At 39.3% G+C, this 1,096,664-nt stretch overlaps 6 protein-coding genes and 4 long non-coding RNA genes across 17 annotated transcripts; 8 read left to right on the forward strand and 2 right to left on the reverse strand.

Moving 5' to 3' along the window:
• The first annotated feature begins 64,080 nt into the window (after positions 1 to 64,080).
• Positions 64,081 to 88,964, forward strand: LOC124306423 (uncharacterized). Its single transcript, XR_006908611.1, has 4 exons — positions 64,081 to 64,091; positions 82,366 to 82,370; positions 82,557 to 82,563; positions 88,733 to 88,964. It is a non-coding gene; the product is annotated as an uncharacterized LOC124306423 (long non-coding RNA).
• Positions 88,965 to 111,391: 22,427 nt separating this feature from the next.
• Positions 111,392 to 929,015, reverse strand: LOC124306338 (two pore potassium channel protein sup-9). 8 transcript variants are annotated; one of them, XM_046766963.1, is made up of 13 exons: positions 928,653 to 929,015; positions 909,019 to 909,051; positions 760,673 to 760,734; positions 649,357 to 649,427; positions 581,074 to 581,194; positions 544,449 to 544,475; positions 415,347 to 415,440; positions 411,012 to 411,153; positions 410,413 to 410,914; positions 342,834 to 342,989; positions 341,984 to 342,159; positions 341,065 to 341,394; positions 111,392 to 114,384 (listed from the first exon to the last, which is right to left on the reverse strand). In XM_046766963.1, exons 9-13 carry the CDS (start codon positions 410,537 to 410,539, stop codon positions 114,070 to 114,072), a joined length of 1,104 nt encoding a protein of 367 aa, XP_046622919.1. In that variant the 5' UTR covers positions 410,540 to 410,914; positions 411,012 to 411,153; positions 415,347 to 415,440; positions 544,449 to 544,475; positions 581,074 to 581,194; positions 649,357 to 649,427; positions 760,673 to 760,734; positions 909,019 to 909,051; positions 928,653 to 929,015; the 3' UTR covers positions 111,392 to 114,069. The 8 variants fall into 8 exon arrangements, with proteins under 8 accessions (XP_046622919.1, XP_046622912.1, XP_046622884.1 ...); XM_046766956.1 differs by lacking the exons at positions 415,347 to 415,440; positions 649,357 to 649,427; positions 909,019 to 909,051 and adding an exon at positions 894,629 to 894,687; XM_046766928.1 differs by lacking the exons at positions 415,347 to 415,440; positions 649,357 to 649,427.
• LOC124306395 (SH3 domain-binding glutamic acid-rich protein-like) lies at positions 371,646 to 372,340 on the forward strand. The gene is made up of 3 exons (XM_046767065.1): positions 371,646 to 371,723; positions 371,823 to 372,121; positions 372,207 to 372,340. Coding segments are annotated over exons 1-3 (333 nt in total). The 5' UTR covers positions 371,646 to 371,691; the 3' UTR covers positions 372,209 to 372,340.
• Positions 583,488 to 584,016, forward strand: LOC124306403 (uncharacterized). The gene is made up of 2 exons (XR_006908601.1): positions 583,488 to 583,555; positions 583,913 to 584,016. It is a non-coding gene; the product is annotated as an uncharacterized LOC124306403 (long non-coding RNA).
• LOC124306420 (uncharacterized) lies at positions 702,793 to 703,899 on the forward strand. The gene is made up of 3 exons (XR_006908608.1): positions 702,793 to 702,859; positions 703,262 to 703,439; positions 703,800 to 703,899. It is a non-coding gene; the product is annotated as an uncharacterized LOC124306420 (long non-coding RNA).
• A 22,816-nt stretch (positions 929,016 to 951,831) lies between the features above and the next one.
• On the forward strand, positions 951,832 to 956,443 carry LOC124310218 (uncharacterized). Its single transcript, XM_046774028.1, has 2 exons — positions 951,832 to 951,842; positions 953,187 to 956,443. The coding sequence occupies exon 2, from the start codon at positions 953,555 to 953,557 to the stop codon at positions 956,441 to 956,443; it is 2,889 nt and encodes a 962-aa protein (XP_046629984.1). The 5' UTR covers positions 951,832 to 951,842; positions 953,187 to 953,554.
• On the forward strand, positions 952,571 to 953,485 carry LOC124310217 (uncharacterized). The gene has a single exon (XM_046774027.1). It carries the CDS (start codon positions 952,571 to 952,573, stop codon positions 953,483 to 953,485), a length of 915 nt encoding a protein of 304 aa, XP_046629983.1.
• A 74,592-nt stretch (positions 956,444 to 1,031,035) lies between the features above and the next one.
• On the forward strand, positions 1,031,036 to 1,031,551 carry LOC124310219 (chromatin modification-related protein EAF7-like). The gene has a single exon (XM_046774030.1). The coding sequence runs from the start codon at positions 1,031,036 to 1,031,038 to the stop codon at positions 1,031,549 to 1,031,551; it is 516 nt and encodes a 171-aa protein (XP_046629986.1).
• A 32,437-nt stretch (positions 1,031,552 to 1,063,988) lies between these two features.
• LOC124306333 (uncharacterized) lies at positions 1,063,989 to 1,065,904 on the forward strand. Its single transcript, XM_046766914.1, has 2 exons — positions 1,063,989 to 1,065,478; positions 1,065,843 to 1,065,904. The coding sequence occupies exon 1, from the start codon at positions 1,064,333 to 1,064,335 to the stop codon at positions 1,065,476 to 1,065,478; it is 1,146 nt and encodes a 381-aa protein (XP_046622870.1). The 5' UTR covers positions 1,063,989 to 1,064,332; the 3' UTR covers positions 1,065,843 to 1,065,904.
• A 10,099-nt stretch (positions 1,065,905 to 1,076,003) lies between these two features.
• LOC124306416 (uncharacterized) lies at positions 1,076,004 to 1,076,550 on the reverse strand. The gene is made up of 2 exons (XR_006908605.1): positions 1,076,349 to 1,076,550; positions 1,076,004 to 1,076,265 (listed from the first exon to the last, which is right to left on the reverse strand). It is a non-coding gene; the product is annotated as an uncharacterized LOC124306416 (long non-coding RNA).
• Positions 1,076,551 to 1,096,664: the final 20,114 nt, after the last annotated feature.

Raw genomic sequence — 1,096,664 nt, forward strand, 5'->3', positions numbered from 1 at the left:
CCAACACCGCTGTAAGTAAGAGTGTCTTTGATGTGCAACATATAGCGCTGTGTGCGGTGGTGTGTGCTGATATCAGTAGCTTGTTTTGCGATATCCTGCAGCGATATGCAAGAGTATGAGACGTAATGTAACGCGATCGCAGGCAATATGGTAGCATGCTATTGTCGGTTGTACTGTAGTAGCTATTGAAGGGGTAATGTGGGATTTTACTATGTATGTGCGATTTTCAGTTTATTGAGATGAACTATTTTAGTTTTGTTTAGCGTGAGGTATATTTCGGCGTTAACGTCATCTATTATTCGTTTGATTACATACGGGCCTTTATAATGATCTTGGAATTTTGACCTTGTTTCGTTCAATAGGTAGACAGTTTGTCCTACTTCAAATCGTTGTGGGTTAATTGTTCTGTCGTAGTGTTCTTTACTTTTCTGTTTAGCTTGTTTCAGGTTCAACGCGGCGCGTTTACGGATGTCTGTGAGATTCGCTATTAGATCGAGGAGGAATGTATCGTATGTATGCGTGGATGTGTTGCTTAGTATCGCGTCTGTCGGTAGTTTAGCTTCCGAGCCGAAGATCAGCTGGTGAGGTGAATAATGTGTACTGTCGTGTTTTGCTGTATTATAGCAGAAAATGGCGAAACGTATGAATTCATCCCAGTCTTTACCTTCGTTGGTGTAATGTTTGATGTATTCGGTAATTACAAGGTGACTTCTTTCTAATGAGCCGTTTGATTGCGGTCTATAGGCGGTTGTTCGTAGTTGTTTAATTTTGAAGAGTTTACAAAGCTGTTTGATGACTGTGCTCATAAAATTCTGTCCTTGGTCTGTAAGTATTGCTCGAGGAGCACCGTAACGTGTAATGTATTCTTTTGCGAATGCTGCGCCTATAGTTTTGGCGGTGGCATCAGGTAAAGGGATGGCGTCCAGGAATTTTGTCAAATTGCATTGTATCGTCAAGAGATATTTGTTGTTCGATTTAGTAAGGGGTAGAGGTCCAACAATATCTAATGCCACTTTGTCAAAGGCTTCTGCGGGCGTGTCAGTGATTGCCATGGGTAATTTTGTTTTGATCCTGACTAGTTTTTTCCTCTGGCAACTGCCGCAAGATCTGATGATATTTTGAATTTGCTTTTTCATATTTGGCCAAAAATATTTTTCTCTTATTTTATTGAAAATTTTTGTAACACCTTGGTGTCCTCCGATCAGTGACTCGTGGTACTCTTTGATCATGTCTTCGCGTAATCGTTCGTCTGGTATAATTGTAGTATTTCTACAAAGTGTTACTCGAATGTCTGAATCCGCAAAAATGTGATAAATGAGTTTTTTAAAGATAGATCGTAGAATATCATCAACTCCTGGTCCTGACATGGGGAATGATATGGACCGAATGTCTAGTCCGGACAAGATAATCCTCAAGTTAACTAACGTGTAGAAAATGTCGTCAAGTCTGCCCGGGTCTGATTGACGTGGTTTCACTACGAGGGTAAATATGTATTTGTTGTTTTTCAACCGAGTTTTAATTACGTCGGATATTTCTGGATTCTGGTTTTGAAAAGATTCCATGCTTATTAGATTTCCGTCTATCAACTGTTTTTCTAGTCCTTCTGTCCAACCACAATTAGCTGATACGAAATGAGCGTAATTATCGCACAACATGAGAAGTCCGTCATTAGTTTCGGTTACGTTGGGTGTTGGTAATATGTCATTTTGATTTTGTATGAAGTAATCTAAGCAACAAAAGTTGTCATTGTCAATATGGGGGCGGTCCGGTTTTCGCTCTTCGGGATTGTCGCGACGTTGTGAGCCTAGAGGTGGTAGCATTGCCGTAGGTACAACGGAGGCATCGCTATCCGTGTCTCCAACAGCTGACTCCGGATCATGTGTCACGGAGTCACTCTCCGAGATATCAGTTGGGTAGCGCGAGGGAGTAGAAACCGGAGCATGTCTTGGAGCTGACCTAGTGCCGGTCCGACGCATTGGCCGACGAGTTAAAGGGGGAGCAGGGATTCTGGGTGTTGATGCGTCTGCTTCGGATTCAGAAGATGTCGAGTCATAAGTCGGGTTTTGATAATTACAAATGGTGATCGTTATGTCGGAGTCTTTAAATATGTAATGGATCATCCGATTAACAAGGTTCCAGTCTAACTTATCTAAGCCGCAGCCTAGTCTTGGAATCGAAAGCGATTTGACTTTGTCTTGTTCTAAGCAATTCTTTAGATTGACTAGGGTGTTGAACAGTGTCTCTTCAGTTGGTTTTTGGTAGTGGTATTTTTTGGTTACTAGATTGTAAATGAGGCGGTTACCATGTGGCAGTGTCAATACGGTCGTTACTTCAGGGTCTAGTTGTTGTAGTTGATCTCGGGTGATTATTTTCCTATTTATTAGTTGTCCCGCGACTCCTCGTGATGTCTTGCAGTCTGCCGAGATGCAGTGGGCTAGGTTATCTTGTCTGTCGAGGAGATTGGCGCGTATCTCTTGAATAAATTTACTATGCGTTAATGGTAGGTGGTTAAGATCTGTTACGAATTCCGTGAATCGAGGGGCGTAATTTCGTCCTTTACTGGTAGTGGCTTCGGGTGTCGGCTTATTCAGTGTGTCGGACTGATCTTCACGTATTTTAATACTACGACCTTGGGGCTTACCGGAGTTTTGGTTTGATTCAGATGAGGTGAGTGGTTGAATTCGTTCCGTAGTTTGCTTGATCGTTTCATCGACTACGATCGGTGCCTCCGTTGCGCTGCTATTGTCAGTCATACTGGCATTTGAGTCAGAGGTACCAGTAGAAGTCGAAGTGTCTTGTAATGCTTTGTTTCGTCTTCGTGGGGAAGGGTTGGTGGATTCATGTGCAGATTCATGCGCTCGTATTGGGTGCTGGTCTACATGTTTCATTCGCTTGTGAGCGCCGGTAGATGAAGATAGCGTATCCGGTTCGCGAGCACGTGTTGGGTGTTGGTGAGCTATTTTGGTGCGTTTGTGAGCGCTGGTAGACGAAGACAGCGTATCTGGTTCGCGAGCACGCGTTGGGTGTTGGTGAGCTACTTTGGCGCGCTTGTGGGCGTCAGTAGATGAGCATTCTGTATCGGGTCGTGGCCGTTTTGAGGTAATAGGTAGAATTCGGAAAGAGTCGACAGGTGGATTTCTGGAAAGCGCGTCGGCATTAGAGTTCGCTATTCCTTTTTTATGTTTTGTGACGTACGAATATTCTTCCAACTTCAGTCTCCAGTGCATTAAACGAGAAGTCGGGTCCCGTACGTTTTTGATCCACTTTAGTGGTTCGTGGTCTGTTACCAGAGTAAAGGTTCTACCGTAAAGATAAGGACGAAAATGTTTGACGGCGTAAACGACTGCTAAGAATTCTTTTTCGGACACCGAGTAATTGATTTCGGCCTTTTGTAACACCCTAGATGCATACGCGATTGGTAAATCCTCGCCATCTTTGTCTTGACTAAGTATTGCTCCTATTGCATACTTTGAAGCGTCGGTTGTTAGGACGAAGGGTTTTTCGAAGTCTGGATACTGCAGTATCGGTTCTCGACACAGACTATCGCGTAGTGTTTCGAACGCAAATTGATGTTCTGCTGTCCATAGGAAAGGGCTATTCTTCTTTAGCAAATTATTAATAGGTCTAGCAATTTTTGAAAGGTTAGGAATGAATCTTCGGTAGTAGCCTATCAAGCCTCAAAATTGTTTGATCTGTTTAGGATTCTTGGGAACTGGGTAGTTTTTTATTGCTGATATCTTCTCCGGATTAGGTTTCAATCCATTTTGAGTGATGACGTGACCTAGGTATGCTACTTCTATACGCAAAAATTCACATTTATCTGGCTGCAGGGTTAGTCCTGCATCAGACAATCTCTTCATGAGTTTCCGAAATTTGGTTTCGTGTTCCTCCAAGGATCGGGAGTAAATGACTATATCATCCAAATAGACAAACATATCTGTACCCTGTAATCCCGATAGAACCTGATCCATTAGACGTTGAAAGGTGGATGGGGCATTTTTTAAGCCAAATGGCATTCTAGTATATTCGAAATGGCCGTGAGGAGTCGAAAAAGCGGTCTTTGCGCTGTGATCGGGATCCATTGGAATTTGGTGGAACCCGGAAGCCAGGTCGAACGTTGAGAAATATTTTGCGGAGCCTAGCTGATCTAGTATATCGACGATATTTGGTAGCGGATAAGCGTCGCCAATGGTTTTTTCGTTCAGTTTCCGGAAGTCAATGACCATTCGCCACTTCTTTTCGCCGCTAGCATCTGATTTCTTGGGGATGATCCAGACCGGAGAATTGTAAGGAGATGAAGAATGTGTGATAATGTTCTGATCAAGGAGTTTGGTCACTTGTTTTTGTATTTCGTCTTTGTGTACTCTTGGGTGTCTGTATTGTTTGGTATGAATTGGTGCGTCATTGGTAGTAGGGATCGTATGGCTGACTAAGTTTGTATGTCCCAGGGTGTCACCCGGGAGGAAAAATAAATGGTTGAATTCGATAGCAAGATTAACTATTAATTGTTTTTCTTCGTCGTTCAAATGATCCAATCGTAAGTTTTCTTTCAAAATCTCAAGGCGTCTCGAATCGTAATTTGGGGATGTGGGAAGAACGCGATTCTCGATCCTTTTTTGTTTTTCGTGTAAGACCTGTGCTAGTAAGACCTGTCCGCTGCTTGCAGTACTCGTATGCGTTAGGTGTGTTTTTGCACTGAGCGTGGCGGTGCTCGCGAGTTCATCGACTTCTTCTAGTGTTACGACTGGTCTTCTTATTTCCACAGCTGATTCGTTGGAATTTATTGCATAAACGTAAGCAAACCCTTGTTGGTTGGTAACCAGGGCCTGTCCCAGGAATATGTTAGCGCCTACTTCCAACTGTTCTATGAATCCCGTTTTTACAGAGGGATTCGAAATTTTTAGTGCAATCACCTGGGCCGTTCGTGGTGGTATCAATATGTAGTCTTCGTTTAGGAGTTTGAATGGTTTGCTAGTATTGTTCGGTATTATTTTTTCTGTATCGGAAGATATCGTTGCATTTTCGTTCCGTAAAAATATCGATCCTAAGATTCCGTCTTCTTGTATCGGAAACAGATCGTCGACTATATGGAATATATGAAGGTTGTCACCGATTCGAATGCTAGTTGTTCCTACTACTTTTATTGGCTCATGTATAGCACTGGTAACGTGGATCTGATCTTCGAGTAATTTACACGGAACATGCGGATGTATTGCTCCGAGTTTAATTATGTTTACATCAGCACCGGTGTCAACTATAAATGTGCTGGGTTGTCGTGTGAGTTCACCGGTGGTTATTCGAACCTTCGGTGTTTGTGTGACAGATGTTATGAGGATACGCGGTGGTGTTTTTGTGTTGGTTCTATGATTGTTAAAGGGAATAACGCCGGTTTCGCGAGAGATAAGGTAGTTGTTTTTGAAACAGATAGTCGCCTTTTCCGAACGTAAAAAGTCTGCACTCAGTATACCGTCTTCGATGATAGGGAAGGAGTTATCGACAAGATGGAATTCGTGGCGTGTATTAGCTAACTCGATGTAGAGACTTCCTATTGTTCTGATGGATTCTTCCGTTATCCCTGAAATCTGCCTCATGTCCGTCTTTGTGACGTGGACTCTTGGGTCGATTTTATCGATTTTTAACAAATCAATATTAGCGCCAGTATCTATTATTAGTGTCACGTACCTATTCAAAGACTGCGGGCATTGTGTTCGAATCTGTGGAGGGCCAGATTCTAATTGTACGGAGCTGACGTTTGGTTTGGACGCTCCTCCGGTTTGAGGGAGGTCGATGCGTCCGCGCGGCCGTCCCTGAACTCGTTTAAATGGTTCGCGTTGCCTGAATATTCGCGATGTTGCTTTGCTTCGTATGAAACTTCCGGGTGGATGCCTGTATCGCAATTCTCGTTCGAGTAGTCTTGTGTTACGTAATCAACCCTGAAGTTCGATCGTGAAGGATTTGGTGTGTTACACTGTTGTGAGCGTTGACTGTCATTTCGCGTCTGGTCTAAAGGTTGGTTTGTCGGGTCTCTTGCTCGATATTGGGTATTGGGATTGTTCTGTTGTTGACGATTAGTGTTATTTTGGAAAACTCTTGAATTTTGGTAGAATTTTGGATTCTGGGGATATTGGGAACGATTTGAGCGGCAATTATCGTTTGAGTGGCCTTTGCCACCACACCGCGTGCAAGTTGTGTTGTTGCGCTGCCTCGTTCTGCACTCTTCTATACTATGACCTGCCTTCTTGCAGTATCTACACACTACTAATAGGGAAGGTTGTTCAGGACAATATTTATCGATGTGATCGGTTAATTTACATATACTACATTTTATATGGTTTTGTGTTTCGTAGTTAGTATCACGGTATGAGGCTAGTTTAAGTCTATCTGATAATAGTTTTTCAGTCTTGGTGGCCGTGTCTATAGCCATTTGTAGGGTTTGTGGATTCTCATGAGCTACTCTTATTTCTAATTCGTCTAGTAATCCTTTGATAAATCTTAGTCTTGCGGTCTCTTTGATATTTTTCTTTAGCACTTGAGCATTACTGATAGATTCTGAGGCATCTATTGATTCGCACGCTTGTCTTAACAGATGTTTTATTCTAGCACCGTAATCCAGAACACTCTCGTTTCGCCTCTGTGCCGATTGTGCGAGGTCTAGCTGGATATCTGGGAGGTGTTGTTTAGACGCGTAGGCCTGTTTTAGGCAGTATAGCAAATCTCGAAGAGAATCCGGATTATCTGACTCTATGTACTTACTCGCGTCGCCTTCGATTTTCGTGCGAATGAGTGTGGAGAATAAATTCAGTTCTCTGGCTAAGACAGCCTGTTTTGCGCATTCTACTTTAGTTATGAATTCGGATACGGGCATATTAGTGCCATTGAACGTGGGAATCAGAGCTAATGCATCTTTAAGAGGCAGGTGCGGAAAAGTGCCTTCGGTAGCCATGTTGTAAATTTTAATCTAGGATTTGTCGACTTACAAAGTGAAGATGAAGAGGAGGAACGGAATAAAATGTTGCATTCTTCCGTGAGGATGTTGGTCCAGCGATTTCGTGTCTGTAGCCGGTGATGACGTCGGTGTGCGTTGTGTCGTACTAGAAGTCGTGAAGAATGAAGATGTCGTCGTAGTAGCAGCAGGAGATAGTCTTTCAGCAATATCGATTTGGAGATACGGATTTGTCTGTGACGTTCGTGTGAATCAGAGATCGTTGATTGCGTTAACGTAGAATATGGCTTTCAGAGTGTCTTCAACACTATCACACAGTGGTATTACTTTTTTATTAACATCACTGAGCTTGCACACTTCAGAACCGGTCTACCAGATGGCACATCATGCGTAGCACACACGTAAAATTGTATCACTGGATTTCCGGAAAGCGAAGGCCACCGCTGCCACCAATGTTACGTCCCTGGGTAGAGTTTACTCCTGAGCGGAAGGAGTAACCTGGTTGGCTTCGCTTTTACGTTTCAGGTCAACCGGAAATCAGGATGGGATTGACTAAACTGGAGTATATTGATATGTCGATTATAAGTTTATTCCGTAGAACATGAGATAGCGGTAGGAATGAGTTGTGTGTTGGGAAAAGATATATATGAAGGCTAGATGTGGAATTGTCGAGTGTCAGAATAGGAGTGTACCTAGAGACGTGAAACGTACGGGTGCAGAAAAGGTGTGACAAAGCTAGGAGTAGGGAATGGAATTTGAAGAGTAAGCATGATAGTGAATAGCGTGAGACTACGTAGAGATAAGAGTACAGGACAGAACTGTGGGAGAGTTAGCGAGTAGGAAAAATAGAAAGAAGTGTTATGTTGGACGTAACAACCAAATAACGAAACGGAAAAAAAAAATGGAAAAAAATCTACACACTCTCGGAATTGTTTTTTTTTTCATTCTTTTTTTCTCTTCTCGGTTATCAAAAACACAAAAAAGAAAGCGGGATTAAGCAAGAATATGAAATAAAAAAAAATGTAAGGAAAAAAAAAGTCGGTCCACTCTCACTTTCATTTATTTTCTCTCTTCTGAGTTACCCGTAATGAAAAAGGGGCGGGGATTAAGTAAAAAAAAGAGGCGCCAAAAACGGGGAACAAATCGATTCACTCTCGGTATTTTATTGTTTCAATTATTTGTTCTCTTCTAAAAGAAAAAAATAAGTAAATAAAAAAGAAAATAAAAAAATAAAAAGCGACCCAGCATCGAACCCGTGTCCCGCAATACCCCACCCTCATGTGGTATCCACTCAGCTGCGCTACAGCTACTTCCGTGTACGTCTGTTCGCTTGATATGTTTACGGAGCTTGCTCGGAATTCGCTGATGATTCTTTGGAAGATTCAGTTCGAGAAAAAAATAATTTCCCCCAACCACTTGCCCATTGCACATTTTGCATAAATGTTATCGAGCTGGCTTCGTATAGTTTTACATAGACTGAATGTACAAATATTGGAAAACACCAGGCGTCACATATTTTCATATCAATAAAAAAATAATATTCATTAAAAAAAAAAAATAAGTATTCGGGCTGGGAATGGTTAATTATTTTGGTTCAGCGTCCGCTAATTGAATCCAAAATTTATCAAATCTGGAGATACTTTTATTCACTGACATTCATAATTGAAACAAGAAAAATCCCAATTCTTGCATTCCAGGAAACATCTGTGCGAGCGGGGACAAGGATGGGATTGGCAACCACTTGCTCGAGCGACCGAGTATATCTATATATACACGATTGTGGGCCACCTTCGGTGCATGGCCGCCTAGGTGTCAGGTCGGAAATGGGCCACCTTCGGTGCGTGGCCGCCTAGGTGTCACGTCGACGCTCCAATCCAGCTGGTATCACGAAAAGCCGAGCGTTGGAGATCTCCTTACTCATCTCTGGTGACACGAGATTTATATATATTAAGATAATAAAAAATTCAAAAAATTCGTGAAATAAACGGGTTTCGGGGAAAATTGGTAACTAAAAGTTGTTTGGCTTGCTGATAACGAACGTCAGGCTAGATTTGCAAAAAATGTAGTGGCAGATTCAGTATGGCGGAGGTCTAAAATCCAAAACTCCTCAGATTCTCATGGGATATGGTATCAAAGGGTTTTTAAGTCGCACTGATCACGGATTTGACGTTGGACTTCCCAAATTCAATTTGAATAGTATGGAATATCCTCAGCGTGAGAGTGTGTGAAAGTGGGAAGTTCGAAGAACGTACTTATACGGTACAACGAGTAGTCCGCGAATTTCAGGCTTGTCTTTCAACGCTTACTCACCGTCTCAGGAACCACGGATTACAATCCGTTCAAGAGAACGCATTTTATACGTTTACCCGATACTCTAGAAAACCGTTTCTCATTAACGTTTCTATTCTCATGTTTAATTGGCATTTATCACGTTTCCTCTACCATCTATTAAACGCATCGAATAAACGTTTGTGACCGGTATAAAGTTTTCTTTCCTTCAACGTTTATCTATTGTCTCAGAAACCACGATTTATATTCCTCACACGGAAACGTAGTTTAGTTGTTAACTTGATACAAGTAAAAGACGTTTGTCGACTTACGCTGACTATTCGTTTAAATCGGGTATTATCTACGTTGATAAGACGGAATTTAATTGCGATAAAATAAACATTTAATGAGTGTATTCTTTGAAATAGTAATATACGAGTAATATTTGTTGAGCAAAAATACACCTACAATATACGTATTCCTGGAACGTACATTATACGTTTGTTTAAGAACCGTATATAAGAAACGACTATTTTTTATACCTATACCAAATATATACTGTTGAAACGGATTTTTAACGTTTGATTGACGGTCCTGTTCTTATTGAGATTTAGCAAACCTCCACCGCGTCTCTTCCGTGTGCGCGTCTTCATGGTCGAGTAACAACTAACAAAAGTTCTATAAAAGGATGAATTTATATGCTGTCAAGTTAGTTCTCGTTGTCATGTTAACCAAGCATTATGACATTTGAAGATCAGCCTGATAAACTGCCTGTCGCAAATTTTGACAAAATGGTTCGGCGTGGAAAGACGCAGATAGAAAAACGAGATGGAAAATTGCTGCCAAACACCGTGGGACCAATTTTTTGCGGGCCATCTATTGCAGTAAAACTAACGCTTTTCTCTTACTCATCACCCACGGCATTGGATTGCGGTTCGAAAATGTCTACGTGTATTCGAAATCTCTCAATCAGCCAAAGTATTAATTTTTGCAAAAGTAACTTGAAGCCGTACAGGGCGTGGGTTATTTTCCGTTTGGCGAGAACGAGAAGGTCGTAAAACCGGAAGATGCGCGCCCCAACTCTGTTATGATTTTCGACGATGTGTCGTGTGAAAATCAAAGAATATCAGAGCATACTTCAGCATGGGCAGGCATCGCGATGTCGATAGCTTTTATCTAAGTCAAACGTATGCACGCATTCCAAAACACCCGGCGCGTGATGATGCAAACTTATTAGTGCTATTCCGGCAGGATGAAATGAATCTGAAACATATCTACAACGATCATGTTAACACAGACATGATGTATCAGCAATTTAAAGATTTGTGCTCGGCATGTTGAAATGATTGTAATTATAGTTTTACCGTAATTGACAAGGATAGCGAAATCAATGGGGGGAGATATAGGAAGGGGTTTGACTGCTTTATAAGCATAAACTAATATAAAATTGCACAGTTTCATTGCAACAACCGAGCCGGTAACATGGAGAGTACCAAGATTCGTAAACATAGCTATACATTGAGTGAAATATCGAAAGCATCCGATGTCATACGTCGGCAGTACAAGATGCTCAAGTTGGACAAGGACACGACCAAACAGGTTATGGGAGAGGTATTCAAGCCTTTAGTAACACCGTTGCAAGAATTGGTGGACACCTCAAAGCTGCAGCAGCAGCAGCATATTAAACCAGAAATTAAAACGGAACTATCGGATGTTACAATGAAAAAAGAAGAAGAAAAAGATGACGAGAGTACCGGGTATGATGATGATGAGGAGGTTGAGGATATGGACGAGGAGAATTCCATGGATGCAAATGATAAAACGCTGAAGTTTGGTGAAATTTATGCTACAAGTACGCCGGTGAAGAAAACAACGGATTCCAGGGTGCGATATTTGAAATTGTTCAGCTCAAACGATAAGAGGGATTTGGATACCACATACGGCGTTCGAAAGTTGACAAACGGTATGATGATTGGTAATACGCCGATCAATTTCACTGGTAATCTGATCAACGTGCAAGATGAAAGTTACGAGAGAACACCTGGATTACTTGAATTATTGTTCGAAAAATTACCCGATGCATCGATTGTAAATGACATTACATAAAAATTGTAACGATGGAACTCTTCGAGCCGATTCAAAAAGCGCAAAGTATAGAAATTACATTGCACAACACATCAGTTCGCCGAAAAAATCAGGTAAAGGCTTACCCGAATATAATATTGCGTGAAAGAAGGGGAAAGAAGAAAGAAGAAGAATTACATCTATTGGGATGATCCAAATGAAATTCCAGATCGTCTCCCACTACTTATGGCGTCGCAGGTTGCAGGCAATACCAGTCATTCCAACGAAATAGTTACCATCGTTGAAGAGTTGCGGGATGCTGGAATCGTTTATTAGCGGCAGATCAATATAGAAGCATCATTTCTCCAGTGACCGTCCAGTGATGAGCATAGACATATTTGGGCGACATTCGGAGCGTGGAGGAAGTGAAAAATTTATTCGTGGACCTCCGGGCGTTTGATTCAAAATCATCCCCGACAATCATTATGATCTGGACAGTAAACGATTGTGTAACATAGCCGACCCATAACAGCCCAACGATGCTGTTTTTCTCAAAGTTCTCAATAGTTCAGACGAAAAATATCGCGAGAGAGTAACGCTCATCAGTGAGACCCTCAAACGGGTGCGTGTGTGAAACAAGAAGCTTCATGCTAGAGTGATAGTACTGAAACAAACCAGCAAAGAACCAGTTCTGTTTGAAGAGCAAAAGCGACTGGAAGACAGTTTGAAAAATTTGGCAGCACAGAGCGAGAAAAACAACCAAGACGACAATAGCAAAAGAACTTCACAGACCCGCTCGATGCAATTATTCGCGTCGGTTCATAGATGTACGTGGACTTGATGAGGCTGGGCAAGCTGATCTCGTTGACATAACGGCGTACAGTTCGTACAACAAGGGATACAAATACTTACTCACAATCATCGACATATTTTCCAAATACGCGTAAGCGGTGTCGATAAAGTCCAAGAATGGGAAAGATGTGTCTGCTGCCATGAAATCTGTACTGTCCCAGAACCATATACCCATACATGTACACGTTGCAGCAGTGAATTCAAAGCTCTCGTGGAGCAGCACAATATCAACATATATTCAACATTCAGAAAGTTAAAGGCATCCATACACGAACCTTTTAATCGAACATTTAAAAAAAAATGCGGAAGCGGCTTCCTCTCCAAGGATCTCTTAATTAAGTGCATTGATATATTGGGCGATTTAATAAAGTCCTGCAATAACACCAAGCATCGCGCGATTCAGATGAAACGGGTGGATGTCAGCATGGAGAATGAAAAACAACTGTATCGTAGCGTATACAAGCCTCGGCAAATAAAACGAAGTGATCGGACGCGAAAATTCAATGTAAGCGATTGAGTTTGAATCAGCAAGTACAAGAATGTATTCGAAAAAGGCTATACACCCAATTGGACGACGGAAATATTCACCGTGAGTAAGGTGAAAAATACCAATCCACCGACGCGCGACGTACAAACTTACCGATTATCAAGATCATCACATCGAGGAAGGCTTCTACGAGGAGGAGCTCAGTAAAGAAAAATACCCCGACGGCTACCTTGTGGAGAAAGTATTACGCAAACGAGGAAATCTGTTCTACGTGAAGTGGTTGGGTTTTAATAGTTCGCACAATAATTGGATAAATAAAACAGACATGTAATATACCATGTATGTATTTTCAGATTGACAATAAAAGATTTGATCATAGAAATATTTCCACATTTATTCCCCTTTATACAGACATGTGTCATACCCATTACTATGAAAATGATAATAATAATAATAATTTTTGGAATATTGCTGTGCTTCAAAGGAAAACAACTTCCAGTTTGATTTTATAAGATATTTATTGTTTTGTAATGGTACTCGTTGTACTGTGCTTATTTTGATGTGAAGTATCTCTCGGTTCGCTCGTCGTCCGTGTTCTCTGCTTTCCGACTAAGTAGTGAGTTTTCGTCGCAGCCGGTGTCATGTGCGCGCGGCGAAGAGGGGGGAGGGGGGGGGGGGGGGGGAGCGGGGGAAACAAACAGGACCGTGCACCAAGGGCGCCTTCATTCTAACACTCCCTCCCGCACTTGCGTCGGCTCTCGTTATTTCTTACCGCCTGTAACCAATATGGAAAACACAATTAAAATTTATTACTGGTTAACAATTATTCCCAATCCTTTCCGTTCGTTCGCGATTTCTCTCTTTCATTCATAATACTGCTAGCTAGTCGGTGATGCAGTTCAAATGAAAGTCGTTTTGTCATGATATCTGCTAGCTGTCCCTTTGAAGATATCTACTTGATTTCTACTATTTCGCGTTGAAGACATTCTCGGATGTAGGGTTCCTTGATCTCAGTCATATGCCTCAATTTTCCACTCCCATTCATCTTTGCGCTAGCTTCAGCTGCTTTATTGTTATGTTACGTCCGTGGGTAGAGTTTACTCCTGAGCGGAAGGAGTAACCTGGTTGGCTTCGCTTTTACGTTACAGTTCAACCGGAAATCAGGATGGGATTGAATAAACTGGAGTATGTTGATATGTCGTTTATAAGTTTATTCCGTAGAACATGAGATAGCGGTCGGAATGAGTTGTGTGTTGCGAAAAGATATATATGAAGGCGAGATGTGGAATTGTCGAGGGTCAGAATAGGAATGTCCCTCGAGACGTGAAACGGACGGGTGCAGAAGGTGTCACAAAGCTAGGAGTAGGGAATGGAATTTGAAGAGTAAGCGTGATAGTGAATAGCGTGAGACTACGTAGAGATAAGAGGACAGGACAGAACTGTGGGAGAGTTAGCGAGTAGGAAAAATAGAAAGACGTGGTATGTTGGACGTAACACCCCCCCCGTCAGAGGGAGCAAGAAGGTGGAAATGTGAAACATGATTTGTGCTTAAAATTAGTTTTACAATTATTCTTATTATAGGTAGTGTATGGTTTATATTCTGGGTTACGTATGAGCGTAAGGCATATAGTTATAATACTATGGTTACATAATGTTGTTTGAAGCTAGGCGCCTAGGGTTAATGCGCATGGAAGCGGGTTAGTACACTTAAGCCTAAACAACAATGATTTTTTTTTTTTTTTTGATATTATTAGCTGGGTATTAAGTAATACTATATTTTTTTTTTTTTTTTTTTTTGATATGTCGAGATACAGAGTCTGACCTATTTGTACAATGATATCGGTTATGAGTGTAGATATATTTTGGGTTAATTTTAAACTAAGGGTATAAGATCGTCACTACAATTATTTTAGTGCAGTAGTGTACACAAGTATTTATTTTATTTATGTCTGTTTGACAGCGCAACAGCAGATCTTGATAGCAATATAGTAAATGCCTATTTGTAATAAGGTTTTCGTAAGGTGGGTGGGTTTAAAGGAAGCGGAGGTGGTGTGTGACGAACTGCATGATGGGTTTCTACTTCGTTGGGAATGGGTAGGACAGAAGAAGTAGGTGGGTGAATAATATTCAGCTCGATTGGATTGTCATACCCTGTTTGTATGGCTCTAAATGTCTGGTTCGTCTTTATTGTTTTGCAATGTGTGCACAGAGTAATGACCTTGCCGAGGTATGAGTGACGGTAGAATAAGTATAGGGTTGCGAGAGATAGCAAACCAACACCGCTGTAAGTAAGAGTGTCTTTGATGTGCAACATATAGCGCTGTGTGCGGTGGTGTGTGCTGATATCAGTAGCTTGTTTTGCGATATCCTGCAGCGATAGTCCGGTATTAGCCAAGGCATGTACATCTATGTGCGAGGTTTTGTGGAGTGGGGGGATTGCAATTAAGGATAAGTCGGTGGAAATATTAAAATCAAGACTGAGGGATACTTGACTTAGATCCAAGGTAACTTTGGGGACGTAGGAGAGAGTCTCGGTAGATTGTGAGCGTTTCGAAGTTTTGAGAGTGACCTCAGAAGTACTAGCCGTACATAGGTCGTCTAGGGTGATAATGCCTGAACCGGAAAGTGTGACACGAGAGGTCTGGTCATTTGGGCAGAGAGTATGAAGAGTCTCAGGAGTGGAAGCTGAGAAAATCCAAGAATTAGATGTTGATAATTCCGTCCAGTAGGTTCCATCGAATGCGGTCAATCTGATATCACATTGTTTTGAAATTTTTCTGGACGGGTTCAGAAAAAGGTCTACCTCGCAGAGTTTGTGAGTCGACGGTCGGAAAAGCGGTTGTGTCAACTTACATGTGAATTTTCCTAAGGATAAAATGCATTTACTAAATTTGGATTCCGAGATTTGAAAGTACGACGCTCGGTTAAGTGCTATAGCTATGTAGTCGCTGCCAGGTTGAATGTAAGCGAATTTGTTATTTGCAGAGTCGTATGTCTGTCTAACGGGGACGGGAAGCAGTCGGTACAGGTCAAAAACCTCGGAGTTGAGCAACGGAATAGATATCACCTAAAGCAGTCTGGGTTCGTAATACGCTATGTCGATTTTAGAGATTCGAATCAGTTCTTCAGCGTAATTTGGATCCATTGGAATAGGAAACTCTATTTGTGGTCTGAGTGACTGGATATGTTTAAGACTGGAAATAATTAGTTGTGGTGATAGAATTTTAGGGTGGACGATACCTTTTTGAGCGAAGAGGATAGCGTTTACTAAGCTGGACAGGTCAAGTTCATACTCGTTCAAGTGTCGGTCCAGGTCAATTAGTCGGTTAAGTAAAGTCGTTCTGAAGGTATTGTTGGCGATTAAGGCTTTTGAAATAGCTGCATCAGTCGAGAGGGCCGTGAGTAATTTATGTTGTTCGCGGTCGTGGCTTATCATGCTGTCGATTTCTTTCCCGTAGACGCCCAACGTTGACTGTACGATATTTGTCTGTTTGTTAAGCAGGGATGCTAAGTGTCTACTGTCGTTGTACAAGTTGTCAATTTGTTGGTTAAAATATTCTCCGTCTTTTACGTCTAGCGTGCCGAATAAGGATTTTGATACGCTACCAATGAAATTAATCGCGCCTCGTGTTCCGCGATGGTGGGCTAATTTAGCAAGTTCGGAGTGAGTGGATTCGCCTGTGCGATGGCCAACTAAATATTCTATTCGATTTTGGTATAGTTTCATGGTTTTTATTCTATCAGCCAACATTTGAATATGGTCGCCGGTGTAACAGTAGTTTTTGGCGACAGAGCATTTACCTTCTATTATGGTTAAGAAATCTGATGCTTGGTCAAGTCGGTCGAATAAATATTGGAGGTCTATGTAGTTCAGCAAAGTCCATTCTTTGTTATATGTACGTAGGTCTTGCAATTGTTCGAAGAAGATTCCCGGGTTCTGATTCAGTTGCTTAATCGCGACGTTAGTCGAATCGTCTGTCGTGCTGTCGAGAGCACTGCACCTGCAACGATATGCAAGAGTATGAGACGTAATGTAACGCGATCGCAGGCAATATGGTAGCATGCTATTGTCGGTTGTACTGTAGTAGCTATTGAAGGGGTAATGTGGGATTTTACTATGTATGTGCGATTTTCAGTTTATTGAGATGAACTATTTTAGTTTTGTTTAGCGTGAGGTATATTTCGGCGTTAACGTCATCTATTATTCGTTTGATTACATACGGGCCTTTATAATGATCTTGGAATTTTGACCTTGTTTCGTTCAATAGGTAGACAGTTTGTCCTACTTCAAATCGTTGTGGGTTAATTGTTCTGTCGTAGTGTTCTTTACTTTTCTGTTTAGCTTGTTTCAGGTTCAACGCGGCGCGTTTACGGATGTCTGTGAGATTCGCTATTAGATCGAGGAGGAATGTATCGTATGTATGCGTGGATGTGTTGCTTAGTATCGCGTCTGTCGGTAGTTTAGCTTCCGAGCCGAAGATCAGCTGGTGAGGTGAATAATGTGTACTGTCGTGTTTTGCTGTATTATAGCAGAAAATGGCGAAACGTATGAATTCATCCCAGTCTTTACCTTCGTTGGTGTAATGTTTGATGTATTCGGTAATTACAAGGTGACTTCTTTCTAATGAGCCGTTTGATTGCGGTCTATAGGCGGTTGTTCGTAGTTGTTTAATTTTGAAGAGTTTACAAAGCTGTTTGATGACTGTGCTCATAAAATTCTGTCCTTGGTCTGTAAGTATTGCTCGAGGAGCACCGTAACGTGTAATGTATTCTTTTGCGAATGCTGCGCCTATAGTTTTGGCGGTGGCATCAGGTAAAGGGATGGCGTCCAGGAATTTTGTCAAATTGCATTGTATCGTCAAGAGATATTTGTTGTTCGATTTAGTAAGGGGTAGAGGTCCAACAATATCCAATGCCACTTTGTCAAAGGCTTCTGCGGGCGTGTCAGTGATTGCCATGGGTAATTTTGTTTTGATCCTGACTAGTTTTTTCCTCTGGCAACTGCCGCAAGATCTGATGATATTTTGAATTTGCTTTTTCATATTTGGCCAAAAATATTTTTCTCTTATTTTATTGAAAATTTTTGTAACACCTTGGTGTCCTCCGATCAGTGACTCGTGGTACTCTTTGATCATGTCTTCGCGTAATCGTTCGTCTGGTATAATTGTAGTATTTCTACAAAGTGTTACTCGAATGTCTGAATCCGCAAAAATGTGATAAATGAGTTTTTTAAAGATAGATCGTAGAATATCATCAACTCCTGGTCCTGACATGGGGAATGATATGGACCGAATGTCTAGTCCGGACAAGATAATCCTCAAGTTAACTAACGTGTAGAAAATGTCGTCAAGTCTGCCCGGGTCTGATTGACGTGGTTTCACTACGAGGGTAAATATGTATTTGTTGTTTTTCAACCGAGTTTTAATTACGTCGGATATTTCTGGATTCTGGTTTTGAAAAGATTCCATGCTTATTAGATTTCCGTCTATCAACTGTTTTTCTAGTCCTTCTGTCCAACCACAATTAGCTGATACGAAATGAGCGTAATTATCGCACAACATGAGAAGTCCGTCATTAGTTTCGGTTACGTTGGGTGTTGGTAATATGTCATTTTGATTTTGTATGAAGTAATCTAAGCAACAAAAGTTGTCATTGTCAATATGGGGGCGGTCCGGTTTTCGCTCTTCGGGATTGTCGCGACGTTGTGAGCCTAGAGGTGGTAGCATTGCCGTAGGTACAACGGAGGCATCGCTATCCGTGTCTCCAACAGCTGACTCCGGATCATGTGTCACGGAGTCACTCTCCGAGATATCAGTTGGGTAGCGCGAGGGAGTAGAAACCGGAGCATGTCTTGGAGCTGACCTAGTGCCGGTCCGACGCATTGGCCGACGAGTTAAAGGGGGAGCAGGGATTCTGGGTGTTGATGCGTCTGCTTCGGATTCAGAAGATGTCGAGTCATAAGTCGGGTTTTGATAATTACAAATGGTGATCGTTATGTCGGAGTCTTTAAATATGTAATGGATCATCCGATTAACAAGGTTCCAGTCTAACTTATCTAAGCCGCAGCCTAGTCTTGGAATCGAAAGCGATTTGACTTTGTCTTGTTCTAAGCAATTCTTTAGATTGACTAGGGTGTTGAACAGTGTCTCTTCAGTTGGTTTTTGGTAGTGGTATTTTTTGGTTACTAGATTGTAAATGAGGCGGTTACCATGTGGCAGTGTCAATACGGTCGTTACTTCAGGGTCTAGTTGTTGTAGTTGATCTCGGGTGATTATTTTCCTATTTATTAGTTGTCCCGCGACTCCTCGTGATGTCTTGCAGTCTGCCGAGATGCAGTGGGCTAGGTTATCTTGTCTGTCGAGGAGATTGGCGCGTATCTCTTGAATAAATTTACTATGCGTTAATGGTAGGTGGTTAAGATCTGTTACGAATTCCGTGAATCGAGGGGCGTAATTTCGTCCTTTACTGGTAGTGGCTTCGGGTGTCGGCTTATTCAGTGTGTCGGACTGATCTTCACGTATTTTAATACTACGACCTTGGGGCTTACCGGAGTTTTGGTTTGATTCAGATGAGGTGAGTGGTTGAATTCGTTCCGTAGTTTGCTTGATCGTTTCATCGACTACGATCGGTGCCTCCGTTGCGCTGCTATTGTCAGTCATACTGGCATTTGAGTCAGAGGTACCAGTAGAAGTCGAAGTGTCTTGTAATGCTTTGTTTCGTCTTCGTGGGGAAGGGTTGGTGGATTCATGTGCAGATTCATGCGCTCGTATTGGGTGCTGGTCTACATGTTTCATTCGCTTGTGAGCGCCGGTAGATGAAGATAGCGTATCCGGTTCGCGAGCACGTGTTGGGTGTTGGTGAGCTATTTTGGTGCGTTTGTGAGCGCTGGTAGACGAAGACAGCGTATCTGGTTCGCGAGCACGCGTTGGGTGTTGGTGAGCTACTTTGGCGCGCTTGTGGGCGTCAGTAGATGAGCATTCTGTATCGGGTCGTGGCCGTTTTGAGGTAATAGGTAGAATTCGGAAAGAGTCGACAGGTGGATTTCTGGAAAGCGCGTCGGCATTAGAGTTCGCTATTCCTTTTTTATGTTTTGTGACGTACGAATATTCTTCCAACTTCAGTCTCCAGTGCATTAAACGAGAAGTCGGGTCCCGTACGTTTTTGATCCACTTTAGTGGTTCGTGGTCTGTTACCAGAGTAAAGGTTCTACCGTAAAGATAAGGACGAAAATGTTTGACGGCGTAAACGACTGCTAAGAATTCTTTTTCGGACACCGAGTAATTGATTTCGGCCTTTTGTAACACCCTAGATGCATACGCGATTGGTAAATCCTCGCCATCTTTGTCTTGACTAAGTATTGCTCCTATTGCATACTTTGAAGCGTCGGTTGTTAGGACGAAGGGTTTTTCGAAGTCTGGATACTGCAGTATCGGTTCTCGACACAGACTATCGCGTAGTGTTTCGAACGCAAATTGATGTTCTGCTGTCCATAGGAAAGGGCTATTCTTCTTTAGCAAATTATTAATAGGTCTAGCAATTTTTGAAAGGTTAGGAATGAATCTTCGGTAGTAGCCTATCAAGCCTCAAAATTGTTTGATCTGTTTAGGATTCTTGGGAACTGGGTAGTTTTTTATTGCTGATATCTTCTCCGGATTAGGTTTCAATCCATTTTGAGTGATGACGTGACCTAGGTATGCTACTTCTTTACGCAAAAATTCACATTTATCTGGCTGCAGGGTTAGTCCTGCATCAGACAATCTCTTCATGAGTTTCCGAAATTTGGTTTCGTGTTCCTCCAAGGATCGGGAGTAAATGACTATATCATCCAAATAGACAAACATATCTGTACCCTGTAATCCCGATAGAACCTGATCCATTAGACGTTGAAAGGTGGATGGGGCATTTTTTAAGCCAAATGGCATTCTAGTATATTCGAAATGGCCGTGAGGAGTCGAAAAAGCGGTCTTTGCGCTGTGATCGGGATCCATTGGAATTTGGTGGAACCCAGAAGCCAGGTCGAACGTTGAGAAATATTTTGCGGAACCTAGCTGATCTAGGATATCGACGATATTTGGTAGCGGGTAAGCGTCGCCAATGGTTTTTTCATTTAATTTCCGGAAGTCAATGACCATTCGCCACTTCTTTTCGCCGCTAGCATCTGATTTCTTGGGGATGATCCAGACCGGAGAATTGTAAGGAGATGAAGAATGTGTGATAATGTTCTGATCAAGGAGTTTGGTCACTTGTTTTTGTATTTCGTCTTTGTGTACTCTTGGGTGTCTGTATTGTTTGGTATGAATTGGTGCGTCATTGGTAGTAGGGATCGTATGGCTGACTAAGTTTGTATGTCCCAGGGTGTCACCCGGGAGGAAAAATAAATGGTTGAATTCGATAGCAAGATTAACTATTAATTGTTTTTCTTCGTCGTTCAAATGATCCAATCGTAAGTTTTCTTTCAAAATCTCAAGGCGTCTCGAATCGTAATTTGGGGATGTGGGAAGAACGCGATTCTCGATCCTTTTTTGTTTTTCGTGTAAGACCTGTGCTAGTAAGACCTGTCCGCTGCTTGCAGTACTCGTATGCGTTAGGTGTGTTTTTGCACTGAGCGTGGCGGTGCTCGCGAGTTCATCGACTTCTTCTAGTGTTACGACTGGTCTTCTTATTTCCACAGCTGATTCGTTGGAATTTATTGCATAAACGTAAGCAAACCCTTGTTGGTTGGTAACCAGGGCCTGTCCCAGGAATATGTTAGCGCCTACTTCCAACTGTTCTATGAATCCCGTTTTTACAGAGGGATTCGAAATTTTTAGTGCAATCACCTGGGCCGTTCGTGGTGGTATCAATATGTAGTCTTCGTTTAGGAGTTTGAATGGTTTGCTAGTATTGTTCGGTATTATTTTTTCTGTATCGGAAGATATCGTTGCATTTTCGTTCCGTAAAAATATCGATCCTAAGATTCCGTCTTCTTGTATCGGAAACAGATCGTCGACTATATGGAATATATGAAGGTTGTCACCGATTCGAATGCTAGTTGTTCCTACTACTTTTATTGGCTCATGTATAGCACTGGTAACGTGGATCTGATCTTCGAGTAATTTACACGGAACACGCGGATGTATTGCTCCGAGTTTAATTATGTTTACATCAGCACCGGTGTCAACTATAAATGTGCTGGGTTGTCGTGTGAGTTCACCGGTGGTTATTCGAACCTTCGGTGTTTGTGTGACAGATGTTATGAGGATACGCGGTGGTGTTTTTGTGTTGGTTCTATGATTGTTAAAGGGAATAACGCCGGTTTCGCGAGAGATAAGGTAGTTGTTTTTGAAACAGATAGTCGCCTTTTCCGAACGTAAAAAGTCTGCACTCAGTATACCGTCTTCGATGATAGGGAAGGAGTTATCGACAAGATGGAATTCGTGGCGTGTATTAGCTAACTCGATGTAGAGACTTCCTATTGTTCTGATGGATTCTTCCGTTATCCCTGAAATCTGCCTAATGTCCGTCTTTGTGACGTGGACTCTTGGGTCGATTTTATCGATTTTTAACAAATTAATATTAGCGCCAGTATCTATTATTAGTGTCACGTACCCATTCAAAGACTGCGGGCATTGTGTTCGAATCTGTGGAGGGCCAGATTCTAATTGTACGGAGCTGACGTTTGGTTTGGACGCTGCTCCGGTTTGAGGGAGGTCGATGCGTCCGCGCGGCCGTCCGTGAACTCGTTTAAATGGTTCGCGTTGCCTGAATATTCGCGATGTTGTTTTGCTTCGTATGAAACTTCTGGGTGGATGCTTGTATCGCAATTCTCGTTCGAGTAGTCTTGTGTTACGTAATTAACCCTGAAGTTCGATCGTGAAGGATTTGGTGTGTTATACTGTTGTGAGCGTTGACTGTCATTTCGCGTCTGGTCTAACGGTTGGTTTGTCGGGTCTCTTGCTCGATATTGGGTATCGGGATTGTTCTGTTGTTGACGATTAGTGTTATTTTGGAAAACTCTTGAATCTTGTTGGAATTTTGGATTCTGGGGATATTGGGACCGATTTGAGCGGCACTTATCGTTTGAGTGGCCTTTGCGACCACACTGCGTGCAAGTTGTGTTGTTGCGCTGTCTCGTTCTGCACTCCTCTATACTATGACCTGCCTTCTTGCAGTATCTACACACTACTAATAGGGAAGGTTGTTCAGGACAATATTTGTCGATGTGATCGGTTAATTTACATATACTGCATTTTATATGGTTTTGTGTTTCGTAGTTAGTATCACGGTATGAGGCTAGTTTAAGTCTATCTGATAATAGTTTTTCAGTCTTGGTGGCCGTGTCTATAGCCATTTGTAGGGTTTGTGGATTCTCGTGAGCTACTCTTATTTCTAATTCGTCTAGTAATCCTTCGATAAATCTTAGTCTTGCGGTCTCTTTGATATTTTTATTCAGCACTTGAGCATCACTGATAGATTCTGAGGCATCTATTGATTCGCACGCTTGTCTTAACAGATGTTTTATTCTAGCACCGTAATCCAGAACACTCTCGTTTCGCCTCTGTGCCGATTGTGCGAGGTCTAGCTGGATATTTGGGAGGTGTTGTTTAGACGCGTAGGCCTGTTTTAGGCAGTATAGCAAATCTCGAAGAGAATCCGGATTATCTGACTCTATATATTTACTCGCGTCGCCTTCGATTTTCGTGCGAATGAGTGTGGAGAATAAATTCAGTTCTCTGGCTAAGACAGCTTGTTTTGCGCATTCTACTTTAGTTATGAATTCGGATACGGGCATATTAGTGCCATTGAACGTGGGAATCAGAGCTAATGCATCTTTAAGAGGCAGGTGTGGAAAAGTGCCTTCGGTAGCCATGTCGTAAATTTTAATCTAGGATTTGTCGACTTACAAAGTGAAGATGAAGAGGAGGAACGGAATAAAATGTTGCATTCTTCCGTGAGGATGTTGGTCCAGCGATTTCGTGTCTGTAGCCGGTGATGACGTCGGTGTGCGTTGTGTCGTACTAGAAGTCGTGAAGAATGAAGATGTCGTCGTAGTAGCAGCAGGAGATAGTCTTTCAGCAATATCGATTTGGAGATACGGATTTGTCTGTGACGTTCGTGTGAATCAGAGATCGTTGATTGCGTTAACGTAGAATATGGCTCTCAGAGTGTCTTCAACACTATCACACAGTGGTATTACTTTTTTATTAACATCACTGGGTTTGCACACTTCAGAACCGGTCTATCAGATGGCACTTCATGCGTAGCACACACGTAAAATTGTATCACTGGATTTCCGGAAAGCGAATCCCACCGCTGCCACCAATGTTACGTCCGTGGGTAGAGTTTACTCCTGAGCGGAAGGAGTAACCTGGTTGGCTTCGCTTTTACGTTACAGTTCAACCGGAAATCAGGATGGGATTGAATAAACTGGAGTATGTTGATATGTCGTTTATAAGTTTATTCCGTAGAACATGAGATAGCGGTCGGAATGAGTTGTGTGTTGCGAAAAGATATATATGAAGGCGAGATGTGGAATTGTCGAGTGTCAGAATAGGAATGTCCTTCGAGACGTGAAACGGACGGGTGCAGAAGGTGTCACAAAGCTAGGAGTAGGGAATGGAATTTGAAGAGTAAGCGTGATAGTGAATAGCGTGAGACTACGTAGAGATAAGAGGACAGGACAGAACTGTGGGAGAGTTAGCGAGTAGGAAAAATAGAAAGACGTGGTATGTTGGACGTAACAGTTACACCAAAATGTGATCGGGCAGAAGGAGTCACTGAGGATCAGCTTCAAGGAATTGTCCAATGCAATCAGTTCTTGGCATGCTTCGCTCATGGTGACATACTCCGCTTGACATGTCGACAAAGCGACATACGATTGCTTGTGCGTCTTCCAAGCTACAGCGTCCCCGTACAACCTTACGACATAGCCACTGGTCGTAAGAGACCCCTTGCAGTCAGCAAAGCTCGCGTCTGAGTAAGCTTCCATATCGATCCGATTTCCAACGAAAGTTAATCCCAGACTCTTTGTTCCTTTGAGGTATCTGAATACCCGTTTGACCATTTGCCATTCATTGTCTGTTGGATTTATCAGGTGTCCACTTGACACATTTACCGAGTGCATTATGTCTGGTCTCGTAACATTAGCCAGATACAGAAGACTCCGTATCGCTTCGCGGTATAGGCTGTTTTCTACTGGCTTGCTCTCGTTAATTTCTTCTCGTGATTTCCGTTCCTTGTTTGCCACCTGCGTGGTAACCATCGGAGTACGTTGCGTATGCATGTCTTCGAATTCAAATCTCTTCAGGATCTTTGTAGTATACATCTCCTGCTTGAGGAGAATCTCTTGTTTTTCTCTCGTTCTTTCGACCTCGATTCCCAAGAACGTTTTCGGAGTACCGAATTCTGTGATTTTAAATTCTTTTTTAAGTACTGTCTTGACCTTGAGCATCCTTTTCTCGTCGTTACTTGCCACTAGCATGTTGTCAACGTACAGTAGCAGAACCAGGAATTTGCTTCCTTCTCGCCGCGTGAAAAGGCAAGGCTCTGTATCATGCGACATCAATCCAGCTCGTTTTGCTACTTCGGTGAATCGAATACCGTTTGGGACTGATGCGTAATCCATACAATGCTCTTTGCAATTTGCATACTTTTGTACGCCGTGTTATCTCGTCATGTTCTGTGCCCTCCGGGATCTCCATGTAGATATCCTTATCTATTGTTCCATATAAAAATACAGTTTTTACATCAAGTTGAACGACATCTAGATCGTATTTGTTGATGATGGCAAATACAGATCTCACCAGAGCTAAACGAGAGACTGGTGCATACGTTTCTGTGAGATCATACGTTTTAAGATCCTTAAAGCCTCTCATGACGAGACTAGCTTTATATTTTGTATGGCCGCCTGTTTCGGTTTTTCTTTTAAAAACTCATTTTGAGTCTATCACGTTGGGTTTTTTATAATGTAACGTTCTTTGACGTCACGGAAATAAATATGGATCCGCGAGTTTAATTATCAAGTCAAAAATCAAGAGCGTGAATAAAATGTTGTGAAAATGCTTTAATTGCATAATATGTGTTTCTCGTTTCAAGTCTGAAACAAGACTGTTTTTACAATAATGTTGGTTGACGCAGCAACCTTATTCTTTTGAAAGACATAAGAGGTTTATAAACGTCTTTTATCTATGACGACTACTAGATCATTAAAGAGGGGGCAAAACGGGTGATTTCACCCTTTGTAACAATATTTTGACTCGATATCCGCTTTGTCAACCAGTGTCCAGACTTTATTCTCTTTCATAGAGGCCAATTCCTCATTGATCGCCTTTTGCCATTCAGCCTTTTTCCTCGTTTACATAGCTTCTTGATACGAGGATGGATGTTGGTTGATTTCGGCCTACAGAGCGTGATAGCTCGGGTCGTCTATTTCGCTCCTCACATCAGATATCTGTACTTTTCCCGTTTCATTCAACTCTTCGTACGCAACCGCATCGTCGTCTCCTTTCGTTTTCTTAGACATCGCGTTTTCAGGATTAATCGGATTTTTCCGTGGTCTAGCTCGCTTTCTTTTGACCTCTCCCTCCGGTTTTGAAAATTCTGATTAATTTTCTCTCGTTTCTTGATCGAATTCAATAAACCAATTCTCTCTGTTGACTTCAACAGATTCGAACTCCCAGTCCTTAATGATTTGTTTCCGGTATTTATCCCCATAAACAAGTTTCTCGTTGAAGCGTACGTCTCTACTCTCGTAAAATTTTCCTTCTGCAGGTCTGAGCAAAATGAATCCAGAAAGAGTGTACGCTACAAGAATCGCTCGTTTCCCGATGCTCCCGAATTTCGGTCCCGTGTTTCTTTGGACTTTCATGTAAGCCAGACATACGAACCGTTTCAACTGAAAGATATCGAAACTCTCCTCGGGTGCAAATTTCTGGATAGGTATCTTCATATTGATAGACTTATGCAGGGTCCTGTTGTATGTATATGTGGCTGCTCCGAGCGCCAGATCCTACATATTTTCAGGAAGTTTCGAATCATTAATAAACGAACGCGCCTTTTTCTGGATCGTCTCATTGAATCGTTCTGCCGTTCCATTGTGCTCGGGCGTGTACGGAGTAGATAGTCGGGATTCGGCTCCGATTTTATTGAGGATTTCGATTGTGTCCTCCGGTAAATTCGGTCCCTTGGTCAGATTGCAAGTAGCAAACCTTCGCATTGTAACCCAAAAGATTTCTTGCACTCTTGATGAACACCTCTAGGCATTCCCCGGTTTCACTTTTCGTTTTCATAGGATAGGCCATCGCTAGTCTCGAGTGGTCGTCTATAAATACCGAAATCAATCGATAACCCTTCGGATGAGTCTTAGGACTTATAGGTCCCATCGTATCAGAATGTATTCTCTCCAATGGTTTTACCGCTCGTTCTCTCGTTTTGTTGAAGGGTAGTTTATTAAATTTCGCTATCATGCAAATTTCACATGCCTTGATCGATTCATCGAATTTTGCGCTATACAAACTTTTATTTTCCGGAAATCTCCTTTGTAAAGACTTCAGGTAATCTATAGATGCGTGTCTCAGTCTTACGTGCCACAATAAAGCCTTATTCTTGTCCAAAAATTTCTCATACCTGTCGTTGAACGGTGTTTCATCGCTCCTAAATTCTTCAGACTGAATATCCTCAACATTGCCGAGTTTTCGATCCCACATCGATAGATCGAAGTTGAAATTCTGATTACTCGGGGCAACTATTTCGCATATAATTTCCTGACTGTCGAGATTTGTCTTTTCGTTTTCCGGTCGCTCGTCTCCGGTACTTCAATCAAAGAAATCTTTTCTGTTTCAGTAGCCTTCTTCTGAGCCTCAAACTTGATCGATTTTGGATTTTCGTCTATTTGTATATTATCCTTTGCTGTCGCCATGCTCCGAGTCATATATCTAGGTTCGTTTTATGAGCTTTCTGTTATTAAATATGCTACTGCTCTCTTCGTTTTACTCTCGTTCGAACATGGGAATTTACCTCTCGTTTTGTCTACTTCTAGCTCAATTTTCCAGAAGGGTTTCTGATAGATTTCCTTGATAAGCGACTCGTGTGACGTAGGATCAAACATATCCATTTGTCGGTTATCCAAGTAAATGCTTAGTCTAATATCCGCGAATTTTCATAGAGATAAGAGATTCTCAGATAAGGCTTTGGCACATATAACATTTTCTAAGCTCATGGACTCGACATTATTTAACTTGACTTCTACCGTTCCAACTCCCTCTATACTACTGTTATGTATTTTATTCTTTTGTCATGTTTATGGAATTGTCAAATACCTACCTATACCCTCCATTAACAAGCTTTCTATCCTTATCGATTACTACAAACCCATATTCGTCTCCGTTCCAGTATGTCATACAAAAGTATTTTATTGGTGTTCACATGAATTTGTACACATGTCTCAGGTTCATCTGGCCCAGCTTGAATAAGACCAGCAAGTTGGTGATGTCGCGCACAAGATGCTTTGGGATTCGAGCGTATGTCTGACAAAGATAGAAGCACTCGACGTCATGGTGTGTACCTATACAGAAGTATGCGCGTATGATGTCCTGCTTCTCACACGCTACATCACCGAATATGATAATTGAGTGAGGTTGCATCTCGTTCGGTGCAACAACGTGCTGATGCTCGTTAGAGAGAAAGTACTCGACACCGTCGACACTTTCTAGCACTTAACTCAGAAACTTATATTTCTGTTGATTGCAACGATTGAGGTATTTCAAGTAAACGTACAAGTTTTGAAACCTCGTTTGGATGCGTTATGAGCGCAAATAATGCGTTGGTTTTACCACGTTTAGATGGTCCGCAGAATACCGCACGTACACTACTCAGTAACACTTTACTATAGCGTTTTATCTGTTTTGCACTCTGTTGCGTAAATTTGTCAGAGTTCACCACCGGCAGCTTGGTTGATTGTGTTTCAAACCTCATCTCGGACGTAATTGGCTGCATTTTTTACAGATCGATTGTTAATAAGAACTTTTCCTCAGTCGCAGAGTGGACATGATTGTGCCCACATACGATGGTAAGCGATCCTCGAAAAAGCTATCAAGTGGGATAGGTTTGGTAACTAGCATCATCAACAAACTCCCGATCGAGTTGCATGTTCCCGGTTACTAATACAGAAGCAATTCCGGTATCAATCCTCTCGACGCAGCGTGTACGAAACACGATATAGCGTATTCGAAAAATTGCGAGAACCTCAAAGCTAGAAGCGCTGCAAATAAAATATTGGCGGAGAAAGCCTGGAAACAGATTTTCGCAAGGGACACAAATTTGGGTGAAAAAGCAACCACTTGGGCTGTAGCTAACACGATGCAAGTAAAAAAAACAAAGTTAGGCAGGGGGCGTCAAGTCAAAAACCTCAGAACGTTTTCTTGAACAAAATCTTGCGCGCGGCAAAACAGTCTGAGATTCAGAGCCATTACAAGAAGACAAGCAATAAGTCTGCACTCAAAGGTGCTCGAGAAGCTGTGAAAAAAGAAGGCGGTGAACATAACGTCTGATCACCACGCGTCCTACAGGTTCCCTTAAAAGTTGACGGATTTCTACCTTTTCTTATACCTACTTTTGCCAGTATCAGTGCTACGAGTGCATTAGCGTGGGGTGCTGCGGGTATTCGCTGGATGCGAAGTAGGTGGTGGGAGAACTGGAATCGATCGCAGCGCGCGCCGTGACCAAAAAAGACACTTCAAGCGGACAAACTCACACTATTTACCTGTGAAATTGACGTATTCTTGCATTATTAAGCAAAAATAAATATGCTTCACGAAACCTGCTGCATAGTGAATAATGCAAGAATAATGGCAGAAATAGTAATCACAAATTCTATAAATTTCCACAAGCAAGTTGGAAACGAAAACAATGAATGAAATGGATAAAAGCTGTCAAGAGAAAAAAGTAAGTAAGCTAACCTATAAAGCACAAGGTTAAAGTTTGCATCGTTGGAATGTAACGAAATTTGACCAAAAACAAAAAACGTAAATCAACTAAAAATTATCCCGCTCGGCACAAAAAGTGATCACAACGCAAAAAAATACATACTGGCCCTGTATGATGGTAAAGGATGAACTTGATATTAATTTAGATGTGCATTTTTTTCGACAAATTTCATTGCATTCCAACAATGTCAACTTCAACGTTATTATAAGGCAACATTTTTAATATTATATTTTGTACGTTGTAGCAAGTAGCATGTGAGAATGGTTCAGTTATTATAATTTATTTGTTGTTCTACTTCAGTGCCGATGGATCGCCATGGTACCTAAAGCCACATTTGGATTTGCAGTGCACACTTCATTGGAGGCAAAAAACCTGATGAACAGGACAGTCCTAGTTGCACACCAAAAATATTTCCTGATATATACACCTCTGCAAGGGTTGATGAAAATTTAGCCACGTCAAGGTACAAAGGATTCATGGAACACAGAAACAAGAAAGAAAAAAATGCGGCAATTGTACTTAATATTGATGACAAATCAAGTGAATTTGAAATAATGGAAAATACTCAAAGCTCAAAAATTGGTAAAGAATGCCAAATTGAAATATTTTTGAATGTCGAAAATAAAGGAAAAACACTCATTTGTACTAGATCTATATTTTGCGTCAAAGAAACATGTGACGCTGAGGTTCAAACTGAAATATCAAGCAATTCGAAAATTATCAAGTGCCACAAGAAGACGAAACACCAAGGATGTAATACTGTTGAATAGATTCACGCTGATCAAGCAACCGCAACAGAAAATAAATATTTTATTGGGTTCCGATCACTTAGGGAAGATGAGGAACTCATTAATCTTGCTGGTGTTACCCTTGACAACTTTCGTTTTTTATTAAAATGAACTTCGGAAAATCACAAGTATATGGTTGCCAAAGAAGACAGACTTCTTATTTTTCTGATGCAAATGAAATTTGGTATGACATTTTCAGCGCTGAGTGTTTTGTTTGGTGTACACGGAACAACAATATCAAGAATATTCTATTTGTGTCTTGGAGAATTAGCGACTGCAACATCTAATTTAGTTTTTTGGCCCAGTAAAAGTGTTGTACAAAGAACAATGCCGGACTGCTTTCGTCTAAATTACACCAACACTCGAGTAATTATTGATTGTACGGAGTTTCAAATAGAAGTGCCATCTACAGTTTATAATCGTGTGTGGCGCTATTCACACTACAAAAAGGGTTTTACCGCAAAGGTGCTCATAGGTATTACACCAGGAGGCTTTATTTCATTTAAATCTAAAGTAGCCGGTGGAAGGAAAAGCGATTCGCAAATAACATTTCAATCAGGATTGGTTGATTATTTGGAAAATGGCGTCATTGTTTTGGCTGACAAAGGATTTCCACAAATAAAAATAAATTTTAGATGAAAGTGGGAAAGAAATAGCAATAATTATGCCACCTTTTCTAAGGGATAATACAGAATTTTCAAGAGATGAGACAGATGCTACTTACAATATAACTAGGGTCAGGATACATATTGAAAGGATCATGCAACGGCTGAGACTCTATCAAATATTGAATAAAATTCCTCAAAACTTGTTTTGCCATATTGATGGTATTTTGCATATTTGCTGTGTATTAGTAAATCTGCAGTCCCCAATATTTTCAAAAAAATGCGCCAGTGTATGATTTTTGGGATTTTTTCCTGAATTTTCATTACGATTCCAAGAATAGCATTTGAATTACTAATTAATAAAAAATTCCATAGTGATAAATGTGTATTGCGATAACAGTTTATTTTTATTTAAGAACACAACGATAGCCTAATTAGTACATAAAGTGTTATATAAATAATGTGAACAACGTTATTAATTACTCTTATTAATTACATGTCACAATCACTAATAAATTTTGAATGTTGAACAGCATTAATCGCCTAGGTTTATAATTCTTCTTAGAATTAACTAATATCATAATAATAGAAAATATTCTGAAGTTCTTACATGAGATCATAAGAAATTTTGTTCCTTTTTTTTAAATTACCAGTACTTATTGCTAATTTGGCGGAAAATTAAATGAATATCACAAATGTTGGGTGCCCATGTACTGATTTAAGTTTTCAGTGTTACTGTAAACATAAATTATTTACGTCCTCACCAGTAAAACTGCGCTTTGGCTGAGTCTGTTTATTATTATTCTTTTCATTTATTTCCTCATTACCAATAGTCACATACAAAAGTAGTAAATAATGTTCAAAATGAAATTCTTCACTTTTCAAAATGACATCTTTTATAAAATCTTTATCTCTGTCTACTCTGACTGAGCAACTATCGTTTTCCACTGGAAAATACATGAAGAGATCGCACATTGTCATAGCAGTAACATACATTTGTACTTGGATTTGGGTGTAATATGAGTGTTTTTTTTTAATTCCACGTTACCATTTACAAACTCCAGAAACTGCACATTCCAAAGTTCACTGGCAAAATCCACAATAGATTTTTTCTGGCCAGATATCGGACATTTAAATTCTACCAACTTTCTAATACATTCACCGTGTATGATAACTCCGTCTATACGTGTGCATAGCCAAGGCTGAATTTTGCTTACAATAACTCTAACTTTTATCACACGACAGTCATGAACGTTTTGGTATTGTTCTAGCGCGTGACTTTCATAATTTTTACCATAACAAGTGGCCTCACAATTAATTAATTTCGGGAACAGCATATTATGCACCACACTATCAATTGATTTTGTTTCTCGTACTTTTATATTATGTACATTGATACTGGACCAGATTCCTCATCTCCTGGCCATATACCACTCTTACACTTCGACTGTTCGATACTTTTACAACATAAATAAAAAATGCTCTCATCTTCCATTACAATATTTGCCTCATAAAACTCTTTCAGATTTTGGTTCATTTTCATCTCATCACTTTTATAAACTTCAAACTCTTTTTTAAAAATACAAGAGTTTTTGCGACATTCAACACAATCTTCTACTTGCAAATTAATCTCAACCTGGTCAACTAAACTTTTAACAACTTTGGTAAGACATTCGTCATTTTCTTCCGTATTAAAAGTCGAAGCAACAGCTTTCATTATTAACTTTAATGCTGACTCTCCCTTCAATTCCGAAACATCTATTGGCATAGGATCACACTTGATTTTTTTCTGGCGTCGAATACATTTCTTCAAAGTATTTTCCTTTGTAGTACTTTTCATGGGCGAACTGTCTGGCACTAGGTCTACCCCATTGCTGCTCTTTACTGGTTTTGGAGAAGCTATCTTCGTGGTTGATGTAGTAAATCAGAGCCGCAATATGCTTACATCTACCACTCTGATAGTACACGCAATTACATTTTCCACTCGTAACATAAGGACTAGAATCAATCTGTAAAAAAATTAAATTATTTCTTTGCGTTCTGTTACATTGAAACGGATCATACGTATGCACTACGTCAAAGATTGCGAAAAAAACAGCTTACATTCAAGGATGTTATGTATGACGTCGATGTCACTAAAGTTTGACGAATTACACGAGCTTCGATGGTATAGCTCATATGATCATGTCGTATTTCTTTCACGTCTTGGCCATGTTGAGTAAAAAACTAATTTTTTTCCTTTTATTGCAGTTTGTGGTTGGAAAGCGACGTCGTATGTAACTGCTCCGAATTCAGTTTTGATAATTAATTTGGCCATGTGTAATTGAAAATAAAAAAAAAATACATTTTTAACGGCACTACAGTCCTAAATAATATAATCTGAAATATATATGAATTGTGTTATTTAATTAAATTTGTTTATTTCATTACTTACTTCTCGCGAAGACATTCATGTCAAAGTTTGCCGCAGGTACACCACTAGTTTCAGGTTAGGAAACGGTGTCGTGTGTGATTGCCTGAAAACCTGTTTTGATTATTAATTTTACCATTTTAGACGGAAAATAAAAAAAGGTCAACATTGTTATCGACGCTATAGACTCACATAATCGTATAGAATATATGTAAGTTACGATGTTTCATTGAAATTATTTGTTTATGTACTTACTTCTCGTAAAGATCGCAGTTTCCAGCAGTGTTGCTAGACTGAAATTCTTTGCGGTATTAAATGGCGCTACTAAACGTACCAGAATGGAAAATTTTGTACAAGAAATTTAATACTATAAGAAATTGAGATAGAGCACCTGCGGCTAGTTTCTCGTGCTGTCGAGCTGCAATAGTGCCACCCAACTCCGTGATGCCACCTATAAGTTTACAGGTTAACCGATATGGAATACAACCATGGACGGTCAACGTCCCTGACTGTGTCACACTTACTCTAGTTGGAAAGGACGCATTTAAATGGCTAGTGAGCTGGCCTAGTTGAAAAAACAAATTTTTAACGCAATTACAAAAACGTACTAGATAGGAAAAAGTCGAATCAGCGTACTAGATTTCCCTGAATCCTACTAGATCTTGTTCAATTGTACAAGACTAGCAACACTAGTTTCTAGTCCGCCCTAATTGTAACCGCTAGCTGGCGCTATCATTGCTCAGCCAGCGAACAGTGAAGGCAGTAAACGATGCGAGCGCGGCTAAACAGCAATTGTAGGAAAGTAAACGGCATAACAAAATGATGAAAGTGATCGCCTTAGGTGAATGTCTCCATCTTAAACCGTAAAAGAAGGGTTTCGGTCTTCATCTTTCAAAAAACTAAGTGCGAAGCTACCACGCTGAGTGTTGAGCAACTGGGATTTGCTGAAGTATGCAAAAATCATAAACATTCCATACCCCCGAGGTGTTTTTATGCGCAACGAAATGCCCAAAAACGGACGGCGTGAAGACGAGGCAGCTGTCGTCAATCTTGACGATGTGGATGGCCCCGGGACACTCTGGGTTGCATACAAGAAACGCGGCAACTATGTTGTATATTTCAACAGTTTCGGACATCTTCAATCTCCGTCAGTCCTCGTCAAATATCTCGGTGTTGGTAGCGTTAAGTATGACGATGAAAGATATCAGGATTACGATACATTCGATTGGAGACACTGATGTCCGAAATTTCCAAGGAATGATCTATATGAATACGTCACGTAATTCAATGACGTCAGGCCAACACTTGCAGTCGTGAATGATTCGTTTACGTTAACGATATCCGGAACGTCTTTGATTCTCGAAGCGCAATATTTTTCTTCGACCGAACTTGCTCTGAACAAAAATTAAACATGCTTTTCATTCACATTCCGATCACCGTTGAGACCAAGGATCACATACCGCTTCGGTGAGTCGATCAGGACGGAGACCTGGTCAATTTTCGTAGAGAAGTCATAAATGTGAGACTGCACATCAAATCGCAATAAAAGATAGGTATTATACATAACAGATTACCCAAAAAGAGTTATGTTAATGAGTCAGCATGTCTCGATCACGTCAGTCATCGAATCGATCGATTCCAGAACCGCTAACACGTCGAAACGAAGACTACCTGATAGCTGTGGAACTCAAAGTGACACCTTTTGGAAAAGGAATTTCCGACATGTGAAACTACGATTGTGCTGTTCCGTTGTCTGCTACTTGTCATGAAGGAGGAAATCTTGAGCATTCGAACGCCTGTCATTTTTGACGAATAAATCGCGCACCAAGAAATACATACACACAAACCGTACGCGTCGGAAACTTTCAACAACAGCGATGAGTTTCGAATCACCGTTCAACATCAGGATTTGTGCATTCTATCGAGCAAGAGTTCGCTGCATATCTCGGGAAAATTGGTCAAATTGGACGGCACTGCAGCAGCGATCACAACCCTAGTCAATAACGCTATCTACCATTTGTTCGAAGATGTACGGCACGAACTAAACGCTGTAGAGATTGATAAATGCAAAAACGTCGGTCTGATCAGCCTGCTGAATGGTTTTGCGTCGCTCAACCCTGGTCAGAGTTAATTTATGGCAAATTCTGAATAGCTCGATGTTCAGGAAACGAAAAAATTAACTGATGCCGATGGCAACTTCGATGTAGTTATTCCCTTGAGCATGATATTGGGCTTCGCTGAAGACTATCGCAAGATCATAGTTAACGCAAAACATGATCTGATTCTTACAAAATCAAAAAGTGATTCAAATGCCATTGTTCAAAATCAAGAACGAAGACTTCAGAATCGTGATCGCTCAAGTGGAATGGTTAGTACCGTATGTAAAGCTCTCGAATCAACGAAAAATCGCACTGTTGAATTTTATCAAGAAAACTACATCTGTCTCCATGAGCTTCCGCAGCTTGGAGTTCTACGAATATCCGTTGCTATCGGCAATCACGAAACACGTTTGGACTGTGAAAACGTCCACCCACTTGGAGAAACCACGATTTGTGATGCTCGGCTTTCAAATGAATCGAAAAACCGAGCCCGCAAAAATGCCAGTCATCTTGATCACTGCAACATCACTGACGTCAAGCTCTCCTTGAAGTCCGAGTATTATCTGTACGGTAACCTGAGCTCAGACATGAGTGGCAATCGCTTTACATTGCTGTACGAGATATTCGCAAACTTTCAAGCCACCTATTACGGCAAAGAACTCGATCCTTTGTTGACGAAGAGCGAATTTCCAGAGTACGAACCTTTGATTTTCATCGACTGTTCGATACAATATGAGGCTCTGAAATCGAGACCAGTAAATATTCGTATAAAATTTGAAGTTAGAAATAACTTTTCTACTGGTACATCTGCCTACTACTTGATTTCACATGAACTTACAATTAAATATAATTTTCTGAGTGGTAGGGTGAGGAAATCGCTACAAGAACTTTGAAGGTTGCGACAGTCGATTCAGTATTTTTCACGATGGAGTTCATAGTCGACGTACAAGAATTCAGAAGATCGGATCCCGGTTTTACACCATGAGAGTTGGCAGTTGTGTCACTGAACGCAGATACTAACCTGTCGATTTTTCTCTTAAAACCTCTGTACAATTGTAATTCTTTACTCGCTCCATTTAAAAGCGAAAATTTGTGGTTTGTAACGGAATTATCACGGACTATCCTGGGAAGGTGGCGATTCACTTTTTCAGAAGCTTGAATTCACCTTCGAATGCGTGTCGCTGAGTGATGCTTCAACAACTGAAAAAGCTGATCAAATTAGGATATTTGCTATGTTCCAGTTCTTTAACATCAATTTCATTTTAATTGCCTAAAACTGCAATAGCTACTGTAACTACAACACAAAGTGCAATGACTGGAGCAAGATCAGATAATGCTAGTTTCTGTACTTCGGCTCAATCATCTCTAAAAAACCTGTCAATATTGCGTCAGCATCTGGTACAGTCTTGTTAGTTGCGTCAACGTCTGGTACAGTTGTTCCAATTGCGGCCACGTCTCGCGTAGTTATTCCAATTGCATCGACATCTAGAAAAATTGTTTCAACTGCATCAACATCTGATGCAGTTACCCCAAGTGCATTGTCATCTACGATAGTTGTTTCAAATTTATCAACATCTGATTCACCATACATTATGTGCTTCTAGAACCTTAACGAGTACCGCATCTCATTCAACTGTTAATAATATAATTTTAGGATTTATTATTTTTGAAGGCAGACAAGGGTAACACGAACGTCGTTTCAAATAATCAAACTTATGAGGAAAACATGTTACATAAACTCTCCAACAACAATACCTATAAAGCTGTTAGATTTGATCTTACGTGTACCCTACAACAGGAAGTTAAAAAATTAACGATGGATTGGTTCAAAGGTAAACACATTTCTGATCAACTTGGACGGCAAATTTCAAAAACTGATTGTGTACCACCTAGAGGTTATGGGTTACCTAAAATTCATTCAAATCATAGTTTCTTTCATAGATAGTCCCACCATCAATCTAGCTCGCTTACTTAGTAAATGAATTGGCAATAACATTCTCCCTCCTGCTTCACGTGTCAAAGACAGTTTTGCTCTTGTTAATGCTATCAAGAACTTTCTTCTTCTATCTGACTATGTGTTGGTTTCGTTAGATGTAGTGTCATTGTTTACCAACGTTCCACAAAATTTAGCAATTAACGCGGTGAAGCAGCGTTGGCATCAGTTGGTAGACAAGGTTCCTGTTCCACTCAACGAACTTATCAAAGCATTACATATTTGTTTTAAGACTGCCATTTTTAAATTTAATAATAACAACTAAGCTCAAACCTTTGGTTTACCTATGGGCTCGCCGCTCTCTCCAATTTTGTCGGATTTGGTTATGGATGATCTCGAACAACATTGTTTAAAAAAACTGAACTTTGAGCTTCTTTTCTACTTCAGATATGTAGATGATATAATCATTGCGGTCCCTTCTGCTAAAGTTGACGAAATGCTATCTGTTTTTAATCGATTCCATCCGGGATTACAATTCACCTCCGAAATAGAGTGCAATCGTCGAATTAGCTTTTTGGATGTTTTGATCATTAATGATAACCAGCTCATAAAAATTGACTGGTTCCATAAGGTCACCTGGTCATAAAGGTACCTAAATTTTCATTCTCACTATCCCATATCTTACAAAATTGGAACGATTTATTGTTTGGTTGATAGAGCGATTCGACTATGCAGTATTGAATTTCATAACAAAAAGATGTCCTTGATTCATCAGGTACTACGTAATAACAACTATCCAACTCCGCTTAACAAACATATACATAGTGAATACAATTTCATTTTGTCGGCGATCAGTTCTAACCACAACAATGATGTATCTGTTGCACAAGTTGATCAGAAAAAGTTTATTTCTATCCCATATGTTGCTGGCCTGTTCGAGTCTCTCAACAGAATTTTCTCCAAGTATAAAATCCACATTTTTAGAACCCCCTCCCCCCTGATGTGACGTCACAAATTTTTCAAACTTATCCATTTATTTAAAAATAATCAAAAGGAAACAGTTATTTTCGTTTTTTTCTTATTTTTATCAAATAATCTTTAATAAAATCAACATAGAGTCAAATATTTATGATAACAGAAAGAAGAAACGACTAGTTAGAAACAAAAAGCGATTAATTATGTTAATTGAAGATAAAAAACTTAATCGTCTTGTGTCAATGGACTTTGGACCCACTCCTTTTTATGAGCTATTATTGGAGAATCAGGCACTTTATTTTCATTTATTATTAATAAAAATATCGAACAAGTTGAAAAATTTTTAAAATTTTCCAATCATATATAAATTTCGTGTTTTAGTATTTTAAATTTTAACATGTGACGTCCCAAAGCTTTTGACCTCCCCCCTCCCCGCCCCTTGTCAAACTATGTCACATTACGATGATAACGATGAATATCAAAATATACTACCTGTTGTTAGTGACAGTGAGGACAGTGAGAGCGAAGATTAGAGAACAGTTTTATTCCGCTGATTCATGGCTCTAATACACCTACCTATTATTTTGAGTATTTTAAAATACCTGCTACTATTGTAAAAAACGTGTCTTAATATATAGAAGTACGTGTCTTGAAGTTAAACTTCATCACGTATTTTTCTTCTTTTTCCAGTTTTCCCTCCCTCTTCGTCGTATGTCATTCGTGTATGTACATACATGTATGTAATGTATATGCGTGTGTGTAGAGGATTAGTAAGTAAACTTCAGGGTGTTGCCTATGCCTCGAAGAGCGCGCGCGAACAGAGACTCACGATTTTCCTTCTCATTACCTCATTTTTGAAGATAATTATGTTCTTAAGGCGTCATTTTGAAGATAAAGAATAGATCTGTGTCGTCTGTTTTTCCGAATTTTCGATTTCGCTTTCAGATTTGCGAAAAACGTACTTGAAAGTACGTTATCTTTGAAGTGAGACACAGCGGACAGTGAATTTTTTTTTCGAAATTCGGCAAAACAGGCGACACAGATCTATTCTTTATCTTCAAAATGACTACCTAAGAACCAAATTATTTTCAAAAATGAGGAAATGAGAAGGAAAATCACGAAGCATAAGACAGCAAATTTTTCGCGCAAAAGGCGGGCGCCTGCTAGCGCCACGACCGCGTTGGCCGGCGACCATGCAAATTGCAGGCGAGGAGAGTAGACTCAAACTCCTCCCACTACAATTCCCCTTCTTCGAATCCTCGTCGCTCGGCACGTGGATAGTGTTCCGCGCTTTTATTTTTGTTCGTGTTTTTCTACAGTGTTTTTCATTATTTCGAGTCGGTATTTATTCCCGCAATGGCTAAGAAGAGAAGGAACCTGTCTTTGAAGAAGAAGATAGAGACCCGGCATAAAGATTTTGGCAAATTTCAGGAAAAAATTAGATAAATCGAATTATTTATATGATTGATGTCGCATCCTCTCCGACTTCGAGATTCAATCACTTGAGTACGAATAATCGCAGGGCTCTAATCTAAGAAGGTACTTTCAAGAGCCGATATTGCTGTTCATAATAGCAGTATAAATTCATTCTCAAGTTTTTAATACATACGAAAATATAAACTAGAATGCGTTGTAACGTGTGGTACTAGCCCAGTTTGCATTAGTCGCTAAAATATGTCATCAATTTGTTACGTGTTCAGATTGAATGATCCAAATCACTATTCGGCAATTTGCATTAGTGTTTACACTTTGTCGATCATAAGAAATATTCTCATCACTTATCGTGACTACCTAAGTACCCAAAGTAAAATGACAAGGTATCTGGCAGAATTTTCCATACGAAGTGAATACAGCGCGTACGTATTAGGCCACTAAAATACACGCGTTTTGTTTTTAGAAATAAACTTGACGTAATTCTGGGGTAATCATACATGCATACTAGGTTGGTCTTTATTTAGGGTCAAAATTAATTTTACCCTTTCCGCCCCCTGAATCGGTTGGAAATACGTAAAAAGTGAGGCTGTAATTTTTTCAGATTTTTAAACAAATGCTCAACCCTTGACCACAGGTGTTGAAGTGTTCTATTTAAAATACATGGCGTTTTCCTGCGTTTGCAGTCACTATTTTACTGTGGGCCCAAATATGTTTGTAAAATCTTATAATTTTCAGAAATTAGTTTGAAGGCATGTTGCTACATGGAAAAAATTTCTAAAACCACTACCCTCAAACTCTTGTATGACGTCACCATAATAATGATAATAATTTTTTTTATGTAATTTTTTTTATTATTTTACTTCCTCGTTTTTTCACAAATGTAATAAAAATAGAATAACTTGCTAAACGAGTTACAAATTCTTGAGTATTGTCTCCTTTTTTGCGTCCGGATTATTTTTTCGATATTCACTAACAATTTGTAAAATGAACTGTTTTTGTTGTTCGTTCTGTGTAAGTATTTCATTGTAATCGGTAAACAGACGAACACCTCTTTCCGCGACGTCGTTAATCACCGTTAATTGTTCTGTGATTTTCAAACCGATTGCGTAATTTTCATTTTGACTACAAACGGATGGATCAGTTTTCAGGAACTCGTTATCGATTCCAAACCTTCGGAAAAAGTTGAACGTTTGAGGGGTTACGAAATGATCCATTTCTTTGTCATGGTAACCACCAATATCTTTCAAATTGACCAGGATCCGTTTCGAGAATAATTCATCGATTTCTTCGTGTGGATTCAATTCCAAAACCATCTTGCGCTTAACATCGAATGGCACGTTTTCGTCAAAAAATGACATTGCAGCTGCCTCAGCATTCAGGTACCATAAGTGGTTCCTGAATTTGTTAAGAGTGACATTCGCGACCTCTTGATCAATCGACTTATAGTTGTAGAGGTTTTTCAAAAACTGTAAATCGTTATTTGGCGCTGCTGACGCAAGTGGAGCAGTAAACCATACTTCAACGTATAACATCACGATAAATATCGATGTGTCTCAAACCGCCAATCGTTCCCCGTCTGTCATTGGATACTGTTCTCGAAACACGAACATTTTCAGGCAATATATTGCTTTCACCATTCACCGTGCGTGATGGAATGCTCCCGGGTAAATGAACGTGACGTTAGTGGATGGGACAGATTGAATAAAAAGGAGGGTCAACTCCAGGAACTCCTTGTAGTCGTCTCTCGGTTGAAAGTTTTTCAATGCATTCTTTGCAAATGATCTTATTCTTTCGACGTGGTTAGATATCAAAATTCCTTTGACGTATTCATCTTCGATTCCACTTCTGTAACTGGTTGTGTCTATTTTTTTCCATGTGTTGCGGAAATTTTTGAAGAGTGGAACGTTTGGCCCAGTTGTAAGAGGCAATTTTAGTTCGAATACGCTGCGCAACACCAATTCGAAGATGTGGTGTCTGCAAGGCAAGAACAAAAGACGTGTTTGCAACAGGTTCTCTAATAGTATTGCTGCACCGTTCTTATTTCCCAAATTGGATGCCGTTGTGTCACAGCAAAGAGCCTTTACTGATTCGCAAAGTCCCCAATCTCTTAGGACATCATGGATCGCATTTGCTTGGGTTACCCCTTTGCTGTTTTCTAATGCTGGAACACCAAGGAGCTTTTCAATGGTACCATTTGTAACGACAACAGGTAGTCTATCAACCATTGCCCGTTTTGTTAGATCCATTAATAGTTTTCCATCCCAATGTAAAACGAGAGCGTCCAAAGTTTCAGTTTGGAAAACTTTTTTAATTTGATCAGCTCTTGCTGCACGCACTTTTTGTCGATATAATCGAATCGATGTCCGGTTGAGAATCAATGATCGTAGCTCAACGTTCAGAGCGTCCGCTATTGCAGCAACTAGATGTACTGCATCTCTATCACTCACTTCACATCTATCGAGGACGGCAACCACTTTGTTATTGAATATATTGATATTCCCTCGAGATTTTTTGCACGCTGATGGCCCAGCTTCATCTTCACTGTCGTTATCAAGAGAAATATTGGAGTATGTCCCGATACTTCCTTGAGAAAGAGTTTGAGAGATAGGGTCTTCTTCACTTGACGATAGTTCCACGAAATTGTCTGAAACGAATAATAATTTTTTTGAAATATTTTTCATCTAACGTTCAATGATTAAATAATATTATAAATAAAAGCTATCTCTTACCTATCAAATCAATGTCCATTCGACTTTTGGATTGTCTTTTAGACATAATTTCGTTTCGCCTTTCCTCTTTTTTTTCATTCTTTCGAAAAATCCTTCGACATTGTTGATAAATCCGACGCGACCATTTCGTCTTTGATTTTCAAGAAACGTCCTTTATTCTTGTTTCATCAACTTCTTCAAGAACATTTCCATGAGCAATATCAAAAAAATTATTCAGTTGGGAAGAAAAATGTTCTTCTTTTTCGCGATTTGAAGCTCTTGTCTTGTGTCTTTGCAAACCTGTCCATTCCTGATGCAAAGCCAACAGTTTGTCTGTACAACGGGACTCGTTTTGAATCGGCAATCGCGCTTTGTCCCAAAAAACCTTCACTTCTCTTATGACTAATCTTGCACTATCCCGTGTATTTGATTTCACTTCTCGAATGTTGAAAAACAAAACTTTCAGCACTTGTTTTTTTGATGGCAACTTATTTCCATAGATCTGAGTATCAAGGTCGCCGAGTAAAAAAGTATTTCGGCGTAGATCAGGCTGTACAGTCATTACGAAATAAGGTTGAGGCACATGCCGCTACGAGTCCGTGAGTGTTTTTATGAGAATGGTAACGGGTGAAATTACTGGGAAAACTGTCGTACGCTAGTTGGTTCTTATTTCCTATAGTCACACGGATGAACGTGCCGCAGATGATTTATCGTACAGTGATAGCTCGTCTCTAATTGAGACCAATATGACACGGAAAAGTTTTAACCTATGAGAGTGCGCGCGATATGTCGAATGTACGAGAGATCCGATGAGAGAGAGCGCGATCGGTTGATTTCGAGAGTCGAATATACGAGAGTTTATTCTGCGAGGTCATACACTTGCTCTATCAATGGAGACAGCACCGGAAAATTGTATAAGTAAGTGAATTATAAAAAAAAAAAACAATATGGATGCCTCCGGCGTCGTGTCGTTGTCGAGCGAGAAGGACAGGAACTACTCACGAATGGGGTATTTAATAAAATCCACGAGCGTTGTAAATTCGAAAAAAAAATTATAATTATTATGGTGTTACGTGGGGGTAAGGGTGTACTGAGCGGTGGTAGTTAATGATTAATTGAATAATCAAGCTCCCACGTAACGACAATGAATAATAATTAAAACTAAGAGAAGACCTACCTTTCGATAAGCCGGTAATTTGTAGGATCGTGTTGCTATAGTCCTGTACAGGTCTGTGAGGTTTGTTTGAATTCTTGAGGCAATTTTACAATAATAAAAAAAATGGGAAGAAGGTCGTTCAAAATAAATGTTTAATATGATTTAACTGGTAAAAGTTGAAGTATATTCTGTTTCGATTTGGTTATTGAAATGTCTGGTAACAATCAATGGTGATAATGATATATATAAGCCGAAAGTAATAATTTATGAAGTGTTCAAGTTTATAAAAATCGTGTGTTATACTATTCTAAAGGATATTATTATTTGGTACCAGGAACATCTACTCTAAACGATGGTTAACTAGCTGGTCGTGATTATTGCGTTGTATCTCTCTTTTTAGATTATCTTAAATCAATTATACATACTATTGTTAAGTCTTATTCGTCAATTCTTGGAAACAATAAGTACGATTTAATTGGGGGTAGTGAAGCTACCCACCAATTCTAGACTTGGTTTTGAATGAAAATTACTGAAGTAGATTTTGATTATAAAGGTGAAACAAGAATTCGTTCAATTTCGAAGATTAACACTCGGATTGACTTAGCTTTAGGTGAATCGGTCGACGAGATTTAGAGCCGTCGGATCGTGTCGGTCTGCGTCGGTAGAATTCTGGACCAGGGGCCTCACCTCAAGTTTCGAAGAGTTGATCAATCGAACGATGCTGAACGTCGGTCACTTAGTCTTTTTAGATTTGGAATGATATCTTGTTATCGAAAGTTATAGTTGAAAGTGTCAATTCTCTGATTTTGATGTATGTTAAAATTGATTGGAACGATTATTTATTAAAAACGATAGTGTAATTATTATTATTATTACTTAAGATTACCTAATTCGATTGAATCAGGGCCGAACTCAATTTAATTATGGAAAATGGAATATCATAAAAATGTCTATTCGCGAAATGATGAGATTTAGTAAAGCACAGAAAAGGTGAAAACGTAGAAGAAAGTGAGTCTCTTGCAGCTAACAGAATAACTGAATGCTCGAATTTGACGAATTAGCGCGAGACTTTAGGCCGGTCACAACTAAGATTTTCCGAACGCTACTATTGCTCGATAGAGCTAATCCGGGTTTACGTCCACGCACTTCGCGACTTGACAGCAGTGCTGCCAGAAAGCGAGTAAAAAGTACCCCTTCCCTAGCAGCTTGCGCGCATCTCACACAACGTCAACGGTGCACGTCGGTGTGTCGGGATGGCGACGGAAGCCGAACGATGCCGAGTCAGCTGACAAATCGAGGGGAAATGTTACCCTACCAAGCAATGCGCTCTCTTCATTGCTTGGTAGAGGAACATTTCCCCTCGATTTGTCAGCTGACTCGGCATCGTTCGGCTTCCGTCGCCATCCCGACACACCGACGTACACCGCTGACGTTGTGTGAAATCATGCGCGGGATCTGTGGAAGGGGTACTTTTTACTCGCTTTCTGGCAGCACTGCTTGACAGACGAAAGACGCGGCTTCTTGGGCCCGAGGGTCCAAGGAGCTGCAGTTGTAATAAGTTACAACGGTAATTAGCCAATGAGGTGCGAGGGCGACCTCCTGGTGCCCAAATCCACATGGTCAGCGTTACTTCTCGCTCTTCGACGGTGTTCCGACGATTCTCAATCTCGTCGGTGACACGTTGAAAATATGGACAAAAGATATTTGCATGCAATGTTCACACATTCATTCATACATTCCAATAAGTAATCTATTTTAATTTGGTGGTTCTAAAGATAGTGGTTTATCCTAGTTATTGATTATAGTTTCAACTTAAAAAGAGGGATATTTCCAGTCTGAGCGCTACTGATGCTAATTCAGCAGTCTCCTATCTCAGTTCTTGGTACCAGTTATAAGAAACAATTTTGAACCTTATACTAGGGATCATTGTTGGTCTCTACGTGACTTTTGCCAGGAGGGGTGGAACTCGCCGTTATTAGAATATGAGATTTTGATGAAATGATATCTGTGCATTGGAGAGATTAAAGAAATGAAATGAAATGGAATTTTGAAAAAGGTACGCCAAGGCAGTACGTCGGGGCGTAACAATGGTGATATTTTACAACATTTTGAGGGTGGGGGTTTTAGGAATTTTTTCCATGTTGCAACATGCTTGTAAACTAATTTCTGAAAATTTCAAGATTTAACAAACATATTTAGGCCCACAGTAAAATAGTGACTGGAAACGCAGGAAAACTCCATATAATTTGAATGGAAAACTTCATCCCGCGTGGTCAAGGGTTGAGCATTTGTTTAAAAATCTGGAAAAATTACAGCCTTACTTTCTACGTATTTCGAACCGATTCCGGGGGCGGAAAGGGTAAAATTAATTTTGACCCTAAATGAAGACCACCCTAATGCATACATTACCTACAAAACAGCCACCTACAGAACTGTCATCAAATCAGATACTACTGCTAAGTATAATTTATTGAGAAACTAACGATGATTTTGATATACTATAACCAATGATGACGAAAAAAAATTGAAATCAATATTGAAATTGAATGAAAAAAAACAAAGATTCTGAGTAAAAAAAAAATCGAAGTACGTGGTACTTGGCGGGCTCATGTTTATATTGCCATTACAACATTGATATAGCTCGACTTGTGTTTTCTTGTGCTTGTTTTGGAAAGGCCCGCCATGTACCACTATCTCAAATTTTTTTTTATCAATAAAAATTTTGATTTCAATATTTTTTTTTGTCATCATTAGTTATAGTATATCAAAATCATCATTAGTTTCTAAATAAATTATACTTGGCAGTAGTATCTGATTTGATGACAGTTTTGTAGGTGGCTGTTTTGTGGGTGGCTGTCACATTAACATACTTGGCGAAAGGTTTTTGCACCAGAGGTGCTTTATGGGAATATCAGTATTTTTTGTCGGATTTCGCTTGAACATTCAAAAATTTTGATCGCTCGCTGCGCTCTCTCGATACATTTTTGGGATACAAAATTAATATTTGAGATGAAAATAATCGGTGGAAAAGCCAAGTTAGAGCTTTCTCATAATTACATGTATCAAGTCCAAGGTCTTCTACACATTACGAATAGGAAGTGGTGCTATTTTATAGTTTGGACGCGAAAGGGATTGATTTTTGATAAAATAAAACGTGACGATCAATTCTGGACCGAAAAAATGGAGAAATTAGCAGATTTATTTTACTTTTGTTTGTTACCCGAGATCGCAGATTCTAGATGCGCCCGACAACTCTCAATCCGCAAACTCCCTCAAATCATCGAAGCCCAGATAAGGCCGCGCGTAAGGAACAGTAAATTCACGACCGACAGACGACAAAAAACTGTGATATAAATATATGTACTGTAACCAATTTTTGTTAGTTGAGGGTAAAACGATGAAAACGAGATAATTGGTCACTCTACGGCGCAGTCACTAACCTGAATAATTAGATAGAGAGAGAGGTAATAAGAGAGAAATATACGATTGTTGGGCGCCAGACGCACATGCGTCAAAAATAGATAATTAGAGAAAAAGATGAAGGTAAAGGTAAAGGTAATGGATAAAGGTAAGGTCAGGTTCTACGACGATTTTGCACAGTTTGCTCAGATAGACAAGATAATGATAGAGGGGCGGGGTCGAATCCAATAGATAAAATAAGAAACAGGTGAAGCAGGAATAGTATCAAATATATTAAGTAAGAAGCGATAAGTTTAATGACAAGCAAGTAGCTGAAGAGATTGAGATACAATTACGATGAATGCGATAATTAACAATATTTGCAGCCAGAGAAAAGCTAAGCGAAAGATTTAACAAATAACGGAACGTTTTCCGAATAAGCGGGAAATATGCGCAAGCTCGCGATACTATGATTCGAGGTAATAACTAATACGGTTCTGTAATGAGTATGCAGAACGGAAAAGATATACTCTACTTAAATCAAGCATGAAGCAAATAAACCATAAAATATGAGAAGCGATTATAAACACATGCGAAATACAACAATTGTAATAGTTATCACATTACCAGAATGATCAGAAATAGGCAGACAGGGAATTATGAATTACAAGGTGAATTCAAGCAACAGGTCAAGTAGAAAATTATCATAAAATATAGGTACTAACAGATAATACGTAGTCTCTAGTTTGCGGTAAGTGCGACAGAAAGAGAGATAATATTCGGTACGATAAAAGGTAATTCAAGATAAAGCAAACGATATTCAAGATAATTAATATGCAACGTACGGCAAACCAAAGAGACTACGGACAGCTACGATCAGCGATATTAGCGAAGAAAATAATGAAAAAGATGTTATGCGATACGGCACAATACGCCAATGTCAAATGAACGACGAGCGGGACCGCGCAGCGATGTAAGATCGCTCCCGCGGTACTCTCACTAAGATACGATAATCAACGATAATAGGTAAAGAGACAGATAGAAACTAATCAGAGAAAATATAACGAAATAGCAATGCTCAATAGCTGAGATAAAATTTGATCCTTTAACGGAACGCGCTACTAGACAGCGATATTAGACATTCAAATATTCCAGAAGAGAAAGATAATAAAATAAAGCAATAGTCACTACAATGCGTAAGTAATAGTCAACCAGTCGCGAAGTTACTTGCAATAAGACAGAGAAAGGGACAACATAAGAGATAAAAGAGAATAAGGTACGAGCCCAGGTGGCTCAAGCAGACCAACTGCAAGATAAAGAGAGAAAGAGATAAAGGCAAAGGTACGATATATTGCAAGTAATCTCGTGGCTTCACAAAATAGAAAAGGAACCTCACTCACGTAAAAGAAGATATAGCAGGTACTAGCGAATGCGGTATAATAGCGAGAACTAAATCGATAGATAGCGATAATGGCACTGAATATTACGATAGCACGTCTTGGTTAGTCAAAAAATGAACGTAGAGAGACGAGATGAGCGATGATCCTGATTTTCGTCGAGCTGCTGTCACGTGATTCTTCCTAAAATTTGCGGTATTCTAATTGGACCAGCAGGTCGCGTGGCCTGGTCCACGGGTAGGCGGCGATAATCCCTCGCCGCTTGTTTTTCTTCTCCCTCGACGACAGGTATCGAGGTATCGGGACGTCGGAAGGTGGTTAGAGATGTTTTCCTTCAGCTGTGCGGTATCGTTGGTGAGAGGGGAGGTCGTACTGCTCATGTGTTGCGATATTGAGGTGTGCGGCAATAGTACGTCACCGGTCCTTTGGACTTGCGACCGACTGTAACTCACTCTTTGCTTTACTGGTACTCCCCGTTGTAGCTATTTCGTCGGCGCTGCATCCCAGCCCTCGCTCATGGAAGCCCTCATCCCGGAACGATCTGGTGGTGATGGCCCTAAACCCGGATCCCCACACTAGATCCACCAGATCCACGTGGTCAGCATGTCATTAGCCTATTCCACGCCGCAGTCCTTCGAAAGGATGGTTCGTGAAGAGAAAACCGTCCTCTATTTGGTAGACAACGACTTAGTAGATGTTAGGATCGGTTCAGCTCCAGGCTGATAGTATCGTCGACGGGAGGCTTTGTTGTGTTTTTGACGCACAGCCCTGTACGCCGCCTGACGATGCATCCGAGCGGTAGAAGCATTCGTTCGTGGTTCGGCTCCTGGCCGATAAATCTTGAATAGTCGTAGGTACTGTTTGTGCATCACGCACGACCCTGTTCGACAACTAGATAGGCATCCATCGGGAGTGGTCTCAGCGGTATTCTGTCGTCTGTAGTCGGTGGTGGTCGATGTTGAGCTGGTACGTGACCCCTGTCAGGCAGTGTCCTGGTATCTTGACGCGAAGGTCCCGCAGATGGTTCTCGTAGAGCGTTACAGAATTAGAAAATAGCATACAATTAGCTTAGTAAAGAGAATTCAACTTAAAGATAATGAGTCGTTCATTTTTTGAGTATTGGCCTCAAATCTGCTTTCGTTATTTTTAGCGATATCTGCACCTAGGGGAATGCGATAATTAAACAAAGTGACAGGGTACGAAATACCACGTCACAGTACATATGTACATAAATGTAATACCTTTGTATATAGCTTACGTGCAATATTTCTGTGATTTATGTTTAGTTAGTTATGCGTATTACTGTGCTAAAAATTTGCTAGTCATATCGTTATAATTATATATCTGATTATTCATTACAGGAATACTTTCTGCAGTTTGACCAAACTGCGTGTATATGCCAATTTGTGACGTGGATTTTTCCCGCTCCTCGGTCACTCGTAGAAGATGACCGAGAACTTACCGCATGCACAATCAATCGGCGTCCACGATGTACCCTGAACCTGAAACAATACCGCGAAATTCGTTGAGCGCCTGGCGTGATCAACACGCTTCGAAATCGGTGATACGATATACCGTGACCATATACTCGGTAGCTGAGTACCGCGGAGAGGGGAGGGGTAATTTTGGGTAGAGACAGATACGTCACACGTACGCCAACAAGTTATTTCGCAAAGCAATAATAAAATTAGACAATATATTTCAAAATAGAGATAATAGAGAAAAAAAACTAAAAATAATAACAATACTGCAAAAATTTGTCCCCGCGATTCCAAACGTCAACGCTCAGCTTTAGAGAAAAAAAAAGAAAGAGCAATCAAAATAACAAATGAAAAAAAATTAATGGATCCAGAATACCACTACGGCCTACGTGCGCTAGTCGCTGTACCAATCATAACCGCTAATTTACACAAAAAAAAAACCAAAAACAAAATAGGACCCGACGCGCTGCCCGCGATCGTCCTCTACAGAATGGCGCTAATCGCCAACTTATTACTAACGGATTATACCAAAAGCCAAACGGAAACGAGGCTTGTCGTGTCACCCGCGACTATCCTCTACAAAAGGATATTCTTGTTAGCACGCACCCGAGCTCAACTTTGTCCACGACAGCGGGACGCGGTCGCGAATTCAAATGCTTCCCGTTAGACTGCTCGCGACCTATACGAGAAATAAGGCTGTAGCGGACTAAGTTGAAGTGACCCCGTGTAACGGAATTCGGTTGCACTCAAATTCGCGACAATAATGTCTCGGCTCAACCCGTGACTCGACTCAACCTCCTCGATCACCCGAAATTAACGTTACTTCCGTACGCGCAACTCAGGCTACGGTCACCAAGCAGAAGTATCGGCTGAAGAGTCTCGAGTACTGTCGTTAACGCCAATCTCCACTGGCAATCCGTTCCTCGGCAAACCTTTATTAATTATCTCTCGAGATTCTCTCGCAAGAAGGTTAGCAGCGCTTACCGCTCCACATCCACGCCACGAATGCACCAACTCCCTCGTGGTCCTTGGCTGCCATTCCCCCTCACAATTTCTACCTTCTACCGCGCAACAAGAGAAAAACCAAAACTCGGACACTGACTATCTCGCGACACACATGCTTCTAGATTGCTCGCCAGAACTCGAGTGATCTCCGATGGCCGATTGTCCGCGACGCCGATCTCGTCACGCTAATCCTCCGTGACGTCATTCCCCTAAGAATGCGCAACAATCGATCTGTCATCGATTTTGGGGATTGCGCAACTTGCCGCGCACCTGTCGTCGCTACGCGCCGCAGAACTTAAGGCTAGATCGCGATGTCGTCTCCCGCGCAGCTCTACGGGGTCCTGGGGTTGGGCGGGGTGGTGCTCCCTCGTCGCTAGCTGGTCTCTCGCGGTTGCCTCAGTTGGGCGTAGGCGGGGTGAGCGGGGAGGCTGCGGCGCGCCGGCCGCCAGCGGGAATCGCGTCCGCCTTGGATTCCCGCGCTGCAGGGATCTGCGTTGCCTCCCCCTCCGCAGCCTCGGTGTCCATCCCGCGAGATCTCCGCGGTTTTGCCTTGCTTTGAAATATCTTCGGCGTCGGAGTTGCTCGCTGGATGGTGGCCGGTGTACTCGAAAAAAAAATAAAAACAAAAGCCTGCAATATCTTATTGTTACGTCGCTGTTTCGTCCCTGTCGAAGCTTGGGTGCGTGACTCCAGTTCTGGCGCTCTCTCTCCGATTATTTCGCGACTCGATTTCCGAACCCTTATCCCGGGATTCCGCCCAGGGTTCAGGGAGTACCTTGTAATGGGCAGGCCTAATCGAAATGCCACGTCGCAACTCCCCCCCCCCCCCCCCCCTAGACGGAACGTGGGGTGTCAGAGCGCCAGCGCTGCATCCCGTGAGCCGAACTTCGCGAGGTGACCGCAAACCTAATACAGCCAGACGCCATTGTTCTGGATTCACCGAGAAACTTAAAACCAATGAACGACAAAAAAAAAAAAAACGATCACCAAAAAAAAACTGCTAGCTATCCAAGAAGGGCCGCCTACCCGCCGTCGTTTCTAAGTCCGGGCTTCCGAGGTTCTCCACGAGCTCAACTGGTCCCCTTTCTTACGCCAAGGTTGTCTAGGGGAGCCTTTCACTTCGCCACCGAACCTGAAATTTCGATCGCAGCTCGCCACCAAGACCCAAGGGAAAGAAAGTGACACACCGAGTGATATCCTTCAAAAAAAAATTTTTTTTTTTGTTAATAATCAGTTATACAAAGAAAAAAAAACCAGAACAAACAAGAATAAAATAAAAAAAAAATCTTTGGGTCTCAACCCCTCCTGCCAGGTCGGCCCCGGTCACGTCCCCGGCCGGTCGCAGACGCCAAGACACGCCACCGTCGGATTTCTATCTCGAAGCTCAGCTCCTCCTCGCTCCTCGCAACGGGGGGTTCGGGGCGGCTTCCCTCGCGACAGGAAGGTTCGGGGCGGCTTCCCTCGCAACAGGGAGGTTCGGGACGGCCTCCCTTCCAACCTGCGGAGTCGGGGCTATCATCCTGGAACACCCCGGTGGGTAGGGGAATCTCCCTTGCCATTAGTGGGGGGATGTCTCCCCTCGTCACGGTCCCCTCGCAAGAAACCCCCGACTCGGTTTACTGGCCTGGTCGTGGCAGGCGGATCACGTCGTCTTTGGGTAACTGGGCCATTCGCACCGCCCGCAGAACAGCCCGAGTACCAGATCGCAGTCTTGATAGGAGTGGTATCGCCACCAACAGTTCCAACAGCCTCCGGCGGGCAGCCATTCCCGCCACCTGGGGCTCGCTGGGGCTACTCTCCCCGGCTGATGGTCGCCAGGGGGAGCGGTACCTTCTCCAGTACCAGGAGGTCCAGGATCGCCCGGACATCGTCCTCCTCCCTCGCGATCCCTCCGCCAACTATGGGGAAGAGTCAGTCAGGATCGTAGCTATCGCCTGTCACTCCTTTCCTCTCCCCGAGAAGCCTGTTTCCCCCTCACTGTTCCTCCCCGTTACTATGCGCAGGTGCCTCAGACTCCACGTACCGCTTCAAATCCTTGATGTGGTGCCGACCGAGACCCCGTCCTTCGCTGTTCTCTAATTCGTACACGACGGGCGAGATTACCCTCGCCACGCGAAACGGACCCGCGAATTTGGGGGCTAACTTTGCAGCTACCTGTTGGGCGGCGGACGACAGAACTCGGTTTCGCTTCCACACTCTATCGCCAACTGCGAAACGGATATCCCGGTGCCCTTGGTTATAATACCGCGCCTGTCGCTCGTAGGCGTCTTCGAGGTGTTTGGTCACTGGGTCACGCAATTCGCATAACTTCGCCATTCGGTCCCCCCATACTTCGGGATGGGAGACGGGGATTTCCGCGGGACCTTCCACGAGCCGTCGCAACTGCGTCCGTGGTTTGGTACCGCGGCCCAAATTTAAGAACGCGGGACTGACTCTCAATGAGCTGTGCACGGCGGTATTGTACGCAAATCGGAACTCGTGAAGGTGTGCATCCCAGTCCCGATGACCGACTTCGATGGACGCTATGATCATCGTCTTTATTACGCGATTCACCCTTTCCACGGGGTTGACTTGCGCGTGATACGCTGGTACCTTGGCGTGGGTAATATTGTACGCGACGCATAGCTCGTCGACGGCCTTATTCGCGAATTCCGTGCCGTTGTCCGTCAGGAGCACCTCCGGGGTACCCCATCGGGACAGCACGAGATCTTCCAGGGCGGCAAGAATATTTTTCGCGTTTGATTTTCGCAAGGGCGCTATCTCCACCCATCGGGTAAACAGATCTTCGAAAACTAAAAGGTACTCGAAACCGGCCCGACTTCTGGGAAATGGACCCATGACGTCCGCCGCAACTACGGTCCAGGGCGTGTCGACGACCCGTCCACCCATAAGGCCCACCGGTGGCGCCTGTTGCACCTTGCACTTTTGGCAGCGCTCGCAAGCCCGGACCATCAAAACGATATAGCGATACATTCCGGACCAGTAGTAGTCAGCTTTCACTCGGGCGTAGGTTTTTTCGGCGCCAAAATGCCCTGCCTGGAGGTCTTCGTGGACTTCTGTGAAAGCGACCGCTGCTCCCTCGGGAGCACTAATTTCCACGGCGCCAAGTCCGCTAGTATTGGTTCTACTAAGGGGTCTGTCCGCAGATGATGTAGCCGCCCCTCGACTACCGACCAAGTCCGGAACTTGTGCAGGTAGTCCAGGACGTCCTGGACGCGGTGTTGATACCAGGTATCGATGACGACTCCCCAGGCGGCTTTACGCCCCGTCCCTGGTCTGTCGTTCCCAGCGACGTCGAGGGCGGCCAGCTTTTCCGTCCCCTCGTCTTCGCCTTTGTACATCCGCGATAAGGCATCCGGCACATGGTGCATTGCTCCTTTCTGACGTTTAATTTCGCAATCGAACTCGAGCAAATCGAGCGCCCACCTAGCTAACCGACCCGTCGAATTCCGCAATTTCCGCTACCATTTTAGACTCGCGTGGTCGGTTATCGCTGTGAAGTGATATCCTTCCAAGTACGCTCTAAACTTCTTGACGGCCCAAATCACCGCGAGGCATTCCTGTTCGGTCGTGGAATACTTACGTTCCGCGTCCGACATGGTTCGACTCGCGTACGCGATCACATGCTTGATTCCGCCAATAGTCTGTGTCAAGACGGCGCCAATACCAAAACTACTCCCGTCGGTCTGCACGACGAACTCATGCTTCAAGTCGGGACACGTTAGAACCGGAGCCGACGTCAAAGCGGCTTGTATTCGTTTAAACGCCGTTTCCTGCTCGCTACCCCAGCCCCATTTCTTATCTTTTCGCAACAACCGGGTAAGGGGCTCCGCCACACTCGCGAACACGGGAGTGAATTTCCGATACCACGAAGCCATACCCAAAAATCGCCTCAATTGCAGTAGATTTTTCGGCGCGGGATACTCTAGATTAGGTTCCACCTTGTCGGCTTCGACCTGTAGGCCGTTCTGGTTCACCTTGAACCCTAGATACCGGACTTAGCTACGACAGAATTCGCACTTTTCCGGGTTGATGGTAAGCCCCGCCAACACTATCCGTTCGATAACGCGAGATAGCCATTTTAAGTGCAAACGAAAACCGGTGGTCACTACAATAATATCGTAGAGATATGCGAAGGCATGTGGCTCCATCTCTAGAGTAATTAATTTGTCAATTCACCGCTGGAAGGAGGCTGGGGCTCCGGTAAGCCCGTATGTCATTCGCACGAACTGGAATAATCCGCGACCTGGGACCGTGAACGCCGTTATTTCGCGACTCTCGCGTGTCAAGGGAATATGGCGGTAAGCTTGACTCAAGTCTACAGTCAAGATGTATTTGGCTGACCGCAATTTATCCAATATGCCGTTCATAAACGGTATCGGGTACGCATCCTTTTTTGAAACGCTATTTTTTTTTCTGAAGTCCAAGCAGAACCGATATTTCCCGTTTGGCTTCTTGAGCATCACGATTGGCGTCGACCACGAACTTTGGGAGGGTTCGATTACTCCATCCGCGAGCATGCGATCCACCTCCTCGTTAATAGCCTCCTGCACTTTCGGAGATACGAGATAGTACCGCTGCTTGATAGGTGCGCTTCCCTGCACGTCTATTTCGTGCTCCGCGAGATGGGTGAGGCCCAAGTCTCCCGAGACTTTCGGTAATTCCTTTGCTAAGAATTCTTGTAATTCGCGATTCTCGCTATCCGCTAGCTCTACGATGCCGCTACAACCTGATACATCGGTAACTTGGATCGACCGACTCTCCTCAAATTTTCCCTCGTGTTCCGGAACATTCGCAATCCTCCATGATTCGCGCGCACCGTCAATCGAAAAGCCAAATTTTTTCCAAAATTCATGCCGAGGACGCAATCTCCAACTAAGGTGGGGATAATCCGCAACGAAAACTCATGCGCGACACCCAGCAACGTTGTCGGAAGCTCTACCTCTCCGGTTATTGCCTCTACCGATGCATTCGCCACTACGACACTCGAACAGCTGGGTGACTTTACTTGTCGTCCGTACTGTAACGCGATTTGGTGTCCGACCGTACCGAGGAATGTTCGCGACGAGCCGGTGTCTAACAACGCCCTGACCCATGTGCCCCCGATACATACCCGCAAAAACTAGCGTTGGCCGAACTCCATGGTCTGCATCGGAGAGCACGTCGCGATTTCCCTCTCGACGCCACGCAATGTCGTGGTGCCTTTCATTCGGGGCGCCGCGTCGACACTTAACGAGGCTGCCCGTCCTGGTTTCCCGAGCACCGCGGACAATCGGTTGAATACACGTCGTCGTATCCGCAATGATAGCATAAATGATAGTCACAAATTGGCGCCCGACGTGGGGCTTTCGCAAAATTTCCGCTGTAAATTCCTGAGAAAGATAGTAGCATTGCGCATTTCGGAAATTTCGACTTAGCAACGTATAGCGCTCGCCGAACAAAAGCAACAGCGTTCGGAGAACACGGGGGAGAGAGGTCGCGAGACACTTCCGTCAAGCGTGTTGACGTTTGGAGTACAGCGAGACAGGTGTGAATACGTAGCAAGGAAATAAAACTGTATACATAGGGTGGCGAATAACATCGAAAATTTGCGATTTACGAGTCAGGCTTCGAGTTGACGAATATACCGGGTGACGAAAAAGTACCTCATGTATATCCGCACCTCCCATTTCTAATAATAGGCATAAAATCGCCTGCCTTTATCGCCCATCTCTTGCTTGTGTCATTTTCATTTTCTTTTGTTATTATTTTTGATTTCTGATTTCGTTTTGTTTTTCTTTTGTCTTCTGCGGTTTCGAAAATTTTTTTTTTTTATTTTGTTTGTTGTGTGTTTCAACGACGGATTTCAGCATTGCGGTCGATTTTTTTTTTGTTTTGTTGCTGGCGCGAAAATATTTTTTTTCTTTTTCTTTCTTACAGCCCGTGTTTTTTTTTTTTTTTTTTGTTGTTTTTCTTTCGGTTTTGTTTCATTTTGCGTACGATATATCTTTTGCTGGCGCTTTTATTTCGCAAATATTGATATCACTAATATATTAACGGTGATTTCACTAATACGAGAAAGCATCTCTCTCACGTTCTGCTGTGGCTTGTGGATAATAGTGAATTAATTCAACAAGTTTCGCGGAAGGCTCCATATTGGATACCCTGCTTGCGCTCAGACTCTACCTACGGCTTTTGTCTTTCGGTCCGAATAGTTTGATTTTGCGTGCTTCTACTTTCATCACTGTTCTTTTTTTTTCGCGTGCTTTTATTCTCATCACTGTTCTTTTTTTTGTGCGTGCTTTTAATTTCATCTCTGCTCTTTGTTTTTGTGGGTAAAATCAACATGGCGAAGGTAACCGTTGGCGCGTGGTTGTACGACATGACGAGCGAGGAGCTCGAGTTAGCATTAGCGACCGCGAGGGTGAATTCCACCAGTAATTTGCTGGTACGTCGCGACCGTTTCATGCGACACCTCTTGCGTGCACGCGGGGATCTGACAGTCACTTGGGAACCCGAGGACGAGGATCTCTTCGCGGGGTTGGCCGAATTAGCGACCGCTGCAGAACCGGTGCGTGAACAGCCCCGAAGGGCTGGCTATTCGCGGCTGTTAGAACCCGTGAATATCACCATCGCGACCCGGCTAACCACGGTAGCAACGACGAGTACGGTGGTGAGCGGAGCCGTCGCCTCGGCGGCTATCACCACCTCGGCGGTGTATGGTAGCGCCTCGCGGCCGACCGCGTATCAAGTTTCGACGCGGATACCGTTCCACTCGATGCTGTTTTCGATGGCGAGCGGTGCCGAGGAGCACTGGGGAGAGGCCTCCCCAATCCAAGGGCAGCGACAGGTGCACGAACAGCCCCTAGTGGATTCCACCCGACTGGTAGCAGGGACGTCAGCTACGCGGGTCGAGTTCCGGTCGCTACCGGCCGACCACTTCACAATTCCTCGCGACATGGCGACCGCTGCACTGCCGGCTTGGGCCCGGGATCTAATCATGGAATAGCGTACCCGGGAAACGATTCGTGACATCCCGAGGGCCTTGCGAGGTTGGAACCTCAATTTCTCGGGGATTGGCGAGCCGAGTGTCGAGGATTTCCTTACGCGATCGGAGGAGTGGCGAAGTCTGTCGGAATTGAGCGAAAATGAAGTGTTGAGTTCGCTCACGATGATCTTCTCGGGCGTAGCCTTGGAATGGTTGCGTGGCGAGAGAGATAGCTGGGTCACGTACGACGAGTTTCGCGCGGCGTTGCGCTTGTGGTTCGGGGACGGGACAGTAGGAAGTCGCGTGGAGGATCAGGCTAGGTCGCGAACTCAGGGACCAGTCGAGTCGGTGACGGAGTACCTATCCTGCGTTCGGGGGTTGTTGAGGCGGATGCCGCGTCCGTATACGATGGAGCAGCGACTGGATCTGGCTTTTAAGAACCTGCGACCCAAAATTCGCGAAGTCCTCCGTAGAAGGGAAAATCGAACGTGTAGCGAATTGATTTATCTCGCCACGGAGCGGGAAAGAAACCTCGCGCTGTCTTGCCACTACCGCCCCCCGCCCACGCCGAAAGACTCATTCATTAGCGAATTAGCGTGCCGGACCAAAACCGCGGCGACTCGGAGCGAGCCTGGGTAAGCCGCCATTACCGAGTCAGGGGTCGAGTCAACCGTAGCGCAGACGATAGAGAAGCTGCTCGCGGCCTAGGTGCAAGGTCTCGAGGAGAAGTTGTTGAAAGCAATGGCGGTCGCGACTCAGAGAAACAAGTCGAGCGGGGCACCGCCCGGTGGCGGAAGCCCGGCTTCAACGAGGCCGACCTCGCCGAAGCGACCCGCGCGAGGAACGAACAGGGGAGCGGTCCCCTCGGCTAACCGGCCGGCCACGCGCGTGCCCCGGGCCGTACAATATCGTGGCCACAAGGTGTGGGACGAGAACTTGTGCATGAATTGCCATCGTCCCGGTCACCGGCTTAATAGCTGTCCGGACCCTTTGCGGATCTTTTGCTATCATTGCGGATACGACGACATGTATTCGACCTAGGGCGGCTGGGTGGTCTAGTGGAGTAAGGCTCCGGTAAAGCATCGCTAGATACCAGGTTTGATTCCTGGCTCCGTCGTTAATTTTTCGAATTTACCAGTTTTTCAAATTTATATCTTCATCTATTCGACCTATTGTCCGCGGTGCTCGGGAAATCAGGACGGGCAGCCTCGTTAAGGTGCCGCTGACCTGGCATGTCCTATATATATTTCGTGACGTCAGAAGCGGGGAAATCGCCCGCACAAATCCTGATAAAACGGGGGTATGAATCTGACTGGGAAAATTTTTAAAAGATAGCTTGAATAAAATTGTGCGTCTGTATCACAGTCACTACTATCGCAGATTATTGATAACGTCTAATGAAAATAATGATGAACTCTATAAAATCACGTCGCGTCAAACATGGCCGATCGGGCTAGCGACTTGTTGAATATTCACCGTTTGTACGATATTAGAATTTCTTTCACTTTTGCCAGGGAGATACAGACGTACAAAAACACACACGTAATCCGGGAAAACCTATAGCACCAGTCCGTTTTCTGTAAATATGTCACGATTTGTGCAGGCGATTTTCAGGTGACAGGAGCCCGTTCTGATGCACGAGAAGTCTGTAATTTAGTTCAACGTTGAACCTCCAGAAGCGCTGTAGTCGACCGAAGCGGTACCAGATGGTAAAACGACATGGTAATACGCACACGTCCTATGTTTCTGCTAAAGCAGCAATCTGCAGTGCCGACGAGAGCATAGGCTTTCAGGTGGATACGAAAAAATGTACAACTCACTCAGAATAACCGCTAGATTTTGAAATTCGTGCATATCATAAGGCATCGTTTGGAAATTGTAACATCAGTTCACAATCGCGGTAACTATTCGTAATCGCACGTAGCCCGACTGTTATGTGAACGAGACATTCCATGCGAAACCGACCAACCCGTGACCCCGACCAATTTCGATTCTATCGAAAATTTTACACTTTCTTGTACCTGCCAAAAGCAGTCTTTCTGAAATATTTTAGATCTTTGTCTCAACCCATCCGAACACCTTAAATTTATCAAAATTTCGCACAATTTTTTTTTTAAATGCTCATGGCTTTTCCAAAACCCGATATTAAAATAACATACTGTTTTTTTTCTCGTTTTGAGTCGTAGTTCCGCAAAAAAAATTATTCTTTTTCATTTTATAGAAGGGTTTTGGGGCATTCTACATCGAGTACGCACCACTTTAATCTGCCTTTTTTCGTGGATTTGATAGAAAATCATTAACAAAAACGAAAATACCTATCCCTTAATTCCTGTTCGTCGAAAAGGCAGATATAAATGGAGAATAATTGACATAGAATGCCCCATATACGCTCCGGATATCCTCATCTAATAGTAGTATCGATGTCCGCAAAATTGTCATACTTACAGATTATTGACCGAAAGATTAGATGCGGCAGTAAAATTAATACCAAAATTGCAGAAAACACGCAAGTATAGGCATGAGGGTTCAGGGTTGAGATAAAAAATTGTGCTCTTGAACAGACCATTATTTATTTATTTATAGCAAATTTGGGGGAGGGGGGGGCGGTTGACAATCGTCCGAACCTGTTTTAAAGATTACCCTAATATATACGTGAAATTGTTTCTGAACCGGATGTGTTTAACAATAGTAGAAATACATCCCGCAAAAAATCTATGTCACTGTACATACATACAATTACCGCATACAATGGTTCAAGATTCGTTGCAAGTATTTTACAGGGCCGATCCTTGTTAAAACTCTGATGAAGATTTGCTTGCCAATTTTTTCTGTTTTTAATTCTCAACAAATAAGGATTTCATACTAAAATTTGCTTCATTTCATTGGTCAATTACGCCTAGTTCTGAATGATGCTACCAAATTTTTTTTTACATCAGACGAATTACCTGAAAGTTACTCATTTGGTAGAAATCGTTATCAAACTACATACCGTGACTTCTCGTAGGTGGTATACGTTACGGATGCGCTAGTGAGTTTTGGGTTGGTTTCCGCATCGTATACGACCTACGAAAAGTCAGGGTATGTGTTACTGCTGTACATCGAAGTCCGGCACGGTCAATCATGCGCCCAACTGAAAATTGCTACGAAAAACCATAAAAAATCGTTCGAAGACGTTACAATTTTCTACGGATTCACTCCAATCTTATAAGATTTCACAGAAATTTAGAACTCTCGAAGGAATCAACTTCTTCGGATTCCAAGTACTATCCCTCCTTTTTTGAAATTCAATACCACTCGTTTATATTATAATCCTCCCTCTAGTTTATTGAATGTGAAACAATAACAGTTTTCCGTGAATTTCTATCAAATGAGGAACTTTCATGAAGCAATTTTTCTAATGACGAAATAACTTATGTAACATCTATGATATCTGGCGAAATTGCCAAACAATGCAGAAATAAAACATTTATCAATAAGTAAAATTGATTCCCTCAACCATCGTACGAGAGATTTTGTCATGAATATAGGACTTTTTACGTGTGTATCAATAAGTGCTATGAATGAAAAATTCCTAATATTTTAAACATTATTACCTGCATTTCTTCTCTGCCAGATATTTATTTTCCATCAGATTGACGCGGACGGGTAAAGTACAATATAAAAAAAACATTCGCGTTTTATTGTATCGGTATAGGGAATACGTGTTACGAGTGCTGACTTCAACCCTGATTTTCTAGTAAATGCATGAAACAATTGTGTTAAAAATTTGTAAAGATATTAATCGTTATCCAAATGAAAAGTTTTAAAAAAACCGAGCTCGATTACACACCACAGAGCTTACCGTAGTAATATCTTAATTTTATTTCGCAGTAAACAGATAATTCGGGCATGAATCCAAACTAATTCAAATCAGCTTGACTTCATTTTCCAGAATTCATTTATTTTTCAGTTAATTCTCATTATTTCAGTTAGAACTTTTAGTAGTTCAGTTTTCAGTTATTTCGTATTAATTCAATTAATTTTCATTAATTCAGGTGCATTATAATGAATTCACAAACCGATCGGCACGACAATTCACCGAGTTATTTCCCCCTCGGGCTGCACGGTAGGGTTTTCTTGAACGTGATTCGTAAATAGGAGGATTATGGGAAGTTGTGGGATGAATAGTACTGACCAGATCAAGGAGAGTATTTCGAAAAATTATATTTTATTAACAAAAAAAAAAATATTTAATAAAAATTAAAAGTCAGTTGGTCCCCCCCTCCCTCTCCCGCCCCTGCGGTTTCGCCGACCACCTCCTCGACGGCGGCGGTTTCGGTTGCGGCGGCTGCCTTCCCCTCGAGGAACGGGACCGCCGGTGGCCATAGCGGCTGCCACTGCCACCCGGACAGCCTCCGTGATCCGTTCCTATCAACAACCAAATAATTGTGATCCAATGTCACGAGCATATTTGACCGATGAGCAGCTATTCTATATGAAATTATAAAATACGAAAACAGTGAAAAGTAAAACTGTTTCGCCACGGCAATGACGGTATACAGCGGTTCACACGCGGCGAGGGTATAACATCCCAAATCCTTGGGCAATAAAAATGTGTCAGAAAAATATGGTATGCTTCGCGAAGATATCTACTGACGGTCATCGTTACATTATACTGGCTTCTGCATAGTTTTTGAAAATTACACAATTAAACCACTTTTTAATTCTTAGACAGACTCTTTCAATAACTGCAAAAAAAAAATTGGAAACAATCAAATATGTAGTTGGGGACGTACCTCAAGCGTCGGGCTAGCCGCGCGATCTGGCCTTGCCGCCGAGGCGGCAGCAGGTGAGGGAGGCGGAACCACCATCGTCGGGGACTGGATTGGCGGCGGTGGCGGCTGTATAGGGGCCGCCATCAACAGCCCCTGTCGCTCGCCGTACAATTCCGGAATCTAGGCAAAGAAAATGCATAAGCACACGCGTAATTGTGTACGAAAACACAAGATTACTTACCGGCGTTAGGGGCTGTTGGGGCGCCTGCCGCGATCCATACCACTGGGGCGGCGCGTAGCCCCAGTGGTATCCCGGATGTTGGGGATTCGGGGTGACCCCCCACGCCACCCCCGGCTGTTGGAGTGGGACCGGGGGCCTCAGCCGCACATTGACACCTCCGGGCCATTGAGGCTGTGCCTCAACGCCCGGAGGTGCTGGCTGGTCGGGGTCCACCCGAATCCCCGCTGGATTTCTATTCCCTTGATTGTTATTTGCTAAAAAATAAAGTTCGTAAAATTAGTCCCATGCCAAATCAACGATTTATCAAAATCAACGCGAGCGACCTTCCCTACATCTGCGTTGCTAGTGCGGCAGTTGCCAGGTGTTTAGGTATACATACAGTACTTGGAGATACAGAAAAATATATCGCTCACGAATAATATAATTCATTCAAAATCTTGGTCCCGAATTCACAGCCTATATACCGGATCGCGATGGCCACCAAGCTAAAAATAATCGATGCATCGGTTAATCGAGTCGAAAAAAAATTATGGAATAAGACTCGATTGAATCGGTAATAATTTATCGATTAATCGATCATTTGATATTTTATTGAGATTGTGCATTCGAATCCCTAATTTAGTGCGGTTTATAAATATTCTCGAGCTGCTGAAGCTGAATAGAGGGTGGCTCAAAAAAATAAAAAAAAACAAACAGAAAAATTAACGCCCCAATTCAAAACCTGAATAAACTAAGATCGCGTTTCTCTATCCGCAAGATCTTTTTGAAGCGAAGCTTTCCAAATCAAAGCTCTTACGCACGTTTGTAATGGGGATCTAACTCAAGAAAAGTGAAACGTCAGAAAGGGAAGTTGCAACGCGTATTGCTGCTGTGAGTAAAGCGAACCAGAGTACTAGAGAAGGTAACTGCGAAAGATTCAGTGTAATCGGGTTATAAATATTATAACTATGAATGATTTTATAAAAAAACGCTCGGTGCGCGAGCGGCTTGTACAGCGTTCGTGCGCTGCGGTAACGGAATATTACGCGTTATTCGCAAATTTTGTTAACAGTGCGATGGTACATTTCAAAGTTTATTGTCATTTAATTATTTACAATGTTTATGTGTATCGTTGATCGTACCCACGTACCATTCGTCTCGCCGTTAATTATTTTCAGACATGTGTGAAAATCAACATTTGTCATATGTAAATTAATATTTAACAACAGAGAGCGTAGAATAGGTATGCGAAAAAAATGATTAACGAGTACAAAATTTTTGATTTCGATAATTTCGCGTGGATTTCGACGTAAAAAATGTTGAATTTCACAATGAAAACAGTGGGACGTATTTTCATAATAAAAAACATAGTTAACAATTCCCGGAGTTTCCGAAAAAAAATCCACGACATTTCCATGACTATTCCAGAATTTCCGAATTCACAGGCTTTCACAGGTTTTCCAGAATTCCCTGACCAGTAGCCACCCTGTTATTTATAGCTCAAATGATATACATACATTACATAAAAAAAAACCTAAAAAGATGTAAGATCAACATTTCTCACGTATTATGTGAGGATTAACATAATTTTGATTATTACGGAATTTGGCTTTTTGCGAATGGTATTGGATTGGACCTACTACCTTAAAATATTTTGTACGCTATTGATGTTTTTCGATAACACCAATAATGCAAAAGAATGCATATTCTGCGTGGAAAAAAGTATTTACGCGCCAAATATTATGATTGGTAACAAATTACTTACGGTTCATCGTTGCCGATGGTTCGTGAACGACTGACTCTCTTCGGTGTCCTTTGGCGGCGACGCTTGCGCTTCACACACGCCACTGTCCCCACTATCCGCGCGGCCGTCACTTCTGCGTTTTCTCGCGTACCGTCTACATCCACTTTTCGCGGCGAACGAAGCAAACGCGAGTGTTTTGGTAATTTGCCGTGTCACAAGTTCTAATCACGTGCAAATTTTCACGCAGCCAGTGTGTATACATATATTTGTTACAAAAAACAATAATCTTGTGAGTGCAACAATGGATAAGTCACGTCGCACGGCTGGATCGAAAAAAAGGTTAAATTTGACGCGCCGATGAACGAATCGTTCGTTGCAATGGTAAGTGTTTTATAAAAAATATATACTGCAAATTTCTGTTGTGCAATTATAGATATCATATACAAGAATCCTGGCAAATCTGCACTTGCTATGCAGGGTGATTCGTAATTCACAGCAAATACTTGACAGGGCGAATCTTTATCAAAATTGGAATCGAAAGTTCCTAAGAAATTTTTCGGGAAAACGTCTTTTTTCATTCAAAGAAATGAAAATTTAATTTTTTCGGTTTTCTTTTTCGATCAACCGTTTAATTTCTTGGATCGAATTTGTACGTAAATGGACATCCCTCGCGGAAACAGCCTCAACTTGGTGTTAATTCGTACCCCCGACTTAGATAATGCTGAATTCCCACAAGAAAAAAAATTGTGGGTACGAATTTACACCAAAGTCGCCGCTTTTGTCCGTGAGGGACTTCCACGAAATATTCGAGAAATTATTCATGGAGAAAAAATTTGTACTACAATTTGTGAAAAAGTTAACCAGCGAATTTTGTTCTCAATTCTGATGATGATGCGGAAAAATGTATAAAAATTAAAACTAAACTGATAATATTCAATTGAATTTCAATTGTTTTTTACGAAGAACGTCGTTTTTTCGAATAATTAATCAGGAACTTTCGACTTTGATTTTGACAAGGAAATCCTATAATATATTCGTCCAGACTCCGGAATCAACTCGTAGTCCCGTTATGTTGTTCATTTCCGGACATAAGCAGCGAAATTATTATTGTAATTATCTTTATGACGACTGACGATATTTTGACACAGGACTAGTTAGATAAATTAAAATTTGTGAATATCTTTAGCATTTCGGTATGAACAATGCAAGTACGTTTCACTCCGCACGACGTATCGTACAAGAGAACAACATATAGTTTGTGACGTGGATTTTTCTGCACCTCGGTCACTCGGAGAAAATGACCGAGAACTTACCGCGTGCACAATAATTTGGCGTCCACGATGTCCCCTGAACCTGCAATAAGACCGCGAAATTTGTTGGGCGCCTGGCGTGATCAACACGCCTCGAAATCGGTAATACGATATACCGCGACCATATGCTCGGTAGCTCAGCACCGCGGAGAGGGGAGGGGTAATCTTTGGGTAGAGAGAGATACGCCACACGTACGTTGACAAGTTATTTCACAAAGCAGCGAGAAAGTTAAACAGTATATTTCAAAATAGTGATAATACAAAAAAAAAAATTAAGAATAATAACAATACTGCGGACGCTTGTCCTCGCGATCCCAAACGCAAGCGCTTAGCTTACAAAAAAAAGGAACGAGCAAACAAAATAATCAATGAAGAAGAAGAAAAAAAAAAGAGAAAACAAAAATATGAAGGGATCCCGAAGACCTCTACGGCCTACGTGCGCTAGTCACTATACTACTCGTGACCGCTAATTCACACACTAAAAGAAACCAAAAGCAAAATCGGACGCGACGCGCTGCTCGCGATCGTCCTCTACAAAACGGCGCTGATCGCCAACTTAATACTAACTGATTATGCCAAAACAAAAAAAAACTAAACGGAGGCGAGGCTCGTCGCGGCACCCACGACCCTCCTTTAGGAACGCATATTTTTATTAGCGCGCACCCGAGCTTTACTTTCTCTGCGATGGCGGGACGCAGTCGCGAATTCGAATGCTCCCCGTGAGACTGCTCGCGACCTACACGAGAACGGAGGGTGTATCGGAAAAAGTAAAATGACCCCGTGTAACGGATTTCGATTACACTCAAACTTGAGGCAATAATGTCTCGGCTCAACCCGTGACTCGACTCGATTTCCTGGATCCCCCGAAATTAACGCTACTCCCTTACGCGCAACTCAGGCTACGGTCACGAAGCAAATGTGTCGGCTAAAGAATCTCGAGTACAGTTGCTAACGCCAATCCTCACTGGCTATCCGTCCTCGGCAAGCCTTTACTAATGATCTCTCGAGATTCTCTCGCAAGAAGGTTAACAGCGCTTACCGCTCCACATCCACGAGACGAACGGGCCCACTCCCTCGTGATCTCTGGCTGCCATTCCTCGCAAATTCGTCACAATAAAGAAAAGCAACAACGCACAGTCGATTATCCCACCCGCTCTCTATAGACGCCAGAACTTTAGTGATCTCGGATGGTCGCAACGCCGATCTCGTCACGCTAATTTTTCGTGACGTCATCACCCTAAGAATGCGCAACAATCGATCGGTCATCGATTTTGGGGATTGCGCAACTTGCCGCGCACGTGTCGTCTCTACGCGGCGCAGAACTTAAGGCTAGATCGCGATGTCGTCTCCCGCGCAGCTTTACGTAGTCCTGGGGCTGGGCGGGGTGGTGCTCCCTCGTCGCTAGCTGGTATCTCGCGGTTACCTTGGTTGGGCGTAGGCGGGGTGAGCGGGGAGGCTGCGGCGCGCCGGCCGCCAGCGGGAATCGCGTCCGCCTTGGATTCCCGCGCTGCGGGGATCTGCGTTGCCTCCCCCTCCGCAGCCTCGGTGTCCTTCCCGCAAGATCTCCGTGGTTTCGCCTTGCCTCGAAAGATGTTCAGCGTCGGAGTTGGTCGCTGGAGGGTAGCCGGTGCACTCAAAAAAAAATAAGAAAAACAAAAGCCTGAAATATCTTGGTCGCAATGCGCTATTTCGTCCCTGTCGAAGCTCGGGTGCGTGACTCCAGTTCTGGCGCTCTCTAGGATTATTTCGCGACTCGATTTTCTAAACCCTGATTCCGGGATCTCGCCCAGGGTTCAGGGAGTCTCCTGCAACGGGCAGGCTTAACCGAACTGCCACGTCACAAGTTATACCACTTTGTATTAGACAACGTTTACGGAGTAGACTTTGTATAATTTCCCACTGGCAAGCTGTTTTACTTTTCAAATACATAAACAATATGTAGCATAATAAAAATAAAGTACGAAATTAATTCGTTTACGAACAAATCAGATCCTCATTATTGAACACAGATAACGTGCCAAGATAATAAAGATTCCACAAATTAAAATTGTTTCAATACAAAACGTACCATACAGTAATTATTTTATCTCTACAGTGAATTAAAATTGAGTCGAAGCATAATTGGAATTTAATGAATTATTCTTAAGTTACAGCATATAGTCCAGGCAAAGCGTGCTCAAAAAATAGGCTCGTGAGAATTTTGGGTAGAATGCTTTTTTTTTTTTAATTCTCTGGGGGGTCGGCCATGAGTGTGAAACTCAGTTTCCGGGTCCGAAAGGGTTAGCGAACGGCCGCCATCTTGAAATTGAGGGTGTGATTGGTTTTTGTTATTCACATCCGTAACCGTGAGGTTGACAAAAATTTTGTTAAGAGCTTTTTTGTGGTTGATACAATTACCCATAACTTTTTCCTTTAACTTTTTGCACTAATGTTAATAATAAAAAAATTATAAACCAAAAACGATGAAAAATTAGGGAATAGAAAACTTTGAGGCAAGATTATTAATTAATTTGAAATCTGACAATAAAAATGCATCCAACCTTTTTTATAGAGGATTTTGTTATAAACAATTTGACTTATTATTTTTTTTTCGCTTCGTTGTTATTGATTCTTATGGTAAATACTGACTAATAGTTTGTAAATTATACTTTCAAACAGAACAATATAATAAAAGGAAAAAAACGGCTCGAAATCACTTATCAACTATTTTGAAATTTAAATATAGCGAAAAATAACTAAAGAATTCGTTTTTACAGTTTTATATTAATTCGATATTTGAAAACAAAAATATTATATCTGAATTAATTCAAACAAATCATTGAATTTAAAAATTCTCTGTTAGAAATCATTTCGAATTATTAACATTCAGTCAATTCAAATTAATTAAATAAAAAAATAATTAACCTCAACGTCATATAATAAATTCCAATAATCCGTAAGCAATGGATACCTTTTAAAACTAAAAACAGAACGAATAAACTTTCGAAAAACGACAGTTTTTTTTCTCGATTACGAATAATTAAGAATTTAATAATCATACGAGCTTTATATTCTTATAAATTTCTAAACTTCGGGTTATTATTATTTACTTTCAGGAACAAATAAAAGAAGAAAGGAATTTGGATGTATTCCGTTTAAATTAAATGAAGAAGAAATAATAGAATTTAATTACCGTAAGAATCAATAACAACGAAGCGAAAAAAAAATTATAATTCAAATTCTTTAGAACAAAATCCTCTATAAAAAAGGTCAGATGCATTTTTATTGTCAGATTTGAAATTAATTAATAATCTTGCCTCAAAGTTTTCTATTCCCTAATTTTTCATAGTTTTTGGTTTATAATTTTTTTATTATTAACATTAGTGCAAAAAGTCATAGGAAAAAGTTATGGGTAATTGTATCAACTACAAAAAAGCTCTTGACAAAATTTTTGTCAGCCTCACGGTTACGGAGGTAAATAACAAAAACCAATCACACCCTTGATTTCAAGATGGCGGCCGTTCGCTAACCCTTTCGGTTCCGGAAACTGAGTTTCACACTCATGGCTGACCCCCCAGAGAATTAAAAAAAAAATAGCGTTTTACCCAAAATTCTCAGCGAAATCACGCTTTGCCTGGACTAATAAAGATGACCCCGACACGCGCTCATAGAAAAATTAACAATGCTCCAGAACAATAATACAGTGCTCCCCCCCTAAGATTTCAGACTCGGGGCTCTGGTTCCAGGAAAAATATCTTAGAGAGGTATCCCCTCTACTCTTAAAAGGTGGGGCTGTTAAAAATAGAAGCATGCGCAGTGACACACGAAATACTTAAAAGAAGCGCGTGATATTTGAAATGAATTATTTATTTCTTTGACATCCGTTGACATAGGTTATCGTTTATAATAATATTGCACTTATTTTACAGTACAAAAATATCAAATTTGAGTGTTATCTTCAAATAAGAAAATTAAAATCAACATAAAATTCACAACTTGAGTTATTTCAAGGATATTTTATAAATTATGGTATTGAATACCACGTAAAGTTAAACTTTCAAATATAAATTCGTACATTAGCAATATTTAAAATAATTATTAATCAAATTATCAACACACTATACATTACTTATCCATTAGGTATAGTAATATCACAGATATGTATCAATAACTAATTAGGAGGAAAATTTTCAGAGTTCAAGTTTTCAACTTGAGATTTTAATAACCCTCTTAATTCAAACAACGTTGTATTTTGACTAGACAAATTGCAATCATCACAATATTTTGTCAAGGTTTCAACAGCCTGTATGACTTCTGTACTTGAAACTTTTGGTTGAATTAGAAATAATACTTTCATGAAGAATATCGCAGCTTTCTTGAGTTGTAATATTTTCAATATTTAGTGGATCAATATTTTCATTAATAATATCAATGATCTCTTCAGTAGTACAGCAAGGGGGGTTCTACACGCAGATTCCGGTTACCGACACTTACCGACCGAGCCGACCAGTCCGCCTATACATTCTCCCCAGACTCAAACCCTTTTCCGCTCCGCGCAGCTCAGACTCAAACCCTTTTCCGCGATGACGTCACAGTCTGCCGTACCGAAGGTCAATTACCGACAGTTGTATCCATCGAGGGTCAAAATCATGCTGTTTTACCTACAATCTTACCGACAGTTGATCGATCGAGGGTCAAAATCGTGCTGTTTTACCGACAATTTTACCGACCGAAGGTCTGTAGTGCTCGCCTGTCCCACGATAGGACTGCTGATGTGTAACATGAACCACTCCGAATTCCTTTCCCACGGTAGGACTGCTGACGTGTAACGTCAACCACCTCACATTCCTTTCCCACCTTATCAACCACGTGACATTCCAAAATTAATGGTTCCGAGAATTGTTTGTCTCAACGTCGCACCGAAATCCTTTGACCGCATACCGCTCGCCGTCGAAACTTGTCGATCGCATTGTTTTGTCTAACCACCTTATCAACCACGTGACATTCCAAAATTAATGGTTCCGAGAATTTGCTGATGTGTAACATGAACCACCTCACATTCCTTTCCCACGTTATCAACCACGTGACATTCCAAAATTAATGGTTCCGAGAATCGTGTTTCACTTATTCGGTTTGATATCCAAGGTCGACCGATAGTCGCGGTACAGAGCCTGCGGTGTCGGGTTACTATCGCTCTTGGAATGCCAAAAGGTGCGCGCGCATCCGTACAGCTGCCTTATAAAAAGGACGCTCATCACAGCAAACGATCATTACGTCACAACCTGTCAAGCATACGTGAGGAAAGAGCTCAAGATGGAATCCGCGAAGTGTTTGAGATTGATCGATATTATGGAATCGGCGTTCAAGATTTTATCGGAAAAATCGTCGCCGGCAGAAATTGCAAAATGGATTCGACTCGGAACCCAAAATATCAGGCTTTTGAATAAAATCTTACGCAACAACGCCTCAACGATCGGGGAGAAGACAAGAATTTTGACTACAATTGGAATTCTGAAATCGTTGACAGTCAAATTTCAACAATTGCAGAAAGTGGGTGACGGATTACGAAGCCGACGAAGAAGCGATCGAGTACGGAGGGAAGATTTGGAATCAGCTTTCGAGAGTAGAATTCGAACTGGATCCATCGTCAATTTGAAGCATAAAGATGTGGAGAGATTTCTAGAAGACGCAAAGGTACTAGCTGTGGCGAGACTGAAAAACGCTCTGAAGAAAGACGGGAGCTTGAAAGCCAACGTTATCCTGGCTTGTAAATTTGAACTCAGAAAAGTTGATCGCACGGTGGAAGAGATCAAATTTTTTAATACGAGAAATGAAATCATCCTCCAGACAACGGATATCAGCGAATGGTTCATCGAAAACGCGACGGAGCGTTTGTTGAAAAAGGTGGAAGATTTCCAGGAAAAGGATTCAGGCTGGTCGCTGACCGAAATAATCAATTTGACTGTGAATATCAACAAGTACGTGCCACTGCGAGGCGGTGTCTTCACATACACACCACTACCCAAAGATATTCAAGATAAGAAGGCTGTCGTCAACATCCGTAACAGCGACTCGTATTGCTTCCTCTGGTCGGTCACCGCAGCTCTGTTCCCAGCCGACAACAACCATCCTAACGCGACCAGCTCGTACCCACATTTCAGCTCAGTGCTACGGTATGATGGTATAACGTTTCCTATGTCTCTAGACAAAAACACCATTTCAAAATTTGAGAAGCTCAACGGTCTTTCAATTAACGTTTATGGTATAGACCAAGGTGATCGGAAAAAAAGTGATATAGTACCGATTCACCTAAGTCAGAATAAGTCTGATAAACCTACAATTCATCTTTTGGCGATAGAAACTGAAACCACTGACGATGACGATGACGATGATATGGTAAATTATGAAAAAAATAGAATCTTTCATTTCACTTGTATTCGAAATCTGTCTCGATTGACAAGATCTCAAATTTCCAAGCATAAATGTCATACTTGGTTGTGCGATAGGTGTCTGTCTCATTTCAATTTCGAAAGATGTTTGTTGAAGCACCGAGCTGATTGCATGAATTTAAACAAAACAAAAGTTATTCTACCTACAGATGAGGAAAAAATACTGAAATTCAAAAATTTCAAGCACAAAGAAACCGTTCCATTCTGCATTTACGCGGATCTCGAATGTTTACTGCAACCCACACATGAAAGCTTTGGGGAAAATAGAACAATTTATCAGAAGCATCTTCCGTATAGTATAGCTTACTATCTGCATTGCGCGTTTGACGATTCGCTTTCAAAATTCAAAATTAATCGTGGAGAAACTTGCATCCAATGGTTTGTGAACGAGTTAAAGGAATTGGCACTTTCGTTAGAGGGATACTACAAGACTGTTGTACCGATGGAACCACTAAATTTCAATCAGATCAACGAATTTGATTTGTCGGCGGTCTGTCATATTTGTGAAAAACCGTTTACGCTCACAGACGTGAAACATCGGGATCACTGTCATTTCACAGGAAAGTACCGTGGTGCTGCTCACCGCAGCTGTAATCTAAATTACCAAAATTCGCACACCATCCCAGTGATATTCCACAATCTTTCGGGTTACGATGCGCATTTTCTGATCAAAGCTCTGGGTAAGTCATTCGAAGGTACTGTTCAACTATTACCTGTCAACAAAGAAAAGTACATTTCCTTCACTAAATTCGTTAAGGGGACAGATATAAAGTTTAGATTCATAGATTCGTACCGTTTCATGCCTAGCAGTCTCGATAAATTATCATCGTATCTGGACGATTGTCGAAAAACAATAACACGTAAATTCTGCAGTAGCTTGAACAAATTTCGGTTATTGACTAGGAAAGGTGTCTTCCCGTACGAATACATAGACAGTTGGGAGAAGCTCGAGGAGAAACATTTACCAGCCAAAGAACAGTTTTATTCAAAATTGAACGACCGGAATATATCAGACGACGATTACGCGCATGCGTGCGACGTATGGCAAACTTCTAACGTCCAAACTTTGGGAGAGTATTCGGACTTGTATTTACAGACGGACGTGTTTTTACTGGCTGACGTTTTTCAAAATTTTCGACAGAGCTGTTGGACGACGTACAAACTGGACCCGTTACATTACTACACAGCGCCCGGTCTGTCGTTTGATGCAATGTTAAAATGTACAGACATCGAACTCGAGCTTCTCACCGACATAGACATGGTTATGTTTATCGAAAAAGGTATTCGTGGTGGTGTATCACAGTGTTCGAACAGATACGCAAAGGCCAACAACAGGTATATGGGAGAGAAATTCGATCCTGAGATCGAAGAATCTTATCTCATGTACTTTGACGTCAATAATTTGTACGGTGCAGCTATGAGCTTTGCTCTGCCATACAGTTCCTTCGAATGGGTATCAGACTTCAGACAATGCGACGTTCTTACCATCTCGGACGATGCAGAGTTTGGTTACGTGCTGGAGGTAGATTTGGAATATCCTGCGGAACTGCATGAAACTCATAAGGATTTACCATTGTGTCCGGAGCACTATGTACCTCCGATTTCGACCAATAAACAGCCAAAATTGACGCCCACGCTATTTTCCAAGAAAAACTACGTTGTTCACTACCGCGTTCTGAAACAATGTTTACAATTAGGTTTAAAATTACTCAAAATTCATAGAGTTCTCAAATTCAAGCAAACTCCGTGGCTGAAAAAATATATAGATTTAAATACCGATTTGCGAAAAAAATCTGACAACGAATTTGAGAAAAATTTTTACAAGCTAATGAACAACGCAGTTTTTGGCAAAACTATGGAAAATGTTAGGAAGTATAGAGATGTCAGGCTGATCACCGAATGGGATGGACGGTACGGTGCGAGAGCTACCATAGCCAAGCCTAATTTTCACAGCTGCACCGTGTTCGACAAAGATATGATTATCGTTGAGATGAGTAAGATGAAAGTTAAGTTGAACAAACCATTGTATGCAGGTTTCTCCATAATGGATCTAGCTAAAACGTACATTTATGATTTTCATTACAATTACATTAAACAGAAATTCGGCAACTTAGCAAAATTAATGTATACAGATACAGACAGTTTAATTTACAATTTTACCGTCCCCGACATTTATGAACACATGAAGGCGGACTTACATAAATTTGACACGTCGGATTATCCTCTTGACAACGCTTACGGAATGCCTCTAGCGAACAAAAAAGTTCTCGGTTTGATGAAAGACGAGAACAACGGCAAAATCATGCTCGAATTTGTAGGGTTACGAGCTAAACTGTACGCATTCCGAGTGATGGGAGATGAGACAGACACTAAACGTGCCAAAGGAGTCAGAGGATCAGCGTTAAGAAAAATAACCTTCAACGATTATCTGGACTGTGCGTTGAAACGTGAAAATCTATCCTCAAATCAGCATTTGATCATGAGTCGAAAGCATGAGGTGTACACCGTAGAACAGCAGAAAGTAGCACTGAGCTGGAATGACGACAAGCGGATCGTATTTCAAAATACAACCGACACGCTTCCGTGGGGCTACAAGCCTAAGCTTTGTAATTTATAACTGTACCATGTCGATTGTCTAAAAAGACGCATACTTGTTGTGTGTCGGATATAAAATAAAGAGGAACATACGTTTTTACAAAAAAAATTCATTTATTAAAATGTTACATGTCCGATTCGTTTATCCAACTGTTGTGTGTATTGTCAAAACCTAACCATTTAACGTATATTTTTCTTCCACGCTTCTTGAGCACCTTCTCCACCAGATAGATATCCGGATGCTTAACCTTGAGGAGCTCTTGTTCGTAGAAACCACCAGCGATGGGTTGATCTCGGTAGTCTTTGAGCTTGTACGTCACAGGATGAGTATTTTCCACTCGACTTATCGTGAATATTTCAGTCGTCCAATTGGGAGTGTAACCTTTCTCGAAGACATTTTTGAATTTGCTGATTCGAACTTTGTCGCCGGATTTGAACTTTGCCGATACGGTAGGTATCGCTCGAAGCCCTCCGTACGCCTGACGTAACAACAGCCTCTCGTTTGCAACGGTGACATCCGACGGTTTCATTCTTAGGGTTCGGTGTTTGACGTTGTTGTAAGCCGAAACCAAATCGGATAAGATATCGAGCCACTTGTAGCTTCCTTGCATGCTGAACCGTGTCCACATTTTACCTTTCAGCGTGCGATTGAAACGTTCACAGATCGAAGCCTTCAAATTACTGTACGTGGAGTAAAGTTTGATTCCGTAGCGTGTCATAAGCGATTCGAATTTCGAGTTGTAAAATTCCGTTCCTCTGTCGACGTGTAAATTTTTCGGTACCCGTCCTTGGACAAGCACAGATTCCATTGCCTTCGTAACATCGTCTCCAGACTTGCTCTTTATCGGTACAGCCCACGCATACTTTGAAAAGATATCAATGACTGTGAGCATGTACTTGAAGCCTTTGTTTTGTCCAGCGTACGACGTCATATCAACAAGATCCGCCTGCCAGGTCTCGTCGATGCCGCGCACGTCTACACGTCGACGCGGGTAATTCCGGCGTGCAGGCTTATGCAGTTCCGTCACCAGTGCTTGCTTTTCCTCGTTCATATTCCAACGCTATTAGTCTGGTGTCCAATTTGGAAATGATTTCCGCGTTTCGAATCGACAAGTCTCTGCCTGTTTTAAAGTCTGTGTAGAAGGTATCCAAGGCTTTCTCCGTGGTGATCTCCAAAGCTTTGATCATTTGATCGAGGTTGTCGATTCGTTTTTGCAGCACGCTGAATTTTCGTCTCAAGGTTTTTAAAGTTACAGCATTGTTCGGCTCTGCGGGATCTGCGACTTTGCACAGTCTCTTGTTCCGTATATCGTAATGCCCGTCCGCTGTTATTTGAAACCCGACACCCGGAGGACCGCGAGTGCTCGCGGTCGTGTTTTTATTCAGCTGACGTCCAAACACGTCGACGCTCATCTCGGTAATGAATGCAAAAATGACGGGAGCTGCTTAATAAATGATTCCTGCTTCGCGTAGCTCTTCGATAATGGAGATTATTTCGTTATTGTGACTCGGATTTCCCGCTGCCTGAGATGCCAGGAGTAAACGAAGACGCTCCACCAACTCGTTTGGATCATCCCAGAAGACGTATTCCGTTTCAACACCTTGTCGAGTGAGCATAGCTTGCGGAAGTAGACCTTTACCCTTTCGGCGAGGTGACGGAGAATAATCCATCAATTCGGCAATGACATTTCTAAATTTGTAACTGTTATCGTTTCGAACAGCCCCGTCGGATGAGTAATACTTCTTATGCGCGTTCGTTGCGAGGATTATGTTTTTAAAATTTTCCCGATCTCCGGCGCTCACAGAAGAACCGTCGGGCTTCTTTTTGAACAAAAGTTCCAGCAAACCCTTCGTTTTCGGGTAACGCGTGTCGCCAATACGAACGTAGTCACTCTCAAAAGATATCAACGAATCACCGATCATCGGTCCGTTTGAGAGGTTGCGTACACCGTACACGTTGTCCAATTCGCCTTTTGTCTTCGCATCTCTCATCAGTGCAAAATACTCGTCCTCGACCGGTGTTTCTACGACTGTTTCATCCCCCGCCGAAGCAAAGGAATCGTCCATTTCCGAGACAGTTTCATTTTTCGTTTCATTTTTCATCTCCTTTATTTCTTCTTTAATTTCTTCCACCTCTTGTTTGACAGGTTTGGTGTCTTTTGTAACATTCACCAGTTCTTGCAACGGAGTCACTACTGGTTTGAAAACGTCACTCAATTTCTGAGTCGTAGATTCCCTGCCCGACTTGAGCAATCTGTGTTTTCGACGGATCGCAGCACTTGCTTGAGCGATCTGATGCAGGACATCTTTTCGCTTGGAAATTTCAGAGCTCTGCATGTTGACGCAACTGAGTCTGCAGCGCTACTGGGTCTCTCGCTCGAAAACGGTAAATTTTATTCCTTTTCCAGGCTAACGAAAGAATCGAATCCCCTCCTGTATCGTCCTTCGTTGAGCTCACTGTCTTTGTCGATCACCAGAAACCCGTACTTCTCACCGTTCCAGCATGCAGAGCACACACTTTTAAACTCTGTGTAAGACATATCGGTGTTCACATGATCGTTGTATACGTGTCTCAGGTTCATATCGTCTTGTTTGAATAACACGAGTAAGTTTACGTTGTCGCGCACGAGATGTTTGGGAATACGCGCGTACGTCTGACAGAGATAGAAACAGTCAACGTCGTGATGTCTACCCATGCAAAAGTAGGCTCTAATATTTTCCTGCTTCTCGCACGCTACATCGTCAAATATGATTATTGAGTTGGGTCGTGCTTCTTCCGGTGGAATCACTTGCTCACGCTCGGTAAACGCAAAATACTCCGTACTCTCAACATGGTCCAGCAATTGCTTCAACAATCGGTATTTAGGTTGGTTGAGAGATTTCGAGTAGATGTAGATATTTTCAAATCTGAGTCCGTTGGGATGGGTTATAAGTGTGAGCAACGCGTTAGTTTTACCACAATTCGACGGTCCACAGAATATCGCACGTACACTGTTCGGGAGTAATTCACCGTGGCGTTTGTGCTTTTCGACATTTTGCTCCGAAAGTTTGTCAAAATTCATCACGGGAAGCTTGGTAGGTTGTTTCTCAAATCGCATCTCGGACATGACTGATCGGATTTGCTATAAATACCCCGTTTTAAAGCACTTTTCTTCAGTCAACGCACGAATATGATCGCGTACAGAGGTAAACGAAGCAGCAGCAGCAGGCGGCAACATCGTGGCAAGGGTCTGGTGAATAGAATCATCAACAAACTTCCGATCGAGTTGCATGTTCCCGGTTACCAATACTGCGGTCCCGGTACGAAGTTGACGAAAAGACTCGCGAGAGGCGATTCCGGTATCAACCCTCTCGATGCAGCGTGTAGGGAACACGATATAGCGTATTCGAAAAATCGTGAGAACCTTGAGGTTAGAAACGAGGCTGATAGGGTGTTGGCTGAGAAAGCTTGGAAACGGGTTCTCGCAAAGGACGCAAATTTCGGTGAGAAGGCAGCCGCTTGGGCAGTAGCTAATACAATGAAAGTAAAGTCAAAACTCGGAATGGGAATGCGAAAGTCAAAAAATGTGACCTTGAGAAAAATTGTAAATGCTGCAAAACGTTCTATGGTTCCAAGCAACGATGCAAAAGTAGCTATCGAATCTGCACTGAAGGGAGCTGAGAACGCCGTTGAAAAAGCGGGTGGTAAAGTGCGAACACCTCGCGTCCTACCGGTACCTTCGAAAGTCGGTGGTTTTCTACCGTTTCTGATTCCTATTTTTGCCGGTCTCAGCGCTACGGGTGCGTTAGCCGGTGGTGCGGCCGGTATAGCAAAAGCTGTGAACGATGCGAGCGCGGCTAAACGAGAATTGGAGGAAAGCAAACGACACAACAAAACTATGGAAGCTATCGCGTTGGGCAAAGGGCTTCACATGAAACCATACAGAACAGGTCTTGGTCTCCATCTTTCAAAAAACTAGATGCGATGCTACCACGTCGAGCGTTGACTGACTGGGACTTGTTGAAATATGCAAAAATCTTGAAGGTTCCGCATTTCCGCGGTGTTTACATGCGAAACGAAATGCCCGAAAACGGTCCACGAAAAAACGAATCAGCTATAATCAACCTTGACGACAAAGACGGTCCGGGAACACACTGGGTTGCGTACAAGAAACGCGACAATAATATCGATTACTTTGACAGTTTCGGCAACCTTCAACCACCCTCGGACCTCATAAAATACCTCGGCGTTGGTAGCGTCAAATACAATCATGAGAGATACCAGGATTACGATACATTTAAATGCGGACACTTGTGTCTGAAATTTCTAAGTGGCGAGCTATATAAACATGGTGCGTGATTCGTCAAAGTCAGTCTACCACTCGCAGTCATGGATGATTCGTTAACGTTAACGATTTCGGGAACCTCTTCGCCGCTAACACCTCGAAACGTGGAGTTCCTGATAGCTCTGGGTCTGAAACTGACACCTTTTGGAAGAGGAATTTCCGACAAATAAAAATCCGATTTTGCTTTTTTATCATCTGCTACGTGCCATGGAGGAGGAAATCTTGAACATTCAAACACCAGTCGTCTTTGACGAATCCGTTGCGCATTACGAGATTCACGCTCACAAACCTTACGCCTCGTCAACTTTCAACAACAGCGATGAAATTCGAATCACCGTTCAGCATCAGGATTTATGCATATTACCCAGCAAAAGTTCGGTACATATCCACGGACGACTCCTCAAACCTGATGGTACAGCTACTGTGAACACACAGCTCGTAAACAACGCCATCTGTCATCTGTTTGAAGAAATTCGCTACGAAATTAACGCAGTTGAGGTTGATAGAAGCAAGAACGTTGGCTTGACAAGTCTCATGAAGGGTTACGCTTCCCTGCACCCTGGTCAGACTTGGCTGATGGAGAACGCTGGATGGCTCGATGTAGAAGAGAAGAAAAAATTAACCGATGCCGATGGTAACTTTGACGTACTGATACCGCTCAGCATGATATTGGGTTTCGCCGAAGACTACCGCAAGATCGTTGTCAACGCTAAACATGAGTTAATTTTGACGAGATCAAAAACTGACGTCAACGCAATCGTGCAGACTCAGGAGGAGGAATTCAAAATCACGATCAATGCAGTGGAATGGCTAATACCGTATTTGAAACTCGCGGATCAGAAAAAAGTTGACCTACTAAACTTCATTCAGAGAGATCCGCCTGTTTCGATGAGCTTCCGCAGTTGGGAATTGTACGAATATCCCTTACTTCCCACGACATCGAAACACGTTTGGACTGTGAAAACTTCCACTCAGCTTGAAAAACCTCGGTACGTCATTTTGAGTTTCCAAACAAGTAGAAAGAACTAGACCGGCAAGAACGCAAGTCATTTCGATCATTGCAATATCACGGACGTCAAGCTATTCTTAAACTCTCAATCTTATCCGTACGGTAACCTGAACCTCAACATGAGTCGTAATCTCTACGCGCTCCTGTACGAGATGTACGCAAACTTCCAAGCTACCTACTACGACAAGAACCCCGAGCCGTTGCTGACAAAGAGTGAATTCCTTCGAGACGTCCCCTTGTTCGTTATCGACTGTTCGAAACAAAACGAATCTTTGAAGTACGGACCCGTCGACATCCGTCTTGAATTTGAAGCTAAAGCCAACTTTCCCGCTGAAACATCGGCGTACTGCTTGATCGTTCACGATCGTATTGTCGAATACAACCCGCTCAGTGGTGGAGTGAAAAAGTTGGTATAAAAGCTGACCCGTTTCCACCATCTCGCACAGTTCAAAGATGGAGCTCATCGTTGACATACAAGGCTTTCGTAGACCTCTCAACAACACCTTCACGTTAAAAGAATTGGCTGTAATTCCAATCTACTCGGAAGCATCTCCTTCAGTGTTTTTCTTCAAACCACCTTACAAATGGAATTTACTGGACGTCAAATATAAAAGCCAAAATTCTTGGTTAGAACGCGATTTTCACGGCTTACGTTGGAGCTGTGGAACCGTACCTTTTGAGGAAGTTGAGCGGACCATTCAAGACAGGCTGTGCAAAGCTCAAACCGTGTACGTAATAGGAGAAGAAAAACGAGATTGGTTGCTCAAAATCGTTCCGAAAGTTGAAATCATCGATATGTTGGACTTTGACTGCCCGTCGCTTGAAACCCTGCAAAAAACTTCAGCTCTGAGATGCGACCTTCACACAATACCCAACGCAATCTGTGCAGCACGAAACGTTTGCATACTCCAGAATTGGCTACAAAATCATCGTACTGTCCGGATGGCGAGGCTGTACGATTTGTGTTACTGCGCAGAAGCGTCTACAAGAACGGTCCCGCATTCCTGGCGAATATATCACCCTGGTCATGACACTGTTGAATAGAATTATTGTACTATTTTTTTGTGAAGTAATTGTCAACCGTACTCTAAAAATTGTACTCAATAAAACTTTTAAAGAATATTCATGAAATAATTTTATACCTTCACCTTAGCTCTTAAGAGAGAATTTTTTTCAGAAGCTTATGTAAGATTCGACCTTGCTCTCCATCCTTGACCGAGCTGTACTCAAACCGAGTTTTGCATTCCTAGAGCGATAGTAACCCAACACCGCAGGCTCTGACCGCGGCTATCGGCCGACCTTGCACTCCGGTCTGAACCCGTCCAAATACTCATCGTAGAGTTGCAGCTCGAAACCCTCCGTCTTTGCTTAGTGGTGTTCGGACATTTTCTTAGATTTTGAGACTTAATTCTAGATACAAAACGTACGTAGGATTAAAGGTATACAGGATGGATAAATGAAAAAATATTCATAATTTCAATCTTTTTTTTGTTTATTATACGTAAGACTTACACACAGAACATTGTTTGAACCGTGGATGAATTTTGTGGAAGTAGAGGGGGATCGCATAGTTCATTTAAGGCGCATAACTGCATGAAAATTCGAACTTGTTGAATTCTCCACCAAGGTATTTCATTTGCAGACGATTTTCCCCGGCCATGCTACACATTTCAGTCAGCTGACTGGAATCTTCTTGTAGAACTCTTGCGATTCTCGGTGGTAAGAAGACGTTGTATTCTCCATCGATTGTCGCCAGAACACGTCCCCCGAATTTTGTTTTGACCAGTCGTAACCCGTTGACGTCGTACACTCCCCCAATTTCGAGTTCCGACATCTTCTTGGTTGGCAGATTCTCCAGGCGGCTGACGTGGTTAACTTTTGCTAGATCCATCGCGTTTCGAGGTTATTTCACGAGTGAGAACAGTTCACAATGAGAATACGATGAGAACAGAGTGACGATCACGATAGACGTCTTTTTATAGGGCAGCTGTACGGATGCGCGCGCACCTTTTGGCATTCCAAGAGCGATAGTAACCCGACACCGCAGGCTCTGTACCGCGACTATCGGCCGACCTTGGATATCAAACCGAGTAAGTGAAAAACAATTCTCGGAACTATTAATTTTGGAATGCCACGGGGCTGATAAGGTGGGAAAGGAATGTGAGGTGGTTGACGTTACACGTCAGCAGTCCTACCGTGGGAAAGGAATTCGGAGTGGTTCATGTTACACATCAGCAGTCCTATCGTGGGACAGGCGAGCACTACAGACCTTCGGTCGGTAAGATTGTCGGTAAAACAGCACGATTTTGACCCTTGATCGATACAACTGTCGGTAAGATTGTAGGTAAAACAGCACGATTTTGACCCTCGATCGATACAACTGTCGGTAATTGACCTTCGGTACGTCAGACTGTGACGTCATCGCGGAAAAGGGTTTGAGTCTGAGCTGCGCGGAGCGGAAAAGGGTTTGAGTCTGGGGAGAATGTATAGGCGGACTGGTCGGCTCGGTCGGTAAGTGTCGGTAACCGGAATCTGCGTGTAGAACCCCCCTTGCTGTACTACTCTCTTCATCACTGAGAATATCAGTCGGATTAAGTGTGTTATCAGAGTGAAACCAGCTTCTTATATCGTCTCCGTTTACATTCGATAAACCTCCATGATTTTTCATCACCTCACAAAATTCATCTAATATCTCAGTACCACCTGCAGTATCAGTCGATTGATCAGATAATGGAGTTCCCTCAGATTGAGAAGTAGAATCTAACGGCCACAACTAAAAATGAAATGGAAATTGTAGTCAACAAGTATCAATTATATATATATAAACATTTTTATCATTCAACATACCGTGCTCCATGATTTTCTGAGTGTATCTGGCAACACTTTATTCCATGAGTCAAGAATCCAAAAAATTACCTCCTTTGTACTGACAGATTTTAAACTGTCCAATAAAGAACTGCCTTTATTGACAGAATCAATGATGTGTGCCATTAAATTACTGCGATAAAACAATTTTAAATTCTGCAGACAACCTTGATCCATTGGTTGTAACAAAGAAGTTGTGTTTGGTGGGAAAAAATGAACTGATATGTCACCTTTTGATAGACGGGGATGAGCAGCGCAGTTGTCAACGAACAAAACAGCTTTTTTAAGTCCTTTTTCGGCTAGGAATTTAGATACAGCCGGTACAAAGGCATCTTCAAACCACTCTTTGAATAGACCGGATGTCATCCACGCAGATTTTTGGCTTTTATAATAAACAGGCAACGTCTTTAAATTTTTAATTGCTCTAGGTTTGGCAGACTTACCAATCAACACAAGAGGTGATTTCAAAGTTCCTGATGCATTACTACAAGCCATGATTGTTACTCTTTCTTTCTTTCCTTTAATACCAAAAGCTCCAGCTTCACTTGCTGCTGTCAATGTTGATGACGGTAACATTTTATAATTTAATGGACTTTCATCACAATTAAATACTTCATCTAAAGATAAGCCCTCTTCAATAACAAAATCTTTAAACTGAGATTTGTATTTATCAGCAGCAGCAGTATCAGCAGACAATTTTTCTCCGCAGATTTTTTTATTACGAATCTTGTGCCTCTGTTGCCATTTATAAAGCCAGCCGTTACTTGCTGAAAACTTATTTTTAGCACCCATTTTTTGATGGAAAATTTTGGCTTGAAGTTGGACATGAGTACCTTGGACTGGAACGCCAGCAGCTCGTTTTTCTTTGAACCAAAACCATGTAGCCATGTCAACATAATCATTATCAATTTTTCTCATTCTTTTAACTTCAGGCAATTCATCACCATATTCCGTCACTAAATTATCAAACTTTTTTTTATTTTTTTCCCACTGTTTTACTGTTTGCTCAGTAACATTGAGGTTATGAGCAATAACATTTTTTGGGGTTCCATTACTCAATTCTTTTAAGGCATTTACTTTTACCGAAACGGGTACCGCTGTCGGTTGTTTACGCTTTACAGAGTTATTATTTTTATCGCTTGACATTAGATAGTTTTTTATTTACTATCGATCTAATTATTAATTATACTTAATACTACGAATATCACTTGACTATCTATAAGTATATCTGTGTATATGTAGACAGCTGACTTATAGTAGCGGCTTAAGCGCATGCGCAAGTAAACAACACTGAGTACAGTGGGGAAGCCGAATTGCGGGGAAATGATAGTAAAATGAGGGGAAGTAATATCTTACAGAGGGATATCTTAGGGGGGGAGCACTGTAGGTAGGAAGCCGAAAACTTTCAGAAAACTTCTTCGAAGCATTGTCAAAATGTTGGTGTGATTGAAAAATGAAAACTTCAAATTTCGTCGTACAACTTTTTCATTGTACGAGTATAGTATAATAAGGAATCCTGCTTGAAATCTTTGGAAAAAATCGCAATTTTGTTTATATTCTATATTCAGGATTGTAATTGGGCTTCAAAGTCGAGGGATACATTCAAGTTTGTCGTGTTAAAGTTTCAAAAATAAATATCAGTACTGAATAAAGTTACGCCGATTTGAAGTGAAAGAAAAAATATCTTTTGCTTTCACAAAAATGACCTCTTGTATTTCAGAAACTATAAAAATTATCAGTAAGGTGTATTTGGGATAAAGATGCGTAATGAAACCAAAACAAGTTGTCATAGTGTTAGACAAGTGCATGGTGATCAAGTTGTAACACAGTTAGAAAAGTATGGTGACGCGATATACAATAATTAAAATGTTCCAACATGTTGCTTACAACAATTTGCTTATTATTGTTATTATTACAACAAACGCCGGTAGTTGATAAGATAAGAAAACTTGTTTTGGCTTTTATTTTCCGTGCCGTTGAGAAATTGTTTTTTATTCTGTATCTCTGATTATACCGGGCAATGAGCTATTTTCGGCAAATTTAGTTTCCGAAGATAATTAGAAGTGAGGCCCGCGAGGTATTTGCTAATGAATTTGTCCATCTTCCCTTGTGTAGGCGGCGCCGCGTGGCGTTCAATCGTGCAACAGCCGAAGAGACCGCCAACTCTTCGGCTACGATAGCTGCTGCTACGCACGCCGAGACCCCGCCTGCGCAGGCAGGTAAACCACTCGAGGTCGTATTGAACCTCGACAAACCGAGCACGTCTGGAGGTACTCGCCGACGCATGTCGACTCCCGAACTGTTACGCATCTTGCAATCAGAAGATGATGATAGCGACGCAGAAGAACTTGGGGACCACGATAACGTTCGCGACAACGATTGCGACATAGAGAGAGCCGCTGCAGTATCCGACTTTGAATGGCCTGAAGAAGACGGCCTGTCCGATTACGAGTTGGTTGTATCTGACGCTGAACCCGACTCGTACCGTTTAAAAGAAGCGCACATCGATGGCCGCCGTATTGTAAACTTGGAGCATCTTTTCACTGATTTCATCCGGAAATTCGGGAATCACGCACCGACCCTAAATTGTCCGATGCGTTCCCTGGTAATCGTGGATTCGCGCCGGCAAGGCTTGAAGACACAAGTATTTTTTCAATGCCAAATGTGCCTTTACAAAGACAGCGTCTGGACTGAACCGGAAAATCTTCAATCCATGGACATACATCATAGCGCGGTGGCCGGATGCATAACGAGCGGAATAGGGTATTCACAATTGGAACAACTCCTTACAGCGGTTGATATCCCAAACATCTCGCAGCGGACCTATCTGAGGTACGAGAACGATATAACGGTCCAGTTCATGAATGTCGCCCACGATGAAATGCGAGCTGCTGGAGAATTTGAGAAGGAATTAGCTCTCAAGCGAGGTGACGTCGTTGATGGCATCCCTCATATTCCCGTCGTAGCGGATGGTAGCTGGATGAAACGATCTTACCGAACCGGAAAGTACGACTCTCTGTCTGGAATTGGAGCGATCGTCGGGTATCATACGCAGAAGGTCCTCTTCATCGGAGTGCGTAATAAATTTTGTGCCACGTGTGAGAGGGCGGCCCGTACTGGGAAGGAACCTACGGAGCACACGTGCTACAAAAATTGGGATCGAAACCGCAGTTCGACCAGCATGGAGAGTGACGCTATCGTCGACGGATTCACGTCCAGCATTGATACGCATGGACTTATCTACTCCACTTTGATCGCCGATGGAGACAGTAGCGTGTACAAGAAGATCTTGGACAGCAATCCGTACCCGAATATGATTGTCAAGAAGGTCGAATGCATCAATCATTTGTTGCGTAATCTGGCAACGAAAATAAAAGACACGCTGAAAAATAAAGGTCGCATAGGGAAATTGCGCCAAGTTGTGGAAGGTAGCGTACTCAGGCTGCGAACTGCCGTATCGAAGGCTGCAAAGTTCAGATCGACGGAAGACGGTCCCACAAGCCTGAAGGCCCGCCCAATAAACATTGCTGGTAAATAAATCGTAAGAAATTCGTCGAAAAATAACGTTGTATATAGTTGAATAATCGTTCAGCACATACGTTTTTTCTCGTGAAAAATGTCCGCCCTGATATAGGTTTTTTCTACTGCGCTCATCAACGTTTTCTGTTAGTGATTATGATCCGGATATTCCACGGTTGAAGTAAACGTCGAAATTACGGTTTTCAGAAACGTAATGAAACAAGTATGGAAGAACGCAATTTAAATGTTAACGTAGGCGTTTAATATATACCTGTTATAGCCACCATTTTTCGTGGTTCAAACACGTTTAATAAGCGTGTTCATTGGAAAATTTTTTTTATAATAATACACGTACTTAATGTGTGTTGATTTAACGTAAAAACGATATCCGTAAACAATTATTATACGTTTAATTGAATACACTTAATCGAATATCACGCGGTTCCGATAAACGTGTAACAACCAACTTGAGAATATGTTTTCGGTATAATTTTTCATGTACTATATTAATACACAAGCTGTTAAAAGCTTCTTGTATGGTCAATATGGACTTATCTCAGGGGTTAGATGATACAGCAACGCTCACATTCTTAGCTATTTCAGTAATGGTAACTTGCACCAATTAAATGATATTAATTATTTTACATCCACACCCATGTATTCTTATGAGAAATACAGGACAACTAAATGAGATAAAGCACACACCTTTGCGAAACATGATATATATTTATTATAAGTTACTTTCATTCAAGGCAACAATGACAATAGTTACATTGCACACGTATCGAAATATCCGCTTTAACAATGTATCCGAAACATAACAGTAGTTTTTTATATACCAGTTTGTCTGTATCGTTGATGCGGACATTTTATTATGCCAACGATGTAACTGTGTGAATGTTGACTGGGATGTATAAATAAACATACAGTCTTTTACATATACGCATACCTCAATTGTACAGATGTACTCACAAGAGTATAGAAGTATAGCAAATAGTAAAATTAAGTAAACATGAACAAACAAAAACTTATATCCGATACAAGAGGTTTGATAACAAATAAAACATGAAACAAAATAATCATACAATGATTATACCCTAACGAGGAAAATTGTTAACTTTCATCTCGGGACTAGGTAAAAAATCACAATCCTGACAAAGTAAAATAATAAAAAGTATTGGCACATTATTTCAAAAAAGAACACAGACGCTATAGAAAGCGTTGTCTAGGTACGCAGTACGCATAAGTTTTAATTATTATTCGACCGCAGCTGGAGCATTCACTTCCTCGATATCACTGCTGATCCGTCAAATACCTGAAAATACATAGTATTTAACACCTGTATTCTAGGTAGAATAATCTTTATGTGCCATTTCAACGTTCTCTCAACGTGTCTTGACAGGTCTATTATACATCATTTCAACCACTGTGTGTTTATTGGGAAAAGATGCAGCCACTAAATGATCGTTCATTCGTACATGATACGTATGTGTTAGCGATCTATTTCACTGGATAACCTTATAAAAGAAAAACGATGCCTGCACAAGTAAGAATGAAGCTAACAATAAATATCTGCGGCTTCTATTTGCAATCAGTATATATTCCATACCATAGACATGCTTCTTATAGCATTATCCACAAGCAATTCTATTGTGCCTACATCCTTTCGGCGACGTTCAAAAGCAAGTACGACGCAATCACAAAGTATTTGTTTCTTCTTTTTATTGTCAGGTTATTTACGCCTGTATTGTCATTTTCGTCTGTATTGAATCATCGTGATAAATTTTTCCAAATAGAAAATACATTTGTACTTACCAGCTTATGAAGGCTCACATAAACACGGACGTGCACTGACCTCGGAAGTTGGTCAAATTAGACTGATTCACTGATCGCGTGAGCTGAGAGCCTTCGCGAACGGTGGTGGGGGGGGCATTCTGGCGCGTCGTCCTCGGCTCTCAGCGTGCAGGAACCGTACGAGTTACAACACGCTGACCTAGCGAGCCAATCAGAGGCAGAAGAAGAGGCGCGAGTATTTCACGCTAGGACATTCTCGATTCTTCGCGACCGCTTGTCGTTTGATACATGCGCTCATTATACGTATATGTAACATCCATGGTACACGAGCTTCATCTACGGCCACTCGCTTTCCTAGCATGGGTTATTCCAATATATACATTATGGTATAGGAAAACGTATGTTTTACAATTAATAAAGACGCCGCGAAGGGATGCACTTATATGCTCAACTACGTAATTTCTTGGTGACCTTTGTAAAAAAATCTGTTCATCGATTTTTCAACTTTTTTTCCTATGTTGGGGAATTACCAATAACACAAGGAAAAGAATTTGAAAAAATGGAGGTAACATATTGTTCTACTTTACAATATTACGTAGAATAAAATTATCACTTCTAGTGTTATGTCACCTGAATTTTTTCATATTTTTGATGATACTTACTAGTTTATCGAATGAAAAAAAAGATTGGAAATCGAATGACCAGTTGTTTACAAAATTTAAGGTAATCAGAAAAACGTGCTGAGGAGGATAACAAAACGTTGAATTTTAGTCACTGCTAACATGAGAAAAACTTGAATATAATGATTATAGTTCCAAATTCAAACATCGCAATATGTAAGTAAATGATGTAAAAGTTGATTCCTGCCCTCACTATGTTGAAAAGGGTAGTATTCTTGGATATGAAGGTCAGAAAGGTACGAAACAAATCTTGTTTACGTTTCGGCCCGAGTAGGTATATAATTCTGTGTGTCGATATGACAAGTCTATGTACGACGTAATTTTCACGTATTACATGTGATCAGTAGATCAAAAGTGTATTGACTTAATTATTAAACAATTAATGAGAACATATTGGCAAGGTATGGTAACTATACGAAACGTTAAACTTGTGTTACTGGTGAAGGAATAAAATATGTATATTAGCTGTTCATGAGACTAGAAATATAATGGATTTTACCACACGTTTATACTACGGATCTCGCTTACCACAATAAAACGTTGATGATGGAACGCAGAAATTTTGTATTTTAATACCTACAAATATACCGATTTTTAACGAATTTAAATTGACAATTGAGCTAGTAAACAAAACGTTGATTATTAGTCTAGAAACCGTTGTTTAAATGTTGTAGAAAAGCAGTGAATGAAACGTTAAACTTGTGTTACCGGTGAAGGAATAAAACATGTATATTAACTGTTCATAAGACTAGAAATATAAACGGTTTTACCACACGTTTATACTACGAATCTCGCTTACCACAACAAAACGTTGACGATGAAACGTAGAAAATTTGTATTTTAATATCTATAAATATACCGGTTTTTAACGAATTTAAATTAGCAATTGAACTAGTAAACAAAACGTTGATTATTAGTCTAGAAACCGTTGTTTAAATGTACGTGTAATGAAAATCGTATAATATTTGTGGAGAGACAACGATTAATATTTTACTGAAAAATTACCGTATATCGAACACGGTAATATTTTCTACCTATACCATAATTATACGACCTTAACGTTTCTTCAACCACATTTTAACCGGCTCATGTTTACTGGGCGGAAGCTTTCTGGAGATATTTTGAATATCCCGAGCCACGTGTTTGGTGAGCATAAGAAGTGCGCTGAACTGGGCTACTTTTGCGATGGATCGTTGAAAGAAGGCGAAGAAAACCACGTTCCAGCTCTAAAGGCTTTCGGACTGTACGACAAGATACAGGAAGCCTTTTCTAGTCTGAGTTGCTACTCTGACAGCATAATATTAGGCGTAAACAGCAATAGCGTGGAGAGGTACAATTCCATAATTTGCAAATACATCGGTGGTAAACGAATAAATTACGGGGCCAGAGGTTCGTATACCGGAAGATGTGCCGCGGCTGTCATACAGTTCAATACGAATAAATCTTTGAGCGTATTGAGTGAAGCTGTCAATGAGGAACCAACAGCGACCTTGAGGCACATGGAAGAGCGGCACATTCGGAGGAATGAGAATAAAGCAGCTAGCAGAGACAGGTGTGCCGAGAAACGAAAAGCTGAAAAGACAAACGACTCCAGTGCAACATCGCGAAAAGTTGGACGTTCGAACACAACCGAAGACTACGGACCTAATTGTCAACGTCCCGACTTATCGGCGGACGAAAACGCAATAAAAACGCAGTATCACTACGATCAGCTGCTCGAATGGCAAGCGAACCGCGATGAAATTGAACGGACAACAAGGCAGCAAAGACAAAGCGAGCGTTGGCTGTCAATACGCAAAAAGATATTGACTGCATCGAATTTTGGACGCGTGTGTCGCATGCGAAGTGATACATCGTGTAAAAACACCGTCAAATCGCTGCTGTTTCCGACACCGTTGCGGCTTCCTGCTATTGAATATGGCCGGCAATGCGAAGAACAGGCGCGAAAACAATTGGCCACCGAGCGCAATATCAACATCACGGAGTGTGGGTTGTTCATCGATGAGGAGCTACCGTACATCGGCGCGTCGCCAGACGGTGTAATCGGCGACGATGGGATTGTGGAAATCAAGTACCCGTTTTCCATAAAGAACTTCGCCCCGGAAGAAGCGATCGCACAAAAAAAAGGAAATGTGCATCGTATTTTTGACAGCCGAGGCGAGAACATGAACGAGAGTCACGTGTACTTCTACCAAGTGCAAGGTCAGCTGCACGTCACCCGTAGAAAGTACTGCATCTTTGCTGTTTGAACACCACGAGGTATGAAAAGTATAGTCGTTGAGAGCAACGCCGACTTCTGGTCTAAAAAAATGCAACCCTTCTTGACGAGATTCTATAAATGTTGTATGGTACCTGACATCATTGACAGCCGCCTGCTAAGAAATATGGAGATCAGAGAACCACAGTACATTTTAGACGCTCGTCAGGAAAAAGAAAACAGGGCTGCAAGTAAGGCAAAGGACCAAGCCAAATAAATAATATTTCAGTTTTGTTTCCTCGTACCACGTTTCTGATGAATGTACAAATCACAGTTACTCACAGTTGTCCGTAATTTCAATCGAGAGATAGGGTTTTATCGTTCTAGTGGACAGTCGTATGACAGATAAAAATTCTTCGTGACGAATCTCCTGTGACGTAATTTGTGTTGTACATTTATCGTGGTGCAGGTAATCGTTAGAATACAAAATTCCATACTAGTATAATTTTGAGTTTTTCATACAATCAAGCTTTCGAATATATCTATCATATGTATTTAGTTGTGAGGTATTTAAAATATTTCAGCCGCCTATGTTGCTGAATTTGTAGTACTGTGCGTGATATTCGTTTGTGAAATATTGGAGGTGATCAGAATATTATTTAAATTAGAACCATTTTATGTTATTAAGGTACATAGCCATTACACATTCCTGTGAGCATGCCGCGACGCGTTACGAGAATTCCAGGAAATGATTACATGAATAATGGCATAAAGACATTAGAATCTCTAAACATCCTGATGGGAAATATGTTTATCGAGCCTGTCATACGACTGTCAGCTAGAACGACACCCGCTCTCGATTGAAATTACGACCTACGGAGATTCAGATCGATTACTGGCGCATTAGCGGTTTGCCGGTAATCTCTTGTGAATGTTCAAATGATTTGTTATACATTTTTTAAGATATTCAGTAACCAAATTGTATACGTGTTGCAAATTTTTTTTTCTCTGTTTTATTGATATATAATCATTTTGATTTTTCGTTAGGAGTGTGCAGAACAAGAATTTTATCGGAGCCTAGATTCGAATGCTCAGAGGGTTCAATTATTATAATCGTACGGTAATTTTTTTTCCGATAATTGGTAAAATTTACACGTGTTGACATATACCCTAAGTACGATGCAAATATGCGAGAAATTTCAAATCTTGAGGAAAATAAATAAGACGACTGTTATTATTTCATCATATAAACCATAAAACGTTAGTTGGGACGAAATTTAGGTTCTTGAGTCCGAAATATCATCCTGACAAAAAATGACCGCGTATTTTCCAAAACAATGAAAGCTTTTTCGAAGTGATATATGAGCATAAAAAGTCAAAACCTATTTCTACGATTTTTTTTCCGGAAGCGCCGAGTCATTTAATTTTGTTGCAAAATGAGCGCGCAGTGAACTTGAAGAATCAATATCTCATCTCCGGTTCTATTTGACGTAGAAAAATGATTCACAGCACATTCGCGAGCAGAGAGGATAAGCTTTCGTAGAAAACTTTGGTTTATCCGGAAACATTGAACATTGTAATTGTTATTAACAAACGAATTGTTTAATGGTACGATTTTTTGTCGAGGCTTCTACCATTTTATACATTCTGTAAAAAATCTTTCCGATTACAAATAATCCGTCGGGTTTGACGAGGAATTTCCCATTCATATTCATTCCGAATGACCATACGTTAGATATCTGCTATCGGTAGTAAAATATTGAACACGGTGAAATTTAGAGTGATTCGTAAAAAATGAATATCTTAATTTCAAAAGAATTATCTCAAATTTTCGGATTATTCAAGACCATGCAAATTTTTAATCACATTATTCCATTTCATCAGATTCGACCATTCGCTTTTAACATTTTTGGGTAAAGTGAGATGTCGCCGACACATGGTTGTAAGAGAACAGAAGAGGACTCATGTATTTGTATGTGTCTTTATATGATAAGGAGGAGAGGGCACGAATTCTCTGCCAAAGTATATTTTTATCGACATGTACTCATCATGTTATGGATTCTGCATTGAAAAAGCAAAATAACCAAATAAACACGCTTATATTTCACAGGATAATTCGTCGTAACCGTTGGACGGACGCAATGTCACATGCCGCGAGGATATCTTCATGGAGTGGTGAACTATGTTCAAATTACATTACTTCGCAAAGGATGTTAGAAACTTCCATCAACCGGGAGAAGGAACTGTTTCGCACAACCCGCAGCTTCATAGTACCTCGAATCTCAGATACTGTTTCCTTGCATTTGATATTTCAGAGGGTATAAAAATAATCCTCAACGTCGATGTCAACAATTGTTTCATATATCCATAGTAACATGAATAAAATGTTACAATATTATATATAATCATTTTTTGAAACCCTTTTCACTAGTAAAATAGCTTCGAACATAAAATAATTTCATTATTGTCAGTAGAGTTGTGTGTAACAAGCGATGTACAATTTCAGAATGATTCCGATACAGTAATACCCCGAAGTTACGCTATGGGTCGTTCCGGCATTGACAGCGTAAGTCGAAAAAAACGTAAGTCGGGGTGCACGTTTTATACGACTGTATAATGTACATATATATATATATATATACGAGTATATATATGTATAAATACTCACCAGAGATAATCATGTATGTACCTCATAGAAAACCTCTGAAGAAGAATGAGAAATACTCTTTATTTTGGAAATATAAAATGTCGAGCACAGTCGTCTGTCGACACAAAGTTTTTTTTTTCTCGCGCACAGTCACTATCCGTAGACTGAGCGAATAATCGAATACAATGTAATGTACGGACGGAAAATAAACATGACCATTCAAGTTTGCCGACAAGGAGAAGCGGAGTTGGGCGGGGGGGGAGGGGGGCGACCGATGGCGTAACTTCATAAAACGAAACCACAACGATTCGTACCCGTTTTGTTTCAATCGTATTTTTCGAACATATTTCCAAATATTTACGAATGGTAAATGGTGATATTTATGAAATAAAATACTTCGTGCTGTGTAAAATTGATATTGCGCGATACGTTTTAATGTATATGGGACATTCTTTTACAACCAAACACCTTTGTGACCGGCACATTTTTGATTCAGCTAAAATTTTTTTCGACGAGTTCTATACCGAAAAAATAAGGATACGTATTCGAGGATTTTTTATTTCACATATTTCGTAAAATAGAGGGGATCGAAAATTTGATAATTTGGTATTTTTTGGCTTGGAAGACTCACTTTCAAAAATTCATAACGCCAATTCTATTTGAGCTGGAAAGTTCGTTTTTTTCATCTCAAAGCTAATGAAATGAATTTTATTACAACAGTTGTTTCATTAACGATTATTCCGAAATTTATACTGTTATGAACAATTAATATGTTTTAATCGATCTTTAACAATTGCCCCAACCTCGTAGCGAGTTCTTAGCACAACCATCGTATTCTACGTCAAATTTTTCATCCATAACATATTTTGAATTGATGGAGAATACGATGGTCGTGCTGAGAACTCGCTACGAGGTGAAGGCAATTGCTAAAAATCAATTTAAACATATTAATTATTCATAACAATATAAATTTCGGAATAATCGTAAATGAAACAATTGTTGCATTAAAATTTATTTCAATAGCTTTGGGTTGAAAAAACGAACTTTCGGGTCAATCCTGTTGGTATGGTTACCGACTCAGATTCAGGCCTCTTACCGACCGCGTTTTGTCTAATATTGTGTTGCGCTACTCCCCGGTGGAGAGTACCACCTTCGAATGGTTTGGAACCTAGGAAACTTACGCAGAGGGCGCTTCGATCGATTACAACTTTTAGATCCAGGTCAGCGGCACCTTAAGTGTCGACGCGGCGCCCCGAGTGGAAGGCACCACGACATTGCGTGGCGTCGAGAGGGAAATCGCGACGTGCTCTCCGATGCAGACCATGAAGTTCGGCCAACGCTGGTTTTTGCGGGTATGTATCGGGGGCACATGGGTCAGGGCGTTGTTAGACACCGGCTCGTCGCGAACATTCCTCGGTACGGTCGGACACCAAATCGCGTTAGAGTACGGACGACAAGTAAAGTCACCCAGCTGTTCGAGTGTCGTAGTGGCGAATGCATCGGTAGAGGCAATAACCGGAGAGGTAGAGCTTCCGACAACGTTGCTGGGTGTCGCGCATGAGTTTTCGTTGCGGATTATCCCCACCTTAGTTGGAGATTGCGTCCTCGGCATGGATTTTGAAAAAAATTTGGCTTTTCGATTGACGGTGCGCGCGAATCATGGAGGATTGCGAATGTTCCGGAACACGAGGGAAAATTTGAGGAGAGTCGGTCGATCCAAGTTACCGATGTATCAGGTTGTAGCGGCATCGTAGAGCTAGCGGATAGCGAGAATCGCGAATTACAAGAATTCTTAGCAAAGGAATTACCGAAAGTCTCGGGAGACTTGGGCCTCACCCATCTCGCGGAGCACGAAATAGACGTGCAGGGAAGCGCACCTATCAAGCAGCGGTACTATCTCGTATCTCCGAAAGTGCAGGAGGCTATTAACGAGGAGGTGGATCGCATGCTCGCGGATGGAGTAATCGAACCCTCCCAAAGTTCGTGGTCGACGCCAATCGTGATGCTCAAGAAGCCAAACGGGAAATATCGGTTCTGCTTGGACTTCAGAAAAAAAAATAGCGTTTCAAAAAAGGATGCGTACCCGATACCGTTTATGAACGGCATATTGGATAAATTGCGGTCAGCCAAATACATCTTGACTGTAGACTTGAGTCAAGCTTACCGCCATATTCCCTTGACACGCGAGAGTCGCGAAATAACGGCGTTCACGGTCCCAGGTCTCGGATTATTCCAGTTCGTGCGAATGACATACGGGCTTACCGGAGCCCCAGCCTCCTTCCAGCGGTGAATTGACAAATTAATTACTCCAGAGATGGAGCCACATGCCTTCGCATATCTCTACGATATTATTGTAGTGACCACCGATTTTCGTTTGCACTTAAAATGGCTATCTCGCGTTATCGAACGGATAGTGTTGGCGGGGCTTACCATCAACCCGGAAAAGTGCGAATTCTGTCGTAGCTAAGTCCGGTATCTAGGGTTCAAGGTGAACCAGAACGGCCTACAGGTCGAAGCCGACAAGGTGGAACCTAATCTAGAGTATCCCGCGCCGAAAAATCTACTGCAATTGAGGCGATTTTTGGGTATGGCTTCGTGGTATCGGAAATTCACTCCCGTGTTCGCGAGTGTGGCGGAGCCCCTTACCCGGTTGTTGCGAAAAGATAAGAAATGGGGCTGGGGTAGCGAGCAGGAAACGGCGTTTAAACGAATACAAGCCGCTTTGACGTCGGCTCCGGTTCTAACGTGTCCCGACTTGAAGCATGAGTTCGTCGTGCAGACCGACGGGAGTAGTTTTGGTATTGGCGCCGTCTTGACACAGACTATTGGCGGAATCAAGCATGTGATCGCGTACGCGAGTCGAACCATGTCGGACGCGGAACGTAAGTATTCCACCACCAAACAGGAATGCCTCGCGGTGATTTGGGCCGTCAAGAAGATTAGAGCGTACTTGGAAGGATATCACTTCACAGCGATAACCGACCACGCGAGTCTAAAATGGTAGCGGGAATTGCGAAATCCAACGGGTCGGTTAGCCAGGTGGGCGCTCGATTTGCTCGAGTACGATTGCGAAATTGAACATCGAAAAGGAGCAATGCACCATGTGCCGGATGCCTTATCGTGGATGTACGAAGGTGAAGACGAGGGGACGGAAACGCTGGCTGCCCTCGACGTCGCTGGAAACGACAGACCAGGGATAGAGCGTGAGACCGCCTGGGAAGCCGTCGTCGATCCCTGGTACTAACACCGCGTCCAGGACGTCCTGGACTATCCGCACAAGTTCCGGACTTGGAGAATTCTTACTCATCATATCCGGACTTGGTCGGTAGTCGAGGGGCGGCTATATCATCTGCGGGCGGACCCCTTAGTCGAACCAATACTAGCGGACATGGCGCCGTGGAAATTAGTACTCCCGAGGGAGCAGCGGTCGCGGATTTTCACAGAAGTCCACAAAGACCGTCAGGCAGGGCATTTTCGCGGCAAAAAGACCTACGCGCGAGCGAAGGCTGATTACTACTGCCCCTGCGAATGTATCGCTATATCGTTTTAATGGTCCGGGCTTGCGAGCGCTGCCAAAAGTGCAAGGTGCAACAGGCGCCACCGGTGGGCCTTATGGGTCGACGGGTCGTCGACACGCCCTGGACCGTAGTTGCGGCGGACGTCATGGGTCCATTTCCCAGAAGTCGGGCCGGTTTCGAGTACCTTTTAGTTTTCGAAGATCTGTTTACCCGATGGGTGGAGATAGCGCCCTTGCGAAAACCAAACGCGAAGAATATTCTGACCGCACTGGAAGATCTCGTGCTGTCCCGATGGGGTACCCCGGAGGTGCTCCTGACGGATAACGGCACGGAATTCGCGAATAAGGCCGTCGACAAGCTATGCGTCGCGTACAATATTACCCACGCCAAGGTACCACCGTATCACGCGCAAGCCAATCCCGTGGTAAGAGTGAATCGCGTAATAAAGACGATGATCGTAGCGTACATCGAGGCCGATCATCGGGACTATGATGCACACCTTCACGAGTTCCGATTTGCGTACAATACCGCCGTGCACAGCTCACTGAGAGTCAGTCCCGCGTTTTGAAATTTGGGTCGCGATCCCAAACCACGGACGCAGTTGCGTCGGCTCGTGGAAGGTCCCGCGGAAATCCCCGTTCCCCATCCCGAAGTATGGGGGGACCGAATAGCGAAGTTAGGTGAATTGCGTGACCTAGTGACCAAACACCTTAAAGACGCCCACGAGCGACAGGCACGGTATTATAACCAAGGGCACCGGGACATCCGTTTCGCAGTTGGGGATAGGGTGTGGAAGCAAAACCGAGTTCTGTCGTCCGCCGCCCAACAGGTAGTGGCAAAGTTAGCTCTCAAATTCGCCGGTCCGTTTCGCGTGGCGAGGGTAATCTTGCCCGTCGTGTACGAATCGGAGAATAGCGAAGGACGGGGTCTCGGTCGGCACCACATCAAGGATTCAAAGCGGTACGTGAAGTCTGAGGCACTTGCGCACAAGAACGGGTGGAACAGTGAGGGGGAAATAGGCTTTTCGGGAAGAGAAAAGGAGTGACGGGCGATAGTCACGATCCTGACTGACTCTTTCCCATAGTTGGCGGCGGAGTAGCGAGGACGGACGACGACGTCCGTGCGGTCCGGGACCTGCTGCGGTGGGTAAGGATCCCGCGCCCGCCAGCAAGAGCCAGCTATGGTTGGGACCGTCCCGCGCCCCCGAACTGGCTGCAGTGGCTGCCCCCGGCGGGATTCTGGAACTGCTGGTGGTGGCACACGACTACCGGGATTGCGAGGAGGAATTAGGGCTTTTTTGCCACCGGTGCGGGTGGCCGGGCTGTGCCAAGCCCTCCTGCCCGAGCTGTGCCAAGCCCTCCTGCCCGAGCTGCCATGATTAGCCGAGCCGACCGTGCAGGGGCCATCTTCCCCCGCCATCAGCCGTCCATGCAATACCCCCCCTGATGACGCTGGTGGTCCCGCCAGTCCCCGTCGCGAAGAGGACACCTGTCCCGCCAACCCCCCCCCCCCCCCCCGCTCGCGAGGGCCGACGATTTCGTCGGGGAAGCGGAGACCCTACAAAGGCATATTAAAGCGTCCGCGACCGGCCGGGGCCGGGATCGAGGCCGCCCGGGAAGACGCGGCTAGGCCACACTAAACATTTTTTTTCAACTTTTGAGGATTAGAATAAACATTGATCTATCGAATATAAATGGCGTCCGCTTTCTTTCTTGGACCCCAGGTGGCGGACTTTGAGAAAAATTTCAGGTCCGGTGGCGAAGTAGCGGGCTCCCCTAGACAACCTTGGCGTAAGGAAGGGGATCAGTTGAGCTCGCGCAGAATCCCAGAAGGCATGGGAGTGGGCGTCTGGCCATACGGAAGAGAAAAATTTTTTTTTTTGTTTTTTTTTGTTGTTTCATCGTTCTCTTGGGATAGGGTTCTCGGTGAGTACCGCGCAATAGCGTGTGGTTACTTCGAGCTTGCGGTCACCTCGCGAAGTTCGGCTCGCGGGATGCAGCGCTGGCGCTCTGGTACCCCACATTCCGTCTAGGGGGGGGGGGGGAGTTGTAACGTGGCATTTCGGTTGGGCGTGCCCTTTACAAGAGACTCCCTAAACCCTGGGTGGAATCCAGGAATCAGGGTATCGAAAATCGAGTCGCGGAATAATCCTAGAGAGCGCCAGAACTGGAGTCACGCACCCGAGCTTCGACAGGGACGAAATAGTGTATTACGAACAAGATAGTACAGGCTTTTGTTTTTTTATTGATGTGAAACATCTATAGCCGCACGTAAAACCGATTTCCGGCGTGGCGACGCATGCCGTGGCGACGCGTCGCCACGCTATATGATGGTATATATATACAGTCTATATGTAGTAGTGTGTACGGTGTGGCGACGCGTCGCCATGCGCAATCGACTGTACGATTCTCTTCCCACTCGATCCGGCGTCAAGCCATCTCTCTCGCCACACTGAGCTCGGATACCTATAGTGTATACTCCATAGTGTATACAGTGTTGATTACTACGGTACACATAACCTGTGTTTTACTTAAAAACAAATTTTTTTTTTTTCTCCAAAGCTAAGCGTTTGCGTTTGGAATCGCGAGGACAAACTTTCGCAGTATTGTTATTATTTTTATTTTTTTTGTATTACCGCTATTTTGAAATATATTGTCTAATTTTATTCTTGCTTTGTGAAATAACTTGTTGGCGTACGTGTGACGTATCTCTCTCTACCCAAAAATTACCCCTCCCCTCTCCGCGGTACTGAGCTACCGAGTATATGGTCGCGGTATATCGTATGACCGATTTCGAGGCGTGTTGATCACGCCAGGCGCCCAACAGATTTCGCGGTATTGTTTCAGGTTCAGGGTACATCGTGGACGCCGATTTATTGTGCACGCGGTAAGTTCTCGGTCATCTTTTCCGAGTGACCGAGGAGCGGGAAAAATCCACGTCACAACCTATATATTATGTCAATATTCTATAGCCTATTTTTTCATTACTATCTGTGACTTGCACTAGTGACGTAGTACTTTCCATAGTTTGCGCTTTCTACAGAATTTATTCAGTCATATAATGTATACAATGCTCGATGCCTTGTTATGATATCAATTTTCTCTATCAAGACTACTGTCATGTTTCACTTATACTGTTTCAATTTAATTTCTATGAGATTCTTTTCATACAGATTTCGTGATGATGTTTATTAAGTTCAAACGAGGTTAATTTTACCTTTACCATTTTATATTATTGTTTGTCAATTTTTATTTATTCAGTGCAAACCCGATCATGGTCGGGAGGTAAAACTGGGCTAGGTGGATCTCTGTTCGATAGCGACCTCCACGTGGTGAGACCTGGGAGATTGATGATAATGTTACAAAGGGTGAAATCACCCGTTTTGTCCCTTTTTAAATGATCTAGTAGTCATCGTAGATAAAAGACCTTTATAAACCTCTTATGTCTTTAAAAAGAATGAGGTTGCTGCGTCAACGGACATTATTGAAAAAACAGTCAGTCTCTAGACTTTAGAAAGAGATCTTCGTGACCAAATACATCTATTTTCTTTCTAAAATATTCCTTGTTCGTGAGACGTCTTTGGCTCGGCGTTCGCTTAAATCGCACAGAGAACTCTTTGATTCTCTTAGACCTTTCTAAATTTTCCCCGTTGTTACATTGGTGTCAGAAGTGGGATGAGCTAATATCGGTGACGAAGTTAATAATTTTTTAAGGAGAACAAAGGCTCCTTCGCATTCGGAAGTCCAATCGAAAACAACTTTAATTCCTGTAAGAGCATGGAGGGGTCTCGCTATAGAAGCAAAGCCCTTAACGAAACGTCTGTAATAAGTACAAAGTCCTAAGAAACTTTGAACCTTTGCTTTTGAATCGGGACGAGGCCGATTCAAGACCTCTTCTATTTTAGAAGGATCTGTCTTAACACCTTCCGCTGAAACGACGTGTCCGACAAAAGTTACTTCCTTTTTGAAAAAATGACATTTTTTGGGACTCATTTTTAGACCAGCTTGGAAGAAACGACTAAAAACCTGCTTAAGATTTCCCAATTCCTCATCAAAAGTCTTACCAAACACAATGATGTCATCGAGATAAACTAAACAAATCTTGCCAGTCAGACCTTGAAGGGCGAATTCCATCGCTCTTTCGAAGGTAGCTGGTGCATTACAAAGGCCAAAAGGCATAACTTTAAATTGCCAAAGTCCACCTAACCCTGTGACAAAAGCTGTTTTCGCTTTGTCTAACGGATTCATTTCGATTTGCCAATAACCACTCTGTAAATCAATCGTAGAGAACCAACGGGCACCAGAAATTAAATCAAGGGTATCTCACATCTGAGGAAGCGGATATGCATCTTTCTTGGCTTCTTTCGTTCAAATCACCTGAAGGCCAAGTAGCTCGATGGTTGGAGAGGTTAGGTCAATATGACTCCAAAATTAAACACCGTCCCGGAGTTCTGCATGGTAATGCTGATGCACTTTCTCGTCGTCCGTGCGGGGACGATTGCAAACAGTGCTCTCGTTTAAATAAACAGCTAGATCTTTCGCTTAACGTTCGTCAAATTTCTCTCGTTAAAAATAAAGAAGACTGGATCATCGCCCAGGGGAAAGATTCAGATCTCCTCCTAGTTCGGAATTGGAAATCCACAGGAGTCAGGCCTCAGTGGGAAGAAATATCTTCTATGAGTCAGTCTTTGAAAATTTACTGGGCGCAGTGGGACTCCTTGTTTCTCCTCGATCAGTTGCTTTATAGGAAATGGGAATCACCTGACTCCAGGTCGGTACGTTGGCAGCTTCTGGTTCTTGGAGAAAAGATAGCCGAGATTTTGTCAAGCATTCATGATTCACCTGTCGGTGACCATTTCGCTTCTAATAAGACTTTAGGTAGGATCAGAGAAAGGTATTTTTGGGCTCACTGCCGAGCTGACGTTAAAAATTGGTGCAGAACTTGCACGGTTTGTTTAGCCAAGAAGGGACCTCGTGAAAAAGGGAAGAGCTCTCTTCAAATATATAACGTAGGAGCTCCATTTGAAAGAGTCGCAATGAATATCTTAGGCCCTCTTCCTCTTTCTAGGTCACGAAATCGCTATGCCCTGGTGATAGCAGATTATTTTACAAAGTGGTTAGAAGTAGTCCCAATTACGAATCAAGAAGCTAGCACCGTTGCTCGAGCTTTCGTTCGAGAATTCGTCTGTCGTTACGGAGCTCCTCTTGAATTACACACAGATCAGGGTCGAAATTTTGAGTCGAATTTGATGAAGGACTTCCTTCAAATTTTAGGGATTAGAAAAACTCGTACCACCGCTTCGCATCCGCAGTCTAATGGAATGGTAGAAAGATTGAATAGGACGCTTCTTCGTTATCTTTCTTCTTTCGTTTATCAGGATCAGAAAGATGGGGATGAGTGGATTCCCTTATTTCTTTTATCGTATCGCTCTGCAATTCGCGACACTACCGGTTTTTCTCCAGCTATGATGTTGACAGGTCGGGATCTTCGACTTCCGTCAGATTTAGAAAAGGGCGTCAATCCTTCCGTGGCTTCGTCCCAGGTGTATTTTAATTCCGTTTTCCGTCAAAAATTGGACGAGGTTCATGAATTTGCTAGGGAAAGAATTCGTATGGTCTCCGATAAGACTAAGGATCGTTATGACATTAGAGCTAGAAATTTAAAATTTGAGAAGGGAGATTCCGTTTGGTTATTTCAACCTCGTCGGCAATAAGGGTGTTGTCCCAAACTCCAAAGTAATTGGGAAGGTCCTTATTTTATTGTTGACCGGATTAACGACGTTGTTTCCAGAATTAGACGTTCCCCTCGTTCCAAATCCAAAGTCGTTCATCTGGATCGCTTAGCTCCTTATCAGTCAAGAGCATCGTTTCAGTAGCTCTCTGAAGGTTAGAAAGTTCGTTGACAGGTTAAGGTTAGTTCGATGTTGTTCGATACGGGAAATATTGATACATCGATTTCTTTGGCTTGAAGAGTGTTTCGGTGCTGCGCTTGGATGAAGTAGTGAGCGATAGGTCGATCCTCTCTTTTTTGTTTCTAACCGATATATCAGTTTCTTTGAGTTTTTATAGATTTTCCCCGACGAATCTGCCGTCTTTGGCTGTTCCCGATGTTACCTCCAGCTGTACTGTTTGTCCGGTCTTAGCCTGGGTTCTCCGGATATTCAGATAAGATCGTTCCTTTTCTTTTATTGAATGAGTTATAAATCCAATCAATCGCGTATTTTTCCCCCAAATTTGCTTAGCAAATTGGGAATCATTCGCTTCCTCTCACTTTTGTCCTCCCAACTCTAGGGTGTGCTGTGTCCGGAGGAAACCCCGGGTCAGTTCACCTGTCCTTATCTTGGTCCCCGCAAGAACTTTGGAAGAAAATCTCTTCCTCTGAGATCTCTTCTGTCTCCTGCCCTTCGGTCTGTCTCGTGTCTTCGGCCAAGGAATCTCATGAAGAACTCACTAACTCACCCTTAACACTTACCTTTATAAAACAAGGCACACAAATTTTGAAATTTAATTGAACGCTTAACTATCTGCTCAAGGTTTTCTGTGGTTTACCTTGAGACTGTGGGCAAATGCCAGATAGTAAAAAGGGAGTCTTTTAATTTTTAGAGCCACAGCTCCAACTCACCTTCGAGCACTGACTGCTAGATCACTTTTTTTTGTAATTGTTTATCTTTTCCGAGTCGGGTCGGGGAGTTATGTTACAAAGAGTGAAATCACCCGTTTTGTCCCCTTTTAAATGATCTAGTAGTCATCATAGATAAAAGACGTTTATAAACCTCTTACGTCTTTAAAAAGAATAAGGTTGCTGCGTCAACCGTCATTATTGTAAAAACAGTCAGTCTCTAGACTTTAAAAAGAGAACTTCGTGACCAAATACATCTATTTTCTTTCTAAAATATTCCTTGTTCGTGAGACTTCTTTGGCTCGGCGTTCGCTTAAATCGCACAGAGAACTCTTTGATTCTCTTAGACCCTTCTAAATTTCCCCCGTTGTTACAATATTTTCGTTGTTATATCATGAATTTGCTTACAGCTATTCGTTGCAATTTCCAATTTAAAATGACCTGTGACGACGTCTGGCCGGTATTCGTAAATAGTCACGTATTATTTTTGAGACTGTATTAGGAACAGCTCTCAGCCGATCAAGCTATGCTTTGAGCTGACTCAAGACAGTCCTGCAAATCGAACCTGACTATGAATACCGGCTATTAGACTATTACCGGTCACGTGATCGCATTGCGTAGAAATACGGACGCCGCCGCGCCGGCGAATATAATTTTCGTTGAAATATTAAGAATGTATATCTATATCAACATACGTATAAGGAATTCTACGTCGCGTCAATCAAAAAATGACCTTGTATTTTTTCAATCTATTCATACTTTTTTTCACAAGAAATAAAGGTACACAGAATCGATACGCATTTTGGTGTTCGTCTGAATTATGTTTGTTTTCGAAAGTTACAAGACAGTCATTCAATTTTGATGCAAAACGAGCGCGCTTATATCCGGTTTTATTCGACGTACAGACATCACTTACAGTGCTTTCGGAAGGTGAACGAATAAGCTTTCATAAAAAAAATGCAGTGTTGAATATTATTAAAAATCCCAATTTTTATAAACAATTCAAATGTTTGACGATTTTTACTTCATTTATGACAAGTTTTCGAATTATAAAAAAAAATAGTTTCGGGTTCCTTATTAAATTCTGAATTACTAGTAAATTTTTCAAGAGGAATCTGAAAGGAGTCTACTTTTTTTTTCTATTATTCATGCTGCGTCGTGCCGGGTGCGACACACTGGGCTGTTTAAAAGCATTTTAAACCGCATGCCCGTGAGGGGTGGAAGAGGCTAGCCCGCGTCATCCGCCTCACTCCGGCGACAGCTCGGCTGCTCCGTCTCACTTGTTTCTTTACTCTCTCTCGCCACGGTTAACGCGGGAAGCGGAGTAGCCCGCGCTTTCTAGCTAGGCAACGCCCTTAAGTGTGAGTGTGTGTGAATGAGATCGGGAAAAAACATTGTGAATTGGCATGAAAACGTTTTTATATGCAACAATTTCTTGCCGTGTATTTCAAAATATTCATATGTGTACAATTCATCGCATGAGTATTATATTAGGCAGAAAATATTTGGTTTAATGATTCTTCGGTTGAAAACATTATTTTTTGTCATTCAAAGTAAAACGAAGTGTAGAAACAGCCGAAAATGATGAAAATAACGGTTTTTCGTAATTTCCGGTCTGTTCCGCCAATTTGTAAAAAATCAAAAAAAATAAAATGTGTTCTTCGAGTAAAAATACACTTAAAGTATGGAGTTGAAATTTGTGTCTACCTTAGTTGTCGAGCAAAAAAGGCAATTTGGCAATTTTTCTGGCAGGGGAGGGACTGTTGAAAAAAACTGAAAAAAATCAAGTCGAAAGAACTCTACTTCCGCTATACACTGTATATTTTTTGTAAGGATCCGTTGACTTGGCGCAAAGTTAGAAAATAAAGACGAAAAACTGGGGGTTCTGGGGTGGTAAGGCCGGCAGTAGGGGTGAGTGGGCCAAAATTTATGTCAAGCAATTTTTTTTTGACTGTATGAACATAATAAAACCACAATCAGCACAAAACGTTGAGTGGGCCAAATCACTATTCTTATCCGGCAATAGCCTTCCCACCGTGCCCTCCCCCCCTTCACCCCTGAAAAGTTTGTTTAGGTTTTAAAAGATTATCAATGGTTAAAGTTCTGCTTGATGTGGAAGATCGCGCTCGTTCGATTCTTCTCCTTTTTCACATTTTTTTCAATCCACGAAGAAACACATTGTAGCACTTGAATTATTATTTCTTCCCTGATATTTATATTTTACCCAAAGATCACAAAGCATAATACAACAACGTATCAAATGGGAATCTTATTTTTCCAAATCAACAGCTTATATCAAATTATAACTACCTAATGAGAATGAATTAATAATCAAGAAGTCGTCACATAGCCATATCAAATATCAACTGGAGACACAATATTACAAGCGTGAGTCTTCTTTATGACATAAATTGATGTTATAATTCATTAAAGCAATCGCAAACAAAAACGTATTCACTATATGTCAAAAATTCAAAAAAATTTATGAAAGTTGAAAGTCAAGTGAACGCGATCTCCCACATAATATGAGACACTCATCTTTCCGCGGAATCTTTCTTCTAACCTAAACAAACTTTTTCAGGGGTGCCATGGTGGAAAATCACAAATTATTTTTTTCTGAACTTGCCTAATATACGCTCTTATTGCACACGAATATAAACTAAAAATTTTGTTTCAGAGCCAATAAATGAAAACGTGTGACCCATTCTGATCGCTGTTCTGTTGCGACTAACAGAAGTTATGTAAAAAAGATTAATGAATTATTCCATGGCATGTATTGAACAGGAATTCATCACTTCTAGAAGTTTTCTGTGTGTTCTTGGAGGTAGCACCACATTTCAAAGATAAGTCCTCAAGTATCAAAGCCAGTTGTGAATGATCTACAAACAGATGCAAGCAATTTGTAAAAAACTAATGTTTGACAGAACAAAAATGACACCGTGATCTCACGAGATATCGAATGATTTCAGAAGACATGTTTAAAATACTTCTAAAATGAAACTACCTTCAACAAAATGATTCCACAAGATTTTTCAGAATAGAAATGTTCCAAGTAATATTCCCAAGATCACGTAAGAAACATTTCTAGAAAATGTTCTTGAAATGTTTTCAAAATATAGTAGATATTGTAGTATAAATGTAATTTATTGCAAAAATCTAATACATAAGTGTTCCAGGGTGAGTTTTTAAAGATGAGTTCAATATTCTCACAAAATATTTGAAAAATAGAACAATACCTCTTGGATAATTGCTGAAGCATTCTTGAAGCATATTGTAATTTTGAAGACATTGAAAAATTATTTCACAAAATATTCCAGAAATATTTAAGTGATATTTTGGAAATTTCTTCACGAAATATTAACCCACACAGCACAAAGTGTTACGAACGTAACAAGTATAATCAAATTCACAACATTTTTCTGATGGTTTATTTTGTAACTTTTCATATGGTATGTTTTTACAAGGTAATAATAACAAGTTATATAATATTCTCTTGCGTTACACAAATTTGGCTACTTTTACAATTTCAAAGCATCGTTATGACAACATATTTATAAACTCGAACCTACCTTGTCTGGTTTGTATAATTTTTACATGATGTGTACAAATTGTATTGATTTTTTGAGATTCCAGAATATTTCAATTTCAACTGTCTATAATCAAAATATTATTCACCTAATATTTCTGCCGTACTGTAAATCTTGAAATTTGAAAAATGGACCAAAATTGAACACACTTCTCAAAATTTCGAAATTCAGATTGATTCCTCGAACAATAAACTAGTCGCCAGAACGATTATGTGCGCGCTAAGAACGAATTTTTCTTGAACATGCTTTATATTCAAGTTGAAATTATGAAAAAATTATCAGAAAATATTTTGAATTGAACTTTTCAACGGAGCTCAAAATATTAAAAGCAACTTTTGAATTTCTTTTTTGTTACTATTTATTAAGCAGTTCCGAGTGGATAGCATGTTGGACTCACAACTCAGAGGAGTACAGAATTTCAGGGTCTAGGACAAGAGAGTATATTTCATGATGTTTTATCGGCGCAAAAGTTTGAGTTTGTCACCGAAAGAGGTGATTGTATTGTAAGAAAGATTTTGGAATCAAAACGCCGCTATCAAATTTTTACAAACTTCCGTTTCTTCTGTTCTAATGTCTAATGTGGTTTTATTTTGTTAATCTTGCTGTGCCGTTTGTCATGAAATTTTTCAGGGATTTTCCGGTAATAATTCACAAAACGACTCGAAAACGTGAAGAAGCTCATACACAAATATTCCCAAAATATTTCATGCTATGGGGGTTACATATTCGATTTTGTTCAGAATATTCTTCTCACCATCAGCTCAGCTCTATGGATATGGATTAAAACGAATATTATTCAGAAATAAGAATACCCTGTATGTATTCATATGAGTATGACTAATATGGTCGATAACAATTTTTAATTTTCAATGTGTAAGAAGTGGTAAATTGAGAATGCCTATTTACTTTCTATACGCATACACACATAGGTATATACGTGTCCATGTGTGTGGTGTATCTGTATTACATATACGTATTACACGAACTGGAATGCCTTATAAGACCTATAATCTAATTATGTGTCAATAATTTATATACAAATCCTAATTTTTCCCCATTTTCGTTAATGTCTTGCGCTCGTTTGTACATCATAATCGTAACGAGTAGCCTGACTTTTTAATCGAATCTTTTTCTGTCCCAAATTGCATTGCAATTGGGTGTGATTAATGTAATGGAGATAAAGATGACCAGGTTTGTTCTTTGGCAAAAGCTCAAGATGGAAGCTCGAACTATAAGAAATATTGGAAGAATAGTAAACAAGTATTAAGCCAGTCCAACAAGCATTTTAATTTCAAGTGATTCTGTAGTTCTTAAAAACATGTGTCATGATGAGGATAACGTATATGCTTTGGTTCTTAATTTTTGGGGTCGTAACCCAATAAGTTTATGAAAATACTTTCATGACATTCGAAAATGATCATCTTTTGTCATCGCAGGTACTTACACTGCAAACGCTGCAGAAATGGTTAGATATGGAGCAAATATGCACATGATCAATCTTGTAGAGCACTTAATTTGTGTTCTAAAGATCAGTAACATCACCTATCTCACTTCAACGGTAAGTGCTGGCTGAAAAAAGATATCGAAAACGCATAGTTTTGAGAAATTTCCGAAAATATGCCTTGATTGTTAAGTTCCTCTCCAATATGGTAATGATGACTGAAAAAATGATCGATTCTATCTATGCAATCGAAAATATGGAAGAAAAGAATTCTCGCTGGCGATAAATATTATCTCGATATTTTGTCTTTAGCTGATTATTTATTTATTTATTTTTTTCATCAATTTAGTGTTTTCTTAAATCGGATGTCTCCTTTGACCTATTAATCGTAATAAGATGTCATTGAATTTCTTCAATTTTCATCCTAAATGCAACCGAACTGAAGTTATTTGCAGGTAAACTAATGGCAAAAACGTTTCTCGCAGTTTTTAACAATAGAAAAATAGGAGTAAAAATTTTCTCTTCACTTGAAACATTTCTGCCTTATTTCTTGTTGATCAGCGACCCGTATCAACCTACACACCTTTATTAAGCACTCATCCTAACCATGTTATATTGCGATTTGGGATTTTACATTTTCGAAGTACTCTTAATCATGTATAAATAATGCAAAAGTATCCGAAAACAATGTTTTTAGGGGTGCGATTTTTCAAAAATCTAATGGCAATAGTTTCAAACGCGAGAAATTATATTGGCATAGTGAAAATGCAGCAAAATCATAACAAAGATGTTAAAAAATCGTAATTTCGTGAAAAAATTACCCTTTTTTTCTATTTGATGAAAATGATTAATTTCTTTTACACCGCAGTTAAAGTGTTGTACTTTAAGGAAAAAAATATTTCTTAAACATTATGGACAATGAAAGACTTTTTAAGGGTTTTACCATATGGCATATTTTAAAAGTCACAAAATCAATACATGGTTGGTTTATGATGACAAGAATATAAATTTTTTTGAAGAAAGTACAAAATCGAAATGATTCTGTTTGTTTGTATGTCTGAATCTATATCGTTAGCATACTCGAAGGAAAGTTCGCATCTATGGTTGTCTCAAACGTGGCCTGATTTTGTCTAAAAAAGTAAATATAACACCGGCCGGCAAAAAAAAAGTGGTTTGTACATTTGAACAGACCCACCTACCTTTATGTATTTTGACGCGCTGAATCCGAATCTGAGGTCCGTTTGGTCCGTACACCCTCAAAATTTTGAGAAAAGTGCAAAAGCCCGTAAAAAATGGAAAAAAACTGCAATTTTGATGATGAAAAAAAACTTCTAAATATAAATCATATGAGTTTTGCATGTGATGCGATCCGCTGAGTATAAATCTAAAGTTTATTTTGCCTGTAGGCCCCTAAGAATATAAATAAATTGCAAAAAATCCCTAAAAATTGCTATAAATTGTATTTACAGTAATAAAAAAATGGATTAAACATGATTAAATTTATTTCTCACATATTGTGATGCACTAAATCCAAATAAAAAATCTGTTTATGTGAATCAGTTAGAAATTTACCAAAAATCGTACAAAAAAGCATAGAAAGATTAGGTAAGGAACGAGCTTTACTGATTTCAAGCTGTTCTTCGTTTCTGTCGAACTCTTTTGTCATCAAATGACCTACGCAACGGGTTTCTCTCTCGTTTTTTATTGTCCTTCGGTAATTCTCTCTTCAGCGTCCAGCGCAAATCTGCCATCATGTTGACATTCCACTTCCCTTGATATCGATAAAGCTCGTTCCTGACTTTATCTTTCTATGCTTTTTTAAACGATTTCTGGTAACTTTCTGATTGATTCACATTAACAGATTTTTTAATTGAATTTAGTGCATCACAATACGTGAGAAATAAATTCAATTATGTTTAACCAATTTTTTTACTACTGTAAATACAATTTATAGCAATGTTTAGGGGTTTTTTGCAATTTATTTATATTTTTAAGGGCCTACAAGCAAAATAAACTTCAGATTTATACTCAGCGGATCGAAGCACATGTGAAACTTAAATGATTTATATTTAGAAATTTTTTTTATCACTAATACTGCAGTTTTTTCCATTTTTTACAGTTTTCTGCACTTTTCCCAAAATTTTGAGGGTATACGGACCAAACGCACCTCAGATTCGGATTCAGCGCGTCAAAATACATAAAGGTAGGTGGGTCTGTTAGAATCAAAAAAATTGCGTATTTTAGTATTATGTACTACAAAATTTGTTTCAATACTTACATTGACACGTTTTTCGGAAGAATATACAAAATAAGATTGAAAATTCAATGAATTGTAGGTTACAGCCTAGGATAATGACATATTTGTCGTGATGGGGGCAGACGGTTGCAGAAAACTGTTAAAAAGAGCCACGGATAAAAAGTTTTAAGTTGTGGAAATTTTTACTTATGCGGTTACTACACGTTATAATTGTCTTTAACGTTTTATAAACAATTCTAGAAAATTTCGACCTGTAGTGACTACATCGATGCATGCATCAGTATTATAGTACAACTTACAGACAATTCTGATACGAAATATTGTTGAACTCTAATTTCACATCGTTTTTTCTCCTATTTCCGTCTCAGTACATTGTTATTCAAGTAATTACAAACAATGAATTGACGTTGAAATCGATTTTGTTACATGCTCAAGATGATTGCAGGTCAAATATTTTTTCCTTGCAATGTAGTGTTTACAAGGAAATGAAGTGATGATATTTGTAATATTTGCTTATTACAATTGTGTTTTTCAAAAAAATTTAAGTATTTACAATATCAATTTTGGACTAGAGGAATTTTTTGTAGTGGTTTAAGGGTTCGCAAAAGAAAGATCATGAAATCAAAATACGAAAGCATTTGCTTGTCCCAACTGTTGACAACAACTTATAAACGACGGTGTCAACTGAAGAAAATGATGAGACATTCTTGTAGCAAAACCATACATATCAGGAAGAGGAATCTAAAAAAATTGATCAGTTAATGTTAAGCTTCGTCAGAAAGCTTTTTTTTCATCTGTGTATTGTTCGCATGTTCGGCAGAAGGTCGGAAATCGAATTGTTGAAGGTTGGAAGCGATCGAAAGTTGTTTCATCTCAATGTAATGATTAGACCAAAGGTTTAGTTAGTGATTTTTCTATAGAAAATTCGGTGTTCTCCGAGATTAGGCCAATGCATTCTGCTTTGTATCCGTCATTTCGCATTGCTTGCACTAAAGGTCACCAAAGACGGACAGAATGGCCATATATATGGCCACCACTTCAATTTTTTTGTTTTTTCAAAAATGTTCTAGGTTACAATCTCAACCACAGAGATCCTTTTTATATACGACGTCCTAAACATGATGAATATCTTTTAGTGAACTAAGGACTTATTCAAATTGCAGGCCCTAAATATCATTTATTTGACTGACTTATACTGTATGAGTTAGACGATGATATGCGGTTGAATAGAGCAACATACATTCTGCTGTTCCATTTTCCCGAAGGTGGTAAGAGTAGAAGAAATAAAATAACCCTGACGTATATATGTATATTCTATATGATTGTGTTTTATATATTTTCACACCACTGGAGATATAATGAGAATATCGGAAGCCTTTGAAATAATATATAAAGCATTTTCTAAACATTAAAATATAGTTAGTTCACTCATCGAGGGTGCATATATACCCTACAGTGTATAGGAGATGTGGGAATTTATAGTTATGTATAATTGTGCAAGAAGATAAAAAAAGATTACACCTATAATTTTGGTCTCATCTATGATTCTTGAAGAGTAGTGCAGACGATATTTCCAAATGCAAGCAACGCTTACCCGTTTGTTCAGTATTTGTTAATTTTTTTAAATTTTGAAGCTTTAATGTAGTCTTAATATGAATCAGATATCAATTATTTTTGGATGAAAAATATTTCATAGTTCTGGTTCAGGAAATTATGAAGATTTGAGAACAGTGGAAGATCCGAATTGATATACTATAGTTAGCGCTTTCTAACAATAAGTCAGAATTTTTCCACATCTAAAACTCTTGCTATCAAAATTTTTTGCATATTTGATGAATTGATTTTTTACCTTACGGAGAATAAACGTCTACGTATTATCATATTTGATTGAAGCGTAGACGCGGAAAAGATCAGGAAAATAAGAAGCTCCTATTACACTGAACGTGCTGGCATGAAAACTTAGTTTGGTGGGTAAAATTGCAATGACAGCGCAATGACAAATTTTGAATAAATTAGTCAAAAATCGAATGCTAAGATTGCTAGAATGAACAATAAACGTCGTCTTTGTAAATATATTGTAAAATTTCAACATTAAAGTATATATCCCATGCGTTTTGTTGGTTATGTCGAATGTTAATGATGTTTGATGATTATTGAAATTCTTCATTTCGCAAGTCTGTATTGAAAACTTTTTCTATTTAGTTTTTGTATGACGTTTACGCGTAAATGATGGTCCATGTGTTCTTTCTTTCATTGTATTCCTACATCTCATTCAAGCTTTCTGATTATTGGAAGCCTTTGTTATGTTAGTTCTTGATTCAGTTCTTGTAACACTAGTTGCATGGCAGTGTACTTCAGATACATGAATCAATTCATCGTACATTTAAAAAAATATTATAACAAATTTTAAAACTTAGATGAAAAACAGCTGATATTTGAACACTGTATCATTCCAGCACTGCTTACTAGACACATCCAAGATTGTCACCCTTCATTTTGTGAGTCCAATCAGCCACGGTTGTACTTGGGCAAACGTCCGTTCCGATATTCCTAAAGAGAAGCACGACGATATTGATACGATTCATAGATCGCAAGGAATGGAAGTCTTTTTTCAATTGACGAAGATCGTCAGATACTGGCTCTGTGTTGATACAATGGTGGTATTTGGAGCAGTGGTGTTAACGGTGGTGGACAATGCTCTGCCTGAACGTGAAGAGCCGGTAATTGCTGCATTGGCAGCAAGTGGGATATTTTACCCGGTGAACGACGCACGGTGAAACGTTGTCTTCGTCTCTTTTTGTAAAAACCACTGCAGCGGCAGCTACAAACGGATGCGTTGTCATCCAATGAAATTGTGTCTCCTTGGTTGCCGATTTGTCCTGAGAGGATCGAGCCATTTGCTGTTATTACGTCACCTTCAAGACGTACAGCTCCTTGAGCCGCCTGAAAAGAAAGAGATTATTATTGAAGGGGTAATATAATTTATCTTCAGCCAAACAGCCCAGCCACAATTCGCGTTAGTAGCAACACTAGGAGAGTTCTGCATATAGATCCGGATAATGACATTTTACTAACACTTCAGCTGCTTCGCAACTCAGGCACAAACCCATTATTCGGGTAAGTGTAATCCCCACTTTTGTCGATTTTATCGATGATCGACAAAAACTATGGTAAAGTAAAACGCAATGCGGCAGATATTTTTCTTATGATCAGTGAAGTCCACTAAAGTGGGGATTATTTTTACACGAAAAAAAGGATTTGTGTCTGAGCTATGAACCAGCTGAAATTTCGGTAAAATCTCCGTATCGGGATCTGAGAGCAGAACTCTGCTGGTATTACTACTTACTTTCAATGAGGACCAGCCATTCATCAAGTTACGGACAAGTCACAAGTTCTCGATACCGGTATTCCGAAAAAACTCAGCCACAGACCCAATACTTGGGTTTATCCTTATCAGACTTCTGTTCTAAATGGTGGGGGCGTTTTGCTTGTCTTTGTGTTAACTTGTGTGATATGTGTGCACTGTAACCAGACATATAAATATCAGGAAATAATGTCTGTAGAACTTTGCGAGCTTCTCATGAGGTTTACAGACTCTTATGTACTCCGTTCTTGAAGGGGGCATTCCCTAAACAGGATTCAAAAATGCATTTCTTATTGCCCAAATTTATAATTTGAAACCTGTAGAACTCGATGCAGTTAGTGATTTTGGTCAATTCTAAAGAACGACGTCCCGAGAGCCTTTCAACGCTGATCGGTAACCAATCGCGTGGCAAGAGACCCACAGCTCCTTGGTAATAGAAGAGGCCCGTAAATCACGCAGAGAGGAGATGGATGGTCAATATGAGTGTTATAAGGAAGCTAAATAACTAATGTATGGTGCTGGAATAGCTGACTTGTCGGTAAGTCACAGGATCATACGTGCCGAAACGTACGCTTGCTGAAACGCAAATATCTCGAAACTTTTTTGTCTGGGAATTAAATGTTGGTGTACACGATTACTCAAAAGTAGGGCTATACATTTAAACCGGTTAAGCTGGTTAAAAAAGTTAACCAGGTTAACTAATTAGCTAACCATCAGCTTAGCCGGTTAACCCAAATTAGCTAAGCTAATTAGCTAATTTTTTAACCGGTTAACTGAAATTAGTTAAGCTAATAAGCTAATCAGCTAACTTTTGACCGGCTAAAAGTTAAATTAATTTTCAAAGATACATGTATATATGATATAGGAGTGACTATTCACACGTAAAAAAGCCGCATTAAATACACGCAGCGGGAATATAAGGGCTTTATAGTCACGCTGCGTGGATTTAACGTAACTTTTTTTTTTTTACGTATGAACAGAGCTGTCCATATGGTATATGTATATATAATTACAATTGTGGCGCGATGGTGAAATTCAATTCTAAATTCAATAAAATTGAACGGTGCTCATTTAAGATCAATTTATTACTTAATGTCTAATATAAACAATTTGAATTAATATTAAATTAACATGACTGATTGTCTATCAACATCTTTTAATCAGTTTCTTCTATCATTTCACGATTTTGATATGAAAATATTAATAAATTAGCGTTATCTGGTAATAAACAACTCCTTTTAGCGGAAATAACATTTCCTGCTGTTAAAAATACTCGTTCGGATGGTGTACTCGAGGATGGGATGCCAAAATATCTTCTTGCATACGTAGCTAAAATTGGGTACTTATGACGCTTAGAGTTCCACCACAGCAGAGGATTATCTCCTTTTGGGATAGTTAAATCTCTGTCATACTTGTCGATTTCTTTTTCAATAGCAGTCTTATTTTCAAAACTTAGTGTTCGCTCAAGGTCCCTTGATAAACCTCGTTCAGGATCGAAGAGGTACTCCAAGTCTTTTTCTCTTTGATCTTTGGCCGAAGTTTGAAATTCATGATGCGTATTCTCAACTGATATTATTTCTAATAAGGCATCTTTAACTTTTTGTCGATACGGTTGAGATTCATCACGTAAGTCTTTATACCTGAAATATAAAGTACAATTGACTATAGTTAATTAATATAGTGAAAATATTATAAAATAAAATTTGTTGAAACAAGAACGACTTTGTACGCACGTAAGGGTGTAAGACTTCTCATTGATTTCAAATTAAATGTGAATGAAATAAATACCGTGGATCTAAGTAGCATGCAATCCCACATACAGCAACACTTGTAGTTTTCAAGAACCTAGTTCTTAACTCGTCTTCCAATATATCCTTCAACAAGTGAATCTCTTCGCTGTCTTTCATCTTTCGGCTGATCATCTTTCGGCTGTAAAAATTTTTTAACAACTGACTGAGCGGTTGGTCGCACCATCGCAATTGTTGATTGTGATTCTGAAGACATTATTCTTGTAGCAACATTGAAAGGTTCTAAGATCTTTTTAACATCAGCTATATAATCCCAATCATCATTGCTCAAAAGCAATTTTTTCATTGATTCAGCAGTTGTCACTTCTTTATCTAAAAAAACAGATTTTATTGCATCACGTTGTTCTATAAAACGTCCAATCATTGCGAAAGCTGAATTCCAGCGAGTACGGCAGTGACTTATTAAACGATGATTTGGCAAACGAAATTTTTTTTGAGCATAAGTTAGAGCTGTACTCGCTTTATTTGAGTACTTAAAATGCCCAACTAGAGCAGAAATTTTTCGTAAACAATCAGATAAAACTTCATCTTTTAATGCCCTTTCAACGACACATTGTAGGGAATGACAGAAACAGCGAACGCTCACATCTATTTCACTATCATTGCTCCAATAATCTCGTATGACAGCAACCATATAAGGTGCATTATCGTGGACAACAGCTATAACTTTTTCATATACATTCCAACTCAACAGTCTTTCTTTTAAATGATTGTAAGTATTTTTCGCAGTGTAACTTTCAGACATTTCTAATGTATCCAGCGTAAATGAACGGAGGTTCCATTGGTCATCAATCGCGTGTGCAGTGATTATGACAAATGAATCATTGGCACGTGAAGACCAACCATCGGTTGTAATCGAAATATTTGGAAAATTGTTCAGAGTGGAAATCAATTTGTTCCGAACAACGTCATAAATGCCTTGCAGACGATTCCTGATAACTGATACGCTTGTTTTAGTATACTCAGGACAAACAGTCCTTAGAAATTGCTCGATTCCAGGTCCTTCGGCAAACGATAATGGAAGCATATCCATAGCGATCATCTTGACCAATGAAATAGTAATAGCTTCAGACTTGGGATTCTATAAGAAAAACAAGGAAAAAAATATTATTGGACCTGATATAATTTATAAATACATAAATCAATATCGCAAATTGACAAAATATATAGAATTTTGACAATCAACTTAATTCTTCAACAAAATTACTCACGTTGCGAGTATAATATTTACTAGTAGGTAATTTGCGCCGCTTCTCATGATTATTTTCAGTGCTTGAACCTGGTTTAGGGTCTGGATTTTCTGTAGTTAGTCTTTTTCGTTTATTTCCAGTAGAATTCAATTCAATTTCATCTTCGGATCTATTACATTCATGAATTTTAGGTTAATTATTGATAACAGTGGTGAATCAAAATAAAAATACTTATTATCTTATAAAAATTAAAAACATTCCATTTACAGTAATAAAAAAAAACACAGAAATTGTGAATTTACGTACTGAGACTCAGAATTACCTTCGTTGATTAAAGTAGCTGCTTGGTCTTTGTCAGGATGCTCATTCTTTATGTGATATCGCAAAGATGAAGTAGTTTTTTTAACATTATACTGAACTTTACAATATTTGCACTTCGCATATCCATTTGTAAGTTGAACAAAATGTTTCCATATCGGAGCCATAATAAATAACAATTTGACTCAATATTTTTTATGTTCAAGTGTGTTTATCAACAAATAGTTTGTGTATACAAACAGAAGCAGATGATCGTAAACAATGAATTACTAGCCTTACCGCCTATCGGCTAAATATTGAACTAAAAATTTTCAAAATATTCACACAAACTCTTGGCGCAAAATTTAAAAATGGTCTTAAATAAATCTTACAATAACAATTAAGTTTGTTGATAAAGTGATTGATCGTAAAATGAATTAAACTTTTGGATAGTTAAAAAATTAGCTGATTAGCTTATTAGCTTAGCTAATTTAAGTTAACCGGGTAAGCTGATGGTTAGCTAATTAGTTAACCTGGTTAACTTTTCTAACCGGCTTAACCGGTTTAAATGTATAGCCCTACTCAAAAGCTACTTGACCGGCCCAGCTCATCTTTGGCACACATTTTTATGATACTCATGTTCAATTGATGAACCTAAGGTTGACTGAAAATTCTTCAAATAAACACATTTTTGATTAGTTCTTGACCTCTATGTGTTGAAAGGGGTAAGTTCTTGGATATGAAGGTCAGAATAATAATGTAGAAAAACTTGTTGATTGAGGGCCCTTCTCAAGACAAAATATATAATTGGATCTGTTCCATCAATATACCAAATAAAATTACAATCTTGAAGAAAAAGCAAATAACTGTTACATTACAAACATTATAAATAGAAATCATAATAAAAATAAACTTAAATAATAAGGTAACCAAAAATTTTGTACATGACTATAATTACCTCAAGTGCAGCCTATCGAGTCATGTGCACTTATTGTATTTGTATAACATACAGTTCAAATGTTTAAAGAAAAAAATGTTATTCACGATACAATTAAATAAAAGTAAAAAATAAAATAAAGATAAATGGAATTTAAATTTATGAAGAGATTATTTTGTTTGCTAAGGCCATTTTTATTAAATAAATGGCTGTACGTAAAACGCAACAGCTCATATTCAAAGACATACTTTGTTGAAGAGATCAAACAAATAGAGTAAATGAATTGTTGAAACCGACTATAACGGTTATAGTCGAGGAAATAAAGCACTAAAAACGGCCCAACTGTCGATTTTTTGAGCAGTAAGACAGATTTTAATGCGGTTTTTTGCATTCGATTCGTAAGAGCGCCTACAAACTTTGTGAACTAAATTGATTAATTAATTTTTTGAAAATGCATTATGGCATTAATAATATGCATTTTGCAAGTGCACTTCCAAGAGACATTAAATAAAAAATTTGCTACTCGGGGGTTTTTGGGGTCGCTGAACACGAATATCGCCACGGCAACCGTCTCCGAGGTACCTGGTGCCCAGGGTGGACAGTATCAACGTCTTCTCCTAGAGTTTTGGCGAAAATTGTGATCGAATTTGTCGAAACTCGTTGCTTGGGGGTTTTTGGGGTCGCTGAACACGAATATCGCCACGGCAACCGTCTCCGAGGTACCTGGTGCCCAGGGTAGACAGTATCAACGTCTTCTCCTAGAGTTTTGGCGAAAATTGTGATCGAATTTATCGAAACTCGTTGCTCGGGGGTTTTTGGGGTCACTGAATACGAATATCGATACGGCAACCGTCTCCGAGGTACGTGGTGCCCAGGGTGAACGTTTCAACGTCTTTTTCTGGAATTATCTTGAGTATTATCATTTTTACCTCAATTAAAGAACATTGTTCTTAATTCAATCACAAATTCGATCACAATTTTCGCCAAAACTCTAGGAGAAGACGTTGATACTGTCCACCCTGGGCACCAGGTACCTCGGAGACGGTTGCCGTATCGATATTCGTATTCAGTGACCCCAAAAACCCCCAAGCAACGAGTTTCGATAAATTCGATCACAATTTTCGCCAAAACTCTAGGAGAAGACGTTGATACTGTCCACCCTGGGCACCAGGTACCTCGGAGACGATTGCCGTGGCGATATTCGTGTTCAGCGACCCCAAAAACCCCCGAGTAGCAAATTTTTTATTTAGTGTCTCTTGGAAGTGCACTTGCAAAATGCATATTATTAATGCCATAATGCATTTTCAAAAAATTAATTAATCGATTTAGTTTACAAAGTTTGTAGGCGCTCATACGAAGCGAATGCAAAAAACCGCATTAAAATCCGTCTTATTGCTCAAAAAATCGACAGTCCATTGCTTTATTTCCTCGACTATTAACTGCCATGCAACAACTGAGGAAGAAGCAAGATAGAATCAAAAGTCAACAGTTCCATAATCGAAAACAATACAGAAGACAAGGAAAGCTCATTAAAATTTATCGATAGAATGAACGGTCGATAAGAAGAAATAGGTTGTCACCATCTAATGAGAGATGTATATACGTTACTCAGATTTTCTATGCCTTGGTGCAAATTAACGCTATTTGAATGGCATAAGATGTTGCACATTTCTAAAAAAATTCTACGAGTATACAACGGTTCTGTTTCTAAAATACTAGTCATATCATAATCGAAATTATGGTCTGCAATGATCATATGCTTAATCAAAGCAGTGTGATGTTCTTCGTTGTCTTGTATATTCCTTTTGTGTTTGTTGATTCCCTTATGGATTTGTCTGCTCGTCTGTCCGATATAAACCTTATTACAATCTTTACATGGTATATTCATTTACTCTATTTGTTCGATCTCTTGAACAAAGTATGGCTTTGAACATGAGCTGTTGGGTTTTACGTTCAGCCATTTATTTAACAAAATGGCCTTAGCAGCAAAAATAATCTCTTCATCAATTTAAATTCAATTCATCTGTATTTTATTTTTTACTTTTATTTAATTCTATCGTGAATAACCATTTTTTCTTTAAACATTTAAACTGTATGTTATACAAATACAATAAGTGCACATGACTCGATAGGCTGCACTTGAGGTAATTATACTTGGGTTCAAAATTTTTGATTACCTTATTTTTTAAGTTTATTTTTATTATGATTTCTATTTATAATGTTTGTAATGTAACTGTTTTTTGTTTTTTCTTCAAGATTCTAATTTTATTTGGTGTATTGATTTATCAGATCCAATTATATATTTCGTGTTGACGAGGGCCCTCACCTTGGACTGAAACGTCAATAAGTTTTTCTACGTTGTTATTCTGACCTTCATATCCAAGAACTTACCCCTTTCAAACATATTTTTGGCTGGGCCTAATTTAGAAATTTTTTCCATAAAAATCAACTTTTTTGTGCTAAGGCCTCCTCTTTAGCCAATTATCACCATTTTTTTCAATATTATTAGTTGATCAAATGGCCACACGTATACACTGATAAATTTTTTTACGCAGATTACTTCAGATAACCCTACGAGGTGTTGGAGCGTACCTACGCCGCATTCAGCCTCCATTCCGGACAACTTTACGGCGCCGCGACGCACAGTGGTCGGAATCGCCGAAAAAGTCGGCAAAAGTTCAAATTACAAAGTTAGCGATGAGAGTTGGTTCTGAAATATGTTTAAAAGAGGGTTTCGAAGGTTTCCAGAACGAGAGAGTGCCGACTCACGTATTGACACTTCACAGTGGTCCAAAGTGAAACGCCGCAACAGTAGCTGATGCGACCTGCTACTGTTCGAAAATAAATGTGGTATACGGAGAGTCGGGAAATTTTTATTCAGGTGATATTTATTGTGTGCGATATGGAGGGTGTTCGTAGAAGTATGTAGAATATATTTATGCAATAACGACCTATTTTTTCAATAATTGCATGTTTTAAACGTAGAGACGAAAAACCCCTTGCAACTTGCATCGATCTTTGCACACCTTAATCGAAAATAATCGAAATAGTTATGTTCACAAGACATCCTGCGCTGTTCAAAGATTGAGTACATGCAAAATAGTGTCCAGTTTCGAAATTTTTAAAGATGTAACGTGGCGTTTCAGAGTCGCCCGTCACAAGGGCACACAACCGCTATTATTTTTAGTTTACGCGTCCTCAGCAGGGTACTCCAACCGAACTCGATACATAATAGGCTATAACTACTTTTTAACTAATTCTTTTTTGTAAATTCTTTATTTCGCGCTTCGGCGCAAGCTAACAAGGTACTTGGACGACAACGATCCCGATCAACAAGGGACCACTAGCTACCGTTCGCAGCTCTCGACGACTTCGCCTACTGATGGTCTCATCAGACTACACTGGCTACCTTGGTGCACCTTTATATACACCTGGGGTAGCATCCACCCGAACCTTCCGTATCGCCTCGACTGCCGGTGAACAGGGAGATAAAAATCCTCCCGGCGGCCGAGGGCACCGTTTCTCGAAGAGGAACCAGCCGCCAGCTCTATCGGATGCCGTAAGGATGGCGTGAAGGGCAGACCGTAGCCTGCCATCCTCCGACTTACCGGCCTGGTGCCGGACCGACCCCAAACCACTACGTCCAGGTTGATAAGGCCATCATTCTGAGGATCGACGCTGCCTTCCTATCGGCAGGGACTAATTGTGTGGGTCGTGGTCCACGGTTTGGCCAACCGTCTGACTGCACGACCTCAGGTACAGGCAGCTAGCTACTGCCTGTACAAAAGCCGGTGGAGGTGAACAATGAGGCGTCACTCTCCACCCGGTAACTTTGACCGAGAGGCACCCTGTGTATGCCTCTGCCAAAGAAGTCCCCGATGATAGGCAGCCTGGACCGTAAACCGAAGCGACTACAAAATCGTACGAGTTGGTGTCAACGACGAAATCGCGAGCAGCACATTACACCACATCTAGCGGTAATTTTGGAAAACGTATGACCACGCAGTAACTAATATTCGCCACAGGGGGATGGCCTATTTGCGGTGGGGGTCAACCGACCAATCAAAGAAGAAGAATCACCTCACGACAACCGCGAGATCGGCGAGCTGAACTATGACCTGCTATTCTACGCTTGACCTGCTGAGGGACAGCTTCGTTTTTCCGCATTCTCCCGATTATTCTCCCGATTTAAGCTACCGATACCTTTCCTTCCACTGCTATCGTTCTATCGTTTATTCTACCGAAAACCTTTATCCTTCTAAACTCTTTTCATTCTTTTTCCCTTCCTTCTCAGTTTTGCTAATATAACGTATAATTTAAATTAGAGTCAGTTTGTGTGCCTGAGGTCAACCGTCAAGGTAAGGCTTCTGCCTTTGAATTGTACCGTTACGAAGTTGCTCATAATTTCTATTCTTTCTTATGGTATTTATCGACCTTGTGTGAATCATGGTCCACGGCTTAAAGTTGCAGTAAAACGCCGTGTGGCTGCATGATTTCGGTCATTAATATTATATTTACTGTTTCTTGGTTGCATCGTGTGATGCCAGTTTTGTGTGAATCATGGTCCACGGCCTAGAGTTGCAGTAAGCCGCCGTGTGACTGCATGATTTCAGTCATTTATTATTTTCGTATCTGAGCGACCTCGTAACTGCCGAATAATTACTTCTCTTGTATTTATGATTTTTCTGATTATTTGTGAATCTCTATTATCCTGCTTCTGTATTTTTTATCGTATTTTGAGCCCTATTGGCTTCATATTTTATTCCATACTCTTTTTGTAATAGTAGTGTGCTTTATATTTTATTTCCGTTATTGCTTATTACATTTTTATTTATTTTTGTGCCTACTGTATCGTATATCGAGTTCCTTGGAGTACAAGCGAGCGTAGAATCACCCCTAGATATTACCGCACTTTTTTTTTATTACTATTGACAATTTTATACTATTTTTGCCTGTTATTTATTTCTCCGTATTTTGTTAAATTAAGTTCTGTGAATTATTCTTTTGTATTGCGGTGTATTTTAGTGTATTTCTCTATTTTGTAAACTCTCCGAAATTCTCACTCTCTCATAACTTTGTATTTTGGTATTCTCTCAAAAGTTATGTTTAGGAATTCATTATTTAATTCCTCACGTACGTAATAATTATAAATTATCGAATCTACCGTTTATGAATAATTCTACCGAAGGCTACCTAGTCGATCGTTTGCCGACTTGGTAAATTTTTACTGAATGTCAATCTTTCATACTGGGTATAATTTATGGTAAATTTGTCGTATCATCTACCGAACTATCGTCACGTTGTTTTCTACCGATCGCAGTAAAGTTCTCTCGTTCTAATTGACAGAATAATAATTCTCGTAGCGTCATTTGCAACTTGGGTAAGATCACGTCGCCCAGTGACGTGTAGTTTTAAGTCAACTCTTGCATTATATCGCATCTCCCGACGTACGTTCATTTTTCTCTGTTAACTACCGTCTCTCGTTTCAAAGCACCGTTTACTGCTATTCTACCGAAATTATTGTGAACAACGATTGTTTATTTTATTAACTACCGCTGTCGATACCATTTTATTTGCCTGTCTCAACCATGTAAACTTCTCGACAATATATGATCGATTGACCTGTTCATTTTTCTTTTACCTGGAGTTTATTCTTTATCTTGTTATTTTCTTTAATTCTGGAATTACTGTTAGCTGCCTTGAATACCGCCACTCTACCGGGATGTACGCGATCGTACCTGTGCCTAGCCAGCCATACAACGGGTTCTCTATTTATCTCTTTTGTACGGTTTTGTGTTAATTTTATTGATTTGCATTATTGTTTGAAAATCGACGCTAACGCGTCTGGCGCCCAACGTAATTATTTTGTTATAGTTTGATATTGCGGATAAGTAGAGAATCGCGCCAAGGTGTCAACGGTAAGTCCTCATCCGAGGGTAACAGAATTTAGCGTTACAAATTCACATTTATCAGGGTTGACCGTGAGGTTCGCGTGTCGGATAGTTCGTAAAACGCATCGTAACCACTCGAGGTGTTCGTCAAATGTTTTTGTGGCGATGATAATATCGTCCAAATAGGCGAAAGCGTATGGGTCCATGTCTGGTCCGATTAAGCGATCTAACAACCGTTGAAACGTAGCCGGTGCTCCGGTTAATCCGTACGGCATTCGCGTAAAATGAAAAAGTCCTTTACCGGGAACAATGAAAGCAGTTATTTCGCGACTCGCTTGAGTTGAAGGAATTTGGAAATATGCCTGACTTAGGTCGATAGTTGGAATGTATCGGGCGCCCAACCGGCGCGGCACCGCGGACACTCTGCTTTTGTGAAGCCGGGCTGCTTACACCCGTAACAGAACTTCCGCCTCGGCTTCGTACATTGACGGGCAAGGTGTCCCACCTCGTCGCAATTACAACATGCCGGGGGGTCGCGTACCGCCGGGGCTGGCGCTGGTGCCGATGTGGATGGTGCGGGTGGTGGAGTAGCTGCGGCCTTAGGTTTTTCCTTACGGACCTTCGGCGTAAAGCCGAAGTCCGGCGACTCAGACCGTGATGGTAGTGGCCTGGTCGTGTCCCTTTTAACGGCCCCGGACTCGGCGAAGCTGACCGTTCGCCTCGGCTTGCGGCTAGTCGATGGTAGCGGGGTCTCGTTGAATGCCTCTTCCTGCTTGTCGCTTATTTCGGGAGAGGAGACTAGGGAGGAGGATGAGGAGTGAAGGGAGACGGTAGTATCGGAAGAATCGGTAGTGCGGGTAGAGTCGGGAGAGGCGGTGAAAACGGTAGACGGATGGGATTCGGTAGAGGAAGCGGGAACGGGAGAGGCATCGCGACAGCGGCAGCAGCACGGCGGGCAGGCAACCGTTTCACCCAGTGGTTCGGTCTGGACGGCCTAGTCCACGCCCTCTGGCATCTCCCGCACAGTACCCCGGGCCGCTTGGGCCGATTAAAGTATTCGGCAATCCTCTTCGGCCTCGAGGTACGCCAGCCGGATCTCGCGAGCGAGGTCCGGGCACCACATAGGCATAAGTCGGATGAGGTCTGCAAACGGTTCCAGCCGGCGCCAGCCGCGCAGGACGTAGGCAGGCGGAGGGGCCTCGTCTCCCATGATTTCGGCTTGGCTGTTGAGTTACGAAGGCTAAGTTCTATAGATCTTTAGGTCTTTTACATGCACTTTTCCCACTACATTATTCCCATCTACTTGTTGTAGTTCAACCACCACCGTAGAGAGAAAACGGGAGATTCGGTAGGGTCCACTAAATTTTGGCGCCAGTTTGGCAGCAACATGTTGAGTAGCAGACGACAGCGTGTGCTGTCGTTTTAATACAAGGTCGTTCACCGCGAAAGCTTGATCTCGCCGTCGGAGATCATAGTATCGCGCTTGCTTAGCGAAGGCGTCGTCAAGGTTTTCCGTGACCCAGTCCCTAAGTAGTTGGATATGGGTCATTCGCTCTGCCCATAATTTCGGAGGTGTGGGTTCTATCTCGATTTTATCGGTAGCTGATCGTCGGTAGGAATTAATCGGTTCGGGTACGCGGCCCAGATTTAGGAAAGCGGGACTTGTATTGAGTGAGGTATGGTGCGCCGTGTTGTACGCGAATCGGAAGTCTGAGAGGTGTCGGTCCCATTCTCGGTGGTCGTCGTTCAAAAAGGTAACTATCATGGTCTTTAGAACGCGGTTAACCCTTTCGACCGGGTTGGCTTGTGGATGATACGGTGGTGTCGTGGTATGTTTTATGCCATGGGCCTCCACAAGTTCCTTGATTGTACGGTTATTAAATTCCGTTCCATTATCCGTGAGCAACACCTGGGGAGTTCCCCACCTCGATAGTACTAAATCTTTGAACGTTTCACTAATCTTTTGTCCGGTAGCTTTTCTAAGGGGAGCGCATTCAATCCATTTGGTGAAGAGATCTTGCATTACCAGTACGTACGCAAAGCCAGATTTACTCGGGGGAAATGGTCCCATTATGTCGGCTGCTACGACGAGCCAAGGTTGTTCTACGACGCGCCTTCCCATTAAACCCGCGGGGGCAGTTTGGGTCACTTTACATTTTTGACAAGTATCGCACTTTCTCACGTATTCGGTAGCGGTATGGTACATTCCGGGCCAATAATAACGGGTAGCTAAACGGCGGTAGGTCTTCTCTATTCCCGGATGACCGGACTGAGGGTCATCGTGAGCTTCTTGTAAAACGGTTTCACGTTGCTCTTCGCGTATGACTAATTTCCAGGCGTTTAAGTCTTGTACTAACGTACCGATTAAAGGGTCCGTGCGTCGAACGTATAGGTGACCGGGTCCTATTTTCCAATCCGGGAACTTTCCGGGAGTGTTTTCGACGTCGCGTTTCCGGCGGTCGTACCACAAAAACCTTCTTGCAATCGACTCAAAACTGTCATTAAGGTCTCTGACATTAATTTCTTATTTTTAGCTTTGAACGCGATATTATCGATGAATACTTGTACCCCTGGTATTTCCGCGAGTTTCAAAGTCATCCGCCTCTGAAAAGAACCGAGTCCTGTGTTTAGTTATATCTAGTTCGCAAAATACTTTTCCGCCTTGGAATGTCGTTATGATTTCGTCGATTCGTAGTAACGGAAAATGGTCGATTTCCAACAACAGATTGACTGTGACCGAATCATCGCCGCAAAGTCTCACCGAGCCGTTTGATTCAATTACTGGGACAATCGGCGTTCCCCATTCGCTGTACTTTATGGGGAAGATACGCTTTCCTTCCGGAAGCCGGTCTATTTTGCGATTTACTTTCTCTTTCAACTCATACGGGACTGGCCGTGGCGGGCAGAATTTTGGCACCGCTTGTGGTTTTAATTTTAGCATTATTTCCCCACTTTTGAAATTTCCCCAGCCCGATGAGAATACGGCGGGAAATCGTTGTGTTATCTGTTATATTTTTTTTCCGCATTCTCGACTCCGATTGCATTCATCGATATTTTTGGCGACCACAAGCCAAAGCTGGCTAACCAGTCTCTGCCGGCCACCGCCGTTCCTTTATTCACAACATACATTTGTAATTTATCTCGAGTTATGTTTCCAAGTAACGCCTGAATGTTATTTATTTTGCCTAATGGCGCGAACTCTGATGAGTTGAAATTTCTCGACGAACGATCTGTTTTCTCTAACTCGTGCTCGGGAAATAACGACTTTTATAGATCTACTGGTATGGCTGTGATGCAGGCTCCAGTGTCCATTAGCAGCAATATTTCTTGTTTACCAACTTTGAAACGCAGACGACACGGTCGTTCTTCGATTTGCTCCTTTATTTGTCTTTCGAACTCGCGCTTGTCGTCTCTTAAAACTAGTACGTAATCGTCGTTATCTGGATTATCAAAAAAAAAAAATGTCCTCGTTTAACGTTAAATTCTCTAATCCATGCTCCGAATTCTCTCTCCCGTCTCTACGATGTGTATTGCTCGCGAGGTGTTCGGTTTGTTAGTGCACATTCTTGGAATGTGTCCTTGTGTCCCACATTCCGAACAGAATTTTGCGCGTAAGAAGCAGTCTTTTACCACATGATTATTTTTACCACAACAGAAACACCCGTCGTTCGTTCTGGCCCTCACCGTTGATTGTTGACGCTGTTGACCCCTCAAGCTATTCCGCTGTGCACGACGGTTTATCGTACCCGTGTTGTTGCCGTAGTTCTTTGTCGCTGTCTGTGAGCCGGTTCGCCGAGGTTGCCACAGCGCAAACATCGAGCTGGACTCGTTGCTATCATCAGACGCCTTCCCCGGTCGCTCGGCCGCATGTTTCTCTGCAATTTCTGCCTGCGCTGCCGTCTAGATGATTTCATCGAAACTACCGTCTGCCATTTTGAGCAACTCAAAGCAAATCACTTTCGAATGCACTCCTTCCGTTAACTGTTTTTTTATGCGATCGTCACTGTCCGGAAAATCGCACTTTTTAGCTAACGTTCGTAACGCGACCACGTACTCTCGAATCGTATCTTTCGGTTCTTGCTTGCGTTTTTTGAATTCAAAACAAGCGGTGTATTTAGTCTTCGGGTGTAGATGGCCGGTTAGCTTATCTACTAAGTCTTTGTACGCGAACTTCGCATCTGTCGGTGAATCTGGTGCACATAATGTGCGTGGGATTTCGAAAACATCCGTACTCAATTTGGTTATGAGTATCGACACGCGTTTTGCTTCGGGTATGTCATTGAATGTAATAAATGTTGTTGATATGCGCTCCAATTATCTCCTTTCATCAAAGGTGATAAATCGCCTATAGTCGACATTTTCTTAATCGCTGATGGTCGTTGCTGTGTTTGCTCGGGCTATCTTTTTGTGGCCTGCTGCTCTGCTTCCTTCTGGTCTGTCACGTATTTCAATATAACGCGGCGTAACTTGTCTATCGGCGTTGCTGCGTCACCGGGAAGCGCGTACTCCGTTACGATTTCTAACAGACACTCTTTCGTCTTCGGACACGGCAGCGGTGGCGGCGTCAGCGATATCTTTATATAATATAGAACGATAACATATTGTAACGGACAGCTATTCAAGATCGCATCAATATCAACAATGCCCGTGACATCCACAAATCACGACAACAATGGTAACGGACAGCTGATCAAGACCACCATCGACGTCGACAGTGACGTACATAAATTCTAAATAATAAACAAAGACGACGGACGTTGACCAAAGCATACCGGGACAATGACCTATAACAGTACACACAAACAGGGGAAGAACGTCGACAAGGCAATCTGACGAGAGCTCCAGGAGAATATAAATTGGAGGACCACGAAGAGTGGTTACCATTTGTCCGGCAAAGCGCCGAGCTGTATCACAAGTTAGGGATAGACTTTGTGAAAGACCAGTAGTACGTAAGCGCTGCTTCTATCCCCGCGATTGAATTTCGAGCATAATTACGAAAAGGGTTGCCGACTAACGGAGAGCCGTTTTCGATTTGGGTTGTAGAATGGTACTCGAAATTCTTTTGCCGATTCTTTTGCTTGATGACCGTAGCCTGAGTATGCGTGTTAGAGTAGAGTAAATTTTGAGTTCCTGAGAAAGTTGAGTAGAGTCACGGGTTTTAGTTGAGTCTCTCTCGTTTGTGAAATCATGTATAGCCGAATTTGGCTATACCGGGTCGAGCCGCGTCATCGGGTTTTTCAGTGTCACCTCTCGAGTGGGTCGGGCAGTGCCGAATTGGAGTGCTTGGATTAGCGGATAACGTTTTTTAGGATTTTGAGAAGGTTTGATTTCGGATGCGTTGCGATAGCGTATAGTTTATGTTACGTTTATTTGCACATGCATTGCGTTCCGTACCCGTTAGTTAAGATAATGTAAATTGAGTTGTATTTCCTTAAGTTTGTATTTAGTTGAAGTTGAATTTAGTGGTGCTTGCGCTTAGTTAAGTTGCCATTTAGTTAATATAGTGTTTAGTCGAGTTGGGGTGATGTATAGTCGAAATTGCGATTGCGTTGAGCAGCAGTTGAGACGAGAAGTTTGAGTATTGAGTTTTGATTGAGTTTGAAATATAGTAACGTTTGCGGATTCGTTTAGTTGAGATAAGTAGGAAATAAGCTTTAGGTTAAGTTATGTTGTCACGTTTAGATTTAGGGCAGCTTGTGGTAGCGTCGAAGCTCCGAGTCGGGTGAGATCTCGGGTGAGATTGAGGACGCCGTCTGTTCGGTAGCCCGACGGCGCACCGTCGAATAATTAGTTTTAGTTTCGGTTTCGAGTGATTAGTTCTAGTTTCGGTTTCGAGCAATAATCGCCATGGAGAAGAAATGGCGAATTTGCAAATTCAGAATTGCGTATGAAGATTTTGTGATCGTTGAGTGACATTTTAGTTAGGGAGCCGCTAGCTCAGTAGAGTAAGAAATAGAGTAGGTTACGTGCAATTTTCTGTTTATCTTTAGAATCGCGATGAGCGACTATTGCATTATATTTTTTTTGTTTTTGTATCACCGCTGTTGGGAAATATAAGATTTTATTTTACTTCTTTTGTTAAATAGCGTGTGTATTTCGAGTCTCTCTCTCTCTCTCTCCAAAAATTACCCCTCCCCTCTTCGCGGTACTGAGCTATCGAGCATATTCCTGAGGTATAGCGCAATAATCATTTCGAGGCGTGTTAATCACGCCAGGCGCCCAATAAAACTTTGCGATATTGTTTTGAGATCCAGGGTACATCGTGAACACCAAATTATTGTGCACGCGGTAAGTTCTCGATCATTTTCTCCGAGTGACCGAGGAGCGGGAAAAATCCACGTCACAATATATAATGGAGGTCCCTTTGTGAAGATCCTTCCGAAGTAAAAACACTAGGTTGATTCGTCTAAAATATAGAGTTTATTAATAATGTGATCATTCTTGATTACACCATTTACGACGTTTTACTAACCTAAAATACAGAGAATCAACAATTAAATGTTTGTACTGCTCTATAGTATATTGTACTCCTCTATAAATATGAGGTTTTATCTAGTGCAGATTTTTGTAGATCACACTCTAGCAACAGTTTACGACAGTTTATCTAATTATCAGTTTCTTAATACGACGACTTGCGTCGGGTCTTTCTTTCTTTCCATCTATTTCTGTCTTTCGAACTTTCTTTCTCTGCCTTGCTTCACTAGTCCATCAACTGGCGACTTCTCTCGACGTACAAGATTTACCGGCGTGTACACAAAGCTTACATATATATGTCGGGGTGAAGCCTCGGAAAGGCTGAGAGGATGTAGGATTTGCTTTACGTGGATTGCTCATTGTAAAAAGCGCGATGATCCCAACACGTCCGGTCAATTCGCTTGCTTTTCCGTGACTGTCGATTTCATCCAAGCGTTGTTATAAACAAACCATTTGTTTGTTCTATATTCAAAGCAAATTGAATAACGCTTGACGCTTGGTACGGCGGACTCATTTAAAGTTCAAGTTTCCGATTCACTTGATGATGCATCCTCTTTATTCTTCTCCGACATATATATAATGTAACGGACAGCTGTTCAAAATCGCATCAACACCAACTGTGCCCGTGACATACACGAATCATGACAACAACTTACACAGACAGCTGATCGGGACGACCATTGACATCGACCGTGACCTGCTACGGTCCAAAATAATGAACAAAGACAACCGAGGCTGACCAACATATACCAGTACGATAACCGACAACAGGACACACAAATAAGAAAATGACATCGACAGGATAATCCAACAACAGCTCCGGGAGAGTATAAAACTGGAGAACCACGACCAGCGGGTAGCAGTTGTCCGGCATAGCGCCGAGGTGAGTCATTATTGTACGAGGCTTTTCTCGTCTAGAGAGCGTTATCGAATTTAGCTTCACGACATTTAGCAAGGAAATTCAAGCAAAGAGCTTCGTCCGAAATTTGAAAAGAGTATAGAAATTTGAGTCCACGATAGCCCGGGACGTATAGAGGTGTTACGTCCGTGAGTAGAGTTACTCCTGAGCGGTAAGAGTAAACTGGTTGGCTTCGCTTTTAAGTTCCAGGACAACCGGAAATCAGAATGAGGATCGAATAACGTAGGGTTTGTTTGAGATATTACTAATATATTTATTTCGAGGAAGTTCAGATGGCGGTGAAAACGAAGTGTGCTGTATGAAGCTATGTAAGAAGTCTAGATGTGACGTTGTTGAGAGTTAGAATAGGAGTGTTCCTCGAGACGTGAAACGTACGGGTGCAGAAAAGGTGTGACGATGCTAGGAGTAGGGAACGGAATTTGATGAGTAAGCGTGATAGTGAATAGCGTGAGACTACGTAGAGATAAGAGGACAGGACAGAGACCATGAGATTAATGTAAGAACTGTGGGAGAGTTAGCGAGTAGGAAAAATAGAGAGAAGTGGTATGCTGGACGTAACACCCCCCCCGTCAGAGGGAGCATAGCGGTAGGTATGGTCCCGAATATGGGAAGCAAGAAGGTGGAAATGTGAAACATGATTTTAAAGTATGTGCTTAAAATTAGTTTTACAATTTTTCTTATTATAGATAGTGTATGGTTTATATTCTGGATTACGTATGAGCGTAAGGTATATAGTTATAATACTATGGTTACATAATGTTGTTTAAAGCTAGGCACCTAGGGTTAATGCGCATGGAAGCGGGTTAGTACACTTAAGACTAAACAACAATGATTTTTTCGATTAGCTGGGTACTAAGTAATACTATATTTTTTTTTTTTCTTGATATATCGAGATACAGAGTTTGACTTATTCGTACAATGATATCGGTTATGAGTGTAGATATATTTTGGGCTAATTGTAAACTAAGGGTATAAAATCGTCATTACAATCATTTTAGTGCAGTAGTGTACACAAGTGTTTATTTTACTTATGTCTGTTTGACAGCGCAACAGCAGATCTTGATAGGAATATAGTAGTTGCCTATTTGTACTAAGGTTTTCGTGAGGTGGGTGGGTTTAAAGAAAGCGGAGGTGGTGTGTGAGGAACTGCATGATGGGTTTCTACTTCGTTGGGAATGGGTAGGACGGAAGAAGTAGGTGGGTGAATAATATTCAGCTCGATTGGATTGTCATACCCTGTTTGTATGGCTCTGAATCTCTGGTTCGTTTTTTTTGTTTTGCAATGTGTGCACAGAGTAATGACCTTGCCGAGGCATCAGTGACGGTAGAATAAGTATAGGGTTGCGAGAGATAGCAAACCAACACCGCTGTAAGTAAGAGTGTCTTTGATGTGCAACATATAGCGCTGTGTGCGGTGGTGTGTGCTGATATCAGTAGCTTGTTTTGCGATATCCTGCAGCGATAGTCCGGTATTGGCCAAGGCATGTACATTTATGTGCGAGGTTTTGTGGAGTGGGGGGATTGCAATTAAGGACAAGTCGGTGGAAATATTAAAATCAAGACTGAGGGATACTTGACTCAGATCCAAGGTAACTTTGGGAACGTAGGAGAGGGTCTCGGTAGATTGTGAGCGTTTCGAAGTTTTGAGAGTGACCTCAGAAGTACTAGCCGTACACAGGTCGTCTAGGGTGATAATGCCTGAACCGGAAAGTGTGACACGAGAGGTCTGGTCATTTGGGCAGAGAGTATGAAGAGTCTCAGGAGTGGAAGCTGAGAAAATCCAAGTATTAGATGTTGATATCCGTCCAGTAGGTTCCATGGAATGCGGTCAATCTGATATCACATTGTTTTGAAATTTTTCCGGACGGGTTCAGAAAAAGGTCTACCTCGCAGAGTTTGTGAGTCGACGGTCGGAAAAGCGGTTGTGTCAACTTACATATGAATTTTCCTAAGGATTATATGCCTTTACTAAATTTGGATTCCGAGATTTGAAAGTACGACGCTCGGTTAAGTGCTATAGCTATGTAGTCGCTGCCAGGTTGAATGTAAGCGAATTTGTTATTTGCAGAGTCGTATGTCTGTCTAACGGGGACGGGAAGCAGTCGGTACAGGTCAAAAACCTCGGAGTTGAGCAACGGAATAGATATCACCTAAAGCAGTCTGGGTTCGTAATACGCTATGTCGATTTTAGAGATTCGAATCAGTTCTTCAGCGTAATTTGGATCCATTGGAATAGGAAACTCTATTCGCGGTCTGAGTGACTGGATATGTTTAAGACTGGAAATAATTTGTTCTGGTGATAGAATTTTAGGGTGGACGATACCTTTTTGAGCGAAGAGGATAGCGTTTACTAAGCTGGACAGGTCAAGTTCGTATTCGTTCAAGTGTCGGTCCAGGTCAATTAGTCGGTTAAGTAAAGTCGTTCTAAAGGTATTGTTGGCGATTAAGGCTTTTGAAATAGCTGAATCAGTCGAGAGGGCCGTGAGTAATTTATGTTGTTCGCGGTCGTGGCTTATGCTGTTGATATCTTTCCCGTAGACGCCCAACGTTGACTGTACGATATTTGTCTGTTTGTTAAGCAGGGATGCTAAGTGTCTACTATCGTTGTACAAGTTGTCAATTTGTTGGTTAAAATATTCTCCGTCTTTCACGTCTAGGGTGCCGAATAAGGATTTTGATACGCTACCAATGAAATTAATCGCGCCTCGTGTTCCGCGATGGTGGGCTAATTTAGCAAGTTCGGAGTGAGTGGATTCGCCTGTGCGATGGCCAACTAAATATTCTATTCGGTTTTGGTATAGTTTCATGGTTTTTATTCTATAAGCCAACATTTGAATATGGTCGCCGGTGTAACAGTAGTTTTTGGCGACAGAGCATTTACCTTCTATTATGGTTAAGAAATCTGATGCTTGGTCAAGTCGGTCGAATAAATATTGGAGGTCTATGTAGTTCAGCAAAGTCCATTCTTTGTTATATGTACGTAGGTCTTGCAATTGTTCGAAGAAGATTCCCGGGTTCTGATTCAGTTGCTTAATCGCGACGTTAGTCGAATCGTCTGTCTTGCTGTCGAGAGCACTGCACCTGCAACGATATGCAAGAGTATGAGACGTAATGTAACGCGATCGCAGGCAATTTGGTAGCATGCTATTGTCGGTTGTACTGTAGTAGCTATTGAAGGGGTTAATGTGGGATTTTACTATGTATGTGCGATTTTCAGTTTATTGAGATGAACTATTTTAGTTTTGTTTAGCGTAAGGTATATTTCGGCGTTAACGTCATCTATTATTTGTTTGATTACATACGGGCCTTTATAATGATCTTGGAATTTTGACCTTGTTTCGTTCAATAGGTAGACAGTTTGTCCTACTTCAAATCGTTGTGGGTTAATCGTTCTGTCGTAGTGTTCTTTACTATTCTGTTTAGTTTGTTTCAGGTTCAACGCGGCGCGTTTACGGATGTCTGTGAGATTCGCTATTAGATCGAGGAGGAATGTATCGTATGTATGCGTGGATGTGTTGCTTAGTATCGCATCTGTCGGTAGTTTAGCTTCCGAGCCGAAGATCAGCTGGTGAGGTGAATAATGTGTACTGTCGTGTTTCGCTGTATCATAGCAGAAAATGGCGAAACGTATGAATTCATCCCAATCTTTACCTTCGTTGGTGTAATGTTTGATGTATTCGGTAATTACAAGGTGACTTCTTTCTAATGAGCCGTTTGATTGCGGTCTATAGGCGGTTGTTCGTAGTTGTTTAATTTTGAAGAGCCTGCATATTTTTTTGAAAGCGGTACTCATGAAGTTTCGTCCCTGGTCAGTGAGTATAGTTCGTGGAGATCCATAGCGCGTGATTTATTCTTTAGCGAATACTGTCCCTATCGTCTTTGCCGTAGCATCGGGAATTGGAATGTCGTCTAAGAACTTGGTCAGATTGCACTGGATCGTCAAAAGGTAGCGGTTATTCGATCTCGTAACAGGGAGTGGACCAATTAAATCTAGAGCTACTTTGTCAAAGGCCTCTGCGGGCGTGTCAGTGATTGCCATGGGTAATTTTGTTTTGATCCTGACTAGTTTTTTCCTCTGGCAACTGCCGCAAGATCTGATGATATTTCGAATTTGCTTTTTCATATTTGGCCAAAAATATTTTTCTCTTATTTTATTGAAAATTTTTGTAACGCCTTGGTGTCCTCCGATCAGTGACTCGTGGTACTCTTTGATCATGTCTTCGCGTAATCGTTCGTCTGGTATAACTGTAGTATTTCTATAAAGTGTTACTCGGATGTCTGAATCCGCAAAAATGTGATGAATGAGTTTTTTGAAGATAGATCGTAGAATATTATTTACTCCTGGTCCTGACATGGGGAATGATATGGACCGAATGTCTAGTCCGGACAAGATAATCCTCAAGTTAACTAACGTGTAGAAAATGTCGTCAAGTCTGCCCGGGTCTGATTGACGTGGTTTCACTACGAGGGTAAATATGTATTTGTTGTTTTTCAACCGAGTTTTAATTACGTCGGATATTTCTGGATTCTGGTTTTGAAAGGATTCCATGCTTATTAGATTTCCGTCTATCAACTGTTTTTCTAGTCCTTCTGTCCAACCACAATTAGCTGATACGAAATGAGCGTGATTGTCGCACAACATGAAAAGTCCGTCATTAGTTTCGGTTACGTTGGGTGTTGGTAATATGTCATTTTGATTTTGTATGAAGTAATCTAAGCAACAAAAGTTGTCATTGTCAATATGGGGGCGGTCCGGTTTTCGCTCTTCGGGATTGTCGCGACGTTGTGAGCCTAGAGGTGGTAGCATTGCCGTAGGTACAACGGAGGCATCGCTATCCGTGTCTCCAACAGCTGACTCCGGATCATGTGTCACGGAGTCACTCTCCGAGATATCAGTTGGGTAGCGCGAGGGAGTAGAAACCGGAGCATGTCTTGGAGCTGACCTAGTGCCGGTCCAACGCATTGGCCGACGAGTTAAAGGGGGAGCAGGGATTCTGGGTGTTGATGCGTCTGCTTCGGATTCAGAAGATGTCGAGTCATAAGTCGGGTTTTGATAATTACAAATGGTGATCGTTATGTCGGAGTCTTTAAATATGTAATGGATCATCCGATTAACAAGGTTTCAGTCTAACTTATCTAAGCCGCAGCCTAGTCTTGGAATCGAGAGCGATTTGACTTTGTCTTGTTCTAAGCAATTTTTTAGATTTACTAGGGCATTGAACAGTGTCTCTCCAGTTGGTTTCTGGTAGTGGTATTTTTTTGTTACTAGATTGTAAATGAGGCGGTTACCATGTGGCAGTGTCAATACGTTCGTTACTTCAGGGTCTAGTTGTTGTAGTTGATCTCGGGTGATTATTTTCCCATTGATTAGTTGTCCCGCGACTCCTCGTGATGTCTTGCAGTCTGTCGAGATGCAGTGGGCTAGGTTATCTTGTCTGTCGAGGAGATTGGCGCGTATCTCTTGAATAAATTCACTATGCGTTAATGGTAGGTGGTTAAGATCTGTTACGAATTCCGTGAATCGAGGGGCGTAATTTCGTCCTTTACAGGTAGTGGCTTCGGGTGTCGGCTTATTCAGTGTGTCGGACTGTTTTTCACGTATTTTAACACTACGACCTTGGGGCTTACCGGAGTTTTGGTTTGATTCAGATGAGGTGAGTGGTTAAATTCGTTCCGTAGTTTGCTTGATCGTTTTATCGACTACGATCGGTGCCTCCGTTGCGCTGCTATTGTCAGTCATACTGGCACTTGAGTCAGAGGTACCAGTAGAAGTCGAAGTGTCTTGTAATGCTTTGTTTCGTCTTCGTGGGGAAGGGCTGGTGGATTCATGTGCAGATCCATGCGCTCGTATTGGGTGCTGGTCTACATGTTTCATTCGCTTTTGAGCGCCGGTAGATGAAGATAGCGTATCCGGTTCGCGAGCACGTGTTGGGTGTTGGTGAGCTATTTTGGTGCATTTGTGAGCGCTGGTAGACGAAGATAGCGTATCTGGTTCGCGAGCACGCATTGGGTGTTGGTGAGCTACTTTGGCGCGCTTGTGGGCGTCAGTAGATGAGCATTCTGTATCGGGTCGTGGCCGTTTTAAGGTAATAGATAGAATTCGGAAAGAGTTGACAAGTGGATTTCTGGAAAGCGCGTCTGCGTCAGAGTTCGCTATTCCTTTTTTATGTTTTGTGACGTACGAATATTCTTCCAACTTCAGTCTCCAGTGCATTAAACGAGAAGTCGGGTCCCGTACGTTTTTGATCCACTTTAGTGGTTCGTGGTCTGTTACCAGAGTGAAGGTTCTACCGTAAAGATAAGGACGAAAATGTTTGACGGCATAAACGACTGCTAAGAATTCTTTTTCGGACACCGAGTAATTGATTTCGGCCTTTTGTAACACCCTCGATGCATACGCGATTGGTAAATCCTCGCCATCTTTGTCTTGACTAAGTATTGCTCCTATTGCATACTTTGAAGCGTCGGTTCTTAGGACGAAGGGTTTTTCGAAGTCTGGATACTGCAGTATCGGTTCTCGACACAGACTATCGCGTAGTGTCTCGAACGTAAATTGATGTTCTGCTGTCCATAAGAGAGGGCTATTCTTCTTTAGCAAATTATTAATAGGTCTAGCAATTTTTGAAAGGTTAGGAATGAATCTTCGCTAGTAGCCTATCAAGCCTAAAAATTGTTTGATCTGTTTAGGATTCTTGGGAACTGGGTAGTTTTTTATTGCTGATATCTTCTCCGGATTAGGTTTCAATCCATTTTGAGTGACGACGTGACCTAGGTATGCTACTTCTTTACGCAGAAATTCACATTTATCTGGCAGCAGGGTTAGTCCCGCATCAGACAATCTCTTCATGAGTTTCCGAAATTTGGTTTCGTGCTCCTCCAAGGATCGGGAGTAAATGACTATATCATCCAAATAGACAAACATATCTGTACCCTGTAATCCCGATAGAACCTGATTTATTAGACGTTGAAAGGTGGATGGGGCATTTTTTAAGCCAAATGGCATTTTAGTATATTCGAAATGGCCGTGAGGAGTCGAAAAAGCGGTCTTTGCGCTGTGATCGGGATCCATTGGAATTTGGTGGAACCCGGAAGCCAGGTCGAACGTTGAGAAATATTTTGCGGAGCCTAGCTGATCTAGTATATCGACGATATTTGGTAGCGGATAAGCGTCGCCAATGGTTTTTTCGTTCAGTTTCCGGAAGTCAATGACCATTCGCCACTTCTTTTCGCCGCTAGCATCTGATTTCTTGGGGATGATCCAGACCGGAGAATTATAAGGAGATGAAGAATGTGTAATAATGTTCTGGTCAAGGAGTTTGGTCACTTGTTTTTTTATTTCGTCTTTGTGTACTCTTGGGTGTCTGTATTGTTTGGTATTAATTGGTGCGTCATTGGTAGTAGAGATCGTATGGCTCACTAAGTTTGTATGTCCCAGGGTGTCACCCGGGAGGAAAAATAAATGGTTGAATTCGATAGCAAGACCAACTATTAATTGTTTTTCTTCGTCGTTCAAATGGTCCAATGGTAACTTTTCTTTCAAAATCTCAAGGCGTCTCGAATCGTAATTTGGGGATGTGGGAAGAACGCGATTCTCGATCCTTTTTTGTTTCGTGTAAGACCTGTGCTAGTAAGACCTGTCCGCTGCTTGCAGTACTTGTATGCGTTGGGTGTGTTTTTGCACTGAGCGTGGCGGTGCTCGCGAGTTCATCAACTTCTTCTAGTGTTACGACTGGTCTTCTTATTTCCACAGCTGATTGTTGGAATTTATTGCATAAACGTAAGCAAACCTTTGTTCGTTGGTAACCGGGGCCTGTCCCAGGAATATGTTAGCGCCTACTTCCTATTGTTCTATGAATCCCGTTTTTACCGAGGGATTCGAAATTTTTAGTGCAATCACCCGAGCCGTTCGTGGTGGTATCAATATGTAGTCTTCGTTTAGGAGTTTGAATGGTTTGCTAGTATTATTCGGTATTATTTTTTTTGTATCGGAAGATATCGTTGCATTTTCGTTCCGTAAAAATATCGATCCTAAGATTCCGTCTTCTTGTATCGGAAACAGATCGTCGACTATATGGAATATATGAAGGTTGTCACCGATTCAAATGCTAGTTGTTCCTACTACTTTTATTGGCTCATGTATAGCACTGGTAACGTGGATCTGACCTTCGAGTAATTTACACGGAACATGCGGATGTATTGCTCCGAGTTTGATTATGTTTACATCAGCACCGGTGTCAACTATAAATGTGCTGGGTTGTCGTGTGAGTTCACCGGTGGTTATTCGAACCTTCGGTGTTTGTGTGACAGATGTTATGAGGAAACGCGGTGGTGTTTTTGTGTTGGTTCTGTGCCTGTTAAAGGGAGTAACGCCGGTTTCGCGAGAGATAAGGTAGTTGTTTTTGAAACAGATAGTCACCTTTTCCGAACGTAAAAAGTCTGCACTTAGTATACCGTCTTCGATGAAAGGGAAGGAGTTATCGACAAGATGGAATTCGTGGCGTGTATTAGCTAACTCGATGTAGAGACTTCCTATTGTTCTGATGGATTCTTCCGTTATCCCTGAAATCTGCCTGATGTCCGTATTTGTGACGTGGACTCTTGGGTCGATTTTATCGATTTTTGACAAATTAATATTAGCGCCAGTATCTATTATTAGTGTCACGTACCCATTCAAAGACTGCGGGCATTGTGTTCGAATCTGTGGAGGGCCAGATTCTATTTGTACGGAGCTGACGTTTGGTTTGGACGCTGCTCCGGTTTGAGGGAGGTCGATGCGTCCGCGCGGCCGTCCCTGAACTCGTTTAAATGGCTCGCGTTGTCTGAATATTCGCGATGTTGCTTTGCTTCGTATGAAACTTCCGGGTGGACGCCTGCATCGCAATTTTCGTTCGAGTAGTCTTGTGTTACGTAATTAACCCTGAAGTTCGATCATAAAGGATTTGGTGTGTTATATTGTTGCGCGCTTTGACTGTCATTTCGCATGCGGTCTAAAGGTTGGTTTGTCGGGTCTCTCGCTCGATATTGGGCATTGGGATTGTTCTGTTGTTGACGATTAGTGTTATTTTGGAAAACTCTTGAATCTTGGTGGATTTTTGGATTCTGGGGATATTGGGACCGATTTGAGCGGCACTTATCGTTTGAGTGGCCTTTGCGACCACACTGCGTGCAAGTTGTGTTGTTGCGCTGCCTCGTTCTGCACTCTTCTATACTATGACCTGCCTTCTTGCAGTATCTACACACTACTAATATGGAAGGTTGTTCAGGACAATATTTATCGATGTGATCGGTTAATTTACATATACTATATTTTATATGGTTTTGTATTCCGTAGTTAGTATCACGGTATGAGGCTAGTTTGAGTCTATCTGATAATAGTTTTTCAGTCTTGGTTGCCGTGTCTATAGCCATTTGTAGGGTTTGTGGATTCTCATGAGCTACTCTTATTTCTAATTCGTCTAGTAACCCTTTGATAAATCTTAGTCTTGCCGTTTCTTTGATATTTTTCTTTAGCACTTGAGCATCACTGATAGATTCTGAGGCATCTATTGATTCGCACGCTTGTCTTAACAGATGTTTTATTCTAGCACCGTAATCTAGAACGCTCTCGTTTCGCCTCTGTGCCGATTGTCCGAGGTCTAGCTGGATATCTGGGAGGTGTTGTTTAGACGCGTAGGCCTGTTTCAGGCGATCTAGCAAATCTCGAAGAGAATCCGGATTATCTGACTCTATATATTTACTCGCGTCGCCTTCGATTTTCGTGCGAACGAGTGTGGAGAATAAATTCAGTTCTCTGGCTAAGACAGCTTGTTTCGCGCATTCTACTTTAGTTATGAATTCGGATACGGGCATATTAGTGCTATTGAACGTGGGAATCAGAGCTAATGCATCTTTAAGAGGCAGGTGCGGAAAAGTGCTTTCGGTAGCCATGTAGTAAATTTTAATCTAGGATTTGTCGACTTACAAGGTGAAGATGAAGAGGAGAAACGGAATAAAATGTTGCATTCTTCCGTGAGGATATTGGTCCAGCGATCGTGTCTGTAGCCGGTGATGACGTCGGTGTGCGTTGTGTCGTACTAGAAGTCGTGAAGAATGAAGATGTCGTCGTAGTAGCAGCAGGAGATAGTCTTTCAGCAATATCGATTTGGTGATACGGATTTGTCTGTGACGTTCGTGTGAATCAGAGATCGTTGATTGCGTTAACGTAGAATATAGCTTTCAGAGTGTCTTCAACACTATTACACAGTAGTGTTACTTTTGTATTAACATCACTGAGCTTGCACACTTCGGAACCGGTCTATCAGATGGCACTTCATGCGTAGCACACACGTAAAATTGTATCACTGGATTTCCGGAAAGCGAAGGCCACCGCTGCCACCAATGTTACGTCCGTGAGTAGAGTTACTCCTGAGCGGTAAGAGTAAACTGGTTGGCTTCGCTTTTAAGTTCCAGGACAACCGGAAATCAGAATGAGGATCGAATAACGTAGGGTTTGTTTGAGATATTACTAATATATTTATTTCGAGGAAGTTCAGATGGCGGTAAAAACGAAGTGTGCTGTATGAAGCTATGTAAGAAGTCTAGATGTGACGTTGTTGAGAGTTAGAATAGGAGTGTTCCTCGAGACGTGAAACGTACGGGTGCAGAAAAGGTGTGACAATGCTAGGAGTAGGAAATAGAATTTGATGAGTAAGCGTGATAGTGAATAGCGTGAGACTACGTAGAGATAAGAGGACAGGACAGAGATCATGAGATTAATGTAAGAACTGTGGGAGAGTTAGCGAGTAGGAAAAATAGAGAGAAGTGGTATGCTGGACGTAACAGAGGAAATATTGAGTAGAGCCGCGTATTTAACGTTGAGCTGTAGGAAAACTTAAGAGCAGAACCGACGAATTCCGATAGTTTTATGATTTCCTTAACTTCACTTTTATTTTTTTGTTCTCTACGATTATATTTCGTAAAACCACATCATTGTCTACTGACAAAAACCATTGTATTTGAATTAATAAAACATATGTTCCATTTGAACATGCACTCGCCTGTCTCGTTGTCAACACATGTCTCGAACACATGACGATACCTTAAAAAGAGGAGAGGAATAAACCAACAGCCAGCCAAGGTATTCCCTGGTCTGAAAGGTTCGGGGTGTTGGAGGTCAATAACTCATAACAAAATATAGGCAGGCGACTCTGTTTACTCCGAGTTTACGATTAGAAGGGAGTACTGGGAAACCCGTATCCCCAACCAGGTGAAATACGCCTCTCTCACTTGGCTCCAGTTGGAAGCAACGGTCTACAAGCCCTTGTCTTACTGAAGGGAGCAGCGGGTGGACGTGCCTGTTCACAAATCCAGTCGGCTTTGGTGATACTATACCTAAGTCCGTATAGTTCGACTACCCAGGCTTTTTTGGTTCTGATAAGCTGATCCAGCTTTTACCCATCAGAGGGGGTTCCTTATAAATCTATTATTTCAGTCAGAAATTGATGAAGAACACACAACAACGGTTTTATCAGATAGGCTGTGGCCCGTGATAAAACGTACCCGTTAAAATATATATTAGTCTTGTTTCAGACTTAAAACGAGAAACACATATTTCGCAATTAAAGCTTTTTCACAACATTTTATTTACGTTTTTGATTTTGACTTGATAATCAAACTTGCGGATCCATATTTATTTTCCGTAACGTCAAAGAACGTTACATTGGTGTCAGAAGTGGGATCTTGAATTTCTTTTTAATCGAGTCAATTCAGTGCGCGAACTTTAACTATCAGCAATAGTGGTATGACACGCTCTCGTCAAAGGGAAAGTGGCGGAAAAGAACATTCCATTACGAAAAATCCGCGGGTTCCCGAGACAATCTCATCACCTCCAGTGGACCCTCTTCCAATTCCTTCTGCGGTCTCAGATTGATCTGCTGAAGATCATGTCCCAACAACAAGAAGCCGCTGAACGTCTTCAACAGTACCTTCTCCAGCTGCTTCTTGATCAACGAAAACAGCAAAAACGAGAACAAGAACAACGAGAAAGGGAACTTGCCTCTCAGTTGGAGCAGCGGAGGCTAGATAGAGAAGCTCAAGAACGATCCGAAACCAGTCTTTATGAACTGTTCCGGATGACTGTGGCAGCTCTTCAGGCTGTCTATCAGGTGAACGGCTCAGGAGAACCGGCCGTCACCCGTCAAGGTTTCAGAGTTGCTACTCTGCTTCCCTCTCCTGTTCCCGTTCCCGCTATTCAGGAGGTCCAACATCCAGGACGATTCCAGGATGTTCGTGACTCAAGGTCTGTGCCTTTTATTAGGGGGGTAGATGAATCCCCAATTTGTAGAACAGGAGTAAATATTGAGGTTGGCTTTTCCGAGCCTCTGTCTCAGGTTCAGCCTCGATATTCTCATTTAAGTGAATTAAATAATTCAAGATTTCCTGGGGCTGCTTCTCAGATTAACGAGAAACCCTTTTATCCTTTGAAACCGCCAATTTTTAATGGAAAGAGTTCATGGGCAGAGTATGAGCGTCAATTTAGCACAATTGCGAAGCATAATCAGTGGGACTCCGCCATGAGGGCCCACAGCCTTGCCTCCTGTCTTTGAACGCCGGCTTTGAATGTTTTGATGGCATTGTCTGAGGAAGAAATTTCCGATTATGGAAAACTTAGCTCCGCGCTTGAATTAAGATGCGGAAATGACCATCTGACAAAATTATACACAGCTCAATTACAGACCAGAAGACAAGGACGAAACGAAGACCTCGCGTCACTTAGGCAAGATGTTGAACGGCTTTCTCGTGTAGCTTTGCTAGACCACGAGCCGTCTCGTAACGTATTAGCGACCCAAGCTTTTTTAAACGCAATAAGTGATCCGGAAATCAAAATGGCTATTCAGTGCCTGAGCGTCGTTTTGTGCCCGTGTCATTGCGATCTCCGTGCGAGCCGCGCTCGAACGATTCGTCTCCGCAGGGATGCCAAATCTCGCGTAGATGAGGAGGCGAGCGCGCATCACGCATTTTTTTAAAACAGTCAAGTTAAGTCGTCCGTCTAGTGACGATCGTGAGTGACGCCGTGCGTTCTCTCGTACCACGACCAAAAGACGAGAGGCACAAATATACTCTCGTATACGTTCGCTCTACGGAGTAAGGTAGATGAGTACGGCCCGAGTGTCTCTCATTCTACACGGGACCGAGTGCCCATACACACATACCAAGGGTCTTGCACCCCTTCATCATACAACGAGCCCGAGCGCTCTTGGTGTACTACCAACACCAATCATACTCTCATATACGTTCGCTCCTCGGAGTAAGGCAAACGCAAATCATACGAAATTCGATCGAATCGAATCAAACAAAAATCGCAGTACGAAACGCACTCGAGATCGCGGTGGCATGAGCCAAACGGGTTGTAACCGGCATATACACATTCATATACACAATCGACACATGCTTTTATACGTTTACAAATACACGTTCATACATCGTGGGTTTTTATGCCGCAAGGCTTTTCCCACAAGAGCCAATAAACATTCATAATTCGATGGCTCAAACGCGAGAGTTTTTTATTCAAGAAAACCTCAACCTCTATCCTTCACACTAATAAAAAGGGTTCAATTCAAAACTACGAGGCAACTTCGCCTATGAAGAAGTTTCGACTATACAATGGCCGTTGGGACATCGGGTCTCACATCCCTGCAAGAGGCAACGGCCAAAGCCCTTGAGGTGGAGGCTATGCGAAAACAATATTTTGGGTTACGCAAGCTTCGTCGGATTGAGGTGTCCTAAAACACCTGAGAAAGACGAAGTTTTGAACACTGGGAGGAGCCAAAGCCTTAAAATTACAGAAATAAAAATAATAACAAGTATTATAATCGTGAAAATCGTGGTTCTCTTCAGAATCAGAGTAACAAACACGAAATTAGAGGCGCAGTTACGACAGATCAAACTGTAGTAACTTGTTTATTTTGTCGTAAAATTGGACATGATGCCAATCATTGCTTTGACTTAAAAGGAATAGTAGAGAAATGATACAAAACTCGCATTCATATTCCTATAATTGGCGAAGAAGAGATATAGAGGTTGGGGAAGAAAATCCTCAATCCTCAAACTAACTCTTCGTCTGAGGCTGGTTAGAGGAACTAGTTTCAGACGTTTTTACATAAAATTATCATTGGAGTTATCCTCTTTCTTTGAATTATTTTGGTTATGCGTGACAAGCATTCCCAACCTATTTTATTGCCTGTCAGGGAAATGAAGCTCGTCGAAGGTAAGGTAATTTTCGTGACTTCGAATCTCTTTTATTGATGGAAATTTTCGATCTTCTCATTCGCTCGTCTGAACTCAGAGTAGATTTAATTGCTCATTTGCCAGTTTCCCCAGAAACTTCTTTCGCTCGAGTTAGTTCCCGTGCTCGTGAGAAGGAATCGAGCATTTCTTTAGATCTACTCAGAACTATTCATGAGGTTCATGAGGATTGGCTAGTAAATTAAACCTTTTCTTCTTTATCGGCTCCTGTTTTGGTTATAAATGCAGAAGCTACAGCCGACCAAGTTTTTCTCGAACCTTTTTCTCTGGAATCGAGTTTTGTGTCGGATAGGCCATGGTTCCTTTTGAAATGTGAATAGAGCCACAATTATTTTTCGAGGTCGATGAGCGATTGCTTGATTTTCACATTTTATCAACCTCAAGTATCAGTTTTTGTGAGCACTTTTTCAGGATACTTGACACACCCATTTTCCTTCCAATCTTTTCCGATTCCTAAGGATGACTGGTGGCCTTATTTTGAAGAAATACACGGAAATGATTCAGATAAGATCGTTTCTTTTCTTTTGAATACATATTCAATTCATTTTATTCGGGCATTTTCCCAAATTCACTTAGTAAATTTGAATTGTTATACCATCACTCACATTTGTCCTTCCAAAACTCTAGGGTGTGCTGTTTCTAAAGAAGACTAGGATCAGTCACCCATCTATTTCCCTGTTTCCTGTGTGAATTTTCAAAATGGAATCTGCCTTCATCCTGTTTGGTCCTGGAATTTCCGGTTCTCGCCTCGATGTTTTCACCCGAACCTGTTTCGTTTGGACAATCCTTCACGAAAAGGATTAGATTTCTTTTCGACATCGATCTGGACTGTTGCTAATGACTTCAAATTCATGAAGACACATAACACTTAACAACACTTACCTTTATAAAACAAGGCACATAAATTTTTGAAATTACTTAACACTCAATTATCTGCTCAAGGTTTTCTGTGGTTTACCTTGAGACTGTGGGCAAATGCCAGATAGTCAAAAAGGGAGTCTTCAAATTTTTAGAGCCACAGCTCCAACTCACCTTTGAGCACTGACTGCTAGATCACTTTTATAATTGTTTTATCTTTCCCGACTCCGGACGACTCTTTTCCTCGGGGGGGGGAGTAGTGTTACAAAGGGTAAAATCACCCGTTTTGCTCCCTTTTTAATGATCTGGTAGTCATTATAGATAAAAGACGTTTATAAACCTCTTATGTCTTTCAAAAGAATAAGGTTGCTGCGTCAACCAACATTATTGTAAAAACAGTCTTGTTTCAGACTTTAAACGAGAAACACCTATTACGCAATGAAAGCTTTTTCACAACATTTTATTCACGCTTTTGATTTTGACTTGATAATTAAACTCGCGGATCCATATTTATTTCCGTAACGTCAAAGAACGTCACAATATATATGTGGCGGCAACGCCGCACTCACATACACGCACACACTCTAACGCGTCAGGCATCAGCCTTTCGTCATGCGGGTGGCCGAGAAAGTTTCGACCCGCTATTCGTCAACTACACACGCGTCCCTTGTACAGTCTAATAAAATAAGTGTTTGACCGTAATCAATTGTGTTTGTGTTGCTAGCGGTAAGGTATTCCCAATACTGCCTCCACGTCACACTACATTGGTGACCCCGACGTGATTTCTATTACCCGGTAATCCGCGAGTGTGACAAATTTTGGGTTTTTCGCACACAGATGCATGGCCGAGCGCCCAGGACGTTGCGCTGCACCGGTGTAGTTAAATAGACACCCCAGTGACTGCATTTAGCCAGTGGAAAGTGCCAATTTGTGCACGGGAAAAAATTTTACAACATCGCGCCCCGAGGAAAATTCGTTCGACGCGGCGAGAAAATTCTCGAGTCTGACGAAAACACTAACCCCCTCGCCGGATTAACTCGGCGAGCGCGCGTGTGTTCACATCTTGTGTTTACATATCGCCGAGCGGACACACAAATGCCGCGCAGCGTAGGAGTGTGTGTGGGCGTGCCCAATAGACAGCCTAGTGCCACATTGAGCGTACGCACGCTCCAGTGCAACAGACACTATCACGCACCGCGAGTGCGACAAAGACGATACAATGAGTTACGGCGAGTACAGCGATGCCAAGCCCAACACCTTTGGCAAAGCAGCAGCTAGCGTTGCATCCGTCAAAGCTCCACACTTGGACACGAGGCATGCGGGCCTCTGGTTTTCGCAACTAGAGCATCAGTTCGCGATCGACGGCGTCACGGAGGACCGGAAGAAGTTCTGCTACGCCGCGTCAATCATCGGAATAAGATATGCGGTCGAGGTCGAAGACCTCATTACAAACCCTCTGGTCAGAATTTCATATCAGCAGCTCAAAGCCGCTTTTATTGCGTGTTTTTCGCGCACGGAAGAGGCGAAGTTGCGCCAACTGCTCGACGGTGAGGATATTGGCGACCGTACGCCATCGCAATTTTTGCGACATCTAAAAGTCTTGTTCCCGGCATCGATGGGCCGTGTTGAAGACGCGCTGGACGTCAAACCTCCTGGAAAAGACGCGCGAATTTCTGGCTATCTTCCCGGTAACCGCGACACTGGACGACCTGGCGGGAACCTCGAACAAACTCCACGAGATGTTCCGGCGAAGCCACACCGTCGGCGCCGCGTCTACGTCCGCCCCGTCACCTCTTGAACAACAAGTCAGCGAGCTCGCGAAGTAAGTCGCCGCCCTGACATCTCAGCTCAACAAACGGCAATGAGGACGCCCTCACGGTCTCGGCAACCGCTCACGTTCAAACTCGCGCTCCGACTCGCACTCGAGGAAACTACCAAAATCCGGCATTTGTTTCTTCCATGAACAGTTTGGGCCTAAAGCACAAAAATGAGTCGAAGGCTGCAAATTCGCGAAAAACGCGAACGAGAGTCACTAGAGGCGGAGTATGACTTTCTCACCTTGTCCAGCCGCCCTTTTGTTAAATATTAATAATATTAATAATAATAATAGTAACGTTTATTGTGACGTTGGGACATTCCCTTATACACATACCAACCGAAGTTAGGAAAAATATATGTAAAGTATATACATTATGAGAGACATAATGGTGTTTTGTGCTCGAAATATTAGGGTAGTCCAGGGTAAGGCAAAGAATTCATGGGTCAAATTCATAGGGCAATTTCATCGAGTAGGTCACGTTGGCGTATCACCGAAGATAGGCACTGTCTGAATGCAGGAAGTGATGGGGCTCCTGTTAGCTGTGGTGGAAGCGAGTTCCAAGATCGGACTCCGATGGCGATAAACGACCTGTTCAGAAACTCAGATCTGCATTGTACAGGGGCAAGCGAGTTGGTGGCGGCTGTAGCGAAGCGTGGGTTAACCCTGTGAGCTGGGCGCAAAGTAATGGCGAGATACGCAGGTACCCCCAGTTTAACTAGCGACTAGAGCAGGCAATAAACAAAGAATAGCCTTCTATTTTGTGGGGTGAACCATCTGCGATTTTTTCACCGATTCGAGATATGTTCGAACCTACGGCGGTTTAGGGCGAACCGAACACAGTTGTTAAGCGCAACAAGCAATCTTGCGTCTTGCACTCCGGAAAGGCCATTGAAAACGACCCAGCAGTAATCGAAGTAAGGTCAAACAAGAACGCGAATCAACAATTGCTTCAGTGAGGAGGTCATAAGCGTGCTGTTTAGTCCTAATAGGTGCAGATTGGTGTTGGCCTTCTTGATAATGCCAGATACATGATCATCCCATTTGAAAGTGTCAGTAAGCATGACCCCAAGGTACAAAGCGGACCTCACAAAAAACTGGCTGTCCATTGATGACTATGGGAGGAAGAAGGTCGTGATTTAATACCTTGTATGTAGTGCGGGCTCCCAATGATCATAGCCTTCGTTTTAGTAGCGTTTAGTGTAAGGTGGTTGTCAAGCGTCCACAGGCAGACTCTGTTTGCTTCAGCTCCTAGCGTATCTAGCACAAGTAAGAGGTTGCGTGGGAGGCAGCGCAGATAGAGAGCAAGGTCATCCGCGTCGAAGATGTGGCAGCAGTCACTCAGGGCACTAGGTAACCACTTACTAACAGCGAGAAGAGGAGTGGACCCAATACACTGCCCTGCGGAACTCCTGATGGGACTGAATGCCATGAGGATCTAGTGCCAAATTCGTCCAGCACAGTCTGCCTGCGATTTGAGAGGTATGAATGGAAACACGCGAGTACATGACGAGAAAGGTCAAGTTTTCGCAGCTTGTCTAACAACAGGGTATGATGAACGACATCAAAGGCTTTAGAAAAATCAAAGAAGACGACAATGGTCAACATCCGTTTATCCACGGCTCTCCTACAATCATCAGTGAGTTTTATTAGAGGTGTTTGTGTGCTGTGTCCTTTCCTAAAACCAGTCTGGAGGGGGTCGAGAAGATTGCGCGAGGTGAGGTAGTCCGATAGTTGTTGATATACTAGCCTCTCTTCACTTTGGATAGGCAACACAGTAAGGAGATCAGACGGTAGTCCGAAACGCTCGATGGATTACGTGTCTTACTGACCGGTCCGATGTGGGATTCCTTCCAACTATCCGGAAATGAGGCATAGGCCAAGGAGTGATTGACGATGTCCAGTATAGCTGACAATAAGGTTAGAAGACATAGTTTGATAAACAGGACCGGAATACCATCGGAACCGCTGCATTGGAAGATTGGTTCTCGATGCACTGCAGAAGTACCTCTGGTGAGACGTAGGCAAAGTAGAAGTTCCTGGCGTCGAATGCATCTTGTCGGTGGATGACCTCACCGAAAGAGGGACAGACATGATTTGCTGGGTCTTGAAGAACCGAAAGTGCTCGTTAAGTTCGTCCACCGAGCAAGATGAAGCAGAGTCCTTTTTGGGCTTGAGCAGTCCAGGCATCGTAGTTGATTCCATGCTGGTTGGCCACGGACCCCAAGCAGTCTTCCCTCATAATATCGAGTGCGGTCAAAATCGATGTTACGCTGCACTTGATTACGGAGAAACTTGTACACATCTGAATCTGCCAGGCTCTTGGATCGAGAAAAACGACGATGTGCCCGATTGCGCTCGTGCATCTGTGCCCGTATGTCCTAGTTAAGCCAAGATGCGGGCGGAGAGCGTATAAGCTTTCTCCTGACTGGAGCCACCGTGTTTAGGGCACGACTCGTGGTCTGGTTGAGAAATTGTATCCTCTCATTGACATCGACACTATCGTAGTAAGTCGTCCAGTTGGTATCGAGCAGTATCTCTTCCAGTGACGGGAGATCGATACGGTCAAACGCACGAGATTCGACAATCCTGGGCAAGAAAACCGCGGCTCGATATCTGTATTCGATGTACACGAGCAGATGTGCAGACAGATGCGAGCCAGCGTGTTTGCCCCACGATGGTACGTTGTCAGATCCATCAACTGCCATGATGTTAAGCCACGTAAAGCGTTCAACAGCAGCGGTGTAGTGCGTGGCATCATGGTCAACGATATTCAAGCCAGCATCCAATAAGAGGTACCTCAGTTGCGTAGCCTTTGGAGAGTTTTCAAGAAGGTCAGCATTTAGGTCCCCCATGACAATAGCACGATTGTAGCGTTCTAGTGTAGAAGAGACGGCTTCCTTAAACTCGTCGAAGTCAGACGTTAACCCGATATATGGCAGACGATAAGCCATTGCTGCGAGGATTTTTTCTTGCCCAGCTCTCCAGACCTCGACCAACATGAACTCAGGCTTGCATGTCGTCAGTTGATGCACTAACTATTCGTGCACAGAGAGAATGGTGTACAAATAGAGCAGTCCCACCGCCTCGTCTGTTAAGACGGTCGTTACGCAGTACACTGTGAGTTCTGGGTGAGACCATAACATCAGGGATGTGAGGCTTAAGCCAGGTCTCGCACACTCCAATGATTTCGTACCGTTCAGTTTCGAAATAATTTATAAACTAGGAGCAATGGCACACGATTGACTGCGCATTCACATAGCACACTCGTAAGTCCGCACTGCCTGTAATATTGCCCCCAGCTGCCTCCCCCGACTACCTCAGTCCTTGCCTGGATGTTTCAAGACACCGTTCCCTCGCTGCTTTGGGTTTAAGTTTCTAGTAATGGCTCCTTTACTCGCGGTCGCGACAACTGATTTTCCTGCAGTAGGAAAAAAGGAGGCAGAGTCGGTCCGACACGGAGGCTACCTACGCTGCGAACACCCAGAGGTGGAAGGTGGTAGGGTGGTGGTGGGAGTGCTTTCAGTATACTGCGGGGTCTGAGGGGCTGCAGAGAGATTTTCGCTTCAGTGGTGTACTGATTCGCGCGACATTGGCACAATTATGTTCCTGACAACGTTAGTGACGGTCTTTTGCACAATTCGATGGCCATTTCCGTCATATAACACCCTGAGGCCGCGCTCTCCTTCCGCCGTCCGACGAGCAACCTCAGCTCGCGCTCTCGAGTAGTCAGCCGCCTGAGCAGAAGTTCGATCTGGGTAGATGAAGACGTTCTTGTATTGCTCATTTCCATCAAGGCGACTCGTCGAAGTGCGGATTTTTAGTGCAAGTTCCCGCGAGGCACAAGCGATTTTAAGGAGACGCGGACGATTGCCAGGTCCACCTGCTGTGCCGATGCGGGTAATTCTGAAGGATGCTGGGTCGGCATCCAGTAGTAGCGTAAGAAAGAGGTTGCGCACTGCTCTTGTGTCGTCCGTAGTCCCCACATCTGGTTCCCGAAGTCCAGCTACCATGACATTTGTAGCTCGCTTTTCCCTTTCACTTATCTCCCACGTTATGAAGTTTATCACGCCTTGATCAATCGAGGAGCTCGCACCACGAGGGACCCGGCCGTCGATCTCTATCGTGTCAAGTCTGTGAGCAAGTTCATCGCATCTAGCCATCAGCGCTTCACTCCTCCACTCTCGAGTCGGTGGCCTGCACCGCAACTGCAATCTCCTCAACCTGCGTGATAACGTTCTCTATTTTTGCCTCAAGACCGACTTTTAGCTTTCGCAGCTCAGAACGCATCCCACGTAGCTCAGCAAGAAGATCCTGATTGCTCACGGGGCTGCGAGTGGTCAGTCAACCCATCTGAGTCCACAGGGATTAGAGCGTCGTTTTCAAAGCCACCATGAGGGAGATCAGCACATGTAGTATCCGCACAAATGGTACATAGATAGGTCTCTCTTTCGGCAATTACCTCTTCAATTGTGACGCCGATGCTCTTGCTTATACACCTCGAGTGAAACTTGCGGTTACACTCACCAGTTGGAGGAATTTCAGGGAGTGGAGAACCGGTAATCCGACACAGTGAGCAAGATTTAGGTCCACTTTTTGACATCTTTGATGATGTATAGAGGCGAGTGCACAAGGAGAAAGACCTCATGAGGCGCCAGGTTTTGGGGAGAGCAAGGAGATAGGGAATGTCGTGTAAGAATCAGAAGGTCGTGGCGATAGATAGGCCGTACTGCGCCTGGAGAACGGTAGCCTGGAGTGCAGGGCGATGAATGAGGATTACCCCAGTAACACCTAATTCCTTGTTGACACCGGTTCAGACCTCTCGGTCTACCCGGCCAAGCTCCTGCCTACCAAGCGCCAACCAGTGAATTACCACCTGTACGCCACCAACGGCAGCGTAATCCAAACTTACGATTGCACCGCCCTCACCCTGAGCCTGGGGCTGCAACGAGAGTTCACGTGGAGGTTCGTCATCGCCGATGTTACGAAGCCCATCATTGGAGCCGATTTCTTCAGCCATTTTAGCTTGCTTGTCGACCTCAAGTAACGACGGCTTCGCGATGATCCCACCGGCCTCTGCGCTCAAATTACTGTGAGTACATGCGAACAATTTTCTGTCCAAGCAATCAAGGGAAATCAATTTTCCACGATTTACTCCTTAATTTTCCGGACGTAACGCGCCCAGACGGTCTCGCGGCCGCGAAAAAGCACGCAACAGTCCACCACATCCGGACTATGTCAGGCTCGCCTGTCGCGTGCAAAGCCCGCTGCCTTGCGCCTAACACACTGAAGATCGCCAAGGAGGAATTTCAGAAGATGGTCAAGCTTGGACTCGCCCGAACTACGAGCAGTCCGTGGTCATCGCCACTCCACCTGGTAGCCAAGAAGGCCGGCGATTGGCGCCCTTGCAGCGATTACCGCCCTCCCAACGCGCGCAAAATCCCCGACAAATACACGGTCAGGCTCCTCGATGATTTTGCGGCGACTCCTCACGGCAAAACAATTTTTTCGACCGTAGATCTGGTTCGCGCTCTCAACTAGATCCCTGTCGCGGTGGCCAACATCGAGAAAACTGCCATTATCACACCGTTCGGCCTGTTCGAATTCCCGCGATTGATTTTGGCTTGCGAAACGCCGCGCAAACGTTCCAACGTTTCATCGACGAGGTAACACGCGATCTTTCCTTCATTTTCGCGTACTTCGACGACCTACTCGTCGCATCGTCGAGCGAAACGGAGCACTTGGATCACCTGCGCACGCTTTTTGAGCGTCTCCAAGAGTATGGACTCATACTCGACGCAGACAAGTCACATTTCGGTCAGCGCGAGGTCCAATTTTTCGGACACCTGACCGACGCCGACGGTCTGCAGCCGCTACCTGAGCGAGTTAGCGCGATTCTCGAGCTAAAGTTCGCCAGCAATATCACCGTGCTGCGTGGCTTTCTTGCAACGATTAATTTTTACCGACAATTCCTGAGGAACGCAACCGAGATGCTCGCGCCGCTCAACCAACTATTGGAGGGTCCAGATGTAAAGAACACTACACCGGTCATTGAGACGCCCGAGCTTCGCCGTGCGTACGAGGCCGCAAAACAAGCGCTCGCCGTGGTCACGCAACTCGCGTACCCAGACTTTAACGCGCCGGGAGCAATTTGCACCGACGCCTCGAACTTCGCCATAGGGGCTGTATTACAGCAGCAAGTCCGTGGAGGATGACAACCACTTGCTTTCTTCAGCAAGAAACTGCAGCCTTCTATCCAGAAACTGTCGACGTATGATCGTGAGTTGCACGCTGCGTACGAGGCGGTGCATCATTTTCGGCACATTTTCGAAGGCCGACACGTCACGATCCACACGGACCACAAGCCCCTGCTCCACGCATTCCAGCAGCGTACAGAGAGAGCCGCGCCATGGCAATTCAGGCGATTGAACTTCATCGGGCAGTTCACCAGCGATTTGCGGCATGTTTCAGGCCGAGATAACGTGGTGGCTGACACACTTTCCCGAGTTGAGGCCATCGCCCCACCTGTGCCCATCGAAGATCTCATCCAAGAGCAACAAAACGATGCTGATCTGCAGGAGTGACTCCACGACCCCGCTGCACAGCAACTACTGCACGGCATACTCATGCAAGGACAAGAGATACCAGTTTATTGCGACGGTTCGTCGGGTAAACCGCGTCCGTACGTGCCAATAACCTTGCGCAAAAGAGTCTATGACGCCCTGCACAGCATGGCTCATCCCGGGACGCGACCGTCACAGCACCTGGTGAGCAAGAAGTACGTCTGGCCGACAATCAGCCAAGACTGTCTTGAATGGGCCAAGGCATGTATTAACTGCCAGCGAAACAAAGTCCAACGGCACGTGTCGTCACCAATTGCGCGATTTAACCTGCCGTCACAGCGTTTCGAGCACATCCACATTGACCTGGTGTCACTCCCGCCCTCGCGCGCTCACAAGATGTGCCTCACGATAGTCGACCGATTTACGCGTTTCCCCGAGGCGATACCTCTCGTCGCCAGTGACACGGCGCGAGAATGCGACATACGGCGTTCCAGTGCGCATAACATCCGACCAAGGGGCGCAGTTTGAGTCAATCTTGTTCGCAGCGCTATCGAAATTTTTCGGCACCGCGCACTTGAGGACAACCGCATACCATCCACAGGCAAACGGTCTAGTCGAGTGCCTGCATCGACATCTAAAGGCCGTGCTCCTCTGCCATCAGGAGACATGGTACGACGCCTTGCCAGCCGTTCTCCTTGGCCTACGAGCTGCCTGGAAGGAGGACATCGGGGCGACGACAGCAGAGCTCGTCTACGGTGAACTCGTACACCTACCTAGCGAATTTTTGGTCCCCTCGGACAGACACGCGACCGTTCACGACTTCCTCGCGGACCTCAAAGATAAATTCCGATACCTCGCACCGACGGATACGTCGCGCCATGAGACGCGCTCTGTTTTCTGTTTCAGAGATCTCAGCACATGTTCCCACGTTCTGGTGCGAGTTGGGAAAATTGGTCCATCCTTTTCGCCACCATACGAGGGCCCATACAAAGTCCTGGCGAGGAGGGAAAAATTTTTCATGGTGGACTATAAGCGACGACCTGCGGCGACATGAATTAATCGGCTCAAGCCCGTGTACCGGCCGGCCAATGATGACGTCACGGACGCTGGAAACAAGCCCCGGCAACCCACCCTGAACCAACCTGGCCCCAGCTCGACACCCCAACCTACACAACAAAAACCTCCCGCGCGATGAAACGTGTCATTTCTCATTTAAATACCTTCCTTGTAAATAACTTCGCGCTTTTCCTTGTGAATATTTTCATTCACGGTTCGTCCTCTCAAAAAGGGAAGTACTGTGGAGGCAACGCCGCTCTCACGTACACGCACACACTCTAACGCGTTAGGCATCAGCCTTTCGTCATGCGGGTGGCCGAGAGAGTTTCGATCCGCTATTCGTCGACTACACACGCGTCCTTTGTACAGTCTAATAAAATAAGTGTTTGACCGTAATCAATTGTGTACGTGTTGCTAGCGGTAAGGTATTCCCAATACTACCTCCACATCACGCTACGTATATATATATATATAGGTCATTCCAGCAATTATTGAGTGAAGTTGTGCCAGGGGCTCTGAACTCTACATAACAAAAATTTTTATTGACAAGGACATAAAAAAAATTGCTTTCAAGATTTTCTTTTAAATTTTTTCGTCCAACCGTTTCGAAGATACAGTAGATCGAAACCTGCAAGATTTGCAATTGTTGACTTTGGTTATTAAAAATATCAAGCCCTTGTAAAATTTTTAAAAATATATTAAATTATGCTTTTTGTGTAAAAAAATCTCAGCTTTCTGAAACAAATATCTTCACTTTCCTCCAGTGTCGGGAAAACCCTGAAAAATGAGGTCAAAAACTAAGAAACGCTTTTTTTACCGATGTATCATTTTTTATATTTTTTAAATTATTTTTTTCAGAAAGTTTACATTTTTTTACATAGAAAATCTATTTTTATATTTTAGGATTATTCAAAAATAAACCATAGCAAAATAAAGTTGAAAGTTCTGTGATGAATTGCCGATCTGTATTGTGCTGCTGTCACGGTCGGTGCACGAACTATCGAATGAAGTTTGCAGATCTCAGAGAAGCGACAAAATTTGTTCCGCATTAACACTAATTTGAACTCATCAAAGATAAATTACATTGTTCGTCATGCCGAAAAAGTCGATGGTTGTGTATTACATGGAGAATGATGAGTCCAAGCATTGCAGCTTCGTTGGCATCTCTGATTGTAGATATCACGATACAGTGGCTGTTCATTTGTTCCGAGAAGAATTGACAAAATATTTGGAACAAAAATTCCAGAATGTTTCAAAAATATATTATTTTTCGGATGGAGCACCACAACAGTTCAAGAACAAGTCGGCATTCATCAATTAGTGTTACCACGTGAATGATTTTGGGCTAAAGGCTGAATGGCATTTCTTTGCTACATCCCACGGAAAAAGACCATGTGATGGGTTAGCAGGCACGATCAAACGTCTCGCTGCAAAGACATCTCTTCAAATGGGCACGAGAAACGAAATTTTATTATCTTTGGCAGTATGACTGGGCACGTGAGTCATTGAAAAACGTTGATTTCACTTTCATTTCGAATGAGAAATACGAAGTACGCGCAGCACAGCTGAAGTCAAGATTTGCAAATGCTGTAGCTGTAAAAAAGACGCAATCTATGCATTGTATTATCCCTGATTCCGAGAATCGTGGTTCTGCTACTGTGAGAAATGTTTTTATGTCAACAGTGACAAGAAGAGTTTAAATAATAAAGATTTGACCCTTGTCATAACTCTTTTGTGTAATAATTTTCATTTCTTACCCACTTCAAACTTTAAACATATATATTTACTATACATATGATCGCTGAATATAATGCTTTGTACAGACATTTTCAAACTTTATTCGATAGTTCGTGCGACGACCGTGACAGCAGCACAATACAGATCGGCAATTCATCACGGATCTTTCAACTTTATTTTGCTATGGTTTATTATTAAATAATCCTGAAATAAAAAAATTCATTTTCTATGTAAAAAAGTCTGAACTTTTCGAAAAAAAATATTTTAAAAAATATAAAAAATGAAACATTGGTAGAAAAAGCGTTTTTTATTTTTTGACCTCATTTTTCAGGGTTTTTCCGACACCAGAGGAAATTGAAAATATTTTTTTCAGAAATCTGAGACTTTTTTACACAAAAACCATAATTTAATTTATTATCAGAAATTTTACAAGTGGTTGATATTTTTAATATCTAAAGTCAAAAATTGCAAATCTTGAAATTTTTGAGCTACTGTATCTTCGAAAGGGTTCCACCAGAAAATTTGAAAAAAATCGTGAAAGCTTTCTTTGATATGTACTTTTCAATAAAAATTTTTGTCATGTAGAGTTCAGACCCCCGGCACAATTTCACTCAATAATTGATGGAATGACCCATATATGGAACGATGGTTTTCACATCAGGGTGTATAATGGAAGTCGAGTCTTTCGATGCCTCTATGAATGGGTGGTTTCATTAGAATAGAATAATTAGTGAAATTACAAGCGTGATATTAGAGAGAAAATAGTTCGTCCCTAACCTATAAACAGGGATCGAAAGCGATGCTCCTTCTTCCACGTTTCTCTCAGATTCTCTCTCTTGCCGAACAGTCCTTCTTCGCCAGAAGTCTATCGGTGTATTTCAGTCGGTACGACCGTGTCCGCTCTTACCTTTCTTACAATCAGCCGTGAAGCGAAAGGATTTCTTCTTGACATATATATATATATTGTTACAAAGGGTGAAATCAGCCGTTTTGCCCCCTTTTAATGATCTAGTGGTCATCATAGATAAAAGATGTTTACGAACCTCTCATGTCTTTCAAAAGAATAAGGTTGCTGCGTCAACCAACATTATTGTAAAAACAGTCTTGTTTCAGACTTGAAACCAGAAACACGTACCCTGCAATTGAAGCTTTTTCTCAGCATTTCATTCACGCCTTCGATTTTGGCTTGATAATCAAACTCCATTGATATATATACCGGGACAATCTCTTGAAACAATACATACAATACGCATGCGCGAGTTTTATCGGCTGCATGGGCAGGCTGGCCACTTCGAGTTTCAGCAGTCAAACTCTGTTTCTGGCGTCGATGTAGTTCATACAAATTTTTAAGGTTAGAATCTCAAATATAGTGACTCGGAAAGTTGATGCTAATGCTCTTTGAAAATTGGCTTTATTTGACTGAAATGAGAAATCTGTTTAAATGTTGGGTGTTTGGAAAAAACGCGGCAGATAGGTGGGAACACTTTATTTGATCACTTTTATTATTTCGTACATTGGAAATAACAATGAAATTTTTTTCTGTCAACAGGTGATACGGCCAAAATAATTGCAGCTCTAATATTTACTGTTATCTGCCTATTCAATTTATCACAGGTGCAAAGATCATCGCCACTTTCAAGCAACTAAGCGACTTTCTCACTCTCTTGTAATTTCAGGCGGTAATACTGAATTTTATCACTCTTGAAAATGACATTAAACCGAGTTTTCAAGAAATTTAAATATCACACTATCTGTAACAGAACTGTGAATCTTTTTTTTCTCGAAAATAGTTCAACAAAATTTACAAATAGTCGATAATCAATGTATTTTTTATGATGTTTTAATGATGTTCAATAAAATAAATGAAGGGAACCTAATACTCAAATTGAAAATTCAAGTGATATTATATTTATTAAAATGATTTCTGTATTTCATGTTAGTGCGGTTTGAAACAAAGAACATCTAATCGGAAGTATAGAACTCAGGAACGTAGATCACATCCTGTGACACAAGTTGGAAATCAACTTTCTCAAAATGCGCCTTAACGTCACAATTACCTTTACGGACAATCATGTTTCAAAGTAATGTCAGTACATTATTACGAGGATATTGAGTTATCGGATTCAAGGTTGTGCCCCTTGTTCCATCAAAATAAATAAATATCCAATTTTTAACGAAGTTCACGAAGATTTTTTTCCAAATAATGTAATCCGATACAATATCTTGTTCATAGTCCTCCGAACATCACCTTGTAACAACGATATTTGGAAAGAGTCCCTTTGTTGCAGGAACCGTTATAAAATTCTTGGTTTCCAATTCGTGCTACTGAATAACCTCAGCGTTTCAGGTTCTACTTCCAATCTCAAAATGAGATTTTTTTTGCTCCAGACAATGCTAACATAAAACGCAGAAATAATTGCGGTGTATAGAGATTCACAAGCTTTCAATCTTAGCGTATGACCCTATAAAGAGTGTCAAATTGAATTTGGTTTTAAGTTATCGTGCAACAAGCTAGCCAGATGACAGCGTTAACTAAGATTAAATTTGAAGACATTTTCAACTGAAGTTATTAAGCGATTCTGGATTTAGATTGATTCAGTTTGCCTCACAAAATTCAGCCCTACAATCTAATTGAAGACTTGAGAAACAGTTCATCTGAATTTAATGCCAAAGAGAGAAAAAGTAAGCTTCAGAATAAGATACCAAATTAAATGGCATAAAGTTTGAAAAACAATGCTGGTTCATAATAATGCTTGAATTACAATGGTGCACAGAATGATTCCTCGGTAGAACGAATTGGCGGCAACGGTTAAGTAACAAACTTATCGCTATTGGCTCGATCAAAGTAAAATGATGGGATATTCCGCCATTATCATCTGTAGTATATCCCGCTCTCCAATTTTGCCTCAACAGATGTTGAGAAGGTGGCGACGGCCTGATGAAATTCACTGTGGCACCTGATGTCTGACGGAACAACCAGGTTCGATGGTTATAATGATGGCACCGCTCGAGAAACCAGGATCCTTGCCACCTAAACGTTTTGACCATCAGGTAAGGCATGATTTTCCTCGTGTTAATCAAAGTTTGAACTTCGAGCCCGCTGAAATAAAAAAAACGAATTTTATCCCACCCGAATTTTATACCCATGTTAAAATATTGTGATAGTCAAAGATCACGTAATTAGAAATTTACCTACATGCTCCCATGCCTGACAAATTTAGTCCCGCTTTGACAATGAATTATTTCGCACCTGAATATATTTGAAGCTATTATTGTCAGACTGGATCTTTTGGTATTTTTGGATACAACTAATTTACAATAAAATGCACAAAACATAAATCGTTAATGTGGCGCATTCTCAATTTTATGTAAGTAAAGAAACTGTTCACAATTTACATTGTTTTTAACCACCCACCTCTGTTTGTCCAGACTCCCACTTGTTAATGACATTTTAGATTGTATTTCAGATTTCTTCTTTCAATAAATAACATCGAATTTCTGTATCATTTGATATTTGCGTCGGTTGAATATTTTCCAATATCGACCACGGTATTGCTGAACGATAGTATTCTTGGACAATTCACGCTACGTGAAAATAAACAGCAACATAACCTCAATCCGCGGTTTCATGCACAAAAGATTCACAGCTCTTAAGTCTTGTCTCATTTTGTGTACGTTGGCCCCCTGCTCAGCAGACAAAAACATCTCCGCGGGGCGATTTCACCGATCAATGAGATTGAATTATTTGACGATGCGCATTGTCTGTATAGTTTCAAGAGATTATCTCGGTATATATATTGTGACGTGGATTTTTCCCACACCTCGGTCACTCGGAGAAGATGACCGAGAACCTACCGCGTGCACAATAAATCGGCATCCGCGAGGTATCTTGGACCTAAAACAATATCGCGAAATTTGTTGGGCGCCTGGCGTGATAGACACGCCACAGAATCGGTAATGCGATATACCGCGACCATATACTCAGTAGCTCAGTACCGCGGTGAGGGGAGGGGTAAATTTTGGGGTAGAGAGAGGTACGAAACACGTACGCCAACACGGTATTTTACAAAACAATAATAAAATCCACCACTATATTTCCCTCCAATCATAATATGAAAAAAAATACTAATAAAAAAAAAGATAATTCTTCAAACGTCACTCGTCGCGACTTAAGATACCAGACAAGAATTAATGGTTTTCAGTTCGCCATCCGCGAGTCTTATTCATATGCTTCGATTTAACAAACAAAACCAAAAAAAAATTCACATAATAGAGAAGCAGAAAGAAAATCAAATGACTACATCCAAACGACCGCTTATTTCTACTTGCGCTAGACGCTACCTTACTAATGAACAATATCTCCAGAACTAAAATTAGAATCTTACTCGGCGCGCTAATCGCGACCATTCTCTAGTAACTACGGTGCTAATCGCCAACTTAACAATGAACTCCTCGACGAAAACGGAACCGAAATCCCGACTGACACGCTAACCGTGATCGGTAATAAATCTAGAAAATCACTAATGCCTACGGGCGTTAATCGCTACTTTATTACTAACCAATAATGCAGAAGCCCAAACAAAAAAGGGGCTCGTCGCGTTACCCCCGACTATCCTTTACGAAAGAAGAAATTGTTTTTAACATGCACCCGAGCTCGCTTCCTCCGTGACGTCGAGACGCGGTTGGCGACTTTAAACGCTCCCCTTCCGACGGCTCCCGAACTACACGAGAAATGATACTTTATCGGACTGATTTGACGTGACCCCGTGTAACGGAATTTGGTTACACTCAAATTACCGGAGGTTTGCCACGACTCAAACCGGGAACTCTACTCGACCTTCTCGGTCACTTAACAGTGGCTCTACATTAGTTCGCGCAGCTAAGGCTACGGTTGCCAAACGAAAAAATCAGCAAACATATGTAATATCGAAAAAATAGAAACATGCGAGTATGCACAGGCCATCAGGTAGTTTTAGGTATAGTAATAAGGTATTTTGTACAGAGTGTAGGAGGAAGTATGACGTTGAGGAAAGCAAGAGTGGAGTGGGAGGTGAACGGGGACAGAGGGTCAATTGACCTGAAAAGGGAGTTCAGTTCTTACTGCGTTACCGACAAAGACGTGTCACTCTTATGTACAATACTATGATGAACACTTAAACTAAAGCCTGAACCTGTTCACTACTAGAGTTAAGAACCTGTATCCCATCCACATCCCAGGGATAAGTATATTACACATATTTTGAGGATTTTTCGATACGCAAATTATGCACGGCTACCCTCTCTCAGACCAGCCCAGTAGTATAGCAATGGGGTTCTGAGTACAAACACCTTCTTTACCGACCAAGAAGCTCCGCGCACCTCGGACGCAGACCGTTGAAGGTTACCCCCACTCTCGTCAGATAAAACGTGCTCTGCAGTACCGACTAGAGGTCAAAAACGTGCAACCTTACCGACAGTTGTGTCGGTCGACGGTGAAAAATCGCACTGCCTTACCGACAATTCTTATCGGTCGAGGGTCAGAATCGTGATGTTTTACCGACCGAAGGTGAGAGTCTCTATGTGGGGCTCGCCTGCCAACGGTAGAGGGCGCAGCGGAGGGCGTGAACTTTTCTACCGACCTGGATGTCGGTTACCAGTTTCGCATTCTTTACCACGATAGGACTGCTGATGCGTACCATTCACCACTTCAAATTCCTTTCCCACGGTGGGACTGCTGATGTGTAACATCAACCACCCCCACATTCTTTTCCAACATTATCAACCACGTAACATTCCAAATTTAATAGTTCCGAGAATTGTTTTTTATCCACTCGGATATTGCTGAAGTGTAACATCAACCACTTCACATTCCTTTCCCACGTTATCAACCACGCGACATTCCAAAATTGATGGTTCTGAGAATTGTTTTTCACTTACTCGGATGCCAGTTTGATATCAACCATGTGAAATTATTTTTGGCTTGTAACTGTCATGTGAACTCAACGATGGATTTTGAACAGGTTCAGTCGAGACCAGAGTGCAAGGTCGACCGATAGCTGCGGTAAATTCAGAGCCATGGATCTGCGGTGTTGGGTTACTATCGCTCCAAGAATGCTAAAAGGTGCGCGCGCATACACAAGCAAACGTACAGCTGCCCTGTAAGAAGGACGCTCATCACTGCAAACGATCATTAAGTCACAACTTGTCAAGTATACGTAAGGAAAAAGCTCAAGATGGAATCCGCAAAGTGTTTGAGATTGATCGACATTATGAAATCGGCGTACAAAATCTTGGACAAATCATCATCAACAGCAGAGATTCAGAGACGGATGAAATTTGGAAGTCAAAATATTCGGCTTCTAAACAAAATTTTGCGAAAGGCTTCATCGATTGGAGAAAAGATGACAATTATCACAACGATCGGACTCTTGAAAGCGCTCGCGGAAAAATTCAAACGTCTTCAGAAAACGAGTGGAGGTACGCGGAAAGTAAGAAGAAACGATCGAGTTCACTGGGAAGATTTGGAATCAGCTTTCGAGGGGAGAATTCGAACTGGATCCATTGTCAATTTGAAGCATGAAGATGTAGAGAGATTTCTAGAAGACGCAAAGGTACTAGCTGTGACAAGACTAAAGAACGTTTCGAAGAAAGACAGGAGCTTGAAAGCCAACGTTATCCTGGATTGTAAATTTGAAGTTAAAAAAGATAATCACACGGTGAAAGAGATCAAATTTTTCAATACGAGAAATGAAATCATCCTCCAGACAACGGATATCAATGAATGGTTTATCGAAAACGCGACGGAGCGTTTGTTGATAATGGTGAAAGATTTCCGATAAAGGAAAAGGTTTCAGGTTGGTTTATACTTGAAATTATAAATCTTACCGTCAACATTAACACGTACATGCCACTACGAGGCGGTGTCTTCACATACACACCATTATCCAAAGATACTCAAAATAAGAAGGCTGTCGTCAACATCTGTAACAGCGACTCGACTTGCTTTCTTTGGTCGGTCACCGCAGCTCTGTTCCCAGCCGACAACAACAATTCCAGTAAAATTACTTCATATCCGTATGTCAGCTCAGTGCTACAATACGAAAGTTTGCATTTTCCAATGTCTTTAGACCAGATTCCAAAATTTGAGAAACTCAACAAACTTTCAGTTGACGTTGATGGTATAGATAGTACGGAAAAACAAAAGCGCAGTGAAATCGTACTCATTGATTTGAGCCGAAACAGTGTGGCAAACCTGTAATTCACCTTTGAGCGATAGAAACTGAAATCACTGACGATGACGATGATGATGTTGGTATGGAAAATTATGAAAAAAATTGAAACTTCCAGTTTACTTGTGTTCGAAATCTGTCTCGATTAACAAGATCTCAAATTTTTAAGCATAAATGTCGTACTTGGTTATGTGATAGATGTTTGACTTACTTTCATTCTGAAAAGTGTTTGACAAAGCACAATATAGATTGCATGAATATAAACAAAACCGAAGTTATTCTACCTACAGATGAGAAAAAAATACTAAAATTTGAGAATTTCAAGCACAAAGAAACCGCTCCATTCTGGATTCACGCGGATCTCGAATGTTTACTGGAACCTACGCTCAAAAAATGAGTACAAGAACAATTTATCAGAAGCATCTTTCATATAGTATAGCTTAGTATCTACATTGTGCGTTTGACGATTTGCTTTCAAAATTCAAAATTAATCGTGGAGAGACTTGCATTCAATGGTTTGTGAATGAGTTAGCGGGATTGGCACATTCGTTAGAAGTTTATTTTAAAACTGTTGTACCGACGAAACCGCTCAATTTCAATCAAATCAACTAATTTCATTCAACAACAGGCGGTCAAATTTGTGAAAAACCATGTACACTCACAGACGTGAAACATCGTGATCACTGCCATATCACGGGAAAGTACCGTGGTGCTGCTCATCGAGGTTGCAATCTAAATTACCAAAATTCGCACACTATCTCAGTAATATTCCACCATCTGTCGGGTTACGATGCACATTTTCTGATGTAAGCACTGGCCACATCGTTCGAGGGCATAATTGAGCTTCTACCCGTAAACAAAAAGAAGTACATTTATTTTACAAAATATGTCGAGGGGACGGGTACGAAGTTTAGATTTGTAGATTTGTACCGTTTCATGCCCAGTAGTCTTGAAAAATTAGCAACGTATCTCGATGATGATTAGAAATCAATCAAACGAAAATTTTATCGTAGCTTAAATAAATTTCAATTATTGACCAAAAAAGGAGTGTTCCCGTACGAAGACATAGACAGTTGGGAGAAGCTCGAGGACAAACGACTTCTATTCAAACAACAATTTTACTCAAAATTAAATGATCGGGATTATCAGACGACGACGATGCACGTGCATGTGAATTTTTGTCAACTTTTAACGTTCAAACTTTGGAAGAGTATCCAGACTCGTATAAACAGACGGGCGTGTTTTTACTAGCCGACGTTTCTCAAAACTTTCAATAGAGCTGTTGCACAACGTAAAACCTGGATCCGTTACATTATTACACCGCGCCCGGTCTGTCATTTGATGCGAAGTTAAAGTGTACCGACATCGAGCTCGAGCTTCTAACCGAAATAGACATGGTTATGTTTATCGGAAAAGGTATTCCAGGTGGTGTGTCACAGTGTTCGAACAGATACGCAAAGACGAACAATAGATATATGGGAAAGGAATTCGATCCTTAGGTCGAAGAATCTTATCTCACGTACGTTGACGTTAATAATTTGTACGGTGCTGCTATGAGCTTTGCTCTGCCATACAGTTCCTTTGAATGGGTATCAGACTTCGGACAATGCGACGTTCTTACCATCTCGGACGATGCGGAGTTTGGTTACATGCTGGAGGTGGATTTGGAATATCATGAGGAACTGCATGGAATTCATAAAGATTCACCACTGTGTCCGGAGCACTATATACCTCCGACCTCGAAAAATAAACAACCAAAAATGACGCCCATGCTATTTTCCGAAAAAAATACGTTGTTCACTATAGCGTTTTGAAACAATGCTCACAATTAGGCTGAAAATTACTCAAAATTCACAGAGTTCGCAAATTCAGACGAACCCCGTAGCGCAAAAAATACATAGATTCGAATACCAATTTGCGGAAAAAAACTCACAACGAATTCCAGAAAAATTTTTACGAACTGATGGACAACTCAATTTTAGGCAAAACAATGGAAAATTTTAGAAAGTATAGAGATGTCCGGCTGGTCATTAAATGGAATGCGAGATACGGTGCTAGAGCTACCGTAGGCAAACCTAATTTTCACAGCTGCACCGTTTTTGACTAAGACATGATTATCGTCGAAATGAGTGAGACGAAAGTCAATTTGAATAAACCACTGTATGCAGGTTTCTCCATCATGGATCTGTCAAAATATATTTCTACGATTTTCATTACAATCACAATCATCGGAAATTCGGCAACTGAGCAAAATTAATGTATACGGATACCGACAGTTCGATTTACAACTTTACCGTCCCCGACATATACGAACATATGGAGGAGGACTTGCATAAATTTGATACGTCCGATTATCCGCTTGACAACGTTCATGGAATGCCTCTAGCAAAAAAAAAGTTCTCGATTCGATGAAAGACGAGAATAACGGGAAAATAATGCTGGAATTTGTAGGATTAAACGCTAAATTGTACGCATTCCGAGTCTTGGGAGATGAGAAAGACAAGAAACGTGCCGAAGGTGTCAAAGGATCAGCGTTGAGAAAATTAACTTTCAACGTTTATTTGGAACGTGCGTTGAAACGTGAAAATTTGTCCCCAAATCAGCATTTGATAATAAGTCTGAAGCAGGAGGTATACACCGTCGAGCAGCAGAAAGTGGCACTGAGCTGGAATGACGACAAGCGGATTATGTTTCAATACACAACCGACACGCTGCCGTGGGGTTACACGCCTGCACCTTAGCTTTGTAATTTATAACTGGACCATGATGTATAAAATATTATTATTATGTAGGATAGTGAATAAAAACGCTCCGAAATATAAAAAATTGCACAACGATGCATATGTCTGTCGATTGTCTAAAAAATAAAGATGCGTACTTGTTATGTGTCGGGTACAAAATAAAGAGGCACATACGTTTTTACAAAAAATTCATTTATTCAAATGTTACAGGTCCGATTCGTTTCAAACTGTTGTGTGTGTTGTCAAAACCTAACCATTCAACATATATTTTTCTTCCACGCTTCTTGAGCACCTTCTCCACCGGATAGATATCCGGATGTTTAACCTTTAGGGGCTCTTGTTCGTAGAAACCACCAGCGATGGGTTGACTCGGTAGTCTTTGAGCTTGTACGTCACCGGATGAGTATTTTCCACTCGACTTATCGTGAATATTTCAGTCGTTCAATTGGGAGTGTAACCCTTCTCGAAGACATTTTTGAATTTGCTGATTCGAAATTTGTCGCCAGATTTGAATTTTGCCGAAATGGTAGGTATCGCTGGAAGCCCTCCGGACGCCTGACAAAATAACAGCCTCTCGTTTGCAACGGTGACATCCGATGGTGTCATTCTCATAGTTCGGTGTTTGACGTTGTTGTAAACCGAAACAAAATCAGATAAGATATCGAGCCACTTGTAGCTTCCTTGCATGCTGAACCGTTTCCACATTTTACCTTTCAGCGTCCGATTGAAACGTTCACAGGTCGAAGCCTTCAAATTACTGTACGTGGAGTAAAATTTGATTCCGTAACATGTCATAAGCGATTCAAATTTCGAGTAGTAAAATTCCGTTCCTCTGTCGACGTGTAAATTTTTCGGCACCCGTCCTTGAACAAGAACAGATATCATTGCTTTCGTAACATCATCTCCAGACTTGCTCTTTGTCGGTACAGCCCACGCATACTTTGAAAAAATATCAATGACTGTGAGCATGTACTTGTAGCTTTTGTTTTGTCCAGCGTATGAGGTCATATCAACAAGATCCGCCTGCCAGGTCTCGTCGACGCCGCGCGCGTCTACACGTCGACGCGGGTAATTCCGGCGTGCAGGCTTATGCAGTTCCGTCACCAGTGCTTGCTTTTCCTCGTTCATATTCCAACGCTCTTAGTCGGATGTCCAATTGAGAAATGTTATCAGCGTTTCGAATCGACAGGTCTCTGCCTGTTTCAAAATCTGTGTAAAAGGTATCCAAAGCTTCCTCCGTGGTAAGCTCTGAAGCTTTGATCATTTGATCGAGGCTGTCGATTTGTTTTTGCGGCACGTTGAATTTTCGTCTCAAGATTTTTAAAGTTACAGCATTGTTCGGTTCTGCGGGATCTGCGACATTGCACAGTCTCTGGTTCCGTATATCGAAATGCCCGTCCGCTGTCACTTAAAATTCGACACCCGGAGGACCGCGAGTGTTCGCTGCCGTGATTTTATCAAGATGCTGTCCAAACAAGTCGACGCTTATCTCGGTGATGAATGCAAAAACGATAGGAGCAGCTTAATAAATGATTCCTGCTTCGCGTAGCTTTTCGATAATGTAGATTATTTCGTTATTGTGACTCGGGTTTCCCGCTGCTTAAAATGCCAGGACTAAACGAAGACGCTACACTGACTCGTTTGGATCATCCCAAAAAACGTATTCCGTTTCAACACCTTGTCGAGTGATCATAGCTTGCGGCAGTAGACCTTTACCCTTTCGGCGAGGTGATGGGGAATAATCCGTTAATTCGGCAATGACATTTTTGAATTTGTAATTGTTATCGTTTCGAACAGCCCCATCAGATGAGTAATATTTCTATGCGCGTTCGTTGCGAGGATTATGTTTTTACAATTTTTCCGATCTCCGGCTCTCACAGAAGAACCGTCGGGCTTCTTTTTAAACAAACGTTCCAGCAAACCCTTCGTTTTCGGGTGACGCGTATCGCCGATAAGAATGTAGTCACTCCGAAAAGATATCAATGAATCACACATCATTAGTCCGTTTGAGAGGTTGAGTACACCGTACACGTTGTCCAATTCACTTTTTGTCTTTGCATCTCTCATCAGTGCAAAATACTCAACCTCCATTTTCTCGACCGGTGTCTACGATTGTTTCATCTCCTGCCGAAGCAAAGGAATCGTCCATCTCCGAGACAGTTTCATTTTTCGTTCCATTCTTCATCTGCTTTATTTCTTCTTCAATTTCTTCCACCTCTTGTTTTACAGGTTTAGTATGTTTTGTAACATTCACCAGTTCTTGCAACGGAGTCACTACTGGCATGAAAACGTCACTTAATTTCTGACTCGTAGATTCCTTGCCCGACTTGAACAATCTGTGTTTTTGACGGATCGCAGCACTTGCTTGAGCGATCTGATGTAGGACGTCTTTTTGCTTGGAAAGTTCAGAGCTTTGCTTGTTGACGCAACTGAGTCTGCAACGCTACTGCGTCTCTCGCTCGAAAACGTTAGATTTCATTCCTTTACCAGGCTAACAAAAGAATCGAATCCCCTCCTGTATCGTCCTTCGCTGAGCTCACTGTCTTTGTCGATCACCAGAAACCCGTACTTCTCACCGTTCCAGCTTGCAGAGCACACACTTTTAAACTCTGTGTAAGACATATCGGTGTTTACATGGTCGTTGTTCACGTGTCTCAGGTTCATATCGTCTTGTTTGAATAACACGAGTAAGTTCACGTTGTCGCGCACGAGATGTTTGGGAATACGCGCGTACGTCTGACAGAGGTAAAAACAGTCAACGTCGTGATGTCTACCCATGCAAGAGTAGGCTCCAATATTGTCCTGCTTCTCGCACGCTACATCGTCAAATATTATTATTGAGTTGAGCCGTGCTTCTTCCGGTGTAATCACTTGCTCACGCTCGGTAAACGCAAAATACTCCGTATTCTCAACATGGTCCAACAATTGCTTCAACAATCAGTATTCAGGTTGGTTGAGAGATTTCGAGTAGATGTAGATATTTTCAAATCTCAGTCCGTTGGGATGGGTTATAAGTGTCAGCAACGCATTAGTTTTACCACAATTCGACGGTCCACAGAAAATTGCACGTACACTATCCGAGAGTAATTCACCGTGCCGTTTGTGCCTTTTGACATTTTGCTCCGAAAGTTTGTCAAAATTCATCACGGGAAGCTTGGTAGGTCAAACCGCATCTCAGACATGACTGATCGGATTTGCTATAAACACCCCGTTTTGAAGCACTTTTCTTCAGTCAACGCACGAACATGATCGCGTACAGAGGCAAACGAAGCAGCAGGCGGCAACATCGTGGCAAGGGTCCGGTGAATAAAATCATCAACAGCCTTCCAGTCGAAATGTACCTGGTTATCAGTACTGTGGGCCTGGTACAAAATTAACAAAGCGACTCGCGCGGGGTGATCCGGGAATAAATCTTCTCGATGCAGCTTGCAAGGATCACGATATTGCTTACTCGCAGAATCGTAAAAATCCTGAAGTTAGAAACAAGGCTGATAGGGTGTTGGCTGAGAAAGCTTGGAAACGGGTTCTCGCAAAGGACGCAAATTTGGGTGAGAAGGCAGCCGCTTCGGCAATAGCTGATACAATGAAAGTAAAATCAAAACTCAAAATGGGAATTCGAAAATCAAAAAATGTGACATTAAGAAAAATTATAAATTTTGCAAAACGTTCTATGGTGCGCTGAAGGGAGCTGAAAACGCCGTTAAAGAAGCGGGTGGAAAATGTAAAGTGCGAACACCTCGCGTCTATAAGTTTAACATGTTTGATTTTGAGCGAGCAACATAGATTTTTACAAAAAAACCATTTACAAAGGCATTTCATCAAGTCACACACACTCCTTCACTCACAGAAGATTTTTGTACTTGATATTGATGAAATTTCAAGTTCAAGATTAAAAATTAAGGGAGAATTTCGTTCGGTCAAGGCTAATAATGAAGATCGCTTATCTGAGTTTTGTCAAATTTCCCACGTTGGCTCTTTCCCTTGTTCCGAGGTCTGATGATCTGCGTGCTGGGCGATGTCGTCGCGTTTCTTGCCCTTGAACGAAGATGATATTTTAGTCTCTGAATTCGCCTGGCCAGGACGAGTTGGGACTTCGAGGACGACCCCCGAACGCGCTGTCGATTCGATCTTGATCAGTTGACGACCCCGGAACGAAAGAGGCAGAGCTCTGGTCTCACTTGTCGATCTTGCTATCAATTTTTAGGGTGGGGATTGGCGTGTCGAAATATCGATTCGACAAACTAACTTTGAGAAATCGAAGCTGGATAATCGATATTGATCCTATCGATCAATGTTCGTTACACGTCCTACCGGTACCCTTGAAAGTCGGCGGTTTCCTACCGTTTCTGATTCCCATTTTCGCTAGACTCGGCGCTATAGGCGCGTAAGCCGGTGGTGCGGCAGGTATGGCAAAAGCTGTGAACGATGCAAGTGCTGCTAGACGAGAACTGGAAGCGAGCAAACGACACAACAAAACTATGGAAGCTATCGTGTTGGGCAAAGGGCTCCATATGAAACCGTACAAAACAGGTCTTGGTCTCCATCTTTCAAAAAACTTGATGCGATGCTACCACATCGAGCGTTGACTTATTGGCACTTGTTGAAATATGCAAAAATCTTCAAGGTTCCGCATTTCCGCGGTGTTTTCATGCGAAACGAAATGCCCGAAAACGGTCCACGAAAAAACGAGTCAGCTATAATCAACCGTGACGACAAAGCCGGTCCGGGAACACACTGGGTTGCATACAAGAAACGCGACAATAATATCGATCACTTTGACAGTGTGGGCAACCTTCAACCACCCTTAGACCTCATGAAATACCTCGGCGTTGGTAGTGTTAAATACAATCATGAATGGTCCCAGGATTATGATACATTTGAATGCGGACACCTGTGTCAGAAATTTGTGAGTGGTGAGCTTCATAAACATGGTGCATGATTCATCAAAGTCAGTCTACCAGTCGCAGTCATGGATAATTCGTTAACGTTAACGATTTTGGGAACCTTTTCGATTCTCGACGCACAATATTTCCCACCGATCGAACTTGCTCGTGATAAAAGTTACGCTCTTGGCTTGGTTGAATTGTTATTCTTCAATTTGATTCCCAACGTTGATGTTAGTCACAATAAAATTTACGTAGCTGATAAAGTGATCACCACACCTACCGGCAGCTACGAAATCGAGGACATAGAGACGTATCTTCAAAACGTGCAGAGAAATACAGATATCAGGCTTGCCATCAAACCCAACAATAATACATTACGCAGCGAAATCACATGCAACCAGACGATTAACTTTGAGCCGAATGATTCCATTGCTCAACTTTTGGGATGCACACCAAGCGTATTGGAGGTTGATAAAACTCACGAATCAGACGTGCCTGTAACTATACTCTTGGTCAACGTGTTGCGAGTCGAGTGCAACATTACAACGGGCGCCTACGTCAACGGACACAAAGTACACACTATTCACGAGTTTCTCCTGACTGTCCCACCAGGATATAAGATCGTGGAAGTACCGTCGCAGTTCACTTACCTTCCGATCACCGTCAGGACCATAGATCACGTTCAGCTCCGGTTAGTGGATCAAGACGGAGACCTGATTAATTTTCGTGGAGAAGTTATTACTGTGAAACTACATATCAAATCGCAATAAACGATAGGAATTGTATATAATAGACTGTCAAAGAGTAGGTATATCAGGAAGTCGGCATGTCCCGATCAAGTCAGTCATCGATCGATTCTCGAACCGTTAACACCTCGAAACGTGGAGTTCCTGAAAGCTCTCGGTCTGAAACTGACCACTTTTGGAAGAGGAATTTCCGACAACTAAAAATCCGATTTTGCTGTTTTATCATCTGCTACGTAACATGGAGGAAAAAATCTTAAATATTCAAACACCAGTCGTCTTTGACGAATCCATTGCGCATTACGAGATTCACGCTCACAAACCTTACGCCTCGTCAACTTTCAAGAACAGCGATGAAATTCGAATCACCGTTCAGCATCAGGATTCATGCATATTACCCAGAAAAAGTTCGGTACATATCCATGGACGACTCCACAAACCTGATGGTACAGCTACTGTGAACACACACCTAGTAAACAACGCGATCTGTCATCTTCAAGAAATTCAAGAAATTCGCTACGAAATCAATACAGTTCAGATTGATAGAAGCAGGAACGTTGGCTTGACAAGTCTGATGAAGGGTTACGCTTCCCTACACCCTGGTCAGACTTGGCTGATGGAGAACGCTGGATGGCTTGACGTAGAAGAGAAAAAAAAATTAACCGATGCCGAGGGTAATTTTGACGTACTGATGCCGCTCAGCATGATATTGGGTTTCGCTAAAAACTACCGCAAGATCGTTGTCAAAGCTAAACGTGAGTTAATTTTGACGGAATCAAAAACTGACGTCAACGCTATCATGCAAACTCAAGAGGAGGAATTCAAAATCACGATCGATACAGTGGAATGGCTGGTACCGTATTTGGAACTCGTGGATCAGAAAAAAGTTGACCTACTAAATTTCATTCAGAGAGATCCGCCCATTTTAATGAGCTTCGGCAGTTGGGAATTGTACGAATATCCCTTACTTCTCACAACATCGGAACACGTTCGGACTGTGAAAACTTCCACTCAGCTTGAAAAACCTCGGTACGTCATTTTGAGTTTCCAAACAAGTCGAGAGAACAAGGCCGGCAAGAACGCAAATCATTTTGATCATCGCAATATCACGGACGTCAAGCTATTTTCAAACTCTCAATCTTATCCGTACGGTAACCTGAACCTCAACAGGAGTCGTAATTTGTACGCGCTCCTGTACGCGATGTACGCAAACTTCCAAGCTACCTACTACGACAAGAACCCCGAGCCGTTGCTGACAAAGAGTGAATTTCTTCGAGACGTCCCCTGATTCGTTATCGACTGTTCAAAACAAACCGAATCTTTGAAGTACGAACCTGTCAACAGCCGTCTTGAATTTGAAGCTAAAGCCAACTTTCCCGCCGAAACATCGGCGTACTGCTTGATTGTTCACGATCGTATTGTCGAATACAACCCGCTCAGTGGTGGGGTGAAAAAGTTGGTATAAAAGCTGACCCGTTCCCACCATCTTGCACAGTTCAAAGATGGAGCTTATCGTTGACATACAAGGCCCTCGTAGACCTTTCAACAGTACCTTCGCATTGAAAGAATTGGCTATAATTTCAATCTACTCGGAAGCACCTCCGTCAATGTTTTTCTTTAAGCCACCTTACGAATGGGATTGTCTGGACGTCAAATACAAAAGCCAAAATTCTTGAGTAGTATGCGATTTTCATAGTTTACCTTGGAGCTGTGGAACCATACCGTTTGAGGAAGTTGAATGGACTATTGAAGACAGGCTGTGCAAAGCTGAAAGCGTGTACGTAAAAGGAGAAGAAAAACGAGATTGGTTGCTTAAAATTGTCCCGAAAGTTTAAATCATCGATATGCTGGACTTTGACTGTCCGTCGCTTCAAACCTTGCAAAAAACTTCAGCTGTGTCTCTAAGATGCGACGTTCATACAATACCCAACGCAATCTGTGCAGCACAAAACGTTTTGATACTTCAAAATTGGCTACAAAATCATCATACTGTTCGGATGGCGAGGGTGTACAATTTGTGTTACTGCACAGAAGCGTCTGCAAGAACGGTCCCGCAGTCCTGGCGAATATATCATCCTGGTTATGATACTGTTGAATAGAATTTTTGTATCATCGTTGTGAAGTAATTGTCAACTGTATCCTACAAATTGTACGCAATAAAACTGTATCTTAATGAATGTTCATGAAATAATTTTACACCTTTACCTTCACCTTAGCTCTTAAGAGAGAATTTTTTCCAATACAAAGCTTATGTAAGATCCAACCTTGCTCTCCATCCTTGACCGAGCTGTACTCAAACAGAGTTATGTTTTGCATTCTTAGAGCGATAGTAATCCAACACCGCAAGTCCTTGTCTTTGAATGTACCGCAGCTATCGGTCGACCTTGCGCTCCGGTCTCGATTGAACCCATTCAAAAGTCATCTTTAAGTTCACATGACAGTTACAAGCCAAAAAAATGTCACGTGGTTGATATCAAACCGACATCCGAGTAATTGAAAAAGAATTCTCAGAACCATCAATTTTGGAATGTTGCGTGGTCGATAACGTGGGAAAGGAATGTGGGGGTGGTCGATGTTACACATCAGCAGTCCTATCGTGGGAAAAGAATGCGGGACGGGTAACCGACATCCAGGTCGGTAAGAAATTTCACGCCCTTCGCCGCGCCCTCTACCGCAGGCAGATGAGCATCACATAGAGACTCTGACCTTCGGTCGGTAAAACAGCACGATTTTGACTCTCTACCGATAAGAATTGTCAGTAAGGCAGTGCGATTTTTCACCGTCGATCGATACAACTGTCGGTAAGGTTGCACGTTTTTGACCTCAAGTCGGTACGGCAGAGCACGTTTCGTCTGACGAGAGTGGCGGCAACCTTCAAGGGTTTGCGTCCGGGGTGCGCGGAGCGGCTCGGTCGGTAAAGAAGGTGTTTGTAGTTAGAACCCCCATTGCTGTACTACTGAATCAATACTCTGAATACCTGTAAATGTACTCAATTCACTGTCACTATTAATCGAAGCTAAAAATTTTGAGGTAATATAATCGCTTAAACTTGTATTCCTACATTCATCAATGTCTTTGAATCATCTTGAGTATTTCCATTCCCAATCGGCTCTGCAACGAGTTTTGTGTTGGATGCACATTGGATGTGATTTTCTTCTTCGATACTGACTGTTTCAGAAGCATTATTTCTTCCCACAATCGTATCGCTAGGTACGGCATTGTTATTTCGCTTCTTGATTAAAGATCGTTCATAGATGCTTTTCTTCCGAGCATCGTCGCGAGATTCTCTCTCTAATTGTAGATTGGTGTCCTCTCTTATTAATCCAACGGGAAGATTACGTGATGGAACAATAGTTTTCTTTAGATGCCGTATTTGATTCCACCTTCAACGTATAATATTCAAATGTTACTTGGAATAATAACGAATATAGTTACTTTAGCGGAGACTGTGATGAAATTCTGATTATCAGTAAAAAAATGTCGTATGAGAAAATTCTGTCAACAATTTTTAGACTGTGGTAGGAGGGGTTTTGAAAAAAATTTCAGCCTCGTGCGTTGAAAATATATGCCCAAGGAATTTTAAGCAGCGGTGAGCAGAATCTTTGAAGGGTTCCTTGTGCATACATTATCGTCACAGGAGGCTGGAATTTTTTTTCAAAGCCTATACTACGATGATCTAAAAATTGCTGGAAATATTTTCTCATACAATTTATCTTAATCAATTAGGTCTTTGGCAAAAATTTCACCAGTCTCAGATTAATACAATAGTGTAGTGGAAAATAGGTTCATGTCGCTTACGTGGTGGAAAAAATCTTCTGCTGTAAACGACGTGAGCACACTCTCATTGTGGAAGAAACTTTTTTGCCCGTTTTTGAAACTATGGCGTATGGCCATATTAGCAAGCATAAAATCATATGCAAATTCGAAATTTTTTTGATATGAAAAAAACGTTTATTCGTAAAAGTAATCAAAGGTATATTAAATACATGTCTTTAACACGTTGAGCGCCGCGTCAGCCATCGCTGGCTGACACTGAACTTTCCATTTAGGCCGCGTCAACCATCGCTGGCTGACACTGAAATTACATTTAGGCTGCGTCTGCAACCGCTGGCTGACACTGACCTTTCACATAGGCCGCGAAAAACAGCTAACTGACAGCGTATCACACGATATAGAACTATAAAATTTGCACTCTTTTATGGAATTGCAGAAAATTTATTCAAAATTTACTTAATGATGACAAATTACAGGATTAGTGGATTTCACTGAAGCACGGTAAACATGAAAACGGTTCTCCTTTACAGGTATTACAAAATGTGACAGCTCGCTTAGTTTTTTTCCTGGCCATTTCTCTACTACCTTTTGTTACATTTTTATCGTAACATGATTTACAGTATCTTCGTACTTTGAAAACGTTTCCAGGTTTTCTTTGGAGTTGGTGTTGTTTTTATCTTGTTAGTATGTTGGTTTTATTTTGTTAGCCCTTCTTGCAATATGGTCCGATGAAATGTCTTCTTTTTCACAATTCTTTCGGGATTCTGTAATACTGATTTTCTGCTTCGTAATATCTTTGTATAGAATGTAACTATTTACAACCGTAGTATTCAATAATAATTCGAAGGCTAGTTCTCTATACCATTTTGTGGACCTGCATAACGAATCGTTGTAGGAGTTCATTTGGTCGGATAAATCGACAGCCGCCTTTCCTCTGTTGTAATCTACTATAATTTTTGGCTTGAACATGTTTCCTGATCGGCATTGAACATTCACCACTTCTGACGAGTGCCTTGTCGATAGAACTAGGATGTCCTTCTTATCTCTCCACTTCAAAATGGTTATTCCTTGATTATTTTCTTTCACTACGATTTCTCCTCGTTCTAATTTTGTTGATATAACTTGTTGCGAATTTCCTCGTCTATTTGAACGCAATGTTCCTACTAAATGGTTGTTTTTGTGTATCTATTTTTCCGCTAATTCTAGGCTCGTGTACCAGTTATCAGTGTATAACGTGTGTCCCTTATGGAAAAGATCTCTGCAAAGAGACATTACGATGTTAGTGGGCGTAGTATTTGCTCTTTCTAAATTTTTCCTTGTGTATACACGGAGAGCATACGTATATCCCGATCCACATCACAATTTGAATATTTTGATTCCATATTTGTGACGCTTTTGTTTCAAATAATACCTGAATATGATGCGGCCGCGAAAGGGAACCAAGGATTCATCAATACATATGTCCTCGGATGGATTGTAATCTTTTTGATAATTGGTTTCCAAAGTGTCTATAATTGGGTGTATTTTGAATAAACGATTGGAACCAATACTGTGTGAGTTGTCTACAAAATGTAGCATTCTTAGTAACAGTTCAAATCTGTTCCTCGACATTACTTTTTTCGGGAAAGATTGCATATAAGCAGGACCATTGGACCAATATTGGTGTATAGCTGGTAGTTTTACTAATTCCATCCATAGAATTAGTCCAAAAAATCTCTTTATTTCAGACTTATTTGTTTCTGTCCACTTTGTCAAGCGATGTGCGTGTCCACCTTCTAATTTCTGTACTGCATATAAGTTTGTTTGTTCGGCAATTTTCTCGAACAATTCATCTGGCACAAATAATAGATAGCTGGTTTCTACGGATATGTCTGATTCTACATGCAAGTTTTCACTTACAAACCCAGAAGGATATGTCAATGGCACAATCTTAGGCTGATTGCCCCTCGAGTCATGCTATTCTCCAACAATCTCCTCCTCTTCATCAGATGATAAAAATATATCCACTCTACGTCGTTTTTTAGGAAACCTTATTTCACTGCTGCTGTCACTTTCATACTCTCGGATTGACATTTCGACACTCAGGGCTAAAGAAAATTTTTGTCTGCACGAGGCCAAGAATTGCAATAAACTGCCTATTCGTAATAGGAACACCGGCTACGAATCCATAATGAAAACAAAACAGACTTGGCGCGTAACGTGTCGAACGAATGAATGCATATAGGCGAGTCCTTCTAAACGTAAACACTCTTCTACTGCGATAAGAGACATTGGCCCTGTAATACCAGCACTTCTAAGTGGCGCTCGTCGTCTGATGGGGACTGCCTTCCAAATCGGCGTGGCGCTCAACGTGTTAAGTACAAAAAAATTTTTTTTTTAAATCTTTCAAAAAGAAGATGGCCGCATATAACGCATTTCCGGCGGCACATCTTTTTTTATTTATTCATTTCATCCGTAAATTTGGACCTCGAACAAAATAAAAAAAATTTCCTTCATCTTATATCTAAAATTCTAGAAAAGTACGTAAGATTTTTGAAAATATTGATGTCTTTAAAAATAGCACGCATTTCAATTTGACACCTTCATTTTTTTCGAATAATTTCGTATAAAATTTCTCAGAAAATGAAAAGTCTTTAATTGATTAAAAAACCTCTACGCACTTCTGTGCAAAATGCAATTACAAACATTGTGTCAAAATTTGAAGTCGATTGGATAAAAATTGTGGCCGTGATTTTGCATGCAGATTTAAAAAATGCTATTTTGAGATAAACGCGTTTAAGGTTTTGAGTAGTATAAGAATGAGAAAACTATCGTCCTGCTCAAATGCTTGGATATGCCCAACTGACCGAAACAGACGTTCGACAAGTCTAAACTTGTCCAGACTAGTCAGGAAACAAATGATTCCAATAACACCTGTAGTATACCTGCTCTAGTCACCTAAAGTATCTTCCCTCTAGCTCGCTGCGGACCAGACGGCCTTGTACTAAAATTCGAAAACCAAGTACTTGGAGAACTTTCTCGGACATAATCTTTTGGGACAACATTTTTGAGGTCCTACAGAACTATTGGAAAAAAAATCGATTTTTGGAAAATTCTATAGCGGCCTAACCGCTTAATCCATACTGCTCGTCGATCAATTGCTTCTTCATTGCCGAATTTATTGATACTTCTAGTTAAACTTGGCTTTGCCGGAGGAAAATGAAAAAACCTAACTGCGTCTTCTCGACACGCTTACTTGTACAATTGTACACACAGAAATATGTTTTAGCTTTACGTCGTCGTGAAGGAATCTCCGTTATTTACCGTTGTTGAAGTTGCTCACGTAATTATAATGTCATAAAGCTTTTTTTCAATGACTGACCACTTGACTGACAGCCACAAGGCATTAGAGCAACCTATCCGTACTAGCTCCTAGTTTGGCCAGCAGTTGGCGCATCTACATACTCAGATTCCCAATATGTACTGCACAAGAATATCGCGATCGATGAATCGTTGATGAAATTTAAGGAACGCGTGTCTTGTAAACAATTTAATCCCTCGAAAATGGCGAAATTTTGGATTAAATTTTATAGACTGTGCGAATCAGCATCGGGCTCCTACCATAATCTTAAAATATATACAGGAAACGATAAAATAAATCATGATTACAGTGCATCTGAAACTGTTGTGATGGAGTTATTTAAGGGATCGTCTCAGTGTGAAATTTTCAAAAAATTGTTTTTTTTTTGTTTTGCATTATCGTATAGTATACACTGTTCTAAACATTCTCTCAAATTTTTAAATCGAAATTCAAATTATTACGGTCGCTACAGCGTTTCTTGTACAAAGGGAACGGGTTTTCTACCTGCGCGAGTACTAAGGTGCTTAGGTTCTACAACCTTGCAGAATAAACTATCCAAGCATTTCAGTTCGTTTTTGACATCCACCACGGATAGACGTACGAGAGAAACCCCCAAGAAAAAAATCAAGACCTGGCATCGCCGATTGATCGTAAGTAAACGATTTATATAAACTTTTCCAACTTCAATCTTTAAACGCGTTTTTCTCAGAATGGTGTTTTTCAAAACGGTTTCCACTCTCAAAGGAAGAGTTTTAAAGATATCTAGTTCCAATTTCGGGAGAACATTTTAAACGTCATTCTTTATCGCGCTATGGAAGCTTTTTTTTTTTTTTGAAAACTTCCTATTTTTTTTACGAAAAACTGTCGAAAAAAAGGGTCACATTCGACACTTTTTGTTCAAACCGCCGCCATTTTGTCAAATTTGAAAAAAAAAACCTTCATAGCGCGATAGCGACTTTCCTACAGATCAATAATCTTTGAAATTTTTTTTTCAGATCAAAATTGCGGCCGTCATCGTGGAAACCGTGCAGCACCTTTTTTTTCACGTGAAATTACAACAATTTATACAACAATGATGTACTCAATAAATAAACTTAAAAAAAATCATTTTGTATTCTTCATAAACGTATTTATTTATGAAAAAAAACCGGACCGATTAGTTTATTTGAACATTAAAAAAAAAATTCACGAAAATTAGTGATTTTTTGGAGGGTCACACTGAGACGATCCCTTAAATCAATACCAAATGAAGGACATACGTTATATATAGACGACTGGTATTCTTCGCCGAAACTGTTTTTAACTTTGGTTAAAAATGGAATAAATTTTCTTGTAACAGTACCTCAGTAGTCACCCAAGCCCTACTTTGAAGCCAAGATGTATTGTTGATTACAACTAGGGAATGATTGGTATTGATCACCAGGAGCAGGTACTAGCGAGTTTCGTTATGATGAGGAAATTCGTGAAAGGGGACCGAAAAATATTTTTCTACATATGTGATATGGCACTTTTGAATTCATATATTCTGTACAAGAAAAATAATATGGCAAAGAAACAGAATGACAGCGAATATAGACTTCGAATAACTGAAGGATTAACACAAACCATCGCAAGATTATAACAGACGAGGACCATTATCGAATGAAAATATACCAATAAGACTACAGGCGCAACATTGGGGTCACTTTTCGAAGCATATAAGTATATAGACCCCACGCCATTGAAAAAAAAATCCAACGAGAGCTGTAAAGTATGTACGAAACATAATAAAAGAATTGAAACGATGCGGGAATGTAAAATTTGCCGAGTTTCATTACATGTACCTCATTGTTTTGAAAGATATCACACAGTTGAAGACTACTAATTTTCTACGAGTTTTTCAAAACATAATTAATTAAGTATGTTTCGTTAACCAGGTCAAATTATGTGAACTATATTACTTATATTAAAATACTTGAGTGTTAATTTGAAAATTTTTATTAATTGATTATCCGCTTTGAAATAATAAATTGTTTTTGTTCACTGACCAATTGATCATGATTTCGCTCAACATTGCTTCGAAGTACTAGTTTCGTCCATACGTAGTTTATTATTTCACAATTCCTTTTGTTGAGCTGAAATGTACATGTCATAAAAAGTAAACATTTTGCGCAAGTTCAGCACACGCCTAAACAGTTGAATGGCTCGGCGCGCGACCGACGTTCTTCTTAACTATGGCCCGCGCAATCGAAAGCTAGCGCGTAGTCCAAGGAGTTAAGGCAGAGACAAATTCCCCTGAACAGAGGGAGGCTCATTGAAGAAAATTTTCCTGCACGGCTTAATTAGAACCTGTCTGATGAATTTCCCAATGGGAAAGTTGATTACGACACAACATGTCCGGTGTACATGGCAAACTCCGAAAGTCGTCATTGAACCTGAAGAAACTGATGTAGAAACCGATGTAGAAACTGATGTTTTAATGGACCACGAGGGCAACATTGAGGAAGAAATCACCGGAAAAATAAAAAAAGACTTGTCTTCATTGTCAAATCGACAGCATCTATCGTTACGTACAAAATTAATTCTTTGGATTGGTGAGTTAATGAATGAATAGAGTTGAATTGAAAACCTTAACATCACTGTTAGAGATATTGCAAAATAAAGGTCATACCGTTTTACCAAGCGATGCAGGAACCTTAATGAAAATATCTGGCAAAACAAAACTTTCCCGGAGATCAGGAGGGCAGTATCACCATTACGGATCAGAGAAGGGAATTAATCCAAGCTACAGAGATTTAGAGTAGGCATTTTGTGTAAAAAGTGTTAGAAGAAAACCAGCTGCACCATTGTTTGTAGAATAGTTCCATATGATATAGTGAGATGTTTTTCACTCGACTTTATTATTTATCACTTTTTTATTAACAATTTTATGCAAAAAATCGCGTTTTTTTCAGTTTTTTGCTTATAAAATTGAAACTATCACAGCAATCGTGATGGTGTCATTAGTAAAATTGTAGAAAATGAAAAGACGAAGAAAATGATCGGACGACTCGATCGGACTCGTAGTTTAAGAGAAAATCGGAAAAGACAGGCCAAAATGGAGTTTTTTCAAAAATTCATAGCTTAGTTATTTTTCAAGTTGTAGCGTAGACCCTCCGGTCAGTATTAGTTATTAATATAAACTTTATATGTGCGAAGAGCAGGAACTGTCCGATGCATAGTTTTTGATATGTGGCCATTTGAATATTTTACTACGCAATTTTCCAGCAGACCTGAATGCGACAGGTATGGTCCGATTTCAATTTCCCAAAAAGAATTTGAAAGTAGAATTCTCATACTACAAAACGTTTATCTTGGTTTTTCATTAAAACGCTGAGAAATATGTTAAAAATAAGCTGAACCTCACGAAAAACGGCCGAGCGCGTGAGAGTGGTCGAAGAGTGGGGGTAGAGCAGCAAGCAAGGAGAAGCATGTATACAATAGTAATACTGTTGCGCCACGCATATTTCACGATCTTTTCATTAGAATATTTCAGCAAGAAATAGGAATATCTGAACTCATTTTTTTTTGTTTCCGGGGTATTTCGGTCCGAGAAACACGATTCTCAATCAAATCGATCGAAAAACGAACTGGAGAACAACAATTCTACTTTTTTGGCTATATTCTGTTATATCATTCAGAAACATTATGAACGTGTATAGCATTTATAGCTGCATTACTTTGAATGGAATTATATCGGAGGAAAATTAATATGGATGTGATGTATAAAATATTAATATTTATTTCACAAATTGTTACGTATAAAATAGTACAAAATTTTACAATAACTTTCTCTTTTTCGATGGTATTCAAATTGAGTTCGTATCATCAAAATTTTCGTCAACATGGGCGTTTTTTTTTCAATGTTTTCTAAATGATATAACAGAATACAGCAAAAAAAGTAGAATTGTTGATCTCATGTTTGTTTTTCGAACGATTTGATTGGAGAATCGTGTTTCTCGGACCGAAATACCCCGGAAACAAAAAAAAATGAGTTCAGATATTCCTATTTCTTGCTGAAATATTCTAATGAAAAGATCGTGAAATATGCGTGGCGCAACAGTATTACTATTGTATACATGCTTCTCCTTGCTTGCTGCTCTACCCCCACTCTTCAACCACTCTCACGCGCTCGGCCGTTTTTCGTGAGGTTCAGCTTATTTTTAACATATTTCTCAGCGTTTTAATGAAAAACCAAGATAAACGTTTTGTAGTATGAGAATTCTACTTTCAAATTCTTTTTGGGAAATTGAAATCGGACCATACCTGTCGCATTCAGGTCTGCTGGAAAATTGCATAGTAAAATATTCAAATGGCCACATATCAAAAACTATGCATCGGACAGTTCCTGCTCTTCGCACATATAAAGTTTATATTAATAACTAATACTGACCGGAGGGTCTACGCTACAACTTGAAAAATAACTAAGCTATGAATTTTTGAAAAAACTCCATTTTGGCCTGTCTTTTCCGATTTTCTCTTAAACTACGAGTCCGATCGAGTCGTCCGATCATTTTCTTCGTCTTTTCATTTTCTACAATTTTACTAATGACACCATCACGATAGCTGTGATAGTTTCAATTTTATAAGCAAAAAACTGAAAAAAACGCGATTTTTTGCATAAAATTGTTAATAAAAAAGTTATAGATAATAAAGTCGAGCGAAAAACATCTCACTATATTATATGGAACTATTTTACAAACAATGGCGCAGCTGGTTTTCTTCTAACACTTTTTACTTGAAAAAATCTCTGTAGCTTGGCCTTAACGTTAACATAGACGGTTTTCCTGTTTCTCAAAGCTTGAAAAGCCAATTACGGCCAGTCTTATTGTTAGTACAAATTTTCCTCAACGAGCCAACGACACCTTTTATCGTTGGTGCTTATCATGGATACACTAAACCTTGTACAGGTCAAAATTTTTTAACATATCTTGCGTAAGAATATAAAAAATTAAATCGGAAAGGCTTCAAGTTTCAAGATGAAGTGTACCGAATGAAGATTAGGGCGGTTATTTGCGATTCCCCTGCAAGAGCGTTTGTCTCATATACAAAAGGGCAAAATGGTTCTTTTGGGTGCAGTAAATGTATGTAAAGGAAATATATTTCCTTCAAATATTACCGTGCTCTCCTGAACATCAAGCGTCGGAACATTATCACTTGACACATGTTCAATTATGGCAAAGATAACCTAAAACTCAAACCTGTGATTAAGAACTGACATACTGGTTAATGAACATCAAATGTCGTTTCGTTTATTACAGGTAAGGTTTTCTTTGTAAATAATAGTTTTGAGACTTTTGAATAATGAAAATATATTTCACTCGTTACAGAAACACAATTGTTTTTTGATCTCTAGATGCTAAACCTCCTAATCACGTAAAGTATCCTATATGAATTGTTAAAGGCGATTAGGATAATCATCGAATGCTTTTTCTGGATCAAAACTGTCCTTTGCGCATAGATGAATCTTTTCGTCTTCGGCTAAATCCAGTCCACCACACGGGTTCCTTTCCTTTCAAATTGATTCCATTATCAATGATAACACATTTCACTCTAGACTACATGAGTAGAGGAACAGTACTCTTTCTGGATACAAACACCTACACTACCGGCAAAGCTCTCACCAAACGCAAAACCTTGAAGGTTATACCCACCCTCGTCAGATAAATTGCGCTCTTCGTCGGTAAAAAAAATTTTCCAAATTATCTGTCTGTTACCACAGTTCTTACCTATACCAGAAAGTTGTGCTCTGTTTTACCATCCAAACCACACGGGATCGAGAAACAGCATTACTCAGTGCGACCGTGAACCTTCAGACGTTCGACCGCAAATCCTAGCACGGGTCAAGTTGAGCTTCCAGAAGGTTTACAAGGTTCCAACTTCGAGAAGGTTCTCCGATAATCGAGAGGTACGACGTCGGGAAGTTCATGCAACAATCCTGAACGAATTCTTAGAATTTAGACTGATAAACAATTTTTGGAATCGTCTGACGAGTTTCGACTTGACGTTGAGCAGTCTGCGGCCAACGAATTTCGGTGTGACGTTGAATTCCGGAAAGTTCTGCAGAGTTTTTGTTTTTTGTAGCTTGTAAGGCTTCTACAAATTTCTGAAAGATTGCACGTTTTTGGCGGGAGAAATAAATCTGTAAAAACTTTGAATTTCACGCCAGACATTTAATATTTGATTTGATGTATTCATCTGTAAATCAATGTTCATATTAATAAATGTTCCTAAATAAGCAAGTGCGTCACTGCTGGGCCCTTGTATACTTGAAAAGGGATCTAACTATCCAACTGCTACTTCCACAGACATTTGGAACATCTGCTGCTCGATAAAGCCAATAGTTGACTATGGAGCAATCGAGATCCCGTCCTTCGATCTCTCTTTGTGGCAACTACACGCTACTTTTAAACGTAAATACAGCTTAGTTACTTTTTGATCATGTTTACTCAATTAAGTAAATCGATTTATAATAATTTTATTCACATCTGAACTCAAGAAGTGATTAAAACTGGAGGTAGGTACCCGGGTACTCCGGGTGCGCACCAACGTAGGAAAAGTTGGGTGTGCACATTAGGGTTAAAAACTTTATTATCTATGTATATTTTAATATTTTAAAAATATGTCGGCCAAAATTTCACCGGGTTAAGATTGTTACTGTAAACATGTTTTCGAAAATAATTCGTTAAATTTTGGAGGTTGTGGGACCCCAATTTACATTAGGACTAGAAAATTCGTAATAAAATTGAATTTAAGTTATCAAGAGTTTTTGTATAGATCAACCAAAAAAAGACAAAATTTACTGCTGGTTTTATTAGATATTAATGAATTAAACTTACGAGTTCTTTTCTACTATCGCGCGTCTAGGTGTTACTTGAAAGCGTCCCAGTGGATGAGTGCACGAAAATCGATTGATACACGACTGTAATAGTTGATGGTTATGTATCGATATAAGTAGGTGGTCGAAATTCGAAATTTGAAATTGATTATCATCTATTCACAAAGTTAACAGAAGTGCATATAGGTTATTTAAATTATCCATATCAGTACTTTTGTTACATGTAGAGTGTCGACCAACGTTAATCATTTCTTTAATTAAACGATGATGATAACTATTCTCATGTGTAAAGATTTTGGGATTCTCAAAATCAAACTTGTATCCTAACGTTGAGCTGTGGTTAGATACGGCTGATTTATTTGGATGTTTGCACTTGATGCTATACCGATGATCATTAGGTCTTTTATTTAAATATTGTGAAGGTTGACCTATATATGAATTGAAACAATCCAAACAATCAATTCGATGGACTAAATTTGAGTGAGTTAATGAAGGATCTGTATCTTTAAGCTCCGTAAACAATTTTGCTGATGTGTTTTGCGTTTTATGTACCACTTTGATGTTATATTTGTTCAAGAACCCTTTTAGATTTTCAGATAAGCCTTGAATATAAGGTAACGAGATGGTCTTGTTAAAGTTTTCACCCATGGCGTATGATTCATGTTTTTCTGCATATGAACCTGTTGGGTACGGAACCAAGGGGACACCAGTATGTTGATCTAGCTTCATTTTACATTGAACATGTAATTAGCTAGCTAGCGAGACCGCGTCGGACGAGAGGTTTATCGCGATAGCTGTGTTCTGTGTCAGACCCGCGGCAGGGCCATACGCAACATACCTCTCTTCTAGATTTGATTTAATAAACATGACGAAAAGTGTCTCTTGATTCAATGCATGTAATATAAAAACTTGGAGAGGAAAGAGAGAAACAAATTAATACGAGATGATTGAAAAGAAAAAAACTAATTTGAACAAAAGGTCTCAAACTATTTGGCGCTGTGTTTCAGTGATTTCTTCTGTGTAAATTATAATGTAATAATTATGTTTTTCTGTACATCGTTCTTCTCCGTCAACGTTTCGTGTTCTTTTTTTTATTTTTCTTCTCGCACTATCAGCTTTGGAACGTGTTGTAGCTGGTCGATATGTCGTTTGTGTAAATTTCCTGTGATTATTTCTCGTACTTCGTAAGATAGTGGCCCACTCTTCTTCTCCCCTGTTGCCCCGGTCCATTTTATACCCATTTTTCTGTGTGTACGTATTCTTACACAATCTCCGATTTGTAGCGCGCGAGCCCCCGCGGGCGTATCCTTTATGATATTTGGCCTGTGGGTGTATTGAGGTGATAGTTTTCTGTTAAACATCATTTCCCCTGGTGAACTTCTCGTAGACTTCGACGGTGTCGTGTGCTGTTTTGGGAGAAGTCTGCTGATTTTTGATTCCCATTCGTCTTCCTTCAGTATTTTCAAGGACTGCTTAGTCGTTTAGACGGCCCGCTCAGCTTGCCCGTTCGAGGATAGATGATAAGGTGCGATGAAAATGAATTCGATGCCATTTCTTTTGCAGAATTTCTGCATCTCTTCGGATCTGAATGATGGATCATTATCTGATACTATAGGTTCGGAGAGACCGACCGAAGCAAAAAGTCGTCGGAGTTAACGAATGACGTTGGTCAATGTCGTTGAGGGAATGCGGTATACTTCTGTCCATTTGGTGTATGCATCCACAACGATTAGAAACGGTTGATCTCGAAATGGACCGGCAAAGTCGATGTGCAGCCGGATCCAAGGCTTATCCGGGCTTTCCCAGCGCTGTATTGGTGCTCTCGGCAGACTCGGCCGTATCTCTTGGTATTGATCACAGTTTTTGTTGCAACGATTCCTGGATGGTTTGCGTGTAGGTATCTTAGTATTTCAGGTTGAAATTTTTTTGGAACGATTATTCTTGAGCCCCATAATAAACAAGCGTTTTCGATTGATAATTCGTTCCTTTTCGACCAAAAACCGTGATGTTCTTTTTCTGCTTTCTGCGGCCATGCTGTGTTTAACCACAACTTTATGAGCTGAAGTGTTTCGCCCCTGTCGGTTTCATCAGCTACTTCTGCTGCTGACACGGGGTCACGCCTTCCAGCATGAGAACGTCGCCGATTTTTTCTTCCTCTTTAACTTCCTCTTCTAGCAGAAATCTTGACAAAAAATCGGCATTTCGGTGTTTTCTTGCTGGCCGATAGCTCAACTTGTAGTTGTAGGCCGATAACGCTATTTTATATCTTTTTAGTTTTGGCGATACTTGGTCTGAACTTCGATTTTTTGGTTCGAAGATTCCCAAAAGTAGTTGGTGATCTGTAATCAAAGCAAACGAGCGTCCCAATAAGTATTGGTGAAAATGTGTTACTGCCTCTTTCAGCGACAGCGCTTCTCGATCAATCTGTGCATATTTCTGTTGAGTTTTGTTCAGAGTTTTTGAAAAATATGCTATTGGTTTTTCGGTTTCGTCTGGCAGCTTATGGGCAAACACGGCTCCTATTTCAATCGGCGAGACGTCGGCGGAGAACACAATCGGTAATTTGTCGTCAAAATGTACTAAAAACCCCAATCCGATTAGTTCACTTTTTAATTTTTCAAAAGCTTTTTGTTCTTGTTCTTCCCAATTCCAATTTGAGTCGTCGTCTAACGGTCGATGGAGAGGTTCAGCAATTGTTGCCCGGTGTTCAATGAATTCTGCATAAAAGTTTATTCCCCCCAGGAAAACTTGAAGTTCGCGCTTACCTTTTGGGGCTTTCATGTTTTTTATAGCTATTACCTTGTTCTCCAGTGGCTGGACACCCTCAGTGGAAATTTGGTGGCCAAGGAAGTCCAGGAGGTTCGATCGTTATAAATGGTGGAGGACTTCAGTCAATCGTTAGTCGTATTCTTTCAAATCTCGTCCTTGTATCTTTATGTTGTCCAGATAGATTTGAATGCCAGGTATTCCTGACAATATCGTTGCCATAAATTTTTGAAAAATTCGTGGGGCTGCCGTAATGGCGTCTAACAACCGGTTGACATTGAACAAATCTCCTGGCATGCTGATTGTGCGAATTCTTGATGTTTCTTCATCGACGCGAAGTTGTTTATAAGCGTCACGTAAATCCACTTGCGAAAAAAATTCTCGTTCGTTGAGTGTTGCTAACACTTCCTCGACCGTCGGTAGTGGATATTCAGATTCACGGATCTCTGGGTTTACCGTCGATTTGTAGTCTCCGACAACTCTTATTTTTCCGTTGGTTTTTCTCACGAACAAAACGGGTGTTGCCCAGTCGGACTGGTCCATGGGTGTCAGCATTCTTTGATTTACCATGGATTTTAATTCGTATATCGCTGCTTCTTAAAGTCCGTACGGTATTCTTCTAGATTTAATAAATTTTGGGTGAGCGTTTTCTTTCAACTCGATATGTATCGGCGTCCCATTATGCCCTTTAAGAGTTTTCAACGTGAGGTACGGAAATTTTTTTAATATGCCCTTCTCTTCGCATACACTGTGTATTCCAATCATTGCTATACCCAATTGCTCGAATCAATTTTGTTCCCAGTAGATTGGGTCCCAGGCTTTCGTTTGTTACTACTATCGGCAACACTTGTTCCTTGTTTCGATGACGCACGCTTACATTAGTTACTCCGATTACGTCGATTGGTCTTTTTCCGTACCCGTATAGTTTGACGTGCTTTTCCAGCCAGGACGGTTTCTTTTCCGGCCAGATTTTCCGGTAAGTTTGTTTACTCATGAGTGATTGTCGAGCTCCATTATCGACTTCGAATTGACACAGCTTTGAATTCATGTGAATTTCCTCGACGTATTCGTTCTTACTTTCCTTGCCTCGCATCGATTACACCGCGATGCTGCATGCGTAAATATCGCCATGGTCCGAGTCGCTGCTTGAGGTTTCTTCTACTTGGTGAGTTTGCGTCGATTTGTTTGGTGGCACTAGTTGTTTCTCAATCGATCGTTGTCGGACCTTACAGACTCTAATTAGATGCCCGACCTTGTCGCAAAAGCTACATTTTTCATTTTTATAAAAACATTTATCTTGGAAATGGTTCGAACACCCGCAGCGGTTACACGGGTCACGAGACGGTATTTGATTTGTGTCTTTTTTGTTTAGTTTGAATGTTTTATTTTTCGAAATATTTTTAATCGTTTCCGCGTCCGGTTGATTAAGAATTTTTTGTTGCTGTTCCGCCGATTTCGCGTTACTAGCTGTTTCTAGGGCTTTATCAAGCGATAATCCGTCCGGGTATGTTGTCGTTACCGATTCCTCGTGTCGTCGGCATAAGGATCTTTAAAGCTCTTCATTCCGTATTCCGCCTGATATGCATTGATAATTTCCTGTCAGGACCTGAGAATTTACAATCTACCTCTAATCTTCCTGTCTCGCGAACGAAATCCTTTAGCGTTACATTTTCTTGTTGGTTTCGTTTGTGAAAGTGGATCCGAGCTAAGAGTTCGTTTATACTCTGACCGAAATGCGATTTACATTTATCAAGGATATCATTGTATTCTTTATCTTTCGGCGCAGTTGGCGAGCAGAGAGATTTTATTATCGCGTAATTTTTCGTTTCAATTGCTGTCAACAGCGTGGCCCGTTTCTTTGAATCGTTGGTAATATTATTTGCCTCGAGATAGAATTTGACTTGTTTTATATCGGCCCAGGTTTGTTTTTCTGCTTCGAACTCGGTAAGTTTACCTATGTTGGGTGCCATGACGTCAGCCAGTGTATCTCCGATTGTCCCTGCTGATACTCGTGATGTCCCCGGAATTTTATTTTTCTCCTCTGGTTCGTTCTTTTTAGTTTGCTTTGCTTGCACTTTCACAAATTCCGACAAGATCTCCCGTAATTCATCGATGTTCGTTGAGGGCTCTACGTCGATGTTATAATAGTGACAGGCTTGGATTAATGTCTCTTTTGTCTGTGCGTAAATCCACGCGTTTTTTCCTGTCGCCACGTGCTCCTCGATTTCAGTCCACTCTTCACTCATTGCCCGTTTCAATTTTAATTTTCACTTTTTACTATGCGCATTGTGTGATTCCTTTCTTTCCTCGTCGCCATTTTTTGGATACGGAACCAAGGGAACACCAGTATGTTGATCTAGCTTTATTTCACATTGTAGTACATTTACGTCGCTGAGCTAGCGAGACCGTGTCGGACGAGAGGCTTAATGCGACAGCTGTGTTCTGCGTCAGACCCGCGGCATGGCCGTACGCGACAGAACCACTATTATAAAGTTTATCAATTCTGGTGGCCGGGATGTTTCTCGATTAATTTTTTCGGATAGCTATTATCGTAGAATGTGTCCTCAATTAACTTTACGTTTTTTCCCCTAAATTGTAGTTCAGCTAATTTAAAACCTCTGTCTACTAATCCTGAAACTACACTTTTTTATATGTTAAAGGGTGATGTGATGTAAAATATAAATATCTCCTAGACCAAGTGGGGTTTCTAAGCCCATCAATATTGAGAACATTGTTAATGTTGATAATATTTAAATCTAAGAAACTATTGCTATTATTAGATTGTAATTCGAAAGTAAATTGGAAATTGGAATGAAATTGGTTAAACTTTTTTACTATGTCCGTCATATTGTCTGTGTGTACAGTGGTAAGAATATCATCGACATATCTCTTGTAAAAAGGTAATTTATAGTTTAAACTTTGGATTGTGGAGTTTTCAAGTTTTACACGACTAGATTTGCAATGGCGGGGCTGATGCGAGACCCCATTGCAACACCTTGGATTTGTTGGTAAAATACCTTCTTATGTACAAAATATGTGTATGTTAAACAGAGTTCTACCGCCTTCAAGTATTCCTCTTTTGGTAATCTAGTGTGTTTTCCAATTTCATTCCATCTATCATATATGCAACTTAAAACTGATTGTATGTGAATATTAGTAAACAGTGACGTTACATCAACCTATGTGTAGCTGGTATGTGAAATCCTCTAATTACATTCGCTGAATCCCAAGAATTCTTAACATGGAATTGAGATTTTCCTATTACTTCATTTAACGGAATTAACGTACATTTAGCTAATTTTTAAGTTGGTGCACCTATATCCCTTTCAGTCATGCATTTTTCATCTGCACCGATTTCGATGAAAATTGGTACTCGGGGGTTTTCGAGGTCACTGATTACGAATCCGGCATTCGATTTTCGTAATTCAAAATGGCGGATCCATTATGGTGGACGTGAAATTCCTAATACTTATTAATTTCTCTAAAACTTTGTACTCAGGGGGTTTCGGAATCGCTGATTACGAATCTGTCATTAGATTTTCAAAATTCGAAATGGTGGATCTGATATGGTGGACGTCAAGTTTTATATCTTATATCTTTCTGCTCAATAGTTTGGCCTGAATTTAGTCATTTGGGGGTTTTGGAATGGCTGACCATGAATCTGAAGTCATAACTTCGTAATTTCTAGATGCAAGATGGCAAGTGCCATCTTGTCTTTCTTTGTCTATATTCGTGTCTCTTTCTTAGCCCTACTAGTCCAGGAGAATAGAATTAGGTTCTATTCTGGAATAACGTAGGTTAACCGATTTTTTTATAGGTCCATTAGAGACCGAAGAACATATTTTCACCTATGCCCCAAAAAGTTAGGTCCCGTTTTATTCGTAACGATTGTTTTAACTTTTGAAACCTCACATTTTGTTAAATAACGTCTTTGTTATGGGTCATACATGAAAACTGTTCAAACAAAAGTTGTTCGTCTCATCAATTTCGATAAAACAAGCAGTCGTGAGATCAATTTCCTCTATTTGTTCAGTCGCAAAACGCGAAATGCCGTGGAAACAAAAAAAATTTACATTTCTTATTATAAATTGATGAAAAAACAACGCGTGACTTTGAAACTCATGGTACAGGTAATATGAAGTATCTTCAAAATTATCGTGCAAGGCTTTTTTGACTGTGTTATATAGTTGAGCAACAATCCGCGACGAGCCAACATCCGTATATCGTCTGCCCTTTCTTATGTGATTGGCCCACGGGTTGCCAGAAATTCATGGAGTTAGTTCGCTACTTGCACTTTCCATAAATGAAAAAAAAAAATTTTTGATACTCGAAAATCACAATTTTTGGGCGACTTGAAATTTTTTGCTTATAAACAAATAGAGATATCTCCGAGAACATTCATATTATTGTGAATATTATGATGGATTGTACTTGCTCTTCATTTTATGAGTAATTGAAAAAAAAAAAACATGAATATCTTGATTAGAACCGGAGATAACGATGTTTAAGTGTTATTTTGTTTATTGTTGTTGTAATTAATATTGAGGGGAAAAAAAAAATATCAGCTATCTCTCAACACCCCGAGGCATCACCGTGAATTTTTTCAGATCTAGTGCGTTGTATCTAGTATAAAAAAATTGGCCAACGTTCGTCGAGCGGCTGGAGTCGGAGGAATGAAGTCGGGCGGCGTGATGGGGGGGTCGAGGCTTCGCGCGCCCGGCTGTTCTCACCGCTCAATTCACAACTCAATAACTCCGTTGATAATTATCGTACATTTTTTTTTTTTAGAACTATGCTATTTTTTTTTCAACAATTCGAATCTGTAATTAGACTCTTAATATTTATAATATTGTTTTTTCTTTCGGATTTTAGTCATAATCTTAGGAAATATTGCTGTAAATAACTTTAGATATATAATATCTGTGAATTTTAAGATGAAATGAAATAAAAAAAAAACTTAATTACGGTGGTGTGAGTATGTATACATATTAGGGTGTGCGGGAAAGAATCAATTTTTTTTTCGATTGCATCCGGCATTAGAAGTTAATTTGGGGTTAAAAAAAAGATTTCTAGAAGGAGAGCTCAAAAAAAAAAATTATTTCAAACGGCGCATTGCACTTTAAGATTTCCCATAAGAATAACACAGGAAAATATTGAGACTTCCAAATGTGGAACAACCGTTCAAATGGTATCGCTATCTGAAGTTGGATTGATTAGTATACCTGTAAGGGTAAGACTATGGGGCTTATTTTACTTGTGAGTTGATAGGGTGGGCTTGAAATAATAGATTTCTTGTCAGAGATGATCGATACTTTATTAGGCGAGGTTCACAGCACGGAGCCTCTCGTCGAACTAACTCGTCATTTCGCTCGCATTCGTCAAATTCCCTCTCTCTCGTCGTCAGTCGGAGCTAAGACTCCGACTCATTATCATTATTCTTCCCAATAATATTTGATGCTCACAATTCGGCCTTTCCTGACAAAGGTCCGTCTCGGACGTTTCGCTTCGATATACATGTATATATAAAAATTTTCTTTTTGCCTATTTTACAGGTACGTCGCAATTTTTACAGAGAACAATTCCATTTTTATTTCGCCTATATCCGCTCCTTAATTACATGGTCGGCTTTATACATGTGTATATAAAAATTTTCTTTTTGCCTATTTTACAGGTACGTCACAATTTTTACAGAGAACAATTCCATTTCTATTTCGCCTATATCCGCTCCTTAATTACATGGTCGGTTTTCGCTTACACATTTTTTCTCCGTCGCGCTGTCGTGAGAACCCCAAGGTCTCATATTCATAGCCTCCCAGGTACCACAATACGGTTTTTGCGTTATTTGATGATTATCGACGTCTGCGACAACATATCGGTCGTTACGAAGAACTCTTACTACTCGATAGGGACCTTTAAACCTTGGGATTATTTTATGCGGGGCACCTATTGTGTTTTTGTTTTGTTTTTGATCATGACGTAATCATCGATTTCGTATTTATGCGCTTGTTTACGTTTTTTATCGAAATATTGTTGATTGTACTTTTGAGAATTCTCTATCTTTACCGCTGCTCTTGCGCGACAATTTTCTAAATCGCGATTCTGGGGGGCTGTGATCTCTTCGACGTAATCTTTCACTTCGTCACAAATTTTGCCTCGTTGACTAATTCCGAACAAAAGTTTAGCCGGCGTCTCTCCTGTTGATTTGTGTACCGAATTGTTTAAAGCAAACTCAACTTCGTCTAGAATTTTATACCAGTACATCCCGGATGAATTATTAATCAATTTTCCTATCATGGGTCCCAAGACACGATTGACTCTTTCACATTGGCCATTCGCCTTGGGTGAGGCCGTCACGATTTGCACGTGCTTTACGTTGTTTTCTTTGAGAAATTCTTCAAATTCATGCGATGTAAAACTGGTACCGCGGTCTGAGATAATATATTTCGGTCTGCTGTACTCGGCGAAGAAATGTTTCAAGCAATCGATTGTTTCTTTACTCGATGTCGTTTCAGTCGCATACAATTTAAGAAATTTCGTGAAAGAATCTATCGCAACAAGGATGTAACGTTTTAACAGTCGCGCTTTCTCTATTGGCCCATAGTGATCTATATGCACCGTGGCGAACAGCACGTTACCTTTAGGAAGTGTATGTAAAAAGCCCTCGACTTTCCCTGTGACTGGGTTAAAGGCGATGCACTTTAAACAATCTTCGATGTGCATTTTCACTCTTTCCTTCATTTTCGGGAACCAATAGGTGGGTTTTATGGCATTACAGGTCTTGTCGACTGATAAATGCCCCATCTCTTCATGACATTTTCTTATCACGTGCGAGATCATATTTTCTGGTACACAGAACAACAGATCGTCTCCCTCTTTTCTATAGACCAGGCCGTTCCTCATTTCGAAAAAGCGGTGCTCCGATTTTTCGAGTAAATCTTTCAGTTCTTTAATTTTAGGATCTCGGCCTTGACTGATAGAAAGATTGGTTTCGAAAGGATTGTCTTCTACAACTAATACATTTTTCGCGCGGCTGAGCGCGTCGACGTGCTGCATTCTATTGCCCGCGCGGTGCTCCACTTGGTAGTCAAAATTCTCCAGTTCCAAAGCCCATCTAGCAATTCTTTAATTGATTTCTTTCTTATTCAAGGTCATCTTCAAGGAATCACAGTCCGTTACAATTTTGAACTCAATTCCGTGGAGATAGACCCGGAATCTTCGCAAAGCATAGATTATCGCCATGGTTTCCAACTCGAAGCTATGATATTTGCTTTCTGGATCGCTCGTGAGCTTGGAAAAGTAGAAAACCGAGTGGAGTTTACCGTCGGATTTTCGTTGGAGCAAAACGGCGCCGTAGCTTTGAGCGCTACCATCACAATGTAATTCGGTCTCATCGCGTGGATTGTAAAGAGCAAGAATCAGTGCTTGAATTAATTTTTCTTTCAATGTATCAAACGCTTTTAATTCATTCTCACCAAACCGAAAGGTTGCATCTTTCTCACAGAGTTCGTATAACGGCTTTGCTATCGCCGAAAATCCTTCGACAAATTTTCGAAAGTATGAGGCCATACCAAGGAAGCGTCTAACGGCCCGGACGTCGTGAGGGATAGGATAATCTCGTATTGCCGCGATTCCGTCGTTAGTTGGGCTTATTCCTTCTTGAAAAACTCGGTAGCCCAGATAAGTAATGTTAGTAAATAGGAATTTACATTTATCCACTCGAAGCTCTAATTTATTCGCAAGTAGTGTGGATAGAACGGCTGACAGTACGCTCAGATTTTCTTCGATAGTTTCGGTCGCGATCATAAAGTCGTCGAGATATGCGATAACATCTCCTCGATTAATGAATTCTTTCAAAACCTGATTTATCCATCTCTGGAAACTTGTCGGAGCGCCTTACAGGCCAAACGGCATCTTTACATACTCGTATTGTCCGAAAGGTGAGACAAATGCTGTATATTTTATTGAATCTTCAGCCATAGTTATGTGATGAAATCCGTCTTTCAGATCGAGCATGGTAAAATATCGTTTGCCCTGTAATACGTCGAGCTGGTCCTCGATCAATGGGAGGGGATGATTGTCTCGAGCGGTCATTTTGTTTAGTGTGCGATAATCCACGCACATACGTGCTTCGCCGTTCTTCTTTTTCACTAATACTATGGGTGACGCGAACTCCGACTCGCTCAGTCTAATTATTCCCTTTTCGAGTAGTCTGTTTACGATTTCTTGAACGTGTTCCTTTTCAACGTACGAGAGCCTTCGAGGAGCGAAGCGGAACTGTTGTGTGCCAGTTAAAGTTAGTTTGAATTCCGCTTTTACGTTTGGTTCTCCTGGACGTTCAGGGATTAAATATTTTTCCCGAAATAATTGTCTAATTTCTTTTTACAGTTCGATTGGTATAGTCGGATTAATTTCCAACAGATCCGCTTCGTCCTCTACTGGCGAAGAAATGTCAATGTTAGCTATATTCATAATCTCCGTATCGTATTCGTTTTCCAAATCTTTTAGTCCAAGACCGAATCGTTTCATCATATCTCGACCCAAAATTACGCAGGATACCATTGTATAATCTGGAACAACCAGCAGTTTCAAAGATTTTTCTACTCTTCTATTCATTTCGATGTCGAGAGTGACCGTACCGAGGACGACAAGATTACTATTATTAATCCCCCGGAATTTATTACTGTAATCGTCGGTGCGTTCAATTACGTCACTCGGGACAAAACGGTGTTTAATAAAACTTACCGCGCTACCGGTGTCTAGTAATGTTAGCAATTGAATTCTCTCTTTTTGTTCATTGTGATACATGGTATACAATACATTTCTGGAGAACTCATTCTCTTCGACCGGAGCTGGATAAATGTTGTTCACTTCTCTCGGTTTGTTCGGGCAGTCCCTTGTGATGTGACCCGATTTATTGCAGAGGAAGCACGTGAGTTCAGGACACTGCGGCTTGAGATGTCCTTCTTTGAAGCAGTGGAAACACTTTCTCGTTGGGCGGTGATCACTTGAAGCCTCCGAGGTCGATGTTGGTTGTCTTGATTTATAATTCTTCTCAGATTTGACACCGTTTCTCGTTGAGGTGAGCGAGATTTTTTCGAATGCAGACAACAGTCTGGGATTCCATCGATAATGTAGTCGATGATTTCGACTTCTGGTATTCCCACTCGATTTGCCAAAATAACTTTTTGGTGATGATAATCGTTGAATGTTTCTCCGTTTTTCTACTGTCTGTTTTCAAACTGACGACGGAGTGTAACTTTGTTTGGACGGTGGTCAAACATCATTCGCATTTCTTGGAGGAATTGATCGCGGCTTATCTCTATGTGCTCAGGTTTCGAATGAAACCAATCGAGAGCTTTTCCTTTGAGTTTCGATCCAACCAATATCCGACATAGATCATCGTCTAAATTGTATGACGATTTTATTAAATGCAATTGTTTTTCCCAGATTGTGAAAGTATCTTGGTTCCCATTGAAATCGCTTAGTAGTTCGGTTAAAGCACTTATGTTGCCCTTGGGCTGCACCTCGACGTTCGATGGAGAAGCGCTCGCACGCGCTACCTCTAGTTCTCTCTGTGCTAAGGCTAGTTCGCGTTGCATGAGATCTCGTTCGCGTCTTAACAGGTCTAGTTCTCTCTGCATCTCATTTTCCGCGGGGGTGGTCCGGGAGGAACCGCTCTGCATCAATTCAACGATGTCTAATTGTTTTCTCCAGTCGCCGTTCGGATATGCTTCGTCTAATCGTGCAATCAGTTCGCCTTTTGAACCTGCTGTCGGTAAATCCCGCTCAAGCAGTTTTGTTTTTAATTGGGCGACTGTGAATTGCTGTGGTTCTCGCATCATTGCCCTAGGGTCTCTCACTTTTCTCTTCTGTATTAAATCGAGACACTTTTGTACGTGAATATATATACAGGGTGTCCCTAAATTGAGGGACACGGACCAGCCAGCGTGATACCTGACTGAAATGCAACCGAGAATTTCTTTACCGGAAGGTCGTCCGACGCATAGTTTTTGAATTATAAGCGATAGCGTTAAGCCAATCAGAGTGCACCATTTCATCTGGATTTGCCGCCACGGAAATTGCTGTTTTGTTCGTCTGGGTGAATTATTATCATTCGGTTACAAAGTAAATATCGGCACCTCCCCTCACTCGCTGTTGTACCCCTTCTCGAGCGCTGACCTCGGTATTGTTGCCGCGGCATACGCTGCCGGCCGCACACCTACGGACGCACACTCGTGTGTGTGAAAATAAGCGAATGCCCAGCTACACAATACTACGAAACACACATACACGAGTGAAAATAAAAATAAATCTCGAAATAAATCAGCGGATTTAAGATTTAATGTTATAAAACACTTCCAATCATCGATGTATGCATAAAACTAGAGATTTTAGAAGATTGATATTCCGTTAGGGTTCATAATTAGTCATTCAATCAATCCGAATTATGCTTTCCGAACATTTTCTGTGTCTTTGCAGCATAACTTTTCCACTAGTTTGAAATTCATCATTGACATACGATTCTTCAATAATGCGAGGAAACAACAACTCGCTGAATTGACGTGTCAATAGGTTTGTAAATCAATTATAATTCACCTGAGTTAACACAAAATAACTGAACAAATGAGAATTCACTGAATCACTAAAAATGATAACTGAAATCATGAGAATTATTTGAGATATAACTGAATTAGGAAGAGTTGTAATAAGTCAAGTTACTTTGAATAACTTTAGATTCGTGCCAAAATTTTATGTTTAGAGAGAAAAATAATTAAATTCAAATAAAAAAGTAATTTTAAATCAAGAAGAAGAAAATTTCCAAATACCCGAATTCAAATGAAGCAATTTGAATTTAATAAATCTATCCGAATTTGAGAAAAAATAATAATTATTATTTGGACCAGAAAAATGAAGTCGAATTACATGAATAAATTCAATTAATTCAACTCAAAAAAATATGGTGTCATTCAAATTCCCAGTTATTTCCTCGTCGATTCAATGTGGGTCTGGAGTGGCAAGTAACGTTCAAATTGTTGAGATCAATGCTAGTGATGGCCACTTATCTGAGAATAATCGATGTATCGATTAATCGATTTCAACAAAATAATCGGACACGGCTCGATTGAATTGGTAAAAATTAATCGATTTGGTAAATTTCTGCGTGTAGTCTTGATATCAGAAGAGATATTTTGATAATTCATAGTCTTATTCAAAATATTTTGGTCCAAATAATAATTATTATTTTTCCTCAAATTCGGATAGATTTATTAAATTCAAATTGCTTCATTTGAATTCGGGTATTTGGAAATTTTCTTCTTCTTGATTTAAAATTACTTTTTTATTTGAATTTAATTATTTTTCTCTCTAAACATAAAATTTTGGCACGAATCTAAAGTTATTCAAAGTAACTTGACTTATTACAACTCTTCCTAATTCAGTTATATCTCAAATAATTCTCATGATTTCAGTTATCATTTTTAGTGATTCAGTGAATTCTCATTTGTTCAGTTATTTTGTGTTAACTCAGGTGAATTGTAATTGATTTACAAACCTATTGACACGTCAATTCAGCGAGTTGTTGTTTCCTCGCATTATTGAAGAATCGTATGTCAATGATGAATTTCAAACTAGTGGAAAAGTTATGCTGCAAAGACACAGAAAATGTTCGGAAAGCATAATTCGGATTGATTGAATGACTAATTATGAACCCTAACGGAATATCAATCTTCTAAAATCTCTAGTTTTATGCATACATCGATGATTGGAAGTGTTTTATAACATTAAATCTTAAATCCGCTGATTTATTTCGAGATTTATTTTTATTTTCACTCGTGTATGTGTGTTTCGTAGTATTGTGTAGCTGGGCATTCGCTTATTTTCACACACACGAGTGTGCGTCCGTTGGTGTGCGGCCGGCAGCGTATGCCGCGGCAACAATACCGAGGTCAGCGCTCGAGAAGGGGTACAACAGCGAGTGAGGGGAGGTGCCGATATTTACTTTGTAACCGAATGATAATAATTCACCCAGACGAACAAAACAGCAATTTCCGTGGCGGCAAATCCAGATGAAATGGTGCACTCTGATTGGCTTAACGCTATCGCTTATAATTCAAAAACTATGCGTCGGACGACCTTCCGGTAAAGAAATTCTCGGTTGCATTTCAGTCAGGTATCACGCTGGCTGGTCCGTGTCCCTCAATTTAGGGACACCCTGTATATATACGTAAACACTCCACGAATAATTTAACGTTCAAACAGTACGTATCACGTAAATATCTTATAGTTAACACATAAAAACAAGTTCGACGCACGCCTGAGTGATCATATACACGGTCAACACTATTTTCACAGTTCGCGAGGTAGTCACCGATATTTCTGTCTATTCTACCTCAATATTTCTCGTTCGGAGTAATATTCTGAAATATTTGGACCTTTTCGAAATACGTTAACAGCACCACTATGGCGTCACCTAACCACGCCACAGATCACGTGATTTTGAATTCGTCCGTTATCAATACCCGATCTGGTATTATTCAAATTTTCATCCCCTTTTTTCTTACGGTGCACTCAACCGTCGACTCCGATTTTCGAAAGCTGAATCTTTCTAATTTTCACTTTCACCAGGCCACCTTACCGTCGGCCCTGGACTCGCATTATACCCCGTTTTGTATCTTCCAAAAATCTCTCTACTTTTTCCGGGCCACTTTACCGTCGACCCTGAATTTTCCCGACACTCGCTTGCCCGAAAATTAAAAGGTAACGTTTCAATAATTATGATAGTTCGCTCCGAAATCATATACGATCATACGACACCGTTGGGCTTGTATCGTTATATGATATTCGCGAACGCGCGCGCACTCAACAGTAACGTAATTCTAAACGACTTTTTCAAAATTTTCGACGCCACGAATCTAACGAATTTCCTCCAGAATCCCGGCTGTTTTAGTGTATTTTTTTCCATTGTAGGCCACTTTGGATACTATATCCCACTTCTGAGATTGTGAGGGTAAAACTATGGGGTTTATTTTATTTGTGAGTTGATAGGGTGGGCTTGAAATAATAGATTTCTTGTCAGAGATGATCGATACTTTATTAGGCGAGGTTTACAGCACGGGGCCTCTCGTCGAACTGACTCGTCATTTCGCTCGCATTCGTCAAATTCCCTCTCTCTCGTCGTCAGTCGGAGCTAAGGCTCCGACTCATTATCATTATTCTTCCCAATAATATTTGATGCTCACATACCTAAACGAAAAATTTGAGCCGTCGATTGGCTGCCTACTTGGAAAATTCTTGACTTGACAGCGTTTCAAAGTTATGCCAAATTTTGCTAAAATAGTAGTCCATGAAAAGGGTCCTAATTAAACTGGATTTTGCTTTGGAGTGAAAAAATATTATTTTCCTCAAAATACAAGGTCAGAGAAGGGGAATGCCGTTTGATTCGAGTCTTCAGGTCCCATAAAGCTCCCATAAAAAAATCGTCAAACTAAAAAATTGAATTATTAAAAACTTCAAAAAATTCTATAGCCACCAGATTTTCTTATATTAAGCTCAAATTTGGAGAATCGTCTTTTTTTATAACCTACTTTCTTGAAAAAAATCAGCAGCCGAATCGCTGACCCAAGCCCGCAGGCTGCGGTCGAAAAGTATTGGACGTACCCGTATATATCCAAGTAATAAATTGTTTAAGCAAAAATTTGTTTTATGTATCTCTAGTAATTTCTCTTATTTCTTTATTTCATTTTATATAAAATGAATTCATTGATTTTTCAGAATACGTGTGAATTTTTTTTTTAGAATTTCCAGCGATTTTGATTATTAAAAATAGTAATACTTCGCAAAAAGTCGTGAAATGAACTTCAAAAACACCAAAATTGGTGTAAAAAACTGGAGACAAGTAGATTTTGGGTACATTACAACGTACCTAGAGATCTGAAAAAATTCACTGTGATGCCTTGGGGTGTTGAGAGATAGCTGATATTTTTTTTTTCCCTCAAGATTAATTACAACAACAATAAACAAAATAACACTTGAACACCGTTATCTCCGGTTCTAATCAAGATATTCATGTTTTTTTTTTCAATTACTCGTAAAATGAAGAGCAAGTACAATACATCGTAATATTTACAATAATATGAATATTCTCGAAGATATCTCTATTTTTTTAGAAGCAAAAAATTTCAAGTCGCCCAAAAATTGTTAATTCGAGTATAAAAATTTTTTTTTTTTCTATTTGTGGAAAGTACTAGTAACGAACTGACTACATGATTTTTTGGCAACCCGTGGGCCAATCACATCAAAAGGGGCACACGATATACGGATTTTGGCTTGTCGCGGATTGTTGCTCAACTATATAACACATTCAAAAAAAACTTGCACGATAATTTTGAAGACACTTCATATTATCTGTACCGTGAGTTTCAAAGTCACGCGTTGTTTTTCCATCAATTTAAAATAAGAAATATAAATTTTTTTTCCATGGCATTTGACGAACAACTTTCGTTGGAACAGTTTTCGTGTATGTTCCATAAGAAAGACGTTATTTAACAAAATGTGGGGTCGTAAAAGTTTAAACAATCGTTACGGACAAACCCGGACTTAACTTTTTGGGGCATGGGTGAAAATATGTTCGTCTGTCTCTAATTTACCTATAAAAACATCGGCTAACCTACGTTATTCCAGAATCGACGTCAGTCGATATTATAGCTTATTCGTCTGGACTATACCGAAACTAACGACGAGGACATGGAGAGCATTTAGTTCCACTTTTTCTTTCTGTTTTTTGTTTCTTTATTCTGTTTTTTTTTGTTTTTTTCCTGTTTTTTTTTTGTGTTTTTTTATTGTTTTTTCCTTCTACTTGTTTTTTTTTCAATATCCCTATTATGACACCCACACGCACATGTATATATATATATATATATATATATATATATATATATATATATATATATCAATGATAATGATAAGGAGCCACGGATTTTGATTATCTCAAATTTCGTCTCAAATCAACTGAAATATTTATTTCTAATGTATATTTGAAGGAATATTCCTGATAAAGTAAGATTTTACGTGATTAAAATTTTTATTGTCACATTGCCCAATTGGATCGACTATAGCGAATCCACCATTGCGAATTTTCAAAATCTGACTTCATATTCGTGATCAGCGACTCATACAACCCCTAGATACGTATTTTCAGAGGCCTTGGTTCAATACTAGAGGTCTGAGGTGAATTTTTACAAGGTGGAACCGTAGCGGTCCCACTATGACTGAAAGGGATATTCGAAACTATCGGACGACAAGGAACATTTTGTTCATCAATTTTTGGTAAGAAATAAATTTTCGGAGGTACGGAGCAATGAGTTTGCAAGCTTTTGGAGTGTGAGTGGAAATAAGGTTTTCTTTAAGCCAATTGTTGATTGAGTTGTTTTTCCTTTCTATGATGTTAGTTGGATCTGTTTCAAGTACTTTATATGTATTTTCATCATTTAGCATGTCATTGATTTTGTTTTGAAAATCTTCTGTGTTTACGATTACTGTTTTATTTCCTTTATCGGCTCTGGTGACAGTTATTTCAGTATGTTCATTCAGAAACTTTTATGTTGCTTTGATGTTACTCAATTCTCTTGCTTGCGAACGATTGAGTTGTTTTTGAAAATTTGAAATGATTTTGTGTGTAACATTGCTACGGATAATGTCTTTGGTGGTTGTTTGCAAACTAGTACCCCCTGATTCTACTGCACGAACCATCTCATCGATAGGTAACTTTATAGGTTTCTACGGAATTCCATGCATTTGACCTAATGCTAATACATTATTTACGTGATCAAGAATGATGGTGGTAGTGAGATTGACAATTCACTTATTAAAAGGAATAACTCTCTGTTTCAAGGTTTAATTTTTTCAATTTAGCTATGTTATGATATTTTCGTTGTTTAAACCAATGTTTGTCTCTGAGTTCATCGTTGTGTAATTTCTTGAGGATTGAGGAATCAGAACTATTTTGTTTGATGTATGAAGTTGAATGTAGTTTGTCTCTATTTAGTCGTTTTAAGTCTGTAATTGAATTGCCTATCTCTATGCAGAGTGTCCCAATTTAAAGTACGCATTACGTTTTCAGTCGAACTAACATTTCAATTGGAAAATGTGTCTTACAAAAGTTGTTCGGTTCAGAGGGGGACACATGAAGATTTTTTTTTTTGGTCCAGCATCGTAATTGGTGATGCTGTGGAGGGTGCACCAGTTTTTTTAAATGGAATCATGCATTTTTCTCTCAACTAAAATATTCTTTATTTAAAAATCTACAATCTTCTCAGAACATGATTTTTTTCTAAATGAATAGTTCGTGAGATTGAACAGAAAAACAAATATTTTATTACTCCAAACTTTCTCTGTGATATGTGTGATATGTCGGAGCATCAGTAAGGTGACTACAGATGTTCAAAAATACCACCATCAGGAGCAATACATGCTCTTACTCGCTTTCCGAAGTTCTGCACCGTTTTCGAAAAGATTGCCCTTGGAATGGCTCCGCACGCATTAGTAATTCTATTCATCATGTCAACCCTAGTCGTTGGAGGCTCCCGGTAAACAACATCTTTAAGAAATTCCCACAGGAAAAAATCAGGCGATGTGAGGTCCGGCGATCTTGGTGGCCACTCAACTGGACCTCCTCGACCGATCCAATTACCACCGTAGGTAGCCTGTAGATAATTCCTCACAATTCGGTGATAATAAGGAGGTCCTCCATCTTGTTGGAACCACATTCGTGCTCTTGTATCCAAGTCAACTTCTTCCAAAAGCTCTGGACAGATTAATCACCAACATCGGAGGAAATTAAATGTTTGGTGTGGGATCGTCAACGGATATCTTGTAGGGCCATATCACTTCGAGGGACCGGTGACTGGGCAAAGATATCTCGACTTTTTGCAGAACGCATTACCAGAGCTTTTGAAAGAAGTTGACTTGGATACAAGAGCACGAATGTGGTTCCAACAAGATGGAGCACCTCCTCATTATCGCCGAATTGGTGGAATTATCTGCAGGCTACCTACGGTGGTAATTGGATCGGTCGAGGAGGTCCAGTTGAGTGACCACCAAGATCGCCGGATCTCACATCGCCCGATTTTTTCCTGTGGGGATTTCTTAAAGATGTTGTTTACCGGGAGCCTCCAACGACTAGGGTTGACATGATGAATAGAATTACTAATGCGTGCGGAACCATTCCAAGGGCAATCCTTTTGAAAACGGTGCAGAGCTTCGGAAAGCGAGTGAGAGCATGTATTGCTCTTGATGGTGGTATTTTTGAACATGTGTAGTCACCCCACTGATGCTCCGACATATCACACATATCACAGAGAAAGTTTGGAGTAATAAGATATTTGTTTTTCTGTTCTATCTCACGAACTATTCATTTAGAAAAAAAACATGTTCTGAGAAAATTGTAGATTTTTGAATAAAGAATATTTTAGTTGAGAGAAAAATGCGTGATTCCATTCAAAAAAACTGGTGCATCCTCCACAGCATCACCAATTACGATGCTGGACCAAAAAAAAATCTTCATGTGTCCCCCTCTGAACCGAACAACTTTTGTAGGACACATTTTCCAATTGAAACGTTAGTTCGGCTGAAAACGTAATGCGTACTTTAAATTGGGACACCCTGTATATATTATTTTATCTTGGAATTTTTTCAAAGCTATTATGAAAAATTGGTTATCAGTTAAGTGTTCAAGGTTTTCTACTCTAAATTTTAGAAAATTCGGAAGTCCTTTTGTGCAACATCCTAATAAGAAGATTCTTTGTTTTGTAACGCGGGAGGATTTTCTTCCAATCTCGGTAAAATCCTTATGAAATTTCTATGTTTATAGGCAAATATCTCGTAATCGGTTGGAGTTACGTAAACTATACTTCACTACATTTTGATAGAGCGTGAGATTACCTGAACGAATCTGTATTTAGATAGTTTATAAGTCGAATCGTTTACGAAAGAAAAAAATCGAAAATTTTCTCCTATTCTTTATGTGTTGTTTGAATGGAAAATGGAAAAACCAGAAGAGGCACCTGTAAATATGAGGATTAAGAGCTCGTATTTGGATGAGATGTACTGTTTGAGATGCTCCAACGAAATTTCGACGGGCGTTTAACCAAAAAAAAAGAATTTCTTTTGGAACATCTTAATGGTAATGTATATGATACAGATATAAAATTCATCGCTGTCAATTTCCAGTCTCTTCATTGGTCTACACTTGCGTTACTATATTGTAAAGGATTCCCAAAATGCAGAACGATACTCGCATATAACTTTATAATCCAGTCGGAATGTATATGAATTTGGACGACTTCTATTCAACAGCCGTGCCAATTTTTTGTAGGAAGCTTGGACCTCAAAGAAAAGAAGGTGCAAAAAAATCAGGGTGATTCTTTTCAGCATGTACATTCAGGATTTAACTGAAAAGAATAGGTTTAAAAAAAAACCATGTTTTTCGAGGATATAAAATTTTAGCTTGTAAACAAATAGACGTTCCGCCTTAAATATTTGAGTTATTCAAAATGTTCTTCAAGATTCTCATAGGTCTTAGCGAGACGCGTAATTTGAAAAAAAATGTCAATATCTTTATTACAAGCCAAGACACAATCATTTTCACGTTTCTTTAATTTATTACTGTTTAAATCAACATTTTCGCGAAATTCAAGTTCGCGGGCATTCGTAATAGTGTTAGGCATAATATTTGATATTAGAGAAACCATTTTGAGCATTATTCTCATGGCAGATCATGATTGCATTCGGTCGCTCGCGCGCGGAATATACGGATGGCGGCGTCGGTGCCGCCGGGTGGCGTGGTTGGGGCGTGCGTCTCGCCCTGCGGCTCCTCTCGCGCGGCTTCGTTAACTATTTCCATATCTCCCTGATAAATTGTCTTGAACAATTTTTTTTTTTTGTTTTAACGTAGTTTTTTCTCATGAATTCAAAAATGTTCACGAAAATTGATATTCCCCATGCCTTGCGCGGCTCAGTTAACAAAAAATTAAAATTTTTTTTTTTTATTTAACGTAGTCTTTTCTCACGAATTCAAAAATGCTGATGAAAATTCATATTCTCTAAGCCTCGCGCGGCTTGGTCAATAATTTCCATATCTCCCCCATGAATTGTCGTGAAAAAAATTTTTTTTTTTAATTTTACATAGTTTTTTCTCACGAATTCAAAAATGCTCATAAAAATGAATATTCTCCAAGCCTCACGCGGCCCAGTTAACTATTTCCATATATCCCTTATGAATTGTCGTGAAACAATTTTTTTTACCACGATTTATAAGGAAGGTATGGAAACAGTTGATTCAGCCGCGCGAGGCTTGGAGAATATTAATTTTCATGAGCATTTTTGAATTCGTGAGAAAAAACTATGTGAAATTAAGAAAAAAAATTTTTTCACAACAATTTATAGGGGAGATATGGAAATTATTAACCAAGCCGCGCGAGGCTTAGAGAATATCAATTTTCATCAGCATTTTCGAAATCGTGAGAAAAGACTACGTTAAATCAAAAAAAAAAAAAAATTGTTCAATACAATTTATAAGGGAGATATGGAAATAGTTAACGAAGCCGCGCGAGAGGAGCCGCGAGGCGAGACGCAGGCCCCCACCACGCTACCCGGCGGCACCGACGCCGCCATTCGTATATTCCGCGCGCGAGCGACCGAATGCAATCATGATCTGCCATGAGATTAATGCTCAAAACGGTTTCTATAATATCAAATATTATGCCCAACATTATGCCTACGCGAATGCCCGCGAACTTGAATTTTGCGAAAATGTTGATTTAAACAGTAATAAATTAAAGAAACGTAAAAATGATTGTGTCTCGGCTTGTAATAATGATATTGAAATTTTTTCTTTAAATTACGCGCCTCGCTAAGACCTATGAGAATCTTGAAGAACATTTTGAATAACTCAAATATTTAAGGCGTAACTTCTATTTGTTTATAAGGTAAAATTTTATATCCTCGAAAAACATGGTTTTTTTTTTAAACCTATACTTTTCAGTTAAATCCTGAATGTACGTTTTGAAAAGAATCACCCTGATTTTTTTGCACCTTCTCGGCCTTGTGGAACAAGTGCTATATCGACACGCCGGATTTACGAAAATCGGTCATTATTGCTAAACTATATAACATGGCTCGATAAAACTTACCGATATCTCTTCAGGACAGTTTCTTTTAGGTGGTGGATGAGTGTCAGAACAGTACTTTATGAATAAACCACTTAAATACAATAATAAATTTTTTTTAAATCGTTGTGTAACAGTGATTTACCGCCAAAATAATAATTCTACGTGATTTTTGCATAGGACTTATTTTGTAGATTTCATTACGGCACACATTTTTTGTATGAATCATTTTTCGATAAATCTCATTCCAAAAATAATAACATCAAAATGTTGACATTTGTTTATTTAAATCATTTTTTTGGCCAAAGATCGTCATTTCGCGATCCCTCAAATTTTACAGTATATTGTTTGAGGTCCAAACTACCTACAAAACAATTGGCGATTTGACACGGCTGTTGAATAGAACTCATGTTTAAGTCTACTGGCCTATTAATCTAAAACCATTCAGGCAACACACACAGACCTCAGAAAACCCTGTATAGAGTGAAACTCAAGTATAGTCTGGTAATCGCTATCATCGATAAAATATAATGTAGTGCCCAATATAGTAATAATATCCCCAAATTAAGTTTAGTCACATGGTCGATAAATAAAGACGTTGAATTTTTTTTTCTTTTTTGAGGCGTAATTATGACATATGGTGATGATTTTTTCATATCACAGGAAAATCTGTGTGCGTGGTGTGCATGGAGAATGCTCCGACGCACTGCTTCCCACCCTGTGGCCACAATTATTGCTGCCTGACATGCGGAACTGTTTTTGTCGATGGTGCAAGAAATTGCCCAATATGCCGCCGACCATTTATCCAGTTCATACCCATTTTCAGGCCATAGTACCATTTATTTCATACTATTCAATTAATACAACAAAGAAATAAAATATACAGTATAAGCATGAATAATAATAGTTTGTGCATTTACTCGAAATCCCTGATCCTTCAGCCGAGGCTATTTGAAACCTCAGGAATCTACATCAGCTTCTTTGGTATAATTAATCGTAATCTTGCTATCATTTTCATCGAGAAACATGACCGTAAAAACTTTTACATAAGTAGATATGATTGTATTTCTAGATGACCTTGAATACGACAATTCAATAAAACGGCATCTTACATCATAAAATTATGTTATCACTAGATTCGTGATGATTTTAAAATCAAATTTCATATACTGTTATAACTTGAAATATACGATCAGAAAAAGTGCCCTAAACGTACGATGAAAGGCAAGATGACCGACTCATGATGTACACAGTTGAAAGAAATCTCTTAATTTTGACATGTTTCACCCGTACCAGAAAGTCCACAAAAATATTTCTGTCAATTTAACACAACACATTACTGTTGGGCGTCTACTGGAAAAATCTTTTCATTTTCTGACAGGTTAATAACAGGTTTTACAGTTGACACAACAAAAATGTTTTTAATTTAACAGAATTAAGATGTCAAGTCCTAAATGTAATAACTGTTACAATGCGGGACCTAACGCTTATAAAATTTTAATTTCACATTAATATCTTGTTGATAATAAGAGGGAATTCGTATTACTTTTCGTGATTCCACTTGTATTACCTCCTGAGTTTGTATGAATTTTTTGTTGAAAGTAACACCTAATAATGCTCAAGATAATTCGCTCGAGGTTCCCCTGGTGGAACGGAGCCCTGGACAAATTCAGGTCGAGCGCCCGAAAGCTCCTAAGCCAGGCTCTTGAGACAAACAAGGACACGGACTGGGCGACGTATAAGGCCGCCTAGAAGAAGTACAAGCAACTAATCAAAAGATAAAATATGAAGACCTAGAGAGGGTTCTGCAGTGAGAACGAGGCCCTACCACTAGTGGCCGAGCTCCGCAGAGTCTTCTCGTCAGGCCCGCCGATCATGCTGGACTACCTTACGCTGCCGGACGGCAGCATGGCGAAGAGTCATTCGGACATACTGATCCATATGCCAGAAGTCCACTTCCTGGGGTACAGGCCCGCAGTCCAGGGATTGCCCGACAGGCTGGTCCGACCGGACCGGGACCGCATGACTGGAAATCGGCAGGAGCGATTGTCACGACAGCCAGGATCAGGTGGACCATCGATACGTTTGACAGGTTTAAAAGTCCAGGGGCGGATGGGATCTTCCCAGCCCTCCTCCAAGAAGGTGGCGAGGCCCTGATCACCACGCTGAAGAGAATTTTCAGAGCATGCCTAGGGCTATGCTACATACCCATGAGCTGGAGGGAGGTCAGGGTAGTATTCATCCCAAATATAGGAAAGAGTTGCTATGACGGCGCCAAATCATGGAGACCGATCAGTCTCACATCATCCCTACTGCAGACAATGAAACGACCGGTGAACAAATTCATAAGGGACAGAGCTCCAGCTGTGAACCCCTTTTCAAGGACACAGCACGCTTAATAAGCCGTTAGGTCAACAGCGATGGCACTCCACCACCTGGTGAGAGAGGTGGAGGGGCCACTCCACCGACAGAAAACAGCGCTTTGCGTGTTTATGAACATTAAGGGTCGTTCGACAACACATCCTTCGATGCAGTTTATGAGGCTGCCACGAAGTTCGGTATAAGCACCATGCTAGTCGACTGAATCAGGCGGATGCTACAGAACAGGACTGCCACCGGCAGTCTTGGAGGTACCGAGGTCAGGACCTAAATCGGCAAGGGTTGGTCACAAGGGGACGTACTCTCCCCCTGCTTTGGACCCTGGTTGTGGACGGAATACTTACGGGGCTCGACAAGATAATGGTGACAGCAGTGGCTTACGCCGACGACGTGGCCTTAATCGTCGCAGGCGACCACCTCCCTTCTATGACAAGCAAGATGCAGAAGGCACTTGACGTTGTTCAGAACTGATGCACATCTCAGAGACTGAGGATCAGTCCTAGCAAAACCGAGATGGTACTCTTCACTAGGAAGCACAACCTCATGAAGGGACACATCGAGATCTTTTTTGGTCGAGATTAACCGTATCTACCGGAGTGCGCTACTTGGGAGTCACCGTGAACCGTAAACTTGAATGGAGTGCTCATATCGACCACCAGGCACAGAAGGCTACAGCCACCTACTGGGCCTGCAGAAGGATGGTAGGCCAAACCTGGGGACTACAACCACGGGTAGTCCGATGGACATTCACACCCATCATACTGCCTCAAATCACCTATGCCTCACTCGTGTGATGGCCCGCAATGAGAAAAACGATATTCCGAACGGCATACGACCGCATCTACAGGATGGTGATCCTGGGCATCACGGGAGCTCTTCGGACCACCCCTGTAATACAGATAGACAACTGTAGTTAGCCATATGTAGTACCATAAGATAGACGCTACCCGCTAGGCAACAGTCCCATCTATAATATATGTATCACCAGAGTACTGTAAACACACTCACCTGAATAAACGTCTTTGTTATTACTTAAAATACATTCTTGATTATCGTGAAACTACTAAACTACGTTACAGAAGTGTAACAATCAGAAGGTGTCAGAAGTGGCCAACAATCGCAAGGAAGAGAAAAATCTACAGAATGAAAGGGAGTCTAATTAAGTAAACGAATAAAATGCCAGACGGAAACACGAGCAACGCCAGTGCAGCAAATGGTGAGGAAAATGCACCAGTTCATGGAATCCGACCACCGAAGCATCTAGTATTCTCCAACGATATGTCGAACAACTGGAAAAATTGGATACAACAATTTGAGTGGTACGCAATAGCAACCCAGCTAAATAAAAAAGTGAAAGACGTGCAGGCAGCCACATTCATGGTAACAATAGGGCCAGATGCAATACAGATATTCAATAACTTCAATCTCACGCAGATAGAGCAAACAGATATGGAAATAATCAAGAATAAATTCAAAAACTACTTCATACCAAAGATAAACGAGTCATTCGAGAGGTACAATTTCCTCAAAGTCACCCAAAAAGAAGGCGAAACGTTACATGAATTTCTTACAACGATAAAAACACGAGCGAAGACCTGTGAATTCAGAAACCTACACGACAGCCTGTTGAGAGACAAAATCATATTTGGAATTCATTCCGATCAGTTACGTGAAAAATTGTTAACAGAAGAAAACCTGACGTTAGATAAAGCTATTGCGATCTCTCGAGCAAGTGAACAAGCTACCAAATAGTTGAAAGAAACCACGCAAGCCGAGTCGCAAAAGATAAATTCGGTAAAAAAGGAGCAAAATCCAACCGCGAGCAGCCAAACAGAAGAATTTGATTGCAAAAGATGTGGAACGAAGCACCGCCGACAAAGCTGCCCAGCATTTAACAACAATTGTGACAAATGCCAGAAACTAGGCCACTTTGCAAAAACGTGCTGGTCCAGGTCAGAAAAATACCAAGGAAATAAAAGCAAAAAAGTCAACATAGCAGAAGCGGAAGAAGAAAACGAAGAGGAAGAAGTGTTCTACATCAATCAAATAGAAACCAAGAAGTCAGAAGACTGGCGCGAAACAATAATCGCCAACAGAGTAAAGTTCTCAGCTAAATTAAACACAGGTGCACAATGCAATGTTATTTCAAAAGAATTAGCCAAAAAGCTAAACGTAAACATAAAACCATCAAACACAAAAAGACTAGTTAGTTTCACCGAGCATAAAATTTCAGTTATAGATGAAGTCAGATGAATATGTGAAGTTAAAAGTAAGAAACCTGACATATTATTCAAAGTTCTAAATGAAAGAGTCCCGACGATACTTGGAAGAGAGTCTTGCGAGAAACTGGAGCTAATATCAAGAGCCAACGAGATTAACCTGAACGAAGCTGAAAATAAGGAACCTTTCGAGGGATTAGGCTACCTAAAAAACTTCGAATATAACATAGACCTAATAGACAATCTAAAATTGGAAATCATCCCAGCAAGAAGAGTCCCGCTCTCAGTAAGAGAAGCAGTCAAAGCAGAGCTAGAAAAAATGGTAAAACTAAACGTCATCAAACCAACGACAGAGCCTACTCCAGTGATAAGTCCTGTAGTTATTGTCAGCAAGAACAATAAAATAAGAATATGCATGGACCCAACTGAAGTCAACAAAAATATTCTAAGAAGACACTACCCACTGAAAACGATGGAGGAAATTAGTTCACGACTCAGTGGGTCAAAGCATTTTACATTACTGGACTTCAAAAGAGGATTTTGGCAAATCAAGGTCAGCAAAAGGACACAAAAATACCTAACTTTTTCAACACCATGGGGCAGATGCAGCTGCACCCGATTACCGTTGGGTTTGTTATCATCACCAGAAGTATTTCAACAAGTCATAAATGCAATAATACAAGACTTGCCAAATGTTGAGTGCTCGATGGATGACATATTGATCCACGTTGCGTCAAGAGATGAATTAAAAAACCATACACAGAAAGTTGTACAAGCCATCAAAGAAGCTGGACTTAAATTAAACAAAGAAAAGTGTATAATGAAAGCAACGAAAATAAAATTTTCAGGTCAGATAGTATCAGAAAAAGTACTAGAAATTGACCCTGAGAAAGTAAAAGCCATTAAACGTCTACAAAAGCCTAAAAATAAAACACAACTACAGCGGCTATTGGGTATGGTCACTTACCTCAACAAATTCATACCGAACATGTCTGAACTAACAGACTCACTCAGAAACCTGCTAAAGACAGCGGCTCAGCAAAATTATCCACAGATCGAAAAACAAGCTTTGGCAATTGAATTTGCATGTAATAAATTCTATGAATACGTTTATGGAAAAAAAACTCAAGGTCGAACTAATCACAAGCCACTAGAAATAATATTTAAAAAATCGATACAAAACGCACCATCTAGATTGCAATGAATATTGTTCAATATGCGTCAATACTCACCAATAGTAAGCTATAAAAAAGGAACAGAAATCCCTATAGCCGACAGGCTCAGCAGAGATTGTAAACAAACAAACAATGATCTAGAAGAAGAAGAACTGGAGATACAAATAATATTATCAACATCAAAAAAAGGCAGAATAGTGAAGTAATAACAAATAACTAAAGCAATTAGAGAAGACGAAGAATTACAAACGCTCCTACAATTCATTCAAAACGGATTTCCAGATGACAAAGAAGACCTACCAGATAACGTTAAACATTACTTCAACTTTCGTGATTAACTGTCGTATTATAATGAACTCATCTTCAAGGGCGAAAAGCTGCTGGTTCCAGAGTCACAGAAACAAAAAATGTTGAAAAACATACATGCAGGACACTTAGGAATACAAAGCTGCCTAAGAAGAGCACGGCAACTACTACACTGGAAAGGCCAATACAAGGATATTGAAGGTTTCGTTGAAAGTTGTAAAATATGTCAAAAAACGCAAAAATCAAACGACAAACAACCAGTTGTTACTTATGAAATACCAACACTGCCCTGGCAAATAGTCGCAACCGACCTGTTTGCCTTTCAAGGAAAAGAATATATACTAATTTGTGATAGCTACTCAGGGTTCATCGATTTCAAATTACTCAAATCACAAACGTCAAATGAAATCATCAACCACCTCAAGAATTGGTTCGCCACTCATGGTATTCCCAAAATTTTAGAGTCTGATAACGGACCGCAGTTTTCTTCAAGAGAATTTCAAGAGTTTAGGAAAACTTGGTACTTTCAGCACAGGACGTCAAGCCTTAACATCCTAGAGGTAATTGATTAGCAGAGAGAGGAGTCCAAACTGCTAAAAACATCCTTAATAAATGCACAATGGATAACTTCGATATTGAGTTGGCACTGCTCAACTATAGAAATACACCCAGAAATGACCAAATAGGATCTCCAAACCAACGACTCATGAACAGAATCACAAAGTCGATACTGCCGATATCTGAAGAACAACTAAAACCAAAAATAGTTGAAAACGTGATGGACAAACTGAAACAACTTCGAGCTAAACAAAGAATTTACGCAAGCCAAACAACCAAAAAACCGGAACAACTAAAGGAAGTAGACAAAATTAGGATGCAGATATCACATAGAAACTGGAAAACTGGAAAAATAGTAGAAAAAACACCAAACCCAAGATCAGTAATGATTAAAACCGAAGATGGAAAAACATACAGAAGAAATACTAGTCAGGTACACAAAACCAGAGTTACTATCGATGAGGCACCGATAGTAATACCATCAGAATCAACTCAAACAAGCGTAGAAGTAAGCCCCAATGAAATGAGCAATCTACCCGATGTGAACCAAAGGTCATCAAATAAGACAACAGAGAAACCAAATAATACTCCGAAACGATAACCTCAACCAAGCCCGATAGATGAACAAGCCACGGAATAGGCAAAGCCAACACCAACAATTCAGCAACGCAACTCTACTAAATCAGGGAGAATAATTAAAGCTGTCCAACGAATGAATCTATAATAAATAAAAATGAAAAAATAAAAAAGGGAAGATGTAACATAGATGGTCAACTGTAGTTAGCCATATGTAGTACCATAAGATAGACGCTACCTGCTAGGCAACAGTCCCAATAGGGTGGGCCCAAAAAATCGACTATTTTTTTTTTCACTCGGTACTCCGAAAACTTGGTTGATAGAGACCTCAAAAACATTCTCTCCAAGTATCAGCTTTTAATTTTAATAGGAAGGTCCTTCGCCTCGCAGTTTTCTATTTTTTTCTTATGGTGAGGACGAAAAATACATATCTCGGTATCTACTATTTATAAAAAAAATTGTATCATCTTTTCGTAGGAAATTGAATTCTCTACAAAAATGGTTTCTTACAATTTTTTTGTATACCTCACTGTTCAGAAGATATTCACCGTCAAACTTCAATGCACACTATTTTCAACAGTTTTCTGTTAATAATTCAAACAATTTCAATACAATTCATGAGTTTCGGGAAAATTTGTACAAATTTCAGTTTCTGTCGTCGAAGTAACTATTATAGAAGTTCTCTGTTTCAAAAACTTTTTGTAATTTATAATTTTTTTTAGTATTTTTACAAATTTTTTTTTTAATATTTTGGAATCCCAATCATGCTTTTAATTATTTTTATGGCGTTTGTTCAGAGAATATTATAGAACTTTTTTTCACAAATTATACATAAAATGTTTTGCTCGAGAGGATTTTTGTTTTAAATCCTATCGCTTCGTCTGTTTGTCTTGTGCAACTAACGCCACTGTTAAAAATAGTGTGCATTGAAGTTTGACGGTGAATATCTTTTGAACAGTGAGGTATACAAAATAATTGTAAGAGACCTTTTTTGTAGAGAATTCAATTTCCTACCAAAATATGAGTTGCGCGTATTATGATGACTTTTTGTTGAAGAGTGATAAAATTCATAAAAAAAAAGACATCTACCTTAAAATGATCAAACTTTAACCTTCAATAACTTCTGAACGGTGAGGTATACAAAAAAATTGTAAGAGACCTTTTTTGTAGAGAATTCAATTTTCTACGAAAATATGATACAATTTTTTTTTAAACAGTAGATACCGAGATATGTATTTTTCTTCCTCACCATAAGAAAAAATTAGAAAGCTGCGAGGCGGAGGACCTTCCTATTAAAATTAAGAGCTGATACTTGGAGAGAATGTTTTTGAGGTCTCTACCAACCAAGTTTTCGGAGTACCGAGTGAAAAAAAAATAGTCGATTTTTTTGGTCTACCCTACTGAGTCCCATCTATAATATATGTATCACCAGACTACTGTAAACACACTCACCTGAATAAACGTCTTATTACTTGAAATATACTCTTGATTATCGTAAAACTACTAAACTACGTTACAATCCCGACAACTGCCATGGGGGCCCTTCTAGGCCTACCGCCTCCATATAACACGGTGAAAGAGGATAAGACACACAGTGACACTAAACCTGTTAAGGACACCGCAGACCACTATAGAATTAAGTGGGGACCACTGCCCTAGCGGATTCTAATTTGACCAAACTTTCAGGGTAATTTACTCCTCCAGGGAGGCCTTGGTTAACAACCCGGATGATTTATTCCCATCGAACGACTCGTTCAGTACACAGACGGGTCTAAAACTGAGATGGGCACCGGGGCCAGTCTTTGGTGCAGGGGATGAAGGACGAGTATTTTGCTCGCCCTGGGACCCACTGCCTCGGTGCTACGAGCTGAAATGTTTACCTTACTGACCTGTGCCAGGCATATCCTGAACAAGTGCTACAAAGGGAAGCATATATACATCTGCAGTGACAGCCGGGTGGCACTTACAATTAGACACCTAGACGCGTACATCGCAAGGTCAGTGCTGACTTGGGACTGCATCACCCTTATATTATGGCTAGCAAATGATAACCGCGTAAGCTTTATATCGGTGCCAGACACAGTGGCATCCAAGGCAACGAGTTGACACACAACCTAGCCAGAGAGCGAGTCTCACGCCGAATGAGTGACGAGGGCTGCCTCGCTGGCCTATCTCCGGGCCACGTAAAATGCTCATCTAAGCAATGGACGGAGATCCGCTTCGCGGAACTCTGGGGTAGAGCACCGGGCATGGCTCATACGAGAGCCCTATTCCAAGGGCCATCATACGCATTAGCAGCCACGCTCATCAATCTAACCAGGACCGAGCTGCAAACTGCGATGGGTCTCATTACCGGTCACTGCTACACGGGTAGGTAGCTCGTACACTTGGGACTCAGAACGGAGTCCCTGTGCCCGAGATGCGGGGAGGAGCAGGAGACTCCCCTCCACCTCATCACCCGGTGTTGTGGGCTCGAGGGACCACGTGAACAGGCCCTTGGAGCTAGCTACACCAGCGAGGAAAAAAATTGAGGAAATAGGGTTGGGCAGACTGCTTCAATTCGCCAAGCTTGCCGGCCTCACGTCGTTTCCTACATACTAGGGTGCCCCAACGGGCCCAGGCATAATGGTCCAGCAGGACTGAGCGCCCGGTTACCCCCGTCTAATATACAACAGAAATACAAACACCTAATAACTATTAAATTCTCTTATGTTACTCATATTTCGTGTAAAATGAACATGTTTATGCTGTTCAATTTGACTTACATAAAATGTCGTACAATACTGTTGAATAGGTTGAAATGAAATTGATAAATGCAGAATTCTTAGAAATTTTATATATTCTTTATAATACATATTTTACTCAACAACAATATTTCGAGTATTGTATTTTCTTACAGGGTTTTTGGTACATAATTCTAGGTATCTAACATCATTCTCATAGCCTGGATATTAGACAAGGATGTGATGAGTTAGTATTATATGTTCATTTTCACCGAATGTGTGCGCTTCATAACATTTAGTATGATGTAGTTTATCAACGTTAAGTATATTCAAGTTATTGCACTGTTACAATATCTAATACCCTAAAAATTCTTCGGAGATTGGCAAAATTCTATTCTTCAAAAGTTAATTAAACTGTCGATTCGAAAGAAAAAAATAATAATTTTTTTCCAAAAGTAGGGAGAGCATTCGAACGTGATATCGTACGTATAAACTTATCTAAAACCAAGGAACTGTCTTGATGCAGTATACTTTTACCAATAAAAATGCTCGTCTCAAGTGAAATTTCTACATGTTCTGCTACAAGGGAACAATAATTGATACTTTTTAAAAGGAACTCTTTTGCGTATTGCAATTTTGGGTGTGTTTCAAATGACAACCGATGTTGACAGCAGTAATATTCATTTTGTTGGTGGCGCATTGCTAATATATGACATGTATCTTTATAAATTTTCAGTTTTTTCGAGAATTCAATGAAATAGCCGTGCTTACTTTCATATCTCATGGCCCAAAATGATCTTAATGGTCCCATTTTCCTAATTACCATGGGGTAATGTGTAATGAAATGGTGTTTTGGCGTTAAATGCGTGTCATATGCTCTCGTATAAGTAGAGTAATGTTCTTGTATTAAATCTTTAAATTTCTTCCACATTTCGTTAGTTATTTCGGGAGCAATACAAATCTTTACAATTCTTATCAACAGTAGAATAGTCATCCATTTCTCCTGGGTAACTTCGTTGAATGTTTTCACAACATCTTGCAATATTAGCGGTAAAAATATTAGGAGGTACCATGTTTGAGCAGCTCCCTGTCTAATTTTACACCCAGTTCCATCTAAACAGATCGTGCTTGGCTTGTTAGCCCTGTTGCACAATCCATAATCAAAGACATTGATTCCATGATTAAGTTCTTCAAGTGAAATTATCTTATTGTCGATTATAGTTTCAGCGAAAATTTTTATTTCGCCTTGGGCAATGCCTTCTAAAAAGTCGTGTACAACATCAACTGTATGATTTTTCCGAAACTTTAATGCTGCAGTTCATTGAGTTTACTCTTGCTTCTTATTCCATTTACATTTGTGACGGTATTTTATTTCTTGGTGTTTTGAATATTTTCAACTTCACTTGAACGAGTGTGGAAAGGTTTACTGTCTCTAATTATCTCCTACTTCCCAGTACAACTTGTCCGAGCAATATTTTTGTGCATCAATCAAATCCTACAGTAATAGTCTGCATTGAAACACTAAACCATTCCAAATAATGTGGCACCACATAATTGTCATGACATAATGATACCAATGTACCATTTATATGAGTGTTTAGGTTTTTACAAAAAACACCCTTCTTTCTAATATTTTCAAATCTTGTACAATTACCTCCAATACAGGATAAACGCCAAATTTGGATCTTCGTTATAAGTTAAAGCAAGTAAATGAATATTTTCCATGTAAGAGTTTAGGTTCATGGGCAAATTATTGATTGTGAAGTAAAATGCCCCGATTTTACGATTATCTGCTCTACTTCCTTACGCCCTACAAATTTCAAATTCATCTAAATATGTTTGACTTTGAATTATGTTAGCATTATTTATATAATTTTCTTGACCTCGATGATGAAGAATAAGTATTTGTTTCTTGGATATGAAGGTCAATGAAAACAAACGTCAATTTGTTAACATTTCATTGGATATGAAGGTCAATGAAACGTTGACAAATTGACTTTTTTTTTCATTGGGCTTCATATCCAAGAAACAAATACTTATGTTAGCATTATCTTTAAAGCAACCATTTTCTTTGTACAACTCTCCCTCAACAAAATGAGTATGTGCAGAAAAGCTAGGCGGATGAAAAAATCATGTTTCTTAAAATGTACTGTAATATTGTATAATTTTCCAGAAAGTACCTTAAGTTTTACAAAATTGAGACGTATGAAAATGTACAAGTAACAGGTATTTGCTTATATGTTTTTGACTGTATATCGTAAACTGAGTTATATCTAATTCCATGTGCTTTTCAAACAGAATGTGATTTTTGATGTGTGAGGCATTGACTTCTTTTGTATTTTCTTAATTGATTGATAAATGCAGATTGAAACGTATTAAAAAGAGATTGGAATTGTCCTGAATCGTCAAGTTCTATAAGAGCGTCGTCCAAAAACGGAAAAATCAATTTCATTATAAATTGCAAAATTGTATCGATCGTTATATCAGGAAGACGTAATGAATAGAGAGTTGAAACGAAACTGGATACTTTTTATTAATATTGTAAGGATCTTCATCAGTGACAGATGGTTTGCAATTATTTTCATCACTTTGTTTAGTTATATTTTCATGTACGTTTTCCTCTATAATTTACAGAACTGTGAGATAGTATTGTTTTAGTACAGCAACGTAAAAGGTGCCTTCGGAAACCGCTGAACGTTGTGCAAACAGTAGGGCACTTACAAGAATTTAAACTCAACTGTCATCCCTCAAACAACAAATGTTCTGTTTGTAAATGTTGACAAAGTGTTTTAATATCTGGAAAACTTAAGTTACATTCAAAGCATCGTAGCCTCATTTTTGTGCAAGTCAAGTATAGTGTGCAATATAGTGCATATATAATATGTTTAAGGTTCGATATAAAAATAAAAAAATGACAGTATCACAATTTGAACATAAAAGTAAAATGATCATACAAAAAAATCAAACCAACAAAAAAAGTGTGCCTGCATGAAAGAACTTCAAGTTACAATCTCAGTAGCTGCGTTGTCGGAGTCGTTTGCGATTATTTGTCGTATACCGCAGATTCTTGAGCGAATACTTATGATTTTTAGTGTAATAATGCAATGAATTTTGTAGAAGTTGTATTGTAGAAATAGCTAAAAACTTGATAGGTTTGTATCAAATTTTGTGTCAAAAACAAAATGTGACTTAAAAAAGAAATCCATAACTTGTACAGAATCCTGTGAAGGCAGCAAGATATATACTGCATCGACCGCTACAAAGTACTGGTTTATGGCAGTTTTGTTTGGTCCGATGGCGATTAATTTAGGCTACTCAGTCTTGTCTTGTTTGAGAGATTCATGCGGCGGTGTTCCACTTTGAAAACAAGAATCATTGTTTATTTGACGATAAAAATGTCATTCTGTTATTATATGTAGTCTATAACATTTTCGTAGTATACCAGAAGAGAAGTAATGAGATTGTTGATGTTGTTTTCCTTTTTAGTTTTCGCTGCAGCTCTTCTGCCTTTGGCTACTGGCAGCAGCAATTGCGTTAGTGCAAGTACTGCATTCGTAATCCTGTTCCAATTTGTAATATTCAAAATCAAACAAAGAATAACAAATAGGAGATCAATCAAATACATTGGAAAACATTAACATTATGCCTAAGAATACTGTGAACACATATTTACCGAGTAATTTTTGCATTTCTGTTTTCCACAGTGTACAGTTTTAGTATGGGATTTGCACAGCCTGTAAACGTTTTTTTTTTTTTTTGAAGACATCTAGATTAGTTTTCGGGTGCAGTAGTTTGAATTCAATTTCGATCTGAAATTATATAATAAGAGTACAATGAATTTATATATACCGGGAAATTTTGCAGAAACTGGCTATTGACATCTATATGTATAGAGCTTTAGTGTCATTTTTCATGATCAGTGATTAAACTGAACTTCGAGACCAACATGAATTTTCCCCACAACTCATCATATTGAAGTTAGTAACGTTAACGTAACGATTCATGCTGAAGGAAAAACCGATATTCCACGATTTTGGAATGGTTTTAAATTCAGTAAACCATAACAAAACATATCACATTTATGTTTCGAAATCTTATTTCCTTAAAAATAATTGGAAAATCAAGAAAATAGTGATTTTTCCCCAATGTCTCTTTACGATAACGTTACTATCTTCAACCTCGCCACAACTCTTATTACAAACAGTCACGATTCTTGGCACTTTCATCAGTCGTTTCAGAGTCCCTCACTTTGTATACTTGAGCTTTCTATGGGTATATATCACCAGTTATTATGCTGGACCGCAGAAAAAAAATTCTTCATTTGTCTCCCTCTGAACCATACAACTTTTGTAGGACATATTTTCCAATTGAACCTTTAGGTCGGCTGAAAACGTAATGCGTATTTTGAATTGGGACACCCTGTATATCCAGTAGAAGTTTTCGGGTCATAATAGTGTTCCTGCAATGAATAATAAAACTTATAGGTCTACTAAAAAATACCCAATGACATTGCTGAAAAGTTAAGGTACAATTACAGTGTGAATGAAACATTAAACATGGATATAATTACTCTGCAATGTAAACATTCTGCTGAGGTCAAAAATTATTATTGAAACCAAACTAAAGATATCTTCAAGTACATACTGCAATTTTTATCGAGGAGCTTTCAGAAAGATTCATTGAACTCACGTAACCTAGAGGTCCAACTGGATTCCTCAATTTTGAAAATATGTGTATTACAGCTTTAGCGTTACTACATTTATCTACTCTATTGAATCGATGTTTATGCGTAGTTTTAATGTTTATCAATTCTTTAGCTATAATTTTGACTCAAAGCTTTCTCAAGGAGTCAGTGAACGTACTTTCTTAACCCATTAACGCCCGAATTGAAACTTTTCACGTAGTAATGTTTGACCGATTGCCAACAACGCTAGGACGATGGGATTTTAATAAAAATTGGTACCTGACTATTTTCAAGGGTGCTTTTTCAGAATATCGAGGTTATAAGCTATAAAAATTAGATTTTCTATGGAAAATTCGCAATTAAAAAAAAAAAAAAAATACAGCGAAATTTCGGTGTAGTTTTTTTGAAAAACTATATCGAACCTTAATAATACTCAAATCAGACGCTTTTCTGCAAAAATCGTGGAATTTTTATCTGTACTTTAAAAACCTATTGGTTAGCAATTTTTTTTTATCAATTGTTTGCAAAATGGAGGCTCGAAAAGGGTGAAATGTTACGTAAAAATCAAATAATGGTTTCTTGCTTGATTTCTCGAGTTGGTTATTATATCTTGGATTCAACTTTGGATATAACTTCGATTCAGTGTTTAAATTTAGAAAATTATGGAAAATCGAAAATGGTGGATTCAAGATGGCGGATGAAATCATTGAAAAAGCGTTATTTGGCGCAAAAACTTTGTTCCTCGGGTTTTCGGGGTCGCTGTTTACGAATCTGAGGTCAGTTTTGAAAAAAATACAAAATGGCGGATTCAATATGACGGACAAAAATCAAAATTACACGATCCTGCGCAAAAATTTGCTCTTGAGGTTGCACTTATAATACCTAGTTGAACAATATCTGCCAGTGAATTTTCTACGATATCAATAACAATAATAATATATCCACAATTTGAAATTTCTGAAAACTGACTTCAGATTCGTAATCACAATCAGAGATCCCCAAACCCTAAAGAGCAAGTTTTTGTGCAGAATTATCTAATGTCTATTTTTTGTCCATCATATTTAATCAACTCTTATGCGTTTCCTATACCTAAACTCATATTTGTAATTGAAGAGCCCTAAAACCCCTGAGAACAAATTGTTGCGCAGGAACGTGTAATTTTGATTTTTTGTCCACCATATTGAATCCGCCATTTTGCATTTTTTTCAAAACTGACCTGAGATTCGTAAACAGTGACCCCGAAAACCCTAGGAACAAAGTTTTTGCGCCAAATAACGTTTTTTTCAATGATTTAATCCGCCATATTGAATCCGCTATTTTCAATTTTTCATAATTTTCGAAATTCAAACACTGGATCAAGGTTATATCCAAAGTTGAATCTAAGATATAACAATTAACTCGAGAAATCAAGCAAGAAACCATTATTTGATTTTTACGTAACATTTCACCCTTTTCGAGCCTCCATTTTACAAAAAATTGATAAAAAAAGAATTCCTAGCCAATATGTTTTTGAAGTACAGATAAAAATTCCACGATTTTTGCAGAAAAGCGTCTGATTTGAGTATTATAAAGGTTCGATATAGTTTTTCAAAAAAACTACACCGAAATGTCGCTGTTTTTTTTTTTTATTTAATTGCAAATTTTTCATAGAAAATCTAATTTTCATGGCTTCTAACCTCGATATTCTGAAAGAGCACCCTTGAAAATAGTCGGGTACCAATTTTTATTAAAATCCCATTGCCCTAGCGTTGTTGGCAATCGGTCAAACATTACTATATGAAAAGTTTCATCTCGGGCGTTACTGGGTTAAGGTGGTTCTTCCGGTAAACGACTGACTTACGAGATCTTCTAAGTTTTGGTATGTTGTTCACAAAGTAAAATAGTTTATGTGTCCGAAATTTGAGGTTAGTTGTCGGGCAAATAACAGAAATAAATGTTGTTGAAAACTGATGAGAATGAACTTTTTAACACGGGGGTTACGGCCGACCTATCATTGTCAAAATTGCAATTGAATGTTTCTTACCTTTAACGAGTTACAGCTTACACAAAAAACGACGTATACGTAGTTTGAAATATCAGAATTTTGTAGGTGACAAAAAAACGAGGGTTTTCGGAAATTTTGAAGAAATATTTCACGATAAAGCAACAAGAAAGTACACCGAACGCGTTTGCTTGTCGGCGCGTGGATATTTAGCAACGTGGCTCACTTGAGTCCGTGATCACCGACGCGCCAGAGTTGAAAATCAGTATCCGTATATTATCCTTGTGAGACGTGCATAAGGAAGGGTGACATTGTCATGAGATTTTTTGTCGGGGGAGGGGGAGGGGGGGGGGGACCAAACGTACTCATTGAATGGTCTCTAGGATAAAATAATATGTTTTTGAAGTGAATACTTCTTATGCGACAACGGCAAAAGTGTCCGTAAACTGTCCGTAAACCGGACAAGAGAATGGAGGAATAGAAGAGAGAAAGAGTGATGTGTCAGCGAAAGAGAGTGATAGGCCATCCATAGCCCGCGTGTACGTGTTTTATGTGTATTAGGACAGCAGCGCCCATGCGCGTCGTTCTACCCGTTGTGTGTGAGTACACATCTATGTGTGAGTTCATACCGTCTTCGCTCCGTGCCGAGTTGAAGCTTCTGTTTTGTGTTATATTTGTATATATATATTAGGGTGCTTCGTTTAGGACGACTATTTTTTTTTTGCTCCATAGACGAAATATCACTCTAAACATATAAAAAAAAATTCCCACCAAAGCCTAGCTCTTAATTTTAATTTTAAATACTTGCTAAATGAATTTGAAATTTTCCTATTTAATTAACACGTCAAAATAATTTTTTTTTTGTCAATTATCTATAGCATCGCGAGTTATTATTCTATTTAATTGACCATGGCCGAAAGTTTTAGAAGGATCCTTCCTCTTCAACAGTTCCTACAGCTAATTTAGAATGTATGAAGTATCTCGCCAGTAAAAAATTGTAAAGTTAATTTTTGCTAAAAAATTATGGTTTTCTTCATTTTTCTCCTAAACTACTAACTTTACAGCAAAATTGTGAGGGACCTTTTTTATAGAGAATTTCATTTCCTACAAAAAGGTTCAATCAGCTGAAACTGTAGAACTGATAGTTTCCAATATAAAATTAAATAATCAAAAAAAAAAAACTATAAATATCACTATTTTATCCGCATATTTGACAATTTTTATACCCAAATTGTAATAAATATAATAAAATAGACGTGATTGTAATGTATCTTAATCTTCAAATGTCTTCGCCCGACCATTCTGAAGTCTTCGCCAATTACTGCTACTCTCAACCAGAGAACATAAGTTTGTCCTCCAACTGTTTTATTGACCACTTTTTTATCTTACTTACATTAACATTTAATGATTTTAATATTCTCGATAACATTTTTCCAATCTAGCTATTTATTGTGATTAATCAATTATAAAAAAAAGAAAAAAAAGTGCGGCATCGGGGAATCGAAATCAAAACTTTCAATTCTTCCATGTACATTGTATAAAACTCTAAAACTTCCGGCCATGGTCGATTAAATAATATGAAAACTCGCGATGCTATAGATAATTGACAAAAAAAAAAATTATTTTGACGTGTCAATTAAATGGGAAAATTTCAAATTCATTTAGCGAGTACTTAAGATTAAAATTAAGAGCTAGGCTTTGGTGGGAATTTTTTCTTATATGTTCAGAGTGATATTTCGTCTATGGAGTAAAAAAAAAAAAAAATTGTCATCTCAAACAAAGCACCCTAATATATATATATATATATATATATATATATATATATATATATATATATATATATATTGTAATCAATTAATTTAAGGGTTAAGGAGATTGGTTACCCTACGGCGCAGTTACTAACCTGAATAATTAGATATTGAGAGATAATAAAAGAGAAAGAAATGATTGGTGGGCGCCAGACGCACATGCGCCAGAAAATAGATAATTGGAAGAAAAGATATAGATAAAGACAAGACCAGGTTCTACAACGGTTTTGCACAGCTTGCTCAGTAAAGACAAGATAATGGTAGAAGGGAGGGCTTGAATCCAATAGATAAAATAAGAAACAGCTGAAGCAGAAATAATATCAAATATATTGACCAAGAAGCGATAAATTTCAATAACAAGCAAACAACTGGAGAGATTTAGATACAATTCAGATAAGTGAGATAATTAATTTACAGCCAGAGAAAAGTTAAGCAAGAGATTTAACAAATAACAGAACGTTTCAGAATAAACGAGAGATATGCGTAGGCTCGCGATACTATGATTCGAGGTAATAATTAATACGGTTTTACAATGAATAGGCAGAAAAGAGAAAGATATGAGGTACTTGAATTGAGCATTGATCAAGCAAGCCATAAAATATGAGAAGCGATTATAAGAAACATGCGAAATACAAAAATTGTGATAGTGATCACATTACCAGAATTATCAGAGATATAACAGAAGCAGGGAATTATGAACTATGAGGTAAATTCAAGGAAACAGGTCAAGTAGAGAATTATTATGAAATATAGAATAGATAGATATAGAATAGATAATACGTAGTCTCTCGTTTGCGGTAAGTGCGAGAAGAAAGAGAGATAATATTCGATACGGTGAAAGATAATTTCGGGATTAAGACAAATAATACTCAAGAGAATTAATGCGCAACATACGACAAACCAAAATGACTGCGGACAACTAAGATCAGCGGTACTAGCGAAGAAAATAATGAAAAAGATGTTCTTCGTTATGGCACAATACTCCAAAGTCAAAAGAACGACGAGTGAGGCCGCGCGGCAATGTAAGATCGCTCACGCGGTAAACTCACTAAAATAAATTACTCAAAGATAATAGGTAAAGAAACAGTTATGAGTTAATCAGAATAAGTATAACAAAATAGTAATGCTCTAAAGTTGAGGTAAGAATTGATAATTCAACAGAACACGCTGCTATACAGCAATATTAGATATTTAGGTATTCTAGAAGAGAGAGATAATAAAATAAAGGAATAGTCACTAACAATGCGTAAGTAAGAGTCAATCAGTCGCGAAGTTACTTGCAATAAGAAATAGAAAGTGATAAGATAAGAAATAGTACAGAATAAGGTACGAGCCCAGGTGGCTCACGCAGACCAACTGTGTGTGTGTGTGTGTGTGTGAGAGAGAGAGAGAGAGAGAGAGAGAGAGAGAGAGAGAGAGAGAGAGAGAGATTTTAGATTTAGGTTTGTTTTGATTTTATGCCGTGGCCTGTAGGAGCCAACGGGCAAGTTTAACAGAGACAGAAAAAATAATAGAGTATCTTAATAGTATAACTAGAAATAGACATGACATAAACAGGAAGAGCAACAGCAAACTTATAATACTAAATAGATACAATACTATATATGTAGATATAAATAGGAAAAGAAAATAGAGAGGTACATTTGTGAGATTTATCAAGGGCAATGTAACAAGATAACAAAATAACACGTATAATTACGATAATGAGGTAGGGAATACACTTAACCTAAAAGGGAGTGAACGAAACTTAGTAATCAGAGCCTCGGCGACGGTGCTAGATTGACGGCTGCTAACTCCGATGCGAAAAGCCAATTGAAGAGTTTAGCCTTGAAGACCGCAAAAGAGGAGGATTGCCGGAGTGATAGGGGTAGACTGTGCCAGAAATAAATAGCCGACAGGAGAAATGAATTTCGGTAGCAAGTCGTGCGATGAGCGGGGATATGAAATGATGATGGGTAATCTGTAGTTGCAAGCCTCAAAGAGCGACGTACGTCGGGATCTGTTTCGACAAAAGAATTTCGTAAATAAGTCGGTATAGACGTCAATAGAAGCTGATAAAAGAGCCTAAAAAGTACAGGCGACGATTTGCTACCGACAGCCATTTCAACTGAAGACGGTGAGGTGTAATATCAGTGTCCCTACGACAGTTGTAGATAAATCGGATGCCACAGTTTACGAGCCTCATCAGTTTAAGATTTAGATAATCAGTAAGGTCGCAATAGACGAGGCTACAGTAGTCAAGATGAGGGAGAACTAGCGCATGAACGAGCAGCGTTTTGACTTCCGGTGATAGAATATTTCTATGTTGTTTTAATTTATGAAGAGTCCCATGGACTCTGCGAGAGATCTGAGCTACGTGAGCGTTCCAAGATAAATCGGCAGAAATAAAGACGCCAAGATTTCGAACTGAGTTAACGTATGGGATACACTGTCCATTTATAGTGACTCGTGGAAGATTGTCGTGACATAGTTGAGTAAGATAGGAAGAGCTACCAAGGATAATGGACTTGGTTTTCGCAACATTGAGCTTCAAGCCGTTTTCGGTCGCCCAATCCGATACCGCCCCTGCATCGATACTGACCCGGCCGAGAACCGAAGCAATGTCGGTCAGGGAGGTATGCAGATATATCTGGAGATCGTCGGCAAATACAATATGCTTCGTGTGGGTTAGTACATGACCAATATCGTTAACGAAGATAAGAAAGAGAATCGGTACCGAGCTTTGAGGATCTCCTGAATGGTTTGTTAAGAAACTAGGATGTGTGCCGAAGAGAGTTTGGACGGCCTGGGATCGGTTTGAAAGGTAAGAGTGGAACCACCTAACTGCATCGGCAGTCAGCCCGTAACGGATGAGCTTAGCCAGTAGTAAACGATGATTTATACTATCGAACGCCTTCGAGAAATCGAAAAGGACTAAAATAGTAACGCATCTATTATCAATCGCTTCTCTCGCATCGTCCAGTAACTTGAGCAGGGCCGACTGGGTACTGTAGAATTTACGAAAACCCGATTGATACGGATCTAGTATGGCATTCTGCTCGAGGTAGGCCATAAGTTGAATTGCTACTAGCTTCTCAAGGACTTTCGAAAGATGAGCTAGATTGGCCACAGGTCGAGTATCTGATTCGGAGGCAGGTGATTCACATTTGTTCAACGGGACGACATAAGCCCGTTTCCAGATCTCAGGAAATGAAGTATGACGAAGGGAGCAATTGAAGAGGTTTGTCAGAAGAGGTGCGATCACGTTTAGGTGATCCCGGAGGTGTAATAATTGGATATCGTCAGGGCTCTGACCGCGCGATTTAGTAAGACAGGATGAGAGTAGGCGCAGGGCTTCGGATTCAAGGACAGGTGAAAACGAAAACTGAGATTTAACCAAAGGTAAAACGTCTTCTAGCAGCTGATCTAACTCATGAGTTGAGCAGGGAGGATGGGCATTTGTGATGGAAGTATAAAAAACATTTAGTTGGTCAGCCCCAAATTGATGTAAGGGGGAGGCCAGCGGACCCTTTGATACAATAAGCCCAAGGCGGCCAAGTTCGCGCCAGACGCTCGATACATTGGGGAGATTCGATAAGCGATCATTAAAATATACGTTTTTTGCTCTTTTAATCTCGACTTTGATAGCGCAGCGTAGAGCGCGATATTGAGACATCAAATCAGCTGATTTCAGACGTTTCGCCGAGGTGTATAAGTAATTTCTAGCGCTTATACTCCGTTTAATTTCTGGCGTAAACCAGCCCGCTGGGGTCCCCTAAATTGGCGCATGATCAGCGGTGCATGGGTATCTAGCACGTGAACAATAGATGAACATAAGAACTCTGCCTGTCTATTTATATCCGATGAGGAGTCAGAGGGTGATATAGTGGCGATAGAGCAAAGATCGTTTTTCAAAGCTATGGGGTCGCAGTGTCGAAAATTATGGCATTTTCTTAACCGAGTGGGCCGGTTCGGAGCTAAAAGTTTATACTGGAACTCAAGTAGGTCGTGCCCTGCAATAAAGTGTGCAGATGACTTCACAAATGAATAAATCTTTTGAGACGAGTTGACTATAACAACATCTTGCCAAGAGTCATAGGAGCCTGTATGATAGGTGTTCCCGTAAGGGATAAGATATAAAAAATGACTAAAAATCAAATCTTGAAGGTACTTGGCCTCAAAATTGGAGAAACTTAAGTTGCAATTTAAGTCGTTGGTAACAATTATTTCACTATAGGCATGAAGGAGATTCTCAAACTTGTCAATAAACATGTCTAATAGTTGACCCTTCGGCCTCCTGTAAATGATGGAGAACAGAAGTTTTTTACCGTGCAGGCTGATTTCCAGGATGAGGAACTCAGGTGAATTTGAAAACTGAGGAGGGGAGGAAGCTAGAATCTTAGACTTAAGAGAGTTGTGAACAAAAACACCCACGTTTCATTTAATGAAACGCAATGGGAAGAAATATTATCGTGCAGCCATGTTTCGGAGACAGAAATCACATGATATCGGCCATCGCCGATTTTATTAGCTACGTTAAAGAAACAGCAATCAAGAGTGGCATCAGGAATAGAAGAGATGGGGCCGCAATCCAATCCATCGAGGGTAGATTCAGATGGCTTCGACGTTAGTCAGGTGCGATGCGAGAGTAGTTGAAGATCGGCCTCAGATTTTATCAGGATGTGATCAGAGGATGCATCCCGCTTGACGTATACCAATCCATTTCGAGTCCAGATGAAGCGATAGCCTCTCTCCTTGGCATAGGCTCTCACCTTTCCTAGAAATTGGGAAAGAGTAGGGGGCAGATGTTCGTTGATGAAGATAGGAGTCCGGAGCTGATCATGCGGCAAGACAAGCTGATTTGCATAAATGGGGCCTTTAGCTCTTTTAGCGGCAAGTAGGCGATTCCGACATTGGACGGATCTGAGTTTGCAGAGAATCAATCGGGGCTTATTGGAATCCAATGTGCTTTCGATGCGCCCAATCTCCAGAACATCGGTAGGCGGCACGTCGACAGAGAGTTGGGTTGTAAGGGCGACAAATATAGCCAACAGGTCCTTGCTTTCTAGCTCGGGAACTGCAGCGATAATTAAATCGCAGTTTAAAGAATTTCGCTCCAGAGACGCCAGCCTGTCCGTCAGATTTGTGTTGCACAATTATAGCTCAGTATTAGATGTCACAAGGCGGATGATCTCAGCCGCCTGTGATTTACTAGTATCCTCGAGATCGTCGATACGAGTACTAAGAAGTGCATTTTTGTTCGTGAGATCCTCCACTTTTGCCGTGAGGCTGCTGAACATCTCAGTTGTGGATTTTGAAAGCCGATCAAACTTGGATGTCAAAGCTTCCAATTTAGCTGGCAGCAAGGTCAGACCATCGATTTTAGTCAAGAGCTCTGTGGACTCTCGGGCACGGGAATGCGAATTTTCCTCTAAGCCCTTCACTTTAGTAGAAAGTTCACCAACCTTATCAGGCAAGGTTACCAACTTATCAAGTTTCGCATTGATATCTAACGATTGCTTCGAAGAGGCTTCAATAGCTGCAGGAGCGTTTCGAGCGAAGGCGAACCTGTGGGAGGAACTGGAAGCGGTGCAGGTGTGCCAACCTCAGGCAGAGAAGTAACAGCTCCAGCGGTATCAACGGAGAAGGGAGCAACCGCTGTGGAGTATGTGGCAGCAGCTTGGGTCGTGCAAGACTTGCATCTTGCAGCCGGTCTACCATTAGCCTTTGTAACTTTAGTCGCTTCGGCGCAACTGGGATGGAAATAATCAAGGCATTTGTAGTAACAAATAGGTGATTTGACATCCTTTTTGCATCCTTTGCATAATCTCGTTGCTGCCTGTGCAGAAGTCTCGGCATTGTCGTCGGACATGATAAGGCTGATGTGTATAGAGTGGAGAGAGTCAGGTGGATTTACATGTGACGACGTGAAGAGCGAGTGAGAAAGGAAGTAAACAAATACGCTATGGCAATAATAGAGTATGTTAATCCTTAGAGATCAAAGATCACAATAGCACAGACACAACCACGCACTGACACACTACGTTTGCACATGTACACCAGCTAGAATTTGAAAACTGTAGAAGTCGGCAATAAATGCAATGCATGCACACTAGAACTGGACACTGACAATATTGAAAGAAACGGAGGCGATTTCACTACAACTTGTCCATAGGTGAATAATAGAAAATTTGACTGAAAGGTGACAGAGAGAGTTTGACTGAGGAGGCGAAATTTACGTGAAAGTTAATGTGACAGTTCCCACGCGAGAGAGAGAGAGAGAGAGAGAGAGAGAGAGAGAGAGAGAGAGAGAGAGAGAGAACATGTATTTGACTCTGGAGCGATACCCCCAAGGGCCACAGGCAAATTACAGAGCATACATGTATATCATAAAATAAAATCATATAAATGTAAAGTATAAATATAAAAATGAAAATTAAATCATATAAATCTAAAATCTTAGTATAAAATGTATCCGTAAGCTATATGCACGATTAAAATAATAGAAAATAACATAAATAAAAATAGTTAAAATTGAATTAAGCTTCAAACTAAGGTTAAAATTGGGATTAAAAGTAGATTACAGACTGGTGAATCACCCGGACATCCCAGCCTCACGCTCCTCCTCGGACAGCAGATACTTAAGAACAAGATGGCGAAAAATTGAAAGTGTGGAAGCAGAAGTGATTTCTGGCGGCAAGGAGTTCCAGAATTGGATTCCAGCAACCAGAAAAGATCTCTGGAAAGTCACCGTCCGGGCAGAGGGGACATAAAGGGTGTCCGTCCGGGTCAAGTCACGGCGTCTCACCAGGTCAGACTTAAGTCGAAGCTGGTCACCGAAGAGTCGCGGCTCACCCAGACACAGCGTTCTAAAAAATATACAGCCAATAAGAAGCCTTCGACGGTTGAATGGTCTCAGCCAGCCGAGACCTCGCCGGTAAGCTGAAATGTGCTCGTGACGAGGCACCCTTAGTAGGAATCGAACACAGTTGTTGAGTGAGATCTGCAGTTTAAGTTCCAGCACTTCTGACAGATTGGTGAGCGCAGCTGCGCAGTAATCGAAATGGGGGAGGACCAGGGCAACAACCAGGCGATGCCTTAACTCTAAAGTAAGATGATTATCGTTCATTTGAACGCGATAGAGGGCACCTGCAGCCTTGCTGCACACCTGTGCCACATGCCGAGTCCACGACAGGGTACTTTCAAGCATGACCCCGAGGTAGCGAAACACTGGCACAAAGTCAATAGTCTCCCCACGTAGCGAAGGTGTCGGTAGTGATAAAAAATCAAAGTCGTTGATGAATTTAGTGCTACCAAAAGTCATTGCCCTGGTCTTACCCATGTTCAAGCGCAGATGGTTTTCGAGACACCAAGATACGATAGCCTCAACATCCTCATTTAACAAATGCACACCTTCGGCGAACTGTGTAGGCAGACAACGAAGGTAGATCACCAGGTCGTCAGCATACAGTAGGTGCGAGCAGTGACGAAGACATGAGGGTTGGTCGTTCACAAAGAGCGAGAACAGGAGAGGACCCAGAACGCTGCCCTGCGGAACACCTGACCGAATAAAGAGCCAATCAGAGAGACCATTCTCACCGTCGCGAACCGCTTGGAGGCGGCCGCTTAGATACGAACAGAACCATGACATCGAAGTCTCCGAGAATTGCAGGCCTCGAAGCTTTTGGAGCAATAATGAGTGGTCAACTATATCAAAAGCCTTGCTATGGTCGAAAAACACAGCGATAGTGACCATACGGTCGTCTATACCTTGCCGGATGTCATCTACTAGTCGCAGCACAGCGATCCGAGTCCCCATGCCTTTCCGGAAACCCGTCTGACGCGGGTCGATTAAGTTATTTGCCACGAGATACAGCGTTACCTGGTCAAAAACTACACGCTCTAAAACCTTGGATATAGCGCAAAGTAGTGAGATAGACCTGAAATCAGTGCACACCTGTGCACTACGCACTTTAGGGAGAGGTATCACGTACGAGAACTTCCAAAGGAAGGGGTATATACCGTCACGAAACGAGGTGTGAAAGAGAGACACGATGAAAGGCATAATTAGCTGACTAAACGACTTATAGGCTTGGATAGGCAGGTCATCGAGGCCGTGCGCGCGCGTAACAACTCCAGCCATAGCATCACCAACACACTGTTCATTTATAAGAGAGAAGGACAATTGCCCGTCCACCCCAATGAGACTTCGAGAGACGGCGGCATGTAGAACGCTGGGAAAGAGATCAGGAGGGGACACAGACGTAAAGTATTCATTCAGTGACGATACAGATAGGTGAGACGGAAGCACACGGTCTGCAGATTTACGGTTGGTTATCCCTAGCCGATCTATTTCCCGCCAAAAAAAACGAGTATTTCCGGAAGCAACGAATTTCGATTGAATGAAGGCCGACCTAGCTACACATAGTTCTTTTTCAACGTTTCGGCGCAGTAAGACATATCTCTCGTGTAGTAGTGGTGAGCGAGATCGCTTAAAGGCCCTAAAACATGCGTCTCTATTACGCATCAAGCATCGCAAGTCTTTAGAGATCCAGGACGCTGCTGGGCGCTTTGTGACAACTTCTTTTATCGGCACAGAGTGTTCAATAAGACTATTCATGAGAGAATTAAATACAGATAGTTTGCAGTTAATGTTCAGCTGATGTTCTAGAAGCGTCAAATCTAATGCAGAGACTATACCAGAAGCGCCATCGAGATCGGCTGCATCCCAGCATCTATAACAAAAAAATCCTCGGCACGAGCCGCGGCACCGCGTACCTAATGGATACATATATAAGGTCGTGGCCTGAGAGAAAGGGCTGCGCAGATTGGGCCCAGGTGGCCAGGGAGCTATGTACACTGATAGCGCAGACGTCGAGTCATGTATGCGATGACTGTGTGTGGTGTGTTGGCGATAAGGGAACGATGCGGAGGCCTTGTGATGAGAAGAAATCTTTGAGATGAGTAGAGTCGTAGGATGATGGCAGTAGATCGGTGTTGAACCAAAACAGGAGCCGATAGAGAAGAAAAGGTTTGTTTTACTAGCCAATCTTCATGAACCTCATGAAGAGTTCTGAGTAGCTCTAAAGAAATCCTCGATTCCTTCTCACGAGAACGAGAACTAACTCGAGCAAAAGAAGTTTCTGGGGAAACTCGCAAATAAACAATCAAATCCACTCTGAGCTCAGACGAGCGAATGAGAAGATCGTAATTTTTCATCAATAAATGAGATTCGAAGTCGCGAAAATTACCTAACCTTCGACGAGCTTCTACGAAACAATTGCTACTGAATATCGATCTTTCCATCACCTTTACAGGCAATGAAGTCGTCTGAAGATGTCTATCTAACATAACCATTTGAGCGAAATGCTGAAAATAATAGCAATAACGATCTGTGTCCTGATACATCAAATCCAAGAGATTGATTCCAGCTACGTCTCGACATTCCTCAAGAGGTTCTAAAAGTGTACAGACCTGGCGATCTGCTAAAAACCTCTTGGTGAAAGTTGTTTTTCCGCATCCGATATTTCCTTCAATAATAATCGTAAGCGGTCGAGTTTTACTCAAATGAATTCCAAAAGGAAAATTGTTCTCCCAATCGATGACCGACTGTAAAGAGGGTCAAGTCGATCACAGTCGTCAAGGGTGTTCGTTTGAAGATCTAACCTCGAACGATGTTCCTGGTCTTGGAGAGACTGTTCCAGGTTGATCTTCTTCAGATGGAGCAAGACGATCCAAGTGAACCACTTTCTGACGCGAATGAGGAGATCTTCGGATTCTATAAACAACATCATGTATCCGGTTAACCACTAAGTAAGGGCCTTCCCAATTTCTTTGCAGTTTTGGACATCGTCCTTTCTGTCTTCGAGGTTGAAAAAACCAGACCGAATCTCCAGGATTAAATTTTAAATCTCTGGCTCGAATATCATAACGAGTTTTTGATTTGTCTGAAGCCATAGAAATTCTACTCCTAGCAAAGTGATGAATTTCTTCTAAACGTTGTTGTAATAAAAAGGGATAATCTGTTTGATGCTGTCTTTGCACAGGAACAGGGCCTTTCTCTAAATCTGATGGAAGTCGAAGATTTCTTCCAGTAAGCATGAGGACTGGCGTCTGCTTCGTCGTCTCATGAATCACAAATCAGTAAGATAAGAGGGAGAACGGGATCCAGGAGTCCCAGTCTCTCCGATTCTGCTCTACGAAGGACGACAAATACTGTAGCAAGGTTCGATTCAGACGCTCTATCATGCCGTCGAATTGCGGATGCAAAGGAATCGTACGAGTTTTTCTAACCCCTAAAATCTGAGTAACCTCTTTCATTAAGGTTGACTCAAAATTTCGGCCTTGATCAGTATGAAGTTCTAGAGGAACTACGTGTCTACAAATAAACTCTTTAACGAATGCTTGTGCTACAGTGGAGGCTTCTTGATCAACGAGAGGCACCACTTCAGGCCACTTAGGAAAATAATCAGCAATAACCAGAGCATATTTATTTCCAGAATGGGTTATCGGGAGAGGTCCGAGAATGTCCATCGCTATCCTTTCAAATGGAGCTCCCACGTTGTAAATTTGAACAAAACCTTGTCCTTTTGCTCGAGGTCCTTTCTTTGCTGTGCAGATTCGACATCTTCGACACCATTCTTCAACGTCCATCCGGCAACGGGGCCAAAAGTAGAAGTTGCGAGTTCTGCCCAGAGTTTTATTTGAGGCGAAGTGTCCGCCTGCAGGAGAATCATGATGAAGAGCAAGAATCTCCGGAACTCGTGTCCTGGGAACCAAAAGTTTTCACCTGATTTCTTTCAAGTCTGCAGATTCCCATTTTCGGTATAAAATTCCATCAATTAAAAGGATAGAGTCCCATTGAGCCCAATAAATTTTCAAATCTGGCTCAGCTAAAGATACATCCTGTCAGTCCGGGCGAGTTTCCGCTTCTTTCCAAGACATCACTGGAGTCAAAGTGTCGTCCGCTTGTTGCGATTTTCTCCATTCCTCCTGGTTATTTTCGAGAGAAATCTTCCGTATTATAAAAGAGGTGTCACGGTTTTTCTCTAATCGTGCACACTGTTTACACTCTGGCATTTCCTCGCGGGGTCTTCGAGAGAGAGCATCGGCGTTTCCATGATGAATTTCTGCTCGATGACGAATGTAAAAATCGTACTGACCGAGCCTTTCTAACCATCTACCTACCTGACCTTCGGGAGATTTAAACGAAAGTAGCCACCTGAGAGAAGCATGATCTGTACGTATCAAAAATCTCCTACCGTACAAATAATGGTGAAAATCTACTACGGTCTTAACAACAGCTAAAAGTTCTCTACGAGTGACACAATAATTCCTCTCAGTTTTACTCAAAACTCTACTGCAATAGCTTATCACTCTTTCCTGACCTCCCTGAATTTGTGACAGAACCCCGCCTATTCCTGAAAGAGAGGCATCCGTATCTAAAATAAAAGGAAGTTCAACCTCTCGATAAGCTAAAATCGGCGGAAAAATAAGATTTTCTTCTAATTTCCTGAAAGCTTCTTCGCATTCCGGGGTCCAGTCAAAAGGAATCTTGATTCCGGTCAAGTGATGGAGAGGTTTAGCTATACTAGCGAAACCTTTTACAAATCTTCTGTAATACGTACAAAGGCCTAAAAAGCTTTGAATTTGTTCTTTATTCTTAGGTGTCGGCCAAGAAGAAACCTTCTCTATTTTGGATGGGTCGGTCTTCACACCTTGTGCTGAGACGATATGTCCGAGGAAGCCTACTTCTTTCTGGAACAGATGGCATTTTTTCGGGCTCATTTTTAGGCCTGCTTGCTTCAGCCTAGCGAAGACTTGTCTGAGATTTTGAACTTCTTCAAAGTTCTTACCAAAAACGATTATATCGTCTAAATAGACGAGGCATATTTTGCCAGTGAGCCCATGGAGAACAGCCTCCATCATTCGTTCAAAGGTAGCCGGGGCATTACTTAAACCAAACGGCATAAGCTTGAACTGCCATAATCCTCCTAAACCCATAACAAAAGCTGTTTTTCTTTATCCAGACTATCCAAAGGATCCATTTTGACCTGCCAGTATCCGCTTGAAGATCTATGGTGCTGAACCAAGTTGCACCAGCTATCAGGTCGAGTGTCTCGTCGATTCTGGGTAGAGGATAAGAATCTTTCTTCGTTATATCGTTCAGCTTCCTGTAATCAATACAAAATCGTTTGGATCCGTCCTTTTTGTTAACAAGGACGATTGGTAAAGCCCAGGGACTAGACGATGGTTCAATCACAGCGTTCATTAACATGTCTTCTACAAGCTTCTTCACCTCTTCTCGGGCGTTGAGAGCGAGTCTTCAAGGAGCTTGGTTTATTGGTGAACTCTCTCCGACGTCGATCTTGTGCTTGACAGAAGTACATCGGCCCTCATCATCATTATCTATGGCGAAAGAATCTATAAATTCTAGCAAAAGAGATTTAAACGATTCTACCTGAGCTGAATTCAACGAAATCGAAGATTTCTCAACAAGGCTCTGTAAATGTGAAGGAAAATGTTGTTGAAAATCATCCTCTGAAAGTTCTACTCCCCGAATTCTAGGAGGAGTCCAATAAATTTCATTTCTATTTGTACACAGAGTTATTTCGCGATTGTTTGAAGCTAGTGAATTTCTCTTGGTCGAGATAACACAGTTATAAGCTGTAAGAACGTCTATTCCCAAAATACCTCCATCCTCTATATCTGCTATAAAAACCTTATGTGGAGAGTCGATACACCCAAAAAGGTTAATTTGGACAGTAACCTGTCTCAAAACCGGGGTCGTCTCTCAAGTGGCTGTTCGCAGGGATAAAGAGGGAACAATCTGGTCATCGGATTTAAAGAGATCCGATCGAACTACGGTTACTTCCGCGCCGGTGTCTATTACCCATAGACAATCGACGCTATTTACAGTACCGCGCGCGTAAAGACCAGACTGTCGTAGACTTTTAATTAAAAACTGTTTTCTAAGAGGGCTTTCACTCTTAACAATCTGCGATGACTTTCGCCCCGACAAATCATCTGGAATTAGTGTTTTGGACGAGTTCCTGTTGAAGAACTCGACTGAGGATTTGCTTCCCCTGTTTCTATATCTTTTTTACGCCAGTTATAAGAGATTGGATTCGAACTCTGCATCGGTTCTCCACTAATTTTTTTAATTAGAAAACAATGGTTGGCGTCATGTCCTATTTTTTTACAAAATAAACAAGTCAAGCCGGTCTGATTTGTCATGACCGCGTTCTTAATTCCACGCTTGTTTTTTTGGTCTTGAAAAGAACCACGATTTTTTGATTTAAAATTATTATTGTTATTTTTATTTTTATAATTTTGAGGCTTTGGCTTCTTCGAGTGTTTAAAACTTCGTCTTTCTGAGATGTTTTTGGACACCTCAATCCGACGAAGCTTGCTCAACCCAAAATATTGTTTTCGCATTGCCTCCACCTCAAGGGCTTTGGCCGTTGCCTCTCGTAGAGAAGTGAGACCCGATGTCTCAACGGCCATTTGAATTTTTGGATCACTGACTGCATTTAAGAAAGCTTGTGTCGCTAATAAATTACGAGACGGCTCGTGGTCTGGCAAAGCTACACGAGAAAGCCGTTCAATATCTTGGCTAAGTGACGCGAGGTCTTCGTCTCGTCCTTGTCTTCTGGTCTGTAATTGAGCTGTGTACAATTTTGTCAGATGGTCATTTCCGTATCTCAATTTAAGCGTGGAGCTAAGTTTTTCATAATCGGAAATTTCTTCTTCAGACAATGCCGTTGAAAGATTCAAAGCCGGCGTTCGAGGACAAGAGGCAAGGCTGTGGGCCCTCATGGCGGAGTCCCACTGATTATGCTTTGCAATTGTGTTAAATTGACGTTTATACTTTGCCCATGGAATCTTTCCATCAAAAATTGGCGATTTAAAAGGATAAAAGGGTTTCTTGTCGATTTGAGAAGCAACCCCAGGAAATCTTGAATTATTTAATTGACTTAAATGAGAATAACGAGGTTGAACCTGAGGCAGAGGCTCGGAAAAGCCAACCTCATTATTAACTGTCGTTCTACCAATTGGGGATTCATTTATTCCCCTAATAAAAGGCACAGACCTCGAGTCTCGTACATCCTGGAACCGTCCTGGATATTGGACCTGCCGAACAGCGGGAACGGGAACAGGAGAAGAAACAGGAGAGGGAAGCGGAGTAGCAACTCTGGAATCTCGTGGGGTGACGGCCGGTTCTCCTGAGCCGTTCACCTGATGGACAGCCTGAAGAGCTGCCACAGTCGTCCGGAACAGTTCACGAAGACTGGTCTCGGATCGTTCTTGAGCTTTTCTATCAAGCCTCCGCTGCTCCAACTGAGAGGCAATTTCCCTTTCTCGTTGTTCTTGTTCTCTTTTTTGCTGTTCTTGTTGATCAAGAAGTAGCTGGAGAAGTTGCTGTTGAAGACGTTCAGCGGCTTCTTGTTGTTGGGACATGATCTTCAGCAGATCAATCTGAGAGACCGCCGAAGGAATTGGAAGAGGGTCCTCTGAAGGTGATGAGATTGTCTCAGGGACCCGCGGATTTTCCATAATGAAAGGTTCTTCTCCGCCACTTTCCCTTCGACGTGAGCGTGTCATTCGACTATTGCTCATAGTTAAAGTTCACGCACTGAATTGACTCGATTGAAAAGAAACTCAAGATCCCGCTTCTGACACCAATGTAACGTTCTTTGATGTTACGGAAATAAAATATGGATCTGCGAGTTTAATTATTAAGTCAAAATCAAAAGCGTGAATAAAATGTTGTGAAAAAGCTTTAATTGCGTAATATGTGTTTCTCGTTTAAAGTCTGAAACAAGACAGTTTTTACAATAATGTTGGTTGACGCAGCAACCTTATTCTTTTGAAAGACATAAGAGGTTTATAAACGTTTTTTATCTATGATGACTACTAGATCATTAAAAGGGGGAAAAACGGGTGATTTCACCCTTTGTAACAATATCATCTAATTGTCCATTACGCGAGCTTAACAATAACTGTGATGTAAATTTAAGTTGACTGTGATAAATATATAATAATTGACTTATGAATGAATTGTACCTTTACAACTCACTTTAGGTTAAGCCTACCCGCCAGATCCCAGTATTCTCATTCTATCAATCTTTTTACAGCATAAAAAAAATGTTATTAACGATTTCATATAATATATCCGTTGAGTTTAAAAAGTTACAGTCAATTTCAAAATATAACAGAAAAGAAGCCTCTGACAGTAACGTGTTCTGTTAAAATTACACTCCGACCTTGCTATTTTTAACAACAAAAGGAGTGACAGAATTTTTTTTCCAACAGTTATAGCAATTATTTTCAACTGTCTTTAAGTATTATATAGATATTGGGGTGGGCCAAAAAAATCGAGTATTTTTTTTTTCACTTCATACTCCGAAAACTTGGTTGGTAGAGACTTCAAAAACATTCTCTCCGAGTATGAGCTCTTAATTTTGATAGGAAGGTCCTTCGCCTCGCAGTTTTCTATTTTTTTCTTATGGTGAGAAAGAAAAATACACATCTCGGTATCTGCTATTTATAAAAAAAGAATGTAATGAAATTTATACAAATTTTCTCGAAACTCATGAATTAAATTGGAATTGTTTGAATTATTAACAACAAACTGTTAAAAATAGTGTGCATTGAAGTTTGACGGTGAATATCTTCTCAACGGTTAATTTAATGGACTAATCATAACAGACCATTATTGGAGAGCAGTAAATTTCCGACACAACCATGAGTTGCACGTATTATAATGACTTTCTGTTGACGAGTTGTAAAATTCATAAAAAAAGACATCTACCTTAAAATGATCAAATTTTAACGTTCAGTTACTTCTGAACAGAGAGGTATACAAAAAAATTGCAAGAGACCTTTTTTGTAGAGAATTCAATTTCCCACGAAAAGATGATATAAATTTTTTTTTATAAATAGTAGATACTGAGATATGTATTTTTCTTCCTCACCATAAGAAACAAATAGAAAACTGCGAGGCGGAGGACCTTCCTATTGAAATTGAGAGCTGATACTTGGAGAGAATGTTTTTGAGGTCTCTACCAACCAAGTTTCGGAGTTTTGACCCACTCTAATAGATATATATTCGAATGGTTGCCACGTATTGTTTCGCCGGGCCCGATCTCACAAGTATCAGTGGTGTAATCGGCTTTTCTTTGCTGGTTTCAACGGCTTCTTGACAGCTTGGTGACCAGTCCCAAAGGGTATTCTTCCTTGTTAATCTCGTGAAAGGTTTCGCTAACATTGAATAGTTGTTTATAAAATTTCGATAATAGTCTGTTACCAAGGAAGGATCGAATCATTTTAACGAAACACGCTCCTTACATTGCGCTGGTATTCTTCTTCCGTTCCGCCGAATATTATTACGTCGGTGACATAGACGCAGCAAATCTTCTGATATAGTCCTCTCAGCGCATCGTTCATCATACGTTGAAACGTTGCGGGAGCGTTCTGTAATCTGAAAGGTATTCGTTGGTATTCGGAATGTCCGTCGGGGGCTGAGAAGTATACTTCTTCTAGTCAGTAGCCATTCTGATATGGTGGAATCCTGAGGTCATGTCGACTGTAGCAAAGAATTCTTGCCATAGTTCTCTCTATGTAACCGAGTAAGTCTTCGATTATCGGTATTGGATAAGAATCCTGGACAGTAAGTTCATTGATTTTTCTGAAATCGATTACAATTACTATACTTGGGTCTCCCGTCAGGGCCTGATGTTTTGGGTACAACCCCAACTGGGGAGTTGTATGGCGATTCGGGTTCCCTTCTTATTCCTTGTTTCAAAATTTTCTCTACTCACTTTTTTACAACTTGTTGGTGCAGTTGTGGGGCGCGGAAACTTTTACACGTTTACGATATGTTGAGGATCTGAAAGCTCGATCCGATGTTCGGCCATTGAAGTTCCGTTGACCATATCTTCTTCCTGTACGGCAAAGATATGTCTGAAATCCTGAAAGATATCCCAAATTTCATTCTGGTATCCGTCAGGTAGATGTTTCAAGTTGGTAGTATCATTGAACGTCTGCTATCTTTTATCGCGTGGTTGTTGCCATATTCCTGGAGTTGATATGCTGTTTACCCAGTGGACTTGGACGTTCTCCAATCTTAACTCGATATCTTCATCTTCACCGGTGGTGACGATTCCGTAAGTAGTACCGTGATTGTTCGTCTGCACTATCTGCACCGGGATATTTTCCATTGGCATTCCATCCTTATGAACTATGCGTAACATGAGATCGCGATTTTTCTCTTCGGTATCAATGGCGATTTTGTTCACCAAATTTGGTTTAAACCAGATCTTTCCATCATTTTTGAGGTAATATGTTCTGTAAGTATCCGTGAAAAATTTCTTAGATCAAGTTGGAGCAACTCAGATATTCGATTTCTAATTTATATTTTGTTACAATTTCGGTATTTGTTGCTCAAAGAGTAATTTAAATACCAATGTTGTTCAAATATTTTATGGCGAAAAAGAGGGACGTGACGGGGAAGGCGCCCGAGCCGCTACGAGGTGCCGGACGAGCAGTGAGAGTCTCAAATCGTTAAGCGACGCTTCACGTGACTGAGTCAAGGATCACCTCGCAAGTGTGAAATTGAATGTGTGTGTGCTCGAGAGGATACTTTTGGAAGAATTACTGTATTCATCATCATCCAGGTAATTAAACCACATTGTCAACCATGCATCTACCGCTCCGGTTGGGTTGGGTGACGGTCAAGAAAAATTCCACTGTTTAATCTTATTATTGAACTACTTTGATGAATTGAATTATTAAAAAAACTTACATATCTCGACATACCTTAGCACTTGTCATGTTTTTTACATAGTGGTAAAGAAAGAAGTGATTATCCATATGCCTATACTGACAAGCCTATTCTCTTAATGTTAATTATAACAACTGTCTTTGAGGTCATACATCAATTTACATATTTGTTGGTATGTTGGCAAATTGTTTACATAACACTAAATACTGTAACCAATTTTTGGAGTTGAGGGTAAAACGATAGAAATGAGATAATTGGTCACCCTACGGCGCAGTCACTAACCTGAATAATTAGACATAGAAAGAGATACGATAAGAGAGAGAAATGATTGTTGGGCGCCAGACGCACATGCGTCAAAAATAGATAATTAGAGAAAAAGATAAAGGTAAAGGTAGAGATAAAGAATATAAAGATACTAGGCAAAGGTGAGGTCAGGTTCTACGACGGTTTTGCACAGCTTGCTCAGTATAGACAAGATAATGGCAGAGGGGAGGGGTCGAATCCAATAGACAAAATAAGAAACAGGTGAAGCAGAAATAGTATCGAATATATTGATTAAGAAGCGATAAATTTAATAACAAGCAAGTAGTTGAAGAGATTGAGATACAATTACGATAAATGCGATAATTAACAATATGTACAGCCAGAGGAAAGTTAAGCGAGAGATTTAACAAATAACGGAACGTTTTCCGAATAAGCGGGAAATATGCGTAAGCTCGCGATACTATGATCCAAGGTAATGATTAATACGGTTTTATAATGAATATGCAGAACAGAAATGATATACGGTACTTAAATTAAGCATTAAGCAGGTGGACCATAAAATATGCGAAGCGATTATAAAATACATGCGAGATACAAAAATTGTAATAGTTGTCACATTACCAGAATTATCAGAAATATGCAAAGACAAGGAATTATGAATTACAAGGTAAATTCAAGGCAACAGGTCAAGTAGAAAATTATTATAAAACATAGATACTAACAGATAATACGTAGTCTCCAGTTTGCGGTAAGCGCGAGAAGAAAGAAAGGTAATACGCGGTACGATAAAAGATAATTCAAGATAAGGCAAATAATATTCAAGAGAATCAATATGCAACATACGACAAACCAAAGAGACTACGGACAACTACGATCAGCGATATTAGCGACGAAAATAATGAAAAAGATGTTATGCGATACGGCGCAATACTCCAATGTCAAATGAAAGACGAGCGGGACCACGCAGCGATGTAATATCGCTCACGCGGTACACTCACTAAGATACGATAATCAACGGTAATAGGTAAAGAGACAGATATGAACTAATCAGAGAAAATATAGCGAAATCGCAATGCTCAATAACTAAGATAAAAATTGATCATTTAACAGAACGCGCTGCTATACAGCGATATTAGACATTTAGATATTCTAGAAGAGAAAGATAACAAAATAAAGCAATAGTCACTAACAATGCGTAAGTCATAGTTAACCAGTCGCGAGGCTACTTGCAATAAGAAAGAGAAAGGGACAAGATAAGAGATAGAGAGAATAAGGTACGAGCCCAGGTGGCTCAAGCAGACCAACTGCAAGATAAAGGGAAAGGATACGAGCCCAATTGGCTCAAGCAGACTAACTGCAAGATGAAAAGAAAGAGAGATAAAGGTAAAGGTACGATGTATTGCAAGTACTCTCGTGGCTTCACAAAATAGAAAAGGAACCTCACTTACGTAAAAGAAAATCTAACAGGTGCTAGAGAATGCCATACGATAGCGGTATGACGAGTTGCATAGCGATAACAAGAACACGGTTGCAATTAACGAAAACTGAAGGTAGAGTTAACAAAAGCACATCTGCTATTAACGGAACTGAAAGTAGAGTTAACCAAAAGCACGTCTGCTATTAGCGATAACTGAACGTAGAGATAACAAAAGAAAGCACGTCTTTAATGTTCGATAACTGATCGTAGAGTTAACAAAAGCAAGCACGTCTTCAATGTTCGATAACTGATCGTAGAGTTAACAAAAGAAAGCACGTCTTCAATGTTCGATAACTGATCGTAGAGTTGACAAAAGAAAGCACGTCTTTAATGTTCGATAACTGATCGTAGAGTTAACAAAAGAAAGCACGTCTTTAATGTTCGATAACTGATCGTAGAGTTTAACAAAAGCACGTCTTCATTATTCGAGAACTGATCGTAGAGTTTAACAAAAGCACGTCTTCGTTATTCGAGAACTGATCGTTGAGTGTCGAGGCGAGCGATGATCCTGATCCTCGTCGCGCTGCTGTCACGTGATTTTCCTCAAATTTGCGGTATTCTAATTGGTCAGCAGGTCGCGTAGGTCTGGTTTACGGCTAGGCGGCGATAAACCCTCGCCGCTAGTTTTTCTTCTTTCGCGACGACAGGTATCGAGGTATCGGGACGTCGGAAGGTGGACGGAGATGTTTTCCCTAAGCTGTGCGGAATCGTTGGTGAGAGGGGAGGTCGTACTGCTCATGTGTTGCGATATTGAGGTGTGCGACAATATTACGTCACCGGTCCTTTGGACTTGCGATCGACTGTAACTCACTCCTTGCTTTACTGGCACTCCGCGTTGTAGCTATTTCGTTGGCGCTGCATCCCGGCCCTCGCTCATTGAAGCCCTCATGCCGGAACGATCTGGTGGTGATGGCCCTCAACCCAGATCCCCACACTAGATCCACCAGATCCACGTGGTCAGCATATCATAGCCTATTCCACGCCGCAGTCCTTCGATAGGACGGTTCGTGAAGAGAAAACCGTCCTCTATTTGATAGACAATGACTTAGTAGGTGTTAGGGTCGGTTCAGCTCCAGGCTGATAAGTATCGTCGACGGGAGGCTTTGTTGTGTTTTTAACGCACTGCCCTGTACGCCGCCTGACGATGCATCCGAGCGGTAGAAGCATTCGTTCTTGGTTCGGCTCCTGGCCGATAAGTCTTAAATAGTCGGAGGTACTGTTTGTGCATCACGCACGACCCTGTTCGACAACTAGATGGGCATCCATCGGGAGTGGTTTCAGCGGTATTTGTTCGTCTGTAGTCGGTGGTGGTCGATGTTGAGCTGGTACGTAACCCCTGTCAGGCAGTGTCCTGTTATCTTGACGCGAAGGTCCCGTAGATGGTTCTCGTAGAGCGTTACAGAATTAGAAAATAGCATAAAATTATCTTAGTAAAGAGAATTCAATTTAAAGATAATTAGTCGTTCATTTTTGGAGTATTGGGCTCAGACGTGCTTTCGTTATTTTTAGCGATATTTGTACCTAGGGGAGTGCGATAGTTAAACAAAGTGACGGGGTACGAAATACCACGTCACAATACATATCCTCTTGACAATTTATATGATGTCAGAATAGACGTGACTTAAATTCTGAATGTCAGTTCTTTTGTTGACAGCATTGTCTTTAGAAATATGTATCATTTCTTTTACGATCCTCTTATGACAGTTAGTTTCTTTGTCCATAATCTTTATATATTCAAATTCGAACCTGTACCATTTGACCAATGAGTGATGGGCCAATGCGTTTTTACATCATACTTATGATTAACAATCCGTTTTTAGATGCTGTGATGATTGGACAATATAAAATTTATCACAAACTTTACATTTGATTTTATGAACAGCATTGGTTTATTCCAGTGTGGTAGTTTTTGTTTTTGAAGACGTGAATATATTGTTCAACGTATTAGTATTTTTGTACGAGACATTGATGTTTTCTGCAGGTATTGCCTCTTTGATGTTTTGCGATAGGCCTTCAACAAAGGGGATTGATCCAAGACATTTTTGTTTGTTAGTATGAATGTTATCCACATTGATTTCTACACAACTATTGTAATGTTTATCTATTCGTTGTTCTTGTTAATGCCTCATCAGTTTTGCTGGATAGATAGCCATTTTTCTTGAAAGTTTCGCGTACTAATTTGAAATTTCGCTTTCTAAATTAAGCATCGGAGAGTGTAATACGTGTATCAAGTAGACCTATGCGGATAAAGAATGGGCATCTGTATTTATGAAACAAAATCGCCTCCAGATGCATGCACTGGCAATGACGAGAACTTGTCATATGAATACAAGTCAAGAGCAGTTGATTGCTGGAGGTCTGGAAAAAAAATTTGAACATTGAAAGCATCTGCCAGCAGTTCAAAAAAGTAGAATCTGTTCGTCTAATACGTCGCTAGGCTCGTTAATCAAAGAAGGGCGGAACATACAAGGAAAATATAGCTAGAATTTGTGGTTACATATGGCGGAACTTCAAATCCGCTGCTGGCTTACAAGTACATGATAATTAATGATTACGCGAACTTACCTTGCGTTTTCCACTACCTAAATTCTTCCTCAAATTTACCTGGAAGCCTGATCGTTGCGTCAAAATTGTCCTTGCTGGCTTCTGACGCACGAGTTCGATCTTTCTCGAAGCTACGTACATAGATCATCCCGTATTTTAAAGCCAGAGAACGAGAAACTAGTGTAGCAACGAAAACTGCAAATTCTCTTATTGTGCATCTTGCGATCTTACTGATTTGATTTAAAAGCTTGACGGTACGTTGAACTTTGTGCTCTGGCGATTCAATCATCATCTTTCTCGAATCAAAAACGGAACCTAGAAATTTGCAGCACTGAGTTGGCACCTTGAAACTTTTTTGTTCATTTATAAAAAATCCCAGATGTTCTAAGATTGCTTGCGTTCTTTGAGCATTCCTTGCGCATTCCTTATAAGAGCTTCTGATTATGAACGTCTCATCTGGATAGAAAACGGAACGAAATCCCCGTTTTCTCAAGTACGCCGCGACCGATTTCAAAATTTTTCTAAAAACGTACGGAGCCACGTTTAACCCGAAGGGTAAACAAGTGAATTCATAAATTCCACCCTTATACGAAAAACGTCAATATTTCCTATTGCTCTTCGCTATAGGGACTGGATAGTACGCATCTTTTAAGTCCAGAGTGGCCATAAAATCATCGGGACCAATTAATCGTCTTGCTACTTTCCAATCTTTAATCTTAAAATGTTTCGCCTCGATAAATTCGTTAGGTTTTTTGAGGTTGAGTATCAATCTAGACGTCCCATCTGGTTTAGGGACCAAAAAAGTTTTTGAAAAAAATTGGTCTCCTAAGGGTGACCAAATGTCGATCGCTCCTTTGAAAAGCAGCTCATCTATTTGTCCTTTGATGAACGTCTGCTCTTGACAAGACCACACTGTCTCGTTCGAAAAACTTTTCTGCCACGGTTCTGATATAAAAGAGATCTCATATCCTTTGACCCACTTCCGTCCAACAGAATCGTGGGTTACTTTTGACCAAGCGTTATCGAAAAATCTCAGCCTATCGGCTGATTTACCAACATTTATCGGTAAGTTTAGTGGCGTATCTTGTAGCGATGATTCTCCCTGTGAAAAGATGGTTTCTTTGGCCCCGAAGTGTTCGACAATGTTCGTCGATTCCCGCCCGACGCCGTTGGCAGATTCCTGAATGACGACGGACGGGCCGGGCCTCTCAAGTTTTTTGTATATCGTTGTTGAGTCCGTTTGCTCGGTGGCTTCAAATCCTTTGAAGCTCGTTCGTGATTTCTTGCTGTGTTGATTATATTTTCCAAATCTCCGCCGAACAGCCATTCATCTATCGTCGTGTTCGACAGCGTTTGCTTCGAATATGCGTGAAGATTCGTCAAAATTGAACTCTTTCGAGGCAACGACTCTTCTCGATGGACGGAAGCTAGAAGCCTACTCATATCGCTCAGATTTTCGAGTAACTCGATTTTTTGAGTTCCTTCCATCTTCAGGACGTCCGAAATACTTTTTCCCGAAGCCCCGAAATAGGCCGCTATGCACTTTTGTTTTTCGACGATGCGCTTGTCTCGTTTTATCGCTGATTCCTGTACGGCAGCAATGATTCCTGCATCTGATTTCGGGACGAAAATGAAAGCGCAATTTTCCGGAGCAAAATGTTTCTGTGGAAGATTCTTGACTTCCTCATTTGGAAGTCAGTTCTTGAGAATTTCTGCCCAACAAAGTGCTACAACCTTATGAGTAGCATAGCAAGGAGAGTACTGAGTACGATGAAACGTGCTCTACCGTACCGACTTGAGGTCAAAAACGTGCAACCTCACCGACAGTTGCATCGGTCGACAGTAAAAATCGCACTGCTTCACCAACATTTCTTATCTCTCGGAGGTTAAAATCGTGATGCTTTGCCGACAATTTTACCGAACGGAGGTCAAAGTCTGTAGTGCTCGCCTGCCAACGATAGAGGGCGCAGCGGGGGGGCGTGAATTTTTTTACCGACCTGGATGTCGGTTACCGTCCCGCATTCTTTTCCCACGATAGGACTGCTGATGTGTAACATTAACCACTTCAGATTCTTTTCCCACGGTGGGACTTCTGATGTGTAACATCAACCACCTCATATTCCTCTCCCACGTTATCAACCACGCGACATTCCAAGATTAATGGTTCTGAGAATTGTTTTTCATCCACTCGGATATCGCTGATGTGTAACATCAACCACCTCATATTCCTCTCCCACGTTATCAACCACGCGACATTCCAAGATTAATGGTTCTGAGAATTGTCTTTCATCCACTCGGATATCGCTGATGTGTAACATCAACCACGCGACATTCCAAAATTAATGGTTCTGAGAATTGTTTTCCACTTACTCGGATGCCGGTTTGATATCAACCACGTGACATTCTTTTTGGCTTGTAACTGGCATGTGAACTCTACGATGGATTTTGAACGGGTTCAGTCAAGGTCAGAGTGCAAGGTTGACCGATAGCTTCGGTAGTATACATTCAGAGCTAAGGATCTGCGGTGTTGGGTTACTATCGCTCTAGGAATGCTAAACAGTGCGCGCGCACACACAAACATACGTACGGCTGCCCTATAAAAAGGACGCTCATCATTGCAAACGATCATTCAGTATCAACTTGTGAAGTACACGTGAGGAAAAAGCTAAAGATGGAATCCACAAAGTGATTGAGATCAATCGATATTATGGAATCGGCGTACAAAATCTTGGACAAATCATCATCGACAGCAGAAATTCAAAATTGGATGAAATTCGGAAGTCAAAATATTCAGCTTTTCAACAAGATTTTGCTAAAGGCTTCATCGATTGGAGAAAAGATGAGAATTATCACAACGATCGGACTCTTGAAAGCGCTCGCGGAAAAATTCAAACGTCTTCAGAAAACGGGTGGAGGTACGCGGAAAGTAATAAGAAGCGATCGACTTCACCGGGAAGATTTGAAATCAGCTTTCGAGGGGAGAATTCGAAATGGATCCATCGTCAATTTGAAGCATAAAGATGTGGAGAGATTTCTGGAAGACGCAAAGGTACTAGCTGTGACAAGACTAAAAAACGCTTTAAATAAAGACAGTAGCTTGAAAGCCAACGTTATCCTGGATTGTAAATTTGAAGTTAGAAAAGATGATCACACGGTGAAAGAGATCAAATTTTTTGATACGAGAAATGAAATCATCCTCCAGACAACGGATATCAACGAATGGTTCATCGAAAACGCGACAGAACGTTTGTTGAAAAAAGTGGAAGATTTCCAGGAAAAGGATTCAGGCTGGTCGCTGACTGAAATAATCAATTTGACTGTGAATTTCAACAAGTACGTGCCACTACGAGGCGGTGTGTTCACATACACACCACTACCCAAACATATTCAAGACAAGAAGGCCGTCGTCAACATCCATAACAGCGACTCATATTGCTTTCTATGGTCGGTCACCGCAGCCCTTTTTCCAGCCAACAACAACAATCCCAGCGTAATTACTTCATATCCGCATTTCAGCTCAGTGCTACAATACGACGGTTTGCATTTTCCAATGTCTTTAGACCAGATTCCAAAATTTGAGAAACTTAACAAACTTTCAGTCAACGTTTATGGTATAGATAGTACGGAAAAACAAAAGCGCAGTGAAATTGTACCCATTTATTTGAGCCGAAACAAGTCTGATAAACCAGTAATCCACCTTTAAGTAATAGAGACTGAAAACGACGATGACGATGATGTTGACATGGAAAAATATGAAAGAAATAGAATCTTTCATTTTACTTGTATTCGAAATCTGTCTCGATTAACAAGTTCTCAAATTTCTAAACGTAATGGTCGTACTTGGTTGGGTGATAGATGTTTGACTCACTTTCAATCTGAAAGATGTTTAACAAAGCACAATGTAGATTGCATGAATTTAAACAAAACCAAAGTTATCTTACCAGCAGAAGAGGACAAGATTCTCAAATTTAAAAATTTTCAACACAAAGAAACCATTCCGTTCTGCGTTTACGCAGATCTAGAATGTTTGCTGCAGCCCACTCTTAAAAGTTTTAGGGAAAATAGAACAATTTATCAGAACCATCTTCCGTATAGTATAGCTTACTATCTACATTGTGTGTTTGACGATTAGCTTTCAAAATTCAAACTTAATCGCGGAGAGACCTGCATCCAATGGTTTGTGAATGAGTTGAAGGAATTGGCACATTCGTTAGAAGCTTATTTCAAAACTGTTGTACCGATGGAACCGTTCTATTTCAATCAAATCAACGAATTTCATTCAACAACAGTGTGTTACATTTGTGAAAAGACCGTTTACACTCACAGACGTGAAACATCGTGATCACTGCCATTTCACAGGAAAGTACCGTGGTGCTGCTCATCGAGGTTGCAATATAAATTACCAAAATTCGCACACTATCCCAGTGATATTCCACAATCTGTCGGGTTAGGATTCGCATTTTCTGATCAAAGCGTTGGCTACATCGTTCGAGGGCACAATTGAGCTTCTACCCGTAAACAGAGGGAAGTACATTTCTTTTACAAAATATGTCAAGGGGACAGATATAAAGTTTAGATTCATAGATTCGTACCGTTTCATGCCCAGTAGTCTTGAGAAATTAGCAACGTATCTCGGTGATGATCAAAAATTAATCACGCGAAAATTTTATCGCAGCTCAGATGAATTTCAGTTATTGACCAGAAAAGGAGTGTTCCCGTACAAATACATAGACAGTTGGGAGAAGCTCGAGGACAGACGTCTACCATCCAAACAACAATTTTACTAAAAAATGAATGATCGGGATATATCAGACGACGACTATGCACATGCATGTGAAGTTTGTCAAACTTTTAACGTTCAAACTTTAGGAGAGTATTCGGACTTGTATTCACAGACGGACGTGTTTTCACTAGCCGACGTTTTTACGGAACAAGAGACTGTGCAACGTCGCAGATCCCGCAGAGCCGAACAATGCTATAACTTTGAAAATTTCAAGACGAAAATTCAACATTTGGCAAAAACAAATCGACAACCTCGATCAAATGATCAAATCTTTGGAGCTCACCACGGAAAAAGCCTTGGATACCTTTCACACAGACTTTGAAACAGGCAGAGACCTGTCGATTCGGAACGCTGAAATCGTTTCCAAATTGGACAACAGACTAAGAGCGTTGGAATATGAACGAGGAAAAGCAAGCACTGGTGACGGAACTGCATAAGCCTGCACGCTGGAATTACCCACATCGACGTGTAGTCGTGCGCTGCATCGACGAGACCTGGCAGGCTGATCTTGTTGATATGCTGTCATACGCTGGACAAAACAAGGGCTACAAGTTCATGCTCACAGTTATTGATATCTTTTCAAAGTACGCGTGGGCTCTACCGATAAGGAGCAAGTTTGGAGATGATGTTACGAAGGCAATGGAATCTGCGCCTGTCCAAGGACGGGTACCGAAAAAATTACACGTCGACAGAGAAATGGAATTTTACAACTCGAAATTTGAATCTCTTATTTCACGCTACGGGATCAAACTCTACTCCACGTGCAGTAATTTGAAGGCTTCGATCTGCGAACGCATCAATTGCACGCTCAAAAGTCAAATGTGGAAACGGTTCAGCATACAAGGAAGCTACAAGTGACTTGTTATCTTTTCTGATTTGGTTTTGGCTCACAACAACGCCAAACACCGAACCATACGAATTGAACCTTAGGATGTCACCGTCGAGAACGAAAGGCTGTTATTACGTCAGGCGGACGGAGGGTTTCGAGCGAAACCTATGAAATCGGTAAAGTTCAAAACCGGTGACAAAGTTCGAATCAGCAAATTCAAAAACGTCTTTGAGAAAGGTTACACTACCAATTGAACGACGGAGATATTCACAATAAGCCGAGTGGAAAATACTTATCTTTTGACGTACAAGCTCGAAGACTACCGAGATCAACCCATCGCGGGTGGTTTCTACGAATAAGAGCTCCTCAAGGTTAAACATCCGGATATCTATCTCGCGGAGAAGGTGCTCAAGAAGCGTGGAAGAGAAATATATATCGAATGCTCAGGTTTTGACAATACACACAACAGTTGGATAAACAAATCGGACATGTAACATTGAATAAATGAATTTTTTTGTAAAATGTATGTGCCTCTTTATTTTACACCCGATGCATAACAAGTATGCATCTTGATTTTTCAGACAATCGACAGACACATTCATCGTCGTACAATTTTTTTATTCCGGAGCATTCTTATTCACTATCCTACATAATAATATTTTATACATCATAGTACATTTATAAATTAAATCCTGCACAGCTAAGGTGCAGACTTGTAGTCCCACGGAAGCGTATCGGTTGTGTTTTGAAACACGATTCGCTTGTCGTTATTCCAGCTCAATACCACTTTCTGCTGTTCTACAGTGTAAACTTCGTGCTTTTGACTTATTATCAAATGCTGATTTGTAGACAAATTTTCGTGTTTCAAAGCACATTCCAAATAATCGTTGAAAGTTAATTTACTCAACGTTGATCCATTGACACCTTTGGCACGTTTATTGTCTTTCTCATCTCCCACGACTCGGAATGCGTACAATCTTGCTCTCAATTCTACAAATTTCAACATTATTTTCCCCATATTCTTATCTTTCATTAAGCCGAGAACTTTTTTGTTCGCTGGAGGCATTCCATAAGCGTTAACAAGCGGATAATCAGAAGTATCGAATTTATGCAAGTCCGTCTTCATATGTCCGTATATGTCGGGGACGGTGAAGTTGTAAATCAAACTGTCGGTATCGGTGTACATTAATTTTGCTCGGTTGCCAAATTTCAGTTTGATATAATTATAATGAAAATCGCAGATACATGTTTTAGACAGATCCAGGATGGAGAAACCTGCACACAATGGTTTATTCAACTTGACTTTCGTCTTACTCATTTTGACGATAATTATATCTTTGTCGAAAACGGTGCAGCTGTGAGACTGAGATTCTGCTATGGTAGCTCTAGTACCGTATCTTCCATCCCATTTCGTGATCAACCTGACATCTCTGTACTTCCCAACATTTTCCATGGTTTTGCTAAAAACTGTGTTGTTCATCAGTTTGTAAAAATTTTTCTTGATTTGGTTGTTAGATTTTTTCCGCAAATCGGTGTTAAATCTATGTATTTTTGAGCCACGCGGTTTGTCTGAATTTGAGAACTCTGTGAATTTTGAGTAATTTTCAGCCTAATTGTAAGCATTGTTTCAAAACGCTATAGTGAACAACGTAGTTTTTCTTGGAAAGTAGCGTGGGCGGCAATTTCGGTTGCTTACTATTCGAGGTCAGAGGTATATAGTGCTCCGGACACAGTGATGAATCCTTATGAATTTCATGCAGTTCCTCAGGATATTCCAAATCCACCTCCAGCATGTAACCAAACTCCGCATCGTCCGAGATGGTGAGAACGTCGCACTCTCTGAAACCTGACACACATTCGAAGGAACTGTATGGCAGAGCAAAGCTCATAGCAGCACCGTACAAATGCAAAGTACAACACCGCATTAACGTCAAAGTACGTTGCCCAACAGCTCTGCCGAAAATTTTGAATAACGTCGGCTAGTAAAAACACGTCCGTCTGTGAATACAAGTCCGAATACTCTCCTAAAGTTTGAACGTTAAAAGTTTGACAAACTTCACATGCATGTGCATAGTCGTCGTCTGATATATCCCGATCATTCATTTTTTAGTAAAATTGTTGTTTGGATGGTAGACGTCTGTCCTCGAGCTTCTCCCAACTGTCTATGTATTTGTACGGGAACACTCCTTTTCTGGTCAATAACTGAAATTCATCTGAGCTGCGATAAAATTTTCGCGTGATTAATTTTTGATCATCACCGAGATACGTTGCTAATTTCTCAAGACTACTGGGCATGAAACGGTACGAATCTATGAATCTAAACTTTATATCTGTCCCCTTGACATATTTTGTAAAAGAAATGTACTTCCCTCTGTTTACGGGTAGAAGCTCAATTGTGCCCTCGAACGATGTAGCCAACGCTTTGATCAGAAAATGCGAATCCTAACCCGACAGATTGTGGAATATCACTGGGATAGTGTGCGAATTTTGGTAATTTATATTGCAACCTCGATGAGCAGCACCACGGTACTTTCCTGTGAAATGGCAGTGATCACGATGTTTCACGTCTGTGAGTGTAAACGGTCTTTTCACAAATGTAACACACTGTTGTTGAATGAAATTCGTTGATTTGATTGAAATAGAACGGTTCCATCGGTACAACAGTTTTGAAATAAGCTTCTAACGAATGTGCCAATTCCTTCAACTCATTCACAAACCATTGGATGCAGGTCTCTCCGCGATTAAGTTTGAATTTTGAAAGCTAATCGTCAAACACACAATGTAGATAGTAAGCTATACTATACGGAAGATGGTTCTGATAAATTGTTCTATTTTCCCTAAAACTTTTAAGAGTGGGCTGCAGCAAACATTCTAGATCTGCGTAAACGCAGAACGGAATGGTTTCTTTGTGTTGAAAATTTTTAAATTTGAGAATCTTGTCCTCTTCTGCTGGTAAGATAACTTTGGTTTTGTTTAAATTCATGCAATCTACATTGTGCTTTGTTAAACATCTTTCAGATTGAAAGTGAGTCAAACATCTATCACCCAACCAAGTACGACCATTACGTTTAGAAATTTGAGAACTTGTTAATCGAGACAGATTTCGAATACAAGTAAAATGAAAGATTCTATTTCTTTCATATTTTTCCATGTCAACATCATCGTCATCGTCGTTTTCAGTCTCTATTACTTAAAGGTGGATTACTGGTTTATCAGACTTGTTTCGGCTCAAATAAATGGGTACAATTTCACTGCGCTTTTGTTTTTCCGTACTATCTATACCATAAACGTTGACTGAAAGTTTGTTAAGTTTCTCAAATTTTGGAATCTGGTCTAAAGACATTGGAAAATGCAAACCGTCGTATTGTAGCACTGAGCTGAAATGCGGATATGAAGTAATTACGCTGGGATTGTTGTTGTTGGCTGGAAAAAGGGCTGCGGTGACCGACCATAGAAAGCAATATGAGTCGCTGTTATGGATGTTGACGACGGCCTTCTTGTCTTGAATATGTTTGGGTAGTGGTGTGTATGTGAACACACCGCCTCGTAGTGGCACGTACTTGTTGAAATTCACAGTCAAATTGATTATTTCAGTCAGCGACCAGCCTGAATCCTTTTCCTGGAAATCTTCCACTTTTTTCAACAAACGTTCTGTCGCGTTTTCGATGAACCATTCGTTGATATCCGTTGTCTGGAGGATGATTTCATTTCTCGTATCAAAAAATTTGATCTCTTTCACCGTGTGATCATCTTTTCTAACTTCAAATTTACAATCCAGGATAACGTTGGCTTTCAAGCTACTGTCTTTATTTAAAGCGTTTTTTAGTCTTGTCACAGCTAGTACCTTTGCGTCTTCCAGAAATCTCTCCACATCTTTATGCTTCAAATTGACGATGGATCCATTTCGAATTCTCCCCTCGAAAGCTGATTTCAAATCTTCCCGGTGAAGTCGATCGCTTCTTATTACTTTCCGCGTACCTCCACCCGTTTTCTGAAGACGTTTGAATTTTTCCGCGAGCGCTTTCAAGAGTCCGATCGTTGTGATAATTCTCATCTTTTCTCCAATCGATGAAGCCTTTAGCAAAATCTTGTTGAAAAGCTGAATATTTTGACTTCCGAATTTCATCCAATTTTGAATTTCTGCTGTCGATGATGATTTGTCCAAGATTTTGTACGCCGATTCCATAATATCGATTGATCTCAATCACTTTGTGGATTCCATCTTTAGCTTTTTCCTCACGTGTACTTCACAAGTTGATACTGAATGATCGTTTGCAATGATGAGCGTCCTTTTTATAGGGCAGCCGTACGTATGTTTGTGTGTGCGCGCGCACTGTTTAGCATTCCTAGAGCGATAGTAACCCAACACCGCAGATCCTTAGCTCTGAATGTATACTACCGAAGCTATCGGTCAACCTTGCACTCTGACCTTGACTGAACCCGTTCAAAATCCATCGTAGAGTTCACATGCCAGTTACAAGCCAAAAAGAATGTCACGTGGTTGATATCAAACCGGCATCCGAGTAAGTGGAAAACAATTCTCAGAACCATTAATTTTGGAATGTCGCGTGGTTGATGTTACACATCAGCGATATCCGAGTGGATGAAAGACAATTCTCAGAACCATTAATCTTGGAATGTCGCGTGGTTGATAACGTGGGAGAGGAATATGAGGTGGTTGATGTTACACATCAGCGATATCCGAGTGGATGAAAAACAATTCTCAGAACCATTAATCTTGGAATGTCGCGTGGTTGATAACGTGGGAGAGGAATATGAGGTGGTTGATGTTACACATCAGAAGTCCCACCGTGGGAAAAGAATCTGAAGTGGTTAATGTTACACATCAGCAGTCCTATCGTGGGAAAAGAATGCGGGACGGTAACCGACATCCAGGTCGGTAAAAAAATTCACGCCCCCCCGCTGCGCCCTCTATCGTTGGCAGGCGAGCACTACAGACTTTGACCTCCGTTCGGTAAAATTGTCGGCAAAGCATCACGATTTTAACCTCCGAGAGATAAGAAATGTTGGTGAAGCAGTGCGATTTTTACTGTCGACCGATGCAACTGTCGGTGAGGTTGCACGTTTTTGACCTCAAATCGGTACGGCAGAGCACGTCTCATCTCACGAGAGTAGCAGTTACCTTCAAAGGTTTGTGTCTGGGATGCGCGGATAGCCGGCCTGGTCGGTAAAGAAGGTGTTGGTACTCAGAACTCTCCCTGCTATGCTACTCTTATGAATGGCAGGGGCATATTTTTTGACCGTTCCGAGCCGTGTGCTCATGATTTCCAAGACATCTGGTTCATGCTCGACCTCAAGATCAGTCGTAAGGACCGCAGTAGGAACAATCGGGGGCGATACTTCTGTACGCTTGGTAACTTGCAAAGTTACGTTACCGATGGTTCCATGACCGGCCGCAGAGGCGTCATCGTTATATTGAGGCAGAACCCGATCGGCCATTCTGTGAATAATAATCGGCCGTCTGTTAGACAAGGATTCTTTCGACGAACCCCGGCTTGAACTGCTCGACGATCTACTTAATAAACGGCGTCTGGGCAATCGCGACCACGATCTCACTGGCGAGCGATGTCTTGAAAACCTCGAACGAGATCTTCTCGAAGAACGAGATCTTTGCAGCGACCGATGCTTCAAATACCTTGATGTAGATCTTCTAGAACGATATCTTCTCTTCAAAGAATGCCTTGAATGCCTCGATCTAGAAGCTTATCGGTGAACGATATTCTGGCCGTCTGATCGATGAAGCTCTGAGACCTAAAATTCAATGATACGTGTGCAATATTTGTCTCATTCTACAATCAGTGCCGCCATCAAACGGGGTTTGTGATAAAAATTACCGCCCGAGACATGAGGGTTAAACCCAAAATCGCCGCAATTGCGTACTTTCCTTTGCCAAACAAAGGCGTGCATTTCGGTAAGAGCCGAAAGCACTGTACCAAACGATAAAATCGTAGACACAATGAACTGCATTACTTCGGTACACGGTAATTCGTCTTTAAAAAAGACTCAAATACTACAGCGTGATTTTTTTTTTTTTTGCGGACAGAAATAGTAGAGTTACCCCGCTACTTACGAAGCTTTCTTTTTTTTTCGTTCCAATTTCCTCTCCAAATGACGAATTTTCCGTTCAATTTTTTCCTCCTCCATCTCGCCGACGACTGATTATGCCTTGTTTGAAAAGTTTAAACAATAAGAATGATAATTTCACTTCTTGTGTGTGGGGACACCGACACAAAGCGAAAGAATGAAGATAGGCGGGCGATTGTCGCGCAAGAAGACGATCGTGGCAGGAAATCTTTTGTTTTCTAGCTTTAAACTTCGCGGTGACACTGGGGCAAGTAAGGGTACTACAACTGTGATCTCGAGGAATAGGCGTGAAATACAATGATTCACGAAGTGGTCGCTACACGCCCAAAAAGAAATAGGCCACGAAAACTTCCAGTTTAAAGCATCTGAACAATGGGTGAATTCATCAAAAATTGCCCATCGTATTCTATGGAGGAAAATTAGTAAATTCATCATCAAAAAAGCGATTGAAAATGCCGAAAGTTTGAGAAAAGAAGCTAAACAATTTGTACAAAGTGTGAAGCAAAATATAAAAATATACGGTTTATCGAATGTGTATAATTCAGATCGAAGTGGTTTCGAATTGGAGATGCATTCTGGGAGAACTTTAGTAGTCGAAGGAGAAAAGAAGGTGGAATATCTAGTGCAGTTAGTTGCTTTTAATACACACAGTTACATAATTCAGCCAACTATATCAGCTGAAGAAATACTTCTTTCCCCATTGTTTTTGGTCCTGAAAGAACGAAGTGGTATGTTCAGTGCAATTGTGCAAAAGACATTGTTTAAACCAGATAATGTATACATAGAGGTATCGAAGTCCGGTAAACTTACTTTAGGTATAAATTGGTTATAAATTCCATGATAATTCGTTTATGGAAATGAAAAAGTAGTGGGTACAGTAGTAAATATCATATTATTATATTTTCAGAACGTTTTAAAACTTTGTTCCAACATGCGTTTTCCCCAACGTTGGTTCAAAAAGTGTACTAATAATTGATTTATGGAGCGGCCACTGCCCTGCAGCTGTACGTGAGGCAACACCTCCGAATAGAAACGTTTTGTTGAAAACTATCGCTAAAGGAACAACTGGAAAGATCCAACCCCTTGACGTTTATGGTTTTAGGGTGTAGAAAAACTTTGTCAGACATTTCTCTGACAGTTTTGATTTAGTTAATTATGATCTAAATTCGCATATGAGAAATAACATTATTAAATTGCAATCCCCGACTCACAATCAATCATCATCTCCACGATATGTCAAACTTTTCAAGTATTCTTGGTTTGAAAGTGGTTACACAGAAGTGAAGACAGAAAGGTTCGAAAATCCTATGGACTTCGGTTTCGGAGAAACTTGTTCTTCACATTGTGAAATTCCAGAATGCGATACTATTGCGATGATTCGTTATTTTTGGTGCAAGAAGTCCTTATGTTTTTATCATTCTTTCGACGATTACCATTATAGCAGTACTTATAATGAGTAACGTAATGCACATTCCTCCGAATACGGAAATAATGTGGCAGTAAATAACTAATTATTGTTGTAATTCAATATATTGTTGGGTTCGTAGTAAGTCGAGATTTGCATTCATCGGTGTACAATAATGTGCACTTGACGGTCGACGGATAGCGAAGAAATCAGACCGGAATAAGAGGAAGAGAATTAGACTATAGACTTGGAGCTAAACTGACGTGTTCGGATTAATAAAATAAAATAGATCCCGATTTCCCTCATTCGTTGTATTTGTTTCTTATGATTTATATCTAACAATAGCACATTTATATAATTCTGTGCAATCTACTATGTGATGATTCCAAAATTGCATGGTCAGAATCAGTAATATCAATTGATGCTCGACTGCACATAATGACTACATATATTGACTGGCCAGTCCACCAGAACAACTGATTTATTTTTATCATATGTCTCACCTGATACGTCGCAACAAGCAAATAAAATTAGAACTTCGCCGAAACAAAATGTAATTGTTTTGGTGCTTCTGCGTCACAAGATACCTGTCATTTCTTCAATGGTATACAAGCCATTCCATGTTAACTTTCCGATTTCTCCTAATGTTTGGTAAAAAAATAATAACCAAAGTCATAAGTGTTTACAGCATTAGCCATGTTGATTCCAAAATTCTAAGCTCGGAATCGATTCCAGTAACCTCACAAAGTACTAAAATACCGGGCTCCGGAAGATTTCACGATCTTCAAAGAAACTATGCCAGAAACCGTTCGGCAATTTGTGGGAGTGGTTTTTGTTATAAATGCAACCGAAATTTATTAAAACGAAGAAGCTTCCCTTTTCTTGCTTAGAAAGAGCTTTGCTATGTTGAATTCGACGAATTGAAGCAAAATAGTGCGATTCTAATGGGAATTCGGCTGCACGTGTATAAGGGTATTTCAGCTCCTAAATGACGTTATTTCGAAAAACGCAAAAACAAGTATTCCCTAATTTTTTCTGCTGTTTCAAATACAATTGATTTCATTCAAATCCGAACAATAGTTTTTCAGTTATAAAAATTTATCAACTTCCACCCTCTATGATTTTTGACTATTTAACCCCGTCGTAATTTTTATTATTCATCATAGGAATTATTCTCTAATTGGTTTCATTCATGTATCTCAACTGGAAGCATGCGAAACTGTGAAACAACACTGAGGATGCCCAACTTTGGGGGCTGATTTCACCGTATTTCCGTGGTTAAAAAAAATACATGTCACTTGTTAGATTTCTATGAAGAATAACATCCTTAAATGGTCGAAATCGGAGGGAGGTGGGGGGGGGACACCTCAGGCAGTTTCCTTGTCAGACTACTTGGATATACAATAGCTACTCCATAGATTTGTTTGTGAAAACTATTGTTATGTATGAAATAACTTGAGTTCATGCATATCTTTACTGCTTCCACAAATTCCATGGCAAGAATGGCGGTGTATTTTGCTATCCGGGCTCAGTTTTTCTTTATGATAGCTATAACTTAGTCAGTAGGTATGTTCGTAGAAATAGAAGACACATCCAACGATATAAGCATATGTTCTTTGAGAATGTCAAATCCTCTGATTTGATTAATAAAGGACCATGAATCTTGTACTTCAAATTTAGTTTTACCGACAATTTTAGATAAAATACCTTGCACAAACTTTGGATAACTTATATGTTGGTAAATTTATATTATAAACTATTGGTCTTTACGCCGAAAAATATGTCAATATATGTATGACCTTAAAAGATAGTTGTGATAATTAATATTAAGAGAATAGACTTATCAGTTGTAACACGGCATCCTGACGTCGTTGTTGTCGACCTCCAACTCCTTTCGCCCTGCGAAATACTTAACTACATGCAACGATGGGCGGTCCACTCACGATAAGATCAATACTAATCTAAGAAAATAACGCTTATTCCGTCCTGTTTCCTTCGTCCTATACCCTTCCTTATCCACCTTTCCATGAGAGGTCGGCTTAACAACGGAGCGCGAGAGGAAAAGAAGAGGAACAGAGAGCGAAAACACCGCTCGATTAACACTCCCGTCGAACCGTTATCACCATCCTGTTCTCTGGACAGAATCCTGCTTTCTTAACAGATGCTGAACGCCTCGACGTTAACATCCGTGTCTCGATCGCCATTCCGTCCCGAAATCAAGGGTTACGCCCGTCGCGGCTGTTGCCGAATCACCCGTACCTACCGATCAGCAGTGACCCATATCCACGCCTGAAACTGGGGCACGTGAACGTATCACTGTCTCAAAAAGGCAACAATTAGGAGCCGACGAGACGATTCCGACTCATCATCAAGTATCCCGTCACAGCCATTCACTAGAAAGAAGTCTCCCTGCTACCGATGTATCTACCAAACCTCCCCCTTTCGTCAGATGTAATGCCGTGGCTGGAAAAGCGTCCCCGGCTGCTACGAAGCTCAGCTTTAAGCAAGCTCGAGAGAGACACGGCGAACGCTCCGAGTGCCGTGAGTCTGCCAATGACACGTAACATAAATTAAAAGGTGCTGCCACCTTTGGTCTTTATCGGGAAGCTCCCGGGAGAAGATAACAGGGAAAGCACGTGGAGACGGTTCTGTTTTGTCTTTGTTGATTCGCCCCAAAGAGAGCTAGATGAGGACTGACCTTCGCTACGTTGCTATCGCTACGATTCCATGCTTGTATTTTCGAAAGAAAAATTGTTTTTGCGTTCCTTCTGATCCCATGTGATTTGGTGTTATCGTTCCGAGATTACCGTGTAATTTACAATTCATTTTCGGATATTATATCGACCCGGATATTTACTCTGTATTCCGTAAGTAAGCTTTCCTCTCCGCTCGAATCCCCGAGTGGCAATTTAGCTTCTCTTCTTTCTTTTGTGTGTGTTGTAACCCGGACGACGCCATAGTCGCCTGTCCAAGTTGCAAATATCTACCTCGCGCGTTCGTGGGACATTGTGTGTAATCGATATTTATTATCGAGGATACAAATTTGATAAACTGGTGAATTCGAAAAATTAACGACGGAGCCAGGAATCGAACCTGGTATCTAGAGATGCTTGATCGGAGCCTTACTCCACTAGACCACCTAGCCGCCCTAACTATGTTGTCGTTAATTCCTCTCATCACCAGTTTAGTTCAAATTTATTTTCTTGTGCTTTGTATGTGTGAATGGAAAGTTTTCGTCTCTTAAGCACCCGAAGTAAGAATATATGTAAGGAATGTTTACATGTTGGAATCTTACGCTTCTGATGGAAAACCCGTGAGACGGTTAAACACCGTCTAATAATTGAAATGCGGATATGCATTATCATTAGTTACGAGACGATCCGCATTTCGATCATTAGACGGTGTTTAACCGTCTTACGGGTTTTCCATCAGAAGCGTAAGATTCCAACATGTAAACATTCCTTACATACATTCTTACATCGGGTGCTTAAGAGACGATATTTATTATCCCCTGCATGACCTTGTTGTGAGTTATTACTTTTATACCCGAACCCAACCGTTTTGTTGCTCGTCGTTTATTCTATTGCGAACGATTTCCACCCCCCTCCACCCTCCCCCCCCCCCCCTCCCCCGTTGTCGCGTGGATAGCGGCTTCTATCGATAGTTACCATTTACCGTAAATATTAAATATTGTGTATCGATAATCTAGCCAGTTAGTCTCAAGGGCGGTTTATTACCGGTTGATGCCGTTCGGACGTGCATTACGTCACGGCCGAATTTTCCACTCGGTGCCTGAAAAGTCCTCTTGCGTCTTAACCACGCCATTAGCCTATTTGGTAGCGTCGCTTTCCTAGTCGTGTACGGGGTCCGTCGAGGAGGTCACGCATGCGTTTGTTCAAATAAATGACTCGCGTTGCTCGGGCCCTTTTATTGTTTTGAAAGGCTGCCATTAGCGAATAAATAGTTGGTACGAGGCAGCCCGAAGAGGGCATGAACCGAGATATTAACCCGTTTGAATACCGTGTTCCAGTAACCTCATCTGTCCTTTTTATCTTATCGTATGCCCCTTATTGTTTTCCTTATTTATTATCCCAGTGAGCCGAATCGAATTTTAACAGACAAGCACCGCGTACCTCCCTCCCTCAGATCTGGTATTAATCGTTGCTAAGCAACCTCAAATAGCTGAGACCAGACGGACTCATAATACAAGCTACCGAGTGGCGTTCGGTAATTCGAGGCGACTGACGAATCAAGAAATTTAATATAATATTTTTCGTTTTGTTTGTTAACAAATTTCATGCTTTGTGATTAATACCGATCGTTCATGTCCAATTGATTTCGTTTAACAATAACCACTACTAGTGTTATTGAAAATCTTGTCATACGTGCTCATATCGTACTTAGTACAACACCAATTGTAGGTTATTTGTGTTAAGGATATGAGTGAAATAATACGCAATACACACTCTCATGATACGTAACAATGTTAATTTATTCTTTATTCTTTGGTGAACAACACTTTGGCACCTTTTACTTCTCTTTCGTAATCTGACTTCTTGCAATGGTCGCTCGTATAAGCCTGACCGCCATGGCGTCGCATGAGACGCCTTCGTTTTGCTATGTAATAATGGCGCATGCGCCTTGTCGTCTGCGCCATTGCACACACACATTCATACATGCACACACATACCAAGCGCGTGAAAACTGACTCAACAATTTGTTTCTTTTGTTTTCATTTCTTTTACCCCTCTCTCCCAGGTGGTATCTTGCAAAAGACAGTCAATAGACTGCCTGCCCTATTGCACAATAAATTATTTTCCTTGATTGCTTCATATAACCTTCTCGTGTCAATTATTTAAACATATGTCAGAATTTATGTCGTCGACGGAGTCCGACCCACCCCCTCTGCCAAATACTGAAGGATCGAGTATTCCGGAACAGGTAATTCTTTCCGGTGATCGCTTTTCTATCGTGTAGTAAATATCGCGGTCCTCTGTACCTGGAGCCCAATTGCAAAAATTACCGAGATTTCGCTTACCGAGTGGGTAATTGGTTTGGGTAGCCGTATTCCGTGCTGTGCTCCGTCGAATTCTGGACGGTAACGTTGAGCGGCCCGCGGTCAAAGGATTTCGATGCGACGTTGAATTCAAAAAGGTTCTGTAGCCGTGAAAAAGACCTGCGTTGGCCTTGAACGAAGTTTAGGTCGACAAACAATTCTCGGAATCGTCCGGCGTGTTTCGACTTGACGTTGAGTGGCCTGCGGTCAAAGGATTTCAGTGCGGCGTTGAATTCTGGAAGTTTCTAAAATATACTCTTAACCAGCAGGACAGAGATTCTGAATTAAAGGTACATATTGACGATGAAGAATATTTTATTGGAAGAACTTACGATTATAGTTCAACAGAGAATTCGTAATGCCGATATATGAGTCTAATTACATGTTTCTCACTCAGCGGAATCGTGACTATGCTTTAGACAATTGGAATGATGAACTGTTCGAGTAGACACCGATCGGCTTCTGTATTTCAACAGAAGATTTCGCAGTAACAATACATTTTGAGCTGCACAATTTGGACGTAATATAGCATGATGCGCACAGTTTGAATTAGTTTTGAACATTTGATTCAATTTCTGAAGCGACAGGCAACCCAAATCTATCAAATCAACGACTTTAACTTTTTCACCCACAATTTTCTGTAGCCAAATTTTTTTCTCCAAACCTTTGACGTAAACTGCTGAAGCATCACGCAGCGACACGCATTCAATGGTGGATTCAAGCTTCTCAAAAGGTGAATCATCAACTTCCCAGGATAGTTCGTGATAATTCCGTGATAGCCACAAATTTTCGCTTTTGAATAGAACAAGTGAAAAATTCTGATCGTATGGGAATACAAATAGAAAAAACGTCGGGTTGGTATCTTCGTCGTGTGACACGACTGCTAACCCTTTTGGTGTAAAACCGGGACCCGGTCTCCTGATCCTTGCACGTCGACTATGAACTTTATTGTAAAAAATACTTAATCGACTGTCCCAACCTGTAAAGATCTTATACCATTTAGCTCATTTTCCACCACTCTGCGGATCATATATAATTATACGATCATGATGTAAAATCAAGCAGTAGGCAGATGTACCAGTGGGAAAGTTATTTTCAGCCTCAAATTCGATACGAATGTCTACTGATCCGGATTTTGTAGCCTCACTTTGTTTCGAATAGTCGATGAAAATCAAAGTCTCGTACTGTAGAAAGTTGCTCTTCGTCCTCAAAGCTTCGAGTTCTTTACCGTAATACGTGGCTTGAAAGTGTGCGTACATCTCGTACAGTAATGCACAGCGATTGTAACTCACGTCCAAGTTCGGATTACCGTACGGATAAGACGCGGCATTCAACTGCATTTGTTTTTTTGATTCGTTTGAAAACCGGATACCACACATTGTGGTTTCTCCAAGTGGGTGAACATTTTCACAGTCCAAACGTGTTTATAGGTTGCCGGTAGCGAAGGATATTTGTACAACTCCCAACTGTGGAAGCTCATGAAGTACCGTATGGCTTTACATACGGTACTAACCATTCCACTTGATCGATCAGGATTCTAAAGTCTTCGTCTGGATTTTAAACGATGGCATTTCAATCACTTCTGTTTTTGCAAGAATCAGCTCATGTTTCGCGTTAACGATGATCTTGCGATAGTCTTTAGCGAAGCCCAATATCATGCTCAAGGGGATAACTACATCGAAGCTGCCATCGGAATCAATTAATTTTTTCGTTTCGTGAACATAAAGCCATGTAGAAATTTTCATAAGCTCTGACCAGGGTTGAGCAGAGTGAAACCCTTTAGCAGGCTGGTCAGACCGACGTTTTTCAATTTATTATTCGCTACAGCGATTAGTTCGTACCGTACGTCTTTGAACAGATAGAAGATGGCGTTATTGACTCAGGTCATGATCGCTGCGGCAGTGCCGTCTGATTTGACCAATTTTCCAGAGATATACAGCGAAGTCTTTCTCGGTAGTATGTATATATCCTGATGCTGAACGATGATTCGAATCTCATCGTTGTTGTTGAAAGTTGACGAAGCGTACGGTTTGTGTGCATGTATTTCTTGGTGTGCGATTGATTCGTCGAAGACGACAGGCGTTTGAATGCTCGAAATTTTCTGCTCTATGGTACGTAGTAGGAAACAAAACAGCAGAATCGCAGTTTTGTTTGTCGGGAATTCCTTTTTCAAAAGGTGTTAGCTTGACACCCAGAGCTATCAGGAACTCCACGTTCCGACGTATTAGCGGTTCGGAAATCGATTGATGACTGACTTGATCGGGATACGCTGACTCACTCATATAACTCTTTTTGGGTGATCTATTATATAAAATACCAATCTTTCATTGCCATTTGATGTGCAGTCTCACAGTTATGACTTATCCACGAAAATCAACCAGGTCTGCGTCTTGATCGACTAACCGAAGCTGTAAGTGATCTATGGTCTTGACGGTAACCGAAAGGTAAATGACGTGTGACCGCACTTCCACAATCTTATATCTCGGCGGAACGATAGGGAAAAATTCGTGAATAGTATGCACTTTGCGCTCGATGACGTAAGCACCCGTTGCAATGCTGCATTCGACTCGCGATGTATTGACCTTGAGAATAGCTACAGGCATATCCGATTGACGAGTTTGGTTAACTGCCAATATGCGCGGTGTAATTCTAAGAAGCTGACCATTGGAATCGTCAGTTTCAAAATTTATGGTGTAGTGACATTATATTTCGCTACATGACGTATTATTGTTCGGCTTTATGCTGATTTCAATGTCGGTAATTTTATCGCGTTTTGGACATACCTTTCAATGTCCTCAATTTTGTAGCTACCAGTAGATATAGTGAATACTTTATCGGCTATGTACATTTTATCATGACTGACGTCAACGTTGTGAATAGAATTAAAGGTTCACACTTCAAAGAGGCAGAAAGGATAATTATTAGTTGGAGCAAGTTCAATCGACGGAAAATATTTCCCTTTGAGAATCGAAGACGTTCCAGATATCGCTAATGTAAACGAATCATCCATGATGGCAAATGTTGAACTGACGTTATTAAATGACGTGCCAAATTTAGATAGCTCATCGCTGAGAAATTTCAGACTCAAGTGTCGGCAATCGAATGTATCGTAATCCTGATATCTTTCATCGTTATGCTTAACGCTGCCAACACCGAGATATTTCACGAGGTCTAGCGGAAGTTGCAGATGACCAAAACTGTCGAAATATACGACATCGTTGCCGCGTTTCTCAAATACAACCCAATGTGTCCCAGGGCCATCCTTATCGTCAAAATTGAGGACAGCTACACGTTTCTACGTGGTCCGTTTTTGGTCATTTCGTTGCCCATAAAAACAACTCGAAAGTAGGGAATTTCTATGATTTTTGCATACTTTAGCAAATCCCGGTTGGTCAAAGATCGGCATGGTAGCTTCATACTTAGTTTTTTGAAAGATAAAGACCAAAACCCTTTTTTATGTTTGAGAGGGCGACGTTCACATAAGGCAGTCGCTTCCATTGTTTTGTTATGCCGTTTTCTCTCCTCCAATTCTCGTATAGCCGAGCTTGCATCGTTTACAGCCTTTGCTATACCCGCAAATATTATGTCATTTTATTGGGATTATAGATGTAACGGTATCACAAAAGTGCATTACACACTATTAGTGAATACAATAGAAACTGACTAATTAAGAAGTTGTCTGGTAATTTCTCATTTCACATCTTGAGGCAATCATATACATACATTATATATGCATTTGGATATTAATTTTTATCATGCAATGCCACAAAAATTGTGTATCAATATTATTAAATTTTTGTATATCTATACGAATTAGCGTTCAATATATAGGAAGGGTATAATGTATCCCCACGCAAAAAAATAATCGTGAATAAAATTTAATGGACGTATGTCTAATTCATAAAACCATGAACACTTATTAACAGCGAATGCATTCCATTCATTATTATATTATAATGAAGATGTATGCGTACATGTGCAATGTACATACACTACATGAAAATATACAAAATATTCAGATTCGATAATTTTCAGATAATTTCCGACAACTATTATATACAAAATCAATGAGAAAATCGAATAGAATCAATGTTTTTGATTCACCGAGTTGACGTGGGAATCCCCATATATAGTGTAGTTTATGACTTCTAATGTCAACGCTGAAAATACTAAGTAGTATTCTTCTGGAGCGTTGCATAACGGCATGCTGGGTAAGTAAAATCCAATATCAATAGTGATCCTTATACTATATGATGCGATGGCGTAATTCCAGCGAGCTGCTCGAAAGTTGAATTCAAATTGAATCATTGATTTTGCTATAAATAATATATCGATAGATCATTTCAGATGTTATTGGGAATAATAAAACTTCAACGAATATCGTAAGAATTACCTTGGAAATTTCACGGGTTATGCTACCCTGCAATGAAATCAAGGGTTCACCACCAATCTTTTACATATTATATTTTCGCGATGACACCCACATTTTAGAGATTACCCTCAACAAGAGTTAGGTGTATCCCTTGGGATTGCAGGGGACAATCCAGGCAATGTTGATAGAGCACGCTCACATTTACCATCAGTTAAATTTTGGGGATATGAATTACCTGCATCGTTGAAGGTGTACTTTTAACATCGAGGATTCACCTTCATGTCTTGAGGATTGATTACCTTCAACGTTGGAGGTGTACCTTGAACGTTGAGGCTACACTTTCAACGTCCAGGGTTCACCTTCAACTCTTGGGCATGAACCTTCAATTGTTGAGGGTTTATCTCCAACAGTTGGAGATAAACCCTCCATTAATGATGGTTTACCTTCAATTTTACCTAAATTTTGAGGCTTACCCCCAAAAGTTGAGGATTTTGTTCCGTGAGGGTAGAGCCTCTGAAATATCTTATTTCCTACTTGCTACAGTGTTCCCTCCCGGAATCTTGAATGCGTGACTCCAGTTCTGGCGCTCTTTTGCAAATACTTTGCTACTCGATATCGGAAAACCCATCAATTTTGGTTCCGTCCAGGGTTCAGGGAGCCGTTTGTAACAGGCATGAAAAATGCCAAGTGACCATACACATCTGACTCCGTTATCATGAATTTCATATCGGAGTAGTCATATTCTGTACATTCAATATGTTTTTCCAAACTAACATCAATCAAGTTGAACACTTCATCAAAACTACCGTATGGGGTAGCTGTCAAATTTCCCACACCTTACTTCAGGAATTAGAATATTTTTATCACTGCTCTTGGAATATATTCACAATTAGGCAACGTGGTTAGGTGAATGTGATAAAACTTTTGAATTGCATGGTGAACAACCGTGCTATTGCAGATGGGCCTGCAGCTTTTATTCTATTACATGTTTTAGCCCAGTCTTGGTTGGAGTTGTATATATACAAAGTAATAATAATTCGTATTTTGATACTCTTCAATCTTACGTCTTATCGCCATCGCATCGCATATGACTTCGTCACTGATGGAATAAAAATGTATCCTATGAAATATGGTATTCTGCGCCTTACAATCTTTTTTTACATCAAGCTCAAAATGATCGCCCTATTGTCACTCATCTATAGAATAATTTTTCAATGATTTTCTGAGGGGCAACTGTTCTTTCGTGAAAAAGATGGCTTATAAATTTTTCACACGGTTGTTATAGAGCACGCTCAGATGGTTCCTTATTCATTATCCCGACTATTTCAACGCGACTATTTCAAGGTAACCCTAAAAGTGAAGGTATCATTATTCAAGAAATTGAAGCTATATTCGTTCCAATTTTGACACCACAATATTATTATGGATGAAAAAATCGATTTTAATGATGTTCACTGATTAATTTCTTACATTTACGAACTTCTCAACACTGGCTTTGATATTCATTTATCGTGAGAGGGGAGAAAATATGTAATAATATTTTCGCCGGGTAGACCATACAGACAGGCTTCTGTTCACGGAAACGGATAGTTCGTGGGCTCGCGCGCGTTCAAATTTCAATGAACTTTGCACGATCAGCGACCGTCCATTCAATTTTCCCGCGTATGTTGGACATGTTATTCAGGAAACAGCGACTGAGTAAAATCACGAGTCTGCGAGTCAGGAAGTTAAGTCAAGATTTAGGCACGCTACAGGGTGTGAAAACCCACGATTAACGGAGGGACTACGGCTACCGTGCACAGTGGACTGAGATACCAAATTTACGGAGGTATTAGTAGAGAATGTATTGGTAAATCTTGGTGAACGGTCAACGAAAGTAAACGTGTATTTATATTTTAGAATAGGGAGGTAACACCATTATCATTGTGTCGGCATCGTTTTAACTATTTTAACTATACTCAACCCTTTCTTAAACCTTCTTAATCTCTTGAGTTATGCATTGTGAATATATATAGTTATTTCATTTATTAACTTTCAAATCTTTTGCACCTAACCTTTCTAACAATTAGAGAAGACGCCAATGTCTATTTTCATCCAATTGAAGGACCATCTTTCTCCATTTTGTATTTTATGATTGTGACCAATGTCTCAATCCCCCTTCTTATACAAGGTAAATTACTTCTTAATTTCGATAATCTTTTTAATCATAATAGTTATACGATATGTTCGCTCTAATCTACAATAGATACTAACTTTCAATAGTATTACATCCATAGAAGTTTATGTCTTACCGAGAAAATTTATGTTCTTAACAGTCAAATACAAAATTGATCGTTCTGAGGAGAGCCCCTGTTCACGCCGAAACGTTAACGAAAATACACGTTTGCTTTCATTGACCGTTCACCAAGATTTACCAATACATTACATACGAGGTCGAGAATATCAATTCTTCATTAGTAGAGAATAATGTATTTCTCAGATTCTAAGTCGCGTCAATGGTAATGGTTATAAATTTGAGTGAGGATTGAAATTGAAGTTGTCACTTGACAATTTTTTTTTCTACGAATCGCAAAATTTTTTTTGGAGTTTAAAATGAATACATTTTAAATACGGGCTAAAACGTTTCATTTCACCCAACCTGAAATGAATACCATGAACACAATTATTGTCCGGTTTGAAAAAATCAGAGATGGCTACGAAAACGATTATGTAGAGATTCGGGAAAAAATCATTTGTAAGGAGTTAAAATTGTGGCAAAATGCCTTCCCCCAAATGGAGAGGCGAATGCTCGAAGGCGAAAAGGGGCACAAATTGGGCCTAAACTACAATAGTGCGCCGGCGTTCCACGGCCCGCCAGCATGAAGCTTCTCTCACCGTCCTTTTTTTGGCCGCCAGGTCATGTGCGATTTTGTAGACCTAGCCCCGAACCAAACTAGGAGATACCAGCCAACTCGTTGACAACTCTCGGTCCGACGGTCATGTGTCCGCGGACTGAAGCACGGCTCCCGCAGCGTGGTTTTCATGATAATCTCAAGGAAATGGGTGCAAGGATAAAAGCCACAAAATAATCTGGATATACGGTAGATGTATGGGTTCGATGTCCGTAACCGTGTTGATAATATAGAGCTTCGATTTAGCTGGGTGACGGTCAAGGGTGAAATGATGCAATTCAGAATCGATTATGTTTTTACGCGACGTTTCGGCAGGCCCCACTTACTATCTTTAGGTTTGTTTGATGTAACAAAAGTAACAAATTCTACATAAAAACTATATGTTGTTAATAATTTTACTACTGTAAGGAATGCCACTGTTTAATCTTATTATTAGTAGTATAGCAATGCCAGTTCTGGATACAAACACCTTCTTTACCGGCGAAACTCTTCCCAAACGAAAACACTCGAAGGTTACCCCTACCCTCGTCAGATAAAATGCGCTCTACATTAGCATCGTTACCATCGTTTTCGTCATCTGATTAACGATCGTCGTTTAAAAACTTTACAAATTACCATAGTTTGACCCCTCGTCGGATAAATTGCGCTCCTTGTTGGTGAAAATAATCCTCCAAATTACCATACTTCTTACCCATATCAGATAAAAAGCGCTCTCGGTTACCATGTTCATCGACCCTGGATCCTCGGGCTTTCGAGCGCACCCCGTGAATCCACGGACGTCCGACCGAAAATCTACGCACGTGTCAGGTTGAGCTTCCGGAAAGTTCGAGAAGATTCTCTGACGATCGAAAGCCTTCGAGTGGGAGGTACTACGTTAGGAGGCTCATGCAACGAACATGAACGAATTTAGGCCGGAAAACAGTTCTCGGAATCGTCCGGCGTGCTTCGACTTGATGTTGAGCGGCCCGCATTCAAAGGATTTCGGTGCGACGTCGAATTCTGGAAAGTTCTGTAGCCGTGAGAAGTACCCGCTTTGGCCTTGAACGAATTTCAGGTCGACATACAATTCTCGAAATCGTCCGACGAAATTAACTCCCGGAATCGTTTGGCGTGTTTCGACTTGACGTTAAGCGGCCTGCAGTCAACGGACTTTGGTGCAACTTTGAATTTCTGGAAGGTTTTGACGTCACGAGGAAGCTGCAATGGTTCATAACGGAATGATTTCGTCAGACGTATGGGGCACCCACTCTTCGTACAGCATCTTCATGTGTTTGGAGTCACAATTAAACCTATATAAAATCACGAGGTGGTTGACACTTGTCGGTTATGTTCGTAAATTATTTCTGTCTCACTCTGTTCTACTGCACTAGTGCGTAGGCCTCGAAATCGTGAACCTGACACCCGTAGGCAAAGTAAAACATCGCCATCTACTGACACTACTATATTTTCGTATATGACTCTGGCGATTAGTTCACTAGCACAGCTCTCTCGTACGTGAGGCGTGTGAAACTTCATCGCCAAGTCTTTCCTGCCCTACCATCGTACACGCGATACAATGGTCTAGTCACGTTGTTGTTTACTGTATTATCTGGGAAACGGGAATAATAATGTCCACACGATACACAGGTTTTCCCAAAGTCCCAAAACCTCAATTCATCGCCGATTCTTCAACGGCGGAGTACGGCGCGTTACGAAGCCACATGCCCAACGCAGACTGGTGCCTCAAGAGCGTCGCAGGGCTACGTCTCTCATACGTAAACACATGATGAGTAAGAATTCTCGACCTCGTATGTAATATATTATGTTATTGGTGATCGGTCAATTAAGAAAACGTAATTTTAGTTAACGTTTCGACCCGGATATGGGCCCTCCTCAGAACGATTTATTTAAAAACTGTCAAAAAAACAAACAAAAGGAAAATAGGACTTAAAAAAATTAACAATGGTACTAATAGTAATCGGACATAAATATTGCAGAAGTAACATTCTCAGAGACAATAAACATTGTTGATAGTAAGAACCTTATGAATAATTATGATAAGGATGTTTTTTGATGTTATTTACCTTTTGAGTTAAGTAGGTGTGATAAGATGTAGTCGATTTCACAATAACAATTGGCGGAAACTGTGTTCTTTTTAGTGACGGTAGACAATGTCAATCTTCCAGTTGTTTTTTTGTAGGAGTTAAAGGTTGGTAGTCATTTATTTAAAAGATTAAAGAACTATGTTTTTTTCACAGTCAATATGTCATAGTGTTAAAAGGTTATTGAAAAAAGTCAATTAGCAATGAAATTAATTCACAGGTGTCAATTAGGTGGAGGTAAGATCTTTATAATTACATCCTACATGTCTAACGAAATATTGTTGGTTGAACCAATTGGGTCAACAGGTGAATAACGACTGATGGGGGAAAACACAATAATCCAGAGTGAAGGTGAACATATTATAAACATTATACAGAAAAAACAATAAATATTTGGTACGAAAGGTTATGTAGAATGAACTGTAAATGGGACCTAAATAATAATTTTTTTTTTTATATAAAAAAATAAAAAAAAAAAAAAAAAAAAATTAGTTAAGGTTAAACAATATTTGTTGTGTGGGCAGAGATTAGAGGTTTGTAAATATTGCTTAAATGTTCAACGTCTTGTCTGAGATTTACCGTATTGGTATGACCTACAATGTTGCACATTTCTAAAAGCAATCTTCTGTAATAATTTTGTTCTTCACAAAGGATGTTTGTGTTGTCAAAATTGAAAGTGTGTTGTTTATCAATCCTATGTTTCGTTAGAGCTGTGTGCCGTTCATCTGTCTCATGTATATTACGTTGGTGTTCCCTAATTCTGGTGTTGAGATGTCGACCCGTTTGACCTATGTAGACTTGATTACAGTCATTGCAAGGTATTTTATACACTATATTTGAGCGTTTGCCTATGGGGATCTTATCCTTACCGGTATCAAAAACAAATTTCAGGTCTTTTGAATTTCTACCAACAAACTTCACATTATATTTATCGAATAAACGATTGAGTGACTCGAATAGGCCGGTTACATATGGAATGGGGATATATGTAGTAGCCGGTCTATTGTTATCTTCGACAGGAGCAGAGTCAATATTATGGTCAAGTATGTTGTTGATGTAGGAGCGTCTCTTATTGATTTGTTTTTGTAATAGTCCATGAGGGTAATCATTAGATCTTAGTACATTATATATGAGCACCAAGTTTTTTTCTTGGAACTCTGTACTAGCAAGTTTTATAGCTCTATCCACAAGGCTGATGATGGTGCCTATTTTGTAGGACAAAGGATGGTGAGAGTTGAAATTCAAGTATCTTTGTGACCAAGTTTTTTTGTGAAACCAATCTGTCTTTATATTATTATTGCTGTGAATCAACAAAACATCTAAGAAACTGATGGTATTGTTCTCTTCTGTTTCGATAGTGAACTGTATTCTAGGATGATACCCATTAAAAATATTAAGAATGTGATGTATTTTTTCATTTGGAACGGCCGTAAGAATATCATCCACATATCGAAAGTAGAACGGCAAATTAAAACCTAGATCGTTTATGCAAGAGGTTTCAAGGTCTTCCATGACGAGGTCTGACAAGATTGGGGAAAGGGGAGATCCCATAGGTAAACCAAATTGTTGTGCATAGGTCTCGTTATTAAATTTAAAAATTGCGGAGTCAAAACATATTTTTAAGGCTTTTTCTAGTTCAATCCTAGGGATTGGGATTTTATTTTCTAGAGTAGCCCAACGATTGTTAATTGCACGTAGTGCGAGAACAGTAGGAACATTCGTAAACAAAGAAATTACATCTAAGGATATTAACGTGTAATTGTCCGGGATAATCAATGTCTTAATTTTATCGACTAATAAAAAACTATCTTTAACTCTCGAGATGGGAGGTTTAATATTAGTAGTGAGCCATGAATTGATAGTTTTGGCTAGGTTATATGTCGGGCTATTAACAAAAGAGACAATTAACCTTAAGGGGACATCCTCTTTATGGATTTTTGGAAGCCCATATGCACGTGGAGGGACACTATTGTACATAGAAATGTTTCGATGTAGATTTTTTGTTATGAGTTTAGAAGTAAACCAATTAAAGCTGAGCTTATTCACCCTGTTTTGTAGGGAATTACACAAATCATATCTAGAAACTCTATACGTAGTAGTGTCAGAAAGCTGTTGTCTCATTTTTTTATTATACTCGTCTTTGTACATAGCAACGGACGTATTACCTTGGTCAGCTTTTAAAAACATTATTTCCGGGTTATTTTTTTTAAAATTCATGGTCTCACGGATTTTTTGATCGGTGACATAATTATTCAAGTTGTTTTTGGGGTACTTAGGGAAACAAAGTACTCGGTTGGTAAAATCGGATCTAGCTTGATTTCTTGACTCATTTGGAAAACTCAAAATTTTTTCTCCAAAATTAGAAATAAGGTTGAAGACAGGAAGATCACGTTTGTTATATGTGCGACCGAAATTTTGGCCTAATTGTACTATTTCCGTGACATTTTCTGGAATAGGGGTATCAGTTCGATTAATTAGCCAATTTTTTTTTGGTAGTTTGTCCAAATGAATAAGATTTTTTTTGTTTGTTCAAAGATTTTTTTTGAGCCAGTAAGTTTGTGAATTTTTTGATATTCTTGTTCTTTATGGTAATAAATTTGTTGTTTAGCATCCGATTTTGTGATTCAAAAAATTTGTTTCCCAAAGTAATGCCAAGTTTTAAATTAATTATATCAGAGAGGTAAATCAAAGTTCTTTCGGAATTGATGATGTCTGTATGTAGATCATTGATTTCGAGTTTTAAGAGAGAAATTTGGAACTCATTTGCGAGTTTTATAGCTTTTGTTCTTGATTTCGGCAAATTGAAAAAAATGTTGTCTAAGGTATTATTCGAGAATTTTAGGTGTTTGGGTGTTATTCTTTCATTCTTACATCGCAGTAGGAAGATACGATGGTTCTTCATCCTATTCAATTTATCAGCTGTCCTGATCCAGCGCCGTAAGTGACCAGCTGTAGTTTTTCCGTGTATACGTTCGATGTTTAGAATAAAACCCATTTTTGTTCTCTGAAGTAATCCAATTTGTAGATATGATGAGTAAGAATTCTCGACCTCGTATGTAATATATTATGTTATTGGTGATCGGTCAATTAAGAAAACGTAATTTTAGTTAACGTTTCGACCCGGATATGGGCCCTCCTCAGAACGATTTATTTAAAAACTGTCAAAAAAACAAACAAAAGGAAAATAGGACTTAAAAAAATTAACAATGGTACTAATAGTAATCGGACATAAATATTGCAGAAGTAACATTCTCAGAGACAATAAACATTGTTGATAGTAAGAACCTTATGAATAATTATGATAAGGATGTTTTTTGATGTTATTTACCTTTTGAGTTAAGTAGGTGTAATAAGATGTAGTCGATTTCACAATAACAATTGGCGGAAACTGTGTTCTTTTTAGTGACGGTAGACAATGTCAATCTTCCAGTTGTTTTTTTGTAGGAGTTAAAGGTTGGTAGTTTCGAGTCACTCAATCGTTTATTCGATAAATATAATGTGAAGTTTGTTGGTAGAAATTCAAAAGACCTGAAATTTGTTTTTGATACCGGTAAGGATAAGATCCCCATAGGCAAACGCTCAAATATAGTGTATAAAATACCTTGCAATGACTGTAATCAAGTCTACATAGGTCAAACGGGTCGACATCTCAACACCAGAATTAGGGAACACCAACGTAATATACATGAGACAGATGAACGGCACACAGCTCTAACGAAACATAGGATTGATAAACAACACACTTTCAATTTTGACAACACAAACATCCTTTGTGAAGAACAAAATTATTACAGAAGATTGCTTTTAGAAATGTGCAACATTGTAGGTCATACCAATACGGTAAATCTCAGACAAGACGTTGAACATTTAAGCAATATTTACAAACCTCTAATCTCTGCCCACACAACAAATATTGTTTAACCTTAACTAATTTTTTTTTTTTTTTTTTTTTATTTTTTTATATAAAAAAAAAAATTATTATTTAGGTCCCATTTACAGTTCATTCTACATAACCTTTCGTACCAAATATTTATTGTTTTTTCTGTATAATGTTTATAATATGTTCACCTTCACTCTGGATTATTGTGTTTTCCCCCATCAGTCGTTATTCACCTGTTGACCCAATTGGTTCAACCAACAATATTTCGTTAGACATGTAGGATGTAATTATAAAGATCTTACCTCCACCTAATTGACACCTGTGAATTAATTTCATTGCTAATTGACTTTTTTCAATAACCTTTTAACACTATGACATATTGACTGTGAAAAAAACATAGTTCTTTAATCTTTTAAATAAATGACTACCAACCTTTAACTCCTACAAAAAAACAACTGGAAGATTGACATTGTCTACCGTCACTAAAAAGAACACAGTTTCCGCCAATTGTTATTGTGAAATCGACTACATCTTATTACACCTACTTAACTCAAAAGGTAAATAACATCAAAAAACATCCTTATCATAATTATTCATAAGGTTCTTACTATCAACAATGTTTATTGTCTCTGAGAATGTTACTTCTGCAATATTTATGTCCGATTACTATTAGTACCATTGTTAATTTTTTTAAGTCCTATTTTCCTTTTGTTTGTTTTTTTGACAGTTTTTAAATAAATCGTTCTGAGGAGGGCCCATATCCGGGTCGAAACGTTAACTAAAATTACGTTTTCTTAATTGACCGATCACCAATAACATAATATATATACGTACACACACCTCACGCATACCTTCACGCCTCGCTCATACTCGTACACTACATTTACCCATAGAAGGGACCGTGTCAGCGTGAAGCATTCATTCTAAAGCAAGTCTTACAACTATAGCTTTGTTAAGTGTGCGATCGAAAGAAGAAAAAACAAACATTGATTCCGAAAAGTGCTTGAAATTAATGAAAATCATGGAGACACCGCTTAAGATTTCATCTGAGAAATCTTCACCGACAGAGATTCCAAAGTGAATTCGATTTCGAAACCAAAATACCAGACTTTTGAATAAAATTTTACGAAACAACGCCTCGACGATCGGACAGAAGATACGAATTTTGACCACAATTGGAATCTTTAAATCGTTGACAGTTAAATTTCAACAGTTTTAAAAAATGGGTGACGGATTACAAAGCCGACGAAGAAGCGATCGAGTACAGTGGGAAGATTTGGAAATGGCTTTCGAGGGCCGCATTAGAACGGGAGCCGTAATCAATCTGCGGCATAAGGACTTAGCAGGTTCTTGAAAGATGCAAAACACCTCGTCGATGCAAGATTGAAGAAAATGCTGCAAAAGGCAGGAAGTTTAGAAGCGAACTGTGTCTTGTCCCAAATATTTAGTTTAACGAATAACGCTAAAATTACAGAGGAAATTAAGAGGAATAAAAGATATTGAACTTTTTAGTACTGAAAGTCAAGTCATCCCGCAACCAACGGACATATACGGGTGGTTTGAAGAGAATGTGAAGCAAAAAGTGTTGGCCAAAGTGGAGGATTCCCAAGAAAAAGACTCTGGCTGGTCGTTGGCCGAAATAATAAATTTGACTGTGGATATTAACAAGTATGTGCCATTACGGGGGGGTGTGTTCACATACACACCACTACCTGAAGATATTCGAGATAAGAAGGCTGTCGTCAACATTCGTAACGGCGACCCATATTGCTTTCTTTGGTCGGTCACTGCAGCCCCCTGTTGAGCCAACAACAATCCCAGCGTAGTCACTTCGTATCCGCATTTCAGCTCAGTGCTACGGTACGACGGTTTGAATTTTACAATGTCTTCAGCTCAAATGCCAAAATTTGAAAAACTTAACAAACTTTCGATCGATGTCTATGGTATAGAATGAACTGAAATAAAACAAGAGCACAGTGAAATTGTACCCAGTTACTTCAGCCGAAACGAGTCTGATAAACCTTATTCCATGTTTGGGGGATTGGCTGCATGCAAAATAAAGCATATGCCCTTTTTTTATTGTTTCAACACACAAAATAACTTTATTTATAATACATATGGTTGTGCGTCGTGAGAGAGTCAGATGCGTGGCGTGCGTAGCTGCTAACTGACGAGCTCGAGGCGCAGGGCATCGAGCGACAAGGAAAACACAGAACAAGAAAAACGGGGTGGGGGGACGGTCAACCGTCACTGCAGTCCGTAGAATTGTTTACACTCTGTCCCTGTAAGACCGCGCTGCATGAAAATTCGAAGAGAAAACACGAACAAGCCTGTAATTCGTCTTTTAATGTAAGAGACTGAAATTGATGAAGATCATGATGATGATACGGAAAATTATGAAAAGAAAGTAACACATCATTTTGCATGGATTCGAAATTTATTGTGATTAACAAGATCACCTAGACACCGTGTTCATACTTAGTTATGCGATAGGTGTCTGTGACACTTTCAATCTGAAAGATGTTTGTTGAAGCCCAGAGTTGATTGCACGAGTTTGAACTGAACCAAAGTTATTTTACCAACGGAAGAGGGCAAGATTCTAACATTCTAAAATTTTAAGCACAAAGAAACCGTTCTGTTCTGCATTTACTCGGATCTTAAATGTTTACTGCAATCTACTCTTAAAAGTTTCGGGGAAAAACGAACCATTTATCCAAAGCATATTCCATACAGTAAAGCTTATAATCTGCATTGTGCGTCTAACGATTCAATTTCGAAATTCAAAATTAACCGTGGAGAGACTTGCATTCAATGGTTCAAGAATGAGTTAGTGGAGTTGGCACATTTGTTCGAAGTATATTTGAGAACTGTTGTACCTATGGAACCTCTGACGCGTGATCAAATTTACGAATTTCTATCTGTTAAAATATGTCATATTTGTGAAAAACCTTTCACGTCCGAAAACGTGAACCATCGTGATCACTGTCATTTCACAAGAAAGTATCGTGGTGCTGCTCATTCGGGCAGTATTTTAAATTATCAAAATTCACATGCTATCCCAGTGGTATTCCACAATCTATCATGTTACGATTCGCATTTTCTAATAAAAGCATTCGCGACATCTATAGAAGGTACTCTTTAGTTTTTACCCGTTAATAAAGAAAAGTAGATATCGTTCACTAAATAAGTCAAGCAAACGGATGGAAAGTTGAGATTCCTAGATTTGTTTCTTTCATGCCCAGCAGCTTTGAGACATTAGCATCGTATTTAGGTGATGATCAGAAAACAATGACATGCAAATTTTGCAGTACCTTGGATGAATTTCAATTGTTGACCAGAAAAAGTTTTTTTCCGTACGAATACATCGATAACTGGGAGAAGCTCGAGAGCAGATGACTACCAACATAAGAACAATTTCATTCTGAATTGAACGACCAGGACGTAGCAGATGACGATTACGCGCACGCATGCAGTTTGGCAAACCTTCAGCATTCAAACTTTGGGAGAATATTCGGACTTATATTTACAGACGGAAGTTTTTTCACTGGCTGACGTTTTTAAAATTTTCGACAGAATTGTTCGACGACGTATGGAATGGACCCGTTACATTATTTTACCGCGCCCGGGCGACAGTTTGACGTAATACTAAAGTGTACCGTCATCGAGCTCGAGCTTTTCACTGATTTAGATATGATTATGTTTATCGAAAAAGGTATTCGTGGCGGTGCGCGGTCTATCGCAATGCTCAAACAGGCATGCAAAGGCCAACAACAGGTATATTGGAGAGGCATTTGATCCAGAAGTCGAAGAATCGTATCTCATGTACTTCGACGTTAACAATTTGTACGGTGCTACTATGAGCTTTGCTCTGCCATGCAGTTCCTTTAGATGGATATCAAATTTTAAACAATGCGACGTTCTTACCACCTCGGACAAAGCGGAGTTCGGTTACATATTAGAAGTAGATTTGAAATATCCTGACGAATTGCATGAAATGCATAAAGATTCACCACTGTGTCCGAAACATGACGTACCTCCGATTTCGAGCAGTAAACAGTCGAAATTGACCACAACGATACTTTCCAAACAAAACGACGTTATTCATTATCGCGTTTTCAAATAATGTTTGCAATTAGGCCTAAGGTTATTAAAAATTCACAGAGTTCTGTAATTCTGGCAAACACCATGGTTCAAAAATGATATAGATTTGAATACAGATTGATGGAGAAAATCCATGAACGAATTCGAAAAAAAATTTTACAAACTAATGATTAACGCAGTTTTTTGTAAAACGATGGAAAATGTTAGGAAGCACAGAGATATCTACTAACTAATTCTTTCTTTGTAGATTCTGAATTTCGCGCTCCGGCGCACGCTAAAAGAGTACTTGAACGACAACGATCCCGATCACCGTGGGATCAACAGCTACCGATAACTACCGTTACCAGCTCTCGATGACTTCGCCTACCGACGATCCCATCAGACTACACTGGATACCATGGTGTACCTCTAAACTCCTGGGGTAGCGTCCCGCGTCCATCCGAACCTTTCATATCGCCTCGACTGCCGGCATACAGGGAAATAAAGTCCTCCCGATAGCCGAGGGCACCACTTCTCAAGGAGAAACCAGCCGCCCGCTTTCTCGGATGCCATAAGGATGGCATACAGGGCAGACCGTAGCCTGCCATCTTCCGACTTCCCGGCCTGGTGCCAGACCGACCCCAAACCACTACGTCCAATTTGATAAGGCCCTCGTTCTGACGATCAATGCAGCCTTCCTATCAGTAAGGACTATAATCATGTGAGTCATGGTCCACGGATTACAGTTGCATTCCGCCGCCGTGTGACTTCATGATCTCCTCGATATATTGTGGGCAGCCAGCCACTACCTATACGACGAAGCCGGAGAAGCGAACCATGAGGCGTCACTTTCCACTCGGTAACTTTGACTGAGAGGTACCCCGCGTATGCATCTGTCAAAGTAGTCCTCAATGATAGGAAACCTGGACAGTAAATTGAAACAGCTAATAAATCGAACGAGTTGGTCTCAACTACAAAATCACGAGCAGCGCATTACGCAACATCTAGCGGTAATCTTCGACAACTCATGACCACGCCGTAATTGATATTCGCCACAGGTGGATGGCCTAATTATGGTGGGGGTCATGGGAATCATGGTCCACGGCTTAGAGTTGCGGCAAGCCGCCGTGTGACTGCATGATTTCAGTAATTGATAAATTTCGTGTCGAAGCACCTCGTCATTGCCGAATAATTAATTCTTTCGTATTTATGAATTTTCCTGATGTGTATGAATTTCTATCAGTCTGCTTCTGTAGTTTCTATGGTATTTTGAGCCGCATTGGATCTATCTTCCGTTTTAAAATTTTCTGTAATTGTAGTGCGTCTTATATTTTATTTCTGGTATTGCTTATTATATTTTATTTATATCCGGCCCATTGTATCGTATATCGAGTTCCTTGGAGTATAAACGAGCGTCGAATTAGCTTCTAAATACTACTGTACCTTTTTCTATCGATTTTGGTAATCCTATATTATTTTTGCTTGTTATTCTTTCCTCTGTATCTTTCCGCAGTATCATATTTCCTTGTTAATTTAATTTCTGTAATATTCTCGATTCTTTTCGTACTGAGGTGTATTTAGTGTATTTCTTTATTTTGCGAACTCTCAGAATTTCTCACTCTCTCATTATCTTGTATTCTCTCGAAAGCTATGTCGTAAGATTTCTTTGTATAATTCTTCGAATCCCTAAATATTGTAAATTATTGATTTTATCGTTTATGAATAACGCTCCCGACAATTATCTCTCGTACTTCACCGTTGACTCTAGTCTATCGTCTACGCAACCGATTGTTGTAAATTATTGATGAATATCAATCTTTCATACTGGTTGGAATCTATGGTAAATTCGTCTTATTCTTCCGTTATTATCTCCCGAACTATCGTTATTTTGTTTTCTATCGATTGCAATAAGGTTCTCACTTTCATTTTTAAGTAACCGAATAAGAATTCGCGTAGCGTCATTTGCAACTTGCGTAAGAGCACGTTGCCGAGTGACGTGTAGTTTTAAGTTAATTCTTTCGTCATATCGCTTTTCCCGACCTACGCTCATTTTTCGCTGTTAAATATCGTCTCTCGTTTCAAAGCTACCGTTTAATTCCATTCTATCGAAATTTCTGTGAACAACTATCGCCTGTTCTATTAACTACCGTTATTGATTTAAACCTGTAACCTACTAGACAATATATGACTGATTGACCTGTACATTTTCCCTGACTTGAGTTGCTTCATTATTTCTTTACATTCTTCAGTTCTTTAATTGTCGTTAGCTGCCTTGAATACCGCCACTCTACCAGTTCGTGTGAGTACCTGAGCCTAGCCAGCCGTACAACGGGTTTTCTAGTTATTTTCCGTATTGATTCGTATTATTTTTCTTGATTCGTATTATTGTTTGAAAATCGCCGCTAACGCGTCTGGCGCCCAACGTAATTGATTTTGTAATAGTTGAGTGTTCAGAATAAGTTGAGAATCGCGCCAAAGTGTCAACTGTAGGTCCTCATCTAAGGGTAACAGAATTTATTGTTACAATGTATGGCATCAAATAACAACGCATACTCAATATATAGAGCGTAAAATAAAGACACATTTGTTACAGAAAAAATTTTTATTCATTCAATTTATAATGTTACATGTCAGATTCATTTATCCAACTATCGTGTGTACTGTCAAAACCTAACAATTTCACAGATAATTTTTCCCACGCTTCTTGAGAACTTTCTCTACTAGATAGATGTCAGGATGTTCAACCTTGAGAAGCTCCTGTTCGTAGAAACCGCCAGCGATCGGTTGATTTCGATAATCTTTGAGTTTGTACGTCACAGGATGGGTATTGTCTACTTGGGTTATCGTGAATATCTCCGTCGTCTAATTGGTTGTCTAACCTTTCTCGAAGACGTTTTTGAATTTGCTCATTCAAATTTTGTCGTCAGTTTTAAACTTCACCGGTTTGGTAGGTATCGCTCGAAACCCTCCGTACGCCTGACGTAATAATTGTTTTTCGTTCGCAACGGTGACATCCGATGGTTTCATTCGTATGGTTCGGTGTTTGGTGTTGTTGTGAGCCGATACCAAATAAGATAAGATGTCGAGCCACTTGTAGCTTCCTTGCATACCGAACCGTTTTCACATTTTACTTTTCCGCGTACGATTGAAACGTTCACAGATCGGCGCCTTCAAATTACTGTACGGGGATTAAAGTTTGATTCCATAGAGTGTCATAAGAGATTCAAATTTTGAATTGTAAAATTCCGTTCCTCTGTCCGGGTGTAGTTTTTTCGATACCCGTCCTTGAACCAACACAGATTCCATCGCCTTTGTAACATCATCCCCGGACTTGCTCTTTATCGGTGCAGCCCACGCATACTTTGAAAAATTGTCAATGACTGTGAGCATATACTTGTAGCCTTCGTTTTGTCCAGCGTACGACATCAAATCAACAAGATCAGCCGGCCAGGTGTCGTCGACGCGGGTACTCCCGGCGTGCAGGCTTATGCAGTTCCGTCACCAGCGCCCGCTTTTCCTCATTCATATTCCAATGCTCTTAGTCTGACGTCCAATTTGGAAATTAATTCTGCATTTTACATCGACAGGTCTTTGCCCGCTCTAAAGTTTTCGTAGAAGGTATCCAAGGCTTTCCCCGTTGTGATCTCCAAAGCTTTGATCATTTGATCGAGGTTGTCGATTTATTTCTGCAGCAAGTTGAATTTTCGTCTTAAGATTTTCAAAGTTACAGAATTGTCCGGCTCTGTGGGATCTGCGACATTGCAGTCTCTTGTTCTATATATCGCAATGCCCGTCCGCTGTTATATGAAACACGACATCAGGAGGACCGCGAGTGCACGCAGCTGTGTTTTTATTCAGCTGACGTCCAAACACGTCCACGCTTATCTCGTGAATGATTGCAGAAACGATGAGAGTTGGCTAATAAATGATTCAGGCTTCCCGTAATTCTTCAAGAATCCACACAATTTCATTGTTGCGAATTGTATTCCTAACCGTTTGAAATGCCGTAAGCAAACGAAGACGTTTTACAAAGTCGTTAGCGTCGTCCCAGAAAATATAATCTGTTTTAACACCTTGTCGAGTAACGCAAGCCTGAGGTAGCAAAACACGTTTGCCCGTACGCTTCGACATCTTTGACGATGGGGATACGCCTTTGCCTGATGTAGAAATGTTGATCAGTTCTGCAATTAGATGCTTGAATTTGGCGCTCTGAGCGTTTTGGATAGGCACGGTGGCGCTATAGTATTTTCTGTGAGCATTTCTTACGAGAAGGATATTTCTCTAATTCTCTTTGTCGTTGAGGGTAACGTAAGCGCTATCGGGCATCTTCTGAAACAGCAGCTCCAACAGTCTCTGCGTTTTCGAATAGGGTAAAAGCCGGATAGTTGCCTCGGACGAATACATGCCGCGCACGTGTTTTGTCCGTGTGAGCAAAAATCTTCTGCGGCGAAACTTTGACGAGCGTTATAATTATATTGGTAAGTAATTTTTATTGAATATTTTTATTACTGATCATGGTTTCAGTCAACTTTTTGTTTCTTTGCATGCATTAGTGTTTAAATTACATTGTTTATCATGTTTTACTGCTAAATAATTTTTATTTATTTTGCAAATAAAAAGGGCAAGTATCCGCATCCAAAAGGATAGTCGCCCCACTTACTTTCGCGGATAGTTGTCTCTAAAGTGACTGAAAATTTTTTAACAAGCAAAGACAGATTTTATTTTTTTGTTTTTTTTCGAATTTACTGTGACTCTAATTTGTTGTAAATGAAATAGATATCTACTTAACTGTTTTATATATTTATTCTAGATAAGCAAAATGCCTCGCTAATATAAGCGAAAACCAGGCGTGGTGCCACGCAACATCAACTGGGCAGAAGATAGCTTAGCACTTGCCTTCGCAGAATTGAGAAAAAGAAAAAGTATCGATGAAATTTCTCGAACATACGGAATATCCTCTTGAACCTTAAGAAGACGCCACAAAAAGAGTAACCAGCAACTGTTAACTCAAGGTATATATTTTTATAATTCAAATCATTGAAACTAAAAACTATTTCATAATATTAATTATTATTTCAAATTGTACCTAATAAAAGATCTCAGTAAATTATAAAGACTGTTAAATAAATAATAAAGATTACTTTAATTGATATAAATTTCTTTTTATTAACCCCTTGAGTGCCGCGGACAAAGATCTTTGTTTTTCTCGACTTGGCCCAAAGTGCCGAGAAATCACGAATCTTTGTTCAATGAACAAGTGCCCTAGCAACGCCTGATAATATGTCACCCGTAACTAAAGCGTATTTTCCTATATTTTGGGCCATGCTGAAAAGGATCACATTATTTATTTCCTGATAGCCAATGCTAGGAAACTAATTTCGCGGTTACAAACTTATAGTTTTTATTATTTCCAAGAAATCTTTGTCCTGACATAGTAGTCAAGTAGACGGGAGAAATGATCACCAAATGATCAGATATTGGGCACTTGGCGGTTTTCGGGGGCGCTGATCATGAATCCGGAGTCAGATTTGACAAATTCCAAGATGGCGACCTACTACCGCGCATGCGCATGAGTATGACTGGTATATAATTGAGGAATTGCTCCGAAACTGGTCACTCGCGGGTTTTCGAGAGCGCTGATCATGAATTCGATACCACATTTGCGAGATTCTGAAACGGAGGCCCAGCACTGCGCATGCACATTAGAAAAAGACCTTTATAATCGAGGACTTGAGCTCACGTCGAACTTGGAAGTTTTTGGAAGTGCTGATCGCGGGAATGTAATCGAGTTCACAAAAGTTCAATATCCTGACCCAGTAACGGACATATGCTATAGAATATTCCGTATGAATGTGACTGGTACACCTGAATTGATGATTCAGAAGTTTGCGGGCACACAGAGTGTACAATTCCACAGCGAATCCTGAATTATGTATGAGCCATACCAATGCGCATGCGCAGTAGTTGGTTGCCATCTTGGAATTTTGTAAATCCGATATTCGCGACCAGCGCTCTCGAGAACCCCGAGTGACCGATTCCTCGTTTATACGCCAGGCATACTAATGCGTATGCGCGTTAGTGCGTCGCCATCTTGGAATTTTTCAGATCTGGTTTCGGATTCGTGATCAGCACCCCTAAAAACCCCCGATTAACCAATTCCGGATCTATTCCTCAAGTATAGATCAGTCATACTGATCCGCATGCGCAGTAGCGGGTCGCCATCTTGAAATTTTGCAAATCTGGTATCGGATTCGTGATCAGCGCCCCCAAAAACCCCCAAGTGGTCAATTTCAGGTGAATTGCTCTAAGTTTGAGTTTTAGCACTTTGGGCACATTTCATAAAATTGACTTGGCACTCAAGGGGTTAAAAATAAAAATCATACCGAGGTTACTATCCCCGCACGAGGCAAGTATCCCCTGAAGCATTTTCCACGCTAGGCTACTATCCGCCATTGTAGGCAACTATCCTTTTTCTGAGAGGTGAAATAAAACAGTATTCATTCAAAACCATTGTTAATTATATTGTAATAAGTCTTTCCGCGTCCAGTTTAGGTTAGAATCAAAAACTCAATTGCGTTTCTGTAAAAGTAAGAGATTTATTTACACTATGTATTTACACTATGTACAAAACTCACTAATAATCTTAGTTCTTACCTGTAAAAGTAAGAGAAACAACATTTAAAGCTTCTAATTCTTATAATTTATTTCTATATAAAGGTCCCGTGATAACCGCTATCTCCTTCGTTCAACCTTGTTGAATATTTTCTTTTTGAATTTTTTTCTCTCAAAATTTACTGGTCGTCTCCCCAAGCCCGTGCTCTACCGCGCCATCGGTCGGTGGCCTTCGTCGGTAATGCGGCAGATTCAAAACTTGAGAGAAGCACGACAGAAGTACACGAGTGTCGTGATTTTCTTTACATGTATACAAAAATAGGCTATTATAGAAGATAAAATACGTATGTTACGAGATAAATACTGAATAATTTGCAGCAAGTTCATATTTTAAAAAAAAAATATAGCTTTTGCGAAAAGTGGGGCAACTATCCGGCTTTTACCCTAGAGCGTACCGCCGACTAGGCTAACGAAATCGCGCTCCAAGCTTATCGTGAGTCACCAACCATCAGCCCAGCAGTAGAAAGGTTCCGTACCCCGTACACGATATCCAACTCGTGTTGTCTTTGTTCATCGTTGAGCATCTCAAGATATTCATTTTCTGATCTCACCAACGACTCTGTGATAGTTTGATCCTCTTCGTCTGCAGTAGCAAAAGAATCTTCTGCTTCGGATTCCATTTCGTCCTTCGTCTCATCCTTCGTCGCACTTTTGATTTATTTTACATTCGCCTTTTCTTTGATAAGTTTCTTGCCTCGAGAAACATTGACTAATTCCTGCAGCTGGGTTATTACACGTTTGAAGATATCCTTTATTCTTTCCTGCAGCAACTCTTTTCTCTTCTTGAGGATTCTATGCTAACGACGAATTGCATTACTCGCTCAAGAAATATGACGCAAGACTTCTTCATCCTTACGAATTTCCTGCAGGTTTAAATAACTTGCTCTTGGAAGTCACTGTTTCGTTTCCTTCGATCATCGTGTATATCATTCTTTTGTCATGTGTAAGAAGCGATCAAGTGAAAAGGTTTACTAAATAGCATTCTTAACAAACTCCCTATCGAGTTGCATATTCGCAGTTACCAATACTGCGGTCCTGATACGAAGTTGACAAAAATAATCCTAAGAGGCGAGTCCGGTATCAATCCTCTCGACGCAGCGTGCAAGGAATACGATATAGCGTATTCGACGAATCACGAGAACCTTGAAGCTAGAAGTGCCGCGGATGAAATATTAGTCGTAAAAGCCTGGAATCGGATATTCGCAAATAACGAAAATTTGAGTGAGAAAGCAACCGCTTAGGCTGTAGCTAACAAGATGAAGGTAAAAACAAAGTAAGGATGGGGTGTCGAAAACCAAAGTACGTTTCCTTGAACAAAATCATACCTTCGGCAGAATAGTCTATGATTCCGAACTACGATGCGAAAACAAGCATTAATTCTGCACTCAATGGTGCTCGAGAAGCTGTGAAATAAGAAGGTGGCAAACATAACGTCCGATCACCACGTGTCCTACCGGTACCCACAATAGTTGGCGGATTTCTACTTTTTCTCATACCTATTTTTGCCGGTCTCAGCGTTACGGGTGCGTTAGCGGGGCTGCTGCGGGTATAGCCAAGGCTGTAAACGATGCGAGCGTGGTTCAACGAGAATCGGAGGAGAGCAAACGGTATAACAAAACAATGAAAGCGATCGCCTTACGTAAAAGTTTTCATCTTAAACTTTACATACGGGTTTCGGTCTTCATCTCAATAAAAACTAAGTGTGAAGCTACCACGCTGAGCTTTGATCAACCGGGGTTTGCTAAAATATGCAAAAATCATAAAAATTCCCTACTTTCGAGGTGTTTTTATGTGTAACGAAATGATCAAAAACGGACCGCGTAGAAACGAGACAACTGTCGTCAATCTTGACGATAAGGATGGCCCTGGGACACACTGTGTTGCATGTAAGAAACGCGGCAATGATGTCGTATATTTGGACAGTATCGGTCGTCTTCAACCTCCGTTAGACCTCGTAAAATATCTCGGTGTTGATAGCATTAAGTAGAATGATGAAAAATATCAGGATTACGATACATTCGATTGCAGATACTTGTGTCTGAAATTTATGAGCGATGAGCTATATAAACATGGGACGCAATTTAATAACGTCAGTCCAACATTTGCAGTCGTCGATGATTCGTTAACGCTAACGATATTTCTAGGCGATAAGCGAACTTTTCCGGAACAAATATTATGTCCAAGGCTTCGTTGAATTGTAAACCTTCAATTCCATTTTAAACGTTGACATCGGCCACAATCAAATATACATAAAGTATAAAGTAGTCACTATATCTACTGGCAGATACGAAATTGAGGATATTGATTAGTTTGTTCAAAACACGTTCAAAAATACCGAAATTTAAATCAGTATAAAGCCCAACAATAATACGTTGTGCAGCTAAATCAAATGTAACCGCATTATAAATTTTGAACTAGACGATTCTATTGGTCAGCTTCTCGGAATTACACGGCGCGTATCGACAGCTAACCAAACTCACCAATCCGATATGCCTGGAGCTATTTTCAAGGTCAATGCATTGCGAGTCGAATGCAGCATTTCAACGGGTGCCTACGTCAACAAGCGCTAAGTGCATACTGTTCACGAATCTTCCCCTATCGTTCCGCCGGCGTATAAGATCGTGGAAGTGCCGTTGCACGTTATTTACCTTCCGAACTCCGTCAAGACCATAGATCACATACAGCTTTGGTTTGTCAATCAAGATGGAGACCTTCAATTTTCGTGGAGTAGTTATAACTGTGAGACTGCACATCAAATGGCGATAAAAAATGGGTATTGTATACAACAGATCACCCAGGAAGAATTATATTAGTAAGTCAGCATGTCCCGATCAAGTCAGTCGTCGATCGATTCCCAAACCGACAACACGTCGAAACGTGGCGTTCCTGATAGCTTTGGGTCTCAAACTGACCCCTTCTGAAAGAGGAATTCCCGACAAATAAAACTGCGATTCTGCTGTTTCGTTGTCTGCTACGTACCACGAAGGAAGAAATCTTGAGCATTCAAACGCCTGTCGTTTTCGACGAATCAATCGCACACCAAGAAATACATGCACACAAACCGTACGCTTCGTCAACTTTCAACAACAACGATGAGATTCGAATCATCGTTCAGCATCAGGATTTATGCATATGACCGAGCAAAAGTTTGCTACATATTTCTGGAAAATTGTTCAAATCGGACGGCACTGCAGCAGCGATCACAACCCTAGTTAATAACGCCATCTGCCACTTGTTTCAAGATGTACGGTACGAACTCAAGGCTATAGAGACTGATAAATGCAAGAACGTTGGTCTGACGAGCCTGTTGTTCGCTTCGCTCAACCTTAGTCAGAGTTGACTTATGGAAAATGCTGGATGGCTCGATGTTCAGGAAACGGAAAAATTAACTGATGCCGACGGCAACTTCGATGTAGTTATTCCCTTGAGCATGATATTGGGCTCCGCCGAAGACTATCGCAAGTTCACCATTATTAACGCGAAACATGAGCTGATTCTTACAAGATTGAAAAGTTAATTGAATGCCATCGTTTAAAATCAAGACGAAGACTTTAGAATCGTGATCGATCAAGTGGAATGGTTAGTACCGCACGTGAAGCTCTCGAATCAACGAAAAATCGCGATGTTGAATTTCATCGAGAAAGATATATCTGTCTCCATGGGCTTCTGCAGTTAAAAGTTGTACGAATATCCTTTGCTACCGGCAACCACGAAACATGTTTGGACTGTGAAAACGTCCACCTACTTCGAGAAACCACGATATGTGATGCTCGGCACTCAAACGAGTAGAAAAAACAAAGCCGGCAAAAATGCCAGTCATCTTGATTACTGTAACATTACTGGCGTCAAGCTCATCTCAAATTCTGAGTATCATCCGTACGGTAACCTGAACTTGGACAAGAGTCACAATCGCTTCTCCTTGCGTACGAGATGAACGCAAACTTTCAAGCCACCTATTACGCCAAAGAACCCGAGCCTTTGTTGACGACGTGCTAATTTCTATAGTACGAACCTTTGATTCTTATCGACTGTTCGAAACAAAACAAGGCTCTGAAATCTGGGCCAGTAGATATTCGTATTGAATTTAAAGTTAAAAATAACTTTCCAGGCGGTACATCTGCCTACTGCTTGATTTTACAAGATCTTTTAATTGAATACAATCCACTGAGTGGTGGGGTGAGAAAATTGGTATAAAAACCTTGAAGTTTGCAACAGTTCATTTAGGATTTTTTACGATAAAGTTCGTAGTCGACGTGCAAGGATGCAGCAGACCGGTTCCCGGTTTTACACCAAAAGAGTTGGCAATTGTGTCACTCAACGAAGATACCAACCCGTCAATTTTCCTTCCGGAACCTCCGTACGATTGTAATTTTTTACTTGCTCTATTTAAAAGCCGAAATTTGTGGCTGTCATGGAATTGTATTACGTGCCTCTTCCTCGAGATCAACTGGTAGTGCCCCTACTCCACACCGATTTCGCCACATATTTCATAGTTATATATCGAAAAAGTCAGTACTGCACCCTTGTGCCCTAGATCTAGTCATTCTTATTCTTTGTGCCGACAAGCCACAATCATAAAATAAAAAATAACATGATAAAGTGCACAAAAAACATTAAAAATGTTCCGGACCCGGAGCAGAAGTACAGATTCGGGAAAAGAAAACGACCGAGGACTACTGGAAAAACGAATAAAACGATAGGAACGAAAATTGGCGAAGAAAAAGACGAAAAAGAAACGACGTCGCAGGCACGCCTCGTCGTCGTCGTCAGACTCGCACTCGCCGCGAGATCATAACCTCGAAAAGAGAAGACGCGGGTGTGAATCCCCGACGAGAAACTGGGAAACTGACAGTTTTTCACGGAATAATATGGAAAATGGTAAGTTGTCTCCCCGCTATCCTCGGAATCCCCATGAATGGGAGAGGAAGAGGGAAATATTTTGCAGGTTAGGTCGTCTTACCCGTCAAGCGTGATCATTTCGATGTGGCGAATTCGGCACTCTGCACGGGCTGTGGCCTTAGAAAGGAGTTGTAACTCATGCCCAACAAATTGGAAAATCCAAAACGATGCCACTCGTAAGGTTTCAACCAATCGAGGAAGCTATAGCGATGGCAAAAATGTATAAATATATATATGTATTGTAACGTGGCATTTTTACTGCGCGTTCCACACGTCTCCCCGAACTCTAGGCGGACCATAAACTTAGGGAGCCCGCGGAGCAGACCGCGGTTCATTTCGAAAACTAGCGCCAGGACAACAGTCACGCATCCGAGACTCTAAGAGGGGACCATCGTCGGTCTAGCGAATAAGACTTTTCAGGATTTTTGTTTATTTTTTGTTTGTGGCGAGTGAATGCGGCCTCAGACAGGGGATCGGCAGCAAATTCGAACGACGTTACTGGATGGCAATCGCGGCGGATCGCGACGAAAGGAGGGCCTCACACGAGGCTACGGAGAGAGCGTCAACGGAGAGCTCTGCCGCGAAGGAATCCAAGGCGGACGAGATTCCCGGTGGTGGCCGGCGAGCCGTAGCATCCCCCTCCGTCACCCAACTGACGACAGGTACCCTCGCGAAGTCATCACCACGCCACTGCCAAGCTACGGGGTACCAGAGACTGGCCAGCCAATCAACACCCCGCGACAGCGGAATTCAACGATAGCGATACGCTAGACTGTAAGAATTTCGTAACGAGAACCCCATTAGATCGGGGGAATTTTGAATACGGATAGCGCCTATGTTCGGGGCATGTTCGAATTGCGGCTCCGATTTGCAGGACTCGTCACTTGAGTCCTGGCGACATCGCGTAGTGGGTGGTCGTGGATCGAGCTTAGTGAGAAAAGAAAAAAAAAGAGAGAAACAGCGTGCTATGGCTGCAATGGGAGTCGGGGAATTCCTCGGGTGGCTACGAAATGGTAATCGCTTGTAATTCTTTGCGGGCATATTTCGAGCGCAAGTTAGATTGGCACCCTGATAAACGGTCGGCCCACTTAATCTTGGAGTTAGAGTAGCGCTCGAAATCTGTTTGCCGATCTCCTTAATGATGACCGTAGCCTGAGTTTTCGCGATAACGCGTAGAGTCAAGTGGATCCCTGTAAAGTCTCGCGTAGAGTCACGGTTTCGAGTGGGGAGCAATTATGGTTCGAAATTGAGTACGGCCAAATTCCGCTGCACGGGGTCTCGTCGAGTCTGCGTACGTAAAAAGGGTCACCTCTCGGAGGGGTCGCGTGTTACTGTGCGTGGATGCTCGGTTTAGCGGGAAGGGTTGCGAACTTTGTGGAAATAGTGACTACGACTGGAGCTCGGATGCGTCATAATACGCTACAAACCCGCACGATCAGAAAAGCTTCCTAAAGTTATTAATTCGGTCGCGATTAGCGCGTCGAGCCACGTCTTTTTGGTTTAGTTTACGAATTCTTGTGCATCAGTAAGGTGGCGAATAGCGCCCGTAGAAATAAGACATCACCTGGGTTTAACCACGATTGCGATTAGCGCATCGATTATGATCTAGATCACGTTTTTGTTTAGCTGTTTATAATTAAGTGATGATTAGCGTCGTAGTCGAGGACGATCGCGGGCAGCGCATCGAGTCCAAATCTTGTTTTTGGGTTTTTGCGAGTTAGGGTATTATTAATACGGCGACTAGCGCACGTAGGCCGTAGAGGTCTCCTAGATTTATTCACCTTTTTTTTTTATTTTGTTTGTTTCTCCCTTCCTTATTTCTTTTGGATTAAATTTAAGCATGCGTATTTGAAATCGCGAAGGACGACTTTCGCAGTAGTATTATTATTTTTATTTTTATTTTTTTTTGTATCATCGCTGACGAGAAATGTATTATTGGAATTTTATAGTGATTTGGCCAAATCACACGTTGGCTTACTTGTGTTGCATCTCTCTCTACCCAAAAATTACCTGTCCCCTCTTCGCGGTACTGAGCTATCGAGTATATGGTCGCGGTATTTCGCATTACCGATTTTGAGGCGTGTTAATCACGCCAGGCGCCCAACAAATTTCGCGATATTGTTTTAGGTCCAGGGTACATCGTGGGCGCCGATTCATTGTGCTCGAGGTAAGTTCTCGGTCATTTTCTCCGAGTGACCGAAGAGCAGGGAAAATCCAAGTCACAGTATATATATATATTTACACGAACATTATTGAACCGAAGCCGCAACTGTGTTGTATCACATAGAAAATATATCTCATTTATGCATACAGGTCGGGCCTCAGGTTCACAAGCCGATGATACAGCGACCGGGGAAGTACCCGTCGTCGAACCGCAGGGAGACGCGCGACGCGCTGAAGACGTCGATCTCACAACTACGAGAGCTGAGACACCACCGAACCCAGGAGTCGATGAGTCAGGGGGCCTGGCAGAAACGTCCTCAAAGCTATGGCGAAACGGATTGCCCCAGACAGGGTCCTGGGACCGGAAATTCCAAAACCTATCGCGGTGCGATGGTAGGAAATACAAACAAGGTCTGCCACCAGAGCTAAAGACGTCAATCATCGAAAAATATCCTCCGCCAAGCAACTGCATGTTCATTGATCCGCCAAAAGTGAATCCCGAGCTAAAAGCGGCCTCAGCGGAGGCGGTCGTAAAACGAGATAACCGCATCATCTCAAAACAAGAAAGGATTGCAGCATGCCTTTCCGCTCAAGGGAAAGCTTTGGCAACAATCATAAAAAGGGATAACGACGCCGACCTTGCATTAATAGAATCGATCAGCGACACGGCGAGACTTCTCGCAGATCTTCAACGCCAAGACACCGCAGTAAGGAAAAGCCTTATCTTAGCGCCGCTAAAAATATCAGTGAAGGACGTACTGCAAAATTCAACAACAGACGAATGGCTATGCGGAAAGGATCTCGAGGATCAGTTGCGGTCAGCCAAAAATTTGGAACGGTCACTTAATGAGCTAAAACCTGCAACAAAAATCAAACACCAAAGAATTCAAAAAACTTCAAGACCCCGCCGCGTTACCAAGCGCAAAAAACATAATCGGGGACGACCGGGGGGCAGAAATACACAGGATTTCAAGCGCAGAAGAAATACCCGTCCCAGCGAACACAGCCGAGCCAATCACATCACAAACCGTATCAGTGAAGAGACAACAACTCTCAGAACCGACGACGGGAAACCTTGTAGGTATCACAGCAGGTAAATTACAATTTTTCTTAAAAAATTGGTGAGCAATAACGTCGGATCAAAAGATCCTTTCATGGATCGAGAGATACGAAATACCGTTTTCACTAACAGTCGAACAAAACAGGGTGCCTATCGAACCCGCGCGGTTCCCCTCAGAAAAACAAGAAACCTTAAAACTAATAGACGAACTGCTCAGAAAAGGAGCCATCGCTAAATGTAATCCGGCAAAAAATCAATTCATCTCAAACATTTTCCTACGACCGAAACCCGACGGTTCGAAGCGGTTGATTATAAATTTGAAGGAACTGAACGCTTTCGTCATAACGGAACATTTCAAAATGGAAGACCGGAAAATGGCTCTCAGACTCATAAGCCCTCAGTGCTTTATGGCCACTTTGGACCTTAAAGACGCGTATTACCTGATTCCACTCGCGAAAACACACAGAAAATACATACGGTTCCAGTTCGATCAACAATATTTTGAATTTACATGTTTGCCGTTCGGCCTTAGCGTCGCTCCGTTGGTTTTTACGAAAATAATGAAACCAATAATTTCGCACCTGAGGAAAAGAGGATATTTGTCCGTGCTATATCTCGATGATTTTTTACTTTTTGGAGACACGTACACCACGTACCAAGATAACGTCAGAGAGACTTGCAAACTCCTGAAAAAACTAGGATTCATTATAAACGAAAATAAAAGTCAAATCACTCCGTCCCAACGTTGCAAATTTTTAGGATTTTATTTTTATTCCGTACGATGGACTGTAGAATATACAAAAGAGAAAAAAGAAAGTATCAAAGAAAAAAGCGCTCAGTTGAAAGCTCGAGATTCCGTAAAAATTCGAGAATTTGCACAATTCCTCGGTACTTTAGTGTCAGCGTGCTTTGCGGTCAACTACGCCTGGGGCCATACTAAAGCTTTTAAGCGAGAAAAATACTTAGCCCTCACGTCCAACGGGGGAAAATATGAGGGATACATGAATGTACCGGAAACTCTTTCGCCGGATCTCGCCTGGTGGGAAACAAAGATTGAATCCTCAATAAACCCAATTCGAGATTCGAATTTTACTCTTGAGATCTTTTCGGACGCCTCGCTATCGGGATGGGGAGTATATTGCAAAGGTGAAAGATCTCACGGACACTGGAATGAGAACAAACGTCTGTTCCATATAAATTACCTCGAGTTATTAGCAGCCCTTTTTAGCCTCAAATGCTTCGCGAAAAACTTGGAAAACCGTCAGATACTTCTTAGAATAGACAATAAAACCGCGATCTCGTAAATCAATCGAGAAAGAGGAATTCAATTCCCCCACTTAAACAAAGTAACAAGAAATATCTGGGATTGGTGCGAAAATAAAAACATATGAGTATTTGCGTCTTATATAAGTTCAAAAATGAACGTAGAAGCGGATGAAGAATCCCGCAGATTGGAACCGGAAACCGAATTTGAATTAGAAAACACAACTTTTCGAATGATTGTTGAAAAATTCGGGATGCCTGAGATAGACTTATTTGCGAGTCGAAAAAACGCGAAATGCAAAAAATATATTTCTTGGCGAAGAGACCCTGGGTCTGTAGCGGTAGACGCTTTTACGGTCCTATGGCACCAATATTTCTACGCTTTTCCACCCTTTTCACTAATTTTACGCACACTACAAAAAATCGAACGCGAAGAAGCGCAAGGGATCGTAGTAGTACCAGAGTGGCCAGCTCAACCCTGGTACCCCAAATTTCAGGCAATGCTCGTTGCAGAGCCCATTGTCTTCAAACCTAACATTAACTTAATAATTTCTTCTAACAGGGGACCTCACGCAATTTGGCAGAACATTTCCCTGGTTGCCGGAAAGGTATCGAGCAGGCATTCGAGAGCAGAAAATTACCAGAAACAGCAATCCAGATCATGATATCATCTGTAAGCGAATCGTCGCTTAAACAATATGACGGCGCGTTAAAACGCTGTTGGATCCATTGCTCCGAGAATAATGTTTCTCCATACGAAGCAACGGTGTCAGATATTTTAAAGTTCCTCGCAAAGACATGCGACACGGGAGCCTCCCATGGGTCGGTCAACACCCTCAGATCCGCAATTTCGCTTATTATCGGGCCGGAAGTGGGACAAGATCACCACATCAAAAGGTTTTCCAAAGCAGTACACAGCTTGAGACTAACGAGACCAAAATACGATTCAATCTGGGAACCAAAGATTGTTCTTAATTATTTCAAGTCTCTGCCAAAAAATGAAGATCTCTCGCTGAAAGATTTAACCATGAAACTGATTACCCTGCTAGCCTTAATCACGGGACATAGAATGCAAACATACTCAAAAATCAACATCGAGAATATTCAAAGAGTGGGAAATGCGTTCGAGATTAGGATCCCGGACCGAATCAAAACTACGGGCGCTAATCAAAAACAGCCGCTATTAATCATACCCTTCTACGCGGAAGACGAAAAATTTTGTTCGGCATCAGCCTTACAAAACTATCTGGAGAGAACGAAAAACTCAAGAGGCTTCACGATAGATCTCTTCCTATGGTTCAAAAAACCATTTCAAGCCGTCTCATCGCAAACCCTGAGTCGATGGGTCAAATTAACATTGAAAAATAGCGGAGTAAATACGGACAAATTTACAGCACACAGCACACGTCACGCATCTACGACTGCAACGAAAAGAAACAACATCGATATAGAAACGATAAGAAAAACTGCAGGCTGGACAACGGGATCTGAAACCTTCGCAAAATTTTATCATTTAAATGTTAGTGGAGATAAGGATTCTTACGCACGAGCGATCTTGAACTCGCAATAACATTAGTAGTGTTAAGGTAGTACCGTGATAGCAGCAGTCCTCAACTTCCAGAGAAATATCCCCTGTATAAAACATTATAACTAAAGTAAAAAGTAGTTGAGATACAGTACATCTTTGCGCCTCCTCTCACATGCGCAGAAGTATAAAAATTTTCCCATTGCGTCTTTTGTCTGAGTTGGTAACGTTGCATTCTAACTCAGTATCTCTTGCCCCTCAAGCATGTGTTGTAGAGAAATGTATTGTTATGAAATCAATTTGAGGTTAGTTATAATTCGAGACTGAAAATAATACACAATGACTTCGCGATTAAAATCTGTTCCGTAACCTATATCCGCAAAGTTCTGACATTTATTTCAATTCGTTGGGCCTTTATGGCATTTTAAACTTCCCGCGTAGGGCAACGTTGCCAAGTCACTACTTCTCACGGGTCAGGTTATGAGAGAAAGTTTGAAAATCATTAAAAGCAACAAACTTTAAGAATTATTTACAAAAAAATGAATACTGCTTGTTCATGTTTTTTTTGAAAAAAATTACTTGTTATATCCTCAATTAATAATTCTCAGTTTTTAAAAAAAATTCTAAGAAAAGTATGGCTGTTATTAAATAAAATGCTCACTCTGACTACGGTCGGGATAGCGAATACATGTAAATTGTACGACTTTTGATCGCTAATATTGCAAAATTTAGTACCGCAAGGACTATTAAAAAAAATTCCTTCGTATAAAGGACACTTCAAATTAGGTGTATTCAAAAATTGAAAGATATTGTAAGAAAAGTGATTTATCACGGTACTACCTTAAGACACAACGTGTAGCACAAAAATAATAAATAATATTGGTTGCCGTTATTATCTTTAAACGTCTACCAGTTGATCTCGAGGAAGAGGCGCGTAATACAATCAAATGATTAAACGAACTTACCAAGTAAAGTTCTATCATAATTGTATGAAGCGCCTCTTCCGAGATGATCAACACCCACCCAAAAATACCCATCTAATAAACGATTACATACCCCTAATACAACGGCAACGCTTTCAAAGAATGACTAGATCTAGGGGACAAGGGTGCAGGGCCGACTTTTTCGATATATAAATATGAAATATGTGGCGACATCGGTGTGGAGTAGGGGCACTACCAGTTGATCATCTCGGAAGAGGCGCTTCATACAATTATGATAGAACTTCACTTGGTAAGTTCGTTTAATCATTTAATTATCACGGACTATCCTGGAAAGGTGGCGATTTACCTTTTGATAAGTTTGAATTTACCATCAAATGCGTGTCACTGCGTAATGCTTTAACAGTTTACGTAAAAGGTTTGGAGAAGAAAATTTGGGTGCAGAAAATTCTGGGTGAAAAAGATGAAGTCGTTGATTTAATGGATTTGGGTTATCCGTCGTTGCAGAAATTGAACGAAATGTCAGATACTAATTCAAACTCTTCCCATCATGCTATATTACGTCCACATTGTGCAGTTGAAAACGTATTGTTACTGTGGAATTTTCTGTTGAAACACAAAAGTCGATCAGTGTCTACTCGAACAATTCTTCATTCCCGTTGTCTAAAGAGTGGTCACGATACCGTTGAGTAAGAAACATGTAATTACACTCATATATTAGCATTACGGATTCTATGTAAAACTGTGATCTTAAGTTTTTTTTAGGTGAAATATTTTTCATCATCAATATCAAGCGTTAATTCAGAACCTGTGTCCTGCTAGTTAAGAGTTTATCTCGGAAGCCTTCAAAAATCAACGTCACGCCGGAATCCTTTGGCCACGGGTCGCTCAACGTCAAGTCGAAACTCGTCGGACGATTCCGAGTATTGTTTTCGTCGGACGATTCCGAGAGTTGTTTGTCGACCTAATATTCGTTCAAGGCCAAAGCAGGTCTCTTTCACGGTTACAGAACCTTTCAGAATTATACGTCGCACCGAAATCCTTTGACCGCGTGCCGCTCAACGGCAAGTCGAAACTCGTCGGACGTTTCGAGTATTGTTTTCGTCGAATAATTCCGAGAAATATTTTTTCGGCTTAAATTCGTTCAAGGTCGTTGCATGAGCCTCCCAACATCGTACCTCTCCCTCGAAACCTCTCGATCGTCGGAGAATCTTCTCCAACCTTCTGGAAGCTCAACCTGACATGTGCGAGGATTCTCGGTCGAACCTCCAATGATTTACGGCGTGCGCTTGAACGCCCGAGAATTCACTGGGTGCACTTGGTATTGTAGTTACTCGATCCCGCTCGATGAGCATGGTAACCGAGAGCGCTATTTATCTGGTAAGAGTAAGACACAAGGTAACTGATAGCTAATTTCACACACTTCTTATCGACGAAAAATGCACGAGGGATAAAAACTACGGCAATTTTGGGGATTTCTTACCAACGATCACGGTCATTGGGGAGATTTTTTACCGACGAGCGGTAGACAGAGAGCATTTTATCTGACGAGGGCGGGGGTAATCTTCAAGGGTTTGCGTCTGGGTAGAGCTTTGCCAGTAAAGAAGGTGTTTCTACACAGAATCCCCCTCGTATTACTACTCATTATTACCTATATACACAGAGGCCAATTACAGTTCATTTCAGAAAATTTTAACGACTTTCATCCACGCATCCAATTCACGTGTGAAATAGAGGAAGATAAAAAAAATAGTTTCTTGGACGCCATGGTCATAAACGTAACAATACAATATATATATAAAAAAATAGGTATAAAAGGTATAAAAAGGTATGAAAAAAGCACATGGTCTGGACTTTACGTTAATTTTGATTCTCGACATCCAACAGTACATAAAAGATCATAGCCATAGGTTTTTATGATATAGGCATAAAATTTTTTAATCCCATTTTCAGAAAAGTATAATTTAAAAGTTGTAGACGATATACTCAATAATAATGGTTATCGTCGAACCTTAACCCAAAATATCAAAAGTAATAGAATACATAAATTCTGCAACAATACAGAAAGTAAACCTGAGTTCAACGAACAGAACAAATTATAACTGCCATTCCTTATGTGCAAGATTTATCACATCAAATTAGGAAAATATTGGCACGGGAAGGTATAAGCGTAGCTTGTAAAATCATCAATGACTCTAGATGCCTTTTCTCAAAACTTGAAACAAAAAACTCGAATTATGGATCAAATTAATACCACATAAAAAATAAATTGTAACGATTGCCAGCAAATATACATCGGACAATCGTCACAACACCTCAAAAACAGAATCTCACGTCACAAATCGAACAATGAACAATGATCCTGACAAATGTGCCTTAGCTCAGCATAACTGCATAACTTAACAGAAGGCCACATTTTTGATTTCACAATGCCTCTATTTGAACTTGTGAAAAAACTGGCATAAGAGAATATGTAAAGAAATGGTTCATATTCCTAAAAAATATTGACATTGCATGCAACAAACGTACTGATGTACACAGCTTCAGCTATCTATATTCTGACATCTCTCTATCTAATAAAAAAGTTTCAAACAAATAAACGTAGAAAAAGATTATAATGATAATAGTAAAAAAAAAGATTATAATAACAATAGTATACGCATGAAGTTGGCGGTGGGGTGAGATCCCGAAAACAAAACAAAAAACATCTAGCAAACCCTTTGACAGCTGTCATCGGCTGTTTATGACAGTCTTTGACAAATATCTTTATAGGTATCTGTTTCTGACGCGCAAAAAATGAACATGCAAACGAAAATTATCAAGATGATTCCCGACGGGAATTGTCTTTTTCGCGCGTTGGCGTATTGTGTAAACGGCACTCAAGATCGACACGCAGAGGTGAGACTGAGTATCGTTTCAAATATAGTGGATAATTGGTCTACATTTGCGGGTTTTATTACAGGTAATGAGTCAAACGGTGCTGTGATTAGGTCACCTGGTGATTAGAAATCACATATGAATAAAAATGCAATATATGCAGCTGCGGACATTTTTGAGATATGTTTGACCGTGTATCGCGAAGAACAAATTCATCCACACCGGATCGGATCACAAAATGAAACACAATTCTCGCTACTCTTCACCGGCGACGGAGACAGTGGACACTTTGATGTCTTGCAGTACCAAAATAAAATTCAGATAGTGAGTAATAAGTATGAAAAGTAACAATCAAATAATAGTAAATCTAAATATATCACCAAACACTCAAAAGGACAGCCAGGATTTACGATGACAATGGAGAAAGGAGGAGTTTCAAGCAGCAGACAAGGCGATGAAGATGGTGGATGGTCGGAAATATTACAAAAGAAAGAGGAAAATAAAATCGTAAGTGCGAAGAACCAAATAAGCCATAGAATAATATCCATAAAATGTTCATATGACCAGGTAAGAGGACGACCAGGATCGATGTTGGCCACAAGAGAAGGAGGTGTTTTGCGGAATGAACAACAACACAAATATAGAGAAAAAAATAATGTAAAGAAGGTGATTTTGGAGAATAACCGGCAGAGCGGTAGTAAAAATAATTCAACGAAGGGTGTTGAAGAATTAGAAGAATCGATTGTGATTATTGATTTGGAAAATAAATCACGAGGACGACCAACCAATGTGATGGACATAGAAAAGCGAAAAATTAGACGACGAGAACAGCAGCGAAAATATAGGGAAGCGACAAAAAATATCATACTGGCTTTTCAATAAACGAACAGAAAGGAGGAATTTCAACCAGCAGACAAGGCGATGGAGACGGTGGATGGTCGGACGTATCACAAAAGAAAAAGGAAAATAAAATTGTAAGTGCGAATAACCAAATAAGCCAGAGAATAATAATAAACAAATATTCCTATAACCAGGCAAGAGGACGACCAAGATCTATGTTAACCACAAGAGAAAGAGGTGTTTTGCGGAGTGAACAGCAACACAAATATAGAGAAAAAAATAATATAAAGAAGGTGATTTTGGAGAATAACGGGCAGAGCGGTAGCAAAAATAATTCAGCAAGTCAAGGAGATAGATCGATATCAATAGAGAAGGAACACCAATTTTCAATCAACGAATGGAAGCTTCGATTGATGAAAAAAAGAAAAGTAAGCACAGAAGGAATTGAAGTGGACAGCAAGTGCAGACTTGTCATCAAATCAACATGAAGGAATTCACCTGTCTACTAGACAATGCGTAAGGAAATAGTGAGGCGCGAAGCGCCGAACAACGAGGCGCGCAGCGCCGAGATGGGGTTGGCGCGCGAAGCGCGCAGGGGCGAAGCCCCTAGTTTTACAAAATTAAAATTACGCGCTCTTAATACACCAAATGACTATGACTCCATCTTGTTTTTTCGAGGTTCTTCTTATCCAATCACAACACCAAGATCTATACTCTTGATACTCGATTAAAATCGCACTTCCGAAAACGAAGACACTTCCTCACATAATGACGAATTAAGAACATCTAGTCCAAATGTTGTCGCAAATTTTTGTAAGTAACGTCAATCCAAGTGTACCATTGTTTTAACAAGCCTTCGATAATTTGTTTGACACCTGCAGTTTAGGTCAGTATCCTAATATCTCACCTAGCGTAAACATTCTCTGCAATTTCAAATTTATAAACACATCTGCTCGATCTTGACCCACGATTAATTAAGCGACGAGCTTAGCTATTAATTGTACAATGTTTTTCATTGTTATTTACAACCTTGTAATACAACATATAATTTAATATCAAGAACAAGACCACCTCATTTTAGTTTCTGACAAACAAACGCAGTATAAGGGGGAAGTTATACACTACTATTTTTGTTTTTTCTCTGTTTTTTAATTCTTTAGCCTAAATCGTCGTAATAAGTAAATATTCAACCACTGACCAACTCCAACGAAATTAATTTATTCAAATAAGATTTACCTTAATTTAAGTTATCGAATTTGGATTCTAGTCATCTCACGGTCACGTCGAAGCTGCGAGTCGGGTGCTATTATGAACGCCGTCTGTTAGGTAGTCTGGTGGGAGCAATGTCGATAAATTAGTTTATATATCACTGGCATGTTTTCCTCGCCTTTAGATGCCTCCGAACAGGTAGTAAAGTAGTACTTTTAAGTCCTAGGGAGTAAAAACGACTTTTACTCCCTCCTCGGATTCTAAGGGCTTAAAAGTGGAAGTTGCATTTTTTGGTCCTTGGAGCGCGTGGTTGGGTTGAATTTGGGTTGAATGGTATACGACCCCATGGGATATGTCCTGTAAGGTGTGACGGATCTGTCGGGGTATTATGGACCCCACGGGGTCTGACTGATTCCCTGGGGTATTATGGACCCAATGGGGTATGACCGACATCCTACGGGGTATGATAGATTTCCTGGGATATTATGGACCCCGTGGGATATTATGGGCCCCATGGAAATTGAGCGACATCCTATGGGGTTTGACGGATTTCATGGGGTATGAGTACGCGCGCTTAAGTATGAGAACTTGAGTTTAAATATTGAGTATTTGGGTTTGAATGTCAAGTGTTTGGGGTTGTTTGGCGAGTTTCAAATGTTGAATTTGGGCTGTTCGGGTTCAAAATTAATGTTCAAAAAACAATTGTCGTAACTATCTTTTTTGAGAACGGACGATATTATATCAACGCTTTTATGAATTTTCATCAGAAATCAGTTTCATAATAAAGAATAATAAATTTAAAAAAATGCATAGAAATATTAAAAATTTTTTTTTTAAATATTTGTTCCAATGCCTGGATTTTTCGCTTTTTAGCATTTTTTCCACTCTCCTCCCTTCCTCTATATCGAGCACTCCTACCCGCACTGACGTAAGCCAACTTTCGTAGCATCCGCAGCTGCATTTTAGCTACACCTTATTGCATTCACCGTGGATATGGGGTAACTGCGGGGGGTTGCACCCGCCGGACCCACACGCTCTAGTAGCAAACATTTTTCGCCTAGAATAAAATTTCCACATACGTGCCAACTTCCCGAGCAGAGAAGCTCGGAAAACATGGCAAGGGGTATATATAGTATCGTGTGCACCTCGGGAGTAAGCTATTTTACTCCCTTGGTGCACAATCTACTATATAGTTTCAGTTTCGTAGCAATTATTACTGTAGCTTGAATATATCTCGGTTTCGAATTGAGAGTTGCGTATTTGAGATTTTCAAGTGATGAGTTAGATTTCAGTTAGCGAGCTGCAAGTTCAATAGATTAAGAAATAGCATAGATTACGAATAATTTTCTGTTGTCTGATTCTGGATCGCAAAGAGAAAATTTTGATTTATTTTTTTGTTCTTGTATCGTCGCTATTGCAAAATATATTATTTTATTTCATTTTTGTTAAACAGCGTGTTGTTGTCGAGAATCTCTCTCTTTCTCTTTCTTCGAAATTCGCCCTCTGCTCTCCGCGATACTTAGTTACCGAGTATATTAGCCGAGGTTTAGCGAAAGTAAAGATTGCGACGCGTGTTGACCACGTCAGATGCCTAATAAAATTTTACAATTTCTTCTGTATAGTTATGTTTCAACTATCATTACGTGTGCAAATTTCGTTGTGAACAAGCCAAGTTCTCGGTCACTTCTCCGGATGACCGAGGTCAATAAAAAATAATGCGTGTTGCGCAAATAACAATGCGTGTTGATTTTCATGTAATTAACGCTAGAGCTAGAGCTACTGAAATCAGGGCAAAGCTATTTCTAACAAAACCACTTAAAATTACTGGTCTTCGGAAAATACCTATTAATAAAAAATCTGCGTATCATACTGATATAAGCATTTTAAATTATTAAGAATTTTTGGACACCAGTTATTTCAACTGGTCCGGTGGTTTCAGTGATAAATGTTGGTCATATCGGAGCAAAACTTCACGAGATAAAAGATGATTTTACACGTTTTCCTTTCATGTTGCGCAGCTTTCAGTGATCAAGTCTTGTCTATTATAGAATCTTGGTGATCGGTCAATTAAGTACTTAAGATCATTATATACGAGGTCGAGAATTCCTATTCATCACATCAAGTCTTGTGCTATCTCACGTTTCGAAACTAAATTGTTCATTTTTTAGTGCCTGTTGGCGACGCATACCAATACGTAGACAGAAAAAAACAGCTGTAACTAGTGCTTTATGACCTATAATTTCGTAATCGGCCATTGCCATAGACCATTATTGCCCCATGTGATTATTAAGTTATAATCCGAAGTTTAACGCGATCTCGACCTGACAATGTGTAAAAAATTAAGAAGTATACTCAATAGCACTACAGTTTAGACGAGCATTACTTGAAACCATATGTAATAACAGAGAGGTATGGTAGGGCGAGGGAGTGAACGACCGCTATAGATCAGCTAGAGATAAGTAAAGGGACAGAATGTATTATAATACTACGATCTGTAGTGTAAATGAATCCAAGTACGCTAATCTCACACACACTACAGCGAGTGGACAACAATACAGTCTGAAGTTCTCAAAATCCCCACGAAAGCAAGCGAGAGGAGAATACGGAGAAGAATCCAAAACCAAATCAATATTAGTCGAAACTCGGAAGAGAAAACACGTGAGTCTTGTTGACAGTAGCTCGTTATGTGTGCGGGAGGGATCCAGTGAACTGTGTGAACATGGGGCTATCAACTCGACGAATCGAGGCTCATAATGATCAATTTGATTATTAAATGGCATTGGATCGTGTTTCTAATGTACTTGTGATCAAGTAATTAGATGCGAGAGTAAAACTGGGTAGAGCCGGTTGGGGATTCTCGCGCTGGCCTTCCCGGGGCCTCATGATCGAGGTTTGGACCCGTGGTGGTTGACACGTTAGAAAACCAACGTGGTTATTATAGTCCGCCAATCATGGATACTTGAAAATAAATAACAAATCACACAAAATTGGTGTAGCTGCGTGGACTGGCCTTGCCGGGGTAGCTAAGCTACCCTAGGGTGGTTTCCATGTCGGGAAACCGGCGCGGCTTGCAGCCCCCGGTTAAGATTGATAATACAGGAATAAATAATATTAATAGTACAGGTACTGACCGATTATTTCGGGTGAGATGGTACCTGTACACGTCATCCTGGGGCCTACTCCAGTTCTGCTCGCGACGAGACCCGTGTTGAACGGATAACCGTTAGAAAGTTACCCAAGTTGACAGAAGCGTTGAATAATTACTGATTGAATGAATGTAAAGCTTGTCCCATAAGCCCTGAAGTATAGTTTCATATCTGGTGGCCATATTATTAATCGTTAAATCGACCTTGAACCCATTATTATTGTTTTGAGTATATCGAGAAGGGTGACTGTGAGACCTATAGCTAGTATAAAAGGAAATTTGGGTACTTGTAGTACCCGGCTGTGAGGTCTGTCACTAACAGTGCCTGATTTGTAAACAAAATTACCTGGAGTTTCGATCAATTACTTTTAATCAAAAGCTCAATTCAGTATTGATATCGAGATTCCATAATAAATAGTTTAATAATTACGGAAACTTAGATAGCTTGAAATTCTGCAAATAAGCTCGATCGATCGATACTTCAAATATATAAAGTGAGATGCGTAGCACTGAGTGCTGAGTGTACCAAACATAGTCAGGTGGATAAAGTTGAACTAACAAATTATATCTTGTCAGTTGCAATTGATCTTTTGGGATACAAGGCACATAAAGCTTTGAACAAGTGAAGTCAGCAAAATGAATCGCAGCACAAATTTATCAATTTCAACAAAAGAACTGTTTTGGTACAATGTAAACAATTTAACTGGTCGCAGTGCTAATATCATTTCTTGGACACTGATTCAATTTGTGTAATATAATAAATAAAAACGACCTTCATGTATTTCATGCTCATAGGTTCAGAATTAAATAAAAATACCCAAATTAGTCATAATTATTAGAGAAATTTAAATTGAATGGTAAGCTGTTGAGCTTTCGATGAGGCTATCCGTAGAGTTAGTAGTCTTACGAAGCCTAAATTTATGCTCACGTAATCGGGTAAACTTGGTTTGACAATCTATAACACCTTCGAACCAACTGAATGCTGCGATGAAACTGCATTAAAATAACTATGATTTTGTTCTGAAATAATTCCCTGCAATTTCGAAATTATCGATGTCTATCAAAATTAGTTTATACGTCAGAACGAATAACAAATTAGTGTCTACAAAAAGTAGAGATATCCTCCCCAAAAAACATCTCTAGTGCAAGAACGTTTTTTCCAAATACATTAAATGTGGTCATTACCCACAAAAATACTTTCTCTGATTGAAAATGTAGGGATATAATTAGCATATACAAAAAAAAAAATCATTTCACAAATATGCAGCATATGTATATAAATATTTTTATCCTTGATGTAAAAAAATTAAAAATTCGAGTCATATACTACTTCCAAGTACATGTCCGTCAATTCATAATAAAAGCTTAACTGAAATTTAATCCTTAGCTTCTACAGTTCTCTAAAGTCATGCTGCCGTCACAGTGTGTCACAGTGAGATCAGACTGACCCTACACTTATCTAACTATAAATGGTAATTAAGTACGAATAAGAAAAAAAAAGATGCATACATTAACATACTTCCCAATTACAGATGAAATAGAGCAGTGCCAATCGGACCCTGGTGTGGTAGTCAAAAGTTAATAAAACATTCCGATCGGGATGCGAACAGTGAATATTGTCTCTGCTTTTGAGGTCCAATTATAATTGTGCAAACGAACCCTGTTGACGCTGCGCAATTATAAGCGAAAGATTGGCAACAGCTACATAATAGTGCTGAAAGTCTACAAATCAACAAAATAAAATTACTACCCAAGTGGTACTTGGCAGGCCTTTTTAGAAAAATGAATAAAGTAAATTGTATCGTAATCTTGAGTGATTGAGTGTTGACATTCTTTTTAATTGTTGTCATGAAATCTGTTCATAAAATTCGTTTGCCCATCTTCTTCCTTGGTTGTTGTAGCTTGAGTTTTGCAACAACGCATAAAGGCCCTTTTGCTTCTTGAAAATATAAAGTGAAGTTACGTTTTTTGAGTAGATTCATTTCGTTTGTAAATTGCGTGTGCACTATCAAATTACGCTGCACGGGCTATAAGGTAAATGTACCAGTTATTAACACGTTTAGACTCAATTATTGACCCTTCTATTTTCCAAAATTACAAATTGACGGCATAAATTGTGAATTCCTTGATGACTGAAACCAATTGCTAGAGGGTTCGACATTACCAATTTATTTTTTGGTGATTGTAGAACTAAGAATCGAACAGATAAAACCAAATAAGGTCAATAATTGGGACAGGGTCAATAACTGGTGCACTTACCTTAGTACCATCAGCGTGTTTTCAAAAGTGGTACTCGTAGTCTCATCTAAATCACGTCGCGGTGTGTGTTAGCGTTCGGTTTGTCTCAAAGATTGTTTTTCGTTCAAGGAATATTTGAATTTCGGATGTTTCACGTTAGTCGCGACCAGATTAATATTGTTTAGTTGAGAATTACTTTTTTGCTTTTGGGTGTCGCTGCTAGTACCACATCGACCATATTAATAATTTTGTTGGACCTCCGGAAGGTTCGCGCAATAATTAGTTAAAATACTTGAATTTGTTTCCCTTTGAATTGAATATTTTGTGCCTTTTTTAAATCTTCTATTATACGATATATTATTTTTGTCTTATTTTGATAAATTGCGAAGCATTTCGAGTGTCCGTCACTTCTCTCCCCAAACTGAATCCCCCCCTCTCCGCGATACTGAGCTGTTCAGTGTACAAGGATTTTTTTTTTGTGGTAACTTCTTTGCGAAACTACTCAATTCTCCTTCGTTTTGAAGGGCCATGTTTCGAGTCATCCCTGGTAGAAACGTCGTCATCGACGAAAATCGCAGGTTCTTCTTCTGAGATATTCTGTGTCACCGCCGATATGAAACTCGTTTGTCCCGGCAGGTAACAGTGAAGGATACTCGTCCTCGATATCTTCTTCATGCAGTGATGCTAATACGTCCAGCACGGCCCTTCAAAACGAAGGAGAATTGAGTAGTTTCGCAAAGAATACTCGTATACACTACAGGGGATACGACAAAAAAAAACGCGCCTACTACTCTACCTCGACCGTGGTGTGGAAAAGAGTTCAATGTTAATATTATATCGGCTAAAACAGAAAATGATAGTTTAAGACATAATAATATGTAACATAAAATAATAAATAACATCATAATAATATAAAATACTACTCGAAATAAAATTAACAATTTTTCAATACCTACGTATTTCACTTGTTCTTTACTCTCTTCCCTCCGCAACGCTAAGAAATCAATGAAAACAAACCGAATGAAAAAAGGAATAGGTCAAATTGTTTATTAGGAAATGCTCTAAAAAAACAGCTAGGACGCATTTTTATTGGAGGATTTGAAATTTCTGAGTTCTCTCACCTTTAAGTACTTCATCTCCTTATTTATCGTCCTTTTCTGCTCATAATTTGTTTAATCTTGATTTGAAGTGTAAAAATTGTAGAAAAAAATTATAGATAATTGTATAAGCTACAAAAATGCTCCTTACAAAATTTTTGTGAGCCTTACGGTTATGGAGATATATCGAAAAAAGAATTACACCCTTAATTTCAAGATGACGGCCGAATGACACCACCCCCCGTCCCGAAAACTTGTTTTTATAGTCACGGCTGAGCCGAGAAGATATTTTGATTACGGATTACAAAGAGGCATCAAAGATGAACTAACAAGAAATACGGATCATCTTGAACTCGGAGATGTTATTTTTGTCGATGTTGGTATTGATGGCCTGCCGAAAGCAAAAAGCTCAAAGAGTCAACTATGGCCGATTCTTGCGCGAATTAAAAACAAAATATCAAGTTGGAATCAATTCCTAGTTGGGGTGTATCGTGGAGATAAAAAATCAGATTCGGTGACAGATTTTCTGCACGATTTTATTACGGAGTGCAGAGTACTGATAAATGAGGGCTTTCAGTTTTTGAACAAAAATATTAGAGTTAAAATAAATGCCGTAATATGCGATACACCAGCAAGAATATTTGCAAAATGTATCAAGGCTCATAATGCGTATTTTGGTTGTGGCCAGTGCATTGAAGAAGGTGATTATATACATAATCGAGTTCTTTTTCTTAATAATGATGCTTGCCTTCGCACTGATGATAATTTCAGAAGAAGGTCTAACGAAGAACATCATACTGGAAATTCTTCTTTTGAAATATTACAACTTGAGATGGTGACACAGTTTCCATTGGAATATATGCATCTGTGTTGTTTGGGTGTTGTGAAGAAAATTATTAGTATATTGTTGCGTGGGCATCACGCGGCAAGAATAACTGGGTCTAAAATACAAGAGTAGTCAGATATGTTAGTGTCACTGTCAAAATGGGTGCCAATAGAGATTCAGAGGAAACGTAGATCGTTGAATGAATTTGACCGTTGGAAAGCTATCGAACTTCGACTTTTCATGCGGTATTTAGTTCCAGTTGTCTTAAAAAAATTTTTGCCTGCCCAGCATTATACTCATTTTAATTCTTTTAACTGCGCTATGCCAATTTTATGTCATCCTACAGACTGCTTGAAAAATAATCAATATGCTAAAGATTTGCTTGTTTATTTTGTTCGTGAAATGAAAAGGCTTTACGGTCAAGAAAATCTTGTGTTCAATGTGCATAATTTGGTTCATTTGAATGAGAGCGTTAAGACGTACGGTTCACGGAACCAAAGTCAAAGAATTGTACTCTCCGTGACATCTCAAACCAACAAATTTCTGACAACCAAACAGGCATGTTAAATTCTCTTTGATTATGTGAACTGTTTGGTAGGAGTACTGTACATGCCATGCATTTTTCGAATAAATAATATGTGAATTATTATTCACTTATTATAGAAGCAATACGCCAGTCGTGTGCGATTGATAAGCAAACCTGCGATGCCCCAAGTAAACCCAAATCAGGTTTGTTCTCATTTAGATTACATTATGTTTCCTCTATCATCAGTACATTTTTTAATCTAACAAAATCTAATTTAAAGTTCATTTTTGAACGAAATAGATTCAAGTGTGCTGTGGCGGTACTCCGAAAAATCATCAACACTTCCTGAAGAATCCAATAGACAGGTGAACTTAAGTGACACATTCACTTCTACTGACCCAGGCAAGTTCATTTCTATTCAATTCTGTTAATTTTTATGGTTTTCTTGTAAGAAATGCGACTCATGAAAGCTATGAACTCCACTATTATAGAGACAACTGAGCCCAATGACTTATATAGTCTGCAAACACCGCAAACTCATGGGGATTCTGATGATCAAAAGATGTCAGGTTCGCAGTGCTTATTGTTACTATCATTTCTTATGTTCCACAAATTGGAAATGCAAGTTGTATGTTTGTGCTAAACACATAATTATAGTGTACGATGAATGTATATAAGTTTGAAATGCCAGAGCACTTCACAAACACATAATTCTGCAGTAGTCCGTCCTTCCTATTTCGCCAACTGAACACGAAATTCTGAAAGAATATGTGCCTGTCTACATTTTTCCATTTTTTATTTCTTTGTGCTGTGGTCTATCAAATAGAACCATACATAGGATGTACTCATTTTCAGTAGATAAATTTTTACATCAGGACTATATAATTTCTTGCAGATCGGCAATCTCTGATGACAAACTGTGACAGTCAAAGTAACCGCGAAGCTATCAAGAAGCAATTAAACAACTCACAAGGCGGCGATTTTTTTAAAAAGCAACGAATACAAGGTCAGCGTGTTGTTAAAGAACAGGTAGAGGTTCGAGTAGTTGATGGACATAGCTGCCCATGTTGCAGTACGTAATAATACACATATTACTTTATGTTACCTTGAACGACTGTGAAACGGATTGTCACAATATCATTATTGTGTAGATATTCTTTAGTTTTATGAGTTAATGAAAGATATAAGTCAAACAAAGTTGATATTCTGCCCTTGGAGACGTCACGCCCCAAACTGAAGTTCGAAATAATTCTGAAGGGTGTAAACAGCGACTTTATTAATATTCACTCGGGGGAGTGACACTATTGCGTTTCTGACATGTCGGTGTTCGAGGGGAGAAATATTATCTTTTGTTAAACTTTTATCATTCACCTATCCACGAACTATAATCTTCTACACGTCAAGTAAAAACACCTTAAGAATTACACCTACAATCAAGTTATTATTTTAGAAAACCTGAGAACGACTCTTGATATGTTGGTGAGACGGATTAATTATTTGACTGCAGTAATTGAGTCAAAGCATGGACATGTACTGGAAGAACACACCAGAAATACTAGTAGCGCCAAGAATTTGTTGCCTGAGTTTCCGCTGATTACAAAAGAGATGGTAGATCTGTTCAATGCGAAATTAGTCGATGATGCTGTCGTACGTCAATTTGTAAGTTTCCGAACTTTGCTGTGACTAGAAGTTATTGGCTTGATTGCTGATTTGGAGTGTCTATATGAAATACCCATAATTTTCTATCTTCCCAGAAACAACTGGTAAACTAGATTGGAGGACAGACGCCAACTTGATTCATCGCCAACATATTAAGTACAATACTCAATGACAACTTAGCGCGAGATTATTCGTGGACTGGAAGGAAAAACACTCTTCAATTCGGCAACACAAAAATTTCCAAAATTATAATAGGTATGTTATTCACTCTGATCATATTGAAGTTATTTTTAATTGTTATTTGTAGTTTTAATTACTGGGAAACGAAATTTACGCTATTTTATCGTCGCTTGCATTCCGTGGGAAAGTATATCGATATGATACGTATGAATAATACTCATATATGTAGGTGTGCATCTAATGAACTCCGTATTTACGTTACTCAAAAACGTAAATCAAGTCAAGAAATTAACACACATAATTTTTTTTTTTTTTGTAAAATTGCTTAGAAACGGTTCTCAAGGGAAGACTTGGTGCGTCAACAACAAAGAGTGACTTACAAAAAACAGTAATGGAATGGATACATCACGCTGGAGAAAGGTGGAAAAGGAAACATATTTTGCCCAAGATTAACGTAACTTCTGGGAAAAGTAATTCTGACAACTGCGCTTCTAGAAGCATCACTTCGAAGAATGCCACCCAGGAACCAAAACCATGTAACAGTCGTCTCATTATTCATAGCGATGAAGAGGACTGTAAGTTTATGTACGCAATTCTGGTCAAACTGTTTCAAATTTTTTTTTTTATTTGAAGGATGAAGAACGTGGTCAGCATTTTCTTCAATTTATTTTAGCCTTTAACTTGCATTCACTCACGTAAATCACTTAAAATTTCGAATCTCGTCGATTGGTTGACGGATATTTATTCTTGATGAAGAGGACTATTAGTTTATGTACGCAATTACGTTCAAACTATTTGAAATTTTTTTCTTTTTCCTTTGAAGGACAAAGAACGTGGGAAACATTTTCGTTAATTTATTTCAGCCTTTAACTTGCATTCACTCACGTAAGTCACTTAAAATTTCGAATTTTGTCGATTGGTTAGCGGATATTGTTTGCACGATAAAATGCTGTACCATTCATATCACGACATAACAATTACATATCAGAGTTTAACTGACGGGTTTCTATACATTATTTATTTATATATATATATATAGTTATTTATATTATATATATATATGTATATATATATATGGGTACGTCCAATACTTTTCGACCGCAGCTTGCGGGCTTGGGTTAGCGATTCGACTGCTGATTTTTTCCAGGAAAGTAGGTTATAACAAAAGACGATTCTCCAAATTTGAGCCTAACATAAGAAAATCTGGTGGCTATAGAAATTTTTGAAGTTTTTAATAATTCAATTTTTTAGTTATTTTCACAATTTTTTCATGGGAGCTCTATGGGACTTAAAGACTCGAATCAAACGGCAGTCCCCTTCTTTGACCTTGTATTTTGAGGAAAAAAATAGTTTTTCACTCCAAAGCAATATCCAGTTGATTTAGGACCCTTTTCATGAACTACTATTTTAGCAAAATTTCGCATAACTTTGAAACGCTGCCAAGTCAAGAAATTTCCAAGTAAACGGCCAATTGACGGCTCAAATTTTTCGTCTAGGTATATTTTATCACTACCTACACGAATTATTATTAATTACCACGTTCCTTTTTATATACGGCCTCGCAAAACCAACTGATTTCTGAAAAATCGCTGTTTTCAGATAGTTGTAACTTTTTTCTATGCACTCGAAATCGCTTGAAATTTTCAGGGAATATACTTCATTCTACCCCCAAACAACGCTGAAAATTTCCAGCTAGGAGTCGAAGTTGTTAATGAGCTGTGAATTTTCAAAATGTTCAAGTTTCCCACATGATATTTCGTATTTCATGGCATTATCAACTATATAACAAGTATTGAGTACGACTTCATGGGACACAAAGAAACAAATATTCGATTTCAAATAAATAATTACAATATGAATGATGAATAAAAATATTTTATACTACTATAAATATCCTATTCTCACAGTCAATGAGTTTTTTTTTTAAGGCGATACAAATTATAAAGATGTAAGCCATATTTTTATAACATTACTTTAGTATGTAATTTTGCAAGCGCTTCATGTTTTTTTTTTATTTAGGTTAATAATCGACGAGTGTAAATTTTCCACGCGCAATTCAAGAAGTCGTTGATAATGCCATGAAATATGAAATATTATGTGGGAAACTTGAACATTTTGGAAATTCACAGCTCGTTAACAACTTCGATTCCTAGCTGGAAATTTTCAGCGTTGTTTGGGGATGGAATGAAGTTATTCCCTAAAAGTTTCAAGCGATTTTGATTTGATGGAAAAAAAGTTACAGCTATCTGAAAACAACGATTTTTCAGAAATCAGTTCGTTTTGCGAGGCCGTACATAAAAAGGAACGTGGTAATCGATAATAATTCGTATAGGTAGTTATAAAGTATACCTAGACGAAGAATTTGAGCCATCGATTGGGCGTCTACTTACAAAATTGTTAACTTGGCAGCGTTTCAAAGTTATGCGAAATTTTGCTAAAATAGTAGTTCATGAAAAGGGTCCTAATTAAACTGGATTTTGCTTTGGAGTGAAAAACTATTTTTTTTTTTTTAAATACAAGGTTAGAGAAGGGGAATGCCGTTTGATTCGAGTCTGTAAGTTATACCTGGACAATCTCTTGAAACTATACATACAATGCGCATGCGCCAAATAATTCAATCTCATTGGTCGGTGAAATCGCCCTGCGGCGATGTTTTCGTCTGCTGAGCAGAGCGCCAATGTACACAAAATGAAACTAAAGCTGTAAATCTCTCGGGCGTAAAGCCGTGGATTGAGGTTATGCTGCTGTTTATTTTTACGTAACGTGAATTGTTCAAGAACAGTATCGTTCAGCAACACCGCGGTCGATATCGGAAGATATTCAAGCGACGCAATGAAGAATTCAACGGAAAAGCAAATATTGGGTGTTATTTATTGAAAGAAATCTGAAATTCAATGTGAAATGTCATTAACAAGTGGGAGTCTAGACAAACAGAGGTAGGTAAGTAAAAACAAAGTTTATTGTGAACAGATTCTTTATTTACTGTAACGTGGCATTTTTACTGCGCGTTCCACACGGCTCCCCGAACTCTAGACGGACCCTAAACTTAGGGAGCCCGCGGAGCAGTCCGCGGCTCATTTCGAAAAAGAGCGCCAGGACAACGGTCACGCATCCGAGACTCAAAGAGGGGATCATAGTCGGTCCAGCGAATAAGACTTTTCAGGATTTTTGTTTATTTTTTTTTTGGGTGGCGAGTAAATGCGGCCTCAGACAGGGGATCGGCAGCAAATTCGAACGACGTTACTAGATGGCAATCGCGGCGGATCGCGACGAAAGGAGGGCCTCACACGAGGCTACGGAGAGAGCGTCAACGGAGAGCTCTGCCGCGAGGGAATCCAAGGCGGACGAGATTTCCGTTGGTGGCCGGCGAGTCGTAGCATCCCCCTCCGTCACCCAACTGACGACAGGTGCCCTTGCGAAGTCGTCACCACGCCACTGTCGAGCTACGGGGTACCATAGACTGGCCAGCCAATCAACACCCCGCGACAGCGAAATTCAACGATAGCGATACGATAGGCTGTAAGAGTTTCGTAACGAGAACCCCAATTAGATCGGGGGAATTTTGACTACGGGTAGCGCCTATGTTGGGGGCATGTTCGAATTGCGGCTCCGATTTGCAGGACTCGCCACTTGAGTCCTGGCGACGTTGCGTAGTGGGTGGTCGTAGTATCGAGTTATAGTGAAAAACAAAAAAGGGAAAATCGCGTGCAATGGCAGCAACTGGAGTCGGGGAATTCCTCGGGTGGCTACGAAATGGTAATCGCTTGTAATTCTTTGCGGGCATATTTCGAGCGCAAGTGAGATTGGCACACTGATAAGCGGTCGGCCCTATTAATCTTGGAGTTAGAGTAGCGCTCGAAATCTGTTTCCGATCTCCTTGATGATGACCGTAGCCTGAGTTTTCGCGATAACGCGTAGAGTCAAGTTGATCCCTGTAAAGTCTCGCGTAGAGTCACGGTTTCGAGTGGGGAAAAATTTCGGTTCGAAATTGAGTGCGGCCAAATTCCGCTACACAGGGTCTCGTCGAGTCTGCGTACGTAAAAAGGGTCACTTCTCGGGGGGGGGGGGGGAGGGGGGGGGGGCGCGTGTTGCTGTGCGTGGATGCTCGGTTTAGCGGGAAGGGTTGCGAACTTTGTGGAAATAGTGACTACGACTGGAGCTCGGATGCGTCATAATACGCTACACACCCGCACGATCAGAAAAGCTTCCTAGAGTTATTAATTCGGTCGCGATTAGCGCGTCGAGTCAAGTCTTTTTGGTTTATTTTATGAATTCTTTTGCATCAGTAAGGTGGCGACTAGCGCCCGTAGAAGTAAGACATCACCTAGATTTAATCACGATTGCGATTAGCGCATCGATCATGATCTCGATCACGTTTTTGTCTAGCGGTTTATGATTAAGTGACGACTAGCGTCGTCGTAGAGAACGATCGCGGGCAGCGCATCTAGTCCAAATCTTGTTTTTGGGTTTTTGCGAGTTAGGGTATTATTAAGACGGCGACTAGCGCACGTAGGCCGTAGAGGTCTCCTAGATTTATTCATATTTTTTTATTATCATTTTGTTGTTCCTTCTTTTTTTTCTTTTGAGTTAAGTTTAAGCATTTGTATTTGGAATCGCGAAGAACGACTTTCGCAGTAGTATTATTATTTTTATTTTTTTTTGTATTATCGCTGACGAGAAATATTTTATGGGAATTTTATAGTGATTTGGCCCAACTACGCGTTGGCTTACTTGTGTTGCATCTCTCTCTACCCAAAAATTACCCCTCCCCTCTCCGAGGTACTGAGCTACAGAGTATATGGTCGCGGTATATCGTATTACCGATTTCGAGGCGTGTTGATCACGCCAGGCGCCCAACAAATTTCGCGGTATTGTTTCAGGTTCAGGGTACATCGTGGACGCCGATTTGTTGTGCACGCGGTAAGTTCTCGGTCATCTTCTCCGAGTGACCGAGGAGCGGGAAAAATCCACGTCACAATGTATATGTGTATACTAGGCGTATATGCATTTTTATACATATTGTACCTATAAGTAAATTTATTTGATGTTATACATAATATAGTTCATTTTATATGTTTATATCTTCAACATCTTCCGATCTCAAATTCCCATGTGTGTTGATATTATATATGCGTACTCCTCGTTTCTGATATGATCGTTCAAAATAAAGACTCTTTTTTGTTTTACTTTATTAATTATATGCACAAATTTATATATTATAATCGAAATATATATCATAATCGAAATAGTTACACGATATTTGTCTTTTCATTCCCATTCAACTCTGTCGATTGTCATTAATTATATAGATAGTTCAGAATCGCAGAGAAATAACTGCCCTTTTTGAAAAGAAACTACTTGTGTCTGGAACGTCGTCCCGAAGTCTCTAGAACCTCCGTCGAGCGTTCCGTGAGAAGTTCGAGCGACATTCGAGAGAGTTCCGAAATCGGGACATAAGAGGTCCTAGAGACGTTCCCGCGACTTTTCTGGGACCAATCCCTGGACGTCACAATCGTATTTGTGAGCTCCCTGCAACGTTCAATGGACGTCCCGTTGCTGTGTGGGTCTGAAGCTATACCTCGTTCGCAGTTTATTGTTCTATAATTATTATTCATATATAACGTATTATAAAAATGCCTTACGACAAGTTAAAACTGAAAAATATCTTGCTGCAAAGTGACTGCCAAATAATCGATGGCAATGGACATATATTACCGCCGTCAAGTCCCGTATATCGTCGTATTGCTAACCGTATGACATTCGGTGGTTCACATATCGAACCACATCACGTTTACACAGTCATAAATGACGATCGTAACAGGTTCAGGCAGCTTATAGAACCAACATATAAGATAAATTCAAAGGGGAGCAAAGCTACTGATATTAGCGATTGTTCTTTCAGAACAGTACCTGCAGATGTAAGTCATAACGCATTGGAAAGCGTTCTCGCTAAAAAAATTAATCTGGTTTTATCTCCAAAGAACTGGCAGGACATGGTCCCGAAAAAAAAAATTTCTTTGGGTAGCGTATACTGGAAATTCCAAGAAGGGTGAGTCGACATTCCAGCTGAAAAAATATGCCAGCAACATAAATCAATCGATTGCGTATTCGCGTTTAAAAATAATATGACGACTCCTACCGCCAATGCGACGAACTATTCAACTTTCGTTGGTTATTGCACCGAGTGCAAAGCCCAAATAAGCGGTTCGTTAGAAAAAGCACCGAAGATAGACGTTGACGTGAATATTTCGTGCAGGATCGATGGCATCCGGCCTGATCAGCACACAGATATTAAGATACGACAATTGAAGGAAAAACGCCGGGAAAAAATCGTTAAGCAAATGATCGATCAAAAAAAAATGCTGCCGTCATTAGGCGAGAGATGGCGAGCCGTTCAAAAGATTTTGGAGGAAAAAACCCGCCGATAATCCCAAAAGGTGACGTTCTACGTAAAGCAAACGAATAACAGTTACTTAAGATGTACTGGTTGGAGTTTGCATTTGCTCCATTGAACTTGCTACGCGAATCCCAATTTGGAGATCATGCGGGTTTTATTCACAGTATCGGTCTGCTAAAATTCCACTGCATGTATTGGATACCGGAGCAGGAAAAAATATATATCGCTCGGTTGAAAAAAGATCCAAGCGCCATTTTCACGATCGATGGTACCGAAAGTATTCATAAACGTGATCACAAAAATGACCCGCACGTTTTCGTTTACCAATGCATGGTAGTCACTAATGAGGGCAGTGTACCGGTATTCTAAATGGTGACCGGTGACCAACGGTCGTTTCAAATTGCGAACTTTGTTCGGGTTATTTTGGCGAAAGGTGTCCCGCGCCCTCCTATCGTCGTGTGCGATTTCGGACGCGCTTTAGTAAACGCTGTCGTGGAAATCTTAGGTAGCTACAGTAGTTTGGCCGATGACTTACAAAGATGCTATACAGCTGTTATGGAGACCCATACTAAGATGCCGACTGCATATATAAGATTGGATGTAAGTCACGTATCCGCCATGGTAGTACGATGGAATTGTCTGAAATCGACAATCAATGCAGGGCAACAATTGTACCAACGCTGTATTGCGCAGGCCTACCAAATGAGTGATTTCAAAGAGTTGGCTTACTTTCTTGAATCGGTCTTGATAGTATATCTCAGCGAATTTTTCGGTAATACAAAAGATGGGTTGCCATTGCAACCGGAAATTCACATGCAAGTTCTTGACCTAGCTATTGAAGGAGATGATTTGACTGCGCTTAAGGACAACGGAGAACTTAGGATAACAGACGAATATAACGAAGATGACGTTTCAGAGGACACTACCAGCTCAAATTGGAAAGAGTGGGCTGATGAATTGTACGATTCTCCTGATGTCATTGCAAAAACATGCGTAGGAGGAAATCGACCCAACGCATGCTTTAATCGCGCTTTCGCTCTTCGTCTGACGAAGCAGTTGTTGCCATTTATTCTACTGTGGACCGGTGTAATGCGACCGCATTTCGGAATCGGTTCAACCATAGCAATGTCCTCGTTGGTCGAAGCAGAGTTCTGTGATCTTAAGCACCGTTCATTCGTTACCAAACTTCCGATGCGGATTGATTTATTCGTGCGGCAACATCTAGACCATATCGACGGCAAAGTAAAATCGGCCTCAAACTCAAGTGATGTAGCGATACTCGACTCAGTCTCAGTCCCCTCTAACAAAGGTGATCTGCCGATAACCAATCAACCTAAAGGCTCCGAGCTTTCTCTAAGAAACGTTAGCGTAGAGTCTAGCAACAACAAATCGGTACTGGGATCTGCTGCTCTGAACACGGTTTCATGAATGGAACTGTCCCTGAAGAGATCACAGAAACTTCATTGAACGAGCAAGATGCACATTGTTTCGATACTCAGGCTTCACAAACGATTGCTAATGGCAAAGGCCTACAACTGATAGGCAGTCCTAAAGACAGCGTAATGACGAACATCAGCGACAACATCAACCCACATAAATACGAGAATCAGATTTCTCGGATGATTTCTGATAACGAAAATCTACAGGTACAAGTAACTAATAACTCACAGAAGACCAAGAGATCAACAAACTATGAGTCTGATAGTTTCACCGGGAACAATCCATCCGTAGATCCGTTCATAGGTAAATGTATTCGATCGAGCACTCTTGATGAATGTGACAATTGGAATACATGTGAGGACTGACGCGGAAAAGTCGCAAAAGAACAGCAGATAGTGTCAGAACCAGAAGAATCTCGGAATAAGGTAGAAGTTGAGCAGAAAACACATCCGCTTAAGAGGACAGCCGAGTCTATTAAAAGTCCGGTTAAAAAAAGACGTAAACCCACGATGCTCGATGAATGCCCGGGATGGAAATATATCAAAAATGTAAAGTTCGGTAAGCTTCCGTTATTTAAAAATGGTAATTCTTGTCCTCCTGTAAATATGGGACAATATTTGCTGAAGGTGAGGAATACTTGTGCGTTCGATTCGATATTTCAAGTGGTTTTAGACGCGATCGCTTCGAATAAACAGTACTTCGAAAAACTCGAGAAGACCCTTAATAGCACAATACAGTTGGCTCAGAACTTAATTCAAAATAAGCGACAACTCTCGATGACAAGTTACAAAGAAAGAGCAAATATACTTTCTAAATTGTCACTTTTTAATATTGTACAATTTACGAGAACGACGAAACGCCTAGATGCAACATGAAATGTTGCATACTTAGCGCAATATCTATTTGTGAATGTGCCAAGTCGTAAGACAAGAGTTTCCTGCCAATGCGGTGTAACGAGGCGTTTCAGAGTTGCCCGTCACAACGGCACACAACCGTTATTATTTCTAGTTTATGCGTCCTCGGCAGGGTGCTCCAACCGAACTCGATACAAAATAGGCAATAACTACTTTTAACTAATTCTTTCTTTGTAAATTCTGTATTTCGCGCTTCGGCGCACGCTAATAAGGTACTTGGACGACAACGATCCCGACCGCCGAGGTACGGATAGCTATCGTTTCCAGCTCTCGACGACTTCGCCTACCGACGGTCTAATCAGACTATACTGGCTACCTTGGTGCACTTCTCTTGCTACTGGGATAGCATCCACCTGAACCTTCCGTATCGCCTCGACTGCCGGTGAACAGGGAGATAAAAATCCTCCCAACGGCCGAGGGCACCGCTCCTCAAGGAGGAACCAGCCGCCCGCTCTATCGGATGCCGTAAGGATGGCGTGAAGGGCAGACCGTAGACTACCATCTTCCGACTTACCGGCCTGGTGCCGGACCGACCCCAAACCACTACGTCCAGATTGATAAAGCCATCGTTCCGAGGATCGACGCAGCCTTCCTGTCGGCACGGACTAATTGTGTGGGTCGTGGTCCACGGTGTAGTGGCAGTCGGCTACTGCCTGTACAAAATCCGGTGGAAGTGAACAGTGAGGCATCACTCGCCACTCGATAATTCTGACCGAGAGGCACCCTGTGTATGCCTCTGTCAAAGAAGTCCCCGATGATAGGCAACCTGGACAGTAAACTGAAGCAGCTATTAAATCGTACGAGTTGGTGTCAATGACGTAATTACGAGCAGCACATTACGCCACATCTAGCGGTAATCTTCGAAAACTCATGACCACGCCGTAACCAATATTCGCTACAGAGGGATGGCCTATTTGCGGTGGGGGTCAACCAACCAATCAAAGAGAAGAAGAATCACCTCACGACAACCGCGAGATTAGCGAGCCGAACTCCGACCTCCTTCTATTCTACGCTTGACCTGCTGGGTGACATCAACGAATTTCTACATCCTCCCGATTCAAGCTATCGATACTTCTTCCTTTATCGTTATCGTTTCTATCGTTCCTATCGTCTTTTATCCCGCTACCGTTTCATTATTATCATCGTTTTGTTCTGCCGATAGATTTTTTCCGTAAATTCAAGTTCCTTCCTTCCTTCCTATTTTCTTTGGTCATTATAAGTTTTATTTAAATTAAGCTCAGTGTTGTGTGCCTGAGATCATCTAGTGAGGTAAGGCTTCTGCCTCTATATTGTATCGTTACGAAGTTGCTCATAATTTCTATTCTTTCTTATGGTATTTATCGGCTTTACATGAATCATGGTCCACGGATTAGAGTTGCAATAAGCCGCCGTGTGACTGAATGATTTCAGTAATTAATTATTTTCGTGTCTGAGCGACCTCGCAACTGCCGAATAATTAATTCTTTTGTATTTATAACTTTTCTGATTATTTGTGAATTCTATTAGCCTGCTTCTGTATTTTCTATCGTATTTTCAGCCCTATTGGCGTTACGTTTCATTTCATACTTTTTTGTGATAGTAGTATGACTTATATTTCATTTCTGTTATTGCTTATTATATTTTCATTTATTTTTGTGCCTATTTTATCATATATCGAGTTCCTTGGAGTATAACCGAGCGTAGAATCAGCCTCCAAATATTACCGCACCCTTTTTCTATTGCTATTGGCGATTTTATATTATTTTTGCCTGTTATTCTTTTCTCCGTACCTTGTTAAGTCAAGTTCTGCGTATTATTCTTGATTCTGTTGTACTGCGGTGTATTTAGTGTATTTCTTTATTTTATGAACTCTCCGAATTTCTCACTCTCTCATAATTTTGTATTTTGTATTCTCTCAAAAGTTATGTTTAGGGATTCATTATTTAATTCCTCAGGTCCGTAATCTCTCTATCTAATAAAAAAGTTTCAAACAAATGAACGTAGAAAAAGATTATAATAACAATAGTAAAAAAAAGACTATAATAACAATAGTATAAAAAAGATTATAATAACAATAGTATACGCATGAAGTTGGCGGTGGGGTGGGATCCCGAAAACAAAACAAAAAGCATCTATCAAACCCTTTGACAGCTGTCATCGGCTGTTTATGACAGTCTTTGACAAATATCTTTATAGGTATCTGTTTCTGACGCGCAAAAAATGAACATGCAAACGAAAATTATCAAGATGATTCCCGACGGGAATTGTCTTTTTCGCGCGTTGGCGTATCGTGTATACGGCACTCAAGATCGACACGCAGAGGTGAGACTGAGTATCGTTTCAAATATAGTGGATAATTGGTCTACATTTGCGGGTTTTATTACAGGTAATGAGTCAAACGGTGCCGTGATTAGGTCACCTGGTGATTACAAATCACATATGAATAAAAATGGAATATACGGGGGAGAAGCAGAATTAGCTGCAGGTTCGGACATTTTTAAGATATGTTTAATCGTGTATCGCGAAGAACAAATTCATCCACACCGGATCGGATCACAAAATGAAACACAATTCTCGCTACTCTTCACCGGTGACGGAGACAGTGGACACTTTGATGTCTTGCAGTACCGAAATAAAATTCAGATAGTGAGTAATAAGTATGAAAAGTAACAATCAAATAATAGTAAATCTAAATATATCACCAAACAGTCAAAACGACAGCCAGGGTTTACGATGACAATGGAGAAAGGAGGAGTTTCAAGCAGCAGACAAGGCAATGAAGATGGTGGATGGTCGGAAGTATCACAAAAGAAAAAGGAAAATAAAATTGTAAGTGCGAAGAACCAAATAAGCCATAGAATAATATCCATCAAATATTCGTATAACCAGGTAAGAGGATGACCAGGATCGATGTTGACCACAAGAGAAAGAGGTGTTTTGCGGAATGAACAGCAACGCAAATATTGAGAAAAAAATAATATAAAGAAGGTGATTTTGGAGAATAACGGGCAGAGCGGTAGCAAAAATAATTCAGCAAGTCAAGGCGATAGATCGACATCAATAGAGAAGGAACACCAATTTTCAACCAACGAATGGAAGCTTAGATTGATGAAAAAAAGAAAAGTCATCACAGAAGGAATTGAAGTGGACAGCAAGTGCAGACCTCTCATCAAATCAACATGAAGGAATTCGCCTGTCTACTAGACAATGCGTAAGGAAATAGTGAGGCGCGTAGCGCCGAGATGGGGTTGGCGCGCGAAGCGCGCAGGGGCGAAGCCCCTAGTCATTATAAATTATTGATTCTATCGTTTATGAATAATTCTACCGAAAGTTATCTAGTCGATCCTTTACTCTACCGATTTTGTAAATTGTCAATGATTGTCAATCTCTCGTACTGGTTATAATCTATGGTAAATTCGTCGTATTATTTACCGAGCTATCGTTACCTACCAGAAAAGTTCTCTCGTTTCTAATTGACAGAATAATAATTTTCGTAGCGTCATTTGCAACTTGGGTAAGATCACGTCGCCCAGTGACGTGTAGTTCAAGTCAATTCTTGCATTATATCGCTTCTCCCGACCTACGTTTATTTTTCTCTGTTAACTACCGTCTCTCGTTTCAGAGCTACCGTTCAATTCTATTCTACCGAGATCTTTGTGAACAACGATTGCTTATTTTATTAACTACCGCTGTCGATACCATTTCATTTGCCTGTCTCAACCATGTAACATTCCCGATAATATATGATCGATTGACCTGTTCATTTTTCCTGACTTGAGTTCATTCTTTATTTCATTATTTTCTTTAATTCTGTAATTATTGTTAGCTGCCTTGAATACCGCCGCTCTACCAGTTCGTGTGAGTAACTGAGCCTAGCCAGCCATACAACGGGTTCTCTATTTATTTTTCTTACGGTTTCGTGTTATTTTTATTGATTCGTATTATTGTTTGAAAATTGACGCTAACGCGTCTGGTGTCCAACATAATTGATTTTGTTATAGTTTAATATTCTGAATAAGTGGAGAATCGCGCCAAAGTGTCAACGGTTAGTCCTCCTTCGAGGGTAACAGAATTTAGCGTTACAGCGGATATCGCTTGGACACCCAACACATCATGCTCAGCATCAACGTTGATGTATTATTGTATGAGGGGTTCAATTTCATGCAAAAGGCAATAGCAGAGGGGCACTTAACAAAAATATCGTGTCGGAAGTGTCATAGCGCCATTGAGGATGAAATAGAATATGGACCACACGTAATTATTGATACTACAGTTTTAACAGATGCTACTTACAGGGCCAGGAATGACGGTCTTCGCCACACTCTTGAATCCATCGCTAAAACTGTTGAGTTGAGGATATAATCTATCGACTAGCCGGTCTCGTGCACTATATTCCGAGTCACTACATGGCCTACGTAAAATCGGGTATGTATTGGTACGAGTACGACGATATACGTGCTACGCATGTAAATGTTAAGTCGAGCAAAAAAGTGAAGCCCCATCTAGTGGTGTACATGTACGCAGCCAATAAGCATTAAGCAGACACCGCAATCATTACAACATTTTTCTTAAAAGTCTACACTATCTCTAAACGAATTTCAATCTCTTCAGAGAAAAGCACGATCGGAAAATTCGAATCTTGGAAGTGTAAAGTCTCTGGTTCATATCTCGATCTAGTTTTTTTTTTTTGATTTTTTCAATCCGTACATCATGCACAAGTAATATAGAGTGAAATTATCTGAATTAATAGGTACTTCTTCCTCATACCTCACAAGAAAGATTTCTATTCTCATCACCACTCACACGAAAACCGTGAATTATCAGCCAGAAATCTTAATTTTTCGTTTCAAAAAGATACTATTCAAAAACAATAAAAAATTACGGTTTTCGATGCAAATATCACGATTTTTCAAGTGGGTGATGATAAAAATAAGAAGTTTTGCGTTTTCCATAAGATATAAGTGTTACGCCCCGACGTACTGCCTTGGCGTACCTTTTTAAAATTCCATTTCATTTCATTTCTTTGATTACTTCAATGCACATATATCATTTCATCAAATCTCATATTCGAATAACAGCGAGTTCCACCCCTCCTGGCAAAAGTCACGTAGAGACCAACAACGATCCCTAGTATAAGGTTCAACTTTCGTTTATTTAGCTGGTACCAAGAACTGAGATGAGGAACTGCTGAGCTAGTATCAGTAGCGATCAGCCTGGAAATATCCCTCTTGTCAAATTAAAATTATAATCAATAACTAGGATAAACCACTACCTTCAGAACCATCAAATTAAAATAGATTACTCATTGGAATGTATGAATGAATGTGTGAACATTGCATGCGAATATCTTTTGTTCATATTTTTAATGTGTCACCGACGAGATTGAGAATCGTCGGAACACCGTTGGAGAGCGTGAAGTGACGCTGACCATGTGGATTTGGGCGCCAGGAGGTCGCCTCGCTCCTCATTGGCTAATTACCGTTGTAACCAATTACAACTGCAGCTCCTTGGACCCTCGGGCCCAAGAAGCCGCGTCTTTCGTCTGTCAAGTCGCGAAGTGCGTGGACGTAAACCCGGATTAGCTCTCTCGAGCAAGAGTAGCGTTTGGAAAATCTTAATTGTGACCGGCCTAAAGTCTCGCGCTAATTCGTTAAATTCGAGCATTCAGTTATTCTGTTAGCTGCAAAAGACTCACTATCTTCTACATTTCCATCTTTTCTGTTCTTTACTAAATCTCATCATTCCGCGAATAGACATTTTTATGATATTCCATTTTCCTTAGTTAAAATTGAGTTCGGCCCTGATTCAAACGAATCAGGTAATTCTAAGTAATAATAATCATAATTACACTATCGTTTTTAATAAATAATCGTTCCAATCAATTTTAACTTATCATCAAAATCAGAAAACAGACACTTTCAAACTTTCGATAACAAGATATCATTCTAAATTCACAAAGACTAAGTGACCAACGTTCAACATCATTCGATTCATCAACTCTTCTAAATTTGAGGTGAGGCCCCCCCTGGTCCAGCATTCTACCGACGCAGACCGACACGATCCGACGGCTCTCAATCTCGTCGACCGATTCACCAAAAAGCTAAGTCAATCCGAGTGTTAATCTTCGAAATTAGACGAATTCTTGTTTCACCTTGATAATCAAAAACTACTTCAGTAAATTCACAAAAACCAAGTCTAGAATTGGTGGCTAGCTTCACTACCCCCAATTAATTCGTACTTATTGTTTCCAAGAATCAACGAATAAGACTTAACAATTATATATATATAATCGATTTAAGATAATCTAAAAAGAGAGATACAATACAATAATCACGACCAGCTAGTTATAACCATCGTTCAGAGTAGATGTTCTTGGTATCAAATAATAATATCCTCTAGAATAGTATAACACATGATTTTTATAAACTTGAAGACTTTATAAATTGTTATTTTCGGCTCATATATATTTATATTTATCACCATTGATTGTTACCAAACATTTCAATAATCAAATCGAAATAGAATATATTTCATCTTTTACCAGTCAAATTATATTAATCATTTATTTTGAACGACCTTCTTCCCATTTTTATTATTGTAATTGCCTCAACAATTTAAACAAACCTCACAGACCTGTACAGGTCTATAGCAGCACGATCCTACAAAATACCGGCTTATCGAAAGGTAAGTCTTTCTCTTAGTTATAATTATTATTCATTGTCGTTACGTGGGAGCTAGATTATTCAATTAATCATTAACTACCACCGCTCAGTACACCCTCACCCCCATGTAACATAAGTGTAAAGAAGTTATTAATTCATATAATTGTTCTACATTTTGCATGCGAATGATGTAGGGATTGGAATAAAGTGGAAACAAATCTATAGCAAGACTTAAGGCGCAGATCCCGCACTTACGCGAGTCAAATTATTCAAAGTCGATTTTCTCAAGAACGGCTGAAGATTGGTTTGACTTATTATGTTCTTGTCGTGACCTTAACATTTAATGAAAAAAATCGTAGCATTGTATTACTGGTGGGCTGACACCTTATGTGTTCTACATTGTGAGTAACGTAAAAACAGAAAAGAACAATAAAATCCGAAAAATAAAAGAAGGCGAATTTTTTTTTTTTTTTTTCAAGTCAAAAAAGTATTAAATAGAATCGAATCTGTTTTATCTTACAAAGAAATTTTTCATTCTAGTTACCACTCACACGAAAATCGTAATTCATCAACTGGAAATCGTAATTTTCTGTTTATAAAAGCTGAAATATAGCAAAAAAAAAAAATTAAGGTTTTTGATGCAGAAATCGCGATTTTTCAGGTGGGTGATGATAAAAATAAAAAGTTTTGCGTTTTCGTAAAATATAAGTATAAACAAATGATTAATTCTTATAATTTTGATACATTTTGGATGGGAATGATGTAGGGAACAGAAAAAGTAAAAAAGCTATAGTAAGATTGGAAGCGCGCAACCCGCGCTTACGTGACTCAAATTATTCGACGTCGATTTTCTCAAAAACGGCTGAAAATTAGTTTGACCCATAATGTCCTTGTCGTAACCTTAACATTTGGTGAGGATACATTACAGCAGTGACTTTCTGCTGGGGTGACACCTTGTGTGGTAAACCACGTGAGTAACATAAAAACATGAAAAAAAAGAAAAAAATACAAAAAAGTAGATAAAAAATGAAAAAAAACGAAAAAAATTTTCTAAATATTAAATGGAACCAAATCTTACCACGTCCTCGTCGTTGGTTCTGGGTAATGCAGAGAGTAAGGATATGAATTTGCAAACAAGTTGTCCACAAAAACATACAAAATGTACATTATACAGGTGTAAATCGTCATGGGAATCTTTGAGCGAGTCTAGAAATCGTGCTCAAACACCAGTAACTCGCTGTCGTATAGCTGGTGGATAGTTCAGAAAAGGCTGAAGGCCAAATGCTATTCAGTATTTCGTGAGATGACTGAGCTGTCGGTTAAAATGTCGAGAGACCAGAACTCACACCGAAGTATCAGCATCTCACTGTCATATTCGCGATGTCCAAGTGAGCAAAAAGAGGGATTGATGATTTGCGATCAGGGTGGTGAGTTTTGCTACTCACCACTTTTGAAAAAACAACGGTTTATTATTATATCTTTTTTTGTCACATTCTATCCCGACTGTTCCATTTGTAAGGAATTCATAGCATGCCAGCTTTCTTTTGTTATTTCAAAAAAATAATTCAAACCCTCATCTATCGATGCGAGCGTATGCTAATGGAAGTCCAATGAGTACAAGAATTGACCAGAAGCGATATGACTTCGCTAGTTGCACTTAGGAAATACGACCGGTATTGATAAACGATTATTATTGGAAGATTTTCGGAAGCCGGAACTATTCTCGGTGATTATGCATAAATGGGGCTCCACACAAATTTCAATGCCAAATTTTTTTTTTTTGGCATGTACGCCTTTATTATGTCACCGTCAATAATATTCAACCGGTGGAAGCTGATATTTTTGATTATTTTCATAAAATATGGGGTTTTGAAGTTTGACGAACCGCGCGATAATTTCGGGAAGTTCTAAACGGTTTGACGCCTATATTGGCAATGTAGGGGGATTTGTCAAAAAAGCCTTCCTGCACATGATTCTAAAGAAATACCCCCCCCGCCCTTAACCCCCTCCCCACCCCATGGCCCCCATAAAAGCTCGTCCCCAAAAAATTCTTAATCTCGTATTAATCAAGCTTGTAATCGCGGAGGCTGATATTTTGAATTATATCCATAAGTATAATATATAATTTAATTATTTCCGTATATTTTATTATTTAATTAATTATTATTTAATTATTTAATTATAAATTATTGAGGAGGAGCGCAGTGGCTTAGTGGGTGAGGCTCGGGGTTCGCACGCAGCGGGTTTGGGTTCGATCCCCCCACGGCCGACACCAATACAATTTTATTCTATGTGTTAATCTGCAATCCACGTAGTTCGGAGTTCCACAGTATCAATCCATGTCCCACACCTCTCTGCGATGAGTGGGTGGTCGGGGTTTGGCTCGGGTAATCTCTCGCAAGGCGGTTCTTATCGCGCGATGATGGTCCCTCGGCCGATCTTTGACTTTCCCATGGTATCGCAGGGGAGGAGGTATACCGACCGAGGCACCCCTGGAAGTCCATGCTTGGATTTACTCGCACTGACGCTAGAGGAGGGATTAGGTAGGCAACCGACCCGTATCGGTGGTTGGTTTTTCTGCGAGTTTTCCCAACCACTCTTCGGCGAATGCGATATGGGGAAAAAAGAGTGCATAGCGGCTGTAGACGTGGAGCACAGGAGGAAAGTTCGGGGAGTAAAAGGAAGCAGAAGCAAGCATGAAAGGTAGTGGATCTAAGATAAAAAATGGATGCCCGTCTAAAAACCCAAGCAGGTACAGACGTTGAATTCGAACTTTTTTAACTATTAATAATTTGATTATTAATTATTACTATTTACATATTGATTATTTAACTATTTGATTTAAAACTTAATTATTTACATTACATTCAGGAATGCATATTTTATGAATCTCACCACTTTTTACCTTCAGTTTAGGCGTTGACATGCACAATAATACCCTATTTTATCGCGTGTTTCGTCAAATTTCAAGACCCCATAACTTATAGAAATAATTAAAAATATCAGCCTCCGCCGACTGAATATCACTCATGGTGATAAAATGAAGGCGTTCATACGAAAAAAAAATTCCTTGCCAAAATTGGCGTAGACCCCACCTTCTGCATATTTAACATGTAAATGATATTTAACAACTCGCTGGAGCTCAAAACTCGGATATTTGTATCAGCATGTCACCGTTTCGTTAATATTACGTTTTCAATAATTGTTTATAATTACTGGGAGAAGGCTAAGGACCGGAACTGTGCTCGGGATTGCGTACGGGCACCACTCTTAATATTTAGGACCTTGTTACAACCCAGAACTTGGATTGTTGCATCAGCATCTCACAGTTTTGGTCATTTTACGTTTTCAATTGTTGTTTATAATTATTGAGAGAAATCTACGGACCGTAACTCTTCCCGACATTGTGTATGGTCACTCCTACTAATATTTAGGACCTCGTTAAAATCCAGAACTCGGATTGTTGTGTCAGCATCTCACAGTTTTGTTAGTTTTAAGTTTTCAATAATCGTTTGTAATTATTGAGAAAAAGCTACAAACCGTAACTCTTCTAGAGATAGTGTATGGTCATCACTACTAATATTTAGAACCTCGGTGACGCCCAGAACTCTGATTTTTGCATTGACATCTCACAGTTTTGTTCATTTCACGTTTTCAATAATTGTTCAGAATTATCGAGAGAAAGCTAAAGACCGCAACTCTTCTCAAGATTGTGTATGGTCACTACTACCAATATTCCGAACCTCGCTAAAGCCTTAAACTCCTACTTTTGCTTTAGCATCTCACGGTTGCGTTGGTATCACATTTACATTAATTGTTTATAACGATTGTGGGAGGGCTTGAGACCCCAACGCTTCATTCTTGTCTTCACTTTCAACACTCATACAGAATTAAACCTATTATGTCGACCGATCCCTCAGACACTCCAAAATGACATTTAAAATCGTATTACATAGGTTTTGTGCTTATAATTCATTTTCTGCGGAGTTTAAGCTACAGAACTATTCTTAAAACTTGTCTGTACAGTAGAACTCTCCAGATTCTCACTTCTCTATACTCAAATATTCGAAATACGATGAGATGCTGACATATGTTTTGTGAAGTTGGCATCTCATTTCTTGAAACACGATTTAAATCGCTAAATCGACGGAACTATTGTTAAAACCTATCAGGAACTGTAGAACTAAAGTGGATGCAAGTAAATATGAAGCTCATATATGAGATTCTAATATTTGAGATGCTAGGTTCACATACACATCAATTCGCTTGATTTCGCCGCTGATAAAATTATACACGTTGAAAGTGGCAATGTAGTTTAGTTGAAGGGGATGGGAACATTAGAATGACAAAATTTCACATTTTCTTTAGTGTATTCTCATGAAGCTCAGATCTTTCTTTGATCGCTTCCCAACGATGAGACCAAATACCTGTCCCTGTATGGTGAGCCACATTCGTCGTTATCATGGCTATCGCTGTAAAAAACGCGAATGTTTTTTTCGTGAGGCTCATCAGTTTTGTGTGAAAAAAATTTAATTTTTACGAGTGTCACAATGAAAATGAGTCCGGAGGTTACTCAAGAAGAGAGAGGTTTTATTGGTGATTGGAAGGATCAAAATAGAAACAGAACAGTATTTGTCACTACCAGAGAAGAGCTAATAAACAAAAGATAAGAAAGACAGTAGGCTGAAGATCTACTTGCCGATGCTGAAGTACTGCTATCTTGCCCATTAATTGCGGATTGGTGGTGCGTCAAAAAAAAAACGATATTTTCACGCAATAAAGCAGTCATGAAACTGTAAATGCGTTTTTTTCGAAACCAAGTTTTTGAAAACAGTAAACATGATAATTTGATAATTATTTGATCAATTCACTTGATATTTGGACGGCATATGCTTCATTCCGTTCTCTTGGAAATGAGTTGACCAGATTTCTGATATTTTTTTTCTCACTTTTTTAACTCGAATAAACGTGCAAAGAAGTGATGAATTGTTGCTTTTTTTTGTTTATTCGGGCGCCACTTTTAAAAATTTTAGAAAATCAATAATGTGTTCAATGAAAATTCTGGTTTCATATCTTGACTTTCAAATGGCATTTGGATTTTTTATTTCAAACCAGCCACTTATCCAGAAGGCTATCCACCGCCAAAAAAGGGCTTTTTCAGGAGTGCCATTTTAAATGTTTCCGATAAAACAATTTGCATATACATATATTTAAATATATGTACATGCATGAAAAAATGTAATTTTATAAATGCAATAGAATCACAACAACAACAAAATATCGGCGTTTCTTTCGGTTTCCAATATATCCATCCGCCTTAATACGACAGGCAGTCCGTGTACCCAAAGGGATTGCGTAATAAAGAATGGGATTGAACAATATACATTCACTGTAAAGAATTTGGTGACACACGGTACACAATTGACAATAGTAAGAGTAATAATTTTACTGTAAAGTGGCGAGGTAAAGCAATTAGTTTTGATTAAAATAGTACCAACACACCTGTAAAGCTTCCGCCTCGTCTCTCCGTTCGTCTTCAGTGTTCATAGTGACAAATCTAAGAACTAGCAAATTCAGAGAGGCAGCAACAATGGCCAAACCGAACAGAATGAAGATCAGAGCGAACATCACGTATTCTGGCTTGTTGTCCAACGCATTGTCCTTCTGGAGGGCAACCATATCGCCGAAACCAATTGTCGTCAGCGTAATGAAGCAGTAGTAAACTGAATCGAAATACGACCATCCTTCATATCTTGAGAAGACTGCGGCACCCCCAGCAATCGTGAGACTGGAGAGTGTCGTAACAACACATATCAGATTCATTTCTGATGCCTGAAACTCAAAAGTTCTTCCGTTACATTCCGTTATAATTATTAATAATTATGTGTTCTAAACAGTACTTTATACCCAGGTAGCCAGTTAACGCCAAGATGACATACAAATTATTTACCTCCCCGAAAAACATACTGCGTCCGTTTTTATCACAGTCACATTATGCTGTGAAATTGATCGTACAGCTGTATTATTGCGTGAATTTTACGTAACAGTAGTGCATTACTAATTTTGAAGCATACCTGAGATATGCTTTTTTTATAGTATTATACGTCACTATTGAGGTATACTACAATGAGCGACATACAAAATTATCGTGACAAACGATTCCCTTTGTGCATTTCACAAGTTTAATGTAGTTGTCAAATAATATACATATTACACTGTTATGTATCTATTGGCCACTGTGACATTTGGACTGATCATATTAACACGTGGTAGACATTCGATGTGTCTGTGATCTTGCACGTAATAAGTACGTGAAGATATTTAAGCCTTTGAAACTAATATCTGGTCCTACGAGTTTTGAGCCAGATGATTGTTAAGGATTGGTCCAAGTATTTCATCAATTATATTCCTGTTCACTCACTTGTATATCCTTGCAATTGAGAAGACGTTTCACGCTTTGTATAACAACTGACGAAAACTCGTTGAGCCGTTCGCCTATACTTTGAAACATGACAAGACCTAATGGAATACCCACGATAGCGTAGCACATCGTAAACAATTTACCACCTATGGTATTTGGTGTAGAGTGTCCATATCCTGTAACAGACGAAAAAATTATGAGTATAAGAAAAAAAAACAATTCATGTGCCTGCATCCGTTTAAATTTCAGGGGGTTGTACCCTCAGAAAATGGTGGAAGATAGCAGACTATTTATTATACTTTTGTTTTGCCTTTCCAAGACATTTTTCTAGATACACTGGATCTTCTAGTTTTAATTTGCATTTTAGTTATGTTACTTTCAATTTTCGTTATGCTCGATCTTTAAAATAAAAGATCAAACCTTTTCAATATAAAAAAGAAATTTCTCAGTAAAGGTTGGCGTGGTGTTACTGAAGTGCCATCTGAATTTCATCTATCTCCGTCGACTTTTTCAATTGATCGAGAAGCTTGTCACAGTTTATACGAGCGATATTTCAGATTAACAAGAAGATAATAAAGGGGACGGAAATTGAGAGAGATGGTTGAATCTGGTACGGCTATACGCGCACGCAACGAGGATTCTGCTTTAATCTATCGATGCAATGTGATACTTGATTCGTCGTATGAGATCAACAATTAGTCACTATTATGTGTGCTTCACGCTTACCAAACTGTATTCCATTTTCGTGCAAATCACCTATTAGTTACCAATAAACATATTATATGAACAATACGCCAGTGAGCAAGAGTTCCTAACCCTGTATTATCAAAAATATTATTGAGTGGTTTACCAATCGTAGTAAGCACCGTGGTAGCGTAGTAGACTGCCCCAGCAAATTTCCACTGCTGACCTGCCTTGTGTGGTTCCGTCTTCAGCACAACCGTTTCCATCACCTTGAAGTCGTCCTCGCTTATATTGTACTTCCGTATCACCATTTTCTCTATAGCTGCACGTAAAATAAAAGATCATTATTATTTGTATTTGTTGAATACGATACGCAATTGCATGTGAGTGTGTTAAGGGTAGATATAAACTTCAATACTGAGAATTTGATCACCAAATCCGATTATGGGATGGTGAAAGGCGCATTGAATAATGTGATGGGTACAAAACTGTCAAAAAATGCGTCCAAACCTCCATGCAACGATATACTTTTTCTAACAATAAAAGAAAGGAATGAACATCTCCAATTTAAGGTAGAACAAAGACCAATTCACATCGATTCGAGTCGACGAACTAACTGAAAGTTGAATAAATTCGGTACATTTCTTTCTTTACTACGAACAATTTCCTATTATACCACTCGAATCATAGATTTTGTGGCTCCGATTTGCGTTTGTTGCTGGAACGGGTGATTCCTCTTTCGTACTTTGAATTGCCGTAGATCAGTGCGAAAACTGAAGTTATTTACTGAGTTCTGTTACCTGCCTTGAAGTTAATTATTGCGCATACGTTTCATGAATGTCTACAGAACTGCTTCAATTATTCACCAGTGTGTCAAAACAACGACCAGTATGCCGCATCAATTCGTAGCTTGAGGAAGACAGGGGCTCTATTCACTTCAACTGACAAATAATGTAAACACTAAATTATTCGGTCGTTTCCTTTGCCGCATGTGTAGTGCATACATTATCCTTAAACGGTCGAAGTAGAACCATGAATTATTAGTTTCGATGTTTCGGCTACAGTGTAGGCCCTCCTTAGGACATATTGTTTTTTTAACACCTACATATCGAGAAAAATACCAAACATTTTTTCAAAAACATAGTCAAAATTATGCTAGTTCTCAATTAGATCGCTCATAGTATTAACCTTGAAAGTTTAATCATTTTGATTTTGCCAACAATCATCAGGCTACTATTTACAGAACGAGCACAAAGGGGCATCTAGACTCCGTTTACATTACGTAATGAAACAAGAAAACCAAATAACATGAATTAAAGTAGTAATGCCACAGTCAACAATCAAAAGAATGGTCAACTAAACTGCCTTGCGTTGAGAATACATTCAGATTAAGCTAAATAGTCTGGTTTAATTTATTAGGACGCAAAATCAAACCGTCTCTGTTTCTCCCCCTCTTTCACACCTCCATCCGCAATTGATCAGTCAACGGAACAAATTCATCAACGCTAGCACACGTGTGTTCAATAAGACAGAACTAACCAAAACAGAGCAAGGAGAGGGAAGAACAAAAAGTGCAAAGAAAAAGATCAGAAATTATCAATAGACAATCACTCCGTTAACAGTACTATCGGTAACTTATCCTAGAGACTAGCCTCGATGAAAAGTTTCACATAGGTGTCACTGAGCTTCTTAACATCTTGTCTGCAATTAACAGAGTCTGTATGACTCACAATATTGCACATTTCAAGCATTGGACGCTTATAATAGCGTAGTTTTTCATGCAGAATATTGACATTATCAAAATAAAACGAACGATCAAATCGTACTACGTGTTTAATCAGAGCTGTATAGTGGCCTTCATAATCTTTTATGATGTTCTTCTGTTCATTCAATCTTACTGCAATATGTCTGCTAGTTTGACCAACTTATGGTTTGTTGCAATCTCTGCAGATCTTATGAACAGAATCAGAGTACTTATTTTTAGGTAACATATCTTTACCTGAATCGAACAATAGGCGCGAATCCTTCAAGCTTCTCTTAACAAGTTGTACCTTGTACTTCTTAAACGTACGATTTGAAGACTCGGATAACCCAGCAAAGTAGCTCAGCAAGGCGGGTTCTACACACAGATTCCTGTTACCGACACTGACCAACATTCTCCATAGACTCAAACCCTTTTCCGCGATGACGTAACAGTCTGCCGTACCGACTTGAGGTTGGAACCGTGCAACTTTACCGACGGTTGTATCGGTCGACGGTAAAAATCGCACTCCCTTACCGACAATTCTTATCAGTCGAAGGTCAAAATCATGCTGTTTTACCGACAATCTTACCGACCGAAGGTCAGAGTCGTTATGTAGTGCTTGTCTGCCGACGGTGGAGGGTGCAGTGGGAGCGAGAACTTTTTTACCGTCCCGCATTCTTTTCTCACGATAGGACTGCTGATGTGTAACATTAACCACTTCAAATTCCTTTCCCACGGTGGGACTGCTGATGTGTAACATCAACCACCCCCACATTCTTTTCCCACGTTATCAACCATGTGACATTCCAAAATTAATAGTTCCGAGAATTGTTTTTTATCCACTCGGATATCGCTGATGCGAAACATCAACCACCTTACATTCCTTTCCCACGTTATCAACCACGCGACATTCCAAAATTAATGGTTCTGAGAATTGTTTTTCACTTACTCGGCTGTCGGTTTGATATCAACCAAGTGACATTTTTTTGGCTTGTAACTGTACTGTGAACTCTACGATGAATTTTGAACGGGTTCACTCAAGACCGGAGTGCAAGGTCGACCGATAGCCGCGATATATTCAGAGCCATGGATCTGCGGTGTTGGGTTACTATCGCTCCAAGAATGCTAAAAGGTGCGCGCGCATACACAAACATACGCACAGCTGCCCTATAAAAAGGACGCTCATCGCTACAAACGATCATGAAGCTTCAACTTGTCAAGTATACGTGAGAGAAAAGCTCAAGATGGAACCCGCGAAGTGTTTAAGATTGATCGATATTATGGAATCGGCGTACAAAATCTTGAACAAATCATCATCAACAGTAGAGATTCAGAAATGGATAAAATTTGGAAGTCGAAATATTCGCCTTCTGAACGAAATTTTGCGAATGGCTTCATCGATTGGAGGAAAGATGAGAATTATCACAACGGTTGGACTCTTGAAAGCGCTTGCGGAAAAATTCAAACTTCTTCAGAAAACGGGTGGAGGTACGCGGAAAGTAATAAGAAGCGATCGAGTTCACTGGAAAAATTTGGAATCAGCTTTTGAGGGGAGAATTCGAACTGGATCCACCGTCAATTTGAAGCGTAAAGATGTGGAGAGATTTCTAGAAGACGCGAAGGTACTGGCTGTGACAAGACTAAAAAACGCTCTGACGAAAGACAGGAGCTTGAAAGCCAACGTTATCCTGGCTTGTAAATTTGAAGTTGGAAAAGATGATTACACGGTGGAAGAGATCAAATTTTTGAATACGAGAAATGAAATCATCCTCCAGACAACGGATATCAACGAATGGTTCATAGAAAACGCGACAGAGCGTTTGTTGAGAAAGGTGGAAGATTTCCAGGAAAAGGATTCAGACTGGTCGCTGACTGAAATAATCAATTTGACTGTGAATATCAACAAGTACGTGCCACTACGAGGCGGTGTGTTCACGTACACCCCGTTACCTAAGTATATCAGTGATAAAAAGGCTGTGGTAAACATCAGAAACAACGACTCTCACTGCTTTCTTTGGTCGGTCACCGCAGCTCTGTTCCCAGCCGACAACAACAATCCCAACGCGACCAGCTCGTACCTGTATTTTAGCTCAGTGCTACGGTATGATGGTATAAAGTATCTTATGTCTCTGGACAAAAACACCATTTTAAAATTTGAGAAGCTTAACGGTCTTTCAATTTACGTTTATGGTATAAAAAGTGTAATAGTACCGATTCACCTGAGTCAGAATGAGTCTGATAAACCTGTGATTCATCTCTTAGCTATAAAAACTGAAATCACTGACGATGACGATGATGATGTTGATATGGAAAATTATGAAAAAAATTGAATCTTTCATTTGACTTGTGTACGAAATCTGTCTCGATTAACGAGTTCTCAAATTTCTAAACATAAACGTCATACTTGGTTATGTGATAGGTATCTATCACACTCTCAATCCGAAAAGTGTTTGTTTAAGCATAATGTAGATTGCATGAATTGAAACAAAACCAAAGTTATTCTACCTACAGAGGAGAAAAAAATTCTTAAATTTAGGAATTTCAAATATAAAGGAACCGTTCCGTTCTGCGTTTACGCAAATCTAGAATGTTTATTGCAGCCCACTCTTAAAAGTTTTGGGGAAAATAGAACAATTTATCAGAAGCATCTTCCGTATAGTACAGCTTACTATCTACATTGTGCGTTTGACGATTCGCTTTCTGAATTTAAAATTAATCGTGGAGAGACTTGTATTCAATGGTTTGTGAATGAGTTAGCGGAATTGGCACAATCGTTAGATGTTTATTTCAAAACTGTTGTACCGATGGAACAACTCAATTTCAATCAAATCAACGAATTTCATTCAACAACAGTGTGTCACATTTGTGAAAAACCGTTCATATTCACAGACGTGAAACATCGTGATCACTGTCAATTCACGGAAAAGGTCCGTGGTTCTGCTCATCGAGGTTGCAATTTAAATCACCAAAATTCTTACACAATCCCAGTGATATTCCAGAATCTGTCGGGTTACGATTCACATTTTCTGATCAAAGCACTGGCTACATCGTTCAAGGGCACAATCGAGCTTCTATCCGTAAACACAGAAAAGTACATTTCTTTGACAAAATATGTCAAGGGGACAAATATGAAATTTAGATTCGTACCGTTTCATACCCAGTAGTCTTGAGAAATTAGCAACGTATCTCGGTGATGATCAGAAATCAATCAAACGAAAATTTTATCGTAGCTCAGATAAATTTCAGTTATTGACTAGAAAAGAAGTGTTCCCGTACGAATACATAGACAGTTGGGAGAAGCTCAAGGACAGAAGGCTACCATCCAAACAACAATTTTACTCAGAATTAAATGATCGGGATATATCAGACGACGACTATGCACATGCATGTAAAGTTTGGCAAACTTTCAACGTTCAAACTTTGGGAGAGTATTCGGACTTATATTTACAGACGGACGTGTTTTTACTAGCCGACGTTTTTCAAAACTTTCGACAGAGCTGTTGGACAACGTACAACCTGGATCCGTTACATTATCACACCTCGCCCGGTCTGTTGTTTTATGCGATGTTAAAGTGTACCGACATCGAGCTCGAACTTCTCACCGACATAGATATGGTTATGTTCATCGAAAAAGGTATTCGCGGTGGTGTGTCACAGTGCTCGAACAGATACGCAAAGGTACATGGGGGAGGCATTCGATCCTGAGGTCGAAGAATCTTATCTCATGTACTTTGACGTTAATACGGTGTTGTACTTTGTATTTGTACGGTGCTGCTATGAGCTTTGCTGTGCCATACGGTTCCTTCGAATGGTTATCAGACTTCGGACAATGCGATGTTCTTACCATCTCGGACGATGCGGAGTTTGGTTACATACTGGAGGTGGATTTGGAATATTCTAAGGAACTGCATGAAATTCATAAGGACTTACCACTGTGTCCAGAGCACTATACATATACCTCCGATCTCGAATAGTAAGCAACCGAAATTGACGCCCACGCTACTTTCCAAGAAAAACTACGTTGTTCACAATAGCGTTTTGAAACAATGCTTACAATTAGGCTCAACATTACTCATAATTCACAGAGTTCGCAAATTCAGACAAACCGCGTGGCTCAAAAAATACGTAGATTTGAATACCGATTTGCGCTAAAAATTTCACAACGAATTCGAGAGAAATTTTTACAAACTGATGAACAACGCAGTTTTTGGCGAAACAATGGAAAATGTTGGGAAGTATAGAGATGTCAGGCTAATCATGAAATGCGATGAAAGATACGGTGCTGGAGCTACTATAGCCAAAACCAATTTTCACACCTGCACCGTTTTCAACAAAGATATAATTATCGTCAAAATAAGTGAGACGAAAGTCAAGTTGAATAAACCATTGTATGCAGGTTTCTCCATCATGGATCTGGCTTAAACATACATCTACGATTTTCATTACAATTATTTTAAACGGAAATTCGGCAACCGAGCAAAATTAATGTATACGGATACCGATAGTTTGATTTACAACTTTACCGTCCCCGACATATACGTACGAACATATGAAGGAGGACTTGCATGAATTCAATACGTCTGATTATCCGCTTGACAACGTTCATGGAATGCCTCTAGCAAACAAAAAAGTTCACAACTTGATGAAAGATGCTAAGAGCGGGAAGATAATGTTTGAATTTGTAGGAATAGGAGCTAAATGATACGCATTCCGAGTCTTGGGGGATGAGAAAGACAGTAAACGGGCCAAAGTTGTCAGAGGATCAGCGTTGAGCAAATTAACTTCCAACGATTATTTGGAATGTGTTTTTAACCGTGAAAATTTGTCTGCAAATCAGCATGTGATATTAATTCAAAAGCACAAAGTATACACCGTAGAACAGCAGAAAGTGGCACTAAGCTGGAATGACGACAAGCGCATCGTGTTTCAAAACACAACCGACACGCTTCCGTGGGGCTACAAGCCTGCACCTTAGCTGTATAATTACCGTATTGCAATCTATGTGGGACTTAATTTATAACTGTACCATGATGTATAAGATATTATTATGTAGGATGGTGAATAAGAACGCTCCGAAATATGGAAAATTGTACAACGATACATATGTCTGTCGATTGTCTCAAAAATAAAGATGCATACTTGTTATGTGTCGAATATGAAATAAAGAGGCACATACGTTTTTACAAAAAATTCATTTATTCAAATGTCACATATCCGATTCGTTCATCCGACTGTTGTGTGTATTGTCGAAACCTAACCATTTAACATATATTCTTCCTTCACGCTTCTTGAGCACCTTCTCCACCAGACAGATATCCGGATGTTTAACCTTAAGGCGCACTTGTTCGTAGAAACCACCAGCTATCGGTTTATCTCCGTAGTCTTTTAGCTTGTACGTCACAGGATGAGTATTTTCCACTCGACTGATCGTGAATATTTCGGTCGTTCAATTCGGAGTGTAACTTTTCTCGAAGACATTTTTGAATTTGCTACTTCGAACTTTGTCACCGGATTTGAATTTTTGCCGATATGGTAGGTATCACTCGAAGCCCTCCGTACAACTGACGTAATAACAGACTTTCGTTTACGACGGTGACATCCGACGGTTTCATTCTTATGGTTCGGTGTTTGGCGTTGTTGTAAGCCGGAACCAAATCAGATAAGATGTTGAGCCACTTGTAGCTTCCTTGCATGCTGAACCGTGTCCACATTTTACCTTTTAGCGTCCGATGGAAACGTTCACTGATCGAAGCCTTCAAATTACTGTACGTGGAGTAGAGTTTGATTCCCTAGCGTGTCATAAGCGATTCAAATTTTGAGTTGTAAGATTCCGTTCTTCTGTCGACGTGTAAATTTTTCGGAACCCGTCCTTGGATAAGCACAGATTCCATTGCCTTCGTAACATCATCTTCAGATTTTCTCTTCATCGTTACAGCCCACGCATACTTTGAAAAATTATCAATGACTGTGAGCATGTACTTGTGACCTTTGTTTTGTCCAGCGTACGACGTCATATCAACAAGATCCGCCTGCCAGGTCTCGTCGATGCCGCGCATGTCTACACGTCGACGCGGGTAATTCCGGCGTGCAGGCTTATGCAGTTCCGTCACCAGTGCTTGCTTTTCCTCGTTCATATTCCAACGCTATTAGTCTGGTGTCCAATTTGGAAATGATTTCCGCGTTTCGAATCGACAAGTCTCTGTCTGTTTTAAAGTCTGTGTAGAAGGTATCCAAGGCTTTCTTCGCGGTGATCTCCAAAGCTTTGATCATTTGATCGAGGTTGTCGATTTGTTTTTGCAGCATGCTGAATTTTCGTCTCAAGGTTTTTAAAGTTACAGCATTGTTCGGCGCTGCGGGATCTGCGACGTTGCACAGTCTCTTGTTCCGTATATCGTAATGCTCGTCCGCTGTTATTTGAAACCCGACACCCGGAGGACCGCGAGTGCTCGCGGTCGTGTTTTTATTCAGCTGACGTCCAAACACGTCGACGCTCATCTCGGTAATGAATGCAAAAATGACGGGAGCTGCTTAATAAATGATTCCTGCTTCGCGTAGCTCTTCGATAATGGAGATTATTTCGTTATTGTGACTCGGATTTCCCGCTGCCTGAGATGCCAGGAGTAAACGAAGACGCTCCACTAACTCGTTTGGGTCATCCCAGAAGACGTATTCCGTTTCAACACCTTGTCGAGTGATCATAGCTTGCGGAAGTAGACCTTTACCCTTTCGGCGAGGTGATGGGGAATGATCCATCAATTCGGCAATAACATTTCCTAATTTCTAACTGTTATCGTTTCGAACAGCCCCATCGGATGAGTGATACTTTTTACGCGCGGTCTTTGCGAGGATTATGTTTTTAAAATTTTCCCAATCTCTGGCGCTCACAGAAGAACCGTCAGGCTTCTTTTCGAACAAAATTTCCAGCAAACCCTTCGTTTTCGGGTGATGCGTATCACCAATACGAATGTAATCACTCTCGAAAGATATCAACGAATCACCAATCATTAGTCCGTTTAAGAGGTTGCGTACACCGTACGCGTTGTCCAATTTACTTTTCGTCTTCGCATCTCGCATCAGTGCAAAATACTCATCCTCGATTTTCTCGACCGGTGTTTCTACGATTGTTTTATCTCCTGCCGAAGCAAAGGAATCGTCCATTTCCGAGACAGTCTCATTCTTCATTTCATTTTTCATCTGCTTTATTTCTTCTTTAATGTCTTCCACCTCTTGTTTCACAGGTTTCGTATCTTTTGTAACATTCACCAGTCCTTGCAACGGCGTTAATACTGGTTTGAAAACGTCACTCAATTTCTGAGTCGTAGATTCCTTGCCCGACTTGAGCAATCTGTGTTTTCGACGGATCGCAGCACTTGCTTGAGCGATCTGATGTAGGACATCTGTTTGCTTGGAAATTTCAGAGCTCTGCATGTTGACGCAATTGATTCTGCAACGCTACCGCGTCTCTCGCTCGAAAACGTTGGATTTTATTTCTTTTCCAGGCTAACAAAAGAATCGAATCCCCTCCTGTATCGTCCTTCGTTGAGCTCACTGTCTTTGTCGATCACCAGAAACCCGTACTTTTCACCGTGCCAGCATGCAGAGCACACACTTTTAAACTCTGTGTGATACATATCGATGTTTACATGGTCGTTGTATACGTGTCTCAGGTTCATATCGTCTTGTTTGAATAACACGAGTAAGTTTACGTTGTCGCGCACGAGATGTTTGGAAATACGCGCGGACGTCTGACAGAGATAAAAACAGTGAACGTCGTGATGTCTACCCACGCAAAAGTAGGCTCTAATATTGTCCTGCTTCTCGCACGCTACATCGTCAAATATGATCATTGAGTTGGGCCCTGCTTTTTCCGGTGTAATCACTTGCTCACGTTCGGTAAACGCAAAATACTCTGTATTCTCAACATGGTTCAACAATTGCTTTAATAATTGGTATTTAGGTTGATTGAGAGATTTTGAGTAGATGTAGATATTTTCAAATCTGAGTCCGTTGGGATGTGATAAGTGTGAGCAACGCATTAGTTTGACCACAATACGACGGTCCACAGAATAATGCACGTACACTATTCGGGAGTAATTCACCGTTTCGTTTGTGCCTTCTGACATTTTGCTCCGAAATTTTGTCAAAATTCATCACGGAAAGCTTAGTAGGTTGTTTCTTAAACCGCATCTCGGACATGACTGATCCGAGCCGCTATAAATATCCCGTCTTGAAGCACTTTTTTTTAGTTAACGCACGAACATGATCGCGTACAGAGGTAAACGAAGCAGCAGGCGGCAACACCGTGCCCAAGGGTCTGGTGAATAAAATCATCAACAGCCTTCCAGTCAAATTGCATGTACCTGGTTATCAGTACTGTGGGCCTGGTACGAAATCAACAAAGAGACTCGCACGGGGTGATCCGGAAATCAATCTTCTCGACACAGTTTGCAAGGACCACGACATTGCTTACTCGCAGAATCCTGAACATCTTGAAGTTAGAAACGAGGCTTATAGGGTGGTGGCTGAGAAAGCTTGGAAACAGGTTCTCGCAAAGCACGCAAATTCGGGTGAGAAGGCAGCCGCTTGGGCAATAGCTAATACAATGAAAATAAAATCGAAACTTGGAACGAGAATTCGAAAATCAAAGCTTGCGACCTTGAGAATAATTATAAATGCTGCAAAACGTTCTATGGTTCCAAGTAACGATGCAAAAATAGCTGTGAAATCTGCGGTGGAGGGAGCTGAGAACGCCGTTGGAAAACCGGGTGGAAAATGTAAAGTGCGAACACCTCGCGTCCTTCCAGTACCTTCAAAATTCGGTGGTTTTCTATCGTTTCTGATTTCTATTTTTGCTGGACTTAGTGCTACAGGCGCATCAGCCGGTGGTGCGGCAGGTATAGCAAGAGCTGTGAAAGATGCAAGTTCTGCTAAACGAGAACAGGAAGAGAGCAGACGACACAACAAAACTGTGGAAGCTATCGCGTTGGGCAAAGGGCTTCATATGAAACCGTATAAAACAGGTCTTGGTCTCCATCTTTCAAAAAACTAGATGCATTGCTACCACGTCGAGCGTTGACTGATTGGGACTTGTTGAAATATGCAAAAATCTCCAAAGTTGTGCATTTCCGCGATGTTTTCATACGAAACGAAATGCCCGAAAACGTTCCACGAAAAAACGAGTCATCTATAATCAACCTTGACGACAAAGACGATCCGGGAACACACTGGGTTGCATACAAGAAACGCGACAATAATATCATTACTTTGACAGGTTCGGCAACCTTCAACCACCCTCAGACCTCATAAAATACCTCGGCGTTGGTAGTGATAAATACAATCATAAAAGGTACCGGGATTATGATACATTTAAATGCGGAAACTTGTGTCTGAAATTTCTAAGTGGTGAGCTATATAAACATGGTGGGTGATCCATCAAAGTCAGTCTACCACTCGCAGTCATGGATGATTCGTTAACGTTAACGATTTCGAGAACCTCTTTGATTCTTGAGGCACAATATTTTCCACCGATCGAACTTGCTCGTGATAAAAGTTATGCTCTTGGCTTGGTAGAATTGTTAACCTTCAATTCAATTCCCAACGTTGATGTAGGTCACAATAAAATTTACGTAGCTGATAAAGTGATCACCATACCTACCGGCAGCTACGAGATCGAGGACATCGAGAAGTATCTTCGAAACGTGCTAAGAAATACAGATATCAGGCTCCCTATCAAACCCAACAATAAGACGTTACGCAGCCAAATCACATGCAACCACACGATCAACTTTGAGCCGAATGATCTCATTGCTCAAGTTGTGGGATTCACACCACGTATATTGAAGGTTGATAAGTCTAACGAATCAGAGGTGCCTGTAACTATACTCAAGGCCAACGTGTTGCGAGTCGAGTGCAGCATTACAACGGGCTCCTACGTCAATGGACACAAAGTACACACTATTCACGAGTTTTTCCCGACTGCCCCACCAGGATATAAGATCGTGGAGGTACCGTCACACGTCATTTACCTTCCGATCACCGTCAGGACCATAGATCCCGTTCAGCTCTGGTTAGTGAATCAAAGCGGAGACCTGGTTGATTTTCGTGGAGAAGTTATTACTGTGAGACTACATATAAAATTGCAATAAATGATGGGAATTGTATATAACAGACTGTCAAAGAGTGGGTATATCAGTATGTCGGCATGCCCAGATTGAGTCAGTCATCGATCGATTACCCAACCGTTAACACCTCGAAACGTGGAGTTCCTGAGAGCTCTGGGTCCGAAACTGACACCTTTTGGAAGAGGAATTTCCCACAACTAAAATCCGATTTTGCTGTTTCATCATCTGCTACGTACCATGGTGGAAGAAATCTTTAAACATTCAAACACGAGTCGTCTTTGACGAATCCGTTGCGCATTACGAGATTCACGCTCATAAACCTTACGCCTCGTTAACTTTCAACAACAGCGATGAAATTCAAATCACTGTTCTGCATCAGGATTTATGCATATTACCCAGCAAAAGTTCGGTACATATCCATGGACGGCTCCTCAAACCTGATGGTACAGCTACAGTGAATACACATCTTGTAAACAACGCGATCTGTCATCCTTTTGAAGAAATTCGCTACGAAATGATGCAGTTGAGATTGATAGAAGCAAGAACGTTGGCCTGACAAGCCTCACGAAGGGTTACGCTTTTCTGCACCCTGGTCAGACTCGGCTGATGAAGAACGCTGGATGGCTCGATGTTGAAGAGAAGAAAAAATAAACCGATGATAAGAGTAATTCTGACATACAGATATCGCTCAGCATGATATGAGGTTTCTTTGAAGACTACCGCAAGATCGTTGTCAACGCTGAACATGAGTTCATTTTGACGAGATCAAGAACTGACGTCAACGCAATCATGCAGACTCAAGAGAAGGAATTCAAAATCACGACCAATGCATTGGAATGGCTAATACCGTATGTGAACCTCGCGGATCAGAAAAAAGTTAACCTACTAAATTTCATTTAAAGAGATCCGCTTATTTTGATGAGCTGGGAATTGTATGAATATCCCTTACTTCCCACAACATCGAAACACGTTTGGACTGTGAAAACTTCGACTCAGCTTGAAAAACCTCGTTACGTCATTTTGGGTTTCCAAACAAGTAGAAAGAACAAGACCGGCAAGAACGCGAGTCATTTTGATAATTGCAACATCACGGACGTCAAGCTATCTTTAAACCCTTAATCTTATCCGTACGGTAACCTGAACCTCAACTTGAGTCATAATCTGTACGCGGTCCTGTACAAGATGTACGCAAACTTCCATGCTACCTACTACGACAAGAACCCCGAGCCGTTGCTGACAAAGAGTGAATTCCTTGGAGACGTCTCCTTATTCGTTATCGACTGTTCAAAACAAAACTAATCTTTGAAGCACGGACCTGTCGGAAGCCGTCTCGAATTTGAAGCTAAAGCCAACTTTCCCGCTGAAACATCGGCGTACTGCTTGATTGTTCACGATCGTATTGTCGAATACAACCCGCTCAGTGCTGGGGTGAAAAAGTTGGTATAAAAGCTGACCCGTTCCCACCATCTCGCACAGTTCGAAGATGGAGCTTATCGTTGACATACAAGGCTTTCGTAGACCTTTTAACAATACCCTCGCATTAAAAGAATTGACTATAATTTCAATCTACTCGGAAGCATCTCCATCAATGTTTTTCTTCAAGCCACCTCACGAATGTGATTTACTGGATGTCATATACAAAAGCCAAAATTCTTGGTCAGAACGCGATTTTCATGGTTTACCTTGGAGCTGTGGAACCATTTCGTTAGAGGAAGTTAAGTGGACTATTTAAGACAGGCTGTGCAAAGCTGAAACTGTGTACGTAAAAGGAAAAGAATAACGAGATTGGTTGCTTAAAACCGTTCCGAAAGTTCAAATCATCGATATGCTGGACTTTGACTGTCCTTCACTTCGAACCTTGCAAAAAACTTCAGCTGTGTCTCTAAGATGTGACGTGCATACAATACCCACCGCAATCTGTGCAGCACAAAACGTTTTGATACTTCAAAATTGGCTACAAAATCATCATACTGTTCGGATGGTGAGGGTGTACGATTCGTGTTACTGCGCAGAAGCGTCTACAAGAACGGTCCCGCATTCCTGGCGAATATATCATCCTGGTTATGATACTGTGGAATAGAATTATTGTACTATTGTTCTGAAGTAATTGTCAACTGTACCCTAAAAATTGCACTCAATAAATTGTTTTTTGATGAATATTCATGAAATGCTTTTACACCTTCATTTGAGCTCTTGAGAGATAATTTTTTTCAATACAAAGCTTATGCAAGATTCAACCTTGCTCTACATACTTGACCAAGCTGTACTCAAACCGAGTTATGTTTTGCATTCCAGCGGCGATAGTAACCCAACACCGCAGATCTTTGGCTCTGAGTGTATACTATCGCAGCTATCGGTCAACCTTGCACTCTAGTCTTGACTGAACCCGTTCAAAATTCATCGTTGAGTTCACATGACAGTTACAAGCCAAAAAGAATTTCACGTGGTTGATATCAAACCGGCATCCAACTAAGTGAAAAACAATTCTCAGAACCATTAATTTTGGAATGTAGCGTGGTTGATACCGTGGGAAAGGAATGTAAGGTGGTTGATGTTCCGCATCAGCGATATCCGAGTGGATAAAAAACAATTCTCGGAACTATTAATTTTGGAATGTCACGTGGTTGATAACGTGGGAAAAGAATGTGGGGGTGGTTGATGTTACACATCAGCAGTCCTACCGTGGGAACGGAATTTGAAGTCGTTATTGTTACACATCAGCAGTCCTATCGTGGGAAAAGAATGCGGGGCGGTAAAAAAGTTCTCGCCCCCGCTGCACTCTCTACTGTTGGCAGACGAGCACTACACAAAGACTTTGACCTTCGGTCGGTAAAACAGCGCGATTTTGACCTTTGACTGATAAAAATTATCGGTAAGGCAGTGCGATTTTTACCGTCGACCGATACAACTGTCGGTAAGGTTGCACGTTTTTAACCTCAAGTCAGTACGGCAGACTGTGACTTCATCGCGGAAAAGGGCTTGAGTCTGGGAAGAATGTCGGTAAGTGTCGGTGATAGGAATCTGTAAGTAGAACCCGCGTTGCTGTGATACTCAGCAACATACGATATTGCAAAAAAGCTTTGCAAATTATTGTTATTATCGTGAACTAGCAAGTTGTTATTGATTCCTAGGATCTTCTAACATCTATATTTCATAGTTTCATTTAATAAGTACACCGGGTAATCGTTCTCGTCCGGTCGGTTCCGTCGTACTGGACACACGTGTGCCAGTGTTGACGAATTTGTTCTATTAATCAAATAATTACGGATGGAAGTGTGGAAGAAGAAGAGAAACAGAGATGGTTTGATCATGCGTCCAGAAAAATTTAACCAGACTATGTATCCTTTTCGGTTTGATCTAAATGTATTCTCAATGTAGGACAGTTCAGCTAACTAACCCTACGATTCTGGTATTTCTACTTCGATTTTTGTTGTTTGGTATTTAAGTTCCAGTATGTAATGTGAATAGAGTCCAGACCTCCATTTGTGCTTGTCATGTAAATAGTAACCTGACGATTGTTGGCAAAATCAGTGTGTATTTGTAATTGAACTTTCTAGGTCAGTACTATGAGCTATTCAATCTGGAATTAGTAGAATTTTGAGTGTGTTATTGAAAATATTTTTGTTATGTTTCTCGATACGTAGATTATTAGTTAATAAGCAATATGTCCCGAGGAGGGCTTGCACTGTGGCCGAATCGTCGACACTAATAATTGATGTTTTAACTTCGACGTATGTTCGCTATTTGTTGTTAGCTATTCGACCGAACCGCGTGGAAGGAGTGGATCTCTGTAGTTTCAGAGATAAGTTATTTGTTTATGTTGTATGTACACTTTATTTATTTATACCTTCATTTATATATATACAAAGAAGTTAGTATTTTGGTTGCCACGCCAGTGAAGGAATCGCCTGGGTTCTGTTGCACCGCGGTGGAGGCTTCAACGATGAGGTTTGGTGATGAATCGGTGTGGTCATCGGTGGCGGCTTGTAGCGGCTCTCTGGAGAGCTTGGCGGCGTGGGAGGACGGCGATCCTCCGGTTCGGTCGCTTGTTGTGGAGATTCTCACTCGCTGTCAGACGGTTCTGTTTGTGTGCTGGCATGCGGCGGTAGTAGCTCAAAGACGTTACTCTAGCTCGTCTGACGTCCCACAGCGAAATCAGGATTGCAGGTGGCCTAGTCAGAGGCTTTGAAGGGAGGTCCACAGGTAGAACACCCAAGGAGCCGGTGGATTGAGGAAACTTGCCCTTTTTGTTGGGCTGGCTGTTGCCAGTTGAAAAGAGTCCGTCATGCAGTTGTCCAAAAGTCTGCGTGATGGTCTGTGACTGTGGCGTGGCGTAGCGTAGCGTGGCGTAGCGTAGCGTATCAGTGTAGGTCGTATAACGGGTCAATCCGGTGAGACCGAAGTTGTCCTGCCGATCGATGAGATCGGTGGTCTCTTATCGCAGCCTCGGTTGGTCTTCAGCAGCGGGAGACCACGTTGGCTGATTGCGGGACGCGCTCGGCTGCGTGGGCAGCGTGAGCAGCGCGTGTGACGTAACACTTTCTTCTGTGGTGCGCGACTAGAAAGCGTGAAATGCTTGTTGCGGTGTGTAAGTTATAAGGCGCGCGACCGACAAGTTGACTTCACAAGTTGAAGATATAAATTTGAAAAACTGGTGAATTCGAAAAATTAACGACGGAGCCAGGAATCGAACCTGGTATCTAGCGATGCTTTACCGCAGCCTTACTCCACTAGACCACCTAGCCGCCCTAACTCTGATGTCGTTAATTTCTCTCATCACCAGTTAGTTCAAATTTGTTTTCTTGTGCTGTTGTATCTGTTAATAGAAAGTATCTTGAACTTTCGACTTTCTATTGACATATATTGAAAATATTGTGTGAATAGAAAGTATCTTGAACTTTCGACTTTCTATTGACACATACAACAGCACAAGAAAACAAATTTGAACTAACTGGTGATGAGAGGAATTAACGACATCAGAGTCAGGGCGGCTAGGTGGTCTAGTGGAGTAAGGCTCCGGTAAAGCATCGCTAGATATCAGGTTCGATTTCTGGCTCCGTCGTTAATTTTTCGAATTTACCAGTTTTTCAAATTTGTATCTTCAACAATGAAAAGGTCTCGTGATTAATGATAATATTGATAATGCATATCCGCATTTGAATTATTAGACGGTCATTGACTGTATTACGGGCTTTGCATCAGAAGCGTAAGATTCCAAAATGTAAACACACTTACAGACATTCTTACAGTTGTGCTCAAGAGGAAGAACACTTTCTATTAACTTCACAAGGTTGTTGTGAACAACGTGCATTTCTAAGATTCCTTTCTAGATAAATCACGAGGTCAAGGTGGAATCTTACGTAATCTTTAAAATCGTAAGTTTTATTTTCTGGGTGAATTGTCATCCCGTTACACTCGGTAGAATGAAAAATAATCCAAAAATGTGAACTCTGCGAACAAAAAAACTTGAATCAAGTACCTTATGACATTATTTTAATCACTGTATAATTTAGATAACTGAAGATGATATTTTAAATTCAATATGGAAATAATAGGAGTATGAAGAAACAAAATGTTGTACATACATCCGAAAGACAGAAAGTAATGAACAGTCCAAAAACGCGCGTCCAGACTACATTCACTGAGTGGGTGTTGTTTTTTTCTCAACTCACTCATATGGGTAAATTTATAATCTTCGACGAATAATTTGCAGTACACTAATTAGGATACTGATATAATTATTCACCTCGTTCGATTCTCAATTTTCCACCATTATAAATGTTAGTTTTTAATTTGAATATGAGATCATTTACTGAATTGACTCTTCTAGTGAAGTTCTGAAAATGAAGGTTGCCTTGAATGATATTCTTTTTGTGTGAATCGTCATTAACTACGACCAGGGACGTCTTTAATCGGTAAAACATACAATTGAAGTCCAATAAAAATTTTCAAACTCATTTCTTGCAAACTAAAAAAGAATAATCATGGAAGTTGAAGTACAGATTATTTTTCCCATGAAAGCCAACATCATTTTGTATCAAAATAGATGCGAAGGCCTTCTAATGAATATAGAAGAACTGCATAAATTTCAATGTATAGGGCCAAGCAGTGGTTAGAGCGCGTGGCTGGTGATTGAAAGTCCCTGTTTTAAATACTTTTGCGAAAAAAATTAATATTTTTTAAACACCCACATTGATAAACCAACGGTAGTACGTTTATACCCGATAGCTAATAGTATCACCCACGTTGGTGGTTGTTCAATTGGTGATACACAAATAAATTTTTCAAGGACTAAACTATGATAATGATTTCTCAGAACTTGATCGTCACAAAAAAAAAAAATAAAAATGAACTAAAAGTCAGTACTTTTTCAGAGTGAAAATGTCAAAATACCATTCCTATGAGCCTCATGTATATCAGCGCATGCGCGCTGACTCTAAGTGTGTAGGACTGCTCTCGTCGGCGGCCTGCGTGCCGCCAACCATTAGGGCGCCGACGCTGTGCCGACCCGGTAGCAGCTCTCCTGAGACGTTCAATAAAAGTCACTTTTATCTCTACAATTTGTGTTTATGTTCTTCGGCCACCCTCTGTGGTCTACCTTAATTCTATCAGAAAATCATAGGAGGCTTTACCATATCAATCTACAAGAAATACAAAGATTTCCCAATTATAGCTTGGAATTTCATTTTTATTACGTTCTGTAACATTCTAAAGATCGAACTGCAGGTATAGGTGGGGCAGAATTGGGCAATAGAAGCAATGAGCTGCATTTTACCATAACAATAAATAGACACAAACTCACAAGGGGACCACCAACATAATAATAATGGATTTCAATGGGACTCAGGTATGTTGCAGAGGTATCTGCCATAAGTACTGTGACGTGGCATTTTTACTGCGCGTTCCACACGGCTCCCCGAACTCTAGACGGACCACAGACTTAGGGAGCACGTGGAGCAGACCGCGGCTCATTTCAAAAAAGAGCGCCAGGACAACAGTCACGCATCCGAGACTCTAAAAGGGGACCATCGCCGGTTTAGCGGATAAGACTTTTCAGGATTTTTGTTTATTTTTTTTTGGGTGGCGAGTACATGCGGCCTCAGACAGGGGATCGGCAGCAAATCAGAACGACGTTACTGGATGGCAATCGCGGCGGATCGCGACGAAAGGAGGGCCTCGCACGAGGCTACGGAGAGAGCGTCAACGGAGAGCTCTGCCGCGAGGGAATCTAAGGCGGACGAGATTCCCGTTGGTGGCCGGCGAGCCGTAGCCCCCCCCCCCCCCCCCCCCTCCGTCGCCCAACTGACGACAGGTACCCTCGCGAAGTCATCACCACGCCACTGCCAAGCTACGGGGTACCCGAGACTGGCCAGCCAATCAACACCCCGCGACAGCGGAATTCATCGATAGCGATACGCTAGATTGTAAGAATTGCGTAACGAGAACCCCAATTAGATCGGGGGAATTTTGATTATGGATGGCGCCTATGTTCGGGGCATGTTCGAATTGCGGCTCCGATTTGCAGGACTCGTCACTTGAGTCTTGGCGCCGTTACATAGTGGGTGGTAGAAGTATCGTGTCAGAGTTAAGAAAGAAAAGAAAAAGGAAAATCGCGTGAAATGGCAGACACTGGAGTCGGGGAGTTCCTCGGGTGGCTGCGGAGCGGTAAGCACTTGTAATTCTTTGCGGGCATATTTCGAGCGCAAGTTAAATTGGCACACTGATAAACGGTCGGCCCACGTAATCTTGGAGTTAGAGTAGCGCTCGAAATCTGTTTGCCGATCTCCTTGAGGATGACCGTAGCCTGCGTTTTCGCGATAACGCGTAGAGTCAAGAGGATCCCTGTAAAGTCTCGCGTCGAGTCACGGTTTCGAGTGGGGAACAATTTCGGAGTGAAATTAAGTGCGGCCAAATTCCGCTGCACGGGGTCTCGTCGAGTCTGCGTACGTAAGAAGGGTGGTGAACTTTGGGGAAATAGAGACTACGACTGGAGCTCGGATGCGTCATAATACGCTACACACTCGCACGATCAGAAAAGCTTCCTAGAGTTATTAATTTGGTCGCGATTAGCGCGTCGAGTCACGTCTTTTTGATTTAGTTTACGGATTCGTGTGCAGCAGTAAGGTGGCGACCAGCGCCCGTAGAAATAAGATATTAGCTACATTTAATCACGATTGCGATTAGCGCGTCGAGTATGATCTAGATTACGTTTTTGTTTGGCGGTTTATAATTAAGTGACGAGTAGCGTCGTAGTTGAGGCCGATCGCGGGCAGCACATCGAGTCCGATTTTGTTTTTGGTTTTTGCGAGTTAGGGTATTATTAAGACGGCGACTAGCGCACGTAGGCCGTAGAGGTCTCCTAGATTTATTCACTTTTTTTATTATTTGGTTTGTTTCTCCCTTTCTTATTTCTTTTGGATTAAATTTAAACCTTTGTATTTGGAATCGCGAAGGATGACTTGCGCAGTCGTATGATTATTTTTATTTTTATTTTTTTTTTTTAATATCGCTGACGGGAAATATATTATTGGAATTTTATAGTGATTTGGCCAAACCACGTGTTGGCTTACTTGTGTTACATCTCTCTCTACCCAAAAATTACCCCTCCCCTCTCCGCGGTACTGAGCTATCGAGTATATGGTCGCGGTATTTTGCATTACCGATTTCGAGGCGTGTTAATCACGCCAGGCGCCCAACAAATTTCGCGATATTGTTTTAGGTCCAGGGTACATCGTGGACCCCGATTTATTGTGTACGAGGTAAGTTCTCGGTCATTTTCTCCGAGTGATCGAGGTGCAGAAAAATCCACGTCACAGTACCAAGCTTACGGAAATTTGTGCACTACGGCTTTGTTTCCGAGACAATCAAGGGTAAAGTTTCGTGCATGGTATATAATATATTAGTAACTGTGATCACTCGACAAGCAAGCGAACACGGGGCAGTGAGCAAGGTTCACGGCTGCCATGCTGGTGGCGCGTGATTAAGTTAGGTAAGTGAGGGATTTTTTTTATTTGTTTGATTTTTTCTGCTATTTGCATATTTCTTTCTCGTCCCCGTATTTTATCTTACTGAATATTAATAACAAGCATCGCATTAGAAATTTGCGGACAAAATTTCTTATACAACGTACAGTAGTAATTTATTCTATTTCATTTTATATATTGTAACGTGGCATTTCTGTAGGCATGTCCGTTACAAGATGCTCCCTGAACCTTGGGCGGAATCCAGGGATAAGGGTTTCTGAGATCGGGTCGCGACAGAATAGTAGACGAGCGCCAGAACTGGAGTCAGACATCCGAGATTGGACAGGGACGCAATAGCGAATCACGATTAAGATATTGCCGGCTTATGTTTTTATCCTTTTATTTTTTTGAATACACTGGCCACGAGCTAGCGACCAACTCCGACGCCGGGGATATTTCGAGGCGAGGCGAAACCGCGGAGATCTTGCGTGAAAGGTGCCGAGGCTGCGGAGGGGGAGCCAACGCAGATCCCTGCAGCGCGGGAATCCAAGGCGGACGCGATTCCCGCTGGCGGCCGGCGCGCCGCAGCCTCCCCGCTCACCCCGCCTACACCTAACCAACGCAACCGCGAGAGACCGGCTAGCGACGAGGGAGCACCACTCCGCCCAATCCCGGGACACCGTAGAGCTGCGCGGAAGACGACGTCGCGATCTAGCGTTAAGTTCTGCGCCGCGAAGCGACGACAGGTGCGTGTCAAGTTGGGCAATCCCCGAAATCGATAACAAATCGATTGTTGCGCATTCTTGGGGTGATGAAGTCACGAAGGATTAGCGTGACGAGATCGGCTTTCCGGCCGAATAGCCATCTGAGAGAACTCGAGTTCTGGCGACCAATCAAGGTGGAAGTCTGTTGCAAAGTAGATTCGTGTTTCGAGTTTTTCGAGAAAAATTGATGGTTGAGAAGAATAATGGCTAGCGTGAATCACGAGGGAGTCAGTGCATTCATCCTCTGGATGTGGAGCGGTAAGCGCTGCTAATATTATTGCGAGAAAATTTCGAGAGACATTAACTAAAGGCTTGCCGAGGAACGGATCGCCGTCGAGGATTTGCGTTAACGAACGTACTCGAAATTGTTTAGCCGATAAATCTGCTTGGTGACCGTAGCCTGAGTTGCGCGTAATAACGTAGAGTCGATTTTGAGCGACCGAGCTGGTCGAGTAGAGTCACGGGTTTGAGTCGAGGCAAGACTGTCTCAAATTGAGTGTAATCAAATTCCGTTGCACGGGGTCACGTCGAGTCCATGAAAATAAAGGGTCACCTCTCGAGTAGGTCGCGAATCGTTAAAAGGGGAGCGTTCGAACTCGCGACCGCGTTCAGACGTCGCGGAGAAAGTGGAGCTCGGATGCGTAATAGTAAGTTATCATTAGGCACCAATAAGAAGCTTTCTAGAATTATCAATTCGGTCGCGGTTAGCGCGTCGAGCCAAATTCTGGTTTTAGTTTATGAATTATTGTTTATTAGTAGGGTGGTGATTAGCGCACGTAGGCATAAGGAATTTTCTAAATTTATTAACGATTATGATTTCGGTTTAGTTCCTGTCGAGTGGTTTATTTTTAAGTTGGTGATTAGCGCTGTAGTTAGTAGAGGAGGAACGCAGTTAGCGCGTCGAGTCAAATTTTGTTCATAGTTTTGAGTTATTGTTTATCGTTCAAGCAGCGACTAGCGCCCGCAGGCATTAGAAGCCGTCCAGATTTAGTCATTTCGCTTTTCTTTCTGTTATATTATTTTTTTTTTGGTTTGTGTGACATCTAAGCATGTAAGTACGAATCGCAAATAGCGAATTTTGAATTGTTATTTCCCGTTTTGTATTTTGAGTCGCAATGAGCGACGTTTGAACTATTATTTTTTTTTCATTAATTTTGTTTTGCTGGTATTATCGTGGCAGAAAATATATATTAGTTTGATTCTTGTTTTGATTGATAGCGCATCAACGATTTCGAGGCGTGTTTATCACGCCAGGTGCCCAACAAAACTTCACGATATTGTTTTTAGGGCCAGGATACATCGTGGACGCTGAATCATTGTGCACGCGGTAAGTTCTCGGTCATTTGCTCCGGGTGACCGAGGTGCGGAAAAATCCACGTCACAATATATATGGAGGCGTTCCGCTTGTTTGCTAGTAACGTGTACATCAGATTTACAACCGTTTGCGTGTTATTCATCATAAAAGCACGTGAAGTATAACACAGTTTCACACATACATAGTTTATTTAGCCTACTGCTTTGGACATGTACTTCGGATTTTACATGGAGCTGGATCGATGATTCTAACAACAGGAGTTCGTTGAAAAACTGTACAAAATCTGACCAAGAACCGTACGTTGTTTAGCAATTTTTCTCCCCGCAACTTCCAAATGCAATATTTGTTATTCGAATTCAGTAAGATAGAATACGCAAACAAGGAACATAATAACATATGGATTGATACGATTCACAACTGCAATTAGGCAAAAAGATGCGTTAATTGTAACCAAAGGTTTATTTCAATAATAATGGTGATATAAATTAGACAAAAAAAAATAAGGTTCACAAAAGATCTTCTAAACGAAAGAAACGTAATATTGAGAAATGCGAAGTACATGAGCCCTAGCGATACCTGTACGAAGCTATTAATGATTCATCTGCGCGTATACGTAAATAAGTCTTCCAGTCAGTCTCATGCTGTCGCTCGTGATCGATAATCGTAAAAGCTAACATAGCTCTCTATATGAAACACGCGTGTTGTATAGTACATACCGGGACAATCTCTTGAAACTATACATATAACGCGCATGCGCCAAATAATTTAATCTCATTGGTCGGTGAAATCGCGCCGCGGTGATGTTTTCATCTGCTGAGCAAGGCGCCAACGTACACAAAATGTAACAAAAGCTGTAATTCTCTCGCGCGTAAAGCCGTGGATTGAGGTTATGCTGCTGTTTATTTTTACGTAGCGTGTATTGTTCAAGAAGAATAGTATCGTTCAGCAATACCGTGGTTGATTTCGGAAGATATTCAACCGACGCAATAAAGAATTTAACGGAAAAGCAAATATCAAATGATATAGAAATTGGGTGTTATTTATTGAAAGAAGAAATCTGACATTCAACGTGAAATGTCATTAACAAGTGGGAATCTGGACAAACAGAGGTAGGTAAGTAAAAACAATGTTTATTGTGAACAGATTCTTTATTTACATAAAATTAAAAATAAATGAATGGTTGAGACCCAGAAGAAGGTATTTCCAGAGTAGATTCGTTACGGTGCAGTGCTCCAGAAGTCAGTAATTAGTGCCGATGAACATGAAATAAATAAAAGAGATGAGTAACAAGGAATAAAGAAATTATTCATCTTAAACACGAAGCTTAGGAGGACAAAGAGTAGCAATTAACAGAAAACGTACCCGACGCAATACTCACAAAAAACCTCGCCGACATCATTGATTAGTTGACAAAGTTTTTGCAGCTCCATTGTACAACAATCAATGTTCCGTTAACAAAGAGGGTTCACCAGATATCCAAGAATAAAAAGAGAAAAAGAACAACAGTTAATATTACAGTGTAAATCATGCTATTAATGAAAAATTAGGAAACAAAACAATAACTTACAAGACAATCGTCCGATAACACTGGGAGACCAATCTCCACTCTTCTGATCACCCCTCGTCTGGCAATTGGTGGCCTTTCAAAAAGTGCTGCCGTTTCTTTTGCCTTCAAAAATACCGAAAGATCCTGTTTGATAATAATAGCTTCTAATATTTTCAGGTACGAAATAATTCATTGTCAAAGTGGTACCAAAGTTATCAGGCATGAAAGCATGTAAGTAAATTTCCAATTACGTGATCTTTGACAATGACAATATTTTAACATGGATTCAATGATAAAATTGTTTTTTTTTTCAGTAGGCTCGAAGTTTAAACTTTAATTAACACGAGGAAAATTATGTCTTACCTGATGGTCAAAACGTTTAGGTGGCAAGGATCCTGGTTTCTCGAGCGGTGCAATCATTAGAACCATCGAACCTGGTTGTTTCGTCAGACATCAGGTGCTAGAGTGAATTTTATCAGGCCATCGCCACCTTCTTAACATCAGTTGAGGCAAAATTGAAGAGCGGGATATACTACAGATCATAATGGCTGAATATCCCATCATTTTACTTTGATCGAGCCAATAGCGATAAGTTTGTTACTTAACCGTTGCTGCCAATTCATTCTACCGAGGAATCATTCTGTGCACCATTGTAATTTAAGCATTATTATTGACCAGCATTGTTTTTCAAACTTTATACCATTTGATTTGGTATCTTATTTTGAAGCTTACTTTTACTCTCTTTGGCATTGAATTCAGATAAATAGTTTTTCAAGTCCTCAATTAGATTGTAGGGTTGAATTTTGCTAGGCATACTGAATCAATCTAAATCTAGAACTGTTAAATAAGTTCAGTTAAAAATGTCTTTAAATTTAATCTTAGTTGACGGTGTCATCTGGCTAGCTAGTTGCACGATAACTTGAAACCAAATTCAATTTTACACTCTTTATAGGGTCCTACGCTAAGACTGAAAGCTTGTGAATCTCCATGTACCGCAATTATTTCTGCATTTCATGTTAGCATTATCTGGAGCAAAAAAAATCCCATTTTGAGATTGAAAATGGATCCTGAAACACAGAGTTATTCAATAGCACGAATTGAAAACCAAGAATTTTATAATGGTTTCTGCAACAAAGGGACTCTTTCCAAATATCCTTGTTAGAAGGTGATGTTCGGAGGACTATAAACAAGATATTGTATCGGATTACATTATTTGGAAAAAAATCTTCATAAACTTCGTTAAAAATTAGATATTCATTTATTTTGATGGAACAAGGGACACAATCTTTACATTACTTTAAAATTGACATTACTCTAAAACATGATTGTCCTTGAAGCTAATTGTGACATTGAGGCGCATTTTGAGAAACTTGATTTTCAACTTGTGTCACAGGATGTGATTTACGTTCCTGAGTTCTACGCTTTCGATTAGATTTTCTTTGTTTCGAACCGCACTTACATGAAATACAGAAATCATTTTAATAAATCTAATATTACTTGAATTTTCAATTTGATTATTAGGTTCCCTTCATTTATTTAATCGAACATCATTGAAAATTTGCGAAATAAATTCTGATAATCATTCGGAAATTTTAAATAGTAGTAGCAATAATTTGTTAATCGGAAAAAATACATTCACTATCGACTATTCGTAAATTTTGTTGAACTATTTTCAAGAAAAAAAAGATTCACAGTTCCGTTACAGATGGTGAGATATTTAAATTTCTTGAACGCTCGGTTTAATGTCTCATTTTCGAAAGTGATAAAATTCAATATTACCGCCTGAAATCACAAAAGAGTGAGAAAGTTGCTTAGTTGCTTGAAAGTGGCGATGATCTTTGTACGTCTGACAAATTGAATGGGCAGATAACAGTGAATATCAGAGGTGTAATTATTTTAGTCGTATCACCTGTTGATAGATAAAAATTCCACTGTTATTTCTAATGTACGAAATAATAAAAATGATTAAATAAAGTGTTCGCACCTACCTGCTGCGTTTCTTCCAAGCACCCAACATTTAAACAGATTTCTCATTTTAGTCGAATAAAGCCAATTTTCAAAGAGCATTAGCATCAACTTTCCGAGTCACTACCTCGACTGTTTGAGATTCTAACCTCAAAAATTCGTATGAACTACTACGCCGCCAGAAACAGAGTTTGACAGCTGAAACTCGGAGTGGCCAACCTGCCCGAGCAGCCGATAAAACTCGCGCATGCGCATTATATGTATAGTTTCAAGAGATTGTCCCGGTATATAATAAAGTGTCCGATATATATGTATACCTTCGCGCGAATTGCGTAATTATTTTCTTGCCTAATCCCAACACATGAAATAAAGTAAACTAAAAAGTAATGCGTAGAATACATGGGTTCTGCTTTGAGTGTTTCATCCATCGGTTAAATTTTTTAATGACTGTAATACATCACTAAAGACTCCGCTCAATTAAACATACCGGGACAATCTCTAGAAACTATACAGTCAATGCGCATGCGCGAGTTTTATCGGCTGCTCGGGCAGGCTGGCTACGCCAAGTTTTAGCTGTCAAACTCTGTTTCTGGCGGCGATGTGGTTCATACAGATTTTTGAGGTTAGAATCTCAAACAGTCGAGGATGTGACTCGGAAAGCATTTATTGTTCAGTCGGGAAGTTGATTCTTCAAATAACGGTGGAAACTTGATGCTAATGCTCTTTAAAAATTTCCTTTATTCGACTGAATTGAGAAATCTGTTTGAATTTTGGGTGCTTTGATTACTTTTATTATTTCGTACATTTGGAATAACAATGACATTTTTTTCTATCAACAGGTGATACGGATAAAATGATTACATCTCTAATGTTCACCGTTATCTGCCTATTCAATTCATCACACGTACAATGGTCATGGCTACTTTCAAGCAACTAAGTAACTTTCTCACTCTCTTGTGATTTCAGGCAGTATTATTGAATTTTATCACTTTTGAAAATGAGATATTAAACCAAGCGTTGAAGAAATTCAAATATCTCACTATCGGTAATAGAACTGTTGATCTTTTTTCTCGAAAATAGTTCAACAAAATTTACCAATAGTCGATAGTCAATGTATTTTTTCCAGTCAATAAATTATTGCTACTACTATTAAATATTTTTCAAAGATTATCAGAGTTCATTTCGCAAATTTTCAATGATGTTCGATTGAATAAATGAAGGGGATGTCACGTCCGGAGCAGCCTCGCACGCGACAACTTAACCCTCTAGGTATCCGTAGAGGTTTATATTTATTTTTACGTGGGTCAGGAGGTGATCGTCCTCTGCAGAGCGATCCCAGAAATAGGGTTGGAGGATTCAATATTTATGTTTTTAGAAACTTTTATGATGTAACCAATTTTCAATGGAATCAAAATGAAGGAAAAGCAAGAGAAGATTCGAGACAAGGAAGCTTACAAAATGTTCTTAATCTAGTTGTTCCCACTCATTCAACTAGTCACTTTTCGGTGGTTACAGTCCGAATGGCTCACGCTCTCACACGATTATACTCAATAGCAACACTCACATACGCTTATCACTACACTTCTCTAAGGAGTCCGTGGCTCGAGGTTCTGCACTTAATCTAGCTTCATAAGACTCAGATCGCGACGCGAGAAGCCTTTCGGACCGCGTATAGAATTAGAGTATTACACTCTAATCGTCGGTGTCGGAAAAAGGACTCATAAACTCTACACGCGGTAGCTTTGAAGGAGCCGGGTTCCGTTGATGTGGTTTTTCAAGCGGTCTCTAACGGGACTGACTTCGCTCGCTCCTCCGACACCCCTTGGAGCGTCGGGCGGCGAGCGAGGTTTTCGCTGAATTCACAATTTTGGAACAAAGGCTTGCATCGCGACGATCATTCTCGAAGCGCGTGATCTCGCGATGGCCTCATTCCGGTGTTGATTACATCCGGGATCTGACGGGCGCGGAGACGCTGACGTTGCTGACCGTCAACTACGCCGTTGCGCTTTGGTTGTGCCACGAACTGTTTTGTAGAGACTATTTTACATGGATTAACTAATGTATTTAAAGCTATGCTTCCTCGTCTCTAAAGCGATATCAATAATTATTGACGTGGTTGTGATTATATTCGGTGTAAATATGCGGCACTCGTGATAGGGACCTAATACTCAAATTGAAAATTCAAGTGATATCAGATTTATTAACCCTTATGTTAGTAACCAACTTTACCGACGTCTTTTAGCAACCGGGTACCCGGGTACCCACAATTCTGAGTATTAAAAATTTTGTTTATTTTATTAAAAAATTTTTTTCCAAAATATTTTTTTCTTGAAATATTAATAGTAAGTGACAATGTAAACAAAAAAAAAAATAATAACGTAGAGTTGTGAATGACATCTGAAACGTATTTGGGGCACTCCAGGTAGTCGGCCGGTTTTTATTGTTCGGAGCCGAGCAGATGTCGTTGGAGAGAGAGAAAAACTCAAGGTTATTTCTTCGTTTTCTATCGCGCACTAGATTCGAGCATTTCTTAGTACGCAACAGATTTTTGGTGAGATCAGACGTGTTTTATTTATGGTGTTCTCTTCACAGTGAAAAATAAAGTTATGGAACAACTATCGAGAGCTGAATATGCTAGGTAAATAAACGTTACATTTAACATTTATAAATATTTTAATTACAATTTTGTGTAATAAAATTATTTACGACTTATATCATATAATATTTAATTTATTAGATTAAGTGCAACCGAAAGAAATGAATATTTGAAAAAACTACTTGGAGAACATGACAGTGATTCGAGCGGGGTTTCTGACAGTGATGACGAAGACTGGATTCCAGCAAATATAGCTAGACGTCAAATTTTAAATCAAAAAGCTAATTCAGGGCATGACGAATCAGAAGATTCTGAAGATACAGGAGAAATCGCTGAAGGGAATTCAGCAGTAGAAGAAGAGGTTGAGAATAGCGAGAGTGAGGATGAGAATAGCGAGAGTGAGGATGACGACAATGAAGTAGAAACTGCTGAGCCTGAATGTAATAAAATATTCGTTTTTAACAATGATTGGAATACTAATTTTTTTTCTTAAATAATTAATTTATGTTGTTATTATTATTTTAGGACGAGCTCAAGAACCATCTGGAAGTTTCATTGTGAAAGATAAGACAGTGTGGAACAAAACTCCACCAACTCAGCATCAGACCGCAGCTCATAATGTTGTACGCCAGCGGAGTGGGCCTCATCGCAGTACGGAAACGTTGTCAATTAGTGAGACTTTCAAAAAATTTTTACTCACGAAATGGTTGATATAATCGTCCGTCACACTAACAAGAAAGCTGAAACCATTTTCCAAGAATATAACGCTGACCATCCAAACTCACAGCATCAATGGAAGCCCGTTACAATACCCGAAATTTATTCGTTCTTCGGTATCTTGATTTGTGCTGGCGCAAATAATTCAAATACAGACCATACTTTTGACATGTGGCACTCCAATTCTTATCCACTGTATCGCGCGACGATGGGATTGGCGAGATTCCATAATATTCTGCGTTTTTTGAGATTCGATGACAGTAATACTCGAAGTGAACGTAAAAAAAAAGACAAGGCAGCTCCAATTCGTGATGTGTGAACAATGTTGAATTCCAATTTAGCTCAGATGTACAAACCAACCGCAAACTTGACGATTGATGAACAACTATATCCATACCGTGGCCGTACTGGGTTTACTCAATATATACCATCGAAACCAGCTAAATATGGTATAAAGATTTAGTGGATTTGTGATGCAGAGAACGCATATCCTTTGAAAGGGATTATGTAGACTGGTAAAACAGATAACACTCGAGAAAAGAATCAGGGTGAAAGAGTAGTGAAAGAATTGGCGGCTCCGTACCGAGGTACTGGTAGAAATATCTGCATGGATAACTTCTTTACTACTCTGTAAGCTGCTAAACATTTGTTATCGTGGGATATGACTGTTGTTGGCACGGTAAAAAAAAATAAACCTTACATCCCTAGTATTATGGGAGCAAATAAGACACGGGAGCAGTATTCGACAGTTTTTGGATTTCACGAAAAGGTTACCATGTGTTCTTACGTTCCTAAAAAAAATAAAGCTGTCATTCTGATGTCTACAATGCATTCAGATGCATCAGTTGGTGATGACGCTAAAAAAAAAACCAGAAATAATAAATTTTTATAATAAATATAAAGCTGGCGTCGACACAATGGACCAAATGTTACGGAGATACACCAGCCAACGACGATCTTCGAGATGGCCAATGGCAATGTTTTTCAACATGCTAGACATTTCTTCACTTGCGGCATATATAATTTATTATGAAAATAATAAAATGATTGCCAAAAAAGCGACAGAACGTCGTCAATTTATGCGTAAGCTAAGTGAAGAACTAGCATTGCCGATGATTGAACATCGTACCGCAAATCCACAAATAATGCGCCATTTCTCAACAAAGATTGCCATTCAAAGTATTTTAGGCCATGCACTGACAGAAACAGTCGTGGTAAATCCTGGTCCAGAGACTCCAAAAGAGAAAACCGGAAGGAAAATGGTTACAGGATCTTGCCATGTCTGCAATGCTTTGCCAATAAGAAGACGGCGAAAGACACGTAAGGCTTGTGCCAATTGTCACCAACCTGTATGTGACGAGCACTCAGTTAATCGTGTACAATGCCTTCAATGTTATTAATTATAAAAAAATGTAATATTTTTTAATAAAATTTAGTTGCATGCATTTATAGAAATTAAATTCAATTTATTTCCTATGCTTTCCACTGTGGGTACCCGAGTACCCGGGTACCCGGTTGCTAACATAAGGGTTAAAATGATTTCTGTATTTCATGTTAGTGCGGTTCGAAACAAAGAAAATCTAATCGGAAGCGTAGAACTCACGAACGTAGATCACATCCTGTGACACAAGTTGAAAATCAACTTTTTCAAAATGCGCTTCAACGTCACATAAATCTTCAAGGGCAATCATGTTTTAGAGTAATGTCAGAACATTAATACGTGAATATTGACTTATCGAATTCAAGATAGTGTGTCTTGTTCGATCAAAAGGAATGAATGTCTAAGCTATAACGAAGTTCACGAAGATTTTCTTCCAAAAAATTTAATCCGATACAATATCTTGTTCATAGCTCTGCGAACATTACCTTGTAACAAGGATATTTGAAAAGAGTCCCTGTGTCGCAGAAACTATTATAAAATTCTTGATTTTCAATTCGTGCTACTGAATAACTTCTGCGTTTCAGGTACCATTTCCAATCTCAGGGTGAGATTTTTTTTTATCCAGACAATGCTAACATGAAATGCAGAAATAATTGCGGTGAATGGAGATTCACAAGCTTTCAATCTTAGCGTAGGACCCCGTAGAGAGTGTAAAATTGAATTTCGTTTCAAGCTATCGATAAGTTGCAGGATAACTATTTGATCCAGATTTGTAATAAAAAACTTAGCGAATGAGTAAATCTATAACAGACCAAGTGATTATTTGCAAGGCAACGTGTACTAGTGAATGAAATACATTCCTTACACTTTACTGGAGTTCTACGAAACCCAAACACGTGTGATCACTGCAACTAGCTAGCCAGATGACACCGTCAACTAAGATTAAATTTAAAGACATTTTTAACTGAACTTATTTAACAGTTCTAGATTTAGATTGATTCAGTATGCCTAGCAAAATTCAACCCTACAATCTAATTGAGGACTTGAAAAACTATTTATCTGAATTCAATGCCAAAGAGAGTAAAAGTAAGCTTCAAAATAAGATACCAAATCAAATGGTATAAAGTTTGAAAAACAATGCTGGTCAATAATAATGCTTAAATTACAATGGTGCACAGAATGATTCCTCGGTAGAATGAATTGGCAGCAACGGTTAAGTAACAAACTTATCGCTATTGGCTCGATCAAAGTAAAATGATGGGATATTCAGCCATTATGATCTGTAGTATATCCCGCTCTTCAATTTTGCCTCAACTGATGTTAAGAAGGTGGCGATGGCCTGATAAAATTCACTCTAGCACCTGATGTCTGACGAAACAACCAGGTTCGATGGTTCTAATGATTGCACCGCTCGAGAAACCAGGATCCTTGCCACCTAAACGTTTTGACCATCAGGTAAGACATAATTTTCCTCGTGTTAATTAAAGTTTAAACTTCGAGCCTACTGAAAAAAAAAACAATTTTATCATTGAATCCATGTTAAAATATTGTCATTGTCAAAGATCACGTAATTGGAAATTTACTTACATGCTTTCATGCCTGATAACTTTGGTATCACTTTGACAATGAATTATTTCGTACCTGAAAATATTAGAAGCTATTATTATCAAACAGGATCTTTTAATATTTTTAGATACAACTACTTTTCAATGAAATGCACAAACATAAATCGTGAATGTAACGCATTTTCAATTCTGTGTAAGTAAAGAATCTGTTGACAATAATCGTCGTTTTTACTTACATTCCTCTGTTTGCCCAGACTCCGACTTATTAATGACATTTTACAATAAATTTCAGATTTCTTCTCTCAATAAATAACACCCAATTTCTGTACCAATTGATATTTGCTTTTCCGTTCAATTCTTCATTGCGTCGGTTGAATATCTTCCGATATCGATCATGGTATTGCTGAACGATACTATTCTTCGTGGATGATTCACGCTACGTAAAAATAAACACTCACATAACTGCAATCTGCGGTTTTACGCGTGAGAGATTTACAGCTCTTGTCTCATTTTGTGTACGTCGGCCCTCTGCTCAGCAGATGAAAAGATCGCCGCGGGGCGATTTCAGCCACCAATGAAATTGAATTATTTGACGCATGCGCATTGACTGTCTAGTTTCTAGAGATTGTCCCGGTATATTCTATTGACCTACACCCCTAGCTGTAGCGAATATGGATTTGAGATTCAACTCTGAAATTTATGAAAGCGCTGTGCTTTCAAATTTACTCTATCGCTGAAAGTTGACTCGAAATTGACTAACAAGGGGAGGCTTTGGACTTGCCCCTATATATTTGATCACTGTTTAACATACGCGTAGTGCAACCATCGCACTTCAATAGCTGCAAGCGATAGGATCCAATTTTCAACCGATTTTCATAAAATCATCTACGTACGTTGTTAAATCCGGTGTACCTTTTTTAAAATCACAATGTAACTCACAATGTAATACGACTCTCAACACGTGAAGTGTTTTTCAAAACTCCGTTTCAACGCTGTAACGAAAGCTGCTGCCATAGATAACATTAAAATATCGTATTGCCTAAACCGGCGAATTCCACCCCTCTTGACGAAAGTCGTGTAGAGGCCAACAACGATCCCTAGTATAAAGTTCAGAAAATCTCAATTGTGACTGGCGTAAAGTCTCGCGCTGATTCAATGAAATCGAGCATTTAGTTTATTCTGTTAACTACAAAAAACTCGCTATCTTCTACGTTATAATCTTAACTGTCCTTTACTAAATCTAATCATTTCGCGAACAGACATTTATATGACGTTCCATTTTTCTCAATTGAATCAAGTTCGGCCCTGATTCAAACAGAACCAGGTAATACTAAGTGCTTATAATAATGATCAGCTACATTATTATGTCTGATTAATAATCGTTTCAATTATATTCATCATACGTTCAAGTGGTATAGATACCTATAAGAGTTCTAACTCATGACATGGTGGCGTACTGTCAGAGTAGCCCCTATTCCTACTTTACCGACAGTCGGTATGTTACCTCCACGATGATCAGGCTTACCTACGACATGGTTACTGACTGGAGCGTTGACATAGATGAAGCCACCCGTATTTTTGCTCGATTTCACCGACAGACAGTTTGACAATGAAATTTTTGTGCTGTCGAATGAGCAGCCATTTTGACTTTTTCGCTGTCGGATGAGTGGACAATTCAAATTATTACCATTAGATGGCGCACATTTTTTACCGGCGGAATTTTTATCTCCGATCTTACCGACAGTTGGTGTTAGTGGGTGTTGCCGCAGGTTATGCCGCATTATCGATCAATCGATATTCCAGCGATCGACTTTTTTCATCATGTAGTTGGGTGAAATAGAACGTTTCTAAATGACGGTTGGATGCTTTGAATAGTTAGTAAAATGAATTTTCTCACGAAATGCAGTTCGAGACCTGCGGAATAGTAGGTTCTCCTTAGGAGAAGGTGATAGTGGGGGTGAAATAAAACGCTTCAAACTAGCGGTTGAATGCTTTGAATATATCGCGAAATTTTTTTTCTCACGAAACACCAGTCACTTTGTCAAATACCTGTTTCTGCAGGAGAGATTTTCCCAATATGTGAGAAGTTTGAGACTGCTATAGGAATTTGTATGAAAGGAGACACACCCACCCTCCAATGATCAAAAACCAACCACCCAATCGCTCATGGAGTGTACACCACGAAACATGCAGGCAAAAATGTAACGCGGGAACAGTTTAAGTGGCCAAAATTTTCTCAAGAGCTCGCTAACTACTTTTTTGTTGCCCGATTTTTTCCCGTCACATGCCCCACGCTGATGAGTGTTGAGGTTTGCAGGCTCAGACCTGTTAGCTATAAAGAGTTGTAATCCTCAAAAACGGTATGTACACAAACCAGTCGGTCAAGAGTTGGGAAGACCAGATTTTTCCCCCGTCAAACGTCGCTCACTACCTGCTATTCGTTAACCGATTTTTCCCATCCGATGCTCCACGCTGATGAGGGTTGGGGTGTGCAGGGTCGGACCTGTTTGCCATTGAAATTTTTATATCTTTTGATGGCTGGGTGGTACAGAGTTTGGACCCCCAACCACCACACTCAAATTCTTGCGATCTATCAGCATGTATTAGCTCAACGCATCCGACGGGGACTCGTCAGTCTTACACGATACGTGAAAGTCAAAAGTTCTACAAAGTTCTATTTATATCAACATTAAAGCCATAGCCGCCGAAACATACTCGAATCTCTTCACGATGATGGAGAATGCGCACAAGTTGTTGGACGAGCTACATCCTGAGTGGGAGAATGACGATATCTTCAAGCACTGGATTGGCGTGTCACGAGCGCCGCACATTTAACCAAAATTGTAATATATTACCGATCATAACAATTATCATTTTTTCATTATTATTATCTTTAGAGACAAGGAAGCATAGTTTTAGTTTGACCATATAAAATATCTTATTATAATCAGTTCGTGGTATAGCCAAGCGCAACGGCGTAGCTGGACAGCCAGCAACGTCAGCGTCTTCGCGCCCGCCGGATCCCGGGTGTAATCAACACCGGGATGAGGCGAGCGCGAAATCACGCGCTCCGAGGATGACCGTTGCGAGGCGAGCCTTTGTTTAAAATTGCAAACTCAGCAAAAAAGCTCGCTCGCCGTCCGACGTTCCGAGGGGTGTCGGACGAGCGAGCGAAGACAGTCCCGTTAGAGACAGCATCAAACCAACATCTACGGAATCAGGCTCCTTCAGAGCTGTCGAGTAAAGAGTTATCAGTCTTGGGTCTCCGACGATCACAGAGAGAATTCCCTGTAAATCTATCCGCGGTCATTCAAGCATCTCGCGTCGCGACATCAGTCTGTGAAGTTAGAATTAAGCGCAATAAGCAAAGCCACGAACTTAATCAAGCCGTGTAGTACGTAAGTGAGTGAGTGAAGGTGTAAGCTTCAGCACCTTCGAGACCGAAGCCGAATCCACAAGTGAGATCGAGAAAGAGCGAGAACGTGAGTAGCGTAAGAACATACTGTAAGCTTCCTTGTCTAAATATCGCTGCTTCTAGTTATTCCATTAAATATTTTTACTTGCTTCCATTCAAAATTGGTACGAAATAATTGAAATCCTCCAAACCATTTCCCACGGAACGCCCTGTAGAGGACGTTCACCCCCGAATCCACCAATAGTTAAACAAATAAACCTCGTTAATAACAAAGAGGGTAAGTCGTCGCGTGCGAGACCGCTCCGCACGTGACAGTCGTTGGGATGGAAAATCTTCAATTGCAGAGTGATGTTTCCAAGCGTCCGAGAACGAGCGTAAGCGTGAAACTGCAAATTCAACATGCAATCACACTTGTACAATCCTGGGTAGCTAAGATTCAACAACAGCTGCGGCAGCGACAGTAGCAGCAGCACACTGTGGTGATAGGCGCCAATATCGGCAATCCTGCGGGCGTACAGCGGGAAGATTTTAATAGTGCTTTTGCCAACCGGATCCGAACGTGGGTTGTCACAAATCTCCAGCATAATAATTTGGAGACCCTTCTGAAGGACGCGCAGCGAGTCATCGTTGAGCGATTGAGGCTAGTACTGCGCGAGGAGGGAAATGTCAAGGTTAACCTCACATTATTGTGCAAATTTGAAAACACACAACACGATGGGATTGCGGAAAGAGTTAAAAGCTTCAACACCTGCAGCACCGAGATCCTCCCCTCGAGCGATATAGATGGTTGGTTTACACACGCAAGGAACGACCTGCTTGTGATGGTTGAAGATTTTGAGCAACGTGATTAGGGGTGTAGCATGATCGACATCCTCAATATCACCGTAAACATCAACCGGTACCAGCCTCTCGCTACGGGGCTTCCGACATTCGTTGAGCTACCGAAGGATATTCGACGAAAGAGAGCGGTGGTGAACGTAAACAACAAAGTCGAAAGATGCCTTCTCTTTTCCATCACTGCAGTCCTCCACCCTGTCAACAACAACCCTAAAAGGACTCACCATTATCGTCGGTATATTTGCGAGTTGGACTGTACAGGTATCAAATTCTCTGCTACTTTGCACGACGTGAAAAGAGTTGTGAGATTAAATAATTTGCGAATTAATGTATACGGGATAGAATCTCAGACTTTTTCACATCATGCAACATCGGAAAAAGCGTCATCGAGCCAATTTACTTGAGTAAAAATTTGCATAGCGTGAACATCAACACGATTCATCTTCTGATGGTTGAGAGTAATCCAGAAAATAATATGGCTCGCGAGTTAACATCAAGATTCCACTTTGCTTGGATTAGAGATCTTTCACGATTGGTAAGCAAACAATTGTCCACTCGTAACGGTCAACTGTTTTTATGTTCAGAGATGTTTGTGTCACTTCACCGTGAAACATGCCTACGACAATCATCGACAAGATTGCATTATGCTATATAAAGTGCGTATGAAATTCCCCGAGTCTAAAGATTTTCAAATTTTCAAAACAAAGGCACTGTCCCGTTTGTCGTTTACGCCAATCTCGAATGCATATTAGAGTCTATACCGGTTGACGAATTCCAAAATCACGTTTCAAACCGTAAAACACGTGAATTTCAAAAGCATATCCCGCACAGTGTAGCGTACTATGTACATTGCACGTACGATGAGACTTTATCGGAGTTCCACAGTAAACGCGGCGTCGATTGCATAGATTGGTTCATGCAGCAGCTTAAAGATTCATCGATTAAAGTAGAGTCACACGTCAAAAACATAATTCCGATGGAGTCTCTTACCCAAGTGCAACACGATCGTCACATGCGCTCAAAGAATTGCTATATTTGCGAAAAGCCGTTGTTTAGGTCGTCTGACCAGAGTTCTTCCCTAACTTCAATCGGGATGGAATGAGTGAGTGAGAGGGTGAATAAATAAATAACACGATTTCGCAGGAAAGACAAGACGCTTGCTTCGGCATAAAAACCCTCACGGTGCAGAGGGAAAAGCCGAAGCAAGACAAGTGTTTATTAACTTCAAATCAGATCATCATAAAACAGGATAATACAGTCGCTGGTGCGTTCCTTGTCAACTAGATTGAATGATCATTCAATAATCTTAAGCCAACTTATCTAAGTCCCCATGAGAAACCGTGCTCCGCAACTTCCACGCACTCGTGGAAGTAGGGAACGGGGAGCGTCATGGTGGCCGAATGCCGTGCAAACAGCGGTCCCGACGTCTCGGGAACCAACGCTGAAGTGCAATGACGCTCGCCCGGGAGACGGGCACCCCCGGCCCAACCGGAGGGTGAACCACGTCTCCCCCGACCGTGTTAAACGGATAAATCTTAAAACTACGCGAAACGAAATAATCGACGCGCGTGTCTAAGGAAAACCTAACACGTCCTACCTATTCGAGCGCTCGAGACTAACTAACTTGCGCTGCGCCCTCACCGGCCAAGCGAACGTACGCAACTGCCGATTCGAGTATCGGCCCACGAATTTCTGGCGTAGACAATAAGTACGTAATTTGAATTACTATAACGTTGAACTACTTGTCATGTGGAATAAGAAAGTAAATCTACTGTTGTGACTCTTTAGTCACCTTATACGTGGTAAATAGATACAACATACGAATATGACGAAACTAAAGTATTTGCTGTGATAAATTTACAAACTAATATAATAATAATAAATTTGCGCGAACATCCCACCTGCCTTCGTCCAACAGACGAATCCTTACGCTTCCGGCATTGCCCTGCGCCCCTTGTCGCTATCTTCGAGGTGCAGCGGGCATAGACGAGAGATGTGCCGCCGTAGAGTGGTAGTTGCTGTTTTAATCGTGACCACCCTCACAAGGCCATCCGGACCCGGGTGGAGTTCGATTATTCTCCCTAGCGGCCACTTCGACGGGGGATAATTGTCATCCCGGACCAAGACAAGTCTCCCAATACAGAAGCTTTCGCGGGTCTCTCTCCACTTTCCTTGTTCTTGCAAGTGGAGTAGATACTCGGAGGACCAACGTCTCCAGAACTGATTTCGAATGCGCTGTAGCAACTGAAATCGGTTCAAGCGATTCTGAGGTTCGTCCGAAAGATCGTCCTCGGGGAGTGAGGCCGACGTGCTTCCCCCAAAGAAGTGGAAAAGTGTCAATGCATGGAGATCCTCAGGATCGGAGCTTAGCGCACTCAGTGGCCGTGAGTTGAAACAGGCCTCAATTTCGACAAGAACCGTCGACAACTCTTCGAAGGTGAGAGTATGCTCGCCCATGACCCGTTTCAAATGGTGTTTCACCGACTTGACCGCTGCTTCCCATAACCCTCCGTAATGGGGAGCATTCGGGGGTATAAAACTCCAATCAGTGCCATCGTTCGCGAGGAGAGCCGCCGCCCTTTGATAGAATTCGGAGGCTCGTTGGAACATAGCCTTGAGCTCACTATCTGCTCCATGAAAATTAGTAGCGTTGTCGCTGTAAAGTCGTTGACACACACCACGCCTACCCACAAATCGACGATACGCACAAATAAACGACCCGGTAGTCAGATCACTCACAAGTTCAAGGTGAATGGCTCGCGTAGAAAAACAGACGAAGACCGCTACGTACCCCTTGTAAGAGTGCCCGCGCCCTTTCGTGGTACGGACCTGGACCGGACCCGCGTAATCGAGACCGGCCATCGAAAAGGGTCGTCGTCCGGACTGTACTCGGTCACCAGGCAGGTCGTCCATTAGTTGGTGAGCAAATTGTGGCTTAACCCGTCGACAGGTCACACACCGCCGGATCGCCGATTTGACTAATCTTTTTATGCCCAAAATCCAAACCTGTTGTATCAAGATACTCGTGGTCAGAGTGGGTCCCCCATGCAAGCAGAGGCGGTGAGCGAACTGCACGAATAACGCGCTGAGTACAGAGCGCCGTGCTAAAATTGGGGGGTGTTTATGGTCGAAAGTGAGACGAGCCTGGGAAAGGCGGCCTCTCACCCGCACGACATCAACCTTGTCCAGAAATGGATTTAATTTCTTAATTCCGCTGCTATTCGGCAAGCCCTTTCCCGATTTCAATAGTTCGATTTCTGGGGCAAAGCTGGTTGCTTGCGACAAGCGAATGACCACCAATCGCGACTCTGCCAGCTCGACGGATGAGAGAAAGGAGGGAAGCGGTTCAGAACCGTCCCGTCGTCTGCGGAGATTAAGCAAGGGGCGTCTGCAGCAGGCTACTACCCGAATAAGGCAAGTCAAGCTCGAGAATTGTGTGAGAATCGGCGGTTCGTCCGGCGGATTCGCTGTTGGTTGTGGCCATTGTTCCGGTGTATCAGAGAGCCAGTGGGGACCGCGCCACCAATTGTTATTCTGCGCTAACTCTGCCGGGTCTGAGCCCCGAGTAGCCAAATCTGCTGGATTTTCTTTCGTTGGGACGTGAGCCCATGTGGCGGATGGAAGTTCGGTCTGAATAAGCGATACTCGGTTGGCGACGAAGGTTTTCCAGTGGCATGGGTGCTTTCGAAGCCACTGAAGAACTATTTGACTATCAGACCATGCATAGACCGGGAGTGAGCTGAGAAATTCGAGCTTCCTAACATGGAGAAGAAGTGTAACGAGAAGTGCAGCACCACACAATTCTAAGTTCGGGATACTGACCGTTTTGACGGGAGCCACTTTGCTCTTCGCGGCGAGAAGCGAAACACTGAACCGACCATTTCCCTCGTTAATTTGTAAATATGCCACGGCTGCGTATGCGCGAGAAGACGCATCGGAAAAGCCATGAATCTGGTAGGAACGGGAAGATGCGACCCCCAACCAACGATGGATGGATAGAGGTGGCAACTGTGTCAACGACGTGCAATAAGTATGCCATCGCTCGCGCAATTCGGCGGGGAGAGGCGAGTCCCAATCGCACTTCTGAATCCACAAATCCTGCATTAAGACGTTCGCCGTCACAGTGATTGGAGCTAGCCACCCGAGTGGGTCAAACAAACGCGCGATATTCGAAAAGATGGAACGTTTCGTTGCAGCAGTGGACATCTCTTCCACGTCCGCTGCACGGAACTTAAAATCATCCTGCGATGGGATCCAATGGATCCCGAGGGTTTTGACCAACGCGTCGCCGTCGATTTCTTTCGGTGAGTTCTGTCGTGCCTGAGGTGGCAGAAGATCGGGATGATTGGCGGACCATTTGTCGAGCTCGAGACCACCCAATTTTAACAATTCTATAAGTTCGAGTCTTTTCTGAAACGCGGTAGAAAGGTCTTCCGCCCCTGCGAAGGTGTCGTCAACATACGTCTCTGCTTTGAGACATTCAGCTCCGAGGGGGAGGTTAACCCCTTCATCAACAACCAACTGCGAAAGCGTGCGGATGGCCAGATATGGAGCACAAGTTGTCCCGTACGTGACAGTATGTAAACGGTAATCAACAGGACTGGCATCAGCGGTCGGGGCCCACACAATTCTCTGCAAATCCTGGTCTTCGCGCTTGACCAGGACTTGCCGGAACATTTTCACTATGTCCGCGGTAAACGCAAAACGGTATTTTCGCCAATTTAAGAGGATCAATGACAGATCGCTCTGGAGGGAGGGTCCTGACCACAAAAAGTTATTCAGACAGTGCCCTTCGCGAGTTTTCCGAGAGGCATCAAACACAACGCGAAGTTTCCATTTGTCGCCCGAAGCCTGAATTACTGCGTGATGTGGAAGGTACCACGCGTCCTCGCACCGTATTTCTGAGGCCGGGACTCGAGTCATATGTCCCAGGCGTTCGTAGTCCCTCATGAATCTACCGTATGCCTCAGCCAATCGAGCGTCTCGCGAAAATCGACGTTGCATACTAGAAAGAGATTTAAGCGCCATTGACCTGATCTCGTTAGCTACCCTAGGGCGGTCTGGTTTCACAGGAAGCCGGACTTCGTACCGACCTCGTGAGTCGCGATTGTGAGTCTCCTTGAATAAATGCTCAGCGATCTCGTCCTCGGGCCTCAGCCTACTCAAATTCGGAGCAATATCTTCGAGAGACCAAAAGCGTTGCAGCGTCTGCTCCAAATCCGGTTCAACCGAGCAGTGAAGTGCCTGTGTTGGCGACGAAGAGAGAGTTCTGTCCGCCCGCCGTTGGTCGGACCGCACCATACCGGAAATCACCCAACCGAAAGCCGTACTTTGAGCGACAAGTTGTGAGGTAGGGAACCGTTTCAAGCCGGGACGGAGCAACTGGCCATGAACATCAGCGCCCAAAATCACGTCTACATTTTGGGAAACCGAAAAGTCCGGATCCGCCAGCGCGAAATCCCTCAAATTGTTGCAAATCTAGATCACCAAATCTATCGGATGGGAGACGTGAGGTGAGCTTTGGGAGGACGAGCGCGTCTGTTTCAAATTCGAATTTAGGATTGCCGCAGGACCGCAGCACCAGCTGCGTCCTCGCGGTCGCAGTTCCTGTCTCAGCGGAACCAAGTCCCGACAGTGTTACGGAAGCGCGTCTCCTTGATAACCCCAACAACTGCACTATGGATTCCGAAGCAAATGACGATTCCGAGCGCTGATCGAGCTGTGCTCGCGCGTAGGTGCTGCTTCCGTTCGGACCCATTACCTGCACTCGCACCGTGGCGAGCAGAACTCTTCGCCCGACAACCGAATGACACGCCGCATGCAAGTTTACGACAGGGGGGGGGGGGGGGGGGGTGCCGAAGGTCCACCTCCTTCTGGGCCTCGAGAACCTCCCGAACTTCGGCTCGACCCTTGATATTTTCCTCGAGCGCAGCGATGCAAGATCGTGTGATGTCGTCCTTGACAAACCGCGCATCTTCCGCTTGACGGACAATCTCTCGCCTGATGTGGTTTCAGACAAATGAAACAAAGCCGTAAGTGTCTAATACCAGCGAACCGCTCAGAAGGAGCCTTCGCCTGAAACTTAAAACACTTTAAGATGCGGTGAGCACCAGAGCAGAGCGGGCATTTGTACGGCGTTGGATTCGGTGATCGAGGAGAACTAGCGTGGAAAACCTTACGGGGTTGGGGTCCCGCAGAAGGTGTTGAAGCCGACCTCTTCTCCGTTCGACACTCGAGCGCGATCATATTCAAGGCCTGAGTTCTCCGTTGCAAAAACTTTATCAAGTCCGTGAATTTCGGGAGTGAACCAAGAGAGGTCACCCTGGCTCAGCTCCGCTTCCCACAACCTTCGCGACTCCGAATCTAAGCGTTCAGAGAGCACGAAGACAAGCCAGACGTCCCAATGCTCCACTGGTAATTTTAAATTTGCTAACGCACGAACTATTCGCTGAGCTCCATCGACGAAGGAACGGAGCTCGGAAGCGGACTCGTTTTTCAAATGAGGGATCCGCATGAACGAAGCCAAATGTTTATTCATTATCAATCAAGGGTTGTGATATCGAGTCTTTAACGCCTGCCATGTGCTGATGTAATTCGCACTGGTCGTAGCGACGTCCTTTATTAGGTCCGCGGCACTACCGGTCAAGCAAAGCTTCAAATACTGCAGCTTGGTTGCGTCAGATAGAGAAGCTACGTCATGCACCAACGTAGTGAAAAGGTCGCAAAAACTTGCCCAATCCTCATACTTTCCCGAAAAGGTTGGGAGAGGAATGCGAGGGAGTTTCGCGACACCTGTTCCGGTAGTTCCAGAGGTGCTTGCCTCCGCGGGTCCAGTGACGGCCTCTATTTCCACCTTTTCCGCGGAAGTCAGAAGCGCCAAAAACTCGTCAAGGGTGTTCTCATATACACCCTGAATTCGCCCGAACCAATCATCGGTGACGTACGGGTCGGCATCCGCGTTTTCTCGAACGATGATCTCAGCGTGAGCCTTACGAACATCTGTCCAAATTTCATTTAGAGCGTCAAGTCGCGATTTAATGACTCGTTTCGTAAGCGTATCTCGCGGTTTGCTTATTAACCTCTGCCGCAAGCCTTCTATTTCGCCTTCACGAGCCCGCTGCAATGCAGTAAGCTTCTGTAAGGCTACTGGAGCCATGTCGCGATGAAGTTTGATTGAAAACTATTATAACTCGAAAGGTCCAAGCGAACGTGTATCACAGTCGAAGAACCAAACGCAACTGAGCGAGGAAAGCAAAGGTAATAGGCATACACGATGACAATACGACCACGTATTACAATACATCGCCTGTTAGTGAGTGTCGCGCGAAGGCCTTTGTGCCACGCTAATCCTTAATCCCTAAGCCTCGTCTCGGCTTACACATGTACAGGATATACACAAGACGCACCAGCCAGTACCATATGACAAATTAACACGAACTTGACGAACAAGAAAAACCCAATCACTCACTCCTCACCCGGGGCACCATGTTTAGGTCGTCTGACCAGAGTTCTTCTCTTACTTCAATCGGGATGGGATGAATGAGTGAGAGGGTGAATAAATAAATAACACGATTTCGCGGGAATGACAAGACGCTTGCTTCGGCATAAAAACCCTGACGGTGCAGAGGGAAAAGCCGAAGCAAGACAAGTGTTTATTAACTGCAAATCAGATCATCATAAAACAGGATAATACAGTCGCTGGTGCGTTCTTTGTCAACTAGATTGAATGATCATTCAATAATCTTAAGCCAACTTATCTAAGTCTCCATGAGAAACCGTGCTCCGCAACTTCCACGCACTCGTGGAAGTAGGGAATGGGGAGTGTCATGGTGGCCCAATGCCGTGCAAACAGCGGTCCCGACGTCTCGGGAACCAACTCTGAAGTGCAATGACGCTCGCCCGGGAGACGGCCACCCCCGGCCCAACCGGAGGGTGAACCACGTCTCCCCCGACCGTGTTAAACGGATAAATCTTAAAACTACGCGAAACGAAATAATCGACGCGCGTGTCTAAGGAAAACCTAACACGTCCTACCTATTCGAGCGCTCGAGACTAACTAACTTGCGCTGCGCCCTCACCGGCCAAGCGAACGTACGTAACTGCCGATTCGAGTATCGGCCCACGAATTTCCGGCGTAGACAATAAGTACGTAATTTGAATTACTATAACGTTGAACTACTTGTCATGTGGAATAAGAAAGTAAATCTACTGTTGTGACTCTTTAGTCACCTTATACGTGGTAAATAGGTACAACATACGAATATAATGAAACTAAAGTATTTGCTGTGATAAATTCACAAACTCATATAATAATAATAAAGTTGCGCGAACAGCCGTTTACCCCTGAGGAGAAAAAGTATCACGATCACTGTCACTTCACGGGTAAATATCGTGGTCCTGCTCATAATCGGTGTAATTTGAATTTCAGAGAGACGCATACAATTCCAATAGTTTTTCACAATTTGTTCGGTTACGATTCTCACTTTTTAATGAAATCCCTCGTTTCAAATTTTCCCGGTGAAATTACACTGCTACCCATAAATAAGGAAAAATATATATCCTTCACCAAACGCGTTGATGGGACGATGATGCACTTGAGATTCATCGATTCGTTTAGATTTATGGCTAGCAGCATCGATAAATTTTCGACAAGCACATAACACGTAAATTTTATAATAATCCCGCACAGTTTAGTTTGATGACCGGCAAAGGCGTTTTTCCCTATGAATACGTCGATTGTTGGGGGAAACTCGATGAACCGCGATTACCTGCAAAGAAGCATTTCTACTCGCACCTCTGCGACGCAAATATTTCAGACGCCGATTACGACCACGCTAAAAATGTTTGGGGTGAATTTCATTTAGAGTCATTGGAAGCCTATTCAGATTTATACTTAAAGACCGATGCTCTTTTGCTTACCGATATTTTCGAAAATTTCCGCGCTAGCTGCTTCAAAACATAAGATTTAGATCCGTTGCACTACTACACTGCACCGGGACTTGCTGTTGACGCGATGCTGAAGCATACTAATGTAAATTTGTAACTTTTAGACAACCCTGAAATGGTGTTATTTATTGAGAGAACCGTTCGAGGTGGCGTAGCACAATGTTCTAATCGACACGCTCGGGCCAATAATAGATTCATGGGAAAAGATTTTGATCCTAGTAACGTGGAATCGTATCTTACGTATTTTGACGTGAATAATCTGTACGGTGCAGCTATGAGCGTGCATTTACCAATCAGCTCGTTCGAGTGGGAGTATCAGCACATCGATATAACAAACCATCCGGACGATTCACCGATCGGTTACTTTCTGGAGGTAGATTTGGACTATCCTGTAGAACTCCACGAGGATCACAAAGACTTACTTCTTTGTCCCGAGCATTTTACTCCTTGAGTAAACCTTGTAGAGCCTCCGGTGAAAATTCGTAAATCGTTCGAACAGGTGAATTGTTGATGTATGTGCCAAATGTTATGTTGCACTGTGATAGAATTAACCTTCAATATTTTAATCAGGTTTGGAGCATCTTCGGGAATGTCGACAAAATATTCCGTATGTTTTCGCAAGTATGAGTTAATTTTCTCAATAGTTTACCAAGATAATCTCGCGAAACTTGAAAATGAACTGCGCATGAGCGAGTTTTATTGGCTCGTCGTACAGCCTGGCCACCCTGAGTTTCAGCTGTCAAACTCCGTTTCTAGCGGCGATGTAGTTCATACGAATATTTGAAGTCAGAATGTCAAATAATTGTGGTAGTGACTCGGAAAGGTTTCGGAAGAATTTGTTAATAGATCGGAAAGAAGAACGTTTGGGATTTAATGCTTATGCTCTTTGGAAATTCGTTTTATTCGATTAAAATACGATATTTGTTCAAATGTTGGGTGCTTGGGAGAAACAAAGCAGCCAGGTGGGAAAAGTTTAGTGAATTATTTTTATGATTTCATGCATTACAAATTACAATGAAATTTTTTCCCATTAACAGGAAATACAGCGAAAATAATTGCATCTCTGCTATCAATTGATATCTGCTCCACCTATCTGTAATGATTTTAATTTCGTATACAATCTACGTAATAAAATCAGAAAAAGACACAAACACATAAAATCAGGCACCAAGATAAATTGAGTTTTTCATGTAATTATTGAAACTTCTATTTTTTTCTTTTATTTCTCCATACTTTCTTGAATTCGTTATTTTATTGTTACAATATAAAAGAGATACTACTCGTGACAGGTCTAAAGAACTTAGCGTGATAGTTTGAAAAAAAAACATCAAGAAAAACAATAACACACATATGTATAAATGAAAAGATAAAACGATAAGTGTGGAGAAAATTGTCCGTAAAATAAAATTAAGACGAGAGAGGTTTTTTAGTCAGATATAATAGATATACAGGGTGTCCCTAAATTGCCTCCCACGGACTAGCCAGCATGATACCTCGTTAAAATCCAACCGAGAATTTCTTTTCCGGAAGCTCGTCCGACGCATAGTTTTTGAATTATAAGCGATAGCGCTAGGCCAATCAGAGTGCACCATTTCATCTAGATCTGCCGCCAAGGAAATTGCTGTTTTGTTCGTCTAGTTGAATTATTATTATTTGTTTACGAATTGAATATCGGCACCTCCCCTCTCTCGCTGCTGTATCCCTTATTCTTGAGGATGCGCTTCTGTTTACACACACAAGTGTGCACCCATGGATGTGCGGCCGGCAGCGTGTGCCGCGGCAACAATACCGAGGTCAGTGCCCGAGAAGGGGTACAGCAGCGAGAGAGGGGAGGTGCCGATATTTAATTCGTAAACAAATAATAATAATTCACCTAGACGAACAAAACAGCAATTTCCTTGGCGGCAAATCTAGATGAAATGGTGCACTCTGATTGGCCTAGCGCTATCGCTTATAATTCAAAAACTATGCGTCGGACGAGCTTCCGGAAAAGAAATTCTCGGTTGGATTTTAATGAGGTATCATGCTGGCTAGTCCGTGGGAGGCAATTTAGGGACACCCTGTATATACAAGACGGTGACGATTTTTAAAAATGAATAAAAAAGATTGTTAGCGAAGTCTTTGGATTCTCTGTACTGTATTCAATTAAAATTTCTACCAGTACAGGATTTACGCATTAACTCACTGTTATGACACGGCTCATATTATCGAACTACGTAGATCTACTAAACCATCTCGACCCAAACTCATCTCTCTCTCTCCCTCTCTGTCTCTTTTCCTATTTCCATTACAAATCGTCACATATCCAATTTATTACAGGTACAGAGATCATCGCCACTTTTGTTGGTTGGCGAAAAGTGTTGTTGGTTTTGAGAATTTTTTCAATTTCAAATCGCAAAACACAGATCTTCTCAATAAGTGTCTCGCTCTCTCGTAATTTCAGGAGGTGACATTAAATTTTTCTGACTTTTGGACATTAAAGACTCAAGAAATTGTAATATCTTACTATCTGTAACAAAACCGTGCATCTTTTTTTTCTCGAATAAAATTCAATAAAATTCACCAACAGATCATTGTCAATGTATTGGTTTCGCTCAATAAATTATTATTAGTTTTATTGAAAATTTTCCAATAATCAAAACAAGAGACTCAATCCAATTTCGTACAATATCTACTTTATAGTGCTCTGAACATCACCTTGTAACATGGATATGCAAAAAGAATCCCAGTGCAGCAGGACGAATTATAAAATTTTTGATTTTCACCTCGTGCCACTGGACAACGTCTGTGTTCCAGGTTTCATTACCAGCATCCGGATGAGATTTTTCTGCTTCAGAGAGTGCTTACATAAAATGCAGAAATAATTGCAATAAACGGATTCACAAATTTTCAGTCTCAGCGTAGGACCTCTTTAAGAGCGTAAAATTGAATCTGATTTCAAGTTTTTGAAAAGTTGCAGGATGATACCCTGATCCAGGTTCATAATAAAAAAGTTAGCGAGCAAGTAAATCCTATTGTAGACCGAGTGATTATTTGCAAGGCAGCGTGTACTAGTAAGCGAATGCATTCTTCAGACTGCTAGGGTTGAACGAGACTCAAGCACGTATTATGACTGCAACTAACTACTCAGATTATACCGTCAACTAAGATCGACTTTAAAGACATTCCCAACTGAAATTATTCAACGTTTCTAGATTTAGATTGGTTAAGTTTGCATGACAAAATTTATTCATACAATCTCGTACAAGACTTAAAACACTATTCATCTGAATTAAATACCAAAAAGAATAAAAGCAAGCTTCAAAATAAAATATCAACATTAAATAGTATAAAATTTGAAAAATAGTGCTGGCCAATGATACTGTTTGGATTACAATAGTATACAAAGTAATTCCTCGGTCGAATGACTTAGCAGCAACGGTTACATAACCAACTTATTGCTATTGGCTCGATAAAAGTACAATGATCGAATATTCAGACACCATGATCTATAGTGTATCGCGCTCTTCAATTTTACCCCAATTGATGTTAAGAAGGTAGCGATAGCCTGAAAAAATTCACTCGTGCACCTGCTGTCTGACGGACCAATCAGGTTCGATGCTTGGAATGGTGACACCAACCGAGAACCCAGAGTCCTTGCCGCAAAAACCTTTTGACCATCAGATACGGCATGATTCTCCTGTTCAACAAAGTTGAAACTTTGAGCCCGCTAAGAAAAACCAGTTTTATTGTTGAATAGGTACACGTGAAAATATTGTAATACTTGAAGATCAGAGAATTATAAAGTTACTTACATGCTTCGATGTCTGACAGCTTTAGTTTCGCTTTGACGATGGATTGGTTTCTACCTGAAAATATTTCCGACCTGTCAACTATTCAACGGAGGCCACGAGGATTTTAGAGAGTATAGCGTCAGGTACGTTTGCTGTAAATTTCTAATTTTTTACTCCTAAGCTCAGTCTTTAATATGAATCATTTTTTTCGTTCTTTGCTACCAAGTTTATTTGTCTATTCCACGTTTATCGGCACCGATTACTGACTTTCGAAGCACTGCACAAATTCACTCCCGACCTACCTTCTACTGGGTTTTTACAATCTGTTTACTTTCAATTTCATATGAATAAAAAATCCTTTTACAATAAACATCGTTTTCACTTACCTGCATTAGTCTATTCAGACTCCCAATTGTTAATGACGATCCACATTTAACTTCAGATTCCTTCTTTTAGTAAATACCTCATCCAATTTCTATAGAATTTGATATTTTTTGCTCCATTAAATCCTTTATTGCATGTATCAAATATCTTCTAATATCGACCACGGTATTGCTGAACGATAAGGTTCTTAAACAATTCACGCTGAATAAAAATAAATAATAACATCACTTCTTTCCGCGACTTGACGCGCAAGAGATTCACAGCTTTCGTCACATTTTGTGTACGTTGGCACTCTGCTTCGCAGACAAAAATATCCCAGCGGAAAGATTTTGTTGACCAATGAGAATGAATTAATTGGTACATGCGCAGTTGATTTTCAAGTTTCATAGACTGTCGTGGTATAATCACGTTGGTATAGTGATTTTATGATCACAATTAAAGCTCAAACAGTTACATGACTTATTTATATAAGGTATTGAATTGTGGGATTGAAACGTCAGCAATCCGAGTGAATACAATTTTCTATGATTCTGTACTATGTGTGGGAAGAAATTTGCATTTCACGTCGATGTATTCCTCATTGACATTTTTCGACGCAGGTCAGTTGAAATTTCAAACACAACTCTCCAGAATTGGATGTGTTGTCAGACTGACGTGTGTCGTGATAGTACCAGATGATATATTTTCCTTAAAAATATTGTGCGAGTTTCTCTAGTGGTGGTGAATTCGGAAAACTGTCGTAATAATGCGGATTTCTTGCATTTTTTTGTTGGAGGCTGTCCAGTGTGTCCCCGCTCCATCAGCATCGTCTGAATTTAGAACACCCCTTTCGTTACCTCGGATTCTTTTCGGTAAATTGGTTTTCATGAAAATACATATGAAATCTGGTATTTTTATTATTTTCGCAAGTTTCAATAGTTCACGGACTGTAGTAACCGTATGTGGGATCTCTAATTTATGAATTATCTTTTTTTCTTGTGCTATCAGATTTCAAGAAAAGCTCCCATTCTCACCTGTACGAAGCTAAATAAAGTTCTTTCCACGTTTTTTACTGTGCTCCATGCGTCGTTGACTGCCTCAGCGATTCCAGCTGCTCCACCAGTTAACGACGCAGTGTCAGTGGCAGATTGTCCAGCAAATATGGGCGTTAATAGGGGCAAGAAATCACCATGTTTGTGAACTTTCAACCTTAGGAAAGCTCAAGTTTTTCTCATATAGTCCAATTCCCTGTCTGGCTGCTTGAAGTGCTATGCTTATTGCATTCTCATTGTCAGGCGGTTTCAACTTTTTTACAGCCTTGCGAGCTAATTTAATAGCATCTCGTACTCATGGTTTTCGAAGACCCATGTCATGTTTTCCTTTAGCACGCATCGTTTTGTTGATAGCCCAGCCTGCGACACGTTCTGCTCACTTTGAGTCATTGGCAGGACTGCGTTTCGAGAACTCTCGAGCCAACCTGTTATCAGCTTTGTTTTGAAACTTGAGATCTTTACACTTAGAAAAGGCAAGATTAAGTTCTCTGCATGCTGCATCTAATAAATGTGTACCAGTTTGACCGTCGGCAAGACGTTGCTACAAGGTAAATGATTTTAAACAAAATTATTACCACTGTTGGTTAGATTTATAATTTGTGAACTTTCTAATTGTGGCAGAACTAACGTAGTTGCGCGTATTTTAATTAACCCTAATGGCTTACGTTTTCAGGATGTATACATATATTCGGAGTCCTTGGTGTAGCCCAACTACGAATATTTGCGTATAGTGTTCGATCGTGTTCCACGTGTTTCCAATTTTACGTACTCAAACAATTGTGACGTAATTCCTGTTGAACAAGCCAACCCAAACTCAATATTTATTTTCAATGTCATTGCATGTGAGAACCAGAATGCTGTTCGTCAATATTTCTGCATGGGGCGTCAAAGATTTTTTGATTGTTTCTATCTATGTCAAACATGTACATAAATTCCAAGCCATTTGATTCACGACAATGCAAATTTTGTAATTCTCTTTAAAAAAGAATAGTCAAATCTTGAGGCATATATTTAATGATCACGTGAATACCGATATGATGTTTCCTCAATTCGAGCAAATGTGCTTGGTCCGTTGGCGTTTAAAGCATGGGTATAATCTTACCGTAGTTAAAGTCAGTTCCATAAACCGTGATAGACATCATGAAGGTTTCGATGAGTAGTTCATCACATTATAAAACATTATGTAGCCTGCTTCGAGTAATAGTGTTCTGCCTGATTTCGTAACCTTAGTGTGATGTTATATAAGGTGTACGAATAAGACACAGTTAGTTACTGGAATACTACCAGGGAGGTTTTATATATTGTAACAACAATTACATGTACAGGAATTGCAAGCATGGAGATGTATACCGTTCGGCGAGCCGCCTGGAACGTAACTGCTCGTCCCGGGCCACAACGAGCTCGCGTAGTCCTCGCTGTGCCGCGTCGACGGCTCGTTCACACATATGCACACGCACACATAAATATATAAAGTAAATAACGTGATGGCTGATGAACAACTCAACTGTAACTCTAATATGATAATGAGATTAAATCTGACGTTTACATGTTATCGACATTACATTTGACGTTTACCTAATATACATAACTCCCGACAGGTGGCGGCAGTAGTTTCATTTGGATATAAATTCTAACACCCCCACTATATCAAAATGAAAAACAAACTAAATATCACTTACAATCTATTACAATCAGATACAACAATAAATTTAATTTTCAACCATACCAAGTTTTTTTTTATAAATTTATAATGCTTTTCACCTGATAATCCTTTAGTTAATAAGTCAGCTGGCATATTGGAAGTTGGCAAATAATTTGTTTGAACTCGACCACTATTAACAGTATCTTTGACAAAATTGTATCTCACATCAATGTGCTTAGACCGCTTGTGAGTTTGATGATTATTTGCCATCTTTAATGCACTCTGACTGTCATTATATAAAACTATTTTATTACAATGACCTCTTAATTCAGATTCTAAGTCCTGTAAATAAATAGCTTCACGACAAGCTTCCGATAAAGCCATGTATTCTGCTTCACAGCTACTTAAGGCTACTGTTCTTTGCTTCTTGCTTTCCCAAGAAATGGCAGACCCAGATTTTATAAAACAAAAACCTGTATAAGACCTTCTGTCTGAGGAATCACTGGCCCAATCTGCATCTACAAAGCCTTCTAGTTCTACCCTTTCTTTGGAATATTGCAAACAATAATTCTTTGTTTTTGACAAATATTTTAAAATTCGCTTTGCATAATTCCAATGATTATATGAATAACAATTGTTAAATTGACTTAGGTAGCTGACTGAGAAAGAGATATCTGGTCTTGTCAAGACCGCTAAATACATCAAGCTACCTATTAAATTTTGATCAGGTAACTTATCTACACAAACATCAGACTTTTCAATGTTTAATTTACATTCAATAGGTGTATTGGCAGTATTACATTCAGATATATTAAACTTTTGAAGTAATTGTTCAATATAATGCTCCTGATCAATTGTATTTACATTTGAATCTCTGTTTACATTAATTCGCATGCCTAGATACTGTTTGACCTGGCCTAGATTCTTTATTTTGAAATTTTTATTTAATGCATTTATCAGAGAGTCACTTTCAGTCTTGTTATTTGAAAAAATTAGGAAATCATCTACATATACACCAACAATAGTTTTCTTATTGTTATTATGGTTTTTTATAAATACACAAGGTTCCAATTTACATTTACTGAACCCTAAACTGCATAATATTTCCTCTACTTTTTGATACCAAACAAGTGAACTTTGTTTTAAACCATATACAGCCTTTTTTAATTTCAATATTTTGTTTGAATTTTTACTAGAGAATCCTTCAGGCAATTGCATAAAGATACTTTCTTTTAAATGTCCATTAAGAAAGGCTGTTGTCACATCTAAGTGAGTTATGTCCATGTCTAACTGCACACTCAATGCTAATAGTAACCGCAAGGTTGAATGTCTAATCACTGGGGAAAAGGTTTCTTGGTAGTCAATGCCAGCCTTTTGCGAAAAACCTTTGGCTACTAATCTGGCTCGATATCTTACTTTACGATCACAGTCATATTTCTGACGTAAGACCCACTTACACTGCACTACACTTGCATTATCTGGAGCATCGACAATCTCCCACACCTGATTGTCATCGAATGACTGAAGCTCCTCTGCCATTGCCTGGAGCCACTGCTGTTTTTCTGGACCATGGATAGCCTCCTCATAAGTCAAGCTGTCTTCACCTGTAGAGGTAGTAGTACATGTCATGTTAGCATGACCATATCTTGATGGTTTCTTCCTAGGTCCCTTCAATGTTTCTTCACAGGACAGTGGCTGACATGGTATCCCTTGTGGTGATGAGTTCTTTCCTTCCTCATCATCATCAGCAGATGCCTGCTGCTCACTAGATGTCCCTCCTGCTGAAGAATTCTCACCTTCTGTTTCATCTTGCATCTTTTGCCTGTCATCAGAACATTCACCATCTAGGTATTCACTTGAACTTGAATGATAAATAGGTTTAAGTTTCACCACAGATTCTTCACTTAATTCCCCCACTGAATCTGTGCTTTCCATGGGAATTGAGACAGTGATTTCTTTCTTTGGTATTTCCATGATTACAACATCTCTGCTGTTTGTAATAATATTAGAGGCGGGATCATAAATTCTGTAACCGTTCACATTTTCACAAAAACCAACCAATATATATTTCTTAGACTTCTTATCCCACTTGGTCCTTTTTTCCTTTGGTATATGTGCCATCACAGTACTCCCAAAAACACGTATATGTTCCAAGTTGGGTTTTTTATCAGTCCATAATTCAAACGGAGTCTTTTCAATACCTGAAGCTACCGATCTGTTTTTTAAATAGACGGCTGTATTTGCAGCTTCTGCCCAATATTTCTTTTCCAAATCAGCTTCGAAAAGTAAGCATCTTGCTTTCTCCACTATGGTTCTGTTTGATCGCTCACTGAGTCCATTCTGCTCCGGGGTATATGGGTTTGTTTTTTGATGAATAATGCCCTCAGACTTCAAGTAATTTTCAAATTCATTGCTGCAATATTCGCATCCATTGTCAGTTCTTAAATGTTTTATTTTTGTATTGTGAATATTCTCCGCCATAGACTTGAATTCTTTAAAATAGTTCAACACTTCACTTTTAGCTTTCAGGAAGTAAATGAAGGTCATCCGAGTATAGTCGTCTACAAATAGCACAAAATATCTAGCACCTCCAATTGACTTGATCTCCATGGGACCACAGATGTCTGAATGTACAATTTGAAGTATTTCTGTTGCACGTGAACCTGTCGCAAATGGCAATCTTGACTGCTTTCCTTCACAACATGTCTGACAGCTTGACTTGCCTGTTGTAAAAGAGTCAGGATAATTCAGTCCATCCACTAAACCACAACGCTTCATTTTGTTCATATCCATACTGTTTATATGGCCAAGTCGTCTGTGCCATGTTTCCCCACTGACTTGAGTTGAAGTCAATAAACAGTTCTGTGTTTGTAAATTAACTCTGTACACACCGTCAATTAAATCAGCTTCAGCAACTAATTCGCCTAATTGATTTCTAATCAAACACTTGTTAGGCTCGAAAACTACACTGTTTCCATTCTTTATCAATTCATTTACTGATAATAGGTTAGTTGCGAGACTAGGTACACACAACATATTTTTGACAGTAATGTTGTAGTTATGACTTGTTGTTATTTCCACGTCTCCAGAGCATAAAACAGGCACTTTTGTCTCATTCGCAACTATTATCTCAGGTAAATTCTGTGAATAATTAGAGTTTTTCAACCAATCTTCATTCGCCGTCATGTGCATGCTTGCCCCCGAATCTATGTAGAAATCACTTTTGCTGAACTTTGCGCTAAGAAAAACAACGCTGAATGCGTTACTCTGTTTCTTATTATCTGTTTTCTCGTTCGAAAGTGGACACTGATTACGATAATGGCCTATCTGCTTGCAACGATAACATGTTATCATTTTGTTAGTTTTCGTATTTTTGACATTTGAGTTCGATGTATATCCGCCATTTTGACTGGTACTACCATTGCTGCCAACTTTGCCGTTTTTCTTTTTATTATGCCAACTTCTAGCCACTAATGCTGAATTACGTTCCGTTTCACTAGAGTTGATTGATTCCATATCGATCAATTTCGTCTTGATGGAATCGGCAGTGATTGGAATTCCCGAGTGTTCTATAGCCATAATCATTGGCATAAATTGCTCTGGTAATCCGGCGAGTAATAAAGAACCCACCCATTCATCGTTGATGGCAAACCCTGTGCCACTTAAACGTTGAGACGTTTCCACTATTTGTGTCACATAATTCGTGATATTCTCACAATTATCTAATCTTATGGATAGTAGATCACGAAGCAAAGTAATCTTCCTCGAAAATCCTGAATCGTCGAACAAAGCTCGTACTTTTGCCCATAATTCTTTCGTGGTCTTTGTTTCCTTTATGTGCACAAATAACGATGAATCGATCGTCAAAATCAATTTTGCTCGTGCCTTTGCATCTGTCGCTGCCTCTGTAGCTTCGGTACCTTCTGTTTTCAGGTATTTGTCAGCACCTTCGGGAACCAGTAGGTTTTCTACAGCGAACGCCCAATCGTCGAAATTCTCTCTTCCTTTTAGCTTAGGAATGCTTGCGAGGTAATTGGAACTCATTGTCTTTCTTACACGACACAAAACCTATGCGAAATACTAACAAGAAACTTTATTTTAACGCGTGTTATGGTCTGGGCTCATAACCTAAAGTAAATAACGTGATGGCTGATGAACAACTCAACTGTAACTCTAATATGATAATGACATTAAATCTGACGTTTACATGTTATCGACATTACATTTGATGTTTACCTAATATACATAACTCCCGACAGGTGGCGGCAGTAGTTTCATTTGGATATAAATTCTAACAATATACAGGGTGTCCCTAAATTGCCTCCCACGGACTAGCCAGCATGATACCTCATTAAAATCGAACCGAGAATTTCTTTTCCGGAAGCTCGTCCGACGCATAGTTTTTGAATTATAAGCGATAGCGCTAGGCCAATCAGAGTGCACCATTTCATCTAGATTTGCCGCCACGGAAATTGCTGTTTTGTTCGACTGGGTGAATTATTATTATTATTCGTTTACGAATTAAATATCGGCACCTCCCCTCTCTCACTGCTGTACCCCTTATGCTTGAGGATGCGCTTCTGTTTACACACACAAGTGTGCGCCCATGGATGTGCGGCCGGCAGCGTGTGCCGCGGCAACAATACCGAGGTCAGCGCCCAAGAAGGGGTACAGCAGCGCGAGAGGGGTGGTACCGATATTTAATTCGTAAACGAATAATAATAATTCACCCAGCGAACAAAACAGCAATTTCCGTGGCGGCAAATCTAGATGAAATGGTGCACTCTGATTGGCCTAGCGCTATCGATTATAATTCAAAAACTATGCGTCGTACAAGCTTCCGGAAAAGAAATTCTCGGTTGGATTTTAACGAGGTATTATGCTGGCTAGTCCGTGGGAGGCAATTTAGGGACACCCTGTATAGGCTATACTGCGTATGTCATCTCACTCCCACTCTCGCATCAGACAGTATACTTAGCAGTTTGGAAATATGGAAAACCACAACATCTGAGAACAATTTGAAACGTCATATAGTTAAAGCCAGCGATGCGGTCCGTAAGTAATATAAAGCTCTAACGATAAATCGTGTAATGGATAACGAACTAATAGAAAAAACTTTGGAACCGATTGTTGAACCACTGAATATGATTTCGAAGGCATCAAAGCTCAATCCTAGAGTCTAGACCAAAACTCTAGAGTCAATATACAGGTAGGATTCTGCTGTTTTACTGACCGAGCGGGGGCTTCAGAACGCGCCTTGCCTGAAATCAGTGTGTTACCAACTAAGCTTATTTGACCCAACCTATCCTAACCAAAACTGCAAAATGGCGGACGAGATTGCGGGATATTAGTATGTTACCGACATAGGCATATAAGAATAAACCGTGGAAGTACGGAGGTTGCTCGTTGCTGAATGCGATAGCGCAATAGAAAGAGAAAGCCGCATATCGCACTTCTATCCTCTATATCTCGCAGTAGTGTACGTGTGCTCCACGCTTGCGCGACTAGATGAAGACAGCAATGCACTACACAGTTTGCTCTTTCTATCCCACTATCGACTTCCCAGCCCAATCACGTGGTCTATTCTTATATAGCTATGAATGTAACCAATGCAAACAAAAAGATGGCGGGGTAAAATGGCGGAGAAAATGATGGAGCACTTAACGTGTTACTAAACCTGAACTTATCTGTGCAAACAACAATATGATAGGGGCGAAATGGCGGATAAGATGGCAAGGCAGGATTTTACGTAGTAGTGGTGTGGCAAAACGACGGGATACTTGGTAGATACAATACGAAAGTTTTGGGACACAATGGCGGTGTACTGACAGGGTCAGCCTCGATCCCTGCCTTACTGACAGTTGGTATGTTACCCCGCGAGGGGTAAGCGTAACTTACGGTAGTGTTACCGACAGAAGCGTTATCATAGATAACGCCACCTGCTTGCTTGCTACATTCTACGGACAGACAATGCGATAATGAGGTTTTGTTGTCGCCGGATGAGCAACCATTCTTTGAGTTTTTGTCGTCAGATGAGCAGGCATTTCGAACATTTTCCGTTAGATGGCAGACATTTTACTGACGGAAGTGTTACCGATAAGAGCATAAACATAGATGGCGCCGCCAGTCACTGTTTCAACAATCAGGTCTGTTATGCGCCCAGTATCCACTGCAAGACGGTGTTACCTCCAGCCTTAGCGACAGTTGGTGTTACTGGCAGAAGTGTTGCCGCAGGTTTTGTCACATGTAGCGCCCCCTTTATTGATCAATCGTTATTCTATCGATCGACTCTGCTTTGTTTCCAATGTCCGCTGCAAGATGACTATTTTTCATTAGGTGGAAGTGGTAGTTTGTGAAATAGAACATTTCAAAGTAGCGGTTGTAGTTTTAAATATATTTCTTTATTTATCAGCAATTACATTCTGTTTTCAGCTTATACGCAATGATAATAATACATCATCCTATTTTAAATTGAACAAATAACCCTATTCGTATTTTCTATAATTACGCATTAATAATTGAACATCTTATTCCAAAATTCATTTACACTAATTTCTTCACTGTGCCACTAATCGTACTGTACTCAACAATGCGATCGTGCAAGATCATGCAATAGTCTACAGTGTTCGCAGGGATTCCACGATCGCTTCAAATTCCAATCAAATATCCAACGGTCCGGTTTTCTACGATTCATTCTGTTTCGAGCAATCGATAACGATGACAGCAGCTTGGTTCATGAATTCACACTTCAATAGCAAAAGTTCAGCTTCTTTATTGTAGTAAACCTTTTGAAACCAGACATACATATCATAGAAAATAGCGTACTGATTATTGGATATACTAACTATCAGTTAAACTGGAGCAACCAGAAAGTGACGAGTGAATCGACAAATCGAGAAGTGGTCATTGTGCATCCAACACCAAGTGTAAAACGCTAAGTAGTTGCGTTGCATTGCTACTGGTTTCAACATTACGAAATCTATTCAGTTCATTGTACTAGTTTACTTTGCTTCGGTAAGAAAAAAAAAGAACATTTTCAGCTATTTTGAAACCTTCAAATAAATTTTCTTCTTCATTTCAACACTTCGTTCTAGTTTTTGATGTTTGTCATGGTGAAACGAATCTCTCCTTGAAATTCCACCTCTAAAATTTATCGAATGAATCCAACCCCGAGTTTCTATTTCAGGCTATGATTATCAACACAGAAGCTGACGAACCTCGCCTGGGTGATGCAGCTCCATCACTTGAACCTAATTATCCAAAGTCGTGACGACTATACATTGATCAGAATCTCCGCAATAGATTAAACAATATCTCAATATCAGAAGTAGTACAAATTATTAAGCGACTAGATGCAAAAGTTTTCCAACGTCATGGTGTCTTGGCGTTCGACAACTTATAAATTCTCACAAGATATGATGATAAATCAAACATTTATGTTCGTGAAGTAGAATGTTGAAAAAAATTCATGTCGTCGTGCACCTAAGCTACAAAACTCAATGTTGTGCAAGAACGATGGCAATCCTGTTCCACGCTTTGAATTTTAAAATCATGAAATAGAATCGTTAAATAACCATAATTAGAAACAGATTATTATTGAAAAATTTTACCTCTATAAGTTGTGACGTGGATTTTTCCCGCTCCTAGGTCACTCGGAGAAAATGACCGAGAACTTACCGCGTGCACAATAATTTAGTGTACACGATGTACCCTGGATCTAAAAATAATATCGCGAAGTTTTGTTGGGCGCCTGGCGTGATCAACACGTCTCGAAATCAGTAATGCGCTATACCTCGGGACTACGCTGGGTAGCTCAGTACCGCGAAGAGGGGATGGGTAATTTTTGGAGAGAAAGAGAGGGACACTCGAAAACCACACGGTACTTAACAAAAGAAGTGAAATAAAATCTTATATTTCACAATAGCGGTGATACAAAAACAACAAAAAAAAAAATTCAAAAGTCGCTCGTCGCGATTCTAAAAATAATCAGAAAATTACACGTAACCTACACTATTCCTTACTCTACTGAGCTTGCGGCTCCCTAACTAAAATGTCACTCAACAATCACAAAATCTCCATACGCTATTCTCAATTTGTAAAGTCGCCATTTCTTCTCTACAGAGATAATTATTCAAAACCGAAACTAAAACTACTTTCTCGACGGTGCGCCGTCGGGCTACCAAACAGACGGCGTCCTCAATCTCACCCGAGATCTCACCCGACTCGGAGTTTCGACGCTGCCGCGAGCTGCCTTAAATCTAAACGTGACAAGATAACTTAACCTAAAGCTTATTTCAACTAAACAAATCCGCAACGCCACTATATTTCAGACGCGACCAAAACTCAATACTCGAACTTCTCGTCTCAACCGCTGCTCAACGCAACCGCAATTTCGACTATACATCACCTCAACTCGACTAAACATTATCTTGGATAAACGGCAACTTAACTAAGCGCTACACTTACTAAGCAACTTAACCACTAAATGTAACTTTAACTAAACACAATCTCATGGTAACACAACTCAATTAAATTCATCTTAAGTAAACGGATACGGAACTGAGCGCAGGCGCAACTAAACGTAACCTCAACCATTCGCTATCGTAACACATCCGAAATCAAACCTTCTCAAAATCCTCGGAAACGTTATTCGCTAATCCGAGCACTCCAATTGGGCACAGCGGAATTCGGCTGTACTTAATTTCGAAAACGAGAGCGACTCAACTAAAACCCGTGACTCTACTCAACTTTCTCAAGAACTCAAAATTTACTCTACTCTAACACGCCTACTCAGGCTACGGTCATCAAGCAATAGAATCGGCAAAAGAATTTCGAGTACTTTTTTTATAACGCAAATTCAAAACGGCTATCCGTTACTCGGTAAGCCTTTTCGTAATTATGCTTGAAATTCAATCGCGGGGATAGAAGCAGCGCTTACCTTCTACATCCTTGCAACCCCCTGTCTATTCCCATCGCGATTTTTGGGCGACTCCATTACTTCGCGAAACTCCCCAAAACGTGACTACTTATCACGACCGCCAGGACTAGAGTGCTTTCAAAAACCTACGACCCGCCGCAACACGGATCTCGATACGCCATCCCATAAGTGACGTCATACCCACAACAATACGCAATAATCGATCCGTCATCGATTTCGTTGATTGTGCAACTCGACGCGCACCTTCAATAGCATCGCTGCGCAGAACTTGAAGCTAGATCGCAATCTCGTCCTTCGCGCAGCTCCATGACATCTTGGCGGTGAGCGTGGTGCTCCCTCGTCGCTAGTCGGTCCGTCGCAAGCTCGCTAGTCAATTGTTGGCGAGGAGAAGGGGGAGAGGCTGCGGCGCGCCGGCTACCAGCGGGAATCATGTCCACCTTGGATCCCCGCGGTGCGGGGATCTGCGTCGGCTCCCCCTCCGCAGCCTCGACATCCTTCCTTCGCAATTGTCGCTAGTCCGCTACTTGGCAATTTCCTCGAATTCCGTGCCGACTTCTTGCCTGATGTCGTTGTAGCTCAAAAAAATAAAAAAAAAAACAAAAAACCTGAAATATCTTACGCTATTCGCTAAGGTGTCCCTTCTCGTAGTTTTGGATGCGTGACTCTAGTCCTGGCGCTCTTTCGCAAAGCCTTCGCGACTCAATTTCGAAAATTCCTAAATTTTGGTTCCGCCTCGGGTTCAAGGAGCCCCTTGTAACGGGCATCAAAAATACCACGTTACAAAACGTATTTCGTTATTATTTCGTTATTATTGATGTTGTTGTTGTTGTTGTTATTATTTATATCATTTGAACCCACCTGTTTGAACCTTGGTAGAATAATAAAAATTAGCTTGTTTATTGGAACAGAAGTGAATTCGAACATGTTTTTGGCGAATTGAAAAATTAACGACGGAGCCAGGAATCGAACCTGGTATCTAGGGATGCTTTGCTGGAGACTTACTTCACTAGACCACCTAGCCGCCCTGACTACAATGTCTTTAATTTCTCTCGTCACCATATTCGAATTTGTTTGTTGCGTGTGCCGTGAATTTGTATACGTGATAAAGTTCGTCGCTGATGCACATTGGAGACTATGTATCTATATACTGAAACGATTCGAGTTTTGTCACGGTCGTCAATGAAACGTTTCGCGTCCTTTTTACGGTCGCCAATGAAACGATTCGAGTTTATTTATCCACGGAATACCGCGGGGATTTTATAAGTAATATGAAAGGTAGCGCGGTGGTTTCGCACATACTCGAATATCGTAATAGTTTTAGGAATTTCCTGTCTCGTGATCGGAACGGCAGGATTCGGTCTCTGGACATGGAAGGAAGGTGGAAAATAATTACTTGTTAATTCTTTGGTGAGCTCCCGGAAGAGGTTGCTAGAGTTTGACCGTTTTAAATTGGTTTTCGAGAAAGCCTCAGAAGTTGTTTCATCACTTTCATGTGCAATGGCACGAGTGGAATAAACCCATCATCACAGGCCTTATAAACGGTTGAGGGTCAAACTTGTTCTGTGGTTGTGAAGCAAGACACAGAATAATCACAATGAGCGATTTACTCGTGAGGGGAGAAATTTGTTTTCTAAGAGGTAATCTTTGAGTATTGATTATGTTATATCCCCAAGAAGTGGGGTTTCTGACAGGAAAGAATGTCGTGAATTTGATTTTCTTATAATGTTAAGAAATATTGTTGAGAGGTCGGAAGGAATTGGTTTTTCTTCTTTGGTTTGATAATGATTCGTTTTGCACACGGCAAGACAAAATATTATTGACGTGATAGCATGGTGGTCAGAAGGACGGTGTATGACGATGGGAAATCGTCATTGACAAGTTATTATTTGGTATTGACGTTGATTTAGTTTGCAGACCGCAAGACAGAATATTGTTTATGTGGTAGCGTGGTGGTCAGAAGGACGGGAATTCTACGCAATTATGCCTTCGCCCATATCAAGACATCCTGTCGCAGTGCAGGAGGCTCTTTATAGGTTCAGGGGTCCTACCTATGGGTCAGAGGATTCTGCAACGATCACCGTATCTGAGTTTAGACGTCAAACGCAATGCTGGGCTTAGTTCAGATACGGCTCCCTAGTACCTGAGGAGCTTTTATTAAAAGAGACGACATTCATTAAACACGTTGAATACCCTCCGTCGATTGAGAGTGGTGTTCGAGAATTCTCGCAGTGACGAGTCCACGTCTTGGGATCGTGAGTTGTGTCGACTGCTGGTTCCTCGTTGAGATGTGGTGCTCCGCCAAACAGACGTGCGGATGTGTCCTGAGTCGGACGAATTAGTGATCTACTCGGCCTATGTTATTCGATAGATGATAAATGGATAAATAGATGTCGAGCCACATTTGTGCTCGACTTTTATACCTGCTAGTCGTCCAGTTTCGCAGATTTTGGGAATAGTGATTGGCCGTGCCCCTTGGAGAGGGAGCATGGTAAATCGCCTGGTTTGGTTGGTTTATTGGTACGTCGTGGGGTTTACCGAGTGTGTCGCAAGTTTTGGGCTTGTCATCGGTAAGCATAATATTGGGAGCTCGGGTTGACCGTCAGGTGCCGGCACGCCGACGAGGCGTTCCGTCACAGTACTGTAACGTGTATCTTTCCGTACCTCGATCACTCGGAGAAGATGACCGAGAACTTACCGCGTGAACAATAATTCGGCGTCCCGCAATGTAACCTGGACCTAAAACAATATCTTGAAATTATGTTGGGCGCCTGGCGTGATTAACACGCCTCGAAATCGTTAATGCGCTATACCTCGGCAATTAACTCGGTAGCTCAGTACCTCGGAGAGGGGAACGGTAATTTTTGGAGAGAGAGAGCGAAACACTCAACATCAACACGTTATTCGACAAAATTAAAATAAAATAAAATAATATATTTCACGACAGCGATAATACAAAACAGGAGAAAGAATAATTCGCAATTCTTTATTAACTGACTCTCGAAATTCTTTCGCGAGAATATTAACAGCGCTTACCGTTCACATCCAGTTGACGAATTCTCCCACCCCGTCGTTCTTAGTTGTTTCCATCATCCTTCGCAACTAAGTAAAACTTAATACCAACGGCACCGCAAATCTAACTTGGCTTCGTTAAGCTCCAACTACCTCGATTGATCGCCAGAACTAGAGTGATCTCAGAATTGACTATCCACCGCAACGCCGATCTCGCTATGCTATTCCCTTCATGATGTCATATTCCCAAGAATGCATAACAATCGATCCGTCATCGATTTCGGAGATTGCGCAACTTGGCGCGCAGCTGTCGTCGCTTCACAGCGCAGAACTTGAAACTAGATCGCGATGTCGTCTTCTGCGCAGCACTATGGTGTCCCGGGGTTCTCGAGGCTGCGTTAATCCGGTGTCGGCGGGGTGAGCGGGGGAAGCTGCGGCGCGCCGGCTGCCAGCGGGAATCGCTTCCACGTTGGATTCCCGCGCTGCAGAGATCAGCGTTGGCTCTCCCTCCGCAGCCTCGACATCCTTCCCGCGAGATCGTCGCTATTCCGCCACGCCGAACTATCCTCGACGTAGTAGTTGGCCGCTGGCCTGGGGCCGGTATAATCGAAAAAAAAAAATAAAAAAAAAACAAAAGCCTACAATATCTCGATCACGATTTGCTACTGTGTCTGCTCTCGGAAGCTCGGATGCGTGATTCCAGTTCGGGTGCTCTTTTAAAACGACTTCGCGACCCGATCATTGAAACCCCTAACTATTGCTACCGCCCAGGGTTCAGGGAGCACCTTGTAACGGGCATCAAAAAAATGCCACGTTACAATACATATATGGCATGTTTAAGTGTGTATAATACACGACTTATTTTAGCCTAATCAGAACGGACCCGGCCGTTCGTAATATTATATGAAGAAGTCATATTAATTATTAGCGAGAAAAAATGCTAGAGAAGTGAATTCGAACACGTTTTTGGTGAATTGAAAAATTATCGACGGTCGTGTATTATACACACTTAAACATGCCATATATATGGATCCATAGTCTCCAATGTGCCTCAGCGACGAACTCTATTACGTATGTTGGAATAGTTTATAGAACTCTGTAATACCAAGCTCAACTGTGCTTCCCATCTTTGACCAAGCTATACTCGAACGAAATTATGTTTTGCATTCCAAGAGCGATAGTAACCCGACTCCGGAGGTCCCGAGGCTTTAACCGTACGTCAACTTAGATGTTGGTCGACCTTGCACTCTATCCTTGACTGATTGTGAGTCCGCTAAAACCTCATCGTAGAGTTCACGTGACACCTTTAGCTTTGTTCACTGGTGTTCAGAGTAACACGTTTTAAGATTTAAAATTTAATTTAAAGTTGAATTTTCATTTTGTAAAATAGAACATGAGTTGATCGCACTGTACACCGATCGCGTTGCTAATTTACTGATATATATTGATATAAGAGTGGATATGACGGCTTAGCGTTAATTCACAATTATATATGATTTCAATCTTTTTAGTCTATATTCAACAGTGTTATTGTTAAGTACATTGTACGATACAAAATTTGTATGTGACACTCAAATTACACGCGAACGAATTCAAGTTGATTGTATGGTCCACACAGATAGCGCAGACGTAATCAAGTCTCGTTACCAGCTGTCATCATCTTCTGGAACAGATCTTAATCTTTTTCTTAGAGGGCTTTCGTCAGTCGAATCCATAACTATTTCATCAGCAAATCTCGTATTAACTCGACGAATTCCGCTCACTCGGTAGTCAAAGTAGGTTTCAAGGTCCGCAAGCTTTTTCAAACGAAGAAATGTCTCCAGCCATGCCACCTCGTTCAATTTCGAGAAATTTATGATTCTTTCTGTTAATACGTATTTGGTTAAATTTTCTTGTGAGTTGATTCAATACAGATTTGATTCGCAGCTGATGTTTCACTTCGTCAATATTCTTGATGAACAATTCTAGCCGCTTCTTCAATTCATGTTGTTAAGAAGTACTCTTGACGTGCAGGAAGAACAGCCTCAGACAGACGATGAAATTTTTAGTTCTGACTTTCACAACGTCCACACCACATGCGTTCGAAACTTTTTGAGGGAAAAGAATGTCACGTGATTGTTATCGTAGGAAAAGAATGTGGAGTGGTTGATATCCCACAGGCATCCAGGTTAACGAAAACAATTCTTGGAACTACTAACTGTGGAGTATTATATGATTGGCATCACATTGGAATTTGGACTCACAACCAGCTCTTGGAATTATAAGTTATGGGAAAGAATGTCACTTAATTTATAAGACACCAGCATCCGGTTTGACGAAAACAATTCTTGGAACAATTTATTGTGGAATGTAGGGTGATTGATAATGCACCGAAAGCCGCTAAAGGTTAACCAGAACATTCTTGAAGTCAATACAATGATCGCACAGGGAACAGAAGGGTTTGTGTCTCGGCTATACCTGGGCCGTCGGTAGGGGAAATGACAGCGAGATTATTTGTGAGGCAGCGTGATTTTTATCGTTGATTAATGAAATTGTTGATGAGACAGCGTGGTTTTGGCCTTCGGTAAATTAAATTGTTTGCAAGGTAGCGCGATTTTGACCTTTGGGTCGGTACAACAGGGTCTGAACACGGTAACGTCATTGTGGTGAAGGGCTTGAGTCTGGGTAAGATGTCGGTAAGTGTCAGTAGTAAGAATCTGTATCCAGAACTCTCATGGCTATACTATTATGGGAACGGGGGCGCTAGAAAGATTTGTTTATCGGTTTCCGAGATGCTGTGTGAATACAGATTAAAATTGGCTATGATAATTTCCGAATATCTTTGCTACCACTTAAACCAGTTTTGCGAGGTTTAAATATATAGTACGTAGATAGTAGAGTTGGACAGAACAGTGAATGGATATAACGAGGTAGGTTAGAATGGCATTACATAAAATAGCAATTACTAGGTGTATATGCGAAATAGAAGAGCCATAACAGTATAAAAATGAAATAGATACCTATGCAAGTACTGAACTAGCAGCTTTCTCTTAAATCGACACGGGTATCCAATAATAGCGGTCACAGAATGAAGGTAATTTGCTATAAACTTACCATCCAAAGCTTCCCAGCGTCGCTTTTCGGTTTCGGATTCTAGGGCGTCGAAGACTGCGGCGCCAATAAGGAGGTAGGTGAACGTGCAGACGATCAACGATAAGGTCCGGACGTTTTGCTTCTTCATTCTCTAGTGAGCCACATGCTCACCAGTACGGCCAAGGCCTTAGCCCTAACTACTTGCATCGCTCAAGGGAGTTAACTGTAGGGTGCCGGGCCCATGCTGTACGTTTCCAAGATAATCTTCATGTAAGAACCGTTCGATAATCGCACGAACCGCCCTCACAATGCCTGCCCGTATTTCCTGCACTTCGGCTCCTTCTTCCTTTTTCCGTTCTCGTTTCTTTCTAACTATGTCTCTTTTCTGACCTCTACACACTAGTTCTCTAGTTTGGTCGTATTAACCCACCGAGATTTGATATCTGATGTTACAGTCTTCTCTGATGGTTGATTTTCGAAATGTTTTTACTACAAAAACTTTGAAATAACGACCCCGTTTCATCTGAAACGTGATCAGGCAAGCTGTCATTCGAATTTTCAATTTCTACGATTGAACCTAAAGCAAAACTATACACATTTTGATGATAGGAAAATTTCACCTGCAGTCCACGAGCTCCATTGATCCTCTTCTGAGAATGGCAAAAGATTGAGCAGAGTAATATAGCAGTGCCTTCGCTGCTCCCACAGCCATGTCTTCTCCATTCCTTTTTTTAATACAGGTCAGCTTTGGCTTCGTAGCGGCTGAAACAATTTAACAGATATTTCAAACAATATTATAATAATTACAAAAATCTACTTATAGGAATTGTGAAGTCGTTAGGTAATTGATGAAATAATTTACGCCAGAAGTTAATGTCAACAGTAACAATAGAAATAATACTTTCTTCAATAGAACAGCAAAGTAAGAAATTTTAGATGGTTGAATAGTAAAAATACAGAAGGCGAAAGCTAATTAGGTGTATATTAGACTGTTTCAAAATAAATCGATAATTTTTTTGTTTGCTTTACACAATCTTACACTATACTTGGACATCAAAAAATAATCCTTGCGAAAGGAGGGGCCGGTCCTTCAAGCTTTGGAGATGTCTCATCGGACTTTTGTCTTTTTTTATTTCGTTAATACGTAAATAATCAATTTGCATGGATGGAACAAACATTTTTCTTGTCCTAAAATGATGAATATATTCCCAACTTATGTATAAGTACTGAATATACTAGAAAAAACGATCTTGATGATCGCGACATCCATTATCGGTCGATATATACATCGATAAATTCAAAAAACAAAAAAAAAAAAATACAAGAATCTCCGTAAAAATGAATTTTTTATTATCGTCAATAATCTTCAATGAATACATTTATTGATACGCTGTTACGATAGTCATTTTTGGCTGAAAAAAATTTGACTTATTGCAATTGGGGTATTTTTTTCAATGGTCTTGAACTATTTGGAACAAATATTGTTTTTGTTCCTCATTTTTAGTCAACAAATTATTATATTCCTCGCCAGGGGCTACTCCATGTTCAGCTGAATCATTTACCACTTTCATTTGTGAGAAAACCCTTAAGCACGTTTGAAAGCTTTTGGTAGATTCCCATTGTTTGATAAGCTCATCCAGGAAATCATGGGGCAATTCACATTGTGAAAATAAGCGCCTCGACTTTTGAGTGATGGAATGACTTATGTCAATTTCAGGCAGTGTTTGACACTCGCTATCACTCAGGGCAATGCGCTTTTGATTCTTTGATGTACTCTCACGTGTCCTTAAGGCTATTAACATCTTTTGTTTCACATCCATCGGAACCGTTGAATCGAAAAACTCTAATGCTGCCAGCTCTTCATTTAGATACTATAGATACTCCTTGATTTTTTTTAGAGCTGCTGCCGAAACATCAGAATTAATCGTTTGAAACTTGATTAAATTTTGCATCAATTGCAAATCGTGGTTAAGAGCTTTATTCCCATCAGGGGCAGAAAACCATATTTTCACGTAGAAATTAACGATGAAAATGCATATGTGACGCAAACTTTCAACGTCGCGAGAGTTCTTCGAATTTAAAAAAAAATTAATCTCTGAAAACAAATATTTTTAAGCAATAAATGGCCTTCGCGAGCCATCTAGCATGATGATTGGCGCCAGGTTTTTTGAACTTGATATCTTGAGGTGGTTTCGAACCCAAGAAGACGCATGACAATTCTGAGAATTCTCGATAATCATTCCGGGGATGAGAAATCTGTAAAGAAAAGCAGCACGAAATTGCCACGAGTTAAAAAACTATATATTGTGATTGTAAATAAAAATATAGTTTAGAAGATAAATAGTAATTGTTATTACTATTACTACCTGAAATTGCTCAAAAATGAATTCTAGAATATTTTCTCTTGTCTCTCTCAGTATATCAGCCACGGTTTGATCATCCATTCCCGTCTTATACTGAATTTTATCAAAATTATCCCACTTTTTTTGAAAGCACTGAAAAATTGCTACATTTGGGCCGGATTTCCATTTCCAATATGTTTCTACCACATTTCTAAGAATAATTTCGGCGATGTGGTGACGGCAGGCCAAGTGTAGGAATGTTTTATTCAGATTTTCTTCCAGTAAATTGCATGTTCCATTTTCAAGACCTATAAGCAATTAGTGACAAAAATATTATACTCATTTCATGAATAAAATGAGCAGAGGCGATAAAATCCATAAAAAATTTTTTTTAAATAAATTATGTCTTTTGAATCTTAAATCGAAAATTAAATCTCCTGTAAAAACATGTCTTATATAATTTTATTATTGGCATACAATGATAGAATTTTTTTAATTATTGAAATCATTCTTTGCCCTCAATGACTGAGTTGTGTCCTTTCAAATTTCAATCGATATTACGTCAATTTTTACCTGTATTTGAGTTAGTTGTGTCAAAACACAAAGCTTTTACTCGAGGAATAAGATTGCATTCGTTCAGACACTCAATGATTGCTTTTGAAGCGTTTATCCCTGACCCTCTATACAGAGCAGGAACACCGAGCAATTGCTCAGTATCAAGCCCCGTAATGACAACAGGCAATCGATCGACTTGTCGATTGCCATCGATATTCGGTAATAATTTTCCGTTTCAATGCAGGACTAGAAAATTCGCTGCGTGGAAATTGTTTTTCAATTGCGCAGCCATTTTTGCTCTATATTCTATACGCTTTCTGTGGATGGTCAAGTGACTGATGGAATACTGAGCTACATCATGTCGAAGGCTTTGGAGGACTGCTCCTATGATCTGCATAGCATTTCGGCTACTAAAGCCTACTCGATCACAAGTTGCGGATATTTGATCATTTTCTTCCTTGGTGTGGATGATGATGGTTGATCGAGTTTAGCTTCAAAATTTGAAATCGTTCGTTTTATTCCATGACTTTGATTTGAATCGATACTCGAGACCGATAATTGACTCAATGTTTGAGTCAATTCTGCAAAATAAAATATCCGTTATATGCATTCTGATATCATTGCACTCATAACTATTTATTTTATAATTTTCATTGGTTTGTATTTTATTTGTATTATACTTTGTATTTTTTAGCTTCATATTTACGAATGATCTATGATTTTTATAGAAATACATAGAAAATAAAATTGAAAAAAATCCACAGTTTATAAAAGCCAAATATTGATTAATTTTTCGTTTCTTTACAAAAAATACTATTATTAGTAAAAATTACTCTGAGTCTCGTTATCGGTGATGTCATCTTGGGATTCTCTCGTAGCTTCTCGATCTCTAGAAGGATCAAAATCTTTGGAATTATCATCATCCTGATCAGATATATTTTCGTCCCGTTTTTTGTCTTTAGATTTCACTGAATCATTCTCAGTTGTAGCCAATAAACTTTGCGAACGAGTGCTTTAACAGCGCGAAATTCGCCCTGTGGCAAAGAGCAATCGTTGTTCGTTGCTTAATGTCTTCATCACATTATTGCTTCCTATGTGAAATACGGAATCCAATTTTTGTTTGAACGAGAATTCTTTTTTTTGCTGCGTTTTTGAATTTTTTCGCCAGTGATTTTTTTTGAGCCGATTCCACACGTTGCGGAGTTTTTTTAATTTGAAAGTAGCGTACTGTTCTCGGCAGGTTGGAATCTTTCCTTGAGTCCAAAACAATTGCACTTCTCTAATAGTGAGGATTGCACTTTTCCGAAATGTCGATTTACCTTGGTAATGATGATGAAAAAACAATTGCAAAACTTGCCGAGTTGTCGGGAACTTGCGCGTATTAATTTGTGCCGAGGGTAAACCGATTAAATATATGTTTTTTGTATTGTTCGCCATTTTTGTCACCAATATATCGAGTTTTTGCAGGACGAGATGATAAAAAATCAAATCGCCACGTCGATGACAGCGCCATCGACGTTCAGCCGTACTCACAATCCACTTCGTCGGTGAAAAAAATCCCTGATGTATCGGTTGCGAAAAATGCGGGTGGTTATAACAGAATTATGTTTTAAATGAAAATCATTCAGGAAATTTATTTTTACGGGGATTTTCGTATTTTTTTTTTTTGTTTTTTTGCATTTATTGACGGATATATCGACTGATAATTGTTGCTGCGATCATCAAGATCGTTTTTCTACTATATTCAGTATTTATACATAAGTTTGGAATATATTCATCATTTTAGGACTAGAAAAACGTTTGTTCCATCCATGCAAATTAATTATTTACGTATTAACGAAATAAAAAAGACAAAAGTCCGATGAGACACCTCTAAATCTTTAGGGACCGGACCCTCCTTTCGGGAAGATTATTTTTTGATGCCCAAGTATAGTTTAAAATTGTGTAAAGCAAAAAAAAAAAATAATGATTGATTTTGAAACAGTCTAGTGTATATGTTATAATAACGCGGCAAAAACTGGTACAAATCATGTAGAAAAAGTGCAAGCTCTTGCTCACGCTGAGATTAAGGGCCGTGCAGTGAGATAAATGTCAGAGTTGTGTAAATTCCGGATGCGGTCGAACCCTAGACCAACGGCTAGCGAGGCGAGATCTGCACATTTCGGAAAAATCAAAATCAGAGTAACAGTACATGCATCATATCAAAAGAAAAACAAGGAAATGATAGTTTAAGAATTTTTCTTTGCCGGCTTGTTGGTGAATAATGGCTGCCACAAGAGAAGAAATAAGTCAATTCATATCTCTCGACAACATTGAAGAAGAATTTCGTTAAAACGATATATAATTCGCGGTTGAAGGCCATCCTTTAGTTACGTCACATGCAAAGGCATAGGGAAGGGGTTCGCAAAGTGTAACAAGATGTGAATAGTATGTGTACATGTAACTGTCTTCCATGTATTTTAGGAGTATCATTCAACATTTCACCATGGTTTGGTCGAGGTATTCATTTTTCGAAAAGTGAAAAACTGTGTTCATACAATGTTGAATATTTCTAAATTCGTACGACTTGAAATTTTCTACGTCGCCGGCTCCATTTGAATGAAACTAAATGAGTTGTCAAACGCTACGATATACAGTTCCGTCCATTATATAGAGAAATGATTATCTTTAGCCAACCGTTAGAATTGGATTTCTTGCATGTTATTAAAATAGCAAATACAAAATGTTGATTCGCAACCTCTAAAGAAAAATTGGATGGCGTTTTTCCTTCAGGAGATTAAAATGTTATATTATTAACTATGGTTTCATAAAGTGGCCGATCAAAAACAAAGATTTTGTTTCCGGCACATTAGTGTGACACACATTATATGCACATAATTTGTAGTTTGTATGTTTGCTTCATAACCAGATGAAACCAAAGCCGAAATCCAAGGAAATAACAAATTTATTGGGAGTATGCAATCAAGTCGTAGTCAGACAGTAGAAACAATACCTAAATCTACGCTTGGTCAAGATACTTTGAACAATCAGGGCTATTATACCTATATTATATACTTTCGTTTCACGTTTGACAATCTGAAAAATCTTCGTTTTTTGCTAACAATAAGATACACGCCCTTGAGAAACGAGGATGGAAATAATCGCTGGGAGGATGAAAATAATAAACTTGATAAATGTTCAACATAATTTCTATAGTAAATTGCGATTTGCAGTTTGAATATGGCATGTGAGAACGTATCCTAGATTTTATTCATATAGTATGAAGTGTTTCTTGTAATATCGGCGTCAAAACGCGCGCGTCAGACGAAGTATGAGATAGTAGGGTAGAAAGGCTGCTCTCAATTGTGAAGTTTCACTGAAGTTCAAGACCAGGGTATGTAGTGTAACGGAATTTTTTTGCTTCTATTTATTCAAATAAATATTGACATAAAATATAGGATACTTTCGGGAATGACAACAAATTTTCCGTTATCTAATTTTTCTTTGTAGACAAAACATAGATTAAAACGAGACCTTTCATTCCGTAAAATTACCGGACTGTAAAATGGTATATTTAATGCATCAATAAGATGTATAACTATAAAAAAACTGGATAAAAGAAACGTATAACTATAAAAACGGTGTAAAAAAAAATGTATAACTATGAAAAAACATCTGTAACTATAAAAGGGATGAATAAACTGTATAACGATAAAATTACATAAATAACACGTCAAATTATAAAACTTATCATAAACAACCCTTTTAGGATTCTTTCCCTCACTCCGGTCTCCATTTCTTCTTTAGATATTTCGTAACCGCTGCTGCACTTCCAATACAGCTCTCAGTTAAACCTTCGTTATATCTCCTTAATGTTGGTTCGTAAATTTGATATTATTTAATTTTTTATTACGAATTTAAAGACTTACGAGCAAACATATATTTAATAAACTTTTTGATTTTTTTTTCTCTTTGAAGAGCCCGCTCTATACATGTCGATTGTTCAGTCGTCGTCCAAGAAATGGGAATGAGCAATCATAAAATCAGAAATCGTTACAGCAACCGCCTACGTCAAGGCTTCTCGTATGGGCTTACCTACTCACTAAGTCACGTTATCTGAGTTAGGTGGGCGTATTCAAACTGTTACAGTAGCTTCAACTTCCACATATCAGTAATCAATTCTCTCTCACGACTGAAAATGTGATCCTCTAGGTAATTTGCCAATATCTCAAAAGTCAGCACTAACGCTGCGCCGTCTCGAAAAATCTCAGACATGTTCGTTTCATCTGCCTGATGGTTGATCGTGAATTTTTATCACCCACCAGTTGAAGTATTCATATCATTTACTTGGCGCTCAGCAATTGTAGTTGAGTTCTCGACATCATTTACAGCAGACCTTTTTGATATTGAACTTTTTTCATAATTTCTATAAAACAGAATTTCAAACTCAAAGCGTGTATATTGACTCATAATATTATAAAAAACGTTCTATGATATACAAATAGAATGTAAATGAATTCTTAAAATTCGAAATTTAAACTTCGAATCACAATTTAAGATGGAAATTACGTTGAACATTCGTTAATATTAATTTTTTTCATCCTCCCGGTGACTTTTTCAAAAGTGTGTATTTCAGCAAGGAATGAAAATCTTTCGAATTTTCTAACGCAAAATGGAGGATTCATTCTTCTCATGTCGAGCAATTAGTACATTGTGTATCTAGGGCGGAAAGTGAGCGTCGTTGATCGCTTTAGCAATTTCGGGCGCCCCACTAGTTAACGACCTAACGGCAGATAACCCAGCAATAACTTTTTCAGGGTCTTGCAAGCTGACTGATTAGCGGCTCGTACCGAAGGTCTTCGAAGGCTTATACCGAGTTTTTCTTTAGCGTGCACTGTTTTGTCAACAGTACAACCTGTGACATGCTCTGTCCACTTTGCGTCCTTGTCACGACCGCGTTTCAAGACCTGCCAAGCCAACCTTTCATCAGCTTCGTTTCGAAAATTTAGATCTCTACTCTGGGAATAGATGACATCATGCTCTCTGCATGCTGCATCTAATAAATTTACGTCAGTTTGACCGTCAGCAAAATGTTGCTGCAAACATGTTCCGGAACCGCAAAACTGATACCCCGATAGATTTAATTCTATCGGTAAATTATTGATCGCTATATTTAACAGACCTCGTCCTTTTGCTCGTGTCTATGCACAGGTTACTCTATATACTGATACATGAGAAAGATACAACTGATTTTATGACAGTACCCATTCAGGTAAACCATCATGATGATCATGCAATTGTGAAAAAATCAAATTTATACAACAGTCTGTCACTTCACCAATAAAAAATGTAGACCACAACGTGAAACACGTTTGGAAATTTAATCGTATGGTAAATTATTGCCACCGTCGGTCGGATGTATAATTTGTGGACCTTTTCATACTGGCAAGACTTACAAGGTTATTAGTCTTTTAATCATCCCTACAGGATTACATTTTCGTATTTGAAGTCTTTGCCGCAGACGAAGTATGAATATTTGCGTCAAGTGTTAAATCGTGTTCCGGGTGTGTCTTGTTTCACGTAGTCAAATAATTGTGATGTAGTTCCTGTTGAACAAGCCAGCTAAACTCAACATTTGTTTTCGATGACATGACATGTGATAAGCCGGTTGCTGTTCGTCAATATTTTTAGATCGGGCATCATAAATTTGTTGATTGGTTCTATGTATGTCAAATATATACGAGAATTCCAAAATATTTGATTCACGACAATGCAATTTTCATAATTCTCTTGAAACGAGACAGTAAAAACTTGAGGCATATATCCGATGATCAAGTGAATACTGATATGATGTATCCAAAATTAAAGTAAATGTGCTTAGTCTGTTGATGTTTTAAGTATGATTTTCTTACCAAGATAAAAACAGTCCCATGAACCATGGTCGATATCGTAAAGGTTTCGATGAATTCAGCCCATTATAAAACAATATGTATCCTGCTTGGAGTAACAGTATTCTACCTGAATCCGTAATTTTAACATTTCCAAAATGGTGAAAACCCGAAAATCTCAGAGGGATTTTAGATGCAATATAGTTGAAGCAAGCGATGTAGCCCGCAAGAAATATCAAGCTCTGAAAACAGATTGTGCGATGGATACAGAACTAGAAAGAACTTTAAAATCGATTGTTGGGCCTCTGAATGTGATTGCGAAGGCACACTTAAAGCGGATGCTAAACATCCAAAAATACATGCTAAGAACGATGATTTGGTCACTCCAGGGCTAAGTATGGGTTGGGATTAAGGCATAGGTACTCCAAATTTCCAAAATTCTTCATATAGCGTACGAAAAAAACTGAGTCCATCATTGATCCGCAAAATTCACAATCGTAGAAGTACTCTGGGGAAATCTACACGTAATCTACGCGACATGCAACATTGCAGCTCAAGCAGTGACAACGATTATGAAAGTGATACAAATGCAATCCATGATAAACCTATCCGTGTTTTACCGGAAACTGTTCATATATCACTTGCAACAGAATCTCAAAATCAACCTGAATCCCCCCGATCAGCACTGGTTGAAATGATGAAGGAGCCTAACACTTCGGAAAATATGGAACAAACATTTGAGGCAAACGGTACCTTACCCAAGAATTACATAATGGATTTAATACTTGATACAATGGATTCAGTTTACGGGATTAGATTTTTGGATGATGAGTACATGATTGGCGATTCACCAATTCAATTTTATGATGGCTATTTTTATGCGAAAGACATGCGCTTTACAACAACTCCCGATATATTAGAACTGATGTTCAAGAAATTTTCAAAAACGTAGGCAAGGAGCATAACGTCAACTTTCAGATACAAATTGCTCTACTCAGCCAAAGTTTTGATATTATAACTTCCCCAAAGGTTCTGTGCGTAGTATAGTTTTTGTTAGTTATATACTGATCATTCAATATATTATAAAAGGATTCTTTCGATGGTAATATGGTATCGACCAGTTTATCGATTTCAGTCACGTAATCTTAAGGAAATACTTCTTTTCGAGTCAACAGATTCAATTGTAAATCCGTAACGTTTAGAAATTGGCATTTCAAATTGAATAAATTTTGGTATTGTAACTAAGGACTTGGTTCAGCTAGACTTGAACTCATATGTCTGTAAGAGTCAGTGAATTGTAGTTTAACCCCGAGGTTATGAAATCTTTAAGGAAATAAAATGTACTTTTCTTTAGTAATGAGTAGAACCTTGGAAGTACACTCTTCTATATTAGCCAATTCGGTTACTATGACGAGTGCATCGTACCCAATCAGATTGCGGAATACAACGGGTACGTTGCATTTGGTTTTATAATTCAACTTACAATTTGTATGTAAGATGGCAGTCATCTCTTACACGATCGTTTAATTCCATGAAATACTTCTCATAAATGTAACAGACTAGCACGCTTTCAATCTCAGTGTGTTGCTGATTTATCAATCGATGCATCGGTTTTGCGTCATTGAAGTACACTTATACTTTGATAGCTATTGCCTGTATTTCACTAGCTAGCCATTTTTGATAATCAATACAGTGGTAGAAAGTGTAGTATGGTAGCGACTCATCTCAGCTACGTTTCAAATAATAACCTACACTGTAAGCTACATGTTTCTGATAAAGTTTAGTGCGCGATTGTGATAGTTGAGACGATTATGGGGAATTCTCCAACAAACATTCGAAATTCACGTGAACTATAAATGGTACCCTATTTTGTTTGGGTGATTTTCGAATCGAAGCCACTTGTTACACTGGTCAGGTATTAGTTCACAAGCTTTGTCCGGGGTACAATCGAGCCTGTGAGTAAGCAATTCACCTTCGGTATAAAAAAAAAAAAAATGTACATATCTGTTACAAATATAGATTGTACATATACGTAAAGTAACTTGACACTTTAGTAGTCAACATAAATTTTCAATCCAACAGTAGTGAGTTTTGGCGCTCGAAAAATTCCTTGTGGAATCATCTGAATCGTCCGAATTGTCGATAAGATTTTCAGCAGATTCATGCAGCATGAGCAAATTAATACGTCCTTTCAGTAAATTTTCACGCCGGCTGATGTATAATGGTAAGACTCGATGCTGCTTACCGTGTTTTTTCAAGCAATTGAGTTTCTCAATTTTCAGAATATCATTCTTCTTGTTACCGAAAATTATCTACCCATAAAATTAAATACTTGATTGCAGTGTGGATAGAAAGAAACTCTATCGCTCTGATTTGCCGCTGGATGTCGCGCGGAAACGCGAACCCAGGCAAAACAGGCGTAAGCAAAATTACGAACATTAACAATTGCCTTTTTACTTCTAGCATTAGCCAGCAAATCTATCGACGACGAACCTAGTCACGGTTGGTACTTGTTAAGGTTAACTAATATATTATCTATACTGATTAATGCCCAACTCGACAAGATTTGACGTGCTTTGTGACGTTGCATTCTGAATATCAAAGAATTTAGTATCAGCTTTCTCATACATGGAAATTGCCGATAGCGTGGTGTTGACTTCGAAATGTAAATATTGATGAAGTAATTCACCTAGTTTGTCCAACACTACGGTAGATACAGATTCAAGAACGTGTTTCAAATCATTGATTTCAAAGTTCGTAATCACTCCGCTGATTAAACGATTTTTGAATGCCGATTCTAAATAATCCCTTGAAGGCGAAGGACGAGTCTGATGCGAACCAACTCGAATTAAAATTTGAGGATTTAACACAGCTTGTTGACGTAATATCTGAATACGATAAGTGTGCGTGTACAACTAAGAGTTAAGAATATATCTGGATACGAGAAGTATGCGTGTATGAGTAAGAGTATCAGCGTCCAGCTATTCACGTAAGCGGTTGCGAGCAAGCAGTCAGTACTGTACTCGCCGGCCTACAAGTAAGATGGTTACCTGGCCTTGACTGTAATCGAGTACGAGTTGATTAAACGTATGTCTGTTTACATTGTATAGTTGCTTGTGTATTGATTTACAATCCTCTACCTCATGATACATCACAGTTGAGATGTTAATTTCAGAATAAGGGTCTGTATCTTCCGCTTATCACTGAAATTAGTTTTCCGATCTTTGTACAAGTTTTTCAAGGTTTTTAGAACGTTCAAACTAGTTCCATTCCAATACAAAGCACGGTCTTTGTAAAAGCCCGTGGTTAGCTGCTGTTACGCGATGTCTAATTCGGCAAATGTTACATGAATCCCATTATATTAGTTTGCCATTGTTGTTTATAACTTACAAAAGTTTTAAGCTGATGACTATCCACAATGAATCTTCTGCAATTACATGTTTATTGAACAGTGTCTGATAATTACAACGAAATATTAAAACACTGCAATATTCGAAACTTAATTGAATACTCACAGCTATTCTTCCCGATGTGAATTACTAATAATATCGTAATTTTCGTTCACTGCTCTTTCCAGGAGATATTTAGCAACAGTAGAACGACTTTGGCAAAACAATTATGTCCGCGACCATTCAATGGCTTGAAATTTTAAAACTTCTGGAGTCCGTAATTCTATACAAGGTAGGCAATCTAGCGACTCTTGTAAGTAGTGAATTGTAACACTTTTGTCAATAATGAGAAGAAATATAATCCTAATATGCTGCTGCACGCTGATCGGAAATGTAAGTATCCTATGGATCGTGATCTAATCGTATTGCTGCAAATGATCTTCTTATAGCAAGCTCGGCAAGCATTTAGAAGGAGAGACGCGTGGAAAAATCTATGCTCACCCCGAAATAGATCACAACTGTACTACTGATAGAGGTTTAAATTGTAGCAATACATTCGACCGTTAAACTGATTTTCTGAATATAAGGTGGTTTCGGCGATGCAGCTTATATTTATATGTTCTGTAACGTGGCATTTTTTGTGCGCGTTCCAAACGGCTCCCCGAACCCTAGGCGGAACCTAAAATTAGGGATTTCGCGATAGGATCGCTAGTAATTTCGAAACAGAGCGCCAAGACGAGAGTCACGCATGTGATTCTCTGAGAGAGGATACTTTACGGGCTAGTGAATAAGACTTCTCAGGATTATTGTTTATTTTTTTTGTTTAGAGAAAATGCGATACCGTACACGGGATCGGCGGCAGATTCAACAGCGTTATAGGACCACAGTGGCAGAGGATCGCGACGAGAGGAGGGCCTCACACGAATCTACGGAGAGAGCGCCAACGTAGAGCTCTGCCGCGAAGGAAACCAAGGCGAACGAGACTCCCGTTGTTGGCCGGCGAACCGTAGCCTCTTCTCCCTAATCTGACGTTATGGAACCTCGCGAAGTCGTTACCACGCCACTGCCGAAAGATGGAACACCGGAGAACCAGACAGCCAACCAGCGCTCCGCGACAGCGGAAGTCAACACTAGCGATGAGTTAGGCTATAAGAATTTCGTGAGACGAAAATCAATTGGATCGGGAGAATTTTTCGCGACTGATACAGCCTATGTTCGAAGCATTTGCGAATTTCAGGTCTGATCAGCGAAGCTCTTGACTTGAGTCCTGGCGATAGCTCGTGATAGTTGCGTTTGAGTTTTGTAAAGGAAAAGAAAATTATTTGGAGTGCATCATGGCGGAGACAGGAGTAGGAAGCTTTTTGTTGTGGTTGCGAAGCGGTAAGCGCTCGGTTTAGCGGAGCGATTTGTTAACTTTGGGTAATTGCGAATACGGATCGAGTTCGGATGCGTCGCGATAAGCGTCATCAGATTAACATTAAGAAGAGTGTAATGACAGCTAATAATTAGAGTTGCGATTAGCACTGTAGTGGAATTGAGGAGGATCGCGGTTAGCGCGTCGAACAGGATTTTGTTTTTAGTTTTTTTTTGTCCTATTGCTTATTATTGCGAATGCGACAAGCGCAAGTAGGCTTAAGGTTTCTTATATAGTTGGTTTTTCTCAATTCTGTTTATAATTTTATTTTGTTCATTTCGAGCTCGCGAGGAGTGAATTTGGAATTATTTGTTTTTTTTGTTTTTGTATCATCGTTGTCGTAAAATATATTATTTCATTTTATTTTTGTTAAATAGCATGTTGTTGTCGAGTGTCTCTCTCTCTCCAAAAATCACCTCTCCCCTCTCCACGGTACTGAGCTACCGAGTTGATTCCCGAGGTCTACCGAATTAACGATTTCGAAGCGTGTTAATCATGCCAGGCGCCCAACAGAATATTGCAATATCTTTTGTAAGATCTAATAATTTTTCCAGCATACATCGCGGGCTGCCAAATTGTTGTGTACGCGGTAATTTCTCGGTCATTTCTCCAAGTGGCCGAAGGACAATAAAAACCCATGTCACGGTTCAAACGTGCCAGGTATGTTGGAGTGGTGCGGGTATGTTCAAATCTTGTACTGCTCAGGATTTTTTTGGTAGGAATTCTGAATTGCTTTGTGCTAGTGCTAGTGCTTAGGATGCTTGCGACAAAATCGCTGCATTTATGGAGGTCAGATGCGGTTCAACTGCGTTTGCTGATAATCTGTGAACTATGAAGCAGACATTTGGCGATTGCAATACAATGTATTAACACAAATAATCTTCTTACTGTGCGATCGCAGTGTGAATTCATTGCTATAATTAATCGATCAAACGAGCCCGCCGAAGGCGGGCGAAGTTCGATCGCAATTATATGAAGCGTCTCGTTCGAAGATGATTTTACTTGTAGTAACGTCAGTTGCGGCAAATTTCACAGTTTTCAGAGTTTTTTTTTTTTGTGTGTGTGTGGTCACCCCTGACTACCCTCATATGTTTTAGAGATGAAATAAAAAAGTTTTTAAGGTATAGCTCTCATGACGATGATTCGGGGTATATGAGAATTTTGGTGTCTCTTACGGGGTAAGGTGGGAGGATCATCTTCGAACGAGACGCTTCATATAATTGCGATCGAACTTCGCCCGCCTTCGGCGGGCTCGTTTGATCGACTAATTATATTACGCGTCTCGTTCTCGATGATTTTACTTGTAGACATTTAGCGCTGTCGTGATAGCAGAGATGAGTAGGGAGATCTCCAACGCTCGGCTTTTCGTGATACCAGCTAAGTTGGAGCGTCGACGTGACACCTAGGCGGCCACGCACCGAAGGTGGCCCATTTCCGACCTGACATCAAGCGGCCATGCACCGAAGGTGGCCCACAATCGTGTATATATAGATACACTCGGCTGCTCGAGCAAGCGGTTGCCAATCGCATCTTTGTCCCCGCTCGCACAGATGTTTCCAGGAATGCAAGAATTGGGATTTTTTTTGTTTCAGTTATGAATGTCAGCGAATAAAAGTATCTCCAGATTTGATAAATCTTGGAATCAATTAGCGGACGCTGAACCAAATTAGTTAACTATTCCCAGTTCGAATACTTTTTTTTTTTCTTTTAATATATATTATTTTTTTATTGATATGAAAATATGTGACGCCTGGTATTCTCGAATATTTGTGCACGCAGTCTATGGAAAAATATACGAAGCCAGCTCGATAACATTTATGCAAAATGTGCAATGGGCAAGTGGTTGGGGGAAATTTTTTTTTTTCTCGAACTGAATCTTCCAGAGAAGCATCAGCGAATTTCAAGCAAGCTCCATAAACATACCGAGCAAACGCGCGCTCACGGACGTAGCTGTGGTGTGGCTGAGTGGATACCACATGAGGATGAATTTTCAATCACAGGTTTTTGCGCGAAGTTTTCCTGTATTTAAGTTAATTACTGCTGCCTTTGCTATAATACTGTATTCAAGTCTTAAACAAAACACTAAAAAATAAGTTAACCACTTAATGTAAAACAAAATGTTAGATTAAGCTTAAAATTTAAGCCGGAGTTACATAAACTAAGATAATTACAAGTGCAACATTGTAAATATTGTACATTTATTGTTCATCTAAATAAATATGGTTTCCTTCTCAAAAAAGAAAAAAAAAAATGAGGATGGAGTGATGCGGGACACGGGTTCGATCGCAGTTCACTCTTTTTTTTTTTTTTTTTTTTTTAATTCAATCCCGGCTTTTGTTTTTGTATTTTCGGAGAGAAAAAACAAATGAAAGAAAGAAAATTTCCAGAGCCGGTCGATTTTTTCCTTCTTTCCTTTTGCTTTTTGTTTTACTGTACCCACCCTTTTTGTAGTGGGGGTAATCCAGAAGAGAACAAATAATGGAAACAATAAAATTCCGAGTGTGAATCGATTTATTCCCCGTTTTTGGCGCCTCTTTTTTAATAAGGAAAAGTTTTGACAGTAATGAAAAATAGAGATTACTAAAAACAAATGTATTGTTTTTTAATAACACCGGTCCACAAAAATAAAAAAAAAGTGGTCTGTACTTTTGACCGGACCTACCTATCTTTACGTATTTTGACGCACTGAATCCGAATCTGAAGTCAGTTTTGGCCTTACACCCTCAAAATTTTGAGTAAATTGCAAAAAACCATAAAAATAGCCAAAAATTAGCAGTTTTGGTAAGAAAAAAATTTGTGGAACTATAGACCAAGTATGATTTTTATGCATTTTGGTCCGCTAAACCCAAATCTGAAGTTTATTCAACCATAAGCCTTTTAAAATTTAATTGGGCCGGTGTTATTAAAAAACAATACATTTGTTCTTAGTAATCTCTATTTTCCATTACTGTCAAAACTTTTCCTTATTAAAAAAAAAACGCCCATTTTATATCAGTCTTGACGAGCAATTCTTAAGAATTTTAAGAGATGCGAGATCGGAACGACAAAATTATTTCAGTAGCAACAATGTATGGACCCCTCTCCTTTTCTGATATTGGCAGCCAGTTAAGAGGCTTCACAGTGTTCAGTTTAATGCCAGCAGCTCTCGAGGTATCAAGATGGTAAGTGAATTACATAATTATTTTACATGCATGCAAAAACCGGCAGGTTTGACGCTCGTCTATTTACTTTATAGATTAAAAAGAGAAAAAAAGGGAAGGACCTGTAGTCGTATTTTATACTTTATTTAATTTTCCTTGAATTGTCAAACGTTTTTATTTTTGATTGTATAGGAAGAAGATGTGTGGGGAATTCCATTCTAGTGCCCAAGAATGTAGTACACATTTTCGATCGTTTTAACTTTTTTTTTTTGGGAAAACATGTTCCTCAATTCCCAAATTTCCTTAATTTTTTGGTATTCAAATCGATTCTTAACAATTTTGCGCACAGGTGGGATTTCTTTAATTATTTTTTCCCTAAACCTGAGGATATTTCCTACCTGAGATCACTGTCAATAGGCGAGATTCCGGAAATCATTAATTACCTTTTTTTCTAATTAAAAAGAAAATCACATAAGGCCACTAAGAGCTCGAAATGAAAATCTGAAAAAATTAGAGATGGTTTTTTGTATTCGAAGCCATTAACGTAAAAAATCCGTTTAACGACCATCCTAATAGATATACATTGTATGTTGGGCATTTCACGTCAAATTTGCAACCCATCTACCTCACCCTCTTCGCTTTTGATAATTGTTTGGTATGATGTTGCAACCACGGTTTCAATCGACTTAAAACAGTGTCGGAATTTTTTGCAGATTTCTTTAGCCACCACTGAAATAGAAAAAAATTGAAAAACTAATTCCGAAAACGCTTCTTTCAAAATTCTGAAAAAATTCACACTGATTTTATAATTAAAAATATGATTCTTAAGCACGACACGATAACGGGATCTCAACATTTACTACTTTTCTAGCAAGTTTTTTTTCTCATGCCGGAATTGGAGTTTCTATTTATTTATTCGGTCATAAATTTCTCTATTATTAATGGATTTCAATTTTTCTGAAATCTAGAGGAATGCCAGAAGGCCTGAATATAGTTCATACCATTTCATTCTTTTTTTTCAAGTTATTCAAAGATCCAAGAAAACTAAAAACTTGCGAAAACTATAGTAAATGTAGAGATCCCATTATCGTCTCGTGCTTAAGAATCATATTTTTAATTATAAAATCAGTGTGAATTTTTTCAGAATTTTGAAAGAAGCGTTTTCGGAATTAGTTTTTCAATTTTTTTCTATTTCAGTGGTGGCTAAAGAAATCTGCAAAAAATTCCGACACTGTTTTAAGTCGATTGAAACCGTGGTTGCAACATCATACCAAACAATTATCAAAAGCGAAGAGGGTGAGGTAGATGGGTTGCAAATTTGACGTGAAATGCCCAACATACAATGTATATCTATTAGGATGGTCGTTAAACGGATTTTTTACGTTAATGGCTTCGAATACAAAAAACCATCTCTAATTTTTTCAGATTTTCATTTCGAGCTCTTAGTGGCCTTATGTGATTTTCTTTTTAATTAGAAAAAAAGGTAATTAATGATTTCCGGAATCTCGCCTATTGACAGTGATCTCAGGTAGGAAATATCCTCAGGTTTAGGGAAAAAATAATTAAAGAAATCCCACCTGTGCGCAAAATTGTTAAGAATCGATTTGAATACCAAAAAATTAAGGAAATTTGGGAATTGAGGAACATGTTTTCCCAAAAAAAAAAAGTTAAAACGATCGAAAATGTGTACTACATTCTTGGGCACTAGAATGGAATTCCCCACACATCTTCTTCCTATACAATCAAAAATAAAAACGTTTGACAATTCAAGGAAAATTAAATAAAGTATAAAATACGACTACAGGTCCTTCCCTTTTTTTCTCTTTTTAATCTATAAAGTAAATAGACGAGCGTCAAACCTGCCGGTTTTTGCATGCATGTAAAATAATTATGTAATTCACTTACCATCTTGATACCTCGAGAGCTGCTGGCATTAAACTGAACACTGTGAAGCCTCTTAACTGGCTGCCAATATCAGAAAAGGAGAGGGGTCCATACATTGTTGCTACTGAAATAATTTTGTCGTTCCGATCTCGCATCTCTTAAAATTCTTAAGAATTGCTCGTCAAGACTGATATAAAATGGGCGTTTTTTTTTTAATAAGGAAAAGTTTTGACAGTAATGGAAAATAGAGATTACTAAGAACAAATGTATTGTTTTTTAATAACACCGGCCCAATTAAATTTTAAAAGGCTTATGGTTGAATAAACTTCAGATTTGGGTTTAGCGGACCAAAATGCATAAAAATCATACTTGGTCTATAGTTCCACAAATTTTTTTCTTACCAAAACTGCTAATTTTTGGCTATTTTTATGGTTTTTTGCAATTTACTCAAAATTTTGAGGGTGTAAGGCCAAAACTGACTTCAGATTCGGATTCAGTGCGTCAAAATACGTAAAGATAGGTAGGTCCGGTCAAAAGTACAGACCACTTTTTTTTTATTTTTGTGGACCGGTGTTATTAAAAAACAATACATTTGTTTTTAGTAATCTCTATTTTTCATTACTGTCAAAACTTTTCCTTATTAAAAAAGAGGCGCCAAAAACGGGGAATAAATCGATTCACACTCGGAATTTTATTGTTTCCATTATTTGTTCTCTTCTGGATTACCCCCACTACAAAAAGGGTGGGTACAGTAAAACAAAAAGCAAAAGGAAAGAAGGAAAAAATCGACCGGCTCTGGAAATTTTCTTTCTTTCATTTGTTTTTTCTCTCCGAAAATACAAAAACAAAAGCCGGGATTGAATTAAAAAAAAAAAAAAAAAAAAAAGAGTGAACTGCGATCGAACCCGTGTCCCGCATCACTCCATCCTCATTTTTTTTTTTCTTTTTTGAGAAGGAAACCATATTTATTTAGATGAACAATAAATGTACAATATTTACAATGTTGCACTTGTAATTATCTTAGTTTATGTAACTCCGGCTTAAATTTTAAGCTTAATCTAACATTTTGTTTTACATTAAGTGGTTAACTTATTTTTTAGTGTTTTGTTTAAGACTTGAATACAGTATTATAGCAAAGGCAGCAGTAATTAACTTAAATACAGGAAAACTTCGCGCAAAAACCTGTGATTGAAAATTCATCCTCATGTGGTATCCACTCAGCCACACCACAGCTACGTCCGTGAGCGCGCGTTTGCTCGGTATGTTTATGGAGCTTGCTTGAAATTCGCTGATGCTTCTCTGGAAGATTCAGTTCGAGAAAAAAAAAAATTTCCCCCAACCACTTGCCCATTGCACATTTTGCATAAATGTTATCGAGCTGGCTTCGTATATTTTTCCATAGACTGCGTGCACAAATATTCGAGAATACCAGGCGTCACATATTTTCATATCAATAAAAAAATAATATATATTAAAAGAAAAAAAAAAAGTATTCGAACTGGGAATAGTTAACTAATTTGGTTCAGCGTCCGCTAATTGATTCCAAGATTTATCAAATCTGGAGATACTTTTATTCGCTGACATTCATAACTGAAACAAAAAAAATCCCAATTCTTGCATTCCTGGAAACATCTGTGCGAGCGGGGACAAAGATGCGATTGGCAACCGCTTGCTCGAGCAGCCGAGTGTATCTATATATACACGATTGTGGGCCACCTTCGGTACATGGCCGCTTGATGTCAGGTCGGAAATGGGCCACCTTCGGTGCGTGGCCGCCTAGGTGTCACGTCGACGCTCCAACTTAGCTGGTATCACGAAAAGCCGAGCGTTGGAGATCTCCCTACTCATCTCTGGTGATAGCTATTCCTTATTTTCTATTTTTGTAAGATGGTCGATACAAAGTGATTTGTTTCAGTTTGAATTGGCTTATTGTAGAATCTCGCGAAAACTTGCGAGCGTTTCGACCATCCTGCCGTTCTTCTGATTGTTCCTACATCCACGCCCTTACGTAGAGCCGCTGAAACGGCCGCGTGTCGTGTACTGTAGGCTGTGAATTGTTCTGTATTCACGCCGGCCCTTTTTAGTAAATTTTTGATCCAGTGTCCGATGGTCTGTGCCGATACATCGTAGTGAGGCTTTTTTGTGGTGATTAACAGGTTCTTGTTGAGCGCTCCTCTCAAGTCCCTTGTATGCTCTAAATACTCTATAATTGCGGTGGCTGCACATAGTTTCGGCCTGTCTTTGAAAAAGGGGGAGGAAAAATTCTGGTTGACTTTTGCCTGGCCTTGATGTTTTTATGATATCGGGAATCTTAATAGTGATTCCCGCTGTGCTTATTACTATATTTTCTGTTTTTATTAAGGCTAATGTTTGTAGCCTATGCGCCGTAACCAAAGCCAGCAAGGTTGCGATTTTTTCTGTGTTTTCCTTGAGCGAAAGATTTTGCATTGCCGGCATTTTCTCGATGTAGTTGAGGACTGGTGCTACATCCCATGTAGTGTCGTAGCGAGGCTTTGCGGGTTTCTTCCTATAAACTCCTCGGAGAAAACGAGAGATCAGTTCACTTTTGCCGATTTCGTGTGATGAAATTAATGCAATCGCCGATCTGTCGGAACACAGTGTCCCATAACCCGCTCCTTCGTGATATCTTTTCGTAAGAAATTGTATTACTTGTGTACTGCCCGCCTGGTACATGTCGACTCCGTTATTTTTACTAAATTCTCTCCATTGCCGTAGAGAGCTTTGATATTGTTTCATTGTTGAAGGAGCTATCGAGCTCATCATAACCTACACAGCCCGGGCATCTAGTCCTCTTTTCTGAAAAGCTTTCCGGATATGTTCGCTGCCTCCAGCGACAGCCTCGCAGCTAGAGGATGAGTCTTCTTCCTGCAAGGAGATAACAGCATTCCGATTTTAGGGGGAAGGATTAATGTGTCCGAGACTTGTAATTCTACGAATAGCGGATACCACGCTTGAGATGGCCAGTGTGGTACAATTATGGTGCATTCGGCTTTTTCTGTGATGATTTTTCGTAGGGTTTTTAAGACGAGAGAGAAAGGAGGGAAGGCATAGAGTCCTTCTTTGTCACTCCAGGGAATGGTAAATGCGTCGACTGTTTCTGTGTTCGGCTGTGGGAATCTAGAGCAGAATCTTTCACATTTTTTGTTCGCGTTTGATGCAAACAAATCGATCGAGAAGGGCCCGAATTTTGATTCTATTTTTGAGAAGAATTTATTCGAAATCTCCCACTCTGTGTCTATATTTTTAATTCTTGAGGCTCTGTCTGCCTCTACGTTTTCTCCCGACGGTATGTATGATGCAAACACCCAAATTTGTCTCGACTCACACCATTCCCAAATATTCCTAGCTAGCTCGCTCAGGTGGGGTAATTGTATCCCCCCCGCTCTATTGATATAAGATACAGCGGTCGTGTTATCGATACGGAGCAGAATTTCACAGTCCGACAGATTTGAAGCAAAACATTGCAATGCATAGCTCGCTGCCAGAAGCTCGAGGTAGTTTATACTATATTTTTCATGACTTTTTTCCCAAAAACCGTGCATACTTCTGTTCTCACTGTGGGCACCCCAACCCGTCAGCGAGGCGTCTGAGCTAATCTCTAGGGCGAATTTTTTCGTTCTGATCTTACTAAAGCCCTTGCTAACATTCGTTTTCCACCACACTAAATCTTCCCGAACTCTTTCGTTAATTGTTACTTTCCCTTCGTAATCAATATCGCTTGCTATCAGGGCTAAGAATTTTTTTTCTCTCTAGTCTTTTACAATACGTTAAACTATACGCTACTGCCGGGGTTGCGGCGTTCAGTGTACCGAGGAGACTTGCTAATTCGCGAATTTTGTGTGTAGTCTTTTCCATAAAAGGTTTGAGCATTTTGCAAATTTTTTCTTTCTTTTCCTGTGGTAATTCCAGTCAATATTCTACTGAGTCAATAATCAAACCAAGAAATCCGCAGCGCTGGGTTGGAACTAGTGTACTTTTTTTCTCGTTAATAATAAAACCGAGCCGCTCTAAACAAGTCTTTGTTTTTTCAATGTCTTTCATACAATTTTCATATGACTGATTAATCAGTAGAATATCGTCAATATATATGACAGAAAGTATGCCTTGATTTCTTAGTTGACTGAAAATCGATCTCATAATCTTTGTGAACGTAAATGGGCTCGTATTGAGACCGAATGGGAGACATTTAAATTGAAACAATTTTCCTTGGAACGAAAATCTTAGGAATTTTCTGACCGGTTCATAAAGAGGTATTTGATAGTACGCGTCCTTCAAATCTATTTTTGCCATAAAATCATGCTTCGATAGTAAGTTTTGTGCAGTTCGGATGTCCTCCATTTTGAAATGGGGCGCTTCTATAAACTTGTTTAGATTTTTCAGATTAATTATGAATCTGTTTGACCCGTCCGACTTGGGTACGAGGAAATACGACGAAAGAAACTGCTCTTCGCAACTTCCGCACTCTTCTATTGCCTCAATATAGAGTAATTCATCTATGCTACTTTTTAAGAGCTTCTCCTCATATGCTGACCTAGGTGGTTCTTTGGGAGGAATTGTTTGAGTCGGGTGAAACGTAAAGGGGATTCTGTATCCTGTAACGCATTGCAGGGTAAATTTATCTGTCGTGATATCTTCCCATTTTTTGGTGAAGAGTTTTAGACGGCCCGCTTTGATCCTTACCGATTTTATTTCCTCCTCGTTTGTGACGATGTTCGTGACGAAGGTCGGGGCTGCGGTCTTCCCGTGTACGGTTCCTGCTTGAACTTCATTGATGGTCGTTTTTGAGTTCCCCTCACCTGACGATAGTTCGCAGGTGGGTGCTTCCAGTTTCCCTGGGTCCTTGTTTTATTCTTGTCCGATGGTTTTTCCGCCGATTTGAGATCGGCGCACGCTCTTTCAACGGTTTTTGCCTCCTTTAACCGCTCAGCGAATTTTTCGCCATACAGCCATACATCCGATTTTGCTGCGTCGATTATCGGTTTCATTGACTTGTTTAGCATTGGCGTGATAAAGGACTTTCTCGCCACCGTTTGCTGGTGATGCACGTCGGTGAATAGCTTTCCTGCATCACAGAGGTACTCGAGAAGCAATTGCTCGTCAACCCCGTCTTCCGGTGGGTTAAGAATCATGGAGGTCGCTCCCCCAATGGCAGAAATACCCGAGCCTACACAGTTTTGCGTGTACTCGAAATGTTGGTCACGTTTTTTCCCTATATCCGTCATCGTGGTAACGATTTCTGGATTTATCATTGGAGCCTCCGTGTGCAGTTCTGCTTTTCTCGGATATTTTTCAAGAGTCTTTCTCTTGGTTTCCTCTGGACACCCATATTCCATCCATTTTTTCCATCTTGTCTGTAAGTCTGCGTCGAACGCAATCTTGATTTCTTTTGAGGCTGTTGGGTCTTCGCCCAGCAAGTCCAGAAAATTTTCTTTCCTTGCAGCTCGTTCGCGAATCTCGAGCTCATCGATCTCCCCTTCCTCTGATACCTTGTTGGTTTCAGGCGAGAGGTTTTGCTCTTTGGGAGTTTCGGTGGCACTTTCCGTCATATCTTCATTCTCCCCGTCCTTCTGTTTATCTGTTGAGAAAAAAAAGGGAGGGAGCGGTAGAGATAACCTATTGGTTCGTCATTGTCTCATTGACGCTGACAGGGCGATATATCCTCTTGTTGAAGATTACGCAATTTTTTACCGTCATTTTCACGGAAATTCGTGTGGAATTAATCGAGATGTGCTACCTAAACCTCTAAAGTTCGTGTGGAACTTGTCGAGGTTTGTTCGGTCTTACTGAGAAAATTTTCTCCATGCCGATGTTCGAAAGAAAAAAGAGTTAGCAAGCAACGGGGGAGGGGTGGGGGTGAAGAACCTGTATAATTCTTACCTGGGAGGGAATCTTGGTCATATTTTTGTTTTGGCAGCGTGGGTTCACGCGTTGCCATGCTCCGCGTCAACTCGACAACAAGGCTAGTGAGGTTATCCAATTGCGCTTGCATATTTCGAAACCTCGTATCCTCACTCCTCCTCCTTTAATTAGATCTCGACCTCGACCTTTTTCTTTTCTTTTCTTTCGGCATATTTGCGTCCTCGGGATTCTTGTTAATTTGTTTATAATTTGGATTCTTCGTACTCTTACTCGTTGTTCGTGTCGCACAACAAAACGATATGAGGGTAGTCAGGGGTGACCACACACACACACACAAAAAAAAAAAAAAAAACTCTGAAAACTGTGAAATTTGCCGCAACTGACGTTACTACAAGTAAAATCATCGAGAACGAGACGCGTAATATAATGAATGGGTATGAAAGCGGTTAACTGAGTCAGTGTATATATATATAGCATTGGATTGGAATCAATTTGGCCTTTGTGTCGGGAAAATTAGGCTTTATGTAATCGTAATGAAAAACGTACACGAAAATTTTCGATGAGTCTAGAATTGCTTCGCTAGTGTATATCAGCCTATTAAAGCAAACTCTGACACAATTCATTTCTACAATAACCATATCCGTGAAAGTTTGCCGTAGCAATAAGCGTTCTCGCATCACCTCTCCCCTCCTATTTTGTGAATAATTTGGCACATTTGTGACGGTTGAGATTGTGCAAACTTTGAAATTCTATACACTGTTATTAATTTCGAACCTAAACCCAAGCATTGCTTCAAATTTCTGTAATGTAACATATATTTCGTTTTGGGATGAAGAATGGTGGTGGGTTCAGCGTTTTTACCACCTAGAGGTGTGAAAAGCTCTAGAAGAAGAGGCAAATTTTTGTTATCCTCATGAATCTCTACCAAATAGTCTAAATCAATCTGCACGAAGAAACATATTGATAGATTTTCTAGGTAGGTTATTATATTGATGAGATCATGCTCCCACTCGAACGAGCCGATCCATATGGATTATTAACATCAAAATACATGAGATATGATTCTGTGTTACTTAGATCGAAATCTTTGCCCATGAATCTGTTATTAACCAGGGCGTGACGATTAGAGCATTGCGCTAAGCCGCCCTTAACTCTTCTTTCGATAAATAATAACATTTCAATATCGTTTGAAATTAGAATATTTACTTAAGTATGCTTGACCATCGCGTCAAAATTTGCCCTGGTCAGTAAAGTAATGCAGTGGATCTAAATCATATGTTTTGTAACAGCTAGCCCCAAAATTTTGAAAAATATCTGAAAGTAAAAAACACCAATCTTCAAATATAAATCAGAATACGCCCCCAATAACTCAAAATTGAATTTCCCCCGAACACTTTGAGCGTGCTCATAATCGGCGTCTGTAATGTTTGAGTTGGTGGAGTGTGACTGAAAATGTTTCTCTGCAGGCAATTGCGTTTTGTCAAGTTTCTCCCAACAATCGACGTATTCGTAGGGAAAAACACCTTTGCGGGTCATTAAAATAAAGTGTGCGAGATTATCGTAAAATTTACATGTTATATGTTTGTCACCATCATCTAAATACGACGATAGTTTATCAATACTACTAGCCATAAATCGAAACAAATCAATAAATCTCAAGCTCATCGTCGTTCCATCGACTCGCTTCGTGAAGGATATTTATTGCTCCTTATTTACGGGCAGCAGTGCAACTTCACCCGGGAAAGTTAAAGCGAGAAATTTAATCAAAAGTTTGAATCGTAACCGGTCAAATTGTGAAACATTATTGGAATTATTGGCTACTTTTTGGAATTCAAATTTCACCCTTTATGAACAGAACCTCGTTCTTTGCCTGGGAAGTGACACTGACCGTGACACTTTTTATTCCCTAGGGTAAACGGCTTTTTACAAATATAACAATATTTTGCACACATATGACGATCACGTTGCACTTAGGTAAGACCCACTATCGGAATTATATTTCCATGCGTGACTCTACAAGTAGTAGTATTCAAGAATTGCCAAGTCTTTGAGCTGTTGCATGAACCAATCTATACAATCGGTACCGCGTCTACGGTGGAACTCCGATAAAGCCTCATCGTACGAGCAATGTACGTAATTTTCGAGGAAATTTTCTGGACATATATTTTTTCCACGTTGCATTTTGACCATACATCACATGGTGTGTCACCTCATCAGTGATTCACCAGTTAACAGACACCTTGTTCATGACACTCGACGAAGAAGCAGTTTGATGAAAAAATGGCGCGCGTTGCACCTACTATTGGCGATTGGCAGAAAAGTCTTTTGAGAAAATTCTCTCGGTACATAATTTTCCCAGGTTACATTTCGACCACACACCAGATGACGTGTCGCATCATCGGTGATTCACCAGTTAACAGGCACTTTCTTTATGACACTCGGCGAAGAAGCGGCTTGAGGAAAAAATTGTACGCGTCGCATCTGCTACTGGCGATTGGTCCCACACAGCAAAAATACGTCCACAGTACGTCTTTCGGACATCTCGACAATTGAGTCCCACGGGACTCCCATACGCTCTTAAATGTCCGCTACGCTTACCGGAATGGGACAGTCTCACTGACGTCATTACGACATCCAAAGGTTTGCTTATAAGCCATATCCCCAGGACGTCTCTTGGACTGCTAACGCAGTAGAGTGGAGATATCGATAAGACATTATCGAGACTGCATTAAGACGCCCCTAAGATATTGTTAAGACTATATAAAGTTGGTATTGACACGTTGTTCAGACTGGATAGAGACACCCATGGAATATCATTGAGACTACAAAAAGACGCTTACGGTTAGATATTTAGACTGGACGAGACGTCCATTGGACTTAATCCGGATTGTATTAAGACGTCCATGGAATATTACCCGAGCTGCATAAAGATGCTCGCGGGATACTATCCAAACTGTATCAAGCCATCGATGTGAAGTTAATCAAATTGTGTTAAGACGTCAATAGGACCTATGGAATAGAACGAAAAAGGGGGGTTCTCATATGTACGTATTTCAGCGGTATACTGTCACAAGTATTCACCTAATCTATATAAAAAAAATTTATATAGACTCCTCGGAATTGCGTATATGTGTACTCAATCTGAAGTCCAGTTATTCAAAATTGAATAACGCACAATACTAGCCGACGAGAAATACGGATAATGCTCGGGTGGACTCAACTTGTATACCGATGAGATACACAATCAAAGCAATATAAAGGTGAGAAGTATACGCACGAGACCCTCCTAAACAAACGATATTGGATTTCATAATTGATGAAGTACACACAAGTATATTATTGAAAAACATATAATTCGTATATTGCACATACATAGAAACAATTACACTCTCGGTCTTTGCCCGACAGGATTCGCACTTAATGTCAACTTATAATATTAGATATGTATATTATATACTTATAGTTAGTATGGTGAGTATACATAACCACTTCGCTAAACCATCCCATTTAGAATGAATTTATACATACGTTTCTTGAATAAAAAAAAAACTCATGGAAAAATTAAAATAATTTTGTTTGTGCTGTCGCAATAAACTGAAAACGAAATTGCCGTCTTTGGAAAAAAAATATCGGAGCGAAATTTTACCATTGCAATCTTCTAAACTTAATAATACTCAAACTTACATAGGAAGCAAACCCAACAAATGAAATTCAAAAAAAGTTTCAACAGGCGAATAATACTACCGTTGAGAAACAAAAAATAAATCTTATGCTGATAGCACATTTGTTAAAAAAAAAAATCACAATATTTTAACGCAATACGGTCTTTTATAGAGCTGCAGCTCTATAAATTACGTTATAATTACATTAATTCGACAATTATATAGTCTATCATGATACGCTATATCTATCATGATAGACTATATAATTGTCGAATCAGTCTATCTTTTCTACTCACACTCATTCTACTATGTAGGTGTGGTTGAGGAGAAATTCTTAGGATTCGCTTATACATATATTGGCATCGACTATTTCGTTCTCGTTATTATTTGCCACGTTCTTATCAGTCCAGTCTTCGACAACCACGGAATTTTCAAACACTTCATTGCCAACAATATTTTGATTAACCTGTTGTTTTCCTTTGTTGTTGATCCTGTTGTTGTTAGGACCTTCATCATGATCGGTCACGGTTTCCAGATTATTTACAGCGTTCGTTGTTTTAGTTTTTCTGAAAAATATTTGTGTGCAAAAACCATTGAGAGGATTCCGTAGTTGGTAATAATGAGTTCAATGCGGCTTTTCTATACACACACACACACATATATATATGTATATGAGGCATTCCAAATCAAATACCTCATATAGATATGAGAAATTCTTCGTTAACTGAGCCACGTTTTTGAACCCTCTCGCAGATAGTTTTTATAATTGGGCAAATTTTAGTACTACTTGAAAGTACTCTGTGAATTTTTTCAGATTTTTTGAGCCTCAAATTTAGAAGATCTGTATTTTTTTGTTTTTTCTATGGCTGGAAAAGAATCAGTTCAAAAAAAAAACATAAGAACAAAATTTTTTCATGAATGATTTGATGCAATATATCTTATATTTGTATCGCATTGAATTGCACTGCAAAGGTTCTTTTTAGCTAAAAAAATCGAAACTAATTTTTTGTCATCCAATCATCGGACACAGCTGCTAATTGTAGAGGGTATTCAGCAACGTGTTGATGACTTACGAAAAAATCCATAACGCGGTACTGCGGACTTGACCAAAAAAATATATATATTTGAAAAACGTTTTTAACGTATTACATTGTAAGAACGAAGCATATTATAAGCGATGCCTTTTTTCATTATTTATATACTGGAAAAAGGAAAAATCAATGAAAAAAAGCATCGCTTACAATATTTTCCGTTCTTACAATACGCTACGTTGAAAACTTTTTTTAAATACATGTTTTTCCTCAGCCAGTTTAGCAGTGCCACGTGTGATTTTTTTATAGGTTCTCAACACGTTGCTGAACTGTCCGACTCATTTTTTTCTAGCCATAGAGAAAACAAAAAAATACAGATTTCCTAAATTTAAGGCTCAAAAATCTGAAAAAATTCACAGAGTACTTTTAAGCAGTATTAGAATTTGCCCAATTATATAAATTATCTGACAGTGTAAAAAAAAATCGTAGCTCGGTTGACGAAGAATGTCTTGTATATATTTTTAAATACCATAATTGAATTGCAATAAAATAATTCGAATGCAGCAATTATGTAATGTGTATAGAGTACACTGAAAAAACTTTCTATACTTCGCGTAAAAATCCGTGATATCATGATTTATTTAGAAAAATATGCGGAATAAAACTCACTTTTCTTCTCGTGCCCCTAGGGGCATGACGCAGCCATGATTTAATGGGGTCACTAATTTCCTTGTTTACAACAAGAGGTTTCGTGAAACGGCAGCGGATGACACCTATATAGATTAAATTCATTTAATCTGTAATCTACATTGCCATTGAAAGTACATCGTAATAGTTTACGAATAGAATCACAATAATATTTTGATATGAATTGAATTTACTTGAAACAACATCGCAGATTTTCAATTTTTCAAAAGCTTTTTTCTTATGGGCTATACATATATATATATTGTATATATATATATATATATATATATACATATATCAGTTATCCCATGCCCAATCACCAAATTTTTAACGCGACCTCTTTTGATTTAGCCGATCTTCGTATATGTTTTCATACTAGGTAACTGAAACGAGTGTTCATGATTTTGTTCAGAACTTTTTCCCAAGCGGTTCAAAAGTTACAATATTTTTTCATCAAATACTTGTAATTTGGGCAATAATGGCTCAAATTTGATTTTTTTTGTATTGACATGTTGGGTTTCTTTTCAAATTTTCAGAAAAAAAAAAAATACTAAAAAAATGTAAGAACTGTCGTTGACCTCAATTTTTGCATTTTTGTACTTTACGATTGTTGTTTGAAGTGTTGGTTATTTTTTATTCTTTTTGAAAAATTTATATGTCAGAGAACACCTAATTATACGTATTGCGAGTAAGTTTTATTATGGTGATCTGTCTCGTTCTAGTTTTTTTTTTAAATTACGAATGTTTTAAAAATATGTATGTATGTATTATTCAACATCCCATGGCATTTGGTAATTCACCGAAAAAAAATTTTTTTCAATGATTTTATTCTGAAAAAATGTTTTTTTGATACATTATTAAATGCTATGGGCTTTAAAAAAAAAAATTTTTTTTTGAAACATTCGAAATAAAATAAAACTATAACGAGATGGAATATCATAAGGAAACTTACACAAAATACGTAGAATTAGGTGTTCTTTTACATATAACTTTAAAAAAAAACTATAACACTTTAAAAAACAATCGCAAATCACAAAAATGTAAGAATTGAGGTCAACAAAATTTCTTATAATGTTTTGGTATTTTTTTTTTTTATTTGAAAAAAACACCCAACATTTCAACAAAAACAAAATCAAATTTGAGCCATTAATGCCCAAATTATGAGCATGTAAAGAAAATCATCAACACTTCTTTTAGTTAGTACAAAAACATATGTGAAGCTAAATCAAAAGGGGTCGCGTTAAAGCCTTGGTGATTTGGCATGGTATACCTGATATATATACGAGGTATTCCACGCCAAATCTACCACTTCCGAATCTTATTATTCTATTTTTGGCTCAATATTTGTTCAGTTGTTATACCCATTGAAAGAACCGCTGTATTTTTTCAGAATTTTTTGTCCATCCACTCATGAGATGTGATTTTTTTTCATTTGTTTATAACATGCCAAAAAATAGACCAAATTAAACTTCCTTTTCCTTTGAATGGTTAGTTTTTTACCGTACTTTTGAAATGCGATAATAAAAAAATTATTAATTATTTTAAAATATAATTTTTTTTCTATTTGAATTACGAAAAAAAATAGAAGGAACAGCATAACCGGGGTGAAACTAGTTTGAAAAATCGTTAATATGGCCAAAAAAATCACAACTCATGAGTGGATGGACGAAAAATTCTGAAAAAAATACAGAGGTTCTTTCAATAGATATAACAACTGGAAAAATATTGAGCCAAAAATAGAAAAATAAGGTTCGGATGTGGTTGATATGGCGTGGAATACTTTATATAGAAATTTACTAAGTGCACTGCCGATTGAAATATTTATTTTCAGAATATTTTGGCAGAAAAAAATATCTGCAAATGTGCAGAAAGAACACATTCAAATTACATGTACAAAATTAACGGCAATATAACAAATATTGTTACTCTCACCATAGTATTCTTGTAATTTGCGTCAGTCGATAGACGTTGTTCCACTTCCGCCAAATCGGTTTCTTTATTCAAAGGAAAAGCTTTCAGAATTTGACTCTCGGTTTTATCAATTTCTTCATCGGTAGTCTTCGCCGCCAATATTAGTCCAATATTCCGAACCTCGGCTGCTAGAGCATCTATTTTCATATCGAACTTAGCCAGTGCTGTCAGGATTGTTATAATCCAATCTATGAAAATGATGAGAATATAGCGTAAAATGGGCAATACACTATTATTACGAATCTTTACGATTTTTTTTAATTGACTTGCTACGTACCATTAAGCTTTTCAAGCGTTAAATTCGATTGTACGGTTCCCTCAATGACGGACGGTTTGTTTATAGAAGAAATTGGATCCTTTGTATTTGACCGTAGGCTAGTTTTCGGTGCACTTCTTTTTTTTATCGTTTCGATATCCGAATCTTCATTACCACTGGAGAAGCATGCTGCACCCTCGATGTCAATCGGTGGAAATGGTCTAATGATAACAGACGACTGAGTCGATTTTTTTGATCCAATATTATCACGCTCCAAATCAGTATTAATATCAGACATTACCAAAGCCTCTGTACATTTAGTTTGTCCACGCTTAAATGTTTCTGAAAAAGATAACGAGTATATTTTGGAATTAATTGTTTAAAAAAAAAAAATAATAATAATAATAATGACTAGTGATTTGTACAATCATAATGACTTCTACATATTGGTTTGTACAATCGTTTTTTACATATGCATTGGCATACAAGCATGAAATTTAATTTAAAATTGGTTGAACGTACTTGTCGAAGCCAATATTTTTATAATATCGTGCTGAGGCCAGTTTTCGCTAACGTCCTCTTGATTCTCAACAGCCTTCAATAATCTCGATTCGTTTCTATATAGAGGCCAGTAACAATGCGTTTTCCGAGGTGTCATCAATTTTTCCGTAGCAAGACTAACGCCATCTTTGAATTCAATAACCGCATATCGATTAGATGCCATCTTTGAGAGACCTGAAAATTTAAGATTTCAGTTTTACCGATGAATGTCAAGATGGACGATGTGTACTCATTGCTTAACTGTATGATTCCAATTCACCTACATCCGAACATTATCCAACGACTAACTAATGCAATGGACTTCTGGTTCTCAAGTGTTTTTAATGCAAAATATTTAGTACATAATAGCGACGAAAGAAGATATAACACAAACCCCAATACACTTGATTAAACTGAATTATTATCATGGAGAAATGGGAAAACAACGAATGTTGATTTGTGTGGGAGCTTTACACGCTTTTTCGTAATATCACTGAGTGGGTGTATGGTCAATCTTTCAATGCGTGTATATTTCACTTTATGTATTCCTAGCAATGATAATGGGCATGGAATAGTAAAAAAATCTTCCTTGGTAGTGAGTTGTTTTCCTATTATCACAAATTTTCGAGTTTCGTGACAGAAAACTATATTCTGAACGTCAATCATATCACCGTTTTTCAGAACACAGCAACTATCAGCATTCCCATTAGTTCTAATAGTAAAGTTCGATGATTGAATGACTTTATACTGTGGATTTCTGCAGTTATCAGGTAGTGGGCCTTCTACATGAAGAGAAGTGCCAACAGGTACCAAATTATCGTTCATGTGTTGAGCGTACTTTGAACATGCAGTTTTCATTTTTTGAATTTCGCCGCAGCGCCGAGCTATTTGTTGCAATGGTTTTTCTGATTTGCGTATTATAGGTTTTAATGTTTGCATAAAATTTTCGAATTTAAAGGCACTAAACTTCTTAATAGATGCGTGTAACTTCGCATCCTCAACGAGGTGGATAATGCCATGCACGTTGTGCGTCAAGTGATGGACGCCGTATATTTTAGCAAATGACTTAATAAGGTGTTTCGCGAGTTGTGCTGCGTAGTTCAACTTATTTTGATGCTGCTCCACATCGCATAATATTCTTATCAAAACATGGAGCGTCATGAAGTGATTGTACATATCTTTTGGCAAACTCTTTCTCAAAACGATTGGCCCCGTATATAAAAGAAATTGTCGAAACTCGGTAGCTTTCCATTCCTTCAAGAACTCCAACAACTGTGGTCTTCGACCAAAATCTTGTGGAATAAATGGCCTCATATCATTTATAAGCCGTTTCGATATTTTTAGAATTTGTAAACGACCGAGTCTGTAGTTCATTTCGCCATGAATCTACAACGTTAACATTTTTTTAACAACACCCAGCAGAATTGAATGCATGTAATCTAAACTTACATTAGATACCAATCCCAATCCCGGTATAGAGTCGAGACACGTTCTTCTTTCATGGTACTTCTGATCGCTATAGTTCAAAAAATCTTTATCTGTTCGCCGTTATCATTTAATTTGGGGAAACACCTGCGATTTTTTTTTGTTTTTCCTTTCGTCACACATCGAGTGCAGCTATTAAACCCGTTAAAATTTTTCACGCACAAAATAAATGATTTTGCAGGTGCATCACAAACGATAAAACGAATTGAGAAGTTGTAATTTTTTCCGCCAATCATAATGCCATTGGTGGACAACTCAATGGCCTCTTCGACGAATTCGTTTAAATAAATATCCGCATCTTGAGGCTTCTTGTGGCCGTAGTACACTCCAATCATAAAAACTTCTTTGTACGGTATAATATTTCCCAAAATGGGCCAAAGCGCCGCGGTAGAAGACTTGAATAACGGGACCCGATCAATATTTATAGCAATAGCTATTTCATCAACTTTTAGATTTCCACTTCTATTGCAAATGTCCTGAATACTTGAGGCAAGTCCGAAATGGTAGTACTCTCCCGGAAAAACTTCCCGAATATCTGTTCGTTTCGTAGTCTGCAGTAAAGTACGAGGATCGCTTGGTAAAACTGTTGATAGGCTTGGGACAAATTTTAAGAAGTTAAGTGATTTTCTTAAGCTGTTATGCGATATTTTTTCGTTAACAGCCCATACCCCTAACTTCGTCTTAACATAATCGGCAATCTGCGAAGAGTCTACCAATGTTTCCATTCCGGGAACTTCAACAACGGAAGTTATATTTCTATCGTTATGCGGATTTTCGTCACTGCTCGGATGATTATCCATTTGAAAAGAATTATTTACAGCTTGTATTGAGATAGAATTATTTTCAGAAGATGTTCGAGAATCACGCGAATCATTTGAGTATGCTAGTTCAATCTTTTTTGGACAGGGTAATGTGTCGATAATCGTGTTTGCCGGAGACAACTCGGTTAATCCACTAGCGGGTTCAGATTGAATTTTCCACTGCTGCATAATTGTTGCAATTCGACGTCGTCGTTGCCGGCTAAAAATTTGAGAATCACTTTTTCTTTTGCGTGACTCCATCTGTAGAAGAGAAATTTCTTCTTAGGGCTTCGTAGATTTTCATGTGTACGAGCAGAACGCAGTGCAACTTCGATTAAGTTAACTTCCATAACATTTACATCTTGCCTTACTAAAAAAAAGGAAACAATTTTTTTCACGCTAATTCTCTTTCATGATATTCCGATCGCAACTATAAATAGATTTATAGGGCGGGGAAAAATTAAATCAATGAGTTAGATAGAAACTTACTTTTCCTATAAATTGCTTTTAAAATAGAAATTGTTTTTAACATATCCATAAATGTTCGTATTAATAGTTACACATTCCTGAAACTTCACTTATCGCTTTGAGCAGGCCTTGTGAAGGTACAGTATTTTTTTCAGATTCTTCAATCATGTCCTACATCGTGAAAATGACTCTAAAATAACGCTGCGACGCCGCCGCGCGGTAGCGGTGGACGGCAACCGGCCGCCCGCCATTACGTAGAGACTTCATGCGCATCGACACCTTTAATGATTTTTAACTCGAAAACGAAGGAAAACACCCTTCTGGAATTAATTCACAGGTTGTAGTACAGTTCAAGGAACATGTCAGAATTTTAAAAAAATTTTTTGATCGTATTAGTCACTGTTTTAAATATCTTTGAAAAATTAATTGTTAAATAAACAATTGATAACAACTTTTTTTTTGACATTTCGTATTTTTTTTTTAAATTCTATGGAGCTTTCCGCGTAATTTGAAAAAAAAAAATATATTGTATCTAATTTTTTGCCAAAGTTATGAATTTTTGAAAAAAATGGGAGTCTAATTTGTTATTGTTAATAAAAAATCGAATTTTGCATTATGAGATTCGCGCTTTGGCACAAAAATCTAACTCCTCCCACACAATCCACATGCCAAATTAAAAAAATATCTGAGAGATGACTGATCCGGTTGACGCGGAATAGCCCGTATGCACGTGGCTCTAGAGTTTTGTATAAGGATGATATAATAGGAAAGGCAAATGCAAGAAAAGCATTATACGAATATAAAAAGAAAAAGAAATTAATTTAAAAAAAATTAATATATTCCGTGATCAAATAATACAAAGCCTATACGAAAAGGAGATATTTTTTTAAATATATATTTGTATTGTCACGATAACTTTACATTGAAATAATATAATTAAACGTCGTACGCGTACAAATAACGTCGAATAAGAAAGAATTTTTTGCGTACACCGATTGAGGTTATGTATGCACGTGGCACAAGAGTTTCGTATAAGGATTATATAATGAGATAGGCAAATAGAAAAAAGCATTATACGAATATAAAAAGAAAAAATAATTAATGATTAAAAAAAATCAATCTATTCCGCGATCAAATAACACAAAGCCCACACAGTAAATGACGACACATTTTTGATTGAGGTTATTTTATACATACCGTGAAAATCGACCGTAAAAATGCATTATTTACACAATTACTTACCTCAGTATAATACAGCTCTGCTACATAACAAATTACACGATAATTTACACAATCCCAAATTTTTCCCAAGTTCCGAATGTTCGTCGTAGATAACGGGCACGGACCCGCACCTCGCACTGATTCGAGCTTCGTAGTGGAGGGGGGCGAAGATCAACAAGAGCAAGCGCCTATAGGGATCGTGCTACTTGCCTGAGTAGCTGCCGCGCCTCTTGATGCCTTATACGTTGACAAAAGGCTGTCTTCGTATCACAAATCACGTACGAATAGGCAGCAAGACTACAACAGCCGGATCCCGGAAAAATAAATCAAATCACCTTATTCCAAAAGTGATAAACCATTGATTTTTGTAAATGTTTCGAAGGTTGCTTCAAACAAGATAATTTTTTTCCGCAATGAAAACAAACAAGAAAACAGAACCTCGTTTCTTGTGAAAAATTATTCAAGCGTAACTTTATTTAACTTTTTTGGGACGTCCCATGGAGAGCAAACTTTGATCGTCTACTCATGGTTACGACAGGATATCCTTAAGCCATATTGTATCAATTTCGGGTCGAACAATATTCCACTAGTACCTCAGACATCTATAAGAGAGTGCACTGTGATCGTCTACTCGCGGTTACCGTAGGACGGCCTCAAGCCATCTTATATTAATTTCGACTAGAATAGTGTTTTACTAGTACCTCTCACAAACATCTATAAGCAAGCGCGCCACGGTGAGTCTTAATATTTTTAAATGAAAAGTTCGAGGACCCCAAAGCTACGATTGGGAATTTGTTATAAATCGTCTCTATAATACATTTTTCATCAACTTGAAATAATCCCCTGGGCCGTTTTTTTTATTTCTTAAAAATTCGTCAAAATTGCTATGTATAATAACTTAAACGCTAAATAAGCTGGTTCATTCTTATGATACGAGTTTGAATAAATATTTAAGTAAGTTAAAGTACTTGCAAATCATTATTGTAATAGTAACATGAATATTTTATTCAAGTATTTTTCAACAATCACTAAAAACTAGCCATATTTATAAAATTAATAAAATAATTTTTTTTTTTGAAAAAGAAATTTTTATTTGAAAAAAGTTACACGAACTTACAATGTGTATGTATTTTGTTATTATTTAGCGTTTAAGTTATTATACATAGCAATTTTGACGAATTTTTAAGAAATAAAAAAAACGGCCCAGGGGATTATTTCAAGTTAATGAAAAATGTATTATAGAGACGATTTATAACAAATTCCCAATCGTAGCTTTGGGGTCCTCGAACTTTTCATTTAAAAATATTAAGACTCACCGTGGCGCTGTGATCGTCTAATCACGGTTACGGCAGGACATCCTCAAGCCATCCTATATTAATCTCGGGTAGAACAGAGTCTTACTCGTACCTCCCACAGACATCTATAAGAAAGCGCGCTGCGATCATCTACTTACAGTTACGACTGGACATCCTCAAGACGTCCTACATAAATCTCGGGTAGAACAAGGTCTTGCTAGTATATCCCATATATATCTATAAGACGTCTTATCTTGGCAAGACACGAATAGGACTGTATCAGGATGCTCCCGGGATGAATTTTGCTGTGTGGGGAGCTATATCAATGTTGTAATGGCAATATAAATATGGACCCATCAAGTACCACGTACTCCAATTTTTTTTTTTTTTTTTTATCAAAATTTCTGTTTTTTTTTTCTTTCAATTTCAATTTTGATTTCAATTTTTTTTTTTTTTTTTGTCATCATTAGTTATAGTATATCAAAATCATCATTAGTTTCTAAATAAATTATACTTGGCAATAGTATCTGATTTGATGACAGTTTTGTAGGTGGCTGTTTTGTAGGTAATGTATGCATCAGGGTGGGCCAAAAAAATCGACTTTTTTTTTCACTTGGTTTTCCGAAAACTTGGTTGGTAGAGACCTCAAAAACATTCTCTCCGAGTATGAGTTCTTAATTTTAATAGGAAGGTCCTCCGCCTCGCAGTTTTCTATTTGTTCTTTTATGGTGAGGAAGAAAAATACATATCTCGGTATCTGCTCTTTTTTGTTCTAATTACACTTTGGCTCGAAATTTCTTCTTCTCACCTCATCACTCCAGCAGAAATTTTCGAACAACATTTTTCATATTTTTTCAATATCTTGAGTGCATTTTTTTGAATTCAGTTTTCACAGCTGATTTCAGGTTTCTTGTTAAAATAAATTCCACTTAACATTTTGTGTGCTATCTTTAAATTTATTGTAAATACTTTTTCTCTCAAATCCGCGTTCAGTGAATTGAAAATGCAATCAAAATGCTTCGCGAAACAATTTTTCCAGAGTTAATAGTTCAGAATATACGGCCAGCCGTACCGTAACAAATAAAATTTACCCTCACCTCCAGAATGACGGAGAAAGCACGTACAAAATCTTGGTCTACAGTTTCAAGTTGCGTTTCTCCCCTTATTCAAAACGAATGAAAAAAAGGAGCCTGATGTTCGGTTTATACGTGTACTGTGACGTGGATTTTTATTGCACCGCAGCCACCCGGAAAAGTGACCAAGAACTTACCGCGTGCACAATAATTTGGTGGCCCGTGATGTAAGCTGGAAACAAATTTAACCTTGCAAAAAATATCGCGAGATTTTGTTGGGCGCCTGGCATAGTTAACACGCCTCAAAATCTTTACATTCGCTAAACCTTGGAAAGTTACTCGGTCGCTTAGTACCGCGGAGAGAGGAGGGGTTATTTTTGGAGAGAAAGAGAGACACTCGACAACAGCACGCTATTCAACAAAAATTAAATAAAATAATATATTTTGCCATAACAGCAATACAACCACAAAAAAAAAGTAATGCAACCAACTTGTAAAGTGTCCCCTCTCAGAGTCTCGGATGCGCGAGTCTTTTTCTGGCGCGTTTTTTCGACATTACTAGCGATTGCGATCGCGTAATCCCTAATTTTTCGGCTCTTATTCTCGGAAAATATCTATGCCTTGTTTACAACTACAAGCAGTATCGGTATGGAGTCAGGGTCAATGTCGCGCGGAAGGCATAGATATTTTCCGACAATAAGAGAGGTCGCAGGACCTTCTAAAATAATCTAAAAAATTACGCATGTGTTTGATGATATCTTCATTGAGTCAAAAGATAGAAGTTGTGAAATGGTCATAGACTTTTTTTTTTTTGCCATCATAGAGGGACCTTCGAGAATTCAAATGAAGCTACACAAAAAATCATGAACCCTCTAGGACTGATATTTCTAATAGCTAGCAAGTGCACCGACCTCTTAATACATTGACGTCTGGCGAATTTAAAGAGGCGGTGAAAGCCTCCTTATCCTAAGATGATTACAGTCATAAAAATATATGATATGAAAGCGGCTGTGTAAGTTGTATACTTGTTACCTAAGTAATATTTGTTTCCATCGCAGTATATTCTAAAGTTACTGATTTCTTAAGGCAATGTCCTGTAGAATAGATTGATAATCCACTTTGTAAATTAGATTGAATCTAAAAACAAGATAACGAATATGTTTTCTGTAAAATATTTCATCGAAGCCTACGCATTTCAATGTTCATGAGTTGTTTACTGTTTCAAACCTACTTGAAATTCCAAGCATCTTAACATAACTTTAAAATGTGTTACAATATTTCACAACAATCAGTATCAATGCAATTTTCAATTCATATCATCTCCGCCCATCCCTCAGTATATCTAAATAAATATGAGACGAGAATTTAATTAAAACTGTGCTACGCTATTTAGCTGCCAAGAAAATCTTTTGCAACCCCTCAATATCTGAACATATTTTAGAAATTTTAGCTTATCATCGCGGAAAACTGTTTTACAGACATTGCAATTTCGAAAATTTTCAGGTGAGTTAAAAAATTAACGACAGATCCAGGAATCGAACCTGGTATCTAGAGATGCTTTGCCGGAGACTTACTTCACTAGACCACGTAGTCGTCCTGACTACACTGTTTGTGCACCATGTAGACCAAATCGCTAAGTTTGTCGATTGCTTACCCGAAGATACTGCAGTTTCCCAACATAGAGATGTACATGTAAATGTACAAAAGGTACATGCAAATGTACAGAACCTTACAAATAGTAAATAATTTCTTCTCACTACTTCGTTAATGTGATATAGTATTTTTAATCCATACCGAGGATTTTATCACACCAGTAGTACACTAAACAGATAGTTATATCTATGATAAGCGCGTTACGAACGTCGAGCGGGTAGGGCATCTTTTCGTTTTGTCGATTTACGATCGATTACGAATATGCAATACTCTACCGTAAAAAGTTATTTGAATACGAATTTACCTTTCATGCATTGAGCTAAAAAAAGGTAGCATTTTCTGTATCCTACTAATCCGTAAAAAATTTTTTGAAACGATGCCGCGAGCAATCATATCCGCCAAGCCGATCGAGCTGTTGTCAATTTGAGAATGATTTAGAAGACCCAAATTATAGCCATATGCTTGAATATACGAATAGCCACCTCACGTCTGCGGTCATTACTGATAGTCACGGAGACGATCATGTACTGTTGTACGATCAACCATATGTCGAACAGAAAATGAAGGATGTCACGAGATTTTTTATTGATGGTACATCAAGAGTCGCGGTAGCGACTCGAGACAAGTACATTTTCTCGACAGCCCGCGACACTCTTACTCCGCACAAATTGCTTATACACAGGACTATATCTATATACAAAAATTTATTTTCCTCATAGCCAATCAATTATAGAGTCTCGAAAAAAAATCACCAGTGTATATTTTTTATTTTTTTTTCTCTTTTGATTGAGACAATAACGAAGGCTGTGGCTGTAAGAATGTCGCCGATATAGCTTTATAACATGATCGACTTCGTTTCATTTCATTATTATAGAATTTCGTGGTCATTGCACACTTTTTATTATTATGATTATTTACGCATGGAAATCGTCATGACACCCGGCAACGAGACTGAAGTCAGCCGCACACCGTCGATGCTGCGGAGTTCTTTTAGGGCTACACCAACATGATGATCATAAATATGATCCTGATGGATAATACAGATCGCACGTTCTCTTTTTTTTTTGCGTGTGTGCGGTGCTCGTAGGTGCGTTAGAACGTGCTTGCGCGGGCATACCCATAGGCAAAACGCTCGGCTCACGGACGCATGCACACCACACACCGTCGGCCACGAGCGGCTAACCCCAACGTTCCAACACACACTGGGTGGATCAGGTGTATATATGGGACATTCTATACAAATTCAACATATCCATTCGTTGTCATATGATATAATAATTTATATGAAACATTATATCAATACGATAACGAATCAATATGAAATGTTTGGGCCTCCGGATTTTGTACGTAGGCTCGTAGTGAAAAGAAATATATGAATGAAGATTTAATAGGGAAAATTTAACAAAGCCTCATTCTAATACAAACGAATTTGGTTTTTTTTTTTTAATTGTTATTCATTCCGTTCCGTTATCCAAGTAATAAATTGATGAAGCAAAAATTTGTTCAACGGATCTCTAGTAATTTCTTTTATTGCACGTGAAATGAATTCATTGATTTTTCAGAATACGTTTGAGTTTTTATTTTAGAATTTCCGGCGATTTTGAATATTGAAAATAGCAATACTTCGCAAAAAGTCGTGAAATTAACCCCAAAAACACCAAAATTGGTGTAAAAAACTGAAGACAAGTACATTTACGTCGGAAGCTTTATCTATATCCCCACAAAAAAAATGTATTATGAAACTCTAAAAATACACAAAAAAAGTGTGTGTCAGCTCCGACGCACGACTGGATTTTACTTCTTACGAACGATAATTAATGTCGAATAGAAAAAGAAGGTAAATGAACGCATCTTCCAAAATGATAAGATAAACAAATATATGTCTGTAATTATTCGGATTATTTATATTGCTTCAAAAATTTCCAAATTTTGAGTGCATATTCGTAATAAGTGATCGCAAAAACCCCTGAGTACCGACTTTCGTTCCCGGCAAACGACTTTTTACATTTTCGGTCCGCCATATTGGATCCGCCATCTTGAATTTCTAACTTTTGAGTGCGGATTCGTAATTGGCGACTCTGAAAACTTTCGAGTGCCAACTTTCGCTTTCGTCATGCGACTTTTTGCGTTTTGGTCTGCCATATTGGATCCGCCATCTCGAATTTCTAACTTTTGAGTGCGGATTTGTAATCAGCGACCCTGAAAACCTCCGAGTACCAACTTTCGCTCTCATCAAACGACTTTTTGCGTTTTGGTCCACCATATTGAATCCGCCATCTTGAATTTTTAAATTTTGACTGCGGATTCATAATCAGCGACCCCAAAAACCCTCGAGTACAAAATCCAAGTTGATAGTAAGTAAGGAAAAATATGTGCCGCTAAGGGTTAATATAAGTAATATAAAATATTATATAAATGTAAAATATGTATATTAAATCATTTAATCAAAAATGACAAAAACACTCAATAAAAGATTTAGTTGTTCGTATTTGAAATGTATATTATGTATATTATTTATAAATGTAAACAATAAGCTGACCAATTAACCGCATACGTGTGTTTTTCGGATTTTTCTTCATTATCATCTCAATCAATTTCTTCCATATTTTCAAATATTTTGGCGTGATAACGTCACGTCTTATAAATTCATACGCAGGCACACAACACACACGTACAAACATACGCACACATTCAACTCTCAGACCAGAGGTAGTGAACTATACAGTGAGACTACGAAGCACCGCACAAAGAGGAGACCCCGAGTATAGGATACGCTGTGTCATGTATTCCATCTCATTCTTTTGCACGTTCAATATATATGTTTGTCTCTTTCTATAACGCCTCAAGTTTTCGTGTTACACTTGATCTTACTCCTCATATAATTTCCGTACCGGGCTCTATAACTCAAATCGTTTCTTAAGGAGTAAACTCCAAAAAAATATGTATAAAAATTTGAATCAAGTCCGCTCTCATATAATAAAGTATATATAGTCTTCCACATATCCTTTGCAAAAAGTTGTGGAATAAATTGATAACGAAAACGAATTTTCTTGACCTTGCTGAATTGTTGAGTAATATTATTCTTGGATATGCAGGTCGTGAACAAAAAAACACTTTTTTGTGTCAACGTTTCAGCCCGGATGGGGGCCCTCCTCAGAACAATTTATTTCAGAACATCTGCACGAACAGAAATTTGAAAATAATGTACAACTTAGTTATAACAAAATTAAATGTGAAAGGTTTAGGTGGATGTTTGTGCTAATATAAATGAGAGGAAGTACCTGATGATGAACTGACACTTTCAAATAACGAAGAAAAGGAACCAACTAGTACGTAGTAAATGCGTGTTAGAATAACCGAGTAAAACACAAATGTTCATTTTTAAAAAACACTACGACAGCGATACGAAACTCCCAAGCATTCGTCCTGGTTGTTAATTGAATAAAAACACACAACGACAGTTTTAGGTTTTGAGTCTGGAGCACTTTTGAACGTGTGGAACGTCCAGTGCGTAGTGGGGGGAGACCGATATCAGTCATTATCAGAGCAAGCACAGAGTCAACGGGTTAAATAGAAATCAGGAAATGTAAGAATGTAAAATCGAGAGCAAGCTCAGTCGGTAATAGGTAGTTACGATGGGTGTATCACAGAGGTGTAAATAGTACTCAGATGTTCAATATCTTGTCTTCGATTGACAGAATTGGGATGTGCAACGATATTGCACAATTCTAACAATAACCTATTGTAATACAATAGTTCAACGTCCATAATGCTGGCTTGAGAATAATTGAATGAATGATCAAAATCGATGGCATGCCTAATCAGTGCAGTATAATTATCCTCATGTTCATGGATATTGCGTTTATGTTCAGTTATCCTGGTGTGTAGTTGCCTACTTGTTTGACCTATGTAGGACATGTTGCATTGGTTACAGGGAATTTTATAGACTACACAAGAACGCATACACGGGGGTAAAGGATCCTTACCAGAGTCAAACATAGAGGATAGATCATGTGCACTTTTTCCCACAAATTGGATTTTATACTTAGAGAATATTCTGTTGAGTGACTCAAACAAACCCGCAACGTATGGGATGGAAACAAAGTTTTTTTGATCAACTTGTGCACCAGATGCATAATTGTTGTTGTTAGAACTAATCGATGACAAAATGGAATCGTATTTAACCTGTATATGTTTGTTGAGCAGACGAGTTGGATAGTCATTTCTTCGTAGTACCTGATGAATCAGGTAAAGTCGAATACGAGGATAATTATACTGCACTGACGAGGCATGCCATCGATTTCGACCATTGATTCAATTATTTTCAAGCCAGCATTATTGACGTTGAACCATTGTATTACAATAGGTTATTGTTGGAAATATGCAATATTGTTGCACATCCCAATTCCGTCAATCAAAGACAAGATATTGAACATCTGAGTACTATTTACACCTCTGTGATACACCCAACGTAACTATCCATTACCGACTGAGCTTGCTCCCGATTTTACCTTCTTAACAAATTCTAGTTTCCATTTAACCCGTTGACTCTGTGTTTGCTCTGATAATGATCGATATCGATCTCCCCCCACTACACACTGGACGTTCCACATGTCCAAAAGTGCTCCAGACTCAAACCTAAAACGGTCGCTGTGTGTTTTATTAAATGAACAATAATCATGAATGTTTGGGAGTTACGTATCGCGATCGCAGTGTTTTTTTGTATTTTTTTGTTCGTATTCTATTATTCTAACGCATTCACTACATACTAGTGGTTCCTGTTCTTCGGGAATTGAAAGTGTCATCCCACACTAGGTAATTCCTCTCATTTATATCTGCATAAACATCCCTGCTTATTATCTAAACCACTTATGTTTAATTCTGTAATAACGGAGTTGTACATTATTCTATTATTTCTGTTCGTGACAGATCTTTTAAATAAAATTGTTCTGAGGAAGGCCCCCATCAGGGCTGAAACGTTAACACAATAAAAAAGTGTTTTGATGTCTCGACCTTCATATCCAAGAATAATATTACTCAGCAAAACAGATACATTTGCAGACAAAGTCAACCACTATTCCACAGCGGAATCCACAAGCTATGCGAAGTCGACTTGTTTCTCCACTCCTCACAATCAGTAACAAAAAATTGCGACGTTAGACTAACATCTTTCGAAGACACATATTGGACGGAACTTTCCGTCACCAACGCTTGGATATTTTCCTCAGCAAAACCAGAAACCGTACACATATTATGTCCGAGCGACCACACCTCGCGAATCGCCATTTCAGGAGCCGGAATATTACGACTAAATAACAAGTGCACCGGTCACACAGGTGAGGTAACACTCTCCACAACTAGGTATTCAACCTCGTCGGAAACTCACTCATACATCCCGAACTTTACCCTCGATCTGGACCGGATATACAAAAACCTTAATTTAAATGAAACCACAAATTTATCCTTAATTGCAATCCCCCAACTCCACAAAACCTCGCACATGAATGTATATGCCTTGGCCAATACCGGACTATCGCTGCATGATATCGTAAAACAAGCTACTGACATCAGCACACACCACTGCACACAGCGCTATATGTTTCACATCAAGGACGCTCTTACAGCGGTGTAGGTTTACTATCTCTCGCAAACCTATACTTATTCTACCGTCACTCATGCCTTGGCAAAGTCATTACTCTGTGCATACATTGTAAAGCAAAAAAAAAAGAACCAGACAATTAGAGCCAGACAAACAGGGTGTGACAATCCAATCGAGCTAAATATTATCCACCCACCTACTTCTTCTGTCCTACCCATTCCCAACGAAGTAGAAACCCATGATGCAGTTCCTTACACACCACCTCCGCTTCCTTTAAACCCACAAGTACTTAAAACCTTACGAAAACCTTATTACAAATAGGCAACTACTATATTGCTACCAAGATCTGCTGTTGCGCTACCAAACAGACATAAGTAAAATATATGCTTGTGTACACTACTGCATTAAAGCGATTGTAATGACGATCTTATACCCTTAGTTTACAATTAGCCCAAAATATATCTACACTCATAACCGATATCATTGTACGAATAGGTAAAACTCTGTATCTCAAAAAAAAAAAAAAAAAAAATAGTATTACTTAGGACCCAGCGAATCAAAGAAATCATTGTTGTTTAATTTTAAGTGTACTAACCCGCTTCCATGCGCATTAACCCTAGGCGCCTAGCTTTAAACAACATTATGTAACCATAGTATTATAACTATATGCCTTACGCTCATACGCAATCCAGAATATGAACTATACTATCTCAAACATAAACTTACTATTACAAACACTTATCCTCAAATATCCAATTAATGTTGCTAAACGCATCAATCAATATTCAATCTACATTCATACTGCGACTACATACTTGTAAACACACACCAATTATCATTTTCATATATACGGACAACATATTATATTCAGATTATAAATACCATACACTACCCATAATAAGAAAAATTGTAAAACTAATTTTAAGCACATACTTTGAAATCATGTTTCACTACTGTATATGACATTTCCACCTTCTTGCTTTCCATATTCGGGACCATATCTACCGCTATGCTCCCTCTGACGGGGGGGGGGGGGGGGGTTACGTCCAGCATGCCACTTCTCTCTATTTTTCCTACTCGCTAACTCTCCCACAGTTCTTACATTAATCTCATGGTCTCTGTCCTGTCCTCTTATCTCTACGTAGTCTCACGCTATTTACTATCGCGCTTACTCATCAAATTCTATTTCCTACCTTTAGCACCCGTGCGTTTCAAGTCTCTAGCTACACTCCTATTCCAACGCCCGACAACTCCACATCTGGACTTCTTATACATATATCTTTCGCACAGCACAATTCATTCCTACCGGTATCTCAAGTTCTACGCAATAAACATATAATCGATGTATCAAACATACTCAAGTTTATTCAATCCTCATCCTGATTTCCGGTTGACCTGAAACGTGAAAGCGAAGCCAACCAGGTTACTCCTTCCGCTCAGGAGTAAACTCTACTCATGGACGTAACAACGGTTTCAAAAAATCGATTTCATGAAAAACATTTAAAAAAATCTAAAATACTTTTAAGATTAAGATGCCGTTGGACCCAGGTCGAAAAAATAATTATTTTCGCAGATATTGAATATTTTGTGGAGCGGTGCAGCGCTCCGCGCTGCGTCGGTCTCAACGCAAAAGTTGAAACAATTTGGGCCGATAATTATCCCCAACGTCTCCAGAACTTTCATGAGGCTTCTCAGGCCATCATTTAACACTAATACCGCGATATCAGTTGCAATATCAATGATTTTTTTGCTTCTGGTGTGGGACAAATTAACAAACCTAAAACTTTGAACGCGTTTTTCTCGAAACGACTTTTTTGAGTGCGGCATGCAGCAAAACTCAAGCAATTTTCATCCGATCAACTTCAAATTTTTACTGTACCAATGACAATATATTATCTAATGAACTACATAGGATTTTTTCGATATCTCAATAATAATAAATGTTACAGCATGTTTCAACGAGAAATTTTGCTCAAAAATCATGCATTAATTTCAAAAGCGTGCCTATTATTTAAAAATCATTTTTTTTCCAAATCCCTACGCACTTCACTTCAAAATATCATACTATTAACGAAAACACTGCGAATTTTTTTTTAAGTCGACGTTGAAGAGAGTTTCGCTGCGTGCCGCGAACCACTGCGGAGACAACAGCACCTGACGCGGGAGCTTTCCCAGCGCCACCATGCGGCGTGAAAAATATGTAAAGAATGTTTTCTGAAGAATTAATAAACAAGGAAAAAAACGGAAATTTTTTTTTCAAATATCTCTCATGTTTCCCACAAGAAAAAATTGTTGAAAAATGTAAAAAAAACAGGGGGCCACAGTAGTGTTGTCCCTTAAACATACGTTGAAACGTATAGGAGGTGGGACAAACATATCAGTATGTGAACTTTTAGCTATCTTTCAAATTCCTCACAGTTTGTTAATCATATTTTGTTGAAATGTATATATTTTATGTATATATTTTTATTGAAATATATATATTTATTTCACATTTATATGAATAAATTATATTACTTAAAATTATGTGTAACTGTAATTATAATAAATATAAAATATATACATATATATATATATATATATATATATATATATATATATGAATGCATTGTTGGAGGCAGCATCTGTTGAAAGAAATAAAAATACTTAGTAATCACAGTTTATTGATGGCATAATTAGCATTATTTCATAGCTTTGTCACACGGTATACCACAACCCTGAAGGTAAATCCCCAAATAGTTCAAAGAAAGGAATATTCCATTAATAGGTAGAAATTTTCTATTGTTTTATTGATCATGTGGGTGGGGGTGGGGGAACTTTTCAAAGAATAGCGGCTGGATGCTTTGAATAAATGTTTTTTATTCATCAACAATTACATCTGTTTTCAGCTTATACATAATAATGGTGATAGATCATCATATTTTAAATTGAGCAAATAACTTTACAGATATTTTCGTTATTCACACAATAATAGTAATAATAATTAAACATTCTATCTCAAAATTGACTTATACCAATTTCTTTACAGTACCACTAATCGGATCATATTCAACAATGCGGTCATGCAAGATCATGCAGTAGGCAGAAGTGTGTGGGGGAAACGCAATGCTAGAGTCAAATTCCAATGAAATGTCCACAGGTCCAGTTTTCAATGTTTCGTTCTGCTTGGAGCAATCGATGGCGATAAGGGGGGCTCAGTTTATAAATTCACGCTTCGATAGCAAAGGCTCAGCTTGTTTGTTGCAGTAGGTCATTTGAAACCAAACATACATATCATAGAGAATGGTGTATTGATTATTGTATATATCAAGATGCAAATTTCCGTAGGGATAGCACTATGAGTTGAAGAAGAGTTTTACATCTCTGATCCGACAATGAGCAAATACGCTGGCATTTCTAAGAGGCTCGTTTCTCCTTGCAGTTTGAAATCCTAGAACGACATATCTCGGCTTCTCAAGCTGCGTCGATGTCTTGACTGACTATATATGCCGCGTTGTTGATGGGAGCATCGGATACACGTACGTTTCCCAAGAACGAAAACTCATGGATATGGCCGGATCCTTGGTGATGTAGTTGAGTAGCTGGATTTTCGGTTTATCTGCCAGTTTGATGTAGGGCAACAACCACTCGATGTTATTTAGGGTGATTTTAAAGTTTTCCGTGATCGAAGCCTGAATCACGGCATTCAAATCAGTGTTGGAACGTGTGAGAATTAACTCATGTTTAGCATTGACGATGACTCGACGATAATCTTCGGCGAAGCCTAGCACATAATTTAACGGCAAAACAACATCGAAATTTCCAGCGGCATCGGTTAGTTCCTTATCCCCACTCAACCACCCGGTATTCTCCAGACTATATTGCTGGCCTGGAGTCAAGGATACGTAACCCTTCATAGTGCTGGTGATGCCAACATTTTTATTCCGATCAATCTCTACACCGTTCAACTCGTAGCGAACTTCCTCAAACAAATGACAAACGGCCATATTGATCAATTTCGTAACCGTCACCGCAGCCACACCATCATCCTTTGTGATTTTTCTATGAATGTGTAGAGATCTTTTACTGGGCAGTAGACACAAGTCTTGATGTTTGACAACAATATGGATTTCATCGTTGTTCTGGAAGGTGGATGATGCAAACGGCTGATGAGCATGAATCTCAGAGGGCGCAATCGATTCGTCGAATACCACAGGTTTCTGTATTCTTATTATTCCTTCCATGGTAACACACACGCAGGATACAGCGAACAGGAATTATTGTTTTCCAAAATTTCCACGTAATCAAAAACCCAGGCTCTGGAGAAACCGAACGTTCAGAGGTGTCAGTCTCGTAGGCGGTGTAAACGTTGTCAGAGGTGTCGGGCGACTGATGATTTGTGCCCATGACATCTGACTTTTATAACTCTTACCCAACTTTCTCGTCTCAAACACGATCCCCATTATTTCAGTATTTTCATGTGTAAACGCACAGTAATCGTTTCACCGCGAAAATTGATCAGCTCGTCGTCTTGATCAACTATTCTCAGCTGTAAATGCTGTATGGACAATACGGCGATTGGCAGGTAAATGATGCTGGCAGGCACTTCGACAATCTTATATCCTGATGGAACGGTTGGGAAAAATTCATGAATCGTGTGAGCTCGCCGCTCGTTTATGTACGCCCCAGCGGTTATGTTACCCTCTACGCATAAAGTATTAACCTTCAGTATAGCCACTGGTAATTCAGATTTATGAGTAACGTCTCGTGCTAGCTCAACCGCTTTAAATCCCAATCATCGGCCGATGGAATCTTTGGGTTTAAAGGTTACCACATGATTGCACGTGATTTCACCGTTCAGCTCGTTGTCGTTAGCTCTCAGACTGAGGGTGATGTCGGAGGGTAGCTCCTTACGCAGAAATTTTTCAATATCCTCAATTTCATAGCATCCCGTGGGTATTGTCATGCTCTCTCTGCTGTTGTCCGCCCGTTTCAGGTGAAATTTATTACACGTGTCATAAATATTGGGTATTGAATTAAATGTGAGGAACTCGACGAGTCCGAGAACATAGTTTTTCTCCGGTGATAACTCGATTGGGGGGAAATATTGAGCCTCCAGCACGAAGGATATGCCTGTCAGTGTTAACGTCAACGATACCGACATGACCAATGCTTGCTCTTGCGGCACTTGTCTTTTTATAACTGTTCGCCGAGAAATTTGAGGCATAAGTGCCCGCAAACCACAGTATCATATTACTGATACCTCTTATGATTGTATTCAACGCCACCAACACCGAAATACCTCATCAGGTCCTTAGGCGGTTTCAAATCACCGAAACTATCGAAATACGCAACATGGCCACCATTTTTCTTGTATGCAACCCAATGTGTCCCTGGGCGGCTTTTATCGTCAAGATTAATAATTGCGGATTCTCGCATTTTTGCTCCCGATTAAGGCAGATCATTCTGCATGAAAACACCGCGAAAATGCGAAATTTTCATATTTTTAGCATATTTGAGTAAATCAACGTTGGTAAGAGCTCGGTGTGGTCGCTTTATCAGCTTTTTGCTGGACGTAAGTACAGGCCCATTCCGCTGCGGTAGGGTCGCAGGTATAATCCCTTGTCCAAAGAAATCGCCTCCATTGTTGTATTGTGCCGTTTGGTCTCGTTCAACCGATGTTTGTTGGCTCTAGCTTCATTGACAGCATTAGCTATACCCGCAGCACCACCCGCAAAGCTCCAGTAGCGCTCAGACCGGCCAGAATTGGAATGAGAAACGGCAGGAAGCCGCTAATTTTATCAGGCACAGGTATAATGCGAGGCATACGAGCATTCTTCCCAGTCCCACGCGTAGCCGCACGAGCACCCGCCAACGCCGACTCAACGGCTTTATAACCCGGTCGCATGGCGACCTTTGCTCCTGTGATGATGGATTTAAGATTCACCGTTCTCTTCTGCTGTTTACTCTTCCCACCTGTTCTAGATTTCTTCTTCGCAGCCACTCCAAGTTTCGAGCGCTTCGCAGCTAAGCCCATTTAGAGTTTAGATTTAGCTTTCATGGTGTTAGTGACTCCCCAGGCTACCGCCTTTTCACCCTCACTGGCGTCTTTGGCCAAGACGCGATTCCACGTCTTCTCAGCGAGCGCTTTGTCGGCAAGATTTCTCAGTGCAATATCGTGATTCTTTGCGTTTGCAATGTCGTGGTCTTTGCACGCAGCATCCAGCGGATTGATCCCCAAATCGTTACGAGCCAACCTCTTGGTTAATTTCATTCCAGGTCTGCAGTACTGATACCCTGGTACGTGCAATTCAACTGAGAGATGATTGATGATTTTATTTAACAAACCACCACCGCGTTTCTTCCGTGTGCACGTCCTCATAGTCGGGCAACAACTAACGTGACTTCTATAAAAGGGGGAATTTATATACCGTCATTTTAGTTCTCGTTGTCATGCTAACGAAGCATCATGAGATTTCAAGATCAGCCCGATAAACTACTTATCGCGAATTTCAATAAAATGGTTCGACGCGAAAAAGGGAAGATAGAAAAACGACATGGAAAATTGTTACCAAATACCGTGAGAGCAATTTTTGCGGGCCATCGAATTGTGGTCAAACTAACGCCCTTCTCTCACTCATCACGCACGGCAATGGATTGCGATTCGAAAATGTCTATGTCTATTCGAAATCTCTTATCCAGCCAAAGTATCAATTTTTGCAAAAGTTACTAGAACCCGTGCAGGGTGTGGGTTATTTCCCGTTCCGTGAGAACGACGAGGTTGTAAAACCAGAAAATGCTCGCCCCAACTCTGTTATGATTTTCGACGATGTGGCCTGTGAAAGCAAGATAATATCAGAGCATACTTCAGCATGGGCAGGCATCACGATATCGATAGCTTTCATCTAAGTCAAACGTATGCGCGCATTCCAAAACACCTAGTGCGTGACAATGCAAACTTATTGGTGCTATTTCGACAGGATGATATGAATCTGAAACATATCTGCAACAATCATCAAAACACAGACATGACGTATCAGCAATTTAAAGACTTGTGCTCGGCATGCTGGAACAATGACAAATACAGTTTTCCCGTAATTGACAAGGATAGCGAAATCAATGGGGGACAATATAGGAAGGGGTTTGACTGCTTTATAAGCATGAACTAACATAAACTTCCACAGTTTCGTTCAGAAAACTTTTTTTCATTTCCTGGAAACTTGTTTTTATTTTCTGAAGACTTTTCTCGTGGTAAACAAATGAAAATGAATAATTTCTCAATATATTAATAATAAATAAATAAATAATTCTTAAGTATATGAATTCACATTTCAAATCCAGTCAATATCCTTTCCGGCTGATGGCGGATCGTCGGAGGCGTCAAACGCAAATATTTACAATAATTCTACGTCTACAGTTTTATCCTATAGCTATTGGGGGGCTGGGACAAACCCCCAAGGTAGGGTGTCGGTCTGTCCAAGTATCAATTGCCGCTTGTCATCTTGCCAACTCAGAGTCAATTTTTTTTGTACGATCGTGCTTACTTCATGTTTTTTACTTCGTATTAAACAGTGGGGGAGGGACAACTCTTGATAAGCCATCAGACAGCGCTTGTAATCATCAAACGTGATGCTATTTATCGAAGAATTTTTTACACCCTTCACGCGCTTACTCACTTTTTCCCCATCCCCGCCCATCGAAGTAAATGTGTACAGCTTTGCTCGCAGTCCCACAAACTCTGTCATAATTTTACCATTATTTTCATCCTTCATTAGCCCTAGTCGTTTCTTGTTTTTAAGCGGAATGCCATACACGTTGTCGGGTGGATAGTCAGAGGTATCAAACATTGTATCCACATCACGTTTGATGATATCGTAGATGTTCGATACGTCAAATTTATAAATAAGGCTGTCTGTGTCGGTATACAACAATTTGGCTTCGCTGTTCGAAAAGTTGGATTTTACATAATTATAGTGAAAATCGTAAAGAATGATTTTTGACAGATCTAAAATCGATGTACCGACGTAAATAGGTTTAGCGAAGTAAACTTTGACACGATTCATTTCAATGATGACCATATCAGCGCCAAATACGGTGCAGCTGTGAAAGTTTGCCCGGGCAATAAGCGCTCTCGCACCACCTCTCCCCCCCCCCCCCCCATTTTGTGACCAATTTTACATCTTTATGATTTCGCACATTCTCCATAGTCTTGCCGAACACCGCGTTATTCATGAGTTTGTAAAAGTTTTTCTCAAATTCGTTCCTAGACCGCTTGCGCATGTCCGTGTTGAGCGTGATGTAAGGTTTGAGCCATGGAGATTGTGCAAACTTTGAAACTCTATGCACTTTCGTTACTTTCAATCCTAAACTCAAACACTGTTTCAAATTTCTACAGTGCAATATATACTTTGTTTTGGGGTGAAGGGTGGTCACGAGTTTGGCGTTTTTACTACTTGGAGGAGTACAATGCTCGGGACAAGTAGGCAAGTCCGGATGGTTCGTTATATCGATGTGCTGATACTCCCACTTGAACGAGCCGATTGGTAAATGCACGCTCATAGCTGCACCGTACAGGTTATTCACGTCAATATACGTGAGATACGATTCCGCTTTGTTTGGATCAAAATCTTCTCCCATGAATCTATTCGCCCGAGCATGTCGATTAGAACATTGTGCTACGCAGCCTCGAATGGTTCTTTCAATAAATAACACCATTTCAGGGTTGTCTAAAAGTTGCAAATTTACATTAGTATGCTTGAGCATCGCGTCAAAAGCAAGTCCCGGTGCAGTGTAGTAGTGCAACAGATCTAAATCGTATGTTTTGAAGCAGCTAGCGCAGAAATTTTCGAAAATATCGGCAAGCAAAAGAACATCGGTCTTTAAATATAAATCTGAATAGCCCCCCAATGACTCTAAATGGAATTTCCTCCAAACATTTTTAGCATGCTCGTAATCGGTGTCTGAAATATTTGCATTGCAGAGGTGCGAGTAGAAATGCTTCTTTGCAGGTAATCGCGTTTCTTCCAGTTTCCCCCAACAATCGACGTATTCATAGGGAAAAACGCCTTTGCCGGTCATCAAACTGAACTGAGTCGGATTATGATAAAATTTACGTGTTATGGGCTTGTCTGCATCATTCAAATATTTGGAAAGTTTATCGATGCTGCTAGCCATAAATCGAAACGAATCGATGAATCTCAAGTGCATCATTGTTCCATCAACGCGTTTCGTGAAGGATATATATTTTTCCTTATTTATGGGTAGCAGGGTAATTTCACCGGGAAAAGTTGACGCGAGGGATTTTATTAAAAAGTGAGAATCGTAACCGGACCAATTGTGGAAAACTATTGGAATTGTGTGCGTCTTTCTGAAATTCAAATTACACCGATTATGAGCAGGACCACGATATTTACCCGTGAAGAGACAGTGGTAGTGACACTTTTTCTCCTCAGGGGAAACGACTTTTCGCAAATGTAGCAATTCTTTGCGCGCATGTGATGATCGCGTTACACTTGGGTAAGAGACTCTATCGGAATTATGTTTTTGACGCGTGACTCTACTTTAATCGATAAATCTTTAAGCTGCTGCATGAACCAATCTATGCAATCGACGCCGCGTTTACTGTGGAACTCCGATAAAGTCTCATCGTACGCGCAATGTACATAGTACACTACACTGTGCGAGATATGCTTTTGAAATTCATGTGTTTTACGGGTTGAAACGTGATTTTGGAATTCGTCAATCGGTATAGACTCTAATATACATTCGAGATCGGCGTAAACGACAAACGGGACGGTGCATTTGTTCAGAAAATTTGAAAATCTTTAGACTCGGGGAATTCCATACGCACTTTATATAGCATAATGCAATCTTGCCGATGATTGTCGTAGGCATGTTTTGCGGTAAAGTGACACAAACATCTGTCGCATAAAAACAGTTGTCTATCATGATTAGACAATTGTTTGCTCACCAATCGCGAAAGATCTTTAATCCAAGCAAAGTGGAATCTTGGTGTTAACTCGCGATCCATATCATTTTCTGGATTACTCTCAACCATCAGAAGATGAATCGTGTCAATGTTTACGCTATGCAAATTTTTACTCAAATAAATTGGCACGATGACGCTGTTATTCGATTTTGCATGATGTGAAAAAGTTTGAGATTCTATCCCATATACATTGATTCGCAAATTATTCAATTTCTTAAGCTTTTTCACATCATGTAGAGTAGCAGGGAATTTGATACCTGTACAGTCCAACTCGGAAATATAGCGGCGATAATGGAGAGTCCTATCGGCGTGGGTGCTGACCGGGTGGCAGGCTGCAGTGATGGACCAGAGAAGACACCTTGAATCTTTGTTGTTCACGTTCACCGCCGCCCTCTTCCGCTGAATGTCCTTGGGCAGCTCCACGAATGTCGAAAGCCCCGCAGCGAGAGGCTGGTACCGGTTGATACTTACGGCAGTATTGAGGATCTCGGTCATGCTCCACCCAGAATCGCGTTGCTCAAAATCCTCAACCTTTACAAGTAGATCGGCCCTTGCGTGTGTAAGCCAGCCGTCGATATCGCTCGACGGGAGGATCGCGATGTTGGAGGTGTTGAAGCTTTCAATTTTTTCCACAATCCCCTCATGCTTTTTTTTTCGAATTTGCACGATAATGTGAGGTTTACCTTCACATTACCCTCCTCGCGCAGTACCAGCCTCAATCGCCCGACGATGATCCGCTGCGCGTCATCCAAAAAGGTCTCAAAATTCTTATGCCCGAGATTTGTGACAACTCCCGTTCGAATCCGGTTGGCAAAAGCACTATCGACGTCGTCCCACTGTACGCTCGCAGGACTGCCGATATTAGCACCCATCACCACGGCGTGCTGCTGCTGCTGCCGCTGCTGCTGTCGCTGCCTCAGCTGTTGCCGAATCTTTGCTACCCAGGATTGTACGAGCGTGGTTGTATGTTGAATTTGCAGTTTCGCACCTATGCTCGTTCTCGGACGCTTTGAAACATCACGCAGCAATTGGAGATTCGCCATTCCAACGTCAATCCAGTGCTAGAAGATGTTGTCATTCTCCTGCTCGGGATGCAGCTCGCACAACAAATTGTGAGCATTCTCCATCGTTTTGACGATATATGAGTATGTTTCAGTTGCCATGACTTTAACGTTGATATAAGCAGAACTTTGATGAACTTTTAACTTGCACGTATCGTGTAAGACTGATGAGTCTGCATCGAATGCGCTGAGTTAAGGTACATCAGGCCCGAGAGAGTGTAGCGATGTAGGAATCGGGGTGGGGTTAATTTCAAGATCAATTTTAATATCAATTCAGGATGTTATCACTCTCAAATCAATATTGAAGGGATGAATTTGAATAGGTAAAAGATTTTTTTCGGTTCAGACGTTGCCGGCGGAAATTAAAAGTTTTTATTTAATAGGGCACCCAGCACTCACTGCACCCTAAATTTCATTCGTCCCTGACGAAAAGACGGTCGTTTTATGTACATGAAATCGCTCTAGAGAACGTGGCAACCTCGCACTTTTACAGAAGTATGCGAGCGTGTCCGTGTACAGTGTAACTGTTTGACAGTTTTCCGAAGCTGCAGTTTCGAGTTTTCAAAATAAAACCACCGTGCAAAAATGCCGAAAGTAATTAAACATAAGGGAAAATGGATCAAAGATAGTGTATTGAAAAGCAGAAACAAGGCTTTATCAGCCATGGCACGAGACAAAAAGAAAAAAAAAAGTAATGGTTTTGAGGTTAACACCGATGATTTTGAGGTTAAGCCCGTTTGTGAGGGCAATCGGATCATCGATGTACCAGAGCTTCAGAAAAATTTATTTTGCTCAAAATGTAAGGCTGTGTTTCATTTACAAGACATTGAGAATGAAAGACGATTCGGTCTTCATTCGGTCTGGAATATTCGCTGCGAGTCTTGTCAAGTGACAACTGAAGTTCCGAGTGGAAAAACTCACAATACTCTCAACAGCTCTAGATCTCCTGCAGACACAAACACCAAAGCTGTATTCGGTGAGTTGTCTCATTATATTTTCTCATTACAGTTATATATTGATATTTAATTCATTTGCTATATAATTTTAAATTAATTAATTCGATTTAATTTCAGGTGCTATGCATTCAGGAATCGGTTGCAGTGCATTGAATAAAGTGTTCGCGTGTCTTGACATACCAGGACTGGACTCTAAATTATACAAGAGGTATGAACGAGAAGTCGGCCCTGCACTAAAAGCTGTGGCGAACGATTCTTGCAAGCGTGCTGTTCAGGAAGAACGTCAACTCGTTTTAAAAAACATCGACAAGTTGTGTCAAGAGTTGTAAGATCATTCATTTTCATTTACGATTCAATACGAGTACGAAAAAACTTTTTCCGAGGAGTGTTACAATTATGCGACATGTGGAACAGTTTTGTTTGTCAAGTATTGTACATAATTTTATTTCACGACGTATGGAAATGAAATTTTAAAGAACGTGATGCGTTTATAATATATTTTCGTACGGAGTGAAATTAAATAAATTGTAAATTTAACCGTACAATACAATAAATATTGTGTAGTCGGGATGAATTGTATATATAAAAAATCACTCGAACAGAATTATAATGAGAATAATAAAGCGAGAAATCTATGAAAAATCAATTTGTTCATAAAATTTCTATTGTTCGTTCCTTGATTTTTAAAATTTCAGACCAAGAAAAATCACAGATGAAATTTATTCAAGTTTGTCAACGCTTCAGTCAACGGAGGATACGACACCAGACGACAACAACAATAATACAACTGACTTTGATAATGCGCTGGGCAATATTGTCAATATTGTCGTTTCGTATGACATGGGCTGGAGCAAAAGAGGAAGCGGCCGAAATTATGATAGTCTCAATGGGTATGGAGCAATTATCGGTTTCCTAAGTGGCAAAGTTCTGGACTACAGGACAAGGAATAAAAAATGTAAGTAATGCGACAGTGGAAATGGTGAGGGTACAACACATCGGCTGTCGGAAAAATCATGTTGGAAGCGCAAAGACGATGGATGCTGCAGTAGGTGCCGAACTAGTGAATGAAAGCACAATTCTCCAAAAAGCTGGTCTCCAAGTACGTGTTGTGACTCGGGATGAGGATAGCACGACAATTGCTGCAATTCGTGGCAGCAGCCCACACACTATATTCAAACTTGCTGATTCAAATCACCTCAAAAAGAATTTCAATAATGAGCTGTATGATTTGAAAAAGCAATACAAAGAAATGAGAAGACGGGAAACAATCCCACGCTGAAAAAATGTTTCAGGTGTGCAGTGAGCCAAAACAAGGGCAAAAGTGAAGAGTTGGCAACTGCTTTGCATTCGATACCGGATCATGTTCGGAAAGCACGAGAACTGCGGAAACTAGTGCAATCGAGGAAAAGAAAATGGTGATCCCAGTGATCCAACCATATTGTTGAAAGATCCAGATCTGTATAAAGCATTGCAAAATGTTTTCTCTAAATATGCCAGGAACTCTTTGAAATTTTGTGTCGCTGCATCCAGTCAAGCGAACGGGGCTTTGAATAATATAATGACACACAAATCAGCCATAGCTGTCGTCTGCTATGTACACTCGTCCCGAGGCTCTTGGTTTTCCTACGCATGCGTATAAGTGTACGTCAAGCTCGAGACCAGCTGACTGCTACGTCATTGCGCGGCGATGTTGCCTCACTCGTGTTAGAGATTCTTTGAGACCGATTTTCTTCGAACTTTAACGGTATAAATAATTAAAACTAGACACATAATCATTTTGAAATTTCGTGCATATCTTCGTAATAGTTTGAACTTTGGCTGTGTAGTTTTTTTATCATTTCCTCAGAAGCATTCGTTCGCTATATGGAAAACTGTGATTTTCGACGCACAGCCCCCTATACCCCTGTGTATTTTGCCCCATATTCAATTACATATAACTTAATTATTAGACAGACAAAAATTCTGAAATAATTCACAGGTGTCACTTGAGTATTTATCTACACCCTGTATGAATTTCATGAATTTCTGCAGAAAATCGTTTCATGCCTGATCTACCTTAATATATGTCGATAGATCGCAAGAATTTTGGTGTGGTTGTGAAAGGTCCAAGGTTTGTACCCCCCTCGCTATCCAGCCAATTAGCACAAAAGAATGTATTCGAAGTACATCGAAAATATTATTTTCGCCCCAGGGGGCAAACTATTAGCGTGAAAGTTTACGAATCATCATCAACATTCCCGGCCTATCTAATTGTGGTGTCGCCATCCGGTCGACTAACACAAAAGAATGTATTCGAAGTATGTGGAAAATATTATTTTTCGCCCTGGGGGCAAACTATTAGCGTGAAAGTTTACGGATGACGATGAAAATATCAAAATGGCTGCTCATCCGGACAAGTAAAATATCTCATGATCAAACTGTCTGACGATAAAAATCAAAATAGCTGCTCATTCAACAATATCATGGGTGAGGCTTATCATTGCGGGGGGGGGTAACATACAGACTGCCGGTAAGGTGGGGAGGAAGGAGGGAGCCGGTACGCCGCCATTTTTTGGGTTAGAACTATCGTATCTATACTACTCATTATCACGAACGATGAAACCGGCGTCGACATCTGCTTTATAATTATTAAACGTAATATCGCAAATTCTAGCGATTTTTTTTCTGTAAGTGCCAACTTTATTTAATAAATTAGCCCATTGTCGCAGTTTATTTATAGATTTTACTCTTTCAAAACTTTTTCTTACAGTGTCAATGCGTAAATATCTTTTTTGTCTGGTTCTCCAGAAATCTACGGCTCTTGATTAATAATCATACGATACATCTTCTTCGTCTTTCGTACACTCATTTGTAGGTAGCACAGGCTGGATAGGTAAAGTATGCATAATGTCATCTTCTATTATTTGGGCTTTATGTAGTTCTTGAAAATATAGGGATTCTTCAATCGTCATTTCCGCGCCATTAAATTCATTCATCGCGAACAATAAAATATCTTCGATGTTCTCTTTTAATTCAATTTCCCTTCGATTTATCGGAGTCTCTTTTGTATACAGCGATTGAAATACGCCAAGCAAAAGATTGACGACATTTATAGGATATACTTTCATTTTCAGTATTGCTGAAAAAATGTGTTATAATAACTCGAATAATATCTCTCCTAAATATTGGTACATGAGGAAGTTAAAAAGGGCGACAAAGGCAAACGAGAGACAATAAGAATTAAATTCATTTCCACGCGCTAAAATTTTGATATTGTTATTCAATATTTATAACGCAATGAATTTAATAATTAGTTGGTCACCGCATTGTTTTGTTTATTGAACACATCTTCACATTGCATCAGAAAAATGACATTTATATCCCACAATTTTTAAATATTAATTTATAATTGAGCAGGAAAAATTTTAATTTACTTGTTACAAACATCAAAACTAATTCACAAGACAAAACAGAATAATATGATAATAACACGAGAGGAACTTGATTTTCAATTAATAACAATGAACAAAAAATATTATTTCAATTCGTCTCTTTAACCAACTTATTTCTATACGAGAATATCCTGTCGAAAATTTGAAAAACTTACAAATTTTTCAGCTGTTTTCTGAATGAGAAATTTATGATTTCTACACATAAACTCATATAAAATATAAAATTTTCTCTGAAAACGAGCTGCTCACTTTGACGTAGCACTGACTGTGCAGAACTCACAAATAAAACTGAAAACATGAGCTACTTTATCGAAACAAGCAATATACAGTGAATATTTTCACAGTTGTAGAAGCAAATATGTTATCTTATATAAATGCTTGCGTTGATAATGAAGCTGCTGTTGATGAATAAGATGCAATATTGTGTCACGCTTCGATAAGTTACTCTTGAAGTGATATTCTACGCTAAAATCTTTAAAAATTCGAATTTAGTATTTTCATTCTCTTACAGTTTAAGGTTCTAGTGTAGACTATCACTTCAAGAGTAATTTATCGCAGCATTATACAATATTGCGTCTAATCCGTTATCAGCAGCTTCTTTGTCTGGAGACACTGTCTTTGTTCCCGACATTGTCTTCGTTTCCGATGATTCATTTTTGAGCCTTTGATGATACAGTGAGAAAATGAAAAAACGTTAACAATTCAAAACATTTTAGAGGTAGTTCCGTCAAATATTTATTTTCGAGAAAATCAAAAGATTGATTTTATTTCCTTCGTGTTTATACGCAGTCTATATTTTTTTAGATTTTTAGACTTGAATTTGACCATTTTTCGCGTACACGGAAGATATACGGAGTTCAGAGGTAGTCACCCCATCCAATATTTTTTTTTTTTAATAAAATCCAAATATGTGTCGTATTTCCGTCGTGTTCATATGAATTGTATATTTTTTCAGAATTTTACCCACGAATTTGACAATTTTTTCGCGTCAACGCAAGATAAACAGCGTTCAAGGATAGTCACTCCTCCAATATTTTTTTTTTTTGAGAAAATCCAATTATATGTGATATTTCCTTCGTGTCCGTACGCGTTGTATATTTTTTTCAGATTTTTAGACTTGAATTTGACGATTTTGTGCATGCGCGCAAGATAAACCCCGGCCAATAATTTTTTTTTCGAGATATTCCAAAAACACGTAAATTTTCTTTTGCATTCATACGGAATATATATTTTTTAGATTTTTAGACTCGAATTTGACAATTTTTTACATAAATGTGATTATATTTAGGGCTGGCTCACTCCCTTAATTTAAACAAATTTTTTTTGAAGATTTTTCATTTCTCTTCGTGAGAAAACTTTTCCAGTTGGATTGGTTGAAAAATATTATGTTCTCATGGGTGAAACTGCCAAATCGCCCCTTGACATGCCTCACTTTGAAGGGTGGTCACCTCCTTAAAGTATTTCATGGCCGATAACAAAAAAATACGTGTCGCTTAGTTTTTAGTCTACTATGACATATTAAAAAAGAAATTACATCGGTGAGTTCGGGCTGGGATACCTTCCTTGTCAGAGAAAAATGTGGTTGACTTTACTGTAAAAAATAGTGTGCTGAGGAGACAATACGAATTTATAGTTAATAGAACTTATTGCATTCTGTTGTTCGGAACTATGAACTTATCAGTAGCTACAATCGTTGAAAACGAATTTTGGATCGATTAAAACCTAGCGTATTATTTTTTCCTGACCGAGGCTGGAAACACCGTTCGCACTCGCAATGTTCGGATTACTATTCGGGCACCCTACCTATTACGCCAAACTACTTTATGAGATTCTATGACTTTATTTGATTTATAATACAATGTACGGTCCACACGGGCATGACAGATAGTACAATCACTGAAAACTGATCAATAAGATTATTCCATTTGTCAGCAGAATGTTTAGTAAATTCCAAGTACCGGATATGAAATTTATAAATATACTTAATACATTTACTGCACAATTAAGTAAACTCAAAATACCCTTTTGTATTTTTCCAACCAAGTTAAGCAAAATTACAAAATTTTACTGCACATTTATTGAAACTGCTAAGTAATTCACTTTATAACACGAAATTTGGAATTTAGCTACACTTTTGTGTCGTAAATGTGTCGTAGATTTACAAATATTTCGGACAGTGTATGTATAGTTGTTGAAACTATGTGCGTATGATCTTGTCTGAATAATTATTGTATTAGCATTAACCATATTCAAGTCGAGTCAAACTACATATGTATGGTGCATTCAACTCTGACAAAAGTTGCATGAATCATCTCGGGTGGTCCAAATTCTTATACGTAAATAGTAGATTATAAATTAGTTAATTGAGCTATACTCTATACTGTCGCGAAGACTATAGAACGAAGCTCACCGCACGATACCAAAATATTCCTGATAAAAATCGGTATACAAAAAATATAGTTTGTACGATTATTATAGTCCCTTTGACGTCCTTGCATCAACTATAAGTGTGTGGTAAAATTGACATTTTGTTTATAGTGCGCCAAATGATAATTTGAGTATATTTTACTGTAAAAATTATCGGCACGACTATAATATTTCTACTATACAGATTTTCAACTATATGTGCAAATTTTTCTCCCAGTACAGTACCATACTTTATCAAGGGAAGCGTAATTCAAATCATATTCATAATTTGGTACTACAAAGTCGTCATCATGAATTCCATATTCGTAACCGTGATCAAACAAATCGTAATCAAATTCGTAATATAACGTAATCTAACGCTAACACATCGTAATGCAATGAGCATGGTGATGTGAGAATTTGTCATGATTAAATGAAGTCCTGGGGCGTCGTTTGGAGCATTCCCATAAAATTTCGAGGTCGTATCGTTTTTTGTACTCAAGTTATATGTACCTTCCAAAAAGAAAGTCCATGTATGGGTCCCCTGTAGTTCACGTATCCATTTACATTCAACCATAAAACTTACGGACGGAACACGCGTGAAGTGCAAGCTCTAGTGAAATGGCTACTAAATTTTTTAAGACTCCACTACAAATGAAATAATGCTGGTAATAACTTAAAATGTATCGTGGAGGTTTCCCGTTCATATGAGAGTGCGTCAAAATTATAAAGATATCGATTGATGAACGTCTTCCATTTTCTGTAATGACTACTCCCTTTATACAACAGTCGTTGCTTTTTCATTAGTAAATAACAAAACAGAAGCAACCGTTACCGTAATCAAAAGAAACTCAGAGCTTCAGTCTACGAAAAAATTTGTCTCTAGTTTATATGACAGTTTCTAGTTTCAGGTTAGCCAAGCAAATTCTTCCGTACCACCATCTACGTGGATTGTACAGTAGTTTTAGTATCGACTAGTTGGGAGAATAAAAGCCAGTCTAAAGGCACACATGCATAATCCTCTGGCATTAAATCGCGCAAGAGCATATTATTTTAAACAGAAACACGGACTTGTAACACGTCAAAACAAATAATTATGGTCGCGGGATTTTTGCCAATTCTAAACTTGCTTAATCAATTTATGAAGCAAATCGCGAAGCCAGTCTCGTTCAGGATTGTGAGATATGCCAGAAGTCATCATATCTTCAGGCAATACTTTCTCATACTACCAGGTCGATGGTTTCATACCTTGGACCGAAGGGTCAGAAAACGAATACTTGGAATGGAGAAAGAAAAAATCGATCAATATAAAAAAGAAGTTGACGTTGAAACCGCAATTAACGCTGGTGCAAACCTCATGAGTGAAGTAAAATTTGTTTTCACTTTTACTCTAAAGATATTGTTTGCGCTGTGCAGAATATCAGGTTTGTTAATTACTTTCAACGTCGATTTGAACGTTGAAAACACTGATATTGAGCACATAGATCAAACAACCCTAGTCACTTGTTTCCGTAGTAATTTTTTCTGTGGTATACGATATAAATTTAACTAATGACTTCAGGCAGACTAGATAGTCTGATATATCAAAATGACAAAAAAATTACATTGCAAATGCTAGTGATATCTTGGCAATATCTACGTACATGTACTGATGTTACAGGTCATCGTATTTTTAATTGCTGGGCTAGGCGTGATCGCTGAAGTATTTAGGAGTTCAAGAAATTCAACTGCAAAAGAAACTATGAGAAAAGAACAAATACAAAAACTGATTAACGAAAAGGCAGTGATTATGGCGACCGTGAAAAAGCAAACCGCCATTATCAGCAAATTGAAGGAACAAGTGGATGAACACATCCAGCTTGCATCTACAACCTCATCGATAGATAATCCAGATTAATGATCACGTAGTTTCGTTAATAAAGAATTTACTTTGCGTTTTAAAAAATGTTCTGATCACACTTTTCATTGGATTTTCTACTCGAGATACCATAATATCAGGATCATGAGTAACTCTCAACATCTCCATAATTGAAAAAGAATATCTTTGTCTGTGTTTTAAAATTATATAGTCTATTATCTAGACTGTGGGCCTGCACGGTGCGCTCTGATGAGCTAGTTACGTGCCAGCCTATAATTACGGAGGTATCCTCTCCGTACCGTAACTTACCGACGTGCAATTACCGTGAGAGAGCTTGACATGCACTGTAACTTGGCATTTCAGAACCGTTCGTTACAAGGGCACAAAACTGAAGGAAACCTCCGGAAAACGCGTCTCTGGCGCGGTACCCCAACCGAACTTGATACAAAACAGGCAATAACTACTAGTAACTAAAGCTTTCTCTGTAAATTCTGTATTCCGCGCTCCGGTGCAAGCAAACAAGGTACTAGGACGACGATTCCGACCACCGAGGGGTCAACAGCTACCGATTACTGGCGTTTCTGGCTCTTGATGAGTTTCTCTACCGACGGTGTAATTAGACTTCACTGGCTACCTTGGTGTGCTTCTGATACACCCGGGCTAGCATCCATCTAAACTTCTCGTACTTCCTCAACTGCCGACGTACAGGAATGTAAAATCCTCCCGACAGCCGAGGGACCAACTTCTCAAGGAGAAACCAGCTTCCCGCTTTCCTGGATATCTTAAGGATGACGAAGAAGGCAGACCGTAGCCTGCCATCTTCCGACTTACCCCTCGGGGAAACAAACCCTCAATTTTAGGAGGTAAGCCTCAAAATTTACGGGTTCACCCTGAAAATTGAGGATAAACCCCTAAATTTAGGGATTTACCCTAAAAAATTGAGGGTAAACCATCATTATTGGAGGGTTTATCTCCAAGAGTTGAAGGTGAACCCTCGACGTCGAAGGTGGAACCTCAACGTCGAAGGTAAACCCTGAACGATAAAGGTTAATTCCTAACAATTGAGGGTCCAATCCCCAAGACATGAAGGTGAACCCTCGACGTTGAAGGTACACCTTTAACGTCGAGGGTAATTCATATCCCCAAAATTTAACTGATGGTAAATGTGAGGGTGAACTATCAACATTGCGGGGATTGTCCCCTGCAACCCCAAGGGATACACCTAACTCTTCTTGAGGATGAACTCAGAAATTTGGGTGTCATCACGAAAATATAATATGTAAAAGATTGGTGGTGAACCCTTGATTCCATTGCAGGGTAACATAACCCGAGAAATTTCCCAGGTAATTCTCATGATATTCGTTGAAGTTCTATTATTCTCAATAACATCTGAAATGATCTATCTATATATTATTTATGGCAAAACCAATGATTCAATTTGAATTCAACTTTCGAGCAGCTCGCTGGAATTGAGCCATCGCATCATATAGTATAAGGATCGCTATTGATATTGCATCTTACTTATCGTGCATGCCATTATGCAACGCTCCAAAAGAATACTACTTAGTTTTTTCAGGGTTGAAATTAGAAATAATAAACTACACTATATATGAGGATTCCCACGTCAACTCGGTGAATCAAAAACATTGACCCTCTTCGACTTTCTCAGTGATTTTTTTTATGATAGTTCTTTGAAATCATCTGAAAATTATCGAATCTGAATATTTTATATATTTTCATGTAGTCTATGTACATGTACGCATACATCTTCATTATAATATAACAATGAATGGAATGCATTGGGTATTGATAATTCTTCATGGCTATATGAATTATACATAAATACATTAAATTTTATTTACGATCATTTTTCTGCGTGGGGATACAATATACCATCCTTCTATATTAACCGCGAATTCGTATAGATATACAAGAATTTAATAATGGCATTATATAATTTTAGTGGCATTCAATGATAAAAATGAATATCCAAATGCACATATAATATATGTATATGATTACCTCAAGGTATGAAATGAGAAATAACCAGACAACTTCTTGATTAGTCAGTTTCTATTGTATTTACTAATGGTGTGTAATGCACTTTTGTAATACCATTACATCTATAATCCCAATAAAATGACATAATAAGCTCTTGACTCGAGAATTCTTTCAAAATGAATCCTCGATTGGGAGGTTCACCCTCAACTTGGAGGTAGACCCTCGACTTGAAAGTGAACCCTCAAATTGGGAGTAAACCCTCGACTTGGGAGTAGACCCTCGACTTGAAAGTAAACTCTCAACTTGGGAGTAAATCCTCGACTTGGGAGTAAACCTTCGACTTCGAGGTTAATCCTGAATTAAGGGGTACGAATTTACCCCTTAGAGATTGAGGATTATTCTGGGGGTTATTTTGGAGGTGAAATTGGGGTTTTTTTCCGTAAGTGACCGGCAGGTGCGGGACCGTCCCCAAAGTATTACGTCCAGTTCATGAAGCCCTCGTTCTGAGGATGGGCGCAGCCTTCCTATCAGTAAGAACTATAATCAACGGAGCCATAATCCACGACCTAAAGTTGCAGTAAGCCTCCCTGTAACTGTATGATCTTCTTGGTACATCGTGGGCAACTGGCCACTGCCTATACGACGAAATCCGTGAAAGCGAACATAGAAGTCAGTCATCGCCTTTCACTCGGTAACTTTGACCGAGAGGTATTTTACGTACATGCCTTTGTCAAAGGAATCCCCAGTGATAGGCAATCTGGACAGTAGGATGCAGCTATTATAAATTTGTACGAGATGGTGTGAACGGCAAAACCATGGGCAGGACATTATACAGCATCTAGCGGTAATCTTCGACAACGTATGACCACGTCGTAATCGATATTCGCCACCAAAGGGATGACCCAATCATGGCGGGGAATAAAAAATCAATTAAAGGAAGAAGGATCACCTAACGACAGTGGCGAGATCGGCTCGCCGAACTCCGACCTCCAACTATTCTACGCTTGACCCGCCAAGAGACACCTTCGTTTCTTCTTTGATCGTTACGCCTAGAGATTTCTTTCCATTGATTTTCCTCCCTTTTTTTTTGTTCAAACTATTGTCGTTCTATCGTTTGTTCTATCGCAACCGTTTATCCACCACCCTCCATCGTTTCGCACTATCATTAGCTTCTTCCTTTCCTATAAATTATATTATCTTCCTTCTTTCTTGCCTTTTCTTTTGTTATTCATAAGTTTTATTTCAGGTGAATTCAGTGTTGTGTACCTGCCGTCACCGGCCAAGGTAATGTAAACGTACCAGTCGTCGACCATTTAAGGTTGTGGGAGGGCTAATTTCGCTATTATTTTCATGAAATTCTCTTCAACACGTAAAATGACGATTGGTTCTGAAAGACTAGAGTTTTTACAACTAAAAAAAAATTAGAAAACAAATTCTTGAGTCATTTTTCCGTTAAGATCGAACCACCGTGGCCGTAATCTCTGTAGTTGACAGCGGAGTTGACTGGTAGTCGACGTAGGAACTTCGGCAGTCAGGAGCGTACACATATGCAAAATCATTTATGGTGCCTTCGGGGTCACAAATTTCTGAAATTTTCTTTGACGAGGACATGTGCAGGACATTAATTCTTTGGTATCAAAGACTGATTCAATTGTAATGATGTACAGTGTTTTTGCTTTTATTTCTGTATTGTGCTCCGGAACAGAAAACTACTTCACATTTGATCAACGCATGTAACAGCTTTTTCAATTCAAAAGAATAAGTCAATAGTAGTATAACAAGGAGAGTTCTGGATAGAAATACCTTCTTCACCGACCAAGCCGACCAATCCGCCTATATGTGCATTAGGGTGTCCGTTATTTCCCAAATCGATTTTTTTGTAGCTATCGCCCACTGAAGTTTTAGTTTCTGACCAAAAAAAAATTATCCACCCGAAATCAGCTCTTAATTTTCAAATTAAACCGTGCCGAAATCATGTTACTTTTCCCATTTAAATAACATGGGATTTTTAGACTTTTTATTTTTAATTTTTTTTCTCAGAAACCACTGAGAATAAAAACCTAACCAAAGCATATTCCGGTGTAAAATTGAACGCTCTACAAAAAGTATCTCTTATGAATTTTTGATTAAATCACTCCTTCAGAAGTTATTTAAGGTTAAACTGGTGTTTAATTTTAATTTTTAATTTTTTTCAATTTTGTTTTCATTTTTTCCTTTTTTGACTCCGAAATCTTTAAAATGAAAAATAAAAATTGTGCTAAGTAGAGCGCTGATGTTTATTCATGTCGGTTTTATGGCTTAAACTGAAAATTTTAAACAAAAAAAAAAATGTTTTTTGAGAAATGAATGAAACAACATACTTTTCCTTCCACAGACGGACTTTAAAATGGATAAATGGACATTGGTGAGATAAAAACGTCGAAAATTTCTTTGTTAATCATGTGATAATGAGGTTTATTATAGTTTTTGCTGTTTTTACAATTTTTTTGTTAAGCAAGCTTTGGTCACATTAGGATATTTTGATTTATACTCACTCACAACTTGTATCAAATACTGTTTTTGGTCTTCTCGTGTTGTTAAAATGTTAATATACTCTTGGGTTAATTTAACTGCTCTTTCGGCGACATCGTTAACAACTTGGATATTTTTAACAATTTGTAAGCCCTCCAAATAGTCATGATTGCTAGCCCAGTCATTAACATCCAATTCCAAAAAATTCTTATCAATGTTAAATCTATCAAAAAATTTCAAGGAATTTGAATTAATAAAAAAATCAATATTTTTTTTTTGTAAGCTTGCAATTTCACTAATCGTATTTATCCCATAGCGTTTGGGAGAATCAAAATCCTCACTTTCATTTTTTTTAAAGCCTTTACCATGTTCCGTTTGATCAAAATAGATATGTTATGATCAAAAAATGAAAGAGCAGCTGTTTCACTATTCAAATACCATAGGTGGTTTTTAAATTTATGTAAGACAGCTTCGGATATGTCTTTGTCAATTGTCTTATATTGATACACAGCTTTCAAGAACTTCAAATCTTGATTCGGAGCTAATGCTGCAAGAGGTGCTTCAAACCAAAACGGCACATAAATAAAGACGACAAATAAGCAAATATCCAAAAGATTTCTTTTCATCTCATCATCTAATTCAAAAATATCTCGAAAAATATATATTTTGAGTGAATAAATCGCTTTAGACATCCAGCGGGCGTGGTGAAACGCTCCTGGCTTGTAAAATTTTACTTTTTCGATATCCATGGTTCCAAGGAATATTTTACATAACTCTAAGAGTTCCTTATAGTCATCACGAGGCAAAATCGTACCCAGAAAATGTTCAATTTTACGATTTATTTCTTCTACCTTGCCTAATAATTTTCGAGGAATTTTATTACCTACTAATCCATTTTTGTACTTGGTTTGATCAGCTGTACTCCAACTTTCTTGAAAGCTCTTAAATAGTTTAACATTTGGTCCCTCTGTGCCTGGTATTTTAGTTGTAAAAACACAAGATAATACCAACTCGTAGATGTGGTGCCTGCATGGTAAATATAAAAGCTCAGTTTGGAGCATTTGTTCGAGGTGTATCGCCGCTCCATTCCGACAACCAAGATTTGAAGCCGTAGTGTCACAACAGATCGCTTTAATGTTTTCAGTAATTCCCCAATCTTGGACCGCTGTAAAAATTGCTTCTGCCTGAGTCAATTCTTTTCCATCTGGTAATGCTGGCACATCTAAAATTTTTTCAATTGTGTTACTTCTCATTATTATCGGAACTCGGTCAACCTTTTTACACGTTAAACCATCAGGTATTAATTTTCCATCCCAATGGATAACCACTGCACCAACATCAATGTCACCAAATATCATTTTAATTTTTTCAGCAGCAGTCTTTCGGACTTTTGATCTATATTCATTAAAGGAAGTCTTATTAAGAATTAAATCATTGGTATCAAACCCTAGAGCTGTCGCAATTGATGATACCACTCGTACAGAATTCCTGTAAGAAATTCCGCAACTATCTAACGTCGCAACGACATCTTCAGTGAGAATATTTATTGTTCCTCTCTCATGTTTTGGTTCATAATTTCGCCCTTGTGATTCGAATGTTGACGATGTGCTTTGCTGAGACGTAGATGTTGTTTCGCCACTCAAAATCTGCTCGCTTATACTTTTTGAACTAGATGGTAACATCAGATCTAACATATAAATAAAAAAAAGTTATTACTACATTACTCATATTTGGTAGATAAATTTTGTTTAAACAAATACTTTGATAAATTACCTGACATTGAGCGATCATCGTTTTCTTTTGAATCAACACCGTCGACACTAATTTCGTCTTGATTGATAGATTGGACCACCGTGATATCGTCGTCTTCTTTAAAAATTGAGTTTTCTAGAATTAATTACATGACAAATGAATCAAGAAATCTCTCACTGATCAATTGCAATATTTTTTATTAAGTCCTATTCATTGTTTGTTAACTACAATTTATAATTTAATTGCAACTTACCAACTGACTTGCTAGAATCTTTGTCTCGTTCATAAATGTGCAAATGATATTTTCTTACTGTTCTTTGGTCATCTAAAAATTTCAAAACGTCACTGTCGACTTTATTTTGAACATTACCATGTGCAATATCAAATAGCTCGTCTAAATATTCTGAAAACACTTGCTTGAGCTCCGCATTCAAACTTTTTTGTGCACTTCTGTAAGTTTTGTAAAGTTTATCTAATTTTGCTACACATCTTCCATTATATTGCTGTGGAATTCCAGCCCTGTTCCAAAATTTTGACACCTCATCTATGACTATTTTTAAACTTTCTTCGAGTGCTTTTTTAGATTCTCTAGTATAATGAAATAATAACTTCAGCACTTGTTTATTTGTCGGTAGTTTATTACCACTGATTGAGTCAGTTGTTTCACCCAAAAAAACCATAGGATTTCGTAAATTCATAGATATATTCATTATGACAGCAATGACAATTAGGAATTTGATGAAGTAAATAGTTTGTGTACTCTAAGAGGTTAGATTTTGATCATCAATGAAGAAAATAAATCTTCAACTAAATTCATTAACTTTGTTCATGGATTAAATAAATAAGGTTTTTTTTTGTTTCAATCTCAACTTACATTAGAATTTGTAAACAACAAACGAAAAACACTGCACGAGTTTATTTTCTACTCTTCTTTCTTTCTCTTGACTTCTACTGATGGATCGATCGATAAATCAACTCAATAAAAATAACTTCTTTACGTTTTTATAAATTTCTCATAGATGGCATTAGGCGAAATAGTGAAAATTTGAATTGAAATTGCAATTTCTTTTATTTTCTTCAATTGACTGGCATAAAATTCACTAATTGAATACAAGATACTAATTTAAATACTAAAATCCATCGTGTATAAATTGAATTTCACATTTATTGCAAATTTAGAGTTATGTTGTTTCATTTATTTCTCAAAAAACATTTTTTTTGTTTAATTTTCAGTTTAGGCCATAAAATCGACATGAATAAACATCGGCGCTCTATTCAGCACAATTTTAATTTTTTATTTTAAAGATTTCGCAGTCAATAAAGGTAAAAATGAAAATAAAATGGAAATTATTAAAAAATTGAAATTAAACACACGTTTAACCATAAATAACTGTTGAAGGAGGGATTTAATCAAAAATTCATAAGAGATACTTTTTGTAGAGCGTTTAATTTTACACCTGAATGTGCTTTGGTTAGATTTTTATTCTCAGTTGTTTCTGAGAAAAAAAATTAAAAATAAATATTCTAAAAATCCCATGTTATTTAAATGGGAAAAGTAACATGATTTCGGCACGGTTTAATTTGAAAATTAAGAGCTGATTTCGGGTGGATAATTTTTTTTTGGTCAGAAACTAAAACTTCAGTGGGCGATAGCTATAAAAAAAATCGATTTGGGAAATAACGGACACCCTAATGTGCATCACAGACGCAAACGTTTGAAGGTTACCCCAACTCTCGTAAGATAAAACGTGCTCTGCCGACCGCTCGTCAGTAAGAAAATCTCCCAAATGACCATGATCGTTGATAAAAAATCCTCCAAATGGCCATGATCGTCGGTAAAAAATCCTCCAAATGACCATGATCGTTGGTAAAAAATGTCTGAAATTGCCGTGGTGTTACCCCTTGTGGGATAAATTGTGCTCTTTGTCGGTGAAGAAAATCATGCTCATCGAGCAGGATCGATAACTGCATTACTGACCGGATCCCGTGGATCCTCGAAGGTTCGACCGAGAATCCTGGCATGTGTCAGGTTTTGAGAGCTTCCAGAAGGTTCGAGAAGATTCTCACGCCCTTGAACGAATCTAGACTGACAAACGATTCGTTCGACGAGTTTCTACTTGACGGTGAACGGCCTGCCGACAACGGATTGCGGTGCGACATTGAATTCTGGAAGGTTCTAATGTTCAATCGAAGACACATCATTTCGGTAGCTTCTAGAAGTTTTTTAAGGATTCTGTGTGCCTAGTGGGAGGAATACGGCTATGAAAGGCTGAATTTTAGGTCAGAAAGACAGTCTTGCATCTTCAGCTCTCATGAGGAGAACTTCAAATGAAGCAGAACTAAAACAGCGAAACGATCTGATCTCAAAAAATATTCACGACTTGAAAACCATTATAAACCAGAAGTCAGAACTCAACAAAGTGACAAAAAAGTTCACAAATCTAAATTTATCAAGAAACACGTAACTGCTAAACATTTATAGAAAATGGATTTCACAAAACTGAACAAAGTTGCAAGCATGAACGAATTTCTGCCGACGAAGAAATTGACGGAGCTAGAAATTTTCAAAATCTACAAAATCACCAACATTCGACGAGTCCAAACGAGGTTTGGACAGCGTGTCGTCACAGATCTGAACGACGAATACAGCGTATTCTTACCGGCACGGATTGTGCGACTGCTGAACGAGGACGAGAGCCAATACCAGAAATTGGTGCAGACGATGGAGGAGGAGCGGTTGTTGTTTCAGTATCTAGGCGGCCAGTACGGTCAAATTGAATTCAAGGATGCGTCGACTCTCGCCTAATTTGTACACCGTACCTGGACAACGTGTGCAGCGTCTTCTTCTTACCAGCATGGACCGTGCGACTACTGAACGTGATCAAGAACCAACTTCGAAAACTTAACGAAAAAAACTTTCAATTAAGTTTCCAATTATTCTACGTTTCATAACCTTTAAGAAAATTGTATAAAATATTTCACAAAGCTTTAATTTTTTTTTTCTGCTGTACTCATTATATGTACATTATACGCCTACGGTGGATGCTGTTTACAGCTCTCTGAAACATACAATAATTTTGGAAATTTAAGATATGATGTATTACACACAAAAGTATTTATCAAATTTGTTCTAAAAGTTGTGAAATGATATTTTAGAAACGTAAGACATGGATGTATCACAAAAGTTTCGAGGTTGTCGTTGTTAAAAAGAAAAAAAGAAAAATAAATTTGTTCTAAAAGTTGTGAAATTAAATAAAATAGAAACGTAAGACATGTATGTATCACAAGAGTTTCAAGGTTTTCGTTGTTTGAAAAAAAAAAGGAAAATAAATTTGTTCTAAAAGTTGTGAAATTGAATAGAAATTTTTCTTACATTTTTTGAAACAAAGGATCTCCCTCTTTATCACGTACCAGGCGGGCCACCACACCCGCCTGATAAACGATCACGTCATTTCGAGGGTTATTATTATCATTACGGTCACCGTTCGCCATGTGCACGCTCATTGCCAACCTTACTGATTGTACCAGAATATCGTGAGGTATTTCGAATATCCACTCCATAGGCACCCGCACATGTTGTCAAATGTTGACGTTCTCCATTTTCTTTTTTTCTTAAAAATAATCTGAAAAAAACGGACACCCGTTAAATTATTTCTATTCACTCAAGTAAAATCGGAAATTGTTGTACACTCAAGGTAAAAAACTGAAGTCTTGATTATTGATCACAGAATGTTGTAAAAAAATTGATATTCTTGTACAACTCACCGATCGAAATCACGATGTATGAAAGTTTGAAAGCTCGAGGTGACGTTGTTATTTTTTTCTTGAAAATAATCTGAAAAAACACACACACGTTGAATTATTTCTATTCACTCAAGTAAAATCGAAAAGTGTTGTACACTCAAGGTAAAAAAACTGTACAAGTGCACTGATTTCAATCACCCACCTTGACAGTTTGCAAGCTCAACTGTTAATGAATTCATCAGACGGACAGAGCTTCCCACTCTTCGTACAGCCTCTTCGTAAGTTTTAGGTTCACAATTAAACTAATACCAAATCATAAAGTGGTTGACACTTGTCGGTTACGTTTGCAGGATATATTCTTCTCATTCTGTCCTACTGCACTAGTGCGTGGGCCTCGAAATCGTGACACTGACACCGTGGGGCAATGTAAAACATCCCCGTAACGCTCTCGGTGAACGATATCTACTAAGCCTATCACAGTTGCATGTATAACTCTAGCGATTAGTTCACTCTCACAACTCTCTTTCGTACATGAGGCGTGCGAAACTTCTTCGCCAAGTTCCACAAAACTGCCTTGCCATCTTCCACGCGCTGCAGGTTCGTTCGAGTAATATCTTGAAATTTTTTTCGCTGAAGAATATTGCATACGGTTGTTCACGAATTTTCGGCAATGTGTGAGTCACGTCGTTGTTTACCCATAAAAGGGACCGTGTCAGCGTAGAGCGGTCATTCTAGAGCAAGCTTTGAAACTCTATCCTTGTCAAGAGCGTGATCGAAAGAAGAAGAAACATTGATTCCGAAAACTGTTTAAAATTAATACAATTCATGGAAACGGCGTTCAAGATTTTATATGAGAAATCTTCATCGGCAGAGATTGCAAAATTGATTCGATTCGGAACCCAAAATACCAGGCTTTGGAATAAAATCTTACGCAACAACGTCTCAACGATCGGGGAGAAGACAAGAATTTTGACTACAATTGGAATTCTGAAATCGTTGACAGTCAAATTTCAACAATTTTAAAAAGTGGGTGACGGATTACGAAGCCGACGAAGAAGCGATCGAGTACGGTGGGAAGATTTGGAGACAGCTTTCGAGAGCCAAATTCGAACGGAAGCCATTATCAATCTGTGGCATAAAGATTTGAACAGGTTTTTGGAAGATGCGAAACACCTCGTCGTTGTAAGACTGAAAAAAATGCTTCGAAAAGTGGGAAGTTTAAAAGCAAACTGTGTCTTGTGTTGTAAATTCAATATAACAGAAAACGCTGAACTTGTTGAAGAAATGAAATATTTTAACTCCAGAAACCAGATCATCCTCCAGCCAGCTGACATACACGGGTGGTTCGAAGAGAATGTAAAGCAAAAAGTGTTGGCCAAGGTGGAAGATTTTCAAGAGAAGACTCTGGTTGGTTGCTGACTGAAATAATCAATTCTACTGTGAATATCAATAAGTACGTGTCACTGCGAGACGGTGTGTTCACATACTCGTACACACCACTACCCAAAGATATTCAAGATAAAAAGGCTGTCGTCAACATCCGTAACAGCGACTCATATTGCTTTCTATGGTCGGTCACTACAGCCCTATTTCCAGCCTACAACAATCCCAGCGATATCACTTCATATCCACATTTCAGCTCAGTGCTACAATACGACGGTTTGCATTTTCCAATGTCTTTAGACAAAATTCCAAAATTTGAAAAACTAAACGAACTTTCAATTAACATTTATGGTATAGATAGTACGGAAAAACGAAAGCGCAGTGAAATTGTACCTATTTATATAAACCGAAACAAGTCTGATGAACCTACAATATATATTTTAGTAATAGAGTCTGAAAACGACGATGACGATGATGGTATGAAAAATATTGGAAAGAATGTAACACATCAATTTGCATGGATTCGGAATTTATGGCGGTTGACCAGTTCCCAAATTTCTAAACGTAATGGTCGTGCTTGGTTGTGCGAAAGGTGTCTATCACACTTTTAATCTGAAAGGTGTTTGTTCAAGCACAATGTAGATTGCATGAATTTAAATAAAACCAAAGTTATCTTACCAGCAGAAGAGGACAGGATTCTCAAATTTTCAACACAAAAAAACCGTTCCGTTCTGCGTTTACGCAGATCTAGAATGTTTACTGCAGCCCACTCCTAAAAGTTTTGGGAAAAAGAGAACAATTTATCAAAAGCATCTTCCGTATAGTATAGCTTACTATTTACATTGGGCGTTTGACGATTCGCTTTCAAAATTCAAAATTAATCGCAGAGAAACTTGCATCCAATGGTTTGTGAATGAGTTAAAGGAATTGGCGCATTCGTTAGAGGGATATTACAAGACTGTTGTCCCATGGAAGCACTAAGTTTCAATCAGATCACAGAAATTGATTTATCGACGATCTGTCATATTTGCGAGAAGCCGTTTACACCCACAGACATGAAACATCGTGATCACTGTCATTTTACGGAAAAGTACCGTGGTGCTGCTCACCGCGGCTGTAATTTAAATTATCAAAATTCGCACACTATCCCAGTGATATTCCACAATCTGTCGGGTTACGATTCGCATTTTTTGATCAAAGCCCTGGCAACGTCATTCAAAGGTACTGTTAAACTTTTACCTGTTAATAAAGAGAAATACATTTTCTCCACTGAATTCGGTAAGGGAACGGATGTAACGTTCCGTTTCACAGATTCGTACCATTTCATGCGTAGCGGCCTCGATGAATTATCATCGTATCTGGACGATTGTCAAAAAACAACAACACGTAAATTCTGCAGTAGCTTGAACAAACTTCACTTATTGACTAGATAAGGTGTCTTCCCGTACGAATACATAGACAATTGGGAAAAGCTCGAGGAAAAACATTTACCAGCCAAAGAACAGTTTCATTCAAAATTGAATGACCGGAATATATCAGACGACGATTACGCACACGCGTGCGACGTATGGCGAACTTTCAACGTTTAAACTTTGGGAGAGTATTCGGACTTATATTCACAAACGGACGTGTTTTGACTGGCTGACGTTTTTCAAAATTTTCGACAAAACTGCTGGACAACGTACAAACTGGACCCATAACACTACTACACAGCGCCCGGTCTGTCGTTTTATGCAATGTTAAAATGTACAGGCATCGATCTCGAGCTTCTCACTGACATAGACATGGTTATGTTTATCGAAAAAGGTATTTGAGGTGGTGTGTCACAGTGCTCGAACAGATATGCAAAGGCTAACCATAGACACATAAGAGAGGAATTCGATCCAGGAGTCGAAGAATCTTATCTCATGTACTTTGACGTTAATAATTTGTACGGTGTGGCTATGGCTTTGCTCTGCCATACAGTTCCTTCGAATGGGTATCAGACTTCAGACAATGCGACGTTCTTACCATCTCGGACGATGCGGAGTTTGGTTACATGCTGCAGGTAGATTTGGAATATCCTGCGAAACTGCATGAAACTCATAAAGATTCACCATTGTGTCCGGAGCACTATGTACCTCCGATTTCGAACAATGAACAGCCGGAATTCACGCCCACGCTATTTTCCAAGAATAACTGCGTTGTTCACTATGGCGTTTTGAAACAATGCTGACAATTAGGCTTAAAATTACTCAAAATTCACAGAGTTCTCAAATTCAGGTAAACCCCGTGGCTCAAAAAATATATAGATGCGAATACCGATTTGCGGAAAAAATCTCACAACGAATTCGAAAAAAAATTTTACAAACTGATGAACAACGCAGTTTTTGGCGAAACAATGGAAAACTTGCGAAAGTACAGAGATGTTCGATTGATCACCGAATGGGATGGACGATACGGTGCTAGAGCTACCATAGCCAAGCCTAATTTTCACAGCTGCACCGTTTTCGACAAAGAGATGATTATCGTCGAAATGAGTAAGACGAAAGTCAAGTTAAATAAACCATTGCATGCAGGTTTCTCCATCCTGGATCTGTCTGAAACATATATCTATGATTCTCATTATAATTTCATTAAGCAGAAATTCGGCAGCTGAGCAAAATTAATGTATACGGATACCGACAGTTTGATTTACAACTTTACCGTCCCCGACATATACGAACATATGAAGGAGGACTTGTATAAATTCGATACGTCTGATTATCCGCTTGACAACGTTTATGGAATGCCTCTAGCAAACAAAAAAGTTCACGACTTGATGAAAGACGAGAATAACGGGAAAATAATGCTGAAATTTGTAGGATTAGGAGCTACATTATACGTATTCCGAGTCTTGGGGGATGAGAAAGACAGTAAACGGGCCAAAGTTGTCAGAGGATCAGCGTTAAGAAAATTAACTTTCAACGATTATTTGGAATGTGTTTTAAACCGTGAAAATTTGTCTACAAATCAGCATTTGATATTCAGTCAAAAACACGAGGTATACACTGCAGAACAGCAGAAAGTGGCACTGAGCTGGAATGACGACAAGCGGATCGTGTTTCAAAACACAACCGACACGCTCCGTGGGGCTACAAGCCTGCACCTCAGCTTTGTAATTACCGTATCGTAATCTATGCGGGAGTGAATTTATAACTGTACCATGATGTATAAAATATTATTACGTAGGATAGTGAATAAGAACGCTCCGAAATATGAAACATTGTACAACGATGCATGTCTGTCGATTGTTTAAAAAATAAAGATGCATATTTGTTATGTGTCGAATATAAAATAAAGAGGCACATACGTTTTTACAAAAAATTCATTTATTGAAATGTGACATGTCCGATTCGTTTATCCAACTGTTGTGTGAATTGTCAAAACCTAACCGTTCAACATATATTTTTCATTCACGCTTCTTGAGCACCTTTTCCACCAGATAGATATCCGGATGTCTAACCTTGAGGAGCTCTTGTTCGTAGAAACCACCAGCGATGGGTTGATCTCGGTAGTCTTTGAGCTTGTACGTCACAGGATGAGTATTTTACACTCGACTTATCGTCAATATTTCAGTCGTTTAATTGGGAGTGTAACCTTTCTCGAAGACATTTTTGAATTTGCTGATTCGAACTTTGTCGCCAGATTTGAGTTTTGCCAATATGGTAGATATCGCTCGAGGCCCTCCATACGCCTGACGTAATAACAGCCTTTCGTTTGCAACGGTGACATCCGACGGTTTCATTCTTATGGTTCGGTGTTTGGTGTTGTTGTAAGCCAAAACCAAATCAGATAAGATTTGCGACTTGTAGCTTCCTTGCATGCTGAACTGTATCCACATTTTAGTTTCGGCCTCCGATTGAAACGTTCACAGATCAAAGCCTTCAAATTACTGTACGTGGAGTAAAGTTTGATTCCGTAGCGTGCCATAAGCGATTCAAATTTCGAGTTGTGAAATTCCGTTTCTCAGTTGACGTGTAAAGTCTTCGGTACCCGTTCTTGGACAAGCACAGATTCCATTGCCTTCGTAACATCATCTCCAGACTTGCTCTTCATCGTTATAGCCCACGCATACTTTGATGGGATATCAATGACTGTGAGCATGTACTTGTGGCCTTTGTTTTGTCCAGCGTACGACGTCACATCAACAAGATCCGCCTGCCAGGTCTCGTTGATGCCACGCACGTCTACACGTCGACGCGGGTAATTCCGGCGTGCAGGCTCATGCACTTCTATCACCAGTGCTTGCTTTTTCTCATTCATATTCCGACACTCTTAGTCTGGTGTCCAATTTGGAAATTATTTTTGCGTTTCGAATTGACAAGTCTCTGCCTGTTCCAAGGTATCCAAGGCTTTCTCCGTGGTGATCTCCAAAGCTTTAATTATTTGATCAAGGTTGTCGATTTGTTTTTGCAGCACGTTGAATTTTCGTCTTGAGATTTTTGAAGTTACAGCATTGTTCGGCTCTGCGGGATCTGCAACATTGCAGAGTCTCTTGCTCCGTCTATTGTAATGCCCGTCCGCTGTTATTCGAAACCTGGCACCCGGAGGACCGCGAGTGCTCGCAGCTGTGTTTCTATCCAGTTGACATGCAAACACGTCGACGCTCATCTCAAGAATGATTGCAGAGTCGACGAGAATTAACTGATAAATGATTCTGGCTAACCATAATTCTTCCAGAATCTTGAATGACTTGCATTCCCAGCCGCTTGAGATGCCATAAGCAAACGAAGACGTTCCACCAGCTCGTTAGCGTCGTCCCAGAAATAATCTGCTTCAACACCTTGTCGAGTAACCCAAGCCTGAGGTAGCAGAACACCTTCGCCCGTACGCTTCGACATCTGTGACCATGGTGATACGCCTTTGCCTGACGTAGAAATATTGAGCAGCTCAGCAATGAAATGCTTGAATTTGTCGCTGTGAGCGTTTTGGATAGGCTCTGTGGCGCTATAGTACTTTCTGCGAGCATTTGTTGCGAGAAGGATATTTCTGTAATTTTCCCCGTCGTTGCGGGTAACGTGAGCGCTGTTGGGCATCTTTTTGAACAGCAGCTCCAGCAGTCCCTGAGTTTTCGGATATAGCGTACCGTCTATGCAAACGGAATCGCGCTCCAAGCTTATCGGTGAGTCACCCACCATCAGCCCGGCAGTAGAAAGAATCCATACCCCGTACACAGTATCCAACTCGTGCTGTCTTTGTTTATCGTTGAGCATCTCAAGATATTTATTTTTTGATCTCACCGACGATTATGTAATAGTTTGATCCTCTTCCTCTGCAGTTGCAAAAGAATCTTCTGCTTTTATTGCGTTCTTCAGCTCATCCTTCGTTTCAGTTTTGAGTTCCTCCTTCACCTCTTCCTTGACAAGTTTCGGGCCTCGAGAAACGTTGACTAATTCCTGCAGCGGGGTTACCACGGGTTTGAAGACATCCTTCATTGTTTTCTGCAATGACTCTTTCCCCGTATTGAGGATTCTGTGCTTACGACGAATCGCATTACTTGCTTGAGCGATAGTATGCAAGACTTCTTCTTCCTTACGAATTTCCTGCATGTTGACACAACTAGTTCCGGAAAGCTACTGTTTCATCTCCTTCGAAGATCGTGTATTTTATTCTTCTGTTATGTTTATAAAATTGTCAAATTCCCCCCTATACCGACCATTACCGAGCTCTCTATCCTTGTCGATCACTGCGAACCCATATTTGTCACCGTTCCAGCATGCCGCACACAAGTCTTCAAACTCTTCGTACGACATATCGGTGTTTACATGATCGTTGTCCACATGTCTCAGATTCATCTCGTATTGTTTGAATAAGACCAGCAAGTTGGTGTTGTCGCGCACGAATGCTAAGGGATTCGAGCGTACGTCTGACAAAGATAGAAACAGTCTACATCGTAATGTCTACCCATACAAAAGTACGTGCGTATGTTATCCTGCTTCACGTACGCTACGCCATCGAATATCATGATCGAGTTAGGTTGCGTCTCGTTCGGTGCAATGACGTGCTCATGCTCGTTGAAGGGGAAATACTCAACACCGTCGACATTTTGGAACACTTGACTCAGAAACTTGTATTTCGGTTGATTGAGAGATTTTGAGTCAACGTACAGGTTTTCGAACCTCAAACCGTTCGGACGCATTATAAGCTCAAATAATGCGTTGGTTTTGCCACAGGTAGATGGTCCGCAGAATTCCGCACGTACACTACTCGGCAACAATTCGCCATGACGTTTTTTCCGTTTTGTAATTTGCTGCGTAAATTTGTCAAAATTCATGATGAGCAGCTTGGTCGATTGTGTCTCGAACCTCATCTCAAACGTGACTGGCTGGATTTTCTATAAATGCATCGTTTATAACAACTTTCTGTCAGTGGCAGAGCGGACATGATTGTGCACACACGTGATCGTAAGCGATCCTCAAAAAAGCGATCAAGTGGGAAAGGTTTGGTAAATAGCATTATCAACAAACTCCCGATCGAGTTGCATGTTCCCGCTTACCAATACTGCGGTCCTGGTACGAAGTTGACGAAAAGACTCGCGAGACGCCATTCCCGTATCAATCCTCTCGATGCAGCGTGTAAGGAACACGATATAGCGTATTCGAAAAATCGTGAGAACCTTGAAGCTAGAAGCGTCGCGGATAAAATATTAGCCGAAAAAGCCTGGAAACGGGTTCTCGCAAAGGATGCAAAGTTGGGTGTGAAGGCAACCGCTTGGGCTGTAGCTAACAGGATGAAGGTAAAAACAAAGTTACGCATGAAGTGTCGAAAACCAAAGAACGTTGCCTTGAACAAAATCAACAGTCTATGATTCGGAGCTACGACGCGAAAACGAGCATCAAGTCTGCACTCAAAGGTGCTCAAGAAGCTGTGAAAAAAGGAGGTGGTAAACATAATGTCCGATCACCGCGCGTTCTAGCGGTACCCTCAAAAGTTGACGGATTTCTACCTTCTCTCATACCTATTTTTGCCGGTCTCAGCGCTACGGGTGCGTTAGCGGGAGGTGCTGCGGGTATAGCAAAGGCTGTAAACGATGCGAGCGCGGCTAAACGAGAATTGAAGGAAAGAAAACGGCATAACAAAACGATGAAAGCGATCGCCTTAGGTAAAGGTCTCCATCTCAAACCTTATAAAAAGGGTTTCGGTCCTCATCGTTCAAAAAACTAAATGTGAAGCTACCACGCCGAGCGTTGACCAACTGAGATTTGCTGGAGTATGCAGAAATCATGAAAATTCCATACTTCTAGGGTGTCTTTATGCGCAACGAAATGCCCAAAACCGGACCGCGTGAAAACGAGACAGCTGTAGTCAATCTCGGTGATAAAGATGGCCCTGGGACACACTGGGTTGCATGTAAGAAACGCGGCAATGATGTAGTTTACTTCGACAGTTTTGGTCATCTTCAACCTCCGTTCGACCTCATGAAACATCTTGGTGTTGGTAGCGTTAAATACAACGATGAAAGGTATAGGGATTACAGTACATCCGATTGCGGACACTTGTGTCTGAAATTTCTAAGCGATAAGCCATATAAACATGACACGTAATTTAATAACCTCAGTCGAGCACTTGCAGTCATGGATAATTCGGTTACATTGACGATATCGGAAACGTCTTCGATTCTCGAAGCGCAATATTTTCCTCCGATCGAACTTGCTCCAAACAAATATTATGTTCTCGGTCTCGTTGAACTGTTAACCTTCAATTCCATTCCCAACGTTGATGTCGGTCACAATAAAATATACGTAGCCGATAAGGTAGTCACTATATCCACTGGCAAGTACAAAATTGAGGATATAGAAAAGTATGTTCAAGACTCGTTGAAAAATGCCAACATTGAAATCAGCATAAAGTCTAACAATAATACGTTATGCAGCGAAATCAAATGTAACCTTATCGTAAATTTAGAACCTGACGATTCTATTGGTCAGCTTCTCGGATTCACACCGCGCGTATTGGCAGCTAACCAAACTCACTATCTGATATGCCTGTAACTATCCTGAAGGTCTACGCATTGCGAGTAGAATGCAGCATTACAACAGGCGTCTACGTCAATGGACATAAAGTGCATACTATTGTTACGAGGCGTTAAATTTGCGAGAGAAAGACGGATTTATTCAGTTAAGAAGCTCTCCTTTTAAAGTCTCGAGATAGACTGTTTTTACAATAATGTCGGTTGACGCAGCAACCTTATTCTTTTTGAAGACATAAGAGGTTTATGAACGTCTTTTATCTATGATGACTACTAGATCATTTAAAAGGGGACAAAACGGGTGATTTCACCCTTTGTAACACTATTCATCAATTTTTCCTCATTGTTTCACCGGGATATAAGATCCTGGAAGTGCCGTCACTTACCTTCCGATCACCGTCTAGACCATAGATCACGTACAGCTTCGGTCAGTCGATCAAGACGGAGGTCTGGTTAATTTTCGCCGCAAAGTTATAACTGTGAGACTGCACATCAAATCGCAATGAGAGATGGGTATTGTATATAACAGATTGTCCCAAAAGAGTTATATTAGTCAGTCAGCATGTCCCGATCAAGTCAGTCATCGATCGATTCCCGAAACCGCTAACACGTCAAATCGTGGAGTTCCTGATAGCTTTGGGTCTAAAGCTGACACTTTTTGGAAAAGAAATTTCCGACAAATAAAATTGCAATTCTGCTGTTTCGTTGCCTGCTAAGTACCATGGAGGAGGAAATCTTGAGCATTCAAACACCTGTCGTCTTTGACCAATCAATCGCCCGCCAAGAACTACATGCACACGAACGGTACGCATCGTCATCTTTCAACAACAGCGATGAGATTCGAACCACCGTTCAGCATATGGATTTATGCGTAATACCGATGCAAGAGTTCGCTGCATATCTCCGGGAAATTGCTCAAATCGGACGGCACTGCAGCAGCGATTACAACTTTAGTCAAGAACACCATCTGTCATTTGTTCGAAGATGTACGGTACGAACTAAACGCTGCAGAGATTGATAAATGTGAAAACGTTGATCCGACCAGCCTGCTGAAAGGTTTCGCTTTGCTCAACACTGGTCAAAGTTGGCTTATGGAAAATGCTGGATGGCTCGATGTTCAGGAAACCAAAAAATTACTGATGTCAATGGCAACTTTGACGTAGTATTCTCTTGAGCATGATATTGGACTTCGCTGAAGACTATCGCAAGGTCATCGTTAACGCGAAACACGAGCTGATTCTTACAAGATCAAAAAGTGATTCAACTGCCATCGTTCATAATCAACACGAAGACTTTAGAATCGTGATCGATCAGGTGGAATGTCAGTACCCTATGTAAAGCTCTCGGATCAACGAAAAATCGCACTGTTGAATTTCATTGAGAAAGATACACCAGTCTCCATGAGCTTCCGCAGTTGGGAGTTGTACGAATATCCTTTGCTACCGGCAACCACGAAACACGTTTGTACTGTGAAAACGTCCACCCATTTGGAAAAATCGCGATTTGTCATGCTCGGTTTGCAAACGAATCGAAAAAACAAAGCCGGCAAAAATGCCAGTCATCTTGATCACTGTAACATTACTGACGTCAAGCTCTTCTTGAATTCCGAGTATTATCCGTACGGTAACCTGAACTTGGACATGAGTCACAATCGCTTTGCATTACTGTACGAGATGTACGCAAACTCTCTAGTCACCTATTACGGCAAAGAACCCGAGCCTCGTATATCGGCAGATATTCGTATCGAATTTGAGGCTAAAAATAACTTTCCTACTGGTACATCTGCCTACTGTTTGATTTTACATGATCGTATAATTGAATATAACCCGCTGAGTGGTGGGGTAAGGAAATTGGTATAAAAACCTTGAACGTTGTGACAATCGATTCAGTATTTTTCACGATAAAATTGATAGTCGACGTACAAGGATTCAGAAGACCCGGTCCGGGTTTTACACCAAAAGAGTTGGCAGTTGTGTCACTCGACGAAGATACCAACCCATCAATTTTTCTCTTCGAACCGTCGTACATTCGAAATTATGTACTCGCTCCATTCAAAAGGGAAAATTTGTGGCCGTCACAGAATTATCATGGACTATCCTGGGAAGGTGGTGATTTACCTTTCGAGAAGCTCGACTTTACCATTGAATGTTTGTCGCTGCGTAACGCTTCAACAGTTTACGTAAAGGGTTTGGAGAAGAAAAGTTGACTGCAGAAAATTCTGGGTGAAAAAGTTGAATTCGTTGATTTGATGGATTCGGGTTGTTCGTCGTTGCAGAAATTGAATCTAATGTCAGATACGAATTCAAACTGTACGCATCATGCTATATTACGTCCAAACTGTGCAACTCAAAACGTATTGTTTTTGCGAAATTTTTCACTTAAACACATAAGACAATCGGTATCCACTCGAACAGTTATTCATTCCCATTGACTGAAGCATGGGTACGATACCGTTGAGTAGGAAACATGTAATTACACTCATATATCACCATTATGAATTTCATGTAACACTGCAATCTTAAGTGGTTTTTTTCAATAAAATATTTTGCATCATCAATATTAACCGTTACTTCAGAACCTCTGTCCTGTCAGTTAAGAGTTTATCTCAGAACCTTCCAGAATTCAACGTCACACCGCAATCCGTTGTCCGCAGGCCACTCACCGTCAAGTCGAAACTCGTCGGACGATTCCGAGTATTGTTTTCATCGGACGATTCCGAGAATCTTTTAGGGTCAAAGAAGATCTTTCTCATGGTCCCGGACCGCTCGCCGTCAAGTCGAAACTTGTCGAACGCATTGTTTTCCAGCCTACATTCGTTCAGGGTCGAAGCATCCGCATACAAATTTCAGAACCTTCCAGAATTGGACGTCGCACCGCAATCCGTTGACGGCAGGCAGCTCACCGTCAAATCGAAACTCGTCGGCCGATTCCGAGTATTGTTTTCGTCGGACGATTCTGAGAATTGTTTGTCTAAAATTCGTTCCAGGACAGAGCGGGTCTTTCAGAATTCAACGTCGCACCGAAATCCTTTGACCGCATGCCGCTCACCGTCGAGTCGAAACACGTCGGACAAATTTTTTATCAGTCTAGATTCGTTCAAGGCCGTGAGAATCTTCTCAAACCTTCTGGAAGCTCTCAAAACCTGACACATGCCACGATTCTCGGTCGAACGTTCGTGGATCCACGGGATTCGCTCGAACGCCTGAGGATTCACGGAGTGCGCTCGGTAATGCAGTTATCGATCACGTTCGATGGCATGATTTTCTTTACCGACAAGGAGCACAATTCATCCCACAAGGGGTAATACCACGGCAATTTCAGGCATTTTTTATTGACGATCATGGTCATTTGGAGGATTTTTTACCGATAATCATGGTCATTTGGAGGCTTTTTGATCGACGATCATGGTCATTCGGGAGATTTTCTTACCGACGAGCGGTTGGCAGAGTACGTTTCATCTTACGAGAGTGGGAGTAACCTTCAAGGGTTTGCGTCTGGGATGCACGTATAGGCGGATTGGTCGACTTGGTCGGTAAAGAAGATGTTTTTATCCAGAACTCTCCTTGTCATACTACTGTCAATAAAAAACTTATTGATTATCCATAGTAATAATTGCTTACACGGAGATATGTCGTTATTCGACATAATAACGTAGCCTTACACTGTTCTTTAAAAAGAATAGGATTACCAAATAGATTCATCAATATTTTGAAATAGAACAGAAGTATGCATTTATGTTGGTATCGAAGTATACAGAATAATTACTTGCAATTTTTTTCATTCCACTTACTACTAGTAATAAAAATTTGCAAAAAATGTTTTTAGAAATAGTTTAACACAAATATCATATTTCATGAGAGTGGTCATCCTCAGAAGCTTATCTGGAAAAGATCTACAGATTGGCTGTAAAAAAAAAAATTATAAAATTCTCCGAATATTGGAGATAAACAAAAACACTCGATGACGATGATCGATCGCCAACTACAAGTAATGAACAATGAGTGCGAATTGAGAATTCTGAGTGATTGATTTGTGATTAAATTATAAATGATACGTCTTTTTTTTTCTTCAATATTCGAAGAATTTTTCTGCCATGATTTGAATTGTTTCAGCAGTGTCATCGTACAATGCTATGATTTTTTCCTCATTTCTCCGCTACAATGGAAATACTATCCAAATAGCTGATTGAATAGTTCATTTTTCACATTGATTTTTTATGATCAGCGATTATTAGCGGTTCCTGCCCAAATTCGAAACTCAAAATGAATTTATGCTCACAGGCACCCTTTTTAGTTGAACTAGAATGCTGAAATTTTGGATCATTCTTTTCTAATTTCTTTTTAACCGATCTAGGAGGTGATGAACCGGTTCAAATACAAAAATGACTTGTTTAAGAATCAGTCTAATGATTATACTAAACAATGCTACAGGCGTTGCTTCTTGTACCTATTGTCAAGCTAATGGCCCTCTGAAAATCAAACGTGTACCCGATGCATCAATTAACCTTTAGCGTCAGAGATCCTGTTAAATAAAAAACGATTAATTCGAAAATTGCTTTCCAATATCTCGTATGAGTTGTAATTTGAGGAAATGAGATACGGAAAATCATGTGCAAGTTATGTGGTATGTTGAGCTATGTCTACCTATCATCCAATATGATCACTAAGATTCGTACATTCACTCCATATCATCTTCGACCCATTTCCATACTGCAGGGTATCACCTTTAGGATTGCAGTCTTCCCACATTACACCATTTTCGAGCTGTTACCGTACACATTCTAGACACCATCAAAGTTGTCTTGAAGTATTCGCTTCGTACAATTTTGTACATTTTCAACTCAGTGCTTTCTTGGAGACCTTACTGGATTCATTTTGTACCTTTCGATGTTCCAGGCTGTGTTCAATCCATCAAGCGAATAAGCTGCAGATCTCAATCATGTTCAGTATATAAATACTTGGCACAGCAGTCTTTTGAAGATCAAGGTACCTTATCTAGAAAATTAAAAACAAATCTTCATTACGCTTCCGAGGAAGCACGGCTATTATGCGCTACTGTAATATTACGTAGCGCATAACATTTTCTTAGTTAAAACATATAAAGTATGCAAATAAACTGTAATCTAAGCTTTTTTACTTTTATTGCGCTACTTCATTTCATATCATAATTAGGCTGATTAAAAAAAATTATGTTAGTTAAAATTCGGTAGTCGGATTCTTTTCCATCGTAGTAGTCAACTTTGTTTCTGAGAAAGGGACTCAGATGCGATGGCCATTGATGCTTTCGCAATACTCTGGCACTCTGGATTAAGAACTTATGTATTTCTTGCCACGTAAAAAGTTAATGTTCTTACCTTGTAGAAAGCTACATCATCTTCTGGCGGAAGAACTGTCCTTAGTTGTCCGAAAGCTATTCGAGATACATATATAAGACGAAATATATCAGAAATTTCGATACATATTTTAACTGCCTCATTATCTGAGACAACAATGAAATAATATTACGGGGCCTCAAAAAATTGGGGGGCTTACTGCAAAAAAAAAGAGGCGGATCCACTCAATGCGACTCGAATGAGATCCTGATATTTTTCACGTACAAGTTTGAACAAGCTGTAAGTTACAGTACCCCGAATTCAATGAGATCTACGATCTCACTCATCTCCCCTGAAAACATAACAGACAATCCACTTATATCTTGGTTTTCGAAAGACTTTTCGGTCTACGACCAAGCATACTTGAATACAATAAGATCTGGGATATGGAGATAGTACTTAATGATGACAAGAGTCTTGACCTTGAAATTTAATTGTGAAGAAACATCTTGGATATTTAAGTTACGAATAAAACGCAGGTATACGCGGGTAGGATAACTCCGGGAGCCTGGGGTTGTTTTAAAGCGTCGGTCTATCATTCATCCTACATAAGAGAACAGTATATTCTATGCCGTGCATCGTTTCGTGAAATCGATAAAAAGAACCGTAAAGACCAGCGCAATAGAACTCCGAAAAAAATAGAGCGACGTTCAAGATCCGTAAAGACAATCCTCCGAAAAAAAACGTCCATTAAATCGCCATGAATGTGAAAAAGATGACAGTAAAGTGAGTGCTTCTGCCAAAAAAATTCGGAAATTAATTGATTTAGAACCGAGTGTAAAACACGATATCGAATACGATTTGCTGAATTTTTTAAATGTTTTTTTGTTCATCAGTGAAATGTAAAGACTGCAGACACATAATTACCATCACGAAAATCTGGGATTGCTGAGTAACGGTAAGGTAAAAAATATCTCTATCCTGCGAGTGTAATTTTTCTGACAAACTTCGAAACAGTATTAAAAGAAACTTATTGAAAAATCGATTTTAACTTCTTTTTTTTTTTCAATATTTGAAACACAAAGAATATTGTGTGAACATTTCATGTTGAAATTCTGAAATCGCCGAAATTATACGGGGAATTTACCGAAAGATCGTGCAGCGGACCAACGGCCGAGCGCGTCATTTTTTTACCCACTTTTCAAACGCGATTATGTCAAAACATAGTTTTCAAGTCGGTGCCAGATGTATCTCGAAAACGGCTTGTCCGATCTCGTCCAAATTTGGATAGAATATTCCTCGATAGTTTTTCTCCTTTGCCACGTAGGGGTTTTTCATTTGATTGAACCATTCCTTTTTTCTGAAACCGAAATCGTCGGAAATTGCGAACGAAAAACAAATGTTAAATTAAAACGTAAACGTAAAAAGCTTAAGATTCCAACATGTAAACATTCACCTACATACATTCTTACATCGGGTGCTCAAGAGACGAAAACTTTCTATTCACACATACCTAGCACAAGAAAACAAATTTGACTTCACTGGTGAAGAGAGAAATTAACAACAACAGAGTCAGGGCGGCTAGGTGGTCTAGTGGAGTAAGGCTCCGGTCAAGCATCTCTAGACGCCGGGTTCGATTCCTGGCTCCGTCGTTAATTTTCCGAATTTATATCTCCCAACAATGAACTTCTCGTAATTAATGATATGCACATCCGCATATCAATTATTAGACGGCTTTGGCCGTCTTGCGTGGCTTCCCATGGGAAGCGTAAGACTCCAATATGTAAACATTCATCTACATACATTCTTACATCGGGTGCTCAAGAGACAAAAACGTTCTATTCGTTAAATTAAAACGGTCGCAATTTCGTCAAAAATGATAATTTCAAAAAAATCATACGAGGTAAACTCTTTTGAATATTATATTTCAAGAATCCGTTGCGTTTTCATGTTTCAGATCAACCGATTACCCGGAATCCTTGGCACCACAAGCCATGTCAACGAACAACACGTCTGACGCTGACCACAACAAAGGTGCTTCCAGTCACCGAATTTATTTAAAAAATTCCTAAACATATCTCAATGTACATATTTTCCAATAAAAAAAACTCAGATCCAATCGAAACATTAGTTTTTGAGGTGAAAAGTCCCGAACATTACCTATTTTTTTCGCCGTTTACTCAGATACCTCCCCTTAAGTACAGTGTAATCTGAAGGTATAAGATTCTACGACGAGAGCGTAGCATGGACGACTGAGCGGGCGGCGTGTGAAGAACTAGCCGGTTAGGCTGTTATTTACTTTTGACAAAAATCAGATGGCGTTAGACCCTTGAACGCTTCGTTGCGTATACTATACTTTCCTGTGCGTGTGTATATTTCTACATAAACCTAACAGCTTTTTTGAGTCGCGAGAACGACACTCTGTGAACTGGTCATCTTTTTTCCCTACGTTACTTGGGTTCAGTCAACGAGGCTGATGAACCTGAGTTTCGCAAATTTCGATCGTAGTCCATACGGTCTATGTGTGGGTTGAAATTGAAGATGTAAAGTTAAGTAAGAAAATTATACAGAGTTAATTGAAACTCCGACAATAGGAGGAGCTTAGTTGATAAATTGGGCCCTACCCCACAGCCTATCTAGCGAATGTTCATTATATACACATATGAGTCACCATGACTTTTATATGCCAACACGAACCTATTTGTTGACATTTCGGGCTGTGGTGCATTTTCTTTGTTGTCATATCTTTGTTAACATTTGCCAGATTAGCTGTGGGTTCCAGCCTAATTCATTAACAAAAGCTCCACCTATTCTCGGAATTTCAATTGACTCACTTCAGATCAGCTGAGGAGTACAGCTTGACTCATCAACGAATCTCCTCCCATTTTCATAATTTCACTCTGTATATAGGTACTGCATAGCATTAAACAAATGTAAGCTCGCTTGTGAAATAACGGATGGTATGCAGGTTGTCGGTGCAAGACCATTGCACACTGAGATGGTAACTCTATTATTGATATAGATCTGAGAGCTATGGTATGAGCTGTAACGTTAATTTCTGTTACCCTTAGATGAGGAGTTACCGTTGACACTTTACTGCGATTCTCCAATTACTCGAAACTAGTGAACTATAACAAAATCATATATGTTGGACGCCAGACGCTATAACGTCGAATTTCAAATAACAATACGAAACAATACGAAACAACATGAAAAATAACTAGAGAACCTGTTTTACGGCTGGCTAGGCTCAAGTACTCACACGAACTGATAGAGTGGCGGTATTCAAGGCAGCTAACGACAATTAAAGAATTTAAGAAATAAAGGATAACTCAAGTCGGGGAAAATTAACAGGTCAATCAGTCGTATATTGTCGATTAGGATTACGTATTCAAGCCAGTCAAGTTAGATGGTAACGATAGCGGTATTTATTAAATCAATCAATAACAGTTCACAGAAATTTCGATAGAATACAATTCAACGGTAACTTTAAACGAGAAATAAGATGTAACACAGAGAATTAATTGTAAGCGTAGCACAGTGTTGCAAAATTACTTTTAGCGGGCCAAAACTCTCAGCTTCTTAGTATATTCAGATTTAATGATCATATTCACGATACAATGTTACAAATATATTTTGAAAGGTACTTTGATAGATTTTTCTTTCCAATTTTCAATACTTTCATGTTAAAATACCTAAAACCTTGACAAAAATTATTATACGACGACGATGAAGTACGAAGTTATTTGAAGTAATTTTCCTTCCGATTAGTAGTATCCAAGACCAACGACGAGGACGTTGAAGAAAGTGAAGCCCCGTTTTCTATTTATTTGTTTTTATTTTTAATTTAAAAAAAAAAAAATATTTCTTTGTTACGTTCGGCGTATCGTCACACGTCTTCCTCATCTCGTTACTCTCCCACAATCCTTACAGTAATCTTATCATCTCATTCCTGTCCTCCTATTTCCATTCTATCTCACGCCACTCGTTTTTTGCCGACTCTGTTCTATTCCCCACCATTTTACGCACCTTACGTCTACTCCTTCCTTTTTTCCTCATCTATTACCGTTTCTTCGGTTTTCTTTTTTTCATTTTTGTTTTATTCTTTTCCTCTCTTAATTTATAATGTTTCTTGGGATTTTTAATTATTTTACGCAGTACGTTTTTCATTCTTACAATTGAAATATTAAATTTTAATTATTGTCATTGTTATCATCTGGCTCATTTTCTTGATTAGTTACCTCACTTTGCTTCAGTAAATTTGAAATATCTAGAGATATAGACGCACTTTTTCTGCCAGAGGTTCGTCTCAGAGATGTGATGTATGGATCAGGTGAAACAAGTAATGTCTTGAATAAAATTTCATGCATTGTAAGTCACATTTTCTCGTGTTGTGCTCTCTGAAGTATCGGAAATCTTTATTTCGGGATTCTTGAGCTTATTCAGAGAGCATCCGAAGTGGGAGAATGGCTGTGGATACTATAATCTTACTATGATCCAATAGCCCATGTACGGTTGAAAGCATTTGGTACCAATGATGAACCTTTCTGTACAGATTGTAACAGTTTGAATACGTCGCCAACAATAAAGACAACGGGACACAATAGTAGGTAAGCCTTGACCTGGGCGGTTATTTGAATGATGTATGATCTATCAATCGATAGTGTGATCCTGAGACGACGGATAAACGGTCTAGAGCTATCAGACCATGCTCTCAAAAAGAAATAATATCCAACGAATTGATAAAAATTTGACAAAATTAAAGTTCATGCGTATGGATTATATTTGCGATCACGAAGGAAAATTATCAGAGACCCACCTTTTTACGGATCAGCGATAAAGAAAAACTACCACGATATGACGGACGATGGGAGTGCTATTGGCCAGGCAAGGAATTAGCGAATGCAACAACGGAAAGGGTAACCGGAACATGAAAAAAATCCAGGAAGAAACGTTTAGGATAAGTTTTTATAGCCTGACATGTTATTTTTTTGTAATTTGATTAGTATACATTTTATTGAATAGTTCTCGCCATAGATGTCCGTCGTCCCTATTTAATTATACAATTGATTTATATCATTTTATGTCATATATTTATACGTTTCTTTTATTCGGTTTTAGTTTATATATGCAATATACGCATGTAATTGGATAGTATCGAACATCCGAAATTTCTTGGCGATCATTTTAAACATTGAGAAGGTCTCGTTTTAATTAAAAAGAAATAAGAAAAAAAAATGATAACGCAAAATTTTGTTATTGCGAGAGGCTCCTCAATTCCAGTTGAATCTTTGTCGGAACAAACCGTATAACAGAAAAGACCGTTATAAAATCTACAGTTTCTTTGCAATATTCGCCGAATTTCCTGGAATCGATTTCAAAACCTCAGTTAATGGCTCGTAATAGAGTAGAAAATCGAACGATGAGATCTTCGTCAATAACGGTAATTTGACTGATAACTGCTGGATTTTCGAAAAATCTACGAGCTGTGTTACCGTCATTTGTTTCCACTTCCTTGCTTTGTTATATCTACAGTTAGTCCCAGTCGCTCTCGCAGTTGATCATGAATGATTTTTTTCTTTTTTTCTAATTCAACTCTATCGTTACCCGTGATCCGCCATTTTTTCAGCGTGATTCTATACGTAATGTGAGTTATGCATTCAAAACGTCGTATCATGCAATAAAGTGGGGAGGTACCAAATGACAGCGCAGATTCATCCACATGATGTTTGGATGAGTCAAGCTGGTTCACATCCTCAGGTGTTGCTTTGTAAATGTGACACGTCATGCTGGAGGTGCCCGTCAACGTATTCCATACCTTTACGTCAGCCACGGTTACTACCATTTTGAAATTCACTGTGATTTCGAACGGTTTAATTACTTCCAGTGGAGACAATTGACTTATCTGCGAAGTTACGTACTCCTGTTCAACGTTGATAACGGCCCTGGTTTCTTTTAGAAACTAAAAACGCAAAGGTCTACAATATCTTATCGAAGACGGGCGAGGACTACTCCACAATACAGATATGTTTTACGAACATCTTCGTCTTTTCGTTCTATCGCTTGCATCTTCGTACGAAACTTTTGGTCGCCCGCACTTACTGGACGCGACAGATTCCCTAATTTCAATTTTATTTACACAGAGAGAAAGTGATGAATCTGGAATGATGAATTCCTTGTCTAGCCATTACATCGTTTTTTCAATGAACTCATCCGAACTTTTTCGTAATTTCGATTTCTTTTGAGTAATTTTACTAAGAAAGAGGTGAATACAATTATTCAAATCTTTTCAAATACGGGGTGCACATTCCGAAATACCTACTTTATCCAAAATGAAATTTCTCAAAAAATCGACACAGGAAGTCGTATCAACAATCTCCATTACCCTATACAGCTAAAGCCATAGGAAAAAAACGATTTTAGCTACTTGGAATCTGTTGTCCGGTCGCGTCGAGACAAAAGTCGCTGCGCGCGGCGCGCTAGTGAGTTGAGTGGTTTTCCCGTCAGGACACTAAATCTGCTGTATATTCAAAAGCGCTGGGTTTTGCTCGACTTCGTTTCATCCGTCAGTTTTTATGGGTATGCTATTCCATATACGAATAACCACACCACGGAAGTCGATGGAAGTTTTCTTTCACAACACGATATGTGATCTGTTTTCTAATTTCAGTTGATAGTTACGACCAGTCGTGAAATCTGAGATTCCGAACAATCTAGGATGCTTTAATAATGATATAGACAGTTTTCTGGGGCTCCTTACTTGGTAGTACGTAATAAAATACATCTCATTTGTCACTTCCATTTTTACTTTGAGTAATCGTTGTCTACTTCAACTTTATAATTGAGTTGCTCGAGAAATTTTGTGTGATGAACCATGGGCGAACTAATTAGTTTCATAATTATTATTTCTATCTAACAACAGAATATTTCATTAAAACTTTTATTTTTGTATACGTATTACCTGTTAGTAATAAAGAAAAAGAAATGTTTGATAAGAATTGAAGATTTCATTTTTATTATTTTTGGCCGGCTAAAATCGATTTCGCAACACTGTGCGTAAGTCGGGAGAAGCAATGTAATGCAAGAATTTGCTTGAAACTACTCGTCACTGGGCGACGTGATTTTACCCAATTTCCAAAGAATGACGCTACGCGAATTATTATTCTGTTAATTTAAAGCAAGAGTGAAAACTTTATTTTAAATCGATGGATAACAAAATGACGATCGCTCGGGAGATAATAACGGAAAGAATAAGACATACTTAACCATAGATTTTGACTAATCAGAAAGATTGACGTTCATTAACAATTTACGAAATCGATAGCTTAGACGAGAGAATAGAGGTGGCTGTAAAGTACGAGAGACAATTTACGATAGGGTTATTTATAGACGATGCAATCAATGATTTACAATATTTATAAATTCGAGAAATTACGCAAAGAAATCTTAAAATATAACTTTCGAGAGAATACAAAATTATGAGAGAGTGAGAAATTCAGAGAAGGGTTTGCAAAATAACGAAACACACTAAATGCACCTTAGAACAATAATCAGGGATAATACACAGAACTCAAATCAACAAAGAAATACGGCACTGCAGAAAAATACAAAGGAAAGAATAGCAAGTAAAAACAATACAAAATTGCCAATAGCAACAAAAAAAGTATGGTAGTATTTAGCGGCTGAATCTACGCTCGGGTATACTCCAAGGAACTCGATTTACCATACAATGGGCACAATATTCAAAATAAAATATAATAGCCGATACAAGGAATAACATATAATGAGCACAAAAGTAAATCAGTTCTTGACCTGCCCTATGATGTAGAAAAATTTCTTGGATAAGTCGGTCTTATTAAAAACATCGAAATTATTAGTCAACGTTTCGACCCTAGGATGTGGGTCATCTTCAGGACAATTTTATTGCATCTAGTACAAGGGAGCAATAAAAAAATTTTTATAAAAAAATTTTCCTACTCGTTACAGAATATCCCAGTTATGGCATAATGATTTAAGGTGACATACTGACCTAGTACAAATTTCCAACCAACCAAAAAAAAACAGAAAAACCAAACAGGAAAGTATCTTTCCGGTGAAAACTTCTTTCTCTTTCTTCACTTGAAGTTGTTTTACATTTAAGGGGCTAAACCAATGTGAACGGTGAAAATTTGGGTGATTTTCCGGTATTTTTTTGAAGAAAAGCACTCAATTAAATGTTTTGGAAAATTAAGAATATATTTGTCTATATTTGACTTATATTACATAATTTTTTCATAGAGAAATATTGAGATCCAAGCGACTTCAGGGCTGTCTTCGGAGGCGCTAAAAAAAAAATTCCTCCACTGCTGACATGATTCCGGCCGATTGAGTAGCTGAAACCGAAAAAGGAATAAACTTCATTTAACCAGAAGGTATTTCTTGTGCAATGACTTAATATTTTCGAAAAATATCAAAATCTAACAAAATGCCGTAGTTATGAAAAAAATCTGTTTTCTTGTCTATAAAATGGTCGTTTTTTTCAATGCCAAATCGTCAATTTTCATCGAATCAAAAATACATTAGGTCATTGTAGAGTAAATATATTCAACAGTAGGTACATAGTCCAAATTTCAATTCAATCGGATAATTGCTCTTTGAGTTACGATGTCAGCAAATTTGAAAAATCTCATGTCGTGAAAAACGGGTTTAAAGATTTAATCCTTTCAGTCATAATAGGACCGCTGCGGTCCCACCTTTTAAAAAATCACCTCAGAGCTCTAGTATGGAACCAAGGCCTCTGAAAATACGTATCTAGGGTTTTTTTGAGTCGCTGATCACGAATATGAGGTCAGATTTTGAAAATTCAAAATGGTGGATCCGCTGTAGTCGATCCAATTGGGCAATGTGACAATAAAAATTTCAATCACGTAAAATCTTACTTTATCAGGAATATTCCTTCAAATATACATTAGAAATAAATATTTCAGTCAATTTGAGATGAAATTTGAGATAATTAAAATCCGTGGTTCCTTATCATCATCAAAAAACACACCAAAAACAAAAAAAAACCAAAAAAAAAAGTGGAACTAGATGTTCTCCACATCCTCGTCGTTAGTTCCGGGTAGGGCTGAGAGAGAGAGACACGAATATAGACAAAGAAAGATAAGATGGCATTTGCCATCTTGGATTTAGAAATTATGAAGTTATGACTTCAGATTCGTGATCAGCCATCACAAAATCCCCCAAATGACTAAATTCAGGCCAAAATATTGAGCAGAAAGATATAAGATATAAAACTTGACGTCCTCCAAATCGGATCCGCCATTTTGAATTTTGAAAATTTAATTCCAGACTCGTAATCAGCGATGCCGAAAACCCCCGAGTACCAATTTTCATCGAAATCGGTGCAGATGAAAAATGCATGACTGAAAGGGTTAACTATCGATTTTTGCAAGATAAAATGACATTCACCATAAAAACTGCTAATCAGCTAAACAATGGCCTGGCCTATACAGTGGACCCTCCTCTTTCTCGAATAATGCCTGCTGAGAGGCTGAAGCTTTTCTCCGAGCTGTTCGTCCCTCTTTTGAGGATGCTTCATGACGTTAATCTGCTTGGTTGATTCGGCTGTCATCTTTTTTCATGGCATATTCTTTTACAATAGAACCGAAGATGACGTCCATTACTTGCAGCATTTTTAGTATAGCATAAAAACCATCATTAAATATTGAGACTGCAAGGAAGTTAGCGAGTTTGATCGTTTTCAATCCATTATGAAGGTGCTTTGGAGCAAAGTACTAGAGCAAGCCGTTATAACTTTCATAGTTATTCTGCGTGTTCCATCGTTTGCATCGTTCTAGTAATTCCCTTGAACTCAATTCAGTATAAATAGGTTCCAAAGCTTTCGTAACACCCTTGTCAAGTGGCAGATAATCATGCTTGAATTTTGATACGTCCATTCCTTCAGCTTCCGCGCGGCGATATGAGCACCAGCTATTCGCACCTGTAGGGCAATTTCCGTAGTTCGGATTTTTATCCGTCGAAGACAAATGATGCAAGGTAACCCAAATTTCTTGATACATTGCATCAACATTATCTTGATGCCTGGTAATTGCCAATCCATAGTATTTCTGGAGTTTATTAATAACTTTATCAGTTAGCGTCACGGTACACGGAAAAAAAAATTCAGCTCGTGGAACTAAATATTAGATAGTTACTTGTAAACAGTTCGTCGAACTAAACGTTCTGTTATTGGAAGAGCACTGCATGGTTCGTATAACTGACTGTTAGTCAGCTGTCATAGCTGTACGTTGTTCAGCTCTCTCAGCTAAACAGCTTCGTTCGAAGAGCTAGACCAGAATTTTTCGGCTCCGCTCACAGCGCTTATTATTAAATAGTACAATTATATTGCTATTAGTATTATTTTTCATCATTATTATCATTATTTATTCAGTGTCATTTACATATTTGAATGGACTATTTAAACAATTATCTATCAACTGTATTTAAATCATACTCATGAAATTTGAAGGTTATGAAATATGTCAACGCACCAGAGCACAGCGCAACTTACAGCTCTTAGAGCAAAACCATTCAGCTGTGAGAGCTGAACAACTTGCAGCTATCAGACCTGACTAATATATAGTTGCTGTAACTACAAGATAGACCGTAGAGTGCGTATAGTTACTGGAGCTGTAGAATACAGCTCGCCGAACAGAATTTTTTTTTCCGTGTATTCTTACTCCTTCCACCTAAACTTTTGGCTTGTTTTTGAGATTGCGGCATCGCGTACCTATTCTTTTTTCCACTTGTAAATAGCATTCTAGTTTTTCTGCATGCACATCGTACGGATTTAAAGTCAATAAACCTGTAAAATTGTATGTGGCTCTATCACCGTCGCCAATAAAGCGCGCGTATCTTAATCTATATTGATCGATCGAGCGACCTGATATTTTCTTCACACTATTAACTTCCATTTTTCCAGCTGATCCAATATGATTGACATCGCAAATGTCATGTCCTTCAAGCCATTTTTAGTATTTTTCAGGAAGAGTATCTTTTTTCTTTTCCCATACTTCATAACTCTTACAATAAGTCGATGGTACGACTAAACGGTTTCAGCAGCTTTCGTTAGATTCTCAAAGCATACAGCGAAAGTGTTGTTATGAAATTTGCTAAGAAGATCCATCAGGCCACAAAATAGATTTAGTCCATTGATACCGACGCCTACAAATCGCATCACAAACACTACGACGATTTATTTCATAAGCATTACCAATCATCCGTCCAGAATTCACATATGAAACACCGCACTCATATCAGACAGCAACTTTGAATCCTAAGCCCCGTGAACTAGATTCATTGAACTTGATATCTTTCTTGCAATTTTTACACACAGCTGAAGTGCTAATTGCACTGAAAACAGAGTAAACCTGGATGAAACGGTATCCATGGGTATGATCAACTATAATTTCATTATCTTCGGTGCGTCACAGGTTTTCACCGGCTGTACTGGTATTTTCGGTGGACTACTCATACGTGTATCGATTTCCCGAAGATCTCCTATTCCTGCTTTGAATCTATGGTGTGAGTATTGTGAGAGCTTTTTTCATTGGAACTTGAACTGCTGTTACTCACTTTCACTCTGTTGTACAGTGTACAGTAGCTGCAAGTAAACTAAGCAGATCTTTCCAGAATAAATGCATTATACGACTCCAGAATGCTTTTTAAATGGCAACGCTGTTTTCAAATAGCCCCATAGAGTCCCCTCTATAGTGTCCTCTCCCCCCATAGTGACCCCTCTTTATTATGTACCGTTTACAATGCCGAAAGATTCAGGTAACAACAATACGTCAGCTCCGAGCTCCGCCTCCAGGCAGATGGGGCATTTTATACCTACGAGCGGCTGTTCTGTAGAAGGCTGCCATTCGGGGGTATTAGAGATACGGCCTTGAAATTTTTACAAGATATTCTTGAAAATAAAAGCTGTGGAAAACAGCAAAAAGAATTCAGATCGTTGAAAATTGTGAAACGAACTCAAAAAAAAAAAAAAAATAACGGCCACTACGTGAAAGCAGCACCCGATCGTCCGCATACCGTTGGCACATTCGCAATAATAACATAATATGCCGCCAAAACAATCGTATCTGATTTATAATGAACGTAGCAGTTGTAAGTTCTTCTTTCAATGTGCCTAGATCTCACTTGTATTTTGAGAATATCAACTGATGTTTTGCAATAGCTTAAATCTGACTCACCTTTTTCATCCATCATTTCAGCTATGTAAGATATTGCTTGTTGCAATTGATAAGTTCTAGTAAATAACTTTACAAGATCCATTCTCATCAATTCAGGAATATCGAGTAGATCAGAAGACTTCAATTTTCCAAACAAACTCTTTCTTCGCCACTATCTTTCCGATTCGACTTCGTTAGTAAATTATGAGCTGTTTTCTTTGCCAACTTTTGAAACAATAAAATCTATTATCTCTTCATCCGAAGAATCCCTCGAGACTAGTCGTTTTTCAAATGCATTTATCAAAAAACAAACTATCTTACTGTAAAGACCAGCTTCAGTCAGGTAGCGATTCTCTAATTGTTAATGGGAAGACTTATATTTTTGAGCTACAGCATTATGTATAGCTTCCACAACCCGCCGAATCATCGTGATACGGCGGGACTTGCTTGCGTCTTCAACTGACAATTGTTTTTGTCCTCTCTCCTTTAATGATGGCTTGAGAACACGATATTTTCCTTTTTCTAATCATGATTTTACATCACAAAAGCCCCGATCAAGTACAAAAACATTATTTTCTTTACACATCAGTTTCTTCAAGTCGCTTTTATTTTCATTCAAAATTATTTCTGATATTTTAGCGTCGTTTTCTTTCGCATAAAATGGTCCTAAAACATCGACAACATAACCATCAGTACTACAAATAGTAAACGGCTGACATAGAAGAAATTTTTTAGGATCCGAATACGATTTCGTCTGGTATTCGTTGTTGAAATTTTTTTGGTGTTTGCAGTATGTTCCATTAGCAGCTAGCGCAAGATTATCGTCACTTCCGTTTTGAAGTTTTTTAAGGAGAATCGTTGAATGACTTCGAATCAAGTCATCCCAATCAGCGCCTGGGACACGATTTCTTGTTGTTGATGCTGTTGCGAGAGGAGTTCGTGCAGAAGATTCTGCTGTTCTTATTGCTGTTGTTGTAGCAGTTGTTGGTGTTGTTGTTGCTGTTGTTGATGTTGTTGTTGCTGCTGAATCTGACGCATCAGTAAATCTTGGTTTCCCTGGATGAGCTCAGCCAAGTGAGCTAGTTGGGGCTGTGGCTGAACCTTAGCTTCCAAACGAGGAGAAACGGGAGGAAACGCCGGCTCACGGGACGAAACGCGCCCGGCAGCTCGTCGCTCCGCGCGTGATGTCCTCGACGTAGGAGATCGTTGCATTATTTTGAATATACTCTTATCACTTTGAATCCACACAAAACTCTATCGAGATTCAGAAGGATCCCACTTCTGACACCAATGTTACGAAACGGAAAATTGAGAGAGGAAACGGATTTATTCAGTGATGAAGCTCTCCTTTTCAAGTCTCGAGATGGACTGTTTTTACAATAATGTCGGTTGACGCAGGAACCTTATTCTTTTTAAAGACATAAGAGGTTTATAAACGTCTTTTATCTATGATGACTACTAGATCATTTAAAAGGGGACAAAACGGGTGATTTCACCCTTTGTAACAATATGATGTCATACGCTGGACAAAACAAAGGCTACAAGTACATGCTCATAGTTATTGATATCTTTTCGAAGTACGCGTGGACTATACCGACGAAGAGCAAGTCTGGAGATGATGTTACGAAGGCAATGGAATCTGTGCTTGTCCAAGGACGGATACCAAAAAAAGTACACGTCGACAGAGGAACGGAATTTTACAACTCGAAATTTGAATCTCTTATCGCACGCCATGTAATCAAACTTTACTCCCCGTACAGTGATTTGACGGCTTCGATTTGCGAACGCTTCAATCGCACGCTCAAAAATCAAATGTGGAAACGGTTCAGCAGGCAAGGGAGCTACAAGTGGCTCGATATCTATTCTGACTTGGTCTCAGCTTACAACAACGCCAAACACCGAACCATACGAATGAAACCGTCGGATGTCAGCGTTGAAAACGGAAGGCTGTTACGACGTCAGGTGTACGGACGGCTTTGAGCGAAACCTACCAAACTGACAAAGTTCAAAACTGGTCACAAAGTTCGAATCAGCAAAAAAAAACGTCTTTGAGAAAGGTTACACTCACAATTGGACGACTGAAATATTCTCGATATATCGAGTGGAAAGTACTCATCCTGTGACGTACAAGCTGAAAGACTACCGAGATCAACCCATCGCGGGTGGTTTCTACAAACAAGAGCTCCTCAAGGTTGAACATCTGGATATCTATCTGGTGAAGAAGGCGCTCAAGCAGCGTGGAAAAAAAATATATGTTGGATGGTTAGGTTTTGACAATACACCCAACAGTGGGATAAGCGTATCGGACACGTAACATTAAATAAATGAATTTTTGTAAAAACGTGGGTGCCTTTTTATTTCATACCCGATACATAACAAGTATGCATTTTCATTCTTTATACAATCGACATACATATGCATCGTTATACAATTTTTCATATTTCGGAGCGTTTTCATTCACAATGCTCCATAATAATATTTTACACATCATGGTACAGTTATGAAATTAATCCTACGTACATTACGATGCGGTAATTACAAAGCTAAGGTGCAGGCTTGTAGGCCCACGGAAGCGTGTCGGTTGTGTTTTGAAACACGATCCGTTTGTCGTCATTCCAGTTCAGTGCCACTTTTTGCTGTTCTACAGTGTATACCTCGTGCTTTCGACTTAACATCAAATGCTGATTTGTAGCCAAATTTTTACGTTTTAAAGCATATTCCAAGTAATCGTTGAAAGTTACTTTTCTCAAAGCTGAACCTTTGACAACTTTGGCACGTTTATTGTCTTTCTCATCTCTCAAGACTCGGAATGCGTACAATTTAGCTCCTAATCCTACAAACTCCAACATTATTTTTCCGTTATTCTCATCCTTAATTAAGCCGAGAACTTTTCTGTTCGCTAGAGGTATTCCATAAGCGTTATCAAGCGAAAAATCAGACGTATAGAATTTATGCAAGTCCTCCTTCATATGTTTGTATATGTCGGGGACGGTAAAGTTGTAAATCAAACTGTCGGTATCCGTATACATTAATTTTGCTCGGTTGCCAAATTTCCGTTTAATACAATCATTATGAAAATCGTAGATATACGTTTTAGACAGATCCAGAATGCAGAAACCTGCACACAATGGTTTATTAAACTTGACTTCCGTTTTACTCATTTCGACAATAATTATATCTTTGCCGAAAACGGTGCGTCCGCTGTTTGTTGTTAGTTATTCGACCAAGCCGCGTGGAAGGAGTAGATCGCTGTAGTTTCAAAGATGAGTTATTTGTTTATTGTTGTATGTACACTCTATTTATTTATAGCTTTATTTATATTGTGACTTGGATTTTTCCCACTCCTCGGTCACTCGGAGAAGATGACCGAGAACTTACCACGTGCACAATAATTTGGCGTCCACGATGTCCCCTGAACCTAAAATAATACCGCGAAGTCGTTGGGCGCCTGGCGTGATCAACACGCCTCGAAGTCGGTAATACGATATACCGCGACCATATGCTCGGTAGCTCAGTACCGCGGAGAGGGGAGAGGTAATTTTTGGGTAGAGAGCGATACGCCACACGTACGCCAACAAGTTATTTCACAAAGCAGCAATAAAATTAGACAATGTATTTCAAAATAGCGATAATACAAACAAAAATAAAAATAATAACAATACTGCAAAAGTTTGTCCTCGCAATCCCAAACGCAAACGCTTAGCTTTAAAAAAAAAGGAACGAGCAAACAAAATAATCAATAAAAAAAATGAAGGGATCCAGAAGACCTCTACGGCCTACGTGCGCTAGTCGCTATACTAATCGTGACCGCTAATTTACACACAAAAAAAAACCAAAAACAAAATAGGACCCGACGCGCTGCTCGCGATCGTCTTCTACAGAATGGCGCTAATCGCCAACTTAATACTAACGGATTATGCAAAAAAAAAGCAAACGGAAACGAGGCTCGTCGCGTCACCCGCAACTATTCTCTACCAAAGAATCTTTTTACTAGCGCGCACCCGAGCTCCGCTTTCTCTGCGACGGCGCGACGCGGTCGCGAATTCGAATGCTCCCCGTTAGACTGCTCGCGACCTATACGAGAACTGAGGCTGTATCGGATGAAGTTAAAATGACCCCGTGTAACGGAATTCAGTTACACTCAAACTCGAGGCAATAATGTCTCGGCTCAACCCGTGACTCGACTCGATCTCCTCGATCACCCGAAATTAACGCTACTTCATTACGCGCAACTCAGGCTACGGTCACCAAGCAGATGTATCGGCTAAAGAATCTCGAGTACAGTCGCTAACGCCAATCCTCACTGGCCATCCGTCCTCGGCAAGCCTTTACTAATTATCTCTCGAGATTCTCTCGCAAGAAGGTTAACAGCGCTTACCGCTCCACATCCAAGCGATGAAATCGCCCACTCCCTCGTGATTCTTCCCGGTCATCTTAACTCGCAACCACACTAATTCTCAGAAACCCACGAAACAAACGCAACGGTCACAGTGTGCTAGAGCTTCAGCTAACCGCCAGAACTAGAGTGATCTCTCATGGTCGCAACGCCGATCTTGTCACGCTAATCCTTCGTGACGTCATCACCCTAAGAATGCGCAACAATCGATCTGTCATCGATTTTGGGGATTGCGCAACTTGCCTCGCACCTGTCGTCGCTACGCGGCGCAGAACTTAAGGCTAGATCGCGATGTCGTCTCCCGCGCAGCTCTATGGAGTCCTGGGGTTGGGCGGGGTGGTGCTCCCTCGTCGCTAGCTAGTCTCTCGCGGTTGCCTCGGTTGGGCGTAGGCGGGGTGAGCGGGGAGGCTGCGGCGCGCCGGCCGCCAGCGGGAATCGCGTCAGCCTTGGATTCCCGCGCTGCAGGGACCTGCGTTGCCTCCCCCTCCGCAGCCTCGGTGTCCTTCCCGCGAGATCTCCGCGGTTTCACCTTGCCTCGAAAGATCTTCGGCGTCGGAGTTGGTCGCTGGAGGGTAGCTGGTGCACTCAAAAAAAAAAAATAAAAAAAAACAAAAGCCTGTAATATCTTGGTCGCAATGCGCTATTTTGTCCCTGTCGAAGCTCGGGTGCGTGACTCCAGTTCTGGCGCTCGCTAGGGTTATTTCGCGACTCGATTTTCGAAACCCTGATTCCGGGATCTCGCCCAGGGTTCAGGGAGTCTCTTGTAACGGGCAGGCCTAACCGAACTGCCACGTTACAATATATATACAGAGAAGTTAGTATGTTGGTTGCCACGCTTGTGAAGGAATCGCCTGGGTTATGTTGCACCGCGGTGGAGGCTTCAGCGACGAGGTTTGGTGACGAATCGGTGTGGTCTTCGGTGGCGGTATGTAGCGGCTCTCTGGAGAGCTAGGCGGCGTGGAAGGACGGCGATTCTCCGGTACGGTCGCTTGTTGTGGAGATTCCCACTCGCTGTCGGACGGTTCTGTTTGTGTGGCCGTCGACACGTAGGTGGGTGGAGTCTCGGCGAACGTAGAAACCGCTGCTGGGATGCGGCGGTAGTAGTTCGGAGACGTTACTCTAGCTCGCCTGACGTCCCACAGCGAGAGCAGGATTGCAGGTGGCCTAGTCAGAGGCTTTGAAGGGAGGTTCACAAGTTGAAGCACCCAAGGAGCCGGTGGGTTGAGGAAACTTGCCCTTTTTGTTGGGCTGGCTTTTGCCAGGTGAAAAGAGTCCGTCATGCAGTTGTTCAAAAGTATTACTTTCTTCTATGGCGCGTGACTAGAAAGCGTGAAACGCTTTTTGCGGTGCGTGAGTTGTAAGGCGCGCGACCGACTAGTTGACTTCACAAGGTTGTTGTGAACAGTTTGGCTATGGTAGCTCTAGCACCGTACCGTCCATACAATTCGGTGATGAATCGAACATATCTGTACTTTCGCACGTTTTCCATTGTTGTGCCAAAAACTGCATTGTTCATCAGTTTGTAAAAATGTTTCTCGAATTCGTTGTGAGATTTTTTCCGCAAATCGGTATTCAAATCTATGTAATTTTTGAGCCACGGGGTTAGCCTGAATTCGAAAATTTTGTAAATTTTGAGTAATCCTAAGCCTAATTCCAAACGTCGTTTCAAAACGCGATAGTAAACAATGTAGTTTTTCTTGGAAAGTAGCGTGGTCGTCAATTTCGTCTGTATATTGTCCGAAATCGGAGGTACATAGTGCTCCGGACACAATGGTAAATCTTTATGAGTTTCATGCAGCTCATCAGAATATTCCAAATCGACCTCCAGTATGTAACCAAACTCCGCATCGTTCGGGATGGCAAGAACGTCGCACTATCTGAAACCTGACACCCATTTGAAGGAATTACACGGCAGAGCGAAGCTCACAGTAACACCGTACAAATTATTAACGTCAAAGTACATGAGCTAAGATTCTTCGACCTCAGGATGGAATGCCTCCCCCATGTAGCTGTTGTTGGCCTTTGCGTATCTGTTTGAGCACTGTGACACACCACCTTGAATACTTTTTTCGATAAACATAACCATATCTATGTCGGTGAGAAGCTCGAGCTCGATGCCTGTACATTTTAACATTGCATCAAACGACAGACCGGGCGATGTGTAGTAGTGTAATGGGTCCATTTTGTACGTGGTCCAACAATTCTGTCGAAAATTTTGAAAAACGTCGTCTTGTAAGAACACGTCCGTCTGCATATACAAGTTCGAATACTTTCCCAAAGTTTAAACGTTAAAAGTTTGCCAAACTTCACATGCATGTGCATAGTCGTCGTCTGATACATCCCGATCATTTAATTCTGAGTGAAATTGTTGTTTGGATGGTAGACGCCTGTCCTCTAGCTTCTCCTAACTGTCTATGTATTCGTACGGGAACACTCCTTTTCTGGTCAATAACTGAAATCCATCTGAGCTACCATAAAATTTTCATGTGATTGTTTTTCATCATCACTGAGATACGTTGCTAATTTCTCAAGACTACTTGGCACGAAACGGTACGAATCTATCAATCTGAACTTTACATCTGTCCCCTCGACATACTTTATAAATGAAATGTACTCTTCTTTGTTTACGGGTGGAAGCTCGATTGTGCCCTCGAACGATGTAGCTAGCGCTTTGATCAGAAAATGCGAATCGTAACCTGATAGATTGTGGAATATCAGTGGGATAGTGTGAGAATTTTGGTAATTTAAATTGCAACCTCGATGAGCAGCACCACGGTACTTTCCTGTGAATTGACAGTGATCACGATGTTTCACGTCTGTGAGTGTGAACGGTTTTTCACAAATGTGACACACTGTTGTTGAATGAAATTCGTTGATTTGATCGAAATTGAGCGGTTTCATCAATACAACAGTTTCGAAATAAGCTCCTAACGAATGTGCCAATTTCTCTAACTCATCCCCAACCCAATTGAATGCAAGTCTCACCACGATTGATTCAGAATGTCGAAATTGAATCGTTGAACGCACAATGTAGATAGTAAGCTATACTATACGGAAGATGCTCCTGATAAATTGATTCTTTTTCCCAAAAACTTTTCAGAGTGGGCTGCAGTAAACATTCTAGATCTGCGTAAACGCAGAATGGAACGGATTCTTTGTGCTTGAAATTTGAAAATTTGAGAATCTTGTCCTCTTCTGCTGGTAAGATAACTTTGGTTTCGTTTTTAGTTTCTATCGCTAAAAGATGAATTACAGGTTTATCAGACTCATTCTGACTCAGGTGAATCGGTACTATTTCACTTTTTTTTCGATAACCTTGGTCTATACCATAAACTTCAGTGGAAAGTCCATTAAGTTTCTCAAATTTTGAAATGGTGTTTTTGTCTAGAGACATAGGAAACTTTATACCATCATACCGTAGCCCTGAGCTAAAACGCGGGTACGAGCTGGTCGTGTTGAGATGGTTGTTGTCGGCTGGGAACAAAGCTGCTATGACCGACCAAAGAAAGCAATATGGGTCGCTGTTGCAGATGTTGACGACAGCCTTATTATAACTAATATGCTCAGGTAACGGGGTGTACGTGAACACACCGCCTCGTAGTGGCACGTACTTTTTGATATTCACAGTAAAATTGATTATTTCAGACAGCGACCAGCCTGAATCCTCTTTCTGGAAATCTTCCACCTTTTCTCAACAAACGCTCTGTCGCGTTTTCGATGAACTATTCGTTAATATCCGTTGTCTGGAGGATGATTATATTTCTCGTATGCAAAAATTTGATCTCTTCCATTGTGTGATCATCTTTTCTAACTTTAAATTTACAAGCCAGGATAACGTTGGCTTTTAACCTCCTGTCTTTCTTCAACACGGTTTTTAGTCTTGTCACAGCTAGTATCTTTGCGTCTTCTAGAAATCTCTCCACATCTTCATGCTTCAAATTGACGATGAATCCAATTCGAATTCTCCCCCCAAAAGCTGATTCCAAATCTTCCCAGTGAACTCGATCGCTTCTTCTTTCCTTTTGCGTATCTCCACCCGTTTTCTGAAGAAGTGTGAATTTTTCCGCGAGTGCTTTCAAGAGTCCAATCGTTATGATAATTCTCATCTTTTCTCCAATCGATGAAGCTTTTCGCAAAATTTTGTTGAGAAGCCGAATATTTTGACTTCTGAATTTTATCCATTTTTGAATTTCTGTGTTTGATGATGATCTGTCCAAGATTTTATGCGCCGTTTTTATAATATCAATTAATCTCAAACACTTCGTGGATTCCATCTTTAGCTTTGTCCTCACGTATACTTGACAAGTTGATACTGAATGATCATTTGCAGTGATGAGCGTCCTTTTTATAGGGCAGCTGTACGTATGTTTGTGTGTGCGCGCGCAGTGTCTTGGATTCTTAAAGCGATAGTAACCCAACACCGCAGATCCTTGGCTCTGAATGTGTACTACCGCAGCTATCGGTTGACCTCGCACTCTGGCCTTGTCTGAATCCGTTCAAATCTTATAGTAGAGTTCACTTCACAGTTACAAGCTAAAAAGAATGTCATGCGGATAATATCGTACCGATATCCGAGCTAGTAAAAAACAATCCTCAGAACCATTAACTTTGGAATGTCGCGTGGTTGATAACGTGGGAAAGGAATGTGAGGTGGTTGATGTTACACATCAGCAGTTCTACTGTGGGAAACGAATGTGAGGTGGTTGATGTAACACATCAGCAGTCCTATCGTGGGCAGAGAATGCGGGACGGTAACCGACATTTAAGTAGGAAAAAAAATTCTTGCCCTCCACCGTTGGCAGGCGAGCATTACAGACTTTGACCTTCGGTCGGTAAGATTGTCGGTAAAACAGCACGATACTGACCCTTGACCGATACAACTGTCGGTAAGGTTGCACGTTTTTGACCTCAAGTCGGTACGGCAGATTGTGACGTCATCGCGGAAAAGGGTTTGAGTCTGGGGAGGATTTCGGTAAGTATCGGTAAGAGGAATCTGCGTGTAGAACCCTCTTCGTTATACTACTCACGTCCTTTTTGAAAGAGTTTTAAATAAATTTTTAAAACTCAGAAATTTATTGATGACGTTCAAGACCAATAACAGAGCTGATCATTTCATATGAACTCCCAGTTTATAATCCAAATAAAAAAACAACCCCCTACATCGGCTGTCACCTTGTCGTGGTGTAGGGGCTTGAGGGCTTGAGGGCCGCGATGAATCTTGGTGATCCGACGCCCCGGGGCTTCAAAACCTTGTGGCGAAAGTGACTCTAGACGAGCGTCCACTAAGAACAGTCGGCTCAGCCTCTTGGGGCTGGGTGTATGAATGGTGATTTGAATGGGCGATGCGTACATGGGATGCGGTTGGGGCTCCTGGGGCGATTTCTCAGAGACTAACCAAGGAAGGAGTAGTTGCCGACCGACCGGGGCTGCGGGTGAAGTCAGTACCTTTACCGGACCTCTGTGGCGTACTACGGGTAAACGTTAGTCCACGGAACCTCGGTTCCCTGGCGAAGGTCCCAGGAAACCACATGTTCAACGTGGGAGAACCGCTCCCTGCAGCTGACTGGAGCCAATCTGGGAGTCAAACTTGGTGCCCCGGGCGCATGCGTGGAGGCCACTTTAGGGTTAGTGGTCGAGTGATTGAGGTAGATGACACAATTGGTTTACTTTAACACAGAAGAATTATTTATTATAAAACACTTGATGAGATTACAAAGAAAATAAATGGGTAATGTAATGTTTGAATACGCGCTGGCAGAGTTGATGAGCGCGGGTGACTGTTGAGTGTGCACGTCAGTCACTGTTGAGTGTCAGAGAGAGTCCCCGAGTCTTGTGCTTGCGCTGTGTCCGTGCATCGGTTTTATGCACGAGGAAACAGTTAGGAAGTAGGTGGATGGAAGGGATTTCTTGTCTGTGATAGGACGAAAAGGTACAAAGGAGATGACATGCCGAAAATATGGGGAAAACCCAGTAATTAGGAAAACGTGCCTAAACGGCGCATGCACGATCAAGTCATAAAACTTGGATCTGCGTGCGGGCGGTCGAGTTGTAAAAACTCGAGACGCGCGGCGGCGTCGGTTGTAAAGGCTAGAGTACAGTGTATTGAGAGAAAAAACGAGAATACATTTAAGTACCTAGGAGTTCATAATTGCGGTGCAATAATTCAGGATTAGGGGAAATATGGATTTTCGAATGCATTTGGGATTTTTGGGATTTGTCACGTCCGGTTGTAATTTTCTGTTTAATTTTTGTGAGGCGAAGCCGCCACAGTACCCCCCTGCCAGTGATGAAGTCGCGATTAAATATGTTAATTGAATCCAGCTTGGTAGCGTTCGGTGAATCTGACTCGCCGCTTGGTCCGGCGATTGTTGTTCTCGTTCTGGCTTCTCTGGATTTGAGCCGGTGGTGCTGAACTGCTTGGCATTGGAGATTCGATCACTTGTGGCTGTGGAGCTGTTTGGGACTGCGAATCTGTTGGCTGCGGTGGAGCTTGTTGTGTAGTTCGTTCAGCAGTTGATTGAAGAGAAACGTCTTGGTCACCTTCGTGTAGAATGTAAGCTGGTTTCAGACGATCAATGGATACAGTGATCTCTTTTCCTTTGTTGTTGATTACGAAGTCCTTGGTGCCGCGACTGATGACAGGATAAGGGCCATCGTATGGATTCTCAAGTGCGTTCTTGATAGCGTCGTGACGCAAGAGAACGTGGCTTGTTGTTTGCAAGTCCTTGAAAACGAAGATTTTGCGTTGACCATGCCGAATGACTGGAGTTGGTTGCAATTCTTGCATTCTTCGTCGAAGGTCTTTGACGTAACTGCTTGTATCTTCGGATTGTTGAGGTGTCGATGCAATGAATTCTCCTGGTAAACGAAGTGGTTCACCGTAGACCAATTCTGCGGATGTCGCTTGAATGTCCTCTCGCCAGGCTGCTCTTATTCCGAGTAGTACTATTGGGAGGCTGCGGGTCCATTGGTTGTTTTCATGACACCGTATTGCTGCTTTGAGTTGTCTATGAAAACGCTCAACCATTCCGTTACTTTCGGGATGGTACCCTGCCGTACGTAGGCGTTGATTACCTGAAAGTCGATTAATTTCGGTGAAAAGTTTCGACTCGAATTGCCGGCCTTGATCCGTGGTTACGCGATCAGCAGGTCCGAAACGGCAAATCCATCCATCGTAAAATGCACGTCCAACGGTTTCAGCTTCTTGGTCCGGTATTGGAAAAGCTTCTGGCCAGCGGGTGAATCGATCGACACATGTAAGACAGTATTTCATACCTTCTGACAATGGCATGATAATAATGTCGATGTGCACATGTTTGAAACGTCCGGAAGGTGCTTGGAAGTCCTGGATTGGCTCCGCAGGCTTCCCAAGTCTTCTCAGAGAATTAATTTTCAACGCAGCTAACGGATCGTCAAGTACCTCAATCAGATTATTGATCACTCCACTCAGATTCTCACCAGCCTTTTCCTGCAAGCCAGAAATTGACAGTTCATCCACGAGAGCCTGCGACTCCATTTGCAGTGCTCTCTGCTCGAAGTTACAACTGATTGAAAGATCTGCTGCCTTGGAAATCTTGTCAGCGATGCCCGCCGAAGTCCCAGAAGCACCTGTACCCTCCAGAATGCCCACTCTTTGCTCCAGCGTGGCAACTTTCCCCGATAACTCGTCCTGTTTCTCTTTCATGGCATCAAACTTTTCATGAAGACTTCTCGTCGACTCGTGCAACTCAGTCAACTTGTCCAGCTGGTCCAGTTTGTCCAGCTTAGATAGCTGCTTTTCTAGATTCACCAGCGTGGTGCGCATGTTTCCCTCAGAGCAAGCTGGACAGTTTTTCCTGATAGACTCTGCTGCCTCCGCTGCAGACTTGAAGTCATACTTTAGTTTTGCACAAGCAGGATGAAACTTGTGATGAGACAAGCAGCAGGCTTTGATGCAGTGAGCTGCGTCACTGATCTCCGAGAAACATAACAAGCATGACATTACCATAGAAGGTACGGGCGCGCCTGTAAAAGAGCGACCCGCCTTGCGCGCAGTGCGAGGGACGAGGGACCTGAGCGTGTGCCGCCGTTCCTACTCCTACTCTCCTACAAGTAAGCCCGACACAAATACATACGGTCACACGTAGTTAATGCGTAATCAGACGCTATTTATGATAGGCGAGAATACAAAGTCAAAGGCGAAAGCACAAAGGTACACACTGTAGTCTTGGAAATACATATGATTGCGATACACCTTATGTCCATAACAATATCGCACACACGCGAGCTCAAACAGTTATGGTCATCAATGCGCAGCTGCACAGCACCTGATAGAGCAACTGTGAGCGAAGACGGGAGCGAGGCGAGCGAGATTTCACTCCGCAATTACTCTTATAGTTTTTATAATGTGAAAGTGCCGAAGGTGTCACTCCGGCTGCAGATGCACACTTGGAATCCGCAACGAGGATGATACTCCGCAAATTTACCCTCAAGATAGTTCAGGAGATAGCATAAAGCAAACACAGAGCACAAATATAACCGTCGTTTTCGATTGAACTTTTAAAACTAGTACATTTGGAGTTTATTGATTAATTTGATAGTTAATTTCGACGTATTCTTGCTTTTTCCTCGTAAGGTTTTATCAGCATTCTTCAAACTATGGCATCGTGATCCCATTCTTTTTTTTACATGTAGATAGCACTCAAGGTTTTGTACTGGAACATCATATGGATTCAAATCCAACAATCCTTTGTAAGTGGCACTATTACCATCACCAATGTACCGCGTATATTTCACCTTGTAATTATCAATTGCGCGACCAAACATCTTTTATAAGATCAACAATAGAAACAATAATCCCTTTATAACGGCTATCCTAGCTAACAAATCCCGAACAATAACACAGGTGTACGATCCATAAGCTACGCAACTTTCGAACCGATGAGCAGCTACTCTGCAGATCGATGTAACTCAAGAACTATTTGAGATCTGCACTTGAACTTTTGATATGCTATTTTTAAAGGTATTGATTATCAAAATATCTACAAAAAATCGATTGTTTCAAAATTTCAACTAGTGTTGCCCCTTGAATTTCAAAATAGTGTTTTTGTGTAGAGACATGGGAAAGTATATATCATTATACCGTGTCACTGAACTCAAATGTAGGTAAGCGCTGGTAACATTGGTATTATTATTGTTAGCTGGGAGCAGAGCTGCGGTGACCGACCAAAAAAAGCGGCAGGAGTCGTTGTTTCGAATGTTCACCGCAGCCTGCCCATCTCTGACATGCTTTGGTAATAGGATGTAGGTATACAGACTGGAAATCTTCCACCTTTGTCAACAGACGATCCATCACATTTTCCACGAACGATTCGTTGATATTCGCTGACTTGAGGATGATTTAGTCTCTCGTATCAAAAAATTTGATCTCATCAACCATGTGACCATCTTTTCTTACTTCCAATATACAAGCTAGAATAACGTTTACTTTAAAGCTCCTCGCTTTTGGTAAAGTGTTTTTCAATCTTGTCACTCCATGTTCTTTCGCCTCTGGTAGAAAACTCTCTACGTCTTTATGTTTCAAATTGACGATCGATCCAGTTCGAGTTCTCCTCTCAAAAGCAGACTCAAATTCTCACCAGTGTACTCGATCGAGTGTTCTTTGTTTGCGCGTACCTTCACCCGTTTGCTGAAGCCTTGAGAATTTTTTTGCAAGCAATTTCAGAAGTACAATTGGTTTGATAATTCTCGTTTTCTCCCCGATCGTTGATACCTCTTGTAAAACTTTGTTAAGAAGCCAGATATTTTAAGATTCAAATTTGATCCATTTTTGAATTTCTGCTGTTGACGTTAAATAATCCAAGATTTCGTATGCATACTCAATTATATTATTATTATTATTATTATTATTTATTTTAAGTGCTTTTATAAAATACATACATCTTTGATACACTGGAAATAGGTCGATAGATAAATTACGTGACAACAATAAATATAAATATAAATATAAATGTAAAAATTTAACAATAAGTTAGCGAGTAAAAGATATAAGCTAAGTACAAAAGGATATAGAAAACTCAGTTTCGCTGAAACTGGCACTGGAGGAATAGGCAGATGTTTTGGCAGCTGTATAACACTACCGAAAATTAGTTTACGTTGTTCTGTGGGATGAGGTTTACGCAGGCGATAAGATAGTTGAACAGATTTTTTGACCCAGTTGGAGAATGATCGTCTAAAATAAGCAGTAGATTTAAGATGTTGCTGTTGTCTTGTGAGATGTGGAGGTATTGTTAGCGCGGGATCGTGAATAGTGGGCACTCCAAGAGAAAGTGTATCACTGATTCATGGTCCAAATTGTGGCAGAAGCGACAATGCTCCGCAGGTCTCAATTTAATAATGCTTTGGTTTACAGTTATGTGGCAGGAGTGAATGTTGGCAGTTCTCAATTGAGCTTGAGCGATCAGCGTGTGGAACTCATTTCTCAGCAGGTACTTGGGTAGCCCAACCTGGATTGACCTTGGGATAGGAGCCAGGCAAGAGCTGGAGTTAGCGTATCTTTGAAGGTCTTGAAGTTTGAGATGATGTTGGAATTTGTCGAGGATTCTCTCTTTGTTACGCCACCAGTGGTGAGCCGACAGATGCAAGAGCATGTGATCTTCATTTATCTTGCTAAGCAAGATGCGCAGTTGGATGGCCCAATTAAATCTTGGGAGTTTGTAAGTTTCGGAAAGCTTAAGCAGTCGGATCAGGGCAATTTTTGGTAGTCGAGTGTCCTCCATTTCCAAGATCTTAATTGTCCAGTTATACGCCAGTTTCAGCAGTTCCCAAGAAATGTGGGTCCGGTTTAGTTCTAAACGCAGCACGTAATGAGGAGTGCAGTTTGGGAGATGCAGTATTCTCTTGAAATAGGTACAATGGGCTGACTCGAGTTTTTCAATCAGTTCCTCTTGGAGACCCCAGATGTGTGCTAGATATAATAGTGTTGATTTTACTGTGCTGTTGTATAGCTTGACTTTACTGGACCAAGTTTCAGCTTTGAGCCTAGAGAGGATATAGTAGACTGTCCCCGTTGCCTGATTGCTTTTTCTTATTGCTTCAGCGGCAGCTAAGCTTCCCTGAAGGTTGCTACTCAGAGGAATTCCAAGATAAGTGTAAGTTTTCACGATTTCAATGTGCTCATCATTGAAGGTGAAGTTGCGGTCTGACTTCCTTAATCTACCCGAGGTTCTGCAGGCCATTATTTTGGTCTTGCTTGTGTTGACTGTTAGACCGTTGATTTCACAGTAATCTTCTAATGTCTTGAGAGCCAGTCTGAGTTTATTAGCTGAATGTGTGACAATTACTATGTCATCTGCGAAAAGTAGCATGACAATTTGAGTAACTGAGTCTAGGCATAGGCCTTCGACTCCTTGTGCTTTGAAGAAATCGTTGATGTCGGCAAGGTAAAGTATGAATAACAAAGGACTAAGCACGTCTCCTTGGAGAACACCTTCAGACACCTCGATTGGATTGGATAGGGTAGCGCCAGATCTGATGTACATTGATGCCTTATCGTAGAAATCCTTCAGTGTTCTGATGAATTTACTACTGACTCCCAGCTTATCAAGTTTTGTCCATAGTTTGCCGTGTGGGACTTTGTCAAAGGCTTTTCTGAAGTCGATAAAAAGCGCGAAAGCAGTAGCCTCAGGGAAACGCAACTGCATATGAAGTACCGCTTGAAGGACGAATACATTATCTGTCGTACCTTTGCCTACGCAGAATCCCGCTTGTTCTTCTGGGATTAAATTCTGCGATGTCGCCCACTGCCTGAGTCTGTCGTGAAGTATTTTCGTAAAGATTTTGGTTAAAGAATTGATTAGCGCTATACCTCTATAGTTACCTGGATCAAGATTATCTCCTTTTTTGAATAGCATGAACATGACTACCTTCGCCCAATCGTCCGGGATGGATTCCGTCTCGTAAATTTTGTTGAAGAAAGCTAGAGTGAAGAGATACCAATTTTCAGGCATTTCTTTGAGAAAGTCGTTGCTGATCGAGTCCATGCCCGGAGCTTTACCTCTTTTACTTTTGTTGATACTGTTGATAAGCTCTTCCAGGGTGAAAGCTTGGTCCAAAGCATCTTCATGAAGCTGAGATAAGTTGATGCCGTTGGTGTTTTTAGGAGGAAAGAAGCTGGTGAAGTAGTTGTGCCAAATATCTAAAGGGATGTTGTTAGCCGGAGAGGAGTGCCTTTTAAATAGTTTGACTAATTTCCAGAAGTCTGCTGGACATTTGACATGATTAAACTGGTTTGTTATGTCTTCTTGGTACTGCTTAGCTTTTGTTTTGAGAAGAGAAAAGTACTCCTTCTTCTTCCCCAGGTATAATGACCACAGTGACGAGTTTTGGTCCATGGATTTACAGAGCTGCAGATAACGCACGATCTCCTGTTTTTTGATTTTGCATTCGGTGTCGTACCAAGGTTTGTGAGAAGAGAGTGGTGCGGTACCCGGTTTGTTGATAAACATTTTTGCTGAGCGGGCCGCATTTACTATTGATTCCCTGAGAGTATCGGAGAGGGTGTTAACTGTGGTTGTAGCGAAATCTTGAGCTATTGAAGAGGACCAGCGTAGCGTTTCACGGAAAGTATCTGCGTATAGGGGGTTCCAGCTTAGCTTAGGAGTCGGAGTAGAGCATGCGGGTGATATGTCGCTGTTTTCCTGTCTGATAGAGTTTAGGATGACTGTGACAGGTAAGTGATCTGAGTTAGTGATGATATACTCTATTTTCATGTCCTTGACATGGTTGATGCCAAGGATGTTGATCCAGATGAGGTCGACCGTACTTTTTCCTATAGCGTTTCTAAATGTGTAGCCACCTGGGTGATCACTAGATGTACGGCCGTTTAAGAGGATGAAACCATTGGAGGACATGAAATCTAGGACTGTTGTGCCTTGCTTGTTGGTTGTATTGTCACAGGTTATTCTGGAAGATAGAAGGTTAGAACCTTCAAGCATGCTTTCATCTTCGTGGAGTGGGTTTCCTATTCTTGCGTTAAAGTCTCCACCAATGAGGGCTACATCGTAGTCTTGGGATAGAATATCATTGAGTAACAGTTGTACGTTATGCAGAGACGAGTTGAGGTCTTTCTGGTCTGGTTTGAAGTATAGAGACCCGGTGATGACTGTGAGCCCGTTTATGTTGCATTTAAAGAATATCCAGTCTCTACTTTTGTTTAAGATTGTAACTGCCTGCCCTTGTATGAGCGAAAGAAGACCACCACTACCACGTCCGCGTGTTTTGCTTTTTATAGCTGGAGATACAATTTTTGTCCAGTTGCTAAAGTTGATATGTAGGGGGACCTTGGTTGAAGTGCACCATGTCTCAGAAATACAAAGAATGCTCCCAGGGAAGTTAGTAAAGTCGTTGATGTTGGCTAAACCTCTTACATTCCAGAACGTTAATGTTGTAAAACTGTTGTTGTTGCTTGTAGTGTTGTCGGAGCCGGCTAGGTTATTGAAACTGATTTTGCGCGTCCATTGACATGCAAGCTGAGCTATTTTGGTTGTGGTTGGGGTCGTGCTGAAGTTGTGTTTCATCCCGGATGGAGATTGGTACGACTGATTGAAGGACAGGGTCGTACTTATAACCCACGCCGTTTACGTAAATGCGCTGATGGCCAAATTTGACCTTCTTACCCTCGTTACGTAGTTTTTTGGCTTCGTGACGGAGTTTATTGGCTGCGAGTTCCTCAGACGGCGTGAGATCATGGTCAATGAAAACGTCGACCTTTAGATTTTTTTTCTTGTTCATAATTAGAGTTTTCACGGAGTTGTCTCGGAGTACAGCTTTGATCGATCTTGTATTATTTCTCCTGAAGATCCAATTGGCCGAAAGAACTGCATGTTCTATCTTGAAGTGCTCTCTGATGAAGTCAGCGAGTGCCTCTGAGGCGCTGCGAGTATCTGGGACTAAACCTCTTACAATGATGTTGTTTTTTCTAGTTAGCTTGTCAAAGGAGTTTATACTTGCCTTGACGAGTCTTGCCTCTAAGGCGGCTAGATTACCGTGAGTGGCGTTTCCCTCGGCTTCCGGAGTATTTGCGTTAAGCTCGAGTACTGTGACACGAGCTGAGAGATCTTGAACTTGGCGTTTAAGTTGCGCATTTTCTTCTTGAAGCCTTTTTGTCTGTTTGTTGAGAAGGTCCGTGTGTTCTGTTCGTGCAGCGCTTATTTCGGCTAAGAGCTCATTTTTTAAAGACAGTTGTTCAGCTTTGTCTTCATCTCTCCATGTTCGTAGGGTCTGTAAGACCGCCGAGAGAGAAAGAGTTGCGTTTGAAGGAGAAATGTCAGTAGTTTGAGCGATTGGAGTCATAAATTGCTCCATGGACATGGGTGTCTGCGTATCCGAGGGTGATTGCTGGGTTATCATTGGTGGAGTGGAAGAGCGAATAATTTTAGCAGGTGGAGATGTGTCGGTTGGTGAGGCTGGTGTATTGCTGGGAAAATAGTCAGTGATCTGATTGGATGGACTGGGATGAGGTTCAAGCCGTTCCAAGTTTGAGCGGCGTCCCCTCTTGCGATTGCTGGAGGTTGAGGTACACTTCACCGAGTTGACGTCTTGGGTGAAATGTTGTTGTTTTGGATTAGATGGCTTAGCGGTGTCTGGTGCTGCGGTCGACGGAGGTAAGCAATCAGTTGACAAAATAGCTGGGCGTATGTTAGGCGAAACTACGTAGGTGCCGCTATCTGTAGGTGGGTTTCCCGAATGTTGAGGATTGTGACCGTTGGTAGCGGAAGGCTCTACAGTAGGCGCTCTATTTTCCATGAACCTAACCTCCAAAAACGTGGGTGATTCCCAACGAGCTAAAAATGTACTAAAACTGGTGCGAATCACTTGATTTATTATTTATAGCACTTGTAGAATTTTTATTGCACCTGTTAGTAACACTGACTCGTATTTTAAATTGATATACACAGTTTAATCTTAGGAATAAAAATGTTGCGAAATAAACACGTCTGTACTTGTTCAGCGCCATCTAACGACCCCTACTCAATTATATTTATCAATTTCAATTATTTCGCAGATATCACGTTCAGATTCCTTACTTCTAACGTGCAAATGAGAAGTTAAAACTTGAATTTTCGTTCGCCGTGACAAGAACCCCTTTCTCAGGTTGGGCTGTACGTATGTGGGTCTTGAACTAGCTTATCATGTTTCATTTTATTCACATTTTTTTTTTTTGGGTTTACTCCTTGACCCTTTCGGCCCGAGCGGTGACTATAGTCACCCGACGTCTGACGCTCGCTCTGTACGAGCGGTGACCATGGTACGGACGCTTGCTGCGACTGCTCGGTCAGCGGGGACGGCACGACGTAGAATGCGTCCGTACCAAAAGGGTTAAGAAACGATTTGAATTATAAGGCTCGGTACGAAAATTTTATGAGGAGTAGAATCAAGTGTGATACGAGAACTTGAGGCGTTATAGAAAGAGACAAACATATATATCTGTAGGATTGAACGTGCAAAAGAATGAGATCAAATACATTACACAGCGTATCCTATACTCTGGGTCTCCTCTTTGTGCGATGCTTCGTAGTCTCACTGTATAGTTCACTATCTCTGATCTGAGAGTTGAATGTGTGCGTATGTTTGTACGTGTGTTTTGTGTGCCTGCGTTTACGAAGTTCTGCCGCAACTTGTATATTGCAGCCGAGTACAGGGTATGCATGCTGTATAATAAATACATATAGTAGCATTTATTGTATCCATACAACGTACACAAGGAGCAACCTCACCATCAACTTTTGATGTTTTGATTTTAAAGTTTTCTTGTGCTTCTATGCATTGATACGTGTATTTTTATGTACCATTGAACAAATCATCAAGTGATTAAAGTTAAAATAATCCGAATAACTACAGATATATCGCGTGCCTAAAGGTAAAAGGGCATAACCCTACATGTTAGTAGGGATTTATGCTGAAAGGGCGTACAAAAAAATTTTTTTTTGCCAATCGGTTCAAAATCGTCTGAAACGCAAAGATCTGTAAAAAAAATTTTTTTGGCATCCTAATGCTAAAAGGGCGTATCTCAAGACATACGCCCTTTCACCTTTTAGAAAAATAATACTTAAAAGTAAAAGGGCGCATAAAGAAAAATTCTCATTTTGATACTAAATGTTGAAAAATAGTTTCACGAAACATGCACTAAAAAAAAATTTTTTTTATACCTAAGAAATTTTTCCTTATGGATAAAAAAATGATAAAAATAATAAAAAAATGATTCTTGGGATTAGAATATGGAAGTTTTTTAACTATAAGAATATAGTTTTCTGACTGTCAAAAAACTAGCCTTATAATAAAACGTGGTATTCTAAGGTTAAGAAAACCAATTTTTTTAAATCAAGAAAACTCGCGTAAAAAATTTAGTATTCTAGGTAGAAGTAATTTTTTTTTCAGTGTGTTAGACTGTAATATTTAACAGTTTAATACATAAAGTTTTTTTTTATAGGCAACGGAAAAAGTAATTAACAAAAAACAGATTACTTAAAAATCAAGTAATCAATAAAACAATGTTAGATGATATTCAAATATTTTGAAATTTCCCGCCTAGGCGCCATATTGAATACTGCTACTGGTGCTGCTCCGAACAGCTGTTACGTCTTGATCCCGAGTCCAGTTGCAATATTTTTCAAAACATGTCAAATAATTTGTGTTAAATCGATTTATCAACTATTGCAATAATTAAATTTTGTCTTCATTATTTATATATTTATTAGCAACAAAATAATAATTATCATTTATTTTTATAGTATAATTGTTTAAAATTAGTGACATTATTCGAAATTTGTGGCGTTATTTAAAAGTTAATGAAATTGTTTCAAATCAGTGACATTATTGGTGGTGTAAATAAATAATAATGAATAAGTCTAGTACCGAAACAATTAAAAAAAAATATTTTAACGATATTTCATCTAGTGACGATGAAAAAAATTATAAGCAAAGTCCAGATATGTTTGACAGCTTTAGTAGCTACGATGAAGTGTTAAGCCGTCATACATCTGGATTAAGTTTAAAAGATTCGAGTGAAAAAATTGATGACGCCAGCTCATCACTTTCCTCTCAAAATTTGAACAGTCAATTGAATAATATCATTTCTGAAACCGATGATGATGATGATGATGAGACTCAGGAAGCTACCTCACCTCCTACATCTGTTCAGCGACCAGATGAGATCAATATTGATCATCCAACTACATCTGCTTCTCGAGTATCTAGAGCCAATTCTGAAATCGATGATTTGTCATCTGCTGAGGAAGATATCAGTATTGACGACCCAGATACTTCTATTTCTCAAGAATCTAGCGTCAATTCTCAAAACGATGATTCTTCATCTACTGATGAAGATGAGATCAATATTGACGACCCAACTACATCTAGTTCTCAAGAATCTGACGTCAACTCTCAAAACGATGATTCTTCATCTACTGATGAAGATGAGATCAATATTGACGACCCAACTACATCTAGTTCTCAAGAATCTGACGTCAACTCTCAAAATAATCATGTCTTATCTGCTGATGAAGCTGACAATATTGGAGCTGAAAAAAGGACTCGTCGAAAGAGACCTAAGCCTCATGAATGGGTGAGGAGTAAGCGTAAAGCGACTCGCAATCTTGGGCTTGAATACACTACAGCCTCGGGAAAAATACAACCAGCTAAGAGAATGCGTTCGTCATGCCAGTGCAGAATGAACTGCGAATTCAGCGTGAGTGAAGATATGCGAAAAGTGATTTTTGAAGAATTTTGGAAGCTAGGTGATGTTAATCGACAACGTGAGTTGATAGGAAAATTACTGATCATAGAAACCGATGAAACTAACCCTAGACGCAAGTAAGTGAATTAAAATTCTCAAATCATTTTTTTTCCAATGTAAGGATCATTAATTTTATTTTATTTTTTTCAGGAACAAAATAATATACAGATTCAAAGTCGACAATGCATACATAATAGTATGTAAAAGTTTTTTTTTAAAAACCTTGAACATTTCCGACAAAAAAATTCGAGTTATGATGTCTAAGGAGAAACGCAGTGCTACAGGATCTTTATCGCCAGACCGTCGAGGTGAAAATGAACCAACAAATAAATTGTCTGACAATGATATTCATAACATACGTCATCATCTATCCTTGTTGCCGAAGGTACCGGCACACTGGTGTCGAAGAGATAGTTCGAAGATATATCTCGAAGGTTTCACTTCTAAAAGATCAGTGTACGAATTATATATTTCTTATGCCATTGAGAATGGATTTCGCCAAGTATCTGACGCAACCTACTACAAACAACTAGAGGAGTTGAACATCGGTTTTCATCAACCGCGTAAAGACCAGTGTTGGTGTGCTCGTTTTTATTATTTGACAGATGAAGAAAAAGCAGAACAACAAAATAAATATGATCTGCATATTCGAAGGAAGGACGCAGCTCGAGATCAAAAGAACCTTGATACGCAGACAGCAAAAAAGTCAACTACTGTTGTTACAGCTGTTTTTGACTTAGAGGCTACTCTGTATTCTCCGTTTTTTAAAACCAAGGATCTGTTCTACCGTCGTAAATTAGCCTCCCATAATTTTACTATTTTTGACGTCGGTAAAAATAATGGTAAGTTGACAGAAAGTAAATTTTTGGCTCAAAAAATTTTTTTTCTAACTCCAAAATGATTTAGGTTTCTTATAGATTTTCGCAGCTCGACCTAATCTTCTTAGTAAATTTCATAGGAATCTGTCGTCATGACGCATTTTTTGGACAATTTTGCTATAGTCGAACTCAGCTTGACGAGCTTTTTATTCGTGTATTAATGTGAATATGAAAATTTTATTTAAGGATATTGCTATATTTGGCCGGAGTATGATGGGAACAAAGGTTCGCAAGAAATCTCTACTTGCTTAGCCAAATTTATCAGAGAAGAAATTCCTGCTGAAGTGAAAGTATTGAACTTGTATGCCGATAATTGTGCTGGTAAATCAATTAAATGATTTAATTAAAAAATTAAATTAACTTTACTAAACTTAATGAAAATAATTTAATTAACTTTCAGGGCAAAATAAAAATTCGATCGTTGTCGCCATGTTAGGTGTAACGATTCAAGACATCCGAATCTCCAAGAAATTAATTTAAAGTTTTTGGAGACTGGACATACCTACATGGAGTGCGATACAATGCACTCAGTCATTGAACGCGCGGCACGTGGTACTCCGATCTATGCGCCTATCGATTGGGTTAAAGTGATCCGACAAGCCAAAACAACTGGTAAACAGTACCACGTATATGAAATGTCACACGATAAATTTATTTACTATAAAAACTTGAAAGACGTGGTAAGAATCCAATCAATCCTATGCTATTTCTGACTTTTTCAGTCGTTAGTGATATATGCTTATGATCTCATAGTTATTGCATGCAAAAAAAATTAGCTATATTTCATTTCCTTTTACTTATTTCCTCTTCGAAATAATCTTTTTTCAGTTCTTTCCATCCAATATACGTTTCAGCGACAACTCTAAAATTGGGTGGAAATCTGCAAAATGGTTCCAGATTACGCGTAAAAGTACTCGGTACTACTTATATTTTTTACTAACTTGTTTTGAACTACATGACTTATAGTGCAATGCATCAAAGACCAGTTGATTTGGGTACTTTGATTTTTCCAAACATTTTTATTCTCATAAATTTTTTGATTTAATTTCAGATCAGTACTAATTAAAAAAGAGTACTGGGAATCTTTCAAAACTGTGATTTTGAACAGATCTTTCAAAAGACATATTGATCTCGAAAACCTTTACGATAAAAAATTAGCAATATCAACAGTCAAATATAATGATCTGCAATACTTTTGTTCATCAGGAACCATTCCTAGAAAATATCACCGTTTCTATCGACAATTAGCTCATGGTATTGAAATTTATACACATTTTGTCTATCTCTTAAAAAAAAAAGATTCAATCCATGCAAATTGTACATTTATCTCTCAATTTAAATCTTTTTTAATATTCTTATAATATAATATTTTACAAGTTTTTTTTGTGTTTCAGGAAAAGGTGTAGTCGATACGGAGCCAGAGGGTGTGGGATTTGCACCTGAATGAACACGCTGTTTCCTTTTTTTTAATTTAACATTATAATTTATATAATAATTTTTCATGTTTTTAAGTTCTACAACTATTTTTGAAATAAAAAACATTAGAACAATCACGCGTACTTTAACGTTTTTTGAATATATTTTCGGTTTTAACTTTGAAAAAGTGTACAGTTAAAGGCGTACGCTCTCACGACCACAGAAAGTTTTCCTTTTTTTTTTTTTTTTTCATATTTTGACTGTCAAAAAAAAAAAATTATACGCCCTTTTACCTTTAGATTGCCAAAATTTCGAATTCTTAAAGGTGAAAGGGCGTATAATTAAAGACATACGCCCTTTCACCTTTGGAATTTTTTTTTTTGATTTTAAGCTTAGAATATATCAACCACTTGATTGGCAATAAAAAAAAAATTATACGCCCTTTTACTTTTGCAAAGGTAAAAGGGCACATAGATTGGGATGCGCCCTTTTACCTTTAGTCACGCGATATGTTTGTTTCTCTTATCATTATGGAAGATGCGTTCATTTACCCTCTTTTCCCATTCGATACATATCATAATGATCGTTCGTAAGGAGTAAACTCCAGTCGTGCGTCGGAGCTGACACACACACTTTTTTTTATTATTTCTTCGATTTATTATATCGTTTTTTTTTGTTTTCATGTTTGCAAAAAAAGCCATTATATTATAAACCGCATCTTCAATTGCTTAATTGATTTCTTGAATCATTTTTCCAATTCTGAAGTACAATTACAATAGTAAGATATATATAACAGCTCTGGATCAGAAGAACGGCGGACCGCCAGGGTCGCTCTCGTTTCCTACTTCACCGCCAGTCGGTCAAGTTCCCTACGCAGGGTAAGCCTTACCGACGGAAGTGTTATCAACAAAAGTGTGACCATGCATGGCGCCTCCTGTATTTCCGCTCCATTCTACCGACGGGGAGTCTGCCTTACCGGTGCAGATGTAACTGATAAGAGTGTGATCATAGACAGCGCCACTCAGAACATAGGCTGATCTTACATATGAAGAGTTTGACAATGAGATTATTTGATGTCGGATGAGCTGACATTCTAAATTTTTCCAAGATGAGCAGGCATTTTGAATTTTCGTGGATATATGGGCAGTCATTTTTAATTTTCATGTTAGATAGTTGACATTTTCTTACCGACAGAACTGTTTACCACAGATGGCACCACCTTCATCAATCACTGCCTTACCGGTGGCAGTAATATCGATAGGAGCACTACCATAAACGGCTCCATCGTCGCTGTTTTACCAGCAAGGTCAGTTTAGTTTCCAATGACCGCTGCCAGCTAGCGTTACCCCTGCCTCAATGACATTTGGTGCTACCGACGGGGTCCCCTTTATCGATCAGTCGTTGTTTTATCATTCGGATCTGTTTTACTGCCAACGCTCGCAATAAGCTGGAATTACCTCTACCCTTACCGACAGTTTTCGATACCCGTGAAAGCATTACCATCGGCTTGTCGTTGATGGCGCCTTTTTCATCGATCAATCGTTGTTTCATCAATCGAATCTGCTTTCTTCTCAAGCCACAAGACGGGTGCCTCTACGGGGTGATGGCGGTAGAGAGCAATATGAAGTTTCAAAATAACGGTCAAATACTTTGAATATATGTTTTGACTCATCATAGTATCAATCATTTATTCATTTCTTATTATTCATTTATTGATTTATCACTTCTCCAAACTTTACATGGAATTCACGGCGAGTCGTGTTCGATAGACATCATGTTGGGGTAAGTGCCACCTAATTCTAAGATTGATTTATACCAATTTCTTCACCATACCGTTGATTGGACTGTACTCGACGATGCGATCACTTATAATCACGACCCTATGTGATTACTCATGATCAATACCCTGATTATAGCAGATCACTCTTCATGAAACGCCGCGACAAAACGTAAAATTTCCTCTTCGATGGCAGATTCGTGTAAATCAATGTTAGCGAGAGACTGATGTGGCAGCTTTGTTAGTTTTTGCCGATCGTAAACATAGGCCCGCTGCGGTAGGATCTCAGGTACAATCCCTTGCCTTACGCAGTCACCCTCATTGCTGTGTTATGTTGCTTTACATCCGTCGAGCTGGTACCTACGCTTTAGCTATAGCTGAAGTACCACCTTGTTAAAGCCACCTAGAACAGCCAGAATTGGAACGTGATATAACGCAAGGCGCACGCGGTTTCTCTAGTATCCAACGCACAGCATCTTTGGCACTCTGGATCAGCTGCAAAAGCTCCTAAAACTACTTCTTCATTGATACCCCGTCTCACAGGGCATTGCCTATGCTTCGTGCCTCTCTTTACAGAGCCCGTGACCCGAAGACGTTGCTCGCATTGTATGAATGCCTTCGCAGATGTAGTGATTCTGTCTGGGAATCTAAGCGCATAGTGCCTCACGGCCGCTCGTCCACTCGGACGGCATTCACCATAAATGAAAGAAGGTCAACGTACTCGTCGACGAAATAACTTGCAATATTTTGGTGTGAAATATCGCTGTGATCGTGCTTGAACAGACTGTGAAGGACTGGTAAATGTCAAGGTGTTTGTGTCAATGCTTATATCCCGTTATCAAAACAATCCCTCATGCGAGTAAACCTTATCTTGGATGTGTGCTACACGTGTGGGCTTGAACAGATTTAAAGATCAAGATATTTCTACAATCACACCCTATTATTCTGAAGCAGACCATTATGAATAGAAGAAAGCAGAATCTCAGCACATCCGAGTTCCTCCCAGATCAGACCCCGGAGAAAACTCACCCTGTATATATGTATAAGAGTGTTTCGGAAAAAAAAAATTTTGGATTTTTCTTAACGCTACCCGATAAAATGCCTGTTTGGGACCTAAAAAATAACCTCTCAAAATTTGAGCCGTCTAGCTTATGCGTAAGAACTGGTGCTATCGATTTTTCGTTTTTTTTTCCACCCTTCCCTGAAAATCTCCCAAAATATTGCAAATTATTCCGTCGACGAGTACGTTGACCTGCTTTAATTTATGGTGAATGCCGTCCGAGTGGAAGAGCGGCCGTGAGGCACTATGCGCTTAGATTCCCAGACAGAATCACTACATCTGCGAAGGCATTCATACAATGCGAGCAACGTCTTCGGGTCACGGGCTCTGTAAAGAGAGGCACGAAGCATAGGCAATGCCCTGTGAGACGGGGTATCAATGAAGAAGTAGTTTTAGGAGCTTTTGCGGCTGATCCAGAGTGCCAAAGATGCTGTGCGTTGGATACTAGAGAAACCGCGTGCGCCTTGCGTTATATCACGTTCCAATTCTGGCTGTTCTAGGTGGCTTTAACAAGGTGGTACTTCAGCTATAGCTAAAGCGTAGGTACCAGCTCGACGGATGTAAAGCAACATAACACAGCAATGAGGGTGACTGCGTAAGGCAAGGGATTGTACCTGAGATCCTACCGCAGCGGGCCTATGTTTACGATCGGCAAAAACTAACAAAGCTGCCACATCAGTCTCTCGCTAACATTGATTTACACGAATCTGCCATCGAAGAGGAAATTTTACGTTTTGTCGCGGCGTTTCATGAAGAGTGATCTGCTATAATCAGGGTATTGATCATGAGTAATCACATAGGGTCGTGATTATAAGTGATCGCATCGTCGAGTACAGTCCAATCAACGGTATGGTGAAGAAATTGGTATAAATCAATCTTAGAATTAGGTGGCACTTACCCCAACATGATGTCTATCGAACACGACTCGCCGTGAATTCCATGTAAAGTTTGGAGAAGTGATAAATCAATAAATGAATAATAAGAAATGAATAAATGATTGATACTATGATGAGTCAAAACATATATTCAAAGTATTTGACCGTTATTTTGAAACTTCATATTGCTCTCTACCGCCATCACCCCGTAGAGGCACCCGTCTTGTGGCTTGAGAAGAAAGCAGATTCGATTGATGAAACAACGATTGATCGATGAAAAAGGCGCCATCAACGACAAGCCGATGGTAACGCTTTCACGGGTATCGAAAACTGTCGGTAAGGGTAGAGGTAATTCCAGCTTATTGCGAGCGTTGGCAGTAAAACAGATCCGAATGATAAAACAACGACTGATCGATAAAGGGGACCCCGTCGGTAGCACCAAATGTCATTGAGGCAGGGGTAACGCTAGCTGGCAGCGGTCATTGGAAACTAAACTGACCTTGCTGGTAAAACAGCGACGATGGAGCCGTTTATGGTAGTGCTCCTATCGATATTACTGCCACCGGTAAGGCAGTGATTGATGAAGGTGGTGCCATCTGTGGTAAACAGTTCTGTCGGTAAGAAAATGTCAACTATCTAACATGAAAATTCAAAATGACTGCCCATATATGCACGAAAATTCAAAATGCCTGCTCATCTTGGAAAAATTTAGAATGTCAGCCCATCCGATATCAAATAATCTCATTGTCAAACTCTTCATATGTAAGATCAGCCTATGTTCTGAGTGGCGCTGTCTATGATCACACTCTTATCAGTTACATCTGCACCGGTAAGGCAGACTCCCCGTCGGTAGAATGGAGCGGAAATACAGGAGGCGCCATGCATGGTCATACTTTTGTTGATAACACTTCCGTTGGTAAGGCTTACCCTACGCAGGGAACTTCACCGACTGGCGGTGAAGTAGGAAACGAGAGTGACCCTGTCGGTCCGCCGTTCTTCTGATCCAGAGCTGTTTTATATACCATACTTATGAAATTTTTCCTCTGAATTTTTGTTCACTCTTTTCAATTCATCATTTTTCACAATCAATTATCTAAAAAACATTTTAAATATGCTATAACTATTTGCAAAATACGCGGAAATGATTTTTATTTTCTCGGACAGAAGCAAAAGAAGAATCTCAGTATGAATCCATAAATTTGACTCGAAAAAAGGAATATGTATAACAAAACACGGTTTTTCTAAATCAAAGAACCACGCTGTCACGAACATGCGATATTACTAGAATATATAATTTAGGGCTTTCAGACAAAGCAGTGATGAGGGAATGACTTTTGGGCTACTTGGCTGGTAGTTTCATTCCATTGCTCAACAAGAAGCTTGAAATAATGTGTAGAATAACTATATATAATCCTACAGTAACTGCAAAAAAATATAAGATTCACAGTACATGGTTAATTAGTATGAAAATGAGCGAGGACACGATTTTCGCAAGATTGTTAGAACTAGTCAAATATAGGTGTCCTCTCTCCGTCGTTTTCCGACTAAACCTCGAAGCATCAAACCTCAAAAGCCGCGAATTTCATGCAGATCTCACTACAGCCAAGTCCGCGGAACACGCAATGGTTTACGTTTTCGATTGCCAAATTCGTAATTTTCGCACAAACACGCACGCGCGCGCGCGAGCTTGCATCTAGGTTTCTTTAATTTCCTTATCCTATTTTTTCTCTTGTCCTGTAAATCGAGATATGAAAAGAAATTCATTCGAAGAATTACCGCGATTTTATGGAAAATAAGTCGCATGAAAGCTGCCCCGCAAATATTTCACAAAATTCTCTAGTATCGGTTATGAAATCGCAGAAAAAAATTTTGTTCCCTGAAGAATATCGGACAGCAAATTCCAAAAAATATTTGCTACCCAACCTATTCTTCTATCACGTTAAGCCTTCCGATTTCGTTTTTATGGATTAAGTTTATCACACATGTGAATAAATTTTTCAATGAAAAATTACAGAGTGCAACAGGTGGGCTTAAACGTATGTGGATTGGGAAAAAATACTGCTTAGGAGCGTTGACTGAACGTTCGTATAGTAGAATTTTATCAAATTCAAACCCATCAATCAATGAAAGGGTATTTGGTACAGAAATAATTAGGTATAAGTTGAAAAATATCTGAATACTTATTCGAACCGACAACATTTTTTATTTTCATTACGCAAACTCCGACAACGATCAAGTAGCATGAGTTTGCGTGCGAAATTGTCGTTCGGTCATGATAATCAAAACTGTGTTACCATGAGTAATTTTCAGAATTGATATATAAGTACCCAAAACATGTACTCAAACTATTTTGTACATATAGCAAAAATTTCTCAACTCAGAAGTGCAAATGAGATATCTTTTAGTTGTTTTCCCCGACGTTAAGATGTTCTGAATATTTTCCGTCCAACTAATTTGTGTCCAGTTGTTATTCATTGCATACATTGGCCGAAGAGTGATGGGTAAACTCAAATAAATGTCCTAAGTAAGTAAGAAAAAAGTTTATTCAGCAAATTTTGGACAAGGGGCCTTCATTGATTATTATATAGAATATTTCGTGACGAGTGTGTCGAATATTTGAGTAAGCTCTTGAATATTACGTAACATTATTCGGGAGAGGACAGAAAACACCGAAAAAAATGTTACGCAATATTTGAACACTGCCTAAAGGACATTTTTCTGAGTTTATTGACTCTATGTTCAGTCTAAGGTTTTCTTTACGTTTTGTGTAGTATATGTTTCTTTCCTTTGCCCCCTTACTCCTCCGCTAATCACTTGATTTTGATATTATAAAACTGAAACCATACCGTAATTTGACAGAAATCTGTGCATGTAATGTCTTCTGCATGACCATAGATTGCTACATTAGTCAGACAAAGAGCCTTTCTCACATCTTCAAAGTTGGAATATTTTTGATTATTTGTGATCTTACTTATTTCTTGGTTTCTACTTATTATTTTTTCGATAATTTTCAGGCCGTTACACAACCGAATTTCCTTTGATTTTACCAATTTAAATGGAACTTGAGAAATAAGTCTTACTTACCCTCAAATAGGACCACCCAAAACCGTTCTGCAAAAAGAAAAATATTTTCTGAGTTAGGAATTTGTTGGTATTGAAATAATAGTCTAGCGTTTTGCTGTAATTGTTTTTGGTACAGGGTGGTGAGGGATAGTAACCGCAATAGTACACTTGATTTAATTTACTGAACGATTTATCAAGTATAGCAAAACAAGGCAAGAGCACTAGTTGGGTCATGCCGATATTCATCAGCAACGCATGCACGCTGGTAGAAACTCACCACAGTCACGAGTACACGTAAGCGAATCACCTTCAGTACCAACAAAGCGTTTGCAGGTTCCGCAACGGGAGGATATAATGAGAGACTGTATATCTTGAATGACCGGGTGCTTGGAAACCGAGGGTGATGAGTCGAACTGAACACAGTTGTGGATACCAGCCTTCTACCGTATCTCTTGCCCAGCATACTTGCTGGGAGCACAAGCCAGAGATGAGTAGGGAGATCTCCAACGCTCGGCTTTTCGTGATACCAGCTAAGTTGGAGCGTCGACGTGACACCTAGGCGGCCACGCACCGAAGGTGGCCCATTTCCGACCTGACACCAGGCGGCCATGCACCGAAGGTTTTTTTTTTGTGGGCCGGTGTTATTAAAAAACAATACATTTGTTTTTAGTAATCTCTATTTTTCATTACTGTCGAAACTTTTCCGTATTAAAAACGAGGCGCCAAAAACGGGGAACAAATCGATTCGCTCTCGGAATTTTATTTGTTTTAATTATTTGTTCTCTTCTGGGTTACCCCCACTACAAAAAGGGTGGGTCCAGTAAAAAAAAAGCAAAAGGAAAGAAGGAAAAAATCGACCGGCTCTGGAAATTTTCTTTCTTTCATTTGTTTTTCCTCTCCGAAAATACAAAAACAAAAGCCGGGATTGAAATTAAAAAAAAAAAAAAAATAAAAAGAGTGAACTGCGATCGAACCCGTGTCCCGCATTACTCCATCCTCATGTTTTTTTTTTCTTTGAGGAGGAAACCATATTTATTTGGATGAACAATAAATGTACAATATTTACAATGTTGCACTTGTAATTATCTTAGTTTATGTAACTCCGGCTTAAATTTTAAGCTCAATCTAACATTTTGTTTTACATTAAGTGGTTAACTTATTTTTTAGTGTTTTGTTTAAGACTTGAATGCAGTATTATAGCAAAGGCAGCAGTAATTAACTGAAATACAGGAAAACTTCGCGCAAACACCTGTGATTGATAATTCATCCTCATGTGGTATCCACTTAGCCACACCACAGCTACGTCCGTGAGTGCGCGTTTGCTCGATATGTTTATGGAGCTCGCATGGAATTCGCTAATGCTTCTCTGGAAGATTCAGTTCGAGAAAAAAAAAATTCCCTTAACCACTTGCCCATTGCACATTTTGCATAAATGTTATCGAGCTGACTTCGTATATTTTTCCATAGACTGCGTGTACAAATATTCGAGAACACCAGGCGTCACATATTTTCGTATCAATAAAAAAATAATATATATTATAAAAAAAAAAAGTATTCGGACTGAGAATAGTTAATTAATTTGGTTCAGCGTCCGCTAATTGAATCCAAGATTTATCAAATCTGGAGATACTATTATTCGCTGACATTGATAACTGAAACAAAAAAAATCCCAATTCTTGCATTCCTGGAAACTGTGCGAGCGGGGACAAGGATGCGATTGGCAACCACTTGCTCGAGCAGCCGAGTGTATCTATATATACACGATTGTGAGCCACCTTCGGTGCATGGCCGCCTGGTGTCAGGTCGGAAATGGGCCACCTTCGGTGCGTGGCCGCCTAGGTGTCACGTCGACGCTCCAACTTAGCTGGTATCACGAAAAGCCGAGCGTTGGAGATCTCCCTAGTACTCCCTACTCATCTCTGCACAAACTTTTCAGTATACAGTGTTCGGTTGTCGGGACACGTACGAGCTTCGTGAACACTCACACATGGCGCCAGCCAATCACACGCCAGACTCAGCTCGGCCGACGAACGCGTTTCCTTCCTCCCACTGATCTGCTGTCGGACTACGCGCACAACGGTTCCGTACGATTTCGTCCTGTTGCTGCATTTACGTGAGAGCTAAATTCACATGGAGACTAGACGTAAGGAGGCCGAACGCAATGCTGGCAAAATGGACTGTGAAAGTGATGAACGATCCGCGGATTGTACCCGCCTGGCGGCGCTACCACTGCGGGCTCCGTCAGCGTAACCAGGCGCTGGTATCGCTTGCGGATATATCCCGAACTACAAGATGTTTCATCACTTCCACGATCCACGTATCGACGATTCCGCCATATGCGTTCGGTCTCCGTACCTCTCGTCGCCATGTAAATTCGCTTCCCGGCTGTCATAAGCGTCAAAAATCAAACAAAAGCAAAAAGTGACCGGAATACGTATAAATAAGCGCAGAAGCTCAGACGAAGAGGTGTTTAAACGTGACTGCAGAAATAAAAAGTAAGTAAAAAATAAAAATAAACATTGTATGCTACAAAAATACAAAAGTACGTGGACATAACCTCAAATATAATTCGTATATCCAAGTCGATTCTAGGTCGAAATAATTTTTTTGAGTAGCGTATCCTGTTGACGGAATATTTATGATTATTTTAAAATAAATTACCAAAAAAAACTCGGAAACTGTGTGTAAAAAGTTTCCTCACCTCTGAGTATTTTTGATTATCTCGACGGTTTTCATTATGTTGACGAATTCTCTTACATGAAATTATCTACATATAAGAGGGATATTATAATTCATTAACTGTAATGAATATTTCATTTGATGTCCCCGATGACTCCGGATTGGAATATAACGAGGACAGCGACATGAGAGAGAGTACGTTGACGCAGGAAGATGAAGCACACAACGACAGCAACACGTTCCTGGTCGAAACATTATATTGTCAATAACTTTTTTTCCCCGTTGTACGAATTATTTCAGGATGCAAAAATCAATTAAATAAGCTGTACAATGTACATATTGATCATTTTTATGTTATCTTATTCTATTTATTATACTTGTCAGAGAACTATGTATTATTAATTCATAATACCTGCTATCATGGATGATGATCTGCTACTAGTAGTAGTGTGAATGATGATGTACATTATCGTGCATCGAAGAAGACGAGAAGTTAAATGGAGAAATTTTCGTACATAAATAGAGTATCATTACAGGACGTTCGGCATTGAATTAAACGAGAATCGGTCCCACAGCTCAGATTTTATGACATTTCGAATTTTTTAAAAAAGGCTCTGACAACTCCAACAAATTTTGACATAGCTGGATACATTTTTTTACATAAAAATAATATCATCAAAGGATCTTTAATATAGAATTCCAGAGATCTTGAGAGTAGAGAATCGACGAGAATTGGCGATTCGTTTCAAATTTTATCCAATTTTTGATTTTTCAAAAAATGCCAGCGCCGTCTACAATTTCTGAATTTTGAGATATCAGAATAATTTATTTTTTACATGAATAGAGGATCATTAAACGATCCTCTCATTAAAAACTCATTAAAAACACAACTTTATTCAAATCGTCTCGAAAGAATTCTAAAAAGAAGTAACTAAGTTAAAGAAGAACAAAACAAATCCAACCAAAACAAGTTCCATCAACGTCATACAACCGGTGATCAAAATGTAACAATGACACAATATGGTGATGCGACATATATGTTTTTTTTTTCAAATGATCTCCTGGGCAGGTGCAACGCCATTTTTGTCTGAAACCCTTATTTTTGGTATATCCGGGCTATCGTCTAACTATGAGGCAATCTCCACCAACTCAGCCACTTGTTTCTTATCCTCATGGATTTGGTCCATGATTGGTTATAAAATAGTACTACTTAAAGATACTATGTGTGAATTTTTTTAGACTTTTGTATTTCCTCATTTCGGAAATATTCTTTTTTTCAACTTGCATGTCATGAAAGATTGAAGTCAGGCAAACAAAATTTGAACATCAAAAAGTTATATCTTTCCATCAAATATTTGTGTAATACATGTTATATTTTTGATGGCATCAAAAAGGTTGTTTTCAATGAATATAAATGGACATTTTTTTTTTCAATACACCCTTGATTTTGCTGTCAATTTTACAGTGTATTTGGCAGTGTATTGCGAACGAACAAAAATATTGGTATCGTGGAACTCGACGTTCTTGCTGAGTAGAAAAAATATTTTACCGAGAAAGGTGCATTAAGGTTTATATTTTCCGTGTACTAATTAATACGATGTATGTTATATTTTTGATGCCGTATATAATCATACTGAAATATAACATATGGGGCATTTTACGTGATGCGGACAGCGAAAAAAAAAATGTGAGGTTCTGAAATTCATTTATATTCGGCCTAATTGTACTTCTAAAAGATACGAATGTGAACATACATATTTAATTTTTTTTTCCAATCAGTTGTCAATTTATGGACTTCTAAGAATTGACGCAATTGAAATGTTAATTTTTTGAAGTAGTTTTTCAAATCAACCACATTTACAGTTAAATATTAATCATGGGTCTTTATATTGCAAATTTACAGTACTTTTCAATTATGAAAGCAGATTCGGATTTGATTTTTTTTCTAGAAAAAACCGAAGATGAACATTTTGAATCGGAATTTTACGAACTTCGACCATTTTTTTTTTCTAATTCAAAATATAGCTTAAAGTAAATAATACACTGAAAGTTTCAAAATGGGATCCATATTGGTTTATTCCTATATTCTGTAAATCAGACTATCTGCTATGATACGAGTCGGCTAAACTTTATGACATTTTTAAAAACACGCTCAAGTCAAACGCAAAACGCAAAATTTTATTCAATCGTATTTTTGGGCTCGGAGTCAGTTAAACTATCAATTCGATATGGTTTCATTCTTTTATTCTTCGTGCGATTCGACAAAAACCTTGGTCGTGGACTCTCGTACTATACCTACTATGAATAGAGCAAGAAATCATCGCAAGCTTTCTCGGAGGGTTGGCACTATTCCTATTGTCTTGACCTATTGATTGATTCAAACTCTAGGCTTGTTTAAAGTTGCAATGCATGGGAATAAATACGTAAATGAAGTATATTCGATTCAGTTTAAGACGTAGCCTCGGAATCACAATACCGTTCTTGCATCTTAAAAAATTACATTTGCAAATAGGCTCCTATCATCTTTCCAGACGAATTGGCTCCAAATATAATCATTAACACCGTATCATTATGTCGAGCCAAGGGAACTGTAAATGATCAAATATCTATCAATCGGTAGATGAAAAAGTACCCGGCATGAGCTCAATGCCTTCAGTTTTATGAGTGTCTACATCCTTAGTGAGAAGAGGCATAAGTGACTACATCTCATTTTGGGGAAAAAAGACATAGTTACTCTCCCGTTTTGCAATACCACGTTCAGTGAGAGGTTCGATCGATGAAAGGTTCTGTAAAATGACACTCGATTGCAGATGGTCCTCCTTCCTGAGTGCGCAGGGGGTACCAAAAGGTTTCGGAGAGGCGATCCGAAGCATCCTTAATGGAGACAATATACATTTCACCTGCGCATCGAGGGAAAAAACTGGCGGAAAAATTTACAGCCGTATGTGATCAGAAGAAACAAAAACGCAAAGCTAGCCTTCGTAAACGCAGTATAAAGTGGAAAAACTATCTGCATTAGCTGTAAAGAAAAAAGTTAAAATCTTGCGATACTTCAAGCATCTGGTCTGCTAATCAATAACTGGTGAATTTTTGTTACATTTGCGATGACGACGGAAAACTGACTTATCCGCAATGATTGATTCTTATATTAAGTTAGAAGAAGGGTGCTGTCCAAAAGATAAGCGTTGTACGTTATGTGAAAGGTCGCGCTCACACAGAAACTGCCTGAGGTGTGTCCCCCCCGATTTCGACCATTTGAGGATATACTATTCTTCATCGAAATCTAAGCGACTGGTATTTTTTTGTATCTAGTCCTAAATGTTCACAGCATTAGCCATGTTAAATCAAAAATTGTAAGCTCGGAATCGATTCCAGTAACCTCACAAACTATTAAAATACCGGGCTTAGAAAGATTTCACGATCGCAAAAGAAACTCTGCCAGAAGCCATTCGGCAATTTGTGGGAGTGGTTTTTGGTAAAAATGCAACCGAAGTTCAATGAAACGAAGAAGCTCCCAAATTGTTGCTTAGAAAGAGCTTTGTAATGTTAAATAGGACGCATTGTAGAAAATAGTCCGAGTCTAATGGGAATTCGGCTGCACGTGTATAAGGGTAGTCTACGCACTAAGTGACGTTATTTCGAAAAACGCAAAAACACGTATCCCCTACTTTTTTCTGATGTTTCAAATGCGAATTAATTTCATTAAAATCCGAACAATGGTTATTTAGTTATAAATTTTTTTTTACTTTATGTATGTATGAGGTATGTATGTATGTATGCACAGCAGTCGTTTGAAGATCAAGGTTACTCATCTAGAAAATTGAAAACAAATCTTCACCATGCTTTCGAGGAAGCACGGCTATTATGCGCTATAGTGTAATATTACGTAGCGCATAACATTTCTTAGTCAAAACATACAATGTATGCAAATGAACTATAATCTAAACTTTTTTAGTTTCATTGCGTTACTTTAATTCATATCATGATTTAGATGATTAAATAAATTGCTTGTAGTTGAAATTCGGTAGTTGGATTCTTTTGCATCGCAGCACTCAACTTTAAGTACGATTCTGGTATGTTAAATTCTACAATAGCCCCAGTGCACTGAGCATTGTAAGAATTTCCTCTTCGGCAATGAATACGCTTACCTCCGATGAACTTTCTGACGATAGCACTATAGCTCTCGACAGTGTTACTCGTGCCATTGGACAGCAAACTCCTGGCACGCCAACTAAGTTGTGTAATCGCTTTGAGGATCGTGTCATACAATCCTAGCTCAATCACAACCGGCACAATTTTTTCTGTCTACTTTCGGAATACTACATCACAAATGTTGATTTGATTATTCATATTCATAAAATTAAATTTTCTGATAAGATTTATAAACTATAACTGCAGTAATCTTGACCATTTTTTCCACTAGTTAACATATTTCATGATTCAACTTTGTTTTCGTAGTATTGGAGCTAAAATATGTATCCTCAACATTTGACGGCAAGTCTGATAATAACATTCTATCTCAAGTCGAGAACAGAATAATGGATAATGTACTTCAAAGTAATTTGTCAATGGATCTCATTATCGCTTTTCAATTATACGTTGGTAGAGACATTTTTCTTATGGGTAAACAATGATAAGTTTCAGGATATTCACGTAAATTACGTATCCTTATCCTCGCGAGTTATTCAAAATTGATATGCATGTCATACAGCCACTAAGATGATCTGGCAAATTATAATAAATACAGTAGCCCTCAAAAGTATTTTCACAAAGATAGTAATTGAGTTAATCACATTCAAATATAAACTACAAAAATCAATAATATTCTTTGTTGAAAAAAATTCGATGTCCTACATAAATGTTAAAAATTAACTCTCGCTTGCACGTGAATGAAGTGAAAATAAAGAAAAGTAAGATAAACGATTGATCAAAGTGATTACGAATTTCATATTATCAAAATACTTTTGAGCGCTACTGTATAAATAGTTTCACATGTCTTGTTTGAATACTCACCTGGATATTTCAGCGTCGATTATTCATATCGGTCAAAAGTCAAAGATGAATTGCTTGACACTTTTGAGGCTGCTTGCAGTGGCTCAACCCGCTGAAGCTGTATGTCTAGTGTTCTACACAAGCTATGCATGGGAGTACGTGTGCTGAGAACGGGGCCCACGGAAATTTACGCTTGGCTGTGGCTCGGCCTCGCCCGCTCAACGCCGAGCCGAGAAGTTAATGGTGGCGCCATCTTATATCACTGATTTTCCGCGTCGTAAAATATCAGTAAATAGAGTTTAACCAACAACGGAGTTGCAATTAGCCTATTCGTGCTGCTGTTTTGTTGTGGGTGAAATAAATACCAGTGGTATCTAAGTGCCGTGAATCGGTAGACAACCGAAATGCTATCGCAGTCGTTTCAGCGGTAGCCATGTGACGTTGCGAGTGTGTGAATACGTGTGTCAGCTGCCAACGGAATAGTTTATAATAATTATTTCCGTTAGTTTCGATTTAACTATAATAGCCCACTGCTATTTCACCCACAACAATATTGAGTAAGAAATTATCTCATGACAAAAAATTTGAAAAGTATGCTCTCATCTTTGAGAATTCGTCATGCGAAATTCACTTGTACGTGTGCATATGGGGCAGTGTCAGAAAAATAAGACATTACGAAGGTTCACTCCTAATACACTATCTTTCAGAGTGTCTCAGTGAATCACGAGTGATCCGATTTCTAGTTTTTGAGGAAAGTTTTAAAGAAGAAGTAAAACACTTCAAAACGTACATCCTCATTTTGTGACAAAATGATGCAGAATAGGTAAAAAATTATCCCGAACACGACTGAAAACGGCCGAGCGCAAGAAACAGTCGAGTATTGGGGTATCGTACGTCAGACGAAGTGAAGCGCATGTACACAATCTTTTGTTTCAATTATTCCAGCAACCAATGGAGCTGATTATCTGTTGATAGCATCTACATTGCTTGATGGGTTTCAATTTGATAAGCTAAAAACTAAAAAAAAAACACGATTTTTTACGTATAAATGTTAATAAATAAATATGAAACCATAGTTGCAAGTCGGAAACATGACAAAAAATTTTGTCATGAAAAAAATTCTTTATTGCTTGGCCGATTTGCAACATAGTAAGTTGTGTTGAGTTCCTGTTATTTCAACAAAAACATTTAACTTAGTATGGAGCGCGATCGAAATTTCAAAAGCATTGTCCAAAAGATTAATCAATATTGTAACGTTCTTTGACGTTACGGAAATAAATATGGATCCGCGAGTTTAATTATCAAGTCAAAATCAAGATCGTGAATAAAATGTTGTGAAAAAGCTTCAATTGCGTAATATGTGTTTCTCGTTTAAAGTCTGAAACAAGACTGTTTTTACAATAATGTTGGTTGACGCAGCAACCTTATTCTTTTAAAAGACATAAGAGGTTTATAAACGTCTTTTATCTATGATGACTGCTAGATCATTAAAAAGGGGGCAAAACGGGTTATTTCACCCTTTGTAACAATATTATAAAAACGGATACTGCATTATCACGATGTTGAAGTTCGTGACGTTGATGAAATAATGCATTTCGCGAAAAAATCATCGACTTGTAACTATCTACTGTCTGAAATTTCATAAATAGTAATAAAGCTAGACGTATTCGTATTTTGCGAACTTAAATTATTCAAAGTCATTCTAGAGTTGCGAGATGCGATTTTCGCGAATATCTAATTTTATTAATATTACGTAGTATTATAGATGCGCTCGAGACTAGAAGTTGATTATTTCACGTACGCTTAATTCACAGTTGTATAAGTCGTTTTTATCTGTATGTTTAAGTTTTGAGGGATGATTTCCTGGACTGTATATTTTTAGGATAGTGGAAACGGTGAAGGGAAAAGAGATCGTCGACACGCACGTGAGATAACATTGAACAATGTTCTTTATTGACTAATCCCAGCTACCGTCTATGAGTGCACAAAATCTCTGATGAGTCGCACAGTTGATGAGTAATACCGCACAGAATTGTATTAATTATTGCGCGGTGAAAGTCTGACTTGCCCAAAGGCCTTGAGCCGTTACACGGAAATTCAGCACTAGTCCGTATGCACGTGGCACCGATAGTCGAACGTGAGATAAGATGGTGTTGTAACGGCCGCGTTGCATCGTTTTCGAGCGATGCAAGCGCGCTATCGATTGTTGATCCCTTGTGGCGCTGCGTGTCGCTTGCACGCAGCGCCCGAGAGGTGCTGCTCTCTGTTGAGTGTTCTGCACACTCTCTGCACAATTAGGAAACCGATTTCTCAAACAGTGTACAAAGATTACATATATACAGTTCTATTTACTTCATGCGGTAGATAAAACAGTTAAAACCTTTGGTAGCCAGAAAGATTTCTGGCATAGTGTTCGTTATTATATAGAAAGGTGTGCGAATCCTTACTTGCTATTGTTCGTGACATATTACAAGTAACGAAACAATTACATGTCCCTGCACATTTGGGGACCAAATATTTCACAATTCTGGTCATTGTTCGCCTGGTCTGGCCAGGAATTATTGGGCCTCCTGACGTCACGAGACTTTTCAAGGATTCATATGGCCTAATTTGTTTGCAAGCCAATCAAAAATGGCAATTGTCTAACATTCATACTCAATTGGCTGGCCAAAGACAATCAAGCATCGTTGTTCAAATCTTACCCGTCTTTAAGAAAAATGATCTTCAAACACTCGGATACTACATCTCAACCAGCCTACTAGCATGGACTTATGGACCCAGCAATCCTTTCGGAGTGGACCCAAAAGACAGAAGCGGAATCCGTTGGTCAGCCGTCTTGACAGGAGCTGGCGATGTAGATATAGTACTTGTATAAACTATTTGTTTACGCCACCAGTGCCTGAGTCAGTGTCTTGAGTAAGTCCCTGGATTTTAGTTGTAATAAATATAAGCTCTTTTTTTATGGGGTTAGGGAAATCAACCCATGAATAATACGATGTTGCGTTGCTTTGAAAACAAAGGATTTATTTATTTATTTTAACGTCTTATTTACACTATGTACTGTAACGTGGCAGTTTTACTGCGCGTTCCACACGGCTCCCCGAACTCTAGACGGACCACAGACTTAGGGAGCACGCGGAGTAGACCGCGGCTCAGTTCGAAAAAGAGCGCCAGGACAATAGTCACGCATCCGAGACTCTAAGAGGGGACCATCGCCGGTTAGCGAATAAGACTTTTCAGGATTTTTGTTTATTTTTTTTTGGGTGGCGAGTAAATGCGGCTTCGGACAGGGGATCGGCAGCAAATTCGAACGATGTTACTGGATGGCAATCGCGGCGGATCGCGACGAAAGGAGGGCCTCGCACGAGGCTACGGAGAGAGCGTCAACGGAGAGCTCTGCCGCGAGGGAATCCAAGGCGGACGAGATTCCCGTTGGTGGCCGGCGAGCCGTAGCCCCCCCCTCCGTCGCCCAACTGACGACAGGTGCCCTCGCGAAGTCATCACCACGCCAATGCCAAGCTACGGGGTACACGAGACTGGTCAGCCAATCAACACCCCGCGACAGCGGAATCCAACGATAGCGATACGCTAGATTGTAAGAATTGCGTAACGAGAACCCCAATGCGAGCGGGAAAATTTTGACTAGGGATGACGCCTATGTTCGGGGCATGTTCGAATTGCGGCTCCGATTAGCAGGACTCGTCACTTGAGTCCTGGCGACCGATAGCGTTAGTGGCGTGGCGAGAAAGTTTAGAAAAAGCAAAGTTACAGTGGTTGTTATGGCTGAGACGGACGTAGGAGGATTTTTGGTGTGGCTGAGGAGCGGTAAGCGCTTATAATTCTTTGCGGGCATATTTCGAGCGCAAGTTAAATTGGCACACCGATAAACGGTCGGCCCACGCAATCTTAGAGTTAGAGTAGCGCTCGAAATCTGTTTGCCGATCTCCTTGAGGATGACCGTAGCCTGAGTTTTCGCGATAACGCGTAGAGTCACGGTTTCGCGTGGGGAACAATTTCGGAGTGACATTGGGTGTGGCCAAATTTTGCTGCACAGGGTCTCGTCGAGTCTGCGTACGTAAAAAGGGTGGTGAACTTTGAGGGAATAGAGACTACGACTTGAGCTCGGATGCGTCATAATACGCTATACACTCGCGCGATTAGAAAAGCTTTCTAGAGTGATTAATTTGGGTCGCGATTAGCGCGTCGAGGCACGTCCCTTTTGATTTAGTTTATGAATTATTGTGCATCAGCAAGGTGGCGACGAGCGCCCGTAGAAATAAGATACCAGCTAGATTTAATCAGAATTGCGATTAGCGCGTCGAGTATGATCTAGATTACATTTTTGCTTAGCGGTTTATAATTAAGTGACGAGTAGCGTCGTAGTTGAGGCCGATCGCGGGCAGCGCGTCGAGTCCGATTTTGTTTTTGGTTTTTGCGAGTTAAGGTATTGTTAAGACGGCGACTAGAGCCAGAAGGCCGTAGAGGTCTCCTAGATTTATTCATTTTTTTTTTGTTTGTTTCTCCCTTTCTTATTTCTTTTGGATTAAATTTAACCCGTTGTATTTGGAATCGCGAAGGACGACTTGCGCAGTCGTATGATTATTTTTATTTTTAATTTTTTTTGTAACGTCGCTAACGAGAAATATATTATTGGAATTTTATAGTGATTTGGCCAAACCACGCATTGGCTGACTTGTGTTACATCTCTCTCTACCCAAAATTCACCCCTCCCCTCTCCGCGGTACTGAGCTATCGAGTATATGGTCGCGATATTTCGCATTACCGATTTCGAGGCGTGTTAATCACGCCAGGCGCCCAACAAATCTCGCGGTATTGTTTTAGGTCCAGGGTACATCGTGGACGCCGATTTATTGTGTACGAGGTAAGTTCTCGGTCATTTTCTCCGAGTGATCGAGGTGCAGAAAAATCCACGTCACAGTACAGTAACTCTTACCTGAAAACAAAGAAACGACAATTAAAGTTTATTATTCAATTTGTCGATCCCTTTTTACAAATTATATTGATTCTTTTCACTTTCTCTTAGTTGGCTTTCTTTATAGCCCATGTGCTTTTATTTAATCTCCAAAATTTCTCTCCACCGTAAAGGACGGTCTTGACCTTACTCGCAGAGGAGCTCGGCAATATTCAACTTAAAGAAATACATTTTCTTTACATAACTATTTCAATTTAAATTGAAAGTGATGCCTCACTATGCGGCAATACGTTGCACGACTAAATCCAATGCAAAAAGCAAGGCTCCATTAGAGATTTAAAAACGAATTAAGAATACATTCCATCCGTAAGTCACCTGTAAAAATTGAAGACGCGATGCTCCTAGTAGATGTCTTCTATTATGGTTCTTTTGTATATACATTTTAGTTTTCCAAAGAAGACTGATGAACGAAAGATATTGATGGATGAAAATATGGTCGCGCAGGCATCTTTAAACAAATATCCACATCTATGTTCGCGTCACTTTTCAAGTGATTCATTTGATCGTAATTTTACGTCCACGGCGCTCCTTTCATATAACTTCAAATGAAGATATGAATCTGGAGCTAATTTTTCTTAATACTGAACTCGTTCATGAATTGTACTTCAAGTGATGTTCATTAATCTTAGACATTGCGCTGTTTAGACAAAATAATAATTTATTTACGATTAAAAAGACTTTAGTAAACTGTTAGTTTAGAAAATACGAGATTTACTTGAGTCCATATCTGTAATGATAAAAATAGATTACCAATTCCAGGTAAAAACAAACTGGACTACTGTTACAGAAAGTAAAAAGTGGCATAATTGACCCCAACTAGATGCCATAATTTACCGGCAATTATATCATATAGAGGTACACGTTCAAAAGTTGCGAGCACATCATAAGCGTAGACAAACGAGAGGCCATGCGATAAATTTCTGACTTATTTCTTTATTGTCTTACGTTCTATTCCATTATTTTCGAGGTGTATCATAGTTATCGCTTTGTTGACGAATTGAACAATTCAAAAATTCACTTTCATCATTTCACTGACACGAAAAATTCTCCCCTTCATTAAATTGAAATGTAAAGCGTCCACCAGTGTCGTTATATGTGAGATTCGCAACCGCATGAGACTCTATTGAAGAAGGTCGCGGCGCTTTTAGTCGGTCAAAAGTCTCCAATTAATGATTATTATTTTACCCTCGTTATTAAATTTACCCTCGTGAATTTACGTGCTATTTGTAACATATTTTATTGGTGAAAGCCCAACGTCGTGCGCAAATAATGAATGTAGATGAAACTTCAGATAGAGCTACTGGAGCATTCAAAAAAGGCTTCAGCTCATATCTCTTTTCTAAGAATATCCAGAACTAGCTGTAAATGAAAAAAAAAGGGAATGGAAAAATTGAATCTCTTTCGACCAAAAAAGAAAAGTCAAGAAGAAAAATTACAGAGTAATATATCAGAAAAGGCTCAGTTTATTCTGCTTCCTGCACTCGGCTATGTAAGTTTACGTTGCGAACCCAACGCGGGTTTTGAATTTGGTGAGTTGGATCGATCACTTGGCGAGAGGAAGACTTCGCGACGGCAAGCTCCTAGCATCCTCATCCCCCTTGACTTACTCGTACGTGGGCTGTTTCACTACCGCAAATACCACAGCTGAATTTCTTTCTACTACAACCTCATCTCCATCTGTCCTCATGATTCACATCTGTCTACTGAACCAAAAAAAATTGCTCCCCCCTCCCTCAAAATTACGTCATATCCACATTTCTATTGTCACTGACATCTAACGTTTGAAATTAAGTGCTACAATTTTCGATTTATATTCGGTGCGAGAGGGGGGAGATAGGTCACTAGTAGTCTAATTCCAAATATTCGACCGTATTTTGCTTGTACTTTGGCCGCTAACTTGAATTTAAGTGTGCATTCGTTTTTGTCAAATAACTCGTTTATTTTCAATTTGAGACAAAAAATGGTGGGGACCAGCATGTAGAAAATAATATTATTTACAATTTTGACTTCAACAATACTTTGACCGCAATCTATATTTACCGAGTTCAACCTAAAAAAAAAGAGAGATATCGAATTATTGTATTAGATCGTTTATTTTCAAGTGCTGCCTGAAATTGGTATTAACTAAACTTGTAGTGAATTCAATTCTCTATTACTGGATCCCGACAATTTTCTGTAAGAAAAAAATTCGTCGAGTAAAGGTCAATCAATTTAAAATTTATTCACAACATGTAAAATCAACATGTAAAATTGACATTTCGGTCGGGCCCGGCCGACTATATTCAGACTAAAATAAAATTACAGAATTGTTTTGTTAAACATTCTTTTCATCATCTTTAGAGAGAGTGTTGATTAATCACATTTTATTTTTTTTTTTTTGTTTTAAATTAAATACTAAATGTAAGTATATTTATTATTCCGAAACGATATACTTTCAATTTATTGAGTGGTAGCAAATTCATGACGGTTGGGTTTCATAAAACTATAATAGTTTATGACTATGATTGAATATAATCAATTAAAATGTAAAACATATGTTAGGAAAGGCAAAATACAAGGTTTAGAAATGGAAAATAAGTTTTAGGAGAGCGATGTTACAAAATTACTTACAAATAAGTGACAAGCTTTTCAGCTTAGATGTTATTTAAACGGCATTATGGCACATAGTGACAAGAGGATTGATTGCGATCTATTACCAAAATCGATAGTTCGATATGATAGTCAATTGTCGAAAGTGAGAATTACCAATACTGATAGTAGGCGCGAAAATGTGAGACTATAGTATATCTAAATATACACGATTTAGATTTTGTATGTCTGTACGTCTATTAACAGTATTGTTATTTATACTAATATGGATCATCATCTCTTTGATATTGCATTATTCCAATTTGGATCAGATATTATAACCTTTGTTTATACATAGGATGGGTGTACCAGTAACAAACCGATTAGGTGACATTTTGAAAGTAATTTTGATATTGCGACTCAATTATTACAACAATCATTGCAAAAAAAGAATTACGTACTCCTTATCTACCATAGAATCATGTAGCTTATTCCAATTTTCTTAATAGCTGTTAGGTTTCTTTTTATTTAACAATCAATGTGGAAAGTCGCAATATGCCTAAGGTTGACCAGATTGTACCAGCAATAGACCAGACGTTGAGCCAATAGTGAACCAATAAATAAAATAATTTCTCTTAATGACGAATATTTTTATTTCAATTACTAAAATGTTTTGTACGTAATAATTATCACAACCTGTCATCAGTCTACAAGTTTCAAGTAATACTTAAATGTTACAAGGCTCATAATGTTGTTAACTAATTTAAGAACTAGATAATTAACAAGAGATTCATATCTCTTACACAAGTGTCATAATCATAAGTTGCAATAAAGTATTTATGAATTAACATGAATCAAAAAATATAAAATAAATCAAAATAAAAAGAAAACAATGTAAGTACTTCTTAAAAAATTAAAAAGAATTAAATTTTTGGCATAAATTTATCCATTTCAGGAACTCTATAAAAACCTCGACTATTAACCAAGATTGGAACTGCTATATTCTCTTGTATCGCATCTTTCAGGTACCAGATTTTATCACATTGTTCTGGCCAACGGAAAGGACTTCCCGTAAAAAATGTCATAGTGCTTATCTCATAGAGATCACCATCAGTATTTTCTACAGTCCCTGGGAAATATGCCCCTTCATACCTGACGATCACGTAATCGCCTTTGTTTGGTTTTGCCGTGACTTCCAAAGATTTATGTACTTTTAAAGGTACATTATCATAGTATAATTACTCGTAATAATTACAAAATAAATTTTCTTAAGTTGAAAATCAATTGAATGATTTTATAGTGGTTGAAATGCGTTACAAAAAAGAGCACTATATTTTGTGATAAGTATAGCATTTTCGCTGTTAATATCGAAAAAAGTGAATTTTTACACGATTTCAACTTTAACCCAAAATTTCTTTTGTAAGAATATAGTTATCAAAAAATGATCAGAAACCTTGTTTGTAGAGTATTAAATTCTTTACGAAAATATGTAATGGACATTGAGGTACATTGTCTCATTACTGAGCTACAAAATTCAGAAATTATTAAACTTGTTTTCCGTATGAACTAAATGAAAAATGAAAAATTGCATTGAGGAACCACTAAATCTTGATATTAAAGGCTCAAATTGTAACAGGCGTTTTATTTCCTATTCCTATAACTATTAAACATGTGACTTTGAAAGAAAAATTGTCACTTTGTTTGGACAAGTCTGATGTAGCAATACGTGAACTAAAATTTGTGTAACTCTAGAACACTAGAAGTACCAGACCAACTCTAATTACTGACGAGTGCTATGTGCAAATGAAGTCACGAGGTGTTTCTACTAGCCCAGAGGCTAACTCAACTCGACAAGATGGTGCTACATGTAACCCAAGTAACAATCGTATTTGTCATTTCTTCTTTTTGCATCCTAGTTCCCAAGATTTTTATGGGGCATAAAAAGTTAATGAAAGAATCCACAAAAATTGATCCTTCATCACACTTGAGAAACCGAGTTTCTTAGAGTTTCAAATTCTTCAAATCTTTAAAAAAGGAAAAAACTACTTTCCAGAGAGGTTTTAGTTATTCTTTGTTGTCAAGTCTTTAAGCATATTTAAGGAAAATCTAGCTGTATGCACCTTATGCAGGAGAAAATTCGCGACAAAAAGGGAGATCTCTCTTCTTCGAAGGACGAACTCTGATTTTTTTATTCATAGAGCAAATTATGCTAAATTCATCAAAACTTCATTTTCCCGCAACTTATTTACAGCTAATAATTGTTATGATGCTGCTTTGACAAGTTTCGGTTATTTTTCTATCATTGTTAATAAATTTATACTAATTTTACGGAGGTAATTACAGAACTTATTTAATTTGGTATTACTCTTCGATATGAACATTATTAATACTCTACGGTTAATACTGTTTTTTTTTTAAAAATATTTTGAACATATTAAGACTGAGTAAGAAAAACAGTCTTTGATATTACATACTCTTTTGAATTATATATTATACACTCTTGTGTTATCTATTTGCTACTGAATGTTTTTAGTTTTACAATTATAAATTGCATAAAATGCGTATTGGGTGGAAAGAAATGAATTTAAGAAAAGAATGAAATTGATCGATCACGACAATTTATAATAACATAAAAAAATTCCGAGCTTTATTAATGAAGTAATAACAACTTTTATGCAGGTATTATGTGTTTGTTTATGGTTCTTTCAAACTTTACTCTAGTACCGAGCTGAACCGAAACAATGAGCGATGAAGCGCTTTAGTTAAGCGTTACTGTTTAAATTTGAAGATTTTTCACGTGACAAAACCTTGTAACGCCTTCGAACTGTCAATTCATACTTGTGTAATGCACGATTAATACGTATTATAGTCAGTTTTTTGAAATACGTCCAATTAGAGAAAAAAAAAAAAAAAATCAGTTACCAATAAAATTTTCCAGGTGCTTTTTCTATAATTATTATATAATTATTTATAATGTATGAAAAATTGTGTTGGAGAGCTCCAGAAAGAAGTTTTTCAATAAAATGGTGAAACACTATATTGCCAGCGTTTATCATATCCGATTCGCAATATAATTGAAATACAGTGAAGCTACGAAATAAAAAATATCATCGTTATTTGGCGAAGTATTCCATTGAAGAAACATTATTAGGACTACCTTTACTACCGATATTAGTCGTTGCTCCGTACTATACCATACATTACGAGAAAATCTCATTCTAGTGGGACAAGTTTACAAGACTGTATACATAATATGTATGAGGCGTTCCATATCAAGTGAAAAAATCTTCCATCCCGGAAATTTTGTACATGATCTGCAAACATTAAATTTTCCCACTAGCGCTCAAGCATGTGTGCGAGATGTATTTTATAATGATTTTATGCAGTGCAACTTTCTAAAACTTCGGTCTTACAGCAAACCCAATTATTTCAAATGTGAAAATGATTAAAATGTCGTGTATCAGGTGATGATCGTTAACTTATTAATTTTTGGGGTGATATATTGCACTGAGAGAATTTCAACTTGTGAAAGCAACATTTTCAATATAGTTACGATTTTGCAGTAACAGTGACGGTGTTTTCAGGTGATATAACTTCAATATATTAAAGCTGACACTGGTAATATAGTTACTACAACGACACAATAAATTAAGTAACATTAAAAAATCTAACTTGCAAATTATTCAATTATACTGGAATACTGATCATAAACATTTGGTATACTGTTCCAGAAGCAAATTTTTCATGTAATATAAAATATTTCTAAGACGTCAAAGTTGGTCAGGTAATGATGACAAGATTTTTAGTTGACAGAACGATATTCTTTAGTTCAGTTTAGTTTAGATTTTTAAACTTTACCAGTGGGTTTAAGCGGACTAGTCATTGTGTTACTTATTACGCAATATACGGTAGTTATATCTACTCATGCTGACAAGTTAATTTTGTGGTGTATCGATAGCTGAATTTTTAGTTGATATAAGATCATTTGGTATTTTCACTCAATCAAAATTATACCGTCATGCGTCACTCGAAAACGAACAGTTCAGTTTTGTACCATTCATCGGGTACTGTTGCGCATAATAATAGATTATTAGGGTATACCCGAATATAAAACGTATTGTACAATGTATCAATTCCTATTACGTAAAAATCAAAATTTTGTTTAAACGACAATGCATTTGACGCGTAAATGATGTGAAGGTGAAACGCCACCACACGATTGAAATATTTGGTGCATAACAGGTGGGTTTTTGGAATTTTTATTTATGATTCATTTTACATAATCTAAAGTGGGTTAAAAAAATTATCACCATGCCTAAGAACAATGTTTATACTTCTTACTACACGTATGAAACAAAAAATGTATGAAGCTTAAGTACTTTGTAGATGAAGACCCTCAATTACATTATTAAAACGATGATTTCATGGAATATAAGAGAATGTTGAGATCTATTGTATTAATTATTCATTATATAGTACTTATTCGGTTTAATTTTTTTTTTCATAACTTTCGTTAACGAAATACCATTGTTTTCAAATACAAAGGCTGGTAGCGAAGGGGAGGAGAGGTACGATGAGCCCCGTGAAAAAAAATTAACAATTATTTGTATTTTATTCGTAATATAACGTTTGTTCAGTTACGAAATGAATATTTGACATCGATAATAATCATATTAAATATTCATTTAGTAACTGAAAAAAAATTTTAATAACGAATAAAATCAAAATTATTCACAATATTTTCTTACGAGGCTCATCTTACCCCCCCCCCCCCCCCCTTCCCCTCACTGCCAATCTTTATATATGAAATCAATATTATTTCGTTAATGAAAGTTGCATTAAAAATATTAAATCGTATAAATGTGATGTGTTGAATGGTGAATACAATAAATTTCAGAATCTTCTTATATCCATAAAACGATCATTTTCACAATTCAATCGAGGATCTCAATTTACGAAGTACCTGAGTTCAATAAAAAAAATTTCGTACGGTTAGTAGGAAGTATAAAAATTGTTTTTATGGGAAGGAATAATTTTTTTAATCCACTTTAATTCATGAAAAATGAATCATAAAAAACATTGAAAAATCCAATGTTTTTTACGCTTGAAATTTTAATCGCTAGGCGGCACGTGTCAAACATTATCAAAACAGCTCAAATTTGTCTTGAGTTTTCTATGTTTCAATACAAGTATAACTGGTGTGAAATTATATGGATTCAGAAATGAACAAAATAAGAGACTCAAATATCTATGTCACGTATTTAGATATTAAGTGTATTTCAGCAAGAGAATCTCTCAACGAGTTCATCGTTTCACTTCATCTACACTTTTGGGAGGTTTTCATGCTAGCTGTAAACAATTGAATTTTCAATTAATTATAATTCTGGGAGAGATAGTTAACATCTTATTAAGGGGGGGGGGTAAGGTTTTCAGCGTAAAAAAACCACTTTCTTTGTGAATTTTTTTTTAAAGTATGTATTGAGCAAATTTAGTCAAATATTCTGTACATTATTAAGTATACTTCTAACAATATTCTGTAATTTTTTCATGCGGAAATATTGAAAATCAAGCCGGTGACAGAGCTTGCCCCAGAAAGTCTCAGAAGAAAAAACAATTTGCGGTGTTCACTATATCTCGGTCGGAAATTATCGGACATCAAAAACCATTAAAATTTAGTCAAAGTATCATCAAACTCTCCCCCCAACGTTCTTTGATTATTTTTTTTTTTATTCAAAAATCTTTGGTGGCCATCTAAAGTGTAAAACTGCTATTTTTCACGAAAAATTCCGCCATTTCGTGGGTGGGAAACCCCCTTAATGTAAAAAAAAAAAATTTTAACTAAACGTTGGGGGGAGGTATTTTATATGTAGAAAATGAATACCAAGTTTGAAATGAATCGGTCAAGTAGTTTTCAAATGGCAGTGAACACGGACTTTGAAAAAGTAGTTTTGAGAAAAAATCACAAGCGCACGATCGAACGTACAACGACAAACTGACGCTCGTCCCTCGTTTTGAAATATTGTACAGTGTATAGTATGTACATACAAATATAAAATATGTCTTTATGGCTTTACTTACCTGTCTTTACTAAATAAAATATTCTCGAAACAGGATAATGGACCAGAACGATAAAAGAATAAGCTGTATACCTGCTGTCAGAGCTATAGTGTTAAAGGGCAGGAGACTAACTAGGCAATAACTTCGAGAGTTTTGCTCAGATCGACTTAAAATTTTGGGAATATATTCTTGAAACGAAGAAAAAAAACAAATTGTGGTTAATCACACGCATGCGCAAGATATTGTGACATGCGTACTGTAGTGTTCTGGGGTTGGCAACCCTGAGAGAGAAAAGGAGAAGCCAGAGAGAGAAAAAAGGAACGAGAGAAAAATAAAAGACGAAGCACTCGCCAGATATACTCGCGTGAATATATATTGTTTTTTTATTATACCCGTCCGGAATATAACACGTACATAATTCAAACTTTGTCAACCACAAATTTCGATAGTTTTTGAAAATTATTATTGTTTATATATCATATGGTATAGATTTTGTTCTTCACTTTCATAGACGAAAAGACCGATCAAGAGACATTTCCAACAATGCCTCCGGATGCTGTAAGGGAGTTGATTCCGACTTTGGGGCCAAGATTCAATTTTATCAGAAATAGAGATCGCATGAATACAGATTTACATAAAGTTTTGGTAAGAAAATAAAATTAATTATTTGTCAGTATTAATTGATTATTTTCAGAATTTGTTTCAAACAAAATTCAAGCCAGAATCAAAAGGCTATAATACTTTGGAATAACTGTAAATTCTTGATTTTCATTAATGATGCATGGCCGAATTAGTTCCAATTTCAGTTGTCCTATGAAATTTCAAAATAATCATCGAACTACTTCTGGAACAAAAAAAAAAAAAGATCATGAATTTAATGTATGAGTTGCACAATTCCGCGGATTGCTATTATTAGGAACTGGTTTATCGGAATATCCAGCAAACAGAAATATTTATTAGGTAGTATTTTATATATTGCCTTTAGTCTAATTCACTTGGAGCATTAAAATCGAATAAATAATTAATATTACGCCAAGAATTCTGCAACGAAGTCTTTGCAACAAAAACATTTGCAGTCTCCGGATTATCAACCTTTGGATTTGGATGATCAGTCGAATTCAGTATTTAGTATAACTTCCGAAAGCTCTACAATTTCTTATACGTCTGAACATAACAGTGATTTAGATGCCACTCGTGGACAGGTAAAAATCACTTACGTAATGTATCTTTGGACAGTTGAACTGTAATAGATGATCCTGATTCTGTGCACCATTTGCCATCAAGGTTTCGCATAATACATATTTTGAATTGGTAAAAAAAAACTTGGTTAATCTGATCCTTGTTGTAAATTTAGCAAACTATATACACAGAATAGGAGACTTATAAAGAATAGAACATTTCTTATCCACTATAGATATTCAATATGTATTGACCATGTGTTACTTCGAGAATGTGTATTTGATAGAGGTTTTTCATTGGCTCAACTCTGGTGATTACATACTTTTTCACTATTGTTTTCAATTGTCTGAAACTTGAATTTTTGACATTGATAACCTTCTCGATTGCTGTAACACAAAGATTATTATCAAGTCAAGTTCATATGTTTCTATTACCTCTAAAATTTGCCTTAGACTTGTATACGTTATAAAACAAGTTCAACCTAAAATTACGAATCCAGTTATAATACAGAGATCAATAATATTGGAAAATTATCCGTTCACTGAAGTATAATTGAGTCAATAACTATTCCAATGATAGAATTTAAATCTGTTCGATATGTGATGATAGAATTTAAATCTGTTCGATATATAAGACTGAATATTTCAGATACCGATAGACTATGATCAAATGAAACTATCCAGTGTTGAAGTTGTAGTAAAGTGGCCAATAATCATGCCTGACCTAATTCGCCTGACAAAGACTAAAAAACTCTGCACTAAGGTTTTGGAAAGTATTGCAGGTGTGCAGGTGCAATATTAGCATTTCATTTTTGCACATTAGTATCAAAATGTGTGTGTATGTGTATTAGTATCAAATTGTCATCAGACTTCTTTGCATTTACTTTATTTATCTGTTGTTCAGCACCACTAACTACTAACCGAGAAGACTACTGTACAGTTGTCAGTACCTTAATCAACGGTACGCTACATATTTTTATATTGACGGAATCACCTAACCTCATATGATATATACAAACACAATAATAAGATGAGGATGAAGTTTATGACGTTGCTGTGGTGATGCATGGTGTAAAAACATCGTCACTTTGCACTTTTGAGAATGTACAATGTTCAGTAAACCATGATAAACAAAACGTACTCCCATTTTGAAAAGCCAGCTCCTTGAAAAGTCATTCTAAAATTGGGTAATAATACTGTTTTCCCCCGATGTTTTGTTACAACAACATTATTAACTTCAGCCTCATGTAATAAGCTAAAATCATTCCGTTTATTTCAGCTACATACATAATAAAACCCTATTTTTTTTCGTTTTATGTTTCGCATTCACGTAGCCCATTCTTATTCAACCGTTGATCTATTAGACCCACTAACATTACGCTGCGGCATAACTACGTCCTAACACGAAAGGAAAGTTACTTGGAAATTGGCACTCTATGTATCACTCATTGTCTCGAACCGTCTTTCATTGACTTGTCAATTATTAACTTCATCTACCTATTCATCAGCACCGTTGACTTTCCAGTAACAAGCGGCATGCGCTGACTACAATACTATTACTAATAAACCACCTGTTACCATATTGAAACAAATTATAGACTTCATAAACATATAATTGTAGTACAAATGCATGACTAATTGAATGTTTTTCGTTTTATATGTGATTGTTGTACTGTCTGTTTTTACAGATACTTTTGTTGTTCTTACTAATACGTTCGTGACAGAAATTGTGCTCAGTCTCAACGAAGGGAAAATTAGGATGTGAACTAACTGTGAGTGCCCCACTACGAACTTGTGAATTTCTGTGCAGAACGTGCAGAGTTTTGTGATCATATCTCTCAAGCATGTCTATCTGCTTTGATTGTTGCAGTACACAAGGCTGTAGCTAGCAGCATGAATTAGCATTTAAGATTCTAATGTTCATTCAAATAAGGTAGTGAAGTATGAAAATCAAAATGGGATAAAATAACTAGAACTCCTAACTTTTTATAGCATCGTGACGATAAAACTGAACTGCATTTTTTCATTTCTAAAAAGTTAAACACGTTTGACTGCCAATTTCAGCTGCTACCCTCAGCTTCATTTGGAGTACTAGAGTTGCATTAGTAAGTACCACAAAGTGACTATATTGTTATTAATCTATGCTCTCATTTTTCTAAACTCTAAAATTGTTCGCGATATATGACGGTGTCAAATTGGCTATATGAGCAGATCATCATGCTTTTAAACCTTCTCTGGACCTCAATAGAAATGTACCCAGTTGTATAAAAATTTTCTATTTAATCATAACAACACCTCAATGGACTTGAGTATCTCTCAGACTCATTCTCAGAAGTAAATCCTAAAACAAGACACGATGCATAGAAGCTGATATTTTGTGCAAACTATTGTTTGTCGAAATTAACGTATACCACTCATCAACGACAATTATTTAATGCAATAGGATATTATGTAATAGCATCTCCCAAATATCCATCGAACAGAAATGTAATCTGCGGAGCCTGTTGGTGTAAAATTGGACAAATAAGTTAAAAGCAAAAGCGAATATTTCAATTATATTATACTAAATGTTTCGCGTATCGACCCCAACACGTTGCTCGCTTTCAAGGTAGTCAGCGCTACACGCTACAATATTCGGCCCTTTAGGCAGCACATTTCGACGACTAATATAACTTTACCATCATGAATTCCATTTTCACTCATGTAACGCTTATAATCACAAAAAATGGGCTCCACACCCGATGCATTTTATCACCCACAATGTAAGCTTTGTATTCTGACCAATTTCGTGTGACGTTCAAAACAATGCTTTTGCTTACCTGTGCATGGTTCTAGAAGGTACTGAACAATCAGTAAAATGCTGCTCCGGACAAATAACTACCATCTGGAACTTTTGAATCACTTTCAGTTTAAGATGTGAATTTTCCTCTATCCCGATGACATGTGGTTGGCATATAAAAATTGTAAAAAAATAACTTCGCATGTCTTGTAATATCGCGGGTCACCTCTTAATGTTTTATAAATATAAAGAGATTATATTGTACGAACAAGTGAACGCATGGTAGATGAATCTCAATTTCATCTGCGTTAGCAATCTTTTGCCTTCGATAAAATAAATATTGTGGTGTAATAAAGAATATATAATCACAATGGTATTAATCCTACACAAATTTAATGCAATCCACATAAATGCTGAGTTACATTATTTACTCTCTCAGAAAGGCAATTACGTTTCTCGTAATGTTCATAGCGTTTCGTCTAAAACCATGTTCCACCGGCAACATGATTACAAATCGGTATTCATGAACGTTTCACGAATAATCGAGCGCCACAGTAGTTAACCGTCCCTTTGATTGATTTATTCTGACGCATCACGGACCCGAAATCCATCAGTAATATCTCGAACACATGTTGTTCCAGAAAACATAACATGAAATTGCATGTACTGCATCTTTTACTTTCAAATTTGCGCGAATTTCCGAAATAATACATTATGTCAAAGATTTTGGACCGTTGATCTGAGCATGCGACATATGTTATTAATTGATAAATTAGTGTTAGAAATTGAAGACTGTATAAAATAGGATTATTTACTAAGACTGACAAATTTTAGCTATACTTTTTGTGCTCAGCGGTTGAATAAAATGTAAAAAAAAAAGAATTTTCGTTCATAGTTTTCACCTCGAAATGTATTCATTACTTGTTAGCAATTTGAAATAGACTTATGTGGTTACGGATTATGTCGTTCCGGCGCTAGATCAGTGAATTGAGGCTTAGACTCAGTCCAGTTACATCTAGGTAAGGTTGCCTGCAATCTTCTTCATCCCTCATGCGAATGCGGGTGTTTTTATTGAACATCTTGACATAGCCTACAGACGCGTAATACGATCCGGTGAACCACACAAGTCTTTGAAAGACTACTGCCATATTATTATTATTTATGTAAACGTGTGGAAATTGGATCAGCCGTTTTACTATTTTGCATTCTCATGATGGTCATAAGTCGGAACGTTCTAAACTATGAATGCTACATATCTGAATAGGTATAAGAGTGCGGTTCCCTTACAGTTACTTCATTATTTACGACGTTACAGCAGTATCATTCACGCATACTTACAAAAAATAATGAAATCTAGGCAATATCTAAGTTGTTCTTGAATTTTTATTGTGATTTGGTTTCGATCACTTGCAAGATTTTTTTACATTTCAGATGTTTTTCCCTAGATTCAATGTACCACGTGTAAAATTACAATAATTCAGTGTAATTTCATACCGTGTCCAAAAAAATTCTTACACCATGCTAATGGGGGGAAAGTATACCTGAAAAAACCAACACACGCGTACCTCGTGTCCTTGTGCACAGATACCAACTTTATTCACTGGGCGAGCGAGCGGTACCGAATCATATTGGAATAAGTTGGCAGCCGTACACACAGACACAAGGTACGCACGTGTTGGTTTCCTAAGGTAAACTTTCCCCCGATTAGCATGGTATAATTATTCTATAATAAGGAAAAAAATATTTTAACTTCAAAAATGAAAAGATCTTATAAATGTATTTATAACTAGTATCTGAAAATGATACATATACTGATGAATTTCAGATAATGTTCCACCTGAAATTATTGGACTTCGAGTACTTTCCTACCTATTTCGCCCAATACTCTGTAAGACTGGTAACAAGAAGAGTTGGAAACCGTCCATGCAAGAGTAAGCTGATGGTTTCATTTTGTGGATAAATGTAAGTATCTGATGATGAAAAATATATCATACGAAAAATTGACTACTATCTAACGAGATTTGTATTAAATTATTTGTCTAAATGTTAACGGATTTGCGAAAAGTTTTGGAAGCGAGAGTGAACCTATTTCCTTCGTGCGACCTAAGATTTCAGCCTGTCGTTATCGCAGTCGGTCCACTTGAGAAACTGGAGCCTGCTTTCGTCATTATCAATGAAATGAAATATAGTTTTCCTAATTTTTTAAGCGCAGTTGACTTCTGTTTTAAATTATTTTATATGCACTCAATGCGAAATATCCTGTGTGAAGTGAAGCGATCTGGCGATTTTTATAACTAGAAGCATATGAAATACCAGAAAAAGATAGGTATTTTGTTAGCGTACAAACTATACGAACAGATCTCAGAGATTTCCATGAGAGTAACCCTGAATCGGAATCTGATTAAAGCTAGCGCTTTACAGATTGTTGTGCATTTTAAGTATTCCAGCAACTTTTCACATTCATCTTCACTTTTTTTTTCCAAATATTCGTGCGTTGTTCACATTGTCCTGAACCTGTAGAAGGGAAGTTGTTCAACTTCGCGTGTTGTTTTCTCATATCATAAACAGTAACATCATTTTTCCTTGCCTGGTAAACTCATGTAATCGAAGTTTCAATACTTGAAAAAATCTCAGGCAACATTACTCCTCACATGATAATGGATCTATTCTAAAACCACATAACACTGTCCTCGAAGATCCTACGCAACCTTGTGAACTGAAAAGCTCAATTCAGAACACACATGGTCAGCTAAGTAATGGATTAGCTCCGGTAACTGAATTAAATGATTCTGATTTGAAATATTGCAGTGATGCCCTGAAGATTACCTCTAGATTTCATCCTGATGAAACATTGTCACGTGTTCAAGTGCAACGCATTATATCTGCATTTACAAATTTTTTAAACAGCATCCATATTAATGATTTCAAACGTCTTTGCTATTATTTGAGTTTATGAGTTTTCATAAACTCAAATAATAGTACACAAAAAGATAAAATTCATGATCAATTCGAGGACATTCAAAGTGCATTTTCAGAAATGAGCACGGAATGTAAACGGTTCAAGGGACAACACCACTGTGACCCCCTGTTTTTTTTTTTTCATTTTTCAACAATTATTTTTTGTGGGAGAAATAAGAGATTGTTACGGGGTAGAATGCGTAGACTCCGATGAGCGGTAATCGAAGCTTACTCCACGCCCAGCCAAGGTGTTATTTGGCTATTATAGGGTCCGTTCACGTCGACTATGCACTCGTGTGCTACTACTCCCAGTGCAGGAAGTGAATGGAGTATAAAGGGATCGGTTTTAAGGGACGGTAAACGATTTGAAGTATACGATTGTTTATTTTTGAAGTATACGATTGTTTATTTTTGAAGTATACGATTGTTTATTATCACACAGTAGTTGTATGTGATCAACGCAAAGGAGTCGGTCGAGGGAAAGGGTATGGTTTTGCTTTAGAGGGATATGTGTCTTGTTTGAGCGCTAGAATGGATCTACGAAGTTTAGCGGGATGTAGGAGGCAAGATAGCCGCGAGTTACAGAAGAATCTGCTGACTCGCGGACGATAAGGGTAGACTACAGAGCGTAAAGTAACTAAGAGTGTGTGAAAGGAATATGAAGTCTGGAGGACGTAATAAGACATTCGAAAAAATTTTTCTACGTTTTATTCCTTATTTATTAATTCTTCAAAAAACATTTTTTACACATGTTTCACGCCACATGGTGGCGCTGGGGAAGCTCCCGCGTCAGGTGTTGTTGTCTCCGCAGTGGTTCGCGGCACGCAGAACAACTCTCTTCAACATCGACTCACAAAAAAAATACGCAGTGTTTTCGTTAATAATATGATATTGTGAAGTGTAGTACGTAGGGATTTGGAAAAAAACTGATATTTCAAAAATAGGCACGCTTTTGAAATTAAAGAATGATTTTTAAGCAAAATTTTTCATCAAAAATAGGCTATAACTTTTATTATTATTGAGATATCGAAGAAATCCTATGTAGTACATTAGATAATCTATTTTCATTGATACAGTAAGAATTTGAAGTCGATCGGATAAAAATTGCTGGAGTTTTGCTGCGGGCCGCACTCAAAAAAGTGGTTTCGAGAAAAACGCGTTCAAAGTTTTAGGTCTGTTAATTTGTCCCACACCGGAGGCAAAAAAATCGTTGATATTGGATAAGACAGGCATGTTAGTCAATAAAAAAGTAACAGCTTCAATAATTCCTTTATCTACAGTCTTGAAAAATTTTTTTGAACTTCCGTGCGTATTTGATTAAACTATGGAGTACATGTCTTCATTAGAATCCATAAGCGATAAAATCACAAACATAGTGCAAACCAATTATTGGAAAACTAAAGTTTCGGAGAGTCACTCAAATGGGATCAAATTACCAATTTTTATTGACCAGGATGGCTTTCAACCAGGAAATGCACTGGCATCGCATTCCACTGTATATAAAATGTCTGGCGTCTAAGTGTCGGTTCCTTGTTTACCACCCAATATGCGATCAAAGTTAAAAAATATTTTTATTTCAAATCTCCCTCTCTGAAAACTCTAAGTGTTTTTCGGATCAGTGCATTTATAAAAAAGTAATAGAATATTTGAATGAACTTGTGGATCAAAGTATTGAAGTTAATCTCCCTGATGGGAATATAAAAACCTTTTTTAACCTGGCTATCATTATCGGTGATAACTTGGGATTAAACTCCATTTTTGGTTTTTCCGAAAGCTTCACGGTAATTAGTTATTGTAGGTTCTGTAAAGCTACAAAGGCACAAGTACAAAAAACGTGTAGAGAAGTTGAAGCTCAGTTACCAACAGTATTAAATTATGAAGCAGACATACTGCTAGATGCCCCCACGGAAAGAAACTTTCAATTTTTGCGGGTAAGCCTTAAAATTTAGGGGTTTACTCTGAAAGTTGAGGATAAACCCTTAAATTTAGGGGTTTACCTAAAAAATTAAAGGTAAACCATCATTGAAGATGATTTATCTTGACCTTGGATATTTGTTGATTAAAGTTATTCTTGGATATGAAGGTCACAACTCAAAACACTTTTTATCGTGTTAACGTTTACCGATGGGCTCACCGCTCTCTCCAATTTTGTCTGATTTGGTTTTGGATGACCTTGAACAACACTGTCTTAATAAACTAGACTCAAGCCTTCATTCTTTTTCAGATACGTAGACGACATAATTACAGCTGTCCCTTCGCATAAAGTCGCAGAAATGCTTTCAGTTTTCAACAGTTTCCATCCCAGACTACAATTTACATCTGAATTAGAGTCTAATCACCAAATTAGCTTTTTACATGTCCTGATTATCAATGATAATCAGCTCATTAAAACTGATTGTTTCCACAAGGCTACTTGGTCACAAAGGTATTTAAATTACCATTCTCACCATCCCAGATCATACAAAATTGGAACGATTAATTGCTTAGTTGACAGAGCGATCCGACTCTCAAGTATGGAATTTCACAATAAAAATTTGTCCTTGATTCAGCAGGTACTATGTAAGCACGACTATCCACCTCGCCTGCTCAACAAACATATAAAGTTTAAATATGATTCCATCTTGTCATCTACCAGCCCTAACAACAATTTCGATACAACTACTACACAAACCATTCAAAAAAGCTATATTTCCATCCCATATGTTGCGGGTTTGTTTGAGTCACTCAACAGAACATTCTCCAAGTACAAAATTCAATTTGTGGGCAAATGTGCACATGATATATCCTCGATGTTTGATTCGGGTAAAGACCCCTTACCCCTGGGCAATCGCTCGGGTGTAGTTTACAAAATACCTTGCAATCATTGCAACAAGGCTTACATAGGCCAAACTAGTAGACAACTACACACCAGGATATCCGAACATAAACGCAATATCCATGAACACGAGGATAATTATACTGCATTGACGAGACATGCCATCGATTTCGACCACTCTTTTAATTATTCTCAAGCTAGCATTATTGACGTTGAACCTTTGTATTATAATAGGCTACTGTTAGAAATGTGCAATATCGTTGCACATCCTAATTCTGTCAACCGTAAACAAGACATAGAACATCTAAGTAATATTTACACCTCTGTGATACGACCATTGTAATTTGTCCATTACCGACTGAGCTTGCTCTCGATTTTACCTCCTTAACAAAAAAATTTTGTTTTCCGTTTAACCCGTTGACTCTGCGTTGCTCTGATAACTATCGAGATCGACCTCCTCCCACTACACAGTAGACGTTCCACTTGTGCTTATGTGCTCTGACTCAACCATAACGGCTGTGTATTTTATTTCATTTTAACAAACCAACAATAATTATGAATTCGTGGGAGTTACGTGTCGCGAACGCAGTGTGTTTCGGTTTTTGTCTTTATTGCCTTTTTTGTTCTATTTATTCATCAATTACCAACACGCATTTATGTAATTGGAAGTGTCATCTCATATGAGGTAATTCCTCTTTTATACTTGCTTCAACACCTTTGCATATTATTTACACCAATATGTCTTATTTTGTCGAAACCTATTTGTACATTATTTTATTTTATTTTGTTCGTGACAGATATTTAAATAAAATTGTTCTGAGGACGGCCCCCACCAGGGCCGAAACGTTAATACGATAAAAAGTGTTTTGAGTTGTGACCTTCATATCCAAGAATAACTTTAATCAGTAAACCATCATTATTGGAGGGTTTATCTCCAACAGTTGGAGATAAACCCTCAACAATTGAAGGTTTACCCCAAGAGTTGAAGATGAACCCTCGACGTTGAAGGTGAAGCCTCAACGTTGAAGGTACACCTCCAACGTTAAAGGTAATCCCTTAACGATAAAGGTTAATTCATATCCCCAAAATTCAATTAATGGTGAATGTGAGGGTGAACTATCAACATTGCGGGGGTTGTCTCCAGCAACCCCAAGGGATACACTTAACTCTTCTTAAGGATGAACTCTAAAATTTGGGTGTCAACGCGAAAATATAATATGTAAAAGCTTGGTGGTGAACCCTTGATTTCATTGCAGGGTAACATATCCCGTGAAATTTTAATTGACTCGAGAATTCTTTCAAAGTGAATCCTCGATTGGGAGGTTCACCCTCAACTTGGAGGTAAACCCTTGACTTGGGGGTTAACCCTCACTTGAGAGTAAACCCTCGACTTGAAAGTAAACCTTCAACTTGGGAGTAAACCTTCAACTTGGGAGTGAACCTTCGACTTTGAGGTTAACCCTGAATTCAGGGGTACGAATTTACCCCTTAGAGGTGGAGGGTTATTTTGGAGGTAAAATTGGGGGTTTTTTCCGTAAGGGTGATGCACATAGCACTGGCGATAAAGGTGAGTCCATTTGGAATACTGTGCTAGGCATTCTGTCACTGAAAATTACTGTGTCGACATTATGCATGATCTACTAGAGGGGGTGTGCAATTTTGACATGTCCTTGATATAGAAGTATTTGATAAAAAAAAAAATACTTCACCATAGAAACATTAAATTTCATAGTTATGTATTTTAATTATCCTTCTGGTTCAAACCATCCTCCCCCAATTAGTACTGAAAACTTGGGAAATGGGCACTTACGAATGTCTGCCGCAGAAATGCTTTGTTACGTTATGAACGTTACAAATGATGCTCGGAGATCTTGTTCCTCGTGACGACAAACATCGGAAACTGTTTCTATTAGTTAAAGAAATTTTATCGATAACATTACAATTGTACGTTGTGTCTGAATTAACCGAGCTACTTGGTACTCTCGTTAAAGAACATCATATGCTATTCATAGAACTTTTTGGAGCAAAACTCAAACCAAAACATCATAATATGGTTCATTACCAGTGTATCATGTAAACCGTAAGACCTTCGAAACATTTATAGGAAATGAGATATGAAGCAAAGCATCGGGTGCTAAAACATGGCAAACTCTTCGTGTAATAAAGTTAATTTGTGTCACACGGTCGCTTTTAAAAATCAACTCACTTTTAGTAACACTTTGCTGAACAGGTACAATGCAGAAGAAGTTCTAAGATATCGAGAAAGTGAACCTATTGCAGTGCCCGTTAAGGCTACATCTTGTTTTTCAGTAGATTTTGAAATTTATGAACCAATAAAATGTTTATGCATAGATAACATCACATATAAAGCCGAAACCACTATTGTGACGAAATCGGCAACTTCCTGAAACCACTATTGTTGTTGGTGTTGAGGATTTTCCCATATATCGCACTAATACCATGGATTTGTTTATAAAACTGTTCATTGTGTGTGAAGTAACAAGAGTCTAGAATGAGTTTCACAGCTTCAATAAATTCGTTTTTGTTTACTAGAGGCTTCGCCCCTGCGCGCTTCGCGCACCAACCCCACCTCGGCGCTGCGCGCCTCACTATTTCCTTATACAGTGTCTGTTAGACATGTGAATTTATTTGTGCTGATTTGATGACAGGTCTGTAACTGTTGATCGGTTGTTTCCGATCAACCCGACATTGCTATTGGCTCTCTATGTAGGTCTGCTCAGATTGTTTTCGTAAACGAATCCACTCACATATACAAAACCCCCGATGCCATGCATCCCCAATTGCATTTGGCGACTTATTTTGCTATTGTTATTATTTTCCCCATAGTAGAAGAAATTCATAGCTTTGCTATAAGTAGAATTTCTATGGCTTCAGACAAATTAAAACCTCGTTATGATATTCGAGCTAGGGATATAAAATTTAATCCCGGAGATTCTGTCTGGCTCTTTCAACCTCGAAGACAGAGAGGACGATGTCCGAAACTACAAGGAAACTGGGAAGGCCGTTACTCAGTGGTTAATCGGATCAAGGATTTACAGGATCCGAAAAAACCTATTTCTTCTTTGATATAACTCTCCTCGAGTTCTGTTTCATTACTTCTGCTGACATGTTTGCCAGTATGATATATTTGAAACGATACTCAGTCTCACCTCTGCGTGTCGATCTTGAGTGCCGTATACACAATACGCCAGCGCGCGAAAAAGACAATTCCCGTCGGGAATCATCTTGATAATTCTCGTTTGCATGTTTATGTTTTGCGTGTCGGAAACAGATACCTATAAAAATATTTGTCAAAGACTGTCATAAACAGCCGATGACAGCTGTCAGAGGTAATTTTGTTTGCTAGATGCTTTTTGTTTTGTTTTCGGCATCTCACCCCACCGCCAACTTCATGCTATACTATTGTTATTATAATATTTTTTATACTATTGTTATTATAATCTTTTTTACCTGTTCATTTGTTTACAACTTTTTTATTAGATAGAGAGATACTGGTACATATGTTGTTTGATTTCAAGCCATTTCTTAGTAATTATAGCTAAAGCCAGTTTTGTAGGAATGTTTGTGAATAGAGATTTTACATCTAATGATGAAAGAACATGATCTGTAGGTATAGGTATATTTTTTATATTGTCCACAAAAGACCATATATCTTTAACATGATAAATAGATTTACCCAATATATTCGAAAGAGCACCAAAGTTTTGATATTTTGTGAAACGTATATAATTTTTGAAAAACTGGTAAATTCGAAAAATTAACGACGGAGCCAGGAATCGAACCTGGAATCTAGCGATGCTTTACCGGAGACTTACTCCACTAGAGTAAGTCTCCGGTAAAAGAGCCGCCTGTTCGGCGGCTAGGTGGTCTAGTGGAGTAAGTCTCCGGTAAAGCATCGCTAGATTCCAGGTTCGATTCCTGGCTCCGTCGTTAATTTTTCGAATTTACCAGTTTTTCAAAAATTATATACGTTTCACAAAATGAAAATTACCTCGTGATTAATATTAATATTGATGATGCATATCCGCATTTCAATATTAGACGATCCGCATTTTAATATAAGACGGTCATTGACTGTCTTACGAGCTTCGCACCAAGAAGCGTAAGTTTCCAAAATGTAAACACACTTACAGACACTCTTACAATTGTGCTCGAAGAGGAAGAACACTTTCTATATTCACGTTTTGATATTTTGTACGTGGGTGAATTGATGTTAGATACTATTGGCCTGAGTGGAATATCATTTTTATGAATTTTAGGTTGGAAATATACTTCTGGTGGGAGAACATTATGTGTTTTCAAATTTTTATCCACTTGTGTGTTTATGAAGTTCTTTTTTTGATTTTGAGAGTCAATTCCATTATACATAATTCGAAAATAGGCGCTCCTTCTGGCATCAGCCATCTTGGATAAATAGGATATCGATTATGAGAAATCGATTATCAATAGTATAACTCTGGAAATATTGATCCTAGCGTAAAAATAATAATGACCAAAACTGTGGGGAATTAAATTTCCAATAACTTTGGATTTCATCATTTTTGCCCTCAAGTTGTAAGTCAACGAGTTCTTTCAGAAAAACGAAAAAATTGAACTTTAAATCAAGATGGCGGTGAATGCAATAGCGGGATTTTCCCGAAAATTGAGATTTAGACTTCCAACCACTCCCCCCCGCCCCCCCAAAGTTTAAAAAAAAAATTGCTTCCCCTAATTATCTCCACTTAAGGATACTTTTATGTCTATCTCGACTGGACTACACGCGAGACATAAGATAGAATTAAATTAGTTTTTCTGGTTGACTGGCGCGTATGAAACCTTATTCCAGGTATATCGTATTTTACATGCTTGAATAATTGTGGTGTGGTTCCGGTCAAACAAGCTAACGCAAACTCAATTTTCAGTTTTGACGACATTGCATGTGATAAGCAAGATGCTATTCATCAATATTTCTGTATGAGTCATAAATTTGTTGATTAGTTCTATCTGTGTCAAACATACACGAGGATTCCCAAACGTTGGATACGCGAGAATACAAATTTCATAATTCTTTTCAAACAAGACAGTGAAAACTTGAAACATATATTCGATGATCACGTGAATATTGATATGACGTATACACAATTTGAGCAAATGTGCTTAGTTTGTTGGCGTTTAAAGTATGGTTTTCTAGTAATTGAAGAACTAAGACACACCTATGAAACGTGGTCCATATCGTGAAGGTTTTGATGAATTGGATGAATTGGAAAAATGAAACAGGATGTAGCCTGTTTCGAGTAACAGTGTTTTACTTGAATCTGTACCTATAACATTTTTAATATGGAGAAAACTCCAAAATCATGGAAAGATTTGAAACGCAAAACAGTTGTAGCAAACGATGCGGGCAGGAATAAATATCAGGCTCTCAAAATTGATCACGCAATGGATACTGAAATAATCCAAAGAATTTTAAAACGGATTGTCGAACAACCGAATGTCGTTGCAAAGGCGTTAGAGAGTAAAGCAGACATTGAACCTCCGAAAATATCTCCAGAAAGGATTATTTCGGTCGTCAAATTATGGTTTGGGATTATGACATAGAAACTACAAATTTTCAAAATTACACATACCGTATTCGCAAACCGAGTCAATCGTTGTTCCGCAAGGTGCGTCGACGCAGAAGTAGTGTGGGGAAATTGACACCGCATCTATGTGACCTTTAACCCCCCATCGAGAGCAGCGAAAATCATTCTGAAAGTGATACAAATACAATTCATGATGAACATATACTTGTTTTACCAGAAAGTGTACATACAACACCTGCAACAGAATCTCAAAATCAACCTAATTTACCACGGTCAGCGCTAGTCGAAATGACGAAGGAACCGGATAATTAAAAAAAAAAAAAAATGAAAAAGATGTTTGAGACAAATTTTGGTACTTTAACCGAGAATCATATAATGGATTCTAGTCATAATACTAGAGATACGATGGATTTGGTTTACGGGATTATATTTTTGGATCATGGTTTCATGATTGATGAATCACCAATTACATTTGATGTCGGTCACTTTTATGCGAAAGCAACTCCAGGTATAACTGATGTTCAAGAAAACTCTTGATAAATGTAGGGGATTTTCGGTTCAACAAAAACACTCCTTCCCATGTATCCATGTTTATTACCAACTCCCCCCCACACAGCGTACTTGCGTCGTTGACGCCATCCAGACTTACTCTCTCGCGCCAGCCCAGCCGATGCGGGGCCTACCACCAACCCCATTAGCGCGAGCCTAACATTGGCGCCTACATAAGGATATTCACAACGATGATAATCTACAGAAATATCTCGATATTGTCAAGTCAACCAATGCTCATAAAAGAGGTTATGAACAATCGAATCAAATATGTGGAAACAAATCATACAAATGCCGACAAATTGTAAACAAGCTATTTTCGTCATGCTTACAGGCTGCATTTGATGAGGGTCTCAACGCAAATAAACATATTGTACACAAAAATCGTCAAGTAGGCTACACATATTGGGACGATCCGAACGAATTAGTGAATAGGTTGTGATTATTGAGTCGTTCGCGGGCAGCTAAAAATACAGCTCACACGAATAAGAAAATCTCAATAGCGGTAGAATTACGTAAAGCAAATATTACTGTGCAAGGGACTTTAAGCGACGGCGAGTAATTATTGTGGAAGGCCATGACGTCTTATGGCGAACGGATGTGGTCAAAATGCGTCAGTATAATAAGATTAAGGAAAATTTTAATTATATTGTAAACCAAATCGATGTATTATCTGAATTAGCGTGGGCTGTGCCCTTAAAAAATAAAAGTGCTTCCTCAGTTGTGGATGGATTGACACAAGTGCTTCACAGTGAGTGGTCATCTGAAAATCTTCAGGCGAATGATTACAAAAAAATTTTTAATACGGAATTCAAAAAGCTAATGAAGAAGCACAAAATCATTCATGATTAAACGTACAGCGTTAAGAAAGCACAAGTTATAGAACGTTGGGATCGCACACTAAAAGAAACAAGGTGGCAATCATTCAGCCTGAATGGCTGATATAAATTGATTGATAATCTACAGCAATTGGTTACAGAGTACATGAACAAACATCGTATTATCGGTATCGCATCGATGAAAGTATTTCGTAAAATTGCAAAACAACTAGTTACAACTGTATACAGTAACGTGAAACAAGTTAAGCCTACAAACAACGAGTTGGGGATTTTGTATGAGTAAGCTAGTACAAAACAATATTTTCTAAAGGTTACATACCCAACTGGTCGACGAAAATTTGTAAGATTCCAAAAGTATAAGCTACGAGTACACGAACGTATTATCTAGAGAATCAACAATCTAACCCAGTCAGAGGTGTGAATGCAAACTACATATCGTGAAAAATCCGGATATATATTGTAACCAATTATTTGAGGGTTATATGTAGATTGGTTACCCTACTGCGCAGTTACTAACCTGAATAATTAGATATTGAGAGATAATAAGAGAGAAAGATATGATTGTTGGGCGCCAGACGCACATTCGTCAGAAAATAGGTAATTACAAAAAAGATATAGATAAAGAAAAGATCAGGTTCTACGACAGTTTTGCACAGCTTGCTCAGTATAAACAAGATAATGGTAGAGGGGAGGGGTTGAATCCAATACATGAAACAAGAAACAGGTGAAGCAGAAATAGTATCAAATATATTGACCAAGAAGCGATAAATTTTAATAACAAGCAAACAACTGAAGAGATTTAGATATAATTAAGGTAGTAGCCCGGTGTGACGGGTTCAAAAAATCGATTTTTTTTTTTTTACATTTTTCGGAAGAAAAACATCTTCAAAATATGCTATAAAAATTTCAGACATAAATTTTAATTATTCTTAAAGTTATAGCTAAAATAAGAGAGCGCGCCGTAGTGTGTATGAAAGCGTGTTTATGAAAGCGTCGCTGTCAAATCTGTTGCTAATATTGTGCTTAAAAAGCCAACTCCAAAGAAGCCAGAACTTTACGTAGAGCTCTGAAAGCTGCTGAAAATGACAACTTTGAGGAAACGGAAGGACTGCTCTATGCACCAGGCATAGCTGATTAATGTAAGTATAATTTTATTGAAAAAAATCTGTTGTCAAAACTTTAAAAGCGTTTTTCTCAAAACCATGTTTTCGAAAGTTCGGGGAATCACTGACTCAAAACTATTCAACCGATTTAGCTAAAAATTTAACCCGTTATTCTAGACACACATATCTAGATGCCGAACCTTTAAAACATTTAATTTTTTAATTATAAAATATTTTATTTAAACAATTTATGAAGAAAAAAAATTAGATTTTGAGAACTTTTTTCACAAGTCCGCCATTTTGTTTTTGTTTTTTTATTTTTATGTATATTTAAGGTTCGGGACCTAAAATGAAGTCTACAGAATAATAATCTCTTTGAATTTTTTATTTCAGATGACTTTGGAAGGCTGTGTGTTTCCCCGAACCAACTCATCTTTTCTTTGAGGACTCCATATTGACGTCAAAAATTTTAAACAAATTAATGTAAAATTAACTTTCAAAAAATTTTTTTATATACTTCAAAACACCAATAAAAACATGTAAAAACTTTAAAACGATAGCATTTTATTTACTTTTTAAAAAAAAATCATGAAAAAACGTCTAAATTTCGATCGTCACACCGGACTACTACCTTAAGATAGGTGGGATAATTAATTTAAAGCCAGAGAAAAGTTAAGCGAGAGATTTACCAAATAACAGAACGTTTTCAGAATAAACGAGAGATATGTGTGGGCTCGCGATACTATGATTCGAGGTAATAATTAACACGGCTTTATAATGGATAGGCAGAACAGAGAAAGATATACGGTACTTAAATTAAGCATTGATTAAGCAAGCCATAAAATATGAGAAGCGATTATAAGAAACATGCGAAATACAAAAATTGTAATAGTTATCGCATTACCAGAATTATCAGAGATATGACAGAGGCAGGGAATTGTTAATTATGAGGTACATTCAAAGAAACAGGTCAAGTAGAGAATTATCATAAAATATAGAAACTAACAGATAATACGTAGTCTCTAGTTTGCGGTAAGTGCGAGAAGAAAGAGAGATAAAATTCGGTACGGTAAAAGATAATTTCAACATGCGCAACATACGACAAACCAAAGAGACTACGGACAACTACGAACAGCGGTATCAGAGAAGAAAATAATGAAAAAGATATTATTCAATACGGCGCAATACTCCAAAGTCAAAAGAACGACGAGCGAGACTGCGCGGCGATGTAAGATCGCTCACGCGGTACACTCACTAAGATAAATTAATCAAAGATAATAGGTAAATAAACAGTTACGAATTAATCAGAAAAAGTATAACGAAATAGTAATGCGCAATAGCTAAGGTAAGAATTGATAACTTAAGGGGTTAGGTGGGTTTCAAAATTTCAAAAAATCGAATTTTTTTTTTTTTTGCTTATCTTATAATTGAATATGTTGAGAATATTCCTTTAAAATTTTAAAACGATCCGAGTCATATTCTAAGAGATATAGCCTTTGGATGTTTCACCCATCAGGCTATAACCAAGCGTGACGCAGGTATATGGAGGTTGTCTGCTGCAAATCAAGAAAAAAAATTAACGTGTGATGAAAATAATGTTGAAGATACGACAGTTGTTACCGTGTCAGGTGATGACACGTGGAAAAAACGTGGGTTTGCATCATTATACGGTGTAAGTACGATTATTGGCTACTATTCTGGAAATCTTCAATCACGTTTTTCTCAAAACTACATTTTTGAAATCGGTAGTCACGATTTCTCGAAAACTTATGAACCGATCTCTTTCAAATTTTGCACACTTCTTCAAAATAACATTATCTCGTGCTTGAACGAAGGAATTTTTTTTTTCTCTATTCCAAGTAATTTTTCAAGGCCATGAAGGGTGCAAATTTTACTCAAAATAAGGGTTCTTTGTTTTCAACGCCGCCAAAAATGTAATTTTTGTTTTTTTTTTTTTCCTTCGTCCAAGCACGAGTTTTAAACACCTACTAACGGAAAATTTTTGGTTTATGCATTTCAGATGAATCTGTCATGAGTTATCCTGACTACGCCGAGAGAACTTTTTTTTGAGGGGTCATAGCAGACGACGTGTCCACGCCTTAACTTTCAATATTTTTCAATGAAAATTTCACAAACTACTTATAAAATATGTATCTTTTATGTGTTAAATTGATGGAATGAAATATTCTGTTGATTAAATAAAAAAAAATTCATAAAAATATACCTATTTTGAGCTTTTGAAACCCACCTAACCCCTTAACAGAACACGCTGCTATACAGCGATACTAGATATTTAGGTATTCTAAAAGAGAAAGATAATAAAATAAAGCAATATTCACTAACAATGCGTAAGTAAGAGTCAACCAATCGCGAAGTTACTTGCAATAAGAAATAGAAAGGGATAAAGTAAGAAATAGTAGAGAATAAGGTACGAGCCCAGGTTGCTCACGCAAACCAACTGCAAGAGAGAGAGAGAGAGATAAAGATGCGATATATGGCAAGTAATTTCGTGGCTTCACACAACAGAAAAGGAACCTCACTTACGTAAAAAGAAGATAGAACAGGCACCGAAGATACGGTAATAAAGCGAGAACTGAATCTATGGATAGCGATAATAATACTGGATACTACGAGAGCACGTCTTGATTAATTGAAATCTGAACGTAGAGGGTCGAGACGAGCGGTGATCCTGATTTTCGTCGTGCTGCTGTCACGTGATTCTTCTTCAAACTGCGTTATTCTAATTGGGCCAGCAGATCGCGTAGGTCGGGTCTACAGGTAGGCGGCGATGATCCCTCGTTGTTTGTTTTCTTCTTCTTCGCTGATAGGTATCGAGGTATAGACACGTCGGGCGGTGGTCGAACATGTTTTCCATCAGCTGTGCGGTACCGTTGGTGAGATGGGAAGTCGTACCACTCGTGTGTTGCAAAATTGAAGTGTGCGAGAATATTGCGTTACCGATGTCTTGGACTTGCAACCGATTGTACTTTATTCCTTGCTTTACTGGTACTCCCCGTTGTAGCTATTTCGTTGGCGCTGCATCTCGGCCCTCGCTCATCGGAGCCCTCATGCCGGAACGATCTGGTGGTGAGGGCCCTCAACACGGATCCCCACAGTGTATCCACCAGATCCACGTGGTCCGCATAGTCGAGCGTAACCCACGCCACAGCCCTTCGATAAGACGGTTCATTAAGAGACAACCGTCCTTTTTTTATAGACAACGAGTTAGTAGGTGTCATGGTCGGTTCAGCTCCAGGCTGATAAGTATCGTCGACAGGAGGCTTTATTGTGTTTTTGACGCACAGCCCTGTACGCCGTCGGTGATGCATCCGAGCGGTAGAAGCGTTGATTCGTGGTTCGGCTCCTGGCCGACAAGTCTACATAGTTGGATATACTGTTTGTGCATCACGCACGACCCTGTTCACAACTTAGGTAGCCATCCATCGGGAGTGGCTTGAACGGTATTCGTTACTCCGTAGTCGGTGGTGGTCGGTGTTGAGCTGGTACGTGACCCCTGTCAGGCAGTGTTCTGGTATCTCGAAGCGGAAGTCTCGTAGTCGGTTCTCGTAGAGCGTTACAACATCAGAAAATATAATAGAATTGGCTCAATAAAGAGAATTTCATTTAAAGATAACTAGTCGTTCTTTTTGGAGTATTGGCCTCAGACGTGCTTTCGGTATTTTTAGAGATATTCTGTACGTAGGGAAGTGCGATAGTTAACCCATGTGACGGTGTATGAAATACCACGTTACAATATATATACAATATATATATATATATATATATATATATATATATATATATATATATATATATATATATATATATATATATATATATATATATATATATATATATATATATATATATAATATACATTATACATATACAATGGAAGAGCGAGAGAGAGATTCCAAGCGTTATAACGGGTTTTTGCTTTGAAATATGTATTTTCCTCACATATGTATATATATTTCTATACATTAGACTCGTTCAAAATTGAAAGAATATTAAAAATACGTAGAGTAATGATAGGAAAAATGAAACTGATTTAAGCGTCAATAATATTCAATGTTCCGAAACGTAAAATAATGGTGTACATGTGACTATAAATATCCATACATACTTTTTTCGCTCGAAATTGTGTAATTGTGTAATCACAACACCGTAATTAGGTTTTTTTTAATTTCATTCTATCTTAAAATTCACAGATATTATATATCTGAAGTTATTTACAGCAATATTTCCTAAGAATATGACTACAATCCAAAAGAAAAAAATGTTATAAATATTAAATATCTCATTACAGATTCGAATTGTTGAAAGAAAAATAGCTGGTTCAAAAAAAAAAAAAAAAAAAATTTACGATAATTATTAACGGAATTATGGAGTTGTTAATTAAGCGGTGAGAACAACCGGGCGCGAGAAGCCTCGAACCCCCCACCACGCCGCCCGGCTTCATTCCTCCGACTAACGGCGCTCGACGAACGTTGAGCAATTTTTTTTTACTAGATACACCACACCTAGAGGTCTAAAAAAATTTACGGTGATGCACTGGGGTGTTGAGAGATAGCTGCTATTTTTTCCCCCTCAATATCAATTACAGCAACAGTAAACAAAATAACACTTAGACACCGTTATCTCCGGTTCTAAGCAAGATATTCATGTTTATTTTTTTTTAATCACTCGTAAAATGAAGGGCAAGTACAATCCATCATAATATTTACAATAATATGAATATTTTCGGAGGTATCTCTATTTATTCAAAAGCAAAAAATTTTAAGCCGCCCAGAAATTGAAATTTTTGAGTATAAAAAATTATTTTTTTTTCATTCATGGAAAGTACTAGTAACGAACTGACTCCATGATTTTTTGGCAACCCATGGGCCAATCGCATAAGAAAAGGCAGACGATATACGGTTTTTGGCTTGTCGCGGATTGTCGCTCAACTACATAACACAGCCAAAAAAGCCTTGCACGATAATTTTGAAGACACTTCATATTACCTGTACCATGAGTTTCAAAGCCACACGTTGTTTATTCATCAATTTACAACAAGAAATGTAAATTTTTTTTTTTCCACGGCATTTTGCATTTCGCAACTAAACAAACGGAGAAAATTGATCTCACGACAGCTTGTTCTGTCGAAAATGATGAGACGAACCACTTTTGTTTGAACAGTTTTCGTGTATGACCCATAACAAAGACGTTATTCAACAAAATGTGGGGTCTCAAAAGTTTAAACGATCGTTACGGACAAACCCGGACCTAACTTTTTGGGGCATGGATGAAAATATGTTCGTCGGTCTCTAATGAACCTATAAAAAAATCGACTAACCTACGTTATTCCAGAATAGAAGTCAGTCGATTTTATAGCTTATTCGTCTGGACTACCAGTACCGGCAACGAAATCGAGCGGACGATCTTAGCCAAGGCACGAACCGAGACAGAGAAAGCGAAAAAGACACGAAGAGAACGACGACTGAGAACTAACCCCGGACTACGACTTTTGGGCTATGACGCGACATCTAGGCGCATCCACGAGCGGATAAAAGATCAAACGTAGCCGCCGAAACCCGATCTGCCGATCCAGTCGACACTCCTTTCCCCAGAACTACTCCCTTCTCCACAAACACACACTCCCGCGTACCCACCCTTACACTTACTCACACATCCACACACCCACGATAATTTAGGAATAATGAGTCTTAAGTATTGAACGCTAAGCGACCAGGGCGTGACTGGTTGCCACGAGGGATTATACGTTTTGAAACCCTAGGTTGAAAGCTGGCTTGACTTACAATAAATTCACAAATGTTTACCTCCAAACATCGAGTCTCACTCTTGCTCACAAGCCTGTCTCTCGTCTTCCTCATCCTCAGTCCCTACCCGCATTGTGTACGAGGCTTACGCCCCGTCACAATCATCCCATTGGATAGAAGGAAAATGACTAGTCAGATATAAACCACCTCGAACCGAAATTTTGGGGTTTAACACCGCTCGATCAGATGTTAATTTAACACTGATAGTCTGTTTTTCACGCTTGTCAGCAAGACTCGTTGTTTGATGTTTATACAAGTTATTCAAGGTTTTTAAAACATTTAAACTAGTCCTATTCCCACTCAAAGCACGTCTTTTGTCTGAACTTTTGGTTAACTTCTGGTACTCATTGTCTAACTCCAGTAGAACAACAGTACAACGAATCTCCTGCAAATAGATAATTACATTGTTATTGGATGACAAAAAATCATTAAGTTGCAAAAAACTTGAGATACGTCAATACTTTGAATTGAATTCAGCACTTACACGTTTTCCTCGCGAAGTGAGTTACTGATGATATCATAATCTTCGTTCGCTTCACGCTGCATGAAATATGGAGCAACGGTTGAACGATCTAATCATAGAGACATAGAAGTATGTTTGTAAGCATGCGATGTCTTCAAATACCAAAACTTCGGAGGTGTGCGATTGTGTACAAGGTATGCACGTAGATGACTCATCATGTTTGAGAATCAATGTTATCAAAGGCATTTCTCAAAAAGCAGCTGCCGCTCAACGTGAACTAGCCAAAACTATTCACTACCTCTGAGAACGCGCCTAGTTACCGGCTCTTCTAGCTGGCAGTCAGTATTACTTCATGTCTTATTGTGCTCGCACGTGGATATTAACAGTACACCTTCAATTTAAAATTATCGTGATACAATCCATGCGCTGCTTCTCAAGTGATTAATAGAATCACAAAACTGCTTCTCAAGTGATGAATATAATCTAGACACAGTCATACATGGAATAGCACACTGATCGAATTGTACATTAAATAAAACCTAACTTATTTGCAATGTTCTAAGTTCTTCTCATCACGCATTTCTCAACACATCAGCTATTGCTTTTCAAGTGATGCGTTGTTATAATTATAGCAATATTGGAAAACCTCCAGTATGTTGTTGCAAGGTGATCGGCAATGTATGTTTTAGAGCTGGTCTCCAACGTTGGTCAACCAACGTAAGGCGGCGCCAAAAAGAGTGTGCCTCTCTGCAGGAAGATTGAATTAAATTAACATTGATTTGAAAATAATTGGGTCGGTATCAAGCAAAGATAAAAATAAAGGGAATCACGGTTGAGCTTCCCAGTACGGCACGACTATTATACCGCGAAATTTCTCACTCTCGATTTTTTTGAGCGTTCTCAAAATAACAGAGAAGGGGGGAAAGCATAGAAAAACAAACGTTTCCTCTCGATCGTGAAAGCATCGATTGCTATGCATTCGGGGTCTCTACGCCATGAAACATAATCACTGCATTCCTTATTCGCGGGCGACACGAATAAATCAATTTCTGGATTGCCCAAGGTTTTTTCTATTATTTGAAATGCTCTATTCGAGAGCTCTAATTCTGTTTCAGGCTGTAATCTTCGCGATTCTCGATTGGCCTCGACGTTCTCCCAGGATCGAATATACGACACTGAGATCCATATATCTCTCCTCTCACACCACTACCCAATTTCTTTGGCCAGGGAGCTGAGTCTCTTGTATTGACCGTCTCTTATTCGGTTTATGTATGCAATTGTCGACGTGTTATCTATGCGTAATAAAACGTTAATATGTCGTATATCTCTTGCGAAACATTTTAATCCGAAGAAGGCCGCTTTTAACTCTAATTCGTTTATGTGTAGCGCTAAATCTTTCTTGTTCTGAAAACCGTGATCTCTACGGTTTTTACAAAAAATGCCCCAGCCGATACGCGACGCGTCGGAAAATATTTTATGACACCGAGAGACCAGGGTACCGACGAGGCCTGCAAATTCTCTTATTGTGCAATGGTTGAGTTTACCTAAATTACGCAGTAATTCGAGGGTCCTTTGAATTTTATCCTCTAGTAATTCTATACTCATTTTATTGGAATCAAAAATCAGTCCCAAGTATTTGCACCGTTGTGTAGGTACTGTGAGACATTTTCCTTCATTTATAATAAACCCTAGCTCTTGCAACAGCGCAGTTCTTCTCTGAACATCACGAACCCAACTCTCATACAATCTATCGATGACAAGAATGTCATCGATATAGAAAACAGAAGCTAGGCCGCTCTTTCTTAAACATGCCGCTATCAATTTCCATAGTTTTGTGAAAACATAAAGTGCAACGTTGAGACTGAACGGCAGACACGTGAACTCATACAACTCGCCCTTATACAAAAATCTCAACCATTTTCTACTCTGTTTTTTTATGGCAACGAGATAATAAGCGTCCTTTAGATCTAATTTAGCCATAAAATCCTGCGATCTGATCAATTTTTTTTCTACTTTCCAGTCTTCAATTTTAAAATGTTCCGCGGTAATAAACTCATTAAGTTTTTTAAGATTCAATATCAACGGATACGTCTTATCTGGCTTCGGAACTCAGAAGATATTTGACAAAAATTGACCTTTAGACCATGAACATTTTTCAATGGCGCCTTTAAAAATCAGCTTATTAATTCGACTGATAATTAGTGAGTGCTCCTGATCCGCCCACGTATGCTCTACCAGAGGACGATCTTGAAATGGATACGATGAAAATGGTATTTTGTAACCTCGCACCCATTTTGATATTACCGGATTATTAGTGACTTTTGACCATGTGTCAACGAATAAAGGCAGTCGGCCTGCTGGTTCACTTACATTTTCTGTTTCGTTTACCGACGTTTTCTGTAGGATCGGAACGATTCTCGGCGATCCCGTGTCTTCAATCATTTAGTTGTTCAACTTTTTTAGTATTATTTTTTTTATTGTTTGTACCAGAGCCCAGGGTTCTTCCCTTTGGAGCTTTTTCTCTTTCACTTTTTCCTTCTTTTTTCGTTTTCCACTCTCCTTCCTCCCTTCTCCGTTCCACGGCTGCAGCCGCTTCACTCTCCTTGTTTTTTCTGTATTGCATTCGCCGAGGACGGAGGGAAACTGCAGAAAACCTTCCGTCGATACAGGTAGGATTCGTCCTCGTCTCCTCCGGTGATCGCACGAGCACGCTCAAGCACGGTCACCAGTAGCGCCTCTTTTAGTCAGAACCTTCCGCTCATGTGATTCAGTGGGCAAGTCAGTGTACGGCTAAGAGTTCCTTCCCAGCGATAAGAACCGCTCTGGAAGTCCACCGTAGCCGTGGGGCCGTTCAATTATTACGTAAGCACTATGGGGGGGCGGGGGGGTCTTTGCTTTGCTTATTTTGGATGACATGGGGGGTAGGGGAGTCTAGATGATGATTACGTCATCGGTAGTTATTTTCTTTTTTACACGAATGGCAACCCACACATTGTCTTTGCTTGAAAACGAAAAGCATTTTCGGGGATTCCCGCAAGTAATACATACATTTAGTGAACAGTGCGCGGTAATTCCCCTACTCGCTTTAGAACCGAGTAAGGGAATTACCGCGCGCTGTTCACTTGTCTAAATTTCCTCTATCAGTGTATTGTTTCGTTTGGCTGCTATAGCGAGTAGACGTATTGTAAGCATAGTAAAGCAAGTTAACATTTGTGTTACCATTCATTCCATTATCCAAAGTTTAATGTTTAAATAAGATGTCATTTCAAATAGACAAATCCAAGTTATACCAAAAATTGTTTGAAAGTTTTAAAAAATCTCATACAAGTACGAAAGTACAAAATGTACAAAAGTTAGTTAACGAAGTGTGGCGAAATTATAAATTACAAGCAAAATCCGACAAGGAACTAGATATTATTGTATCTAAGAGAATCGAAGAAGAATTGCAAGCAGCGACTAAGAATAAATCCAATTTACTACATTTTTTTTCTAAGGTGAGTGACGAAATCATTTTAGGTACCTATGAGTACCTACTAGAAATATTAGAAATCGCCAAAAAGTTTCTCTTTGCTAATTAGAAAATATTATGGCCTATCTTAAAGTATAGAGGTAATATTCATTATATAGATTTATTTCTTATAATTGATTCCGTCAATTGGTCACAAAATACAGGATGTCAGTTTTATACATATATATATATATATATATATATATATATACCTACAGAAAACTATACTCTATTCAAATAGGTATTTAACAGAATGTAAACAATCTTTATATGTCTTTTTATTGAAATATGTGGTTTAAAATTGTAAACTGTGTAAAATCTGTTGTGATTCATTTAAAAACTCAACCAATATTAAAAAATTGCTTTTCTGTAAGTACATAAAGGTGCGTACAAACATCGTGAGGCGTGCGCCGCGAATGGTTCGCACGTATACATGTGCCGTAGCATGCCTCAGGTTGATGTATGCGAGACGAACCATTCGCGGCGCAAGCCTCGCGATGTCTGTACGCACCTTTACAGATATCTGATTTTATAATTGCATATTTCAATAAAAAGACATATCAAGATTGTTTATATTCTTTTAAATACCTACTTGAATAGACTATAACACCCTGTATTTTGTGACCGGAACGATTTGCTCGTTTAAAGATATTAGATTTAAAGCCATAGGGTTTTGTATTTACCATATTTATTGCCATACTTTGTATTTATGTAGCTTAATAAGAGAATCTTTAGCAGAACCCATAGAAAGTTTTTATTTTTAGGCAACCTGTAAACCTGCAGAAAAAACACAAATTACACAGCCAGCTTCAAATATTAAAAAACAGGAAGAAGATAAAATAAAAACCGGTAATGAATCACAACAGCAATGCGAAATTAATAAAAATACAGATAAACAGAGACCAAAACCTTCTCAGGAAGCTATGAAAAATAAGATTGGTCTACTCGAAAAAAATTTGAATGCTTTGTATTCTGCCAGAGATACTATGTCAATCCGTGCTGAAGTTGATAAACAGATCATTAAGTTGCGCGAGGAAATAAAAACAGCAAAACAGTCTTTAAACAGGAAGGTTCAAAACGCAGTTGCCCAGAAGAAACACAGGGATGGTATGAAAAGAAAGTTAGAAGATATTTGTCATGAAAATCCAGAAATGAAAAAAAGACTATCTCTGAGGGATTCAGTGGGACGTCCTAATCTTGAAAGCAATCAACCTTTACTATTGAAAACAATCGCGGATATAGCTTTATTTGGGAGTGTAGCAGATGATAGAAGACGAACGGAATCAATTCGCAGCGTAAAAACTCTTGATGAACTCACACAAGAATTACGTAAAATGGGATTTGATTTTAGTCGCAGTGGGACATATCTTCGTTTGATTCCCAGAAAATTCTAATTCTGCAGAGGGACGAAGACATGTATCGACAGTCCCTGTTAAGCTCATTCGGGCTCAAACTGATCACCACAAGAGCCACTTAGATAGCAAGTTCGTTGAAACATCAATCCATTATTTAGAGAACATAGCATCCATACTAGGACCAGATCAAGTATTTTTCATATCTCAAGATGATAAAGCTCGAGTCCCTATTGGCGTAACTGCGGCAAATAAGCAAGCACCTCTTCTAATGCACATGGAATATCGAATCAAATTGCCTGATCACGATTGGGTAATCGCTGAGCGTCATAAATTAATACCATCTGTTTATGCTGGTATCAAAATCACTTCCAATATGCTAGGACAACCGCAAGCCGTTGGATATTCTGGACCAACATACATCGCTATTCGAAGTGGAAAGCATAGTTCATCTACTGCTAATACTCATGCTCAGGATTTCGAGACGCTTCTCGAACTTGAAGAGTTTCGACCATTAGCTAAAACTGACCATGGACTAGTAAAACCAGTGGTAATCATGACGGTTGATGGAGGGCCAGATGAAATCCGCGTTATCAAAAAGTCATAGGGTTTGCTATACAACACTTTAAGCGACATGATCTCGATGCATTGTTTTTAGCTACCAATGCTCCCGGAAGAAGTGCGTATAACAGAGTAGAGCGCAGAATGGCTCCTCTTAGTCGGGAACTGGCTGGTTTAATATTGCCTCATGACCATTTTGGGTCTCATTTGGATGAACGTGGCGTTACAATTGATGAACATTTAGAAAGATCTAATTTCGAATTTGCAGGAAAAGTATTAGCTGAAGTATGGAGTTCAATGGAAATTGATGGCTATAATGTTAATGCAAAATATGTTGGGGCAGGTGAACAAGATCTTCCTGATTTTCCAGACATTAAATGGTATTCAGAACATGTGCGTGAAAGCCAATACTTGCTCCAAATTGTAAAATGTAGAAATACAGAATGCTGTCGTCCAAGAAGTGGACTATTTAGATTACTAGACAACAGGTTTCTTCCACCACCTGTAAAAGTAAAACAAACAGTTGATGACTTGGTTTTAGATGAAGGAGGGCAATTTCTTAATCTTCCAGTCAATTTAGCTCTACGCTTAAGTGCTTCACTCAAAGATTTCCTGCAAATGCCATACGATTATTTTTGTCCGACGGTACAATTGAGGCTATCAAGTCGAACATGCAAAACGTGTGGTCTTTATCATGCTTCCGTCAAGTCACTAAATCGTCACATCGAAAAGATCCATAAGAAAGTAAACACGCACACTGATAGGAAAGTTAGACCTGTAAGAGTCGCTGCTCGTCGTGCTAATGAACTGATGTGCATTATTCAAAATTTAGAGCACCATGATGTTGAATGGCTCGATGAGAATGACGTAGACATTCCAAAATCGGATGAAAGCGAGCAGACTCACAACACTGAGCAGCAATCGAAGCAATCCAATGTCATCGAAAACTTAGAATCATGGATTCGGGTTTCATGGACTGAAGACTGTTAATTTGAATTTAATATATGTACCAAAAATTTAAAATAAGTTTGTTATGTTAGTAAGATATAATATTTTTGTCCTTTACTCTATGTTGAATACCGTTTCAGTAAAATATAATCTCTATCCTAAATCTATTTTCTTATTTTTCAAATTATAATTATAACATTATAAAATTAAAAAAACAATACATTAATTGACAAATGTTTACGTAAGCATGGGGGGAGGGGGTAAGAGCTTTGCTTACTTTTGCTGACAAGGGGGATGGGGGGGTAAATAATTGCAATAAATCTGCTTACGTAATACTTGAACGGCCCCCGTACCCCGACCACCCACCCATCACAGAGAGGTGTTTAGACATGGATTTATTACAGTGGAGTTCGAACCACCAGGATTGCAGAAAAACCACATAGAAAATTGTCCATTGATATTGGTTGTGCGGTTCGAACCCAGGTCCGCTGCGTGTGGACCCAGAGCCTCACCCACTAAGCCACTGCGCTCCTAATTTTTTCATTAATATTTTTTAATAATATTCGACATGAGTGTAGGGATTAGATATTTTTATATATTTCATAATCTTAGCATCACAGACTAGCATTTTTTAGTCTCATACACGTAATACTAGTTTTTTATATTTTATAATCTTATTATCGTAGACTAGCATTCTTAGTCTTATACAAGTAATACTACTTTTTTATATTTTATAATCTTAGCATCACAGACTAGCATTTTTTAGTCTCATACACGTAATACTAGTTTTTTATATTTTATAATCTTATTATCGTAGACTAGCATTCTTAGTCTTATACAAGTAATACTACTTTTTTATATTTTATAATTTTAGCATCACAGACTAGCATTTTTTAGTCTCATACACGTAATACTATTTTTTTTATATTTTATAATCTTATTATCGTAGACTAGCATTTTTAGTCTTATACAAGTAATACTACTTTTTTATATTTTATAAGCTTATTATCGTAGACTATAGCATTCTTTAGTCTTATACACGTAAAAGTATTTTTTTATATTTTGTAATCTTAGTATCGTGGACTAGCATTCCTTAGATTTATACACGTAAGTATTGCAAACGAAAAAAAATCTGTAGTACGTATGAGTGACGTGAGACACTTTTACTTATCAGTTTTCTACTTATAATTTTCCGAACTGTGGATTTTCTTCAAAATATCCGGATCTTGATTTAAGATGTTGTGAAATTTTTCACACTTTCCCATATTGCATCTTATTTGCAATATTGCCCTTCTTGTTTCGATGGTCCTTGCAGTTCTTTCCGATGTCCAAGTGGCGTTCTTCAAGGAAAATACCCGTTCTGTAGGCGCATTGGTTCCAGGAAGACATAATATATACTGTACCAGCAATAAACAGTTTTTACATGGTACTGACTTTTATGAAAAGAAAGCAAAAACTTCATACATCGTTTTTCTGTGTCCAAGTTATTCTCTCTCCATTTTAACAAGCGTTCCGTGGATAAATAATTCGATAGGTAACAAATTTAGTCGAACAAATCAATTTCGTTCATTTTGTTTTCTTCTTGAATTTGTGCATTAGCTACGTAATAGTCTAATGATGGTTGAATTTCAGTCCACACAATCAACTTATTCAGGAGAACCCAGTCAAAGTTTTGGAAGTCTTGATATTGAGTGAAATACTTATCCAAGTACTTGATGCAATTGTTGTAGAACTTGCGAACGTGACTCATAAAATAATCTCTCTGAGTATGCCCGTTTTCTTCTAGCGATGTCAACTCGTCTCGGATGATTAAAGGTAAGAAATCATTCTCCAATCGATTGGAAAATTTCAATTTCAAGTCAGTCATCAAATGACAGACCTCACAAAAACCCACGTTGTTGCCTTCCATTTTCTTAACAACGTCGTTGAAAATTGCGGCCTGATTATGGATGAATTTGAGCCATAACTGAGAAGACTCGTTTGAAAAAAAGTTAGCAAGTACGTTCGGAGATTTGTCTTGTGACAGAAAGTACGACTTTAACGCAGAGAACAACTGTAATATTCTTTCTACAGCAGGTAGAAGAGCAAGCCATATAGTTTTACTATACCCTAAAAGCGATTTGTACTGAATCTCTGCGTCGTCGTAAAAGGTTTTTAATTCCTCTACACGAACGGTGTATATATAAAAGTAAGAATATATTTTTACGACAATATTTTCAACGTCAATAGGTAAAAGGTCTGCTGCCATTTGCATAGCATTATGCGCTATATGTGCAACACAGCCCACGCCAACAATATTTCTGTTCAGGCTTTCCTTGAGTCTATAATATACCGGGACAATCTCTTGAAACTATACATACAATGCGCATGCGCCAGATAATTCAATCTCATTGGTCAGTGAAATCGCCCCGCAGCGATGTTTTTGTCTGCTGAGCAGGGGGCCAACGTACACAAAATGAGACAAGACTCAAGAGCTGTAAATCTCTCGCGCATAAAACCGCGGATTGAGGTTATGTTGCGGTTTATTTTTACGTAGCGTGAATTGTCTAACAATACTATCGTTCAGCAATACCGTAGTCGACATCGGAAGGTATTCAACCGACGCAAATATCAAACGATACAGAAATTGGGTGTTATTTATTGAAAGAAGAAATCTGAAATTCAATGTGAAATGTCATTAACAAGTGGGAGTCTGGACAAACAGAGGTAGGTGAGTAAGAACAATGTTTATTGTGAACAGATTTTTTATTTACATGAAATTAAAAATGTGTCTCATTAACGATTTCTGTACATTGCATTTTATTGAAAATTAGTTGTATCCAAAAATACCAAAAGATCCTGTCTGATAATAACAGCTTCTAATATTTTCAGGTAAGAAATAATTCATTTTCGAAGCAAGACTAAATTTGTCAGGCATGGAAGCATGTAGGTAAATTTTTAATTAAGTGATCTTTGAAAATTACAATATTTTAACATGGATTCAATGATAAAGTTGGTTTTTTTTTCAGGTTCGAAGTTTAAACTTTGATTAACACAAGGAAAATTATGCCTTACCTGATGGTGAAAACGTTGAGGTGGCAAGGATCCTGGTTTCTCAAGCGGTGAGTAGTACAGCAAGGCCGGTTCTACACGCAGATTCTTGTTACCGACACTTACCGACCGAGCCGCTCCGCGCAGCCCAGACTCAAACCCTTTTCCACGATGACGTCACAGTCTGCCGTACCGGCTTGAGGTCAAAACCGTGCAACCTTACCGACAGTTGTATCGATCGAGGGTCAAAATCATGCTGTTTTACCGACAATCTTACCGACCCCGTGCAACCTTACCGACAGTTGTATCGATCGAGGGTCAAAATCGTGCTGTTTTACCGACAATCTTACCGACCGAAGGTCTGCAGTGCTCGCCTGCCAACGGTAGAGGGCGCAGCGGGGGCGAGAACTTTTTTACCGTCCTGCATTCTTCTCCCACGATAGGACTGCTGATGTGTAACATGAACCACCTCACATTCCTTTCCCACGTTATCAACCACGTGACATTCCAAAATTAATGGTTCCGAGAATTGTTTGTCTCAAATTCAACGTCGCACCGAAATCCTTTGACCGCATGCCGCTCGCCGTCAAGTCGAAACTTGTCGAACGCATTGTTTTGTCTAGCCACCTTATCAACCACGTGACATTCCAAAATTAATGGTTCCGAGAATCGTGTTTCACTTATTCGGATGTCGGTTTGATATCAACCACCTCACATTCCTTTCCCACCTTATCAACCACGTGACATTCGAAAATTAATGGTTCCGAGAATTGTTTTTCACTTACTTGGATGTCGGTTTGATATCCAAGGTCGACCGATAGTCGCGGTACATTCAAAGCCATTAATCTGCGGTGTCGGGTTACTATCGCTCTTGGAATGCCAAAAGGTGCGCGCGCATACACAAACTTTGATATCAGCCCCGTGACATTCCTTACCCTCCATCAAATTATGTGGTGGGGGAACGTTATATAAGCGTAAAGTGAAAACTTCATCGCCAGTCTGAAGCTGTTCTTGCAATTGAGAAGTGCTCTGGAACAACGTGAGTTGAAGAAACGACTAGAACTGCTCCTCATGAATATTGGAGAAGTAAAACATCTGCTGAAAATCAGATCCGACCTCAATCAACTCACAAGAGATTTCGAGCACCTACAACTGGACCGTAACGATCATGGACTTTTCAAAATTGAACGAAGTCGCTCGCCTGGAGACATTTCTGCCGTTGAAAAAACTCTCGGACCTCGAAGTCTACTTCGAATACCGGGTCAGTGGCGTTCGTCGGGTTAAAACGAAATTTGGAGACAAAATCGTTCTGGACTTGGATGACGCTTTCACGATTTTTCTGCCCAACCGACTGACCAAGGCTCTCCACGAAAATGAAGATTTGTTCCAGAAGGTGACGACAGCCAGTAAGGAGATTCGGTTGCATCTACGCTATCTTGGCGGACCGTACGGTAAACTTGAATTTGTATACGTATAATATTCGAATATCCAATGTTCTGTGTAAGTCTTACGTTCAATAAACAAAAAAAAGATTTAAATTATGAATATTTTTTCATTTATCCATCTTGTATACCTTTATTCCTACGTACCTTGTAATTGTATCCCCACACAGCACAATATGTTTCAGAAATGTTTCAGAAATGTCTCATCAGAAACATGTTATATTCCATTGCAACATTTCAGAAATATGTCAGAAATATGTCCATGTCCGCATATATAACTAACGTTTTATAGCTGACATATGTCAGAAATATGTCAGGAACATTTCGGTAATATGTCAGAAATATTTCCGCGATATATTTCAGAAATGTTTCAGAAATGTCTCATCAGAAACATTTTATAGTCCATTGCAACATTTCAGAAATATGTCAGAAATATGTCCATGTCCGCATATATAACTAACGTTTCATAGCTGACATATGTCAAAAATATGTCAGAAACATTTCGGTCATATGTCAGAAATATTTCCGCGATATATTTCAGAAATTTTTCAGCGATATATCTGAAAATGGTGACTGATATATTGCTGAAACATTTCCGAAAGATGTAGTGAAAATATTTCTGATATATTCCACAATACGTTACAAAAATCTTTCAGGTAATAAAGAAAGTCCTGAATCTGCGTAAAATGATTAATTATATAGGTATCTTACAAAGTTATTTATTTTCAAATACATTATAAAATCGTACAGACTCATGTCCATATTAAGTCGTGAATCGAAGGCTTCTTTTAAAATGTACATGAAAGTAAGTATAGTCTTTTTCTCAATATAAACTTATCGTTATATTATTATAATTATATTATTTTGGGAACAATAATGCATATGAAAATATAGGTTTCAATAATTAAGCTGATATAGGGCAGTTTTTTGCTTTACACAATATTTACAAAGAAATGTTACGTAACACACGTAGTAAATGTTACTACACATACTATACTAGTGCGTAGTACGAAATGTAAAGTCGTGAACCAAAGGCTTCTTTCGAAATATACGTGAAAGTAAGTATAGTCTTTTTCTCAATATAAACTTATTTTTATATTATTATGTTTATATTATTTTGGAAACAATAATGCATATGAAAATATAGGCTATAATAATTAAGCTGATATAGGACAGTCTTTTGCTCTGCACAATATTTACGAAGAAATGTTACGTAATACACGTAGTAAATGTTACTACGTATAGTTACTACTATACTAGTAAATATGGTGTATAGCAAAAGACTGCCCTGTATCAGCTTAATTATCATAACCTATATTTTCATATGCATTATTGATTTAAAAATAATTTATTTATTATAATATTATAATAATAAGTTTAAATCGAGAAAAAACTATACTTATTTTCATGTATATTTTAAAAAAAGCGTTTGGATCACGACTTTACATTTCGTACTATATGTGCTTAACGTGCTTCATTCTAATAATACTTAACTTAGTTTGTTGTTCAACGAGTCGACGTTTATGTCTATCTGAATAGCAGTCGTTACTTTTCCTTTTACGTGTCATTTTCTGAAATCAAATATCATAAATAATACAAGTATAATGAAGTATAATATTCAATGTTGCAAACATAAAACTTTGAATAACAAAAGGTCAGTCAATAATTTCTCATTTGATGTGCAGGAAAATAAAAGTTTATTCTGAAAACAGTCTGAGAACTAAAGTTTGTCAGGGTGTACTATACAGTTGACTGCAAAGTTAAGTTGTTTAACATAAAATATACACTGAAAATATGGACGTCATGCCACTATTGATATTAGATTAGTGTGATTGCCAATCGAATGGTAGCTGGTTACCCAATCATTTGATCAAACATAAACTAAATGATTGGTTAATAATAGTCTTACCTAAAACGTATGTTGTATATTTTGAATACACAGTTGACTGTCAGCTGCTCAACCTCTTCCTGCAATTATTACAGATGTTTCAAGATTTAGTTGTAAATACATGAGTGTGATTCAAAGTAAATAACATGTAATTACTGATCGGCGGTCTCCACCTAGTCTGATACCTTTCTAACTAAAGCTAGATTACACGAGGCTCAAGGTGGTATACGCCAGATTGAAATAACGTATAAGCAGAATGTTTTGTGAGAGTATATTCTGCTATTTTATAATCAACAATGATAGGAATGTGCATAAAACTGAAGCTGACATAGGACGTATATACAGAGCTCTGTACATGCCTTATACAGCTTTTTATGAATTAGCCTTGTTCTATTTGGGCCAGCGAGATACACTAAGTGTTTCATTAGGGCCCGTCTATATGTATAGCGTGAAAAATAATTATAATGCATAATAATATCCTATAATAATTATAGTTAAAATGTTAAAAACGTACAGTTTTGAATATACAGGCCTCAATCAGTAATTAACTAGTGAAAAGTGAACCGAAGTTTGATAACGTTCGGCGTATCTTCAAGTTTCAATTGATCAACAATTTAGTATAAATTAAAATTAGCCTTTATTAATAAATCGCGACACTATACGAATATCGGAATATGCATAATTCAATACTGCATAAGGCAATTATGCCGTATCGTGTGATTTTCCATCAAGGGGGAAAATCATTATGCAATTTGAAGGATAATTATTAGGACGAATTTTTCTTTGGTGAATCATTCTGATTTGGATAAACGAAGATCTGTTAACCAAAAAATATGAAAAAAAAACCAGAAATTTCCACACACAATTTCCACTATTTCTGACTTTTTCTAAATATTTGGTCAAACACTCTTAGTTCATCAAGATCACAATGATTCTCCAAAGGAAAAGTTATTCTGACAAAAAGTTATCCTTCAAATACGTAGCATGATTTTTTCAATTCTGTGGAAAAGCAAACGAGTACTCACTCGTGAGAGGTCAACTGCGGTTAGGAAATAACCTTGTTGAGTAAACTATAAAAAGATTTAATATTATAGATGTTTCATAGTTGGGAAGTCAACGATCGTAATTATTTTATTTAATTCACAGATTGCCAAAAAATTATAAGCAGTATAGTACTTTCTGTTCACACATAAGCCGGTATTTCAATTGCATACCATTCAACACGTGGTGGCCAAGGATAGCCGATTTAGCAAGCAAACTGCAGAACCGCGTACATAGCAAATATGCACGTAAATATGTAATTATGCCAAGTAGCTAAGGATATTTTTTGGTCTAATTCTCTACACATTTATTGGAAATTAAACATTTACTTACCAAATATCCACTTTTCTTGCCACGTGGGTTTCTGTAATTTTCTCAAGAGATCCGTGGTATCTAACGACCTGTAAAACGCGGTGCGAAAAAACAAGAAAGCTCGAGAATGAAGGATGGAAGAGTGCACGACGCTGCGCGACGGTGATGCGCGAAAAATTGGCGCGCGACGCTCGAGCACTCGCGCTCGAGTATGCGACGTGATGCCATATTTTTAGGGTTTTTCAGCGCTTCCTCGCGGATAAAACGCGAATAAATAAGGCGCGTTAATTTGAATTAATATAAGTACGACGGTAATTTTCATAAACATATACGTAGAATAAGAATGTGAATAAATATTATAATATTACAATTAGTGTAAACCGGTCACCCAGGAATCAAAAAGGAATGTTAATTGTTGATGAATTGTTTAGTTAAAATATAAACACTGCTTGTTTATTCTTATATAGTTCAGACGTAAATAACGAATATTTATATGTATCCGTTTAAGGCGTTCGAAACCACCACCTCCAATACTTGAATATTCTAAACATTGGAATTTGGAAGTATCTGGTCAATGTTATACTAGTTTTAAAGTAAACACGCATTCGGTGTGGACCACACTTTCGGACCCGTTGTCACGAGTCCCTTTGGCATCTCCCATATCTCCTATATCTCCCAAAATAATTATTTTTTCGACCTGGGACCAACGGCATTCTATTCTTAAATGTATTCTAGATTTTTCTAGATGGTTTTCAAAAAATCGATTTTTTGAAGCCGTCACAGTGGTGTTGTCCCTTAAGAGATATTGTTCGAGAAAATTGGTAGATTCAACAAGACAAATGAGAATTATGACGCCCAATTCGTATTCCGTCAAAAAATCTTCACTTCGGTCTTCTTGACTGGACGTAGCTCAGTATGCATAATCATTAAAGATCCATAACTTTATGAAAGGTATAAATATTGAAAAACTTTATGCACGTGTCCATTATGGAAAATTTGAAAAATGACAAATTTTATGAAAAATACTTATGTATACACACATAAACGGAAATATTACTGAAACGTTTCGAAAGTTCGGGTGATGTTACATTGCGCTTGAAATATTTCTGAAATATATTTATAATATCAAAAATGTTATATTGCATTTGAAATATTTCTGAAATATATTTGTAATATCGAAAATGTTATATTGCATTTAAAATATTTCTGAAACGTTTCAAAGGTACCAGTGATGTTATATTGCATTCGAAATATTTCTGAAATATATTTATAATATCGAAAATGTTATATTACATTTGAAATATTTCTGAAATATATTTATAATATCGAAAATGTTATATTGCATTTGAAATATTTCTGAAACGTTTCGAATGTACCAGTGATGTTATATTGCATTTGAAATATTTCTGAAAGGTTTCCGAAATATTGGGAATGTTATATTGCAATTGACATATTTCAGAAACATTTCAGAAATATTCCTGAAATGATGTAATGAATCTGAAATGTTGTAACATTTCGGAAATATTTCTGACATATTTCGTGCCGTGTGGGTCTAGAATTAAGTCTCAAAACCTAAGAAAATGCTACTCCGAACACCACTAAGCAACGACGGAGGGTTTCGAGCTGCGTCATGTAATGTGAACTCTACGATGAGTATTTGGACGGGTTCAGACCGGAGTGCAAGGTCGGCCAATAGCCGCGGTACAGAGCCAAGGATCTGCGGTGTTGGGTTACTATCGCTCTAGGAATGCAAAACATAACTCGGTTTGAGTACAGCTCGGTCAAGGATGGAGAGCAAGGTCGAATCTTACATAAGTTTCGTATTGAAAAAAATTCTCTCTTAAGAGCTAAGGTGAAGGTATAAAATTATTTCATGAATATTCTTTAAAAAAACAGTTTTATTGAGTACAATTTTTAGAGTACGGTTGACGATTACTCCACAAAAATAGTACAATAATTCTATTCAACAGTATTATGACCAGGGTGATATATTTGCCAGGAATGCGGGACCGTTCTTGTAGACGCTTCTGCGCAGTAACACAAATCGTACAGCCTCGCCATCCGGACAGTACGATGATTTTGTAGCCAATTCTGAAGTATGCAAACGTTTTGTGCTGCACAGATTGCGTTGGGTATTGTGTGAAGGTCGCATCTCAGAGACGCAGCTGAAGTTTTTCAAGCTGAAGGGTTTCAAGCGACGGGCAGTCAAAGTCCAACATATCGATGATTTGAACTTTCAGAACGATTTTGAGCAACCAATCTCGTTTTTCTTCTCCTTTTACGTACACGGTTTGAGCTTTGCACAGCCTGTCTTGAATGGTCCGCTCAACTTCCTCAAAAGGTATGGTTCCACAGCTCCAACGTAAGCCGTGAAAATCGCGTTCTAGCCAAGAATTTTGGCTTTTGTATATGACGTCCAGTAAATTCCATTTGTAAGGTGGCTTGAAGAAAAACACTGATGGAGATGCTTCCGAGTAGATTGAAATTATAGCCAATTCTTTTAATGTGAAGGTGTTGTTGAAAGGTCTACGAAAGCCTTGTATGTCAACGATGAGCTCCATCTTTGAACTGTGCGAGATGGTGGGAACGGGTCAGCTTTTATACCAACTTTTTCACCCCACCACTGAGCGGGTTGTATTCGACAATACGATCGTGAACGATCAAGCAGTACGCCGATGTTTCAGCGGGAAAGTTGGCTTTAGCTTCAAATTCAAGACGGATGTCGACAGGTCCGTACTTCGAAGATTCGTTTCGTTTACAGTCGATAACGAATAAGGGGACGTCTCGAAGGAATTCACTCTTTGTCAGAAACGGCTCGGGGTTTTTGTCGTAGTAGGTAGCTTGGAAGTTTGCGTACATCTCGTACAGGAGCGCGTACAGATTACGATTCATGTTGAGGTTCAAGTTACCGTACGGATAAGATTGAGAGTTTAAAAATAGCTTGACGTCCGTGATATTGCAATGATAGAAATGACTTGCGTACTTGCTGGTCTTGTTCTTTCTACTTGTTTGGAAACCCAAAATGACGTACCGAGGTTTTTCAAGCTGAGTGGAAGTTTTCACAGTCCAAACGTGTTTCGATGTTGTGGGAAGTAAGGGATATTCGTACAATTTCCAACTGCGGAAGCTCATCGAAACAGGCGGATCTCTCTGAATGAAATTTAGTAGGTCAACTTTTTTCTGATCCGCGAGTTTCAAATACGGTATTAGCCATTCCACTGCATTGATCGTGATTTTGAATTCCTCCTCCTGAGTCTGTATGATTGCGTTGACGTCAGTTTTTGATCTAAATTAACTCATGTTTAGCGTTGACAACGATCTTGCGGTAGTCTTCGGCGAAACCCAATATCATGCTGAGCGGTATCAGTACGTCAAAGTTACCATCGGCATCGGTTAATTTTTTCTTCTCTTCTACTTGCTTCTATCAACCTCAACTGCGTTAATTTCGTAGCGAATTTCTTCAAACAGATGACAGATGGCGTTGTTTACGAGCTGTGTGTTCACAGTAGCTGTACCATCAGGTTTGAGGAGTCGTCCGTGGATATGTACCGAACTTTTGCTGGGTAATATGCATAAGTCCTGATGCTGAACGGTGATTCGAATTTCATCACTGTTGTTGAAAGTTGACGAGGCGTAAGGTTTGTGAGCGTGAATCTCGTAATGCGCAACGGATTCGTCAAAGACGACTGGTGTTTGAATGCTCAAGATTTCCTCCTCCATGGCACGTAGCAGATGATAAAAAAGCAAAATCGGATTTTTATTTGTCGGAAATTCCTCTTCCAAAAGGTGTCAGTTTCAGACCCAGAGCTATCAGGAAATCCACGTTTCGAGGTGTTAGCGGTTCGGGAATCGATCGACGACTGACTTGATCGGGGCATGTCGACTTACTGATATACCTACTCTTTGACAGTCTGTTATATACAATTCCCATCGTTTATTGCGATTTGATGTGTAGTCTCACAGTAATAACTTCTCCACGAAAATTAACCAGGTCTCCGTCTTGATCCACTAACCGGAGCTGAACGTGATCTATGGTCTTGACGGTGATCGGAAGGTGAATGACGTGCGACGGTACTTCCACGATCTTATATCCTGGTGGGACGGTCGGGAAAAACTCGTGAATAGTGTGTACTTTGTGTCCATTGACGTAGGCGCCCGTTGTAATGCTACACTCGACTCGCAACGCGTTGACCTTGAGTATAGTTACAGGCACGTCCGATTCGTGAGTTTTATCAACCTCCAATACACGTGGTGTAAATCCCAAAAGTTGAGCAATGGAATCATTCGGCTCAAAGTTAATCGTGTGGTTGCATGTGATTTCGCTGCGTAATGTATTATTGTTGGGTTTGATGGCGAGCCTGATATCTGTATTTCTTAGCACGTTTTGAAGATACTTCTCTATGTCCTCGATCTCGTAGCTGCCGGTAGGTATGGTGATCACTTTGTCAGCTACGTAAATTTTATTGTGACCGACATCAACGTTGGGAATCGAATTAAAGGTTAACAATTCTACCAAGCCAAGAGCATAACTTTTATCACGAGCAAGTTCGATCGGTGGGAAATATTGTGCCTCGAGTATCGAAGAGGTTCCCGAAATCGTTAACGTTAACGAATCATCCATGACTGCGAGTGGTAGACTGACTTTGACGAATCACGCACCACGTTTATATAGCTCACCACTTAGAAATTTCAGACACGAGTGTCCGCATTCAAATGTATCATAATCCTGGTACCTCTCATGATTGTATTTGACGCTACCAACGCCGAGGTATTTTATGAGGTCCGAGGGTGGTTGAAGGTTGCCGAAACTCTCAAAGTAATCGACATTATTGTCGCGTTTCTTGTACGCAACCCAGTGTGTTCCCGGACCGTCTTTGTCGTCAAGGTTGATTATAGCTGACTCGTTTTTTCGTGGACCGTTTTCGGGCATTTCGTTTCGCAAGAAAACACCGCGGAAATGCGGAACCCTCAAGATTTTTGCATATTTCAACAAGTCCCAATCAGTCAACGCTCGACGTGGTAGCATTGCATCTAGTTTTTTGAAAGATGGAGACCAAGACCTGTTTTGTACGGTTTCATATGAAGCCCTTTGCCCAACGCGATAGCTTCCATAGTTTTGTTGTGTCGTTTGCTTTCCTCCAATTCTCGTTTAGCCGCGCTCGCATCGTTCACAGCTTTTGCTATACCTGCTGCACCACCGGCTAACGCACCCGTAACGCTGAGACCGGAAAAAATAGGAATCAGAAACGGTAGAAAACCACCGACTTTCGAAGGTACCGGTAGGACGCGAGGTGTTCGCACTTTACATTTACCACCCGCTTTTTTAACGGCGTTCTCAGCTCCCTTCAGCGCAGATTCGATAGCTACTTTTGCATCGTTGCTTGGAACCATAGAACGTTTTGCAGCATTTACAATTTTTCTCAAGGTCACATTTTTTGACTTTCGCATTCCCATTCCGAGTTTTGATTTTACTTTCATTGTATGAGCTACTGCCCAAGCGGCTGCCTTTTCACCCACATTTGCGTCCTTTGCGAGAACCCGTTTCCAAGCTTTCTCAGCCAACACCCTATCAGCCTCGTTTCTAACCTCAAGGTTCTCACGATTTTTCGAATACGCTATATCGTGTTCCTTACATGCTGCATCGAGAGGATTGATACCGGAATCGCCTCTCGCGAGTCTTTTCGTCAACTTCGTACCAGGACCGCAGTATTGGTAACCGGGAACATGCAACTCGATCGGAAGTTTGTTGATGATTCTATTCACCAGACCCTCGCAACGATGTTGCCGCCTGCTGCTGCTTCGTTTACCTCTGTACGCGATCATGTTCGTGCGTTGACTGAAGAAAAGTGCTTTAAAACGGGGTATTTATAGCAAATCCGATCAGTCATGTCCGAGATGCGGTTTGAGAAACAACCTACCAAGCTTCCCGTGATGAATTCTGACAAACTTTCGGAGCAAAATGTCGAAAAGCACAAACGGCACGGTGAATTACTCCCGAACAGTGTACGTGCGATATTCTGTGGACCGTCGAATTGTGGTAAAACTAATGCGTTGCTCACACTTATAACCCATCCCAACGGACTCAGATTTGGAAATATCTACATCTACTCGAAATCTCTCAACCAACCTGAATACCAATTGTTGAAGCAATTGCTGGACCATGTTAAGAATACGGAGTATTTTGCGTTTACCGAGCGTGAGCAAGTGATTTCACCGGAAGAAGCACGGCCCAACTCAATAATCATATTTGACGATGTAGCGTGCGAGAAGCAGGACAATATTAGAGCCTACTTTTGCATGGGTAGACATCACGACGTTGACTGTTTCTATCTCTGTCAGACGTACGCGCGTATTCCCAAACATCTCGTGCGCGACAACGTAAACTTACTCGTGTTATTCAAACAAGACGATATGAACCTGAGACACGTATACAACGACCATGTGAACACCGATATGTCTTACACAGAGTTTAAAAGTGTGTGCTCTGCATGCTGGAACGGTGAGAAGTACGGGTTTCTGGTGATCGACAAAGACAGTGAGCTCAACGAAGGACGATACAGGAGGGGATTCGATTCTTTTGTTAGCCTGGAAAAGGAATAAAATCTACCGTTTTCGAGCGAGAGACGCAGTAGCATTGCAGACTCAGTTGCGTCAACATGCAGAGCTCTGAGATTTCCAAGCAAAAAGATGTCCTACATCAGATCGCTCAAGCAAGTGCTGCGATCCGTCGAAAACATAGATTGCTCAAGTCGGGCAGGGAATCTACGACTCAGAAACTGAGTGACGTTTTCAAACCAGTAGTGACTCCGTTGCAAGAACTGGTGAATGTTACAAAAGATACCAAACCTGTCAAACAAGAGGTGGAAGAAATTAAAGAAGAAATAAAGGAGATGAAAAATGAAACGAAAAATGAAACTTTCTCGGAAATGGACGATTCCTTTGCTTCGGCGGGGGATGAAACAGTCGTAGAAACACCGGTCGAGGACGAGTATTTTGCACTGATGAGAGATGCGAAGACAAAAGGCGAATTGGACAACGTGTACGGTGTACGCAACCTCTCAAACGGACTAATGATTGGTGATTCGTTGATATCTTTTGAGAGTGACTACGTTCGTATTGGCGACACGCGTTACCCGAAAACGAAGGGTTTGCTGGAATTTTTGTTAAAAAAGAAGCCTGACGGTTCTTCTGTGAGCGCCGGAGATCGGGAAAATTTTAAAAACATAATCCTCGCAACGAACGCGCATAAGAAGTATTAATCATCCGATGGAGCTGTTCGAAACGATAACAGTTACAAATTTAGAAATGTCATTGCCGAATTAATGGATTATTCCCCATCACCTCGCCGAAAGGGTAAAGGTCTACTTCCGCAAGCTATGATCACTCGATAAGGTGTTGAAACGGAATACGTCTTCTGGGATGATCCAAACGAGTTAGTGGAGCGTCTTCGTTTACTCCTGGCATCTCAGGCAGCGGGAAATCCGAGTCACAATAACGAAATAATCTCCATTATCGAAGAGCTACGCGAAGCAGGAATCATTAATTAAGCAGTTCCCGTCATTTTTGCATTCATTACCGAGATGAGCGTCGACGTGTTTGGACGTCAGCTGAATAAAAACACGACCGCGAGCACTCGCGGTCCTCCGGGTGTCGGGTTTCAAATAACAGTGGACGGGCATCACGATATACGGAACAAGAGACTGTGCAACGTCGCAGATCCCGCAGAGCCGAACAATGCTGTAACTTTAAGAACCTTGAGACGAAAATTCAGCGTGCTGCAAAAACAAATCGACAACCTCGATCAAATGATCAAAGCTTTGGAGATCACAGCGAAGAAAGCCTTGGATACCTTCTACACAGACTTTAAAACAGACAGAGACTTGTCGATTCGAAACGCGGAAATCATTTCCAAATTGGACACCAGACTAATAGCGTTGGAATATGAACGAGGAAAAGCAAGCACTGGTGACGGAACTGCATAAGCCTGCACGCCGGAATTACCCGCGTCGACGTGTAGACGTGCGCGGCATCGACGAGACCTGGCAGGCGGATCTTGTTGATATGACGTCGTACGCTGGACAAAACAAAGGTTACAAGTACATGCTCACAGTCATTGATATCTTTTCAAAGTATGCGCGGGCTATACCGATAAAGAGCAAGTCTGGAGATGATGTTACGAAGGCAATGGAATCTGTGCTTGTCCAAGGACGGGTACCGAAAAATTTACACGTCGACAGAGGAACGGAATTTTACAACTCGAAATTCGAATCGCTTATGACACGCTACGGAATCAAACTTTACTCCACGTACAGTAATTTGAAGGCTTCGATCTGTGAACGTTTCAATCACACGCTGAAAGGTAAAATGTGGACACGGTTCAGCATGCAAGGAAGCTACAAGTGGCTCGATATCTTATCCGATTTGGTTTCGGCTTACAACAACGTCAAACACCGAACCATAAGAATGAAACCGTCGGATGTCACCGTTGCAAACGAGAGGCTGTTATTACTACAGGCGTACGGAGGGCTTCGAGCGATACCTACCGTATCGGCAAAGTTCAAATCCGGCGACAAAGTTCGAATCAGCAAATTCAAAAATGTCTTCGAGAAAGGTTACACTCCCAATTGGACGACCGAAATACTCACGATAAGTCGAGTGGAAAATACTCATCCTGTGACGTACAAGCTCAAAGACTACCGAGATCAACCCATCGCTGGTGGTTTCTACGAACAAGAGCTCCTCAAGGTTAAGCATCCGGATATCTATCTGGTGGAGAAGGTGCTCAAGAAGCGTGGAAGAAAAATATACGTTAAATGGTTAGGTTTTGACAATACACACAACAGTTGGATAAACGAATCGGACATGTAACATTTTAATAAATGAATTTTTTTTTGTAAAAACGTATGTCCCTCTTTATTTTATATCCGACACACAACAAGTATGCGTCTTTTTAGACAATCGACAGACATGGTACAGTTATAAAGCTAAGGTGTAGGCTTGTAGCCCCACGGAAGCGTGTCGGTTGTATTTTGAAACACGATCCGCTTGTCGTCATTCCAGCTCAGTGCTACTTTCTGCTGTTCTACGGTGTATACCTCGTGCTTTCGACTCATGATCAAATGCTGATTTGAGGATAGATTTTCACGTTTCAACGCACAGTCCAAATAATCGTTGAAGGTTATTTTTCTTAACGCTGATCCTCTAACACCTTTGGCACGTTTGTTGTCTTTTTCATCTCCCAAGACTCGGAATGCGTACAATTTAGCTCTTAATCCTACAAATTCGAGCATGATTTTCCCGTTATTCTCGTCTTTCATCAAGCCGAGAACTTTTTTGTTTGCTCGAGGTATTCCGTAAACGTTGTCGAGCGGATAATCAGAAGTATCGAATTTGTGCAAGTCCTCCTTCATGTGTTCGTATATGTCGGGGACGGTAAAATTGTAAATCAAACTGTCGGTATCCGTGTACATTAATTTTGCTCGGTTGCCGAATTTCTGCTTAATGTAATTGTAATGAAAATCGTAGATATATGTTTTGGTCAGATCTAGGATGGAGAAACCTGCATACAATGGTTCATTCAACTTGACTTTTGTTTTACTCATTTCGACGATAATCATCTCTTTCTCGAAAACGGTGCAGCTGTGATAATTGGGTTTGGCTATTGTAGCTCTAGCACCGTATCTTCCATCCCATATCGTGATCAGCGTGACATCTCTATACTTCCTAACATTTTCCATAGTTTTGCCAAAAACTGCGTTGTTCATTAGCTTGTAAAAATTTTTCTCAAATTCGTTGTCAGATTTTTTTCGCAAATCGGTATTTACAACTATATATTTTTTCAGCCACCGGGTTTGCCAGAATTTGAGAACTCTATGAATTTTGAGTAATTTTAAGCCTAATTGTAAGCATTGTTTCAAAACGCGGTAGTGAACAACGTAGTTTTTCTTGGAAAATAGCGTGGGTGTCAATTTCGGTTGCTTACTATTCGAGATCAGAGGTACGTAGTGCTCCAGACACAGTGGTAAATCCTTATGAATTTCATGCAGTTCCTCAGGATATTCCAAATCAACCTCCAGTATGTAACCAAACTCCGCGTCGTCCGAGATGGTAAGAACGTCGCATAGTCCGAAGTCTGATAACCATTCGAAGGAACTGTATGGCAGAGCAAAGCTCATAGCAGCACCGTTCAAATTATTAACGTCAAAGTACATGAGATAAGATTCTTCGACCTCAGGATCGAATTCCTCTCCCATATATCTATTGTTGGCCTTTGCGTATCTGTTCGAACACTGTGACACACCACCACGAATACCCTTTTCGATAAACATAACCATGTCTATGTCGGTGAGAAGCTCGAGTTCGATGCCTGTACATTTTAACATTGCATCAAACGACAGACCGGGCGCTGTGTAGTAATGTAACGGGTCCAGTTTGTACGTCGTCCAACAGCTCTGTCGAAAGTTTTGAAAAACGTCGGCCAGTAAAAACACGTCCGTCTGTAAATACAAGTCCGAATACTCTCCCAAAGTTTGAACGTTAAAAGTTTGCCAAACTTTACATGCATGTGCATAGTCGTCGTCTGATATATCCCGATCATTTAATTTTGAGTAAAATTGATGTTTGGATGGTAGCCGTGTGTCCTCGAGCTTCTCCCAACTGTCTATGTATTCGTACGGGAACACTCCTTTTCTGGTCAATAACTGAAATTTATCTGAGCTATGATAAAATTTTCGTGTGATTGATTTCTGATCATCACCGAGATACGTTGCTAATTTCTCAAGACTACTGGGCATGCAGCGGTACGAATCTACGAATCTAAACTTTATATCTGTCCCCTCGACGTATTTTGTAAATGAAATGTACTTTTCTTTGTTTACGGGTAGAAGCTCAGTTGTGCCCTCGAACGATGTAGCCAGTGCTTTGATCAGGAAATGTGAATCGTAACCCGACAGATTGTGGAATATCACTGGGATAATGTGCGAATTTTGGTAATTTAGATTGCAACCTCGGTGAGCAGCACCACGGTACTTTCCCGTGAAATGGCAGTGATCACGATGTTTCACGTCTGCGAGTGTAAACGGTTTTTCACAAATGTGACACACTGTCGTTGAGTGAAATTCGTTGATTTGATTGAAATTTAGTGGTTCCATCGGTACAACAGTCTTGAAATAAACTTCCAACGAATGTGCCAATTCCGCTAACTCGTTCACAAACCATTGAACGCAAGTCTCTCCACGATTAATTTTGAATTTTGAAAGCGAATCGTCAAACGCGCAATGTAGATAGTAAGCTATACTATACGGAAGATGCTTCTGATAAATTATTCTTGTACCCATCTTTTTGAGCGTAGGTTCCAGTAAACATTCGAGATCCGCGGAAATGCAGAATGGAACGGTTTCTTTGTGCTTGAAATTTTTGAATTTCAGTATTTTTTTCTCATCTGTAGGTAGAATAACTTTGGTTTTGTTTAAATTCATGCAATCAGCTCGGTGCTTCAACAAACATCTTTCGAAATTAAAATGAGACAGACACCTATCGCACAACCACGTCTGATGTGAGCGTTTGGAAATTTGAGAACTTGTTAATCGAGACAGATTTCGAATACAAGTAAAATGAAAGATTCTATTTTTTTCATAATTTACCATATCATCATCATCGTCATCGTCAGTGGTTTCAGTTTCTATCGCCAAAAGATGAATCATAGGTTTATCAGACTCATTCTGACTCAGGTGAATCGGTACTATTTCACTTTTTTTCCGATCACCTTGGTCTATACCGTAAACGTTAATAGAAAGACCGTTAAGCTTCTCAAATTTTGAAATGGTGTTTTTGTCTAGAGACATTGGAAAATGCAAACCGTCGTATTGTAGCACTGAGCTGAAATGTGGGTACGAGCTGGTCGCGTTAGGATGGTTGTTGTCGGCTGGGAACAGAGCTGCGGTGACCGACCAGAGGAAGCAATACGAGTCGCTGTTACGGATGTTGACGACAGCCTTCTTATCACTGATATGCTTAGGTAACGGGGTGTATGTAAAGACACCGCCTCGTAGTGGCACGTACTTGTTGATATTCACAGTCAAATTGATTATTTCGGTCAGCGACCAGCCTGAATCCTTTTCCTGGAAATCTTCCACCTTTTTCAACAAACGCTCCGTCGCTTTTTCGATGAACCATTCGCTGATATCCGTTGTCTGGAGGATGATTTCATTTCTCGTATTAAAAAATTTGATCTCTTCCACCGTGCGATCAAGTTTTCTAAGTTCAAATTTACAAGCCAGGATAACGTTGGCTTTCAAGCTCCTGTCCTTCTTCAGAGCGTTTTTCAGCCTCGTCACAGCTAGTACCTTTGCGTCTTCTAGAAATCTCTCCACATCTTTATGCTTCAAATTGACGATGGATCCAGTTTGAATTCTACTCTCGAAAGCTGATTCCAAATCTTCCCCCCGTACTCGATCGCTTCTTCGTCGGCTTCGTAATCCGTCACCCACTTTCTGCAATTGTTGAAATTTGACTGTCAACGATTTCAGAATTCCAATTGTAGTCAAAATTCTTGTCTTCTCCACGATCGTTGAGGCGTTGTTGCGTAAGATTTTATTCAAAAGCCTGATATTTTGGGTTCCGAGTCGAATCCATTTTGCAATCTCTGCCGGTGACGATTTTTCCGATAAAATCTTGAACGCCGATTCCATAACATCGATCAATCTCAAACACTTCGCGGATTCCATCTTGAGCTTTTTCCTCACGTATACTTGACAGCTTGTGACGTAATGATCGTTTGCTGTGATGAGCGTCCTTTTTATAGGGCAGCTGTACGGATGCGCGCGCACCTTTTGGCATTCCAAGAGCGATAGTAACCCGACACCGCAGATCCATGGCTTTGAATGTACCGCGACTATCGGTCGACCTTGGATATCAAACCGACATCCGAGTAAGTGAAAAACAATTCTCGGAACCATTAATTTTGGAATGTCACGTGGTTGATAACGTGGGAAAGGAATGTGAGGTGGTTGATGTTACACATCAGCAGTCCTACCGTGGGAAAGGAATTCGGAGTGGTTCATGTTACACATCAGCAGTCCTATCGTGGGAGAAGAATGCGGGACGGTAAAAAAGTTCTCGCCCCCGCTGCGCCCTCTACCGTTGGCAGGCGAGCACTACAGACCTTCGGTCGGTAATATTGTCGGTAAAACAGCACGATTTTGACCCTCGATCGATACAACTGTCGGTAAGGTTGCACGGTTTTGACCTTCGGTACGGCAGACTGTGACGTCATCGCGAAATAGGGTTCGAGTCTGGGCTGCGCGGAGCGGAAAAGGGTTTGAGTCTGAGCTGCGCGGAGCGGCTTGGTGGGCTGCGCGGAGCGGCTCGGTCGGTAAGTGTCAGTAACAGGAATCTGCGTGTAGAACCGGCCTTGCTGTACTACTGCGGTGCAATCATTATAACTATCGAACCTGGTCATTCGGTCAGACATCAGGTGCCAAAGTGAATCTATCGCCACCATCTTAAAATCAGTTGAGGCAAAATTGAAGAGCGGGATATACTACAGATGATAATGGCTGAATATCCCATCATTTCAATTTGATCGAGCCAACAGCGATAAGTTTGTTACTTAACCGTTGCCGCTAATTCATTCTACCGAGGAATCATTCTGTGCACCATTGTAATTTAAGCATTATTATTGACCAGCATTGTTTTTCAAACTTTATGCCATTTCATTTAGTATCTTATTATGAAGCTTACTTTTACTCTCTTTGGCATTGAATTCAGATAAATAGTTTTTCAAGTCCTCAATTAGATTGTGGGGTTGAATTTTGCTAGGCAAACTGAATCAATCTAAATCTAGAAATGTTAAATAACTTCAGTTAAAAATGTCTTTAAATTTAATTTCAGTTGACGGTGTCATTAGGCTAGCTAGTTGCACGATAACTTGAAACCAAATTCAATTTCACACTCTTTATAGGGTCCTACGCTAAGACTGAAAGCTTGTGAATCTCCATTTACCGCAATTATTTTTGCATTTCATATTAGCATTGTCTGGAGCTAAAAAAATCTCATTTTGAGATTGGAAATGGAACCTGAAACGCAGAAGTTATTCAGTAGCACGAATTAAAAACCAAGAATTTTATAATGGTTCCTGCAACAAAGGGACTCTTTCCAAATATCCTTGTTACAAGGTGATGTTCAGAGGACTATGAACAAGATATTGTATCGGATCACATTATTTGGAAAAAAATCTTCATGAACTTCGTGAAAAATTAGATATTCATTTATTTTGATGGAACAAGGGACACAACCTTGAATCCGATAAGTCAATATCCTCGTAATAATGCTCTGACATTACTCTAAAACATGATTGTCCTTGAAGCTAATTGTGACGTTAAGGCGCATTTTAAGAAAGTTGATTATCAACTTGTGTCACAGGATGTGATCTACGTTCCTGAGTTCTACGTTTCCGATTAGATTTTCTTTGTTTCGAACCGCACTAACATGAAATACAGAAATCATTTTAATAAATCTAATATCACTTGAATTTTCAATTAGAGTATTAGGTTCCCTTTATTTATTTAATCGAACATCATTGAAAATTTGCGGAATGAACTCTGATAATCATTGGAAAATTTTTAATAGTAGTAGCAATAATTTATTGATCGGAAAAATACATTGACTATCGACTATTTGTAAATTTTGTTGAACTATTTTCGAGAAAAAAAAGTATTCACAGTTCCATTCCAAATAGTGAGATATTTAAATTTCTTGAACGCTCGGTTTAATGTCTCATTTCCAAAAGTGATAAAATTCAATATTACCGCCTGAAATCACAAGAGAGTGAGGAAGTTGCTTAGTTGCTTGAAAGTGGCGATGATCTTTGCACGTGTGATAAATTGAATACGCAGATAACAGTAAATATCAGAGATGCAATTATTTTGGCCGTATCAGCTGTTGATAGAAAAAAATTTTATTGTTTTTTCTAATGTACGAAATAATAAAAGTGATGAAATAAAGTGTTTCTACCTACCTGCTGCGTTTCTTCCAAGCACCCAAAATTTAAACAGATTTCTCATTTCAGTCGAATAAACCCAATTTTCAAAGAGCATTAGCATCAACTTTCCGAGTCACTATCTCGAATGTTTGAGATTCTAACCTCAAAAATTTGTATGAACTACATCGCCACCAGAAACAGAATTTGACAGCTGAAACTCGGAGTGGCCAGCCTGTCCGTGCAGCGGATAAAACTCGCGCATGCGCATTATATGTATAGTTTCAAGACATTGTCCCGGTATGTTTGACTGTCCTCCACGATCAACCCCTCCGAAATTAGTATTAGCGTTGTCAGCACAGAATCCAACCGTTTTATCTTTTAGGGCATGTTTCTCGAGAATTTCGATGATTAAGTCGTGAATGATTTCGGATGTTTCTCCCGGTAGATCCACGAAGTCGATTAACTTGACATTGATTCCACTTTTTGGGTGGAAGTATCATACCAGAGTCGGAAATAGTTTTATGTTTTTGTGATTCGAGGCATCCGAAAATATTGTAACGAATGGCACATCATCGAGGTCCTTTTTTACTACATTTAAAGAGTACGGCGCGATTACGTTTTTAACAGTTGCTTCACATTTATTTCAGCTACATGTGAATTTTTTTTCAAAAAAACTTCGAATCAATTTAGATGAACAATCCATGGAATTGAAATTTTGATGATGCTGAACCGTATGAAATGCCCATACGCCTTCGGCTTTAGCGAGCTCTGCTTCTTTATCGCCAAACTTCTCTCGACGAAAATATTGTTTCACTGATACATTTCCAGCGATCAGATTGATAGCGTTTTCATGTTTTTTTGAAGATATATGTTATGTTATATCGCTTTTGCCGCTATTTGCTATAGAGCAAGTAGCATGGCATGTGTTGCATAGAACGTCCGTGAAGTAGTACTTTTATGTATATAAGGAAATTCTCTTTGCAACTCATCAGTCAATTTGCACAGGCTTCTCCTAGGAGTTGGGGGCATAGTCAAAAATTCAAGCTTACACAGCGTACAGATTAGGTTAACGCACGCTTGTACGCGACTGTTTATTAGCCGAGCCCAGTACTGACAGCCGGTGTGTCACGCCCATGGCACAAAAAAGCCGTGGCATGAGCCAATCACGGCGATGTAGTGGTGTATGGACGGTTCGTGTGAGTTACGGCTTACGGCTCACGGTTTTTCTTGTGTCACGGACTTGAAGCACATCAAGCAGGGGCGTTATTCGTTGCGTTTGAAGACATCCTAAAATCTCATAATTTAGCTCTCACGAGAGGGTGTACTAGGGAAAAAGTTTCATTTTTTACCTCTCCTTCACTACTTCATCGTTCAACGCCTAACGTAAGAAGTGTTCGTAATACACATCGATTCACTCCACTTCCGTTACGGCGCCCTCTTGTGGGAGCTAAATTATGAGAGATTTTAAGATGTCTCAAAACGCAACGAATACCACCCCAGATCTCTTTCGACTTTTGGGATAGCAGAAGCGTTATTTCGGGTCCTATCGATGCCTAACGAATGATTGGAAAAAAAAAGTTGAAACGAACTTGCACATAATTCGGGACATGCGGGACAATTTATATAAATGCGGTACGAATTCTGAGTAAAAAAAAATCCGGGACACTTGGCTGAAATCCGGGACGTCTGGTAGCCTTAACTAGGAGCGATAAAATCGAACTTAAGAGTTGCGAGAAAACTTGCACGAACTGAAGCATGAAACAGCGGATTTTCGCCGCGAAAAGCGATTGCTTGCTAGCGCCATCTATAGCTTAGGCCGCCCGTCGTACGAACTAACGGCTATAGTAGCAGTCTGCATTTAACACTTGCAAGCCCGTCATTCAAACCTCGATCTGTGAGCGTTACTCGGTGTGTTCTTCGTCAATAAATATCAGTAAAGTATCTAAAACTCCTTGATAAGTGTTTACCGCCACTTTCTCAATGTGTGTTTTGTCAAGCTATTCTTCCGAAAATCATTTTTCATCTTTCGTCCACTCACGATTACAAACTTACCAATGACTTTTACCGCACACTGATCTACCTAACTGACTATTTAATTGTGATATTTGACATTTACTGGCCAAGGTCAATGCACAATACACTAATGAACTGAAAACATGACGTGCTATCGAAGACATTGTTGCAGCGTAAAGTTTCAATGCCAGCCACGTCCAGTACGCTACATTCACGTTTCGAAATGGGCCAATTATTCAGCTCCATGAAACCTGAGACTTGATTCCAGCACTGATTCAGTTTTATCAGTTATGTAAATTGGAAAAAAAAATTTAATGAGCTATCGCTATCCTTTTCGAACACGCGTGATACCGTTTTATTCTCCAATTGCAATATATTTCCGCCTGAAATATCGTAAATTTGACTCGCCAGTGGCGGATGGAAAAAAATTATTCTTATGTATACTACAATTACGAGAAAAAATGAAACGTTTTCTATTGAGAAATATTACTATCATCTGTCCCGCGATTAACCAAAACATTGGTTTTTCCGAAGCTGAAATAACCTACATTTTTCGACCATTTCTGAAGAAAAATTTGTAAATAGAAGTGAAACATCCATCTGAAACAACACCCACCCGGGGGTCAGCACTCAAATCAGACCGGCTCCAATATTTTGTACATACTTGCTAATCAGTTACATAACATGTGGTCAATGTAGAATTGCTGCGAGCCAAATGATCGACGAAAAATTGGTCGCGGAAGACACGCCAACCGATGACACAATAACAGATAATGTTATCGAGTTTCACGAGGTCAGATTTCCAACAGAATTCATCAAAGTCGATCTGTTTTGCTCGGAGGTAATACCCAACTCTCCGATTTCTATAACGGCAACCAATAGGGAGACGACAATTGTAGGTACAAGCACATCCGTAAGTATTTCGCCCACAACCGACAGTAATGTGGTAGAAGACAATGAGTTGCAATTTGAAAGGATAGTGGATCAATCCAAGATCGAATCAAGTCCTACATTCAAGTTGGCCGGCAGAAGAATAGTGGATATAAATCACTTCCTGAGCAGTATCAAAAAATTAGCTTTTCATCCACATTATGATTGTACATTTGCTGACATAGAACCTATATCCGAAAACCGGATAGGATTCATTTCAACCATCGCCTTCAAATGTAAATTTTGTAATAAAATTGAATCAATAGAGTCAGAAGACTGTGAATCAGATTCCTCATCTTTAAGCTCAGCCATAGTATCAGGAATTGTGTCCACAGCTGGTGGTTTTTCTCAACTCAACGAAATTAGCGCTGCTATAGATATCCGTTGCATGGCTAAGAAGACATGGAATAAACACGAAATTGTCAGTGATGCCTATGATGATATTGCTCGGGAAGAGATGGTCAAGGATGGGAAGGAAGAGGCGAGATTGACCCGTGAGGTAGGTGACGTTGACAAAGACGGGTATCTTTGCATAGCGGCTGTTGCGGATGCGTCTTGGGCCAAACGATCTTACCGTACAAAATATGATTCTCTTTCGGGTGTAGCAGCAAGAGTAGGGTATAGGACGAAAAAAGTTTTGTTTATCGGGGTTCGAAACAAGTATTGTTCCATTTGTAACAGGTCGAAACAAGGGGCGTCAAAATCAGTCGTGTATCATAAGTGCGCCAAAAACTGGGGGGGGGGGGGGGGGAGTTCTACTACCGCGATGGAATCTGATATAATAGTAGAGGGATTCAAATGTAGCTTGGAAATGCACGGCCTAAAATTTAACAAATTGATAGGAGATGGAGATAGTAGCGTCCACCGAAAGCTTATCGATGCAATGCCGTATGGACCGGAGGCACTAGTCGTAAAAATTGAATGCCGCAAACATGTGCTCCGAAACTATGGTATTCGACTGCGAGATCTATGCGTCAACCGTAAGGTCGGTACAGTGATTCTAAGAAATTCTTTGCGCAAAAACTTGAAGCGCCTACGTTATGCAGTAACGTCTGCTCTTCGTCACCGAAAAGCAGAAATGAATAAGCCACGATACATTCGGGTCGAGGAATTGCGTAAAGATATAAAAAACGGTCCGAATCATGTTTTCGGAGACCATCGGTTGTGTAAAAACCGTGGTTATTTCTGCGACGGTAATCCGAAGCCAGGTGAAATAAACCATGTGCAGGATATGAAAACAACTGGTATCTTCCAAGAGATCCTGTCGCCTTTTCTTCAATACGCCTTATCTATCAATTTCTAATATACTACTGAATGTCTAACTCAATTTGTTTGATTTACTAATTTTCTTTTGAATATCCATCGATGTATGTAACACTTTTAATTTTTCCTGGCATGGTTGAGAGGTTGGGACGGGATAGGGTGGGTCTCTTCATCGCAGCGACCTCCACGTGGTGAGACCTGGGTCATTGATGGCAATGTATTTAGTAGGGATGCGCGATTCTAGATCGATCCACTCAAGAATCGAACTCTTGGGTCGAGAAAATAGATCTTTTGTATTGATACTTCACTAATCGATTTTTTCTAGAATCGATTCCAAGTCTACAAGGATCGGGTTACGTTCTTACATCTTCAATGAAAAAAAGTTTTGAAAGTCTATTTTGACGTTCTGTATTTTACGGATAATATAGGTTTGAGAATACAAAAGAATCGACCAATTTCTAGCGCTGAATAAATCTAATATCACAACTAATAAAAAAAGCTTCTTACCTAGTCGGCTGGATTTGTGTAATATAGATATGAGAACTATTGCTATGATAAACAAATATGACCCAAAGCAAACTATTGTTAAATATCAAAACTGTTGAATAACTACTACATTTGTGTTACACGATTTTAATCTCCAATATAGTTACCGGTTTCCAGTTAAACTAAAAAGTAAAAATAACGATTAATCTTCTGAAGATGAATCTTCTGTATCCGATTTTTTGGATGAATCGATTTTTCCAAAATCAATTCGAATCGATTCTGAGAATCGATCTTTCGCTTGATATCGCCCATCCTGGTATTTAGTCATGAATTAACTAACTGCTGTTTCGGATAATTTCTCTTGTAATATTTTTCACTTTACTGCAACGAGTTATGCAATAGATCTCTTGAAAACTCGAAGATTATTCAATGATTTCTGTAACTTATTATTATTTGCATAAGCAATAAATATTTGAAATAATATATATATACGTGCGAACCTCTCCTTGGATAAACGTATCCTAATCTCATCAACCACGCGAAACTCATACGGGCTTCCGGTTATATTCCTCGCACGTCAGAACTTCAGAACGTTCAAGTGCAAGCGGCCTGGTCCCAACGGAGTGCAGAGTGGGGGGCCATAGCACGCGAGGGGCATAGACTTAAGTCCCGCCCACTCTTCCCCTGGCCGCCTGGCTTGAGTCGCGCGGGAAGCCAAAGTTCCCGCGCCAGCTCGGTAGGCAACGTCCTTAAGGTGCCGCTGACCTGGATCTAAAAGTTGTAATCGATCGAAGCGCCCTCTGCGTAAGTTTCCTCGGTTCCAAACCATTCGAAGGTGGTACTCTCCACCGGGGAGTAGCGCAACACAATATTAGACAAAACGCGGTCGGTAAAAGGCCTGAATCTGAGTCGGTAACCATACCACCAGGATTGACCCGAATTTTGCATGCAAATGATGACGTCATGTGTGTAGCGATTGCATCACGACCGAACTGATTATTTTGATAGTTTTACGGTGAATATAGCAAATTCAATTTATTGTTCCGTGAAACACCCTTGAATATGGGACATTATTTGACGAATCGGACAGATTTAGATAAAAATCGACCGACACAAGTTTGATGTAGCTTAAAATTGTTTCACGGGTTCTATATCGAAAAAATAGGGATACGTATTCGAGGATTTTTTTATTTTACATATTTCGTAACATAGAGGGGATCGAAAATTTGATAATTTGGTGTTTTCTGGCACGGAGAACTCATTTTCAAAAATTCATAACGCCGGCTCTGTTTGAGCTGAAAAGTTCGTTTTTTCAACCCAAAGCTAATAAAATAAATTTTAATGCAACAATTGTTTCATTTACGATTATTCCGAAATTTATATTGTTATAAATAATTAATATGTTTAAATCGATTTTTAGCAATAGCCTTCACCTCGTAGCGAGTTCTCAGCACGACCATCGTATTCTCCATCAATTCAAAATACGTTATGGATGAAAAATTTGACGTAGAATACGATGGTTGTGCTAAGAACTCGCTACGAGGTTGGGGCAATTGTTAAAGATCGGTCAAAACATATTAATTGTTTATAACAGTATAAATTTCGGAATAATCGTTAATGAAAGAATTGTTGTAATAAAATTCATTTCATTAGCTTTGAGATGAAAAAAACGAACTTTCCAGCTCAAATAAAATCGGCGTTATGAATTTTTGAAAGTGAGTCTTCCAAGCCAAAAAACACCAAATTATCAAATGTTCGATCCCCTCAATTTTACGAAATATGTGAAATAAAAAATCCTCGAATACGTGTCCCTATTTTTTCGGTGTAGAACTCGTCAAAAAAAATTTCAGCTGAATCAAAAATGTGTCGGTCACAAAGGTGTTTGGTTGTAAAAGAATGTCCCGTATACATTAAAACATATCGCGCAATATTAATTTTACACAGCACGAAGTATTTTCAAAATGATTTCATAAATATCACCATTCACCATTTGTAAATATTTGGAAATATGTTCGAAAAATACGATTGAAAGAAAACGGGTACGAATCGTTGTGGTCTCGTTTTATGAAGTTACGCCATCGGTCGCGCCCCCCCCCCCCCCCCCCCCCCCCGCCCAACTCCGCTTCTCCTTGTCGGCAAACTTGAATGGTCATGTTTATTTTCCGTCCGTGCATTACATTGTATTCGATTATTCGTTCAGTCTACGGATAGTGACTGTGCGCGAGAAAAAAAAATCTTTGTGTCGGCAGACGACTGTGCTCGAACATTTTATATTTGCAAAATAAAGAGTATTTCTCATTCTTCTTCAGAGGTTTTCTATGAGGTACATACATGATTATCTCTGGTGAGTATTTATACATATATATATATATATATATATATATATATATATATGTACATTATACAGTTGTATAAAACGTGCACCCCGACTTACGTTTTTTTCGACTTACGCCGTCAATGCCGGAACGACCCATAGCGTAACTTCGGGGTATTACTGTATTGGAATCATTCTGGAATTGTACATCGCTTGTTACACACAACTCTACTGACAATAATGAAATAATTTTATGTTCGAAGCTATTTTACTAGTGAAAAGGGTTTCAAAAAATGATTATATATAATATTGTAACACTTGATTCATGTTACTATGGATATATGAAACAATTGTTGACATCGACGTTGAGGATTATTTTTATACCCTCTGAGATATTGAATGCAAGGAAATAGTATCTGAGATTCGAGGTAACTATGAAGCTGCGGGTTGTGCGAAACAGTTCCTTCTCCCGGTTGATGGGAGTTTCTAACATCCTTTGCGAAGTAATGTAATTCGAACATACAGTCGAACCTCCGAATAAGAAACCAGAAGCCCCCAAGGGGAAGAGTTTTTCTTATATATCGCATACCCCCACCCGGCGCGCGCTCCGTGCTCGCTACCTCTGTCTGTCTCTCTCGCTCTTTCCCTCCAAGGATGGTTTCTTAACCAGAGGTTTCGCGCACGAAAGTCTCGAGCTCGGAGTTCGAGTCAGAGTGGGGGAAGCGCTCGAGTGAGGAACTGGGGAAAGTTTCTTATTGCCCGGTTTCTTATTCGGAGGTCGGACTGTAGTTCACCACTCCATGAAGATATCCTCGCGGCATGTGACATTGCGTCCGTCCAACGGTTACGACAGATTATCCTGTAAAATATAAGCGTGTTCATTTGGTTGTTTCGCTTTTTCAATGCAGAATCCATAACATGATTAGTACTTGTCGATAAAAATATACTTTGGCAAAGAATTCGTGCTCTCCCCTCCTTATCATATAAAGACACATACAAATACATGGGTCCTCTTCTGTTCTCTTATAACCATGTGTCGGCGCCATCTCACTATAATTACACAAAAATGTTAAAAGTGAATGGTCGAATCTGATGAAATGGAATAGTGTGATTAAAAATTTTGATCATCTTGAATAATCCGAAAAGTTGAGATAATTCCTTTGAAATTAAGATATTCATTTTTTACGAATCACTCTAAATTTCACCGTGTTCAATATTTTACTACCGATAGCAGATATCTAACGTATGGTCGTTCGGAATGAATATGAATGGGAAATTCCTCGTCAAACCCGACGGATTATTTGTAATCGGAACGATTTTTTACAGAATGTATAAAATGGTAGAAGCCTCGCCAAAAATGGTACCATTAAACAATTCGTTCGTTAATAACAATTACAATGTTCAATGTTTCCGGATAAACCAAAGTTTTCTACGAAAGCTTATCCTCTCTGCTCGCGAATGCGCTGTGAATCATTTTTCTACGTCAAATAGAACCGGAGATGAGATATTGATTCTTCAAGTTTACTGCGCGCCCATTTTGCAACAAAATTAAATGACTCGGCGCTTTCGGAAAAAAAAATCGAAGAAATAGGTTTTGACTTTTTATGCTCACATATCACTTCGAAAAAGCTTTCATTGTTTTGGAAAATACGCGGTCATTTTTTGTCAGAATGATATTTCTGACTCAAGAACCTAAATTTCGTCCCAACTGACTTTTTATGGTTTATATGATGAAATAATAACAGTCGTAATATTTATTTTCCTTAAGATTTGAAATTTCTCGCATATTTGCATCGTACTTAGGGTATATGTCAACACGTGTAAATTTCTCCAATTATCGGAAAAGAAAATTACCGTACGATTATAATAATTGAACTCTCCGAGCATTCGAATCTAGGCTCCGATAAAATTGTGGTATTCGCAACGAAGCATTCAGCAATTCTTATGTTCTGCACACTCCTAACGAAAAATCAAAATGATTATATATGAAGAGAACAGAGAAAAGAAAATTTGAAACACGTATACAATTTGGTTACTCAATATTTTGAAAAATGTATAACAAAACGACGATCGAAACAAATGTCAAAAAAACGACGATCTTTCGAACGCCACTCTTTCGAAGCAAACGTAAACAAGACGATTTGTTTTCTACATTTTTTTTCTATACTATGAAAATGCTGGAAGTCCCTCCCCACTCCTTAACGGTGTACATTTTCGTAGAAATACAATGAGCATCATGGGTACAGTGAGAACAATCTGGGGCGAGTGTTTCCATACTTATGAACGGTAGTGTATATTCATTTGAGGAAAAGAACGGCAATTTCTCAAATAATGAATTGAAAAATCTGAAAAAATTCACGCGGAGTACCTTTTAGTAGTACTTTGATTTAACCAATTATGGGGCAGATCTGAGATGGTCGAAAAAAAGTGGCCGAGTTGACGGAGAATCCTTCCTTTTCGGGTTAAATTCCGAAAATATCGATTTTTGGAAAAAAAGGTGAGAGCCGAAGTTGTTCAGAATTTGATTATCAACAAGTTTGTTGCTATTCATTTATGCCATTAAGTTGAAAATAAACGAGATAATGGAAATATTTCGAATTTGTCGCTTTTTTCAGGTTTAATTCCAAAAATCTTGATCCTGGAAGAAAAACTGTAACAACTAGACTTGTAGAGAATCAAAATTGATACAACTTTTGTTCCGACGGTTTTTCTGTAAAATCAAAACCGGCCGAGTTATTCAAGAAAAACCATTTTAACCTAAAAAAACCATTTTTCGAATATACGCATAAGCATGATTTGGTCGCCATTTCGAATTTACACTCCAAGTGACCCCCCCGAGACAGCTGTGAAAAAAAAATTTTCGTAGAAATTATTTACAAATTAACCGGGGAATTTCGATATCAATTCTGACGATGACCCAAGAAATTAAAAGGTTGATCGAAACAGAAATCCGAAAAAATTAAATTTCCATTTCTTTGAATGAAAAAAGGCGTTTTCCCGAAAAATTTCTTAGGAACTGTCGACTCCAATTTTGACAAGGATTCGCCCTGTCAAGTATTTGCTGTGAATTACGAATCACCCTGCATAGCAAGTACAGATTTGGCAGGATTCTTGTAAATGATATGTATAATTGCATAACAGAAATTTGCAGTATAAAACACTTACCATTGCAACGAACGATTCGTTCGTCGGCGCGTCAAATTTAACCTTTTCTCGGTTCAGCCGTGCGACGTAACTCATCCATTGTTGCACTCACAAGATTATTGTTGTTTGTAACAAATATATGTACACACACTGGCCGCGTGAAAATTTGCACGTGATTAGAACTTGTGACACGGCAAATTACCAAAACACTTGCGTTTGCTTCGTTCGCCGCGAAAAGTGAATGTGGACGGTACGCGAGGAAACGCAGAACTGACGGCCGCTCGGATAGTGGGGACAGTGCCCACACGGCACGAAATATGTCAGAAATATTTCCGAAATGTTACAACATTTCAGATTCATTACATCATTTCAGGAATATTTCTGAAATGTTTCTGAAATATGTCAATTGCAATATAACATTCCCAATATTTCGGAAACCTTTCAGAAATATTTCAAATGCAATATAACATCACTGGTACATTCGAAACGTTTCAGAAATATTTCAAATGCAATATAACATTTTCGATATTATAAATATATTTCAGAAATATTTCAAATGTAATATAACATTTTCGATATTATAAATATATTTCAGAAATATTTCGAATGCAATATAACATCACTGGTACCTTTGAAACGTTTCAGAAATATTTTAAATGCAATATAACATTTTCGATATTACAAATATATTTCAGAAATATTTCAAATGCAATATAACATTTTTGATATTATAAATATATTTCAGAAATATTTCAAGCGCAATGTAACATCACCCGAACTTTCGAAACGTTTCAGTAATATTTCCGTTTATGTGTGTATACATAAGTATTTTTCATAAAATTTGTCATTTTTCAAATTTTCCATAATGGACACGTGCATAAAGTTTTTCAATATTTATACCTTTCATAAAGTTATGGATCTTTAATGATTATGCATACTGAGCTACGTCCAGTCAAGAAGACCGAAGTGAAGATTTTTTGACGGAATACGAATTGGGCGTCATAATTCTCATTTGTCTTGTTGAATCTACCAATTTTCTCGAACAATATCTCTTAAGGGACAACACCACTGTGACGGCTTCAAAAAATCGATTTTTTGAAAACCATCTAGAAAAATCTAGAATACATTTAAGAATAGAATGCCGTTGGTCCCAGGTCGAAAAAATAATTATTTTGGGAGATATAGGAGATATGGGAGATGCCAAAGGGACTCGTGACAACGGGTCCGAAAGTGTGGTCCACACCGAATGCGTGTTTACTTTAAAACTAGTATAACATTGACCAGATACTTCCAAATTCCAATGTTTAGAATATTCAAGTATTGGAGGTGGTGGTTTCGAACGCCTTAAACGGATACATATAAATATTCGTTATTTACGTCTGAACTATATAAGAATAAACAAGCAGTGTTTATATTTTAACTAAACAATTCATCAACAATTAACATTCCTTTTTGATTCCTGGGTGACCGGTTTACACTAATTGTAATATTATAATATTTATTCACATTCTTATTCTACGTATATGTTTATGAAAATTACCGTCGTACTTATATTAATTCAAATTAACGCGCCTTATTTATTCGCGTTTTATCCGCGAGGAAGCGCTGAAAAACCCTAAAAATATGGCATCACGTCGCATACTCGAGCGCGAGTGCTCGAGCGTCGCGCGCCAATTTTTCGCGCATCACCGTCGCGCAGCGTCGTGCACTCTTCCATCCTTCATTCTCGAGCTTTCTTGTTTTTTCGCACCGCGTTTTACAGGTCGTTAGATACCACGGATCTCTTGAGAAAATTACAGAAACCCACGTGGCAAGAAAAGTGGATATTTGGTAAGTAAATGTTTAATTTCCAATAAATGTGTAGAGAATTAGACCAAAAAATATCCTTAGCTACTTGGCATAATTACATATTTACGTGCATATTTGCTATGTACGCGGTTCTGCAGGTTACGATCGTTGACTTCCCAACTATGAAACATCTATAATATTAAATCTTTTTATAGTTTACTCAACAAGGTTATTTCCTAACCGCAGTTGACCTCTCACGAGTGAGTACTCGTTTGCTTTTCCACAGAATTGAAAAAATCATGCTACGTATTTGAAGGATAACTTTTTGTCAGAATAACTTTTCCTTTGGAGAATCATTGTGATCTTGATGAACTAAGAGTGTTTGACCAAATATTTAGAAAAAGTCAGAAATAGTGGAAATTGTGTGTGGAAATTTCTGGTTTTTTTCTCATATTTTTTGGTCAACAGATCTTCGTTTATCCAAATCAGAATGATTCACCAAAGAAAAATTCGTCCTAATAATTATCCTTCAAATTGCATAATGATTTTCCCCCTTGATGGAAAATCACACGATACGGCATAATTGCCTTATGCAGTATTAAATTATGCATATTCCGATATTCGTATAGTGTCGCGATTTATTAATAAAGGCTAATTTTAATTTATACTAAATTGTTGATCAATTGAAACTTGAAGATACGCCGAACGTTATCAAACTTCGGTTCACTTTTCACTAGTTAATTACTGATTGAGGCCTGTATATTCAAAACTGTACGTTTTTAACATTTTAACTATAATTATTATAGGATATTATTATGCATTATAATTATTTTTCACGCTATACATATAGACGGGCCCTAATGAAACACTTAGTGTATCTCGCTGGCCCAAATAGAACAAGGCTAATTCATAAAAAGCTGTATAAGGCATGTACAGAGCTCTGTATATACGTCCTATGTCAGCTTCAGTTTTATGCACATTCCTATCATTGTTGATTATAAAATAGCAGAATATACTCTCACAAAACATTCTGCTTATATGTTATTTCAATCTGGCATATACCACCTTGAGCCTCGTGTAATCTAGCTTTAGTTAGAAAGGTATCAGACTAGGTGGAGACCGCCGATCAGTAATTACATGTTATTTACTTTGAATCACACTCATGTATTTACAACTAAATCTTGAAACATCTGTAATAATTGCAGGAAGAGGTTGAGCAGCTGACAGTCAACTGTGTATTCAAAATATACAACATACGTTTTAGGTAAGACTATTATTAACCAATCATTTAGTTTATGTTTGATCAAATGATTGGGTAACCAGCTACCATTCGATTGGCAATCACACTAATCTAATATCAATAGTGGCATGACGTCCATATTTTCAGTGTATATTTTATGTTAAACAACTTAACTTTGCAGTCAACTGTATAGTACACCCTGACAAACTTTAGTTCTCAGACTGTTTTCAGAATAAACTTTTATTTTCCTGCACATCAAATGAGAAATTATTGACTGACCTTTTGTTATTCAAAGTTTTATGTTTGCAACATTGAATATTATACTTTATTATACTTGTATTATTTATGATATTTGATTTCAGAAAATGACACGTAAAAGGAAAAGTAACGACTGCTATTCAGATAGACATAAACGTCGACTCGTTGAACAACAAACTAAGTTAAGTATTATTAGAATGAAGCACGTTAAGCACATATAGTACGAAATGTAAAGTCGTGATCCAAACGCTTTTTTTAAAATATACATGAAAATAAGTATAGTTTTTTCTCGATTTAAACTTATTATTATAATATTATAATAAATAAATTATTTTTAAATCAATAATGCATATGAAAATATAGGTTATGATAATTAAGCTGATACAGGGCAGTCTTTTGCTATACACCATATTTACTAGTATAGTAGTAACTATACGTAGTAACATTTACTACGTGTATTACGTAACATTTCTTCGTAAATATTGTGCAGAGCAAAAGACTGTCCTATATCAGCTTAATTATTATAGCCTATATTTTCATATGCATTATTGTTTCCAAAATAATATAAACATAATAATATAAAAATAAGTTTATATTGAGAAAAAGACTATACTTACTTTCACGTATATTTCGAAAGAAGCCTTTGGTTCACGACTTTACATTTCGTACTACGCACTAGTATAGTATGTGTAGTAACATTTACTACGTGTGTTACGTAACATTTCTTTGTAAATATTGTGTAAAGCAAAAAACTGCCCTATATCAGCTTAATTATTGAAACCTATATTTTCATATGCATTATTGTTCCCAAAATAATATAATTATAATAATATAACGATAAGTTTATATTGAGAAAAAGACTATACTTACTTTCATGTATATTTTAAAAGAAGCCTTCGATTCACGACTTAATATGGACATGAGTCTGTACGATTTTATAATGTATTTGAAAATAAATAACTTTGTAAGATACCTATATAATTAATCATTTTACGCAGATTCAGGACTTTCTTTATTACCTGAAAGATTTTTGTAACGTATTGTGGAATATATCAGAAATATTTTCACTACATCTTTCGGAAATGTTTCAGCAATATATCAGTCACCATTTTCAGATATATCGCTGAAAAATTTCTGAAATATATCGCGGAAATATTTCTGACATATGACCGAAATGTTTCTGACATATTTTTGACATATGTCAGCTATGAAACGTTAGTTATATATGCGGACATGGACATATTTCTGACATATTTCTGAAATGTTGCAATGGACTATAAAATGTTTCTGATGAGACATTTCTGAAACATTTCTGAAATATATCGCGGAAATATTTCTGACATATTACCGAAATGTTCCTGACATATTTCTGACATATGTCAGCTATAAAACGTTAGTTATATATGCGGACATGGACATATTTCTGACATATTTCTGAAATGTTGCAATGGAATATAACATGTTTCTGATGAGACATTTCTGAAACATTTCTGAAACATATTGTGCTGTGTGGGTGGGGTGTGAGGGATAGTACTCGGAATCCGAAGAAGTTGATTCCTTCGAGAGTTCCAAATTTCTGTGAAATCTTATAGGATTGTGCCGGATTTGATGTACAACAGTAACACATACCCTGACTTTTCGTAGGTCGTATACGATGCAGAAACCAACCCAAAACTCGCTAGCGTATCCGTAGCGTATACCATCTACGAGAAGTCACGGTATGTAGTTTTTTATAACGATTTCCACCAAATGAGTAACATTCAGGTAGTTCGTCTAATGTAAAAAAAAATTTTGGTAGCATCATTCAGAACTAGGCGTAATTGACAAATGAAACGAAGCAAATAAAGTATGAAATCCTTATTTGTTGAGAATTAAAAACAGAAAAAATTGGCAAGCAAATTCTTCATCAGAATTTTAACAAGGATCGGCCCTGTAAAATATTTGCCACGAATCTTGAACCGTTGTATGCAGTAATTGTATGTATGTACAATGGCATAGATTTTTTGCGGGATGTATTTCTAGTATTGTTAAACACATCCGGTTCAGAAACAATTTCGCGTATGTATTAGGGTAATCTTTAAAACAGGCTCGGACGATTATCAACCGGCTCCCCCCCCCCCCCCCCCCAAATTTGCTATAAATAAATAAATAATGGTCTGTTCAAAAGTATAATATTTTATCTCAACCCTAAACCCTCACGCCTATACTTGCGTGTTTCCTGCAATTCCGGTATTTATTTTACTGCCGCATCTAATCTTTCGGTCAATAATCTGTAAGTATAACAATTTTGCGGACATTGATGCTACTATTAGATGAGGATATCCGGAGCGTATATGGGGCATTCTATGTCAATTATTCGCCATTTACATCTGCCTTTTCGACGAACAGGAATTAAAGGATAGGTATTTTCGTTTTTGTTAATGATTTTCTATCAAATCAATGAAAAAAGGTAGATTTAAGTGGTGCGTACTCGATGTAGAATGCCCCAAAACCCTTCAATAAAATAAAAAAGAATAATTTTCTTTGCGGAACTACGACTCAAAACGAGAAAAGAAACAGTATGTTATTTCAATATCGGGTTTTGGAAAAGCCATGAGCATTTAAAAAAAAATTGTGCGATATTTTGATAAATTTATGGTATTTGGATGGGTTGAGACAAACATCTAAAATATTTCAGAAAGACTGCTTTTGGCAGGTACAAGAAAGTGTAAAATTTTCAGTAGAATAAAAATTGGTCGAGGTCACGGGTTGGTCGGTTTCGCATGGAATGCCCCGTTCACGTATAGTAGGGCTACGTGTGATTACGAATAGTTACCGCGATTGTGAACTGATATTACCATTTCCCAACGGTGCCTTATAATATGCACGAATTTCGAAATCTAACGGTTATTCTGAGTGAGTTGTACATTTTTTCGTATCCACCTAAAAGCCTATGCTCTCGTCGGCACTGCAAATTGTTGCTTTAGCAGAAACATAGGACGTGTGCGTATTACCATGTCGTTTTATCATCTGGTACCGCTTCGGTCGACTACAGCGCTTCTGGAGGTTCAACGTTGAACTAAATTACGGACTTCTCGTGCATCAGAACGGGCTCCTGTCACCTGAAAATCGCCCGCACAAATCGTGCCATATTTACAGCAAACTGACTGGTGCTATAGGTTTTCCCGGATTACGTGTGTGTTTTTGTACGTCGGTATCTCCCTGGCAAAAGTGAAAGAAATTCTGATATCGCACAAACGGTGAATATTCAACAAGTCGCTAGCCCGATCGGCCATGTTTGACGCGACGTGATTTTATTGAGTTCATCATTATTTTTATTAGACGTTATCAATGATCTTTGATAGTAGTGACTGAGATACAGACGTACAATTTTATTCAAGCTATCTTTTAAAAATTTTCCCAGTCAGATTCATACCCCCGTTTTATCAGGATTTGTGCGGGCGATTTCCCCGCTTCTGACGTCACGAAATATATATAGGACATGCCAGGTCAGCGGCACCTTAATCCTTCGTACCAGGTGTCTTTCGTATGACAGTCGTGATCCTTGTGATGAGAAAATCTCACGCTATTGCGCAAGCGCCAAGAGCGAAATTTTGAATTTGCGCAGGCGCAAAGAGCGAAATTTTAAATTTGATAAACTAATGTGAAGTTATAATTCTAGTATATTTCATTGTAGTATCTTATTTTTCTTAAAGAAGATATTGTCCCTCAAAATGAATTTATAACAATACTTAGTTATCACATTTTTTTAATTTTAAAATAATAAAACAATAACTACAACAGCATAGAAAACACGGAGTGACATGGAATATTTATATGTCTATATATAATTTCAAATATGGCGACTGGAAACTACGGAAATAACCGAAGTATAACGAAGCCATCCGAATTGAGGTTTTTCTTATCAACGACTTGACTGAAGTGATGAGAGAAATTCTCACAGCTGTCAATAAATATTTTTTTTTGCTTTATACTTTTGAGTTTTTAAAGAAGTTTTATTGACTATCATGTAAAGCATAAAATTCAGTGAAGGTAAAAAAATTTTCAAATGGTCATTCCATTTGAAATTATAAAGAAAAAAAAGTTTTAAAATGAGCGTGAGAGATTCTCTCTACGCGACGGGTACGAAGGGTTAATGCAATTTGCAGTTGTGGATTATCGCTCCGTTGATTATGGTCCTTACCGATAGGTACGCGGGATCGGTCCTCGGAGCGATGACTCAACGCTGGAGCAGTGATCTTCCAGATCAGTCCGATGCCTGGCCAGGAAGTCGGGGAATGGCAAGCAGCGGTCAGCCCATTACGCCATCTTTATGGCATCCGGGAAAGCGGGCGGTTGGTTCGTTTGGGAGGAACGGTTACTCGGCTATCGGGATAATTTCACATCCCTGTACGCCGGCAGTCGATGTGGTACGAGTTTCCGTCAGTCAGTGGTACATCGGATTGTCGGTAACGAAGGTCTTCGGGAGCGAAAAACGATCGTCATCGGTAATTGTTCATCCCTCGGTGGTCACGATCGTCGTCCTAGTTGCTTGTTGTTTGCTTGCGCCGCGCGCCGGAGCGAAATTATAGAATTTACAAAAAAGGAATTAGTTACTGGTAGTTATTGCCTATTTTGTATCGCGTTCGGTTAGCGTACCCTGCACAGGGACGCGGTTTTCGGAGGTTTTCTTCAGTTTTATGTCCTTGTAACAGGCGGCTGTAAAACGCCACTTTACAGTATGCCAATTTTTATTATTTTTTAATATTTTTTGTATTCATACTTCACTCACTTTTGATATACTCTTACATACATAAAAGACAAAACTGAATTTCTAGACATTTGTCTACAGTTCACTGAAGTCTCTTGAAATTTTGAAATAAAATTCAGAATATGTACACCTATTTTTCAATATTCATTAAGGGGAGCAATCCCTTTAAAACTTTCAAAAAATCAATTTTTTTTTCTTTACTTATTTCGAAAATATAATACCCAAAGAATGTACTGACCAAAGGAAATCCCGAAATAATGAATATTTGCGGAGTTATCGCATATAGTGTAGAGCGGAGTGGCAGCGTGCAAATGGCAAAAAGCAATCGCCTTAGGTAAAAATCCAAAATTGGAAGATTTTTCACCGTTACTTCCAGAAAATATCCAAGAGCATCTCCTGCCAATTTATCAAGATCTGTCCAGAGATGATTTGCTAAAAAGGTGCTTGGGAGGCCATACCCAAAATGCAAACGAAAGCTTCAACTCGACGATCTGGCGATTGGCTCCAAAACATTTGCATTCCGGCTTAAAAATTGTTAAAATTTCGGCCTACATCGCTGCTGGTATATTCAATGATGGCTTCTCTTCGATCTTGAGGATTATGAATGCATTGGACATAGTTGTTAACACCAACTGCAGAATTTTCGCTGAAACTTCGGATGAGGAGCGAATTGTACGGCAAAAGAAAGTGAGACTTTCTGAGACGAAAGAAGCTCGTACTGCCCGGAAAAAACAGCTGGCGGAAGAAAATCAGCTTTTTGAGGAAGAAGGTCTGCTGTACGCGCCTGGCATCGCTGATTAATCGGTAAGTCACTACAATTACTAGTTTTCACACGATGAAACTTTAAACGCGATTATCTCGAAACAACATTTTCAAAAACTGCTCGTGTTGCAGCTCGAAAAGTTATCGACCGATTTCGATGAAGTTTTGGGAGATCACACTCAGTAATATTATCGGAAGGATGTACCTAAAGTTCGAAAGGTAGCGCGTAAACAAATACGTTTTTAGGGGTCAAGTATGTCGAAAAAATGGTCGAAAATTCGAACTTTAGAGTAAAAGTGCTCCCAAATTTTCAGTTTTGCACTTTGTCATCATTTTTTAGGTATATCCTTCCCCTCAATGTGTTAGTAAACGAATGACACTTGTTAAATCTTTTTCAGATCAACAACAAAAGAGTGACAACTGCAGCACTTTTCGATGTCACGGAAAACAGGCGTCCCAAGACCCTTAATAACGCCGCCATTTTGTGTATGATCGCAACAAAAAAAATTGTTTCTCACTTTGAATGCTTGAATAAAATTATGTTAAAATTTAAAAATTATTAGATAATTTTTTCCCCTCTAAAAAAATTCTCGAAAAATACCTATTTATTACGCTTCCAAAGGGATTGCTCCCCTTAAGTACTTGATACAATCTTACACCTAAGAGTGAACCATCGTGACGTCTTTTATTTTTCTGACACTACCACATGTGCTCACGATCAAGTGAATTTCGCATGATGAATTCTCAAAGACGAAAGCATACTTTTCAAACGTTTTGTAACGAAATGATTCCTTACTCAAAATTTTTGTGAGTAAAATAGCAGTGAGATATTACAGTTAAATCAAAAGTATCGAAAAAAATTATTATCAAATATTCCGTTGGCAGCTGGCACACGTATTTACACACTCGCAACGTCAACATGGCTACGGCTGAAACGTCTGCGATAGCATTTCGATTGTTTAACGATTCACGGCACTTAGATACCAGTGGCATTTATTTCACCCGCAACAAAACAGCAGTACAAATAGATTAATTGCAAGCCCGTTGTTGGTTAAGCTCTATTTACTGATATTTTATGACGCGAAAATTCAGTGATATAAAATGACGACACCATTAGCTTTTCGGCTCAGCGCTGAGCTGGCGAGGCCGAGCCACATCCGAGCGTAAATTTCCGTGGGCCCCGTCCGCTGCAAATGAATACCCATGCACAGCTTCTGTGTTACACTACACACACAGCTTGAGCTAGTAAGCCTGTGCAACAGGTACGAAAGTGTCGAGCAATTCATCTTTGAGCTTTGACCAATATGACGCATTGACGCTGAAATATCAAGGTAAGAATTCGAACAGAACATGTGAAACTATTTATATTTATTGTATTTCGCGCCTCTTCCTCGAGATCACAGTTATAGTACCTCCCACTTGCCCCAGTGTCATCACAAAGTTTAAAGCTAGGAAACAAAACATTTCCTGCTACGATAGCCTTCCTTCGCGACATACGCGCGCCTACCTTCATTTTTTTACTTCGTGTCAGTGTCTCCACACACAAAACGTGAGATTATTATTCTTCTTGTTTGAAATTTTCAAACAAGGCATATTCAGTCGTCGGCGAGATGGAGGAGGAAAAAATTCAATGAAAAATTCGTCATTTGGAGAGGAACGAAAAAAAGAAAGCTTCGTAAGTAGCGGGCTAACCCTACTTCTTTTGTCCGCGAGAAAAAAAAAAAAAATATCACGCTGTGGTATTTGAGTCTTTTTTAAAGACCAATTACCATGTAGCGAAGTAATACAGTTCGTTGTGTCTACGATTTTATCGTTTGACACAGTGCTTTCGTCTCTTACCGAAATGCACGCCTTTGACAAAGGATAGTACGCAATTGCGGCGAGTTTGGGTTTGACCCTCATGGCTCGGGTGGTAATTCTTATCATAAACCCCATTTGATGGCGGAACTGATTGTGGAATGAGACAAATATTGCACACGTACCATTGAATTTAAAGTCTCAGAGCTTCGTCGATCGGACGGCTAGAATATCGTTCACCGATAAGCTCTCGATCGAGGTATTCAAGGCATTCTTCGATGAGAAGATACCGTTCGCCTAAAAGATCTAGATCAAGGTATTCGAAGTATCGGTCGCTGCGAAGATCTCGTTATTCGAGAAGATCTTTTTCGAGGTTTTCGAGACATTGCTCGCCGACGAGATCGCGGTCGCGACTGTCAAGACGCCGTTTATTGAGTAGATCGTCGAGCAGTTCAAGCCAGGGTTCGTCGAAAGAATCCTTGTCTAACCGACGGCCGATTATTGATCAAAGAATCGACAATAAGGTTCTGCCTCAATATAACGATGACGCCTCTGCGGCCATTAACGATAATGGAACCGTTAGTAACGTAACTTTGCAAGTTACCAGGAGTACAGAAGTATCGCCTCCGATTGTTCCTCCTGCGGTCATTACGCCTGATCATGAGGTCGAGCTTGAACCTGATGTCTTGGTAGTCATAGGCACACGGCTCGAAACGGTCAAAAAATTTGCCCCTGCCATTCATAAGGATATAGCACTGCGGTGGGCAGAAATTTTTAGGAGCGAACTTCCAACTGAGGAAGTCAAGAATCTTTCACAGAAACATCCGGCTTCGAGAAATTGCGCTTTTATTTCCGTCCCGAAATTAGATGCATAAATAATCGCTGCCGTACAGGAATCAGCGATAAAACGAGACAAGCGCATTGTCGAAAAACAAGAGCGCATAGCAGCCTGTCTAGGGGCTTTGTGAAAAGCATTTCGGGCGTCCTGAAGATGGAAGGAACTCAAAAAATCGAATTACTCGAATATCTGAGCGATATAGGTAGACTTCTAGCTTCAGTCCACCGAGAAGAGTCGTTGGCTCGAAAGAGTTTGGTTTTTGGCGAATCTTAACGCATCTTTGAAGCAAACGTTATGGAACACGACGATCGATGAATGGCTGTTTGGCGGAGATTTGGAAAATATAATTAAAACAGCAAAAAATCTCGAACGAGCTTCAAAAGATCTCAAGCCACTGAGCAAACAGCCTCAACAACGATATACAAAAAACTTGAGAGGCCCAGCCCGTCAGTCGTCATTCAGGAATCGGCCAACGGCGTTGGGCGGGAATCTAGGAACATTGTCGAACACTTCGGGGCCAAAGAAACAGTCGTTTCACAGGGAGAATCATCGCTACAAGAGATGTTAATAAACTCACCGATAAATGTAGGTAAACCAGCCGTTGGGCTGAGATTTTTCGATAACGCTGGGTCAAAAGTAACCCACGATTCTGTTGTACGGAAGTGGGTTAAAGGATATGAGATCCCTTTTATATCAAAACCGTGGCAGAAAAGTTTTTCGTACGAGACAGTGTAGTCGAGGAACTTTAGACATTTAGTTCGGGCTCCGGGAAACTTCCACCGATATTCATAATTTTTTTTTTAATCGCTTCGAAATCGACTTTGAAACAAAGTTTACCACCTGAAAACACTTGATTTTTTTTTTTTGAAAAATTTTTTTTCGAAATTTTTTTATTGCATTATTATTTTTTTTTTTAACAGTAAATTCACGTAATTAGTGTTTTTGAGGAAACTAGATGAAATATTGCTGAGGAAAATGAAGAATAGGCAGTAACTTATACTATATTTTCAGTTTATCATCAAAAGTCTTTTTATTTTGAAACTTATGAGTTGATATTGTCAATATCGTTTTCGTTTGAGTCATCGGCTCTAATGACCGGCACTGCATTCATGCAGCTCGATCCGTTGCATACACCACACACTTCGGTGCAGTGTAATCCACTCTTTCTACAACCACATGCTAGCCCACATCCTTTCTGGTAGTTGCAGAAAATAGTTTTCAGGATGTTTTCCGGAGCCGGTTGCTGCTGCATAATCACAGGTTTCAGAAATTGATTATAACTCCAACCCCACTCCGTTGGAGATATTTTATTCCCAATCCAAAGTTGTACGTGGAGATAAACCCTCTTAAGATGCTCGGCTGATGCGTCTTCGGTCAGGGGCAAAGCGTGCAACTGCGTCGCTCTGGTATTTTTAGCTGTCGCCTTGATGAAACTCTCGTACCTAGGTTAAAATGGAAAAAAGGTCATCAGGATCACAATATCATTACTTTTCAAACTCAATACCAATATTAATACACACCTGAATTCGTTCAGCGATTTTTTAGATTTCGGGGCTCCATACAATGCGAGAATGCATGTAATCCCCGCATCAAGGAGATTTGTGACGTCCGCATTCTCCGCTTTGAATACCACAGCTAGGGCATGAAGATCCGCTCTTCTCTCAAAGGCTTTGGCGAAATTATTTTTGCCTTTATTATAAAAATCTGACGTAGTATCGCATCCTGTTAGTGCGTGTATAAGTAGTAAGTGTTCTTGGCAGTTAGGTAATTTGTTTTTCAAGCCCTTGGAAGAGAATACTTTTTCCTCTATTTTTCCCTTGGCTGGTTTCAAATAATAAATTTCCTTATTATCAGGCGTGAGAGCAGTCAGAATAATTAAAACATCGATGTCTTCAGCTACAACAACAACATGTTCTTCAACAATATCAATAGCTGTAGTAACGATTAATGTATCTACATCACTTTCAGCATGGTGAGACAAGATGTTATTTGCCGTCAGGAACTCCCTTAACGTTGAAATGAGGCGTGATTTATTATAGCTGTTGGCTAAAAACTTCTCTTGTGCGATTTTCAAGGACATATCCTTATCAAAAGTACAATCCACTGAAGTATTTTTCAGGAAACGGCGATTTCTTTCTATAGATTTCGTTCCATCTTCATTATAGCCATCAAAAACGACGATGACATTGTTCCCGTAATTATTTTTCAAGTATCTCACGTAAGCTTCGCAGATACTCCCAAACTTTTCCTCCGGTTTCCATTGAACACGGTGTAGAAGCATTCCTCGATCAACAATAAAAACGGGTTGTTCGACATTTTTAATATTTATTGGTATTGACGGGAACAGATCAAAAAATGTTGATTTTTAGTTTTTCGCATTCCTGCCTCATCAAAAAGAGATAGCGGATAAGGAGCCAGCTCAAACTGCAGAGAATTTGTTAAGTCTTCGTCAAATTTTTTCAAGACATAGATCCGTTGGAACAGCAGTAAAGGATCAATTGAGACAATGTCATCATGGATTTTCATTTTGCTGTGTACAGCCAAGAGAGGAACGACTTTATCTTTTCTGGATAATTTGACTTCCTTAAAATTTGCTTTGTCTATTTTTTTCATCGCCTTGACACCCACCTCAAAGGCGTCACAGCAATTTATTGTCTAATCCCCTACTACTCCCGTTGCGATGGACATTATAGGACCAGTTCCCGAAAAAGGATTGTGTTCGCTCAGAAATTCCTCAATTTTTTTGATATCCAAGCGGTCTCTTTTTATACGAGCATCGGTGGCGTTAGTATGCTGAAGACTTTTGTCAAAAGATAGATTGCAAAAGTTTTCAATAGTGTCGAGTATATCCTTACAGTAGATGGTTCCTTCTACCCACTGATGAACAAGGCTTTCCGTAGTACCACGTCGAAAAGGACCACCCTCCGAATTCATTGCTCTCATCAAAGTTTGTTTGATAGTTTGATGAGAAGTAATACCCGCGAAATATTTATTCGAACGTCAAGCTGTGAAATAACGTTCTTCTGTAAATTTTCTATATTCTTCTCGATCCATTTTCTCATTCAGCTCCTTCATATCTTGTATATATAATTGGGTAGATTTGGCATACGGAAGATGATCTGCAGCGTGAAAATAGGGAATCATCAGTTCGGTGGTACTGAGATGTAAGTCCCAATTACCCATTCGTTCAGCGGCAATATTGTCCTTCAGTATGGATACGATCCGAAAATACGTAATCCACAGCTTACACGTTTTGCTCTTCTTTTCAAGTTCTTTCAACTTGTCTTCAAACAAACGAGCAATTTTTGGAAAACTTCATTGTTCTGTATTTTGTTGAGGTTGAACACGTCAAATATATTTGAAAATTGTTCGTCTTTGGATAATTCGGAAAATTTGTCATTACTTCCCATTAAATCGGAGAATATCAGTCGGGAGAGAGCAAGTTGAAACAACGTATGAGCTCTTACTGCTCGTTCATAAGCCTTTCCTGATAGAATGTGCTTCAAAGTATTTTCTGCATAAATGGTTCCAGGACCTTTCTCGAGGCTACTACTTCTCATAACGAAACCGATACACCCCAAGAATGATATTAGTCTTTGGAACCCCCCTAATCTAATGACGACCAACAATTGGTCTGTGAATGACGAAGCCGCAACTATGTCACGAGACTTGGCATAAAGGGGTTTATCAAACGTAAGAATATAAGTTCTCAGTCCCAAAGCTTCTGCATCGCTAATGGAATGCTTTATCACAGTGTATAGTGTACTGTAATCGCTCGGAGTTCCATTGACAAACGGTAAGAAATTTATCCTAGAAGTATCAAATTTTCCACCCTTCGTCAGCATATCCATAAACCCATTCCAACCAAGGTAGCCGTCGCAATTCTTACATTGTAAGTACATCCAAAAAATATTCAACTTCGTTGTTACTGTTAGTTGGAGTTGAAGTTCTTCTTGCGGGATTGCGACACAAATCTTTTTTAATCCTTCACCTGCTGAGGCAGTATAACTTTCAATCGGAATGTAACCTTTCTGAATAACTTCGGACTGAGATGGAATCTCTTTGAATCGGTTGAGTGGTTCTCTAGGCTCTAGTCCGTCTCCTGGAGTAATAATGAAAATGGAATTGATCCCAAATTGTGGAAGGTACCTTTTCCATCGATGGTATCTACATTTAAATCAGAATTGTCGTGCACGAATTGCACAAAAGTCCCGGGTTTTATCTGAGAAGGCACCTGGAATACAGCAGAAGTTTCGTATAATCTTGCTTCTTTGTATGCACTACAAAAGCCGAGAGCGTGGCATATTTCTATAATTTTTTTAGAACTGAATTTTCGATGAAGCGTAACAGACAACGCAACTTGCAGGGGCGATAAAAAAGTCCGTGGCCTAACTGCAGCCATAATGGCATGAGCGATAGAGGTGCACTTCTTTTCATTGAAAGCAATACTTGCATCTCCTTTCTTATCCTTCAAAATAATTTCCCGGAGAAAATACATCAATGCGCTTGGTATTGATTCGTTGATGTTGTCGAACATTTGATCGCTCGGTGGGTAACTCTCCCGTGAACATACTTTGGTTCTGATGCTTCTTCGGAGAATCTGGCCAGCAGCTAGTAAAATGCGAAATTCCTCTTCCTCATAATTTTTTAAGCGTTCATTATACCAATCGTCCGTCGAGATTTGATCATGTTCATTAGCAAAACAGATAATTGATTTACCCCCGGCTTTCGTAGTTATGATTATATCATCTTCGTATTTCGATAATAGCCTTTTTTTAATGGTTTTTTCATCAGGAACATGCGAGCCTGTGATTATTTCTTTTAACTGTTGTAGACTGAATTGAGAATCATCGTTGTCTTCAATAAACTTGAATATCTCGTCCATTGCATCGTCTACTACGACAATGGCTTGTCTGGGGGTTTTATCTTCCGATTGCATATGCAACACATTAAAACAATCTGCATGATATCGAGCGTCAACTGCCGTCAAGTCAATTACACTTGAAATTCTCGTAAGAATTGTTCGAGCTTGATCATCTCTTCGTTTCTTCACTAGATTGAGAACTATTTCTTTGAACTGATACTCACTTACTAATCTGATTTTCCTCCGGGATGCTTTGGGTAACTTTACATTTTTGACCAGATCTGCTTCTTCATTGCATAAAAAGCAGTTACTCTTCCACTCGAATCCCGCGAAAACACTTTTCCTTGGTTTTTTTTTTCGGTGGGCTATAATTTTGAGATGTTGATTCCTCGGATTTTTTTTTATTATTAAAAATATTGATATACTTCCTATTTACGTATTTTTGTTGACACTTTGAGCGAACATGAAGAGATGCAACGCTATTTAAGAACTTTAATTTTCCATCGGATCGCTCGGTTGCGGCATGTCGTAAGTTAAGCATTATTCTCTCCACTTTTATGAGATCTCCCGTAGTTTCGCAAATGAAAAATTTCTCACCGTCATCAGAATTTACAGAGTCTTGATTGGGCTCACTCATCTTTAAGCGTTTATATTCAATACAAAATTTAGTTACACGGACAAAATGTACTCACTACAGTGTATTTTCTATTATTCAACACATTATTTTTACTACTTTCTAATACTCTTATACAAGTAGCCTGGATGGCTCTCGGAATGCGACTGGCTCCGTCGGGTAGCCGAGAACAGCTGCCGCGCACGACCCTCTCCCCCTAAAAACGCTCCCAGGGTCGTATACCTGGGTGGAAATGTAATTTAAATTCTCCGAAGTATTGACCTATAGTAGAGGGCCTATACTTGTTTTTAAAATAAATTCACCATGACACGCTTATATGAATACCTCAAATACACTTTTAATGCGAATTAACGATTAATCGGTTGTTTACATAAATTAAAAAAAAGCAAGTGATCTCAGGTGGTAAACTTTGTTTCAAATTCGATTTCGAAGGGATTAAAAAAAATCATGAAAATCGGTGGAACTTTCCCGGAGTTCGAGCTTTTGGCGTTTTTTCTTCTGAAGTTCCTCGACTAGTGTGGTCTAGTCAAGAGCAGACGTTAATCAAAGGACAAATTGATAAGCTGTTTTCTAAATGAGCGATCGAGATTTGCTCACCCTTGGGAGATCAATTTTTATCGAAAATTTTTTTGGTCCCTAAACCAGATGGGACGTCTAGATTGATACTTAAACTCAAAAAACTTAACGAATTTATCGAGGCGGAGCATTTTAAGATCGACGATTGAAAAGTAGCAAGACGATTAATTGGTTCCGATGATTTTATGGCCACTCTGGACCTAAAAAATGCGTGCTATCTAGTTCCTATAGCGAAGAGCAATAGGGAATATTTACGGTTTTTGTATAAGGGTGAAATCTACGAATTCACTTGTTTACCTTTCGACTTAAACGTGGCTCCGTACGTTTTTACAAAAATTTTGAAATCGGTCGCGGCGTTCTTGAGAATACGGGGGTTTCGTTCCGTGTTCTATCTAGATGACATGTTCATTATCGGAAGCTCTTATGAGGAATGCGTAGGAATGTTCAAAGAACGCGAGCAATCTTAGAACAGCTGAGATTTGTCATAAATGAACAAAAAAGTTCTAAGGTCCCAACTCAGCGCTGCAAATTTCTAGGTTTGGTTTTTGATTCGAGAAAGATGATGATTGAATTGCCAGAGGACAAAGTTCAACGTACCGTCAAGCTTTTGAATCAATTCAGTAAGTTCGCAAGTTGCGCAATAAGAGAATTTGCAGTTTTCGTTGGTACTCTAGTTTATCGTTGCTAGGCTTGAAAATACGAGATGATCTATGTACGTAGTTTCAAGAAAGAATGAACTCGTACGTTAGAAGCCAGCAACGACAATTTTGACGCAACGATGAGTCTTCTAGGTAAATTTGAGGAAGAATTTAGGTGGTGGAAAACGCATATCCTCTCCGCTAGCGTGCAGATAAACGAACCGGTTTACCATCTTGAAATCTTTATGGATGCGTCGCGCTCAGGCTGGGGGGTTTTTTGTGAAGGATGCCGTAGTAATGGTTTCTGGAATGTCAAAGATCTCGAATTACACATTATCGTTCTAGAATTAATAGCGGTATTCTTCGGTCTAAAATGTTTCGCAAAGGATAAACAGCGCTGTAATATCTTACTTCGGATTGATAATACAACGGCAATATCCTACATTAATCTAATGAGAGACAGTCGTACCGAGACACTGAGCTTACTAGCCAGAGAAATCTGGCAGTGGTGCAGAAAACATTTGGATTTCAGCGGCATACATTCATTCTAGCGAAAACATCGAGGCTGATCGTGAGCCCAGGCGACTACAGCCTGCAACGGAATTCGAGCTCTCCGATGGCGCGTTCGGAAAGATTATTCAGATCTTTGGTTCTCCGCAGATTCATTTATTTGCTTCCAGAGCAAATAAGAAACGTAAACGTTACGTGTCGTGGCAACGCGACCCTGAATCATTTGCTATAGACGCCTTTACCTTTGAATGGAAGAAATGGTTTTTTTTATGCATTTCCTCCATTCTCGATTATCTTAAGAGTATGAAAAATCGAACGCGAAGGTTCGAGTGGCATAGTTGTCGTTCCCTACTGGGAGGCACAGTCGTGGTTTCCGTTATTTTTGTCTTTAATTGATACGGAACCTATCATTTTCCGTCCAAATATCAACTTGTTACGCTCTTCCAGCAGGGAACCACATGTCATGTGGCATCAACTTACCCTGATTGCCGCGAAGTTATTAGGGAGGCCTACGCGCAGAGAAAAGTTCCGGTGGAATCGCTGGATTTCTTGATCGCCTCTCTCTCAGAGGCTACGCTTCGTCAGTACGACAGTGGCCTCAAAAGGTGGTGGAACTTCTGCATTCGCAAAAATGTTGATTCATTCGCTGGTTCGACAAATGACGTTTTAACGTTTTTCACTCAAGAGTTCAAGCGTAAAGCCTCTTATAGTTCGCTCAACTGTTACCGATCTGCGGTATCACTGATATTAGGACCAGAGTTTGGACAGGACGAAAAAATTAATCGATTCTTTAAGGAAGTTTATAAATTGAGACCAGTAACACCGAGATACGACTTGACATGGGACCCGAAGACCGTTTTAAACTACTTGTCTCACTGGTATCCAAATGATGAAATTACTTTGGAACGTCTCTCCAAGACGTTGGTCACGTTGCTAGCCTTAGCTACTGGGCATCGCATGCAAACGCTATCCTTGATAGATATTCGGGACGTTTATCAAGTAACCGAGCTTTTGTTAGAGATTAAGATCTCTGATAGGATCAAGACTTCCGACCCTAAGTAAAAACAGTCAAATTTTCGGTTACACGTTTTGACCCAGGATAAATCTATCTGTGCATCAACAGCTTTATTGTCCTATAGAGAAAGAACCAGACCGATTCGCGGGAAACTGTCAAGTTGTTGATTTCTTTTAAAAAACCATAAAAAGCAGTCTCGGCACAAACTCTTAGCCGATGAATTGAGTCCGTAATGTCTGAGAGTGGGATCAATGTCGATACATTTTCGACTTACAGCACGCGTCACGCGGCAACATCGGCGGCTAAACGACATGGCGTAAATATCGATATTATAAGAAAAACAGCTGGATTGACTAAGGACTCTGAAGCCTTCGCGCGTTTTCATGATCGGAATATAGTCGCGGAAACCGCTCAATTTGCGGAAGCAGTTTTCGATATCGCCTGACTTAAGTATAGGTCATTACAATAGGCCGTTATGTATATTACTGATTAAACGTTGCTACTTGGTTAGCTTATTTCTTTCCCGTTTATTACAATTATTGTATTTTCGACATTTTAATAAAGTTCATAGAGATTGTCAGGAAACTTGTGCCGCACCTAACTTTAAACCACTTCAACTCTGATCTCGAGAAAGAGGCGCGAAATATAATTAATGATTAAACGAACTTACCTAAGTGAAGTTCAATCATGATTATATGAGCGCCTCTTCCGAAGAGATCAGTCCCTCCCTCCTCTTCTATCCTGGAAAAGATACCCTATTTGCAATTACGGCAACATAGTCCAGTCAAATTAGCTGTTCAAGAGCCCAAAATGACGATTTTCGCTTACCCGAAATGTAGCTGCGGATTCCGGCAGAAACAAGTATCCATATTATCGAACATATAAATTTTGAAAAACTGGTAAATTGGAAAAATTAACGACGGAGCCAGGAATCGAACCTGGTATCTAGCGATGCTTTACCGGAGCCTTACTCCACTAGACCACCTAGCCGCCCTGACTCTGATGTCGTTAATTCCTCTCATCACCAGCAAGTTCAAATTTGTTTTCTTGTGCTGTAGTATGTGTGAATATAGTTTTTTCAAAATTTATATGTTCAACAATGAAAAATGCCTCGTGATTAATATTAATATTGATAATGCATATCCGCATTTCAATTATTAGACGGTCATTGACTGTCTTACGGGCTTCGCATCAGAAGCGTAAGATTCCAAAATGTAAACACACTTACAGACATTCTTACAGTTGTGCTCGAAGAGGAAGAACACTTCATATATTTGTCCATATTATCCCCTAAAGTTTGCGCCGAATTCTGTCCGTGCGTTTAGCAACAATTAGCGGTTGAACCCACACAGCAAAATTGATCCCGGGAGCATCCTGATACAGTCCTATTCGTGTCTTGCCAAAATAAGACGTCTTATAGGTATATATGGGATATACTAGCAAGACCTTGTTCAACCCAAGATTTATATAGAACAGCTTGAGGATGTCCTGTCGTAACTGTAAGTAGACGATCGCAGCGCGCTATCTTATAGATGTCTGTAGGAGGTACTAGTAAGACACTGTTCTACTCGAAATTAATATAGGAGGTCTTGAGGATGTCCAGTCGTGACCGTGATTAGACGATCACAGCGCACTCTCTTATAGATGTTTGCGGGAGGTACTAGTGAGACACTGTTCTACCCGAGATTAATATAGGATGGCTTGAGGATGTCCTGTCGTAACTGTAAGTAGACGATCGCAGCGCGCTCTCTTATAGATGTCTGTAGGAGGTACTAATAAGACACTGTTCGACCCGGGATTGATATCGGATGGCTTAAGGATATCCCGTCGTAACCGTAAGTAGACGATTGCAGCGCACTCTCTTATAGATGTCTCTGGGAGGTATTAGTAAGGCATTGTTCTACCCGAGATTGATATAAGATGGCTTAAGGGGGGATTTGCTTTTTTTTTTGACAAAAAAAATCAATTTTTCAGCGACTAATGATTTTCATTCTTCAAGATGTTAAGAACGTGTGTGCCAAATTTTAAGTCGAAACTCGTAAAACTGGCCAAGTTATAAGCGATTTTATCATCAATCAATATATCCCCGTAAACCGTACTCGTAACTTTGAACGCGTTTTTCTCGACACAGCTTTTTCACAACTGGTGTGTATGATATCTTCAAAACTATTTAACCGATCGCCTTCAAATTTGGATAGCATGTCAAATGAACATCCTTCTATCGTTTGATAAACCGAAAAAGCAATAGTTTGAAAAGTTTTTTTTCATAGCAAAAAATCGGTAATTTTTTTTAGCAAAATCGATATATTGAGTTCAAAACATCGCCGTATCCTCAATTTTTTTTTTTTTTCGATTCATCAAACGATAGCTACATGTGTATGAAGTGAAATGGTGTTTGATTTTTTTGTTTCGGATCGTTGAGAAGAGAGAAATCATGCACACCAGTGACCGCGGCGTTTCGCGCGGCGTCGTGAACGAGGAGGGGCAGGAGGCGCATTCTCGAGAGGATACAATTGAACTTTTTTTTTGTGCATACATGGAATAACAATAAAACTGCATGCCAAATTTTAAATTGATTCATTGCATGGTTTCTTCACTAGAAAATTCGAAAAAAGCGGTAAATTTTGCAAAAAAAAAGCAAATCCGCCCTTGAAGATATTCTGTCGTAACCACGAGTAGACGATCAAAGTGTGCTCTCCATGGGACGTCCCAAAAAGGTTAAATAAAGTTACGCTTAAATAATTTTTTACAAGAAACGAGGTTTTTTTTTCTTGTTTGTTTTCATTGCGGAAAAAAATTATCTTGTTTGGAGCAACCTTCGAAACATTTCCAAAAATCAGTGGTTTATCACTTTTGAAATAAGGTGATTTGGTATATTTTTCCGGGATCTAGCTGTTGTAGCCTTGCTGCCTATTCGTACGTGATTTGTGATACAAAGACAGCCTTTTGTCAACGTATAAGGCATTAAGAAGTGCGGCAGCTACTCAGGCAAGTAGCACGATCTGATGAGTAGGAATTCTGATGAGTAGGACAAGTAGCACGATCTCTATAAGCGCTTGCTCTTGTTGATCTTCGACCCCCTCCACTACGAAGCTCGAATCAGTGCGAGGTGCGGGTCCGTGCCCGTTTTCTACGACGAACATTCGAAACTTGGGAAAAATTTGGGATTGTGTAAATTATCGTGTAATTTGTTATGTAGCAGAGCTGTATTATATTGAGGTCAGTAATGGTGTAAATAATGCATTTTTACCGTCGATTTTTACGGTATGTATAAAATAACCTCAATCAAAAATGTGTCGTCATTTACAGTGAGGGCGTCGTATTATTTGATCGCGGAATAGATTAATTTTTTTCAATGATTAATTATTTTTTCTTTTTATATTCGTATAATGCTTTTTTCTATTTGCCTTTCTCATTATATAATCCTTATAAGAAACTCTTGTGCCACGTGCATACATAACCTCAATCGGTGTACGCGAAAAATTCTTTCTTATTCGACGTTATTTGTACGCGTACGATGTTTAATTATATTACTTCAATGTAAAGTTATCGTGACAATACAAATATATATTTAAAAAAATATCCCCTTTTCGTATGGGCTTTGTATTATTTGATCACGACGAGATGAATTGATTTTTCTAAACTTTTTTATTTTTTTTATTTTTTGTTTTTTTATCCGTATAAAAATAATATAATGGGAAACCCGAATGAAAGAAAAAAAAACCGTAGAAGCTGAAATATAAAAAAATGTGTCGTCATTTGCTGTGTGGGCTTTGTATTATTTGATCATGGAACAGATTAGTTTTTTTTATTAATAATTTTGTTTTGTTATAATCGTAGATATCAAGTTACCGTGACAATAGGCATATATATATATAAATCTGTCCTCTTTTTGTGTAGACTTTGTATTACTTGATCGTGGAATTGAATTTTTGAATTTTTTAATTTCATTGTTTTTTAAAAATATTTTTTCCAGGTTTTACTCGGTTATTCCCCTTATTACAGTCTTCTTTCGCTAGCTTCCTCATTCTATTCTTCCGGTTGCTTTTTTCGTATTGTATCATCCTTATACGAAACTCTTGTGCCACGCGCATACCCGACATTAATCGGTGTAGGCGGCAAATTTTGTTTCGTCTGTTGGTATTCGTAAGTCGATAGCTTATTATATTACTCGATCAATCTAGCTTCATTTTATGCTCATACGAAACCACAATCGCAATCACGAAAAATTTTCCTATTTATTTTCATTCGCATGATGTTGAATGAGTAGTTTTCATATGTAAAGTTTTATGATTAATGTTTCTGAAAAAAATCTGTCGAGGCTTTCGGGTAGCGGTTCGATAGAACAAAGTTTTACATTATATAATAATGCATATATTCATTCTATTTTTTACGTTTTCAAGATAACTTCACTATTAATACGAACATTTATGGATATGTTAAAAACAATTTCCATTTTAAAAGCAATTTATAGGAAAAGTAAGTTTCTATCTAACTCATTAATTTAATTTTTCCCCGCCCTATAAATCTATTTATAGTTGCGATCGGAATATCATGAAAGAGAATTAGCGTGAAAAAAATTGTTTCCTTTTTTTTAGTAAGGCAAGATGTAAATGTTATGGAAGTTAACTTAATCGAAGTTGCACTGCGTTCTGCTCGTACACATGAAAATCTACGAAGCCTTAAGAAGAAATTTCTCTTCTACAGATGGAGTCACGCAAAAGAAAAAGTGATTCTCAAATTTTTAGCCGGCAACGACGACGTCGAATTGCAACAATTATTCAGCAGTGGAAAATTCAATCTGAACCCGCTAGTGGATTAACCGAGTTGTCTCCGGCAAACACGATTATCGACACATTACCCTGTCCAAAAAAGATTGAACTAGCATACTCAAATGATTCGCCTGATTCTCTAACATCTTCTGAAGATAATTCTATCTCAATACAAACTGTGAATAATTCTTTTCAAATGGATAATTATCCGAGCAGTGACGAAAATCCGCATAACGATAGAAATATAACTTCCGTTGTTGAAGTTCCCGGAATAGAAACATTGGTAGACTCTTCGCAGATTGCCGATTATGTTAAGACGAAGTTGGGGGTACGGGCTGTTAACGAAAAAATATCGCATAACAGCTTAAGAAAATTACTTAACTTGTTAAAATTTGTCCCAAGCCTATCAACAGTTTTACCAAGCGATCCTCGTACTTTACTCCAGACTACGAATCGAACCGATATTCGGGAATTTTTTCCGGGAGAGTACTACGATTTCGGACTTGCCTCAAGTATTCAGGACATTTGCAATAGAATTGGAAATCTGAAAGTTGATGAAATAGCTATTTCTATAAATATTGATGGGGTCCCGTTAATCAAGTCTTCTACTGCGGCGCTTTGGCCGATTTTGGGAAATATTATGCCGTACAAAGAAGTTTTTATGATTGGAGTGTACTACGGCCACAAGAAGCCTCAAGATGCGAATATTTATTTAAATGAATTCGTCGAAGAGGCCATTGAGTTGTCCACCAATGGCATTATAATTGGCGGAAAAAAATTACAACTACTCAATTCGTCTTATCGTTTGTGATGCTCCTGCAAAATCATTTATTTAGTGCGTAAAAAATTTCAACGGATTTAATAGCTGCACTAAATGTGTGACGAAAGGTAAAACAAAAAAAAAAAAATCGCATGTGTTTCCCCAAATTAAATGCTAAACGGTGAACAGATGAAGATTATTTGAACTATAGCGATCAGAGGTACCATGAAAGAAGAACGTTTCTCGACTCTATACCGGGATTGGGATTGGTATCTAATGTAAGTTTAGATTACATGCATTCAAGTCTGCTGGGTGTTGTTAAAAAAATGTTAACGTTGTAGATTCATGGCGAAATCAACTACAGACTCGGTCGTTTACAAATTCTAAAAATATCGAAACGGCTTACAAATGATATGAGGCCATTTATTCCACAAGATTTTGGTCGAAGACCACAGTCGTTGGAGTTCTTGAGGGAATGGGAAGCTACCGAGTTTCGACAATTTCTTTTATATACGGGGCCAATCTTTTTGAGAAAGATTTTGCCAAAAGATATGTACAATCACTTCATGACGCTCCATGTTTTGATAAGAATATTATGCGATGTGGAGCAGCATCAAAATAAGTTGAACTACGCAACACAACTCGCGAAACACCTTATTAAGTCATTTGCTAAAATATACGGCGTCCATCACTTGACGCACAACGTGCATGGCATTATCCACCTCGTTGAAGATGCGAAGTTACACGCATCTATTAAGAAGTTTAGTGCCTTTAAATTCGAAAATTTTATGCAAACATTAAAACCTATGATACGCAAATCAGAAAAACCATTGCAACAAATCGCTCGGCGCTGCGGCGAAATTCAAAAAATGAAAACCGCATGTTCAAAGTACGCTCAAGACATGAACGATAATTTGGTACCTGTTGGCACTTCTCTTCATGTAGAAGGCCCACTACCTGATAACTGCAGAAATCCACAGTATAAAGTCATTCAATCATCGAACTTTACTATTAGAACTAATGGGAATGCTGATAGTTGCTGTGTTCTGAAAAACGGTGATATGATTGACGTTCATAATATAGCTTTATGTCACGAAACTCGAAAATTTGTGATAATAGGAAAACAACTCACTACCAAGGAAGATTTTTTTACTATTCCATGCCCATCATCATTGCTAGGAATACATAAAGTGAAATATACACGCATTGAAAGATTGACCATACACCCACTTAGTGATATTACGAAAAAGTGTGTAAAGCTCCCACACAATTCAACATTCGTTGTTTTCCCATTTCTCCATGATAATAATTCAGTTGAATCAAGTGTATAGGGGTTCGTGTTACATCTTCTTTCGTCGCTATAACAAAATATTTTGAATTAAAAACACTTGAGAACCAGAAGTCCATTGCATTAGTTAGTCGTTGGATAATGTTCGGATGTAGGTGAATTGGAATCATACAGTTAAGCAATGAGTACACATCGTCCATCTTGACATTCATCGGGAATACTGAAATCTTAAATTTTCAGGTCTCTCAAAGATGACATCTAATCGATATGCGGTTATTGAATTCAAAGATGGCGTTAGTCTTGTTACGGAAAAATGGATGACACCTCGGAAAACGCATTGTTACTGGCCTCCATAAAAAAACGAATCGAGATTATTGAAGGCTGTTGAGAATCAAGAGGACGTTACCGAAAACTGGCCTCAGCACGATATTATAAAAATATTGGCTTCGACGAGTACGTTCAACCAATTTTCAATTAAATTTCATGCTTGTATGCCAATGCATATGTAAAAAACGATTATACAAGCCAGTATGTAGAAGTCATTATGATTGTACAAGTCACTAGTCATTATTATTATTATTTTCTTTTTTCAAAACAATTAATTCCAAAATATACTCGTTATCTTTTTCAGAAACATTTAAGCATGGACAAACTAAATGTACATAGGCTTTAGTAATGTCTGATATTAACACTGATTCGGAGCGTGATGATATTGGATCAAAAAAATCGACTCAGTCGTCTGTTATCATTGGACCATTTCCACCGATTGACATCGAGGGTGCAGCATGCTTCTTCAGTGGTAATGAAGATTTGGATATCGAAACGATAAAAAAAAAGTGCACTGAAAACTAGCGTACGGTCAAATACAAAGGATCCAATTTCTTCTATCAACAAACCGTCCGTCATTGAGGGAACCGTACAATCGTATTGTTACAAAGGGTGAAATCACCCGTTTTGCCCCCTTTTCAATGATCTAGTAGTCATCATAGATAAAAGACGTTTATAAACCTCTTATGTCTTTCAAAAGAATGAGGTTGCTGCGTCAACCAACATTATTGTAAAAACAGTCTTGTTTCAAACTTAAAACGAGAAACACATATTTCGCAATTGAAGCTTATTCACAACATTTTATTCACGCTTTTGATTTTGACTTGATTATTAAACTTGCGGATTCATATTTTATATCCGTAACGTCGAAGAACGTTACATTGGTGTCAAAAGCGGGATCTTGAGTTTCTTTTTAATCGAGTCAATTCAGTGCGCGAACTATAACTATGAGCAATAGTCGTAAGACACGCTCACGTCGAAGGTAAAGTGGCGGAGAAGATTGATCTGCTGAAGATCATGTCCCAACAACAGGAAGCCGCTGAACGTCATCAACAGAAACTTCTCCAGCTGCTGCTTGATCAACAAGAGCAGCGAAAAAGAGAACAAGAACAACGAGAAAGGGAAATTGCCTCTCAGTTGGAGCAGCGGAGGGTTGGTAGAGAAGCTCAAGAACGATCCGAGACCAGTCTTCATGAACTGTTCCGGACGACTGTGGCAGCTCTTCAGGCTGTCCATCAAGTGAACGGCTCAGGAGAACCGGCTGTCACCCCTCGAGGTTCCAGAGTCGTTACTCCGCTTCCCTCTCCTGTTCCCTCTCCTGTTCCCGTTCCCGCTGTTCAGGAGGTCCAACATCCAGGACGGTTCCAGGATGTTCGAGACTCAAGGTCTGTGCCTTTTATTAGGGGAATAGATGAATCCCCAATTTGTAGAACAACAGTAAATAATGAGGTTGGCTTTTCCGAGCCTCTGTCTCAGGTTCAACCTCGTTATTCTCATTTAAGTCAATTAAATAATTCCAAATTTCCTGGGGTTGCTTCTCAGATTAACGAGAAACCCTTTTATCCTTTAAAACCGCCAATTTTTGATGGAAAGATTCGATGGGCAGATTATGAACGTCAATTTAACACATTTGCAAAGCATAATCAGTGGGACTCCGCCATAAGGGCCCACAGCCTTGCCTCTTGTCTTCGGACGCCGGCTCTGAATGTTTTAACGGCATTGTCCGAGGAAGAAATTTCCGATTATGAAAAACTTAGTTCCGCGCTTGAATTGAGATACGAAATGACCATCTGACAAAATTGTACACAGCTCAATTACAGACTAGAAGACAAGGACGAGACGAAGACCTCGCGTCACTTAGCCAAGATATTGAACGGCTTTCTCGTGTAGCTTTGCCAGACCACGAGCCGTCTCGTAATTTATTAGCGACCCAAGCTTTCTTAAACGCAATTAGTGATCCAGAAATTAAAATGGCCGTTGGGACATCGGTTCTCACTTCTCTACGAGAGGCAACGGCCAAAGCCCTTGAGGTGGAGGCAATGCGAAAACAATATTTTGGGTTGAGCAAGCTTCGTCGGGTTGAGGTGTCCAAAAACACCTCAGAAAGACGAGGTTTTGAGCACTCGGAAGAGTCAAAGCCTCAAAATTATAGAAATACAAATAATAACAAGTATTACAATCGTGAAAATCGTGGTTCTCTTCAGAATCAGAGTAACAAACACGAAATTAGAGGCGCAGTTACGACAGATCAAACTGTAGTAACTTGTTTATTTTGTCATAAAATAGGACATGATGCCAATCATTGCTTTTTACTTAAAAGGTTAGGTTAAAAAACTATTATATATAAAATAATGTTATCTATAAAATACTATTATATATAAAAATACTAAAAAAATGTATAAACTTCTTCGAAACTTCTTCGAAATGAATACATTGATAGTTTTGAAATGAATAACTGTAATCTTTTGCACTTTTTTAAAATTCTTCTGTCTCATCCCCGGAAACTCATTCCTGAAAAATTTATATCCATGCATAAAACTACATTGTGACTTTTGTCATAGAAAATACTATTTTAGATAAAAATAATATTATAGATAATACTATTATATATAAAATAATGTTATCTATAAAATACTATTATATATAAAAATACTAAAAAAATGTAAGAACTGTCGTTGACCTCAATTTTTGCATTTTTGTACTTTACGATTGTTTTCTTAGGTGTTAGTTATTTTTTATTCTCTTTGAAAAATTTATAAGTCAGAGAACACCTAATAATACGTATTGCGAGTAAGTTTTGTTATGGTGATCTGTCTCGTTCTAGTTTTTTTTCAAATTGCGAATGTTTCAAATATATATATATATTTGATACATTCGCAATTTGATATATATATATATATATATATATATATATATATATATATATATATATATATATATCAAATTGCGAATGTATCAAATATATATATATATTATATATATATATATAAGTCAGAGAACACCTAATAATACGTATTGCGAGTAAGTTTTGTTATGGTGATCTGTCTCGTTCTAGTTTTTTTTCAAATTGCGAATGTTTCAAATATATATATATATTTGATACATTCGCAATTTGATATATATATATATATATATATATATATATATCAAATTGCGAATGTATCAAATATATATATATATTTGAAACATTCGCAATTTGAAAAAAAACTAGAACGAGACAGATATATATATATTTGAAACATTCGCAATTTGAAAAAAAACTAGAATATATATATATATATATATATATATATATATATATATATATCAAATTGCGAATGTATCAAATATATATATATATTTGAAACATTCGCAATTTGAAAAAAAACTAGAACGAGACAGATCACCATAACAAAACTTACTCGCAATACGTATTATTAGGTGTTCTCTGACTTATAAATTTTTCAAAGAGAATAAAAAATAACTAACACCTAAGAAAACAATCGTAAAGTACAAAAATGCAAAAATTGAGGTCAACGACAGTTCTTACATTTTTTTAGTATTTTTATATATAATAGTATTTTATAGATAACATTATTTTATATATAATAGTATTATCTATAATATTATTTTTATCTAAAATAGTATTTTCTATGACAAAAGTCACAATGTAGTTTTATGCATGGATATAAATTTTTCAGGAATGAGTTTCCGGGGATGAGACAGAAGAATTTTAAAAAAGTGCAAAAGATTACAGTTATTCATTTCAAAACTATCAATGTATTCATTTCGAAGAAGTTTCCGTGACGCCACGAACTAAACTGCAGTCAAAACTTAAAAAAAAAAAACGAAAAAATTCGGCTACATGGTTCACAAATTTCGTATTTCGATTTTTTCACCGAATTCATATAAGCATATCTCGGTGAGGGAAGTATCTAGAAACTTGGAAAAAAGAAATTGAATGCTTTTAGCTCTATTTCTGAACACTATAAGTTACTTAAACGTCCACTGATGGCGACACATCAATATCCTCAAGAACTGCAGAAATAATTACGTTTTTCTGACTTTTTCACAAATTTAACACCTAAATCTTGGACAAAAAATTTCTTTCGATCCCAAATCACCACAGCAGGGCAAATTGTTTTCACTCACAGAGATGATCTAACTGTACGATAGGTTTGAAACATAAATTGCTAGAGAAATCAGTAAGTAGGGGTATAAAAAGACTGGAAAAATGCGAAAAAAATCGAAAAAAAGCGTTATTTCAAAACTGGGTCGCGTCAAACACTTGCTAAATTGGATTTTATTGTTCCATTCTTCATTTTTAGGTAAAAGAGAATCATTTCCGGGACGGGAGCCGGTATTCAAACATTTTGGGAAATAAGTGCCAGCCTAATATATATATTCTTTCAGATTAAGGATTTGGCTATTTTCGTGCAAAGCGATGTCAAAACCACCGTAGCGAAATTGATGCACGAAATTATGAGCCACGCACTGGCCGCAAATTACAGCTTCCACGGAGCCCACAAGAAAAAAGCTTTTGAGAAATTGAAAATCTGCGATGTTGTGTCAAGTAAGTTCAATTCATATCAAAATATTATTGTGATTCTACTCGTAAACTGTAACAGTTGAATTTAGCCGCCAAAGCAGTGACTACGGGACTCAGTGATAGGTAGGTCCGTAGGGAGGGGGGCTTTCACCTAAGCGAGAGACGACGGGTTAGGAATCGATCGAGAAGTATAAGCGGGAGACGACGGATGAGCGGTCGATCGTCATCAGAGTGCGCTCTAAAATAAAGAAATCATAACGAACGAATAAATACAACCGACGAAAAATGAAGTAAAACGCATACGGATTCTATTGCGAGAACGAAGGACTCGTAGCAGCGACCCATCTTTTACGGATTCCCGATCAAGGAAAAACCACCGAGATATGACGGACGAGGGGATTCAAATTGGCCGGGCACGGAATTAGCGAGCGCAACTGCGGAAATGGAAACTGGGATTTGAAGAATATCCCCAAAGACACGCTTATGATAAGTTTTATATTCTGACCTGTACTATTTTATCTGTAATTTTACGAGTATGCCGTTTATGGAATTGTTATTGTCCTAGATATCCGCCGTGCCCATTTTATTTATACAATTTATTTATTATTTTCTCTCATATTTATACTTTTCTTTTATTCGGTTTCCATATAGATGCATGTCATTCGGTCATACCGACATCCGAAATTCCGTTTTAAATAAAAACAATAAAAAACAATAAAAGTAAATTGATAGCTGATGATTTTCGTTAATTGCGAGAGGCTCCGCAGTTGAAGTTAATCCTGGTCGAAGCAAACCGCGAAAACGAAAAGACCGTTACAAAACGATTACGATGTACTTTCAATGGCAATGTAGATTATAGATTAAATGAATTTAATCTATACAGTCATCCGCTGACGTTTCACAAAACCTCTTGTTGTAAACAAGGAAATTAGTGACCCCATTAAATCATGACTGCGTCATGCCCCTCCGCGCTTGGCACGAGAGAAAAGTGAGTTTCATTCCGCATATTTTTCTAAATAAATCATGATATCATGAATTTTTACGCGAAGTATAGAAAGTTTTTTCAGTGTGCTCTATACACATTACATAATTGCTGCATTCGAATTATTTTATTGCAGTATAATGATGGTATTTAAAAATATATATAAGACATTCTTCGTCAACCGAGCTACGATTTTTTTTTTTACACTCTCAGATAATTTATATAATTGGGCAAATTCTAATACTGCTTAAAAGTACTCCGTGAATTTTTTCAGATTTTTTAGCCTCAAATTTAGGAGATCTGTATTTTTTTGTTTTCTCTATGGCTAGAAAAAAATGAGTCGGACAGTTCAGCAATGTGTTGAGAACCTATAAAAAATTCACACCTGGCACTGCTAAACTGGCTAAGGAAAAACATGTATTTAAAAGAAGTTTTTAACGTAGCGTATTGTAAGAACGGAAAATATTGTAAGCAATGCTTTTTTTCATTGATTTTTCGTTTTTCCAGTATATAAATGATGAAAAAAAGCATCGCTTATAATATGCTTAGTTCTTACAATGTGATACGTTAAAAACGTTTTTCAAATATATATATTTTTTTGGTCAAGTCCGCAGTACCGCGTTATGGATTTTTTCGTAAGTTCTCAACACGTTGCTGAATACCCTCTACAATTAGCAGCTGAATTAAAGGTGTCCGATAATTGGATGAAAAAAAATTAGTTTCAATTTTTTTAGCTAAAAAGAAACTTTGCAGTGCAATTCAATGCGATACAAATATAAGACATATTGTATCAAATAATTCATGAAAAAATTTTGTTTTTATGTTTTTATTTTTGAACTGATTCTTTTCCAGCCATAGAAAAACCAAAAAACCACAGGTCTCCTAAATTTGAGGCTCAAAAAATCTGAAAAAATTCACAGAGTACTTTCAAGTAGTACTAAAATTTGCCCAATCACAAAAACTATCTGCGATAGGGTTCAAAAACGTGACTCAGTTAACGAAGAATTTCTCATATCTATATGAGGTATTTGATTTGGAATGCCTCATATACATTGTTTAGAGAGATGGCAAAAGGATATGGATCATCGACGTGGGATCCGCGAATTAGTGATGAGAACGAGTGTAAATGAAACGAAAATGATGTTGAGATGGAGAGAGATAATGATTACCGATAAACGAGACTTTTATTGGTTTCGATGTGGCGATGTAGACCGTATCGCAAGAGAACGTTACAGAGAGTGAAGATTTACAGAGCGAGAGAACACATAGATTATACACATACATGACTTCGAGACAGTAGACAATACATGAGATACAGCTGATAGGTTTTGAGTCGCGATACGGGCAAGAGGCGAGATTTGACGCAGAGACGACAAGTAAACATTGCATGTGAGTGTGCGTACATGTGCGAGGACGATTTTGAGTGTCGCAAGCACACATTTAACTATTCGATACTTTGCCGAAACATACCGCCCGCTTCGCTATCGGTAACGATCGCGAAATTAGATTATGCCGCCCGCCGTGCGTTATTCATTCTTAGTCAATAATTGTCTTAAGAGGACACTGGAAGCACACACAAGTTTGCGATTGGACGTTTTAACACAGCGGATTTCGTTTTAACGGTCACAACGCGAACGAGACCGTCGGTTCCCGGATGCACTTCGATCACTTTCGCGAGGGGCCACACAGATGGAGGTAGATTTTCGTTTTTTACGAGAACGATGGATGCGATTTTGATGTTCCCGCAATGAGTCTGCCATTTCGAGAGGTTTTGAAAGGACTGAAGATACTCCGTACTCCACCGTTTCCAAAAATGCTCCAGCATTTGACGCGAGTGTTGCCAATGCGATAGCCGTTGAACTGGCACCTCGATGAGTGACGGCTCAGGAATGGTGTTCAATGCTGAGCCGACGAGAAAGTGTCCTGGAGTCAAGGCACTTGGATCCCGGGGATCGTCCGAGATAGCGCAAAGAGGTCGAGAGTTGAGCGTGGCTTCTACTTGCGTGAGGAACGTCGCGAATTGCTCGAACGTTTGAGAGCCATCTCCGATGACTCGTTTGAGGTGAAACTTGACCGATTTGACTCCGGCTTCCCATTTTCCACCAAAATGAGGCGCGGAGGGAGGATTGAACCGCTACTGGGTTCCGTGTGATGCGAGGATGTTTGCGATTTCTGAGAACTCCTTTGACGATGCAGCGAGAAGATGGCGAAGTTCTGAGTCTGCGCCGACGAGATTCGTTCCACAATCGCTTGCCATCGAGATACAAATTCCTCGTCGAGATGTGAAGCGTTTGTACGCCGCGATGAATGCCTCCGTCGTGTAGTCCGAAACTAGCTCGAGATGCACAGTCGAGGTCGTGAAGCAGATGAAGATAACGATATATCCCTTGCATGATTTTGCTCCTCTTCCGCTGGAGGCTCGAATCGAGAATGGACCAGCGTAGTCAACGCCAGAGTGAAGAAACGGCCTTGATTGTGTGACTCGAGACTGAGTTGGACCATCTGTTGGCTACTGAGAGTGGCGCGATAACGCGCACAAGGAACGCAACGATGTATGAACATGCGGATCGGTACTCTTCCTCCCAGGATCCAGTACCGCTGTCGGATTGTAGCGAGAGTGAGTTGCGGACCTCCGTGAAGCGTCAACCGATGATGATGATCGATGATTAATGTGGAGAACGATGATTCGCGAGGCAAGATGAACGGGTGCTTTTCGTCATACGAAAGCAATGAGTGATTCAGTCGACCACCGACTCTGAGGAATCCGTTCGAATCGATGAACAGCGTGAGTCGCGATAGTGGATGACTTCGAATGAGACTTGAGCTTGTCTCGATTTGGCGAATTTCTTCTGCGAAGTACGCCTGCTGGGTCACCTTGGTCCAAAACAGTTGGGCGTCGCTCAATTCGAGAGTAGAGATCGGTCCGACAGTGATAGACGTGTTTTTGACCATGTCGTCTTCGCGAGGAACTGATTTGCTGCGCGTTTACACAATGATGTGACTTTGAGGAGAGTAGATAGTTTTGAGTAGCGATCGACGAGATCCCAGATTTGTAGCGGCTTAGCTGTTGCGATGTGCGTCGACAGCCCTTTTCTTTCCTCGAGATGAATGTTTTCTTCCGGTCGCGGAGATAAGGATGGCCAATTGACAGAAGGCTTCGAGAGCCAGGATGGTCCGAAGGTCCAAAGTTCTGATTTTTGGAGTTGCTCCGGAGATGCACCACGAGACGCAAGATCAGCGGGGTTTTCAGAACCCGAGATGTGATACCAACGAGCGCGCGCGAACTCTTGGATTTCCGTTACGCGATTACGAACGAATTCTTTCCACCGCGATGGGTGGCTTTTGATCCACGCGAGCGCGACTGTGGAATCCGTCCACAGATAAACCGAGGTGTTTTCGAAATTAAGAGTATTTTCCACATGACACATCAACCGGACAAGAAGATTCGCAGCACAAAGTTCGAAACGAGGAATTGTCACCTTCTTTAGCGGCGCTACTTTAGTTTTCGCGCACACTAGTGAAACGCGCACTTCGTTAATGTTGATATACGAGTACGTTCGCGCGTAGATCACTGCGCCTAATGCACTTTGAGAGGCGTCCGCGAAACCATGGATCTCTATCCCGAGAGATGCTGAACTTAACCCGATCCATCGTGGGATGGTGATAGCTGAGAGCGGCTCGTCCCAGTCGAAACCGAGTGCCCACAATTCCTGCATAAAGATTTTGGCTCTGATCGTGATCGGCGAGAGCCATCCGAAAGGAACAAAGAGCTGCGCGGTTTGTGAGAGAACTTTTCGTTTCGTGAAATTGTCCCGAGTTTGATGAATTTGCGGGGAGAACGCGAACGCGTCGATGTCTGGTCTCCACGCAAGACCGAGAGCCCGAAAGAATGGACTTTGATCGAGATTTAGATGCATCGCGATCTCTTGATGGTTTCGAGAAATGTCAACGAGAGTTTCTGGGTGGCTTGAAGTCCACTTTTGAAGTTCAAAGCCGCCCGCCTTGAGCAATTGATTGAGTTCGTTGATTTTCTCGCGACCTTGATCAACGTCCTCTGCTCCTGAGAGGATGTCGTCGACGTACGTGTTCTCGAGAATGACGTGGCTCGCAAAGGGATGCTGCTTACCTTCGTCCTGAACGAGTTGATGAAGAACACGGATCGTGAGATACGGAGCGCTTGCAAGACCATACGTTACCGTAGTCAGTTGATATTCTTCAATCGGTAGCTCTGGTTCTTCCCTCCAGAGGATTCGCTGAAAATCTTGGTCATCATTGTGGACCAAAATTTGTCGGTACATCTTGACGATGTCTGATGAGAACGCGACTGGATATTATCGCCAGCGTAAGAGAACGTCCGCGAGGTCGGTTTGCACTTTTGGACCGACGAGAAGATTGTCATTGAGAGAGAGTCCGAGGTTGGTTCTTTGAGACCCGTTGAACACGACACGCAACTTTGTTGTTGAACTGCTGTCGCGAACTACACCGTGATGGGGAAGATAAAACACGCGGGAATTGTCTTCAGGTGTATTGATAGCGCGACGCATGTGCCCGAGTTCACGATATTCACGAAGGAAGCTCGAGTAAGCCTCCTTGAGTTTCGCGTCGCTACCGAACCGTTTCTCCGAACGAAGGAGCGTTTGATGCGCGGGATTCCACGAGTTGCCGAGCTCTACCGAATTGTCCTTGAGCGGCAGCCGAACTACGTAACGACCGGACGCAGTTCGAGAAACCGTTTCGCGAAAGTGTTGCTCACAACGCTCTTCTTCGGAAGTTAGTGCCAAAGGTTTCGACACTTCTTCCTGCTTCCAAAACTGCTGCACGAGATCGAGCAGTTCGTGATCGAGGGAGCATTGGAAGCCTTGGACTGCGCTATACGAGGGGCTTGCTGCTTCCGCTGAAACGCAGCCGGAGAGGACCCAACCGAACTGAGTTTCTTGCGCGATTGGTGTTCCTGGTGCTCCTCTTCGAACTCCTTGACCAATGATGTTGCTATAGATGTCAGCTCCGAGAATTACGTCGATTTGACTGGGATGTGCAAAGCTTGGATCCGCGAGGTTGAGTCCTCGTAGATGAGGCCAGTCTTCGACGAGAAGTCGAAATGAAGGTAGATACGATGTGAGTCGTGGGAGCACGAGTGCCTCCACCTGACACGAGAACGAGGTGTTAGCACGAGATTGGAGTTGCAATGTCGCGATGCCGCGAGTCACTGCCGATTGATGAGCTCCGACGCCAATGATCGGTATCGTTGCTTGATGCCGACGTAGTCGCAACTGTTGCGCTAGCGACTCCGTGAAGAATGAACTTTCGGATCCTTGATCGAGTAGAGCGCGAGCGATGATTCTTTGTTCAGTCTCCGGATTCGAGGCGATCAATTGCACTGTGGCGAGAAGAACTGGAGAGCGCTTGATCATTGTAGGCTGAGCTGAGTGGTTGCTCACCTGAGAGGCGCTGTTCGAGATCGGTGCGTTCTGCACTGCAGGTTGCGCTACTGCAGCCTGTCCTTGAGATGTGCCGTTGTTGGCAGCTGTCGAGATTGAGGAAGAGTTTCGATGCAGCAAGGAATGACGTCGACCGTTGCACACGCGACACGTTTTGTTGAATCGACAGTCCTTCTGCTGATGTGGACCGAGACAATTGAAGCAAAGCTTTTTCGCAGAAACGACTTCCCTTCTTTGATCGAGAGATTTATCGCGGAAGGTCGAACAGAACGCGATGTAGGTTGCCTTTGCAACAAGCACACGACTGTTCCTTTGATTGCGCCGTATATGACCTTGTCGTCTGAAGATTTGACCTTCCTTGCGATGAGTGCGGTTTCGACGTCGTGATTTGATTGTGAGCATGAGCTTGCTCCACGGCTTCGAGGGTGTGGATGCGACCGATGAGAAACGCCTTGAGCTCCTCAAACGAGGGGGGCTCGAGTTTCTCGCTAACACTTTTCTCCCACTCTTCGAGAGATGCTGGGTCGAGCTTGCGAATCGTCATGTGCACGATGATGTGATCCCCTAATTTCTCGGGACTATCGAGAAGTTCGAGCGCGCCAAGAGCTTCGCAAGTGTTGCTGTGCAAGCTCCTTAGTTCCGATGATGATTTTTTTGTGACACGAGGAATCGCGAAAAGTGTCGCGAGATGACAATCAGTCAGAAGCCGCTTGTATTCGTATCGTGAGACGAGAGTTTCCCAAGCTCGAGGGAAGTTTTCTGCGGTGAGAGAAATGTTTTTGATGAGTTGTAACGGTTCATCGGTCACACTGGTTTTGAGGTAGTGCAGCTTTTCCACTTCCGAAAGTTGCGAATTTTCGCGAACCATCGACGAGAAGAGGTCGTGAAACGGCTTCCATTCTGAGTAGCTGCCCGCGAAAGTGGGCAGTTCGATACTCGGTAACCGTTTCGCTGCTCAATATTTCTAAGTCAGGCAAAGGCGTATCATCATCGTCACAGATGTCGAAGCGTATGGGCAAAGGTGTTCTGCTACTTCAGGCTTTGGTTACTCGACAAGGTGTTAAAACAGATTATATTTTCTGGGACGACGCTAAAGATTTCGTGGAACGTCTTCGTTTGCTTATGACATCTCAAGCGGCTGGGAATACAAGTCGTAACAATGAAATTATGTCGATTCTGGAAGAATTACGGGTAGCCGGAATCATTTATTAGCCAATTCTCGTCGACTCTGCGATCATTTACGAGATAAGCGTCGACGTGTTTGGACGTCAGCTGAATAAAAACAGAGCTGCGAGCACTCGCGGCCCTCGGAGTGGGGTTTCAAATAACAGCGGACAGACATTACATATACAGAACAAGAGACTGCAATGTCCCAGATCCCGCAGAGCTGAACAATGCTGTAACTTTGAAAATCTTGAGACGAAAATTCAACTCGCTGCAAAAATAAATCGACAACCTCGGTCAGATGATCAAAGGTTTGGAGATCACCACGGGGAAAGCCTTGGATACCTTCTACACAGACTTCAAAATAGGCAGAGACCTGTCGATTCGGAACACAGAAATCATTTTCAAATTAGACACCAGACTAAGAGCGTTGGGATATGAACGAGAAAAAGCAAGCAATGGTGACGGAACTGCATAAGCCTGCACGCCGGAATTACCCGGGTCGACGTGTAGACGTGCGCGGTATCGACGAGACCTGGCAGGCGGATCTTGTTGATATAATGTCGTACGCTGGACAAAACAAAGGCTACAAGTACATGCTCACAATCATTGATATCTTTTCAAAGTATGCGTGGGCTGTACCAATAAAGAGCAAGTCTGGAGATGATGTTAAGAAGGCAATGGAATCTGTACTTGTCCAAGGACGGGTACCAAAAAATTTACACGTCGACAGAGAAACGGAATTTTAAAACTCGGAATTTGAATCGCTCATGACACGTTACGGAATCAAACTTTACTCCACGTACAGTAATTTAAAGGCTTCGATCTGTGAACGTTTCAATCACACGCTGAAAGGTGAAATGTGGACACGGTTCAGCATGCAAGGAAGCTACAAGCGGCTCGATGTCTTATCGGATTTGGTTTCGGCTCACAACAACTCCAAACACCGAACCATACCAATGAAACCGTCGGATGTCACCGTTGAGAACAAACGGCTGTTATTACGTCAGGCGTCGGGCCTCGAGCCAAACCTACCAAACTGGCAAAGTTCAAAACTGGTGACAAAGTTCGAATCAGCAAATTCAAAAACATCTTTGAGAAAGGTTACACTCCCAATTGGACGACTGAAATATTCACGATAAGTCGAGTGAAAAATACTCATCCTGCGACGTACAAGCTCAAAGACTACCGAGATCAACCCATCGCTGGGGGTTTCTACGAACAAGAGCTCCTCAAGGTTAAACATCCGAATATCGATCTGGTGGAGAAGGTGTTCAAGAAGCGTGGAAGAAGAATATATGTTAAATGGTTAGGTTTTGACAATACACACAACAGTTGGATAATCGAATCGGACATGTACATTGAATAAATGAATTTTTGTAAAAACGTATGTACCTTTTTATTTTATACCCGATACATAACAAGTATGCATCCTTATTTTTCAGACAATCGACAGACATATGCATCGTTGTACAATTTTTTATATTTCGGAGCGTTCTCATTCACTATCCGACATAATAATATATATTTTATACATTATGGTACAGTTATAAATTAGGTCCTACAGATATTACGATACGGTAGTTACAAAGCTAAGGTGCAGGCTTGTAGCCCCACGGAAGCGTGTCGGTTGTGTTTTGAAACACGATCCGCTTGTCGTCGTTCCAGCTCACTACCACTTTCTGCTGTTCTACAGTGTAAACCTCGTGCTTTTGACTTATTATCAAATGCTGATTTGTAGACAAATTTTCGTGTTTCAAAGCACATTCCAAATAATCGTTGGAAGTTAATTTACTCAACGTTGATCCATTGACACCTTTGGCACGTTTATTGTCTTTCTCATCTCCCACGACTCGGAATGCGTACAATCTTGCTCTAAATCCTACAAATTCCAACATTCTTTTCCCGTTATTCTCATCTTTCATTGAGCCGAGGGCTCTTTTGTTCGCTAGAGGCATTCCATAAGCGTTATCAAGCGGATAATCAGACGTATTGAATTTATGCAAGTCCTCCTTTATATGTTCGTATATGTCGGGGACGGTGAAGTTGTAAATCAAACTGTCGGTATCCGTATACATCAATTTTGCTCGGATGCCAAATTTCCGTTTAATATAATTGTAATGAAAATCGTAGATATATGTTTTGGTCAGATCTAGGATGGAGAAACCTGCATACAATGGTTCATTCAACTTGACTTTTGTTCTACTCATTTCGACGATAATCATCTCTTTCTCGAAAACGGTGAAGCTGTGAAAATCAGGCTTGGCTATGGTAGCTCTAGCACCGTACCGTCCATCCCATTCGGTGACCAATCGAACATCTCTGTAGTTTCGCACGTTTTCCATTGTTTTGCCAAATCTGCGTTGTTCATCAGTTTGTAAAAATTTTTCTCGAATTCGTTGTGAGATTTTTTCTGCAAGTCGGTATTCAAATCTATATATTTTTTGAGCTACGGGGTTTGCCTGAATTTGAGAACTCTGTGAATTTTGAGTAATTTTAAGCCCAATTGTAAGCATTGTTTCAAAACGCTATAGTGAACAACGTAGTTTTTTTTGGAAAATAGCGTGGGCGTCAATTTTGGCTGTTTATTGTTTGTGTTGTAACATATGGACAAATTCATAATCTTGATTAATGGCCAGAATGAAACTTGACGAGCCATCTATTGGCCAGCGATAGTTTTGTGTAGCGAGACGAGCTCGTGCGGGACCGTACGCGCTAGGACACAATCTAGCTCTCTCTACTCCTGGACTCCTTGTTAATAGGACATGCCGCACTGGCATTATGTAAATAGACATTATCTCTCTATCTAATAAAAAAGTTTCAAACAAATGAACGTAGAAAAAGATTATAATAACAATAGTAAAAAAAGATTATAATAACAATAGTAAAAAAAGATCATAATAACAATAGTATACGCATGAAGTTGGCGGTGGGGTGAGATACCGAAAACAAAACAAAAAGCATCTAGCAAACCCTTTGACAGCTGTCATCGGCTGTTTATGACAGTCTTTGACAAATATCTTTATAGGTATCTATTTCTGACGCGCAAAAAATGAACATGCAAACGAAAATTATAACGATGATTCCCGACAGGAATTGTCGTTTTCGCGCGTTGGCGTATTGTGTATACGGCACTCAAGATCGACACGCAGAGGTGAGACTGAGTATCGTTTCAAATATAGTGGATAATTGGTCTACATTTGCGGGTTTTATTACAGGTAATGAGTCAAACGGTGCTGTGATTAGGTGACCTGGTGATTACAAATCACATATGAATAAAAATGCAATATATGCAGCTGCGGAAATTTTTAAGATATGTTAAATCGAGTATCGCGAAGAACAAATTCATCTACACCGGATCGGATCACAAAATGGAACACAATTCTCGCTACTCTTCACCGGTGACGGAGAGAGTGGACACTTTGATGTCTTGCAGAACCAAAATAAAATTCAGATAGTGAGTAATAAGTATGAAAAGTAACAATCAAATAATATTAAATCTAAATATATCACCAAACAGTCAAAAGGACAGCCAGGATTTACGATGACAATGGAGAAAGGAGGAGTTTCAAGCAGCAGACAAGGCGATGAAGATGGTGGATGGTCGGAAGTATCACAAAAGAAAGAGGAAAATAAAATTGTAAGTGCGAAGAACCAAATAAGCCATAGAACAATATCCACCAAATATTCGTATAACCAGGAAAGAGGACGACCAGGATCGATGTTGACCACAAGAGAAAGAGGTGTTTTGCGGAATGAACATCAACGCAAATATAGAGAAAAAAAAAATATAAAGAAGGTGATTTTGGAGAATAACCGGCAGAGCGGCAGTAAAAATAATTCAACGAAGGGTGTCGAAGAATTAGAAGAATCGATTGCGATGATTGATTCGGAAAATAAATCGAGAGGACGACCAACCAATGTGATGTACATAGAAGAGCGAAAAATTAGACGACGGGAACAGCAGCGAAAATATAGGGAAGCGAACAAAAAATATCATACAGGCTTTTCAAACAACGAACAGAAAGGAGGAGTTTCAACCAGCAGACAAGGCGATGAAGATGGTGGATGGTCGGAAGTATCACAAAGGAAAAAGGAAAATAAAATTTTAAGTGCGAAGAACCAAATAAGGCAGAGAATAATAATAAACAAATATTCCTATAACCAGGCAAGAGGACGACCATGATAGATGTTGACCACAAGAAAAAGAGGTGTTTTACGGAGTGAACAGCAACATAAATACAGAGAAAAAAAAATATAAAGAAGGTGATTTTGGAGAATAACGAGCAGAGCGGTAGCAAAAATAATTCAGCAAGTCAAGGAGATAGACAGATATCAATAGAGAAGGAACACCAATTTTCAACCAACGAATGGAAGCTTAGATTGATGAAAAAAAGAAAAGTAAGCACAGAAGGAATTGAAGTGGACAGCAAGTGCGGGACCTGTCATTAAATCAACATGAAGGAATTCGCCTGTCTACTAGACAATGCGTAAGGAAATAGTGAGGCGCGCAGCGCCGAGTGCCCGAGGCGCGTAGCGCCGAGATGGGGTTGGCGCGCGAAGCGCGCAGGGGCGAAGCCCCTAGTACTCTAATAAACTACTTTAATATTAATTGCATAAAACCACACTCCCTCTTTTATATCCACAGTTTGAAATCGGAGGTACATAGTGCTTCGGACACAATGGGAAATCTTTATGAGTTTCATGCAACTCCTCAGGATATTCCAAATCGACTTCGAATACGTAAACAAACTCCGTTTCGTTCGGGATGGCAAGAACGTCGCACTCTCTGAAACCTGACACCCATTCAAAACAATTACACGGCAGAGCACAGCTCATAGCCGCAACGTACAAATTATTAACGTCAAAGTACATGAGATAAGATTCTTCGACCTCAGGATCGAATGCCTCCCTCATGTACCTGTTGATAGCCTTCCCGTATCTGTTTGAGCACTGTGACACACCACCACGAATACCTCTTTCGATAAACATAACCATATCTATGTCGGTGAGAAGCTCGAGTTCGATGCCTGTACATTTTAACATTGCATCAAACGACAGACCGGGCGCTCTAAAATAGTGTAATGGGTCCAGCTTGTACGTCGTCCAACAATTCTGTCAAAAATTTTGGAAAATTTCGGCTAGTCAAAACACGTCCGTCTGTAAGTACAAGTCCGAATACTCTCCAAAAGTTGTAACGTTGAAAGTTCGCCATACGTCGCACGCGTGTGCGTAATCGTCGTCTGATATATCCAGGTCATTCAATTTTGAATAAAACTGTTCTTTGGCTGGTAAATGTTTCTCCTCGAGCTTCTCCCAACTGTCTATGTATTCGTACGGGAAGACACCTTTCCTAGTCAATAACCGAAATTTGTTCAAGCTACTGCAGAATTTACGTGTTATTGTTTTTTGACAATCGTCCAGATACAATGATAATTTATCGAGACTGCTAGGCATGAAACGGTATGAATCTATGAAACGGAACGTTACATCCGTTCCCCTAACAAATTTAGTGAAGGAAATGTACTTTTCTTTATTAACGGGTAAAAGTTTAACATTACCTTCGAATGACGTTGCCAGGGCTTTGATCAGAAAATGCGAATCGTAACCTGACAGATTGTGTAATATCACTGGGATAGTGTGCAAATTTTGGTAATTTAGATTACAGCTGCGGTGAGCAGCACCACGGTACTTTCCCGTGAAATGACAGTAATCACGATGTTTCACGTCTGTGGGTATAAACGGTTTGTCACAAATATGACAGACCGTTGATAAATCAAATTCGTTGATCTGATTGCAATTGAGTGCTCTCATGGGGACAACAGTTTTGTAATATTCCTCTAACGAATGTGCAAATTCCTTTAACTCGTTTGTAAACCATTGGATGCAAGTTTCTCCGCGATTGATTTTGAATTTTGAAAGCGAATCGTCAAACGCCCAATGTAAATAATAAGCTATACTATACGGAAGGTGCTTCTTATAAATTGTTCTATTCTCCCCAAAACTTTTAAGAGTGGGCTGCAGTAAACATTCAAGTTCTGCGTAAATGCAGAACGGAACGGTTTCTTTGTGTTTGAAATTTTTAACTTTCAGAATCGTGTCCTCTTCTGCTCGTAAGATAACTTCGGTTTTGTTTAAATTCATGCAATCTACATTGTGCTTGAACAAACACCTTTCAGATTGAAAATAAGTCAACCATCTATCACACAACCAAGTACGACCATTACGTTTAGAAATTTGAGAACTTGTCAACCGCGATAAATTCCGAATCCATGCGAAATGGTGTGTTACATTTTTTTAATAATTTTCCATACCATCGTTATCATCATCATTATCACCGTCAACAATTTCAGACTCCAAGACTAAAAGATGAATTGTAGGTTTATTAGACTTGTTTCCGCTCAAATAAATGAATACATTTTGACTGCGCTTTTGTTTTTCCGTACAATCTAAACCATAAACGTTATTTGAAAGACCGTTAAGTTTTTCAAGTTCTGGAATTTGATCAAAGGACATTGGAAAATGCGAACCGCCGTATTGTAGCACTGTGCTGCAATGTGGATAGGAAGTGATTTCGCTGGGATTGTTGTTAGCTGGAAATCGGGCTGCGGTGGCCGACCATAGAAAGCAATATGAGTCGCTGTTACGGATGTTGACAACGGCCTTCTTATCTTGAATATCTTTGGGTAGTGGTGTGTATGTGAACACACCGCCTCGTAGTGGCTCGTACTTGTTGATATTCACAGTCAAATTGATTATTTCAGTCAGCGACCAACCAGAATCTTTCTCTTGAAAATCTTCCACCTTGGCCAACACTTTTTGCTTTACGTTCTCTTCGAACCACCCGTGTATTTCAGCTGGCTGGAGGATCATCTGGTTTCTGGTGTTGAAATATTTCATTTCTTCAACAAGTTCAGCGTTTTTCGTTATATTGAATTTACAACACAAGACGCAGTTTGCTTTTAAACTTCCCACTTTTCGTAGTATTTTCTTCAGTCTTGCAACGACGAGGTGTTTCGCATCTTCCAAAAACCTGTTCAAATCTTTATGCCGCAGATTGATAATGGCTCCCGTTCGAATTCGGCTCTCGAAAGCTATCTCCAAATCTTCCCACCGTACTCGATCGCTTCTTCGGCGGCTTCGTAATCCGTCACCCACTTTTTGAAATTGTTGAAATTTGACTATCAACGATTTCAGAATTCCAATTGTCGTCAAAATTCTTGTCTTCTCCTTGATCGTTGAGGCGTTGTTGCGTAAGATCTTATTCAAAAGCCTAGTATTTTGGGTTCCGAATCGAATTCATTTTGCAATCTCTGCCCGTGACGATTTTTTAGTTAAAATCTTGAACGCCATTTTTTTTTTTGAAAGTTTTAGTAGTTATGTGTTTCTTGATAAATTTAGATTTGCTAACTTTTTTGTCACTTTGTTGAGTTATGACTTCTGCTTAATAACGGTTTTCAAGTCGTGAATATTTTTTAAGAACAGATCGATTCGCTGTTTTAATTCTGCTTTGTTTGAAGTTCTCCTTATGAGAGCTGAAGATGCAAGACTATTGTTCTGACCTGAACTTCAGACTTTTATAGCCGTATTCCCTCCCCACCAGGCACACAGAATCCTTGAAAAACTTCTAGAAGCTACTGAAATGATGTGTCTTCGATTGTGTGGGTAACATTAGATGTGTACAGTTCGGTTTCTTTCTCACTCCTCGTTGATCTGACGACACTCGATCCAATCGGCTTCGCATTCATCGTCATCTGGTTCGATGTCCGATAATATTGCAATCACTTCGTTTTGACATTTTTGAAAAGTCAGAATTAAAGTTTTGTCCTGAAAATATATCCTGTGTAGTCTGTGTGGTTGCACACGAGCTCTCCGGACACGCTCAACGAACCACCGAAGATCTTGTAGCAAAAACTCTGATGCATGACGTCGCGTTGCTAAATCCGATGATCATTTCTTCGCCGGTGAATTCGTTATCACATATCATTACAATTTTAAAGCTTTCGTCTGACAAGAATAGTAGTCTGACTGATGTACAAGTTTTATGTGCTAACCTATTTTATACAGACGGTGGACCTGGTGAGATGTTACAGATTTTCGTCAGAACCTTCCAGAATTCGACGTCACACCTCAATCCGTTGTCCGCAGACCGCTCGCCGTCAAGTCGAAACTCCTCGAACTCATGGTTTGTCAGTCTAGTTTCCAAGAATCTTTCAGGGTCAAAGAAGCTCTTTCTCACGGTCCCGGACCGCTCGCTGTCAAGTCGATGTTGAGACATGTTTTGCCCGTTTGAATGTCGCGCGATTGCCCAAGAGAGCTAGAGTAAATGTATGGGACGTGTGTCTAGCCTACCGGTACTATGGCCGTGTAATCGAGTGAGGTTGCTTCCACTTCTCTTGTGGAGAGCGAAAGAAGTACACGCGTGCGTCAGTATGGTAAAACTGTGATCCTACAATAATCAAAATAAAGACATCTGATATCCGAAAATTGTTTGGTCATCCTTTACCTATCACACATTATTTCGACAGAAGCTTCGAGATTGCGACAACAGTCGAAACTTGTCGAACGCATTGTTTGTCAGCCTACATTCGTTCAGGGTCAAAGCAGCCGCATACAAATTTCAGAACCTTACAGAATTCAACGTCGCACCGGACGATTCCGAGAATTGTTTGTCTGAGATTCGTTCAAGGCCAGAGCGGGTCTTTCAGAATTCAACGTCGCACCGAAATCATTTGACCGCATGCCGCTCAACGTCGAGTCGAAATACGTCGGACGAATTGTTTGTCAGTCTAGATTCGTTCAAGGCCGTGAGAATCTTCTCGAACCTTCTGGAAGCTCTCAAAACCTGACACATGCCAGGATTCTCGGTCGAACGTCCGAGGATACACGGGGTCCGCTCGAACGCCTGAGGATTCACGGAGTGCGCTCGGTAATGCACTTATCGATCCCGCTCGATGGCATAATTTTCTTTACCGTCAAAGAGTACAATTTATCCCACAAGGGGTAATACCACGGCAATTTCAGGCATGTTTACCAACGATCATGGTCATTTGGGAGATTCTCGTACCGACGAGCGGTCGGCAGAGCACGTTTTATCTTACGAGAGTGGGAGTAACTTTCAAGGGTTTGCGTCTGGGATGCACGGATAGGCAGATTGGTCAGCGGACAGGCGGCTTGGTCGGTAAAGAAGGTGTTTCTATCCAAAACTCTGCTTGTTTATCTACTAAGGAAAGGTAACTGAAGGATAAATCAAAACGAGAGCAAGGTAATAGCAAAGCTGTCTTCTGGCTGGTTGAGCGTAGAACAAGCAGAGTTCGGAGTCCGTAACACCGATCTCGCTGCTGTCGTCAGGTAATCCTCCTTCTAGTTGTTTGGTCATTTCTTCCCCGCCATAATGGTCATCCTTGTGGTGAATATCGGTTATGATTACGTCACACGTTTTCGAAGATTACCGATAGGTGACACGTAATGTACTGCCCGTGATTTCGTCATTCATATCAACTCGTACAAGTTCACAACAGCTGCATGCTACTGTCCAGTATACCTATCGTTGCGGCCCCTTGTACGGAGGCTGCCTCCCGGTCAAAGTTGCCGAATAGAGAGCGAAGACTTACATATAACTCAATGTTCGCTTCCGCCGGTTTTGTCGTATACATAGGTAGGGGCAGCTGCTCACGATATATCAAGGAGACTATGCAGTCACATGACGTCTTATTGCAATTCAGAGTCGTAGACCGAGCATGGTCTGATGATTGTGGTAGTACTTATTGCCTATTTCGTATCGAGGTTGGTTGGAGTACCCCGCCAGGGACGCGTTTTCCGGACATTTCCTTCAGTTTTGAGCCTTTGTGACGGGCAGTTCTAAAACGCCACGTTACAACACACACCAAAACATTTTCAAGAATTTTTTCCAAAATTTTTTCCGCGTTTTAATTTGTTCGCCATAATGCATCCGCCATTTTAAATGTTCAAATTTTGAGTTCAAATTCGTAATCAGTGACCCCAAAAGCCCATGCATGAAAAATTTTAAATAAATCGCATGTAAGGAAAAATGTATACATAAAAGGGTCAAGTGTGAATATGCCATTTAATCCCACTATAATCAAGGCCTACGCATCAATAGGTTTGCGCTATTCGGTCAGCATTGCAGAACACCTATACATATCTATAAAAACATTTCTGTTTAAAGTCAAACAATAAGCAATTGGTAATTGTCAAGACCTTATTATAAGAAAAACTTTAATGGTAAGTTTTCAATACAATCAACACACGGCTCTGCGTGTAAATGATTATACTCATTGAAGATTGTATGAACCGATGGCTTCTCTAAGCAGTTGATAACAGACAATTACCGTAATTTACATTGTTGATGTTATTACTGCGTGAAACAAATGTGATTTAGATATCATCTATGATTAGTGGGTGTTGCATGTAGAACGGCAATAACAGTAGCTCTATCCAACAAATTATGCGTACACTTTGATACTCCTGATGAAAAATAAGTGGTAGGAGAGGTCAATATAAAATATCGATGTACACTCACATAATGAATGAATGATATTTAGTCTCATTTTGTCCATAGAAGCGATGCTGCAATAATTCCTCAAAAAAATAATTCTAATCGCCGAAAAAAATGTATACCCACGAAGAGATACTAGAAAAGAAACTTTCGTATTTGCCCATTTCTATAAAATTGATTGTCCTTACTGTAATTGTCGTTGTAGTCGTTGTTGTTATTCTTATCATATATAGGTTCTCTAAATCTATAGGAATTTCACCTGCTAGTTCGGATCTATTCTTCACAACTTATCGAGAAAATTCATTGTTATACTCATATCGCAATTTCTGAATTATTAGTAGGATTCGAACAAAATATACCGCAGTTGGTAAAGACCTTATACGGTAGCATTCTTTTAAATAATGAATATCGGCTCCCGGTTCGTAATCCCACCTGCTGCTGTTTACGTCTTTATTGTCCCAACTGCACCCTTCCCATTTTACCAGAGACCTTGCCGCTTAAGCTTTTTTAACAGTTATACGAGAATAGTGTTTTTCGATACTAGTGCGTGTAGGTGGCAATGCCCGCACAAGCGTGAAGGCGCAGCACGAACCCGGAGACGAACCGTAGACGAGTTAAAGGGCGAGTGTGGCGCATTCACGCGAGATAGGCATTGCCAACTATCGCGCGTGTATCGAACTCTATTTTTTACTACACCTGTAATGGAAAGTCCAACATACACGATTATATTTACACGAAACCACGGCACAATATCTGTTCAGTGACGATGTCGAGCATGGCAAAGAGTGATAAACTATTCCATCGGTGGCGCTAGTGCAGCTGTTTGCGAAATGCGCAACTGTGGATAAAAGCGCGACCGTCTTTTTCGCACACCGCTAGCAATGTGCGAAGGTTTATCTTATACTGCCGGCAATGTGCGAAGGTTTTTTTCTCACACCGCTAGCGATGCGCGAAAGTTTTTCCCGCACATGTGTATAAAAGACTACTTTCAGTGCTTGTAAATGGTGCATAAAAATGGACTTTCCATGCAGGTGTTGCAAAAAAATACTTTTGAACGTTACGTATGATACATAATCTGCCACAGAGAAGCGAAAATGGCTGCACGGGGATGAAATCTGACCCCACATTGGGATACGTGATCGCGTTACACTGTGTCGTAGTTTCAGAAAGTTTTTCACACAAGAATCTGGGTTGAGTGGTTACTTAATACCGGAAGATTATATTTATTTATATTAAATCGTCATAATTTACATCGAGGATTCCTTGGATACTGAATACGCACCCTCACAGTAGATCGTGGCAATATATGCTCTGGAAGTGTTTCATCCTCTCCTTATAATATAAATATTTATAAACAAAGATATTAAAATCCGATCAAGTATAAAATTGAGCACACGGATATGCGGAGATCTAGCAGAAACTTCGTTTTTTATTTTCAGGATGATTATAATAACTTTCCTTGTCTTTTTATCTCTTTGAAAACAGAGGAACGAGAAGTTAGAAGGTATTACCTATATACGAGTACATTTATCCGAACTATCAATAGATGCAAAATACCATGCAAAAATGCGTATCAAAAAAATGAACATCCTGTTTAAAAGTGTTGGAAATTTCTCCGGTGCATTTTTTATTTAATTTCATTTATTCATCCTTCAGATACGGCACAACCACATGCAACACCAAATTCGAGGTACGCGTGCGGTGAATAGTGGTAGACGTCCCAATTGGGTCAGAAGTTACGAGCAATTCAATATAGCTACTGCATGCAATAAGCACGAGTGCGGTTCGGCGGCGCCTTGCCTCAGCCAACAAATTATTCATACTCTGTGAACCGGGTTAAACTACTATCCTTTGCAAGGACCTGAAAATACCATGTACCCTTCGCTACTTTTCCTTCGTTTAATATTAGCGTATCTTATGTAATCATATTCCAAGTGACAGGTAAATAAATATTCAGCCCACTGTTTTGCAGCTAAAATTTGGTTGGGGGACACCGAGGCTAGTTGTCACACGGGTTAATTGGCACAGAGTTCATATTGCTGCCGCTAGATGTCGGAACGAGCTATAGATTGAAGTTGTAGTTCGATGTTTGAAACAAATAAATGTTTTTACCTAGAACATCGCATCATATGCGGCCTCGCAATGATTAAAAACTGAAATTGGACCTAGTCAGTGATTATTTTCTATCTTTTAACTATGTTTTTTCTTATTGTCTTGGCTGCTTGTAACAATTCGCAATAAAATGATCGGCAAGGTGATTCTTGTCGGTTTCATTTGATATATATTTGAGATGTTCTAATAGCAGGCTAGAAGGATATGCATATTTTTAAACAAAATCGCGGGTTGAGCAAGTGGTAACATGTGACAATAATTTCGCAACAATTTGCCTCATTTTGACTTTTCCGTGGTTTTTTAAATTCGAGTCAAGTATTTCAGAATTTTTGGAATCTAGGTTGACTGTTTCGCGGTTTCCGTGAAAAAATACAATGAAAAAAAGAATTATTGCTTAAAACTATACATTGGAAATCCAACTTTCTTACATCGAAACAAAATCAAGAAATCAAGGGTGCTTCATTTTTTACCCTTTCTTGTCATTTGAAATACTTAGAACAACTGACCCCGCCTCAGGATCAGTTAACACACTCTGCAACTGTTCATGAAAATTCGAAATTCCTTATTCAGACTTTCTTTGGAATAACCTCGATTTTTTATAGGTGCGCAAAGGATGCATCTACAATGCCTCGTGTCTGAATCAGACAAAATTTTATTTAAAAAATTTTTAAAAAGCAGAGAGTGAAAAGTGTGACAACTAGTCTCGGTCTCTCCTACATTTTACACCTTTTGTTATCGTTACAACCATCATCGATTTGCATGATTGAAAATTTCTGCGTAGTGACCCTCAAATTTTCAAACTTGTTTGTTGATATGAATGACATTAGGAAGAACGAAACTGTAGAAATTTATAGTAGCTACAATATTATTTTTTTTTTTTTTTTGGAACACTGATACATTCTTGACTTGATTCGCTAATTTTTGCGAAAGATTGTCTCAAAAAATGCCAAATTGTGAGCGGAAAAAAGAAATATATTAGCTATTGATTGATTGGTAAGGACGGACTGTAGCTTCCTCTTAAAGGAACGCCATTGAACCTTCCAAAATGATTAGTTGTGCTCTTGACGAAGGTACAGTGACTCATGCGATTTGCAAAAATGGATACAAACGATTTCACGAAAGAAATTTCAACGTCAAAAGGATGCTACAGTCAGTCAGTCGTTAACGACTGCGATAATTGTTTCACATGCATTTCGACTTTTATCAAAGCCTAAAAGGTCTAAAAGTGTCACAGTCAACGCAATTTTACATGCGCTAATGAGTCCATCGCCAAGATACTCGTACATCAAATAATTTGAGCTGTTTCAGCAGCGTTCTTTTTTTTAGCTGGAACGTAAAAAGAATTATGCAGTGTCTACCCTTATCAAGAAAACTCTCAAAACCTTCAATTTGGGAATGACTTTGTACCCACAACTTTGTTTCTCATGTGAATTCAGTATTATCTATGACTTCGGGATACGAATTCACTCAGGTTCAGGTTTATTCCGTAAAAGTAATACTCTTCGAGTACATTTCAATCGTTTTTTAGTATTTGATCATACGATCAGATATATGTACTCGTACTATTCCATGACTAAAATATCTAGCATGGAACAGATTGAAGTCTTGAAACTGTATTTATCCCAACACCATTTTCAATAAACTGGGTTTTTTGTACAGTTCTTGCGCTAAAATTTAAACTTCCGGGATTTTTTACACTTTTGAATAGGCTACGCATGCGCATGAGCCTGCCACAAGAGACCTTTCAGTGACCTGCCTCACTCGCAACCAGCGTACGTCAACTCCAATACGTTGAAGTGTTAACCACCCCACACGCGCCACCTGCAGTTGGCTCAAAACACTAAGTCTTATATGGCGGGTCGTTTAAATTAACCTTCAAATTAAGGTTCAGCGTTCCATACGGCTCGATTAATTCATGAATTTAAATTCTGCATCAGGAAAGGGAATATTTGCTGAAATGAAAGAGAACTTAATTTGTGTTTATATTATATTATTAGAATTTATTACAAAATAGTTATAAAAGACAATATCAAAATTAATTGGATAACTATGAAAGAAAATGTAAAGTAAAAAAGACAAATTAACTGAGATTCTTAAAAATTAAAGTAATGGGAAAAATGCTGAAGGCTAAAACCCATCTAATTTTAACGATAATATATTAAATCACGGCCAGCAAAAAAACAGAGGGAAAAATTACCTGACTGGTCGAATATTCAAAATAATATTTACATAACAATATTCTACCATGAGCTAGTGTCGTTAACATATGTGTACATAAATATATGTATTGTAACGGGGCATTTCTGTTAGGCATGCCCGTTACAAGGAGCTCTCTAAACCTTGGGCGGAATCCAGGGATAAGGGTTTCTGAGATCGAGTCGCGAAATAATACTAGAGGAGCGACAGAACTGGAGTCACACATCCGAGCTTCAACAGGGACGCAATCGCGAATTACAATTAAGATATTGCAGGCTTTTGTTTTTATTTTATTTTTTTTAGTACACCGGCCACAAGCCAGCGACCAACTCCGACGCCGAGGATATTTCAAGGCAAGGCGAAACCGCGGAGATCTTGCGTGAAGGAAACTGCGGCTGCGGAGGGGGAGCCGACGCAGATCCCTGCAGCGCGGGAATCCAAGGCGGACGCGATTCCCGCTGGCGGTCGGCGTGCCGCAGCCTCCCCGCTCACCCCGTCCATACCTGACCAAGGCAACCGCGAGAGACCGGCTAGCGACGAGGGACCACCAACCCGCCCAAACCCGGGACACCATAGAGCTGCGCGGAAGACGACGTCGCGATCTAGCGTTAAGTTCTGCGCCGCGAAGCGACGACAGGTGCACGTCAAGTTGCGCAATCTCCGAAATCGATGACAGATCGATTGTTGCGCATTCTTAGGGTGATGACGTCACGAAGGATTAGCGTGACAAGATCGGCTTTGCGGCCGAACGGCCATCGGGGATCACTCTAGTTCTGGCGACGAGCGGAAACTGTAGTAATTTGTTTGTCGCGCTGAATCAAGTTCGTTGAGTGTCGTTAATAACGTTGAGGTTGCGAATCATAATGGATGTCCACCGTCACGAGGGAGTAGGCAGCTTTGTATTCTGGATGTGGAGCGGTAAGCGCTGCTAATATTCTTGCGAGAGAATTTCGAGAGATATTAAATAAAGGCTTGCCGAGGAACGGATAGCCATCGAGGATTTGCGTTAACGAAAGTACTCGAAATTCTTTAGCCCATAAATCTGCTTGGTGACCGTAGCCTGAGTTGCGTGTACTAACGTAGAGCCACTGTTGAGTGACCGAGAAGGTCGAGTAGAGTCCTGGGTTTGAGTCGCGGCAAGACTACTGTAATTTGAGTGTAACCAAATTCCGTTACAATGGGTCACGTCGAATCAATTACGATAAAGTGTAACTGCTTTTCAGTTATCTAAAATTTTTTTTTTTTCTTTTTGTTAAATCTAAGTATTTGAGCGTGAAGCACGAATAGCGAATTATGAATTGTTATTTCTCTGGTTTTGCCATTTGAATCGCGAAGAGCGACGTTTGAGTTATTATTTTCGCTATTTTTTTTTTGCATTATCGTTGGCTGAAATATATTATTTTGATTTCATATTAATTTGGTGACATAACGTGTTGGTGTTGCGTATCTCGCTCTCTCCCTACACAACAATTACCCCTCCCCTCGCGGCGGTATTGAGCTACCGAGCATATTGTCGCGACATAGCCCATCAGCGATTTCGAGGCGTTTTGATCACGCCAGGCGCCCAACAAACTTCGCGACATTGTTTTTAGGTCCAAGATACATTGTAGATGCGAAATCATTGTGCACGCGGTAAGTTCTCGGTCATTTGCTCCGAGTGACCGAGGTGCGGAAAAATCCACGTCACAGTTTACAATATTACCATCAAGTTTGTCAAATCTGAATATTTCCTTCTACTACACACTAAATAATAGGCAAATACTTTATTACAGTAAATTGTCTGATACGCCTATACTTAAATGTTGACAGGATTTACAAATTTTTTCTATGTCTAGAGTGTTTAAATCTATATATCCTGGCTTGCCTATATGCAAAATTTGCATTATAAAGTGCTCTATTGTGACGATGTATATATTTAGATCGACGAAAGTAAGAACCGAAGGTCGGATGGATCAGCGGATCAGCGGATCAGCCGATCGGCAAATTAGTAGGCCTACGACTTTAGAAGGAAAGAGTTGCGTATTGAGGTGTCAGGAAATTATAAAGTGTGAAATTAGCTCAAATCCTGATCAGGTAACGAATTCAATAAATAACTACGAACTAAAACAAGAAAGAAAGTCACACCATCCTAAAATTATAAATACGACACATCAAACACTCGCCCTTCACATACTTCGAATAATTGTTCCGCTCGATTTTATCTACACACACTTTTACCGTCCGTTTTTATGTTATTGTTACTATTGGTTTAATTCTTACTCGACTATTGTCTCATATATCTTTTAACTTATACCCCTGTGCTGTCCACTTATAGTTATTTTAAACGATCAAACCACGTTTGTTGGGTTGCGACGTGCAGGGACTAGAAATTAGGGAGTTGTACTATCAAATTACCGTTTATTGTTAAACCAAACTGACCCCAAATACATGCATAATTTCCTCTCTGATCGTCAACACCCATTTCCCGTAATTGTTTATTTATTTCCCTTTCTTTTATATTTTTGACTTATGATCCACAAATAAAAATTCATTACATTTGGCGCCCGAACCGGGACCTGATAGTTGTTAGAAATTTTAATTATCAAGTTTAATATTTAAATTATTTTCATTTATTGTTTTTATTCATTTATTTGGGGTACGTATTAATTTATATTGTATTGTCTTGTGAAGTCATGTTTACATTATAAATGGGAAAGACAACACGTACTCCTATAAATACAAGGTCTCGTACTGCAAATAGTCCATACCAACTTACGCCTGAAGAAAAAAGAAATACATCAGTTAATAAGGCTGGTGTTATTTCAAGACATAAGGAGATTAGTCACTCAAGTAAACAAAACATTGAACAAAGGTTAGTCATGGAAGAAGAAATTGAAAGATTACGAAGGGAAAATGAGAGACTGTTAGCTCAAAATAATGAAATTATACAAAACAATCAAGCTAATGCCGATGTAGTTAATGAATTACAAAGAATGAGACTAGAGTTGGAACAGCAAAAGGCAGAAATGAATAGATTTAGAACTAATAATGTACCTGTAGTAGCTAATGACAATAGAGTAGGAGGGGCAGATATAGCAGTTGATCGATTTGTACAGGATTTTCGGTTGGTCAACATTGAGTCGAATTTGCCAAGTTTTGACGATTACTTAACATCAAATCCCATGGAGTTCATAAGTAGACTAGAGAAGTATTTTGTCATCAAGAGAATTCCTGAACAACATAAACTAATGGTTTTAGAAAATGGTTTAGAGGGTAGAGCAAAAATCTGGTTCGGTGTGAATCAATTTCATAATTATGAGGAGTTTAAAACGAATTTTCTTAAAGAATTTTATTCAGTTCCAATTCGAGTAAATTTCAAAACAAAATGGTTATCTCGTAGGTTTGGTTTCCAAGATGGAAATTTACAAGTATATTTTTTAAAACAATCGAAAGAAGCCCAATATTTTGAGCCGAAGTTGAGTCAATTCGAAATTAATTATAGTATAATTCAACAATTTCCTTATCGAATCAAAGAAGCCTTAGAAACGGTAAATTATGACGACTCAAACCCAATCACACAAGCTCTAGCACAATTAGACCTAGTCCACGAAGAGAAAAAAAGAACGCAGAATGTCAATAATCACACTGGCAGTTCTAACAACCAATACAAGGTGCGAAGTATTCAAAATAAAAGGAATACCAGACAATACCACCCAAATAGTTTAGAGCAACGAAGTTTTAATCAAAACAGTGTTAGTTATAGTCCATCGAATTCACCTTTTTATAGAAATTATAATGTCCAAACAAATCAACAACAAAATTCACCACAATTCTCGACAGTTCAACCGGTCAACTGTTTTTATCCATCTAGTAGCTTTAATAACATGCAAACGAGTAAACAGTCATACGGTAATCCGATTGTTAATACCAGTATTCCTCCGCCCCCAATTATGGGAATGATTAGTTATAACGCCGGAGACCATAATTTAAACAAATAAGCAGCGTCTTGAAAAAAGGTCCAACACAACGCTGCAATGACCCATATGATTTTGGGGAGGACCTAACGGGTTTAGATCTTTTGAATGACGCAAAACATGAGACCACCAGCACAGATGAAAATGGTGAGAAATGTCTTCACATTATAGCGGAAATTTTTAAGATGCCTATTTCGGTTCTAGTTGATTCCGGTAGCCAGATTACATGTATTTCAGAAACATTTTATGATTATTTGAAAAAGCAATTTGAACTTACAGAATTACCCGTCACAAATGTGGTTGTTCTAGCAGCGATAGGGAAAAGGCATACGCCAATAAAAAAACAAGTTTTATTAGATTTTAGAATTGGTAATTGTAGCTTGACGTATCCTTTTTTGGTCATTCCTCGATTGACGTCCAACATGATTTTTGGTAACGACTGGTTGATAAAAAATAAATTAGTCTTGGATTTTGACAACTTTCATATTTTGATCGGTGGTTATCGGGTTCCACAGGGTTTGATCCTGTGCGATCGGATGACGTCGGGAAGGTTGTCATCAAATAAACAGGGTGAGACAACATTTATTCAGATTCTTGAATATGTCACGAATAATGGAACAAGTATACATAACCAAGAGTTGGATGTATCTTGTAATAGGTTAGAAGCAGATAAAATAGAGAAAAATAATAAAAAACGAAACGAATTGATTGAACATGAAGAAGTTGATAATGTTGATTACGATTCTATGAATTTATTGTTTAATGAAAATTTTATTGATGTGGATTCTTTTCATATATGTACCGATATGTTAAATTTGTCATGTAATATTTCTGCAAATTCTGATGATGATTGTGTTATTGATGATGACGATGAAACCCACGTACATTTATTTCAATTGTATACACAAGGGGAAGATGACAATTTTTTCGACGATGTTCGATCGATCGTGTGTAAACTAACGGGTTTGAACTCTGTGAAGCAAGAAGCCCTAATCACTATGTTAGGCAAATATAAAAAACTTTTTTCAAAAAAGACAGGTGCAGCAGGCACATATGAGCATAAATTAACTTTAAAAGACAAAAGAGCATTCGTAAAAAGATCTTATCCTGTTCCGCTTTCTATACGCAAACAGGTAGACAACGAAATAGGGGATATGTTGAGAAATGGAATAATCGAACCGTCCACCAGTCCATTTTGTAATCCGCTTAGAATAGTTAAGAAAGGTGACGGTCGAATTCGTGTTTGTTTGGATGCGAGGGAGCTAAACGAGATAATAGAAGCTGACAATGAATCCCCACCGTTGATTGCCGAGATCATGCAAAGATTTCATGGTGTGCAATATTTAACTACAACAGACTTAGCTAACGGTTATTGGCAGATTTCGCTAGATAAAGACTCTCGCCCGTATACCGCTTTTTTGCATGGTACGAAAGTATACCAATTCCGACGTATACCTTTTGGAATCAAAACAGCGGGCAGTGGATTTATTAGAGCGCTGTCGATTGCTTTAGGTAATGAATACGATACCTTCTTGACTCGGTATATAGATGACTTATTAGTGGCATCCAGCAATTTTGAACAACACATTAATCATTTAGATCGCATTTTTTCAAGATTACAGAGTCAAAATTTTACGTTAAGATTAGACAAATCACATTTTTGCTGTAGTTCTGTCAAGTTTTTGGGATACGAATTATCAACCAAAGGAATCAGACCGGATCGTGATAAATTAGAGGCAATAAGAAATTTCCAAACACCCAATAACCAACAGCAATTACAAAAATTTTTAGGAATCTGTACTTTTTATCGTCAATTTAGCGTACGTCATGCGAATTTTATTGAGCCATTTAGAAATTTGTTGAGAGCCAAATCTGACTGGAAGTGGACAAATGAGCATGACGAAGCATTTAAAAATTTAAAAGATAACTTCGCGAATAGCATCATGCTACATCATATAGATCTAAACCAGACTTTTAAACTTCAAACCGATGCGTCAAATAAGGGTATTAGTGGTATACTATATCAAACCGATGAAGACGAGAATCACTATATCATTTCTCTAGTTAGCAGATGTTTATCCACGGCTGAGGTGAATTACACTACGACCGAGAAGGAATTATTGGCAATTGTGTATTCTGTAACTAAGTTGAGGACTTATTTGATGGGAGTACCATTTAAGGTTATTACTGACAATAAAGGCTTAACTTTTTTGAGAAGTATACGATTTCAAAGTTCACGCTTGATTCGTTGGAGTATTCTGTTGCAACAATATTCGTTTGCAGTCGAACATTGTACAGGCAAGGATAATCTAATCGCTGATTTTTTTAGTCGAAATCCGGTTGGAAAATTTGAATTAGAGGATGAACCTAATAAAGTTTTAATAGCAACGCTCACCTCTGGTATACCTATATCTATGAATTATCAATATAACTATTTAGAAGCAATAAAAAAGAATTCCTTTCGATCGCAAATAAAAAATTTTAGTAAATTACAACGTGAAGATGATCAAATCAAATCATTCATAGATCAAGTTGAAAAAAAAGAATTGACTGATAAATTTTCTCTGCATGATAATATTTTATTTAGGAATAACGAAGAAACCAGTAGTTGGCAGCTGGTGGTGCCGAGAATTTTAGTGAATTTAATAACCGAAACAGTTCACGTAAAACTAGGACATCCGGGAGTATTTAAAACACTCTCTTATATAAAACAATTTTATTGGTGGAAAAAAATGCATAAAGACGTTAAAAAATATGTGATTTCTTGTGATTTGTGCCAAAGGGTTAAGCATTTAACTTATAACATGGAAGGGAAATATTTGAGAGTGAAATCTGATGCCCCAAATGAGTTGGTCACAGTTGATTTTGATGGACCATTGCCTACCTCAATTGGCGGTGTTCAACATATATTTGTATTAGTAGACGCTTTTTCCAAATATACTAAATTATATCCCGTAAAAAAGGCGACAACACATATCGTTTTGAAGAAAATTTTTAATTCATATATTAACGAAGTAGGTAAACCAAAAATTATATTATCTGACCATGGTACACAATTTACCTCACCGAAATGGGGAGTTGAATTAAAAAAGAATAATATTAGAGTCATTTTTTCCTCAATTAGAAACCCTCGGAGTAATCCAACTGAACGAATTATGAGAGAACTCGGTCGTATGTTCAGAACTTTGTGTTCAGAGACACATACAAGATGGGCCAAGCACGTGAAAGATATTGAGCTACTTTTGAATATAACAACGCATTCTAGTACTGGGTTCACTCCAAAGGAATTACATTTTGGAACTAAACCTACCGATGAAATTGAAAGAATAATATCTTTTCCAAAAACGTTAGAAACGATGAGTCATGAAAATAAAATTGTATTGGCTCGAACTAGATTAGAAGAAAGTTTTAGTAGAAGATTAAGAAATCAAAAAAAAAAACTGCTCAAAGGTTAAATTCGTTCAGGATGATCTTGTTTTAATTAGAGTACCTAAACAATCTAGTGCCTTGAATCATGTTACACAGAAATTTTTTCACCTCTTTTATGGGCCGTACCGAATTTCCAAAGTTTTCGATAATAACGCTTATGGTCTAGTTGACATTAACGATTCTACTATAGATAAGGGTATCTATAATCAAATTAATCTAAGGAAATACCACCGACCATCTTAGATATCCGCTTTTCTCACTTATATGTATATATGTGTATGCCTATATTTAGGACTATTTTTGACGTGCAAAGTATTTATGTGATAAATAATTGAATGTGAATTTTAAGAATAAGACCCCACTCATATGAGTGTAAAATAAATTAAGACGCAAGGTTCATTGAATGTTCTAGGTTAAGTCAGTTGGTAAAAAAAAAAAAAAAAAAAAAAAAAAAAAAAAAAAAAAAAAAAAAATCAATTTCTTTAGTCAATAAATTTGATTTTGTTGGGGGATAAATGTGACGATGTATATATTTAGATCGACGAAAGTAAGAACCGAAGGTCGGATGGATCAGCGGATCAGCGGATCAGCCGATCGGCAAATTAGTAGGCCTACGACTTTAGAAGGAAAGAGTTGCGTATTGAGGTGTCAGGAAATTATAAAGTGTGAAATTAGCTCAAATCCTGATCAGGTAACGAATTCAATAAATAACTACGAACTAAAACAAGAAAGAAAGTCACACCATCCTAAAATTATAAATACGACACATCAAACACTCGCCCTTCACATACTTCGAATAATTGTTCCGCTCGATTTTATCTACACACACTTTTACCGTCCGTTTTTATGTTATTGTTACTATTGGTTTAATTCTTACTCGACTATTGTCTCATATATCTTTTAACTTATACCCCTGTGCTGTCCACTTATAGTTATTTTAAACGATCAAACCACGTTTGTTGGGTTGCGACGTGCAGGGACTAGAAATTAGGGAGTTGTACTATCAAATTACCGTTTATTGTTAAACCAAACTGACCCCAAATACATGCATAATTTCCTCTCTGATCGTCAACACCCATTTCCCGTAATTGTTTATTTATTTCCCTTTCTTTTATATTTTTGACTTATGATCCACAAATAAAAATTCATTACACTATCATATTTCCCGGTGAGAATTCTATTGACATTAGAACAAAATGCACGCATCTGCGATAAAATCAGTACTTCTAAAAATTTTGATTTCATTGCAGATTTTGCCTACTTTGGACAGGTAGACAAAATTGCAAACTCATCTGCATTCAGTTTTGAGTGTAACGTTGCCAGCAATTTCCTTTTAGAGCAATGACTAGGAAGCAAGGATTTTAACAATTTATTACAATGGTTGACAGATGCTAAGAAAACTGATTTACTTGATGTAAATGGCTGTCTGAAAAAAGTACTCTACATTGTTCATCTCTATCTACAAGAGAGTTCCCGGCCAACATACACTCTTTACATTGTTTACAGTTATTAACATGCTGTTACAAAATTTGAGCAACGTAATTAGCAGCATGACTATTTATTGGGTTAGAAAAAATGGAATGTAAGCTAAAGTGTTGGGGAAAATTTTCAAGAGGTAAAGGCAAATCATCCGTTGAGCTATCGTCAGGTTCATGATTAACGTTTTGATTCTCCACCATGCAACGCAAATCTCCAAGCATATTACCTTGGTCGTCTTCACAATTCCCTCCTCGTGAATGAGGAATCGAGATGCTATTATCGACCAGCGATTGATATGCTGCGGTGAATTGCTTGCTTGAGGGATTTCATTACACCAACCATGACTACAAATCAAACCGAAATAATTTTCCAATGAGTCCTGGTTCATATTTCAAGGAAAAAAAAGGAAAAATTTTCTTCAACGAGGAATCGCTTCCAGATTTGTCGAAACCCATTCAATGTTCTATTCCAATTCGCTAAGCACGGAATTGTTCTAACTGGCTAGGACTGTCCATGTTGACGAAGCGCATTCTTTGTAATTTCTTGCGAGCATCCGCCCATAACCGTCTGTGTTTCGAGGTGAGTGTCACTGCACTCCGTAAATTGGTGAACCTTTCTCCAGCGGAAGATTCATTGTCTGAATCAAATAAATCATCAAAGAAAAATAATACCTTGCTGGTATCCAGCGCTTCCTTTGGCATTCTATTTCCTGCTGATGGTGTAGATCCATATTGTGCTACCATGGCTAGAAAAGGTGCACAATTTTTCATAGACAAGTTTTCACATTCTTCATAGACGCTGGTTGTCAGTTTCTGCATACAAGTCCAAGTCGAGTAGCAGCTCCAAGTGACTCCACTTTGCAAAATAACGTTCTTCGACTCCTTGTTCTGAAGACTGAAACTCCAGATATTTATTCAGGAGATTGTTTCTCAAACATTCTAAAAGACGAGGAGGATCGAAGATGGGAATGATTTTCATCTCAGAAAGCATGATTAGAGTGGGATCGTTTGCTAAACCCTTTTTCACTTTAACTCTACGATACTCTTCTTCCAATTAATCAATAGCAGCAACATTAGAACTCCCTTAATCACAAAATGTATTAACAAGTGTCAAGCCAACTTCCTTCAGTACTTGAACATGTTATTTTAATAAATTGATCATTAGAGCCGTGGTTGTTTGTGATACACAAAATGTGAAACTAAGGGGCATTTTTCAATTATTTTTTATACCACGGACCATAAATACTGGAGCATGGTCTGCAATAGTTGATGTTCTACGATTACCCCAACCTTCAAAACCTACTATTTTATCGAGTTTTTTGTCATATTGTAAATTTGGTTCCAATTTTACCTCAACCCACAAGAGTGTGATGAATTTGTTTTGAGGATCTTCCAATGAATCTACTTTATTTTCGAAAGCTCTAATAACCTTTTTACTAATTCCAGCATCTAAGAGATATCTATTTAATAATGATGTTAACGTGCGAACGGATGGTAATTGAACTTGGGATTGAAGCAAACGATACCCTCTACCAGATGCTTTCATCCAGGAAAGTGATGGAAGTTTTTCCTCCAGAGTGAAACGCCGACCTCGCGGTGAAACACTGTTGTTTTTGAGCTGCATTCTAAAAAATATAAACTGTTTTTTAATTAATCTTCCCGCAAATGCTTCAAGAGACCTATCCTTACACAGTTTCATAGCTTGGTGCAACCGGTCTCTGTATGTTGAAGCTCGTTTTTCGTAAGTATTGACGGCAGCTATCAAACCTCGAGCTTCCTTTATGAGGTACCTTTCTCTTTTTGGAAGACCCGATAAATGAGACCCTAGAGGACGTTTCCGTTTCCGTGAGATGGATACAGATTCGCTCTCATTGGGCTTCGTTACATGTTCATCGCCTTGGTATGATGAAGGGGTGACTGACTGCTCAATAAGCTCTGTCTCCAGAACAATTGTTCGACAATCCTCAGAGCTTCTCGGAGACTCATATACCGCAGAATCACCGCCATTCTCGACAGTACGAACCGGTAGCCGCAATCTCGGTAAAGCCGCCTCTTTGAGAGTAAGCCTTTGAGTTTGAGCCAAATAGTCAGTGCTGGAAAAATGCCGGTGACACACTCGATATTTGTTCAACTCCACAACCCCTAGGTTACTCAGTTCAGGATTTCCTAAACTTTTCACCCAGAGGTAAGCTTGGTTGACATTTTTCGGGATCCGGTAGGCTCTTTCTTTGCGATCATCTGTCTCGCACGTAGGCATCACACATTTCCACAACGCAATGGTTTTTCTTACAGAAGCCATCGTAGACACAAACCGTCACCTTGCCTCAGTAAATCTAAAATTTTTTAATTTTCACAAGCCACTCCGAACACTATAGTATACAACGCTTGCAAAAATCATAATGTCTGCGCGTTCACTACATCACTGTCATGGCGTCTGAAATGATGAGCTGACTGCAGCACCACCAGCGCCTCTGTAGGAGGCTCAAATCACTAATTGTAAATCACGCTTCGGTTCTCCCCTATAGAGTTGCGGGCCTCTGCTCACACTACGAAAACAATGAAAGCAACACCTGTCGGAAAAAAACATAACCTCACAATAGTTGAATTCTATTCAGTACATTCTACTACCTATCTAGATAATTTTTTCACAGATTTGCTACATTCTCTATTACCAGAGTGGCAACACTGATCAGTGGCGACCTTGAATACATGTATTTTCGACGTTAGGTGACCCGACTTGACTATTCACACATTCTTTTGAAACCTTAAATCTCAGCACTAAGTAATCACAATAATAACGGTCGATATTTTAATTCGAAATAATTTTCAAGTTCAGAGAATGTGGCCACGTGTCCTTCAAAATATCTTATAGCGCTGTGAAGTGTACGTAAGTTATAGACTGATGTTTGAATTCCAGCGTGTGAACAACTGTGCGTGCCTCGGTATGTACGTATATGTTATACGTAAACTTGACACTGAAGAGACACCCGCGGCATTTAATTATTCGTAATCTTAAAGTAACTGAGATGTCACTGTCGGTAAAGCCTTAAGAGTTTCGTCTCTCGATTATCAAATGAATTACTTGAATTATTTTATAACGAATCCCTAGGGCTCAAACAGTTAATTAGAAAAAGTTTCAGATAATTCAACATGGTTCTTAAATATCCAGACTCTGTAATACAGAAGTAAAAAAAAACTATCAAGGGTTTTCAATTTTCTTTTCTATACGTAATGATGATTTTAAAAACGGATTGTAAGTATTTTTCAGTCACCTATACAATACAAAATTTAAGTTACATTGACCTAGAATTCGTTACAGTAAATTCAGTTGATTGAGTTCTTCTTATTGATTACGAGTTACTGATTAGGTATTTGATTATTGATTTACGACAGAGCGAATGAACGATCTGAAAAAAAAAATTATTCGTAGTATCTAACTTTGACTGGCAGTTAAAACGACTGTTTGAGAGAGTTAAATGCACTGAAATGCACCGTTAGTCCAATTTGTTCATATACAAAGTCAGTTTCAGGTTTGCAACAATCTATGAGTTTCTCCAATCGCATCATTAATCCACTTTCACTCCATTTCCCGTCCTTCGGTTTATTTTATATTTTACAACCTTAAGTATCTGCAGATTGAAATTTCCCACGCAATTTGACGCTAAGACCAACATTTTTGATCATATCTCACACCTCCTTGTAGTTTCTTCGTACATTTCCTCCGCGAAATACCTTTTATTTCTCATTTCCTTCCATCAGTCAGTATTCAAGTTTTCAGGTGACGCATTCTCCACATCTCTTTATCAAAATCAGCCTTCCGTGACTTGCAGCCACGTACAAAAATATTCTAGTTCGACTATGGTCGCACGTTAATTTAAACTATATTTCAACATTCAGCCTTCAAGTTCACCGTCTTATGTCAACTATGTAATCCTAAAATTTTTAATCAGTTTTTCAGTCAACTTATTTAATCACAGTCTGTGAGCATCCCGCATCAATTTCATTCGTTTACAATCTACTTTTTCCACTGACATATTTGTTGTACGTATTGTATTTTTAATATCTTGATCCACACAGCCTTGATGCTTTGATCAAAACGAAAACACACTAGCGCAAACACTATTGTGTATAACACTAACCTGAATCAATTTAAACCAATCAACCCATCTACTTTCAAATGAAAGTATTGATTCAAAATGCTTTCATTTGAGTAAAGAAATACTTTTTGAACGATTTGGAGATTTTTTGGACATGTTTCAGAAATTGATTTTTTTTTTAAATTACGTTTTTCTTACGATATGAAAATAATTGTACAGAATCAATAGCGACAATCAATTTGTCAGAAAATTTTATCCCTATTTCATATACTTGACAATTATTTATCATGCAATATGTCTCGATAAAATCGTAAATAAAAATGAAAATCAAGATTGTACACTACGGTGTACAAAAAAGTGAATGGGTTGAAAAAGTTTAATTTTTGCAGTATGAATCTGCACAGAGAACAGATAAATGATGCACTGTGTACGAACTGTGCTTACATGTCTCATTGTATTCACGTATAAGGCAACGAAACATTCTTATCGGGATATGCATACGTCATATACACTTATGTTTAACGTGCATAAAGATGGAACAAAAGAACGGATTCTGGACTGATGCATCTACATGAATGTTGAAATCAAAGGGGGATAAGAAACTAATACCAGAATGACCTTTAGAGGAGCAGATCTCCAGGACGCTATTGTTTTCGGAAGCGCAATGGAATATTCACGAGCTTTTAAAGATTCGACGAATTAATCGGTTCCTTCCGAGGCTTCAGCACACAAACCGAGGAAATTATGAATTGACCTTACGCGAACGAAAACAAAAAAAAAGTACAAAGTAACTTTTTTACGCACTTATCCCGGTTTATTAGTTACCCTACATTTACAGTTAATTCACGTCTTTCTGGTACCATCCCACAGTTTAGAAATTAAATAGAAACATGTCATGCCTAATTCAAGAAGCGGAATAGTGTGTTGTGGCTTCAGTATTGATCTGAAACTTTCAACGATAACTTGAGAGTTAGAATAAGAGAAGATTAATTGTATAATTGGGGATGGAATATCTGTTACGATGTTTAAGTTGAATAGAAGTGGTAACGAATGTCATTGTTTGTTTAATCAAACTTGTTCAAAGATCCAAGGTATGTATCAGAGTGCTACAATTTACCCGGCCAATAGAAGTTCGGAGAATTGAAGGAAACACCAAAGTATTTGTAGCTAGTTTTCAGTCGATTTAAGGTTATAGTAATCTGCTGCAGCTAAATCCAGATATTTTTTGAAACTTTATCGTTACGACCTTTAGACTTCAGATTCTTTTCCCACACTTTTCTTTACAAGCTACATTATACCTTGCATCTTCTGATCACCACCCTACTGCTTTGGTTCCCATATCGCATCAGCAGAATACTCCTACACCTAAGCCCTTGCATTCTTCCCCCATATATTCATACTCTGAATTCATCTTTCATTCGGGCAACATCTAAATTCACCTCCCTCTCGTTTTCTAATTCCCCCTGCACATCTTGTTATTGTACTCTTCATATCTTGTACAATAAATCAATTATGTACTCAAACAGTCAACTCCTGAATACAAGTTTCTCTTATTTTTTCTTATCCTTCGTACGTGCACGTAGTCGACGGGTTGCGAATCCGAAATAAACCGTAACAACATCACGACTGGATGTGGGTGCGATCATTGATAGCCGCTCGTCGGGATCACAATCATTTACACCGTAGCATTACCATGCATCAATCTCTACCTCAACATGTCTTAATCTTTCAATTCACCCTGGGCCGCTCAGCGTCATACCTTTTTTTGCAGCTGTTCATTTATTAAAACTACTTTTTTGCTAATAACTGCCAAGTTTTTTCGTTTCACACGGTCCCCAAAATATTTCTAGATTTAAAAAAATATAAAACTCATCAATCTTTTTAAGCAAAAATAACACATGTAAACAAATGGTCGGAATTCGTACTTTTCCGCTGATCCACAATTAAAATTCGAATGCGCATTTTTACACGAACTTAATAAGTACCAACAAATTTATCTTCTTGTTGATTTTATTTGTCCGCCATATTGGGACCGCCATTTGGAGTTTTCTAATATAGAGTTCATGTTTGTAATCAGTGACCCTAAAAACTCATGCATGCAAAATTTCAAGTAAATCGCACGTAAGGAAAAATGTATGCTTGAAAGGGTTGAGAAAAGAGGATTTCGAGGTATCTAGGGTTTATTACTGAGATTACCAAATACACCGGATTCTAAGTGGCCATTATGGCATCGAGTAGTGGGTGGGGGTAAGAAATCAGAAAAACCGACAATCAGAATGTCCAGAATTCCGAATTTAATAAACTCGAATAAAACATATGTGAGAACAGACACTATCAGAAATTTTAAGTTCTGAATAGTGCCCAATAAAAAGCTGCAGTTTACCTAAAATGTATTTAGTAGAGGGCTCTATTGTCCGAACCCACTGACTTCAGAGAACGTTAATCCAAGAATTCAGAAGTACAGAATTTAATAATGTATAGAGTCAATGTTCTAGAGAATGAATTTGTAGAAAGTTTCATATTCTCAAATGTCCAAATATTATAAAAGTAAAAAATAGAACTTCATCATCTAGAAACGGCAGAAAACAGATATACAGAATGTAGAAGGGTCATTATTCAGAATCGTACAATTCAAAAAGATCAGTATTCCGAACGTAACCGATCAGATGGCTTAACACCAGAATTTCACATTCTGAGTCTATCCAACTAATCTATTTTGCCTTGTAAAATGTTTTATATACAGAATCAAATAAGTTCTTTTCTCAATACTTAATAATGAAAAAAGAATGCAACGCAACTGGAGAACTGTGAGTTGTTAAAGCTGTTGGGTTAGGCCTTTGAAGTGTGGCCAACGATGTGCCTGTTTTTATTTGCTGACTTATAAACTGCTCACGTCGCGAACAAGCTGAATAACAATATCTTCGGGCTAGCATTTAGCTCAGGTTTTCACATATTTGCAATGGATACTTATTTCAAATTACGTTGCCCTACCTGATTGACCATTTCATACTAAGTTTTATCAAAATGAAATATCTTTTAGAATTTACGTCCACCGTCTTGGATCCGCCAATTTGAATTCTTGACCTTTAAACACAGATTCGTAATCAACGAGTTTAAAAACCATTCCATACTAAGTTTTATCGAAACGAAATAACTTTTAGAATTCTCATCCGCCATATTGGATCCGCCATTTTGTATTATAAAATTTCGAGTTCGGATTCGTAATCAGCGACCCCAACACACCAGGTAAGCAAAATTTAGACTGAATCGCATGTAAGAAAAGATGTGTGCATAAAATGGTTAACTAACAATCAGATAGGAGTGTCAGAATCTCGAATTTTATGCAGGTGCATAAGGTGTATCTTTTCATCTGCAATATTTTTATGTCATTAAAAGAATAAATACGACTTTTGATATCATAAACTTATATTTCTTGGCATCTGATATGATATGAGTTGACTCTTCTGATATATTGCGATTCTTCATTCTGATGATTCTGATATACTGCAATTCTATATTCCGAGCTTTCTATGAGATTAGGTACTACTCGAAGTTCTAACCATTCTGATTCTTGAGCCTTCGTATTTATGAATTCGAATAGATGAAAATTCTACTTTATGATCCATCTGAAGGTTATTTATTTGTGTTTGTGAGCAATTCCATTTGCCTCATTCTGCTAATGGCCTTTTGGGATTTTCACCAGTTGTGTATTCTAAATTCTATAACTTCAAATTTCGATACCTTTGTATTCTAATTCCATTATTTCTGACTTAATGAAGATTCACCACTTTGTTCTTTCGTGACTGTGAGTTTTCGATACATCTATGTTCGGAATTATGATAATTCTAATTTTTGGTTTTTCTGATTTTTTACCCGCACCCCACACAGAGACAGTGATTCATGGACGGCTAATTTTTCGAGTATATATGAGTCATTCCCTGTAAGTATTAATAATTCCAATGAGTTTTGGGTCACCCCAATAAAATGTGACTGACTTTTGAGTTGACTTTGATGCTGAGAATAAAATGTAATTAATTTTACTAAATATTGTTCCAAAAATTTTGTGGGAATGTAATTAAATCACATGAATGCACTTAAATTACACAAATGCAATACTAAATAGTAAATACTCAAAGTTACTAGTAATCGAATGAATTTTAATGACAACTGCACAAAGTAATAAATAATTAAATGGATTTTTATTACAAATGCTCACAGTATAGAGTAATTAAAAGCATTTTTATTACAAATTCACAATGTAATGAGTAGTTAATTGTGAATTTTTTACTACAGGGGGCAATTTGCAAGGTTGAACTTGCAGCTTGTTTTAGACTCGCACTAACTTTCGCGTAAACTCTTTATTGTTTTTTGCAAAATTTGCAAAATGTAATTTGCAGAAAATTGAAGCCTGATATCTCAAATTTTGCTAACAATTAGAAAAAAATCGATACTAATTACATTTGTAACTTGTAATTGAAATTTTTATAATTTTATTTGATTTTAATTAGCAATTTTCTTTCTTTCAAATATATACAGAATATAATTAATTCAAAAAACCTCCAACACTAGTTATAAGTAACTTGTCCACAGTAAATGACATATTCAATATTATTGACATTGTATAACCACGTGTGTGATTTATTATTTATTTGACATTTATACCTGCATTTCGATAAAAAATTTTGAACTTTCTGGAATGAAATTTATTTGAAATGCTATAGCGACCCACCAGAAAATGATTCTATGATTATTGGTTAAAATAAGACAGTTGAAGTAATCAAGCATGCTTCTAATTTTATCCAATCATCGATATTTCTACTTTTCATTTTCCAGCTTTTTCGATTTCATGATTGAATTCTCAGACTTTCAATACAGAACAGTCCATCACGTCGAAAAATAACTCCGTAGTTATGATTGAAATATTGTTCTCTGTGTTCAATTCTTTTCCCATGTAATTATTGAGACTGGAATTTTGAGAAAAACTCACTCAACATCTATGAAGGGGTTGTTGAATTTATTTTTCAATTTGAAAACTCACTCAAAGTTAGATACGGAGTTTTATATGCCACTTCTCTGCCACAAAGTTAACCACCTACTGATGAAGCAACTTCTTACACAGCATATTTACGGAATCTTTTTCAGTCCTATAAATCTCTCCAAGATCTGCTTAAGGTAAGTGTACCAATTATTGTCGCCTTTTGACCCAATTATTGACCATTTTATTTTTCAAAATTAAAAATTAACGGTGAATTTCTCGATGACTAAGACCAATTGCTAGAGCGTTAAACACTATAAATTTATTTTTTGGTAGTTGAAGACCTACAAATCAAACAGATGAAACCAAAAAAGGTCAATAATTGGGACCGGTTCAGTAACTGGTACACTTACCTTACACCTAAATTCGTATTCGTAATGATACTTTGAACCTTATTAACATATCATGAGATTTTGAATATTTGTGAATCTTGAATCTATGAAAATTTGTTTTAAAAAATCCATGTTCATACTGTATATTTAAAGCATATACGTATAACCACTTGGAAAAGTAAAACATCAAACTATCACTGCTGCTACAGACAGTCCTGATTTTCATGCCTGCCTACTTATTGTAATACCTAAATTCACAAAAAAAAGTCGCACAACGGGAAAAGGCGTTTTCAACCGAAAAAAACTGGCACACTCACACACTGAAAAATAAAAGAATACGTACAAGAATGATTTAGCGAATTCTAAAAGTGTTGGCAATTGAATCGCGTTCTCGAGTTGCTTTAAAATCGAGGAAATACGTGAAATGTAGGGAATAAGTAAAGCACATGCACCTCTTAAGAACTCCATACGATTTATACATGAAAATATGAGGAATCCAAAATTGCTCTGCAGAAGCAACTTTATCGCGAAAAAAGATGAAATTTTTCGTGGGAAGATTTTAGATGAAAATAAAAGACGAAGTAAAAAAAATCATCACCCACGATGAGGTGGGTTATACGCGTATAATGGCGCGGTAGAGGTACAGCCGGGGTGCGTTGGTTACGTCATATCTTAGCGTTACGCGCAAGCGCTCTAAACGGATGCTGGGTACGTGTTGATCGTTAACCACCTTGTACCTTATGCCCTGCGACTCGATTCATGCGAAGGACAAGCCCTTGCATATTCCAGGCGAATACAGAGAGCCAGAAAATTGAACAGACAAAATGAAAGGTAAGAGGCATTTTCTTGTCATCATACACACATGTTGCATAGGTATGCAGAACACAAAAATAAGAAAAAGATAATATAGTCGGGAAAAGTATGAAAAAATCTCTACACGTTGTGCTTGTACAAGGTGTACCATTTCAAGTTGAAATGCCAAATACCTTAGGATATGTATATCTATTTAACTCTTTGAAGTATACATTTTTTCTCACAGCCAAATTCCGTGAAAGTGGATGTGTTATGGGTTCTCGAGGTAGCTGGTTTCAAAAATGGGTTCAGATTTGACAATTTTCTAAAATCCAAATTTGTCGATCTAATATGAGCGAATGGCATGAATTTTTATATTTTCAGTACGCCATATTGGATTCACCATTTTAAATTTTGAAATTCCGACGTCCGATTTGTTTTCAGCGACCCCGAGAATCCTCGAGTAACAAATTTCAAGCGAATTGGATCAACACTTGTATTTTTATCCCGCCATATTGAATCTGCCATTTGGAATTTTGAAATTTTTTCATCAAATTTATTTTTAGCGACCCCAAAAACCCAATATTACCGAGTTCCACTTTTCTAGTCTCCATAACCGTCCCACAATTACATTTATTCTTTGAAAACATGCATTTTCACCCGTTTGTTTATTTATAGTATTCACTATGTTCGCGGAATCTTCATAATCCTTTTTAAAACATCGAGATTGACATCTTAGAACTCTGGTTATGCAAAAAAAATGACAGCGATATCTCAAAAATTGAATGTAAATTTAGAATAACCGATTCAAAAAAGGTGTGTCATATATGAGACGCTATGCCAAAAATAATTAAGTTTTGCAGGAAATGCTTTTGGAGAAAGCCTTAGAGTTGTCAGGATGACGTTCAGATGTGGTGCCTAACAACTACCTTCACCGAGAGAACTCTTCGGTTGTGCTCACTATACATTCTGTAACTATTTTCATTGTACACCATAACCGAAAAATATTATTCCGGGTACAAATGAAAATCCGTTTTGTTGCCGTAATCAGAAGATCAAGTATGCGTAGCTATCGTTTTTTATTATGGTCTCTTGTACCATATTTTCTTGTTATTATTTCGCTAATTTAAAACTACTGCAATAGTAAATAGAAGTTAAAGGCTTATTTGAGTTTAAAAAATGTAGTCAACTTGATAAACATATTTAATATTGCAGCAACCAGAAAATCTGTTATTGACAACTACAATTACAATAAATAGTTATTTGTATCAGGTTTTCTTGTAATACCAACAATATTTAAGCCGTTGTTGCAACGATACCAATTCTATTACAATTTCCTAGTACCTAACTATAACAAATGAAACTTTTCTCAGCGTACTTACGGGAAGAATATCGGACCTCTGCATCACGGATTTGGCCAAAACTCCTAACGCTCCTAACGTTTTCCCTCTAAATATGGAGCTTCTGATGTGTAGTTTCATCGATTGGGCCGTTCTTCTGCACTACTCGTACGGTTAAAATTGGACCCATCTTTGTCAGCCGTTTAGTAAGGTAGAAAAATGGCAACTACTTTTCAAAATATCCGAAAGAATTCAAATTGGGAACGAAAATTTAAGATGGCCTTGATATCTCCTTACTGAGTTCACTAAGAAAGTAATTGTTAGCGCCATGTGATATCCTTTCTAAGCAACAAAATTTTCGTATAAAACATTTTTCCATGAAATCTATTTACCAATAGGCATTTGACCTATGACGATAATACGTAATTATAAATGTGTGCGCTAAACTTTACGACTCACAACTGATTATACGCACCCATTTAATTCCTCGTAGTGGTGCAAGATTTAATACGTCATTTATATAATTTAAAACTAATTTGCACACTAATCTTTAAAAACGAACATCTCACAGGAACGGTCTGACAAGACGCACAACAGAAAGAACACCATAAATGGATTTTACATCAATAACGGAACCTGTTGGGTCAAACTTCATGGATAAGTGATAAAACCGTTAATTTAATAAAAAAAAAAAACTGTTAAGAATAATTAGAAATTCACAAATAAATAGCAATATAAAAAACAATTGATACAAAAGAACTAATTAGCTAAACAACCGTATTTTACCTTGTGTATGATTGTGTGAATGAATATATGAGTATGTAATTTTAAATGTAACGAAATAGATGATGTCCATATATTTATATGATCAGAGAGTTAGAAAAGTAAAATTCAATGGCATGAATGATTAAAAGATTTCTATGGTTATTTATATTTTATTTATTTAAATCAATATCTGATGTAACTGTCATAGTTATCATCGTTCTTGTTGTATTTTTTGTATGCTTGTCCATTTTCTTATGATTACTGAATCCAATTCTTAACCTTCCCGTTGTTTACATATGTCTCGTTATTATATAAAATCAAAACAGATATTCACAGTCCATTGTACTAAAAATGGGAGTCCTCATAGGTATGTGGGGCGAATGCATTTCGTCTCACTACCCGATGCCGTTCTCGGAGAATGTGTGGTTGATAGTCACTGCAAATATGCCCGTAAACGTCATATCGACAACGAAGTCGTTGCAGTCTAGGTTCCCCTTATTTGCGCAAAACCAGAATCATACGATTTAAAAAATGACTGAACTGAAGAAAAAATATTACTCTTGGTGCTCGCCTTTTCGACAGTCAAACTCTATCCATGACATTAAAAAAAAAAAAATTATTCGTCATAATAATTTATTAAAAAAAAATTCTAGATAGATATATCACGTCCTCCAGACATTAGATACTTTTCTCACACTCCTACAGCTGCCTTATACCCTGTATCTTTTTCTCATCATTACCCCACTGCCTCAGTTTTCATACCGCATCAGCAGAATGCTCCCTCTACTCCTGCACTGCAACTAGCTAGCTCTTCGTATCCTTCCCCCATATTCCACTCTGAAATCATCATTCATTCGGACAACATCTAAAAGACCTCTCTTCCCTTTTTCCACCTTCACGTCTTCTCATTGCGCGCGCCATATCTTTGACAATAAATCAATTCTACAACAAAACGTTCAACACTTTAATGTAACTTCCTCTCACTTCCTTTGATTCCTCGTACGTGCGCGTAGTCGACGGGTTACGATTCGAAATAGGCCATAATAAGGTCGCCGCTTACGATTAGTATGGATGCGATCATCGACAGCCGCTCATTGTGATCACTATCATTCACCACGTAGCAGATAGTTCACTCTCCAATTTTTAATACATTTTAGGATAGTTTTAAACCTAGATAAAAAAAAAATTAAACCAATAATCGTTTTAACCGTTTTGTCGCAGTTCTAATCCAAAACAATTTGGTCGCAACGGTGGTAAACATTAAACTAAAAATTGAAATGAGTGTCAGAAATTACAAATGTAAGCTGTAATGGGAACTTATTTATTAAAATAACTACAGGAAAATGTTAAAATCTTGAATCCCAATTTCTAATCAAAGAACAGTTGCCAAAGAGATGGAACGATGTTATTTCGTGTGAAGCGTCAAATATGGATCAAGAAATAAAGACAAACATATTGCAGTAGCATACCAGTAAAAGCTATGCGTGAGTACACGAAGGAAGAAACACTTCGGCCGGTAGTAGCCATGGTGTGAAGAATTAGGTGCCCTACAGCGCAGCTTTTCGGACTAACCAATAGAAAAGTGCAACCGATTGACGTCACAAAAGGCAGTCAATTCAGAATTATTAGAAGATTCCAAGGTAGATTAGAATGTTACATATGAAACGTTGAATGAAGTCTTCAATCCATGTATAGTGAAAATGTGAATACTTTTACCTCTGCAGATGCCACCATGATTCTTACAGCCCTTAACCGAACAACTGAAGATTTTATCGAATTTGTGAAACGATGCGAGTTAACGCGATTCGTGACCCACTACGTTTGTTTGTGCGTTTATCAATGTGTAGTTAAGGTTATGTTATAATGTGTACGCGTGCATGCACCTGCCCTGCAGCCTCACTTTGACTTGCCGTGATGTCCACTGGCGGAATTCGTGAGCTTTTACGAAAATTGGTCCTCTATGGAGCACACCTTGCTTCTTACACCATAGTAGTAGCATAACGAACTCATATAACGCAGTTATTATCGATTCATAAACGTAGCACATGTAGTCGGGGAATTTCCTGAGCTATCGTGAGTAAAAGATTTGAAACTTTAGTTGACGTAGATTGCAGCTTACCGAGCCAGAACTCTCGCGGAGTAAGCTGCCTGTAACGAACAGAGAACGAAATAGGTAAAGGTATTGATCTAATCCAACAACAAGTAACGGTTTAAGTCGACACCATCTGTTTCCGGTAAGTTATTGCTAATGCAATTAGTAATATTGCGCTGTTTAACTTCTAATCGAAAATATCGCCGAGCATCTAAGGTATGTTCATCATTTAAATTGTATGCCTGCTCAATTATAAAGTCAGATATATCAGGAAACGCAAAACAACACCAGAATATTTTTAACGCCAGCGCACGTCTATCGTCAACTATTAATTGCTGCATTTACAAGAATGGAAGTTCGCACCTATTCGCTAGGTGCTTACACGTGTACAGATCACACGTGCGGATATAACCACACAAAGTTGAATCTGTGTGCTATTGTTCATATGCTTAACACTCATGGTAATAGGTGTAATAAATATACGAGTTAAGCGGACGCAAACAGTATAAGAAGAAAAAAATTTATCGGCGTCATCAGGTCAATAATAAAAAAAAAACTGAACGAGAAGCTCGTTTCGCTTCTACTGCAGATAGGTCCTCCTCAGACTAGAAATGTTTTACTGAAAGAAACATATTTTACAACCGAAAATGATGTCACAACGTAATATTAACAATAAGTGATTCATACGAAAAATAGCCCTAATAAAACACAAATTAGAACATAACCATAGTTTCAATTTCTCTGCTGTTAGTATCCTCCACCACGAAACTGACTTCAGAAAACGTTTCATTTTAGAAATGTGTAACATTGTTGGAGAATAAGGCTCAGTTGACCTTAGATCTGATACTAAGAACTTTAGCAATATTTATTTTAATCTAGTTTCGAACAGAAAATAATTTATCTTTCCCTAGAATCTTGTTCATGATACCGAGTCGTCGTCCTACGTATTTATCCAACATGGTATTTCTCTTTGTCGCCAATTTGATTCGCAACAAGTTGTCAACGGATTTTTTCCGCCTGATTAATTCAATTTTTGATTAATTACTTGTAATAAAATGGTTCCTAAATAACTAGATAAATGAATGTCTTCACTCTCAACAACCTGGTAAGTTTCTGTTTGCTTTTTTCCGCTGTGGTGGATATTGACTATATGTAACATTTCTTGGTCGTAGAATGTAATGAAGCGACAAAGAAAAAACCTCATGGGTGTAGACGATCAATTATTCATTTGTGGTGTGCTAACGTTTCGGTCGAGGCAAAGGTGGACCTTCATCAGCGGCCGTAAATCGAAAATTGTACAATTGCAAATATCCATATTATTATTATTATTTTTTTTTTCTTTAGTGGAAACAATTTATAACGATGTATAAAGTTACTACTAAACATCATCAACAATCCGAATAACAAAATCAATCATCGAGCATATCAATATTATTAAGTTTCAACATGAAGGTCAAGAATATAAATATATAACGTTGTGTTTACAACAAGGTAGTTATAGCATTCCCGCTGACAGTACAAAGTACGAGTATTTTTGACAAAAATCAAGAGCATTTAAGTTATAACGATATATTCAATATTGAAGCTATTATTAAATCAAGCATATTAAGAGATATTTTGTGAAATTTACGAAAACATGACTTCCATTAGCGCCTGATGTTGTTGTTGGTTAGATGTTTAGCGGATAAGTGCCAGTATTTGAATGGTGATACATGAACTTTGTCGACTGGTTGGTACCTTACAATCGATTTGTTATGGCGCGAGTTTTCGAAGTGGTAGATATTAACGTAAGCTTGTTTTTTTTTTTCTTGAATCGTTCCTGTGTATCATGACCTAGCACTCAACGTGAACATACATTTCCTCTTCGATGCAAAGTTTCAAATTTTTCGGCACTGATGTCTGTTTCACGTATTTGAATGTAAGTTAAAATAATTTTCTTCATACCTCGGTCGAAAGTATGTACTTTCGGCCCTGATTTCAAGGCAGAAAGTCTAACTTTTGTGCCTTGCTAACGCTATGGATGCGCCCTCTACAACAGCGGGAGTAAACATTTCTCTCGTGCATGCCGGTACGCGAGACTGCCACAACTGCCGTCATTGCCGGCTACTACCACATAGTTAACCATAACTGTGTTATTGTTTTTCCGCAGGATCGAGAGATAACCTTAAAGTTCTTTAATTTATATTAATTAGATTCTAATTAGATTCTAATTAGATAATCAAAAATAAAATACAATGAGTGAAATCACCTCGAGTGATGAATCTATGGACGAGGAAGAAGTGATCAGAGATTTTGATGCAGAGACTGACTCAATAATACAAACCGGCACATTACCAAAGAAGTCAGCAGACAGGTACAAATTAGTCTACGATGCGTACAAAAAATGGAAGATAGACCATACAAGTTCTGTGTCAACTTCAGAAGCGACTAATTTGATTGTATATTTTAAAGAATTGAGTAAGAGGTTAAGCCCTCCAACTCTATGGTCATTTCGATCAATGTTAAAAAAGACCTTAAGTGCAAACGAAAATATTGACATTAATAAATTTCAAAATTTGAGAAGTTTTATTAAAAACAAATCTAAAGGACATAAGTGTAAAACGTCATTAGTCTTTAAGTGGAATCAAATAATGGACTTTATAAATAATGCACCAGACCTCACACATTTAGTTACAAAGGTAGGTACTAAAATTAATTTTATCAAGCTCTTCATTAAATCAAAATCTCATTTTTATAATAATAATAATTATTATTATTTCAGGTGATTCTTATATTTGGCATTTGTGGGGCCATGCGATGTGATGAGCTGAGTAATATTGAGTTGAATAATATCGAAGATCTTGGTGATAAGTATCTTGTTTCTGTTAGCGAAACGAAAAATGATGTTCCTCGTAAATGTATAATTGGGGAACATTTTTATCTCAAGTTCAAGTAATACAGCTCTTTGAGACCTGAGGAACCTTTTACCGACAGATATTTTATTAAATATTATAATGGAAAATGCCTGAAGCAAGTCATCGGTAGAAATAAAATCGGTGAAAAGCCTTACTTGATAGCATCCTATTTAAAATTGCCTAACTCTGAAAAGTATACTGGACATTGTTTTCGGAGAACTAGCGCGACATTATTATCTAACTCAGGTCCTAATATAACAATGCTGAAACAGTTAGGGGGATGGAAATCTACAAATATTGCACAAGGTTATTTTTTTAATCAGATTGTTTATAATATGACCGTTAAAAATGAGTTTATTATATTCATATTTAGTTTTTGAATAGGTACTGAAATGATACTTATTTTGTTTCTGAAAATCTTATTCAACTTTTTACAGGATATGTGGAGAATTCGATGAAAGATCGAGAAAAAATTTATGAAAGCATAACCTATGCAGCCGCATCCACCGTAACTGATCCAGAACCATCAACAAGTTCAGCGAAAAACGACTGTTCAGTTAAAATAACAAATCCAAAAAATTCTGATGAACCTTCACATGCTAAAGTAGACTTTCACACCTTTTCTGACGATTTTGAAATTGATGATGAGGATCTTGCTAGGATTGATGAACTTGATGAACCTGAAATACCGAAGTCATCACAGGTGTTTTTCAGAACCGCGAACAACAAAAAAATTCTTGAACCTAGGAATAAACAAATGATAAAACCTAGTCATTTAAAAAAAAACGAATTTCGGTTTTTTCAAAAAACAAAGACAATAAACTACCGCAAAATCCGATCAAAATCATCGGAACCGATCATTGTACAAGTGAACAAACGTCACAATCAATCTCTTTTAATCCAACTACTGATCAAAGTCCGGGTAATATTTATCAAAACTGTACATTTCATGGAAATATTATCAACAACTTTTATTTCGATTGCGATAAATAGAAAGATGACAAAAATAATAATTTATAATAGTACTATCATATAAATTTAATAAGTTTGTTCTTTTTTATGCTAATAAAATAAATAATATATTTGTTATTTATTTATAATAGTAATTTTAATTCGTTAATAAAGATACTTGTTCAAATTTATATTTTTCTTCCAGTATAATTGTATTTGATGCCTGCCCCCGACCAGCAGCACTCGCTTTGCTCGTGCAACAAATGCCGGGCAGGCATTAAAAAAGGTTATGCATATTTATCTTATGCATATTACTTTCGACCGGCTATGAAGAAAAATAGTATACACCACACGGGCCGGAAGTATGAAAGCCCTGAACTCTGCGCAGTGCAGGAATTTCATACTTTCGGCCCTAGTAGCGTAATATACTATTTTTCCTTTTTAAGTAATTGTTACTTAGTATAGCGTTGCAATGTTACTTTCGTCAAACATGTTTACCCCCCCCCCCCCCCCTCCCCGTTTTGGGTTTTGCATGCACCTGTAAAATGGCGTGCCGGTGAAATCTTTGTCTTTCTGTCTGGTAAGGAAGGGAGATGTGTTAGTAGGGTATGCCTAATCTCTATTTCCTGTTTATCGTATTAACTCAGAATTAATATCCGTTCAAACTTTTAGTGCAAGTTAGCGGGAATGCAAGTTTTTAGTTCTGCCAGTGACGCAAGTCGTAAGATTATTGCATGATGCCACGTCAAACTGCCCTTTGGCTGCGTTGCGTATGGCAAAGTTGGGCTGTTAGGCCGTTCCCGCGGTCCTATCTCATTTTTACTGATCTAATTTGAGTGCTAGCAGACGCGGGAGGTTAGAATGTAGCTGCGTACTACAGAGGTGGGCTATTAGACCGTCCCTGCATACCTTTACTAATTATCCTTATTTTGGTAACCAATGGGTTGAGTCCAAATCTTCGAAGTTTGGTAATTTTACCTGGAATTCATGCGACAACGAAAATGAATCAACTCCTATATACTTTGCTTATTACTAATTGTAAGTGCCGCTACGTAATTCCTTGGTTATGCTCCTAAGTAATTTTACTGTTTATACTGTTCCAAATTGCTTCTATTCCGTAATCTTTTCTCTAGTAAGCAAGTCACTTTAACGTTGCTTCCTCCATCCATTATAAATGTCTAATCGCATCAAAGGCACTTAGTCTATAATTGTTCTTCCAACGAATTGAATCTACTCGAAGAGGTTGCCTGCCGCATTGGCTTGGAACCATAATGAAGATCTACAAACAGCGAGTCAGTGCTACGTCATGGGTCTGTTGGTTATAGGATCGGCTGTCCGTGGTCTTGAGCAGTAACTTTGGAGCGAGTGCGGAAGCAATGATCCGCGGTCTGCCGGTGTGCCTGCGTCACTGTAGTCCACTCTCGGTGAGTCGGTGGTGCTACGTGCGTCTGTTGGTGAGTCGACGTTATTAGCTTTGTTGTGAATGCTGCTCGGCTCATATTGAGGTGGTCGAACACGTTACAATACATTCTACGAGGTCCCGAAGAATCCCTTTCGAAGTCATAAAAACAGACGAACAAAGTACATTCGGTACTTCGACGCTACAAGATTTTAGCATTCGCAAATTTTTATTTATCGTGATAAATTCCAGACGCACATTCAAAGCAGACCAGGCTCCTCATGATTGTCACCTCAGATTCTCCACCACTGACAACGCGGACTGCGAGTTGTTCGTAAAAGTTGCTTCATCTTATGGATCCTGCACATAATTTTTCACCAGGCAGTCTTTATCCTCACAGCCAAGCGAACGATCACGCTGACGCTTACGTTATATTTTCTGCGTGTACTTTAATTTTTACTTTATTAACAATAGACAAAAGACGTTCTGACCATCAATCCACCTGATTGAATAACTCATTTTGTGGTCATCCTTGTGTCTGTGTGGAAATGCGAACAAATGAAAAATTCGGAACGCCAATTTGCGTGAAATCCTGCAGTGTATATAAAAAAAACTGAGACTCTGGATTATCAAACATTTTGTTACGTATATGGAATTATTTAAAATTTTTCCCAGATCATAACCAAAGGTACCTTTTAAGATATCATGCATAGCGTCAGTATAAATATTCACAGTTGGATGATAATGCGGGTGCAAATACGAGTGTTTCTACCACCGCTGCCAAACCCCTGTTTGCTCCTTAATTCCTCCCACCGATTGCAAAGATAATTGTGATGCATAAAGAACTATTATTATTACAATCACCAACCTGGTGGAAACCGCATTCGTCTTCGACGACTGTATTTGTTACCTTCAATTCTACGTTTTCTTCATAATTAGTTTTGTTCACTGATCTGTATATTACGCTGAATGTTGACTGCTTGTGAGGTATACTAAGAGAATATCTTGAAAGTTAACACTCGGTCACCGCTGACTCGGCACCACTCACGTTCATCGTCTGTTTTTCGGAGGCTGGCCATCCCATATTTAATTTTAAACTGCGAAAGGCCGAAAATCGAAAAAAGTCCTTAAAGCTTATCACATTAGGTGTGATCACCCATAAAAATTTCGATTGTTCGAGTTCGTGTTCGATAGTTCGTGTGACGACCGTGACGGCAGCACAATACAGATCGGCAATTCATCACAGAACTTTCAACTTTATTTTTCTATGGTTTATTTTCAAATAATTTCAAAATAAAAAAATACGTTTTCCGTGTAAAAAAATCTGAACTTTTTGGAAAAAATATTTTAAAAAATATAAAAAATGATACATTGGTAGAAAAAGCGTTTTTTAGTTTTTGACCTCATTTTTCAGGGTTTTCCCGACACTGGAGGGTATTGGAAATATTTTTTTCAGAAAGCTGAGACTTTTTTACAGAAGAAAAGTAATTTAATTTATTTTTAGAAATTTTACAAGGGGTTGATATTTTTAATATCTAAAGTCAAGAATTGCAAATCTTGCAATTTTCGATCTACTGTATCTCCGAAAGGGTTCAACGAAAAAATTTGAAAAAAATCATGAAAGCTCTCTTTGTTATGTACTTTTTAATAAAATTTTTTCTTAGGTGGGGTCAGATCCCCCGGCACAACTTCACTCAATAATTGGTGGAATGACCCAGATATTACTGACGTTCCCAGATAATAATTAGTTGATTCAGGTGATGACGAATTTTGGTCCAAACAACTTTTTCAGACGCTATCTTTGTTGCAGTACAGTATGCTTTGCATACATACTTTGAAAGCAAATAAATGTGACTTAATTCATTAGTTGCATCATCAAACATGGGTTCGTTTAACTGGGGAAACTATGTACAAGGCGATTGTACAAAATCACGCAAGACCTCTGAACAAAGAAACGCTGGAAAATTGTTTCCGACCGGAACCAAACCATTAAGTTTATCAATGGAATGCCTGAATGATATTCCCGTTTTGTTCACAAATACAAACGACAGATTCACTAGAAAAAAGTAGTCCGCCTCTCGTTCTAGCCTCTATAAGAAAGTTCTGTTGCAACTGGGTCACATTTTGAAAATCCTGTACTAAAGCATTTTTGCATGTTTCACATCGTACACCAGGCTTATCTTTATTTATTAATTTCTATACAACCCAACTGTCAATGTAGACTTCATTGTCAAAGCGGGACTAAAGTTGTCAGGCATGGAAGCATGTAAATAAATTTCTAATTCCGTGATCTTTGACTATTACAATATTTTAACATGGATTCAATGATAAAATTGATTTTTTTTTAGCAGGCTCGAAGTTTAAACTTTGATTAACACGAGGAAAATTATGCCTTACCTGATGGTCAAAACGTTTAGGTGGCAAGGATCCTGGTTTCTTGAGTGGTGCAATCATTATAACCATCGAACCTGGTTGATCCGTCAGACATCAGGTGCCAGAGTGAATTTCATCAGGCCATCGCCACCTTCTCAACATCAGTTGAGGCAAAATTGAAGAGCGGGATATACTACAGATCATAATGGCTGAATATCCCATCATTTTACTTTGATCGAGCCAATAGCGATAAGTTTGTTACTTACCGTTGCTGCCAATTCATTCTACCGAGGAATCATTCTGTGCACCATTGTAATTCAAGCATTATTATTCTGGTCAATAGACCAGCATTGTTTTTCAAACTTTATACCATTTAATTTAGTATCTTATTTTGAAGCTTACTTTTACTCTCTTTGGCAATAAATTCAGATAAATAGTTTTTCAAGTCCTCAATTAGATTGTAGGGTTGAATTTTGCCAGGCAAACTGAATCAATCTAAATCTATAATTGTTAAATAACTTCAGTTAAAAATGTCTTTAAATTTAATCTTAGTTGACGGTGTCATCTGGCTAGCTAGTTGCACGATAACTTAAAACCAAATTCAATTTTACACTTTTCATAGGGTCCAACGCTAAGACTCAAAGCTTGTGAATCTCCATTTACCGCAATTATTTCTGCATTTCATGTTAGCATTCTCTGGAGCAAAAAAAATCTCATTTTGAGATTGGAAATGGAACCTGAAACGCAGAAGTTATTCAGTAGCACGAACTGAAAACCAAGAATTTTATAATGGTTCTTGCAACAAAGGGACCCTTTCCAAATATCCTTGTTACGAGGTGATGTTCGGAGGACTATGAACAAGATATTGTATCGGATTACATTATTCGGAAAAAAATCTTCATGAACTTCGTTGAAAATTAGATATTAATTTCTATTGATGGAACAAAGCACACGATGTTGAATCTGATAAGTAAATGTTCTCGTAATAATATTCTGACATTACTGTAAAACATGATTGTCCTTGAAGCTAACTATGACGTTAAGGCGCATTTTGAGAAAGTTGATTTTCAACTTGTGTCACAAGATGTGATCTCCGTTCTTGAGTTCTACGCTGCCGATTAGATTTTCTTTGTTTCGAACCGCACTAACATGAAATACAGAAATCATTTTAATAAATCTAATATTACTTGAATTTTCAATTTGAATATTAGGTTCCCTTCATTTGTTTAATCGAACATCATTGAAAATTTGCGAAATGAACTCGAAATGCGACAAGCAATTGCACAAAAAGAAAGCTAAATTCTACAAAACATAAACGTACACATGCAACATATATGTACATTTTATGTTATATCTATTATTATATCCATTATATTCACTATTATTCAAAAATTGTATTCATTATGCATTGTATTCATACGAAAATAAATGAATATTTTCACTCTTATACACGGATGTTTTTTTTCGTCTACGTGAGTACCTTATTACATTCCTGTTACCTATTTCCTAAGTCAACTTAGAATATTCTCATTTGTTGAAGGACTATTGCTGAATATTTAAAATTTATCATGCTAAGCTGAACAATTAAAATTATAATTCAAATTCATTATGTGCGCGAATAATGGTTTTCATAAAGTTATCTACAATATTTACATTATTCTCTTATTTCATATTGATTTTACAAAAAGTTATCTACAATATTTTTATTATTATTTTATTTCATATTTATTATACAAAAAATTATCTACAATAGCCTTATATTCATGTAAAATATTCGAGACGACGGTGCAACATTATATGTAAACAAATATGACGAGGCCTATATTCACCTCATCATATTTCTTCCTCACTCCCAAATTTGAAATTTCACCGCACAACAATGAGCGCCTTTGGCAGCTTCACGGTCAATAGTACATACGTGTAAATATGAGCGAATAGAGACGATAGAATGCCGAGGGCATATGACAGATGAGTACATAAGCTATTATCAGCGGAATCGCACGTGGAAACGTCAGAACGAGAGGAAAATAAGCTGTAAATGTCGTTTCTCCATTTACAGGTAATATTATTTTTGTTCAACGTAGAATATAAGTACGTAATGTAAAGAAAAGTAATGTAATTTAATAGTATACGAAACAATAAACTCCATTTACAGAGAAACTCATCGCAGCTTCGACAAAGTTAAAAAAAGGAACATTATATATATATATATATTAGAAGTTTTTACAGAACATCTAGCGCCACAGTGCGGCAAGCACATTTCGCGTGCCACTTTTACCTAACAGTGTCAGGGGGCTGGCCATGGCCGAGTGCAAATTTCCATGCGCCCCGTCCGCTGCACACGCGCACGGGTACACTCGAACAGGTTGTATAGTACACTATCACACAGCTTGAGCGGGTTGAGCCACTGCAAGCAGCCTCGAAAATGTCAAACAATTCATCTTTGATTGTTGACCGATATGGAGAATCAACGCTGAAATATCGGGGTAAATATTTGAAAAAAACATGTGAAAACTATTTATATTAATTATAATTTGTCACATCGTCGTTGGGGCCATATAAAATGCATATCAATTTTGAGTAACTCGTGAGGATAACGATACGTAATTTGCGTGTATAACCTAAAACTTATGATTGTTTACCTCTGCCGAAAATGTCTCTACCTACATATAATTGGAAAGTGATCATGAGATCCGTTGACAAATTACTTTGAAGAACATTATTCATGATTCTGCTCTCGACTTTAAATAGAATGTTTTGTCAGACTTGCCGTCAAATGTTGGGGATACATATTTTAGCTCCAATATGACGAAAACAAAGTTTGAATAGTGAAATGTGTTACCTAGTAGAACAAAAACTCGTTAAGGTCACCGCAGTTAGAGTTTATAAATCTGATTAGAAAATTAATTTTATGAATACAAATAGTCAATCAACATTTGTAAGGTAATATTCCGAAAGAAGGCGAAGAAAAAATTGTGTTCTGACCGAGCTAGGATTGTATGACAGCTACAATGCTATCGTCAGCAAACGCATCGGAAGCAAGCGGATCCATGGCTGAAGAGGAAATTCTTACAACACTCGATGCGCTGGGGCTGTTGTACAATTTAACACACCACAGTCGTACTCAAAGTTGAATGCTGCGATGGAAAACAATCCGACTGCCGTATTTCAACTACAAGCATTTTTTTAACCCTCCCAACTACGATATGAATTGAAGTAATACAATAAAACTGAACAAGCTTAGATTACAGTTTATTTGCATAAATTATATGTTATGACTAGAAAATGTTATGGGCTACGTAAAATCACACTATAGCGTGTAACAGCCGAGCTGCCTCTGAAGTGTAGTGAAGATTTGTTTTCAATTTTCAAGATGTAGTATCTTGATCTTGAAAAGACTCTGCTGTGCCAGGTATATACTAAATATGATTGAAATCTGCAGCTTATTCGCTTGAGGGTTTGAGTACAAAATGAAAGTTCGAAAAGTACAAAATGAATCCGGCAAGCGCTCCAAGAAAGCACTGAGATGAAAATCCACAGAATAGTACAAAGTAAATACACCGAGACAACTTTGAGGAAGTCTAGAATATGTGATAACAGTTCGAAAGTGGTGTGAAGTGAGAAGACTACAACCCCGAAGGTGATAATCTACACGTATGGAAATAGGACGAAGATGATATGGAGTGAGTATGGATATTAGTGATCATTCTGGATGACGGGTAGACATAGCTCAACATACCACATAAATTACTCATGTTTTTCTGAATCTCATTTTCTCAAATTACATACGAGATATTGGAAAGAAATTTTCAAAATAATCGTTTTTTATTTTGCAGGCCCTCTGATGTTGAAGGCCGATTGATGCGTCGGGTACACGCTTGATTTTGAGAGGGCCATCAGCTTGACAGTACAAGAAGCAACGCATGTAGCATTGTTTAGTATAATTATTAGAGTGCTCCTTAAAAAGATTATTGTTGAATTTGAATCGACTCTGCACTCCCTAGATCGGTCGCAAAAAAATTAGAAAAAATGAGTGAAAAATGTCAGCGTTCTAGTTCACCTAGAAAAGGTGCTTGTGAGCATAAATTCATTTTGAATTTCAAAGGGCAGAAACTGCTAATAATCACTGACGAGGAAAAATCAATGTGAAAAATAAAATATTACATCAGCTAGTCGAACAGTATTTCCATTGTAGTAGGGAAATGAGGAAAAAATCATGCTTTGTAAGTTGACACACCTGGAACAATTCAAACCATGGCAAAAAATTCTTTGAATGTTGAAGATTAAGAAAGAGACAACTTATTTATAATTCTATTATAAATCAATCAGGCATATACCCTATTCACACTCATAAGTCATTACTTGAAGTTGGCAATCGTTCGTCGTTGCCGAGTGTTTTTGTTTATGTCCAATATTGGAGAAATTTTTTATATTTTTTTGAGTCGATCTGGAGAGAGATTTTTTCAAACAAGCTTTTTAAGGACCGCTCTAATGATATGTGACATTTTTATTGAACTATTTTTGAAAACATTATTCGTAAATTCTTGTAACTATGATGTGGCAACGATAGTAAGATTTATTTATAATTATAAATTATGAAGAAGACTGTGATCTCTGCAAGAAATGTAGTGAAATAAAAAAAATTGTCAAGTTATTATGCTGTATACTTCGATACTAACATAAATGCGTACTTCTGTTTCATTTTAAAATATTGATGGACCTATTCGCTAATCCTATTCGTTTCAAAAACCATTGTTAAGCTACGTTATTCTATTGAATAATAATATATCTCTGATCAAGTCTGAGGTCTCTGAGCAAATATGGCAATGAATGATCAACAAGTTTGTTATGGACTTATTCTTTTGTACTGATCGTTTTGTTACATGCGTTCTTTAGATGTGAAGTAGTTATCTGTTTTGGAATACAACACGTAAATAAAAACAAAAAACCATACACCATCACAACCAAATCGGTCTTTGCTACCAAAGAATTGATGTTCTGTACATCTTCTCGTGAAATAAAAATTTCCAAAATTTAGGAACCCATAAGCACCATAAATAAGTTTGCATGTATGTACGGTCTTGACCGAGGAAGTTCCTATGTTGACCACTAGTCAACTTTGCGGTCGACTAGAAGGATAGCGGCCACTATGGCTGACTCTTATCGTTAGTGTACTATTAGTAGGCTATTTCGTTGAATCAACTTGAACCCCGATATTTCGAAAACGACTTGGTTGCACTGTTGAGTATCTTGTACTAAAAAAATATTCAGTTATGGTAATTGAAGAAAATATATACATTGAATCAAATCTGATGACACAAAATCATTTCGAAGTAAGTAGAAGGTACTTAATTATTTTTCCAGACCAATGGCACCCACACCCAGTAATATTTATTGGCTTCCGGTAAAAAATGAGTCACGCTTTCATAAAGCGATATTAATGTTATGTTTTTTTCCAGGCAGTGCATATCGAGGAGTCGATCGAAATTGTGAACATAATTTGAAATCTTTCGATTCGCTAATCAATGGACAACTTCAAAATCAGATGTCGGCATGATTAAGCGTAAAATAATCGTAGCCTTCAAGTGACACTGGAGTATCACAGGTTAAATAGTGTGTATACGATTTTGCCCCGCGTAGTAAGCGTGGTGTGTTGTCAAAACAAGGCAAGTAGTGAAGTGAATGCATTTCGTGTGTCGTCAACATCTAGTGTGTTTTGATTGGACCTGCTTTACCGAGAAAACGTACGTATACTATAGCTTTCGATTTCTATTCGCGTATTCGAATCAATCCAATCCCAAACAACGTGTCCAAAAAATCGGAAAAGAACAGAAACGGAACGATTAGCAGAATTATGAATCCAATTTCTTTAAATTTCCGAATTAAGCATGAATTATTCCAATGCGACACTGTTCGTTTTAATCTGTTTATTCGTTTCTATTCGATTTTATCTGTTCTTTCCTATCCCGTCATATTCACGACAATGCCACCTTATGCGACCAATGTCGAATAGCTTATTCGTTTCAATCATTTATTTAAAATAAGAGATGGCAATTATCAATCCGATTCAATTCTTTCTATCCGAATTAATTCTTTTCAAAGAATACAAAACATCCGTTTGGATTAAGAATTCGGAATAGATCGTACTTAAATTCTCAATCCGTTTCTATTCTTTTCCGATCGTTGGGGTGTATAACCTTTCTTTTTTTTCTTTCTTTCATTTAAATTTGTAGTAATAATAAAGTAGTATATTACGCAACTACAAAAGTAATCTATCTTAAACTGAGTGCAAACACCTAGTTTGGGATGGCCTAATTTACTTTCCACGTTGCGTATATTTTTTCCGCCACACCTGTAACGGAAAGTGCGATATTTCCTACCCGAACAGGGCAATAGTACGATACTTTCTGTCGAAGTGTGGTAAAAAATATTTTACACTGATCCAATATTTTTGTTCGACTGTTATTTATTCATGTCATACTAAGCGAGTTCGGTAATCTTCCACGGTGATAAATATGTTGCCAATAAAACATAGTCACTGCAGATTTGCGTAGTTTTAAAAAGAAGGTACGGAATAAAAATGTGAATGAAGACATAAGCATCTGTCATGCGTATTCAATATCATCATCTAGGGCTATTTAATATAATATTTGGACAAAATAATTGTAATAATACTGTTATTATATACTGTTAGCGGGAAGGTAAGGCAGCGCCGGCCTGTGGGCAAGACCGGCCACTCAAAATTAGTATATCAAGTTTGTTATGGTCTAATTTCAATTGCAAAGGATTGAAGTATCAATAAACAAAAGGTGGACATCAAGATCAGCTTCATGAATTACAAAGTGGCCTGAAAGATGCTGAATTGAGGGTCTTCAAACCAACGGCTTATAAGTTTTATCTCAGGTTTCCGTTATTGTGGATATATTCTTAAAGATTTCCCCGTTACAATAAGACCCCAAAAATCAATTTCTGAATTTTCGGCCAAATTTTAATTTGTTTAGGGGAATTATTTCTTACCTGTATTAATTCCATCGAGCTAGTACTTAACATTTGGTTACACGCGTCTCTTTCTGTGAGAAGAAATCTCTCATTTGCGGTGCGGGCGATAAAAGAAAAGGGGAAAAACTTTTATTGTTGTTTTTGAACAAAACCTATTGTATACAGTTGTACTTCATATTTTGAAAATTTTAAACATTTAACCCGTGATTATTTCGTCTCATTATACTTGAAAATATTTACCGAGATCGTTAGCCTTACTTTGGAATAGAAAAATCGTCTTTTGCACTTGCAATCCTTGGTCAATTTTTTTTTTTTTTTACTTGCAGATTTACTTGTCAAATTTAAATCAGACAAGTGCGAGAGGTCTGGCTTTATAAGTGCCAGCTAAGCTTCTAGGTTTAGCATTGGCTCTCGTGTCGTTGAATTGAAAATAAAAATTCAGTGGCCTCAATGAAACGGTGGTGTAGTGCCCTAGTCTTGGAGTATTATCGACCACTGATTGAGTTTCCGCCCTTGGTGGCGTAAAATCGATAATCCCAATAAGTTGAGAGCGGCATTTTCCATCGCTCAATGGATCACAGGATCTCTTCGGGATTTGATCCAACATGAAAACTCCAGCCTCATCTGTTTCCATGATCAGAAAAGGTCCTGCGTTAAGTATAAAAGTTAGTCTATCTATTATAGTCTATTATTCATCAGTTTATAAAAGTCAGTGTTGTTTTGAAAAAATAGCAAATCGTAATTGATACAAAAACATTATTATCTTTTCTGGTGTAATATCACTGAAATATGTGTTGCATTCTTGAACGCCCAAATTTAGAAAATTTGAGTTAATGGTTTATCAATTTGAAATTTTTAATGATGAATAAGTAATTTTGTACAATAAAATTTTAGTGGAAATGGCACTTTCTCATTTCTTATCAAACACATTAATATACGTCTGTATCTGAAATAGCTGACAGTATTTGAAATTACAAGAAAATTTGTTATTATGTATACCTGTTGGGGTGACTTACATTTTAACATCTATTTTTTCATGGGCTACCACTCCAAAAATTGGTTTTTGGTGTAAAATGAACCCTAACGAAAGATGAACACTATAGCTCAAGTATCGATTGTTTGATTCTAACACGTAATAATGACAATACGTTGTGCACTTGAATAAAAACTGTCGTAATGAATGGAATGTATAGTCTAACCACCATATGAATGATAATTCTGCATAAACGAATCAATTGTGTGTTTTGCTTATGCATAACCGGTATAGCCTGTGGAAGTATCATAGCAAGCAGGGAGAGAGAGAGAAAGGAAAGAAAGGGAAAGAGATAAAGTAAAGAACGGACGAAAGGACAACGACACGGAGCATATACACGGATTAGGCAGTCGGCGTCAATCCTCTGGCCAGGGAGGACCGTGACTAGTCTCCAGGGTAGACTAGACACCCACCAAAAAAGTGAAATATTCAACCTGGCTGAGCTCCTCAAAACGATATCTGCCACGGCCGCAGCATTAAGATCAACTACGTCGAACGTGTTGGGATACATCACGCCGAAAAATCACGATTTACGAATTCGGTTGCTCCGCACCGACGGCAAGATCTAGATATATGTACACTAGGGGACAATGAATCTGAGGCGGCTAATTTTTTACACTAGACAGTTATGTTGGCAACGCAGAGAAACCTGCAGCGCCATAGTCGGCCGAGAGCGAAACAAAATAAATCTCGATAAACATAACATAACCCATGACCGTCGAATCTAACCCTAGAATACCGCGGGGATGATGACTTGTTGGATTGACACGTATTCTAAGGTTGGATTTGACGGTCATGGGTTAGGTTATGTTTATTCAGATCGAGTTTATTTCGCGATTGGCCGACTATGACGCTGCAGGTTTCTCTGCGTTGCCAACATAACTGTCTGGTGTAAAAAATTAGCCACCTCAGATTCATTGTCACCAAGTGTACCTCGCTCTAATTCAACTGCACCATCGCGCATCATCAGTGGACCGTATGCAGAACCGTAGCTTCATTACCAGTGTATGAAACGAACTGACCCCTTATCGTGAAACTTACATTTGATTGACTGCCGATTCTTTTATTTCATTAACGTATGCATCCGTGCTTTTTATCTTCCCATACACAGTAGTTAAGATACTGTATTAATTTATTGTCGGTAACCTCCAACGCTTTAGTTACCACCTTTTGCTTATTACATTCTTGATTTGATTTTGAACTCTTCCATACAGGCGAATAATAATATCTAGTAATAAATAATTTTTACAAGCCAAATGAAGCTGTAAAAAATTATCCAAGGTTCCCATGTACAACACTTGCTGCCGAACGCTTCTCATCAAAAATACAAAAATTCCACGGAGCTTCAACCACCTACCCACTTTATTCCACGCATTTTTTGTTGATTATTGCGTTTCCGGGATTCGGATATTATTTTTTTTTTTGTCTTCTTATGAGAAACTGTCATGCTCAATGTAAAAAATCATAAAAATTTAAAAGTAATATAACTCTGGTATAGTTCAGACAATCACTTTAAAAGTTTCGACAGGTGATTAAAAAATAAAGATGCGAACAATTTGTACGATTTCCATCGACCTGAGACGATTTCGGTCTACACGCCTGTATATCCCAGGCTGTCGAAGTTGAAACTGCTGAAATAGTATAGTACGACTATAAGATGTACGCGATGTTCAGCAGAATGTCAAAAATCAATGTAACTATTGTTATTAAGGGGGGAATTCGGTGAAATTTTCGATCAAAATGACCGAAAAATCAATTTTCGGGTTTTTGCAGAAAGACGTTCTTTGAACCGTCCCCTACCTGGAAAAAATTTCACATTGCTTAAATATTTTTTTAATGTGTTTTTTTGCCCGATAAAAAAAAATGTCGAACTTTTGACTGTCATACTGGGTCCACTATTAAAATTTTTCAAAATCTGACTTTAGATTCGTGATCAGCGATCCAAAAAACATTTGAGTGCCAATTTTGGTGGAAGTCCGTCGATTCGTTCCATTATTTTTTGAAAATTAAGGAGCACGAAGTTAACAATCTGCCTGTGCGCCACAACATCAGTCGGTAACATTACGGATAACTTTCTTATCAGTTATTGTGACATATGCTCTAAGCATCTAGGTATGAAAATTTCTATGAGTTAGTAATTATTCCTCGGGAATGTGTTTGCAAAGCTATTTTTCAAACGATAGATTTGACGAACTGTGACAAATTTTTCTTGTGGTTTGAACTACTCCGACGTAAATTTTAAGAGATCTGTCTCTCAAAATGACTCGAATCAGCACTCGCTCGTCGTCAAATGCTACAGCTGTGGTTATGAAATGGGTGAAAATTACACGAATCCACGTACCAATTATACTTCGACGAAACCACCCGTCAAAATAAACAGGCAAGTATTTAATGGAATAATCGGCATTAGACTAGGATACTCAAGTATGGAAAAATTCATGGGTATGAAAGGCATGAGTGTCAGTAGTTTCAAAAGTCATGTGGACCAGGTGATTACAGAGACTGAGAAGTTAGAAGCGAGAGTTTTGTAAAAAGCTAGAAACACTGTTAGAAGAGCGCATAAAGTAATAGATCCTTCGCTGGAGAGTGGGTACTTGACATCGCAGTATCTTACAACGGTACGTGGCACAAGCGAGGCCTTACATCGTTATATAGTGTAGGAATAGGCATCGACCAGAATTGGGCAGCAGAAATTACTTTCGTCATTTCATTACCCGTAAATTACAATTACTGTGAATAACTGTAATATTTAGTAACTAATTACAATTGCGGGAAATAATTATAAATTTTGATTTACCAATTACAGTTAGTATAAACAATTGTAATTTTATGATTATCAACTACAATTACTCGAAATAATTGTAAATTTTTTGTTGTCAATTAAAATTACTTGAAAAAATTGTAATTTTTTTGCTACTAATTACAATTACTTGGAACAATTGTAATTTTTCTGTTATCCATTACAATTAATGGAAATGAATATGTTTTTTTTCAAATTTCAATTGTTTTTCATAATTTATTTAAACAAATTACCTTTGGAAACGTAATGTCAAATTCTCAACATAATTTCAAATTCCGAAAACATCGGGAACTTCATGGAGCTTACATATTCACATTGACTGGTCAAGCAAATTATTTAAACAAATTAATTTTTCAAAGTAATGTGAAATCCTTGATCAGCTACCCAAAAAACTTTGGTAACCATAGCCCATTCACATATTGACTGTAAAAGACTCGTTCCGATCACACCATTTGAATACTCCAAAAACGGAGTAAATTTATTTGTCTATTTGTTATTATTTCACAGGAATAACGTTAGAGAAAAAAATTCAATTGGACCACATCGTGTGGTTTACAATTACTCAAAAGAATTTTAATAATGTCTGATTTAATTACAATCACTGAGGATAATTGAAATGATTTCTGATTAAATTCCAATCACTGAAAGTAATTTTGATAAACTTTGATTAAATTCAAATTACTCAATGTAATTTTAATGAAATCCAATTCAATTACAATTACTGGAAATAATTTCGATGGACTCTGAGTCAAATACAATTATCAAAAGTAATTTCACTGAACTCCGATTCAATTATTATTACTGAAAATAATTTTAATGGAATTCAATGTCATTAAAAATTATCCTTAGTGATTTGTAATTGTTAATTTTTTATTACAATTTTGCCCAGCACTGGCATCGACATCCTTACTGGACTAGCCATCGATTACCAGGTACCCTCAAAATACTGTCAGGTGTGTGTCGTTGTCGCGGCCCAATTAGATGCTACTTCGCCTGATTTTGCAGTATGGTAACGTGGTTACAAATCAGAGTGCACTAGAAACTACAGTAGCAACCGCAGTTGCTGAGTTCAACATGGGAGCGCTCCATGCTCAAAAGGCAAAGATATCAGTGAGGTTTGAGAAGGTGGCAGATAATGCAGAAAAGATAAGCCAGCAACAAGATGCCAGATGAAAGCGTAAGGCTGAATGGAAAGCAACGACGGAGTGTAAGAAAGCCAGACGAACAGTGAAAATTAAGAAAACCGCTGCGGAGAAGGTTGAAACAGAAGCCAAAGGGACAACGTATGGTGCTGGGGAATTCTAACGGTTTCATCACAGGACTAATTTGCAAGCAGTCAGGTCTAAAGTTAACTTCAGGTATATTATTGTATAGTAGATTTAAATGTGGGCTAGATAAATATTGGTTGATCAGTTTCATTTACTCAATATATTATTGAAATATTTGTCTAGCCCTAATAATCATTCCACAATAAAACGATTGGATTTTTCTTTGCCTTTATGTTTCGGAGTGAGTTCATCGAAAATTGAATGATTCTGAAGGAATAAGCGGAGTAAGAATAGGGTTGACCTCAGAACAGACACGCAGAAACCGATTGGATACAAATTGGTACCGAGGAATGGAATTGAAGAAATCAATCAAAATAGCGATAGGCACTGACGAGCGACACATGATTTATCACTAGATTACTTACATTCTGAAATGAATTTTGAACTCGATTCAAATAAATGAAATTAAAAACCAAATTTTATATGGTCCAAATCAATGTTAAAGTCAACTAAGCCAAAGTGTCTTATCTCTAAAGTAAATATCTCATTCTGTGCATACTTCATATTTGCTTCTTAAAAGGTTATGAAACTGAATTCATTCAATCGCATTTATCTCAGAACTGTGTTTTCAGGTATTCAAAAAATTCCTTGCGCATTAGCTTTCATTCAATCATTTTGCCCTTTGGCAGATATATTCTTAGGCATATTATCTTGAAATCGTTGCACGGAATTTTAGTTCCGGTGAATATAACTCATTTCCTAGCCTGTAATATACTAAAAATTGTAGCTGAAAAAAAGTCAAACAGTTGAAGTAGTAGTTTCAGTGACTTAGAAATCTCTAATAAAAAATTCCCCATTTCAAATTTTAGTCAATGGTACTAAGTGTATCCACAAAAAATTTCAAACTTCTATGATGAAACCTAATGCGCAAGGGATGTTTCGAAGAAATCTTCGAAAAAAATGCATAACTTCGGAATTACTTGACATATTGAGCTGAATTTTGGATCAGATTCTAGTTTTAGGATTGTAAAAAACTGGTCCAAATTTCAAAGAAATGGTCCAAAAATATGGGACCTTTATTTTCATTGAAGTCTCCCCTTAAGTGAACCTGTATTTATAATTTCCAATCGCAATTCGTATCTTTAATTGAATGGGCGATTTTCCCAATTGTCAATTCATGACTCGAACCTCAAAAGTTCGATTTGTGTAACATTTTTACCATTTGCAGTATGCATTAGAAAGAAAAAGTCTACTAAATTGTAGCGTTTTAGAGTTCGTCATTAAAAAGAAATGCGAAATGGAATTTTCTTGCTGAAAATTAAACATCAATTTTTATTGCACCTTCGTCGTAGCAAAAAAGTATGGCAATACGTTTTCTTTTGTGAAAATATCTCAAGTTTTGAAACATAATTTTTATTTTCCGGTGAATCCTGAAAAACATTCGAAAAACACGTTATTGATAAAAATCAGGTGTTTTCCATGTGCCACAATACTTGAACTTTCTTTTGAACTTTTCATCTGAAGCCAATATATGATCAGTAAGAATTTCAAATTTATAAAGTGGGACAGCTGTAGGGTCTAGTAGGGACCGCGTTCAATTTAATGAAGATCTGTGATCAATACTCGTGAATATCAATTCTAATAGTTTTTCAAAATCCACTATTGCCACGAACAGTATAGTATATGATTAAAAAAAAGGTATATAAATATAACTGAATCTAAAAAAGGGATTTCTTTCAAATCTTTACAGCCGTGATTCATGTGATCGAGACCTCATTGCCATCCCTCTCTGCAAGTTTGAATCTCTTACTTAAAAAATCTCAGCTTTCGGATGAGTAATTCAGAAAAATGCTACAGTATTGCGCCGTATGGAAAATAGCTTTGTATAGCCCAAAAACCTATCTTTAGATGGATATTGAAAAAGGTTTCAAAAATAGTAATTATATTTTAAAATATAGGATTTTTTAAAAAGGAGATTATTTACTATTTTTACTTTGGTAGTGAAAGAGGTATAATAATTGGCATTGAATTTTCGACAGAAAAATTTGTTGTCACATTTCTCGCAAACGACAAACCCTAACGGGCTGGAATTTAGTAGACTTTCTAATCTTAGGTCACATTATGAGATGTCAAACCTTCAGAGAAATTTTGAGGGTCGAGTCATTGGTTGATAATTGTAGGAATGGCCCATACGTACTTTGTCAATAATTCTGGATTACTATCATGCAGTTCTTTCGATGTATTACCGTGAAATTCGATTTAAAGTATTGTTTTGGGTGCGTAAAATACGATTTCACACACACCTGTGGGTAGAATATAAAACTTTGAAATATATTTTTCAACTTCATGAGGCAACTATTTATATACAAGAAGTGAACATGTATTACTTATTATATGAATTCTTGAAGTTGATAGTATGAATTATAATTTATTTTGGAATTCAAAAGTCAACCGCTAGAAAGAGAACTACTGATGTGAAAACATTGAATATTGATTATTTGTAATGTGATTGATTGAGGCTGCTAATACAAATTATGTACTATTTTTGGAATTAAGAGTGCAACTATAAATGTGAAAAAACGTGAATATTGATTATTCATTCTGTAGAGTTTTGATGTTACTAATAACAAATAAATAAAAGGCAAATAAATTATGTTTACTTCCACGAATTTGTTTTATTATATTTTATTTTTGGAAGATTTTTTTAGGTACGGGAGTTGACACTGGCTTCTCATATCAAACTTTTCCCGGCAGGAATTACGAGGTATCGTCTGTGCTACGTGCAAATAGGCGATCTCTGAAATCTGAAATCGGCAACATTTGTCCGCACTTATGTCACAATACACCATTGCCTTCGAATATCACTGTCCTTGTTTTCATAGCTGTATACTACGAGTAGGAATCAGTACATACGAAAGAGCAGGGTAACAAGCACGTAGAAATGGCGTCTCTGTGAGTTCCGTTACGTTGTTTAGACAAATACGGAAATAAAATGTCGATATTTCAATTGTACATGTCGGCTCTTGAGGTGAGGGGTATCCATAATAACAGCGTTAGCGTTGGTAAAGAGGCGAGGTATTTATTGAAAGGAACACTTGTATTTGAAACAAGGAAAACAAAGAGGTGAACGGCTAATCGCTTGCTGACTCAGGGCCCCTAGCATTACGGGGTCGAGCCGTGAACAACTCGAGCTCCGACTGTATTCTAAGTCGCAGTATGTATCCCATCGGCTTTTATGGCTTTCCGAACTTCGATGTCGTTCCGATACGCGCCACTATTACCGACAGATCAGGTGCGTGCGCAAATATCTCGAATCTAGCCGTCATTGCGCCGATATACATATATAATATTTATATGAAACAATAATCTACCTTATCCAGGGTTCATATAGTTTTTGAAATCTGAAATTCGCTGTGTTTTCCAGGTATTTCAGCCTAAAATTACAATTTTTCCAGGAACCCTTGAAAAAATATGCCGCTGGTGATGACAATTTTTGTAAACAATAATACTAATACCTTTAATATTTCCTAGTAACTATCTGTGAGAAATAGCCTTGTCGATATCGCACATATGTAAGTGGCGCTGTTGGCGGCCGTACGTTTCCCCTGCGCACCGTCCACTGTGCGCGGGCGAGGCTCCCGCTATTCGAGGCTCAACGCTCGCAACGAGCACATCGTATGCGTCTATTCAGAGTTCGAGATAGTGGAATAAAGGAATTGAGAGAACAAGCAAACAAGTGTATTTACTTAATACAGTCACCCGACCCCTCTAATACATTATACTCTTACATGGTAGCAGAGCGTGGTTCCGATCCACGGAATACTCGGGTGACTTAGATGACTTAGAATGAGTTAAGTGAGTGTGAAAAAAAAAAACAAGGGCATCGCCTCATCGCCGGATTACAGAGAAAAGTAATTCTTCTCTAAGAGCATTCGTCAAAGAGATTACGAGAAGTAAGTAAAGTGTGTATCAAGTAATATTCCGTTCCCGATAATAAGTCAAAGTTCGAGAACGGAAATAAAAAAAAAAAACGGGTGTTTGGTGAGCCGGGCGGCGATAGTGTGCACGAGGCGACCGAGCGGGGCCTGTCGGTACGTGTTCGCGGAGGGTTCTCGGCTGTCGGCCATTGTCTCTCGGGCGTTGGCGTGGCGCTGGTCTCGTGGCAATTTTATACACCCTGTGTGCGAGTGAGCCGTGGTCGTTTTCGCTCGCGGGGTGGTTCCTTGACTCAACACGTTGGGCAGCACACGTTGCTGTCTAGCGGGCTAGCAAGCGTCTTGCGCTCGCACTAAGCGGGGAGGTCTAGGCGGCTCTCACAAATATCCCGGGCCGGTACATAATTTGCTGAATGCCCTGGGTCCCATGCATGCTATGTCTTTCTCTCTCACGTAGATGCAAAAGGGATTCTCATTTACTGCCGAGCGTTAATTTGAGAGAAACATTTGTCGTCACAAAGAGGTCACAATACAGATAGTATACAGCGAAGAGGCTATATAATAAAGAGGTTAATATTAAAGAGTGCATCACGGCGTGGTTGATAAATAAAACAAAATTCTTCTTATCTCATTGTTAATAAATTTATAAAGATGATTGATATGAACACGAAAAATTTCGTCAGTAATTTAATACTTTAAGTAATTCGCAAAAAAAAAAAATTATAATTCAGAGGAACGTTTAAGTGTAATAAATTTTGTTTGTTTAATAAATTACAGCTAATATTCAGAGAATAACTAAACTATTAAGAGAAGGAGAAAAATTCAGTCAAATTTTGAATTTAGCTTGAAAATTTTTCCGAGATTGCTGCTAAGAGTAAATAGAGATTCTTCGCGCAATTTTGGTGTCCGGTTCTAGCTTGCCTTGCGTTCAGATACTGGATTCTGTGGGGTTTCTTGTTCACTGTATGCAATTCAGGGTTGAATTAAAATTAATTACAGGCAAATTCAATAAATTCCAGGGTCAATGTTCAGGTGAAGCTAGCGTTCAGTGGAGCCTGCTCATTGACTAGGGAGATCGGTAGAACCTCATTCGGGACCCACGTGTGTGCTTGCGCAACCCAAAACCAACCAGCTTTCGTGGTAACGCGCGGAATTGACCATCGGCGAGTGGTGTGCATGCGTGTTGTGCTCGGTGAGAGAATCTGATTTCTCGCGTCTGGCTAAAACAACTTGTGGTTCGGTTCTTCAGTTCAGGGGCAAGAAACATTGCTTGATTGGTTGAAAAATTATAGACCACCTGGTATAGTAGAGCAAATCAAGGAGTTAAAAAAGAGAAACAAGGAAAAGTAAATTATTTGGGAGAAATTTCTTACGAAAGTAATCTAAAATAATAATAAGAAAACAAAAGAAAAAAAAAACCAATTAAAAATGTGTCACAATCCTGGAATAGATGGCTGGTACAAGCAATCAGAGTGGATCTACCGACAATCTGAGTGAAGGGTATGCAGAGTACATGAGAGTCAGGACTGGAGAGGAGTTTAATCATCCTGATCTCAGTAAACAAAGTGAGAACATTCGTTAATATTAGCCATCTATATTTGACTGAAAATTCAGAGTGCTGTGAATATGGTAAAAGGTCAAAAGTTCAATCTTGTCAAGGTTATAAACTTTTGTTTGAAAAGTGTAAGAGCTCAGATCTGAAATTTTAGCTAAGAAGTGTAAACCCAGGTAACGGTCAAATATTTTACTTCACAGCAACAACCACAACGACCGAAGATTCAGAGGTTATGACCGGGACCACAAACATGAATTCAGAGAACAGCACTATGACTAAAAACACACGCAATGCTCAAGAAAGCATAGAGGATTTACAGACGACCATTTCAAGTGTGAATAATCTTGCTAAAAGACTTGAAACACGTGACGTATCCGGAGATCGGACGACTGGAGCTTTGCTTAAGGAAGTACGGGACAAGCTGTACAAAGTTCACACGCACATGCTTGAAAGTGAGAAACTTAAATTGAAAAATTTACAGACAACAGAACAACGAGCAAACATGCAATCTCAGCAGGGATCAGGTTGTACCAACTTAAGCATGATAAAACCGAAAATTCAGAGGCAATACAAACTGACACCTAAGTCAAGTTTCGAGGTGTGGCTGGATTGTTTGAAAACAGAACTTACAAGTTGAATGTTACTGGATCTCATCGACCCAAACCAACCAGCATCAACAGGACTCTCAGAGACTGAGATTATGTTGAGAAAGAACTCAGTAAAAGATATCATTATCAGTCACATAGATGAAGAATATCACAAGAAGATCCTAGGGTTAACTGAGCCTTTGGAAATTTTAAAAAAGTTAAGAGACAGCAGGAAAGGAGAGGTCAGTTCAACTCCGACTTCAATCTGAACTCGACTCTATAATCTCAGAATGTCCAAAGAAAAACGAGTTCACAAGTTTTGTGAACGATTCGATCAGATAATCAGAGAACATGAGCTGACCGACGATCCTCAGAAACTGACCGAACAAGAAAAGCGATCCACATTCTATCAAGCTATCATAACAGTCATGCCTAGAGTAAGACGCACCGATTCGGCCGTAATATCAACTACCGGCAAAGAAATGGATATGGAAGCGTTGAGAAAAACAATGTGTCGTATACAAGAGGATAACGATGCAGCCAGAGGAACTCAAGATGGAAAAGAAGTTACAGCTTCAAGAGCAAACGTAGAGAGATTTAAAAATAATGAAAACAAGTGTTACAGATGCAACAGAGAAGGGCACTGGCAAAGTGGTTTTGCTACATCTGTAACTATATCACGGATCACAAAGGAGATGACTGCTCCGTTAATAAGGATCCACCTAAAAGATATAAGAGGCCTTTGAGTAGTAATAATTAGTACGAACCTTCTGTTAAAATGAATGAATCGGCTCCAAATCAGCAAACGAGAGGCAGAGGTTCAAGTAACTTCAGAGGAAGAGGCGGCAATCTCAGAGACAGCTCCAGAGGCAATTTCAGAGGCAACTACAGGGGTAGAGGAGGCAATCGAGGATCGAAAATCCACTCAACGGCTATGAGGGCTGACTATGATGAAGGATTAGCTGAGCAGGAAAACTACAAGGGCTGTGACGGACATTATGATGAGTATGAAGAGTCAGAAGGTAAGAGACACCTTGATAAGAGTTCAAATAACGAAAAACATATAGAGTTTGTAGCTGACTCAGGTGCTACTAATCATATTGTGAACAAAAGCTTTATTTTGACTGATTCTAAAAAATCTGACAAAGGAATTACCAAAAGCGCCAATAAAAATGAGTTTGCTGATATTGTCATAGATGGTAGAGGCAATCTCTTGGTAAGAAATGATAGATCAGATGGAAACCATATTAAATTAACAAACGTAATTGCAGCAAAAGATATATCAGAGAACCTTTTGTCGTTACGGAAACTAGCAGATGCAGGGTTTTGTATACATTGTAACGTGGCATTTTTACCGCGCGTTCCACACGGCTCCCCGAACTCTGGACGGACCATAGACTTAGGGAGCACGCGGAGCAGACCGCGGCTCATTTCGAAAAAGAGCGCAAGGACAACAGTCACGCATCCGAGACTCTAAGAGGGGACCATCGCCGGTTTAGCGAATAAGACTTTTCAGGATTTTTGTTTATTTTTTTTTTGGGTGGCGAGTAAATGCGGCTTCAGACAGGGGATCGGCAGCAAATCCGAACGACGTTACTGGATGGCAATCGCGGCGGATCGCGACGAAAGCAGGGCCTCGCACGAGGCTACGGAGAGAGCGTCAACGGAGAGCTCTGCCGCGAGGGAATCCAAGGCGGAGGAGATTCCCGTTGGTGGCCGGCGAGCCGTAGACCCCCCCTCCGTCGCCCAACTGACGACAGGTACCCTCGCGAAGTCGTCACCACGCCACTGCCAAGCTACGGGGTACCCGAGACTGGCCAGCCAATCAACACCCCGCGACAGCGGAATACAACGATAGCGATACGCTAGATTGTAAGAATTGCGTAACGAGAACCCCAATTCGATCGGGAAAATTTTGACTATGGATGGCGCCTATGTTCGAATTACGGCTCCGATTTGCAGGACTCGTCACTTGAGTCCTGGCGACATTTCGCGACAGTCGAGTAGGATAGAAATTTACAAAGAAAAAAAAACCTACAAAGAAATTCTTACTGATACAAATCGGGCACATGAAAACAAATTTGAACTCACTGGTTATGAGAGAAATTAATGACAACAGAGTCAGGGCGGCTAGGTGGTCTAGTGGAGTAAGTCTCCGGTAAAGCATCGCTAGATTCCAGGTTCGATTCCTGGCTCCGTCGTTAATTTTTCAAATTTACATATTCTCAAAAAAAAAAACCTCTTTGAAGTGTGTGTGCCATGGCCGAAACGGGAGTTGGCGAGTTCTTGGTGTGGTTGCGAAGCGGTAAGCGCTATTAATTCTTTGCGAACGCATTTCGAGTGCAAGTAGATCGGCGCACCGGCACCCGGTTGGCCTAGCCCTTGTTGAGTTAGAGTAGTACTCGAAATTCGTTTGCCGATCTCCTTGATGATGACCGTAGCCTGAGTTTTCGCGATAACGCGTAGAGTCAAGTGGATCCCTGTAAAGTCTCGCGTAGAGTCAAGTGGATCCCTGTAAAGTCTCGCGTAGAGTCAAGTGGATCCCTGTAAAGTCTCGCGTAGAGTCACGGTTTCGAATGGGAACAATTTCGGTTCGAAATTGAGTGCGGCCAAATTCCGCTGCACGGGGTCTCGTCGAGTCTGCGTACGTAAAAAGGGTCACCTCTCGGGGAGGGTCGCGTGTTACCGTGCGTGGATGCTTGATTTAGCGGGAAGGGTTGTGAACTTTGGGGAAATAGGGACTACGACTGGAGCTCGGATGCGTCATAATACGCTACACACTCACACGATCAGACAAGCTTCCTAGAGTTATTAATTCGGTCGCGATTAGCGCGTCGAGTCACGTCTTTTTGATTTAGTTTACGAATTCTTGTGCATCAGTAAGGTGGCGACTAGCGCCCGTAAAAATAAGATATCAGCTAGATTTAATCACGATTGCGATTAGCGCGTCGAATATGATCTAGATCACGTTTTTGTTTAGCGGTTTATAATTAAGTGACGAGTAGCGTCGTAGTCGAGGACGATCGCGGGCAGTGCATCGAGTCCGATTTTGTTTTTGGTTTTTGCGAGTTGATTATTAAGACGGCGACTAGCGCACGTAGGCCGTAGAAGTCTCCTAGATTTATTCACCTTTTTTTTTATTATTTGGTTTGTTTCTCCCTTTCTTATTTCTTTTGGATTAAATTTAAACCTTGTATTTGGAATCGCGAAGGACGACTTGCGCAGTCGTATTATTATTTTTTTTTTTTATTTTTTTTTTTGTAATATCGCTGACGAGAAATATATTATTGGAATTTTATTTTAGTGATTTGGCCACACCACGCGTTGGCTTACTTGTGTTGCATTTCTCTCTACCCAAAAATTACCCCTCCCCTCTCCGCGGTACTGAGCTATCGAGTATATAGTCACGGTATTTCGCATTACCGATTTCGAGGCGTGTTGATCACGCCAGGCGCCCAACAAATTTCGCGATCTTGTTTTAGGTCCAGGGTACATCGTGGACGCCGATTTATTGTGCACGAGGTAAGTTCTCGGTCATTTTCTCCGAGTGACCGAAGAGCGGGAAAAATCCACGTCACAACATTTAGATGACAAAATATTCAGAGTCTATAATAAAGAGAATGACAAAACTATATTTGAAGAAGCTTATGAAAAACCTAATTGGAAAGTTAGATTTGAGGTTGAAAAGGTCAAAGATACCGATAATACTACAATAAACAAGTGCGATAATTATTTTTGCACTGCGTGCTTAGCAAGTGACTATGAGTCTTCCGAACAATCGCAGACAAATAAAGACAAAGAAATGTCAGAGTCGGAGGGAGATATCTCCAAGTCCGTGGGAACACTTGTAAGAGATGCAGGGTCTGCGATTGGGAGGGAGAATTTGGAAGATCTCATTGTCTCAGACATTCGAGAAATAAATTCAGAGAAACTAAATTCACAGTGTGAAGAGAACCTATAATCTTACAAAACAATTAAAGTAGATGATTTGAAAAATTGAAAGGATCTACAAGATATACTAGATGAAAATTCAGCACAGAATTCATTTTCGAAAGCCAGTTAGAGTGAAGCCATGCTATGGCACCTGAGATTAGGGCATGCTTCCTTGAATTACTTAAAAATGTTACAAAAGAAAGAAAAGAAATTAGAACACGTGAAGTTTGATGATTCAATAAAAGATTGCGAAATATGTATATTGTCAAAAATGGAAAAACTTCCATTCAAACAAAATAGAAGTAGAGCAGAGAGGCCACTTCAAATAATTCATTCAGATGTGATGGGGCCAATTAAACCTATGTCATGGCCTGGTCAAAAGAGGAACATAATTGTCTTTGTAGATGACTATTCTCGATATGCTAAGGTTTATTGCTTAAAATCTAAAGACGAATCTGGACAAGCGCTTGAAAGCTACTTAAATTCTGCCCGAAATTTATTAGGATCAGATGCAAAAGTTTGCTATGTTAGGTCAGATAGAGGCATTGAGTTCACAGGTGGAAAATTTGCAGAAATAATGAAAAGAGAAAAGATAGAGTCAGATAGCGGGCCACCTTATACTCCTGAACTTAACGTTACAGCAGAAAGATTCAACAAATCCATTCAGAGAACGATAAGAGCGTATATGTGTGATTCTGGTTTACCATCAAGTATGTGGGAATTAGCTGCAGAAACAGCGGTTCATACGTACAATAGAACCCCTCATAAATCGATCAACTATGAAGTCCCTCTATTGAAATTTTCACCAAAAGCAAGATGCCATTTAGAGCAAATCAAAAGGTTTGGGTGTATTGCTTACGTTAAATTACCGTTTGTTGAAACAAAGTTTAGCAATGTATCTATAAAGACTGTAGTAGTAGGGCATACTTCTACTGGATATATTCTTTGGCACCCTAGCACGAGAAAATTTATAGAATCCAGATATGTAAGATTCATGGAACGATTAGTGTATAGAAATGTATACTCAAAAGTTAAATCTAGAGCAGTAGAGGAAGAAAGCGAATCGGATAAGATCACTGAATTTACAATAGGTGAAGAAACAGGAGAACAAGATCATTCAGAGGTAAATGTAATAACACTTGAGCCTAGAAAGAGAGGCAGACCAAAGAAAACAAATTCAGAAGGAAATAAAATACATTCAGAGAAGCAGAATGAACACACAAATTTAGAGGTACCAATAAACAAAACTGATGGTCCAATTCCGAGAAGTAAAGCTAAAAAAATTGAAGATATAAGCTTTGATCGTTATACCAGAGTTTCAGAAGTTAGAGAGATAAAAGAGAATGAAATGGGACATATTTTACTAGCTTCAATTCAAAAAGACCCTATCACTTTTGAAGAAGCGATGAATTCAAAAGATAAAGAGTTGTGGAAAGAAGCCATTAAAGAAGAGTTAAACTCTATGAAAGAAAATACGGTATGGGTGTTGGTAGACCGATCTAAAGGAAAGACCCATGGAATAAGGCCCAACATCATCGATTCTAAGTGGGTATTTGAAAAGACAGTTGAGGGTAATGGGTCAACGAAATATAAAGCACGCCTAGTCGTAAGAGGATTTAAAGACAAAAATGTGTATGGACTTAAAGAAACATATGCTCCAGTTTCAAGAATGTCCTTGATTAAAGCAATTCTTTCTATAATTAACAAAGAGGATTTGGAAGTAAGTCAAATGGACGTTAAAACAGCGTTCCTAGATGGAGAACTTGAAGAAGAAGTTTTCATGGAAATCCCAGAGGGTCTAGATGGTCCAGAGAACTACAGACTCCAAACAGTATGTAAATTAAAGAAGTCTTTATGTGGTCTTAAAGTAAGTCCCAACCTGTGGAATAAGAAATTTTCAGAAGAATCACGAAAACTCGGTCTGCAGAATGACCTCCATGATCCTTGTTTATTTACTTGGAGGTTGAATGAAAAGCTTACTTTAGTACTACTACATGTAGATGACATGCTGATAGCCAGCAATGACTCAGAGAAACTAAATCAAATAAAATCGCATCTAAGCAGAACATTTCAGATGAAGGATATGGGTGAACCCAAAGACGTCTTAGGCATGACTATACACAGAGACAGGAAAGAGAGAATCACCACCATATATCAGGCCACGTACACAGAGGGAGTTCTACAGAGATTTAAAATGGATAAGTCAAAACCACAGGATACGCCTATGATAACCCATCAGGTAGATCATAGAGACAAAAAGTTCAAAGATGGCACAGAAGATGTAAAGAAATCAAATGAAGTTAAAAAGGTGCCTTACAGAGAAGCCATTGGAAGTATCTGGTCAATGCGACTTGACCAGATATAGCTTATGCGGTAAACTATTTGGCCAGGAAACAGATAGATCCCACTGAAGAGGATTGGCCTAAAGTAAAAAGAGTATTCAGATACCTGAGAGGTACAACTGACCAAGGAATTAAGTTCGTATCAAATTCAGAGAATCTGGAGGCTTTTTCCGATTCAAGTTTTAGAGACTGTGAAGACTCCAAACTTACAGGCGGATATGTGATAAAGCTATTCGGAGATGTAATAACCTGGAGAAGTCATAAACAATCTATAGTTACGACGTCTACCTGCCAAGCAGAGTATTTAGCAATAAGCAACGCGTGCCAAGAGCTGATATCACTGGACAAATCTATTAGGCATATCATTGGCCGTACGTGTTATCCAATCACTCTATGGTGTGATAATCGATCAGATGGAGATTGTACAGAAAAGGACGGAAGTCATAAACTCAAAACTTTCGACCAAAGTGTGGAAGAGATACAAAAAGAGTTGGAATTCAGAGAGAAAACTGGACACAGGAAAAGTATGGCAAGCACCCATGGTGACTTTATAAAGCAATGTGTAGATGAGAAGAAGATTAGAGTTCAATGGTTATCTACCGATGAAAACATAGCAGATATAATGACAAAGCCTTTATCTGAGAACAGACATGATAACTTGAGAGATAAAATTATCAATGCAACATCCAGAGAAATTCGGATGAATATTCAGAGATAAGATCAACATGGATATATGTGTGTGTATATGTCTATATGAACTTATAACTTTTATTTGTCTTTGTATGCCTTTAGGACAGTAACAACAACGAGACCGTACGCTAGGAGGAGGAACATACGAAGTTTGACCAAAGCTAAATCGTTTAAGAATTACTATCTTCAATTTATCGTTTCAGTTTGTTTGTTTATATTGTTTATTTATCTATATAAGTATTGTTGCTACTCACTTGAGCTATATTGATTTAAAAACGTTTAATTAAAATTTAAGAAATATTAATGTATACGACAAAGGGAGGGAGTGTAAGAAATAGCTTTGTCGATATCGCACATATGTAAGTGGCGCTGTTGGCGACCGTGCGTTTCCCCTGCGCACTGTCCGCTGTGCGCGCGCGAGGCTCCCGCCATTCAAGGCTCAACGCTCGCAACGAGGACATCGTATGTGTCTATTCAGAGTTCGAGATAGTGGAATAAAGGAATCGAGAGAACAAACAAACAAGTGTATTTACTTGATACAGTCACCCGACCCCTCTAATAAATTATACTCCTACACTATCTTACTATCTAACTATTAATTTACAAAAACACCCTACGATTTTTCACTAAAATAATGAAAGAAAGAAGGTTCAGTGTTTAATAACGTACATATAGAATGTGTAAAGTGGTGTGGGGAAAGAAATTTCAAGCGCAATTTATATTGTGTCAAGATCAATCGTACTTTGTATGAGGATGAGTTTATTTCTTCAACAGATTAAAAATTCCAGTCTTATTTTCAAAATTCCCTGACTTTTCCCTCTCTTTTTCCTGCTGTCAGAAATTTTCTGAGGTTTTCCGGATTTCCAGGTTTTCCCCGGGCGAACGAACCCTGTTATCCCTGATTTCAGGTGATTAGTTCATTCTTATTTCCGAGTCGTAGTTGACAAAATTGCGAGCAATAAATGAATGGTGAATACTTGCATTAGCAGATGGAATTCGTATGTGACGTCAGAATATTTGATTATGACTACGATTCAAAAATGAATAATACGCGCAACGAAACAAACAAACGTGACGCACTGTATTTTCGGAATATTCATATATTTTTCACTGTGTCACGAGACTCAACCTATTACTGTCGCATTTAAGGGAGCTTTCCAGTGTGAAATTTTCAAAAAATCGATTTTTTTTTTTTTGCTTTATCGAATAGTATACACTCTTCCGAATATTCCCTGAAATTTTCATGCCGAAATTCAGATTATTTCGGTTACTGTACAGCATTTTTTGGAAGAAGGCAACGGAGCGCTACAGCTGCCGCGTCGGCCGTCTGCCCGTGCGACTGTTATTTCTATTGTCTCGTTCCTACCTGCACGTACATGAACTTGGCTCGCCAATTGTCGAAAATGTGAATTCGGACTATTGCATAATTTGCCGTTAATTAGCCGTAAATTAGTCGCGCGACTTATTTTTTTGTCGCACTCAATTTTCAAAAAAAAAGCGGATGGCGTGCTAAATTCTTGAAAATCAATTAATCACTGCGTGTGGCAACTAGCCCCAAAGCACGTATTCTGCGGCAAGCAGATAGTAGAAATCGCTACGCAGTGTGCTGTGTGCACCTTCAATGAAGGTTACGACCCAATTTTAAAAATTTTGGAGACGATGGGATGCACGATAGGGCCGAGCGCCGCAGATTTCGCCGCTAAGTACAAGAATGCGCGCATCACCCAAGCAAACCGCCGGGCGTCCCTGGATAGCAAAGAGGCGAGGACAGCTCGTCGGACTGAACAATCCATTGAGCACGATCTTTTCGAAGAAGCAGAAGGGATATTGTACGGACCTGGCATCGCTGATTGACCGTAAGTAAACGATTTACCTAAAATTTCCTCACTTGAAACTTTGAACGCGTTTTTCTCGAAACAGCATTTTTCAAAACGGTGTCCAACTTGGAGGGCAGAGTTTTAAAGCTATCGAGTTGAATTTTTTACACAATATTCTTAACGTCATTGTTTATCGTGCTATGGAAGCTTTTTTTTTTTTTTTGACATCTTCCTATTTTTTTGTAAAAAAAACTGCCAAAAAAAATGCTAAAATCGATACTTTTTGTTCAAACCGGCGCTATTTTTGCAAAAAAAAAAAAAAAAGAAAAAAGCCTCCATAGCACGAAAGCCAATTATATACCGATCAATAATCTTTTTGTGTTTTTTGTTTCAGATCAAAATTGTGACCCCCAACGTGGACACCACATCCAAGTGCATTTTCTGCAACAATTGTTTCATCATTTTTATAGATATTAATTAATAAATAAATCGATCTTCAAAAAATTGTTTAGTATTCTTCAATACCCAATTAATATACAAAAAAAATCAGACCGATTAGATTATTTTTTCTTTAAAAAAAAAAAATCGCGAAAAACAGCGATTTTTCGGGCTGTCACACTGGAAAGCTCCCTTAAGTAGCATTTAATGATTGTATGATCATTTTTTGAAATCTTTCACCTCTAGTATAGATTCGCCCACTGATAGCGTCAGCAGGCCGACAAGTAGTAGAGAAATATGAAAAGAAAAGGAAAACGACGAGCATCAAATTTGGATTTTGGATATTCTTGGAGCATCTAATTAACATTTAATTACTGCAGTCTGCAGTCAGCAGACCCACAAATAGTGGAAAAAATTTTTTTTTAAATTAAAAAGGGCGAGCATCAAATTCGGGTTTGAGGTGTTCTTGGATCATCTAATTAGCATTTAATTACCGTGTAGTTACTTTTTCGAAATCACTCACCTTTAGTAGATATTTCCATTAGGCGCTACTAGCTTGCATCCAAGCTAGTACCGCCACAAGTTTTTTGTGTATATTATTGACCTATAGTTTTAAACATTATAGAAACTAACATATTCTGATAATAATAGAATTCTCTCAGGTGATGCAGCTGAACATGACTGACACTGACAAGCGCTATTAGCGTCGAATTCAAAGACGGTTTACAAATAATACCTCGGAACTGGTTCTACGACGAAAAAAAAACAAACAATTAAGCATATTGGCTGACTTACCTCAAAAACTTTAAAGTATACGACAGTGCAGTCGAAAAAATTAATGACGCCGATAATGATCAATGTTTGATTGTTACGGTCGAAAGAATCTTTGTTTCAAAAGGTTTTATGTTATTGACGTAGTATAGATTTATAATTTCTTTAGTCTCCGAGTTCATTTTCCAATCCAAACAACTGTGCTACCAAATACATCGTACAGACATATACCTTCGATATGGTGTGCGATTGCTCAATTTTATTTTATATGGCGCACTTTTTAGCAACTTTTTAGTAACTGACCACTCCAACTCCAGATGAGTTGCTTCGTTGTCTGCAATCTAATCTTGACTGTGCTTTGGATGCGACTGCTCCCTACACAACTTTTACTGTGATACAGGGACTGGACCCGTGGATCTCGCCTGACCTTCGCTCTCTGGTTCGTCGTAGGGATGCCCTCTACAGATCTTACAAGCGATCCCGTTGCTTCTCTGCTCTTTTGCGCTATCGTGAGGCTAAGGATAATCTTCATAAGTTTATTTCTGATGCCCGCTCTGCCTTTTTCGCGAACCGCCTGGCTAATTGTTATGATTCACGTGCCCTCTGGAATCAGCTGAGAATCCTCGGATTTGCGTCCTCTTGCCCCAATGATTGTGGTGGTCTTGCTCCTGATGAGCTCAATGCTCACTTCGCGGCTATTTCCCAGCAACCAGAGTCTGACCAAGCTGTTAGAGCCTTCTGCTCTGGTCTTCCTTCACCGGCATATAACGACGACTTATTCTACTTCCAGGACATTTCTCCCACCACACTTGCTAGTGCTATCTCTAAATTCTCGTCGCAATCGCGAGGCATTGATGAGCTCGCGTTTCGTAATATCAAAGACGCTCTGCCAGTTATTTTTCCCTTTCTGCTGGCTCTTCTCAACCAGTCCCTCAGTTCAGCAATATTTCCAGGTGAGTGAAAGAAAGCACGGGTTGTTCCGTTACCCAAAGTCAAATCTCCATCTTCGCCGCAGCAGTTTCGACCAATTGCCAACCTGTGTTTCCTCTCCAAAGTTCTGGAACGCATTGTCCTAGAACAGCTCACTGCCTATCTGGAGGATCAGGCCCTCCTCGATCTGCGTCAATCCGGTTTTCGAGTTGGACATAACACGCAAACAGCTTTGCTAAAGCTCACAGAAGACGTTCGTCGAGGCGTTGACCAGCGTAAAGTTACCGTATTGGTACTGTTTGACTTCACCAAATCGTTTGATTCCATTCCGCATGCGAGATTACTTGCTAAGCTGCTCTCCCTTGGGCTCTCCCATCATGTTTTAATGTGGATCTCTAGCTACCTACTCGGTAGAATTCAGGCTGTGGTTGCCCCCTCTGGGGAGTTATCCTCGTGGTTAGGGCTAGATCTAGGTGTGTCTCAGGGCTCTGTTCTAGGCCCTCTTCTCTTTTCTCTCTTTGTGAATGACCTCTCCGGAGCTCTTAAGCACACTGAGCACCTGATCTACGTGGATGACCTTCAGGTCTATATTCAATGCCCGTGGGACGGGTTAGATCTGGCGGTGGAAAAACTGAACCTGGACATTGCTGCGGCTTCTGCCTGGGCCGTCACCAACTCTCTCCATCTCAATGCCTCGAAGACCCAAGCCATGATCCTTGGTAGTGCTCTCTCTGTCAATCGTTTGAGCTCCCTGGACCTCCCGAAAATACTGTTAGATGGGGCCTCTTTGCCATTGTCTACAGTCGTCCGTAACCTAGGACTTCTCCTGGACAATAAGCTTGCGTGGGTCAATCAGGTAGATGCTATCTCTAGTCGCGTCCACTGCGTTCTCCGGCAGCCCTCCATCTCTTGCCGTATGCTCTCCGCCCCTTTGCGCAAGCTGCTCATCACGTCATTGGTCTTTTCCATCTTCGACTACGCGTGCATAGTCTATAATGACCTCTCGGCCGAGTTGAATATTAAGCTGCAACGCCTACTCAACACCTGTGTGCGCTTCGTCTGCGGTGTTGTCAGGGATGAAAGGATCACTCACCATCCTCAAGAGTTGGGATGGTTGGCGGTTAGGGATCGCAGGCTCTGTTTCATCGGGCATCTGCTCTTTACCCTCTTTCATTCTGGAACCCCCTCGTACCGTCGCGATCTTTTCCTCAAACGTGACCCTGCCGTTCCAGGCTCTGATAAGTTGGTAAGGGGGGATTATCTCATTCCTCGTTTTGTGACGAAGACCTATAAGAAATCCTTTTTAGTGGCCGGAGTGTATTTTTGGCACTCGCTTCCTTCCAGCTTGAAAGTGATCTCTTTTCCGAGCTTTAAACCTGCCTTGTGCTTGCACCTTTTTGAGACCGAACTGGATTGTGATCGCTTGCTGCACTATAGGCTAGGCCTTTCACCTACCTTAACTTACTCTGCTTTTTCTCGTTTTGGTCCTGTTCGGTCATTCTCTAACCTCTCTCTTGTCTCACTTTGAGCACCTTTTTCTTTGTTTTTGTTCCCTCCTTTTGTTTTTTCTTTTCTCTGTTAGTTAGTCTATAAGTAGCCTTAAGCATTCTCTGTAACTTTCTTGTATTTGTCCAGCATTGTCATGGACCTTATAAATGACTGTTCTATACTCGAGTACCCTACTCCGCCAGTAAAGAAGTTATTGACTCAAAGTATACAGATTGCTGCTACAAGAATGAAATCCAGAGAAACCGATGATGTGAACACTAAAAATTACAAACCATCAATTTCAACAGACTTCAATTCAATTCCCCGAAGAAAACTTTCCTATAAGCAATTTGTTTCGGCAAAGTATCGAATAGTTAAATGTGTGTCTCGCGACACTCAAAATCGTCCTTACACATGTACGCACACTCGCGCGCAATGTTTACTTGCCGTCTCTGCGTCAAATCTCGCCGCTTGCCCGTGTCGCGACTCAAAACCTATCAGCTGTATCTCGTGTATTATATTATAGAGTCTTGGTGATCGGTCAATTAAGAAAACGTATTTTTAGTTAACGTTTCATCAGTATCTCATGTATTGTCTACTGTCTCGAAATTATGTATGTGTGTAATCTATGTGTTCTCTCGCTCTGTATATCTTCACTCTCTGTAACTTTCTCTTGCGATACGGTCTGTGTCGCCGCATCGAAATCAATAAAAGTCTCGTTTATCGGTAATCATTATCTCTCTCCATCTCAACATCATTTTCGTTTCATTCACACTCGTCCTCATCACTAATTCGCGGAACCCACGTCGATGATCCATATCTTTTTTGCCTTCTCTCTAAATATGTTTTCCTATAAAGCAATTAATATGAAGTCTTTGAAGAACTCCACGCATGAAGATTCTGACGATAACGATGTTATACCTAATATGAGACTTCAAAGTCGCACTGAATTTGACTCAGCCAGCACTGCTAATTCGACTGTGCAAAGAAAAAATGAAAATGTATTTTTGGTGCAAATAAATTAGTTTGAAGCATAACAGGCTTAGGCCCTCTCACTGCAGATAATGGTAAGCATTCAAAAACAGTTAACATACCTATTTTCCTGTAATTATAACTGTCAAATTTTAGCGCTTGCTTAACAGCAATCACTAGATCGTTTAAAAAACTTGTAAGGTCAATATGTGAACGTTACTTTTTTCTAAAACAACATAGTTATAGGTACAATCGAGTTCTAGAACCCTGTTATCAGACAGTTTGCCGACCTGAAGCAATACATAAATATAGTTATTGTAAATCAAAATAACTTACTGGATCAATAGCGTAGAAATAATGACAATGTGCAAAGTGAAGCGCAAGGACAAAGTGACGACAACATCACAAATATCATCACAGTATTATTGAAACAAATATTGTTGATGTTACATATTAAAAAAGCTAGTGACTAATTTCTTAATTGGCAAAATTCACTTGATTCTAAACAATGTTTAAATGGAACTAAATCATTGGCCAGTGAAAGTTAGTGCTGATTAAGTACAAAAATATCATGACACTTATTCTCATTTCACAGGGCTCTACCCGAAACGATTTATTGAACAAATTTAAGAAAATCAGAGGAGACAGAATCTAGACTGAGTTTAGTACATCTCTTACTGCGACGAATGGGATTTTGTATTCTCTGATTTTTTCCAGCATTTATTCTCTCATTTTTTCGTATGTGTAATCGACCATCTGGTGAAACATAAAAAACTTAAGATCCTGTAATTTCTCATCACTAATATACCTGCTAATAATCTAGGAGACATTTCATAGATCTGAAATTCTCCATGCAAAATATTTAATTATCCTTGATTGTTGAAATGATTATTCCTACAGATTAACGAACTTGGTAAAATCGGTGGCAATAGCATAAAATCTATCACAATCAATTTGGTGAAACGTATTTTCTCAAACAAGGTCGCGCAACAGTATAATTGGAAGGGAAAGAAGAAGAAAATAAGTTTTCTGACTTGACGGTATGTAATGCTATCTTAGGTGAGTATTCTAATTGTATCGAATTTGTAAATCTACTTACTTTTCAGATGCATATTCTTAACTAATTTTTTAGGAGTGGGCGACATGAAAAAGCATTTAGCTGTCCTTCAAATTGTAAAAATCAATTAACTATTGAACATATTTAGCCTATAACAAATTGAGATATAACAAGATAAAGCGATTCCACTATTAACAGATACTGTCCGACGGAGATATGACAATTATACAGATCATAAAATTTCCCAACCGATTAGAGACTGGCTGCGCTATGCCTCAGAAGGTGTAAAGAAAAGTCATATCTGTCATATGAACTCATAAGCCTAGCAATCTACAAGTATAAAGACAATGAACAAGAGAAGGCTGTAAAGTAATATGCGATTGAATTATGACGTTCATTAATTTCGTAATATCCTATACGGCAGAGTCCAGCTGATATAATTATTCATTATTTTTTTTTTTTCTGTGTAATCCTAAAATAATCGATTTAGAAGTGATGGCAGACTTTTCTTGTAAATACATAGGCATATTTAACTATAACTAATTGTCATACTATGATATCAATTATTATAATCTATAAATTATGGCCATCTATCATTCGTCTATCTTTAACTTAAGGCTTTGATTTACTGAAAATCTTTCAACTTATTCTTCATCCTGTTGTTCCTAACGCAGTCAGCCACTGGTTTTGACTTTTTCATCCTAGAACGGATGCTATAGGAAACTTTAACTGTTCTAATTATATTCATAATTATAAGTTTTGTTTCCTTATATATATTTTATAGGAATATGTATGCGCCCAAGTGTATTAGAGAATTTTTTTGCTGTCGAAACGCAAATACAAAGACTGTTAGTCTGGATACGCAAGATAAATATCACAAAAAAGATAATACAATTTTATTTATATGTATTGTAATATTATATGTATTGTAACGTGGCACTTTTATGCGTGTTCCAAACGGCTCCCCGAACCCTAGGCGGAACTTAAAATTAGGGATTTCACAATCGCTAATAATTTCGTAATAGAGCGCCAGGACGAGGGTCACGCATCCGAGATTCTGAGAGGGGACACTTTACAGGCTGGCGAATAAGACTTTTCAGGATTTTTGTTTAATTTTTTTGTTTCGAGAAAATGCGACACCATACACGGGATCGGCGGGAGATTCAACAGCGTCATAGGACCACAGTCGTGGGGGACCGCGACGAGAGGCGGCCCTCACAAGAGGCTACGTAAGATCTCTGCCGCGAGGGAAACCAAGGCGAACGAGACTCCCGTTGTCGGCCGTCGAGCCGTAGGCTGCCATCACCACGCTGACGTCATGCAGCCTCGCGAAGCCGTCACCACGCCACTGCCGAACGATGGAACACCGAAGAACCAGACAGCCAATCAGCGTTCCGCGACAGCTGAACTCAACGATAGCGATAAGTTGGGCTATAAAAACTTCGTGAGACAAAAACCAATTAGATCAGGAGAATTTTTCGCGACTGATCCTATGTTCGATACATGTTCGGATTTCAGCTGCTATTAGCGAAGCACTTCATTTGAGTCCTGGCGCCAGCTCGCGATAGTCGCGTTCGAGGTTTACGAATTAAAAAAAAAAAAAAGTAGAGAAAGATTGTGTTTTTTGAGTGAATGACGGCGGAGACCGGCGTAGGCAGCTTTCTGGTGTGACGCGAAGCGGTAAGCGCTATGAAGTCTTCGCGAACATATTTCGAGGACGATTTAGATCAGCGCACCGATCAACGGTTCGCCAGTTTATAATTGAATTAGTTGAGCACTCGAAATTTGTTTGCCGATCTCCTTGTTTGATGGCCGTAGCCTGAGTTCTCACTATAACGCGTAGAGTAAATTTTGTTAATGTAAAGTCTAGAGGAGAGTCACGGTTTTGAGTTGAGTCATTTTTGCTTTCAAATTGGGTGCAACCAAATTCCACTGCACAGGGTCTCGTCGAGTCTGCGTGTAAAAAAACTATCACCTCTCGTGTAGATCGCGTGTCGTCGTGTGTGAGCTCCCGGTTTAGCGGAGCGACTTATTAACTTTGAGTAATCGCGGATACGGATTGAGTTCGGATGCATTGCGATAAGCGTCATCAGATTATTATTAAGAAAATTGTAGTGACAGATAATAATTAGAGATGTGATTAGCGCTGTAGTGGAATTGAGGACGATCGCGGTTAGCGCGTTGAATAGGATTTGGTTTCAGTTTTTGTCCCATTGTTTAGAATTATTGTTAAGAATGCGACTAACGCAAGTAGGCTTAAGGTTTCTGATATTGTTGGTTTTTCTCAGCTATGTTTGTTTCATTTTGGGTCGCGAAAAGCGCATTTGGAATTAATTTTTTTTTGTTATTGTATCATCGCTGCCATAAAATATATTATTTTATTTTATTTTTGTTAAATAGCGTGCTGCTGTCGAGTGTCTCTCCCTCTCCCCAAAAATTACCTCTCTCCTCTCCACGGTACTGAGCTACCGAGTAGATTCCCGAGGTCTAGCGAATTAGTGGTTTCGAGGCGTGTTAATCATGCCAGGCGCCCAACAGAATCTCGCAATATCTTTTGTAAGATCTAATTTTTTCCAGCTTACATCGCGGGCCGCCAAATTATTGTGTACGCGGTAAGTTCTCGGTCATTTTTCCGAGTGGCCGAGGTAGAGTAATTATGAAAACCTCACAGTCACAGTATTTATGGAAACAAAGGAGAAATATTTTTTTTCATTTTATATTTTGATGATTTTAGAAGACTTAAAGACTGATTTGTTCTGAGTTATTTTTTTTTTCATTTTTTAATGAATAGTCTATATGTAAGATTACGATCATCACTGTGTTCAGTCCATGTATACATATATCAATGTATATTGTATTCATACATCAATAAAACGCCATATTTTATCATTCAATTATCCGATTACGACATCCTCTGATTACGCACAACATATTCCTTCCTAATTATTTGATTCTCTAATCAGATCTATTTCCCTATGTGCAGTAGAAGTCTATGCTCTTCGCTAATTAGATAAAGTTGAGAAGTTGCGAGGTATGTTTTTCAAAAGGTTCTTTAATCTTCCGTAGTGTACTCCAGGCTATACTATCAGACTGGCGACAGGGACATCCCATGTAGCTCTAGTGATTTTCAAACATGATTTTGACCGGATTATCCAAATTCTGGAAATGCCTGAACAGAGCTATCCGAGAGTTTGTTGTTGTTGTTGTTCAGTTGTTGTTATCGGTTAAGGATACGGAAAATAGAGGAAAAAGAACGTGTCAAATACTCAACTATAATTAGATATTACCGATAACTCTTATTTGTCCAATTGATATGGATTATATGTAGGGTCAACTTACTCCAGAACTGCTGCTATCAACCAAACAAGAGCTTGTTGACAAGTACAAATCGCATCCATGCTGTCCGGATGTCTATAAAACAGGAAAATCTTCTTTCCTATTATCGTACGCTGACACAGTTTTGGATGTGAATATGCAAAAGCACTTATTGTTAACACTATCTTTGAGATTTCGCCAATGTACAGCGCAAATTCGGTTATTGAATGCGTATAATTTTAGGATTATTGTTGATGTAGAGTTTTCGGAGTTTTCGGAGTCGGCGTCGACTGTTTCGTGGTTTCCAGGAAAAAATGCAACGAAGAAAAGAATTATTGCTCAAAAGTATACACTAAAAACCCGAGTTTATTACATCAAAACAAAAACAAGAAAACAGAGGCGCAAAAAAGAATTATTCATAATTTTTTTTATTGTTTTCGTCAATTAAAATACTTGCGACAACTGCTTCCAGGGTAAGTTGTCACACTCCGAAATTTTGTTTTTTTTAATTCAAAAAACCCTATTCAGACTTGCTTTGGAAAAACCACGAATTTTCTCTGGACTTTCAAGGGATGCATCCACAGTGCTTCATATTAGAATTAAATAAAATTTTGTTTAAAAAATTCTAAAAATCAGAGTAAGAAGTGTTGCCAACTCGGATTATTGTAATCCCACTTCCAGTCTTTGTCAAGTCCTGCCAAAAATAGCTAGACTTGTTTGCACTATTTGCCATCAAAAATGCCATCATTCCGCTAAAAAAAAACACCAAACTTCAAAAACCGAACCTGACAAACCAATTAAAAGGCGTACGTATAAAACCCAACAAAGATGAAAACGAACATATTTGCAAAACCAAACACAAAAATCGATGAGCAAAAGCGAAATAACAGTCAACGTGAATACGAGATAAGGGTAGATTGGAGTGTACAATGTCCGCAAATCTGTAGCCGCTTCAGTAAAGAGTTGAAGGAGAAGGGAACCTATACAATGGCTTACAATCCTTATTACCTTTGAATTGATCCAAGTGAGCATGTAACATGTGCACTTTAAGAAACACTTGGCAGCCCATGACTTTAAAGATTTCAAGTCATTTCAATCAATTTTTTATAATTCTCTGTTCTGTTGTTTCCGAGAAAATCATGAACTACTACGTTAAGGCTGTTCCTTGTTTGTTACGAATATTGAGGAACTGAATAAATTTGTCACTGGCCATTACTTTCTTCATTTGTGGTCCGACAAAAATACCTGCTTCTACTTTGGCTTCGGATAATTTCGGTAAATAATTCTGCAAATATTGGAAAGCATCAGAATCTTGATTACGAGATTTTACAAATTGCTTCATGAGGCCGAATTTCATATGCAATGAAGGCATCAATACACCCGTAAGCTCTATAACTGATTCCCATTTGACGCTATATCAACCAAAAACTTCAAGACTTACTTATCAACGTAAAAAAGACAAAAGCTAACTTTATAAACAATAAACGAAGATTTTGGTTATTATTTGATGCGTAGGGTCAAAAGTTATTTATTCAAATATAAATTCCAAAAAAAAAATTTTTTTGACCTGTGTAATTTTTTATGCATTCGAGTTTTTATGTAGCCGATTTGGATTTTGTTCATTTGAGGTTATGTCTGTAGGTTGGGTTTATTTATTTGAGATCATAATTGACTCGTTATTTGGGTTTGTATCCGCGATTGTAGTTTTAGTTCATTTGGTTTCATATTTGACTGTGTGTTTAGTCTATTTGCATTTGTGACTGTTCCATTTTGTTCATCTGAATTTTTGGAGGTGAAAAAATGGTGTACAATCAATCCGTTATAAAAAAAAAATCAAACTATCAAATTTCCCCTTAAAAATGTGAAATTGACGAAAACCACCAAATTTCCCTCGAAAAAAGCCAAATTGCTTTAAAAATCGCCAAATATCTCACCAACCGCTAAAGAGGTAAATATTCTCGCCAAGATTTCCAAAACCACTAGATTTAACGAGAAAATCACCAAATTGGCAACAGAGCTGAAAATTTTCCACTTGTTTGGTGTAAAATATCACCGTAATAATCAACGAACATGACCTCATATGTAAACTATTGTAACTTGGAACCACGGTGAAATTAGTTTCGTGGTAACGGATAGGAATCGAGCAAATCAAATACGAGATAAGGATGAATGATAATCTGCGTCAGAACCATCAGAAACAATAAAAAATTCAAAGGATTATTTAGTACTGGATAATGCTGTTGCATTGCCATTTAGACAGGCAATCAACAGGCGATGATCAATTCCACTTTATACGTAAAATTCAGTAGGTTGTTTCGTTTGGAGGCGAACTTTATTGTATCCTCCCATCTGAAAATCTTTTTCTACATGTAGCAAAAAGACATAAATTTTTACTGAAAGACATCTCTTGAATTCATATGAAAATGTTGCTCTCGCAATTCAAAGTTTTCCTATTTTAAATAATGGGAAAGATATCGTTTTGTCAAATATCTAACCACTCACAATCAATCGTATATATGTACATATATTAGGGTGTTTCAAGAAAAAAATAATTTATAAATTTCCACCGTAGCACCCTGTGAAAAGTCTGTTTGGTTTAAAATTTGGTAAATATACATAAAGAAAAAAACCATAATGTCGGATTCTCTCAAAAAATGAGCGTTATCCGTTACATCTAAGATTGCGCTCATTCGATTAATCACTTTTTGTTCCATATTTTTCAACTTTTTCCGGGGTCCCATTTCAATATGTGCTGAAACGCGCGCGGGATCATGTTCTGTGTAGCGACCAGCGGTAAGAGAGAGATAGTTATGGTTTATCCCATCCGCACTTGTCTGAAACATGGTGACTACCAAGTCCAAAAAAATTCATTGTCAGAGCACAATACTGGTCGTGGCGTAAGCTGTGAGGCCGATGATTGCAGACAAGATGATATTTGTGTAGATAATATATACATTCTGAGCTGCAAACTTTAGCCTCACAGTTTACGCCACGACCAGTCTTGTGCTCTGACGGTCAATGTTTATGAATGAGGTATTGTTTTTAATATCTTAGGATTTTTAAAGGTGAATTTTTTCAGGAAGTTGACTTTCAAGCTGAGGCTTATCACTTTTGAATCGCTTGAGCTGTGGACATCGCACAAAGAAATGTTTTGTAGAGAATTTAATTCGCTATACAATACTTACCGGATCGAGTCCGGGTCATTGAATACAGGCGGGTGGTAACAAATTTAAAAAAGTGACATATTCCCTATGCTTATTAATTTACACCTCATAAACTATGTAATCCGTCGCTCGAATCGCGCGCGTCACATCCAACAGGTAATGGTTGGAAATCACGTTATAATACTAATTGCTTCATACGCCTATTTAACTGAGAATAAAACTTGTCATACGATCAACGAATTTTTTTCCTGATACAAATGATATGAGCCCACTATTCGGTTTTTAGAGTGATCCTTTTACGGTCAATCAACACCGGTATGAGCATCAAACTTATGTGTGTCTATGGATCATATTTATATGTAATATTACGCATCCTCTCTTTTTTGCAGAATGGAAATTTAAGCGATACCGAATTAGATGAACTACTCATTCGACGAATAATCTGTTGAATTCTTATAACTATTTCAACCTGATCTTAATACCAAAAAAAGATGCCTCATATTAGTGCCCCGAAATTCAGTAACAGTAAACCAAAAACTAGCTAATCGTGAGTTTGAAAAGGAGCTGAAAATCGAAACTTTGTCAGAGATTTCTATGAGAGAAATATACCTATGCAATTTGAACGCACATTGAACTGCACTGGAAGCAGAAACCTGCATCAGTGTTTTCTGTAGTACACAATGCATACATGAACCTACAGGAAGCGTATCCAAACATTTTACGAAGGCTACGTACATTCGAATATCTACTCGAGTCGTAAATACAAATAATGAAAAGAATTTTCACCAGCAAAAAGTACAACTCGTGTACACGTTGAGGCTTTTGCACACTCGGCATATTTTCGGTAGCGTAAAGGGGTGCCTGCCAGTCGGGTATTTGTATATTTGTAGAAGCGGAATACGACCACCACCGTTATCACGCTGTTACACGACTAAAAATGCTAATTGTGCGAATCAAAATTAGTCGAAAGCTAAAGTAACCCTCTTTTGTTTTTTCGAGGCTGCACGTGAACTTGTATATCTGAAGAGTCCCACTCACAATTTATTCAGAGTTTAACACAAATGAATCATACTGTTAAACTTCACTGAATAAAACGTGTTAAAAAGAAAGAATAATTTGCGGGCTCTAATTTATTGTTTTTTACACATTTTATCAACCGTCTTGAAGTTACGTAAGGAAAATATTTTACCGAAATGAATACATTTTCAAAATAATGTGATTCAAATTGAATATCAATTTAATTATATTACCCGGCCTGTCCAGCAGATCATTAGGTAGTTTCATACAATCGTGATTGAACTTCACTTCTTTTGTTCTTTTAATCAGTTGATCATTCACATGTACCAAAAAGCACAAATAAATAATCAACGGCAATTTATGCTCGGTAAAAATATAAATCCAACTGAAAAGAATATTGATGTAATTAAAATGCAATCTCGTTGACAGTAATCAAGTATCAGGGTACGACAAACAATTTTACACTGCATATAAACTCAACACTTGCTGAGGTGAATCGGATCACGTTTATCGAACAGAGCTCATGATTCCAGTTCTAAAACTTGGTTGTGGTCATGAATTCTAAGGAATCCCCCATAATAAAGTCTTCGGCTGCCTGAACGAATTGACTATTATTCTACAATATCGTCAACATCCATTACTATGGGAGAACTCAAATGATTTCATAGATACTCAATAAATGTTAAATAAAGTAATTTACGATTTTGATAGCCTTTCGCAATGGGCCAACGGTCAAGTAATCTATTTACTACACATTTAAACCGTACGCTTTCGATACCAAATTATATGCCTGTTCTAAAAAAAGAGTGTTGTAAACTAACAAATAAAACGAAATCGTTTGCGTCAAACGGAACATGTGCAATTACTGAATATAATTGATGATAAAGGGATAGTGGATTAAAGGAGTTATTAATGAGTAAATAATATATTCGTGGTTATAACTGTTAAGTATATTACAATATAAGTAAGTACAAGATACACGTCCGTCTAGGGCGGTGTACTGATAGGAACTGACTATAGCTAAGTGGACAATCGTCTATGCTAATACATTCGGGAACATTCGGGAATCTACTAGCACTATGAGCCTTGTCCCTCAACAATAATGAATTCATCTTTCACGTTTCCACTTGGAGAACGTCGCGTATATTCATTCAAATGGCAGTAAACAAACTGTCCAAACACTTACAAAGGTGATAGGCCAAGAGTCAGGGATTTTTTTCTGCAATCTTCTACAGAATTGATTTTCTGGTAAAACAATGCTGAAGGGTGTCTCCAGAATGTAAATTCAAATCAGTTATGTAAGGGCAGGGGAGGGGGGGGGTCGAGCTTCAGCCGCCATCTTGGAAAACACGTTTTATCAAATATCTCCTGACCATGCCTCATACGAAAAATGCGGTGAATACCTTTTTTGTAAGTAATAAAATTCTGTGCAACTTTTATGCAGAACTTTATTCTGCATGGTGCATACATTTTGATATATAGTGCGGCAAACTTTTCTCAAAATGGTTATTGTCAAACATATAGCCAACAGTTGATGAAACAGTAAAAATGGCAACGACGAAATTTGTAAAACATAAAATTTTCAACAAGTTTTGTTTACATTTTTTTCCACAAAATTTTTCATAAAAATGAAGAAGTTTGGTGCGCTATAAATAAAAACCTATGCACTATAGAGAAAAAAGTTTTTAATGAAAGTTGTAGAGAATTTAATTATCTACAAAAAAGGTATATACCGCATTTGTCGTACGATTCACGGCCAGGATATTTTTGTTAAAACTTGTTTTCCAATATGGCGGCTGAAGATCAACTACCCGCTCCCCTCTTCTTCCCGCAAATTTGAAATTACATTCAGGGAACACCCCTCACATTTTTTAACAAAGAAATCAATTCTGTAGGAGGATGCATTATGAACTCTGCTCTGACTCTTGACCTATGATCCTATATTTCTAGAAAGAGCATAGGTATGTTTGGCACACCTAAGTTTGTTTCACAAGAAGTTTATGAAAAATAAAATAATAGGAAAAAGATTAGATACGCGAAATTCTTGGCAAAACTGTAATTAACAATGACTTTCAGATGCATAAGTCGATTGATAACGACTTGAATTAGAGTTATGGCTATAATTACGTAAACTTTTTATTCGCATCTGATTACATACTTCATGCTGACTCGACTATGCGAACAATAGAATAGAAAAAAGGAATTTCAACTATGAATTGGAAACCACGTAATCGTACTTCAGCTGTATTTCAAACCACTGACGCATCTGTTTGAATTGAGATTCAAGGAGGTGGATAAATGTAGACTGTAGTTTTTGCCCTAAAATATGACGCATTTGGGTTGAAAAAGTAAGACTGAAAATCGGTTGAGTCGAAATAAATGTGGCTGTTATAACGAGAGGTTATACATCTAGAGTCAAATTCAACAATTACATTGACCCGTGCATAACGCGGATAAATCTAACTTGGCTGGATTCACTCGTCTTTCGATATTTATCTTTTTCTCGATTACTCACGCTCCCTTTATTTTACAGTTAAAAATCGTCTTTCTGGCGGCCATGATGAAACCTTGTCAAGAATAAACTAAATTGTATATTACAATACATATATCATACAAGAACAATACCGAAGGTGTTGAAATTAAACGGAGTTTGGATGTTGGTTTTCAACGCCTACCTTATAGCTGGCAGAGTTTCGGCATGGATTTATCATTCAAATACACGTGGCAATATGGTGGTAATCAAACACCCAGTGCTGAGACAAATTCATGGGTCCTTTGTAAACAGCAGGAACATCCCAAGGAAAACTTGTGAATGAAAGCTCTGTGCCCCCAAAGAGTCTGTGATCTGATCGCATTTTCAATGGCGTTACTGCGTACTCGTTTCTCTCCCAGTTGCCAAAATTATCGGGATTTTATGGAATTAAATTATTACATCCGAGCTGGTAAAAGTTTTGACAACTTTCACGCATCATAAATTATCCTCTCGCTAGGGTAGAAGAAACGACACAGTGATTACTAAGGTCGTCCTTAGGTTCTGTATCGCTCATGAGGATATCAATCTTCAGTGAAAATATCAACTCCTCCTTCATTCCACATAATCACAAGAGTTGTAATTACATTACTGACAGGTGATGAAAAATGTGGTAATAAATTACGAGAGTTTTAATTAGAAGAAAAACTTGCTGCCCGTACTGTGAAATATGGCGTCATAAACAGATATTCGATAAGCGGCTGTGCTAACTTAAAGGAAAGATAACGACATACCAATATCATGATACAAAAATTAAGTTCCAGTGCTCAACCCTTTGAAGGCAGGAATTTATCGCTTAAAGACCCTTCCAAAAGTGAATTTTAGTTTCGTGTCAGTTAAAAAAACTTTCGTAGACGGTAAGTTAGAAAATTATGAAACGCAGTGAAAGCATACGTCATGCATCAAGTGATGTAATGCACCATATAGTGAAAACCATAATGGTATGGCTAATGTACACATCCAATATGAAAAAAATTCTACTGGGATTGAACTTCAATGGTACAAAAAAATATTATAAATGAGTGAAATACGACAAATCTTCATTCGACTTTATCAGTTTACTTTGTATGATGCGGATGATTGATCATACATTTCCTACATTGTTATGAAATAATTAAATCACTAACGTGCCTTTATTGCTCATTCATTTCTACTAAGTTTTCAACGAAGTCTACAGAAATCTTATTCCTTCATGTAAGTTTTCAAAAAAATGCAATATTTTTTAAGTAAAACAAATATTACAAGACTTGAAGCATACTTTTCCAAAGTTCATATTACCGAATTCCTAATAGCCACAAAAATCCTCTCTAGTGAAATCGGGTGTCATACAAATCATGCAAGTCACTCTTTGAATTCTTATCCACTATGTTGGATCTGCTATTATTAATCCTCAAGTCTGCTCTCTAATTCAGATTCCGCGACCTCAAAAACATCGGCACTGGAATCTGTATGCAGTTCTAAATAATTTTTTATGACATAATTTTAGTATGCATTTCTTTTTTTCGTCTCAAAAGCATGTTACGATTCATTATAGATTTCTCTTGGAGATACGTGAACTTTTATAATTTAACTACTTATTTATAATATTTTCATCAACAATAGAAAATCTAACTAAAATGATGAGAATAAAAAAATCGCCTGCCTTCTTATAACCTAAAAGAATCAATCCAATATCATTTATAGTTTTCCCAATACAAAATACTACCAATTTACCTTCTTCGCCCGGAAGTAAGAAATCCTACATTGGTGGTAAGCATTTAAAATTTGAATAATGATCGATTACGTTGAATTATGATGTGAAGATTAACAATACCGTGTCGTTATTTAAATGACGACCGGGCAGCCACTTTGGATCCTAATCGTTGTTAATGGATATTACCTCGACTCTGGAAACTCATTTTAAATTCTATCGATGCTGCGGTTCAGGTGTTACCTTTCGTTCAGAAAAGTTCACCCCATTGTAAGGTTTATCAAGTAATTAAACGTAAGTCTTCATTTACCACTTTTTTTTAAATTTTTTTTCTTGCTGAAGAATATTTAGTCATAACTTATATGTCACTGTATTCAATTAATATATTTCAGTTTTTTAAGCAGCGGCCGTCTCACGACAGAACCGTCAAATTTATTTTTGACTTTGTTGATCTTCGACACCGAAAACCTCTACACATAATTTCACGATAAGGTTGAGAAATTAATCAACATTGCAAAAATAGGTATTCCCAACATTTGACGGAAAGTCTAACAATAAGATGCTAACTAAAGTCGAAAGCAGAACAACGACTCTTAATTGAATTATGCAGGGAGTCCAGGCCCAATAACACCGCCTACGATTTCAGCAGTGTACTTAACGCTGGGTCACATCTAAGTAGGATCACATAATGGTCACACGGGGTGAAATTTATCCCAAACGTGATATTTTATTCAAAAATGAGTTCTAATAATCTATAAAAAAAAGGTATTATTTAAGGATCGCAGAAAAAGTTTTTTCAGTTTTCCCAACCAAAATTGATTGTTTAAATATTGTAAAACATCGGCACAGTTGAAGAAAGTGCCGAAAATATCGGAAAAAAGATCTTCATACCGCATGAAGAGTAGTGCCGAGTGGCTCATTGCCACGACCGAGGGACACTACGAGAAGTTTTAAAAATGTTTAGAGTGAAATTCATCCCAAGTGACCTATTAGATTTTTCTTTACATGCGATTCATTTGATATTTGGTATGCACGGGCTTTTGGGGCGCTGATTACGAATCTGAACTCGAATCTGAATATTCAAAATGATGGATCTAGTACGGCAGACGTAAATTCAAAGAGTTATACAATTTTTATAGAACTTTATGTTACTTGGTTTTTGCGAATCTGAACTCGAAATGCGAAAATTCAAATCGGAGGATCTACTATGGCGGACAAACAAAAACATCAAGAAGTAAAATTTTTGGGTGAGTATTAAGTTTGTGGAAGTACTGGCATTCGGATTTTAACAGTTAATTAGCAGAAAATGCTTTTTTCCGTGGAAAAATACGGCTTTCGACCATTTGTTTACAGATACTATTTTTCAATTGATAAATATATAAATTATATATTTTTTTAGATTTAAAAATATTTCAGGCACCATTTGGAACGAAAAAACTCGGAAGTTGTTACCAAAAAAGTAGTTTAATAAATAACAAGCTGCACAAACAATGTGAGACGTCCAGCGTTTTAGCGTAAATTATAGGGTTAAAATGCGAATGGAGTCCATGTGGACCCTACATGCTCCTTCTAGGATTAAGGAGATACATACCTCCAGTGCTGGTAAAAATTGATGTTTGTGTGGTTGTATTTTATGGACTATATTGTGAAAAATAACACAAAACATTGATCACAGATTACTTATTGCTCGTTCAAAGGTGAAAAGAAATTCTTTTTGTGCGTAAATTCGGTTGCGTAAAATGGTACTTTTTGATCTAGTGTGCATAAAATCGAAAAGTCGATCTCAACCCATTTGACGCTAAAATAAGCAGTGCAATTACCCGAATGGTGTATCCTTACGGCGTTCACGTGAATAATAATATAATTATAACGTATCGCATGTAATACTGATTATTGTGTTTTCATATAGTTCATGAATACCTTCCGTTGTTTTTTATTTTATTTTTTTTAATTCTACACATTTATAGAAGCCAGTAATTATGTGAGTGTTTATACTCATTTTGAATATTGAAAACCACTCTTGACATTCGTTTATCGTTACACTTACATCGAACATGAGAAATAGAATTATTACGATGCAAAATTCTGGTTATGTCAGTCCTTTTATATTATTACTTTCCTTAAATAAACAGGTATGTACGTACTCATAGATTTCGATAGTTAATTAGACCTCTACATTTGATTTAATATAGATTTTTATACATAGCGCGGCAAACTTTTTTCAAAATGGTTATTGCTATATACATAGTTTTGTTTCAAACGGTTGATGAAACAGTAAAAATGGCAATGAGGAAATTTGCAGAGCATAAAATTTCCACTTATCTTTATGTGAATTTTTGTTCCATAAAATTATTTATAAAACAAAACAGTTTGGTGCGGTATGAATAAAAACCTATGCACTATACAGAAAGAAGTTCTCAACAAAAGTTTCAGGGGATCTTATCATCTACGAAAACGATCGCTACTGGTTTTGTCGTACGATGCATAGTACACGAGATATTTGATAAAACGTGTTTCTAAAAATGGCGGCTGAGGCGCAACCGCCCCCATCCCGCTAATTTGAATTTACAGTTAGGGAACACCCCCGAATATTTTCCAACAAAAAAATCGATAATGTAGAAGATTGCAGAAAAAAGTACCTGTCTCTTGGACTAGTTGCGATTCACGGGCTGCATGATCACGTCAGTATAAGTTGATGGATCTGGAAAATTCAAAAAAGTGTTTGTACAATAATGATTTCTTTATAGTCTTTGGAGCCAAATTTTTTAATTTCAATAAGAAACAAGCATTTGATGACATTTTTAAGGTTGAAGAACTATTTTCATCGAAAATTTTATTCTTTTTCGATTCATAAAAAATGTATGAGATAAAATATCAAAATAATGGCTTAACAGACTGTGTCGCCAACCGACAACACCTAATGAATCCTCTTCATGTCGCAAGAGTTTCAGTAGATAAATCGCATGCGTAAGGTAGTGGAGAAACGGGGACGAGAGAGTAGGACGAGATGTCTTGCACGGCTCTCATTGTCAGAGACCCGTGAGCTCCGTAATGCAGACAAGTGGCTTGGAAATACCAAGGTGACCAAGAGTCCGTAGGAGCGAGCCTACAAGAAGCGAGTCTACGAGTTGGTGGTGCGGTCTCGGCATCTTTCTGAGGAAGAGACGGCTGAAAGACCGTACATGCACATCACAAGCGAGCCAGGCGTGAGGTAACGCGATTGAGCGTCTTTGCCAGCAAAGCAGTGCTGCATTGTACTAGCATATGGAGGTAACGGATTGCGAGCCTGTGCTGCGCTTGCGCGGGAGCGAGTGTGCGTGCCGAGCTGGGGCACTCGAGTGGCGTAGAAGCAGGCGGACACTTGCGGCTCTAGCGCCGACTAGAGCAGATATCGAACGAGTTCGACTTCGCAAGTGAGACCTGCGATAGCCCCTCTTATTGTCAGGTGTTATGCGGCTACACATTTTTCCCGAAACAGTCCAGAGCATTTAGATGAAAATCAGCCGGAATAAAGAAGTTTTTGGAGACAGCAAATATCGAGATGCGGTGTTCTGCATTGTGTTCAGGAAGGTCCCAGAAAAAAAGTCTATATCGTCTGGTGGGGCCATTTTTCAAAAAATGCATTCTGGGCCAATAAATGCATTTTGCAATATTATGAGAACGACTGGAATCTCGGAAAAATCGCTCGGAAATCGTTACTCGGGGGTATTTGGGGATGCTGAATGCAATTCTGGCGTTAGAATTATCCGGGGGCGTTCAGGGGTGGCTCTGCGGGGGCGCCCGGGGGGTGATTGGGGGGAAAATTGCAGCGTCCATGAAAACAAATGAAAATCGTTACTCGGGGGTTTTCGGGGATGCTGAATTCAATTCTGGCATCAGAACTATCCAGGGGTATAAATTATAAGAATTTTAATTCAATATTGTATCATATTACACATATTATAAAAAAAATTGGTTCGGAAATCTTTCCTGCCTGAAAACTGGATTCGAAAAAGGCGCCAAAACTATCGAGAGAGTACAGTATCGTTACCGCGGGTACCGGCGTGAACAGAAATTTTCTGTATCGACTGGAGAGAAAAAATACAGTAATGCCCCGACTTACGCTACCTTGACATACGCGAATTCGGAGTTACACGATTTTTTAATTTTCCCATCTATTCGTTTTTTGTGTGAACGCCGCGCAGTCAAGGTCAAATTTGAACAGAAATTTCACAAAAAACTTTAAATAGCGTCTGGAAAAAACTCTGTCCATTTTTTTTCTCAACTGAGACTCAGGCGGAATCAGTGCCAGGGCTTGATGAAATTGGTAATGTGATAAAAGACGTTGTCGAACTTGGTAGACAAATAAATTTTGAAGTGGATAGTGATGACGTTCAAGAATTGCTGGATTCGCACAATCAGGATCTTACAATTGATTGAATTCGGATTGTGTTTATACAGTTTATAATAATATAATTTGTCACATTATCTACAATTAGTTACACATTTATTTCCTATATTATTGTTTTATTCAGTCTCCGGTCCTAATTAAACATACTTTGCATGTCTTTATATGCAAAATTGTACTCCGACTTACGCGAATTCGACTTACATGGATAGCGCTCGATCCTATCTATCGCGTAAGTCTGGGGTATCACTGTATAGGACTAGTTACCGCGCGCAATCGGCATCTGTGTGGCATCAGTATTACATCAGTCGTTTGAGACCACGTTGTTTTTTTGAAATACGTAAGTACAGTGCTGAAGTAATCAAGTATTTGGATTTTGGACCTTTTTTTTTGGTATTTGAACTCTGTCCCGCACTTTTGTAAGTCATCGTTTGGTGATAGTTCAGAATTTCGATAATATTTTTGTCACTCAGTTGATTTAATATTTAATCGTTGATAGTTCAGGCGTTCGAGGATTCATTTTTGAACGTAATCGAATATTGGCTTGACCTTACGATGGATGTTTCTGGAAATAGCAGAAGCCGTGATAGTGAAGAGGTATGTATCTTTTATGGGATATTTTATGCGAAGCACTTTCAGCATATGATTGGTACGTGGCCATATAGAAGGGAGAGTATTATTATCTGTATTCAAGGTTTTCTCGGAACGAACATTATGAGAAAGTTCAAAGTCATGGAAAGTAACTTGGAAATCCCCTTTTTGGCGTTGTTGACCATATACATTATTCATAACAAGTTTTGATTCCCTGGAATATTGATGGATTTGTGTTTTTTAGATGGAAGACTTGGGAGAAGAAAGATTTTGCTACATTTGCCGCTATGTAGAGAGTCGGCCTGTCTTCTCCAGCCTTGGCACCCCCCTGATAGAACTAAAAGCGACTGGAATCCGGACGTTAATCAACACATCCCAAGACCGTGTGGACGATGATTTCCATGATATTATCTCAGATATAAGGGTAATAAATGTACATAAAACCTGTTACAAAAAGTACACTCATCCAATTTATAAAAATGCCGCCCAAAAACAAAAAATCTCGGAAAAAGATGTAGGAGAGGGGTCTTCTAAAAATATAAGTGTAGAGGAAGAGAGCAATGATGATGGGTTCCAGTGGACAAAAAAATGTTTTACTTGCATCAATGCGACTCCTACGAAAAGAAGCCGTAGGCACAAATGGAGCAAAGTGAAGAGTCGTAATGTGAAGGAGCCGATTGTTGGAGCTCTGGTCTACCCTGATTGTCAATACGATGAGGTTAAAAAACAAGAGACTCTGCAGCGAATTAAAAATGTACCAAATTTCGAGACTATAGGTGCTGTGTACTACAAAAACTGTTACATTGAAATTTGTATCCCTGTAAACTATCCTCATCATACAGTAGACCTCACAGCCAACATAGACCAGGCGTTTGATTTGATTATAAAGTAAATCGATGACCACGAACAAACTCAATTTACTTTAAAAGAATTAGTACAACAGCTACCAGATGACATTTATAAGCCCTCTGAACGCACAATTTTGGATCGGTTGAAGACCTATTATGGGGATCAGAACCTGGTAGTAATTGGAAAGCAAAAATCTTCTACACTTATTTGTGTTTCCTCGAAAGGATTGTACGATGCTTTGAATGAAAGCTGGCAAAGAAAAAACCCAGATGAAGATCCCGATATAGAGGATTTAAAAAAAGCTGCTGCAGCCATTATCAAGGAAGTTCGTCAAGAAGAGTGCGATTTTACTCGGTATCCACAAGGCGACACGGTGCTAGACAATTTGTATGAAAAAGTACCGCCAAAACTCAAATTGTTTTTGAATTCTCCGTTACGTCCAGCATACCACTTCTCTCTATTTTTCCTACTCGCCAACTCTCCCACAGTTCTTACATGAATCTCATGGTCTCTGTCCTATCCTCTTATCTCTACGTTGTCTCACGCTATTCACTATCGCGCTTACTCATCAAATTCTATTCCCTACCTTTAGCATCTTCATACCTTTTCTGCATCCGTACGGTTCAAGTCTCGAGCTACACTCCTATTCTAACTCTCGACAACTCCACATCTGGACTTCTTATATATCTTTCGCACAGCACAATTCATTCCTACCGGTATCTCAACTTCTACGGAATAAACATATAATCGATTTATCAAACATACTCCAGTTTATTCAACCCTCATCCTGATTTCCGGTTGACCTGGAAGGTAAAAGCGAAGCCAACCAGTTTAATACTACTGCTCAGGAGTGAACTCTACTCACGGACGTAACATCTCTAATTTTAAATACTCACGGAAAGCAAGAAAAAAGGAACAATTATGAGCAAATTATTGCATTGGTGGCTCATGTTGTCATGTCTGCGATCTGCTCAAGATATTATTTGTCTCCACTCATGTTATCACTAGCTGTAGCCCTTCACCGAGAATTTGGTACGAAAAACATAATCGAGATGCTCCATTTATGTGGTTTGACTGCATCATACAAAGAGACCAAAACGTATGAAATGTCCGCGGCCAAGCATATGGAAATGTCTTTAAAGCCAGGGACGTTCATCCAACTCGTGTGGGACAATTGTGACAGCAACATTAGAACTATACTTGGAGGCCATTTTCACGTTGCTGATGAAATTGCCATAATTACACCTTCGTCAAGTGTACTACCTCGAAACCCCATACCAAGACCGAAAAATATTTCCGCCAAAGAAATGGAAATGCTTGATAATATAAAAATACTTCCGTATACATTAAAACCAGCTGATGGATTGGCAAACATTAAGATACAACCTGAAAATCTTGATGTAAATTTAAAATTTACAGAGGCCACAAAAATCGCAGCATTCTGGATTTTACAAAAATATTAGGACCCAGAGATGCCCCTGGGGTGGAACGGTTTTATAGAGGTTAACTGCCGAAGAAGATTATGATGTTTCATTAATCCAATTTTTGCGGTTTATCAATGCCAAACCTAATGACTATGACACCTTATTTATGACAATTATGGAAAGTGTCGCTCAAGCTGAAAAACATGAAATGAAAACTTGTATTCTAATCTTCGATCAACAGTTATACTGGAAAGCCCGCGATATTGTGGCAGCGAAGCTTATTTCAAATGATATTCTCATCTTTATCATTCTTGGCGGGTTTCATACTCTCTTATCGTTCTTGGGTTGCATAGGTGTAGTTATGAGAAATACAGGACTCCATGAAGCTCTCTGTTCAATCTATGGAGATACTATTGTCAAGAAAATATTAGTTGGTAAGCAATACTCTCGGGCAATACGGTGTCATACTCTGACGTTAACTGCAATTGTCAAAAAATATTTGATGTTGCCAAGGTCAATGATCATTTCAAATCGGCACTTGAAGACCTGGAAAGTGAATTTTATGAAATGCCAGGAAGCATGGAAGATTTAGTGAAATCTGACGAATTCAAGAACTCAGTCAACGCAATTGAGGATATTTTTGAAAAAAATGAACATAATAATAGTACTTGTAAATTGTGGATAACCTATTGCCGGATGATATTGCTTGTTAAAGATTTTATATTCACCGAAAAAAGTGGAGACTGGGATTTGCATGTCAGTACCTTGGAAAAAATGATTCCCTTTTTCCACTCAACAGGCCACTTCAATTATGCCAAATCGGGCCAAATTTATATCCAAGATTGTAAGGATTTGCCAAAATGCATGGATCCGGATGAGTATAAAATATTGACCAAACAGGGGTACTGGACGTGTCGACGAACCAAAAAATTCTTTTTCGGAATTTTTACAGACCAGACTATCGAACAGACACTAATGAAAAGATGTAAATTGAAGGGAGGGTTGTTTTAGAGAGGAGTAACGCCTAGTGTTGCTTATCAGTGGCTCATGGGGAGTGCCGCCACGAGTGACTGCTTGATGGCCTTGGAAAAATTTACGAAAATCACGATGGATAAAAACTTTCAGCATAAGGGTTCCCGCGATTCTATGCTCATCCGAGACCAGAAAGATTTACAGTAACTGGACGAATTGTTTACACAGTTCTGCCCTTTTCCAGATGTGGACAATATAACCAATATTGCCAATTGCCAATTGCCAAAGTAACCTGTTATAGAGCTTTTGAAAAAGGACTTTAGACTATGCAGGAAATTGTAGGGAGCAACTTCAAGGAATTGAAACTCTCTTTGACCAAAAAAATTACTTGCATCGGGGCTGAGAAGTGTACCGTTAAAGTTGGTCAACACAAGTTTTCTAACGTAGATCCCCTCATATTATTTGATAGAATTCTCACACTCAATAAGCCGAAAAGTATGGAATTTTATTTAACATTTGAATTGACAGTTTACCCACCGGCTGTGTTTGACAAGAACGGAATGAGGAAGAATGAAAAATCAAAATTGTATCAACTTTTTGAAGAAAGATCAGTAAGTGTCAGAAGTGACGACACACAGTATATTATTGATGGTAGCATGCTTCTACATAAAGTTAGATGGAAAAAGGGTGAGAACATGTTAAAAATATGCAACCGGTATGTTCGATACTTGAAGAGAGCATTTGGGAACAGAGTTTTTGTTGTTTTCGATGGATACAACCAAACCACCACTAAATCGACGGAAAGAAATCGGCGATGTATGCACAAAAATTTCGCCACCGTACGCATGGCTCCAGATTCTTGGAAGGTCATGACGGTGAGCGCAAGTATAACTCAAGACAAATTTTTAGAGAATTGCAAAAATAAATCACAGCTCATTAAATTTCTCCAGGAGGAATTGAAAGCGGCTAATATAATATCTCAGCAGAGTGTAGCTGATGCGGATGTTGATATTGTGCTCAAGGCCATTGAAACTGCTTGTGGAAGCCTAAACAATAAAGTGGTCATTGTTTCAGAAGATAATGACGTCCTAAAAATTCTTGCTGCTCGCACTCCACCGAATCTGGAAGTCTTTTTGCTGAAGCCCTCTTACTCCAAAGCACTTGATGTTGTGTATTCTTCCGAAAGCTTAGCATCCAGAAGTGCATGCATTAGGTCTCACATATTACTTCTACATGCGTTCACGAGATGTGACACAACGTCAGCATTTTTCTATCGGGGAAAAGTAAAATTCTGTGATATTTTTGAGAAATCCGACGATTTACGGGGATTAGCAGAAATATTTAAGCAAAACTGTGTACCTATCGATAATTTAATAGATAATGGGCTTCAGTTGGCTTTAGCTCTTTACAGGGCACCCAAAGAGTTTCGCACGAGCGATAAACCTGCGATTGAGCTCGTCCAAAGCTATCGAGCAAAAATGTATGCTGAAGCCAGCAATTCAAAAAGAGTCGATCCTGCACGCATAATCCCGACTGTGAATGCGTTGACCGAGCATATCAAGCGTGTCTACTTCCAAGATTAGGCTTGGTACACTTCATAAGGTCAAGACGAGACCTTAGATCCGTTGGAATGGGGGTGGGAATTGGTGAATGGAGAGCTCACTCCTGTCACCATGACCCAAGGAGCCGAGTAAATTTTGAGCAGTATTTCTTGTGCCTGTGAAACTTATTGTGGCACAAAGTGTAGTTGCCGAAGAAGTGGATTAGAGTGCTCACTTGCATGCAAGCATTGCGATGGCAATTCTTCCAATCAGAGAGACGCTTCGAACCAGCCCGAGGACAGTGATGAGGAAGAATATGAAGAAGGGGAAGAAGAAGAGTTTCAAGAAGAAGAAGTTTAGTATTTCTGTTAAAAATTGAACTTTGCGATGGATAATTCAATATTAATAGAAACTCCTACGATTTAACATTTAAATAAAGTGTTATTTTCATAATTTGTGATTTTTCACTTTCTCCAATACCTTTTCCCGTAGAGCAACCGGAAGCAATTTGTTTATAATATATGTAATATGATTCAAGATTGAATTAAAATTTTTATAATTTATACCCCCGGATAATTCTAACGCCAGAATTCAATTCAGCATCCCCAAAACCCCTCGCGTAACGATTTTCGTTTGTTTTCATGGACGCTGCAATCCCCCCCCCCCCCCCCAATCACCCCCGGGCGCCCCCGCAGAACCACCGCCGAACGCCCCCGGGTGATTTCACCGCCGGAATCGAATTCAGCATCACCAAAAACCCCCGACTAACGATTTCCGAGCGATTTTTCCGAACTTACAGTCGTTCTCATAATATTGCAAGTAATTATGGAATTGCAAAATGCATTTATTGGCCCAGAATGTATTTTTCGAAAAATGGCCCCACCAGACGATATAGACTTTTTTCGTGGGACCTTTCTGAACACAATGCAGAAAACCGCATCTCGATATCTGCTGTCTCCAAAAATTTCCGATTTATTTCCTATCTTCCCTGGACTAAAAGCATGGCAACCGCGAAGGTGAACATACCGTAAAAACACACCTACCAACGGTGGTCTACCACCCTGACCGCTACGGGCGTATGAGTCCTACCCCGAGATTCGTTCCGCGAAACGTAAGCCCGTGCGTTCGTGAGAGAGCTAGGTACAACAACGACGAGTTCAAAACACAAATACGAGAAGTTGATCATTTGCACCCGTTACCCAGAGCCGCGTCGAAAATACAGAAGGCGGTTCAGACAGTCACGGATTTTCCCGGATGATCGGGATTGCACAGAAACTGACTTTACGTCTTGGGTCGATTATCGCCGAACGGCAGAGGGCTGGACGAAACACACCTGTGCTCATTCAGCTCAGTGGTACGGTATGATGGTGTGAATTTTCCAATGTCTTCAGACGAAATTCCAAAATTTGAAAAACCTAATGAACTTTCAATTAATGTTTACGGTATAGATCGTACCGAAAAACAAAAGCATAATGAACTTGTACCCGTTTCTATGAGCCGAAACAGGTCTAATAAGCTTGTAATTCATCTTACAGTGTTAGAAACTAAAATCGTTGACGATAATGACGATGATGATGATGATGATGACGATAATGATGATATAGAAAAGCATGAAAAGAATGTAGTAAATCATTTTTCACGGCTAACAAAATCTCAAATTACTGGCCACCGTGCTTGTATATGGTTGTCCTATAGTTGTCTGAAACAGTTTTGATCTGAAAGATGTTTGTCAGAGTACAGAGCTGATTGCATGAATTTGAACGAAACAAAAGTTATTTTACCAAAAGAATAGAACAAGATTCTAAAATTCATAAATTTTAAACACAAAGAAACCGTTCCGTTCTGCATCTAGGCGGACCTTGAATGATGACTACAACCTACTCTTGAAAGTATCGGGAAAAAAAGAACAGTTTGCAAAAAACATATTCCGTATAGTATAGCTTACTATCCGTATTACGTATTCAACGATTCAATTTCAACATTCAAAATTAATCGTGAAGAGACTTGCATCCAATGGTTTGTGGATGAGTGAGAGAAATTGGCATATTCGTCAGCAGTATATTTCAAAACTGTTGTACCTATGGAACCACTCAATTTTAATGAAATCGACGAATCTCATTCTACAACAGTATGTCATATTTGTGAAAAACCGTTCACGCTCGAAGACGTGAAACATAGCGATCACTGTCCTGCAACAGGAAAGTACCGTAGTGCTACGCATCAAGACTGTAATCTAAATCATCAAAACTCTCGTACTATCCTAGTGATATTCCACAATCTGTCAGGCTACGATTCACATTTTTTGATTTGTAAGTATTTGTTTTTCTTTTTAAATATATTTTAACGAGATATAGAGAGAGATGTTATGTATACAAGGAGAAGGTTAAGAATTTGAGCCGGTAACCATAATAAAATGGACAGGCATACAAAAAACAAGAACGGTGATGATTACGAGAGTTACATCCGAGATTGAATTGAATAAATCGAATATACCTCATCAGTACTCAGTTAACTAAACATAGATTAAAACAAATTTATTTGTTGATAACAAAAGGCAAAAAGAAAGAAGAACCTGGATAGGCATTGTAATTGTTTCACCAAGAAAAAATTTCAGTTAGAAAAAATAAACAATTTCACGCAGTGATTTTCTCAGTTCATGATGAACTATTTATTTTCAAATTCTTTTCAATGAAATTGAAGTTATCAAATTAACGTTTTTCTACTTCCTTTTTAGTAATCGGATAACAATCGAACATGTTTGGTTTCTTTTGGATTAAGTATAATAGAAAAATGAGCATACATAGGATTTGAAATCTTTTTTCCGACTTATAGTTCTATTTATTATTTGCAGATGCATTTTGGATAAGCAGAACGACTTGGCTGACCCATGTTGCATGATTTTGTCTAATTTAACGCGAGCGCATTCTCTGACAGAAAGAATTTTAGCTGTAGTTAATAATAGCATAATCCATTCATTACATTTAAAATTACACGCTCATACATTCATCCCACAATCACACACAAAGTAAAATACGCCGCGGAATATTATTACAATTGATCAAGTATCACATAATCAGAATTCAAATTTCATAGATTGAGGGAATTAGCACGGGTCAGAATACAGAATCGTCTTTTAAAATAACGAAATAGTTTAAAAGTTAGAAATAAATTAGAAATAACTTAGCCCTTTGTTACGTATTTAGCAGCAGTTTTGTCGTGTGAATAACCAGTTGTTATTGGCTTTCGGTGGTATCAGATGATATTCGACATCGTTCTCGGAGTTGTGGGATCAGATCAACTGTTGGAAACGACAGTGATATGTGTGCACGTTTTTTGACGTTTTGACACTCTAGTTTGGCGTCACGCATCTGCGGCGGGTGTTTGTGTGAGTGTGGTGCGAGTGGGGTCTGTGCTTGGATTCGAGGAGCCCAGTGCATATCTGTATCTCCAACAATACGGACAAACCGTTCAAAACCATCATTTTTGTATAAATAAAGCTTATACATTTGTACATTCATTCACGCAAATAATAATCACCTTATTGTGTTCCCACCGACTTCCCAACAGGTTATGGGCTCAGGGGTCGCGTTACAGTGAAAATTACACGGGTAGAAATTTATTGAAGTGCGATTATTTTCTCACGAAAGTCTGGCGCGCGTGTGTGTACGAAAAGTGATTCCGGGGTACGAAAATGGCGGGCAGTTGAAAGTTGTCGATAGATGAATTAAGCAATGATAATTATCAGACATGGAAATACAGACTCGAAATTTACTTGCATAAAGAAGGCTTGTGGGGTGTGGGAACGGGCGTGATACCAGAGGAACGACGGTAGTATCGCGACGCGAATTCGCTCAGTGGAGAACGCGAAACGGTAGAGTCCGCGCTACCATAGGTCTCCTCGTGGAAGATGGCCAGCTCGTCCACGTGTAGAGTGCAACCACAAGTAAGCAAGCATGGGATGCACTCAAGAATTATGAGAAAGCAAAATTAACGAGTAAAGTGAAAATTTCGCGGAAAATATGTGGACTCAAATACACCGATAGGGAGAACATGGAAGCGCATGTCAGTGCCATGTTAGGTTTAGTGGCAAAGTTAACGGCATTCGGAGAACTCGCAGAAAATCTCGTTGTAGACATGATGCTTAGCAGTCTGCCTAACTCCTATAGCACGCTTATCACAGCACTCGAAACCAGAGAGGAAGTTGATCTAACGTTGAGTCTCGTAAAAGGAAAAATTATTGACGAGTACAAGAGACGTAAGCTGCCTAGCCTGAGTGGCGAATCAGATTCTGCGTTAAAAACCACACACAAAAAAAACGCGAAGGTGACTACAGCGTGTTTCTTTTGTAAGAAAGTCGGTCATGCGAAACAAGATTGCAGAAGATACATCAAGTGGAAAAAGAGTAAAGAATCTGCTAACAGTCGAGTCTGAGATGCCGTCGAAAAATTCAGCCGAGAACAATTTTTCAAGACATTAAAGAAAAGTGATCGAGAAACAGTTAAAGTGGCCAATGGCAGTCCAGCAAAAGTGTATCTTGTCGATGAAGGCGAAGTGCAGTGCGTAGGGGACGATGAAAAAGTGACAATTAAAGACGTGTTGTATATACCGAGTTTACAAGGAAGCTTATTGTCGGTAAGTGCCCTCGACCAAAAGGGGTTTAAGCTACACTTCGAAAATAAACACTGTCGCATCACGTGGAACGGGGCCGTCATCGCTATAGAGACTTAGCGCGAGTGTGAGTAGCGCCACGAGCGGCCAAATCCGTCCCTATCGGCAGGACTTTCACTAACGTTGAAGAGTATTCTGGTGGTCATTTGTCATCATTTTTCCGAAAAAAAACAAACATTCGTACCAAGAAAATGCCTCCTTCCAGTGAAAGAAAAGACAAGGCTAGCTTTAAAACGATTGGTTGATTCCGGCGTAGCCATAGCACGAAATTAACCTATCGTTTTGAATGACCCTGTCGCTAGAGACCGTGAATAACGGTTCACTCGATATTTCTCCAAGTGTTACAATAACTAATAGTGCGCGTTATGAAACAATGTTGGCAATTATGTCTAAAATTGGTAAAAATTCACAGAGTTCTCAAATTTAGGCAAACACCATGGCTAGTAAATTACATAGCCTTAAATACCGATCTACAGAAAAGATCAAACAATGATTTCGAAAAAAGTTTCTATAAACTAATGAATAATGCAGTTTTCGGCAGAAAAATGGAAAATGTTTGGAAATACATAGATATCAGGTTCATCACTAAATGTGATGGAAAATATGGTGCTAGAGCTACTATAGCCAAACCAAATTTCCATAGCTGCACCATTTTTTACAAAGACAATAATAGTCCAATTGAGTAAAAGAAAAGTACAACTAAACAAATCTTTGTATGTAGACTTCTTCAGCATGGAATCTTTCGAAAACCTATATTCACGATTTCCACTCATATACCAGTTTATGAAAAAGGACTTACAAAAATTCGATACGTCTTATTACCTACTCGATAACGTTTACGGAATACCTTTTGCAAATAAAAAAGTCCTCGGTTTGATGAAAGACGAAAGCAATGGTAGAATAATGTAAGAATTTGTAGGATTAAGAGCGAAACCATATTCATTCCGAATTTTAGGAAATCACAAGGACAAGAAAATGTGCCAAAAGGGTTGAAGGATCAACATAAAAAACAACAACTTCTAATTATTAGTTGGCATGTGCTTTACAAAATAATCATTTGATCAAAAATCATAATCTGATATCAAGTCAAAAGCATGAAGTATATACTGTGGAACAAAAGGAGGTATCACTAATCGTAAGCTGGAACGATGACAAGTGAATCGTGTTTCACGACACAAGCGACACGCTTCCGTGGGGCTGAAAGCCTAGACCTTAGTATACGCTGCAGCTTTATAATTACTGCATCCTAGTGTATAGAGTATGAAATATGACTACAATGTATAAAATAAATACATAAATATTCAGGTGGTCCATTTACCTCTTTCATTTCGAATAACGGGGTTATTATCAATTGTACGGAAAAGTGTTTTCAAACAGGAATACCTATTTTCTTACTCAGTACAAGCAAGCTGACATCGAAACGCGTCCAACCATGTGCAACAACATGACCTTCGAATGACCTTCGGCTCCAAGATTCACGATTAAGTAATCGAGGTGGGAATTCGAGGAGTATGAATTGTATCGGCACATTGAATACTTCTTTCACGTAATTTATTGTGTCAAGTGCTCAAAATGTTGTCCATCAACTTGATCGCACTTGTCAATACGCATAATCAAGGATTCCTTTGCTCTGCTTATCATTTCCGGAGTAATACTTGCACACGCATTCATGATACGGTCCTTCATATTCTCCGGTGTTATTGGGACGTCTCGGTACACAATATCCTTGATCATTCCCCAAAGAAAGAAATCAAGAGGTGTTAAGTCAGAAAAAGGAGCGGGCAAACAAACTTGTGCTCCTCAACCAATCCATGTTCCGGGAAACTTTTTGTTCAGTACATCACGTCAACCATCGTGTTGATACCACAACAGTTGACTATCTTGTAATGGGGTATCCTCTCATAATTTCAATAACTGGCCAGTTAACATGTCAACGTATTTTTGTCCATTTCGTTTTGCATCAATGAAAAATGGACCGATAATTCGATTCTTCCGTATGCCACACCACACATTTACACTCCATGGACGCTGGCGAACGACCTCTCGAAGCCATCTCGGATTCTCTTCCGACCAGTAATGCATATTGTGCATATTGACTTCGCCATGGTTTGTGAAAATTGACTCATCACTGAATACAACATTCTCGAAGGAATATTCATCGTTCTGTAATGACCATTGTGCCCAATTACAAAAATTCAGACAATTTTGAAAATCCTATTCTTTAATATTCTGATGCAGTGAAATGTGATATGGTTGAAATTTACGACGTTTCAGTATTCGCAGAATACTAGATCTGGAAATACCAGAATATCTAGCAATTTGTTGCGAACTAGCACGTGAATCCATTCTCACGGCAGCCAAAACAGCGACTTCTGCCCCTTCATGAGTTTGAGTTTTGACCCGATTTTTTTTAGTTCGTTGAACACTGCCTATTTCGCGAAATAATCTAATGACGTTGTCAATAGTAGGACGAGTCGGATGTACTCGATCTGGATACTTTTCTGCATGGAGCTGACATGCATGCACTAAGTTTTCCTCGCTTCGCCATAACAAAACAACTGATCAATTTTTTCCAATTGCGTAAGCATTTTCGCAAATAAGGCTAGAAGTACTCTCAAGTTAATGCTCTCAAGCATTCTGAATTGGATTCAATAATCAAACAAAGATTTTTCATGTTCAAAAGAGACAGAATCAGTCTCACGCAATCTACGGTGTTTGTCAACGTTGTAGCTAATAGTGAAGTGTTTAAGGTAGTTCTGTATGTACACGTATCAGCCAAAAGTTTCGACCGCAGTGTACAGTAAGATCTCATACGTACGTGGCTCTGCCTGTCTCAAACTTTTGGCGATGCTGTACACTGTTCATGTCCTACACAATCACACCTTATGCATGGATAGGGCCCCTACACATATAGAGAGCGCCTCTGTAAGCTTGGCTACATTGCAATTTTTCAGTATACAGGGTGTCCCTAAATTGCCTCCCACGGACTAGCCAGCATAATACCTCGTTAAAATCCAACCGAGAATTTCTTTTCCGGAAGATCGTCCGACGCATAGTTTTTGAATTATAAGCGATAGCGCTAGGCCAATCAGAGTGCAACATTTCATCTAGATTTGCCGCCACGGAAATTGCTGTTTTGTTCGTCTGGGTGAATTATTATTATTTGTTTACGAATTAAATATCGGCACTTCCCCTCTTTCGCTGCTGTACCCCTTATGCTTGAGGATGCGCTTCTGTTTACACACACAAGTGTGCGCCCATGGGTGTGCGGCCGGCAGCGTGTGCCGCGGCAACAATACCGAGGTCAGCGCTCGAGAAGGGGTACAAGAGGGAGAGAGGGGAGGTGCCGATATTTAATTCGTAAACGAATAATAATAATTCATCCAGACGAACAAAACAGCAATATCCGTGGCGGTAAATCTAGATGAAATGGTGCACTCTGATTGGCCTAGCGCCATCGCTTATAATTCAAAAACTATGCGTCGGACGATCTTCCGGAAAAGAAATTCTCGGTTGGATTTTAACGAGCTATCATGCTGGCTAGTCCGTGGGAGGCAATTTAGGGACACCCTGTATAGTAGCGTCCAACGTGAAAGTGTCAGAGTTCTGTAAAGTTATATTTGTTTTGTGAAAAAAACTCTTGATAATGGCAATCCAAACGCGATTCAAGGGTCAGTTTGTGAAGAAAAAAGTGCTCGATAAAAAACTAAAAGCAGTTTCCGCCATGTGTCGAGCGAATACCGCTAAACGAGAGGACAGTGGGCATAACCTCCATGATCGGCAACAAGAATTTGCTGTCGAAGGGCGCCGAATCGTCGATTTAGAATATCTGGCCCAACAATTGAAGTGTATTCGCTGCAAAAAAGATATTTTATTGAGGAAAGCGGTGAAAGAAACGCGAATGGGATTGAACTCAATTCTCCATATTGCCTGCGACGAGTGTTGTTCTATAACCCAAGTACGCACAGGCAAAACACACGGAACGTTGGAAAATAAGACGCACGCTCATGTGAATACGAAAGCTGTATTGGGTGGGTTATTTTTTCAATTGTGCAAAATATAGAAATTAATTCGAAGAACGGATTAACCTGCCAAGGATATGCCTAATATCAAAATGCATTTTACAGGTGCAGTTCATTCTGGCATTGGAGAAACGGCATTGAACAAATTATTGAATTGTTTAAACATCCCAACCATCGGGTCCCATGTTTTTAAAAAATATGAAAGAGAAATTGGACCAGCATTGGAAGCTGCTGCGAAAGATTCCTGCCGTAGAGCTGCTGAAGAGGAAAAGAAATTAGTTATAGAGAATATGGAAAGATTGTGCCAGGAATTGTAAGTTTTCACAACAATCTAATATTTCTATAACAATCCTACATCCCAGTGGATAAGACTGAGACGGCGCAAGAGCTCTCACTAGCATCTGAGTTCGTTCGCAGTGTCACCTTCGCATACTAGAATGCAGGATTGCTATAGATTTTTTCCAGCGCCTCGACACCAAGTATTAACTTGCGGTCAAGCTGCTATTGTGACTTCAGTGTTTATTGTTGAGAAAAAAAAACGTACGTGTAATTTTTGCAAATGTGACTTATCTCAATAATTAACTCCACTGTGTCTGTTATCGTAATGAAAATAGTTATCATGGCATACAACACCGTAAGAAATTTTGTGAAATAAATTTTACTGCTGCGTCAGGAATCTAGATTTTGTGTCATCGCAGTCAACATTCAATGCAGCGAAATGGTAAATTCTCACTGCGGTGACAGATATTGTAGAGGAAATAGTTATGGTATACAACACTGTAAAAAATTTGAGAATTCAACATTCAGCGTCTATCTCCATCCGTCCAAGTCGATTGATGCTGATGCTTCCCGGGTTACGGGGTTGAAATACGTTGGAGGAAAACTGTATTTCCACAGCAAAGAAGTAGCCACAATTGCGCCTCGTGAAGCTCTAATTTCATTTCAACAGTTTCTCGAATTTTCATCGAAGCCATGCGTTTTGGTTGCTCATAATGCATCGTTCGACGCCTCTCATTTACTGCGATATATAATAGATTACGGTATGATCGAGAGTTTTAAAAATATCGCAGGGTTTTCAGATAGTTTGACTGTGATGAAAAAAGGTTTGCCTGAACGAAAAGCCGAAAAAAAAAGTTTCAATTTACCAATTTTAGTCCGCGACTTATTGAATTTCGGAACATCCGATAAATTTCATGAAGCCCTATTCGATGTTGAAACTCTCGAGAAACTATGTGATACTTTTGCCAAAAAGGAAATGTTTCTTGAAGTTTGTAAGCTTTATAAAGAAGTAATAATGGTGAAACTCTTGTCACCAAGTCTAAAATATTTGAAAGGCGTGATATCAAATCAAATGATTCTGAAAATAGCAGGAGCCGGAATTCATTATGAAATTTCAAAAGAGGTGTACGCGAAAGATGGCGACATCAGAATAAAATCTTTATTATCAGAGAAAACGATCTCAAATAAACCACGGGTTACAAAAGCGAAAAAAATAATCGAGACGGTAGTTGAACACCTGAGAAACAAGGGTTAATTTTTGTTTATCAGTAATTGACATTTATATTTAAAAGTTTTCATCTGAAAAAAAATGTTATTATTGTTATCAATGTTAAAAAAAAATGTATGCATTGAATTTATTTTTTACTTTGTCCGCAATATTTGTTTTTATATACGGATATTCGACACGTACGATCATAATATATATGACACAATATACATGAAACTAACGCTTTACAAAAGTGAAAAAAAATAATCAAGACCGCTGTTGAACACCTGAGAAACAAGCGTTAATTTTTGTTCATCAATAATTGATATTTCTATTTGAAAGTTTTTATTTGACAAAAATTTTATTATCGTTATCAGTATTTAAAAAAAAAAAGTTATTCATTGAATTTATTTTTACTTTGTCCGCAATTTTTGTTTATATATATATATACTAGCAGCCCATCCCGGCTTCGCACGGGCATATAATAATATTAAGTAATAATATAAATGTTATTTTTCTAGAAACTCACTGTAAACATTGTGTATTTTCTTTTATTATATTATTATATGCCCGTGCGAAGCCGGGATGGGTTGCTAGTTATGCTGTTAAAATGTAGCTTATATGACACGTTCGTAGATTTACCATAGCAGCGCCATCTATTGATTACTTACTCAACCCAGTCGAAAGGTATCGACATCTGTTAGAATCATTCGGAGTTAACAGATAATTGTGACTGTCAAATAATAATAGACAAATAATTAGCAATATATTATAATTGCGACTATAATTTGAGATTTAAACTATCCTATCTCTCAAGTTGGATCGAACTGCACATGGTGTGCGTATTTTATTATAATCGGTTAAGTGGTTTAGGAGTCCATTGAGGACAAACATCGTGACACGAGATTTATATATATTAAGATATATATATATATATATATATATGTCGGCGTAAAGCCTCGGAAAGGCGGAGAGGATGTAAAGCGTTCATTTGGGCGTTGACTATTCATATTTAGCGTGACGATCCCGACACGTCTGGTTTGCTCTCTAGCTAACCCGCAACTGTCGATTTCGTCCAAGCGTTGTTATAAACAAACCATTTGTTTGTTGCTAAGATTCCGTCATTCAGCTATACTCTTAGCTTGCTAATAACGCTTGACGCTCATTTAGTTTAGTTTCATATTCAAAAGAAATATCCTTTTATTCACTTCATACATTACGTAATGGAATTATTTAACGAGATTTGTGATACTCCGACATATATATATATATATATATATATATATATATATATATATATTCTATTCATTTGTATATTCACACACACGACCATAGTATATATGACACAATATACATGAATAGTACACAATATATACGAATAAATAAACGAAATTTAATTGATTAAAAGAACAAATTTATTTTCCATCCTTGTCGTAATTATTGAAACCTACAAAAAATCTTACTATCGCGGTTTTTACGACGCGCGCATCTGTTCCCTGCCGCCGTACACTGTTGCCGTTTCGTCACAGCTGATCGTATCTCCGTTCCCCGTCGCGTAAGATTATTCATTTTCATTAATCGATATCTTCGAAACTAAACGGTGAAAAATATATATATTTTTTTTAAATTAATCCTACAGTAGTGCTCAACACGCGAGTGATTTTTCAATGAAGTCGTAAGATCCGTTCCGGAGCTATCATACAAAATGTAGACAAAGTCCGTCAATTTGCGTGTTAGGTATAGGCGGCGCGTGCAAAAAAATCGATTTCTAATTGCAAATATCTTCTAAATGGGACGGTAAATCGGTTTCAAATTTTGTGAGTCGGTCCATGGAGGTTGTTTTCACACCATACTAAAATTTCAGGCCGTTCCTAAGATTTGGATTAATCATTGCGATTGACAAATGCTTTCAGGTTGATCGACAACATTTAGAGTACTTGATAGAATAAATTACGTGAAAGAAGTATTAAATGTGCCGATACAATTCATTCTCCTCGAATTCCCACCTCTATTACTTACTCATGAATTTTGGAGCCGAAGGTCATTCGAAGGTCATGTTGTTGTACATGGTTAGATGCGTTCCGATGTCAGAAAATAGCGATTTTTCACAAATAGACTGGGTTTCTGTGATTATGTTATATATTAAAGAAACAGAAGCATTTAATGAAATGTAGGACCGATATTGACAGATTAGACCTCAATCAAAATTATCAGCAGTTAGTCAACCCTCGACAGTGAAAACTGTAGATTTGAGAGCCTTTCAAAAACAGGTAAAATTTCGCTAAAACAATGACTCAGCTGGAAGATCCTCGTCAAGCCGGATTTGTGTTTAAACTAAAAATATATTTTTTTCTTGGCAAGAGAAGGTCAACAGAGGAGAATGCCGTTTCGAGCGAGTCTCTAAGTTAATTAGAAGCTAACATATAAATTTCGAATGGTAGCACATAAGTTCGTTCATGTTTAATTTATTCAAAAAGTGCAAAGGCAGTATTTTGCGGACCCTGCAAGCTTTTTGGTAAATCGCAACTTCTTACAAGTCGTACAACATGTTATTCTGATTGGAATAACGTTCATCAATGCGTTAAGGTCATTTTCTTTTTAGAAAAAAGTAAATCCGCAAAAAATATTTATATGCGTTTAGAAGAGCAGATAAATAGCGAGATACGGTATTGGCAAAATGTACTTAAACTGGTCGTCGCAGTTATTTAAGGGTTATCATTGCGCGGGTTACCATTCAGAGGAGACGATGAACGATTTGGTTCTCTACGCAACGGTAATTACATGATGATCTTGGAGCTCATTTCCGAATTCGATCCTTTTTTGGCAGCGCACATCAAATCTCACGGTAACGCGGATAGAGGATCTGTCTCATATCTTTCGAAAACAATATGTGACGAATTCATTGAAATCACGGCAAAACAATTCACTCAAAAAATTGTGTCCCCGACTAAAACTGCCAAATATTTTTCGATCAGCGTGGACTCAACGCCTGATTTATCTCATATAGATCAATTATATTTCATAATTCGTTACGTAGATGAAACGGGTATTCCCAGAGAGCGATTTCTCAAATTTAATCCGAATTGTGGTCATAAAGCAGAACAACTATCAGAAGCTGTATTGACTGCTCTGAAAGAACTTGATTTAGAGATCGAAAATTGTCGCGGGCAATCGTATGACAACGCAAGCAATATGTCCGGAGCCTACTCAGGACTCCAAGCTCGAATTAACGCAACCCTTGGCCCGACGCTCACGTGCTAGAGTCGGCCCAAAAGGCGCGAACGGGCCCGGCGCGGGCAATTTTACGTGCAATCTTATGCAAAACGCGCACAGCCCTAGGCACAGCGTAAATGCCCGCGTCGCCGCACTGCGCAGCCGACTTGGCCGGCCAGCCACTCTCCATGGTCCGCGCCAGCCTATAAGGTTACGGCTGCCGGCCGGGAGAAGACACTCTGGCAACACTTCGGTAGACACGCTGAGCAGTCAAACCACCGGCAACACCACACCCTCGGCTCTAGCCTCAATAAAAAGACAATCACAAAACGAACCAACCAGTACTTTGTAGGATTTTTGTCTTTATTCTTCCTCTGCCTATCCTCTTTCCTCTCTTCCTAACAACCCCCCCCCCCCCTAAACCCTTCTCGCTCTCGCTCCCCGCCTCTATTTTTTTTTTCTTTCCCTTCTCTCCCTCTCCACCGCCACCACCACCCCCCCCCCCCTTCTCGTCGCCCCCTCCCCGAGCCCACGCGCCCGAATTCCGTGCGAGCGAAGCCTCGTAGAGGCTTGCACGACCCGGAAACCAACACGGCCCATCCCGTGTGGCTTATACGCCGGACCCCCGTGACCCCCGTCGAGAATCCTGGGACCCCGCCAGCGCCCGCAACCTCCCATCCCCCCCCCTCCTCAACCTCTTCCTCGCCTTCCCCGCATCTCACCACCAATTCCTTCACCTCCTCGCGCCATTCTCCTTGCAGCACCTCTAAAGCCCCGCACCTACCAATCTAACCTAACCTTCAACCTTTTCCTTCTGCTCTCCCCCCCCCCCCTCTTCTTATCCTGTCCTAAATACCAACCATATAACAACTGGGCGCCCCCCAGACAGCTCGCGCCCCCACGTCATAGCGTGGTTGACGTGCTGGGTAATCCGACCCTGGTAATACCTATGAAGACTTGTCCTTTCACCTTCAGTACATGCATCCATCTAGGAATCAGAGATTCAACATTTAACCTTTTATACATATACATCCCTATACGTACAAAAATCTGACTTCTTACCGCCTCCCCTCTCCCCTCCCAACCAACCGCTTTTGCGATTCGGGCAAGTTTGGATCAGTTCGGAATAGGTTAGCTCAAGTTCGGTGTGTGCAGTGTGTAGGCTAGGTTCGGGTATTTCTAGATAGATTCGGGCATGTTCGGGTAACTTTAGCTAAGTTCGAGTAGGTTCAGGGTTTGGGTGCGTGTGTGTGGGTTGGGTTCGGGTATTTCCGGATAGATGCAGGCAAGTTCAGGTACTTCGGCTAAGTTCGGGTTTCTTGACACGGCAGCGGCGGCAGCGATATCTTTATATAATATAGAACTATACATATCATATATCAGTCAAGCCTTTCTCTTGGCATGGCGAGACAACATTCTACCGAGCCATTTTTTTTTTTTGTAGAATTTCTCCGTTGGAAATCTTCTTTCAAGATTAGCGAAAGTTGAACCTGTTTCTGAAAAGCAGATGGCAATTTCTTTCAATTTTCTTCGATGGATTGGTCACTGACTTTGGTGAAGCATATTTTACATTCCCCGAGGAAAAGACGGAAATTAGTACTCGTACTGTTTTCTTAAGGTTTTTCTATGGTATGTTTCCTTGAGAGGGAAGGCAAATACCGGATAGAATCGGGGGGATTTTATCATTTTCGAGCCAAAGCTCAATATCCCCGAGGGAAGAGAGTACCCAACGCCAATATTAAAATTTTAACTTATTAAAACATGTTATGTTATCCTCATGTCAGTAATTATAAAACAAACAAAGAAAAAAAAATGATTATTTTTGAGTCGGGACGACTCAACTTCAGGGAGGGGGGTAGTGTTAGGAAGGAATCTTTACCCTGTAGGAGTAAACAAGGGAATATTATAAAAAAATGAATTACTCGGTTGCTGCGTCAACCACTATTATTGTAAAAACAGTCTTGTGCTGGACACAGATCTGAATTGACGTATTTCTCTTAAATATACTATTTTACCAAGATTTCCTCACGAGTTTTTACTACTCTGGAACCCTTTTATTTCAACAGTAACAGTTGTTACAATATATATACATATATTGTGACGTGGTATTTCGTACCCCGTCACTTTGCTTAACTATCGCACTCCCCTAGGTACAAATATCGCTAAAAATAACGAAAGCACGTCTGAGGCCAATACTCCAAAAATGAACGACTAATTATCTTTAAGTTGAGTTCTCTTTATTAAGCTAATTGTATCTTATTTTCTAATTCTGTAATGCTCTACGAGAACCATCTACGAGACCTTCGCGTCAAGATACCTGGATACTGCTTGACAGGGGTCACGTACCAGCTCAACATCGACCACCACCGACTACAGACGAACAAATACCGCTGAAACCACTCCCGATGGATGCCTATCTAGTTGTCGAACAGGGTCGTGCGTGATGCACAAACAGTACCTCCGACTATTTAAGACTTATCGGCCAGGAGCCGAACCACGAACGAATGCTTCTACCGCTCGGATGCATCGTCAGGCGGCGTACAGGGCTGTGCGTCAAAAACACAACAAAGCCTCCCGTCGACGATACTTATCAGCCTGGAGCTGAACCGACCCTAACATCTACTAAGTCGTTGTCTATCAAATAGAGGACGGTTTTCTCTTCACGAACCGTACTATCGAAGGACTGCGGCGTGGAATAGGCTAATGATACGCTGACCACGTGGATTTGGTGGATCTAGTGTGGGGATCCGGGTTGAGGGCCATCACCACCAGATTATTCCGGCATGAGGGCTTCAATTAGCGAGGGCCGGGATGCAGCGCCGACGAAATAGCTGCAACGGGGAGTACCAGTAAAGCAAGGAGTGAGTTACAGTCGGTCGCAAGTCCAAAGGACCGGTGATGTAATATTGTCGCAACACATGAGCAGTACGACCTCCCCTCTCACCAACGATACCGCACAGCTGAGGGAAAACATCTCCGTCCACCTTCCGACGTCCCGATGCCTCGATACCTGTCGTCGTGGAAAAAGAAAAACTAGCGGCGAGGGATTATCGCCGCCGATCCGTAGACCAGACCAACGCGACCCGCTGACCAATTAGAATACCGCAAATTTGAGGAAAATCACGTGACAGCAGCGCGACGAGGATCAGGATCATCGCTCGTCTCGTCACTCTACGTTCAGTTATCGCTAATAGCAGACGTGCTTTTGGTTAACTCTACTTTCAGTTTCGTTAATAGCAGATGTGCTTTTGTTAACTCTACCTTCAGTTTTCGTTAATTGCAAAGTGTTCTTGTTATCGCTACGCAAGTCGTCGTACCGCTATCGTATCGCATTCTCTAGCACCTGTTAGATCTTCTATTACGTAAGTGAGGTTCCGTTTCTATGTTGTGAAGCCACGAGAGTACTTGCAATATATCGTACCTTTATCTCTATCTCTCTTTCTCTTTATCTTGCAGTTGGTCTGCTTGAGCCACCTGGGCTCGTACCTTATTCTCTCTTATCTCTTATCTTGTCCCTTTTTCTTTCTTATTGCAAGTAGCCTCGCGACTGGTTAACTATTACTTACGCATTGTTAGTGACTATTGCTTTATTTTGTTAACTTTCTCTTCTAGAATATCTAAATGTCTCACATCGCTGTATAGCAGCGCGTTCTGTTAAATGATCAATTTTTATCTTAGTTATTGAGCATTGTTATTTCGCTATACTTTCTCTGATTAGTTCATATCTGTCTCTTTACCTATTACCATTGATTATCGTATCTTAGTGAGTGCACCGCGTGTGCGATCTTACATCGCTGCGTGGTCCCGCTCGTCGTTCATTTGACATTGGAGTATTGTGCCGTATCGCATAACATCTTTTTCATTATTTTCTTCGCTAATATCGCTAATCGTAGCTGTCCGTAGTCTCTTTGGTTTGCCGTACGTTGCATATTAATTATCTTGAATATTGTTTGTCTTATCTTGAATTACCTTTTATCGTACCGAGTATTATCTCCCTTTCTCTTGCACTTACCGCAAACTAGAGACTACGTATTATCTGTTAGTACCTATATTTTATGATAATTTTCTACTTGACCTGTTGCTTGAATTTACCTTGTAATTCATAATATAATTCCTTGTCTCTGCATATTTCTGATAATTCTGGTAATGCGATAACTATTACAATTTTTGTATCTCGCATGTGTTTTATAATCGCTTCGCATATTTTATAGTTTACCTGCTTAATGCTTAATTTAAGTACCGTATATCTTTTCTGTTCCGCATACTCATTATAAAACTGTATTAATTATTACCTCGAATCATAGTATCGCGAGCTTACGCATATTTCCCGCTTATTCGGAAAACGTTCCGTTATTTGTTAAATCTCTCGCTTAACTTTTCTCTGGCTGTACCTATTGTTAATTATCGCATTTATCGTAATTGTATCTCAATCTCTTCAGCTACTTGCTTGTTATTAAATTTATCGCTTCTTAATCCATATATTCGACACTATTTCTGCTTCACCTGTTTCTTATTTTGTCTATTGGATTCGACCCATCCCCTCTACCATTATCTTGTCTATACTGAGCAAGCTGTGCAAAACCGTCGTAGAACCTGACCTTACCTTTGCCTAGTATCTTTATCTCTACCGTTACCTTTATCTTTTTCTCTAATTATCTATTTTTGACGCATGTGCGTCTGGCGCCCAACAATCATATCTTTCTCTTATCGTATCTCTTTCTATGTCTAATTATTCAGGTTAGTGAATGCGCCGTAGGGTGACCAATTATCTCGTTTCTATCGTTTTACCCTCAACTCACAAAAATTGGCTCACAATATACATATATATATATATATATATATATATATATATATATATATATATATATATATATATATATATATATATATATATATATATATATATATATATTAGGGTGGTCCTTATTTGGGGTGTTGACGAATTCCGACAAGTGCGCCCACTAGACACGTTTGAAATAAATAAAAAGAAATGTGTGCAAAACCCCAGCGCTGTAGTCCCATGAGAACACGTGCCTGTAAGCTCGTTTTGTTTCCCATTTAGATAACATGGCATTTTTAGACCAATTCAGTCACTATTTTTTCCAGTCATCCCTAAGTATGTCAAGAATTATTTATCCACATAAATCTATTGTTAATAGGCATGACTACGCGCACATTCTTTTTATATTATATTATATTATACACATCTGAAACTGAATGACCATAGTTTGAATGCAACTCTAATCAACTTTCGAATATTAAATATCGAATATCAAATTCATAATGAAATACGATACATGCGAGGTTTTGTAAAAGAATGTACGCGTAGTCATGCCTATTAACAATAGATTTATGTGGATAAATAATTTTTAACATACTTAGGGATGACTGGAAAAAATAGTGACTGAATTGGTCTAAAAATGCCATGTAATCTAAATGGGAAGCAAAACGAGCTTACAGGCACGTGTTCTCATGGGACTACAGCGCTGGGGTTCTGCACACATTTTTTTTTATTTATTTCAAACGTGTCTAGGGGGCGCACTTGTCGGAATTCGTCAACACCACAAATAAGGACCACCCTAATATATATATATATTGTGACAAATATTGAAGACAAAATTGATATTTCAAGTTTTTCTTCAATTTTAATTGAGAATAACTTTTGAAAAATTAAATTGAGGCAAAAATATTAAGAGATCTTTTCTGTAGAACATTAAATTTCCTTACGAATCTGTCATGATCTTTTTTATACATTCATTGATTCGTTAGTCACAAAATTCCAAATTAAAAAAGTCAAATCGAGAAATTATATCAATTTATTAAGCTTAATTACTCGGAAACGTCTTGTCTGACAAAAATCTATAATTAGACCTTTTTTGTAAGGAATTTAATTTTATAAAGGGATAAGTGAACATAAATTTTTTCATTTCAATATTTCGACAGTTCTGACGTAAAACATCAAATTATTACTAAAAATCGAAAATAGCGATGATAGACCTCTTAAAGTTAATATTAAGGGCTATATATATATATATATATATATATATATATATATATATATATATATATTAGGCTAGGCCAAAAAAATTGACTATTTTTTTTTTGAAAAATATATTGAGAATATCATTCAGTATGGCTAAAAAAAAAAATTCATGAAATTTTAAGCCCTTAATATTAACTTTAAGAGGTCTATCATCGCTATTTTTGATTTTTAGTAATAATTTGATGTTTTACGTCAGAACTGTCGAAATATTGAAGTGAAAAAATTTATGTTCACTTATCCGTTTATAAAATTAAATTCCTATGGCAAAAAATAAAATTATATATATAACGAAATATATATATATATGTATAACGACGATTGCAAAGGAAGGATGTTGTGGGTGTGGAGGGGAAGCCAACGAAGATCCTTGCATCGCGGAAATCCAAGGCGGACGCGATTCCCGCTGGCCGCCGGCGCGCCGCAGCCTCTCTCCCTGCACCCTGCCAACAATTGACCATCGACATTGCGACCACTAAAATAAAGATATACAGGGTGTCCCTAAATTGAGGGACACGGACCAGCGAGCGTGATACCTGACTGAAATGCAACCGAGAATTTCTTTACCGGAAGCTCGTCCGACGCATAGTTTTTGAATTATAAGCGATAGCGTTAGGCCAATCAGAGTGCACCATTTCATCTGGATTTGCCGCCACGGAAATTGCTGTTTTGTTCGTCTGGGTGAATTATTATTATTCGGTTACAAAGTAAATATCGGCACCTCCCCTCACTCGCTGTTGTACCCCTTCTCGAGCGCTGACCTCGGTACTGTTGCCGCGGCACACGCTGCCGGCCGCACACCCACGGACGCACACTCGTGTGTGTGAAAATAAGCGAATGCCCAGCTCCACAATACTACGAAACACACATACACGAGTGAAAATAAAAATAAATCTCGAAATGAATCAGCGGATTCAAGATTTAATGTTATAAAACACTTCCAATCATCGATGTATGCATAAAACTAGAGATTTTAGATGATTGATATGCCGTTAGGGTTCATAATTAGTCATTCAATCAATCTGAATTATGCTTTCCGAACATTTTTTGTGTCTTTGCAACATAACTTTTCCACTAGTTTGAAATTCATCATTGACATCCGATTTTTCAATAATGCGAGGGAACAACAACTCGCTGAATTGACGTGTCAATAGGTTTGTAAATCAATAACAATTCACCTGAGTTAACACAAAATAACTGAATGAATGAGAATTCACTGAATCACTGAAAATGATAACTGAAATCATGAGAATTATTTGAGATATAACTGAATTAGGAAGAGTTGTAATAAGTCAAGTTACTTTGAATAACTTTAGATTCGTGCCAAAATTTTATGTTTAGAGAGAAAAATAATCAAATTCAATTAAAAAAGTAATTTTAAATCAAGAAGAAGAAAATTTCCAAATACCTGAATTCAAATGAAGCAATTTGAATTTAATAAATCTATCCGAATTTGAGGAGAAATAATAATTATTATTTGGACCAGAAAAATGAAGTCGAATTACATGAATAAATTCAATTAATTCAACTCAACAAAATATGGTGTCATTCAAATTCCCAGTTATTTCCTCGTCGATTCAATGTGGGTCTGGAGCCGCTTGTTTACTCACACGAACGATGCAATACAGTATCGATGTATGTGGTTCAAGTATTAATTACTCAAAGTTTATCAAACTTAAAAATATTTTGAATAAGACTATGAATTATCAAAATATCTCTTCTGATATTAAGACCACACGCAGAAATTTACCAAATCGATTACCCTTTTACCGATCTTTACCAATTCAATCGAGCCGTGTCCGATTATTTTGTTGAAATCGATTAATCAATACATCGATTATTCTCAGATGAGTGGCCATCACTAGCATTGATCTCAACAATTTCAACGTTACTTGCCACTCCAGACCCACATTGAATCGACGAGGAAATAACTGGGAATTTGAATGACACCATATTTTTTTGAGTTGAATTAATTGAATTTATTCATGTAATTCGACTTCATTTTTCTGGTCCAAATAATAATTATTATTTCTCCTCAAATTCGGATAGATTTATTAAATTCAAATTGCTTCATTTGAATTCAGGTATTTGGAAATTTTCTTCTTCTTGATTTAAAATTACTTTTTTAATTGAATTTGATTATTTTTCTCTCTAAACATAAAATTTTGGCACGAATCTAAAGTTATTCAAAGTAACTTGACTTATTACAACTCTTCCTAATTCAGTTATATCTCAAATAATTCTCATGATTTCAGTTATCATTTTCAGTGATTCAGTGAATTCTCATTCATTCAGTTATTTTGTGTTAACTCAGGTGAATTGTTATTGATTTACAAACCTATTGACACGTCAATTCAGCGAGTTGTTGTTCCCTCGCATTATTGAAAAATCGGATGTCAATGATGAATTTCAAACTAGTGGAAAAGTTATGTTGCAAAGACACAAAAAATGTTCGGAAAGCATAATTCAGATTGATTGAATGACTAATTATGAACCCTAACGGCATATCAATCATCTAAAATCTCTAGTTTTATGCATACATCGATGATTGGAAGTGTTTTATAACATTAAATCTTGAATCCGCTGATTCATTTCGAGATTTATTTTTATTTTCACTCGTGTATGTGTGTTTCGTAGTATTGTGGAGCTGGGCATTCGCTTATTTTCACACACACGAGTGTGCGTCCGTGGGTGTGCGGCCGGCAGCGTGTGCCGCGGCAACAGTACCGAGGTCAGCGCTCGAGAAGGGGTACAACAGCGAGTGAGGGGAGGTGCCGATATTTACTTTGTAACCGAATAATAATAATTCACCCAGACGAACAAAACAGCAATTTCCGTGGCGGCAAATCCAGATGAAATGGTGCACTCTGATTGGCCTAACGCTATCGCTTATAATTCAAAAACTATGCGTCGGACGAGCTTCCGGTAAAGAAATTCTCGGTTGCATTTCAGTCAGGTATCACGCTCGCTGGTCCGTGTCCCTCAATTTAGGGACACCCTGTATATAATAGAGACTCTCGTGATGGGGGGCTCGCAGAGAGCGATAGCTCTACAAGGGATCTATGTCCTTTTTTGTACAGTCCCAAGCAGAACCTTATCCTCGTAACCAAAACGCATAACCATATATACACAGATCATAAACAATTATTCATATCCATCAATCTGTATGATGACATGAATGAACTGTTAGATTTCAGTTAGCGAGCTGCAAGCTCAGTAGATTAAGTAATAGCGGAGAGGACGTATAATTTTCTGTTTTTTTTCTAATTTCGGATCGTGAAGAGCAAATCGTGAATTATTCTTTTTTTTTTTGATTTTGTATCATCGCTTTTGTGAAATATGCTATTTTATTTTATTTCTTTTGTTAAATAGCGTGTGGTTTTCGAGTGTTTCTTTCGCTCTCCAAAAATTACCTGTCCCCTCTCCGCGGTACTAAGCTATAAGTAGGGGAGCCCACGGCATTAAACCTATCATGATTGGTCTCCTAAAGTTCGAACATACCGGGACAATCTCTAGAAACTATCCAGTCAATGCGCATGCGCGAGTTTTATCGGCTGCTCCGGCAGGCTGGCCACTCCGAGTTTCAGCTGTCAAACTGTGTTTCTGGCGGTAATGTGGTTCACACGAATTTTTGAGGTTAGTACCTCAAACAGTCGAGTTAGTGACTCGGAAAGCATTTGTTATTGGGTCGGAAAGTTGATTCTTCAAAGAAGGGTCGAAACTTGATGCTAATGATCTTTGAAAATTGGCTTTATTTGACTGAAATGAGAAATCTGTTTAAATGTTAGATGCTTGGAACAAACGCAGCGGGTGGTTGGGAGTACTTTATTTGATCACTTTTATTATTTCGTACATTAGAAATAAGAATGAAATTTTGTTCTATCAACATGTGATACGGCCAAAATAGTTACATCTCTGATATTCACCGTTATCTGCCCATTCAATTTATTACTTGTACGAAGATCATTGCAACTTTCAAGCAACTATATAAGTTTCTCACTCTTTTCTGATTTCAGGCGGTAATGTTGAATTTTATCACTTGAAAATGAGACATTAAACCGAGCGTTCAAAAAATTTAAGCATCTATCCATCTGTAATAGAACTGTGAATCGTTCTTTCTCAAAGATAATTCAACAAAATTCACCAATAGTCGATAGTCAATGTATTTTTTCCGATCAATAAATTATTGCTACTAGTATTGAAAATTTTCCAATGATTATCAGAGTTCATTTCGCAAATTTTCAATGATGTTCCATTAAATAAATGAAGGGGACCTAATACTCAAATTGAAATTTTCAATGATATTAGATTTATCAAAATGATTTCTGTATTTCATGTTAGTGCGATTCGAAACAAAGGACATCTGATCGGAAGCGTAGAACTCAGGAACGTTGATCACATACTGAGACACAAGTTGGAAATCAACTTTCTCAAAATGAGCCTTAACGTCACAATTAGCTTCAAGGATAATCATGTTTTAGAGTGATGTTAGAACATTATTACGAGGATATTGACTTATCGGAATCAAGATTGTGTCCCTTGTTCCATCAAAATGAATGAATATCTAATTTTCAACGAAGTTCATGAAAATTTTTTTCCAAATAATGTAATCCGATACAATATCTTGTTCATAGTCCTCCGAACATCACCCTGTAACAAGTATATTTGGAAAGAATCCCCGTGTTGCAGAAACCTTTAGAAAATTCTTGGTTTTCAATTCGTGCCACTGAATAACTTCTGCGTTTTAGGTTCCATTTCCAATCTCAGGATAAGATTTTTTTGTTCCAGACAATGCTAGCATGAAATGCAGAAATAATTGGGGTAAATGGAGATTCACAAGCTTTTAGTCTTACCGAAGGACCCCGTAAAGAGTGTAAAATTGAATTTGATTTTAATTTATTGATGAATTGCAGGATAACTCTCTGATCCAGATTCGTAATAAAAAAGTTAGCAAGTGAGTAAATCCTATAGCAGACCAAATGTTTATTTGCAAAGCAACGTGTACTAGTAAGTGAATGCATTCTTTACACATTCCTGGGGTTCCACGAGACCCAAGCACGGGTGATAACTGCAACTAGCTAGCCAAATGACACCGTCAACTAAGATTAACTTCCAATACATTTTTAACTAGAGCAATTTAACATTTTTTGATTTGGATTGGTTCGCTTTGCCTAGCAAGATTCAACCCTACAATCTAATTGAGGACTTGAAAGACGATTTATCTGAATTTGATGCCAAAGAGAGTAAAAATAAGCTTCGAAACAAGATAGCAAATTAAATGGTATAAAATTTGAAAAATGATACTCGTCAATAATAATACTTGAATTACAATGGTGTACAGAGTGATTCCTCGGTAGAATGAATTGGCAGCGACCGATAACTAATATTCAGCCACTATCATGTGTAGTGTATCCCGCTCTTCAATTTTGCCTCAATTGATGTTTAGAAGGTGGCGATGGCCTGATGAAATTCACTCTGGCACCTGATGGCTGACGGAACAACCAGGTTTGATGGTTGTAATGATTGCACTGTTCGAGACACCAGAATCCTTGTCACCTAAAAGTTTTGACCATCAGGTAAAGCATAATTTTCCTCGTGTTAATCAAAGTTTGAACTTCGAGCCTGCTGAATAAAAACGAATTTTATCATTGAATCCATGTTAAAATATTGTGATGGTCAAAGATCACGGAATTAGAAATTTATTTACATGCTTCCATGCCTGACAACTTTAGTCCCGCTTTGACAATGAATTATTTCGTACCTAAAAATATTAGAAGCTATTATTATCAGACAGGAGCTTTTTATATTTTTGGATACAACTACTTTCCAATAGAATGCACAAAAAATAAATTGTGAATGAAACGCAATTTTAATTTTATGTCTATGAAGAATCTGTTTACAGTGAATGTTGTTTTTACTTGCCTAACTCTGTTTGTCCAGACTCCTACTTGTTAATGATATTTCTCATTGAATTTCAGATTTCATCTTTCAATAAATAATACCCAATTTCTGCATGATTTGAGATTTACTTTTCCGTTGAATTCTTTATTGCGTCTGTAGAATATCTTTCGATATCGACCACGGTATTGCTGAACGATAATATTCTTCTGGTAGTATAGCAATGGGGGTTCTACACGCAGATTCCTGTTACCGAAACTTACCGACATTCTCCCCAGACTCAAACCCTTTTCCGTGATGACGTTACAGTCCGCCGTACCGACTTGAGGTCAAAACCGTGCCACCTTACCGACAGTTGTATCGGTCGACGGTGAAAATCGCACTGCTTTACCAACAATTTTTATCGGTCGAAGGTCAAAATCGTGCTATTTTACCGACAATCTTACCGACCGATGGTCAAAGTCTTTATGTAGTGCTCGCCTGCCAACGGTAGAGGGTGCAGCGGGGGCGAGAACTTTTTTACCGTCCCGCATTATTTTCCCACGATAGGACTGCTGATGTACAACATCAACCACCCCCACATTTTTTTCCCACGTTATCAACTACGTGACATTCCATAATTAATAGTTCCGAGAATTGTTTTTTATCCACTTGGATATCGCAGATGTGTAACATCAACCACCCCACATTCCTTTCCCACGCTACCAACCACGCGACATTCCAAAATTAATGGTTCTGAGAATTGTTTTTCACTTACTCGAATGCCGGTTTGACATCAAATACGTGACATTCTTTCTGGCTTGTGACTGTCATGTGAACTCAACGATGAATTTTGAACGGGTTCAGTCAAGACCAGAGTGCAAGGTCGACCGATAGCCGCGGCACATTCAGAGCCATGGATCAGCAGTGTTGGGTTACTATCGCACTAAGAATGCTAGAAGGTGCGCACGCATACACAAACATACGTATTTGATATCAACCACGTGACATTCCTTACCCCCCACCAAATTTCAAATTATGTGGTGGGGGAACGTTATATAAGTCAGAAGTGAAAACTTCATCGCCAGTCTGAAGCTGTTCTTGTTGCGAATGAGAAGTACTTCGGAACAACAACGTGAATTGAAGAAACGACTAGAACTGCTCATCAAGAATATTGGAAAAGTGAAACATCTGCTGAAAATCAGATCTGACCTCAATCAACTCACAAGAGATTTTGAGCACATACAACTCGACAGTGACGATCATGGACTCTTCAAGATTGAATGAAGTCGCTTGCCTGGAGACACTTCTGCCCTTGAAAAAGCTTTCGGACCTCGAAGTACACTTCGAATACCGAGTCAGTGGCGTTCGTCGGGTTAAAACAAAATTTGGTGATAAAATCGTTATGGACTTGGAGGACTCTTTCACGATTTTTCTACCGAACCGACTGACCAAGGCCCTCCAAGGAGATGAAGATTTCTTCCAGAAGGTGACGACAACCAGTAAGGTGATATGGTTGCATCTACGCCATCTTGGCGGACCGTACGGTACTTGAATTCGTATACGTATAACCTGAGTACCAGATTCAAATATATAGTGTCCTGTGGAAGTCTTACGTTCAATAAACAACAAAAAGAAAGATTAAAATTATAAATATTATTTCATTTATCGCCCATCTTGTGTACCTTTGATCCTACGTACGTTTTGTACCTTGTATCTAGAATTAAGTCTTAAAGTATAAGACAATGCTAGTTCGAACACCACTAAGCAACGATTGAGAGTTTCGAGCTGCGTTTGCGTCTTGTAACTGTAATGTGAACTCTACGATAAATTTTTGACGGGTTCAGTCAAGACCAGAGTGCAAAATCGACCGATGGCTGCATTAGTATACATTCAGAGCCCAGGATCTGCAGTGTTGGGTGACTATCGCTCTAGGAATGCAAAACATAACTCGATTTGAGTACAGCTCGGTCAAGGATGGAGAGCAAGGTTAAATCTTACATAAGCTTCGTATTGAAAAAAATTCTCTCTTAAGAGCTAAGGTAAATGTATAGGTTTAAAATTATTCCATAAATATTCTTTGAAAAACAGTTTTATTCAGTACAATTTTTAGGGTACAGTTGACAATTACTTCACAACGATAGTACAATAATTCTATTCAACAGTATCATAACCAGGATGATATATTCGCCAAGAATGCGGGACCGTCCTGGTAGACGCTTCTGCGCAGTAACACAAATCGTACACCCTCGCCATCCGAACTGTATGATGATTTCGTAGCCAATTTTGAAGCATCAAAACGTTTTGTGCTGCACAGATTGCGTTGGGTATTGTATGAACGTCGCATCTTAGAGACAAGCTGAAGTTTTTTGCAAGGTTTGAAGCGACGGACAATCGAAGTCCAGCATATCGATGATTTGAACTTTCGGGACAATTTTAAGCAACCAATCTCGTTTTTCTCTTCTTTTAACTTACACGGTTTCAGCTTTGCACAGCCTGTCTTCGATGGTCCACTCAACTTCCTCAATCGATATAGTTCCACAGCTCCAAGGTAAACCGTGAAAATCGCGTTCTAACCAAGAATTTTGGCTTTTGTATTTGACGTCCAGACAATCCCATTCGTAAGGTGGCTTGAAGAAAAACATTGATGGAGATGCTTCCAAGTAGATTAAAACTATAGCCAATTTTTTCAATGTGAAGGTATTATTGAAAGGTCTACGAAAGCCTTGTATGTCAACGATGAGCTCCAACTTTGAACTGTGCGAGATGGTGGGAACGCGTCAGCTTTTATACCAACTTTTTCACTCCACCACTGAGCGTGTTGTTTTCGACAATACGATCGTGAAAAATCAAGCAATACGCCGATGTTTCAGCGGGAAAGTTTGCTTTAGCTTCACATTCAAGACGGATGTCGACAGGTCCGTACTTCGAAGATTCGTTTCGTTTACAGTCGATGACGAATATGGGGACGTCTCGAAGGAATTCACTCTTTGTCAGAAACGGCTCGGGGTTCTTGTCGTAGTAGGTAGCTTGGAAGTTTGCGTACATCTCGTACAGGAGCGCGTACAGATTACGACTCATGTTGAGGTTCAAGTTACCGTACGGATAAGATTGAGAGTTTAAAATAGCTTGACGTCCGTGATATTGCAATGATAGAAATGACTTGCGTTCTTGCTGGTCTTGTTCTTTCTACTTGTTTGGAAACCCAAAATGACGTAACGAGATTTTTCAAGCTGAGTGGAAGTTTTCACAGTCCAAACGTGTTTTGATGTTGTGAGAAGTAAGATATATTCGTACAATTTCCAACTGCGGAAGCTCATCGAAATAGGCCGATCTCTCTGAATGAAATTTAGTAGGTCAACTTTTTTCTGATCCGCGAGTTTCAAATACGGTATGAGCCATTCTACTGCATTGATCGTGATTTTCAATTCCTCCTTTTGAGTCTGCACGATAGCCTTGACGTCAGTTTTTGATCTCGTCTAAATTAACTCATGTTTAGCGTTGACAACGATCTTGCGGTAGTTTTCAGCGAAACCCAATATCATGCTGAGCGGTATCAGTACGTGAAAATTACCCTCGGCATCGGTTGTTTTATTCTTCTCTACTACATCAAGCCATCCAGCGTTCTCCATCAGCCAAGTCTGACCAGGGTGCAGGGAAGCGTGAACCTTCCTGAGACTTGTCAAGCCAACGTTCTTGCTTCTATCAATCACAACTGCATTAATTTCGTAGCGAATTTCTTCAAACAGATGACAGATCGCGTTGTTTACGAGCTGTGTGTTCACAGTAGCTGCACCATCAGGATTGAGGAATCGTCCATGGATATGTACCGCATTTTTGCTGGGTAATATGCATAAACCCTAATGCTAAACGATGATTCGAATTTCGTCGCTGTTGTTGAAAGTTGACGAGGCGTAAGGTTTGTGAGCGTGAATCTCGTAAGGCGCAACGGATTCGTCAAAAACGACTGGTGTTTAAATGTTTAAGATTTCTTCCTCCATGGTACGTAGCAGATGATAAAACAGCAGAATCGAATTTTTAGTTGTTGGAAATTCCTCTTTCAAAAGTGGTCAGTTTCAGACCGAGAGCTATCAGGAACTCCACGGTTCGAGGTGTTAACGGTTCGAGAATCGATCGATGACTGACTTGATCGGGGCATGCCGACTTACTGATATACCTACTCTTTGATAGTCTGTTATATACAATTCCCATCGTTTATTGCGATTTGATATGTAGTCTCACAGTAATGACGTCTCCACGAAAATTAACCAGGTCTCCATCTTGATCCACTAACCGGAGCTAAACGTGATCTATGGTCCTGGCGGTGATCGGAAGGTGAATGACGTGCGACGGTACTTCTACGATCTTATATCCTGGTGGGACAATCGGGAAAAACTCGTGAATAGTGTGTACTTTGTGTCCATTGACGTAGGTGCCCGTTGTAATGCTACACTCGACTCGTAACTTGTTGACCTTGAGTATAGTTACAGGCACGTCTGATTCGTGAGTTTTATCAACCTCCAATACACGTGGTGAGAATCCCAAAAGTTGAGCAATGGAATCATTCGGCTCAAAGTTAATCGTGTGGTTGCATGTGATTTCGCTGCGTAATGTCATATTGTTGGGTTTGATAGCGAGCCTGATATCTGTATTTCTTAGCACGTTTTGAAGATACTTCTCTATGTCCTCGATCTCGTAGCTGCCGGTAGGTATGGTGATCGCTTTATCAGCTACGTGAATTTTATTGTGACCAACATCAACGTTGGGAATCGAATTGAAGGTTAACAATTCTACCAAGCCAGAGCATAACTTTTATTAGGAGCAAGTTCGATCGGTGGGAAATATTGTGAGTAGCAATACAAGGGGGGTTCTGGATAGAAACACCTTCTTTACCGACCAAGCCGACCAGTCCGCCTGTTATCGACGGCAGCCATTTTTTTTTTGATGGCGGCCATTTTGATTTTTTCGATGGGCGGGCAATTTTGGCGATGGCCATTTTGACGGCGGCCATTTTTAATGGCGGTCATGATTTTTTCGATGGCGGCAATTTTGGCGATGGCCATTTTGACGGCGGCCATTTTTGGCAATTTTGACGATGGCCATTTTGACGGCGGCCATTTTTGATGGCGGTCATGATTTTTTTCGATGGCGGCAATTTTGACGGCGGCCATTTTTGATGGCGGTCATGATTTTTTCGATGGCGGCCATTTTGACGGCGGCCTTTTTTTTTTTGATATATAACCAATAGTTTGCCTCAGGCGAAAAATAATATTTTCCACGTACTTCGAATACATTCTTTTACGTTAATGGACCGGATGGTGACATCGCGATTAGATAGACAGGGAATGCCGATGACGATCCGTAAACTTTCACGCTAATAGTACGTACTTCGAATACATTCTTTTACGTTAATGGACCGGATGGTGACATCGCGATTAGATAGACACAAAAAAACAATATTTTCCACGTACTTCGAATACATTCTTTTACGTTAATCGACCGGATGGCGCCATCGCAATTAGATTTCGCGCTAATAGTTTGCCTCAGACGAAAAAAAATAATATTTTCCACGTACTTCGAATACATTCTTTTACGTTAATGGACCGGATGGTGACATCGCGATTAGATAGACACGAAAAACAATATTTTCCACGTACTTCGAATACATTCTTTTACGTTAATGGACCGGATGGTGACATCGCGATTAGATAGGCATAAAAAAATAATATTTTCCACGTACTTCGAATACATTCTTTTACGTTAATGGACCGGATGGTGACATCGCGATTAGATAGACACAAAAAAATAATATTTTCCACGTACTTCGAATACATTCTTTTACGTTAATGGACCGGATGGTGACATCGCGATTAGATAAACACAAAAAAACAATATTTTCCACGTACTTCGAATACATTCTTTTACGTTAATGGACCGGATGGTGACATCGCGATTAGATAGACACAAAAAAATAATATTTTCCACGTACTTCGAATACATTCTTTTACGTTAATGGACCGGATGGTGACATCGCGATTAGATAGGCAGAGCGGAAATTTCACATTCGAAAAAAATATTAATAGAATTCCAGATTCTAGAAGTTTCTCAAGGAATACGGGTATAAAAGACTGAAATTCAGGCTCGAAAGACAGTCTTGTACCTTCAGCTCTCATGAAGAGAACTCCAAGTAAAGCAGAACTAAAACAGCGAATCGATCTGTTCCTAAAAAATATTCGCGACTTGAAAACCATTGTGAATCAGAAGTCAGAACTAAGCACAGTGACAAAAAAGTTTGCTAATTTAAATTTATCAAAAACACGTAACTGGTGAACATTAAAAAAATGGATTTCACAAAATTGAACAAAGTGGCAAGCATGGCCGATTTTCTACCGACGAAGAAATTGACCGAGCTGGAAATTTTCAAAATATACAACGTCACCAATATTCGACGAGTTCAAACGAGGTTTGGAAAGCGTGTCGTCACAGATCTGAACGACGAATTCAGCATCTTCTTACCGGCACGGGTTGCGCGAATGCTCAACGAGGACGAGACTCAGTACCAGAAATTGGTGCAGGCGACGGAGGAGGAGCGGCTGCTCTTGCAATATCTGGGCGGCCAGTATGGGCAAATCGAGTTCAAAGATGCGTCGGCTCTCGTCTAACTTGTACACCGTACCAGGACAACGTGTACAGCGTCTCCTTACACCACTGTTCCATATATATATATGTATAGAAGAACTAATTACAATAATTAACATTGATCGATGTAAAAAAAAAATGAAATGTTTTATTGAATAAACAAAAAAAATGAAATGTTTTATTGAATAAACAAAAAAAAATGCGTATACATTTTTTTTTTTTTGCTCTCTTCACCCTTTTAGTTCACTAATGATCTGAAACAGAGAAAAGCAGCGATTGCGATTTCGATCCCGTGCGTTCTCCATCGTTTTGACGATATTTGAGTATGTTTCAGCAGCCATGACTTTAACGCTGATATTTGTAGAACTTTGATGAACTTTTGACTTGCATGTGCCGTGTAAGACTGATGAGTCTCGACGTTGAATTCTGGAAGGTTCTGAAATAAACTCTTAACTAGCGGGACAGAGGTTCTGAATAAACGGTTGTTATTGACGATGCAAAATATTTTATTGAAAAAAACAGCTCAAGATTACAGTTTTACATGAAATTCGTAATGCTAATGTATGAGTGTTCTTACTCAACGGTATCGTATCCATGCGTTAGACAATGAGAATGAATAACTGTTCGAGGAGATACCGATTGTCTTTTGTGTTTGAGTAAAAAATTTCGCAGTAACAATACGTTTTGGGCTGCACAGTTTGGACGTAATATAGCGTGATGCGTACAGTTTAAATTCGTGGCCGACATTTCATTCAACTTCTGCAACGACGGACAACTCAAGTCCATCATTTCAACGACTTCAACTTTTTCACCCAGAAGTTTCTGCAGCCAACTTTTCTTCTCCAAACCTTTTACGTAAACTGTTGAAGCCTTACGCAGCAGCGTACATTCGATGATGAAGTCGAGCTTCTCGAAAGGTAAATCACCACCTTCCCAGGATAGTCCATGATAATTCCGTGACAGCCACAAATTGTCGCTTTTGAACGGAGCACGTAAACAATTCCAATCGTACGGAGGTTCGAAGAGAAAAATTGACGGGTTGGCCTCTTCGTCGAGTGACACAACTGCCAACTCTTTTGGTGTAAAACCGGAACCCTGTCTTCTGAATCCTTGTACGTCGACTATGAACTCCATCGTGAAAAAAAAATACTGAATCGATTGTCACAACGTTCAAGGTTTTTATACCAATTTTCTCACCCCACCACTCAGCGGGTTATATTCAATTATACGATCATGTAAAATCAAGCAGTAGGCAGATGTACCGGTAGGAAAGTTATTCTTCGCCTCAAATTCGATACGAATATCTACCGGTCCAGATTTCAGAGCCTCGTTTTGTTTCGAACAGTCGATGAAAATCAAAGGTTCGTACTGTAGAAATTCGCTCTTCGTCAACAGAGGCTCGGGTTCTTTGCCGTAATAGGTGGCTTGAAAGTTTGCGTACATCTCGTACAGTAATGCAAAGCGATTGTGACTCATGTCCAAGTTCAGGTTACCGTACGGATAATACTCGGAATTCAAGAAGAGCTTGACGTCAGTAATGTTACAGTGATCAAGATGACTGGCATTTTTGCCGGCTTTGTTTTTTCGATTCGTTTGAAAACCGAGCATGACAAATCGCGGTTTTTCCAAATGGGTGGACGTTTTCACAGTCCAAACGTGTTTCGTGGTTGCCGGTAGCAAAGGATATTCGTACAACTCCCAACTGCGGAAGCTCATGGAGACTGGTGTATCTTTCTCAATGAAATTCAACAGTGCGATTTTTCGTTGATCCGAGAGCTTCACGTAGGGTACTAACCATTCCACCTGATCGATCACGATTCTAAAGTCTTCGTCTTGATTTTGAACGATGGCATTCAAATCACTTTTTGATCTTGTAAGAATCAGCTCGTGTTTCGCGTTAACGACGATCTTGCGATAGTCTTCAGCGAAGCCCAATATCATGCTCAAGGGAATAACTACGTCAAAGTTACCATCGGCATCAGTTAATTTTTTCGTTTCCTGAACATCGAGCCATCCAGCATTTTCCATAAGCCAACTTTGACCAGGGTTGAGCGAAGCGAAACCTTTCAGCAGGCTGGTCAGACCAACGTTTTTACATTTATCAATCTCTACGGCGTTGAGTTCGTACCGTACATCTTCGAACAAATGGCAGATGGCGTTATTGACCAAAGTTGTGATCGCTGCTGCGGTGCCGTCCGATTTGAGCAATTTTCCAGAGATATGCAGCGAACTCTTGCTCGGTAATACGCATAAATCCTGATGCTGAACGGTGATTCGAATCTCATCGCTGTTGTTGAAAGTTGACGATGCGTACGGTTTGTGTGCGTGTATTTCTTGGTGTGCGATTGATTCGTCAAAGACGACAGGTGTTTGAATGCTCAATATTTCCTCCTCCATGGTACGGAGCATACAACGAAACAGCAGAATCGCAGTTTTATTTGTCGGAAATTCCTTTTCCAAAAGGTGTCAGCTTTAGACCCAGAGCTATCAGGAACTCCACGTTTCGACGTGTTAGCGGTTCGGGAATCGATCGATGACTGACTTGATCGGGACATGCTGACTTACTGATATAACTCTTTTTGGTCAATCTGTTATATACAATACCCATCTTTTATTGCGATTTGATGTGCAGTCTCACAGTTATAACTTCTCCGCGAAAATTAACCAGATCTCCGTCTTGATCGACTAACCGAAGCTGCACGTGATCTATGGTCTTGACGGTGATCGGAAGGTAAATGACGTGCGACGGTACTTCCACGATCTTATATCCCGGTGGAACGATAGGGAAAAATTCGTGAATAGTATGCACTTTATGTCCATTGACGTAGGCACCCGTTGTAATGCTGCATTCGACTTGCAACGCGTTGACCTTGAGAATAGTTACAGGCATATCCGAATGGTGAGTTTGATTAGCTGCCAATACGCGCGGTGTAAATCCGAGAAGCTGACCAATAGAATCCTCAGGTTCCAAATCTACGATATGGTTACATTTGATTTCGCTGCGTAACGTATTATTGTTAGGCTTTATACTGATTTCAATGTCGGTATTTTTTAACGCGTCTTGAACATACTTTTCAATATCCTCAATTTCGTAGCTGCCAGTGGATATAGTGACTACCTTGTCGGCTACGTAAATTTTATTGCGACCGACATCGACGTTGGGAATGGAATTGAAGGTTAACAGTTCAACGAGACCGAGAACATAATTTTTGTTCAGAGCAAGTTCGATCGGAGGAAAATATTGCGCTTCGAGAATCGACGACGTTCCCGATATCGTTAATGTAAACGAATCATCCATGACTGCGAGTGCTCGACTGACGTTATTAAATTACGTGTCATGTTTATATAGCTTATCGCTTAGAAATTTCAGACACAAGTGTCCGCAATCGAATGTACCGTAATCTTGATACCTTTCGTCGTTGTACTTAACGCTACCAACACCGAGATATTTCACGAGGTCTAACGGCGGTTGAAGATGACCGAAACTGTCGAAGTAAACTACATCGCTGCCGCGTTTCTTATACGCAACCCAGTGTGTCCCAGGACCATCTTTATTGTCGAGATTGACTACAGCTGTTTCGTTTTTACGCGGCCCGGTTTTGGGCATTTCGTTGCGCATAAAGACACCTCGGAAGTATGGAATTTTCATGATTTTTGCATACTTCAGCAAATCCCAATTGGTCAACGCTCGGCGTGGTAGCTTGACATTTAGTTTTTTGAAAGATGAAGACTAAGACCCTTTTTGTAAGGTTTGAGATGGAGACCTTTACCTAAGGCGATCGCTTCCATCGTTTTGTTATGCCGTTTGCTTTCCTCCAATTCTCGTTTAGCCGCGCTCGCATCGTTTACAGCCTTTGCTATACCCGCAGCACCTCCCGCTAACGCACCCGTAGCGCTGAGACTGGCAAAAATAGGTATGAGAAAAGGTAGAAATCCGCCAACTTTTGAGGGTACCGGTAGAACGCGCGGTGATCGAACTTTATGTTTACCACCTTCTTTTTTCACAGCTTCTCGAGCACCTTTGAGTGCAGACTTGATGCTCGTTTTCGCGTCATAGCTTGGAATCATAGACTGTTTTGCCGCTCGTATGATTTTGTTCAAGAAAACGTTCTTAGGTTTTCGAAACCCCATGCCTAACTTTGTTTTCACCTTCATCATGTTAGCTACAGCCCAAGCGGCTGCCTTCTCACCCAAATTTGCGTCCGTTGCGAGAACCCGTTTCCAAGCTTTTTCAGCTAATATTTTATCCGCAACGCTTCTAGCTTCAAGGTTCTCACGATTTTTCGAATACGCTATATCGTGTTCCTTACACGCTGCATCGAGAGGATTGATACCGGAATCGCCTCTCGCGAGTCTTTTCGACAACTTGGTGCCAGGACCGCAGTACTGGTAACCGGGAACATGCAACTCGATCGGAAGTTTGTTGATAATGCTATTTACCAAACCTTTCCCACTTGATCGCTTTTTTGACGATCGCTTACGATCACGTGTGTGCACAATCATGTCCGCTCCGCGACTGAGAGAAAGTTGTTATAAACGATGCATTTATGGAAAAATCCAGTCAGTCACGTTTGAGATGAGGTTCGAGACACAATCGGCCAAGCTGCCCGTGATGAATTTTGACAAATTTACACAGCAGAGTACAAAACGGAAAAAACGTAATGGCGAATTGTTGCCGAGTAGTGTACGTGCGGTATTCTGCGGACCATCCAACTGCGGCAAAACCAACGCATTATTTGCGCTTATAACGCATCCGAACGGCTTGAGGTTCGAAAACCTGTACGTTTACTCAAAATCTCTCAATCAGCCGAAATACAAGTTTCTGAGTCAAGTGCTCGAAAATGTCGACGGTGTTGAGTATTACCCCTTTAACGAGCATGAGCACGTCATTGCACCGAACGAGACGCGACCTAACTCGATCATGATATTCGATGACGTAGCGTGCGAGAAGCAGGATAACATACGCGCGTACTTTTGTATGGGTAGACATCACGACGTAGACTGTTTCTATCTTTGTCAGACGTACGCTCGAATCCCTAAGCATCTCGTGCGCGACAACACCAACTTGCTGGTCTTATTCAAACAAGACGAGATGAATCTGAGACATGTGTACAACGATCATGTAAACACCGATATGTCGTACGTAGAGTTTAAAGACTTGTGTGCGGCGTGCTGGAACGGTGACAAATATGGTTTCGTAGTGATCGACAAGGATAGAGAGCTCGGTAATGGTCGGTATAGGAGAGGTTTTGACAATTTCATAAACATGACAAAAGAATAAAATACACGATCTTCGAAGACGACGGAACAGTAGCTTTCCAGAACTAGGTGTGTCAACATGCAGGAAATTCGTAAGGAAAAAGAAGTCTTGCATCGTATCGCTCAAGCGAGTAATGCGATTCGCCGTAAGCACAGAATCCTCAAGACGGGAAAAGAGTCGCTGCAGGAAACAATGAAGGATGTCTTCAAACCTGTGGTAACCCCGCTGCAGACATTAGTCAATGTTTCTCGAGGTACGAAACTTGTCAAGGAAGAGGTGAAGGAAGAACTCAAAACTGAAACGAAGGATGAGCCGAAGAACGAAATGGAAGATTCTTTTGCAACTGCGGAGGAAGAGAATCAAACCGTCACGGAATCGACGGTGAGATCAGAGGATGAATATCTTGAGATGCTCAACGATAAACAAAGACAGCAGGAGTTGGATACCGTGTACGGGGTACGAAGTCTTTCTACTGTCGGGCTGATGGTTGGTGATTCACCGATAAGTTTCGAGCGCGATTCCGTTCGCATAGGCAACACGCTCTATCCGAAAACTCAAGGACTGCTGGAGTTGCTGTTTAAAAAGATGCCCAACAGCGCTCACGTTAGCCTCAACGACAGGGAGAATTATAGAAATATCCTTCTCGCAACAAATGCTCACAGAAAGTACTATAGCGCCACCGAGCCTATCCGAAACGCTCAGAGCGTCAAATTCAAACATTTAATTGCTGAGCTGCTGAATATTTCTACGTCAGGCAAAGACGTATCACCATCGTCACAGATGTCGAAGCGTACGGGCAAAGGTGTTCTGCTACCTCAGGCTTGGGTTACTCGACAAGGTGTTAAAACAGATTATATTTTCTGGGATGACGCTAACGAGCTGGTGGAACGTCTTCGTTTACTCCTGGCATCTCAAGCAGCTGGGAATACAAGTCACAACAATGAAATTATGTCGATTCTGGAAGAATTGCGGGAAGCCGGAATCATTTATTAGCCAATTCTCGTCGACTCTGCAATCATTTACGAGATGAGCATCGACGTGTTTGGACGTCAGCTGAATAAAAACACAGCTGCGAGCACTCGCGGCCCTCCGGGTGTCGGGTTTCAAATAACAGCGGATGGGCATTACGATATACGGAACAGGAGACTGTGCAACGTCGCAGAACCCACAGCACCGAACAGTGCTGTAACTTTAAAAATCTTGAGACGAAAATTCAACGTGCTGCAAAAACAAATCGACAACCTCGATCAAATGATCAAAACTTTGGAGATCGCCACGGAGAAAGCCTTGGATGCCTTCTACACAGACCTTAAAACAGACAGAGACTTGTCGACTCGAAACGCGGAAATCATTTCCAAATTGGACACCAGACTAATAGCGTTGGAATATGAACGAGAAAAAGCAAGCACTGGTGACGGAACTGCATAAACCTGCACGCCGGAATTACCCACGTCGACGTGTAGACGTGCGCGGCATCGACGAGACCTGGCAGGCGGATCTTGTTGATATGACGTCGTACGCTGGACAAAACAAAGGTTACAAGTACATGCTCACAGTCATTGATATCTTTTCAAAGTATGCGTGGACTGTACCGATAAAGAGCAAGTCTGGAGATGATGTTACGAAGGCAATGGAATCTGTGCTTGTCGAAGGACGGGTGCCGAAAAATTTACACGTCGACAGAGGAACGGAATTTTACAACTCGAAATTCGAATCGCTTATGATACGCTACGGAATCAAACTTTACTCCACGTACAGTAATTTGAAGGCTTCGATCTGTGAACGTTTCAATCGCACGCTGAAAGGTAAAATGTGGAAACGGTTCAGCATGCAAGGAAGCTTCAAGTGGCTCGATATCTTATCTGATTTGGTTTCGGCTTACAACAACACCAAACACCGAACCATAAGAATGAAACCGTCGGATGTCACCGTTGCAAACGAGAGGTTGTTATTACGTCAGGCGTACGGAGGGCTTCGAGCGATACCTACCATATCGGCAAAATTCAAATCTGGCGACAAAGTTCGAATCAGCAAATTCAAAAATGTCTTCGAGAAAGGTTACACTCCCAATTGGACGACTGAAATATTCACGATAAGCCGAGTGGAAAATACTCATCCTGTGACGTACAAGCTCAAAGACTACCGAGATCAACCCATCGCTGGTGGTTTCTACGAACAAGAGCTCCTCAAGGTTAAGCATCCGGATATCTATCTGGTGGAGAAGGTGCTCAAGAAGCGTGGAAGAAAAATATACGTTAAATGGTTAGGTTTTGACAATACACACAACAGTTGGATAAACGAATCGGACATGTAACTTTTGAATAAATATATTTTTTTTGTAAAAAAGGTATGTGTCTCTTTATTTCATACCCGACACATGACAAGTATACATCTTTGTTTTTTTTTTTAGACAATCAACAGACATATGCATCGTTGTACAAATTTTTTTTTTATACTTCGGAGCGTTCTTATTAACCATCCTGCATAATAATAATATTTTATACATCATGGTACAGTTGAAAAAATTAAGCTCTACATAATAATACATCATGGTACAGTTATAAATTAAGTCTTACACAGATTACGGTAATTTATAAAGCTACGGTGCAGGCTTGTAACCCCACGGAAGCGTATCGGTCGTGTTTTGAAACACGATCCGCTTGTCGTCATTCCAGCTCAGTGCTACTTTCTGCTGTTCTACGGTATATACCTCATGCTTTCGATTCATGATCAAATGCTGATTTGAGGATAGATTTTCACGTTTCAACGCACAGTCCAAATAATCGTTGAAGGTTATTTTTCTTAACGCTGATCCTCTAACACCTTTGGCACGTTTGTTGTCTTTTTCATCTCCCAAGACTCGGAATGCGTACAATTTAGCTCGTAACCCTACAAATTCCGACATGATTTTCCCGTTATTCTCGTCTTTCATCAAGCCGAGAACTTTTTTGTTTGCTCGAGGTATTCCGTAAACGTTGTCCAGAGGATAATCCGACGTGTCGAATTTGTGCAAGTCCTCCTTCATGTGTTCGTATATGTCGGGAACGGTAAAATTGTAAATCAAACTGTCGGTATCCGTGTACATTAATTTTGCTCGGTTGCCAAATTTCTGCTTAATGTAATTGTAATGAAAATCATAGATGTATGTTTTAGATAGATCCAGAATGGAAAAACCTGCATACAATGGTTTATTCAATTTGATTTTCGTCTTATTCATTTCGACGATAACCATCTCTTTGTCGAAAACGGTGCAGCTGTGAAAATTAGGCTTGGCTATGGTAGCTCTCGCACCGTACCGTCCATCCCATTCGGTGATCAATCGAACATCTCTGTACTTTCGCACGTTTTCCATAGTTTTACCAAAAACTGCGTTGTTCATTAGCTTGTAAAAATTTTTCTCAAATTCGTTGTCGGATTTTTTTCGCAAATCGGTATTCAAATCTATATATTTTTTGAGCCACGGGGTTTGCCTGAATTTGAGAACTCTGTGAATTTGAAGTAATTTTAAGCCTAATTGTAAGCATTGTTTCAAAACGCTGTAGTGAACAACGTAGTTTTTCTTGGAAAATAGCGTGGGCGTCAATTTTGGCTGTTTATTGGTCGAAATCGGAGGTACATAGTGCTCCGGACACAATGGTAAATCCTTATGAGTTTCATGCAGTTCCGCAGGATATTCCAAATCTACCTCCAGCACGTAACCAAACTCTGCATCGTCCGAGATGGTAAGAACGTCGCATTGTCTGAAGTCTGATACCCATTCGAAGGAACTGTATGGCAGAGCAAAGCTCATAGCAGCACCGTACAAATTATTAACGTCAAAGTACATGAGATAAGATTCTTCGATCTCAGGATCGAATTCCTCTCCCATGTACCTGTTGTTGGCCTTTGCATATCTGTTCGAACACTGTGATACACCACCACGAATACCTTTTTCGATAAACATAACCATGTCTATGTCGGTGAGAAGCTCGAGTTCGATGCCTGTACATTTTAACATTGCATCAAACGACAGACCGGGCGCTGTGTAGTAATGTAACGGGTCCAGTTTGTACGTCGTCCAACAATTCTGTCGAAAATTTTGAAAAACGTCAGCCAGTAAAAACACGTCCGTCTGTAAATACAAGTCCGAATACTCTCCCAAAGTTTGGACGTTAAAAGTTTGCCATACGTCGCACGCGTGTGCGTAATCGTCGTCTGATATATTCCGGTCGTTTAATTTTGAATAAAACTGTTCTTTGGCTGGTAAATGTTTCTCCTCGAGCTTCTCCCAACTGTCTATGTATTCGTACGGGAAGACACCTTTCCTAGTCAATAACCGAAATTTGTTCAAGCTACTGTAGAATTTACGTGTTATTGTTTTTCGGCAATCGTCCAGATACGATGATAATTTATCGAGACTGCTAGGCATGAAACGGTATGAATCTATGAAACGGAACGTTACATCCGTTCCCTTAACGAATTTAGTGAAGGAAATGTACTTTTCTTTGTTGACAGGTAATAGTTGAACAGTACCTTCGAATGACGTACCCAGGGCTTTGATCAGAAAATGCGAATCGTAACCCGAAAGATTGTGGAATATCACTGGGATGGTGTGCGAATTTTGGTAATTTAGATTACAGCTGCGGTGAGCAGCACCACGGTACTTTCCCGTGAAATGACAGTGATCCCGATGTTTCACGTCTGTGGGCGTAAACGGTTTTTCACAAATATGACAGACCGCCGACAAATCAAATTCGTTGATCTGATTGAAATTTAGTGGTTCCATCGGTACAACAGTCTTGTAATATCCCTCTAACGAAAGTGCCAATTCCTTTAACTCGTTTACAAACCATTGGATGCAAGTTTCTCCGCGATTAATTTTGAATTCTGAAAGCGAATCGTCAAACGCGCAATGCAGATAGTAAGCTATACTATACGGAAGATGCTTCTGATAAATTGTTCTATTTTCCCCAAAACTTTCATGTGTGGGCTGCAGTAAACATTCTAGATCTGCGTAAACGCAGAACGGAACGGTTTCTTTGTGCTTGAAATTTTTAAATTTGAGAATCTTGTCCTCTTCTGTTGGCAAGATAACTTTGGTTTTATTCAAATTCATGCAATCTACATTGTGCTTGATCAAACACCTTTCAGATTGGAAGTGTGATAGACACCTATCGCACAACCATGTACGACATTTATGTTTAGAAATTTGGGAACTTGTCAACCGCGATAAATTCCGAATCCATGCAAAATGATGTGTTACATTCTTTTCAATATTTTCCATACTATCATCGTCGTCGTCGTCGTTTTCAGACTCTATTACTAAAAGATGGATTGTAGGCTTATCAGACTTGTTTCGACTCAAATAAATGGGTACAATTTCACTACGCTTTTGTTTTTCCGCACTATCTATACCGTAAACGTTAATTGAGAGTTTGTTAAGTTTCTCAAATTTTGGAATCTGGTCTAAAGACATTGGAAAATGCAAACCTCCGTATTGTAGCACTGAGCTGAAATGCGGATACGAAGTGATTTCGCTGGGATTGTTGTTGGCTGGAAAGAGGGCTGCGGTGACCGACCAGAGAAAGCAATACGCGTCTCCGTTGCGGATGTTGACGACAGCCTTCTTATCTTGAATATCTTTGGGTAGTGGTGTGTATGTGAACACACCGCCTCGCAGTGGCACGTACTTGTTGATATTTACAGTCAAATTGATTATTTCGGTCAGCGACCAACCAGAGTCTCTCTCTTGAAAATCTTCCACCTTGGCCAACACTTTTTGCTTTACGTTCTCTTCGAACCACCCGTGTATGTCAGCTGGCTGGAGGATGATTTGGTTTCTGGTGTTAAAATATTTCATTTCCTCAACATGTTCAGCGTTTTTCGTTACATTGAATTTACAACACAAGACACAGTTTGCCTTTAAACTTCCCACTTTTCGTAGCATTTTCTTCAGTCTTGCAACGACGAGGTGTTTCGCATCTTCCAAAAACCTGTTCAAATCTTTATGCCGCAGATTGATAATGGCTCCCGTTCGAATTCGACTCTCGAAAGCTGTCTCCAAATCTTCCCACCGTACTCGATCGCTTCTTCGTCGGCTTCGTAATCCGTCACCCACTTTTTGAAATTGTTGAAATTTGACTGTCAACGATTTCAGAATTCCAATTGTAGTCAAAATTCTTGTCTTCTCCCCGATCGTTGAGGCGTTGTTGCGTAAGATTTTATTCAAAAGCCTGGTATTTTGGGTTCCGAATCGAATCCATTTTGCAATTTCTGCCGGTGACGATTTTTCAGATAAAATCTTGAACGCCGTTTCCATAATTTGTATTAATTTCAAACACTTTTCGGAATCCATGTTTCTTCTTCTTTCGACCACGCACACACTTGACAAAGATAGAGTTGTGAAGCTTCCTCTAGAATGACCGCTCTACGCTGACCCGGTCTCTTTTATGCTAATTGCGATGTCACCATCCGGTCGTTTAACGTAAAAGAATGTATTCGAAGTACGTGGAAAATATTATTTTTTTCGTCTCAGGCAAACTATTAGCGCGAAATCTAATTGCGATGAGGCCATCCGGTCCATTAGCGTAAAAGAATGTATTCGAAGTACGTGGAAAATATTGTTTTTTTTTTGTGTCTATCTAATCGCGATGTCACCATCCGGTCCATTAACGTAAAAGAATGTATTCGAAGTACGTGGAAAATATTATTTTTTTGTGTCTATCTAATCGCGATGTCACCATCCGGTCCATTAACGTAAAAGAATGTATTCGAAGTACGTGGAAAATATTATTTTTTTTGTGTCTATCTAATCGCGATGTCACCATCCGGTCCATTAACGTAAAAGAATGTATTCGAAGTACGTGGAAAATATTATTTTTTTGTGTCTATCTAATCGCGATGTCACCATCCGGTCCATTAACGTAAAAGAATGTATTCGAAGTACGTGGAAAATATTGTTTTTTTGTGTCTATCTAATCGCGATGTCACCATCCGGTCCATTAACGTAAAAGAATGTATTCGAAGTACGTGGAAAATATTATTTTTCGCCTGAGGCAAACTATTGGTTATATATCAAAAAAAAAAAGGCCGCCGTCAAAATGGCCGCCATCGAAAAAATCATGACCGCCATCAAAAATGGCCGCCGTCAAAATTGCCGCCATCGAAAAAAATCATGACCGCCATCAAAAATGGCCGCCGTCAAAATGGCCATCGTCAAAATTGCCAAAAATGGCCGCCGTCAAAATGGCCATCGCCAAAATTGCCGCCATCGAAAAAATCATGACCGCCATTAAAAATGGCCGCCGTCAAAATGGCCATCGCCAAAATTGCCCGCCCATCGAAAAAATCAAAATGGCCGCCATCAAAAAAAAAATGGCTGCCGTCGATAACAGGCGGACTGGTCGGCTTGGTCGGTAAAGAAGGTGTTTCTATCCAGAACCCCCCTTGTATTGCTACTATTGTGCCTTTAGAATCGAAGTGGTTCTCAAAATCGTTAACGTTAACGAATCATCCATGACTGCGAGTGGTAGACTGACTTTGATGAATCATGCGCCATGTTTATATAGCTCACCACTTAGAAATTTCAGACACGACTGTCCGCATTCAGATGTATCATAATCCTGGTACCTTTCATAATTGTATTTGACACTACCAACACCTAGGTATTTTATAAGGTCTAAGGGTGGTTGAAGGTTGCCGAAACTGTCAAAGTAATGAATATTATTGTCGCATTTCTTGTATGCAACCCAGTGTGTTCCCGGACCATCTTTGTTGTTAAGGTTGATTATAGCTGACTCGTTTTTTCGTGGACCGTTTTCGGGCGTTTCGTTTCGCATGAAAACACCGCGGAAATGCGGAACCTTGAAGATTTTTGCATATTTCAATAAGTCCCAATCAGTCAACGCTCGACGTGGTAGCATCGCATCTTGTTTTTTGAGAGATGGAGACCAAGACCTGTTTTGTACGGTTTCATATGAGGCCCTTTGCCCAACGCGATAGCTTCCATAGTTTTGTTGTGTCGTTTGCTCTCTTCCAGTTCTCATCTAGCAGCACTTGTATCGTCCACAGCTTTTGCCATACCTGCCACACCACCGGCTAACGCGCCTGTAGCACTAATTCCAGCGAAAATAGGAATCAGAAACGGTAGAAAACCGCCGACTTTTGAAGGTACTGGTAGAATGTGAGGTGTTCGCACTTTACATTTACAACCCGCTATTTTAACGGCGTTCTCAGCTCCCTTCAGCGCAGATTCGATAGCTACTTTTGCAGCGTTGCTTGGAACCATAGAACGTTTTGCAGCATTTATAATTTTTCTCAAGGTCGGATTTTTTGACTTTCAAATTCCCATTCCGAGTTTTGATTTTACTTTCATTGTATTAGCTATTGCCCAAGCTGCCCAAGCTGCCTTTTCACCAAAATTTGCGTCCTTTGCGAGAACCTGTTTCCAAGCTTTCTCAGCCAACTCCCTACCAGCCTCGTTTCTAACTTCAAGATTTTCACGATTCTGCGAGTAAGCAATGTCGTGGTCCTTGCAAGCTGCGTCGAGTAGATTGATTCCTGGATCACCCCGTGCGAGTCGCTTTGTTAATTTTGTACCAGGCCCACAGTACTGATAACCAGGTACATGCAATTGGACTGGAAGGCTGTTGATGATTTTATTCACCACACCCTTGCCACGATGTTGCCACCTGCTGCTTCGTTCACCTGTGTACGCGATCATGTTCGTGCGTTGACTGAAGAAAAGTGCTTTAAGACGGGGTATTTATAGCAAATCCGATCAGTCATGTCCGAGATTCGGTTCGAGAAACAACCTACTAAGCTTCCCGTGATGAATTTTGACAAACTTTCGAAGCAAAATGTCAACAGGCACAAACGGCACGGTGAATTACTCCCGAATAGTGTAAGTGCAATATTCTGTGGACCGTCGAATTACGGTAAAACTAATGCGTTGCTCACACTTATAACCCATCCCAACGGACTCAGATTTGAAAATAACTATATCTCATCGAAATCTCTTAACCAACCTAAATACCAATTGTTAAAGCAATTTTCGGACAATGTTGAGAATACGACGTATTTTGCGTTTACCGAGCGTGAGCAAGTGATTTCACCGGAAGAAGCACGGCCCAACTCAATAATCATATTTGACGATGTAGCGTGCGAGAAACAGGACAATATTAGAGCCTACTTTTGCATGGGTAGACATCACGACGTTGACTATTTCTATCTCTGTCAGACATACGCGCGTATTCGCAAACATCTCGTGCGCGACAACGTAAACTTACTCGTGTTATTCAAACAAGACGATATGAACCTGAGACACGTATACAACGACCATGTAAACACCGATATGTCTTACACAGAGTTTGAAAGTGTGTGCTCTGCATGCTGGAACGGCAGGAAGTACGGGTGTCTGGTGATCTAAAAAGAGAGTGAGCTCACCGAAGGACGATACAGGAGGGGATTCGATTCTTTTGTTAGCCTGGAAAAGAAATAAAATCTAACGTTTTCGAGCGAGAGGCGCAGTAGCATTGCAGACTCAGTTGCGTCAACATGCAGAGCTCTGAAATTTCCAAGCAACAAGATATCCTATATCAGATCGCTCGAGCAAGTGCTGCGATCCGTCGAAAACACAGATTGCTCTAGTTGGGCAGAGAATCTACGACTCAGAAATTGAGTGACGTTTTCAAACCAGTAATGACTCTGTTGCAAGAACTGGTGAATGTTATAAAAGATACGAAACCTGTAAAACAAGAGGTGGAATAAATTAGAGAAGAAATGATGCAGATGAAAAATGAAACGAAAAATGAAACTGTCTCGGGAATGGACGACTCCTTTGCTTCAGCAGGAGATAAAACAATCGTAGAAACACCGGTTGAGAAAATCAAGGATGAATATTTTGCACTGATGAGAGATGCGAAGACAAAAGGTAAATTGAACAACGTGTACGGTGTACGCAACCTCTCATACGGACTAATGATTGGTAATTCGTTGATATCTTTTGAGAGCCACTACATTCGTATGGGCGATACGCTTTACCCGAAAACGAAGGGTTTGCTGGAACTTCTGTTCAAAAAGAAGCCTGACGGATCTTTTGTGAGCGCCGGAGATCGGGAAAATTTTAAAAACCTGATCCTCGCAACGAACGCGCATAAAAAGTATTACCTATCCGATGCGGCTGTTCGAAACGATAAAAGTTACAAATTCAAAAACGTCATTGCCGAATTGATGGATTATTCCCCATCACCTCGCCGAAAGGGTAAAGGTCTACTTCCGCAAGCTATGATCACTCGACAAGGTGTTGAAACGGAATACGTTTTCTGGGATGATCTTAACTAGTTAGTGGGGCATCTTCGTTTGCTTCTGGCATCTCAGGCAGCGGGAAATCCGAGTCACAATAACGGAATACTCTCCATTATTGAAGAGCTACGCGAAGCAGGAATCATTTATTAAGCAGCTTCCATCGTTTTTGCATTCATTACCGAGATGAGCGTCGACGTGTTTGGACGGCATCTGGATAAAAACACGGCCGCGAGCGCTCGCGGTCCTCCGGGTGTCGGATTTCAAATAACAGCGGACGGGCATGACGATATACGGAACAAGAGACTGTGTAATGTCGCAGATCCTGCAGAGCCGAACAATGCTGGAACTTTGAAAATCTTGAGACGAAAATTCAACGTGCTGCAAAAACAAATCGACAACCTCGATCAAATGATCAAAGCTTTAGAGCTCACCACGGAAAAAGCCTTGGATACCTTTTACACAGACTTTGAAACAGGCAGAGACCTGTCGATTCGAAACGCTGATAACAATCCTCAATTGGACACCCGACTAAGAGCGTTGGAATATGAACGACGAAAAGCAAGCACTTGTGATGGAACTGCATAAGCCTGCACGCCGGAATTACCCGCGTCGACGTGTAGACGTGCGCAGCATCGACGAGACCTGACGGGCGGATCTTGTTGATATGACGTCATACGCTGGATAACACAAAGGCTACGAGTACATGCTCACAGTCATTGATATCTTTTCAAAGTATGCGTGAGCTGTACCGATAAAGAGCAACTCTGGAGATGATGTTGCGAAGGCAATGGAATCCGTGCTTGTTCAAGGACGGGTGCCGAAAAATTTACACGCCGACAGAGAAACGGAATTTCAGAACTCGAAATTTTAATCGCTTATTACACGTTACGGAATCAAACTTCACTCCACGTACAGTAATTTGAGGGCTTCGATCTGTGAACGTTTCAATCGGACGCTAAAAGGTGAAATGTGGAAACGGTTCAGCATGCAAGGAAGCTATAAGTGGCTAGATATCTTATCTGATCTGGTTTCGGCTTACAACAACGCCAAACACCGAACCATACCAATGAAACCGTCGGATGTCACTGTTGCAAACGACAGGCTGTTATTACGTCAGACGTACGGAGGGCTTCGAGCGATACCTACCATATCGACAAAATTCAAATCCGGCGACAAAGTTCAAATCAGCAAATCCAAAAATGTCTTCGAGAAAGGTCACACTTCCAATTGGACGACTGAAATATTCAAGATAAGTCGAGTGGAAAATACTCATCTTGTGACGTACAAGCGCAAAGACCACCGAGATCAACTTATCGCTGGTGGTTTCTACGAACAAGAGCTCCTCAAGGTTAAACATCCGGATATCTATCTGGTGGAGAAGGTGCTCAACAAGCGTGGAAGAAAAATATACGTTCAATGGTTAGGTTTTGACAATACACACAACGGTTGGATAAACGAATCAGATATGTAACATTTGAATAAATGAATTTATTGTAAAAACGTATGTGCCTCTTTATCTTATAACCGACACATAACAAGTATGCATCTTCATTTTTCAGACAAACGACAGACATATGCATCGTTGTACAATTTTTTATGTTTCGGAGCGTTCTCATTCACCATCCTACATAATAATATTTTATACATCATAGTACAGTTTTAAATTACAAAGCTAAGGTTTAGACTTGTAACCCCACGGAAGCGTGTCGGTTGTGTTCTGAAACACGATCCGCTTGGCGTCATTCCAGCTCAGTGCCACTTTCTGCTGTTCTACGGTGTATACCTCATGCTTTCGACCTAATATCAAATGCTGATTTGTAGACGAATTTTCACGGTTCAAAACACATTCCAATAATCGTTGAAGGTTATTTTTCTTAACGCTGATCCTTTGACACCTTTGGCACGTTTATTGTCTTTTTCATCTTCCAAGACTCGGAATGCGTACAATTGAGCTCTTAATCCTACCAATTCCAGCATTATTTTTCCGTTTTTCTCATCTTTCATCAAGCCGAGAATTTTTTTGTTCGCTAGAGGCATTCCATAAACGTTGTCAAGCGGATAATCAGACGTATCGAATTTATGCAAGTCCTCCTTCATATGTTCCTATATGTCGGGGACGGTAAAATTGTAAATCAAACGGTCGGTATCCGTATACATTAATTTTGGTCCGTTGCCAAATTTCCATTTAATATATTTATAATGAAAATCGTAGATATATGTTTTACCCAGATCCATGATGGAGAAACCTGCATACAACGGTTTATTCAACTTGACTTTCGTCTTACTCATTTCGACGATAATCATTTCTTTGTCGAAAACGGTGCAGCTGTGAAAATAGGGTTTGGCTATAGTTACTCTGGCACCGTATCTTCCATCCCATTTCGTGATCAGCCTGACGTCTCTATACTTCCTAACATTTTTCATTGTTTTGCCAAAAACTGCGTTGCTCATCAATTTGTACAAATTTTTCTCGAATACAATGTGAGATTTTCTGCGCAAATCGGTATTTAAATCTATGTATTTTTTGAGCCACGGGGTTTGTTTGAATTTGAGAACTCTGTAAATTCTGAGTAATTTTAAGCCTAATTGTAACCATTGTTTCAAAACGCTATAGTGAAGAACTTAGTTTTTCTTAGAAAGTAGTGTGGGCGTCAATTTCGGTTGCTTACTATTCGAGATCGGACGTATATGTATAGTGCTTCGGACACAATGCTAAATCCTTATGAATTTCATGCAGTTTCTCAGGATATTCTAAATCCACCTCCAGTATGTAACCAAAATCAGCATCGTTCGAGATGGTAAAAACGTCGCTTTGTCCGAAGTCTGATAACCATTCGAAGGAACTGTATGGCAGAGCAAAGCTCATAGCAGCACCGTACAAATTATTAATGTCGCTGTTGATGATGATTTGTCTAAGATTTTGTACGCCGATTCCATAATATCGATCAATCTCAAACACTTCGCGGATTCCATATTGAGCTTTTTCCTCTTGTATACTTGACAAGTTGTGACTTGATGATCGTTTGCAGTGATAAGCGTCCTTTTCATAGGGCAGCTGTACGTATGTTTGTGTATGCGCGCGCACCTTTTAGCATTCTTAGAGCGATAGTAACCCAACACCGCTGATTCATGGCTCTGAATGTACCGCGGCTATCGGTCTACCTTGCACTCTGGTCTTGACTAAACCCGTTTAAAATTCATCGTTCAGTTCACACAACAGTTACAACCCAAAAAGAATGTCACGTGGTTGATATCAAACTGGCATCCGAGTAAGTGAAAAACAATTCTCGGAACTATCAATTTTGGAATGTCACGTGATTGATAACGTGGGAAAAGAATGTGGGGGTGGTTAATGTTGCACATCAGCAGTCCTACCGTGGGAAAGGAATTTGGAGTGGTTAATGTTACACATCAGCAGTCCTATCGTGGGAAAAAAATGCGGGACGGTAAAAAAGTCCTCGCCCCCGCTGCACCCTCTGCCGTTGGCAGACGAGCACTACATAAAGACTTTGACCTTCGGTCGGTAACATTGTCGGTAAAACAGCATGATTTCGTTCCTCGACCGATAAGAATTGTCGGTGAGGCAGTGCGATTTTTCACCGTCGACCGATACAACTGTCGGTGAGGTTGCACGGTTTTGACCTCAAGTCGATACGGCGAAGTGTAACGTCATCGCGGAAAAGGGTTTGAGTCTGGGGAGAATGTCGGTAAGTTTCGGTAACAGGAATCTGCGTGTAGAACCCCCATTGCTATACTACTCCTTCTCAGACAATTCATGCTACGTAAAAATAAACAGTAACATAATCTCAATCCGCGGCTTTACACACGAGAGATTTACAGCTCTTGTCTCATTTCGCCTACGTTGGCCCCCTGCTCAGTAGACGAAAACATCGCCGCGGGGCGATTTTATCGACCAATGAGATTGAATTATTTGGCGCATGCGCATTGACTGTATAGTCTCTAGATATCGTCCCGGTATAATTAGTCATGTCATTCATAGGTGAACACTAAATTGCCCTGCTGCCATGTCTGAGGCCGGTGAACGCTAAAAAAACAAAACATAGACAATTTTGTTAGGTTTGTGACATGGTAAGTCTACCGTATTCTGATTGTTTCTCGAGACAGTTGAGGGATAGGACTATACAAAAAGGCCCCCCTGATAAGCCGTATCAGTTGCTGCCGAAAAATAAGCGCGACACCCCGCACCCAGATGTTTATCATCATCGACCTCCTCAAAAAACCAAAGCTTATCTGAAATATCATCAATTTTTGTGGAAGAAAAACCACTGCTGCCTTTTCCAAACAATGCACAAAATGGCGGCAGCAGCGTTTGAAAGTCGCTCTCGGCGCAACCGAATTTGGCGTTTCAATTTGGTTTTATCAGCAATCGCCCGGTTCTTTTCGATTTGTATTATTGAAATACACCTGCCACTATCACGAACAATGAATTTCACGTATCGTTGGTTGTTTAAACAATTGAAATCGCATATTTTGTGTGATATTTTACGATTTTTCAGCAGTTTTCATTGTGTTTTTTATACTTTCTTATGTCTTTCGTTACATTTCAAAGTAAATTAGTTTTCAGTGAGTAAGAATTTCTCTTCTGCATGCACGATGTAAGGAGACTGAAGTGTGTAGATGTTGTGTTTACTCTTTTTGAATCCTTTGCTTCCGATGAGAAGCCCGTAAGACGGTAATGCCGTCTAATAAATGAGATGCTGCTGTGCAAATCATTAATCTACGAGAGAATTTTGTTGAAATATGTAAATTTGAAAAACTGGTGAATTTGAAAAATTAACGACGGAGCCAGGAATCGAACCTGGTATCTAGAGTTGCTCTACTGGAGACTTACTCCACTAGACCACCTGGCCGCCCTGACTCTGTTGTCGTTGATTTCTCTCATCACCAGCGAGTTCAAATTTGTTTTCCTGTGCCCGATTCGTATATGAGTAAGAATTTCTTCTCTGCATGCACGATGTAAGGAGACTGTAGTGTGTACATGTTGTGTTTACGCTTTTTTGAATCCCTTGCTTCCGATGAGAAGCCCGTAAGACGGCAATGCCGTCTAATAAATGAGATGCTGGTGTGCAAATCATTAATCTACGAGAGAGGAATCGAACCTGGTTTTATTTTTCAAATTCACCAGTTTTTCAAATTTACATATTTCAACAAAATTCTCTCGTAGATTAATGATTTGCACACCAGCATCTTATTTATTCGACGGCATTGCCGTCTTACGGGCTTCTCATCGGAAGCAAGGGATTCAAAAAAGGGTAAACACAACATGTACACACTACAGTCTCCTTACATCGTGCATGCAGAGAAGAAATTCTTACTCATATATGAATCGGGAACAGGAAAACAAATTTGAACTCGCTGGTGATGAGAGAAATTAACGACAACAGAGTCAGGGCGGCTAGGTGGTCTAGTGGCGTAAGTCTCCGGTTAAGCATCTCTAGATACCAGGTCCGATTCCTGGCTCCGTCGTTAATTTTTCAAATTCACCAGTTTTTCAAATAAATTAGTTTTCTTTGGTGAAAAAATATCAGGTAACATTGTTTTAACGAATAAGATTTTATAAATTATTCCAAAGTCGGGAATTTTTCAGCCGATTATTGGTCATTTATCATTTCTCGTGGCCCGTACGAATCTCTTCCGTTTTATATTTTTAAATAAAGACTACCTGAAATATGAAGATTTCTTGGTTATATATTTTAGCAGAAATCGAGTGTTTAACCCGACATTGTAAAATTCCGGCTGTGTTATTGAAAACGATCGCTTGCTGAATGTTTTCGCGTCTCTAAAGGATATCACGGATATGGAAAACGAAAATATAATCGATATGTTTCAAGAGTTCACGTCACAAATGTACTCAATAAAAAATTGTAAGCGCGTGGATGCTGCGAGATTCGAGGTTCCCCAAAAATTATACTCGGGAAACGAATTGAATGATGTTTTTTTGAAAAAAGTAAGAGGCTTCGACTCACGCCTTATCCCGTCGTCTTACCGATCACTGAAACAAAAAATCTTACTTACGATATACGTCACCAGTATGTGGCTGAAAGCAACGTCTCCGAATTGCGTGACGTTCCGTTTCGAGGAGTACGGTTGGAAGATGCGCTAAAAGCTACAGCTCCTCTGGTTTACGGGTCAACCGACGCCCCTATACGTGGACGATATATGGTACTAGCTATACTAACGATTCTGACGGTGATTTTGACACCCTTACTTTCGATTCGGATGACGAAAAGTAGGGAAACAATAGTTTACTTCAGAAGAAGAATAACAATATTCAATTGCAAGTAATTGTTGAAAACTAGCGAAAGCATAGTTGATAAGGGGAATGAGAAGTAGTTCAGAAGAAGAAAAAGAATTAGTTCATAGGAAGAATAAGAATTTTTAATTAAGAATAGTTGTTATTAGTAGTTTTTTTTCACCTAATCTGGTGAACTTGTACACGTATACAACTTTGAATATTGTGAAACAAAATAAAAATTTAATGTGTGATCAAATTATTTGAAACACCAATCTTTCTTTATTGCCCTCATCCAAATTTCAATATCATTGTTCGTGATAGTGGCAGCTGTAAATCAATACTACAAATCGAAAAGAACCGGGCGATTGCTGATAAAACCGAATTGGAACGCCAAAATCGGTTGCGCGGAGGGCGACTTTCAAATGCTCCTGCCAACATTTTGTCCACTGTTTGGAAAAAGCAGCAGTGGTTTTGCTTCCACAAAAATTGATGATCTTACAGATGGGCTTTGGTTTTTTGAGGAGGTCGATGATAATAAACACAAGGTCAGGTGCTGTCCGGATGTTGGTAAATGTATGACGCCAAAGATCATGGTTCACAGTAATATGGGATTAACAAATTGTTTATTACGAAACAAATTGGGTTACAAAAAGTTCGCATGAAAGATATAAATGCGGAAGGCGGGGAAAAAGACGAAGCTAGTTAGTAGATACGTATGCGCGAAGAGCGTAGTCCCCAAACGCTAAAGAGCAAGTTTTTGTACAGAATTATCTAATGTCTATTTTTGGTCCACCATATTTGATCAACTCTTATGAGTTTCCCATACTGAAATTTATATTTGTAATTAGAGACCCCTAAAACCCCTGAATGAAAATTTTTGGGCAGAATCATGTGATATTGATTTTTGTCCACCATATTGGATCCGCCATTCTGTATTTTATGAAAACTGATCTCAAATTCGTAATCAGGGAACCCCAAACACCTCTGAGAGCGATTTTTTGCGCAGGATCGTGTAATTTTGATTTTTGGTCCGTCATATTGAATCCCCCGCTTTGTATTTTTTCAAAACTGACCCCAGATTCGTAATCAGCGACCCCGAAAACCCTTAGAACAAAGTGTTTGCGCCAAATAACGTTTTTTCAATGATTTCATCCGCTATCTTGAAGCCACCAATTTTAATTTTCAAAAATTCCATAATTTTCGAAATTCAAACACTGAATCAAGGTTATATCCAAAGTTGAACCCAAGAGATAACAATTAGCTCGAGATATCAAGCAAGAAACCATTATTTGATTTTTACGTCAATTTTCACCCTTTTCGAGCCGCTATTTTGAAAATAATTGATAAAAAAAATTCCTAACCAATAGTTTTTTAAAGTACAGATGAAAATTCCATGATTTTTGCAGAAAAGAGTCTGATTTGAGTATTATAAAGATTCGATATAAATAGTTTTTCCAAAAAACTACATCGAAATTTCGCTGTTTTTTTTTTAATTGCAAATTTTCCATAGAAAATCTAATTTTCATGGCTTTTTACCTCGATGTTCTGAAAGAGCACCCTGGAAAATAGTCAGGTACCAATTTTTATTAAAATCCCATTGTCCTAGCGTTGTTAGCAATTGGTCAAACATGACTATATGAAAAGCGTCATTTCGGGCGTTAATGGGTTAATTAAGAAGGCAGAAAAACTTATGCTGCCAGCTATTTGTCGGAACCTGGCCTCGGCAGGAGGTTGTGAAGTTATTTTTGGATAAGTGACACACAGTACAGGAACGACTCTGAAGGCATCTCAAAAAAATATTATTCATCTATTTTCTCTCATTTTTTTCGATAAATAATTTTACAAAAACATTATAAAAATATTTATAAGTATGGAAATACTGATTTAAACAATTGACAAACAGGAATCATTATTGAAATATCAAGTCACGCTAAATCTTCTTCGTCAGAACCCTCACTATCGCTTATCTGGTTTCTGGTCATTTCCTCGGGATCATCTACTTTCTCGGCATCGTCATTTTGGAAGTTAGAGTCTGTCAAATCCGTCAATATGTTAGGAACTGTACACTCCCCGTTTATCAAATCGGAAACATCAATTTTTTATGGTGACGCTTTTTTTTCTATTGTTCAAATTGACCTACGCAAAATGAGTGCTGCTTTTTGTACGACGTCTTTGTCTTAGAGAATTTCAAAATAGATATGTTGAAGTGCAACGCCTGCATAAGGTTTCACTATTCTCCGCTTCTTCATCTCTATAACAGCTATTGCTTTCGGATATTTTTTCAACAATCTCTCTTCCAAATACCGAGTAGAGAATGTCTGTGATTATTTTTTAACAGCATCCATATCCTGAGTGAGATTTTCAACATTCATGTTCCGAAGAAAGTCTAGAAAATACATGTTGTTGTTCCGAATTATATTTTCTTCGATAAATGAACAAACAAATGCTGCATTACCTGTTTCTCGTGTATTGTGCCAATCAGACTTCTCTTTTCTGTGCAGTTACTTGCGATCTGAATCGATTGTTGAATACAACAATGCAAATTACGTAATATAAAATCGGGTGTCCTTGCGATAATCTTCTGTCAATTTCCTGCAATAAACTTTGGTCATTGCACTCTGTAGCCTGGGACTTTATATTTTCAATAGCACTTTCCGTTCTACACCTATATAAATTTTGCCAACGACCTTTTGACTTTTTGCGTTCGGTGTTGCAGAAAATACATGTTTTTTTATGATCCATTTCCACATCCTCAGCCGGATCGTCGTCAAGGTCTTCTGATGCGGCAATTGAGTCATCACACACTGATTCCCCGGATTCTTCTACCGTAGGCTTGGAGACTACTTTTGTTTCAATGTTTTCACTGAAATACAATTCTCACGTCAATAAAACTGATAAATATGGAAGATAATGTTTCATATTATCTATTGAAATCACAAGATCGTAAATCAACGCCTTAAAACTTGTACTCAAATAACTGAGAGAATAATAAATTGAGTAGTTATTCATGCTTACTTTGAAACCGCAGATGTCGAAGGCTCTGATAACGGTTGCTGTTCACTTCCAGAGGTACCAGATTAGATACCAGATTGTTTATATTTGGCTTTCAATGCACTGAAATTGCTCAAACACTTTGAATGGTAACCATCAATGTCACTTAAAGTCGGTGGCAATTGTACATTGCTCCATTGCAATTTATATGCTTTACGAATTCTCAAAATTTCAGCACATTTATTAAAATGTTCTTGTGTGAAAGAAAGTATTTTATCACTTTTTTTTTTTTAACGCACATTGGCTTAAGTGTAGCCATCGCAGAAACTGATTTAGCCGTCCGTACTCTAGCAGAGCAAGAAGCGAACTGAATAAAGAACAATACGCATCCTGCCATCCTGGCCTAGCGATGCAAGATGGCTCTCTTCTCGCCTACTCTCTCCCTACGGCGTTCCTAGGGAGTGAGCGAGCGAGAAGAGAGCCGTCCTGGCCTCGTACTTTTCTTTCTATATATATTGCCGAGGCCAGGTTCCGACAAATAGCTGGCAGCATAAGTTTTTCTGCCTTTTTAATTAATAAACTACCGTTAAAAAAAATTCAGCTTTTATCATTTCAGCCAATTTTTTTTTTTTCTTACATCATTAGGTCCATGACAGGAGTACATCGTTCAACGATACAGGTGGCAGGAGGTGATTTTTTTCCTAACTGATATGTCATTGAACGATAGGTGAAGTTTCAGCTTTTATCATGTTTGTCGTTTACTCGTTTTTTTAATAACATTGATAAGCTGCTGGTAAGCGTTGTCCCGCTGGTGCGCCGCGCGCAGGCAGGAGTTGATTTTATGTCAAGAAGGCGTTAATATGACACGAAAGTAATGAAATTATTCTTTATCAAATGTGTCACAAAAAATGTAGCTGGCTCCTGAACTATTGGCTCTCAGCTAGCGAGGTTAGGCCCAGACACTCTAAAGTTACTGTAAAGGACAATAGCTGTAAAAAGACAGAAATGTAGAAAACGAAATATTGTGAGAAATTCTTCGCCGGCTTTCTGGTGGCGGATGTCCACCACACAGGGCCATTTTGTGTTCACCTACGAATGACATGAGGAATTATACCGGGACAATCTGTAGAAACTATACAGTCAATGCGCATGCGCCAAGTAATTCAAACTCATTGGTCGGTGAAATCGCCTCGTGACGATGTTTTCGTCTGCTGAGCAGGGGGCTAACGTACACAAAATGAGACAAGAGCTGTAAATCTCTCGTGCGTGAAACCGCGGATTAAGGTTATGTTGCTGTTTATGTTTACGTAGCGTGAATTGTACCATTTAATTCGGTATCTCATTTTTAAGCATACTTTTACTCTCTTTGGCACTCAATTCAGTTAAATAATCTTTCAAGTCCTCAATTAGATTGTGGGGTTGAATTTTGCTAAGCAAACTGAACCAATCCAAATTTATAAATGTTAAATAACTTCGGTTAAAAATGTCCTCAAAATTAATCTTAGTTGACGGTGTCATTTGGCTAGCTAGTTGCAGTTATCACACGTGCTTCGGTCTCGTGGAACCCCAGTAAAGTGTAAAGAATGCATTCACTTACTATTAAACGTTGCCTTGCAAATAATCACTTGGTCTGCTATCGGATTTACTCACTCGCTAACTTTTTCATTACGAATCTGGATTAGAGAGTTATCCTGGAATTTATCGATAGCTTCAAACCAAATTCAATTTTACACTCTTTACGGGGTCTTACGCTAGGACTGAAAGCTTGTGAATCTGCATTTACCCCAATTATTTCTGCATTTCATGCTAGCATTGTCTAGAACAAAAAAAAGCTCATCCTGAGATTGGAAATGGAACCTGAAACGCAGAAGTTATTTAGTAGCCCGAATGGAAAACCAAGAACTTTCTAATGCTTTCTGCAACACATGGACTCTTTCCAAATATCCTTGTTACAAAGTGATTCATTCATTTTGATGGAACAAGGGACACAATCTTGAATTCGATATGCCAATATCCTCGTATTAATGTTCTGACATTACTCTAAAACATGATTGTCCTTGCAGCTGATTGTGACGTTAAGACGCATTTTGAGAAAGTAGATTTTCAACTTGTGTCACAGGATATCATGTACGTTCCTGAGTTCTATGCTTCTGATTACATGTTCTTTGTTTTGAACCGCACTAACATGAAATACAGAAATCATTTTAATAAATCTCATGTCATTGAAAATTTCAATTTGAGTATTACGTCCCCTTCATTTATTTAATGGAACATCATTAAAAATTTGCGAAATGAACTCTGATAATCATTGGAAAATTTTCAATAGTAGTAGCAATAATTTATTGATCGGAAAAAATACATTGACTATCGACTATTGGTAAATTTTGTTGAACTATTTTCGAGAAAAAAAAGATTCACAGTTCTATTACAGATAGATAGATGTCTAAATTTCTTGAACGCTCGGTTCAATGTCTCATTTTCAAAAGTGATAAAATACAATATTAACGCCTGAAATCACAAGAGAGTGAGCAAGTTACTTAGTTGCTTGAAAGTGGCGACGATCTTTGTACGAGTGATAAATTAAATAGGCAGATAACAGTGAATATTAGAGATGTCACTATTTTGGCCGTATCACCTGTTGATAGAACAAAATTTCATTGTTATTTCTAATGTTCGAAATAATAAAAGTGATCAAATAAAGTATCCCTACCTACCTGCTGCGTTTCTTCCAAGCACCCAACATTTAAACAGATTTCTCATTTCAGTCGAATAAAGCCAATTTTCCAAGAGCATTAGCATTAAGTTTCGACCGTTCTTTGAAGAATCAACTTTCCAACTCAATAAGAAATGCATTCCGAGTCACTACCATGACTGTTTGAGATTCTAACCTCAAAAATTCGTATGACCTACATCGCCGCCAGAAACAGAGTTTGTTAGCTGAAACTCGGAGTGGCCAGCCTGCCCGAGTAGCCGATAAAACTCGCGCAGGCGTATTGACTATATAGTTTCTAGAGATTGTCCCGGTATACAATGTATGAACTCTGGGAGACCCATCATGACAGGTTTAATGTCGTGGGCTCGAGGTAATTCCCGAGGTCTAGCGAAATAACGATTTCGAGGCGTGTTGATCACGCCAGGTGACCAACAGAATTTCGCGATATCTTTTGTAAGATCCAGTTTTTCCGCTGACATCGCCGGCCGCCGAATTATTGTCTACAGAGTAAGTTCTCGGTCATTTCTCCGAGTTACCGAGGTACAGGAGAAATCCACGTCACATATATATAAGGTGTAAAATGAAGACGCATACTTAATATACATATGGATTGCAAAATAGACATATTTATTTGAAAAAATTATATTCATTCAATTGTAGAAAATTGTAAAATCTCTATTGAAATGAAACTACATCTCGGGTACTATATCACATCAACAGTATTGAAGTTTATTACGATCGAGAGGCACTCTTCTTTCTAATTCTAAATTGACAAGGCACACACGTATTTAAGCTTGGTAACCGCGTTAATTGTCAGTGCTCGAAGTGAACTCCTCGAGGCGTCGTCACATCATGCCGCACTAACGTTGCTATCTCCACGCTGGCTTAGATCCGTCAACCGTCAATCCCTGTGTTTATATTTTCGGTATCCCCGCCTCACCGCCGAGGCACATACTCCTAAAGGTTGACTACACAATTTATAATATTACATATCAGGTTCATTCATCCAACTGTTGTGTGTACTGCCAGAACCTAACCATTTGATGCACACAAAACTTCCACGCTTCTTGAGGACCTTCTCCACGACATAGATGTCCGGATATTCAACCTTGAGGAGTTCCCGTTCGTAGAAACCGTCAACGAAATGTAAACGATAAGCTTACCAATTAACCGCATCCATGTGTTTTTCGGATTCTTCTTCATTATCATCTAAATCAATTTCTTCCATATTTTCAAATATTTTGGCGTGATAACGTTATGTCTTATAAATTCATACGCAGGCACAAAACACACACGTACAAACATACGCACACATTCAACTCTCAGACCAGAGGTAGTGAACTATACAGTGAGACTACGAAGCACCGCACAAAGAGGAGACCCCGAGTATAGGATACGCTGTGTAATGTATTCGTTTGCTCGTTCAATATATATGTTTATCTCTTTCTATAACGCCTCAAGTTTTCGTGTTACACTTGATCTTACTCCTCATATAATTTCCATACCGGGCCCTATAACTTAAATCGTTTCTTAAGGAGTAAACTCCAAAAATTACGTTTTTTTCGGAAAAATCTATGAAGAATCTATCAAAGGAACTAACTTGAAATTTAGTGAAACTGGGTTTTTGGGGTCGCTGATTACGAGTCCAAACTTCAATTTTCAAAATTCCACATGTTGGTTTCAAGATGCAGCGAAAAATTTAGGAAATTGTGGAATTTTGCTGAAAATGACACATTGTGGTTTTTTCGGGTCGCTGATTACGAATCCGAACTCAGATGTTCAAAATTCTAAATGGTGGACTCAAGATGGCGGACACCAAAATTTAAATCTTCGAGAATAGCCATAAAAGTTTTCTCAGGAGTTTTCGGGGTCACTGATCAAGAAAAGAATGTCAGATTCACTTAATTCAAAATGGTCGACCGAATATGGCCGATACCAACAAGTGATTCTTCGAAAATATCCATGAGATTTCGAAAATTCACTCTCTCTTGTCACAACTAAGAGCTAACGACGAGGACGTAAAGAGTTCTAGCTCCATTTTTTTTACTTTGGTTATTGAAGAAAAAATTTTTTATTACATTTTTCTGTCTGGCAAAAGGCACAGTGGTACATTGCAGGTCATATATTTCCATTTAGTCCTCTTCTCTTGTCTTCTTCGAAAATCCATAAGTGCACATTTTTCATTGATATGTAATCAGTGACCCCGAAAACTCCCGAGTGAAAACTTTTATGGATATTCTCGAAGATCTAAATTTTGGTGTTCGCCATTTTGAATTTTGAAAATCTGAGTTCGGGCTCGTAATCAGCGACCCAAAAAACCCCCTAAGTGTCATTTTTAGCAAAATTCCACAAGTTCCTAAATTTTTCGCCACCATCTTCAATACGCAATTTTGAATTTTGTAAAACTGAGTTTAGATTTGAAATCAGCGACCCGAAAAACCCCCTACGTGTCATTTTCAGCAAAATTCCACAATTTTCCAAACTTTTCGCCACCATCTTAAATCCGCCATCTTGAATTTCGCAAATTTAATAGAGGATTCGTGATCAATGACCCTAAAAACCCCGTAATGAGAAATTTCACGAGTTGAAGACATACTTCATTCTTTCTGCAGGTGAGTCTTCCCGCGTTTTAGGATTCTATGCTTACAACGAATTGCATTACTTGCTTGAGCGATATGAGGCAAGACTTTTTTTTCTTACAAATTCCCTGCATGTTGACGTAACTAGCTATGCAACGATACTGATTCGTACGCTTCGATAATCGTGTATTTTATTCCTATGTTATGTTCATGAAATTGTCAAATCCCTTCCTGTATCGACCATCATCGAGCTCTCTGCCCTTATCGATCACAATGAACCCATATTTATTACCGTTCCAGCATATCATACTCAAGTCTTTAAACTATGTGGACGACATATTTGTGCTGATTTAGTTGTTGTACGCGTGTCTCAAGTTCATTTTGTCTTGTTCAAAGAGGACTAGCAAGTGGGTATTGTCGCGCACGAGATGCTTGGGGATTCGAACATAGGTCTGACAAAGATAGAAAGTATACGTCATGATGTCTACCCATATAGAAGTATGCGCGTATGTCGTCCTGCTTCTCGCACGTTACATCATCGCATATCATAATTGAGTTAGGTTACGTCTCTTTCGGTACAATAATGTGCTTGTGCTTATTAAAGAAGAAGCACTCAACACCGTCGACACTTTTGAGCACCTGGCTTAGAAACCTGTATTTCGGTTAATTGAGAGATTTTGAGTAAACGTACAGGTTTTCAAATCTCAAGCCATTTGGATACATTATACGCGCAAATAATGCATTGATTTCACCACAGTTAGACGGCCAACAGAATACCGCAGGTACACTACTCGGTAATAGTTCACCATGACGGTTTTTGGCTTTGTACTTTGTTGCGTAAATTTGTCAATGTTCATCAGATACAGCATGGTCAATTGTGTTTCGAACCACATCTCGAACGTGAGTGGTTGAACTTTTTATACATGTGTCGTTTATGAATAATTTCCATCAGTTGAAGAGCAGACATGATCGTGTACATTTGCGATCGTCAGTGACCCTCGTAAAATTGAGCACGTGGGAACGGTTAATAGCATTATCAATAAATTTTTGATCCAGTTGCATGTTCCCGGATACCAATACTGCGGACCTAGTACAAAATTGGCTCAGACTCGCGAGAGGGAATTCTGGTATCAATCCTCTCAACGCAGCGTGCAAGGAATACGATATAGCTGATTCAAAAAATCGCGTGAATCTTGAAGCTCGAAGCGCTGCAGATAAAATAGTAGTGAACCGCTTGGGCTGTAGCTAATACAATCAAGGTAATAACGAAGGTAGATATGGGGTGTCGAAAACTGAAAAATGTTTTCTCGGAGAAAATCATACGCACAGCAAAAAAGTCATTGATTCTGAACCACAAACCGGAAACAAGCATTCAGTCTGCATTGAATTTTTTTCATAGCTACTTTTGCCGGTCTCAGTACTGCGGGTGCGTTAGCAGGGGGTGCTGCGGGTATAACGAAGGCTGTAAACGATGCAAGCACGGCGAAACGCGAATTAGAGGAAAGCAAACGGCATAACAAGACAATGGAATCGATTGCATCAGGTAAGAGTTCCCATCTCAAGCCATACAAGTACGGTTTTGGTCTTCGTCTTTCAAAAACTAAATCTGACGCTACCACGCAGAGCTCTAAGGAACTGGAAGTTGCTAAAGTTTGCGAATATCACGAAAATTCCGCATTTCCGGAATATTTTTATGCGCAATGAAATGCCCAAAAACGGACCGCGTAAAAGCGAGGCAGCTGTCGGTAATCTTAATGATAAAGATGGTCCAGCGACACACTGGATTGCATACAAGAAACGTGGCAACGATTTCGTTTATTTAGACAGTTTCGGTCAGCTTCGACCTCCGTTAGACCTCGTGAAATATCTCGGTGTTTGTAGCGTCACCTAAAACGATGAAAGATATCATAATTACGATACTTTCGATTGCGGCCACTTGTGTCTGAAATTTCTAAGCGGTGAGCCATAAAACCGTGACACGTGATTTAATAAAGCCAATCTGACACTTGCAGTCATCGATGATTCGTTCTCGTTGAAGATATCGAGTACGTCTCCAATTCTCAAGGCGCAATATTTTCCACCTATCGAACTTCCAAGCAACGAAAATTTCAACCTTGGTCTCGTTGAATTGTTAACCTTTGACTCCATCCCCAAGATCGTCGTGGGCCACAACAAAATGAATATATCTAACAAAGTAGTCATCATATCTACTGGCCGTGACAAAATTAAGGATATTGAAAAATATGTTCAGAATGAGTTAAAAAAATACCGACATTGAAATCACTATCAAGCCGAATAATGATACGTTATGCAGTGAAATCAAACGTCACCGCGTCATACATTTTGAACCCAACAATTCCATCGGTCGGCTTCTCAGGTTTACACTCCGTGTATTGGCAGCCAACCAAACTCCCCAATCGGATATGCCTGCAGCTGTTCCCAAGGTCAACGCATTTTGAGTCGAATGTAGGATTGCAACGGGTGCCTATATCAATGAGCGCCAAATGCACACTATTCATAAATTTTTCCCTATTCGTTCCGCGAGGATATAAGATTGTCGAAGTGCCGTCGCATGTGTTTTATATTCCGATTACCATCAAGACCATAGATCACATACAGCTTCGGTTAATCGATCAAGACGGAGACCTGGTTAATTTTCGTGGAGAAGTTATAACTGTGAGAGTGCACGTCAAATCGTAATAAAAGATAGGTATTGTATACAACAGATTACCCAGGAAGAGTTATATTAGTAAGTTAGCTTGTCCGAATGTCCCGATCAAGTCAGTCATCGATCGATTTCCGAACCGCTAACACGTCGAAACGTGGAGTTCCTTATAACTCTGGGTCTCAAGCTGATACCTTTTGGAGAAGAAATTTCCGACAAATAAAACTGCGATCCTGCTGTTTCGTTGCCTGCTACGTACCATGAAGGAAGAAATTTTCAGCGTTCAAACGCCTGTCGTCTTCGACGAATCAATCGCACACCAAGAAATACATGCTCACAAACTGTACGCATCGTCAACTTTCAGCAACAGCCATGAGATTCGAATCACCGCTCAGCATCAGGATCTATGCACACTACCAATCAAAAGTTCGCTGCATATTTCTGGAAAATTGGTCAAATCGAAAGGCACTGCAGCAGCGATCACAACCCTAGTCAATAACAGCATCTGGCATTTGTTCGAAGATCTACGGTTCGAATTAAACGTTGTAGAGATTGATAAATGCAAAAACGTTGGTCTGACTAGTCTGCTGAAGGGTTTCGCTTCGCTCCACCCTAGACAGAGTTGGCTTATGGAAAATGCTGGACGGCTTGACGTTCAAGAAACAAAAAAATCAATTCATGCCGATAGTAACTTTGATGTAGTTCTTTCTCTGAACATGATATTGGGCTTCGCTGAAGAATATCCCAAGATCATTGTTAACGCGAGGCATGAGCTGATTCTAACAGAATCAAAAAGTGATGTGAATGCCATCGTTCAAAATCAAGACGAAGACTTTAAAATCGTGATTGATCAAGTGGAATGGTTCGAACCGTATGTGAAGCTCTCGGATCAACGAAAAATCCGGCCGCTGAATTTTACACAGAAAGATACGCTCATTTCCATGAGCTTCCACAGTCGGAAGCTGTACGAACATCCTTTGCTATCGTCTACCACAAAACACGCGTGGACTATGAACACGTCCATCCACCTGGACATCAGTCACAACCGTTGCGTGTTGCTGTAAGAGATGTACGCAAACCTTCAACCTACGTATTACAGCAAAGAACCTGAGTCCTTGTTAACGAAGAATGAATTTCTGCAGTACAAACCTTTGATTTTCATCAACTGTTCAAAACTAAACAAGGCTCTAAAATCTGGACCGGTCTTTATTTGTATCGAATTTGAAGCTAAAAATAACTCTCTTGCCGATACATCCGCCTATTGCTCAATCGTACACGATCGCTTAATTGAATATAATCCACTGAGTGAGAAAATTGCTATAAAAAACTATCTTGAAAGTGCAGACATTCGATTCAGTATATTTTACGATGGAGTTCATACTTGACGTGCAAGAATTCAAGAGACCGGATCCTCGTTTCACACCAAAAGAGTGAGCAGTTGCATCACTAAACGAAGAATATTGCTCTTCCGTCAATATTGCTCTTCCAACCACTATACGAATGGGATTGTCTACTCGCTTCATACAAAATCAACAATTTGTGGCTGTCACGGAATTATTAAGGACTATCCTGGAAAGGTGGTGATTTACCTTTTGAAAAGCTTCAGTTCGTCATGAGATGCTTGTCACTGTGTGATGCTTCACCAGTCAACAGTTAGTTACGTAAAAGGATTGGAGAAGAAAATTTGGCTGCAGAAAATTCTGTGTGAAAAAGTTACAGTTGTGGATTTGATTGATTTGGATTGTCCATTCTTGCTGAAATTGAGCAAGATGTCTGATATTACTGTGAAATGTAAGCATTATGCCTTATTACACCCACACTGCGCAACTCAAAACGTATTGTTACTTCGAAATTTTCTGCTGAAACACAAACCCGATTGGTGTCTACTCAAAGGTTCTTCATTCTCATTGCTTAGCATGGTTACGATACCGTAGAATAAAAACATGTAATCATTCTTATATCAACGTTATGAATTTTGAGTGAAACTGTAATCTTAATTTGTTTCAATAAAAATCTCTTTCATCGATGTCAACCAATGAGTCAGAACCTCTTTCCCGCTAGTTAAGACGGATATTATACGTTGTGCCGAATCCTGTTGCACACAGGCCTCGCAACGTCAAGTCGGAACTCTTCGGGCCATTAGGTGAACTAATTCAGGGTTATTTCAGGTCTTTCTTACACAGCTGCAAAACCTTACAGAATTCAACGTCACACCGAAACCCGTTGGTACAGGCCTCTCGACGTCAAATCGAAACTCGTCGGACAAATTGTTTTTCAGCCTGAAATTCGTTCAAAGTCAAAGCAGGTCCTGCTCACGGCTCCAGAACCTTCCAGAATTCAATGTTGCACCGAAATCCGTTGACCACAGGCCTCTCGACGTCAGGTTGAAAGTGGTCTGACGAATTGTTTATCAGCCTAAGATTTCGAGAATTCGTTGTACCTCTACTGGAAACCACTTGATAGCCGGAAAATCTTCCCAAAGCTGAATCACGATGAAGGAACCTTGGGAACCTTCTGGAAGCTCAACTTAACACGTGCAAGGATTTGAGGTTGAACGTCTAAGGGTTCGCGATTGCGCCCGGTGTTGCAGTTTCTCGATCTCACTCGATGAGCATATCAAGGTACAGCGCAATTTATCCGATAAGGGTAAGAACTATGGCTATAAAAACGTAATTTAGAGGACTTTTTTCACCCACAAAAAGCGCCTTTCATCCCACGAGGACTAATGGTCATTTTGAAGATTTTTCACTGAAGATCAATAATCAGAGGAGCGAAATATCGGTAACGTAGAGCGCAATGAGAGTGGGAGACGGTAAGGAAGAGCGCGGTTTTTATTACGAGACTGGGGATAACCTTCAAGGATTTTATTCTAGGTGAGCTTTGCCGGTAAGGTTGGGATTTGTATCCCAAAATCCCCTTGCTATACTCTTGGAAAGCTTCATATGTAGTTATTAACATATTAATAATATTTGTGTAATTTTGGAAAAAAATCTGAGGATTTCAGGTGGTTTTAAAAGAGGTCAAAATGATTTCAGAGGATCAAGTAAGATTTTTGAAAATTTTGAACGCATTTCAACACACATATGGTATACTTTCGGAGTTTCAAAATAATATAAAAGATACACAGTATCAAAAATTTATATCATTTCATGAGATTTTTATTCATAATAGTTCAGAATTACAGGACAAAAGTACTTATTTGTTTAAATCACTAGAGTTGAAGAGTTATGATTATTTTCCGCAAGCTTTTGAGGACTAAAGGTTCATATTTTTGAATTTTCTGAAATTCCTACACGTCCGGAAAGAACCGATGCGAAACAAAATGTCATGCGGTAAAAAATGCTCATTATCCGCTTTGAGCTTCGTTTATTTTTCCTAGTCCCATGCTGTTTTTTGTGAAATATGGAAGTGGATAAAAAATCTGTTTGAATAATTTGAAAAGTATTACATAAAATTGTTTCTTCGTTTCATGACTATTCTTCATTTTCATTAATTTTTCTCAATTTGTAATTTTGGTTTGTATATTGTAGATACATTCCCTTTGTCACAAATGAACTAACGACTATTACATTTATATGAATTGGAATTGAGGTAATAAAAGGGTTTAGTACAGAATTTGAAAATTATTGTGAAAGCATACTACGGAAAAACTGACGGCAAAATCTTACATACCTACTTCCAAATTTCGACGACTCACAAGCTGTGCAATCATACAGCAGTTCTCAATTTTCCAAATGTTTGAATTGGAATCATTTTGAAGACCGCAATGATGTATAATATTCTGAAAAGATTCGACGCACACATTTAGGCCCCTGGCATACCTGCTTCTCATTTGAAATTCATCACATATACATATAGGTAGGATAGCAGTAGTGTGTATACGAGAGTTCTGGACCACACAATGGCGGCACTCCCCCCCTTAAATCCGCAACGTTACCCCCCCCCCCCCCCCCCCCCGTTGATCATCTTCGCGGTTTGCCGCAAGACGGCTATTTTCATAGAATTTGACACACACACGCACACACGCACGTACGCACGCGAGCACGCACGCACGCACACACACACACACACACACACACACACACACACACACAAAATAATTCCTGTCGAGACTTGTTTTCCGCTGAACGTCATAAACGTAGGTATTCGGGGCAAGGGGTCTGGGCCCCGATTTTTCATACGTGCACCGCCCACTACCTGCTTGTCGTTGACGGATTTCCATTACATGCTTGGGAAACTATACATTGGTACTCCACTCACAGGATTTGCGCAGATTTTTATACTCAGGTGGGCATCCATCGTAGGCGGCGCTGGGTTCGCGGAGAGAGGCAGGGGGAGACGGTGGAAACCTAATTCCTGTCGGGACTTGTTTGGCGCCGGAAAGCCGCGCATAAATCGGATAGGATAAAAACCTGTTAAATCTATTGAAAAAATTCCAGGAAATGACCCCTGAAGGAATGTTCAAAATGGCGTTTTGAATGGTTTGACCAATTTTTTTATTTGACATCAATTACATTTAGTATTCTTATAAAAGATATACAAGGCCGGTTCTGCGTAGAAACACCTTCTTTACCGACCAAGCCAACCAATCCGTCTATACATGCATCCCACACGCAAACCCTTGAAAGTTACCCCCCACTCCTGTAAGATAAAACGTGCTCTGCCGACCGTTCGTCGGTAAGAGAATCTCCCAAATGACCGTGATTGTCGGTGAAAAATTCCCCAAATGACCATGATTGTCGGTGAAAAATCCTCCAAACGACCATGATCGTCGGTAAAAAATGCCTAAAATTGCCGTGGTGTTACCTCTTGTGGGATAAGTTGTGCTTTTTGTCGGTAAAGAAAATCATGCTCATCGAGCGGAATTGATAACTGCGTTACCGAGCGCACTCCGTGAATCCTCAGGCGTTCGAGCGGACCCCGTGGATCCTCGAACGTTCGACCGGGAATCCTGGCGTGTGTCAGGTTTTGAGAGCTTCCAGAAGGTTCGAGAAGATTCTCACGGCCTTGAACGAATCTAGACTGACAAACAATTCGTCCGACATGTTTCGAATCGACGGTGAGCGGCATGCGGTCAAAAGATTTCGGTGCGACGTTGAATTCTGGAGGGTTCTAACGTACAATCGAAGACACATCATTTCGGTAGCTTCTAGAAGTTTTTCAAGGATTCTGTGTGCCTGGTGGGATGAAAACGGTTATAAAAGGTTGAAAATCAGGTCCGAAAGACAGTCTTGCACCTTCAGCTCTCATGAAGAGAACTCCAAATAAAGCAGAACTAAATCTTCTTCTTGCAAATGAGAAGTGCTTTGGAACAACAACGTGAATTGAAGAAACGACTAGAACTGCTTATCAAGAATATTGGAGAAGTAAAACATCTGCTGAAAATCAGATCTGACCTCAATCAACTCACAAGAGATTTTGAGCACATACAACTCGACAGTAACGATCATGGACTCTTCAAAATTGAACGGAGTCGCTCGCCTGGAGACACTTCTGCCCTTGAAAAAGCTTTCGGACCTCGAAGTACACTTCGAAGACCGAGTCAGTGGCGTTCGTCGGGTTAAAACGAAATTTGGTGATAAAATCGTTCTGGACTTGGAGGACTCTTTCTCGATTTTTCTACCGAACCGACTGACCAAGGCCCTCCAAGGAGATGAAGATTTCTTCCAGAAGGTGACGACAGCCAGTAAGGAGATACGGTTGCATCTACGCTATCTTGGCGGACCGTACGGTCAACTTGAATTCGTATACGTATAATCTGAGTATCACATTCAAATACCCAGTGTCCTGTGGATGTCTTACGTTCGGTAACAAGAGAAAAAAAAGATTGAAATTATGAATATTTTTTCATTTATCGCCTAACCATCTTGTATACCTTCAATCTTACGTACGTTTTGTACCTTTTAATTGCATCTAGAAATAAGTCTTGAAATCTAAGAAAATGCTACTTCGAACACCACTAAGCAACGATGGAGGGTTTCGAGCTGCGTTTGCGTCTTGTCACTGTAATGTGAACTCTACGATGAATTTTGGATGGGTTCAGACAAGACCATAGTGCAAGGTCGACCGATAGCTGCGGTAGTATACATTCAGAGCCGAGGATCTGCGGTGTTGGGTTACTATCGCTCTAGGAATGCAAAACATAACTCGGTTTGGGTACAGCTCGGTCAAAGATAGAGAGCAAGGTTGAATCTTACATAAGCTTTGCATTAAAAAAAATTCTCTCTCAAGAGCTAAGGTGAAGGTGAAGGTGTAAAATTATTTCATGACTATTCTTTAAAAACAGTCTTACTGAGTACAATTTTTAGGATACAGTTGGCAATTACTTCGCAACGATAGTACAATAATTCTATTCAACAGTATCATAACCAGGATGATATATTCGCCAGTAATGCGGGACCGTTCTTGTAGACGCTTCTGCGCAGTAACACAAATCGTACACCCTTGCCATCCGAACAGTATGATGATTTCGTAGCCAATTTTGAAGTATCAAAACGTTTTGTGCTGCACAGATTGCTTTGGGTATTGTATGAGCGTCGCATCTTAAAGACACAGCTGAAGTTTTTTGCAAGCTTTGAAGCGACGGACACAGTCCAGCATATCGATGATTTAAACTTTCGGGACAATTTTGAGCAACCAATCTCGTTTTTCTTCTCCTTTTACGTACACGATTTCAGCTTTGCACAGCCTGTCTTCAATGGTCCATTTAACTTCCTCAAACGGTATGGTTCCACAGCTCCAAGGTAAACCGTAAAAATCGCGTTCTAACCAAGAATTTTGGTTTTTGTATTTGACGTCCAGACAATCCCATTCGTAAGGTGGCTTGAAAAAAAACATTGATGGAGATGCTTCCGAGTAGATTGAAATTATAGCCAATTCTTTCAATGTGAAGGTATTGTTGAAAGGTCCACGAAAGCCTTGTATGTCAACGATAAGCTCCAACTTTGAACTGTGCGAGATGGTGGGAACGGCTCAGCTTTTATACCAACTTTTTCACTCCACCACTGAGTGTAGTGTTTTCGACAATACGATCGGGAAAAATCAAGCAATACGTCGATGTTTCAGCGGGAAAGTTGGCTTTAGCTTCACATTCAAGACGGATGTCGACAGGTCCGTACTTCAAGGATTCGTTTTGTTTTGGACAGTCGATAACAAATAAGGGACCGTCTCGGAGAAATTCACTCTTCGTCAACAGAGGCTCGGGTTTTTTTCCGTAATAGGTGTCTTGAAAGAGAAACATTTACCAGCCAAAGAACAGTTTTAATCAAAATTGAATGACCGGAATATATCAGACGACGATTACGCACACGCGTGCGACGTATGGCGAACTTTTAACGTCCAAACTTTGGGAGATCATTCGGATTTGTATTTACAGACGTACGTGTTTTTACTGGCTGACGTTTTTTAAAATTTTCTACAGAATTGTTGGACAACGTACAAACTGGACCCATTACATTACTACACAGCGCCCGGTCTGTCATTTGATGCAATGTTAAAATGTACAGGCATCGAACTCGAGCTTCTCACCGACATAGGCATGGTTATGTTTATCGAAAAGGGTATTCGAGGTGATGTGTCACAGTGTTCGAACAGATACGCAAAGGCCAACAATAGATATATGGGAGAGGAATTCGATTCTGAGGTCGAAGAATCTTATCTCATGTACTTTGAGGTTAATAATTTGCACGGTGCTGCTATGAGCTTTGCTCTGCCGTACAGTTCCTTCGAATGGGTATCAGACTTCAGACAATGCGACGTTCTTACTATCTCGGACGATGCGGAGTTTGGTCACATGCTGGAGGTAGATTTGGAATATCTTGCGGAACTGCATGAAAATCATAAAGATTTACCATTGTGTCCGAAGCACTATGTACCTCCAATTTCGAACATTAAACAGCCAAAATTAACGCCCACGTTATTTTCTGAGAAAAACTACGTTGTTTACTACAGCGTTTTGAAACAATGCTAACAATTAGGCTTGAAATTACTCAAAATTCACAGAGTTCTCAAATTCAGGCAAACCCCGTGGCTCAAAAAATTTATAGATGCGAATACCGATTTGCGGAAGAAATCCTACAACGAATTCGAAAAAAAATTTCACAAACTGATGAACAACGCAGTTTTTGGCGAAACAATGGAAAACTTGCGAAAGTACAGAGATGTTCGATTGATCACCGAATGGGATGGACGGTACGGTGCTAGAGCTACCATAGCCAAGCCTAATTCTGACAGCTGCACCGTTTTTGACAAGGAGATGATTATCGTCGAAATGAGTAAGACGAAAGTCAAGTTAAGTAAACCATTGTATGCAGGTTTCTCCATCCTGGATCTGTCTAAAACATATGTCTATGATTTTCATCATAATTGTATTGAGCAGAAATTTGGCAACCGAGCAAAATTAATGTATACAGATAGCGACGGTTAGATTTACAATTTTACCGTCCGCGACATATACGAACATATGAAGGCGGACTTACACAAATTCGACACGTCTGATTATCCGCTTGACAACGTTTCTGGAATGCCTCGAGCAAACAAAAAAGTTCTCGGCTTGATGAAAGACGAGAATAACGGGAAAATAATGTTGGAATTTGTAGGATTACGAGCTAAATTGTACGCATTCTGAGTCTTGGAAGATGAAAAAGACAATCAACGTGCCAAAGGTGTTAGAGGATCAGCGTTGAGAAGAAAAATTTTCAACGATTATTTGGAATGTGCGTTGAAACGTGAAAATTTGTCCACACATCAGCATTTGATATTGAGTCGAAAGCATGAGGTATACACCGTAGATCAGCAGAAAGTGGCACTGAGCTGTAATGACGACAAGCGGATCGTGTTTCAAAACACAACCGACACGATTCCGTGGGGTTACAAGCCTGCGTCTCAGCTTTGTAATTACTGTATCGTAATCTATGTAGGACTTAATTCATAACTGTACCATGATGTATAAAATATTATTATTATGTAGGATGGTGAATGAGAACGCTCCGAAATATAAAAAATTGTACAACGATGCATATGTCTGTCGATCGTCTAAAAAAATTAGGATGCATACTTGTTATGTGTCGGGTATAAAATTAAGAGGCACATACGTTTTTTACAGAAAAAATTCATTTATTCAAATGTTACATGTCTGATTCGTTTATCCAACTGTTGTGTGTATTTTTAAAACCTAACCATTTAAGGTATATTTTTCTTCCACGCTTTTTAAGCACCTTCTCCACCAGATAGATATCCGGATGTTCAACCTTGAGGAGCTCTTGTTCGTAGAAACCACCAGCGATGGGTTGATCTCGGTGGTCTTTGAGCTTGTACGTCACAGGATGAGTATTTTCCACTCGACTAATCGTAAATATTTCAGTCGTCCAATCGGGAGTGTAACCTTCCTCGAGGACATTTTTGAATTTGCTGATTCGAACTTTGTCGCCAGATTTGAATTTTACCGATATGGTAGATATCGCTCGAAGCCCTCCGTACGCCTGACGTAATAATAGCCTGTCGTTTGCAACGGTGACATCCGACGGTTTCATTGGTATGGTTCGGTGTTTGGCGTTGTTGTGAGCCGAAACCAAATCCGATACGACATTGAGCCACTTGTAGCTTCCTTGCATGCTGAACCGTGTCCACATTTTACCTTTCAGCGTGCGATTGAAAGGTTTACAGATCAAAGCCTTCAAATTACTGTACGTGGAGTAAAGTTTGATTCCGTAGCGTGTCATAAGCGATTCAAATTTCGAGTTGTAAAATTCCGGTCCTCTGTCGACGTGTAAATTTTTCGGTACCCGTCCTTGGACAAGCACAGATTCCATTGCCTTCGTAACATCATCTCCAGACTTGCTCTTTATCGGTATAGCCCACGCATACTTTGGAAAAATATCAATGACTGTGAGCACGTACTTGTAGCCTTTGTTTTGTCCAGCGTACGACGTCATGTCAACAAGATCAGCCTGCCAGGTCTCGTCGACGCCGCGCACGTCTACACGTCGATGCGGGTAATTCCAGCGTGCAGGCTTATGCAGTTCCGTCACCAGTGCTGGCTTTTTCTCGTTCATATCCCAACGCTGTTAGTCTGGTGTCCAATTCGGAAATGATTTCAGCGTTTCGAATCGACAGGTCTCTGCCGATTTTAAAGTCTGTGTAGAAGGTATCAAGGCTTTCTCCGTGGTGATCTCCAGAGCTTTGATCATTTGAACGAGGTTGTCGATTTGTTTTTGCAACACGCTGAATTTTCGTCGTAAGGTTTTTAAAGTTACAGCATTGTTCGGCTCTGCAGGATCTGCGACATTACACAGTCTCTTGTTCCGTATATCGTCATGCCCGTCCGCTGTTATTTGAAACCCGACACCTGGAGGACCGCGTGTGCTCGCAGCTGTGTTTTTATTCAGCTGACGTCCAAACACGTCGACGCTCATCTCGTAAATGATTGCAGAGTCGACGAGAATTGGCTAATAAATGATTCCGGCTTCCCGTGATTCTTCCAGAATCGACATAATTTAATTGTTGTGACTTGTACTCCCAGCCGCTTAAGATGCCATAAGCAAACGAAGACGTTCCACCAGCTCGTTAGCGTCGTCCCAGAAAATATAATCTGTTTTAACACCTTGTCGAGTAACCCAAGCCTGAGGTAGCAGAACACTTTTGCCCGTACGCTTCGACATCTGTGACGATGGTGATACGCCTTTGCCTGACGTAAAGATATTGAGCAACTCAGCAATCAAATGCTTGAATTTGGCGCTCTGACCGTTTCGGATAGGCTCGGTGGCGCTATAGGACTTTCTGTGAGCATTTGTTGCGAGAAGGATATTTCTGTAATTCTCCTTATCATTGCGGGTAACGTGAGCGCTGTTAGGCATCTTTTTAAACAGCAGCTCCAGCAGTCCTAGAGTTTTCGGATAGAGCGTGCCGCCTATGCGAACGGAATCGCGCTCGAAGCTTATCGGTGAGTCACCAACCATCAGCCTGGCAGTAGAAAGACTCCGTACCCCGTACACGGTGTCTAACTCATGCTGTCTTTGTTTATCGTTGAGCATCTCAAGATATTGATCCTGTGATCTCACTGACGATTCCGTGACAGTTTGATCCTCTTCCTCTGCAGTTGCAAAAGAATCTTCTGCTTCCATTTCTTTCTTCGGCTCATCCTTCGCTTCAGTTTTGAGTTCTTCCTGCAGCGGGGTTACCACAAGTTTGAAGACATCCTTCATTGTTTCCTGCAGCGACTTTTTTCCCGTCTTGAGGATTCTGTGCTTACGACGAATCGCATGACTCGCTTGAGCGATACGATGCAAGACTTCTTTTTCCTTACGAATTTCCTGCATGTTGACACAACTAGTTCTGGAAAGCTACTGTTCCGTCGTCTTCGAAGATCGTGTATTTTATTCATTTGTCATGTTTATGAAATTGTCAAATCCCCTCCTATACCGACCATTACCGAGCTCTCTATCCTTGTCGATCACTCCGAACCCATATTTGTCACCGTTCCAGCATGCCGCACACAAGTCTCTCAACTCTACGTACGACATATCGGTGTTTACATGGTCGTTGTACACATGTCTCAGATTCATCTCGTCTTGTTTCAATAAGACCAGCAAGTTGGTGTTGTCGCGCACGAGATGCTTAGAGATTCGAGCGTACGTCTGACTAAGATAGAAACAGTCTACATTGTTCAGTCGAACGAATAGTCAGAGGTGTCCAGGCACGAACGGTCGCTTACGCGTGTATACGAACACATGCGTCGTGCGGCCGACTATCTCGGTTTTGTCTTTGCATGTGCTTAGACGAGCATGAAGGTAGCGGGAATAGCGCGGGCCAGGCCGCATCAGTCAAGTAGTCGGGCGGCTCGGGGTCAGTTGTTCATTCCTTTCGGTTTTCTTTTGCCTGTACGTTTCCGGAGAGATGGTTAAATCTAAGGGGTCTCACTGCAATTCGATCGGCACTCGGATTTTGTGGTAACTTGTATTTTCAAATCCTTCCTGATTGTTGCATGCTGGGGAGCCGGAATAACCTCGTAAGTACACTAACAACAAGCGTGGTACGTCCCGCCAGGCACACAGGCGCAGCCCGGTCGTACCAATGAGCAAGCGCAATGCTTGACGCAAGTAATTTACGGATTGCTTGTACATACTTGGATTCACACAAGGTAATCCTTCAGGTACACCGAATCAACCAGTGATACCTGACCACAAGCGCAATGCTTATACGAAGTCGCCAGCGACTCTATTTACCACGATTACACTGCACGAAACTGTCAAGACGCCCAGCGCAATTATATAAATATAGATTCAATTCGGATGTTTCAAACGAAACCAACAATCATTGCAACCACATATATGAAATGTCTCCTAATCGTAGACTTCACCTCCGAAATAATTCATTGTGCGAAATATAATTGATATGATAAATATCCTATACACATTGTGAATTCAACATTTGCGAGGGGTTTTTTCTCTGAGGTTCATACCTCAAGGATTTTCCTCTCTGAGCCATAATAAAACATAGAACTGATAACTCAAAATGTGTGTTTATTTCATTTATTCCTATCCCCTATATCCTTGTTTTCTAGAGTTGGAAATCGTGACCAAATTAAAAAATACGCGGCCTCGGTTTTCTTAAAGAGGACGCGCCCCACGAAACATACACGGTGATGTCTACCCATACAAAAGTACGCGCGTATGGTGCATAATCGTCGTCTGATATATCCCGGTCAATCAATTTTGAATAAAACTGTTCTTTGGCTGGTAAATGTTTCTCCTCAAGCTTCTCCCAACTGTCTATGTATTCGTACGGAAAGACACCTTTCCTAGTCAATAACCGAAATTTGTTCAAGCTACTGCAGAATTTACGTGTTATTGTTTTTTGACAATCGTCCAGATACGATGATAATTTATCGAGGCTGCTAGGCATGAAACGGTACGAATCTATGAAACGGAACGTTACATCCGTTCCCTTAACGATTTTAGTGAAGGATGTACTTTTCTTTATTAACAGGTAATAGTTTAACAGGACCTTCGGATGACGTTGCCAGGGCTTTGATCAGATAATGCGAATCGTAGCCCGACAGATTGTGGAATATGACTGGGATAGTGTGCGAATTTTGGTAATTGAGATTACAGCTGCGGTGAGCAGCACCACGGTACTTTCACGAAATGACAGTGATCCCGATGTTTCACGTCTGTGGGCGTGAACGGTTTTTCACAAATATGACAAACCGCCGATGAATCAAATTCGTTGATCTGATTGAAATTTAGTGGTTCCATCGGTACAACAGTTTTGTAGTATCCCTCTAACGAATGTGCCAATTCCTTTAACTCATTCACAAACCATTGGATGCAAGTTTCTCCGCGATTAATTTTGAATTTTGAAAGCGAGTCTCTCTCGTCAAACGGACAATGCAGATAGTAAGATATACTATACGGAAGATGCATCTGATAAATTGTTCTATTTTCCCCAAAACTTTTATGTGTGGGCTGCAGTAAATATTCTAGATCTGCGTAAACGCAGAACGGAACGGTTTCTTTGTGTTGAAAATTTTAAAATTTGAGAATCTTGTCCTCTTCTGCTGGTAAGATAACTTTGGTTTTGTTCGAATTCATGCAATCAACTCGGTGCTTCAACAAACGTCTTCCGGAATTAAAATGAAACAGACACCTATCGCACAATTACGTCTGATGTGAGCGTTTGGAAATTTCGAATCCATGCAAAATGATGTGTTACATTCTTTTCAATATTTTCCATACTATCATCGTTATCGTCGTTTTCAGACTCTATTACTAAAAGATGGATTGTAGGCTTATCAGACTTGTTTCGACTTCAATAAATGGGTACAATTTCACTGCGCTTTTGTTTTTCGGCACTAACTACACCGTAAACGTTAATTGAAAGTTTGTTAAGTTTCTCAAATTTTGGAATCTGGTCTAAAGACATTGGAAAATGTAAACCGTCGTATTGTAGCACTGAGCTGAAATGTGGATATGAAATAATTTCATTGGGATTTTTGTTGTTGGTCGGAAAGAGCGCTGCGGTGACCGACCAGAGAAAGCAATACGCGTCTCTGTTGCGGATGTTGACGTCAGCCTTTTTATCTTGAATATCTTTGGGTAGTGGTGTGTATGTGAACGCACGGCCTCGCAGTGGCACGTACTTGTTGATATTCACAGTCAAATTGATTATTTCAGTCAGCGACCAACCAGAGTCTCACTCTTGAAAATCTTTCACCTTGGCCAACACTTTTTGCTTTACGTTCTCTTCGAACCATCCGTGTATGTCAGCTGGCTGGAGGATGATCTGGTTCTGGTGTTAAAATATTTCATTTCCTCAACAAGTTCAGCGTTTTTCGATATATTGAATTTACAACACAAGATACAGTTTGCTTTTAAACTTCCCACTTTTCGTAGCATTTTCTTCAGTCTTGAAACGACAAGGTGTTTCGCATCTTCCAAAAACCTGTTCAAATCTTTATGCCGCAGATTGATAATGGCTCCCGTTCGAATTCGACTCTCGAAAGCTGTCTCCAAATCTTCCCACCGTATTCGATCGCTTCTTCGTCGGCTTCGTAATCCGTCACCCACTTTTTGAAATTGTTGAAATTTGACTGTCAACGATTTCAGAATTCCAATTGTAGTCAAAATTCTTGTCTTCTCCCCGATCGTTGAGGCGTTGTTGCGTAAGATTTTATTCAAAAGCCTGGTATTTTGGGTTCCGAATCAAATCCATTTTGCAATCTCTGCCGGTGACGATGTTTTAGATAAAATCTTGAACGCCGTTTCCATAATTTGTATTAATTTCAAACACTTTTCGGAATCCATGTTTCTTCTCCTTTCGATCACACACTTGACAAAGATAGAGTCGTGAAGCTTGCTCTAGAATGACCGCTCTACGCTGACATGGTCCCTTTTATGGGTAAACACCGACGTAACTCACACATTGCCGAAAATTCGGGAACAACCGTATGCAATATTCTTCAGCGAAATAAAATTTCAAGATATTACTCGAACGAACCTGCAGCGCGTGAAAGATAGGAAGGCAGTTCTTGGAACTTGGCGAAGGAGTTTCGCACGCCTCATGTACGAGAGAGAGCTGTGAGAGTGAACTAATCGCTAGAGTTATACATGGAACTGTGATAGGCTTAGTAGATATCCTTCACCAAGAGCGATACGGAGATGTTTTACTTTGCCCTATGGTGTCAGATTCACGATTACGAGGTCTACGCACTAGTGCAGTAGGACAGAGTGAGAAGGATATATCCTGCAAACGTAACCGACAAGTGTCAACCACTTTATGATTTGGTATTAGTTTAATCGTGAACCTAAAACATATAAAGGAGCTGTACGAAGAGTGGGGTGCTCCATCCGTCTGATGAATTCATTAACAGTTCAGCTTGCAAACCGTCAAGGTGGGCGATTGAAATCAGTGCACTTGTACATTTTTCTTTACCTTGAGTGTACAACAATTTTCGATTTTACTCGAGTGAATAGAAATAATTTAACGTGTGTACATTTTTTCACAGATTATTTTCAAGAAAAAAATGGAGTACGTAAACATTTTACAACATGTGCGGGTGCCTATACAGTGGATATTCGAAATACCTTACGATTTTCTAGTACAATCAGTCAGGTTGGCAATGAGCGTGCACATGGCGAACGGTGACCGTAACGACGATAACAACCCTCGAAATGACGTTATCATTTACACGGCGGGTGCGGCGGCCCGCCTGGTACGTGATAAAGAGGGGGATTTTCTGTTTGAAAAAATGTGAGAAAATTTTTTATTTAATTTCACAAGTTTTAGAACAAATTGATTTTCCTTTTTTTTTTTTAACAACGAAAACCTTGAAACTTTTGTGATACATACATGTCTTACGTTTCTAAAATATCATTTCACAACTTTTGGAACAAATTTGATAAATACTTTTGTGTGCGTGAGTGATACATCATATCTTAAATATCCAAAATTATTGTGCGTTTCAGAGAGCTGTAAACAACAGCATGCAACGTAATAGTAGTAGTAGTATATCTAGTTAATGTACAGCTAAAAAAAAAAAATGAAAGCTTTGTGAAAATGTTTATACAATTCTCTTAAACGTTATAAAACGTAGAATACTTGGAAACTTCTGCGGAAGTTTTTTTTTTTTTTGTCAAGTGTTCGAAATTTGTTCTTGATCACGTTCAGTAGTCGCACGCTCCATGCTGGTAAAATGGAGACGCTGCACACGTTGTCCAGGTACGGTGTACAAATTAAGCGAGAGTCGACGCATCTTTGAATTCGATTCGACCGTACTGGCCGCCCAGATACTGCAAGAGCAACCGCTCCTCCTCCATCGTCTGCACCGATTTCTGGTATTGGGTAGCTCGAAACCCTCCATCGTTGCTTAGTGGTGTTCGAAGTAGCATTTTCTTAGATTTCAAGACTTATTTCTAGATGCAATTACAAGGTACAAAACGTACGTAAGATTGAAGGTATGCAAGATGGTTAGGCGATAAATGAAAAAATATTCATAATTTCAATCTTTTTTTTCTCTTGTTACCGAGCGTAAGACATCCACAGGACACTGGATATTTGAATGTGATACTCAGATTATACGTATACGAATTCAAGTTGACCGTACGGTCCGTCAAGATAGCGTAGAGGCAACCGTATCTCCTTACTGGCTGTCGTCACCTTCTGGAAGAAATCTTCATCTCCTTGGAGGGCCTTGGTCAGTCGGTTCGGTAAAAAAATCGTGAAAGAGTCCTCCAAGTCCAGAACGATTTTATCACCAAATTTCGTTTTAACCCGACGAACGCCACTGACTCGGTCTTCGAAGTGTACTTCGAGGTCCGAAATCTTTTTCAAGGGCAGGAGTGTCTCCAGGCGAGCGACTCCGATCAATTTTGAAAAGTCCATGATCGTTACTGTCGAGTTGTATGTGCTCAAAATCTCTTGTGAGTTGATTGAGGTCAGATCTGATTTTCAGCAGATGTTTTACTTCTCCAATATTCTTGATAAGCAGTTCTAGTCGTTTCTTCAATTCACGTTGTTGTTCCAAAGCACTTCTCATTTGCAAGAAGAAGATTTAGTTCTGCTTTATTTGGAGTTCTCTTCATGAGAGCTGAAGGTGCAAGACTGTCTTTTGGACCTGAATTTCAACCTTTTATAACCGTTTTCATCCCACCAGGCACACAGAATCCTTGAAAAACTTCGTGTGTCTTCGATTGTACGTTAGAACCTTCCAGAATTCGACGTCGCACCGCAATCCGTTGTCCGCAGGCCGCTTGCCGTCAAGTCGAAACTCGTCGGACGATTCCGAGTATTGTTTTCGTCGGACGATTCCGAGAATTGTTTGTCTAAGATTCGTTCAAGGCCAGAGCGGGTCTTTCAGAATTCAACGTCGCACCGAAATCCTTTGACCGCATGCCGCTCACCGTCGAGTCGAAACACGTCGGACAATTCCGAGTATTGTTTTCGTCGGACGATTCCGAGAATTGTTTGTCCAAAATTCAACGTCGCACCGAAATCCTTTGACCGCATGCCGCTCACTGTCGATTCGAAACACGTCGGACGAATTGTTTGTCAGTCTAGATTCGTTCTAGGCCGTGAGAATCTTCTCGAACCTTCTGGACGCTCTCAAAACCTGACACACGCCAGGATTCCCGGTCGAACGTTCGAGGATCCACGGGGTCCGCTCGAACGCCTGAGGATTCACGGAGTGCGCTCGGTAATGCAGTTATCGATCCTGCTCGATGAGCATGATTTTCTTCACCGACAAAGAGCACAACTTATCCCACAAGGGGTAACACCACGGCAATTTCAGGCATTTTTTACCGACGATCATGGTCGTTTGGAGGATTTTTCACCGACAATCATGGTCATTTGGGGAATTTTTCACCGACAATCACGGTCATTTGGGAGATTCTCTTACCGACGAACGGTCAGCAGAGCACGTTTTATCTTACAGGAGTGGGGGGTAACTTCCAAGGGTTTGCCTCTGGGATGCATGTATAGGCGGATTGGTCGGTTTGGTCGGTAAAGAAGGTGTTTCTACGCAGAACTGGCCTTGTATATCTTCTATAAGAAAACTAAATGTAATTGATGTTAAATAAAAAAATTGTTAAAGCCATTCAAAACGCCATTTTGAACCTTCCTTCAGGGGTCGTTTTCTGGAATTTTTTTAATAGATCTACCAGGTTTTTATCCTATCCGATTTATGCGCGGCTTTCCGGCGCCAAACAAGTCTCGACAGGAATTAGGTTTCCACCGTCTCCCCCTCCCCCTCTCCGCGAACCCAGCGCCGCCTACGACGGATGCCCACCTGAGTATAAAAATCTGCGCAAATGCTGTGAGTAGAGTACCAATGTATAGTTTCCCAAGCATGTAATGGAAATCCGTCAACGACTAGCAGGTAGTGGGCGGTGCAGGTATAAAAAATCGGGGCCCAGACCCCTTGCCCCGAATACCTACGTTTATGACATTCAGCTGAAAACAAGTCTCGACAGGAATTATTTTGTGTGTGTGTGTGTGTGTGTGTGTGTGTGTGTGTGTGTGTGTGTGCGTGCGTGCGTGCGTGCGTGCGTGCGCGTGTGTGTCAAATTCTATGAAAATAGCCGTCTTGCGGCAAACCGCGAAGATGATCAACGGGGGGGGGGGGGGGGGGGTAACGCTGCGGATTTAGGGGGGGGAGCGCCGCCATTGTGTGACTCAGCATATACAGCAAAAATATAATGCGTTTTAATCATGTATGTTCAATAAAACAGTAAGTAATGGTTGAGGATCAATGTAACCTTACAAACTTAGTATAACTTTTTTTGCGAATGATAATAAGAATGCATATATCTGTCTCTGTCTAGTCTCTCCACTCACACTCGTTGGATCTTTGCGATATCAGCGCCATTCAGCGTCAGCCAGCTCAAACCTTATTGTCAGATCTTTGATGCCGTATCAATGGTACAAAGATCGGACGTCCTTCTCTACTCTAGTTTCAATGGTTACCGGTATGTAATGTGTATGTTATATGGGCAATGAAACTGATGGTGTGAAGTTTACCAAGCGGCGATTTTCTCGTTGTTGTAATTTTTCGTCCTTAATGTTTTAGCGCCAGTTGGCCCATAAGACCATTTTGCGGCTGTGCGGCGGTGTCTAAGAACTAGCACATGTTTCATTAGCTAGGGTAAATAACAAAATTGGGAAAAAAATTTACACCAAGATCGTCGTCGGTGACCTTCACCGATTAGGTGAAATGGTGTGGAATACCTCATATACTGACATACATAGTATATATACAGATACACATAGTCTATATGTCGCATCACCATATTGTGTCATTGTTACATTTTGATCACCGGTTGTATGACGTTGATGGATCTTCGAGTATCCAACATATATATGTATAGTATGTATTAGACTAGCTCAAAAAAAAAACTATTTTTTTTTCGATCTCCAGCTCCATGAAATCATAGTTTATAACATAATGTTAGACCTCGTGAAAGAGAATCGCCGTGCGATTTTTTTAAGAGGTACCGCATCGAGATTTTTTAATTCCTATTTGATTAACACGTAAGAAATGTAATTCTGACGGTTGGAGGGAGATAATAATTGTTCTATGCCACGAACGGAACTCCATATAGTAGCGCTTGACAGTTTATATGTTTTCTTCCAATCACCGTGTCGGAGAAATTTTTTAGTCGCACGATCTTCGAGTGATTCAACATTGCGTAAAACGTGATTTTTCGCCTTTTCGAAAAATGGGTACCTAGGATAAACTCCCAGCTTCCTCGACTGGGTCACATTACAATGTTGAATAATATCCGTGAAATACATTCGAAGAAAACATATAAACTGTCAAGCGCTACTATATAGAGTTCCGTTCGTTGCATAGAAAAATTATCATCTCCCTCCAACCGTCAGAATTGGATTTCTTACGTGTTAATCAAATGGGAATTCCAAAATCTCGATGTGGCACCTCTTAAAAAAATCACACGGCGATTTCCTTTCATGAGGTCTAATATTATGTTATAAACTATGATTTCATGAAGTTTGTGACGGGTTTTGAGTCCGCACTAATTATGTGGAAGGGAGGAACAATTAGAGATGGGGCGAGAAAGTCGAGACTGATTGAATAGGTAAAACTTTGTGTTTGTATTTGTGGGGAGTGTACACGTATTGCGATCGGGGGGGGGGGGGGGGGGGGGGGAGTCGACTTAAAACTACTAAAGATCGTTACAAAGGGGTTGTAGACGTTAACGGGGGCTGATCACGCCTCAGCCCTTAGCGTCACTTAATTCTAACTTAAAGGTACACGCGCGGGGGGGGCGTGTAGGGCGACGGGGAGTGTGAGGGAGGAAAGGTCGGTATTGCGGGGGGGGGGGAGGGGTGGTGTAGGGCGACGGGGAGTGTGAGGTAGGAATGGTCGGTATTGCGGGGGGAGGAAGGGGAGGAGGTACAGATCGGCTGTAGATTGCAGGCTAACCTGGTGTCGTCGGTGTGTCTGGGTGGCGGTGTTGAGGGGGGGGGGCGTCTGTGTTCTCTGGTCTCTTCGGTTTCGTCGTTCTCTCTCTCTCTCTCTCTCTCTCTCTCTCTCTCTCTCTCTCTCTCTCTTCCTCTTTCTTTCTGGCTTGTCACGTCGATCTTCCTGGTAAGACGCTGTCGTACTGCTGGCTGGCGCTCGGCTCAGCCGAGCGTCGGTGGGCTTCGGTTAGCTTCGGGTGTTTCCCGATGGGCTGGGACTCACCCGTTCGGCTCTTCCCCGCGGGTTTGGGGTTTGTTGTGACTTGCACTCTAGGTGCAACGTCACAAGTTGGAGATCGAAAAAAAAAATTGTTTTTTTTTGAGCTAGTCTAATATATACTACTAGCAGCCCATCCCGGCTTCGCACGGGCATATAATAATATAATAAAAGAAAATACACAATGTTTACAGTGAGTTGTCCTGAGAAATTGTAATACATCATTTTGTTCTATCATTAATAGTTTTCGCAGCGCACGCGATTAAAGGAAGTTTTTTGTATATTTTTTTTACAACTTGGGTTAGATTATCCAAGTTTTAGTAAGCATCCCTAATTTTTTTGAAAATGAAACATAGCCTATGTCACTTGGGAATAGTATAGCTTGCCAACGGTGAAAGAATTTTTTAAATCGGTCCAGTAGTTTCGGAGCCTATTCATTTCAAACAAACAAACAAACAAACAAAAAATCCAATCTTTCCTCTTTATAATATTAGTATAGATATATGTGTTGGATACTCGAGATCCATTAACGTCATACAACCGGTGATCAAAATGTAACAATGACACAATATGTCGGCAGTCAGCAGATTCTTCTGTAACTCGCGGCTAGCTTGCCTCCTACATCCCGCAAAACCAGGCAGATCCATCCTAGCGCTCAAGCAAGACACCTATCCCTCTAAACCAAGACCATACCTTTTTCCCTCGACCGACTCCGTTACATTGACTACTAATAAACAATCATATACTTCAAATCGTTTACCTTCCCTTAATACTGATCCCTTTCTATTCCATTCGCTTCCTGCATTGGGAGTAGTAGCACGCGAGTGGATAGTCGACATGAACGGACCCTACAATAGCCAAATAACACCTTGGCTGGGCGTGGAGTAAGCTCTAATTACCGCTCATCGGAGCCTACACAATCTACCCCGTAACAAAATTAACAGATTACGAGAAAAATCGAAAAAACCGAAAATTTTGACCTTTGACCTTGAATAACTTTTTTAGCACACATGGTATCGATGGGGACTTTTTTTTTCTTTATAATGGTAAACCCAAGGTCTCCACCAAAATTCAGCTATGTCGGAATTATTGTGTTTCGATCACTATTTTTATGTCTATATTGACCGGACTATCAACGAATGTGACGATACACCTCTGCCTGTTATAGAAATATTCAGTAGCTCTGCAATTACGTACTTCAATTTTGCATCACAACTGCTCCGAATGGGCTTCATCGCGCTATAGTATTTACTAGAGCATTTGTTGCGACAACGATATTTTTCTGTTTATCTTTATCGTCAGAGGTAATATAGACGATGTTCGACAACTTTTTAAATAACAACTCCAACAGCCACTTAGTTTTTAGATACCGCATATCACGTATGCGTTTGTATTCGTGCTCGCAGCGTATCGGTGAATCACCAACCATCACTCTCTCAGTCAAAAGGTTCCGCACTCCGTAAATGGTATCCAAATTGTTCGGTTTTTGTTGATCGTCAAACATTTCAAGATATTCATCTTTTAATTTTTTGGATGACTTTACAAAAGTTTTATCCTCTTCTCTTGCAGTTTTATAAGAATCTGCTGCTTCGGATTCAGTACATCTTTCATTTCTCCTTCACTTCTTCTTTGACAGGTTTCACACCTCGAGTAACCTTTACCAATTCCGGCATCGGGATTATCACAGATTCGAAGACATCCTTCATTTTCTCCTGCATTGACTGTTTTTCTATCTTGAGCAGTCTATGCTTATGACAAATTGCATTACTCGCATGATCAATTTGACGCAAGGCTTCTTCTTTTTTGACGAATTTCCTGAATTTCGGTAGGGCAAGCTCTGCAACAATACTGTTTCTTCTCCTTCAATGATGATGCATTTTATTCCGTTCTCATGTTCATAAATTGGTCAAATCCCTTTCTGTATCGACCATTATCGAGCTCTCTATCCTTGTCGATGACTACAAATCTATACTTGTCACCTTTCCAACATGTCATGCTCAAGACTCTAAACTGTGTGTACGACATATCAGTGTGGATATAATTGTAGTACACGTGTCTCAGATTCATCTCATCTTACTTGAATAAGACTAACGAATTGGTGGTGTCGTGCACGAGATGCTTGGGGATTCGAGCATACGTCTGACAAAAATAGAAAGTCTACGTCATGATGTCTACCCGTACAGAAGTACTCGCGTATGTTGCCTTCCTTCTCGCACGATACGTTATCAAATATCATGATGGAGTTAGGTTGCGCCTCGTTCGGGAGATGGTCTTGATCATTTTCATTAAAGGGGCAGTACTCAACACCGTTGACACTTTGAAGCACCTGTTTCAGAAATTTGTATTTCGACTAATTGAGAGATTATGAGTAAGCGTACACGTTTTCAAATCTCAAACCATTTGGGTGGATTATCAGCGTGAGCAAAGCGTTGGTTTTACTACAGTTGGATGATCCGTAGAATATTGCACGTACGGTACTCAGTAACAGGTCACCATGACGGTTGTTCCGTTTTGGATTATCCGTATATTTGTCAAAATTCATCACTGGCAACGTGATCGATTGTTTCTCGAACCGCATCTTGAACATGACTGATGGGATTAGCTGCGAATACCTCGTTCTTAAACACTTCCCCCCTGTTTATGAGCAGACATGATTATGCACACACGTCATCCTAAGTGATCCCCGAAAAAGCGATCAGGCGGGAACGGTTTAGTAAATAGCATTATCAACAAACTTCCGATCGAGTTGCATGTTCCTGGTTACCAGTCCTGCGGTCCCACTACGAAGTTGGCAAAACGGCTCGTGAAAGGTGATTCCGGTATCAATCATCTTGATGCAGCGTGCAAGGAACCTGATATAGCCTATTCGAAAAATCATGAGAATATTGAAGCTAGAAACGTTACGGATAAAATATCAGCTAAGAAAGCTTGGCAAAGGGTTCGTGCAAAGGACGCAAAATTGGGTTAAATAGCAACGACTTGGGCTGTAGCTAATACAATGAACGTGAAAATAAAGTTAGGCATGGGGTGTCAGAAATTGAAGAATATCTCCTTCAACAAAATTATACGTGCGGCTGAAAAGTCTATGATTTCGAACAACAATGCGAAAACAGTTATTAGATCAGCACTCAAAGGTGCTTGTGAAGCTGTGAGAAAAAAAGGTGGTAAACGTAACGTGTAATCGCCACATATCCTAATGTAACCCTAAAAAATTGGAGGATTTTTACCTTTTCTCGTACCTATTTTTGCTGGTCTGAGTGCTACGGGTACATTAGCTGGTGTTGCAGCTGGTATAGCGAATGCTGTGAATGATGCGAACGCAGCTAACGGAAATTGGAAAAAAATAAATGGCATAACAAAATGATGGAAGCCATCGCTGTAGGTAAAGGTCTCCATCTCAAACCGTAAATAATGGGCTTAGGTCTTCATCTTTCAAAAAACTAAACAAGAAGCTACCACGTTGACCGTTAACCAATTAGGATTTGTTGAAGTATGCTAAAATTACGAAAATTCCATACTTCCGCGAAGTTCTTATGCGCAACGAAATGCTTAAGAATGGTCAGGGTAAGAACGAGACGGCGGTAGTTAATCTTGATGATAAAGATGGTCCTGAAACACACTAGTATGCATACAAGAAACGTCGCAGCGATGTTGTTTATTCTTACATTTTCGGTCATCTTCAACCTCCATTAGATCTTGCAGAATATCTCGGTGTTGGTAGCGTTAAGGACGTTGTATGCAAAACTCCCTTTCGACAGATTTTGTTGAAATTTTTCTCGAGTTTTAATTGTAAAATTTCCAAATTTTTTGCTAAATTTCAATACGATTGACCACGTCGTTTGAGAATAAATCGAATTTGAAAATCCGAAAATTAACACAGGGCTTATGGGAAAATCCGCAAAATACCTGACAAAATTTACGGTTAAATGGATTATTATTACGTCTGAAATGTGCTGCTTACGGCGTGTTTTTTCTGCGGAATTATTTATTGAATCATAAAAGCCAGCCGATATTGAAGTAAATATTTTTAAAGAGGACTGGCTCAGCCAGAAAACCGTGCGGGATCGGTTATCGGATGTCTACGCTACGGAACAACTCGGCTCGAGAGCCCTGATGAATGCTCTTGGAGGAAGGTGGTTTTGGATCAAGCATTCGACTGTTAGCCAGGACACGAGACGGATCAAGCCGAAACCTCAATATTCGCTACAATTTAAATCTGTTAAATAAAGTTCTTTCTACAATATATTCTCAAACTGTTCTATTCTACCTAGATCTTGGTCGTTATACTGTTTAATAAAAAAATGATATGTAATCACCTTTTGTACCAACATTATGGACCTACGGAAACCGTAATCTTAAGTTTTCTGAATAAAGTCATTCCCCTCAATATCAACCATTATTCTTATAACCTATTTTCTCAGATTTAACTTAGAACCTTCCAGAATTTAACGTTTTTCCGATCGACCCAGGCCACTCGACCATACGTCGATACTTGTCAAACGATCTGTTTATTTTCTCCAAATGCGTCATCGATGCAGGTTTCGATTTAGAACCTTCAATATTTTGCCGATTGACGCAGGACTCTCGCCATCATATCGGTACTTATCAAATGATCTGCTTGTTTTCTGCTGATTCGGTATCGATGTAGATGTGGATTCGCAACCTTCGACGTTTTGCCGATCGATGCGGACTTCTCAACGTAGTGTCACAACTTGTCTGATGATTCCGAGAACTGTTTGCCTTCCTAAATTGCCTTCCTAAATTGACAATGCAAAGTGTATAACATTTGAACCAAATTGGTATAAAAGCAACATCAAAAAGGTAATCCATATTAGTAAAAATAACAATACTGTTAATAGATGTACGGACATACAAAATCTAAGTCATCTATATTTTGATATACTGTAGTTTAAAATTTTCGCGCCAAATAACAGTTTGGTAATATCTCACTTTCGACAATTGACTATCATATTGAACTATCGTTTTGGTAATAGATCGCAATCAATCGTCTTGTCACTACCTTCCATCATGCCGTTCAAATAAAATCTAAGCTGAAAAGGTTGTCACTTATTTGTAAGTAATTTTGTAACGCTCTTCTGCAACTTAAATTCCATTTCTAAACCTTGTAATTTTGCCTTTACTAACAGGTCTTTTATATATTAATTGATAATATTTAATCAAAGTCATAAACTAATATAGTTTGATGCAACCGATTCCTCATGAACATGCTGCCCTTAATAAAGTGACAGTACATCGTTTCGGATTAATAAATATACCTACGTTTAGAATTTAATCCAAAATTTTACTGATCAATACACTATCTAAAGATAAAGAAAAGAATGTTTAACAAAACAATTCAGTATTTTTTTTTAGCCTGAAGATGATCGGCGGGGCCCGACCGAAACGTTGATTTTACATACTGTAAATAAATATAAATTGTTTGACTTTCACTCAACGAATTTTTTCTTACTACAAGACGACCTGGTCACGAATAAGTTCCATTCCTAAATTCTAAGAATTCCTCGTTGCTAACCTTCCAGCGTCTCACTACCCTTGCCAGAGATACAAAAACCTTCTTAGTGCTGACTCACGATGGAAGAACCTTTTAGAAGCTGAGCCTCGCCAAACTGCGAGAATTCGTATCTGTGTCTCGATCTTGTTCGATACGTGTAGGTAGAGCTAGAACGTGAGATTTTTTACCGATGATGGTAGGAAGTAGCGTTCACTAATGATGGTAACGTCACGATGGTAAAGGTAGAATACATGATTTTTTATCGATGAAGGTGAAAAGGTAACAAGAATATCGATACCTTCATCATAAACTATGGTACCGTAAAGCGCAAAGCGGATGATTTTTTGCCGATGATCGATACGATGGTAACGTAGAGCGCAAAGCGGGTGGTGGTCGATATTGTCAGTCTCGGTGGGGATATCTCTTCCTCTCCACCCTCCATTTCTATAAAAAAGGTTTGTATCCAGGTTGTGTCAGTAACGTAGGGATTTGAATCCAGAACTCTCTTGACCTCACGATTCAAATGAACTTTATTCTGTACTTTTATATTCTTCTACTCCAATAAAAATATTCAAATTATTATTACGTAATTTAAGCATCAATAGTTACATATACTATTCAAAGCCACATACTTCACATAACAAGGCAATTTTCTGCGTGAACTCGGACGCTTTATAAAATATGGACACTAAAATTTTTTGTTTTCACGTGAACTCGGCAATTTCATATGAAACGTATGCTATTTTTTACGCAGGAAATGGCTCAAAGATACTACTTCACCGCCTGCGAGTGACACCAAACAGTGCGTTGTTGCTTTTACGCTAGCATAGTTGAATAAGTTACACGATTCCTTCTCCAATTTATTATTATTAATCACATACTATTTTTCAAATAAAATAACTTGAAAATATACGAAAACCTCTTACAAACACTTTTTGTTACGTTTCATTGACTTTTTTTATACTTCCTTTTTTTTCCCCATTTTGATATCCTAAAATAAATACGTTTTGTTAATTGTACATAGGGATAGTAATTTCTTTCTGATAGTCTAATGTGTCCCAACTCAACCTCAACAAAATTAGATTTGGTCTTCAAGATTCGTTTCATTATGAATACACGAAAAGTTTTAGGTACAATATTTGTTTGTACTTGATACTTATACAACGGAGTTACAGTTTAACAAATTTCGTATCGTTTTGGGGATCAAACTGTTTACGAATGAAATGGGTCATAAATGAGCAGAGAACTTATTGTTTTCACGTTTATTTTCACTAGACATATATTATTTGTGACCTACAGTCGCTATCAACACAAAGTTGCCGTAGTATTGAAGTCAAATTTTGACTTCACTTTGATTTAGACAATTTATCAGATTATTCATTCTTTTAACAATATCTACTCTAAAATTTGGTTCGTTCCGGATTAAATATATTTCATTCAAAACTAGAAGGAGTACAATTTTAAAAATTTTTCAGGTGAGTTGAAAAATTGACGACGGAGCCAGGAATCGATCCTGGTATCTAGAGATGCTTTACCAGAGACTTACTCCACTAGACCACCTAGCCGCCCGGACTACAGTGTCATTAATTTCTCTCATCGCCTGTACTCGAAATTCGAATTCGAACGTCGTTAATTATTCAACTCGCCTAAAAAATTTCCGAAATTGTACTCTTTCTAGCAAATTTTTCTCGTTTAAATATTGATATGATTTTTTCATATCATTTAAAAATGAACGGCTGGATCCGTTCAAATTAGCTAAAAATAATGTAATGTACTATGATATACAAACATTAACAGCCACATACAGATGTCTAATGTACACATGTCAACAAGTCACACACACAAGTCTGAAATGTGCCTCTCGCGACGAATTTCAAATATATCTAATTCAAAACGTATTCATTGTACCATATGCCCTATTCCATATGTAGACCAATACGGCTTATTCTAAGTACGGAACGCTTATCAGCTGTTACTGTCAAGTATAGTACATCCTACCATCTTATCGCCTTGCCGAATATTTTTCTTCCCACTCGTTTGGAAAGGCTTCGGAGAGCTACACGGAGGGAAAGGAATTCTTGAACCAACAAAATAGATTTTGTTGAAGTCGATCCACTTCAATCTAGTATCTCTTATTTGTTCCAAATACGATGACTTCAATTCGATAATTTCTTTTTGGCTAGTTTGTCAAAATGCTTTATTCAAGTAAATTCCTTGATTCAACAAAAGCCTTTCTTGTCGCAATCGAGTGTAGTATTGATTCGAGTCAACTGAATATCATTTCCCATGAAGTTTACGTATTGTACCTCCCAGGCGCATGTTCGTTGAAAGAAACAATTAGGTACTCCCAATCAAATGTAACGGAATACCTAATTTTCTATTACAAAAAATTTTAATTAAATATTGGATACTTTCGTTGATCAAATTTTCTTCATCACTATTTTAATATGACAGAACACAAAGTATAATAATTTTATCGAATCATTTAAATTATTTCGTGAATAAACGTTTTATATACTAGGGGCTTCGCCCCTGCGCGCTTCGCGCGCCAACCCCATCTCGGCGCTACGCGCCTCGGGCACTCGGCGCTTCGCGCCTCACTATTTCCTTACGCATTGTCTAGTAGACAGACGAATTCCTTCATGTTGATTTGATGACAGGTCTGCACTTGCTGTCCACTTTAATTCCTTCTGTGCTTACTCTTCTTTTTTTCATCAATCTAAGCTTCCATTCGTTGGTTGAAAATTGGTGTTCCTTCTCTATTGATATCGATCTATCTCCTTGACTTGCTGAATTATTTTTGCTACCGCTCTGCCCGTTATTCTCCAAAATCACCTTCCTTATATCATTTTTTTCTCTATATTTGTGTTGCTGTTCACTCCGCAAAACACCTGTTTCTTTTATGGTTAACATAGATCCTGGTCGTCCGCTTGCCTGGTTATAGGAATATTTGTTTATTATTATTCTCTGGCTTATTTGGTTATTCGCACTTACAATTTTATTTTCCTCTTTCTTTTGTGATACTTCCGACCATCCACCATCTTCATCGCCTTGTCTGCTGCTTAAAACTCCTCCTTTCTCCATTGTCATCGTAAATCCTGGCTGTCCTTTTGACTGTTTGGTGATATATTTAGATTTACTATTATTTGATTGTTACTTTTCATACTTATTACTCACTATCTGAATTTTATTTTGGTACTGCAAGACATCAAAGTGTCCACTGTCTCCGTCGCCGGTGAAGAGTAGCGAGAACTGCGTTTCATTTTGTGATCCGATCCGGTGTGGATAAATTTGTTCTTCGGGATACACGATTAAACATATCTTAAAAATGTCCGCAGCTGCAACTAATTCTGCTTCTCCCCCGTATATTCCATTTTTATTCATATGTGATTTGTAATCACCAGGTGACCTAATCACAGCACCGTTTGACTCATTACCTGTAATAAAACCCGCAACTGTAGACCAATTATCCACTATATTTGAAACGATACTCAGTCTCACCTCTGCGTGTCGATTTTGAGTGCCGTATACACAATACGCCAACGCGCGAAAAAGACAATTCCCGTCGGGAATCATCTTGATAATTTTCGTTTGCATGTTCATTTTTTGCGCGTCAGAAACAGATACCTATAAAGATATTTGTCAAAGACTGTCATAAACAGCCGATGACAGCTGTCAAAGGGTTTGCTAGATGCTTTTTGTTTTGTTTTCGGGATCTCACCCCACCGCCAACTTCATGCGTATACTATTGTTATTATAGTCTTTTTTTACTATTGTTATTATAATCTTTTTCTACGTTCATTTGTTTGAAACTTTTTTATTAGATAGAGAGATTATGTGTATAAATAAAATATATAGACATATAAAACTTATCATGAGCATCCAATTTGGAACTTCGCCTCGTTTTCATCTCGTTTCATCTTTCGGTTTCCACGTATCACCTTTCTCAGTTCTGACAAATTGGTTTGTACGTTTTCATAACTTTGACCTTGTTCATTTGCACAATATTTTAGTAACTACGAAAAATAATAAGATTTGATTGTAAATCGTATATTTGATAAACTTTTGGTTTTTCGAACAGCACACTCCATATTTGCGCAGGTTAGGCACGTGTTAATTGTTTGATCGTTGTCAAAGGAGTGATAGTGAGAAATTACGAACACGGAAATCGTTAAGGTAACCGCAAAGGTCAAGGCTTCAACCTATGCAAACTTACAAAACTAAGTAGATAAATCTAACGACAAAAAATTTACATCGATTAAACGCATTACTGTGTTGATCTAACCGGAGCTTGTTTGGCATAACTGATTCAATCAGTTGCACGAATTTTTTTATGAGGGAAAAGAAACACTACATGCTTTGAAACGCGTAGAGAATATATTCACCGTAAACATCACTGTACTAGTACTATAAACGACCTCCAGGCGGTAAACTTTTTCGCTATGGAAATAGCTTCAGAGAAAATTATAAAACCAGATATTTGGAGGCCAAATACGGATAACGTATGATAAATTTATCATCCAGCCAAAGTCAAAAAATGAAATGCATGTATATAGTAATATGAACCTAGTATTCTGAAATTTGCGTGGATACAAAACCTCTCTGCCTACAACTTCTAAAATAACGCTTGTATAATTTGTCTCTACGAAACATGGATATTGTCTGCTCCGTTAAACCAGAAACCTTGCCTAGCAGGATATCAAAATGTGTCAGCCAATGCAAAGTCAGAAGCAGGAGGCAGACCTAGTGGCGACCTCCAAACTGCAGCTAAAACCTTTAAGACAGAAACAGATAATGAAAAGGCCTCGTGATTAATATTAATATTGATAATGCATATCCGCATTTCAATTATTAGACGGTCATTGACTGTCTTACGGGCTTCGCATCAGAAGCGTAAGTTTCCAAAATGTAAACACACTTACAGACATTCTTACAGTTGTGCTCGAAGAGGAAGAACACTTTATATTCACACATACTACAGCACAAGAAAACAAATTTGAACTTACTGGTGATGAGAGGAATTAACGACATCAGAGTCAGGGCGGCTAGGTGGTCTAGTGGAGTAAGGCTCCGGTAAAGCATCGCTAGATACCAGGTTCGATTCCTGGCTCCGTTGTTAATTTTTCGAATTTACCAGTTTTTCAAATTTATATCTTCAACAATGAAAAGGCCTCGTGATTAATATTAATATTGATAAAAACAGATAATGTAAGTTGGGAATGTATTTTTACAAGCGCTACAAGAAAAAATTTGAATGTGTTGCTACGCAATATTTGTCTGAAACCAACCTCGGATCTAAAAGGTAACCTAAACCAGATACAAAATATTTTGGATGTAGAAATCCCTAACAGCTATGACTTAATCATCTTGGGTGGCGACTTCACCTCAAGGGTAAGCTGACTACCGGAGATGCCTGAGGAAATCACCGAGAATGCCGTCATACAATATCAACATAGCTCCATGGATCCAGTAGCAAATAAAAGAGGCAACCGGCTTACAAACTTTATGCACAAAATTGGCTTTGTTCTCTTAAACGGAAGATGTCCTGGAGACTTCCCTGCGAACTTTACCTTCTGTAATGCAAGAGGAGCAAGTGTGATTAATCTAATTTGGATAAAAACAGATTGCCTCGAACTAATAATGAACCTTAGAGTAATCAAAGAAACTACGGGATGAGATCACTTCCCAATAATGCTTAGCCTTGTGGAACCATCTAACACCATCTTGGTTACTTCTCCTGCCACTTTAGCGATCATTCCAACTATAAAATGGAAAGATCGACCCATTAGTCGGAGAGCTATAGTAAAGCATGTTACATGAAGGGTCTGATGCACCTTGAAATTTTGTTTAACAGTATCTACTAGATAGATGAGCAGGTAAACATGTGTTGGCTTGAGCTACCTGGGGACACCAGGTACTGCGCATAAGAGAAAGGTATAAAAAATATTGCCCAAAAAAAGTGTTTGATTCAGAGGCCAATAAATACTAATCGAAATTGAAGATAATTTAAAACACAGAAATGAATAAGGCAGACACTTTTGAGCGGGTTAACATTGAACGAAAAGACCCCAAAGTTGTTTTTTTTTTTTTAAATACAAAATAAAGTGTTTTATTTACGCTGAAATTTTAACAGCGTCTTAATTACATATGAAAAAAATACTTACAGAAAGTCAAACACTTTTTCCGGGGTTTACTTATCGGCAAACATGAAAATAAATGTTACTTATAATGGAGAGAGATAGGCTGCGCGTAGTCGTAAACGTAAGTGAGACCTCCGATCCCCGACGTACCTACGGTCTTTCTCTGCGCTCTCATTGGCTGTTGGTCACGTGTTCTTGTACAATCGTACCGGCTGGGCACGGTCTTACATACAGGTCTGGACACTCGTCCCAAAATCAAGTGGTGGGGGTAGGACAGGCCCTGGTCACTCTATGATTTATAAATGAAGCAGGATAGTCGCGATCAGCACCATCTGGCATAGTCTCCGATCCCTACGATAAGATAATAGATGACTGTAGATGATATGCAGATAACTTGCGTTAACGTAATGAAAGACCTGCATTGAATTGAGAAACCAATAGAAATTCATAATTGATGATTTCTATGGGTTTCATCAACAGAATATGTTTGTCGAAAAAATGGGCGATACTAGAAGTATGTTTGTAGTAGGTTAGGTCTAATAATCGCGGATTACCCGCAGCTTCGACCCACTTAGAACCGGTAATTTCGCATTTAGGAAAGTGATGAGATTTTTCACGTCGACTAGAGGAGAAATCAAGGACACAGCACCTCTGCTTATCACTTGGAATTGGTTTCGGCTTCATTGGCTTTATCTGTGATGATTATAAACTTATCATCGACAAATTAAAACCAATATTGTCGTTGATTTGTTTTGCTTGTCGTTCGCGAATGTTCACTGATGCTCGGGAATGTTCGAGAAGGAGTGCGAAGGAGAACATGAAAGTAGAGGCGATAGGTGCAAGTCAGGGTCGAGGGGTGAAGCACGGGGAGCTTGAAACGCTGCGCCATCTAGCGTAGGCTCAGAGCAGGATTCGGATATAATAATAATGGTATTACTTCAAGACCGCCTATACTAGTGACCAGGGCCTAGGGTAGGACGCTTATGGAAGCACTGGAGTAGTTTGTAATCCCATCACTACTCGTCTCTGCGATCTATCCGCCTACTGCGTATACTCAAACCTAACTCAAACCTAACCTCAAAATCGCCGTGTCGTATATTGTGCTCTGTTGTGCTCTCATACGTTGTGTCTTGCTGTGGTTGTGCTTAAAAATATAATTAAAAAAAAAGAAAGAAAAGATTTTTGAAAAATTGGCAAAAATGCCAAGACGGTGCGCGGTTCCTCATTGCAATACCGGCCGCAAAGCCGATAATGCAAAGGTGTCGTTCTTCCGGGTGCTTAATGACAATGTTTTGCGCGAGAAATGGGAACACGCAATTCCAGGTGTCATAAAATTGGAACGGTCAGAGGTTTCGTAAAATAAGCATTTGCGTTTTACTGCGTGTTATAATAGTCTACAATAATATCAAAAACGAGAAATATACATTGAGGTGACAGAGATTGAAAAGCTAGCGCTGCCTCTATCTCACTTCCCCCACCCATCGTCGTCGCGCCGGAGTTTAGATCCCAGTGATCACAGTGGGCAATACATGAACTACACGTCTGGCATCCATAAGCGAACTACTTACACGATGGGAGTTTCCAGACCTGTATGTAAGACCGTGCGGCTGGGAATCTTACTCGAGGCGTGGCCTAATTTTTTGGCGCCTGGTGGCAGCACTCGAAATTACTGCCGATAGGTTTCTCTGACGAAGCTCTGACTAGCTAGTACAGACAGACATACGTGAACGTACAATTATTTGTAAATGAAAATAGTAATAATACGGAAAAAAGTGTTTGAAACATGAAAGTTAAGGTCCAGGAGATTAGTAAATTTACCAGTGCAACACCGAGCAGTAAATGTTTCATTGGAGGTGAAAATTTGATTAATAATGAGCACGTGATTTGCTGTGGCAAAGCGACAAATAATGATAGCAATAATATTGTTCAAATTATTGCTTTTCGTCTTCAAACATCACAATTAAAAGGTGACCCACACGAAATAAACGGAAAAATATCATCTCAAGGCGAAATTGTTGAAATGCGATGCACGTGTAAAGCGGGGTTAGGAAATGTGTGTAAACATATTGTGGCAGTTCTTCTGTATTATAACCGGTAAGTATTATATTTTATTCAAACCTGACAAGTATTCGTATTAACATTTATTATTTTTATTACTTATCACGCTTATAAATTTTTGATAGGCACGATTTAGAAGCATTACACGTTATTTTGTGTACGAATAAAAAATGCGCATGGAAAGAGCCGCGTAAATCAACATTGGAACAATAGGGGGTACAATCATTAGACCAGCACAAATGTTTTCTTTTGAAAAAAGAAAAGAATTGCAAAATCAACGAAAAGAAGATAAGTGATAGTAGCCAATGGGAAGAACAAGAACAATTATTTCGAAACATAATCCATGAATCCATGGTCAGCTCTATCAAAACACCTGTAAATGAGATCGATTTCAAGCTTTATATTTTTCTCAAATTTTTATGCAGTTTATTTCAGAATGAAGAATCAAAATATCCAAAAGAGCTGTATTCTTTAAGTTCTTAATTAATTAATTTATTAAAATTAAAATTAACAATTAATTTATGTAAATAATATTGATTTATCGAGGGATTTCGTTAGACAATTTGAATATGTATTATAAGTTTTTAAACAATTTTAATATGCATCATAAGTTTCTGATTTTTTAAAAATTTTATTTACACAAAAAATGTAACGTCGATGAAAAATGGATAAATAATCCTTGCTCCACTTTCACAACATTTTTCTTTAATTTTACAGAATAAGTGATTGGGTCGATATTAAAAATATGAAATACTAATTTGATGCACGCTTCTGTTCTTTTTTTGAACTTTAGTATTGAGAGACATGAGCGTGTACAGGACTATAATAATAACTTGGATGCAATTAATCCCGATAAAGTCACTGCTATCTTTGATAACCAAAAGTCTTCTGAGTTTCTTCATAACTTACGAGAGTTCAGAGTTGCACCTGTTCAAGAATGCTGTACAAAAGTACTTAGTCGATTGGAAAGAGATGTTAATACTTATTTGCAGAGAGTGCACAAAATTTTATTCAGTGTGGAAAAAAGAGAGACAACTTCGTATCACGTGTAGTGACGCGTATTCAATATTTACTTATCAAAACAATAAGAAACCTGATTGGACAAAAAGTCATTAAATTATTTCCACGCTAAAGGATTTAGTAATTCTTGTACGAAACACGGATTGGATAATGAGCCAATAGCACGCGAAGCCTACAAAACGTTACTATCTGCGGAGGTAGTGGAATGTGAACTTATTGTATCAAGAGATAAGCCTTGATTAGGATACTCACCCGATGGAGTAGTGTTTGAAAACAATAAACTATCAAAATTAATTGAAATAAAATGCCCATACGAAGGTAAAAATAAATCATCATAAAAAATGGTTAACGGTAGAAAATGATCAAATATGTTTGAAACGACGTCACTTACATTATACCCAAGTACAAATAGGGATGGCGGTATTAAATTTATCATCCACTGATTTTATAATTTATACACCGTCCGATAATGGTGTAGCAACGCTTTCTGTCGATTATGACGAAAGATACGCAAAAGAATTGTTACAATCGTTAAAAACGATTAATTTCAATCATATGGTACGTAATATATGTGAGGAACAATCAAGGAATAAGCAAGATGAATCTGGAACTGAAATTTGAATGCCTTCAAATATAAATGCCGATATATTGTTTATCTCATAAAATCTCATTTATTTATTATATTGCAACTTTCCTTTTTTTTATAATAAACACTGATTGAAACTTAACACAGTACATATTTTTTATTACCCTCCACAATTAAAATTTATCGTCTTTCAGAACCGGAGCACTTAAATTTACAACAGCACTCATAATATTGAAAATTTCTTCGACTTTGGGGAGCATACAAACAGGCATTTTGGTACTTAATATTTCAAAAGTTCTCAATCTTTGATTACTTCTTTTAACATTAACTCTAGCTTTAGCGATTTTACGGGTTGAAATTGCGTCTGACTCTGAAAATTGTTTTTTTTTTTTTGCAGATATCGTCAACAGTAAATCCTCGATCAACCATAATCGCATCCTTTTTGTCCAATTTTCCCAATATTCCACTCTGTTCAAAGATCGCGTTGTCAGAAGTACGCCCACCGTACGCTTTACTGACAAATGAAATTAATCCAGCCATAATTCATAATTCATGACCATTACACCGGTCATGAATTTTACAGTGTACGTAGTTTTGTAGTAAGAATAAGTTACAATTTGGCAATACAATTTTTCTGACTACTGAATTGGAATTTCCGTACAATCTATGACAACTCTGACATCTTCAAAGCCAGCGAAGCATTGTGGTATATTCTTCAAAATATTATCCTTTGTTGGCCAAAAAATTGCAGGTTTTAAACAAGTATTCAAAATATTTAACATTTCATAGATTCTATCCTTACAAGTTTCAGGCATACAACAGTGAAACAAAATTGCTAACACTGCGTAAGACATATTTTGCTTCAATTTTATGAAAGTCATAATTATTGCTTCTCGTAAATTAAGCTTTGAATATGAGTCAGATGGCTTTACGATTCTAATTTTTCGATTGTGTTGAGAAAATCGATACTTTGAATACCTGTGAGTGTACTTAATTCACTATCGCTATTAATTAAAGCTGAAAATTTCGAGGTAATGTAATCACTTTGAACTTGTATTCCTACATCAATAAATGTCTTTGAATCATCTTCAGTGCTTTCATTCCCAATCGGCTCTGCAACGAATTCCGTGGTAGATGCAGTTTCTATGTAATGTTCTTCTTTGATACTGACTGTTTCAGAAGCATTACTTGTTCCCACGATCATATCACTAAGTACGACATTGTTATTTTGCTGCTTGATTGGAGATCTTTGATAGATCCTTATCTTTCGAACATTGTTGTAAGCTTCTCTCTCTAATTGTAGATTGGTGTCCTCTTTTATTGATCGAACGGGAAGATTACATGATGGAATACTCATTTTCTTAAGATGCCGTATTTAATTTCCACCTTCAACATATAATATTTAAATGTTACTTAGCATAACAACAATTATAGTTACTTAAGCGGGGACTTTGGTGAAATTCGCATTATCATTAAAAAATTGTCGTATGAGAAAATCTTCTTACCAATTTTTAGACTGTGGTAGGATAGCCATTGAAAAATATTTCAGCCTCGTGCGATGAAAATATTTGCGCAAGGAATTTTTGGCAGCGGTAAGCAGAATCTTTGAAAGGTTCCTTGCACATACATCTTCATCACAGGAGGCTGAAATTTTTTTTCAAAGCCTATACTACGATGATCTAAAATTTGCTGGAAGGATTTTCTCTAACAATTTATTTTAATCAGTTCAGAATTTAAAAAAAAATGCTTTTTGGCAAAAATTTCACCAGTCTCCGCTTCATACAATAGTCTTATGGAAAATAGGTTCATGTCACTTACGTGTTGAAATAAAACCTTCTGCTGTAAAATGAAGTGAGCACACTCTCATTGTAGAAGAGACCTTTTTGTTCATTTTTAAAACTTTAATCCATGCTACTCGTCGATCAATTGCTTCTTTGTTGCCGAATTTACTGATAATTCTAACCAAACTTTGCTTCTCCGAAGGAAAATGGTAAAACCTAACTGTATCTTCTCGACACGCTTTACTTGTACAATTGTACACACAGCAATATGTTTTAGCTTTAGTTTTTCGTGGAGGAAACTCCGTTATTTACCGTGGTTCAAATTTTTCACGTAATAACAATGTAATAAAGCTTTTCTTTGATGACCGACCACTTCACTGACAGCCACAAGGCATTCGAGCAACCTACCCGCACTAGTTCCTAGTTTGGCCAGCAGTTGGCGCATCTACACACTCAGATTCCCTTAATATTTCGTAGTGAGTATACGTTACTAGTTATATACTGCATTGTTGTGAGCACATGTTTTTTTAATGTTTTCTTTTAATGTGTGTAATTTGCAAAATGCACTTAAATTTTTAATTAAGTATACGTATAACCTATATTTTTATAACAATAATATTAATAAAATTTGTCATCAATACTAGTCAAGAGATTTTTAATGATAACCCAAAGCAGTCATTACTTTTTTTAAATGTCCGATAAACTGTAAATTCAATTTTTTTATTATAAATTTACTTTATTATTGTATTATTGTACTATCCTGAAAGATTAGAAATTTACAGGTAAGTTATGAATCGAAATCTACTTCAAAATACGAATTGAAAATGTATAGGCGGTACGGCTGTACAAGAACACGTGACCAACAGCCAATGAGAGCGCAGAGAAAGACCGTAGGTTCGTCGGGGATCGGAGGTCTCACTTACGTTTACGACTACGCGCAGCCTATCTCTCTCCATTATAAGTAACATTTATTTTCGTGTTTGCCGATAAGTAAACCCCGGAAAAAGTGTTTGACTTTCTGTAAGTATTTTTTTCATATGTAATTAAGACACTGTTAAAATTTCAGCGTAAATAAAACACTTTCTTTTGTATTTAAAAAAAAAAAAACAACTTTGGGGTGTTTTCGTTCAATGTTAAGCCGCTCAAAAATGTCTGCCTTATTCATTTCTGTGTTTTAAATTATCTTCAATTTCGATTAGTATTTGTTGGCCTCTGAATCAAACACTTTTTTTGGTCAATATTTTTTTATACCATTCTCTTATGCGCAGTACCTGGTGTCCCCAGGTAGCTCAAGCCAACACATGTTTACCTGCTCATCTGTCTAGTAGATAGTGTTGGACAAAATTTCAAGGTGCATCAAACACTTCATGAAACGTGCGTTACTAGCTCTTGGACTACATCGAGAACAAGCAACTCTTCTATGCCTAACTAGCGCATCCGTATAGAAAAAATATAAACTTTGCACTAAACTCGACGGACCATATATACATAAATCTCTGCCACGCAATCTATGAATGTGCTAAAAAAGATAATCTACTCAGAAAAAATAATAACCACTCACCAAAACCAAAAAATCAACCGTGGTTTGATCTGGAAGCAATCAGTCTAAAAAAAAAACGTGTAACTCTCTCCTAAAAATCTCCCTAACGTACAATTTTGAGGAACCGTGGAGAATCCAATACCTAAATGCCAAGAGGCGGTACAAAAAGCATCTGATATGCAATAAAAAACGGCCCAAAAAACACTACTAGACAACTTTAACAATGTCAAAAATCTGGCTGAATTTTTGAAAGCCATCAGAAAAGTCAAGCCTTACTCTAACACAGCAATCCCACCATCAATAGAGCAATGTAATGAAGTTTACAACCAGATTTACCCAACGAAAGTAAACATCCCTCCCATTACTCTCCGAAAGAATGATCCACTACTTGATGTTCCCACCTCTTGGGAAGAACTACACGATGCGGTAAACAAACTTAAAAATAATAAAGCAACGGGTTCAGACGGTATCCCGAACGAAATACGCAGGCTCCCACCGGATAATTGGCACAACTACTTACTGATTCTATTCAACGGTGTGCTAGAAACAGAAACTTGTCCTGCCGACTGGTCGAAAGCTCTAGTTAGTATGATTCATAAAAAAGGTAGTACCTCAGATCCCGCAAACTTCAGGAGTATTGCGCTAATCATCACAAACATCACATCACAAACCTATTCACGTCGATCTTGCAAAAAAGGTTTGAAAAATGGGCTGAAAACAATAAAATATCTCCCGAATGCCAATTTGGCTTCTGGAGTAACAGAAGCTGCACAGATGCGATATTCACACTCATTACGGCCATCTAACTGCAGTTGCGTCTTGGGAAGCGACAAATCTATGGCCTCTATGTTGACTTTAAAAAAGCATTTGATTCAATACCGCATGAAGAACTCTGGAGCAAGCTTGTACACCTCAATATCAGCTCAAAACTAACTGATGTGATAAAATCATTCTACGAAATGGCACGTATTCAGGTTCGACACGGCTCTGACCTGTCTGATGAATTTGAAGTATCTGAAGGGGTGTTGTAAGGTGAAACCTTGAGTGCACTTCTCTTTATCCTATACATCTTTGACATTCAACTTTTTTTTAAAAACAAGAGTCTACAAGGGATCAATATTAACGGTACTATTGTTTTGCTACTCCGTCTTTTAGCGGATGACACTGCAATACTTGCGCACAGCCATGTAGATCTCGCCAAAAAACTGAATTATCTCCATGAATACTCTACCATAAATAAGTTGCAAGTGAACATCAGCAAGACAACAATCATGATATTCAAACCAAAAGGCAAACCGAAAGGATTAAAAAAAACTCTACGTTCATACGAAGGCCAACTGATCGCAATTGCAAAATCATTCACGTACCTAGGAGTCCATCTTACATCATCTACCCTTGGCCAACAAACAGCAGATTTCGCCATAAATAAAGCAATTGTTACTTCTACTATTACCCTTGAGGTAAAGCTGGATCCAACTCAATGCAGACCAGCGTGAAATTATTTGAAAGTATGGTCCAATCAACCCTGTTATATGCAAGCTCCGCCTGGGGAATCAAATATCGAAACCAGCTCGAGAGAGTGGCAGCAGAGTTCTTCAAAAGGTTACTTCATCTGCCTAGATGCACGTCCAACTGAGTGATTCGTCTTGAACTTGGTATGCTGCCTCTCGAATACAAAATGATGGAATATACCTGAGACTGGTTAGCAAAAATCCTGTCAGTAGACGACTCATACCTACCAAAAATATGTATTAAAAGACTGATAGACTTGAAAGAGAGTCTAACATGCCATGAAGAATTTAACTGGGCTGCAAAATTCAAAAAAGTACTCAAAAAGATGGGCGCGAGTGATCTATGGTTCAACACAAACCTGAAGCTTTGGAAAAGCAGGACAGCTGAAGTTTTTAATAAATACAAGGCGGCACTAGAAGCAAAGGACGAGAGAAGTTACTGTAACTCTGATTCCTGCCTGTTCAATCTCTACAAGCCACTTACTACTGTCCTTGATGGGCCAACATACCTCAATGAGAATCACACGATGCAAATCAAAAAAACAATTGCACAAATAAGACTAGCAAACAAACACCAAGCTTACTTGTCAATAAACAAAGGGAAAAAACTTAACCCTATGATTCCCTGTACGTGCTGTTCACTAAAAGAACCAGAAAGTATTGAGCACATACTCTATTGCTGCCCAGCATACGAAAGCATTAGAAACAATCTCTACGGTGATACATATGCTCCGGAACAAACGAGTCTCAACTTTTATCTGGCCAACCTATCGAACTATGACTGTAAAAAGCTCCTCAAATTAACTGGCCAAACTCTTGTAGTGAGAACAACAATTGTATAATAATGTAAATTCCTGATAACTTTGTTACAAAGCTAGTCGTTGATATTTAAGATTTAATCACTGCACTACTTAACTATATTAATTAATTTCTGTGTTTAATTTTGATTGAAAAAATACTGTATATACTATCCCCCATTGCTATGGGACCATGTACCTTATGAGCAATAAACTATATCTATCTAATCTTCAGTCGATGCAAAAGATTTTTGTTGCAACAAATTTCAATCCCGGTTCGACCATGGATCTCTTGACTCAACAAAAGATTAATTAAAAAAAGCTCAATTTGTTTTGATACAACAATCTCATATTTTTAGAACAAAACAATTGAGTTAAGCTTAAACAAATTCTTGGTAATTTAAATCACACATTTTCTTGATACTAAATTCATATTATTGCAAGGAAATCACGCCGTGTTATCTTGAATAAATTGATAGTCAGCATGATTATTCGAAGGCTTGATTCAATTCTATATTAATTTGTCACGAGTATTTCGTCCGACAAAAGTATGTTGTTGAATTAAGTAAGTATTGTGTTCGCCACATTTGTTTATAGCATTTAGTTAAATCAAACGAATATCATTTGACTCAAATAATTCTTTCTCTCCTTGTAGTTGCTTATACCTCGTACAATATCACCTCAACAAAGGAAGTTAGTGCTACAATTCCGCAAACCACCTTCCGAAACACGAAAAGCACTAAGCAGCCGAAACCCGAAGTAGGTATGCTGTTAAAATTTATAATTTTTTTCTTATTCCTTGTTAATTGGCTAAGCCGAATTTTAAGTTATTTTATTGTTGTACATTTATTAGGCAAGTGGGCCATCAATTTTCTCTTAACCAGTTAACCTTCGACCCCTTGTGATCGACCAACGCTGCAGTAAACTTATTTGTAACGATCATCGAGGCTTGGAAATTACGTATTTGATTCTTATTAACCCTAGACATTATAACATCTGCTAATTCAATTCCTAATATACTTTCCTGTCTCGTTCCGTATCAAACACAAACAACAACATTACTTTATATAAGCGTGTAAGTGCTTTATGTGTTTTACAATACATCATTTTTCGTTTTATATACTATTTTTGAAGTAAAATATTTCGTAGGGTCCGAAGTTTACCCGAGTGTCAAAGATTGCGGGTCGCCGTTGACCTAATAAATCCTAATTATTAGCGATTCTAGTTGGAATCGTTCAATTCACAACAGGCTTGCCTGCACCTCCGTCATTTACGTTAAATCTCACTCTGATTAGCGAGCAAGCCATAAACCGTTTATCTACGTTAAGCGATAAGTTGCAAAAAAAAATCGAGAGAGATAGATAGATGGATAGATAGATATTTATTTCATTGCGGGGTAATACCCCCTAGCAACCATAGATACACACACGCGCACACACAGACGCACATACACGCGCGCATGTATATATTTTCGAAAAGCCCCTTAGTATAGACTTTTCCGCACAGTTTCACGTTTTAAAACGTAAGTGTCCTGAACAACACGTTTCACACATATATGTACATATCAGAAATTATACATACATATAATACAAAATATGGTGTTTGGTGAACAATACCAAAATAATATAAAATGAAATGCAATAACAAACTTTATACAGGCTCCACGCAAAAAGACACAAATCAAATGACAAGCATACATAGAAAGACAGAAAACAGTCACGTTTCGGAAACAACAATCACGTAGTATTATATATGTTTAGGCGAAAGAACTAGCGAAATTTATCGATATGGACAGGCAGCGACTGGGCATTCAGACAGCAGACATTGAGTAGCTCCGGGTGGATCAGTGAGTGCATAGGTCTGGCAGAAGTCGCAGGCGAGAGTCATTACAAGGCTCAGGTTAAGGCCGACAAGTCGGAAGAAGGCAGCAAGCACAGCGGTTTGATCCTTGGCTCAGGTCGAACATAAAGCGCAGCATCAGCTAGCCACGCAGACCTCGGGCTCAGCGACGAGTACTTCTTCAATATCTGACTCCGATATCGGTATAGTTTCACGGGATGCCTTTTATTGACGTAAACCTTTCACTCCAAAAGGGTGGCATCGATATCTGCTAATCGCAATTGAGGCTTTCGCTTCTTACATTTAGCCACAATTACGCGATCGCACCAAGCAGGAGACTCAAGGACTAACAAGAGAGGGCGCGCAGCAAAGGTAGAAAGAGAGCCAGGACCCGTTGCATCCGATCGAGAGGTTGAAGTACCAGAGACACTCTGAGCTCCACTGCGGCCCATTTTTTCAAAACAGATCACGGCATCGGCTGCAGCTGAATATTGAGAGCCGCTAACAATTTAGACAATAATACATCTAGATGCTCGCGATCACCACCATGTTGAACCCTTATAATAATGATGTAGTTTGAAACTTCATTGCAAGCTACCCGCAACAGCATAGTCTCATCAGTAGGCACCAACACGCCAGTCTACCTGATGGCAAGCTTGTCACCAATTTTGCTAATTTGCGCCGTATGACGAGACGTTATCTCTGACAGCGAATCAACATCCTTCTTCACTTCCGTCATAGTAGCATTCACAGTTTCGAGACCTAATTTGAGAGCTACGTTATCAGCTAGGATGCTGTCAAATTTTCGGCGAAGTTCCTCAACAACCGTTACGAGCGTGTTGACCTTAGCAGCTGTGGCTTCAAATGCACCGCGGCGAGAGTTTATAGACACAGCAATGATGACATTTTTTTTATTGCAGCTCCAATAGCGGTTGTCTCATCTTTCGTACAAACAGGGCAGCGACTACGAACACAGTCTGTCGCAGCCCCTGCTAGTTTCAACCTGAAACCGAATATTGAGACAGCACGAAACGAATGTTTACATCTGTTGCCAGTGGTAACGGCACTACTAGAGACATTTATAGCAGCGTAACACGCAGCGCAGTTTGGAGGAGCCATACTATCAGCGAGTCAATATCGCAGATTGATATCAGTAGGAGTCTATAGATGACGCGAGGTAATCCAAAAACAGTCAACAAAGGCTACGTTCAAACTCACTGGTCTGACACTGACAATGACAGCTCCAGAAAATCAACAAAGTCAAATCCTCCGAGAAAGTACAATGGTTTATAATGCACTAAATGTCTCAATTATTTAATAGCCGTACAACAAGGCGCGAAGAGTTATATACCACTAGAGAGACCGGCACATCGCGAACCGAGCGATACTAGACAGACCAAACTCGCAAAAGAAAGACTCAGAAAACGTCCAAAAAATGTAATGAGCAATAACAGGCACACGTTGTTCACCAAGCACCAAGCCAGAAGAGAAAGTGAGAAAGTGAGAGAGAGAGACAAAGAGACAGAGAGAGAATGAGTGGTTCAAATTTATTTGCCTTGACTTGTAACGAGCCGTACGGCATAAAACCGTACAACTTTTTCATCTTAAATACGAATTAAATTAACAATTAAATTAATAGGCTCATGCAGTACTGATCAAGCAAGAATGGCAAGGTAGGGTGGAATGACAGTACATAAGTAATAGAGAACAATACATGACACAGGTCGACAAAAAAAACTTTTTTTTGGGTTTCGGTTCTAATGCTTGAATTCTGATTCCAGACATCAAAAAATACTTAAATATCCATTTTTAGCTTTTAAGGTTTGCTTTTGTCTGATTTACGTCCATAAGTACGTTTTAAAGTTTTTAATTCATTTTATGAACAATAGGTGGTAGCACTTTGATTATCCCGAATGGAAATTGCATATTATAATTATTTATCACAATTCTTGAATAAAAAAGACTTTGATGTTCCGCAAAAACTTTTCTGATCGTAATTTAAAATGCAATTATAAAAATAATATAAAAATCAGTCATTTTTCTTGAAAATTCAAAAAATTGCTCTCGTTTCTACAAAAGCAAACTTTGATCAGAAAAATAATTTTTTCTCTTATTTGTAACGTAGGAGAAACCAAAATTTCACATGCAGAAACCAAACCCAAAAATCGTGTTGACCGGTGTAATCATAAGCATATAGCGACTTAACGCAGATTTCACTTTCAATTATAGTTTGTGACGTGGTATTTCATAGCCCGTCACATGTGTTAACTATCGTACTTCCCTACGTACAGAATATCATAAAAAATACCGAAAGCACGTCTGAGGCCGATACTCTAAAAAGAACGACTAGTTATCTTTAAGTGAAATTCCCTGTATTACGCTAATTCTATTATATTTTCTAATTTTGTAACGCTCTACGAGAACCATCTGCGAGACTTCCACGTCAAGATACCAGGACACTGCCTGACAGGGGTCACGTACCAGCTCAACACCGACCACCACCGACTACGGACGAACGAATACCGCTGAAGCCACTCCCGATGGATGCCTACCTAAGTTGTGAACAGGGTCGTGCGTGATGCACAAACAGTACCTCCAAATATTTAGACTTATCGGCCAGGAGCCGAACCACGAATCAACGCTTCTACCGCTCGGATGCATCGCCGACGGCGTACAGGGCTGTGCGTCAAAAACACAATAAAGCCCCCTGTCGACGATACTTATCAGCCTGGAGCTGAACCGACCATGACACCTACTAACTCGTTGTCTATAAAAAAAGGACGGTTGTCTCTTAATGAACCATCTTATCGAAGGGCTGTGGCGTGGGTTACGCTCGACTATGCGGGCCACGTGGATCTGGTGGATACAGTGTGGGGATCCGTGTTGAGGGCCCTCACTACCAGATCGTTCCGGCATGAGGGCTCCGATGAGCGAGGGCCGAGATGCAGCGCCAACGAAATGGCTACAACGGGGAGTACCAGTAAAGCAAGGAATGAAGTACAATCGGTCGCAAGTCCAAGATATCGGTAACGCAATATTCTCGCACACTTCAATTTTGCAACACATGAGTGGTACGACTTCCCATCTCACTAACGGTACCGCACAGCTGATGGAAAACATCTTCGACCACCGCCCGACGTGTCTATACCTCGATACCTATCAGCGAAGAAGAAGAAAACAAACAACGAGGGATCATCGCCGCCTACCTGTAGACCCGACTTACGCGACCTGCTGGCCCAATTAGAATAACGCAGTTTGAGAAAGAATCACGTGACAGCAGCACGACGAAAATCAGGATCACCGCTGGTCTCGACACTCTACGTTCAGTTTTCGATTAAGCAAGACGTGTTATCGCTATCCTTAGTAAAAGTTTCTCGCTATCGTGTCGCATTTTCTAGTACCTGTCCTATCTTCTTTTCACGTAAGTGAGGTTCCTTTTCCGAAATTACTTGGTGCAATATCTCTCTCTCTCTCTCTCTCTCTCTCTCTCTCTCTCTCTCTCTTGCAGTTGTGCCGCGTGAGCCACGTGGGCTCGTATCTTATTCTTTTCTATTTCGTATCGTATCCCTTTCTATTTGTTATTGCAAGTAACTTCGCGACTGGTTGACTCTTACTTACGCATTGTTAGTGACTATTGTCTTATCTAATTATCTCTCTCTTCTAGAATATCTAAATATCTAATATCGCTGTATAGCAGCGCTGTAACATTCTTTCACTTATACCGAATTGAAAGGAAACACCTTTGGTCACTTGATACCGCTTAGCTTATTTTGAGATGTAATTATTTCTTGGTCTTTGGAACCACCAGTATCTGTTAATTTATCAATTCTTACCTTAGCTACTGATCATTACTATTTCTTTATACTTTTCTGATCAACTAATAACTGTTTCTGTATCTATTAAACTTGAGTAATTAATTTTAGTAAGTGTACCGCTTGAGCGATCTCATATCGCTGCGCGGCATCACTCGTCGTTCTTTTGACTTTGGAGTATTGCGCCGTATCAAGTAACATCTTTTTCATCATCTTCTTCGCTAATAGCGCTGATCGTAGTTGTCCGTAGTCTCTCTGGTTTGTCGTACGTTGCGCTTCAATTCTCTTGAGTATTATTTGTCTTAATTCCGAAATTATCTTTTACTGTTCTGAATATTACCTCTCTTTGTCTCGCACTTACCGCAAACTAGAGCCTACGTATTATCTGTTAGTTTCTATATTCTATAATAATTCCCTGCCTCTGTTATATCTCTGATAATTCTGGTAAGGTGATAATTATTACAATTTTTGTATTTCTCACGTTTCTTATAATCGCTTCTCATATTTTACGGCTTGCGTTATTAATGCTTAATTTAAGTACCTTATATGTTGGATTACATCTTTCTCTGTTCTGCTGACTTATGGTAAAACCGTATTAATTATTACCTCGAATAATAGTATCGCGAGCCTACGCACATATCTCGTTTATTCTGAAAACGTTCTGGTATTTGTTAAATCTCTCGCTTAACTTTTCTCTGGCTGTAAACTAATTGTCTCATATATCTTAAATGTATCTAAATCTCTTCAGTTGTCCGCTCGTTATTAATATTTATCGCTTCTTGGTCAATATATTTGATATTATTTCTGCTTCACCTGCTTCGTATTTTATCTATTGGATTCAACCCCTCCCCTCTACCATTATCTTGTCTATACTGAGCAAGCTGTGCAAAACCGTCGTAGAACCTGATTTTGTCTTTATCTATATCTTTCCTTCTAATTATCTATTTTCTGACGCATGTGCGTCTGCGCCCAACAATCATATCTTTCTCTCTTATTATCTCTCAATATCTAATTATTCAGGTTAGTTACTGCGCCGTAGGGTAACCGATCTTTAACCCTCGCACTTTATTTTAAAGTTAAAGTTTAAATAAAAAAGTATTGGTTACAAGTTAAATAAAACATATATGAGTAACAATGAATTTACCATTTAGTCTCCGATAGCTCATACCGGAATAATACCAATTTGTACATTCAGATTGCTTTCACATTTTAAATACTGACTTTACTGATGATGTAAATTTTATGATACATTAGTATTTACATAGACAGTACGATAAATACTAACAAATGATTATCAGAATGAGGGTATAATTTGAAAATTATCGGACCGACTTGAGTTAATGGTTACAATTTAGGTACTAATTATTGCGGGTCTCAAGTGCTTTCGAATACACCAACAGTCAGAAGTTAAACAATTCAGGTGAAGACAAAGTGGCAATTTCGCCCAGAAAATTATTCCACGCATGCGCAGTGGATATCGTGAAAAATGCTTAATACATTGAGGTTTGGTCGTGACCAAATGTGACTAAGGTTGAGTCTGAATCTTTTTTTGCAAAAATTTCGTCGTTCTTTGTCCAGACGAATTGAAAACGGGCTGCCTTTGCTACTTCTCTTGCTCTCTTGAGAAGCTTAGTTGCAGCTGGAGCTGAATGCTTATTAACGAAAATTGGATTATGAGGATGCTCATCAGATAAATTGAGTTTGTTCGCACACATGAGCCCGTTTGAACATTTTGCAGATAAAAACTGATTTCGATACTCCGAAGACTGAAAGCGTACCAAGATCAGACGCGGACGATGGGCGTTAACAGTACTGCGAATCAGTGACGCCTCGAATAATTGCAGGGAAATTTCCATTCGCACATTCGGGAACTCCTACAATTATATAACAGGAACATAGAATCCTACTTATTCAACTCAACGTCAGAGTTGAAATCCATAGTTATAAGATTATTCATATTTCATTTGTAGAGTCAAGTCTTATAGAACCGTTCAAATATTACACGCTGTCATATCACGCCATATTGAACTTGAGACGAATAGTGTTCAGGCCTTCAAATTTAGACTAGCGCGCAAGCGCTGAACTGTCGAGCGGACGATCGATCCGAGCAACGAGCGGTGAGTGCCGGCTAACAATTGTTGCGTCAACTTTCACATATTGTACATCGTGATGTATTATCTCTCACATGTCGACTCTTGTGTCAATCTTCATGTATTTCGTGTATATCGTATATTGTATATTGACTCTTACATAAACCTTTGTACGTGTTACACACGCTTATCGTCAATTTTGTATTCCATACATCTAGTACATCGTTCACTACCAAATCACAAATGATTCTCTTGCTACTCTACCATTGTTAATTCTTAAGGTGTAAATCGTCAAAGCAGGCAAGAGTGTTACTGTGAATAATCGTCAACGACTGGCGTCGTTACACGCCAGACAAATATATAAGAGTCGGATTTTGACAACAATTTGTAAGTATGTGCAATAAAATTGTATATTCTGTCCAATTCTTCTTTCTGAACTATTGGAAAAGATTCTCCCTTCCCTGAGTGCCCAAACCTTCACCCTGCGAATAGAGTCTAATTGTTATTTTTTTATTATTATTTACTAGCCGATTGAGCTTAGTCGTTAGTTCGTTTTGTTAATTTTGATAAGTAACTGGCGCCCTTTGCAATAAACTAATCTGAGCCTCGACAGCAACTGACCCAGGCCGCGTCAAGTAGAAGCGATTCCGAACTAACAACAATGAAAATAAAATTTATCAGATTGTATTTGATGATTAAAGTAAAGCCGGAGGAAGAAAATCGCTTCCGTCTCAATCACGATATCACGATTCCGTAGATGCGTTCGACTGAATCAAGTCTCCATAATAGCTGCGAGTTCTGAGCTGCAAGACGCAAAATTTCAGTAATCTGTTTGGTCTGGATTCTTTCCATTTTACCTTGACGCGAGTTTTAACCATCGCGTTTCCCTCGGTTAGGCTATCTAACTCGATAGACAGTTCAGCGATGATTTCATTTGTAGATTGAAAGAAAGTTTCCAGCTTAGATGTTACTCTGTTTATTACCGCAGGTAGTCCAGCTAGGGAATAAATTTTTCCGCTAAGCTTGACTAAACGTATAGGTAGGTCTTCTGACTGCTTAAATTTGCTATTAACTTCTGCCAATTGCCTATGAAATGTCTCGAGGAGAATGGTCATAGCTCGTGAATTCGCCTCTACAGCAGCCAAGATACTATCAGAAGAAGTTGCTTGCACAACAGCTGGACCCGCTATAGGCGCTGCTAGTCTTCGAGTATCATGCATAACAGTACTCACTGCAGAGCTGTTAGTAGCTGCATTTACGCAGCACTTGAATCGCAATACGTTTTTCACACCATCTAATATACTTGAGTGATTTCAGCACAGCTAGGATAATTTCCATCACAAATAAAGAAGTACGCAGGGTGCTTGACATCTTTTTAACAACATTTTCAGAATTTTGGAAGCGGCTGGTTAACCGGTGTATCTTCATCCATAACGACGATTGGCATTTTGCGATCAGCTTATGAGAAGACGAATTCGCGTGTCGAACACTCTTAAACGAAATATTAGCGAGAAAACACAGATAGTTAGTCACCGGGCACGCACATACACTATATATGTGGAGAGTGATTAGCGGATTAAGATTAAGTATGTCGTCAACAAAGTCGGTGTGATTAGCTCGCACGAACACTAACATAGAGGTATAACTTATTTATGATCCAGGGCACATGTAGCAAATATGTTAAATGTTAATTACTTAGCACTAAACTACATTCATGACATGCACTGCAAGGCACGTAAAGACTAGAGCACAGGTTCAAAACTGAACACTCACAGTACGAAAAACAATTTCAGTACACGAAAAAACCGTTATTAGAACAGAGAGCCAATACGGCGTACGTTATCCACGTCAACGTCCAAGTCGAAAGATAAATAAATAGGTAGATTAATTTATTATTCTGTCTACTGCAATATTAGACAAATCACAGACCATTACAATCATTTAATCTGTGAGTAGGGACAGTGTATGTGGATTACAAATTCAAGAGTAAGACTTAACACAACTAGCTTATGACTAACGATTAATGGCCGGACAATAGCGAGAAAGGGAGGAGCTAATAACGGATGCCCTCAGTAATTAGCAGATACACGTAGAGCACATGCTTGAAAGCAGCAAGCGAGGATACAGTCCTCATTTCCGAAGGAAGTGAATCCTAGTACCGAACGACAGTAACCGCGAAGGAGTTGAAATACGCTTCTAAGCATGCGTACCGTGCATTAAAATCGCTAGTAGCACGCGACGGATGGACGGTCGCAGAATTGCGAACACGGTCTACAAAGAACTCACACAAATATCCGGGTCTTTCTGTGCGCAGGGTGAAGAAAAGCTGCGAAATAAGGAAGTACGGCCTCCTGTCTTTCACCCGTGGTCAGCCTAACTCTCTACGGTACGGAGTGATATGTGCATCTCGTGAGACGCCGCAAACTAAACGGACGCATATATTTAGAAGCCATTAAAGCTTAACGTCAAGTGCATTCGACAGGTCAGTGAATACCGTACAATAATAGTCGAGCTAAGGAAATGTCAAAGTGGTCACCATGAGTCTGCGCATTTTTCTAGAGAGAAGCCGGCAAGACACAGAAAGCTGCCGCAGAGTACCATGCACGCGACCTGATATAATATTGACCTGAGCTGCCCGAGATAATCAAGAGCAACACCAAGGTTGCGCACCATATCAACGTAGGAAATCAGTAGGTCATCGAAACATATAGCAGGAAATACATTAAGCTGAATGCGGGACATATGTAAGTTTCACTGCCGAGAATGATCGCATGGGTTTTCATGACATTTACGCGGAGGGACTGAGATCAAGACCTATCCAAGACGACTTGAACATACTCATTAACGCAAGCAATAACGTCGACACACTTTTCCATCGGGAAATGGTAGTAAATGTGCAAATCGTCGGAATGGCCTATATGACTGCAATGCTTGAGAACTACGAAGATGTCGTTAAAGAACAACGAGAATAGCAGCGGTTCTAGTACCAAGCCTTGCGGAACACCTAAGTCAAGCTTCGCCCAGGCGGAGAGAAGGCCGTCCGGAGACATGTGTACTTGCATCCTCCCCTAAAGGTAAGAGGCGATCCACTTGAAGACGGCTTGCGAAAAGTATACGCTCCAGAACTGATCGAGTAGGATTACGTGCGAGGTCGTATCATGCGCTTTCGAAAAGTCAAAAGGGACCAGGACAGTTGGTTTGCTATCATCGGCGCCTTTACAAACACCCTCGGTGAGCCTGAGGAGAGCAATTTGAGTGCTGCAGCCAACACGCTAGTCAAATTATACAGAATCAAGCAGCTGGCGACTTTCGAGAAACGCAGAAATTTGTTCGCGCATGATGCACTCGAGAACTTTAGATATTAAACAGAGGTTCGAGATAGGGCCGCTCCTCATCTTGCCCAACGGTAACACTCGCGTCTATTCCCAAACCTTCGGAAAGACAGCAGTAGAGAGCGAATGGGACAAAGATAGCTAGGAGGTACGGAAAGCTAACCGGCAGCGCTAGTTGAATGTCACGGGGTGATAAACCATCAAAACTACGTGACCGTGAGGAAAAGTGGCTGAGATCTCGGAACAACGCAGTAGAAAAAATATCCTGGAAATAAAATAGCGAGTCATTGTAAGCAGATAGTGGAGGAGTCGCAAAAAACTCGGCAACCTCTGCAACGGACGAAGGGCGTTGGGAGATGACTGCAAAATGGCGACTGAGATTTTCTGCTGCGAAATCGCCGAAGTCATTGGCGCGAGCCGGCGCGATACCAAGATCGTGAAGCTCTCTTCAGAGAACGCGTGGTTCCTGAATAGAGGATAGTCTGTCCACGTAGAAGTCAGCACGCGTCGCATAAATATGCCTATAAAGGTGGTCTCTGGCATCATGGTAATGCAGGAGAGCGACTTGAGATCGAGAGCGTCTGTATACCCGATAGAAAGAGTCCCTGGCTCGCGTAAGCGCGTGTAGCTCTGAACAGATCTATGGCGGCATGTTAGGTTTAATGACGCGAGACACATAAAGTGCATGTTTATCAAGAGCGGCGATAACATTAATTTACAGACAGGAGAGCCGATCAACGATGGAGGCCTTAGCATAGAACAGAGACCAATCGCTACCCGCAAGATCTGCAAAAAAGGCGTCAGCCGGAAATTTAGTAAAAGAGTGGGCCCTGACTGTCTTAAATGGAAGCTGAGGAGTCGGAACTCAGATGGTGACTAAAATAAGGTCATGTCACACGATTAACGGCCCTGAAGACTGGGTAAAGAACTGGAGCGCAATTTGATCACTGAGTATGCATAGATCCAGGATCGTATCGGAGGTGTGAGTACGACACGTAGCCGTGAAGGGTACCCGGTAAAGCGCTCAGGAAGACCAGATCTCACGGACGTTGTCAGCATCGTACGACCGGGCTAGTTGGTATGCATTGACATCACCGAAGATAACGCAGAGACGGTAGTCTAGACGAAGGTCGCCTTTGGCAGACGATAGACGACGCCGCAACGGCAACGAAGAACGCCGGGGAGCGTAGGGCGCAGATTTTTGCAAAGAGGTATTCGGGGCTGCAGTTATAAGGCCCTAGAGAGACAGTGAGTAACTTAGCGTGAAAAGTACTGAGTACATATAGTGCAACCGCGCCCTGAATCTTGCTGACCCGATCGTTACGCAGGATGAAATAGCCCGCCAATAAGACCGAAGCATCCGACACCTACGCGTTCAACCACGATTCACTCACCGCTATCAGATGAAACAAGCAAGCCGAGAATTGAAATAGAAACGAATCAATGTGGCCCCTGATGGAGTTCCTATTAAGATGACAAAGATTGAGGAAAGGAGAGTTGATTGAACCAGCATAGATGACTGTTCTACCGGAAAGCAGCAGCCGACTAGGTGACTGCTGCTGAGGGCAGCGTTGAACCAAGGCGAGGCAAGTAAGATCGGTTGTTGATGAGACGCAGAACACCAGTACGCCCTGTGCTTTGCGTACAAAAATAACACCATCGCAGTGCCAGACAAAGCGAACACCAGAAACTTAGCAGCAGCTTTAGAAGCAATGAGTAGTCTGTAGGTATCCGATTGTAATGCCTCATTCAGGTTGACGGTAGTGACCGGACCCGTGGGACGCGGCACAAGGTCAGATGTTGCAAGACGACCTATCACCTTCCGAGCCATGTTGAGGCGCACGAGAACGGCACGATTACGTGGCTTGACGATGATAGGTAGCAGGGCCTATTTCAGAGCTTCATCACGCGTAACAAGAAAACGAGAACTGATCATGTCACCGTCCGCAAGGCTGCAGACGAGCGAGGCAATTACCTGTAACGGTCTATCTGTATGTAACCGTCGCCAAGATAGAGTCGAACGATGAGCACGCTGTACCAGAAATAATGATCTGCGCAGGCCTGCGCATGCCAGACGATTGACCAATCTCAAGATGAACGGTGCACTTGGCAAGTTGAGATTTTTTGAGTAGGTACCGCGATCTCAGAGGTGGCTGTCCGGTAAACGAGGCTGAAGCTAGCAGCTAGAACTAGCAGCTGCGCGCCACGATACAGGGCCGCAGAGACCCCTGGTGCCCGAATAGGGGCCTTCACAATTCAGTCTACAACCTAATGCACCGCGTGGGTCTAAGGGAGTAGTATATTTTGTAACGTGATGTTTTAGATCTGTCCGTCGCAAGCGCACATAACTGAAGGAAATCTCCAAAAAACGCGTCCCTGGCGGGGTACTCCAACCGAACTCGATACAAAATAGGCAACAACTATTATTAACTAATTCTTTCTCTGTAAATTCTGTATTTCATACTCTGGCCCAAGCTAACAAGGTACACGGACGATGACAATCCCGGCCACCGAGGGATCAACAGCTACCGATAACTACCGATTCCGGCTCTCGATGACTTGGTCTACCGACAGTCCAATAAGACTACACTGGCTACCTTGGTATGCTTCTGAAACACCTGGGCTAGCATCTATCCGAACCTCTCATATCACCTCGACTGCGGGCGTACAGGGACGTTAAAGTCCTCCCGACAGCCGAGGGACCAACTTCTGTAGAAGATACCAACCGCTCGCTTTCCCGGATGCCGTAAGGATGGCATACAGGGCAGATCGTAGTGTGCCATCTTCCGATTTACCGCCCTGGTGCCGGACCGACCCCTAAAGTACTACGTCCAGTTTGATAAAGCCCTCGTTCTGAGGATCGACGCAGCCTTCCTATCAGTAAGGACTATAATCATGTGAGCCATGGTCCACGGCTTACAGTTGCATTCCGCCATCCTGTGACTGCATGGTCTCCTTGATATATCGTGGGCAGCTGGCCACTGCCTATACGACGACACCGGTGGAAGCGAACATAGAGTTACAGTCAATAGTTGCCCTCCACTCGGTAACTTTGACCGGGAGGCGTCCTACGTACATGCCTCTGTCAAAGGAATCCTCAATGATATGCAACCTGGACAGGAAGGTGAAGCAACTGAAATATTGTACGAGTTGGTGTCAACGACGAAATCACGAGCAGGACGTTACGTGTCATCTATCGGCAATCTTCGAAAACGTGTGACGTGATAATAACTGATGTTGACCACAAGAGGGATGACCCAATCATGGTGGGGAACAAATGACCAATCAACTAGAGGAAGGATAACCTGACGACAACGGCGAGATCGGTGAACCGGACTTCGAACTCTGGCTATTCTACGCTCAACCCGCCAGGAGACAATTTCACTACTGTCTTGCTCTCGTTTTGATTTCCGTCGAGTACCTTCCCTTCTTCCTTTACCGCTATCGCTATCGTTTGGTCCATGGCTACCGTTTAACCACCACCCTCTATCGTTTTGCACTATCATCGATAGCTTCTTCTTTTCCTTTAAGTTATATTATCTTCTTTCCTTCTCGCCTTCTTTTGTTATTACTAAGTATTATTTAATTTAAATTCAGTGTGGTGTGCCTGAAGTCACCAGCTAAGGTAAGGCTTCTGCCTTTGTATTGTATTGTTACGAAGTTGCTCACAATTTCTATTTTTGTTTTTATCGTATTTGTCTTTCTTGGTTGCATCGTGTGAAGCCAGTTTTGTGCGAATCATGGTCCACGACTCTGAGTTGCATTAAGCCGTCGCATGGTTTCAGTATAATTAATTAATTCCGCTTTTGAGCGACTTCGTAACTACCGAATAAGTAATTCTTTCGTATTTGTGAATTTCTCTCATTATCTGTAAATTTCTATGACTCCGCTTCTGTAAAATTCTACCGTATCTTGAGCTATATTGCTTTGCAGTCTTTTAAATTTTCTGTGTTAGTGCTTATTATATTTTATATAGTGCCTATTGTATCGTAAATCGAATTCCTTGGAGTATAACCGAGCGTAGATTTAGCTGCTAAATACTACCGTACTTTTCTATTGCCATTGGCAATTCTGTATTTTTTTTACTTGTTATTCTTTCCTTTGCATTTCTCTGCCATACTGTAATTCTTTGCTAATTCAAGTTTTGCGTATTATCGTTGATTTTATTATAATAAGGTGTATTTAGTGTATTCCTGTATTTTGCAAACTCTTCTCTGAATTTCTCACTCTCTGACAGTTTTATGTTCTCTCGAAAACTAAGTTTTAAGATTTCTTTGTGAAACTTCTTGAATTTGTCATTATTGTAAATCATTAATTCTATTGTCTACGAATAACCCTCTCGTAAGTTTTCTCTCGTATTTTACAGTCCTTCCTATTCTCCCGTTTGAGCTACCGATTTCGTAAATTTTTAATGAATGGCAATCTTTCTTATTAGTTAAAATCTATGGTAAAGTCTGTCTTACTCTTTTGTTATTATCTCCCGTGCTATCGTCATTTTTGCCATCTATCGATTTGCAATCAAGTTTTCACTCTCACTTTAAACTTACAGAATAGTGATTCGTGTAGCGTCATTCTTTGGAAATTGAGTAAAATCACGTCGTTCACTGACGTGTGGTCTTAAGTAAATTTTCGCATTATATCACTTCACTCGACCTACGCTCAGTTCTCTCTGTTAGCTATCGTCTTTTGTTTAAATCTACCGTCTTGATTTTATTTTATCGAAAATCTGGTAACCCATTTTTGCTGATTTAGTGATCTTTGCTAACTTGTGAAAGCCTAAACGACAATATAATCGACTGATTGACCAGTTAATTTTCCTTGACTTGAGTTTATCCTCTATTACTTTAATTCTTTAATTATAGTTACCTGCCTTAAATATCGACACTCTACCAGTTCGTGTGAGCCTAGCCAGCCGTACAACGGGTTCTCTAGTTATTTTTCGTATTGTTTTATATTGTTTCATATTGTTTAGCATTTTTGTTTGAAATTCGACGCTAAAGCGTCTGGCGCCCAACGCATATGATTTTGTTATAGTTTAGTTTTTCAGAGTAATTGGAGAATCACGCCAAAGTGTCAGCGGTGAGTCCTCATCTGAGGGTAACAGAAATTAGTGTTACAATTTATTTCAAGGTGGATTGTAGGTGAGACTTCTAGAAAGTCATGATCGTTGAGGAGAGCAAACAAATTTTCCTTTTTGTGTAATTCTTCGTTCTAAGAAAATGAAGAATCTAATAAAATCGAAGTAGCCGATCAGTCGGCGTATTTGGAAAGGGATGAATGCTTACACAGCGGTTTCTCCTCATTATAACTCTCGGGAATTTGCCACTTTTCAGAGGAGCAAGGTTTTTTTTAATGTTTTAAAAAATTTTCGATACAGAAGAATATACAAAGTATGATAAAATATTCATCAAAATTGATAAAACCAGTTGGTTACATATTTTTGTTGGTGTCCCTACATCTTTAAATAAAAAAGTGCACGCCAAAGAAAACTTCTCTCGTTCCTAAACCAATAGTAAAATCAAACTATGTTTACAATTTGATTTTCAAATTCGGAATAAACTCACTCACAGTTGAACGGCAGGGCTGGGAATTACTTAAAAGTTTTCATTTTAAATTTGCAATGAAAATATAAAATGGTATTTCGCATTATCTGTTTCAAACAGATTTAAACATCTATTATCAATCTTCAAAACTGTAGTCTTGTACAATATTGTCTACACCATTTCTAAGATCATTTTTATACGGCGAAATGCGAATCAGCCTAACAAGAGCAACATTAATGACAAAATATAATATGGAGGCTGAAGTACCAGTCAAGAATAATAATGCAAGCCCGAAATAAAATGAAAAGTATAACATGGCGTAATGAACTTTAAGATTTCTGCATCTGCGAAAATGTACTTTAGCAAACTGTAGCTTGGGACAATCATTCTGAGGATATTTGCCAAACTTTGATGTTCCTGATGCGATAATCTAATGGCATTATTTTTAATTTTATTTTTAATGCAAACTTCGTTTTTTGCCAAATTAGTACTTTAGCAAGCCGTAGCTCCAGAGCGATCAGTATAACTGCAAGGTTTCATCAGACTTTTTTCTTCTTTAATCGATTATGTAGTGGCTATATTTCTTTTTCGTTGACGATTAATGTAAAGTACATTTTTTAGTAAATCACGTAGTACATTTACCTAGCTCTTACCGTAGCTAGCCTAGGAGAGAAAAAACACCGCTCCTTGATAATTGAGTAAAGATCGAAAAGGCCAATAAAACTTTGCTCGCAGACTGGTTATTTCGAAGGTACGATTTACTAAAGAATTAATTTGTCAGAAAACAGTTTTCGAATTGGCTTTGAAAATGAAATGAAAAATACTGCCACTAGACAATCGAATGAAGAACAATAAAATTCCAGAGAATCTTATCCTCAGAACGTTACCAAAGCGACAGCTTGCTAAAGTTTATTTTTGCAGATGCAGAAATCTTGAAGGTCATCATGGTCTCGATTTTCAGAAAAATAGAACTATTCATAGTGTATCATTTTACGTTTCATAACTTATTCTAAATACCTACTTTACATTTTCATTTTAAATAGAATTTCGCAAAGCACTTCCATTATCATTTTCCATTACCTATTTGAGATGCATCTCTACTCATCTCTGTTAAACGGTTAAGTAATTTGGGTCAACAAAATAAATCCATCAACTCCAAAAACTTCCAGGATACACATAGTTTCTTTTGGCAAAACTATAAGGTTGTGAGCGGAGGGTCAAATCTACATGAAGGTTGTCACTTTTAGTGAAAAATATGAAACTGATGCTTACACGGATTAGGTCACATTGTTCTGATTGGTTTAATAACTGACAATGAATCAAAGGACAAAGACTCAGATGGAAACGAAGCAGATTGGATGTGATTAGAAGCATGAAGAAGTCTTAACCGTTTCAATCACACATTTTTCAACTTAATATTTTGACCTGAAATTTGTTACTCGCGAGTTCTTGGGATCGCTGATCATGAATCCGAAGTCTGAATTTGATAATTTCTAAATGCAAGATAGCAGATGTAAAATAGAAAAACAACTATCGAAATTTGATGATTCTGGCCGAAACTTGTTACTTATTTTGAAGTTAGTGACCGTTGAAGATTAAACTAATAGGTAATTTTCGTCGAGTATCGATCAATTGAAGAGACGTTTTTCTTAAGCAATATTTTATTGCGACGTTTCGATCAGACTGCAGCCGATCATCTTTAGGCTATTACAAACAAGATGAAAAAGAAAAAAAACAAGAATTGTTCTAGACAATTGTTTTAGTTCTTAGGCGTTCGTATATACTTATAAAACTATTTTTAATTTGTAATGATATGAGAACACATGTGTTTTTAAACACGTGTCTGCACCGATTTTTAAAGGTGCTGTGGAAACTGATATGCACAATTGTGAATATGATATAAAAATACAAAAATAAAAGGCGACATTGACAGAAAAATTATTTACAAAAACAGGCTCAGGTATTATCAATTAGATTTTAAGATATTAAACTTACAACATAGTGACATTCCTTAAGCATGGTGTTGACGCTTGGCTGGTTAGGGATTAAGTGAGGATACATGGATTTATATTAATTAACGATACTCGCCATCATTTCTATCGATAGTCTAAATGTGGAAAGGCAATTTCAGATGAATACATGTTGAGAGTTAAGCGGGATTTATGAATATCGAATGATATCAGTATATAAGTGACTGAGATTCCCTGTCTTTTGAATTTTTTGATGATTGTCCAATATAAATGTTTTGTCCATCCAAACTGTGACGATATTTAAATTCAAAAGTGCCCGCGAAATTTTACTTAGCACAGCCATCTTGATTTCGGCGTCAGGCGGGCGAAATGGCTGAGTATTTCAGAGAGTCGACGGGAAAACGCCCAACCAACCGGTACATAATTCCCCGTGGTGATCATTTAATCATTGTGAACGAGAATTAAAATTAAAATTCACACATCGACCTCGCCAATTAATATCCATACGAATCTGAACGTCATTACGGAATCGCCACGAAGAAAAGTTAAGAAGATCGTGGATTCCAAAATTTTATAGAAAGATTCGCAAATCACATGGACGATTACACGACGGAGCTGCTGCCGAGTGTTTAAATCAAGGGATAAGTGATTTTTAATACGTTATGACTGACCAACTTTTTACCTCATCACTATAGACAATTTTATATCCCAGTGTGAATCCCGGCGTATTTTATCTTAATTTATTTGTGAATTTTTGGAATGAATGTGTAATTTTAATCGTTAGGACGATGGACAAGATTTAGAGAGTTTTTATATGTTATTTATATTTTAGTTATATTTCATCTACATTTTATTTATATTTTATTTATATTCCCCTTATATTTCATTTATACTCTATTTATTTTTCATTCACGTTTTATTTCTATGTTATATATATTCAATTTATATTTTATTTGTATTTAATTTTTTCCATTTATAGTCAATGTCATATTTATTATCGTACTCGTCATCATTTTGTTTTTTTCTTTTTGTAAGCCTGTCCATTGATTTTATACTTTTTCTTTTATATTGACAATAGATTCAAGTTCTTCACCGTCCCCTTATTGACATATGTTTTTGACCTCCCACGTTAAGCAGAATATAAGCAAAAACAAAAATAAGAACAATTATTTACAAAACATTTGATCTGATAGACAGTGTTGATCTTATCTAAGATAGGAGTGCTGGTTTTTAACGGAGTGAAAAATTTTTGAAACTTGTTACTTGAAAGTTTTTGGATATATACGAAGTAACAAAGATCATTTGAACTTGTAAATAAATTATGATGAGGCTAGGATATGGAAATATTTGAGGTGGGATGCTAATCATCCCACTGTGACTGAAAGGGTTAAACAATGACTGCCGTAGCAGAGAGTGTAAAATCCAAATAATGTTTCACACCTCTGGAAACAACCTCGATTAATATCAGGCAAAGCATGCCCATTTTTACACTTGATCCAACATTTAAGCCATCCACGCGATTACTTTCGAGGGAGAAACCCTCTCATGCGGCGTACCTTCAAAAGCATGCATGATAAATTTGCGTAATTAGTTTGCGATGAGTCTGTAACAACAACTGCAGGCCACCGCGTAAATTCTATATAAACTTTCAACACGCTCGGAAATTATCCTTCGACAACAGCAGCTGTTAATGCCTAAACCATTTGGAATATTTTCTGAGTAAACCGCAACAACTTTTACACCGCGTACCCAGTCGATTTGTCTTCAACCGATATCAAACGTAGTCCATTACATACAAAACGCTAACAACTATCTAGTGTTTCACATTGTAAATCACCCCATGAAGAACTACATTAGTTACCAAGGTGCAAAGAGTAAAGTTTTACCTCTAAGGATACAGTATAAAAGTACATACGTGACCAAGTCCCGCTGTGCTGTCTATTATAGTCACAAAAGTTTTCAAGCAAAACCATCCTAAAACCAAAATTTAAAGTGTAATTAAAATTGCTCGAATCAAATATAACTAATTGTAAGACATTACCGTTATAGTGCCACAGGAAAAGGTTTTATATCGGCACATTTAATTTATAAAAAAGAATCAATTATTAACAATTTTTGCAGTGATCACATTAGCGTACGTTCTTTATCACCAAATGGCAAAGCCATATTATCGATTCGGTGGTCAAACATAAATTCTACTAAAAATGAATATATTTCGTTCATCTCACAAGACTCCTGAGTAAAACATTATACAAATGAACTGACTGTCAGAGTAGCATTGTTCGTCTATACTAATAATATTATAAAGAGGAAAGATTTGTATTTTTGTATTTTTGTGTGTATGTATGTTTGTAATGAATAAACTCAAAAACTACTGTGCCGATTTCAAAAATTCTTTCACCATTGGAAAGCTACATTCACCCTGAGTGACATAGGCTATATTTATTGCTGGAAAATATTAGGGATCTTTACTAAAACTTAAGTAACGTAACCCAAGGTGTAAAAAAAGTGCCCTAAAACGTCTTTCGTCGCATGCGCTGCGGAAACTATTGATGATAGAACAAAAGTATGCTCTACAATATTAAAGAACATATCAATATCTACAAAAAACTTCACGATACCATATGTCCAACTATTATCGTTATGTCACAATAACAACATTCTACATTTTAAAAGTTGATAGAAATACCGACCAAAATTAGACCACACCATTCATACTTCTGTTTGAATCCTTATCCAAATAAATCATATTGTTTTCAGGACTGTTTCAATTGATATAGATTACTTTTTGGATTTTTATTACGAATTTAATAAGTCATAGAAATATAAAAAATAAACGTTGTCGCGTTGTGCATGTTATTCATACCTTTTTATTAATCCTTATCCAAATGAATTATTTTTCATTCAAAATTGTTTCGATACCTGTAGATTACTTATTGAATTTTTCAAATCGTATATTCCATTCAAAAGATATTATGAATTTAAAAAGTCACAGACCAGCCACGACACGGCACGGCAGCGCCTTTTCTATGCTAGCCAGGCATTGCAGCAGTGCGGCAGAGAGGCGGGCACATCTATGAAATAAGTAGCCGCGCGGCTCATTCGCAGCGGACGTAACCGACATTGAACATTTTTTGACTATTTTAATTGCAAATTTTTTTGACCAAGTTAAAAAGTTCTTCTCAGAACTAATTATAAATTGTTTATTCACGCTTTACTGTCTATTATTTATAGTATTTTCTCACTTCTTGAAAAGTAAGTATTTATCAAAAGTTCTATTTTTATTTTATCTGATTTATAAAAAAAAAGTCCACAATATGCCTAGGAAAAAAGGTCTCAACTTTCTAAAAGCTGCTCCCAAGCGAGATTAACGAAAATACGACGTATTGGAGAATCATCTTCTGAAAATTCAGATCGTCTCGCAAATCAGAGAGCGTATGCTTCGCAATCGCGGGCCACAAAATTGAGCGCCGAACGTTCGCAACGCCTTGCTCAAAGTAGAAACAGAATGTCACGAGCACGTACAAGGGAATCTAGCGCCGAACTTTTGCTTCGTCTTTCAGCACGAAATGCCCGATCATCACAACTACACGAACGACAATCGAGTGCTGAACGCTCGCAGCGACTTGCAGAAAATAGAGCTAGAAACTCGCAAGCACGGGCAAACGAATCTAGCGCAGAACGTTCGCCTCGCCTTGCAGAACAAAATGCCAGATCATTCCAACTATACGAACGACAATCGAGTGCCGAACGCTCGCAGCGCCTTGCTGATAATAGAGTAAGGAACTCGCAAATGCGTGCCCGTGAATGTAGCGCCGAACGCTCGCAGCGACTTATTGCACAAAGAGAAAGACAACAGTCGTTAACAACTACGACGCGTAATGGAATTTTGACTCATAGTAATAGATCGGCATTCAGTTACGATCCACATATTGATTATGCTCATCAGAACAGCATCCAAATCGGAGCTATGAATAAGATTTGTCCTAAATGTTTTGCTAAAAAATGGAATGATGAAGCGAGTGGTATGTGCTGCGCGTCTGGGAAAGTTATTCTTTCTAATATTAAAGAGCCACCAGAACCAATAAAAAGCCTTTTGACCAATAATCACACATACTCCATGCATTTTTTTAATAATACACGTAGATACAATAGCCTTTTTCAGATGACTTCGTTTGGGGCGAAAGAAATTAGAGAGGGAAATTTTATGCCCACCTTCAAGGTAGAAGGGTAAGTCTATCATCTTATAGGTAGCCTTTTTCCGCCAGCAGGACAAAGCCCTCAATTTCTGCAAATATATTTCATTTCAGAAGCTGACCAACTATCATTGCGATCAAACATGGCCCCTGTGCTAAAAATAGATTTGATCAACGAATTGCAGACCGTATTAAATAGCCACAACGTGTACATACGAAGTTTTTAACATAGCATCGAACTTAACAACCCGAAGAGTTTAAAATTAATCATTCACTCTGATCGCACAACTCAGGCAGAACACCGGGGCAGATATAACGCTCCTTCCATAAATGAAGTGGCCGTTTTATTGGTCGACGATGACAAAGGACCCAGAGATATTGTACTGCATGGTAGAGACGGACAACTAAAACGAGTGTCGGAATTGCACCGCGCTTACGATCCGTTACAATATCCACTAATATTTGTATCAGGAGACGACGGATATTATGTGACTATTCCTCAGCAGAATGCCTTACGAAATAAGACGGTGTCATGTATGCAATATTATGCCTACCGTTTAATGATTAGGACCAACTGTTTTAACACACTGCATTATTAAAAATATTTGTTTAATCAGTATTGTGTGGATATGATGGCGAAGATGATTTCAGAAAGGTTAAATTTTATTTGCCGAAACCAACAAAAGCTTAGAGCAGATGACTATATTCATTTAAGGGATGCTTCGAACTAAGACGCAAGCGTAAATGCCGCCAATTTAGGTCAGCATATCATCTTGGCGTCATCATTTACTGGGTCTCCGAGGTATCTGCACGAAAAGACGCAAGATGCTATGACGTATGTGCGGAATTATGGAAGGCCTGACCTTTTTATAACTTTCACCTGTAATCCGGAATGGAAAGAAATAAAGCAGGAACTTATTCCCGGTCAGCGATCCTTCGACCGGCATGACATCATCGCTGGACTGTTTCAATTAAAAATGAAAAAACTCATAAAAATAATCACAAAAGACGCGATTTTTGGGCCGGTCAAATATTATATGCTAACTGTAGAGTGGCAAAAAAGAGGACTGCCGCATTGTCATATATTATTTCGGCTGGACTCAAAAATACAGCCCGATGAAATTGATGAAATAATAGCTGCCGAGCTACCTAATAAAGATGAGGACCCAGAGTTGTTTGAAATAGTCACAAAAAATATGGTACATGGGCCATGTGGGGAAGAAAATTTGACTTCGACGTGCATGAAAAATGGCATATGTTCAAAAAAATATCCACGACGTGTCGTAACTCAAACCCAGACCGGTGAGGATAGATATCCAGTTTATCGACGACGCGACATCGAGAACGGAGGGCAGGTCGCTACCTTAAATGTGCGAGGAAAAACAGTTAACATAGACAACAGATGGATCGTTCCATATTCCCCAATATTGTGTCGATCTTTCAACGCTTACATAAACGTTGAATATTGTCATTCCGTACAAGCCATTAAATACATATGTAAATACATCAACAAAGAATCGGATCAAGCAACTTTCAGTGTCAGAAATGATCATGACGAAGTTGAAAATTATTTGAACGGCCGGTACATCAGTACATCTGAAGCAGTGTGGAGGTTGTTAGAGTTTCCTATACATGACAGACACCCTACCGTAGTACACTTAGCGGTACACTTAGAGAACGGACAACGAGTATACTTCTCAGCGGAAAACATGCAAAATATAGTGGAAAATCCACAAAAAACAACACTCACGGCGTTTTTTGACCTGTGCACTAGTGACGGATTTGCTGAAACACTACTCCATCACGAAGTCCCTCATTACTATGCATGGGCTAACAATAAATTTTCCAGAAGAAAACGTGGTCAAGACGTAGTTGGACACCCCGGCATAAAAAAAGATGCGGCATTGGGAAGAGTGTACAGCATTCATCCTTCCCAGTCAGAATATTCTTATCTCAGGATGCTACTTCATCATGTACGTGGCCCAACATCGTTTCAGGACTTAAAAACAGTTGATGGAATTGTTAAAGAAACTTACCAAGCCGCTTACCGAGATACAGGTTTGCTGGAAAATGATAACCAATGGGGAATAACTTTGAGAGAAGCTTCGATTTCCCTATGCCCGTTAAAGCTGAGAGAATTGTTTGTGGTGATATTATTATTTTGTTTCCCCTCGGAACCACTCAACTTATGGGACACTTTTAAAGACGATTTGTGTCAAGATATCAGACACATAGCCCAACAACAAGGTCAAGATTTTGATGTTTATAATGAAGTCATGATACAGATCAAAAACAAACTTTCAGAATTGAGCGACAAAAATTTAAGAGACTTTGGGTTACCTTCTCCGAATCGCTCACTACAAAATGTAGTTAATGCCATACCGAGATGTACATACGATGTTAACGAGTTATCGGTATTTGTCAACTCAAATGTACCCAAGTTGGTGTCAGATCAAAAAATAGCGTTCGATGCTATAATTAAAAGTATGGAAAATAACAAGGGTGGTCTATTTTTTTTTGGGCGCGCCTGGCGGAAAAGGTAAAACCTTTCTTGTCAATTTACTATTAGCCAAAGTACGACAATCTGGAAGAAAAGCACTGGCAGTTGCGTCTTTCGGAATTGCTGCAACTCTATTAAATGGTGGGAAAACTGCTCATTCAACCTTCAAATTACCGGTGGCTGTGTCTTTAGAACAACAATCTGTATGCTCAATCCGCAAAAATGGTCCATTAGGAAAGCTCTTACAGGACACGTCGCTGATTATTTGGGATGAGTGCACCATGAGCCATAGAGCTCATGTAGAAGCTGTGGACCGCACATCAAAAGACATCGGAAACTCAGGCAATTTGATGGGGGGCGTAACCTTTGTGTTGGCTGGAGACTTTTGCCAAACACTACCGGTTATAATAAAAGGTACACGTGCCGACGTTATTAAAGCGTGCCTCAAATCATCATCTTTATGGCAATCAATTGAAACTATCAATTGGGGCACAAAGATGAGAGCACATTTAAGTAATAACCACAATGGAAATTTACAAAAAATACTTCAACTTGGAGATGGAAAATTACCATCGACAGTTGCAAATAGCCCCCAAGTATTGTTGGACAATGAATTGGCTCAAACTGTCAAGAGTCTAGAAATTCTTATAGACACAATCTATTCCGACATCGAAAATCTCCCAGAAAGAAATTTTAATTGGCTCTGCTCGAGGGCGATAGTGTCACCGAGAAACGACTCAGTAAATGAGATAAATAGAATGATTATGGAAAAAGTACCGGGTGATTTTAAATGTTACAAATCTGTTGACACCGTGTGCAACATCGAAGATACAGTGCACTACCCACAAGAATTTTTAAATTCCCTCAATCCTGCCAGCTTGCCACCCCACGAACTGAAATTAAAAGGAGGTATTGCCATCATGCTATTGAGAAATTTAAGCCCTCCCAGTATGTGTAATGGCACAAGGCTTTTGATATAGGAATTACGAGACAATGTTATAGTAGCAATAATCATCACTGGGCCCGCGGCCGGACAGCTCGCTCACATTCCACGAATCCCAATGATTCCGACGGATTTGCCCTTCCTTTAAAAGGTTACAGTTTCCTGTGAAGATATCGTTTGCCCTTACGATAAATAAATCACAGGGACAAACGGACAAACGTTTTCGATTGTTGGCATCGACTTAACAAAAGAGTGCTTCTCTCATGGGCCCTTTCTCGAGTAGGATCTCCTGAAAATCAATATGTTTTGTTATCACTTACAAATACCACTGCCAACATGGTGTACAGTAAAGCTTTAAGATAAAAGTTTCGTAAAATAAAAGTAACAACCAATAGAATTAACTAAAGCATTAAAATAGAAATGTAAATAGAGAAATGTAAAAATTAAAATAACTTGAAGATACTCTTAAAAATAAATACACACACATAGAACAATAAAAAACGTAAAAATAAAAAACAAAACAATAAAAAAATATAAATAAAAAATTTAAATATATAAAAAACTTAGGAAATTTCATTGGGTAGGATCACATGAAAATGTAAAATGTTGTAAAAATGTAATTAAAAAAAATACCGAGTAATCTCTCTCACTTAAGATTAAATACGTTACTTAAATAAGAAAACGATGAACAAATTCGGATTGTAAGTATAAATAGATAATGTGCTACTGCAATTAAAAAAATATAAAAATAAAACAACAAAAAAATATAAATAAAAGGTAAAAATATAAAAAAAAACTTTATGTCCACCCGTGCGAAGCCGGGACGGGCCGCCAGTATCTGAATAATTTGATAATAATCATTTCAGGTACTGTGGAGTCAATTTAGCTCTAATAAATATGGGATAGTAGCTAACAAGAATATTCAGAGTTTGATAAAAGTTTAGTAGTTCAATACACATGTTACTCAAACAAAAGTAGTACATATAAAATGGTAAAGAATCCACTATCCCTATGTTTCAAATTAATCGTTATCTTGGAGTCATCCTATAATCGTCTTACGACTTCGAGTGTCTATCTTGTATGGGACACTTGCCTTTATCGTACACACTTCTTTTTCTCTTCTTTCTTATTTGCCATAGCGCATTCTAAACATTTCCATGTATGCTCGACTTCTGCTTAAGTATACTTGAGCATTGTAAATAAGTGGTCCTGGTTGAATCCATCTCAAATCATGCAGGCCTGCGGAGGTCATACTCCAGAATTTCTCGTAACTGAAGTACGTTCTTCCTTGGCTCAAATGAACGGACGCTTGTATATTGTTATTACCTAAATAATCTTGTCACGCCCGGTACCGCTTTTTGAAGATCATCAGGCAAATATGGTGTTTTTCTGACATTAATCGTTTAATTTCCGAATAACAAACACAAATAAATAACTTTTAGATAGATCATAAAGTAGAATTTTCATCTATTCGAATTCATAAATGCGAAAGCTTAAGAATCAGAATGGTTAGAACTTCGAGTAGTACCTAATCTCACAGAAGGCTCGGAATATAGAATTGCAGTATATCAGAATCGTCAGAATGAAGAATCGCAATATATCAGAAGAGTCAAAAACTCATATCATATTAAAAGCCAAGAAATATAAGTTTATGATATCAAAAATCGTATTCAATCTTTTAATGAGATAAAAATATTGCAGATGAAAAGATACGCCCGATGCACCTGCTTAAAATTTGAGATTCTCGCACTCCTATCTGATTATGAGTTAACCATTTTATGCACACATCTTTTATTACATGCGATTCAGTCTAAATTTTGCCTGCCTAGGGTGTGGGGGGCGGTGATTACGAATCCGAAGTCGAAATTTTGTAATACAAGAGAATTCTAAAAGTTATTTGATTTTGATAAAACTTAGTATGGAATAGTTTCTAAACTCGCTCATTACGAATCTGTCTTTAAAGGTCAAGAATTCAAAATGGCGGATCCAAGACGGTGGACGTAAATTCTATAAGATATTTGATTTTTATAAAACTTAGTATGAAATGGTTAATCAGGCAGCGGAACGGAATTTGAAGTAAGTATCAGTTACAAATATGTGAAAAGCTGAGCCAAATACTAGCCCGAAGATGTAGTTATTCAGCTTGTTATTCGCGACATGAGCAGTTTATAAGTCAGCAAATAAAAACAGGCACATCGTTGGCCACACTCTAAAGGCCTAATCCAACATCTTGAACAACTCAAAGTTGTCCAGTTACGTTGCGTTCTCTCATCTTTATTAAGTATTGAGTAGAGAATTTATTTGATTCTGTATATAAAACATTTTACAAGTCAAAATAGAATAATTGGATAGACTCAGAACGTGAAATTCTGGTGGTAAGCGATCTATACGGTTACTTTCGGAATACTGAGCTTTCTGAATTGTACGATTCTGAATAATGACCCTTATAAATTCTGTATATCTGTTTTTCGCCGTTTCTAGATGATGAAGTTCTAATTTTTATTTTTATAATGTTTGAAAATTTTAGAATATGAAACTGTCTACAAATTCATTCTCTGGAATATTGACTCTATACATTATTAAATTCTGCACCTCTGAATTCTGGATTAATGTTTTCTGAAGTAAGTGGGTTCGGATAATAGAGCCCTCTACTAAACACAATTTAGGTAAACTGCAGCTTTTTATCGGGCACTATTCGGAACTTAAAATTTCTTATAGTATCTGTTCTCGCATATTTGTTATTCAAGTTTATTAAATTCGGAATTCTGGCCATCCTGATTTTCGGTTTTTCTGATTTCTTACCCCCACCCGATTGTAATCCAAGTAACTCTACGGTTCCCAATGATTGAACAATTATCTTCTATGCTTATACACAGAAGTAAACTGTTTTATCATCAGTTACTTGAATTATAATCGTCACGCCAAAGTTAGGTCTTTTGTAAGCAGCCTTTCTGAAGTAAGGTGCAATTTTTTTACCGGCCATCGGTATTGTCTCGTTAGAAATATGGCGATTTTAATAAGCTTATCACTTTTGAAATTTTTCAGATGACAAGAAAATACCACAGAGTTGATAGGGATCTAATTTTCAATGCATCGATTTTTTGTAAATTTCACATTATTTCATTCTTCTTATTCGAACGACAACGCGATGCTGGGACTACTCGAACGATAATGCTTTTAATGCGAACTTGTCAGACCGCTTGACTGCCGGCAGCAAGCAGTCGAAGGCCGCACTTATCCGACAAGCGTCTAGCTCTCGTCGCTGATCGTTGTCTACGAAGGCAGATATGAATTGTCTAGCCATGAGATCGAATCTAACCCAAGATAGGGAGAGCCATCACCACAGCGTTGGCATCGACCGAACGTCTCTCCTCTCCTCTTCGCTCCTCGTCGCTCTGCCGGCCATAAGTTATCTCGTTGCTTGGTTGCACTCGAGTAACCAATCGATTAAGAGAGGCTGCCATATACGAGAAGTGGCCAACTCATCGCTCGTTCCATACACTCGAGTATTAATAGGCGATGAACGATTTTCGTTGAAGCCTTGGTAGTCCACGAATGAAAAAGGCTGGAGTAACGGCGCATATGTGTGTACATATATGCTGAGCGAATATTCGACGCTTACGGATCAGCATCAAGCGTATTCATTGGCAAACTTCGAAAATCCTGGAACGCACAGTCGCTAGTTTGCATGTTCACATAATAGAACTTTCGCTGGACTCGAACTGTAACGAAATACGTAATTGCGAGTCCAGTGTGCAGCGCTTTATCATCAGGCCATCATTGGCACAGTAGTTTTACCCAATTGCACAATTATCACCATCGCTCCAACGTAGCTAGCGTAATTTTTGGCAAATCAATTGCTGACCGAACGATCGCATCTAACCGTCGAGTAAATCAAATTTTCAACGTTGGCCGAGCATTGGTAATGGACGGAGAGCTGGTGAACTTTTTAGTTACGTCATTTGATAAACAAAATTTTCCATCTTGTCATACTCTCTTAACATAGCTGATAATTGATTCGGAAGTCTGCCTGGCCTCCATTACTGCAGAACACGGTGGGAGGGGCGCAAAGGGTTAAAAAAATCAATAGAAAAACGTCATTTCATAAGCGCTAATTTTTTGCGTGGTAGCAGGGAATGATATTTTGCGTTGAATAGTAAAAATGGCAGACACCTCGGTCGCCGGAAAAATGGCGGCAGACAACAATAAAGACACGCGAAAATGTATCTAACTTACGTCATACTAGAAGGGTTGGAACAAAAATAAACTTTTACAGGAAGTCATCCAAATTCTACATATGAAAGGGCAGACAAATATCTTGACCCGAACACCGTGGCAGACAACGAAAAAGACCGGTAAGTCCGCGCAGATTTGGAAGCGGGCGCTATAGTTATTTTCGATTACCAGAATTTTATTTCGTTATATTGTTATATAGCAGGGTGAGCATATGTATTTTTAAGTATTATTCATAATTATTATTGTTATTATTATTATTCATTATTTTTTATTGTTATTATAAATAATTGATTATGAAAGTATAAGTAGATTTTTCAAGCAGAAATACAAAATATACGAAAAAATGGCTAATTTGTTTTTATACGTCTTCAAAATCGTCAAATAATTCGTCTGAACTGTTGCCATCGTTGTACTCGTTGTCGAAATTATTTTCAACGTCCTCGTCGTCTGTAAAGTTAAAAAAAAGGTAATGAATGTGTGGCAGTGACCGTATGCACGACTAGTTTACAAAATAAATATGTATACCTGCAACATCCATGTCTTCATCTTGACTCGTGGTTTGAATTATTACGTCATTGACTAAGGGTGGTGATATTTGGAAAATATATTTCAGAAAAAAATTTCCGACTTAGATATTAAAATTACACCGTGTACAACACGATGTATGAGGCCTATTATTGCTAAATAACAATAAAAATAATTTATAATAACAATAAAAATATAATGAATAATAATGATAACAATAATAATTATGAATAATACTTAACAATACATATGCTCACTCTGCTATATAACAATATAACGAAATAAAATTCTGGTAATCGAGAATAACTGTAGCGCCCGTTTCCAAATTTGCGCTGACTTACCGGTCTTTTTCGTTGTCTGCCACGGTGTTCGGGTCAAGATATTTGTTTGCCCTTTCGTACATATAATTTTGATGACTTCCTGTAAGAGTTTATTGTTGTTCCAACCCTTCTAGTATGACGTAAGTTAGATACATCTTCGCGTGTCTTTATTGTTGTCTGCCGCCATTTTTCCAGCGACCGAGGTGTCTGCCATTTTTACTATTCAACTCAAAATATCATTCCCTGCTACCACGCAAAAAATTAGCGCTTATGAAATGACGTTTTTCTATTGATTTTTTTAACCCTTTGCGCCCCTCCCACCGCGTCTCCAGTACTGGAGTCCAGGCAGACTTCCGAATCAATTATCAGCTATGTTAAGAGCGTATGACAAGTTGGAAAATTTTGTTTATGAAATGACGTAACTAAAAAGTTCACCAGCTCTTAAAATATAATGATAACGTGGGGCCCATGCTAGCCCGATTGTTACGTCAACGGTGAACGAATGTTCAATCGATGTTTCCCCGACTAAGAATCAAATTTTGATCTTATAACCGAAAACACAGTCTTGACAAACAGACAGATAGAGGGACAACGAAGTGATCCTTTGAGGGTTTTGTTTCTTCCTTTTGAGGTACGGAACCCTAAATATGAATTTATGCGATTAAAGTTTAGTTTGAAAAGGTATGGTAAGTTCATTCTTCTTCGTCGATTTCAACTTAAAAATTCCTCCCAATTTTCGAAATGATTTTGACTAAAATTGGGTTTGCATATATTTAGAGCTTTGTTATTCGCTATAACTCTGTAACTCCAACTCTATGTTCATTATCATCGATTTGATCACCAATTGAAGAATACAAGTTTGACTAAAGTCAGCTGAATGCTTCTCTGTACGTTTGGCTAACGATGCGTAATGGTGTAATTTTCGGGCCATCCTGGGCCTCGCGTTACAATTACGAACGCTGAGCAAACATTGATAGCTAACGTTGGCCAACCGTCGTAACAATTGGGTGCACTCTGGCCTAACGTTGTATGGATGGTACATGTAGGATATTAAGTCGCTGCCCGTTATTGGAAAAAACAAAACCAGGTGTTTCCAAGTATTCATCGTTGAAACTGTCGACTCCAATATTTTGCACGGTGTTTTCTTTTTCATGACACTTTTTGAGATTCCAGCTCGTATTTCATTCATAACGAAGAAAGTCTAATTCTGATATGAATTATTCGAGTCTCTGTGAAAACTATGTATCAGAATAGAATGTGTACTAAATTTCATCACAATCATACGAACGTTTTGAACGTTATTGATAAAAAGTGTTCAAAAACATCGTCTCGAGTAAAATGTGTAGCAAAATTAAACAATAATCGACAATTTTTCAAATTTCATAGCCTCAAATGGAGCTCAAAGTCGTATTAGTTATAAATCAAAGGGTGAACACTGTCTTCAATTCATGGTTCAAATCTCATGTTAGGTAGATCTAGAAGAATAAATAATGATACTGTTACAAAAGGTGAAATCACCTTTATGCTCATTATTCTTATCTCGAAGTCATCATAAAAAAAATACATAAAGGCCATCTAATGTTTTAAATGAAATGAATTAGGTTGCTACGTCAACCTATATTACTATAAAAACAGGACTATTTTAAACTTAAAACCGAAAACACTCATTTAAAATATACGGTATTTATATTTTCCTTTTAATTTTGTCTGTGTGGTCATACTTTACTTCCCTCAGGAATCCATTTTATTAATTTTCATCACCTCTGGTGATATAAGAAAAGTATTGGTTTCGGCAGAAAATAATCTTTTCTAATTCTGACAAATCTATACGTCTTTCGAACCTCTAGAATCCAAGAACAGGTTTTCAGAGAAAAGTTGATCGAGACTTCGGTTTGTCGGTCTGTCCGACAAGCTTCGGCAATGATCTTGGAAACGGTTTAATAAATAAATCTCAAACTTACAGTAGGACTCTGGAGAATCGCACGTTTAGAAAATCAATACAGGATTGAAATAAAAAATCCGTTAGTTTCAATTGAATAGAGTAATCAAAGATCAACCGTAAACATCAGAGGAGAAAGCGTTCTTCCTCAAGTGACCGGCACAGTGCGGTTAAACTGCGAAAAGATCAAACATTTCGACGACAAGCTGCCGTGATTGTAGCCCAAACAAACGGCTTCTTCGTCAAGTAACAGAAGCCCGGATCCCCTATCAAATAACAGGAAAAGTCCCTAATAGTCAAATCAGGGTGATAAGTCCTTTTTCTTGTACAATTTGGTTAAAAAAAAACCATGACGGAACCATTCACTAAAATCTGAGGTTAAGTGATGGTGGATTCTTGCCACAAGGGTGGACATGTGCCGATCAAAATCTTATGCCTGTAGATCTTACAATATGAGAGAATATCTGTGCATTCCTCTCTTTTTTTCTCCGGTTTTCTCTAAGTTCAAGTCTCAGACGATCAAATAGGAGAAATAATAGGGCAAAGGACAAAGAAAATGTGACGCCCGATCACATTCAGACCGCCAACAAACAACCTCACTCATCAGTGAAGTCTACATACAATCTGACACAATCAATGACGTCATCGTCAACAGCCCTTCACGGGGTGACTCGTTTAAAAGTGTTAACGGCTTAGATGAGGGTACTCTCGAAAAATTACGCGGTGATCCTAAAATCTCGTCTCTTAAGGATATCATACTCCATCGGAAATTAGCAGCAAGATGTAAAAGTTGGCTGGTAAAGGGTCTTGATCAAAAACTAGAGGAGAGGTTACTAAAAAGTACTCAGAGAAGGGTTCTGTTTCATTAGAGGCACCTAAGCTTAATGCAGATGTACTAAAGCCCATTCCAGAAATGACTCAAAAGCGAGATCAGGTTGGCATGTCAGCATTAGGCGACGCTCTTACAATGCTTGTATCCAACAGAGACAAAAATATTGTGAAGAAATTACTCGTACTTATTGAAGCTGTATGATTCTGGAAAAATGCTATCAAGTATTTTCTGCCCAAAGTCACAGACCAGAAAAGCTTATATTACACCAGCTCTTACCTGAATCAAGGCGATACTTGATAAAGCCTTGACCGACGAGTTTAAATATGGACCAGATCTAGCAGAAGGAATCGAGGAATCATCTGCGCTGGAAAAATTAAGCCGGGGGTCTGAAACCCAAATGGCATTCCAAAAGGGGACTCCACAAAATTGTAAGAGTCCACCTTCCAGACCAAAACAAATGGGCGAAGGACAAAAATATAAATTCAAGACGGGTATAAAATTCAAACGAGCTCTGAAGGAGCAACCCAGGATGCAGAATCGAGGAGGTTACCAGAGCAACAACCGAGGAGGTACCACATCAACTGACAAAAAATTCATTTCAACGACCTTGAGTTATTAGCTATACTTTTCGCCTTGAAGTGTTTGACAGCAAATTTGAAAAATTGCGAGATATTGATAAGGTACAATAGCATAACTACCAATTCATATATCAATAGAATGGGGGGTGTACAGCTACCAAAGTTTGATGCCTTATTGCATGAAATATGGACTTGGTGCGAGTCGTGCAAGATCTGGGTGTTGGCGTCATACTTACCATCTAAATCAAATGCAGAGGCAGATACGGTATCTAGAATAGACAATTTAGATAAGGAGTGAGAAATGTCGGAATCTGCTTTCCAAAGCGTTGTATGCAAATTTGGGCAGTACGACATAGATTTATTTGCATTTAAAATTAATAAGACAATTATCCCATTTTGTTCGTGACATCGGGACCCATACTCATTTGCCATAGATGCTTTTACCATCTCTCGGGAAATTGCGAATTTTAAGCCTTTCCTCCTTTTTCTTCTATCTGACCCACTCTGAAGAAGATTAATATAGATCAAAATAGAGGAACTGTTGTGGTACCTGCATACCCCACACAAGCATAGTATCCGGTGTTTCTTTCATTATTAGAAGAACAACCACTGATATTAGAACCTGATATCAATCTTTTACTATCACCTGATAGGAATCTCCGGCACCCAAGGGCGTAGACCACGTCCCTCATGGTAGAGAAATTATCAACCAAGAATTCCTAAATAAAAACGCATCAGAAGAGACAGTCGAGATTTTATTGACATCCTTATCAGCATCAACGCTGAAGCCGAATAATAGTTGTTTAAAAGAATGATGGGCCGTTTGTAAAGAAAACAAATACGAAGTATACAGATCAAAAAGCGCTGAGATACTAGTATTATTAAAAAGAAAATTTCAATCTGGTGCAGCGTATGGGTCCTTAAATTCAATAAGGTCAGCGAAATCACTGATATCAGGGAATAATGTATTCTTAAGATGCTGTAATAAACAGATTTTTCAAGGGCGTATTTGGATTGAGACTACAGGGACCAAAATAAACCAGCACGTGATACCCGGAAACAGTTGTTGCCGATATATAAAAGTTGTCAGATATCACAAAAATGACTTTCAAGCAGATCACTGAAAACGCCTACTGGTTCTTATTGTTATGGCTCATCCCGTTCAAATATTATCACTAATAAAACTGGAAAATATTTATAGATTCGGAAAAGGGCTAGAGACAAGAATATCGGATCTGATAAAAACATCTAAGCCAGGTGCAGATTAACCTAAGCTTGTGTTACCCCGTGTTCAAGAGAGGCCAAGGTTACGTGTTGCCATAGCTGTCTTAGATTATTTAGAGACCACCAAAGATATACAAAAATGATGAATACATTTTTTTTTATGCCGTTACGAAGATCTCATGGGTTGGTTAGTTCCCAAACACTCAATAGATGGTTAAAAAATGTATTGAACAAAGCTAGTACAGATACCACAGTTTTTATGGGTTATTGGAAAATGTCCTTACGACGTCAGAGCCTGGTTGTTGGCGTCATTTCGTCACCAAATAATAAAAGTTTTAATTTTTATGGAGGGAAATCGTAATTTTTAAGGTTTCAAATTGCTCATGTCACATAAATTAATGAAATGTAATCAATAATATACCTATTCTATTATCGAAGCGAGAAAGAAAAAACCTCATGGGTGTAGACGATCAATTATTTATTTGTGATGTGCTAACGTTTCGGTCGAGGCAAAGGTGGACCTTCATCAGAGCCTGTAAATCGAAAATTGTACAATTGCAAATTGCCGTATTATTATTATTTTTTTTTTTTCTTTAGTGAAAACAATTTATAACGATGTATAGGGTAACTATTAAACATTATCAACAATCCGAATAACAAAATCAATCACCGAGCATAGTTTTAACATAAAGAACAAGAATATAGATATTTAACGTTGTGTTTACAACAAAGTAGTTATAGCATTCCGGCTGATAGTGGAAAGTACGAGTATTTTTGACGAAAAATCAAGTGCATTTAAGTTATAACGATATATTCAATATTGAAGCTGTTATTAAATCAAGCATATTAAGAGATATTTTGTAAAACTTACGAAAACATTACTTCTATTAGCGCCTGAGTTGTTGTTGGTGAGATGTTTAGCGGAGAAGTGCCAGTATTTGAACGGTGATATATGAACTTTGTCAAACGGTCGATACCTTACAATCGATTGGTTATGGCGAGAGTTTTCGAAGTGGTGCAAAATATCTCTTAATTTACAGAAGGGTCGTATAAATTACTTGAACCATCTACATATGAACGTTTGTTAACTGTGTTATCTTTTTTTTTTTTGATGTTGATCATCTTCTTGATTGATCGGCGATAATGATCGGTTTCTGAGGTTATAATTTTAACGTTGACAAAATAAAAATTGTGTCCTTTAGTGGCGCAGTGGTTTACTAAGGCAGATCTCTCAAAATCTTTAATTTTACAATCATATTTGTGTGTGTAAATTATTTTATGCAAATGTTCTACATAACACATATAACAATCAATGCAGTCAATTTGGTAAACAATATTAGATTTATCCGTATGTGGTACCTTATCTTTGAATTTGGTAAATAATAATGCATTAGTGTTGGTGTTTTTGCATAGTAATTTTACACCATGTTTACTGAGGATTTTACGTAGTTGTTCAGATAACCCTGTAACACATGAAACTACAGAGCACGTTTTGAACTCGTTACGATTGTTATTATACTCGTATGTTGTATCAAATTTGTGGTTAAGTTCAAATTGGACTTTTTTAATTAGTGTAGAAGGATAACCGTTATTCACCAATGTATCTGAATTCAATTTTAGATTTTCTTTTCTGAGTACCGGATCAGCTAAATTCAAATCTCTGTCAGAGAGGCCTGTTATGACGCTTTTCTTATAAATTAAAGGATGGTGAGATTCAAAATTCAAATAACGACCTGACCAAGTTGGTTTTCTGTACCAGTTAATGAGTAAACGATCATTTTTCTTTATTACTAAGATGTTTAAAAAACTTAAGGAGTTATTGACTTCCGTTTCATATGTTTTTTAGTAATAAAAAAATTTTTGAATTTCAATCTCACCATCCTTTAATTTATAAGAAAAGCGTCATAACAGGTCTCTCTGACAGAGGTTTGAATTTAACTGATCGAACACTCAGAAAAAAAATCTAAAATTAAATTCAGACACATTGGTGAATGACGGTTATTCTTCTACACTAATTAAAAAAACTCCAATCTGAACGTATCGACAAATTATATAATTCCTACAAATTTGATACAACATACGAGTATAATAACCGAGATATTTTGTACCACTTCGAAAACTCTCGCCATAACCAATCGATTTTAAGTGTCGACCGTTCGACAAAGTTCATGTATCACCGTTCAAATAGTGGCACTTCTCCGTTAAACATCTCACCAACAACAACTCAGGCGCTAATGGAAGTCATGTTTTCATAAGTTTTACAAAATACCTCTTAATATGCTTAATTTAATAAAGCTTTAATATTGAATATATCGTTATAACTTAAATGCTCTTGATTTTTGTCAAAAATACTCGTACTTTGTACTATCAGCGGAAATGCTATAACTACCTTGTTGTAAACACAACGTTATATATTCATATTCTTGATCTTTATGTTAAAACTTATTAATATTGATATGCTCGATGATTTATTTTGTTATTCGGATTGTTGATAATGTTTAATACTAACTCTATACATCGTTATAAATTGTTTCCACTAAAGAAAAAAAAATAATTATAATAATATGGAAATTTGCAATTGTACAATTTTCGATTTACAGGCTCTGATGAAGGTCCACCTTTGCCTCGACCGAAACGTTAGCACATCAGAAATAAATAATTCATCGTCTACACCCATGAGGTTTTCACTTTCTCGCTTCATTACATTCTACGATCAAGAAATATTACATATATGTTCTATTATCCACACGCAATAAAACACGGTCAACGATCAGCCGTCAGCCTGGTTGCATTGGTTTGATTTTTTTCAAGCAGATGACGCATTGCAAAGTGACAATCCCAATAAGACCCGCCATGCAGCGATGTGGCTGCGCGCAGAAAAGATATAGGCTGAAGCGTGATTAAAAGTATTGCGGGGTGGTCGACTAAGACGACAGTATTTGCTAGGTTCTACAATATACCAATTACGACACCAAATGGTACATTTGCAATATCGATACTGAAGTAAAATATACAGGGTCGACGTCAAGAAGATTGTAAGACCCATTTTGAATAAAAAAAACAACGAAAAATAAAGAAAGATTCTAGCGCCAAACACCTACGTGTAATCTTGAAGAACGATTCTCGAAATGCAATTGACGAACAAACGAGCTTATCTGTGTGTGAAGATCGATCGTAATTATGTTCGAGATGATTATACCCCACCCAGTTTCTCATTCCCGAAAACCGTAATTGTGTAATAATCTGCAATTCTGTAGACCTTCTTTACTGTCAAGCTCTACAATATGCAAATTGAAGGCGTGTCTGCTAGAGGGCAGCTCAGAGTGCGCCGAAATTGAAAACTCTGGACGGTGTGATATTTCTGAATAACGTAAACTACTACTTGTAATTATCTCAAACGAGGCTCTCACATAATTACGATCGAACTTCACATACAAGTAAGTTCGTTTAATCGTTAATTATCATCATAATTATCATATTGTTCTGCGTTATTCATATCAAGAAATCGATTACTAATATATGTACAGGAATTTGTTCACTATGTGAATGTACAGGAATGCGTAAATAAATTTACAGTAGAGTTTCAAGGAGCAGGATTGTGGTTGTGAGGACTACTTGGAGTAAGTGGACAGTCCCGTAAAAAAGTGAAAAGGCAGTGTTTTCATCGAAAACAGTATAAATAATGAATGGCTGGGAATGTTTAGTTACAAATAGAAGCTAATCAAGGCCCGGCATGTATTTCCCATAAAGCTCCCTTTTTTCTGTAGGTTGATCCTTGGGTGAGCTTAGACTGAGGAAACACGAACTGGCGTGGTAATTGTAATCGAAGGCCAACGATGCTCGAATTAAGCGATCAGAGCGTAAGGAAAGCAAGATACTCCACCATTAAGATTTATCTGATGCGACTGATATTGATAGTCTCCAAGTTGCTCGGGACTTTTTTCAGGACACCCGGAGCCTCGGTTGAGCACAGCTAGATTTTCGAAGGATATGAACTACCAGAGATCGTATAATTGAGTCGTATATAACGGCGATAAAGAAAACGTCGAAAGAAACGGCGACGTATAAAAAAATCAAGCATCATTGTCCGTCATTCCAAACTGCTCCTTCGTGTGACATCCAGTGATGCATGAAAAATAAAACATATTTGTTCAATGATATTTCTCAAAAGTTTATTTATATTTGTTTCGCATTCAATTCCAGCGTTAATTACGGGCCTTGTCACTAGCATCTCAAATGTTTTCTTAGATCAATTGTTGAGGTTCTCTTCAGAGTATAATGTTTGATCAATAAAGTATCGAACGAAAAAAGTTGTAAAGTGTGCCTAAAATTAATGAAATTTAATTTTAATAATACAGAAAATTTTGTTGGTGAATAAATCACTTTGAAGTGTTCTAAATTAAATTGTTAAAAATATTCGCGTATCGAAATACACGAGAGTTGATAAGAAACATCAACATATCGTTCAGAAACCCATCGTTATTGCTATCACAAACGCAATTCATGTAATTTATATTACTCCGACAGTATCCAAGGAGCCCGAAGCTCTTCGATCTCCATTTTCGACAGATACATTACTACTCCGGGGCAACTTCATAATCTAAATCATACAGGCTATGCTAATGAAACGTGGATATTTAGATGTTTCATTAAAAATAGCTGCTCCTATAAAACGGCTGAAGGAGACTAAAGAGTTTTGTAATATCAAAATACGGGTACGACATTTTAACGTGCAGATTTTCTGATGCACGTGACTATTAGACCATACATTTGGAATATCTCGAAATTCTCATCCACCGAAATGCCAGCTCCTGAAACACTTTGTCTATCGTAATTCTGAGTCCCTCAGTGTTCTTTGTTCAAATACAACTTCATGAAATAACTATGTGCGTAAACTATTGTCCTTAAATATTCTGAACTGCCAAGTCAGCTCAAAGCCTTATCTTTTATTTCACCTGTAATAATAAGAATTGGCTTATTGCATACTACTTGTAGTTTTAAGATAGTTTTCACTTTCGTAATTGATCCTAGTACCATTCACAGAGTACTTCGTAACCAGAGTGTTGGATATATGTAGGACATTTTTACTCAGATTTAGATCAGTCATTTATTAATCAACGACGTTTCGGTCGAGCCCCGGCTGATCACCTTCAGGGTACTCAAAAAAATTACAAATGCTTATCCCGATATTCGTATAAAAACGTGTTCTTAGACAGCAGACGTTATTCCTTATTTTTCATTCAAGACAATTTCATATTAAATTACTCACATTGTATGACCAACAGAGACAGCAACTATTTTTCGACACGTGCGTGTCATGACCTCTTAGAAGTTAAACGCGCATTACATGCGACTTTTACGTTCACGTTAATTTTAACATAATAATTTGAAACAAAAGAGAAACATTATGAATTACTATTGTGAGATAAGGATGTTGTGCGCGTGAAGGTCTTGAAAGAAGCAGCGTATATTAGGTAAGAGGTTCATCTCATTTGCCTTGTAAGCTGCTCTGAATGTTCAATTTATTTAGTAATTGAACCAAATTTATGTTCACCTGGTCAGGTTAACTAGGATGTATTTTAGAACTTCAATTTTACTCGAGCTTATGCTTCAACGGAAATTTTTTGCAGTATTTCAACTTTTGTCAATATTCAATCAGAGTGAAATTAAGAAAAGAGTTTATTATACTACGATAGTATATTTTGCAACTAGTGCGGGAAACTGGCAATTTCTGACGCGTCTGAGATTTGCAGGACAAGCCAAAGGCGATTGCAGCATTCACACGAGTCGTTGTCTAGAATAAAATTTCACTGTTCGGTATCGATGTTTGAAAATGTATCCCATTCCTTTCCGTTTCGTCCATCCATTTTGTACCGCTCCCATAGACCAGTAGATGAAGTGATACGGATCGTTTTGATTCCAACCATCTCTTTACATTACCACTTCATCGAGTTTCTTAGTTAAGTCAAAGAGTATAAAAGAAGCAATTATTCATCGCTGCAGTGTTTCGATTCTGGAATACTTTGTAGTGAGAGAATGAGTTCGAGGAAAAATCAATCATGCACTTACGTTACTCACATACAATTCATCAGGTTATTCATAGGTGACAGATAAGTGTTCTTTCCTTTAATTCGAAAGAATGTAGATAATTCAGATTATACAATGAAATCATAAGGTTAAAATTCGTAGCTTGATAACCAAACATTAGAAAAATTACTGATTTAAAATTTTGAAATGTTTAGAAGTTCAATTTTTAAAATATGAATACATTTTTTGTTTCATTACGGTTAAGTGAATCTGCGACACGTCCAAAGATACGTAATAACAAATCCCAGAAGTCCATCATAATTCAAAGTACCTACTAACATTACGAACTTTAGCCTCATCAAATATCAATCAGGTCAAGATCTTCAATTCCAAAAAAATAACTATGCAACCAATTCAAATGAAATTATTGAATTATAAAATCCAGACTTCGGTAGTAATTATATTTTTATTATAATTCTAAACGATGTTTCAAATCTCAAGCAGATTCAATCACAGTACCAATTCCTGACTTCGATGTAATTTTCTGTCAAGGGGGTCTAACTTGGACTTGGTCTTGGTCTAAGTTAAACTTAAGCGTTGACAGTGTCAACAGCTTTACTGTAAATTCTGTCGAGGTTTTTGTGTATTGGCCAATCTTTGTAAAACTGTACACATCGCTGATCCATTCGGCTTAGATCGAATGTAAATTTCTTTTTCGACACTCCGATAATTAGTATTACGTAGAAGACGAAAGATTTTTATAACATCGTTACTATTTTTCGACGGGCTGTGAATGTGGTAATTTGAGAAAAATGCACAAGAAGTAACTGAGATATTTGAACTATTTACCAGCCTAAGCAATTCAAAACTTCTTCGAATTTACTTAAATTTTTCCTTGTTTATCGCGAAATTATAAATATCGTGCAACTTGATATTAAACACTGCCAAAAAAATTGGCATAAGAGTGCAAAACCGTTATACTGAAAAACGTTAGAACTACGGCAAATCTTATTAGAAAATTCTTCTTTTCTCGGTGCAGGTAAATCGATTCAAGCTTTGGGAAAGTTTGAAAGTATTTGCGATTGTGCTTGTAGGCTGGCTCGAGAAAATTCGAAGGTCGATATCAGAATACAAAAAAAAATGAAATTCAAGTATCAGTAGCGTACCGTAACCTCAAAGTGACAAAGATCTGTTGTTAGTATATTTAGTGTTTTCGTCAATTTGTTTTACTTTTTCGAACCAACCCACGAGCACAATCGTAAGTACTATCATTTGCTAAAATTTGAAGAGATTGCATTACTTAGAAAAAATACGGATTGTAAAATATGATTTGCTTCATTTGATCGAGGGCTGACAATCCATTAACACAAATATAAAAAAATATTGTTGTGGTGGATCTTGGAAGTGTAGGTCTTTGATTAACAACAAATTTTGCCGTCAACGTTTCGACTATGATTAGAGTCATCCTCAGGACGTGTTTAATGCATCTATTTTAATTAAAAATTATTACCCGCCGGGCCTATTATATAGAATCATCAATCAAAGGTATAAAAAAATTCGAGAACAAGACAACAATAACTCCTTGATCCCAACAAATAAAGAGAACTTAACCTTTATTTCTATTCCATAAGTTAATGGTTTGTTTGAATCACTAAACTGAACGTTTAAAAAATACAACGTACAATTTGTGAGTAAAAATATCAATGACTTACGCTTGTTTTGTGATACAGGGAAAGATAGATTACCATTTGAAAAACAATCAAACTTAGTGTATAAAATCTGTTGCAAGGATTGCAACAAGCCGTATATTGGACAAACTAGCCGTTGCTTAAATGTACGAATTAATGAGCATAAAAACAATTTCAAAGACTCAGACGACCATCATACGGCATTAACAAAACATGCATTGTCCTTAAACCACCAGTTTGATTTTGATAATGTTAGGATATTACATAAAGAACCTCGATATTATAATCGACTAGTTTTAGAAATGTGTAATATCGCCAATCATATTAGTTCGGTCAATCTTAGGCAAGACATAGAAAACTTAAGTGAAATTTATATTAAACTAATCACTGATATGAAGTCGTAGGCAGTTGAACGACCTTTTCATCTGTATGCTTAAGAACGACCTTCTCACTTATTTCACACTTTTTATGTCTCTAGTTACTCTCCTCTTCTTATCTATGTTCACTCGGTACAAGAAACGGATTATATTCTATTTACTCATTGTCCTCCGACTTTCTTTCGGTAACGTTTTTATGACAGAGTGTTTTTGTGTTCTGAAAATTCGACCTGTTAGTTATTTTTAATCGTTAATAAAGGTATTCGAACGATCTTCTCATTTGCGGGATGTGAACGACCTCTCACTTATCTCACACTTTTTATATGCATTTGTTTACTTTCTTCTTCTTATCCATGCTCACTCGCTACAAGAAATTCGTTTATATTCTACCCACCCACCTTCTCCAACTCTCTTTCTGTAACGATCTTTAGACAGAATGGTTGTTTGTGAAGAAAAAAACTTTTTTGACTAGTTCGCCATTTTAACCATCAATAAACCTAATGGAGCGATGGGAGATAAAGAAAGTAAAAAAAAAGTGACAACCAACATCATAACTATGTTATTTTATCGATTGACTTCTTACCGTTTTTAACATTTGATTACGTTGTATAAGGTTAGTTTCCTTTGTTTTTATATACATAGTTTACGTTTTATTCTTTTATTATCATTTCTACTTTTATTATATATTATTAAGGTTGTTCCGATTCGGCACCAACAACGTATTGTAACTTATTGTTTCTAATAGATGCATTAAATATGTCCTGAGGATGACTCTAATCAGAGTCGAAACTTTGACGGCAAAATTTGTTGTTAATAAAAGACCTACATTTCCAAGATCCACCACACACTTATACTACAAGGTCAAGATCATTTTCAAATAAAAAAAATATTTTTCAATCACCGACTTCCCAATCTTACGAATAATTTTCGGTCCACTGCTACGCTATTAATATGTATTTTCACTCCATTGTGGTTTTATTTTGTTTGAATTAATATTCTCCCCCAGGCTTTGGTACCCCACAACCTGTTATTTTGAATATCTGACGTTGATTGTACAGTCTTCCACAATTTCGTCATGAACACGTACTTTATTTACGTTCATTCGTATTTTCTCTCACACGGAGAAATTTTAAATTCCAAAGACATTTCAAAAAAGTCCAAAAGGATTGATCTGCATCTATAGTTACAATTCTAGGATAATATTGTTGTATAAATAACGTTGCTCTTTTTGACAGAAAATGTAGTTCGACTTCTTTTTCAATAAATGTACCAGGCGTTCCTGTAGACACAATTTTCTTCAACATGATCATTATTATGATTATTCGTAATTTTCGTAGACTACTGTATATGACTATTAATTTTACGCCATTCTAATTCTAATACAAGTCTCAAACGGAAAACTTTTTCGGTGATTGAACATTTGGAATGTTATCAAAACGCATGATACTTTATGCATACACTGTATTTGAAAAAAAAATCATTTTACATGAGTTCCGACACTGAAACTTCATCGAAATTATCGGTCAAAAACCAGTTTTTTTTTTTTTTTATGTGATGTAAACTTTGCCATCCCGTGTAGAAAATGTATAAATCTTATGATAATTTCTCGGAATAGTTATCAATCGATCGATTGATCTTTTAGTTTCGCTCAAATATGTTCTCCACTTATATATTACATCTGGAGAAATCTTTTAATAAGTATATATGTAACAAGTATTATAGTAAATCTTCTCTTAACAAGTTGTCGCATCGTGTTGTTTGTCACATTCGCGCTGGTTCGATTACATCTACAGCTGCAATGCCCTCATGGCCGAAATCGAGTCAAATAATTGATTTTTTGACTTATTTGACTCGATTCGACCTACGACACCAAAAATCCATCACACACGGTATAAGATTGATGAAAATCGCATCAACTCCTACCATTGAAAAGCAAATTGAATGCTAATTGAGATAACAATTACTCAGTGGAACAATCTATCTTTAACAAAGCTACCAGTCAATAATGTATCACAAATTCGCGAATGCTGAAAACCGTAACGTAACCTTCTAATATAGCATACCTATGATAAAATGCTATGCATATTTTAATGAGTTGAGCCAAAAGTTTTTAGAAAAATTGCAGTAAGGAAACTATAAAACATTTTCTAGGCGGGCTTAGAATCCACGCCAGACGTAATACAGCAATCCTGACGTGAGTACAAAGTATAGTGTAACAACGCTGGGCAAAATATCAATTGAACAATAATGATTCTGTGACGAATGAGGGGAAGAGGACTACCTTCAAATTTGATGTACAACAATCATGAGATCATTTGAAAACTCTGAAACTTCCTGAAACGCATAAAATCTCTGAAATTACATGAAATCCCCTGAAAATCTGATAAAATATTGTGAAATCACCGAAAATCTCTGAAATCCAATAAATTATTCGGAACCCTGTGAAAGTGTTTGAAATTTTACATATCATGTAAAATTGTTTTGATTTGTTTAAAATAGTGTGAAGTTCTGTGAAATTATTCCAAACCTGATGAAACCCTATAAAATCATCTGGAATTTCTTACGCTTTTAAAATCATATAAAATCCCTGAAATCCTTTGAAATCATTTCACATGTCTAAAATCACGAATGGGTATGTGCGAAAAACTTGAGTTTTATGTAACAAAAGAGCGTATATTAACAAGATCACGCAGGAAGCTGTCTCAAATTGGAAGGCAATATACGCCGCGTGACAAAATTATGAGGACGTGTATCAACATGATCAACATGATCACATAGAAAGTTGGATAAAAGTTAAAGACTTATACGCCTCTCTGGTTTTAGTCAGAGTCAAAAATGAATGCAAAATGTTTTTTGCGCGCTTTCGATTTTAGAATTAGCCAACGGCCAAAATAAGAAGAAAACAGCTTATACGCCATTTGATTTTAAACAGTTACCAAAATAATTTTTAATAAAACGGCTCATGCGCTCTTTTGAATTTAGTCAATAGCGAAAATGACCAAATATTGTGACAATAATTCTGCAATGTACCCCCAAGGTTATTATAAAAAAAAGGATAAATCGTTTAAATCGTAACCAAATAACTTTATCAAAAAACGTATCAGACAAAAGTTGTTGGCGACAAAAAAAATGTGAAAGTATCCTACTTTCATCTTCGTATCTCCAAAAATAAGGCAGAGTAAACAAAAAACCGTTTAAATGAGGACCTGAGGGGGGAGGTGAAAACGCCAAAGTTTTAAATAATTAGAAAAATGTTAAATTTGTATATATGCGACAGACATATCTAGCATCCCCACCATCCCAGTGGTGCTCCGTCTGAACAGCAGTTCCGTTTAAAAATACATTTGCATTCGCCTTTTTCTCCCTTATTTGTTCAGATACGAAAATGAACATAGGATACCGTTTGACGTATTTTTTTTGTGGTCAACATCTTTCGTTTGAGATATTTTTTTACTAAAGTTACGAGGTTTCCAATTAAACGGTTTAACCCTTTTTTATACGTATAATGATCTCGGAAGTTGATTGAAAAATTATTACCACCATTCGATTCAGCGTAATCGAATTACCCATGGTTCAAGTTTCTAAATTGATACCTAAAAAGTACTACCTTCCAATTTTTCCCGGCCTATAATGTCCGCGTGGTTATGGATTAGTCAGTCTCGTGAGAGTGCAGCGCGAGATAAGGATGCGGGGTAACGAAAGACGTCTACTCGGTTATCCACGTGTCGAAATCCGAACCCACCGCCCTAGTCGTCGCCTCCGGAAACGGTTTATTCGCAGTTAGCTCACCGCGCACGTCATCCATCCGCGCTGCACCACCGCCGCAGTGTCGGCGTCGCGTCGAAAATATAGAGTCGAGTCAACCCTATACCAATTTATATTGCTTCACGCTACCTGCATTTAATTACGACACCAACTCGACTGATCCATTTACTGTGTTCAGCCGGGCAGCTCTCGTTACAATTTCCAGTAACTTTACGCTAGTCTTCGCGTACGTTAATCTAGATTCAGAAACTTCGCTTCTCTCCTTCTCCTTTCCAATTTGAATCCGCGATGATTCGTGTCTTGTGGACTTGAGATATCGATATTTAGGTTTTGGATTGTTTTTAATAAATAAAGAAACACCTTATCGCACTGACTGTAAGTCAATTACAGGTTTCTTGTACTATTATTTATATTATACTTTTTCCGCTTTCGTTGTGTCGATTTCTTTCTAATAGTGACAGCTCATAGCCTCATTACCGATACAGATTGATGATCTTTTGCCGCTCCACTGACCTAACTTTAAAATCAATTTCGTCATTTTCTTGATGTTTTTTCCAACTAGGAAGTTATTATAATTTTTCGAAATATTTCGTGCATTTGATGTAATTGATAGGATTGTTTGAAAATAATTTTTCCCGTTTATGGCCTTTTATTTGCGCTTTTGCTGGTTTCATATTAATCTTTTGCTTGTATTATTTGTACCGTGTAAATATGTTATTTAGCTTCTGAGGACGGCCCTCCTCAAAGGGCCGAAACGTCAAGTAATTGACAGTGTTATATTGGACCTAAAATACTGAGAATTTGCACTCACCTGATTGAATAAGGTCGAAAAAAAATCTTTAATAAACCAGATACTCCGAACTATACATTGAAAAATGATTTGAAATCTCAGGTGGTCAGACCCGGTTTTCAACGTCATACCGGTGTAACATTTACGATACATTATTTGTTTGGAAATCATTACGAAACCGTTTTTCTTTCACATTTCAATTCCCCGTTCCCATTAAAATCAGTTAAATGGAGAAGGCCGTCTGCGATAATAAAATTGTCTGTACTAATGATTGAAGAACTTTTTCGCAATAGTAATCACCTAAAATCATACGCAAATATGCTACTACGCAGTTTATCAGAAACTTAAAAATACTACTGCATTAATGGATTAGATCTCTTCCAGCAATAATCATGCAACGTCGGCTCACGATATTCGAGTCTTCGAGTCAAATTTAGTAAACACTGCCGTTTTCAGTTACCGTATAACTTACCAGAGAATATACAAGACTTTTTGTTTTCCGAGCGTCAGGTTCCTTTCAATTTTATCTTTGTACTGCCCATGGTAACGTCATATATATATATACTAGATTGTCCAATATTCAGATTTAAAAAAATTGAAAAATACTAGGAAGTTAATTAGACGCCGGAAATTAATGAGATCGATTGCCCGGCCACGTGCTGGGACGTAAGAAAAAAAAACAGGTTCACAAGTTCAACCACCGTGGTTAAAATCATACAAACCTTGTTTTTGATTGATGACAAAACAAAGCATTGATAAAGGTATACACCATACAGGAAAAATAACACCGTATAGGATGAAATTGACAGCACAGCTTCATTGTATTCCATAGATGTCGATAAAGGTAAAATTTTAACTGCAGGGTATTTCTCCCAAAACGATAATTTAGCATTACAAGAAAAAAAAATGACGAATAAAGATTCTTTATTTGTACTTATAAATTTTTAAATGAGCTTCAAATTTAATCGATACAGTGTAATTACACGATAGCGAAACTGATTTTTCGATTGTAAGGATTTTATCGTACCTACTTCGTAGAAATTAACTATTCTTCGGGAGAAATGACACAAGTCTTTGCTTTAACTATTGTACTACCATACTTCAATATAATTAACTTTTTAGAATTCTTCTTCCATATCGTTCGTTCCACGTCAAACCGTACGATTTTCGGTAAAAATTTTAATCAATGATTCCGATTATTCTTAAATTTTACAGACGCATTCTACTAATGAAATAATGGAACACGTGTTTCGCGAAAAAAATTTTACGATGTTTTTTTAAGATGTGCATGGTTGAAACTTGCAGGAAATCACAAAGAACGTCGCGCATGCGAACATTCAAACCAATGTATCTTCGAATGCATTGGTCCTACAAAAAAATGCAAGAGATCGATTTTGAAGATCTTGAGTCATTCTATGCAGTGATTTATTTGAAATTTGCGTTTGACATTATTGAATAATTATTATTTTGTTTATAAATTTCATTTGCTATTTTCATCATTAACTCACCAACTTAAAATTTTTAAAAGCATATCATCGTGTTTCCACTTCAATTCTGTAGTAACAGTCAAAATATGAGAATGGAGTTCGAATGTGGTATATTTTTTTTTAATACTCAAAAATATTGCGACCGCGCGGCGCGCTGTCGTCAGCGCAGAGTACGTTTACACAGGGACGATAAGTAAAACGGAAATATAGCGTTAAACATGAATTAACGACTCAAGTGAGTGTTTATTTTTATTTTTTGCATACATTTGCAATAGTCCACTCAATAGCTAACGATGTAACTTTTACTTCAATTTTGTCGTTTTCTTTTGGAATAAATGAATGGTACATTCAAGTTCCGCGAAGCATCTTAGCTTTCTTGAAACGGTTTTGGAGTTCTTGAGCTTCCGTTTTATAATCATCAAGAGAAAAGAATTCAGTATTAATATTTTTTATATTTTCGTTAACCCACATGAAAAATTTGGCAGGGTTATTTATTGGGTCGTTTATATTTTGCAAACTTACTCTTGCAGCTAATCTTTTGATCTTACCTCCCAAACCATCGCAAGGTCCTTTTCCATGAAACTCTCAAAACAACTATGACGAAGTGTCCGTCTGTACGCATGCGCTTTCAACACGACAGACCTGCAACTGAGAGTTAAGCCGCCGCGTCACGCGGTCGCACTCTTTTGGAGTATTAAAAAAAAATAGACCCCGTTCGAACTCCATTTTCAAATTTTGACTTTCTTCAGAATTGAAGTGGAAACACGATGATATTCTTTTCAAAATTTTATGTTGACGAGTTGGTGATGAAAATGGCAAGCGAAATTATGAACAAAAAAATTAATATTTAACAATGTCAAACGCAAATTTAAAATATATCACTTCCTAGAATGGCTCAAGATCTTCAAAATCAATCTCGTACATTTTTTTTCACGAGCAATGCATTCGAAGATACAGTAGTTTGAATGTTCGCATGCGCGACGTTCTTTGTGATTTCCTGCAATTTTCAACCATGCATATCTTCTTCAAAAGAAATCGCAAATCTTTTTCGCGAAACACGTGTTCCATTATTTCATGAGTAGAATGCGTCTGGGAAATTAAAAAAAATCGAAGTCATTGATTAAAATTTAGTGTACGGTTTGCCGTGTAACGAGCGATATATGATTTAAGTATTAAAAACAGAAACGCGGATTTGAAATTATATTCGTTCGCAAGTTTCCATTGCACAAACGAATTTATTCCTTGGGCAAGTGCCAACTTCATGTTAGGAAAAATATTATTTTCTATTTATATTAATCGTTGTATATCTTTTCAAGTGAACACTGTAGAATATCAACTCACCATCAGGTTTCTAAATACGAAGGGCTTGGCATTTTTCCTTTCGCATGAAATACGTTTAGAGAGACACAGAAGAATAACGATTTTAGCGACTTTTTTTTGAGAATACAACATGCGAGACATTTTCCACCTTGAAAAATACACGAGAATTAATGTCGAATAGTTTCATTTTAAAAGATTACACAGGCATTTATTCTAATCGAAAATATAGACTTGCTACAAGAATTACTCGCTCACTTATTCGACGCACTTACGACACACAATTTCTACAAAAACAAGACGGAACTAACGATATGCATCAACGATCACTTTGTTTGGTCAAACAGATCTATATGTATTGCTCTAGCAGGCATGATTAACCAACTTTACCTCCCGCACCAATATTGACTTATTTTCATGCCATCAGAGAGAAGGCAAACAAATCCAAAGACAAGATTAAATTTTGTATTGTGAAATATCTGGGCGATTTAATTTTTTCCGTGATTCAGAAGATATTTTTAAATATTTACCGTATAGGTTGGTTTGATTACGACAAGTGAGAGGAATACCTTTTCGGGGTAGGTACACAAAGGTATGATATGTGGTTCATAACGGAATTTTTTTCTAACTTATTCTTTGCCATCATTGACAATATTCTTCGTTAATATATTCCAGAAGAAAATCGAAAAATTTCTTATAGACAAAATAATGATTTCGGAAAAATCAGCCATTTGTTGCATTTTAGTATATAAAAAGTACGGATATCTCAGATTTTGTTTAAACCCCGATACTGTCAAAATATTTTGTGATATGTCTGAAAACCTAAAAAATGGTAATGAAATTACTCTGTTTCCCGAATTTTCTAGAGCATAACACAGCTGAAGCATCTATCAAGTTTTGTTCCCTTATCCGCACGGGATCCATAGAATATTTATTTTCAACTGTGTAACAGTTTTCAGATTTTCTAAACTTTAATTCGGACCGTCTTAAATCAACCAGAACCCTGTATTAAAAATACCTTTACAACAAAGTGGGATTAAGAGCTTATATTACGTCACTTGAGCTGAATCGACGGAATTGTAAATCAACACGGAAATATAGGGATCTGATTGCACCACTTTGACGTATTGATGTCGCAGCCCCACCAGAGAGAACCAGCCCAGATGGAAAATCGATTCTCGGATGGGATCTCCGTCGAAAGATTGTGACAAAATTCAATGCAATATTCCCACTTTTCACTATATTCTTTGTTGCAATATCGTACACAACACCACAATAACAACAGCAATTTTAATAGGTAAAAAGGCAAAATATATTGAAACATTGAAGACTTGATTTTTTCAATTTAAAGTACATTTACACGATTATTTTATTTTCTCGTTATGAGAAGATCTTAAAAATGAAATAGTGTATAAAATATACAAACAAAATATGTATACCATAATTTCAAATAATTTTTAAACCCTTTGCGGTCACACACTGGGTCATATTTGACCCCAGAAACCATGTATTTCTTATGGGACGAACAATAAGTGCAAGCACGAAGGGTTAAAGCGGCAAAAAATTATTTAAAATGTTTTTATCTACCTGTACCTAATAGCGATTAACAAGAAAAACCACCCTACTTCAAATATTTAAATAATACTATGTTCCAGATTTCGCAAAAGACTTCATTTCTTTTACCACCCAGACCTGTAGATATTTGAATTTAACCATCAAACAGACAGTTTACACGTACCTACAAAATTTAGCTTGTTAGATGTGACGACTTATCAAATGGAAAACACTCAGACTGGTTAGAAGTTAAGAAACTGAGTATACATTACTAAAAAGATATATGATTCTGAATTTGAGTTTATACACTTTTCAACTCAGACGCTTCTTCCCTTGGCTGTGTAAAATCCAAATGAATGCTGCAAACTGTACTGTTACACAAACAATTGAGATGAATGTAATTTTTTTATCAGTAAGACCGAATGGAAAAGCACAATATTTCGAACACATGAGACTCAGTAAAACGATGTGTGTAACACTGGCGGTGTGCGCGTAGCTCGGAAGTTGCATTTTCACCAGAGATTCCCTGTATAATTATGATACCTCCATGCAACTCAAGTTTTAAAATTAGCTGGGATATAGCTTATTCCTGAGTTTCTTATTCGGACTGTAAAATGTAAATATTTCGAAAAATCCGCGTTTCTGAAAGTCTCTGAAGGGCATTTATATTGGTGCCTATGAATTGTCGAGTTTCTCGAAACACGCCTGTAAATGTCTTGTAACTGTTGATGGCCCTATAGTAGTAAAAACGAAGGTACAATTCTCTATAAAATGTTGTAAGAACAAAAAAAAGTACCTCTTCAAATACACATCATAAAATATCATGCTGACTTATCTTACAAAAGCATTTCCTCACTTGTGTAGCAATCGCAAAAATTTTCGCGCGTTAAATTATAAATTTAGTATCAACGTATAAAGCCTATAAAAAGCTCAAAATGAATTTCTTGATTTCTATGCCCAAAATATACGTATACAGCAGCCGGTGAAGCATGTATCTTCAAATTTACGTACAAGACCGCGACAGAAAAGAATATTTTTTTAACTGATGCAACGTACTGTAATCTGACGACGTCTCTAATATCTACTGTATGTAAAATAAAGCTTTTTCACTATTTCGTTTACCGCGTAGTTCGCTTCCAAAATGAGCGTACGCTGCGTTCTTTTGAAATACTTGTAATAAAGATGCCACGTTAATTATACCGTTCCATGTCATGTCAAATATAGAGCGTACAGGTTGCAGGAAAACGAAATAACGTTCGCTTGCTAACGGTTAATAACAAACTAGTTGTGAAAAATCGATCGACTGTAGGAGGCTTCGTTCAAGATATTCACTGTAGAATCTAACAATGAAAATCAAACTAATGGTACGAAAGAAGGAAACAAAATGCAGGAAAGAAGCAAGGCGCGGAATAACGAGCAAACTATGAAATGGAAAGCTCCAGCTCCTATCTGGCAAGGGATGCCAATATTGCGCTGCTCGTCCTTTCACCCTGGTGGCAAATTTTCACCGTCAACCCGAGTCGATGAGATCTCGCCTACCGGTGCTCGCGCCTCTTATGATTCTGCCCGTATTGACGTAAATAACACGGTTAGGTGGTTATGCCCACTTCCATTATACACCGGATAAGGAATCGAACTTACCTTGTAGCCCTATACCGTGCCCCCCTGGCGTGGTGAGCATACGCAAACAGAAACCACCACCGAGTTCCGCTGCATCCTCATTGCACTGCACTGCACCATCCACACAACACCATCCACTGTTCGCCTCCCACCGCCCAAACTCCACCCCCGGTTGTCCCTCTCGCTCCCGTGATAATTCCTCGTCTATTGCACTCTCCGCTCTCTCTCTCTCTCTCTTTCTCTATTTCTATCTATACATATATATCTAGCTATCTATCACTCCATCACTCCTCTCTCTCCCTCTCTCTCTCTATCTCTCTTACTTTCAGCGTGTCTCGCGGTCTCCCGATCGTGACGCAATCAGGAGCTACGCCCGTGACAGCCACTGGGCATCTACTGGACCACGGAGAGAACGGCGCAGCCTCTAGTTCGGATTTTAGCCACAACCAGTAAGAGAGGCGCCCTACGCTCCTCTCCCACCCCTATCGTCACCCCCTTACCAAGCTTCTACCCCATCTGAAAGAGAGAGAAGAGATGAGAGAGAATTTCCCGGGCGGGTCTCACACGATGGAGAAGCTGCTGCGGCTGCTGCTGCTGCTGCCAGCCAGCCGAACGACACAGCGCAAGGCTTCTCCCTCTATCTCTCTCTCTCTTTCCTGCTTCCTCTTTTCCTCGCTCACCTTCTCTCTCGTGCTTTCGGCAGCGACAAAAAGAGTTCAACAGCGTAGTGCCCAGATTACGAAAAAACAAACTCCCCACCGTTCTCCGATTCCAGAATTTTCAATACTTTGAAGGAACAGCATATGTACCTGCATATACCCGGACTTTTCTTAGGCAAAGCGTGTCGCATGCGTGGGACAGAATTTGTAGAGACTTAAACACATCTGCAGGGGCAAAGCAGCCTCACTTTTATCGCAAATTAACCCGGAAAGCACAATTATTGTCTCATGACGGATTATTTCGACCTATTTTTATTTTTATTTTTGTGGCCTGCAGCTACCGAGAAACAAAAGGTAAAAACTGTCTAATGAACCGTCGGATAATGTTCTCACAGTAATTGTAAGCAAGGACGTAAAAAGTGAAACGGCGAAAAATTAAACATTCTGTCTTTAAACTTTATCATTATAGTCCGACTGTGAGATGTTGAGTGACTTCATAAATTAAAATAACTTTAGCTAACTGATGACTTCAAATGAACCTGGATGACATTAAATGACTTCAAGTATTCTCGAAAAGACTTTCAAGAAAAGACTTTACATATGCAAAAATGTACTCTAGCAAGTCGTAGGTTCTAATTTATCATACTGAGAGCAATGTTACATATCACTTTTTTCTTCCTTGGTCGATTGCATAGTGGCAATATTTTAAACTTCCCGTTTCTCTGTTTTTAGAGAAAAAAAGACGAAGTTATTGACCATTTTCGGATAGACGTCTATGTATGTATATTAGGGTGGTCCTTATTTAGGGGTCGAACGCATTCTTCATCAGACGCCCCCCAAACCGGCTCCAAATAATTTAAAAAAAATATCCTCTTTTTTTCACATTTTTATCTAGCCTCTAACCCCCCCCCCCCCCCCCCCCCCCGGGGGGGCGAATTTCCCCATTTGAAATACACGTGTTTCGGCCATATCCTCAGGATATATTTTATTCTAAGAGTAATAATTTCTCAAAAAATCTGTAACTGCGAGATTTTAGTGTTCATTGGTCCTACTATGTGAAAAAAAATTCACAATATCATACGGATCAATTTAGACAAATTGCACACTCTTTAGCCCTATGAAGCATAGTGGTAACCCACGTTACTACCTCGATTTTCTTGAATTTTTCTAATTTTTTTACTTCTTAACGTATTCAGACCCGGTTTTTTGCATTTTTTAGTTACTTTAGTCATAAAAGAACATAAAAATACAATCTAATCGGCATAATTGTTTGTAATATAAGTTTTATAAATAAGCAAACTAAAAAAAAAATCACGTTTTTTTCGGAAAAATTAATTCTTGAAGAATCTATCCAAGGCAATAACTTGAAATTTGGTGTGAGTGGATTTTTGGGGTCACTGATTACGAATCCGATGTCAGATTTTTCAAATTCAATATTTAAATTTCAGTGTCCACCATCGTGAATTTTTGCGTTTTGCAGATTTGATAGCGGATTCGTAATCAGTGACCCCAAAAACCCACTCTCACCAAATTTCAAGTTATTCCCTTGGATAGATTCTTCAAGAATTAATTTTTCCGAAAAGAGCGTGATTTTTTTTAGTTTGTTTATTTATAAAACTTATATTATAAACAATTATGCCGATTAGATTGTATTTTTATGTTCTTTTATGACTAAAGTAACTAAAAAATGGAAAAAACCGGATCTGAATACGTTAAGAAATAAAAAAATTAGAAAAATTCTAGAAAATCGAGGTAGTAACGTGGGTTACCACTATGCTTCATAGGGTTAAAGAGTGAGCAATTTGTCTAAATTGATCCGTATGATATTGTGAATTTTTTTTCACATAGTAGGACCAATGAACACTAAAATCTCGCAGTTACAGATTTTTTAAGAAATGATTACTCTTAGAATAAAATATATCCTGAGGATATGGCCGAAACACGTGTATTTCAAATGGGGAAATTCACCCTCCCAGGGGGGGAGGGGTTAGAGGCTGGATAAAAATCTGAAAAAAGTGGATATTTTTTTTCAATTATTTGGAGCCGATTTGGGGGGCGTCTGATTAAAAATGCGTCCGACCCCTAAATAAGGACCACCCTAGTGTATATGTATGTACATATGTATCTATGAATGTATGTGCATATATATATATATATATATATATTAGGGTGGGCCAAAAAAAATGAGTATTTTTTTTTTTACTTTATACTCTGAAAATCGGTTGCTAGATACCTCTAAAGAATTCTCACCAAATATGAGCTCTTAATTTTGATAACAAGGTCCTCCGCTTTACAATTTTGCATTTTTTCCTGAGTATTAGAAACAAAAATTCACATCACTTTGACAACTGTTCGTTAAAAAATATCTCTCCTCTTATTCTTGTAGGAAATCGAACGCTCTACGAAAAAGGTCTCTTACAATTTTTTCGTAAACCTTACCGTTTAAAAGATATCAAAGCTTAAAGTTTGATTATTTTAAGAGAAATTTCTGTTTTGCTTATGAATTTTTTAACTCGCTTAGAAAAAATTTTGATGAATTGCACAACTCATCGTTTTGTAGGAAATTAACTGCTCTACAAAAATGGTGTCTTATGATTTGTCGATTAAGTTAAGCGTTTAAAAGATATTCATCGTCAAACTTCAATGCATACTAATTTTAACAGTTTTTGATGAATAATTCGAAAAATTTCAATTTAATTTATAAGTTTCATGAAAATTTATTCCAATGTGAGTTCCTAAGAAAAGAGAAATGTTTTAAACTATTTTTCTTCAATTTTTTTAGTTCTATATATTATATATTTTTTAATTTTCAATTTTTTATATATATTTCTATACTATTTTTCTTTTATTTTTTTAGTTCTATATATTATACATTTTTTAATTTTTAATTTTTAATATATATTTTTATACTATTTTTCTCTTTTCTTAGGAACTCACATTGGAATAAATTTTCATGAAGCTTATAAATTAAATTGAAATTTTTCGAATTATTCATCAAAAACTGTTAAAATTAGTATGCATTGAAGTTTGACGATGAATATCTTTTAAACGCTTAACTTAATCGACAAATCATAAGACACCATTTTTGTAGAGCAGTTAATTTCCTACAAAACTATAAGTTGCGCAATTCATCAAAATTTTTTGTAAGCGAGTTAAAAAATTCATAAGCAAAACAGAAATTTCTCTTAAAATAATCAAACTTCAATCTTTGATATCTTTTAAACGGTAAGGTTTACGAAAAAATTGTAAGATACCTTTTTTGTAGAGCGTTCGATTTCCTACAAGAATATGAGGAGAGATATTTTTTAACGAACAGTTGTCAAAGAGATACGAATTTTTGTTTCTATAACTCAGGAAAAAATGCAAAATTGTAAAGCGGAGGACCTTGTTATCAAAATTAAGAGCTCATATTTGGTGAGAATTCTTTAGAGGTATCTAGCAACCGATTTCCAGAGTATAAAGTAAAAAAAAAAATACTCATTTTTTTTGGCCCACCCTAATATATATATATATCCTCAGGATATATTTTATTCTAAGATATATATACATATGTGTGTGTGTATATATATATCTATATATATATATATATATATGTATATATATATATATATATGTGTATGTATCGGGACAATCTCTTGTAACTTGAAAACCAACTACGCATACGCGAGTTTTATCGGCTGTCCGTGCAGGCTGGCCATCCCGAGTTTCAGCTGTCAAACTCTGTTTCTAGCACAGATATAGTTGATACGAATTTCTGAGGTTAGAATCCCAAATAAGCGAATAAGGTAGCGACTTGGAAAGGTTTGAGAAGCATTTGTTATTGGGTCGGAAAGTTGATTCTTCAAAGAACGGTCGGAATTTAATGCTTATGCTCTTAGAAAATTCGTTTTATTCGATTGAAATAAGAAATCTGTTTAAATTTTGGGTGCTTGGAAGAAACAGAGCAGTTAGGTAGGAACAGTTAATTCAATCATTTTTATAATTTCATACATTGGCAATAACAATGAAATTTTTTCTATTAACAAGAAGTATAGCCAAAATAATGTCATCTCTGCTGTTTACTGATATCTGCTCCTCCTATACAATTCATTACACTTATAGAGATCATCGCCATTTTTGTTGGTTGGCGAAAGAAGTTATAGGTTTTAGGGTTTCTTTCAATTTTAAATCGCTTGAAACGTATCTTCTAAGCAACTTTCTCGCTCGCTTGTAGTTTCAAGAGGTGACATCAAATTTTATGACTTTTGAAAATGAAAGACATGAAACCGATTTCCGAGAAATTGGAATATCTTACTATCTGCAATAAAACCGTGAATTTCTTTTTTTTCGAATTCAGTTTAATAAAATTTACTAATATTTTATAATCAATGTATTCGTTCCGATCAATAAATTATTGTTACTACTATTGAAAATTTTCCAATAATTATCAGAATTCATTTGACAAATTACCGACAATGTCCAATTCAATAAGTGGAGGGGACCCACTACTAGAATGATATTCAGTAATATTTGATTTGTTAACCCTTAAATGATACACGTCTTAGGAATGGCTAATTGGATATTGATTAATCGAATTCAAAATTGTGTCCCTTGTTCCTTTAAAACAAATGAATATCTAATTCTTAACAAAGTCATTAAATATATTCTCAAATAATCTCCTAGTTGCTGTTATTTAGGAACAATAAACTTAATCCAATCCGATACAATATCTACTTCATAGTACTCCGAATATCACCTTGTAGCATGGATTTTCAAAAAGAATCCCTATGTCGCAGGAACCATTATAAAATTCTTGATTTTCACCGCGTGCCACTGGATAACTTCTGTATTCCAGGTTCAATTTCCAACATCCAGATGAGATTTTTTCTGTTTCAGACAGTGCTAACGTAAAGTGCAGAAATAATTGTAATAAATAGGTTCGCAAACTTGTAGTCTTAGCGTGGGACCCATTTACGAGCGTGGAATTGAATCTGGTTTTAAGCTTTCGGTAAGTTGCTGAACAACTTCCTGATCCAGACTCATAATAAAAAAGTTAGCAAGCAATTAAATCTCATTGTAGACCAAGTGATTATTTGCAAGGCAACGTGTACTAGTAAGCTAATGCATTCTTTAGACTTTGCTGGGGTTAAATGAGACTCCAGTGCGTATGATGACTGCGACTAACTACTCAGATAACACCGTCGACGAAAATCAACTGTAAAGACATTTCCAACCAAAGTTATTTAACGTTTCTACATTTAGATTGGTTGAGTTTGCCTAGCAAAATTTATCCCTACAATTTATTACGAGACTTAAAACACCATTCCTTGAATTAAATGCCAAAGTGAATAAGAGCAAGCTTCAAAATAAAGTATCAAAATTAAATGATATAAAATTGGAAAAAGAAATGCTAGCCAATAATACTGTTTGAATTGCAGTAGTATACACAGTGATTCCTCGGTAGAATGAATTAGCTGCATCGGTTAAATAACAAACTTATTGCTATTGTCTGGATAAAAATACAACGATCAAACACCCTAATGTGTAGTGTATCGCGCTCTCCAATTTTGCCTCAACTGATGTTACGCAGGTAGCGATAGCATGAAGAAATTGACTCGGGCACCTGTTGTCTGACGGAATAACCAGGTTCGATGGTGACACCAATCGAGAAGCCAGGATCCTTGCTGAAAATGAAATGAATTTTATCGTTGAATACACGTGAAAATATTGTAATACGCAAAGATCACAAAATTAGAAATTTACTCACATGCTTCGATGCCTGACAACTTTAGTCTTGCTTTGACGGCGGATTGTTTTCTACCTGAAAATATTTCCTACCTGTCAACTATTTAACGAAGTCCGCGAGTAGCGTCCGATACGTCTGTTGTGAACTGCTACCTAAGCTTCGTGTTTGAAATAAAAAATTTTTTTCATTCTTGGTACTGCCGATGAGTGTATTTATTCATTTCATGTTCATCGTCACTGAATACTGACTTCAGGAGCACTGCACTACAACGAATCTACTCGCAACCTACCTTCTACTGGTTTTCAACAATCCATTCCTTTTTAATTTAATGTAAATCAAGAACCTTTTGACAATAAAGATTGTTTTTACTTACCTGCCTTAGTTTGTGCAGCCCACTTGTTAATGACGTTCCACATTGAACTTCAGATTTATTCTTTCAAGAAATAACTAACCCCATTTCTATAGCATTTGATATTTGTTTTTCCATTAAATCCTTTATTGCGTAGATTAAGTATCTTCTGATATCGACCACGGTATTGCTCAACTATACTCTTCTTCTTAGACAATTCACGCTAAATAAAAATAAATGATAGCATAACCTCTATCTACTACTTTACGGACGAGAGATTCACAGCTCTTGTCACATTTTGTGTACGTTGGCCCCCTGCCTCGCAAACAAAAATATCGTTGCGGCAAGATTCCGCACATTCCCGATTTCGTTGATCCAACCGTTGCACTGGAATCGACGGCAATGCCAGCTTGAGATAAAGCTAGCAAAACCACGCCTGGGAAGCAAATTGAAAATTAGTAATAAATACCATATTTCGTTGCCCATATTGTAGCTGTAAAGCCACAATAATTTCTAAGCATAAATATCATCCTCTACTCAAAAACGAACCCCCATACCCCCCAAACACAGGAAAAATAGTGAAATAGTGTGATTTCTTCAAGTTTTCGCTCGTGATTCCTGCTCGCTGATGTACTTTCTCGAAAGATATCTGCGGTAATACTATTTAGCCGTACTCCGACCCTCCACAACCTACCCCTATACCCTAAAGGCACAGTCTCTCTTATGCTTGTAAACCTACAGCGTAAAAAATAGTAACAGTTCGGCGATAAATCTCTCTCCTGTATTTGTTGCTCAAGTTTGTTTCTCTGAAAATTCGGCCAGAATCTCCGTCCGCGCATTCGCAGCTCAACAAATACGAGTCGGGGAGTTTGTTGCTGCGCGAGTTAGGCCACAATATTATATCTCCCCGCATTTGTTGCTTGGCATATACGATTCGGGGAATTTGCTGCTGAACAAATAACAAGTAAGTATGCGTAGTTCTTATGATATTGAGCCGACAATATATTGGGGCCAATCGCATTTCAATATTCGTTACGAAGGTGTGCACGTGTGAAGGGTTGATAAGTATTAAAAAAAAAAAACATATATAAACAATAACTTTGAGGGATTAAAAACTATCCTCTCTCGAAAATGTCCGACCCAAACCCTCAAAGCCAAGAAATCGGTGGTAAAGTGGTGTGGTTTTTTCGAGTTGTCGCGTGCAATTCCTGTTATCCGATCTAGCTGCTCCAAAGATTAGATCTAACTAGGTGACGTGAGATTTTGTTGCTAGACCCTTCCCTCGAAAAATCTAACAGACGTTATTAAAAAGTGCTGTTACCTCCAACCACACCAGTCTCACTCTTCAGCTCCACAGGCGTCTGAAATGAGAACTGGAGTCTCGTGGTAAAACAAAATGTGTTGATGCAGGACTCAGGAAACGCGAGACCACATAAATTTGTTAATTTACGAACTAAGGTTCTCCAAGAGTCGCTCACATGATTTGTTTCACACTAAAAGGCTCCAGTTCCCGAAAATATTGTATACATTGGGCGAGACAGGCCCAATTAGTCAGAAACCTCTCTCAACTCTTTCTCAGAGGCTGAGAAGGTACGCAAAGAGCGTGAGTTGAAATCAGAAATCCTAAAAAACAGACCACTGCTGCACTGCCATTATAACTTTACCCAATATTTTTCAACCTAGTAATAAAATACACATTTCTCAAATACAATTGCAGACTTAAAAACTTCAACTTGTGTAAAGCCATCGTGCTACCCATGCGTACAATACACTCACCAGAATCTTCGGGAAGAGTGACATTGCTAACTCAAAGGAGAAAAAATGATAACCCGCCGATTGTAGGTTTGAATGGAAACGAAATTTGTAATAAATAATTTCCTAATGCACCAGAATAACAATATACTGTGATCACACACTGTTATGTGAATACAATGGATAATGGGTCGTTTCATTGTTGTTCATCAAAACAACAGCTTCGTACTTCGAAATGCATGCCTCTATTTTTGTGAGTGACCTGAATAAGATTTTTTGAAGTTGGTTTTAAAAATTTTTCTCAATCTAACGACATTTGCGATCCCAAATGTATAAACCTACGTTTACAAATAGCTGTACGTCTAAAAAACGTAATACATCGAAATATAAATGGAATAGTTTGACGAGAATTTTCTTTATATCGAATATCGAAGTTTACGTATTTTAAATGCGAAAAAGGGTTTAACAGCCTTATTCTATATGCAATTTGAACAAAAATACTCTAAAACATTTTCATTTGACGTAAAAATAAATAAATGGCATCAAATCTACGAATTTACTATTCAATTCCGTAGAATCCGTATCATATTTTTATTTCAGCGTCAAATGAAAATGTATCGGAATTTTTTTATTCAAAATTGCGCATAAAATAGGGCTGTTAAGCCCTGTTTTTGCGTTTGAGATGCGTGGAATTCGATATTTGAAGAAATATATGTCAACGTCGAAATCGACTGGGGCACCCGCTTAAGTTATGAGCGACATTAAACACAGTTTCAGTAAGAATTCCAAAGTCAACTCCTTTTTTATGCTACAAAACTGGCTGATTATGAGACCACACTGCGGAATGAACATAATCAAAGCCATATTTGTTTGTGTTTCTCAAACGATGTGTTACTAATTCATACAAAAATTATTACCTTCGAATTATTAAACATCTGATTTACCTTGCGTACATGCTCTTTGGTTCATGCTTGTGATTTCATTTGAGATAAAGAATTTACTTTCTAACCATAAGACGGTGCCGCGCAATTCTAACGGCGCGGCGTCACAATGTTACGCGCGCGGTATCTTCGATATTAAGTTAATTATTTCACCGTCTTTTCATATCGGTTCACTCGGCTGATTCTTTTACGCCCCCTCCTTTGCCCCCCTGTCTCTCCTCGGCATGAGCTTCAGTTTGCGGATATCTTTTGTCGTGAATGCATCACAGTTTCTAAAATGAGTTTGCCGCGTGGGTGGCCGACAAAAGTCGATCCAGATGTAATCACTGCTCTGATATTGGAATACGGGGCGCGAGCAATCGGTTTACTTCCATGAATTGAGTTACTGAAAATCAAAGATTATTGAAGTGCCAAAATCCCCACATTTCGTGGTATACCTAGTTAGTGAAAAACTTGGCATCAATAGTTTTAAAAACTAGTAATGTACTTGGTGGGTGTAGGAATTTCGGGGTTTGTTTTGTAAGAATTCATTTTCAATACAAATTGTTTGCATACGACTCAAAAATAAAATGCAGGATTTGTATATTTTGTATGCCGATTGATTGTTTTGTTTTATAGTTCTGCCGAAGATCATAGTGGCTGTACGAGTGATATTCCTGCGCTCTATTCTATACTAGTCTAGTCGATAAGCTCAAAATGGTCTAAAATAGAGATACTACTCTTAAAATTATTTGCGATAACTCATTGGATTCCGAATGACGCCTAGACAAATGTGCTAAAAAAGTTTATCAGGACATAAAAAATTGCAAAAGTTATAAACAATTAAAGATGAAAAAAAGGCATTCCGGTTTTCGCCAATATCTCATAGACTATTCATATTTCTGAAATTTTGAAAAAAGATTCTTAAGGAGGAGGAAATTTCCAATATAAAACTACCAGCAGCCGGAACTCTATCTCCATTATTTATATTTTAATTTAACGCTGAAAATGGGTCTCCGCGCTTCGTTTTTAAGTCGCGCGCGCGGCGTCAAAAGCGAGTACGACGCGTTGATTAATTTTTTGAAGGTATTGAATATTTTTTAAAAATTTGAAAAAATTATGGTGTATATTAAACACTTCAAAAAATTTATCCCTGTTGGAAATTTTACTTAAAGTTGATTTTTCAAAAAGTTAAACGATTGTTAAGTAACAAAATTTTCTCGAACTTCCGTCTTCATTGTAGATGAAAAAACATGTTTAAATAATTGTCGCAAAAATATTTCGCTTCGTGGAGCCTTTCTTATATACATACTCAACAATATCACGCCATAAAAGTTGAAGAAATATTCATACTTTGTTTATAATAATTTTTGTACTCGAACAGAAACTGAAAAATACAAGTAATACTGTTCAAAAACATTTTATTATTCTTAATCACGATATAATCGTTTTTTTTATTAATACAAGATATTAATTGATTTTCAAAAAAAATTTTTTCCGCCATATGTTCATAAATTTTTTACAAACAAATTGATTATTTGAATATTTTTTCAAAATTTTTTTTCACAACTTTATTATATTATAAATATTATGATTTTTGAAAAAAATTTTTTTTTCTTAGCAACAATTTTTACTTGTTCATAATCGTTTTTTTTATATTTCTATTGTTTAAGTAATCAGTAAAGAAATTATTTTTCGTCTAATAATAATAATTGACAGTTCTCTATAAAGTAACAGAAAAAAAATTTTTTTCATCAACAATTCCATTGTTTATTAACTTGTCAATTTGTTATAAACAAATTTTTAACTTTGTTATATTTTTTTCTCAAACTTCTAAAAGTTACAAAAACAACCATATATAACAAAGTATGGAAAAAAATTTTGTTCAATTTTTTATTGTAATTTTAAAAAACACGTGCTACAAAAGTTGCAGCGGCTGCTTCACATGTCTACTAAAAAACTGATATAACTTTTAAACTATTACAGATATGAAAATGAACATTCCAGTCGATTTTATAAAGAATCAAACGATCTTTCAAATGAGTTATTAAAAAATTTACAGTGATTGTCAATCTGTCGTTAGACGCATTTGTTTATCAAAACTGATGTTTTTTGCGATGTTTTTGGATTTTTTATGACTTTTAATTTTTTAAATAATGCAGATACGGTTATAGACCTTCAAGGCAATTCTGTTAAGTGATAAAATATATTAACGTTGCAGTTGTTTATTTATAAATAATGTCATTTTTCAATGAATTTATGCCGGTTTTCTCTAGATTTTATGGTTCTCTCTCTTCACAGTTATTATTTTGCCTATAATATTCATCATTTATTTTGAGTTCTGTACTTTACAATAAGCAGCTGCTTCTTTCAGTGGCCAAGTCTTTTGACCGACCCTTGATCCTGATCACTTCTGTTACCTGCTTTCTTTGCTGTCTTTTAATCAAAATCACAGGTTTATTCAACAGTACAATTTTCTCCTCAAATTATTTGTAAAAATTTTCGCATGTTTTCAAAGAATAGATTGTAATCGACGATAATTTTTTATGAAATAAAAAATAAAATTTAGAGAAAAACGGCATAAATTCATTGAAAAATGACATTATTTATAAATAAACAACTGCAACGCTAATATATTTTATCACCTAACAGAATTGTCTTGAAGGTCTATAACCGTTTCTTCATTATTTAAAAAATTAAAAGTCATAAAAAATCCAAAAACATCGCAAAAAACATCAGTTTTGATAAACAAATGCGTCTAACGACAGATTGACAATCACTGTAAATTTTTTAATAACTCATTTGAAAGATCGTTTGATTCTTTATAAAATCGACTGGAATGTTCATTTTCATATCTGTAATAGTTTAAAAGTTATATCAGTTTTTTAGTAGACATGTGAAGCAGCCGCTGCAACTTTTGTAGCACGTGTTTTTTAAAATTACAATAAAAAATTGAACAAAATTTTTTTCCATACTTTGTTATATATAGTTGTTTTTGTAATTTTTAGAAGTTTGAGAAAAAAATATAACAAAGTTAAAAATTTGTTTATAACAAATTGACAAGTTAATAAACAATGGAATTGTTGATAAAAAAATTTTTTTTTCTGTTACTTCATAGAGGACTGTCAATTATTATTATTAGACGAAAAATAATTTCTTTACTGATTACTTAAACAATAGAAATATAAAAAAAACGATTATGAACAAGTAAAAATTGTTGCTAAGAAAAAAAATTTTTTTTCAAAAATCATAATATTTATAATATAATAAAGTTGTGAAAAAAAATTTTGAAAAAATATTCAAATAATCAATTTGTTTGTAAAAAATTTATGAACAAATGGCGGAAAAAATTTTTTTTGAAAATCAATTAATATCTTGTATTAATAAAAAAAACGATTATATCGTGATTAAGAATAATAAAATGTTTTTTAACAGTATTACTTGTATTTTTCAGTTTCTGTTCGAGTACAAAAATTATTATAAACAAAGTATGAATATTTCTTCAACTTTTATGGCGTGATATTGTTGAGTATGTATATAAGAAAGGCTCCACGAAGCGAAATATTTTTGCGACAATTATTTAAACATGTTTTTTCATCTACAATGAAGACGGAAGTTCGAGAAAATTTTGTTACTTAACAATCGTTTAACTTTTTGAAAAATCAACTTTAAGTAAAATTTCCAACAGGGATAAATTTTTTGAAGTGTTTAATATACACCATAATTTTTTCAAATTTTTAAAAAATATTCAATACCTTCAAAAAATTAAGCAACGCGTCGTACTCGCTTTTGACGCCGCGCGCGCGACTTAAAAACGAAGCGCGGAGACCCATTTTCAGCGTTAAATTAAAATATAAATAATGGAGATAGAGTTCCGGCTGCTGGGAGTTTTATATTGGAAATTTCCTCCTCCTTAAGAATCTTTTTCAAAATTTCAGAAATATGAATAGTCTATGAGATATTGGCGAAAACCGGAATGCCTTTTTTTCATCTTTAATTGTTTATAACTTTTGCAATTTTTTATGTCCTGACAAACTTTTTTAGCACATTTGTCTAGGCGTCATTCCGAGTCCAATGAGCTATCGCACATAATTTTAAGAGCAGTATCTCTATTTTAGACCATTTTGAGCTTATCGACAAGACTAATACCTATTTGTGAAGATTTGAATTCGTTGGTGAAGAGTAAACATAGACAGATGCACATTTAGCATGCAATTTTTTCCGTACGACGTTTCGGCAAGCCTCACCTACCATCATCAGGATTCTTCAATGAAATTAATAACCATTTATTACATTAATTTCCTTTGCTCACCAAATGTCAAGTTACAAATATTACACAGCGAGAAACTTTTTTATCACTATTATATATAAATACCTTCAACTGTTTTCTTGTTTCTTAGTGTACATAAATGCCAAAGTTTCATATTTTTTTCTCACAGTTTCAACTAATATGGAAAATTAATTTATTTACACTTAGATAAATCCTCATTCCTTAACGCTTACGATTTTTACTGCATGGTGTCCGAGGAGGAAGTGAATTCCAACCTAAATATAATATGGGAACTATTGTCTCAATAGTCAATTTAATATCAATATTTAAAAGTCAAGTACGTGTTTACAGGTATTTATTCGTGTACTGGCGAAATTGTTTGAACTACAGTCTATGCCAAATTCTATTGACCGTTTAGATGATGTGAGAATAGAGGTGGAGATTTTGTATGTCCATTGTTTTGTGGACTGTATTGTTTTTAGGTATACCATTTCTGACCGTAGTGGCTCAGGTGCTAGCACTTGTGACTGCGGAGCGGGAGGACGCGGGTTCAAATCCCCTGCCTGTCAATTAGGTCCTGAACGGCAAGTTGCAAAAATGTAAGACGGGTCACGTCGTTCAGGCGCCGCGTTGTTGGTCGCTGGTTTGGACTCGGGTCTGATTACACCTGGACAAGGTTCTCGGCAATTGCCTTTGTCCCTCGTATGAATTCGGGTATTTCTACCTACCACTGCCAATCCCCTATTCTTCTCTACTCTAATAAGTACATGTATTGCAAACATAATTGCGATGAATGAAGGAATATTATTATTACTATCATTTCCTTGATAAGCCTCTTATACCAGTCGGTGTCATTCTCAATTATTTTTACATCTTTAAAGTCGAACCTACGCCCTTCAATCAATGAATATTGAGCCAGGGCCGATCTACCCCGATCACGCGTTTTTAAATTATATTTGTGGTTATGAGTTGCGTGCACTATATCAAATACTATATCAAATATCGACCGTAGTAGCTCAGGTGCTAGCACTCGTGGCTGCGGAGCGGGAGGACTCGGGTCCAAATCCCTAGCCTGTCAATTCGCGCCTGAAAGGAAACTTGCAAAAATGCAAGACGGGTCACGCCGTTCAGGCGCTGGGTTGCTGGTCGATGCTTGGACTTGGGTCCTGCTCCACCTGGAGAAGGTTTTTGGCAGTTTCCCTTGTCCCTTGTGCAAATGCGGGTGTTTCTACTACCACTGCCAAACCCCTACTTGCTCCTTATTTCCTCCAACCGATTGCAAATATAATTGTGATTGTAAAAGAATTATTATTATTATTATTATTATTTTATTATTTAATAAAAACATTCCGCTTATTGATGATGGTGATGTTAAATTCGACTGTAGTTATTCGAACGAACACATTGAAACATATCTTAACAAACACAAAACATCATACACACGTAAAACATAGGACAAATGTCCGCGTGGAAAACGTATAACGAACGTGTATATACCTGTACACGTTTGTTATGCGAGAACATGTATATGGGATATTTCATATCAAGTGAACCACCCCAATTTTGCGAGATCTCGAAAAGTGTTCGTAATTTTATTTTCAAGTTGTTCAGAACTCAATTAATTATTTCAGCATTTTAATCTTATTGTTCACCGAAAATGTAATAATTGTTTTTTCGGTTTTCTTCGAATCGCTGTACCTATTCAGAAACATCCATTGTAAACAAAATGTATTCCGATGAAAATTTAGATATTCAAATGTACTTTTATGTAAGAAAATTTCGAACATTTTTATTCGATCTAGAAAATTTCTGAAAATGACGTGCTATAAAACTGTGCAATGTCCACAATTTTGCATTACGTTATTAAATCAAATAGAGTTATTTCTTATTTTCGATATTGTTAAAGAAATAAATGGACATATTTATTTGTAATATGAACTTCATTTAGTATTAGGTGCGTGGTAAGCAGGTACAGTATATCACGGTGTGTTCACGGTGGAAGCACGGGAAGATCATGAGCGATCAGTGTGCTCCGTTATACGAGGTGTACGGCTTTGGATATTGAGTGCGCAACAATATGTAAAGTATAAATCTACTCATATGGATACGGTCCATAATTTAATAGTTATACGATATAAAATGTAGTTTTCTACTTTCCTACGCTCATTCGGGAGGTTGTATTGAAATTTTCGATTATATTTGTCTACATCAAGGGTATATCCTTTTGAGTGGAATCGCGACATACCCACTGGCGGATATTTATCGTTTCAAGACATTGCTTGAATTAGGGCATTTCCTCTGGATTTGTTTTTCTTACTATTGTGTATTTTAAGGTGCTGCTGACCTGGATCTAAAAGTTGTAATCGATCGAAGCGCCCTCTGCGTAAGTTTCCTCGGTTCCAAACCATTCGAAGGTGGTACTCTCCACCGGGGAGTAGCGCAACACAATATTAGACAAAACGCGGTCGGTAAAAGGCCTGAATCTGAGTCGGTAACCATACCAACAGGATTGACTCGAATTTTGCATGCAAATGATGACGTCATGCGTGTAGCAATTGCATCACGACCGAACTGATTATTTTGATAGTTTGACGGTGAATATAGCAAATTCAATTTATTGTTCCGTGAAACACCGTTGAATATGGGACATTCTTTGACGAATCGGACAGATTTAGATAAAAATCAACCGACACAATTTTGATGTAGCTTAAAATTTTTTCACGGGTTCTGTATCGAACAAATAGGGATACGTATTCGGGGATTTTTTTATTTTACATATTTCGTAACATAGAGGGGATCGAAAATTTGATAATTTGGTGTTTTCTGGCATGGAGAACTCATTTTCAAAAATTCATAACGCCGGTTCTGTTTGAGCTGAAAAGTTCGTTTTTTCAACCCAAAGCTACTAAAATGAATTTTGATGCAACAATTGTTTCATTTACGATTATTCCGAAGTTTATATTGTTATAAATAATTAATATGTTTAAATCGATTTTTAGCAATTGCCTTCACTTCGTAGCGAGTTCTCAGCACGACCATCGTATTCTACGTCAAATTATCTATCAATAACGCATTTTTATTTGATGGAGAAATTATTATTACTGGAGGAAGAAATTAATTTATCCAGCGCCGCACATCACATCGGCGCGCGGGTTCCATTGCACGCCTCATTATCTTGCCTCGTATCGTTTTCTTCTGTAATATAGATGATTACTGTATATTCTCAATTGAATAATAATATTTAATAGCAAATAAGTCTTTGTAAAAAATGTAACAAAAAAATAATCAAATACAAAATATTATTGTGTCAAATAAAAAATCAATTTATTAAGATTTCAATACATTATTTTTAGTTAATAAGTACCTCGTCCTGCAGTACGTCCTACAATATTTAGATTTATTCTTGAAAATTTGTATGATTCCAACCTCTCTTGAAGAATTGGAAGCAAAGCAATTCTAATTGTGCCAAAAAAAAAAACGGTTGTACAAATTTTTAAACGAAAAATACTATACACATTAAGATTGAATGTAAATATTGTGAGACGTAATGCAGAACGAGGTGTTTATTAACTAATAATGATGTATTAAAATCTTGGTAAATTAATTTTTTAATTGCCACAATAATATTTTTTATTTTATTATTTTTTTGTTAAATTCTTTATAAAGTCTTATATGCTAATGAATAATATTATTCAATTAAAAATATAGAGTAATCATTTATATTACAGAGGAAAACGACACGAGGCAAGATAACGAGGCGTGCAATAGAACCCGCGCGCCGATGTGACGTGCCGCGCTGGATAAATTAATTTTTTCTTACAGTAATAATAATTTCTCCATCAAATAAAAATGCATTATTGATAGGTAATTTGACGTAGTATACGATGGTCGTGCTGAGAACTCGCTACGAGGTAAAGGCAATTGTTAAAAATCGATTTAAACATATTAATTATTTATAACAATATAAATTTCGGAATAATCGTAAATGAAAGAATTGTTGTATTAAAATTCATTTTATTAGCTTTGGGTTGAAAAAACAAACTTTTCAGCTCAAACAGAACTGGCGTTATGAATTTTTGAACATGAGTCTCCATGCCAAAAAACACCAAATTATCAAATTTTCGATCCCCTCTATGGTACGAAATATGTACAATAAAAAAATCCTCGAATACGTATCCCTATTTTTTCGATATAGAACCCGTCAAAAAATAATTTCACCCAAATCAAAAATGTGTCGGTCACAAAGGTGTTCGGTTGTAAAAGAATGTCCCATATACATTGAAACATATCGCGCAATATTAGTTTTACACAGCACGAAGTATTTTCAAAATGATTTTATAAATATCACCATTCACCATTTGTAGATATTTGAAAATATGTTCGAAAAATACGATTGAAACAAAACGGGTACGAATCGTTGTGGTCTCGTTTTATGAAGTTACGCCATCGGTCGCCCCCCCCCCCCCCCCCAACACCGCTTCTCCTTGTCATAAACTTGCATTACTTGTCATAAACGTGCATTACATTATATTCGATTATTCGCACAGTCTACGGATAGTGACTGTGCGCGAGAAAAAAAAATCTTTGTGTCGTCAGACGACTGTGCTCGAACATTTTGTAGTTCGAAAATAAAGAGTATTTCTCATTCTTCTTCAGAGGTTTTCTATGAGGTACATACATGATTATCTGTGGTGAGTATTCATACATATATATATATACAATATACATTATACAGTTGTATAAAACGTGCACCCCGACTTACGATTTTTTGACTTACGCCGTCAATGCCGGAACTACCCATAGCGTAACTTCGGGGTATTACTGTATCGGAATCATTCTGAAATTGTACATCGCTTGTTACTCACAACTCTACTGACAGTAATGAAATAATTTTATGTTCGAAGCTATTTTACTAGTGAAAAGGGTTTCAAAAAATGATTATGTATAATATTCGAATACTTTATTCATGTTACTATGGATACATATCAAACAATTGTTGACATCGGCGTTGAGGATTATTTTTATACCCTCTGAAATATTAAATGCAAGGAAACAGTATCCGAGATTCGAGGGAACTATGAAGCTGCGGGTAGTGCGAAACAGTTCCTTCTCCCGGTTGATGGGAATTTCTAACATCCTTTGCGAAGTAATGTAATTTAAACATAGTTTACCACTCCATGAAGATATCTTCGCGGCATGTGACATTGCGTCCGTCCAACGGTTACGACGGATTATCCTGTAAAATATAAGCGCGTTCATTTGGTTGTTTCACTTTTTCAACGCAGAATCCATAACATGATTAGTACTTGTCAATAAAAATATATTTTGGCACAGAATTCGTGCCCTCCCCTCCTTATCATATAAAGACACATACAAATACATGGGTCCTCTTCTGTTCTCTTACAACCATGTGTCGGCGCCATCTCACTATACCCAAAAATGTTGAAAGTGAATGGTCGAATCTGATGAAATGGAATAGTGTAATGAAAAATCTTGATCATCTTGAATAATCCAAAAAGTTGAGATAATTCTTTTGAAATTAAGACATTCATTTTTTACGAATCACTCTGAATTTCACCGTGTTCAATATTTTACTACCGATAGCAGATATCTAATGTATGGTCATTCGGAATGAAAATGAATGGGAAATTCCTCGTCAAGCCCGACGGATTATTTGTAATCACAAAGATTTTTTACAGAATGTATAAAATGGTAGAAGCCTCGCCAAAAAATGGTACCATTAAACAATTCGTATGTTGATAACAATTGCAATGTTCAATGTTTCCGGATAAAACAGTTTTCTACGAAAGCTTATCCTCTCTGCTCGTGAATGTGCTGTGAATAATTTTTCTACGTCAAATAGAACCGGAGATGAGATATTAATTCTTCAAGTTTACTGCGCGCTCATTTTGCAACAAAATTGAACGACTCGGCGCTCCGGAAAAAAAAATCGTAGAAATAGGTTTTGACTTTTGATGCTCACATATCACTTCGAAAAATCGTTCATTGTTCTGGAAAATACGTGGTCATGTTTTGTCAGGATGATATTTCTAACTCAAGAACCTAAATTTTGTCCCAACTGACGTTTTATAGTTTATATGATGAAATAATAACAGTCGTAATATTTATTTTCCTTGAGATTTGAAATTTCTCGCATATTTGCATCGTACTTAGGGTATATGTCAACACATGTAAATTTCTCCAATTATCGGAAAAGAAAATTACCGGACGATTATAATAATTGAACTCTCCGAGCATTCGAATCTAGGCTCCGATAAAATTGTGATATTCGCAACGAAGCATTCAGCAATTCTTATGTTCTGCACACTCCTAACGAAAAATCAAAATGATTATACATAAAGAGAACAGAGAAAAAAATTTGAAACGCGTATACAATTTGGTTACTCAATATTTTGGAAAATGTATAACAGAACGACGATCGAAAAAAATGTCAACAAAAAGACGATCTTCCGAAGCAAACGTGAACAAGACCATTTGTTTTCTACATTTTTTTTCTATACTATGAAAATGCTGGAAGTCCCTCCCCACTCCTCAACGGTATACATTTTCGTAGAAATACAATGAGCATCATGGGTACAGTGAGAACACTCCGGGGCGAGTGTTTCCATACTTATGAACGGTAGTGTATATTCATTTGAAATAAAAACGGCAATTTCTCAAATAATGAATTGAAAAATTTGAAAAAAATTCACACAGAGTACCTTTTAGTAGTACTTTGATGTAACTGATTATGGAGCAGATCTGAGATGGTCGAAAAAAAAGTGGCCGAGTTGACGGAGAATCCTTCCTTTTCGGGTTAAATTCCGAAAATATCGATTTTTGGAAAAAAAGGTAGGAACCTAAGTTGTTCAGAATTTGATTCTCAACAAGTTTGTTGCTATTCATTTATGCCATTAAGTTGAAAATAAACGAGATAATGGAAATATTTCGAATTTGTCGCTTTTTTCAGGTTTAATTCCAAAAATCTTGATCCGAGAAGAAAAACTGTAAAAAACAAACTTGTAGAAAATCAAAATTTATACAGCTTTTGTTGTCATGGTTTTTCTGTAAAATCAAAACCGGCCGAGTTATTCAAGAAAAGCCATTCTAATCTCAAAAAACCATTTTTCGAATATACACATAAGCATGATTTGGTCGCCATTTTCAATTTACACTCCCAGTGATCCCCCCGAAACAGCTGTGAAAAAAAAATTTTCGTACAAATTATTTACAAATTAACCGGGGAATTTCGATATCAATTTCAATGATGATCCAAGAATTCAAAAGGTTGATCGAAAAAGAAATCCGAAAGAATTAAATTTCCAGTTCTATGAATGAAAAAAGGCGTTTTCCCGAAAAATTTCTGAGGAACTTTCGACTCCAATTTTGACAAGGATTCGCCCTGTCAAGTATTTGCTGTGAATTACGAATCACCCTGCATAGCAGGTGCAGATTTGGCAGGATTCTTGTCAATGATATCTATAATTGCATAACAGAAATTTGCAGTATAAAACACTTACCATTGAAACCAACGATTCGTTCGTCGGCGTGTCACAATTAACCTTTTTTTCGATCCAGCCGTGCGACGTAACTTATCCATTGTTGCACTTACAAGATTATTGTTGTTTGTAACAAATATATGTATACACACTGGCCGCGTGAAAATTTGCACGTAATTAGAACTTGTGCCACGGCAAATTACCAAAACAATCGCGTTTGCTTCGTTCGCCGCGAAAAGTGGATGTGGACGGTACGCGAGGAAACGCAGAGGTGACGGCCGCGCGGATAGTGGGGACAGTGGCGTGTGAGGGATAGTACTCGGAATCCGAAGAAGCTGCTTCCTTCGGGAGTTCCAAATTTCTGTGAAATCTTCTAGGATTGTGTCGAACTTTGATGTACAGCAGTAACACATACCCTGACTTTTCGTAGGTCGTATACGATGCAGAAACCAACCCAAAACTCGCTAGCGTATCCGTAGCGTATGCCATCTACGAGAAGTCACGGTATATAGTTTTATAACGATTTTCACCCAATGAGTAACTTTCAGGTAATTCGTCTAATGTAGAAAAAAAATTTGGTAGGATCATTCAGAACTAGGCGTAATTGACAAATGAAACGAAGCAAATAAAGTATGAAATCCTGATTTGTTGAGAATTAAAATCAGAAAAAATTGGCAAGCAAATCTTCATCAGAATTTCAACAAGGATCGGCCCTGTAAAATATTTGCCACGAATCTTGAACCATTGTATGCAGTAATTGTATGTATGTACAATGACATAGATTTTTTGCGGGATGTACTTCTAGTATTGTTAAACATATCCGGTTCATAAACAATTTCGCGTATGTATTAGGGTAATCTTTAAAACAGGCTCGGACGATTATCAACCGCCCCCCCCCCCCAAATTTGCTATGAATAAATAAATAATGGTCTGTTCAAGAGCACAATTTTTCATCTCAACCCTAAACCCTCACGCCTATTCATGCGTGTTTCCTGCAATTTCGGTATTTATTTTACTGCCGCATCCAATCTTTCGGTCAATAATCTGTAAGTATTACAATTTTGCGGACATCGATGCTACTATTAGATGAGGATATCCGGAGCGTATAAGGTGCCAATCTGGTGAAAAGCTAAGTGTCAGAGGCATCGCTGGACACATCGGGTGTCGCCTTTGGCGGTCAGTGTACACCGGTACATAGAACTTTTCCGTATCATTTGACCGAAAACTTAGTTCCGGGTCACCAGCACTGTTATTCGCATCATGTCTCTCAACAACAAGGCTGCGCTGCAGCAGGACCGGGTTAATGCTCTGGCCAACATTGATCAGAGACTCACGCCTGAGGCACTTCAGGTGATGTCTCTCGAGCAGGCCATGGCCCAGTTGGCTTTAGTCAATAGAACCGTCGACCGTATTGAGGCCTTGCACGAACGCATTTACGAGGAGCACGAAGAAGTGCTCGAACATGAGTACCACACCTCTCAGGTCTATCAACGTGGTGCAACGCTGTACGGGAGCCTGCAGACCCGCTTGGAGGCCAAGGTGAACTCCCTGAAGGCAGAGGCGACACCTAGGCATGCAGATGGTACGCAATTTTTCGCGACTGGGCCATCCTCTACTAAATTGCCACACATAAAACTGCCGACATTCGCTGGGGATTATACAAAATGGCGTGGGTTTAGGGACTTATTCACCACCTTCATTATTGATGCTGAACAACTCACTGGGGCACAGCGCATGTCCTACCTCAAGACACAACTCAAGGACGATGCACTGGCACTCATCGCAAACGTGCCGCTCACAGACGAGGCATTCCCTGCTGCTTGGGATCTCCTCGTCGCGCGCTATGATAACCCTCGTCGGCTTCTAAACACCCACTTGGAGGAACTCCTCACCACAGAGCCAGTGCCTAATCACTCGGCACCTCAGCTAAACGCGCTAGTATTACAGACACAGAAAATTATCGATGCGATGGGAACCTTGCGAGTCTCCATTGCGGACTGGGACCCTATCCTGGTTTTCGTCACCCTCAGACGTCTGGTACCAGAACTTAGGGAGGAGTGGGAGAGTACCCTGGGCATCTCGAATGAGCTGCCAGCGTACCAGAAATTGCAAGACTTCCTCATCGGAAAGGTACGCGCTTGGAAGATCAGCGCCATCGGAGTCACCTCAAGACCAACCTCACCCAAGGAGGACAAGGCTTTAACCTCCAAGCTGCCAAAAACCTCTGGCAAGCCCCCTATCACACGGTCACCCTCACATTCCAGCAAGACTGCAAGTACCCCCTCTGGTTCCACCGCTCAAGTGTACTATACACCTAAAGAGGCTACAGATGAACCTGGCATCCGCCAACTGTGTAGGCAAAAGCACTTTATTTTGTACTGTCAGCAATTCAAGGATACCTCTGTCGCACAGCGCCGTACTATGGTTCAAGCACCGATTGTGCTGGAATTGTTTGGGACGCCACCGCTCACAGGACTGCCGCACGACTACAAGATGTCGCCACTGTGGCAACAAGCACCACACAGCCATCCACGAAGAATCTCGGGCTAATCCTCAACCTACTGCTGCTACGAGCAGCTCAGGTACAGAATAGTCCTATTAGGTCATTCGCTATGGACAGAATTCGCTAACTGCAATTGTTTTTAGGGTTCAATTCTCTGGAAACAATAGCCTTACTTGCTACAGCAACTTGCAGGGTATATTCGACAACGGGAGCTCCTCTGACAGCCAGACTTCTGATAGATCGAGGCTCTGAGCTGTCATTCATGACGAATTCGCTACACAAGAAACTGGGACTTCCTCTGAAATCCGCAAACGTGGGCCTACGGGCCATCGGCAACTCATCTGCTGTCCGCACATTGGGCTCATGCACTGTTGAGCTGCATTCGCTATATGGGAAGAATTCGCTAAAGATACAGGCCCACATTCTCTCTGTGTTGGCGGTAGACTTGCCGTCATACACCCTTATCGACAAGAAATGGTCGCATCTACTGGGACTGCAATTGGCTGACCCGCAATTTTTGCAGTCCAGACCAATTGACATCATTTTGGGAGCAGCACCTGCAGCTTTCATCATCAATGAGAAGATTCGCAAAGGGCCTGTTGATTCGCCAATTGCTCAGTCAACCCTCTTGGGCTGGATTGTCTACAGCTCAGTCAATCCAACTGCTACGAAATATTCGGCCAATTCTCTGCACGTGTCAGCCGACGAACAACTACCGGATCTGATCACCAGATTCTGGGACCAGGAAGAACCGCATGATGAGCACATTCGCTATAGTGAGCAGGAAGACAAATGTGAAGCTCACTTTAGATCCACACATTATCGTCACCCAAATGGGCGTTACGTGGTGCACTTGCCACTCAAGGACAAAGTAGAAGCACTTGGGAATTCACTGAGATCCGCACAATTTTCACTGCGTCGGGTTTTGAAACGGATGAGCACGGACACTACTTACAGTGACCTCTACCACAACTTCATGTCTGAGTACGAGAACATGGGTCACATGAAACACATTTCTATGGCAGATCTACCGAAACAACATTGCTTCCTACCTCATCACGGTGTCCTCAAGGAACAGAGCACTACTACAAAGCTCAGAGTAGTGTTCAATGGATCATGCAACACCTCATCAGGAGTTTCGCTGAATGGGATCTTACACGTTGGGCCAAAAATCTAAATAGACATCTGCGATGTACTACTCCGCATTCGTCGGTTTCCAATTCTTTTTGGATCCGACATCACAAAGATGTTTCGGCAAATTGACATAGATCCAAAGGACTGGCCGTTACAGTCCATCCTCTGGAAGACCAAGGACAATTCTCAGCAAGCGTACACCCTCACTACGGTCACATACGGCACAACTTGTGCTCCTTATCTTGCTGTAAGGACTCTACTGCAACTAGTGGAGGACGAAGGATCCAAATACCCGCTGGCAGTCGCTCCAATGACTGAAACCCGCTACGTAGATGACATCTACGGGGGAGCTGACACAGAGACGGAAGCGATTGCAATCGCTAAACAAACCAGGGAACTCTGTGCAGCTGGATTCTTCCCATTAACAAAATGGTCAAGCAACAGCGCTCGGTTACTCGCTACAATGTCACCAAACGATCAACCAGTGAATTCGCTACGGGAAATCGGAGATACTACGGTGAAGGTCCTCGGAGTTGGCTGGAATCCTCACCACGATGTATTCCAGTTCAACTATAACTTGCCTGAAGATCCTCCAGCAACAAAACGGGCACTCTTGTCTGAAATTGCTCGTCTGTATGATCCTCTGGGATTCCTCGCTCCGATCATCATCAAAGCCAAGGTGTTCATGCAGAAACTCTGGCTTGAAAAACTGGGCTGGGATGATCAATTGGCCCCGACACAATTCCACAAATGGACGTTATTTCGAGCGGACCTCACCAACCTTGCTAACCTCCGGGTGAACAGATGGATTAATCTCAAGGAGAATGTGTCTGCAGAGCTCCACGGGTTCTCAGACGCATCCCAACTCGCTATGGCTGCGGTGGTCTACCTGAAGGTGACGGATCTTCAGGGGAATTCGTCAGTTGCGCTTTTATGCTCCAAAACTCAAGTAGCCCCTCTGAAACCACTCACAATTCCACGGTTGGAGTTGAACGCTGCCGCACTTCTCACCAGACTTACTCTCTACGTGCGAAAAACACTTAACTTGGAGCAATTACCAATCTATTTGTGGACTGACTCTGCAGTAACCCTCGCTTGGATACAAAGTCAACCCTTTCGCTGGAAAACTTACGTACGCAACAGGGTTGCGAAAATACAGGATTCTCTTCCTGGAAGCCGCTGGACCTTTATCGCTGGGAAAAGTAATCCAGCTGACTGTGCTTCGCGAGGATTGTCAGTTGGCAAACTGCTGAAACATCCGCTTTGGTGGTCGGGTCCAAAATGGCTCAGCTTGTCCCAAGAAAACTGGCCAACTATTGAACCACCTGCTACGACCGCAACTCATCAGGAAGAGAGACCAGGTCTAACCTTCATGACATTCGCTAAAACAGATTCACATCCTCTGCAAATTCTCTTAGAACGCTTTTCTCGCTGGGTTTCGCTGGTTCGAACGCTTGGAATCTGTCTACTTGCCATCAGCCGAATGAAAAAGGTGCTACAGTCCTCATTAGCCACCCCGCTATCCGCTGGAGACCTGGAACCCGCAAAATGGCTGCTGGTCAAGTATACACAAGGCCAGTACTTCTCATCGGAACTCAAGCTGCTTTCTGACGGGGGATTCCTACCAAAAAATCACCCACTCGCCAAGCTGACCCCCTTTATCGACTATCACGGAATTTTGAGAGTCGGTGGCCGCTTGAAAAATTCGCTATTGGACAATCAGCAGAAGAATCCAGCGATTTTGCCTAAATACTCACTGCTGACGTCACTCCTCATCGATCATGCCCACAAACGGAACTTTCACGGGGGAACGCAATTGACTCTGGCTGCGTTACGCCAATCCTACTGGATTATTGGTGGCCGCGTACCAGTCAGATCTCACATCTTACGCTGCGTAGTCTGTGCTAGACACCGAGGTGTTCGAGCACAGCAATTGATGGGACAACTGCCCCCCTCTAGAGTGACTCCCGCCCGGGCGTTTCTACATACTGGTTTAGACTACGCTGGGCCAGTCACTCTGAAAACCTTCCAGGGTCGTGGAGCGAAAACTTACAAGGGGTGGATTGCAGTTTTCGTGTGCTTCACGACTTCCGCTATACATCTGGAACTTGTTACGGACTACTCTACAGGCGCATTCATCGCAGCGTATCGGAGGTTCGCAAGTCGCCGGGGCATCTGCCACACCATATATTCGGACTGTGGTACAAACTTTGTGGGTGCAGATGCAACTCTAAGGGCTGAATTCGCATCAGGATCAAGATCACTGGGAGAACTTTCACATCTACTGGCTACAGATGGCACAACCTGGAAGTTCAATCCGCCTGGAGCTCCGCACTTTGGAGGTAAATGGGAAGCTGCCGTCAAGTCTATCAAATTCCATCTCACTAGAACTATCGGAGAGCATCTGATGACTTACGAGCAGCTCACTACGGTTTTGACACAGATCGAAGCCGTGGTAAATTCTCGGCCTCTCGCCCCACTCTCGGAAGATCCTGCCGACCTGGAACCACTAACTCCAGGTCACTTCCTCATTCGAGAACCACTCACCGCTGTACCGGAACCCTCGCTACCTTCAACAACGGAATCGACGCTAACTGGGTACAAATTGCTACAACAACTGTTGCAACAGTTTTGGAGACGTTGGAGCAACGAAGTGCTACAACGTCATCAGGGCATCTCCAAATGGCATCGGGCGTCCAACGACGTCAAAGTTGGCTCTCTGGTGCTCCTCACAGACGAGCGGTTCCCACCGACAAAATGGCCACTCGCTAGGGTAATCGCTATCCACCCAGGGAAGGACGGACATACCCGCGTAGTAACACTGAAGACAGCTACCACGGAACTGATCCGACCAATTGCAAAACTGTGTGTTCTGCCCATTGAAGATCTTGACGTCTCAGCCGTCAACCCGGGGGAGAATGTTCAGTCAACACCCAAATTGCCCGGGCGAAGCGAAGTTCGGCTTACTCGCAGCAAGAAGGCAGCACTAAGCAGAGCATAGATCACCCGCCATTCGATAGCCAATCAATGAATTTTTAGTTCAAATTCATTGTCTCTTGCGCATTTCGCTATTCTCTGACGTCATTCGCTATGAATTTTCTTATTGGCTCTTAGCTTTGGGACATGTTGAGTCTTCCTCACGGGGAAGAAGACGCGATTTCTAACGGTTTCCGCCATTACTGTACTTTCGGCTACCTCTAGTTCACCTCGTGTTCTTTTCTTGTCGCTAATTCTACTAATTATTTAGCTTTTGATAACAATAATTAATGTGTGAGAATTCGCTTTAAAGCAGTTATTGAACTAATTGTGAATTTTGGGTGCATTCGCTACCACGTGTTGCTCTTGGCATTGTATATATCGGGTAATTCGCTAACTGTATATAGTGTGTCCAATAAATCAAATTATAATTTTTTTTGCTAAATTTAGTGCGCACAGTTTTTTATTGTGACGACCTGTACCAAACCAGATCCCGAGTCTCCACTACTGTTACTCGCTAAAACATCATACAAGTGCGAATTACATATGTGGCAATAAAATATATTCAGTAGTGATTTAAATTGAATATTTGGATTAATATTATTTACTATTTGTGAATATTAGTGAAAAAATTGTGCTAAAATACTTTTTCAAGTGCTCCAATATAATTGAGATTAGTTATCCGTATGTATTATTTATTGATATAAATTAAAATATCATTATTTAATATAATTAATACTAAATCTTATTAAATTATCAATGTTGAATGTTAATTATTGGTTTTTTAATATTTACAAAATAAAGAAATAATTTTAATAGAACATTTAATAAAAAGTTCGTGACAAAAATTTAATAGATTATTTAAATATAACGTAAGACATCCGTTATTTGTTTTATTGTTTTTTAATGATGCCAAAGAAGTATAACTTCTCACGCGCGTACATAAGTACACGCACCCATTTTTTTTTTTAGAACTATGCTATTTTTCTCTCAACAATTCGAATCTGTTATTAGATTTATAATATTTGTAATATTTTTTTTCTTTTGGATTTTAGTCACATTCTTAGTAAATATTGCTATAAATAACTTTAGATATTATATATATATATATATATATATATATATATATATATATTGTGACGTTGCACCTACAGTGCAAGTCATAACAAACCCCAAACCCGCGGGGAAGAGCCGAACGAGTGAGTCCTGTCCCGTCGGGAAAGGCCCGAACATAACCAAAGCCCCCCGACGCTCGGCAGAGCCGAGCGCCAGGAGCAGTACGATCACGGCCGTGACAGAATCGAGACCAAAAACAGCCTAGGCTACGAGCGAAAGAGAGAGAGAAAGAAAGAACGAGAGAAACCACCACACTCACACCGACACACCCCGCTACACACACGCCGACGACTCCAGGAACCAGCGAGACCCAGCCACACTCCACCACACCTCGAGACACCCACACACACACGCCGACGACACCAGGTTAGCCTGCATTCTACAGCCGATCTGCTCCTCCCCTCGCAATACCGACCCTTTCTACCTCACACTCCACGTCACGCTACACCACCCCATCCCCTCGCAATACCAACCCTCCCGACTTCACATTCCCCGGCACCTCACCCACTCTTCCCCCCCCCCCCCCCCCGCGCGCGTACCTGTAAGTTAGTATTAAGAAACGCTAAGGGCTGAGGCGTGATCAGCCCCCGTTCGAGTCTACAACCCTTTGTATTTTTCTTAGTTTAAGTCGACCCCTCTTGCTCAAATATACACACCAAGTTTTACCTTTTACATCCGCCCCGTCTCTAATTGTCTCTCTCACCCCCCATATTATTCGTGCGGACTCAAAACCCGTCACAATATATATATATATATATATTGTAACGTGGCAGTTCGGCTAGGCCTGCCCGTTACAAGAGACTCCCTGAACCCTGGGCGAGATCCCGGAATCAGGGTCTAGAAAATCGAGTCGCGGAATAATTTCAGAGAGCGCCAGAACTGGAGTCACGCACCCGAGCTTCGACAGGGACAAAATAGAGCATTGCGACCCAGATATTTCAGGTTTTTGTTTTTAATTTTTTTTCGAGTGCACCGGCTACCCTCCAGTGACCAATTCCAACACCGAACATCTTTCGAGGCCAGGCGAAACCACGACGATCTCGCGGGAAGGACACCGAGGCTGCGGAGGGGGAGGCAACGCAGATCCCTGCAGCGAGGGAATCCAAGGCGGACGCGATTCCCGCTGGCGGCCGGCGCGCCGCAGCCTCCCCGCTCACCCCGCGTACGCCCAACCAAGGCAACCGCGAGGCACCAGCTAGCGACGAGGGAGCACCACCCCGCCCAACCCCAGGACTACGTAGAGCTGCGCGGGAGACGACATCGCGATCTAGCCTTAAGTTCTGCGCCGCGTAGAGACGACAGGTGCGCGGCAAGTTGCGCAATCCCCAAAATCGATGACCGATCGATTGTTGCGCATTCTTAGGGTGATGACGTCACGAAAAATTCGCGCGATGAGATCGGCGTTGCGACCATCCTAGATCACTCGAGTTCTGGCGACTAACCAAGACAGTAGTCAAGTGGCGAAGTTGCGTTAGGTCAGGCTTTTCTTTGGGTTTGCGTTATTGTACAGAAGTGGTGATCGCGAGGAATGATGACTAGCCATCGTCACGAGGGAGTTGGACCCTTCGTCGCGTGGATGTGGAGCGGTAAGCGTTGCTAACATTCTCGCGATCGAATTTCGAGGGTAAATTGAGTACAGGCTGATCAGATAAAGGATCGCCGTTTGGTAGTTTGCGTGTCGAAAAGTACTCGAAATTCGTTTGCCGATTCTTTTGCTTGGTGACCGTAGCCTGAGTTGCGCGTAAGAGAGTAACGTTAACTTCGGGGAATCTAGAAAATCGAGTCGAGCCACGGGTTGAGCCGAGACGTGATTGTCTCGAGCTTGAGTGTGACCGAAGTCCGTTACACGGGGTCAATTCACGTCATCCGGCACATCTTCGATTATCGTACAGGTCGCGAGCAATCACGGGGAGCATTCGAATTCGCGACGGCGGCCTGCCGTCGCCGAGGCAGTGAAGCTCGGGTGCGTGCTGATAAGCGTATGCGTTTTCAGAGGAGGATCGCGGGTGTCGCGACGAGCCTCGCATCACTTTAGTTATTTAATATTCTTTTTAGTTATTTAATATTCTTTTTTTTTCTCTTTTTTTTGTTTGCATTATCAGTTAGTATTAAGTTGGCGATTAGCGCCATTTTGTAAAGGACGTTCGCGGGCAGCGTGTCGAGTCCGATTTTGTTTTTTTTGTTTTTATGAAGTAGGGTATTGTTAAGACGGCGACTAGCGCACGTAGGCCGTAGAGGTCTCTTAGATTTATTCACCTTTTTTTTGTTGTTATTATTTTTCTATTTTTATTTTTATTTGGAGTATTTCTCCATTTCTTATTTAGTTTAGATAATAGTAACATTGTGTTTGGAATCGCGAAAGACGACTTGCGTGGTCGTATTATCATTCTTTTTTTTTCTTTATTATTTTTCTTTCTTTTTATTTTGTACTATCGCTGATGAAAAATATACCATCGGAATTTTATAGTAATTTGGCCACAGCACGTGTTGGCTTACTGGTTGCAATTCTCTCTACCCGAAAATCACCCCTCCCCTCTCCGCGGTACTGAGCTACCGAGCATATGGTCGCGGTATATCGTATGACCGATTTCGAGGCGTGTTGACCACGCCAGGCGCCCAACAAATTTCGCGATATTGTTTTAGATCCAGGGTACATCGTGGACGCCAAATTATTGTGCACGCGGTAAGTTCCCGGTTATTTGCTCCGAGTAACCGAGGTGCAGAAAAATCCACGTCACAATATATATATACACGATTGTGGGCCACCTTCGGTGCATGGCCGCCTAGGTGTCAGGTCGACGCTCCAATCTAGCTGGTATCACGAAAAGCCGAGCGTTGGAGATCTCCCTACTCATCTTTGCTTTGACGAGCGGCTTGTGGTCCGTGCGAATGACGAATTCGCGTCCTTCGTCGATGTGTGCGAAGTGTTAGAGCGTTGCGAAGGCTGCCAGGAGTTCCCTGTCGTAGGGGCTGTATTTTTGCTCAATGGGTGAAAGCTTTCGCGAGTAGAAACCAAGGGATTTGCGCACGCCGTCGACGAGCTGCTCCAGGGTTCCGCCTATGGCTGTGTCTTAATCATCCGCCGTGAGGATGATGAGTGCACCTGGCTGCAGGTAGCTGAGCGTGGCGGCGTCAGCTAGCGCTGTCTTGCAGGTCTGAAAAGCATGGAGAAGGGCTGTAGTCCATTGCAGTTAAGTTTTGTCCTTCTTTTTGTTGCCCTTGATGAGATCGTGTAATTCTGCCTGTGCGTGGGCTGCGTGTGGAATGAGAGTGCGGAAATAGTTGACTGCTCCAAGAAAACGGCGATGGTCGTAGACCGTAGTTGGCGTGGGGTAGTCAGTCATTGCCTGGGCACGGTCAGGCGGCACTGAGAATCCTTTTGAGTTGACTGTGTGTCCCAGGAATGTTACCTGCTGCTTGCAGAATTGGCACTTGTTCCAGTTGATTTTGACCTTGCTTTTTAGCAAGGTGCTAAAGACGGTGCGAAGATGCTCAAGGTGTTGCTGCTCGTCGTTCGAGGCGTTGAGAAGGTCGTCGAGATAGACGTGCACGAAGTCTAGATGTCCTAGGATGCTGTGCATGTATCGCATGAAGTTCTGCGTCGCGTTCCTGAGGCCAAGCGGCATGTCCAGAAACTCGAAGAGCCCGAACGGCGTGGTGACGGCAGTCTTTTAAATGTCATTCTCTGCAACAGGGATCTGAAAGAAGGCTTTGCAAAGATCGATGACTGAGAACCTGTTGCATCCGTGTAGCTGCCGCAAAAGATCCACGATCCTAGGGAATGGGTATCTTTCTGGGAGCGTTTGAGCGTTGAGCGCCCTATAGTCGCCAGTGGGTAGTAGTTTGCCTGATTTGAACGTGGCCATATGCAAGGGGCTTGCATAGGGGCTGCTTGATGGTCTGATGATGCCAAGTTGTAGGAGAGCCTGGTACTCTGCCTTGGCGATTTTTAGCTTGGGGTTCAGCAGCTGGCACGGCTTACAGTGGACGGGTGACCCTGAAGTGATGATGTGATGGCGCACGGAAGCCTTGGGACCTTGTACCTGGCCTTGATCCTGGAAGCTTCGTGTGAAGGACTGGTGGACAAGGTCTCTGACCTGTGTGGAGCAGCCTTTCGAAGAGTCCTCGTGGCGGCGAAAGTGCTGAAATGGAGTGCGTTTGTGTTGGAGCAAGCAGCCCGTTGACTGAGCACGAAGCGATCTCGTCGATGAGGCGCTTGCGTTTAAGGTCTGGTAGTAGTCCGAAGTGGGACAGAAAATCTATTCCGATGATCGGCGTTGAGATGTCTGCCAGCACGAAGGATCAGAAGAAGTTGCGGCGAAGTCCCATGTCTAGCTGGGCCAATATGCGCCCGTGACACTTGATGATGGAGCCGTTGGCTGCTGAGAGGTTTGGATGTGAACTGCTGCGTGCTGTTGCAGCTGAACACGGCAGGATAGAGACAACTGAGCCGCTGTCAACCAGGAAGCGTGTGCCGGTGTTCTTGTCGAACACGTGAAGCCTCGTTTCCGTCCAGGGGACGCTTGCTGGTCTATCAGCGTTAAAGAAAGCTGTGTGCGATGGCTTGGCAGGAGCTGCAGCCACAGTGTTGATTGGGCAGCTGCCTGGTGCGCCAGCAGACAGCAGCGCTATGCGTTTCCCGAGCTGCTTGGCTGTTGGTTGAAGGAGCTGGGCTGCAGGGATTTGAGCGCGTTGGCACCATGCTTATTGTGATACCAACATACTCCTCTGAAATGCTGGCGGCCGCTAGAGCTAGATGAACTGCGTTCTCGCCTGCTGTTGTTGGCGTTGCTTCTGTGATTGTTACCTCTGTTGTCGTTGATGTGTTGAGTTCTGGGCGGACGACTGACGCATGTGTGGATGTTTCTGCAGAGCGTGATGATCTGCGCCATCAGCAGTTTGAGGTCTGCGAAGTCGGATGTGCGCTGTTGTACAGCGTCGACGTCTGGTGCTGCGATGGTGGCTGTGGAAGATAGCATGGGAGACTCCAGCATAGCGTCCGCTGCCTGAAAAAGTTCGTCGACGTTCTAGGTTTTGAAGATCCTGAGAATTTGACGGGTCTGCGACGGCAGAAGGTTGGGCCATTTGACTCGTAGAAGCTCGTTCGTTGCATTGTCGCCGACGAGCTGCATCATCTTTCGGTACAGCTGCGAGGGTTTACCGTCTCCCAATTTCAGATGATTGAGCGCCTTGTCTATGTTGCGCTCCGGCGAGTCTTCAAAACGTTGGATTAGTCTAGCTTTTAAGGTGGAGTAGGGATTCGAGGCAGGGATGTCCTTGACAAGGTCGGCTACCTCGATGATGGCCGTCTGGTTGAGTGCAGGTATCGTCAGATGATATTTATAAGTTTCTGAGATTACCTTATGCGTGTGAAAGGCTGATTCGAGTTGCACAAACTAGAGTGTGATCTGTTCCGGCCAAAAAGGGGGCAGTCGGACACTAGTCATCGTCGTAACTACCTGGGCGTCGTCACCGGCTGCGGAAATGTCGTCGCGTGATGTGAAGAGCGTGCGCCCGATGCTGCGCTGTGGCGTCTGCTGCTGGTTGTCGAGCGAGGCGTCGCTCGTTAGCTGCGAAGAAAAAGAACCAGTGGGAGCGTCAATCACGGTGTCGTCTGTCGGTTACGGGAGCGTGGCGTCCAGGTTCGATGTGTGGTCTCACAGCGGCGTGTCCTGCACACTGTTGGCCGCGTGAACGACGTTGCTGAAGATTGTGCGAGCGCTCGGCGGTCGGCGGTCGGCGGGGGTCTGCTCGTCTGACATGCCCTGTAGCGTTGAGTTGAAGCAGACTGCGCGTGGCTGATGAAGAGTGTGTCACGTTGCGCGCGTGGGCTTTTGCAGGTTGGGGTTCACGCGCGCACCTTTTTGAGGTTAGTTCTCATGCACGCGCGGTCGCTCGAGGTTGGAAAGCACGCACTGAGGCCTTGCTAGAGTCGTGAACAGTCATGCACGTGGCCAAGAGAATGCATAAGCCTTACGCTTGACGCGAATTGCACATGGGTACGGCCGAGGCTCGCATGCGCTAACACAATGAGTGAGGTTATGCGGAGCCTGAGTGCACGTACTCTGATGCTGCCACGTACAGCTTGCAGCCTATTGTAAGCCTTTGCTTGTTGCCTCAGCGTGAGGCCAGCACTTCTCACCAACGAAAAAGAAGAAAACCTGTACTGTCCTTCGGTGCGTGTTCATATTACGTTGAGGTCACCAATTTAGAGTCCTGAGAGTACACCGCGTGGCAGCCTGGGATCTGCCAGGAGTCCCGCGCACTCACGCACTCCGAGTGCCTGCAAAGGCAATTTGTATCGAAAGAAGGTGAGAAGCAAGAGGCACTCATTGTACTCAATGTGAGACTTTATTCACAAGGCGAGAGCTAAAGTACAACTGCACATGGATGCTACATGTGTGGCCGCGCGTGTGAGATACTGAATTTGCGCTACGGAGCTGGCGGGGAGCTTGTGCTCTGTAGGCTGGTCGACAGCGGAAAAAAAAACGAAGCGTGAGAACCGACTTCCTGTCGAGAGCGTGGTTGCCGCTAGAAGATGGCGCGCGGCTTCAGTATTTGCTTGCGCGCCCTGACGCGAGCGCCAGTTGAGCTGCTGGCTGATGTTGGGAAGGTTAACGCCTGCAATGGCGTGTATGGTAGTGGTGCCACACCTTCCGTCAAGTGGTGCTCTCTATGACTCTAAGATGTAACTGACCTTTCTTTCCAGTTGTTAGTCCCTTCCGGTTTTAGTCTGTTAAGAATGCGAGTGGCTGAAAGAGCTGTGTTACTGAATCGCCAATAAAAATAAACATTATCCTTTCTACGGTAATATGCTAAACATTCGTGAAATTTATTTTCTACCGACCTCCCTTCCACCTGCTGCAACCTGTTATGGGCCCAGATACATCACACTGCGTAAAAAATACACGAGAGTGCTCAGTGAGAAAGAAGAAGAAAACGTGTGTGACCACGAGGCGCGTATACCAGTGACGCTGCCATACTGGCTGCCCACGTGAGAACGCGTGTGTAGTTTTGTTTCTAATAATTCACCATTTCCGACGAATTTTCCACAAGAAATATAGTGAAATGCGATGGCGAAAATTTCCAAGGGTGGAAATTCCAAATTCAGGCTGTGATGGTCGCGACAGCGGTCAGCAATGTTGTGGATGGAAGTCGAGTCATGCCGGTCGTCCAGACGACGCCGGCCTCGAAAGCATAGATGCGAGGTAACGCAAAAGCGATGTTCATCATCTCGTCAGCTATGGATTATGCCCAGCTAGAAAGCCTCATAACGTGCCGTACAGCTAAAGATATGTGGGATAAGTTTTGTCGCATCCACAAACAGAAATCAGAAAGAAACAACCTACTACTCACGCGGAAGTTCCACGAATACCGGATGCACGCGGGAGATACTATCGTTCAGTATGTGACAAAAATACAAAACATGGCACGACAGTTAGCGGACTTTGGAGAGCCAGTTTCAGACGTAACAGTCATGGCAAAGATCTTGGCGAGCCTCTGACGCCCCAGTTCAGCACCCTGTAGATAGCGTGGGACAGCGTTGAGCCAAATCGACAGACTGTGGAAGATCTGCAAGAGAGGTTTACCAGAGAAACGTGGAGTGCTACGCCTGCAAAGGAAAAGGGTATTAGGCCAGTGAGTGCAGAAATCGAAAACGCGACAATGAAAACGAAGGTCAACAGAGCCACCGGCAAATAGATGACTGTGCGTTCGTAACAACAATTTCCGGAATGGAAAGTTCGAATAAACCGCGGGAATAGTGCGCATTACCCCCTGCGGAGGAAGTAAGAAAGTTCTTAAACATCGATACCCGAGACGTCTGGCTTATCGATAGCGGGGCCTCGAGGCACATCACGTACCGATGGGAATGGTACAGTGATTACCAACCGCGGCAGGACGGCGGTACAATATTGCGGTGTTTACGAATCAGCGTGTACATAATGTACCGTACCGTAGCATTATGTAGCTATACTGAATGTGTGTGCGTGTATGTGTGCGTAAGCAGAGGACCAACGAAAATATAAGTAGGATTGCTTTAGTTTACGCTCCGGCGCGTCGCGAGCAGTACGTATTTCCACATGCTGGTAAACTTGTACTATTGTTCAATACATGCTATTAAATAAAGTATTCAACCTGGTATTAACCAGTATTAATGGTATTTACTCTGTTCACTCCACGACATCACAAATATCACTTACAATTAGTGATGATGGAGTGTGCAACGTTATCGGTGCGAGAACAGTTCAAATTGTGAAGTACACGAATGGTGAGTGGCGCGAGGGTCGGATCGAAAACGTGCTTCATGTACCGGATGTTAAGAAAAACCTATTCTCGGTAGGCGCATGTGCAACAAAAGCGTTCGAAATACTCTTTAACAATGACTCCAAAATGTGTATACTGCGTGATGGTGAAACGTTCGCGACGGGTGACAAACAATCGCATAATATTTACCAGATGTTGTTCAGACCGAAAACCATCACTAGTGGTCACAAAGTGAACGCCGCAATCACCAGTTGAAAAATCTGGTATGAACGTGTCAGACATGTGAACTATCGAGTGATACGAGAAATGACCAAGAATAAACTGGTTGAAGGTTAAAAAATAAATGACAATCGTGAAGTGTTTTGCGAACCGTGCCAGCTTGAAAAAGCGCACAGACTACCATTCAAGAAACCTGAAGGACAAAGGTCCACGCAACTTATAAGAATTTATTGAAATTTGAAATTATTTATGTAAGGAAGTATGGATTAAATAGACCCGCGAATGGAAATGCGCTCACACCCGGGTCGATAAGGTAGTGGACCATCGATACGAGTGAGGAAAAGAGAGAGGAGATAGAGATTGCAAAATATCAGGTGCAAATAATAAATAAATAGAATATTGTAAAGGAGCGAATGAAAGAGGTGAAGAATAAACATTGAATGTAGTTCCATTGTTTATTTCAGGTTAGTAGATGGTTGTATATAGAAACTATGTAAGTTTGAATAAGTAAATAAAATACAAAACTTTGTTTATTTAAGAGAAACGGTTCTTAGTTATTTTACACCCACCCATTGGACTACTCAATAAAGTAACCAAATATTACATTTATAATTACTTAGTGAATAAACATTGTGTAGATTTTGTAAGGTACGACTAGCAGAACACAATTTTATTTATTTATTGATGTATTAAAGGAACCTTGCGGTCTAGCGGGTGAGAAGTTGACTGCTTTTCAACATTTTTTTTTTTTATGAAAGAAATGAACAACGTTATGTAAATTTTGTGGGTATGTTTTATTACTTATAAATTTAACGAAATTGGAAATAAAGAGAAAAAAATAATTTTTTTTATTATTTTAGATATGGTGCTCCACTTATCGGAAATCAAAAAATTAAAAATCACCCTTGATTATTATGAGTATATCTATCGCAGGAACTAAAATGAAGAAAAAAAAAACAAATGACAAAATGGCGTATTGTCGAAATTGCAAGTCGGAAAACAGCCTAATTTTAACAATGTTTTACTTACAAAAAAATTATAAATATTTGATGGAAAATTTTCTGTTCAAAACAACCTTGTGAAACCAACTTGTCGGTCGCGCGCCGCACAATTCACGCACCGCAACAAGCGTTTCACGCTTTTTAGTCGCGAGCCACAGAAGAAAGCACTCACTACGTCACACGCGCCGCTCACGCCACCCACGCAGCCGAGCGCGTCCCGCAATCAGCTCACGTGGTCTCCCGCTGCTGAAGTGGAACCGCGGCTGAGATAAGAGATCACCGATCTCACCGATCGGCAGGACAACTTCGGTCTCGCCGGAATTGAGCCAGACACTACGACATCCACTATTACGCTACACCACCAGTACGCGACAGTTATTGAAAAGCAAGCAGGTTTTTTTGGACCGCTGCATGACTGAGTCTTTCAACCTGGCACCAGCCAGTCCAACCAAAAGGGCAAGCTCCCTCGATCCCCCAGCTCCTTGGGTACTACAACCGGTGGATCTCTCATCAAGGCCTCTGACAAGGCCACACAGCATCCTGTTGTCTTTGTGGGACGTCCGACGAGCCAGGGTCACCTCTCCGAGCTACAACCGCAGCATCCCGGCAGTGGTCTCTCCTTTTGTGGAATCACCACCCACCTACGTGTCAACGGCCACTCAGACAACACCATCTGACAGCGAGTGGGAACGTCACTACCAACGACCGAACCAAAGAATCGCCGTCCTGCAACGCCGCCTAGCTCACCAGAGAGCCATTACACGCCGCCACCAAGCACCGCACCTATTCGTCGCTGCTCATCATCACTGCAGCCTCCACCACGGTGCAAGAGGACCACGACAATCCCTTCCATCGCTTGGCAACCAAATGATTGGCTAACTTGTATATATGTTGTAACCAATATTTTGTTTTGGCGAGGGTACTAACGATATAACGATAATTGGTTACCCTACGGCGCAGTCGCTAACCTAAATAATTAGATAGAGAGCAATACTAAGGGAGAAAGATACGATTGTTGGGCGCCAGACGCACATGCGTCAAAAATAGATAATTAGAGAAAAAGACAAAGGTAAAGGTAAAGGTAATAGATAAAGGTAAGGTCAGGTTCTACGACGGTTTTGCACAGTTCGCTCAGAGAGACAAGATAATGGTAGAGGGGCGGAGTCGAATCCAATAGATAAAATAAGAAACAGGTGAAGCAGGAATAATATCAAATATATTGAACAAGAAGCGATAAGTTTACTGACAAGCAAGTAGCTGAAGAGTTTGCGATACAAGTACGATAAATGCGATAGTTAACAATAGTTACAGCCAGAGAAAGGTTAAGCGAGAGAGTTAACAATTAACGGAACGTTTTCCGAATAAGCGGGAAATATGCGCAAGCTCGCGATACTAAAAGGTAATGATTAACACGGTTTTATGATAGATAGGCAGAACAGAAAAAGATATACTGTACTTAAATTAAGCGGTAAGCAAATAAATCATAAAATAAGAGAAGCAATTATAAACACATGCGAAATACAACAATTGTAATAGTTATCACATTACCAGAATAATCAGAAATAGGCAGACAGGGAAGTATGAATTACAAGGTAAATGCAAGCGACAGGTCAAATAGAAAATTATCATAAAATATAGAGAATAACAGATAATACGTAGTCTATAGTTTGCGGTAAGTGCGAGAGAAAGAGAGATAATATTCGGTACGATAAAAGGCAATTCAAGATAAGATAAACAATATTCAAGATAATTAATATGCAACGTACGGCAAACCAAATAGACTACGGACAACTACGATCAGCGATATTAGCGAAGAAAATAGTGAAAAAGATGTTATGCGATACGGCACAATACTCCAATGTCAAATGAACGACGAGCGGGACCGCGCAGCGATATAAGATCGCTCCCGCGGTACACTCACTAAGATACGATAATCAACGATAATAGGTAAAGAGACAGATAGAAACTAATCAGAGAAAATATAACAAAATAGCAATGCTCAATAGCTAAGATAAAAATTGATCCTTCAACAGAACGCGCTGCTAGACAGCGATATTAGACATTCAAATATTCTAAAAGAGAAAGATAATAAGATAAAGCGATAGTCACTACAATGCGTAAGTAATAGTCAACCAGTCGCGAAGTTACTTGCAATAAGACAAAGAAAGGGACAAGATGAGAGATAAGAGAGAATAAGGTACGAGCCCAGGTGGCTCAAGCAGACCAACTGCAAGATAAAGAGAAAAGATACGAGCCCAATTGGCTCAAGCAGACCAACTGCAAGGTAAAGAGAGAAAGAGATAAAGGTAAAGGTACGATATATTGCAAGTAATCTCGTGGCTTCACAAAATAGAAAAGGAACCTCACTTACGTGAAAGAAGATAGAAACTGGTATAGAATGCGATATGGATGCGATACAATAGCGGTACGACGAACTTTGGTAGCGATAATAAGAACACGTCTGTTAGTATCAGTAACTGAACGTAGAGTGACGAGATGAGCGACGATCCTGATTTTCGTCGAGTTGCTGTCACGTGATTCTTCCTAAAATTTGCGGTACTTTAATTGGACCAGCAGGTCGCGTGGCCTGGTCCACGGATAGGCGGCGATAATCCCTCGCCGCTTGTTTTTCTTCTCCCTCGACGACAGGTATCGAGGTATCGGGACGTCGGAAGGTGGTTAGAGATGTTTTCCTTCAGCTGTGCGGTATCGTTGGTGAGAGGGGAGGTCGTACTGCTCATGTGTTGCGATATTGAGGTGTGCGGCAATGTTACGTCACCGGTCCTTTGGACTTGCGACCGACTGTAACTCACTCCTTGCTTTACTGGTACTCCCCGTTGTAGCTATTTCGTCGGCGCTGCATCCCGGCCCTCGCTCATCGAAGCCCTCATGCCGGAACGATCTGGTGGTGGTGGCCCTCAACCCGGATCCCCACACTAAATCCACCAGATCCACGTGGTCAGCATATCATTAGCCTATTCCACGCCGCAGTCCTTCGATAAGACGGTTCGTGACGAGAAAACCGTCTTCTATTGGATAGTCAACGACTTAGTAGATGTTAGGGTCGGTTCAGCTCCAGGCTGATAAGTATCGTCGACGGGAGGCTTTGTTGTGTTTTTGACGCACAGCCCTGTACGCCGCCTGACGATGCATCCGAGCGGTAGAAGCATTCGTTCGTGGCTCGGCTCCTGGCCGATAAGTCTCAAATAGTTGGAGGTGCTGTTTGTGCATCACGCACGACCCTTTTCGACAACTAGATAGGCATCCATCGGGAGTGGTTTCAGCGGTATTCGTTCGTCTGTAGTCGGTGGTGGTCGATGTTGAGCTGGTACGTGACCCCTGTCAGGCCGTGTCCTTGTATCTTGACGCGAAGGTCTCGCGGATGGTTCTCGTAGAGCATTACAGAATTAGAAAATAGCATACAATTAGCTTAGTAAAGAGAATTCAACTTAAAGATAATTAGTCGTTCATTTTTGGAGTATTGGCCTCAGACGTGCTTTCGTTATTTTTAGCGATATTTGTATCTAGGGGAATGCGATAATTAAACAAAGTGACGGGGTACGAAATACCACGTCACAATGTATACGCGAAATTGTTTCTGAACCAGATGTGTTTAACAATACTAGAAATACATCCCGCAAAAAATCTATGTCATTATATATACTGTGACGTGGATTTTTCCCGCTCTTCGGTCACTCGGAGAAAATGACCGAGAACTTACCGCGTGCACAATAATTTGGCGTCCACGATGTACCCTGGATCTAAAACAATATCGCAAAGTTTTTGTTGGGCGCCTGGCGTGATTAACGCGCCTCGAAATCATTAATACGCTATTCCTCGGGCATATGCTCGATAGCTCAGTACCGCGGAGAGGGGAGGGGTAATTTTTGGAGAGAGAGAGAGACACTCGAAATACACACGCTATTTAACTAAAGTAAAATAAAATCTTATATTTCACAATAGCGATGATACAAAACAAAAAAAAATATAATTCAAAAATCGCTCATCGCGAATCCAAAACTAAACAGAAAATTACACGTAACCTACTCTATTTCTTACTCTAATGAGCTCGCGGCTCCCTAACTAAAACGTCACTCGACGATCGCAACATCCTCATACGCAATTCTCAAAACGTCATTCGACGATCGCAACATCCTCATACGCAATTCTCAAAACGTCACTCGACGATCGCAACATCCTCATACGCAATTCTCAATTCGCAAATTCGCCATTTGTTCTCCATGGCGATGATTGCTCGAAACGAAACTAAAACTAATCATTCGACGGTGCGCCGTCAGGTCTCGCAACTTAAAACACCATGCTCAAACTTCTCGTCTCAACTGCTTCGCAACGCAACGGCAATTTCGACTCTACATCGCCTAACCTCGACTAAACACTATCTTAACTAAACGTAAACTTAACTAAGCGCAAGCACCACTACATTTAACTTCAACTATACACAAGCTCAAAGTAACTCAACTCAACCTACATTATCTTAACTAACGGGTACGGAACTCAATGCAGGCGCAACTAAACGTATTCTAAACTATACGCAATCGCAACGCATCCGAACTTAATTCTTTTCAAAATTCCCCAAAACGTTACCCGCTAATCCGAGCACTCCAATTCGGTGCTTCCCGACCTACTCGAGAGGTGGAACAAAAAGAAAACGATAACGCGGCTCGACCCGGTACGGCGAAATTCGGCTATACTTGGTTTCACTAACGAGAACGATTCAACTAAAACCCGTGACTCTACTCAACTTTTTCAGAAACTCAAAATTTACTTTACTCTAACCCGCGTACTCAGGCTACGGTCATCAAGCAAGAGAATCGGCAAAAGAATTTCGAGTACTTTTCTACAACGCAAATCCAAAACGGCTATCCGTTACACGGCAAGCCTTTTCACAATTATTCTCGAAATTCAATCGCGGGGATAGAAGCAGCGCTTACCTTCTACATCCTTGCAACCCCCTTTCCATTCCCTTCGCGATTTTTGGGCGACTCCATTGCTTCGCGAAACTCCCCCAAAACGTGACCGCTAATCACGACCGCCAGAACTAGAGTCCTTTCAATAACCTACTACCTGCCGCAACACGGATCTCGATACGCCATCCCACACGTGACGTCATACCCCCAAGAATACGCAATAATCGATCCGTCATCGATTTCGTCGATCGCGCAACTCGACGCGCACCTTCGATAGCATCGCTGCGCAGAACTTAAAGCTAGGTCGCAATCTCGTCCTCCGCGCAGCTCCATGATGTCTTGGCGGTGAGCGTGGTGCTCCCTCGTCGCTAGTCGGTACGTCGCAAGTTCGCTGGTCAATTGTTGGCGGGGTGAAGGGGAAGAGGCTGCGGCGCGTCGGCCGCCAGCGAGAATCGCGTCCACCTTGGATTCCCGCGATGCGGGGATCTGCGTCGGCTCCCCCTCCGCAGCCTCGACATCCTTCCTTCGCAATTGTCGCTAGTCCGCCACTTCGCACTTTCCTCGAATTCGGTGTCGACTTCTTGCCTGATGCCGTTGTAGCTCGAAAAATAAAAAAACAAAAAAAACTGAAATATCTTACGCTGGTCGCTAAAGTGTCCCCTCTCGTAGTTTCGGATGCGTGACTCTAGTCCTGGCGCTCTTTTCCAAAAACTTCGCGACTCAATTTCGGAAATTCCTAAATTTTTGGTTCCGTCCAGGGTTCAAGGAGCCCCTTGTAACGGGCATCAAAAATGCCACGTTACAATACATACAATTACTGCATACAATGGTTCAAGATTCGTGGCAAATATTTTACAGGGCCGATCCTTGTTGAAATTCTGATGAAGATTTGCTCACCAATTTTTTCTGAAATTTAATTCTCAACAAATCAGGATTTCATACTTTATTTGCTTCGTTTCATTTGTCAATTACGCCTAGTTCTGAATGATCCTACCAAATTTTTTTTCTACATTAGACGAATTACCTGAAAGTTACTCATTGGGTGGAAATCGTTATAAAACTACAGTATCCGTCAAACTTCTTGGACAAACGACCTTGAATGCGCAAAAACGAAAAATAGGTCTCTTTGGTGGTGTGGTGCGGGACGCGGAGGCGGGGCGCGCTCTGATTGGTGGGTCAGTTGACGCTTGCCTCCAGCGCATCGTTAACGTCCCGCTGCAGCGCTGGTCTCTTGTGTACACTCGCGTTCAGTGATTATATTAGCTAACGCAATCATGAAAAATTGTGTTTTTCATTGACATATTATTTTTGCACGTAAGTGTACAATGCGCAAACTTTCCCCCACCACCTCGCGCGATGGCCAAGAAGTTTGACGGGTACTGTACATACCGTGACTTCTCGTAGATGGTATACGCTACGGATACGCTAGCGAGTTTTGGGTTGGTTTCTGCATCGTATACGACCTACGAAAAGTCAGGGTATGTGTTACTGCTGTACCTTAAAGTCGGGTACAATCCTAGAAGATTTCACAGAAATTTGGAACTTTCGAAGGAATCAACTTCTTCGGATTCCAAGTACTATCCCTCACACGCCACTGTCCCCACTATCCGCGCGGCCGTCACTTCTGCGTTTCCTCGCGTACCGTCCACATCCACTTTTCGCGGCGAACGAAGCAAACGCGAGTGTTTTGGTAATTTGCCGTGTCACAAGTTCTAATCACGTGCAAATTTTCACGCGGCCAGTGTGTATACATATATTTGTTACAAATAACAATAATCTTGTAAGTGCAACAATGGATAAGTCTCGTCGCACGGCTGGACCGAAAAAAGGTTAATTTTGACGCGCCGACGAACGAATCGTTCGTTGCAATGTTGAGTGTTTTATACTGCAAATTTCTATTATGCAATTATAGATATCATTTACAAAAATCCTGCCAAATCTGCACATGCTACGCAGGGTGACTTGTAATTCACAGCAAATACTGGACAGGGCGAATCCTTGTCAAAATTGGAGTCGACAGTTCCTAAGAAATTTTTCGCGAAAACGCTTTTTTTCATTCAAAGAAATGGAAATTTAATTTTTTCGGATTTCTTTTTCGATCAACCTTTTAATTTCTTGGATCATCGTCAGAATTGATATCAAAATTCCCCGGTTAATTTGTAAATAATTGATACGAAAAAGTTATCCCTCGCGGAAAAAAGCCTCAGCTTGGTGTTAATTCGTACCCCCGACTTAGATAATGCTGAATTCCCATAAGAAACAAATTGTGGGTACGAATTTACACCCTAGTCGAGGCTTTTGTCCATGAGGGATTTCCAAGAAATATTCGAGAAATTATTTATGAAGAAATAATTTGTACTACAATTTGTGAAAAAGTTAACCAGCGAATTTTGTTCTCAATTCTGATAATGATGCAGAAAAATTTATAAAAATGAAAACTAAACTGATAATATTCAATTGAATTTCAATTATTTTTTATGAAGAACGTCGTTTGTTCGAATAATTAATCAGGAACTTTCGACTTTGATTTTGACAAGGAAACCCTATAATATATTCGTCCAGAATCCGGAATCAACTTGTAGTCCCGTTAGGTTGTTTATTTCTGGACGTAAGCAGCGAAATCATTATTGTAATTATCTTTATGACGACTGACGATAATTTGACACAGGACTAGTTAGATAAAGTAAAATTTGTGAATATCTTCAGCATTTCGGTATCAACAATGCAAGTACGTTTCACTCCGAACGACGTATCGTACAAGAGAAAAACATGTAGCTATACCACTTTGTATGAAGCAACGTTTACGGAGTAGACTTTGTATAATTTCCCACTGGCAAGCCGTTTTACTTTTCAAATACATAAACAATATGTAGCATAATAAAAACAAAGTACGAAATTAATTCGTTTACGAACAAATCAGATCCTCATTATTGAATACAGATAACGTGCCAAGATAATAAAGATTCCACAAATTAAAATTGTTTCAATACAAAACGTACCGTACAGTATTTATTTTGTCTCTACACTGAATTAAAATTGAGACGAAGCATAATTGGAATTTAATGACTTATTCTTATGTCACAGCATAACGAAGACCGCGACACGCGCTCGTAGAAAAATTAACAATGCTCTAGATAGTCCAGTCATCATAGGCAAAAAACCGACTGAACCTACGAATAATTATTTAGTGAATTTTCTTTCACAGCTGTCTCGGGGGGGTCACTGGGAGTGTAAATTCAAAATGGTGACCCAATAATGCTTATGCGTATATTCGAAAAATGATTTTTTAGGTTAAAATGGTTTTTCTTGAATAACTCGACCGGTTTTGATTTCACAGAAAAACCGTAGAAAACAAAGTTGTATAAATTTTGATTCTCTACAAGTTTGGTTCCTACAGTTTTTCGTCTAGGATCAAGATTTTTGGAATGAAACCTGAAAAAAGCGACAAATTCGAAATATTTCCATTATCTCGTTTATTTCCAACTTAATGGCATGAATGAATAGCAACAAACTTGTTGAGAATCAAATTCTGAACAACTTCGGTTTTCACCTTTTCTTCTAAAAATCGATATTTTCGGAATTTAACCCGAAAAGGAAGGATTCTCCGTCAACTCGGCCACTTTTTTTTCGACCATCTCAGATCTGCCTCATAATTGCTTACATCAAAGTACTACTCAAAGGTACTCTATGTGAATTTTTCCAGATTCTTTAATTCATTATTTGAGAAATTGTCGTTTTTTTTTCAAATGAATATACACTACCGTGCAAAGTATGGAAACACTCGCCCCAGAGTGTTCTCATTGTACTCATGATGCTCATTGTATTTCTCCGGAAATATATACCGATGAGGAGTGGGGAGGGACTTCCAGCATTTTCATAGTATAGAAAACAAATGTAGAAAACAAATCGTCTTGTTTACGTTTGCTTCGAAAGAGTGGCGTTCGAAAGATCGTCGTTTTGTTGACATTTGTTTCGATCGTCGTTTTGTTATACATTTTTCAAAATATTGAGTAACCAAATGGTATACGTGTTTCAAATTTTTTTTCTCTGTTCTCTTCATATATAATCATTCTGATTTTTTGTTAGGAGTGTGCAGAACATAAGAATTGCTGAATGCTTCGTTGCGAATACCACAATTTTATCGGAGCCTAGATTCGAATGCTCGGAGAGTTCAATTATTTTAATCGTACAGTAATTTTTTTTCCGATAATTGGAGAAATTTACACGTGTTAACATATGCCCCAAGTACGATGCAAATATGCGAGAAATTTCAAATCTTGAGGAAAATAAATATTACGACTCTTATTATTTGATCATATAAACCATAAAAATTCAGGTGGGAGGAAATTTAGGTTCTTGAGTCAGAAATATCATCCTGAAAAAACATGACCACGTATTTTTCAGAACAATGAACGATTTTTCGAAGTGATATGTGAGCATAAAAAGTAAAAACCTATTTCTACGATTTTTTTCCGGAAGCGACGAGTCATTCAGTTTTGTTGCAAAATGAGCCGCAGTAAACTTGAAGAATCAATATCTCATCTCCGGTTCTATTTGACGTAGAAAAATTATTCACAGCACATTCGCGAGCAGAGAGGATAAGCTTTCGTAAAAACTTTGGTTCATCCGGAAACATTGAACGTTGTAATTGTTATTCACGAACGAATTGTTTGATGGTACCATGTTTTGGCGAGGCTTCTACCATTTTATACATTCTGTAAAAAATCTTTCCGATAACAAATAATCCGTCGGGTTTCACGAGGAATTTCCCATTCATATTCATTCCGAATGACCATACATTAGATATCAGCTATCGGTAGTAAAATATTGAACACGGTGAAATTGAGAGTGATTCGTAAAACATGAATATCTTAATTTTAAAAGAATTATCTCAACTTTTCGGATTATCCAAGATGATCAAAATTTTCAATCAGACTATTCCATTTCATCAGATTCGACTATTCACTTCTAACATTTTTGGGTATAGTGAGATGGCGCCGACACATGGTTGTAAGAGAACAGAAGAGGACCCATGTATTTCTATGTGTCTTTATCTGATAAAGAGGGGAGGGCACGAATTCTTTGCCAAAGTATACTTTTATCGAGAAGTACTAATCATGTTATGGATTCTGCATTGAAAAAGTGAAACAACCAAATGAACACGCTTATATTTTACAGGATAATCCGTCGTAACCGTTGGATGGACGCAATGTCACATGCAGCGAGGATATCTTTATGGAGTGGTGGACTATGTTCAAATTACATTACTTCGCAAAGGATGTTAGGAACTCCCGTCAAACGGGAGAAGGAACTGTTTCGCACAACCCGCAGCTTCATAGTTACCTCGAATCTCGGATACTATTTCCTTGCATTTAATATTTCAGAGGGTATAAAAATAATCCTCAACGTCGATGTCAACAATTGTTTGATATATATCCATAGTAACATGAATAAAGTGTTCCAATATTATATATAATCATTTTTTGAAACCCTCACTAGTAAAATAGCTTCGAACATAAAATTATTCCATTATTGTCAGTAGAGTTGTGCGTAACAAGCGATGTGCAATTTCAGAATGATTCCGATATGTCGAGGAATAGTCATGCAAGGTCGTAGCGATGCTTCAAAAAACAAGACCACAACGATTCGTACCCGTTTTGTTTCAATCGTATTTTTCGAACATATTTCCAAATATCTACAAATAGTGAATGGTGATATTTATGAAATCATTTTGAAAATACTTCGTGCTGTGTAAAACTAATATTGCGCGATATGTTTTAATTTATATGGGGCATTCTTTTATAACCAAACACCTTTGTGACCGACACATTTTTGATTTAGCTGAAATTTTTTTTGAGGCGTTCTATATCGAAAAAATAGGGATACGTATTCGAGGATTTTTTATTTCACATGTTTCGTAAAATAGAGAGGATCGAAAATTTGATAATTTGGTATTTTTTGGCTTGGAAGACTCACTTTCAAAAATTCATAACGGCGGTTCTATTTGAGCTAGAAAGTTCGTTTTTCTCGTCTCAAAGATATCCCAGCATAGTGGGAAATTTGAAAAATTTTTATTGGAAAAATAATGGCAGCCATTTAAAAAAAAAATCGAATTTTAGACAAAAAATTTGCAGTAAATTATGAATAAAAAAAAAGCGAACAAAAAAAAAAAAAAACTCTACGATGCGACGATAGCGATTAGTTTTCTGAAGACAATCCTTTTTGAATGAAGTCGATGGACAAAATTTGATATAGTTATGCTGTCAACGAGGTCAAGAAACATGGTTTCGAGAAAAACGCGTTTAAAGTTTCGAGAGGATAAAATTGAATGATGTAACTTAAATATTGATATAAAACAAGCGTCGACGCTTGGTGCCAATTTCGAATACTTCTAAGCCGAATATTGTTTTTAAAATTTGTAGGCATATTCTTAAAGGTCAAAACTATCTATTTAATCGATTTTTTTTTCACACTGATGTTCCCCCTTAAACCGTCCAATTCTTTGTACAGACAGGAGGATTTCTCGAGAGAGCCGGTACACTACTTCAAATACCAACTTTTCAGCCACTGCACGTTTTCAAAGACGAAATTGTATGCCGGGTCGTATTCGGGGTTATCATCATACCAAATTCATCCTTTCCCCGCATGCTTCCAGATATTATCCGATGGGAAATATCCATGGTTTAAGTCGTGCCAGGGTGCCGCTTCGATATATTTCAACTTTCCAGTGCAGAGGGTGTGATGTACAAATCTTCCATATTAATAACCCTCGTTGTACCATCGAGAATCTCTGTCAGCCATGCTTTCTTCTCCTCCCCTTTGACATATACGTAACACGCACTTCTCAGCCCTTTTCTCGCAATTTTCGGTACATCCTCGTGAGATTTGTTGACTGCGTACCATGGTATTCCGTAATGATTGCATGTTAACCAAGCATTAGTAGCTCTAGAATAAAGCTGGCCAGATAACCGGATGTCTTGATAAAGATGTAATCCAGTCCTGGCCCGTTACGTCGATGACTGCAACTTCCTTGGGTACAAGCTTTTTGCTATGGGTGATGAAACATTGCACGTGTAGGATCATCGCCATGTTGAAGAATGATGTAGCATTCGATTTTTCTCAAATACTGATGGTAGAAGACCAACTATTCAGCCTCCGGCATACCAGTTTCATCCCCCTCGCGGATGACTTTCGTAGAAGTAGAGGGGATCACATAGATTATTTACGGTACATAATTGCATAAAAATTCAAACTTGTTGAATTCTCCACCATGGTATTTCATTTGCAGACGATTTTTCCCAGCCATGTTACACATTTCGGCCAGCTGACCAGAATCTTCTTGTAGAACCCTCGCGATTCTCGGTGGTAAGAAGAAGTTGTGTTCTCCCTCGATCGTTGCCAGAACACGCACCCCGAATTTCATTTTAAACAGTCGTAGCCCAGTGACGTCATACACCTCCCCAATTGCGATTTTCGACATCTTATTGATCAGCAGATTCTCCAGGCGGCTGGCGTGGTTGACTTTTGTCAGATCCATTACGTTTTGATCAGTTTCTTTTTTCACAAGTAAGCATTCACGACGCGAAGAGACGACGAGAACAGAGTGATTATCGGAATAAGCTCACGTTTTATATACCACCCAACCCCACTACAATTTTCCATCGGACAAGTCTCGACATACATTTTGTGGGAAGAATTTTGTGAACCCACCCCCCCTGTTCCAAATTGATTCATTGAAAATACCATCTGTCATTTCGTGAGACAAAATTTCACTATATATTCAAAGCATCCAACCGTTGTTTTTTGAATCGTTCTATTTCACCCACAACATGCCAAAGAGTAGCCATCTTGCGGCGAGCATTGGAAATAACGCAGAGTCGATCGATAGAACATCGATTGATGGATAATAGGGGGCACTACGTGCGACAAACCTGCGGCAACACTTCTGCCCAGTAACACCAACTGTCGGTAAAGTCAGAGGTACCACCATTTTGCGGTGGGTATTGGGCGCGCAACAGAGCCGATCGGTAAAACAGCCACTGGTGGAGCCATCTATGTTAATGCTCTTATTGGTAACAATTCCGTCGGTAAAATGTCTGCCATCTAACAGCAAAAATTTGAAATGTCTGCCCACCTGACAACACAAAAATCTCATTCTCAAACTGCCAAAAAATACAAATGGCACTATCAACAATAGCGCTCCCGTTGGTAACACTATCCTAGGCAAGGCTTATCCTTCACGGGCAACATACCGACTGTCAGTAAGGCAGGAATCGGGGCTACTCGATCAGTACGCTGCCATTTTATGTCCCAGAACTCTTATATCTCTACTACTCAGAGGAGTTAGGGCGATACGAATGGCGTGAAGCTGGATGGAAATAGGAGCACAGAATGGAGACTATAATTTTACTGTATGGACTGTGAAAAAGTTGGCAGGTAGAGACAATAGGTGGTCGAAGAAAATGTAGAAGACGTGTGGCGGAACGCCGGACGTATCGAATGTCATACAGTAAGTAAAAAAAAAAAGAAATTGGGCGATTCATTATTTATATCATTGGCGAAAAATTAATTTTTTTCTAATCTGCATTAAAAATTTTCCAGGCAACTCGATAATTTTCAATTTCACCAGTTGAAAAAAAAAACCAAAGAGTGATCAGAATGGTTTTTCGATTTTGTGTAAACCCCCGTACTCGTATTACCTGCACAAAATAATATCCTTGCACTGAAAAAGGACGAACAAGCACAAGCAGCTTGCATAATGAAAACATACGAATTTGGTGATTTGTTATCGATGCGTATGCTAGATATCTGCAGGGGTCGCCTCACTGCTGTATACGTACTATTTTATTCTGTGTACGGAGCACGGTAGATAGGAAATAAAGTGAGCGTGCGCTTTCCCCTCACAATAATAATGAACCCCGTGAACGATTCAGAACGAACTATTAAGAGACCGTAATTAGATTGCATTAAATATATACATACCTCGGTATATATGGAGTGTAATGTATTATTAAATTCCCTGCAGGGTAGTCAATTTCATTCTAGGTTGTCAACCAGAGTGAACTACAATAATTACTAATTACAGAGTGCGGTTTCGTGTAATATGTCATTTTACCTCTTTCGCAATCCCAAGCACTTCAATACGCACTTGCCGTATTCTGTGTTAAAAGACAGAGGGTCTATCCAATTCGCGATTTCATAATTCATTTGAAACCGGGCAATTAAAGTGGTTAAACAAGACGGTATAGCTCGTTGAAATTAATTAGCAAATTAATCCACCATTTGCTAACCGCCTACTATTTCGCAATCAATTATCTCGTTGTTTCGCACTGTTTTTCGCCGGTTATCACGAACTATACAAGCATTCGAGTACAACTCGCAGTCAAGCCCAAGAAAGTGAAAGAGCCGTAGGAACAGGCAGAAAATGGAATTCGCCATCAGTAGACATCGCTGGAGTTTAAGACTCATGGGGATCTGGCCGTATCGAGATTTTCTGTCCGACTTACGGCTTGCAATCAACCTCACACTGCTCCTCTGCGTTCTGATACCTCAGCTGGCTGACTTATATCAAAATTACCGTACAACCGCCATCGATAATTTATCCAGCTCAATACCCATCACTCTAGTAACAGCTAAGCTAATTATTATGAGAATAAATCAGAAAAGTTTACGAGAATGTTTAGACGCCATGTCGGAAGATTGGAACCAAGATTGGCAGCCGAAGTTCAAATTGGATTTTGGCCGAATAATGTTGAAAAACGCTAAAATTGGAAGGATCTTAAACGTCGCATGTAATGTACTACTCTACATCACTGTCGTGGGTGAGATATTTGACTTACATCATTTACATAAATAAATGAGAAGATACTGAACATGGGAATCATGTTGGTCAAAGTGACATCAAACTGATGTTAATTTCTTACCAATACTGTCAAAGGCAAAACAGCTTTACTGAGATAAATGTCTTGACTTTTTCCAAATGTCATTTAGACATTATTTAGACTTTATTTAATCGTTATTTCGCGAAAACTGCGAAAAACTTGTTGTTGTACAAATTGTTAGACCATTGAGATAGAAGTACAATCCACTAAATCGAATTGCGAAAAAAAATTAATTATACAATTTAGAAAATACGAAAAAAGGAAAAACTGTATAAGAAACCTCCAGCTATTTTTATTGCACCGATGATAGTGGAGGTGGTGTAAACAGCATTTCTAGTGTATCCTAGGATGTCCCATATTAACAGAGCCATTAGGATATTTCGAAAACTACTTATAATCACGATAGACTAAAAAATTTCACGTACAAGTTGTTCAGTTTTGAGGGAGATCGTTGCACCGTAACGGCACAAATTTATTTTTATTCGTTCTGGAAATAACTTGTAAAACTTTTTTCAAGTGATTTCTGTAGATTTCTATGAGGAATAAATTTGACCCAAGCATATTAGTGTCGGTTCGAAAACACCAAACCTAAATCATGTTGAACGTTCCCAACATAAAACCTTTCCTGAAATTTTGCATATCTTACAGTGTTATTCGATTTTTCTTACGATTAGGTTCATTTCTATCACATATTAGAGATGTAGTTTCATTCGTGTCTACTATAGTTGGCACAAATGAGATTGCTCGAAATGTTTTAAAAGTCTTTGTTAAATTTTCCATTGGTATTGTGGGTCCCATTCATTCATAACTCTTGTTTGACTCCCTGGCGTACAAACGACCTCATGCCCTTCCTTCATTAACTCGAAGTACCTAAATCTAAAAAAATCGGGACTGTGGCAACATCTGGCATTTTGATATTTTGTTACATAACCTACATAGTTTCAACAAGGAACCTTTTAAGAAGTTCCAAAAAAAAATTCAAGGGACAATATTAAATAGTTTATTTATCACAACGATTTTTGTATATGGGGTACAAACGACCCCAATATTTCAACGTGTCAGAATTCGTCTACTCTATTCACAGAATTTTACTTGTAACTTATTAGAATCTGCCCGTCAATTTACATAATTTCGTCGATTTATTCCGCCGATTGGCAAGCAAATGAGTGGACGGGGCAAAACAGCGCTCCACGATCTGTGCTGGACCTAGGCTGGCAGGGTCGAGCTTCATTCGATCTGCCATGTGGTACCGACTCCCTCACGATTGTCCTGCAAACAAATTAGCATGTTATTATCAATAACCAGGGCTTAATTAATCGGTTAATTGGCAAATCAGATCTGCTTATACATATTCAGGTTGAGCATCACAGATCGTACTTCGGTCTTTCTGCCCGTCGGACTTTTTGATATTACGAGTTAAATCAGCAGTCGTGCGCCCGGATTGGCTTCGGTTCGTTATTATTAATCCTTGTGTAACTATCCGACAGCGGAGGCGTATTGATTATCTTTATAGTTTTCCAATAGGGGGAGTGACGTTATTCCACAGATTCTCCTTTTCCAAATACACTTAAGATGTGCTAGCTCATAAACACCAATTACTCCTAACATATGCAAATATTCTTTTTTCATGACATATAAATTGTCTGTCTTGTGTCGGCGATTCATTGCCTATGCTCATTTACCTAACCTAACCTCTATACATAGCCCATGATATAGTCCAAACGTCTTGAGAAGGATCTTCTCTCTTTGAGGCGTCTAACCCAAAATCCATTAGTGAATTTACTTAAATATTTATTTACATATAATTTCAATCATAAAGTGTCCAAGAAAATGAACTTTTTCGCTTTTTTCAAAAATGTCCCATTTTTCAATAAATACGAAATTGAACGGAGTCAACAGCAAAGTAAAATTGAATAATTATTTGATAAAAAAAAAAAAAAATGTGGATTTGAGAAAAGTAAATTAAACACTTAATTTTTCACCCTCAAAACGGGCTATTTAGCGATGGGGAAAATATGGGTATTTTGTATTACAAATTCAAACAATGTCTTTCTTCATCCATTTTACTGTAGGAAATCATAAAAAATTACATATTTTTCATTTTTTGTCAATTATACAACTATACAAAACAATCAACAGGTTAACTTCTATCCGCCTGGGTTTCAAAGACGCGAGAAATTCTTCTCTTGAGACATTCCTGGGTAAAAATTCACACACGTATACAAATTGTTTAAGGTTAAGTATGTGAAAAACAAATAACCAAATACAAAAATCCCAAACCTGACTTTTCACAAACGTTAAGTGTCACTAGGGGTCCTTCGTGCTTCCTGGACATTTCAATAGCTTCGTAATCGGTGAAGGTCGCACATACATTGCTCTTTCTTCCACACGTTGTCAGGTACCCACCCAGTTCTTTTTCGTAAAGGAAAAAAAGTCGCGGGCCTTCTAGTTTACAAAATATATACTCAATAAAAAATCATGCGAGCACATAACACTCCATCTAACAGGGTAAAGAATATTTTTTATAAAGTGCACGTGGCCAGAGTGTTTCAGTATCAAGTATTTGATTCTAGAGAAGTGTGTCAAAGAAGGATCAAGTATCTGCGGTCATCGCCAGCGCCAACAAATGCATAAGTTTTCATCCGCAGCATTTGTCCGCTACACTCAGCTCATGTAAAAGTTGTGTATGTGATAGCACTCAAAATGATCGTGTGCATGGAGACTACACAAGGAGACTGAACTCCATGTCAACAAATAGCTGCCTGTAATAAGATGGCACTGGTGTTCCGTATATACCCAAGACAGTAGAGGGAGTTAAGGTCGACGCGCACTGCACCGCAGCGAATGGCAACGAACTTATCAAATTGTGCGCGCACTTCGCCGCGCCGAACAGCGGCGATCTCCGCTTAACAGTCAACAAACCATGCTAGATATGTAGGGACGACGCTCGAAAAAATTTCAACCCCGCCATTTCAAAAGGATCTGGCCGGATTAGTATGTGAGAACAACCTTAAAATTCGACCGGGCTTGCACTGACATTTCTGTCACGGAAAATAAAATTTATCAACGTTTCAAAGTCGTAATTCAGATCTTACTGAAAAAAATCCCTTCCGTGTTTCTAAAACTAATTCAAAAACCGTTGAACATCAGCAAAAGTTTCTGCACGGGTAGCTTTCGATCAAGAGGCTGCGAAAACGGCTAAAGATCGACCGAAAATGTATGTGACTAAATTTGTAAAGCACGAAAATATAGTGAGAATATCGAAATTCGCTGCGTATTGGCGCCGGGTAGTACGCGCACAAATAGTCGCAGCGGTTCGGCACAGTCCGCTGCCGTTCGCTGTGGTACAGTACGCGTCGACCTTAAAGTGGTAGTGAAAACTTTCTACGAATCTCATTGCAAGATCATCGATAAGTCGATGTTGGGCATCCGTGCAACCAATGACACTTCAGTACAAAAGAAAAACTAGCGACGCTGATGATACTAAAACTAAATCTGATATGTACGATTACTGTGACAAGTTTTGATAATTCACCTATTAGAGTTCAGTCTCCTTGCGTAGGCTCCATGACCGCGTGCCTCCGAGTCGGCCGTTTCACCAAAATATGGAGGGTAGAGGTAAGGAGGACTATCTCCGTATATAAAAAGTGTCCGTAAAGTAGAGGGAAACTAAGATGTCGCTGCTGCAGCAAAAGTTCCACAAGCACCACTCAAATGGAACTCGATTGAACCCTGATTGTTAAGCGCTAATCAGATTGTTTCTCTTTTTGCTAATGAGTGCCATTCTAGTACCTTGTTAAACCACTATTTCCTAATTATTTGACAAACACATTTTCAGTTGAATGAGATACTTCTCCTTACCTCTACCCTCCATACATCAGAAACTCCCAGTATGTAATAAATCTAATTGATCAGATTGCTGTCTCTTAACATTGTAACGGACAGCTGTTCAAGAACGCAATATATCAACAATGCCCGTAACATACACAAATCACGACACAACTGTAACGGACAGCTGATCGTGACCACCATCGATATCGACAGTGACCTACATAAACCCAAAATAATAAACAAAGACGACGGACGATGACCAACGCATACCAGGACGATGACCCATAACAGGACACACGAATAGGGAAATGATGTCAACAAGAAAACCTGACCACAGCCCTGTAAGAGTATAAAACTCGAGGACCACGAAGAGCGGGTACCAGTTGTCCGGCAAAGCGCCGAGCTTCGTCATATTGTACGAAGTGTTACTCGTCTAGAGTGCATTCTCGAATTTAGCTTCACGATTTTGGAGAGGAATTTCAAGCAAAGAGCTTAGTTCGAAATTAGAAAAGTATTGTAAAATTAGAGTCCACGATAGCCCGGGACTTCTAAAGGGAGTTGGTAAAGAATAGATTGGAGCCGCGTACTTAGAAAGTTTGAGCTGTAGGAACCATTATTTAGAAGCAGAACCGATAAATTCTGAATATTATTATTTCTCTATTTTTATTTTTATTTTTGTTCACTACGGTTAACTTTATAAACCTTGTCGCCGACTACGGACGATACCAATTGTATTTGGAATTATCGCTATTAAAAACTATATACTGTCTAAACATGCACTCGTCTGTATCGTTGTCAAACATATTACTTTGAAAAGGGAGGGGGAGTAAACCAACAGTCAGCCAAGGTAATCCCTGGTCTGGAGGATTGGAAGTGTTTGAGGACAGTAAACCACAACAGAAATAGGCAGGCGACTCTGTTTATTCCGAGTTCGCAATTAGAAGGAAGTACTGGTAAGCCCGTATCTCCGAATAGGTGACATACGCCTCTCTCACTTGTCTCCAGCTGGAAGCAACGGCCGAACAAGCCCTTGTCTTTCCGAAGGGAGCAAAGGGCAGAGGTGCCTGTTCACATATCAAGGCGGCTTTGGTGATACCTAAGTCCGTATAGTTCGACTATTCAGGGTTTTTGGGTCTTATAAGCTGATCCTGCTTTTAACCCATCAGAGGGGGTTCATTATAAACGTACTTCTTCATTATAAAGTGACAAAGAACACACAATAACTGGTTTATCTGATAGGCTCTGGCCTCAAGATGAACCGTACCCGTTACAACATACTACCGAAGGCATTTTGCCAGGTGAATTTACAGTGATTGAGAATGAAAACAATCTACGGCTAATTGGGATTACTAAAACAAAGACTTTATCTGAAGATCCATCGGTTCCTGGAAGTTAAATCTAGCCTTCCAACAAGCCAGTCCTACTTTTTTGAACAATTAGAAGGCTAAATTTGGTTGCAATATACATATTTTCACGTACCGCTGCGTTCTGACGACAGACCACATGAAAAAGTTCATGTGATAAAGGTTCTGAAAAATAACAAAATAAATCATGTGATAAATCGTACGCAGTTATGAAAGAAATCAGCTTTACCTATATCAGGAATGTATTTTATTTTGTAATTTGTTATATGAGTTATCAGCTTGATATAAAGCATATTATTTAAAATCTGATTTATTATACAATTTTTCATACTATTAGATTTCGAAGAAAGAAAAAACAATCGTGTCGGGTTCGAAACCATGTCAGTCGAAGTTCGATACGGTCACTCTACCACTTGGGCCACTGCACTTGTATAGTACGATTCAGTTTTATGATAATAAATCTCAACTGCATTGAAGAAACTTGGAATCAATTTAAATATTATTATCATAAGAAACAATAAATAATAAATCCGCCACTCGTATGTGTGTTACAGGTGATTGGTATTATTTTCATTTGATTAATATTTTAATATTCTTCGAAATTATGCCAACTTCTGTCAAAGCAGCTGAGATTTATCATTGTAAAACCAAACCCTATTAGTAACAACTGCAGTGGCTCAGATGATAGAGTGACTGGATCGAAATTTTGCCAACTTCCCTCAAAGCAGCTGAGATTTACCACTGTAAAACCAAACCCTATTAGTAACAAGTGCAGTGGCTCAGATGATAGAGTAACTCGTTCGATCCCGACTAGAAACGTTTTTTTTACCTCTCCGGGACTCTCAAACACTATACAATAAATCAGATATCGAATGATATGCTTTATATCAAGCTGAACATTCTTGTAACAAATCACACAATAGAATACGTCATCAATTACCTGATCAAGGTAAAGCTGATTTCTTTCATAAGTGCACACGATTTATCACGCGACTTATTTTGTGATTTTTTAGAACATTTACCACATGAATTTTTTCAGTAGGGCAGAGTTTAAAGACTTTTCAAACACATACAAATCAATTTGGATCCCTACTTACCTTCTTGCATAATTTCTTTACAAAACATATTCACCTTATTGTTAGATATCCTAAATTAGTATATCCGTTTTCTTGACTCTCGGTTTCATATATTGTCTCGTGTCAAGCTCACGTGACTTCAAAGTCAACCGTAACGTATTCTCTGATCCTGAGTGAGCGCTGGAAGTAACGTCATAGGTTCAAGATAACTGGAAAACTATTTATGTTTTTTTGTAACATGTGTATCAAAAGTCCCTCTTTCGGTGCCTGTGAAGCGTGTAAGAAGTGACGCTTTATACAAGGGTATGGGCTGCACATGCGTTGACCGACTGTAGTCTGTGCTGTATTCACTAATTATTTTGTTGCAGGTTATTTCAACACTCTAGTTACTTTTGCGCACGCTTCACAGGCACCGGAGGGACATTCTCTATACTCTTTACAACAAGTAGTATGTAACAGGCTTGCGAAGAAGCGGACTCTTTCGAGATAACGAATCATGTCTGTGCAAAATGTCTGCTTCGCTTGCTGCGATTGTTGTTGCGTTATTATCGAAAATTTTTGGGGAGTGATTTTTGTGCAGCAAATATACGGCAATAATTGTTTGTAAATTTGATATACAGCAAGTGTTGCTTGCATTTAGCAGGTATTTTGCCAACATATTTGCTTTGAATGATTTGCTTGAATCTTGATAGCAATTGAGGATACACCTTGTTTTAATATTGCTAGTCATGCACGCATGTTGTTATCTAGGTTCACGAAAGTGTTAAATTTGCTCAGTGCTGTAGGAGGATTGAATATTCGGGAATAATAAAAATGCACACGTATTTATCAGTGGAAAATATAGTAATGTAATATTCGTTTATTCTTTGACTGCTCTGAACAACGTTTTTCTTAAGGCTAACGAGTAGACGCGAGATCACACATCTCTCGGCTACTCTCACGCTTCTATAAACCATGGTCGATAATTTTTGAAACCAAAAAAATTACAGTAGGATGAAACCCATTGGAAAAAGAAGAGAATATACCAAAAATGAAAGGAAAAATAAATTACGGGCGATCTGAGGTCGGGAAGTGGTAGGGGGTGAGTTTTTAAGGGTAAAAAACGGTTTATCTCGATTTTCGACAAAACTACAAGTCCTATGGAAAAAAGGTAATGGCAAAGTTGCAGGTAATAAAAAGATCTACAACTTTTGTATCTACACTTTTTTCACATAACCTTAAAAAATATGTGAAAAATTCAATAACCAAGTTTTTGGTTTTTTATTTTTATCTTTTACAAAAATTTTTTTTTTCACGAAATTTGGTGAAAACTTACCTTTTTATGTCCCAAACACACTGTAATTTTTTTCACTTATAATATCTATTTTTTCACCTTATTTTGACTTAATATCGAAAAAGCACCCTAATTTTCAATCGAAAATTCTCGCGTCAAAATATCTGCTTTTTCGAAAGAGTCGGTAAGCTTTTTGTTCGTTCAAATCTCTACTTTCTGATGGTGTAAAAAAAAATATACCCTACTATGGTAAATGTTCTCAGAAAATGCAAAGAAACGAAAAACACTCGAATCCGAAATTTTTTTTTTTAATCATTATGTACAATTTTCAGCTATTTATTAAAATTTGCACTTTAATTGCTCGAAAAACGTAAGATTCCATGTTACACTGATAAACAAAAAAATTGCAAATCCATCAAACATAAAGATTGCAAAAAACATGCGAGAATAGTTGTTCTAAATATTAAAGATAGGATTTAAAGAGGATTTCATCTAAAAAATGTGACTGCTGCAATTTTTTTCAGTTAAAAAGTTTATTTAATAAATTCTAATTACATTTATGTCATAAAAAATCTCATAATATATAAATATACATGTAAATCGTACTATTGAATTTAGATACTTTATACTGATTACGTTATTCATTATAATATTTTTAAATACATTAACCTTGTTATTTAAAAATATCTTATCTTGAATTATAATGCATGCGCATCACAGTTTCTAAAGTATTTTTTTCATAAAAATCGTAATGCATTTCAATTATTTATAACAATAAAATAAGTTTTAAAAAACAAAAAAAATTATTTATTTTCAAATAATACATTTTTTTTTTCGAATAAATAGTGTTTTTAAATAAATAATACAACTGATTACATTCCTTTACACTGATAAGTAGATCTGTATGAATATGTAAACTAACATGGGCACCACCGTCTAGCGGAATCATCCGAACGACGCCGAGATCAGATGAACAGGGAAATTTTTCATCCATTAATACTCTCGCCATGAGAAAAAATCTCATGTGCTCTAAAACAAAATTTCCGTAGGTCACTCAGGTATATAAGTTATCTTAACATAACAATAAATAGGCATCTACGCGAATAATTTAAAGAAGATTCTACAACTGTCTTAAAATATTGTAGATGTCTTATTAAATATTAACTTTATTAACTTATTTGGTTGTTAATTATAGTAGTATATTTCGATTTGCAATTTTTTTTGTTTATCAATGTAACATGGAATCTTACGTTTTTCGAGTAATTAAAGTGTAAATTTTAATAAAGAGCTCAAAATGGTACATAATGATTAAAAAAAAAAAATTGGGATTCGAGTGTTTTTCGTTTCTTTGCATTTTCTGAGAACATTTACCATAGTAGGGTATATTTTTTTTTACACCATCAGAAAGTAGAGATTTGAACGAACAAAAAGCCTACCGACTCTTTCGAAAAACCAGAGATTTTGACGTGAGAATTTTCGATTGAAAATTAGGGTGCTTTTTCGATATTAAGTCAAAATAAGGTGAAAAAATAGATATTATAAATGAAAAAAATTACAGTGTGTTTGGAACATAAAAAGGTAAGTTTTCACCGAATTTCGTGGAAAAAAATTTTTTTGTAAAAGATAAAAATAAAAAACCACCAACTTGGTTATTTGAATTTTTCACATAAATTTTAAGGTTATGTGAAAAAAGTGTAGATACAAAAGTTGTAGATCTTTTTATTACCTGCAACTTTGCCATTACCTTTTTTCCATAGGACTTGTAGTTTTGTCGAAAATCGAGATAAACCGTTTTTTACCCTTAAAAACTCACCCCCTATGTTCCGTAGGAAGAGTAAAAACATAAATATATGTATATCAGCACATATATACACATACATAAACAAATAACATTTGCTAGCTCACGAAAGTCTTCTTTCAAAAAAGAAGACTCTTGTTGTAGCAACTGAAAATTCAGTTATCGCGAAACCTTTGTATCGTACGCACGGAGTCCCGGAGCAAAAAACACATAAACCCATATAAAATCGAATACACCTTCTTAAAGCAATTGCCTTTGGCAAACGAATTATACGATCGAGCGCTGTCTCTCAACTAAATCATACGATCGAGCTTGTCTCTCACAATATAACGCGACGGGCTGACGAGCCCGTCCGTAGGAGTCGAGCATTTTCTCCTCCTGACTTTCTTCGTGGAGTCGAGCGGTCTCCTCCAAATTCTCACACTTAATCATTCACACATTATTAAATATTCATACCTCTTCAAATTTAATTGATTTCATCTAACTTTTGTTCTTGTGTTAAAATATAAATAAATTTGGGTTTTTTATGCCTTACGGCTTTTTCCCAACTAAAATTCCCTGGTTCAAGTTATTTTCATAGAATAAGTGTCTTCGTAAGTTTCCTCGTTCATGAATAAACATTTTGGTGCCTCCTGTGAGGTATGAATTCAACACAAACACAAACATAACATAAAACATTATTGAAGTGTGAATGCAAGAGAATTTGTGGCAGTACATCCTGTGAAGCTCGGTCAGCATTTCCCATTGGATTATAATTCTGCTTTATCAACGTTTTGGACTACATCATCACGATACAACAGCCACCCAGTCTCCACCAGCAGCATTCACCACGGATAACTTCGATCAAAAAAGATAAGTGAACACAATTGGATACTCCTTGTGATAACAAGTTTGAAGATTATCGTTACGCACTTCATACCTCGTTGAAAGAATACGTTCATTTTTTCCTGGTTACATTTCTACCAGTTTCATTTAATTTGATTGTAATATTATATTTTCCTTGATAAAAAATGAGTCGAGACGCGAAAAAGGTTGCCCTTATCGTTCAAAAAGGCAAAGGCCTTAACGAACAATTGAATATATTGACCAACGGGCTCGAACAAGCGGAGATTGATTACGTAAATGCAAAACTTCGCTTAGAAAGAATTACTGTTTTATTTCACGCGTATGAAGAACACCATGATGAACTCGCTATTCTCGATGCCGATAACGTACAAATACAAGAGATTGACAGTCTCAGAGATAAATATTACCGGGTCGCGAGCCGAATTCAAACGATGCAAGTAGCTAACGCCGAAAATAATTTTACCGCGCCTATCGGAAATTCAACGTTCATAGAGAGACAGAGATTGTTGAAATTGCCAGCGGCCGAAATTCCGAAATTCGATGGAAATCACGACAAGTGGCTATCGTTCAAGAATACTTTTAAGTCTATGGTAGATTCGCGTACTGACATAGATAACGTCATAAAGTTCACTTACTTGAGAAACGCGTTACAAGGAGAAGCTCTCAACAAATTATCAATCTACGATCTTAGCGCGGAACATTACGAGAACGCGTGGAAACTTTTGACCGATTCTTATGACCGCAAACGTGTGCTCGTATCCAAGCATCTCGATGCCATATTAAACATTTCGACTATTGACAACGCCACTTCGACTAATTTGTCAAAGTTAATTGACGACATGAGACAACACATGAGCATGTTACAATCTTTGCAAGTAGAGCCAGACGAGAGAGTCATCATCAGAATATTAGAAAGGGCATTGCCAGTGCATATTCATAGAAAATGGGAAGAGTCTTTGAGCCTGGACGAGCTACCGGAATTAAACAAATTTTATCAGTTCATTAATGAGACGATATTTAGACTTCGCACCTTTGAACGAGATGAGTCGCGGCGGGGAGGAAGTATCGCTATAAAACGCGGCGGACATCAAATTTCGAGCGGAAACAAATATCGACGACACGAGTCGGGCGTTCGCGCTTTCATCACGGGTACCTCAGACTCTTGCCCCAAATGCAAAGAATCTCACCCGTTGTTCAAGTGTCCAATTTTCGAAAAATTACCGATCAATCTAAGATGGAACGTAATTAAAACAGCAAGACTTTGCCGCAATTGTCTTCGCGCTCATCCCGGGCGTTGTACCGCCACCCATTGCAAGCGATGTAACGTTTATCACCATACGCTCTTACACGGAGAATCTGCGACGAAATTGGGGCAGTTGTCCTACCAGAAAAAAGATCAAGACACGAATAATCCTCAAAAACATGCATGACTAGCCAACATTGCTTTGAGTACTGCTGCACACACTTTTCAACCACAATTGATAATGAGTGCGATTGTTCGTGTAAGAAACGCGAACGGGACATTTATTCAAGCAAGAGTGTTACTCGATACATGCGCAACAGCACATTTTGTCACAACAAAACTCGCGCGGTCATTAAATTTACCTATACGCAAATGTGCGATATCCATCAGTGCGATCGACGAGATGGAAACGAAATCAAACGGGTGTATTGATATTAGCTTCCGATCGTTGCACAGCGATTATCAAAAATCGTTGAATTTTCTAATGATTCCGAAAATCGCAGATTTCTCACCGAACAAAATCTTTCCGCGAAAACACTTCAACATTCCCCCTGATTTACCACTAGCCGATCCGCAATTCAATATACCCCGTCCAATAGATATGTTGATAGGTTCGGGTGCTACAATATCATTGTTGTCTATCGGTCAGATTAATTTATCCCAAGGAAATTTCGACCTTTACGCCCAAAAGACTTTGCTTGGCTGGGCAATCGTGGGAGGAAATAATTCTCAAGATGCAAAGAATCGTGTGACGTGCAATTATAGCGAGTTAACGTCACAAATGAACAAGTTCTGGGTAATCGAAGAACCTTATACGAAAAACACAAAAGATTCCCAAGAATCGTTGTGTGAGTTACATTATAGGAAAAATACAACGCGCAATACGGCTGGACGATACATAGTGCGCTTGCCATTCCGAGAAGAGAATATCGAACTAGGCAATTCTCGATCTTTAGCTTTGCGTCGTTTTTATTGTCTCGAACGTCGATTCAAAACGGATTCAAATCTTTTTGCGGAATATAGCAAAGTAATGCAAGAGTATATAACTCTTGGGCATATGTCAGTAATAGAAAATGAAATTGAAGAAGGATATTATATGCCTCATCATCCTGTGATTAAAGAATCAAGCTCAACGACAAAACTACGGGTAGTGTATAACGCGTCCGCGAAAACTAAAAGGGGCATTTCTTTAAATGACGCGTTGATGGTCGGCCCGACCATACAGAATAAATTGTTTGAGCATATACTCCGATTTCGCATGTACGAGTACGTGCTCACAGCTGATATCGCAAAGATGTACCGACAAGTTCTCGTTGACGCTCGCGATAGAAAATACCAGCGTATTTTCTGGTACCACGACAATAAAATAAAAGCGTATGAGCTGAACACTGTGACGTTTGGTGTTGCGTCCGCACCGTATTTAGCTATTCGGACAATTCAACAGCTCGCGGATGATGAAGGAGCGGCTTTTCCCCTGGCGCAGAAGGTACTAAAACGCGACTTTTACGTCGACGATTTTCTTACGGGAGGGAATTCTATCGAAGAAGTGTTACAAGTACGTGATCAAGTCATCGAGTTGTTGAAACGCGGCGGATTTATTATACGTCAGTGGGCGTCAAATCATACACACGCTCTCGACAACATTAATGAGAAAATTTTAGGAGTTGATTGCGCGGTGGAGCAAAATACCGTGTTGAGAACGTTGGGAGTAACTTGGAACTCGCAACGTGACACTTTTGTCTACAGTGCAAAGCCCATTGATTTAACAACAAAAATTACGAAACGGATCATTTTATCGGAAATCGCTAAAATTTTCGACCCTCTCGGTTTGTTAGGCCCAATAATCTTAACTGCAAAATCCATCATGCAAAAATGTTGGAACGCGAAAATCGATTGGGACGAATCAGTCACACAGGACTTGTTTACTATTTGGTCCTCTTTCGCGAGCCAAATGAATCTCATACGCGATGTATCCGTAGAACGACGGCTTTTAATCAAAGATCCAACGCGAATTGAGCTTCATGGTTTTTGTGACGCTAGTAAGATAGGCTATGGAGCATGCTTATATATGCGTTCTACGAATCAAAATAACGAAACGATCGTACGACTAGCTTGCGCAAAATCTCGTGTATCTCCCTTAAAGGGAAATGAAGATGGGACTACTATTCCTCGGTTGGAACTTTGCGGCGCTCTAACTCTTTCGCGACTTTTCATTGAAGCTCGGTCGACCTTCGAATTTCATCTCGATAAAATCATTTTTTGGTCAGATTCTACGACCGTATTACAATGGCTTCAAAAATCTCCACAGACCTTGAAAGTTTTCGAAAGAAATCGTGTTTCCGAAATTCAATCTCTTCGAGATCAGGTCGAGTGGAGACACGTGCGTACAAAGGATAACCCAGCGGATGCACTTTCGCGAGGACAACTTCCTGCTGAATTTCTAAAAAACACGACGTGGTTCAAGGGACCATCGTGGCTTTCAAAACCAAAAAATCAATGGCCAGAGAACTTAGAAATTGTGATTTCAAGGTCAAAAGACACCTGTTGCTTAGTCGAATTGCCCAACGAACTGTTCAAACTTTTTTCTTCGTATGAAACAATGTTACATGTGTTAGCATTTTGTCTTCGTGTACGTCGAAACAATACATATGTTCAAAAAAATATCTGCGTGCAAGAAAAAATCGAATTAGAGCGCCGAATTCTGCAAATCATTCAACAAGAACAATTTCAAGACGAAATAAAATATATAAAAAAGACCGGTAGCGCGAAAGGCTCTCGACTCTCTTCTCTCAATCCGTTTCTAGACGAGTATGGATTACTTCGTGTAGGTGGACGCTTACGACATGCTGAAGTAACGGACGATTATCGGTGCCCTATTCTGTTGCCCCCTCAACATCATGTAACCGATTTAATTATCAAAAAGATTCACCATGAGAACTTTCACGCCGGAATTCAAGGTACCTTGAGCGCGATACGTCATCGGTTTTGGATAACAGACGGGAAAAATCAAGTTCGAAAGATTGTACGACGATGCGTGCGCTGCATTCGACATAGACCGAGTTTACTCCATGCTCGAATGGGAGATCTTCCGGAGTCGCGTGTCAAGGCTACGGGAGCTTTTACCCATGTAGGGGTCGATTTCTTCGGTCCCATTTACATAAAAGAAAAGAAACTTCGAAATCGCAATCGGGTAAAAGCGTACGGGTGCATTTTCATATGTATGTCAATTAAAGCCATTCATATTGAAATAACGAGTGACTTGACAACAGATGGCTTTTTAGGCGCGTTTAAACGTTTTATCGGACGAAGGGGAATACCTCAACACGTTTATTCCGACAACGGTACAAATTTCGTCTGTGCAAATAACAAATTACGCGAATTGTACGCTCTTTTAAACTCAGAAGATTTCAAGAAGAATCTGAATACATTTGCCATCCGAAAAAATATAATTTGGCACTTTTCCCCTCCTTTATCTCCTCATTTTGGGGGTATTTGGGAAGCAGCCGTCAAGTCTTTCAAACACCATTTCTACCGAACAATAGGCAACCAATTATTGACTTTTGAAGTATTCAACACTTTGACAATCGAAATAGAGGCCATATTGAATTCGCGACCTATCTGCTCTATTTCTACAGACCCAAACGATCCCCTTGCACTTTCGCCGGCTCATTTTTTGATTGGTCGTCCTATGACTATGTTAGTCGAAGATGATTTTTCATCTGTTCCAGAAAATCGTCTCTCGAGTTGGCACTTCATCACGAAGGCTCGCCAAGATTTTTGGAAAAGATGGTATCAAGAATACCTTCATGAATTACAAAGGCGACAAAAATGGCATAAGTCAAAGGGTGAAATCAAAGTCGACACAATCGTCATCATCATCGACAAGAATATCCCGTGCATGCAGTGGAGACTGGGTATGGTGGTCGAAGTGCACCCAGGAAAAGACGGCATCATTCGAGTAGCTACTATAAAGACAGCAAACGGAACGTACAAAAGAAACATTACGCAGCTTTGTCCGCTCCCAACCGAGAATTAAATATTAAACGTTTCACAAACCTTTACACAAAAATTGACACAATATTCCTCGTTTCCCTCGCAACGGGGGGAGTATGTTCCGTAGGAAGAGTAAAAACATAAATATATGTATATCAGCACATATATACACATACATAAACAAATAACATTTGCTAGCTCACGAAAGTCTTCTTTCAAAAAAGAAGACTCTTGTTGTAGCAACTGAAAATTCAGTTATCGCGAAACCTTTGTATCGTACGCACGGAGTCCCGGAGCAAAAAACACATAAACCCATATAAAATCGAATACACCTTCTTAAAGCAATTGCCTTTGGCAAACGAATTATACGATCGAGCGCTGTCTCTCAACTAAATCATACGATCGAGCTTGTCTCTCACAATATAACGCGACGGGCTGACGAGCCCGTCCGTAGGAGTCGAGCATTTTCTCCTCCTGACTTTCTTCGTGGAGTCGAGCGGTCTCCTCCAAATTCTCACACTTAATCATTCACACATTATTAAATATTCATACCTCTTCAAATTTAATTGATTTCATCTAACTTTTGTTCTTGTGTTAAAATATAAATAAATTTGGGTTTTTTATGCCTTACGGCTTTTTCCCAACTAAAATTCCCTGGTTCAAGTTATTTTCATAGAATAAGTGTCTTCGTAAGTTTCCTCGTTCATGAATAAACACCCTACCACTTCCTGACCTCACATCGCCCGTAATTTATTTTTCCTTTTATTTTTGGTATATTCTCGTCCTTTTCCAATGGGTTTCATCCTACTACGCTTTTTTTTCACTTTTTAACATTTTCAAAGGCTTCAGCCCTGCTCTACTATCCGTGACATTAGTTCGCACATATGTCGCCCAATCATGTGTGCGCTCGAGTAAGAACGCGCTTCTTTAAGAAAATCTGACAACCTTTATTCAACAGAACGTTGTGAAATCGGCAGCACTCGGCTTTGGCTTCTGCAACCAACTTCGTAATGTTCGTCAACAGTCCGCTTTTTTGCAGTAGTATCACAAAGTACTATTCTTTTTTTTTTACCTTCCAGCAAGTAGAATATATAGGAAGGTTAATTAATACTCAAGAAAAGAGAATCCAAAATCTAATTTCGCATGATGTGCTGCTATCAGGTTTGGTAGCAGCCAATTCATTGAAAAAAGTAAGAAAAATGACTTTTCAGACCTAAAAAAGTAACTCAAAAATGACTAATTAGAATTTATTATTGCACAGTAATCAAACAGTAACCGCTACCACAGTAATTATCTAATCTGAAATAGCCTTGTTGCCGATGAGATAACCACGATCTGGAATTTTTGTGATTTTTGTTTGTCGGTACGCTTCATACGAAAAATGTAACGTTATTTATCCCTTAAAGAATATAGTGTGATTTCGTCCCGTACCCATATGTCAATAGATTAGAAATTCCTATATTCTATATAATGTGACGTACGATAGAGGCTGTTTCTCGAGCCGGCTGTGCTAGGGTACCCCAGTCACTATAACCAAAAAATCCACCTGAATCAACATTAATTTTTTGTTTTATAGTAGTCGGGAGGGGGTCGGCGGTAGTCCAAATACAAAATGGCAACCAAATTCAGCTATTGCTTGCGTCCGCCATTTTGATTTTGATGAAATATGGATTTTCTTGAATAACTCAGCCATTTTCAATTTTAAGGGAAAATCGTAGAAACCAAACTTGTAGGAAATTCAATTTTCTACAACTCTATTTGTAACATTTTTTTTTCTAAGACCAATTTTTTTCCAATTGATCCTGAAAAAAACGGCAAAGTGAGACTATTGAATTATCTCGTGTATTTTTAACTTTAGGTCATAAATGTACAAAATAAACTTGTAGGGAATTAAATTTTCGACAGTTGTCGTTGTCACTTTTTTTTACTACAATCAATATTTAAGGTCATACGCCAAGAGAAAAAAAAGGGATCCATCGAAATATTTTTTGCGACTCATTCGACGACTCAATGCCTCTGTGGAATGAAATATGAATTATTTTTATTGAAAAAATCCTTATTCACACCACCACAGGGGTAGAGTTTCAGGAGCGTTTTTTTTAACGTGGTACCCTAATAGGCCTAATCCATGTATCATGACTTGCAACTTTGTGGTTCTCTGACGTTCTCTTCTTTATAAGATTTTTAAATGAGAATTCCGTTTTTTTTTCTTGCAAATATGAATGATTCGAGCTATGTATTTTCATTAATTTTTCGTTCCCTTTTTTTATAATCCGTACCTTTTGTATAATACCCAAAGTTAAACTAACGCGGAGGACATTTTGGCACCATCTTTTCGGCATTACCGTTTTGGTGCTGGTTGCTTTGACGCCGGACATTTCGGCGCCAGACGTTTTTGTGCCATACGCTCCGGTGCCAGACGTTTCGACGCCGGACGCTGACAACACACAATCACGTAATAATACGCGAAATATGACCGCAGCACCCGAAAGATTAGAATAAGTTCGGCCTCCGTATGACAGTTTCATAACCGAAACCACAACACACCATCCGGTCCGAAAAATGCGGAAGGTCACTGTTGCAGGCCATTTTGGCCCACGCTAACATCCGGCGCCAAAACGTCCGGTGCCAAAATCGTGGCGCTAAAACGTAACCTACCCAAACTAACGGGTCATGTGGATAGCCTATCAGAAACAGATTCAGTCACAAAGTTCTGTCCCATTAAACAATGACATACACAGCGAACTACGTGATTATGAACCACATTAGTTACAAGATGAATTCTACATTTGTTAGTAGATTTCGTCTGCTTTTAATCAGCTCAGGCTCACGGAGCTTAGTCAGCCATCGAATTAGTATAGAGATCAGTGGCTTAATTAGCAAAAATTTGAAGGGGAATCCAGGATGATATTACTATAAAGATGAGAAAAACGCGGACAATGTGTTTGAATACCACTTTCTGTCTAAGTGAGTACGTCGGAGAGCTAGTGACAAATTTTGACTACGGATTTGATACAACTAGCAGTAATGCGTAATAGTACCGTTTATAATAGTTGTATAGGGAATGGCCAGTCTGCCTGGCTGTAGCAGGTCGACCAGGTACTGGGCAAGGTGAGAGTTACGTGAAAAATATGTGTTAAAAAATATTATTGATTCACAATGAAATTACAAAAATTATAATTTATAATCAATTATAAACATAATATGTTTACCTCAGACCATTTGAGTGGGGTGACGTGGAAACAAACTACCCCAATGAGTATTTTCACAATATGAAAAAAATACTTTTAATGCACACTGAAATTTTAATAGCGTGTTAAGTAAATTTTTTTAATAATAATTCCAAAAAGCCAGATCGTTCAGGTGGTATTAAAATACTGCCAGACGCGATAAAAAACATTCCATGGGCTGAAAAAGGCTACGGGAAAGAACGAATGTGAGAGAGAGCGATTATCTGCAGCTTCTTAGGGCCCTAATGTACTGCGTTTTCATTGGCTCTGAGCGGTCACGTGGTTTAACGAGATGTACTAACCCTACTACTCATCCGGCCTGAAAATTTTGGGAGAAAATTAGTTGCTACGTTACCGTGAATATGTGTTTCAGTTACTTTAAATTAATTTAATAGTTTTTTTATAACCTATTAGTGATAAAATCATAAATTCATAAACATACAATTATTTTTATCAAATAATCATTCAAAAAATGGTAAAAATAACATTTTCTTGTGTGTGTGCAAAAGCAAAAATGTTGAAAAAATTGTAGTTTTTTTCTGAGGCAACTTTACGGAAGTGCAAAAGTGCATTGAATATTTTTAATATTACGTACAAGTAACGATAATTAAACAACACAATATGGGATATTATATTCGTTCTTGGTGGTGTTGGAACGGACGCGAGGATAATGACAAGCTCGGGACTAACATGTAATAGAAAGGGAAAACAGAATAACTTTATTACGCTTAATAACCAAAAGAAACAAATCGTGAAACGTCTTGAGCCATTCGCACACTCGACTGATCGCTTTTGCCATTTGTCACACACACACACTCTCGTTATCGAAAAACCAGGCGACGCAGTGGCGCTAGTAGTTACCTGACGAGCTTGCGCGCGGTCAGCGAGGGCAGCGAGCGTGTCAGAAGTCTACTAGCGCCACGTAGAGGAACTAAAAAACGGAGACAAGACGCGTACAATTTTTTAGTATACGAGCAGTGTTGAGTGTCAGGGGGCTGGTCAGGGGGCTGACGCTGGGCACTCTCGCGCGTGCTCTTGCGGAGACTCTCTCACGCACGCAAAACCGTCACTCGGCCGTTATTTCAGATTCCTACAACAATAAGCCATTTTTCATTAAACAACTTTGTACTTTGTATTAATATTTTTATGTATAATCAATTAACACAAAAAGTTATTTTGCATTTATTAAACTAGATAACCTAGAAAAACTTGTAACAGTATTTTTTTACTCCTAAACTTTCAGGCCTGATAGACGAGCGTTGGTACGGTTGGTACATTTGTTCACACCACGTAAAAGCTCAGAGCCAATGAACGCGCTGCATATCAAGGCTCTAAGCAATCTAAGGACCTGCAGATAAACGCTCTCTCTCGCCTTTGTCACTCTAGCCCATGGAATGTGTTTTACCGCGTCTGGCAGTTTTTTAACACCACGCGAACGGTCCGGCTTTTTGGAACTATTATTAAAAATTTTTATTAAATAATACTCATTGGGGTAGTCTGGTTCCACGTCACTCTGCTTAAATAGTCTGGGTGAATATATTATGTTTATAATTGATTATGAATTATAATTTTTGTAATTTCATTGTGAATCAATAATATTTTTTAACACATATTTTTTACCCAACTCTAACCTTGCGCAGTACCTGGTCGACCTGCTACAGCCAGGCAGACTGGCCATTCCCTATATAACTATCATAAACGGTACTATTACGCATTACTGCTAGTTGTATCAAATCCGTAGTCAGTCACCAGCTCTTGGACTAACAAGGAAACTGCCTGAGGTGCCCCCTCCCCCTCCCCCTCCTCCCAATTTCGACCATTTGAGAATATGTTATTCTTCATCGAAATATAAGCGACACGTAATTTTTGTATTGGCGAAAATCGGTTTAAAGGGGTGAAATCAGCCCCCAAGGTTGGGCATCCTCAGTGGTTGTTTCATAGTTTCGCGTACTTCCAGTTCAGATATTTGAATGAAACCAATTGGAGAATAATTCCTATGACGAATGATAAAAATTATATTTTGGCCGGTTATGACGGGGTCGAATAGTCGAAAATTATAGAGGTTGAAAGTTAAAAAAATTTTATAACTAAATAACTATTGTTCGGATTATAATTAAATTAATTGCATTTGAAATAGTAGAAAACAGTAGGGGATATGTGTTTTTGCGTTTTTCGAAATAACGTCACTTGGGGGGCGAACTATCGTTATATACGTGCGCCCGAATTCCCATTAAAATCGCACTATTATGTTTCAATTCGTCTTATTTAACATTAAAAGGCTCTTTCTAAGCAAAAATTCAGGAGCTTCTTTGTTTCAATAAATTTCGGTTGCATTTATAACAAAAACCACTTCCACAAATTGCCGAACGGTTTCTGGCATAGTTTCTTTTACGATCGTGAAATCTTCCGGAGCCCGGTATTTTAGTAGTTTGTGAAGTTACTGAAATCAATTGCGAGCTTACAATTTTGGAATCAACGTGGCTAATGCTCTAAACATTTAGGACGTTGGTTACTATTTTTTTCCAAAGAATGGAAAAAAATCGGAAAATTAACATGGAATGGTTTGTATACCATTGAAGAAATTAAAGTTATCTTGTGACGCAGAAGCACCAAAACAATTAGATTTTGTTTCGGTGAAGTTCTAATTTTATCTGCCTGTTGCGACGTATCATGCGAAAAATATGATAAAAATGAATCAGTTTTTCTGCTTGACTGGCGAGTAAAAAACATTAGAGGTCAAAAAATTAAAATAGCTTGTCCCCACCACTCTCGCGACTGTTTAAACTTGGATCTAAATTTCAGACGGCCAATCCAATAGATACAGTCATTATGTGCAGCCGAGCATCAATTGATATTATTCATTCTGAACTTGCAATTTTGGAATCATCACATGGTAGATGGCACAAAATTATATGAATATGATATTGTTAGATTTATGAAACGAATACAACGATTGAGGGAAATCAGGATGCATTTTATTTTATGAATCCGACCATGTCAGTTTAGCTCCAAGTCTATAGTCTAATTTTCCTTCTCTTTTTCTGTGCACGTGTCAAGTGCGCATTATTGTACATCGATGAATACAAATCTCGACTTACTACGAACCCTACAATATATTGAATTACAATAATAATTAGTTATTTACTGTCATATCATTTCCGTATTCAGAGGAATATGCATTACATTACTCATTATAAGTACTGCAATAATGGTAATCGTCGAAAAAATTATAAAAACATAAGGACTTCTTGCACCAGGAATAACGAATAATCGGAATATCATCGCATCCTGGAATATCACAGTGTGAGGAACAAGTTTCTCCGAAGCCGAAGTCCACAAGATTTTCGAATCTTTCTGGCTTCGCTACTGTTTAACCACTTTTAAACAAAGAATACTTGAAAAGGTCGACATATCGTGGAGACGATAATTGATTGTGAGTCAGGGATTGCAATTCAATAATGTTATTTCTCAGATGCAAATTTAGATCATAATTCATCAATACAACAATGTCAGAGAAATGTCTGATAACATTTTTCTACACCCTAAAACCATTAACGTCAAAGGGTTAGATCTTTTCGGTTGTTCCTTTGAGGATAATTTTCAATGTAACGTCTCTATTCGGAGGTATTGCCTCACGTACAGCTGCAGGGCAGTGGCTACTCCATGGATCAATCAATAGTACACTTTTTGAACCAACGTTGGGAAAAAAACATGTTGCAATCAAGTTTTAAAATGTTCTGAAAAAATAACAATATAATATTTACTACTGTAGACACTACTTTTTCATTTCTATAAGTGAATAATCATAGAATTTATAACCCATTTATACCTGAAGTAAGTTTACCGGACTTCGATACTTCTATGTACACATTGTCTGATCTAAACAATGTCTGTTGCACAATTAGACGGAACATACCACTTGGTTCTCTTAGGATCAAAAAAAGTGGGGAAAGAAGTATTCCTTCAGCTGATATAGTTGGCTGAATTGTGTAACTGTGTATAGTAGAAGCAACTAACTGCACTGGACATTCCACCTTCTTTTCTCCTTCGACTGCTAAAGTCTTCCAGAATGCATCTCCAATTCGAAACCACTTTGATCTGAATTATAGACATTCGATAAACCGTGTATTTTTATATTTTGCTTTACACCTTGTACAGATCGTTCAGGTTGTTCTCTCAAACTTTCAGCATTTTCAATCGTTTTTTTGGTGTTGAATTTATTAGTTTTCCTCGATACAATACGATAAGCAATTTTGAATGAATTCACCCAATGTTCAGATGCTTCAAACCGAAAGTCTGCATGGCCTATTTCTTCTTGGGCTTGCAGCACCCACCTTCATAAATCACTATCGTGCATTGGTAATCCAGCATCAACAGCGAATTCGAAGTTCCGCCATGTGTAGTCAAAGACACTTTCAATGTTCAAATTTTTTTTTTCCAGACCTCCAGTAATCAACTGCTCTTGACTTGTATTCGTATGACAAGTTCTCGTCATTGGTAGTGCATGCGTCTGGAGGCGATTTTGGTTCATAAATTTCAGATGCCCGTTCTTCATCCTCTACTATTTCCATTTCTGAATTTGTGTACAGTTTTACAAAGTACAGGGAACTTTCTTCCTCCATCTCAACGCCAGTGCATTCCTCCATTGCACCTAACAATATAGTTTCAAAATGATTTTTCAACTGTATTTTCTCGTTACTTACAGGCGTTTGAGTAATATTCATCGCTTGAAATGTTGTCCCAAGTAACTGTATAACGTTGAAAGTATTGATCTTCATCTTTGTTATGGAAAAGCATTAATACACTTTCAAATTCTCAATTACATATAAGCCACAAACAACTTATGTAAACACACCACTGCCGATTTAATAATATGAACTGAAAGCTGACAGCATACAATGATTCAAAAATTGCAAGGTCAGAATCAATAATATCGATTGATGCTCGGCTGCACATAATGACTGCATCTATTAAACTGGCCGCCCGAACTTCCAGTGAGAATTTAAACAGTCGCGATAGCGGTGGGGACAAGCTATTTTAATTTTTTGACCTCTAATGTTTTTTACTCGCCAGTCGACCAGAAAAACTGATTCATTTTTATCATATTTTTCGCATGATACGTCGCAACAGGCAGATAAAATTAGAACTTCACCGAAACAAAATCTAATTGTTTTGGTGCTTCTGCGTCACAAGATAACTTTAATTTCTTCAATGGTATACAAACCATTCCATGTTAACTTTCCGGATTCTTTCAATGTTTTGGAAAAAAAATAATAACCTGGTTGATTTCAAAATTGTAAGCTCGCAATAGATTCCAGTAACCTCACAAACTACTAAAATACCGGGCTCCGGAAGATTTCACGATCGTAAAAGAAACTATGCCAGAAACCGTTCGGCAATTTGTGGGAGTAGTGTTTGTTATAAATGCAACCGAAATTTATTGAAACGAAGAAGCTCCTGAATTTTTACTTAGAAAGAGCCTTTTAATGTTAAATAAGACGAATTGAAACATAATAGTGCAATTTTAATGGGAATTCGGGCGCACGTATATAACGATAGTTCGCCCCCCAAGTGACGTTATTTCGAAAAACGCAAAAACACATATCCCCTACTTTTTTCTACTATTTCAAATGCAATTAATTTAATTATAATCCGAACAATAGTTATTTAGTTATAAAATTTTTTTAACTTTCAACCTCTATAATTTTCGACTATTCGACCCCGTCATAACCGGCCAAAATATATTTTTCATTATTCGTCATAGGAAGTATTCTCCAATTGGTTTAATTCAAATATCTCAACTGAAAGTATGCGGAACTATGAAACACCTACTGAGGATGTCCGTTAAAGGGTGCCCGTTATTTACCCATTTGGTTTTTGACTTTGCAGCGCCCCTAAAATTTTTAGTTCGTGACCTGAAAAAAATATCAGACCCACATAAGCCCTTAATATTGATATTGAACCGTGCCACAAAGACGATACATTTCCCATTTAAATAACATGGGGTATTGGCACGTTTTACAATTAATTTTTTTTGTTTCTATGCCAGTTCATATATGGCAATGGCAAACAAGTATTTTTGTAGAAAATTGAACGCTCTACAAAAACTTTCTCTTAACTTTTTTCGATAAATTTACTTGCTCAAAAGTTATTTAAGCTCTTTAGATTGAAAGAAAAACATGACGATTTACGAACGATGTTAGATCGCTGATGGACTGATCAAATGATCGATGACACGTAACCTATCAGGCAGGGATCAGGACGTATTGTGTTGTTTTTTTTTGAGTGTGGGGGGGAGGGGGGTTAGATACAGACGAGGGGGCAAAAATAAAATTACCAAATAAATTCTATAAATATCAAAAAAATACTCTATTTGTGACTATAAAAAATACCGTATTTCATAGATATTACTTTAATAAATTTAACATTCAACTTCAAATCAAGGTTTGCCTTGTTAAAAATTATTTCTGAGTACTTTCTCAATGACTAACAAGTGAGATGAATGAATACTAACAGCCTAGATCTAAAAAAATTGTACCAAACCGCTCCAATCCTATTTTTTTTGCAAAAATCACTATAACAAGTAGAAGTTACTTACTGTTGATATTCAAATGACATTTATGTAACATAAATATATTTTTAAAAAATTTCTAAAAGTACTTTTGACAAGTTTTTTTAATGGTTATGAATTGAAACGAGAATTCTGAAATGACAAAATGAAAATGTTTGGAAACGCTTGTGTGTTAGAGAAACAAAAGATAAGGTGAAAATAATCGGCTTTTAAAACCATATAAATTGGTCAAGGTCTAAAGTTTCTCGGATGCTTGTTTATCCTTAAAATCACAGCAATGGCACGGCCCAGTCTTCAGTACTGTTAATTAACCTTTGCGAGATTGCTAAAAACCATCAACTTACCATAAACTATTGCGATTTCGAAATCCCGAAACTCTTTTGAAACTTCAAAATTTATATTGATTTCCCGAATGTATTTCAAAGTAATGTAAATTGAACTATGAACAAATTTATAAAATCAATTTTGAAGGCACATTTTTATGGATCAGTATATTGCAGCCAATGATTTTTTATACTCAATTAATTAATTATTTGAATGAAAAATCGATTATAATAATAATCAAAATATTGGTATTACTATATCTTACATTATTAAAATAGTTTTAAGAAGGCCATGGGGGGAAAGCAGAGTAAAAATTCTTGCAAATATCCGAATGATACTTTATGGATAAGTGAGTACTATTAAAATATGAAGATCCTCAAAGTATCAGATCCCAATCCCTATTGGATCTGGGAAAAAAAAATTATTAAAAAAAGAAAATTAATTTTTTTTTCAAGATTGACTAAACCGATTTATTTGAAAATTAATCACGTGTTCAGACCATACCGAGCCTGCTTCTTTCTCCATATTTTTGCGAAGCCTCCTATCCCATCTAGTATCTTACAGTCTCTACCATTATGTCCTTCAGACGCCGAGTTGCTGGACGGAGCTTTAGACTCCGGTCTGGCTACACCTGGAGAAGGTTTTCGGCAGTTTCCCTTGTCCCTCGTGCGAATACAAATACCCCTGCTATACTCCTTAATTTCTCCTGTATATTTTCGAATGTTGTTGTTGGCGTTGTTGTATTTTTCAGCACTCTAAAGTAAAACTTACATGTATTATTCTTCAACAGTGGAGCGAAAAATTCCGCTTGGAAGAATCAAAAAGGACGATTCTCGGTCGGCGAAACGTGAAAGATTGAAAACGTTTCATAATTTCTCATTCGTTGTACGAGTAATATTTCTAATTCAATGTAAAATCAAGTTTTCAGTAACAGCAGTAAAACAATCTTGTCTCCATTTTCTTGTTGATTGAGTACAAGTTAAAAATTCAGAATCATGTGGGAGAGCATTCTGATGGGTCTTGGTGTGTCAGAAAAAAGACATTAAATATGAGGAATTACATTCAAAAAATCAAACTTTATCTCGATAAAGTTCCTTCCAATCAAGAAATTTGGTGGAAATTGAAAAATTCGGAAAAATACGATAACTAGACTCATTTTAAATATGTATTCTTAAGATTTTCAATGAAATTTTCGTATAACTTTTAAATCGTGGCTATTATAGTCAAGTCGGGGGAACTCGGTCCCTTACATCCTTGCCGGGGGCTTCACCTCATGGACCCATTTCCGCCTTTGTGAGCCCTTTCGCAAGCTGCTAAACGCCGCCACGAAAAAACTTGCGTTCACTCCGCTGTTAGAGAAAATAGTATGTGAATCTCGAGAAAAAACGGAATTTTGCACCTTGTATAAAGTTGAGGTTCCCGAGGCGAATCAGACTTCGTCGGGATTTCTTAGCTTTCGTGATAAAAATTACGGATCGAAACTGGTACGGATAAGGTTTCTTAACTCGCGTATTACAGCCTTCGGCTCATGCCGTAAGCCTCACGTCTCGTCAAAAAACCGTACCCATACTCGTTTTAAAATGTACTATTCTTCAATAGCGGAGCGGAAATGCCCGTTTTCGCACTCGGTGCACGATGCGCTAATTCAAAAGTTAGAAATATAATTTTATTTTGTACAAAAATTGCGCATATAGTAAACTTGTTCGTGTACATAGTTACAGGATGGAACAGTCAGATAAAATAATAGATTACGTTTTTGTGATTTCGTCCAAATGGATTAGCTACGTACATGGATGGCGAGTATTTCTCGGACACGTGTTTCCAATTTCAATGTTTAGAATAAAATTACTTCGATTCATGGTAATATCTTGCAGTCTAACATAATTGATTCACGTGACCTCCGTATTTATGCCAATCACACGCATTATAGAGAATACATGAAATTTGTTTTGCGTCATTTATTACGAGAAATTTTGCCACGGTCTTGCCCATTCGAAGTTAACAGCTTTGAGAGTATAAAACACTGCGTTTAATGTCAATTTTCAGGTTATCTGAGTCTCCCCTATACTGTCTCTAATCTTCGGGGCAACGATGACGTTCATCTGTCGAACAATTTAACGTTGTCAAAATCTGGTCAACGTCGACTTCCGGTCCATGCAATTTATTTCTTCAATCCGTACAGCTCACCGCATTTTGAACTGACTTACCTGTCACAAAGCCTCGGAGTATTCGTTGGAGCAACTGCAAACTTCGGTATTGACAGTTTTCTGGTTTTATTGGTACTCCACTTCTGTGGACAGTTAGAAATCCTCGGTAGGGTTATAGAACTCTATCACGGTGACATCAGCCACGAAAAGTCTAAAACAAGGTTATTGGGCTCCTGTTCGTGTTTAAGTTGTATCTCGAAAAGACACCTGAGAATTATACGGTAAGTTGAAGCACATACACACGCAACTACATATACATATTTCTACTTCGACGGCGGTGGTGGTGGCGAGATATCTTTATAACATAAAAAGATATAGGAGAAATACGGGCAAAGTAGCTATATCAAGCTGGAACCGCCACATTGGAAAATCGATAAATCTACTATTGAATAATTAAAGGATAATTAAAGTCTAATTCAGTGCTCTATTTTCGAATTAAATGCTCCGCGTTGAAAAAAAAAGAAAAAAAACCTGTGGTGGTACCAAAAGTTATTCAATTAAATAAATTCAACTTTGACCTTGAATAAATTTTCAACGCGTAGATTCATCAGAAAACAATATGAGAACTTTTTTTAAGAGCGTTCAATTATATTCAATCAATAATGTAAAATTCAAAAAGAGTAAACACCATTTTTCCCATGTTATTTTTATGGAAAATAGAAAAGTGCGATGTGCAACCTATTAATATTAAAAGCTCAAATTTTGAAAGACGTATTTTCATACCCAAGTGGAACTTTTCGACCTGGTTCCAAGAAATTTTTTTTTTTTGATCCACCATAGCTCTAGATTCAAAATAATTGTAAAATTGATTGTTCGATATTATTATGACTTTAACTTATAGCTGAGACTTTAAGAAACAAGGAGATATTTCTTCAGTATTTTAATATATTATTATTGTAATATTTTGGGTATTATCAAGTTATAAGTTGTTTAATGTTCCGCGAATGCAAACGGCTCATGTTTACCTGTGGTGAGGTACGAAAAAATAGAGTATGGTTTCAGAGTAAGGGCTTACAACGCTATACAGCACGTGATGTGAATATACATCGATATACTCACGATTAATGTTCACACCACAGAAGAAAAGTTCAAAAGGTCAATTTTGATAATTTCAAGAAATGTTGCAATATTTCCTGGGGTGTACGTTGCCATAGTGGCCAAAATCATGCCCACTCCACACAATCCTTAGTATACTGAATACTTACATGCGGTGTGTAGGTACTAATAGCTATTTCTCTTTGATTTTGTAATATAACTGTTGAATAAAATTGATTCTTTTCTACTGATGAAATTTTATATTATCAATGTGTACTATCAGCATTCACTGGCGAATAAAATTGATGCGTTTTTCATATATAATGAAATTTAACACAAGTCATTGGAATGAATTTTCTTCTAGCGCTTAGGCATTGACAAACTCTTTGTGCTAATGATTATGCATATTGTCAAAGTATTCTTCGTTTGCTTGCATTTTTATGATCATCAATAAATGATATTTTATTATTAATTATCATTGGTTCACGATTCTGCTTTATGGGCGGGCTCATCTCAATGTATCGGGGGGAGTACTTCGGTATTAAACCAAGTTAACGTAAAGTGAAACATGGTTTGATTAACGGTAGCTGATTTATACAAGCAGAACATATTATTGCAATAAATCTGTGAGTGATGAACAATTTTCATTAAAGTTGACACCTGTTTCAATAATACTCCATATTGATGCACCAGAATAAAGTTAGGGACAAAAATCATTCTGTGTAAATCAGTCTCGGAGATCATGAGGGGTTTTATGATTGCTGATACCGTCAAAGTAGTAAACTATTCTGCCGAACCGAACGGTCCCGACGATATTGAATTATTTTGAAGTACTAGCGGAACAAAATAATCGGCTCTATGGTTGACGGAAAATATGTAGGATCAACTGAAACTGAAAAATTTGTGTTCCCGAAAATTCACTCAAATTTCTCTACTGATTTTTCTTGGGCTTGTGTTGTTGGAAATTCTTCTGTTATCCGAGACCCTTCAATGATTTATTGTTTTAGAGTGACCGAAATCTGAAAATTAACATAGAATCACTTATGATGATTTAAACTGTATAGCAGAGAGCCTATGAATGTGAAATTAATGTAAGGCCTCTAGGAATCCTGTATGCTGTTCCGAGAAAGAGTTGCACCGATTTTTCCAATTCGAGCGGGGTGTTCTTATCTAGGTATGGCTTTCAAAAAATGTTTAAACATGGATTCCAAGATCCTTTAATGAGCCTTTAAATCTAGCGGGAACAGTTTTTGAAAATTTCTTTTTGATCCCATTGGTTTTCGCGTGGCGGTTCCAGATTAATCTCGAGGTAGCACCACCACAGGTTTTTTTTTTTAACGTGAAGCAATTAATTTGAAAATAGAGCGTTTAAGGAGCCTTTCATTACCCTTTAATTCTGCCCTCAACACTGTTTTGATATTTTTCCCTTTTTCCGTTGTTTTTGTTGCGGTGGTTCTAGTTTTATCTCAAGCTGGCACCGCCACAGGTTTTTTTTTTTAAACGCGGAGCATTCAATTCGAAATAGAGCATTCAACAGCCTTTAATTAGCCCTTAATCATTCAATAAGAGATTCATCTGTTTTCGAATGTGGCGGTTCCAGCTTGATATAGCTGGGCAAAGTAGGCCCTCCTGAAGATTTGGCGAACTTTTTCAAAATTAACAAACATTACAAATTTATTTATTTATTTGCATCAGAATACTTTGAAGATTATATATATATATATATATATATATATATATATATTCCTGGAACTAAATTTTCCTGGGAAATATAGTTAATTTAATGTTAAAACTACCCTGGTGCAAGGAAATAAATAAATTAGCAATGTTGTCCATTTTGAAAAAATTCCATAGATTTTCAAAGGGACCCACGTTGCCCGTAATTCTCCAACTTTACGGTAGACGCCCCCCCCCCCCCCCCCACACACAAACACACACACATACACACACACGCACACATGTGTAACAAATTATTACTTGAAGAGTCCTATATATATAACTTTGTTGGTTATACACCAGATTTTCAGAAATGTTGGAGAATTCTTTCCACCTCATGCTGTTGCTTCAGTTATTCGGAAATTCAATTTTATTCTGTTTCTTGGGATATCAGATTATCACGGTCAGTAGTTAGACTCATTTAACGAACACAAATTATTTTAAATCTTTGATTGCCTCAGCAATAATCTTTTGTAACAAAATTTTTTCAATTGATAAATATTTGTATTTTAAAATGTCGTTACAGAATTTTGAAGACAGTGAAGCTCTAGGCATCACCACTTTTATCACATTTATGTTGACAATGATGTTTCATTTGTTTCTGTACTCTTACGTCGGGGAGCAAATTATGGAAAAGGTAAGTCACAGTTAGCGTTACGACATATCAGATCGAAAATTTCAAACTGATTGATTGAGCAAAATCTATTTGATTTACACTCTACACCCGACTTGGTTATTATACAGTAAGAGAATGTAATAAGTACCTATATAATACTGTAGCGTTTACCGCTTTCTCGAGATCGGCAGCTGGTGAAAGTGATAATATTATGTGTATTCACTGCTTGTGATAAGTAATTGTCAGTATATTTTAATAAATAAATAGGCCAGCTCCGGGATAGGCACAAGAGCATTTAGGTAATGCCTAGTACGAAACAACCTGAGCTGCTTTATCTAATTGATTTTCACGGACTCGGGTATTAATACCCTTGCCGTGTCCCTCCTGCAGAGCTGGGATAAAACACCGAGTCTGCCGTGCCTACTATTCTTTTGATATTCGAATCGTTCCCTCACTGCGGATTAGGGATATTAGCCCTGACTGCCCATCAGACTCAGGATCCACAAATGTCGATCATCGGACACGGAATAATACAGTGCCGTACACCCAGTTCGTTTCACCGTAGTTGATAACCATGCTAACGAGATTTACCTGCCTGGTCAGATAAGGAAACAACCCTTGCCACATAAATGAATAGACGCAGTGCATTCGCTATTATATTTTACAATGAAATAAGAATGCACCGTGAGAATTACAACAAATGAAAAATAAACAAAAAATGGTTGTTACAAAAATAGGGTAAAATAAAAAAATACAATGCTCTTCCAAATTCTAAACTATTTCTTTGCAGTGATTCTAGATTCGATCTAGCTGCCCCTTAAAGTTTGTTTTTGAAAATAAATTATCACTTAACTTTCTCAAAACTCTGTCAAAATTGCGTTCCTTGAACTTTATACTCGAAATAAATTGGTTTCTATAACTCAAATTTTTCCCATCTCCTGTCTCGTCCATCTACCTGCTTCTATTGAATTTAATTTAGTCAAACTAATTTTGAATCAATGAAATTTTCTATTTCCCTCGAGTCAAACAAGCGCTTTTCCACGTTTGTTCCCTACTGTCGGCGTTGTGAGTTAGGTCTGCTCTTTGCCAAGACACTGCTACCTGTGTTCGGGTAGCACGCCATTTTATGAGAAGGATCCGGTTATAACCGGATTCTGTTGACTAATTGACGCCCCGCGTATACGCCGTAGACGAGGCAGTCCTCTGATAAACTGAAGTTAGTCTATCCGTCGTCATTCGTTTATGCTTCGTCGCTGTATGGGTATGTCCAATACTGCCAGGACGTTGCAGTAAATACTGTGTAGAAAAGGGGTCAAGTAATTTACACTTAATAACACAATGTATGTATGTATGTATGTAATAGTTATTGATCCCCTTGGGGTTACAACGACTCCCGTTTCTCCCACCTTCTAGAATCGTTTTACATATTTTCTTACACTATTCTTAACCTAATCTCACTTCCTACCTTATCCCTACTTATTATGTACCTGCCTTAGCCCTGCACCTTGCCTTTCCTTGCCATTCCTTTACACTATTCTTATTTTTACCTTATCCCCTATCTTTACTCAACTTCATCTTATTTCATCTTATTCTATATCCTAACTATCCTTATCCTACTCTACTTCCATTTCCCATTCATCACTCATTCTTTCCTTCTTTCTTACATTCCTGACCCTTTCTAGTTCTCTCATCCACCCTTCTCCCTCCCCCACCTCTCCTAATATTCCCTTACTACCTCCTGCCAGCTTTCCCCCCTTCTATCCCAACCTACACACCTTTCCCAAACATGCTCCCACGTTTCCTCCTACCACCCTACTTTTTTTGTCTCCTTGTAAATCTTCTCTACTCTTGCCCTTAACCCTACCCTTACCCCTCTTCTTTCCATAGCCTCCCATAGCACCTTTCTCTGTACCGAATCAAACGCCGCCTTCAAGTCAACAAAAAACGCGACCATCTTCCCCTTGTCCTCCCCCACCTGGCTGTTGATTAGATAATTAAGTACATACACATTATCTATCATCCCCATTCCCTTCCTAAAACCCGATTGGTTGTGCGGTACCACCCGCTTCTCCTCCACTTCCCTTTCTAACCTGCCCTCTATACCATTGCATAAACCTTCTAAAAAGTCGTCATTAGAGTTACTCCCCTGTACTCTTCTACTCTTTTTCTCTCCCCCTTCTTTACTATCGGCGCTATCCATCCCTCCCTCCATTCTTCCGGCCAACGCTCTCCCATCTATACTCTATTACGTGTTTTTCATACCCACTGCTCCATATCCTCTCCCTCATATCTCTATACCTAGCTAACTAATCCATCCCCTCCCGGTGCCTTTCCATCCCTCAACTTTCCTATCGCCTTTCTGATCTCTTCCCTCTGTAGGTCCCCTTCCCCGTCTCCCTCCCTGCCTGCTGTCCCGCCGCCTCCTGCTACCCTCCTCTATCCCATCTTTACTATCTCCCACACCTTCTTTTATGAAACTCTCATTTTCCTTCCTTTTCTTTTCCTCACATAATCTATTATATTCCCTTGTTTCCTTTCTACATTTTTCTCCCTCCCCCTCCCTCTTTCTCAAATTTCTTAGACTTCGCCTAGCGTCTGCTTTCTTTCGCCTACTTCCTCATCCCACCAACCCTTTTTCGCTTTACCCATTTGCCCTACCTCCTACTTCTACTGCTCGCCTAAACTCCCTTAGCCTTTCTTCTATCTCTTTGCCTACGTCCGCTTCCCCTACCCCCTCCCATTTTACCTCTCTTCTAAACCTCTGCCAGTCCTCCTTTGTCCAGACCCCTCTACCAACTCCTCTGTCCCTTTTTTCCTTTCTTTTCCTAGACACTGCCCCCCTCATCCACACTATCACTGGGTGGTGGTCTGAATCAACTCTATCCCCAATCTCCAGCCATTTTACCCTTTCCCTAACCTCATTGCCTCCGATAGCATAATCTACCACCATCTCCCCCGCCCCTCCCACATACGTAAATTCCCCCTCATCATCTCCCTCTATATCCCCATTCATTACTGATCAGCCCATCTCTTCTAAAAATTGCAACAGCTCCCTACCTTCCGGGTTTATTTTTCTGTCCTTTGACTTCCTATTCTTACTTTCCTCCTCTCTTTCTCCCCAACATCCTCCCTCCTCTTGCCCCGTCTTGACATTGAAGCCACCCCCAACTAGCACTTTTGTCCCTCCTTCTGCCTCTTCTACCCGTTCCCTCAGTTCTCCTTATTTAGTTTTTAAATCCCCGTTCATTTATATCGCTATTACTATCCACTTTTCCCTATCTACACTTATTTTTCTCCTCGTCATCCCCTCCTTTACCTCTGCCTGCCCTCCCTCCTCTCTTACAAATTTCTTTCTTACTCCTGACAGCATTCTCCCCATTGCTCTTCCTTTCCTATTTCTTCTCACCGCATGCTGCACTTCCCATTCATATCCTACCGGTAGCTTATTATTAATCCTTACCCATCCCTTCTTCTCTATCCACCATTCCATTAAAAATATCACGTCCCACTCTCTTAGACCCCTCCAGAAATCCTCGTCCTTGTTTGCCAGCCCTGCTACATTCCAGAATCCTACTTTCCAGCCTTCACTTGTTGTTTCACTTACCCTCCTCTTTCCCCTCTTCCTCTCCCCCGCCCACGGCTTCCGCCCCACTCCATTATCCATCCCCCCCCCCGCCCCCGCCTGAGACGCTATATCACCCCCTTGCCTTTCTTCGCCTGCAATCCTGTCACTATCACTTTCTGCACCCCTTCCCAACCCCTCGACACAATGCATAAAATTCAGTTATTCAAAAGTGGATATGCTATGAAGAAACCCTAGCGTGTAAGACATAGTATTTCAAATATGCAGATGCGGTAACGTAGTTTTGCCAACTGTTCGGAAATGAAGTACTTTCCACACACTCCATAGGTTTAGAAAACTGAACTTTCGAAGCAGGTTAAAATATATATATATATATATATATATATATATATATATATATTTACCGGGCGATTTCCTTACAAGTCCCCGACGCTTCACCAGCAGACAAGCAACCATGAGTTAGTTTAGTGCTAAGCTCTGTTTATCGAGTTCAAATTGGCTGCTAAATCAGATAGTGATGCTTTGTAGGAAGTATCAGTATAAATCTAGATTGCAACTTTCATTACCGATCTGCTATCTGTAAGCCTGGTGAATCTTGAAGGGAATGACTTGTTACACCGAACAGTTTCGACTGCATAATAATTGGAATGCAATTCAGCAGACCTATAGTCAAAAGGTTACTGGGTATATAAGGGAAATAGCTATGTAACTTAGATTAATGTTTTATATCAGCTGAATATAATAAATTTGTATTGACGTCAAATAATTTGCAGAGTACAGCGATAAGCTGCTCCGCGTACAAAGCAACGTGGTACAATCTTCGAGCAGCAGATTCTAAGCCGTTGATAATGCTGATGGCCCGAGCTAAAACACCTTTGCAAATAACTGCTGGAAAATTTTTCGTCCTGTGTTTAGAAAATTACACAGATGTAAGTATTATACGTATAGTATAAGTATATTACTTTGACGTGCAATGTGTCAGCGCCACTTAATGAAAGGCAGTAATACATACCAGTTGCATACAAATCTTCATGTTTGTATAAAAAGATCAGGAAAAACTCGTGAAGTTAGCGGTTCCAAGACGCACCGACGACGTAACGAAGTATGGGATTTTCAGACGCGACGACGATTGTACGAAGTTGGCTTTTTAAAAACCCTTTCTTTACATTATTCAAATATTTTTTAGCATAAGTAAGAAATTATCTTTTTAAAGATCTTCTCTTTAAGTTTTCGTCTGTTTTTATGATAAATTTATATCTCAATTTGAGAAAAATTTATATCCAAAGTGATTAAGTGATTAAAATCGGTGAAATGTAAGGATGAACAATCAAAATTATTCCGGATAGTAACCCAATAAACACATGATAGTATGATAAACGTTGAAAGAGTATAAACCATGAGTTTAGAAAACGTTCATCAAGCACGGATAACACTCTTCAGAATGTCCGCCACATAACCGTTATTTTTGATGTTTATTAGCCGATTATTGTCGGTATTGTAGGTATTGTAGGTATTGCAGGTATTGTCGGAAGGCTTTTGAGACGGATATTTGTATGAGTATAATATCAGTCATATTTATACGTTTTAAGTATGTCACTCCGATTCACGTATAATAGAAACTCGGTTGTTAATGTATATGGAATACGTGTCTCATACGCATCACATGAACGTCAAGACCAGCCCCCTGACACATGCTGCTAAAAGTGGTTCGCAAAATGTCTCTCGATTCTGCTGCCAATTTCCACCACTAGTGGCGCTAGTAGTTACCTGACGAGCTTGCGCACGGTCAGCGAGGGCAGCGAGCGTGTCAGAAGTCTACTAGCGCCACGTAGAGGAACTAAAAAACGGGGACAAGACGCGTACAACTTTTTAGTATACGAGCAGTGGTGAGTGTCAGGGGGCTGGTCAAGACTATCACTGGATGATGGTAATTGAAAATTATTTTTTACCTTTGTCAACCTATTTTAATACGTATTACAGCAAGGTTTTTCATAGCAAATGTATGTTAAAACTGTGACATGAAAAAAAATAGATCAGAAATCCGTGGAGAATTGATGTCAATGATTTTTCGTGAGCGCGAACACTACTTTGACAACTTAATGGTACTTACAGTCGATCAAAATGCATTTTAGATAGATTAGAAAACCTAACGCATCATTTTGTCCTAGCCTGGGCTCGAACCCCGTTCGCTCGCAATGTTCGGGTTACCGGTCGGACACCCTACCTACTGCGCCAAACTACTTTGTGGGAAACCATGACTTTATTTGATTCGCAATACAATGTACTATACGCCACACAGGCATGGCAAATAACACAGTCGTTAAAAACTCATCAATAAGATTATAATTCCCTAATTCGCACTTACAATACAATTTTAAATAAATTTGCAAGAGCATTATTTACTTTCCAAATTTAGTAAATTGTTGAATCTTCAGTAAATTTACAGTGTAATTGTCTGAAATTGAAAATTTGATTACTTATTTGAGACTTAACATGGTAATTCTCTGGGCATTGCTGAAATCTGATACTATTAAGTATTTTGTATAAAGTTTAGACACACACAATTTGAGCAGATTATAAGTTAACTTAAGGGGGGGTAAGGGTTTCAGCGTAAAAAAAAAACACTTTTTTTGTGAATTTTTTTTAGAAGTATGGATCGAGCAAATTTAGTCAAACAATTTGTACATTATTAAGTATACTTTTAACAATATTCTGTAATTTTTTCATGCGTAAATATTGAAAGACAAGCCAGTGACAGAGCTTGCCCCAGAACGTCTCAGAAAAAAAGAATTTGCGGTGTTCACTATATCTCGGTCTGAAATTATCTGATATCAAAAACCACTAGAATTTAGTCAAAGTATCATCAAATCCTCCCCTCAACGTTCTTTGATTATTTTTTTTTTTTCATTTCAAAATTTTTGGTGGCCATCTAAAGTATAATCTGCTATTTTCCACGAAAAATCCCGCCATTTTGTGGGTGGGAAAACCCCTTGATGTTAAAAAAAATTTCAACTAAACGTTGCGGGGAGGTATTTTGTATGTAGAAAATGTGTATCAAGTTTGAAATGAATCGGTCAAGTAGTTTTTAAATGGCAGTGAACACGGACTTTGAAAAAGTAGTTTTGAGAAAAAATCACAAACGCACGATCGAACGTACAACGTCAAACTGACGCTCGTTTCTCGTTTTAAAATATTGTAGAGTGTATAGTATTATATTCATACAAATATAAAATATGTCTTTATGGCTTTACTTACCTGTCTTTACTAAATAAAATATTCTCGAAACAGGATAATGGACCAGAACGATAGAAGTGAATAAGCTGTATACCAGCTGTCAGAGCTATAGTGTTAAAGGGCAGAAGACTAACTAGACAATAACTTCAAGAGTTTTGTTCAGATCGACTTAAAATTTTGGGAATATATTTTTGAAATATTTAACAATAAGATAAGACAAAAAAAATTCGATTTTTCGAAAGTGCAAAACCTGACCCCCCCCCCCCCCCCCCCCCCTTAAGGCATGGAGTAAAGTCCACATTGTCTATTGTAAGATAAAGTAGCGTACGATTCACTAAATCGTTAAAGTAGAAGTTAATACATCATTTTCAGAGCAACTGTATGTTATGATCGTATACCTCATAGAAACGGACATACCTACTTATGTGATGGTAGGATGTGAATTAACGTTTGAAAGTCATATATGTTTCAGGTATACAAAGTACGTATTATCAACTAGTATTATACTTTTTTGGAACCACCACTCTGAACTTTGATCATTAGAGTTGATAAGACAATAATCATGATCGAAATTAAAGGTTGGAGGCTGTAGGTCGATACAACTTCTACATATCTGGTTATTCAACGCTTTTTCGTCAGTGAGATATACGGATGTTAAAACTTTCATTTATATCAAATGAGGTTGCTAATTTTTAAACATTTGATGAAACGGTGGTACCGTTAACCGTTTTAACAACGTTCTTTGCTGCCCTGATTATACACTAATTTATAAGACGTAGATTGGTGAACGTTTCAACACTGTTGTTTAATAGTCGTAGATATCAGGTATACAAAATACGTATTATCGACTACTGATATACGTGGTTGTAACCACTACTCTAAACGTTGATCATTAGGGTTAATAAAATGATGATCGTGGTCGAAAGTTAACGGTAGGAGGCTGCAAGTCGATACAACTGCTACATATACGATTATTCAACGATTTTTCGTCAGTGAGATATACGGATGTTGGAATTTATTTTTATACGTCATCAAGTTGTTAATTTGTAAACGTATAATGAACAGATGAAGTTCTCAAAACGTGGTCTAAACGTTTATCGCTGTCGTATAATACTTACCAGTCATACAACGTAGATTTCTGAACGTTTATAATTTCTACCTATACTCGAATTAAACCACCCTTACGTATATTTGACGTATCATAAAATATCGTGTGTTTATTGGGAACTGTCTATTTAGGATAGTATTGTATTGATTGTTTAATATGCAAGAGAAATATGCGCAGATAAGGGAATGTATTGTTCTGCACGTTACACAAAATTGGCGAGAATATGATGGTTACATCCCGGGTGATGAATCGCAGCAGGTATTGATTCAATCTGCTGCTTTCATCAGTACAAATTTAATGGGATAGATGCCGTCGAAGCTTCCTCAGTCGTAGGAAAGAATGCGCGCAGCTCGCAGCCGCCAGCGCCACATATGCACAAGTTTTCATTCGCAGCACTTGTCCGCTACTATGGTCTTACATACAGGTCTTGCAACGAACGTAGTGGGAGGTGGTCAGTTCACGTCCGAAACAAAAGTACAACTTATAGCCACAAGAGCGACGCTACGAGTTATTCATAAGCTTATTATTATTATTTGGCGGAGCCCTAACCAATCTTTTTGATACTCATACACAGTAACCTTACGTTGTAATGTCACTTATATGTCTATGAATAACTGACAGCGCCGCGTAGTGGCCAGTAGTGGCAAAAAAAATTTGGACAATAACGCGGTTACCCCCACCACTCAAATTTCAGTTCGTTGCAAGACCTGTATGTAAGACCGTGTTCGATACGCTCGGCTTACGTAAAAGTTATGCGTATGTGGCACCGGTGGTGACCGCCTGATTCGAAATCAGCACTTTCACCAAACTCCCGGCATATCGGCTACATATAGCATCCGTATAATAATAGAAAGATCCCAGGTTCTCGTGGAAATATCGGTTTTTTTCGTATATGTTTGCGTATAGAAAAATAATTTTCAGATTATTTTCTCGGCTAATTACCAGTATTTTGGATGGTTTTCAGGATAAGGCGAGGATATAGTAGTAAGCACGTTCCACTTTACTGTAATACAACTAATTGTTTATTTTATGCAGATTACCGTTTTACGGGAATAACTGTCCTTTAGTATAACGGACCGTGAGTAGGTACATACATATATACCGTAAGGTACAAGAGAACATCAGGTTCGCTCTATATTGATGTGTCGATTAGCGACTGACAACTTTGGCGTGTCTCCACGGGAGTCCATCTTCGGAAAGTTACGTCATCAAAGATCCGGTTAATGCATACTTTATTTGAAAGGATACAGACTAAAGAATATTAAATCATCGGTCTGCCTAAGCATATCCTAGCGGGATATCCTTAATGGAGGTAATTTACTTGGCATAAACAGGTATGTCACATACTTTACGAAATTTCGGCTGAAATTCATACAGAATATACAGAAATATCAGTTATTTGAAACTATCTTGGTCTGCCTTGCTTTACCCTGGCGGAAGTGCTTGGCTGGCCACCCTAAAAGGGTGCATTTTCAGTATCTCACCGACGTCATCGAACATTCGAATTTTTTTCTTTCGCCAGAAGATCATGTTTGATGTTTAACAAATAATAAGCTTACACCATTGTGTTATAAAACAGGGCCATCACGTGTTGATGATGTAATTATAGATGATAAAGAATGCAGTGAAGGTAAATTAGCCGAAGATGAAGATTCACAATCTACGGTAGACATTTACGATTCCGATACTAACGAACAAGTGCGAAAAATTAGTTTCAAATTATAATTGCATAATACTATATTTTTACATCTTCCGTTGTTTTGTACACATTGCATATTTTATAATACTGTAATTTTAATTTTAATATTGTATAAATTATTGTATATTTTCTGATATTATTATCTATTATTATTTTACGCTAATCTGTTAGTATTGTGTGTAGTAAATTTCACACAAAACATGGTATTCTGTCATTACTCAAATTCCATAATCATATTGCACTTATATTACATATTAATTTTGCACGTTGAACAATATTTTAATGGAAATTCTTCATAAGGCAGTAAATTCTATAAATCTGGTCTGCCACGCATTTGTGCCAAGTTTTATTTGAGCAGACCAAGATATGTGTATACAAAACGGTTAGGACTTGAAAATAAAATTAAAAAATCGGATGTTCGATAATGTAGGTGAGATACTGAAAATCCACCCCTTTAGCGTGGTCAGTCGAGCACTTCCGCCAAGGCGAAGCAAGACAGACCAAGATAGTTTCAAATAACTGATATTTCTGTACAAATTTTAGCTGAATGTTTCGTAACGTATGTAAGATACCTGTTTATGCAAGTAAATTACCTTCATTAAAGGTGTCCCGCCGGGATATGCTTAGGTAGACCGACGGGTCAATATTGTTTAGTATCTATCCTTTTAAATACAGCATGAATTAACCGGATGTTTGATGATGTGGACTTTCCGATGGTGGGCTCCCATACTGTTAGACTGAACCAAAAAGCGGAGCGAGGTAGGAACTGTTTTCCTTTTTTGAAGTTATACTTCTTTAGGCGCGTCATGAAAAACTGATGAGAGTGAAATTTCAAGATGCGCGCGCATCACTGTAACACAAAATTAACAGGATGAAGTTGCCCACTCAACCGAATTCATTAAGTCTCGAAAAATTTGTGAATATTAGTGAAAAAATTGTGCTAAAATACTTTTTCAAGTGCTCCAATATAATTGAGGTTAGTTATCCGTATGTATTATTTATTGATATAAATTAAAATATCATTATTTAATATAATTAATACTAAATATTATTAAATTATCAATGTTGAATATTTATTATTGGTTTTTTAATATTCACAAAATAAAGAAATAAATTTAATAGAACATTTAATAAAAAGTTCGTGACAAAAATTGAATAGATTATTTAAATATAATGTAAGACATCCGTTATTTGTTTTATTGTTTTTTAATGATGCCAAAGAAGTATAACTTCTCACGCGCGTACATAAGTACACGCACCCATTTTTGTTCTATAGCTTATAATTCTATCTTCCTGTACATCATGAACGGCATAATTTCGTTTGAATTTTGTCGAAATAATTGTGAAATATAAATGACGTGCCTGGAAAATACTTCTGATTATAATTATTTAAGTACTTAATCGAATGAAATATTAAGGTATTTTAAGACTCACAGGTTCACTAATTAATGCCGAACACACGTAAGCAGCGATATAAAATTCACTTGCAGACACGCAATAAACAATAACTTTTGAACGTATTAATTTACGGTCGTTTCCTTTTGTATAGATCTTGAAGACATCCGCAACGTATCTCTCCGTTTTACGAGCGGCCGATCCTGCACACGAATCGAAACGTGAATTGGAACACTGAAAAACCATCAGTACTATTGTACGGAAAGCCTTTAGCAGATAAGCTAATGAACAATTGCAAAAAAAACGTTAAATTATCAAAATTACAATGAACTCTTATTATTTTTCCATATCTGGTAAAGAGTAGATCGATATAAAAAAAATAAAATTATCAAAACCGAAAAATAAGATCTTTTCAATAGACCATAACAAAAACATTAGTTTTCATACGATTTTGAAATCTAATCGTTGCCGAAATTAATCCTACAGTATAACTAATTACTAAATAGGATCAAACGATATAGTAACGATATGATAGTAGTGGTATATATAAGTGTAGGGATCGATGTTTGGCGGGGTTTCTCACACACAAACGACTAATACCTAGTTACGTATAAATATTATATATTTATTCAATGTCCTAAAACTATTACAACCCAATGATCTCTTTTAATATAAACTTTAACGGCATGCTACAGCTGTAGCCTGTGTATATATAATGGCGTCGATGGGATCCGTTTTTGCGGTCAACGTCTGTTTCCGCCGACTCCGCTGCTGCTGGTTGTCGCCACCGCTTTGAGCACTGGCGTGCTCCCTTGCGGTGACAGTCGGTACTGCCGATCCGGGTGCCACATAAGGTATGGGGTATTATGTATTTTGTGCCACACAGGATATAATTGATAACACATTTCTTATTTTCACCAAGCATTTTTTCAGTAATCGCATAACCCTGCAGAAGAACTTATTTTCTATCACGAAAATGTCACGATCAGTTCTCGAAAACCAAAAATAAAAATGTACATTTCTCGATTTTGAAATTTCTCACAAACATCACAGTGCAAGCTATTTCTTTCATGTTCATACTGATGCTATACGGGTCAAGACGCGGAATCTGTTATTGAAGTGCATACCTAATCTTGGAACTATATGAAAACTCAATGCTAAACTCGATCTGAATAACCACCCTAAAAAATGAACTCTCTCACATCTAAGGTCTTTTTGCACTCTATAAAAGAAGACTCCGAAGACTGTAAGTCCCTAAAAAACTGAAAAAAATCACAATAGCAATTGCAGCTAGAAAAACTTGTAGGTATGATTTGCAGGATTTGCATCATGGAGGACCATTGGAAATGGAATTTCCCTGTTTTTGGCAACTTGTTGTTTATTCAAATGAAAGTTTTTACTAATAAATTGATACATACGAATTGCATGCGTTACCACCTCCATCTTGAATGCAATTCATATATGTTAACACCGCCATCTTCAATACAAGTCGCATTCGGCACCGCCATTATCGCGAATATAAATAGCATTTGTCACCGCTATTACGTTTAGGGAAGAACGTCGCGAGAAATCTTTTCTTTACTGCGGGATTTTCGACTTGAGTTCGATTTACAAACCTTGTGGTGTTTAGGTCTCGTTATGATTTCCCGTGCAGCTTCTCTCGATCTGGAACTATGTTGCGGGTCGTGCCAACTATCGCTATGCGTGATTGAAATAATTCGTTTTAGACAACACTTCAATTTAAAATACACATTTATTAACAATAAGATGTTCTTCAAATAGATTTCCCGAGATTTGGTTTTACAATGTTGTTATTCACTTATTTAGTTATACTGAAGTTCGAATGTTCTGAATATGAGTGTTCTATGATTCAGAATGATCTATAAAATTCTAAATTCCGAAGTATTCTGAATGGTTTGAGGTCTAAATTGGTTCTGCAATTAATTTAGTTCTATTCTCTTCTGATGTCTAAAGTGAATCTCTGTTGCCTCCGTCTTGTTCGAAAAGGGTCTTCAATAGTGGAAGGTCTGGAAGAGACTCCTGATTGGTCTTTACCTACGTCAATGCAAGACGATTGATCTTGAAAAGGCCAATTGGTGCAGTGCTGACAAGATAGTTGCAAGAGTACATATTTGAATTCTGAAAATGATACTTCGTGAATAACTCATCTTTCCTTTTCTCACGTTCTTTGCGTTTGGTCAGTGAAGGCTTATGAGCCTGAGTTCCGTGAATTTCGGTTGTACACCCACATGATCTATGTGGGAGTTGGAATTGAAGATATAAAGTCAAGAAATTAAGATAATATATATACTGCGTGGCATTACATGAATGTAAGATCGTTTGCGAAATAACGAATGGTATGTTGTATGCAGATTGTCGATGCGAGATCATTGCACAACAAAATGTTAACTGAATCTAGATCGATATGGATCTTAAAGGCTATGGTATAAGCATGTGTGCTCTCTCGTGGTAATTGCACGTCGGTAGGTTACGATACAGAGAAGGTATCAATTCATTCAAAGAACTGCACGGTTGATGCTCTAACATAAGCAGGAAGCTGTCATTGATTCCATCAATGCATTGGTTTCATCCATGAACTCGCTGGTTTACTGGAAGGAGGTGCAACGTCAGATTTCGCGTAAAGAACGAGACCCTCCGACTCTTGCAATAATCGACTTGTTCTCTTTTTCACGCATGAGCAGAGTCGCTACGAATCGGTTGTGCAGTTTTTGAGTGATATATTTGATGTCAAGTCCCCCTTGAAGCTTGGTAATTCATATAAAGCACGCAATCTATAGATATCAAGAAATCCATACACCCCCTTTCTGGAGCCTATATCTCATAATCTACTGATTTTTGAGACTTGTGTCCACGAAAACTTTTGTTCGGGAGGATGTGTACTATAACATACTAAAACTCTAGCCGTTTCCATAAGGATTTTGCGGAATCCTTTCCATCAGAATTTTGTCGAAATCTGAACATTTTCATGTGTAATTTTTAAAAATGAATTCTAATATCTAATAAGTAGTTTTCAATTTTTGTAAGCTAGAAACCAGTGATTATAAATTCATCGATTTTTTTAAGGTTTTCAAGGTTGTATTTTTCTACTGAAAAATGGATAGCAATAATGAAATTTATCACCCTCGAACATTTCCCAAATTGACGTAAAAACCTCACCTACTTTTTTTATGCAGGCCGTTCAGCAAAAATGAAATTCTACAGAAGATCTGCTATATAGTAAAAGATGACAACTGCACGAAGAGCCTTCAAGAAAAACCGAATCATTGTAAAAAATCACAGCTTGCTTGTAGTAATAATTCTGTATAAGCGGTAAAAACATCGTTGCTGTTGAAAAGTACACCACTAACAATAAGTACACAAAAATAAGATCTCAACGTTTATCTACAACATAAGACAAGAAAGAATACTCATGTGTAATTGGAAAATTAATTAAATAATGCTATGAAATCACCGTCTGTATTTTAACATTGAGTGAATAAAAATTACTCGACATCGTCACAGTTATTTCAGATAGTAGTAGATGCTTGGCGGACACATTTCTTCCCCCACTCACTTGAGCAACTGTACACTTGGGAACAATGAATCTGACACGGCTCATTTTTTACAGTAGACAGTTTTGTTGGCAACACAGAAAAACCTACAGCCCCATAGTGGGTCGAGCGCGAAACAAACTCAATCTCAATAAACATAAAATTAGAATACCGCGGGGATAATGACTTGTTGGCACGATCTTATAGACTTCCTATATAACGCAGCGTGTCCATCTGGAAGCCTGTATTTCTCAATTTGTACACCAAAGACCGGAGCGCTGCAATCTCCGAGGCCGATGTGCGACAAAGAGAGGAATATTAGAGGAAAGAGGTTAACGGATTGTAAATAAAGAAACAGTTGCCGCGCATGCGTACTAAGTAGGCCTCACCCTCACGAGCGCTAGCGGCGTAAATTCACAACATCGGCTTCATTTTCGAGCACGGTTTCACAGCCGGAGTGCCCAGACCTGTGTATACGACCGTGCTTGTTGGATTGACACGGTCATGGGTTATATTATGTTCATTGAGATTGAGTTTGTTTCGCGCTCAGCCCACTATGGCACTGTAGGTTTCTTTGTGTTACCAACATAACTGCCTAGTGTAAAAACTTAGCCATCTCAGATCTATTGTCCCGAAATGTACATCTGCTGTTAAACATGGCTGTTAAATTAAATAACTCTTGACTTAAGAGTGAACCACCGAGGCCGCTATCTTTGTAATCGACGGCAGAGTTGACTGATGGTCAACGTAGGAACTTCCTCGGTCAGGAGCGTACATATATACAAAAACATTTATGGTATCTTCGGGGTCCCAAATTTCTAAAACTTTTTTTGAGGACAACATGTGCATAACATTAATTCTTTGGTATCAAAGACTGATTCACTTGTAACGATATGCAGTCTTTTCCTTTTATATCTATGTTGTATTCCGGAACAGAAAACTACTTCACATCTAATCAACGCATGTAACAGCATGATTAATTTAAAAGAATAAGTCAATAACAAACTTGTTGACCATGCATTCATAGTAATATTTGCTTACACAGAGATATGTCGTTATTATAATAAAGTAGCCTTATAATGGTCTTTGAAAAGAATAGGATTACCAAATAGATCCATCAATATTGTTGAATAGAATAGAAGTACGCATTTATGTTAGTATGCAGGATAATTACTTGTCAGTTTTTTTATTCTACTTACATTAGTTACAAAAATTTGCAACAAATGTTTTCAAAAATAGTTCAACAAAAATATTATGCATCATGAGAATGGTCCTCAGAAAGATTATGTGGAAAAGATCTCCAGATCGGCTCGAAAAAAAAAATTAGAAAAATTCTTTGAATATTGGAGATAAAAAAAAAACGCTCGACGACAATGATCGATCGCCAACTTCAATGAATGAATAATGAGTGCGAATTGGGAATAATGGCTGATTGATCTGTGATTATATTATAAATGATTCGTCTTTTTTTTTATCTTCAATATGTAAAGAATTTTTCTGTCAAGGTTTGAATTGTTTCAGGAGTGTCAATGTACAAAGCTATGCTTTTTCCTCATTTCCCCGTTCGAATAGAAATACTGTTCAAGTAACTGGTGTAATAGGTTATTTTTCACATAGATTTTTCATCGTTAGTGATTATTAGCGGTTCCTACACAAATTCGAAACTTAAAATGAATTTATGCTCACAGGCACCCTTTCTAGTTCTAGATCTAGAAGGTGCTGCACCGGTTCAAATACAAAAATAACCTTTTTCAGGATCACTCTAATAATCATACTGAACAATGCTGATCAATGAAATTCAGAAAACCATGTGCAAGTTATGTGGTATGTTCAGCCATGTCTACTCATCAACCAACATGATCACGAAGATCTGTACACTCACTCCATATCATCTGCATCGCATTTCCACATCTGCAGAGTATCACCTTTAGGGTTGTAGTCTTCCCGCATCACACCACACCACACACATCACACCATTTTTGAGCTGTTACCATACACATTCTGATTCCCTCAAGGTTGTCTTGCTGTATTCGCTTCGTACAATTTTGTACATTTTCAACTCAGTGCTTTCATGGAGCCCTTGCTGAATTCATTTTGTGCCTTTTGAACTTCTAGGCTGTGTTCAAGCCATCAAGCAAAAAAGCTGCAGATCTCAATCATGTTTAGTCTATACCTGGTACAGCAGAGTCTTCTGAAGTTGAAGGTACTTTGTCTAGAAATTTAAAACAAATCTTCATAACGCTTTCGAGGAAGCACGGCTGTTATGCGCTATAGTGTAAAATTACGTAGCGTATAACATTTTGTAGTCGTAACATATAATGTATGCAAATAAACTATAATCTAAGGTTTTTTAGATTTATTACGTTACTTCAATTTATATCATAACTGGAATAATTAAAAAAATTGTTAATAGTTGAAATTTGGTATTCGGATTCTTTTCCATCGCAGCACTCAACTTTGAGTACGACTCTGGGGTGTTGAATTGCACAACAGCCCCAGCGCATCGAGCACTGTAAGAATTTCCTTTTCGGCAATGAATACGCTTGCCTCCGACGAACTTGCTGACGATAGGATTGTAGCTTTCGACAGTGTTACTGGTGACATTGTACAGCAAACTCTCGGCATGTCAACCAAGTTGTGTAATCGCTTCAAAGATCCTGTCATACAATTCTAGCTCAGTCAAAGTTGGCACAATTTTTTCTTTGCCTTCTTTGGATTACTACTTCACAAATGTTAAATCGATTATTTATGTTAATAAAATTCAAACTTCTGACCAGAATTATAAACTGTAACTGCAGTACCTTTTACCAGTTCTTCTTCCACTAGGTGACATATTTCATGATTCAAACTTTCTTTTCGTAATATTGGAGCTAAAATATTTATCCCCGACATTTGACGGCAAGTCTGACAAAAACATTCCATCGAAAATCGAAAGCAGAATAATGAATAATGTTCTTCAAAGAATTTGTGAACGGATCTCATTATCGCTTTTCAATTATACGTCGGTAGACATTTTCGTCAGAGGTAAGCAATGTGGGGTCGGGTTCCGACGTTCGAGGCGACGGCCCTGGTGGGACGTTAGAACAACAGAAGGGGGGAGAGAGAAACGAGGCAGTGGGCACTCTGACACGGTCGCGAGCGAAGCAGTTATAACCACGTGATCTTTGAATCATTTTTTGTTTGTTCAATTCAATAAAATCATTTGCTTATCTCGATTAATTTGATCTTCACGATCATTACTCCCTTCTCTCCCGGTCCCTACATATGGGGGCTCGTCCGGGATCGTGAGAACAAGCGTGAGTGTCGAGATTTTGAAAAACGAAGTGAGACGCAAAAGACGAAAGACGAAAAGTTGAAAGGCGAACGACGAAAAGTCGAAAAACAAGAAGACGAACAGGGAAAGACGAAAGACGAAGAAGTCGAAAAACGAGAAGACGGAAACAGCGGCCGTTAAGCTGAAAATAAAGTTGAAGTCACGACAAAGTATAGTAAAAACCGAAACGTAGCGTCAACAATGGTTGTCGAAAGATCGCTCGAAGACATAGATGACGCCCTAGAGGGCACGAGGAAGGTCGCCACGATCCCAGGGGAGCCCGGCGGCTCGGGCGACAAAGAAAAAGAAAACAAAGGAAACGAACGAATGCCGCGTTCAACGCCGGTGGAGAAAATGTCGGTAAAAGAGCTCACAAGTAAATTAGAACGGTTAAAGTTACCGACGGAAGGGAAAAAGGCGCAACTGGTATCTCGATTGAGGCGGTACGAAGAAAATGCCAAAGACGACGGCGACAGCGAAGGCAGCAGCACGAGCGAAGACGAAAACACGGGCGATGACGACGCAGAAAGTTCAGAGGCGGGATTGGTCAGCGAGCAGACAGCTGATACCGATGACGATGACAGGAACGATCGTGGGGCTGAAGCGAGAACAAGACGACGACGAGACGAGCCCCCATATGTAGGGACCGGGAGAGAAGGGAGTAATGATCGTGAAGATCAAATTAATCGAGATAAGCAAATGATTTTATTGAATTGAACAAACAAAAAATGATTCAAAGATCACGTGGTTATAACTGCTTCGCTCGCGACCGTGTCTGAGTGCCCACTGCCTCGTTTCTCTCTCCCCGCTTCTCTTGTTCTAACGTCCCACCAGGGCCATCGCCTGGAACGTCGGAACCCGACCCCACAGCAATGATAAGTTTTAGGTTATGCGTGCAAATTACGTTTCGTTATTCTCACGAGTTATTCAAAATTGACATGCATTTCATATGGCCACGACGACGATCTCGCAAATTATAATAAATATAAGTAATTTCACATATTTGGTTCGAATACACTAGGATCTCGATAACTGCAACTGCGATAACTGCAACAATCCCCACTATGCGACCCATATCTGGTCGGTGTGGCGCGTGGTGGGAGAGTGCCGGCCTCAAGCCGGTATTCTCGTAGCACGATTTTTAAAATAAGGGCGCATTCCGGGGCTCCTCAGAGGTTATATGTGTAGTGTACGTACGTACATACGAGACACTGGCGATACCGACGAAAAGTATAACCTATTTCGACCGAAGTAAAATAGTTGAAAAATTGGACCAAGGAATTTCTGGTGTAGTTGTAGCAAAAAAATACGGAATATCCGCTTCAACTGTGTCCCGTAAAAAAAAAAAAAAAAAAAACGGATTTACGAGCTCTCACTCTAAGCGAGATCTCGAAGGTGATGAAGAAAGAAAAATCGTTGAAAACGACAAGTTTTCCTGATCTCGAAAAAGCTCTTTATTCACGGTTTCAACAGAAACGTAAACTTGGAGAACCTAAGTGGTCCTATATTACGTGAAAAAGTTTTAATATTCAATGAAAAGTTGAGTGGCCCGAAGACATTCAAGGTATGTATATTTAATCTTATTTTTTTCTATCTATGTCAATTGTTTATCGACAATGGAACATAGGATGTATCATCCATATTGATAAAACAATTTGTTTTTTAACAATGTGTTCTTTGGGCCGAAAAGGATAATTACGACCGTCAATGTATGTATGTCATAATACAAATACAATGTATGTAATGCAAAACAAACAAATTCTTATTAAGCATTCGAGGTGTTTTTTTTTTAACTTGCGGCTGTTAAAAATGTTTATTTTTTTTTAGTTTATGTACTGCATGGCAGATTTTAATTTCGTCTTTTTAAAGTATTTAATGAAAGCGAATGAAATGTTTTTTTTTTAACAGTCGGTTACGGTGATTTTTTTTTATTTCGCAAGTTTTCAATTGTATAATTACATATTACCGAATGCATTTAAAAAAATGTTTATATATATTTGGCATGATTGTAATGTACATATTAAGTAGTTGACGGTTTCTTTATACATAAAATGGAAAAAATAGTTTGGGTAATATATATTTGCAATATTTTGAACTCTGATAATAACACGGAGAAAAATAAACCGTAGAGGTTACTTCTACGCAGTAATGGTTACTGCGTCACCGTAATAGTTACTGTTTGGGCCTGAACGATTTTTGCGTTCACTGTAACCATTACGGTGACGCAGTAACCATTACTGCGCAGAAGTAACCTCTACGGTTTATTTTTCTCCGTGTAGTACTCTGGGATAAATTTTGCGAATAGTTAGTAAAATATTTTCACGGTTCTTTGTTTGTAAAGGCCAGCCTTGGATGGTTGGCCAAACTCGAACAGCGGCAAGGTATCCGGCAACTTTGCATTAAAGGAGAGAAATTATCCGCCGATACTGAAGCCGCAAATGATTTTAAGGGAAAATTTGGAGAATACATAGCTACAAATGGATATGCTCTTGAAAATGTCTACAACGCAGATGAAACTGGGTGGAATTGGCGTTCTTTACCGCGTAAAACTTTCGCTGCAGGGAATCAAAACGATGCTCCGGGGCGAAAAATTAACAAAGAGCGAGTAACCGTTATGTTTTGCTCGAACGCAATTGGGACGCATAAAATCCGTGCACTAGTAATCGGTAAATACCGAAAGCCCAGGTACTTTAAAAACGTCGTATCTTTACCGGTGGTATGCAAGGCTCAGAGTAGTGCGTGGATGAATCGTACCCTATTTTTCGAATGTTAATCTATAATTTTTTAATTTTATTCATCTACACTGAGAAAAAAAATTCGTTGAATTGATTAATATTTATTTGAATACATCCAAATGAATATTTTTTTTATATTGACTAAAATTTTGTCATCCTAAGGTGCCGCTGACCTGGATCTGAAAGGTGTAATCGATCGAAGTGTCTGCGTAATTTTCTTCGGTTCCAAACCATTCGAAGGTGGTACTCTCCACCGGGGAGTAGCGCAACACAATATTAGACAAAACGCGGTCGGTAAAAGACCTGAATCTGAGTCGCCAAACATACCAACAGAACCGAGTCGAATTTTGCATGCAAATGATGACGTCATGCGTGTAGCAACTGCATCACGACCGAACTGATTATTTTGATAGTTTTACGGTGAATATAGCAAATTCAATTTCGTGTTCCGTGAAAGACCCGTGAATATGGGACATTCTTTGACGAATCGGACACATTTAGATAAAAATCGACCGACAATATTTTGATGCAGCTTAAAACTTTATCACGGGTTCTATATCGAAAAAATAGGGATACGTATTCGAGGGTTTTTTTATTTTAGATATTTCGTAACATAGAGGGGATCGAAAATTTGATAATTTGGTGTTTTTGGGCATGGAGACTCATTTTCAAAAATTCATAAAGCCGGTTCTATTTGAGCTGAAAAGTTCGTTTTTTCAACCCGAAACTAATGAAATGAATTTTGATACAACAATTCTTTCATTCACGATTATTCCGAAATTTATGTTGTTATAAATAATTGATATGTTTAAATCGATTTTTAACAATTGCCTTCACCTCGTAGCGAGTTCTCAGCACAAACATCGTATTCTACGTCAAATTATCTATCAACAACACATTTTTATTTGATGGAGAAATTATTATCACTGTAGGAAAAAATTAATAATTTATCCAGCGCGACGCGTCACATCGGCGTGCGGGTTCCATTGCACGCCTCATTATCTTGCCTCGTATCGTTTTCCTCTGTGATATAGATGATTACTGTATATTCTCAATTGAATAAAAATATTTAATAGCAAATAAGACTTTGTAAAAAATGTAACAAAAAAATAATCAAATACAAAACATTATTGTGTCAAATAAAAAATCAATTTATTAAGATTTCAATACATTATTTTTAGTTAATAAGTACCTCGTCCTGCAGTACGTCGTAGAATATTTACATTTATTCTTGAAAATTTGTATGATTCCAACCTCTCCTGAAGAATTGGAAGCAAAGCAATTCTCATTGTGTCAAAAAAAACGGTTGTACAAATTTTTAAACGAAAAATACTATACATATTAAAAGTGAATGTAAATATTGTGGGACGTAACGCAGAACGAGTTGTTTATTAACTAATAATAATGTATTAAAATCTTGGTAAATTAATTTTTCATTTGCCACAGTAATATTTTTTGTTTTATTATTTTTTTGTTAAATTTTTTATAAAGTCTTATATGCTAATAAATAATATTATTCACTTGAAAATATAGAGTAATCACTTATATTATAGAGGAAAACGATACGAGGCAAGATAATGAGGCGTGCAATGGAACCCCCGCGCCGATGTGATGTGCCGCGCTGGATAAATTAATTTTTTCCTACAGAAATAATAATTTCTCCATCAAATAAAAATGCGTTATTGACAGATAATTTGACGTAGAATACGATGGTCGTGCTGAGAACTCGCTACGAGGTGAAGGTTATTGTTAAAAATCGATTGAAACATATTAATTGTTTATAACAGTATAAATATCCGAAAAATCGTTGATGAAAGAATTGTTGTAATAAAATTCATTTTATTAGGTTTGAGATGAAAAAACGAACTTTCCAGCTAAAATGGAACCGGCGTTATGAATTTTTGAAAGTGAGTCTTCCAAGCCAAAAGACACCAAATTATCAAATTTTCGATCCCCTCTATTTTACGAAATATGTGAAATAAAAAATTCTAGAATACGTATCCCTATTTTTTCGATATAGAACCCGTCAAAAGAAATTTCAGCTAAATCAAAAATGTGTCGGTCACAAAGGTGATTGAAACAAAACGGGTACGAATCGTTGTGGTCTTGTTTTTTGAAGCATCGCTACGACCTTGCATGACTATTCCTCGACATATCGGAATCATTCTGAAATTGTACATCGCTTGCCACACACAACTCTACTGACAATAATGAAATAATTTTATGTTCAAAGCTATTTTACTAGTGAAAAGGGTTTCAAAAAATGATTATATACAGGGTGTCCCTAAATTGCCCCCCATGGACTAGCCAGCATGATACCTCGTTAAAATCCAACCGAGAATTTCTTTTCTGGAAGCTCATCCGACGCAGAGTTTTTGAATTATAAGCGATAGCGCTAGGCCAATCAGAGTGCACCATTTCATCTAGATTTACCGCTACGGAAATTGCTGTTTTGTTCGTCTGGGTGAATTATTATTATTCGTTTACGAATTAAATATCGGCACCTCCCCTCTCTCGCTGCTGTACCCCTTCTCGGGCGCTGACCTCGGTATTGTTGCCGCGGCACACGCTACCGGCCGCACATCCATGGGCGCACACTTGTTTGTGCAAACAGAAGCGCATCCTCAGCTTGATAATGCTACGAAACACACATCTACGAATAAAAATCAAAATAAATCACAAAATGAATCGGAAAATTTAAGATTCCATGTTATAAGATACGCCGAATCATCGTACCGTGATAACGGAGGCACGTGAATATCACTGTCAACGAATTGACGCGCTCGGCACATCTTCCATAATTACTCACCCAATCAAGCCGGCTCAAAATCGTCAAAATAATGCTTCCTGTTTATTATTAGGATACTTGCAAGAAAAATTTTTCACTAGTTTTAAATTAATCCACACATCCGATTTTTTAGTAATGCGGATCCAGAGTAGCAACACATGTTGAAATTATCGAGATCATTGTTGCACAATTTGGTCGGTTTAACCGGTTGAATTAGTGGACCTGGTTAATGTGCTCTCGGTTCAACCCGTTAACCGACTGAGCCGGTTGATTTGATCAACAGATTTGGCTGGTTAATGTGGTTAAGCGATTTGGCCGGTTAATCTAGTGAAAAATTATAGCTCGCTCGATCGGTTGGTACTCGATAAATTTCACCATCCAAATCCAATGAATCAGCTGTGAATAATCATTAACCGACCACTCCGGTAATAACTTATTATCGGAAAATGATAATTTATTGATATTCTTGTATCAAAACCGGGATATTCTGGCGAAAAATACGAATAAAGGCGAATACTTTAACGTTGACCATAGACATAACTTTATTGGAACGTTTCGTAGTCATTTTTACCTCTTATACATTCAAAATTCTACATTGATTATTGTTTCATTGTTCCTGGAATTATAATTTACTTCAACAAACCTTCGGAAGCGAATTTGGAATTCGGAATTCTAAATTCTGACCTCAGTGCAATCAAGCATGCGTTACACGTACGGTACATCCCTAACAATCAGCGTAGAAAGAAGATTCCTTGAACGGTACGATAATACAATAATGACAACAGACAAGCAAATATTCAACAACTTCAGGCCGCTTGAGCGTATTCAAAGTAACTCGTTCCATCTTTGTGCAAGAATTATCCTACCTATTAGTGACTACGCGAACGACCAGACGTAGACTTATACGGAGGGAGTAGTAACTTGTCGGATTAACCTGTCAATAATCTATGAATTATTTGATAGTTCACTTGAATAAATGAGAATTACTTGAATCCATGAGAATTACTTGAATTCATGGGAGTCACCTGAACCAACAGAGAATCACCTGAATTAATGAAAATTAACGGAATTAACGGAGACTTAATAGTCGATTTCTGGAACTGATCGGGTTTAACAGAGAAATAAATTCAACTAATTTCAATTTGTGCCGGAATGATCTTTTCAGCGTGCAATAATTGTGCCCGTTTATTCACGAGCTCTTTTTTCGAAATTTCCAGAGACGCGAAAAATCTCAGGTCTCCCCATGTCTCTATCATAGTAATCATAGTAACTACAATGACAAGAATATTAATAGTAACCGCATATCGTAGTACGGAATGTATCGCAATAATAGTGATATTATGGGAAACTTGAAATAAACTTGAACTAGCGTGAGGGATAAGGAGAAATTAGGTTGACGAGACCAAAAATATTCCGAAATGAAGAAATTAAGTTGAATTGAATTATTTAATTTAGTTTCACAGAAAAATCGGTAAAAAATTGACGAAATTTTTAGGTATTGACGTGAATTGGGGTAAGTTATCGAGAATTCTTGCGAAAAAAACTAATTCAATCGAATTGAATGAATTAATTTGAACTAACAGAAGAAACAAAAAGGAATTAATTGAAATCATTCAGATATTCACTAGAATCGGAGTGTATTATCGAGAATTGATGGTAAAAGTACTGAATTAATTGAATTAAAAGAATTCACTTGAATAAAGTTAAATTTAGTTGAATTAATCTAAATTAACAGAATTGTGTTGAATCAATTGAATTATTCTGATCTATTTCAACCTGCGGAGTTGATGTGGCAATCAAATGTTAAGTTATTTCCCCCTCGACTTATACCTTGCCTGAGCTTATTCGTGGATTATTGACTGTCGATAAAAGATCTTATGAAATCACCGTATCGATACGAACGACAAATCAGCTAAACTTCGGGTGACGATTGATTTCTTATTTAGACGCAGTGATTAAGTATGCGAGGATTCGTCGTTACGTACGTATAGCAGGTATTCCGTATACCCACCAAATTACAGACTCTACGAGCCTGACTATTTTACATTTCATCAGTTAAATTGTTGTGACAATCGTCACATGAAAGGAAGGCTGATTTTCATTCAATAATTTATCAGCCCAATTCAACTGTCCTTTGTTAATTTTTCAAGCTACTTCGTGAACGTGAACTTTCGTATCGTAAGAAAAATTCATACAAACTCAGTGATGTGAAATTATTATTTCAACGATTTTGTATAGTATTTATCTGTTTTTTGTTTTTCGTTTTTCTCACGGTGGTTTTATCAAATCTAAATAATTTTATCGTAATCACGATAGAATGTCGTTGGTCCGGCCCTTGATTAGCCGAGGCTCCGGGGTATAAATAATGCCATAAAATAAGGCACCGAACTCGTTAGATCGGTCCGCATCAGTCGAGTAGTCCAGTCGGAACGTACATGACGTCATTCGACAAGGAACTAAGGCTCGGCAATTCTTTGACTGGTTAATTAGATGTCAAGTAACAAGATCTGTAAGTTTGCCCTAAAAAATGATTCCAGATATGCCGACAATATTTTCTAGATATTTCAAAATTCCGTAATTCAGCGTGGTTTTTTTTTGCCCATTTTAGAGGAAAACGGTTCCCACAAAAGTTGTCCATCGTATTGCCCTCAAATTAGACATATACGAAAATCACAAATCATTGTTAGTTCACTTGTGAATTGCCGCTAGGCACAGACATCGAGCGTGTTGTTTAATTGCTGTCATAAATTCAGTGAATTTTCAATGCCATGTCCTGAAACTCATCCGACGTGTAGAACAATCTTTTCTTGATATTCTAGTTCTGATTCGATGTTTTAATGTAGGTAGCAACGAGAAAATGAGAATGGTATAATGATCGTTTGTTCTTTACAATCTAGTTTGTTATTGAATATTTGTTAAACGCTTTTTTTTTAAATCCAGCTTATTTTTTATTCCAGAACGTAACGCAGTACGCAAATCATTACGTGTAAGTGCACGTTCAACCCACTCGTTCGACTATACCCTTATCTTGCGGTCATGCCAATAAAATACTGAAAAATGACAGTTACCAATTTTTTTTACTACTGACACACCATTGCGAAAAATCGAAAAAAATGACGGAAGATCACATCACAGCAAATATTTATACGGTAAAAAGAAGAAACTGATGCCTTTCTAAAATCCACCGGAAACCAGCGATCTGAATGTTCAAAAATTTTTAGAAGGTGGAATTTCTTAAAGTAAAATCCAAATAAAATTCTCGATATATACACATGGCTGCTGGGTCTGTGTTTTTATTCCAAATCTTCTGAGTAGCAATATCGGAGTCATCGTGAAAAAACTGAAAATCACGTTTTATGCGCTAACTTCGAGCCAAATGGAGCTAGCAGGCTAAAATTTGGTACGGGTCAGTCACTTACCACACTGAGAGAAATTTTTAGCTCCGATTACCGCTCAGTTCTTAACTATTTTCATTTTTTACCCCAATCGAAAAATATTATAGTTCTAGGTAGAAAATGAAAACTACTTTTCTAGCTGTTACCAGAAAGTCTAGTATCCCTTACTATTCTTTTTCATTACGATCACTGTTACTACATTTTCTTGTAACTGTTGTCAAAATTTAATGCTTTGTGCAACAATAAATTGACTCTAAAGCCTTGTTCAACTAAAAAAGTACAGTGAACCGAACAAATTGATTTTGCGTTTCAATTACCAAAAAAAGGATCGACAATAGCGCAAAATGATTACGTGTACCTCGTTCTTTGTAATTCCAACAATATTCAAACAGTTTTTTTTTAACGATACCCGTTTTACTGATTTCTTCTAGTTACTATAACAAATTACATTTCTTTCAGTGCACCATAAATTCGCAGAATTTGTTTCGAGAGAGTGCACTTTCGCACGCTTAATCAACTATGCCCCTCACAATACATTTCCCACGCGAAAGTGTGGCCGAATAAAAAGTTTGTTAGTCTTAACAGAATATTCCGGCATTTTTTTTTTTTTTTTTCAATTAAATTTCATATCTCTTCACTCTTCTTAACTTGGTTGGAAGAACGCAAAAGCATTTTTCGAGTTCATTAACTTATGTAGTATTATATAAAATTCGGTAGGCATTTGTTATACTGTATTTGGAATTCACTGAACATACTGCTGAATTTACCTGACAAGTTTACAAAGGAATTCGATTACAGTCCGTTAAAATAAAAAATCTACTGTGGCAAAACTAATCGGTATTTATCTCTATTAATTTCACTGTACAATTTAGATGAAAATACTGTACGTGGCCCGTCCGTGAAATGTTTTTGACTCGTACGATGATTTCAATACGAACTAAAGGTGCGAGCCCAGCCCAACACCTACTTTACGGGCATGCCTCTAAAAGTACTATTGAAGGTAAGATCGTCGGCTGCCTGGCTCCACTGGTCGCCGATAAATGACCATAAGACTGAAACTGTAAAAACAATTGCCATCCCGAAACATCGGGATTCGTAAGAGTCATCCTCGGGTAAAAGAGAAGCTTGATTCTGTGTCAGAGTCACATAATGATTATTTTTTAGGTGTTGAATTCTCGTCCGCCGATGACGTGATGTATAAAAAACGCGCTATTGCTTCTCTCCGAAACAGCTACTATTGTGTTATTGTAGTTCAAGAACTGAGAAAAATATTAAAAAAAAAACCTATTACCGTTTCACAAATTCTATCTTTCAAGCGAATTAAGATATCATCAAGCCCTCAGATATTTATTTTTCATGTGCGTCATGAAATCAAGAGCCCTGGGAAATAATGACCGGCCACGGTGTTTTGATTTTCTACCGAAAAGATCATTTTCGTGGTCGTACCGAGCTGTGCTTTTTCATACATAATTTCACATAAAAAAAAGGGTGCCGCAGTAAAATCGAAAAAAAAAAATAAAAAATTTCAAAATTTCTGTTGGATGACTTGCAATTAATTTTTAATTTTCATTAAAAATATCATCAAAGTAGTACCCCACAGTCGGAAAGAGAAACATCACGAAATTTTTGGCAGATTATTCATAATTCATTTACTTAACACGTATTTTTCATTGGACAACGCGTTAGGAATTTATATTAGATAACCCACGAAAAACTTCATAACATTTTTTTCAACTGCAGAGTACGTCTTTGATGATAAATTATGAATGGGAAAAGAAATGTAACTCGATGTGACAATCAAACACGATATTCGATGAACAAATCTCATTTTTTTCCCACTCCTAATCACGGAAAAACGCTGCACCTTAATTCTGGAAACGTAAGTTCTATTAAGTTCGATGAATCGATGATATTGCAGTTACGAAATGAAAAACATCGGATGGCACTCTCGTTCGTCTTCGTTACTGATGATGACCAATCGGTCTTTGCAAAATTATTTTGTGGCACTGAAAAGTGCCGTTTTGTATTTGGCTCTAAAAAGTGCCGATTTTGATGACTCCTCACCGGTGCAGAAATTGTTCAAAGTGTCCGCCGTTTTCTCGCAGGCAAAGCCTGCAACGTTGAACCAGCTGGCCAATTGCTGCGTGAACGATTTCCGGCGTCACCGTCGCCGTTGCCTCTACGATTTTTACCTCCAGGGCTTCCAAAGTATTCGGTGGATCCTTGTAGACGAATTCTTTGATCAGACCCCAAAGGCAATAATCTAGAGGATTCAGATCGGGTGATCTCGGCGGCCAAGCGACGGGACCCCCACGGCCTATCCACCTATCCGGAAATCGTTCGTTCAGAAATTGACGAGTGCGGGCACTGAAATGTGCCGCAGCACCGTCATGCTGAAACAACATCACCGCTCGGCGTTCAAGGGGACGGTCTTTGAGAAGATCTGGAATCCGATCTTCAAGAAACTGCCGATACGTTTCACCGTCTAGCCTTGCCGGTAAAACGCAGAAACCGATCTGTAGCAAGAATTACCCTCTAGTAAATTGTTGCATAATAAATCCATAATGCTCGTCGAATCATTGATTAGTTTTGACTAATATCAAATATGAATCATACATATGTCTTGATTTTACAGATTTACCGAGGTTGTTTGTCTCAACATCAGTAAAACGGATCTTCATTGAATTTTCTAAAATCAAGCCAACGAGACGATAGAAATTTATAATATCTGTATTCAAGCATTATCGAGTAAGCTCACCAACTCGTCGTCGATCATGCCACCCCACACGTTGAGGCTCCAACGAACCTGGTTTCTCGACTTCCGAATATCGTGTGGGTTTTCTTCGGCCCAATGATGGATGTTGTGGCAGTTGAATACTCCATCGCGATCAAAATTTGACTCGTCCGTAAACAAAATATTGAATACGAACAACGGGTCCGCTCCGGTTTGTTGCAAAACCCATGTGCAAAACATTCGTCTCGTGGCACCGTCGGGCCCGTGGAACGCTTGCACCTTCTGGATGTGGTACGGTCGCAAATCGTTCGATCGTAATACTCGGTGGACAGTCGAGTTGTCCGTTTCGTACTCCGCTGCCAAACCGCGTGTACTTTTATCGGGCGTCCTTGCCACATTCTCCAGAATTCGTTCCTCGAACTGGACCGTTCATCTTGATTTCGGACGTCCTGCGTTTGATCTGTTGGGGACAAAGGTGCCAGTTTCTAACAGACTCCGTTCCAATCGCCTGAAAGTTTTCGCATCCGGATGTCGTCTTACTGGAAAACAAACTGCGTACTCACGAGCTGCTGCCCCCGCAACGTTGTTGCACGCTCCCATCATCAGCACCATATCATACATTTCACGATTAGAATACTCCATCGTTGAATAAAGAAGTTATTGGCTTTGAAAAGTGCCGGTTTTCAAGAGTTTATTGTTACTTGTATACGCAAGCGAGGCTGATAACAATATGACCCAATTTTGTAGTTGGAAGCGCGTTGTTTATAACAACTGACTTCCGAATTGCTATGCAATCGCATGAGATTTTGTACACAAAGGGTGTGGAATAAATACGAGTTTGATGAAATACGGAATACTTTGAACTTATTTCAGCGGTATTGAACGACACATTTCTTGAAATCATCAATTGATGATCTAAATAATCAGTAAATACTGATCACTTGAATTCGCGGTAAATCATGTTCCTGCTAGATTTTTGTCCGTCCAAAAAGTTACACTCAATAAATTATTCCTAAATAATCTAGGTTTGTTCAGTCAGTCTTCTCTTATCAGTTCAGCAAGCGAATGATGTACCAGCAAATCAGGAAACTAACCAGGTCTGCTGTGGGTGCGTGTAACAAAGTTGCTGCGGTAGCGGCTCGTGAACAGGCAATACGTTATCTGTTAAGACGCCGTACGGATGCGAAAGTTTTAAGACGCTGTCAACAAAGGTGCTGTAAAACCAGTAACTTTGCTCCAAATTGTTGAAATGCCGGGCACCCCTAGTCAAAAAAATTAAACAATTCAGAAAAGTTATCGTGCAGGATGTGGCTAAAGCACTAGATTCGGCGACGGGGCACGACATAGTCAAGTCGACCGTTTATAGTCTTTTGATCAGAGAATTGCGTCCCTTCGATGAATGCGGTTGTGTTTTACGGAAATCCATTCTACAGTGGAATTTTCCTAAAAAATGTGTTCTTTAAACTCGTTTACAGTAATACACTTCTACGGAACTTTTTTCTACAGAAAAGATTTAAGATTCGCATCAGAAATAATCCTTCATGAACGATTCCAGAAGAGAAAAGCTCGATAGAATATTTTTCCATAAAATATTTGTGTAATGAAATTTTTCTACAGTATATTTCACACACGCAACGCATAACCTGTTTGACACAACACATATTCAACACACACATAAATTTAACGCAAATTAGTTCGATCAATTTAGATCAAATAAAGTTGAATTGAATAAAAATGTACAAAATTGACGGTTGAACGTATAATTTTTAGTATCGATGATCGCTCTCAATGTGGGTTGTGAAAAACATAATTTGTGGAAAAATATTTCTCAAAAAAATGTTTTGTAGAAAAACATTCTCCACAACACTTGTCCATATCCTCTGGAATAAATCATAGATGATTATTTCCATTGCAAATGTAGAATTATTTTATGTAGTGTAACCCTAAATTCTGTTACCCTCGGAGGAGGACTTACCGTTGACACTTTAGCGCGATTCTCCACTTATTCGAAATATTAAACTATAACAAAATAAATTATGTTCGGCGCCAGACGCGTTAGCGTCGATTTTCAAACAATAATACGAATCAATAAAAATAACACGAAACCGTACAAAAGAGATAAATAGAGAACCCGTTGTATGGCTGGCTAGGCTCAGGTACTCACACGTACGAACTGGTAGAGTGGCGGTATTCAAGGCAGCTAACAATAATTACAGAATTAAAGCAAATAATGAAATAAAAAATAAACTCAAGTCAGAAGGAAAATGAACAGGTCAATCGATCATATCTTGTCGAGAAGGTTACATGGTTGAGACAGGCAAATGAAATGGTATCGACATCGGTAGTTAATAAAATAGCAATCGTTGTTCACAATAATTTCGGTAGAATAGAATTAAACGGTAGCTTTGAAACGAGAGACGGCAGTTAACAGAGAAAAATGAACGTAGGTCGGAAGATGCGATATAATGCAAGAATTTACTTAAAACTACACGTCACTGGGCGACGTGATCTTACCCAAGGTGCAAATAACGCTACGAAAATTATTATTCTGTCAATTAGAAACGAGAGGACTTTACTGCAATCGGTAGAAAACAAGGTAACGATAGCTCGGTAGATAACACGACGAATTTACTATAGGTTATAACCAGTACGAGAGGTTGACATTCATTAACAATTTACAAAATCTGTAGCGTAAAAGATCGACTAGATAACTTTCGGTAGAATTATTCATAAACGATAGAATCAATAATTTGTAATGATTACGGACCTGAGGAATTAAACAATAAACTCCTAAACCTAACTTTCGAGAGAATACAAAATACAAAATTATGAGAGAGTGAGAATTTCGGAGAGTTCACAAAATAAAGAAATACACTAAATACACCGCAGTACAAAAGAATCAAGTAAAATTCGCAGAGCTTAACTTAACAAGATACAGAGAAAAGAATAACAAGCAAAAATAATATAAAATTGCCAATAGCAATAGAAAAAAAGGTGCGGTAATATTTAGAGGCTGATTCTACGCTCGGTTGTACTCCAAGGAACTCGATATATGATACAATAGGCACAAAAATAAATAAAAATATAATAAGCAATAACAGAAATAAAATATAAGGCACACTACTATTACAAAAAAGTATGGAATGAAACGTAAAGCCAATAGGGCTCAAAATACGATAGAAAATACAGAAGCAGGCTAATAGGAATTCACAAATAATCAGAAAAGTCATAAATACAAAAAAAATAATTATTCGGCAGTTACGAGGTCGCTCAGACACGAAAATAATCAATTGCTGAAATCATACAGTCGCACGGCGGCTTACTGCAACTCTAAGCCGTGGACCATGATTCACACAAAGTCGATAAATACCATAAGAAAGAATAGAAATTATGAGCAACTTCGTAATGATACAATACAAAGGCAGAAGCATTACCTTAACGGATGATCTCAGGCACACAACACTGAGGTTAATTTAAAATAAAACTTAGAATAATCAAAAGAAAATAAGAAGAAAGGAAAGAACTTGAATTTATAGGTAGAAGTTAACCGTAGTGCAACGATAAAGGGTGTGGAGAAACGGTAGATAAAGTAACGATAGAACGAGAGGAAAAAGGATCGGTAGCTCAAAACGGGAGAATAATCGGGAGAACACGAATAGAGACAACTGTCGCTCAGCAGGTCAAGCGTAGAATAGAAGGAGGTCGGAGTTCGGCTCGCCGATCTCGCGGTTGTCGTGAGGTGATTCTTCTTCCCTTTGATTGGTTGGTTGACCCCCACCGCAAATAAACCATCCCCCTGTGGCGAATATTGGTTACGGCGTGGTCATGCGTTTTCGAAGATTACCGCTAGATGTGGCGTAATGTGCTGCTCGTGATTTCGTCATTGACACCAACCGGAACTGCTGCTTGCAGACATTCACGCGATGCAAGTTTTCTCCGTCATTTATAAAGATATCGAACTTCTATTAGAAGCATTTTGAAGGCGAAGGAGTAATCTGTGCCCTGTATTTTTCCGAATTTCAAATTTTTTTTTCAGAGTCGTAAAAACAGCACTGAAAGTGAGCAAATTTCCCGTTGTAATAAAACAAGAAAGAATTTTTTTTTTCACAATTCTACGAAATACACGGCACAGATACATCCTTCACTTTTAATTTAGGACTAAGAGCAATAAAATGGAACTCAAGAGTTGCGAGAAAACTTGCACGAGCTGAAGCATGGAACAGCCGATTTTCGCCGCGAAAAGCGATTGCTTGCTAACCTCATCTCTGGCTTAGGCCGCCCGTCGTACGAACTAACAGCCGTAGCAGCAGTCTGCATTTAACACGTGCAAACCCGTAATTCACACCGCGAGCCGTGAGCGTTATTCGGTATGTTCTTCGTCAATAAATATTAGTAAAGTATCTAAAACTCCTCGATAAGTGTTCATCGGTCATTCGCTATGACTAAGATAAGGAAAGTGTTATGGAAAAGTAAGAAAAAGGGCCAGGGTTGGAAAAATTTCGCGGCTTATCAGCGGGAGAGGTTGAGGTAAATAGAATGGCATCAAGTTTGCTTACATAGACTTGATAGTTTTCATTTTCAGACTGACTAACTAACATGCACGATTTATTAATTCAGAACACCGTATTTTCCTAACAATCTCTTCGAATTATTATTTACCGTCCCTTTCTCAATGTGTGTTGTGTCAACCTATTCTTCCAAAAATCATTTTCCATCTTTCGTTCACTCACGATTACAAACTTACCGATGACTTTTACCGCACACTAATCTACCTAACTGACTATTTGATTGTGATATTTGACATCTCCTGGTCAAGGTCAATGCACAATACACTAATGAATTGAAAACATGACGTGCTATCGAATACATTGTTGCAGCGCAGCGTAACTGTTATTATAAGTGGTTTTATTCAAAAATATATTCGTGATTACATTTATTACTGCGGATTATCTTTCACTCTAACAATACACAAGCCTACTCGTGTGACTACAACGAACCGGAAGAAGGACGACATAGAGTATACAACTAAACCTTAAGATTAGAAACGCGCACACGTACATCGAAGTCAGCGCGTGTCACGTGATTACTGTAGAGTTATTCTTTGGTGCCTGAGAGATGCGCGCTCTGGTGGCATGTCCACCCAACTAGTACTTATCATTTATTTTCAACAGTAAAGTTTTAATGCCAGCAACGTCCGGTACGCTAAATTCACGTTTCGAAATGAGCCAATTATTCAGCTCCATGAAACCTGAGACTTGATTCCAGCACTGATTCAGCTTTATCAGTTATGTTCGGGTCTTTTCCACATTACGAAAAGGAAGTGGTGCTATTTCGTAGTTTGGACGCCGAAAGGACTGATCTTTGACAAAATTATTCGCAACGACAATTTTTGGAAATTGAAAATGGAAAATAAATTAGCTGACTCTTTTCATTTCTGCCTTTTGCCAGCAATAGTAGACTCGAGACGTGCTCGACAACTTCCGATTCGCGACCCCCCTCAAATAATTGAAGCTAGAAATTCTGCGGTCAAATCAAAAAACTCAACGACTGATGTTTCCATCCGTAAGGAAAAGAAAACGACAACCGACAATACTAACGAGTAACTGTACAGACGTTTTTAAATATTTGTATATTTTTCCTTTCATTTATACATACCTATTTCACACTAATCTCACACACAGAAAACTATTCTTGATTCAAGAATATTTTATTTGTTAGATTAAGAGTATGCTATTTTTTTTATAAAAATATCACATATTCTTGAATGAAGAATACTCAGCACTTGATTCAAGAATATTTTAATTCTTGATTCAAGGATTGTTTTCTTTGTGTGTAGGCCATTTTTTCATTTGTTGTATTACAAATCAACCCTCGCATGTGTATCCTGCTTGTTAAATTTTCATTTTTCAGTTACAGCCCATTCGAAATTTGGCACGGATACAACGTGCTTTCACATTATGTTTTCAAGTTCAGAAATTAATGAATTTCTGAATAATGATCTTTCATATTCGCTTGCTGAATGTTTGCATCTTTCATTCCATAATATTCATTGAAACAGTTTATTTTGAAGATTCGTTTTATTTCTATAATAATTAGTTGTTATTCCAAAGAAACGTCATAACGGAAAGCGAAAAGTATGGTATTCCACGCGATCGAATTTATATATTTTATTTATTGACGCACCATTACTTTTGATTATATTTTGTACCATAGATTTTGCTGATTTTTCAATACGCCTTATCTATCAATTTCTAATATACTCCTGCATGTCTAATTCATTTTTTTTGATTTACTAATTTTCTTTTGAATATCTATCGATGTATGTAACACTTTTAATTTTTCCTGGTATGGTTGAGAGGTTGGGACGGGATAGCGTGGGTCTCTTCATCGCAGCGACCTCCACGTGGTGAGACCTGCGTCATTGATGGCAATGTATTTAGTAGGGATGGGCGATTCTAGATCGATCCACTCAAGAATTGAACTTTTGGGTCGAGAAAATAGATCTTTTGTATTGATACTTTACTAATCGATTTTTCCAGAATCGATTCCAAGACTGCAAGGATCGGATTAGGTTCTTCAATTAAAAAAAGTTTTGAAAGTCTATTTTGGTGTTCTGTATTTTATGAATAATATAGATTTGAGAATACAATAGAATCGACCAATTTCTAGCGCTGAATAAATCTAATATCACAACTAATAAAAAAAGCTTCCCACCTAGTCGGCTGGATTTGTGTAATATGTATATGAGAACTATTGCTGTGATAAACAAATACGACACAAAGCAAACTATTGTTAAATATCAAAACTGTTGAATAAGTACTACGTTTCTGTGACACGATTTTCAATCTCCAATATAGCTACCGGTTTCCAGTTAAACTAAAAAGTAAAAATAACGATCAATCTTCTGAAGATCAATCTTTTGTATCCGATTTTTTGGATGAATCGATTTTTCCAAAATCAATTCGAATCGATTCTGAGAATCGATCTTTTGCTTGATATCGCCCATCCTAGTATTTAGTCATGAATTAGCTAACTACTGTTTCGGGTAATTTCTCTCGTAATATTTTTCACTTTACTGCAACGAGTTATGCAATAGATCTCTTGAAAACTCGAAGATTATTCAATGATTTCTGTAACTTATTATTATTTGCATAAGCAATAAATATTTGAAATAATATATATATACGTGCGAACCTCTCCTTGGATAAACGTATCCTAATCTCATCAACCACGCGAAACTCATACGGGCTTCCAGTTATATTCCTCGCACGTCAGAACTTCAGAACGTTCAAGTGCAAGCGGCCTGGTCCCAACGGAGTGCAGAGTGGGGGGCCATAGCACGCGAGGGGCATAGACTTAAGTCCCGCCCACTCTTCCCCTTGGCCGCCTGGCTTGAGTCGCGCGGGAAGCCAAAGTTCCCGCGCGAGCTCGGTATGCAACGTCCTTAAGGTCCCGCTGACCTGGCATGTCCTATATATATTTCGTGACGTCAGAAGCGGGGAAATCGCCCGCACAAATCCTGATAAAACGGGGGTATGAATCTGACTGGGAAAATTTTTAAAAGATGGCTTGAATAAAATTGTACGTCTGTATCTCAGTCACTACTATCGCAGATCACTGATAACGTCTAATAAAAATAATGATGAACTCAATAAAATCACGTCGCCTCAAAGATGGCCGATCGGGCTAGCGACTTGTTGAATATTCACCGTTTGTACGATATCAGAATTTCTTTCACTTTTGCCAGGGAGATACAGACGTACAAAAACACACACGTAATCCGGGAAAACCTATAGCACCAGTCAGTTTTCTGTAAATATGTCACGATTTGTGCGGGCGATTTTCAGGTGACAGGAGCCCGTTCTGATGCACGAGAAGTCTGTAATTTGGTTCAACGTTGAACCTCCAGAAGCGCTGTAGTCGACCGAAGCGGTACCAGATGGTAAAATGACATGGTAATACGCACACGTCCTATGTTTCTGCTAAAGCAACAATCTGCAGTGCCGACGAGAGCATAGGCTTTTAGGTGGATACGAAAAAATGTACAACTCACTCAGAATAACCGTTAGATTTTGAAATTCGTGCATATTATAAGGCATCGTTGGGAAATGGTAACATCAGTTCACAATCGCGGTAACTATTCGTAATCGCACGTAGCCCGACTATACGTGAACGGGGCATTCCATGCGAAACCGACCAACCCGTGACCTCGACCAATTTTTATTCTATTGAAAATTTTACACTTTCTTGTACCTGCCAAAAGCAGTCTTTCTGAAATATTTTAGATGTTTGTCTCAACCCATCCAAACACCATAAATTTATCAAAATATCGCACAATTTTTTTTTAAATGCTCATGGCTTTTCCAAAACCCGATATTAAAATAACATACTGTTTCTTTTCTCGTTTTGAGTCGTAGTTCCGCAAAGAAAATTATTCTTTTTTATTTTATTGAAGGGTTTTGGGGCATTCTACATCGAGTACGCACCACTTAAATCTACCTTTTTTCATCGATTTGATAGAAAATCATTAACAAAAACGAAAATACCTATCCTTTAATTTCTGTTCGTCGAAAAGGCAGATATAAATGGCGAATAATTGACATAGAATGCCCCATATACGCTCCGGATATCCTCATCTAATAGTAGCATCAATGTCCGCAAAATTGTCATACTTACAGATTATTGACCGAAAGATTAGATGCGGCAGTAAAATAAATACCGAAATTGCAGGAAACACGCAAGTATAGGCGTGAGGGTTTAGGGTTGAGATGAAAAATTGCGCTCTTGAACAGACCATTATTTATTTATTTATAGCAAATATGGAGGGGGGGGGGGGCGGTTGATAATCGTCCGAGCCTGTTTTAAAGATTACCCTAATACATACGCGAAATTGTTTCTGAACCGTATGTGTTTAACAATACTAGAAATATATCCCGCAAAAAATCTATGTCATTGTACATACATACAATTACTGCATACAACGGTTCAAGATTCGTGGCAAATATTTTACAGGGCCGATCCTTGTTAAAATTCCGATGAAGAATTTGCTTGCCAATTTTTTCTGTTTTTAATTCTCAACAAATAAGGATTTCATACTTTATTTGCTTCGTTTCATTTGTCAATTACGCCTAGTTCTGAATGATGCTACCAAAATTTTTTTTTACATTAGACGAACTACCTGAAAGTTACTCATTAGGTGGAAATCGTTATAAAACTACATACCGTGACTTCTCGTAGATGGTATACGCTACGGATACGCTAGCGAGTTTTGGGTTGGTTTCTGCATCGTATACGACCTACGAAAAGTCAGGGTATATGTTACTGTTGTACATCAAATCCGGCACAATCCTATAAGATTTCACAGAAATTTGGAACTCTCGAAGGAATCAACTTCTTCGGATTCCGAGTACTATCCCTCACACCCCACTGTCCCCACTATCCGCGCGGCCGTCACTTCTGCGTTTCCTCGCGTACCGTCCACATTCACTTTTCGCGGCGAACGAAGCAAACGCGAGTGTTTTGGTAATTTGCCGTCTCACAAGTTCTAATCACGTGCAAATTTTCACGCGGCCAGTGTGTATACAGATATTTGTTACAAACAACAATAATCTTGTGAGTGCAACAATGGATGAGTTACGTCGCACGGCTGAACCGAAAAAAGGTTAAATTTGACGCACCGACGAACGAATCGTTCGTTGCAATGGTAAGTGTTTTATACTGCAAATTTCTGTTATGCAATTATACATATCATTTACAAGAATCCTGCCAAATCTGCACTTGCTATGCAGGGTGATTCGTAATTCACAGCAAATACTTGACAGGGCGAATCCTTGTCAAAATTGGAGTCGAAAGTTCCTAAGAAATTTTTCGGGAAAACGCCTTTTTTCATTCAAAGAAATGGAAATTTAATTTTTTCGGATTTCTGTTTCGATCAACCTTTTAATTTCTTGGGTCATCGTCAGAATTGATATCGAAATTCCCCGGTTAATTTGTAAATAATTTGTACGAAAATTTTTTTTTCACAGCTGTCTCGGGGGGGTCACTGGAAGTGTAAATTCAAAATGGCGACCAAATCATGCTTATGCGTATATTCGAAAAATGGTTTTTTAAGGTTAAAATGGTTTTTCTTGAATAACTCGGCTGGTTTTGATATTACAGAAAAACCGTCAGAACAAAAGTTGTATTAATTTTGATTCTCTACAAGTTTAGTTCCTACAGTTTTTCTTCCAGGATCAAGATTTTTGGAATTAAACCTGAAAAAAGCGACAAATTCGAAATATTTCCATTATCTCGTTTATTTTCAACTTAATGGCATAAATGAATAGCAACAAACTTGTTGATAATCAAATTCTGAACAACTTCGGTTCTCACCTTTTTTTCCAAAAATCGATATTTTCGGAATTTAACCCGAAAAGGAAGGATTCTCCGTCAACTCGGCCACTTTTTTTTCGACCCATAATTGGTTAAATCAAAGTACTACTAAAAGGTGCTCTGCGTGAATTTTTTCAGATTTTGCAATTCATTATTTGAGAAATTGCCGTTTTTTTCTTCAAATGAATATACACTACCGTTCATAAGTATGGAAACACTCGCCCCAGATTGTTCTCACTGTACCCATGATGCTCATTGTATTTCTACGAAAATGTACACCGTTGAGGAGTGGGGAGGGACTTCCAGCATTTTCATAGTATAGAAAAAAAATGTAGAAAACAAATCGTCTTGTTTACGTTTACTTCGAAAGAGTGGCGTTCGAAAGATCGTCGTTTTTTTGACATTTGTTTCGATCGTAGTTCTGTTATACATTTTTCAAAATATTGAGTAACCAAATTGTATACGTGTTTCAAATTTTCTTTTCTCTGTTCTCTTCATATATAATCATTTTGATTTTTCGTTAGGAGTGTGCAGAACATAAGAATTGCTGAATGCTTCGTTACGAATACCACAATTTTATCGGAGCCTAGATTCGAATGCTCGGAGAGTTCAATTATTATAATCGTACGGTAATTTTCTTTTCCGATAATAGGAGAAATTTACACGTGTTGACATATACCCTAAGTACAATGCAAATATGCGAGAAATTTCAAATCTTAAGGAAAATAAATATTACGACTGTTATTATTTCATCATATAAACCATAAAAAGTCAGTTGGGACGAAATTTAGGTTCTTGAATCAGAAATATCATTCTGACAAAAAATGACCGCGTATTTTCCAAAACAATGAAAGCTTTTTCGAAGTGATATGTGAGCATAAAAAGTCAAAACCTATTTCTACGATTTTTTTTTCCGAAAGCGCCGAGTCATTCAATTTTGTTGCAAAATGGGCGCGCAGTAAACTCGAAGAATCAATATCTCATCTCCGGTTCTATTTGACGTAGAAAAATGATTCACAGCACATTCGCGAGCAGGGAGGATAAGCTTTCGTAGAAAACTTTGGTTTATCCGGAAACATTGAACATTGTAATTGTTATTAACGAACGAATTGTTTAATGGTACCATTTTTTGGCGAGGCTTCTACCATTTTATACATTCTGTAAAAAATCTTTCCGATTACAAATAATCCGTCGGGTTTGACGAGGAATTTCCCATTCATATTCATTCCGAACGACCATACGTTAGATATCTGCTATCGGTAGTAAAATATTGAACGCGGTGAAATTTAGAGTGATTCGTAAAAAATGAATATCTTAATTTCAAAAGAATTATCTCAACTTTTCGGATTATTCAAAATGATCAAAATTTTTAATCACACTATTCCATTTCATCAGATTCGACCATTCACTTTTAACATTTTTGGGTATAGTGAGATGGCGCGGACACATGGTTATAAGAGAACAGAAGAGGACCCATTATTTGTATGTGTCTTTATATGATAAGGAGGGGAGAGCATGAATTCTCTGCCAAAGTATATTTTTATCGACAAGTACTAATCATGTTATGGATTCTGCATTGAAAAAGCGAAACAACCAAATAAACACGCATATATTTTACAGGATAATCCGTCGTAACCGTTGGACGGACGCAATGTCACATGCCGCGAGGAGATCTTCGTGGAGTGGTGAACTATGTTCGAATTACATTACTTCGCAAAGGATGTTAGAAACTCCCATCAACCGGGAGAAGGAACTGTTTCGTACAACCCGCAGCTTCATAGTTACCTCGAATCTCAGATACTATTTCCTTGCATTTAATATCCCAGAGGGTATAAAAATAATCCTCAACGTCGATGTCAACAATTGTTTCATATATCCATAGTAACATGAATAAAGTGTTACAATATTATATATAATCATTTTTTGAAACCCTTTTCACTAGTAAAATAGCTTCGAACATAAAATTATTTCATTATTGTCAGTAGAGTTGTGTGTAACAAGCGATGTACAATTCCAGAATGATTCCAATACAGTAATACCCCGAAGTTACGCTATGGGTCGTTCCGGCATTGACGGCGTATGTCGAAAAAAACGTAAGTCGGGGTGCACGTTTTATACAACTGTATAATGTACATATATATATATATATATATATATGTATAAATACTCACCAGAGATAATCATGTATGTACCTCATAGAAAACCTCTGAAGAAGAATGAGAAATACTCTTTATTTTGGAAATAGAAAATGTTCGAGCACAGTCGTCTGCCGACACAAAGATTTTTTTTTCTCGCGCACAGTCACTATCCGTAGACTGAACGAATAATCGAATACAATGTAATGCACGGACGGAAAATAAACATGACCATTCAAGTCTGCCGACAAGGAGAAGCGGAGTTGGGCGGGGGGGCGGGGGGGGGGGGGGGCGACCGATGGCGTAACTTCATAAAACGAGACCACAACGATTCGTACCCGTTTTCTTTCAATCGTATTTTTCGAACATATTTCCAAATATTTACAAATGGTGAATGGTGATATTTATGAAATCATTTTGAAAATACTTCGTGCTGTGTAAAATTAATATTGCGCGATATGTTTTAGTGTATATGGGACATTCTTTTACAACCAAACACCTTTGAGACCGACACATTTTTGATTCAGCTGAAATTTTTTTTGACGAGTTCTATACCGAAAAAATAGGGATACGTATTCGAGGATTTTTTATTTCACATATTTCGTAAAATAGAGGGGATCGAAAATTTTATAATTTGGTGTTTTTTGGCTTGGAAGACTCACTTTCAAAAATTCATAACGCCGATTCTATTTGAGCTGGAAAGTTCGTTTTTTTCATCTCAAAGCTAATGAAATGAATTTTATTACAACAATTCTTTCATTAACGATTATTCCGAAATTTATACTGTTATAAACAAATAATATGTTTTAATCGATCTTTAACAATTGCCCCAACCTCGTAGCGAGTTCTTAGCACAACCATCGTATTCTACGTCAAATTTTTCATCCATAACGTATTTTGAATTGATGGAGAATACGATGGTCGTGCTGAGAACTCGCTAAGAGGTGAAGGCAATTGCTAAAAATCGATTTAAACATATTAATTATTTATAACAATATAAATTTCGGAATAATCGTAAATGAAACAATTGTTGCATTAAAATTTATTTTATTAGCTTTGGTTTGAAAAAACGAACTTTTCAGCTCAAACAGAGCCGGCGTTATGAATTTTTGAAAATGAGTTCTCCGTGCCAGAAAACACCAAATTATAAAATTTTCGATCCCCTCTATGTTACGAAATATGTAAAATAAAAAAATCCTCGAATACGTATCCCTATTTTTTCGATATAGAACCCGTGAAACAATTTTAAGCTACATCAAAATTGTGTCGGTCGATTTTTATCTAAATCTCTCCGATTCGTCAAAGAATGTCCCATATTCAAGGGTGTTTCACGGAACAATAAATTGAATTTGCTATATTCACCGTAAAACTATCAAAATAATCAGTTCGGTCGTGATGCAATCGCTTCACACATGACGTCATCATTTGCATGCAAAATTCGGGTCAACCTGGTGGTATGGTTACCGACTCAGATTCAGGCCTTTTACCGACCGCGTTTTGTCTAATATTGTGTTGCGCTACTCCCCGGTGGAGAGTACCACCTTCGAATGGTTTAGAACCGAGGAAACTTACGCAGAGGGCGCTTCGATCAATTACAACTTTTAGATCCAGGTCAGCGGCACCTTAAATACTGCTCCAAATTTTAAACATTTTTTTCAATAATAGTTTTTTTGTGCTCGAAATGTTTTAATCCGTGCCCCATGGTTCTGCATTTTGTTGAATAAAGTGCAAAAACCATGATTTCTATTTTAGAAGATATTTAAAAAAGTCTACTTTGCTCAATCACTTCATCTTTTACGTTGTTTTATATTTTTCCTGAAATAAAAATCATGGTTTTTCTCCTTCATACTAAAAAAAAAAATTCTAAACACATCAAATAATGATTAAAAAATATAGTAGAAAAATGTTCACACACTGATTTTTGAAAGTAATTTAACGTACGGATCTTTGATTACTTTTACAGGTACAACGAATCTTACATTCCATCAGTGAAAGAAAAACAAGAAAATTCAGATCAACGTGGAAAAGTGCTGCTCCTACTCGATAACGCTCCATCGCACCCCGCTGCTGATGAGCTAAACGCTGTTGATAAAGACTTTGCAATTATGTATTTTCCTCCAAACGTAACTTCCATAATACAGCCTATGGATCAGGGCGTGATAGAGACAGCCAAAAGAATATATAAACCATCTCTCGTTCGACGCCTTCTGCTTAGCGATAATATACCGATGGTACAATTAATAAAACAGTTGTCTCTCAAAGACTGCTGCGAGATGGTCGCAGCTGCGTGGGAAGAAGTGACGTCATCGAGTCTTCAAAAAGCGTGGAATAACTTAATTTGTCTCATAACACCTATGGGACAAGATATTGTTGATGTTACAAATGAATCTCTGCAGGGAACTGTTAACTTGATTCCAGATGTCAATGTATCAAATCTTGACATCGCAGAATGGTTACGCGAAGACGATGATAATGTCACGAGCGCCGCATATTTACTCAAGACTATATTACCGATTATATCAATTATTATTATCTCTAGAAACAAGGAAGCATAGTTTTAGTTAGTCTATAAAAAATATTTTATTATCACCAGTTCGTGGAGCAACCAAGCGCAACGGCGTAGTTGGACAGCCAGCAACGCCAGCGTCTTCGCGCCCGCCAGATCCCGGGTGTAATCAACACCGGGATGAGGCGAGCGCGAAATCACGCGCTTCGAGGATGACTGTTGCGAGGCGAGCCTTTGTTCCGGAATTGTGGATTTAGCGAAAACGCCGAATTGTAAATTCAGCGGAAACTCGCTCGCCGCCCGACGTTCCAAGGGGTGTCGGACGAGCGAGCGAAGGCAGTCCCGTCTTGAGACCGTCTGAATAACGACATCAACGGAAACCGGCTCCTTCGAAGCGACCACGTATAGAGATATAAATCCTTTTTCCAAAACCGAAGATTAAAGCGTAATTGCCTAATCTACCCACGGCCGTAAAAGGTTACTCGCGTCGCGGTGTCAGTCTTACGAAGCTAAAATAAGTGCAAGCGTTAAGTCACGAACTCTATAGAGCAGTGTAGCCTGTAAGTGAGAGTGTGTGAAGGCGTGTATACTTCGGCACCTTCGAAGCCGAAGCTGCAAGCGAGAGAGGGAGAGAACGTGAGTAGTATAAGACAAAAATATTGTAAGCTTCCTTGTTTAGAACCTTTTCTGCTTTTAGTTTTGAGCTATTAAACATTTTTACTTTGCTTCCCATCAAAACATTGGTACGATAAATTGAAATCTTCCAAACCTATTCCCAGGGAACGCCCTGTAGAGGACGTTTGCCTCACAACCCGCCAAAAAAATAAATATAAACCTCTGTAAGAACTAAGAGGGTTGAAGCCGTCGCGTGCGAGACCGCTCCGCACGTGACAATAACGAAACATCGAAAGTACTCAACGATGATCAGATCGTGGCGTTTGTTACTAGCAGGAATGACGAGGATTCTCGCCACGATAAGAATTTGGACGAAAACGAGAATTGGGACGAAAACGAGCATTTGGACGAAAACGAGCGTTCGGACGAAAACGAGAAGTGGGACGAAAACGAGAATTGGGACGAAAACGAGAATTGGGACGAAAATGAGCATTCGGACAAAAACGAGAAGTGGGACGAAAACGAGAAGTGGGACGAAAACGAGAAGTGGGACGAAAACGAGAATTTGGACGTAAACGAGCATTCGGACAAAAACGAGAAGTGAGACGAAAACGAGAATTGGGACGAAAATGAGCATTCGGCCAAAAACGAGAAGTGGGACGAAAACGAGAATTGGAACGAAAACGAGAATTGGGACGAAAAGGAGAAGTGGGACGAAAACGAGAATTGGAACGAAAACGAGAATTGGAACGAAAAGGAGAAGTGGGACGAAAACGAGAATTGGAACGAAAACGAGAATTGGAACGAAAACGAGAATTGGGACGAAAAGGAGAATTGGAACGAAAACAAGAATTGGGACGAAAACGAGAATTGGGACGAAAACGAGCATTCAGACAGAAACGAGAATTGGGACGAAATCGAGAATTGTTATAGTAATCAATATTTTAAGGGCGCGAAGATATTGGGAGGGATGCAATTTGGGCAAGAATTTCTACCAGATACAGCACAGGATGCCCTAACGGGTATTATAGCAGCGTACACATGGTTCGAGACACAACCTGAGTGTACGTCGAGCGACTTAATCGTCCTCGATAAAGTACGTAATCTAGCTCTAAAAAAATTAATGGGATGGTGACATTTTCTTTATTACGTAAGAATATTGACGTTATGTAATTTTTAATTTTGTTCTGTAATCATTAATTCTGCCAATAAATATATAATCACCCTGTTTATTTTCCATAATTCTATGTTGAGGTTTTTTTTCCTATACACTAAGGGCTTCGCCGCTGCGCGCTACGCGCCTCATTATTTCCTTATACATTGTCTATTAGACAGGTGAATTCATTTATGCTGATTTGATGACAGGTCCGCAACTGTTGATCGGTTGCTTCCGATCAACCCGACAGTGGTATTGGCTCCCTATGCAGGTCTGCTCAGATTGTTTTCGTAAACGAATCCACTCACATGTACAAAACTCCCGATGCCATGCATCCCCAATTGCATTTGGCGATTTATTTTGCTATAGTTATTATTTTCAGATTTATTTACGTATATCTACATATAGAGATATAGAGTCTACTGTGTCTGGTTTATGAGTACAAATAATTGATATTGTGACGTTGCACCTAGAGTGCAAGTCACAACAAACCCCAAACCCGCGGGGAAGAGCCGAACGGGTGAGCCCTGTCCCGTCGGGAAAGACCCGAACATCACCGAAGCCCCCCGACGCTCGGCAGAGCCGAGCGCGAGATTCAGTACGAGCACGGCAGTAGCAGCAGCCACACCGGTGTAGAGCACCCAAGAGCGAAAGAGAGAGAGAGAGAGAGAAAGAAAGAGAAAAGGTCACAGACACGCACACCGATACACCCAGCTACCCTTCACCACACCTCGAGACACACCCACACACACGCCGACGACACCAGGTTAGCCTGCACTCTACAGCCGATCTGCTCCTCCCCTCGCAATACCAACCCTTTCTACCTCACACTCCCCGTCACACGACATCCCCCGTCCCCTGACAATATCAACCCTCCCTACCTCACACTCCCCGGCACCTCACACTCCTCCCCCCCCCCCCCCGCGCGCGTATCTGTAAGTTAGTATTAAGGAACGCTAAGGGCTGAGGCGTGATCAGCCACCGCTCGAGTCTACAACCCCTTTGTATCTAGTATTTTAAGTCAACCCCCGGTGCAAAAATACACTCACTAAGTTTTACCGATTACATCCGCCCCGTCTCTAATTGTCTTCCCCACCCATATTATTCGTGCGGACTCAAAACCCGTCACAATATCAATCCTTTTTTTTTCAAACAAATTTATTTAACATTTTTCACTTTAAATTCAGTTGGAAGTTGACTTCGAATCTCATTTATTGATGAAAAATTTCGATCTTCTCCTTTGCTCGTCTGAGCTCAGAGTAGATTTAATTGTTTATTTGCGAGTTTCCCGAGTAGCGAGAATTGTCTTTCATCTTGGGATCCGATTTGGTGTGGATGAATTTGTTCTCCGCGATACACGATTAAACATATCTTAAACATGTCCGCAGCTGCAGCTAATTCTGCTTCTCCCCCGTAAATTTCATTTTACTCATATGTGATTTGTAATCACCAAGTGACCTAATCACGGCACCGTTTGACTCATTACCTGTAATAAAACCCGCAAATGTAGATCAATTATCAACTATATTTGAAACGGTACTCAGTCTCACCTCTGCGTGTCGATCTTGAGTGCCGTATACACAATACGCCAGCGCGCGAAAAAGACAATTCCCGTCGGTAATCATCTTGATAATTCTCGTTTGCAGGTTCATTTTTTGCGTGTCAGAAACAGATACCTATAAAAATATTTGTCAAAGACTGTCATAAACAGCCGATGACAGCTGTCAAAGGAAGTTTTGTTTGCTAGATGTTTTTTGTTTTGTTTTCGGCATCTCACCCCACCGCCAACTTCATGCATATACTATTGTTATTACAATCTTTTTTACCTGTTGTTATTAAAGGCTTCAGGCTTCTTTTTCATTTGTTCAGGACTTTTTTATTAGATAGAGAGATAATCTCGAACTTAAAAATTCGACTGATCGAAAGAATTAGACGAAAGACTCAAGATGGTTGGGCGTGAATATAGAACTCGTTGTTATTCTCGGTTTTTTCGAGGGGCAAAGATGCAATTTGCAAAGGTGCAATTTCATCGCACCCATTTTCGCTGATATTTTCCGATATATATATATATATATATATATATATATATATATATATATATATATATATATATATATATATATATATATATTGTAACGTTTTAGGCGTTACGTTAATAAAATATGGATCCGCGAGTTTACTTATTAAGTCGATGAAATCAAGAGCGTGAATAACAAGCCAAAATCAAAGGCGAAATTAAAATGTTGTGAAAAACTTTTAATGCTTAATACGTGTTTCTCGTTTAAAGTCTGAAACAAGACTGTTTTTTACAATAATGTTGGTTGGCGCAGCAACCTTATTCTTTTTAAAGACATAAGAGGTTTATAAACGTCTTTTATCTATGCTGACTACTAGATCATTAAAGAGGGGCCAAAACGGGTGATTTCACCTTTTGTAACAATATGTATTGTGACGGGACGCCTCGCTAGCGTACCGGCACCTGAAGTTCAACGCGTGCCCCCAAATATTGTGCTTGGTGGTGACAAGCCCAAATCTCACTGCACACTCGATAACCCCACCACATACCGGTAAACCAACCAAATCACACGATTTACCGTGCCCCTTCTTCATGGGACACGGCCAATCTCTATCCCCGAAAACTGCGAAACTAGACAATAAGAAAGTATAAAATACGAGCGCAAATGTGGCTCGAGATCTATCATGTATTGTATCATACACCAAGGTAGATCAACGAATCGTCCAACGCGAGGACCTATCCGTGCATATATTGATGGAGCATCCCACGTCTACGAGGAGCCAGATACGATACGGCCCACGATCAGGAGGCGTGGAGTCGTCCTTCCAGGACTCCTCAAACACCACTCCCCATCAAAGGAGGGCATTCAACGTATTAAACATTTTATCTGTTTTCAATAAAAGTCCTTAGGTATTAGGGAGCCGCGTCTGAGTGAAAAACAGCATTGCGTCTGACCTTATAGCTCAGATACGGTGATCGTCTCACAATCCTCTGACCCATAGGTAGGGCACTTGAACCTGTAGAGAGTCTCTGTCCTTGCGACTGGATGTCTTGATACAGGTGACGGTATGTTTGCGTAGATTTCCCTTTCATTTGACTACCACGCAAATAATATTCAGTCTTGCCATACGTAAGCCGAACTACTATCCGAGTCCTTCCGACTACTATGCTATCATGTAAATAATATTCTGTCTTAGTACTAACTAAACGAATAATTATTAATATTGAAACAAACTGTCAGCGACTATTCCGCATTGTCGAATACCGTCCCTCTGACGACCACGCTATCGCGCGAATAATATTCAGTCTTGCCGTAGGTAAACCGAACTATTATTTAAGTCCTTCCGACTACCATGCTATCACGTAAATAATATTCTGTCTTACAAGGAAACGTTTTCAGGTGTCCCCCTCCGATTTCGATGAAACTCTGTTATGTTATAGAGGGTCAAAATCGATGACATACGTATTTTTTTTATCGGCCCAAACTCATTTTAAAGGGGTGAAACACCCCTCCAAAGTTGACCACCTCCCAAGATGATTTTTCTGTTTTACATGAAAGGACGGGATTTTGATAACTAATAATGACAGTAATAAATACCTTGTCAAAAGTTATGAAAAACACACTTCGAATATTATCCAGAACTCTTTATTTTAGGGGTTAACTTGTATATACAAAGTTCATTTTTTACATTAGAAACAAGATGTTCATCAGAGCTCAATGAATCCAACAGCACTGTGAAGAGCATGCAAGAATACAGAATACGTGCTTTCGATTTTTTCCCAAAAACTGAATTCTTATCGACTTTTTTCCCAATATTGCGGATTATGTCTAGTATTTAGCCATGAATCATTGAATAACATTGTTTGAGGCTCGCATTCATTCTGGCATCGCTCTCTTATCATTTTACTGTTTTATCATTTTTTTTCAAGAAACGTAAATATTTTTCATTTCAAGCAGACTATCGACTACTCGAAAATTCGATGTGTGTCATATGTAAACAAGTCATATCTCTACTTGAATTAACACCACTGTGACAGCTTCAAAAAATCGATTTTTTGAAAACCATCTAGGAAAATCTAGAATACATTTAGGAATCGAATGCCGTTGGTTGCAGGTCGAAAAAATAATTATTTTCCGAGATATTGAATATTTTGTGGAGCGGTGCAGCGCTCCGTGACGCTCGGGGTCCCGCGCCGCCTCAGCCAGGTGCGGGTCTCAACCGGTCGGCTAGTATTCTTTTGTCTCCCTTCACAAAAGCCGACTATGGTCATAAATTTCGTTTCGAAATAAGATATAGGTGGCAATAGTTGAGAAATTGTCAAGGCAGGTATAGGGATAGCGTCACAGCGACAGTTTACGAATAGAAACCAGGCTATTCGCATCTAAACGCTCCGAATCGTTTCGTTTACAAATATCGAACGCTCAAAATTATTCTTTTAACATCGAAATGAATAACGAGAAAGTGTACGCGGGGAAAAAGGGTACGAAACGGAGCTATCCGACGAGGTCTCGATCGAAAATTTCGAATCGAAAACCTCCGAACCGTTATAGCTCTGAAAATCGTTCTGCAGAGAATGTGAGCACGTCGGCGAAAAAGTTAAAATCGTCGGACGATTTAGAGATCGGTGTTACTAACGATTTTGGTTATCGTATAGTAGACCTCTTTAATGCATTGAACATTATATCGACGTTAGTGAAGTGCAAAGTGTGTGATCACGATATAAAGTTCACTGAAAAAAGTTTGCGCGGACTCGGATTCAAAATCGAGGTCGATTGCGGCCATTGTGAAAAAGTGCAAATTAATTCGTGTCCTATGATTGACAATGCATACGAAATAAATCGTCGGATCGTGTTCAGTATGCGTCTTCTTGGCGTCGGTTTGAATGGCCTGATGAAGTTTTGTGCATTTATGGACCTACCGCGCCCCATATTTCAATCCTTCTACGATCGAATCGTAAATTCGATTTCGATTGCCACTCAAGCTGTGAGCGCAGTGAGCAAAAAAAGGCTGCACTTGAAGAGAAGAGAATTTCGTTGGAAAATGGGATGGAGGACGGAATTATCGTTTCAGGCGATGGATCGTGGCGAAAGCGCGGTTTTAGTTCGCTATTCGGCATAACATCGCTTATCGGCTGGTACACTAAAAAAGTGATCGACGTTGTTGTGAAATCGAAATATTGCAAAGCTTGCCAGCATTGGGAAGCAAAAGAAGGCACCGCGGAGTACTGGGAATGGAAAAGTACCCACGACGATGAGTGCCAGGCGAACCATAGCGGCTCCTCCGGAAAAATGGAAGTCGACTCAGCTGTCGAAATGTTTCAACGGTCTGAAGAGCTCTATGGCATAAAATATAAATATTATATTGGTGACGGCGATTCCAAAACGTTGTTGGGCATATCGAATAGCGATCCATACAATGGTTTCGAGATAAAAGAAAAAGAGTGCATCGATCATGTCCAAAAACGCATGGGGACTCGCCTCCGCGAAATCGTGAAAAAACAAAAAGGATTGTCTGGCAGAGGAAAGCTCACTGGAAAATTGATCGACGAGTTGAGCACATATTACGGCTTGGCTATTCGGAGGAACAGCGATGATGTTGAAAAAATGAGGAAGGATATTTGGGCAACTATCAAGCATAAAATATCCACAGATAGTAAGCCACAACATGACGATTGCCCAAAGGGAGCCGAGTCGTGGTGTTCGTGGCAGCGAGCGGTTGCAAGCGGAAATATTTCTGAATATCGCCTTAAGCCGCCTCTTCCTAAGGAAGTATTGGAGGCAATTACGCCAGTATATGAAAATTTGAGCAGAGACGATTTGCTGCAGCGTTGTTTGGGCGGCTTTACCCAAAACAACAACGAGAGCTTCAACAAATCGGTTTGGGCAATAGCCCCCAAGTGTCAGTCCGGGGGAAAAAAAATCATCGATATTGCCGCTGATATCTCGGTATTATTATTCAACGATGGCCTGAGAAGCCTCATGAAAGTTTTGGAGACGTTGGGGGTAACCATCGGCCCAAATTGTTTCAATTTCTGCGTTGAAACCGACGCAGCACGGATCGAGCAGGCGGAGCGCTCGCTCATGGATGCTGCAAAAGAGGCAAGGAGAGCCTCTACAAGTTCGAGAAAAGTTGCTGGAGACCGTGATTTGCTTCTTGAAGGCCAGCTATATGGTGCCGGAATCGCTGACTAGGTAAGAAATTTTTTTTTTTTCAATTTATCGCATAAAAACGAACGTCAAACTTTGAACGCGTTTTTCTCAAAACCACTTTTTTGAGTGCGGCACGCAGTAGAACTCGAGCAATTCTTATCCGATCGACTTCAAATTTGGACTGCATCAATAAAACTAGATTATCTAAAGAAGTACATAGGATTTTTTCGATATCTCAATAGATAAATAAATTATAGGCTTTTTTCGACGAGAAATTTTGCTCGAAAATCGACTTTAAATTTCAAAAGCGTCCCAATTTTTTAAAAATCAATATTTTTTCAAATCCCTATGTACTTCTCTTCAAAATATCATATTATTAACGAAAACACTCGGTATTTTTTTTCAGATCGACTTTGAAGACAGTTCTGCTGCGTGCCGCGAATCACTGCAGAAGCAACGGCACCTGACGCGGGAGCTTCCCCAGCGCCACCATGGGGCGTGAAAATTTTGGAAATATCTCTTTTTTTTCCCACAAAAAAAAATTCTTGAAAAACGGCAACAAAAACAGGGGGTCACAGTGGTGTTGTCCCTTAATTCTATGGCACAGATATTTGAGGGGTAAGGGCTGGGAAAAAGATAAACAAAAAACAAGTAGTGATTATTAGCCATTTTGCATTGAAAAAATGAATAAAGAAATTTTTTTTTGTTACTTTGATTCATACACTAAATACACCTGTAAATAGTTTTGTAAATAAATTACGTTTTTATATAATACAAAATTGTTGAATATGCACATTATTCTACTTCCTCTACCGTGGCCACACCGTTTAAACAAAAACAAGTTCCAAGTTTATCTATAAATCGCTTTATGGATGATAGTCGGTACAATAATGATATTCATCAAAAAAATGCTGTAGGCAAAGTGATTTTTTACACCAAGAACATCTGATTACTGCGACATTCGTGCAACCTTCGATTTCACAATTCGGATGAGATGACTGTCCAAATGCAAAATCGACGGCGTTATCAAATTCATCAGGTTTCTTTGCAATGAACCCGCTTTTATGCCACGCATAACGAAACAAATTATGATATCGCGGAGATGACAGTTGGTTGTGAACTAAAGACTGTAATTTTATTATATTATTCCTTAAATGTAAATTTATATCATAATCAAGAAGAACTACGGTGTCTGAAAAATGACGAATATAATTTCTCCATATACGGAAGCCGAAAACATCGAGAGGTTGAATTTTTCCAGTGGTTCCTTTCGGTATCAATAAAGTCGTCAACTTTTTGTCTGGGGGTGTTGTCTCTTGCACAACTCTAGAACAAAGCCCACTCCAAGAATCAATTAGAAGTAGACTCTTCGGTCCCACTTTTGGGATAAACACTTCTTCTAACCACATCTTGAAATGATCTGTAATGAATCATTGTGATTAATACCGTTTGAGTGTATGCAGCGCGAAACAAAAATTATTATACCTGAAGTAAGTTTTCCTGATTTGGAAGCTGTGATGAAAACATTTGGCGGTCTGAATAAATGTTGTTCAACTATAGGTCCGAACGTTCCGGATGGTTCTTTTAAACAATAAATAAAGGAGATAATAATTTTCCGTCCGCTGAAATTGTAGGCTGTATAGTATAACTGTGCGTTGTTGAAGTTACTGATTGTACTGTGCACGACACTTGTTTAGTTCCTTCTTCTTTTAACGTTCGTCCAGAATGAATCTCTATTTGGAAACCACTCTGATCAGAATCATATATATTTTGTAATCCATATTCGGAAATATAAGGTTCAACTCTTTTCAAAAATTCTTCAGCACTCTTGTGTAAATATTCACTATTTTCCACTGATATTCGCGTGACGAATTTATTGATTTTTCTGCTAGTAATGCGATGTATCTTTTTAAAGTGAAGTAACCACGTTGGTGATGCTTTAAACCGAAAATCCTTATGACTGATAAGTCCTTGGGCCTGTAAAGCCCATCTTCGCAGATCCGTATCATGAACAATCAAGCCTGCGTCAATGGCATTTTTCATATTCTGCAATGTATACTCTGATATGCGCGCCAATTTTTCCATGTATGTCCCTCCCTGGTTGATTTGGTGTGCCCAACGACGCAATTGTCGTACTGATTTGACTTTTTTGTATCTATGACGAACCGTATCAATTGAGCGATTTTTTTTCGTCTTTGCACTTCGCCAATATTCAACAGCTCTTCTTTTATAATCGAAACTTAAAGGTTCGTCATCTTCGGAACAGCTATCTTCAGGTCCTTCGGAAGGCACCTGAAAATCTGCATCTTCCACTGCGAACGTTTCAAGATTTTTGTAGGGCTCTTCAAAGTCAAGAAAATTTTCCTCAATCATTTCCACACTATTATATTCTGTCATGCTTTGTAATAAAATGTTTTCGAAGTTCGATACTATTTCGCGTTCATCATTTGTTAACGGGTACTCGGGTATATTCATTACTTCAAATGCTGCCCACAGAAGTTTAATAACGTTTATTGGATTCACTTTCATTGTAAACGTGAGAAGAAATTCAATAACTGCTCGAAGTTCTGTTATTAACGTATTAAGAAGCACTGAACGGTCTCACGACTTTTCATATTGAAAATATCCGAAAGATACGCGTAATCGTTAAAAAAAATATCTGTGCCATAGAATTAATTCAAGTAGAGATATGACTTGTTTACATATGACACACATCGAATTTTCGAGTAGTCGATAGTCTGCTTGAAATGAAAAATATTTACGTTTCTTGAAAAAAAATGATAAAACAGTAAAATGATAAGAGAGCGATGCCAGAATGAATGCGAGCCTCAAACAATGTTATTCAATGATTCATGGCTAAATACTAGACATAATCCGCAATATTGGGAAAAAAGTCGATAAGAATTCAGTTTTTGGGAAAAAATCGAAAGCACGTATTCTGTATTCTTGCATGCTCTTCACAGTGCTGTTGGATTCATTGAGCTCTGATGAACATCTTGTTTCTAATGTAAAAAATGAACTTTGTACATACAAGTTAACCCCTAAAATAAAGAGTTCTTGAGAATATTCGAAGTGTGTTTTTCATCACTTTTGACAAGGTATTTATTACTGTCATTATTAGTTATCAAAATCCCCTCCTTTCATGTAAAACAGAAAAATCATCTTGGGGGGTGGTCAACTTTGGAGGGTTGTTTCATCCCTTTAAAATGAGTTTGGGCCGATCAAAAAGAATACGTATGTCATCGATTTCGACCCTCTATAACGTACCAGCGTTTCATCGAAATCGGAGGGGGACACCTGAAAACGTTTCCTTGTTAGTACTAACTAAACGAATCATTATCAATATCAAAACCGACTTGTCAACGACGATCCCGCATTGTCGAATACCGTCCTTCCGACCACCATGCTATCACGCAAATAATATTCAGTCTTGCCGTAGGTAAACCTAATTATTATCAAATTAAATAAGAAAGAGCTATTTCTTCCTAAATTACCACAAATTTATTAAAGATCACAAGGAAAATAAATTCAAAACTTCACATCCTGTCTTTTATCCCGCCTCCCGGGAACGAAACATTCACTTATTATTTAAATACTTCCTTTCGGGAAACAAATTTTTCGCATCACGAGTCAACCACTCATAGCGATCGATCTGTGCGTGCTTCACACACACAGATCAAGTTTGACCCTCAACCGTTTACACGGCCTGTGATGACGGGTTTATTCCACTCGTGCCATTGCACATGAGGGTGAGGAAACAACTTCTGAGGCTATCTCGAAAACCAAGTTGAAACGGTCAAACTGTTCAAGCTCTTCCAGGAGTTCATCAAATAATCGACAAGTAATCATTCTCCACCTTCCTTCCGAGTCCAGAGACCGAATCCTGCAGCTCTATCCAAGAGACAGGAAACTCTTAAAATTAATATAACATTCGAGCTTGCGCGAAATCTCCTACGTTACCTCACGAAATTCAGCCCGCGAACGAACTCGAAACGTTTCAATATATATATATATATATATATATGTGTGTGTAAGTTTGAGACTAGCCCAAACTACAGTGCGACATATCAGAGGTCGTCCGCTCGGCACACCTACCAAGCCCGAGACACGCGGTCGTCGCGCTCATGAGTCGAAACTGCGTGATACAGACAGAAACACGCTGATAACGTAAAGGGCTCATAGCGCTTAGCGCTAAGGTGTATAATTAAGCAAAATTAATAATTATAATAAGTACTTGTTGTTGATTCAGGTAAACCTGGGCACATTCCTCCATTGTAATTATTGAATCGCTTGAATACGTGTAAATAGTGTAAATATATTACAGTTATTACCAGCATCAACCACAGTATGTTACGATGGTATTTATTTGGATGAGTGTCGGGCGTATGGTGATCCCAGTCCCGTTCCCACCCATAACCTTGAAACCTTTCCGCATGAAAAGATAACGTCACGAGTAAAAAACATGATTCTGGAAAAATTTTATGGAAAAAACCAGAACGCGGCTATTTTTATGGATCTTTTCGTGAGCGAGTGCACCCGTTTAAAATGTAAAAAATATAAAATATGAGAATATGAAAACAGAATCTATGTCAACAAACATAGTTGTAAACAGTGAGAGCTATTTGGAACGCGTGTGGAATAAACACAAAGAGCTGTTTACAGAAGAGAAATTCGAAGTAGGCAAAGTAACAGGCTACGAGGCGTCAGTAAAGCTTACCAAAAATAAATATATTGCGCGAAAACCGTACAAATGCTCTATAGCGGATAACGAAGAAATAAATTCACAAATAAAATCATTATTGAAAGTAGGTTTGATTGAACGCTCGACTAGTCCGTTCGCTTCTCCGGTAACTCTTGTTTTGAAGAAAGAAGAAGGGAGAAAGTCACGGTTATGCGTAGACTATAGCGAACTAAATAAAATAATTATACCAGAATGCCACCCATTCCCAATTATTGACGATATGTTAATTCAAGTACGGGATTGCAAAATTTTTTCAAAATTGGATATAAATTCGGCCTTCTGGTCAATCCCGATTAGAGAAAAAGATAGATATAAAACCGGGTTTATAACCCAAAACGGGTATTTGCAATGAAAATGTTTGCCTTTTGGCTTAAAATCGTCTCCGGCAATTTTTCAGAGAATTCTGAGTGATGTATTAGCGAAAAACAATCTCGAGAATTTCGCGATAAATTACATCGATGATATTTTGATATTCTCAAAAAATTGCCTTCTTAAAGTTCATACTTTCAAGTTTCTCCGATTGCCGCTTGGACGCGCATCAGTCGCGATTCTCTCGCGACTGATGTCACTCCTTATTCCGATTATAATACGGTGCTACTCCAGCCCTAATATGTTTGTAAGGTCTGATAAATAACTATGTACGATAATGTGTTCTACGGATATCTATTTATTTTGGTGCGTTCGTCAGGAACGCTGACGTACAACTAACTTACACCTATCGTCGGATGATACGTGTACACAGCCTAGGTATAGACGTATATAGGTGTGTGTATCCATATACATACATACAATGTATCCTTAGTCTCAGACTCCACACTCTCCCGGATTTATTCGTAAAGCGAAATACGTTACTTACAATTAACCGTTGTAGCAGTGGTTCGAAGTTCAATGCGCTCCGAACGCCTTGGGCCCGGATCACTTTGGTTCGAGGGGGACTCGTTAATAGATTGAGTTTCTGTCGTTAATACGTCTAGTTCACATTTTATTAATTGATCTGTGTGTCGGGTCTAAGGTGGTTCATTTTTTACTGACACTTGATAAGTTACGACTGGAATTATAATTTTGGATATTTTAGCTGGAGTCCAGCCAGTCTTCCCCCCTCTATAATCCCTTGACACAACTGCATCTCCGACAGAGAAATTTATTTTCCTCACGGTGACATTGTTTCTGTTGATATTCGCAAATTTTTTCTTCGAGGGGTGGTGGACGCAACAAGGAAAAACGAGTTCTTAATTCGCGTTTAAACATTAAACTTGCAGGCGTTTTAATTTTAAAGGAATTTTTTAATAGCTGCTGACAGTGTAAATCCGTCTTTCAACAAACAATATACCTTGCTCTTGAACGTTTTCACCAGATTGTCGGCAGATCCGTTAGTAGCCGGAAAATGAGGTGGTGACGTGCTATGCCTGATGCCACCCCTTTTTACAAAGTTAGAAAATGCTTCTCCTTTAAAAGTTGTAAAATTATCAGTTACTAAGTGAGACGGGTACCCAAAACGAGTAAATATTTCTTCCAAAAACTGCAATCGTCAATTTTTCGGACATATTTTGCATTATGAATGCTTCCGGCCACTTACAAGGAAAGTGTTTCCGCTGACATCCTTCGATTTTGATGAAATTTATATATGTTATGCTACATCAAAACCTAAGAGACACGTATTTTTTTTTATCGGCGGAAAAACGTTTCTAGGGGGTGAAATTATCCTTTGAAGTTGAGACCTTTGTAAGATCAATTCAAATTATTTTTACTTTTATTTAACATATGAGGCATATATTTTCACACACAGTCACATACAGATACACGCACACTCATCCCAATTTATACATCGTTCTCTGATTTGTCTCGGAGTTCGGTGACATTTTTGAATAAACAATCATTCAAATTTTGACTTATCTATGATGCTCGTTTTTTCCCACATTGGCTCCTGCCCTGGGACTGGAATCCGGAACCGAAGTTGATGATTTCAATATTTTCTCCAGGTTAAATCTTGTTTTAATTACTGGCCAGTTTCCGTTGAGTCGACTATAGAGAGATGAGCGGACGACCGGTCCCTTCGACGTCCCAGAGCCAAGAGGCCGAGCTCACGAAAGCGAACTCGGTAGTGTGATCGGAGGGGGGGGGGGGGGGGGGAAATGAGAAATCGAGGATCGATTAATTCTTCGATTATAGAATTTGATTTTAACCGCGGATAAATTCAAAATTTGGATTTATCACCTTACACCTTCGAGGGGTACTTTTCAGGTTTCACCTATTGTCACTTGAGATAATCGACCCTGCACCCAAATGGATAATTACCTTAATGATAAACGATGAAAAATGCAACTGGTTTCATATCGGGGGGTTGCATAAGAAAAAAGTTACAGGGGTTGAAATTCATAAAATCGTTACAACAAAACAAATATTTGCACCTATCTCGAGGGATTTAATTGCACTTTGAAGAGCGAAAAAAAATAATACATATGGGTTTTTGCGTTTTTCTCGCAAATCAAGTTAAGGGGGTGAACTACTCCTATGTATGTTTACATTTAATCTCAATAAAACGGCAGTAATTCTTTTTTTTTCTTATTTCTTCTCTTAGTGATGCGTTTTTTCTCTAAATTCTCAACATCTACGTATCAAACGATTGACAGATTTTTCTCGAAATTACATTTTCATAATTGGTGAAAGTGATAAGACCAAAAGTATGCATCCAATCTTGATGGTTTCTTTTTTATTTGAAGGCAATTTGAGACTCTTCTATTTATACTTAAAACATTCCATTTAAAATTTATTTAAACAATGGATTTTACCTAACTGAGCAAGGAAAATTGGAAAAAATCAAATTTTTCCGCTGAAAATTCTACCACTTTATCAATTTTTTATTTCTTGTAACTTTTTACGGTATTCATACGAATCACATTCACAGTTTAAAAGAATTCACTTATTTATTTTTGCCGCAAAAAATGACAGATTGGATAACTTTTACGGATAATAATTTTTTTTATTAGTTAATATTGAATATACCACAAGACAAATTTCAAAAATATCTATTCCTTATATTTTTCACAAAAATTAAGTAAATACTGACATATTTTTATAGTTATCGTAATCCGCCCCCTTACTTGAAGGTGTTATCTGGGAGTCACCTCTGTTCAGTCTGTGACTCGCTCCCATAATTAGCCTTTTTCCTGAGAATAGTACAGCGAACGTGTCACGAGAGGCAGCACTAGTAGTAGGGACAAACATAAAATATTTACATTTAACGCAGTGTTATTTACGTGATATAAATTTATGATTTAAAAATATAAATCGAACACAAACATTTTTTTTTAACAATTACAATGCCAACAAAGCGTTGCAGTTTTGCGAAGTGTTCGTCGGATAACCGCTATCCGGAGGAAAATGTGTTTTTTATACCATTCATAAAACCTCATATTGATGGGGTTAGATGTAATAAATGGATACATGCATCAAGGAGAGTGGATTTAACAGTAGAAAAAATAAATAAATATTCATATGTGTGCTCTAAACATTTTATTGGTGGAAAAGGTCCTACTGAGGAAAATCCAGATCCTGTTTCTGCAACGATTAGTAAAGTAAGTAATAATACATTTTTTTAAACTAATTATGTTAGCGATTGGAGTAAAAAAAAATTGGTATTGAAATATTAATTATTATAGACGTAGTAGACATGAAAAAATTTAACTTAAGTAAAAAAAAGTTGAAAAATACTATTTATAAAAAATACACATACTGATCTAGTAATTTTCTACATGTGAATTTTTTATTTTAAAGTTTTAGCCATTTTATAGACTGATTTGCTACTGGAGAAAATTAATTAATGTCTGCTAGCGTCAAAGTCATAAATAATTGACAAATTTATTACTAAAGTTATGGGTAAATAAATAATTTTATTACCTGTTTAAAAAATTTTTCTTAGTAATAAACTTATAATTTTTATAGATCCCAAAAACACGAAGCAAACGTCCTTCAACATCAACGATCGACTCTTTGTGCAGTCCGCTCCAAAAATCGAAAAAAGGGAAAGATGTTAACTCAGAGTTTTCAAATCCAATTCAGCAAAACGATACTCAAGATATTCCATTAGATAACTATTCAACTCCTCAATTCACTGAATTACCACTAAGTAACGAAGAGCACATCAATGAATCTGTAGCTCATGCAGAAAGTCAAACTTGTATGGAAGTTGAAAGTATTTTTGTAATAAAATTACAAAAAGAGATTCAAAAACTTACGAAAAAGTTAAGTACATCTACTGTTAATTATGAATCATGCATGAATTATCGTAAAAGGTTTAAGTTTTATACAGGCTTAATGCCAGAAGATTTTGATATTCTGTGGAATTTCTTAGGTCCGCCAACTGAATCATCACTGATGATCTGGCATTCACGATCTGATACTAATAAACGCATAACGATAAAACAATTTAAAGCATTATCGTTAAAAAATCAATTATTTTTAACTCTTGTGAGATTACGATGTGGTTTTTTATTGTATGATTTGAGTTGCCGGTTTGGTGTCAGTATGGGATATATTTCTAAACTAACAACAACCTGGATACAACTAATGTATTGTAAATTTAAACAACTAAATAATTTTCCATCAGCTAAAGATATCAGTAAAAACTTACCTCAAGCCTTTAAGAAATTTAAAAATGTACGAGTAATTATTGATTGCTTTGAATGGAACATGGAAAAGCCAAAAAATTTTAGTCAACAAGGAAATACGTATTCGAGTTACAAATCTCATAACACAGTGAAGTTTTTGATTGGAATTCTACCTACTGGAGGGTGTTGTTTTCTTTCAGAAGGTTTCGAAGGACGCATAACTGATAGAAGTATCACCGAGAAAAGTGGATTTCTTAAATATTTGGAGAAAGGTGACTTAATATTAGCAGATCGTGGTTTTAACATAGAAGATTTATGTAATAAGTATAAATGCACAGTATTAAGGCCACCGTTTCTGAAATCAAGAAAAAAATTTACAAAAAATGAAGTTAAAAGAGCAAGAGAAATTGCTTCGGCTCGAATACACGTGGAACGATTCATTGGTCGAATGAAACAGTTTAGAATAATGCAAAGAATTATACCCAAAACTTTATTGCCTATTGTATCACAAATTGTGTTTGTAATTGCAATGTTAGTAAATTTTCAAGAGCCACTTGTTACTTAAATATTTCAATAAAATTTATGAAAATAATTATAACACTATTACTATTTTGTTATATCTGATTAGTTCAGTAAGTAGAGTATTATTAGTCATAAGATTTAAAATATTTTTTAACAAAAAACAATCATAAAACATTTATAGTAATAACATACACATATCTCATGCTATTATTAAAAATAAGTTAACTGTAGTTTTTATTGCACTCATATGTCCATCACAAGTAGTGGTAACTTTCGTGGTAGTCTCATCTCAAAAAATTCCATAGCTAAGACATTATGGACTTTGCATAATTTAGTTGTTAGAGCGTTTATAAAATTTTCATCTCGAGAAATCTTCTCGACTACAAAACCATTCTTAGGCGACCACACAATAAAGTCACAATATTGTAATTCCAAAATAGCTAATGTCAGCTGAATTTGGTAGTAATAAGCATGATTTCTTTTCAAAGTAATTTGATCATTTTTAACCGTATAGCACAGATTACTTTGATCTTTGATTTCAGCTAAATTAAGAGGTGAGCAATGTTTTAATTTGTAAGGACACTTTACTTCAATACAGTAGAGCAGTTTATTGTTTTCCACAATTAAGCCATCTGGGCTGCAACCAACTCCTGGGAACCGATTATTAACAATCAATCCTGGTTTTTTAATCTGAGTCCTATTAATAGACGTAAGGTAATCTTGGATTGCAGTTGATTCATTTTCTCGACCGTAAGCAATCGCAGGTAAGTGACTAATATCTTTTGTTTCTTGCCATAACTTTGTATTTATTAAATTTGTTAAATCTTTGCTTGTATAAAATGACTTACAATCTGATGCAGTAATTCGGTATCTTCGTGCATTGAGCCATGCCGGACTATTTTGTTCTACCTGAAGCTCAAATGGACCAAGCGTTGATGAGCTTAAATTAGTTTGAAACTCTGCAATTTTTAATTTTAATATTAACTTTTGATCACAGTCCAAATCATAATCATCATAGTGTATTTGCAGTAAGTCGATCCACATTGATTTTTCATTTTTGTGTTGTAAGCGTTGAATAAAATCAGTTGTCATTATATCAGCACTCACAGAACTGCTTAGGTTCGACTGCGCACTAAAATCAATTACTTTTTTTGTATTAGCTTCATTACAATTTTTTTTTTTAGGCTTTTCACTTGAATTTCTCGTTGATTCAACTTTTTTATACTCAGCAGTGATGATACTTGATGGATCGTTTCCAGTTTTGCGACCTTGATTCCATTCTTTTATTTTAGAAGTACAAGTTAGCGGTTCAAAACCATGTTGAAGCGTATATTCTTCTAGTTTAAAAAGTAATGCTACAATATGTGAGCAATTTAAAGATTCAGACGCTGGACATTGACATGCAGCATTTATTACGTTTCCGTCGTCATCAAGACCTATTACCACATCGTAAATCGTAGTTTTAAAGGATGATTGGATTTTTGCCCTTAGATAATAAATATTGTTACAACTATTATCTTGTAAATCTTTTATACGATCACTAATACAGTACAATCTACCTCTTTGAATGGCTTTAGAATTACCAGAGACAGGCATTAAATCGTCGTCCATTTCTTGATCATCGTCATCGCTTTCCTGTGAATTTTTACCTTGTGTAATGTACTCATGTATAATACCGTAACAAAATGAACGAGGAACCTGTTTAGATGGAAATGTTTGCCAATTATCATTAGGATAGAAAGTAGTATGGATGGGTAATGTTGTAGAAGAATCTGATGTCACTGTTGATCCAGATGTAGATGCCAATGAGACTATTAAAGATGCTTGCAAGCGTTGTTTCTTCTTCACTAACCATATTCCTTTGTCGACACCTTCAAAAATAACTCCTTCTCTTCCGTTATTTATACAATCGTTGACCCTAATGCGTACCAATAAAAGATTATTAAATTATTAAATTCTAACTAACTGATAAACTCATCACTGAGAGTCATCATTTATAAATGTTTTCGAAATTATTAAAAAAATAAATTAAATGAATAAAAAATGACTAGTTAATTTTTTCACTATTAATTACCATTGACTAGAATGACATATAACCTCTATCTGTTACTAAATCATATTCATTTATTTAATTTTTTTTCATTACCATCTATATTTGATTCATATTTCACTCTGAAATAAATCTGAAATTTATTATTATTTTCAATTTCTCTTATTACAGTTTGAATCTCCCGCTATTTTTTCACTAGAGTCTGTATACAAACCTGTCAATTAATTCGTTTTTTTTTCCGGTAACTTTTAAATTACGGCACGCAAGCCAACGTTTTAGTGTTATTAAATTGTTGTCTTTTACGGTTGCAAATTTTAGTTTTGCTCCAGGAACGTCGTCTTCTGTTAAAAACATTTTTTTTTAGTGCACTTTACTGTGTGTTTATATGGGGGTTAGACAGTGTTTGTCCCTACCGAACCACTAGCGCTGCTAGTGAGTAATTTTTCGTACTTCAGGAAAAAGATTCATTAGATTTGAAATACGACGTAGAAGCAGTGATAAAACTGCGATCGCGGAATATATTCACCACAGTCAGCTATTTTTCTTTTACACGACGAAAAAAGTCACTTACAATTCGAGACTGTTTAAAACGAAATTGAAAATATTAATCAAAATGAAGATAAATCCTTTGAACGTTATTAGAATGCTTCTCGCAACTTTTGTAGTTATGTTTACTGGATTCGCCAGTAAATAACGATGAAATACAGTTGAAAGAAAACTTTGAAAATATTTTGTTGAGTGCAATGAACGAATACATTGGTTTCGAAATGGTAGAAGAAAATTCTTTGCATTTCGAAGAACCGTTTAAGGATTGGGAAATGGAAATTGTTGAAGATAAAGAATGGGCAAACGCCCTGTATAAACCAGAACTTTCGCCTGATACGTGCACTCGTGATAACGAAGACTTATCTTACGAGTACAAATTAAGGGCCGTTGAGTATTGACGCAGCGGGAAGAAAGGATATTTGGGTTTGGGCAGTGTTAAACAAAAGTTCAAGAAAGTGCAATCTATACCACAGTTGCACCGGTGGGCCCACAATTTGAACAAGGTGGGGACATACAAAGAAAAATTAGTACGAATTTGTGGTTACACTTTCGAAAATTTCAAAGCTGCTGTGGATGCTGGTTTAATAGTGCACGATTCTGATTTGAAAAAATGGGCCTTACGTGCTCAAAAAGAAATAGGGCATACTGATTTTCGTTTCAAAGCATCGCGTACGTGGATGAACTCATTCGAAGCAGCTCATCGTATCGCATCGAGAAAAATTAATAAATTCATTACATCCAAAACAATTGAAGATGGAAAAGTCTTGGAACAACAAATTCAAAAATTTGTCTATGACATAAAGCAAAATATTAGAACGTACGGATTGTCAAATACATTTAACGCAGATCAGAGTGGCTTCCAACTAGAAATGCATTCCGGAAGAATTTGAGCAGTCGAAGGAGAAAAGCAAGTACAATGTCTTGTACAATCAGTCTCTTCTACGAGCCACAGTGACACTATTCAGCCGACTATATCAGCTGACGGCAACAGCTAGGGAGCTGGGTGCCAAAATTTCTAAATGATTTGTTCGCCTGGCAGACGTTATTAATATCAAATTTTGTACCATAAGAAACATTAAGGACCGCGTCTGCCACCACGACAGGCCTGCGTTGTCAATTGACAGCGCATAAAAAATTGAAAAAAAGGTGTACTAAATCATTTGTTCGTGTCTGCCTCTTGGACTGATGGTCAGAATCATCCTGAAAACGATCAAAATCCAGAGGCAGACATCTAGACCTCTGACTTTTGTATTAGTAAATTTTTTTAAGTTTTTTTTATGATTTAAAAACATGTATATGAAATGTTCGCTCGGTAGACCTGAATTGTTCGATTAAAAACAATGTGAAGGGCCACAGAAGAATGGTCTGCCACCATGGTAGCGCTGAGTTGTCAATTGACAGCGCTTCAAAAATGTAAAAAAAAAGGTGTGCTAAATCATTTGTTCGTGTCTGCCTCTTGGACTGATGCTCAGAATCGTCCTCAAAACGTTGAAAATCCAGACGCAGACATCGAGACCCCTGATTTTCCAAAGCCAGACCATTTGAATATAAATTTTTTTTTTTAACTCTACGGTCGCGCCAAACCACAAGTAAAAAATTCTGCGCCTACAAAATGTTAATGAAAATACTTAATGTTACATACAAGCAATCGATAGGAACAATTTTAAAAACATATTTCAAATATTCGGGTTCTAAATCTGTTACCTGTCGTCCCACAGCGCAGGTATAAAATGTACTGTATAGTTTGTCTTTCTTTCTTAAAGAGAAAAAAGAGAGATCGTTATAACTTCGGAGAGAGTTGGGGCATACATAGTGTAACGTGGCATTTTTACTGGGCGTTTCACACGGCTCCCCGAACCCTAGACGGAACCCAAAATTAGGGAGCCCGCGGAGCAGACCGCGGCTCATTTTGAAAAAGAGCGCCACGACAACGGTCACGCATCCGAGACTCTGAGAGGGACCATAGTCGTTCTAGCGAATACGACTTTTCAGGATTTTTGTTTATTTCTTTTTGGGTGGCGAGTAAATGCGGCCTCAGACAGGGGATCGGCAGCAAATTCGAACGACGTTACCGGATGGCAATCGCGGCGGATCGCGACGAAAGGAGGGCCTCACACGGAGCTACGGAGAGAGCGTCAACGGAGAGCTCTGCCGCGAGGGAACCAAAGGCGGACGAGATTCCCGTTGGTGGCCGGCGAGCCGCAGCCCCCCCCCCCCCCCCCCCCCCCCGTCAGCCAACTGACGACAGGTATCCTCGCGAAGTCGTCACCACGCCACTGTCGAGCTACGGGGTACCAGAGACTGGCCAGCCAATCAACACCCCGCGACAGCGGAATTCAACGATAGCGATACGCTAGGCTGTAAGAATTTCGTAACGAGAACCCCAATCAGATCGGGAGAATTTTGACTACAGATAGCGCCTATGTTCGAGGCATGTTCCAATTGCGGCTCCGATTTGCAGGGCTCGTCACTTGAGTTCTGGCGACGTTTCGCGGTGGTTGAGGTAGACGCTAGCAGAAGTTAAAAGAGAAAAGAAAAATTGTGTGCGAGATGGCAGAGACCAGGGTCGGGGAATTCCTCGTGTGGCTGCGGAGCGGTGAACGCTTGTAATTCTTCGCGAGCATATTTCGAGCACAAGTTAGATTGGCACACTGGTAAACGGTCGGCCCACTTAATTATTGAGTTAGGGTAGCGCTCAAAATTTGCTTGCCGATCTCCTTGATGATGACCGTAGCCTGAGTTTTCGTGATAACGCGTAGAGTCAAGTTGATCCCTGTCAAGTCTCGCGTAGAGTCACGGTTTCGAGTGGGCAACAATTTCGGTTCGAAATTGGGTGTGGCCAAATTCCGCTGCACGGGGTCTCGTCGAGTCTGCGTAGTCTGCGTAGATGCTCGGTTTAGCGGGACGGTTTGCGAACTTTTTGGAAATAGTGACTACAACTGGAGCTCGGATGCGTCATAATACGCTACACACCAGCACGAAAAGAAAAGCTTCCTGGATTTATTAATTCGGTCAGATTAGCGCGTCGAGCCACGTCTTTTTGTTTAATTTTATGAATTATTGTGTACCAGTAAGGTGGCGACTAGCGCACGTAGAAGTAAGACATCACCTAGATTTAATAACGATCGCGGGTAGCGCGTCGATTATGATCTCGATTACGTTTTTGTCTAGCGGTTTATGATTAAGTGACGATTAGCGTTGTAGTCGAGGACGATCGCGGGCAACGCATCGAGTCAAAATTTTGTTTTTGGTTTTTGTGAGTTAGGGTATTATTAAGACAGCGACTAGCGCAAGTAGGCCATAGAGGTCTTCTAGATTTATTCGTTTTTTTTTTATTATTTTGTTTGTTCCCTCTTTTTTTTTCTTTTGGTTAAATCTAAGCATTTGTATTTGGAATCGCAAAGAACGACTTTCGCAGTATTATTATTATTTTTTTGTATTACACTGGCCAACAGTGGTTTTGTTGCTCTTGATATTTGAGTCGTCTTAGAAAGATTCGATGTCAACGACCTCAGGAGTAAGCGTAGTTTTTCGAAATTGGCTCTAGTTATTTATTTTATCGACATTTTCATATATGACTCAAAAAAGCAATGTTAGGTGAAAAATTCGATTTCTTTTTTTTAATATCTAAAGTTTATCAAAAAAATACTATCAATAACCTTAGTTATGCTTACTTTATTCGGGCAGAAGTATAAAAAATATAAGAAATATAATACTTTGTTGTTCTCGCCATGAAAAAAAGGGCACAACAAGTTTCTTCGGAAGGGGGGGTATTGGGGTGTTCCGAAGAAAAAAAAATTAAAAAATTTCTCTCAAACACGCATCAAACTTTCGGTAGAGCATCTTATATAGAATATCTCAGCCAAATACGAGCTTTTAACATTGATTTTTTTCCATTTTTCATTTAAATAACAGGTAAAAAAATTTAGGAAAAAATATATCTCATAAACGTCTGACATATAAACCATCTAAACGTACATCTAATAAACTATCTGTATTAACAGATTCTTATAGGTAATTTCACGCTCTATAAAAAACTACTGATATAGAACTTTAACCGTTCAAGAGAAATTCGCCTTTAAACATTGAGTCATCTCGAATACAATACTACAATAACATGAAAACCCGAGCCAATCTAATATAATCATAATTATATTCGTAAGTTTTACGTTCTCAAACACCAGGATTCACAGAAAAAATCAGAGCAACAAAAAAAAGTATTTATTTTGTAGAGCTGTGTTATCGCTGACTGGAAATATATTATTGGAATTTTATAGTGATTTGGCCAAACCACGCGTTGGCTTACGTGTATTGTATCTCTCTCTACCCAAAAATTACCCCTCCCCTCGCCGCGGTACTGAGCTATCGAGTATATGGTCGCGGTATTTCGCATTACCGATTTCGAGGCGTGTTAATCACGCCAGGCGCCCAACAAATTTCGCGATATTGTTTTAGGTCCAGGGTACATCGTGGACGCCGATTTATTGTGCGCGAGGTAAGTTCTCGGTCATTTTCTCCGAGTGACCGAGAAGCGGGAAAAATCACGTCACAAATTGGCGCCCAACGTGGGGCCTTCGCGAAATTTCCGCTGTAAATTTCCGAGAAAGATAGTAGCATTGCGCGTTTCGGAAATTTCAACTTAGCAACGGATAGCGCTCGCGGTACGAAAACAACAGCGTTCGGAGAATACGGAGGAGAGAGGTCGCGAGACACTTCGGTCAAGCGTGTTGACGTTTGGAGTACAGCGAGACAAGTGTGAATACGTAAGTAAAGAGTGGCGAATAACATCGAAAATTTGCGATTTACGACTCAGGCTACGAGTTGACGAATATACCGGGTGACGAAAAAGTACACCACGTATATCCGCACCTCCCATTTCTAATAATAGGAATAAAATTGCCTGCCTTTATCGCCTATCTCTTGCTTGTGTCATTTTTATTTTCTTTTGTTATTATTTTTGATTTCTGATTTCTTTTTGTTTTTCTTTTGTCTTCTGCGGTTTCGAAAATTTTTTGTTTTGTGTGTTTCAACGACGGATTTTCAGCATTGCGGTTGAATTTTTTTTTTGTTTGTTGCTGGTGCGACAATATTTTTTTTTCTTTCTCTTTCTTTTTCTCTTTTTCTTTCTTTCAGCCCATCTTTGGTTTTTTTTTGTTGTTTTTTTTGTTTTGTTTCATTTTGTGTATGATATTTCTTTTGCTGGCGCTTTTATTTCGCAAATATTGATATCGCTAATATATTAGCGGTGATTTCACTAATACGAGGAAGCATCTCTCTCACGTTCTGCTGTGGCTTGTGGATAATAGCGAATTAATTTAACAAGTTTCGCGGAAGGGTCCATACTGGATACCATTGCTTGCGCTCAGACTCTACCTACGGCTTTTGTCTTTCGGTTCGAATAGTTTGATTTTGCGTGCTTTTACTTTCATCACTGCTCTTCGTTTTTGCGGGTAAAACCAACATGGCGGAAGTAACCGTTGGCGCGTGGTTGTACGACATGACGAGCAATGAGCTCGAGTTAGCATTAGCGACCGCGAGGGTGAATTCTACCGGTAATTTGCTCGTGCGTCGCGACCGTTACGTGCGACACCTCTTGCGTGCGCGCGGGGATCTGACAGTCACTTGGGAACCCGAGGACAAGGATGTCTTCGCGGGGTTGGCCGAATTAGCGACCGTTGCAGAACCGGTGCGTGAACAGCCCCGAAGGGCTAGCGATTCGCGGCTGTTTGAACCCGTGAATATCACCATCGCGACCCGGCTAACCACGGTAGCAACGACGAGTACGGTGGTGAGCGTAGCCGTCGCCTCGGCGGTGTATGGTAGCGCCTGGCGGTCGGCCGCGTATCAAGTTCCGACGCGGATACCCTTCCACTCGATGCCGTTTTCGATGATGAGCGGAGCCCAGGAGCGCTGGGGAGAGGCCTCCCCAATCCAAGGGCAGCGACAGGGGCATGAACAGCCCCTAGTGGATTCCATCCGACTGGTAGCAGGGACGTCCGCTCCGCGGGCCGAGTTCCGGTCGCTACCGGCCGACCCCGCAACAATTCCTCGCGACATGGCGACCGCTGCCCTGCCGGCTTAGGCCCGGGATCCCATTATGGAATCGCGTACCCGGGAAACGATTCTTGACATCCCGAGGGCCTTGCGAGGTTGGGACCTGAAGTTCTCGGGAATTGGCGAGCCGAGTGTCGAGGATTTCCTGACGCGATTGGAGGAATGGCGAAGTCTGTCGGAATTGAGTGAAAACGAAGTGTTGAGTTCGCTCACGATGATCTTCTCGGGCGTAGCCTTGGAATGGTTGCGTTGCGAGAGAGATAGCTGGGTCACGTACGACGAGTTTCGCGCGGCGTTGCGTTTGTGGTTCGGGGACGGGACAGTAGGAAGCCGCGTGGAGGATCAGGCTAGGTCGCGAACTTAGGGACCGGTCGAGTCGGTGACGGAATATCTATCCTGCGTTCGGGGGTTGTTGAGGCGGATGCCGCGTCCGTATACGATGGGGCAGCAACTGGATTTGGCCTTTAAGAACTTGCGTCCCGAAATTCGCGAAGTCCTCCGTAGAAGGGAAATTCGAACGTGGAGCGAATTAATTTATCTCGCCACGGAGCAGGAAAGAAATCTCGCGCTGTCTCGCAAATACCGCCCCCCGCCCACACCGAAGGAATCATTTATTAGCGAGTTAGCGTACCGGACCAAGACCGCGGCGACTCGGGGCGAGTCCGGGTTAGCCGCGATCGCGGAGCCGGGGGTCGAGGTAACCGTAGCGCAGACAATAGAGAAGCTGCTAGCGGCCCAGGTGAAGGGGCTCGAGGAGAAATTGTTGAAGGCAGTGGCAATAGCGACCCAGAGGAACCATTCGAGCGGCGCACAGTCAAGTGGCGGAAGCCCGGCTTCGACGAGGCCGACCTCGCCGAAGCGACCAGCGCGAGGAACGAGCAGGGGAGCGGCCCCCTCGGCTAACAGGCCAGCCTCGTGCGTGCCCCGGGTTGTACAATTTCGTGGCGACAAGGTGTGGGACGAGAACTTGTGCATGAATTGCCATCGTCCCGGTCACCGGTTTAATAGCTGTCCGGACCCATTGCGATTCTTTTGCTACCATTGCGGGTACGAGGACGTCTATTCGACGGATTGTCCGCGGTGTTCGGGAAACCAGGACGGGCAGCCTCGCTAAGTGTCAGCGCGGCGCCCCGAGTGGAAGGCACCACGGCATTGCGTGGCGTCGAGAGGGAAATCGCGACGTGCTTTCCGATGCAGACCATGGAGTTCGGCCAACGCTGGTTTTTGCGGGTATGTATCGGGGGCACATGGGTCAGTGCGTTGTTAGACACCGGCTCGTCGCGAACATTTCTCGGTACGGTCGGACACCAGATCGCGTTAGAATACGGACGACAAGTAAAATCACCCAGCTGTTCGAGTGTCGTATTGGCGAATGGATCGGTAGAGGCAATAACCGGAGAGGTAGAGCTTCCGATAACGTTGCTGGGTGTCGCGCATGAGTTTTCGTTGCGGATTACCCCACCTTAGTTGGAGATTGCGTCCTCGGCATGGATTTTGTACGAAGATTTGGCTTTTCGATTGACGGTGCGCGCGAATCATGGAGGATCACGAATGTTCCGGAACACGAGGGAAGATTTGAGGAGGGTCGGCCGATCCAAGTTACCGATGTGTCAGGTTGTAGCGGCATCGTAGAGCTAGCGGATAGCGAGAATCGAGAATTACAAGAATTCTTAGCGAAGGAATTACCGAAAGTCTCGGGAGACTTGGGCCTGACTCATCTCGCGGAGCACGAAATAGACGTGCAGGGAAGCGCACCTATCAAGCAGCGGTACTATCTCGTATCCCCGAAAGTGAAGGAGGCTATTAACGAGGAGGTAGATCGCATGTTCGCGGATGGAGTAATCGAACCCTCCCAAAGTTCGTGGTCGACGCCAATCGTGATGGTCAAGAAACCAAACGGGAAATATCGGTTCTGCTTGGACTTCAGAAAAGTAAATAGCGTTTCAAAGAAGGATGCGTACCCGATAGCGTTTATGAACGGCATATTGGATAAATTGCAGTCAGCCAAATACATCTCGACTATAGACTTGAGTCAAGCTTACCACCAGATTCCCTTGACATGCGAAAGTCGCGAAATAACGGCGTTCACGGTCCCAGGTCGCGGATTATTCCAGTTCGTGCGAATGCCATACGGGTTTACCGGAGCCCCAGCCACCTTCCAGCGGTTAATTGGCAAATTAATTTCTCCCGAGATGGAGCCGCATGCCTTCGCGTATCTCGACGATATTATTGCGGTGACCACCGACTTTCGTTCGCACTTAAAATGGCTATCTCGCGTTATAGAACGGATAGTGTTGGCCGGGCTTACCATCAACCCGGAAAAGTGCGAGTTCTGTCGTAGCGAAGTTCGGTATCTAGGGTTCAAGGTGAACCAGGACGGCCTACAGGTCGATGCCGACTAGGTGGAACCTATTCTAGAGTATCCCGCACCGAAAAACCTACGGCAATTGAGGCGATTTTTGGGTATGGCTTCGTGGTATCGGAAATTCATCCCCGAGTTCGCAAGTGTGGCGGAACCCCTACCCGGTTGTTGCGGAAAGATAAGAAATGGGGCTGGGGTGGCGAGCAGGAAACGGCGTTCAAACGCATAAAAGCCGCGTTGACGTCGGCTCCGGTTCTAGCGTGTCCTGACTTTGAGCATGAGTTCGTCGTGCAGACCGACGCGAGTAGTTTTGGTCTTGGCGCAGTCTTGAGACAGACTATTGGCGGAATTGAGCATGTGATCGCGTACGCAAGTCGGACCATGTCGGACGCGGAACGGAAGTATTCCACAACCGAACAGTAGTGCCTCGCGGTGATTTGGGCCGTCAAGAAGTTTCGAGCGTACTTGGAAGGGTATCACTTCACAGTGATAACCGACCACGCGAGTCTAAAGTGGTTGCGGGAATTGCGGAATCCGACGGGTCGGCTGTCTAGGTGGGCGCTCGACTTGCTCGAATATGATTGCGAAATTAAACATCGAAAAGGAGCAATGCACCATGTGCCAGATGCCTTATCGCGGATGTACGAGGGCGAAGACGGGGGGACGGAGACGCTGGCCGCCCTCGACGTCGCTGGGAACGAGAGGCCAGAGACGGAGCATAAGGCCGCCTGGGAAGCCGTCGTCGATCCCTGGTACCAACACCGCATCCAGGAGGTCCTGGACTACTCACACAAGTTCCGGACTTGGTCGGTAGTCGAGGGGCGGCTATACCATCTGCGGGCGGACCCCTTAGTCGAACCGATACTAGCGGACTTGGCGCCGTGGAAATTAGTGCTCCCGAGGGAGCAGCGGTCACGGATTTTCACAGAAGTCCACGAAGACCCCCAGGCAGGGCATTTTGGCGTCGAAAAAACTTACGCGCGAGCGAAAGCCGACTACTACTGGCCCGGAATGTATCGCGATATCGTTTTGATGGTCCGGGCTTGCGAGCGCTACCGAGAGTGTAAGGTGCCACAGGCGCCACCGGTGGGCCTTATGGGTCGACGGGTCGTCGACACGCCCTGGACCGTAGTTGCGGCTAACGTCATGGGTCCATTTCCCAGAAGTCGTGCCGGTTTCGAATACCTGTTAGTTTTCGAGGATCTGTTTACCCGATGGGTGGAGGTAGCGCCCTTGCGGAAATCAAACGCGAAGAATATTCTTGCCGCGCTAGAAGATCTCGTGCTATCCCGATGGGGTACCCCGGAGGTGCTCCTAACGGATAACGGTACGGAATTCGCGAATAAGGCCGTCGACGAGCTGTGCGCTGCGTACAATATGACCCACGCAAAGGTACCGCCATATCACGCGCAAGCTAACCCCGTGAAAAGGGTGAATCGCGTATTAAAAACCATGATCGTGTCCTACATCGAGGCAGATCACCGGGACTGGGATGTGCACCTTCACGAATTTCGATTTGCGTACAATACCGCTGTGCATAGCTCACTAAGAGTCAGTCCCGCATTTTTAAACTTGGGTCGCGATCCCAAACCACGGATGCAGTTGCAACGGCTAGTGAAAGGTCCTGCGGAAATTCCCGTTCCCCATCCAAAAGTATGGGAAGACCGAATGGCGAAGTTATGTGAATTGCGTGAATTAGTGACGAAACATCTCGAAGAGACCCACGAGCGACAGGCGCACTATTATAACCAAGGGCACCGGGATGTCCGTTTCGAAGTAGGGGATTGGGTTTGGAAGCGAAACCGAGTCCTGTCGTCAGCTGCCCGACAGGTCGCCGCAAAATTGGCGCCGAAATTCACCGGTCCGTTTCGTTTCGCCAACGTAATCTCGCCCGTCGTGTATGAGTTGCAAGATAGCGGGGGAAAGTGTTTGGGAAGACACCATATAAAGGATCTAAAGCCGTACGTGGAGTCTGGGGAGGCGTAGTGATGGGGAGGGGGGCGTGTCGCCCTGAGATGGCGAGTGCGGCATACATTACCTCCACTATTACTTTCCCAACAGTGGACCAGACAGCCGCGGAGGACCCGGACGTGTTAAGGGCGTTTCGCGATGCGGCGCAGCTTGCGCTACTGCCCGGGCCGGGCGCCGTTACCCCCCCTATCCCACCAGCCAGGGGACCGTGGCCCCGGGGGGCGCCACAGCAAGAGTGGAGGAGGTGGCTACCACAAGGCGCTTGCTTCAACTGTTGGGAGAAGGGGGCATAGCTACCCCAGGTGCTATGCCCCCCTCGGATTCTTCTGCCGTCAGTGCGGGTGGCCGGGGCAGACCAAGTTTACCTGCCCCGAGTGCTGGCGACGACCCAGCGGGCCGTGAGAAAACAACACCCCGGCCGCGCAAGCCACCCAGGAGCGGGGCGAGCCTCTACCGCGACCTGTCCAGGAGCCGGTTCCCCGGGTCAGGGACCTGCCACCGCGTGCCCGCGCCGCGCTGGGACCTACCCTGACGGACGACCAGCTGAGGGCCCACTGGGGGAATATCCAGCCCCTGGTGGTCACCCTCACCGACTCCGGTCGAGGGCGCGGAGTTCCGCGCAACAGCCGGGCGACCTCGCGCGCATCCCGCCCCACCTAGCTTTTAGTATCGTACTGTCTCCGTTGTGTTTTTTTTTCTTCTCTTCTTCTCTTTTTCCTGTTTGTTTTTCTCACTCTTTTTTTGGAACGAAGTTCCTTATCGCTCGTTCACCGTAGGGGCTAGGCGGAAAAAAACGACAGCAAAAAACCGACACTTTTTGGCTATAGTGCTCGTTTGGTATAGTGCGCGCGATCTCCCTCTCTCTCTCTCTCTCCATTCCAGCGTGTGCGCGCGCTCTCTCTCTCTGTCTCAGCGCTTGGGGTGGGAGACGGCAGCAGCGGTCTCTCTCACTCACAGCGCACGACTATACTTCGCCCCTCTTTCTCTCTCCTACAGCGTACAACTATACTTTGGGCCGCAGCGCGCTCTCTCACAGCGTACGTCTATACTTTGCCTCTCTTTCTTTCTCATAGCTTTCCCACTTTCTCTCTCTCTCTTTCACACAGCGCTCGGAAAGAAAACAAGCGGCATCAGTATAGCGTCTCTTTGTAGCGTAAGGAACTTCGTTCGTACCGGCTGTCCCATGACAGCTCTCATGTTTTTTTTTGTTTTTTTTCGTTGTATAGAACTAGCCCTAAGGAATAAATAGAGAAAAATTATATTGTGTTTTTTTTTGGTTTTGTGGGTTGTGCATGCCGTCGATTAGGAGCAGGCACCCTGACATACTAACGTCAGGGGCCCTAGGTTCAGGTCACTCGAGGAGTTCGGTTCGCGGGAATTGGCGCTGGTGCTCTGTCACCCCGCGATCCGTCTAGGGGGGGGGGGGGGGGAGGGAGTTGTAGCGTGGCATTCTTACTGCGCGTTCCACACGACTCCCCGAACCATAGACGAAACCTAAAATTAGGGAGCCCGCGGAGCGGACCGCGGCTCATTTCGAAAAAGAGCGCCAGGACAACAGTCACACATCCGAGACTCTGAGAGAAGACCATAGTCGGTCTAGCGAATACGACTTTTCAGGATTTTTGTTTATTTTTTTTTTTGGGTGGCAAGTAAATGCGGCCTCAGACAGGGGATCGGTAGCAAATTCGAACGACGTTACCGGATGGCAATCGCGGCGGATCGCGACGAAAGGAGGGCCTCACACGGGCTACGGAGAGAGCGTCAACGGAGAGCTCTGCCGCGACGGAACCCAAGGCGGACGAGATTCCCGTTGGTGGCCGGCGAGCCGTAGCCCCCCCCCCCCGTCGCCCAACTGACGACAGGTATCCTCGCGAAGTCGTCACCACTGTCGAGCTACGGGGTACCAGAGACTGGCCAGCCAATCAACACCCCGCGACAGCGGAATTCAACGATAGCGATACGCTAGGCTGTAAGAATTTCGTAACGAGAACCCCAATCAGATCGGGAGAATTTCGACTACGGATAGCGCCTATGTTCGAGGCATGTTCCAATTGCGGCTCCGATTTGCAGGGCTCGTCACTTGAGTTCTGGCGACGTTTCGCGGTGGTTGAGGTAGACGCTAGCAGAAGTTAAAAGAAAAAAGAAAAATTGTGTGCGAGATGGCAGAGACTGGGGTCGGGGAAATCCTCGTGTGGCTGCGGAGCGGTGAACGCTTGTAATTCTTCGCGAGCATATTTCGAGCACAAGTTAGATTGGCACACTGGTAAACGGTCGGCCCACTTAATTATTGAGTTAGGGTAGCGCTCGAAATTTGCTTGCCGATCTCCTTGATGATGACCGTAGCCTGAGTTTTCGTGATAACGCGTAGAGTCAAGTTGATCCCTGTCAAGTCTCGCGTAGAGTCACGGTTTCGAGTGGGCAACAATTTCGGTTCGAAATTGGGTGTGGCCAAATTCCGCTGCACGGGGTCTCGTCGAGTCTGCGTATGTAAAAAGTGTCACCTCTCGTGGGGGTCGCGTGTTACTGTGCCTAGATGCTCGGTTTAGCGGGACGGTTTGCGAACTTTTTGGAAATAGTGACTACGACTGGAGCTCGGATGCGTCATAATACGCTACACACCAGCACGAAAAGAAAAGCTTCCTGGATTTATTAATTCGGTCGCAATTAGCGCGTCGAGCCACGTCTTTTTGTTTAATTTTATGAATTATTGTGTACCAGTAAGGTGGCGACTAGCGCACGTAGAAGTAAGAGATCACCTAGATTTAATAACGATCGCGGGTAGCGCGTCGATTATGATCTCGATTACGTTTTTGTCTAGCGGTTCATGATTAAGTGACGATTAGCGTTGTAGTCGAGGACGATCGCGGGCAGCGCATCGAGTAAAAAACTTGTTTTTGGTTTTTTTGAGTTAGGGTATTATTAAGACAGCGACTAGCGCAAGTAGGCCGTAGAGGTCTTCTAGATGTATTCGTTTTTGAAGTTATACTTCTTCAGGCGCGTTATGAAAAACTGATGAGAGTGAAATTTCAAGATGCGCGCGCATCACTGTAACACAAAATTAACAGGATGAAGTTGCCCACTCAACCGAATTCGAGAGTGAAATTTCAAGATGCGCGCGCATCACTGTAACACAAAATTAACAGGATGAAGTTGCCCACTCAACCGAATTCATTAAGTCTCGAAAAAAAGCTAATGTTGGTACGCTTGACGCCTCTGATCACTGTTTTCATATTTATTTATAATATTTATCCACATGGTTTTAGTTTTTACAGTCACAACACGTGTTTTATTTTCATACAAGTGCGAATTATATATGTGGCAATAAAATATATTCAGTAGTGATTTAAATTGAATATTTGGATTAATATTATTTACTATTTGTGCTCAAATACTTTTTCAAGTGCTCCAATATAATTGAGGTTAGTTATCCGTGTGTATTATTTATTGATATAAATTAAAATATCATTATTTAATATAATTAATACTAAATATTATTAAATTATCAATGTTGAACATTTATTATTTATTGATGCCAAAGAAGTATAACTTCTCACGCGCGTACATAAGTACACGCACCCATTTTTTTTTTACTATTTTGTTTGTTCCGTCTCTTTGTTTTTCTTTTGGTTAAATCTAAGCATTTGTATTTGGAATCGCGAAGAACGACTTTCGCAGTAGTATTATTATTTTTATTTTGATTTTTTTTTGTATTATCGCTGACGAGAAATATATTATGGGAATTTTATAGTGATTTGGCCAAACCACGCGTTGGCTTACGTGTATTGTATCTCTCTCTACCCAAAAATTACCCCTCCCCTCTCCGCGGTACTGAGCTATCGAGTATATGGTCGCGGTATTTCGCATTACCGATTTCGAGGCGTGTTAATCACGCCAGGCGCCCAACAAATTTCGCGATATTGTTTTAGGTCCAGGGTACATCGTGGACGCCGATTTATTGTGCGCGAGGTAAGTTCTCGGTCATTTTCTCCGAGTGACCGAGGAGCGGGAAAAATCCACGTCAGAATAGATATATGTGTAGGTATTGTAACGTGGCGTTTCAGAGTCACCCGTCACAAGGGAACACAACCGTTAATATTTCTAGTTTACGCGTCCTTAGCAGGGTACTCCAACCGAACTCGATACAAAATAGGCAATAACTACTTTTAACTAATTTTTTTTTTTTGTAAATTCTTTATTTCGCGCTTCGGCGCAAGCTAATAAGGTACTTGGACGGCAACGATCCCGACCAACGAGGGACCACTAGCTACCGTTTCCAGCTCTCGACGACTTCGCCTACCGACGGTCTAATCAGACTATACTGGCTACCTTGGTGCACCTTTATATACACCTGGGGTAGCATCCACCCGTACCTTCCGTATCGCCTCGACTGCCGGTGAACAGGGAGATAAAAATCCTCCCGGCGGCCGAGGGCACCGTTTCTCGAAGAGGAACCAGCCGCCAGCTCTATCGGATGCCGTAAGGATGGCGTAAAGGGCAGACCATAGCCTGCCATCTTCCGACTTACCGGCCTGGTGCCGGACCGACCCCAAACCACTACGTTCAGGTTGATAAAGCCATCGTTCCGAGGATCGACGCTGCCTTCCTATCGGCAAGGACTAATTGTGTGGGTCGTGGTCCACGGTTTGGCCAACCATCTGACTGCACGACCTCAGGTACAGGCAGCTAGCTACTGTCTGTGCAAAAAGCCGGTGGAGGTGAACAATGAGGCGTCACTCTCCACTCGGTAACTTTGGCCGAGAGGCACCCTGTGTATGCCTCTGTCAAAGAAGTCCCCGATGATAGGCAGCCTGGACCGTAAACCGAAGCAGCTACAAAATCGTACGAGTTGGTGTCAACGACGAAATCGCGAGCAGCACATTACGCCACATCTAGCGGTAATTTTGGAAAACGTATGACCACGTCGTAACCAATATTTGCCACAGGGGGATGGCCTATTTGCGGTGGGGGTCAACCAACCAATCAAAGAAGAAGAATCACCTCACGACAACCGCGAGATCGGCGAGCCGAACTACTAGCTCCTTCTATTCTACGCTTGACCTGCTGAGCGACAGCTGTGTTTTCCATATCCTCCCGAGTATTCTTTCATCTTAAGCTACCGATCCTTCTTCCTCTCGTCTACCGTAATTTTATCTACCGTTTCTTCATACCCTCTATCGTTGCACTATCGTTAACTTTTTCCTGTAAATTCAAGTCCTTTCCTTCCTTTCTACTTTCGTTTGATTATTCTAAGTTTGATTTAAATTAGAGTCAGTTTGTGTGCCTGAAGTCACCAGCCAAGGTAAGGCTTCTGCCTCTGTATTGTATCGTTACGAAGTTGCTCATAATTTCTATCCTTTCTTATGGTATTTATCGACTTTGTGTGAATCATGGTCCACGGCTGAAAGTTGCAGTAAGCCGCCGTGTGGCTGCATGATTTCGGTCATTAATATTATATTTATTGTTTGTTGGTTGCATCATGTGATGCCAGTTTTGTGTGAATCATGGTCCACGGCCTAGAGTTACAGTAAGCCGCCGTGTGACTGCATGATTTCAGTAATTTATTATTTTCGTATCTGAGCGACCTCGTAACTGCCGAATAATTATTTCTTCTGTATTTATGATTTTTCTGATTATTTGTGAATTACTATTAGCCTGCTTCTGTACTTTCTATCGTATTTTGAGCCCTATTGGCTTCATATTTCATTCCATACTTTTTTTGTAATAGTAGTGTGCTTCATATTTTATTTCTGTTATTGCTTATTATATTTTTTATTTATTTTTGTGCCTATTGTGTCATATATCGAGTTCCTCGGAGTACAACCGAGCGTAGAATCAGCCCCTAGATATTACCGTACTTTTTCTTTATTGCTATTGGCAATTTTATATTATTTTTGCCTGTTATTCTTTTCTCTGTATTTTGTTAAATTAAGTTCTGCGAATTATTCTTTTGTACTGCGGTGTATTTAGTGTATTTCTTTATTTTGTAAACTCTCCGAAATTCTCACTCTCTCATAATTTTGTATTTTGTATTCTGTCAAAAGTTATGTTTAGGAATTTATTATTTAATTCCTCAAGTCCGTAATAATTATAAATAATCGAATCTACCGTTTATGAATAGTTATACCGAAAGCTATCTAGTCGATCGTTTGCCGACTATGTAAATTGTTAATGAATGTCAATCCCTCGTACTGGTTATAATTTATGGTAAATTCGTCGTATTATCTACCGAACTATCGTTACGTTGTTTTCTACCGATCGCAGTAAAGTTCTCTCGTTTCTAATTGACAGAATAATAATTTCCGTAGCGTCATTTGCAACTTGGGTAAGATCACGTCGCCCAGTGACGTGTAGTTTTAAGTAAATTCTTACATTATATCGCATCTCCCGACGTACGTTCATTTTTCTCTGTTAACTACCGTCTCTCGTTTTAAAGCTACCGTTTACTGCTATTCTACCGAAATTATTGTGAACAACGATTGTTTATTTTATTAACTACCGCTGTCGATACCATTTTATTTGCCTGTCTCAACCATGTAAACTTCTCGGCAATATATGATCGATTGACCTGTTCATTTTCTTTTTGACTTGAGTTTATTCTTTATTTTGTTATTTTCTTTAATTCTGGAATTACTGTTAGCTGCCTTGAATACCGCCACTCTACCGGGATGTACGCGTACGTACCTGAGCCTAGCCAGCCATACAACGGGTTCTCTATTTATCTCTTTTGTACGGTTTTGTGTTATTTTTATTGATTTGTATAATTGTTTGAAAATCGACGCTAACGCGTCTGGCGCCCAACGTAATTGATTTTGTTATAGTTTGATATTGTGAATAAGTAGAGAATCGCGCCAAAGTGTCAACGGTAAGTCCTCATCCGAGGGTAACAGAATTTAGCGTTACAAATTGGCGCCCAACGTGGGGCCACAAAAGGCCAGCTACAGAAAAATTTCAGTCAAGGTAGTTCTGGAGGTACACGTATCAGCCAAAAGTTTCGACCGCAGCGTACAGTAAAACCCAAGTCTTATATGATGCCGTCGGTTAAGAACTTTTGACAGAGCTTGTACACTCTGTGTGTCCTACGCAATCACACCTCATGCATGGATAGGTCCCCTACGCATAGAGCGCGGCGCTGTAATCGTGGCAACAGCGCAATTCTCTTATATATTTGTAGCTTCCACCGTGTATCAGTGTTTTACGAAATATTGTTAACAAAAGAGTGTGAAAATGTCATTACAAGTGAGATTCAAGGGTCGGTTTTTGAAGAAGATTTTGTTGGAGTTTGTAAGCCTTATAAACAATTATTAATGGTAAAGACTTTACTACCAACTTTGAAAGATTTGAAAGGCGTGATTTCCAACGAGATGATTAAAAAAATAGCAGGAGCCGGAATCCACTATGAAATTCTAAAAGAGATATATTTAAAAAACGGCGAAGTGGGAATAAAAAAATTATTATCCGAGAAAACGATCTCAAACAAACCGAAGGTTACACAAGCCACAAAAATTATCGACAAGGTTGTTGTGCACCTAAAAAATAAGCGTTGATTTTAATATAACTTGTTTATTTATTTTTAAAAAATATATTGTTGTTGTTTTAAATATTTTTCATTATTTGTTAGACACTCAATACATATTTGATTTATTGATGCATTTTATTTTATAAAAACACACAAATGTCGACCAAACATGGTTGTCAAATGTCGTGTATATATACATACGTATGAATGAATGAAATAAATTTGATTTGTTGAGAGAAAACATTTATTCCAACTCGTTTCCGCAATTATTGAAACTCAGAAAAAAACACGTTTCAAAAATCCCGGAATTTACCGTGCGCCCACCAGATCGCCGCAGCGAACACTGTTGCCATTTCATCACAGCTGATTGTGTTTTCGTGGCGTGAATTCCGTGACGAATAAAATTAATACTTTTCGAGTGTCAATATCTCCGAAACTGAGTAGTGTAAAATTACGATTTTTTTTTTTTAAAGAATCGCACAATAGTACTGCATACACGTGCATTTTTATTCGAAAACGGTAAGTGGCGTTTAGCGCCTATAATAAAAATCTGAGTATAGTCTATCCGTTCACGTGTTAGGTATAGGCATCGCGTACAGAATAACCGATTTTTAATTGCAATTATCTTACAAACTACGTAGTGGATTGATTTAAAAATTTAGGAATCGCTTCATTAAGGTTGTTTCTACACCATATTGAAATTTCAAGCAATCCGTAAGTCGATGAAAAAACTCCAGAACTACCTTGAGAGAGAATAAGAGAGAGTGAGAGAGAGAGAGAGAGAGAGAGAGAGAGAGAGAGAGAGAGGAGAGGGAGAGGGAGAGGAGAGGGAGAGGGAGAGGGAGAGGGAGAGGGAGAG

This window comes from Neodiprion virginianus, chromosome 1 (genome assembly GCF_021901495.1).
Source record: "Neodiprion virginianus isolate iyNeoVirg1 chromosome 1, iyNeoVirg1.1, whole genome shotgun sequence".
NCBI lineage: Eukaryota > Metazoa > Arthropoda > Insecta > Hymenoptera > Diprionidae > Neodiprion > Neodiprion virginianus.

What these genes read in the sequence shown, in the direction of transcription:
- LOC124306395 (XM_046767065.1), top strand. Translation starts at nt 371,692, where the DNA reads ATGGAACAACTATCGAGAGCTGAATATGCTAG. An exon ending in TCGAGAGCTGAATATGCTAG is followed by an intron (nt 371,724 to 371,822) that starts GTAAATAAACGT and finishes TTAATTTATTAG; the next exon opens with ATTAAGTGCAACCGAAAGAA.
- LOC124310217 (XM_046774027.1), top strand. Translation starts at nt 952,571, where the DNA reads ATGACGAATTCGCTACACAAGAAACTGGGACTTCCTCTGAAATCCGCA.
- LOC124310219 (XM_046774030.1), top strand. Translation starts at nt 1,031,036, where the DNA reads ATGGTTGTCGAAAGATCGCTCGAAGACATAGATGACGCCCTAGAGGGC.
- LOC124306333 (XM_046766914.1), top strand. Translation starts at nt 1,064,333, where the DNA reads ATGGAGGACGGAATTATCGTTTCAGGCGATGGATCGTGGCGAAAGCGC.
- LOC124310218 (XM_046774028.1), top strand. Translation starts at nt 953,555, where the DNA reads ATGTTTCGGCAAATTGACATAGATCCAAAGGACTGGCCGTTACAGTCC.
- LOC124306338 (XM_046766982.1), bottom strand. Translation starts at nt 410,539, where the DNA reads ATGAAGAAGCAAAACGTCCGGACCTTATCGTTGATCGTCTGCACGTTC. An exon ending in ACGCTGGGAAGCTTTGGATG is followed by an intron (nt 342,990 to 410,412) that starts GTAAGTTTATAG and finishes TTTTACGTGCAG; the next exon opens with CTATAGAGAAAATGGTGATA. An exon ending in CACGGTGCTTACTACGATTG is followed by an intron (nt 342,160 to 342,833) that starts GTAAACCACTCA and finishes CGTCTGTTACAG; the next exon opens with GATATGGACACTCTACACCA.